Source organism: Leucopleurus acutus, assembly GCF_964270905.1.
Source record: "Leucopleurus acutus genome assembly, chromosome: 3".
Classification (NCBI taxonomy): domain Eukaryota; kingdom Metazoa; phylum Chordata; class Mammalia; order Artiodactyla; family Delphinidae; genus Leucopleurus; species Leucopleurus acutus.
The window spans coordinates 157,340,258-158,493,690 of record NC_139145.1 but is presented as its reverse complement, the minus strand read 5'-3'; the positions used below and the strand labels follow the sequence as shown (position 1 = coordinate 158,493,690).

Sequence of the window (1,153,433 nt, the reverse complement as noted above, 5' to 3'; positions counted from 1 at the left end):
GATGTTGAGACTCAATCAAGAATGGAAAGATTTAGATGTAGCTGTTATTATTGCCTGTATCATAGAGATCCTTCTGAGGATAATTATGAGAATAATTACAACAACAATTATGACAGTAGTTATGATACATGGTCGGATGAGCCATAAACTTTATTTTTGTAATATTTTTTCCTGATAGTAATTTTAGGATCATTATGAAGCAGCTTGGGAACGTTACTCTACACTAGGGCAGATTGGGTACCAATATTTTGATAACCTATATCATAAGTTCTGTGATGTCTTTTTTTCTTGCATCTCTTTTCTACCTGAATACAAGTAACTTATAAGGAATCTATGTAACTTGCATCTGAATGACTTGAATATACTTTAATTCCATTTTGATTTGACACAAGAAGCACTAATAGGTCTTAGGTACTGCCTGTTTTAGAAGCCTGAAGTCCCTGTAAAATGAAACCCAATATCGAGAATTTGAAACAAATTAACTTGAGTGGAAGGAATGTAAAGAAAACGTTGGGTGGCTTGGCCAGAGCACTGTTAGAGCAGCGTGTTGTACTGTAATAAAAATTTTCAGTAGCAAATAAATGTGTGTATAGAGGATCTTATTAAAATTTGAGAAATATTTGAGTACCTTTAAAAAATATTCTTGTCGTTTTAGACTTGTTTTTGTTAGCTACGTTTTAAATGAATAACACTTGCCCCCATCACATTCTAAGGATGTAAATATCTGGCATTCTATTTTTGTGTGTGTGATATTGTCCTCTTGGAAGGGAAATTTTATACATTTGGGTAAGGTTAGAAAACAAGGGCACAGATATTTGCACATATTAACGTCTTGGAAGAGATGTCAAAATGGAGAGAAGTAGAAGGGACGTTAACAGGTTGGTGATGATTGGAGGGAATTGAAAGAATGGTAGTGGTATGTAAATACTAAGGGAAGATGCAATTCAATGGTGTTTTACTTCAGTTATTTTCTTTCATGACCCTTGTGTACACAGGCCTGGATTTCTTTGTGGGATACAAGAGATATATAAAATTAGTCTTCTGCCCTCCAACTATGTTTAGTTCACTTTAAAAAGATATTGAAGAATTGTGTACCTAAGCAAAGCAGCTGGAGACCTTGGGTAAAGAATAAAAGCCATCCTTATAAGGTAGTTAGGTAAGGAACAACAACCTGTTGGTATTCAGAATGCAGAAGTAGAAACAGCCCAAACCTGGAGGGTTATGCAAATAAATAGCAAAGAAGTTCAACAGTAACATTAAATATTAATATCTACCCAACTAGGTCTTCAGAGGTTATTCTATTTAGAACTACCCAAACCATCATGGTCTACAGCATGGGTGAATGTAGGGTCTTCTGGAGGTTTCGTTAAACTTGCTAGTTCTTCCCAGATGCAGGGTCATCTTGACTACTGTATGCATTTGAAAATCATTGACTAGTGAAAAGAACGAACTTATTTCTGTTGCAATCATGTTAAATTTATAAGCTTGTGAGATCTAATAATCTAAGAACATGATTGAACAAAACACCAAAACAAAACAAAAATCAGTAAATGCAAACTGTATGAAACAGACACAGAAGAAAGTAAGGATATTAGTTTCCTATGGATGCTGTAACAAATGATCACAAACAATGTTTTAAAACAACAGAAATGTATTCTCTCGTAGTTCTGAAGGCTGGAAATCCAAAGTCACTGGGCTAAAATCAGGGTGCCAAGTGGGCTTCCCTCCCTCCAGAGGCTGTAAGCCAGAGTCCATTTCTTGCCCTTGCCCTGGCCTCTTCCAGCTCTGATGGTGGCCAGCATTCCTTGGCTTGTTGTCACAGCACTCTAGTTTTTGCCTCCACAATCATATTGCACCTTCTTTTCTGAGTTTAATCTGCTTCTGCCTCCTTTTTATAAAGGACATTTGTGATTGCATTTATGGCCCAGCTGGACAATCCAGAATAATCTTCCCTTCTCAAGATCCTTAATCACAGCTACAGAGTTATTTTTTTCATGTAGGGTAACATTCACAGTTATGGGGATCAAGAGAGGCCTATTTGGGGTCGATTATGCATCACACCACAGCAAATGTGGTTGAGATAGAGGGATAGAATGAAAAGGAGTGGGAACTGAGCACCAATAAACAGTGATGAGTCAGATTATTTACTTCTTTTAAATCGAGATTAAAAATTTGCATTCTCTTCTGATATCAATACTTGACCCTTGAACAACATGGGTTTGAACTTATAAGCAGATATTTTTCAATAGTAAATACTACAGTACTACACAATGCATGGTTGGTTGAATCTGTGGAATTAGAACTGAGGGTATTGAAGAACCTCAAAAATAAAGGAACTCTGTACAGGGAAGTTCAGCTATAGGTTACAGTTAGATTTTTGACTATGCAGAGGGTTGGCACCTCTAACCCCCGTGTTTTTCAAGGGTCAGCTATGGTAAGGTACTAGTGGATCAGCAATGTTGGTAGATGTTAATCAAAAAGTAACATAGTCAAATGTATTATTTGGAAAACTCAATCTGAACTATAAAGTACCAACCTGGTTACAGAAAGATTATTCAGAAATTTGTTGCTGTAGTCCAGAGACAAGTGTACTGTGGCACAGACTAGCATTTTAGCAGTAGAGTTGGTACAGTCCTCCTATCTGGAATATCTCCTAGAGGGTTTATTGAATAACTGCATATTAGATGTGAAGGAATAAAACAAACACAAATCAACAAATCACTTTTAGATTTTTAGTTTGAGCAACTGAGTGGATGATAAGGCTACCTACTGAGAAGTAGAACGCTGGTGAGGAATAGATAGGTGTGTGGAAGGTGATTGCAAGTCTGATTTGGGCATTTGAAGAGTGATTTGCTTATTAAACATCCAAGGAGCAATTATAGAAAGTATAATAAAATGTTAAAGTTTTACAAAAAATCTTAGGGTTGCAGATATAGGTATGGAGGCATCAGCATCCAATCAGGATACAGACTAGTTGATGATTCAAAAGAAAATGAGTGATTGGATGTACAAAGCATGAAGAGGGACGAGTCAAGAAGATCTCAAGCTTTCTGGCTTCAGAAATTTAGTGGATTTTGGTACTTTTTATTGAAATAGAGACCATTGGAACAGAGGAATCCTTCATAGCCTGACAGCAACAAGCTAGGCCCACTACAGACACGTGGGGTTTCACATGTCTCTGAGATATTTCCAAAAGAAATAGTAGAAATGAAAATTAAGTTCCTTTAAGAAGAATCAGAAATCAGGGCTGAAAATATATATTTGAGATTTATTCTCTCTACTGTTTTCTCTATCATATAGATTTTAAATGGCAAAACAAGAGGCTGGAGAATTATTAGATACAATTAGATGTGAATAATTAAATGTGAAGAGTGTAGGAAAGGAAACACAAAGATAATCACAATTTCATTAAGAATGCATGATTACTCATTATTAGTCATAAATATGCAATAATCTTAGATAATGTAAACTAATAAGATCCTGGTGAGACACAGAAGAGTATTGACAAAAAGCCTGGCAGAAACAATACTAAGTATTTCCTAAAGCTTTATCATAATGAGTTCTTATTTAAATATAAGTAAAATACACTTTCTTGATTTTATAAAATTTTACAATATGGTTTTTATGGACTATACATTTTCTTGCCTGCTCTTTCCCATCACCCTTGCCATTTTTTCTTGTTTTGTCTTTTTTTCATGTTCAACTTTACAGAACACCATATTAATAGCAGAAATTACACGCAGAAACTACACACACACACACACACACACACACACACACACACACACACACATATATGTATATCCAATTAAGTCAATATGATTTTTTTCCCTAGTAGTTCTAAGTGTATTTACTCAGTCCCTCAGGTTTAGTTCTTTAAGGAGAGAAAGAGTATTTCATAAACAATTTATATTTTGAGCATTTTTAAATCTTAAAAAATTCTGATATCATCGATTTTAAAATGATTTAAAATGTACTTAATACAGATAAATGGTGACATATGTTCTATTATAACAGTCTAAAAACACTTAGACTTCTTATTGATGTAAACCTTGGTTTGTTTATGGAATTAATGACTCTAAGTGTTATTTTAGAGGCCACCTTATTCACTGTACCATGCAATACATAATCCTCAGCTGGTACTAGAACTTTCCTCTTCCTTACAATTAACTCATTGTATGCAGTTCTGCTGATTTCATCTGAGGTCAGTATTCTTTATTTCCTACCTCCTGTCTGTGACATTCAGATTCCAGCAAGTGATAACACAGGAGAGTCTGCATAAATTACTTCCTTTACCTACTGTAGAGAGTAAGTTCTAAGATGACCCCTCGTGGTCTCTGCATCCTGGTATTCATGCTCTTGTGTAATCTCCTTCATTTGAGCATAGGTGAGATCTTTGACTTGCTTTTAACCAAAAGAATATGTCTGATGTGATGAGATGCCAATCCATGTCTATGTGATATTATTATAAACATGACAGCTTGTTTAACAGACTATTTAGATTGCCTGCTAGCCTTGCATGCTTTAATGAAGCAAGAAGCCATGTTGGGGAGGTCCACTGGCAAAAAAACTAGAAAAAAGGGCAGCCAATAGGTGGCTAGGGATTAGGGGTGGCCTCTGGCTGACAGCCCCCAAGAAGCTGAAGCCCTGAAGCTAACAACCCACAAGGGACTGAATTTGGCCAACAACCACATGAGCTTGGAAGCAGATTCTTTTCCAGTTAAGCCTCAAATAAGAACACAACCCTGGCCAAAACTTTATTGCAACCTTGTGAGAGACCTTGAAGCAGTGGACCAGGTAAGCTCTTGTTTGGATCCCTTGACCACTGAAACTGTGAGATAATAAATGGTACTGTTTTTAGCTGCTAAGTTTTCTGAAATGTGTTAGGTAGCAATAGATAACTAATATATTTCTGATCATATTTTCTTTCCTCAAGTCTGGCAAATTTCATATATATCTTAGGTTTCGGTTCTATCATATATATATGAATTTCCCTAATCCTTTTACTCACTCTCAGCCCTAGTTTTTTTAGAATTACAAAAGTATAAGTCTTTAATACAGAAAAAATCTTAATCTTAAAATGTCTTCATTCTAAGCATATAATTCTTACAAAAAAAATCTTAAATGTTTAATGAGTTATGGGATCTTTATATTTTTAAAAGTGTTAAACAGGCGCTACTGACATTTTGACTTTGAGAAATTTTCTCGTTGTTGGGGGCTGTCTTATAGCTATAATGTAGATATATCATATATAGCTTATACATATATACCCACGTAAACATGTTTTTGTGTATATTTTATACATACACACCCATATATTTTATTTTTTGTATATATACATATATATGTGTGTTTTTTATATACTTCTACCTATATAAAATTATCTATTCATGATAAATATATGCTAAAAATGCTGTATTAAAATATAAACCACAGCCATGAATTTGTTAAATGATTTAGTATTGCAAATACCAATAAAAGTCAGTCTTAGTGGACATTTTATAATCCATGCCCCCAAAGAAAATTATGTTTCTATTTTAAGTGTGACATATGGTACTAACCTTTGTGTGAAAATCTTGCTCACATTCAGCATTTGTGACACCAGATTGCCACTTTCTCTGGAATTTGAGTTGACATGAATAGTAATTTTGAATTAAATAAAAGTCAGCGGGCTGTCAATTCTGGGTAGGCCTGTTATTCACCTGCTGGAAAGTCCAGATGTCAATGCCATGATGTTTAATCCCTTTTTGTAGATTGGGATGGAAGCCTTTTTTTTTTCCTTTCTCTCCTTTTCAAATTTTAATAGCTCTAGGGAAACTCAGAAGTAGTAATTCATGAGTTTCATAGAATGTTTCAGCAGATAGCTCTGTCATTTTCAAGCTTCTAAAATACCACTTTTTGGTTAAAGATAAATAGCTATATTTATCTTTATAGCTATGTTTATGAAATAAAACATAAAATAGCTATGTTTATGATTTGGCCCTACCTCCTTCATTCAAAATATTAGAAGGAAGTAATGCTTAATTGTAAATGTATGTGTGTTTATGTATATGTGTGTATACACAAAAGTATGTATATGCACTTTTTTCCCAAAGAACTCAGAGACTAATGTAGACATTGAATGTAATAAAATGTAATGTAAGTGTCTAGCTTTGGATTTATGGGTGTGAGGATTTGAGTAAATTGCAAAAGCTCTTTGGTGGGATATTACAAAAATATACTTTAGATTCTCAATGTGAAATATTCAAATGTAAAATTTTTGGCTAACTTCAAGAAACTCTAAACAGACAACTTGTAGACAATATTAACAACCAGAAGGCAGTTTCTGGTCTGTGTTCCTACAAAGCTTTGGGGAAGTATATTTCCCATATTTTTAAAATAAGATTTTCTAGCAAAGGTTGAAAACAAATACACTGACTGTGCATATACCGTCCAACTGGATTTAAGAATTGTAATAATTTTCTGTGTGTACTTAATCTTTTTTATTGATCTATACATCATCTGTTTTGCTATTCCTTCTGAAAATAGTCCACCCAACAACATTTCAGCATGTTCTAAGAAAAAACAATCTCCCACATAATTTACAAATGACATACAACACCTATACAAGTAAACGAAAATTCCATAATGTCATTTCATATTCAGAAAACATTTAAATTTCCCTAATTCCCACAACATTCTCTTAAGCTATTTTTGTTTTCTCTGCATTAAGATCTAACTGAGATTGACACATGACATTTGGTGATTTTGTCATTTTAGAACCAGGACCTCTAATGAACGAACTATGAGAAATGTCAACTGTCAGTGCCTTCAAATAACTATCAAAAAACCCACTTGTTGAAGCAAAGATAGTTTTTTTAGGTTTATTGCAGATATAAGCCACCTTGACAGACATTGGTATTGTTTTATAATAGGAGAATTAGGGAAGGATATTTGTGGGTTTTTAGGACCTCATTGAAAATCAGGGAACTGGATGGGAGTAGGCAGTTGATGGCGTGAATGCTTTGAACTGGTTTGGCCCAAAGAGAGAAGGTCCTGAAGTGAGCCTTGGTGAGCAAGATGCTAGTCTTGAAAGGTAAGCTATTTGGTTCACAGTCTTACCTTCCAAGAGCTAGTATTTCCTGGAGCAAACAGCTAACATTCTTTTTTTTTTTTTTCTTTTTTTTATTACCTGGACCCAGAATTGTTTAGAACAAAAAACAGGAAAATGTGCTGGCTTCAGTTCTCAGTGAAGTCCAGAAGACAGTAACTGGTATGCAGATTCTGGTATGAAGATTCAAAAAGTTCTTTTTTTAGTAAATTTATTTATTTATTTATTTATTTATTTATTTATTTATTTATTTATTTATTTATTTATTTATGGCTGGGTCTGATCTTTGTTGCTGCACATGGGCTTTCTTTAGTTGCATTGAGCCAGGCTACTCTTGGTTACAGTATGCAGGCTTCTCATTGCAGTGGCTTGTCTTGTTGCGGAGCATGGGCTCTAGGCGCGTGGGCTTCAGTAGTTGTGGCACACTGGCTCAGTAGTTGCGGCTCGCAGGCTCTAGAGCACAGGCTCAGTAGTTTTGGCGCATACTCTTAGTTGCTCCGAGACATGTGGGATCTTCCTGGACCAGGGCTCGAGCTTGTGTACCCTGTATTGGCAGGCAGATTCTTAACCACTGCACCACCAGGGAAGTCCCCCAATTTTTTTTTTCTTTTTGAATTTTATTTTATTTTATTTTTTTATACAGCAGGTTCTTGTTAGTTATCCATTTTATACATATTAGTGTATATATGTCAATCCCAATGTCCCAATTCATCACACCACCACCATACCCCCACCACTTTCCCCCCTTGGTTTCCATACGTTTGTTCTCTACATCTGTGTCTCTTTTCTGCCCTGCAAACCCGTTCATCTGTACCATTTTTCTAGGTTCAACATATATGCATTAGTATATATATATTTTTCTCTTTCTGACTTACCTTGCTCTGTATGACAGTCTCTAGGTCCATCCAAGTCTCCACAAATGACCCAATTTCATTCCTTTTTATCGCTGAGTAATATTCCACTGTATATATGTACCACATCTTCTTTATCCATTCATCTGTTGATGGGCATTTAGGTTGCTTCCATGACCTGGCTATTGTAAATAGTGCCGCAATGAACATTGGGGTGCATGTGTCTTTTTGAATTATGATTTTCTCTGGGTATATGCCCAGTAGTGGGATTGCTGGGTCATATGGTAATTCTATTTTTAGTATTTTAAGGAACCTCCATACTGTTCTCCATAGTGGCTGTATCAATTTACATTCCCACCAACGTGCAAGAGGGTACCCTGTTCTCCACACCCTCTCCAGCATTTGTTGTTTGTAGATTTTCTTATGATGCCCATTCTAACTGGTGTGAAGTGATACCTCATTGTAGGTTTTTTTTTTTTTTTGCAGTACACGGGCCTATCACCGCTGTGGCCTCTCCCGTTGTGGAGCACAGACTCCGGACGCACAGGCTCAGCAGCCATGGCTCATGGGCCCAGCCGCTCCGCGGCATGTGGGATTCTCCTGGACCAGGGCACGAACCCGTGTCCCCTGCATCAGCAGGCGGGCTCTCAACCACTGCGCCACCAGGGAAGCCCTCACTGTAGTTTTGATTTGCATTTCTCTAATAATTAGTGATATTGAGCTGCTTTTCATGTGCTTCCATCTGTATATCTTCTATGGAGAAATGTCTATTTAGGTCTTCTGCCCATTTTTGGATTGGGTTGTTTATTTTTTTAGTATTGAGCTGCATGAGCTGTTTATATATTTTGGAGATTAATCCTTTGTCTGTTGATTCGTTTGCACATATATTCTCCCATTCTGAGGGTTGTCTTTTTGTCTTGTTTGTAGTCTCCTTTGCTTTGCAAAAGCTTTTAAGTTTCATTAGGTCTCATTTGTTTATTTTTATTTTTACTTCCATTACTCTAGGAGGTGGATCAAAAAAGATCTTACAGTGATTTATGTCAAAGAGTGTTCTTCCTATGTTTTCCTCTAAGAGTTTTATAGTGTCCACTCTTACATTTAGGTCTCGAATCCATTTTGAGTTTATTTTTGTGTATGGTGTTAGGGAGTGTTCTAATTTCATTCTTTTACATGTAGGTGTCCAGTTTTCCCAGCACCACTTATTGAAGAGGCTGCCTTTTCTCCATTGTATATCCTTGCCTTCTCCAAAAGGTTTCCCCAAATTTTTAAATTACATATATTTTCAAACATAAAAAAATATAGAATGGTACAGTTGTCATTCATCACCACATAGATTCAAAATTTTTTCAATATTGTTAATTTTACATATCTTGTTGATCTACCTCAGCATATCCTAAGAAAAAGCATATCTCTTTGGATCACCAAGCTAAAATCACACCTAAGAAAATCAACAGAATCCATAATATCATCCAGCATTCACTGTAAATTGAAATATTCTTTGTAGTCTGAACATAAATCGAAAGCGCTGTTAATTTTCTCTTGACTGAGACCTGATTTTAGTTCTTGCATATCATGTAGGGTTGTTTCCCTTTAGATTCTTTTACTCTAGAACAACCTTTCAACTTGGGTGAACAATTTGCTCTAATAAAGTGTTGGAATCATCTGATGGCATCCTGATATTTACATGGAATTCTATGTAAATTTTAATTTTTTTCTAAGACAATTTTTAGACTAGGTGTTAAAAAGTGGATTTCTGAATGTAGCATTATTAGGACACATTGAAAGATTCTTTGAGACTGTCTAAGCCAGAAAATTAAACACAAATTTCCTCTAATAATATTTCTAGAATAAGTGTTAAAAAATGCATTTCTGAATGTAGCATTATTAGGACACACTGAAGGTTATTTGAGACTGTCTCAACCAGAAAATTATTAACTTGGTAACAAAAAATTGATTAAGATCATTAATACAGATTTCACATTGCAATTTATCTTCCTTAGAAGTACACGTTTTACTAAATATATTTTAAGAAACAACATTTTCTTTAATGGAATTGTATTTTATATCCTAGGTGTCTGTAAAACCACCTAGAATTTATCTGTCATCCAATTTATTTCTTGAGGAAACAACACCCAGGTTATGGTTGGTATGAATGAAAGAGTGTATAAAGCCATCTCTGTAATTTCCAAGCAATATCTATACCATCTAATAGGTGTTTATTGGGACTTCCCTGGCAGTCCAGCGGTTAAGACTTCGCCTTCCAATACAGTGGGTGTGTGTTCGATCCCTGGTTGGGGAGCTAGGATACCACATACCTCACAGCCAGAAAAACAGAACATTAAAAAAAAAAAAAAAAGAAGCAATATTGTAACAAATTCAATAAAGACTTTAAAAATGGTCCACATCAAAAAAATCTTAAGAAAAATAGGTGTTTATTAAATGCCTGACATAGAAAAGTCACTGTTAAGGCACTAGAAACAAACAGTAGAGATGACCTCTAATTGGTTTGGTCTGAGAAAGTTTTCATTCCCCTCTCCCAGGGATAGAATTTTCTTGTTTGTTTGTTTTCTTGTTTGTTTGCTTGTTTTATTTTCCCTTACTTTTGTTCCAATAGGTCTTCACCTGCATCATGAGAATACAGGGTTTACTGGCCTTCACCCAGCAGCTTAAAATTTTTTGTTGTTTGTTTGTTGTTTTTTTCCCCAGCAGAGAAGGATCCCTGAGCAAGGGCTCTAGGGGTATACTCTTTCACGTGCCTGGAACGCTGATGGTGTTTCTCTCTGCTTTGAATCTTTCTCAGGTCTAGTGAAATTCTACTGAGATGAACCTGAAAGTGGGTGTGACAATTTTGTGTCTGTACTCACGATGGCTTATATATCACTACCCCCACTGCCCACTCAGCCTTCAGCAATTCCTTAGAAAACTTCATCAGAAAGCTCCTTACCTTGTTCTACAGTCACCGACTTCCTCTCATCCTCTGACCCAGGTGAGTCGGTGCTCACATCCTGTCTCTCCTTGAAGTTGCTTTTATCATTAGCTTTCAGGCTAATTAGGAGCTTTGCGAATTCAGCTCTCTGCTAGTTCTAAGAAAATTATAATTTTATAAATGGACCTCTTTTTAGTTTTTGTTAGTGTGGAATTTACATTCTTTTCAGATTTTTATATTCTAGGCAGTAGCTGGAAGTTCATGATGTTTTAATTGTGTTGTTTGCCTTCTTACTGAGTTATGCATTTGTTTGTTTTAATGTATTCTGGATACAAATCCTTTGTAGGGCATGTAGATTTTAAACATTATCCAAATTTGGTGTCTTGCTTTGTCATTTATCATCTTTCTAAATTGTGTCTTGAAAAAGAATTTTTAAATTTCATGGAGGTAAATTTATTCTTTTATAGTGTGTGTTTTTTATGTTCTAGCTAAGAAAGCTTTGCTTACATCAAAATAACAAAGATTACATCCTATTGCTTATTCTAGAGTCTTTGTAACTTTATCTTAAATGCTTAAGTCCCCTATCCATTTCAATAATTTTATTTATTGTGTGAGGTAAGCATGAGAATTTTATATATATATATATATATATATATATATATATATATATATATATCCAGTTTTTCTAGCACCATTTGTTGAAATGACCTTCATTCCCCATTGTATTAGTTTCCTGGGGCTGCAGAAGCAAAGTACCAGAAACTGGGCAGTTTAAACAATAGAATTGTTACTTTGTTCTGGAGGAAAGATGCCTGAAATCAAGGTATCAGCACGATTCGTTCTTTTTGAGCACTGTGAGCTTGAACCCATTCCATGTCTGTCTGCTAGCTTCTGGTAGGCACAGCCATTCTCCCTGTGTCTTCCCATTGTCTCCCCTCCATGTATTTCTGTGTCTGTGTGTATGTTTCCTCTTTTTTATCAAAGCACAGTCATATTGGACTAGGACTCATCCTAATGACTTCATCTTAACTTGCCTATCTGTAAAGACCATATTTTCAAATAAGATCCCATTCCCAGGTACTGGGGATTACGACTTCAACATCTTTTGGGGGGACACAATTCAACCCATAATACTATATTTGCGTTGGTTTACTTTTGGTTTCCTTAATCAGTTTTATTGCTCTATATATTTATCCTTACACCAAAAGTACAATGTCTTTATTCCTGTAACTTCTAAGTAAGTACTGATATTAGCTGTGCATTTTAGAATCATATTATCAAAATTTTCACCCCCACACACATACTCACAACCCTGCTGGACTTTCATCATGACTGTATTTAGAGTACAGATAAATTCAGAGAGAATTGATAAAAATGATCCAGTCTGTGGGCATGCCGTATTTCCTGATTTATTTGTTTATTTTAAAAAATTTTCTCTCAAATGTTTTGCAGTTTCCAATGTACAGTGGCTTTAACATATGTCCACAAATTTTTTGCCACTCCTTCCTTCAAAAGGTGGAAACTAATTCTCCTCCCCTTATTCTGTATGCCTCTCAATCTCTTGGATCTCTCATTCTAGAGGAAGCCAGCTGCCATGCTATCTGCTACCACACCATGGAGATAGTAGAGAGCCTAGGGGTAGAGGAACTAAGACTTCCTGCTAACACCTCATACCAAATTGTCAATCATGGATTACATTAATAAACAAAGGATTATTGAATTTTATAGTTACTAAGTTTTAAAGGGTTTTGTCACACAGAAATGGATATCTAATACACAGGTCTTACAGATAGTTCATTAAGTGTGTGCCTAAATTTTTATAAAATATAATATTTGATGCTGATGTAACTGAGATTCTGTTTTTCAGTTTTAACTGTTCACATTTTCTCAAGTAACATTGTGTCTATGTATATGAAGAATATTTTTTGGTAGATTTCTTTCCCCTTTGTTAATACAGCACACATAGAATTTGGTTTAATGTGACAGAAAATTCAACACAAATATTAGTCCACAATGCATAAAATAATTGCATTTACATAGTGAAAAGATATTTTATTTTTTGAAATCACAATAGAATTTTCACAACAATATAGCCTAGTATGTATTAGTAACGAGTTTACTATGTGTTCCGTACTTATGTTACCTCATTCATTTCTCTCAAATATCCCATTCTTAAATGTTTAAAAATATCCATGAAATAGGAAATATTATGCCATTTTACTGATAACAAAACTAAAGCAGAGAAAGTCTATGACATTCCTCCAAGTTACAGGGCTGGTAATTGTAGAGACAATATTTATATGCAGAATTAGCTAAATCCAGAATCTACATCTTTAACCAATGCATTAGAATGCATTATATATTTCGTTAAAAAAGAATATGCAGTGGGCTTCCCTGGTGGCGCAGTGGTTGAGAATCTGCCTGCCAATGCAGGGGACATGGGTTCGAGCCCTGGTCTGGGAAGATCCCACATGCCGCGGAGCGACTGGGCCCCTGAGCCACAACTACTGAGCCTGCGCGTCTGGAGCCTGTGCTCCGCAACAAGAGAGGCCGCGACAGTGAGAGGCCCGCGCACCGCGATGAAGAGTGGCCCCTGCTCACCGCAACTAGAGAAAGCCCTCGCACAGAAACGAAGACCCAACACAGCCAAAAATAAATAAATAATTAAAAAAAAAAAAAAAAGAATATGCAGAAATAAAATCGTAAATATTTTTTGATAGGGGAGTTAAAAGGAACTGTTTCCTTGACATCTTTTTTGTAATATAACGACTTAGAAACAACAATGCTATAGTATTTGGTACTTTAAGTATCTGCATCAAGAAATATTTTTATTTATTTCTTTATATTTTCAACTGAACATCAGTTTCTTTAAGTAGCTTCATTAGTGACAAAAGAAGATAGTGTGTTGTATGTGTGATATTTCTTTTTGTTAAAAATAGTAAATAAAATACCATTTCTCTCATTCTGAATCATCGCAATAGAAGCTGGTTCATTGAAAATTTTTTTTTAAATTGTATATTCAACTAATATTGGATACTGACATATATATATGAGTTGTTTAAATATATATATTTATTTTATATATCCTTTATGCATGTTTAAATGTGTATTTTATATATTGTTTATGAATTGTTTAAATCTATATATTATATATTGTATAAATCTATATATTTAAAGATACTTTTTATATTATACATATATTTGTCATATATATATATATATATATATATATATAAAATCTCAGCATCCAATATTAGCCATAAACAACTCACAATTATTTGTTTCTATTGGGTAGTAGTAATTCAAGTTGACTGTATGAGCTGTATTACTGGCTTGATTTTGGCCAAAAAGTGGATAAATTTTGAATTTGAAAATGAGATAAGGAATCAGTTATTTTCCAATATAAAAATATGACATCAAATAAACCTTATGATCAAGATATTTAATTCATACAATACCTGCAGATAGACTAATAAGAGCAGGTCATGATCATATAACCACAAGCACTTATATATAGCCTTTTACAGCTTCCAAAATTATTTTAAGTCCTTAATCTCATTTATCCCTCAGACTCTTTAGGTGAGATTGAGATTTTTTACATTGAGCTTCTTAAATATTCCTGAGTCACACGTGAATGTGAGATCTGGCACATTCACTCATGTGAATCTAGGCAAAGGCTTTAGCACAAAGTTGTCCACTAATAACTGTTTGTATTAGCTTGTCATCCAAGGTTCTCCAGGGGATGCTGAGAGCACAGGATAAAATATTTAAGATGACAATCTGTCACCGTGAAGCATGGTAACAAAAATCATGAAGTTTAAATGTGAAACCAATCAGCACATGCTTAAGTGAAAATAACTGAACAAGACTTCCAACTTCAGGCAAAAACACTGCCAGCACCAAGACTCCTGCTAAAGAGAACTTGCTGATGGAAGCCTCAGACTCTGTTTTAGAGGATCAGGTATTTCACAGAAAGAGAATTAGAGCTCTAAGGAGTAAACCAGAGTCATATATGCCCTGTTGGCATAAAAAGAAAAACAAAAATGAAGTCTCCAGTGAGGTAGGCTGGCAGGGTAGAGACTCTGGCTAAGTAAACCACTTATTTGGGCTTGGACCACAAAGAGAATTTCCCCTGAGACCCTCCACATGTTTAAGAAAAGGGAATGAGAGAAGAGGTAAGGTGGACTCCTTAGCCTGCATCAATGCAGTTTAACTCCTTCCAAAGGCAGAAATCCCAGAGGAACAGCACCTGCTCTGGACCCTACTCTGAAATGTTGCATGCAGGGAAGTTGTTATATTTACTCAGAGTGGATTTTTTTCCCCTTGACCTCTGCCAGTTACCCCAAGGTACTACCACTGTGGAACAAATGTTTAAGTTTATTCTGTGGCCATAGTAGATTATCAAATGTCTCACACTTATTTTCAATATTAACTTTTAAATACATGATTGAACAAAAAGTTGAGAATTATGAAGTGCACAATGCAAAAAGCAGGAATCAAAGTGAATATAAGATAAGGAAAATAGACCCCAAAGAGGTCCTTGTTATTAGATTATGGAACAAAAATTGTAATAGAACATATTAATGTTGTAGGTGAGAGAAAGTTTGAATTTACTTAAGGCACTGAAGACTGTAACTAATGAGATTGCAGATTTATAATGGAATCAGCAATAGTAATAGAAAAGCAAAATACAAATTTAAAACTTTGTAGATAATTTAATATCAAATTAAACACAGATAAAGAGAGAATTACTGTGTTTGTAGGTCAGAAGTAGAGTGAGAGGAGCTCTTCAGAATGGAACCACAGAAGGGAGAATGAGACAAAGAAAATGTGTGTAGTGGTAATGACCAAGAGTTCCCAAGAACTGCTGAAAGACACCTATCCTCTGAATCAGAAAGTCAGAGAGGCTCAGGAAGAATAAATAGATATAAATCCATAAGCAGATCCTTCGGGATGAAAGTGCAGACAATGAAAGAAAATGTACCCTTAAAGAGATACTTAGATTTACATGGACTTTCATCAAAAACATTGGAAACTATACAACAGTGAAAAGATATCTTCAAGATCATGAAAGAAAATCACTGACAACTAACTACTTACAATTTTCTGCACTACCAAAATATTCTTCAAGAATGGAGCTGTTTTGTTTTTTTCGGAGAAATTTTCAGACAAAATAATCACTGACAGAATTCACCAATTCTAAGCCTCCACCAAATGTAATTATAAAAGGGATCCTTCAGATATAGGAAACTCACTAAATGCAATTATAAAAGATATCTTTCAGAAATAGAAAAAATATTTCAGTTTCAGTTACATGTTGATTAAGTATGTAGGTATCTGATGATTTGGCTGGACTGACATTTGATGATGCTTACCTATCAGATGGGAGCCCAGCTGGGGTCGTTGGCCAGTCACTTTTCTAGGATGGTAGTCTTAGGGTAGTTGTGACTAACTTTCCGAAGAGCAAACACCCTAAGATCACCAGGAGGAAGTTGCATGGCCTGTTGTCCTAGCCTCAAATATCAAACAGTGTCACTTTGGCTGCATTCCATTGATTATAGGCAAGTCACTAATGTCAGCACAGATTTAAAGGAAGGACGTATAAACCAAATTTCTTGAAGGGAGGATTATTAAATAATTTGTAGATACCACATAATTAATTACTAAAAGAACAGAAAGAGATGCCATAAAACAAATTGATATAAGGTAATGGCACCAAGATAGATAAGATTTGAAGAATCCAAAAGAAGACAGGAAAACAAAAAGGAAAAAAAGTAACATAGAACAAGTCAGAAAGAAAGCATTTAACCCCTAAATATTCCAGTAGTGATATTAAATCAAATGGACAGAATGACCCAGTTTAAACAGATTTTGAGAATGCATAAGAAAAAGTATGGCTAAGAATATGCTTTTACAAGAAACACATCTAAAAAATACTCACAGAAAAAGATTTTAAATAAAAGATAGCAATATGTAGAGCATGCAATGGGAAAGTAAAATAAAGCTGGGATAACTATAATTAGTATTGGTTAGAGGAGGCTCCAAAGCAGAAAGCATTACAATAGAATATAAGATCTCAGTGAAAAAAGATTCAACTCACAAAGAAGACATAGTTTTCACTATGTTTGTATTCCATAAATTTTTATGGCTTCAAAATCAGGAATAGATTCAGATTTTATGGGATCTGAACCTTATGCAATTTGTAAAATTTGATGAAACCTCTTTAAGAATAAAATACACAAAGTTTTGAACACAAAACCATGTCCAACTTTTTTTTAATAAAGAAAAAATCACAACCAATATATTTTTTAAGACAACTGATAAATACTCCAAATTTAGTCAATAAGTAAAGGTTTTATGATTATCTGTTTATAGCATTTTCCTATATTCTTCCATTAAACTTTTTGAAAATTTCTTTATATAAAAGCAATTTTTTAATATTATTTCTATAATTCAAGATTTCCACTAGCATAATTGATTACTATTTGTTTCTTTGGAATTGTTACAGGGAATGAGGAATTTATGATGACATAATTATGTGGTTGCTGCAGTATTATTCTTGTATGTTTAAACCCTTAATCAGAAATTCTAATAACTTCCATTTTACATTACTCCTACAAAATAGTGTATTAGGTATTTTATATGGTATATCATTACATCTTTTTGACAAGATAGAAAGTTCGTTTTTACTAGATGTCCATAAGAACCAAATTCTTCACTTTAAATTTTATACTACTAATGATCAGAAGCATTTTCCAAAGACTACATGTAAATCCTTGTTTCTTTTCTACTACCCAAGTACTTGTAGTGCTATGCGTTCTATGACCCAGTCATATCCCAGTAAGGCTTGGTATCAGGATACTAAGTTGACAAAATGTGCAGCTGGAGAAGTCAGGGAAATCATTGTTACCCTAGACAGCCTACAGTAACTTCACTAAATGCTGAATTAATGGAAAGCCACACACCACTACACAAACTCTACCCAGCCCTATTTCTCTTTCTCAAGAAGCTAAGATTGCCTAGACCATTCCAGTGCCACTTGTAGTGAAGGGAAATTCAATGGGAATGGCAGAAAAAGGAATGGAAAGAGTAAAAAGGAAGCATTCTTTAAAATTTTGGATACTTTAAAAATTGATCTGAATACTCCCATGTCAAAGAAATTGAATCAATAATTAATAACTTTCCAATAGATAAATAATCAGAAACCATATGTTTTCACTGATGAATATTAAAAAAAAAAAAAAAACCTTTACGTAAGAAATTATACCAGTCTTCTAAAATGTCTTCTGGAAAATGGAAGCAGAGGAGGAATTTCCTAACTTATTTTATGAGGTAGCATAAAAAAAAAAAAAGAATCTAGATACCAACCTTAGTCTGTTCAAAAAAATTAACCCAAATTGTATCTTAGGTCTAAATGTAAAATGCAAATCTTTTATACAATTTCTGGAAGCTAGCATAAGAAAAAATCTAGATGACTTTGATGATTAGTTTTAAGTAAAATACCAAAAGCAGGATCCATGAAAGAAAAAAAAATATAACTTGTAACTGATTAAAACTAAAAATTTCTGCTCTATAAAAAATATTGTTAATGAAATAAAAAGACAAATCACAGACTAGGAGAAAATATTTGCAAAACAAATATCTGATAAAGGATTGATATCTAAAATATACAAAGAGTATTTACAATTTACCAATAGAAAAATAACCTAACTAAAATATGGACAAAAGATATGAACAGACACCTAACCAAAGAAGATATACAGATGAAAAATAAACATATGAAAAAATATTCAACATTATATGCCATTAGGGAATTGCAAACTAAAACAAGCTACCACTATTCATGTATTAGAATGCATTAAAAAGAAAAACAAAACGAATAATACCAAACCCTAGTGAAGATGCAGAACAGCAGGAACTCTCAGTCATAGCTAGTGGGAACACCAATGATACAGCCACTTAGGAAGATAATTTGGCAATTTCTTACAAAGTTAAACATAGCCTTACCATATGATATGGATTTCACACTCCTACATATTTACCCAAATGGGTTAAAAACTTATGCCCATACAAAACCTACACATGAAAGTCTATAGCATTTTTATTCACGATTGCCAAAAACTGAAAGCAGCCAAGATGTCTTTCAAAATGTGAATGGATAAACTGTAGTACATAACTGACAATGAAATATTATCCAGCAATAAAAAGAAATTGGATATTAAGCCACAAAGGACATGGAGGAATATCAAATGCATATTACTAAGAAACCAGTCTACAAATGTTACAGGTGGTAAGATTCCAACTGTATGATGTTGTTGAAAAAGCAAAAGTTTAGAGACTAAAAAAGATCAGTGGTTGCTAGACGTTCAGAGGAGATGGGGAAAGGGATGAATAGATAAAGCCCAGAGGATTTTTAGGGCTGTGAAACTATCCTGTACAATGCTGTAATAGTGTATACATGATACGCATTAGTCAAAATCTGTACAGCTGTACAGCAAAAAGAGTAAACCCTAACATAAACTATGGACTTCAGTTAATTATAATGTATCAATATTGATTCATCAATTATAACAAATATACCACACTAATGCAAGATATTTATAATACCTTAACTCTATTGGTGGAGGGCAGGTGAGGAGGGAGTATATGGGAACTCTTTACTATCTGTTGAATTTTTCCATAAACCTAAAACTGCTCCAAAAACTAAAGCTGTTAATTAATTTTCTAAAAATTAGAATCACCAGCCCATGTGAACACATTGTTTAGGCCCCTCCTAAGGCTTTGAATGGGGCAGTGTTGTGAAGTGCAATACAGGTAGAAATCTTCCAACTCCACCTACTAAATCTTGATAGCATTCATGGCGATTCCAAGATGGGCCATATATATTGCGCTTCTGTCTCATCACTGGAAACTGGCAATAACTCAGGAAATATATGCCAGAAAGATGATTGGAAGAATAAAGGACTGATTAAATGAATGAAAACAAACCAAATCAAATGTTAGAGCTGTTTACTTTTTCTTTCCTTTGTGGCAACAATAATCTTGTCTTCTTTCCATATACTCAATGCCACTGTTGTACCAAATTACTCATAACTTTCTATTCTCAGCCTTATTACTTCCTCAGTAATCCCCCCACTGTCCTTCTTGTCTGAGCTGTTTAGTTTCTCGTTCCTCAATCTCAACTCACATATCAGTTTTTTGCAATTTCTCCCTGATTGCTGCTTCCTTGGTATGTTGTAATCGTTCCCAGTTCTACTGAATCTTTTTAGCAATGTATTGTATTTCTTTTAGAATCCCTTTCTCTTACAGAAGTGTGAGCTAATCAAGGCCAATACAAGGCCTTTCTTATTTATTATGGTTTACCTAACTCTTGCAGTATTGGTACTGTGAATAAACTAATGAATGTTGCTGCCTTTGCATGAATCATGTCATAGAAAATCTCTGCCTACCCATTTTAATAAATGTAGTCAACTGCAGAAAAACCTAAAGCAGTAGGCAGGATTTGTAGTGCAGTAAACAAGACATAATTGCCAGAAGGCAAAATTGTGTAATTGAATGTGCATAGGCTTTATATTAAAAAAATATATCTCACTTTGGTTGTACAATTAAGTACCTTATGACCTTGGAAAATGTGTATAATCACTTTCCATTTTCCCTATGAAGGAGAATAATATATTTTTTGTTTAGTTCTTGTGAGAATAAGTGAGGTAACTGAATGTAAAAGACTAACAATGCCTGGCACGTAGGAATCATTCAAAGGAGGTTATGTCCAATTTCTTTAACTTTTCTGAAGAGGCTTGGAAACCTTGGGCCTGATCTCAGCTCTGCCATTTACAAGTAGTTGACCTTGACTGAGTTTTATAAAATCCTGGATTCTTAGTTTTTATCATCTACAAAAGAATCATAATGGCATCATATGGATGTTGTGGACATTAAATTCTATAGCATATGTAAAGTGCTTAGTTGAATTCCTTTTATATATAATAACTGAACCAAGAATTCACCAGTTTAATAGAAAAAAATATTAACCAAAAACTCGTTGGGCTGTGGCCCCAAAGTCGGAGAACAATTAAATAGGTACCAAGTACCCCAGAATCTTAAACTCTTTTGCTAAACCAGCTTCTAAGGATTCTTTGTGCTTTGTGGAGTTGATCTGGCCAGCATTAGTCTATCTCCTACATGAACCATATAAGAGTGAGTGTTAAAGATTCCAGGAAGAGGATTTTATTGTACAGATTTTCAGTCTGTTCTCATTACTCTCCAGTCCTTGGGGGTGGGGAAAACAGAAATGGATCCCTAATATTGAACTTTAAGTCAGAGAAGAGGCACTCAAAAAGGCTATTGGGAGGGGTTGCCATGGGTGCTCCGGAGATTAATGGATGCAGGGGAACATACCTGACTCCTAATCTGATAAATCTAAGGGTAGAGGGGGCAGAGTAAAGTGTCAGCTTCATTAGAAGGGCACTGTGCTTCCACTGATGGATGGGCAAAACTTTGTGCCTTTGGAAACCAAGTGTATACTAAGACAAAACAGAGAGAGATGGAGAGAGAGAAATGAACACAGTCTCAGAAGACAGCCTGGAGACAGTACATGATCCATCTGTTAGAGGGGACCTCAAAAACCATGAGAACTAAGCAGGAAGGCCCTCGTGTGCTAGCTTGAAGCATTGCTAGAACCAAAAGAACTGTATTAAAGGATATTCTTGCATGGATTGTCAGAGTCTTTTAAATGCCAGCTTTGGCTCCCAAAATTATAAGAAAACAAGTTGCATAAGATTGTACCCATCTCCCTCACCTCCCTGCTCCCTCCCACAAACTTACAAAATTGGATCAGGCCTTAGTTGGATAGAGTTTATATAGTCAATATTTACAATGCAATGAACTGGATTTCTTAATTAAGACTAGTATTAACTTGTTTAAAACCAAACAAATAGAACATTTATGTAATCATTGCAAATAATGGATATTTAAGGTTCCTTTTTTCTGTTTCATCCAAAAGTGTAAAAAGAACAAATTAGAAAAGTAGAAACAATAAAAATTAGTTATTAAATTTACATACTATCATTTTATTCAATGAACTAATTATATGTGTTAATGATGTATCATAGTTGTTGTATACAACAATAAATGTTTCTTTTGAGTTTTAGTCCTATAAAGAGAGTACTTAAATCAATAACAATTCTTAATTCTGACTGTCTCAATATACTTCTGCTGTATTTTTCTTGTGGAAATTATCAATGTTTTACTATGATTGGAAATTATCAGTGTTTTACTATGATTGGAATCACAAACCGTGTAGCGATGGAGACAATCAACCCTTGAGTGGTTATATCTGCACCAAGAAGATGGTCATTACAAAGACATTAGATCATATGACCCTATTTTGGTACAATTAAAAAGAAATGGATGTTCCATTTGCAAATAATTTCTTCATTCTGAGGGTTGTCTTTCGTTTTGTTTATGGTTTCCTTTTCTGTGCAAAAGCTTTTAAGTTTAATTAGGTCCATTTGTTTATTTTTGTTTTTATTTTCATTACTCTAGGAGATGGACTGAAAAAGATCTTGCTGCAATTTATATCACAGAGTGTTCTGCCTATGTTTTCCTCCAAGAGTTTTATAGTATCTGACCTTACATTTAGGTCTTTAATCCATTTTGAGTTTGCTTTTGTGCATAGTGTTAAGAAGTGTTCTAATTTCATTCTTCTACATGTAGCTGTCCAGTTTTCCCAGAACCACTTATTGAAGAGGCTGTCTTTTCTCATTGTTCATTCTTACCTACTTTGTCATAGATTAGGTGACCATAGATGCATGGGTTTATTTCTGGACTTTCTATCCTGTTCCATTGATCTATAGCTTTGTTTTTGAACCAGTACCATACAGTTTTGCTTACTGTAGCTTTGTAGTATAGTCTGAAGTCAGGGAGTCTGATTCCTGCAGCTCCATTCTTCTTTCTCAAGATTGCTTTGGCTATTTAGGGTCTTTTTTGTTTCCATACAAAGTGTAAAAATTTCTAATTCTGTGAAAAATGCCATTGGTAATTTGATAGGGATTGCATCGAGCCTGTAGATTGCTTTGGGTAGTATAGTCATTTTCCACAATACTGATTCTTCCAATCCAAGAACATGGTATATCTCTCCATCTGTTTGTGTCATCTTTGATTTCTTTCATCAGTATCTTATAGTTTTCTGATTACAGGTATTTTGCCTCCTTAGGTAGGTTTATTCCTGGGTATTCTATTATTTTTGATGCAGTGGTAAATGGGATTGTTTCCTTAATTTCTCTTTCTGATCCTTCATTGTTAGTGTATAGGAATGCAAGAGATTTTTGTGTATTAACTGTGTATCCTGCAACTTTACCAAATTGAATGATGAGCTCTAGTAGTGTTCTGGTCACATCTTTAGGATTTTCTATGTATAGTAACATTTCTTCTGCAAAGAGTGACAGTTTTACTTCTTCTTTTTCAATTTGGATTCCTTTTATTTCTTTTTCTTCTCCAATTGCCATGGCTAGGACTTCCAAAACTATGTTGAATAAAAGTGATGAGAGTGGACAGCCTTGTCTTGTTCTTGATCTTAGAGGAAATGTTTTCAGTTTTTCACCATTGACAATGATGTTTGCTGTGCCTTTGTCATATATGGTCTTTATTATGTTGAGGTAGGTTCCCTCTATGCCCACTTTCTGGAGAGTGTTTATCATAAATAGATTATGACTTTTGTCAAAAGCTTTTTCTGCATCTATTTTGATGATTATATATATGGTTTTTATTCTTCAATTAGTTGATGTGGTGTATCACACTGATCGATTTGAAGATATTGAAAACTCTTTGCATCCCTGAGATAAATCTCAGTTGATCATGGTGTATGATCCTTTTAATGTGCTGTTGGAATCTATTTGCTAGTATTTTGTTGAACAGCTCATGCAGTTCAATAATAATAATTAAAAAAACCCTAAACAACCCAATCAAAAAATGTGCAGAATAAATAGACGTTTCTCCAAAGAAGACATACAGATGGCCAAGAGGCAATGAAAAGATGCTCAGAATTACTAATTATTAGAGAAATGCAAATCAAAACTATAATGAGGTATCACCTCACACAAGTCAGAATGGCCATCATCAAAAAATCTAGAAGAAATAAATGCTGGAGAGGGTGTGGTGAAAAGGGAACCCTCCTACACTGTTGCTGGAAATGTAAGCTGGTACAGCCACTATGGAGAGGCACTATGGAGAGTATGGAGAGGTTCCTTAAACGACTAACAATATAGCTACCATATGACCCAGCAATCCCACTATTGGGCATATATCAGGAGAAAACTCTAATTTGAAAAGGCACATGCTCCCCAATGTTCACTGCAGCACTATTTATAATAACCAGGACATGGAAGCAACTGAAATATCCATCAACAAAGGAATGGATAAATAAGATGTGGTACATATATACAATGGAATATTACTCGGCCATAAAAAAAGAATGAAATAATGCCATTTGCAGCAACATGGGTGCACCTAGAGATTGTCATACTGGGTTAAGTAAGTCATACAGAGAAAGACAAATATCATATGAAGAATCCTAAAAAAGGGTACAAATGAACTTAACTACAAAACAGAAATAGAGTTACAGATGTAGAAAACAAACTTATGGTTACCAGGGGGTAAGGGCAGGAGGGAAAAATTGGAAGATTGAGATTGACATATACACACTACTATATATAAAATAGATAACTAATAAGGACCTATTGTATAGCACAGGGAACTCTACTCAATACTCTGTAATGATGTACATGGGAATAGAATCTAAAAAAGAGTGGATATATGTATATGTATAACAGATTCACTTTGCTGTACACCTGAAACTAACACAACATTGTATATCAGCTATACTCCATTAAATTTTTTTTAAAAAAATAAAAATGAAAAGAAAGGGAGAAAGAGATATAAAGATGGGGAGGGGGAGAGGGAGGAATATAAGGTTAGGTGGTTTGAGAAAAATGCAGACCCTTGATGACATAAAATTTGAATGGTTTTATTGTTTTTAGAACCTGGATTCCCTTTGCATCTTGTTTTCTTGTGTACACTGACAGATCTCACACTTTCTCAAGGATTTGTGTATTCATTGACAGGGATGTATGTCAATACAGATTTGTATTTATTTATTTATGTACGTATTTATTTATATTTATTGATATTTCTCATTCCTAGTTCTTGCTCTTGGTGGTGGGTGGTGGAGTGTTTGTGTGGTGTGTATATTTGTGTTTGTGTTTGAGTTTGGATTTTTTTCTGGTATTATAAAGGGAAATATCCATTTCATTAAGTTATTGACATGTAGATACGAGATAAACTTCTCATAAGTTTAATCAAATAGCATCTGGTACCAGTGACTATTTAGGAAAGTTCGCCTGCTCCATAGGAAAACAGACATTCATTTTAAAAGGTGAGTCATGGAGCTATTCCTAGTTCTTTTATTTGCTTTTAGAATCCAAACCACCATTGAGACATGTCACAGGAAAAGAATTATCATTGCCTATAATTAGACATTTAATATACTGACTCATGAGAAGTTTTTGGGCATCCAAGGCATCAATGAGTCAATTATGTTTCTAATCTTTATAACTCTACTGAAACAGTGCTGCTGAAAGTCATTACTCTTGACTAATAGCAAAGCATAATTATTAGAAGAAGAATCCTGTATTTCTATTTGATTTCTAACTGCATGCACGTATGCCAATTGCCATAGAGTCTATTCAGCTGGACATCTGGGACATGGGGCTGCATTTTTACAGCTGCTCCAGACAGAAAATCTTCTCCATGTCAATATATTCAGTACAGCCAAGCAACAAAGATGACCATTTTCACTTGGCAGCCCTCTGAACTTTCCTTCCTTCCTTGTGCCTTAATGAAATGATAGATCTTAGTGGAATCTATACCACCAGGAGTTTCAGTTCCCATAAATAAGCCTTTCAGTATGAAATTGCTTTTATTTTGATTTCAACTTCACCTTTTCTACATCCAGAAATTTACCAAAATAAACTTTGAAAAATTGTGACTCTCTACCATATTTTCTCCATCCTCCAAACTGATGACATTTAGTTTATATTGCATCCTCCCATTCTCATTTGTATTGAAATGCTCTACTACTTACTTTGTATTAGCAAATGAGGCTTGCAGAAAACTCCATCCAGAGAGTCATGTTCTTCTATAGATGTGATAATTGCCCCCATTTGACTACTGATTCATTTGGCCTTCATATGGGTAATTAAGAACCACAGAGCTGTGGTAATCATCTGACCACATGGTATTCTGAACATTTGCAACATCCTATTTAAAGTACACCAATTAAATACATCCTGCAAAAGATTTTTTTAAATCAAAGGGTGATCATTATTTTTTAAAAAATTTACACTTGAAGGTTGAAACTAGCTACCATACTGTTCCTTAGTCTGATATTATAATCAGTCATAATGTATTGTTGTGCTAATTAATTAATAGCTGTGTTTCATTTTACTATAATGTGTGTGAGAATTTTTGCTGGTTCCTTATGTAAAAAATAGAGGGTTTCAGTTGTAGATCTTTATTTTAATACACTACAAAGAAGTTTTTATTTTATATTAGATGCTTGTTTTATATGGCTGAAAGAAAAAGACTTTGTTCATAAAATATAGAATGAACAAAGAGTTCAGTTGTTGTAGGTAATGTTACTTTTCTCAGCGATTCTGTTTGATTAGTTGGTTAAATTGATTTTTGATTATGTTTCAGTTTTCATTTATGTTAGAAAAATTCAACATAACCTAAAGTCAAATTATACTAATGATATGCATTTGCATGAAAATATTTGTAGACTTCAGCACTTCACTTCATCCATAAATTAATAATATGACACTTATTCCAAAAACTTAAATCTCCATTATAAGAAGGCAAATTAATGGGGGTTGGGAAGGAAAAGTTTACTTGACAAGCATTATTTAATCTCTTAACTTTTTGCCAAAGTATCTCTGACTTTTTTCCCCTTTTCAAAGAGCCCGGGAATGATGGTTTCCTCCAACAGTTCCAGGGGATAAATTCTGATGGTTTTCAGAGTTTAATTCCACTCTGCTTTATTTGTTATTAGTTTAGGGTTGGGAGGATGACCAAAGAAGACATCAGAAGACATCTGACATGAGACTTCCGGGAAAGATTATACTAACATATTTAAGTAAAAGTGGCGAAACCTAAAAGACCACTTACTTGCTTTGGGGTAATGGATGCTGCCAAAAGAAGACTTGGAACAGGGGCAGCTCTATTGGAACCATGTTAACTTAAGAGAGTCAATCCAAGAGAATCAAAGGAATTTAGATTTTGCTATTTCTAAGCTATGGACTTAAATACTCTGTAACCACCTTCCTCCAGAACTTTTATTCAGTGGGATGATCAACAACTTAATGATTAACACATTTTCTATTTTTTGCAGACAAAAGTGATAAAAAGTCAGAGATATCACAGAAATATTGGACATAGTCTGGTTTATAGAGAATTTTCTCTGATTATGCCCCTAGGCTCTCTCTGCCTCTGAAAGAGGGCAGTGACTTATCTAATTGATACATTTTGGGAAAAAGTAACTATAGATATCAATTGAGTTTTATCTTTTTCCTCTTGGGAAGAAGGTGCCATCCTGCCATTGGGTGGGTGAGTCTGTCTAATCCTAGGGCTCAGGGTCAGGAAGTGATTTTAGGCTCTCATTCTCTAATTAGACACTGTTTATTTACTGTTAGATATTTTGATCTCCACCTAAACCTCCTTCTTTTGTCTGTCAGTTAGTTCAAAACCTGGTTGGAGAAACAATGTTTTTATTGGTGCCTTGTTAGTAGCAACAATAGATAGAGTTAATGATTAAAACACAAATGAATTTTTCAGTTGATTTTTTGCAGTCTACTTTGAACATACAGATGGATTACTTAAATGATAGCATTTTGAAGGCAAGAAACAATTTCTCCCTAACAACCAATCTCCCACCCAAGTTCAGGTGTGAAAAGAGATTTTTTTCATTAATCAGGCTTGATTCTTTAGATTCATTTTTTTCTCTTCCCTCTCCATTGTCCTCTCCATAGGTCACAAAGCCTTGTCTCTTTTATCTGTAGAATGTTCTTTGAGGATTTCTTTCTCCTTTGCCACTTCAACTACTTTTCTCCGGCTTTATCATGTAAACCACTGTAACAAACTTCTAAGTCCATAAAAATTAATACATAAGAAATCTTGGATTTAAATTCATAAGAAACTACTAATTTTTATTGTACCAATAACTAGCTGTATGACTTTGATGTCAAAGCCCATGATTTCTCTGCCTCAGATACCATTTCTAATCCTACCAATTCTACCAATTCAGTTCTTTTTTTTTTTTTTGGCTGTGCCACGCGTCATACAGGATCTTAGTTCCCTGACCAGGGATCAAACCCGTGCTCCCTACATTGGGAGCACAGAGTGTTAATCACTGGACCACCAGGGAAGTCCCTACCGATTCAGTTCTTAGATATGAATTCTATCCTGCAATTTTCCTCCAATAGCACCTGCACTGAATACTGTTAGTACTTTGATATAACCTGCTACACTTAAATGGAATTTTGTTTTAATAAAATTTGACTCTTAATGATATGGATCACATATTATTTGACCTTGTATTCCCAGTATCTACTGCAGTGTTCAACAAACAGTTTCTGAATTAATACATAAAATTTTAATCTTTACTATTCTCATATATCTATTAATAAAAAAGAATATCAATATCTTGTCTACTTACTATTGCCATGACATTCAAAATTACATAATTCAGGGAGCTTCCCTGGTGGCACAGTGGTTGGGAGTCTGCCTGCCGATGCAGGGGACATGGGTTCGTGCCCCAGTCTGGGAGGATGCCACGTGCCGCGGAGCGGCTGGGCCCGTGAGCCATGGCCGCTGAGCCTGTGCGTCCGGAGCCTGTGCTCCACAGTGGGAGAGGCCACAGCAATGAGAGGCCCGCGTGCCGCAAAAAAAAAAAAAAAAAACAAAATTATATAATTCAAGGGTGAAATAGACAACAAAGACAAAATCGGGCATCATAATTGGGGGCATCATTTCTAATATGAGAAAGAAAGGGATCATATATAGATCTTGTTTGACTTACAATGGGGTTACATCCTGATAAACCCATCGTAGGTTGAAAATATTGGTAAGTCAAAATGCATTTAATACACCTAACCTACCAAACATTGCTTATCCTAGACAAACTCACGCTCAGAACACATACGTTAGCCTACAGTTAGGCAAAATCTTCTGACACAAAGCCTACTTTATATATAATAAAGTGCCGAACATCCCATGTAATTTATTGAATGCTTAAACTGGATAGTGAAAAACAGAATGGGTGTATGGGTACAGAATGACTGTAAATGTATCAAGTGTATTAGTTGTTTGCCCTCGGGATGGTGAGACCGACTGGGAGGCGTGGCTTACTACCATTGCCGAGCATCATGAAAGGGCCTTGTTTACCACATATCAGTATCCCAGGAAAAGATCAAAATTCGAAGTTTGAAGTACAGTTTCTACTGAATGTGTGTTGCTTTCACACCATTGTAAAGTTGAAAAATCTTAAGTCAAACCATCATAAGTCAGGGACCGTCTACATATAAATGCAGACAGAAATAACTGCTCCACGGGTCATTTCTATGATCCTTTTTTTTTTTTCTCTTAAATAGAATGCCAAATGTTAAGTAGGATATGGAGCTGAAAAAAGGATCACGGAATAAGTCAAATAAGCTTGTCACAAATCTGTCATTAGCTCTGCAGATTGGTTGAAACAGAAACCTCATATTTATTTATTATTAATATATTTTGAGTTTTACTATACCTCAAAATGTTTTACAGAATTGTTTAGGGTAGGGATCACAGATCTCATTATTATTTTGTTCCCATAGTGATTTTGATGTGCTCTGAGGTAAGACTCTGGCACCACTCTTCCCATCAATTGAATACTCACATTTTCATATTGCTACATTTCAGGTAAACAGGGAATGGCAAAGCTCCAAATCCCAATAAAGTTCAATTTTATTTAAAATATATCATCCTTTGGAACGATTGGTGGTAGTAGGTGGGAGAATTGTAATAAAAAAGGCAGAATCCTGATTAGCTCTTTTTCCTAGTCACTATTCCCATTTCTCTGCGGAGCCAATGAGATAATTTGACAATACGTTTTACATTCGGAACTGTTATTGCTACTTTATTAGTATTTCAAAATAATGCTTCCAGTCTAATCTTATTTCATTATTCAAGTCCTCACTCCTGCCAATTATAGTTTAGAGCTAAAGTGTATAAAATTTGGACCCAAGATTTAGGAAACTGTACCTTTTCCAGATCTAGGACCTGGGGAAAGTCACTTTACCTCCCTGCATGTCAATTTTTTTTGTCTATACAAGAAATATAAAACCAAACATAGGACTGTCATTGTAAAAATGGCATAATATATTAACTCAATACCTGATAATAATAATAAGTACACATAATTAGTAGATATTATTTTTTACAAGCTGATAATGCTGGTTAATCATCTCAGGCGTGTTTTAAAATCCGCCTGCTCGCCTTTAACTGTTTTGTGCCAGTCTCAACTTAAACATAACCAGTGTTATGGCCGGATTGGCCCTTGTGGTTCTTATTAGGATTGCAAGACACCCTTAGCAATAACCATCAGGAAACTTTGAAAGAAAAAAGTTTATGACTTACAAGTCCTGGAAATTACATGACACATCTAGGGCCACACAGTGAGGTCGCAGGGAGAGAGAGGGAGAGAGAGTAGGCTGTGGGGATCTGCTTCTGTTGGAGGTGAGGGTGGTGGCCTACAGTTTCTTGGGCTCATTTTTCTTGGTGAACATAAAACATAAGCATGGGCATTTAAAGAGGGAAGAGGAAAAAAAAGTGTTCCAAGTGGTCAATTATAAAAATCAACCAAGATCTCTAAAACAGAGGAGTTTGAAAGGGCTGGCCTGGCTCTTTATCTGCTAATGTGGCTGCAAGGTGTTTATTCAGATAACCCATCTTTGAAGTGGATGTCTCTGCAATCAAAACTTATATCAGGCACTTGCATTACAAAAAAGAGCAAACCCAACTGTCAGAGCTTACACTGTGCTATCCAAACTCATCTCCTAAAAATTCCCAGCAGTCATCTTAAATTTTAGCCTGTTAAATATCTTCATCAACCATACAAAAGGACACATTCATTTGGATCCTAATCTTTTATCCTAAGCTGTTTTAGTTTCACCACGACATAAAATTAACAACCAAGTGCTATACAGTCTACCTGCTAAATATTTAATCCATTCATTCCTTCTTTATTTATTAAATATTTATTGAATAAGTATTATGTGTCAGCTTTTCTGTAATAAACACTGGAAATAAAGCAGTTAATAAAACATGGCAAAGCTCCATGTATCTACTGGTGGCGCAGTGGTTGGGAGTTCACTGTTGTGGGTATCTTCACTTTAAAGTAGAAGAAAAAAGTAATTGCACAAAATCACAGATACAAAAAGAAGGGGGGTGAAGGAGTGGGGAATACAGGTATGTGCGTGAGTAGGTGGGAGGGTGCTAATCTTGATATGTGGGCAGGGATAAGCATTCTGGGAACTGAATACAGAGAGAGTCAGCCACGTACAGTAAAGGAAATGGTGCTTCTGGTGAAGGGAAAAGAACATGCAAAGACAAAGTTATGGAATCAGTTTGTGACTGAAGGAGTAAATCAAATAGAAGAAGGGCAGCGCGGCCAAGCAGAAAGTGGGGCTGCAGAAACAAGCAGGGGGAGCTCGATCCTGTTAAGGATGTTACATGTAATTAAATGGGAAGTCACTGATAAGTTGAAGTATTGCAGAGACCAGTTTGGAGGATGATGCATTCATCCATATGATAGAGAGACATGGAGAGAAGTGCATAACCTGTAGCTATATTGGTATACCTGGCTGTCTGAACTCTGATGCTCTGAATATTCCCTGTAACAAATGTGAAACAATGATAGTTCAAATTCACAATTGCTGTTGAAAAAGGACTAGCATGAATTTGAATTTGCAGGTGTGGACTGAATGTTTGTATTCCCCCCAAATTTGTATGTTGAAGTCCCAACCCTAACATTGATTCAGGGATCAGCAAGACTGCCACTTGGACCATAGGCCAAGTGCTATTTCCCCTTCAGTTTCAAGTGATGGGGTCTCCTCTCCCATTTCAGTGCCCCAAGATGATTCTGCCAGTGTAGACAGGTGGCTCTCACACTTTTTAGTTTTTGGTAGTGTGGAATCTACATTCTTTTCAGATTTTTATATTCTAGGCAGTAGCTAGAAGTTCATGATGTTTTAATTGTGCTGTTTGCCTTCTTACTGAGTTATGAGTTGTGTGTCTGTTTTAATGTATTCTGGTTACAAATCCTTTGTAGGGCATGTAGATTTTAAATATTATCGAAATTTGGCATCTTGCTTTGTCATGTATCATTTTTCTAAACTGTGTCCTTCAAAAAGCAGAAGACGAAAAGACAGCCCTCAGAATGGGAAAAAAATATTTGCAAATGAAGCAATGGGCAAAGGATTAATCTCCAAAATATACAACAGCTCATGCAGCTCAATATCAAAAAAACAAACAACCCAACCAAAAAATGAGCAGAAGATCTAAATAGACATTTCATCAAAGAAGACATACAGATGGCCAAGAGACACAGGAAAAGATGCTCAACATCACTAATTATTAGGGAAATGCAAATCAAAACTACAATGAGGTATCACCTCACACTGGTCAGAATGACCATCATCAAAAAATCTAGAAACAATAAATGCTGGAGAGGGTGTGGAGAAAAGGGAACCCTCTTGCACTGTTGGTGGGAATGTAAATTGATACAGTCACTATGGAGAATAGTATGGAGGTTCCTTAAAAAACTACAAATAGAACTACCATACAACCCAGCAATCCCACTACTGGACATATACTCTGAGAAAACCATAATTCAAGAAGAGTCATGTACCCAAATGTTCATTGCAGCTCTATTTACAATAGCCAGGACATGGAAGCAACCTAAGTGTCCATCAACAGATGAATAGATAAAGAAGATGTGGTACATATATACAATGGAATATTACTCAGCCATAAAAAGAAATGAAGTTGAGTTATTTGTAGTGAGGTAGATGGACCTAGAGTCTGTCATACAGAATGAAATAAGTCAGAAAGAGAAAAACAAATACTGTATGCTAACACATATATATGGAATCTAAAAAAAAAAAATGCTCATGAAGAACCTAGGGGTAAGACGGGAATAAAGATGCAGACCTACTAGAGAATGGACTTGAGGATAAGGGGAGGGGGAAGGGTAAGCTGGGGCAAAGTGAGAGAGTGGTGTGGACATATATACACTACCAAACGTAAAATAGATATCTAGTGGGAAGCAGCCGCATAGCACAGGGAGATCAGCTTGGTGCTTTGTGACCACCTAGAGGGGTGGGATAGGGAGGGTGAGGGGGAGGGAAACACAAGAGGGAAGAGATATGGGGACATATGTATATGTATAACTGATTTACTTTGTTATAAAGCAGAAACTAACACACCATTGTAAAGCAATTATACTCCAATAAAGATGTTTAAAAAAAAAAAGAAGAAGGTGTGGTACATATATACAATGGAATATTACGCAGCCATAAAAAGAAATGAAATTGGGTCATTTGTAGAGATGTGGATAGACATAGAGTCTGTCATACAGAGTGAAATAAGACAGAAAAAGAAAAACAAATAGCATATATTAACACATATATGTGGAATCTAGAAAAATGGTACAGATGAACATGTTTTCAGGGCAAGAATAGAAATGCAGATGTAGAGAATGGATTTGTGGACACAGGGTAGGGGAAGGGGAGGGTGGGATGAACTGGGAGATTAGTTTTGACCTAAATACACTACCATGTGTAAAATAAACAGCTAGTGGGACCTGCTGTATAGCACAGGGAGCTCAGCTCTGAGCTCTGTGATGACCTAGATGGGTGGGATGGGGGGGGAGGGAAGTCCAAGAGGGAGGGGATATATGTATACATATAGCTGATTCATTTCATTGTACAGCAGAAACTAACACAACATTGTAAAGCAACTATACTCCAATAAAAAATAAAATAACACAAAAAAAGCAGAAGTTTTAAATTTCATGGAAGTGAAGTTAAATTTATCCTTTTATAGTGTGTGTTTTTTATATCCTACCTAAGATAGCTTTGCTTACATCAAAGTAACAAAGATTACACCTTCTGGAGTAAGATTACTTCTTCTGGAGTATTTATAACTTTACTTTTACCTTTAATTTTACTACTTCAGTAATTTTATTTATTGTGCAAGGTAAGCATGAGAATTTTATATGTAAATATATAAATATGAATACATATAAATATACATATATATAAAAATAGCACCATTTGTTGAAATGACCTTCATTCCCATTGAATTCCTTTGATAAATCAATTTGCCATTGTATTTGTTTCCTGGGGCTACAGAAACAAATCAGGCAGCATCATGAGCAAAACCCTTGCAGAGAGCTGAAGGAGCAGGGCTACCAGGCCAAGCTGGGAGGGTAAGGATGCCACCCCAGTCGGTTTGCCTGGAGGGCAGATCATCAGACAAAAGAGGATCATTCCCCAACCTTAAGAACCAGTGGAATTTGTCTTACTCATTTTTGGACTTTTTGGGGACATGTCACCCTTTTTTTCTTTCCAAGTTCTTCCATTTGAAATGGGTATATCTATCCTATTCCCATGGCCCCATTGTATTATAGAAGCATCTTACTTTTCTGGGTTCAGAGTTTCACAGCTATACAGGAATTTAGACTCAGGATGAGTCAGACCTCGACTCTCTCCCATGTCTGATTTAGATGACATTTAGATGAGACTTCAGAGTTTAAACTTTAAAGTTGATGCTGAAATGAGATAGACTTTTGGGTCTGTTGGGATGGAATGAATGTATTTTATATCTGAGAAGGACACGAGTTTTGCTGATCCAGGGGCAAAAAGTTATAGACAAAATGTTTGTGTCTCTCAAAGTTTATATGTTGACTCCTTAACCCCCAGGTGACTGTGTTTGGAGATGGGGCCTTTGTGGAGGTATTAAGGTTAATTGACGTTATGAGGGTGGATCCCTAATCTAAAAGCACCTTATAAGAAGAAGAAGAGAAACTAGGGCTTGCTCTCTCTCCCCTTGTACACAGAAGAAATGTCATATGAGGTTACAGTGAGAAGGTGGCCATCTAGAAGCCAGGAAGAGGGCTCTCCCCAGAAACCAAGCATGCCAGCACCCTGATCTCAGCAGCCTTCAAAACTGTAAGAAAAGAAATTTCTCTTGTTATGCCACCCAGTCTATGGTCATCAAAGCATTGGACTGCGGACATCTTTGGGGGTAGTATGGAGATGCCCTACACACAGAGTGCCACTGTCCTACCCATTGAAATTAGTCTTGTGCTTGATTCTTAAAATATGTTGTTCATTAATAAAATGTAAAACAATCTTTTAGGCACTTTCAAAAGTCAGTGAAGAAAGCAAGACTAAAAGCCACAGAAAGACTCACACATTAGGAGAAAGTTTGGCAGGATAAAATACAGTGTAAACCTAAAAATCTAAGCATGGGAGTGGACTGATCCCAATCTATCATGAATGCAATGTTTCCCTGTGTACAAAAGAAAGGAAATTTGTTCAATATTTATCATAGAATAATCGTTATATGGATATTTTCAGGTGTTTTGCTGGCAAAATCAGTTGGGGTCTTGGGATAAGTTGGCACTGCATCATTATTTCCCTTTTAAAAATGATTAAACAGAATATAAGCCCTCAGAATCCAAAATTCAACTATTCAGCTCTTTGTCAAGGATGTTTTTGACTCATATAATTTGGGAAGCCTATATTTTGGAAATACAGTATTAAAGACTTGCTGGTGGAATGCATGAGGACGAGTTATTAATGAGAAGAATTAAGAAAGACTTAGAATATTCTCGTTTGTGCGATTGTTTAATTTTCTATTTGGATTAAACAAATAGATGGTGGTTCTCTACGCTGAAACTCAGAGTTCTTTGGGAAAAAATAGTTTGGTGTGTGGTTAAGTACCACTTCATTAGGTGTCACATTTAATATACTTTTATCTTCTTCTCCATTGCTACTGCCATCATTTAGGAATTTAATATATCTCATAGCTATATACTACTACTTTAGTCACAGGTGCAGATGTTTTAGATACTAAGCCTCAATTCTCATGTCATATTTTTTGTGTCAGAAAGGTATTTGAATTCAGGTCTAAAACTTAATACCTCTGTGAATGGAGACAGCCACTTAACCCCACTGAAATTTGGTTTCTTTCCATGAAATGGAATAATAATAGCCACTTTGCAGAGTTGTTAGAGGAGAATATATATAAAAGCACCAATTCTAATACCTGATGAATATTTGCAGAATTGGTTTCCATGGGGAATAAAATTTTAGTCACCCATGTCCATCCTGACCTTACAAATCCTTCAAATTTTGCTTTCTTGTTTATCACATTGATTGATTTGCATATATTGAAGAATCCTTGCATTCCTGAGATAAACCTCACTTGATCATGGTGTATGATCCTTTTAATGTGCTGTTGAATTCTGTTTGCTAGTATTTTGTTGAGGACTTTTGCATCTATGTTCATCAGTGATATTGGCCTGTAGTTTTCTTTCTTTGTGATATCTTTGTCTGGTTTTGATTTCAGGGTTATGGTGGCCTTGTAGAATGAGTTTGGAAGTGTTCCTCTCTCTGCTATATTTTGGAAGAGTTTGAGAAGGATGGGTGTTAATTCTTCTCTAAATGTTTGATAGAATTTGTGAAGCCATCTGGTCTTGGGCTTTTGTTTGTTTGAAGATTTTTAATCACAGTCTCAATTTCAGTGCTTGTGATTGGTCTGTTTATATTTTCTATTTCTTCCTGCTTCAGTCTTGGCAGGCTGTGGTTTTTGAAGAATGTGTCCACTTCTTCCAGGTTGTCCATTTTATTTGCATATAGTTGCTTGTAGTAATGTCTCTTGATCCTTTGTAATTCTGCAGTGTCAGTTGTTACTTCTTTTTCATTTCTAATTCTATTGATTTGAGTCTTCCCTGTTTTTTTCTTAATTAGTCTGGCTAATGGTTTATCAATTTGTTTATCTTCTCAAAGAACCAGCTTTGAGTTTTATTAATCTTTGCTATTGTTTCCTTCATTTCTTCTTCATTTATTTCTGATCTGATCTTTATGATTTCTTTCCTTCTGCTAACTTTGGGGTTTTTTGTTCTTCTTTCTCTAATTGCTTTAGGTGTAAGGTTAGGTTGTTTATTTGAGATGTTTCTTGTTTCTTAAGGTAGGATTGTATTGCTATAAACTTCCCTCTTAGAAATGCTTTTGCTGCATCTCATAGGTTTTAGGTTATTGTGTTTTCATTGTCATTTGTTTCTAGGCATTTTTTGATTTCCTCTTTGATTTCTTCAGTGATCTCTTTATTATTTAGTATAGTAGTGTATTGTTTAGCCTCCATGTGTTTGTAATTTTTACAGATTTTTCCTGTAATTGATATCTAGTCTCATAGCATTTTGGTGAGAAAAGATACTTGATACAATTTCAATTTTCGTAAATATACCAAGGCTTGACTTGTGACCTAAGATATGATCTATCCTGGGGAATGTTCCATGAGCACTTGAGAAAAAAGTGTATTTGGTGTTTCTGGATGGAATGTCCTATAAATATCAATTAAGTCCATCTCCTTTAATGTATCATTTAAAGCTTCTGTTTCCTCACTTATTTTCATTTTCGATGAACTGTTCATTGGTGAAAGTGGGGTGTTAAAGTCCCCTAATATGATTGTGTTATTGACGATTTCCCCTTTTATGGCTGTTAGCATTTGCCTTATGTATTGAGGTGCTCCTATGTTGGGTGCATAAATATTTACAATTGTTATATCTTCTTGGATTGATCATTATGTAGTGACCTTCTTGGTCTCATGTAATATTCTTTATTTTAAAGTCTATTTTGTCTGATATGAGAATTGCTACTCCAGCTTTCTTTTGATTTCCATTTGAATGGAATATCTTTTTCCATCCCCTTACTTTCAGTCTGTATGTGTCCCTAGGTCTGAAGTGGGTCTCTTGTAGACAGCATATGTATGGTTCCTGTTTTTTTTTTTTTTGGTATGCAGGACTCTCACTGTTGTGGCCTCTCCCATTGCGGAGCACAGGCTCCAGACACACAGGCTTAGCGGCCGTGCCTCACGGGCCCAGCTGCTCTGCGGCATGTGGGATCTTCCTGGACCGGGGCATGAACCCATGTTCCCTGCATCGGCAGGCAGACTCTCAACCACTGTGTCACCAGGGAAGCCCTGGTTCCTGTTTTTGTATCCATACAGCCAGTCTATATATTTTGGTTGGAGTATCTAATCCATTTACATTTAAGGTAGTTATCAATATGTTTGTTCCTATTACCTTTTTCTTAATTGTTTCGGGTTTGTTATTATAGGTCTTTTCCTTGTCTCGTGTTTCCAGCCTGGAGAAGTTCCCTTAGCATTTGTTGTAAAGGTGGTTTGGTGGTGCTAAATTCTCGTAGCTTGTGGTTGTCTGTAAAGGTTTTAATTTCCTTTAAATTAAATGTGAATCTGAATGTGATCGAATCTGAATGTGATCCTTGCTGGGTAGAGTAATCTTGGTTGTAGGTTCTTCCCTTTCATCACTTTAAATATGTCCTGCCACCCTCTTCTGGCTGGCAGAGTTTCTGCTGAAAGATCAGCTGTTAACCCTATGGGGATTCCTTTGTATGTTATTTGTTGCTTTTCCCTTGTTGCTTTTAATATTTTTTCTTTGTATCTAATTTTTGATAGTTTGATTAATATGTGTCTTGGTAAGTTTCTCCTTGGATTTTTCCCGTATGGGACTCTCTGTGCTTCCTGAACTTGATTGACTATTTTCTTTCCCATATCAGGGAAGTTTTCATCTATAATCTCTTCAAATATTTTCTCAGTCCCTTTCTTTTTTTTCTTATTTTGGGACCCCTATAATTTGAATGTTGGTGCATTTAATGGTTTCTCAGAGGTCTCTGAGATTGTCCTCAATTCCTTTCATTCTTTTTTCTTCATTCTTCTCTGCAGTAGTTATTTCCACTATTTTATCTTCCAGGTCACTTATCCATTTTTCTGCCTCAGTTATTCTGCTATTGATTCCTTCTAGAGAATTTTTAATTTCATTTATTATGTTGTTCATCATTGGTTGTTTGCTCTTTAGTTCTTCTAGGTCCATGTTAAACATTTCTTGTATTTTCTCCATTCTATTTCCAAGATTTTGTATCATTTTTACTATCATTACTCTGAATTCTCTTTCAGGTAGACTGCCTATTTCCTCTTCATTTGTTTGGTCTGGTGGGTTTTTACCTTGCTCCTTCATCTGCTATGTGTTTCTTTGTCTTCTCATTTTCTTAACTTACTGTGTTTGGGGTCTCCTTTTTGCAGGCTACAGGTTCGTAGTTCCCATTGTTTTTGGTGTCTGCCTCTATTGGGTGAGGTTGGTTCAGTGAGTTGTGTAGGCTTCCTGGTGGAGGGGACTGGTTTCTGTTTTCTGGTGGATGAAGCTGGATCTTGTCTTTCTGGTGGGCAGGACCACATCCAGTAGTGTGTTTTGGGGTGTCTTTGGACTTATGATTTTAGGCATCTCTCTGCTAATGGGTGGGTTTGTGTTTTTGTCTTGCTATTTGTTTGGCATAGGGTGTCTGCACTGTAGCTTGATGGTCGTTTAGTGGAGCTCAGTCTTAGCATTGAGATAGAGATCTATGGGAGAGATTTTGCTGTTTTATATTACGTGGAGCTGGGAGGTCCTGGGGGACCAATGTCCTGAACTCGGCTCTCCCACCTCAGAGGCTCAGGCCTGATACCCGGCTGGAGCACCAAGACCCTGTTAGCCGCACAGCTCTGAAGAAACAGGTTAAAATAAGAATGAAAAAAGAAAAAAATAAATTAATTAATAGAAAAAAAATTTTAAGGTTAAAAATAATTAAAATGTAATAAAAAAAAGAAAGAAGAGAGCAACAAAACCGAAAAACAAATCCACCAGTGATAACAAGTGCTAAAAACTATAGTATAAGAAAAATAACAAACAGAAAAAAATGGACAGACAGAAGCCTAGGACAAATGGTGAAATCAAAGCTATACAGACAAAATTACACAAAGAGGCATACACATACACACTCACAAAAAGAGAAAAAGAAAAAATATATATATATCTATATATTTAAAAAGAAAGGAAGAGAACAACCAAATCAATAAACAAATCTACTATTGATAATAAAGTCTAAATACTAAACTAAGATAAACATAAAGCCAGAAACAAATTAGATGCAGAGAGCAAACCCCAGGTCTACAGTTGCTCCCAAAGTCCATTGCCTCAATATTGGTATGATTCATTGTCTATTCAGCTATTCCAGAGATGTAGGGTACATCAAGTTGATTTTGGAGATGTAATCCACTGCTCCTGAGAATTCTGGGAGAAATTTCCCTTTCTCTTCTTTGTTCGCACAGCTACTGGAGTTCAGCTTTGGATTTGGCCCCGCCTCTGCGTGTAGGTCACCTGAGGGCATCTGTTCTTCACTCAGACAGGACAGGGTTAAAGGAGCAGCTGATTAGGGGGCTCTGGTTCACTCAGGCCGGGGGGAGGGAGGGGCATGGATGCAGGGCAAGCCTGCGGCAGCAGAGGCCAATGTGACATTGCAGGCACACCGTGTGTTCTCCCGGGTGAGCTGTCCCTGGATCACGGGACCCTGGCAGTGACGGGCTGCACAGGCTTCCGGGAGGGGAGGTGTAGACAGTGACCTATGCTTGCACACAGGCTTCTTCTTGGCTGCAGCAGCAGTGTTTCACGCCTGTCTCGGGTCCGCGCTGATAGCCGTGGCTCGAGCCTGTCTCTGGAGCTTGTTTAGGCGGTGCTCTGAATCCCCTCTCCTTGCAACCTGAAACAGTGGTCTCTTGCCTCTTAGGCAGGTCCAGACTTTTTCCCGGACTCCCTCCCAGCTAGCTGTGGCGCACTAGCCCCCTTTAAGCTGTGTTCACGCAGCCAACCCCAGTCCTGTCCCTGGGATCTGACCTCCGAAGCCCGAGCCTCACCCCGGCGGGTGAGCAGACAAGCCTCTTGGGTTGGTGAGTGCCGGTCGGCACTGATCCTCTGTGCGGAAATCTCTCCACTTTGCCCTCCGCACCCCTGTTGCTGCGCTCTCCTCCGTGGCTCTGAAGCTTCCCCCCCGCCCATCCCCCATCTCCACCAGTGAAGGGGCTTCCTAGTGTGTGGAAACTTTCCCTCCTTCACAGCTCCCTCCCACTGGTGCAGGTCCCGTCCCTATTCTTTTGTCTCTGTTTTTCCTTTTTCCCTACCAAGGGCGAAGGAGTTTCTTGCCTCTTGGGAAGTCTGAAGTCTTCTGCCCGCGTTCAGTAGGTGTTCTGTAGGAGTCGTTCCACATGTAGATGTATTTCTGATGTATTTGTGGGGAGGAAGGTGATCTCCACATCTTACTGCTCTGCCATCTTGAAGGTCTCCTCCCGATTTGTACTTTATATTTATCTGCCTTAATGGAATTTTGGATGACTACTATATTAAGAGCAGCTGGGCCAATTTAAAAGCCACTAATATACCAGGTGGTATGAACGGTTCCAGACAGAAAAGAGGGAAAGGATTCGCTTGGAGGGAATCTAACCACAGGATTCCGCAACACTGACTGGTAACTTGTGATAATGTTTTTCAAACACTCAACAGATACCTAGATAGAATCTCTAGTTCCTCAGAGGACGTGGCTAAGCAAGCTTTATGTTTATATAAAAAGTCAGTTTTTATAGTTTTAAGTTTCTACTTCCTGAGATTTGTTTTCCCTCATGGTTATGGGCTGAATTGTGTCTTCCCAAAATTCATATGTTTGAATTTTGAAGTCTCAGTCCCTGGTACCTCAAAATGTAATTGTGGTGGTCAACTTTACATGTCAACTTGACTAGGGTAAGGGATGCCCAAACAGTGGGTAAAACATTATTTCTGATTTTTTTCTGTGTGTGTTTTCAAAGGAGATTAGCACTGGACTTGGTAGGCTGAGTAAAGAAGATCACCCTCACCAATACATGTGGGCATCATCTGATCCACTGATGGCCTGACTAGAACAAAAAGGCAGAGGAGAGGAGAATTTGCTCTCTGTAGGAGCTGGGAAATCCATTTTTTTCTGTGCTCAACATCAGTGTTCCTAGTTTTTGTGACTTGAGACTCTGACTAAATTATACCACTAGCTTTCCTGGGTCAGGCTTGTAGATGGCAGATCATGGGATTTCTCAGCCTCCATAATCACATGAGCCAATCCTTCATAATCTCTTTCTATAAACTTATGTATTGATATATCCTATTGGTTCTGATTCTCTGGAGCACCCCTGACTAATACAGTAACCATATTAGGAGATGAGGTCTTTAAGAAGATAATTAAGTTAAAATGAGGCCATTAAGGTCGAGCCCAGTTCCAATATGACAGGTGTCCTAATAGAAGAGTATGAGAAAGACACCAGGGAGGTGCTCACACAGAGAAGACCATGTTAAGAGACCAGAGGGTTGCCATCTGCAAGCCAGGGAGAGAGACCTCAAAGAACCCAACCCTGCTAGCTCCTTGATCTTTGACTTCCAGTTTCCAAAACTGTGAAAAAATAAAGTTCTGTTCTTTAAGCTACTTTGTGGTATTTTTTTTATGACAGTCCTAAAAAATCAGTGAACCCTTTAATGGAGTTAAAGTTACTTGAGGAAGCTTTTTCTTTTCCTATGCCCTATAGAACATGACATTGAACTAAGAACACACTGTATATACTAGTTGATTAAATTCAGTTCCAGAGGCATAGTTCTCAAAGTGAGAACTCCAGACCATCAGTATCAGCATCCCCTAGACACATTTTTAGAAATGTACATTTTTGAGCCCCAGGCACTACTGAAACAAACTCTGGGGATGAGTTAGAGCAATCTGTTTCAGCAAATCCTCCAGGTGATCTGATTCACATTAAATTTTGAGAACAAGTGTTTCAGTTGTAGTGAACTAGGGACTGGGCAGCTGACATGCATGAGTGATGCAGCCCAAGTGTAAGTCAACAGCAAATTCTGGCATCTTGGCAAATTAGAGAAGGCACACATCTCCACTGGGGTCAAGGCCAGCCAATACAGCTGATTAATGTGGAATGGTCTTTATTTTTTAGGGTAAGCAAGCAGAATAGATTCATAGATGGCTATTCCATGATTTTTATTTTATTTTATTTATTTTTTTAAAGGCTTTTTTTTTTGGATGTTGGGGGGAGGAGTTTATTAATTAATTTATTTATTTTTGCTGTGTTGGGTCTTCGTTTCCGTGCGAGGGCTTTCTCTAGTTGTGGCAAGCGGGGGCCACTCTTCATCGCGGTGCGCGGGCCTCTCACTGTCACGGCCTCTCCTGTTGCGGAGCACAGGCTCCAGATGCACAGGCTCAGTAGTTGTGGCTCACGGGCCTAGTTGCTCCGCGGCATGTGGGATCCTCCCAGACCAGGGCTCGAACCCGTGTCCCCTGCATTAGCAGGCAGATTCTCAATCACTGTGCCACCAGGGAAGGCCCTATTTCATGATTTTTAAATGTTGGTAGCAAATTTTGATAATTGTTGGCCAACCAAATAAAACATGTTTGCAGTACAATTCCATCCTGTGTAAGCTCTAATTAATAATAAGGGAGTTTGGAGGAGGGCAGTATGATAAAGCTTTGATTTCCCTTTTTATGTGTATGATTTCTTGCTACTATATTCAAAGAGAAGGAAATGAAATTGAGGAAATTACCTTGTTTTTTCTCTTCTTCTTGGTGATTTTTATATATGTTGGACTAGAGATTTAAATACACTCTGTGCATATAACTCCTCACTCTGAAAATGTACAGTTTTAGGATGTATACTCTTCATTATTCAGTGTTGTTATTATCCTAAGGCAGCGTTTGGATTTCGGTTCATTTACAAAAAAGGCAAGCTTGTCTTTAATGACCTGTCTCAGGTGGACAGAGGTCTGTTTTCAGAGCCCTTGCTGCACTGAGCCACACTTCCACTGCCATCTGTGACTTTGTATGTGGGGATGTGCTGACTGGGACAGTTTCTTCTTCACTGACCATCTGCCACAGGTGCTGGAAACAGTGCCTGTAGTATTCAGTCTTCAGAGGAAAGGTTGAATTAGCTGCCATGAGTTTCCTACTAAGTTGTTATGCCCACAGTTTGAATGCCATGTTCTATGGCGGAATCTGTTTTTATGGCTGCTTGTGTTTGCTTGTTTGAGGGAATTTTTTTGCACCGTTTAAAAATGAATACAGAGAGGAAAGAAAATAAACATTTTTATTAAGTTCTTGATGGTTATAAAGTAGGAACATTTGCCAGTGTCCTAAACAGCTGGTCTCTCCCTCCACCCTCACCTCTACCCTTATTCCCACCCCAGGACCATAGCTGAGACCTTAAAGATGATGTTTTCTGCCAGCAACACTACCATAAATAAGGATTATTGTTGGAAGAGCATGAAATGAAGTCATTTCAAGTAAAGGATAAGAAGTACAGCTTAACACCTAAAGCTGTAAAAATAATTATAACAGAATCTCTACATATTTAAAGGAGAAGGATTGAAATGTGACAATTTACTTAAATCAGTTAAATAATATATCCAGTCCTTCATTTTGGGAAAATGAATTTTATTTTATAATCTAAGTGACTGATTATATTTAGAAATGTGATTATATTTAGAAACAATCTTAAATTAATTAAAGTAGACACAGGGAAAGGAATTATGACCTTTATAATACAGATGTAAATATTAGCTTAGGCTAAATCTCAGATCAAAATATGATAAGAGTTAGAAGGCAAACTCTATACTGTCTTAATCCAAATAAAAAATAATAATACTTATAAGAGTCTTTTTTCCACATAATCAACTCATATGTTCCTGAACACAAAAATCCCACGAGTCAGATAACTTTGGATCAGCTCTAACTTTATTAATTCATTCCCTAATTCATCAATAGACTCAAGATTCTAAAGGCCATGAACACTTCTCACTTGATTAGGAGGGAAATTGTACCTCTTTGGATGGTTTTTCATTTCTCCCCTCCTCCAAATTCTAATATTCTTTTTAAACTAAAGTACCTTCCCTTATTTTCTTCACAGCTCTCAGACTTGGTTGTTAAGTATTCTGTTTCATTTTCAGCAGATTTTCTATTCAATGTAAGGATGAGGTTAAGATTAACATCCTGGGCATGTAGTAGATGAGACAGAAAACAGTTCCTCAATTTAACAGAGCCTCATACTATAACCTCTGCAAGAAAATAAAACCCTGTACTCTTAAGTTTGACAGCACGTTTTCTTTAAATTTTTATCTTATAAGAAATTGTCTCTTTCTATGACACTTGTTGTATTTTCAGTTTCCATTATTCTCTCAGTTCCTGTTAGTGAGATCAGCATGTGCCAACCTGAAAAAGAAGAATGAGTTCAGCTGAGTCCCCAAAAGAGCTGAAATTGGAGGAGGAATATATATATATATATATTTAAATAACCTCACACTGTATGGTTAAAGGACCTATCCCAATTCTTTTTCACATCAAACTACAAAGAATTAGATATTGTAGTCTAAGATAAGATCTGCATCTACACATTCAGTGACACTTTGCAAAGATGTGCATTTCTCTAAAATGGCCCCAATGTTCTTTGAAAGAAAAAGAAAAAAAAATCAGATTGTGGCATAAAACAATTACTATAACAGATGCATGTTTTGTCACAACTTTTTTGAACAAATTTCCATCCAGATGCAAGACAGAACTACATATCGAAATAACTAATTTTGAGGCTTTTTGGGTGGCATCCTCCTGCAACTAAATCTCAAGTAAAGCAATCTCTACCACTGCATTCAGTTCTCAAGAGGGCAGGTTCTGACTTAGTTCAAGCCTACTTTTGAAGAAAACAAGCAGTACTTTTTTATGTCTTTTGCTCATTTTCACAGTAATGTGATAAGAATTTGTTGGGCTGACTCTTAAAGACACAGATGACTACTACATGAGCTCCAAACCTAAATTCACCTAGGAAATTCTAATTGTGACTGTAATATGGATTTATTTTCATTTTCAATGGTATGAAACTAGTTCAGTTGATTTATTTGTATCCAAGCTGGAATGAAACTTGTTCAGTTATAGATACCTTGACCAAAAAAAAAAAAAAAAAAAGAAAGAAAAATACAACTCACATTATGGGTTAGGCTAACTATTATTATTGATCAAAATATTCTGCCTCCAGAGAGTACAAATTGACCTTCCTTAACTCCATCTGCTTTTATAACCTGAGATTTTAAAAATGCCTGAAACTATCTTCATCAGGTCTGTACCAATCACTAGATCAGATTTCACTTGGAATGCATCAATCAGAAAATCTCAACTATATTATCTATCCACAGTGTGACTGAATCATCATTACCTTTCATCAATGACTATAATTTACATCTTTATTATTTTCCTTCACACTAAACGCTGGCAAAAACACACAGGACTCCTACATTCTAAGTTGATTTAAAAAATCGTATAAGGACATGTTTGGTTACATCAGAGAAACAGTACATAGTGTAGCATGACAAGCTCTAGGGATGTGATGATTTGGGTGGTGCCATCAGTAGACACGCTTGACCTTATTTCTAATCGTTGGTGCTTTTTAAGGCCATGGAGGCAATAGTCACATGGGAATGTGCCCCATACCCAGTATCCTCCCTACCTTCTCTCCTTCTCTTTTAGGTGGATCTGATTTAGACACTGCTCTCATTCCCAGACCCCTCCATCAAATTATCACAATGAAAATGAGGACCTAGTCTACTGTCCCCTATGTTCATTAGACTTCATACTAATAATTGGGGTACTGATGTGACTATAGACCAAAAAGGAAAACTGGATCTTGTTTTCCATCTCCACAATAATCCAAGATGCACCAGTCGTTTCCATTGTTGAGAGATAAGAATTCTGAAGAGGAACTCAGTCTCTAAAATCAGCAGAATCACATGTTATATATTCTAAACTTTTCTATCTCAGGCAACAAAAATATCCTTTTTATTTCACTTTTCCAGACACAGTGGTAATTGAATAGATCATCAATGTTTAATCCTCAGCAAAAAGAAGGATAATACTTTCATGTAGCATATATTGGGTTTTTTATCGTATAAAATCTATGATCTTCAAATATAGGTTTTCAGTATTCCTTTAAGCAGTCTTTTTGAAGTTCACCAATTTATGACTATTCTGACTTCTCTCTTCTCCTTCAGGTCATGAAGTTTCATCTTTCTCAATTAAAGGTCACTGGAGAATACTCAGCAGTTCTTAGAAAAGGTTTATGGATTACTAATGTAGAAAACAAGTGCTTAGATTTTGATGTTTTAAGAGGTTATGTGGCAGCCTCTGCCTCTGACTTCTGTCAAAGGAGTCATTATAAAAAGCAAATTCAAATTTATAAAATGTGAGCCTTAGCCGTTTTGTCACCACAATTCCCTGCGCCCACTCTTCTTCTGGGAGAATGACCTAGGAGATGTAGGTCCCTTTCCTTCCATGGGCATATCTCATACATTCTGGATTATAAAACTAAAGTGGAAATGCTGCCTGCTGTTTTGGCTAGTAGCTAAGTACATTCACCTCTATTTCATCCCAGTTGATTTTGATCTCACTCCCTTATATTCAAAATATTGGCCTTACTAGATGTGTTGGTCTTTTGAGGCATTAATTTGGCTAGGATACAGTACCCAGTTGTGCAAACACTAATCTGGGTTTTCCTGTGAGCATATTTTGCACATATGAGTAAAGCACATAATCATTAACTTTAAAAAAGGAAGATTATGCTAGATAATTCCGATAGTCCTGTTCCAACCAGTTGAAAGGCCTTAAGAGCAAATCCGGAGCTTCCCTGATTAAGAAATATTGTCTGTGGACAATATCTTGTCCACAAGATATCTTCAACCGATATCTTCAACCGATGCTCTAGAGTTCTAGCTGACCCTTCCTGAAGGCCTGTCCTACAAATTTCAGACTTGACTAGCCTGACATTCGCATAACCCAATATCTTGCAAGAGAAAACTAATATGTGTTTATTTTTTAAATAAAAGAAGCAACATTATAATCAATAAAGTGGAATTTCTTTTCTCCACAGGGTTTAAAATATAACAGGAGAGAAAATATTGAACACACTCTTGCTACCCATGTTTCTATTAGTTTTCTATTACTCTTTTAACAAATTACCACAAAATTAGTAAAAACAAATTTACAGTCTTCCAGTTTTGAAAGTCAGAAGTCCAAAATAGGTCTTACTGAGCTAACATCAGGGTGTCCACATGGCTGAGTTTCCTCTGGAGTCTCTAGGAGAAAATCCATTTTCTTGCTTTTCCCAGATATTACAGGCTTCCTGATTTCCTTGGCTTGGAGCCCCTTCCTCCATCTTCAAAGCCAGCAGTGTACCATCTTCAAATCACTCTCTGACTATGATTCTTTGCCTCACTCTTCATTTCAAGGGTACTTGTGATTACATTGTGTCCATCCAGATAATCCAGGATAATCCTCCCATCTCAAAGTCAGTTTATTAGCAAACTCATTTCCTTCTGCTACCTTAATTCCCCTTTACCATAAAACCTAATATATTCAAAGATTCCTGCGATTAGAACACATATACCTTTGAGGGGTCATTATTCTTTCTACAGCACCATATATTGCACTTGAATCCCTATTACTAATATTGAATTCTTTCATGCTTCTATCTGTCCTGAGCCTTCTAATGCAGCATCTCCTTTTTCCGTAAATGTAAACTCCTTGATCCAGAGTCTAATTGTTGTTGTTGTTGTTGTTGTTGTTTTCCCAACACCTATCCAAGTGGTGATTAGACTTAAATTCATACCTTGGTGAGTCTACCAATTTAATACTGACTTTGAAGTCCATCTCTTTTTTACCTTGAATCCATACTTTCCCCAAAACCTGTCTTAAAATCTTTTTTCCCTTTTCTCCTCCCTTTTCAAAAACTGCTCATCATTGTTTAAACATGCTTACCCTGCCTAGCTTAAAAAGCACCCCTTTGATCCAGGCCATTTTCCTTTTTTCTATAAATTTCTTATACATTATTTCTACTTATTCAGTCCATTTCTTTTGAATTTTTATTTACATTTTGACTCTGTAATCTTTCTGAAACTATTGTTGTTAAGTTTTCAGAAGACCAAAAGGAGAGAAAGCAAAAAAGGAAAAGAACAGAAAGAGCAAATTCTGAGTGATTTACCTGTCTGTTGGTTACCTAGTCTCTACAGATGTTCAGATACACATCAGCTCTATGTGTTCCCTTGAAGACTAGGAGGACATCTAGTTGAACTGTCTCAGGAGCTATTCAAGTAATGAAACAGAGAATACTAGAATATACACAAAGAATACTAGAAAGAATTTTGGACTAAGATTTGACTTATTTTCCCTGCCTCTTCTACTTAAAGTTGAATTCTTTGGTGGATATTGTCCTTGCCTACTTCAAAGAGTTGCTTTGGGAACCTATAGGGCTAAATACTTTAAAGTATTGAGTTATCTATTTACATAAATAAAATACATGCAATTACTATTGGAAATAACAGATAATCACTATAAAATATAAATGATGATCACAGGTATAAATACTACTTTTGAATCTTCAATAAATTAAATTTTATAAGGACTCCATTGTAAAAAAAATGAAGCTGTGAGGTACTGAGGTTCTGAGGAATACAGTATGGAAATAATCCATGTGTTTATTATTGTTTGAATACAAGTAATTGAAAATTTCAGAAATTTCAAATAAAATCAATCTGCTTTTCATTTTCCTATGTGGAGGAGCAGTTACTTTTTTTCTAAGTTTGAATTTTCAAATTATAGAAAAAAACAGCTCTTTTCAGATTTGACATTTGACACAATTATCATACTCTTTTCAATTGTGACATTTATTTACTTATTCATTCCATGAAAATAAAATCCTATAAATATAACTTTATATACAGACTGAAAATGATTAAGCAAATTGTAAAACTCTTTATGTTTGAAAGGAAATTCGACATAGATGGAAGATTGCCATTCAGGAAATTACCTTCTTAATTGTCTGCTCCTTAATACTAGTATTCAGAAAACTAATAGTTACACTTTCTTATACAGTCTGACATTGAATATGAATATCTGAGTCTGAGTAGCTTCTGAAAATGCACTAGATGAAGACTATTGAATGACACCAGATGTCATTAGTTTTGAGGGGTCTTTCATGAATGTGATTCTATATGTTTAGACAAATGTAACATTTGCCATTTACTACAAAGCTCTAGGGATATTATAAAAGATAAATAAAATTAGAAACAACATTCTAGGTTATGTTATGGCCTTATTTTTGTGGAAGCTAAAGGCAAGAGAGTGAGTGCTTAGGAAATGGTTGATTAAGTGAAATAAACTCATATCCTTTCAATATATGCTCCTATAGGCTTACTTTAGCTGGTTTAAATTAAAATTAAAATAGAATAGCAGAGGTAAGAAGCATGAATTGATGGCATTAAACTATAAGTTTCCTTCATAAAAATTACTTTCCAATTTTAATAGAAGATGTAGTTTCAGTTTAATTTTGAAAGTCTATTTTAACCCACTCTAATCTACATATTTTAAATAATTCAAAATGGAAAGTACGACATATGGCATAATTTTAATTATTTATTTTCTTTTCAAAATGGTTTATTTATGACACTAAGAGAATGTTTAATACCCAAAAAGGGAATCTCAGAGTTGTTCATGATTCAAGTAAATTGCTTTCCCATGTTTTCTGTATTTTGCCTTAATAACAAATGCTCTCTAAATTAAAATTTACTACCCTTTGAAATAATGTAAAATTTAGAAAACTTTCTGGACTTTAGCTATTTAGTTTTATTTGAGTGGAAGTGTGTTAAACATTCACTAATGTAGTATTTAGTTTGCTAAATGTGTGACTATATTAAATAATAACTAGGCATTTCTAGATATTGTACATACCTCAACTCTTTCCCAGGGTAGATAATTGGGATGGGTTTCCATGTTTTATGAAACTTTATTTAGTTTTTACATTACTTTTCTTCAATAGTAGACAATTGTGTTTATTATTCCAATAGTATAGCAAAGACTATAGAAAATTGTTGATTTTTATAATTCATTTTACTATAATTTTTTAATTTCTTTCATGAAGAGTTTAATGTGTTGAAATTTTTTTCTTAAGGACTTAGGTGTTCAAAGTTATCTAAAAACATCAAAACTAATTTTTTTTTAATTTTGGCAAATTTAACTGCCCCCTGAACTAAAATAAATTCATTTATTCAATCAATCAATATTTATTTATTTTTCATAATATGAATATTTCTACTATGTCCTAGCTGTAGGAACAGTAATTGAAAAAGACAAAGTCCTTGCTTACATGAAGTTCTCATTTCAAAAGAGGAAATACACACAAATATATAAACAAATACATAAACAAAGCTTCTGACTTTTTTCTCAGGCTACTGCACTTCTTGGGCACTGCCTTTCAAGGCACAGTTGGTGTTCTTGTATTCTTGGCACATTTGAAGCTTATTCTATGCTAAGGAATTTTTCATTGATTCGTTACATGGAACCATGTACTTTACATGAAACACTCCTACAAATTCGAATATTGGGATCACAACTTAAATGACACTTTCTCAGAGAGGTTTCCCAGTTTCCTAACTACCCCCTCCAAGACTCTTACTTATTACTTTTTTATTTTCTTCAGGACATGGGACACAAACATATTATGTATGTAGAACTTATAAAAATAATTTCTATATACACATATTTGATGTGTTTATAATATTTATATGCAATTATGTTTCAGAGTGTTTATTTCCTTATTCATATATTTGCTTATTTGCATATTTTCTGCTAGTAGATCATAGACTTCTGGAGAGGTGGCACAATTTATCCACCTTGTTTATCATTAGGGACAATTCTTGAGTCATAACAGGGCTTGAAATCCTTGCTAAATGAATGCATCAATGAATGAGGGTCATGGATAACTATTTCAGTAGATGGTAAAAGCCATTGAAAGGGCTTAAATCACAGAGATAGAGCATCTGATTCACATATTAGAAAGATCACTCTGGTTTTTGCCTGAAGACTCAGTAGTTTTATTTCCTATGGGTATCGTGCCCTTATTGTAGTTCACAAACTCATTATGAGTGTCCATAAGAACATAGATTTCATGAATGCAAAGACTATAAATTTTATCTTTGAATTTTGATGCCTAATGGAAAACCAAGTACTATTTGTACATTCAGACGTATCTGTTGAATAATAAAATGACTTGTGAGTTGTAGGCGTTCAGTTAAGCACAATGAATAAGCTGATTATTAGGCTCAAGTCCTGACTTCAAGTATTCAATTTCTAATTTCAGAGATCCAATTGGCTAGTAATACAGGCATGCTTGCTAGCAAATGACTGAATACAAAGTTCTATAGAGTAAAATAAATTGGCCACTGGATATTGATCTATTGCTCTGATATGGAAACCAGAGATTAAAAAAAAAAAAAACAATGTTTTTATTAAAGTTGGTCTTGGAAAATTTTTATTGTTTGTTTTGTGCTCATGTTTATTTCATCTTACAGCTTACATCTGTGAGTTTATAACTTACATTAAATGTATAATATTATATAAAATCTAGTGTATACATGTAATGATAGTTTCTGAAGCCATGTTGTTGACCACATTTTTAATATAATTTAATGAAAACTATTTTATAAAACATAAAAAGAACCTGAGTTTGTATCAAGATAAACCTGATTTCAATCCTTAATCCACTGTGTATTACCAGATGATTGATTAATATTCACCACAGGATCTGATATAGTGAATATTAGCTTTTTTTTCCCCCAACTATGAATTAAGCTGGTCTCGCTAAATTAGTGAGATCCTCTGCAAAGCCAATTGTTCTCAATGTATAGTATATATACTGAGGGTGGTAACTGTGATGCCTTTTGATGAGATGGCTAACAATAGGTGGAATAAAACATTCTCTCTTCAGCACAAGGGCAAGGCAAAGGGTTGGAGCAAAGAAAACAACATACATCAAGACTACTAGGACTAATAGAGCTCCTTCCTCTGGTGGCATTGGGTGGCAGGATAGATGGCTTATTGGGAAGACTGGGTCACGGAGTGAGGTCAGCTCAGCAGGAATGAGTATTCTTCCAGAATTTGCCACAATGTCGAGCAATCCAAGGCTCAGGGTTTGGAGGAGGTCATTGAGAGGATGTGCTTACCAACTGACCCTTGAGCTGGACCCAGGCAATAGGGGATCCTCACAACTCCCCTGTCCTTGGAATGAATGTTCAAGTTCCACCCACCATTCCCACACTAGGAGCTGTTTCAAGGACATATCTTTGAGAGAGTCAGGTGTTGTTGAGACCATCTGAACTGAATATGGGACTGAACACACTTTTGGCCTCTATATAAACTTTTTAAAGATTCTGGCAAGCAGCTGCAGAGATCTACTCATCTTGCAGCCACCCAAGACAAGCTTAGTATGTAAGTTCCCTGGCTTATTAAACCTGCCACCCATCAATCTGGAGTTGTCTGCTTCTTTCTTTGGTGTCCCCTTCCCCTGGGTATATGGGGACCAGTTTCAGGTTTCACTCAGGAAGCTCCCAAGGTTTGCAAACCAACACTCAGTGGCTGCAGTAGGTAGAATTTTGGCCTCCATGACATTCACCCACTAGTGTTACTCCTGTGAATGTGTGACACTGCATGGCAAGAATAACTTTACAGATGAGACTAAAATAAGAAGTTTACCTTGTGTTATCCAAGGGGCTCCAACATAATAACATGAGCTCTTAAAAGTAGAAGAGGAAGGCAGAAGCACAAGTGAGAGAAAAAAGGCAGAAAGAGAAGTCAGATATCCAAGCATGAGAAGGCTTTGATTTATGTGCCTGGCTTGAAGATAGATCTAGGGGACCATGTGGAAACAATGAAAGGAAATGAGTGCATCCAATATCCTGAGTAAGCCTAGAAGGTTCTTTCTCAGAGCCTCCAGGTAAGATCTCATGTCAGCCAACAACTTGGCTACTTCCTCATAAGGCCCTAAGCAGTGTACTTAGTAGGGCCTGCTGGATTTCTGATCTGTACAACTGGAAGATAATAAATGGTTGTTATTTTAATTGACAATATTTGTGGAAGTCAGTTACGGCAACAATGGAACACTAATAAAATGACTGAGCTGAACAAGCTTCAGCCCAAGAGAGAGACCTGATGGAATCCAGGAGCCAGTGATCTTCCCCAACCTCTGGCACAATTAAGCACCTCCTGAGGCTGAAAACTTGACCCTGGGTAAGTCAGACCTGAGGTCCAGTCTTGGCTGCCCTTTTTATTAAGTATCTCTGCCAGTCATTTCTCTAAGTCTTGGTTTACTCAGGACAACAACATCGATCTATCTCAGTGAGTTGTTGTAAGAATTGTTTTGATTTTACATATAAAATTCTTGCTGGAAACATATTAAGGGATTCAGAAATAGTATTTACTTTTACCATTAATATTATTTATCAGGCATAGCACCCAACGGTCCTTGAGAAGACTTTGTTGCATTAATCTATGACTGCATAAAGACTTAACCCAAAATGGCATGAGTTTCATTTCTCCATGATTCCATGGATTAGGAGTTCAGATAAGGCAGAACACAATGGCTTTTGTCTCTCTACAGTAGCAGAGGCCTTGATGGAGACCACCGGAATGGCCCCTAGCAGCTAGGATGACTCAACCGGTGTCTTATGTCAGAATCTCAGTTCTTACCAGGCTCCTCAGCTTTCTTCCATGTCTCATTTCAGTCTAGCTTTCTTAAGCTTCCTCACAACATAGTTACCCTGGGAAAGTAGGATTTTCTACGTGGTGAATGGCTTTCCCCAGAGATTATGCAGAAACTGCCAGCTTTCTTAAATTTAAACTTAAACTACTGTACCTGAAGTAACATTGTTTAAGGGTACAAACTTACAACTAGAAGACAAATAAGTCCTGGAGATGTAATACACACCATAGTGAACATAAACAAGATTGTGCTATAATAATCAAACTTGGTAAGGGGCTAGATCTTACTTATACCCACCACAAAAAAGAAATAATAATTATGTGATGTGATAGAGGTGCTAACTATCACTACAATGACAATCATATTACAAAATATAAATGCATCAAACTAACATGTTGTACATCTTAAATTTACACAGTATTATGAGTCAAATATATTTCAGTTACAAATAAATAAATAAACTACCAGACTTGAAATTTGCACAGTATCACTGCCTCTCATTTTACTGAACAAACCAAGTTACAAGGCCATCCCAGATTCAAGAAGAAGTAAAACAGGCTCTTTTCTTTGGGGAGAATTTCACTTATGTACAGGATGGGAAGGAACTGATAGTGGATATCTTTGATAATCTCTCCCACAGATTGCTAAACTTAATCATTTGGTCAATAACTAACAAAAAGCAAAATTCTTTATATTATCTGAAAAAACTTACTAATTCATTTGAACATCACACTGAAGCTATTTTAGAAATTATAAAAAAATACATTGTTTTCCCAAAGAGACAACAGTGATAAGTAAAGAAGATATTTTGCATCATGCAGCAGGCATCTAGAAATAATATAACACAACCAGGAGACATTGAGCAGATTCACTTTAAAGCATTTCTTCAAAGAAGACTTTTTGAGCAAAATATGTACTGCATTTTATTTAGAAATATATTCTATATATTCTCAGTTGCCAACTTAGTTGGTAAAAATAGCACCTTTACTTCTTCCACCTTTATTCAAAAAAGTGTTATATTGAAATAATAAAAGGTTTTTATTTTTTATAGAAACTTGTGTTAATCTAAACTACATTGACTGATAATATTTTCAGTATTCTTATTGAGGAACATATTAACAGTTATCTTTGTTTTGTAAATAGAAAAATATGTTTTATTTATTTTATAATGGAGTTTCTCTCTCTCTCTCTCTCTCTCTCTATATATATATATATATATATATATTTATTTATTTATTTATTTAACTTAGAAAATTGATATATAAGTCACTCAGCCAAAAACGAAGAAGACAAAATAAAAGATGAATGTCACAAGTGATTCCTCTCCTTGTCTCCTTTCAGGAATGAACATAAAATGGGTGAAAGGGACACTTATACCTAATGTTCCCCCATCTAATCTCAAATCCACTCTGGCTTTTGTTATATGAGCATCTCACCCATCTGAGTGTGATTCTATTGTTGAAGGGTATATATATTTAATGGAATACTGGTTCTAAAAGTAAGACAATCGTTTAACTGATGCTTACCTAAAGGAAAAATATTCCAGCATAGAAAGAAAGATACATTTTAATAGACATATTAAGAACAGTATAGAAATTTCTATGAGACATAGTCCAAGGAGATTTGAAGAGTGATTTTGACCACTCTTTATTTATTAGCCAAATTTAGAGACCAATTCTCATATAAAAGATGAGCTAAAGGAATTAGTAGGCTTAACTGCATGAATAGATTTTTTAAGTGCATTTTTAAAATCACACAGAGAAATAAGTGATTCTTTATTTTTGAAAGATATAGACATAGAAAATTAGGCTATTTAGATTTTTTATGTTAATTTTAAATAATAGATGAAATTTTATATCTGAACTCAAGGAACATTAGCCAAGAGAAAATCTGTTAAGTGTATAAAATCTGTAATAATGTGATAAATTATAAAGATGCAGAATAAACATCCCCAAGTGTTAAAATAAGATTTAGCAACATAGAATAGACTTATTTGCATTTAACAAAGATCTCATGGCTGTTGCTGAAGAAATACTAAAATACAAACAGGCCTTTATCCTGGAATTTTTGTATGCTAGTTGAATAACAGTCAATCCCACATGAGTTAAAACTCATCTGCTTAAAAGCACAAAACTTGTTGAGAACATAATAAATTTGATTATACCAAATTGAGGCAAACAGTTTTCTTCAGGGAAAATATTTTACCATAGCAACCATATAATTGTGTATGTGAGTGTGTGTGTGTGTGTGTGTGTGTGTGTGGACATGTATGTGTGTTTGAAGAAGGAATGTGTAAAGTGATAAAAGTAATATTTACAATGTCAACTTCTGAAACATAATCAGCCCTGGATAATGGCAAGCACAACAACTAAATGACAGCATGTGTTTTGCAAGATGGTATCACTGTCTGTATCTGTACCTAGGTATCTAAAGTGTCACTATTTTAAAATTAGAACTTTAAAACTATGAATGCTTATAATTTTAACTTTGATCAGACCAAAAGTTAATATTTGTGACCATAATTTAATAATAGTGCATCAATTTCTCTCCTCAGTTTGGAAGAGCCACATCTATGAAGGCACTGACAACTTGAAGAGAGGAGTCTTCCAGTCCAAGGGGACACTGGCAAGGTATGTACAGTTCAAATGCACGTTTATTGTTTGAAAAGTGCCTGTTGTCCAAAGGAAGACACACTGCTACCATGGAACAGTAAAGATATTGACATTCCAAACTAACACCTATTTTTATAATCTACTCACTCAAAATAGGTGAATATTAAAATGCCACAGCACATTCAAGATAAGGGATAAAATTAATTTTCTGTTTTAAAAGGTTACCATTATAACAAATTCAGTGTAATATAACAGTGCTCTTTCTGTTGTATTATTTTACTCATCTCTAATACCTAAGAGTATAAAATTTACATAAATTTAAAAAAATAAAAGAAAAAGTTTTGTAAATGTGACTCCTAGGATAAAGGAGACCTACACTGTAAAGTAGAATTAGTACTCTAATAAAGAGTTTCCTTATCTTCTCCATCAAAGACAATATATCTTATGAGATTAAGAATAAATTGATTACTGTGATGAGGAATATCAAAATGTTAGCTTCAAAAAAAATCTGAAGAACTCCAACTCAGTTATAAAACAGGGAAATGCACAAGGGAAGGAGACAAAGACTGGTAGGAATTTTCCAAGCTCTTGTCTGTTACACTGTTTCTTATAATGTGGAATGATTTATTATCTATCAATCTAGTCTCATTATAAAATAACAACATTTCAAAACTATCACAGTTTCATATTGATTCCCACCACTTTCAATGGCCTAGAGCCAGAATATCTGAATAAAAATCATTGATCTAATCTTCACAAATTAACAATGTTTAATATTTCTTTTAAAATTATAAAGTATCAATTACATAACAATTAACCAGATATCTACAGAAAATGGTTAAAGAAGGCAACAGAACCAGGATTCAAACCTAGAGCTATTTATATTCACAATCCTTGTTCTTAGCTCTATGCCACATAGCTTTCTTTCTCTACAATCTAATACACTGAAGCTTTGTACAGGGGCAGTATAAGCATAGCCAATGAGGTTTACCTGAGGTGTGATTATTGCTAATTGAAAACAAGAGCATTGATATAACAGTGGTACACATCAATATCCAATGTTTCACTACCTTAAAAATGACAGTCGATCCTTCCACAGAGCTATATAAAATAAAAATGAACACAGGAATAGTATGACACATTAGATGCTCTCAGTCAATGAAATAACTACTAGAAATATAGAACTACAGACAATGCTTTTCAATTTTTGTTTAAAAAGACACTCAAAATCTCATGGAAGAAGGCATCTCTATTAAAATGCGAACGTCTACAATGTCAGCTTCAGACAACTTTCAAAATCTTTCCGTTGGAAAGATGAAAAGAGGACATTTTAAAAGAGAACCACTGCCCAGTTAACCATTTATGAAAGTAAGTGAAATTTCAAAGAGAAGGACCCTTAAAAAAAGATACCTAGAAGATGATATCTGCATTGATGACACTTGGATTCTTACCCTCTGCATCTACAAGTGGTGGTTCTTGCCATCTCAGAGTTTTCACAGTACTTCATTACTGATAGGGGTGAGGTAAATGCACATGAAACCATCAACACTGAGAAAGTCTGTCACGATCCTCAGGATATAGGAAAGCTGGCAACTTGGGTATTAAGAGTTATGAAGTTTCTTCACAATGCTCAAGGGCAAAAATGCCACATTCACTTACTTTCCTAAATAAACATTAAATGTGGCTCTGTTCCTGCCTGAATTATTTTGTGGAAAAATTAAATATCTGTTATTTTAAAGGCTCCTCTGTCTTTCTTCAGTAATTATAAAACCCTAGAGGTTTGGAATTCAGAGAAATGGAAGAGACTTTTGTTTCTGATATAGTGCTGCCATCTTTGAGATGGCCACCATGCAAGCCTTCCTGGGCCACTTAAATCAAACGACCCCAGAGTTCATGGCACTGCTTTCCCTGCAGAATGGTTACCAATTGTATTTACTGATTTAGTGCTTGAAAGCCACGTATTGATCACATGGACAAAAATAATAATAATTTTAACTTTCAGTTGCTGTATAGTTTTATACATTTTTAAAATTATTATTTTAATTATTATTTGTTAAAAATAAAACTAAATTTATGTTTTGGTTTAATTTTTAACAAGTAATAATTGGGTAGATTTTGAAATGCAATTATTTTTAAAAGCATTCTTGGGAAATTGCATCTCAATAAATTTTTTATTATAAATTCATGTATCCATAGATAAATCTTGCTTACTGTTAGAAGGTGACCATCAGATTCTATATTTCTATATTCTCATTTTTAGAGATTTAAGCTCTGAGAAATCTTATTCTCAGAAATAAGGAGATGAGAGAAGAGGCTTTTTTATAAGTCACTCAATTCTTTGAATTCCTTCCAAGAACTATGACAAAAATTGCAGAGTAATTTATCATAAAAACTGATTTATAGTCATGTGTCCACTGACAACTCAATTAGATATTTCTTCAATTTTTTGAAAGAATTCAATATAAAAACATAAAAACTTTATTTGTCAAAGGTTTTGTTACCTAGCTATTGGAGTCGTCTACTTTTTAAAATAGAGATGAATGTTTTGAATTGTCCCCTTTGTTTTGCATCCTGGAGATTTCAAAGCCCAAAGACAATGCATCAGAGTCAAGTTTAAGAAGGTTGAGAAGTACATTTCTCTTTTGAAAAATGAAACCTTGTGGAAGAAAGGTTTTTTTTTTTAAAGGAAAGAATGGAAAGAGGAGCAACAAGAATTAGGAAACAGTTATTCGAATCTGACACCTGAAAACTGGTTAAAATTATTTACCTTGTCAGAATGCTCTTCATAAAGTTTTCTCTTAATCCCAGGGGTTAGCAGACCTCAGATTGAAATTAGGAGCCTAAATGGCAAATAAAATCATTCAACCAACCAAGTCAGTTTTATTTTCTGTAAAGTAAAATCTCCAAATTCATTTTAAAATTCAATTTATTGTCTTTTGAAGTGTCTCTATAGCAATCATCTCAATTTAATGCATTTTGAAATGTCCTTATAACAATCATCTCAACTCTGAATTCTAATTTTAAGATAGATATGTAGATAGTCACATTAAGAGATAGTTACATCAATCTCTGGGTTACATCAATTGTAGTAACTGAACACAACACTGAAGACTTGACTAGTGGTGGAACTAGGTCCCATCTCACAGGTCGCCCAGAAACAATTTCATAAAGGAAGGCCTATGGGGGAAAAGAAATACATAAGGGAAGCATTGCAGACCAAGGGAGATGGAGTCCTTCTGAAAGGTCAAGTAATTTTTGTCTTAATACATGATTTAATTTCTCTACCTTTTCTATACTTTGCAGACTATAAGGACAATCATTATTCAGAGCAGAGGACAACAATGCAAAATCATTAAAGTGATATGCTTGGGAAATAAGTCCTTCCATCACTTGATATGGTTCGTAGGTACTAAAAAAAAGTCCCTTCTATTCTAATACTATTCTAATACTATCTCTATAAATGTCCATTTTCTCTCTGTTGTGCTCTCTCTAGCTCTTTTGTTTCTCTCTCTTTCTGCTTCAGGCTAGGATGCATGTTCCAGTTATAAGAATTAACTCAACAATCCAGGCAGATTGAGTGTTCCGAAGTAATAGCTTATCCAAAACGAGATTACCTTTCTTTTTTCCAAGGTAGAAACTATTAATTAAAAGTGTGTCACTTAAGACAGGTCTGACGGGACAAGATGAGAGCTTGAATCACTATCAGATATATGTTTGGTTGTATTTCATCCTTGAGGGAGAAAAAAAAAATCAGGTTAAGATTAATGCATCTTTGCTAATAATATGACATGTAAATCACAAAACAGCCTCATAAGTAGTAATAACATGGGTTTAAATATACTGTGTCACCTTGGAGAAATAATGTTTTTATCATTATAGGGAACCCATAAGATAGTACAAAAATGGAAAAGGACAATAAATAAGCAAAGCAGAAGCCTCTACTAATTTAGTAGCGACCACAAGTTTTCAACACAAAGGGGGCATTCTTTGGTAACATGGTTCAAAAGAATTTTTATTTAGGTAGAAAATAAAGGCTTCGCATAATTAGATGTATTTAGTTTAAGGGTTGTTGCAAAGTCTCCTTAATGGTGGTGAAAATAAACAAAACCTCCCAAATGAGAACAAGTAAAAGATATTTATCAGAGTTTGAAATAGCAAGAGAATAGCCACCAACACTTGCATTTCGCAGAGACTACATGGCAGGCAGGGAGTGGAAAAGGTTTATAGTGGAAAGAAAAGAAAACTTCACATGTGGCCTGATGGGAGTGTTGGCACAGGGAATCTGGGGGTGGGCTAACCAGAGTGGGGCATCCTGTGTGACTGTTTAGGACTCATAATTAGCTTTTTGTGGTTGGGCCTAAGTTGGACCTGGAAGGCAAAAATCAGGGAAGCTGTCAGTTATCAACTAGTTCCTTACTATTTGGGGCCAAATGCTGTAGAGGTTGTGGTTTAAACTGATTGCTGCAGAGGTTCTGTGTCAGTGTTCTATTTTTACACATGAGATGGCCATTGTCCATTCATATAGTCACTGTTATATTATAAGGGCAGAAACTACTTCAGGGTTCCAGGTAATAAGGGTTTAGTAAGTTGTACAGTGCTTAACCTCTACTTTCTGGATGTGGTGATTGGCCTAAAGAAGCGTTTTTCATTCAAGTTCAAGCTGCATGGAACATATTATTCCAACTCCGAGGAGGCTAAACTGGGAACCAGAGTCCTTCAATAATGTATTTGAACTTGAAACGAAGAGAGAGCAAGACTCAATTGGGAAAGTAGGGAATGTACAACTTGGACTTGACAACAATTCCACCTCTACAGCTGTGCCAGAGACCAGTCTGAGAAATAAGGCTGAGAACCAGGGGAGGGTAGAGATGGGAAATCAGTAGGAATATATAAAAATGGAAAAGTCTATGTTTCTGAAACATAAAGTCAAGCAGTACCCCTGCCTTTCTTGAAATTTTGCACAAGAACTAGTTAATTCCCTTGTTTGCCAAAGTGTTTCTGTGTCATCTTTTGCAGTCTAATGAATCTTGATTATGTCTCGTTAAGAGTTTATGAAATTCCTGTTATGGATAAGGCCCTGTGGCCCACAGTGCTGTGTTCTCTGATATTTGGCTCTTTTCTCTTCGAGGCACATGGAGACTGTACTTCCGACACCACCAATTTCTTGCACTTAGGAAGAATCATGTGACTCTGGGGCAATGACATATTAGAAGTGACAGGTGTCACTTCTGAGCTTAGATATTTAAATGCTGAAGGAATTATTTCATCTCTTCTCTGTCTTCTGATACTAGATATTATGGAAGTGGCCTCATGTCACCTAAGTGACACTGGATGATTGATCAGTAATGAAGCCAAAAGGTCACCAAACACTGTAAGTGAAGACAGATTAGAGTTTGGACTTTATCCTGGGGGCATGCAATATTCAGCAGGTATTTTTGATTATATAGTCTGTTAAAAGCAATGTGCTAGTGACAATAAAAAGTAATTACACTCTTGTAAGCAGGGAGTTGACAAGGTCAAATGTGTGTTTGTGAAGGATCACCCTGGCTGCCTTGTGCGAAATAGTTTGGAGAGGAAAGTGACTGCAAAGGAGAGACCAGTTAAAGAGCTCAGTCTTTGCATGAGACAGAAGAAGTGGGTGTACTTCCCTTAACTACATTTTCATACAAAACAACTGAATATTCCCTGGGTTTTGATACATGGAGGAGTGAAAGAGAAAAAGAATACAGGTCCCTAAAAATTAGGAAGTTTATAATTTAAAGAATAGCTATGTGCCAGCTGCTTATAATTTATTTTCATGCTTGAGAATATCTTCCGTAAGCACATTCTGGCAAAGCATAAAATAAACTGAAATAGAATAAAACCTATTAGACGTTAGACTTGTAGCACCAGATAATCACATCACTACAAAATATGAATATACAAGTTTATATATACAAGCACATTAAGTTGAAAGAAACTTTAACTGAATTTCGGTAAATTAATCAATAAAATATGTTTTCGTATACAGCATTTTTTTTGGCATACTGAGCGTTCTTAATCTTTAAAGCACATGAATATAATACCTCAGGAAAGACCTGTTCTCCACACATTTCCTGTATAAAGTACAGAAGAAATAATAAAGAGCCAGTGTGTCTTTCTCTGCAGTGTGATGATGGCGTACATGAATAAGCTTCTTTGTGCATAAAATAAAAGGCGTGGGACCAAAGTTTCTGATTTTTACAGTGTTTTATTCTTTCTTTAAAAAAATAGCCAGATCAAGGGGAAAGCCATTTAGGAGAAATAATTGTCTTCTAACAGCCAGCTTGCAGAAACTAAAACACATAGCAATGATGTAAAAAAAGTTGTTTTGACACTTTGGTAAATGAAAGTGTAAGATACATAGGAATATATTAGAGGTGCATGCATATCTGTGGCCCGTGAAAATTGCTGATTATAAAGGAGAGGGTTAATGACCTCTAATTGTGCTGTAATCTGAGTGCAGTATAATAGTAATGAAGATAACAGATTCGTGTGTTAACATGAAAAATATTAGAGGGGTGGATGCACAATGTTTGGGATAATTAATTCTACCCTCCACTCCCTATAAACATATCCATATATAAACTGAATTAGATTCGAAAGAGAATCCAAAGAACAAAAGAAAATAGTCTCTGAACAAGCTTAATATTGTACGGGAGATTAAATTACTATTTTTGATGTTCTCTGTGACTATCTCATTTAGTTTCTATTGTGTTTGCTTTTTATTCTAAGGTGTATTTTTTAATGAATTGAATAATGCATAAAAATCTGCAGACGTGCGCAGAAAGTTTGGATGCAGTGCCATTTAGAGTTTTATCTCACAGCAAATCCTAATAGATTTCTGGTGGTATCTGTATCTATATCTATATCTATATATATGTTGTTGTTGTTGCTGTTTAGAGCTCTGAGTGTGTGTGTGTGTATGTGTGTGTGCGTTAATCTTACTCTTTCCACTTCAAGGAAAAATATTAGACAATTGACATAGTAGATATTTTGCATCTAATGTCAACCAGCTTCTATTTAAACTAAAAGAGAAATCAAATTGCTTGTGAGAATGGTAGAACATGTTGTTTAAGAGCAAGCTACTAAGAAATAGATAAAGGCATTTAGAGGTGAATAATAGAACTGTAAATTAAGAAGTAGAAAATAAAACTATTCAATTCTGTTTCTAAAAGCAGATGATGCCCTTTTCACAGTTCTAAAACCCTTCAAAGCAGCAATGATCTCATTGTTTGTCTTATTATTCACTATCAACATTACTTAGATTACTCTTTTGCAAAATTATTTTGCTTGGGCGACTTTAACAAGTACCAGAAACTTACAGTTCACCTCTATAATTATCACAGCATTCCCGGGAATCATTAAAAACCAAACCAAAAAAAGTTAAACTTGAAACGTTGTTTGTGAAAGGACTTTAAATTTTATTTGCTTTTAATGCAAGGTATGGTTGTCTGTTTCTGCCTCTGTGTGTCCTCTGTACTTACCAACGTCAACAGTATGTCCAAATTTGAGGAGAGACCAGACACTGATACCACCTGGGCAAAACAAATAATGCTTAGTTATTCAAATTAACAGAAGAAAAGAAGCACATACATGTTCATGGCAAAACGATGAATGTTTCAAGAACCTGGATACCAGTATCCTTGTCAGGGGACCCCCAAGGCAGATTGTAATTTCTGAGGAAGGGAGGGTTTCCTCACACCTCAGGAAGCTCCATACCCCAATCAAAGTGCATCTTTCCACTCCTGGCTTGAACGATTCTTCTTTTAGTCTTGTCTGGACGTATGCCAGAGACTAGCTTATCTAGGCCTGGTACACTTCATTTATCATGATTATGCAATTTGTCTAAAGGATACAGTATAGGTCAGTGCTTTTAGGTGTAACAGAGGGTTTTATTAATCATCCTCAGCCCCTATGGGATAAGTAATTCTCCCTGAAGTTTATATGTGTACTTAGAGCTAGAACAGAACTTTGAAACTGGAATAAGGGTCACTTAGCCCAATGTCTTTGGAACTCATGAGATCAACTCTGAATGCTACATTGCACCCCTTGGAATAACTTTATACATTAGTAAGGTCATATTTTATCACCACCTGTTCCACTCCCATGCCTCTTTCTTTCATTCTGAATTTGAATAAAGGAAAATGTAGAGTTATTTGTTAGTCTCCTATAAAAGCTTGGGTAGCATTAGTTGCTTTAACACATGATCCTCAAAGTTAAATAAGATTAAAGGTTAAATTTGATTTCTTGACAGCATTGAAATGAAGATATTCCCGGTCAGTGGGTGGCTTTCTTCACATGATAGTTCAGGAACTCAAGGTCTCCTTCTTTCTTATAGCTCCAGTGATCTGTAGTGTCTTGGATCTCTCTATTTTCAAAAGACAAATGTGAAAAGAACTGGAGGATCAGGGAGAGATTTATATGGTCCAGCCCTGGAAGTGGTGCATGTATATTTGGACTCAGTCATATGCGAATGTAGTCAAGCTATGTACCCAGGAGAAAGAATTTTAGTGAAGAGCTATGAACCTCTGCCTCAGCTTTTCAAATCCAGCTTTGTGGAATGTAGACCTAGTGGGAGACAATATAGACCTTATTATCTATATTTTATTGTGGGAAGGGGCTCACAATACAGTTTTTGTTGTCGTTATTAACATATGTGACTTTGCCTATTACAATGTCCCATATACTTGTAGGTTTCTTGGACCAATGATCTTCAAAATGGAGGTGGAATTGGGGGCGGGGGGAAGTGATTACAAACATATCCAGAAAAACTCAGACTTAAGTCTTCTAATAAAGTATGCTTACATAATATGAAGAAGAGATGGTAAAAGGCCCGTAGGACCTATGAGACACTTTCTATAATCCATCTCCCTACCTGTGTTTACTATCCTTACCCATCTCTCTATATATCAATTTTATCTTATATTAGGTGTTCTCATATACAAAGAAATACTATAAAATGTTCAATTATCTAACAAAAATTATAGAACCTACAAAATATCTACATCTGATTAATATTTTATTTCCCATTTAAAAATTAATCATATTATTTTATCAAGATTTATTAAATGAGTCAGTATTAATTCTATTTTTTTCCCTTTCTATTTGCCATCTTCCCCTAGTCATTGTTTACCATGCTTACCATGTTGTGTAGTGGCTAGAGTTCACTTTCCCAATATAGACTCTACTATTTATCAGTATTCTATAATTTCATTAAATATCATTCATGTAAATTATGAGCCTATAATTACAACTTGTTCTTTTCTGTTTGTTTATTAAAGCTAAAGAGTGATGCACAAATAACAGAGATCTAGATGATAATTTCCCAATTCTTCCTAAGTTTTTCTTTCCTGTTTTATATGTTATACATCATTTGTAACTAGGAGTGTACTTTTGGGCACACCATAAGGAATGAATTTTATAAAAACAGTGCCCTCTTGGAGTTGAGTAATGTGAGAGACTTGTACATTGCTATAAGAAAATACACTAAAATGCAGTAGCTTATATAAAATTGTTAATTTCTCTTTACTTAGGTAGTCAACTGGTAAGAAGTATACTCTTACATAGCTGTCCTCCTAAAATATATATATTTTCATCCTTGGTCCTTTGATACTTAGGATATTGGCCACAGCTGCATGGCCAAAAATTGACAATTTCTTTCTGTAAGATCTCTATTCTCTTTTACTCATGACAAAAACTACAGTTCATCTGAGGAAAAAACGACAGTACTGAGATAGGAGGCTCATTTCCAATTGAACGAGTTTTTGATCCCACCCCTGGATTATTTTTACATTATGAATTAGCAAACCCAAGCCAATGAGTTGTATAAAATATGGACAGAGCTATATTAACCTGGAGAATTTTAGCACGTATAAACTAACATATTAGTTCCTATTATAATGTCCCAACCTCTTCTATATGCCCAAAAGTGTGTCCAGATGCATAATTTTCTCACATGTGATTGTAAAATCTCTAGCCCTTGACTTCATCCAGTGACCCATCCAGCGAGAAGTTTGGAAATTAGCGTTTAGTTGTATAAGAACTATATGAAATAACTGTGGCTGAACAGTCTTGCTGTAGACAGTGTAGCCTAAATGTATTTGCTGCAAAGGACCTGTCATTTCTTGCATGATATAAATCTAAAATTATTTATTTATTTTGCTGTTTAATACTGCTTTTTTAAAAAAAAATTCGAAATAAACCTTCGGCAGTAATGAGTTTAAAATGTGATTTTAATAAAAAATTACCTCAACGTTGATAAGAAGTCTGTAATTTGCAAAACCTGAGGGCTGTAGTGTTGTCACAAAGAAAAGACAGAAAAAGGAATGGCATGAAGCCCAGAGAAAAGATGTTTCCAACAGCCCCCCATTATTATATTCAGAGGACAGAGCATCTACCCCGAACAAAGGTAATATTGACTAGTTTCAGGAGACCCAGGAGAAGGAGTGCAATTTTTCCCAGACACCCCATCATAAAGCAATTTTGTGTTCAATGTTCACTTCACAGTTTCACAAAGATCATTACCATGATCAGAATTCCAAGGATCTCTACCCTCCATGGGGGATGGTTCTTACCCCTTAGATACTACTGAGAAACTTAAGAGACAGAGAAGAGAGGGAGAGCAAGATACAAGTAAACTCCTTTGTTTAGAGGAGCCTAGGTTCTGACTTTGATTTTGCTGCTAAAATAGCCCTGGGGAAAGATTTCTTGAAAGAATAAAAATGATCAATTTTGGTTTCAAATTTTGTAACTCACAGTAAATCTATTTTCTTTGCTCACTTCTGGTATTTTTCACAATCAAGGTATAAAACACATTAATGTTTTATCACAAATAATGACTGTGAGATTATGTTTGAGTTTGGGGATTTCAAAGTCATTTTATAAGAATTAGTTCAGTTATTACACATTTTGTCTGGAAAGTCTAAGTAATATCATTAAAAGGCCAGTTTAATTGCTTTGAAAAAACATGTTTGATATGATATTCAGTCTTTCCGACTTCACATTTCATTCTCTGTACATCATCTTCTGCAATGACCCACTTCTTTCTTTCTGAATTCCTTCCCTTAGATTCCAGAGCATCAAGACTTTGACCCTTTAAAATCTATGGGTAGCATGTAATTACCTATACATTCATGAAAATATATTAAATGTCTAATTGGAATCTAACTTAATCTTGAAAACACATATAAGCCCTATCAGCAATAGGTTCTGAATTTGGAGGACAACAGTAAAACAAGCAAACAAACACTGACTAAGAGGTTCTTGTTAGTCCTAGAATTATGGCAGAGATCAGGAATGCTGAGGGCCAAAGAAAGCTTGAGAAAAGTGATTTTTGAACTGAGTCTTGAAGACTGATGAGATTATGGTCAGGCGGTTATGAAAACCACCCTATTATGTTGAACTGCTCCCTTAACTCCTGGGTTGTAAATGCTGTTTTTTACTACCTCCAACATTTCCATTCCAGCTATAATAGGTACATACTAATAGCATGCAAAATGCTAAGGAAAAGGGTCCACGATGTCTTAGAGTTGAGAATTAGCATGTAAGACTTGAGGGAGAGATCACTGAATAGAATATTGTCCACCAATCTGACATTTTTTATGTTTTAGGAAAAGTTGGATATACTTTACCACAACTATCGGTGGGTACTTTGAAAAGGTAAGTGAAGGCAATTAAATATTGTTTATGTGACAGCTCCCAAGTATGAAGGCAATATACCTGCCAGTTTTTCTCCTGTCTGGAGGAAGTGTTCAATAGGGACTTGGTTATGGGGAATGGCATAACTTACATGGGTTCTTATGAGAGCTCCACAGTCTAAGTAGTATTCTGTTGGCTTCCCTGTAAATTGATTTCTCTTACATCAAAATAATGTAAATATGGGGAACTACTCTCAAAGTTAGAAGGTACTTGCAACTCTCTTCTTGGATCCTGTACAGTGAGTGGAATTCTCAGGGGAGCTATGAAAGTAGCCTGTGGTACTCCTTAAGGGAGCATATCAGACTAAATCTTACAATTTCAAGAAATATATTGTTAAATGAATAGTAAATCAGAAACTTTGCTAAAGCTACTTGATAGCTCCATTAAAAGTGAAGAGGATTTTTAAAAAATGTGTATTCTAAATAATCATGCAGGGAGTCAGTGGTATTTCTTTAAAAATAATCATGGGCATTAGAACTGTTAGATCCCAAATTGAAAGAATTTTAATCTATATGGAAATAGATGGAACACAAATGCTGCACACTACTTTCGTTATCATTGGTACATATCACTAAAAGAAATAAAACATCACACTAAAACAATTCACAGAATATTAAATGGGGGGTTAATAATTGCTATTTTTTTAATGTAGAGGAAGAGAAATGTTTAATAATTAGTCAAAATTTTAGTGATGAACTAAAGGGTGAAAAATCAAGGACAGACAGAATTTATGACTTATATAAAATAATAAAGGGCAGAGGTTTTTTTGGTAGCACCTTGTTTATTTCCTTTATCAGTGCATTTTAAATGAAATTATTAAAAATAAGGTTTATAACTGAGATTGTTTTCAAAACCTAATTATACCAGAAATATAATTGGTAACAGAGAAATTGAACATATAAAGAGTGAATTCTGTGAATATATAAAGGGTGAATTCTATACTGTTTTGTTATTAATACTGAGGAAATAATGGACATTTTCTGTGATGATTTGGCTAGGCAAGAAAGTGTCATCATTTTGAAAATGTATACACATTGTTTATAGAAGCCTAGAATATAAAGACAGCGGCCTCAATATATATGTGATTGCAATGAACCATAAAATCCAGTAGTAGCCTTGTTAAAAAGCCTGTGGATTCAATTCAGTTTTGCTAGATTGTGAGTCAAGTAGTAAGGGAGAGAGATCTTTTCAAATATCCCTTAAGATAAAATAAAACATTGTTACCTCATGAAACACTGTATTTAGTTTCATTCCTTTTTTTTTTTTTTTTTTTTTTGCGGGACGCGGGCCTCTCACTGTTGTGGTCTCTCCCGTTGCGGAGCACAGGCTCCGGACGTGCAGGCTCAGTGGCCATGGCTCACGGGTCCAGCCGCTCCGCGGCATGTGGGATCTTCCCGGACCAGGGCACGAACCCGTGTCCCCTGCATCGGCAGGTGGACTGTCAACCACTGTGCCACCAGGGAAGCCCCCATTTTTATAATAAAACACGTGATGTGTTTCCTTTCACAGATAAAATCTAATGAATGACAATGAAAAGGTATTAACTTGCGTCATGGTAAAAGTAGAAGTGCCATGGATACTATATTACCTGAATTAAAAGAATTCCAATTTGTTTATTTTTGTGTGCCTATATATATAGTGAATTTTTAATATAGCAAGAAAATGGAACCATTTATTTACACTGGATCATCAGAGGAGTTAAGCTAAGGATCTGAGATGTAATAGATAAAAAGTTTTCCAAAAGTTAGGAATTATAAAATAGTTGAATGACTTTCATCTGAAAACGTTTCAAAATAACTTGTAAAGACCGAGAACGAATTTCAACTCACGATCTATTGAATGGAGTAAAGCCAATATGAAAGTTAAAGAAGAAAACTGTTTCCCCTTCTTAGCATTAGATCATGAATTATTGCAAACTGAATCTTGATTATCAATTATTGATCAAAAATACTGAAGATCCAGAGTTCGTATATTATCAAGTTATTTGGATGTTATGAATATCTTCACAATGAAAAGATTACTTACGTTATTTATATGAACTTAAATATTCTTCCACATAAATAATGTATTCTCTCAGTGAAGAACAGTGAACTACTGCTTTTGGTTATATGTATGAATTAAAGCTTAAGAAATTTTCATGAAACACTGTAGTATGTAACAATGCAACATTATATAATTTCTGTTCTTTCTTTGTCTTTCAGTTTAACTATCATTGTGTATTTTCCTTTACTGATTATATTATTTTATCAACTAAATGACCTAGTTTATTGAAACCTAGAAGAATATTGAACAACTGTTAACCTTTCTTAACCTCTCTAGGTCATTTCACATGCATTAGCTTCTAGCGTATTTGTTTCTGCATACTCTACATATTTAATATCTATGAATTTCCTTCTCATAATATTTGTTCACTCATCCACATCATTAATAATGTTATTAAGTGAGGACAAACCCAACACTGGTACTCCCTTCCACCTTGAAACATCCTGCTGATATAGAGGTTGTGTGTGATTGAATTCTTGTTAGTTCTTTAAGGATTATTAATGTGGGATTAGCCTTTCAACAATAGAAATCTTCAGTACATATTTAAGAAAAACTGGATTAATGCACAACAGGGAAATTGTTTTCAAAATAGTACCTGAAAAAAGCAGGTTTGGGTCTAGAGTGGACACACTGCAGGAGGGTTAGTTTTTTAAATGAGGGGAAAGAATACTAGTGAAAGCTGAAGCAAGAGGGACAAAAACAAAACAAAACAAAACCCTTCTGTCTTTGCAGATTTATTAAGAATTACTTCTGAGGCATTTTCAGTTTTTTAGGCTCTAAAATGATGCTTTTCTTGAGCTTTGTTTAAATTGATAATAGTTCAGTTTCCTTTCAAGTACAGGAATAGGAATCTTTCATTTGAAAGAGATATTTTAATTTACAATCTACTTTCTAACAGGAAATCAATTTTCCCGTCATTGAAGTCAGTATATACGATTTGTAAGCAAAATTTTTTAAATTTTAGTTTATTTTTCTATTCTTCTTAAATTTGGTCTATTTAAAGTTGCTTAGGTATATGTTTTTCATACTAATAGTGCAATGGAAACAGGTTAAACAAGGGATTTTACTTTTTCTGCATTTAAATTAAAATGAAGACAAAAGTCTGGCATTTATTTTTAGGGAATATGATAAGCTTCATAAAACACAGTCTATTTTAATAAAAATATTTTCCCCAAGCAACAAGAATAAGCAAGGAATAATATACACTCTTTAAATATGGAAAACAAAGGCACAAACTTTAAGAGATTATCTTATTTTTCTTTCTAGCAAGAATTTTTCAAAAAACATCCATTAGTCTAAAAAGGGTACTATTTACAAAAAATCAATTTCCCTATATTTTGTGATTAAATTGTCCTCTACTCTTTCTAGCTATTTGCTAAGCATGCAAAACTGACAAAACAGAAGAGTAATAGGACATGAATAACTCAAAACAAATCAACTACAGAACAACTAAGAAATAATAACATCTAATGACAGAAACCACTACTCAACTGACAGTTAAAAAGGAAACTAAGGGAAACTATGTTTTAAATAAAAGGAGTATTCATACAAATACATATGTATTCTTTATGTTTTTTATGAAAATGATCAAATTGAAGAATTTGGTTAGTAACTTATTGATTAAAATATACTATGTTTTCCATTTCACTTTGTTTCAAGGTTTCATCCAGCTATAAGCCTTATAATTAAAATCTAGTTTTCCATGCCAGTATGCCACTTTTCTGCAAAAGTGTGTGTTCCTCTTTTTAAAACAGATTTATCTGCTTGGTTTTTATAGATAAATGTTATAAAGAAGAAGAAATATTTTGAAGAATCAAGATTGAGAGACATGTGAGGGATTTATACATAGTATTTATATCAATGATCTAGCATTCAAAATTATAAACTCAGCCTTTTTTTTTAATTGAAAGTTCTCTACTTACAATGTATTGTATAATGTACTGATGTAAGTTTCATTCACTACCATAAGTTAAATTCATTACGATGCATATTGTAATTCCTACATAAAATACAGATTTGTAAAAAAAAAAAACACAAAACAAAACCCAGCTATGAATAATAAGACAGTAGTGGATATTAAATAGAATTATAAAGATAATTACTACAAATGAAGAGAGAAAAAGAATAATAGAAGAAAAATTGGATGGGGTAAAAAGAAAATAACAAGATGATAGACTTTACTCCATTCATATCTATAAATACATTAAATTCTAATAGTATAAGCAGAGCATTTCAAAGTCAGAAGTTGTCATGTTGTATTAAAAGAAAGAACCAACTATATGTTATGTATAAGAAACATAATTTTAAAATATATAGCAAAATAAAAGAATAGAATGTAATAAAAGGATGGAAACATTAGTCAAAATAAAACTAGCAACCAATCACCCAAGGACAAAGCACTCTAAAAGGAGCTTTCTTTGACTTATAAGAAATTAGTGAGCTCTATATTTACTCCGAAAATTTCCTTGATGACTCTTCTTTGGAGCAGAAAGGACCTGAGAGTGGGATGACCTGCCCTTCTGGCAAGGGAAGAATTTCTCTTTGTGTCAATTTAAGAGGAAGGGGAAGAGGAGGGGGATGAGAGAGGGGGATGGTGAGATGTTTACTTATTACCACTACCACAAGTGATGATACACAGACCTCCCCTGGGCATCCCCACGTCTTCCCTAACTCCCACCAGTAGCTAGCATGAGATGCTGGGAGTGAGTCGCCAGAGGAGGGACCGATTTGTGCAGGACGAATGCAGAACAGAACAGGTGGTGGGTCTGTGCAGAAGCAGAGAGAAACAGGAGGAAGTGGTCTCTAGAATTCTCAGAAATCAAGGGGAGAATTTTGGGTTATCATAGCTCATGGTTCTGGAGATCCATCCACATTGAAATAAATCCCTGGGAGGGGGGCAGGGAGACACCAGCCCATGTTTGGGTTATGTCAATTGTTAAATTCATGGTTATTTTGAAGCATGGTAGGCAGGTAAATTATATATAGTAAGGGATCTGACCCAGTCTAGGGGTGGAGATCAGAAAAGGCTTTAGCTGAAATGCAATGAAGGGAGTAAGAGCTGAAGCAGGGCAGGGCCAGGGAGAGGTGATCAAAGCAGAGAGGGCACATGCGGATTCCAGTGCAGTGGAGGTAGGAAGAGAAAGGTCCATTCTAAGAACTCTGAACATAAACACAGAAACGTACAGCTTGCCTTTCTGCCTACATACATCTCCTCCCGTTGTATAAATCAGGTTAGATGGAAGGACAGACACATCTGTCCTCAAGCTGGGGGTTATGTTAATAAAAGATGAAATAGATTTCAGAATAAGGAAAATTATCAATAGGGATAAAAGGATATATTTCATAATTATAAAGTGGTCAATTCATTGGAAATATACTTCGATTCTAAATGTGTATGCATCTAACAATAATCCATAAAATGCAATAAGAAAAACCTGTTAGACATGAAAAAAGACATAGAGAACTTCACAATTATAATAGAAAAATTCAAAACACTTCTCTCAGTAATTGACAAAAATGTAGAACAAATATCTGTAATTAAGTAAATTTGGACAATATTCTCAAATAACTTATCTAATCAAAATTTATACAGTATTCCAGCTAACAGCAGAGTACATATTATTTTAAAGTTCACATAAAAGTTTTTCCAAGATAATTCTGATAATTCTAATTTTATGGCTCACATTCTGAGCCATAAAACAAACCTAAGATAAATAAATAAATAGAAATATTTAAAATCATACAAAGGGTATTCCCTGACCATAGTGGTATCAAAATAGAAAAAAAAAAGACAAATACTGAGAAAATATTCAGATGTTTAGAAATTAAATAAAGAACTTTTAAATATAGTAATGCATAGGTTCAAGAAGAAATCCAGCAGGGCATTTGAAATTGTTGTGAATTAAATAAATGTTAAACCACAACATGTAGAAATGCATGGGCTGAAGCTAAATCTATAATCACATAAGAATTTTAAGATCAAATGCTCATATTAAAAGAGTAAAAATATTGCAAATCAATGTTTTAATTATCCACCTACAGAAACTATGAAAACAAGTTCAAATAGAAGTGAAAGCAAGGGTATGTAGCCAAAAGAATTTGAAGCAAGATCTCAAAGAGATATTTGCATATCCCCATCTTCTTCTTATTGAATGAAATTGTTTCATTAGCTGATTTTTCTTGTTCTTTTAGCCCAATGACCTTTTTGCTCAACAAAATTCCCAGGCTTACTCCTGCCTCAGAGGCTTTGTACTGCTACTTCCTTTTATTTAAAGATTGCACCCACATATTCATTCTGCTAACAACATTCCCAACTCCATATTCAGGGTTATCATGTTAATATCTTGAAATCGGCCATGGTGGGAGTATTGGAAATCAGCAAAGACTATACATCCATGCTTTGTTATTTGGAACACTAGTTTACAACACCCCTGCCTAGTAACTATCACTTAGCCTCGTTTATCAAATCACTTGTGAAGATACAGAATTACATTGCTTATTATTTTTAAATCAGGGCATGTATTTTTTAAAACCTTCTTTATTTAGATAAATCTTTGGGATAATTTTATGTGTATCCCAAGCAGGCCAAAACAGTAGAGTGTAGCATTTAACAGCTAATTGTGAGGTGACAGGGATGACCTCTTGTGGAGACATATTGGAGTTCTCAGAGCAATGAGATTCAAATTGTATCATAGATTAAACAATTTTTAAAACACCTCTCAAGAGGAGGTGAATTTTCCTATATTGCTTTTGGCCTTAAAATATGCATTAAGCTTTAGCTTTCTGGCTTTTGTTATTGTTTTTCATAAATGTAGCTCTAAAAATGGCAAACTCTTGATCAATATACTAGGGTGTTTGAGGTCATATTTTAATTGCTTACCCCGGTTAATTTCTTGAATCCTTAGTGTCTGAAATCTTGATGTTGTAATAAAGTCACACGTCTAATGATTTAAAGAACTCAAGTTTTAAATAGAAATTTCTTTTAATTTTAGATTTTTTTCTAATGCTGATAAAGTAATTGCTGGAAAATCGTGTTCCAAAAATATCATTCAGTCCAGTTTCCTGATTGAAACTATTGTAAAAGGGAAATTTTCTTAGTTGTGTCAATATAAAAAGTAGTCTTCCCACACACAATGATGGACATTCATTCCATTTTCCTGAGATAGCTAATTTATACTAATGTAACCCAAGAATAAAATCTTATGTAGAATACATACAAGCAGCACATGAAATATGTGGTATGCTGAGACAGACAGACACTCCTATAAGACATTGATTTACTGCTGGGAAAATGTCTATTTGGTATTTAGTTACACAGAGCTGAACATAACTGATTATTTGGTTAACTGTACAAGTTTTGGTGTCAGTAAAAGTGGAATTTCAAACGGTATCTTACTAACAGCATGATTTGGGGCAAGACGATAATCTTTGAGTTATGGTTTCCTCATTAGAAAATCAGAGATCACAGTAGTAATTTAGGGTATTTTTGTGAAGTTTATATTATTGAATTAAGCATTTTATAAACTTTCCAGGAAGCTCTTCAGTCCTTAAAAAATAGTACTTATGTGTGATTTTACTTTCTGAAATAAAAAACTTAAGACACAACTTTTGATTTTTTTTTTGTATTAATTTGATGGGAACAAATTAGCTATCATTTCATTTGAATTACAGCACATGCTAATTTAAAAGTTTCAGGCCTCATAATAATTAGAATTTAATTCAAAAAGGCATTCTTAATATTAAAATTTGATGAAAAGCAATAATAATAGTATTTATTTAAAGGAAAGGCATATGTTTTAATCCTCTGTGATAAAGGCTCATAAACTTGTAGTTGTATTTTTTTTCACTTTCAAGGTTTCCATATAACAAAGGATCAGAAACCAAAGCACCCACGTAGCATGAATATGAATAGAAAACAGCTTTCCTGAACAAGTACAAGCTTTGCAATTTAATTGTGTTTACACTGATGAGTGCACACAAAGAAAAATCAATTTGTGGGAGTTTATTTCATTGGTATTGAAATTGTACCTTCCCTGATAAGCTAGGCACAAAGGTCTAGTTAGTCTTCTAAGTTCATTAAATTATTCTTTTGCTGTATTCTGTGGTGTTACTTAGTTTTATACGGGTTTGCTAGTTAGATGTTCAAAATCGTTTATCCAAACTAAGAATGTTAACTTCCAATATTACCAAAAAACTTCTCGTTTATTATAAAGTCACTATAAAAAGGCATAAAATGAATATAAATATCCCATTTATTTAAGGTTCTTCTGAAATCATTCTGAAAGTATTAAAAGAATAGGCTGAAAACGTGGGTTTATTACATTGGTTATTTTCTCTACCAAATTAATACCATTAAAGCTTGCCCAGTATGCTTTCAGAAATAAGTAAAAATATATATTTAACCTTAACTATATTGCAGGAAATCTGGAAGGAAACAGAACATTTTCATTGTACTCAGCCAAACAAGAAAAAATACTGCCTACATGCCTCCAAATTGATCAATCAATCATCGGTCAAGAGAGGTGCCTGGGGCTTCCCTGGTGGCGCAGTGGTTGAGAGTCTGCCTGCCGATGCAGGGTACACGGGTTCGTGTCCCGGTCTGGGAAGATCCCACATGCCGCGGAGCGGCTGGGCCCATAAGCCATGGCCGCTGAGCCTGTGCGTCTGGAGCCTGCGCTCCTCAACGGGAGAGGCCACAGCAGTGAGAGGCCCATGTACTGCAAAAAAAAAAAAAAAAAAGAGAGGTGCCTGCCATGCATTTCCTCCCTACCGCACAAATGCTTCCACCATCACCTTGGTTATGCCTTGTGCCTTGAATGTACCCCCCACCCCTCTGGAGGAAGCTCTTCATCTTTCCCATGCCTCACATATCAGAATCCAGGGTTTTTATGGTTTGAATGACTTAACATTTTGTTGACATTCTTCTTCTCTCCACATAAAGACACATGTTTTGTGAAAGAGAAATTTTACACTAGACACTTGTTAGAAACAGCAAGAAAGACTTTATTCAGGTCTATTGCAATATGGGAAAGACTATTGCAATAGGAGAGAGAAGTTGAATTCGACTCTAGGTAGAGTAAAGACAGCTGGGGATGTACAGCCAAAGTGCAGAAGAGAGTGAGGGGCTCAGTGGAAGAAAATTAATTAGATATCAAGGGTAGAGGCATTCCTGCTAAAATGGATTTTTGCTAAAGTCAGGCCAAGGTCAGATATCAAGGGTGAGGGAATTCTAGATAAGTTGGCTTACCAAGACTCGTTGCTAAAACTGGACTTGAAAAGAAGGCCCAGAGGGGCCTGTCTAAACTTTGGTCAAGGAGGGAGTGTTTCTCCGATTCAGGGTTTTCTGGTCTAAGTGGTTACAGTGCTGGAGACCTTATTAAGACACATGCATTCTAGAAGACTATTCATAAACCCTACTAAGATTCATGAGCCTTCTAGGCTCCAAATTAATATCATCCAAATTAAAATTGTATTACTTGCTTCTCTTAACACAAATGAGACTTAACTTTTTGTACTTTTATCACAAAGAGGAAATAAAATGTCTAGTGCAACTCTTCCCATGATGACTAAAATATTAAAATATGTTGTAAACACTCTAGTGGCAGTATTTGGTTTTTAAACTATGCTTATGATTTCTAAAAATTGAATATATTTTAATATAGTGCATTAATATATAATGTATATTAATTACATTATATATTATATATTATATTAATTACATTATATAGGTATATAAACATATATAAACATATATAAACATACATTTTATATATATATATGCTTTATTAAGTGAGCTTTACATCCTGAGTTTTATTATTTCAATTAAAAAAAAATTGGTGGCCACATTGTATCAGTACATTCCTCATTATGTTGTAATGACCAATTTGAAATATTCAAATGAAATGTATTGACGCCTTTTCTCTTTATCTGATATTTTTAAATGAGGACTAAATAATTATATATTTAAATATTACAATTATCCTGGATGTGACAAGACACAGATGTGATAATTCAGCTTGCTACAGTGTTCTATTGGTGACTTGAATAAACTTCAGTAATACGGCTTTTGCTACATAATTTTTGTAAATGTTGAAAACTCTTGGAAGTTTTTAGTTTAAAAAAGGTACATTGTTTCTTTAATTTACACAGTAATTGCATTCTTGAAAATTTTACTTTATATCAAAATTTTACTTTATATCAAAATCTCAAAGTGTTTACATGTAAAATATTTAGTATCTTGACTAGATAATTACAGATTGTCACCCATGTGGCTATTCACTGTAACATTTGATGGGGAGCACTTTTTGCAATGTAGCCTTACTGGACATCTGGCATTGCTTGCTGCCATGTGTGAAATGCCATTAGTACCTTCCAGTCATTTTGACAATGAAACACCCAGATATTTCTAAACAGAGAAAGCTGGCACCATCATTCTTGAGGACCTATACCTCAGGAAGGCATATAAAGATTTCAATAAGATGTTAGACAACTACAAAAAAACCATAAAAATAAATTCAATTATTCTGTATATACTAAGATCCAAGTATAAACTATATTATAGCTGCAGATATTTAGTATGACATTTAAACGTTCAGTTGATATTTTCATTTTCTATCTAGGTGTTTTATCTACTGCCAGGCTCTTTTCTGGCTCTTTTCATAATAACTCATGAAAAAACTTTTGTTAGGCTCTTACTCAATGATTTTCTCTATCAATGTGTGATAGTTAAAATAAGAAAGGAGGTATGAGGGAAAATAGCGTAGTTGTACATATATTTTATGGTAGGTATGGTAGTAAGCTCTATTTCATATAAATTTTCTCATTAAATCTATAGTAAAATCTTATGTTTTGTATTTTTTGTGAAAAATATGAGGTCGATAGGGGTTAACTAACTTAAGAGCTTTCAGTTGTAAGATAAATAATGTGAATTTTCATACTTTTTGACATGAAACTTTTAACTTACGTTTTGCCACACACCTGAATATATTTCAGTAGATATAAATAAGTACATTTAAATCACTATTTTGATCTTAAAATAAAAATTACTTATATGTAAAATATAAATGTACACAAGCTATTAATTTCTTCTTTTTGAAGATTATTTTCATTTTTAAAGGTAACACAACACATTTTATAAATCCTCCCACAATTAGTACTCAAATGTTAAATTAAAAGATTTTAATGAACTAACAACAATAATAAAAATATCCTACCATTTACCAAGACCATATTTAATTTATAATTCATATACCTAAATAATGTGTTTTATGGAAATTAATTCTAATATAGTATGAATATTTATATAAGTAGACTTAATATAGACCTATGTGCAATTTCTAATTACTATCTTTACTAACTTTTATTTTGATTGCTTTCAAAAATTATATAAAATCAAATTATATATAATAACATTCAATTATTAAAACTCTGCAGAAATTGTCTTGATAGTTCATTTTTTTTGGTCACAAGTTTACCATAAAATCTACATACAATCAGTCATCCTCCAATGTAATATATATGCTCCTAAAAATAATTCTGCCTTGCAAAATTGTGCAATAAAGAACACAGAACTCATGGGAAGAATGACACACACAGAAACTTGGTCAGTGACACTGAAAAAAATATAAGGCCATAAAAAATATGGTAGTATAGTTTTACACATAGTAAAAGGTTCATGCATAAATATTACATTGAATATGGCAATTTACCTTCAAACTTATGAAATTTGTTTGCAGAAGTAGATATTGGAGGGGTTACAGCCTATGAGTTATTATGAAGTCATAAAAGGAGGGTTCTCTGTAATTGGAAGGAAAACTGTAAGACCTGAGGTGGATAAACATGGCTCATGGCAAGTACATAGTTAACTGAGGTAGCTGGTAGATACCTGAGGTATGTCCATGTTTACATTTTGTGTGTTTCTAAGTACACAACTCATCTGGGTGCATTTTCCTACATTCAACTAGCATTTCGTTAGATCAAAATCTCACATAAAGACCCATTTTCATATTATGTCTTAACTGTTCCCAAATATATCCACGCTGTTGGAACAAATTCATATTTTCAAAACAGGTATTGTAATAGAGCTACTGTAGTTAAAACTATTTTTATTTTGTTTCAGTAACTAAAATTTTCATTTCATATTATTTAACATTTAAATATGTTTTGTCTACCAATAATTTTTAAGGAAAGACATATTTTCAAATTGATTTGTTGGTACAAACATTTCAGAGACTAAATCAATGCATCTTATTTCAATAATTAACAATAGAGTATATCTTTCTTAAAAACAGAGGGGGTAGAATCGCACGCTCAGCTTCCCAAGGCACCACTTTCCCCTTCGTGAGTAGATCCTGGGTACAGAATGTCACCATTCTTTGCTTGATTTTATCAAACAAACCTTCTGATAGGTCTCCCATCCTCTAGCTTTCTCCTGGCTTCAGTCCATCTTCTCCAGGATGACACAGTTGTGTGGCTGACAGGGTCTTGGTGCTCCAGCCAGGTGTTGCACCTGAGCCTCCAAGGTGAGAGATGAGTTCAGGACACTGGTCCACCAGAGACTTCCCAGCCCCTTGTAATAACAAAGAGAGCTCTCCCAGAGATCTCCGTCTCAACGTTAAAACCCGGCTCCACTCAGCGACCAGCAGGCTACAGTGCTGGACACCCCATGCCAAACAACTAGCACGACAGGAACACAACCCCACTCATTAGCAGAGAGGCTGCCTAAAATCATAATAAGGTAAAAGACACCACAAAACACACCATCGGACATAGTCCTGCCCACTAGAAAGACAAGATCCAGCCTAATCCACCAGAACACAGCAACAAGTCCCCTCCACCAGGAAGCCTACACAACCCACTGAACCAAACTTACACACTGGGAGCAGACACCAAAAACAATGGGAAATACGAACCTGCAGCCTGTGAATAGGAGACCCCAAACACAATAAGTTAAGCAAATTGAGAAGACAGACAAATACACAGCACATGAAGGAGCAAGGTAAAAATGCACCAGACCAAACGAATGAAGAGGAAACAGGCAGTCTTCTGGAAAAAGGATTCAGAGTAATAATAATAAATATGATCCAAAGTCTTCAAAATAGAATGGAGAAAATACAAGAAATGTTTAATAAAGACTTAGAAGAACTAAAGAACAAACAAGCAGTGGTGAACAACACAATAAATGAAATTAAAAATTCTCTAGAAGGAATCAATAGCAGAATAACTGAGGCAGAAGAATCGATAAGTGACCTGGAAGTTAAAATAGTGGAAATAACTACCTCAGAGCACAATAAAGAAAAAAGAATGAAAAGAATTAAGGACAGTTTCAGAGACCTCTGGGGCAACATTAAAGACACCAACATTCGAATTACAGGGGTCCCAGAAGAAGAAGAGAAAAAGAAAGGGACTGAGAAAATATTTGAAGAGATTATAGTTGAAAACTTCCCTAATATGGGAAAGGAAATAGTCAATCAAGTCCAGGAAGGGCAGAGAGTCCCATACAGGATAAATCCAAGGAGAAACACACCAAGACACATATTAATCAAACTATCAAAAGTTAAATACAAAGAAAAAAAGTAAAAGCAGCAAGGGAAAAACAACAAATAATATACAAGTGAATCCCCATAAGGTTAACAGCTGATCTTTCAGCAGAAACTCTGAAAGACAGAAAGGTGTGGCAGAACATATTTAAAGTGCTGATAGGGAAAAACCTACAACCAAGATTACTCTAACCAGCAAGAATCTCATTCAGATTTGACAGAGAAATTAAAACCTTTACAGACAAGCAAAAGCTGAGAGAATTCAGCACCACCAAACCAGCTTTACAACAAATGTTAGAGGAACTTCTCTAGGCAGGAAATACAAGAGAATGAAAAGACCTACAATAACAAAACCAAAACAATTAAGAAAATGGTAATAGGAACATACATATTGATAATTACCTAAAATGTAATTGGATTAAATGCTCCAACCAAAAGACATAGACTGGCTGAATGAATACAAAAACAAGACCCATAAATATGCTGTCTACAAGAGACCCACTTCAGACCTAGGGACACGTACAGACTGAAAGTAAGGGGATGGAAAAAGACATTCCATGCAAATGGAAATCAAAAGAAAGAGGGAGTAGCCATTCAGATATCAGACACTACATAATGATCAAGGGATCGATAAAGAAGAAGATATAAAAATTGTAAATATTTATGCATCCAAAATAGGAACTCCTCAATACATAAGGCAAATGCTAACAACCATAAAAGGGAAATTTGACAGTAACACAATCATAGTAGGGGTCTTTAACACCCCACATTCACCAATGGACATGTCATCCAAAATGAGAATAAATAAGGAAACACAAGCTTTAATTGACACATTAAACAAGATGGACTTAAATGATATTTATAGGACATTCCAACCAAAAACAGCAGAATACACTTTCTTCTCAAGTGCCCATGGAACATTCTCCAGGATATATTATATCTTGGGTCACAGATCAAGTACTGGCAAATTTAAGAAAAATGAAATCCTATCAATTATCATTTGCAGGCACAACACTATGAGACTAGATACCAATTACAGGAAAAAAAAAACTGCAAAAAATACAAACACATGGAGGCTAAACAATACACTACTAAATAACCCAGAGCTCACTGAAGAAATCAAAGAGGAAATCAAAAAATACCTAGAAACAAATGACAAGGAAAACACGATGACCCAAAACCTATGGGATGCAGCAAAAGCAGTTCTAAGAGGGAAGTTTAAAGCAGTACAATTCTACCTCAGGAAACAAGAAAAATCTCAAATAAACAATCTAACCTTACACCTAAAGCAATTAGAGAAAGAATAACAATAAAACCCCAAGGTTAGCAGAAGGAAAGAAACCATAAAGATCAGATTATAAATAAATGAAAAAGAAATCAGGGAAACAGTAGGAAATATCAATAAAACTAAAAGCTGGCTCTTTGAGAAGATAAACAAAATTGATAAACTGTTATCCATACTCATCAGGAAAAAAAGGGAAAAGACTCAAATCAATAGAATTAGAAATAAAAAAGGAGAAGTAACAACTGACGCTACAGAAATACAAAGGATCATGAGAGATTACTACAAGCAAATATATGCCAATAAAGTGGACAACTGGAAAAAATGGACAAACTCGTAGAAAAGCACAAGTTTACAAGACTGAACCAGGAAGAAATAGAAAATATAAACAGACCAATCAGAAGCACTGAAATTGAAACTGTGATTAAAATCTTTCAACAAACAAAAGCCCAGGACTAGATGGCTTCACAGGCAAATTCTATCAAACATTTAGAGAAGAGCTAACACCTATCCTTTTCAAACTATTCCAAAATATAGCAGAGGGAGGAACACTCCCAAGCATATTCTTTGAGACCACCATCACCCTGATACCAAAACCAGGCAAAGATGTCACAAAAAAGAGAAAACTACAGGCCAATATCACTGATGAACATAGATGCAAAAAAACTCAACAAAATACTAGCAAACAGAATCCAACAGTTCATTAAAAGGATCATACACCATGATCAAGTGGGATTTATTCCAGGAATGGAAGGATTCTTCAATATATGCAAATCAATCAATCAATGTGATACACCATATTAACAAATTGAAGGATAAAACTACATGATAATCTAAATAGATGCAGAAAAAGCTTTTGACAAATTTCAACATCCATTTATAATAAAAACCAGACAAAGAGAAATCCTAGACAAAGGGAAATAAAAACAAAAATAAATAAATGGGACCTAATGAAACTTAAAAGCTTTTGCACAACAAAGGAAACCATGAATGAAAAGGCAGCCCTCAAAATGGGAAAAAATATTTGCAAATGAAGCAACTGACAAAGGATTAATCTCCCAAATATAGGATCAGCTCATACATCTCAATATCCAAAAAACAAACAACCAAAGCCAATAGTGGGAAGAAGGCCTAAATAGACATTTCTCCAAAGAAGATATACAGATTGCCAACAAACACATGAAAGGATGCTCAACATCTCTAATCACTGGAGAAATGCAAATCAAAGCTACAATGAGGTATCACCTTACACTGAGAGGTGTGAGAATGACCACCGAGTATGGCCATCATCAAAAAGTCTACAAACAATAAATGCTGGAGAGAATGTGGAGAAAAGGGAACCCTCTTGCACTGCTGGTGGGAATGTAAATTCATACAGCCACTATGGAAAACAGTATGGAGGTTCGTTAAAAAACTAAAAATAGAACTACCATATGACCCAGCAATCCCACTACTGGACATATACCCTGAGAAAACAATAATTTAAAAAGAGTCATGTACCACAATATTCATTGCAACACTATTTACAATAGCCAGGACATGGAAGCCACCTAAGTGTCCATCCACAGATGAATGGATAAAGAAGATGTGGCACATATATACAATGGAATATTAGCCATAAAAGGAAATGAAATTGACGTGTTTGTAGTGATGTGGATGGATCTAGGGTCAGTCATATGGAGTGAATTATGTCAGAAAGAGAAAAACAAATACAGTATGCTAACACATATATATGGAATCTAAAAAAATTGGTTCTGAAAAACCTAGGGGCAGGACAGGAATATAGACGCAGATGTAGAGAAAGGACTTGAGGACACGGTGGTGGGGAAGGGTGAGCTGGGATGAAGTGAGAGAGTCGCATTGACATATACACACTACCAAATGTAAAATAGGTAGCTGGTGGGAAATAGCTGCATAGCACTGGGAGATCAGCTTGGTGCTTTGTGATCAACTAGAGGGGTAGGATAGGGAGAGTTGGAGGGAGACGCAAGAGGGAAGAGATATGGGGATACATGTCTACTTTGTGGTACAGCAGAAACTAACACACCATTGCAAAGCAATTAAACTCCAATAAAGATGTTAAAAAAACCAGCAAATATTTCAAATACATTTATAATTTCTAATATTGTAGAAATAAATACAAGAGAGCTAGAAATGTTTTGCTTCTCTCAAGTTAAAAAAATACACAGATATCTTTTTTTTATTCACCACTTCATTTCTGCATTATTTTCAAGAAACTATTTTATAAGAAATTTCAGGAAATATATGCTGGAATTTTTCTTTTTTTTCTTGTCAATGGACATTAACCAAATGTATTAATGCTGCATTGCATATAATTAATTTAGTGACTAAATGAGTAGGCTATTCAATAGATTTAATGAGATAAGAATACAAGTTGTTTTAGTCTATAAAATCATATCTAAAATTTTATTATAAAATCTGAGTCATCTAAAAACTCTGTCTAATGATAGTTACAACAATTAAGAAAAGTAACTTTCCTTTCAGTTAGCGAGTCCATATGTTCATTTTTTTAATATTGAACCAGGCACTGAAGTCTTTGCACTAAGTAGTTAATGAACCTTTAGTCAGTTATTACCTAAGGAAAAAAAATTTTCAATATTGTAAGAGATATAAAAGAGATATTTGAGCTTAAGTTCTGGATAAAAATAATATATTGTTTCCATGATCAAACTTTCTTCCTCTTTTGAACTGTATGGCACTTTGCAACTTCTAGTAGACCCAAGTTGAAGTAACTTCTTAGCTCACAACAATTATATTCCCAGTATCAACAATAGCCACAGATCCATGATTCTCAGACTCCCCTGATGCCATACCACCTGCTCCTACAGGGCCCAGGCTGAGCCAATCTTTGTAGCATGCCCAGGGCAGTTTAGTCAGATTCATTCTTTATAGTTTTAATCATGAGGCTAAGGAATAATAAGAATGCCCTCACCGCCTTCCACACTTTGGTTACAGGTGAATTTTCCTGCTCTTAACAGAGAAAAAGTAAACACATCTAGAACAGGAGACAATGACGTTGCACCCATATGGAAGCAGACCTGAAAAAGAGAGCATTGGTCATAATAGAGCCCTGTTCCCGATCACAGTCCCCAGGACTCTCGAGCTGCCCTGCCTCTGAAAAAGTTTACATTGAGTCCCTGATATCTCCAGTATCTTCCAAAAGAGTCTTCTTTTAGCTTAAAGGTAGAGTTTAGTTAGAGGAGTTTATAAGTGAAAGAGCCCTGACTATAGATGCTGCTCTATCAAACCAGTTTTTTATTTTAATTTTAATACAGATGGCATAATTACATAGTAGGTCTAATGATTTTAGAAGTGTAGTGAATAAGCGTCAGATTATGACATAAAGTCAAAGCATCATCCTACAGGTTACTTATAAATTGCAAAAGAAAATTGTAGGTTTATAATATTTTAACCACAAATGTAATCCAACATCAATGATGATGCTTTGGTAATTCCCTGGCAGTCCAGTGGTTAGGACTTGGGGCTTTCACTGTCCTGGGACCGGTTAAATCCCTGGTCAGGGAACTAAGATCCTGCAAGCCACGTGACATGGCCAAAAAAAAAATTATGATGCTTCATTTCCAATGAAGTTAATATTTAGATATCTAAATGGCTGTGTCCTGAGCACTTTTAACAATACAATTGATTTGGCATTCACTTTTTATGCTGCATAATTAGAAAAATCTAGCCAGATCAAAGTGATGTTTAGAAAATGAAATATACTAAGGATCATCTTGATAGCTTAGGTCTAAAGAAAAAAAAATCAATATAATGATGTCCACAAAATGTCCTTGCCCCTGAAACATGAGCATAATATATGTTTGTGTACAGATGAGTCTGAGCAAAATGACAGAAAAAGAAAACCATACAAAATGGACTACAGACTGTGCATCTGGAGAAAATCTTATTTGCAGAAGACATTAAAACCGAAAAGGGATAAAAATCTTGTTTTCCAAAAAGAGCAAGTTAACTAATCTTCCCTGTACTGAAATGCATAAAAATGTTCCTTATATTACTATAAAAATTCACAGTGTAAGTGAAATATATTTCTTTTAATATATAAAATGGCTTTAATACATAATACTCTAAGACAAAACTGGAAATTCCCATCTTCATGCAATTATATATTAAGTAATTTATGAAAGTCCTCTTTTACAAGAAAAATAATAAAAGCAGGAATCTCAAGTTGTAATTTAAAATGAAAGTTTTAGAAGAGTACATATCAGGGGAATATTGTAATTCAATGCACACTCTATCAAAATGTAAGCACTAATTCATTAAATATTTGTATTCATTCATTAGTAAATATTCAATGAATACCTCTCTCCTACCAGGCACTATGCTGGCATCAGACATACAACTGAGGGAAGAAATAAATAACAATATCTAATTGAACTTAGAGGAAAAAAAAGACATAAATCACAATATTTCTAGTTGTAAAAAAATAGTTCACAGAAAACAAAACCAACAAAATAAGCTGGCCACAGAAAATAAACAGAAAAGACCCACTTAGAAAGAATACAATAGAGAAGGTTTCACTGAGACAGTGCCATTTAAGCAGAAATCTGAATTATGAGAAGGACTTAGTAAAGAGAACATGGAGAAAAGACTTTAATGAGCATGTGCAAGTAAGAGCATCTGCACAATTCTTGAAATTGGATAAAGCTTGAAATATTTGAAAATTAAGAGCAGTTTCGCCTCACCATAATGAGCTAGTGATTCAAGAAAATTAAAACATACAAATAGTCAAATTATGCATAGCCATGTAGACTGAGATGGAGAGTTTAATTGTATTCGAAGTGACATAGGGATCCATTGAATAACTGAAAAATAGAAATAACATGGCCAAATTTCCACTGCAGTTGGATCTGCTAGAAGGAGAATGAATAAGGGTTGGGAAAGGTAGAAGCAGAGAGAATATTCTGGAGTTGATTTTCCTGACAGCAGTTACTAACCTTCCCCAAGTTTTCTCATTTCAGTAAGGATGGTGTCATTCCCAATCACCAGAGCCAAGAATCCTAGAATCATCATTTTCTCCCTCTTGTGAATTAAGCTGATGGAACTTGTTTGTAAGACAAGAGTTCCATTTTCATTTTCTCCTATGGGTTTTCCAGCAAGTATTTAAAATCCTTTAGCTATGTTACAGCAAGCTTTATAATGAATAATAATTTCACCCCTTAAGTTGATATACAACAAAACTTATGATAATATTTTCAAGCTATCCTGAAAGAAATATAAATATTACCTTTGCATTTATGTGTTATCCCAAAGGTACATATGATGACTTTGATATTTTACATATATTGATTGTAAAGATTTGCTGAATGCTCTAAAACTATAGAGAAGAACAGCAACTTATATATTTTAGCTGTTGAAGTTAACATTCTTTCTCTGCAACCTTTGCTATCCATCACATTCTCTTACTTTTACATTAGTACAGAATCTGAGCACAAGAGATACCAGTCATGAACCTTTAGTAATGTATATATAATTGACTATCACAAAACAATTGGATAGTCTGCTATTTTTTTCATAAGTAGCAAAAGGTGGAATGTTTATATGCCTGCCCATGATTTTTATACATGTTATAAATATGTCTAACACTATGTCTGCATTTTGCAAATTAAGTCCATAGATATAAAACATTTGTATAAATTATAGTCAAGTCTGAAATAAAAATACAGGTATTTTGCACTTTAGGACATATAAAAATATAAAGATATAAGATATAAATTTTGAGCAAACTGCAACAAGGAGATATTCCAATATGAATAAAAAATATTTAACATAAAGGTAATTAGAAATAAATAAAGAATATATCACAGTATTACAAACAAAAGAGTTTACCTTTTTTATAACTTGTCAAAATAATTGAATTTTGAAAAGTCTCAGAAAAGTTGAAAGATTGATGCCTTTCTAGACAATACAGTGCTATGGAAATTTAGAAATTTAGGACTGAAATATACTTTAAACATACTTTCATTTTTATAAGGCACATTATTTCCAGAAAACTTCAGTGATTCTCAAATAGCAAGCAGCTAGAATGTTGTCACTAAAAAGTACTTCATGGATTCCTGAAAAGATGTTTGTACACACATTGCTGAAATTTTAACCAAATACATTTGTTCATTTATACAGTTATTTATGAACATAACTATTTTTACATATCTCCTAATCTCTTAAAATTGAGAGTTCTAGCTTAAATTTCCATTCATGCACTCTTTATATTTCCATATTCTTTATATTCATTTTTTTCTTAATAAGTTTGATCTATAATATTAGACTTTATATACCACATACTGTACTGCTTTATCTTGGCCAAGAGTCAAAGTCAGACATTCAGGCATCCCCAAAGTTAAGGATAGAACATCTTTACTCCAGTTGTTTTTTTCTGACTTCTACACAGTATACAAGTATGATATGATATACCACACAAAATGGACACATGTGGAACATATCATAGTGAAAAAATATAATAAATGAAAACAATACAGACAGGTTATACAGCAGTGGCTAAAAAAAGATAAAATAAGCAGAGGACAGATACAGAAAATAGGCATTCAAAAGGCAGTCAAATGAGACAACAAGATACAAAGTATAAAGGAGATGTAAACAGTGATGAAATGGAACAAGATGGTTTCATATGTATTTAAACAGATGTCCATTTGGAGATTTTAAGAAAGTGAAGAGAGAGAAGCATATAGTGTTTAAGAAGTTTCCAGAAGAAAAAAAGACACAAGTTAATAGATTTAAAAGAAATATTTAAATAGGTAAAATGAATCCATTCCTAGACTCATAATGAAACTATAGACCAACCCAAGAAAGAGAATACACAAATTAATGAACTTTCACCTGATGTATCAACAGAAAAATGAAAGTCTGGAAATTGTGGAATATCTTGAAAGGGTCAAGAAATATCTGCTAACCTAAAATTTATGTCAACTAAATAAATATACTTCAAAAAAACAGGTCAAAGTAAAGATATTTTCAGTCAGTCAAAAAATTGAGGTTTTACTCAAAAAGTAACATTTAAAGGATGGAAGATGGAGGACCTTCAACGTGGTGGAGGAGTAAGATGTGGAGATCACCTTCCTCCCCATAAATACATCAAAAATATATCTATATGCAGAACTACTATTACAGAACACCTACTGAATATTAGCAGAAGAACTCAGACTTCCCAAAGGGCAAGAAACTGCCCTACCCACGTACCTGGGTAGGGCAAAATAAGAAAGAATAAACAGAGACAAAAGAATAGGGACAGGACCTGCACCTCTGGGAGGGAGCTGTGAAGGAGGAAAAGTTTCCACACACTAGGAAGACACTTCACTGGCAGAGACAGGGGGTGGGAAGGGGGGGAGCTTCGGAGCCACAGAGGAGAGAGTGGAAACAGGGGTGAAGAGGGCAAAACAGAGAGATTCCCGCACAAAGGATCAATGCGGACCAGCACTCACAAGCCTGAGAGGCTGGTCTGGTGAGGGCTGGGAGCTGAGACTCAGGCTTCAGAGGTCAGACCCCACGGAGAGGACTGGGGTTGGCGGTGTGAACACAGCCTGAAGGGGGCTAGTGCACCAAACTAGCTGGGAGAGGGTCCAGGAAAAAGTCTGGACCTGCCTAAGAGTCAGGGTTGTTTCAGGGTGCGTGAGGTGAGGGAATTCAGGCATCACCTAAACGAGTTCCAGAGACTGGAGCAAGCCGCGGCTATCAGCGTGGACACTAGAGATGGGCATGAAATGTTAAGGCTGCTGCTGCTGCCACCAAGAAGCCTGTGTGCGAGCACAGGTCACTATCCACACCTCCCCTCCTGGGAGTCTGTGCAGCCCATCACCTCCAGGGTTCCATGATCCAGGGACAACCTCCCCGGGAGAACACATGGCATGCCTCAGGCTGTTGCAATGTCACGCCAGCCTCTGCCAATGCAGGCCCACTCCTCATTCCATACCCCTCCCTCCCCCTGACCTGAGTGAGCCAGAGCCCCCTAATCAGCTGCTCCTTTAACCCCCTTCTGTCTGGGGGGAAGAACAGATGCCAGAGGGTGACCTACATGCAGAGGTGGGGCCAAATCCAAAGCTGAACCCTGGGAGCTGTGCGAACAAAGAAGAGAAAGGGAAATTTCTCCTAACAGCCTCAGGAGCAGCGGATTAAATCCCCACAATCAACTTGATGTACCCTGCATCTGTGGAATACCTGAATAGACAATGAATCATCCTAAACTTGAGGCAGTGGACGTTGGGAGCAACTGTAGTCTTGGAGTTTGTTGTATAAAACTGACTAGTTTCTGATTTTTATAGGTAAATTAGTATAGTTTTTAGCACTTGTTATCATTGGTGGATTTTTTTTATTGTTTGGTTGCTCTCTTCTTTTTTATTACACTTTTAAAAATTTATTTTAATAATATTTCTTAAATTATTTTAATAACTTTATTTTATTTTATGTATTATTATTTTTTTCCCCACTTTTCTTCTGAGCTGTGTGGCTAACAGGGTCTTGGTGCTCCAGCTGGTTGTCAGGACTGAGCTTCTGAGGTGGGAGAGCTGAGTAAAGGATATAGGACCACCAGAGACCTCCCAGCCCCATGTAATAACAATCAGCGAGGGCTGACCCAGATGTCTCTGTCTCAATGCTAAGTCCCAGCTATACTCAATGACCAAGAAGCTCCAGAGCCAAATAACTAGCAAGACAGAAACAAACCCCACCCATTAGCAGAGAGGCTGCCTAAAATCATAATAAGTTCACAGACACCCCAAAACAGACCACTGGACATGGTCCTACCCACCAGAAAGACAAGTTCCAGCCTCATCCACCAGAAGACAGGCTCCAGTCCCCTCCACCAGGAAGCCAATACTAGCCAAATAACCAACATTACCCACTAGGGGCAGACACCAAAAACAATAGGAATTACGAACCTGCAGCCTGTGAAAAGGAGACCGCAAACACAGTAACTTAAGCAAAATGAGAAGACAGAGAAATACACAGCAGATGAAGCAGCAAAGTAAAAACACACCAGACCAAACAAATGAAGAGGAAATAGGAAGTCTACCTGAAAAAGAATTCAGAGTAAAGATGATCCAAAATCTTGGAAATAGAATGGAGAAAATACAAGAAATATTTAACAAGGATCTAGAAGAATTAAAGAGCAAAAAAACAATGATGATTAGCACAATAAATGAAAACAAAAATTCCTGGTATTTTTCCTTGAATGTCTTAGAAACTAGATTATAGTCACCTTTTTCAATGCTACCCCAGTTGTAATTCTTGGTGATATTTATAACTCATTTAGACGATTTCTCCAGCATATTGGCATCTAAGTTTCTAGACTTTGTGTACTGCAATGGTCTAAATTTCCCCCCTATTTCAGTAACTCACAATTATGGTTTCACAATAGACTCTACTGTTATCAATAAATGTAACTAATTTCAGTTGTTTATTGTACAACTCACAAAAAAAATAGATAAAGGATGAAAGATAATTAACTGGATAGAAATTTCAAATATTAGAAAATATATCATGAGAAAATACATAATACAAGCAATAATTTTATTTGACAATAATAACAAAAACACAAACAGAAATATCTAATTGTTGGATTAAGCAAAACAACATAAATAATAAATTAGTAAAGCCAATTTTTAAAAGTTATTGCAACTACAAAGCTCTAAATCTTTGTATTTTTAGGGGTGTTGATAAACTTTATCTTTCAAGTTAGAATGCTTGTTAAAATATTAAAACTGCCTAAGAAAAGAAAAAGTATAATATTTATAATTTGCAAGATAAAATCTAAAAAATATTCAGTAAAAATTCAAAGGAAGGCAAGGAAGAATAAAAGATTTTCTAAAATCAGAATGAAGCAGCAGAAATGAATAAAAAGAAGAAAATATGACTCTAGAGAGAAAAGATAAATGAAAGTCTATAATGAAAACCTTATTTGTCAAAATAAAATGATTTTCATGACAGAATAAACTTTGTTAAAGGCTTTATTCAGCTGGTGAGCATCGGGGTTACTGGAAGATCAGATGATTCCGGCATTGAAGTAGGATAAGGCTTTTTATAGGACAAGGGAAAGTAGAGCAAGGGAGGTTTTGGCTTGGCAGAAATTTTTAACTTTAACTGAAAGCTAAGGTTGGCATTTGTTTGTTTTGTTTTGTGCTTCTTTGTCACTTGCTCAGAATTCCATTATTCATCAGAACTCTATTTTCGGAAAATTGTTTTTGCGAACTTTGCAGATGATGGGGTGGCTAAAGTCCATGAGATGAGGCAGGTAGGTAGCAAAAAGAAGGAAATGATGCACAAGTAGAAGAAAAGGGGGAATAGCCCACTATCACATTCATTTTCATCATTTTACACAGTTACCATTGGTTTTCCAAATGTATCAAACATTTAATGTGATTCAGATCATGAAATGATGAACTCATTCATTTCATAATTCGATGATATAATTTTTGAGTGCCAACTCTTTACAAGATATTGCCTAGATGTTGGAAGCCAAAAGTGAACCGTAAATGAGGACACTGTTCCCTGATTTTACATTCAGAAGGTATAGAAAACTAAAATTAAAGAAAGAAATTTATATTATGTTCAGTAAGAACTTATTTATATATAATTTTGCTAATCCTATAATGTTAAAGAACTCTATGTTATAAATATATATATATATAAATGTATATATTTTCATGGAAAATATAAAAGAAGACAAAAAAATGTATGAATAGTTTGAAGAGAATTCTAATGGGCATTCTGTAGTATCCAAAAGCAGAGTCAACTTGTATCTTCAGGTGATCCTTAGTAACTTTGATATGAGTTACTATTTCTTAAATATGAGTTAATATGTGTTAAAACATATCCCATGGATATTTTTAACTAAAAAATAATTTATCAGATAAGACAGTGGGTCTCAAGAGTCAAAAAGTTAATGTTGATAAAGCAGAAACTAACACACCATTGTAAAGCAATTATACCCCAATAAAGATGTTAAAAAAAAAAAGTTAATGTTGGGTTTTCATTAGTGAACTTAAAGACACTTGACCAAAATATATTAGTTTTTAAATACAAATTGTTATTCAAATAGTTTGCTTATCTACTTCATAAAATATTAGAAAGACACGTAGATTGATAATTTGATGATTCTATCCATCCAGTAAGTTAAATAAATTAGTGATCTCACCAAAAATGTTTCTGAGGACCTATCCTTGTGCAAAAAGATGATGACTAGCATTTGACATTGACATCATGTAACTTTAATGTAAATCTATATATAGGACTTCTGTAAATTTGCATAGGAGAATTGAATCACTTGTACACTTCCACTTAACAGCAAGAAAAGGAGTTGAATCTCCAGATAACAGCATTTTGAGTCATTATTGAGTCTACCAGATTCATACTTGGCAAGTGTTGGTTGATGCTCTATGAGGGACATATCCACTTCATAACTCTCCTGCTCTAAGCAGCTTTTTGAACTATTTAGGATTTTGTATTAGTTGACCCAACTGCTGGGCAGATCTCCTCTTAAGTAAACTCTTATTTGTATAGCATTCAACTTTCTATTTTGATATTTTAAGGAGACCACCAAATTTGGATATTTCAGAAATGTCATAACCATTTACCAAATAGACATTGAAGTTCTGTGCCCTCAAATTCTCTGAAACTCTAAACTAAATGATTGGATCTATACCGGTGTTTTTGATAAGACTGCAAGATGAAGGAAACAATGGAACTTGCCCTAATGTAAAGAAAATATCACTATTTCTCCTTTGACACTTTGGATGATGGGAGAGGTGTATCACCATTTAACTAAAGAGAAATCCCTTCAAGAACCACTCTAAAGTGTTTTAAGGGATAGAGTTGCAGAAGGAAAAGATTGAAAACAATTGGCTTAGGTGTTCAGAACGTGGAAAGACTGAAAGAGTAATCTGTCATTCTGTGGGGAGACAAGTTGCCAGAAAATTGGATAAATTGGAAATCACTGGAAAGCAGCTCTTTTGTCCTTAGGTGCATTAGATATCTTGGGAAAATGTTATTAAACGGTGAACAATTGCTACTCAAAAATTTCTAGCTGTTTGGAATACAGAGTTATAGAAAGTAAAAAGATTCCATTTTTACTCTAATAATAGATCAATCTAAACATAAAGAAGTGGTCTTTATACAATATATTAATTTTTATTTTTCCTAGAGTGATATTTTAAATAACATGGGATTTGCCTGTGCTTACTAAAGTAATCAAAAACTTCTTTTCTCCTCTTCATTGTCAATTTAATCCAGTATAAATTAAGAATATTGGGCCCTATTCCAGCTCTACTAAATCTGCATTTTAATAAGATCAGATCTATGAATTTTTTTTAAATGCTAAATTCCTTGCTTTGTATATTTTTACTTATTTGCACTGTGAATGAAAAATTATCTATTGAAATGCTTAAAAGAAACCAAAATATTACAGCTCTATTTTATTTTGAAAATAGTTACAAAAAGAAAAGCAGCTGTTGTAAACACAAAATAATATATTAAGGTATTGCTTGGAAGCCAAAAACCAGAAAAGCTCTGTCATATCTAACAGTAAATGCAGTCCATCTAATTTTCCTTTAAGAGGTGGAAATCAAAATTTAACAAGGAAGAGATTATTCTTAAACTCGATGATGTACACTGCTGAAAAATCAAAGGTTAGCTGAAGATACACTGGGATATATTTTAGAGAAAAGAAAATGAAAAGGAAGCAGAGCTGATAATGTGTGAAGCAGAGCTCATAACAATATTGTATTAAGCATGCATCAATGTATAGATAAAAGTCTGAGAGGATGCTGTGATGAATTAATTATTACTGACATATTAATGATAAAATATTAAATATATAAATTAGGAAATTTATAATAAAGAAGAGAAACTGGCAGGCAAGAATTGAAACAAAATGCAAAACTTTCAATAGCAGAATCCTAAGTTGTTCATGCTTTTCTAGTGACCTATTTATCTATGACGTGCAGGAAAGTGTGTCTGGATTTTAGGTATGGATAAACACAGATATTGACTCAGATCCCACAGTGACCTATTGAGTGGAAGTAGGCCATAGACCAGGTAGTCCATTCTCTGGCTGATAAAATTCTAGACCCCTTGGAAATATGACCAACATTAAAAGTAATAAAAATATTATCTTAAGCAAAAAGTAAACTCACAATGTGAAACTAAGTAAATGTCATTCACCAAATTAATAAAAGAACAAAAATTAATATGATCATGTACCTATATGAGGAAAAATATTTGACTAAATTCATCTTTATAAGAATTCTCAGCAAAGTAGGAATAGAAAATAACTTAATCTGGTAAAAGGCATCTGTAAAAACTTACAATTAACATTGTAGACCATGAAATGTTAAATACTCCTTAAGATCAAGGATAAGGCAAAAATTATTTCTCATTCTCTATTATTCTACTTCTCATTATTTCTATTCAGCATTGTAATGGAGATACTATCCAGTGATAGACCAGTGGGGAATAATTCATTTGGCATGCACCATCAGAAGTAGGACTTGACTAATTTTGACCAATAACCATAAATAACAGAAACAACAAAACATGAAGTCAAAGAAAAGAGAAATAGGAACGCAGTAACTGTATATTCTATTTCTTGTTTTCTAGGGACAAAATTAAAGGTATTCTTGTGCTTAGATGTCAGTGGTCAATGAAATCCACTCTTGAACAACATACCTTAATTGGTTCAGGCTGGTGATTGCATTTGGTCATCTGGGTGGAACAAGCTACACAATAAAGTATAATTTTAAGATAATCTCACTCAAATGTAAGTAAGTTTATGTGTCAAAGATTTATCAATTCATTAGTGAGTGAAACAGTAAGATGGTGGTATGGTTTGAATTGTGTCACCCCAAAATTCATACACTGAAGTCCTAACATTCAGTTGTCATGAATTTGACAGTTTTTGGAAATAGAGTCTTTGCAGATCTAATCAGGATAAGATGATATCATAGGATGGGACCTAATAAAACATGACTGTTGTTTTTACAAAAGGAGAAGAGACACAGATATACAGAGGAGAAAGCCACATGAAGATGCAAACAAACAAGGAGATGGCCATGTGAAAATAGAAACAGAGAGATTAGAGGGATGCATTTACCAACCAAGGATCACCAAGGCTTGCTGGCAACACCAACCAAGAGAAAAAGACATGGAAATGATTTCCCACAGAGCCTTCAGAGAGAGCATTGTCCTGAGAATACCTTGTCTCAGACTTCTGTTTATTTATTCCTCTAAGTTCATTTCAGTCAACTTATCTAAACTCCAGAAAAATAAGCCCCAGAAAACACTATTTTGTAATCATATAAAAGGTAAAATTTTACTTAAGGGGAACCAATACATTTATAATTTTGAGTCTTTTCTGAGAATATGATATTTCTTTCCATATATTCAAGTCTAAATTTGCTATTCAGGAGACCTTTTTAACTTTCTTCATTATATTATACTGATATAATATTTATATACAATATTTTAATATTATATAAAATGTCAGATTTGATTGTGTGTACACCATTGTTATTTAATTTTCTTTGGGTATGAAATATTGTTCTTTAGTTTCAATCAAATATGAGCTTATTCAATCATATATTAGTCAAAAGCACAACATTTTTGTAATTCTGAGAAATATATTTACTTTAGAATGTGTTATTACCTCACTTCAAATGAAGAAATCAAAATTTCTGGCAGACAAGTGCACTCCAGTCTGAATTAAAAACATGCAATTGTGAGCTTAACAGAAGGGAAATTGCTCACATATGGAATCAACATGGAACTATATCAATATTTGTAAAAAAAAAAAAATTATATATTGCTTTTAATTCCCTGGAGAGAAGTACAAAATTCTAGCAGCACTTTCTTTTTTATTTTCCAATTTGTAACTAAGAACCTCTAGCAATTCATTTTTATTTTTCTCCATCTAAGCAGTTTTACCTGAAGCTTTGGAGAACCCTGTGAAGAATTTGTAATAATGGTCATTTTGCTTACTTCCACACCAACAAATGAAATTTATACTTTTATGCCCTGAAGAATTGATTCTTTTCTGTAAATGACATATGGTGGTGAATCCTTTTTGAAAATAAATACTCCTGCTTTCTTGCTGAATAGCTTTTTCATTTAAATTCATGACAACATGTCAAAAACTTTGCCATAAAAATACAGAACAATCAATTGAAGTAATATAGGACTTGAGTAATAAAGGATTTAAACAATTTAATACTTCTTCCATTCATTTTAAATTGAAATTTTAGAGAAGATATCTTGGAATATGCTGAAAGAGTATGCACACACATGCACACACACACACATCCAGCTTAAGAAAATTGTCTCAGCTACAATAATTTCATTAAAGATCAGAAATTAAAGTTTCTTTTCGACTTTCAGCTGAAGCTCATAGCAAATAAGGGTAATATGATCTTTGCTGGATATTATTAATCAACCGTACACAGAAACTTTAGACTATCTGTATTTACGTAGCTTAACTGTCAGAAATGAAACCTGAGGCCATCTGTGTCAATATGATTTAAAAATTTATTTCAGAAAATTATTTTTCAGGAAGGTAAGGTTGTAAATCCATAAATAACATCATTGTTTGCTTCGGAAAATTCCTGCAAACAAATTTGTGTGAGCAAACAACTCTCCTCTCAGACAATAGATTGCTCACCTGGGCAGAGTGCTGTTTATTAAACAGCAGTTCATTTATGAAGACTAATTTCAAGGCTCTCTACTCACTGTCCCTCTATCCTAAATGCTTATGTCATAAACTTCATCTCTTCTAATCTGTTACTGGCCTTGAAAGACCCACCTTAACCACTTGAACCCAGATTTCAATAGCTATAAATATCATCTCATTATCTACTCATCTAAAAACACCTTGTCAAAGAGGTATTCTCCATTATAGACACACTTCTATTTCACTTAGCTTTGCTTAGTCAACATGTGTTAGTTGGTCTGTTGGGGAGACAATAGGCAATATCTGGAGGTTCCACAAGAACCAGCCAAGATACCCTTCCCATTATGGTTCAAGATCTTGGAGTTTCCCTGAGGCTCCTTGAACCATTCACTTGGGGGCTTCCCTGGTCACAGTAATGAAATGCATTTTGTGTTGAATCTGAAATCTAAATTATTTTCATTAGATTCTCAGATTCTCTATTTAGTTTGATTTCTAGAAATGAGGAATGCTTTTTAGGAATACTTTGATCATTTGATCACATTTTATCCATTATAAAATCCTGCCATAGTACTTGCTGACTTTCTTTCTGTATTTTCTTATCATATTTTTATGATCTTATAAAATGAAGTTCATAGAACAAAGAACAAGCTTAAGTCTAATAAATTTGTTGTGCCATTTGACTCTAGGACTAGTGAGTTCAGAAGATCTCAGAGATCAGCATACTTATAGAACCCATTTTGCTTTGGGTCACCTATCAGAATTTTATGAAAGCTTATCTTAGTCTTGTCATGTTTTACCTGTGAGAGTCTATTCCTGAAAGAGATCTTAACTCCAAATGTTCTGCTTGCTTGGGATTTCAGATTTATTGGACCTCAATTAAAGAGATCCAAGTGATGCAACCTACAAGGGATTAAACTCCAAAATTTATAAACAGTTCATGTAGTTCAATATTAAAAAAGAAAACAACCCTATCAAAAAATGGGCAGATGATCTAAATACACATTTCTCCAAAGAAGACATACAGATGGCCAAGAGGCACATGGAAAGATGCTCAACATCACTAATTATTAGAGAAATGCAAATCAAAACTACAATGAGGTACCACCTCACATATGTCAGAATGGCCATCTTTGTAGAAAATCTACAAAGAATAAATGCTGGAGAGGATGTGGAGGAAAGGGAACCCTCTTGCACTGTTGGTGGGAATGTAAATTGGTACAGCCACTATGGAGAACAGTATGGACATTCCTTAAGCAATTAAAAATAGAGCTACCTTATGATCCAGCAGCCCCACTCCTGGGCATATATCTGGAGAAAAACATGGTTTGAAAGGATACATGCACCCCAATGTTCATTGCAGAGCTGTTTACAATAGCCAAGATATGGAAGCAATGTAAATGTCCATCGATGGATGAATGGATAAAGAAGATGCAGTACATATATGCAATGGAATATTTCTTAACCATAAAAAGAATGAAATAATGCCTTTTGCAACAACATGGTTGGACCTGGAGATTATCATACTAAGTGAAGTAAGTCAGACGGAAAAAGACAAATATCTCATGATATCGCTTATATGTGGAATCTAAAAAAAATGATAAAAATGAACTTATTTACAAAACAGAAATAGACTCACAGGATTAGAGAACAAACTTTGGTTACCAGGGGGAAGGGTGGGGAGGAAGGATAGACTGGGAGTTTGAGATTGACAAGTACACACTGCTATATTTAAAATAGATAACCAACAAGGACCTACTGTATAACACAGGGAACTCTGCTCAATACTCTGTAATAAATGGGAAAATAATTTGGAAAAGAATATAAAAATAAATAAATAAAGAGATCCAAATACCATGCTAGGGTCCCATGACAAATTTCAAAAGCAAATTCTTCACTCACTCATCACCAAACTCTTAATGGGTTCAACTTAATTTAGATTCACAACTTCTATAGGCAGACTCCTTCTTCTTACATAGTTGACACAATAATTCTGTTTTGTATGCTTATTAAAGAACACATGTCACCGAACATCATTTAAACTTACAGTCATCTCTTTGGAGACACTTTGATAGGATAAATATGTTTAACAAGTCACTTAGAATGATAATGGTTAAAGTCCTGAAAATGTTTATTGTTATGTGAAAACTTCCAAAAGAAATTCAGATTCCAATAGTGTTCTTTTATTTACTTTAATTAATTAATTAATTTTTGGCTGCGTTGGGTTTTCGTTGCTGTGCGCAGGCTTCTCATTTCAGTGGCTTCTCTTGTTGCAGAGTACAGGCTCTAGGCACATGGGCTTCAGTACTTATGGCACGTGGGCTCAGTAGTTGTGGTTCACGGGCTCTAGAGCATAGGCTTAGTAGCTTTGGCACATGGGCTTAGTTGCTCCACGACATGTGGGATCTTCCCAGACCAGGGGTTGAGCTCATGTCCTCTGCATTGGCAGGCAGATTCCCAACCACTGTGTCACCAGAAAATTCTCCAAAGTGTTCTTTTAAAATAATTTAAAAAAGAAATATACGGGCAAGGCAAAAGAAAAATCTGAAGCTAGATTGTTTTTATTACCCCTTGTCTGCAAATCTTGACTCAAAACTACAAGTCTTTATCTCACAATTTTTTCTCCCTCTATATTCTCTGTTTATAACATTCTTTCTGCCTCTTCCCACCCTAAATATCCAAAAGCTCAATTATATTCTAAAATTAAACTCTATATATTATAGAGAAAGTACATGTGGTTACATTTTATTCCTGGTATTCATCTAAGATCCACTTTCAAATATTCTCCAAAGTCTAGACAAAAGGATAGTATATTTCTAATAACATATACTCCACAGCTTCCAGATTTAGATCAGCTGGTTTATATGATATAAGGAATCTCAGCTGCCAAAAAAAAAAAAAAAAGATAGGTAGAAGATGACATGATACCTCAAATTGCATGAGAACTCAGAAAAATTTAGAAACCTGTAGACATCATGCATATCCCTAAGATTTTCTCATCTAAAAAAATAGAATAGATACTACTCCAGTCTTAAAAACATTGAAAGGGTAAGTTCATTGGAAATATCTTTGATAGACCCTGTAACACTTCTATACAACATTCAGGAGTAGATCTTTATACAAATGTGATCCCAGCCCTTTCTGCATGTTTTGTGAATAACCTTAAGTAAGCAATATAAGGATTCCATAGGAAATTAAAATCTGTAATGGGAAATTAGCCATATTGCCAGATCTCTTGTTTTGTAATATTTTAAACACTGGTTGAAAATATAAAAACACTGGTTGAAAATATTAAAAAAAGAATGAGAAAAAAATAGACTGGTAGCTTTACAAAAGTAGGCGATCGATGAGAGCCTTACATGTGAGAAATGAACATGGAGTTTACAATTTTGCCCATAAAGTCACAAAGAACAAATTTCCTGAGTATTAAATGGTAACTGCAAACTTTGAATTGATTGGATGCTAAAATATCAAACTTAAACCCTCCTACTCTCACAGAGACTCTCCCTTGGAATCAACTAATTACTCAGGTGGTAGATGTCCCCAGTAACCTTCAATCATCCTGTGTCTGATATCATGACTTGTACCCTCAGATCTTTCAGTAAGACTTTTTACCTCCTTTGTAAAATTACATCCACTAATTCATTTTTTGTGAAAGATGTGTTTTGCAAATGGAATTTCTAGACTGAACGTGCTTTTTCAAATTCCTGAGGTCCCATTCTGCCTCCTCAATTCATAATGAAGTCTTAGCTAATATGAACATTGACTAAATCAAACCTAAATTACAGATATCCACAAGGAGTCAGACCCTTGTAACCCTCAAATTCAACTGGGTTGACTAAAGCCATCAAGCTCGCACAGAACCTTTGAAAACCAAAAGCTAAAGTTTTAAAATCAACAGCTGAAAAGCTAATAGCAAAAATGTTAAGCACACCTTATACCAGTCTGTGTCTGGTTAATAACTCCAATGGATGAGGACAGAGATTTGTTTAGGATCTCAAGACCAAACAGAAAAGTCAATTCCCATGATCTGTGATGCTGAATATTAATAAGATGGTGTTTTCTTTGCCACCTGAGGGTGCATATTTAAAAGAGTAAATCCAGAGTCTGCTTTCTTTAGTGTACTATTGGATAAAGATAGTACAGCACTAGCATGATAATCAGGTTTTGCTTTTGAGAACTTTGTATTTAGTGATGACTAAATATTTTACTATCATATTTGAATTAATTGACTAATTATCAATTAAAATAAAACATTTAATAATACCTATGTATCAACATCTTGCTTATCAAAACATTATTTTCACAATGAAATTTTACACATTCATCAATTCAGTCACTTAATATGGCAGAGACAGATTCACAAATTCATATGCTCACAAACATTTGGGTTCTGTTTTGTTAGACACATAAACTACAGTTCTTAGCTTTATTTGCATTGTATTAGGCCATGGAATTAATTTAAGAATAGTGAAAGATGAGTATAACGTATATCCAGACTTAGCCTCAAGATCCTCCACATGCACGCTCTCATCTACTTTTTCCATTTTGGCCGACTAGGATGGCCAATTTTAAAGTAGTCTGGGAAGCAAGATGCTGTAGATTAAAAAATCTTAGTAACCTAGGTCCTTGAATGAGGACAAGGAAGAGGATGCTTTACTTGAAAAACACATCATGTGAGTGAGAAACAAATTTCTGTTTTGTTTAAAGTATTATATGCTGTTGGGTCTAGTTGACAAAGCAGCTAGCATTATTCCAAATAATACAGATATAAGTTGCTTGAATTGCCTTTGCCATAACAAACCTTAAAGTATTTGCACTAAATTAGCATTATATTGGCAACTAAATCAACTTCAGAGGATTGGAAGATGAAGACCTAATGTATTCACTGAAAAAAAATATTTGTTGAAACTGTCATTTAAAATCAATTGAGTTCAACTAAATGCCCCTAGGTCATTACGTTTGGGAAAAGCCATAGTGTATTTATCGTTTATATTTGATAACAGGAATTTACTGCTCCATTCATTGTTACAATCTATAGTATTACAAAATCAGTGATTAAACAGATTAAGATAAAAATATCAGCTCTATTACTTATTGTTTGTAAAAGTACCTCTAAGGCTGGTCCTATCAGGTTGTTCGTATTTATCACCTGATGTAAACTTTCCTAGGAAGCGGCCAGACCATACCAAAGGACAAGAGCTTGCTCCCCAATCTTACTGTGTGGTGTAGAATGCAGACCACAGCAACTGCTCTCAACAAGGAGACAAATAGTGTGAATGATTGAGAAACACAGGCCCAGACTTTCCTCTAGAACACTCACCAGTCTTGTAACTAATACCTCTCCCCAAGCAGTAACTGGGTGAGGAGTAGAGAGAATCTGTAAAGGTTATTCTTAGGAAAGACTATTGGGGCAAAAGAGGAGACTTTTGTAAATGATTTTGTAGAATTACAGTTACACGTTACACGCATGTGCTGATAACACATACATGTTATGTATTACATACACGTTACATGTATGCACTGAAAATAAGAAGTTACAAAATTCTCCCTAGAAGTCGATGTGATTGAGATATTTCACTGCACTTGGTGTATGACTTCAGATTCTTTCTGCTTAGACTGTAACTATACTTTCTGAATTAGAATTACTATACTATATTTACATTAAGAAAAAAGTACCCTTGGGCTTCCCTGGTGGCGCAGTGGTTGAGAGTCCACCTGCCGATGCAGGGGACACGGGTTCGTGCCCCGGTCCGGGAAGATCCCACATGCCGCGGAGCGGCTGGGCCCGTGAGCCATGGCCACTGAGCCTGCGCGTCTGGAGCCTGTGCGAGAGGTCACAACAGTGAGAGGCCCGCGTACCGCAAAAAAAAAAGGTACCCTTATTATACAGGATCAAGTAACACCACTAAAACTCATGTTTAGGAAAAAAAAATATATAGATAATTATGTTTTATTATGTGTGTTCTAAAGAGAAAAATAATTGTGTTCCACAATGTAATTTTATACCGTACTCTTCTAAATACTTTCGTTTAAACAAGATCTTTATAAAAATGTTTTGTGCACAGAAATTTTTGAATACTTTTAAAAACGATCACAACACATATGGGCTCCGAATGTGTTGAATTATTTTAATACTTTCACTGTAACTGGAATTCTTGAAGAGAATATGCATTTGCATAATGCTGATAATACTTTTTCATTTCTTTTTGTGCTTCAGCTGTTATAATATCCACTTATAATGGTAATTGGGTGTGTTTATTATCCATGATTATCTCTAGATATATGTGCATTTTCTTTAATTAGACTATAAACTCTAAATGGAAAATCAAAATGAAGTCACCTCTTGTCTCAGTTAGGATATTAAATTCTATTCCTTATATTTAGAGTTTCCCAAATGCCCACTGCAAAATTTTATTTGGGGAGTAGAGAGTGGAAAATCAATATAGTAAATTACATTACAGGGAAGGAGGTATATGGAGGACAGCTCTTCTTTATCCCTTTCTCACCCCTGAAAGCTACACATTCATTAATGCCAGCACTCACATAAACAAGCACTTTTCAAGTGCATAGGATACTGTGATAAGAAAACTTTGTCAAACACTTAATTAATATAAAAGTCAGAACTAATAGCACTGTTTTTTAATTCCACATGTAAGGGAAAAAATTCTTCAGACACAAAGTTACTTCGAATGATTTTCTCTATTATTAAACAATTATTTTGGTAGAAGAGTCATACAAACAATATAATATCCAGGGCCAGATGTGGGCATGGATTCCCTTCACTAAGGCTAAAATTTTGGCTTCTCTTAAAATTAAGAGCCATTCATTCAACAAATAATGCTTAAGTACTTGATATATACTAGACACAGGGGATGTACTAATAAGAATGAACTAACTGACAAGAAAACTTCCCCTCATGGAACTTAAATTCTATTTGGATAAACAGAAGGCAAAAAATATAAGTACATAGTGTGTTAGTTACAAGTGTTTGTTAAGGTGAATTAAAGACTGGTAAGGGCTTGAGAAAAGGGGATTAATGACAAATGTCACCTCCAGTTCAGTTTACTAGAACAATTTGGTCTTACCTTTTTCAAAGCAAAAATAGTCCTGTAGTTAAACAGATCCATTACACAAAGCAAGCAGCTTAAAATATGCATTTATTCCCTTCTATTACAATTTAATTTTTTAAATGGCTCCACAAAGATACAAGTCAAAATGTATTATTGACAATAAATCCATATTAATAAATCATTATAAACTGTTTCTAAGGTAATAAGTAGAGTTATTAATTTCACATAAATAACTTTAAAAAGGTAGCAAATGTAAAAATATATTTAGATCATGGAGATGTCTAACTGTTACAATAATAAAACTAATGAAATGCCAAAGTAACAAGCTTCATGTGTCCATATGAGTCCTCCACTATTCAACCCAATTCCATACATACTCTTCAGAATCTCCTTATAATGAGATCCAGTAAAATCTACAATGATTTCAATAAACACACACACACAAACATATAATATTGAAATACTGAGCTCAAAAGAAGGAGTGTAGTATACATGCAATTTGTATATTTGCTAACTATGGGAAGACATTATTTAACAGAAGCTTATACTTCCTTTTACTTTCCATCATTGTTTCCCTCTCCTCAAATACTTACCTAAACAACCAATAATTATATATGTTTTTTATGAATTTTTGAAATAATTCCCAGAAACAGGATTTACATGGCTGCCTCTGTATTTAACATGTGTGTTAAATATACCATACCTTCTTTATTCATTCCTCTGTTGATGGACATTTAATTTGCTCCTATGTTCTGGCTATTGTAAATAATGCTGCAATGAACATTGGGGTGCATGTATCTTTTCAAATTATGGTTTTCTCCAGGTACATATATACAATGGAATATTACTCAGCCGTAAAGAAGAATGAAATAATGCCATTTGCGGCAACGTGGGTGGACCTAGAGACTGTCATACTGACTGAAGTAAGTCAGACAGAGAAAGACAAATATCATATGATATCACTTCTATGTGGAATCTAAAAATGATATAAATGAACTTATTTACAAAACAGAAACAGACTCACAGACTTCTAAAACAAACTTATGGTAACCAGGGGGCAAGGGGGAGGGATAAATTGGGAGATTGGGACTGACATATACATACTACTATATATAAAATAGATAACTAATAAGGACCTACTATACAGCACAGGGGACTTTACTTGATACTCTGTAATGCTTATATGGGAAAAGAATCTAAAAAAGAGTGGATATATGTATATGTATAACTGATTCACTTTGCTATACACTTGAAACTAACACAACATTGTAAATCAACTGTATCCCAATAAAAATTAAGAAAATAAAGTGTGTGTTATGGACTCTGAGAGAGAATCTGATATTTGGCAGTTTTATTAAGTATCACCCATGGGAACCCCATCTGTAGACGCAGGAGTGGAAGACGAAGAATGAGAGTGATGGGTTTCTCTGGAGCTGGAAGAAACTGTCAGGATCACCCCAGGTTGGGTCAAAATGCTCAGGCTTTTATACCACTGTCTCCGTCAGTGTTTGGATATCATGTGCTTCAGGAAGGACTGAATGTTGGGTCAGATAACTCTTGCAGCTGAGGCAGTCCTTGAAGGAGCTGGCAGCCGAAGTCTTTCCTATTATATTGCTCCCAGCAGCTGGGGCAAATCCATCCTTGAAGAGGTGTCTGTGTCCAATCACAGTTCTTACCTTTTAGTTCTTGTGAAACCTAAATTGTTTGCTTTATAATTTTTTTAAATGCTTCCTTATAAATCCTCAATACCAAGATATCATAAATCCAGGAATTAAAAAAATAATATTTCTATTTATGCAATTTCATAAATTCCTCTGTACAGAAATCAGGACTAAAACATACTTTTTTTTTTTTTTTTTGCGGTACTCGGGCCTCTCACTGTTGTGGCCTCTCCCGTTGCGGAGCACAGGTTCCGGACGCGCAGGCTCAGCGGCCATGGCTCACGGGCCCAGCCGCTCCGCGGCATGTGGGATCTTCCCGGACCGGGGCACGAACCCGTGTCCCCTGCATCGGCAGGCGGACTCTCAACCACTGCGCCACCAGGGAAGCCCCTAAAACATACTTTTGATAACTAACAAATTGTCTGGTTTGGGAACCAAATCTGTCGCATAAATGTAAATTGCATTAAGTTTATAGTTATTCTCTAAGGGATTATTGCCAAATCAGTTAGTTTCACTGCGTGTCCCAATATTCAGGTTGATGTATAAGTTTAAATAGAAAAAATATATATATTTGATATTGAAATGCACTTTTTAAAGGGGGGAAAGGTAAATTTTTAAAGTTGAAGGACACACAGTTCTAAATGATTTATTGGCTGTCTACCATTCTCAGATGCCTGCAAATCAATGTTACACGTGGCATCTTTCAGATGATGTGGGCTATTTCAAGGAAGTGCTTTTGCTTTTCATGATTAAAATACATGAAGAGAAAAGTACATGAAGAGAAAAGTATAGTGTTAATCTAAATAGGCTGAAACACTGATTTTAAAGGCTAAAATCATTCTGAAAGATAGTCTCAAATCTGGTATTTCAATACTGTGGTTTCCTTAGATTATAATCTTGAGAGACAGTGCTTCACTCTCACCTAATCATGCTGGATTTCAAAATCGTTTCATAGTGTAGTGTTGAAATTACTGGCAGGACTTGGCAATTAAAAGCAGAGGAGAGCTTTCACAAAGGAGCTTGTCATTGTTCTTGGCTTCCCTGATTTCATGCTCATCAATACAACATTTCTCAAGGGCTGAGGAAAAGCAGTACATGATTCTAAACGTCAATGCTAGAGATGATATTAAGGGAAATGAAAATTTCTCCTTCCTGTGCTGTTTCTGATTCATCTTGAATCAAGTTATTGTCTTATCATCATCATAGACTGCATGAAAGAAGGCTATGCTGCATGCCTAGTGTAGGGGTTTAAACATTTCACAGCATTGCCATGAATCCCTAGGTGTGGCAACAATATTTTTATTTGAAGTTGTCATAAACTTTCAAAATACTTGAAAATAAGTGCCTGCACATGACAAAGGCAAATTTTTCATTCCTGCTTCTGCTTCTGCTTTTTCCCTTGGGTGGTAAATCCTCTAAGGACAAACAGCAGCCTCATTACATAAATAAAATAGGATAGTGAATGTCATTTTCAGTCCAAAGTTCTGTCTAGGCAATGACAATGATGTACAGAGGAGGCCAAGTAGTTGTGCAAGAACTTGATCTGTTGGCTCTACTTTTGATTCAACCAGTGAGAAAAGTTACATTGTGTATCAAGAAGCTATTTTCTCCCCTTCTCTCTCATCTATCTATCTATCTATCTATCTATCATCTACCTATCCACCTACCTATAAATTTTATGTAAATACTTCCTTAATCATCTCAAGTTCAGACAGCTGCATCAAATCCTCTCAAGTTACTCCCAGCATTCTTCCAGGTGATATATTTAGGCCAAATGCACTTCTGTCTCTATATACTATTTATTTCATTTACATTTGTCATTTTTCATATTGCATCATGACCATAAGATGGGACCACCATTATCAAAGTAACCAAAGTTCCATCAAGTTCTGTTTATTCTCTGGTAGCCCTTCTACTCCATGTGATTAACCCGAGTCTCACTTAATTTTCTTGGTGGCATGAAAGCAAATATTTTGTAATTTCCTCTACCCTCTTTTATCTATTTCTCCACAAGATCCCATTGATTTATATGCATTTTAAAATTATAAATATTAGCTAATTTAATTTCTACTAGATTTCTATCTTTCTCTTTTCTCCTGTAATGCAATACATTCCTTAGCGCAAAACTGCCAAACCAAACTTTAAGGTCATTCTGACATAAACAAGTGATATAATAGGGAAGAAAAACCAACCCCTTATAATTGTGGGGAAAAAAAATGTGGGGGTGGAAGGAAGGGATACAATCAGAGGATAGAAATATTTCCTCACTCAACTTCCATTTACTAAATACCTCGCTCATATTTCCATCCTTACACGGTTCTCGTTCCATGATATTCAATCATCCATCAGATACATATTGATTCTTTGCTATGTGCCAAGTTCTGCCTTTGGCTGTAGAAATTAAGCAGTAAGGAATATAGAGAACCCCTGATCTTAGGGATTTTATATTAAAAGATGTGTTAAGTGTGTGAAAGAGTGAATGCACTTACATTAAGTGTGAGCAGTTTTAAGTTAAGTGTAGTAATATGGTGTAACCAGAGTTGTCGTATCTCATTGGAATGTAAGTAACAGAAATCCAAATACAGAGAGAATAGGTAAGGGAAAATGTACTAGACATTTACTGGGCCATGTGATATAATCTGAGGGAAGTTTAGATGAGCAAAGACCAAAGTACATGGATATAACTGGACCTAAAAGACAATGGTCGTAAAAGACATTGCCATTCTCTTGGGAGGGTTTCTGATGATATTTCCTGATCCTTATGTGGCATGACTTATCTGTATGGAAGATGCAAAGTGTGGAAATTCTAGCTGATATTTAAATAAATTCTTCAATAGACTTGATAGTCACTGAGACCTTGCATTCTGGAATAAAAAGGGCAAGAGGGAAGCTTCCCAATGTAAGAAACTATACTTTTTGTGAATCTGTCCAATAAAAGGTATTTTTATTTGCTTTAAATTCAAAAACAAAGAAAACCTAGAAACCAAATATATGTGAACTTATGTTTATTTCAAACTAAGGGAGGAAATTGTTTTTACACTTTTAATATTTCTTAAGCTTTCCTTTTCTCCTTATGTAAATCTGTTACTAAATCAATGCTTCTAATTGAAAATCACAGTATCTTACAATTTGGAATGAATAGCGCATGAAAGCGAAAACCTTTTCTGACGTATTTCTAGTACCCAGGATAGTGCCTGATAAGTACAAAATAAATATTTGTTGCATATATATATACCATTGTAACAAATCATAGTGAAGAAATGTAATTTGTTACAGGCGGTAAAAGTACTATAATTTTTGTACATATTTTGTATGTCTGGCACTCTTCTAAGTGTTTCTGATATATTATTTCATTATCTCTGTTCTTCCTACCACCTGATAATGAGTTACTATTTTTCATATTATACATATAAGAATACTAGTCCTTAAAAAGGCTTATCAACTGGGGTAGGATATTGAGAAATTGACAGAAGAGGACTTGATCACAAATAAACCTAGTTTCAAAGCTGTGTTTTTACATTGCAACGTGCAAAAGCCATCTGGTCTACTTCACTATCTGGACATTGCATCAATTTCAGAAATGAATGTCAGCTTCAATTATAATACAACGAAATTAAAGAAACCAAGATATCCAAGTGCAACTTCTTGAAATCTTTCAATTAAAATATGTAAAGCGGGTATTTTTACTACATAATGAATGACATATATTATCCATGAAAATTTTCTAGAAGCTTATATGCATTTTTTTTATTTTGTTTTTTTTTGTGTGTGTGTTTTTTATTTTTTTGCGGTACGCTGGTCTCTCACTGCTGTGACCTCTCCCGTTACGGAGCACAGGCTCCGGATGAGCAGGCTCAGCGGCCATGGCTCACGGGCCTAGCCGCTCCGCGGCGTGTGGGATCCTCCCGGACCGGGGCACGAACCCATGTTCCCTGCATCGGCAGGTGGACTCTCAACCACTGCGCCACCAGGGAAGCCCTGCATTTTATATTAGAGAAAGTCCATATCAGTTTCCTCCTTTCAATCAAACCAGTTGATAAGCATTCCTCTAAATGCTTCTAACAGTAACATATCAGGTAGGAAGAGAATTTTCCATACAGGTTTGTATTTTTCTGTGATTTACTTCACATGTCTCAACTATGCCACTTCTCTGAAAAATACACTTGTTTTGGGGTGAACTTTTGGAATCGAATGGAATGACAGATGCTATGCTTCCTGTCCCCTTGCTTCTCCCCTTCTTTTCCTTTGAATGAGAATTCTTATCTGCTTTGGGTCAGCATTTTAGCTTTGAAAGTTTGGACTTAGATTTTAGTTTATTTACCATTCTTTTTTCACTGTAAATCAGGAACAGATTTTAGCTTTTAACCTCCAGGACCCTCAAAATATTCCGATTATTTTTTAATGAAGCAATAATGAATTTCATGACTAATTGTGCCACTTTAATTGTGTTAAGATATAGACTGATGTTCCAAAATATCAGCATAACAAGAAGATTTAGGTACTCAGGCTAGTTTAAACATGGAGACATCATTAGAAATAGAGACCATAATAAAATAGAGTATTGGGGACTTTTTAAATTAAGGTTATTTAATCCAAATCACATTTAGGGTATACGTATTTGTACCAGTTATCAAACTTGGTGTCACAAATAAATTGAATACTAGGTTGACAAAATGTAAAAGATACAGATTAGATTCTAAACATGGATTCTACAGCCTATTAATACACATACTTCAGGCAAATATATATATATATATATAAATAAAATTACAAAAATTTTTCTTTTTTTCTGAATTGAGTTTTAGAGATAGCTATGTAATTGACACACACAAAATAATCAAAACGTTCTATAACTCCAGTGGATAATTTTGAGGGTAGAAATATTCACTATTTTATATTTTAAGGAATACAACTAATTAAAAAATAATTAATTTTGTCTTACTTTTTCCCATTGCTCGTAATGGAAAGTGACATGTAAATACACTTGTCTCTTTCCTCATTGGCACTTACCTACATATCTTTAATAGCTTTATTGTTTTAGCTCTGCCAAGAGATTAGTTAGTAAATTAAGGCAAAACAAATCCTGTGAACAGCTAGAAACTACAATATTTTATTAATTTTAGTCAATGTAACTCTAAATAATTTTACACTAACAATGGACCAAACAGAACAAATAAAATATTTTTCAAGAGTAAATAAATAAAGTAGTCTAGGTCAAGTTGTCCTAATGTCCCTAAATAAAGTAATTGACAAAATACATTAAAGTCTATGATATAGTAAGTGACATAACATATTGTGTATGTTATATCATAATAATATTTCTTCCTTTCCTTCCTCTAGTTACTGAACCCCCTAATTATCTCATTATTTGATCACTTAAAAGTTATTCAACAAATGATCATCCCATGATTAACATCAGAAACTGAAAGTTCACTGTCTAAAATGATTCAAAATACCACTTTCAAGATTTACTTGTAAATTTAATTTACTTTATAAAAGATGGACTCTCTTTTCAAGAATAACATAAAAATCAATTAATTCTTCTGTATATTAATATTATGTAATTTGTGTTTAAACTTTTCATCTAATAAGAGATTACTTGCAGGAGTCTATAATTACTCTGACAGATGTGCTTTAGAAAATGCAAAAATAAAATGTGGAGATTAATATCAACAAATTTACTATTGGCATCAAATGTTTTATTAAGTAAAAGGTTTTGTTTAAAATCCTTAGCTTAGCACAATTTGATAGAAATTCCTGAATATCAGAGCATTTAAAATAAATTCTTACTTTAAACTTGGCATTTCTTGTAAGATATAATATAATTGAATTGAACATGGCTGTCTGTAAAACTATAAATATGATCAGAAGAAACTCAAACTAAATTAAGTTTTAGCAGCCAAAATTTATTCTAAAATGACACTGACATAAAAAATGGCTTATTGAGATTTGTAAATCTTATTCCGTAAATTCTTGCTAGGGAGAGTCTAGAAGTGTTCTGCTCAGACTATGTAGATCAAGGCAAAGTTCTTTTATTAGAACTATTCAGAAAATGATTTTCTTTTGAATCTATAAATGTAAAATTCTCAAAGTATTTCCAACATGATCTTCCATCTCTAAATTGATTTTATTTCTAAATAAATGTAATTACTTTAAATGCCTAAATTATGTAGTTGAGTCTTATCTAATTCTTTAGTTTCCAGATAGATAAGAGTTAAACAATGGCATCCGAGGCCACTAGGCTTTGCTCTCTCTGCTGCCACTGCCAAACTATGTGTCCTGTCCTGGTGTGTGTCCTGTGTCCTGGTGTGAGACTCTCATAATAGATGCAGTTTTTCATGCAGTTTTTCATCTCATAATAGATGCAGTTTTTCATAATTCAGCTTCTCATGTAGAGTACCATTTGCAGTTTATATACTGATGCCTTATATACTATAAGACACATTGATGATAATGCATTTCTGAAACCACTGAGAGCATGATTTAGAGCCATAACAGAAATAACAGAATACACATAAAAACTCTTTAATTTTCAATGCACTCCTTCTCAAATTGGAATAATTGTAAATTCAAATATTTTGAGCACTTCCTTACTTTCTGGCACTACAAGGTGCTCCACGTTCATCCTGTGTATTTCTTTTCCCCATTCTTAGATTGGCCTTTTTTCCAAAGAGCCCAGGTTTCTTTATAAAAAATCCATATCTAAATGCTAGGTGTGCTTCAAGCTAATGTGGTGTAATTTCTTTAAGGACTTCTCATCTGACAAGCAAGAAAAATATGTACTTATGTATGTATGTATTCTTTCCCATGTATATACATATCTATAAATAGTTGCAAGCATCTCTGTCTATATTAAGATCTACATGAGCTTACTTATGTCTCCAACTCTAATCTATTGATACATGATCACACTCTAGCCTTCTCCCCCTACCTGTAAACTCCCACCCCAACAATGAAAACCCTGACTTCCACCATCTGACATCTATTATTTAAATGTTCAATTCCATTATATGTGTATAGAGGTAAAATAATTGATAAACTGCACCTCACAGAGAAACATCTTTATCAATTAAAGTAAAATACATATGTGCAGATATTTTGCTTTTAGTCTTAGAGACTCCATTTGTTTTCAGAGTCACCTTGGTCAGCACCCTTTCTCTCCACTCCCTTCAGTGAAGTTATTTTATATGTTTGTTTGTAATATAGGTGAAGAGTTTTTAACATTCTATATTCTATCCTGGGATCTCATAACTTCCTAACTGATATTCTCCATTGCATATATAAAGATTTACTATTCATGTCGTAAAGCTCTGTGAATTTTGACAGATAGGTATTCTGCTCTTGTTGGATGGAGTGTTCTATAAATGTTAGTGAGATCAAGTTCACTGATAGTGCTGTTCAGGTCAACTAATGATTTTATTGTTGGCTTGATGCATCAGTTATTGAAAGAAGGGTGTTGAAATTTCAACTATAATACTGAAATTATCTACTTTTTTGCTTTCAGTTTTACAAGAAATAATTAAGTTTCTAAATCAGTTGGTTTTAAGAAAAATAAAGTATTCTTTTTTTTTTTACATCTTTATTGGAGTATAATTGCTTTACAATGGTGTGTTAGTTTCTGCTTTATAACAAAGTGAATCAGTTATACATCTACATATGTTCCCATATCTCTTCCCTCTTGCATCTCCCTCCCTCCTCCTCTCCCTATCCCACCCCTCTAGGTGGTCACAAAACACCGAGCTGATCTCCCTGTGCTATGTGGCTGTTTCCCACTAATTATCTATTTTATGTTTGGTAGTGTATATATGTCCACACCACTCTCTCACTGCATCCCAGCTTACCCTTACCCCTCCCCTTATCCTCAAGTCCATTCTCTAGTAGTTCTGTGTCTTTATTCCCATCTTATCCCTAGGCTCTTCATGACCTTTTTTTTGTTAGATTCCATATATGTGTGTTAGCATATGGTATTTGTCTTTCTCTTTCTGACTTACTTCACTCTGTATGACAGACTCTAGGTCCATCTACCTCACTACAAATAACTCAACTTCATTTCTTTTTATGGCTGAGTAATATTCCATTGTATATATGTGCCACATCTTCTTTATCCATTCATCCAATAATGGACACTTAGGTTGCTTCCATCTCCTGGCTATTGTAAATAGAGCTGCAATGAACATTTTGGTACATGACTCTTTTTGAATTATGGTTTTCTCACAGTATATGCCCAGTAGTGGGATTGCTGGGTCATATGGTAGTTCTATTTGTAGTTTTTTAAGGAACCTCCGTACTGTTCTCCATAGTGGCTGAACCAATTCACATTCCCACCAGCAGGGCAAGAGTGTTCCCTTTTCTCCACACCCTCTCCAGCATTTATTGCTTCTAGATTTTTTGATGATGGCCATTCTGACTGGTGTGAGATGATATCTCATTGTAGTTTTGATTTGCATTTCTCTAATGATTAATGATGTTGAGCATTCTATCATGTGTTTGTTGGCAATCTGTATATCTTCTTTGGAGAAATATCTATTTAGGTCTTCTGCCCATTTTTGGATTGGGTTGTTTGTTTTTTTTTGTTATTGAGCTGCATGAGCTGCTTGTAAATTTTGGAGATTAATCCTTTGTCAGTTGCTTCATTAGCAAATATTTTCTCCCATTCTGAGGGTTGTCTTTTGGTCTTGTTTATGGTTTCCTTTGCTGTGCAAAAGCTTTGAAGTTTCATTAGGTCCCATTTATTTATTTTTGTTTTTATTTCCATTTCTCTAGGAGGTGGGTCAAAAAGGATCTTGCTGTGATTTATGTCATAGAGTGTTCTGCCTATGTTTTCCTCTAAGAGTTTGATAGTTTCTGGCTTTACATTTAGGTCTTTAACCCATTTTGAGCTTATTTTTGTGTATGGTGTTAGGGAGTGATCTAATCTCATACTTTTACATGTAGGTGTCCAGTTTTCCCAGCACCACTTATAGAAGAGGCTGTCCTTTCTCCACTGTACATTCCTGCCTCCTTTATCAAAGATAAGGTGAAAAAGAAAGTATTCTTGATGGGTCCGACCTAATCAGGAGGACCCTTGTAAGGGCTGAACTCTTTCAGGTAGAAGAGATTAGGAGAATAAGAAAGATTTGGTATAAAGAAGAGTCTTTTCTTTTTTAAACTATGTTTTTAATTGACATGTAGTTAATTTACAATGTTGTGTTAGTTTCAGATGTACAGCAAAGTGATTCTATTATAGATATATACATAAATTTATTCTTTTTAAGATTCTTTTCCATTATAGCTTATTATAAGATATTGACAATTGTTCCCTGTTCTGTATAGTATGTCCTTGTTGTTTATCTACTTTATATATAGTAGTGTGTATATGTTAATCCCAAACTCCTATTTTTTTTTTTTTTTGTGGTATGCAGGCCTCTCACTGTTGTGGCCTCTCCCGTTGCGGAGCACAGGCTCCGGACGTGCAGGCTCAGCAGCCATGGCTCACGGGCCCAGCCGCTTGGCGGCATGTGGGATTTTCCCGGACTGGGGCACGAACCCGTGTCCCCTGCATCGGCAGGCGGACTCTCAACCACTGCGCCACCAGGGAAGCCCACCAGACTCCTAATTTATCTCTCTCCCCAGCCCCCAGGAAGATTCTTATTGTTTTCTTTAATGGTGGCAGGGGCCACGTGGCATGGAATGCAGTCAGCTTCTAGGAGATGAGCAGAGTTCCTGGTTGACAGCCAGCAGGGAAATGAGGAACTCATTCCTACAAATATGAGTGGATTCTGCCAACAGCCTGAATGAGCTGGGGACCAGGCTGCTCTACAGAGTCTTCAGATCAGAATGAAGCCCACCTGATACCTTGAATGTGAGACCTGGAAGAGAACCTAACTGTGCAGCATCCAGACTCCTGATCGACACAAACGTGACAAAATGAATTGGTGTTGTTTTACACTCCTAATGTTGTCATAACTGTTCACAGCAAAAGAAAACCCATACATTACTTGGTCATTATAATTTGTAAATAATAGCAAACATGTAATGTAATTTATAGAACAGTCTATTCTACACAGTGAAACACATAAAAATTATTATGTATTGACATCACATGGTATGATGGTTAAAAGCATAAACTCTAGGGACAGGTCATTTGCAATGAAACTGGCCTTCACTAGTTTTATCTGTTGACCTTGAACAACTTATTTAACCAATCTGTGTCTCAGCTTATTCATCAGTAAATGAGGATAATAACAGGTCTGTCAAAATAATTAAATGAGTTGATATTTGTAAGTTGCTTAAAATAATGCCTGGAAAATAGTAAATAATATATAAATTATTGCTAAATAAACATATCCTTGAAATGTTTACTAATTATTTTTCTGCCACGTGAAACTATTCATGTTACCCTTGTTGATCTACCTAATTAAAATTAGATTTAATGAGCTACTGTATTATCTTCCAATTTGGAATTCAACTGTTCTCTGTTTCATATTACATATAAATATATTTCATATTAAATTTAAATTACACTAATATACAAACTTAGAATTCAAGCATTTCAGGAGATAACTTTGAAATTAAAGATGGATGTTTATTTTCAAGTCATTGGATTCATTCATTCATGCCTTTATTCATTCAATATTTATCAATATTTATTCTGTGCCTACATAAACCTGACTACAAAATTGGCTAGAGATTGACACTGTTCTAAAAAAAAAGGTTTAATTATGAAGATCGATGCTAATGATTTTTGTAACTTATGTTCAAAAGGTTATGAAGGAGAATTCTCTGGCAACTGAGGTGATAGATGAATTTTTTAAAAAATGTGATAATTGCCATATTATTTGCCTAAGATTATGTATATGGCAGAAAATTTGTGGAGGAACCTTAGCTGCATGCAAGTCAGAAGTTAGGGTTATACAGTTGATTATTCATTCATTCAGTATTTAAATAATTCAAAATATATTTATTGAGAACCTAATATTTAGAAGACCTTATCATAGATGAAAGTATTACATAGATGGATAATGCCCAGGAGATCTCAGAGTGTGTTGGGGAAGACAGTTGCACAAACAGTTGTAGTACTATGGGAAGTAAGGGAAGTGATATTAGGTTTCAAAGTGAGTCTGCATTATTTTGCTGATGTTTCTGGAAAAACTGTTATGGAAGATGTGTGGTAGTTTGTGTGTAAAGGGTTTTTTTTTTTCAGCACTCATTCCTCTCTCCTTAAAGTTAAAGCATTTAGAAAGCTAAAGCAAAACCAAACAAGCAATTAGCCAGTGTTCTGGATACAGCTTAGACCACTTTCCCATTGTATGCAAGTGTATCAGCTTAGAAGGATAATATGTCAGGTCTCATCCTGCTATTGTTAGTTCTGGCAGCAAGTAAAGCCACAGAGATGGCAGTTTTAGAAGTAGTAGAAGTGACAGGACATCATGTTCTTGTGTCTAAGCACCAATCTGTGGACATGAGAAGCTTAAAGTTTTGGTAATAGGAGCATCTCCCTGAACCAAGGTTGTAGGAATTTTTCTCTGTCTTTAAATTCAATAACCCCAGACTTTCCTCTATGCTTTCAGACACAAGCACACTTCAGCTATTCCAGCTTTTCTGTGTATGTTTCAGTGTAATTTCTGCTTGAGATACCTACTGTTGTTCCTTTTTCCTTCTCAGAACCCTGAAAAATGTGGTAGTTAATTGTTTTGATGAAAGTCACTAGGCCAACAAAACTGGAGTAAAGAGTCAACATTCTCTGCCTATCCCACACCCACCAGAGGTTATGAGTAGAAGTGTAGAGTACACAAATTTAAGCATAATCTAAGTTTTATAGGTCTGGAACACAGAGTGGTTATGGAACCAATCAGGGCCCTATGGGGCCTTCCTGGGACAGACCCCCCTGCCCATGTCCTCTGCCTGTCTCTGTTTGTAGAGAAGCTGTAGTTTCCTAGGCCTCTCCTGAGTCACAAAAGCCTGGCTCAAGAATTCGGAATTAAAAGGATGTAGTGACAGGGCTTCCCTTGTGGCACAGTGGCTAAGAATCCACCTGCCAATGCAGGGGACATGGGTTCGACCCCTGATCCGGGAAGATTCCACATGCCGCGGAGCAACTAAACCCGTGCACCACAACTACTGAAGCCCGCACACCTAGAGCCCATGCTCTGCAACAAGAGAAGCCACCGCAATGAGAAGCCAGCCCACTGCAATGAAAGAGTAGCTCCCACTCACCGCAACTAGAGAAAGACTGTGCCCAGCAACGAAGACCCAACACAACCAAAAATTAATTAATTAATGTAAAAAAAAAAGGATGTAGTGACAAAAATAGCAGTTGGGCCAGAAGAACTGGTAAGAATTTAACCAGTAAATCAGCCAATCAGCAGTCACAGAGTCTTTGTTTTTTCTCTGAAGTACCTAGGTGACAGTATCTGATACATGTTTCGTGAGTTGTTTGGTAGATGCTACAACCCACACCAAATGGAGGAAGTTTACTACTTGATGACTACGAGCACGTAGCCCGCACACCTACTAGAGCCTAAGGACTGATAAGGTTAGCCCCTGTGACACCCCTCTGTTACCTCACCATCAACTAATCAGAGAATTTTGCACAAGCTGATCATATACCCTCTGACTCCCCTCCCTCACCTGACCTTTAAAAATGTTTTTCTGAAACCCATTGAGAGTTCAGGTTTTTTGAGCATTAGCTGCCCTGGACTTCTTGTATGGCACCTTACAATAAACACTGCACTTTCCTTCACCACAACCCGGTGTCACTAGATTGACTTTACTGTGCGTGGGTGAGTGGACCCAAGTTTTGTTAGGTAACAGTTAAGTGAGCATAACAGGAGCATGTGACTGCAAAGTTAAATAGTAATCGAAAGTCTAAAATGTTTATGCATCATACAAAGGAATTTTGACTTTATCTTTAAGCAGTACACCTAGAATCAAACAGTACTGCCGTTGAGAATAGGTGTCCCATGATGTAGAGTCTTAGGGAATAAGGTATAGATAGATCAGAAACACTTTATAAAGAACTTGGCAGGAGGGATTACTTCTATGTATGCCAAGCCCATTGACTTGTAAATTGCAAGCCCAATGTACCTACATTTACAGTGCCATTTGTCTCAAAACCTTGTTTTTCTTTTCTAATTCTGAAATAAAGTTAAGGAAGAATAAAAATACAAGCCTGCTCCCCACTTATTAATTCTAAAACTATGTATTGAATGTCTTTGTACTATGCTAGATATGGAAGATAGATGACTAAGATAGATAACATCTCTGACTTCATAGAGTTTACTGTCATTAAGTAAGAGAACTTTTATGAATATCATCAGGCAAATGAATAACAATTATAAACAATAAAATATGCAATACCATATGAGTAATATAAGCAAACATAAGGGTGTGATGTTATGTTTTGTGTTGGTCATGTAATTTGGCTTTAAGGTGAGGTATTTCTAAGACATTCTTGAGGAAAAGGCAATTCAGCTGAGAACTGATGAACGGCTCTGAAACCACCATCCAAAGACCAAGGAAAAACAGTTCCAGGTAGAGAAAATGGCATGTAAGGACCCTAAATTAAGATAGAGCTTAGCTTTCAGATGAATTGAACATAAGGTCCTGGAATATAGAGATTGAGAGGAAGCAAGCAGAATAAAGATGGAATGGCAAGTAAAGATTTACAGGCCAGGTTAAGAGTTCTGCATTTTATTCTAAATGTACTGAAAAGGTTCTCAATGTATGTTAAGCATGATAATTCACTGATCAGAGTTATTGAAAATTTGTTCATTACAATTTCAAGAGTGAATTGGGTAGAATTACCGGGGATTGAACTGTCCAAAGCAAAATGGGGCAGCTAATTAAAAAAAATACTGCAATAATTCAGGTGAAATTGATCACAGTGGCTCAAACTACTGTTTGTAATAAGGGAAAATAAAATGGGTGCAGTTATATATTGATAAGAGTAAATTGACAAGACTAAATGATAGATTGGATGTACAGAGTAACAGAAGTGAAGTGCCAAAACAGCTTTCTGGAAAAAATGTGTTTAAAAAAGAACCACATTCTGAGCTAGGTTATATAACTGTGAGCAGATGGGAATGTAGTTGGTTCAATAAAGTCAGTTTGGAATGACTAAAGCAGATCTGTTCTGGAGATATACATTTTGGGGCCTCTAAGTATAAATGAGATTTAAAGCCATGGGAGAGAATGTATTTTCCTAGGGAGAAAGTTGGCATAAGAAGAAAAGAAAACATAAGATTAAATGCATAGGAAATTCAAATTTATTGACATTTGTACAGAGATGAGACAACAAAGGAGACTGAAAATGAGTCATCAGAGAGAGAGAGAAGTAAGAGTAGAATGTGACAGAAGGCAAGGAACTGGGCTGCTTCAAGAATGGGGAAATGGGAAATAAAGAACAGTAACCAGAGATTACAGCAATATGGAGATGCTCTACTCAGAGTAGGTTTGGTTGCTTACTGTTTTATAATGAAAATCTTTTGCAGGAAGTAATAAAATAAACAAATAAAATAAACAAATAAAATAAAGTAAACAAATAAAATAAAATTAATAAAACAAAGTAAAGAAGAAGTTTAGGAAATGGAGAACAAATATTTTTAAAGAGGATGATATATCTTCTCAATGTACAATCTTTGTCTCTCTTTTATTATTTTTTAAGTTTTCAGATTTAAAAGTAATGAGTTCTCAGTTTCCTAAATTATTTTATTATTTGTTACATAAGAAATAATTCCTCATTATTCAATCCTCAGGGTATCACATAACTGTTAAAACATTATTAAAATTATTGGAACTATGAATCCAATGACCTGATCCACTTACCTGTCTACCCTGATTATTATCAGTTAAAAAAATGTCTATTAAGTGATGATTACTTGTAGAGGAGTGGTTTTATCCTCCACATTCACATACACATAATGATATGAATTAGTTTTATTAGCGAAACAAACAAGAAAACACAATGAAGAATAATATAAAAAGCAAGACTTACAAGTGACATATAGAAAAATACATGCCTCTAACAATTTGGGGTACTTGTGCTATAGTAGTCTCTTAATTGATAGAATTCTTTTTTTCCATCCTGGAGTTACTTAGATTAAATTGCTATCTAAAGCATTACAATGAAATGTATGATTAAGTTCAAAAACATGATGAATTTATTTCAAATTGACCCACTTCAATAGTGTCAGAAAGCAGTAGAATGAAGTAAATTCTTCTGGGAATTCACCCGTTTACTGCCTGAGACCATCTCTCTTGATCACAAATCAATATTTCTTTCTTTCATTCATCAGTGATCATAAAACTTTTCAATAATTCTAATTTTAAAGAGTGATTACAGTGAGTATATAGTTATTGATATCTTAAAGGTTACAGCTAAAATGAACACAAAGTTCATTTTATCTTTAATGAGTGAGCCTTTTTGAAAAGTCAAGCAGTTTTCCTCTGACAAAACTTTATGCATTACGGTTATATATTTGATTGACCATGAAAACTCTACTAAAATAATTTTTATCTTATATGAATCTAGTGATATACCAAGATGAGATAATCTCTTAGGTTTCCACTGGGGGCTTCAATAATCATTATACATGCCAGAGGATGAGGTTAATCATTTACAAAAGAGCAGTGACAAATTACAGGGTTCTGAGATATATTTACAAAAAGGAATCAGAGAGCAGATTATAGCATATACTGTGCACGGGGGGCAGTGAGGGTTTATGGGTTCCTGTTACTTGAAGAGAAGAAGTTAGGAAGCAAATTGAAGAGACTGAATTAGGAAGGGACCTCTCAGACAGTGCTGAAGTCCTCTGTGGATTTTACAGCCATGGATTTATGGTGGTTCAAATATGCCCTATCTTGTTCTTCCTAAGTTTTGTTGTATTGTTGTTGTTGCTGTGTTTGAGGGAAGTTAGATACAGAATATGGACAAATGAAGTGTTACTGAAATGATGAAAAAAATAAATAAACAAGCAACTAAAGGAACAAAAAGACTGATAGCTTGGAGGAAAGTAGAGGTATAAATGACTTTGAAGTTGGATTAAAGCTGAAGCACAAATTTAGAAGTTTAACCAACTTATTAGAAGAAGAAGATTTAAAGTGAAGAAGCTTCAGGTAATCTGTTACTTGAAATGAAATGGGAAAATATGTAATGGCAGGTTTGAGTGGTTGAAGTTAATGTGGGAGTAGCTCAGTAAATGTGAGGTGGTGAAGAATCTAAAAGACTAAGTTGTTGGAAGGGTCATTCTCACTGACATTAAAACCAACCTCATATTGAAATGTCTTGGAATGTAGAAATAAGACCTCAAGAGAGGGACAAAGTCTCCTATGAAGTGCAAAGATTGACTCAGGTTTCCTGGGATTACAGAAATAAAGATGAAAGTGATGATAGTAGTGGAATGCTACAGGTCTTCAAAATTTTTCTTCTTGTACATATTGTTTCTTTATATTTTTATTTGTTGTTATAAGAGGTTGTGGGAACTAATGGTATGGGAAAAGTCAAACAATCAAAACAAAAAACAATACTGAAGAATGAGGGCATCAGCATCATTTCCTAAACTGAGACACACTAAAGACATTGATGTCTTTGTGGGAGATCCAGAATGAAGTTGTTGAAGTAGGGGAAATGCCTGGAGAGTTTCACAGCATAGAAGAAGGATGTCATTATAAAATGTTAGCTTCAGGAAGCACACTGAGAATTAGGGAAGTTGGGAGTTATGAGTATCGAGATGCTGATGTACAGAACACCAAACAACTGGGGAGAACTTACTGTGTGTGCCAGGATGAATGAAAATATCAAAGACAGGAAAAATGAGTGTAGGAAAAATTGCACAGTTGCATTGTTGGGCTATAAAGGAAATGTGAGAAAAAATACAAGAAACATCGTGGTCAGTTTTTTCTTAAGTAATTACACAGTTGGGAGGAAAAATATTAGGCTCCTTGAAAAGGGAGGATGTCTCAAGGAATACAAGACAGGAGAATTTATTGGCAAAACTGCATGTTAAGTTTACAAATTAGAACAGAGGAAATGATCAGGATCAGCCCTTGTAAAATATTTAATTTCTTACTAAGAAAGGTGATCATTAGCTGTTTGAATAAATGAAGCTTCACATGAGATTATGTTGTTGCTTTACCTTAACTACAACTCTCAAACAGAGGCATTTGCATTTTCATGGAAAGCTTATGAAGAAAAAAGATTTTAAGAAAAAAGTAGGGATGAAAGAAAGGAAAAGGGGAGAAGTATCCAAAGTAGAATTTAAATCACGAAAACATCCAGAAATTTTAAAAAAATGAATGAGTTGGGCCAAATATAGGTAGCTATCTCTCATAGCTAAGAAAATCACTGAGGAAAAATCCAGTCACAGTTTTAAAAACTCTTGGTTTATTAACTATTTTGTTCTCTGTGTTCCACAATAACATTATATGCTTTCATTGTAATTCAAAAGGGTGTGGGAATTGGACATAAAAAAAAAGATTTGTGCAGTGGAAATCATAGTATGGCATGCAAAACACACAAAAATGTTTCAATATGAATTGTAAATATCTGCACATCCCCTATCCCAGTGTACAGTCCTCTCCTCTCTGAAGAGTTCCTAACATCTTTCAAACTGAATTGATTCCTTAATTCTCTATATGCCCCTAGTCCATTTGGGGGGTTAACAAAAAAATTTTAGGATTGAAATAAATTATTGGAGAGAGAATATTGGGAGATGAAAAATTCTTTTGCTTTTATTGAAACATTTACTGGTTGATAAAGCCTAAGTAACAAATTCTGTATCTAGTCAAGTATTAAACCCTACGGTACAATGAAAGTGGAAACAGGTCTTGCTTTCTCTTTTTGTTGCTGTACAGGCCAAGCTGAGGAAACTAATGAAAAACTATTTTTCTACCAACTTAGGATGGTATTACACTGACTGCTTCATTTCTCCAACTCTGATCAGCTCTGCTCCCATTCATGGCTTTTTATGGGCAACAGTGCTTGCTGGGGGCAATACTGCCACTAAGAACTATCCAAAGCATCTACCTGCCTCCTTTTCCAACCTAAACTTAATGTTTGTGAATATCTACACCATATCCTGGAGATGATCCTGTTACTGAAGGAAACTCTGGTTCACTGGCTAGATGTACAGCAAAGCCAATCTACTGACGCTGGGTTTGTGGTGAAGGAAAGTATAGAGTTTATTTGCAGCACACTAAGCAAGAACAGTGGGTAGCTCATTCTCAAAAGACCTGAAATCCCCAAGGCTTTTAGGCAAGGGTCTTTAAAGACAATGTTAAGGGAGAGAGTCATAGGAAGCCTAATCATCTCGTGAACCTTCTTCTGATTAGTTGGTGGTGAAGTAGCAGGGTAATGTTTCTGGAATCTCAATCATCAACCTACTGTGTCCAACCAGTTTGGGGTCTCCGTGCTTGAGTTCAGCATATAGTCACCATCCTCTGCTGGGTGAGGGGTTTTAGTTTCTGCAGAACAACTCAAAGGTATGCATCAGATTGTTATCTATGTCAATTCAGGGGGAACTAGGAGTCCTGTGACTCTACTATTCTAATCATTAACTGTTTGAGTCTGCTCTGCAGAACTCCACAAAGGCCTAGGACACTAAAGCCTTTTTTCTACAAGCAAGAAACAGGAGACACAGAGGGGCTTCCATACCTAGGAGAGCTCTGTAGGGTCCTACATGGTTTCAACCCTTGCGCCTTTTCTTTGATACTCCTCAGTCTTAAAGGGAACAAAGGTGGGACGAGAAAGGGAATAAAGTTTTGGATAGAGAGATTAACTATAAACTCGGCATGGGAACTCAGTTTTAGGGTGTGAAATAAAATTTATATTTTATGGCAAGACAAGAAAAAAAATTTTTTAACATCTTTATTGGGGTATAATTGCTTTACAATGGTGTGTTAGTTTCTGCTTTATAACAAAGTGAATCAGTTATACATCTACATATGTTCCCATATCTCTTCTCTCTTGCGTCTCCCGCCCTCCCACCCTCCCTATCCCACTCCTCCAGGCGGTCACAAAGCACAGAGCCGATATCCCTGTGCCATGCGGTTGCTTCCCACTAGCTATCTACCTTACATTTGTTAGTGTGTATATATGTCCATGACTTTCTCTCGCCCTGTCACAGCTCACCCTTCCCCCTCCCCATATCCTCAAGTCCATTCTCCATTAGGTCTGTGTCTTTATTCCTGTCTTACCCCTACGTTCTTCATGACATATTTTTTTCTTCTTAAATTCCATATATATGTGTTAGCATACGGTATTTGTCTCTCTCTTTCTGACTTACTTCACTCTGTATGACAGACTCTAGGTCTATCCACCTCATTACAAATAGCTCCATTTCATTTCTTTTTATGGCTGAGTAATATTTCATTGTATATATGTGCCACATCTTCTTCATCCATTCATCCGATGACGGGCACTTAGGTTGTTTCCATCTCTGGGCTATTGTAAATAGAGCTGCAATGAACATTTTGGCACATGACTCTTTTTGAATTTTGGTTTTCTCACGGTATATGCCCAGTAGTGGGATTCCTGGGTCATATGGTAGTTCTATTTTTAGTTTTTTAAGGAACCTCCATACTGTTCTCCATAGTGGCTGAACCAATTCACATTCCCACCAGCAGTGCAAGAGTGTTCCCTTTTCTCCACACCCTCTCCAGCATTTATTGCTTCTAGATTTTTTGATGATGGCCATTCTGACTGGTGTGAGATGATATCTCATTGTAGTTTTGATTTGCATTTCTCTAATGATTAATGATGTTGAGCATTCTATCATGTGTTTGTTGGCAATCTGTATATCTTCTTTGGAGAAATGTCTATTTAGGTCTTCTGCCCATTTTTGGATTGGGTTTTTTTTTTTTTTTTTTTTGTTATTGAGCTGCATGAGCTGCTTATAAATTTTGGAGATTAATCCTTTGTCAGTTGCTTCATTTGCAAATATTTTCTCCCATTCTGAGGGTTGTCTTTTGGTCTTATTTATGGTTTCCTTTGCTGTGCAAAAGCTTTGAAGTTTCATTAGGTCCCATTTGTTTATTTTTGTTTTTATGTCCATTACTCTAGGAGGTGGGTCAGAAAGGATCTTGCTGTGATTTATGTCATAGAGTATTCTGCCTATGTTTTCCTCTAAGAGTTTGATAGTTTCAGGCCTTACCTTTAGGTCTTTAATCCATTTTGAGCTTATTTTTGTGTATGGTGTTAGGGAGTGATCTAATCTCACACTTTTACATGTAGGTGTCCAGTTTTCCCAGCACCACTTATTGAAGAGGCTGTCCTTTCTCCACTGTACATTACTGCCACCTTTATCAAAGATAAGGTGACCATATGCGCATGGGTTTATCTCTGGGCTTTCTATCTTTTTCCATTGATCTATCTTTCTGTTTCTGTTCCAGTACCATACTGTCTTGATTACTGTAGCTTTGTAGTATAGTCTGAAGTGAGGGAGCCTGATTCCTCCAGCTGCTTTTTTCGTTCTCAAGATTGCTTTGGCTATTTGGGATCTTTTGTGTTTCCATACAAATTGTGAAATTTTCTGTTCTAGTTCTGTGAAAAATGCCAGTGGTAGTTTGATAGGGATTGCATTGAATCTATAGATTGCTTTGGGTAGTAGAGTCATTTTCATCATGTTGATTCTTCCAATCCAAGAACATGGTATATCTCTCCATCTATTTGTATCATCTTTAATTTCTTTCATCAGTGTCTTATAATTTTCTGCATACAGGTCTTTTGTCTCCTTAGGTAGGTTTATTCCTAGATATTTTATTCTTTTTCTTGCAGTGGTAAATGGGAGTGTTTTCTTGATTTCACACTCAGATTTTTCATCATTAGTATATAGGAATGCCAGAGATTTCTGTGCATTAATTTTGTATCCTGCTACTTTACCAAATTCATTGATTAGCTCTAGTAGTTTTCTGGTAGCATCTTTAGGATTCTCTATGTATAGTATCATGTCATCTGCAAACAGTGACAGCTTTATTTCTTCTTTTCCGATTTGGATTCCTTTTATTTCCTTTTCTTCTCTGATTGCTGTGGCTATAACTTCCAAAACTATGTTGAATAAGAGTGGTGAGAGTGGGCAACCTTGTCTTGTTCCTGATCTTAGTGGAAATGCTTTAAGTTTTTCACCATTGAGGATGATGTTGGCTGTGGGCTTGTCATATATGGCCTTAATTATGTTGAGGAAAGTTCCCTCTATGCTTACTTTCTGCAGGGTTTTTATCATAAATTGGTGTTGAATTTTGTCAAAATCTTTCTCTGCATCTATTGAGATGATCATATGGTTTTTCTCCTTCAATTTGTTAATATGATTTATCACATTGATAGATTTGTGTATATTGAAGAATCCTTGCATTCCTGGAATAAACCCCACTTGATCATGGTGTATAATCCTTTTAATGTGCTGTTGGATTCTGTTTGCTAGTATTTTGTTGAGGATTTTTGCATCTATGTTCATCAGTGATATTAGCCTGTAGTTTTCTTTCTTTGTGACATCATTGTCTGGTTTTGGTATCAAGGTGATGGTGGCCTCCTAGAGTGCGTTTGGGAGTGTTCCTCCCTCTGCTATATTTTGGAAGAGTTTGAGAAGGAAACGTGTTAGCTCTTCTCTAAATGTTTGATGGAATTCGCCTGCGAAGCCATCTGGTTCTGGGCTTTTGTTAGTTGGAAGATTTTTAATCACAGTTTCAATTTCAGTGCTTGTGATTGGTCTGTTCATATTTTCTATTTCTTCCTGATTCAGTCTTGGCAGGTTGTGCCTCTCTAAGAATTTGTCCATTTCTTCCAGATTGTCCATTTTATTGGCATAGAGTTGCTTGTAGTAATCTCTCATGACCTTTTTTATTTCTGCAGTGTCTGTTGTTATGTCTCCTTTTTCATTTCTAATTCTATTGATTTGAGTCTTCTCCCTTTTTTTCTTGATGAGTCTGGCTAGTGGTTTATCTATTTTGTTTATCTTCTCAAAGAGCCAGCTTTTAGTTTTATTGATCTTTGCTATTGTTTCCTTCATTTCTTTTTCATTTATTTCTGATCTGATTTTTATGATTTCTTTCCTTCTGCTAGCTTTGGGGTTTTTTTGTTCTTCTTTCTCTAATTGCTTGAGGTGCAAGGTTAGGTTGTTTATTTGAGATGTTTCCTGCTTCTTAAGGTGGCTTGTATTGCTATAAACTTCCCCCTTAGAATGCTTTTGCTGCATCCCATAGGTTTTGGGTCGTTGTGTCTCCATTGTCATTTGTTTCTAGGTATTTTTTGATTTCCTCTTTGATTTCTTCAGTGATCACTTCATTATTAAGTAGTGTATTGTTTAACCTCCATGTGTTTGTATTTTTTAAAGATCTTTTCCTGTAATTGATAACTAGTCTCATGGCGTTGTGATCGGAAAAGATACTTGATACAATTTCAATTTTCTTAAATTTACCAAGGCTTGATTTGTGACCCAAGATATGATCTATCCTGGAGAATGTTCCATGAGCACTTGAGAAAAATGTGTATTCTGTTGTTTTGGATGGAGTGTCCTATAAATATCAATTAAGTCCATCTTGTTTAATGTATCATTTAAAGCTTGTGTTTCCTTATTTATTTTCATTTTGGATGATCTGTCCATGGGTGAAAGTGGGCTGTTAAAGTCCCCTACTATGAATGTGTTACTGTCGATTTCCTCTTTTATGGCTGTTAGTATTTGCCTTATGTATTGAGGTGCTCCTATGTTGGGTGCATAAATATTTCCAATTGTTATATCTTCTTCTTGGATCGATCCCTTGATCATTATGTAGTGTCCTTCTTTGTCTCTTCTAATAGTCCTTATTTTAAAGTCTATTTTGTCTGATATGAGAATTGCTACTCCAGGTTTCTTTTGGTTTGCATTTGCATGGAATATCTTTTTCCATCCCCTTACTTTCAGTCTGTATGTGTCTCTAGGTCTGAAGTGGGTCTCTTGTAGACAGCATATGTAAGGGTCTTGTTTTTGTATCCATTCAGCCAATCTGTGTCTTTTGGTGGGAGTATTTAGTCCATTTACATTTAAGGTAATTATCAATATGTATGTTCCTATTCCCATTTTCTAAATTGTTTTGGGTTCGTTATTATAGGTCTGTTCCTTCTCTTGTGTTTCTTGTCTAGAGAAGTTCCTTTAGCATTTGTTGTAAAGCTGGTTTGGTGGTGCTGAACTCTCTCAGCTTTTGCTTGTCTGTAAAGGTTTTAATTTCTCCATCAAATCTGAATGAGATCCTTGCTGGGTAGAGTAGTCTTGGTTGCAGGTTTTTTTCCTCATCACTTTCAGTATGTCCTGCCACTCCCTTCTGGCTTGTAGGGTTTCTGCTGAGAGATCAGCTGTTAACCTTATGAGGATTCCCTTGTGTGTTATTTGTTGTTTTTACCTTGTTGCTTTTTATATGCTTTCTTTGTATTTAATTTTTGACAGTTTGATTAAATGTGTCTTGGTGTATTTCTCCTTGGATTTATCCTGTATGGGGCTCTCTATGCTTTCTGGACTTGATTAACTATTTCCTTTCCCATATTAGGGAAGTTTTCAACTATAATCTCTTCAAATATTTTCTCAGTCCCTTTCTTTTTCTCTTCTTCTTCTGGAACCCCTATAATTTGAATGTTGGTGTGTTTAATGTTGTCCCAGAGGTCTCTGAGACTGTCCTCAGTTCTTTTCATTCTTTTTTCTTTATTCTGCTCTGCAGTAGTTATTTCCACTATTTTATCTTCCAGGTCACTTATCCGTTCTTCTGCCTTAGTTATTCTGTTATCGATCCCATCTAGAATACTTTTAATTTCATTTATTTTGTTGTTCATCGTTGCTTGTTTCATCTTTATTTCTTCTAGGTCCTTGTTAACTGTTTCTTGCATTTTGTCCATTCTACTTCCAAGATTTCGGATCATCCTTACTATCATAATTCTGAATGCTTTTTCAGGTAGACTGCCTATTTCCTCTTCATTTGTTAGGTCTGGTGCATTTTTATCTTGCTCCTTTATCTGCTGTGTGTTTTTCTGTCTTCTCATTTTGCTTATCTTACTGTGTTTGGGGTCTCCTTTTTGCAGGTTGCAGGTTCGTAGTTCCCACTGTTTTTGATGTCTGTCTCCAGTGGCTAAGGTTGGTTCAGTGGGTTGTGTAGGCTTCCTGGTAGAGGGGACTAGTGCCTGTGTTGTGGTGGATGAGGCTGGATCTTGTCTCTCTAGTGGGCAGTTTCACATCTGGTGGTGTGTTTTGCAGTGTCTGTGGCCTTATTATGATTTTAGGCAGCCTCTCTGCTAATGTGTGGGTTTGTGTTCCTGTTTTGCTAGTTGTTTGGCATAGGTTGTCCAGCACTGCAGCTTGCTGGTAGTTGAGTGAAGCTGGGTGCTGGTGTTAAGATGGAGGTCTCTGGGAGATTTTCGCCATTTGATATTATGTGGAGCTGGGAGGTCTCTTGTTGACCAGTGTCCTGAAGTTGGCTCTCCCACCTCAGAGGCACAGCCCTGACTCTTGGCTGGAGCACCAAGAGCCTTTCATCCACACGGCTCAGAATAAAAGGGAGAAAAAGTAGAGAGAATTAGTAGAAGTATGAAGAAAGAAAGAAAGAAAGGAGGGAAGGAAGGAAGGAAGGAAGGAAGAAAGAAGCAAAGAAGGAAAGAAGGCAAGAAGGAAAGAAAGGAGGGAGGGAGGGAGGAAGGAAGGAAGGAGGGAAAGAAGGAAAAAAGAAAGAAAGAAGATACAGTAAAATAAAATAAAGTATAATAAAGTTATTGAATTAAAAAATACTTAGAAAAAAAAAAGGGACGGATAGAACCTTAGGACAAATGTTGGAAGCAAAGCTATACAGACAAAATCTTACACAGAAGCATACACATACACCCTCACTAAAAGAGGTAAAGGGGAAAAAAATCATAAATCTTGCTCTCAGAGATCCCCTCCTCAATTTGGGATGATTCGTTGTCTAAAGGAGGGAAGGAAGGAAAGAAAGAAAGAAAGAAAGAAAGAAAGAAAGAAAGAAAGAAAGAAAGAAAGAAAGAAAGAAAAAGAAAGAAAGAAAAGTATAATAAAGTTATTAAAATTAATTATTAAGAAAAAAAATTTTAAAAAAACCATGGACGGATAGAACCCTAGGACAAATGGTGGAAGCAAAACTATACAGACAAGATCTCACACAGAAGCATACATATACACATTCACAACAAGAGGAAAAGAGGAAAAAATCATAGATCTTGCTCTCGAAGCCCACCTCCTCAATTTGGGATGATTCGCTGTCTATTCATTTATTCCACAGACGCAGGTACATCAAGTTGATTGTGGAGCGTTAATCTGCTGTTTCTGAGGCTGCTGGGAGAGATTTCCCTTTCTCTTCTTTGTTCTCACAGCTCACAGGGGCTCAGCTTTGGATTTGGCCCTGCCTCTGCGTGTAGGTCGCTGGAGGGCGTCTGTTTTTTGCTCAGACAGGACGGGGTTAAAGGAGCCGCTGATTCGGGGGCTCTCCGCACTCAGGCCGGGGGGGAGGGAGGGGCACTGCGTGTGGGGTGGGCCTGTGGCGGCAGAGGCCGGCATGACGTTGCACCAGCCTGAGGCCTGCTGTGCGTTCTCCTGGGGAAGTTGTCCCTGGAGCCCGGGAACCTGGCAGTGGCGGGCTGCACAGGCTCCGCGGAAGAGGGGTGCGGAGAGTGACCTGTGCTCGCACACAGGCCCCTTGGTGGCGGCAGCAGCAGCCTTAGCGTCTCCCACCCGTCCCTGGGGTCCGCGCTTTTAGCCGCGGCTCACGCCCGTCTCTAGGATCTGCGCTTTTAGCCGCGGCTCGCGCCCGTCTCTGGAGTTCCTTTAAGCAGCGCTCTTAAACCCCTCTCCTCGCGCACCAGGAAACAAAGAGGGAAGAAAAAGTCTCTTGCCTCTTCGGCAGGTGCAGACTTTTCCCCGGACTCCCTCCCGGCTAGCTATGGTGCACCAACCCCTTCAGGCTATGTTCAAGCCGCCAACCCCAGTCCTCTCCCTGCGCTCCGACCGAAACCAAAACCCGAGTCTCAGCTCGCAGCCCCGCCCGCCCCGGCGGGTGAGCAGACAAACCTCTCGGGCTGGTGAGTGCTGGTCGGCACCGATCCTCTGTGCGGGAATCTCCCCCGCTTTGCCCTCCGCACCCGTTGCTGTGCACTCCTCCGCGGCTTCGAAGCCCCTCCCTCCGCCTTCCGCAGTCTCCGCCCGCGAAGGGGCTTCCTAGTGTGTGGAAACTTTTCCTCCTTCACAGCTCCCTCCCACTGGTGCAGGTGCCGTCCCTATTCTTTTGTCTCTGCTTTTTTCTTTTTTTCTTTTGCCCTACCCAGGTACGTGGGGAGTTTCTTGCCTTTTGGGAGGTCTGAAGTCTTCTGCCAGCCTTCAGTAGGTGTTCTGTAGGAGTTGTTCCACGTGTAGATGTATTTCTGGTGTATCTGTGGGGAGGAAGGTGATCTCCGCGTCTTACTCTTCCGCCATCTTCAAGGTCCCCCCTCAAGACAAGAAAAATTTAAACATAAAAATTCTTCTCTGCCCTTTGGCTTCCCTCTAGCCCTCACTATGCATTGTATACTTGCATTTATGCATTAACCAAATCCTCTCCCATTGGCAGGAATACCTGCTCAACCATAAAGAGCAACATTCTCCTAGCATCAACAGAACAACTCCTTACAGATAACATTCCTTCTAGATAAAGTTTCACATGGCACTTAGATCTGGATTATTTAAACTGTCAATAATATATCATTTAATGTACAGCCCTCTGTCTCAAAAAATTATATAATTGTGCCTTGACTTCCAACAGGTGGAAGAGTTCTCAGCTTTCTGAGATGCTCTTCCCATGTTACAATCTTCAATTTTGGCTTGAATAAAAGTTTCCATTTCTTTCTTAGATGGACTGATTAATTTTTCATCGATGGGGGACTCAGTTCCAATTCATTATCCCCTCCTTTTGATGCCAAAATCTCTTCTTCTGTGCCGAATCGAATCTTGAAGAAAGAGTTTTGGGTGAAGTAGAAAAGAATAGCTTTATTGCTTTGCCAGGAGAAGCAGGACACAGCAGCCTCCTGCCCTTCAAAAAACTATGTGTCCCAACCCAGGAGAGTTTGGTGAGGAGTTTTATAGCAATGTTTCGCTGGTGGATTTGCTGATAGAATTTGGGTGTGTGTAGGGCATGCACTCCTTTAATCTGGTCTCAGGTAATCTTTTGATGAGCTTCTCTGGTTCCTTTAATCTGGCCTCAGGTGGTCTTCTCTGGAATGAAGAATGCTGACATCTTCCATTTGTTGGGGGTTTTGGTTCTATAAGGAGTTTAAAGATATCATTATGTGAATCCCTTGAGGCTGAACCAGGACCCTGCCCCAAGGCTGCACCATTGTCTCTTGGCTATTCCTCCCTGTCTCTGCATTCCCTCCATTCCCTGATTAGCAACTGTTTAAATCTGCCCTTAGGAACTCAGGGGATGTCATGGAGGCTGAAAAGATAGGCTCTTATGCCCAGGAGCTTGGTTTCACTTTCTTGCAATTGACAAATAAGGAGGGGAAACCACACCACAAAACATATAAAAATAAGCAATTAACAACTAATCTGGAGACACATTTATTTCCTGGAGGCTCAAGACACCAAAGAATGCAGTGACTTTGGTGTCACGGGTTTTCTAGTGCTGCTTTGCAACATCAACCCTGACTTTTCTCTGAAAGTGGAAGTGATCTAACTGGATTGACCTCTGTATACATGTTTAAACTCTAACCAGTACCCCCTTACCATTGTGATTATCTACGCATGAGAGGAAAAAAAAATGTTGATTCTGAGTACCTCGGGGATAATTACTTTGCAATTAAGCATTTAATAACAGATTGCATGTGGTTGCAGAAATATAATTGAAAACAAAATTTCCTGCCAACCTAGAAAACCTCTCCACAAAGGTAGAAGAGAAACAATTTTATTAGTGAATAATCATTAAACCAGAATGTGATGTGTATCACAAGCAATCCACCAAAGAGATTGTAAATTCAGAAAGAAATCTCATCTTATTAGATGGCCAAGCAGATTAAATCTATCTCGTCTATGTTCTCAAGATACAAACTACAGCTGATCCTCAAGTAGAGGACTAGAGAACTTGACAGCTATATTTGTCACATAAAATTCACCTAACATTAACTTGTTAATTGGGGTGACCATCTGTGTTAGCTAATGGCTTTCTCTAATGGAAAAATAAACTTCTCATAGTTTTACAGTTTGGAACTAGGCACCCCAGGAGTTAGGCTCCTCCCCTCCCACAGATGCTGGAGGGGCGTAGGCAACATATGTCTTGATGTTTATATTTCAAAGGAATGGCTTCCAAAAATTTGAGAAACACATTCCTGGATTTTTAAGCTGTCAAGAGACTTATTTATCCTTTAAAAAATTGACTTACATTTCAGGGACTTCCTTGGTGGTGCAGTGGTTAAGAATCCACCTGCCAATACAGGGGACACGGGTTTGATCCCTTGTCCGGGAAGATCCCACATGCTGTGGCGCCACTAAGCCTTTGGACCACAACTACTGAGCCTTTGCTCTAGAGCTCACAAGCCACAACTACTGAGCCTGCATGCCATAGCTACTGAGGTCCGCACGCCTAGAGGCCATGCTCCGCAACAAGAGAAGCCACCGCAATGAGAAGCCCGTGCACTGCAACAAAGAGTAACCCCTGCTCCCCACAACTAGAGAAAGCCTTCGTGCAGCAACGAAGACCCAATGCAGCCAAAAGTAAAATAACTAAATTTTAAAAATAATTGACTTACATTTCAAAGGGAGAGATAACATAATTACACGTTTTCTAAAGTAAATGCTCTAAGAAAAGGAAGGGTTGTCTCCTTTATTTTTAACAGGGAGAATTGTCTATTAATTTTATTATGTATTTGCCTTCACAACATATATATTCTTTACCCACCCGAAAAACAAAACTTTCCAAAATTACATTTTTGACTTCTCTACCAGGTCTGTCCTCCCAGGAATATATAAATATCCTGAGCCCATTAGTCCATAGCCTTCTTGTAGCAGACACCACTGGTGCCTGAGCACTTTCCCTCATTTGCTGTGATTACACTCCGCCCTGCAGCAGACAGTTCTGTGTAACTTGAGACTTACTTCACAAGGATACCTCTCATCTCTTTTTGCTTTCTGCTCCCTCTCACAGCTGGAGCCCATTCAGCCTCATTTAAGCAGAGCATAAAAGCAGGGAAGTTATCAACCCCAGAAAAAGCCTTCAGTGAGGTGCAAGGACTGAAGGATAAATTTGTCAACCTTCAACTTGCAGTGGCTTTAGGTAAGCCTCTCAGGAGTCCTTAGCAGAACTGAGAAGCTACTGCCCTCAGCATCACCCACAATAATGCATCTTATATTGGCTTTGCATATTTGTCTCTCTTATTTCTCCCACTAGCTACCTGGCTCTCTCTAGGCACAGCCCTGAAAGATCCTCTAGTTTTGAAGACTCAAGTGTTTAAATTGGGCCCACCTAGATAATCCATGATAATCTTCCCATCTCAAGGTTCATAACATTAATAACATCTGCAAAGCTTCATTTGTCAAGAGGCAACATATTCTCAGGTTCTGGAGATTAGGGTGTGATCATCTTTGAGAGACCATTATTCTGTCTACCTTAATACGCACAGGCAAGTTCTGTCCATTTATCTGTACATTTCCTCTGAGTAACAGAAAGTGATGCATATAGTAGGGTTCAAAAATATTTGTTGAGTTAGAGATATATAAGGGAGGATATAATATTTAATTTTCATAAAGCATAAAAGCAATAAAAAATATGATACTCTTAGAAAATTTCAGATATTGAAGGGATTAGAAAATAACTCCCTTATTAGTCAAGAAGGGGTACAGAGCATCTGAAACTTAGGCAAAAGTAATATTGAAAGGTCCTAGGTCTAAATCAGCTATCTATTAAAAGATTTTGCTTACCACCTTGATATTAACAATTGACTAATAGCTTACAGGCTGCTTAGGAAAATTTGTCATTACCACCACAGTAGCTAAAACATTACCTAGGACTTTTGATGAAAAGATCACCTTATTACAATCTGAAGTTCCCCATATCCATGAAAGTTTTATGTAAGGGGTATGTTCAAAATGAAGAAAAGTGGGTTTGTAGGAAAAAATACAAAAGAAAATGGGGTAATGGAAGTGGAATTATAAGAAAATGAGAATTATTGTTTCCAAATAAAGAGATTGTAGTTCAGTTATTCTCAACTATTTTCCCTTCCTACCACGTGTCAAGCTCTGGAATATATACAATTTAGGTCTTTGTAACATTGTAGTTAGGGGTATCTTCTCATTGTCTTCAAGTTATTTGTTAGAGCTTCCTGATTTTTGAAACATCTGATCCCCAAATCTCAGCTTTACCCTCAAATATGCTTAAATTAAAGATAAAAGGAAGGAAGGAAATGCAATGTTGCTATTTTTCTGCTTTTCTGCAACATAAATTCAGAAATGGGAAAAAGATAAATTTGTCATCAGATAATAGATGCAGAAATTTATCACCAGGAAATCACAGCATCACTGTCACTCTCTTCTACTTAACCACGTGTTAGGTTCAGGATATAATGTGGTAATTGCCACCTTACTCCTGAAGATAGCTGTGCCACCACTGCATTTTATGTTGCCTAATAAACATGCCAACCTTCTCAAGCTTACATTTTAAATCTCTTTAGCTCGTGTATTTCTACTAGATTCTCAAGACCAAAGTTGATTTTTTTTTTTTGAGAAAGTGTTTAATGTGTGAGAAAATGTCCATTCTAGCATTTGCAATCACCACAGGAGTCACAGAATAACAACACTTTGTTCTAACAGTGACAATTTTGCATCCATTAACTAGACAGCAGTGTTTCTGCTAAAGCTTCCCAGATTAACTCCCCCTTCTCACCCTTTGGATCTGTGACCTTTTTTTTTTTTTTGTGGTACGCGGGCCTCTCACTGTTGTGGCCTCTCCTGTTGCGGAGCACAGGCTCCGGACGCGCAGGCTCAGCCGCCATGGCTCACGGGCCTAGCCGCTCTGCGGCATGTGGGATCTTCCCGGACCCGGGCAGGAACCCGTGTCCCCTGCATCGGCAGGCGGACTCTCAACCACTGCACCACCAGGGAAGCCTGGATCTGTGACCTTTTGATGATGAATGTGTCACTAATACAAATATTTACCAGCTGTTAAAAGAAGAGTCCCTGTCATTACTTGGGAACAGGGCTTGTTTTCATGTAATATCTGAAATAGATTTATAATATTAAAATATGATTGAGAATGGTGAAAAATGGTAAGTTTTAATGAGACTGAGCTTTCATTAAACTGAAAACACATGCCCATCAGGGAACTGCAACAGAAATACTTAAATTTGTGTGTTTAACATTTTACCCCACATGGGTCTACTGATAGATAGATAATAGAGGCCAGTGATTAAGAGTTTGGTCTCTGCAGTCAGAATATCAGTATTTAAATCCCAGTTCCACCTCTTACTAACCATCTAATTTCAGCAAGTTCCTTAAACTATAAGAATTAGTTTCCATAGCTGTAGAATATGGAAAATAATTGTACCTATCGCATAGGATTAAATAAGTCAATACATGCCAAATGGCCTATAGTCAGTCCTGAGAAACATTATTTATTACCATCGTTTGCTGCCTGCAAATTAAAATACAATAAACCTCTCCTTTCAAAACACACCAACTGTACATAGGCAAGCTAGCTACAAGTAGATCTTTTCTAATGATTTATTTAGATTGCCCAAAATATTGTAGTAAGAGATTTTCACGTCATGGTTGGTATATACTCAACAGGAACACTATTATCTTGTTATAATGGCTTAATTGTAACAATAATTTCTGTGACTCCTGGAAACCCACAGAGGAAAACTTTTACATTCTACAAAATATATGACAAAGTCTAGGCTAAGAGAGGACATATTTGAGATAAAATCCATATTAAACTACTGGCACTCTGGATCTGAGGCCCTGTGATTCTTATTATTTGGACAGCCTGAGAAGGCAGGTCAAACAAGATGAGAAGCATGTGGGGAGAAAGTCTGCATGACTTTTTGTAACAGAGAAAGGAGTTAGCAGCTAGTCTTTTTCCTGTGCACTTTAGATCTCCTAAACTACTAAAAGACAAAACAAGATAGACAGAGGCTTTCTACTACCAAATTATATGCCAATTTATAGAGCAAAGGCCAAGATCTAGCAATAGGATAAAGCCCAGGGGCTTCAAACTCAGTAATAAAGTCAAACCTTATGAACAGAAGTAGAATAAAAGGTAGTATTGTCTTCTTATTTAATACTGTTCAAAAATGAATTTCTATTGCTTACCCTCAGATCAGAAGGATATTTCACAAACTATTAAGATTTGTTTAAAATGAAGAATTGAACGTGTTAGGTACCAGAACATCTGACACTCTTGAGGGTAAAATTTAGTCCATGTGGCTACACATCTTAGCCTCAAAGGAATACAAGTTAGAGCAAATACCTGAATTACAGGTATTAAGTCACCAAAAAGAAAACTGCCTTCTGAGTGTGGACTAGGAGAGTAGTGGAAGATGATTACTTTAAGACCTAGTATGTGTCTCCACTGTGTTAGAAACTGACCTATGTTATCCCCTTGAATTTGTGGTTGCAATCCCTGAGAGGTGGCTTCTGAGAGCCCTGTGTAAGCAACTCCATGGCAATCAATGATCAGACCTTCCTGGATAAAAAGTTGGTGGAGATGAACAACCCTCCCTGGCTGAGGTTGAGTGGCCAACCATGAGCACCAGATGATGCATGAGGCTTAGTGACTGCTGTCAACTGAATTATGACCCCCAAGACTAATGTGTTGAAGCCCCAGTGCTCAGTATGATAGGTTTTGGAGATGGGACCTTTGGGAATTAATTCCATTTAGATGAGCTCATAAGGGTGGGGCCCTCTTGAAAGAATTAGTGTCCTTATCAGAAGAGACACAAGAGAGTTTTTTCTCTATCTTTTTCTGCCACATGAATACATGGAAAGAAGGCAGATATTTGTAAGCCAGAAAGAGGGTTCTCATCAGAATCTTATCGTGCTGGCACTCTGACCTCGGACTTCACAGTCTCCTGAACTATGAGAAATAAATTTCTATTGCTTAGGATACCCAGGTTGTGGTGTACATACAACATCCTGGGCTGGCTCAGACAGTGCCTAAATGATCCTATGTGAAATATCAGGAAGCTCAATCACCATAGTGGGTTTCAGGCCCCATAGACCAATCTCTAATCCCAACTTCATCTGTTCCCATCAGACGTAACCACTATCCAAAGAAGTTGTTCATCGTCTGCAGAATTTTCTATTTCACTTGACTACATATGTGTTTATATATAACAAATATATGGTATTGTTTTTAATTTTCATGACATTTTATATAACAGTATTTGATAGCCAGCCTCAAAGATGGACTCTAGTTATCTTTGTCTACTAGTAAACCTGCCCTTGAGTAGTTTCTTCCATTACTGAATAGTAATGTGTAAGTAATGACTAGTCTGTGTAAGCAGTAGACTCTGGGGGAGGGGACAGTTGTGACACCTGAGGTGAGATTATAGAGCCACTACAGCTCTGTCTTGGCCTCTTGTATATATCTTTTTCAAGTGGACCTTTCACCATGTCCTGAGGACACACAGATTGCCATTTGGAGAAGCCCATGTAAGGAGCAACTGAGGCCTCCTACCAACAAAAAATGGCACCTTGCTAGCTATGTGAGAAAGCCACCTTGGAAGAGGGTGATCTATCACTAAAAGCCAATAGATGATGGTAGCCTGAACCAGTATCTATCTACAATCTCATTCAGACCCTGAGCCAGAACAGCACAGAAACGTCACTCCCATGTTCCTGACCCACAGAAACTGTGAGAAATGATACAAACATTTTGTTCTTTCAAGCCACTAAATTTTGTAGTTATAGATTGTACAGAAATAGGTTGATATTGATATTACATGGAATCATGTTGTATATATTTTTTACATGTTGATCTTTTTTTTCTCTCAACATTGTCTCTGTTTTAGATTTATTTTGGTTGATGCTTTTACTGCTGTATCATTCATTTCAACCATTTTATTGTATTAGAGCATGATATAATTTGTCTTTGTATTAAAGTATAGAGAGGGAGTTCCCTGGTGGCCTAGTGGTTAGGAATCTGGGCTTTCACTGCCATGTCCAGGGTTCAATCCCTGGTTAGGGAACTGAGATCCTGCAGGCCATGCAGCATGGCCCAAAATAAATAAATACATTTTTTTTAAAAAAAATGGAGTGTAGAGAAGCATAATTTGCTTTGAATTATACACTGTAGAATAATTGTCCAATAAAACTCTTGAAACATCTTTCTCTTTAGTATATATTCAAGATTCTACATGTTATTAACTTAGTAGTGGGATTCTTTTTTTATGACCAGTTACATGTGTCTTACAATTGGCTAGATATTATCAAGTTATTCTCCAAAATATTTGAACAAATATATATTTGTACAAATTCCTCAAACAATGTATGAGTGTCACCATGCATCCACATTCCCACCAACAATTGGTGACGCTACACTTTAGTCTTTGCTAATCTGATGTTCTTTTACAATTTTTTTAAATGTATATTTTATTGATCACTGGTACATTTAAATTCCCTGCTTTATCATAGTAAAGCATTGATAAATATCAGGAAAAAATGCAAGCCAATATCCTACTTCTTATTATTTCAAAAAGGAAAAAAATTTAAGCTATACATACCACTGCAAACACACAAATTACATCCCTAGTACACCTATACATTTAACATGCTGTTATAGTTATAATGTTATAGTGCATTGCAAAATATTAGAATCATTGTTTACTGTTCACCAGTTTCTTTGAGTGCAATATCTGAGATAAAGTTGTCTTTTACTGACACATCATGTGCTTTTGCCAACACCTGTATTTGATTTAGACATTCTACAGTGAGAATCAGAATACCTCAATATCATCAAATGAACTCACTGGAAATCTTGGCAGAAAAATCTAAGAACAACTAAGATTGGAAAGAACTTTTCCAGGCTTCAATTCCCACATAATTGCAAGGAGACTTTGGTAAAAATGTAATGACATTAGGATGGAATTAGGTAAATCACTCAAAACTAACCAACCTAGGAACCCATCCAGGAAAAGACCATCACTGCTGAGGACAGTAGGGACAATGCAGAAAGAAAATTTCATATTAAGATATGGAAAGAGAAAAAAAGTACTAGAGGAAGCTCTAGAGCCATTGGTCTAGAAGAGATGATAGGGCCAAGCCTCTACCTCTTAATATATGATAAGATAAATTTGAGATCAAAAGTCAACAAATAGTTACAGAAGGAATTTTGCAATGCTAAAGTCTACAGTTAAACCCTTTCCATTATAATAGTTAGTATATGTATGCACCTGAGAGTGTAAGAACAACTTCCATAGAGACGACCGAATGTGAAAGGAGAACTGGAAACACACTTTCTCAGTCCAAGGCAGATTAAATCTCCCAAAATTAGTAAGGAAAATTATGCAGTTAGATGGTATAGTCTCTATCACACACTGTTATCTATAAAAAAATACATAGTTTTTTTTCCAGTTTCGTTGAGATATAATTGACATGCAGCACTGTATAAATTTAAGGTATACAGCATAAAGATTTGACTTACAAACATCATGAAATGATCATCACAATAAGTTTGATGAATATCCATCATCTCATATAGATACAAAATAGAAGAAAAAATTTTTTCCTTGTGATGAGAACTCTTGGGATTTACTATCTTAACAATGTTTATATATAACATACAGCAGTGCTAATTATATTTACCATGTTGTACATTCCATCCCTAGTACTTTTATACCTTATAACTGTAAGTTTGTACCTTTTGACTACATCCAATTGCCCCTCTCCCACTCCCCCTCCTCGGTTAAACACAAATCTGACCTCCTTTTATATGAGTTTTTTTGTTGTTTTTGTGGTATACTTGACCCAGAACATTATGTTAGTTCCTGGTGTACAAAATAGTGATTTTGTATTTCTATACATTTCAAAACGATCACCATGTTAAGTCTAGTTACCATCCATCACCATACAAAGATATTACATTATTATTGACTATATTCCCCATACTGTACATAGCTGCGACTCATGCATTTTGTAACTGGAAGTTTGTACCTCTTAATCTCCCTCACCTATTTCTCTCATCCCCCTAACCCATTCCTCCTCCTCTGGAAACCACCAGTTTGTTCTCTGTATCCATGGCTCTGTTTCTGTTTTGTTATGTTTGCTCATTTGTTTTGTTTTTACGATTCCACATAGAGGTGAAGTCATTCAGTACTTACCTTTCTCTGTCTGACTTATTTCATTTAGCATAATACTCTCTAGGTCCATCCATGTTGTTGCAAATGGCAAGATTTCTTTTTTAAATGGCTGAGTAATATTCTATTTTGTATATTTACCGGATCTTCTTTATCCATTCATTTATCAATGGACTCTTAGGTTCCTTTCATATTTTGGCTATTGTAAATACAGCTGCTATAATTATTGGGGTGTCTATTATCTTTGCAAATAAGTGTTTTCATTTTCTTTGGATAAATAACCAAGAGTGGAATTACTGGATTGTGTGGTAGTTGTATTTTTAATTTTTTGAGGAACTTCCATATGTTTGCATAGTGGCTGCACCAATTTACATTCCCACCAGCAGTGTACAAGAGTATCCTTTTCTCCACATCCTAGCCAACATTTGTTATTTGTTTTCTTTTTGATAATAGCCATTCTGACAGGTGTGAGGCAATTGTGGTTTTGATTTGCATTTCTCTGATGATTAATGATGTTGAGCATCTTTTCATGTGCCTGTTGCCTATCTGTATATCTTCTTTGGAAAAATGTTTATTCAGGTCCTCTGTCAATTTTTTATTCAGGTTGTTTGGTTTTTCAATGTTGAGTTGCATGAGTTCTATGACACTGGGCATTAAAACCAAGTGATGTCTACCAGGAAAGCTTTATAGGTTTCATGTAGTTTCATATAGTTTTAAACCACTTGAGATTTCTCTTCTGTGAATAGCCTATTCAGATTGGTTTCAATTTTTCTTTTAATATGTTGGGGTTTAAAAAATGTTTTGTGTGTTATTACACAGTTTGATTCTAATTAGAAGTAACTGAATTATGCTAAATTTTGATATAGCATATGACTAAATTATGTTATGATGAAAAAATAAAACCAGAAAAAAACAAATATTTAGATGTTACTCATGATACAAATTCACTGTGAGTCAGCTGGGTCTTTGCTTTCCATCATCCTCCCTCTGGGATCCATTGCTGAGCAACACTGTGTGATCTAGGATACTTCTGTTTCCCAGAGACAAGAGAAAGAGAAAGGAAGCAAATCGAGAAATGGCTGTTAAAGCTCTGACCCAGAAATGACACTGTGGCACATGTCACTTTGCAGAGTTCATTGATCAAAGCAAATCAATGGCCACACAAGTTCTAAGTAGGCAGTAGGCAAGGAAAGTAATTACCATTACATGTCTGGTTGGAAAAATCGAATAGTTGCTAAACAGAACTGTAGGAATATAATCATAATTACAGGGCAAATATTTTCTCTCTATCACTTTTATCACTTTGTTGGGTAACTTATGGACCAAAGATTTTAATGATAAATTTGTACAATTTATTAAATTTTCTTGTTAATTTTTTTCTAGAGTGTTTTTAAAGGCATATTTTCCTACCTTGAATTCATACAGCATTCTATTCTATATTTAAAATGTTTATAAAGCTTGATTTTTCATATGTACACCTTTAACTTATCAGGAATTATTTTTTCCCAAATATAAAGTCATTAAAATTATAGCTATTTTTCAATTATATAATATATAAATAAATATACAATATATTTTATATTCAACATTGTGTAAGTTTAAGCTGTACATGTTGCTTTGATACTCTGCTGCATGATTTCCATTGTAGCATTAGCTAGTACCTCTTTCATGTCACATAATTACCATTTCTTTTTTGTGGTTAGAATAATGGAGATCTAATTTCTCAGCAAATTTGACATTATAATACAATATAGTTGTCTATAATCACTATACTGTGCATTAGGTCTCTAGGACTGATCTATCTACTAGTTGCAAGTTTGTACTGTTAAACATCTCTTCTATTCCCCCACCCCTTAACTCCTTGTAACCTCCATTTTACTCTCTGGTTTTAGGAGCCTGGCTTTTTTTAGATTCCACATGTAAGTGATATCACACAGTATTTGTCTTTCTCCTTCTGACTTATCTCATTTAGCATAATGTCCTCAAGTTTCATCCATGTTGTCACAAATGGCAGAATTTCCTCCATTCTCATGATTGAATAATATTTTTCTTTATCTATTCATTAGTTGACTGGCACATAGGTTGCTTCTGTATCTTGGCTATTGTGAATAATGTTACAATTAACATATGATTGTATATACCTCTTTGAAATCCTGTTTTTATTTCCTTTGGATATATAAAAAGAAGTGGAGTTGCTGGATCATATGTTAGTTCTATTTTAACTTTTTAAATAATCTCCATACTGTTTTGCATAGTGACTTGCATTTCCCTGATGATTAATGATATTGAGAATCTTTTCATGTGCCTGTTGGCCATCTAGATGTCTTCTTTGGAAAAATGTCTATTTGGTTTCTCTGCCTATTTTTAAATTGGATTGTTTGTTCCTTTCATTATTGAGTTGTTTGAATCCTTTATGTATTTTGGATGGTAACTTCTTACCCAGTATATGGTTTACAGATATTTTCTCCCATTCTGTAGGTTGCCTTTTTATTTTGTTGATTATTTCTTTGCTGTGTAGAAGCTTTTTAGTTTGATATAGTCACACATTGATTTTTGCTTTTGTTGTTTGTACTTTTGGCATCATATCTAAAAGAATCATTGCTGAGGCCAATGTCAAAGAACTATTTACTTAAGTTTTCTTCTAGGAATTTTTAGGTGTCAGGTTTTACGTTTAAGTCTTTGATCCATTGCAAGTTAATTTTTGTAAGTGGTGTAAGATGGGGTCCAATTTCATTTTTCTTCATGTATTTATCCAGTTTTCCTAGAACCATTTGTTGAAGAGGTTACCCTTTTCCCATTTGGCTCCTTGTCAAATATTAGTGGACTGTATACGTGGGGGGTTAATTCTGAGCTCTTGATTCTACTCCGTTGGTCTGTCTGCCTGTTTTTATGCCAGTAGCATATTTTTAACTACCATAGATTTGTAGTATAGCTTGAAATCAGGAAGTATAATGCCTCTTGCTTTGTTCTTTCTCATGATTTCTTTGACTGCTCAGGGTCTTTTGTGGTGCTATACAAATTTTGGAATTTATGAAATTAAGAATATGTCCTAACATATTGAATAATTTTAAAATTAAATTGATAAAATTTAACAATTTAGTTGATTTTTAAATTTCACATTTTATTATTTCATATGAATGTATTTTATAAATTTTTTGTTTATAATTTGTCTCCATTTTCTTGAGCAGACTAAATGTTTGTTTTTTATATAATTTCATAAAAATAATTTTAACCTGTATACTTTACCATCTCCTTGTTGATTTTGTGGTTATTATTTCAACTGTAAATTTTCACCTGGAAGAATTTACACGTACATGCTCATTTTGAATAAGAACAGTTTATATTTGTGTGTGCGTCCAAGTGTATGTTTTAGTGTCTTCTTCTTTCTCACTCTGTGGCCATCTCCTTTGTCAATTTGGTTTAAAATTACCCATATTAACAACCCCAAAACTTAGTAGAACACTAGGTCTGATAATGTATTTCGAAGTTCCTTTTCAGGACATAATGGTGCTATTCAGGTACACTCACTGAGTACTGTATGTATGGCTCAGATCTTAAACAAAATTTTAGATTTTGGCAGTTTTCTGCCTCTGCCCTCAACCTTTTAATCAAGGGAGCCCAACACCAGACTCTAGTTTTAAGTAGTGACACGTTCTAAGACATTACTAATGTGGAGGAATTGTAGTCCTTGTTATTTTGTGAAAGGCAACCTATTGACCATTACTGATGCCTTTGAGATATGGAAGTCCAAATGCCATGGCTTACATGTATTCATAGCTGTGTGTGTGTATATTAAAAGGTTTCATCTTATTTTTTATTTTCATTACGTGATGGTGATTTTCTACTTTTACATTTTTCTAAAATTACTATGCATTTTGAATGAAAGTTTTGTGTCAAATCTCCAACATCTTGATAGAAAAATATAATTCCTTTTATTTTTATTTATTAGGGGTAAGCCAAACTTAGGTATATTTCACTTCTCAGGGCTAGATCAAACTTTAATTATTTAATCATAGTTAAACAAAAATAACAGGACCCTAAGTGAGAGAGACCTGGTAAAGATTTTCTCTTACTTCCCTGTTATTTTCTGATTCCCTATAAATTTCAGTGCAAAGTGAGAGCTAGACACTACCAATGATACTGTCAAGTGTTGCCAAAAGTAGGATTCTTTGATGTTGCAAACAATTGTGCACAGTGATATTCGAGTTGCTTTTCATTTTAATGGAAGCCAAGCCCTTTCACAAATAAAGACAAGCTAAGGAAGTTTCTTGTATCACAGAGCAAAAGGAATTTATTAGATCACTCAGCGGATCTAGAAAAAAAGTAATTGTTTAAAAAGGTTTCTTTTTACTAAAACTAATGATTCTCTTCAAAGAAAAAGTATAAAATGAATATTGGAAACAGAAAGTCCAAAATTTAAAAAACATTGTTTATAAAATGCTGAGTTCACTCAAAACTGTTAAAAATGTATCAGTAGAGTTTTGGCTGTTTAATAAAACATCCTAGGCATAGCAAGACAAGAACATGTATGGTATGATAAGACAAATTAGATGGGTAGTAGACCCTGTAAGACAATTAAAATTTTTAACCAATTAATCTGCATCTCTTTTTATCTTCTACAGTTTCTTTCCAGATCCTGAATCAGTCTGTTCATATCAACCATGATAGCTTAAAAACAAACCAACAAACACAAACATGTGTTTGATTCTTCTAGGTCTGCAGCATCTGTGCTTTGGGACCTGAGCTGGAACTAATCATTTTTCTCTTCAGATGGAAAATTTTGCAACAAGCTCCCTTGTGTTCTAAACTGTGTCCCATATTCCAGGAGGAGACCTGGTTACCAGTAAGAACAACTTTCAAGTTGTGGAAGATAGAAGGAGAAATTTAGGTTATATTGAAAAGAAGCATCTAAAATCATGATATATATCTAAAAATTACAATGGCTGACTTTGGACATAGTGAATTTCCTGCTATTAAGGAAGTCAGCCGTGGTTTAGAATAGGGGAGAATATGTTTGGTTATAGAGGGCATTCAAACATAAGATGTGTCACTTTCTAAAGCTTTGTCTGGCATAAAAATTTTAATATTTTCAGAATAATTTATACAATTTAATATTCCTATTTCAAAGTTGGAGTAAAGAAAAACATTGGATAAAAAGTGTCCTGTGCAGTTGTTCTTACTTATTACTAACTGGCATATTCAAGAAAATGTTATAACTTGAAAGAATAAGGATAAGCTTCAACCAAGAAAGAAGTCCTTATAATTATATTTTTTAATACAATAGAGTAATCCATGCATTAGACATGTTTTTATTTTCCATTTTGTCACATAACCACTTAAAAGTAACCTTAAAGTAAACCCAGGTTAGTAATAGAAACTTCCTTAACAATTTCAATACCATAAGAACTAAGGCAAAGGAACAATTATCTTTACTTTAATTAACCTGTCAATGATTGATAAGCCATACAATTTTAACTATCTTCTGTTATCAGCAAATTTAGCATTACTAAAATAAACAAATAATTAACCTTAGTTTTTCACTTCAAAAGTGTGAACTATGAACTGCTTCAGATAGTCATCTGGAAATCTTTATAATTTGATTCAGTTTAAAAAATAAAGAGAGAGAGGTTACACCCAAATTACAGCACTTTATAGATCTTTTCTTCCTTTCTCCTTCAGTTACTTCTCCCAGGTTTGCCTTTATCTTCCTTCTCTCCTCTCTCTCATCCTTTTTCTCTTCTTTTTTCTTTCCCTCCCCCTTTCCACATATGTTTATTGAGCACTCCTGACTGTCAGACACTGTCTCTATTCATCATATACAAAGATAAAACCTAGACACTTACCTTCAGTCTATTAAGACCCTGACCTTCAAATAAATAATTACAGCATCATATGAATATTGCTCTATTTAATTTTTCATACATTTAAAAAAATAATTAGCTTGCTTTACTCCTAGGAAGGTTTGTGATATCACTTTTGTAAACTTTACTTGTATAGCATTTATTCTAAGGAATGGATGAAATATTTATCATAAGTTATGTGTATTGTTTCATTATTAAACCTGAAGTAAAGACTGTTTTTCCTTGAATTTTTTCCCCATCTTTCCTGGGTAAAATAAATTAGGCTGAATCTCTATATTATATGAAACCCATAATGCACAAATAAAAGCCTACTACTGCTGGCAGTAATTATGTCAAAGTACATTTGGTTTCATTTTATGATGTAATGCCAACTTCCCATTAAAAGGCAAATCTTGTATTTCAAAAGGTTAAATAGGATGATATTTAAATAGTGTCCTAGCAGGTTCAATTTAGAATGCAAAATATATTCAATAGAACACCAGTCTCTAGCTCTGTTGAATTATACTTAAAGAGAAATTAGGCACAGTTTTAGTCACTTTAAGTTCCTAAATTGCTCTACCTTTGCAATTTGTGAATTCACACAGACTGTTTTATAAAAAAATGTTCTTAAAAAGGCATAGTGATAATGAAATTCTGCGCAGGCATGAAAAATGTAACAATATGATAGTATATTGGCAGGAAAAATGGTAAATAAAAAAGTAGGTTTTAAAGTAGTAACTATAGAGTGAACCTATATGCAGATGGCTATACATGAATGCTTACCCCTCAGTTTGCAGATAAAAATAAAGTTACATTAAAAGAAATATTCAGGTTTCATTGGCTTATTCTGACACTTGCATAATGTATAAACTCACCTTTTGCATCTTGTAAGGTGGCCCAGAAGAAAGTTTTCTAGTGTCTTCTATTGACATGCATGTGAAGGCTGCTTCTTGCAACCGTTCTCAGCTCATTAGTCCAGGTAGAAAAATAACAATAACCAACCTGTGTTGTACTGCTCCTAACTGGCTCTCACAACATGTTGTATAAAACATCTCAGGAAAATGAATACTAACACTGCTGGCATACTGACTCATCTTCCAGGGTAATGAAGGTTTAAAATTTTAAGCTCAAAACAAGTCTACTGTTTCCATGTAAGTTTATGAATAGGAAACAGTTGAAGAAATATACAGCAGGATATAAACAGCAATTATTTCTGAGTACAAATTATTCCTTTTTATTTTATTTATTTGTTTTTCTACACTTTCTACAATGAACACATTTTTTAAAGAAAAGTATAAAAATAAAATCAATTTATGAATTTAAAGTGCATAAAAATGTACTGAAGAACTTAAATAATAAAATGATATTTTTTTTAGGTTATTGAGCATTAGCCGAAGTCCTACTACACTAGCTCAAATTCTAATACTGATGGGGAGTAAAAAAAAATCTAAATAAAATCAATCCTTTATTTTTTAAGTTAAGCATTGAAACATTAGACAATTCACTAATTCTATTTTTTTGAATTACATAGGTCTACTATTCTAAGGCATGGCTTGTGAAAATGTAAATTATTCAGATTTTATATATTAATAAGAAAAAGGTAATTGTTAACATATGTGTTTTCATGTGGATCAAGGGATAGAAATATATTACTAAACACAACTGCCATAAAGTATGATGAGTGTTGTGATTGACTGGCATTAAGGGAACATAGAAAAGGACCTAAATATTTAGGGGGTCTAAGAAGGTCTCTTAAGAAAATAAAATTAAACTGAGATCTAAAATGTGAAAAAGAGTTAGTCTGGATTAAAGAGAAAGGGAGCAATTTGGAAAGGAAAATGATACTATTACATTAGCCTTGAAGAAAAAAAAATAGTAAAAGGAGAGAATATTCTTTCTTATATACATTTATTTATATAAATATGTATAATTCTATACATTATATAAAATTATGTATTGTACAATTATGTGTTATATATTAAATATATATCTATATTTAATATATATAAAGAAACAAACTCAGCTGAAATGGAGGGTTAGAAGTATTTCCTGAAGGGAATATATTACTCATGATTGAGGACATCTCAGTAACTTTATTCAACTAATATTCAATAATCTATACATACCATATGCCTTTGCAAGGTAGTATAATAGTCCTATTGCTTATAGAAAATACTTTCATATTATGTTTCTTCTTCCCTAATTGCCATAAGATCTGCACTATATGCTTATAACTCTATTTAAGGATGTATTTGTGCGTGTGCTTGTGTTCGTATGGATATGTTATAAGTAGGAAGGCTTTCTCGCTTACTTCTTCACTCCTTATTTGTCAAGGTCCTTTATTGTGTGAGTAAATATTTCTCACCTGAAAAATATATTAGCTGTACCGAGTGTGTCATTTCTTTCTTTGTATGTGTAGCAATGTTAAACAGTATAATACTTAAGGCAAAGTGATATTAGTTCCTATTGTCTCTGTTTTCTGTTAAGGCAAAATTGTGTGAACATTAGCCACAGAAAGATTATTTACTACTACCCGCCAACTTCTACCAAATGACAAAGTGTTTACAAATAGTAACTGTGGGGATTTGGCTAATCACTCATTACTACCCCTGCATTCCCAGGAAACAAATGGAACTTGCCCTTAGTTTTGCATTCTCTTGCTTCTACAACTACTAGAGGCAAATTTATCCTGATAGTAGCAAAGATGGAACTAGACAAAGGGGATGATATTTCTTAAAAGGTTTTCCTGTGAATGATGGAACAAAAACAAGTCATCCGTTTCACTTGCCTGAAAATACTTCTATTTATTAAAGAACCCTATAAACCTAAAGAAATGAAACTATATGCGAATAAGGTATTATTTAAATTTTAAAATGACATGTTGTTAATTTTTTAAAATTCATATGGTACTTCCCCAGTGTAGGGTGTATTAACTCTTTAATACATTAGGGAAACATTTAATGTACTGAATAACTTAATTTAATAGGACCCTAGGAGGCTGAAACAACTTACTCAGTGGGAGAATCTGGGTCATTAACTTCAGTGATGCAGCACCCAAAGGTATTGAATTTTAAATGAATTCACAAACCTAATAAATCATCCTGGCTGTCAAGTGAAAAATAATTTGTGAAAAATTTATTACCCATGATTATCATGTATTAATCATAAGGCTTAAGATCTAAGCAAATGTTATACTCCTAGTTGGATAAATACTCTAGATTGCAAGGAGTATTTAATGCATTTTGACATCAAGCCAGTCATGGCAGAATTTATATTTCTAATGAACATGGTCTTAGTCTTTGATAGCTCATCCTTTTCTTGTCAAAGTACCGAATCTATCTGTAATAATGTCACATATATCCTTGTACTTTGGCTTCTAAATCCATGCATTCATCTCTTTCTGAATGCCCATATATCTCCCATGCTTGATCCAATGCCTCAGTATCATTTTGGAAGGGGTGACAAACAGCATAGACTCTGCAGGAATGGTTTGTGGCTGAAAAAAGCACCCTGAAGTCTCTAAAATCAGCTTTGTGGTTTATGGCTGCCTTTCATTGCAGCCATACAACTCAATGAAACATTCATTTTTTAACTTCTGTTTTGACCAAGATAGGTTGTTCCCATGTGTGAAAGCAGACATTATCTATATCTTCATTCATTTTCATGCATGGCAAAGAAGTCAACATTCACAAAAATCAAACCCTAATTTCTTGGACTTATTGTCAACTCAATGGCCTCATGAAATTCATCAAGCAATGATTCTTCCCACTGAGATTTGTATTTGATTGATACAAAAGTTGATAAGCATTTACTCTGCAGTACTCTGTAAAACTATACTAAATATAATTTACATCTTGGCTGCAGCAAATTAGACAGGAGGGATTCATATTTATATCTCAAACATCAGAAGATAAAAATTCAGGGAAACCTTTCATCATCTGTCCAAGCTGTAATTTCTAGCAATCTGTATATAATTGTTTAAAATTATGTAAGTGGTTCAAGCATAATGCCTTAAATGATTGAGTCTATATGTAAATTTATTATAGAGAAATATCAAGTTCCTTTTTGGGGAAAGTAGAAAACTCATTTATCTTATAAATAATACATAAATAAATATATAGTAGATATACAAATATGCCAATAGTTATATGCTTTAGAAAGTTTACACATATAATTCCTAAAGAGTTTTGTTTTGGTTCTATACTTTTTTGAATGCTAAATTAATATTGCATACATTAATTCATTTATAAACATATTCAAAATGTATTTTAAGCTCTTACTTGTGCACTATTAAATAACAGTGATAAATTAAGTGCCATTTTTCTTATGATCCTTACAATCCAGTTGGAGGACTAGAAAAAAAGAAGTAAATATTTACATCTTAGGTGGTAATAAGATCCATGAATACACACCACTGTATATAAAATAAACAACAAGGATTTACTGTATAGCAGAGGGAACTATATTCAATATCTTGTAATAATCTATAATGGAAAAGAATCTGAAAAAATATATATACATGTATGACTGAATGACTTTGCTATCCACCTGAAGCTAACATAACCTTGTAAATCAACTATGCTTCAATTAAAAGAAAAAGCATGACTAGGAATTAGGAGGTATGAAAATATGTGGAAAGAGACCTTTTGGAAAGGAGAAAGAGAAGGTGCAAAGGCCAAGAGGTGGGAATGTCCTTTACCCAATCAAGAACAACAAGGACACTGGTATTTATGAGCAGGGTAGGTGAACGGGTCTGAGGAGACCTGATCCAAGTGGCATGTGGCTGGGGGTCAGAGCTCACAGGGCCTCTTGTTGGACTTATTAAGGACTTTGCCTTTTATTCTGAGTGAAATGTGAAACCATCTAAGGATTTGTGACAAGAGTCAAATTCTGGTTTATCATTTTTAAAGGCTGAAGTTTAGAAAATCTGCAGACAGGAGGGAGAATCTCATGTAATCTATTTGGTGGCTATGTCAATAATCTAGGCCAAGAGTTTTTTATGAGTATAAGACCCAGGAAGGCAGGTGTTTGTTTTTTGTTTTTCCTACTGTTGTATCCACAACAGAATAGTGACAGAGGTGTGGTAATCACTCAGTAAATATTGCCTAATGAGTGAATAGTAAATTGGATGAGGGTAACAATGGACATAGTGAGATGATGGAGTTCTAAATACAGTCTGAAGGTAGAGCTAATAGATTAGTTGATGGATTGGGCATAGAGTGTGAGAAAAAATAAATTAAAGATGAATCTTTTGGAATATTCTGGAATAATGTATTTGCCAGTTCGTGAGATAAAAAAAAAAGGGTGGGGAATGAGTTTAGGAGCAGAATGAAGGATAGAATCTTGGAATTAATCAATTTGATATGTTTAAGAAATTTCTGGATGACAATATCAGCTGGATGGTTGGATGTATGAAAATGATTATATGTGAGATTCTCTATTTTTTTCATAAACACAATGCAATGATTTTGCATTGACCTCAGTTCTTATGATGGCTTCAGGTTAAGTTTTTATTTTCCTTGATAAATCTAGCAAAAGTTAGAATTAATACTTATTTAAACTTCAGGTGAGGTTTCGGTATAATGTTTTATTATCTGTATTTATTGCAAGCCTCAAGCAGTTTATGAATGGTTTATGGGAGAAAAGCACATTTTGTGACCACTGGGGGAAAGAGGCCTATAAGATGTACGGACAATCTAGGCACTGCTGACAGTGTATGCTTAAGAAAGCCCATGTTCAGGGAAAGTTCAGCTGATTTGACTGTGTTTTATGAGTCATCAAAGCCTCTCAAAATTTAGCATAATCGTGCAAATGGGTGATTGAATAACGATGGCTTTAGTCAAATTGCTACTCTATTTTCAATATTTAAGAAAACAAAAGTAGCAAATTGAGGGAAGAAATGTGTACATAGGAGTAAACCTGTATGTTTTTGGTGATTCATTTCAAAAATCCCAGTGTGTAAACTCAGGCAACAATTCATTTAAAATTCAGTTAATCAACTAATATCTATAACACTATCCTACAAAAATTATGGTCATCTCTGTATACAGAGACCTTTAATTATTATATGTGTTAGAAATAACATTTCCTTTATACAGGGTCCAAAGAAATCCTGGTGACAGGGACAAGGTGCAAAATTACTCCATCCTAACATACCAAAAATCACTGTTTTGGTCTGGATCTTTATGGAAACATGCCATCTGGAAGACTTTGAGATTTAAAACTATCTCAGTGACATAGAACAGTTATACTAGTAATTATAAGTAAACCTCTATTTGGTAAATCTTAACTTCCCATATTGAGACAAACTCCTCAGCTTCCAATGCATACTCCTGGTTAAAGTATAATGCAAATTACATGTAAATTTCCCAATCTGGCGAAATGTGCTGGTGAAGACCCTGACTTGGAGTTTTGTTGTTGTTCCTTTACCTCCTTATTTTCAAAATAAGTGTAAACTGATAGAGAAAGTAATGAAAAAGAATGGGAAAGACCCCCAGATCTGCCCAATAATGGTCTCTTAATAATTTGATATATTGATTTTATGTATAACTACTACATACATTTAAAACCATGCTTCACATGACTTGAGATAATTATAATTGACACTGTACATTACAATGCCTGACATTTCAAGTTACATATGACCCTCTGTATTCAAGGGTTCTGTATCCTCGGAATCAATCAACCAAGAATGGAAAATATTTTTTAAAAATTCCAGAAAATTTCAAAAAGCAAAACCTGAATTTGCTTCATGCTGGCAACTATTTATGTAGCATTTATATTGTATTTACAACTATTTAGATATAATTTACATTGTATTAGGGTATTATAAGTAATCTAGAGATGATTTAAAGTACATGGGAGATGTGCCTGAGTTATTTGCAAGTATTATGCCATTTTATATAAGGGACTTGAGCATTTTCAGATTTTAGTGTCTGCTGGGATTCCCGGAACTGAGGGACTACTTAGTGTACTTTGAAAGTCACACACAATAAAGCTGCTTCATAAATGTTTGTTCCCTGATCCTTTTTTCATCGATATAGTTATTTGTAACCAAAGTCTCCCTATTTGCATAAGTTACTATAAAAGGGAGCTAAAACTACCCTAAACATTTCACCTAACATAACATGTTATTGTAGACTAATAATTTATTTCATAAAATCAATACTAGAAATTACACATCCCACTTAACTGTGTTCTTATACTAACATATGTTATTTATCTTAGAGTTCATAAAAACTTTCCACAGTAAATATTAAAAAGGACTTGAGTTATCAATAATATAATACTATTGTGATGTGATCATTTCATAAAATGTTAGAGATATATGGTATGCTTTTAATTGGATTTTTATAATACATCTTTAAAGCTAACATTTGCCTATTTAAGAACAATAGATTAGATGTTATAGATGACCATCTGAAAGCCAGGAAAACGTTAATAATAAGGGACGATTTGGTAATAATCATTCAGTTCTTCTGCTTAGCATACAAATTAAATAACATGGATCAAAGTAATTACTATAAATTGATTAGCTCTCTGCAGTGGTAATGCTACTTTGCTAGGCTAACATTAGCAACAGTTATACAAAAATATTTCATAAAATCTTTGTATTTATTTAGAATGATTTTTAGCTGAGATCATATCAAACTATACATTCAATATATTTTAATTTTTTTCCAGTAACACTAAAAAGCAGGAATAAAATACCATCTAAGATATTCATTGAAGGAAGCTATACATACAATTACTTTACATAATTTAGAATATGTTTGCAATGTACATTCTTTTTTTTTTTTTTTTTTTTTTTGCTGTACACGGGCCTCTCACTGCTGTGGCCTCTCCCATTGCGGAGCACAGGCTCCGGACGCGCAGGCTCAGCGGCCATGGCTCACGGGCCCAGCCGCTCCGCGGCATGTGGGATCTTCCCGGACTGGGGCAGGAACCCGCCTTCCCTGCACTGGCAGACGGACTCTCAACCACTGCGCCACCAGGGAAGCCCTGCAATGTACATTCTTAATACAAATCTTAAAACCTTAAGAAGGAGGACTTTAATCATATAAGTCAGGAATTTTATTATTAAATGTACTACATGTATGTGAATATTTTTAATTAATATAACTCCTAACCATTATAATTTTTAAAACATTTTTTCTGCCGTAGATATTGACAAAAATATATTTTACCATCAAATGCATTGTAAACTAAAATAGATCACCTGCATATCTTTGATCTAGAATTTTGATTCAAACTTTGAATTTATCCATGATTTTATGAGCTCTCATCATTTGAATGAGCAGTTAATTTGCAAATAATTTTTTGTCACCAAATTTATCTAAGTTCCTTGTAACCTCTAAATGTCTTTTCTTTGTTTATTCCCTCAAATTCTACCCACCATCCACTTTAAGAAACTCATTCATTTTCTGCTGTACTTCATGTTTAAAGGTATACAGTAAGTCCCCTACATACAAACCTTCAAGTTGTGAACTTTCAAAAATGCAAATGTGCATTTGTATATCCAATCATGTAAGTTAGTTCACGTGTCTGATGTACATTGTTGTCTACATTGTCACGTGTGTGCATCCTCTACAAGTGGTTGTGCAGCTTGCTCTCTGTCTCCTATTGCTGACGAAGATCCTTAAGCTCTACCATTTCCTACCTTCTCTCCCTCCTCCAGTCAGTAACTCTTCTTGCCTGTTCACTCGATACCAGCCCCTGAATGCCAACTTTGTACTGTACCACTGTACTTTTCAAGGTACTGGACTGTAAGAATAAAAATGTTTTCTTTATTTTTTGTGGGATTTTTTTTTTGGTCTTTTTATGTATTATTTGTGTAAAAAGTATTATAAGCCTATTACAGTACAGTACTATATAGCCGATTGTGTTAGTTGGGTACCTAGGCTAACTTTGTTGGACTTACAAACGAATTGGACTTACAAATGTGCTCTCGGAATGGAACTCATTCATATGTCGGGGACTTACTGTATATTAATGAGCTATTATAAGGCAAATGCTCTGTATCACCAGTCATTCCAAGAAATTGATCTTTGCCAACCACAGCAGAAGTTTTGCCCCGAACTTGGCCCCAATCTCAACTCTCTTCTTTCCTCCAAAATGATTAATTTACTTAACTTTGTAATAATAAATTCTTTTTTTCACATTCTTTTTTTGTAATAATAATTTATTTGCATTTCTTTATAGTTTTGTTTTCCAAATGACCATCCCCAAGCATTTTAGTTTGGTCCATTAATTTTTTAAATTAATTTAAATTAATTTTTAAATATTGTAATTTTTAGAGTAGTTTTAGACTCACAGCAAAATTGAAGGGAAGGCACAAAGATTTCTCATATACCCTCGTCTCCACACATGTATAACTTCTCCTATTTTCAACATCCTCCAACAGAGTGGTATATTTGTTACGATTGATTGGCACATCATAATCACTCGTCCATAGTTTATACTAGGGTTCATTTTGGTGTTGTATATTCTATGTGTTTGGACAAATATAATGACATGTATCCATCATTATGGTATCATACAGAGTATTTTCACTGCTCTAAGAATCCTCTGTGCTACTCCTATTCATAGCGCCCCCCAATCCCACATCACAATTCCTATCAACCACTGATCTTTTTACTGTCTCCATAATTTTGACATTTCCACAATGTCTAATAATTGGAATCAGGCTTCTTTCATTTATTAATACATATTTAAGTTTCCTCCATGTCTCTTCATGGCTTGGTAGATCATTTCTTTTTAGTGAAGAATACTATTTCATTGTCTAGATGTACAACAGTTTACTTATCCATTCACCTACTGAAGAATAATTTAGTTCCAAGTTTGGCAATTATGAATAAAGCTGCTATAGAAATCTGTGTGCAGGTTTTTGTGTGGACATTGTTTCCACTCCTTTGGGTAAATACCCAGGAGAGTTACTGATGGATGGATCATATGGTAAGAGTATGTTCTGTTTTGTAAGAAAGTAACGGACTGTCCTCCAAGGTGACTGTACCATTTTTTTTTTTTTTTTTTTTTTTTTTTTTGCGGTACGCGGGCCTCCCACCGCTGTGGCCTCTCCCGCTGCGGAGCACAGGCTCCGGACGCGCAGGCCCAGCAGCCATGGCTCACGGGCCCAGCCGCTCCACGGCATGTGGGATCCTCCCGGACCGGGGCACGAACCTGCGTCCCCTGCATCGGCAGGCGGACTCCCAACCACTGCGCCACCAGGGAAGCCCCGACTGTGCCATTTTGCATTCCCACCAGCAATGAATGAAAGTTCCTGTTGCTCCACGTCCTTGCCAGCATTTGGTATTGTTAGTGTTTCAGATTTTGTCTTTTCATAGGTGTGTAGTGGTAATCTCATTGTTTTAACTTTCATTTCTCTGATAACATATGATGTGGAATATCTTTCATATGCTTATTAACCATCTGTGTATCTTCTTTGGTGATGTGTCTGTTGAGATCTTTGATCTATTTTTTAATTAGGTTGTTTGTTTTCTTACTGTTGAGTTTTGAGTGTTCCTTGTATATTTTGGATTACAGTCCTTTACCTGATGTGTCTTTTGCAAATATTTATTCCAAGCCTGTGTTGTCTTCTCATACTTCTGACATTGTCTTTCCTAGATGTTGGAGAGTGGAGGGAACAAAAAGTGCCCACTGAACTGAGACCATCTTGAGACCAAAAAATGAGGAGGCAGATCCATATAATCAATGGATCTTACTCACAGGGTGGGGTCAGAATTGGACAATGATCCGGAAACATTCACAGCTGCACTCTGACCACTGATGGACCACTGGGACAATTTTATAATTAGCCTATGGTATGGGAGTAGGTGCTTGGAAACAGGAAGTTCATTCCTAAGTCAACATTCAAGAATGGGTAACTAAGTCTCATGGGTGTTAGGAATAAGTCAGTGAAGGTTTTTATCATTGTTTGGGAACTAACAGAACATGGAGACCACCTGATCCTAATGATTCTTTAAAAAAAATACCTGTTAACTACAAAGCCTTTGACAACAGAGAAGTGATTTACTGCACAGTACAATCCTGGGTGGGGTCAGTAGAATGATAGGAGAAACCATAAGGCCCAAGATGGCATCAGTTATGCTAAGAGCCATACACCAGAGGAGAAGTTTTTAAAATTTTAATGAAGTTCCTTTTATCAATTGTTACTTTCATGAATCATGCCTTTGATATTGCATCTAAAAAAGTCATTGCCGGGGCTTCCCTGGTGGCGCAGTGGTTGAGAATCTGCCTGCTAATGCAGGGGACACGGGTTCGAGCCCTGGTCTGGGAGGATCCCACATGCCGTGGAGCAACTAGCCCTGTGAGCCACAACTATTGAGCCTGCATGTCTGCAGCCTGTGCTCCGCAACAAGAGAGGCCGCGATAGTGAGAGGCCCGCACACCGTGATGAAGAGTGGCCCCCGCTTGCTGCAACTAGAGAAAGCCCTCACACAGAAATGAAGACCCAACACAGCAAAAATAAATAAATTAATTAATAAATGCCTACCCCCAACATCTTCTTAAAAAAAACAAACAAAAAAAGCACTTTGTATCTGAGAGATCCTGGTGATTTGACCTTGGACAAATAATTACTAAAAAAAAAAAAAAGTCATTGCCATACCCAAGGTCATCAGCATTTTTTTCCTATGTTATATGCTAGGAGTTTTATAATTTTGTGTTTTACATTTAGGTCTATGATCCATTTTGAGCTAATTTTTGTGAACCATGTAAGGTCTGTGGCTAGGTTCATTTGCTTGTATGTGGATGTGCAATTATTCCAACATCATTTGTTGAAGAAATTATCTTTGTTCCATTGTTTTGCCTTTGCTCCTTTGTCAAAGATCAGTTGACTATAGACCCACATATGTGGGCCTATTTCTGGGCTCACTATTCTGTTGCATTTATCTATTCATCTATTCTTTTGCCAATACACTGTCTTGATTACTGTAGCTTTATAGTAAGTCTTAAATTGGAAAGTGTAAATTCTAACTTTATTCTTCTCTTTCAATATTGTTTTGGCTATTCTAGGTCATTTGTCTCTCCATAAAAACTTTAGAATCAACTTGTCCATATCTACAGAGTAACTGTCTGGAATGGTCCATTTTTTAAAAATCTTAAATTCTAGATTACTTTCTCCATTTTTTTTTCTTTTGAAGTATCTGGGACATATGGTAGATTTTTCTGTGTGTTATATTTTGTTGATTGCATACTCATGGTGAAATTAAAAATGTTCTGATCTCGATATTTCCTGCAAATTGGCAGCTGGAGCCAGAATCTTGATAAGACTGTAGTTTACTTTTTTTGGTAAGCCTATACGTAGTGTATGATTCCATTAGGAAACATGTAATATTAGTTCCTTCTTTCCTTCTATTTTTTTTTTTTGTATGGTAGTAACTGTTCATACATTGAAAATGAGGTTGCAGAATATACACTAAAATCTCTAATTCAAGAAAATGTCTCTGGTTTTTTAAAATTATAAATAATAACAAACATATATGCAACTAAATGTTGAATCTTTGCTTACTGCCAATAGTTATTATATTTTAATTTTATTAAATTTTTTATTTCTTTGAGTTTTTAAAACTCTTCCTTTTTAAACCTGTTTTTTATGGACTCTATCTATTGCATTTATGCACTCTTGTGTTCCTTCTAGTTCAGTGTTCATCTCTGAATTTAATTTTTCTTGTGTTACTAGTTATTTCCCGGATTTTATTCATTTCTGAGTTTTTAAAATTCCAATTTATGTGGTTCTTTTGTGCTTTGTAATATTTTCTTAACGTCCTTTCCTTGTATTAAATAGAAAACTCAGTTTATCTGTTCTATAGACATAACTATGACAAGTTTTAATTGTCTGTAGACACGTTATTCTGCTTGTTTTTGTCTTTTTTTTCTTATAGCAACTTTTCTGTTGATCATTATTATACCAAATCAGTTTACTTGAACTTTTTTGAAGAATTTGTGGCTTATAGAATTTTCTATAAGTTCATAAAGCTCCCACTTCTTCCACTTCTTTTTTATGTGTACGTACATGGGTGTGCACACACGTATGTGTGTTTAGTGTTTAAATATGAAAGCTAGACTTCTGGGATGTTCTGGTAATGTTCCCATCTATCATTTTTATGTGGACCTTCTTTTTCTGTCCTTTCTATTATTCCTCAAATTTCTAATTCATTCCCAGAAATTTCTTCTCAGTTTGGGACCCTGTATTGAAGGGATCTCTGTATCTCTGGAAGCTCACTTTCTAAGGTTCATAAGCACTAATCCACTCCAGTCCCTCTAAATTACCATTGGCCACTTGCCTTCAACTTCCTTTAAAAAGTGTAAAACCTCCTCCATTTCATCTGCTAGTCCTAATTTGCCCTGTGGCTCTCCAGTGAATACCAGATGGCTATCTTGGGGCTCTCTTGCTCTTAAATTTCTCAGCTAACCTGCTACTTTCTATACCTTTTCCCCACAAGAGTCATATACTATGCTGTTTTTTTGGCTATTGACAATTTGTCCCCACCCACTTCTATTTTGGAGTTTGTGGGGATACCTTCTCACCTAGATTTGTTGAAAAGTTTGTCATTTAGATCTTGCTGTTACTATGCACTTGTTATGTTTTTATGAAGAGACTCAAATATTAGTAACTATGGCATTATTGTATTTATCTCATCAGGATCATTCATTTAATGTACATTATAATAATAACAAACAAGGAAAATATACTTTATCTCCATAGATATATGAAAGCTTAAACTAAATAATAATAAAAGCTGAATGTTAATTTATTTGTATTTATGTCCAATTGAAATTTTAATTTCTTTTTGAGTGTGAGATATAAACTAATTTAAGAGATTATTATTAGATTAGATTTACTTCAACTCATGATAATAGGATACATGAAACTTAAAAGATTATCCTTGCAGCATCACTGTCTTCAAGTAGTTTATTATGTGAATAAATTGGGAGATGTTTACAGATATTATAAAGTACTAATAATATGTGCAATACAGCTGTTAATTCCTTTGCTACTTTCTGTTTCTTACAAAATGAAGTCAATATTTTAATCACCATTATCATGTAAGTTTAGTTCCATTTCAAAATATTTTCTAGTTTTAAAAGTATATTTCCACTTTTTCTGAAGCTATTATTTCTGGAAGTTTTCTCACAATATGCACCAAATATAAGATATTAATTTTTCTCATTCAACTTTGCACCTTAGATCAGCTAACTGCATCAGGCCCCGTTCTGTACATAATTTCAAGCAGCTCCTTCTCTCTCCACTTGACTATGACAAGAACCACATTTTTTACTATACATGATGACGATACAAATAAAAAGAAAGAAACAAAATAAGGTTTATAAAATATCAGGCCAGAGTTTACTCACATGCCATTTATATTCCTGGTTATTCATGAATCTTCTGTCTCACAAATGGGAAAGAAGCAGGTTATTGAACTTGGAGATAATGGCCATGATATCATGGTATCATGAAAGAGAAGAAAATTTTAGTTTTTAAATGCGATGAAGGGAAATAAAAAAATAATATAAAGCATTAAATACACTTTTGTGGCTAACAGTGATATTAGAAACATATTTTAAAATTCATAGATATTACTATATGAGAGGAATGAAGAGTTGACCTGAATACATCTTTCAGACATTGTATAAATATTTAAAGGATGATTTCTATGTGTCATGCTCTCCACTTGGTACAGGGAATACCAAAATAATATGAAAATACCTGTCTTCAAAGAACTCACAGTCTAGTTGTGGAGACATAAAAGTAAGTAAGCAATAATATGTTATGAAAAGCAAAAATAAAAGAAGCACATAGCACAAAGGACAAACCACCAAACACTTCCTGTGAATATAAGAAAATGTAGATAAGTATTCCCAGATGATGTGAAACTTAAATATAAGTAGAACTTAATTCATTGATTAATGGGGCACCAGGTCTAAGAGACAGCTAACTTTATTGCCCAACTTCTAGTTTAACAGAAAAATGCTCCAACTATCATCAGTCTGGCTGAAGCAGGAGTGAGAAAGCATTTTTTGTATCCATTTTATGGATTTGCTTTGGATGGGACACAGAATTGTTGTGGCGGCTTGGAGGAAGATGCATATGGAGAATTAGAGAGTAATCACATGATGAATGTTTCTTATGACCCCCACAGAGAGTTGTAAGTCTGTCCAGCAAGCAAAGATCTACATCATTTACTCAGTTGGAAAATACTTATTGAATACCTGTGCTGTATGCTTCTAGGTCTTCACTTTATACCAGAGAAGGAAAGAGAAGACAAAGATCTGCATTCTCATGGAGCTTACATTTATGGGCAAATATACAATAATCATTAAAAAGAATAAATAAGTAAATATCTGGCATAATAGGAAATGATAAGTGCTGTAGGGAAGAAAAAATGTAGAGCAGAGTAAGGGAGATCAGGAGTGTGCAATTGGAAGAGGAATCGGTGGCAGTATTAAATATGACTGGTCAAATGTAAAAGGTAAAATTCCAGCAAAGATTTAAAGAAGGTGAAAGAGCTTGGAAAATTGATATCCCATCATTTTAGGCAAAGAGAACAGCTAGGAGAGTATTGCTAGAGTGAACACTCGTGAGTTGAAACAAATGCAGTCCATTGAAATAGTTAGTGTAGATATTATATCATGGTTCATATGTGTATACAAATACATTATTAATTGATTCTTCTCATGTGGTTTATATTTAGAGATGAACACATTTTTTTTTCACAAAGAAGGGGATATGCATCTACAGATAACCAGTGAAATTGTGGGAATTTTTTCAAGACAATTTTTTGGAACAGTTTTAAATTAAGAGCAAAATGGAAAGGAGGTTATAAAAATTTCCCATATCCCTTCTCTTCCCCCATATGATCCACATCCCCCACCAGAGTCGTACATTTTTTACAATGGATGGACCTACAGTGACACAGCATGATCACCCAAAGTCCATTCTTTACCTTAGGCAGGGTAGTTTTTTTTAAAGGAGATTAAAATAACCTACAGGTGCAAGTCTCTGTGGATCTCTCAAACTAGTAAATATTGTTCATTTTCTTTCTAAAGCCACATAACTCTAAATAGCTTCATATCACAGAATTGTTAAGGCAATAACACAACACACACATATGTTTCCAAAGTTGATGCTATTTAGAGGCAGGAGATACAGTAGCTTTCTGGTTTTATAACAGAAACTATAAAATGAATAAGAAAAGTATAGTGATTAAATTCACTTTAATGCTACTCTGTAGTCAAGGCTAAGTATTTCCTAGTCTATCCTCATCATGAATTTTTCTGAGCTGTTTTGTCCAATTTACCTTAAAGCTTCACAATGAGATCAAATGTCAATATTTAAATAGTTTAATAATAAAGGGCCAACATTCAGGTATCCTGAATTTGATTATAAATATCCTCCTCTTATCAAATTACCAAACAGAAATCAGATATAAAATTCATGCTGTGAGTTAAAATCCAAAAAAAAGATGTAAATTAAAATGCTTAAATAGTAATATATACCAATCAAAGTCCAAAATAAAAGATGTTTTCCTTGTGACTTAAATAAATGTCAAAGAAATTAATGTCCAAAATTAATCCTCCTCGGAGTTATAGTCTGATTAATCTAGGCTAGAGGGGTTCTCAGTGTCTAAATTGATTTATTTCTTTCAGAAAACCTGAATTGTCTTCCAATGAAGTGGCTGTGATGTTTCTGGTGTACCAGGAGCTCTATCATTTCAATGCCAAGGCTCTTCAGTGTTTCATTTTTTTAAAGAGTCCAAAGTAATAATAGGATACACAAATGGTAACAAGGTGCCTACACAACCAAATTTAGAAAACAGACAATGCCAAGTATTTAAAAACAGTCATTTCAAGCTTTTTCAGGATTGAGTACCTAGAGGTACCAAAGATGATAGCAGACGTTCAGCAGCAGATGAAGGGAAAAGGATTGATGGAGAAAATCATGGTCACACATTTACCATGATGATGTTCCACCTCTGCTGGTTCAAGAGTTCATTACTTTGAACCACACCTTATTTAGGAGAAATTTTCCATTGCACAGTGGAACTATGATGACAATAACTAGAGGTTTATCTCAGAGGGTGGTGTCTAAAAAATGGCATCTGAGAAATGTCGGCCTTCTTGCAAACTTATTTGGCCATGGTAGTCACTTGAAATGACTTTCTTTTATATGTATACAACTCAACCCTCTTAATTTCCAGGTTTCTTTTGTATTTCTTGTTTAAAATGCCCCAATACTCAATTAATTATGGGTCCTCTCTGGTGTCAGCATCAGAACTCACTTGTAAGCATTCATTTTCATTTCTAGGACACGATTCTGTTTCTATTGTGAGGTGAGCCTTCTTAGGACATATTCTCCATCACCTCAACTTTGTTTCAGTTGGAAAAAGACCCTCAACAGTCTCATAATCTGATACAACTGTTGATGCCTCTGGGTCAGGTGAAGACTGAGTCCATGGCTTTGTGGTCAGACACTGTCTCTCCTCAGATTTTAATACTCTAGGCTTTGAGTTTGCTTCATTCTGCTTTATTTTCTTTGCTATAATTTTTTGTTTGTTTGTTACACCTTTCTTCCATATCCACCATCTAGTGCTTCTCTTATCCTTCAGGAGGGCTCAGATGTGGTACAATATAACCAGCTTATCTTAGTCCCTGTCATTCTCTGACATATATAAATAGTGCTGATATCATTTGTTTAATTAAGATGCCTTCTTTCCCTGTACTTTTTTTTTTCTCCCTGGCTTAGACATTCATTTATCTAAATTTTTCTCAATCAACAATTTCGGGGATTGCAAAATTATCTGTTCTTCAAAAAAATTTTATTGATACACATTTTCCTGAATTGGATAAACCCATTCAGGAGGTATTTCCCCACCAAACCAACTTCTTAACCATATTGGAACATCTGCTGTTATCCTGCTCAGATGTCCTTTACTGTGTAGCTAGCATCATTTTCAAATGTTAATCGATAATGTATATAGTAGATACAGCTATGTACATACATATCCACATGTTTACCTTTACGTGTTCATGCAAATATAACTAATATATTCAGTATTAATGTCCGAATCATTTAGTTCATTAGTGAAATATTAAGTGTCTGAATCATTTTTTAATTTTTATTGGAGTATATTCTGCTTGTTTTGTTTCACAGCTGAAGCATTATTGGTCTGCAGTTATTCCAAAACAGAATATTTACATTCTAATTATTTGACAAGAACATTACTCACTGTTTCTCAATAGCCTTAAAAGCCCAATGGTGACAAATGATCATTGGGGAGTTAAGGGTGTTGCAGGACAGAAAATCTGGAAAGAAATGGAATAAGAGCAGAGGAAGTTGTAACAGGCAAGGGGGCCCTGCTGTCCCTTCTCAGTGCTTCCATCCCCAAGGGAGGGTGAAGGGGGATGGACCTGTCATATACTTTTGATTTTTGTTTTGTTTTTTATCTGTAGGGTATCAAGAGAAAATTATATAGGTGTGAGGACAGAAAGTCCCGGTGTGAGGATGGAGTGACTCCAGGAAAGGAAAGAATTTGGAGGAAAACATTATTACCAAAGTAAGGTTGAACATTATAAACCAATGAGCTGTGCAGGCCCTGGTCTCACCCTGCTGCCCTGTCAGGGCAGGGAAACTAATTCATAGCCCTGTCTCCTGCTGAATATGGTACCGGGTCCCAACCATCTAGGAAGCTTGACCAGAGACTACAGGCAAGCTCAGAGCCCATCCTCCAGACACACTGGAGTAGGGAATTAAGCCAGCAGTCCTATCATCTGCTCTCAGCCAGAGGCATACCACCCCAGCTGACTTTTTATGTGTTTAAGAAATGTATGTAAACACTGTAGTCTGTAATATTTTACTTGTTACTTTCAATACAAGTTTATATGAGATTCATTCTATAGCTCACCCTCTAAGATTTTCAATTTAAGATGTACTTTACTAATGCTCCATTGGTCCTTTAATAAAAAATCATCATCTTTGACCTAAGCAAGGAGTACATTTTCAATATAACAGGCTGAAAATTGGATTCAAATTTTAAGACTTAAGGGACAATTACATATGAGAGATTTGGATTCTTGAAATCAATTACAAAGTCAGTGTGACATTAAAGAAACACATTGATATGGAAACTGCATTTTGAGATAATATACACTTTATAATTGGTATTTCAAATGGAGAATCAGACCTTAGTGGTCTTATATGAGGTTAATAAATTAAGAAATCTGAAAACTCTCATGACTTTTCAAATTGGAGTTGGACTTTTTATGGACTTTTCCCACCAATCTAAGTTGTGTGTGTGTGTGTGTGTGTGTGTGTGTTTGTATTGTGTCCATGCCTTTATATACCTGTGCAAGTCTCACAGAGTACCTGTTTGGGGACAGTGGAGTTCACATATGACCATAACTTTTCTCTTTTCCAGAGATCAGCAAACATTTTATGTCTGTCACTGTAACAAGCACTTTAGTAAAGGAAGTTATTTATGGTTATTGATTTAGCTAACCAGGCCCTAACTGAAAGAATACCTCTCCGGAATATTCTGGTGTTTCTGTTACCACCAGGAGGAGGATGTTTTTAGCAAGTACCAGCTGTGCCATCAAATTGTGGGAGTATAACAAGGCTGTTGACCTCCGGTATATAGAGACTAGATTTTCTTGGAAATGAATTTTGTGATGGGGCCTTTGATTCCTCAGATTTCAGATGATCCATATGGGTACAGGCTAATTATTGTCATCCTGAAAAATTTATAGGCAAAGAATGCCAGGGATTGTGATAAGTGATATTATCATAGTTACATTACAGAAATGCATCAATGTTTTTTAGCAGCTTCAACCCTGGGTGGAACGGGTCTTGGTGGTTGGAAGGTCGTTCAGCTACAACTACTGGTGATGCTTTTTGATATGTCCAAGGGTGTTAAGATAGAGGATAAAATTGTGAGGACTGGATACCAAGAATTTCTGGAATACTTTAGTTCAGTATACACCGGGGGGAAAAAAAGGAGTCTTTAAAAAGTAGAACTGAGTGTTACAAATTGCATTGATTTTAATTTCCTTCAGGAGATTTGTTGTTTCATCTCCTTTGCTTTTTGGACTGACCTTTCCATGAATGTAACACCATGGTGATAATGAGCTACATGTGATCTCAGATTTAATTTAACTACAGACAATTGGCAATTTCACGATGAATATGTAATTTATCCATTTATTAGATGTTCAAAATACATATTAGAGTTTATCCAGATAATCAAAAAACTATGAACTTCAATCACATTGTTAGGCCCAACACAGAAGTATTTTTATTAAGCTATAATTAGTGTCATGGGCCAAATTTGAAGGATTTTAAAAGAATACACCCATGATGCTTACATTTACTTATGAAATGTTGTTGACCTTACTGTTTATTAATTTATTGTTAAACTAATTATTATTTAATAATTAACACCATTTATTTTTGTGAGAATTTATGGGAGATATTTTTCAATGACTCTGTAATAGGAGTAATTGTATCTCTTATTTACAAAACAGTTTTTTTATGTTTGAATGTTGGAAATCATACTCCTAATCATTTCCCATTTTCCATGAGCAACCAGGAACCCCAGCATCAAATCAATGGTCTACATCTCTGATGTGTACCTCACCTTTCCTAACCTGATCTGCAAATTCACACCTAAAATCATCATTACCATTTTTATTATCACTGTAAAATTAGTAGAAAAAGAGTGAGAGTGATAGTATTAGTTACATTAATAGCAACTGACACTAATAAATCCCTTACTATATATCAAGCGATGTCCTAAGCTGCTATCATAGTTATAATTTTGGCTCTAGTTATACATTATCTTACAATTATTCATTTTTTTCATATCATTATTTAAACAACGGGAAAGTCCCTGAAAAAGAAAAAAAATGAAACACATTGTTTTTCAGATATTAATACTATCATTTAAAAAATCATCCTATGTAATCAAGAAAAATAATGTTGTTTCTATATGCAGACATCGGTTTTTACTTATAATGACTAATTGCTAATTATTGGGTTGGCCAAAAGATTCGTTGGGTTTTTTTCCGTAAGGTGGCTCCATAACGCTTAGTTGTCTTTAATTTCATTCGAAACAATTTTGTTACATTGTACTGTGACAGCTGTCATATCAGCGTACATTTTTTAAAAAGATCAAAATTGTTGAATTTTTGTGTAACCATTTTAATATTGAAGATGGAAGGTAAAAAGCAACATTTCTGACATATTGTATTTTATTATTTCAAGAAATGTAAAAGTGTTGCTGAAACACAGAAAAAGATTTGTGCAGTGTATGGAGAAGGTGCTGTGACTGATCGAACGTGTCAAAAGTGGTTTGTGAAGTTTCGTGCTGGAGATTTCTCACTGCACAATGCTCCACAGTTGGGTAGACCAGTTGAAGTTGATAGTGATCAAATAGAGACATTAACTGAGAACAATCAATGTTATACCACGCGGGAGATAGCCAACATACACAAAATATCAAAACCAAGCATTGAAAATCATTTACACCAACTTGTTTATGTTAATTACGTTGGGTCCCACACAAGTTAAGCAACAACTACAAAAACTTCTTAACTGTATTTCCTCATGCGATTCTCTACTTATACATAATGAAAATGTTCCGTTTTTCAAAGAAATTGTGATGGGTGATGTAAAGTGGATACTGTACAATAGCGTGGAATGGAAGAGATCCTCGGGCAAGCAAAATGTACCATCACCAACCACACCAAAGGCTGGTCTTCATCCAAAGAAGGTGATGTTGTCTATATGGTGGGATTGGAAGGGAGTCTTCTATTATGAGATTTTTCCAGAAAACCAAACAATTAATTCCAACAAGTACTGCTCCCAATTAGACCAACTGAAAGCAGCACTCATCGAAAAGTGTCTGAAAGTAGTCAACAGAAAACGCATAATCTTCCATCAGGATAACGCAAGGCTGCATACTCATTTGATGACCAGGCAAAAACTGTTACAGCTTGGTTGGGAAGTTCTGATTCATCCGCTGTATTCACCAGACATTGCATCTTCCGATTTCCATTTTTTTCAGCCTTTACAAAATGCTCTTAATGGAAAAAAAAAATTCAATTCCCTGGAAGAATGTAAAAGGCACCTGGAACAGTTCTTTGCTCAAAAAGATACAAAGTTTCGGGAAGATGGTATTATGAAATTGCCTGAAAAATGGCAGAAGGTAGTGGAACAAAATGGTGAGTACGTTGTTCAATAAAGTTCTTGGTGAAAATGAAAAATGTGTCCTTTATTTTTACTTTAAAAACCAAAGGAAATTTTTGGCCATCCCAATACTGCAAAGGTAAATTCTAACTGGAGATTTTATATGCCACTGCTTGTGTGGTTATAGTAAAAATTATGACCCACTTAAAGGCAATTTGTTTTTGTCTTAACAGTGATTCTTATGTTGATTTGCACAAGGGGCTGGTTATCGGTTCATAGATTTAATTAAATGAGTGAATGGGTGATGGCATTTTAGGCCAGTTAAAAGTAAAAATGTATTCATAGGGTTGGAAACTGATGAAAAGGGGCACACTGAGAAACCCAAACAAAAATTATCTTTCTCAAAATGAAAGCACAAGGGTCCATAGGAAAGCATGGTCTTATTAATTCAACTTAAGTCTCTTTTAGGCAGAAGTCATTTTAATCTGTCATGTTCAGTAATGTTTTATTTAACTGCCTCCAGTGGAGTTCTTTTGATGACAACCTGAAGTGCCTGAGATCCCCAGCAGTTATGTCTGCTGTGTTATTTCCCAAAAGGTCACCACAATGCCAGGGCACCCCTGACATACACTCTTGTTTGTTGCTATAAATATCTCACTTGCAGCTGAAGAAGGTAATTAGAAGGTTTCTATGACAAAGATGTGCCTGCTTAGAGATGAGGTCTGAGTCTGCACTGCTGAAGGATTTATGAATTAAATTTGCCCAGTGAGCTGCAGCTAAGGTGATGGCATCGCCAGTATACAACCGTGTTTTTAATTTAGACACATTTTGCGTGGCCAGAAACAACAGTCATTTCCTTTTTACAAGCCTTATTACTTATAAATCATGACAGCAATATAGCTGCATTAATTTGAAGAGATGAATAGATAACAGTACCAAAACTGCCTAATTAAAAAATAAAAAATCCTCATTCCCCAAAGAAGTCAACAAAATAGCATTTTCTATTTTTTCACATAAAAGTATATGGTGATGTTGAAATATTTAGGGGGAATTATATTGATGCCACAGTTTACTTTGAATGACATCCCGAATTAAGAACTGGTGATTGATGGGTAGAAAGAGGGATAGATAAAGCCAATATAGGAAAATGTTAGTGCTAGTATCTAGATGGCAGATTTATGGAAGGTTACTGTAAAATTCTATCAAATTTTCTCTGGAAATTTTCATAAGAAAATGTTGGGAAATATAGGTTGAAAGTGATTATTATGATCTTAAGAGTAATATGAAAAGAGTATAGAGATATATTTCACTGTTGACAATTATCCTTTAAAAACTGAAAGTAAATTGGGTTAATTGCCAACGTGCCTTCTATATGTCACTAAGTATCTGGAAATTGGAACTCCTTATTCATTTGAGTTTGGCTCTGAATTTTTGTTCTCTGTGGTGCTAATCAATTTTACCCAGGAGAGGAAAGTTGAACTTCAGGCAGCGTATCTGATCCATTTATTTAATGATCTTCCAAGTGAATGACTGAATCTCAGTGTAATCTATTACATTCTAATCAATCACAGTGATGAGTATTTCTAAACTGCTTTCCTTTGAGTATTGATTGATTACTAAAAGCTGCTGCTGACCACACACTGACTGGCATTTTGCTCCTACATTTTTACTCTATTGTGAGAGTACACATTAGTCTCTGTAAAGGATATCACTACAGGCTTTTCAACAAATTCTAGTTAGTATAACGTATCAAAAGGGATGTATCAAATGTCTGGAAGTGGTTTGAATTTCCATTAACAGGTAATACATGGAATTTACTAAGATGATATTCTATTTAGGACTGAGAAATATTGAATAATAATGCTCTGGGAGCTCTGAGCTCTGCACAGCACATGTTTTGGGAAAGGTCGATACTTTTATTAATACTAAACTGCAATTTAAAAAGAAAAATTATACCAAGTGTTTCAGAAAACAGGGTGAAATTTGCAGAAGTTGAGGCAAATAGTGCGATCTTTAAGCACGAAGACCTTGGGGATAGGGAGCCTGGATATGTAGCCCTCTTGTAGCTCAGGAGTTCAGTGACCACCGGCAAGTCCCACAGTATCTCTAAGCCTCAGCTTTCTCATCTACAATATTGAGATAATAGTATTTTTCTATTTCTCAGGCTTCTTGTGAGTTATCAAAAGAAATTATACATGCTTACCCACATTCCATAATGCTTGGAAAATAGTATGTAATCAATGAATGCTGATGATTGTTAACACCGTCCTTCAGTAATTACTAAAGATGAGTACTCATAACCAGTTGTTTGTTTAAAAGTAAGCACAGCAAGCATCATTTTGCATTTGGAGTGTAATAACACTATGTAAATTCAGATTATTTAGTAAAAACTATATTTTTGTAGCTGAAAGGTTTGAAGATCTGATGGATTTGTGCAGAGAGCTGTCTTAAAAATAATAGATACTACAAAGAATGAGGCATTTCATTCTTCTGGGAGGTAATATTCTCTGAGAAAACTTGTTGATTAAAAAAGCATAGGTTGCTGAATTTATATTTAAAAATATGTTTTCCTCGGGAACCATGCTATTTATGTTAAAAAGAAGATAATACTTTTATAAACAAAATAACAGAGCAATTATACTGTATGTTTCCAAGAGTTACCTGTAGAGAAATACAAATGCTTTTTAAAAAGTCAATGAAAATACATACTCATATTATAAATAGTTACTTCTGAGGATGGTATGGAATAAAAAAACAGTGTTATAAGTATAGTGTAGACTGGTTCCTTTTCATTTGATTTCCCAGAAACTTCATGCAGAATGTTGACTTTAATTTTATTTGTATTTATTAGGCTAAATCAGTTTTAAAACATGCAGTTAATTGCATGCTTATTTCACAGCTGTATTTTTTAAACAACTGATTTCTAGAGTTTCACGTGACTAACATGTTTACCTTCAGAAGTGTCTTTTTTTCCTGTAATATTGGGCGTGATTGTTTTGCTTAACTTTATAACAACCCTATATCATGTTTCTGAGTTCTATTTTTCAAAATATTTTGAGTCCTTTAAAAATGTAATGTGGGCATTTCAGCATATGGTATGCTGATCCAACTTTGATAGAAGTGATATATTTTTATTTTAAAGTCTGTCCAAATGATGTATTTCATAAGCAATAGAAAAAATGAGTCAGCATAAGTTCAACAATCAATTTAAAGTATTCAGTTTCGTTAGCTTTATAGTCTTATCAAAACCAAGGTCATTAACAGAATCTTTAATATTTGTTCAGATACTAAAATGTTATATTGGCTTTTTAGAATCTTCAAGACACGTATTTAGGTTATACAAACTGCCATCCAAGTTAGATTTGTAAGGTTCAGCAAAATACAGGTTGCCCAGTATTAAACAACAAATAATTATTTTGTACTATAAGTATGTCTTATGTGATACTTTACATATATTTATATTAAAAAGTTATTTGTTGTTTCTCTGAAATTCAAATTTAACTGGGCATCCTGTATTTTATTTGGCAAACTTAATTTAAAAAATGATGTTGAATAATTTGAAACTTTCAATTTTTTATACTAGTTTCCTTTTCCTCTAAAATGTTAGATGGTATACTGTATTTAAGAATATATCTATATTTAGTTAATTCTACCTATCTATATTTATATTTATATCTGTATCCATCTAGCTCTAACTGTCTACCTATTTATCTATCTATTCTACAGATTTTGACAAGTGTAGAGTGATATGTATCCATAATTCCAGTATTATAAAAAAGTTTTACCACCCTAAACATCCCCAGTGGTCCACCTATTCATGCCTCCTTCCCTTACCCAAAATGCCTAGCAACCACTGATCTTTTGATTGTCTCTTCCAGAAAGTTATATAGTTAGAATCATACAGAATGTAGTCTTTTCAGATTGATTTCTTTCACTTTGCAACATATATTTTTTACGGTTTGAGTGCTCGTGTTTTTTTCTTTGGTTTTTATTTTGTCTTTTTTTTTTTTTTTTTTAACTGAGTACCGTTTCATTGTATGAATTACCCATAATCTGGTTATCCATTCATTGACTGAAAGAAATTTTGATTGCTCCCAGGTTTGGGATATTATGAAGAAATCTGCTCTAAATATTTGTGTGCAGGTTTTTGTGTAAACATACATTTTAAAGTCATCAGAGTAATGACTTTATACAAAGGAGCCCAATTGTTAGCATGTTAAGAATATGTTTAGTTTTGTAAGAAATTGCCAGCTGTCTTCCAAAGTACCTGTGCCATTTTGCGATCGGCTTATTTTTTAAGTCTGATTGAAAATATTTTCTTGACATGGATTGAACTGAAAAGTAATAAATAGAAAGAAGAGATGGTGAAAAATAACCAAGCCACTAGCCCATATGGCAACATTTTAAGTTAATGTTCGCCAGTCCCAGCATTTTGACGGATGTTTACCATTCACTAGCTGTCACCATGGATAAGATTATTTAACTTTTCAGAATCTCTGTTTCCTAACCTAGAAAGAAGTAACTTTAAAACCTACCAAATTTCTGGGGTGAAGTACTTTGACCAGGGCCACACTGAGCTTCTCTTGTTCCCTACCCCCAACACCAAATAGAGAACCTTGAATACCAAAGCATTCTCTCCTCCACTGTAGCTTGAAAAAGGACACAAGGTCATTTATTTTACAGTATTATCACTATTTTACAGTAAAGTTTATCCACAATGATTTGATTAAAAAATTATGTATACTGTACTTATGTCTTTATAACTTTTAAACTACATATTTAAGCCTTTGGCTTTTAAGATGGTATGTCCTACACTGGTGTAATATATTATCAGTGCCTAATTTACCATTATTTACATGAGTAGAACATGACTGAATAACAGCCATCTTTTTTCCAACTCTTCCTGGGGTTTTCAGTGGATGAAAAATTAAATTTAATTAACTATGAAATACTATATCATTCACAACCAAAATTAAGTGTGAACTTTGTGTTGGACTCATTTATTTTCCTTTCTCAACCTAAACCAGGAATGTTAAATGTGAGCATAAACTCAGAAAATAAGTCATTTCCCTGCCGTTGGTCCTGGCATGACTCAGCCTTGTATGTGGCATTTTCTTGGTTTTCCTGCTGCTTCATAGGCTGCCTTTACCATGAGCACTTTTGTCCCTGTATGTTGGATCAACTTGCTTTTTGTCCCTCTTTTATTGACAATTAACTGGGAATTCTTAATTCAGATGTGACCCCTGCCTCCAGAACAGGACGTAAGTTATAAATAAAGGGAAAACTACTTAAGGACTCAAACATTGAGGCATAGAGGCAGTCCTCATTCAAAACCCCCATTTGGAGAAGTAGGATTGGACACTTCAAATTAGATATCATAAAGTCACCATTATAAATAATAGGCTCTCTCCAATAATGGTAAATATTATTCCATTTACCTTAGATTTATCTTTAATCAATCTCTAATATTGTGCTCATCACAGACACAATTATATTCCTAAGCCTTTTGACCATCATAGTTATAACCTTCTGAATAAACATTAGCACATTTAGAATAAAGTTATATTCACTAATGTTTATTACTGTCCTACTTTATTAAAAATCAGAATTAATTCATTTGAATTAAATATAAGTCCATCACTACTAGGAAGCTCACTTATCAGGTCCCTAAATTTGAAGGCAGTCTCACGGAGCGCTTGCTGTTCTGACTTGGATAAAACCCAGATTTCCTGGGAGGACACATGCAAACTTCCTGAAAAGGTAAAACATTTTCGACAATCTTCTATCTCTCCCTACCACATAACTTGACAACTCTACTTTGCAAACTTGTGACATGCCATGGCTGGTCATTGTTTTCATCCTCCACAGTACATTCCTTTTTTCTTCTTCAGAATCAAGTTCACTGACAAATAGTACATATTTGCCACTCTACTCTTCTCTCATGACTCCTCTCTTTCTTGGTTTTCCTCTTAAAGTTCTGTTTTCTTTGCAAGTTTTCTTTTCTGCAATTTTCATGTGGATGTTTCCTAGAGCTCTGTTTTGGCCACTCCATTTCTGCCAGATACTAGATATGAACTGTCTATCTCAGAGGGCACTAACATGCAATTTGCATAAGACAGATCTGGACTTGAGTTGAAGTTCTGACATTTACTACTTCACTTTGTAACCCTGGAGGAAAATTTGAGAAACAATCTTTATACCCATGTCCCTCTGAAAGTTCATTCCTAAAATGGGATATTAGAATTCAACATATGAGAGTGTTTGGAAGATTAAAAGAAAACTGTGAATAAAATTATTACCGCAGCAGGGCACTCAGACAGCAATAATTACCGCAATAACTCCTCTCTATCTCCAGGCCTGATTTCTGACACACGTTTGTCAACTACAACCTGATCACATAGAATCTCTCATTCAACAAGTTCAAAGCCAAAGTCATAATGATTTCTCTGTCTCCCTTCCTCCCAGCTACAGTAATATTGGTTTCTCTTTAAACATTTCTAGTTGAGGGTATTTGGGCTAATGACAATGTAATAAGTCCAATTTTACCCCAAAAGTGAGACTTATTCTAGACAATTTCTCCCTAAACCTATATCCAGTCATCACTGTCATATTAAAGGTCCTACAATCTTAATGTATTATACACTAAGCCATTGTATTCTAAATCCACTGTCGCTAGAGTGTCTTTATTCAGGCTTATATTGTATCTAGACTCAAAAATTATAATACTCTATCTTCCTAGAAACTCACTCACGCTTGAACTAGGATAGAGAAATTTTTTCTAATATGCAAATTTCAAAATCATCCAATATCTTAGTTTCACTTACAGCAAAATTCAATGATTTTTTGATTATATGTTAATATAATTTCTTAGGAATTTAAAAAATATTCTGTCACCATTTTTAATAAAATATGATATTTTAGAACACAATTTAATATTAGCATATTACAAAATACTACTTTATGGTTTCCTAATTCTGCAATGCATTAATGTTATAATATGTAAGAAAATTTAAACTTTTTATTTAACATTTATTTCATACTATTTAATTTACTTTGAATTTCTTAGATGAGTAAAATCAATCTTTTTATACTTAATAAATAGACCAAATGAAAATTAAAATTGAGATTATGTATCAGATATATAGCTTGGAAAAATATATTACAAAAACTGCTTTTCAGAACTTAAGTTGAAAATTGCACCTGTGACTTAAAAATCAGTTTCTTTATTAAAATATCAGAATAAGAGAAATTAAGGCTGTTCTCTTAAAGCATGTTTCCTACAAACAGCATCTGAAAATAATTATTATGACATGTTAATTATCCCAATAAATGAAAACTAAATGCTTTATAATATTATTACAGTCCTTACAAATATGGTTTAAACACTAAAGAAAACAATTTACTACAAAATGATTTTTTTTTCCACAAAGAGAATGCAAATATTGAATCCAATGAAACATTATGGGGTAACTTTGAAAACTTATTTTAATTTGTCATTTGTAGATATATGGAATTAGGATTCAAGGCAGAAAAATTCACCCTGCTTTTTAAATGAGCAATTAGAAAGATATTATTGGACTTTAGGAAAATGATCAGATTAGAGAGAAAGTTTAATGTTTCCCTGAAATTAGAGCAGAGTCATGGGAAAATAAAGCAATGTGCTGCAGAAAGAAAGCATTGACTGGGGATGCATTTTTGAATTGAATGTTTTTTACTTGCCCATTCTTAAAATTGGTAAAAGAGGACAAGTTCTCCAATACCCAATAAATGAACTGGGTGTATATTAATCATTTTTCCCCAGGTTTGAAGGATAAACCCTTTGGATACTTCTTAGCCATTTTCCCCTGATGAGCATAACTGCTAAATGTCAGCCAAGCCCTTTGAGATCCATGTCTGTATTTGATGTTGTCCATAGTCTTCACATATATAAGATCACACACACCCACACACCCACATACAAGCACAAAAAATACTCAAGTCCCTTGTCAGATGATTAATCCTCCTGATAGCTTCCAATGAGTTACTATGTTTGGAAATTGGAAAAAAAATTTAATGTTCTAGTCCATCTCATTCTTTCTCTCATGAAGGGAGTGAGAGATTGAACCCAGAGAGAAATTGTTTGTTCACGTTTCTTCTCTTATTTTAGCTACTAAAAATGCAATTATACGTAGACAAAACCACTGTAATAATAATGTTTACTTCTAACTTGTAAGCAGTTTAGTCATCACATGTTTTTCACTAGCAGATTCCCATCAAAGGCTCCCTCTTATTATAATGTAAAGCTGATTCCAGTACTACCTGCAGTCTTCCAACCAGGAAGTCCACTGCATTCTCATGCACTTGTTTTGCTTTTTGGAGTATTATGATCACTATGTTTACTAAAATGGGTATAATTCCAACATCTCATTTATTCTCTCTTTAAACTTCTATTCCTAATATTGAAATGGTATGTGAAATATCCCTCTTTTCTTTGTTTGTTTTCTTCTTAGAAATACTTTCTCAATAAAAAGTTCAGATCTTTGTGCCTATTTCTCCCTCTATCTTTTCCTCTTGTAGCTTAAAGCTACATCATAAATGGTGCCACCACTAGATGTCTTCTAAACTGTATTTAATCAAGATTTCTAGAGTGCGAAACACACATACACCATCTGGTAAAGACTGAGGAATAAGTACCTCGGTGTGATTGTTTGATGAGATTAATACATGAATATTATAAAGGGAATATAAGCATAACCTAGAAGCAAATTCAAGGGTGCCATGACCAGATTAAAATGAAATTTATCATACAAAAGAGCTAAAATTTAAACCCAAATGAGTATAATATCTATTAAGTAATGCTTCCTGTTCACGTTCTAAATATCTGATTATTAGTTTTTAAATTATTATTTTTCAGTTTCTTAACATCACCACAGAATCTCTGTTAATAACATCTACTTATCAGTGGAACAGAGTCTGCCAGGACTAAGGAAGTTTAGATGACTGAAACTGCCTTCTTATATCACCTTATACAACCAGCCTATGTTTGTAACATGATACACCTCTGTCGACAGATGATCTAGGTGTTCTTTTAAATTTCTTTAAAATTAATTTAGAAGTTTTATTTTTTTCACGTTAGGCTTTATATTGAAATCTTGTATAGGAGTCACTGTCAAGGTATTTGATGTTTTAATCTGAGATTGCCAATATCTTAGTCAAATTGAACAGCATATGCATTTTCCTCTGCAACTACCAAAACACAGTCATCATTATAAGGTGATTTAAAGATACTGGACAGCAGTTCTTCCTCCAAACACAATCCATTGATACACACATTGGACTATGTCTGAGGTTTTGGCTACTCATAAAATGCTTTCAACCTTGTCAGAGTATTAACAAATATTGATTTATTATGAAGTTTTACCATAAGTTACATGAGAATCTACAGAAGAACCAAAGATTTCAACGTTGTCATAATCTCAACTATGTGAGCCTGAAAGGGGCTGTTCACAGAGATTTGTTCTGTCATTCCAATTATTGAAAGGCCAATGGCCTGAACAATTGGATAATTCATTTGCCACAGTCTAGAAATATGTATCAATAAATATTATTAAGAAGCACTTTGGAAAGTATATACGTGTTATAAAACCTATTTTTAATTCTACCAAGGCTGATTCATTATCTCCCATGATCCAAGAAGCAATACTAGTAAAGCAGTCCATAAGCTTGAGAATATTTTTAAGGAGTGACTACAAAGATTTTAGAATATCAGGAGGCAGCAACTCAAGACTTCTGCCAGTGTTGTACCATTGAACTCCATTAACATTGGAGTTCTCATTTTCTGGTCACCCCATGCTCTTCAATCTGACCACTCTGACCACTGCAATTCCTCTGCTTAAGTATTATCTTGTCAGTGTAGTCATTCCTGATCACCCCATATTAAACAAAAGTCTCTTTCCTATTATTTTCTAATTCATTACCCTGCTTAATTTTTCTCTGTAGTATTTATTAACATCTGATATATGATGCTTTTATTCTTTTAAAAAAATGTGTTGTCTGTCTTCAATTATTAGAATATAATCTCTTTGGGGATATTAATTGTTCATAATTGTGGTCTTAGTTTCTAGAAAAGTGCTTGGGGTAGAGTGAGTGCTTTATACTTGTTGAATGAGTGAGTAAATGAGACCAGAAGATGGGAGGTATGGTTAGGCTTTAAGACACCACATTGTTCAGGATTTATATTCCTTTTGACACATTTTATTAATATGATGATATGATGAAAGGGAACAATCATAGTAGTTGTGAGATACACCATTTCCAGAAATAAAATAAGCAAACTGGTTTCTAAGTATGATTTTGATATTTAGGGGACTAAAGAATACAAGTCTTTATTTGGTCTTGAGCGTTTTTGCCCCCTATTACTGGGGCTGTATTGTCTGGAATGACTTCTAACTTACTTTCTACATAATATTCTATCCTTTTCTGCAATAAAATCAATGAAGAAAGACAGAGCTTCAAACACAATTATTTCACAATTACTTTTAGCTAAAATGGCATCAGTATAATGAGTAACTTTAGCATTTGAATTAGATTTAGGCCACTTATTTAAAGCCTACCTTACTGAATTATGATATCATGGCAGATAATTTAAATACCCAGGTGGTTGGAGAAACAGTAAATCAAACTGCTGGCCCTGCAAGAAAAAACACAAATTACTCTTGCTATCCAGAACTAACAGTGACTCCTAACATCACATAAGCCAAATCAATGACTGCATATGAATCAGGAGTGATTAAGAATCATCTTTCAATGTAAAAATATGGTCAGTTACATTTCTAACTGCAGCCACCTTGTCTTAATCTATATATAATTCTAATTATATTCTATAAATAATGACCAAAATGTTTCTGATTTCTGTATAGCTAAATTGAGATCATAATTAGAAGAGTGCTGCCTTTGGGTATAACCTACTTTTCTGATTTCCACATTAGAATTAAAACTTTACTTATCCCCTCAAAAATATGGCAACCACGATTTTATATTTATCACTTTCTTGTGGCAGGAAGTCTTTGGGGACTGCCTTTTTGCATTTGCAATGAAGAGGTTGCTACACTGTTTTTCTTCATTCTTTCAAGTGAGAACAGTTTTATTTTTTCCCTAGAATCACAATAAACCAATCCTACTGTCAGTTTGAAGAATGGGGAAAACCTATACAGAAACTCACCTTGGTTCTCTATGTTCCAACTTAGAAACTCAGTAAAATTCTGCCACCAAAAATTCTCTCTCCAGTATCCCCAACCATTAATATAATCTCTGTTTCTGAAGCTCCCTAGTTTTTGAATGCCAGTGTCTCTCAGAAACAAAGAATTTATGGTCTCTACTGAGAGATTTTATGCCATTGATCTGAGAGAATAGACATAGGGGTAAATCGAATGAGGAGTTTTGAGGCAATTCCAGTTTTATTGTTTTTGTTGTTGCCGCAGTCTTTGTTATGTAGGGTATGTATGTGTGCTGTTGCTGTTGTTGTTGACAGGCAGAGAGTGACCTTTGTATTAGTTTCCTAGGGCTGCCTTAACAAGTACCACAAACTGGCTGGCTTTAAACAACAAAAATTTGTTGTCTCACAGTTTTGGATAGTAGAAGTCCAAAATCATGGGGTCTACAGGGACATACTTCTTCTGAAACCTATAAAGGAATCCCTCCTGGCTTATGGTGCTTTGCCAGCAACCCCTGGAGTTACCTGGTTTGTAGATCCACCACTCTACCCACAGTCCTCACATGACATTCTTCCTGTGTTTCTGTCTTCATATGTCCATCTTATAAGGGTATCAATCTTAAAGGACTAGAGGCCCACCCTACAGTAGTATAATCTCATCTTAATTTAACTAGTTATGTCTTCAATGACATGACTTTATTTCCAAAAAAAATAATAACATTATTTCTCATGATTCTGTGAGTTTTCTCCTGCTCGGCTGTGCAGTTCTTCTGGTCTCACTTGGAGTCTCTTACAAGGCTGTGTTCAGCTGAAAGATGGGTTGAAATATGGTATTTCATTCTCAATGTACCCTCCTGGCTTCCGTGCAGTACGGCTACTGGATTCCACAACAGCACATCTCTTCTGCCCCATTTCATCTGTCAAAGCAAGACACGGGCTGGTCCAAAGTCAAGGAGAATATGAATAGACTCGTCTCTTATGTGATGACTGGCATGCACATACACATTGGGAGGAATCGTTAGCAGCCATAGCTGGAGACTGTTTAGTATCAAATACTACCTGCCAATGTTGTCACTAATTCTAGTTCTTACTTTTAATAAATCATAATATTCTATTCTATCAATAAAGGTCCAATCAGGAGAGTAAAACCACAGGATAATTTGCACAGGGGGAGTTTTTATTAAAACTACAATAGGGGGTTGGAATAATTAGGGATTAGCTATTAAGAAGACAACTGTAAAAAATATAGGAGTAGCAGATTCAAGGAACACTGTATACCTTTAGATCTGAATAAAGGTACCCAAGTAAAAGATACCCTCCATCCAGGGAAACTGAACATGATGACAGATTCTAAATAAAGAGGTGTTCTATTTTTAACCACTTCCACTCAAACAGAAATTATGGATAGTGATGGTATATAATTACAACATGATATTTTCTTTGTTCAAGTCACTGAGAAATGGTTCTTTCCTATTAAAAAGCTAGAAATATGAAAATAGCCAAAAAGCTTAATAAGTTTGGGGGATATAAAGTACAGCATGGTGATTATAGTTAGTCGTACTGTATTATATACTTGGCATTGCTAAGAGAGTAGATGTTAAATGTCCTCACCGCACATACAAAAAAAAATGGTAATTATGTGACCTGATAGAAGTGTTAGCTAACATTATGATGGTGATCATTTTGCAATATGTAAGAGTGTCAAATCAACACGTTGTACACCTTAAACTTATGTAATGTATATACCAATTATATCTCAATAAAGCTGGGGGGAGAAGGAATTTTAAAAATGCAAGTATGACTATTTTTGGTTAGAATAAAGAACATTACTAAGCAGTACAGATTTTTATTTTACTTTATTGAAAAATGTACAAAATATTTCCATGATTTAAATATCTAGAAATCTTTTCAGTATCTTGTGTTAAGAAAGGTGCCAAGTTTCATGTTATTTTTCCTAGAAGAAGGAAAAATTATCACATGGCCAATTCTCTGAGCTTCTTGGTTTAAAAAATAGTATTTTCTAAGCATGTCCTAAAAATGTTTAGGCCCTGTTCATTCATAGTTGTCTTGAAAAAATGTTGAATAAAAATCAGTGAGTAGCTTTTTCATGTAGGTTTAAGAGACTTAAAGATAGCATCTCTAGCAAATTCAAAATATATATAAAATGTTTTTTAAGACATACATTTGCTTTAAATATCCTTACTAAAACGAATAATAACCTCCATTGTTAGTTTTTAAAAAGTCCTCTGGTTTTCATAACTTTAGATTACAAATAATATCTTAACCTCCTTATTTTGACCCAAAGGACGTTTAGGCATCATTGTTTGATCCTAACAATGTTATCTTTCTTCTGCTAATTATATGGACTATTAAACTAAAATATGCAAACAATCACAATTATACTGAAGACTTAAATGGGTATTGAAATTAGTAAATAGAAAACACCAATTATAGATTATCTCGTGGGAAAAAGCTAAACTATTCCTTAGTTAATAGTTAAGAAATAATAGCTAACTTGCTTCATTTATATACTTTATAGCAAAAAGTACCTCTGGACCACATTACCACAAACAACATTCTCAATTACTAAAATAAACACACATTAATAATTACTAACCAGCACCACAATAAACTAATTGAGGAAGCCCACTTAGCTTGAAAATATCAAAAATAAATTATAAAAATGCTACAGAGCAGTAGAGAAAAATAATACTCATTAAAGAACTCAGCTGATTGTATCTGGTATACAGCAATGTAATGAAACTGGGGCAGGGGGTGTCAGTTATCTGGAAAAATATACATGGTACACCAAAAAGAATCAAAACAAATATTATTTAAACATTTTAAATTGCATTTGAAAAAAATCGTATTATTCAAAACTAATGATAGAATAAAATATCTTTGGCAAGATATAAATCTGCCAGTGGTTTTACCTGCAGCTTTGCTAGCATGAAAGAAAAATCAAGATGACGTCGGTATTGCTAAGAGAGCTCTTTTAAATGGAGCCGGGAATCCATTGAGAACGTGGGACTTACGTAGGTCTCAGCCTGATAGAATCTAAACTGTTGACTACTTATAGTCTTAATGCAGCCATTCAGAAATTCCACACAGTATTCCAGAAACTCAAGATACTTATCGGGCCCTTACCCTAAATAACTGGTTATAGCCTATCCCTTAAGGACAAATATTTCTTTTTTGCATCAGAGTCAATCACAATTCTTGCAAGAAAAGTTTAACAACTTTGTGGCTTTTGCCTTTATAAGCTCCTGACTCTTTCTGTTTCCTAGAATACTCTAGGTTTTACCTGAATCTGTGTTTCCTGAATCACAGTCCCTAAGACCCCAATAAAGCTCATTATTCTTTGCAGCTTCAATACTAATTATTGTTCAACAGAAGAAATAATATCAGAATAGCAAACCCACTATAACTTATGTATAATTGTCAAATTTCATGTGGAGTAAAACAAATAGATGAATCAAATAACAATTATAAAAATTTCAATATCCTGATAAAAATAATTATATATAAAATATAAATTAGGGCTTCCCTGGTGGCTCAGTGGTTGAGAGTCTGCCTGCCGGTGCAGGGGACACGGGTTCGTGCCCCGGTCCGGGAAGATCCCACATGCCGCGAAGCAGCTGGGCCTGTGAGCCATGGTCGCTGAGCCTGTGCGTCCGGAGCCTGTGCTCCGCAACGGGAGAGGCCACAACAGTGAGAGGCCCGCGTACCGCAAAAAAAAAAAAAAAAAAAAAAAAAAAAAAAAGGATAAATTAAACAGGAAAAGTAAATAGAAATGTTTTAAATACAGTGCACCAAAAATTGATAGAAGAATTAAACTGGCATAACAGAGTCTGCTCCAGAAAAATATTTTCTATGAAGATTCATCAATTCTATGGAAAATGATGGAAAGATTTGATTTCATAAGCAGACAGTCAAAATCATCATGATAAAAACATCAAGATTGAAACGTCCATGTCTGGTGGTGATAAAAGGATAGGATTTAAGTAGCAGAATCTACATTTCCTTTGCCCAGATAGAAAGATGCTGTTCAGGGAAAACTTTTGGTCTCTAACAAGCCAAAGAGAAACCAGGATGTTAAATTTGGCTGTGCTTGCAAAGAAATGTAAAATAAAGGAAAATAAAGAAACAGGAAAATAAAGAAGCAATTACTGGTGAGCTAAGTTTCAGACTTCTTTTGCTCACTGTTTTTGTATTCATATAATGAATGAACAGCCTTGTCAAGAACACTTTAAAGTGCCTTAGGATAGGACTGGCATCCAGCCAGGAAATTCTTCAAACGCAATTCTGAGGGGAATAAAAAAGAAATATAGAAACACAGAGTAGGAGTTGTATTTTGAATTGCTTTTGTCTTTTTTGTACAGTCGCAGAATACTTTTGCAAATCAGTTTCTGCAGCAACGGGACTCCAATTCGGGATTTTCTCTTGAAAAGAACATAGAACTACTGACGTTACAGTTAGAGGATGACCTCCAGCGGCTGGTATAAAATGCACAGAACAGCCCATAAATTACATTTGTCCCTGATCTGACAACTCCATAGAATTAGACTGGAACAGAACTAACTAGTACAAAGCTCATTTCAAAGACATTTCTTTTTCCCCAAATAAAGTAACCTAATTATGATAGTATTATAATCACCACAGACAACAACTTATTCAAATTTTCTGGTGGATCTTATTCACTCCTTGAGAGTATAGATATACATATGTATATATATGTGTGTATATATATATATATATATATATATATATATATATATATATGGTCTTAGAATTGACTGCACAGATCAAAACAGTGTCTGTGTTGTCAATGGAACAAAAGCTAGAGGACACGCCAAGAAATCCAGAGCTCAGAAGACCGTAGACAAAGAGGCAGGCGGAAGAAAAGAGCAGGTGAGTGCATTCTTTGGGTTAAAGCTGAACTATCTGGTGATGCAAGGAGAACTTTTAATCTAAGCAGAATGCATTTTGTATGAGTTTGAGGGGCTGAATTAATACATGTGGATCCTTGCATAAAAGTCAGCCATTCTGTTTGGTAAGTGGCAAAGTTAAGGTGAGGCACAGCACTTAGGATAAGCTGAAACTTCCTAGAACGTACATAATACCTGATGGCACGTGTGTTTCATTTTGTCAAATATCCTGTTCCTCCTGAGACTGTTTCTGCTCTGAAGCAAGGCCTCTTTGGAGCACATTGTACTTAGATAAAACACGTCATTCCAGAGACAGAGGGAATAAGCTGGGAAACACAGGCTCTGAATATGCTCAATATTAGCTTATCAAAAAATGTAAATTTCTGCCAAGGTCTGGAAAGGGAATTATAGATATAATGTACTGGGAGGAAATCATCTGAAGTTGAAAGTCCTTAAACAGTTGCAGCAAGCATAACTAACATTTTTACACAGGAAAGATAATGCAGGGTATGTTTATGTATAAGTTCATTTTCAAACTGGGAAGGAAAATTCTCAAGATTCTCCTGGCCAAAACAAGAAAAAAATCAAGCAGAATAAATTATTCATCATACCAAATGGCTTGCCCTAAAAACAGAAGAAAAGGTCATACCACCACCAGGACAGAATTATAGCAAGAGCCTAAAGCAACAAGTATGTAGAGAAGAAAAAAAAAAATCCATTCTCTGATAAGTAACTCAAAAGTGCTGGAAGAGAAGTAAAACAAAACAAAACAAAGTAAAACAAAAAACTCACTTTACGTTGAAAAACAATACAGTGATCAACAGAACTTTGAACAGTAAACTCTTGAAAGCAATTCAGAACATAAAAGAGGAATAGAATCTGCTGGAGCAGTCTAGATGTTGCCTGCCTAGAACGATTGTCTGCAGACCTAGTGGGAAAGAGGGTAAAATATTCAAAATCATTCTGTCCCCTAAAGTCTGCAAGATCTCTATGTGAAAATGCTCTTCTCTATGCTATATTGGAAAACATAACTTCATCTGTGAGCTAATTGGCCTTTCTAACTCTTTACCTCTCCATTTGCCAGTTAGACCCTGGAAGAGTCCATCTGTGTCTGCAAACTCATTTATCCAGGTTGAAAACTACAACTGCCACAAGGGAGGAGAGGAAAGGAGGAGGAGACTGAATCCCCAACACCCAGGTCATTGGATTAGCTTTCCTATTGTCTATAGGACACAACACTCTTGGATGGGAGTATGGAGTGAGGTCAGTAGCCAGGAGAGTTTAAGGAAATTTCTACTCCTAGAAATGAAAGAAGTGAGGAAGATCATTCTATGACATTGTATAAAGCTGAGTAAACTGCTATTAAAAAGGTTTTAAAGTGCTGATTTAGATTCCTCTGCTCAAATCTTTCTTAAGAGTCTAACCTAGGTATTAGACGTTGACATTAATATATACTCATCTCATTTCTGCCTTCCATGATGACAAAGTCGTGGATATTCCATTTAAAGTGAGGCTTTGAAGTTCAGCTGCCTGATGCTCGGTTCACCACTATCTAGCTATGGGTCCTTGGGAGACAATGAATAATTATACTAAATACATCATGTGTTTATTGTGGGACTGAAATAGTAAATAAATATGAAGTGTTATTGGAAGATATATTTTAATACTTTCCAATAAGAATTTATTATTATTGTGTTATTTGACTGTTATTAACATTGTGTTGCGATTGAAAGCACCTTAAAACATATTTGTAGAACAAAAAAAGATATCAATAAGCAGTACACCAAAATGAAACATGAAATTCAACTTTTTGACAGATATTATCCTAAGTTCTTAAGATAAATTTACTTAAAAAGTAGTCATCACTAACATTTTAGCACATTTTTCTATGTTTTTCTATGAATTTCTACATGTAACTTTATTCGTATAATAAAATATATTAAATGTTAGTAAATGGAAAAGTGATTCCTTTTAAAGATGTAAAATATTTGTGTTCATAGTTATTTTCAATCATATGGATTTTTATCGGTATGTTAATGCAAAGTATATATTTAATTAAATCTTAGCAAACAACTTAAAAATTATGCATTTTAGCTCCTGACATTTACATGCAAGTTCTCTTAGGGAAAAAAAAAAAGCTTCTTCACTTTAAACAAGTCACTAAAAATACTATCAAGATTTATACTCTTTGTACAAAGTAACTACAAAAGTTCAACATGAATTAAATTTAGAAAATAAGACAGGAATGTCTCCAACCTATTGATGTTTAATTTCAATTCTGCAAAGTGGATTTTGAAACAGTACTTGCTTCCACATTATGTTACACAGATAGATTTATGCTTTGTTGATACTGTGACATCTATGTTACTATCTCTCGATGTTTAAAGATAATTGATAAACATTAGAACTGAAAAAAATGTTTTTTACACATAACAATGTAAACCTTAAAGGTAAATTGAGGGATTTAGTTGACGAGAAGATGCATAAACCATGAGATTCCAATTGCAATTTACTTACCTCAATATTTGGAAATACAATTATGAACGTGCTATTCTAGCTAAGCAGAGAAATGTTTTCTCTCACATGCATCTCCTCTGATTTTGCACTGAAGTAGAAGGACAATCAGTCTATGTGTATTCACCTACTGATGAACGTGAAACTGACTTTGTGAATGGTGCATTGCCCACAAATTGGGTACAGATTGTCATTAATGGAAATAAGTGGAAGTGGGGGTAGTGGGACTCTGCAGAGATTTTCTTTAAAGCATGTGCAGTAAATATCCACCTGCAAAAACTCTCACTATGCAAATTTATGCCAATGAATAATGAATCCTTGGAAATGCCAGTGTGCTGCTACTTCTCACAAGGCTATAAAAAGGACATAAGGTTGATAAAATATTTTTGTCATCAAGATTGTCATAATTGGAAATAAAATATTAACTTTACTTGATTTAGATCGATTTTCACATACCCACACCACTTATCACTGTTATAAATAATTTTGTCAAATATTTGCAATTATTACCGATTCCTTTATCGTGGCCTGAGATATTCATGTCCAAAGTGACATAAAGAAAACTGCAATTGTTTGATGGATTTCAACTTGATTTGGGGGAAACATTGCCCATCAAAGTATCACCAAATAATCATTAAAATCAAGAAATAATTACAAAAGAAATAAATGCAAAGGTTTGTAAAAGAATAGTATGAACAGCTATATACCAATAAATTAGACAAGCTAGAAGAAATGGATAAATTCTTGGAATCATACAAACCTTCCAGGACTGAATCAGGAAGAAATAGAATATCTGAATAGACTGATCAATAGTACAAAGATTGAAACAGTAATCAAAAATCTTCCAAAAAACAAAAGTCCAGGGCTAGACAGTTTCACAGATGAATTCCACTAAATATTCAAAGAAGATTTAATACCTATTATTCTCAAACTGTTGCAGAACATTGAAGAAAAGGGAACACTTGCTAACTCATTTTATGAGGTCAACATCACCGTGATACCAAAGCCAGACAAAGACAAAACACAAAAAAGAAAACTACAGGTGAATATCTCTGATGAACATAGATGCAAATATTTTTTAACAAATATTATCAAACTGAATTCAACAATACATCGAAAAGATCATACACCATGATCAAGTGGGATTTATTTCAGTCATGCAAGAATGGTTCATTCCTTATATTTCTTTGTCTTATTCATTGAGTCAACAATTTCACTCCTTGATATATAATCAAACTGTGTGACTATTGCACCAAAGTTTTATTAACATGATTATAAACACATTAGCCATAATATCTAATTAATATAAATAATCTAATGTGAGGGAAGTCCAAAAGAGAGGGGATATCTGTATGCGTATAGCTGATTCATTTTGTTGTGCAGTGGAGGCTAACACAACATTGTAAAGCAACCATACTCCAATAAAAATTCATAAAAATAAATTATCACGAGTAGAATGGATATTTTGTGGTAACTTTAAATAATGATTTATTATACAATTGTGTAACTGGATGAACTATAACCATACATTTGAACATCAAGGAATCCAACAAACATAATTTTAAATCAATTATGTAAGGCATAAAGAACACAAGTCATATATGTAATATATATATCATATATATATAATTAATTCATGGGTTTGGAAGTCAAGACAGTCATTTCCTTTGGGGAGGACAGGGGTTAAGGACCAGGAGGAAATATGAGAGGGTCTGAAGTGCTGGTGAGGTTCTGTATCTTGATATAGGTGGTAGTTACCAGGGTGTGATCAATTTATGGTGCACTTTAGATTTGTCATTTAAAAAATTTGTGGTAGAGTTAAATTAAAAAAAAAATCCTCTTATAATTTCCTAAATACACTAAGTGATTCATTTCACAATTCTCCTAGATAGCTTTAAGTATTGCAGAGTGTTTTACTGTGCGTGGTTGACATGAATTCTCATTCTAACACTTTCAGCAATGCTAAATTCCTCCGTAAATAATATAGCCCCTCTGCACCTCTTTTTTTTTATCTATAAGATGAAATAAAGTTCTTCTTATATCCAAAATTTCATGATAATAACACTTGCCTAGAGATTCTCAAATGTCTTGTAAAAATCTTCATTTTTAAATTGCATTCCTAAAAATGAATATAGACATTGTTCTGAAAAAATACATTTTAAAATAACCCTACTAAGTACGAAGAGAACCACTGAAGAATCAAGCCACTGGGCAGTATCAGGATCTAATGTTATACCCAAAGTCATGCAGTAGACCCAATCATTAAAGGATTCACAGTATGAGACCTTTTCTACTTTATCAAGTGTCTTTACATGTACAAAATAATATCAGGTGAGCTGAGGAGAAAGTTGCCTGAGTGGGCATGGTTATATCATGATGTCTCAACAAGCCACCTAGTTCCCCATGGGGTTAATCCAGCTTCTCCTCGTATTCAATGGGTAATTAACACATTTTAAGATTTTTAAAATATTCATAATTATGGTGACTGGATGCATTTGATTATCTAGCATCACATAAGTTCAATTATCTAACATCTCTAAATGACAGGCATGGCTCAGTTTAGCCAACAAAATATTCTACTTCCAAGATTTTGACTTGTGATTAATCCAATTATCTCCTCTGCTATAAGGAAGAAAGATTATATTGGATGGTTTTGTTTCCTGCAGCAAAGTAATTTTCTGCATGACCAGCAATAATGTAATGTTGGGTATTTTAATAAGAGGGAATTATTTTTAAAATTAAACCTTAAACAGAATGCAGATTGTAATAATATGGCAGAGATGTGCACAAAATTATGTCATTTTTAAAAACTGTTAACCCTGCAATGTGCTCTAGTATAAAATAGTGCAATAAAGAAAACATACCTGCAAAAGAAAAGATTTCTAAATCTCCTAGAAATGCATATACAATGCTGAAACTGACAAGGTAACACTCCCTTTTTATGGTATTCCATACTTTAATGGAATTGCTTTCATCTTTGAAATTAATAGTCTTTTTTTAAGACAAGGAAATGTTTATGAAAAGGACACATGATAATAACGATTTTCTTACCAAAGAGAAAATGTTAATATTTAAGATTGGAAAATGATCAATGATAAAATGTGAGTTTTAGCAAAATTAAGTCATTGAGTGTGCTACAGAAAAATAGAGCCTCTGGATTTCCCTGTCATGGTATATAAATTGAGAAGATGAACAATGATGATCTCTGAAGGATCTCTGGTATCCGGTGTCCCCCTCTTTTTATTTTCAAATGTCCCACTTTATAGACAGAAAGTTATCACCAAAGGGAGGCCATGTACATTCTTCTTTTACAAGTTCATCCTCTTTTGAAATTAAAATTTATATTTGAGGTTATTTGAGGTGAGATTTTGAAAACAGAATAGATACAGCATCTAGAAAGAGATGAGAGAGAACACAAAAAATGTTTGATTTGAGCAGAAAATTTATCTATTTACATATGAAATATTTCCCATGAATCCCATTGTTGTTTATTTTATTCCTTTATTCCCTTATCCCACAATTTCTTCCATGGCTCTACTGTCTTCAAAGAATACTTCAAAAGAGTTAAAATAAATAAAAGTAAAATACTGTCATTTAAAAATACTTCATTTGAACTTGTAAATATCCATATTATATCAAATTCAAAAACCCATTAAATGATTTTCCAATTAAATAATCCCTTAAATAGTAATAAAATTTAAAAGTTTTGAATTTTTATAATGTGGTGGGTATTCTCAGTATTTTATATAAAGGACCACTGTGGTGTCCATCTTTACTAGTCCACAGATCATTGTTTCCAAGTGTCACTTACTCTGACATTTCCAGTCATTTCTTCTAAAATTAAAATATCCTAACAGATCAATGAAAACTAATGTAAAATTTTAAGAAAATATTACTTATTATATAAGCTGGCTAAGCCTTCACTATAAGCCATTTGATTTTAATTTGTAGTTCATACTATCTTTCATTTAGAAGGAAAAGAGCAGTTCAGAAGGATCGTGGTTTAAAAACACAACAGTCATGTTTGTTTCCTACCTCAGCTTTATGATCATTGAAATGATTCAAGTTACCATTAGTCCTAGAAACAGGAGAATCGCTGGCATGTTGTTTCTAAACTAACCTTACATTTTTTAAGTTATCGAAGTGTAGTGGAGATTATACAGAGTTCAATTACAACAGCCATCTACCTTCTTCCTCCCCTGATAAAATTATTTGATCTTATAAAACAACAACAACAGTAAATAAAGATCTGTGTCCCACCTCAACACAGTTTTAGAATTTAACTCTTTACAACATCAGTGAGCTTTGGATATCCTCAGATACTTTTTGCACTGAAAAAACTTTTCCCTAACATAGCTGAAAGTTTCGTGTCAGGCACAACGTAGGAAGAGGAAGAGGAAGTTGAAGATGAAGGTGACCAGGAAGACAAAGTAGAAGATGAAGGGGGATAAGGATAAAGGGAGAAGGAGGAGAAGAAAGGATGGCCTAGTAGCACTGTCTCTGCTGGTTTCAGGGACTAGGTTGGATGATAAAGACAAAGGTTAAGTCTAGATGTTAGAAGAATTGTGTATATGCAGCCTATGTTGTCTTGGTGTATGTAGTTTATTTCAAATACAAATAAAATATATAATTTGTTAGATGTTGACAAGTGCTATGGAGTAACTATCTTTTTAAATGAATATGTAGATAGTGGTTGAATTGAGGTTTACTATTTAAAATTGGGTTACACTTTGTTATCTGTTACCAAATTTTCCAGTGTTTGCCCATCAGTTAGGTTTTAAAAGAACTGTATCTTTTAAGGAATGGTCTTAAATATCTTTTTTATATGCTGAAGACACGTTTATGTTTCTTTTTTCCATAAAGTCCTCATACCCTCCAGCAATTATGTAATTCAGTAACATTCTTTTTCTCAATAACGGGTAGAAATTTTATATATATACTAAGGAAGTTTGCCCTTTTCTATGATTTATTTGTAAATATTTTTTCCAGCCCATCATTTGTACTTTGACTTTATTAGCGGTATCTGCTTTCCATAATGTGATCCATCTCAGTTTCCCGAAAAGTCAACCTTAACCTTCAGCTCTGCCTTCCAGGCTTCCTGATCTGACTTTCTTTTTGATGTCAGTGAATTCCTTGGTCCCCTAACCTCCCTATACTGATTGTTAAGCTTCAATTCCTGTGGGAGAATTATGTTTTTTCCTGTTTTCCAAAGTTCTGGACTTATTTTTCTCAGGGTTTAAGATTTGGTAAAACATATCACTTTTCCCAGAAATGCCAGGAAGGAATTCCCTTATGGAAACAGTATGTGAAATTCTAAAGATTTCATGCACTTTAAGTATAAGAGGACTTTTTAAAGACACCGTTTGAGGAGAGGTGAAGGGGGGAAATGCTGCGAAATAAAAAAGCTATGAGAATTATACAAAGGAAAATAAATGTATAAAAAGAGGCAAATAACTGTTCCCATAACAGTTATTTTTATATGTGCACATATAAAATAATATTTTATTCTACAATACGTAGAGAATATATTGTCTAATATTTCTGCTTATTGACTTCTGCCTCTTAGGAACTGGTGTTTATAAAGAGGGAAGTTGACTTTCTCCACAACGATATACAAAGTCAGTTTATACTATTAATTATTTCCTCAAATTTAAACTGTTTTCTCCATATATTTACATTTTCTAAGCCTTAATATCACCTGCTGATATTCCATTTCTGAATCTACTTCTGGGTTTCCATACCACATTGGTAATCCACATCCCCAAAGGAAGCTGGATGATAATTGTTTTCTTAGAATTTGCTCTTCCTCCTCCATTTTCTCTCACAAGAAATGACATAAAGCCCAAGACACTGCCACTGCTCCTTTTTTGCTTTATCCAATGAGTCACTACATTACCTCTAAATTATATCGCAAGTTTGCCTTCTCTTTTTCACCTGAAGCATCATAGTCTAAAATCACAGTCATCTTACTCCCCCACTCAATCACTGACCTAGCAATGACTGGATCTCCCTACCTCCAGGATCATCCTGGTTCAGTAAACACTTCCAACCCTCTGACAGTGACTTTCAAACCTGTAGTTATGACTCAGTCACTCTCATGCTCAATATCCTTTAATGACTTTCAACCACAATCAAAATAAAGTTTGTATAGGAGGAAGATATTAAATCAAAATAATTTCATTCCAGGTGATTTCTAGATCCTACCTGATTTAAGGCTTCTTTAGCCAGAAAGTGAAATGTACTCCATGCTTTACAAGGAAGACAGAATCTGGCTGATAATGAGGAGGCCATTGCTTTGCTGTGGTTATCAAGATAGTACTAAAGTTGTGTAATAAAAGTCCAGGTGACAAAACAAGCTAAAAGCAAATGCTTTTTATGTTTCAGTTTTCCTTGGAGGAGAGAGGAAGAAGATTTCTCAAAATTCCCAAGGTGGAATTTTTATATGTTAGGATCCAAGCCTGGTTGTCTCAGTTCAGAGAATTTTGTTGTTGACATTTGTTTTGTTTTTTCATTGCTTTTTTAGTCTATAAGGTAACTGAAAAATTATAGAGCATTACAGTGTTATATAGAAAAAGAAGAGATACACGAATATCATTTTTGTTGGTAAAAGCTGATGAGAGAAGTAGAGGAAAAGAAAAGGCAAATTTTGGATATGAATCCTGTCTTTGTTTTCTGGATCTAGACAAGGGTTAGATTGAAAGGCGTTTGGTTGTAAGACTAGGCAGTTGATATCTGATGTCTTTTTCCATCCTGCGATGCTGAAAGACTGTACTTGCCTCAGAGAATCCTAATATTAAGTCAAAAATGATGCCTGAGTGTAAGAATGTAGATGCTGAGGAAAATACTTAGGTAGAGGGGCCTGAGGTAGTTCCCTTGCTTCTCCTCAGACAACACACAATATATAGATAATCAAAATTTTCCTGTGTGCCCCCGTGAGGCAAAGGCAATAGAGCTGAGGATGCTGAGTGGAAGGGGTGGGATGAGTAGGTAGCCATATGGACAAACAAGGGCCACCACTAGGCTCTAGAAGCAGAGTTGCACTCACAGCCGCCACAGTGAGTCACCACAAGGAAACCATTAGGCTTTAGGCAGGAGGAGAAAACAAATTTCCTATTATAAGAGCCAAACTCTTCTGCTGTGATCACAGAGAGACACTGGGGACAGTGTGAAATACACTGTGGCACTTCCTCAATGAAATGAGAAAAAACAGAGTTCTAGGTGCCATTTTGGAAGGTGGATCACAAGAGAAGGAGTCCTCAGAAGTAAGAAACCTTAGAATATCGAGTAATTTTTTTTGTTTTTTTGTGGTACGCGGGCCTCTCACAGCTGTGGTCTCTCCCGTTGTGGAGCACAGGCTCCGGACGCGCAGGCTCAGCGACCATGGCTCACGGGCCCAGCCGCTCCACGGCATGTGTGATCTTCCCGGACCCGGGCACGAACCCGCGTCCCCTGCATCGGCAGGCGAACTCTCAACCACTGCACCACCAGGGAAGCCCTCGAGTAATTTATAACCATGACTCTTTTAACTATATATCACTAAGAAACTTTTCATTGACAAGATCAAATGTATTCACCACCATTGAGGAAAGTTATCTACTATAGGAAAGATCACACTTTTTTGTACAGCTGACGTACACTATAAATACTTTGACCCCATTCCAATCTCAAATTAATTACAAGTCATCTCAATCATTAAAATAATCTTAATTGATGCCTTGTGCCAGATGCTAGGGATAAAGCAGTGAGCAAAATGGCACTGATCTTCATCCACACTGGGTTTACAGAAAATCAGAAGAGACAGAAAAATAAACAGTTAAATAAAATAAGGTGTGAAAATTGTGTATGAGATCCCAAAGCAGAGGCACCTAGCTAGATCAAAAAAAAGTACAAATTACACCTAATTACTTGTTATTTTTCTTCAGGCTTCCAATGCTCTAGCTATACTGCATTTCTTGACATATCCTGATATGACCAAGGTCTCAAACTTTCATGCATTTGTATGTCATTCTCTGTATTAGTTTTTGATTACTGCTATAACATTACCATGAATTTTGCAGCTTAAAACAAAACAAATGTATGGCACAATCATTCTGGAGGTCAGAAGTCTTAAAATCAAGGTGTTGGAGGACAGAGCTCCTACTGGAGGGTTTAGGAGAGAATGTTTCCTTGCCTTTTCCAACTTCCAGAGGCCATTTGCATTCTTTGTCCTGTGAGTCTTCCTCCTATAATCTAACCTCTGTTCTGTCATTACGTCTCTTTCTCTCTGATTTGATCCTCTTGCCTCTCTCTTACACAAACCCTTGTGACTACATTGGGCCTACTTCGATAACCCAGGGTAACAGTCCCATCTCATGATCCCTACTGTAATCACATCTACAAAGTCCCATTTAACATTTAAAGTAAACATATTAACTGGTTTCAGTGGTGGTCATTTTCTTTTGCTGGGCTGGAAGAAAGATTCATTCAGCATACCACTCTCTACAAGAATTTCTATTAGATCTTTTTAGATTTTATTTTTTAATTCTTTTTTATTTTAATTCTTGGTGATAGAAAAAAAAGGAACAGAAGCAGATAGGGAATAAGCACAAGGAAAGAACTAGAAGGAAAGAAAGAAAGAAGGGAGAGGAGGAGAAAAGAAGACGCGAAGCAAGCAAGTCAAGCTCAAATTACAATAGTTTAAAAAAAATATGTTTTTTGATGAACTGTTAAAACTAAGACTGCAGGAGAGCTCATGTTATACTATTTGAAGAGAGATTTCAAATGACTACTCCAACATATATCCATTTACATGTGTGAGCATATTAACATTAATATATTTGAATGTTAGCAAAGGAACTAGATCCTCTTAGCCTCTTACTTCAGGATATGGAATGGCTTTAAAATCTTTCAAAAGTAGTCACATGTTATCTTTAACTACATGTCTAAAACATACTTTTACTTTTTTAGCACAAAAACTAAACTGTTTTCAGCTGTATCTCAGAAAATGAGAAATGCAGGATGCTCTGTTGGGTGTTCTTAGTTCTGTAATACTATCCCTCAGTTTGTCCTATGGAGTGAGAATTACTGACCCTCAGGGCATGGGGAGAGATTTATTAACAATTTTTGTAAAGCATGGTCTAATAAGTAAACTCCATCTGCTAACATAAAAGAAGTTCCTTGTTAAAGCGGATATAATGTCTGCTTACAGGAGATTATCCAAAGCATGATTATTGTTAAATAAAAAACCATTTGCATCTGTTTATTTTTATTTATTTATTTATTTTTTAACATCTTTATTGGGGTATAATTGCTTTACAATGGTGTGTTAGTTTCTGCTTTATAACAAAGTGAATCAGTTATACATATACATATGTTCCCATATCTCTTCCCTCTTGCGTGCATCTGTTTATTTTAACTCAAAATACATATACAGTTTCTAGCACTAAGTAGGAAAGTAATAGGTTCTTATAGCATATGTGATATTTAATTTATCTTTCTTTTTAAAAATTCATGCCATGTAGGTACTCCATCAGAGTTTTTATGGATACAATTTTCTCCTAAAATACAGTTTTTATAAGAAGTCATCTACTGTTGAGTTTATATATGCCTCTGATATATCTTCCTTTTAGTGCCTCATAGAAAAAGTAGCCCTTCATTTTGTTTTATTATTGAAGGAGAATCCAGCAAATACCTTAGGCTGATTCACCTTAGAAATATCCGTTCTCTCATCTGCTGTGTAGCAGACCTCCCACACAGTCTAATTTCTTCTAATGCTCTTCCCTTTACAGTTGCAGCAGTATTTTCAATTACTTTTAAAGCAGTATTTTCTGAGAAAGAACTGCATTTTACTTTATTGCTGTATAGTTTTCTAGATACTTTTGCTTTCCACCATGAGAGGAAAATCAAGTTCTTCCTGGATGAAATAGGATATTTTGCATTTTGCTATTACATAAAGCATTAAACAGGAAGTCTGAGTCCTTTTTTATACCACTAATAAGATAACGTGGCTACAAAGGCTTTCAGAGTCACTCTTCAATTCTTTCCAAAGCATTGTCAAAGTTTTTGTAATTTTTGTAAATTTTTTAACATATCAATATTATTAACCACATCAGTGCCAGCCTTTCAAGTCCCTACACAAACCTTCAGTGACTTTTCACTCAGATTTAATTTAAAATCCTTTGAATTAGAGGATACAGAGCTCAAAATAATCTGACTCTCCACTCCCAATTCCCTGAACTAAGCTCTCACCACCTCGATTCTGCGTCCATTAGCCATTTTGGACAACTTTCTTTCCAAATAAGTGTATCTTGCTCTTACCTCTGAGTGCTTGCACTTTGCCTGGAACACCGTTCCTCAGCCCCAGGTAGGAGCGAGCTCCCCACTCTTACCTGCTTCCTATGTCACTCTCCCTGACCACGCTTTTGAATGTTGCAAGTCCCTCCTCACTTTTTTCCCCTGTAGCACTCATCACCACCTAATATGTTATATAACTCACTTATTTCATGTTTTGTATATAAATGTCTAGTGGAAACCAAGCACTCTGAAAATACCAATTGCTTTTATGTGTTTTCTGTTTGCATTTAACTTGAGCATCCCCAAAACCTAGAACCATGCTTAGCACAGAGGTCGTCAATAAGTCTTGTTGAATAAATTTCTAGTGTTTTAAAATAAACATATATATATATATATATATATATATATATATATATATATATATTGCCATCTCTTGTCTGGATTATCACAATTGTCTCTTTATTGGCTGTCCCCTCTCCACCTTTACTTCAACACAATCTCAGTAAAATGAAAGTTTATTCAAAATGTTCAAGAACTGTTGACACATGGAGAAGTGGAGACTGGGAGCATCCTTAGGAGGTGCAAAGCCTATGAGAAAGAGAACATACTGAGAAAAATGGTTCTTAAGGAAATGATACTGTCAAGAGTGTGTCACATAGAAGATGGCACTGCCCAAACTAAGATTCAATCTGTGTGTAGCCAGATCAATAGAAAGACGGAGAAAGTACTTCAGAGACATAGGTTTTGTTTTAAAATTTATTTTGTTTATACACTTAAAAGGGAAACTGGTGAAGAGATGCTGAAATTTTGCTGCAGAACCATTCATATTACTGGAAAAGTCATTAAAATATGTTTTTTTTAAAATAGTAATCTAATGTCTATAAAGTCAGAATATTACCTTAATGTTCTAAGAATGCTTTCTTTAACAATTATCTACCAACACAGCAGTTCCAAGGCACTAAACAAACACCTTTTTAAACAGTCAATAAGGGAAGAAAAAACAGATCAGAGTATCTAAATGGAATCAAGTGCCTTTTCAAAATCATAAACCACTAGGTGGCTAGCGTTAAGGCTGAGAGGACCCTGAAGTAATACAAATGTTTCTGGGTTGATTCAGTTATTTTCAAGCAGTAGGGAATTTTCAAAATGTTGAAGGTTTCTGCCATAAAGTATAATTGTAAAAATGGTTTTAGCAATGTTGAAGCAAAGATTGCTTGAAAATATCAAATGATGATGATAATGAATTTAATATTATTTTATAACCAAAATGCTTCTCCTTGTGAACAGTTATGAAATGTGTCAATTAGAAGCAAAACACAAGTAGTTATTTCCTATATAGCAAATCTAAGAGCTGATAGTTTAAATAGGAAAACACCAAACATGGAACATTAAATTCTATTATGCTGTGTATGATTATAGATTAGGAAACTAAGGAAGATATATCTGACTTGATAATCCAATAAATATATTTATATGAGTATATAAACATCTATATGTGTATATTTGTATCTCTATCTATCTATCTTTGATATATTATAATAATTTGAATACTGCCTATAGCCATTGTGGCCTATAAGGCCTTGAACACAGAAATTATGTTTATTTATTCCTGCATTCTCAGCTCATGCATATAATACAAACTCCACAAAAACTTTTTGACTTGAAATAATTATTGAATAACATTTTGTTAATATTATATAAGGGTACATATAATTAAACTTCTTTTAATTATAGAATTAAAATTAGATACACAGCATTTAGAAAAGTTTAGTTAATATATTTTTTAACATTTTATTTTTGCCATACATATATAACCTTTTTTATAAAACATAAATTAGAAAGTGTGATTTAAAAAAATTTACTTTGGTTACATATGTGTTTGGTTTACAAGTTTCTGCCAGGCATCCTTCAACTAATATCGCATAATTTGTACATTTTGCACATACGTGTGCTAAGTACCCACCATGTGCCAGACACTAAATTATACATGAGATGCAAACAGTAATACTCTTATTTTTTTAATTAATTATAGTTAATCGATATATAAGGTCTAAACAGGCCTGTACAAGATCTATACTTTGTTTTATTGTGCTTTGTTTTATTGTACTTCACAGATAGTGTGCTTTTTACAAATTTAAAGTTCATGGCAACTCTGCATGTAGTAAGTCTACTGGAGCCATTTCTCCAACATTTGCTCACTTCATATCCTTGTCTTATATTTTGGTAATTCTCACAATATTTTAAACTTTTTCACTATTATTATATTTAACATGGTGATCTGTGATCAGTGATCTTTGATGTTTCTGTTGCAGAAAGACTACAACATGCTGAAGGCTCAGATGATGACTAGCATTTTTTAGCAAAAAAGCTTTTTTAAATTAAGAGTATGTGCATTGTTTTTTAGACATGACATTATTTCTCACTCAGTAAGCTAGAGTATAGTATAAACATAACTTTGATATGCACTGGGAAACCAAAACATTGGTGTCACTTTATTGCTATATTCACTTTGTTGCAATGGTCTGGAAATGAACCCAGGAAGATCTTTGAGGTACACCTCTGCAAGTAAATGTTCACAGGAATTAGCAGGCGTGTTAAGGAAGATGCCAAAGTTAACAATGCAGGGTGTTTAAACACCATGTGAGCTCTAAAAGTGAAAAGAAAAGCATATGTGTGTGTATCTCACTCTCTATAGTGATAATGCTTGCTTTAATCTAGACATATATGATTGAAGTATTACTTGATAACTTTTAATCCATGTCTAATACTGCTGGATAACATATTACATATGTTTTCATAGCTTCATTTAAAAGATCTCTGCCTTAGAGTGCTAACTAAATGCTTGTATTTCTTCAACTAAAAATCTCAGATGGTGACCAGAATATGTCTGGGAACAGTTTCAAGTATTTTAAATATAATTTAAAGAGTATTCTAAGACTGCTTTTGCAACAATGACAAAACCCTAAACCAGATAATGGAACAAATTACAGCTTAAATTATGTAACACTTCAGGTTTTTGCTTTGTCCTTCTCTTTTTCAATGTCTTTCCCTTCCTTATAATCCTTTATTACTCAGAAATGACACCAACATACACTATGACGAGGTGAATGGAAAAAACATAGGGTAACTCTCTTTCTTTTTAGCTCTGGACACTTCCATTCTAACTGTGAATGTTGTTCTAATTTTTCATTTTCATCCCATTTTCTCTTTTTTAAGCGCACTCCTCAAATCTAAAGTTGGTACACTTCTGTTTAGCCAGTGTGAAGAGACTGCCTGAAGTCAGCCTGACCTTCCTGTTACCAGAAACCCTAATAGAGTTGAGGGACTTGTGTTGGATGAGGGTCCTGGTATAACTACAAGAGACTCCTTGGCCTCATTACTTTAGACTTAAATGATGAAAATAGGGCCAAACAATAGAACAGAGATAATTGCTTTTAAGGTTTTCATGACACTGTATTTAAATTAAAACCGTTAAACCCCAAGGATAAACATTCTTATTTCTCATTTTTATTAAACTTTTACTTAGAGCAATAAAGCCCAGCCATATACCATCTTACAAGAGCCACATGTACATTCCAGCAAAGTATGTTCTTTGCTCTAACTACCTGGACCTTTTCCCAAGTTATGTAAGAATATGATACTGCTGTAAGTACATGTGAAATCACTAAATTCTGCTGACCTGTGAACCTCCTGAGTCTTGGGATCCTACACCTCCCTCCAAAACAATGCTATTCCTAGAATGCTTCATGCTTAAGTTCAATATCTTATTCAGCATTCTCTTCCTTCAAATCAACCATCACTTTCCCATATCTGTCTGAGACCAGGGTGCCAGCATGGTCAGATTTTAGTAGGAACTCTCTCCTGGGTCACAGACTGCCAATTCTGGTTGAGTCCTCAACATGAACTAAAGAGGATGAGAGAGCTCTCTGGGGTTCTTTCTCTAAGGGTACTAATCTCATTCAGGAGGGCTCCACCCTCATGACCTAATCACCTCAGAAAGACCCCACTTCCTCATACCGTTACATTAAGGGTTAGAATTTCAACATATGAATTTTTAGAGGAACACAAACATTCAGTCTATCACAAGTTTCCTCCATTTAGAGTTCCAGGATACTCAGGAGGAGGGAGTAGATGAAAAAAAGTAATCATATAAGCCAAGTATTTATCACATTATAAAGACATCAGAGGAAATAGTAAGAACTTCTGAGAAAGGAGGTGTGGATGGGTGAGTCCTATGAATATTTGGAGAATTTTCATTACCTTTAGGATGGTCATAAAGAATGCCTGGGGAAATAAAGTCTATGATAAGATTAGATTCTAAAGAGTCACATATAAGATTCTAGATGGAGCAGAAATTTAATGAGCTTAGCATTTTCTGGCATAATTATCAGTAGTGTAGATTTTCCAAAAATTCCAAATGCAACCTTAGTAACCATTTGTCCTGTTGTCCTTTGATGCTGGACTATATAATTTGAGGAAGAGGATATTTATCCTGGAACAGTCAGCCCAGAATAGAATTAACGGGAGTTTAGGTTTTTTGAGAGGCTTCCATCTTCACAGCACACAGTAGTTTTCAATTCTCTTGGTGAGTAAGAATCACCTGAAGAACATCTAAAAAAAGGTTCATGAATAGGCCTAGACACAGAACTATTGAATCAGCACCCACATTATTCCTCCAAGATTACGTCACCTTTGTTTGTACATCTAAATCTAGGCTTTAGAAGTCTGAGGTTTTCAACTTGGGAAAGGATTTCCATGTAAAATGGAGCCATAGGTTATGAAATGGAAAATCTCACACATGTACCTTCATAAGAATGGAACTTAAGAGCTGAGAGACTGATTTCCTGTAAATGTCTGATTTACAGAAGATTGAGATTCATCTCCTGACCAAAGAACATCTGCCAAAAATCCCTCTCCCTCTTCAAGCCAATGAATTTACTGCTTGGACTCTGGCTGAACTTCCCCATCCTTCCCTCCTTGCCCATAAATCCAGACTGCCCCAAACCCTCAACAGACTGGAGTGTAGTGGGCTACAGTGTGTGCTTTGCAAATTGCAATTCCTCTGTTATTCCTGAATAAACTCAATTTCTGGTCGTTTGAGCTTGCTTCAGTTTACCTCCTTATCTAGGTTAACAAACAATTTATCCCATTTAATGCATTTATTTGTAATTCCAAATTTCCTTTTCTAGGAACTTTTAATGAAGTATAAAGCCCTTTAGCCTAGTTAAACATTTTCACAAACAAGTCTCTTCTAAGCTGCGCCATGAAATGACTATGATAATTAAGAGTAATTAACTACCTGCCAGACACTATTTCAATTACCTTTCTTTTATTATATGATTTAATTTAAATGTCATAATAATAGCTCCACAAGGTAAGCACTATTATTATCACCACTGTGCAAAGGAAAAATACAAAGTTTAAAAACCTGCTCACTGCCATGATTATGATCAGACTGAAGATTTGAATCCAGGCCACCTGAGTCAAGTCTGTACTGTTATCTACATTACAGTGCCTCCTGCCTTAGGGTTTTGTTCTCTGAATGCTTATTTGTTGGGATATGTACTACATTTACGTGCACTCCTTTCCCATTATCCCTCGTTCATGTACGTCTGTCCTTAAAGACCAAGTTCAGGAATCTTTCTAAAGTCTGATCCTGTTACTTTTGCCCACAACATTCTTTTTCCTCCTTTATATTTTTAATAGTCCCTTGTGATAACTCTAATGCAATCACAGTGGGCCATCGGTATCTGCTGTTCCACCTCAGGGATTCAACCCAAGGAGGATCCTGTGCTTTGTGAAGGGTCTGTGCAGGTTGAATCTGCACATTCAGAACCCCAGGAGGGCCAACAATGGGACTTGAGCATCCACAGACTTTAGTATCCAGAGGAGGTCCTGGAATCAATCCTCTTGACCTCCAAATGGAGAGATGACTGTATATTTCTTGTGTCTCTTTTTATCACATAAGGACAGGATGTGTGTCATATCACCAAAGTGCCAAGCACAGAGTCTTACACATAAGGGTTTTTCAATTAAAATGTTATGAATGCATGAATTCACATGAATTAAAATAGGCTATAAAATCTTCACAAAATATTTGATCACTATACTCTGTTTCTTGTTGTAAATAGAAAATAAATAACAGATGAAGTATATAAAAGCAGACTTAATATACATTTGAGAATTAACTGTAGTTCTTTACTTGGATTACAAAGAACATTATATTTTCTAACACTGGATTGATTTAGGAACCATAAATATCAGCCAGCTATTTTGCAGAGCAACAAATAATCACACATCTATAGACAGTAACTTTCAAGATAAATTTACACTGATTATTTTCCTTCCTGAGAAGGAAACCCAACTTGTTACTCTCTTGAGAATGGTCAATGGAAAATCATAAAGTTCCTTATTTAATATTAGAATTTCTTTACAAGTTTATATCAATAAAAAGTTTTTAAATATATACTTGATCAAAAGAACAACAGTGAATAATTTAAAACAGTTTACTTCTACAGGCCCACCTCAAAGATATTCCATGTTTGGTTCCAGACCACTGCAATAAAGTGAATATTGCAATAAAGTGAGTCACCTGAATTTTTTGGTGCCCCTGTGCATACAAAAGTTATGTTTAAACTATACTGTAGTTTATTACGTGTGCAATAGCATTATATCTATAAAAACATGTATATGCCCTTAATTAAAATATACTTTATTGCTTAAAAAATGCTAACCATGATCTGAGCCTTCAGTGAGTTGTAATCTTTCTGCAATAGTAACATCAGAGATCACTGATCACAGATCACCATAACAAATTAAATAATAATGAAAAAGTTTGAAATGTGAGAATCACCAAAATGTAACACAGAGACGTGAAGTGTGCAAAGATAGTTGGTAAAATGGCGCTGATAGACTTGCCCGATGCAGGGTTGCCACAGACCTTCAATTTGTAAAAAGCATAATCTCTGTGAAGAACAGTAAAGTAAAGAACAATAAAAGAAGGTATTCCCGAATAGCTTAGAATAATAGTTAACATTTATGAGCTGTAAGGGAGTCTGGGATTTTTGACCTATTCACTTTACATATGAGAAAACCAATAACTGAGAGGTTAAGTGACATGTTAAAATTTACCATCTTAAACCAACACAGGCAGAACAATTCTGATTTAGAAGGGCAATCCTGTAATCTAATATTATATCTCACTATTTTCCCCAATTCTAAATCAAATTTGAAGTTATTTAAAACATCTCATATAAGGTAATACTTTTTTCTTTTATTTCCACGCAATCATAACATGGAATGGTTTTAAAATATTTACAATGATAGAGTTAAGTAAAAACTAATAGATACACTATTGGTGCCTTTCAGAGTAACACTATCTAATTGGATATTACATCCTCATTAAGATTTTGTGAGTCATTATTTACTTAACGATAGATATTGAAGGTAAAACCATCACTTGTATAAGTTAGAGAATATTGTAATCCCTCCTACATTAAGAATTCTAGGAAAATGCTATTTCACATACTTTGTATTTTCTGCATTTTATAATTATTTTTTCATTTGCTAATAATGAAAACATAAAGGAAATACCTAGACATTTCTTGTTTAATTGACTCTTTTAGAAATTTGACTCCTTTCTTGTTCCAAATAGTGATCTTCACATATATATTCATCCTCTTCTTCAAATGTTAAAAAAAATGAATAATCAGTTGACTTATTTTGTCCAGTCTACCTTCCATATTTCATCATGGCCCTTACCTTCATCTTCCATGTCAAGTCTAAAGGGGGCTGTAAAATGAACCAGGTGGTTAATGTTTCTTAAAATTTTATTTCAAATCTCTAAGTTCACATTTTTAAGAAAACATTTTGCAATTGAGTGCCTTTGATTTTTCTAAATTTCTACTCTGTTTTAAAAGTAGACTTCTAAATAGCTCTTTTGCTTTGGATATGAGAAACACCAGAGTACACGAATTCATAGGTGAAGTTTCTCAGAGAAATAATATGAGTGAATGTGCCTCAATGCTTGAAGGCAGACAGATCATGAGAGCGGGCTGCTGAAAGAATTACTTTAAAATGACTATAGAGGACCACAAGCAAAGGAGGAAGAAGGCAGTGCACCAAGTGCTGATTCAAAAAAATCTGAAGAATACTTGGGATTTGATAAGTTATAGTCAACAGAGTTGGGATGGTAAGAAAGGCTTCTTAGGACTTCTTTGAAAGAAAGCTTATTATGAAATTATTTTTGGCAAGGCGTATACTTCTGTCTCTTTCTTACTGAATTAAATCTCATGATTTAGATACTTCTTGGTGTATTTCTATCATTCTCAAGTACAGTTAACCCTCCTCGCGTGCTGAATTACATAGAATTGCTGATAATTGAAAATTTTTGACATAAAAAGAACAATTTTATATGATTCAATCTACAGTAATAAACTCACTCGTATTTCCACATCCATTACTATATAAAAATCCATCTTCATTCTCTCTGTTTATTCTCTGTTAATGAATAATCATATTCTCATGGCAAACAACTGATAGGTCAATCTAAAAATGTTTCAACTGAAAAATAAAATGACTAATGTTTAGAAGAAACAGAAAAGGTAATCTTATTAACATATTTTAGTAATAAGTGAACCAAAAAACCTTAGTTGAATCAAATCCCGGTTGTGCTGACGTGCGGATTAACTGAGACTGTCAAAGTGTTTCCGTTTCAACACTGTGTGTGTATGTGTGTGTGTGTGTGTGTGTTGTGTGTTTAATTAGTACTTTAACAACAATTGCTCTTAGTGACACTTTGGAAACTGTGTTTAACATTTATATTTAATTGCCTTCCACAATCATTTTTATCATACATTCTATTTCTAGTTTATAGTTTTCTTATCCTCATTCTGCAAATTTCCTGTCCTCTTTCCCCTTAAATAATTTCTAGGCCTTTCATTTCTTTTCCTTAGCTCCCAGTGGAATTTCTTTCATTAAAACTACTAGATTGACATCCTTAGTGAGATACACTTCTAGTTTTTCCTCCATATGCCCAGCATGTCTGAGACTATTCAAATTGTGATAGCACCAGTTGCACCAAAAGAGATACATTTGGGCCTAATTAACTTTTTTTCATTAAAAATGACCTTGTTACAGTGAAACGGGCATTAGGCAGCCTCAGCCCTCCCAGAGTTACATTTAGAAACATAGCAAAAACGGAAGAGATCTTTTGGACACTTCTGAGTCTTACAGTCATATGACTTAGGTAACATTAGCTGCGGAAGGTGTTATTAACACTATCATCTTTAATAAGATGATTCATTTGTCCAATGATGCAAATGGCTGCTTTTCCCCAGTGAGCACTTTAATATTAGCAGAGATATTCACTATCCTGTGATGTCAATGTCTTTACTCCTTCTAGTGACAAATGTGTGCATCAGTAGGACATGTGGAAAACACAAAGCTCCATGATAATATGATATACTGAATGATACTGTATTGAATTGCAGTATGTTCTCCTTTTGAAAGAGAAAGAAAAATTTGGAAAATAATAAAGTAATTGTGGGTTCTTGTATTTAATCCTCTTTGTTTTCTTATGTTTCCGTATGTCAAATACATGACCTATTTTAAGTTTTTTGCTTTACTTATATTGTAACTCTATCAAGAGCAGGATTTGGCAAAATCTATTCAAAATACTTTAACTCACCACCAATTACAGCTCTGTTAGCCTATAAAAGGTTCGTTTACAAAGACAGTATGTGTTCCTTCCAGACTCCCTCTCAATATTTACTTAGATTCATTTCCTACAAACACTTCTATATATACGTTTCATTCAAAATCACACAAGTTTGACCGTCACTTCACATTTGCAGACAATCCTCTTCACCCTTTTTGCTTTCTGCTCTTTTTACTTGTCCTCTTCACACACTTCATCATATGTAAAAGAAATGTTAACAGACCTCCTTATCAACTTTCTCTGTTATTAGGTGGGTACACAATTGATCAATAGGTATAATAATCAAATTCTCATTTATATCTAGTGGAAAAATGAATATATATGACATCATTATATTACCTTAGATATGAAAGTATTTTTATTTTGAACTTAGTATTTCTGAGATGATATTTACTAGTTCAAATTACAGATATCTATGTAAAAGATAAAATAAGAAAGCATATCGTTAGCAGTACTGTGAGCTTGAATTTAAACTTCAGGGTGATACTTGCTAATATGTATGAATAAAGTTGTAGATAAAATAATGCCAATTAAGAGGAAGCATTTCTTACTCTATTAGAAGAAATATTATGCTGTGGAACTGGGTGGGTTTCACTAATAATTATACTGATTTCCTTGGTCACCTTGGGTAAATCATTCTACTTCTCTGGGCCTCAGTTCCCACCTTCATTAAATAAAGGAATTAAACTAGAATTAAGGTTCTTAAACTTGAATGTATGTTAAAATAAACCTGGGAGATTTAAAAAAAATATTTATGCCCAAGACCAATGACCAGAATTTGTCTGGGGTGGGTTTGGGCATCAGTATATTTTAAAGTCCCCAGAAATTTTATAAAACTTGATTAGATGATCTTTAATGTTTCTCGCAGTTCAAAGAACTCTGAAAAGAGATGAATAAACTAGATGTTGATATGACAAAGCATTTAGAAACCAGTGAACCTAAAATATACCCTTATGGAAAACTTGAAATGTATGTTCTATATACAAAAATGATAATTCCTATTCATTTGTTACTATTATGTAGCACTGCCTGGGAGCATCAGCATGTGTTTCTAGGAATAGATTCTTCCTGGAGTTTTTAGTGACTGAAGCATCCCACACTTGCCATTCATCAGAAAAACATGCCCTGTGGGTTATCACTATACAGTCTGCCTTCTTCAGAAAAGTAACAGCAATTTGCTAAAGCAGTACAGTGAGTGCTACAGAACATAAGCTTATTGTTCCAATTACTCTTCAGTTCTTGGAAGGGAACTAGCGAGAATAAAATCTGGCTTTAGTTTTCTGTTTCAAAGACATTGCTCTGCCAAACAAAGGTATATGTTTTAGAAGATGAAACCAAGAACTTAAAGGAATCTACAAGATTCAACTTCTTCCAGTGCATATATTTAGCTACAAAGAATATGGCAATACTAAGTTTAATATGGTTGTAACTTGAAAAAGTATAGAGTTAAAATAAGGAAAACAATCTTCTTAATAAGTGCAAAAGAATTCAACACATTTTCTTCTTTATAAGCTTTAATTAAGTTTTCAATGAGTATCAGAATATTTTTCTTATTTAGAGAGCAAGAAGTATTTTAGATATATATTATATATAAGATATAGTTATTGTATACAGTATAATTATATATAAAATTTATATCATATACACAATTACATTAGATTAAAATATTATATATTCTTAATTTTAATACATGGCTTTGTTACCCATTATAAATTATAATCTAATATATTTATATATTAGGAATTTATCAATCAGCTGCTATTGAAAACAACCTGAACACCAACTGGTTTATGCAAAGAATTTATTTCTCACTCATAAACATGTGGGTCAACTCAGGATCTGCTGAGCTCAACTCAGATCAGCTCATTGACTCTAAGCTGTGGTTTGGGTTCACGTCTACTCTATATGGATCCACATTCAGGGACTATATTTCCTTAGCCATAGCCAGTCTTATAACAAAGGGTAGATTGACAATTTGCAAATGATATTTCATTCTACTACATTAGTTCGTTCATCCATTTATTCAACCATCCATTCAATCATACTATTAAAAAAATGTATACTGAGAGCTATTATATGATTGGTACAATACAAAGCACTAAAAATACAAAGTGAGAAAAATAAGCATGGTGCCTTCTTTCATGGAGTCAAAAGTCCAGTGGAGCAGTGAGTGGTACTAATCAAGCAATTGCACAAACACACCTATAAGTAAACAATTTTTTAAATACAATTAAATGAAAATACTAAGTGGTATAAGTTATGCAATGGAGTAATACTAGAATTCAAGAAATCTTCAGGCAGAAAACAATAAATGAGCTGAGAACTATGTATCATTCTATGTAGCCCAACGTGTTGTGGCAGAGAGAAGAGTATTTGAGGCAAATGAAAGAGTATGTGCAAATGTTTTGTAATGACAGAGATCATGTTTGTTTGAAGGAAATTTTTTTTTTTTTTTTTTTGCGGTTCGCAGGCCTCTCACTGTTGTGACCTCTGCCGTTGCGGAGCACAGGCTCCGGACGCGCAGGCTCAGCGGCCATGGCTCACTGACCCAACCGCTCCGAGGCATGTGGGATCCTCCCGGACCGGGGCACGAACCCGTGTCCCCTGCATCGGCAGGCGGACTCTCAACCACTGCGCCACCAGGGAAGCCCTGAAGGAAGTTTTTAAACGAGAGATAAGAGAGGTGAAGGAGGATGGCATGGGTGAGAACTATACGGAGAGTTGGGGTCATATTATTGAAGACCTCATAGACCATGGCAAACATTTTGAACATTTACCTAAGAGCAATAGGAAGTTGGTGAATGCTTTTGAGCAAAAAGCCTGATGTGAACTACTTATATTTCCATTTTAAAATATCGCATTGGATTCGTTAAAGATATTGGAAGGAGACAAGAGTGGATATGGAGTTTTTCATCCAACAGACATTTTAGCCAGTTCTAGTTTGATAATATAGAGACAGATGCATTGGAGAGAAATTTTGAAGACAAAATTCAAAGTACTCTGAAAATTTAATTGCCGAGCATAAGGGAGGCAGAAGTTTCAAGACTCACGCCTACAGTTCAGGCTTGTGTCACTGAGTATGTCGTATATTCTTAGAAGATCATTCTCTTGACTCATTTTCCTCTTTATCTTCCCCAAGTATTTTAGGTCTGTCATTACCTGTCCATGAAACTGCATATTCAGATATGCTACGATAAGGTATTTTCTTGTCTGTACATCAGAAATGAACTAGAATGTCGTTTAAGCAGAAACAGTATAATCCATCTCAAATACCACACGTGATCATTAAAATCCTGTCAAGATAAGGAAGCAATTCTTACTATAAATCAAACATTATTGCTAATATTCTTAAAGTAATCACAAGTTTAATTAGCTAAAAAATCACTGCAAATGATAAAAAGGATCAGTCTGTATGAATCATTTGATGCTCCTTGTATCAAATAATAGTCGAAGAGAGGCTATTTTTGAGGAAAAAAAGGGACAGGCATTAATCCTCAATTTTATGTCACAATGCTAGTTACAAAGGAGTGACATTATTTTCCACTTCATGCTAATCACTACTACCTGGGCAAAGGATTACATATTTGCTTCCTAACATATATCACTTTTTCCTGAAATACACGACTACCCAAGTACATGGGGAAAAAAGCTACTCATTAATTATTTGGATAGCTATCCACATCAGCCATTCTCCTGAAAATCTTTCCCCTCAGTAATTTTAGAGCTAAAATAATTTATCTGAGAATACTTCAAACTTGATGATGTTATAATATTACAGAGAAGATAATTAGTAAATTATGGCTGTGATAATGACCTTGCTAATGTCTATCATCAATCTGATGGTCTAGCAATACATATGAATTATTATATTGCCAAAATTAATGTATTATCTTGAGTCCAAATTTATTTTGCAATATTTATTGAGTGTCTAATATATGTCATGGCTCATGTTGGCCTCAGTAATACATTAACCCCATCCTCAGGACTTTAAAATCCAACACATAGAAAACTCTAAATACTTTTCATGTGTATAGGATACATTTCATCTTTTAATCCAAAAAGTTAAGATTACAAATATTGATTGATTCTACTCTGGACTATAGAGCTGTATTATGTCCTGTTGGCTATTATTCTTTTATTTACAACAATCTTTAAACAGTAAATCATAATTTCAGAGTACAAAATCAGATTAAAGAAAAAGATGAGAGATTCTCTGAGCTAAGCAATAAAGGATGAAAGCTTTGGAAGTAAATTCATTGAAATCCAACCGGACTGTGATACAAGTTTTGAAACTTCATAAATATCTTCATTCCTCCAAACTTTATTTTTATTTTAAAATAATAATTGTGCCAAAGCTGACATTTTTGAGTGCTTATATATTTTAGGCTATGAACTAGGGCGTTAAATAAATTGTCTCATTACTGAAAACCCTACATTATAGTCAGCTCTATTATTATCCATCACATTTTACAGAAGAGGAAACAAACTTAAAATTCACAAATTTAGTGAGGGACAGAGGCCGAAATTTAACTCATACTAAATTTAGACCCCATGATCTAAACACTATAACAAGATATTAGTATAAGATATTAACCTCAGAGGGCTATTTGGGGTGTCCAAAGAGGTTGAATATAAAGCAGGTAGGTCTCAATTGGGGGTCAAAATATGTTGATACTTGCTCTTCCTTCTCTTAAGAATACAATAAGGAGGTTCCTGAGACCAACACTTCCTAAACTAAAAAAGAGTAAACATATATGTTAGCCATTAATCTAAGATGAAAATGTCAAGCAAAATGTTCTTAAATGTTTCTTTTTTAACCTGGTACCAATTCTGACAAAGGAGATTCACATGCATAGCCCATCCACTCCCATCAGCTAACACTACATAACAGGGGTTACTAAATGGGTCAATATGAGAAGGTGCAGAAATAGTCCCTAAAATTATGCCAGTAAAAGCTTCAGCTTTTTCCTTTCTGATCCTTACTAATCCCTGACAAAAGAGCATGTCAGGTTGCTTATGTGGGTGCCAGACACACCAGATCACACATTCTTTGATGAGCACAGGAGCTGTACCTTAAATTTCCATTCCTGTGCTCACTTTAATGTCTGGCACAGAGTAGAGCACAGACTTTTGAATAAATGGATGAATTATTCTAGTGATGATACCAAATTTGTACTTGACAATCTTCTTAGAGTAAATGAGAAAATAAGCAGATGTGTCACTTTAAGAAAGACATAGCTTCTACCTATAGTTTATAGTGTATATATGATACCTATGCATTAAGGGTATATATCAGGGCAAAAGTTATACCTGTGTTTACTTGTTTATGAACATATAGAAAGATGTCAGAATTAAGCCATTCTATTAGGAGCTAAGAAACCAACCAGAGGTAGTTTTTATTTACATAAACAAACTGTGTGTGTATATATATATATATAATTTTGTGTGTATATATATATATATAAATATAAATTATCTATAAATACATAATGTGAATTTGCTGGACAAGGCCTCATAACAGGCACATGGGGTCACTAGTGAATGGTATCTAAAGTTATTACCAAATGATTTCACAGACCTTTTGTCAGATGGACACAAAATGAGAAAATAAATGTCCCAGCAGCATTAGGAAGTCAGAGGTTAAAGAAACCTTAATCATGTTTTGTTAGCAAAGATTGTTTTAAAGATATTTAGGTTTGAAATTCATTCATCTTTACCCAGGATTTTAAATATCAGTCAAAGGAAGACTAAGAAATGATGTAGCAAGGAAATAAATACCTAAAGGGGAAGAAGAAAGAAAAAAAGAGATGAGCATATGTTTTGAAATATTTCAGAGATTGACTCAGGCTGGTTTATACTTTCTCACTTTCTCTGGATATATTTTATGTTTGAAGAGAATTCCCTGTTCTCATAGAGAGAACTACTAAGAAAAGTAAGTGTAACAGTTAGAAAAGAGTCCTTTTCATACTAATATTTTTTTCTTGTATTTATACTTACATTTTAAATCAGTATTTTTCAGAATAGGGTATAACTGTATCTAATTCGTTTTTAATTATCAAATAACATAATGGAACATTTCTAATCCACAAGGTTTTTTTCAGGTTTATTGAGATATAATTGTTTAACATGTACAATGGGATGATTTGATATACATATATATTGTGAAATAATTACCATAATTAATAATTAAGTTAGTTAATACATCCATCACCTCACATAGTATTTTTTTTCTGTGTGGTGTGTACATGTAAGATCAACTGTCTGCAAATTTCAAGTATACAGTACAGAATTATTAACTATAGTCACTATGCTGTACATTAGATCCCCCGAACTTATTCATCTTAAAACTGAAAGCTTGTACTCTTTGACCAGCATCCTCCATTTTTACCACCTACAATTTTGAGTCAACTACTATTAATGAGTGTCCATTAAAGATCTCATTCTATGTGAGTGTAGGAGGTTGTTACATAAAAATTATTCTTTTCCACCAAGACTTTACTAAATTTGGGAAAAACATCACTTATAGATATTTGAAAATCAAGTGATGGTATTTCAGTATAAGAGTAACCACTAAATTGTGTAGTGTAATGAGTGTGCTTTTCCCATGCCCAGCCCCACTACCTTCCAAAGTTCATTCTACCGCAGTCCCTTTAGAAGTCAAGGACTCTCTGTGCTTTGGTGATGCTTACAAAGTCCTTGGCTGTGGCAAAGAGTTATCTACTCACAAGGTAGTTTTGATGAAGACTCAAAAGTGCATAGCATGGGAGGTCATCCATCTGTTGAAAGAGTCTCTGGTGTTATATAGGCAATGACTATTAGAAAGAATTTTTCTGTAGGAAGGTAACACCAAACTGGCCTCTGTTCAGGGGAGGTAAGCTGCTCGCTTGACATCATGATGAGTTAATATTTTCAGCTGTTGTCTTGTCCTCTACTTGACAGCCTACATAAGTTGCTCTTGTCTTTTGATGACCTCATCCCAATCCCCCAGGTTATATCCTTCTGTTTTGACATGGGCTTCCATTTTGGCCATGGCCCACTGTCTTCTCTACCCCATTTACATCCCATAAGACTATCTTTTACTCTTACATGGACCACTGATGTTGCTTTCTATTCTTCTCCATATGCTTTCTAAAGTTTTCTGTGGATCAATTTGATATTTACATCCTTTCTGTACTGTCTGGACATCAGGAGCCTGGTCACGATTTTTCTGTATAGTAGTAGTTGTGCCTTTTCCTCTGCACTTGTGCTACAACAACTCTAGGCATTTTTAAGTTACTTCATTCCCTTCAAATGAAAAGAGAGGGACAGGGTGTAAAGAAAGTACAATAATTAATATTTTAAGATGTTTTCTCTTTAAAGTAACATTACAAAATCTACAGTTTAACTCTTTCTCATACTTTTTTCTTACATTTCCAGTGATCTGCTGATCATATTTTAGCATCTGTTCTACATACATGTAAACCAAAAAATGTTTACCCTGATCCTTCAAACTTGCTGTTCTTACTGAACACTATTTCTTCTTGTCCTGATCCTGTTGTCTCAGTCACTCAGTCTTGAAAATTGATAATGATACTCTCCATTCCCATTGCCATCATAATTAGTTGGCTGAACTTTCAGTGATATTGTAATGTTTCATCAATTTGCATCTTTTCCCCACTCTTTTCTTTATTGGATTAATTGTCGCTATTGGAATAATAAGCCCCTTGTTTTAAATATTATCATTGGAATGCAGACACAAAATAATAATATAAGGCTCTAGACTTGCAGTTATGTGGGAGAATAAGCACATTTGATCCACGTATCTGTTACTTGCACCTGAAAGTAGAACTGATACACAAGGATAAAAGGCAAAAGCAAAACTGTAAAAAAGAAAGTCAGAACACAAGAAGGAGATGGAAAAAAGGGTTTAGGACAGAAAATAAGAAGGAAAAAGAGTAAAGAAGGAAGAGAAAAGAAAAAAAGAAAGAAAAAGAAAAGAGAAGAAAAGAAAAGAAAAAAAGCAAAGCAAAGAAAAGAAGAGCTACGAGAGAGTCAATACACTAGCAAAGTATTCTGAGAAGTTGTCACAAATGTCTAGAAGTAGTTTAGTCCCCAGTTCACTGCTTTTAGTTTTCTTTCCTAATTCTAGATTATGTAGAATATGTAGACGAAGCTAAATAATTTAATGTTAATAAAATTCAAACAGCAATGTCTTGTGACAAGAAAAAAGGGAACACTAAAGATTTTTAAGTAAAGCTTGTTATGTTTACTAAAACTATTTTCAGGGCTATGGAAGTGAAAGTTCTAGGGAAACTGAGAGAACTCTTTCTCTTTCCCTACCTCCATTCCAGCAATAAAAGTTTTTTTCTTTGCTTTCTTGTTTACTTTTTAAGGAGACATAAATCTACCACCCAGCCTGAGTACTGGAACATTACCAATAACCTACAGCTATATCCTCATCTATTATCTCCATAAAGAGCTCTAAGAGCTCTTTATACATATTCATAGATGTATTTTTCCTTTAGGTTCTATATTTCCACTGTTAGGAGTCTATATAGAAAAGTATATGCTTGTAGATGTTCATCACCACATTTCAAAATTATGCAATATCATAGGAAAATGTTTACATTAAGTGTATTTTGATGTGTGCATGTGTCTATGAATAAATGTGTATTTTGTATGTATATATTAAAAATAAAGAATATGCATGTAAAAATTAAAATATTACAGAGGTGCTTATGATAATAGAGAGATTACTATTTTTTCCATATCCTGTTCCCAGCTCAACTTCTCAAACTTAGCTGTATTTATTCGGATATACCTCCTTATGTGGAAATTACACACTTTACTTAAATTGCTTAAATAATCTTTTCTAATTTATCAACTTAACATCTTATCTCTTAATGCTCTTCTAAGAAGGATGGTGATTTAGTTCACAGATATTCAACTTCATCTCTTTTCCTCCTCTCAATCAGTGAAATTATTATTTTAATACTTTTATCATTTTACTTTTAAAATATGCATTGAATTTGAGGAAGAATTTCACTCACGCCTCCTGTTTTAGCATCCCTTTTCCTTCTCTCCTACTGTAGTTCCTTTCTGTTTTATTATTAATACCTCTCTTTATTGCTTTTCTTTTCATCAGTACTGGTTCTCACATACTTTGTGGTTTGCAGCAGTTGGTACAAATGTCTTTTTTTCACTGAAGGTTTTCTCTCATTCTTTTTTGCTGTTATAAGATTCTTTACTTAATATAGTTTTATTGGTGCTTTGGAAAAGAGCAGATCAAAAGCTTGTACTCAATTAGCCATCTTGGAAGATGAACAATTGTATTATACTATACTCGCTAATGTATTTTTTGCACGTCAAACATTCTATAATCCCCTGGGTTTCAATTGACTGCAGCTGTTGAAAATCAGGTCCCCAAGAAAGCTGACTCTGAGATGTGGATTAGCATGCATTACGTTTATTAGGGAGTGCTCCCAAATAAACACCTGCAGGAGAAGGGAAGTCAGGAAGACTGGGCAGAGTAAGTTATGTTGTGATGCATTCACAGCAGCTGAGTTAACTCATCAGCTTTATCCTGAATTGTGGTAAAGTGTCCAAATCTTTACAGCCAAATCTATCAGTCACTGGACTGCCCCTGGGAAGGAGCTTGATGGATGAGTGCTGTCCACCACCAGCACCTCCAGCAGATGGAAACTTAATTCTCATTTCTATTGGTGAGTCTGAACTGCTCAGCACAATATCAAATACAACTACAAAATCTAAAATCAAAGCCTGGAATTCAAAACTGTGTCCAGTCTATCCTTAACCTGTTTATATACTTTTATTTCCCACAACTCCCCAGTCTCCCCAGTATGAATCTAAGTATTCTAGTAAAACTAAGCACACTCCATTGTTTCATAATCCCTCTTTCTTTCCTGCCTTAGACAACATCTGAGCTCAACTTCAATATCATTTCACATATAAAGCTATTTCTGATCAGACAAGTTGAATGACCTTTCCTGCTTCTGAATTCTTTTAGAATTTTTTATCATAGCTGAATGAATTTATGGCATTTCCCTGTATTATAATTATTAGAATGTGAATCTTATCTCTTCACTAGATTATGACTTAAGGTGTTCCATAATAGTTATTAAAATAGTAATTAAATGATTATTAAAATGAGAAATGTTGAAAGCAGAGTGAAAACCTGAACCGTGTAGACAAGGCTACAGACAAGGAAATCAGATTTGAGTTGGATTTTCAAGTCTTAGTGAGTAAACATGGCTTTCTTCATCTCCTGGGAATTCTCAGGTTATAGGAAGACTTGTTTTCTGATTTACTGGTTATGAGTCTCAAATCACTTGTTCCAATATTTAAATGCTGTGTGATCTTGCATGTGTTACTTACCTTTCTGAACATCAGTTCAGGATATTGATACCTTTTTGAGATTCTGATTCAGAGGTTTTGGGTATATATCCAGAAATGATATTGCTGGGTCAAATGGTATTTTAATTTTCAATTTTTTGAGGAACTTCCATACTGTTTTCCATAACAGTTACACCCATTTTGTATTCTCAACAACATTGTACAAGGGATCCAATATCTCCACATCCTTACCAACACTTATCACTTTTAAAAATAATAATAGTAATAAATAGCCACTCTAGTAGGTGTGAGGTAATTCTTCATTGTGGTTTTATTTTCATTTTTCTAATGTGGTGTTGAAATATTTTTATATACCTATTGACTATGTGTAAGCTTCTTAGAGAAATGTCTTTTCAAATTTTTTGCTCACTTTGTAATTAAGTTATTTTATTTTATTTTTTTTTTTACTATTGAGTTGTAGCAATTCCTTGAGTATTTCATATATTAACCCTTTGTCAGATATATGGTTTGAAAATATTTTCCCCATATTATAGGTTGCCTTTTCATTTTGTTGGTTATTTCCTTTGTTATGCAGAAATTTTTAGTTTAATGTAGTCTCATTTATCTATTTTTTTCTTTTGCTATCCATGCTTATGGTGTCATATCCAAGAAATTATTGCCAAGACAAATATTATCAAGATTTTCACTTATGTTTTCTTCTAGAAGTGTTAGAGTTTTACATCTTACACATAAGTCTTTAATCCATTTTGACTTGATTTTGTGTATGTTGTAAGATAAAGAACAAATTCTATTTTTTTTTTGCTTATGCCTATCCAGTTTTCCCATAACCATTTGCTGAAGAACCTATTGTTTCCTCATCGTGCACACTTGACATACTTGTTGACTATCATTTGACATTTAAGTGTGGGTTTATTTGTTGGCTTTCTATTTTGCTCCACTGGTCTATGTCTGGATCTATGCTGGTGCCATACTGTTTTGATTGCTGTAGATTTGTAATATTTTTGAAAATCAGGTAATGTCAGGAAGTTCCATCTTTGTTCTTCTTTCTCAAAGTTGTTTTCGCCATTCAGGGCCCTTTGTGGTTCCATATTAATTTTAGTATTAGGGAGTCTTTCCATCTATTTATGTCTCCTTTAATTTCTTGTAGTTTTCATTGTACATCTTTCAACTCTTAGGTTGTTTATTTCGAAGTATTATATTATATTCATTTTATAGTATATTATTTTATATTATATTCGCTTTATTCAAAGTATTATATTTATATTATGCTATTGTAAATGGGACTGTTTTGTTAATTCCTTGTTGGATAGTTTATTGTTAGTCTATAGAGACACGACTGACTTTTGTATTTCAATTTTTAGCACCCTGTAACTTTGCTGAATTTATTAGTTTTAACAACTCTGTGTGTGTATGTGTTTACCATGAGGCTTACATAAAACCTCTTAGAGTTATAAAGCCTATTTTAAGCTAACTACAACTTAACTTCAATCAAATACAAAATTCTACCTTTTTATTTCTCTTCCTTACACACATTTTATATTATTAATACCAAATTTATATATTTTTATATTGTATATTGATTAACATTTTTGTCATTATAACTATTTTTAATGCTTTTGTGTTTTAACATTTATAGTACAATTAAAACCACCATTACAGTATTACGATAGTCTGTATTTGTCTATATATTTGCCTTTACCAGAGAGTTTTATTGTTGCTCTTTATTTAAGATGTTCTTAGTCCCATGAAACCCTTAGGATTTCTTCATTCGTTTTCATCTTTTTTTTTTTTTTTTCCTCCTCTGAGTGGATAACAAATGACTTGTCTTTGTATTCTCTCATTCTTTCTTCTGCTTGATTATGTCTGGTGTTGAGCTCCTGTAGTGAATTTTTCAGTTCAGTTATTGTATTCTTCAGATCTAGAATTTCTGTTTAGGTCTTTTTTTTAACAGTATCTATTTCTTCTGTTGATCTTCTCATTCTGTTCATGTATTGTTTTCCTGAATTTTAGTTGTCCATCTGCGATCTCTTGAATTTTTAAAATATAATCTATAGATCTCCATTGTTTTGGGGTTGATCACTGGAGATTTATTTTGAGTATTTTAATGAGTCATGTTGTTGCCCTAACTCTTTGTATTCCTTGTAGATTTACATCAATAACTGTGTATTTGAAGACACAACTCTCCTAGTCTTTACAGAATGGCTTCATGAGGGAATGACCTTCACCAGTCAGCCCAGCTGGAGTTTCTGGGGGCTTCTCAAACCTCTTCTATGGACTTGTGCATTTTTATTACTAATCTGACATAGTTTTTTTTCCAAGAGCCTGTAACCACTTGCACTCTCTGGTTTCTGACTGTTTTACCACAGGCTTGGATATTGGAGGAAGCTCTATTTCTTTTCCTCCAATTTGAGAGAGAGAGATCAGCCTCAGCGTCTGTGCCTTCTCCCAGTCTCACACAGCTGTGCCAGCTGCAGCAAGCTGCCCTCTGCTTTCCTTTGTTCTTAGCTGGCCAGGCATCCAAGCTATGCCTATTCTGTCAGCACTCTAGGTGAGGCTACACAAAAAATCATTTTTTTAGGCAGCCCTAGGAGACTGGAGTCACTCTGCATAGCTTTTCCCTTAAGGGAAAAGTCACAGTCAGTGGTGATTTCTCTTAGCACTGAGTTGAGCCAGTTTGGGGTAGGGACTGAACTAATGTAGGTAAAGTGAAACTATTCTCCTTACCTCTTTAAATGTGACTATTCACGGTCAGTTTCGTGCTCAGCTGGGGTACTACAACCTCTTGACAGGGATCTGAATTTCTCCTAAAGCTATTTTGGTCTGTGTATTGTTAAGTCACTGCTTCTGTGAGAAAAATAAGTCTAAGACTTACTATTCCACCATCTTGTTGCCATTACTCTTTGCATAAAAACTTCTTTTGAGTTATTATCTTCATTGTCAATATACAGTGTAGTTTATGAAAATAATCTTTAGAGAAAAAGATAGCAAATAACTTACATCCCATTTACCATTCCGGTCAGTAACGGTTGCCTCGCGCAGCAGGAAGAGAAAGATCATAGCAAATGAGCAACAGCTGTCATGGTCATAGAATGGGGCATAGTAGCATGTATGTCTGGTATTTGCTATTCATCTGAAAAGAATGCTGCTTATAAATGTGTCTTGCTAAAATAACAATGACTACAACAATCATACCATGATAGTAATAACTGGCTGATACCAAATACTTTCTGTGTTGATAAGCACTAAAATAAGGATTAAGCTAAGTACTTTACATGTAGTACTGCCACATTTACTTCTCATTGTAAGTTGAGAACTATTACACTCATTTACCCTTGAGATAGCTAAAGTTTAGAAAGATTAAGTAATTATAAAGTCACAAAGCTAGCAAGATTCAAATCCAGGTTTGTTTTTTAATATGTACTCTATCACTTGACAGATAAGAGCATGCTCCTAAATGGTGTTCTAAGGTTTTTAAGGTACTTCTTCCATAATCCACCTCATTTATCATCTGAGAACTGTAATGGGGTTGTGGTTGACAGACAGATGATAACACTCATCTGACTTGTCCAAGGACATCAAAGGCTTTCCTTCAATTGATATGCATACTGGCTGAGCTAGAAGCAAGCTCATATAATGGAAAGACTCAGAAGTCAGACACATTATTAATTTACACATTCATTCATCTTCCATGCAGATATGCATTGAATGTCTTCTGAGCTCTAATTCTCCTTTTGCCTCTTTTTATCTAGGATGGTGGGTAGTTTAGTGCCTCATGATTTTACAGTGTAAGAACCAGGATACCTGTTTAAACAAATCCAGATGTAAGTCCTAACTAATGCATGATTTGCCCATTAGAAAAATATCCTACACAGTTGCCATTAACTTTCTAATTATCTTTTTATTTTAAAGGTGTGGACTAAACCTCTCATACTATTTAGTTCTCAATATTTTCTAGGTAGTAAAATAAGCACTTTAGTTATAAGAACATATTTAATCCCCATAATAACTCTATAATGTAGTTACTACCATTATCATCTTCATTTCTTTCTTTTTGTAGTTTTTCAACTGTAGCACAGAGAAGTTAAGTGATTTTCCCAAGATTACACAGCCTAGAAGTGGTAGAGTTTTTATTCTAGCCCAGAGATTCTATTTCTAAAGTATACTTGTATCCACACTTTATGATACATCATAATGTCGTTCTGAAGGTCAAATTAAACTGGATAATAAATGCAACATACCTAATAAAAAGTCTGAGACACAGTATATATTCAATAAATGTTAATATCCTTCCCTTGTGAGCCTAGGTTTTATTATTGCAAACGGTGCTACTTTCACTCTGCCACTCTGCTCAATCAATAGTGACAGAAAGGAATGCTGTGTCAGAGGGACTCTACACAAAGATCATGCAATTCGTATCACAAAAATAGTCAAGGAGAGAATGTGGCTTCCTGTAAGAAAACAGTTCCCCTATAGCCATTTTTTTCCCCTCTTCAGCCTGCATTTTTATACTGTCAGGTCATTGAGTATGATTTCAGGGACCTGTGTTCATACAAAACTTCAAATCTAGATAGTTAATTAAATAATAAATTATTTAACTGGAAAGGAAAAGCAATATATATTCTCATTCTACATTGAAGTATCTTAGAAATGAGGTAAATTTGATATAGAATTTAAGTCTTTTCACTTATGGTTAATTGACTCTTCAGAATGTTTTTGCATTCAGAATGTACACAAAAACATGTATGCATATTACTATAGTCCTCATGCTTGGAAGACCAGGATAATTCACACTTTCTTTCTATATATTTATTTTTGGAACTATATGTTTGGTTGTTGTATACTTTCTTCACTACTGTTTGCCAAAGATCCGTTTCCTTAGGAAATGAGAAGCTGGCAACTGTAACATAATTCCAAGAGCCCTAGAATATTCTCATACTGTTCCAAGATAAACCACATTTAGTAACGCAATAGACACCAGATCACTTCAGTAAAGTCAGCAAGAAGCAATATTTCTTTTTCTAGTATGTTGTTTACCTGTGTAACAAATTAAAGATACCACATCATCCATGAAAATGGAATCAGAGACAACTTAATTCTTCTAAAACATATTTTGAAAGAACCATAATGTTTCATTTCTCTGATTTTCTCTACCAAATAATAAATTACAAATACTGCTCTGCTCTATACAAGCTAAAAGCTCCCCCTACTGTTTGTTAAAGAAACTATTAAGAAAACATCTTCCAATTTTAGCTTCTTGATCAAATCAGATAGTCAATTCTTTGTTCCACTGGAAGGACTAAAACAGGGAAGGGGAGGGAAATAAAGTAAGGGGTTCAACCTGTCATAGTCTCTCAAGGATTATATGAACTGAATATGAGAAGGGTGCTCTAACATGTTGTTCCCTCAGTCTGCCTTATTTCATACATATTCTGAAAGTGTGAACTTTTCACCACACTAAATGGGATCCCAAATTTTAAGGATACCTCTTTTGTATAATATATCTCTGCAGCGAAATTCAATTAGGTCCTCTGATGCTGAACACAAGAATTAAACAATCTGTTCTAAATGCCAGAGGAAAAGGCATATTTTGGACATGATGAGGAAAGGTACATATAAATGAGACACAATATATAACTTACAGGTAAGGTTTTGATTACCTCAGGACAAATAGCGTAAGTGGAAAACAGTGGAACCATTTAAGAAGGATTTATGGGACGGCCTTGATTCTTAGTTTGGTTTCCTTCAGAAGTAGATGCTAAAATAATAATTGGTGTACAAATAATTTATTTGAGAAGAATCAGGAAGCAATAGATGAGAGTGGAAAATGAGATAAGATAGGAAGAAAGCTAATAAAATGTGCCTTATTAATATCTTATTGCTGTTGGTGAATGAGGCTTTTCATGCTGCCAAGCTCAGACAGATGTAGCACACACCTCAGAGTTACCCTCTTGGGGACAAGGGAGCCAACTCTCTTTCTGCCATGGATTGATGGTTCCTACAGGACTCAGGTCATTAATTCTATGATCCTCCAAGCTTGCCTGGAGCGGGTGGTGCCCATGCACATGCCCAGAAATAAAGCCATCAGAGAGCCACACGTGTCTGCAGTACGTGGCTTTGTGGTACATAGACTTGAGTTTGAGGGAGATGCAGCTTCAACACTGCCAGCTACCCCAGTTAAAAAGGCACATGACAAATTGTTGAAAGGCTCTTTTATTCATTCTACACAGAATCATACTTATCATGGCAACTTTGAGTTTTTAACAGTTTGTTCACCCGAATTTGGGGGTTTTCAGTGCATTAGCACATGGGCAGTGAGGCTCCTCAGGAAGCTTTGTGGGTTGTGCATTGGGACACATGGGGATTCAGTAAAGTAAAGAAAGGACATCATGAAATATTATGTAGAGACACCAGCCAGAGGACTATTTTGTTGTTCTCATGCAGCTGTCATCTTGGTTTTTGTATCTGGAGGTTAATTGTTTACATACACCTGGCCACTGATGAATTGAAGAGATTGAGCCTGTAGACATCTCAGCTACACAAACAACTCTAACAAAGGTAAAATTTCCACTTGAACTTGTCTGTAGGCTCTAACAATATTTCACTCTACTTGAAATTAAAGAGAAGAAAATAGCCCCTGTAAATGAGGCATAACTGCTGCTCCAGTAACTCCTCAAAATTTTTCTTCAGGGAAAGTTTGACATTGAACATAAGAAGGGCTGCTGTCATGTCCATTATGAATTATAATAGGTCATCTCTACTTTATTCTAAATTCGACCTTCACTAAGGCTTTATTTAACATGTAATAGAAAGCTTTTTATTGACATCTGCTAGGGAACAAATAGCTCAGTGACAGCAATTTTATTTTAAACTCTGTTATCTTACACCATAATAGGCTATTTTAAATAGAATAAACAGTACAATTTTGTCTAGTACATAAACTTTATAAGTTATTATATATGTTATATGTTATATATATATTTGAAAATATATGGGAATTTCAAATATTCTTTGTGGATCCTTGAATAAAATATTCTAATCCTAGAAATAAGACTTACTTGAGCTTTAATGAGCCTAGGGTTGAGTTTAGTTCACCAGCTTAAAAATAGTATATTTAAAGGGATTAATTATATAGGAGCTAGATTTGAAAAATACTATGTATTTTTCATTGAAATTATTCAACTTCCAATTCCAATTCTGATGAAAGGAGAGGAGTCAGAAGTCTCCATACCACCAAGCAATTCTGTGACACCAGCCTAGTGTCCTACGAGTCAACTCAGTTCTGACACTAACTATCTGGACAGTGTTAGATCCCGCAGGTTAAGGGCTCAGTCCCACAAAGAGTGGCCCCTCACACACACACATCAGATGCCAATTCTGATCCAGATGATTACCTGTGCTTCTGACCAACCAGTTACAGACTGCAGATTCTAAAGACACATCCTTTGTTCATTTTGCTAGGACGGCTCAGAGAACTGAGAGATACATTTTACTTACTAGATCACTGGTTTATTATAAAAGGATATAATTCAGGAACAGCCAGATGGAAGAGAAGCTTAAGGCAGGGTATGATGAGAAGGCAAGGAGCCTCCAAATCCTTTTCTAACTTACTGCTCTCCCAAATCTCCACTTATTCATCAACTAGGAGGCTCTCCAAACTTGTCCCTTTGGATTTTTATGGAAGTTTCATTACACAGGCATGATTGATTAAACCATTAGCCACTGGCGATTGAGTAAACCTCCAGTCCCTCTCCTCTCCCAGGAGGTCAGGGGAATGGGACTGAAAGTTCCAACCCTCTTATCACATGGGTGGTTCTCCCAGCAGCCAGGCCCCATCCTTACGTAAGGTGACATAATCCTCTTCTCTCTGCAGTCCTGAGTAATGTACAAGTACAAAAGCCCTCTGCTTCATATTCTGTTCTTTGAAGAATTTGGTATATGAAAAAGAGTATTTAAAAACTTTATGAGCAGTAGTTTATAAATATTGCCAATATTTTTCTTAGTACATGTTTATATTTATGTGACCTAATAATAAAGAGCAAATGAAATAAAACACATGCATTTTGAGGGTGGTGGATTGAAAAGAGAGTTGAAATTTTCAGTCACAACTCTACCATATACTAGCTGTGCAATATTGGAAAAACATTAATCTTTGAGTCAAGTTCTCAGCTATACAAAATGGAATTTATAATCGACAGGTTGCAGACATAGCTGGTTATCCAACAAAAATTTATGATTTTCCTTCCATAGTGTGTAGTTGTTGATGGGAATCAGCTGCCCACCAGGGCCTATATTTCTTTGGCCTCATTAAACCTAGGTACAGCTAAGTGACTTGTTTCTTTCCACTCTGAATGGAACTGTATGACACTCTTAGACAAGAGTTTATTGAAGAAGGGCATCTGTACCATCACTTTCAGTTACAATTAGCTGGGTGCTATGGACCCAGTGACTACCAAATGTAAAATACATATCTAGTGGGAAACAGCTGCATAGCACAGGGAGATCAGCTCGGTGCTTTGTGACCACCTAGAGGGGTGGGATAGGGAGGGTGGGAGGGAGACGCAAGAGGAAGGGTGTATCAGGATATATGTATAAATATAGCTGATTCACTGTTATACAGCAGAAACTAACACAACATTGTAAAGCAATTATACTCCAATAAAGATGTTAAAAAAAAAAAATAGAAGGATCCTGGGAGCCTGAATCACCATGTGGACAAAAGACTCACTAACCAAGAATACATGCATGGAAGAATCATATGAGCTAAAAAATAATGTCTATGTAAAACTTCTGGAATTTGGGATTTCATTTATATAGCTTCTCTAATATACAGTAATCTTTAATTTTTCTTCATCTCGAGTAAATTGCAAATTTCATTTTGTGAAATTCTGAAGAAGAAAGTTGGCTTGAAAATGGTATCACTACAAAATGACCTTGGTCAGGCTATTATATATGTTATGTACCAGAATAGGGAAGCAGATTTTTTCCAAAGGTGGGTCGAGGTGGTGTTATGTTACCTACCCTTTGGCATGAGAGGAGTGAGATGTATGAACCTCATCCTGGGAAAGATACTGCCTCATTTCTGGGATACTAGCTGATTGCTGGCCATGTTAATCGCCTTTAAATGACCAGCCAATTCCCTTCATTCTTATTCCACTCTGTCCAAATAAAATTCTGCTTATAATTTGGCCTCCTTTTTAGAATATCGTGTTTATAAGTAGGATCTACTAAGCAGGTCTTCGGGACCCTCACCGAAGCCTGCTAGTCAAGTACATAGGCCAATACTAGTGTTCAGACTTTTGTTTGAAGTCCATGATGTGTTGATCATTAACAGTGATTTAAACAGCCCTATTTATCATTTTAATTATGTTTTTTTGGTACCATACTCTGTGAATCTGGTTAATAGGAATCTAATTTACAAAGAAGAAGATACCACAGCAGTCTTCTAAAAATGCAGGATAGATTCTGATTTGGAAAATTAACTATGGGAAATAAAATAGTATACACCACTTAAAACACAAAATGAACTGACACTGTAAATTCATTTATGACTTTGAACTATGTAATAGTAATAAATGGCTTAAATTTAAAATATATTCACCACTTCGAAGTCTGTAATTAGAGAATTAGAAAATCTTAGAATTGCAAAATGTCTTTAGAGATCATATCATATTCTAAATCATTCAATTATTTTTTTCCTCACATTTATACCACTCCATGAATACTTTCAAAGATCATATAGATTACCTCTTAGATATTTTTATGATTTTTTTTGTACCCTGCAATTATTCAAAAGACAATATTTGACTGATACTTATTTCCTAATCCCTCAAGAATAATGCAGGCAGCAAAATAATTAGAATTGCTTAACATTTATTTTGATTTTATAATGGAAGATAAGCATAAAAATATAAGAATAAGTCAGTGTTCACTATACAAATATGTATATATATTTGTATATATAGACCATTTCTATCTCAAATATTCTTTATTAATAATTTATTGAACTTGAAATCTATGATATAGGCTTTAACAAAATGTTATATCAATTTCCATTTTGAAAGTATGACTATTACAGTGTAATTTGCCTCAGATGCTTCTTCTAGGGATGCTTTTACACAGGTCAACTTTTTATCAATATAGTAAAAAACAATTTTTTGTATGAAAGTTTGGAAAACAAAGAAACATATGTTAATAAAATATCAAAGAGTGATAATAAATAATTTTTAAAATATTAGAAAAATAGAAAATTATTTTAAAAAGAGATAACTTGAATAAAATATTCCTGTTTCATGGTATTTTATTACTTATTATCTAGAATTCAAAAATTGCTATTTTTATTTTGGTTATTTTCCTCCACATTTACCGATTTAGGGCAAAATTAACATATTCAACTGTGGATTTTTTCCTATTAGGCATGTAAATTGCATATTCTTTAGCATGGTTGCATACGTAGGTGGCATGCTACACTCTTAATTCAGGTAAAAAATAACTTTTAGCTCTTCTTCCCTTATCAATTTAGATTGAGAGGTTTGAAATTGTAACTCAGATCCAATTTAAATCCAAATCATAGAGTTATATAAGATGATGTCATGCAGTAAGAACAGGAAAGGTGAAAACTTACTGGTAATCTGATGACGTTCCACTAAAGCAGTTAAGAGTATTTATAGAGTTACATTCTAAGACTAAATTCTTAGAATGTAAGAAACTATGGAACTATTACATTGAAAAATTTTCAGATGTCCTACCTCCATGTTTTATTTTTAAAGAATAATGTATAGGGTGAATATGATTTTTAACTATTTCAGTACCAAAGTATATATGTTAACAGGGAACCAATATGTAAGTTTTGGCTGAAATATTAAGTTGAATGATATTAGATACCAAAAGTGAGCAAAGAGATTATCACAAAGAAATTTCAAATTAAGTAAGTTTTGATTAGATGATTAACCCACATCAGGAGTGTAAAAAGCTCAAACTTATGGAAATTAATAGAATTTTTAGGAAAAAAATATTACTTTAGAGAATCCCACTACAATACCCCACAGTCAGGGGATACAGAAATGAAAAGGAGGAAGTTAGATTATAGATTCTGGTATTGAATTAGAATTGGAATTAGAGGTACTAGTGTTGAACTCATGGTTTTCAACAGATAGAAAAAAACAACTGTAATGTGTGTGTGTGTGTGTGTGTGTGTGTGTGTGTGTGTGTGTGTCTGTGTCTGTGCTTTAGCTATGTCCTTTGAAAAAGTGAGAGCTGGGAACATAACTGGCACTGAAAACTTGGGCTCTAATTACATTCACCACTAAAAAAAAATCAAGGCTGCTTCAGAGCGGTTATATGTACTTATAATGATACAATAAATAAATACATGAATAGGGAGAAAAGGGAGCTCTTTATTACAGTAAAAGGACAAATCATAAATGTAAGTCAAATGTAGGAATTAGAAAACTGCCATATGGCAACTATGACACAATGATTAATTTTGGCATAAAATATAAACGGATGCATAAACTGTGGGAAAAAGTTCCATGAAAAATTGCTTAATATCAGAATAGCTCCCTGCAAAATGCACTTGCTAATTACAAAGGGGCAAACAGTTACTTTCCAGTGGAGAAACTTGGCTGACTTCAACAAATCATGCGTTCAAAATTAGTTCAAAATTGTGCCATTTGCAGAGATGTGGATGGACCTAAAGACTGTCATACAGAGTAAAGTAAGTCAGGAAGAGAAACACAAATACTGTATATTAACGCATATATATGGAATCTAGGAAAATGGTACAGATGAACTTGTTTTCAAAGCGTAAAGAGAGACACAGATGTAGAGAACAAATGTATGAACACCAAGGAGGGAAAGGGGGGTGGGATGAATTGGGAGATTGGGACTGACAAACATACACTACTATGTATAAAACAGATAACTATGAGAACCTACTGTATAGCACAGGGAACTCTACTCAGTGCTCTGTGGTGACCTAAATGGGAAGGAAATCCAAAAAGGAGGGGATATATGTATACGTATAGCTGATTCACTTTTCCTCACAGCAGAAACTAACACAAAGTTGTAAAGCAACTATACTCCAATAAAATTTTTTTAAAAATTAGTTCATCACTAACGTGACAACTCAAAATTTTGTACCACTTGAAAGTATGCAATGGTATTCTTGATCAAAAAAAAAGTATAATCTGTATCTAATTATGATAAACATTAGATAGAACAAAACTTGTCAGTAATTTTAAAAGTCACAATGTTGTAAAAATCAAAGAGAGTCTTAGGATTTCTTTTTTTCATGTTGAACAAGTCAAATGAAAATTACATGGAACTCACTATCTTCTACTGTTTAGAAGCAAGCCACATACCTCACTCACACTTAATTGGAGGAGGTCACACAATTGCATAAGAACCGTGAGACTGAGGTCATGCGGGACCTCCTGTGTGTCTACCTGCCACACTAACCCTTGATTCTTGCATCATTTTTCCCTTTATATACCCTTATTTTCTTGCTGGAGCACATGTTTGTAATATGTAATATTACATGTTTGCAAAATGACAAAAATGTCCTTGGAAATTCTTGGAGGAAAATTTGTTTCCAAACAAATTTCATTTTGCTTGTATATAGCTGCAGAGGCTATGTATTTCTAGGATCACTGGAGACTGCAGCTTTTTATTGGGGCAGGTATTTGGGGCTCTAATATGAATTATGCCTGGAAGTTCAGTTTACAACCTATTTCAGTAGGTATTCCAGTAGTTTGACATGTTTTCTTTAATAATTTTCTTCATGGTTAACTTAGAGTGGCTTTTGCTGTCTTCTGCTAAACTCCCTGAACTAAACTCCTCTTTACCCCATATCTAGCAAAATGGACTTATCTGGATGCTTTTTATTACATTTTTCTTTAATTATCCTAACTTAAACTTCCAGTACAATGTTTATAGGAGTGGCAAGGGGGAATTCTGTCTTATTCCAGATGGTAGGAGGAAAGTATTCAGTCTTACTCCATTAAGTATGATGTTGTCTATGTGTTTATTGTATTCATAATTGCTCTATTTCTTCTGGAAGTACTTGTGGTAGTTTGTGTTTTCTAAGAATTGTCTAATTTGTGGTAGACAGTTGTTTTTTGTATCTCTTTGTAATCTTTTTTTAATCTCTGTAAAGTAGGTTGTAATTTTCTCTCTAACGGCTGACTTTTGTAATTCAATCTTCCCTCTTTTTCCATTGAAAGCTTTCAATTTTGAAAGCTTTTAAATTTTGGTGATCTTTTCTAAAAAAACCCAGCTTTTGATTAAAATGAATTCGTTTTAAAATTTAAGTATTATGTGTTTATACATAACACCTGATCCATTGGGTAGAAAACAAACCAAAAATTTTTTCTGAGAAAATTTAGGATTATAATTTTCTAAAACATAAACATATTCTTCGGTATATATTTGCAAATGGGCAAAAACACTATTAAGTTTTATCTTTCCCATCACATGAATTACTTTCACATAGAAGTCACAATAGATTAAATGATGCTCCCATTGTCCCAAAAGTTCTTACTTGTTCATAAATTTTCCATTAACATGGCAAATTGCTATTTTTAGTCTTAGATAAAAAGAGAGTCAACATAACCTGAAAAACATGTGGTGCAGATTGCAATAACTGAATAAATGCAAATAAATTTCTGATAGTCTTATGATCATACATATCTATCTATCTATATATATGATCTTAGGAAAACCTTCATTACATTAAATTTTTTTAAACATAAATACATGACATGTGATTACCTCAAGGTTTCTACTATTCTATCAGAAAAGTAAACTAAATATTTTTACAAAATAGTCTTTTTTTTCATTATTTTTTAAAGAAAAGTTGTAATTTTACATGTGTGCTTTTACTTAATATTTTACTTATTCCATTAGAACTTTACAATTTGTAATTCTGGATTAATAATTCACTTGAAACTAAGTTTAGAAGTAGTGAGGTATAAATAATAAATGAATGGATGTTAGTGGATAAATTACAAATATTGAACAAAAATAGTGAATGGTTAACTGTATGGCCACAATTTCAACACTCCTGTCAGGTGAGAAATTTACAGAGTGTCAAAGTAATGATATGCTGTAACATGCCATAAAATATATTTGTTCAATTACAACCTGGAATGGAAAAAAATGAAGTGAATTAGCCCCACCTTGGTGGAAATAAATAATGGAAAAACTGTTGAAAGACAGTACATGATTCTAAATCATTAATGAATGTGGGGGAGTTTGCAAATAGAACATTTCAATTTGGATGAATCACTGCTCTGAAATGCCAAAACTCTTTTATCCAAACACCAAATGTGTTACTTTAGAAATGCCTTTCCTGGTTGATGTTTCAGTCCAGGGGAGAAAACTTAAATTATTGATTAGATTACTACGAGGCTGTCTTTTACAATAGTATCAACTACAGGTAAACTATAGTGCTGCAGTGGGAGAGCTTCAAATCTCATCTTTAATGCTATCAGAACAGAGTGCACTTAGAACCTCACTGCACTCAACCTCAAAGATTTATGAGCTTCCAACCCAAATGCAGCATTTTGCTTTGAGTATCATGGGAAATGAATCAAGCAGTCAACATTGTTTACTTGGTGTGGCATCGGCACTGATCCACAGGTGAATAATTGGACCTACTGAAGTGAAAGCATTGCAAGAAACAGACCTTTTAAGTTTTTAACATGTGAGTATTAGTCCACTACCTGGAGGAGAAAAATAATTTCAAAAATGTTTTTAGAATTAAATTTTTTATTTTTTGAGTAAATATAAGTTTGTGGTCTAGTAATATTTGTATAAATCTATACTATACTTTAATTTAAAATGGTTAAAAATAAAATAAAACAGTACACTTTGGTGAGAATAAAACAAGAAATGTGTATTCCTGTTATTCTAGAAGGTGATGAATGTGTCAATTAACTGGATTGCAGTGGGGGGATCCTTTCACTATAAATATATATATCAAATCACCACAATGTACTCTCTAAAATATCTTTCAACTTTATATGTCAATTATACCTCAATAAAGCTGAAATTTATGGAGAAAAGGGAACCCTCTTGCACTGCTGGTGGGAATGTAAATTAATACAGCCACTGTGGAGAACAGTATGGAGGTTCCTTAAAAAACTACAAATAGAACTACCATATGACACAGCAATCCCACTACTGGGCATATACCCTGAGAAAACCATAATTCAAAAAGAGTCATGTACCAAAATGTTCATTGCAGCTCTATTTACAATAGCCCAGCGATGGAAACAACCTAAGTGCCCATCATCGGATGAATGGATAAAGAAGATGTGGCACATATATACAATGGAATATTACTCAGCCATAAAAAGAAACGAAATTGAGCTATTTGTAATGAGGTGGATAGACCTAGAGTCTGTCATACAGAGTGAAGTAAGTCAGAAAGAAAAAGACAAATACTGTATGATAACACATATATATGGAATTTAAGAAGAAAAAAAAAATGTCATGAAGAACCCAGTGGTAAGACAGGAATAAAGACAGACCAGTGGAGAACGGACTTGAGGATATGGGGAGGGGGAAGGGTGAGCTGTGACAGGGCGAGAGAGAGTCATGGACATATACACACTAACAAACGTAAGGTAGATAGCTAGTGGGAAGTAGCCGCATGGCACAGGGATATCGGCTCGGTGCTTTGTAACCACCTGGAGGGGTGGGATAGGGAGGGTGGGAGGGCGGGAGACACAAGAGGGAAGAGATATGGGAACATATGTATATGTATAACTGATTCACTTTGTTATAAAGCAGAAACTAACACACCATTGTAAAGCAATTATACCCCAATAAAGATGTTAAAAAAAAAAAAGATATGACTAGACGCTCTATTTTAAGCCCTTTAATCATTACTTTAATTCCGATGACTTTTTATTTGTGCATTGGTAGGCGGAATAACGGTCTCCAATAATATACACGTGCTAATCTCTGGAATTTGTGAGTATATTACCTTACATTTAACAGTGATTTTGCAGAAGTGATTAAGCTAAAAATATTTCAGATGGGCAGATCACCTTAGATTATCTAAGAGGACTCAGTGTAAGAAGGGCTCTTAAAATATGGAAGAGAGAAGCAGAAGAATCAAGAGGAAATGTGATGATGGTAACAGGAACTAGGGAGATAAGATTGCTGGTTTAGGAGACGTGAAAGAATTACAAACCAAGGAATACAGGTGACCTCGAGAAGCTAGAAAAGGCAAGGAAATGTATTGTGCCCTGGAGCCTCCAGCAGAAATTGAGCCCTGCCAACATCTGGATTTTAGCCCCATAAGAGCATGTGGATTTTTGGATTTCTGACCACCAGAACTGTAAGGTAATAACTTTTTGTTATTTAAGCCAGTATTATTGTGGTATTTTGTTATAGCAGCAACTACGAAATTAAAGCAGTATATGCTATTCTTACTTCTTCCCCTTTGTACTATCAGAAAATCATTATATATTTCTATGAATTATACTTGGCTGTTGACATTATGATGGATTTTTATTCTCTACTAACTTTTCTGAATGTTTAATATTGTTTACAATGAGCACATATTAGTATATAATCAGGAATATATATATATATATATATAATATATAAAACAGATACTTTTTTTTTTTTTTTTTTTTTGCGGTACGCGGGCCTCTCACTGTTGTGGCCTCTCCCGTTGCGGAGCACAGGCTGTGGACGCGCATGCTCAGCAGCCATGGCTTAAGGGTCCAGCCGCTCCATGGCATGTGGGATCCTCCCGGACCGGGGTACGAACCTGTGTCCCCTGCATCGGCAGGCGGACTCTCAACCACTGCACCACCAGGGAAGCCCTAAAGCAAATACATTTTAAAATAAATTTGAACTACGTTATTTTGAAACAAGAAAGTAGTGTGAAAAAAAAGTTGGGAAATATTTTAGCTTAAGCAGGAAAAGAGTAGATAGATAGACATAAATAGGTAATAGATAATATATTTAGATATATAAACATGTCTAAATATATAAAATATATATGTATGTGTACATATTGATGAAAAATAACAAGCAATGTATGGAGAAGAAGTCAAACGCCTACCTGAGGGCTTTGACCTACGATAGTAAGCATTAAAAAGCTACTAGAGCAATCTTTTTTAGAAAATTTACCCTAGATTATCTAAGCAGAAATTCTATTATCTAAATAGAATATTTAAGAACAATTAATGGAACTTGAGACGTAATTTAATTGAAAGCTTCTGTTTTTATTTACTGGATTTCATATTCAAACTGTATTGAATTTATTAATGGCAAAACATATTTTGCATTTTAAAACATGTTTAATACATTTAGGAAGAAAAATATATGAATAATCAGTAATCAGTAAATGAGAAAATGGATTATATTTTTTTATAATAATCTACTGAAGAGATAACATAAAGACAGAAAAATTTTGCTTGAAGTGGGAAAAGTAAAATAAAATTTCAAGGCCTGATAAATTTCACATTTTATAACTGCTTCAAGTATAGTTCTTACTCCATGAAGTTCTTGAAATAAGAAGTATAAACTAGAATATAAAACAATTTGATCTCTCTGACCTCTTTAATCCCATAATTTGGTTTATAACTATTAAAATTTCTCTGTGGGCCTGAACACTGTTACTAGGGTAGTAGAGTGCTATTCACTTTCTGTCTTTAACTGTCAGAAAATCATTATAAATTGATAAAGTGATGATAAGGTTTTCATGATTCTATAGGAAAAAAAGAGGTAAGTGCTTAGCTCTTCGTGTCTGTCTCAAGGGAAAACCTCTAAAGTAGCCTTAAAGTAGTAATTTTAATAATTATTGTACATTTTAGTAACTCTATTGAATTTGCTTATACAGATGAAAGTTTGTTTTCTTTTTTTAAAATTACAGTTATAATTAAGGTTATAACAAATCAAGCTCATGTACACATTTGAATACTGTTTTACACACTTAAATTATTTAACATCTCTTAGCTTAAAATCACAACTCACTCCTAAACTTAATTTTAAAGAGAACTAATACAAGAACATTGATATAGTGCAATATTTCTATTAAATTTTTTGTTGTTTCACATTATAATTTAATGCTAACTTTGATATGTATAAAGAACTTGATCTGTAAAGCTTAACGTTCTATTATAAAATATATATGAAGTTACGTTTAGCCTCTATTTTTTAAAATTGTGGTAGAATGTATACAACATGAAATTTACCATTTTAGCCATTTTGAATGTACAGTTCAGTGGCATTAAGTACATTCACTTTGTTGTGTCACCATCATTGTTATCCATCTCCAGGACTTTTTCATGTTGCAAAACTGAAACTCTACACCTGTTAGACAATTCCAGGTACCACAGCCCCTGGCGACCACTGCTCTGGCTCCATGAATTTGACTCCTCCAGGGACCTCAAGTAAGTGGATCATACAGTATTTGTCCTTTTGTGACTGGCTTATGTCACTGAACATAATGTCCTCAAGGTTCATCTATGTTACTGTAGGTGTCAGAATGTCTTTCCTCTTTAAGGCTGAATAATATTCCATTGTGTGGAAGGACCACATTTTGTTTATCCATAATCACTGATGGGAGTGTGGGTTGTTTACATTCCACGTTTTGCTGTTGTGAATACGCTGTTATGAACGTGGGCGTGCAAATATCTATTCAAGTCTCTGCTTTCATTCCTTTGGGGTACAGACCCAGAGTTGTATTGCTGGATTATACAGTAATACTATGTTTAATGTTTTGAGGAATCACTACACTGTTATCCACTGCAGCGGCACCATTTTACATTCTCACCAGTAGTGTACAAGAGTTCCAGTTTCTCCACATCCTTGCCTACACTTTGTTTTTGTTTTGTTTTGTTTGTTATTGTTGTTTTAATAATAGCCATCCTATTGGATATGAAGTGATAGCTCTTGTGTGGTTTTGATTTGCATTTCCTCAGTGATTTGTGATACTGGGCATCTTTTATGTGCTTATTGTCAATTTTTATATCTTCTTTGGAGAAATTCCTATTCAAGTCCTTTGCCCATTTTTAAATCAACATTCTTTGTTTTTTTTTTGTTGTTGTTGTTTTAGAGGTTCTTTGTCTATTTTGTATATTAGCCCCTTATCAGATACATAATTTGTAAATATTTCCCTCATTCTGTGGTTTGCCTTTTCACTCTATTGATCGTGTCCTTTGATGCACAAGAGTTTTTAATTTTTTTAAACATCTTTATTAAAGTATAATTGCTTTACAATCATGTGTTAGTTTCTGCTTTATAACAAAGTGAATCAGCTACACATATACATATGTCCCCATATCTCTTCCCTCTTGTGTCTCCCTCCCCCCCTTCCCCCCTCCCTATCCCACCCCTCTAGGTGGTCACAGAGCACTGAGCTGATCTCCCTGTGCTCTGCGGCTGCTTCCCACTAGCTATCTATTTTACAATTGGTAGTGTATATATGTCCATGCCACTCTCTCCGTCCCAGTTTACCCTTCTCCTTCCCTGTGTCAAGTCCATTCTCTACGTCTGCGTCTTTATTCCTGTCCTGCCCCTAGGTTCTTCAGAACCTTTTTTTTTTTTTTAGTTTCCATATATATGTGTTAGCATATGGTATTTGTTTTTCTCTTTCTGACTTACTTCACTCTGTATGAGACTCTAGGTCCATCCACCTCACTACAAATAACTCAATTACGTTTCTTTTTATTGCTGAGTAATATTTCATCGTATATATGTAACACATCTTCTTCATCCATTCATCTGTTGATGGACACTTAGGTTGCTTCCATGTCCTGGCTATTGTAAATAGAGCTGCAATGAACATTTTGGTACATGACTCTTTTTGAATTATGGTTTTCTCAGGGTATATGCCCAGTAGTAGGATTGCTGTGTCATATGGTAGTTCTATTTTTAGTTTTTTAAGGAACCTCCATACTGTTCTTCATAGTGGCTGTATCAATTTACATGCCCACCAACAGTGCAAGAAGGTTCCCTTTCTCTCCAGCATTTATTGTTTGTAGATTTTTTGATGATGGCCATTCTGTTTTCTTTTCTTTTTTTTTTTTTAATTCCAGACCTGGGAAATTTCCCAAAGAAGAAAGAAAGAATTTTGTTATCCATGAATATATGCAGATATATTGATCTTATTCAGTCATTCAGTATGTACATTTATAACACATATATGATAGATATTATTTCTTAAAGTCAGGGTATATAAAAATCTTTTGGGAAAGGGACTTATTTCAGGACTCAGAAGAATGGAAGTACTTTCCTCTCATGTACCTTCTTTTAAGAGATGTAATATGTTGATTAACTGAAAAATAGAAAACAGATGTATTCACTCTTTGGGGTAGTGTAATTTTATTTTGACACTGGGGATCAACATTGGAAATAACATAGTTAATTCTTTCATTCATATCTTAAATATATCTTCATATTCACATATCTTCAAATTCCCAAGTCGGTATAAATTGTCTCATTTTATAACAGTTACATTTTATCAAGGTGTCTCCCTACTGCTGGACATCTGTACCCCACCCCCACCCCAATCCTCTGCAAGTTATCACTAAGTGATCTTTGGGCTTCGGGAGAGGATGTTTCTGATATACTCAAAGAAAAGTTCTTTCATGTTTATTGCTCTACCCTTGAACTTTGCTTAAAGCCACAGGTGTACGAGGCCCAAAAAGGGACAAGAGAAGTCCTGCTTACCAAAAGTAAGTAGGCAGAATGGTCAACTCTCCCGATATGGAGCATAGTTTTCCACCTGGGAATCACAGAGCACAGTCTGGGCTGTGTGTTTCATAAAATTATTTATGAAAATAGCATTTTTACATTTTTCCTACAATTGCTCTTTCTTCAAAGCACTCTGAGCTTGTCCAGGGACTCAGACAATAAACTGAATATAGTTTGGGTTGTTTCTACTTTTTAGTTGTTATGAATAACGTTGCTATCAGCTTTTGTGTGGATATGTTTTCAGTTCTCCTGTGTGTATACCTAAAAGTGGAATTGCTGGGTCATATGATAACCCTAGGCTTAACATTTTGATGAATTACCAAACTGTGTCCCCAAGCAGCTACATCATTTTACTTTCCCACCAGCTATGTATGACGATTCCAATTTATCCACATGCTCTCCAACACTCGTTATTATCTTTCATTTTTTATTACATTCATCACAGTGTTGTATGTGTGAAGTTGTACCTTATTGTGATTATGATTTTCATTTTACTAATGACTATTTATATATACATATATTTTTGTAGTGGTTGTCCTAGTGATTATCATCTTGATTTATACCAATCTATTTTAGAATAATATTAATTTAATATTTAATTTAATCAATAATTTAGTAGTACTAATTTAAGTTCAATAATATATCAAAAAATTGTTGCACTTGTATAGCTCCATTCTGTTGCTTTGCAACCTCTGAAGCTTCCTGGCGTCATCTGCAACTGGCCCACATATGCCGAGGGAAGGGAGAGACGAAAGAAAGAGGCAGATCACTCCAGATGGGTAGGTGGTGGCTTAATAAGCAAGGGAACTTACTTACAAGGCTTCCCTTGGGTGTGGCAAGATGAAAAGATCTCTGCACCCGCACTCCAGAATCCTAAAAGTTTATACAGAGGCCTTAACTGGGTTCAGTCACATACACAGCCCAGACGGTCTCATCACCAATCTTACCATCTCAGGGCTGTATCCTTCAGGTAGCTTGTGGGTGCTGGGAAGGCTAGCAGAATGCACATTCCAAGGACATGGAGGGGGTGAGGAATCTCTGATTGTCTGGGTTCAGCTGGCAGGTCAGCTGAAGTCACGTCTTCTTGATGACCTCCTCCGACACTTCATCTCTGTTGACTGCCTCTTACAATCTTACACGTCTACCTCTTCCTCAGTGTGTGCTCAGCAGTCAGCAAGAGGTTTCACCAACATGGAGGTGGCTCATTAGCAGATGTCTGGCTGCGTTGGAAGTAGAGGCCATGGCACCAATGCAAGAGAAAACACAGATTGAGACAATTATTCCCAAAATAAGTGACAACTTTTCCACCAGGGCCCCCTTGATCTGGACCACTGACATGTTAAGTCCCCTAGGATGGGGGTCAGGTCTCTCAGGTGTTTAGTTGTGTCTTCATGTGATTTAATAAACATGATATATTAGTAGACTCATCAGGTATGAACACACAATACCCAGTTTGGATACTGGCACAGGTGCCCCCTTGTAAGGTAGTATAAATGTTCAAGGCCACCCTGTTTTGGAGAACAGTTTTTCTCATTGGAGACATTTTAGTGTTCAGTAAGGACAGGCTTTGGCTGGCTATAATTTAAGGCTTGCTGGGTGACCTTAATAAGGGCTTCTATGTGTGCCCTACTGTCCTCTATGTCAATGAGGGGAACAAAGACCATGGCCAAATGATCACTTCAATGGAAAACAGAAATGTCCACCTGACCTTGAGAAGAAGAAGCTTGGCAGCTTTAGGAACTTGAGCTGGTCGTGCATACCATACATATTGACCAGGGGAGGCAGCCCTGTCCAGTGTGAGGAGATGGACTGGGGCCCAGATATGCCTGACCAGAACCCACACTATCTCCCCTCTCTCAATGGTTCATGTTGCATTCAAGGTATAGTGAGTTTCAACAGGTTCAGCTTGCAGTAGGACAACAGGAGATTGAGTAGCTCTCCCTCACTCAGGGGTGCAAAGTAACTCATCCACCCCAGTGGGATATCTCATTGCAAATTCCAGTAGATAATGCCTTTCTAGGCATTTTGGGTCTTGGTGTTCTCAGCAGCATAGCACATTGATCCATAGTGAGAGTCAGGACAATGGCTGTTTCCCATGACTTCCATAGCTTTACAGTATTGATGATTTGGCAGGGATCCCCAGGCTGGCATGAGGGGCAACTGGTTGGTCATTCAAACGAATTAAAGCCTGGGACAGTACTTTTGTTCACCTGGCCAAGGTTGTTTTTCCTGTTAGTAATCTAATCTGATGCTTTAATTTTCCAGTGTTCCTGTTTACCATCCCTGCTCTTTATGGATTATAGGGAAGATGGAACCTCTATTCAATGTCATGTGCTTATGCCCAGTCTTGCACATCATGACCTTTGAAATGTGACCCATAATCACTGTCTATTCAACATGATACTCAACTTCTATAATCCCCTAATAGTGGCAACCTGACCTGCACAGTGACAGAGGAAACTTGGCTTAAGCCAGATGTGGTATCCACAAAAACTAAAACATATTGAGAACACTCATTTATGGGGAGGGGACAATATAATTAATTTGCCAATCCCTCACTTGTTGAGAATTCTGGTGGATGGCCCCAGACTCCTTTGGCAATTGCCTTGGGTGTTGTTTAGAACATGCAGGATGAACTGCCCCTTCACTAACAGAGTCACTGTATTTCAAAGGCAATCCAGCATCCTTGGCAATTCACCATCCCACCTGGGTACTGCAGGCTACTCTTCCTATGCACCCAATCTGCTGTATTTACTGAAAGTTTAGTTGCTTGCTCTCATACCCAGGCTAGAGCATCAGCTTCCTGACTACAGGAAGTGTCAGCACCTTATGAGCCAGGAAGTGGAAGGCAGTGAGGACTGCTCCACTTCCTGCAGGCAAACCCAAATGTCTTTCCACATATCCTGCCCCTTCAAGGGTTTATTCATGATCATCTATCCTTTTGCTTTTTATTGTTCAAGCCATACAGTTAACCCCTTTAAACCATCACAACTGTCAGTGCAAAAGGTTAATGGCCAGGGTTCATGAGTTACCACCAACCAAACTGCTCTGAGTTTAGCCCACTGGCTGCTGAGGCTTATTTCTGTTTCCAGGCATCTGTATACCAGGTATCATCGGAAATTTCCCCCATGCCCTCCCTACAGGTTGAGGGACTGCCCCAGAAATAAGGCAGGGCCATTTGGAGGATCTGCATACTCCACAAGGCATAGAAGCACGTATATTTCTAGATACACTGGACTGGTGGACAGGGTACTTTTCTGCTGTAAATAGGCATGACCCTCAGCCAAAGTAGGAGTTTGAGCCTTGGCAAAGGGGAGTTGATGGAACATGTTCTCAACATACCCCTTCATAGGAAAGGAAATTCTTACCATGACATGCTGTTCCTTCATGGGAGGTTCTACCTGGAGGAGCGCTGTGAACATGGCTGGGAGCGCTTGCCCTTTGCAGGTATATTGGGTTTCTGCCCCATTCCAGAGCTGGGGTCAAAATCCTAGGGGTACTCTCTCCTTCTGTTGTCTCAACCACAATGCTACTTTGTACCTTACAATGTCACAGGTACATCTAACTCAAATGATAGCCCTGCTTGAGAGATGCCCAGAGCTTTAATCTGCTTCACTAGCATTTTTTGCCTTCTCAAAGGTGGCTTGCTGCTCTGATCCCTAATTCCATAAGTATCCTTTCTTTTTTTTTTTTTTTTTTTTTTTTTTTTTTTTTTTTTGTGGTACGCAGGCCTCTCACCGCTGTGGTCTCTCCCACCGCGGAGCACAGGCTCCGGACTCGCAGACTCAGTGGCCACGGCCCATGGGCCCAGCTGTCCCGTGGCACGAACCCATGCCCCTTGCATTGGCAGGCGGACTCCCAACCACTGCACCACCAGGGAAGCCCCCATAGGTATCCTTTCTTTACCAGTGGTATAAGGAACAGAAGTACCTTGCCAGGTGAAAAATAAAAGGCCTCCCAAACCCCCAAATCCCTATAAATACACCCGTTTCACATCTTAGGGATTGGATAGACTTGCAGGTTATCAATCACTGCTTCTGGGACAGTGCACATCTTACCTGACCAGGCAACTCTCAAATAATTTACAAGTGTGTCTGTGCTTTAAATTTTCTGTGGGTTCGCTGCCTATTCTTTCCCTCATAGATGTTCCAGCAAAGTCTGCAGAGTGTCTTGCGGCAGGAGCAAGGCCTCACATGTTAATATTATAGCATCAATGTAATGGGCCCATTTTTACTGATGTGGAGAAGAGGAACAGGGTTCGGCCTAGAGCTACCATCCCATGACATATTGTGGGGCTGTGCAGGTAATGTTAGGGAAGAACCTGGAAGGTCTATTGTTGCTCCTCTCACATGAAGGCAAATTGGTCTTGTGACTCAGTGGCCAGGGATATAAGGAAAAAGCATTTGCTAAGTCCAGTGTAGCATGGTACGTTCTTAGGATGATGGCCAAGGTATCTAAGATGGTAGCAGTGTTGGGCACAGCTACATGGATGGAGCATTGCCAACTACAGAATTTCTATTTGGTTCCTTCTTAATACCTATTTATTATTATTTTTTCTATTTGGTAAGGCATTGTTCTCATGCTTTCCTTTAGTTCCTTATACATAGTTTCTTTAGTTCTTTGAACATGTTTATATAGCTGATTTAATTTTTTTTGTGTAGTCAGTCCAGTGTCTGAACTTCTTGAGGATGGTGTCCATTAACTGTTTTCTCCCCCTGACTATAGACCAGGTATTTCTGTTTCTTTGCATGTATCTTAATTTTTTTTTATTAGAAAGTGAAAATTTTTAAATAATGTCGCAAATCTGGAAATCAGATTCTACTCCACACCAGGGCTTCTTTATTGTTGCTGCTTGTTATTGCTGTTTGTTTAGTTTCTTTTCTGAAGTAATTATGTGATGTCTGTTTTATTGATCTTGTGTGGCCGTTGACAACCTTGCTGGTCTAGCTTAGTGGTCAGATTGAACACAGATTTCCTTAAATTCCTGACACTCTTTGCTGGGTGATTCAACATGCATGTTGGTACACACCTTCGATACTCATGAGGCAGTGCACCACTCCACCTTAGTCTTTACCTTCTACTTGCACAGAGCTTCCAGGTTGGGTTAAGGTAAGAGCTTAGGGCTTCTCAGTTCTTCCCTGTGCATGGACACAATTCTGGGTATAGGCACAGCCCTAAGTGTTCATGTGGTATCTTAGATTTTCAGGAATATGTTAGAGTCTTTTTATTTTAAGGTGCATATTTTTTTAACCTCTTTATTGGAGTATAATTGCTTTACAATGATGTGTTAGTTTCTGCTTTATAACAAAGTGAATCAGCTATACATATACTCATGTTCCCATATCTCTTCCCTCTTGCATCTCCCTCCCACCTTCCCTATCCCACCCCTCTAGGTGGTCACAAAGCACCAAGCTGATCTCCCTGTGCTATGCAGCTGCTTCCCACTAGCTATTTATTTTACATTTGGTAGTATATATAAGTCCATGCCACTGTCTCACTTTGTCCCAGCTTACCCTTCCCCCTCCCCGTGTCCTCAAGTCCATTCTCTACATCTGCGTCTACAAAGCACTTTTTTAAAAAAACCCAATAAGTGTTTTCCAATGTGTTGTCCTGGGCCATAGACATTAGACTTACCCTGTTAGTTATTGAAAAATCTTGGATTAAATATCAAACCCAATAAGCAGAATTGTGATTAGAACTTGTAGAAGAATCTGCACTTTAAAAACCTTCCAAGTAGGCTTCCCTGGTGGCGCAGTGGTTGAGAGTCCGCCTGCCGATGCAGGGAACACGGGTTCGTGCCCCGGTCCAGGAAGATCGCACATGCCGTGGAGCGGCTGGGCCCGTGAGCCATGACCGCTGAGCCTATGCGTCCGGAGCCTGTGCCCCGCAACGGGAGAGGCCACAACAGTGAGAGGCCTGTGTACCGCAAAAAAAAAAAAAAAAACCTTCCAAGTGAATCTAACTTACCCTAAAACTTTAAAACTATTAATAGAGACATTCTAAATCTTACTGTTAAATCATGTTGATCAGCACACAGCAGCACAAGTGGCTTGTTCCTACATAAATCTTCTTTCTAGAAATACATTTTGTAGTTGTGCAATTGAACTCATTTAGCAATATTATAACTATACATAGAAAACTATTGTGTTTACTGTAAGAATGTTGTTGAACATGTCATATAAAATTACAATAATCATTTAATTTATTAAGGGAGTTTCCAGGATTAACTTTCTCAGATGTCAGTAAGAGATAAAAATTTTACTTTTCTGAAAATAAAAAAAACCCTGCAATATGTAATTTTATACATACAACTGAAATTATTTATATATAAGAAAAATTAATCACACATAAACTGTCAGCAGAGGGAAGTCTTATGAATTTCAAAAAATGGAGAAACTCAATGAAAAGAGAAATGTGTAAGAATTTGTTGTTTTATTTTCCTCTCCCTTGGCAAGCTGATTTGCTGAAAACTAGCAAAGAAGAGCAGTTTTCCTTGGAGCAAAATGACTCAGTTATAAGGGAAAGTAATTTCAGTTATTTATAGGTTTTCACAGAAACCTTGTGAATTCTATACTGTCTTGTTTTTCTCTGGGTAATGGTGTTGTTTTTCCTTCTGCTGGCATCTTTACCTCACTTAAGCCAGAATTGCACCATTTCCACTGTTAGACTTTCTTAGTGGACTGGTGTATTAATTTTATAAACAAGTTATGAATTTTGAAACTTGTTCATATAACTAACATACCAGTTACAAGTTTTGAAAGTTATAACTGAACATAATTCTCTTTGTGCTTTTGCTGCCAGAAAGCCACAAGCTAATTTTGCCATTCAAATTAGAAAACTGTACCGAATTTATCGCACACATTTCTATTTTCAGGCTCTTATGAGTTTAATAGTACTCTATTGTTTCCATTCTGCCAATCTCTATGTTCCTATACTAGACATATTTTGTAGTCCACCACAAAGTCTTTTGTAAAAATGGGAAACATTTTTTAAATGTTGGATAACTCAAAATTTATAATTTATTAGTATTTTCTCTCTAATGGGCTTTTCCTTCAACAAGGTGCATATATGACAGTAAATATCTTGGCCTTACATGCTTAATTCTGTGTGCCTGACACAAATGAGATAAAGATATCGAAGAATTCTCTGCTTTTTAAATAATAAAAACATCACTGAAATAGAGAAGTATAGGAAATGTAAAAATGTAGATCATTCTTATAGAGAAAACATTCTAAAATTAAACAGAATATATCCTACTAGCAATAATTTTGAAATTTTCATAATAAATCCTTAGTGCTATAAACTTATTCCAAGCCCGGTCTTAAGAAAAGCTTTGATTAAAATTTTCCCAGCTTACTTTGAAATCTAATATGTAATCAAAATTCATCCTGAAGGCCTACAATTTGCTTTAAAGATTCCAGAGAGCTCGCCAAAACATCCTTATAACTCATCTCGTGCACTAGTTATGAATATTTCAATTTAAAGAATAGCACATCTCTTCTTTCAGTGTTTGGTACTGAAATATTTCCCTGCATGTCTTTTGGAATCTCTCTCTCTCTCTTTCTCTCTCTCTCAGTACCTAAAGCAGAAAGAGAAAGTACATAGAAAGCATCCTTTTGTTGACAGAATAAGATCTTTTTTTATTTATATCTCTCTAGCCAAAGGACAGGATTGTGTATTATAGTGCTTACTACACTCAGAAAGAAGAATTTTTTTTGCCAAAAACTGAAAATATTTTATATAACCATTTCTCTCTGGTTAACCTATAGTCCTGCTAAACAAAAGGAGGATAATTAGATCCCACTGTTTTTAAGGGAGTGAGATCTATAAACATAATTCATTTTATCACCATTCATTCTATGGTCTGCCAACCATAGATTCATGTTGATACCCTAATATATGTATATATCTTTTACAATATCCTAGATAGACTGTCCTAAAAGCTTATGGTAGAATGACTTAAAGATGCTTTTTGAGAGCCCCTGGTAAACTCATTACTTCATGAGGTTACCCATTCTCATGTCTGGTTTCAAAGGCAAATTGTGCATTTCTATTTTTCACATGCTACGAAAAGGTCCAACAATGACTAATAAGGCAGAATTATCATTTGCAGTGTATTTCAAAGAGCTTTCCAAATTGGTCACCAAATGAAATTGGACATATTATTTCATTTAGATGTTCAGATGGGATTCGAATTATTCCCTTTACTATTCATTGTATGAACTGCATTTTCCAAGGGGACAATTGCAATGCAAATTTGCACTTCATCTTCTTTTTAGTACCACCTTATGTGACATTAATTGATGTGATTTTAGTCATATTTAAAGTTTTTTAAATCAATTTTGAAAAAAGTTAAATGTCTTAATTGTGATTACTAGTCTTTAATTGCATCCCCAGACAAGATACGGAAATGCATATAATTTTTAATAACTTTGGAGAGACAAGAGATAGTTTCCACAGTAATGTAATATTCATGGTAGATAAAGGATAAATGCATTACAAAACTATTTCATTGACAAATGTTTTTCATTAATAACTTACAGACTTGAGTCAAACCTGGATCTATTCATTCTGTCTTTAATTATTAGACATCACTTAGCATACACATATTTATGTATTTATGTAGATGTACAAATACACATATATACATATATGCATACATACATATGCAACAATAATAAACACTACACATATCAATTAAAGCTAAATTTTTAAAACAATTGAATTGAGTGGGTAGAAATTTAACTAACATTTTCCTGTATTATATCACTGTTGATTCTATCCCTGTTAGAATGCTATGTTTTTCAAAGCATGTTAAATTGTGTGAAGCTACATTAAAGTGTTGTAACTTATCAAAATACATGATGGTTTTATTCTGGATATTTGAGTTGTAGAGCAATTACTACTGATGTCTTAAAACCATTAGCTATTTTTCTTTTTCACATTAGCTATTCCTAAATTGAAGTCAACTTTTAAAATGTTAATCTGTTATCTAATAAAGTATTATTTAATTATAAAACAGTATTCAGATATTAAATAAAATTTACAGATTATTTCTCATGCTAGCATTATTTGTAATATCATAAAATTCTTTCAAATATATAACACATTATACTTTTTATTATATTAGTTAATCAGGCAACAAAACAATAAAGGTAAGTTTGTAGCTTTACATACTATTAATTTGACAAATTATTTTTATGACAAAAACAGAGGAAAAATTCATATTTTAAGGAACAATCACATTTTAAGAGGACAAAATGCTCAAATATTAACTACACAAGTTTTCTCGGGCTGCTATAACAAAGTACCACAGACTAAGTAGCTTACAAACAAAAATTTATTTCCTCACAGTTTTGGAAGCTGGAAGTCCAAGATAAAAGTGTCAACAAGATTGGTTTCTTCTGAGACCTCTGTCCATGGCGTTAATCCCCGTGAGTCTTCACATGGTCTACCCTCCGTACCCGTCTGTATCCTAATTTCCTTTTCTTATAAGGACACCAGTTAAATCAGATTACCGTCCACCCTAATAAACTTATTTCAACATAGCTTCCTCCTTAAGGATCCTATCTCCAAATACAGTTACATTATGTGGTACTGGGGATTAGAGTTTCAACATATATTAATATTTGGGGAACATAATTCAGCCCATAACATTAACAAGGAGACTCATATACTGATCCAAAGTAGATTTATGCACAGGCTTAATTTTTTATTTATTTATTTTATGATTATTTTTAACTTTTTATTTTATATTGGAGTATAGTTGATTAACAATGTTGTGTTCGTTTTGGGTGTACAACAAAGTGACTCAGTTATACATATACATGTATCTATTCTTTTTCAAATTCTTTTCCCAATTAGGTTGTTACAGAATATTGAGCAGAGTTTCCTGTGCTATACAGTAGGCCCTTGTTGGTTATCCATTTGAAATATAACAGTGTATACATGTCAATCCCAAACTCCCTAACTACCCCTCCCCCCACCCTTCCCCCCAGTAACCATAAGTTTGTTCTCTAAGTCTGTAAGTCTGTTTTGTAAATAAGTTCATTTGTATCCTTTTTTTTTTAGATTCCACATATCAGCAATATCACAGGATACTTCTCTTTCTCTGTCTGACTTACTTCACTCAGTATGACAATCTCTAGGTCCATCCATGTTGCTGCAAATGGCATTTTTTCATTCTTTTTAATGGCTGGGTAAAATTCCATTGTATATATGTACCACATCTTCTTTATCCATTCTTCTATGGCTGGACATTTAGGGTGCTTACATATTTTGGCTATTGTAAACAGCGCTGAAATGAACATTGGAGTGCATATATCCTTTCGGACCATGTTTTTCTCCGGGTATATGCTCATGAGTGGGACTGCAGGATTATACGGTAGCTCTGTTTTTAGTTTCTTAAGGAACCTCCACACTGTTCCTCATAGTGGAGCACCAATTTACATTCCCACCAACAGTGTAGGAGGGTTCCCTTCTCTCCACACCCTCTCCAGCATTTATTGTTTGTGGATTTTTTGATGATAGCCATTCTGACTGGTGTGATATAGATCAATGGAACAGGATAGAAAGCCCAGAAATAAACCCATGTACCTAATGTCAGTTAATCTACGACCAAGGAGGCAAGACTATACAATGGAGGAAAGAGTCTCTTTAATAAATGGTGCTAGGAAAACTGGACAGCTACATGTAAAAGAATGAAATCAGAGCATTCTCTAACACCATACACAAAAATAAACTCAAAATGGATTAAAGACCTAAATGTGAGGCCGGACACTATAAAACTCTTTGAGGAAAATGTAGGCAGAATACTCTCTGGCATAAATCGCAACAATGTCTTTTTCAATCTGCTTCCCCACGTAATGAAAAGAAAAACAAAAATAAACAAATGGGGCCTAATTAAACTCAAAAGCTTTTGCACAGCAAAGGAAACCATAAACAAAACGGAAAAGGCAACCCACAGAATGGGAGAAAATATTTGTAAATGATGCGACCGACAAGGGATTAGTCATCAAAATTTACAAACAGCTCATGTGGCTTAATATCATCAAAACAAACAACCTGATCAAAAAATGGGAAGAAGATCTAAATAGACATTTCTCCAAAGAAGACATACAGATGGGCAAGGGGCACATGAAAAGATGTTCAACATCGCTAATTGTTAGAGAAATGCAAATCAGAACTACAGGCTTAATTTTTAATCACTTTTTCAATACAGCCTATGAGCACTGATTTTCCTGATTTGACTTTTGCTCATCTCTTCTTAGTAGATCAAAGAGTAGTAAAACTCTTCAGTAGTTTATTTGATGAAATTCCTGGCTCTAGAGTGAGATATCTGGTATAGTTAGTGGGCAAATTAAAGTGAATCACCTAATAGCTGAAAAATTGTATTTTAGGTTACCTCTTAAAGTATCAAGTTCTTATGGTCCCATTATTATATTGTCCTTTTATCTTTTACTTCTTATGAATTATAAATACCTATATATATATAGTGTGTATATCTATAATGCATATGTGTATATATATTAATGAACATCATTATATATAAGTATAATGTATACATGAACATATGAATATGTATATCTTGTATGCATATGTATATAATGTGTAAATTACCACTAGGACATAATTCTACTTTGCTTTTCTTAGTAAGAATTTTTTAAAAATAAAGCAATGTATGTATTTCTAAAATGAGGTGCTATATTCATTAGAACATATTAGAGCAAAATATCACAAAAATGAATGCACTTTTTATTTTGAATACATAGCAAAGTACTTGAGATTAGTTGATACTTCATAAACAATACATGGCTATGTATTACATGGATAAATCACTAAATGAAGTAATAGAGAACCATTATTTTCCAATAGGAAAAAAATGCTCTCTGGATCCTGAAGTGAGGAGACAGAGAAAAAGCCCACAGCCTTACCTACCAAATCTTTCAGATTTCAGTGTTTACAGCAGTGACAGAATTAAGCTATTTTTATAAATAAAAGAACTAAATTAGGGAAAAGTAGTTGTTATTCACATAACCTTATATGTTAAGCCAACACTTTTTTCCCTAGAAGTTACTTTTTTGCCCTTAGAGACATGTCAAATGATTATTTGATAAAATCAAAACATTTCTAAAGATATTGGTGAGTGGGATAGGATAGAATACAAAAAAGACCTGTTCGACAGAGTTGAAAAGTAGAGAAGATAAAAACATAACTGTGCCAAAGGGTGAAGTGAAATAAAGCAAAGATCATGAGCTAAAACACAGGAGTTCTATTACTAAATGTGCCATGTTTTCTGACAATTACAAAATATGAGGGAAGATAGAATCCCAGGGCCAAAAAAGTTTCAGATTTGCTGAGAATAACAAATTATATTTTTCTTAACTTTCCTATATCTCATTAGCCTCATGAGTAAAATAAATCAAACATTTCTTTCACAGAGTGTTCTGAGGTTTATTCCTGACCATGTGTATAAAATGCCGAGGACATTTACATATTCAGTGAAGCTAAGTTTTATCTTGGATAAGGTTTATAGAATTAAGGAATATTCAGAAAAATTCTAAAATAATTGTGCCAAATATAAATATTACATGAATATTTAAATAGGAAATCCCAGTGGAAGGATAATTCTTCAATGGATGGATGATGGTAGAATAAAAAGGACACTTCACTTTTCTCTATGTGTATAATTTGGACAACAGTCATAAAAATAACACCAAACACTGCTTTTATTCTCAGTGGATATAAATAAATACTTATTTTTTGAAGATTGTCAGATAATCACCTATGTTAAAACAAAGGTTAACTGTCAAATGAGATTCACAGACATTCTCACACCAAACTTCACTGATGATTCAGATGAAACAGGTAAACACAGAGGAAATTTTCTTTCTCTGGAGGACTTAAAAATGTCTGATGCAACTTCTAAGAATGTCTCTTATGCCCCATTGAAACAGACCGTGATTTCCTATTAATGTAAGACTTTTTTAAGCAACTGTACAGACAAGAAAAGAAGCTGTTTTGATTTCAAAACTTCTTTTCTGTATACTCATTTCATTAAATAGAATATGCTTATATTACTGTGCTCCAGTCTCCAGTCATGCCTCATAAATCCATAACTTCTAGGTTTACATTAAACAATACATATGAATAAATATATTCTGCTAAAAGAATCTTTTAGATAGGAGCTTCCAGTACTTTCTAATAGTAAATGCCACTAACATTTTTATAAGGAGATCTAGTTAAGATCATTCGTTACCTTCATCTAACTAGTAAACAGGGAGTGTTACAGACCTACTGTGAAAACTCTCTTTCTATCAATGTTTCAACTGTAATAAAGCCAATTCAATAAATGGTTATCAAGTCAGTCCAATGTGTCAAGCATCTTTGACTTTCTCTTACCCTATTCTATCATTTCATGAAATTGCTAGGGAATGTTCAGGGAAATGTATACTTCTAGTAATTCATTTTATCCAACTTCAACTAGTCCTTCATTTGTATTGAGTGATCCTATGTTGACACTTGATCCCATGTCTAAATGACAACAGTGATTTTCTAATTTACAAATAAAATAGGTTTTTCTGAGCTGTTATTATTCCCAACCTTGTTACTGAAAAAAATTTATCTTGGTTTATTGCAGCTTAATGCACACCATGTTTGCCCTGTGACTAATTCTGTCTTAATGCCAGACTTCTACTTTTAACATCTTCCCATTCTGTGTTTCCAGGAGGTTTACTACTATTTGCTTCTTATGCCCTATAACCTCCCATCCTTACCCACCCCCAACACACTGGAGAAAGATTTACTAGCCGTGGATCATGATACAATCCCCAGTTCTATAATGTTTCATTATTATTTCCCCTGTGTAATTATTTAAAACTCAAAAACTTTAATCTCTCTCTTTCCTGGCCTCGTTTTCTAAAGGAGGTCCTTTCATTCACTTGGTTAGTTCTAGGAATCCAAGCATTGGTTCTCTCCCCATTCATTCACATTGCTTTGCAATGCAGTGTAATAGAGGGAAGGTGGGCTTTGCAGTCAACATTTTCTTAGCTCATATGCCAGACCTTCCACTTATTACTATGTGACCTTTATCCTAAGATGCTCAATAACTGTCATTTCCCATCCTTTCTGGAAACATTCCAGTGACCTGATCAAGACTCCACTTTCTCCCCATGTGCACTTAATAACATCCATATCTCTTAATGAGGTATTCATTACCTGCCTGGAATTATCTTTCTCCCTTAATATTTTCTTACTTCTTTATATTTAACATAAACTTCAGCCATTTCATTTTATTCACCTTTCCTGAAACACTCCTCACTAAAACCAATTAATCTCTGCTTATATTTGCTCATTTTCAAAAAACAATTACATAAAGCTTTCCAAAAGAAGGTTTTGTTATTATTTCAGTTATTTCCATTAATCAAACCTTTTACAATGTGATAAACATAACACTTTTATGATAACTAGCCAAATAAGGTAAATATTTTTAATAAAGAGAAAAAAAATGTAATAAATTAACGCACTTTATTAAGCAGAAGAGATTGAAGTACATGTTTCTTTCCTTTAAAACAAAGGTAATTAAGATTTTTTTTATTGATATTCTCATTGGTGTTTTTATGAACAAAGATATTTTTCCATTGTCTTCAACTGTAAGTTTTCTAACACCTTCTAATAAGTCATTCTAATATTGTATAAATATATACATGTTGGTATTTGATCATCCTAGCTAGGTTTGATATTTTTAAACACATGTTCAAATTTTCTGAAAAGCAAATGTAGACCCTCTATACTTACTTTGATTATTAAGACTGATGCTTTAAGAATTTGGTGCTGTACTACTAATAAAAGTGTCAATTACCTATTCTCTTAGTTATAAGGTTTTAAACAATAGCTCATGAAATTAGAGAAATATTCCTTCATTGTTCAAATCTGCTGATATTTGTAACTATTTCACTAATTGATTATAAAATAGAGCAATTACATTCTCCAATAGCAAACCAAATTAAAACATGTTAGTAGTTTGTGAATAAATTATTTTCAATTCTGAAAAGAAAAAGAATAGCATTTTTGCCTGAAGTGCATACCAAATGATGCTGGATACTTTTTGTATTAATAGTGTCAAATAGATCATAGTTCATAAAAGCATTAGTGAGGTTTATGTTGAGTTTTCTCGTTATTCTTTGTTTGGTATTCTTACCTACAACAAATTTTAAGAATGGTTTTCAATTGATTTTAAATAGAAACTTTTATTTGTTTACTATAAAAATGAAATATTTGAAAGTAAGTAAACGTAATGTTCATATTGAGGTTACTACATAACTTCTCACATAATGAATCATGTAAAAAATTTTAAAATAGTTGACTTTTAATTCACAGTCTGGGAATTAACATATTAACAATATGCAATATACAAATGTAGGTTATATCAGAAAAATGCATATGATATGTTATTGATAATCATATAGATATTGTGTTTTATACTATGTTATATAGATTTGTCTTATATCATTATTGAAGAGAATATTGAACATATATATTCTATGATTATATTTTAAAATTTATATAAATATATGAGCTTATATTTAAAAGATTAGGATGTTCTAGTTACTGTTTGGTTGTACATATATTTTCTTATTTATTTCTGTGCTATATGGTAAGAGCTAAATTTACCTCTCTTTTTCAGAGGAGGAAAATCAGAGATAGGAAGTAAATGAACTGACCCATGTTCCTGCAACAATAACAATAACAGAAAGTAAATTCCCACTTTTAACCCTAGGAATCTGATCCCAAAACTTATTATATAGGGAGACGTATAGATGGATACCAGAGATGTCATCTATAAACTAAACATGTCATTTTATAAATAAAATCTTGATGTGAAGAATAACAAGTAAATTACCTAATGTTACTCAACAGTTATAAGACTAAAAACCACTTTTCCTTATTACTAGGCCAATGGTAGATTTTTAAACTTTTTCAAACTTTTAGAAAGATGATTGTTATTTCTGGAATAAGTTTCAGTTTAAGATAAGGAAACCTAGGTTCCACTGGAATGAAGAAAAGTCCACCCCACCCCAACCAGGACAATCCTAATTTGCAGAGAAGGTTGAGAGCACTTGCTTATGGGTCTTCACTTTTATTTTCCTTTTCAAGCTTCTTTTCCATTTAAAAAACAAATTCCCTCTTCCGCACCAGTTTTCCATTTACTGCATCTTCTGTAGTATTTAGATTCCTACCTCTTACCAGTGGTTTATTGAAGTCAGCATGTTTTCTTTCAATATTAATATTTTTCACATGGAATGTGGCTTTTTTTCTGGGCACATTGTATTTGAAGTTTACTTGTAACCTTGGCTGGGACTCCCCTGCCCAGGCAGGTACTGAATGCTGGGATCATGGTCAGTACCCTCAATCTTTTACTCCACAAAGGTAATTTGCTCTACTACACAGGCAAAATCTTTACTAGCAAACTGAAATCAATCAAAGGGAAAACTATCCCCAAAGACATCTTCTAAGTTTTCTCTTCATCACCATTAGTCAAATGGTCACCATGTTCTGATTCTCCATGTTCCCTCTGGCCATCTCGTCTCCACTCCCTTCCTCTTGACTTTCCTATTGGTCTGTTTGGAATCATCAGTATCCTGAACTTGCTCAACTGGCCTCACTCTTTTGCAATCCCAAGACATCTGTTAACTCTATCTCACCTTCCTTCCTTGCCTTTCAAATGAGCCATATCCATTGGCTTCCATGATCTAATGTGGCAACTTTGTCATCAATCACTCAAATATGTTGAACCTCTGTCTCAGTAACTCAAGACCTTCTCCAACAAGAGCTGAGGTGACACAAGGTAATAGTGGCCATAGACAGTGGCTTCAGTGATGGGGCCAAGAGAAGAACAGCCAAGGAAATGGCACTCCAGGCTTTGGGTATTGACAGTGAAAATCACTTTGTAAGATGGTGAGAATTAATTACACCTGGATCTACACTGTCACAGTTATTTTAGATGTACATGTGTATTGATGGAAAAACTGGAAAGAGTTCACTAGGTTATCAAGGTCTTTACCACCTATGCTAGACCTTTGCATAGATCCGTGAATTCTCTTTAATTCCCACATGGACAATGTGTCAAAGAGGAATAAAGAGTCAATAGGAATTGATTAGAGACAGATATATTTTGGCTTGATGTATCTCTACAATGTGGATGTTCCTAAATTAAGCCTAACATAAATTATATAACCAGCTGAGTCAAAAAACTTGCCAGGTAAATTATGATTTTGCTTCATCATGATTCTAAGTTTGTAGCTTATGAATATACACCTCCATCTGAAATTTACTGTATTTACTGAAATATGGAGGTTGCATCAACCAGTGGAAAAAGAGCTAAATAAAGATCCAGAAGAACTTCATACGTAAACTACAGTTGACCCTTGAGTAATATTGGGGCTTAGGGGTTCCAACCTCCACCTCAGTGGAAAATCTATGTATAACTTATAGTTGTCCTCCATATACATGGTTCCCATTCTGGGATTCAACCAACCACACTGTAGTCCTATAGTATTTATTATTGAAAAAATCTGTGTATAAGTGACCTGCACAGTTCAAACTGTGTTGTTCAAGGACCATCTGCATTCTGATTCTAAGAATGACTTCACCTGTGCAATAAGAAATTGAAAACTATTGTGAATATTTTTCATACAGTAGTTATAAGGGATTCAAAGTGTTTATTTAGTATTTTTAATGAGCTTTATTAAATAATTTTAGTAATTATTTATGATGAACCTTATTATCAGTGTGCAGTCACTACACATGGTAGACTGTTGTGTTTTAAAAAAAGTTAATGAGCTTTGTTTCTATCAGGCTATATGAAAGGAAAGAGAGGAACTACGTTTTGTTAAACGTTGCTTTTGATTTCTTTTGGTATTTAACAAATCATCAAAAATTCAGTGGTTTAAAACAATATCCATTTACTACATCACAGTTCTATAAAGTTTGTAAGTCTGGGTAGTTACCACTGGGTCCTTTGTTTAGTGTCAAATAAACTAGAGATCTGGGGGAAAGAATCCACTTCCAAGCTTATTTTCAGGGTGTTAGCCAAATTTGTGATTTGGCTACTGTGATTTCAGGACTGAGAACCTAGCTTCCGTGATGGTTATTGGCTGGGAACCACTCTCCTCTCTAAAGACCACCTGATTCCTTGCCCTGTGACCCCTCCATCTTCAAGGCAGTGACAGTGCATCAAATTCCTCTTGTACTTTGAATCTCTGATGGTCTCTCTTGCTACCAGCTAGAGCAAATTCTATTTTTAAAATAATTTACCTAATTGAGTCAGGACCACACAGATAATCTGAGTATTTATAGGTCAAGTGTCTTTATTTACATCTGTAAAATCATTTTATAGCAGCACTTAGTTTCATGCTTGAGTCAATAAACAAGTGTCAGGAATCTTGGGAAGTGGGGCTCTTATTTAGAAATCTGCCTGAATGTTCTACCCTAAGCATTTACTATTTGGAAGACTATGAAATAAATACATATTTCAACCCCTAAAAATAAAGACAGTGCAAAATAAATGTTATTATGCCCTTTAGGAGATGAGAAAATTGAGGCTTATTGATTTTTTTTTTTTTTTTTGCCTCGGATTAGTCCATTTAGCTGAATCTGAATTTAATCCCAGACATAAAGTTCCAAGCTAAATCAAAGCACAGGTATTGGCAAATAAACACAGGTATTTAAGAGGTAAAGCTAAAATATTCTTACTAAGCTGCATATTATGTCTATATTAAAAATGATTCATTCTAAAACATATTTTTATAACAAAAAAGTGAAGAGACCCAAGGGCTGAAAGACTTCCTTTTTTGGCTGGGCTCTTCCCATTGTCTGCCAGTTTTGTAACCTGATAACATTTGTTAAAACACTTAAGCCTTGCTTTTAAATCTTTGACTTTCTTAATTGTGGTTCCTCTCCATGGGCATGGGTTTTATATTATACAGGACTAGTTTGAATTTACTGGTTTGTGGCATTTTCAGATTTCAAGCACCCAGTCAGTTTTGAAGGATTAGAAATTTAAGCTTCTTAATGTGTTTCCTGAAAAAGCTTCTCTTATAAAGCTGGGGAGCCTATTTCAGAATGTTTTTTAGAGTGTATGACCTTTAGGTTCTTCTAATGTGTATCAGTGGATTTTTATTTCCTTACCTAAATTTTTAATATCTGTCCTTTAAAATCATTTAAGATACTTTAAATAAAACAAAATCACTTAAAATATCTTAATATTGGATCCTTTCTTCTTACTTAGACCAACTGTATTTGATAAATTCATACAAATATATGAACCACAGAGGGAGGAAAAGAAGGAGAAAGAGTTAACTACAAACCTTAATTATACCTCTAACTTTAGTGTTTAGTAAGTTTTGTTGACTAATTTGATCAAAATTTTATCTTGCCTTGTATGTGATGCATTGTTCTTTGCTCTGTATCCCTAAAATTTTCTGATGTTTTTGTTTTCAGTCAGTCTCAGTTCCTATACCCAATGCCAGGCAACCAGGCAACTACTGATTGTTTTATCTACTGATCATTATATACATGATATATATATTTATCAAATGTATATGAATGTGTATATATGTTGTATAAGAATGTGTATATGCTATATATACACACACTTTTTGTTTTTTCTAGAAATTTTATTTAAATGGAATAATGTAATACATAGTTACTTCAGTTTGAGTTTTTCAGTTAACGAGGTTTTTGAGATTTATCCATTTGTTAGAGTTGTTAGATGTATTTATAGTTTGTTCCTTCTATTGCTGAGTAGTATACCATTGTATTGATGCACTTTATTTTGTTTCTCCATTTACCAGTTGATGACTATTTAGATGTTTCTTGTTTGTTCCTATGAATGATTACTACAGGTCTTTGTGTGGATATGGGTTTTAATTTTGCTTGGGTAGATATCTAGGAGTAGAATCCTGGATCACATGCAACTTTTAAAGATACTATCAAAATGTTTTCCAAAGGGGCTGTACATTTTGTATTTTTATCAACAATGTATAGGAGTTTCGGTTTCCAACACTGCACATTAACCATGTTTTGGATTATAGCCCTTCTTCTCAATGATAGTGCTATCTCATTTTGGTTTTAATTTGCATTTACCCAATGACTAATGATGTTGAACATCTCTTCATGGGAATAGACATTTGTGTGTTTTCTTTGGTGAAATGTCTACATAAATATTTGCCCATCTCTTACTTGATTTGTTTTCCTCTTATTTTCCAAGAGGGTGCCCAATGTAATCTCAAGAGTCTTTAACAGAAAAAGACGGGAAAGTCAGTGAGAGGAGAAGAGGTGATGAAGGAAGCAGTAGTCTGAATGATTCCATTGCTGGAAGGGGACAGAGAGCCAAGGAATGTGGGCTGCCTCTAAAAGCTGTTTTTCCCATAGCATTGTTTCCCAAACAGTGTCCATCAGGCCATTTGCATCAAAGTCACCTGTAATTCTTATTTTAAAATGAACTGAGATCACATCTGTAAGATTTATCAGTGGGTTTAGGTGAGGATTTCAAATTGTACTTTTCAAAAGCACCCCATATGATTCTCATGTATGCTTAAGTTTGGTACCTGCTCTTTTACAGGAAGCTCAGTCTTAATATCTACATCCAGTATGGACCCAACTTCCAGTCTTGTTTGTACCACTAGGCTGGTCAGAGAAGCCAGCAACAAGGGGTCATCCTTGGCACTCTTCTCTCAACTCTTAGTCATCCTACCTTACTTTTTTTTTTTTTTGAGTTAATCTAACATTGTCATATCTGATGTCAGCACATAAACTCAGGTTTCCATTTTGAATACTAATGAGTCTACTTATATTCAGTCCAGTTTTGGCACTGCTGCCATAGATTTTTAAAAGGATGATAGGATGATCATTGGTAGTATTAACAGATAATGTTTTTCTCCCTACATCACTGTCTTAGTCTGTTTGGGCTACTATAACAAATTACCATAGACTGGGTGGCTTAAACAATAGTAATTTATTTCTCACAGTTCAGTGGGCTGGGAAGTTCAAGATCAAGTTGACAGCAGATTCTGTGTCTGGTGAGGACCCACTTCCTAGTTTATAGACCATCATCTTCTCACTGCTTCCTCACATGGCAGAAGGGGCAAGGGAACTCTCTGTGACCTCTTTTATAAGGGCACTAATCCCAGTCATGGGGGTTCCACCCTCATGACCTAATGACCTGCCAATGGACTCACCTACTAATACTATCCTATTGGAAATTAGGATTTCAACATATAAACTTTGTGGGAAATAAATATTTAACACCTGAGCTATCTTTTATTCTTTAATCTATCCTCATTTGGTCTAATGGACATGAATCCTTAGTATTTAGAGAAAGTTTCTAAGAATGCAGTCCCTGGATCTGTTTATTGGGATCACCTGGGAACTAGTCTGATTCCTATGACCCATTCAGACTTGCTAAATCTGAAACTCTAGGTCTGGGGTCCAGCAGTCAGTTCTTTTACAAGCCCTCTATGTGCTGCATACTCAAGTTTGAGAACCACTGTTGTGTAGGAAATTTGACATGACCAAACCACAAGACAAACTCATTTAATTATTGGATTTTAATTATTTAAATAAAAATTCCAACTGCATAATACCTATGACTTCAAGGAAAGCTCAATTTCACTTTGGCTTTCTAGTTTTACTTCTCTTATTAGCTTTATGAACTACTGAGAATATCAAGGGAAAGAGAAAAATGTGAACTGCTTCTCCCTCAGATTAGCTGTTTCCTAGCAGTTAGAATGTGGAGACTCAGTTCTATGTCACTTTTGAAATATTCTTCTCTATCAAAGTAGCAGGTGTAATTTTGCTTAACCTTTCAAGCCTAGTCATGTGTTGGGAACTTTTTTCTCAGGCACTGAACCTAAGTTTTCTGACTGATAATCTCAGTGACTCTTTCTTGAATGAAATATTCAGAAAAGTGAAAGCATATAGGGTCTTATTCACAATGCTCAAGGAATGAGTCCATAAGTAGGGACAATAGAAGATAGAAGAGACAATTTAATTTTATGCCTATTAAAAACTATTACTCAAATTCATTGATAAATGTAACAAGTGAGCAGGGCATGATCTTATACAAAATTCTGCATTACTTAGGATTAAGCTTGCCTGTGAGTGATAATCAAAATATCCACATTTTAAAAAACATAGAAGTTTCTCTGCCACATAGAACAACCTGGAAGTAGATAATCTAGGGATGACAGGGTGTGGAATCTTGTTTTTCCCACTCAGTTCTACATATCCTTCCAACTGGAGTTTCAAGAAAGCTTATTGAGCTTCAACCACTAAGTCTAGCAGGAGGAGAAAAGGACAAAAAAAGCCATTTCTCTTCCCTTTGAGAACAAGTTTTTCTCACCATTTCTGCTAAGATTTCCTTGACCAGAACTTAACCACGTTTGTGAAAAATGAGGGCTCCGCCCACTTCAATATGCAAGCATTTATCCACAAAATAATTGAAGTTTCTATAAGGAAGAAGAAAAAACTGGAGATGGGGACATAACTATGAGTGTATATAAAAACTGTGGTCTTACCATCTTTATTATTTAAACTTTCTCTTTTATTGCCATTTGATTTACCTAAACTGAAAAAACATGTGTTTAATTTGTGGCATGTAACGACATTATAACATTGGCCATGCAGTTTCATCTTTGGCCTATTTTATTACTTAACTTTCATTTCAGTACAACATCCTTATATTTCTCATTTTTAAAATGTAGCATGGAGTTATAAAACTCCAACAGAGTAAATTGGTTTCCATTTCAACCTGCATTGCTAACTCAGTCAGATAAAATGTTTTTAAAATGTCAATTGTGCCCTGTATGAAGTAGTTACTTCCCAGTGGTTCTCGTAGTTATCTTCATAAAAATCAAGAAGGTTTGCATTCTTTGAATTAGAGTCACTTTGTCAGCCTGTGTGCTCAAGGATTCCTAAGGCAATCATCTTCAAAGTCTTTTCTCAGCTGGGTGGATTGTCTGCACAGCACTTCATAAAGCCTGTGCTCATTCATTCTACATGCACTTAACAAAGTTCTTTCTGCAATTACCGTGTAGATAGCCTGAAGTCAGGCAGTGGCTTTCTATTTTAAACCTACTGGAAGTTGAATTTCTATTTAACAACACATCAACTTAATCTGAAACCTACAATACTATAACCAAAAGAAGGAAAATAAATCACCTTCTAAAGAAACTGGCAGAATAAATCTTATATTTCTGATGAGAGAGAAATAATAACCATAATATATCACTAAGTCAATTATAATAAAATATAAATCTTTCTTGTTTTTCCTGATTTTTGATGGAAGAATTTCTAGTCTTTGACCAAATTTTTAATAAAGCCACCTTCAGTACCTTACTGTTGAAAACTGGTTTTGAATCAAATGCTATTTCTATGCTCTTAATACAAAGCTGTAAACATTAATAAATTACCTTTTAAAATGAATACAATTTTGATACAAAAGATAAGTCAACTTAAAAATATTCACCTAATTTAAAGCACATTAGTTTATATTTTTAAGGTGACATAAATTCAGGGACTACCCTTACATATAGCCTGCATATTAAATGCTCAATAAGTGGTTGTTAAATAAAAAGCAAATTAATGGATATCATATTAAAATTCATAATTTTTACATAAGACATTCTCTAAAGTGATAACTGCTTGTGAATTTCAGTCTAAACACATTTTTTACATTTAATTTCTAATTTTTTAAAAAAGTTTGTGCTTGACTTCTATAATTAATTATGATACTAATTTCACTTAGATAATTTGTTTTCCACAAACACTATGTATTCTTTAGGTATTCACAAACACTGTTATGAATATAAATATTTCTACAGTGTTTTCATATTACCTCAGGATTAGAAAATACAGTGGAAAAATGAATATGTTACAGAATGACATTTGATCTTTCCTATCTTTCCCAACCCTTTGCTTTCTTTGAGAACTTAAATGATAGTGAATAATTAGATGGAGACTTTAGACATGGCCAATATAAACTTGACAAAGTTTTGGTTTTCATTTAGATTATTTTATCTTAAGAATCTAAAGAATACAAGCTGACTTGTGGGACCCACAGTATAGGAAATTCTTACTTTCCTCATCCAGGATAGGGCTGAGACATAGAACAGAAATGAGACAGAAGGTGAGAGAGCAGAATGGAGTGGGTGGAGTCAGGAGGAGAAAAGGAACGTGGAGGATCATGGGAAAAGAGAGTTGGAAAAAGGACTAAAGAAAGAGGAGGAAGCCAGAGAACTATCTGGGGTGAAAATGCTGTATGACATAATGGAAATAGGAAAAACGTTGTAATCTCCTCTGGATACATATTTATACTCAACCTCACATATAGTAAAATTTCTGGTATTTCAATAGCTAAATATGTTCTTAGATATTATGATATTATTAAGGAATTTTGGAAGAAGTGCCTTAATATCTGGGAATATTGAACCTCGGCACTGTAGCAAGTTATACCGAAATTAAAGCCCTTTGTGGAACAAAGTGAGGGGTTCCTCTAAGTCAGCCAACTCTAGAGGGAATGGTGCTGAGGATGTAAATATAGTATAAGCAGTAATGGTGCTTAGATTATTACTTGCTCAAGAAGACAGGTGTGCTGAGACAGTTGGAATCACAGCTCTGCAGCCAGTAGGAAAAATATATGTATCAGGAAGAGTTGATCCAACTAGAAAGTTGGGACTGTGCTTTTTTTGGGGGTAATTTTATTACACTGATCCTTTCAGTAAATTTCTTGTGCAATATATTGTTGGAAGGAACCCACAGAGGGTAGTTTGTATAACTGAATTATCCAACATTAATTCTTGAAGCTTTCTGAATTGTTTTTGGAGAGGGGCAGTCTGTGGCTTGTCCCAGGCTCCTCAAGCACTAACAATACCCAAAGAAGAGAGATTGGAACCAGAAAAGTAGGCAAGGGAGGTGGCCCAGGCTATACACTTCCAGGTAGCAGACAAGATTTTTGTGAGGGAGATAGATCATATTTCAGAAAACAGAGTGAATACATTTTGGACTGAGAATACTAGGAAATGTTATACAAATGTCTGTCTAGGAAACTGAGCAAATGTATATTATGGAAAGATTTGTGATGTTTGCTTGAAAAGAAAATTGCAGAAGATAAAGATAATGAAGGAAAGGGAACCAGGAACAAATTAAACTATGTAAGTTTTAAGGAAATTAGGAGAGAGAAGGAAATTCATAATTATTCACTATATATATATATATATATATATATATACTGAAGAAACTGGACAATGGCAGATGAAGGCAATGGCAATCTGGCACTTGAAAACCTGTTAGAATTTGACCTCAGAGGTCTGTGAGTACTGAGTTTACCAATACCTCTGATACCCTGTCATAAATCCTGGAAGTTCCAAGGAAGGCTGTGGACCTTTGAAAAACTGGTAAATTTTCTAACAGTGGAGTATTTAGACATCATTTGATTGATGATCTGCTTGTAGCAAACTTTATCTTCTGCCAGACCTTAGTGCATTGTTGTCTAGACTAGATAGGAAATGAAATGAAATCACATTCTCCCTACATGCTCTGAGCTGATAAATAACAGCAAAATCCAGAGGTCCCAGTAAGTAGCTTCCCACTTCATTCTGCCATTTGAGAATCAGGGAGGTGGAGGCAGGTAAAACAGTCGACTTCAAATTTAGAAATCCTTGATGAGACCACAGATGAATGGAAGATGTAGTTGGGAAGAAGCTGTCAGTAAGAAGCTGGTTTTTCTCTCTCCATGAATGGGATAGGGAATTTTAAATGCGAATAGCATCTAATAGAATTACAGGTGTCTTAATAATTTAGAGAAATATTTATGAGATCCTTTAGGGAGATGACTGCTTAAATGCACTCAAGTTTTAAACGAATGACATTAGTCCATATAAATATGCAATCAAAGCCGTATATAAAAAGACTGTTAAAGAACACATGAACAAAATAAATTAGTGCTGGACTTCGCTGGTGGCTCAGTGGTTAAGAATCCACCTGCCAATGCAGGTGACACGGGTTCGAGCCCTGGTCCAGGAAGATCCCACATGCCATGGAGCAACTAAGCCTGTGTGCCACAACTACTGAAGTCTGTGTGCCCAGAGCCCATGCTCCGCAACAAGAGAAGCCACCGCAATGAGAAGCCCGCGCACCGCCACGAAGAGTAGCCCCTGCTTGCTGCAACTAGAGAAAGACCACGCGCAGCAACGAAGACCCAACACAGCCAAAAATAAATAAATAAATACATAAGTTAGTGTCTTGGCTCTTGAGTTCAAGATGAATTTTTAAAAAAAGGTAGAAAGGCAATGTACTTAGTATTAGATTTAAGAAACTGGCATAATAGTTACAGAGAAGAAATCTTTCTTTTGGCTGGAGCAAGGGTGAAGTTTGAACTTTGAGTTGCCCCATGTCCTTGGTACTCTAATCGCCATACCTCCTGGCACCATCTTCCTCCTAACCCCAGACCCCACATTCATCAATTACTGAGATTGTACCTTCTTGAATTCATTGTTACTCATCTGTAAAACCCTCTCTATCTCTATGTCTTCATTTCATGCTATTAAACGTCTCATCAACTTCTAGTAAAACCCTGATCTTCTTTAAGGAATATGTTACCTCCACTGCCCTCTTGACACGTAGCTGTGCTTTGATCTCACACTCTTCATATACCTGTGCCAAAAGATGGGAAACATGCTCTTTTCCTCCTCATTTTTGCTTTCACACAATTTTCCCTTTCTTCCCCATCCTCTTGATCTTATTCTCCACTGTGCCTCAGACACTCACTCATACTAATTCTAGACTCACTCATTACCAATCACAACAATGCCAGGGCAATCTCAGTTTCAAGTATCTCCCTTTTTACAACATCTCCTTCCTCAGCAAGCCGCATAATATGTATTGGTAGAAAGAAAGGAGCATAGCAAATCCTACACAAAGCAAATCTTCTCCTGAGTGTGAACTCCGGGAAGTTCTCATAAGCCCACCTGAAGTAAAGAGTGTTTAAGAATTATGCAGTGTCCTCACCAACAATCTTATTTCAAATTTAGTGACAAGCTTCACCTGGAAGTTTCTAATAAAACCAACTCATTACAGATAAGATTAATATGTTCAAAGTTATTGTCACCTATTAGTCCTGTATAATTTCAGGATAAAATTTAAAGTACTGTATCTCATGAATAGGATGTGAAAATCACTTCAGCAACTTTTCATGTTTTATTAGAATTCGAATTACATATCACTGATGAATCCACATTAGTAATTGGATTAGAAGCAACATTTTTAACATCATAGATACTCTCTGTTCATTGTAGATATGCAACATATTTTGAACTGAGCTAATGAGGCAGGCTTTTTTTCACAATTTTATTGAGATATATCTTGCAGAACATTTTCACTTGTTTTAATGTGCAAGTCAATGAAGTATAGACAATAATATATTGCAGTATGTCATTAAAGTTTTAGAGAAAGTCTCAATATCTGATAATTTACAAGAAAAGTAGAACGATAATTTAATTGCACATGTAAAATTTTCTTTCTCTTCTCTGAAATAAAGGCAGCAGCCATCCTGATGCATTTTAAAACCTGGCACAGGGTTTATTTGTTGTTGTTGATGTTATTTAAGGGAGCTTAATGAGAATTCTAAATTGTTCTCTCTATGGGCTGGGTATGTAACAGTTCATGATTTTACGCTCTGGTCAGTGGGGGCCTGCTATGCTCTTATTGTGTATTATTTGTTGAGTACAGAAATATCTGTTTTAAACAGCACAAAAATAAATATTAAGGTTACAATTCTATTATAAAACTGGAAAAGCTAAAAAATGATTCTTGGCTGGATGAAAATTTTCCCACTAGAAGATGATGATGGGGCAGAGCTAAAGAAAGCCTGTAATCATTTCACTCATGAGGAATTCAAGTAAATAATTTTAAAATGAAATTTAGGCTACATATACTGTTGTGAAATACTATATTTGGATTTGTTTGTGTATATGTGTGTGCATGTGCATGTCCATCTTCTAAGAAAAGATGAATAAGTTATTCTTGCATCAAAGCTAAGTGGGAATGTATACAGGGTAGGATTTAGTTAATTCACTCTTTCTGAAATTTGAAACAGAATATATATAAAAAATATAGGGCTTCCCTGGTGGCGCAGTGGTTCGGAGTCCGCCTGCCAATGCAGGGGACGGCAGTTCGTGCCCCGGTCCGGGAGGATCCCACATGCCGCGGAGCGGCTGGGCCCGTGAGCCATGGCCGCTGGGCCTGCGCATCTGGAGCCTGTGCTCCGCAACGGGAGAGGCCACAGCAGTGAGAGGCCCGTGTATGGCAAAAAAATAAATAAATAAAAAAAAAATAAAAAAAATATATATATGTAATATTATATATTCAAGGTTAATCTGAAACTTCAGTATGTCCCTGGTTGGAATTCACTCTGAAGTTTAACCATGCATTTTCCCAAGTCCCAAAGAAGTGTGACAATGAAAGGAACACTGAGAAGCACACCCAAAATAGAGTTATGTATACTTATAAATTCTTGATCTTTGTAGCAACATGACCATGTTTCTTAAGAATAATATCACTGATATTCATATGGTCTTAAAACATACCATTTTTCAAATTAAATTTACTTACATTTCCTTCATAGTATCATTTAGAATTGTTTTACAAATAAATCACATGGGTAATTGCAGTTTGTTGTTTAAAAGAATTAATTTATTTCAGTTATTATAGTGATGATACAGACATAGCTTTACAGAGACTCAACTCTAGCTGGATGTATTTTTTTTTAACCTAAGGATAATTATTTGTGTTATAAAAATTATCTTGGATTTGATTTCTTACTCTAATTCAAAATAACTATGTAAACATTTTTCTGTATTTGTATGCTTTATAAAAGATAAATCATAATTACTTTTGGATATATATTTAAAATATATTTCTCTGTTTTTTGTTATCCCTGCCTGAGTAGGAATGACAAAGATTGAATTTTTATAGTCTACTATTCTACTTTTCATTTACCTTCTATTCATTATCTACCAGTCCAAATATTTTTACTAACAATTTTAGTGACACTTCTGAATTACAAGTTGCATTAAACATTAATTTTTAAAATTATGTGTTATGATTAAATTATTACAAATTTTCTTGGTGATTGCATAAGCATCTACCAGTTTGATGATATGCTAGGACTAACATAACTCAACATAAACCTATACTAATAGACAAGATTTATCACAATGAAATTTACAATATAGGAACTGCAGTTAAAAGGTATACATAGCCTATGGCCATATGTATGCATAATATAGGCTTTAGGTCCTCACTCTGCAGTAATTGCAATGATATATCTTCCTCTTTAGTTCCAAAGCACAGGGACATGTGTGAGAAGAACCTGCCAGGGAAAGGCTATCTGAGTTTTGTAATCCAAAGCTTGTAAAGGGAGCTGGTCACACCTGCCACGTGACCAGCTATTTTGTGGACCCCAAACTAGTCACCCGTCACTGTGAGCTTTCATGCTTGCTGTAAACATGCTGACGAACTTAGTTCATGTTGACCCACTATCTTAGGAGCATAGAATAGCACCATTTCCAGGTAACTTTGTCAACATTCCAGTTGTTTAGTTCTGAGTTACTCCAAGGATCATCAATGGCTTTAGAGTAAATAAAGAACTGACTGAAACACATCAGATATGTTAACACTTACCTTGAATATATTAATATTTTGGAATTGTTTCACCTTCAGTTTTCACTATAAATTAGTATTATACTGTATATTGGAAGCACCTCTCAAATAAATCCTTGTCTTTGGGTTAGCTCCCTGATTTATTGAAGATTGGGTCATCTGAACTTCCTTTGTGTCTGTGTGCCCATGATATATCTTCCTTATCCCTCACTAATAGATTGGTAAGCCATGTCAGTATTTTCTTTACCATTGCATTCTCATAGTTAGGTTTACTACCTGGAAAATAATATCATCCAATAAATATTTGATGAATGGTTAGATAAGTAAATGAATAAATGAATGTATGAATGATTAATAAAAAAATAAGACATAAAGTCAGTCCTAGAAAAAATGAGTGTTTATTCAAGTTCCAACTGTGTCTAAACTGATGACATCTTTGCCTCATTCCTACACTTGTCTATGGATTTCACTTTTGTTTTCTTTTCATATCATTGGTTTTGAGGTTTATACTTTGTTTTCCAGGTTCTTACTCTGTTCTCCTGTAAGGGCTTATGCACATATTTGATCTTCTAGATCGTCCTACTTTATCTAGTTCTGTTAGGATGTTTTACCCCAGTCATTCTCAGAAACCACCCTTTGTCTATGGCCTTTTGATTGGTTCTTCATCCAAGACTTCCTGGTCTTCTGGATGTTGGGATCCTATAGGCACCATGTATTTAATTACTTCCCTTCCCACTTGACACTTTCATCTGTGCAAGATTCTTAGCAATAGAGAAATTGGCAGTGATGCTTCCTTTGTTTTGATTTAAAAACTTCAAGTAAAATATTATAACTAAAAAAATCAGATATTTTTTAATGTATCAACATTTCAGTGTTGATGACACACGCTAGAACAGGTGACACACTGTGATTTTAGAAATAATAATAAATAAATAATATGTGAAAGGTATATTTCCAAAGGGACTGCCTACTTATTTATTTATTAAGTTTGACTGTAGGAGGACCCTAAGGGATGATATTGTGGGATCCCAGACCTAGCAACAGTATCTATCAATCAGTATCCCTAGGCTCAAAAAGTCAAAAGCTAGGAGAGATTATCAGAACTGGAAAGGAGAAAAAGTCCTGTAAAGTCATATTTACTGAGAGGAACAGAGATGATCTAGGGAAGGAACATGGTTATCTTGGGGTCACCTCACCTAGAAAGAACCAGGACTACAAGTACCTTCTCTTCTCCTTTTTTTGACTTCCCTCTGCGGCTCCTCATTGGCCAACACCAACCAGAAGCCAGAGAACACAGTTTATTATTATAATCTCTGCAAGTTGTCCCAGGTCAGTGACTAAGGTAGGCACAGTAACAGGGTAGATCTGGAATGGAACATGGAAGACACTCTTTGCTATAGAAATACTTATCTATAGAAAAGGCAAAATACTATTGATTCCTATTTAGACAAATTCTAAATTTTATGTCCTCAGTAGCTATTAAATGGAAGTATTTTTATGTGACATCTTAATATTTGGAGATAAAGATATAAACATCATTCAGGATAAGAAAGAATCTGAAAAAGAATATATACTTTTTCAGAGATTACTAGTGGGGATGGTATATATATAATATATACAATATATTGTATATATTATATATATATACATATATATATATACACATACAAATATATATACACATTTATGGCTGAATCACTTTGCTGTACACCTGAAACTAACACAACATTGTAAACCAACTATAATTCAATTAAGAAAAAAATGATGAATGGATTTGGATTGCTCTTAATAATGAGGGATGCATTTATTTTTCCAGAAACTGTGTTCTCAATTCCTGACAGAAAATCAATCACCAATTTGCCTCCAGCTGAATTTAAAATAAATGAAAAATCCATTGAAAATAGAAATAAATGGTTTTGCGTCTGTTAAGGTGAAATTTGATTTCCTCATTTAACTTTTTTCTTTCGCCATACAAGTGGAGAGTTGACTCTTTGACTACATTTCTGTGTCTATTAACTTGTATCAGTTAATTTGGTTATATTGTATTCAAAATAATTTAGAACTTTATATAGTCCTCAAGTATTAGTCTTCCCTCATTAAACTTCATGTTATATAGATATTTTGTTAGTCTATCTATGTGCTATGATATAAAAGAAATTAAGACTTCATTCCTGGAAAAAAGGTATAGATGCTCCTATTATTGAACAATAGGGTCATCTACCTTGGGTGCTGTGAAGCATAGAGGCTGAAGAAATTATATCTTCATTAACTTAAAGGTCATCTTCAATTATAGTAAATACAATTTTTTTTTTTAAATCTGGATCTCATTCAAGGTTCGTGACATATGTTGTCTCTAGAGAGAACCCAGCATCAGAAATCTAGCAAGGCCTTCCTTGGGCAAAAGAGATAAATTGTGCTTAATGAATAAAATAAAACACACAATTTCATGTGACAAAATCCTTTCAGTTTTTGCTTTTTCTCAAGATTGTCCACATGTCGGCATAAGACTGAGACTAACTTGTTTTCTGGAAAGTGAGTTTATGGGTTTTTATTATATTTTTATATTTTTGTATCGAACTTTTGGAGTATACTTTTGGATTGAATATTGGAAATGCATTGTGTCACTTTTTTAAGAAAAAACTGCATGTTCTTCAAAAAAGTATAGCAATCTCTTTGTCCACCTAATATTGATTTTTTTTAAATATAGTAATTTTGGAGATGCACATCTTCTGAAGGGATTAAATTGAAAGGTTAATTTCTACATTCCGACATGGTGGAGGGGAGATTTAGGACGTGCTTATGTGTTATCCTAAGAGTCCTATATGATAATGATATAGGAAATTTTAAAAAAATTTTATAAAATTTTTAAAGGTTACTTTCCATTTAGTTATTACAAAATATTCCCTTTATTGCACAATACATCCCTGAGCCTATATTACACCAAATAGTTTCTACCTCCCACTCCCCCACCACTATATTGCTCCTCCCCCTTTCCCCCATCCCCACCCATAACCACTAGTTTGTTCTCAATATCTGTGAGTCTGTTTCTTTTATGTTATATTTACTAGTTTGTTGTATTTTTTAGATTCCACATGTAAGTGGTATGATACAGTATTTGTCTTTCTCTGTCTGACTTATTTCACTTAGCATAATGCGCTCCAAGTCCATTCATGTTGCTGCAAATGGCAAAATTTCATTTTTTTTCATGGCAAAGTAGTATTACATTGTGTATATATATGTACCATGTCTTCTTTATCCATTCATCTGCTGATGGACGCATATGTTGCCTCCATATCTTGGTAACATTGGGTACATGTATCTTTTCAACTTATTCACTAGTAATTTAAAATATTTTGACAGACTACTAACATTTCTTCAATTTCAGAAAATAACTAAATTATCTTAAATACACTTTTTATAAAATATAATCTGAGATTTATTTTCATTGATTATAGTTTTTGACTAAAAGGTTTAAGAAAATTTATTAAAAATCAATGTTTAACAAATAAAACAAATAAGAATATAATATCATGAGGAGATAAAAACAGCAAAATTACATCTAAAAGATATTAAACAAGTATTATATTAAACATGCTAGCAGTTGGGTTCTGTTCCTACAGAGTAAGGGAAACAAATAATACATTTTGATAAATTACACACAATGTGGTAAACATGGCACAAGGAAGAAATGAATCTGATTTCTCTAGATGATGCAGATCCATGAGATATTTCCAAACTCGGTCATTCTTCCTTCTAGTCATAATAACCTGAGGCATCTCAGCCCTCCTTAAACTGATTGACAGTGTACCAGATCTGTCATGAAAACTTTGCTTTTTCTAGGCCTTTCCCTAGGAATTTTAACTATCACCAACCCGGCATGTAGAAAAGAAATCAGTGACTTGTGTGAAAGTGGGGGAAATAGTCTGAAGGGTCATATCACAGTAAAGTTGTAAACAGTGTGATTATTTCTCCTTTCCTTCTTATCTTGTGCTATTCACTGCTTTCTCAAGAGAGAACTTAGATCACTCTGTAATTCTTTCTAGGCCTTTCTTCTCTGTTGTTTCATCCTTTCACCCAACAAGTCTTAATTAGTAAGGTATAAGCTAATTTGCAATGATGACAGTGATGGCAACAACAGAGAAATAAATTCTCCCTTTGAGAAAAAATGTATAAATCAGAAATGCGAGTATCCCTTTGAGAAGATTCAGTTCTAATTAAAGAAAAACTATTAATTAGTACTTTGCTTAGTATTAATATTAGTATATTAGATAGTATATGTAAATTATATATTATTTAGTATATATAATTGATTATATAATACATTAATTATAGTATACATTCATATAAATAAGTACTTTGTTTATTCAGGTCTCACATTGTAAGTTTGTCCTATATGCAGATAAGAAAACTAAACTGTAAACACTTTTGAACTCAACAAAGATTATGGTCAGACTGTTGCAAAACTTATCTGTGCTCTGGTGTTTATCACTAACATTCAAATTTTTGTTAATAGGTTTTTCTTCCCTTTAGTGTAGAGATAATTGTGCCCTTGCTATAAAAATTGTTTTATTATAAGATCCTGTCTCTTCCCAACTGAAATTTAATACCTCTATTCATTAAAAATGCTTTAGTAATTATCAAAATGATAAGCAATGTTTATTTCTAAATTGGAACTACACAGATATAATATAATTTGTAAGGAACCTTAGGAATATTATCATTTAAAAAATTCTCATACACTTGAATCTTCTCCAAAATACTTATAATAAAAGTAAAAGCCCTGAACATTTAAATAAAATAAAAGAGCTTTAGACAATTTTGAAAACTAAACACAACGTAGAGATTTGCCTGTCCTTAAATGGCACCATTCTTTCCCATCCTTAAATAGCAACCATATTTTTAGATGCCAGTGAAGAAGGGTCATGGTCTGCCAGGATTTCCCATCTCTCAGAGTTCAATTTAATCTTTTCTTTTGTGTCCTTTGCCACAGGAAATGATAGTGGATTAAATATTTTACTAACTCAATTGAAGGTAGGAACTATATTATATAATTTACAAAGTGTGCCAACTATAGAACCATGCTTTGGACATGAAAGGTTTTAATAAATATTTTAATTATATTTTCTATAGTGGGGATTTCTCATTTTAGTAATTACATGGCGATGACAAGACAGAGGTCATTAGGAAAGTTGAAGCTGTCTAAGGTAGACTGAATTAATCCCTCAAATTATTATAGTCCTGCACTTCCTACAATGAAAAAAAATACCCTTGACTTTTACTCTCTTTGTAGTAGAAATCAGGCTTCAACCACTAAAGTATAACCTTTACTTTCAAAATGTTCCTTACATCAAGAATTTCTTTAGAAGTTACTATTACAAATGGTGTGTTGTATATGTAGATTAGTTATGCATTAAGTAGGCATTTATTTTGTTGTTGTGCGTCTCTTCTTAACATTCATAATGTCATGAATTATATTATTTTTAGAATATTAAATGTGTAAATCAGCCTATGGTCCTTGTTTTGGAGAAGATTTTTCCTGATCTCTCTGGTTTAAAGATTACTTGGGGCTAGTCTTGTTTCCTCTTCAGGCCTACTTGGCTGGCATTCCCTGATGACTAAGCAAGCTCTGGACCTGTCCTCAGTGTCACCTTGACACACATAGACAGGCTGATCACATATCTAATGGAGGCTTAAATAGATCATTGTCGAAAGGTTAAATTTTCTAAATATTATGACATATGAGGACTAGGAATCAAGATGATATCTAATTTAAAAATCCTGTTGAACCATAAGAGAAAAAGAAGGTCAGCCTCACAATTTATGCCTTTGGAGGATCTTTCATTGGCATACTTCCTCACATTTAATCATTCTTAAACTTTTTAATATCTCAGAGTTTGCTTTTTTCCCAAAGTTGTACTTTAAACCTTCCTTCTTTCTTCCAGTTGACGTATTTCCTTTCTCAGGAACTTCCAATCCATTTTCTTTTACTAGAGAAGAAATCAGTCCTCAGTTCCTACCTTGTGTCTTGCAAATTCTGGCTTCTCTTTTTTCTTCTTCTTTTTTTATTTTTTATTTTTTTTACAATTTTTTAAACATCTTTATTGGAGTATAATTGCTTTACAATGTTGTGTTAGTTTCTGCTGCATAACAAAGTGAATCAGCTATATGTATACATATATCCCCATATCCTGTCCCTCTTGCATCTCCCTCCCACCCTCCCTATCCCACTCCTCTAGGTGGTCACAAAGCACCGAGCTGATCTCCCTGTGCTATGCAGCTGCTTCCCACTTGCTATCTATTTTACATTTGGTAGTGTATATATGTCCATGCACTCTCTCACTTCATCCCACCTTACCCTTGCCCCCCTCCCGTGTCCTCAAGTCCATTCTCTACATCTGTGTCTTTATTGCTGTCCTGCCCCTAGGTTCATCAGGACCATTTTTTTTTAGATTCCATATATATGTGTTAGCATATAGTATTTGTTTTTCTCTTTCTGACTTACTTCACTCTGTATGCCAGACTCTAGGTCCATCCACATCACTACAAATAACTCAATTTCATTTCTTTTTATGGCTAAGTAATATTCCACTGTATATATGTACCACATCGTCTTTATCCACTCATCTGTCAATGGACACTTAGGTTGCTTCCATGTCCTGCCTTGCATAACAAAGGAAACAATAAACAAGATGAAAAGACATCCCTCAGAATGGGAGAAAATATTTGCAAACGAAGCAACTGACAAAGGATTAATCTCCAAAGTATACAAGCAGCTCATGGAGCTCAATATCAAAAAAACAAACAACCCAATCCAAAAATGGGCAGAAGACCTAAATAGACATTTCTCCAAAGAAGTTATACAGATTGCCAACAAACACATGAAAGGATGCTCAACATTGCTAATCATTAGAGAAATGCAAATCAAAACCACAATGAGGTATCACCTCACACCATTTAGAATGGCCATCATCAAAAAATCTAGAAACAATCAATTCTGGAGAGGGTGTGGAGAAAAAAGAACCCTCTTGCATTTCTGGTGGGAATGTAAATTGATACAGCCACTATGGAGAACAGTATGGAGGGTCCTTGAAAAACTAAAAATACCATATGACCCAGCAATCCCACTACTGGGCATATACCCTGAGAAAACCATAATTCAAAAAGAGACAGGTACCACAATGTTCATTCTGGCTTCTCTTTCTTTGTTTTTTTTTCTTTTTTTCGGTATGCGGGCCTCTAACTGTTGTGACCTCTGCCGTTGCGGAGCTCAGGCTCTAGATGCGCAGGCTCAGCGGCCATGGCTCACGGGCCTAGCCGCTCCGCGGCACGTGGGATTTTCCCGGACCGGGGCACGAACCCGTGTCCTCTGTATCGGCAGGCGGACTCTCAACCACTGCGCCACCAGGGAAGCCCTGTGGCTTCTCTTAATCAATATACTAATGAAGCTTTCCTGACCTAGGTAGACTTCAAAATGAAAATAAGTTCATTTTCCCAGAATTCAGCCACTCTCTCTGCCTTTCGTTCCTTAGAACTTGATTTTCAACGTAAATTAAAAGCATCCAAAGGAAAACTCTGCCCCTTGATCATTAACTCAATAATCAATGATGCTTAGACTTCAAGCATTTTAATCTTTCACAGGTCTATAAGATTGGTAACCAAGTAAATTGGCAACTACATCAATTCAATTTCCTTGAGAGTTAATTCTACAAAATTCTCATTTAACATGTAAATTCTATTTATCCTGACATTTACATTTTGTGCCGTATTGTATTTTATAATATTGCAACATTGCTATATTACATAATTTTCCAATGCCTAAAGAAATGCTTTATGTTCTTTTCATGCTGTAAAGATAATACCTTATTTGTATCACAATTTTCCTGAAATGAAAAATGATGGTGACATTCAAAACAGACAAAATAATTATCTAAGTTATGCTTAAATACAGAAAAAGAGGCATCTTATACAAGAGTGAAACTGGGAAATTTGACTCTTATTCTGTTACCTTCTCATAATATATTCCAAATTATTATTAAATTAATTTCAAATGATGAACATGTCACTTTGGTATATTGTCTCTGAAAATTTTGCCTCAGTTAATCAATGTAAAAATTTTAGAGATTCATAGTACTGCTATGAATAAAAAAAATGGTTATGTTCAGAAATCATTTTATACTTTTCACTATTTTATATCATATTCAGGAAAAATATCTAGAAACGTAATGTGTCTCTTCAGCCTACTAAGTACATTCCGGGAAATCACTTGACTATTATGAAGGAAGGTAACATTCTGCATGAGACACTGAGTGGTAGCAAGGTGAGACTGGTGAAATATAGATTATATATTTGTACCTCTGTATAAAAATTGTAGTGTGCATGCTATTGAAAATTGTATTTGCATATATTTTATGTGATGGATGTTTGTTAAGTATGTTGGGAATGCTGGGAATATCCAGAGATGAAATAAATTTGGGAGGATTTAACCCTAGGAATGCAAGGTTGATTTATGTTCTAAAATTAATGAATTTAATACCACATATTAAAAAATAAAATAAAATGTAACTCATGATAATTCATGATGAAAAATCTCAACAGGTACTTTTAAAATCCCAAATAAATTATTGTCAAGACATTTTATAAGGAAAGATTTTAAAGAGTACTAATTATAAAGAAACTATTTGGAAAGATTTGCTATTAATGATGAAACATTATGTCACAATTTGTTCAAGAACAACCTCTGAAAGAATAGCTGACTTCCCTAAAAAGTTGAGGAACCTGGTAACCATTATAAAATACAGGGAGTTCATAGTCACTAAGTGAGGTTGATGCCAAGGAACAAGGAAATATGTGTTTGTGATATTGTTCCCAATTTACACAAAATGAGAGTGAACTATTTATAGCATCTGTGTTTAAAATACATGATTTCTTTTGCAAATCTAATTGAGGTTAACAAATAGTTATCTTTTTTTAAAAAAAGAGTTATATAAATATATAATAGCTGAGCCCAATAAAGTTGGGGGGGGGGATGATGGCAACATCCAAGGATGAATCATTCCTCTGAGAAGTAAAGTTTTAAAGAAATAGAAACAACAAAGTGTACAAATGGTAAACAGACATCGAGGAGCCCATGCAGGAAAACGTTCATCTTCTTATCAAGTCAATTCTAACTGCTGCCACTATCTTCAGTTCCTTCTACTGATCTCTAATTACTCAGTAAGAAACCATAACTCTTATGTGCTCTAGCCTCTTTAAATTGTGAATTCTAGTATTGGTATTGCAATGTTACGTGGCAAAGCTAGTATGAAAATTTTGCATAAGATGGCTACATTGAATCTTGAATAAAAGGAACAATTCTTATTCTATACTCATGGGACTCTTCCCCCAGTTGAGCATTACATTTTGTTGCATCCAAGATTCAAACAGAAATCCTCACAAAGACAGATATAATTTTATCATAAATATTTACATGTTTCAAATTGATGGACATTAGCCACTCCATTTATCTTGCAGTTTCTTTGTAAATGAAGTCTATCCAGTGTCTACATCTTATTGAGAAAAATCTGTGAAGCTAATGCAGAAAGAAGAATCCAAATAGGCCAAAATAAATGTTTCCATCCTGAGCCAAGAAAAAAAAAAAAAAAAAGAAAGAAACCATATCCCTTTCTCAGCTGGATTCTAAGCTTCTTATGTGCCTTTTTCATGGTGAGTCTTCTGGATTGTAAAACAACTTTTTGTAGATCAAAACAAAACAAAACAAAAACCTCCACAAAAGTATCAAATTTTCTATTCATGTGCAGTTTTAATCTTCAGGAAAGAAAGAATTACATTTTACTAATATTTAGTATTTAAATTAACTTTAAGTTTATAATTTATAAATGAATGCATGCCATTCATTTATTTAAAATTTAATGTGTGCATTGTATATATAGACTTTGAATACTTTCCAGTTTGTATAATTACTTTGTCTATATTACGGTACTAAAATTATTTTGAAGAATAACTTTCTGAATGTTTTTACAATATCATTTACTAATGACAAATTCTTCAGCATGATGTTCAATTGTGAACAATGAACAGAAAAATTTAACAGGAATCAGACTTAATATTCTTAGTGCTTAACAGAACTTTGGAGTACTATGTGCTGATTTTCTTATGTCATAACTCCTGAAAGCCCGTTTAACACTGCTAATGTCAAATGCAGATTATGTCTACTATCAAAATAATATCAATTCATTCATATTTCTCTTTAAACTTTTGGTTCTTGGATGTATTTAAGCAAATACCAAATTATCTTCATGCAGTGTTTATAAAGGGAACAGAAATAAATTGACAAAATAGACTGCCAAAAATTCAGCCACTAATTCACATATTGTAGTATCTTTCTTTATTTTTGTTTATTTATTTATTTATTTATGTATTTATTTTTTGGACTTCGTTGGGTCTTCATTGCTGTGAACGGGCTTTCTCTAGTCACACTGAGCAGGGGCTACCCTTCCTTGCAGTACGTGGGTTTCTTACTGCGGGCAGAGCATGGGCTCTAGGCACACCGGCTTCAGTAGTTGTGGTGCATGGGCTTAGCTGCTCCATGGCATATGGGATCTTCCCGGATCAGGGATAGAACCCATGTTTCCTGCATTGGCAGGCAGATTTTTAACCACTGCACCACCAGGGAAGTCCAGTAAGTATCTTTCATAGTCCTTCAATGTAGGTAATTTTCATAGTCCTTTAATGTCTGAATATAAACTATTTTCAGCTAAATGATATTCTACCTGTAAATGAACTAACAAATAACACTGTATTTGATGTAAGGTAGAACCAGTTAACATTTTTAGTATATGAAACTTGAATCAAATATTTGAAACTTTTGACAAAATTGGAAACTAAGCAAAAACGGATCTGTTAGTATCAATGCTTCCATTATTAAAAGTATTTGGTTTCCATTGTAAGTAAAAATGAGTGTTGTTGAGCGGATTACAAGCAGTACACCCAAGGTTGAGGCTTGTGCTTATTTATCTCTCTCAGATTCCCCAGGCCAACACAGCCAAGTTCATGCTTATTTGTGAACTTGGATGTATAGAATTATTAACAAAGTTTATTTATCTAAACTTCTTTGGAATTATTGCTGAAAAATCTTCAGAATGCACCTCACAACACTGATAGTATTTAATAGTATGATAACTTATCTCCATTTCTCCTGAAATTGTCTTTCAAATGATTATGAGTTCTAATGAATAAAAACTGTCATATTTACTTACCTCATCAAATACAACCACATAAGTGATCTCAACCTCATATTATACCATGGAATCTCAATATTTTTCTTATAGTTCCTCACTTATATACCTGTCTTTCCCAGCTGGAATCTAAGCTTTGTATGTACTTTTCCATAGTAGGTCCTCTGGATTCTAGAGCAATGGTCTATGAATAAAAAACTATTAGTTCTTCTATTCATATGTTGTTCTACTTGTAAGGAAAGAAAATTAAGTTTTACTAATATTTACTAATATTTCATATATAAATTAACTGCAAGTTTATAATTTTAAATTGATGTATACTATTTATTTTTATTTATAAAACAGAAAAATAAAATTTTACTATGTAATTCATGATATAAAAACTTTGGAAAATACTGTTCTGGAACACAAGACACTTGAAAGTATGTTGTATTTATCTTGAAATATGGATGTTTAGTTAAGTGTTTGACATAGTAGGTCTACAATAAATATCTGTTGAATAAATTAAATTTATTGTGATGTTACTTCAAAAATATAAAGATGGCTGTTCTCAAATAAATTACTTGCTTTACTCTTTTATTGTGATGACTTTTATTATAAAATAAATATAGAAAACATTAAATGAAATTTTAAAACAAGAAATAAAATTATCCAAACAAAACCAATTCATTTTTGTTTTTGCTGCAGTCCTAGTGTATGTACTTCAAACACAGTTGTAATCAAATTATATGTATAATTTAGTGTTCTGCTTAATATCCATTTTCTATACCACAGCAGGTGTCTTTCATTGTTGTTATTTCCCTACAGTTTATATGAATAAAATACACTGCCACAATCTCCCCCTGTGAATTTTTCTGTTCACATCACTTATTGTCAAATATGTCTAATTTTCTAAACTGTAAACAGCTTTGCACCAGTGCCATTTATTTCTATAACATAATTAGACCACTGCAGCCACAATGTATACTATTAAACACATAGTTTTAACGTTGAAAGTTGATCAAACTCTAGCTCTTGGACTATAATTTTGCAACCAAGTGCCTGACTCTTGTATTCATGAAGAACACTATATTCATCAGTGCCTTTCTGAGGGATCACAAGTCCAAATGTCCCAGGGTCTGGGGAATAAAATAAATTAGTGAAATATTCAAACTAGACAAAGACCACTATTCACAACCTATTAATAATCATCATGTTCAAAAAATACGAGTCTGTGAAAACTGTGGCTCAGAGCAGGCCCTAACTAAATGATGTATCTGCTGTGTAGCTTCAGTGACTCTTTCACATATGGTCAGGCTGGCCAGTGCGGCCAGATCTTCCACGTTTTTATATATTATTATTTGTTTTGTTATGCAGTACAGAATTCCAAATTCTATGTGAATTCTCCAAATTGTTAAATGTTGGCAAAGACTTATTAAAGCCCTATATCATAGACCAAATAAAATATGTTCAGTTTTTGAGAGCTCTGATATAGGCTAATAGTTTGTTGCAAAGGTACACAGGTTGTTAAATAAATTAAGAAAATAAAATTTAAAATAATAAAATTACACATGTTGTTAATAACATGATGGTTTTAATACTAAACTTAGTAAAACTGAAAATTCTATTATAGGTAATCTGATCAGTCTCTTTTATTTTACATATATATATATATATATATATATATATATATGTAAATCCAAAAAATTTAGCTGATTTACCTCAAGGTGACAGGCCTAGGTAACAACAGCTATCATCAGTACCAAGAACAATTTCTTTCTCTCTCTCTAATTTGGTTAAAATTTTGAACAATTTCAAAGGATTAAAAAAATTTTCATTTTGTATTATATCAGTAACTATAGTAAAATGAAATTTAGATTCCATGTAACTTTATTCCAAATCACATGAAATTTCAAATTAACCAATTAACAAGAGAAAATGAAACAAATAATACTAGATTTCATAAAACAACTTTATGATTGTATCAGTAGTTTACTGTAGAGTTGACAGAATCCCTTTCAACACTCACATATATATGCATCTATTAATGCAGCTAAAACGAATATAATCATGAACTAAGAAAGCTCTAAAGAGGCACAGGAAGTTTGATTTAATCTTTGTATCTCCCTGTTTGACCAAGGACAAATCATTTACCTTGGCTAATCTAAAATTTCTTCATCCATAGAAAAGTCCTAAAAACCCAATTTATACTCTTTTTAGAGAATCAGAAATTCATAGGCTCTTAAGAAAATAAATAATCCAAAGCTATTACTGGCTTCTGATAAATCTAGAAACTCAAAAAATGTCATCAAAATTCAACTGTGCTTCCCCATCTCTCTGCTTGGCTTTCTTTGTTGGTTCTGTGGGTAGATCTCATGCTTCATTATGACCACAGGACTGCTTCCAAATTTACAATACATAAAACCCAATAGTAAAATTTTTTTTGAAAAATTCTAACAAAAGTCTTAGAATAGCTTTGTTCATGGCTTTAGTTTTGTTCCCACTCTACAACCAATCTCCATGGGAGTGTGATCTCCCCAGCTGGGCACATCTGGAAGGTATGGCCATCACTGAAATGGGATAATGTCAGCAACACCTGAACCAATGAGCAAAGAGTGTGGACAGAGTAGTTTACAAGCAAAGCCCAGCAAATTCTTGAAAAGAGGAAATAGATATGAGTCAAGAAAACCAACATATAAACTCTTCAACATTAAACATTTTTTTTGAAAATATTACGTAAGTAATATTATATATAATATGAAGAAAATAGTCATTCCTCTTTAAATAGTAATTCTGAATGTGAGATTACTTCTATATTATCAAGAGCAAGAACAGATGTACATGTGTGCATCTATACATAAGTGAAGTAAAAAATGATACAAGGAGGGGCTTCCCGGAGGGGCTTCCCTGGTGGCGCAGTGGTTGAGGGTCCGCCTGCCAGTGCAGGGGACACAGGTTCATGCCCCGGTCTGCGAGGATCCCACATGCCGCGGAGCGGCTGGGCCCGTGAGCCATGGCCGCTGAGCCTGTGCGTCCAGAGCCTGTGCTCCGCAGCGAGAGAGTCCACAGCAGTGAGAGGCCCGCGTACCGTGAAAAAAAAAAAATGATACAAGGAAATATATTCAGCATTTGCTTAATAGCAACTGAAAATGAAAATATTTTTGTCGTTTTTTTAAACTAAAATTGATGCTTAAATCCATTTTGATGGGCAGAAAGACATGTATGACAAGAAACAATTCTTTACAACCAAATTGATGTCAGTGGATAAAAAAAGAGAAAAGATATAAACATGTAACATTTCTATCACACTTAAAAAAGTGGCCTATCAAATAAATATCTACATGATACATTTCCTTTGTAATGTACCTACTCATTTTGGGTTTCAATTTTAATTTAGATAATTATAATAGGTATTTATGTTTGACTATTTTGTTATGTAGTTGCTTAAACAAAATTTAGAACTTTAATGAAAACTTCAGTCTTTAATTACTACCTAATAAATCCCTACCATTTCTCCAGATGTACTGGTCTTTGATTAGACATTTTACTCCTGACTTGCTTTTAAATAAGTTGATTGTGAATAAAGAGAAAAATATAATCAGCTATCTGCAAATAATGATCAAAATTAAAAGCATGTTATATTAATGTAGTATTATTTGTTTGTAAGATGTTCAAATTTATTCAATGCTCTAAGCTAAATAATTCATCAGTATTTTAAAGAGAATAAATGAAAGTTAAGTAATCAGATCATTTTGTGCAAAGATCACTTTTAATCAGCATCAATTGCATTCTTTAGCAGTTACATTATATATATATAATCATTGCATTATTATAATATGTATAATTATATATTACATGTAATTAAAATAATGCATGTATTTGGGGTCAAAACTCCCACTCAAGTAAAATCACATTTTACCATTTTTTGAAAATCAAATTATCTACTTATATAGTATGTGATTTATAATTATCACAAATTATCTAAATGGAAATGTAATTTGAAAGATGCAAAATTACCTGTGAAATATATTGCTTCTTTGATAAATTATTGTGATTAACTGTGATTATTTTCTTAACTCTTCAGCTGCTCTATGTTATCCTAATTCATTAGACAGAAATTAACATATAAATTTCTTGAAAATTTTCAGTAAAAACCAATATTATTATTATCATCTCTGTACATTTTTCTAGTTTCATAGTTTCTTAAACTAATGGTTAAAATTTAATATACTCTATAAGATATTATTCTAAGTTCCTTAATATTTTTCTTTCTCTATTTCATAACTATTAATTGAAAAATTACTATATATCACATATAATTCTGCTTTATTAAAACTTCCCTTTGTGAACTAAAGTAAGACCTAGATAAACACATGTCTAATTGCCATATCCTCTACATTTTCATCTGTCTTGTCCTTGAATTTTTAGGCAGTGATAAATTAGGTGTGTGACTCAGATGGAGTCCATCACATTCAGTTAGTAATAATCTATCACAGAGCTCAAGTAAAAAGAAACATGTGGAAATAATTCTAATCATTAATGTCAATTTACAAGGCTTTACTTTGTAAACATGGAAAGATAATTTAATTTCTACCTCTCTCAATGTTATTTGAAAGTCATAGTCTAATCAGTTTGTTGATCTCTAATGATATATAGATTTTACATATTTGCTACTATATATATGTGTGTATATATATATATACACACACACAATTTCTAATATATTTTGTGTCTTTATATCTTTGTGTATGTGTCTGTTTAATGGGTGGATTTGCAAAATAAAAGTAGACTATTTTATCCTAAACCTATAGGAAGAGATAATTTGCTCCGCCCCCAATCAATGAAGAAAAAAGTAAAGAAATATCATAGAACATATTGGAAGAAACTTTGCTTTTTGCTTTCATGTGTACAGCCAATATTGAAAGTTACTATTTAAGATTCACCTTTAAACTGATATTTTTTAATGGCACTAAAAATTTAATTTTAGTGATAATGCAATATGGACTGATGTGTGTCCCTCTACAATTCATATATTGAAGCCCTAACCCCCAGTGTGGCTGTATTTGGAGATGGGACTCTAATGAAGTAATTAAGGTTAAATGAGGTTTTAAGGGTGGGATCCTCATCTGATGGATTAGTCTCCTTATAAGATGACATACCAGAGAGCTTGCCCTCCTCCCTCTCATTCTCTCTCTCTCTCTGTCTCTGAAAACAGACACTGAGGAAAGTGTATGTGAGGACATAACCAGAAGTACAAGCCAGGAAGAGAGACCTCACAAGACACTAAATTGGCTGGATTCTATCCTCCAGAACTGTGAGTAAATAGATTTCTGTTATTTAAGCCACCCAGTTTGTGAAATTTTATTATGGCATGCTGAGCAGACTAATATATAGTTTTAATGTCATTATGTTTTAGCAATATTTTCTTTTAGTATAATATTAAATCAATGATACATTGAGATTTTATGATATATAATCTAGCCAAGATGTAATGAGAGCCTGTGCTAAAACAGTTCAGTGGAAAGCAGATGAAGGGGCAGATATATTAAGAACATAGATATCTACACAATCTGTTACTGGATTTGGAATGGAAGGCAAAAGATTATAAAATGGTAGAAGATTAGGTTTGTTATTAGAATGCATGTTGTTATAAAATCATATACTACCCACCCCCAAAATGAAGAAAAGACAGAGAAGGATTATAAGAAAACACATGTTTACTGTGTAAATGTTCAAGTTTTCTGGATTAACCTTTCTGGATCCTATTTAAGTCTAACTCCTTCACTATGCACAGGTTTGATTGAAAATTATAAACATAAAAAAGAGAATAATTAGATAGAGAAGGGAAACAAGGAATAAATGAAATTCACAGTGAATATTGTGATTCACTGAATAATTTTAAAATTTACTGAAGTTTCTTGAGAGAAGAATTAGGCCTTGAAGAAAACTTTAGGCACAATAGATCATATGTTGAATAACTTTAAACACTAAAGATCAATAAATTTGAAATCAGAGTAAAAGTGACCATCCAAACTGATGTACAGATTGAAAAAAGCTGAAACTGAAAAGGAACAGACCTCCTGTGACCTGTAGGACAAAAATATTTTGCTTATTAAATTTGTAATTGAAGTCTAAGTAAAAGAAGGAAGGGAGAGTAAGAGGAGTATAAAATAATACTTTGGATATTTGTTTAGGAGCTTCTCCTATGCACTAACCTTATGACTCACTATTACCATTTCTGGTTATTAACCCAAGAGAAATGAAAAGAACACCAATGGGTTCTTAAATAATGTTCATAACAGCTTTATTAATAGCCCTCAACTAGAAATCACCCAAATTTTCAACAATTGGAAATGAATACTAATTATGGTGTATCCATTAAATGTAACACCATTCCTTACTTGGTCTACAGTAAAAATCTCGTAATCATTTTCCCTGATTCCAATATTTCCTTATATTTTCCTTAGGCGCCAATCAGAGTAAAGTTTCCACATGTAAATGAAATGTGTCAATTCTCCAGTGAAAACTTTCCATTTTATTTTTGCTTCTCATCACACTGAAAATGCCACTGAAAATCTATAGTCATAATGCAGTGGTTGTAATTGATTTGGCTCTGGGATCACCAATCTGAATGTGTCCCCTACTCATCATTTATGGTTGATCAGGCATTGAAATGGAAACTAAGACATCAAATACATTTTCCTTATAGGTGCTAAAACAATAGTGATTAATCCAAGTTATTACTATTTTCGTGTTCACAAGCTATTATTTATTTACCTTATGATTCATTAGTTTTATTCATTTTGGAAATTTTTTAAAATGTAAATTTTAAAGATATTTTCAAATTCAATTTGCTATTTTAATAGAGCATAACTCTGTTGGTTTTCTATATCTGCTAAAACAAATTAACCAAATTTGGTGGGTCCAAACAACAGAAATTTATGCTTCAGAGTTCTTGAGGCCAGAAGTCCAAAATTAATTTCCCTTGGCCAAAATTAAGGTGTAGGCACTCCCTCCAGAGACTTTAGCAGATAATCTGATTTTTTCCTCTTATGAATTCTGGCTGCTGGTGGAATTCCTTTGCTTGTGGCTGTATCATCCCAGTCTTCAAGACCGGCACCTTCAACTCTCACTCTACTCTGTCTTCACAACCTCCTCCTCTGTGTTTTTCAGATCTTCAACTGTCTCTCTTTCATCAAGATATATATCATTGCATTTAGGGCCCACTCAGATAATCTAGAATAATCTCCTCACCTCAAGATCCTTAACTTAATCATACCTGCAAGACCTTTTTTTTCCAAATAAGGTGACATTCACGGGTTCCACAGATTAGTCTAAGAATGTCTTTGGCGGGGGGGTGGGGATTTTTTTAGTTGACCACAATAAATAAGAATTAATTTATCAAATATCTTAGTATTGACATCTGTAAATATATGTGGTGTGTACAGTAAAATATCCAGAAGATTGTTTTTTACTACCACAATAAACACAAACACTATTCTACAACTTTCAAATCATTGCCAACAAGGAGAAACATATTTATTTTTATTGACGTTTAGCATATATTTTTTATTCTGCTGAGTGGTCCATTAAATTCTTTTTATATATTTTTTATACACTGTACTTAGTTACTTAGAACCGCATTGTGTAAGGAAACAAATGAACGAAAAAGTACAATAAGAATTTAGATCTTGGGACCAAATAAAACAATTACCGTGAAGACGTGTTATACATAAAGTACTATGCAGATGCTATTTATTATTACATTTACCCCATAATAGCCACCTTGGACTTGTGATTAGATCACTCTAAATATGAATTTTTACATTACATTGCTATATAGCAAACCTCTGAAATGTAATGACTTATAACAATGTTTTATCTTCTCCCAATTTGGGGTTTGGCCTGGGCCTAGTTGGGTGGTTCTTCAGCTGGTCTCCTGTGGTCACTCATGAAACTACAATAACTAGGAGGCTCAACTTGGGCTGGATGGTAATGATGGCCTTACTTATAGTACTGGTGATTTTGCTACTGGCCAAATGTTTTCAGGGGACCAACCCAGGCATCTTCATATGGTGACCACATTCAAAAAGCAACAAGAAAAAAGGACATGTCCCACTGTACAGGCACTTTTCAACCCACAGCTCACATTATATATTTCAACTCCCAAATGGTGAAATCATATCACATGGTGTCGACCATAGTCAATGTCTGGGCATTGTATCTAGGGATGCAGACATCGTTGGGTGTCATTACTAATACAATTCTCCCAATTCATCCATTATAAAATTTTATGCAGAGTGAGTATAAGTACTTTTTATTATATGTCAGTGATCAAAGAGAATCATTTCTTGTTATTAAGGAAAAGATTTTAAGTCTTTCAAAATACCCAGCATACTAGTGTCTACAACTCCATAACTAAAACTTTATTACTTTGTGTTAAGCTAAACAGGTGCGTTACCTACCTCTCTAAAATTCAAAATGTCACTGAACAAAATAATGTTTTCAATAAAAAATATTTCCACTATAAAAGAGTTTCCCAGACAATCTTCTTGACACACAAGTAAAGAAACACACAACATAGGTGTATAAGACTAAAGAGTTGCAATGCTATCAGCTATCATGCTCTCTTCATACACTAACCAAGCAATTTCTTGTCTGAATATTCTTGTCGAAATCCACTGCTTTGTTTACTTTTTTTCCAACTTATTGAAATTTTGATTTAAGGACAAAGATCAGACAGTTGGCTCTTTTATTTATTCTTCTAAAATTTGATTTATTTTTTTATTACTAGATATAATGCTGAGATTGTAACAAAAAGAACAAACCTGACTCCATATTGGATCTATTCCTTTAGCTCCAACCTTTGTGCTCTGTTGCCTGTGCTTAGTCAAGCTGCAGCTGCACCTTTGTCTCGTCAATCAGTAAATAGCCTGAAATATACAAGATAGCCCTTTCTCAATGTTCTGCCTCTCGGGCTTGACATTTAAAGTATAATATTTTTCCTTAATATAGAGATAGAAAGTTGCAGCACAGAAAATAACTTTTGTCTTTTTGAAGGTTTATAGGAACATTGTGACCAGACATATGTGGACAATTGCAAGAACAAAGGACTATCATCCTCTCCAGGATCTGGCTGGCATAGAAATCAGTGAGACAACCAGTCACACACACACACCTCCCCGCCCCCATTAGTATAAAAGAAGCCTGAATTTTAACTCTGGTAGGATGGTTCATTGGAACATCAGTCCACCATCTTCTCAGTCTGCTAGCTTTCCAAATAAAGTCACCATTCCATGTCCCAACACTTCCGCTGTCAACTTATTGACCTGTCCTGAGGTGAGCAGTGCCAGCTTGGACTCAGTAACAAGACGCTACTATTCATATCATATTCTGAATGGAAGGCTCACAGAAACTATATGTAATAAGGTAAAAAAAAAATGTGCAGAGCTAAAATTTAACTGAAAGTAAAAACCCATTAATTGTACAATTATATAATTTATAAATAATAATTTTGTTGCATGAGGCTTACAATTTACTTTTTACAGAGTCTAAGAAGATGTACTATGCACAGGGGAAGACATACAATTGATCAATTCATCCTAAGATAAAGCATTGATAGGCATTCTCCCTCTCTGAAGTCTCCAAACTTAGGGAGTACCAGTTTTATATATTTATTTGACATGTATATATATTTGATTATATATTTATACATTTGATTTAATTTTCCAGAAATCAGGGAATGTGAATGTTTTGATAACCTTTATTTCTCCAGTGCATAGCATGATGTATAGCCAGAGTACATAATCCATAAATATTTGCTCTATGAATAAATGAATTCTGAATAATAAGAAAAATAAAGATGTCACCTAATTTGATAATATGTTGAAAAACTGTAAAAATTGAAAAAAATTATTAAATTGAAGCATTATTGCACTGCTATAGATTATTTTTAAATGATTGCTACAGATTATTTTAAATTATAGATTATTTTAAAATGAACTTGGCATCTGGTTAGATAAGCAAGCTTCTCGTTTTTTACAACTACTATGAAAAGCCAATTTGCTGATGCAGACTGTAACAATTTACTATGAATCCCAGAATAAAATTGTTTTTAAATATTCTAGTGACATGTATTAAGTAATCAAAAGACCAGACCCTGATAGTGGGGAAAAGGAAGAAGATTACATTAAAACATGTTTTAATGCCACATTTTCCCCTTTGTGGTAAGTTACAGAAGAAGCACTTGGATCTATATTAATTATGATGCTTTTTGTGGAGGTGTGAGTACTTCTAAAACTATAGGCAATATTTTTTTCAAAATTCCTTATAATCTATCTGTTCTGTTCATATAAACTCATATAAAAAGGAATATAAACATATACATTTCTCCCACATAGGTTTTTTACTGAGTGGTGCAAATTAGATACCCAATTAATAATATTTTTTGAAAGGATAAATGAATGACAACTAAAGTACCCAATAGAATATAATCAAGTATTATTATTGCTCAGAGTTATGAGAAAATCTTGGCAACTTGATAATAAGCAAAAGAAAACCAAAGATAAATAAATCAGTTTGTGTGAAGGAAAAGTATTATAAAAAGTATAGTAACCTGAAAATTATATTCTTTGGATCCTCATCTCTTAAATTCCAAAACATATTTAGAGCACAAATACTAGGCTCTGGCACAAGGCACTGTACAATTGACACTACTGAAAATTGCATAAATACTTCCTAAAAGATAAGAGACAAGGGAAGAAAAATGGGTGAGAATCTGTAAAACAAAGATCATTAATAGTTGCTCTATAAATAAATAAGCAACAAAGATATATTGTACAGCACAGGGAAATATAGCCATTATTTTGTAATAACTTTAAATGGACTATAATCTATAAAAAATATTGAATCACTATGTTGTAAACCTGAAACCAATGTAATATTGTAAATCAACTATACTTCAATAAAACAAAATAGTTACACTATAAAATTGGAAACTTGATTTTCTTCTGAGATATGTAGAGGAAAGTGTGGTGTGTGGCAGTGATTGGAAATGAACCTGGCAGATAATTTTAAAACAACTTCCATACGGAATGGAAAATGAAATAGTCTAGAGATAAGTCAAAGATTATCGAGCTTAGGTATGTCAAGGGGCGACAGAGAAACGATATGGAAAGAGCTTAACCATTGAAGTCAGTCTAACAAAATGTCCATATTTTCAGGGTTCTGAAATTATTAGCTTTGAGACAATGGGAAATTATATAACTACTCAGTGCCTCAGTTTTCACATTTGAAAAAAATTAAAGGTTCAAGTGTTATTACTAGGAAATTGATGAAAATGCATTTTCCTTTTGAGTGAACTTCAAGGTGAAACATGATGTGTGTGTTGCAATAAGAAAAAGGTTTACTTTTCCAATATTCTAATCTTCTTTAATATCTTTTACTTTTCTAATATTCTGATTTTCTTTAATGTTAGAATTCTTTTGAAAGAATGGTCCATTCAGAAGTCAGGCATCTTTGATATTGAAATGAACAGATATAAGAGCATATATATTTCTTTACACTTCTGTAGAAATACTTTTTTGCAAGGTATAAAATTGGAAGGTTTTGTAGTTATCATTGTTTTTTGTTGCTGCTATTTTTACTTGTTTGTACTTCTCTCCTCAGAACTGTCACTTAAGAGCAAAGTGACTGTAGGTGTGTTATTTAACCAGGTTGAGAATTTGTATTTGCATTGTGAAATGAGGGGTAATAATTTCACAGGGATTCTGCAGATGAAATGAAAGATAGGGAGCATAGCTGTGACTGAATCACATTATATTATCACTAAATGTTAATTTAAAGTTTCTTCCAGTATTAAAAATTATAAGCCTATATATCTGAAAATAAGAATAGTTCTAAACTCTAAATATATTTTCTTAATTCAAAAGCTGTACTATTGTTTCTATATAAGGTTTCCCTAACCTTGGTAAATTATTTGAATGTACGCAAGCTATCATTTCTAAGAGACCAAATGCTCTGCACCAAAATGTAACATCCTTATAATAACAAAAGATTTAAGTATATCTGTAATATGCTTTCTGAACATGATTTTATTTTACCTAGCTAGTTTACAGATGCCACAATAAACCTAGATTTTAAGGGTAATTATTTCACATTTCCCTTCACTTTTGTGTCTACAGTGGGAGCATTCATATGCTCAGCACCTGAAGTATTTTTATCATCTTATTTTGCATATGACCTTTTCACTGTTTCGAGAATTTAAGTGATGTTATAATAAATGCTTATTATAAACTATAATGAGGAAAGGCTGGAATTTTGCTCTGCTCATTCCTTGTGTCCATCAGTTTAATGACTTGGAAAAAAATTAGTTTTCTCACATGACCTTCCTAAATAGGAACGTGGCATGCTATATTGTAGTTGTAGTTGAACAAATGTGTATATAGCAGTTATAAAACATAAAATTCTACCTTCATTTAATAATGTTGTTGGATTTAAGAAATGATAGATCCAATATATATAATGTTTTGAGCGATATATATGTATGTAAGTATGCATACATACATCAAGCAATCATGTTTAAAAATTAATGTGGAAATAACACTAGAATGGAATGTTTAGCATATTTCTTTTTTTTTTGAGACTCTTCAATTAAATTTTATTCTAGTTTATTTCTGTTAAGTGAAAATTTGGCTCCCTATATTAACTACATTTTTATATGAAGAAAATTATGGCGTTAATATATAAGTACATATATTAGCATGGAATGAGGATTTTCTCATGTAGCACATTTTTTAAAACTTTAAAAAATAGATTGGAAACACTGAAGAGAGTAGAGGTAAGGTGATTTTTTTTTTAAACACTGTAACTCTGGACAAATACTTTTGAAAGTCACAGACTTGAGACACAGTCTTACTAAAACATTGAGATTTAATCAGAAGAGTATAGAACTTTCCCCCTTTTCAAACCTTCCCACTACACAGAAGGACTCCAGTATAATGTTCTAAAAACACCAATTAAAAGTCAGAAATTATCAGAGAAGATTAAGAACACACACAATGATATTTTGTATATATATGGAAAGAACTTTAAATCATAAAGATGCCATAGGTCAAAAAGTAAAGGGATAGATAAAAGTATCCATGCTAATAATAATCAAAAGAAAGCTAGAGTACCTATACTAGTTTCAGACAAAGCAGACTTCAGAACAGAGCAGAAGCAAGATTATTAGAGATAAAAAAGGGAATTTACCATGCAGAAAGAAGAAATCAACTCTCCAAGAAGATCTATAATCTTAAATAGGTATATAAGGCAAAAACTGATAGAAATTAAAGGAGAGATAGAAAAAGCCATTCTTTTTATAGGATACTTCAACATCTCTTGTCAGTAGCTGGTAGATAAAGGAGGAGAAATATCAGTAAAATATACATCCTCTGAATGACGCTATCAATCAACATTATCTAAGTAACATTTATAGAATACTCCATCAAAAGACAGTAGAATAAACATTTTTGAACAATTATCAAGATGGACCTTATTCTGTGCTATAAAATGCACCTTAATAAAATTTTAAAAATCACACAGAATGTTCTCAACTCACAACAGAATTAGAGTAGGAATCAGAAACAGAAATATAACCAAAAAAATCCTTAAATATTTAGAAATTAAGCAACACTTTTCTAAATAACACATGGATTTAAGGAGTTTACAAATAAATTAAAAATATATTTTGGACTAAATGAAAATGAAAATACAGCTCTTTAAATTTTGGGAGATGAAGTGAAACTAGTGTGTACAGGGAAATATAATATATGGCCTTAAGTGAATATATAATATTAGAAAAAACAGAGATCTAAAATAAATAACCTAAGGCTCTATCTTGGAGAACTGTGGAAAGAAGAAAAATTTAAGGTTAAAATAATTAAAATTAGAACAGAGATCAATAAAATTTGAAATAAGAATTAGAAAATTCAATAAAAACAAAGCCCAGTTCTTTGAAAAAAAAATCAATGAAATTGACAAAATTCCAACCAGCCTAACCAGGAAAAAACAGGTGAGAAGACACAAGTGAATAATATAAGAAATGAAAGAAGGGGGGGCATCACTATAGATCTACAGATCTCAAAATGATAATAATATTAACACTGTGAACAATTCTATGCCCACAAAGTTGATAACTTAGTTATAATGGATCAATTCCTTGAAGAAACAAACTCCCAAAACTCACATAATGAGAAATAAATAACTTGGATAACCCTGTATCCATTAAATAGATTCATAATTAATAAGCTTTCAACAAGAAATGTACCAGGCCCAAATTATATCACTGAGTGATTCTACCAAACAGTTAAGGAAGAAAAAATACCAATTGCACATAATATTTTCCAGAATATACAATGAGAAATGATAATACCACATTCATTTTATGAGATCAACATTACCTCAATATCAAAACCAGAAATCACTTTAAAATAAGGGAAAATAAAGACTACTATATTTTAAATGTAATTGCATTTGGTATGCTACAATTTATAGAGGATTTTTAAATTTTTCATTTCTTTCAATGACATTTCTGGTTTTGATATTAAGGTGATGTATGTATACTACAAACAAGTATGATTCATTCAAAGTCAAGACCATTTTACTATTGAAAATTAATCACTGTAATCCACCATTTCAATAGGCTGACAAAAAAAATAATTTGATTGTTATATTTAACATAGAAAATAATTGACAAAATTTAACAGCCATTCATAATTTTTAAAATCTCAGCAAATTAGAAATAAGAAGAAGCATTCACACTTGATTTTTAAATATCTATCTATCTATCTATCTATCTATCTATATATTATTTTTGGCTGTGCCTTGTGGCTTGTGGGATCTTAGCTCCCTGACCAGGGATTAAACCCATGCCCATGGCACTGAAAGCACAGAGTCCTAATCACTGGACCGCTAGGGAATTTCCTAAAACTATATATATCATATACTGATTAGGAACTCTATAACACCTCTAAATTTGGAAGCATGGCAAAGATGTCTGCTATAACTATCACTGTTTGACATTATAGTGAAATTCTTAGCTGGTACAATAAGAAAAGAAAAAGAAATAAAAGGGATATATTGACTGGAATGGAAATTTTTTTTAATTCTTTATTTGAATATGATATGAATGCTATGTATAAAAGTCATATTGTTTCCAAAAAAAATCCTGAAATAGTAAGCAAATATAGCAAGATGGCAGAATACAAATTCAATTTAAACAAAAGTCAGTGCTTTCCTATATATCAGCAATAATGATGAGAATTTAAAATTTTTAAAATACACACCAAAAAATATCTAGGTATAAATCCAATAAACCAAGTATAAGATCCATATGCAGAAAACTGTAAAAAATTAAGCAAGAAATCAAACAACATATAAATTAGACATAGTCTGTATTTATGGATTAGAAGACTCAATATTGTTAGGATATTAATACTTCTAATTTTATCTATAGATTCTATGCAATTACTATAAAAATCCCAACAAGCTACCTTATAGGTATAAACAAATGGGCTCTAAATTTCATATAGAAAAACAAAAACCTAGAATAGTCAACAAAACATTGAAGCACAAAGGTGGAGTACTCACATTCCCAGATTTCAAGACTTACATAAAGTGACAGTAATCAAAACAGCTTGATTTTGAAAAAGAATAGTCACAAAGATCAATGGAACTGAAGAGCGAGTCCATAAATCAACCCAAACACATATGTTCATCTAATTTATGACAAAGGTCCGAAGACAATTCAATAGAGAATGGATAGTTCTTTTAACAAAGTATGCTGGAAAAACTGAATGTCCATATGCAAAAATAACACACACAATATAGTTTTCATAAAAAATAACCCAAAATGGATTATGGGTCTAAACTTAAAATGCAGAATTATTAAATTTCTTTGGAAGAAATGGGAGACAATCTAACTGACTTTGGATTTGGTGATGACTTTGAAATACAATCAAAAAAACATGACCCATGAAATAAATAATATATTAATTAGACTTTATTAAAATTTAAAATGTCTGCTCTGTAAAAGATACTTAAGAGAATTAAAAGACAAGCTGGAGACTTGGAGAAAATATTAGCAAAGCATATATCTCATAAAAAATTAGCTCCAAAATACAAAAGATCTCTTAAAACCAAACAATAGGAAGATAAAAACAATGAAAACTATAGACATAGAGCTGAACGACACCTTAACAAAGAAGATATATAGATGGCATGACACATAAAGATATAAAAAGATGCTAAACATAATTTGTCACTAGGAAATGTAAATTTTTAAAAAATCGGTGAGATACCACTTCACACGTATCAAAATAGCTAAAATCTATACTAACAATACCAAAATTGGTGAGAATGAATAATAGTGAAGCTCTCATTCATTGCTGGTGGAAATGCCAAGTGGCTGTGCTATTTGTTATATGAACAGAAAACTTCTGTTCATATAAAAACCTGTACACAAATATTTATAGCAGCTTTACTCATAATTGCAAAAAAACTCGAAGCAACCAAAATGTCCCTCAGTATGTGAATAGATAAACAAACTGTGGTACATCCATACAATGGAATAGGGATAAAAAGAAATGGGTTATTCCACCACAGAAAGACATAAATGTGTCTTAAATTTGTACTGCTAGTGTGAAAAGACTATGTGCTGGATGATTTCATTTCTATGATAATCTGGAAAAGACACAATTATAAATAGAGTATACATATGAGTGGTTACCAGGAATCAGGGAGTATTTGAAGCACAAAGAATTTTTTTTTAAAGCAGTGAAACTATTTTATATGGGACTGTAATGGTGGATACACAACACCATGAATTTGTCAAAATCTATAGTAATTTACAGCACATATAAAAATTTTAAACATATATTTTAAAGAGGTTAGAGAGTCCAAGAGTTCAATAAAGAATGTGACAAAACAATCTGATTGTTAAACAAATGAATGAAACAATTTCACTGAGCTAAAAATGTTGCGACCTAAGTCTTTGGAAGTAAGTGGAGTCTCTAAGACTAAAGGTGATACAACTCCAAGTTGTTTTGAGTGAGAGTATGGATTAACAATCCTGATATACTATGCACATGTCCCAGAATTGAACAATTAAATAAATAAATAGGAAAAGTTGAGACGTAGGATTCTCAGTGTTGTAGTGAGAGGTTGCATATAAGTGAGACAGAAGGCGATATATTATGATCCATGTGGTAATGGATTAGAGTCTGAGATATCAGTATGAACTCACTTTTAGTTTAATACAGGTACATATGGCTACATATAGAGGCATATATATGTACATATATAGATGAGTGTGTGTATGCATGTACTCTAGTTGTTATACACATATATCTTCTCTTGTTCTGTCATTTGAGAGGATCCAGAAATACAAACACCTCAGTAGCAAGGAGCACACTTAATATCCAGATCTTTGTAATATTATTTTGCCAATAAAAGAAAGCAAGGCTTTTTGGTGGAATGCCTGATTTGAGAGAACCAGGGCAGGAAATATACAAGAGGAGCATGGAGCTTATAGTGGCAGAATGTAAGAAAGTGCTCAAGACATACAAACCAACCAACCAACAAACCAAAACACAAACTAGGCAGTAATGAGGATTTGTTAAGTAGCACAGGCACCAACTGAAATAGCTTTATAAATATAGTAGTGTTAGATTATGAACAAAAGTATTAAATCTCTATGCATCCCTACTCAAACAAACACATGATTGAATAAGTAAATGGAGAATAGACAAACTCTTAATATTTTATGAGAACTCCAAATATTTTATGTTGATACTTTGCCCTCAACAGGTGAGGCATAAAGCTGCACTCCTTAACTGTATGCTGTACAGAGTGACCTTCTTCCAAGGAGTACAGTTTGGGATTAGGGAAAAATAATAATTTAAAGTGAAGAAACTGCACAAATGACAGCCAGATGATCGACAGTAATAAGTCACTTCCTTAGGATGTTCCTTTGATATAATATGATGAGCTTGGCACTTTACTTCTGTGATCTTCCTCCCAAAACCCAATGTAACCAGTCTAATCATGAGACCAAAAAATCAGACAAATATCAGTTAAGGAATATTCTACAAATTACTTGACAAGTAATTCTCAAGATTGTAAAAGTTTTTTAAAACAAGCAAAGTCTGAGAAACTATCATAACCATGAAAAACCTAAGAAGACTTGATGACTAAATGTAATGTTCTAACAAGTATGGAATCCTGGAACAGAAAAAGTACATTAGGGAAAAATAAAGAAATCTGAACAAAGTGGACTTCAGTTAATAAAAAGATGTAAATATTGGTTCATTACTTTAACAAATGCACCAAACTAATATGATTTTGTGTGGTTGGGTGTGGAAAATACCAAAATTTTCTGTAGTGCCTTAGTCACTTTAAAAAATTAAGTTTATTTCAATAGTAAAATAGCAATGTATTTTGAGAGAGTATATGTGTATATATATATATATATATATATATATATATATATATATAGAGAGAGAGAGAGAGAGAGAGAGAGAGAGAGAGAGAGAGAAGAATAGAAGGAAAGTTCAGAGCCCAAGTAACAACACAAATACTGAACTCTGAAAGAGAAAGGTATAGACTTGGATCTAATGAATTTGAAGCTAAGAGATTGGCCAGGTATATGTGTTCAGAAAGTATAAATATATGCAAGTAAAACTTTCTCATCTTGCTTAAAGAGAAAATGTATAAATAGCGATTTAATGATTAATTGAATATCATGAAAAATCATGATTATAGCAAGAGATCTTCAAATCTCAATGGTATAAAAAAGAAATGAAAACAGATGGGAAGACTCCGTGGGATTATTTATGTAAGCTCTCTGAGGGGTATATGAAACATTAAAAGAAGAAAGAAAAAAATTAATGAACTAAAGAAAAGAAGAAAAGAAAAAGAAGAAGAAGAAGAAAGAAAGAAGAAAGAAAAAGAAGAAGAAAGAAGAAGAAGAAAGAAGAAAGAAAAGAAAGAAGAAGAAGAAAGAAGAAGAAGAAAGAAAAAAATCAATGAACTAAGAGGTGGAAGTAGAAACTGAAGGTGAGATATGAAAGTATGCTTAACTCTATAGAAATTGCAGAAAGGTAAAAGGAAGAATCATTGGGGCTTTTCAACTATAAAGTTACTAGTGAACTTCAAAGGAACACAATAGGAGCAGAGACCAGAATTCAGGTTTTTAAATGGTCGATTATAAGTGAGAGAGGTGAAAGTGCAGTATACTGTATCTCATGGGGTAAGGGCTGGATCAGGCATATCATAATTGTGTTAGGGCCCTGGTTTCATCACTTGCTAAATATGTCTAAGTAAACAGGTTACTTCAAATGTCTAAGCCTAGTTTACTCATGTATGAAATACAGATAATAATAATAATGTAACTCATCAAATTATTGTTAGCATTAAATGTTTGCAGCCTATTTTTTGCAAAGTATATGCTCAGTGATGAGTAGCTCTTTTATTACTGTTGTCACATTTTTTTAAATGTTGACAGAGCAGAAGAGGAGAATGTCTCAGGTAATATTTGGTGACAACATATTGGAAATTTCAATCATGGCAAATACCATATTCAGTGGATGATGGATTGAGGGAGACATAAGTAAACTGAACTTAGAAATTGGAGATTTAAGTGATAATAAGGGCTAAAGTATATTTGTACCCATGGAAAGTTAAAAAGAAGGGGAAATAGACATAATTGGATTGAAAATTCAGGCAAGTTAAGCTCAGGATAATATATATACATCATTAATGTGAATGTTTAAAAGAAAGTGCAACTGATATAGTTTCAAATACATTGATTCTTGGTAATATGGAGATCAGTATTTTCAGTTGTATAATCAAGTTTTTATTTGTCTTGTAGGCAACTGTTGTGTCTTAAAATCTTGCTTACTGGGTAAGATATTGATATCAGAATCAATGATGTTTAGATTTTTTTCTCTTTTAAGGAAGTACCATATTATGTTGTAGTATGACCCGGAATTCCCAGGAGCTTGTGTTAATTACACTCGTTGTTGCAATGTAATATATAACAGTGTAGAAGTTGGAAAAATTATGGGAAGAACCCAGAAAGGAAGTTGAAAAACAAATGTACTTAAACTCTTCACAATTGAAGAGCTTTGCCATCTATTAGTTTATGATTTATTGGTTGTGCACAAGTTGTTTGGACACTCTACCTTCTATTTATTCATCTTAAAGTGGGGACAATTAAAAACAAAAAAATAAATTCCTAATAAAGTTTAACTCCTTTTTGAAAAATTTAGTGACGGACTGATAGCTATGAAAATCCATTACACTAAGAAATATACAGGACTTGAATAAAAGAATTAAGTGGCAATCCAAAACTTGCTGCAAATTGGAATTATCAAACATTTAATTGCATATGTATGTGTGCATATGTGTGTATACTCTTTTGTAACAATGGATGTAAGAGAAGTGATCAGATTCTTGGAAAAATAATTCCAAGTGGTAATGGTGTACTTAGCTGAACTATATACATCAGATGAGGAGACAAGAGAACTTTTCAAACATGGAGACATTTACAAAATTATCTCTCTCCGGGCTTCCCTGGTGGCGCAGTGGTTGAGAGTCCGCCGCCGATCCAGGGGACACGTGTTCATGCCCCGGTCCGGGAAGATACCACATGCCGCAGAGCGGCTGGGCCCGTGAGCCATGGCTGCTGACCCTGCGCGTCCGTAGCCTGTGCTCCGCAACGGGAGAGGCCACAACAGTGAGAGGCCCACGTACTGCAAAAAAAAAAAAAAAAAAAAAAAAAATCTCCCTCCCACTCTTCTCTTAGGAAGTAAACTGATGTTTTTACTGACATTTTATTAATTCTTTTCAGACCTCGCTATATTTTGGGACTCACTTCAAATATAGTAACTGCATATTTACATCTGCTTTTAGGAATTCCTGTTTTAATACAACAGGTACTGAAACTTTTTCCAAGGACTTCTAAAATGTCCTCCTCCTAAAGATAAGGAAGTTTCTAACGTTTTCTTCATATCACTTGCTTTTCCTCTTTGGCTCAAGATTAGAGCTCTATTTTTAACATTTCTTTCTCTCTTTTCCTATGCACTTCTCTACCATTCCATCTTGATGAAGAATTTTAACAGTTTTTACTTAAGAAGTATTTGTCTGGCTCTCCTGATGTGGAATGTGGTGTGTCAATGTGTAATCAATCATGTCCATACTTCAAAGAATTTTGTGATTTATATTTTGTTTTAAAGATCTCTATGATTCTCATAATTTTATGTAATCAATATGTAAATGAATTAATGGACTTCATGTAAATGTAACTAGAACTTCAGAGTCAAGAAATTTCAGAGGAAACTTAGATAACACCAAGAGCAACAGATTCATTTTACCCAAGAGAATAGATGACAGGAAGGTTAACGTGCTTCCTCCATACGACGTTTCCAGTTAGTGATAGAATTTGGTATAAAAGCAATTTTAGATTATTTCTAGTGTATCACACCACTAGTTCACTCTTTTGTGTTGATCTAATACTTCTTTGAACACAAAAGTTACATTTTTAAAAAACATAAAACATACACATGTTACATAGAATATGTCCACATATATTTCTGTAAAGGTAAACATGCAATGTAATTAAAAAGTTATTAATAGTCACAACCCCCCTGTAAATTCTAAGGAATTTTTATGTTGCTTAACTCCTGAATGAAGGCCTGTTACTCTGACATTATAAATAAAAAAGAATCTCAAGTTATTTATAAGTATTGAAATATTAGGACTACTGCTTTCAGTAGTGTGAAAGATATCCCATAATTTTCCAATATATGAGCACCAAAAGACCTCTTTTCACCTTGTCACTTTTGTGGTTTCCCGTTTTACATGAAATTATTTCCATTCATGGTTTTTGTTTTGCTTTGTTTTGTTTTTTTCACATTGTTTGTTTGTTTGATGTAAATCAAACACTTTTGGGGTTTTTTTTCTATTAACATCTGTGTGGTTGTTATGGGCTGAATTGTGTCCCCTAAAATTCATATTTTGAAGTCTTGACCATCAGTACCTCAGAATATGACTATATTTGGAGATAGGGTCTTTAAATAGTTAATTAAGATAAAAAGAGGTCATATGAGTGGGCTCAGTATGATTGGTGTCCTTAGAAGAAGAGGAATTAGCCCAGGGGAAAGACCACGTAGAGACATGGAGAAATGACAGCCATGGACAAGCCAAGGACAGAGGCCCTCGGAAGAAACCAACTCTGCAGACATTTAATCTTAGACATCTAGGTTCCAGAACTGCAAGGAAATAAATTTCTGTTTTTTTAAGCCACCCACTCTGGTGGTGCTTTGTTATGGCAGCCATAATAAACTAATGCAGTGGTGTAACAAACATAAAAGATAGAGGTACTAAAAAAAGATGGGGCTTCCCTGGTGGCGCAGTGGTTGAGAGTCCGCCTGCCGATGCATGGGACACGGGTTCGTGCCCCGGTCCGGGAGGATCCCACATGCCGCGGAGCGGCTGGGCCCGTGAGCCATGGCCGCTGAGCCTGCACGTCCGGAGCCTGTGCTCCGCAACGGGAGACGCCACAACAGTGGAGGCCCGCGTACCGAAAAAAAAAAACAGATGATTAGTGTGGAGAAAGTAAGACCCACCAATTTCATGTACTTGCTTAGTATCTCAGTCGTGTGGTTTGAAATGACCTGCCCCTCCCAAGTTTTCTTTGTGCCATCATTGCTTCTGATATGTGAATGCATGCAGAGGAAGTCAGATTCTCAGGCAAGGTGCAAGATGCAATAATTCCTGACAAGAATCATTTTGTCAGCTGGAAGTGATTTGCATATTAACCTTCTTCAAAGGGTCTCACATCATGGCATACCCAGTCATATTGCTGGGGAAAACCTAGATGTTGACTTAATTTTTGCTCCAGAATGGTTATGACATTGCCAGCTTTTTAAAAATCACATAAATATTTCCCAAAGCAAATTATACTGCGAATTATCACACTACATCAAGATTCTATTGCAGTTCCCAGGGATGAGACAAAGGTGAAGTTGAAGTCATCAGAGGAGGAAAAGGAATTCAACAGCTGTTCTTGGTAAGGATGACAAGGAGAATATTCAATTATGAGACACAAAAAGAGCGATGGGAAATGCAGATTCAAATGGCCTAATTGCCACAACATAATTATCAGTTATATATTCTTGAAGTAAGCATTTAATAATAAATAAGACTGAATATAGTTTGCCTATATTATTTATATTTCTATCCATTTTCCCCATGTGTGAATTTTTACTTTCACACTTTGCAATACAAATATAATTATAAATATTTCATAAACACAGCTGGATATTGATGACGTCTGCAGAATGGGTCTATAAATAACTTTTATTTTTCCTATATATTGTTTTAATATTTCAATATTAAATATTCAAGTCACTTGTATATTTATAATATTAAGAAAATATATTATTACTTTATAGTTAGTTACCTGTTTTGTTAAGTGTATTTCTGGATAGTGTGAAGTTCATTTAAAAGTAATGTAATGAGTGCAGCTTACCTGTCTGCTTATAAAATCTAGTATTTCTTAGAAATCTCATCAAATTAAAAAGTAAAAGTTTTTACAGAGAAGGTTTATGGTATCATTTATATTAGAATTATTAGAGATGATAGCGTAAAGAAGCCACTCTGAGCTCCAATATAATGATATTCACAAAGTTGAAATCCATGTTAATTAAATAAATCAACTACCAGATTTTTCATTTGTGTTCACTTTAAGAGTTAGTATTTGGTTTGAATTTTCTGAAGTCCCTGATTTTTCATTTGTTTGGTACTGCTTAATAAATATTTTTAGACATGCTATAAATCCATTCTGTATTATTTGATAAATATTTTATTTTCTTTGTTCATGAAAGAATCACTAGACTGTAAGAAACTCTGAGAAGCTGTTTATCAATTTCTCTTCCCCTGTTTAAATCAATGACATTTGTTTTCCCAAAAAAAAAGTTTCATAAAAACACAACTTAGGGCTCCCTGGTGGCGCAGTGGTTGAGAGTCCGCCTGCCGGTGCAGGGGACACGGGTTCGTGCCCCGGTCCGGGAGGATCCCACATGCCGCGGAACGGCTGGGCCCGTGAGCCACGGCCGCTGAGCTTGCGCGTCCAGAGCCTGTGCTCCGCAACGGGAGAGGCCACAACAGTGAGAGTCCCGCGTACCGCAAAAACAAACAAACAAACAAAACACAACTTAAATTTTATCTATGACTGAAGACTGCAATGATCTGGTAATTTGTTAAAACCAACCTTCCACCCTTCCACACCCTGGCACAATATTAAAACCAAACTAATATTTATTTTAATGTGGAGTTTCAGCCCTGAGGCCTCTCTTTATAAAGAGGATTTTTTTAAATTTTCTTTTTAAAAATTTTATTTCTTTGGAAAACAATGAATATTTTCATGAACACCTTTAATAGGAACCAATATTAAGATCAAACATTGCTTTTAAAATTTGGGACTTACATATTGAATTTGATATTATCACATTTATTTCACTTTTCTCAGAGGGTAGGAAAAACAAATGTGTTTTGGCATACAGTTTAAAAAAGAAAAAAAAGAGCATTTTAATTATAAGAAGATGGAGTCCAGAAAGTATTCTTCTTTTTTCCTTAAAAGGAATGAGAAGTCTGCGTGTTGCTATTGCTCCTTGACATAAAGACAGTGTCTTTGTTTTATGTCCTCTGTGTCTGAATCCCGCAATGCCATCACAGCAGAGTGTACTCTACATGACTTTAAATGATGAGAGTCTCAATAGGCACTTTAGTGGAATTAAGAAAAATCTAACACTCTTCCACCATGATGCCACATAGCTATCTTCGTTCTAGGTTGTCACGTCAGTAAATTGTATTTAATAGGCCTGAGCTTGTCTCAGTGTGTTTCCAAAATAACAAAACAAAACCAAGCAAGTACACATTTTAGGAATTACCTTGTGTTGGCAGAATAAACCGAAACTGACAATATGATATATAGCAACTTGCTAGAAACCAAATAATCAAAGGAATCTTGTCCTAGAAAGCCCGGTATGTGTGTTTGTGTGTGTGTGTGTGTGGTGTGTGTGTAGAAGCATGATTTCTATTTATGTTCCTTTCTCTTAAATTTCTTTTGTTGGTTGTGTTTTAGCCTTTGCTTCTCCCTTAAGTGACTTTATCAGTTTTATAACTCTCTTCTTCACCAAACATGTCTGCCAAGACTTTAAAGTGCGGTCCCCAGTCTGTTAGATAGGTGTAGTCCTGGTCTGCTTCCATGGTCAGAGATTCTATGGAGCTAAGAGAGTCGGCTACTGATCCATTGCCTTCATAGGCATATGTCGCCAATGAGTCGTATGGTGGGGCGGTGGGGTCCATATCATTTTCCTGTAGCCTTTGATTAATGAAATCCCTTATGTCTGCATTATCTTCCACTGGTGGTCTCTGACGAGGCAAACAGAGAGAGTCTGGTTTTATATCCCTGCGAATTTTGTTATCTTCAATCACCTTTGGGTTTCTCAGAGCACCAATGTCGAAAGCCTGGGTGTCTTCCTCCCCGCCTCCTTCATCATCATAATGGATAACATTGTCTCTGATGTCTTCTTTAGAGGTCATCAGGGTGTCTTTCTTCTTCTGCCTTCGCAGAGCTACATACAGCACAACTATGGCTAGAACAAGACAAAGATTGCAATATGAGAATATGTCAGCCCATCTCTCCATAAAAAATAAAATTGATCAGGGCTGGCTGAGTGTTTTTAATGGTATCCTATTACTTTCAAAGTAAACATACTGTAATCTATAAGGATCATATCTATGTTGACTTTTTTTCATTGTTTAAATTTAATTTCATTCTGGAATTGTAGCTAATATGTAACCACAGCAAAGTTATTCACAAAATCAAACCATTGTAGCCTTATATTTAACATGTATTGTATTTAAATATCTCAGTGTCAGGTAAAAAGTGTGAGTTACAAAATTTAAAAAGAAAGAAAAGAATGTTTGTTTCAATCATACAGAGAACTGTATAGTATTGAAATAATAAAACTTGAATATTGTTTGCCCATAGCTAACACTTAGATATTATCCATACCTATATTTCTCAGTTGTTAACATTACTGTATTTATAATGCAATAAACACAAATCACGTGACAATCACTTTTAAATGCAATAAACAAGAAAGAGAGAGAGAAAGAATATAGAATATAAGGGCCTTAGCTTTTCAAATTATGTCAACTAAGACCACAAATTATTTACATTTATGTTTCCTACCATACTGAGATAGTTTCCAAACCAAATGTCTAGTATTCAGGTTACCTTCTTGAAGCAAGATAATATTTTGAAATACTTAATTTATAGACCCTCATTATTGAATAGCTTTGTTCCCCATTAACTCACAGCCATCATTACATCAATAGTGTTTATTTTTTTCTGGGAGTAAATAAGCACAGATTCACACCATGAAGTCAGTGCTCAACTTTGCCTGGCATAATACTCCCCTCTCCTCCATAGTGGTGGCAATAGATTGAAAGCCAAAGTGTTTGGTTTACCATAACAGAGTCTGGAAGGAAGACTCTTGTCATAGGATTAGAAAGTAGGAGACTGCATGATGACAAAAGCCCATTTATTCCCTCTTCTTCCAAAATTAAGGAGGAAGACAGAGGAGATATAGGTAGAGCTTCTGTACAACGGGCCTTGCAGAGATGTTTAGCACTCTGCACTCCTTCCAGGCTTTAGGCAAATCTCAGAACTAAGAGCACTATTGTTTGTTCACCCAGAGATTGTGTGAGAGACTGTAAACCTCACAGAGAAACCCTGCATATTTATAAAATGGCTTTAGAGTATCTATGGCTGAGAAAGAGACTAGTTAGATGTGCTTGAGGGCCAAATAGAAGTTCCTAAGCACCACAAGATTCTCACCCTAAAAAAAGACATAAAAATGGCTAAGAATCTGCTGGAAGATCTAAAGGAGTACGAGACTGGCTAAGGAGATCAAAGAATAGATGGCCTTGTAAGCAGACCCCACGGCAAGACTAAGAGTGTCAACATTCCCAGCTGTGTACTAGCAATTCACAGCTAGGAGCAGGGTGGACACTTGGTAAATATCTGGATGAAGGAGTGGCAGATGACAGTATGTGATAATGCTAACCTAAGCAACATGAATTGTCACTCTGTAAGAGGGCCAAAGAGGACAAAGACGAGCATCCAGAATGTACCAAATCATGCCTAGGTGGATATGGAAATCCTCTGGGACTCAGACAGCCCCTAGACAAGAGTATGAAAAAGAAACGCTTGTTTTGAAGTTAAACACCTAATTGATTTTGATCAGCTTCAGTGTGAGAACATTATTTTGCATCTTCCCTTTTAAAGGGGTTTATATCATCAGCACAAACAGATGTCAGATATAATTTATAATTCTAAATTTTAAGGACATAAAGAATACTTTGTTCTACACATCAAGGTTATTTGCATGGAATTAATATCTGCATCATGCAAATTGGACTAGAACTTTACCCTCCAAACCAGAATGAGCTTCTGACTCAGAGAATGTTCTTCACAAATTAGTATATAATGCCTTGTACCATGCTTTACACCCTGGTACGTTTTTAAAATTCTATTTTCTAGCCTAGAGATAAAGGTAGGTATGTACATTTGTCAGAATATTTTGGTTAAATAATAAACATGAATATAGAAGCTGATCCCACAGTGCCGAACTGTACTTCTGTTGCAATTTTAATTTAAAGGAATGCTTAGAAAAATAGAAAATCTCTCTTTGCTTTTGTGAATCTGGCAGCGAATGAATAAATGAAATATAGTCAGCTGGACAGAGTTGATGGAAGAGGGAAGCCCCTAAAGTAGGTTTTTATTCTCACAGAGATGTTACAGAATACATTTACTTCAATCCTTTCCCTTTGCTGCACTTCTTGATATTTCACTGTGTTCTGTTCTGTTCTAGTGGGAATGGTTAGAGTTTTTGATGTGAGGAGATCTGAGAAAAGTGGAATAAGAATTGTGTCTGGCCAGCACTTTAGACAGAAAAAAATTTGGAGGTGCTTTTACCTTCTACTTCTTTCTTGTTCTTTCGCCTTTCTTTCTTTCTTTCTTTATCAAACTGTTATTTGACAACTACTGTTCATCTAGTATAATTTTAAAGGTTATACAACACTTTATTAGGCAGCAATAATTACTAGGCTGTAAAAAATGAATTTAAAACCGTTGCTGCAAATGAGATATTTGCCATAGAAAAGTTCATCGCAGCAAGTGTCACAAATTGTTATTACTTGAAAATTCTCTAGGGCTTGAACATACTTTTATATTTTTGATGATGTTATTGATTTATTTCTATTGGTATACTTCCATATGGAATAAAATAGAAAATTAATACTCATAATATAATTAACTTTAATAATAATTATATAATTCAGTATAGATAGTCTTCCTTCTATCCAGATGTAGCATCTCAATGAAGAAAAAACTGATTTACATGGTAAAATAAGGAGTGAGATACACAAATAAGGGAGGGGTAGAGAGAGAGAGAGGGAGAATATGTGATTAATATTGAAACCAACCTAAGAGTATAACAATGCACAGTAGGATTGCAATCAAAGCCCCGGTGCTAAGTCCTACAGGAAGAAAAATTGCTTCCACGTTACAAGACAGGATGGTACCATCAGAGTCACATCTACAAACTCGAATAGTCATTGTGTTTGTGCTGCTCTGGACAGGATAACTGCTGTCTTCTATTACAACCGGGAGGAAATACAACTCTTGCTGCCTGCGGCTGTATCCATTTCTTCGGGTTTCAATGCCAGCTGTGTTGTCTACAAAACATGACATTTATGATAAGATGGTTACCATGAGTATCACTTGAAATCTTCAAGTTGGTATCTGTTAAACAGTAGGAAGCTCTTCTTGAATCAGTAAAAAACATCCATATTTTAATTCTTTCTTTTATCATTATGAAAGCTGCCAAAATGTAATCAAATGTATTCAAAGCAATCCTTAGGAAAAGAAGAAACATTAATCTTGTCTGGTGTACGAATTAAATTTTCTATTCAGAAAGAATAGAAAATGGTTTACAAGACAAGAGTATGTTGTGTTGACAGACTATTTTTTTCTGACATCAAAATCTCACAGAGAAAAAATACTTCAGTGGATGTTTCCTTACATGATTAGAAGAACCAAGATTACAAAGGATGAATCAGTATAACATCTTACCTAAGAACCTGTTCTTTAAAATTGACAAATATCAATATAATATTTCAGATAAAGCTTGATTTTTTATTTTCCCTAATCCATATCTATAATACATATATATGAGTATATATATATTTTTTTCACTTTTGCAAAACAGCATAAGAAACATGGAAAGGAAAATAAAATGTGTGAAAAACATCGATTCATTAAAATTTTTAAATATCATGAATTATAATAATCATCACTTTAATATAATCACAAAATTAAATCATTTTAATTTTGATATAATCAACGATACAATATTTACTTGGAATAATCCAAGGCAATAAGAATTTAAAATTTTATATTAGTTCCACTAATATTTCTATTGAAAGTGTTGTTTTGCATGCACTTGTTCTTCTTCTTTTTTTTTTTTTTTTGCGGTACGCGGGCCTCTCACTGTTGTGGCCTCTCCCGTTGTGGAGCACAGGCTCCGGACACGCAGGCTCAGCGGCCATGGCTCACGGGCCCAGCCGCTCCGCGGCATGTGGGATCTTCCTGGACCAGGGCACGAACCCGTGTCCCCTGCATCGGGGACCTGCGCCACCAGGGAAGCCCCATCTTCTTTTATTTCTGTACATAAAAGTGGAATTTTTGTTTTATTCATAACATTACTTCATTTTTTGAGTTTATTGAAGTCACTCCCAGAAACATTTTGCTGTTTTCTGGAAATGTACTAACATTTAGTCCATTGTAGCCATACATGATACCTACTTTGAAATCAGGTAAAATAATTTTAGAAAGATATAGTACTCATTAAAATACAAGTATATCAGAAAAATGTTACTATATCAATAATATTCCATTCATTCTATTTGTAGATTATAATTTCAACAATGAAAAATTAGGCACCTTCTCTATACCCATTTCAGTAGGAAGCACAAAACTGAGAAAACTTTATGTGATAAGATAGAATTTGGCAGGGGAATATCTATTTTTCATTACACAGAGGATATTTTTAAATTGAGAAACAAAATATAAACCTGCCAAATGTCTATTATAATATTCCCAGTAAGAGTCAGTGGTGTCAGGCACTTGGGTTGACAGTAGAAATAGAAAAATGGGGACTAGTTGAATCAATATTGAAATCTTCAGCCATTGATGGTTGTATACTTGAGTCTGGGGAAAGGAACCGTCAAGGATTAAAGCCTGAAACCTGGGTGAAAGTGATTAATAGAAATAGGAAGTCAGAGCCTCTGGTGTATTTGCACTTAGGGAGCTAGGGGTTTGATATTCTTGAACATGTTATGTCAAAAGGCAGTCTCCCCTTTTTTAAAGATTTATTTTTAACCCAGTATTATTATTGATATGTGACCATATAGAATTCATTATGCTGTCCATGGTGGGAAGAAAAAAGACATATTAAACCTCATTTTCACCCATAAAATGGTTTCCATCAATAGACAGATAAAGAAAATGCGATATATATTGTATATACACACAATGGAATATTATTCAGCCATAAGAAAGAAGGAAACCCTGCCATTTGTGACTACATGGATGAACCTGGAGGGTATTATGCTAGTGAAATAGACCAGACAAAGACAAATACTGCATGGTAACACTTATATGCAGAATGTAAGAAAAAAAAAAAAGCAGAACTCATAGAAATAGAAAGTAGAAAAATGGTTGCCAGGGGCTGGGGGTGGGAGAAATAGGGAGAGGTTGGTAAAAGGATACAAACTATCAGCTATAAGATGAATAAAGTCTGAGGATCTGACATATAGCATGGTTACTGTAATTGATAACACTGTACATTATAACTGAAATTTGCTGAAAGAATAGAACTTAAATGTTCTCACAAATAAAAGAAAGGTGAAAAAAAATGTCTATCCATTTAAACAAAAAAACTTACAGTTACACTTAAAATATATCAAGATAAAACAGGGGATATGGTAAATGGCATGAGTGGCAAATACATGTTCAGATCATGAAAAAATACTATACTTTGAGGCAAGATGATCTGATTCATATTATTATGATTAATCTTATATAGATTCTCCAGCAAAGATAAAATGGTGGAAAATAGTCAATACTTTTGTTCCTGAATGATGTGACCATCTACTTAGTTACCCAAGCCAATGATCTAGAAGTCTTATTAGTTTTCTTCTTCATCATATTTATATATGGAATCTAAGAGATCTAGAATGAAGCTCTATGTATTCTATCTCCAACCACTCACCTCTATCCTCACAGCCATTACCTTAATCCATTGGATTATCCTAATCCAAGACTCTCTCATCCATTTTCTACAATAGTATCAGAAATAGTCTTGTATCCTTCTATTGTCTTTTCCACACTGCATCCAGACTAACTTGGTAAAGTGCAAATCTGAATATGTTAAACTCTTGTGTAAACCTTTCAAAGACTTCTCAGGTCATTGGATTTAAGTTATACACTTTTTAAATGACTTATAGACAGGTTGACCTATGGTTCAGTTTGACTTGGACAGCCCTGTTTTAGATGTGCTGCTCTAATTAAAATGACAAACACTGTCCACTGCTATTCTCAAACATACTCCAGTTTCCATGATAAAACATGTAGTATCCCTACCTATTAGGCCTTTCATAATTGGGACCTTATTTCATTCCCAGCCGTTCCTCACATTACGTTATTTGATGACGCAAATCTTATTGAATTTCCTTCTGTGACTCTAATTTCCTTCCCCCAAGTATTTGAAGAAAACTAACTTTAACTTTCTCAAAGCATCCTTTGATTCCTATCAATCATCATCATTATATCATCCATCTTATCACTTGCTCATTTGTTCCATAAGCATAGAATCTAGCAAGAATTAGCTTTTTTCTACCCAATATTATGAACTCAGGAGTTTTTATTCCCGATATTATGTCTACAGAAACTTAGAAGAGATAAAATATCTAAAGTCACAGAACAAATAAAGTCAGAACAACTGATCAGTACTTAGCCTTATTATATCTAATCCAGTGTCCTTTATATTTTTGTAGATTTTAGTAGCAGCAGACGTGATAATATTAGTATTAGTGATAGTGATGGCAGTGGTGGCAGAAATGTGAGTGTAATTATGATGGCAGAGGTGGTAGCTAAAATTACCTTAAAGGTAATAGGTTTTAGGCATTGTGTTAAAGGATTTGCATACATTATTGTATTTAATAAATGAACCATGAGGTTAATTTATTTTAACTATGAGGTTGAAATTCTTTAGTATAATTTAATATATCGATAATCTGCCATTAAGTAGTAATGCAGTGGGAGTGAAAACCTATATCATTCTCATTACAAAGCCTGTATTCTTGACCTGTGCCATACCATGTGTTATTCAAATAAAACAGTTACTTGTATGTACAAACAGTGTATGTAGAACAAATGATATATTTAAAACATGAAAAGTATTCAATTTCCCAGATAGCCTATTGTTTGTTTGACTCATTAAGGGAATGTCCACATTATAAATGGAAGTAATTTGCCTCATTAGATATAGTCTATATAGGTTAACATTTAGTTTACTGCTAGCCATAAAATTTTGTATTTCTTATATATGCATTTCTATATTTTATGAGCTTGAGTGCTTTTAGGAAGAGCATGGATTTCTACCTTTGTGTCCTTTTACAAAGTTGCATGATAAAAGGTAAATTTTTATGTGGTTAAACTTACTTCTGAAGTCACGAACTGTAAAATTTGGTTTGATGGCAGCTTCAGGTGATAATTTAAAGGAGAATTGCTGCCCAGCAGGTGAAAGATCTCGGTCTGCAGCGCTGACTATCTGAATTATCTGAAACAAAGTTGAGATGAGACTTGAAATCAGTCATCAGTTTCAAAGGGAACTCTACACACCAGGCTAATAAGTTTATTTAATGAAACATGCAAGTAAACAGAAATGATATTTTTCGAATTCATATCAGTAGGCCAATTATTTACAAATATTTTTTATAAACAAGTAGCTAAATATTTACAGTTTAATAATAGCAGGTACAAGATAGGGTATGGGCTAATTCCAAATCGATATCTACATAACTAAAAAGGTTAATGCCATTGAAAATTCTCACTAATAAGCAAAATAAAATTAAAATGTACTTGCTTGCATTTTAAATTACATGAAATAAATGCTTTCTAACCTGATTATTTAAAAGTCCTTGCAAAGCAAAATTTTAGTATCATTATGTTTGTGAGAATGAGTTTTATTTTCATAACTAAGTAAAATGATGAGAAAGAGATACACAGGATGTAGATCTGTTTTTGTTGTTATGTTTCTTTTCCCCCAGTGGATAAGATACAAATTGTGTTTTCATAGAATTTTTTTTCTTAAGAAGTAAGTATGACTAACCTTGTTTCAAATTTTTTCCTAAATTGTTCCCATAAGTGTGTAATCTAAGTAGTTAAAATTCTGATACTTCAGTGAGATGCCCTTAAGAATTTGGAGGTTAACTTCCAAGGGCCAAACTATGAAACTGATAATTCACTATATATTTAAGCAAATCAGAATGGCTTTGAGGTATTTATTTATTAACATATCCAATGGTTTTGCATCAGGAAGAATTTCAGGAAGTGTGTGCCAAAGAGGATAAAAGCAGTGTGCTGCTCAGGTGGCCACACTCTTAGACTAAGTTTGAATTTGCCAGAGGAAGACCTTAGATTTCAAGTATGACATTTTGCTCCCAGAGGGCAAAGCCTGCATCCTGTACTCTTAGATTGATGCCATTAAACATGTCAGTTATTTACCCCTTTTTGTTTTTATTCCATGGTTGAAACCCAGTCTTATGACTATGATCTACCTTCCCATATAGCTGTGTGTGCTCGTAGGCACACACAGAAACACACAGGAACACACAAATGTATACACTGGGGCTTCGAGTGTCTAGTTCAGTACTAGTAGTTTGTATTTTGACAATGAGTCCTCTAATGAGAAATTCAGTTCCCTATTTTAGTGTAAATCAGTCACACAGGATCTATTTAGTCTTTAGAATTGTCATGGATTCAACACCAAAGGCTAAATATGGCAATTTAGTCAAATAATTACCATACAGACCCTGTAAAACTTCAACTTACCTTCACATGTGCTCAGATTACTCTATCTCACCCCTAAAATTTCTTTAAATTTTTGGGAATTAATTTGTGAAGTTCTGTTGGTTTTGCCTTTGCTATCAACTAGCACAATTATTTACTAAATTAACATCAAAACTTATCAAGAACATAACTTTACAGTGAAGAAACATCCTTTAAAACAGCATACGGAGATGAAATTTTTGGTATAAACTGGTACTTATCTGTAATTGACACTTGAGAGTTATTGCCCTAAGTAAAAGAACTCCCATACTTCATTGGTTCATCATATAAATCACTATTGATTTATATAGCATCATCTTTCTTTTCTCTTACTTCTTTTGAAGATAGACACACAAATAGATAGATAGATAGATAAATAAATAAGCCATACGTACATATATATATGCATGCATATTCAATTATAGTTCAGAAGAGATAGATAGTTCCTATGCATAGTTTCTAGACAAGGGTCGGGATGGCTGGGGTCAAAAGCAGAAAATGCTCCTATACTACATTTCAGACATTTCAGGGTTATGTTTTGTATGTAAATAAGATGCAGAATGCCCAAAAAAAGAGCTTCCAATGTCCCCACAGATTCCTTACCACTTTGTCTAAATATAAGAAAATCAAGTTATCTCTAATAACTTCTACTATTCCTAATTTTTTAAACTCTTTAATTTACTGGAGAAACATAGAAGCATTAAATAGAGTTCTATTTCCAAAAAGCTTTCACTCAGTGCATTACAAAATTCTGATTGCTGTGAAATCATTAATGTTCCTAAATTACCTAAAAATAACGGATTGGATTTTTGGGGTGGCAGTAGAAGGCTCTGAAAAGTGGAGAATAGCTAAGTTGTAGAATTTTGGTAAACCTCTTATAACTCTGCAAATAACCACTTCAGGTTATTTATTTATGTAGCATCTACTATTTCAGACAATAAATCAGGCACTGGGTTTACCCCATGTAAATTCTGGATGCATTTAAAGTGATAAAGCATTAAAACTTTTAAAAAATGTATTTCTGTGTCTATTCAAAATTAATGATTCAAATTTATCACTTGGTAAAATATGACTAAGTCATACTGTAATAAAGTTAATACTTTCCCCAAATTATCAAAAGCAGTAATAGAGAAGCACAGTCCACTAGAAGTTTCTGTACTGATGGAAATACTCTACATCTATACTGATAAAGACGGTAGCCACTCATCTCATACAGCTACTGAGCACTTGAAATGGGGCATGTGTGAATGAGAACATATACTTTAACTTTTATTTAATATTAATTTAATACCTATAAGGCTAGTGAACATCACAGGGTTAGAACTATGGGACAAATATTCCATGAAGCAGTAGAAAACATTCAAATTGAAACAAATACTAGATATTATAAAAGGAACTTTTTCAATAAAGATACCATTTTAAATATTGAGATATTTCTTCAAGTAAGAATTAAAACTTCAAATTTACTTAAATGAGTAGTTATGCTATTTAAAGGTAATTGAAATAGACAGCAAAGCAAAGCATACTGATGTATTTTTCTTTTGGAACCTAGGTATACAATATTGGATTAATTATATTCTTGTTTCATATCACACTGTTAGCATTTGCTCATGCCTGGTTCCTATTATATTACATTATGTTATATTACATTATATTATATCATATCATATTATATATTCACTCATTCATTTATAATAGTGTAGAAAAAAGCTAGCTACCCACCATGATCCACATAAACTCTAGGATTTTGACGATAACGTTTATCAACTATATGATCCTTCCTCATATCCTCTCCCCACTAGAACCTCCCTCCATAGCAATACTTAATAAGAAAATGTAATTCAGATATTTTGAATAACCCAGATGCTCTACTCAAGGCCACCAGAGAAAGCTTTCCATTTTTCAAGGGCTTAAGAATTTTTATGCACCTTTCATAAAAGCATGTGAGCAAAGCAAGAAATACTATAGAAGAATGTAGTCTAAAGTTTCTTGCTTCCTGGATTTATAGTCACAAGGTCTTTAGAAATTCCACAGTATACAAATGGAAAACAGCAGAATCTTCAATCCTAGAACTTTTAGTTATACAAAGAATATTCACTAGGCCATCATCACTTTATCCCCTGTGGTATTAATTCCACATCCAAAATATACCATCAATTCAAAAGAATTTACTATCTTTTATGGTTTCTTTTATGAAGACATAAGATCCAAGTGTGTATATTCATGCAAGGTCATATAACCTAGAACACATGCATATAGTGGGTGGTTATACACTCTTAATTAACAATATTGATAAGATACCTGTCCTGGTTTGGCATTTTCACACACAGCTGTCTCATATGGCACAGATATTTCTGGAGGAAATTCATTGACATCTAGGACATTAATTAATATGTTGACTCTGCTGGTTAATAATGGGTTACCTGTTAAAAACATAAAAGCAGAAAAGATGATTACAAAATCTGATCAGTTATTGCTCTTATAGTAAACAGCAATAACATTTTTAAAAATCAGCATTCATATGGAATCCAAATGACCTTTTCTTTACGGGAAGCTGAGGCACTGTGCCAAATATAAATGATGAAAAGATGGATATACAAGCAGGCAATGCTATATTTAAAACAGATAACCAACAAGGACCTACTGTTATAGCACAGGGACCTCTGCTCAATATTCTGTAATAATCTAAATGGGAAAAAAATTTTGAAAAACAATAGATACATGTATATGTATAACTGAATCACTTTACTGTACACCTGAAACTAACACAACATTGTTAATCAAATATACTCCAGTAAAAAATAATTTTTTTAATTATAAAAAAAAGATGAATGCTGGCGCTATCAATGTCACGCTGTCAGAGCACCAGCTTTGCACTATACCAGTATTTATCCCTGAAAATCAACACCAAAGTTAAGGTCAAACATTTAGCTGGTATTTCATCACAAGTGTAGCGATCATACCAGGGTTAGTTCACAGGATCAATCTTCACTAATAGTGATATTTTTCACTGGATAAAACATATATTTTTCCATGTTGTGTCTATAATTTTATTGGGTAGTATCATCTACATATTTAAATAACTCTCTCAAAATGATTCCTCCAAAAAAGGATGATAAACTCCAAGAATGAAGGAGAGATTGCTTTGCATAGACGAAAATTAAAATAAATTTAAGGAAGTAGAAGTAAGAGATAGATTGTGGAAAACTAAGATGCACCCTGAAATTACTGGCTGGTGATAAGAAAGGAAAGAATAAACAGCCTTTCCTTCTTGAAATATCAAAAAAATTAGTTTGAAAAATTATCTCTGCCAAAATTCTGTCACAATTTTTAGCCCCAGCCTGTGATATATTACCGGCCTCTCTGTCATTTGCTGAAGAAGACCAGAAATAATTAAACTAATAAGGCATAACATAATGCACATCTTTCAACTTATTTATTTTACCTAATGAAGTTATACAGATGGATAAAGGGCCCCAAATTGTCAAAGGATCTTGTCCAAAGTCACACATCTAGAGGGATGGGGAGTTAATATTCAAACCCAGGACTATGGAAATCCAAATATTTTGTTCATTCCACCAGACCTTTTTAAATGATTGGTTATTGTGTTAGATTCTTCATCTGCAGTGCCACTGAAGATTCATAATGTTAGGATTCTTATAGATCTCTATCTGGATGCTTTTAAAGAATGAATACAAATCTCACCACATGACTGATTCTGACAAGCTTACAATATTCTGCTGTGCTAAAATTTATCTAAAAAAATAAAATTCACCATCTTCCGTAGCTTAAGAAATGTTCACATATTCATATATGACACAGTGAAATCCAACATTGTGTACCAGTACAGGCACAGATAACATAAAGGGAAGAGAAATGGTATATTTTGTAATATGGTTTGTGTTTATAGAAGGTGTATTGGTAATCTTGGAGAAGGATGCAAAAAATATCTATTTATTCAAAAATTAATATTGGTTACATGGCACTATCTTATCTGGTAGAAAAGGTTTGGTTCAGTTTTCACAAGTTATTTAATCTTTCTTCAACTCGTGATATTAATAGGTGCTAATTCATAAGTTTTTTAGTTTGTTGTATTAAATGAGTGTTCTACAGAATGTTAGATTAGTTTTGGTAAATTATCATTACTCTTATCACCAACTGTAATTTGTGGAGATGATCTAGCTCATCTTCTGTTATTGATATTAAGTACTCATATATCATAAAATACAGATAAAATCAACAATTTGGTTAAATTTGGTTCATTTTCCTAAACAAACTATAAATTCTCAAAAACTACAGCAAAATCAATGCCTAATACTTCATAATACTTATAATGTACCCATATTCTAAGACACATTTCACAGGTAAGCTCATTTAGGTTTCACAGGCAACTCTAATATAAAGACCATTATTATCCTTTATTGTATATGGAACTCTGAAGAACGGAGGGGGAATGTAACTCTTCCAAAAATTCCAAGTTAAAAGTGGTAAGATGGGTTTTGAATCCAAGTGTTCTAGTTTCAAGTCCATGCTCTTAAACTCTATTATATATTAACCTATTCAACTTCTGTACAATGTACAAATCAGCCTCTACTTCCTATTTTACTTGGTACATAATTTACAAGTCCCAAGGACATATGAAGAAGAAAGTGGGTTTTTTCCCCTCAGGATTATAGTTTTATTTTAAGTTAGTGTGAGGATGGGGCAAGACTTCTCTCAAAATTATGTTTATAGTACAGATTTAATTTTATAATGTATAAATATGTTATCAATTCAAGCTTATTTTTACCCTTGAAAAATTCCCTTTTGGTAGTTTTAAATATTTATCCTCCTGCAATATAGATTTGAACATCTGTCCCAATGAGTACTATGGTTCAAAATATGATCAGTATTGTAACATCTTATTAAAAGTGTTTCTCAAAGGTGTGCTTTTGGTATTTTAGCTAAGACAAATATTTTGTTGTGTGAGATTTTCTTGTGCACTGTAGGATTTGTAGAAATACTGAATTTTAAATGTCACTAGTCATCACTGTGGAAATTACAAAGTAAATGCCCAAACAAGAATAGAGGAAAAACTATAATAACAACAAAGACAAGTTATTCATACTGTTGAAAATGAGTGATGGGTTTATGGGTTTCATTATATAATTCTCTCTTCTACTGCATATTTGTAAAACTTTTTATAGTTAAATGTTTAAAAATGTCACCTTATATTTGTAAATCTGTCTGGGTACATAGTAACTTTTCTGTTTGAGAACTACTATACTCAAGCAAGCATTGATCTTTTCACAAAGTAATATATTTATTAGAGTAATATGTATATATATGTTTTCATTTATAATTCATTAAATTATGTGAAAAATTAATGACTTATTTCCTTTCTGAGTCATCTAATCTTTGAAAGAGCAATGACGAAATTTGTTTAAACTTGATTTGGCATGAGCATTATTATCTGAATCTTTGCCAAATTAGAAACTAGTTATCATTGAATACTTAGAAAGTAAATTCAATTATGAACTTTGAAATATTAAATAACAAAAACCTTACACAATTAATTGCTGTGTTCTTAGTAGTCAAGCCATTTAAACTCCAATTATCACTGACCCATGTTGCTTCTATTGAATAACTAGCTTATTAATAATTTGGGGCTCAGATAAATATCGATAACTAATTCTATTTTTGTCCCTCATGGCTTCAAGAATGTTTTGTTAGATCTTCTTTCTTTATCCTTGGTGATATCTCAATCAGATCCCATAACTTTTTGAGTCAATTTGAGTTAGAACTGCCTTAGTAGTAGTATTTTAAAGCATGGCTTAAACTAAGAAAATAAAAAAAATTAAGGCCAAATTATGAAAATCAAGAATAAAGGAGTAGTGAAATACCATAAGTGAAATACATATTATAAAATAATATTATAAATTTATGTCAAAAATTTAGTTGACATAGATGAACTGGACAAATTCCTAGGAAGGCATAAATTGTCATACTGACCCCAAAATTAAAGAGAAAATCTTAATAGACCTAAAACAAGTGGAAAAAATTAAACTGTAATTAAAAATTTCCCCATCAAGAAAAAGTCATGCCTTCATGGCTTCACTGAGAAAGTCTATCAACTACTTATAGACCACATAATATCAATTCTTTCCAAACCCTTTCAGAAAATAGAGGAGAAAACACCAGCTTATTCATTGTTTCTTAATGCCAAAAGTCAATTTAAAACATCAGAAAAAAACCAAAGCATGGGGCTTCCCTGGTGGCGCAGCGGTTGAGAATCTGCCTGCTATGCAGGGGACACGGGTTCGAGCCCTGGTCTGGGAAGATCCCACATGCCACAGAGCAACTAGGCCCGTGAGCCACAGCTACTGAGCCTGCACATCTGGAGCCTGTGCTCCGCAACAAGAGAGGCCGCAATAGTGAGAGGCCTGCACACCATGATGAAGAGTGGCCCCTGCTTGCTACAACTAGAGAAAGCCCTCGCACAGAAACGAAGACCCAACACAGCAAAAATTAATAATTTAAAAAAATAAAAACCAAAGCATGGATTAATATCACTCATGAACACAGGTACAAAAATTCCTTAACAAAATATTAGCAAGTTGATGCCAGAAGCTTATTTTCTAATGTATAATGACCAAATAGCATTTATCCTATGGATGAAAGGTTAGTTTAACATCTAATAGTAGTCAATGTGATATATCATATTAACAGAAGAAAGAACAAAAAAAATCACATAGCCATCTCAATAGACTCAGCATTAGCATTTGAAAAAAATTATCCATTCATGATTTTATAAAAAATTCTCAACAAATAATGAATAGAAGGCAACATCTTCAACCTGACATAGTCCATCTATAAGAAAACCATAGCCAGTATCATACTCAGTGGTAAAAGGCTAAATATTTTCTCTTTAATATTGAGCACATGGCAAGAATGCCTGCTCTGACCACATATTGACCATTGCACTAAAGGGTTTATCCAGTGCAAACAAATAAAAATAAAAATGTAAAAAGTATTCAGATTGAAAAGAAAAAGTATTTTTTATCAAAAAATGACAAGACCCTGTATGGAGGAAACCCTAAAGAATCCACAAAACACTTATAGATCAAATCAAGTATATTAAGGCTGTGGGATAAGACAGCAATATAAAAAAAGGCCATTTTATACCTAATATACTAGCAAAGAAGAAACTGACATAGAACTGAGAAAAATTCAATTCACAATAGAATCAAAGATAATAAAATATTTAAGAATAAATTTAGCAAAATAAAGGTGGGACTTATAAACTGAAATTCACAAATCATAGCTGAGAGAAATAAAATGGATTGTTGATGGAAAGGATCACTGGCAGAAATACAGAGTTGTATAGTCATTTTGGAAAATACATTGAAATTTTCTTTAAACCTTAAACATGAACTTATAAGACAACAACTCCACTCCTAGGTCTCTCCCCAAGAGAATGAAATGAATGTCCACAAAAAGCCTGTATATGTGAATATGTGCATGGAAATATTATGCATATAGTCCCAAACTGGGAACAATTCTAATGTCTATCTTTTGGTGAATAGATAAACCGTGGCATATCCATACAATAAAATTCTTCAGCAATAAAAAGGAACAAAACAGTGATACGTGCTACAACAACATGACTGAACCTCAATTATATTATGCTTCATTGATAAGAAAAGAAGACTGGCATCACTCCTTACTTGGAGTTTAATTAGCTGCAGAAAGTAAAATGTTTCAGTGCCTTTGGGTTTCTGAAGTACAAGAGCTTTCTGAAGATTCCAGCCCCCAGCTGTCAAGTCTTCCAGACTTCCTGGGGCAGATATTAAGATGAATTCTTTTAGAATTCCTGACCCAGAACTTCCCTGGTGGCACAGTAGTTAAGAATCTGCCTGCCAACGCAGGGGACATGGGTTCGAGACTTGGTCCGGGAAGATCCCACATGCTGCGGAGCAACTAAGCCCGTGCGCCACAACTACTGAGCCTGCACTCTAGAGCCTGCGAGCCACAACTACTGAGCCCGTGTGCCACAACTACTGAAGCCCGCATGCCCTAGAGCCCATGCTCCGCAACGAGAAGCCACTACAAATGAGAAGCCTTTGCACCGCCCTGAAGGGTAGCCCCCGCTCACCACAACTAGAGAAAGCCCGCGTGCAGCAACAAAGACCCAACGCAGCCAGAAATAAATAAAAATAAAATAAATAAATTTATTTTTTTTTAAAAAAAGAATTCCTGACCCAGAGAAACTCCATTGTAATTTGTTATGCAGCAATAGATAAAAAATCCCTAGGGATAAGAAATATTAAAATATATATTAAAAGGAAAGAAGGGTTCTAACTATGGGGCTGCAGCTGCAATGGGCTCCTCAGGGCACGTCGGCTGTTGTGTCAGGAACAGCATTCATTTCCAGGGGCCACGCAGGAACTTTGCCCCAGGGGTCTGCTGCTGGGGGTGGAACTCCCACTTGGTTCCAGGTCTGCACTTCCAGCAAGGCTTCTACTTCCAAGGAGACCAAGGCAGCTATCAGCTCCCACAGTCCCCAGGCCTCCTGGAATGGCGTCACCACCCTTTGGAACCACATGTCACCCTGTCCTGACTCGCAGGGCCTCTGAGCCCACCTACCTGCCCTCTGTGGCTGTGGGTTGGGAATGGGTTGGGGTCTTCTGGGACACGGAGACTGGCCTGGGGGGACTGACTAACAAGTCCCAGGAGGTTGCTGGCAATTTCTGGAGCTCCCTTTCCCCATCATCGGCAGATGGAGATCACAGCTACTCCCAGGAGTCTCAGCCTAAGTCAGCCCCTGCCTGGGAGCTCTTGGCCCCACTTCAAAGCCTGAACCTTGGACAGCCAGTCGTTGCCGGTGGCATCTGCATGGACAAGGTGTGGTCAAGCCAGAGGCCGCGTGGGTCTTCGATATCCTGCTCCCCTGCACACAGGCCCACTGCCTGGTGTGCTGGTGCCTTAGCAGAAGGGTTGACAGGTCTTCCCTCTGGACTTCATTAAGCCTGTTCCAGCGTCCAGTCCATTCCAGCTACATCATGCCCAACATATTCCGGGTGAGCACAGAGGCTGAGAAGAAGCAACTTACCAGGAACTCCAAGGCCCAAATCAGCAGGATGGGATGCCTATAAAGCTACTCACAATTTATTCATTAACTATGTACATATCTATGTGTTCCAGAGAGTATAATAAACCATAGGCATCAATGAGGTATAAGATAAAGTCCCTGATACTAAGAAGTTCACATCTGAGAGGATCCCTATACAAATAGATGAAATACAATATAGTCCATGAGGTCAATAAAATAACATTTTCAATGTAAAAATGTTTCTTATTTTTAAATTCCAATTTTGATATGTGATGTTAAAATTTTCTGTACATACCTAAAATATAATTTTTATCCAAATTTCAACCATTAGGTGAAAAGCTCATCAAGTGGTTTTAATTTCTGGAGAAAAATCAGATACTAATTAAGGAAAAAAAAAGCCTGACATTGTTTTGTATGTGATTTTGATAGAGCAATTTTACTGGTTTAAACTACTCCTAAATAGTTTGATTATGGTAGTATACCCATAAGCAGTTGAAAGTTTAAAATAAAATATAAACTATAACAACAAACTTGGATTCTATTATATTGACACATCATATAATAGTGAGAAAAATGGTATCATTTCTAAATTAAGTCCATGACTATAGTGGTGTTAATGATTATTATTTCCATGTATACAACACATTGAAGGCTTTATGAAATGGTTGAATATTTATAAGTGCTTCTTTCTTCAAAGTATGTGTTACTTTTCTGCATTATAAGTACTAGTAAATTGTTGCCAATACTAGTATAAATCAAAGATACCTTTCTTTGAGAATACAAAATATTGATAGTTTCATATAGTTAGGGAAAAAAAAGGGAAATATTAAATAGTACATAAACTACCTAGACTCATACATGCAAAGTAACGTATTCATGAAGTGTAAGAGAAAGGCAATTATTTGAGAAAAAATAGGAAAAAATAATGTCTTCAATCCATAATTGAAACCAATGGTTTTATTTAGTCCTCAGAAGTCAACTACGCTCTCTGAGTATGTACATGTCTTCATAGTAACATTAAGCTGTTTTATTTCCACAAATCCATGCTAATATTTAGAGAATTTAGCACACTGGTTCCAACATCAGTATCCATTAGATGACCTAGGTATCTTGTTTAAAATGGAGATTTCTTGGCAATAATCCCAGAAATTCTGATTCAGTATGTCTTGAATGGGGTCCAGGAATACTGTCCCAGGTGATTCTGATTCAGGTAACAATTAAGAAGTTGAAGAACAGTAGTAAAAAAGAAAGGGCCAACCTGCATGCCTATTCTCAAATGTGCATATGACTTACAGTGCCCTTTTGAAAAAAGACTGGCCAAATTAGAAAGAAATGTCTGCGGCTCAAACACTGCAGAGAATCCAGACTCACCCTTGTCTCTTGATCCTGATGAGGTTAACCTCGGTCACCCAGATGGATACAATGTAACCCAGACAGTGCTGGTTTACAGGAATGCAGGTCCCTTGCATAACTACCTTCCAGACTCACCAGATGGGGAAAGTTGGAGAAGTGATATATGTCTCTTTGGACATATGTTGAGCTAGGGACATATAGTAGAAACAGCAGAAATGAGGATGGGCTCAAAAACCCACTTAAAAAACTTTGTAATTTCTCCATGTGGTATTTAAGGCTCTGTTTGATAAGGCCTCAGGCTTCCTTTCTTTTCTTTCTTTCTTAAAAATGGAGATATAATTGACATACAACATTATATTAATTTAGGTGTACAACACAATGATCTGATATTTGTATCGATCTTGAAATGGTTGCCTGAAGCAGGGGTGCGAGGTGTGCAAAAAGTAAATGTGATCAAAGTGTACAGACTTCCAGTTATAAAATAAATAAGTCCTAGGGATGTACTGTACAGTATGGTGACTGTACCTAACAATACTATATTCTATATGAGAATAGAGAGGAGATCTCAGGCTCCCTTTCTGAATGCATTTTCTTTAGCCTTCCCTACTCATGCTGGGCACCAATTGCACCACCTTACTTGTAATTTCTCATCTGGACATGAGCTTTAATACCTCTCTGCCTTTGCTTAAGATGTTTCCTCAACCTAGAATACCCTCCTTTCCTCCTTTTCAGTATCTTCTTCATCTTTTAAACACTCAGCTCAAATGATAATTCCTGTGTGACATACTATGCTTATGTCTTCAAAAATAATTATTTTAATTATTTTTTCTCTTACAGCACTTTGCATTTTGGTTGCATACTTATGAATTCAACCAGATTGTTGTCTTTTTCACAAAATTTTCAGGCCTAGTAGTTAAGTAATATGGTCTCTAAACTTTCTTCACTTTTTGAAAGACTTGTCTAGTTGTCAAGAAACACATCAGGTAGGCAACTTTCTCAAATGGCTCCCAAGAATCCCCACTTCCTGATACCCACATGAGTTACCTCCATGTAATTCTTTGCCCTTAAGTGTGGTCTGGATCTAGTGACTTGCTTCTACTAAACAGAATGGGGGATCAGCGATACCGCTGATGTCAGAAATGACATCTTATCACTTTTGCAGGGGAGCAGAACTCTACTTCAACAAGATAAATCCAGGGAGTCATCTGACTCCTGCAACTCCTTCTTCTTCCCGTCTTTTTTCTCTGCTGACGCCAAGGTTGAAGCAGCAGCAAGAGCTGCAGATCTGCCCCATGGAGATGGGCACGCTGGCCAGATGGCTGATACCCTGAGCAGTGACTGATATCTTCAGGGTTTTTTCCTTTCAGCTCACAGGTGACCTTGCTGAACCAGGCTGTCATCCACCTCCTTGATGCCCACACTGTCCAGGATCTTCTTTATGTCCTTGGCAAAGGCATTGCTGCTAAGGGCAGCCAGCAGGGAGGAGGCCATATAGTGTCAGTAGGCAAAAATCTTTCCATATACAGGGAAATTATCAAAAAGGATCCTTCACAATAAAATCATTAGGAACTCTTGTAGCTTGAGTCTTATCTAGTAATTAACACTTATTGGATAGAGATAGCAATCTACCTACCTACAACCCTGGCACACACATAATATTGCACACATATTTCCCTATTCTCATACTTTGAGTCTATTTTATTTCTAAAATGCAAATGCACTATAGATTTCTAATAGGTAAGCAGTCCAACGAGCTTAAATGTAGGTGGATAGATAGATAGATAGATAGATAGATGCCAAGGCTAACAATAATTTCAGCTTAATTATATGTACAATGCAAATGTACATAAAAATTTTTACTATAGTTAACTTTAATTATCTATGTATGTAAAAATCACCTTGACTAATTTTACTATTAACTTATTTAAAAATGAAGCCTAAGGAGGTGAATATGTGTCCCTGTGAAATTGTGTTTTGGAGTGTGAGTCCTGGGCTCCTGTCTTAGCTTGGTCATCATTTGCTGTGTGACACATGGAAATAAATCTTAGCCTCTATTTCTTCACTCTTACAATGCGGACAGTAATAAATTGAGTGAATGTATATAAAGCTACTATAATAGTTTGGTTTACTAATTTATAATATTATCACTTACAATTATTATAGAAACATTAGGTACTTTCTTCTCATTTGTTCTGAGAACACCATTTCATGGCTAACTATTTGGCACACAGGCAGAAGAAACCCTTTAAAAAATTCTACCAAAAAACCTATTTATTTTTGTTTAAATCCTTCATTACTTAATGACCACAGTTTGGTCAATATAAACCTTTTGCAACTTTCCCTTGGAGGCTATATGAGAGTGCATTTAAGTCTGAAGTCCCTGGAATTCAGCATAATTTGCATAGTTATAACTAACTAAAATAATTTTGGGGGTCAGTTTCTATTCCTAAACTGTCCTTAAGAACAGACTTCAGTCTTAGTTTTAACCCACAACCATTAATACTTTTCATGTAAATAATGTTCTATACAATTTATAAAAAATTAGATGAAGTTATGTTGAGCCTAAATTATAGACAATAATCTCAGTTTGATTTTCTGTATATATGAAGATGATACTACTTACATTATGTTGAAGTAAAAAGGAGCTAAAGCAAAGTAGCTCTAATGCTACATAACCTTAAAAGTTACTCAACAATTTAATCCTAACTCATAATGGTATACTTACACATAACATTTTCCCCAAATATAGCATGCAGTAAGTCTACCACTGATTTTTGAACTCTTCCACAATAGAAACAATCTATTGTCATTTGGATAATTAAAATGACCAAGAAAAGAAGAATTGTCTTTGGTATCATCCATTTATTTTATAATTATATAAAAGTTCTAAGGCTTTAATGTAGTTATCTTTGTCTAATGATATGTGTTATAATAACACCAAAACAAAACAGAAATTAGAAACATTTGCCTATTGGAAGTTTCTGATAATTTGAATGAAGTGATTTTGGGGGGCTTGCGTTTTTTTTAATTCTCAAGACTAGTATAAAAACAGCAAAGCAATAATGCATAAAAGAATTATTAGTAGTCTAATAAAACTATTTGGACCTTGGACTATAGCAACACTGATTAATGACTGCTTTTTAATTAATTGGAAGTTGTTCAATCATTGTACCATTTCATTTCACCTGAGAGTTTTTATTGAAGGGTCAGGGCCAAAACATTTGCTAGTTCAATCTGCAGTAAGGTACACTTAAACAATTATGTTCCACTTGGCAGGGCAAGTGTGGGCTATTTATTTCTCAGTCATTCACCATAATGAGAGTTTCCTGCTGAGGCTGGTTAATTTGATCATTGAAAGCAGCCTTATGTATTAAAATATAAATAAAGTTTACTTTCAAACTCTGTGAACTGAAACAAAATAAGACCCACAATAATCTATTCTTATTGCAGAATCTTTAATTACCATGTGATATATACTTAGCCTCTTTCTTTTTCATGGAGGTATATAGTGTTCATCCTACCAGACTTCCTTGAGGGTTCTAAATTCCACACAGTAGTCTTTGAATAGACAGTGGAATAGACGAGGGGTAGATATCTTAGAAATATTAGCTTGGCAGCCCTTTTACATTGTGTGTATGTATGGATTATGAGTCTAAGTCTCAGTTCTGCATATGTCCAAGTGAGAGCCAACATAACTTATGAGAATCCACACAACGGGGTTTCCTAATTTGGATTTAGGTAAAAACTACATCCAGCAGGTCAGAGAGGAGCCAGCATGTGCCCTCATTATATTAATAATTAACAAAATACAGTTTTCTAAGTTTGAAGAATCTAAGCTTTTAAGGAACAATGACACTTGCTTGCACTGTATGAATGCATACTCCTCTGCCATTTTCCAAATGTTTGGAGCTCAGGCTCTGACTGCAGGTAGCAGACCTGCCATGATGGGTGCCCTCACACCATGATGATGGTTTTGGTAGCTATAGTAGCTGCTGGGGAGAAAGAGACCTTTTAGAGTTACAGTACAGAGTGAATAACTAGCTGCAGACTTTCATCTTGAGTTAAGATACTGGACCTAATACTCCTCCTTCTAAAAATATGCACGTTTTGCATGTGCATTAATAGAAAGGGTAGGTCGCACAAGATAGTTTTCTAATGAAAAATATTCTATTATGGACAATACATTTTTGATAAATAGAAATTTTTTGAATAGTCTACCTCTGGTCAGTTATCACTTACTATATCCAAGTTAATTGAGAGTGACTATAATATAGTCGATAGAGGTCTTATAACCCATAACTTAGACATCTCATTTTTACTCTATTTGTCAAAGATCTTAGAATACTAAAGTTTATTTTCTAACTATATTATAGTTAAGCTTTCCTCAGTGTTATGGATGAAGGAAATAATTCAGAGTTGAAATAACCGAAAGCATGAAAAGAATGATGAATAACATATGTAACTGTGATATGGGAGAGAAGAAAGATGCCTAGCATGAAAGGAAACTTCAGGAAAACAAGTTAAAGAGAACTGGGGGACTGGCATTTGGTTCTGCTCTCCTGATAGAATGTCTTCTCAGGCAGCTGACTGGATGATCAGCTCTCAGAACCTAACAGAGCAAGGAGGGCAGATTTGAAAGGAGACAGCATGACAGAGAAAGCATATGGTAGAGGAGCAAGCTGTAATGTACCTGTTCAGCATGACCAGGGTATATGAATTTCCTCAGGGTCTAGTGGACAAAACAGAAAGCTGGAGTTGAGAACTCATGCTATTAATTCATCCAAGAAAGCCGTCTGCTACACACGGGGACCTGGAATTAAGAAGCTGTAAGTTCTACCACTGGGTGCCCATATCAAGTTCATGGGCAAATGGGATGCTCAGAGACCCCAATACCAAATAACTCAAAAATCACATGAAGAGAGTATGTGGGCAGTCCATTTAGCCAGTCAATTTTAATCCTAGAAGCAGTGGCAACCAGGGGAGCACTCTCTGGGGGGCAGATAAGAGAGATTTATGTGATTTATGTGATTTATGTTGCAGCAACATGGATGGATCTAGAGATTATCAAATTAAGTAAACGAAGTCAGAGAGAGAAAGACAAATATGAGATATCGCTTATATGTGGGATCTAAAAAAATTATACAAATGAACTTATTTCCAAGACAGAAATAGACTCACAGACATAGAAAACAATCTTATGGTTACCAAAGGGGAAAGAGGGTGAAGGGATAAATTAGGAGTTTAGGATTAAAATATACACGCTACTATATATAAAATAGATAACCAACAAGGACCTACTGTATAGCACAGGGAATTATACTCAACATCTTGTAATAACCTACAATGGAAGAGAATGTAAAAAAAGAATATATATATATATATATATATATATTTATACATATACATGTATAATTGAATCATTTTGCTGTACATCTTAAATGATCACAGCATTGCAAATCAACTATATTTCAAAAAAAAATCTTTAAAAGAGAGATTTATGCATTTTACTTCTCTCTCTCTCCTTTCTACTCCAGCTGGAGAATCTTTACCTCCATTACCAAGGAATCAAACTTCCAACTTATGGTGTCATTGAGTTCTTCAGTTATCTATTGTTGTACAACAACACATGACCACAAAAATATAGTTGCTTGAGATAATTACAATTTTAGTATTTCTCCCAATTTGGTGCATCAGAATCTGGGCAAGATTTGGCTGAGTATATATTCCATCTCACATGGTAATGATGGAGGCTACATTGTGGTATTCAGCTAGCAAGCAGCCTGGCTAGAGGTTGCAAGATGGTTTTACTTACATATCCAGCGCTCTGGCAGGTATGGTTAGAAGGCTGAGCTGAGCTGGGATTGTCAACCTGACCACAACATGTGACATGGCAGCCTCAGAGCAGTAGTCTTCTAACATAACAGAAAAGTAGTCCAACAAACAAGACAGAAGCTGCATGTTCTTTTATGCTAAATTTACCTTTAATAATCAGAATAATGTAAAAGTAATGAAATCATCTAAAGGCATCATTAAGGCCCGGGAATGGGTGTCTGATTATGCATGTTTGGAAGCAGTTTTTGAAGATTAACAAAATTGTTTCCCGTTTACACCCACTGAGTTGAGACGGACCAAAAACCCCTCAACAGAAATGTTCACAGTTAGCTTCTCCCTGCACTGAAAGGTGACATTAGCTGTCAGAGTACTTGTACCAGAGGCACGAAAGAAAATAGGAGGAAAACAAAATGAAAGATACTCAGAAGGGATTTCCTCAAATCTTTCAAGAGAACCTAAGCAGAAGGACTGGTACGATGTACTTCTGTTACAGACAACTATGTTGATAGCCAAGGTCTCCACTCCCACCCTCATCTGTTACCTTTGGAAGTTGTGATAATATCCTGAATTGTCCAGCCAAAGACATAAGACCTATAATCACTCTCAGTCTAAAGGATCACTTCTGGACCAAGCAGAAACCAACACAAGGAGTAATTCCTAACAATCCTATAGATTCTGAGTGAAGAATTGCACTTGAAGAATTGCACTTAAAACTCTTGTATATTTCACAATGATGTTCGTAACAAAATACATTTTAATGAAAGGAGAGAGAGAGAAGAGGGGTGAATTTAAAAATTCTCTCTTCAATTTCAGAAAATATTTCAGAAAAGATGATTTCATGTGATGGTTATTTCCTCCTGCCTGGTCTGTGAAGCTCTCAATAATATATACAGGGATGAAGACGTGGAAAGACGGAACTCCGGTGGATTTTTGAGGTTACAGGGTGGAAAAGGATGAGATCTCACCATGAAATGCACTGCTAGATATTCATCCAGTCCTGCAAACAGGGCTCACTGGCAGCTGTCACAATTTTTCTGAACTTATGCTATGAGGAAAAGGAGCCGGTTTCTGAGTTTCCCCAAGAGACCACTTGGCTGTCAGTCCGAAAATGAAAACGCCTCAGCAGGGATTCATTTAAGAGTGTGAAATCCAAAGAACTGCAGTATAACATTGATTCCGTCCATGCCATACTTACTAACTTTACTCGCAATTATGGAGAAATTATACTGCGCGGTGCTTTCTCTGTCTAGTAATTCACTAGTAGAGATGGTTCCTTCAGTTGCATCTATTGTAAAGTAGCTGTCCCCATCACTCTTCCAATCTATGAAGTACCTGTATATAAAAAAGAGTAGATGCAAACGTGCAATGATTACACATTAATCATGATGGCAGTCAGGCTAACTTGACACAGTTCCTTATTTTTCTTCCTGCAGCTATTACCTACCTTGCAATAAAGAAGAGTATAAATGACAGCTTCTTTATCACAAAGTCAGTATGCTCAAGGGGAAACTGGAAATAATGAAAGATTTAGTACTCCTGCTGTTCGTATTATTTTAGGGACTTGACACCTTGAAAGCTCAGCAGAGACTAAAATTCTAAAGCTGACCATTGATTTCCTTAACCTGCTGAATATTAAAACTTTTTCAAGCAGTAAAATATTCCTTAATGGTGACTGTGGGAAGAGCTGGGGGTGGGAGAGGCATCTGGAAATAGCTACAAAGAACTGAGGTCAGAACACAGGTAGAGTCTTCGCTTCCATGGACAGAAAAAAAAAAAAAAACATGTTAGGGAAACTAAGGGGAAAATTTTTAACTGACAATGGGATAATTGTACAGAAATATTTCCCTCAAACACATATAAAAGGGTCATGGTTGTTTTATTACTCTAAATATCAGGACAACTTTCTTAAAAAAAAAACCCAAAAAACAGTAACCTTGGCTAATAATGTCTCTTTATCTTCTGTATTAGCCAACCTTCTTGATAGTAACAGATGTTACCTTCTTTATGTGAAGCGGCTGGACTATGAAATGCAAGAAAGTGAATAAAAGACATATTTCATTTGTATAAACCTTTATGTAACAGTGGATATATAGAGTGATATATGTAAAATTATTTTCAAACATATTTTCAATCATCATATTAATGGACATTTTGAAATCTTTCCACGTGCCAGGTATTGTTCTATATATTTATATATGTTAACAAATTCCCAGAACGACCCTAAAAAATGAGTATTACTAATCTCCCCATTTTACATATGAGTAAAAAAACATATGCTGAAATTCACAAAGTTAGAAAGTTTTAGAGCTGATATTTGAACAGGTCATCAATGTTTTCCATATAATTATTATAAGATAGTCTTACCAATTTTAAATGGATCATTTTTAAGTGGAAAAGGGCTCTGCTAATCAAAAGACTGAATGCACAATATGTTTATCACCATTTTTCTGGGCGGGGAATCAAGGTGAAGTCCTTACAAACAGTGGCTGAAACAGATGACATCATAGTAGTCAGCACATCTAAATCCCCAGGCAGTCACAAAAAGTTAGTTAAGATATGTGTTTCAAAATTGCAAGTTATAATTTTGACAAACTGTTTACCTAAAACTGGGGCAGTTTGCATATCATTTTGGCGCTAGATCAAAACTAGTTTGCCTTTATAGGTGACATTTATAACTTGTCAATATTTGTTAGTAACTGATAAGATCAGAGTATGAACCAAAGTTTTTATCTGCCTTTGATATTTTTGTTGTTGATTTATGATAATGCATGCCTTATGAGTTCAATGTAACATGCTATCTCATAGAAATGCTCTCAAAAATTATAAATGAACTTAAGGTACCTTTAAAACTCAAGGAGTACAAGATACAAGGAGCTTAATTCTCTCTACTGCCTGATGTCCTTTTCTGAACATAAAAGCATCTTCTCACAATACCACTTTTCAGCACCATTATTCAACTTGAGCACATGCCTAATTTAAGAAGCAAATTGTTACTGAACCTCCTTCGTGACTATAGCATTTCTAAAGAATTGTTGGTGTAGACTAACGATGGTTGGTGTTTAATTGTAGAATTCACTAAATATTTGTGGAGTGCCCACTGTGCACTAGACATTGTACTAGGGTTGAAACACATAAAAAGTGGTAAAGTAAGATGCCCACTAATAAAGAGTCTAGTTGGGGAAACACATATAAACAGATGATTTTTATGCCTGGTAGAAAGACAGAAAGGACACTACAGGAGTGCAAAGAAAAGATGCCTGGTTCAACACGTATTGATCCAGGCAAATCTTCCTGCACACGGTGTGTGGCTGACGTTAGAAGGCTATAAAAGAATTATTCACGAGAAGAGAGAGGCAGACAAAGTGAGGAGGGGAGGAAAGGTATTTCAGGAAGCTGCAATAGCAGTAGCAAAACCATAGAGTTTGTGTGGGAAAATATAAGCTGTTGGGAAATATGGGAAAATATCTGAAAGGCACAATAACATGAAAAAAGATAAGTGATTTAGGTCAAGGAGGGTCTCGTAAATTCTATTAAGGAGGTGGGACATGATCTTGTGAGTAATGAACACTTCGAAACGTATAATTAGGGTATGGGTTAAGAGTTCATCACTTTTAGGGCACAGGGTGGATGTATTTGAAGGGGACAAGGCTGTTAGCATTTCCTGTAGACCAGAATCTTGCCAAGAGACAAAGATAAGAGGCTGGAAAGATATTTGATCCAATGGGTTGTGAGTAGTTGAAATAACTAGGGCTATGCAGGCTGAAGGAAAGAAGACATAAAACATGCTAGCCGCCTTTAATTTGATCAGGACACTCATGTGAAGCAGGTGTTAGATTTACTTGTTATGTTTCAGTGGGATACATAGGATAGGACAGGAAAATGGAATCTATAGAAATTAAGATTTTGGATAAGTATATCAAAGACTTTTTTTTTTTTTTTTTTTTTTTTTTTGCGGTACGCGGGCCTCTCACTGTTGTGGCCTCTCCCGTTGCGGAGCACAGGCTCCGGACGCGCAGGCTCAGCGGCCATGGCTCACGGGCCCAGCCGCTCCGCGGCATGTGGGATCTTCCCGGACCGGGGCACGAACCCGCGTCCCCTGCATCAGCAGGCGGACTCCCAACCACTGCGCCACCAGGGAAGCCCCTATCAAAGACTTTTTGATGTCAGAGTTGCACAGGGTCATAACGGGTTTCCTCAGAAAACCATAAAGCTCCAGGACTACTCAAATATTGACGTCGAAATAGTTGGTGCAGATGTGGTGGAACAAATTTAAGCGTGATTGGAGAGTCTGAATGTACCTTGCAATGCTGAGATTCTGTAACTATTTTCCATATAGAATGAAATCTATTTCTCTTACTTTGCATGGAACATACTTTCTAATTATTGTTTCCTATTAGCACTCTGTTCTAACCTTAACAAATATATCCTACTCGGAGCTCTGCAATAAAGCCTCACTTTTCAAATATATGCTTACTTTTTTCCTAAGCCTTATTTTTAATAATAGCTTCATTCACATACTATACAATTTCCCAATTTAAAATGAACAATTCAATCATTTTCATATATTCAAGTTGTGCAGTAGGTGGTAGGTTTTAAAACATTTTAAACTTATTAGTTCAAAACTTTTTCATTTAGTTCATTAATTGGGATAAGCTCCAATTTTCCAGAAATTTCACTTCTATAGGATAAAAATTGTGATGGTGCAAGGTTTCTGATTTCTCCTCTGCTACTTTCTTTTTCATTAAGTGTATATTTTCTAGTGGAATGTTAATTATTTTAATAATGTTACACAATATTTTTGAGTTATTTTCTTATTATCTGCTCTAGATGTTACCATATGCAGCTTAACTTAGATTCAAATTTATATTAACTTAATTCTAATAAAATATAGAAATGTTACTCCTAGGTAGCCATGTGCTATTACATATCTATACATATATGTAATACATATATTGTTATCTATAGTACACTGATACAGTAAAAAATACAATAAAACATTGTTACTTAGTACTTTTATTATTTTATGTCTCTTAAAACTGAAAAAAATAAAGGAAAATATTTTGGGAAGAGCTAAAGTTCTCCAATCCTACGAGCTCTCTTACCCTGGGAAATTCTCTGCATCACTGCTGCCGGCAGTGGATGGAGGAATGACGGTCTTCTCATTTTGACTCTATGGGAGTGGAAAAAGCAACATGAGGCCCTATATTATCAGCCTGCCTGCCGTAGGGCCTCTGCCCTGTGAGTGAAGTGGAGTGAGTGGAGGAAACAAACTGCCAATCTCAACCACACTCACCAGACATTTCGCTTCTGGAAACTCAGAGTTGGAGAAGATGAGAAACGCTGGCATCCTGCCCCTCCTGGTAAGATACTGTATCCCATGATTGAGAGCTGAGGAGAGAGGAGCCATGTTTTCTCAGCCATTCCATGCAGAGTCCAGAGAGAAATCTCTATCAGGCTGAGCTGGGAGATGGGAGTGGAAGGGAAGAAACAGGTCTGGGGTCAAGTGCCACAGTCTCTTGATGTTCTTATCGTGTTTTAATAGATCTTCTTGAATAAATGTTTCTTCATTTGCTATATGCTCTTAGGAAATTTTCCAGAGACCGTATATGATTGTAATTTTTAAAAAATAATTTTCACCATTTATGCTGTTTAACTGGGAGCATGTCTGCAGAGCTTCTCATGCTGCCATTCCTTAAGTAGAAACTCCACCAGTTTTTGGAATTCCTTTCTTCTTTTCTCATTTACTCCAATTAAACTGCATGATATTATTTAAAGCTCTTCTGCACATATTTGCATTGTTGCAAATCTCTGCAATGAATAGGTCCTTTTCTGATGCTCATAGCACTCAATTGTTTTGCAGATTTTGGCAAACATAAGACAGATTATATATATTTTGTGCCTGTGATTGTCTTTCTTACTCAAGGCCCTTTAAATTACTTGAGGTTACTTTATTCATCTATGTGTTGCCAAGGACCTGGGACGTTATTTGCACGTTATAGCATCTGGAACTTAAACAATACATTGAATCAATGCACAGATCCTATTCTTACTACCTATATAATAGTTAAATATTTCTACTTCAACCCTATTTAGAGTTTTACGAATGTCTTATTTAGGACAACAAAACCTTTCTGGTTTGCAGAGGACTTTCTCAGTCCTAGTGCTGAATATCCTGAGATCCAAAAAACTCCTTGGTTCCAGTGAAAACTGTGACAATAGACCACCTTACTTCTAGTTAATTCTTACAGCATATTTTACAGTTTAGAAAGCTGAGTCAAACAGAATCTATGCACAATGAATCACAGTTCATTTTAAATTTAGGTCTATCTGGTAATGTGTTTAAAAATTCAAGAACTTACTTATTGCATACATAAAATAATGTGCCTATCTCTGTTTTATCTTTCTATCTATCAACCAAAATCCAATATCTTAGAAGGTGAGTAAGCAAATTTCATTTATTTAGTCATTTCAGTCTAACACTGACATAGAGTTTGCATTCCATAAATCAACCACCCCTGAGAGGCAAAGAAATAGATATAGAATTAAGAACATGAACTTTCTGGAGAAAGAACTAGGGTGATATACCGGTTCCTTCACTTACCTTGTGCAGTTAGGTTAGGAATCTCGCTCCCTAATGTCTGTTCTCCTTGTCTTCTGTAAAATTTGGGAAAATAATACCTACATAGCAATATAAAAGTAAGTGTGGTATAGACAAAATGAGATAAGATATATGTACCTAGGTATGGAATCATTCATGTGGGGTGTGTACATGTATGTATGTGTGTGTATATATCCTTTCCTCCCTCTCTCTTTCCACATTATTGATTATTTTGTATTATTTTTCAATTAAAAAAAAAAACTCTTCCTATCACACAAATGTGTGCTTTGTTCTAGAACAAAGTTGTGACATATGTAGCCTTCAAATTTAAAACACCTGAACTACGAAGCCCCCCAACCCCAAACACCTGAAGTACAAACCATGGGCACAATAGCCAGGCCTTATTTCTTACAATGCTGCTTTGGTTCTCATTCACTATTTTCTGGCGTCTAGCTTTTATCTCCATCACCTTGTGATGTTTGATACCCCTTCCTCTGGAGGTTATCCTCTTAGAAAGCTTACTGCCTTCTTAGCTGAACTTTTTCTACTCAGTAAAAACGTCTTCAGCATCTTCCCATGGCCGGTTAGACTCTTAACACTAGGTCCTGGCATTTTCCTAAGGTCCTACCTTTGTGTAACTGGCTGATCCCTGTGCCTGACTGAATGATAAACATTAGACAATAGCCATATTCTACTGTGGTATTTTGCCCACTATAGCAATTAGGAGACATAGATAGGATGTGGCCATCAATGAAATGACAATGAAAACACTCCTACATTTCCTGGATATTTTCAGAGAAGACATGACCCGGTTATAAAGTGTCTAGATCAGTTTCAGGAGAATCACCATCCCAGAGTTAGCCATCACTGGTTTACTTTGGGTTTGCTACAGTCCACATTCAATCTAAGGGTAGATTGATATCTTAATTGCAACTAATCACATAACCAAGCACGACCCTATGAGGATTTCCCAAGATAGACTCCCACCCATGTCCTCCAGCTGCCTTTTGTCTGTAGAAACACTTTACTCAAAGAATAAATTTAATTAGAGAAGTGAGAAAATACAGAAAGAAAGGAAAACAGTCAAGCAAGACAAAATAATGATAATACTTTGGCCATTAAACAAAGTCAAGGATCTTCTGAGCCATGTCCTTTAAGCTGTTTTGCAGATACTGAAACCCCCAGCAGGTAGAAGAAAGGAACTGCATGCTGCCCACAAGCACGTAGACCCCAGACTGGTTGGAACCAGAGGGTTGATGATGCTGACTCGCAATTACCTAACTACCAACCAATCAGAAAAACGTCCAAGAGCTAATCACACACCCTGCAACCCCATTCCCTCACCCTGTCTTTAAAAACCTTTCCCTGAAAGCCTTCCGGGAGTTTGGGTCTTTTAAGCACTCGTTGCCCTGTACTCCTTGCTTGGCTCCCTGCAATAAAGCTATTCTTTTCTACTTCACCCAAAAATCTGTCTTGGAGATTCAATTTGGTGCTGGTGTACAGAGGCCGGGTTTCAGCAAAAATCACAATATAATATCAACTGTCTAATTTGGCCCAACTCCCCAGTTTAAATGAGTATAACTTTTAGGTACATACTGTGTTTGAGTCATGTTATACTTACCTGGTGAGTAGATGAAATTCAAATTAAAAAAAGATGCTTAAGATAGATATATGATACAAATCTATAGTTCATAAAAAGTATGCACAGTGACTGTTGATAAGAAACTTGTTTTAACAATTCAATGGAAATCAAAAATTAATGCATTAACTTAATCTGTGCAGACCACTCGACAGAGAACAATTTTATTATTTTTCTGAAAATGAGTTTTCAGAAATGCCTTAAAGTTTTGTTCTCTTCATTAGGTAAACACTCCCCTTAAAATTGTTTCTTTTAATTTGCCTAATAGCTTTCTCACAGTTAATGGAAAAGCTAACTTTGACCCTGTCCCAATTCTCAAACACATTTTGTAAAATAGTACTTGATGATACAGAGTACTTTAAAAATATTACAAAAAAATAAAAATAAAAAATAAAAAAATAAAAGTATTACATCTCATTTTTTAAGCAATAATAATGTTAAGAGTAATGACTCAGGTCAAGGTAGGAAATATTTTGTCCAGGTACTAATAATAGATCAAAATCTCTTTACTCTTCACTCTTTGCTAGTGTTTGTTTTCTAAATTTTTTTTTGGTCTGGTGGCAGATAACTAAATGAAAGTAAATTCAGTTCAATTTATTTCTATAAACACTTTACTAAGAATTTAAGCCACATACAACACTTAGATTGTAATTGCTTCATCAACATCGCAATTAAATTGTTTTCTGAGGAATCCTAATATGTTTCTCTCAAACTTCCTTAAATAGTAGTTGCTAATATCCTACTAGTTCCTTTTAGTTTTGTTTTTTCCTAACCCTCCTCCTCATTCTTATTTTCCTCATCACAGATTACATCTTAGTTTAGATAGCTCCGTCGTTTGGTTTAAATGTTTGATGAGAAGTTAAACACTAGATCAAATTATTAAATTAATAAAGGCAGAACTATTCTGTCCTTAAATTCTATTTGGAAGCATGTGATATGAATAAAATAGCTCTCTAAAGAAAAAGAAATACACTATATTCTACATATTATTAAAATCATAATTGCTATACTTTTCCTCAAAGTTGCTTATGCTTTCCTCATTCTGGGAGTCTTTTTTTAGTTATTTTTTAATAGTCATATGTGGTCTGCTGACTGTGTATGATCTTATGTTTCTAGATGTTAACCCTTATCTGCTCCCAAAGCTTTACACCTGGCCTTTGGTTTATTTTTCAGAGACCTCAAAGCAGCTTCCTCTAATGGAAAGAAAAAAAAGTTTAGGTAAATATTGATTAAATATGGGCTCTGCACAGGGAGATCAGCTCAGTGCTTTGTGAACACCTAGAGGGGTGGGATAGGGAGGGTGGGAGGGAGGGAGATGCAAGAGGGAACAGATATGGGGACATATGTACATGTATAACTGATTCATTTTGTTATAAAGCAGAAAATGACACACCATTGTAAAGCAATTATATTCTAATAACGATGTTAAAAAAAAATATATATATATACACATATATATATATATATATATATAATGGGCTCTGCACTTAAGAGCTTAGATAGCAAGCATGTCATGGCAATTTTCTCATTATTAAAAATATGGACAATAATACCTGGGTAAATAAGTAAAGAATGTGATTATGCCTTTGCTCAAGGTCTTCCCATGAAGCCTTGCCAAATTCTTGTAAGAAGCATTTATTGCCTCCTTATTACAAACTTCTATATTCTTACTTCTTTCATCTTATTTATCTATTTCAATTTGTATTAACAGTCTTTCTCAAATGAGAAGAGCAAAATAATTGTGTTTTGTTTTCATGATTATACAGAAAGTTTCTTTAGAGTAGGATTGAATTTATTGTTCTATCCATAATATCTTGTACTTGCCTGTATGCATTTAATTATTTTATAAGGACATCTAACTTTTCCTCTTAATAATGACCTAATCACACTCATACATGGAAATATTTGTTTTATATATTTTGAGTATTTAGACATATTTCTTCTGAAGTCTTTTTATATAGCTTTATCACAACCGTTCCCTTGAACTGAATCAAATGCCTGCCGTTCCTAATCAAGTTGGATTTATTTACTGTCACTGGAGGCCACAGCCAAATGTCTCTGAAGAAAGATGCCATTTTAACTAGAGTCATTTACCATTTGATACCCAAATATGGACAGCATATTTGAAAGAAAACTTTTATTTACTGTTTTGTTTTGGTTTTTCTTTTTCTGGTAACTGAGTTTTCATTTTCTCCTGTGATTATCTACTCTTTAGCTCATTTTTCTCTGAAAATTACTCACATTCTCTTATTAAATAATATGGGGCAGCTTATAAACTGGATCCTGATTATTACAATATTTTCCATGGAGAAGGATTTATATCTATTTATTATATATTTAAAGTAACTAATCTTTAAAAAATCAAAATAATTTTAAAATTTCAAACAACTGTGAGAAAAGGGCTATTCTCTAAGAGCATGTATATAAATTATAGAGAGAAGGGAAACAGCTATGAAATTTGCACTTACATAGAGCACTCAGCACTTTGAGAGAAAGCAAAGAAACTTAACCTCTAGCAGGTAAAATGTAAACCCAAAACATTTAAGTCAGTAATAAAGATCACAGACTTGGACATTCCTTCATTCTTAGGAGCTATGTGAAGCATAACAAGATAGCCTCAAAAACAGTTCACCATCCTAATATCTGGACACGCAGCCACTGTATCATTAGAATACTATAAAATATCTTAAAATAAAAGCAAATTCATCATTGGCTACCAAGATCCAATCCTCATAAAAATTAGAGCTGTAGATCTGTATCACAAATCCACTGGATTTTGTCAATAAATTCTTAGTTATGTCTAAATCTTATAAGGACTTTGTAGTTGTCTAGAAAAATGAAAGGTAATAAGTAATAAGATTTTTTTCCGTATGTACAAAAAATGTCAACAAAAGAACGGTACATTTTGTTTCTATATTTCCAGCCTGAACAATGTCAATTTTCTCATAGTTGAATTAAACATTTTTCAGATTTAAAGTTATTGTAAGGTTTAAACCAGGGAAACCTATGTAAGTGTATAGAATTCTTGCAGGTATGTAATAAGGCCCATAGTTATCATATCTTAAAGAATCAAATATTGTGCATTTTTTACTGACTTTTTTTGAATTTCTATTTTGTTTTAGAAGCTACTAAAAACTATGAAATTTATTTGTATGTTCAACAATCCTAGAATTACAAAGCAACTCAAAAACCCAGATATATATTTAGATTAACATTTAGCAGTAGAGCAATTAGTATTTTGACCTTTAGAATCTGGCTGCTTATGTTCAAATTATTTTTCCATCTTTACTGAAGACATGATTGGGTCTTCCTGGGCCTCAGTTTATACCACTGTAAAATAATAGCTGTGATGTTTAAAGAACTGTGACCAAAGGGCTCAGCCCAAAGACACATACAAATAAGTTATTACAATGTCACTATATGTTGTTAGTTAATTGCCACTGAAGCAAACAAGAGTAAACTTGTTCATCTTGGTACATGTTCCTTGCAATAGCTCCTCTTATGTTGATCATCAATGAATACATCATTTGAAGGGGAAAACAAAATAAGTTTATTCACAAAGGAATTTCTCACTCTCCACAATTAAGTTAAATTCTCCATCAACAACTTCTCAAATGAGTTACTCTTAAACATTCAGTTGGTATAAATGTACAGGGAATGCTCTTTTCTCCAGTGCAAACAAAATAAGCAGAGTATACTAGTAAAAGTACTTCCTTTCTTTAATATTGTTCAACTGCAAATACAATCCCATTGTAAGAAGGAGATTCTGATGGATGAATAATTTGATAAGCACCTGTAGGAAGCTTACATATCATCAATTGTTTCACTGGAAGTGGCTTCTGCTGAGTTTCTGGGCAATGGTTAAGCAGGAAGATTAAGGAGAGATTACAGATATGAAAATCAAGTCATTGATATTAAACAACTCAGAACTAGCATTAAAAAAAATCTGAAAATGAGGTTTACCAAATCTCAACTTTTTTCTTTACCTTTGTGCCACAATTCTATTCCCTCCAATTAAAATAGTTTCTCATCCTCTATTTCATCTCCTTCATCTTAGACTTTTAAGAATGTATATTTTGGAGAAAAGTCCTTTACCAGATGTGTCTCTTGCAAATATTCACAATGTGAATGCTAACTGAAAGAGATAAGGTAAGCACTACTCAAAAAGGATTAACAATTTTATCTTAATACATATATAACCTTATGGGTAAAATGTTTTTTCCCAATTGCTATCAGAACTTTCAGTATTTTTTTTAAGAGAACAAGCCATAAGGGGCTTCCCTGGTGGCACAGTGGTTGAGAGTCCGCCTGCCGATGCAGGGGACACGGGTTCGTGCCCTGGTCTGGGAGGATCCCACATGCCGCGGAGCGGCTGGGCCCGAGAGCCATGGCCGCTGAGCCTGCGCGTCCGGAGCCTGTGCTCCGCAACGGGAGAGGCCACAACAGTGAGAGACCCGCGTACCACAAAAAAAAAAAAAAAAAAAAGAGGACAAGCCATAAGAATAAATTATTTTGCTCTCTGTTAAATAATAGAAACTAGAATTTGAACGAGTAATTAGAGTTATACCAAACAAGTAACTGGACTCTACATAAGAAAGCATTTTTAAAGCTCACCTTACAAAAAACGTGTTCATCTCTTTATCAGAAACTGTCTTTCATGAATTACTTAATTAATTCTAAGTGGGGATAACCACTGGCATTTAACAACAGCTAGGACTAAATAGCACTGAAAGAAATATTGTAAATTTTTAGATCATTTGAAAATGTATAGAGAACATAAGTAGATAAAAAATGCAAAGAATGTGAAATAAAAAGAATAGAGATATTGTGTACAAATGGTAGACATGGAAAGAAAAAGCAGATAGAAACTTATATTATAAAATATTTCAAAGAAACTACAGGAAAAAAATAAAAAGGAGTGTGGAATTTAGACATTGCAGTAGTAGCTAAACATGTTAACATGTGGGGAGTTTGCCCTATTTGACTTTTTCACAACTGTGCTACACTTAGTGTTTAGGACTCGAGAGAGAGAGAGAGAATTATTTTTTGAAGTTGAATTTTGTATAATGTCTACTTGCAAATGCACTGATAGCATTTAGCTTCCATTAATTCTATTTATAGAAGCTAAGAAGCAAATGGCCATTTTACCAACAAAAAAAAAAAAAAAAAGAAAAGTATATCCCTGACTACATTGTGATAAAATAGCAGAAATTAAGACCTATAAAGATTATATCCAAACACCCTGGTCTACAGACGCTTACAAAATAAAAAGACCTATTATATTATATATCTAGGTCTAGATCTAGATCTGCTTATAATCAATTAAAAATTATAAATGCACACATAAACATACATAAACATTCTACATTTCATTAACCAGTTGCTTTATATATTAGTATAAATACATCAAGAAAATTTTAAAATTAAATTAATTTTGCATATAGTATTTTAAAGAACAAGGAAATATTCTTAACTCTCCAACACCCTTTCATTTTCTGGTTTTGAAGATGGTGGTTAAAAAAGTAAATATATATTTATGCAATAAGCTAAAAATGACAAATACCGTGATAGAGTTATATAGTGTCTTTAGTGAATATGATAGATGTGTAAAAGACAACACTGATAAGAAGAAAGAGAAGTGAGTTAGAATAGCAATGAGGATGCATGTGGTTTTGCCACCTAAAATGGCAGAAGTCTAGGATGAAGGCCATGAAATAGAGGGTAAGATGTTGTTTTAATTGGATGGAATTTAATTCTGTGAACAAAGGTAAAGAGAAAAGTGGAGTTTTGATGACCCTCATTTTCATATTTCTTAATTCTAGTCCTGAGTTTTATAATATTTCAGGTTTGCATATCTGTAATCTCTCCTTGTCATCCACAGGTAACCATTGTCCAGAAACTCAGCGCAAGTTAGACTCAGTGAGACAATTGAGTATGTATAAGCTTCATACATGCTCTTAACAAGTAATGCATCCATCATAATCTCTCTTTTACAATGAGATTGTATCTGTAGTTGAGAATATGAAAGAAAGGCAAACCTTTTGTTGCTTATTTGTATGCACGGGAAAAAAATAGCATTCTTAAAACTGAGCAATATGAAAACAAACAACCCAATTAAAAATGGGTGGAAGACCTTAACAAACATCTTACCAAAGAAGATATATTGATACAAATGGCAAATAAGCACATGAAAAGATGCTCCACATCATATGTTATCCGGGAAATGCAAATTGAAACAACGATAAGGTACCACTACACACTTAATAGAAAGACCAAAATCCAGAACACCAGCAACACCAAATGCTGTCAAGGATGTGAAGCAACAGGTGCTCTCATTCATTGATGGTGGGAGTGCAAAATGACACAGCCACCTTGGAAGATAGTTTGGTGGTCTCTTACAAATCTCAACATACTCTTGCCATCTGATCCAGTAATTGCACTCCTTGGTATTGACACACAGGAGCTGACAATTTATGTCCAGGTTAAAAACATGTAGATGGATATTTATGCAGCTTTATTAGTAATTCCTAGGACTTAAAGAACACTCAAGATGTTCAGTAGGTGAGTGGATAAATAAACTGTGGTACATGCTGACAACAGAATACATTTTAGCACTAAAAAGAAATGAGCTATCAAACTATGACAAGATATGGAGAAAGCTTTATGTAAATAGCAAGAGAAAGATGCCAATCTGAAAAGGCTACATACTGTATGACTCCAACTATATGACATTGTGGAAAGGCTAAACTATGGAGACAGTGAAAAGGTCAGGAATTGGTGTGGGGAGGGATAAACAGAGCTCAGAGGATTTTTAAGGAAGTGAAAATACTCTGTATGATATTACAATGTTGGATACGTGTCATAATAAATATATTCACAGACTGTACAACACCAGGAGTGAATCCTAAAGTTAACTATACACTTTGAATGATTATGATGTGAATGTAGGTTCATCACTGCAATAAATGTATCCCTCCAGTGGGGGATGCTGCTAAAGGGGGAGGCTATGTATGTGTGGTGGCAACAGGCATATGAGAAATCTCTGTATCTTCTCTCAGTTTTGCTGTGAACCTAATCTTATCTAAAAAATATACAATCTATAAAAAATTTTAAAAATAAAACATTTTATACCGATACCTCATTTAATTCCTACAAAAATCTTGTTAAATAGGAGAAAAATAGAAAGTGAGCAAGTTTTCAAGTTTTTAATTTTTACCATTTCATTTAATTAATATTTAAAGTAAAGTATATGTGTTGCTCTAGGATATCACTTGATAAGTGGGGCCTCTGTTTCTTCTCATTCTCTAAGCTTGTTTTGTATTTGAGCTTAGGTTTTTGTCCACAAAACAAGATTTCTGGTGTATTGGAAAGGGCCCTCAAATGAAAATCAGCTACTCTGATAGCCTCCTAATCCACGATGAAAAAATCAATTTCAAGTGATACAAAAATGTTTCCAAAAGTGCATTGACCAGATATGGAAAGTACAGACCAGATATGGAATATAAGATAATTTTAAGTGGGACTCATTTAGACATTTATGTTTTAACAACCAGTTATTATTTTATGTATTACTTTTTACTTATGATAATTGATAATGGTTTTCTATTTATTAATCAATTTCACTACTTGATATTACGTGATGGGTTTTGGTTGGACATATCATCAAACAAAAGGAGGTAACTTGAAAAATAAACCATTCAGTTGTTCTACTAAATACTATAATAATTTACACATGGACGTTTATATACATAAAATAGATTTTAGTTTACTTTATCAGTCTCTTATCCAACCCATCTTACATGGAGTAGGTTTAGAATGGAATTGTCCATTTTCTCATTTTATACAGAAAAATGCTTTGATTAAATTTTATTTTGAAATTCATTCATAGGATAACTAAGATTTTTAAATGTTTGGAACAAAAGAAAAATAGCACATACTGAGCAGAATTATCCACTGAAATCTCTCTGTAACTTAAATCACTTATATCCAAAACAAATATTAATTTCCAATGTAACTGAATAGTCACCTGTTTTAAATTTCATTTCTTAAGAGACTGCCCCACCTCACTAATGGTAGGTACACTCATTATACTCCTATTGGACTCACTAGAAATCATTCCCATGAACTATATAATAAGAGTGTCAAAGGATATAGAATATTAGAGACAGGAAATCAGTTCATCTAAAGGCAAAGTCTAGAAACACAAAGGAAACAATAACTAGAAATTAAGCTCACAACAAGAGGGGACAGGATACGGTATATTTGGGGGCATTACACCTAACTGAACCTTTCTTCTAAGGTTTTGCAATCCTTGGTTAATTTCATTGCTTTCTGCCTCTTTGCTGTGCTCAGTGATGATGAAGTAATAATATTTATAAAATACCCAGTGGTGTGGAATAACCTAATCTTAAATTAATACCTTCCACAATAACCCTATGAAAAGGGTAATGCAGAGCAGTAAATGCAGTAAAGCAAAGGAAGACAAAACAAACAGAGCATACCTACACATGCCAAGTAACTTGTCATTTTGATGCTTATTTTTTATAACATATTTTTACTATCTTTCTTAAGTGAGCGAACGTGCTTTCAGACCAAGAAGAGATGATCCATACCCCACATTCCTCAACTGACATGATTCAAGTTTATTGTTTACTCCAAGAAAATGAAAGTAAGACAACTTTCATGTTGATTCAAAAGCTCCTCTGTCTTTTGACAACCCCTCACGGGGATCAATTAAATCCATCTCTGTCTGCAGCTTCAGTGAGTCAGGCTGCTGCCCATTAGAAAAAAAGACTGGGGATACTATTTCATTTCACATAAAGTAGCACTTGCCAGACACTAGGTTCTGTGACATCAGAAACAAACAAACAAACAGATAAAGAAAATAGGCTTGTACCTGGACAATTTCTCTAAAATGTAGCCTTCTTTTATTCTTCACACCACGGTCTTGATCTAATCATTTTCTTATATTTAGAAGTTTGTAATTCTCACCTTACCTTTACTGGGTGGTATTTTTTACTTTTCAACCCTCCAATTTTTTGGTTTTAAAGTATTTCATTAAAATAATATTTTATTCATATCTCGACCTCATCTTGCTATTATCAGTATTCAAAATTGAACATATGGACTTCCCTGGTGGTTAAGAATCCACCTGCCAGTGCAGGGGGCACAGGTTTGAGCCCTGGTCCAAGAAGATCCCACATGCAGCAGAGCAACTAAGCCCGTGAGCCGCAACTACTGAGCCTGTGCTCTAGAATCCACGAGTCACAACTACTGAGCCCCCATGCCACAACTACTGAGCCTGCACTCTAGAGCCCGCAAGCCACAATTACTGCAGCCCGCATGCCTAGAGCCTGGGCTTCGCAACAAGAGAACCCACTGCAATGAGAAGCCCGCACACCGCAACGAAGAGTAGCCCCTGCTCGCCACAACTAGGGAAAGCCCACGTGCAGCAATGAAGACCCAATGCAGTCAAAAAAATAAAATAAAATAAAAATAAAGCAAAATAAAAAATAGTACATATAGTAAATTAAACAACTTAGCATGTTCCCTAAGATATTGTGTCCCACTATGTCCCATAATTCTCATCTATTGAACTGTAGAGAATTTCAATCCATGTTTATTTACCTTTTTATTACTTTTTTACAGCCTTCAATATTTCTTCCATTCTGTTTACATTCTTGAAATTACCTATGAATCCACTCAGCAGGCATTTTCCACTTTCACAATGACCAACAGCACACTCAGGGTATTCAGGAACAAGATTGATGAATGATGACAGATTAATGTATAACAACTACTAACGTAGCAGATTCTTGAGAATGCCCCTGTGAACAGTGGTAATACATACACTTCTCTGGAGTTTAACTGACAGTGAATCATGCTGTAATATGAGCATGTAAAACAACTTGAACCCAATGAGGAAATGAGCCAGCATTCAACCTGACGTGTAGGGGCACTCAATAATTGCTCTTTTTCTTCCCTTTCCCAAGACAAATGTGCTTTTTTAGTTCTCTCTTGATCACAGACATGCTTCAAGAAGGAAAGTGTTCAGGCGACTTTGGGGGATGGATTCAGACAAATACAAAGAGCAGAGCTTTCATGCTCTCAAGCCATATCCTGAAATTTTTCTCTGTGCTATGAATGTGTTGAGAATACCGCTGAAAGGATGCTTTTTTTTTTTTAACCATTAATTACCCCATGGCTTAAAGTCTTGTGAGATATATGTCTATGTATTTTTCCTATGTCGACAGAGTAGTGTTTTGCTTTAAAAGCCTACTTAATGTGTTCTTTGGTTTGGATTTTGCATACTATAAGCTTCAACCTTTTAGAGTTAGAAGATTTGGAACAAATCACGTTTCTCTCTCTCTCTTTCCTTTTAGTTTGCACCTGCTAATTCCAGATCCCAGTCCTTCCCTCCCCTACACCCCCTCCCCATCGGCAACCGCAAAGTCTATGAGTCTGTTCCTGTTTTGTGCGTATGTTAATTTCTTCCCCCCCCCCCACCCCGTTCTTGTAGGCACGTGGGCACCTGGAAGGGATTAAGCATACAGAGGAAGCAAAGTTGAATCAGAACAAGTCTCAAAATACGTTGTAGGATCGATTTATAAGGGAGGAAAAGGGAATCCCACCATGTTTCAGCAATGCAAGTGGCATTTATGGCGGGGGGGTGGGTATTTTCTTACTCTTTCTTATTCCATCGATTGCTTTGTTGACTCACTACCAAGCAGCCTTATGCCAGTAAGGAACTCCTTGCAAAGTCTGGGCTTTGAGCAACTCCACAATGCCTCTTACCTTAAGACTGACTCTAATTATGCTTCCATCAGCATATACAACTGCCACAGTGAAAAAATGAGCTGCAAATTTAAAACGGTAAAACAATCTGTTTCAAGCACTAACTTTGGGTAAGAGACAGAGATTTTAGAATAATTGAAAAATGTATTATATATCTATGATATTTCAGGCACTGTGAAAGTATCTTAATATCGTTATTCATGAGAATCATCCTTTTAGGCTTACTATTAAATCCCTTTTGTGGATAAAAAAATTGAGGTTGACCAGCATGAGTGACAAGCCTAACATCAGGTCACTACTAAACCCTGTTGCAGGGATTGATATCAGATGTTTCTGTTTAAATCCTATGTTTTTTCTTCTATTCTTATACTTACTATGTAAAGTGATTTTCAAGCATTGTATTCTCTAAATAATTCATGCAAGCCTGGTCAGAGTGTTGTTTTATTTTCTTTCTCTTTCTGACACAGAAAAGAAAACGTTTCTTTTTCTTACCTTACGGCACTGCTGCCGACATCGAGGTCTTGGGCAGTGACGGCGCCAATGATGGTCCCAACTGGAGTGTCTTCGTAAACCTCCATGGTGTAGAGGGGCTTGCTGAAAACCGGCGGCTCGCCCACATCCAGCACGCTGATCTTCACTGTGGCAGTGTCCTTAAAAGGGCCCGCAGAGTGAAACCGGTGGTCAAGGTGCAGGTTGGAGGCCTCTACTTTAAAAGTATAAGCCTTCTTTGTTTCAAAATCCAATGGCTGTAGCGGGGACAAATCAAAAGTGAGGAGATACATTCATATAGGATGTGGCAACGATGGTGGACAGAGTAATTTGCAAGTTAATATCAAATGGTCATTTTCCTTTAATAATTAGTGGGTAAGGGAAGTACAAGTTAAACATTTTAAGAGTCGACCAGTTGTAGAAGTGTCTGGGTAACTTGTACATGTCATCAGCTGCATACATTTAAATGACATGCACACATATGTACTACATAGGGCTTATTCCTTTCACGTGAGTGGTTACAACTGCAGATCAAGTACCTATTAAGGATGCTCTTATCCAGTACTGACATCTGGTGGAATTAAGCAGTAATTAAAAGTACAACAAAATTGAAATGATACTTTTAGATTCCAGCTAAAAATTTGGTGTAGCAAACTATGTTTTTTTCTTGGACAAATTTTATTATTTTGACAATAATATCCTTTTCTATTGAATACTTTTAATGTCTAGGTATTTTTGCTGCCAAGGACTATATCCAGAGTTTTGGTCCTTTGTGTTGTCCGCATTACACATAGAATTAGTAGGCACGGTAATGCATGATCAGGATATATGACCAAGAATTAAGGCTTTGAACATATAGGATTAAAGAACAACATGAGACAAAATATTTGGTTGTAATTTGTCCTTGGAGTCACTGATCGTTGATTTTTCACTTTACACTGCTTATATTTACCTTTTTCTGAATATTAGTTTTATGTTCCCAATAACTGGAAATATTATATTACAGAAATATGTTGTTGCTGTAGTGCTTTATTAAAATGAAAACTTTAAGGTCACTGGCTGTGACTTCTAATCACGTATGACAAACTAAGACATGAAATTAACATTAACATAGTTAATTAACATAGTGATTTTCTGGGGCCTTTAGAAGTTTCTGTTTTCTAAATTAATTCCCTCTGGTATGACTCCCATGATGTGCTAATTGCTGTGTCAACATATCTCTATTTTGCCTCAGTACACCTGAGGGAAATAAAGTGGGTATATTTCTCTCTTTTAAGGACAAGATTCCTGTTTTATGCTTTTCCAGTGAAGAAGGGAAAAGAAAAGAAAGAAAATCACTGTGAAATCCTTAAAAACTCACAAATCTATAAGTTTATTATAGCAAATAGTAACACTTCTTGGACTTGACATTAAGTTTCTTTCACAGTAATTTTCACTCAAGGGGATCTATCTTTATCTTCCCTGTAATCGTTCCCCTTATTTTGTTTAATTCGTCCAATTTTTATTCATGTATTTCTTTGCCTTGGACTCAATGCTTTCTTTTAGTTTTTATATTTTTATTTATTCAGCTCATACCTGTTTACATAGAATACTGATTTTCTTCAATTTCTGTCTTCTTGCTAAGACTTTTCATTTGTCTTAAAGCAATATAAGTAAAGTTATTGACTAATATGTCATGGTTGATATTGGAACTGTTGATTAAACAGACAGAAACATAATATCTGGAAAAAGAGATGATGATGCTACTGTTTTGATCAGCTCACAGTTTGACTACAGTGTTTTGTTAAAGGATAAGGCTCAAGAAAAGCCAACCAATTGACAAAATAGGGTAACAAAATATTATTCAAACCAAAAATGCAAAACTGTTACCATTACTTGGAATGTTAATCCTGGAATGAAGAAGACAGAGACGAAAAAGGATAAACCTTTACAAATATTGAATATCAGTTAGGGTTATTCTATAAGTCTCTCAATGGGAAATTAACAATAAATTATTAAACATGGCAACTTTAAGCTAAAAAAAGAAGAAATCTCAAATGAAACCATTCAAAACTAAATTAATTTTAAAAAGTGTTGATTGCCTACATGGTGGTAAGACCTGGGATACATTCCAGGAGGACAGAATGAGGCAAAGATAAATAAGGTTTGCCATCTTGTTTAATGACTGAGTTGTTTGAATAAGTAGTAAGTCCCCCATCATTTGATGTATTCAAGAGAAATCAGGTGCCATAAGAGATGCCTGAGTGATGTATAATTTATAAGCTGTACAAGGTAGTTTAAGTTAAAGAACATATAGAAATATACTTCGTGTTTTGTAAACTCTAAATGCCATCTCGATGAATGTTAAACAATACAATTTTTTATCATAGTTACCCCTAACTTCTAGTGTAAGATGATTTTGATTTTATCATCTCAGGTCCTTTTGCCTAGAAGGCTATTTGAGCTGCCTTGACTGATACTTACCCCCTTCTTTGGCCCAGAATTAACTTCTCTTAAAATGTAGAAATTAGTACCAATTTTTCATCCTTTCCCTCTATACTTCTCCTAGACATCGGAATGCTTCTGATTGTCTGTAGGATTAGGCAAATTCTTTCTAGACAAGATCTCAATTTTATTTACCTAGTTAATTAACGTGTCACTGCTCTCTGATGGACTTGACTTCCCACTTTGGAGTCCATTTCAAACCCAGGAATGAAGGGAGAATTCCAAAACCTTTTCTATATTTTGTTTTAGGAGATTAGACAAAATCTATGCCTTTTAAGAACTCCTGACCTGTCACAGCAGACAAATATTTAGTGGGCAGGGTGATAAAGAGTGAGATGAAAGAAACTATCTGTACATACAGATATTCTTTTATGACTGAAAACTTATCTCCTGCAGTGATCAAACAACTGAAGAAAATTGTAGGAGAAATGCCACAATAATATCCTAGAGGGCCTTACCTCTTCGTGACCCTGGCCCTTAGGCAATGCCATTGTATAAAACTGGATAGCTCAGAAAGAGCAAAAACAAAAATCAATACCAATCTCTCTCTAATTGACTTTATCCGACTCATCTGACAGACTACCCACCACTCTTTGTGGAGGAGGTGGGGTGGGATGGCGCCGAGGAATGAAATTCATCTAACTTTGTAATCAACAAAAATCCTCTTATCTGAAACAAGTATAGAAAAAACAGGATATTTTATTATTGTTAGGAAATGAATCATATTCCATAACAGAAATCCATTATTATGAAGTGGAAATAATTTAGCTCTCGCACAATAAATAGAAAATTTTGTGGTACTGCTTGGGGTGCATTCAGTTTTATGAACCTTTCTAGAAAAGTAAGAAAATGATTGATTAAATAGAATTTAGTTGAGTAGTTCCTTTGTCCTCAGGATGTTTCGATAAAGGAAGGTTAGTGAAACCAGAATTTTCAGGAAACAATTAATATCGTAGGGAGTTGTACAGTAAGAAACCTAAACTGTGAAGAAATGGAGGGACTCCCCTGGTGGCGCAGTGATTAAGACTCCGTGCTCCCAATGCAGGGGGTCCATGTTCAATCCCTGGTCAGGGAACTAGACCACATGCACGCTGCCACTAAGAGTTCGCATGCTGCAACGAAGGAGCCCACCTGCTGCAACTAAGGAGCTGGCGAGCCACAACTAAGACCTGGAACAACCAAATAAATAAAAATAAATGAATAAATTTAAAAAAGAAAAGGAGTAGGGTATATTTAATTGTTCATTAGAACATAAAAGGAAAAAATTGGGCAAGATATAATCTTTCTGATTCTTTGTTTTTAGCCACTTTCTCTGCTTTTACTTTGCTGAGGTCCAGGTCATGAAAAACTACATAAAATATTCAAGTACCAAAATATTTTCTCATTTCAAAGAGGGATGAGCAATTTTTGGCATAAAATACAAAAGAATAATTCCCTGTGCTCTTCCAGGCCTCATCATGTTTCCAGATAATGTTGAGTGAAAACGGAGAGCTAGAGTTATATTTTGAGGAATTTGAAAAGTAGCTTTGGCAGACAGAATTCCCAAGGTGTCCCCAAAATTCTCACCCCCAAGGACAAGATAATCTCTTCTATAATCTCTTGTAAAATTTGCTGCCCTTGAGTGTGTGACGGGCCTCTGAACCGAATGGGATATCACCCCTTGAATTTGTTAAGTTTTATGGAAAAATAAATGATTGAAATATAATCAGGGTCTTTAATCACTTAGCATTCAGTTAACCGCAAGGGAGATTTTGCTTGAAGGGTCTGATGTAATCATGTGAGCCTTAGTAGAAGGAGGTACTACAGATGATCTCCTGGCCTTGAAGAAGTAAATTTGTGATATAGGAGCCCACCTGACAAGTGCCTGGGGTGCCTCTGGGAACTGAGACTGGATCTTGACCAACAGCCAGCAAAAAAAGTAGGGCCCACAGTCATAAAGCCATAAAGAAATGAGTTCTGCCAAAACAAGTAATCTTGGGAAAAAACTCTGTGCCTCAGATCAGTTGCAGCAGCGGCCTACACCTTGATTTCAGCCTGGAAGACCCTGAGCAGAAGACTCACATATACTATGCTCTGACCCACAACTGCTTGTGCTTTCATCGCTCTTTACTTTCTGCTCTTCTCTACTGGTTCATTTTTTTATGATGAACATGTACCATTTTCACCATCACAGTAGAGTCCTCACTCTTAACAAAATGTATCCTTTAGAAATGACTCTACTCTCTCAGTCATACCATAGGTCTTAACAGTGAATGGAAAGGAAAATTGTCAATGAACCCAAATAACTGAAGGTTGTAAATGTATCTGAAAGAGAAGATGCTTTTCAAGACAAGCAACAAGAAAGCAGATTTATACCAGGCTGAAAAAGATAAAAAGACACTAGGAACAAGCTCTTGTAAGGGAGGTTTATGATACGAGGCTGAACTATAAAGATAAGACTTTTAGATCAAGCATCATTTTAAAGGAAAATGAAGTTCCTCAAACTTAATTTTTTTAACAATACAGTAGTCAATTCATTTACTCCTTGCTAGATTTTCCTATTAGCTAATAAATTAGTCTAAAACTCTACCACTACTCAAGTCTCATATTAAATCATCCATAGATGATGTCTGTACCTACTTCTTTAATTGATTTATTCAATTTAATTCTGCATAAATTGAATCAAATATTTGAGTAGATTTTATTTTGTCACAGTAGGAATTGAGGATATCTTGGTTCATGAGTTAAATTAAGTCCATTTTTTTTTAGAGAGAGAGGGAGAGCCAGAATGAATAATAAGTAAATAATACTTTTCAGTTAGTGGTAAGATTTATGAGGAAAATAGTGTAATGGGACATAAGATAAATAAGCAAATGGTAGCATCCCAAGTGGTAATAAGTGCTATGGAAAAATCCAAAACTTGGAAGACAGATGTGTATTGTGTGTGTCAGGGGTAGATGGGGAAGAATGCGTGTGTGTTTATGTGAGAGGGAGCTATGGGAGGGTCTGGTATATCCCGTCATCACTGAGGAAGAAATTCAACTCAATGTCACACATACAAAAAATGTCAAGCAGTTATCTGATGGATAAAAGTTGTCACATTATCAGATGAGAATGCCCCTATCATAAAGGGGAACCAGTGAAATGTGGCCATTTTTAAAATGTAGATTTTAGTTTTGACAAATTTTAACAGTATTTCAGTTCTAAAATTTTAAAAGCTTAAAAGAACAATAGAATTACCAGACAAAAAGTGTCTGTCAAGTAAAAATATTAAAATGAAGAAACATATAATTAATATACCTTACCTCTAAAAAATTTTTTACAGAACTGTTTACTAGAAATGAATTTAATTTTTCTGTGGGCAAGTTATCAACTCTAGGTTTTTGTGCAGAACTGCAAATTTTTGATAATTTTAATGAATTAACTTAAGAATCATGGCATCGTTTCTAAGCCATATTTCAGTGACAATAATTTTTGCAACAAATTCAGTAACTAAGATAAAACAAAATAAAAAAGAATTGGAAGAACAACTAGTGCTTTTATTTGAGGGCTTGTGGTGATATTTTCCCTAAGAAAGAAAAGATTTCATCAACTGTTACTAATGCCTAAGCAAGATATACGTTTTATAGGCACATGCAGTGTAAGTCATGGCCATCGGGGGAGGGGGAATTCTTTTTAACTTCTTGAATGTCCACTCTCACATTTTACCTCTAATATATATTTGTTCTTCACAACAGTTGAAAGTATATGCTTTTCAAATATGTTCTATAATTTACTGCAAGTTGTGTAGTCTTGAAAAATTTACTTTTCTCCAATGAGCTTCATATTTCTCATTTATATAATCAGTAAAGCAATATTTTTCTAAATACTTTAAAAACTTGTTGAACTCTGCATGGTATGTGAATACTAAGAAAAGTATTGCATCTGAAATTAAAACAATAAACCAACATGATTTTTTTAAAAGAAATTTAAATACCCTGTATATTTTAAGCATTTCCTTTATCATGGCGACACAGATATAGATATGGCAAAGTGTCTTTAGGGGCTTAAACTATAGTAGAAAGAAGCAGATGCATTTAGAATATGAGTACCTTTAAGTCTCATAGGTGCTTGGACAGAAATGGTAACATTTGGGGAAGAAAGTAAGGAGGGATCAACTTTCCCTGAGGGACTCAAGGAATTCTTTGTTGAGGGACATGAGTGACAGCCATGTTAAAGAACAGGAAAAAATTAATAGAAATGCTCATGTAGGGTGGTGCCTTCTATGCAGAAGGAAGAATAGCACAGCATCCTCCGTAGAAATTGCAATGAGTTTGGTGTGGTTGGAATGTAGTAGGTGAATGTGTGTGTGAGTGTGTGTCTGTGTGTGTGTGTGTGTGTGTGTGTGTATGAAGAAGATGATAATAGAAAATATACTATTTGCTCTTTATCTTACTAATGATAGGAGTCAGAAACAGATTAGGAGTGCGAGTAAAATAAACAGATGTAGGTTTCAACCATTCACTCATAAAGGAAATGGATGAACATAAGGTGTGTGGCTCAGAAAATATCCATTGAAGTGGTGGAAAAGAGTAACAAGGATTGTTGTAGGTCAACCCATGAAGAGGAGAAAGGGAAATTTTAATCCAAGTTCAGAAGGAATCAGTGATCAGGCTTCCCGTCCTATTCGGAAAGGGGAGTTCATGGTAATGGAAGCAGCATAAGAATAAGCCTAGATTTCTGCTTTAAGGAACTGGAGAGGAAGTAGGGCCTTATCCAGGAAGGAGAAAATGTGAACAGGCACGCTTTGGTTGGGAGAAGACAAGGAATTCAGCTTTGGACATTTTGAGTGTGAAAAGACTAACACACACAAGTTAGAAATGTCTACAAGGCAGTAAACAATGTTCATTGGTTATGTCAACTTGGGGGCTAGTTGAGAGTTGATGAGACTAGGGAAGTGAGATGTTTAAAAAGAAGATGAAGATAAGTATTTACAAAAACAGGAGCATAATATTTACAGAAACAAACACCACGTATTTTTCTTTGAAATTTTCATGTTTGTATGACAAAAACAGGAATATTTTAAACAATAAATTGAGGTGTATGCTTGGTTATATAAAACAAGGTATTCCTAATTTTCTTTATTTTTTCTAAGAGTTATTCAAAAATTAACCACATGATGGTGCTATGCTACCAAATCATTTGATGTGAATTCACTCCCCTGCTATTTGAGATGTCAAAAAGAAAATGAGTTTTAGTGACTAATGGGACATAAATAAAATTGTCCAATGAGACCAGTTGAGAGTTTAGCCTATTTATTTAAAATTCTGGTGAAGAATAAAATATTTTATCTCTTCTGTTTTTAAGGAAAAAGAAAATAATTCACCTTGGATTCACTGTGATCACAGTTATGGTTATTTGAAATGAAATAATATTGCCAAGTAACAGCAAAATAGTAAGGATTTTTTAATTCCAAAAAAGTTTTACTTATTTTAAAATAAATAGGAAATCACTTTACCATTCTTATTTTAAACAGATATCATTACTTGTTAGTTCCAGATAGATATTTTGTAGAAATAGCACAGAACTGGCTTAGAAATTATTCAAGACATTAAAATTGTTCTTTTGTACAATTTAAGTATTCATCCCACTATTTAATTGCCTAAATTTCTTAATCAGTAACAAGAAAACCACAGTGTGCCTATAAATAAACATGTATTTTCCGTTCTTGAATGTTTTTAACTCATGTAACTTTATATTTATATCCAATAAGTATATATTTTTTCTCACTTATCCAGTAGGAAATAAAAACTACTGACTAAAAATGTATTTCATTTAACTTTTCATGTAAGAATGAAATTGCTGAATTTAAAATACCTTGCTCTCTTAGTTTAAATGTAACCTATCACCTAATTTTTAGATGTGACAAAAAAAATTTTTAAGTTATATTACCCTAATTTTGTTATTGTTTCTATTGTTATAATACTTAACAACATATAGGGCACTTTTTATTTGTTCATTCTTTCCTCAGTGCAATAGGACGTAAGTATAAAGTAAGAATAGTTTGTTTCTTTAAAAAAAAAAAAAACAGTATCTTGTGCCTTGTAGAGATATATAAAGTTGCATAATGTTATTCTGAATTCAAAGTGACACAGTGAGATGGCATTCTGTCACAGTGCTCATAAACTGGATCCAAGTTGAGGTTTAAAAGAAATAAAATAAAAATGCTTTTTTTTCATTCTTCTCAGCTCATACAAGCATGACCATCATTTTTATACATGTACACCCTCCCTCCATGCAGAAAGAAGAGAGAGGGGGGAAATGGTAAAGGGAAAGTAAATGAAAAATTTGGAAATAAAACTATAATGAGAATATGTGCTTCAGAGAATATTAAGCATTTTCATTTATTTTTTAAGTGAGCTTAAAAAAGAAAAATGCTCCGAAAACAAAGAATATCATTATATTCAAAAACAGATACATATTCAAATGTAGAGTATATATTTTTAGACTTTATAGATGCATGTAATATACTTAAAAACATAATTTCTGTATGAATTTGGTTTTACATCAAAACTCTTCATTGCAATTCTATGCTGAGATATTGCAGGGAGAAGTTTCCAAAGAGTAATTTTAAGATCATTATGGAACAAATACTGCTGTTGATATTTACATACATATTTATGATTTTACATCTACTTCTTCTGGGACTCTGAATAAGTTCAAGATTAAGTTTTCTGAGAACTCTCTGAACACACACATAAATAGCCCTATAATACAGTGTTCGTTCAAAAAATATCTAAAGAACTGTAGGCCAACAGGAACATGAAAAGATGCTCAACATCACTAATCATCAGAGAAATGTTAATCAAAACCACAATGAGGGCTTCCCTGGTGGCGCAGTGGTTGAGAATCTGCCTGCTAATGCAGGGGACACGGGTTTGAGCACTGGTCTGGGAGGATCCCACGTGCCCATGCCGCGGAGCAACTAGGCCCGTGAGCCACAACTACTGAGCCTGCGCGTCTGGGGCCTGTGCTCCGCAAAAAGAGAGGCCACAATAGTGAGAGGCCCGCGCACCGCAATGAAGAGTGGCCCCCGCTTGCCACAACTAGAGAAAGCGCTCGCACAGAAACGAAGACCCAACACAGCAAAAATAAATAAATTAATAAATTCCTACCCCCAACATCTTCTAAAAAAAAAAGAAAAACACACACAATGAGACATCACCTCATATATGCTACACTGGCTATTATCAAAAAGACAAAAAATGAGTGTTGGAGAGGATGTGAGGAAAAAGAAATCTTTGTGCACTGTTGGCGGAAGTATAAATTGGTGTAGCTATTATGAAAAACAGTATGGAGGTTCCTCAGAAAGTTAAAAATAGAACTGCTGTATGATCCAGCAATTTCATTTCTGGATATTTATCCAAAGAAAACAAAAAAAAACACTAACTTAAAAAGACATATGCAACCCCATGTTCATTGCAGCATTATTTACAATAGCCAAGATATGGAAGCAACCCAAATGTCCATTGAGGGATGAATGGATAAAGAAAATGTGGTATATACAATCATCCTTTGGTATCCATGGGAGATTGGCTCCAGGACCCCTGCAGATACCAAAATCCAAGCATCCTCAAATTCCTTATATAAATGGAAGTGGTATTTGCATATAACCTATGCACAGCCTTCCATATATTTTAAATATTCTCTAGATTACTTGTAATACCTAATACAAGTAAATGCTATGTAAATAGTTGCCAGTGTGCAGCAACTTCAAGTTGTGCCTTTTGGAACTTTCTGAAAAATTTTTTCCCCAATATTTTCCATCCACAGTTGATTGAATCCTTGGATGTGGAACCTAGAGATATAGAGATACAGAATAAAATCTTGCCACTTGCAACAACATGGATTGACCTTGAAGGCATTATGCAAAGTGAAATAAGTCAGACAGGGAAAGACAAATTTCATATGATTTCATTTATATATGAAATCTAAAACAAAAGACAAAAACATAAAAGAAAAATAACAAGAAAAAAAAAGGCTTATAGATTACAAAGAATAGATTGGTTGTTGCCAGAAGTGGGGGTTGGGTGGGGGGTGAAATGAGTGAAGAGAGTCAACAGGTACAAACTTACAGTTATAAAGTAAATAAGTCACGGGGATGTAAGATACTATATGGGGACTACAGGTTAATAATACTGTGTTGCATATCTGAATGTTGCAAAAAGAGTAAATCTTAGAAATTCTCATCACAAGAAAATATTTGTAACTATGTGTGGTGATGGATGTTAACTAGATTTATTGTGGTGATCTTTTGCAATATATAAAATTTTGAATTATGTTGCACCTGAAACTAATATAATTTTGTGTGTCAATTATACCTCAATAAAAAGTACAGAATTTACATTATTTAAATTAATTTTGAGTTTTTCGTGGGCTTTATTGAACAGAATATTTCCTCATTGTTTTAGTTTTAGAAAAATATACTGCCATAGTTATTCAAGTCATATATCTATATATGTATGTGAGCACGTGAGCGTGCACACACATACACACACACACACACATTTACTCAAAATAATACATACACCAGATATGTAGATAGGTAGGTAGGTAGATAGATAAGCAGATAATTTCAAAATTTTGTTACAAAAATGTTCCCCTGAGTTATTTTTTACAGATTTATAAATGTAGTCTGTAGGTTGCAATTTTCTTTTCCAACAGAATAAGAGGTTAGCTGGTATGGATTGCCTCTGGTGTCTCCTTATTTAGAGAGTAAAACAAATTAGAATGCTAAAAACAAATCTATTCAAATGTTTGACATAATTTACCGGATGTTAAGAATATTTATAAAAATATATTTGGGCCGTTCCTTTAAAATCTAGCCAGCATCTCACCATTTCTCACAATTTTCATTGCTATAAAGATCAGGGACCATATCTCCATCATTGGTTTCCTGGATTATTTCTATAGTCTCTTAACTGGTCTATTTCTGTCCTTACTCCCTAGTCATTATTCGCCTCAGAAAAGTCAGCGTATCCTGGCTTTACCAAGGGTAATGGTAATTTAGATAGAAATTTGCCACGGTCTTCTCGTATCACGATTTAATTCAAGTCCTTTGCCTGGTCTGCAAGGATCTCCATGATGGGACATTCGTCGGCATATTTGACCTCATCTCCAGCTATGGGCCCCTCCATTCACTGTACTCAGCGCCACTGGCCTCCTTGCCCCATACACTCCCATTTCAGGGATTTTGCAATTGCTGCTCAGTCTTTCTGGAGCACACATCACTCAGATACCATATGGCTCATCTTTTGCTTCCTTCAGGTCTCTGCTGAAATTTCATCCTAACAGAGAAGTCTTTTCTGACTACCTCACTGTAGGATAGCCACTACCCTCTAAATTGCTTATTTTTACCCTGATTTGTGTTTTGCAAACTTAAATTTAACACTGACAGTGCTTTTAAATTTACTTATTGTCTAACTTCCCTGGTTGAACAGTAGCTGCTTGAGCAGAGTGAATGTGTCTGTTTCCTTCACTGCCCCCCAGAGTCCAGAATGGGTTAGGATTCAGTGGTTGTTGCATCAATGTTCAGTGAATGAATTTTAGTTATGGACCCTGAGCTTTATTTAGATAACAAATTTTATGCCAGCAAAATGGGCAATGGTTATTAATCCACTGCAGGAGGAAAAATATATGTATTTATAAACATACATATATATATATTTACCTCAAGATATACTTTCCAGACTATTTTATACATTATATGTAAATCCATTTTAATAAAGGTATGCTATAATTTCACAAATATCACTTTTAATCTACTTAAAAACTAGAAAATAAAAAAAATAAACAAAATGAATACAAAATAAATAAGACTCTTTCACTCTTTATGACATCTTCATACACTAAAAAGGCAGAAGATATATTCTTCTTGCTTTAGTGATTATGCATAATAAGTATTTACAAAAAGTTGATTTATATAACTACGTCATTACTTTCAATGAGTAATCCACTTTGACATGGTAATATAAAGTTCTATAGCTAGCACACTACTCCCTTTTCAATTGTGTTAAAAAGTAAAAAAGAATGTCATACATTTTCCCAGATTGACACTAAGACATTGATTATTTATTGGCATAGATGGTAAATAAGTGTAAATCAATACAAAATATAAAATCCTATGTGTAAATATAAAATGCATTCATTGTATCTCTGTAAATATAAATTAATATAAATATATATATTATACACAATGTAACTCTTTTGTACCTCAATTTTACTTTGTAAATATATTTAATTTCAAACTTAAGTTTTATGAATCATTGATATGAAATATTATTTCTCATATTACTAAGAGAATTTATATCTGTTTAATATGAATTAATATCTCTACACCTTTTAAGCATTGTTATATATTGAGATCATTTAAAAATAATTGTGACAAGATTTTAAGGGATTTGTTACTGAATAGAAAAAAGAAAAACAAGCAAAACCACAACAAAATAATAATGGAATAAACATTTGACACAATTTTTTTTTCTAGGTATACTCTGAAAATTTAGCATAAATGAAAAATTTTGCTGAATGGGACCATGTGATTAAATTAATTTCTAGACAAAGCACAATTTTCTTGCAATAGTAGGAATTAAAAGTTGATAAATCATCTACATGAAAACTGTTTCTTTTCAGGATTATTTTTATTACCACATATGTTGTTTCTTTGATAAAATTCAGAGTTTCTGAACAAATATGGAAACAGCAGCATGATTAATGGGACTGAATGTAAAAATACTTTTTGCAGGTTAAAATAATCACAAGTATCAAAATTAAATGTGTATGGTATACCACCTTTTGGGATAAATAGAGTGCACTTTGCTATAATAGGGAGAGGGAAAAACTGTACTAAATTAAATGAAGTTCATTTTTTTGCCTGCGCTGTATTATTGGAAATTCCTATAATTTACCTCATTGTTATAGAAATAATATACACACACCAAATACAGTCATGATTTTTCTCTTTCTCACATTTACATTCTTCTTCTTCATGACCCTACCTGACAAAAAACAAACTACATACACTGAGATAAGGATTCATTTCCAATATTTTGAATTTTGCTCTCCATCCTCTTTTATATAAAACAATTTAACATTACTCGAGGGCTTCCCACCGCATTCCACCTTTTTGTCCTCTCCCTCCTTCTTGATAATTTTTCTCTTCACTTCCCTTGTCATAGCCCCTCAAACCCAGAGCTACCCATTCTCATTTCATCCACTTGCCAGTAGCAGCGCTCACCCATATCAGAATTCTTCCAGTCTGAGGTCCAGGTTCACTAACAATGTGTGAATTAGATATTTATATTCTCAGAAAAGTAATAAAAGGGGCAAGACCAAGCCTGGTGTGCATAGAGTTTACTTCTAGATCTTATTTTTAAATTAACCTTTTCGTCTGAGTTGATAACATTAAAAAATTAAATTAAAATTAGACTCTGGTAAGAATTTTTTAAGGATTTAAGCAAATTAATAGGCCTAATTTTTTCAACACAAAATATATACCTGGTGAATCACAGAATAAAAGTGTCTCTGGGAGTGAATACTTCATAGTCACCTGGTCTTTTTTTTAATTTAAAATATTGCTCATTGAAGGAAAATTAAAATTTCTGTCATTTTCAAGTTTTAGTCTTTCTGTTCATTAATTTTTATTGGGTAATCTACTTTGAAAAACATGTCTATGTACCTTTTTCAATTTGAGGACTCCTTCTTGTGTATTCTCATCTGTGACGATGTCAAACAAATTTCCCCCATCTCCTGGAACAATACTGTATTCAATTTCTGCATTTTGTCCAAAATCAGGGTCCACAGCTCTTATTCTTCCAATAGCTGAGCCAATAGGGGAAGACTCAGGAACTTTCAGATGGAAAATGCCTGATAAGATATATATAATTTTTGTATACAGTGGAGTTAGTAAAGTACATAATAAGATTACCAGCCTTGAAAATATAGTCTACAGAAAATAAATCAACTCTAAAATATAATAGTGCAAAATTGAAAGGCAATTTGCTATCCAGTTAAAGATTATAATTAGGAGTAATAATTTTACTTTTCACTTCAATAGATTCTGTTGTAGAATTTCAATTGGTCATTATAAATAGTAGGAAGTGTTAAATTAAAATTACTGTGAAGAAATATTTTACATACTAGCACCATCTAAGTGTAACCAGTATCAAATGTGAAGGTGGGAATACTCATGAAATAAACTGATACTAATGCAAAAGAATCCAGGATACAAGACATAGATTAAAAAGATACATAGATAGATGATAGATAGATACATAGATAGATAGAAGACAGATATTTAGATATTTATAGAAAAATAAGGCTATGTGTCCTAACATACAAAAATATAAAACATATATGTAAATGAATATAATAATAGATGAACTATTTCCTCAATAAGTATAAATCATTAAACTAAAAATTACTTGTAAAATGATAAGTGTATATATATATATATTTATATCTATGTATTAAATACATGTACATATATTTAATCTACAATGGATTTAAGTATAGTATACTACAGACTAATATTCAACTTATACTTAGTAAATTTTTAGTAGATTCCCTTCCAGGTACTTTTACACACTTTTAAAGTCAGGATATAAATTTCTATCTCCCAATTTTTTAACGTTAAGGAAAAGAGAAAAGTAAAATGCTTATTGTGTACCACCAGGCGGAGCACCGACATTACTATAAATTTGATACTGAGTCAGAAAAAACCTATAAAAATCTCTATCTATATAAAATATAATAGAATCAAGAAAAATTATGGTATCTCACAAAAATGAAAATATATACATTGTTTAAAAGAGTTTACAAAATTTTGTAAAGTATAACGTGAAGAAAAAAATATGGGCTATTTTACTGATATCTCACCAATATAAATATTAATAGGTTAAACAGCAGTCTGTTTAAATCAAAAAAATGGAAAGAAAGAAAATAGGAGGAAATGCAAACGCTAAAGCACTAAACACAAATATATAAAGTTTAAATTAATATTGACACCAGTTTAAGCTTCTGTTAGTAGATTTTGGATTCTACTTTCCCATGAGTAAAGCAACCAGGGTAATTAATTTGATTTGAAATTCTAGTTACATTTATAGCAATTAAATTCGGAAGGTTTTAATATGTTTTTTGGATGCTGAAGTTCATTCAACAAGCTACATTACAGTATTACAATTGTTTCCTTTGAGATATGAGAAAAAATAATCATCCACATTTTATGGAGATTCTGCCAAATTGTCAATTCTTTATTCCCATTTATTTTTAGAGGTCTATTGTTGTTTCACAACCGGTTACAAAATTTTCCAATTTCATTAGTCCAGGAAGCACTTAAATCTTGCCATCTTCCTTTCTACCCGCTGCCCCCAAAAAGGATATCTACCTTTTGCTCCTATAATGTTAAAATCAGCCTTATTTATATCCATCCAATGGACATTACCTCAACGGGACATATAATATATTTAGTCTCAAGAGAGCTAAGTATTTACCTAAAATTGTTTGTTTCCATGTAATAGACAGAAAGTACATTTTACAGTGGTATAAAATACTTGCTTAATTAGTTAACTTAATAGTTAATTAACAGTATAACTGCCTTCAAACAAGATATGAGAAATCTCTCTAAAAGAGAAAATGTAAATGTTAAATAAATAAATAGATACCAAATAAAAATACTTCAAGTGGCAACAATGGAGTGTTATGTAGACATTATAAAATTATTTTGGTTGAAGAATTCATATTTATCTATCAAACTAGCAACTTTTCGTAGCCTATAATTATGCTTCATTAGGCTTTATTCCCTAAACACTTAAGAGAGTGGCTATCCTATAGAGCTGTCCAATGTTTGTGAACTCAAAGCAGGGTTTGAGATAGACCTAGAGTCTGTCATACACAGTGAAGTAAGTCAGAAAGAAAAAGACAAATACCGTATGCTAACACATATATATGGAATTTAAGAAAAAAAATGTCATGAAGAACCTAGGGGTAAGGCAGGAATAAAGACGCAGACCTCCTAGAGAACGGACTTGAGGTTATGGGGAGGGGGAAGGGTGAGCTGTGACGGGGCAAGAGAGAGTCATGGACATATACACACTAACAAACGTAAGGTAGATAGTGGGAAGCAGCCGCATGGCACAGGGATATCGGCTCGGTGCTTTGTGACCGCCTGGAGGGGTGGGATAGGGAGGGTGGGAGGGAGGGAGACGCAAGAGGGAAGAGATATGGGAACATGTGTATATGTATAACTGATTCACTTTGTTATAAAGCAGAAACTAACACACCATTGTAAAGTAATTATACCCCAATAAAGATGTTAAAAAAAAAAAGCAGGGTTTGAATTTGAGAAAACACGAGCAAAGAAAAAGAATAAAATTATGGGTTACATTGTATACCCATTGCCTCCAAAAAGGGTAAAGACAGATATCCAAGGGGAATTTGTCTGAGTTCAAATAGCCATGATTAGTAAGCAAGACATAATGTGGCTTTTGCAACCTAGTTTCTATAAAGCATGTGTTTCACAATAGCCATATTAAACCCTAATCCTACTGAAGCACTCCTGAGATATTAGCAAACAGAAGGATGCCTGAATTCCTGTTTAATGTGGCAAGAAAGCATGTGACACAGTTATATAAACTTGTACTAAATTTCTCAGTGACAAATTCCAAAGAAAGAGGACAAGGCATAGAACATGTGAAGTATTTTTTATTTCCTTTTTTCTTCCTTTCTTAGCACCTATGATTTACCAGAAACGTGTCTACAACCTTTGTGTCTCATTGTGTGATTGTGATATTGAAATGAAGAAACACCAAAAGCCCTGAATCTATAGGGTGATCTGTCATGGTCTAATCTAACAGTACATCAGTAAGTGTTAGGAAAGTTCTTGAATTTTTCCAAATAGAGCAGTGGAGGTCTATGTTGGAAAATAAATGCTCCTCTAACAGGATATTTAGTTAGGAAACATGACTAAAAATTACTGAAGACATAGCTGGCAGAGATTTGAGAGAGATAGGGAGCTGTCAAGTGTAGTGGATTTCAAGTTAAAAACATGGCCAAGCAGTGCATGATGGTGATGATGTTGCATCACTGGGGAAAGGGGAGGGTTGAATGGAATCTTTAGGAAAATATGGGCATCTAACGTAAAAGCTTGGAAAAGTTCTGCTTACTTTATCCAAGCTATTCGGGGGGAGCAACTTTAGGTTACGTGTTAGGTTTATGAGTTCGCTTTTCATTTGAACATTTAAAAGTAAAAATAATAGAATCAAAAAATCAAGGGAAATAATCTAGTCTGGTGTTATCACTTAGGCTTATGGTTAGTGAAGGTGAAGAGTTTAGCCAGAATTGAGACCTTTCAATGTCAGAAAAAAAATTAAACTCTGAGAGGCTAGCTAAAGGACATCAGATAATACAGACTATAGATGAAAGAATATATGCCTTTTCAAGACTATAGGCTGTGATATGACTCTTATGTTTTATAAAAGAACATTTTATGAGACTAATAACAATAAATGTGAAGACAGGCATACTTTGCAATCCTCTATCAATATAAGTTAAATAGCAGTTTTAGAAAAAGTTGTCAGCATGTAGTTTGCCTGCAAAATTCATAATTATCTAACAGCACTGGAAAACTTGTCATTAAATTGAAATATTAGTCTTGTCCTAAAAAGACGGACTTAATAGCATTCAACTAACATGCCCTACTAAAATTAAGATATAATAGAAGTAAAACAGTGTTTTCCACTTACATCTGTTTTCTATATTGAGGTTTTAGTGTACATAAAACATAGAGAGCACTGAATTTTCTGTTCTTTGCATAACAGATATACATTATAGTAAGGTGGAAGATGCATTCATTAAGACAAGCATTTCTCAGTAGAACATTGTAGTTGGCAATAAAGTCTACAGAACATGGAACAAGTCAGAGAAACTATGCATTAGTCTTGTCAGATTGTTTAGGTTCTGTCATTTTATTTCCAATGACTTGACATTTTATCATTTCTAGAAACTCAACAGCAATAAAGCTAGGGTCATTAAGATTAATTCAAAACTGAAGTAAATCTTCACCTGTGCCAAAGTTGGATCGCTTATGATGTACCATGTAATTACACTGCCATCATTTTCTGGACATCCTACTTTTGACACATATGAAACATCTTAATGGCACTACATCTACAACACACATTAAGATAGAAGACAGGTGACAAGAAATTATTCACAGAGTCAGTAAGAATATATACTTACATAGTTATCAAATATGCATACTAGGCTGAACAAAAATAACCATGTTCCCATAGAAAAGGAGAAAACTGTATGTAGTGAACTAAGGTAGAATTATAGTGATCAAATTCTCTAGCTTCTTACAGGTAATGTGCTCTGTTAATTCCAAAGGTAAAAGTATTTGTTACTTAATTATAGGCTAAGTGGTCATCCTCTAAGTAACTAATGCTACTCAAAAAATTATACTTTGATTATTAGAACTTGCACTGTGTGTGTGTGTGTGCATGTGTGCACATTCATTAATACCTAAGGACAAAGGATATATATTTCCCTTCCTTTTTCTTTGAGAAAATTTCCAAGTATTAATGAAAACACCAAAAATATATATTTACTTAACAAACTACAAATTAATATGTTACAGTTTAATCAGAAATAAAGATTATAGAACCTGAATAAATACATTAAATGAATGAATGAATTACACAATACTGTGACAACATTCAGCCATAAGAATAGAAAATAAAAAGAAGATGGAATAGTCCATTACAACTTCTCTTTTGAAATACATTTCATTTTATGCTTATAGTAATAACTAACCTAAAGTTACTGAAAAACAATACATAAGAAGTCAATGTTCAGCTGCACATAAAACGTATCTATATGTAACAAATAACTAAGTTGGAGGTAATTAGGCCTAAGTAGAAATTATTTCAAATTGATAAGAATGTTAAACATTTTTAAGAACTTGAAAGCATATACTTGAGACCACTTAAGGAGGTAATTACTTGAAATATTACATTTACATTTCAACTTTAGAAAATAGAGAGGAGAATCAAGATGGCAGAGTAGAAAGGACTTAAACTCATCTCATCATTGGGCACACCAAAATTACAACTACTTACAGAGCAACTATCTATGAGAACAACCTAAGGTCTTACAGAAAAGATTTTCTGAAACTAAAGATACAAAGAAGGGACCACGACAAGATGGGTAGAAGGGGAGGAGATGGATTATACTCAAGACCCACACCCTCAGGATGATAATTGGCAAACAGGAAGGAAGTTACAACCACAGAGTTTGAAAATGGAAACACAGCATTCCAAAACCTATGTGAAACAGCAGAAGCAGTTCTAAGTGAGAAGATTATAATGATATAGGCCTACCTCAGGAAAGAAGAAAAATCTCAATAAACCAATCTAACTTTACATCTAAAGGAATGAGAAAAAGAAGAATAAGCAAAACTTAAAGTTACTAGAAGGAAGAAAATAGCACAGAGCCAAGAAGAAATAAAGGCTAAATATATATATATATATATATATATATATATATATATATATATATAAAAGATCAATGAAACTAAGATTTAGTTCTTTGAAAAGATAAATAAAATTTATAAACCTCTAGCCAGACACATCAAGAAGAAAAGAAATTAAAATGAATAAAAACAAAAGTGAAATGGGAGAAGTTACAACTGACACCACAGAAATACAAAGGATCATAAGAGATTATGACAAAAAATTATATACCAAAAAATTGGACAACCTAGAAGAAATGAATACATTCCAAGAAGCACTGCATTCTTCCAAGACTGAATCAGAAAAAAATAGAAAATCTGAACAGACCAATTACTAGTAATGAAGTTTAATCTGTAATCAAAAAACTCCCAATGAACAAAAGTCCAGGACCAGACAGCTTCACAAGTGGATTTTAACAAACATTTAAAGAAAAGTTAATACCTATTTGTCTCAAACTATTCCAAAAATTTGAAGAGGAAGGGACTCTTCCAAACTCATTCTGTGAGGTCAGCATCAATTTATGGACTATATCCCTGATTAACATAGATGTAAAAGTCCTCAACAAAACATTGGCAAGCCAAATTAAACAATACATTAAAAGGTTCATATACCATGACCAAGTGGAATTTATACCAGGAATGCAAGTATGGTTCTAAATCCACAAATCAATCAATGTGATGCATCACATTATCATAGGATAAAAATCATATGATCATCTCAATACATACAGAAAAACTTTTGACAAAATTCAAAATTCATTTATGATAAAAACTATTAACAAAATGAGTATAAAGGAAGCATACCTCAACATAACAAAAGCTATATATGACAAACCCACAGCCAACATCATAGTCAATGGTAAAAAGGTGGAAAGCATTTCCTCTAACATCAGATACAAGACAAGGATGCCCACTCTCACCACTTTTATTCAACATAGTATTGGAAGTCCTAGCCACAGCAATCTGACAAGAAAAATAAGTAAAAGAAAATAAGTAAAAGCACCAAATTAGAAAGGAAGACATAAAACTGTTATTCTTTTCAGATGACATATCTTATACATAGAAAATCCTGAAGACTCCACCAAAAAAAAAAAAAGAAAAGAAAAGAAAACTATTAGAACTAATAAATTAATTCAGTAAAGATGAAGGATCCTAAATTAATTTACAGAAATTTGTTGCATTTCTACACACTAATAATAACTGTTGGAAGAAAAATTAAGAAAACAATCCTCTGTACAATTTGATCAAAAAGAATAAAATACCTGGAAATAAGTATAACCAAGGAGGTGAAAACCTGTACTCTGAAAACTAAAAGACATTGATAAAAGAAATTGAAAACTTACAAACAAATGGAAAGATATACCATGCTCATGGATTAGAAGAATTAATATTGTTAAATATTCTACCCAAGGCAATCTACAGATTTAATGTAATCTTATTAAAATACAAATACCATTTTTCACAGAACTGGAACAAATAATCCTAAAATTTGTATGGAACCACAAAAGACCACTAATAGCAAAAGAAATCTTGAGAAAGAAGAACAAAGCTGGAAGTATCATGCTCATGGATTTCAAACTTTACTACAAATCTACAGTAATGAAAACAGTATGGTACTGTTAGGTCAATGGTACTGTTAGATCAGTAGATCAGTGGAACAGAATAGAGATCCCCCAGAAATAAACCCATGCACTTATGGTAAATTAATCTACAACAAAGGAGGCAAGAATATCCAGTGGGGGAAAGATCACCTCTTCAATAAATGGTGCTGGGAAAACCAGACAGGTACATGAAAAATAATGAAACTGAACCACTTTTTCACATGATATACAAAAATAGACTCAAAATGGATTAAAGACTTAAATTTAAGACCTGAAACCACAAAATTACTAGAGGAAAACATAGGTGGTGTGTTCTTTAAAATCTATCTTAGCAATATTTCTTTGGATATGTCTCCTCCAGCAAGGGAAACAAAACCAAAAATAAGCAGATGAGACTATTAAAAAATTTAAAAAACACACTTCTGAATTGAAGATATTTCCAAATGATATATCCAGTAAAGGGTTAATACCCAAAATACTTGAAGAACTCATAAACTCAAAAAAAAAATTGAATAATAGGCATAGGACCTGAAAAGACATTTTTCTGAAGAAGTACAGATGACCAACAGGCACGTGAAAAGATGCTCAACAACACTAATCATTAGGGAAGTAAATATCAAAATCATGAGATATTGTCCCACACCTGTCTGAATGGTTGTCATCAAAAAGCCAAAAAATAAGTGTTGATGATCCAGCAATTTCAATTCTGGATATATACCCAAAGAAAACAAAAACACTAATTCAAAAAGATATATGCACCCATATGTTAATTGCAACATTAGTTACAATAGCCAAGAAATTAAAGCAACCTAAATGAACATCAAGAGATGGATAAAGAAGATGTGGTACATATATACAATGGAATATCACTCAGCCATAAAAAGAATGAAATCCTATCATTTGCTACAACATGGATGGATCTAGAAGGTATTATGCTTAGTAAAATTAGCCAGACAGAAAAAGACAAATATCATATGATCTCACTTATATTTGGTATTTAAAAAACAAATTAGAAAATAAAACAAAACAAAAACAGACTCATAGATACAGAGAAAAAACAATGGGTGGTTTCCAGAGGGGAAGAAGGTGATAGGGATGGGCAAAATAGGTGAAGGGAATTCAGAGGTGTATACTTACAGTTATAAAATAAATAATCACAGTGTCATATTGTACAGAGTAGGGAATATCATCACTGGTACTGTCATGGCTTTGTATGAGGATAGATGGTCAATAGATTTACTGTAGTGATCTTTTAGTGATGAATTTAAATGTCAAATCACTATGCTCTAGACCTGAAACTAACATAATACTGTATGTCAAATATATGTCAATTTATAAAAGTGAACTATTTTTTGATACACGCTACAAAATGGATTAACCTTTAAAGATACTGTGCTAAGTTAAACAAGCTAGCTATAAAAGATTACATATTGTATTACTCCATTTTATGGAGTGTACAGATAAGCAAATCTACAGAGACAGAAAGTAGAATGATAAAAATATTCTAGAATTAGTAGAGATGGTTGCACAACTTTTTGTGTATAGTAAAAAGCACCGAATTGTACACTTTTAAAAAACAAAAGAAAAACTTCATAAACAAAAACAAATAAATAAATAAAATTTAGAAAATAAATGCATATTACTATAAAACTGTTGATTCAGTGATTGAAGTCAGACATTAAATTGTTCAAATAGTGATCTTGTGTATATGTGTGTGTGTGTGTGATTTATCGTCTAATTACAGAGAAGTAAAATGTTGCTTTATAAATATTTTAGTGTTTTAATTACTTAAGGAAGTATAATAGCACACAAAATGATCTTGCCTTATCTATGGAAAATAAAAAGGTAATAAAAGCAAAAACCGTATCTCATATGACCATGTCTCATATTTCATAGAAAAAAATAATATCATAGAGGGGATAGTTCAGCTTCCTGAACTTTTAGACTATCCCACATCATGTTACCATTAGTCTAAAAAAGTACAACATGCAAGATGTAATAAAAACCTTATTTTTACTTTGTCTCTCACTGTTCCTTTAGACTTTCTTCATTGCCAATATGCTTTGCCTTCTCTGTTCATTTTCAAATAGTAGTCTTATGTTGACTTTAATTACCAAAATCTAGAACTGGAAATCAGAAATTTCCAGTATATCATATTAATTAGTGATTTGATCCATGTGCAAAATTAAGACTTCTCCTGTCTGCCAGTCCACCCCCAAGCCAAACTGGGCCAGTGCAGATGGGGCTTCAGTTTGGAAATGGATGGCTTGACAGGCTTTGCCTTGTCTCATCATTCACTTGCCAGTATTGAAAATTCCAACCAAACCAATTCCAAATGAACTATGAAACAAAAACCCATTTATGTTACTTAATGATTGTCAGAATAAAAAGTGTTCCTGATTCTCAAAAATATGTACTTTTAATATATGTGATTTATATAACCACTACTTCCATTACATAGTAAACATGATGTAGATCTTGGCAAGAGTGCACAACGTTTCAAGTGCATCAATAACCTTTCGTTGTGCATTCATTTTATGGAGTACATTTAATATTCCCTTAAAACCTCCATTAATCATGTAAACATTTCTTTTGTCTTTGTCTATGTAATTTCTGACCCACCTAACAAAACATAGTAGATGGATAATTCTCATTGATATTGCCCAATAATTTCACAAAAATGGGTCACACCTGAGGTTTTATTATAAATTATAAATATATTCAACATCTTACAAACTAGGCCCGAAAAATGTTTGAAATTCAAATTCACCTGGGAATACTTATTTAACCAAGAGTTTGATTTTTCACAGATTTTTTTGAAATATTGTGAGACTAGTCTAGAAAATAAACTTAACCAAAATTAATTTTTTCAATAGCACCAAATTCATTGATGTACAAATTTTATTTCTAAATATTCATCATGTGTTAATGCATTAATGTATGTATACAATGGTTTAAATTTTCTTTAATTGACTGTATTTTATAATTGAATGCTACATATCTCTTCCCTATCTTGTTGCTTATGCCTAAAATGTTTCATTTTCCCACTGCTCCTAATCCCCTTTTACATAAATTCTATTCTTCATTCTTTCAATGACAACTTCAAGTCATTTTTTGATGAAATTTTTTCTTGTTTTTGCACTTCCATTTTTTCACGATTCTTTAAATAATACATTATGTTTTTTCAATGGTCTAAAATATTTTGGTACACATTTGCTGTTCCACTGGCTAACTCTTCTTAGAGGTTTCAGAAATCAATATTGATATTAATTCCTTCTACATCCTCTCAGATCTGCTCTGTAATGATTTGGTACCCATCTTACACATTTGTATATCATCGTGTGCATAAGTCTATCATTCATTTTACTTCAAATAGTATAATTCTCCATTATACACAGAGTTGCTTGAGGGAAGAGATTAATTTTTATGCCTTTATACATACAAAAAAATGATATAGCCATTTTTGCATTTACTTTTCTATAAAACTAGCAATCCATGAAACATTATTTGTTAAAGGATATAATTTATTGTGTCCAATATTTGTTAATAAAATAGATATCTTATGTGCAAAATATTTTGTTTCCATGGTTTTAGTATTATTTATATCATGTTTAACTTTCATAAATACTGTATAAGTCCAATTTCTTTGCCTATATAAATGCTAAGACCAATAATAAGGTAAATATGAAATAGATTTAAACCATGTGACATAAATGAGAATTTAGGATACCTTCACAACTGTGGTTAAAAATATACACCATTGTCAGAAATATATGTATTAAAGGTTTGAGGTGGTGATTTTTAAGCTTCTCTTTATACCTTTGTTCATTCCGCCTCCTGGATTTTCTTACATTCAAAATTAAAGAATTATGCCCTCTTTAATCTGATTAATTTCATGCATGCCTCAAGTTTCCTTCATCACTTCTATCATTAAATGTCTCTCGGAAATGTTTTTTGACTCTGACTTCTCTTTGAGGTTCCCTATATTTTCAGCCATCATTTGCTCATTTCCACTCAAATCTCAGCATATCAGCAGAAAAACCATCTCCTACTTAAATAATTTCTTCACATGCTCTTTATCTTACTTATCTCTGAATCCAATAGATCACAAAGTCCTTTCCATTCTGCTGCTGTGTATTTCTCAATTCTGGCTGTTTGTTTATTCCAACTGCCCTGGGTTTGTGCCACATCTCTCTACTTCAGTGTTTACCAACTTAACAAAGTTATTTTTTAAACATATTGATTTATGATATTGCCTCTCTACTCAAAAGCACACACATACATACATAAATACATGTGTATAATTCAGGAGTGCGGCACTCTTCAACCAACTTTCTCTCTTTCAGTCTGTTAAATTCTTACTATATATTTCTTCTTAAATGCTTTATCCTTCATATTTCCTAATAATCCCAGCTAGATCTAATAACTGTATCCTATTTATGCCAATAATTATTCTGATCATATTCCTATTATGGAATTTTACTGTGGTTGTAATATATTTATACATATAGATATTTGTCTTATAGAGTGCACTGTTGACTGAGAACAGTAAAGATAGTATTATTCAATTCATTCAATTCTCTTAAGAATCAAGAACAAGTATGAATAAATACATATATATGATTGTATAAAAGTGGCAGGAATTTTTTTAACATCTTTATTGGAGTATAATTGCTTTACAATGGTGTGTTAGTTTCTGCTTTATAAAAAAGTGAATCAGTTATACATATACATATATCCCCATATCTCTTCCATCTTGCATCTCCCTCCCTCCCACCCTCCTTATCCTACCCCTCTAGGTAGTCAAAAAGCACCGAGCTGATCTCCCTGTGCTATGCGGCTGCTTCCCACTAGCTATCTATTTTACGTTTGGTAGAGTATATATGTCCATGCCACTTTCTCACTTTAACCCATCTTACCCTTCCCCCTCACCATGTCCTCAAGTCCATGCTCTAGTAGGTCTGTGTCTTTTTTTTTTTCTTAGATTCCATATATATGTGTTAGCATACAGTATTTGTTTTTATCTTCCTGACTTACTTCACTCTGTATGACAGTCTCTAGATCCATCTACCTCACTACAAATAACTCCATTTCGTTTCTTTTTATGGCTGAGTAATATTCCATTGTATATATGTGCCACATCTTCTTTATCCATTTATTTGTTGATGGACAATTAGGTTGCTTCCATGTCTTGGCTATTGTAAATAGAGCTGCAATGAACATTTTGGTACATGACTCTTTTTGAATTATGGTTTTCTCAGGGTATATGCCCAGGAGTGGGATTGCTGGGTCGTATGGTAGTTCTATTTTTAGTTTTTTAAGGAACCTCCATACTGTTCTCCATAGTGGCTGTATCAATTTACATTCCCACCAACAGTGCATGAGGGTTCCCTTTTCTCCACACCCTCTCCAGCATTTATTGTTTGTATATATATATATATATTTTTTTTTTTTTGCGGTACACGGGCCGCTCACTGTTGTGGCCTCTCCCGTTGCAGAGCACAGGCTCTGGACATGCAGGCTCAGTGGCCATGGCTCACAGGCCCAGCCACTCTGCAGCATGTGGGATCTTCTTGGACCGGGGCACGAACCCGCGTCCCCTGCATCGGCAGGCAGACTCTCAACCACTGCACCACCAGGGAAGCCCCGTTTGTATATTTTTTGATGATGGCCATTCTGACCAGTGTGAGATGATATCTCATTGTAGTTTTGATTTGCATTTCTCTAACGATTAATGATGTTGAGAATTCTTTCATGTGTTTGTTGGCAATCTGTATATCTTCTTTGGAGAAATGTCTATGTAGGTCTTCTGCCCATTTCTGGATTGGGTTGTTTGTTTTTATAATGTTGAGCTGCATTAGCTGCTTGTGTATTTTGGAGATTAATCCTTTGTCAGTTGCTTCATTTACAAATATTTTCTCGCATTCTGAGGGTCATCTTTTCGTCCTGTTTATGGTTTCCTTTGCTGTGCAAAAGCTTTTAAGTTTCATTAGGTCCCATTTGTGTGGCAGGAATTTTTAATTGACTATAATGTGATTTTCAAAGACTGAAATATTAATAAAATAAACTTAAGCATTTTAAGCAAACTAGGGAAATGATATTAACAATCATAGCATATATCCTTTACTCTGGGTAAAAGTGTTTAAAATAATATTATGATTCTAATTGCCGCCTCAAGAAGGTCACTGGCCATCCAGCTCATAAGCATAATTCTTCTGAGAGTCTGCTAATGGGGCAATGGAGCAACCAGGCTACAATCTTTTATACTTTGCCACATGGGAAACAGAACGAAATAAGTCATCAAAAAGTGTCAGCACTATTTTAAAAGGACTCATATACTCATTAGCAAAGCACAATATGATGTGAATAATGATAATTATAGCAATGAAAAATTATTTAAACATTCTATTTCTGCTATTTTTCATTTGCTTACATCTGCCCGCGTAGAGTCTAGTGAAACTCACTAATCACTTCTCATTGGAGAACTGGGAGTGCTAAGTTTTTCACTGAGCTTGCCTTCAAATTGTATTCATTTTGATCCAGTTTGAGTTCAGCCTTAAAGCATCAGTATCTGACATCCATAAACTCTTTGGAAAACTTCTAAACAAGACATACAACTGTATATGAGTGCTTAATATGTTTTAAAAAAAATAAACTTTCAAAATACTTAGTTTAAAATGACTACATTTTGTCGGGCTTCCCTGGTGGCGTAGTGGTTGAGAGTCCGCCTGCCGATGCAGGGGACACGGGTTCGTGTCCTGGTCCGAGAGGATCCCACATGCTGCGGAGCGGCTGGGCCCGTGAGCCATGGCCGCTGAGCCTGCGCGTCTGGAGCCTGTGTTCCGCAACGGGAGAGGCCACAACAGTGAGAGGCCCGCGTACCGCGAAAAAAAAAAAAAAGACTACATTTTAATACTCAGTCTCCACCCAAATAGGTGGAATTTTGCATGAATCAAAAAAATTCTCGGGCTTCCCTGGTGGCGCAGTGGTTGGGAGTCTGCCTGCCGATGCAGCGGACACGGGTTTGTGCCCCGGTCCCGGAGGATCACATATGTCGCGGAGCGGCTGGGCCCGTGAGCCATGGCCGCTGAGCCTGCGCGTCCGGAGCCTGTGCTCCGCAGCGGGAGAGGCCACGACAGTGAGAGGCCCGCGTACCGCAAAATAAAAAAAATAAATAAATAAAATAAATAAAAAAAAAAAATTCTCATGAGGTACAAAATAATTAACTCATTACCTCTAGTTAACGAATAATGAAAAAGCCTTCTCAGAGAATCAACACTTGCTCCTTCATCACAGATTTTCAAATTGTGCCCTGCAGACTATCTATATCACAATCTACTGGAACACTTATCTATAATTCAGATTTCTGGATTTAAGCTATGTCAACTGAAGCAGAACTTCCCTCGCTGGGACATAGGATCCCAAGGAATTCCTAAGGCAAATACAATTTGAGAACCCCTGGGAGAGCCACTGGTGAATAAGTCCCAGTTTATCGTTTGCATGCCTTATCTTCAGGAAGTAGTTGTTTCTTATTTATTTTTATTGAAGTAGACAAAGGCCCATTTGGGAATTAAACTTGAAGTGCTTATTTCCCTTAGTAAAAATCTAGTTTTATAACATGTCTTGGCTTATTTTTCAAGAATAGAAATAAGAGTCATCAAATATGACTCATGCTCACATTCTATGTGAGAACTGGAAGATACCTGAATATAAACGTTTTGTATAATTTTTTAACCCCTAAAATTTATGATTTCCAGTGCTTTTTTTTTTTTTTTTTTGCAGTACGCGGGCCTCTCACTGTTGTGTCCTCTCCCGTTGCGGAGCACAGGCTCCGGAAGCACAGGCTCAGCGGCCATGGCTCACGGGCCCAGCCGCTCCGCAGCATGTGGGATCCTCTCGGACCGGGGCACGAACCCGTGTCCCCTGCATCGGCAGGCAGACTCTCAACCACTACGCCACCAGGGAAGCCCGACTTTTAATGATTTTTAAACATTTCCTCCCAAATGAGGAGCATATCTAATTGTCATATAGCATACATACATACAATATCAAAGATCAACTTATCTAATTTTTTGTCATATTTATATCTTTGGGAGGCACTGACCTAAAAGCCACAGACTAGGTTAAATTATGGGAATTAAACTGTGTATTAAAGTTGATGCTAAATTGGCACCAGTACTAAGTTTGAGAAACATAAGCAAATATGAATTTATATCATTAACACCTTCATATATTAATTTTTTATTACTATTTAAAACCGACACCCAGTTCCAATTAAGGAAAGCCTTCACTTACATTTGATCTATACAGTTAACTTTGCAGACCAGTTGGTCCACGCCACCCTTCCAATCTCAAATATTTGAGTGAAGCTGAGGTAGTCATTCTCATTTTAATAGTAGTGGAGCTCACATAAGACCCATTATTTTAGTCATGCCTCTTTTGGTATTCTTTCAGAGTAATTGCCACCATCTTCTCTTTCTCATTCTTTCACCTAAAATAGCATATTGGAGGCAGTGATAAGAACAGAAATTCCACCTTTGCCTCAGAGGCATCATTTAGAAACATGCTGAGGGTGTTAACAGTTATTTGTACTTGATCTGCAGGTAGGAAGCAGGCCCTTGGCCAGAGTCTCCAGATAAGTTGGAAGGAGAGATTTGTACATAATTCACTCCCTAACAGTCACAGAAAGAGATTGTGAAAAGAACCAAAGTGATTCTCAGCATACACAAATTTACATATTCAGACATATCTTGGGCACTAAAAATCCAGGAAAAATTTTCTCCTATGATATTATTTAAATAAATATATAAATCTATATAAAGTTTTGAATTCTCAAATTATATATATATAAATAAATATAAAAATATAAAAATGTACAAATATTATATCTAAAAATAAACTTAACACATGAACTTATATCTTTAGTAGTCAATCTCAGTTATCCCCATGACAGTCAAACTTTGGACACCTGGCAGAACGTGATGGTACATTTTCTAAGGCTGGATCTGAGTAGCTGTCAAAATTCAATTACTCTTTAATTCTGTATTCGGAATGACTTATTACATGGTTTTACTAAGTAAATTTCAGTATCAAAGCTTATAGTTTTCCAGGTATAAAGATGGTAAATGGTAAACAAAGAGAAACAGACTTTGTGCCCCATCTGGATATAATTGGGTTCATGGTTCTAGATATAATATTGGATACAATTATATGTTTTAGAAAATAACTATTGTACAAATAATATTTTATTGACTTATAACTGAATCAATTGTCGTGAAACTAGAAACAGTCAATATAAACATGTTTGGTGGGCATTTGATGAAAACAGATTTACTTTATTTTGTTTATTTATTTATTAGTTTTTTTATTTAGGCCTCACTCTGCGGTTGGTTTGCTGGATCTTCTTAGTTCCCCAACCAGGGATTGAACCTGGGCCACAGCAGTGAAAGCTCAAAGTCCTAACCACTGGAGTGCCAGGGAATTCCTAAAAAACAGACTTACTTTAAAATACTGTTTTATTTATGACTAAGAATTTGTCATAAAATAAATATTAATGTCTTATTTTCTGCATTTGAATCCATTTACCATACAAACAGTTCTCTTAAATGCTTATTATATTGAAAAAGAAAGGAAAAAGAAGCAAACACTTCTTTATGTTTCCTACAAATTATCCCTTTTTATGTAAACTATGAGGGCTTTATTTCACCTAAGTTGTTTTCTTATTCATTACAAAACTATTACACAGAAGAGACAAGTGAGAGAATTATTTTGCCTAATGTGAATTAACCACAAAACTTAATCGATTTGATCTCATAATGTATAATTTAGATCAGCTTGTTATATGGTCTTGTTATTTAAAATTCAAGTAATGGAAACCATAAGCATTTTGCTGTAGCTTATTTTGACAGATGGAAATCCTCTACGGATGTCCTCGATTATCATAGATGGAAGCTATATGAGTATATGTAAAAGATTTTACAAAGAAAATATTTTGTTTTTATATGACTACAGGTAGAGCTCTTTTAACATGCCTGGTATTATTTCTATTTCTGAAACAGTATTCCCTCCTTTGTTTGTGAACAGTTCTGTCTGTAGGACTTTTGGGGCAAAACACAGACATTAAAGGCAAATTGCCTTTTAAGAGGGAAAGTGATAAAGTTCTGAAGTCCCTTCATAAGATTAGGTCTTGGGTTCTCCTACCTAGGAGCTGTGTGATCTTGGACAAGTTACTTAACTTTTATTAATAATATACCCTTGTTCTTTTATTTCTAAAATTGAGAAAATACTATACAGTCATTGTAAAGCTAAATGGGAATATATATGCAAATCATTTTGCATAATGCATGACACATGGTAACTTATTAGTAAATATCATTGTCACCATCATCAAATGAAATTGGCAGGAAATTCTGATGCCTCAGGAACCATCTATTGGGCAACAGTAAAACAGCAAACTATTTACACTTGCATCCTACAAATGGCCATGACATTTAATTTTATTTTCATTTCTAACAGATTTATAGAAGGAAATGGATGGAAATGGGTGCTTAACAATGTCACACATGCATATGTACACACACAAAGCCAAAATGAATTATGATTAGTAAATTTTAAGAAATTCTCTTGTGCATTTTTAAGCAATGAAAAAGATGTAACTCCATGAAGTTCAATTGAAGGAAGATTTTCTTCTCAGCATAATTGCTTAACAGACATGAACAAATCTAGCTAGCTGTGGGAAATTCTCTTGTTAAGTTATATTATGTATGAAATATTTGTTTTCTTGACTTTTACATTCAAAAGCTATTATTTTAGTTTGTCATTTCATGTCATATTTTCAGTTTAATTGATCCATGTGAGAAATATTCCTGCAGAAAGAGCACTGGTTTCTAAAGAGGTGGCTTTTCTGTTTATAAATGTATTCTGTCTTTTTCCTCTGAAGGATATAAATCAAAATAACAGTACAGTAAAAAGGGCTTGACACAAAGGCATGTAAGATTTCAAGGGGATTAATTTTTTATTCATGAAAAATGTGAAAACTCTTCCTTCTCATGATTCAAAAATATCTCTCACCTATTATACTTTCAGGCTATAGTTCGAATATGCATGTAACACAAGAAGAAAATAATTAGATCACAGTGATCTATTTGGTATATTCCTTCTACCCTCTCATTTCTGTTTATGATGACAATTCAGCCTATGTCATGTGACATTTTTGCAGACGTGTCTAAAAAATATGGTTTCAGAGTGGCAGGTAAAAGAAAAGACTATCTTTTCATTTTCGTATGTTAAACTAGAAGAAATTTGAACTTTAGTATCAAAATAAAGCCTTTGCCAGTGTTGATGATCTTGGGCAACTTAATCTAAGTCTCAGTTTTCTTAACAGTAAAATGTGGAAAATAAAGATCTCAGAGTGTTTCTGAGGAAAGGAAATACGAAAGTGATAAAGTTCCTGACACAGCATGAAAATGCTCTAAAAGTTCAAATGCCCTTAACCCCATAATCTTTCCTAGTGGGTCTCATCTAGTTACGCTTAGATCTACAGATTCAACTTCGAATAAATTCCAAAGAAGCCTGCTGCTTTGCACAGATTCTTTTCACTACATAAGATCTGGAATTGATCTTCCTGTCTCCCTGGGAACTGAGCATGCCATCTTGGTTCCCTAACCATACTCTAGTTTCTCTCCCATTAAGATATTTTCATTTCTTTGTTGCACTCCAGCCTATTTGTCTGGATGGCTGTTCAAACTTTTGCAAATCACCCTTCATCCATACCCAGAAGTTATTTCCTTCCACTGGTTGAGTTTTACACTCTTCATCTGAAAAACCTCACTATCATCCTTGTCAATAAGAATACTGACACTACCTAGGAAGATCTCTGCTATTTCTTATACTCTAAACTGAACACACTTTTTATGCACAAATCCAAAACAGAATTCAAATGTACAATGTCACCTTTTATGTAAAAGTAGAACAATCTTTCAAACTAGTCTCCTCCATTAGCTATTACAGATTGCCACAAATAAGCAGTAAAATTGTTAAAAATCAGTCTTTTTGAGGTGAGAACATGTTCTTTTTTAATGCCATATTCTAGAGAATCAAATGCATTATTTCTTTCTCCTTTGAAATATTTATTTATATTTTTTCGGTTTCCCTGAATAGAAAGCAAGGAAAGTGTTGCTCTAGGACTCCGTGTTATTAGTCATAACCTATATTTACTAGCCATTTGTCATATACATCCCAGTTGCTAAAGTATAATGATTTCTAATTGCCACTTTGATAACATTCGTTCGGTGCACTGACTTTCTGATCACTAAGTAAGTGTATTTCCATAAGAAAATATAGGTTGATCATTTTAAGACAAAAATGACAAAGTAGTAAATTATGTAAAACCACACAGCTAAAGGAATAAAATATCCATTTAGTTAAATATTCTCATTGCTATATACTTTAGTAGATAAACTCAAACTCTCCTGGAGTTAGAAGAAGAAAATGATTTGCCTTGTTTTGCTTTTTAAAACTGTTCATGCAAATGAGTGTCTAGTGACTTTATCAAATTACTTATATAAGCAATGGAAGAAACAGTTTCTGTATTCTAAATCCTAGGAACACTGAACTATAATCCTTGAAAATGTACCAGAAGTCGAACAGGCACTTATTGGTGTTAAATATAATACTGCAAAAGAAAACTGGATGTAACACAAGTGAGAAGTATTCATTTTCAATAAGAAATATAGAGTTACAGAGAAGATATAGGTGTGAATTATTCTATTATCATAGAAAGTGTAGCAATTTTCACCTACTGCAAAACTAAAATAAAATACAACTAAAGTAGAGAAATAGCATCACTGCAATGTCATCTGATATCTCCAGGGAAGTATATAGAAATGATTCAATACATAAAATTGATAAAGTGAAGGCAGAAAATTTTATGCTAATTATATGATATAACAAATAGTACAGTGGCATATATGTCATAAATCTTAAATTACATTGTACTTTTCATATTTATATTACTTTTTCAACTAGTAAGAAATTAGACAAGATCCCAACCTATTGTGAATATTTTACTTTTATAAGAATTGATAACATGATTCGTACAATTATTGACTCATTTATATTTTTTTCTATTAAAATCACACTATGCATGATTCTAATGGAAAAATGTAATTCTGAGGACATTTAATTTTTAGCTTCTGCTTCCTAAAGACAAAAAGTGTCTGGAAAATTATTACAATTCCTGTAAAATTCAATGAAATGTAAGACATTTTTTAAAAAGCTGCACTGATTTCGACTTAACAGGAAAAACATACTTTTTGGGAATCGAGGTGGATTGTCATTGACATCTGTTAGGGTGATGTTGACTATTGTCGTTCCAGCTAACCCTCCCAGTTGTCCGCCCATATCCTTGGCTTGGATGAGGACTTGGTATTGTTCTTTGACTTCCCTGTCCATGTTTGGCAAAGCTGTTCTAATAACACCTTAAGGGGGGAAAAAATAAAAGATAAATATCACAAACGGTGAGTTTTCCAAAATAAAATAGTCCACAACAAGAAAATGATTCTATCTAGATTCATTAGCAAAAAAACATGCTAACAAAAATTCTGTGTATTAAAAAGTGAAACACCCAAAACATCCAATGGTTAGGATATAATTAAATATATTGTGGTAATAGCCATAGAGTGAAATGCTGTGCAGCATTGTGGAATATGGTTAAGGAACAATGTATTGGCTCTAAAAGGTGGTCGTCATTCACTAAGTCAACCAAGTTAGACATAATTTATACAGAATGCTCCTACCTTTAAAAAAGAATTAAATTGTTAGACAATATATATTTTAGATATATAGTAAAAAAATTAAGTGATTACACTGAAGGTGAGATTTCTAAAGAATAACATCTTCTTCTTCATTCTTATCTAGTTTTGGGGATACATATATATTACTTTGCTTCTTTGAACACTTGAATATCTCGTTTGTGTATTTTAGTTTGTCTTTCAGGATTCCTCTTACTTATATTAGCCACAGGTTTTTTGTACTTAGATCTTATTAAGCTTTGCCATTGCAGGGATTTTGTCTCTCTTGTCACCAAGTTACTATACTACAACCTCTAATGGAGTGCTTGTCATTTAGAAAAAACTCAGTAAGAATGGTTGACCATCTGACTAGTGGAATGACTGGCGAATTGAAGGAAGGAATCTATAAATTATTTATTTACTCATTTATTTTTGATGTGGACTTTTTATTGCGGTACGCAGGCCTCTCACTGTTGTGGCCTCTCCCGTTGCGGAGCACAGGCTCCGGACACGCAGGCTCAGCAGCCATGGCTCACGAGCCCAGCCGCTCCAGACCGGGGCACGAACCCGTGTCCCCTGCATCGGCAGGCGAACTCTCAGCCACTGCGCTACCAGGGAAGCCCTTGATGTGGACCACTTTTAAAGTCTTTATTGAATTTGTTACAATATTGCTTCTGTTTTATCTTTTGGTGTTTTGGCCACGAGGCATGTGGTATCTTAGCTCCCCAACCAGGGATTGAACCCACACCCCTTGCATTGGAAGGCGAAGTCTTAACCACTGGACCTCCAGGGAAGTCCCTATAAATAATTTATAATCATGAATCATGATATATATGCATATTTACATAGCCTACTCATTTCCTGTTCTTGTGTTTGGGTGCAGAACTAATTTATATTTATGTCTGTATTCATATTTATATTTATTCATAGTGTAACAACTAAAACCTTCTGGATTTATTGCAGGTAAATTGTGGATAAATTTTATAACAAATTCCAATCTATACCTAATGATTTTAGGGAGAAATTGCAGAAAATTTGTCTTAAACCCACGTGTCTTTGATATTATTTCTTAAATAATAAGGCATATATGAATAACAAATTTAATATCAATTGTCAACACAAAATATAGAATCCTAAGCACAAACTGAATATACATCCTTACTTTATCTATACTTACCTAATGCTGTTCTTTTGCTAATTCAGACTTAACTACAATCTGAAATTTCTTTTGGCCCTTGGCAGGAAATTGCCAAGCAAGTTCCATTTTTTGCTCCTGCAGTTTTACTCATACACTGCTACTGACACCCTTTTACTTCAATCTGTTTGTCCTTTCTTCAGCTTGGATTTCTGATGTTTCATTTCCAAGTGTCTTAACTAAGATTCTTCATCTCTGTATCTCAGTGGCCTGGTCCTACATGCCTTAAGCTACATGATTTCTGCCTGCCTTATAATATTTGTATTTTCTAGATAAATGCCTGGGTTGAATTCATACTCATAACGTATTTTCCTGTTGTTGAACAGATTTATCTTTACTCAGTTCATTTCCAGTAAGTATATATGTATATTTCTTACTCTACTCAATTTCTGGTATGAAAATTTTCAATAAAATTTACAAATATGTTTGATATATAAATTTTATGATATATGTATGCATATGTAAAACATTGATTCTATGAAAAAGAGAGCAAATAAACATTATCAGACTTATTTAAGACTAGAGTTGTTTTCTGATGATTTGATGTAATTGTTATGAATACCCCTAACTGCCCTGCACTCCTCCATTTTGTGTCTGATAGGTGATCTAGCCGCTGCATCCAGCCATCCTTTTAGTTTAATGCTGCTTTTGGGAGACTGTATGTTAGAATTTAGAGAGGAAAGGGTTGTGTATGTAATTTCAAAGGAAATCTCCTCTGATAACCATGATGTGCTTCCCCTTCCCACCACCATTTTCATTAGGAGCCACTGTCCCAGAGAAATAACATACGGCATTTCTAGAATTTTTTCTTTTTTTTTTTTTTTTAGAGTTGAATCTGGGGAATCAGGCAGACAACAAAATTCATTGTGAGTAGAGAATCCTTAAATACTGTGGCCTATTGAAAAAACCAGGGGTGGGGGCGCGCGGGGAATCTCCTATTCAAAAAGTTACTCTTCTTATGGCCACTGGTTGTTTCTATACTTCCTAACATTTAAAACCAAACAAATGAAAATGGATTGCCTGGTCTTGAGCAAGGAGGAAACTTGAAAACGACTGGACTAAAGTGCTTCCATAGCAAAATGCAACCAGCCGAAGGAAATGGTACATTCTGTCACTTCAGATCTTAGATTTAGGTTCAAGTATCCATCTCTATTTTTCAGTATTTGTATATAAAGGTACAGCAACAAACTTGTATGATAATAGTTTAAGATTAAAAAGAAAAAACATGCATTTTATAAAACAGTATAAATACTCCACAGGTACTCCACCGTAGTGATACCACAAACTTTAATTAATTTGAAATAATTATGAAATAAACCCTATTTTTCAGAAAAAAAAAAGAGTAGATAAGCAAGTTTACATTGAATACTGGTATGGTCTTGTACCTGACGAACTTTCGAACATATGCAAGATAATTAGAGCAAATTAAGAATGAGAAAAATAGATTTTATTTCTGCCAATATGAATGGAAATATATGGTTGAGAGAGTTATAACCTTAAATTAAGGTTATAAAACCTTATAGTACCAAAGGATACAAATCTGCCAGGGGATATATTCTCCCTTTGCAATCACCTTGGTGTTATAGGCAAGTCCCTTAGTTTTGGTGGATCTCAGCTTATTTTGTAAAAATGGGTTAGATATGCTGATGAAAACTTTTTGAGATGAAAATAATGCAATACTACATATGAAAAATCATGAAATATTACATGTGATAATCAAGGATTTGCTTTTATCTGAGTTTTTTCTTGAATTGAGTGCTGAACTGCAGTATTGAAACATGGGATAGTAGATTCAGTCAACACTTGTACTAAAATATATGTTTTATTCAGGCACTGTTCCTAGTTTTAAGGGTATAATGGCTTCCATCTGCCCCTCCAATTCCACTATATATACTTTTCTAGACCTCTCTCTGCTCTCTGGTTTCTGGTTGCCCTGGGCCAATTGACAAGAGATTAGATGATAGAAGGAGAATGAGTTTGGGGTTTTCTTTCCATGGATCCCCCACTTTCCATTCCACACTCTCTCCTGCCATGGTCTCTGCCTGTGACTCTAGAACACCCTCATTCCTTCAACCCCAGTGTGGTAATTGCATCCACTTCTTATTTCTTCTCCAGATTCGGCCTTATCCCTTATGGTTTCCCTACAATCTGCTTGCATTTTAATAAAGAGTCCTTTTATTAAACTAATCTCAAATTGCCCAACTGGGTATCATCTGTTGTCATCTGGGAAAATAATTGATAGAGTCTCTGTATAAGGTTCCCTCATGGAATGTATATTTAATGGGTATGTGTTCCTGTAAAGTGGTGAGGAGGTCATAAAGAAGCTTTTAAATGATTAAGCTAATTTCAGATGGTGATTGGTGTTATGAGGAAAATGAAAGAAAGTCCTCTTGAAGGTAGTATCAGAAATGTCCCCTCTGAGGAAAGACTGCAATCCCAGAGAAGTGGAAGAGGCTGACTTAGAAAGAACCCAGGGAGGAGTATCCCAGGGACTAAAAGGAGGAGAGCACTACTTCTTCAAAACATACAAGAATAGAACTTGGGGCTTCCCTGGTGGCACAGTGGTTGAGAGTCCGCCTGCCGATGCAGGGGACACGGGTTCGTGCCCCGGTCCGGGAGGATCCCACATGCCGCGGAGCGGCTGGGCCCGTGAGCCATGGCCGCTGAGCCTGCGCGTCCGGAGCCTGTGCTCCGCAACAGGAGAGGCCACAGCAGTGAGAGGCCCGCGTACCGCAAAAAAAAAAAAAAAAAAAAAAAAAATAGAACTTGGAGGTTGATGTGGCTGTAACATACCACTGTTGGGAGGGATGATATAAAATAAGATCACAGAGTGGGAGAGAAGTGAGATAGTGGTTTTCAAAGATAATTAAACTCTCTGGGAAGGCATCTTGAAAATCAGCAAGTAAGACTACATCAAACTAAAAAGCTTCTGCATAGCAAAAGGAATAATAGACAAAAATGAAAAGGTAACCTATGGAATGGGATAAACTATTTGCAGATCAGATATCTGATAAGGAGTTAATATCCATACCATAAAGAACTCATGCAACTCAATGACAAACAAAATAAATCTTACTTAAAAATGGGCAGAGAAACCGAATAGAAATTTTTCCAGAGAAGTCATACAAATGGCCAGTGGTTACATGAAAAGGTGCTTGATATCAATAATAGTCAGGGAAATGTACATACATCAAAATTACAATGAGATACTTATCACCTCATGATTCTTAGTATGGCTGTTATCGATAAGTCAAGAGCAAGAGATAAAAAGTGTTGGCAAGGATGTGGAGCAAAGAGAACCCCGGTGCACTGTTACTAGGGATGTCAATTGGTACAGCCACTATGGAAAACAGTATGGAGGTTCCTTAAAAAAAAGTAAAAAATAGAGCTACCATATGATCGAGCAATTCCACGTCTGAGTATGTATCAAGAGAAAGTGAAAACAAGATCTTGAAGAGATACCTGTGCTCCATGTTCATTGCAGCATTATTCACAGTAGCCAAGATATGAAAACAACAGAAATGTCCATCAACAGATGATTGGATAAAGAAGGTGTGATATAATGGAATATAATTCACTAATTCAAACATAAGAATGAAAAAAAAAATCCTGCCATTTGCAACAACATAGACGAAACTTGAGGACATTATGTTAAATGAAATAAGTCAGACAGAGAAAGACAAAAAGTCTATGATATCATTTATATGTAGACTCTAAAACAGCTGAACTTATAGAAACAGAGTAGGTTGGTGGCTACCAGGGGCTGTGGGGTGGGGGAAATGGGGAGATTCTGGTCAAAAGGCACAAACTTACAGTTATAAGGTGGATAGGTTATAAGGATAGAATGTATATCATGGTGATTACAGTTAATATTACTGTATTATATACTGGAAAGTTGCTAAGAGAGTAGTTCTTAAAAGTTCTTAGCATGGAAAGGAAATGGTAATTATGTGACCTGATGGAGGTGTGGCTAACACTATGATGGTGATCATTTTGCAATATATAAGAGTGTCAAATCAACACGTTGTACCCCACTTACTTACACAGCACTATATGCCAATTATATCTCAATAAAGCCTGAAAAATGCTAATTATTAATTTGAGACTATTCAGATAGATTAGGTGGATGGATGGATGGATAGATAGATAGATACAGATAGGAAAAGATAGATACAGAAAGGTAGAATGAACAATGGATGAATGGCTGCATTCTCCATTCACTGAGGATTAGAGTCCAGAGGAGACCTAGACCACTAGTCTGTTCTCTAAAGAGCAGTCACAGTGGTTAGGTCTGAGCATGAAGCAGTCACAGAGCCCCTCCAATCAGAAATCCTTAGAGATTGTCCAGGTCGCTCAGATTACAGACCTCACATAATCTCCATCTTCCCACTCCCTGATCTTAACTCTCTGATCTTATCTCTTACAACTCCCTCCTTTGTTCACTAGAGCTTTGTACCCTCTCTTCCCTCTGCTGGAAATGTTCTTTCCAAGACGTAACCATAAACAGCTGCTCTACTTCCTTCATATCTGTCATCAAAGTCATCTTCATAGGACTGTATTGGTCATTCCAACTAAAATTCTATACTGAATTAGTTTCCTACTGCTTCTGTAATAGATTTTTTTTAAAAGCTAGTACATTCTTAAGCTTTATTAAAAATATGGTGTTCATGACTACACAGATAAGGTGTATAATTTTTTGAAAACTGTTGCCAATAATGTATTTTGAGGACAAGAAGAGTTATCAGGTTATCTTAGGTAGGAAGAAAATTTAAAGACAGTATGGTCCGACTTTGCACCATAACATGCCTTAACTATTCTTTAAGATTTAGAAGTCACTTCCCCAAAAGTTCTTTTCTCAGGAGTTTCCCCGCTCTCGTGAGTCTATATCTAGTGCCCAGTAGTCACACTACATATCATAGAGTGGTATCCTAGAAAACCCAAATGTAATCTTCTGAGGACCTGATGTCCTCCCCCGAGTAGATGGGGATCTAGTTGAGGATCGGCTTGATGCATCTCAGTATCCTGGCAGCACAGAACCTGCCAGGTCATTGGTTATAAATAAATGTGCATCAATTTACCCAAATCCAGGAAATCCATACCCAAATCCAGCACCGCTGGCTTATCGCTCATTACCTGCTTTAAATCTTCCAGTAATATGAAGCTCACAATCTCATGAGGTACCTGCCCCTCTTATTTATGGACAATCATCAACATCTTTTTTTCCTAATGAAACCAAAATTCTTTCTTCCTGTAATTCATGCCATTGATAGCCCTCTGGAGCAGCAGAGAATACAGCTAGCTCCTCTTCTACATGAGAGCTCTACAACTTCCGAAAGGCATGTATCACATCCGCCTGGAGTATTTTCCTTTCAAGACCAAATAGTCTGAGTTCCATCTGCAGTTGTGTGCATTCCGTGGTTTCTAAAATAAGGCAACTGGAGTTCACACAGAGTTCTCGTGAAGTGTGACAAGGCAGAATACAAGGGAACCATTGTCTGCAGTACATTTTTAGTCATGTAATTTTACTGCATATATGTAAAATATTACAAAAGTGATAATGGCATGTGTTGTTTAATCTTAATAATTGTTTATTTCCTATTTCACTCTTGAAGAAAAAAAGAGTTTCTGTCTTTATCTCACCAGCACTGACTCTAAATCCTGTAAGACTTTTCTCTGAATTAAAGTCAAAGGCATGCTCAGGCCATAAAACATTGTAAATATGTACATAGTAGTTTATATAAAGAATTAGCCCAAAATATAAAGTCTGACCCATGCTTTAATTTCACTATGGGGCTTTAAAACACTAACACATTCTTTTTTAAAGACTGAAAAGAATAAATATCAGTCGGGGGGGGGGTGATGTTCTATTTGGGAAGTAAGCTTGAAGATAATCATCTCTAATCAAAAGGTGATAATCGAACTAAAAATCTTGAGAAAGTGTCAGTTCTCTCAGCACTTCATCAGATTTCCCAAACAGAAGCTAGGACAGAATCATAGAGCGTGAAGTATCAGGATAGTGGATAAAAGAAAAAAAGAAAGTAACTCATGCATGAAATCCCATTCTCATTCAATTGTTTTCATATGAATCCTAAAAATGCACTTGTAAATACATAACATAAAGACTTATAAATATGCACTTTTGACAGTGCACATAAACAAAAAGGCACTGATGAAAAAGTTCTGGAGATGGACGGTGGTGATGGTTACACAATGTGAATGTACGTAATGTCCCTGAATAGTACACTTAAAATGGTTAAAATAGCAAAATATATATTTTACCATGACAGAGCCATTTAAAGCTTATAGATTTTTTAAAATGTTGCGATAAAATAGTATTATCAATATAATGCTTTCTCAGGTGGAGCTCAGATTATTTAGAAAAATCAACATATCATCACCACATGATACACCAAATAGCAATATCTAGTTATCCAACTCAGACTAGATTTTGAAATCGTTTAGGGAAAAATTCAAATACTTTAAAAGAATTTTAAATGTAAATTAAGTCATGAGATCAGTCAAGTTTATAATAAACTCAAGTTTACAATAATGTTTGTTTTCCTAAATGAAATAATTCTATTATCAATGCTCTGGAAATATTTAGCATCTCAATTTCATGCATCAAATAAAATACTACAATACCTCTTTCACATTTTATAGATAAGTGTTTTTCTAATGTATCATAAATATTAAGTGTAAAATATATATAATAATATAATATGCCAATATGACAAATATTTTAGTGTTTTATAAACATTAAATATAATAAGGATCAATGTTATTTAATGTTTTATAAATGTATCTACATTTCTGTTTTTTTAAAATATTTAATAATCATTGAGGCATATACATGAATGCATGCAAATTTTAAGTTACAGTAAACATTCTCTTAGGTAAGCCAAATAATTGCCAAATTAGCCAATTTTAAACTCAATTCGGGGCTTATTTCATAGAATGCATCAATTTATATTATTTATAAATAAACCTGCCATATTTATACCTTGGATAGAGGTGCTAGGAATGCTTGTCAAACAGCAATGTCAATGAAAACCTTTAAAAAAATGTTCTCATTCCAAACAAATACTAAATAGTTATATTTATCTCTTCATAAATACTTAGTCACCAGAAGTTTTGATAAGACTCTTCCTTTAGAAATTATTTAAAACTGGTTCCTACACTCAAATGTGGAAAATTTTAGGTAATATTAGTTTTTCATGCATTTTATTTAATAACAGCAAAAGGAATCATAAAAGGAAGCTATATGGGGGCTATTTCTGAGAAATTGCAATTATCCTTGAGTTTTGATTTATTCTTACCTACCACAAGGTGATAAATTTGACAAAAAGTCTTCTTAATGGTTTCTGTGCATGAAGAACTAGTTATCATTCTATTAATGAATTGCCTCACCATCCACTCTTTTCCTGTCTAGTGGTCTGGGGCATTGTTAGTATCAAGACTTCTGTCTCCAGTGAAAATCAATGCTTCAAAAAATCTATTCTATAGTTCATGCCAGAATTGTTGCACCTTCAGTTCTAAATAATAAGCGTGATATAAAAATATAAATACACAATTAGAAAAGGCATATTATGAATATATATACTCTTCTGTAAAATGATACTTTCTGAAGGCATTAGAATTTATCTAAAGCTGATATTGAACAAGTAAAGTCAATGGGAGGGCAAGTAAACCCTTCATGTAATTGTTGTCTGTCCAGTATTAATTTGACCAAAGCAATTATATTCTGTACCCACGCTTTACGCTTCAATTCACCTTTGTGTGATTTTTATCTTGCTTTTTTAGTTAGGTATGGTCTCCGTCTATAGTTATTTTTCCAATATTAAATCTTTGATCCTGCTTCTGCCACATTTATTCTGAGTATATAAACTCATCTACTCTATATAATTAATCACTGAAACTCAGTAAGCGTACCCTAATACTAAAAACCTCCCTCCTCACCAATCTCTAGACACCTTCCTTTCTTTTTCTCCCATCCTTTCTGTCTGTGAGAAGTGCTTCTCAGAGGCTGAAGTGATCTAGGAGACAGATATTGTCCTTACTTCTACTTCTGTTAGATTCCCAGTTATGGTAAAATTGGAAAATGTAACTGTATAAGAAAAAATAACCCATAATGTTCCCATTTGATAAAAGGATGTATAGTATCTTAGATAATCTCATTATTTGTCTATACATTTGGCCTATTGCACAAACCTTCCTAATTCCTCTGGAGCTTTGTACCATCATAAATTTCATTGAAAACTTCCCCAAACTTTCTTATCAACAATTTTCCCTTTTTTCCACAAATATATGATTTTCCCAAAGCTAAACAACAATAGCCACCACAAAACTTCCTCAATACCTATATTGCCAAACATTTTCTTCTCCTGTCTTCACTGCCTACTTCTGGAAAATAACTTACATTTTAGGTGTAATCTCCCCATTACACACTCACTCTTAACATTTGACCCCCTGGCTTTTGATCTCTGATCCTACTTCCAAACCAAAAGAGCTTCTTTGTCCTGAACCTTTCTGTATTTTCTTCAGCACTGAAGTTCCCTTCTTAAAGGACTAATGTTGTCCTTACTACAATCTATTCCTTTTCAAGTTTACAAAAGGGAGCAGCTCCCAGACTTGTTCCATTCATTTTTGATGGTTTCTGGCCCCCTGTTGTCTTGATGAAAAGGGTGAGAAGTGAGGACAGACAGAATGGCAGGTTTAGTTGACAGAAAATTTGCTGGTTCTTTATTTTCACTTAATTGACCTTATGTTTCCAAGCAACATCCATCCATGGTTAATTATTAACTAACCTATATCTAATTGGTATTCCAGTTCCCACACTCTTCTGAGGAAGTATAAATTTTGAAATGTTTAATCCATTTGCATGTATAGTGTCGGAAACGAATACCCTTCAAATCAATGTAGCTCTTTAAAGATCTATTTACAAATTTTAAAAGTAACTTTTTAGTCCAGTATGTTAACAGTTTATTCCATTACTTTAAACTGATGTGATAAACAGTATTGAATTTAATATGCAACATGTTATGTATTATTTAAGAGTTGATAAAACAACTGTCATTACAGAGTTTCTGCTTTAACTGTGACACTGAGCTTTGATAACTGGTCAGCATGACTGCAGCTCCTTAAAAACTATCTTCACTCAAAAACAGATTCTCTAGAAACAGGGGGAACTCGTTTCATTTTAAAGGGAATACAAAATCGTCCTGCATGTTTTCCTGCCCTTTCTATACTTTCCATAGATTCCATAGATTTTAAAACTGGAATTTCAATGGTTTGACTTAAAAACGAGACTGGCTTCAAAAACATAGACCAGAAGAATTAATGATCTTGGGGTTTCAAGTTTGTCAGCCCTCTTCTTTCCCCTACTAGAAGCATAAGTCTATATTTTTCCAAAGTCACCATCCATAACCCCATCTATAAAGATAGCAATAGAAACTCCATAATCTTGGGTTGATTAGGCCCAAAATGGAATATAATTGAAACCAACCAAGAAAAACTGAAATAAAAAGCTATTTTAGCTAGAAGAAACAAAAAAAAATATTCCTAGACTTTGGAAAATTTAAATCATACAAAGAATTCCTAACTAACAAATTTGGACTTGGCATATATGTGTAAAAAGGTTTATATTTATACCAAGTTCAATCTGAAAGAAATAGCTCTGCAGCAGCAAGCTAAGATCCTATCTTCCTTTGCTAGATGGGGAGCACATTGAATCTTTATTGCAGTGTTAGAATGGGAAAGGGAGGTGATAATGTTGTCTCTAATAAAAAAGTTACCTGTCTTGGGATCAATAGAGAAATAAGGCTGTCCCTGAAGAATGCTGTAAACGACTCTGGCACTGTTTCCATAGGTTGGGTCATCTGCATCCGTGGCCTTGACCTGGAGCACATAAGCACCTGGAAAATAAGACCATATGATTCTAGCATCTTTGTTTTATAGAGCTCAAGGTCATGTCTTTTATCTTCTGGACTCCATTTTCCTTTGGAATATGGTATTCCTTAATTCAGTGAGTATATGAAGTCACTGAGAATAACTGAACTATTATAACCAAAATGTTGAGCAACAATATTAGCTGTTAGTACAAGTGATACCTATTTTAAATATCTATTTTTAAAGCTGTGTCCATTTCCAGTAGCTAGGTCATTGACCTGAAAGTCATCACAATCGATTTATTGATTTGTACACCAAAGAAAACATGACACCGCTTGCATTAGCTCATCTGCTTACTGTAGATGCTTTAATTGCATGATTAGGATATCAATAGAAGAGCTAAAAGGTTTAAAGGCTTACCGAACTTTAGAAGGTGTAAGTAATTTGCAATTGCAGCTTAAAAATCAACAATTACATATTCATTTAGGAAGCCTTTAATTAGGACAGAATATTTGAGAAAATGAGGAACCGAAAATAATTACAATTCTAGCTAGAGAAGCACCTTTATGCCTCAAGACTGAATTATTCTGTGTTCACTGACATAGGAAAACTTTAAAGACAATCCAAATTATCTGTAGCTTTTCTCATCTCTTGACACTTGGCCATATTATTTATGTACTAAGAGAAGTTGACGGGAGATTTTTTTTTTTTTTTTTTTTTTTTTGCGGTACGCGGGCCTCTCACTGTTGTGGCCTCTCCCGTTGCGGAGCACAGGCTCCGGACGCGCAGGCTCAGCGGCCATGTCTCACCGGCCTAGCCGCTCCGCAGCACGTGGGATCCTCCCGGACCGGGGCACGAACCCGTATCCCCTGCATCGGCAGGCAGACTCTCAACCACTACGCCACCAGGGAAGCCCAACGGGAGATTTTTTTCAGCAGTTTTGTCTTACATATTCATAGTCATAATTAAGTCTTCCTCTAAGATTTTTTTAAATGAGTATCTCTTCTTAATGTCCATTCAGTGTTACTATTCTGAATTGAGAACAAAGTAGAATCAAAATTATCAAACTCAGTATAAATAAAATAATATGCTGCTGATGAAGGAAGGAAATGCCTACTGAGCATAAAGAGAGTGAAATGTGCATCCAAAGTTACACAGTGGACAGAACACTCTTCATCTCTTGGAGGCATTCAATGTAACTGTCAGTTTGGGGAATGCAAGATTGCTCCATTTACTCACTCAGGCTTTTTTCTTAAGACAGTGCCAACCAGGAACAAACTTAATCTTAAAGGTTTGCTCTAAAAGCTAAGAGAATGAACCATCTCTTCACCTCTACTTTTTTGTTACATGAAGTGTTAGAATGCTGAAAAAGTAAGAAATCGTAACTTTCAGTAGACTTTCAATGCCAAATGCTTTATCTTAAGATGTTTTGGTGAATCCTAGTTATATCAACAGATAAAGCATATGTTTTATTACAACAGTCTTTCCCAGGAGAAGACACTACTAGAAGGAAAGTAGGGAAACTTTTTTTTTTTTTTTTGGCCTCACGGCTTGCGAGATCTTAGTTTCCTGACCAAGGACTGAACCTGTGTCCCCTGCAGTGGATACTCAGAGCCTTAACCACTGAGCTACCAGGGAATTCCCGAAAGTAGGCAAACATTTCTAAGCTGTGAAGAATGATAACTGATATTATTCAACATCATCTATCATTATCATTTTCATCATCATCAACAGCAATATTTGCTGCATCTCTAATAATTATTGGACAAGTAAGCATTGGTAGGCACTGGGGACCTATATTAAGGATTCATCAAATGTATGTCCTCCTTAATGATGTAAGAATGAACAGTTGCAAGAGTCAATTCCCCTCTTCCCTCCTCTCTTCTAGGTAATGATTTTTCCCCCCAGAAAAATCACTTACCTAGAACTTCATTATCACTTCATAACACATGTGTTATACAGGTAAAGTCTACAAATATTGAATAATGCCCAATTATAGGTATAAATATTGCAGTTGAAAAGCAGTGGGTTGTTTTATTCTGAGGATATATTTGAAGAAAAAAGTGTTATATCTTCTAGAAAGTATGTAGTAACAAATTTAATAAACTTTTATCTAATGGTCACCATATGCTCAATGCAGAATACATTTTTGCTAAGTATATAGAAAAAATATTTTCCAAATGTATATTAAATTCTTTATGTTAATAATTTTAAGCTCAAATGTTAAAGGAGTGAATTAAGAAGTATTCCCATAAGTTATAGAAACAGCAAATATGCATCCTTCAATTCCACTTTTGTCCAACTCAAAAGGATCACGGGATAGCAAGAATAATGACACTTGTTTCATCCATAATTATATCCATGATATTAAAAAATTATATACACTAAGTTACAGTGGTGAATAACTCTAGTTTAGTGAAAAAGCAGTTTCTGATGTAAGTTATTTAAGAGTTTTTGAGCTGCCTCTATATGAGTTTATAAGAACACAATTAAACAGCATTATATCAGCTTGTTTTGTTTACTGGTCCACAGCTTTCACCAAACTAATGCAAAAGAGAGACTTCATACTCCCTTCATTAAGAAGATGCAACTAATTGTCTGGAGCACATACATCTCCAAAGGCTACCTTGGTCAGTGCTTGTGTAGCACACCGGTTCCTGACACTATTAAACACTAAATACCCAAGAGGTAGGAGTGGGAGGTTGTGGTTGGGGCATGTTTGATATGAAACAAGGAAATAATACAGTCAGTGAAATCCACAGAAACTGGAGTAGTCTTCTTCTCTGTAGCCATCATCCTGGAGTTTATTCTATCACTGAAACCCAGGATGACAATGTAACCACTCTAAATGTTGAAGTTCAGAGAGTTTTAATTATCTCTCCTCCCTAAGTTCTATTCCATGCACATGATGTGGGTTCTGGAGCCTAGAGAAAGTAAGCCAGCTTTCTTTCATAATGCAACTACACATGGCCTACTTCTGTTTGCTCATGCAAGATGTGATATACTTTATTTGATTTCATTAAGATTAATATTCTCAATGGGGATGAATTTTAGAAATAATGACACAATGCCTGCATTTCACAATGAAAGAATTGAAGCCCAATGATGTTAAAATCGTTCTTATTGATACTGAAAGTCATTCTCATACAAAATAGTAGACAGGTGGTAATAGAACTGAGCCCAACTATCTCAAGATTTCAGCTAAAGTAGGCATTGATCTGTTGATTCATTCATTCTTCCTTCAGTCAAGAAATGTTCAGTGGTCCACACCATGCACCAGGTACTATTCTCAACATACGATAAAAAATAATATGCTACTTAATTATTTTCTGTCAAACACCACTTCCAGCATGACAGGTTTATATTCTATGTATTTTTTTTGCATTTAGGGTATTAAATAAACAAATTTACTAGAAATACATTGAAAACATAATTGGATTCTGTTGAATTTATCACCTCTTCATTTTTTAAAACTTCTCAGATGTTTAAGGACAGTCTATAAATTGAATATGTCCTTTGCTTTTTGTCTTTGCCCTGCCACTGTCTCAACTGGTTTGAATCTTCACTCTCACAACTGCAAGGCTCCAGAGCATTCTAATTGCTTCCTCTTCCAGCTCCTTTTACACAGGAGCATCAGAGTAATTTTCCTATAACATGAGATTGATTAAGTTACTCTCATTCATTTAAAAAAATGTTAGAATTAAAAAAGAAAAAAAAACTTCGAATGGATTTTTATTCCTAATGAAAGAACATTATCTAAACTCACTGACATGCTATGACTAGCATGACATGAATGGGTTTCGATATCCCTCCCAGATTAATTTCCAACTGTGCTGCCAGGGACCCCATGCAGTCACTGTACATACTTATTTACTGTTTATTTGAGGCTCTTTCACACCTCTGTGCTCTTGCCCAGGTGATCCTGCTGCCTGAAGGACGTTGACTTCCACCATCTGGAGAAATCCGACTCACTCCTGATGTCCCAGTTCTACTGTCACCTCTGTGAGTCCTTGTTTTTCTGCTCCCAAGCACAGATAGTTTGTCCACTCCTGTGTACTCCCAATAGCCTTAGTACATTTTGATTTTTTAAACTCTACGCATCATTTGTTCTTCTCATGGAATACAGAGTCTTTTACATCAGAAGCCCTTCCATATTCATTCTTTGTACATCTAATGTCTGTCATGAATTACATCCCAAATAAATGTTTATTGGTGAACCCTTGTAATACTCCTAAATACACACAAAAGACACAAATGCAATACACAATACTTGAAATGGGCAACCTGGAACCTAGTTATGGCCTTTAGAGTTTTTTTAACACTAAATTGAGAGCTTAACTTGTCTTGAATTTGTAATGCACATCTCTGTTCTCATTTAAGAAAGCAGAACCCGAAATGAGTGACATTACATTTAAAAAATCACATAAACAAGATTTAGCCACAAGTTGGAACACAAATCTGATGAAAGTCAATATACATTTATTTGCTGAATAATATTAACCCTTCTCAGGATTGATGCATAAACAGGAGAAGAAATAAAAATATAATGCAACATATTTTCTCTTTGCTTCTGCCTTATGTATACACTGCATTATAATCAAGAAATAATGCAGAGTTAAAAAGGTATAGAATTATAAATATAATACACTTTCTTTCCAAATAAGATTGGAAAATAAATGTACATTTTATCCCATAAAGAAGACATTAAGCAGCAGAGAACTGTAAAGCAGAGAGGGTTTCAGAAATGAGTCAGATAGAGGGAAGCAAATGAGGGCGTGTGCACACATATGACATACTTTACAGGCCTAGGTTACTATAAGACATTGAAACTATAACTATAGTAGACTTTACACAGTAAAATTAAACATACATGCACAGCAGGTGAGCTTACTCTTTAAGGGAACTGAGTCTTTATCAATTTTACATTAGATTTCACTGCACTGCTTATGAACACTTGTCTCTTAGCTTCCTTCTGTTGATTCTCTCTATATTTGTAAAGTTGTAAATGGCTCCTCTGTCCTCTTTATCTTCAACCAGGGCTGCATATAAGACATTTACAAGGATTATTAAGGATACCAATTCCTGGGCCCTTATCAGAAAGTCTAATTTAATTATTCTTGGGTGGACCAGGTATCAGAAACACTTAAAAATCTCTGCAGATAAGTCTGATGAGTAGCCATCATTGTGAAGTCCAGTCCTACACACCTTCCCTAGGAGATTCCTTCAATTAGGACAGGCTACATTGCTTGCCATTGTGTTTACCATCTTTGCCTCTGGAACCTTAATACGTAGGTTTGAATCCTAGATCAACCACTAGCAAACTGTGAGACCTCAAGCAAATTACTTAACATCTCTGTTTTAGTTTCCTCATACCAAAAAAAAAAAAAAAGAAAAAAGAGTACTCGTTTTATAGAAGTATTTAATCAGCTAATATTTATAAGGAAATTATAATAGTTTCCCACACAATATGTGCTATTTGAGTATATGTAAAATAAAATAAATACATATATACTCACTTTTTGTTCTCCTGCATCACACAGAGGGTGACAACTCCCAAACATATACACTAGTATGATTCCTGTCTTTAAGTCCCATACCTTAATATTTGAATATTATTTGAATATTGAATACTAATCTGGATTTTATCTCCTGTATGGTAGAAAAATGTGATTTTGAGATGTGTGTTTAAAATATATTAAAATGTAAACAAGTGGACTCTGACGATATTGGGTCACTTTATTAGAGACACAAGAATGAAGAGTTTGCATACTTATTAAACCTGCCTGAAGTAATCAGAAATTTTAAGGATCAAAAAAGACATATGCCAAAAATATCCTTCAGGACAGAAGTTATGCTCCCTTGACCTGTACTTCTAGGATCAGAGCAGGCAATTTGGTTTCCTCTGCCACCAACTCTGACTCTGCTCAGCCTGGCCTCAGAGTATCCCCTGGCACATGTAATGCTGTGACATCAACTTGTGATTTGTTATTCAGTCCAATGATCCAGAAGCACTCTAAGGTTATAAAACTTTCTTCCCAGATATGTTCTAAATATTTTAGATTATACATATTTACACCTTGTGATTCAAATGTACTTTGATGGATAAGTGAATCCATTTTAATGAGCACTTTATCTCTCTGTTGTGTGCCAAGAATTCTATACCACGAACACCAATACAAACCCTAATGTCTGCTCCCAGCAACACATAACTGAACTCTGACTTCTAGTGATGGTACAATGTTGTCTCCTTTGTACTTAATGTAATTTAGAAATTATTTTCACAGAAGTTGTCATTGGGAAATTCCATAGAAATCATGAAAAAATGTATGAGCTTGGAATTCATTCACTCAATGGCTCTCAGCTATAATTCAGTAAGGTTTGTATTTTTGCTGTGTAGCTTTATATTCTTAAAGGATAAAGAAATTACTTCTGATTCAAATGCATTTAGCCAAGGTACTAAGGACCAGTTAATTAGAATTTATTTAAAACACACCTAACACACCTGAAATTATTTGTTTTTATTTGATTGGATGATTCTGCCATGTTAAGGGTAAGAGAGATCTATGTATATATGCATATATGTATGTATGTATCTACTCTATTATCTGTATCTATCTTCCTAACCACTTATCACTTTATCTAGTTTTAGTAAAAGGAAAAATGCAAACTGTGTATGTATGTATGTATATACGTATACGTGTGTACGTGTGTGTATACACCAGAAGTCAGAAGTATGGAAACCTAGAACCAGTTCTGCGATTAAATAGATAAATGATCCTTTGCAAATTATTTCACTTCTGTAAGGATAGTACTGTAATTGTAGTGGATAATGTAGTAATCCCCCAGAAAAAAATAATCCCACCTAATGGTCATAACTGTTCATATACATATTCACATATCACTCTCTCCCTCACACTTCAGTATACCTTACAAGGAACTTGACTTCCATGGATGCATTTGGCTCAAGTCTAAACTAACAAACATGAACCTTTTTTTCTGGCTAATAATGATTGGTTCAGGAATGTAAATATAACCCATTTCAAGCCAATAAAACCAGAGGAGATATTTGATAGGACCTTCTAGGAAATGCTCTCTTTTTCTTTTTCTCTGCACTCTGGTGCACAAACGTCTGGCTGTAGTTATTTCAACATCTGGGGGAAACATGACTGGAGACGGACACACACAAGAGGCCACACACACTTGGGAATTCCAGGAAAGGTGATGGGGAGTCTTGACCCAACCTGCCTGAAGCTCAACCTGTAAGCATTTTGATGATTTGGGACCATACATCCCTTTTTGTATGAGATTGTATACTTGGCGATGGATTGGGGTTTTCTATTACTTCCGAATTAACAAAATTTTGGCAAGTCACTTAAACACTCTAAGCCTCTGTTGTTTCAAATTAAAAATGTGAGTACAAGTAGTAGGGTCCTCGTAGAACTCGTTCATGAGTTAATGCATGTAAATTGCTTTGCATAGTAAATGGCACATAGGGCGCCCACATCAAAATGGTTGGTAAAATTCTTCAACTTTATGATGATGGGCTATGATTTCCTTGTTTCCTTCTAATTCCAGTAACTCTTTCTGCAAATTGAAACAGAAACCAATCTTACCTCTTTTTTAAAATAACTTTTCCGTTATTGCAGGTTAGTCTTTTGGTTACAGGGCTTTGAACGTATCACGGCTCTGTCCAAATCCTTCGGTGGTATGTTATGAATCACTACACACAGTCTGAACTCTTTCAAAACCGTTCATAGTCTGATATCCATCTGTTTTTTTCATTCGAAACCTCAACTCCTCAGTTTCTCCAAATCTCCCTTCCGGGAAATATGTTTTATCCACTGTTCCACAAAAATTAGAGCTCTGTCAATTCATTTTTGGGTAAGAACTCTGAGCCTCTCAACCAAGAATTGGAAACATATTTGAATTCCATAAAGAGTTTGCAAAGTGTACATTAAACATATATGTAAATCACCCCCTTCTGGTTTCTTCCACTATTGCCTGCTTCCCAGCCACTTCTCATAATCCAGTCTACCACTGGGTGTACTACAGACAAACTCATTCATTGTTTCACTTCCACAGAATACTTCCACTGGCTCCTTCCCTTAGTTGAAATCTTGCTTTCTCCTGAGCCTAGTACTGCCTATTAGCACATTTTAGGCCCACAACTGCCTTCCTTCAGCTTTTCAGTACTGCTTCTGATTAACTGATCTTTTCTACCACCAGTGAAAGAGGCTCCTCATGTCTACTTGTCTTCTTTAGGGGCATTTAAATTGGTTGATGCAAATCTCTTTCTTCAGGTTGCTTCCAACTGTGGTTGGCTTCCTCAGCATCATTTATTCTTGGCTCTCTTCTTTCTTCCTTGATCACCATTTCTCAGTCTTCTTTACACACCCTTTTCCTCTCCCTGCCCTTTAAAGGTTCATGCACCCCAAGTTTTATCTCTCATCCTATATGCCTAACTCTACAGTATCACTCATATTTGCCTCTAGGTACTAGTGACTGAACCATCATTTATATTTTCCAGTTGCTTAAATAACAAAACTACCAGTTAACTTGACCAAGATACATCCAATTTCTTGGTTACATTCTAAACTTCTTTTTAAATCACTTACTGTTTACATCCATTCCAGTCCCCTTTATTGACCAAACATTGCTAAAATGTGTTTGTACTCTTCATTCTGTCACTACTTTTCATCAAAATTTTACTGTTTCTTACCTGGATTATGACTTTAAGATATTAATAATCTCCCCGTTACCTCTCATAACCACCTACCATTCACCTGTGTAGTTAAAGCCACATTCATCTTTCAGAAATGCAAATTTGATTTTGTCCTCAGCATTATTTCTAATGCCCTTTGTGAATCTGCCTTTACCTACATTTCCAGGTTTATCTCTTATGAAACTTTCTGTCTACTTTATGCTGCCTCAGTACAATATTATTTCCCTAAGACATAGTGTTACTTCATATCCTGCTCTTTATAGATTGGGTTGTGGATAGCAGAAAGGTCTCGTTTCACCCAGGTGAACTTCAGCCCAAATTAACAGTTGGCCTCAATAACTCCTCTTCCAGAAACTCATTTCCATATGCTTACAGAGTGTCATGCCACGTCTCTCATGCTTCCACTAGGCAGCAATCACTCCATATAGAGTGAAGTCTGCGTACTGTTCTTTCTTAATTCCAGTACCTACTATGGAGCTTGGTGCCTAATAGGTTCTTAATAAATTTCTCTTGAATAAGCTAATAAAAAATAAATGATTTTGGCTTAGAAAATATTTTTGATCAGCCCATGTTAGAAGTTTCCAGTGAAGCCTTTATTACATCTCTTGACTTGGGTCAAAAACTCAATGTCCCCTGGTCTTAACCTTTATGGCAGTGATGCTGTTTTGCTGTCTGTTACAGAAATCAAAGGAGCAGCTTCAAATCAAAAGTGACTTTAGAACACAAAGTGGCAAAAAAATACAAGAAATCAATTACTAGCATGTTAGTGATGTCGACATATCAAGCCCTGCTAAATCTATCGAAGAGTGTATGATTCTATTCCCAGTTTTAAGGAAGGGAATAAACTTTTGTAAAAACAAGGACTGTACTGAGTTCATATCTATGGAAAATTCATTACAATAAAGTCCAGAACTAGTTCTATCAGTTCCCATTACCTGGAATCCAGTGATCTTGATTATTGATTATTTCACAAACTCAAAAGATAGGATGATGCCACATGACTGCAATATTTAAAAGTGCTCAAAGATAAACATGTATACTGATAGAAAGCATGTTCAGCTATAAAGTAGCAGTAATTTTAGCCATTATTGATTAACTAATCTTAGCTAACAGAGAAAGATGTGTTATTTGTGTATAAGTACTGTGATTTAATATTTAGATTTTGTTCCTTTTGTGTTGCTGTGGTTAAATGTTGCAGTGATTTAGGCTGACGTTTAGTTTTAGCAATTTTTAAAGAAATAAAAGACTTAAACACTTACAATACAGTACAGTTGACCCTTGAACAACACAACTTTGAACTGCTTGGGTCTACTTATATGCAAATTTTTTCAATGGTGAATATTACACTACTACATGATCCATGGTTGGTTGAACCCAGGGATGTAGAACTGTGGATAAGGAGGAACCATGGATACAAAGAGCCAACTATAAATTAGATCCAGATTTTCAACTGCATGTAGGGTAGAAGCCCCTAGCCCCTGTGTTGTTCAATTGTCATCCGTACTTGTTCATTGTAATCCAACTCATCAGGGTAGAAATGTACTGCAGCTAAACAAAATTCAAACTTTACTAGATTTCATATGTCTTCTAATCCAAATTCTCTCAACTGATGTGCAAATGACAATGGAAAAGACAAATAATCTGGTCTCAGTTTATTCATCTATAAAATGGGAGATTTGGAATAGATGTCTTTAGATTCCAGGATATAAACACATGTTGTAATTCTAGACAAAAGACCCTGATTAAATTGATAGTTAATAAGATTAAACTTTGATTGATTTATCAACTTTATTTCACTTCACCTAAGTTTTTATCAAATTGTCACTTCATATAAGTTTCTCTCCTGAGAATGGAACCTATGATTTGAATTTGAAAAAGTTATAGATATCTTTCTCATGGTAATGTATGTTTTCATTTAGAAAAAACTTTAAAAGTTGCATGTGAGTTTTAAAACTCATCAAAAAAGAAAAATAACATATGTATTATCACGACTTTATAGGACAGTGATCTGTTTATTAACCCCTTTGAACTTTTCAGAGTAACACATAAAAAGAAAGGTAAAAAACATTATATCACTAAACTATAATTTTAATGCATACTGTATGGAACATTGAACTTATAACCTGCACAATATATGCTAACAGGGAGACATTCCTGTTACTTAAATTGGTAAAATTTGATGCTACTTTAAAATACACGCTTGATGACAAAAATATGTCATAAATTAACTATGCCATTATTTCCAAATAAAAGCTATATCTCAATCCACTTATAATTCTATTATTTATCATGACTTTTTTTCCATCTTGCTAAAATTATTCCTTTCCCATATTTTGGTGAATATATTACTATATGGAGTTTTCATATACAGTATTTTTTTAAAAGCTTTCAAGTTGTAAGCCAGCCATAAAATATAATGCAGATTAAAAGACAAAAAGAGATTAAAAGCCTAAAAGAAAGTGAGTTATAGCTAGATGGGATTATTCATGAATTTATTTTATGACCCAGTTGAGGAGACAGAAAAGAGACCAAATGAAAAGTGGACAGACAGCAGGAGATGATGCTCCAGAAGCACAAGAATATTCAGAATATTACAGTCATGAATTCGACTCATTTGATTTAAAAGGTAGATTGAAAACTTGGTGAAGGGCAATTTTGCTGGGTACAATTATGAATTATGGGTTTGTGGTATTAAAAAAGAAGCTGTGAGAAGATAAATTTCAGGAAAGGGTTTGATGCCCTTGTTTGTAAAGATTTAGCAGCTGGTTGGAAGTTCATTTGCAAACCAGTCCTTAATGCATGCTGGGGCTGAGATTCAGTTCCAAGTTCTCCTCTTACTTCTTTAGAGCACTGAACATAGGGCCACATTCAGCAGAAGGTTTCATGTCTTTGAAGTTTTGGATAGCAGTTAGGTTCATTCTCTAAATACCCCACTGAGGAGTTACATGTCCAAGAAAATTATATGTCCTGCTGCTGTGGTCTCCCTTGTTGTCTTGTCTGTAGATTCTCACAGTTTCCTTCCACTAGAATCAGGCCCAGGAGCGTGGCTTTCTTTTAGTCTGTGACTTTAGGGAACAAAGCTAGGGCTTGTCTGTTGATTAGGATCATTCTCCAGTTGGGTTGCTCTACATATATTGCTTTTTGTCTTATTTTTTCTCTTTTGTCCTGATATTTTCTGATCCACAGGCATCCACTTCCTGTGAGTCCAAGTATTAGAATGCAGGGTCCTACTAAACCTCATTTTTAGGATTTTCCATCTGAAAGAGAAAGCTTCAGCATCTTATGCCTTCCATCTTTAAGTCTGAAGGGTGAGATGTTGCAATGAGGTGATGCCTTGAGTCTTCCATAATGTCCAGAGTACAGGAACCCAAGAACCCCAACCCAATAATATAGTGATTAAGGCTAAATACCAGGGCACCTCTTCAGATATGCTCTGGGAAGAAATTTCATTAGCTTTTCATTTATAGGGCCATCAATTAAGTGATCATCGTTGTGGCAGCTAATACTACACTATGCACTGAGAATATAAGAATAAAAAAAAAGCAAAACCAAAAGAAAACTCTGATCTTAAAAGGTAGTATTCAAAGAACTTAAGTTTATTTTATGATTTCTTTTGTGGGACTCAGAAAATTATACTCATCTGTCGCTCCCTCTTCTTTCCTAAGAAAAAGTTAGAGTACAATAACTAATATATATTGAACTACCACAGTGTATCAAATATTGACCAAAAGATTTTATATGCATTATTCCATTTAATGCTTGAAACGATCCTATCTCCTCTAATCACCTCCATTTTTACAAATGCTGAATTACTCTTGGTAAACTGTGAGGCTGGGATAACTCTGGCAGTTGACAACAAAGACTTTGTCTTTAGCCACTCCCCTGAATCACTTCCAGGAAGCACAGGAGATCTTTGTAAAGTGACTGAGCTGTTCCATTTTGTTTGGCTATACTTGGTATAACTTTTTTTCTTTTTTAATTTGGAATTGAGATTTTAGCAGTACACTATTTGTTTTAATGTTTATACTTTTCTAAGATATTTTGAAATCATGAAGTGTGATGACTCCTGCTTTGCTCTTCTTTCTCAAGATTATTTTGACTATTCTGATTTTTTTGTAGTTCTATATGAATTTTAGAATTGTTTTTTCTATTTCTGTGAAAAAATGCTATTGGGATTTCGATAAAGATTACAATGAATCTGTAGACACTTTGGGTAGTGTGGCCATTTGAACAATACTAACTCTTACAATCCATGAACACGAGATGTTTTTCCAAATATTGGAAACATCATTATTGTATTTCCAATTATTATTCTTTAATTTCTTTCATCAATGTTTTATAGTTTTCAAGATACAAGTCTTTCACCTCCCTTGTTAAGTTTATTACTAAGTATTTTACTCTCGTTGATGATATTGTAAATGAGGTTATTTTCTTAATTTGTTTTTTGGATAGTTTGTTGTTAGTGATAGAAATGAAACTCACTTTATATTTTTGTATTCTACAATTTTACTGAATTCATTAATTAATTATAATAGTTTTGGGGAGCATCTTTAGGGTTTTCTACGTATAAAATTATGCCATATGGAAATAGAAATAATTTTTACTTTTTCCTTTCAGTGTTAGATGCCCTTTCTTTCTTTCTTTTCTTTCTTTCTTTCTTTCTTTCTTTCTTTCTTTCTTTCTTTCTTTCTTTCTTTCTTTCTTTCTTTCTTTTTCTTTCTTTCTCTCTCTCTCTCTCTCTCTCTCTCTCTTTTTTGGCCTATTTATTCAGCCTAGGACTTCCAGTACTATGTTGAAAGAAGTTTTCAAAAGCGGGCAACCTTGGCTTCTTCCTGATCTTAAAAAGCTTTCAGTTTTTCACCATTGAGTAGGATGTTAGTTATGACCTTTTCAAATATGGTCTTTTTTATATTAAGATAAATTTCTTCTATATACAGTTTGTTGAGTTTTCATCATTAAAGGGTGTTGAATTTTGTCAAATGTTTTTTTTCCATCTACTGAGATGATTATGCAATTTTTATCCTTCATTCTGTTAATGTGGTGTATCACATTAATTAATTTATGTATGTTAAACCATTCTTTCATCCCAAGATAAAAATATAGGCCACTGAAAATGTATAGAAAGCTCAGAAATAAATCCATGCTTATAAGGTCAGCTGGTCTTTGACAAGGGATCAAAGAATACACAATGGGAAAGGATAATCTCTTTAACAAATGGTATTGGGAAAAACCAGATATCCACATGCAAAAAGAAAAATCAGACCCTTGTCTTATTCCATACACAAAAATCAACTCAAAATGGATGAAACACTTAAGTGTAAGAACTGAAACTGTAGTGAAAACATAAGGGAAAATCTTCATGACATTGGTTTAGGCAGAGATTTTTTGGATATGACTCCACAAGCACAAGCAATTAAAGGAAAAGTAGACAAATAAAACTATATCAAACAAAAACGCTTCTGTACAGCAAACAGTCAACAGAGTAAAAAGGCAACCTAGAGAATAGGAAAAAAAGTTGCAAATCATGTATCTGGTAAGAGGTTAATCTCCAAGATGTATAAGGAACCCCTACAAACTGATAGCAAGAAAACCTACAGGCTATTTGATTTAAAAATGGGCAAAGGACTTACAGACATTTCTCCAAAGAATACATACAAATGTCCAACAGTTATATGAAAAGATGCTCAATACCATTTATCAACCTGGAAATGCAAATTGGAACCACAATGAGATATCACCTCACACCTATCATGATGGCTATTATTTTTTTTTTAAGGGCATGTAGGTTAGGATGTGGAGAAATTGGAATTCCTGTCCCTTGTTCATTGTTAATGGGGATGTACAATGATGGGAATGTAAAATGATGCTGTGGAAAACAGAACGGAAATTTCTCAAAAAATTAAAAATAGAACTACCATATGATAGAGCAATGCCACTTCTGGGTATACATCCAAAAGAATTGAAATCAGGTTCTCAAAATGATATCCACACTTCCATGTTCACTGTAGCATTATTCACAGTAGATAAGATATAGAAAAAACCTAAGTGTCCATTGACAGATTAATGGGTGGAAAACATGTGGTATATAGGTACAATGGAATATTATTCAGACTAAAAAAGAAGAAAACCTTTCCATATGCAGCATCACAGAAGAACCTGGAGGACATTATGCTAAGTGAAATAAGCCAGTCGTAGGACAAACACTGCATGATTCCACTTACATAAAGTATTAAAATAGTTAAACTATAAAAACAGAGAGTAGAATGTTGGTTGCCATAAAGTATTAAAATAATTAAACTATAAAAGCAGAGAGCAGACTGTTGGTTGCCAGGGGCTGAGGGAGCGGAGAAAGGGGTACTGCTGTTCAATGATTATAAAGTTTCAGTTCTACAAGATGAACAAGTTCTAGAGATCTGTTATACAGCATTCTGCCTGTAGTTAATAATACTATGTTGTTCACTTAAAATTTTGTGAAGAGGACAGATTTCATGTACGTTGTGCTCTCACCACAATAAAAGAAAAAGGGTTATATTACACTTTTTTGTTAATTCAAGTGGTCAATATTGTTTTGTTAAACTTAGTATTACTTTTAAGTTTTAGTCTGCCTGATATTAAATGATTACTAATGGACCTGTAAATATATATAAAATAAAACTTTCAAACAAACTGAATACTTAGAAAGTGTACAAGAAATTGTCAAAGTAGCTACACACACCTAAGAATAAATAGGAAATATGTACATTGAGGCCTGGATCTTTTTCTTTTAATCTTACTATTTATAAGTCTAGCACCTTTGAAGCCCATATGTTCACTTTCAGAAAAAGTGGAAATTAATCTTGTATATAAGCCCTGATTTTACAGGCATTTTGACACTTCATGATTTTTTTATTTGAAAATTGAAGATGAATAATAGGTGTCTTAAGCTGAAAATAGATTACAAAGGAACTTTTTAAAGATTAGAGCAAACAATATTGCCAATATTTGATTAAGAAGCAATGCCTAGGGCTTCCCTGGTGGCGCAGTGGTTGAGAGTCCTCCTGCCGATACAGGGGACACGGGTTCGTGCCCCGGTCCGGGAAGATCCCACATGCCGTGGAGCGACTGAGCCCGTGAGCCATGGCCACTGAGCCTGCGCATCCGGAGCCTGTGCTCCACAACGGGAGAGGCCACAACAGTGAGAGGCCCACGTACCGCAAAAAAAAAAAAAAAAGAAGCAATGCCTAGGTTTCAGCATTACATTTTTAGCACCAGTTATTTTCAGTGGATTTTTTTGTTTGTGATAAATTAATAAATTAGACACTGATGCCTCACGCTGATTCTCCCATTATGGGAAATCATACTTTGCCTGAATTTACTCTTGTCAAGATGTTTGTGATATCTATGTAATTTGCTTTATTGCTACACACTCACACAGACACATACAAAGATCATGTGGAACAATTGTGGAAATTATCAAAAAGATGTATTATCATTATTAGTTTATCAGTGTTTTCAATTAAATTTTTAATCAGGAAAACCCAAGTCGTTTGAACCAGAAACAGATTGGCTGTACTGCTTTTGCATTCTGGCAGGTATCTATGTCTTTTCATTTATACTGAAACTACTATACTGAATTGCTAAACTTTTTATAGTGCTATATTAGGCAACATTCTGTTTTCATTATTCAAATATAGTATTCACCTAATTTTTGCAACTACCCTATCAGGCAATAACTTATTATAATAAGCTCTGTTCTAAGCACTTCCTTTATATTAGTGCATTTAATCCTCACAACAATACTGTGAGAAAGAAACTATCATCTACTTTTTACAGGTGATGAAACTAAGGCAACAAGGCTTACATCATTTGCCCAAGTTTGAACAACTTTAGAACTAGCTTATGATTCAGTTGGTCTGATTCCTCAGCCACTGCTCTGAATCACCGGTTAGGTCACAGCAAAATGGTTATGTGCAGATTGAATTGGGTTGGGGAGCTAGAAGCATAATTTTTAGCTTCAAAATGGTTCATTCTTTTAAGAAAAGATTTGTACAAGCTCCCCAATATATGTTCAAACACTATTGCTGGTAGCAAACTTGAACGCATGGCCTGGATAATATAATTTCATATCTCACCATTCTGAATTGGAGTTGCATCTCAATACAAGTCCCGTGTATTGATTTATATGTATAAATTACAAATATATTTTAGTTTATCAAGGAATAAATTCATATGGCTAAAAGCAACAATACTTAGTTCATTTGTTACATTTGTTTTATATAAATGTTTTTGGTTTTTATAGAGTTTTAATTATATTTCTTCTTTACACTCTATTTTCTTTACTATATCATCAGTGCAGTACAAACATTCCAAACACTAATTAATATCAGTATGTTATTAAATTCTTATTTTCTCAAGTAGTTCTCCCCACCAACCTTCCATGCACCTGCTTTCTTTCCTACACTGCTTTGCTGGATGGATACCTCAGATGTGTCCATGTCATGTTTAATTCTTTCTTGGTTTAGTCCCTTATTTTTATTATTATTTTTATTTATTTTTATTTATTTCTTTTTGCAGTACGCGGGCCTCTCACTGTTGTGGACTCTCCCGTTGTGGAGCACAGGCTCCGGATGCGCAGGCTCAGCGGCCATGGCTCACGGGCCCAGCTGTTCAGCAGCATGTGGAATCTTCCCGGACCGGGGCATGAACCCGTGTCCCCTGCATTGGCAGGCAGACTCTCAACCACTGGGCCACCAGTGAAGCCCTAGTCCCTTATTTTTGAAGAAGGAGATCCTAGTATGATTTCCAAACATGTATTGGGAATGTTTTTTGTATGTATACTTCCTTGAATTTATCCTTGGAATAGATTTGATCACCTGGATTGGTCATTCTTGGTTGGAAATCATCTTTCTTTATAACATAAAATCCATTACTTCATTGACTCCTAAGGTTCATCCTGTTTCTATGCTGCTCATGAGAAGACTAATGTCATTCTCATTCTCCATTTAAAGTGAATTGTTTGGTAGTGTATATATGTCCATGCCTCTCTCTCACTTTGTAACAGCTTACCCTTCCCCCTCCGCATATCCTCAAGTCCATTCTCTAGTAGGTCTGTGTCTTTATTCCCGTCTTACCCCTAGGTTCTTCATGACTTTTTTTTTCTTTTTTTCTTAGATTCCATATATATGTGTTAGCATACGGTATTTGTTTTTCTCTTTCTGACTTACTTCACTCTGTATGACAGACTCACGTAAAATAGATAGCTAGTGGGAAGCAGCTGCATAGTACAGGGAGATCAGCTCAGTGTTTTGTGACCACCTAGAGGGGTGGGATAGGGAGGGTGGGAGGGAGGGAGACACAAAAGGGAAGAGATACGGGAACATATGTATATGTATAACTGATTCACTTTGTTATAAAGCAGAAACTAACAAACCATTGTAAAGCAATTATACCCCAATAAAGATGTTAAAAAAATAAATAAATAATAAAGTGAATTATTTGCTTGTTCTCCTCTTTTTGTTTTGATTTGTGTGTGTGTGTGTGTGTGTGTGTGTGTGTGTGCTTCTTTTTCCCCTCTGAAATTTTGGAATTTTCTCTTAATCATTGGCATTCTGATATTTTCATCTCTTTTTTTCATTCATTATTCAGGGTGTCCACTGGGTGAATAATTTCAACCTACTGCTCATATCCATAGATTATATGCCTCTTATACTATTTCTTTCATAATTGTCTCAGCTTCTCTCAGTCTTCTCTTTCTAGAGCTATTATCCTTAGATGCTCTTGACTGATGATTTTCCTTATTCCTTCCTCACATTTAAAAAAATTAAACACTGTTCTATTCCTTGGAAAATATCTCATTTTTTTCTTAAATGTGTCTCCAAATAATTCATATAGGCAAGATCTTTCTTTTCTCATTTAAATGATTTATGTTGTAGTTTTCCTAAAATGTACGATGATCTTTGATTTGGGCTTATCTTTTAAGATGGAACAATAAAATCCTTTTGACAGCTCTGCGTGTATGGTCAGAATATGTTTCTTTAGGGCAGAGCCAGATCAATGTACCATGGACTAATGGTGGGCTGAGAAAGTGTTATAAGTTTGGTACAGACTTGCCTCTGCCCATGAAGCAGCGAGCCAGTACTTGTGGTCATCACTGTTATGGAGCCAGTAGTTTCCTCCAGTGTTCAATGGAAATGTTCTTATTATCTACATGTGTTTTTATATGACAATAGCAGTATTTTATTAATATCACTATTTATGTAATCAACTGATAAGGAAAGGGATAGAAAGTTCTTATTAGGATTTTCAGACTTGTGCAAATTTATTTGAATTCATTAAATTTATTCTTTTTTTTTCTAAATTTGGCAATATCTGAGAAGACTTTTGATTATGTTTCCATTGTTCTTTACCTCCCTACTTTAGAATTATTCCCTGATGATGATTCTTTGAATCTCCTTCACTTACTCATTTGTTGACCCCTTACTTGAGTGTTATTTTTAGACTCTATATGTTACGGTGGATAAAATATTTAAATAAGATGTTTATGATTATTTGGTAGAGATGGAAGAAATAAATAACCATAATGTAAAAATATAGTAAATTTACTATTATGAAAATGTAGCTGAAGGAGAAAGGAATTCCATTATGATAGACCAGATAAGATTTCTCCACTCTAAACTGTGTCTCTTATTTAGAGCTTAAGCAATGAATACTGATACCACTGAAATAACATTTAGGTTTGCATAATTAGTGGTGCGAAGTAATTGATGAAATCAAGAATGTTTCATGTCCGTATATGTATATTGTTCACATGTATAGGCTTTTAAAGAAATCTATTTATCTATCTATAATTTGGCAAATGTCTTAGCATCTCTAAGCTCTGTTTTCTTGTCTGCAAAATATTAATAATTAAAAATACATATCTCCGGAAGTTATCTTCTAATGGAAATCTAAGGAAGAGAGAGGCTAAGATAGTTTTCAGTGCTCATATATCAAATAACTGGTAAGCTGTGACAAGGTTGCAGATCTGGTTGACTCTGAAGCCCACACTCAAGTTATAGACATGGCTTACCATTTCTAAGCACCATGTAGCCCAACAGCCCCCATCTATATATAAGAAGATTGTAGAATCTTCTCCCACCTATGTGTAGAAGGATCTTAGGCCCTTCTCCTTATCAAATGCCTCTTACCCCCATAGCTGTTCCATAGCTGTTCCATAGCCCTGGTTCCTTTAAGTAAAGTAACAACTACAAATCTGAACAGTCTAAACAAAGGGTAATGACTTTAGATCAGTGTTTTAAACTTACTTTACCAGATAAGATATGCATTTTATGTTACAATTTAGAATGTACTTAAACAGGTTCAGTAAGATACAAATCCCTCCAAGCAGACATTTTGTCTGTTTTGTTCACAGTAGTATGTATCTCTTGTATCTAGAACAGTGCCTGGAATACAGTGATCAATGAGTTTTTGTTGACAATTATATACATATATATGCATATATATATGTGTGTGTGTGTGTGTGTGTGTGCATATATATATTCCTTAAGTTATAAAATAAGAAATCAATTACAGGATGCCATTCCAAGTACTCTAAAACCAATGATATGAAAGTGCTTGGTTAGATCTATTTTTAACAAGCACTCATTATGATTCTCATCTTGAAGACATTTTGAGAAACATCATAAAGTTTCACTCCTTAATGAGGTAGGATGTTGCCAGGCCCCTTCCAGAGGTGTGCGACGCTGCTAACGGCTAACTCTCCAGCCCTCTTTTACACATTTTCTTCTGAGACTTTGGAGATACTTCTCTAATGTCCAGATTCCCACACAGCCTTGTTTGAATATTGCATCTTTTTGTCTTCTAGTCCCATTACCAGGAGGGTCAAAACTTCTCACAACCAATCAAGTTTTCTTTGCATTCCCTACTGTCACCAAAAGTCCCTATTTCATCCATGTGGCTAACCTCAATGGTTCATGCATGTGTGTGGAGGTGGATGCTTACATACATATGGATGTGTGAATTTGGGGATGGGGTGACTGTGGAGGGCATGAAAAGAGAAAGTGATGCCATCTCATCTGAATTATTTCCCAAATTTGACAGATCATTACTATCACCTGAGTAGTTTATTTATTTATGTTTTAAATACAGATTTTGTTTTACTCCATCACTGGAGATTCTGAGAATCCATATTTTTATATATCCCTATTAAATTTTTGATGATTTAGGAACTGGTACTAAAAAATAAGCAAAATGTGTACCCCATTTCATCCATGCTATATTCTCTGACTTCAAGAAGTTTGCAATCAAATTGTAAGATACACAAAACAATTAGAACAGTGGACCAGACAGAACATAAGTTTATGACAATCAAATGAAAAATGGTTTGATGAGATTGATCTACATGTTTAGAGTAGTTGGGAAAGGTTTGTGGTGCACAGGTGACTGAACTTTGAATTTGAATAATGGGTTTGGAGGAAAGGAGTGTTGGAAGAAAACTGTCCAAGTGATGAAAGTGATATAAGTGAATACCAGAAAGTAGAAATGAACGTGTTCCTCCAAACACACAAGGGAATTGCTCAGGAATAGTATGAGTTGTATTAATGAAGAAAAAATGAAAATGAAAATGAATGGGTTCAGAATCTGTGTTATTATCTCCCCAAGGTCCTTAATCCACACATTTACAAAAGTTTCTTGAGAGTACACCATGACCCTCAATCAAACTGTTCATGTTATTTTGATCAACAGACAAAATAGCTTTCAATATTTGGAGAAGACAATGTTAAAAGGATTTCTTCTATCACAATACAAAATATTTAGCTATCAACAATGAAATCGTCTAACTACCTAGAATATTATTACCACAAAATTATTCTTTTATCTCTCTAATTTTTTAATCGCCAATTCACTGGCTCCACCTCACCAGCATTTAAGATAGTAAATGGCAGATTAATAAAAAGATGGCAGGCAGACAGTGTGCTGATATTAATAGTCATATTTTTAACTAGGAAAATAGAAGATCAACATGCCTCATCATACATAACATTTTTTATATTTTATCTCAAACAGTTTTCAATAAAAAAAGAGAAAAAATGACACATTTAAAAAAATAGTATTAGATAATAAAAGTACTTAATTTTAAAAAGGTCTTAATTTCTGAGCCCCAAAATGTGTAAGGGATTTTTTTTTAATACTAATGTAATTGAGCATAACAGAGTGGGCGAGGGATGTCTGGTTTCCCACTCTTTGCAGTTCAGATCTGGAGGCCCGCCAGGCTCCGAGCACATTCCCCTCCCTGTCAGAGGCGGTTTTAACAAAGCTGTAATTGCTGTGCCTGTAACCAGACAGGCCAACATCGCCTTTCTGGGTTTATCTTTAGAAAGAAAAATATTACCAGTAATATACTGTGAAGCTAGACTCTTGAAGCTGCTCTTACAGAAGTCATGTGAAACAAAAAATTTTACCCAAAGAAGCCTTTTTCTCGTCCAGGTATTCACATGTGTGAAGCCTTGATAACACATGTCATCACTGTCTTGAATGTTGAACAAAATGAGGAAGACATATTTTTCCGCTCTTTGGCATTCTAGACATCACTAAATATACATGTTTTTTTTCCCGTTTTTTTTTTCCTCTCTGATGTAAGAAGTTACCATATCCATAAAAGTAATACTACTGTTTCTCTATGCCTTTACCTAAAACCGTTTTTGTGCTTGCAGCAGAGGCTGGAGCTGCTGTTCTCAGCATATAAGTTACCAACTGGCAAGGTTTGACTTTTATTGCTTATGGAATGTGGTAAAGTATCAGGTACAGCCTAAGGCACTTCCTTTTATAATACAAGCCATATCTGATCAACAAAATATAAATCTCAAAGCTTCATTCTATGTTTCAGGAAATATAGGAAGGGCTTATAAATGATTGATGCTTAATCAATTCCAGTCATAATGTCCTACTTTTAGCTTTGCCAAATTATAGCAAGCACTCACACTTTGTGTGTGTTTGGGTGCGGGGGAGGTGTCTTATGATATTTCTTTGTATTTAGAATCTAAGCAACTACTGTACTTTAACGGTTAAGATTTATTTCCCTCACTAATCTCCCCATTTCAGGCACATTACCCAGCACAGCATCCACCACAAATGTTGGGTTGGCCAAGAAGTTCTTTAGAGTTTGTCTGTAATATCTTATGGAAAAAACCCAAACGAACTTTTTGGCCAACCCAATATTTAATTAATGGCTACTTAAATGAGAATAACTTTTCATGAATCAAACTTGAATAAATGTGTAAAGTCAATACAATTCTTTCAATGTTTTTGTATCATAGTTAATGGCAAATAAGAAGAGTAAAAAGACCTGCGTTCTTACTTTCAGATAATTATTTGGTTAAGGAAGGATTTCAACTGTTGTATTTCTCATGTGCTCTCACTCTTCTAATGTACACTGGACTTCAAACTCAGTGGAGAATGATAAAAGATTATTATGAGTTTTATATTTATTTATTTGAATTTGCATGTTAATAAATAAGATGTGTTCCACCCCCATTAAAGCACAATTACACAGTTACTCAAGATACGTAGATTTTGCAATAGTGATGTACATAAAGTACAAGACTCTTCGTGATCTCCTATATATTTGAAAAGTAGAGTAGCTGAATCAAGTTTATTTTAGAAGACTGTATCAAAAATACAAGGACACTGTCAGGTATAGCTTATAAAGTAAAAGTAAATAGCATTATTTAGAAAAAAGAAAAAGGAAAAACAGAAAATTTAAATTAAAAAAATTAATATAGTTTTATATTAAAGAAATATAACAAAATAAAAAAACAAGTTGAAAGAGAGAAAAAAATCTAACTTTTTACAATTGTCGTATCTGTTGTCAGTGTTACCCAAATTAGATAAATGTCTTCATAGAATGTAGAATAGAATTCCAATCAGTGATGACATTTAGTCCAAAAGTTAATATGTCAATATACCCAAAACACCTTCCCAAAAGAATGACCCACCATATGGTATATGTAAGTAACTTACATATATCATAATTGAAATGCATATTTCTAAATATCATAATTGCATGCATATATCATAATTGCAATGTATAGTTCTATATTAAGAATAGGATCTCATAGATTTTAGTGGGTTAGTATAACATTTGAGATAAAGAATTAGGAAAAGACTAAGTGTTGCAAAAAATACACCCTCAGATGTTTGACACTATGTTCCAATCCCTTTTACATCTGAAACAAAATCAATTTACAAATATGGAGTTTTCAGGCCCAACCCTATTTTTGGAAAATTCAACAAGAAGTATTAACATTGCATCCATCACAAACTCAGAATTCCTGAGCTAAGTCATCTATGTTTGGATGAGACCAGAGTAGCTGAGTTTATCTCTGTGTGGGACAGTAAATGTTTTCCTTGAGTAAAACAATATTCTCTGGTGCAGTTTCTAGTTTTACTTAATTCTTCTTGTTAAGAGTACCTTATTAATTATTTCAAAACAAGGCAAGAGTGTGGGGCTGGATCAAATCAAAACTTCAAAGGAAGAGAGGAAGGAAGGACTGAAGAGAAAACTAGGAAAAACTCTAAATTTATTCTTAATTGATGGCTATTAATTTGAGTTCTTTTGGACTTGTTCTCACTCTGTGCTGGGAAATTTAGCTGCCCCTGACTATGATGACAAGCTGATACCAGACACTCAGCTTTAAATTAAATTGCTTTGACTTCAGACTAATAAAATCATATTTAAATTCTTACCATTATATCAAAAAGTAAGAAGGATTATAGAACTGAACTCTAGTTTGAGAATAAAAAATGCATAATGTTTTGAAATGACTCCTGTGATAATTTTAGTAATTCTGTTTGTTTTTATTTAATAATAAAAAAAACTAATGATTGAGAAATAACTTCTGGGTTTAGTCATACAGATATTTGGCAAGGCTCAGGGTGATTATCAGTCATGGTGATGAGCTATCTTGTTGGTTTAACATGATTTTTCCTGGAATGCAACAAAATCCCCTTAGAGAATCCTACAGCTGTAGAGTGGATGGTGATTTTAGGATGGCAGTAGAATAAGTGGCGTATTTCATTGTTGTCACTTTTCTCAGGTTTCGCAATCATATGCAGATAGTTACTTAGATCCAGAGATTAATTTGGATTGAGAAAGAAATAAACTTTCCTCTTTTAGTCTAATTTTATTCATCAGAGTATTGAAAGCCATAAGTTCTTCCTGTGGCAGAAACTCATGTCATATATTAGAAATGTTTATTCTGATGTAAATACAGGAACATAAATAAATATGTTTATAAAAATGTTGGTACCAAAGTAAATTTGTCTACAGTGGGATATCTTTTGGAAACTCTAGTAGGAAATGGTCCTCAGGGATCTGATCTATGGGTCTTCTGATCCTCAAAGAAACTGTGATGCTGCCTGAAGTGGTATTAGGAAAAGCAAAAGCATATTCTTTTCTGTTTTCTTCCTTACAAAAGCTGATTAATCCAATAAATGTACTTAAATAACAACATAATTAATAAAATGATTATATCCCCAAATTTATTAATATGATGTAGAGTAATGCTTAGAAAGCGTAAACAATCAGCAATGCTTCACATAGAATGGATCTTGCTCTGGATACAAGGATTGAGTAGCTCAAGGTTGCCTTTGATGGCTGTACCCCCATTACCCACCACTTACCAGCCACTTAACAACATTCTCCTGCATCTCGCTCTTATCCCTATCTTTTGAACATCCATATCTACTAGCAGGCATCTCATTTGCACTGCACTTTAAATGACTTAGAACAGTTTTGATCATTACCTGCAAATAATTGTGAAATTGCAAGCATGAATGGATGGTCCAAATGGGTTTTTGCAGGAACTATTTAGTCTAAGCTGTGGTTGAGGGCAGAAGACAGGATTCAGGAATTACACTAATAAGCATCTGAAAAAACAAATGGCCACAATAAAAGGAAAATTCAACAGGGTGGGAGAAGAGAACGAAATTGGGTCCGGAAGTGCACAAAGAATTTATATAGAAATGGGCACATAAAAGAAGGGGCAAGTTCAGACACATCTCTTTATGAGCACAGACACACCTAGAGGAATATTTGGGCTCTTCTTCTTGTTCAATAGTGCTGCCTACATTTTATAGCTGTCTCTAACTGTCAGCAGCTGTATCTAACGATGTCTTTGAATGTGTGCAGTACTACAAAATTAGGTTTTTTTGAGCTATTCAACTTTTCAAAAAATTCCAAATAGTTTTGAAATTTTGATCCATATTTATTGTAAAATGTACAAGTGTAGAGTCACACTAAGATTGTTTTTAACAAGTGCTGTATATTTTCACATTTGCTACAATATAAAAACAAATGTAACATTTAGAATTAATTACATAACCCTTCCCCACTACTGGTGTTGAAACCTAGAAGCATTATAGATAAACTGAAATATTTCCTTAAGCAAATAGTTAACTTACATAAGATTTTTCTCTGTGTCATCAGCCAGAATCGAGGAATACAGGTTTTACTTCTTAGAAGCAGGATTCAAGAGTTTTGTACTTTAATTAATTATTCACTCAAGAAACCATTTATTTAATACTTGTGAATGGGGCTGTTGTAGGTGCTGGTACATTGAAATAATTAAGGGAAATAGATCTAAAACGAACTATAATTGGTGTTTAGTAAGTGTAGAAATATACTTAAACATGCACATATAATACATACAACAAAATAAATTGCAATGGGTGTTTAATCAGTGTAGAAATACAGTAAAACACACACACACACACACACACACACACACACACACACACACACACACACCACACACCCCAAAATAAACATACAATTTGAAAAAAGGGTAACCTGATTTTTTTTACTCTGGTAAATCTGTTCATAATTTTTATCCAAATCATATCAGAGCATTGTTTCTTTTTTGAATTTAAAATGCATTTGAAACTTCCAAAAGGTTTTTCTGACCAAGCTTTGAAACTGAGATAGAGTTGTTTGATTTATTATCTTTATCTCTGTAGAACATATAAAGAAATCTAATATTATCTGCGTAAGTCTCTCTTTCTGGATGACTTTGACTGTTTCTAATCCCTCCAAAAGCTCCCATACATAAGAACGACTGCATAGAGCATAGGTGGTTGATGATATTTGCTCAAGTTAATTAAAATGTGAGATAAATTGAATCTGTATACTAAATAAACTGAAAAAGGACTGGTTTTCAGACAACTATTACTTTTTAACCTGCTATTCTATTACTAATTCGTTGACTTTTTAAGCCATTTAGCTTTATTTGTTGTAAAAGGGGAGGCTGGAAGACAGTTTAGGTAAGAGAACAGAGCAAACGAGAAGAGATAAATTTGTATGAAGCTTCCAAGGACTTTCTGAGAGACATGGAATATACCTCCCTCCACCATCCACCCTCCACGCCCTGCCCCTCACACATCCCTTCTGCAGGGATACTAATGGGGTTAACGTTTGTGGTCCAAATGAAAAATGTAGCAAGGGAGGGCATTACGGTTCCATGAGGGAAGAAAAAAAGAAACCAGAAATGAGTAGGCTTGTGCTAGCGCTGAGTAGAGAGCAGAAATTATGGCTCTGAATCCATGTATTTTATTAATGCATGGAGCCTTTTTAGCAGAGTGCACACAGAGGGCTCATCCTTCCATTAAAAAACCTACTGTTCCAGAAACAAACAAACTTTAGAGCAGCAGGGTATTTTCTCTAAGCTACAAAGGTGACATCATGGGAAACTGCATCACTCTTTTAGCCACATTGCTGCTCTTTCTTTCTTTCCTCAGGGGCCAGCTGAGCTGCTGACAACAGACCACCTCTTGCCATTTGAAGTGTGTCAGAGCCCAGGGGGTCTCTGTTCTCCACCTGCAGTCACTGAGGAAAGGGAGCCCAATCCTACCATCCAGAAAGGCTCAAGTCCTGCCAAGTGGGCAGGTATAAGTACCCATCATTTCCTTCAACAGATTGTGCATGATGGTAAAGATATTAAGAGCACCCCATGCACCGGAGCAAACAGAGCGTAGGTGCACCCACTACAGCACTGGACAGGGTCCCTCAAACCTCATGTCCATTCAGCAATGTGTGCCTCTTGGCTGCACCCCAGGTTCCAGGAAAAGAATGAACCAGACTAAACAACCCCCTTCCCTTGGGAGCTACCACCTACCTTTAGGAAAGGCAGATGGGCTTTCATGGCTCCACTTAGTTTCAGGTTTAAGAGATGAACTCTGGTCATAAATGAGGCACGCTCTCTGCCCTGTCAGCTGGAATGATAGCCAATCATATGTACTTAAATGGATAAAGGTTTGAGAGTCACCAAAGGACTGTAAGAATATGTGTGTGTGTGTGTGTGTGTGTGTGTGTGTGATCTTGAAAAGTTATAATACATGAATCTTTCCTATAAACAACCAATATGTTTAATACCAGCTCTTTTCCAAATATAGATTGTATCTTCACAGCTTGGGCAATTAAAATGTGGCAAGCAACATGTTTTCCCCAGCTAAAATATCTAAGAGATGGCACACTCTTTTCCATACATATAGACAATTTCAGAAGCTGTCACATGAATATGATGCAATACAGCTTATAACAATTCTCAGCAGACTACGGGAACTCCACCTCTTTTGCTTCCATTCCCCTATAAAACATCAGGTTGCCATAATAACCATTAAAGACTGGACTCGGTGGAAGCACTGAGTGCAGTTCAAGGTAATCCACAATCTAACTGATGTGTAAATAAACATAATTTAGCTGTCATTTTGAAATCAAGAAAATATAAACTCCTTAAGATTGAGAAATGACTGAAAATGTATGAGACAAAAGTAACTATCATTGAATGACTGACAGATGTCTAAGCTTGCTGACACTCCAGGCCTCCCAGATACTTTAGAAAAGTGATACTGTACCTCCTACACTGTTTGTGGGAATATAAATTGATACAGTCACTATGGAGGTTCCTTAAAAAACTAAAAATATCAATAGAACTACCATATGACCCATCAATCCTACTCCTGGGCATGTACCCAGAGAAAACCATAATCCGAAAGGATACATTCACCCCAATGTTCATTGCAGCACTACTTACAATAGCCAGCACATGGAAGCAACCTAAATGTCCATCAACAGAGGAATGGATAAAGAAGGTGTGGTATATATATACAATGGAATATTACTCAGCTGTAAACAAAGAACAAAATAATGCCATTTGCAGCAACATGGATGTAACTAGAGATTGTCATACTGAGAGAAGTTGACACAGAAAGACAATTTAGAAGTCTCAATTTACAGTATTGCTGGAGAAAAAGTCAAAAGAAAATAAGTAAAACTTTTAGTTTTCCATTCTATATTCACAGAGTAATTGGAAAATACAAAATAACCAAAAAAATAAATAGCTGCTTATGACTAAATCTGGAACAAATTGTCTAAAAAATCAACATAAAATTTGTGTTACCTCAATAGAAATTGCCGGAAAATAATGATCAACTGAAATGTTGCTCAATAAAGTGGTAGGAAAAAAGAAAATTTGTAAATAGAATCACACAGCCTGGCATGTCATTTTCAATGTCCCCATTAATTAATGGTCACAGGTTTTCTTTACAAATCTGGCTGAGAGAAATTTTCAGTGTCAATCCAGGAATTGGAGTTCGTTGGTCAAAAATAATTGATGCATATGACTCTGGACATCTAGAAAGCTTCTGGCATCCTCAGAGCATATGACATTGATTTCTTTTATATTTTGGTAACAACAACAACAACAAAATCTCCATAGTGAAACCTTGATGTTACTGAAGAGGAATGGAGCATAGAATGTCTGTTACGTTGAATGAAAATTTACTGACAAAGGTGATCTGAGGTTTCTAAGGACGGTTATAATTAACCTATTTTATATACCTCAAAGTTTCAGAGCTACCCAAAAAAGAAACTGACAGAGAGAACTGTCAGTTTTTCTTTTTTGTTGTATTTAAGCTAACTCTGAAACAATCACAGAAACATGAATATACTACAAGTCAGTTATGTATACATATATTTGCAACAAAATTAGTTTTATATGAAGATTTCACAAATATTCCTGGCATAATTTATGAGATTAAAAACTCAGGGTTACAAAACACTTATCAGAGCCATTAAAAAAAATCAAAGTAAAAATAACTCTCCAAATTTCATCTTTTGCAGTGTATCAGAATGTTTCTTCATTTCTTATGACACCAACAAAATACTTCCAAAAATAATTATATACCATAATTAAATTATAGAAAGCAACATTTTAAAATGTAAAGAAAATTGTGAGTTATATGCCACTTAATGTCTCTAACAGCTTTGATATTTTTACTAAAGTCATCATAAAAGTGATGTGTTCCCTTTTAATTAAAAGTGTGACCTTATGTAGTGAAAGTACTATTCTGAATATTCAACCACTGCTTAAATCATCAGAATTAATCAAAAGGTTGGTTTATTTTGGGAAGAAATTATAAGAAGAATCCATACCAGAGGCCATGAAATGTAGATTAAAATTTCTTAAAGAAACCATTTGAGGAGAGAGAATTTAGATTTTATGAAAGAAATTTTTGATAAGTAAACAACAATGTCAAGCTGAATAGAGATAAGTAATCATGAAGAATGGGGTGGAGAGGGGATGACCATGTATCTTGAATTTTATCATGGGAACTCAAACAAAATGAAGAAAGAATTTATAATGGAAGAGGCATTTCTCCATGGTTCAAACTCTCTTTCCAGCCAATTTCTCACTATTTGTCTTGTCTTCCAGGAAAACTTCACTTCTCAGTTCCCAAATATAGTTTTTCTACCTCTATGATTTAATTCCTCCTTCTTTTCACCGGGGGGTTCTTCCCACCTACACTTTTTATATTTGCTGTAAATATACTCATCCTTGAAATCTAAATTTAAGTATCGTAACCACCATGAATTTATCCATGACCTTTCTAGCTAGAATTAATTTTCTCCTCCCCTGTGCTTTCACAAAACTCTCTACTTATATTATTTATTGCATGTCACCTCACATTATAGATCTTTATATACACAGTTAGCTTCATTCCTGATTTGTAGGTTTCTTGAATACAAGGGCAGTCTGAAGGCATCTCTTATAATAAGCAGAGAACTTAGCATAGTATCCTTTGAAAATAAATACTTTGTAAAATGCCATGAAAGCAGTTCCTGGATATGGTCAATCAAGACCCTAATTAAAGAGCTTGTTAGTAACAAGGCTAAAGTTACAACATGTCAAGTTTATTGTGTTTGCAAAAATCAAAGATAGGCACTCTTTAGGAGAAAAAGAACAACCTCAAAATTTGAACTCATTTAAAATTCAAATGGCCTCAAATATTTGAAGACTTCCAATGGCAAAGAAATCAGAGTTTTCAGAGACATTTAAGGCAAGGCTGCAATCCAATAGTCTAGAAAACACATTTAAGAAATGTAAATAGGATGAAAGTGTAACAAATAAGAAAGTTATTTGGAAGTTTAATTTAAAAGGACTCTGTTTAAAAACAATTATTATTTTTATTAACATTATTCTAATGTTTTTGAATATTAGCTATGAGCCTGGAAACACACTAAGTGCTACATGCTTATTATATTATTTAACATTTATGATATGATTCATGTTTGTTTTCACAACTCATCATAATTCCCATTATAAAGATGAGAAAATCAAGATAAGGAAACTGCCAAAAAATTTTGTAATCCTCAAATTATTTCATTTTATTTGTAAATCATGTGAATAAAAAATATCTATAATTAGTTATAGACATAAATATGAATAGATCTATTAGTTATAGATATACTAATATACTATTAGTTATAGGTATAGATATAAATACATTTAAAGATATATGAATGTTAATTTATAATATTAATTTCATAATTTGTATCTCCAATGTACCTACTTATAATCATCACTCTAATTGGTACCAGCTCTCTACACTATATGGTCATGAATTTCAGAATATATGCTCTTGCATTCCAGGGCATGTGCCTTAGTATCTATTAAAGAAAGGAGGGAAGGAAGGAAGGAAAGCAGGGAAGATGGAAAGAAGGGAAACACTATTTAGTAGTTATTCAAGTAACTTTGATATGTTAGGTATTATTTCTGACAATAATCAACAAAACTTTTACCAGTAAATAATAATAAAATCTATATAGGACAGGTATCTAATCTGCTTAAGAGCAATCCTACATAATTAAATTGCTAAGGGCTATAACACATCATTTATATCATGTTATATTAGCTTTATCAATGTTATTACACTCACTATTTATTCCAGTAAAACTACACTGATGCATTAAAAACTGGCAGTGATCTGGGAGTTATACAGTGTAACAAGCAAATGTTGGACATTCCACGGGAAGTGTCATTTCTATTTCTTCACTCTGGGTGATCACTTCTAATTGGGACTTTGAACAGAAAATAAATATTTCAAGAAACAATTCAAGCCCCACCTCCTCTGATCCCCACCACCATTACAGCACAAGTCAGGAGAGTCCTGAAGAGCTAGCAGAGTTAACACAGTGCGAAACAGCAACAGTGATGCTAAACACTCACAGATGCAAAGGGCTGCGGCATCACACATTCATCCTTAAAACCTGTGCTTAAATAAAGATGAGAAATTCTTGAGAAAAGAAGTAAGCATCACAGTCCCACAGCATATGTCACATTGCAAACAAAGGCTCCATGCTGTTCTCTCTCACCAGTGTTCCTGCATGCAAAGTCTCTGAGACAGAACAATTGCTTGGTAAATATTTGTGGAATAATATAAATGAATTTAAAAGGTTGATCTAGACTCAGCCAGAGAAGAGATTACTCGTACTTCTTCAAGGTTTTCTCCAAATCTGTAGTGAGATGGTTCACGTTCTAGCACGTGTTGCATATTTTACACTGTAAAATGTAGGTTGAATTATTTCAATAAAATATTTGCATCTTCTAAAATCCAGTACAAAAGAACAAAATGTTTCTATACAGTCTATAAAATGCCTGGGACTTAGGAATTATATTAAGTAGTAGAGTTAAGACTTCAGTTCCAAAAGTGGGCAAAACAGGGGGAAGTATATATTTTATAATTATGTCAGATTATGGCTTATTTCTACCTGGTGGGATCCATGTCACATGATAAGAGGCCATGCAAATTTTCAATCATTCTAAATCCAGCTAAATAGCTTCTGATTGAAAATTTTCAAATATCCTTTTTTGTCAGAAACTCATTGGAACTATGCTAGCTCTATGACATGCTTTCCCAACTGAATTTATATATTTCAATTTACTTTGATTTATTATATCCCTGAAACTATAGCTTCAATGCTTTCTGATTTCATACCTACATAACAAAATTTTTGCCTTGCTGTCAAATTTTGGCAAATGACCACCATCGCATCTATCTGGATTCTGTCTCTGTCAAGTCTCCAGTCTTACTTCAACCATCCATTTCCACATATAATTTTGTATCAACTCTGAGTTCTCAAGAAATCAGGTGTTTTACTGACTCGGTCTGTTTGCACCTAATCCAGACTTGGCAAATAATATCCCAGCCCCTCAGTCTTCTATAGCCATGGTGAGGTTTTCCAAACTTCATTCATTCAATTATTTTATCAATTTTTCTTAATTTTCTTATTTCTTATTTTTCTTAATTTTTGCTTTATCTGCCTATTCTTGCACTATTATCACTATCACTTGAATGTATAGCAGACACTGAGGAAAACATTTTTCTTGGCATGTATAGAACTTACAACAATATCTGTCATGTAGTGAACACTCAAGAAATATGTATAGAAAACAAGTGAACAGATGAAGGTATAAATAGATGGAATCTATTAAAAGTATGGTAATACAAACAAAGCAGTATTATTAAATTCTATCTCTATATTGTTGCCTTCTGTAGGGTCTGTTTTAGAGGTCTGCCCCCTTTTGGTTATGAATGGGACTTGCAAGTAATAAACAAACATACAGGCTTATTAAATGAAAATGAGACTCTTTTGGATTCTTGTTACTCAAAATATGGTTCTTGGGCCAGCAGTCAGCCAAAAGAGATGACAAATAAAAGCACAAATGAATAATAAGAGTTAAAAGAAAAAAAATCTTTTGATTTTTTTCAAATCTTAGAGATTTGAAAAAATCTCCAAGAAAGTAAGGCAAAAAACAGACGGAAAGTAGGAACCAAAACTAGAAGATGAGTAGCTGAGTAATAGGAGATCCAGAAGGAGAAGAGAAAATGGGACTCAGAAAAATCAACAATGTAGCTTCCAATTTATTTCCTAAAAGTAAAGACATGAATTTCCCAATGAAAATGTCTCACTAAGAGCTCTGCATGATGGATAAAAATAGACCCAAAACACAACTCAAGATCGGAAATTTTTAAAACATCAGGGACCCACATTTGTAGTTGCTTCACGGAAGCATCCATCTTCTCCAACCTCCATCCCTGTCTGTGTTGGGCAGTTAGAACCATTGTCTGCTTTGCTAGATTTTTGCCCTAAATTCTGCCAATAAACCTCATTTTACATTTTCGTCATGTTTCTTGCAGGGTGTTTGGCCTCTTTTCTATTTTATGACACAAGATCTCAAAGAGTTTTACCTACCATGCATCCTGTCACAGGAAGCAGTTGGGGAGGGGACAGGTGCTCCTCCAAACCATGGAAGCAGACTGAAGCAGAAGATCAGAAGTTCTGGGGAAAAGAAGGAGTGAACACAAGAGACAGTTGGGAGGAAAGAGGATGATCAAGGGAGATCCCTCAGGCACTGGATTCTAGAGAGCAACCCCACCAGATTGGAGTGGCTAGAGAAGACTGAGAAGACTTCCTCAAGAGTCTAAGTTAAGGGAAGAGCTAATGTACTGAGACATGTTTTGCACAACTGGAAGGTGAGGTTGAGGATACGCACATAGGAAAAAGCACATAGGAACTCCCCACCTCCACAATAACCATAAAGTTTACAAGTGTATTGAGGGAAACCAAGGACATATGTATTTGCATAGCATAAAAATGTATGCTTTGATTACCACTGAAGTTCTATCTTTCAAGATAAAAGATAAATAGAAAAAAATCAAAAATACTTTTAACTGAGCATCAGTGAGCACAGGAAGTTGGCTGAGGCAGAGGAGGAAGACAGCAGACAATTTTGTAGGGAATTATTTCATCTTAGAGCATTTTGGAACCATTTGCTTCAATGTATGTGCTTTAAAACTCACTAAAAACATACAAATGTTAAAAGAAAGTAAAAACAAAATAATTTTTAAAAAGAGATGAGTGAATAATTTTATACCAATTGTGACCATATCCTAATTTTATTACGGACTTTCCTCAACTATAGAGTGCTGACCAGGCAGTCTCCTGGGCATTGGAAATAAAGCAGTGAATAAAATAGACAACAACTGCTGACTTCCCAGAATCTGCATTTTCTTCACTGGTTGGTTGGAAAATAACTATATGAAACCAAATTTGCTCTATAATTTTTTAACTTCAGTTTTAGAAATTTTGCAACTGACTACAATGGCTGGGCTCTGGTCATCACTGTGATCCACCCTCCCATCATTCTCCTTCCAAGTCTACCCATTTCAGTCAAATGTACTCTCCTCTCAGTCTTTGCCTCTTTTGTTTTCCTGGGCTAGGAAAGTTCTTCTCCCCTGATATTTCAGTTGGCTCATTCATTCCAGTCTGGGGTCAGATGCCATCTCATCAGAGAGGCCTTCTTGATCGAGATCTTTAAAATACCTACCACACAAGAAACAAAAACAAAAATGAACAAGCTACATCAAATTAAGAAGCTTCTGCACAGCAAAAGAAATATTCCACAAAACGAAAAGGAGCCTTACGGAATGGGAGAAAATATTTTCAAACTATATGTCTGATAAGAGATTAATATCCAAAATATATAAGCAAAAAAATATATATATATATAAGCAACTCACACAGCTCAGCAAAACAACAAATAATCCAATTAAAGTATGGGCCAAGGAGTTGAGATATATTTTTCCAAAGAAGATATACAAATGGCCGTCAGGTACATAAAAATGTGTTTGATATCATTAATCATCAAGGAAAAGCAAATCGAAACCATAATGAGGTATCACTTAATACTTGTTTGAATGGCTATCATCAAAAAGACAAGAAGTAACATGTGTTGGCAAGTATGTGGAGAAAAGGAAACCCTTGTGCACTGTTGGTGGGAATGTAAATTGGTGCAGCCATTATGGACAACAGTATGGAGGTTCCTCAAAAAGACTAAAAATAGAACTAACTGTCATATGATCTAACAATTCCATTTCTGGGTATATAGTGTGTGTGTGTGTGTGTGTGTGTGTGTGTGTGTGTGTGTGTGTATAAAGTCAAATGTTATTCAGCTATACAAAGAAGGAAACCTTGCCATTTGTGAAAACATGGATGGAACTTATGGCATTATGCTAAATGAAATAAGTCAGGTAGAGTAAGACAAATACTGTATGTTATTGCTTATCTATAAAATCTTAAAAATTGAACTCACAGAAACAGAATAAAATTGGTGGTTACAAGGGGCTGGGAGGTGGGGGAAATGGGGAGATATTAGTCAAAGGGTACAACCTTCCAACTGTAAGATTAATAACTTCTGGGGCTCTAATGTACAGCATGGTGAGTCTAGTTAATAATACTGTACAGTATACTCGAAAGTTGCTACGAGAGTTAATCTTAAATGTTCTCACTGCAAAAATGGGGTAACTGTGTGGTGATGCATGTGTTAACTAATTCTATAGTGGTAATTATATATATACATTATATATATAATTATCACATTGTTTTAATTATAATTATATAATACATAATTATATATATACATAATATATATATAATTATCACACCATAAGTTTACATAATGTTATGTATCAATTATATTTCAACGTTGTTGGAAATAATTTAAAATAAAATAAAATACCTAGCAGTCAGTCACTCCTTTTCCTTCCCCCTTTTCTTGCTTTATTTCTCTTTCTAGCACTTATAACCACCTGACCTTATATCCATTTATTTGTTTATCTTTTTTTGATCAAATTCATGGTGTCTAGAACACTGCCTGGTAAGTATTAGATTCTCAATATTAAATTTTGAAAGAAAAGAAGGAAGAATGTAAAGGAGAAAGTCAGACAACAGAAAGAAATGAAAATTTAAGAGAAACTCTGATAATATGGTACTATATGCAAGCATTTACATTTATAAAGTCATGTCAACTTCTAATATTCAATGTTCAAATCCTTTTTAGAGACTAGCATTTTAAGCAGTTTTAGAAAATAGAATTCGTGTTCAAAAATAGATTAATTTCTTGAAATAGAATATTTTCCAGATGTGTATATAATTGCGTGAAGCAGGCAGGTTAGCGTTTTTCATTAGTCCGGCCGTTCCTGTTAGTGTTTTTGCCACACATATTCATTGAGCAGACTTCTGTTTTTATATCTTTAGCAAACACTGAAGTTTGTAATGCTCTATGTTCAACATAATGAGGTTTTGACACATACTTTAGAAGATAGCAACACCTTATTAGCTACAGAATAATAAATAGACAGCTAAAAGGAGAGAAACAGACACCTCTGAAGTTCTTCTCATCACCTCACTCTCCCGGGAAGGAGAGGTGTTAAGAGGTGCTGAATAATAATCACAAATGAGTCACTTCCTGACTCTGTTGTCTTGCATGATTTACAGAGCATAAACCTTTAGGCTGGTCTTTGCTTTCTCCTTCAACTCCCAAAAGGAGATATTCATTTTTATTGTGTTTCTTAAATCACAGAGTTTAGGCAACTGATAAGAACTTTGGAGGCTGACACTGTTTTAGTTCACAGGTGAGCCCCACGTTTTCCTTCAACACCTGATGCAACACTTTTAGCAGCAATCTGGTTTCCTCTGAGCCCATACTCTCTCCAGCTGCCCCCTGTCATTATTCACAAATATAAAGTAAGAAATGATGGTTTTGGCTAGAGAGAGCCCAGCTCCTGTGAAAGTCAGCAGTGAATGTGATAAGCTGGCTATTACGAAAGACAACCTCAGTCTTATGGAGAAAGAACCTACTTTGGGACTGTTTTTCTTATTGGGGAGACTGATCATATAAACTCTAACAGTACTTCACCCTGCACTAGAAAATCTGAAGTGCCACAGATCTGCACATAGCTGCCAGTCAGAAGGTGATAAAGGGAATGAAAAGTTTTTAAAAAATAGCATAAAGTTAAACTGAAAACCCTTCTGCCAAAGTCCTCTTGTGTTTGTTTGGGGTGTGGGCAGGTGGGAGTTGGAGGAAGACGCAGAGAAAGATATGACAGCACAAAGCCAGTGACCCAGATAGGAAAGGAAAGAGGACAAGAGTGGCATGATTTTCTCACTAAGCTTGAGAGCACCGGGTGAGACTGAAGTGGAGTCTGTATGTGAAACTGCAAAGCAAGCACATGAAATATAATTTGCTTCTGTGTTGGCAAGGGGAGGGGACTGCAGGTGGGCACTGGGATAATCTGTATCAGGCAATGTGAGCTTGATGGAAATAGCTTCCGAAAAGCATACGCTTGCTGCAACCAATTTAAAGTTGGAAGTAAAATATGATTACTCTGTATCTGGGAGTCCCTACCCCAGCTCTATCCCAGGTGGTAATCAAAGAAGACCCACTTGCATGCTTCCTTACCAAAACCTTAGGACTACCCAAAGCCTCTAGGGTAGGATATTGGTAGAAATGTGATCCAGAATAAAATTTCTGCTGCTCTTCTCGGTGTGGAATTTTATTTTCACATTTCTGGAACAGATTCTACTGTCTGCCTTCTTCTAGAAAATGGAAAATTATCTGCCCAGACATATTCTACCCAAATACTTTAGGTTCTCAGAATAATATCACCTCTTTACCAAGACTCTGTTTTCACTGCTATAAAACTGTATAAAAATGAGCTTGGATCAAGTGAGTTTATCCATGTCATAAGCTCAGAAGAGTGCCCCAGGGGTTGTAACTGTTCCAGTGAAGTGAAAAATGTAAGTATTACCTATCCCCTCCCTTGACTTGCGAAGATGGATTATTTCTTTGTGTTTCTCAGCGGGGACCCTGTAGTATTTGTGTTAAAGGAAAGTAGTGATACAAATCTGCAAAGCAGAAAGTGCTCTCCTCTCGGTTATTTCACTTAATGGATAGTTGAACAGAAGAATAAAATCATAGCATAGATAAATAGGGAAAGAGGAGGTAGGTTAGTATATCTGTCAGAGCAACTGAGAATTTGCAGAGAGACAGTGTTGAAAGGAAAATTCTTAGGATGTTCTGTGATAACAATTGTAACAGTTATTTCACAATAAAATGCTGTGTAATAAATACCCCCAAACTCATGTGCAAACTACAAAAAGCAATTCTTCTTATGCTCATGGTCCTGCTGATTTAAGCTGAACTGTTCTTAGTGACTCTGTTTTAATCTGGGGGTCCAGCTGTGCTTGGCTGCCCCATGTGGGTTGGGCTGAGGACTTTTTATTCTGGGACCCAACTTAGTGTTATAAACAGGTATCTGGCAGAAGCTCTCCTCATGGCATTTATAGAGCATTAATAAAACAAAACAAAACTAAAACACCTGTGCATGCACATGTCAAGTGTCTGTTTGTGTCATATCTCTCAACATACAAAAAGACCAAAGCAAGTCACATTGTCACGCCCCCAAACAAGGAGCAGAGAAACACCTTCTGCCTATAGTATAGGGACAGACAAAAGCCCATAACAAACGACATGAATACAAGAAGGGAAGCTAAGCTTCCAAACAATGTTACTCTGACCTCTTCCTTTATCATCAATAAATCCCCAGAAAAGGCTGTTATAGTTCCTTAATGCTTTTGAAATCAGACAGTGAGAGTAGGTTTGTTGTTTGCTTGCTTCATGTGACACTTGTGAGATCTTCCTCAAGTTAGGAGCAGGGGATAAATGAGGATGGTGAAAAAGAGAACATATTTGTTTGAGTTTTACTAAGATTTCTCTGATTTAATAGTTTTGAAGAGCTCTTGAAACAAACAGACCACATAAAAACAATAAAGAAAATCTCTCTTTCTATTTTCCAGTAACTTAGGTTACATCTGTCTGAACATCATCACTACCCAAGTTTCTAAAGAAACCTTTCCAATTGTTATTGGATTATTCCAATATCTTCCCTTCTTGTGTTTGTCCATTGATTCTGGGATGTGTCGTAACTCCAGTAATGATTATTCACAACTTTGAAAACTTTATCCATACCACTGTGATTGTATCACACTTGTGCTTGTGTTTAACCCATTTATTTCATGCCCCAGAGAATATACACCAGGATGGAGGCTACCCAAAACCCCAGGCATTAACCAATGCTGAGGAGTATACAGGTATATTTGAACTATCTTCAGGAAAACAGGAAAAAACAAGTTTGTAAACTTTATGTTTTTCTAACAATTTTTCACTGTCCAGTAGTGAAAGATGTAATGAGTTGTCACACACTGCAATTATAATCAAGAAGAGAATATTTAGCTGCAATAAAACACTGGTTCCTATACTTTGAGATTTCTCAAACCAGTATCATTTCATCATCTTCATACAACAATGACAACAATAATACTAATAAAACTTGAGGTCAGTAAATCATTGTCCATATTTTATTCTAGGGAATATGGACAGCCAACAAAGCAAAATAAACATTACAGAAATACAGTACAAATTGTACGTTCATTTCCTTAGAGACATTTATAAGGGGAAAAAAAGAAAGAGAGAGAGAACCTCAGAATAAAGATAATTTAACTAAAGGAAGAAAAATAAAGCATGACTTTGTCCTGATATTTTCCCATCTTGTCACTCATTGGTGATAACATCATCATAGACTGGAACCTAGGAATCATTACCTTAAATATCTTTTCCTTCACCCATTTCAAGAGGTATTTCATTGGTTGTGGAATTCCAAATGCTATGGGTGTCAAATGGGAGATCTTTGGTCACAGAGAGAAAATAGCTGTTATTTGACACAATTAGATTGTTCCAGTTTAGAAAATGTATGTTTCTCAGCTATATTACTATCTATAGGGGTGTGTTTAGCAGTTATTCCCCATTTAACACCCAGGCCACCACTTACCTAAATGAGTTACTGGGGAGACCTTCAAGATGGCGGAAGAGTAAGAAGTGGAAATCACCTTCCTCCCCAAAAATACATCAGAAATACAACTACACGTGGAACAACTCCTTCAGAACACCCGCTGAATGCTGGCAGAAGACCTCAGACCTCCCAAAAGGCAAGAAACTCCCCAGGTGCCTGGGGAGGGCAAAAGAAAAAAGAAAAAAACAGAGACAAAAGAATAGGGACGGGAACTGCACCAGTGGGAGGGAGCTGTGAAGGACGAAAAGTTTCCACACACTAGAAGCCCCTTCGTGGGCAGAGACTGCGGGTGGTGGAGGGGGAATCTTCGGGGCCGCAGAGGAGAGCACAGCAACAGGGGTGCGGAGGGCAAAGCGGAGAGATTCCTGCACAGAGGATCGGTGCCGACCGGCACTCACCAGGCCGAGAGGCTTGTCTGCTCACCCGCCGGGGCAGGTGGGGGCTGGGAGTTGAGGCTCGGGCTTCCGAGGTCAGATCCCAGGGAGAGGACTGGGGTTGGCGTCGTGAACACCGCCTGAAGGGGCTAGTGCACCACAGCTAGCCGGGAGGGAGTCCGGGAAAAAGTCTGGAGCTGCTGAAGAGGCGAGAGAGTTGTTCTTCCCTCTTTGTTTCCTGGTGCGCCAGGAGAGGGGATTAAGAGCCCTGCTTAAAGGAGCTCCAGAGACGGGCGTGAGCCACGGTTAACAGCGCGGACCCCAGAGACGGGCATAAGATGCTAAGGCTGCTGCTGCCACCACCAAGAAGCCTGTGTGCGAGCACAGGTCACCATCCACACCTCCCCTCCCGGGAGCCTGTGCAGCCCGCCACTGCCAGGGTCCCGGGATCCAGTGACAACTTCCCCGGGAGAACGCACAGAGTGCCTCAGGCTGGTGCAACGTCACATCGGCCTCTGCTGCCACAGGCTCACCCCGCATCCTTGCCCCTCCCTCCCTCCGGCCTGAGTGAGCCAGAATCCCCGAATCAGTGGCTCCTTTAACCCCGTCCTGTCTGAGCAAAGAACAGACGCCCTCTGGCGACCTACACACAGAGGCGGGTCCAAATCCAAAGCTGAACCCCGGGAGCTGTGCAAAGAGAAAGGGAAATTTCTCCCATCAGCCTCAGGAGCAGCGGATGAATTCTCCACCATCAACTTGATGTACCCTGCATCTGTGAAATACCTGAATAGACAACGAATCATCCCAAATTGAGGAGGTGGACTTTGGAACAATGATATATATATATACATATATTTTTTGCCTTTTTCTCCTTTTGTGAGTGAGTTATGTGTATGCTTCTCTGTGTGATTTTGTCTGTATAGCTTTCTTTTACCATTTTGACCTAGGATGCTTTCTGTCCGTTTTTATAATTTGTTTGTTTCTTTGTTTTAGTATAGTTTTTAGCACTTGTTATCATTGGTGGATTTGTGTTTTGGTTTGGTTGCTCTCTTCTTTCTTTCCTTATTTTTAATTTTAATAACTTTATTTTATTTTTCTTTCTTTCTTTCTTTCTCCCTTTTCTTCTGAGCCATGTGACTGACAGGGTCTTGCTACTCTGGCCAGTTATCATGTCTGTGACTCTAAGGTGCGAGAGCCGAGTTCAGCACACTGGGCCACCAGAGACCTCCCGGCTCCACATAATATCAAATGGCAAAAGCTCTCCCAGAGATCTCCATCTCAACACTAAGACCCAGTTCCACCCAATGATCAGCAAGCTACAGTGCTGGACACCCTATGCCAAACAACTAGCAAGACAGGAGCACAATTCCACCCATTAGCAGAGAGCCTGCCTAAAATCATAATAAGGTCACAGACACCCCAAAACACACCACTGGCTGTGGTCCTGCCCACCAGAAAGACAAGATCCATCCTCATCCACTAGAATATAGGCTCTAGTTCCCTCCACCAGGAAGCCTACACAACCCACTACACAAACCTAGCCACTGGGGGCAGACACCAAAAACAATGGGAACTATGAACCAGCAGCCTGTGAAAAGGAGACCCCAAATGTAGTAAGTTAAGCAAAATGAGAAGACAGAGAAGCACACTGCAGAAGAAGGAGCAAGGTAAAAACCCACCGGACCAAAAAAGTGAAGAGGAAATAGGCAGTCTACCTGAAAAAGAATTCAGATTAATGATAGTAAAGATGATCCAAAATCTTCGAAATAGAATGGAGAAAATACAAGAAACGTTTAACAAGGACCTAGCAGAACTAAAGAGCAAACAAACAATGATGAACAACACAATAAACAAAATTAAAAGTTCTCTAGAAGGAATCAATAGTAGAATAACTGAGGCAGAAGAATGGATAAGTGACCTGGAAGATAAAATAGTAGAAATAACTACTGCAGAGCAGAATAAAGAAAAAAGAATGAAAAGAATTGAGGACACCAACATTCAAATTATAGGAGTCCCAGAGGAAGAAGAGAGAAAGAAAAGGACTGAGAAAATATTTGAAGATATTATAGTTGAAAACTTCCCTAATATCGGAAAGGAAATAGTTAACAAAGTTCAGGAAGCACAGAGATTCCCATACAGGATAAATCCAAGGAGAAACATGCCAAGACACATATTACTCAAACTATCAAAAATTAAATGCAAAGAAAAAATATTAAAAGCAGCAAGGGAAAAACAACAAATAAAATACAAGGAATCCCCATAAGGTTAACAGCTGATCTTTCAGCAGAAACTCTGCAAGCCAGAAGGGAGCGACAGGGCATATTTAAAGTCATGAAAGGGAAAAACCTACAACCGAGATTACTCTACACAGCAAAAATCTCATTCAGATTCAACAGAGAAATTAAAACCTTTACAAACAAGCAAAAACTAAGAGAATTCAGCACCATCAAACCAGCTTTACAATAAATGCTAAAGGAACTTCTCTAGGCAGAAAACATAAGATAAGGAAAAGACCTACAATAACAAACCCAAAACAATTAAGAAAATGGTAATAGGAACATACATATCGATAACAACCTTAAATGTAAATGGATTAAATGCTCCCACCAAAAGACACAGACTGGCTGAATGGACACAAAAACAAGGCCCATATATATGCTGTCTACAAGAGACCAACTTCAGACCTAGGGACACATACAGACTGAAAGTGAGGGGATGGAAAAAGATACTCCATGCAAACGGAAATCAAAAGAAAGCTTGAGTAGAAATTCTCATATCAGACAAAATATACTTTAAAGTAAAAACTATTACAAGAGACAGAGAACACTACATAATGATCAATGGATCAATCCAAGAAGGTGAAACAATTGTAAATATTTATGCGCCCAATATAGGAGCACTGAAATACATAAGGCAAATACTAACAGCCATAAAAGGGGAAATCAACAGTAACCCAACCGTAGTAGGCGGCTTTAACAACCCACTTTCACCAGTGGACAGAGCATGCAAAATGAAAATAAATAAGGAAGCACAAGCTTTAAATGATACGTTAAACAAGATGGACTTAATAGCTATTTATAGGACATTCCATCCAAAAACAACAGAATAAACTCTCTTCTTAAGTGCTCATGGAACATTCTCCAGGATAGCTCATACCTTGGGTTACAAAGTAAGCCTCGGTAAATTTAAGAAAATTGAAATCGTGTCAAGTATCTTTTCCAACCGCAATGCTATGAGACTAGATATGAATTACCAGAAAAATTCTGTAAAGAATACAGACACACGGAGGCATACAATATACTACTTAATAACCAATAGATCACTGAAAAAAATCAAAAAGAAAATCAAAAAATACCTAGAAACAAATAACAAAACACAATGACCCAAAACCTATAGGATGAAGCAAAAGCAGTTCTAAGAGGGAAGTTAATAGCAATATGATCCTACCTCAAGGAACATCTCAAATAAACAATCTAACCTAAAGCAGTTAGAGAAACAAGAACAATAAAACCCCCAAGTTAGCAGAAGGAAAGAAATCATAAAGATCAGATCAGAAATAAATGAAAAAGAAATGAAGGAAACAATAGCAAAGATCAATAGAACTAAAAGCTGGTTCTTTGAAAAGATAAACCATATTGATAAACCATTAACCAGACTCATCAAGAAAAAAAGGGAGAAGACTCAAATCAATAGAATTAGAAATGAAAAAGGAGAAGTAACAACTGACACTGCAGAAATACAAAGGATCGTGAGTGATTACTACAAGCAACTATATGCCAATAAAATGGACAACCTAGAAGAAATGGACAAATTCTTAGAAAGCACAGCCTTCCTAGACTGAACCAGGAAAAAATAGAAAATATAAACAGACCAATCACAAGCACTGAAACTAAAACTGATTAAAAATCTTCCAAAACACAAAAGCCCAGGATCAGGTGGCTTCACAGGCGAATTCTATCAAACATTTAGAGAAGAGCTAACACCTATCCTTCTCAAACTCTTCCAAAATATAGCAGAGGCAGGAACACTCCCAAACTCATCCTACGAGGCCACCATCACCCTGATAACAAAACCAGACAAAGATATCACAAAGAAGGAAAACTACAGGCCTATATCACTGATGAACATAGATGCAAAAATCCTCAACAAAATACTAGCAAAGAGAATCCAACAGCACATTAAACGGATCATACACCATGATCAAATGGGGTTTATCCTAGGAATGCAAGGATTCTTAAATATATGCAAATCAATGTGATACAGCATATTTACAAATTGAAGGAGAAAAACCATATGATCATGTCAGTAGATGCAGAAAAATCTTTCAACAAAATTCAACACCCATTTATGATAAAAAAAAAAAAACCCTCCAGAAAGTAGGTGTGAGGTGATATCTCACAGTGGCATGCACATATATACACTACCAAATGTAAAATAGATAGCTAGTGGGAAGCAGCCGCATAGCACAGGGAGATCAGCTTGGTGCTTTGTGACCACCTAGAGGGGTGGGTTAGGGAGGGTGGGGGGAGACGGAGAGGGAGGAGATATGGGGACATATGTATATGTATAGCTGATTCACTTTGTTATAAAGCAGAAACTAACACACCATTGTAAAGCAATTATAGTCCAATAAAGATGTTTAAAAAATAGATAACTAATAAGAACCTGCTGTATAAAAATAAATAAAATAAAATTTTAAAACTAAATAAATAAAAATAAATGAGTTACCATGTGAAAAATGTGTTTGTACTTGCAGACACAGCATCCAAGATCCATTATTCAGAACTCTTCCGGCTGCCAGTGATAGAAAGTCAACTCACACTACCTTAAGGGGAAATGGCCTTTATTGACTCACTTAACCTAGAAATCAGGAGTGCTCTGGCTTCAAGCATATCAGATCCAGAGGTTCCAAAGCTGTCGTCAGGATTCGTGCTTTTCATCTCCAGGCTCTGCTTTCCTTTGCAGTGTCTCTTTTTTCAGACACAGTGACAACAAACCTGCCTGTGGCTTCAGGTTTATTTTTTTTCTCTCTCTCACTCACATCAGGAGAAAGAAAATGTCCTTTTCTTAACAGAGAACTCTAACAGAAGCCTTAGAATGGGAACTCATGGATTGTGTGGCATTCCTGAACTTACAACCGATTGACCAAATCTATTTTATCTCTGGAACTGCTGCTGCTGCTGGAACCCACAGCACAAAAAGTGGAGAAAAGTAAAGGAGAGGTAGTTCCCAACAGAGTATAGATATAGATATATAATTTATTTTTATTTTTTACTAAAAGAAGGAGGAGAAGATGCTCGGACACGGGATAGAATAAAACTGGACAGATTCCACCAATCTGAGAAACCTCATTACATAAACCTTCCACTGAGGTTTATCTACAAAAAAGTCATCCCCTCTTTGGCTCTAAGGGAAAGGTGATTGATAGGCCCTCCATGTTTGCCCTTCCGGGACCTCAGTAACTCAGAGCCCAAAGGGTAAAGGAAGCAGAGGACTCAACAACACAAACCCAGTTAGCAACTTCTGTTTCTGGAACCAAAATGCCCTCGAGGAGTATTTCTCAAAGGCTCCGCCTTGTTATGTACAACAACCTAATGTCTTGTAGTGTTTAAAAGATATTATTTTGCAAAGTTGATTTATAAGAAATGAAAATAACATATGTGTTGTTTTCTTCCCCCAAGCAAGTATTTAATTTACTCTCTTAAAAGACCACAGATAGACATAGTAACTGTTTCTCTCCACTGATGGCCATTTCATTATTTATCTTAACTACCTCTTAGAAAAACCCTGAGCTCTTCACTAAAGTCAGGATCTAAATCCTAGTATGTAGAAGTATCAAATCGCTATACAAACTGTAAAAATAAAATCGTCCTCCAGCTATAAATTAGAGATCATACTCAGTGTTTATATTTAAATACTTATTAGAAATCCTGTATTGTTGATCACTAGTTTAATTTTGTCTAAGGTTTAGTTAAATTGCTAAAACAGGGGCTGCTAGATGAAATGATACTACGATATTATTGTTAACATTTTTTATTATTATTAAAAATCTACTATATATAAGGTATGTTAGAAGATACAAAACAAGATTAAACATGATTGAAACCATACAGAGCTTGTGCTCTTGTTGGAGAGGTTCCTTATGAAAATTAATAAAATATAATTAAAAAATATAAACTAAAGATGCATACAATTTTAACTTTGACATTGTTTATTCAAATTACATGGAAAATATTCATCTACACTTGTATTTCTTGAGAGGAAACCTGTATTTTTTTTCTTTTGATCACAATCACTTCTCAGCTTAAAAAATGGAAGTAAAATTATTTTATATAAAATGCTATACAATTATTCAAATATTAATCCTTACTTGTAGCACACTCAGATTTTATTTTATTTTCAAACTTAATTCAGCCTCAAAAAGTCTTTTAAAAATTTCTTTCTTTTGGAAAAGTTGGTAACTTCTGAAACTACATTAAATTTGTTGGAATATAATGGCTATATTATGTGGATTGAACTATTTCAAATACCCCAATTGCAAAATCCATTGACTAACAAAACACTAAGATTTACAAAAAGAAATTAGTTTGGGCAGTTTGTGTACACTTTTTATCATAAAAGTCAGAGGACATCAAGAGAGATGGAGACTATTTCCAAAAATATATTAAAAAGAAAATTATCAGCTGCTAGATATTCCAAGAGAAAATTAAGACTCAAGCTGTGTGATTTTGAGACGTTCAGTTTTGACACTTTTTGATTCTAGTAGATAGTAGGTAAGCTAAATATGATATTTAAAACCAGGGACATAGTATGCTTTTTGATTGAAAACAAAATGAGACACAGAAAGGAAATGGATTAGAAAATTGTTAAGCAGCTTTGTTTTTTTCCCCAGGGACTTTCATAACTCTGAATCCCACCCATCAGCTCTGCATTCAGTCAGATCACTTCAACAAACACTTAACACCACGGGATTTTAAATAGAACTTCTGCTTTCTCAGAGTTTTGATAGAAGTCCCAAGGCTGAGAATAAAAGGTGTCAATTTCTTCATACTTGTAAAGCTCTGCAGCATCTATGGAAGGTTGGCCCAGAGGGTGATCCCAAACCAGTCTACCTCAAGTGGACCATTAGCCACTCCCCAGGTTATTCTTGGGGGTGTCACTAGGAAGGGTGTCTTTAGAGCAGCTTTGTCAACTTTGACCACATAGTAGAATCACTAAGTTGCTCAGGCCACACCTGAAACGTTACATTCTAACCTCTGGGGGTGGAACATGGAACATAGATGTTGGCAGTGTTTAAGGCTCCCAGGTGAACTGCGGTGTGCAGCCAGGTTGGAGAGACAAGCCATGCAGGGTTCTAGCCTTCTCCTTCTCTCCCGATAATGCTCAAACCAAACGAAGGTCTATGGAGAGCTTGGGAAGGCTTGACTAGTATACTGGGGACCTTGGGGCTCAGAGGGATCGCTTGACCCATACTTGAAAAATTTTAAAGAAGGGAGTACCAAAAAAGGGGCCTAGTGTGAGAGGTAGAACACTAGAGAACTACTAGAACAGTGGTAGAGGAAGCTCTACTTCACTAACCACAGGGTAGAGAGGCTGCATTGTAGGAGCCAGATGTGGACGTTCTGAAATAGAACTATTCTTGAGTGGTTTTGAAAGGGATTTTATTTTAAAAGAATGTCTAAAGACTGTGAAAACCCCACAGATAGAGACTGTGTAAGTGAAACCAGTAAAAGCAAGTGCTAACAAAATGAAGCATTGCCTGGGCCACAGCACAGAGCCATTGTCCCCAGGGTGGTACCGCCCAGCAACCACAGATGTGTTCCACAAATTAGAGACATTCTTTGAACTTTGAGTTAGCTGTACCCAGAGAACATCAATCAAGACGACAGTTATACTCTTCTGTAAAACTGCCTTTTACAAGCCCAACTTCAGAGGTACTGGAGATCACAGTCAATGAGTAGTGGGGAGGAAGTATGTTACGTGGGGCAAGGAAGAGAGAAGAAACTAATGATATTCTTCCTACATCCCCAACACTGGCTTCCAATCAGGCCTGATCTGAGAACAAAAGGAAGATTTGAATCAGATAAAAATGATGTTTGACAACTGGACTCTTTGAGAAAACCACAAAAGGGACACATTTTATATTCAAGTTTCAAATTCAGAGGCAAGAAGACTATTTCAATGGATCTTGTTTGGAGGTGGTGAGGGAAAGAAAATAAACCTGTTCTATAATTATGATCTTCCTGAATTCAACTCATTCAATGAACGTGTAACTTATTTTAAATTCCTAATTGCCAGACACTGTGTTAAGTATATAAGAGACAAAGATAATTACATTTATGTGGGTGTGTGGTTTGTGGAGCACACAACACTGAATTCCTTGTAGATAGAACACTTACATAATCATCTTTGTTACTGTTGACGTGTTATGATTATATTAGACATAATAGTATTTGTCTCAGGGCCCAGTGTCAGCCATACCTGGCACTCTTAGATGTTCAAAAATATTTATTGAATAGATAGATGAATAAAAAATATTCATGTATGAATTAAGGTTATATTCATTGACACTGTGGAGACAATCACTTTTTATTATAAAGTAATAGAAGATACACTTTAGATTTAAATACATATTTTTGCTAATTATAAGAACCAAAGTATTTCTTTCTTCTCCCCACAACCCCCATCCTGCTCCCTTATTTTTGTTTTTCTTCTCCTAATCTAGGTTGCCCACTTTTTTCAACATTAAACACACACAGATACACACACAAATGGTAGCAGATAAAATGTAAAAAATGTGAAGACTTCGTTTATGGCACCCCTGAGAGAATTCTACTGAGGAAATACTATCCAGGGTTGGGAGAGTGGGGAGTAACACATCTTTCCTGCTTTTTTTTTTTTTTTTTTTTTTTTACATTTTTATTGGAGTATGGCTGCTTTACAATGTTGTATTAGTTTCTGCTGTACAGCAAAGTGAATCAGCTATACGTATACATATATCCCCTCTTTTTTGGATTTCCTTCCCATTTAGGTCACCACCAAGCACTGAGTAGAGTTCCCTGTGCTATACAGCAGGTTTTCATTCGTTATTTATTTTATACATAGTAGTGTATATATGTCAATCCCAATCTCCCAGTTCATCCCACCCACCCCCCTTTTCCCCTTGGTATCCATATGTTTGTGCTCTATGTCTCTATTTCTGCTTTTCAAATAAGTTCATCTGCACCATTTTTCTAGATTCCACATGTAAGCGATATTATACAATATTTGTTTTTCTCTTTCTGACTTACTTCACTCTGTATGACAGTCTCTAGGCCCATCCTGCACTTGATGTTTCCTTGTGCATTGCCCTGGCTCCATACCCCATACCTTTACTCAATTCTCTGCCCCAAGTAGGGGAATGAATTTCCTGCTCCTCCAGCTGATCTACTTGGTACATGTGGAGGAGGGATAATGGCAGGTTTGTGACCCAGCTTCACACTGCTAATGATTAAATCTGTCTAAATCTGGGATTTTGTATTTGAAAACCTCCATGTAGATTATAACCTACACTCTTCAATAGCAATCTTACTAGATATGGATGTGTCTTTTGGTCTCCGAATGCTTCCCTCCAGTATCCATTCTCAACTTTTTCAAAATTCAGGTCATGAGAGAGGTTACTCATTGTGTCTTTTTCAAAAATCCCAATAATAGTCTTTGCCTTCTCCCTCATTTAACTGGTCAGATCTTGGCAGTTTAATTCCTGATGGTTTTTTCCCCCCTCATATTACCTTCTTCTCTATATGTTTACCTGCAAAAGGATGAAGTTCAATAACATACATTTTTATTTTATTTATTTTTTATTGGGGTATAATTGTTTTACAATGTTGTGTTAGTTTCTACTGTACAGCGAAGTGGAGTTCCCTGTGCAATACAGCCTGTTCTCATTAGTTATCTATTTTATACATCTTAGTGTATATATGTCAGTCCCAATCTCCCAATTCATCCCACCCCCACTTTCCCCCCTTGGTGTCCATGTTTGTTCTCTATGTCTGTGTTTCTATTTCTGCCTTGCAAACAGGTTCATCTGTACTGTTTTTCTAGATTCCACATATATGCATTAATATATGACATTTGCTTTTCTCTTTCTGACTTACTTCACTCTGCATGACACTCTCTAGGTCCATCCATGTCTCTAGAAAGGATTCAATTTCGTTCCTTTTCATGACTGAGTAATATTCCATTGTATATATGTGCCACATCTTCCATCTGTCGATGGGCATTTAGGTTGCTTCCATGACATGGCTATTGTAAATAGTGTCACTTTGAACATTGGGGTGCATGTATCTTTTTGAATTATGGTTTTCTCTGGGTATATGCCCAGTAGTGGGATTGTTGGGTCATATGGTAATTCTATTTTTAGTTTTTTTAAGGAATTTCTATACTGTTTTCCATAGTGGCTGTATCAATTTACATTCCCACCCACAGTGCAAGAGGGTTCCCTTTTCTCCACACCCTCTCCAGCATTTATTGATAACAATTTTAGATATTCTATAAACCTTGTATTTTTATTTTCTCCCTACTTCACAGTTCTTAGTCATCATGTAATAATGAGAAACTACAGAAGTTTGACTGTCTTTGAAACACAGAAGATAATATCTAAGCTTGATTTTAATATTTAGTTTCTGATTTATTTGATAATTATCTCAGATTTTTGGAAAGAATCTTAAAGCTCATTCCAACATGGTTAGAAATATAAAACTATTAAAAGTAGTCTTGCTAAGATACTGTACTTAGTTTTTCTGAGTCACTAAGGAATGAAGATAAATTATTTAGGATTTAAAATTTTTCTTCTGCAAAAAGTAATTTATACATGCAAAACTCATTTGTTCTTGAAATATTTTTTCCTTAAAGGAATACTTATATAGTGATTTTTAGAAAGCCTTAATAATATCATTAATATTAGATTAAAAAAAGAAATTGGACTTTGAAATTGTATTTAATAGAATTGTACTCAGTATTTTTATTATAACTTTCTGAACTTACCTCTCAGTTATTTTTAATATATTTATGTATCACAGGAATGAAAATGAAAGCAAATGGGTAGGTAAATATAAAATAGATTTATGTCTCTAACTTAGACTGTTTTTGTTGAAATACAGGCTTGAAGGTGATTGTGTTTTTAAAATAGAAGTAATGGTTCATATTTAGATAGCTTTTCATTTTACCCATTATTTTCTTGAAGTCAAACATTGTCAAAGAAGGCTACTCTTTCTTCCTCTTATACGTAACCCAAAATCTGCTTCATCAGCTCTTCCAGTTGAATAGCCAAATCACCTATGATCAGTACAAATCATTCTGGAAATCCTTAACTTTACCCATCCTCTCTTTGATGGAAGCCAAGTCTTCTGAATATGTGGAATATCATCCAGTACCTATTTTTTCTAAACAAAGATGTGCTATCAGGCTCACTGTTATTTCATTTCATGAAGAAAAACAAAGCAAGCCACCGTTTAGATTAGCTCAATAAATTTGCAGTAGGTCCACCATTGTAACAAATGCTTGGCCTCACTTAGGACATGGCAGAATAAAATACCAAATTAAAAATGCGTAGATGTCTGAATACACTTTGTCTATTATTAAGGAATTTATTCAACAAATATCTATTGAATCTTTACTTTGTTCAAAAGAATTTTAAACTCTGCTGAAAATAAAGCTTTTTCTTTTTTTTTCTTTTGCATATACTGTTTAAAACCTTTGTGTCAATTAACTTAAAAATATTATCTCATCTAATTATTTCATGAGCTTGTGAGAAATTTATTTTATTCATGTCTCACATACGAAGAAGTTGATATTTGGAGAGATTACACAATTTGCCCAAAGAGCTAGTAAGAGCCAAAACAAAACTGAAATATAGATTCATGTAATTACACAACCCACATGGACTTTCTTCCAACAATACCAAGCTTCCCTCAAAGAGCTTGCAGGTCAGCTATGGAGAAAATATAATGCAAGATGAAAAGTGATATGTTGTAAGAGAGACATTTAGGAGTTGTAATTTAAGATGGAGATTATGTCTAATTGGGAGGATCTAAATCCTGGCTCAGCTGTATTTGGGTGGAACATTTTATAGGACATAATGTGTTTCCACCATAAGACCTAAACTGTCTGCTTAGAACACCTATCACTCCCCAAAATGGGGGTGGAAAACAAACAAACAAGTCAAATGTGATCCACAATCTATGATATTTTATCTATATGTTACATACTGAAAGATTTGTTTTAGGTTTTGATGTGACTCCAATATTTTGAATCTTCATTGACTGAAACAAATAAACAAAAATAATGAATAAAACTTTCTAAAGCTGTTATAATGTCAACCCACTCTTTCAACCATAATGAAAAAAGGAAAGAGCTTGTTAATATTCTGCATTGCTGTGTCTGGAGACTACTTTTAGAAAGAAAGAGGCAATCATATTTCAAATTTTAGCAGTTAATGAATAAGAGATTGTACTAATAGTTCTGTTTGATTTTTAATTTTACTATGTATTCTGTTGCAGATTCTCACTGATCATAGTGATATTTTCATTATTGACACATGAATCAGTGTAATGATCTTCATGTTAGAAAAGTAGAAGACTTTTCCTTTTGCACTACTAAAGTAGGGAAATATACAATAGGATGTGCTTTGGCTGAAGTTTTATTTGCAAGCTACTGCAGCTCTGAAGTGAATATTATGTAAAAAATCTTAATCTTTCTTTGACTATTTCAAAATGTTTCTGTCATACTCTTAGAGCTTCCTGAGTTGTCACTGATGGTTATTACTTTCCATGCTAGACACTGAGTAATAACTATTAAGTATCATTCACTTTGGATGTGAAGAACCTACTAAGTCTATTTTTCAAGGAAAAATTAGACTTTGGAATAGGCAAGATAGATTACTGACTAACCTCTCAATGAAATGCTGGAGGCTTCAGTAATTATATGAAGGTAAGACTATGGGATGAAGACTTTGAGTAGGCTACTTAAACAACTCTGTAGAAATAGAAGTTAATTTAGAGAAAACAGATATTAATGCAAATATTTCTTGTCCATAAAAATACAGATTACTTAAGGCTGCTGGAACTCGATTATTGTCCTGTGGATAAACCAGATTTTCAAATTCATTTCAACATTACTGTTCTTCATATAAATTTGTGCTCCTTTGATTTCTCCTTTATACCAGTTGTAACACCTTACTGGTTCTCCCTTTAATAATAAGATAAATAAAATAAAATCTTTAACACTTGTTCATTTTAGCTCTAGATGAAAGTTATAAAGTTTCTTTTTTATTGAAAATATTCCTTTAATACCTTTAAGGTGCTTTTTCATATATAGTACAAAAATAAATACACTGATACACAGTGTTATTTAAAGGATACTTTCAATTGTTTTATTTTCTTTTAAAATACACATAAAATTACCATTTAGAAACTGTTATTTCACTATTAATCGTCACACACTGGAAAATTTATTCCAGTTTCCTACATGCATTTAAATGTATATTGGGATTAAAGTAGTTTTAATTTCTTAGCTATATACTATAATGTTTATTTTATACTAAGGCATACCTTGTGTCTAAGAATCCATTTTTCTTAACAAAGTATTTGAATATATCTTGGTATAAATTATAACATCATATTGTCACTTATCTTAATTTAGATAGAAATTATATGATAACCCCAATTACTTTTTTTGGATAATTTAAATTCTAGTTATTTCATCATTGGTTATCAGTTTCTTTACCATATAGCCTGTATACTTCTCATTTTACAGACATTTAAGTTAGATTGTTGGAGAATAAAAATTTTTAACTTATGCCTATTGTAATGCAATACTGCAAGCATTACCTGTTTGCTCTTTTTAAATTTCAAAGCCCGATTAAATGCCACTAAGTCAATATGATAATTACTACAAAGACATGGATTGATAACAACTGCATTAAAACAAATTTTTAGTTACAAAATTCTATTCTATTGAAAATATGACCCAAACTATTCACAAATAAAAAAGAAAAATGTTGTCACCTGGTCAAAGCTTCTTTATATTGAAATGTAGGGATAAATCTATTTTAAGGCTTTATTTTCCACATAGTAATGTTTTACACAGATGAGCTATTTCTCCACGTTCAATTTCCCTTGCTATGGCTTAGGCTGAAATGTTTGATCGCATTTATATACTTAGACCGTGTATCGGTTTATAAAATACTATTTACCAGACAAAAAGATTCAAATGGAATGTTACTAACCAGACTCAAAGATTCAAAGTTTAGTTGTAATTCTATTCCTTAATTGTTTTTTAGATTTGACAATTTAAAATCTCTTTTATTGCACACAGAAACAAACATATGAATAATGTTTCAATTCCATTCAAGATTTGCCATTATCTAATAAACCACCTATTTTTCCTCCTTTCATGCAAATTCTTCTTAGCTTCTATTAGCAAAATTGTCAGATTTATTGCAATACAATTGACCCTCAAATTTCCACGCACCAACCTTAGCCATTTGCAGTATTTATTTTCACCACTAGATGTCACTATGCTCTTCGCAAAAGCTGCTGTAGATGTACTTCATTCACGGAGAAACAGACTAATAAATACATAATAATTTACTAATAAATACATAAATACAATAAATCTAAAAGTCAACACTATTTGTGAGGAATCATTTGATGCATTAAAATTTTAATTAACATTATATTCATTATTTAAATATCATTATAATCCTGTCACATGAGGATCAAACATTCTCATTGTCAGAGTTAGCGTTTTAATATTAGAAATTCTGAATGACATCCCCTCAAATATTTAAGAAAAGAAAGATTTCTATATCTATCCCATGTTGATGCTCCCAATGACAATATTAGGGCAAATATCCTCATACCCATTTTGTAAGAAGTAAATGAGAAAACATTGAACATGTTTTATTCATTTTACTTTGTTTCTCATTTCCCTTTTAGTAATATTATGATATATTTTGTTTAAAATATATAATTATGGATGCATATATAATACACTGTAAAAAAGTTTGGAATATTGTATAAAACATTCATTCATTTGCTCTTTCATCCATTCATTCAACAAATACTTATTGAGACCAACCCTGTCCAAGCATTAAGTAAAAGGAATAATGCAAAATCAGACAGACGTCCCAGCCCTGGTGGAATACAGCTGCTTAACAATTACAACAAATAGAAATATGTTGACTGAAAAAGAGTAGCTTGCCTCTAAAGTCAGATATTTTATTTCCATCAGAAAATTGTTGAAGTTTTAGAGGAACATGAGTTACTTTTAGAAACTCTGGAACTACCTGTCAGTAATCCTCAAAGTCGAGGTAGCCTTTTCTGTGACTTGACACAAGAAGCCATTCAAAGAAACAGTATGGCATTTTAAGATGGTATAGACACAAGTTTGATGTTGTGTGGTGTATTCACTCCTGTAATTTTATTTCATTTTTATGAGCTTCCAACAATCCAAAAACATGTAGGAAAGTAACTGGAAAAAATAGGAATAGTAGTGAGACAAAGAAAAAGGATCATGAATGTTTAGATAGTCAAATTTGCTTCAGCAAAGAAAACCTCCTCTGCAGCAAAAGCTTGCAAACTGCAGATTTTTCCTAATTCTACATCTGCTGCTCACATTTTAGGAAGCAGTTACATATAGAAAAGTCTTTTTCCTCTAAAAACATTAAAATGTCTTCTGTGTCTGTCCTTGAGGGACATAAAGTTGATCAATAGCATTTGTTGAGGACTTTATTCTTGGGCAATGTGAGGAATAAAGAAAAGAACTTTAAAGAGGCACAAGGCATGATACTTCACATTTTAGAAGTAAAGAATTATATAGCTTTAGTGTTCCAATCCTAAATTCTCTTATAAACCTTAAAATCATAAATAAGATAAATTTACATAAAGTTGGCATAGCCCATATCCCGATCTTCCTCAACTTACGATGCGGTTAATGTAAGTCAGAATGCATGGTCCCCATAAACGCATAGTCAAAAATGCATTTAATTCACCTAACATCGTAGCTTAGCCCAGCCTACCTTAAATGTGCTCAGAACACTTACATTAGCCTACAATTGGGCAAAATCATCTAACACAAAGCTTATTTTATAATAAAGTGTGGAATACCTCATGTAATTGATTAAATACTATACTGAAAGTGAAAAGTAGAATGGTTGTCTGGGTACAGAATGGCTGTAAGTGTATGGGTTGTTGCCCTCGTGATCACCTAGTTGACTGGAAGCTGCCTCTGCTCAGTAACACAACAGAGCATCTTACTGCATATGACCAAAATTCAAACTTAGAAGTATGGTTTCTACTGAATATCACTTTTGCACCGTCATAAGGTAAAAAAAAAAAAAATGTCCATTGAACCATCGTTAAGTTGGAAGCATCTGTACTGTCATAATGTCAAGATAAGTTTAGCAAGGATGATCTTGCATATCTTCCATCTGGTCCTGAAACTAACCTGTGTACTTTATTCCTACAGGAAAGTGGATGTGCTCTTTTTGAATTTAACTTAGTTCCCCTTAAAGCAATTTTCTTCTCTTCCTTTATTTGCTACTGAGGGACTCTGCTCTTTCCAACCCAAACTGTGTGAGGCCAGAAGCAAGTGTTAGAGGCCATGACCAGCTCATCATGCAGCTCCTTTTTGAATTAGTTAAAGCAGCCTCTGTGAGTCGCAGCAAAGTGCGCTGGGGTCAGTCCAATCACCAGATGAAAAAGAAATACAATCCTTTCTGTTCGCTCATACCTCAGTGATGCCACTTCCTTTTTCTCTTATAGATACGATAGGGGGGAAAATCTGCCACGACAAATTTCCTTCTGTGTAGTGTGAACTGGAGTTCTGCTATTTGTGTGTTCTGGCTGGCTTCAAAATGAACAAAATCCGTCTCAGAAACTTTGGGGCCATCAGGGAGAGACAAGGTAGCCCACTCAAAGCTTTTCCCTGTGTAAAACTGCTGGCTTTCCTTTTTATACTATTTGCTAATTTTAAAATGCCCACTTAGCTGCATTTCTGCAGACTACCTAACTTGTTGGCAAAATCTCAAATTGTTTCTAAACTGGAAGAGAAAAATGCAACATGACAAATGAGAAATCTTGTGTAGAATATTTTCAGGTGAACCTTGTCTCTCAAAGTATTTTTTTCCCAGAAACGCTGAATTATGGGTCACCAAATCTACATCTGCTCACCAAAAAGACTATTGAACATACAGATGAATGTACTGATCTCTAATCTTTCTTATAAACAGAACCAAAGAGTTTTTAATAGTGTCCAAGGTTCAATTCTCTTGTGCTGAAACCTTTCATGTAAAGGTAGACAATAAGATGTTATTAGGCAATATATTTCAAATTTAATGCTATCAGCTACAAGACTCATTCAGCTTTAGATAGGTGGATATAGATACTGGTTACAAAAAAAGAGTGTAAATGCTGTTTCTGTATCCTTTCCTCAGGTGGTGAAAAACTACTTGCAATCCACTCGACCTCCATCCTCCTTTCTTTTTTTAATTTAATCCACTTATATGCTTCCAGAAGGCATAAAGGAATGGAAAACATTGCTTAGATTCTCCTATCAAACCCCTTTTATAGCATATTTTTCTCTACTAATTCAAGTCTATTAATTATCCCTCTAATATCGTTCCTATATCAAATTTCTCCCTTTTCCTACAGTACAGCTAAGTTATGTTATGATTGGTAGATTAGAGAATTTGGGGATTGGAAGAGACATTTAAAGTAGCCTAATGCAAACAGTATCTCACACTTCTATCCAAATGCAAGAATATTTTGCTTACGATTTTTGAGAAATAGTCTTCAGCATGTGCTTGAACACATTAATAAGCTTCTCACTCTCTCTGTAGATAGATGTATAGATATGGATATACATAGATCACGTACATACCACCAGTATATAATTCAATTTTATTAAACCTCTCTCAGAGTTAGTTATTAATTACACTGAACTGAGACATTGTCCCAACTTACAACCCTACCCTCGCCCCGTCTCAGCTCTTTCTACCCCCAAGAGTAATCTTCCTAATAGGTCTTGTTTTATCTCCCAGAGCAAAACTAAATCGTCTAGGCTTCCTTCCAGCTCTTCAGATACATGAGGACAGCTTTTATATTTCCTTATGCTCCCCAGGTCTTCAATTAGCTAGGTTGCTTCTGATTTCTTTGGTGATTCTGTAGAGAATATATAGCAATCCTTCTAGGATACCCATACCGACAAATCTTTTGCTTTTTAACCTTGACAATTGTATTATTAATTTGTTTCTATAAGTTTGGGGTGTTGCTTCAAAGTGAGATCTTGTAAGCCATGTAGATTGTGATATATTTTTAGCCATCACAACATTTCTTGTTTTCTATAAGACCATTTATTACAGTCTTAGGTAGGGTTTTAGATCAGTATTTTTTTTTTAACACCGTGGACATGTGTAATCAAAGTTTCTCTTCTACAGAATTCAGGACTTATGGTTGATTGTTGGAACATGAAGATACGCTACTAGCAGCTGTGATGTATTGGTCGTGTACTGTATCCACAGTGGAGAAAGTGAAAAGTTTGGATTGTCAGAGAAGAATTAGCCTACCGTCTCCTTCCTCTTTGTAGTAACTTACATTTCCCATTTAAAGCAATCAATTGCTCAGACTGTAATAACTCCATTAATGGTATCATTAATCCAAACTTTCTAATAGGAAAACTAAAAGTTACAACCACAGTCACCAGGTGCTTTGCTCCTGTGAACTGGGGGAGAATCAGGAATACAGTACGAAGGACTGAAATTTCTGTGTTCAGTTGCTAGCTATTCATTTACTACCTGCAACCCTTTCTAACTTCTACCAAGTCTCAAACTTTAAACTGGTAGAAATAACTTTTATTCTTTAATTTGTCCCACTGTTGTCCTTAGCCTATATTCTATCTCTCATGGCTTATTTCTCAAAGCTGGAAGATAGCTCCTTTTAAGTCATATTAGTGTTGGACAATGCAAGGATTTCATAGCCTTCTTTTATGTGACAAGTTTGAGGCTGATATGAAAATTTTGCTTTGAATACCAACTACCCACAATTATTCAAATGTAGCCACTTTTTCCATAGATTTTACCGAGATTGTCTATTCTGAGTTTTTCAGGTGATGCTACAAATAACTATATTATTTAGAACTTCTTACTCACTATGCCACAGTTTACTAATGCTTTTTCCTGGCTGAGATAATCAGTTAGAACTATCATATACAATAATGCATGCCAATGTAGATCTTCCTGAGGAATTTGACATGTTTAATTTAATCAAGAATCTGGTTGTCCTTTTCTTGGTATGAAGAAACTGAAAACAAAACACAAACAACAATCAAAACCAAGAGAAAAAAAAGGTAAAAACAAAGGAAAAAACCCAGGTTACAGTATGACTACAGCCCTGAAGTTTGGAGGATCGGATCCTGAATGTTCCTGAAGACACATTCACATTGCTTTAGGGTACATGTCATCTTCCTGAAAATCACAATGCATTTTACAGTTTTTTTCTTTGTGAAAAAAGATAATTGAAAAAAAAAAAATCCATGAATATATGCAAGAGTGACTCTAAAGGAAACTGCCTCGCAAGTCTTGTCTAAAACATTGTATTTCTGAAACATTTGACTAAATAGATTCTTTATCATTTAAGCGAATAACAGAAAATGAAATAAGTCTCTAATTATAATTGACAATAACACTCTGGTATGATATGACTTGTGCCTCTGGTACTGATATGAATGCCTCTGAGTGTGACTCTTGAATTCCATCTTTGAGTGTTTCCCCATCAAAACCCATGGAATTTTCTTTTGACCAATTGGCCAAGTTTGATCAAAAAATAAAAGCAATATGTTACATTTTACTAGAAGCTACTGTCACCACGTAAAGTGACACTGTCAATTATAAGAAATAGTTCCATGTATTTACCCATTGGAATCAATTTGGTTCTTCTTTGATTAGCCTTTTTTGTGTATATTTTTGCATCCCTTCAGCTGCATTTAGATATAAGAACCCTAAGCATCAGTTTGGTCAGCTATATGTAATCATGGATACTTTTTTATATTGCTGGGCATAGTTTCTCACTATTTCATGTTAATTAATAAGATAAGTGTATACACAGAGTGTGCCCTGTTGCTATAGCAAAAACAGGCCAGGAAGCACAGACAGAACAATTGAAAGTAGACTATTATATCCTCTACTGAATTTCTATTCTGTTTCCTTGGATGTGAATTATGACTCCAATAATATGCTTTTGGTGAAAAAAAGAAATGATGTCTGGCGTCTTGTGAGGGAGTATCTGAAGAGTTTTAAATTATATTTTGTCATGAAAATACACATCTTGTCATCTTTCTTTAGGTGTTAGAGTCTTTCATCTCCCTTGAAAGTTCAGATTGATCTGTGACATTTTTTTGAAAAAAACAATCATATGTCACACACTTTGAATGTGTTGTGCATATCTTTGCTTCAGGAAGCTCTGACCATGACTAAGAAAGGCAAACTGAATTTTCCACCCTACCACTGACCTTGGAATGGTGTTGGAGTGCCCTGGGAATCAGACTGCCCTACTTTGGGCTGCTCTAGGTAACTCAATGACATAATTGTTGATGTGGCTTAAATTCTGCAATTGAGGTTTGCACAGACAAGATAAACTTCCTCATCTCCTAGCCTTTGGTGGATACTTTTAGAAGGAACCTTGGATTTTGACCGGAACCAATGAAAATCTTAGTCCAATTTCCAAAGAATGCTAAACTACAGTGTTTCTCTGTTTCTCTGTTTCTCTGTCATTGTCTCTGTCTCTCTGTCTCTTTCTCTATGTGATTTTCTTAGGTACCAATATCTTTTAGGCAAGGCCATTCTAACTACTAACTTTACTGGAATCTGTGAATGTGCTAGCCCTAGGGTTTGGGAAATAGGTTGAATAAACTTTTGAAGACAGGATTAATAACAAAAAGCATGTTATTAATTCCAACTATTAAATAAACCAGTTGATGCTCTAAGGCAGGATTTGATATCGCTGGTACCATGGGAAAGGGGAAGGGATCAAAGGGCTTGCTTGTGCTTGAAAGATGTCCTTGAACAAGCAAAAGTGAATAGAAATAATATGTGAGTGGAGGGGTTGGTCTTCACCCAGAGTAGCAGGGGTGAAGGCCAAGTGTATGTGCACAGATGTGGGGACAGTGGTAGAAGTGATGGGAAGATAGTCTCTTCTGAGTGTTCGTATTTTCTCAATAAAAATTGAACTAGGACATCAGTTGAGAGAGAGTGTGGAGAAGTATTGGAGGTTTGAGGAAACAGCATAACATACAAGAAAGAGTCTCTAGGCTAGTAGTCAACTGAATGAACATGGGGAATTTCATGGGATAGCTAAATGGCATATGGGACCACTTGGAGCTTGTAGTCACAGCAGACAAACTGGCATGTCTGTGCTATATAACCTGCAGATGCATCACATTGTCATGATTATAAGGATGGAGTAAACATATAGATTTAACCAGGGTCAGGGCAAAAATCTTCAAGTTGTATGCAAGGCAGTGATAATAATAATCAACAATAACACTTAAGATGGGTAAGAAAGAATGTAATGCCATGGATGGGAGGGATTAAATGTAAAGAGACATTAAAATAAATGAATAATAGTCCTCAGTGGGAGGAATTTTCTAGAATTGCATGGTTAGAGGGAAAGAATGGGTAAGATTGTGATCAGGAATTGACATGATTGAAATTGAGGTTGTGGAGATTACAGTTATTGAAAATACCATGATGATAAAAACACTTGCCTATAACCATGAGAGTGAGTGGCTAAAGTAGTTAAATGACAAAGTCCTTGTGGGTATACATGTGTGTGTGTGTGTGTGTGTGTGTGTGTGTGTGTGTGTAGTTGTGTGGTGTGTGTCAGAGAGAGTGAGAGTGAAAGTTCAAGGAAACAGGAAAACGAAGCTAGAGATTTAGAATGATCATCAGTCAGCTTTATGAAGATTGAAATCATCAAGAAATATGATGAGGGTAGTACTGGAGAGAGACTAACAGGGGTTGATGTGTATTTTTATAGAGTGTAGGTAGAACCCACGTTGGATTCAGAAACGACAACAAGGAGAATGAAAAACTCATTCTCAGTTCCAGAGTTCCCAGCACAAAGCCTGGGGGAGAAAAACCAGCCATCACTTGACAAAAATTTTTGGAGAAGAAATATTCTCAGGGAAGACATCAGTGTTGTTCAGAGCAAGAAAGTAAAGGGAATAAGAGAGAAGAGATTGAGGAAATATAGAATTTTGCTTATGATGGATTGCATGCTCCAAAGAGCACTATGGACTCATGTCAAGAGTTGGAGAAGGGCTTCCCTGGTGGCGCAGTGGTTGGGAGTCCGCCTGCCTATGCAGGGGACACGGGTTCATGCCCCGGTCCGGGAAGATCCCACATGCCGCGGAGCGGCTGGGCCCGTGAGCCATGGCCGCTGAGCCTGCGCGTCCGGAGCCTGTGCTCCGCAACGGGAGAGACCACGACAGTGAGAGGCCCGCGTACCGCAAAAAAAAAAAAAAAAAAAAAAAAAAGAGTTGGAGAAGGATGGGAGATAGAGAGAGGAGAGGGGCAATACAGTGTTATATGGGGATTAGAGTTTATTGACCATTTGTGTCTTTCATCCTTAAAATGTATGTTCATGTCTTTTTTTGGTTTTGTCAAGAACATTTTTGATATAATTCTTTTTTTTAACATCTTTATTGGAGTACAATAGCTTTACAATGGTGCGTTAGTTTCTGCTGTATAACAACGTGTATACTAATTCTTAATTGCATATTTACTTTTGGCATCCTTCATTCATTGCTAATAAACCGATTAATGCCATTGGATATTTTATCTTTTCAATGTACTAGTCTTTTGACTAATCCAGAAAATGGCAAAATCTACATCCCATCTTGCATTTTTGGGTGATCTGTAACATTTGTTGTATAACTTATTCCTTCAATTTTTATGTTACTTCTCTCAAAGCAGACACATTTTCTTTGTTCTTAATCATTCTTGATTTTCCTCCTTCATTCTTTGCTCTCCCATATATTATAGTATGGATCATGTAAGACAAGTCAGAATTCGCTCTCACTGCACAGGTTTTCAGAATGGATGGGACAAACAAGGAGATTTATGATAATTAGAGCATTCCTAGAGAATGAAGAAGAAGGGGTAAGCCATAGGGGTATCAAAATAAGGCTGTAGGGGGGTTTTCTATGTCTTCATTTCCCCAGTCAACATCTAACATATGAAATCAGGTGGCTGTCTTTGTGGTTATGAAATAGGTAAATGTTCTCTCTTTTGGAAAACAAAACAAAATGTAGTTTGAACTTATGATAACTGACTCTATATACTTTTTTCCTCTCTCCTAGTCATAATAGACTGCTAAGATACATGGAGATAAAACATTTTCCATTTCAGGATGCAGTGACGTGGTAATTAGGTGCAAAATCTGTGACTGAGAAAAAATAATATATAGTGATACATATCATTTCATAACATACATCTTATTCTCCAACTAGCCAGGAAGTGAATAGCTTGTTAATGAGAACTCGAAGGGGTAGGGTGGTGAGAGAGTGGGACAGAAAGAAAGTTCACTAATGATCCCAAGGCATTACAGCCCTTTCTTCTTGTATAATTTTTCCTTCTCATCATGTCCTTCATTGAGTCCTACTTTCTTTCATTCTCTTTTCTCTACTGTTCCCCCGTCCCCCAACCTGGGCTTATCTGGGTCAATCAAGGATTTAGATTAATTAGTTTTCTTGTGGTGGCAGATAGAGAATATTCCAACCCAAGCATGTGTCACTTTTACAATCGGAACGAATAAATGCTTAATTTTCAAGCTAATAAAGTATATTTGAAAGACAGGAAAACTGAACAATTTCAAGTCATTATGATTTGTTATCTGGATATGTCCTCTTGAGCTAATATGCCCGATGATACTGCCTTCATATGTTTGCAAAATCCCACAGCCCAAAATGCTGCCCTGAAATTCTACCTGGAATCATTCATTTTGAACACCAAATAGTTTTCCTCAGGGAATGCAATGCAAGTCATTGATATTTTGGTGTTAGGTAATGTCATCAGAAATCCCACCAGTTGGCTAGTGACATAGGAAGTATGGGCAATATTTGTGATTTACTAGAAATAGCGTCTCAAATCCCTGATGTAATGGGTGGAGGGTGGGAAAGGAACACAGGCTTTCATGAACTATGAGGGCAATGAGTGCTTGTGTTTGGAGCAAGAAAAGTGCCCTTGAAAGGGATTGATTAATAATTCTGAGTGGAAGGATAGTTCAAAGTTGAAGGGTTCGACTCTGATGCCAACTTGGTTGTACTACTGCTTGTGAGTTATGTTTGCTGAGGAATGGTTTTTGGAACGGTTTTTAAATCTCATTTTCCCAAGTTTAAAATACAGAGTGATTACAGTTTTTGAGTTTTTATATAGTGATCCTACATCCTGTTTTGCCAGGGAAAATCCTAGTTTACAGCCATTTCCCATCATCTCATCTAGCTGACGTTTGTCCTATATCAAAATATCCAAGTTTGGAAGATCCATTACAAGGCTGTCCTGAATATAATCTACTTACTGAGAATTTAGCACACAGTTGACTCTTTGTACCCAATAAATGGTGGTCATCATTATTAGAATAATAACTCCCAGTTCTACCGCATTCCTTGTTGTCTGCTCCTGGAAATTCCTCCAGCCTCAGTTTCTTTTTAGACTAAAAATACCATATAGTGAAAATAGCACATACAGTTCTTAGGATTAATGAAATAATGTGTGGATTAACAGTAAGAAGAACACATAAAATTATTGATAATTGTGGTTTTAATAGTTAATAACTTTATTTTTATTATGAAAAAATGACTCAAATGAACTGTATCTTAATTAAGATAGACTCAAACTGGTGGATTATTGAATCACATTCTATAACCAATGGCCCAAAATAGATTTTTAAAGGATTTGGGAAGTTCATGAACAGCTAAGGACAGTGAATTTGCTCCAAAAGATCTTGAGCTCTAAGTGTGTAAAATGTTCTTGGTATTAATTTTAATTCATGGACATATTTTCTATGAAAGATCTGGATCATTCAGAAATCCAAGTGGCTCACTATATCCATAGACCCTGCGTATTTCCTGTTAGAACAGGATACATTATTAGTATGCCAGAGCATATGATCCAACGATTTACAGTATTCAAAAGCCTGTGAAGACTGTGAGAATATTGAAAGTTGTGAGAGAAAAAAAAAAAGCTAAGAAAAGAATAAAACGATGAGCATTTCCTTCACGCTTGTTCCCAGCTGAGACTACAGCTGCTTGATTCATACCATCTGGGGATGTCTAATTAGAAACTACCTAGAATAGGCTAATAAAGAAGTAATTTGAAAATAAACTTAACAAGATCAGCAGCAGTTCAGATCCCAGAGTGCTAGGAGTTAAGGTTGCATGAACTAATGGATCAATGAACAAAAGAAATATTCACTAATCCCTGCACTTGAACAATATTATTCCTGAATAAAGCAAAGTGCCATTTGTTTCTTCAATGCATAATAAATATGCCAAATACTGACTGACATTTAGGCTAGTAAATGACATTTTAAAAAGCTATTCATATGAGACTCTTGCACAAGCTCCCTGCTACATTGTGGTTTAAATCATTTTCCAATTTTAAGTCCATTTTTAAAAATACAATAATGTGTCATTTCAAAACAAGTTTCTGTTTAGGCTACCAAATGATTTGGCCAATGACGGTCAGATTTCTACCCTCAAAAATTTTCTTTGGAGAAATAAAATGGTATTTTTTTTTCCTGTTTTACCAAATTAAAAAAGAATTTCGTTTAGGGCTTCCCTGGTGGCGCAGTGGTTGAGAGTCCGCCTGCCGATGCAGGGGACACGGGTTCGTGCCCCGGTCCAGGAAGATCCCACATGCCATGTAGTGGCTGGGTCCGTGAGCCATGGCCGCTGAGCCTGCGCGTCCGGAGCCTGTGCTCCGCAACGGGAGAGGCCACAACAGTGAGAGACCCACGTACCACACATACACAAAAAAATTTCGTTTATCAGTCTCAATGATTTAGATGTCAAGGTGTCATAGAGATTTTTCAAATCAAAATAATACTATGAGGGCACAAATGATCAGCACTTGAAATGCACACTCTGAGATTGAAAAAACAAAATGTTTAACTCTTCAATTTTTTAATCAGTGCATTTTTACTTGTTGTATTGATGTCAATTCCCTATCACCAGATTGAGTCTCACAAAACAACACTAGTATATTGTATACAAATGACACAATATGGGAACACAAAAATCATTTTGCTTTTATCATAATAAAATAGTCATTTTTATTTGAAGTATTGAGAATTAAGAATATCTTATATTCTTGTCAAATACATTTGCATCAGCAAAACTACCTAGCACATAGAAACTCATATTGATACATAATAAAAATGGTCTAGAGACTTCCAAACTCTAGAAAATTTTAATCTTAATATTTTTCTATTAATTAGCCAAGTTAGTAAATAACTTTAATGTTTTGCTGTCTCCATTTTCTTTCCTAAGAAAGAAATAACAGTTCCATCGCTGGATAAAGAAATACTTTTGTGTGTTTGGGTTTACCTAAAGTATATTATCGCTATTAACACTGACATTATAATCACTAACTTTATAAATAAAAAATATCCAGCTCTCTCTGTGAAAGGAACTGTGACATAATAAAGCTTGAAACATCTAGGAATTGTGGTTTCTAGTTGTATGTTTTCATTACCCCATCTGTTATCAAAATATAATTGTATATTGTTTCAAAGAAATAATAAAAGAGAAAGTATTAAATGTTGCAATACTGGACAAAGTCACACACAAGTTCTTTTCTTTTTTTTTTTTTTTTTTGCGGTATGCGGGCCTCTCACTGTTGTGGCCTCTCCCATTGCGGAGCACAGGCTCCGGACACGCAGGGTCAGCGGCCATGGCTCACGGACCCAGCCACTACATGGCATGTGGGATCTTCCTGGACCGGGGCACGAACCCATGTGCCCTGCATCGGCAGGCAGACTCTCAACCACTGCGCCACCAGGGAAGCCCCACACACAAGTTCTTATCAAACATGAGCATTCTCCCCTATCATTTTATTATTTTTGCTATTTCTTTTAGAATCTCAGAGTAGTAAAATGGGTTAAAAACACCCATACAACAAAACTCGTAATTTCTTTATCATTGATTATATGTAATATATTGCCAGAGCTATTTTTGACTTTAGGGAAAAAAATGAAAAATGCATATTCAACATTAGCAGACCATCATCAATATTCATTAGGTAGAGTATTTGTAAACAAATGGAAGATATTCTCTGGACATACACGAGTTTAATATGTAGATCACAGTCACCAAGACAATTTAAAACTGAAATAGATTAAACACCATGGTGTGTATCCCCAGTTTATAACTATTATTTGTAGGTCATCTTACTTGTGCTACTATTAATTTTATTACTTTGAACATCAATTATTTCTATTTTTTATACATCAGAATTAACTATGAGGAAAATAACCTATATAATCTAATGAGCTTTATGTATTACTAAAATGAAAACTGCATTGGGCTTCAAAGACAGCGTTCTAACAGAGAACAGAGCAGAGCACAGGTGACATTTTTTAGCATTCCAAAATGCACATCAATTAAATCAAGCTGATAAAAAACAGCACTTTTAAATAATTAAGGTATGATTAATTGGGGGCATATCAAGAATCATTGCGAAGTGGAAGGAGGGGTTTAAAAACAGCTGGAAAATGCCCTACATATTCTACAGCATATAATGCTCCTGGGGGAACCCCTTTGGACTGGAGATTGTATTAACAAAACATGTAAACAGACTAACACTGGTAGAGGAGGAAATTTTCAACTGTGAAACAGGAGGTTGCTCTAGATATATAAATTAAATGGTAGAAAACACCAACATAAGAATAGGAGATTATAATGAACCCAAGTACAGACGTATAGGAGAGAAGTTCATGGCAACTGTTGGATAAAGGAGGTGGGAAAGGAACAGTAATGCAGGAAGAATTCGTTACACTTTTATTCACTGAACTCAAACATGGCAGTGTACTGCCATGTGGAACTTTTGTAATCAGATAGAAGATAAAACTAACAGAAAGCACAAAGCAGTCACTAAATCTTTTTACTATCTATGGATTCTAGGCACAGCTGTGAGATTTATTTGACAAAAGGATTGCTTGAAAACAGCAAATTGTGTCACAGGGTGTTTTTCTTTGGAAAACATTATATCACTTCATCTTTTTCAACTTCAATTCTTACAAACTTACAATTCCATATTGGAGTAACACACACACACACACACACACACACACACACACACATACAATTCACCAGAAATGATATGCATTTTAATTGGTACATTTCATAAGAGTCAGTTGGTCATATTAGTCACAGAAGATTACGTTTGTCAGAAACATTTTAATAATTATAAAAACATACTCCTATCTTGTAAAGATTATTCAGCCATTTGGAGGAGGAACAAAGGGTAAAAATGATCTCTATATTTCACAGTTCATGCTGGGGCAAAATAAATAATTTCTATCAGGAGAATATTTTAGTAATTATTTGTTAAATTATTACAAATAATAATACACAGTATCACCTTAATACAGGTCACTACTGTAATAGAAAGAGGGTTTGCCTGAGTATAGATTGCTTCCCAAAAAGTTGCTTCATATTTAAGCATGGTGCTATTCAGAGTGTGCTCTATATTTAGACAGAGTTGATGTATTAGGATGATCGATATGAAAATGTTTTTGTCAAATATAACACAATATCATTTCCTTTGACAAGGTAATTGAGATGCATCCAACCTACATGATTAAATTCACAAATTCTCAGTTGGAATAGCAAGAATGTCCAATAAATAGAGTCCAAAGACAAATTCTACTCCTGTTTTTACTACTCAATACTTTCTTTGAACATGACAATAGTTAAAATTTGCTGAGTCTCAATTACCTCCCATGGAAAGTCTGAAACCATTCAATTATTCATTCATTTTTTCAGAAATCTTCATCAGGCCTCTTTTCTGTGCCATGGTTATACATTCTATTTGTAACAATGGACAAACATGAAGATTAAATAGGATAATATATAAGATAGTTATTTTTAAACCATAAAGTTCCAGGTAAGTGTAAAATTCTTTTATTATGAATTAAAACTAATTTAAAATGTGAATGTATTTTTAAGAACATAAAAGAAAAATGAGAACAAAGTGTCCATCCACAGAGGACTCTTCAACTAACTCCAGATATGGCCACACAGCAGACCACTCAAATTTCTGAAAAAAGAAGTATATGCTCATAAGGAAAGCCCTTGGAGACATGCTTTGATGCATAAACGAAGATATGAAATAAACTTCTGTTAAAAATAAGAAAAGGAGGGCTTCCGTGGTGGCACAGTGGTTGAGTCCACCTGTCGCTGTGGGAGACACGGGTTCGAGCCCTGGTCCAGGAAGATCCCACATGCCGTGGAGCAGCTGGGCCTGTGTGCCACAACTACTGAGCCTGTGCTCTAGAGCCCGCGAGCCACAGCTACTGAGCTTGTGTGCCACAACTACTGAGCCCATGTGCCACAACTACTGAAGCTCGTGAGCCTGGAGCCTGTGCTCTGCAACAAGAGAAGCCACCGCAATGAGAAGCCCGTGCACCGCAATGAAGAGTTAACCTCTCTCGATGCAACTAGAGAAAGCCTGAGTGCAGCGGCAGAGACCCAATGCAGCCAAAAAAATAATAAATGAATAAAATAAATTTAAAAAAATAAGAAAAGGAGAAACACACACATACACATATATATACACAGAAGGACAAAATATGTGTGTATGTGTGTCTCTATATGGACGCGCATGTGCATGGTTTCTGAGAGGAAGAGATGTTGGTGGGGGAGGAAAAAAAATTCTCTTCCTCTTTTCCCACCCCATTCTCCTGCTTCTCCATTCATTTCTCTCCTTTCCCTGATTTTTCTCATTTTTTTCCTTCCTCCACTTCTACCTCTTCCAATCATATTTGGATGGTTTACCATATATTGTGTTAAGTTAAAACAGATTACAGTGTTTCTTAGTGATGGGATCATAGGATAATTTTATATATTTGTTTTCACTTTCTATAATGCTCCATCTTTTTTTTTTTTCTTTTTTTTTTTTTTTTTGCGGTACGTGGGCCTCTCCCGTTACGGAGCACAAGCTCCTGACGCGCAGGCTCAGTGGCCATGGCTCACAGGTGCAGCCGCTCCGCGGCATGTGGGATCTTCCCGGACTGGGGCACGAACCCGTGTCCCCTGCATCGGCAGGCGGACTCTCAACCACTGCACCACCAGGGAAGCCCAAAATGCTCCATCTTTAAATTATGGTATGTTATTAAAAATTCTTATTCAGTTCAGTCATGCTTACACAGATATTGGCAAACTTTGAAGCTTTACAAATCTGAAACAGTAGAGCAGGGGAAATGATTCTTGATGAAACTAATGTGCTTCGTTAAATGAATGGGTAGCATTTCCCCCTTGACTTTTTTTCTCATATTTCTAAATTAATTGAGAAGAAACGTTTAAACAGTCATAAGTCTGTTTTCCACTTCCTAGGTCCTTTCATTCGTTCATTCATCTATTTTTTTCATATATTTACTTATTTGTTGAATAGATATGTATTAAACATACATCTTGCCTCAGCCAGTGTGCTATGTGATAAACATACAAAAATGAATAAATTACAGTATAAAGTTTATGGCTCTTAAGAAGCTTAAAGAATACAGCCATTTAAACTAAAATATCTACAAAGTCTAATAAGCTCTGTAGTAGAGGTGTGCTAGTTGCAGAGGGATGAGAGAGGAGAAAGATATGTAAAATATGCTTTAAGTTGATGTCAGGAAAATCTTAGCAAAGAGGATAGTTTCTACAGAGTACTTAAGAAATTATGGTAATCAACTCGTGTAGGGATGGAACGAATCACTTAAGCAAAGAAAATTCAAAGCACTTAAATTCAAAGCACTTAAGCAAAGAAAATTTCAAAGCACTTAAAAAAATTCAAACCACTTAAGCAAAGAAAATTCAAAGTCATGTAGGATTAAAACAGCCTGGGAGAGTGAGGTCAGCAAGATGGCAGCATAGGAGTTTCCAGGGCTCATGGGAGCTCTAGGTTGTATAATGATATAGATGCACAACAGGGCCGTATAACAGAACAGTATTAGTCCTGTAAGTCAGGTCATGAAGGCCTTGTATAATGTGAAAGGGAATTTTACTCTGAAAATGGGAAGTGTTTTAAATAGGAAAATATCGGTTCAAAATTTGACAAGTCAGTAACTTTTGTTTGGACTAACCTCACTCTTCCTCTATTCTTACTTTTTCCCTTTGACTCTCTATTTCTTCTCACAAGTTCGTTTTCAAGATCGGAGAAAGTAGAATTCTTCATTTCTATCTTTTCTATATTTCCTTGTCTTCTTCCACCGGGTTTGAATAGGGAGAGATTGAGAAAAAATTCTTAGAAACATACATTCTTATCTAACTACTACACTTCCAGGTGAATTCAGAAATACTTTTGTTCTTACATGGGCACAAAGATATATATTGAAAGCTGTTCACTGAAACGCTATTTATAATCATGAAACCTGGAAGCAAATTATTTATCCCTTAATAAGGACATGGATAAATAAATTTCAGTATGTCTGTGTTATAGAAAAATATTTAGCCCTCTAAAAAATGAGTTTGCTGCATATGTACTGACAAAGAAAAAAAAATTGTGTAAATAATAGGTAACCTTTATAAAAACTGTACTAAAATGAAAAATGATATATAGTCACCGTATATTTTGTACAAATATAAAATTACAGAAAAAAAGAACTTTGAATATTAGTACAGGAAGAGTAGGAAAAATTAGCTGCACTTTGGGTTCTATATATTATAAATGAGTCTCCTCAAACATACATGATAATCATATTTTTAAAATGCAATAAGCTTATATATACAAATATTTGATTAGGGTTTAATACACACTTTCACAAAATATATATTTTAATAAAGCTTCCATATACAGCAGTCACAATAAAATTTAAAATGAGTTTTTCTCATCTCTTTTATTCAATTAAATAATTTTATTTTCTTCTCATTTTTGCTTAATAAAAGTAAAGCGTTTTTCATTCATCATGAAAGAAAATTAGTTTTAGATTACTAGGAGTTATTTCAGAATAATTGCAAATAATTAACCTCAATTACTAAAATGCTCAAAAAGGAAGGTGTATAAAAATATGCACTACTCACTGCATGGATAGCCATGTTTAAGACAAAAATGGAAAAAGAGCCTAAAATATGCTTTGGTGCTTTTAACTCTGAAAACCTGAATATCTATTCAACTATTAATTACAAGAACTTAGCACAGGGAACTGTATTCAATATCCTGTGATAAACCATACTGGAAAAGAATATTAAAAAATGAATGTGTATACATGGATAACTGAGTCATTTTGCTCTACAGCAGAGATTGCCACAGCCTTATAATCAACTACGCTTCAATAAAAAAAAATTAAATTAAAAAAAAGAACTTATGAAAATTTATTTCTGCTTTGGGTATGCTTAACCAGTTTTTACCTAATGAGCTTGCATTTTTCCATTTGCCTAATGATTAAAAATAACTGAGAATTTTTTTAAAATTAAAAAAAATCAGAGAAACTATTGAAAAATCATTTCATTGTATACTCATGCTACATGCTAAATAAAAAAATAGAAAGCTTTATAAATAACTATTATTTATTAAAAGTATGTCTCAAATTCCAAACACAGGCCAAACTTCCTTAAGGCTTTGGATATCATCCTGGAGGGAGTATGAGGCTGTTCTTGTTCAAAATGTATTAATTTACTTTCATTTATTTGGGGATAAAAATAAAACCTTTCCAATTTTTGTTTACTTGACATAAATGTGAGAACATTATTACATTTTTCCACATGCAAAACACTCTCATCAAGTTTATTTCACTTAACTTATGAAGTTCATAACTATTTCAAAAAACAGTTGAGTTATAAAGGCCCACCATCATCCCCCCACCACATATACCCTTGAGAATAAATAAGCTGTGAGAAACTAGTTTAGTATCCAATTACATCTATTTTTCTTCAGAAAGTGATTTATATGAATCTGACTATACACAGTTATGCCACGTAGTATAAAGTTAACCATATTACTAGATAATCCTAATATAGTGATCACAAAAAATGCTATATATGCATTTTGGGCGGTGTCTCTCCCTCTCTATTTCTCTGTCTCTCTCTGTATCTCTGACTTTCTCCCTCACTGTCTCTCCCTCTATCTTTTATACTTATTTTGAAAAAAGAAATTATCTGAGTTTATAACATAAATCCCAGAATTGTCTGTAAACTCTCCCTAAGCCTGTGTTTGTACTTGGAATCTATTATGTTCATGAGAGAGTCACAGACTTCACAGTTACGGATTTTCCTTCACTTCCAAGGGGACTGAAGTTCTGAAATGAACTTTAGTACATCCATTTTAATATTCACTGCTGCCTGCAAGCTAGCTGCAGGTTATTTTAGTTACCAGAAACCACACTAGTTTGCAATATAATTTTGACTATTGGTAGGTAAAAATTTGCAGGCAGCTGACTCTAGCCAAAGGCAAGTTTTGCGATAGCAACATAATCCCTAAGAGAAAAATGTGAAATAATCTAACCATCTAAACATCAAAAGGAAATGCACCTTGCTTGACAATATTTGGAACAAGATAATGGTTTCTGAAGTTGTTCAACATTTATGAAAATATAGAAATTAAGATAACAGTCATTTAAATTGTATACATACTTAATACATTCATTTTTCATTATATGGAAATTTCTTTTTTAAAATTTTTGAGTCCAGATGTTTCAAATTATGAATAATTTGTCAATTTATGCTTAAAACTAAACTTGAAAAATGTGACTGGTCATTCCCATTAAAAAATGGGACTCAAAGTCTGTTCCACTAAATCAAGCTTAAATTAGTGATTGTGTATTTAGATGTAGTTGAAATCTAAGCATTTGTATCAAAAACTCTTAGACTATATATTTGGCAAACTGGCTGATGTCTTTGACTTGAAAGACATTAGGTGACAAGGCACACAATGGAATGTCTCTCCACATAGAATGAGAATGAAGGATGTAGTAATCATTCTCAAGTTTCAATGTGGAGACTGACATGGCTGGTTTTATTTCTTAATCTAGCTTCCTTGTTGTTTGGAAGAGTATTTTATTTTCAAATCTGGAAAGTGAAGATTGTCTCCTGTGGTAGACAGAATAGTGGCTCCCCGAAATGTCCACATCCTTATCCCTGGAACCTGTTACTGTGTCACCTACCATGGCAAAAAGGACATTGAAGATATAAGTATCCAAGGATCTTGAGATCGGAAGATGATCCTAGGTTATCTGAGTGGGCCCAATGCGATCACAGGGGTCCTTATATAAGTAAGAAGGAGAGTTAGAGTGACAGAGGAGATGAGTAACTTTGGAGCAGAGGTTGAAGTGATGTGATTCCAAATTGAAGAAAAGGGCCATAAACAAGGAATGCAGGTGGTCTCTAGAAGGTAGAAAAGGCAAAGAAATGGATTCTCCTCTAGAACCTCCAGAAACAATGCAGCTCTTGTTTTTAACCCATAAGTCCATTTTGGACTTTTTACCTCGAGTACTGTAAGATAGTAAATTTGTGTTGTTTTAGTCCACTAAGTTTGTGGCAGTGTGTTACAGGCACTATAAGAGACTAATACAGTTGTACATATAGTTATAAAAATAGTAGATATAGATCTAGATTTCCTGACTCTCTGCCTAAGATTTTATATTTTTCATTACACATTACTAGTGTTCTATTAATTTTTTCTTATATTTTAATTTTTATAGTGAGAGAAATTTTGAGTATATTTATCCATAAAATATATAATCATGTATAATGTATATATCTATATATATACATACACAAATGTATATATTCAAAACTCTAAAACATTTTACATCCTAACACTAGAAATATAACTCTCATTTCTATTTGTTTAATGGTGTATTTTCTTTGGAATATTGCCTACAGTCTATTTGTGAGTTGCTTCACTAGGCTGAAATAAAACGCAAGGGTAGTGTCAATGTCAAATCCCAATATTTAATCCCAAAACAATGTGAAACCCCCAGATGACCCTGTAGTGAGTTGGTATTAACTACTGTGAGAAATATATAAGCAGGGCACAGAGAATCTATACATTAATATATATATAAGAAACATATTTTTTTTCTATTTAGAGTTACTTTAAAAAAAGCTTACAGTAAAAATTTAAGTAGGTATATTTACATAATATTTAATTTATTCTTACATGTAACCAATTGCTGACATATGTTTTGATTCCAAGGTTGACTATTTTTTTCCAGATAATAATTTTGTGTATGTGGTACTTCTCCCTAATATTGGTGTGTAGAAAATAAAATATGAACCTAGGTTTTAATCAGGTAAAGTTTTGACTTAACCAAAACACCCTAATCAATGCCAGCACACAAAAGGATTATCTGGAGCTGTGTCACTGTTTTATAATTACAGAGCAGCATTCTACATTGCTGTTCCTCTCTTTGCCATTGCATTCACTAGTGTGGCAACTCAAGAATGAACTGTACTTTAACTTTTAAAGAACAGACACAAAGAAATAGAAAATGGGAGGCAATATTCCTAGTGTTGTTGTGTAAACTGATTTAGAATTTAATATTTAACTGCAGAAATTGTTTTCTTAACCATTGCCTGATTGATATGATAGTTTTCTAGACAGGAGTTTCGTCAACAAATTAACAGGACCAGCTACAGAAGTTGAAGGTCCAGTGCAAAATTAAAATACGGGACACCTTGTTCAAAATGATTAAAAACTTCATTCTAGCACGGGGCTCTGTGCAAATGCATAGGTCACATACTTATAAACCCAGCCCTGAAAATAATTTAGTTATAAAACATAAAATTTTAAGGCAATGGCCCATATCCATTTTTTAAATTCATAATCATATCCATATCTGTATCTATATATCTGTATTAATGGCTATGTCTATATATAATTTCAGAGTAAAATTTTAACGGTATCTTTATTGATAATCTTGTCCAATCTTGTGTTTTTACAAAGGAGAAAGCTGAGCCACAGAGCATTTTAATTATATCAGTAGCTGAGATTAGAAATAAAACTAGCATCCTTCTAAACATATTTAGGCATTTCTCTTAACTGCCAGTTTAGTGCTCCTTCTACCATGTCAAAAGACCTCCTTGCTCGATATCACTAAGAAATTGAACTGCATATTTCTGTTCTAATTCACCGTTTAAAATAGCCTTTGAATAGAACATTTCATACTGTGTTCAGCAGAGTAAAGAATGCTGATGACACAGAGTTCAAGAATTTTCAAGGACTGAGTAAATGGTGATAGTTATATAATAAACAATATAAATAAAATAATTATATAATTTACTGTCTAACCTGGGATACCTTTGTGAGTTAATAAGGGCACTATTAATAACTATGTTGAGATAACAATGAAAATAGTACTGTCTTGAGCAGAACTGGATTTACAACAAAAGCTAACATCTAAAGAAATTTTAACACCTTGCCAGGTATTGTCCTAAGGGCTTTGCTTGCATTCAATTCTTGTTTTCTCAGAACTGCCTTATGAGCTCTAAGCACTCCCATTTTACAGATAAGAAAATTAAGACATGATGAGTGACAAAGCTAGTTTTGCATCTGAAGATTCTGCATATGGATAAATATATTCATACTCAAGTATGAAACTGGGATTCAGACCCTGCCCCAGAGTCCACATCATGAACAAATATGCAATGTTATCTCTCATATATTCCATGGTGATAGGCTGGCATGGATTATTTAAGCCATAAGGATAAGTACTATAAAAGTAAGAACTTGTGATAGGATCTCCAATGATCAGACCAGGTACTTTCATAGCCTATCCCTAGCCTCACTCCTTGACAGCAACAACCTGATATGAATCAGAACCCACTTCCCCCTCCCTGATGTCAGTGAGGTGAATCAGGGAACCGAGCTTATATCCCCATCTGGAGGCAACAGAGATGTGTTAGTCAGTGCTCCACTTTCACCAGGAAGTTGCCAGTGGGTGGAGGGAATAACTGAACTTCTACCTCAGCAGTCCTCAAGGGGACAGTCACCCCACTTTTGGTAGAGTGATGTTAGTAGGGCCCAACAGGAAGCTGAACATGAACACCCACCCACTCCTCATGTTAAAAAAATCAATAGAGTTCTATTGGATAAAAAAAGTCCAGAGTCTCCTAAGATCAACAATATCCAGGATACAATAAAAAATAATTTGTCATACAAACAACTAGGAAAATCACAACCTGAATGAAAGAGAATCAACAGATACCAACAACAGTAAGATGAACTGGAATCAACCAATTCATCCAAGAGATTGGAATCATTTGATAAGAATTATAAAGCAGCCATTGTCCAAGTATTTAAATAAGCAATTTTGCATTTTCTTGAAACAAATGAAAATTAAAAATTCTAACGATGATTTAGAAGTTATAGAAAGTAACCAGGGCTTCCCTGGTGGCTCAGTGGTTGAGAGTCTGCCTGCCGATGCAGGGGACACGGGTTCGTGCCCTGGTCCGGGAAGATCCCACATGTCGTGGAGCGGCTAGGCCCGTGAGCCATGGCCGCTGAGCCTGAGCGTCCGGAGCCTGTGCTCCACAACGGGAGAGGCCACAACAATGAAAGGCCCGCATACCGCAAAAAAAAAAAAAAAAAAAAAAAAAAAAAAAGTAACCAAATGGAAATCATAGAACTGAAAAATACAATAATGGAAATGATACACTCAGTAGATGGGCAAAATAGTAAAGTGGAGACAGAGGATAAAATCAATGAATTTGACATACAAATATAATTTATTTGGTCTGGACATCAATAAAACTGACTGGGGGAAAAAACAAACAAACAGAATCTCAGAGACCTATAAGATGATAATAAAAGAGGTAAGAAAGATAGCATGGAGGGTTTCGGTTTCGGACAGAGTGCAGGGAGAGGACTGGGGTTGGCGGCTTGAACATAGCCTGAAGGGGTTAGTGCACCACGGCTAGCCGGGAGGGAGTCCTGGGAAAAGTCTGCACCTGCCGAAGAGACAAGAGACTTTTTCTTCCCTCTTTGTTTCCTGGTGTGCGAGGAGATGGGTTTAAGAGCACTGCTTAAAGGAACTCCAGAGACGGGCGCGAGCCGCGGCTAAAAGCGCGGACCCCAGAGACAGGCACGAGCCGCGGCTAAAAGCGCGGGCCTCAGAGACGGGCGGGAGACGCTAAGGCTGCCACTGCCGCCACCAAGGGGCCTGTGTGCGAGCACAGGTCACTCTCCACACCCCTCTTCCGCGGAGCCTGTGCAGCCCGCCACTGCCAGGGTCCCGGGATCCAGGGACAACTTCCCCGGGAGAACGCACAGCGGGCCTCAGGCTGGTGCAACGTCACTCCAGCCTCTGCCGCTGTAGACCCGCCCCGCACGTAGTGCCCCTCCCTCCCCCCCGGCCTCAGTGCGCCAGAGCCCCCGAATCAGCGGCTCCTTTAACCCTGTCCTGTCTGAGCAAAAAACAGACGCCCTCCAGCGACCTACACGCAGAGGCAGGGCCAAATCCAAAGCTGGGCCCCTGTGAGCTGTGAGAACAAAGAAGAGAAAGGGAAATCTCTCCCAGCAGCCTCAGAAGCAGCGGATTAAATCTCCACAGTCAACTTGATGTACCCTGCATCTGTGGAATGAATAGACAACCAATCATCCCAAATTAAGGAAGTGGACTTTAGGAGCAAGATCTATGATTTTTTCCCCTTTCCTCTTTTTGTGAATGTGTATGTGTATGCTTCTGTGTGAGATCTTGTCTGTATAGTCTTGCTTCCACCATTTGTCCTAGGGTTCTATCCGTCCATGTTTTTTAAAAAAAATTTTTTTCTTAATAATTAATTTTAATAACTTTATTATACTTTACCTTCGTTCTTTCTTTCTTTCTTTCTTTCCTTCCTTCCTTCCCTCCTTTAGACAACGAATCATCCCAAATTGAGGAGGGGATCTCTGAGAGCAAGATTTATGATTTTTCCCCCTTTACCTCTTTTTGTGAGGGTGTATGTGTACGCTTCTGTGTGAGATTTTGTCTGTATAGCTTTGCTTCCAACATTTGTCCTAAGGTTCTATCTGTCCCTTTTTTTTTCCTAAATAAATATTTTTTAATTCAATAACTTTATTATACTTTATTTTATTTTTACTGTATCTTCTTTCTTTCTGTCTTTTTTCTTTCTTTCCCTCCTTCCTTCCTTCCTCCCTCCCTGCCTCCCTCCTTTCTTTCCTTCTTGCCTTCTTTCCTTCTTTGCTTCTTTCTTTCTTTCTTCCTTCCTTCCTTCCCTCCCTCCTTTCCTTCTTTCTTTCCTCATACTTCTACTAATTCTCTCTACTTTTTCTTCCTTTTATTCTGAGCCATGTGGATGAAAGGCTCTTGGTGCTCCAGCCAAGAGTCAGGGCTGTGCCTCTGAGGTAGGAGAGCCAACTTCAGGACACTGGTCAACAAGAGACCTTCCAGCTCCACATAATATCAAACGGCGAAAATCTCCCAGAGACCTCCATCTTAACACCAGCACCCAGCTTCACTCAACGACCAGCAAGCTACAGTGCTGGACAACCTATGCCAAACAACTAGCAAAACAGGAACACAAACCCACATATTAGCAGAGAGACTGCCTAAAATCATAATAAGTCCACAGACACCCCAAAACACACCACCAGACGTGGACCTGCCCACTAGAGAGACAAGATCCAGCCTCATCCACCACAACACAGGCACTAGTCCCCTCCACCAGGAAGCCTACACAACCCACTGAACCAACCTTAGCCACTGGAGACAGACATCAAAAACAGCGGGAACTACGAACCTGCAGCCTGCAAAAAGGAGACCACAAACATAGTAAGATAAGCAAAATGAGAAGACAGAAAAACACACAGCAGATAAAGGAGCAAGATAAAAATGCGCCAGACCTAACAAATGAAGAGGAAATAGGCAGTCTACCTGAAAAAGAATTCAGAATAATGATAGTAAGGATGTTCTGAAATCTTGGAAATAGAATGGACAAAATGCAAGAAACAGTTAACAAGGACCTAGAAGAAATAAAGATGAAACAAGCAATGATGAACAACACAATAAATGAAATTAAAAGTACTCTAGATGGGATCAATAGCAGAATAACTGAAGCAGAAGAACGGATAAGTGACCTGGAAGATAAAATAGTGGAAATAAATACTGCAGAGCAGAATAAAGAAAAAAGAATGAAAAGAACCGAGGACAGTCTCAGAGACCTCTGGGACAACATTAAACGCACCAACATTCGAATTATAGGGGTTCCAGAAGAAGAAGAGAAAAAGAAAGGGACTGAGAAAATATTTGAAGAGATTATAGTTGAAAACTTCCCTAATATGGGAAAGGAAATAGTTAATCAAGTCCAGGAAGCACAGAGAGTCCCATACAGGATGAATCCAAAGAGAAATACGCCAAGACACATATTAATCAAACTGTCAAAAATTAAATACAAAAAAAGCATATTAAAAGCAGCAAGAGAAAAACAACAAATAACACACAAGGGAATCCCCATAAGGTTAACAGCTCTCTCAGCAGAAACCCTACAAGACAGAAGGGAGTGGCAGGACATACTGAAAGTGATGAAGGAGAAAAACCTGCAACCAAGACTACTCTACCCAGCAAGGATCTCATTCAGATTTGATGGAGAAATTAAAACCTTTACAGACAAGCAAAAGCTGAGAGAGTTCAGCACCACAAAACCAGCTTTACAACAAATGCTAAAGGAACTTCTCTAGACAAGAAACACAAGAGAAGGAAAAGACCTATAATAACGAACCCAAAACAATTTAGAAAATGGGAATAGGAACATACATATCCATAATTACCTTAAATGTGAATGGAATAAATGCTCCCACCAAAAGACACAGATTGGCTGAATGGATACAAAAACAAGACTCTTATATATGCTGTCTACAAGAGACCCACTTCAGACCTAGAGACACATACAGACTGAAAGTAAGGGGATGGAAAAAGATATTCCATGCAAATGGAAACCAAAAGAAAGCTGGAGTAGCAATTCTCATATCAGACTAAATAGACTTTAAAATAAGGACTATTAAAAGAGACAAAGAAGGTCACTACATAATGATCAAGGGATCTATCCAAGAAGAAGATATAACAATTGTAAATATTTATGCACCCAACATAGGAGCACCTCAATACATAAGGCAAATACTAACAGCCATAAAAGGGGAAATCGACAGTAACACATTCATAGTAGGGGACTTTAACACCCCACTTTCACCCATGGACAGATCATCCAAAATGAAAATAAATAAGGAAACACAAGCTTTAAGTGATACATTAAACAAGATGGACTTAATTGATATTTATAGGACACTCCATCCAAACACAACAGAATACACATTTTTCTCAAGTGCTCATGGAACATTCTCCAGGATAGATCATATCTTGGGTCACAAATCAAGCCTTGGTAAATTTAAGAAAATTGAAATTGTATCAAGTATCTTTTCTGACCACAACGCTATGAGACTAGATATCAATTCCAGGAAAAGATCTGTAAAAAATACAAACACATGGAGGCTAAACAATACACTACTTAATAATGACGTGATCACTGAAGAAATCAAAGAGGAAATCAAAAAATACCTAGAAACAAATGACAATGGAGACACAACGACCCAAAACCTATGGGATGCAGCAAAAGCAGTTCTAAGGGGGAAGTTTATAGCAATACAAGCCCACCTTAAGAAGCAGGAAACATCTCGAATAAACAACCTAACCTTGCACCTCAAGCAATTAGAGAAAGAAGAACAAAAACACCCCAAAGCTAGCAGAAGGAAAGAAATCATAAAAATCAGATCAGAAATAAATGAAAAAGAAATGAAGGAAACAATAGCAAAGATCAATAAAACTAAAAGCTGGTTCTTTGAGAAGATAAACAAAATAGATAAACCACTAGCCAGACTCATCAAGAAAAAAAGGGAGAAGACTCAAATCAATAGAATTAGAAATGAAAAAGGAGACGTAACAACTGACACTTCAGAAATAAAAGAGATCATGAGAGATTACTACAAGCAACTCTATGCCAATAAAATGGACAACCTGGAAGAAATGGACAAATTCTTAGAAATGCACAACCTGCCAAGACTGAATCAGGAAGAATAGAAAATATGAACAGACCAATCACAAGCACTGAAATTGAAACTGTGATTAAAAATCTTCTAACAAAGAAAAGCCCAGGACCAGATGGCTTCACAGGCGAATTCTATCAAACATTTAGAGAAGAGCTAACACCTATCCTTCTCAAACTCTTCCAAAATATAGCAGAGGGAGGAACACTCCGAAACTCCTTCTACGAGGCCACCATCACCTTGATACCAAAGCCAGACAAGGATGTCACAAAGAAAGAAAACTATAGGCCAATATCACTGATGAACATAGATGCAAATATCATCAACAAAATACTAGCAAACAGAATCCAACAGCACATTAAAAGGATCATACACCATGATCAAGTGGGGTTTATTCCAGGAATGCAAAGATTCTTCAATATACGCAAATCTATCAATGTGATAAACCATATTAACAAACTGAAGGAGAAAAACCATATGATCATCTCAATAGATGCAGAGAAAGCTTTTGACAAAATTCAACACCCATTTATGATAAAAACCCTCCAGAAAGTAGGCATAGAGGGAACTCTCCTCAACATAATAAAGGCCATATATGACAAGCCCACAGCAAACATCATCCTCAATGGTGAAAAACTGAAATCATTTCCACTAAGATCAGGAACAAGACAAGGTTGCCCACTCTCACCACTCTTATTCAACATAGTTTTGGAAGTTTTAGCCACAGCAATCAGAGAAGAAAAGGAAATAAAAGGAATCCAAATCGGAAAAGAAGAAGTAAAGCTGTCACTGTTTGCAGATGACATGATCCTATACACAGAGAACCCTAAAGACGCTACCAGAAAACTACTAGAGCTAATCAATGAATTTGGTAAAGTGGCAGGATACAAAATTAATGCACAGAAATCTCTGGCATTCCTATATACTAATGATGAAAAATCTGAAAGTGAAATCAAGAAAACACTCCCATTTACGACTGCAACAAAAAGAATAAAATATCTAGGAATCAACCTACCTAAGGAGACAAAAGACCTTAGGTAGAAAATTATAAGACAGAAAATTATAAGACACTGATGAAAGAAATTAAAGATGATACAAATAGATGGAGAGATATACCATGTTCTTGGATTGGAAGAATCAACATTGTGAAAATGACTCTACTACCCAAAGCAATCTATAGATTCAATGCAATCCCTATCAAACTACCACTGGCATTTTTCACAGAACTAGACAAAAAATTTCACAATTTGTATGGAAACACAAAAGACCCCGAATAGCCAAAGCAATCTTGAGAACTAAAAACAGAACTGGAGGAATCAGGCTCCCTGACTTCAGACTATACTACAAAGCTAGAGTAATCAAGACGTATGGTACTGGCACAAAAACAGAAAGATAGATCAATGGAACAGGATAGAAAGCCCAGAGATAAACCCACGCACATATGGACACCTTATCTTTGATAAAGGTGGCAGGAATGTACAGTGGAGAAAGGACAGCCTCTTCAATAAGTGGTGCTGGGAAAACTGGACAGGTACATGTAAAAGTATGAAATTATATCACTCCCTAACACCATACACAAAAATAAGCTTAAAATGGATTAAAGACCTAAATGTAAGGCCAGAAGCTATCAAACTTTTAGAGGAAAACATAGGCAGAACACTCTATGACATAAATCACAGCAAGATCCTTTTTGACCCACCTCCTAGAGTAATGGAAATAAAAACAAAAATAAACAAATGGGACCTAATGAAACTTCAAATCTTTTGCACAGCAAAGGAAACCATAAACAAGACCAAAAGACAGCCCTGAGAATGGAAGAAAATATTTGCAAATGAAGCAACTGACAAAGGATTAATCTCCAAAATTTACAAGCAGCTCATGCAGCTCAATAACAAAAAAACAAACAACCCAATCCAAAAAATGGGCCTTAATAGACATTTAGACCTAAATAGACATTTCTCCAAAGAAGATATACAGACTGCCAACAAACACATGAAAGAATGCTCAACATCATTAATCATTAGAGAAATACAAATCAAAACTACAATGAGATATCATCTCACATCAGTCAGAATGGCCATCATCAAAAAATCTAGAAAGAATAAATGCTGGAGGGAGTGTGGAGAAAAGGGAACACTCTTGCACTGCTGGTGGGAATGTGAATTGGTTCAGCCACTATGGAGAACAGTATGGAGGTTCCTTAAAAAACTACAAATAGAACTACCATATGACCCTGCAATCCCACTACTGGGCATATACCCTGAGAAAACCAAAATTCAAAAAGAGTCATGTACCAAAATGTTCATTGAAGCTCTATTTACAATAGCCCGGAGATAGAAACAACCTAAGTGCCCATTATCGGATGAATGGATTAAGAAGATGTGGCACATATATACAATGGAATATTACTCAGCCTTAAAAAGAAAAGAAATTGAGCTATTTGTAATGAGGTGGATAGACCTAGAGTCTGTCATACAGAGTGAAGTAAGTCAGAAAGAAAAAGACAAATACTGTATGCTAACACATATATATGGATTTTAAGGAAAAAAAATGTCATGAAGAACATAGGGGTAAGACAGGAATAAAGACGCAGACCTACTGGAGAACGGACTTGAGGATATGGGGAGGGGGAAGGGTGAGCTGTGACAGGGCGAGAGAGAGTCATGGACATATACACACTAACAAATGTAGTAAGGTAGATAGCTAGTGGGAAGCAGCCGCATGGCACAGGGATATTGACTCGGTGCTTTGTGACAGCCTGGAGGGGTGGGATAGGGAGGGTGGGAGGGAGGGAGACGCAAGAGGGAAGACATATGGGAACATATGTATATGTATAACTGATTCACTTTGTTATAAAGCAGAAACTAACACACCATTGTAAAGCAATTATACCCCAATAAAGATGTTAAAAAAAAAAGATAACATGGGACTAAAAATGTATTCAAAAAATAATGACTGAAAACATCCCAAATTTGGTGGAAGGCATAAAACTAAATATTCAAGAAGCAGAGCAAATCCTGAGTAGGATAAATCCAAAGAAATCCATGTCAAGACCCATCATACTTAAATTTCTGAAGGTGAATGACAAATAAAAATCTTGAAAACAGAGAAAAATCATACATTTTATAGGATAATAATTAAATGATAGTAGATTTCTCATCTGAAACCACAAAAACCAGAAGAAAGTGGAAAATAATTTTTTTAAGTATGGAAAGAAAAAACTGTGAAGTGTGTATTCTATATTCAGCAACGATATCCTTCAGCGGTGGGAAGAAAATAGACACTGTGAAATGAAGGAAAACTAAAAGAATATTTGATAATTATGCTTAAAAAGTAGGAAGATTAAAATTGGACCTGCATAGAAATAAGGTTTCTATACTTCACTGAAAGTGGTAAAACTTCAATAACACTAGACTATAAGTTATTGTATATATTTACATTATTTTAACTAGAGCAACTAAGAAAACAAAACAAAATCATATACCCCAAAACACTAAAATAAAGATGGAATCCTAAGGTGTTCATATAACCCACAGGAAGGCAAAAAAAGAGAAACAGAGGAATGGGTAACATAGTAAACAAACAGAAAACAAATAAAAAATGGCAGACAAGCCATAACATACCAATCATTATCTTAAATATAAATGTTCTAAATAAACCAAGTCCAACAATATGCCCACTACATGAAACTAACTTCAAATACAACATAGGTAAGTTGAAAGTAAAAGTATAGGTAAAGGTATATCAGGTAAATATTAATTTAAAACATGTAGGCAAGACTATATTGATACCAAATCAGCAACATAAAATTTTAAAAAGTTAGAAAAGGGGCTTCGCTGGTGATGCAGTGGTTGAGAGTCCGCCTGCCGATGCAGGGGACATGGGTTCGTGCCCCGGTCTGGGAAGATCCCACATGCCGCAGAGCGGCGGGGCCCGTGAGCCATGGCCTCTGAGCCTGTGCGTCTGGATCCTGTGCTCCGCAACGGGAGAGGCCACAACAGGGAGAGGCCACAACAGTGAGAGTCCTGCGTACCGCAAAAAAAAAATAAATAATAATAATAATAAAAAAAGGTAAAATTGTTTCTAAATATTTTACAATGCATTTTCATTTACAAAAATAACGTTTTAAACATGATTAGACTTAGACATACAGACAATTATTTTTTAAGAGTGTTAATATTTATAAACTTTGTCTACCTTGTTTCTTTCTGAAATGACTTCATAATTTCCCTAATTCTCCTTTACTTGATGAAACTGAATTAAAATATATTCACATGCAAAATAAAAACAGACAAAAATATTCCACTTATTCTTCTGTGCTAAAAGAAAGTCCCTTTGAAACAGATATCCTTGATAATAAAAGTACTTCCTTGCACTATCTTAATTATGCAAACGAAAGTTCTGAACTTCCCTTGTTCTTAAGGAGAGGAGGAAGAACATTTCCTAAAAAGGAAGTAGACTTAAGCCAGAGACTTGTGACTTTGGTAGGGAAAGCTGCTCAACACCAACCCTACTCCACCTCAATTAAAGTATGAAAACATTTGGGAGTGGACTGGTTTATTTCCCTTCAACCTGAACTGATATAAGTCACTGTATGATATCTCTCAGACCAGAGTTATGGGAAACAAACAAACAAAAAATACCTCTAAGCAAATAGACACCAATTACACATGAATTAATAACATTGGAATGGTATAAGTCCCATCCCCTAGGTTGACATAGATGGAAAAAAATTCTAAGATATAAAATAAGCTTTATCTCTGTCCTCCTTTCAGCAGTGTATCATTTAATCAGAATATATAGATAATATTGATGCATACACAAATATGATTTTTTATAAATTAATGATAACAATATTTATTTTCATTGCTGTAAGTTTGGTTCAGGCATATTGATTGGCAATAAAATATCTACTTAATTACACAGATTAGTTAATTAAAAAAAACTTAGAATATATTTTTTAGAATATTGGCACTCATCCTGTCCTTGAAGTTAAAATGAGATGTTACATATGTCTTCTGTGTATGGCTGAGCATGTGTGCTTTATTTCCCCATCTTCATCCCTTCAGAGTACTCTGTGTGTGTGTTCTTTATATCTAAATTAATGCTTAATCATTTCAAAAAAGAGGACAACAACTTGATAGCTCATTCTGCCTTACCACATTGGGGAGAAATGTGCCTGCTTCCCAGTTACCAAGTTAGTGTAACTTTATTAGTAAATTAAATGATCTTTTTAAAAAAATGCCCACAAGCTAAAATTCAGAAGTAAGACTGCATTCTGAAGCTCTGTGGGTTGCTTATAACTATCAGAGCATCTGCCTGGTTTATTACTGTGAGGTAAGAGAGATTTTATTACTGGAGGAAAAACTGATATTATCTCTGAAAGAAAGAGAGATTGGTGATTAATTCAATCAATGTTTGGCTTCTCTCAGTAGCTTTATTCTCTAGGAACCATTTGGTTATGATTGTGAGCAAAGAGCTTAACCTCTATTAAATGCAAACAGAAGAATAGCAGGAAGTTATGAGACAGAGAAAAGTTGTGTGAGTGAAATGGTTTGATTTGTTTGGAGGAAGTACTTGCCCCAGAAGACAATGATGCAGTTCACATTATTGAGTAGAGAGTTCTACAGTGTGCTCCTTCGTAACAGTCCCATCCAAGAATTTTAGTGGCAGAGAGAGCTATTATTCAGTTCCTATTATTTTCAGGTATCATGTTAGATTTTTATATATTAATTTCTTTAAACCATACACAGCCCAGTTATGTATTCCCATTTTACAATGAGAAAATGGGGGAAATACATGCTTTCTAGTGTCAAATCACGTGCCTATCATCATCCAGGTGGAAATTAGTGGAACTAGTATTGTCTTAAACTAATGCCAATCTCTTTTCACATAAAATATAGGTTCCACAAATGATTTCTAAAATAAAATTAATTAGAAAAAGACAAATGACCAAACATACAAAATATACTGCATATATGAATAGGCAGAGATTTCAATTTTCAGTAATGCATGGATAAGTTATTTGAACTATACCTCCCGCTGAAAACAGTCCAAAATACCACTTATGGTACATTTTAAAACACTTTTTAATAAGCATTGAGAGTTTACAAGATTTTAATGAGCTATCAGCTCAAACTTAAAGACAAAAGAGGAATCCAGAGAGGTGAGGATATTACCTTTCCAGCAGGACATTTCTGATCCCTACCAATATACAGGTTTATTTGACAGTCTCAGGGTAAAGGAGAAAGAAACAAAAGTCTCAGTCTAACAGATGTTAAGAAGTGTAACAAGAGTTCTCCTCCAAAAAGTTAATATCACCAAAGCCTACACCCTCAGAGTAAGATGAACCAGATGTAAACCTGTCCTATCTTGGACCTATGACCTGGACCTATGTGACCCAGCTAATCTCAAGACGAACACTGTGTAAGGTAGCCTCACTTATGTAGTGACCAGGTAGAAGCAAATTCAAATACTTTATAACGATATCTTCAACCTAAACCTTACAATATTTTCAGGGAACACAATAAAACAAAAGGAAAAATTAACTAGAATTAACAGAAACATTAAAAAAATAAAGCTAAACCCACAAAGACTTTAAATATTGGACAATATTGGATGATGATAATATATATTTTACTCCTCAGAAACTTTTAAAAAGTTCCAAAAATTGCAGAAGAAAAAATGATAAAAATATCATTGGGAGATTAAATAAATATAAATGTAATTACTCAAATTAAAAAAAAAATCAGGATATGTTCTCAAGCAGATTAAACAAAATCAAAGGTAGAATTAATATACAGGAATATAGGTTAGGATAAATTATTTATAATTTAGCATACAGTTGTAAAAACATAGAAAATAAAGTCTAAAAACAGTACACAAAAATGTATTAATAAACTAGCAATGTTGCCATCTTTAAAGTAACAAGTCTTGGTCATCCAAGGAAATTGTTTAAATAGTTGCTCTTACTTTTAATGATACAAATCCAACCCAATAGGCAGTTCAGATTCTGGAATACTCTTTTGACATCAACTTTGTATTTTCAGTTATTTAGCATATCAGCTACATTTCATTTTGGCAATGATGTTTTCACTTTCTAACATACCCGAGTGTTGTTTGTAATAGGCAGTTTGTTTTATTTTATATGTTAGTGACTCTTCTCTCTGAGGATATAATGCTATTTACATTTTACTTTCTTTTGTTAATTCTACTTCCTTAATATTTGTTTTGTTTCCTTATATATTATATCTTTATTTTATTGTTTTTATTCAAACATTCGATGATTGCCGGTTTTCGCTTCATATCTGGTGTCGAGGGTCTGGATTAAGTATTACAAGTAAAGATTGTTTCTTCTGCTCACATGAGAATATTTGAGTCAAGTAATTGCAGGTTCTAGTTATTAAAACTCTGGTTGTGCTACTTATGTGAGGGTCAGAATGGGAAAGATTTTTGTGGTTTGGGCTTTCTTTTCAGTGCTCAATATGTAGGTTTCTGAAACCGGGGCCATTTCCGTCTCTTCTGCTTGCTATGGTGTTCAAGGACTCTGCTACCAATGCTTGGGAGCACCTGTCTTTGAACTCATAATTTAGAGAGCTGAACAGAGTGTTTTCTTCTAAGAGCAAAGACTTCAGGCAAACATTGACTATGAATAAGGAGGACGAGCATGTGTAATAAATTCCCTGATGGACTCATAGTATGCCCAAATTCCATTACTTCTACTTCTGATTCAAGGTTTTTTTGTTTGTTTGTTTTGGGGTGTTTTTTTTTTTTTGTTCAAACAAACAATAACATTTATAGAAAGTCTTCATTTTTGACAGTACGGGATATGGACTATGCATATCTATTGGGATTAACTGCCAGGATTTTTATATATGATTGATTGACTTGTTTGCCTTTTTTTTACTTATCTATTTATTTATCTATGAGAATTTAGATGCAGTAAAATGTATAGAACATAAGTGTTCAGTTTGCTGAGCTTTCACAAATATACACAACCATTTAACCAGTATCCCAAACAACATAAAGACCATTGCTCTACCTCAGAAGAGACTCTAATCTTATGCAATTTATACCACGGGCTGCCAACCCCCGGGCCACAGACTGGTATTGGTCCACGGCCTGTTAGGAACCAGGCCGCACAGCAAGAGGTGAGCGGCGGGCCAGTGAGTGAAGCTTCATCTGTAATCGCTCACATTACCGCCTGAGCCATCACCCCACCACTCCCGAAGGCTTCCCTAGTGCCAAAAAGGCTGGGGACTGTGCTGATTTATACAATTATGGCCTAGAATACTCAGTCCTTCTTCACAAATGTTCCAGGTTAAATTTGATAAAAATGTTATGATGGGGCTTCCCTGGTGGCGCAGTGGTTGAGAGTCCACCTGCTGATGCAGGGAACACGGGTTCGTGCTCCGGTCCGGAAGGATCCCACATGCCGCGGAGCGGCTAGGCCCGTGAGCCATGGCCACTGAGCCTGCGCGTCCGGAGCCTGTGCTCCGCAACAGGAGAGGCCACAGCAGTGAGAGGCCCACGTACCGCAAAAAAAAAAAAAAAAAAAAAAAAGTTATGATGTAATTTTGTGTGTAATGTTCTATAATTGAAAATTAGATTGCATTGGTTGATAGTGTTTTTGAAATCTTTCATATTTATATATTAATTACCGAGAATTGAATGTTAAAATCTCTAACTATGAGTAAAGGGTTTTTGTTGTTGTTGTTGTTCTCTGTTTGGTTCTGTCAGTTTTTACTCCATGCATTTTGAAGCTCTGTTATTAAATGAATATATACTACATTGAGAATTAAAATGTATTTCTTATGTATTTCTTTTTTTTTTTTAACTTTTTTTTTTTTTTTTTTTTTTTTTTTTTTTGCGGTACGCGGGCCTCTCACTGTTGTGGCCTCTCCCGTTGCGGAGCACAGGCTCCGGACGCGCAGGCTCAGCGGCCATGGCTCACGGGCCCAGCCGCTCCGGGGCATGTGGGATCTTCCCGGACCGGGGCACGAACCCGCGTCCCCTGCGTCGGCAGGCAGACTCAACCACTGTGCCAGCAGGGAAGCCCTAAAATGTATTTCTGAAGAATTTACCCTTCTTATATCTCATTTTATTTCTAGTAATTCATCTTGTTTGAAACACCACTTTGGTGTTAAAGCCCTGCCTCAGCTTTCTTATGCTTAATGTTTCCATAGAATATCTTCCTTCACTTTCTTTAGTTTTAAGCTATTTTTGTCTATATATTTAAAGAGCGTTCAGAGTAGACAGTGTGTAGTTCAGTCTTCTTTTTTATTCAGTCTGAAAATTATTGCCTCTTAATTTGAGTCTGTTATGGGTTGAATTGTTTCCTTCAAAAAGGTTATGTTGGGGTCCTAACACCCAATACTTTAGGATATGAACTTATTGAGAAATAGGGTTGTTACAGCAGTAACCAAGTTAAAATGAGGTCATTAGAATCCTAATCCAATATGACTGGTATCCTTATAAAAAGGGAAGATTTGGATACAGACACACCAGCAGGAAGAATACGATGTGTACATGAAGACAGCCACCTACAAGCTGAGGAAAGAAGCCTGGAACAGTTCCTGCCTCACTACCCTCAGAAGGAACCAGCACCTTGATTTGAGACTTCTAGTCTCTAGAAATAACAGACAATATTTTTTTGTTGTTTAAGCCACCGGTCAGTAGTACTTTGTTACAATTGCCCTAGTAAACTAATATGTGTTTAGTATGTTGCAGTTAGTCATCGATATGGCTGTGTTTAAATCTACTATGTTGCCATTTGTTTACTATTTGTTGGATTTTTTTCCCAGTTGTTTTTATTCTTAACTTTCCCAGTCTTACCTCAGATTAAATGAATATTTATAAATTATTCTATTTTATTTACACTATTGGTTGTTTTAAGCTTTGTGTGTGTGTTGTTTGTTTGAGGTTCCTGGACCTCAAGGTTGAAATTTTTAATAAAAATTTGGAAACATTGGTAGTTATTTATTCAAATATATTTTTCTGCTTCATTTTGTCTCTTATCTTTCTTGGATTCTAACTCTACACGTTTGATGGTTTGATATCATCCCATGTCAATCTCATTTATCTCAGCATTTTCCTCTTTTATTTGAGATTGTGTAATTTCAAAGACTCTGATTTCAATGTCATTTGTCTTTCTTCTGATACCTGCAATCTGCTATTGTGTCCTGCCAGTGAACAGATAATTGGGTATACTGTACTTCTTATTTCTGGAATGTCCATTATTATTTTTGTTGTTGTTCTATCATTATGACTATATTTTCCATTAGTCTTAAAATAGGTTTATAATATATATCTGTTAATTTCAAAACCTGAGTTGCCATGATGTCTATTATTATTAACTGTTTATTGTTCCTTGATCATTGATCAAATTTTCCTGCTTCTTTGCATAATTCGTATTTGTTTTTATTGTATGCTGAAAATTTTAATAATACACTGTAGAAAATCTGGATGTTATTTTAAAGGGTCTTAAGATAATTCTTTAAAGGCAGTTAAATTACTGGCAGATACTTTTGATCTCTCAGGCCTAGTTTAATTCTTTATTAAGAATAGTCTCTTTCAAGTTTTGTTTTTAGACAGAGGACATAGCCTTTACTGAAGGAAATGGCCCTTACTCCTAATGCACAGGCTTTCTGGGGCCTCACATAAATGTGTGAGATGTCCAGTGAAATCTCTCCCTTGTGGCTAGTCTATAACTTCAACATCTCCCCACCCTGTGTTATCTCAGCCTCAAAGTATCTGCTTTCAGCAGGGCATAGAGGTTAATTCTGTGCCTGCACAGAGCAGCCCTTGGTGAAAGTCGCTCCTAGACCCTTACTCTGACTTTTCAGTGCTTCTCTGCGCCTCTCCTTACTTTCTACACAAGTTCCCGTCACTTCAGCAGTCCTCAAGTTTTGCAATCACTTCAGCAGCTCCCACCTATAATCTCTGTCTCTAGACATTATTCTTAGAGTCATATTCCTTGTGCCATGGTAGGAAAAGTGCCCCTAATCAAAGAGTCCAGCTAAATGTAGGACTTGATTCATGGCTTCCCTTCTCTCAAGGGTGACAAACTTGTACTACTTGGCACATACATTAAAAAACTGTTGTTTTATATAGGTCGTCCAGTTTTATCATTGCTTATGGTGAAAAGTCAAGCCTAATACCAATAATTACATGGTGGCCAAAACCATAAGTTCCTCTGATATAATTTATATCCTTCAGAAATTCCTTACTCTTTGGTCTGCTAGTGAAATGCTTCCCAGCTTCCTATAGGTATATTTTCTAAGTACTATATTGTGTTATTTCAATGGTATTTTGAAACAAAGAAGAAAAAATTTGTTTGTTCAGTCCACTTTCATGAATTTGAACCTCTAAGACATGACTTTTAACATCCACCTGACATACTTTTGCACAGTATTTTATTATATTTTATATCCATAATATCTCATTTCCTGTGTTCTGAGTCTCTATTCAAATACTTTGGATGAATTGTATTTCATAAAAAAATATGTATTCTTAGAAGGAGATGTTTTTAGAATTGTCCTTCTTATATGATTTACCAGGAACAATTGCAAGGATGAAAATAGGAAAAAAAAATGTAACTGAAGACTCTTGTCTCTTCCAGATCTAAAATCCCAAAGGAGAAAAAGCTGCTGAAAGAAGGAAGAAATTCCTAGCATTTTATTAAAATCCTTCTAGGGTTTAATATTTTTGTTTGTTTGTTTGTTTGTTTGATAAATGGTATCTCTTTCAATCCTTATAACATGTTTAGTGGCAAATAGTACCATCAAACTTTACAAAAAGGAAGCACTTTTCTAAACATTCCCCCCAGATTTCATAAAATCTGGATGCAGATCTTTGATACTCCAGGTCTATTTTGTTTTCCCTGTAATATTCTGCCTTTCTAGAATTATGACCTTTCTTACCAGTGTTCTGTAAACACTCTTTTAACATTGCCCTTGTCAGTAGTACTATTCCTTCTTAAGATATTTTCCACTAACATTCATCAGAAATAAATACATGGACCCAAAAATAATCTTTAAAAGTTTTCCTTTTTCTGCTATATACAAAATAATAATTTTATTATTGCAGGAAAAAAACTCAAAACTATTTAACTCTAAAAGCTCTCCCTGGTTTAGAAACTCTAGATCTGCTTCCGTTATTGGGAATTAACATATGAAAACAGTGTTCTTAGTAATTGGGCAGGGCGGTCTGTTACTGTTCAGGTGACACATAAGTCACAATTTAAAAAATACAGGGCTTCCCTGGTGGCGCAGTGGTTGGGAGTCCGCCTGCCGATGCAGGCGACGCGGGTTCGTGCCCCGGTCCGCGAGGATCCTACGTGCAGCGGAGCGGCTGGGCTCGTGAGCCATGGCCGCTGGGCCTGTGCGTCCGGAGCCTGTGCTCCGCAACGGGAGAGGCCGCAGTGATAAGAGGCCTGCGTACCGCAAAAAAAAAAAAAAAAAAAAAATACAAAATAGAATTTCTATGCTTTTTTTTTTTTTTTTTTTTTTTTTTTGTGGTACGCGGGCCTCTCACTGTTGTGGCCTCTCCCGTTTCAGAGCACAGGCTCCGGACGCGCAGGCCCAGCGGCCATGGCTCACGGGCCCAGGTGCTACGCGGCACGTAGGATCCTCCCGGACCGGGGCACGAACCCGCGTCCCCTGCATCGGCAGGCGGACTCCCAACCACTGCGCCACCAGGGAAGCCTATCCATTGTTTTCAAGCACATTTTTGTACAAAACTAAGACTGATAGAAAAATGAATTCTTTATAATCCCATTGGTATTTCTGATGTTTGGAACTCTTTGTTAGTTTAGGTATATACCAGATTATTATTTTAAAGTAAGAAGGATAAGAAATATAGGTAGTAAAATTTACATGACCTTGTTAAATTCTAGAATATCCACTCTGGCTAACTGGGCAGAAATGAGAATAATGAAAGAGAACTCAGTTTAAATACTAAATGAATATAGTTGACAATAGAAATATAAACATAATAATATGAGTGAATTGCTTCTAACTGAGGCCTTTAGCTAAATAGGAACTTAATATTAGTTACAAAAAATACTACTTCTATGGAGATGACAATTTTTTTTTCAGAAATGGTAATGGTATTTTTAAAAAGATTTAAAAATGGAAATATGTTTTCTCCTCTTATAGTGAAGTTTCTACTAAATTCTCATGATAACAATGTTTTTACAATAAATTATTTCACTGTTAAACAGCATATACTTGATTAAACAAAGGGAAAAAGAGAAGAAAAAGGCATGAAACAAAACCTCTCAATAGTCAGGCTGCCACCAATTGCTTTCTTGTTTAATTTGAATTGTTCAGTAGCTAATCATAGTTTGGCACTTTCTTGCCATCAAAGCGTTTCATGAAATTATCCCATTACAATGTTTTTCTCAGAAGCAAAATTAACATGGCTGACAGTTTAATTGATGTTTCTTTTTCTTCTAGTGCCATTGCCAACTAAACAAATTGTACCATGTTTTGATATGCTTTTTTGTTAATTATTTATACAATTGTAGTCACTGATATTTTTGTTGTTTTTAAGTTTCAGTTTCTTGGTCAGAAATGAAAATAGTGCCAACCTTGATCAACTCATCAACCTTACTTTCTAAGGAAGTTTCCTCTAACACTTACTGGGTAGTAATTGTTAATACTGGCTGTTGTTTTCACATTTGGTTTCAGTAATTTTCAACTTTCCTATTGAGGCAAAGAACTTAAGAATCCTGAGAAACCATTGGGGAAAGAATCTTTCAACCTAATCTAGAGGTTCTCTTCTTTCAAACTTCTTAGTTTCAGTTTTAATATTTTTTTAATTTAAAAATACAGTTATGTAATTGAAATGAGAATTGTTTTGCAGAAAAATTAATACTTTATCATGAAATTTTAATACTTTAAGGCAGTGCTTACATAATTATAATAAATTCAAAATATTCCTTTCAGCACCAGGTAAATGGGAGTGTACAATTTCATGCCTCATGCACCCTGTTACTGTGGGACTTGCTTCTGCCCTTCATTTACCCTCTGGTCCTGCCATTTGACTTTTTTTTTTCTTTCTTTCTTTTTTACTTTTTGAGGAAGTTTTTTCTGTAGTAAACACCCTCCTTCTTCATGTGTCTATTTAAAATGTTGACCTTACCTTAACCTACTCTGATAATCCCCCAACACATGGCTCAACAAACTAAACAAACTATATATATTTTAGTCTTTGCAGGCCATTTGGTCTCTGTGGCCAACTCTGCCATTGCAGTGTGAAATCAGCCACAGATAACACGTAAATGAACAAGTGTGACTGTACCCCAATAAAAACAGATGATGTGCCAGAAGCCCACAGGGTGTAGTTTGCTGCCCCCTGCACTAGACCTTTGGAATGAAAGCTTTCTGAAGGTAGAAGTTTTGTCTGTTTTTCTTACGGTTCTAACCATAATTCCCAAAAGTGTCTGGTACTTAATAGGTGTCCCATAAATTTTTGAATCTGTTTAATATATACATAGAATAAAACATTTAGCAAAATAAAATATATGGTTTGGAAAACACTTGGATTCTGTACAAATAAAAGCTTTTCTGAGTATTTATTTGGCTTGATGAATACTCTGCCTGGAATAACAGAGCAGATTCATATTTTCAATTGAATCAGTGCCACTCTGGATATTGTGAATTTGGTTAAAATAAACAGATTTTCCTTGCTGATTCCTAGAAAGACTTTTATATAGTGACGTGTTCTTTACTGTCTTTGAATTGCACGCTGTTGTCATACTGAGTTATTTCCAGACATAGATTTCAAGTCCTTCATCATGTTTGGGTTAGAGATATCATTAACTTAGTAGTCTTGCCATTTTGTCTGTCTTTGAGTCTGTTCTCTTGATGGAATATTTTCACCTTGATCAACGAGTATAATCCATCAGTGTCTGGTTGCTTGAAGTTATTTTCCTTAATAGCAAGCTTAATTTATACCCATCTTCATACCTCAACACATTGCACAATGGAAAGCAGAAACAAAAATTATTTTGGAAAATGGAGCTGACATCTATGTAGTATACCCAGTACAAGCAATTGAACCTCAGAGAACTCTCCATTGCCTGCAGGGTTTTTTATAGTTGCAACCGCTCTCCCATGATCACTTATCATAAAGCAAGAAACAATTGGGCCAAGGTAGCTTCCTGCCTGCCTTTGTGTACAAAAAATAAATAGAATAGAGTAAATAAGGTAAAAAAAGAAACAAACCAAAAACAAAACAAACAAACAAAAAAAAACAGTACCACAGCTGGAGGCCAACTTCAAAGAAAAATGATGTTGATAGCTATCCTGCTAGTAGCTGGACTTCCTACATCCTGGCAAAGCAGTTTTTATAAAACATATTTAAGGTTTATAACCACTTGGAGGCTGGAAAAAGAGTAATACATTGAAAATATGTTTAATGTTTTGAACCACTCGGTGGTCAAGAAGCAGCTTCTGCTAACATTTATTTAACGCTTAGAGTCATTTGGTGGTTAGGAAAGAAAAAAAAGAAGGAACTTCTTGTTAATTTTTAACATTTATGGCTGATCAGTGGCTGCTAAAGCAACTATCAATGCAGAACGGTTTATGTTTCGGGACACACTGTGCTGCTACTAAAACAATTCATACGCTTCTCTCAAGGCCACACAAACATTGTCAATAGTGTTACCTTTGCAATTGCACCACTAATAAAAACATAGGAATCAAACAGGGATAAAACACTCTTGGAACACATAGTCATAATATTCGATGGCCCTGAAAATGGTTCTGCTGTGCTGTGTGCTGTGGACACTTTGCAGCTGACACCAGAGGGATCACCAGACCTTGCTCAATTTCATCAAATGTGTGAAAGTCACTCAGCAGATTGCAAAGCAAAAGTGTCATCTAATAATTGGTGTTTCTTACAAATCAACAGCTTGTCTCTATACATAAGAGAAAAGAGTACTCTACACCAAAGTAAATGTAAATTGGGATAGAAAGTCTATTAGGTTCTTATATAGACTTGGCATAGTTTGAAAAAAAACAATAGTAAATATTGAGCTCGTGTGTCACAGGGAGGGACGATATAGAAAAAAGGGGTAAGATAATTAGCTGGGATGTCTACAGGTTAGGCATTCTCCTGCTACTTTCTTGAGAATGATAGCCAAATTATTAACAGGATCCTCCCCAATTTATTGATTGCATTTTTTTCAGACATTGGGATCAGTGTTAGTTATACATTTTCTCCTTTACTATTTGCAGTATACCTCTGGGAATATGGTATTTTTATTCCTCATTTATAAGTAAGAAAACCAAAGCACAATGAGGTCAAATAACCTACACAAATCCTCACAACTAGGAAATGGTAGAGCATGGATTTGGACTCTTAAGTTCAGTGCCCACACAGTGTGTGGCTAGAACATGTTACAACAGAGATTTGTCCTCTGTCTCTCTGTAGAAATCTTTTTTCATTGACTATGAATAGAAAAGATATGTCCCAATATGGAAAAAAAATTTTTTTTGAAAAACCAGTATATTTATTTTGGCTTCTGGCCTTATCAACTACTTCCTAGGTCATTTTTGGCCTCTCATATCAAAATTTGGCCTCAGCTCAACAAATTATGGAGGAAATTCAAAACAAATGATTTAAACATTGTTAATGCATGTGGAAAATACAACTCGGAGGTAAGCACTTCTAGAAACAGCTTAAGTCCCTCTAAGAATCAAAGAAAGCCATTTCCTCTTTGCTTATCTTCTAGAATAATTCAGTCCTAAAGCCTAGCTGAACTTTGATGCTGGCAGAGATAGGCAATTGGAGGAGTTGGGGAAAAGCTGCAATAGACCAAATCAAGGTACTGAAGCCAGAGCACAATGAGGGATGTGTCCACATAGAAGGGCTGACAGGGGGTATCAGAGATTTTTTCTCATGAGGAAGTCACCTATGTGGGGGAAATATGGCCTTGTGTATGGATTTAGAGCTGTAATGAGGTGAGCAAAACCTCCATCTACAGTGGAGAAGAGAAACAGCCAGTGCAGATTTTCAAAGTTGGCATGGAGTCATCAGGGCACCTGCAAGGGGTGTGCAGGGGTAGTGGCAATGAAAGATTAGGCTTGATCAAATAAGAAAATATATTAATGACAACAAGAGCTGGATTTCTCACTCTTGGAAAAGAAAGTTATAAATTATACAAGGATTAAAATAAAAAAACAAGCAAACAAACCTGAAATGAATGGCTGTGTTAGATTAGAGTTGAAGGTATTGGTACAAAATCATGGTTTTCAAAATATGTAGAAGGATGCAGAAATAAATATTATGTATGTATATGTCCATAGATATATTCTTTAGCTGTACCCACTGAGAGGGGCTGGGAGCGATGATACTCCAATAACAGAGAGCAAGCTGCAGCCAGATTTTGGGCTTCTAAACATTATTCTCCGTAAGGGTGAGGAGAGAGCTCCTTGGAGAAATAGCTTTCTTCTGGACTGAGGCAGCAAATAAGCAAGACAAGTCCCAAACATATTTTTGAGCCAGAGAGTAAGGGAGTATTCAACTAATTAAGGGTAATATTAAAAGGACATAAAACTCAAATTAAAGAAGCTTTCATTGGCCAAATTTAAAATAATTTCAATATTAAAATAATGATATCAATTGTGAAATGAAACTCATGTTTTATGGCAAGACAAGAAAAATTTAAACATAAAAATTCTTCTCTGCCCTTTGGCCTACCCTCTCCCCTCACTGTGCATTGTGTATCTGCATTATGCATTGACTTAAATTCCCCCATCAGCAGGAATACCTGCTCAACAATAAAGAGCAGGCACCAACAAGACAACTCCTTAAAAGATAACATTCCTTCTTTTTTTTTTTTTTTTAGATTCCATATATATGTGTTAGCATACAGTATTTGTTTTTCTCTTTCTGACTTACTTCACTCTGTATGACAGTCTTTAGGTCCATCCACCTCACTACAAATAACTCAGGTTCGTTCCTTTTAATGGCTGGGTAATATTCCATTGTATATATGTGCTACATCTTCTTTACCCATTCATTTGTTGATGGACACTTAGGTTGCTTCCATGTCCTGGCTATTGTAAATAGAGCTGCAATGAACATTTTGGTATGTGACTCTTTTTGAATTATGGTTTTCTAAGGGTATATGCCCAGTAGTGGGATTGCTGGATCGTACGGTAGTTCTATTTTTAGTTTTTTAAGGAACCTCCATACTGTTCTCTATAGTGGCTGTATCAATTTACATTCCCACCAACAGTGCAAGAGGGTTCCCTTTTCTCCACACCTTCTCTAGCATTTATTGTTTGTAGATTTTTTGTTGATGGCCATTCTGACTGGTGTGAGATGATATCTCATTGTAGTTTTGATTTGCATTTCTCTAATGATTAGTGATGTTGAGCATTCTTTCATGTGTTTGTTGGCAATGTGTTTATCTTCTTTGGAGAAATGTCTATTTAGGTTTTCTGTGCATTTTTGGATTGGGTTGTTTGTTTTTTTGATATTGAGCTGCATGAGTTGCTTGTATGTTTTGGAGATTAATACTTTGTCAGTTGCTTCATTTGCAAATATTTTCTTCCATTCTGAATGTTGTCTTTTTGTCTTGTTTATGGTTTCCTTTGCTGTGCAAAAGCTTTTAAGTTTCATTGGGTCCCATTTGTTTATTTTTGTCTTTATTTCCATTAGTCTAGGAGGTGGGTCAAAAAGGATCTTGCTGTGATTTATGTCATAGAGTGTTCTTCCTATGTTTTCCTCTAAGAGTTTGATGGAGTCTGGACTTACATTTAGGTCTTTAATCCATTTTGAGTTTATTTTTGTGTATGGTGTTAGGGAGTGTTCTTCATTCTAATTTCATTCTTTTACAAGATAACATTCCTTCTTGATCTTGTAAAGGGTCACATGACCCACCACATTGGCACTTAAATCTGAATTATGTAAACTGTCAATAATACATCATTTAATGCACAGCCCTCTATCTCAAAAAAGTTATATAAACTGTGTCTTGACTTCTACAGGGCAGAACAGTTCTCAGAGCTTTCTGAGATGCTCTTCCCACATTATAATCCTCAAATTTGGCTCAAATAAAATTTTCCAATTCTTTCTTTGATCAACTGATTAATTTTTTGTTGATACAATCGATTAGAATCAATGTAATAGAAAACAAAACCTGGAGACCACACAGATATAAATTAATAAATGGATAATTTGAAAATGTGATGAGAGCTAAGTTATTCCTCCAGTTTTAAGATACCTTTGACAAAATATGTGATACTTACAGAAAAGATAAAGAGTAAGTTTACAGTAGAATCATCACCTAATATAGACAATCTCTAGGATGGACCTCAGTATGACTGCCTTCAGTATTCACACCTTTGTCTAACAAATATATAGAATATGGCAGAAGTGAAAGGATATCAATTCCAAGATAACAACCACATGAGTGGCTTGGAATTGCTTCCTCACACAGGTGAATCTTCAGATGAGACCATATTCCGGATAGCCAGCTTAACTCGAAATCCATAACTGAAGCAGAGACACTCAGACAAACCAAGAGATAATACATATTTAAAATTCTGAACCTCTAAACCATGGGGTAATTTGTTATATAGTACTAGATAATACCAATTTCATACCTGGTAGTGGGGTGCTGCCATAACAAATACTTAAAATGTGGGAATGGTTGCACTGTCAGGCAGTAGTGCCTTGAACACACTGTTGGTTGAATCAACACTCACTTGGAAGGGCTGTAGGTGAGGGCTTGCAACAAAGTAAGAATATCTTATTGGGAACTAGAGGAAAATACATCATTGTTATGCAATGACAGAAATTTAGCAAAACTGTTGCCTATATTTATTTGGACAATGGAAAATGGACCTAGTGACTTTTAAACAAAAAGGGTCCAGGTCTTACTTCTTTTGAACATTCCTGGCCTTTCCAGATGGCATGTGATGTTAAAAATAAGAAATGACTTTTAAGCAAAGGTTAAGTCCAAGACATAGAGAGCATGGTCAAAAGATAAAGCCATGAGAGTGACTATAAAATGTTTTGTTAGGACCTTAGTAAGATCATGGTCTTTGTGGCTTCGTGACTAGTCAGACAAAATTCCCTCTTAAGAGCTTAATGATATGTGTGACTCAAAGATTCTTTCCAGCAAACAATAAGGATTCTAATTCATGTAAGGGCTTTGTCTTTCAGGCATCTCCAATAGGGCCAAGGTAGAGAAGAATTTATGTTGAAGAGTTTTTTGGGTTTTTTTTTTTGTCCAATTCAGTGAACCTCATGAGGACTCCTGGGATGGCCATAGCACCTACAAAGTTCTTAAGAAGAGTTCTACATGTAGAAACATCACAAGAGTGGACTGAAGAAGGAGAGTTGGAGATTGTACAGTGAGGAAAGCCAACAAAGAGAGTTCCTTAGTTTCAAGTACATGCTGATTTTCATTTCATGAAAAAGAAAGGATAACTCAGAATGGAGAACCAAGAGCCCAGATAGTGGAACTGAGATCTGTGGACAAATATTCCCAGTCCTTGTACCTAATCAAAGAGCATTCAGCATTTACCAGCTAGATTTCAGAAATGTCATGGCCCAGTAACTCTTTTTTATTCTGTGCCTTTTCCCCTTTTTTAAACAGAAATGTCTACAGAAGTTATCCTATGCCTATCTCACCATTGTACGTTGGGTGTATGTGAGATAAGCAGCTGGTCTCTTTAGCATCACAGGTCTACAGATCAAGAGGAAATAAGTCTAAGGAACCTCATTTGCACTTGGACTTGAGTTATATGATGAGTTTCTGGAATATGAACTAATACAATCAGGGCAAAACAGATTTTAGGGTCCTAGAAAGGGGCTGAGTATATGTTGTATGACATACCTTTGGGGACAGTGGTGGACTGTGGTAGGTAGAGAAGGCCCTCAGAGATTCCAGGTTCCATGTATTCATGCTCTTGTGTAATTCCATTCTCTGAATGTGGACTGGACTTACTTCTAACAATTAGAATATGGCAGAAATGATAGGGTATCACTTTCAAGATTAGATTATAAATAGGCTGTGGCTTTGATCATAGGTATTCTCTCTCTCTCTAGCTCTCTATTAGCTCATCCTGGAGCCAGGCAGATGCCATATTGCGAGGTAGCTCTGTGGTGAGGTCCATGCAAGGGACTGAGGCGTGCCAACAACCGCATGAATAAACATGGAAGCAATTTCCTACCTCCCCCCAGTTGACCATAGTCCCTGCCAACAGATTGGATGCAATTTCTTGAGAGACCTTGAGTCAAAGGTACCCAGCTAAGCCACTCCTGGATATCCATGCTCCTGTGAGACAATAAATGCTTGTTATTTTACATTGCCAAGTTTTTAGTCAATGTATTATGCAGCAAGAGATAAGTAATATGCAACCTTTGTGAAGTAATAAAAATGAACATCATTAGTAGTAGGACAAATTGAAGCTATGTTCTACCTGACAGAATGCAACAAGAAGAATACAGCATCTCCTCTGTGATATACCTAACAAAAATGCATACGCTGAATTTTCACATGATGAAACATCAGACATACCCAATATGAGGGACACTCTAAAAAATAACTGGTCAGGAAAAACATATTAGGGTTATGGAAGTCAAAAAAAGTCAAGAACTGTTCCAGACTGAAGGAAACTAAAGAGATCTGGCATTTAAATGCAGTAGGTGATTTTGACCTTGAACATTTTATTATATAAGACACTATGGAGACAATTGATGAAGCTTGAACAGAGTCTAAGGATTGGATTGTAATACTGCATTAATGTTAATTTCCTGATTTTAATAAATGTATTTTGGTTGTATGAGGAGAATGTCTTTATTTGTAGGAAACAGCCAACATTCTTTCTCCAGTCTGCTAACAAGGACTATGCTTATGGGGCACAGATAGAAACCAATGATAGTTTACCTGTTCATTCTATGTTACTTGAGCTGCTCTATGTGGCCATGGCTGGCTTGTATGATAAGGTGTTTTCTATTATTTTTTGGTTTCTCTTTCTATAACACTTCCATGAAAGCAAGGAAGTGTGGAGATTTACGTATGTTTCAAAATCATAATAAAGGTATAATAAATTAATATTAAGTATAGTCACAGTCTTCACTATTTCCTTCTTGGAGTTGGACTATTTAAGTGTGACCATGTAGAAAATATTCTCTGTTTAATAACCTACCAAAAACTCCACCAACAATTTCATCTTGGAATATATCCCCAAACTCCATGTAAATCAAAATACAATTCATAGAAAAAAGCAAGGGGGTACATGTTATTTACTTTTCTATGAAACCAGCAGTATAATTTCCTTTAGGTATATCTGTTTTATTTAAATTTTTCTAAACATTTTTTTAAAATCAGTGGATAAGAGATATATTCCTCAGATTTTTTGTTTTAAGCATGGACCCCCATCCTCAAATTATAATATAATACAATAATATAATATGAATTCCGAAGTCTTTACAAGTTCATCTGAGATTAAAAAATAAATTTAAAGCTCCCAAAGAAATTTTAGAAGCCACTAACCCTAGAAAAAGGGTACAACTGATTGCAATTAACTTTGTTCTAAAGAGCCTGGGAGTAATTCCTACTTTCTGATCCATAGGAATTTTCATAGAAAAATAAAGATCAAATAGTAAACAATACTGCATGGAGTTATTGTAATGGTTAAATAAAACAAGGAATGCGAATCTCTATTAGGTCACCTGGTCCCTACCTATTGCTCAGGAAATGGTAGGTCTTAACTTAATAAATCATGATTCACAATTGACATCTATAAAATGTGTCATAGGGACCTGGTTACGAATAACCAAATCAGCAGCCTAAAACTGGTTTAGCTCAGGCTGAGGAAGACAATGCAGGTATGAATATGGATTTAAAGATGTTATACATGTCAGCACTCTAGGAAAAGTAACTTAAACCGCACACCCTACTGATGCGAAATCATCAGATATTAAAGAAGGCACATTACTGTAATTCATTGTTACTCTAGTGATCTTATAGAATTAAGACCACATTCATAACGTCCAAATTTGTCTCCAAGGAGAAACTTTGAGTTGGGGAATATCTGGATCATTAAGTAATTTCCTTAGGTCAGAGTAAAAGCACTTTATCTGTGAATATCAATTACTTCCATGGCATATTGGATGTAGCACAAGTGACAAAGTGACCTTTCTCTTAAACAATTCATAGATTCATGAGAATTTTCTTCAACTTTTGGGACTAAATATATTCCATAGTCTTATAATATTAAATACTGATTTTCCTCTAAAATCTCCACCCACCCTGCTCACCACCATCCTCCCTTTGTAGAGTTATGTTTTTTATAATTTTCCTGTTAGTTTTTTTTATTCCTGATTTAATCATTCATCATATGTTCAGATGTACAATCCATTATTCCTAAACTGACATTTGCTTAATAGACTATTTCTTGACCTTTTGCATTAGACAATAAGCTATTTTACTCTATTCTTTTTAAATTGGTTGAGTCTTTTATTAAAAGTGAAATAAGAACATCCTCAGTTATTGGGAAAGGACAGTTATCTCCTAGAGGATACCTCAAGCACAGATATACAAAGCCAACAGTGAGATTTGCCGCAATAGTTATATTGCCCAATACACCATGGCTAGTTCTATCTGGTGTTGACTAAACATTATTTTAATATTCCAAGGAGAATGACACAGAAGCAGGAATTGCCTAGAAGGAATGTGGAAAAAGAAAATAAAGAAAAGAATAATCATTAGATAAAGTGACTTAGAGCACTAAACCATTTCCATATGGTAAGAAGGGTGTGCTTGGGAATGGAGTTCAGGAGCTCTACGGACATAAATGTTATGTCTGGACACACAGCATCTTCTGGCTAGCTTTAAGTTGCTCAGATAAAAGCCAAAACAAGAAATACCGCAAATCTAACTGGGTCTCTAACAGGTGTATTTGGTTATAGGTAGGATTCCAGAAGATGGCAAAAGTAGTGCCTGATAGGTATTTCATTTCTAATACTGAATTTGCAAGTGGTGTTTCTACTTCTTAGTATTTATTTGAAAAGGACATGTTATGTTAATATAGTCCAAGAATACCTGGGTGAACTCATAACATATGTTATGGTTCCACATTCAAAAGAAATACTGTTCTGTTATTAAAAAGAAAAAAATTAAAAGGGAGGGTGCATTGGAAACCAGTTTAGGTATTTACTAAGGTCTCTTGAATAACCAATGAGAAATTTCAGTTACGGTACATGGGAAGACATTTTAAAGAACCTATTCTTGCATAGATCTTTCTGATAACTCGTGGCAGCACAGCAAATTCTGTCTCACCCCAGTACTAAAGCTGGACCCACTTTGTTCTTTCACTCACCTACCCTTTGCCTGATTTTCCAGATTTATTCCTCTCTCCAGGCACTAGCTGCAAACTCCTTATATAAGGGCTCAGCTCTGCGACCCTATCCTTTATCCTAATTGGCACCACAAAAAAACTAATTGTTTATCTAATAAGATAGAACTTTCTAATACTGTAGAGGGATGTGTATTTGCTTTAAGATGCTGTTTCAGTAATAAAGTGTCACTAAAGGCCATAAATTTGTGTAAATATTTCCAATTTACATGAAATAAGCACCAGGTTAAAGAATTTATGTACTGGATTGCATTGTCTTCTTAAAGGTCATACTTTTCCTCAAAGTACTGTCTTCATTTTTCTGCCCCTGTAAAACCAAGACACAATTTTAAAAACAGCTGTCCCCATTTTCAGGGACTAGTTTCTAATACATTTTCCTAGTTGTATTTCTAAATCTGTAGCAATCATAACACCACGTAAAAGAGGAAGCTCAAAAAAAAAATAGCAGAAACTGAATAAAAGATTTGCAGCCCTGAATATGCATACAAAAATTTTAAATCGAAGTGAACTCCTCTGAGCTGATTTCTTAGGTGAAGGAGAGAATATGGTCTTTGAATACCTGATAAGGTCACAGACACAATTTCAAGTGCATTTATGGTAAATCCATGTGACAACTCCTACAGCCACTAACCTGTGTCGCCCTCAGGGTAGTCTGTGCAATCTTCCTTGCATGTCTGGGATGGTTGTGGGGGACAACAGAAACCCTCCGAGAAATGTCACACATGGGAAATAGTAACAATGGCTCATATACAAGAGTTTCAAATTGAAACCTAGAAGTGATGAGTAGCTTTATCTTACACATGTGCTAGAAACCAGAAGTTACTATGAAATAAATTGAGCGATTGGCAGTGGTGACTAAGAAATAAACTTTATAATTAAAACTTGTCAGTAAAGCTGGAATCCTTAACTCATTGACCTTAAAATACATATTATAGGACTTTGAGAATTGAAGTTGTTGAATTTATATTTTATTTAAATTATTAAGAATGATGATGATACTATAGCTTAACTGTAAATTTATTCTAGTAATGACTTCATAATGATATTTGCTTCCTAGTTTGATGGAATAACTACTGTAGGTTACTTATAGCCACAAAGGGTACAATACCTTTTCTCAGAGTCTCTATGGATAGCTACAAAGAATGCAACACATCCCTTTCTGAACCACTTTGAGACTCAGATGCAATACATACTTTGAATAATTTATTTTGAGTGAAGAATGACTATCTGGTATTTGATGTTACCTTCACACTGTGTAGGCATCTGAATTTGCAATGACAATCAATTACTGTAAAAAGTGAGTTATGTACTTAAAGTACAAAGGAATTCCATGAATTCAGGGAAATGCAAAGATTGTAAAATAGTGAAGAATGTTATATATCCTAGATATTTATGTATCTATTCATATATTTAGAATGGATCAGGAAGAAAAAATAAAGTTAAGTAGGAAAAAAAAGTAAATGAAATTAATTGTATCCTCTACAGTGCAGGAATAATCTTCTGAGTTACAAACCAGATAGTTCCGTCAACCTGGAGAAAATAAATGTTGAAAAGGCCTCATCTCATCTGACAGAATTTTGATTCGCTTACTCACCCACAGGAGACATTTCTGGGACACTAGCAATATAAGGTCCATCCAAAAACTTCGGCTCATTATCATTAATATCCTGCACTTTGATGATGAATTCTGATTCAGGCTCTAGGGGCTTCCTGGTTTCTATGTCCACAGCCTGAGCACGAAGTGTGTAGAAAGGTTTTTCTTCTCTATCCAGGCTCCTTATTGCATGAATGTCCCCTGTAGTTTCATCAATGGTAAAAACGGTGCCAGCGCCATCTCCTGAGAGGGTGTATTTAACAGTGCCCTCTCCCTTATCTAAGTCAGAATGGAGCTTTAGGGAGAGAGAGAGAGAAAGAGAGACAGAGAAACACCATTAAAGAGATGGTCCCATGTTAAAAAGCCATACTTGCAGTATAATTTTTTACCAGAAAAGTTAAACCAAAATCTTATGGTTATTTTCCCACCATTTTTTTTTATTATAAGCATTTTTAACACCCAAAAAAAGTTGAAAAAATGTATGGTGGACACCTATATATACCTATATATATCTCAGAGATTCCACTGTTTATCTTCCAATTTAATCATATAGGCTTTCGACTTATCACATAGATAGATCATATCCCTATCCTTTCATTCACTCTCCTGTCAATCCATCTTATTTCTCCATGCATTACAGAGGTTAAAAGTACAGCCCCAAATCCATCAACATGCATAAATACAACTGTTTTGAACACTTACTTCTTTTATATACTTTGGGGGATAAAATTTTCATAAAATGAAATGCACAACTCTTAAGTGTACTTAGAGTTTCATTTTAAATGATTGTTGTAAAATAAATTAGCTCATATATATTAAATCATACAACTTCCAAATACTCTGAGGCTAGAAATCAGTGACGTGAATCCAGTGAGAGATATGGTAAAAAAAAAAAAAAAAAAAAAAAAAATCAGAAAACACTGAGCCTTTTCATTTGAAAGGAGAGGAGAATTTTGGCATACCAGGTCAATTTCAGATATGTACTATGGAGTATCTCATTTTAACAGACTGACTCTCAATGAGTTATTCAATATTACTCAGCCAAGCAATGGGTAGAATAAATGATTATCCTTTCAGATTCACAGGCAAATGGTTAGCCCTAATCTATTCTATATATTTGAAATGTTATAATATAGAAAATTTTTAATTTCTGCTAAGTTCTTTTGAAATTCAACACATGTATAATTCACTATAATACAGTATGGAATAAGACACACATCAATATAATAGGGGAGAGGACCAAAGAGAAGAGAAATTATTATTGTGATACTGTAAATCAGTGTTTTTCAATCTGGAGTCCAAGAATTAATGAGAGATGGACATAGTCTTGGAGATCTATAAATTATCCAAGAATAAATGTATATAGATAAATAATATGATATAAATATTTCATTATATATAATTCTCTAAGAATATGTGTACTCATATTTCATAAATAATATAAATTTACATTCTATTTAAATTAAAAAGGATACATATTCTTATAAATAATATTATTTTTTATCCAAATGCTGATCTAAAATGTTTCAAACTATTCTCACTCATTTAGGTACAGCCATTTGATTTCAATGTTCAAATTTTTATTTTTTTAATTTTTTTATTTTTTGTGGGTTTTTTTGTTTTTGTTTTTGCCGTACGCGGGCCTCTCACTGTTGTGCCCTCTCCCACTGCGGAGCACAGGCTCCGGACGCGCAGGCTCAGCAGCCATGGCTCACGGGCCCAGCCGCTCCAGACCGGGGCACGAACCCGTGTCCCCTGCACCGGCAGGCGGACTCTCAACTACTGCGCCACCACGGAAGCCCCAAATTTTTATTTTTAAAAGCTCATTCCAGTCAACGGATCAGTCAAAGATAAAATGTTAAACTTTTAAAGTGACCATAGCCATTTGGGCTGTGATTTAAAATTTTCACACAAGTATAGGTGTCTTGCAAAATTTGGGGTAAAAATGAGTTGTTTTTCTTAATGCTTCAACACAACATAAAAGCTTTGAAAATATTTTAAATTATATAGTTATCCTTTGCAAATAGGCGTTCTGTGTATTCATATTAGTAATACCAAAACACAAAACTCAACTTGGCTACATCTTTTCTCTTAAACTCAACATTCTGCTTTAGCTTCAGTAAAATAATGTCATCCTTCATATTCATGTTATTAAAATGACTTTATTCATTTTGTGAATTTGTATTTACTTCAAATTGCTCTGAAAGTATGTTTGTATAAGAGTATAAGCAAAGGATTTGTACTGGGTAAATGATATAATTTAAACAATAAGAAAATTATAAGGGGGTACCAGGTTTTGATTTTTCTTTAAAAGTTTCTGTATATTTTACTCAAGTCTAAGGAAAATTGCAAAGAATAACAGGAAGAAGTTTTTTCCTCCTAATATTTTATGAACTGCTATGAAGCATAGGAAGTTTCAAGCATAAAATCAAGCTGTAGATAAATGTTATTTGAACTTAGGAATTTCAAATTACAAATTTCATCCATACTATTAAAGATATTCAACACATGAACGTTTACTTTTACTTTCAAATTTATCTAAAGATATGAGACAAGCAAAAGCCCAATGCAAAAGCAATATCTTTATAAACTGGATCATTTTGCCAATGGCTCCAAAGAATATGTGGTAATATTGTGGAAGCAAGTGAAAATTTTAAGTAGGTTTTTACAATATGATCCAAGTAGAGTCACCAAAAAAGATTTTCATTTAGCCAAAATCAGAACTGTTTTCTTTTCAAACTGACATATGAATAAAAAAGCAAATGTCTTTTCAGCTCTATTCAACATCCAAATTAAATTCAGTTGCTGCTACTCTTTACACTTCTACCTTTTCCTTCTAATTTAAATTTGGGTTTTGCAGAGATTAAAGTTTCAGAAGAAATATGTGAAAATATGTTAAATTTGAACTGAAAATGAGATGGATGAATGTAAAATTCTTGAGAGGATTAGAATGGTTACAGCAGTTCATTGCATGTTAATACCTTAAAGAAGATCACCTGCAGTGCCCAGCATTGACAGGCAATGTTTAAAATTAGTTATTCAGTACCAAATGTAAAATGGATGGTTAGTGGGAAGCTGCTGCATAGCACAGGGAGATCAGCTTGATGCTTTGTGACAACCTAGATGGGTGGGATAGGGAGGGTGGGAGGGAGGCTCAAGAGGGAAGGGATATAGGGATATATGTATACATATATCTGATTCACTCTGTTGTACAACAGAAACTAGCACAACATTGTAAAGCAATTATACTCCAATAAAGATATTTTTTTAAATAAATAAAGTAAAATTAGTTATTTAGTATTGATTGAGTCCAGTACATGCGTGACTAGCTAAAAGTATTGGTATTTTTGCAACGTCAATTCTAATGTTAAATAAATGATGTTGGCCTGATGTTGGGTATTGCAGAATTTGCTTTGTATCACATATAAAATAATTTGAATAGAGAACATATATAACATAATAGTTTATGTTGTAAACTAACATAAAAATCCCTATCACCCTCTTACTTAGAGATAACTTCTTTTATCATTTTATACACTTTCCATTATATATACACATATATTCATATATAAATGAAAGGGTATACATATAGAAATATGTTTGCCTATGTTTTATATGTATATATAATATTATCTAATTATAAATATATATATACATGATATAAAAATGAGAAACAAGTCAACATTTTCAATAACAATATACCATAATCATTTTCAGTATAATTTGAAACTTTTCAGAATTATTTTTTAATATCTGTACTACATTTGTTCAAAGGAAATTGAATGATTCAATGGGTTTTGCTTATCCTTTTATAAACAATGTGATGAATATGTTTGTGTTGTCTTAATTCCTTAAATAAACAGGTAAATATAAATAGAAGGGTAATTATAAAGACCAAAAATGTAACTTTTATGAATCAAAAAATTGTGAATCTTGAATGATTCCAGAACTTGATGTCTACAGATGAGTTCGGTTTCTTAAACTTTTAGCAAGGCAACTCAGGCTTAGCTTACATTATGAAGCTACTTCTCAGTTTTATTTGCATTTAGCAGGCGGGAGGGTTACAGAAGGATTCACTTGCTGAATCTTTGGGTTGTGTTAACTATGAACAATCACATGATGCCATTTTACACAGCGGCTTTAAGTTCCATGCAAGATAATAGTTCCACAAGGATAAAATTATTTTCCTTTATAGTGATTTAAAAATAACGCAAGAAATATTTCTTATTCTGATTATTTTTTTAAAAAAGCTGTTTCTGAGTAGGCGCTGACTATATTTACTGACTGAAGCAGCCAAATCCAACAATATCATCTTTTAGTATTGACACTTAAAATAAAAATTTCTCCCAGAGAGTTCCATAAGTGATAGCTATAGAAATATGCACTGTCCAGGCAGTTGTTTTGTGGAAGCGGTGTTGTTATTTTCTGATGTTTTCCAAGTCATCTCAAATGGAGCGTGAAAATGAGATGCCAAGAGAGGCTTAAAAAAGATACCGAGGACTAGCTTCGGAGTGTAAGCAAATCTGAACTCCAGTGTCTAAAAGTTTTGAGAAAGCTAATCTAAAGTTAAGTGTTTACTAGCATCTCTCAGATTATATTTTACAAACTGCTGCAGAAAAAAAGAAATTTATTCTTATTTTCTCTGGGTTGAAGAGTGCACATAAAATGGGAAATACTTTTTGTGGTACGCGGGCCTCTCACTGTTGTGGCCTCTCCCGTTGTGGAGCACAGCCTCCGCAGCCGTGGCTCACGGGCCCAGCCGCTCCGCGGCATGTGGGATCTTCCCGGACCAGGGCACGAACCCGTGTCCCCTGCATCGGCAGGCGGACTCTCAACCACTGTGCCACCAGGGAAGCCCCGGGAAATACTTTTTATATCACTATACCCAGCAACGATTTTATTTCCATTTGCTATTTGCCAGGATTAGGGTGGTTATAGGCATGAGGAGGGCATGGAGGATGTTGGGAGGAGAAATGTATGATTCTGAAAAGTTTTTGCTAGAAAATCAAAAATTGTGTTAACAGGTATTTCATTTGATGTATATACCTGAAAATTACTTTATTAATTATATATCTATAGGTTTTGTGGTACACTACATACTATTTTATAACCTGAATTTTAGATGGATTTTATATCAATTTGCTTTATCAATAAGTATGAATTTATTACATCTATTTAAGTTAATCACAGGTATTTTAATCAAAGTACTACATTGAAGTGGCTAAAATCAGAGTATGGAAGAGCTTGTAATGCACAATGTTACCTTCCTTTTCTCAGTCTCATTCACCAGGGAAATAATGTTTTAACTGTTTCTGTTGAATTCTTATTAAAAAAATATGTGGATATTTGTTAAATAAAAAATGTTATAATAGTATTTCTTTTATCAATTTGAATAATACTTATTGACTTGCAAACCCCATGCCGCCTCTTTTTTTTCCAGTAGAGTTTTAGTATCTCTTATTTTACTTGTTATCAATGAAACACTGGTCTGAATAGTATACGTGTACTTTGGGTCTGAATTCAGTTCAATCATACAACGTAACTGTGGTTCTCTATTTTCTACTATTATAACATTAACCCATTTACAGTCCCCTTAAACTCCTTCCCTTTCTCACCCCTGAATTCCATTGTCTGTATTATACAGAATTAAGTGTAAAGATTTTGTCAATTTGGTCTATTTATGTATTTATTTTTTATTGGTCTCTTTTTTAAAAGTAAGCTCTAATGGTCAATTTTTTGTATTAGTTTGACTGGGCCACAGGATGCCCAGACATTTGGTCAAAGACTATTCTTGGTATATCAGTGAGGATATTCCTGGATTAGAATAACATTTGAATCAATAGACAAAGTAAAACAGACTGTGGTCCCTTATGTGGGTATGCCTCATCCAATCAACTGAAGACCTGAATAGAACAAAAAAGCTGACCCTTCCATGAGTAAGAGGGAACTCCTCCTGCCTGGCTGCCTTCAAGCTGTGACACTGGTTTTTATTCTGCCTCCAGACTTGAACTGAAACATCAGTTCTGAGTCGAGCCTGTTGGTCTTTGCAATAGAAATATACCATGTGTTCTCCTGGGTTTCCAACTTGCTGACTGCAAATCCCGGGACTTGTCAGCCTCCAAAATTGTACAAACCAATTCTTGATAATAAATAAATATATATCCTATTGACTATTTCTCTGGAGAACCCTGATTAATACATAGGCCTTCAAAGCCCTCTCCATCAGTTGCTGCTAAAACATAAAATAAAACTAAACAAAACACTAACACTCTTTTGATAATTATAATAATGTACATATATTTGTTCATAGCCAAATAACATACAGTGTCGATATGATTACAATATTTTCATTTTGCCTATGGAGTTTTTTGAGATATCTTTTTGTTTGTATTATTTGCTTTTCTCATATCTTTAAGCTCACCTCATTTCTCAGGGCCAACATCAAATCTCCTTTTCAAAACATACGTTGTTCAGGGACCCCTCTTTCTTCCTACTCCAAACTAGAGCATTTGCACGATTTTCAACCTGGAATTTTTCTTTATTAATCTCCTGGTTTGAAACACTATTTCTTGGATTTTATATTTTCTTCTATATTAGTTGACTAATTTGTTTGTTGCCGCCAATCTCCTATAACATTTTTTCTGTGAGAATTGTTCCATTTGTAGATGTATTCTTTTTATTTATTTATTTATTTATTACATATTTATTAGAGTATAATTGCTTTTCCTATAACTTCTTGAGAATGTGTCTGTGAGAGGTAAGTTTCTTTAGTCTTTGGATGTCAGAAATGCCTTTATTTGTTTACCTACACATATACTTAATTATTGTCTGGGCATATAGTTCTAGATTGGAAATAATTTTCCCTTCACACATTTAAAGGCATGTATCTATAGTCTTCTAGAAACCAATGGTAAAACTGATGTCTGTCTGATTATATTTCCATTGCGAGTAAAGAGCCTGTTTTTTTCTCCCCATTTTATTTTACTCTAAAATTACAATCTTATTTTTATTTTGGTATTCTAATTATTTAGAGCACTGTCTCCAAGTATGTGTTTATGTGTGCTTGTGTTTTGAACATTGTCTCCAGATGTGAGTTGATATGTGTTTGTGTTTCTTTCCTTGGGTCAGGCACTTAGTAAGTTCCTTCAGTTCAAAAACTATTTTCCTTCAGCACTGAGAAATTTCCTTTTATGATTATTTCCATGATTATGCTCTATCCTCCATGTTTCCTGTTGTCTTTCTGGAATTCATATGCTCAATGTTAGATCTCATGGACCTTCTGTAAATAATATACTTTTTCTACAGTCATTCATTTCTATATCTTTTGGTCTATTTTGTGAAAAAAATTAAAATTTATCTTAAAATTATTTATTGATTATTTTCAGCATTTTCAAAGTCAATACACATATACCCATGTGTGCACACACACATACGACAGGTATATTAATTTCCAAGATTTTTTTCCTTTACTATGAATGTCCCTTTTTAATAGAATTGTGCTCCTATTTTGTGGACACCGGGAATTCTTGAATCTTTTTGAGGACTCTAATTTGTGTGTGTGTGTGTGTGTGTGTGTGTGTGTGTCCTAAATTTTCTGTTCCTTAGGATTATTTTTTTGTTTTTGGTATTTGAGCCTTTGTCTTTCATATTGCTGGCTTTCCTTAAATGTCTGAAGACTCTCATTTGTCTGTTCATATTTAAGGATGGAGTTTTGAACTTGTGGGTTTAATTTATTGATTGCAGTTTTGTCCTAGGGTGAATGGAAAGAGAATTAATCATTCCTTTTAATTTCAGATATTTGGTTGGGGACATTCTAACCACAGTGGAGTTCCATCACTGCCCTAATTATTTCCATATTTTCTACAGAAGAACTTCTTTTTTCAAAGTTTCTTTATTGTTTACCTTGTGCTCATTTATGTCTGGATTCCATGCATTATCATGTAGGTGGAAGGAATTCTGTATACAGACTATCAGTTAATCTCTATGTTTTACCCTGCATGTCTTTCTCCTTTTCTCTTAATCATTGGCATTTCTGAGTCTTTTTCAGAATTGCCCCTCCTTAGTTGGAACCCTCTCAATATAAATACTTGTAAGTAGCTTTGAACTTACTTGACCAGCCACCAATCCTTCACGCACTTATCAGTTTATAGAAATGGGCTAAACTGTCTGATGCCCGCCACACCACCCCATTCAGCATTATGCCCATCATCACCTAATAACCAGCCATATTCAATTTTCTCCTCTTGTCTCTCCAAATACCTTTTTCAGTTCTTTATTTTTTTTGAACATATATCCAAGAAAGTTTCAATCATTGCATTTGGATTTTGTGTCTGTGTTTTCTTTAAGTTTAAAAGAATCATGCCTATTTATATCAATTATTTTCTCATCATTATCTTTCTCAGGAAACTAGGCCCCATTCTGAATGTCTGCAAGACGTGAAACTTCCCAATGTGTTTTTAAATCTTTACTCTTCTATCTTAGAATATCTCTTCAGCTTCTAAGTATGTAAGAGCCAATGTGGTGCCGTAACAGCATGCCCTACTTAATACTGACATCCTTGTAACACAGATTACAGACATCTTCCACCAGCCATCTCCATAAATACATTCAGTCTAGGGGAAAGCTTCCCAGTACAGGACATGCCTCAGTAAATGTTGCTGTAATAACAGCATGTAAACAGTAATACTTATTTCCAATTTTAAAATCTATGATTATGAAGGCTGTAGAATGATTTAGTACTATGGTTCAGCAGTTAGTGCATGAGCTAGGAAGTAATATTGTAACTTTTATTTACATACAGGATTCATTCAGATAAATGGACCAAAATGAGTATGAGAAAATTTTATGTGAATTTCTTTGGACAAAATAATTTTATTATGTACAAAACAAACTACTTTTGCTACATTGTCCTTGGTGAACATAAAATACTTAGTTTGTCTTCTTTGTAGCTGCTTAGTTCTCAGGAACCTCACAGTGGCCATTGTATCAGCTACAAAGTGATTAGATTATGTTTAAGGCACTGTTTATTTGTGAAAGAAGACCAGACACAAAGATGATCTATAACTCTGCCTGAGTAATGCCATAATGCAAAATTTCTCTCTTTTGTAAGCCACTGAATGTCCAAGAATATTTGACATTCTATTCCACTCTGCTCCCTGAGGGGACTCATTTGTTCTTCCTAGCTTGATTGTTGTCATTTGAGCAAAAGGAATATCACTTTACAAGGCTGGAAATTACCTTTAACAGCCCAATGTTAGTTGAGAACTCCCCTGTCTGGGTTACAGACCCAAAGCTATTTATCATCTGGAAATATTTCACCTTCTATTTAAGAGAGTAGAAATTCATTTCAAAAGGGCCCACACCTCCCCCAAGGTAAGCCAAGGACGGGCAAAGAAGAACAAAGACTATTTGCAGTGCTTGGGAGCAACAAAAGCTACTATGCTTGGATATATTATATATCCCATTAAAGAAAAATATATACTATTCACCCAATGTTCTCTGTCATCTTTCTTTTTCTCCTTGAAGATTGCATGTGTGGTTACATGTGAGGGGCATCCTAACTACGTTTTTAGATTGTCATCTTTTACAACTTTACCTTGACCAGATTATATCATATCATTTGAGAGTGTCACACTATATTAATAGGTATTTCTGTAAAAGTTTAAGAGGTCATTGTCATGGTACCTGGATTTGGGAGGAAAAATGTGGGGAAGAAGGTTAAAATAATTTCTTTCCTACATTTCCAAAGCTGTAAAACATTTTTCACAAAACCAGATTTTAGGTTAAAAAAACATTTCCAACAATAAACTAGTCATCAAATTGTCAGTAACAGAATCTCTATTTGGAATAAAAGTGAATTTTATGTACGATTTCAAATGTTGTTACTTTTCAGAATACTAGATAGGTTTGTGTGATTTATTCTAGATTTAAAATAAATGCCAAAAATATACAAAAAATAATGCCAATAATCATGGATTATTAATAATCATAATACAACATTATAGCTAGATATCATTTATTAAGTTATTACTATTTTGTCTCTATGTTATTACTTTTATTATTAGCCCTTACTGAATATCAGGCACTGTGTTACACATTTTATAAGCTTTACTTAACTCTCAAAAAAAATGATATGCTAATATAATAAGTCTGATAGATAAAATTTTTAAACTAAATTCTAATAGTTCAACATGTAAAATTTAATTTTCAAAAGCTATATGTTCTATCCTAACTTCTTAGTACATGCATCTAATAACTCTAATAAAGCAGACAGACCCAAATCTTAACTTTAACATAAAACATGGATTGATCTAAAATCCATGATTATGAGCATCAAAATTTGGGGTTAGAGTCCCAAACCCATTCATTCTTACCTGGATGTTACTGTGTAAGTTAACAAATTTCTTTGGACTTCAGAATCCTCATATGTAAAATGTGGATTCTAATATTTGTATCATAAAATATGGAGGATATTGTAGAGAATTTAACTTCATAATGTCCACTTCCCTTCATTTATCTCTATTTACATCCAAACAAGCCCAGGATAACAATATTTGTTTCCACTTCACTTATATCCATTTATGTAAATAGGTGCAAGAAAACTAATTGGATACAAAATAATGTTAGGAAACCCTATCAAGCTTCTACTTTTGGCTATACAATTTTCTAATGGCTTTATATACTTTATACACTTTAATACTCAAAACAACCATATGAGTACAACCCTACTATTATCATCCCCATCTGGGAGATATAGAAATTGAGGCACAGAGAGGCCAAGTTGGCTCGGGACACACACAGAAAGACACAAAGCTGATATTGCAATCAGGTAGTCTAATCCCATGCGACTAGCACTTAAACCAAAGGAGCTTTCTTTTAATTTGGTAAGCATAATTAGCTTAGCCACAGATGCTAGCTACCCAAGTGTTCTGTGACATCAGTTGGAACAAAACCCAATTGCATTATTATGGAAGAATTCCTGAGATTGGCTTCATTCAAAAATGCTTTGGACTGCCCACTAGTGATTGCACTAGGCTCTAGAGAACATCACGTAGTATTTGCTCTCAAAGACACAGGAGTCCAGAGTCCATTAGGGAACACTATGTGTCATAACAACAAAGATATCCATTGGAAATACTGTTTCTTTTTATAGTTTCATGCCTCTCAAATCCTAATTTTCTATAGAAAATGTTTGTAAGCATATGCTGTATAATTTTAAAAATGCTATATTTGTGTTTTCTTAAAGTACAAAGTGATATTACATTTATAGTTAGAAATCATATAAATAATATGCTGTGTCAATTATAGATTTGGAACAATTAATAGTCAGCTAGAAAATTGTGAACAATATTTATGTTGAAGAGAATATAGTTAACTTTTATATCAGTGAAATTCTTCAATGAAAATTATTTTCCTGAGTTTCTGCCCATGGTTATACTATAATTTGCTTTGAAACATATACAAATCAATTATGTTAAAGACGAAATGGAGTAACTGTTTAATTAGAGAAATAGTCATTAACACCTGTGGTTTCTTTGTCACAATTTACTAATAACCACACAAATAGACATGGGAATTTGTGGGAGGATGTTTAGACATGTGTACATGTTGTATGTGAGAGAAAGAAAGAGAAAGAGATGGTAGTTATACATGTTTTCATGTGCTTGCACATTTCTGCAAAATGAATAAAGGTCAAGTAGATGTACATACTCTAAAACAATACTCTAAGAACACAATCTGAAATTATATTATCTGCTTTTTTTCAAGGGTGGTTTGAAGGTGACCCATTTTCTGTAACATGCATTACTGTGGGGATTGCTTTATGTGTTAAAGCACAAAGCCATCTCATTGAAGTCTTTTATTTCCTTTCCTCACTTTACAGTAACTACTTTAAGTGGATTTTGAAAGTATAATATCACCAATACAAAAAAAAAATCCAATTACTTAAATAGGTTGCTTTCTTTGTATCATGAGTTAAGCTTTATGTCAAATTTACTGTTAAGAATTCATCTCTCTCAGTCTTATATCCTATAACAGTGCCATAAATATTATCTTATCTGCATGATAATTTATACTTTAAATATTATTTTTTGCCAAAAGTATAAAAATGAGTAACCTTGATGTTAAATTTCAATTTGTTAAAGAGAAATAGAGTTACTATTCTGTGTAAGAAATGCAATAGGTTACATCTTGTTTCTAAGTATAGGTTAGCTATGTTTTTTTTAAAGCTCTCATTATAAACACATTAAGGAAAGAATCATTCTCAGGATTCACTTCCCACTAGGGCTACTAGGATTCCCTAGAAACCACCAAAGAGACAATAGGTCCAATTTGACTTTAGCCTTAAAAGGAAAGAACAAAAAAAAAAGAAAAATGAGCACAGATTTCACAGATACTAGAACCTCAATTTTGACTGCTTCTTAGCAGATACGTAGTATTGGGTGCCTGAGTGAAATAAACTGATTTCAGCTATTGCATTTTTACAGGTCAAATTTTTTTAAAACAAAGAATTCAGGATTATAAGGGCAGATGTTTAATTTGACATTGATTGAGACCTTAAATGAATAAATCTCTCAAAGTTTGATTACTTTTCAGAAGAAACTGAGTTGCTTTGTGATTAAAATTTCCTACTAACTCATAGACTCCATGGAATCATGTATGTATGTGTGTTTGTAGCACATTTTCCTGAAACTGACATACGAATACCATAGACTGTATATTTGCATTATTTCCTAAATTAAAAATATATATTTTACTGATCTCCTTTCACTGCTTGTTACAATATTTTTCTCTTCATATATCATTGATTGCTGATTAAGGTAAGTTATAGACAGAATTTCTGAGATCAACCAGGGTCCGATCATACTTCACTGTATTATTTTAGATCATAAATAATACAGAACTGAATCCAAATCAAGCCTTAATTCTAAATTATGATTGAACTCCAACATATATGGTGTGATAGGCAGGATTCTACTATACTGCCTAAGGTTTCTCTCCCCTTGGTGTACATTCCCTGTAAAATTCCCGGGACTGGGAAGACTATGGACTTAACCCTTAAGGTTACTTTATGTTTGGTGAGCCTGATCTAATCACATGTGATCTTTGAAAGCAGAAGGGTCTTTTCCTAGGTGTAGAAAAAGGAAGTTAGAGACACATACTTCAGATGGCTTGGAAGAAAACAAATACCCATGTTGAAAATTGCTAACACAGAAGGGAGTTGAGGGCAGTCCCCACGTCACTGCTAGCTGTATGAAGACACCTCAGTTCTACAATAGCAAGGAAATCAATTCTACCCTGCTGACACCTTGGTTTCAACCTTGTGAGACCCTGAGCAGAGAACCCAGTCATGCTGTGTTAGATTTCTCCCTGCAGAACGGTGAGTTAATAAATAGGTGTTGTCTTAAGCTGCTAAGTTTGTGGGAATTTGTGATGCAGCAAGAGAAAACTGATACATGTAGATAATTACAGAAATCAAATATTATTGTTATTTAGTTTTAAAAAGTAAGTCGTGACTTTCAATTAAAGAGATAATTTTGATTTCTTGGTTATGTGCTCCAATTTTCTAACACATTATTGAATTTGTTTGCTTGTTTAATTTTTCCTACCAATATCTTTATTATTTCTAGTAAACACATTTGCTGCTTCCTTTGTATAAGTGATCCTGTACCAATCCCCTGTGTGAATCTAGTGATGTTGTTAAGTACTGCATTTTGTCCCTTTGGCCATTCTATGGGCAGAGACCTCAGATCTCAGATCTGCTCAATGTTAGTAAGAATCTGCCTTTCCGGTCAAAGAAGTCCCTGCTTGACTATTAAGATAGTTCTCCATCTCACTCTACATGCTGGACAATAACGGAGACACCTCGAAAACAGAAGAAAACAAAGTCTACACACAAAGGAAAACTGAGATGAGAGAAACAAGGAAAGGAGAGAGGGAGTCATTCTGACACCATCGTGTCAATTCCAGGAATCATTCAGACTTTTCCATGTAGAATGAACCTATAAATCTCCTACTCTGAATTTGGTTTTTCCAGGTATTAAAAAAAAATCCTGTCTAACTGACCCCAAATCAGAACCACCCACCTTCTTTTTCCATACCATAAGCACTTATTGAATACTGACTGCATTCCACAGATCTGGGGGCAAATCCATCAGTAAGTCCCCAAAGATCAACATGGATAGAGGATCTGATGTTCTACAGCAAGGTCAGCAAAAAAACTGCAAAAGATTTTATTGTTGCTAATTTTTCATCCTTTATATGGTTTAAAATGACTGTTTCTTGTATTAAGTCAGAGTAAAATGTCTGCCAATCTTAACTTTATAATGTGGGAAATCTGGGTAGTTGATCTGGTGTGTGGTGAGCTCAGGACCGAGAGCAGAGCTGTCATCATATAAATCATTGTGTGAAGTCAGATGAAACGTGCTATCCCCTTATGTACAGACACTCACATGGTGGCGAAGGCCTCTGCTCCACTTGCCATTCAAATAATGACCATTAATTAAACTTTAATCAAATGCTTAGATTCATTAATTTTATCATGTTCTTATGAGTATTCTCTAAGCCAACTGTTCTAAGCATTTATTTTTAATATGGGATTTTTTTTTAAAGAAAGCTTAGCAGCTACATCACTATGCAGAATATGTTGAATGAGACAGGGTCAGGGTCCACAGTTTCTCCCCAGTTCCTTTCCCCGATCCAGAATCATGCGTACATCTGGAAAACTTGTAACAATGCACAGAATGCTTTTGAAATTCTCTGCTTGAACCTTTAGGATACCACAATTTAGCTGCTGCCCAAGCAGATTCTCCACCATTGTGGGGCAGGAAACACTTTGTGTTGAACGTAATGTTTCTTTAATTCCAAGTTTTGATTCTGTTCACATACAAATAATGATGTATTTTAGTTTAAAATAGGCTTAATTCATTGCCTTATTAAACACTGAGTCCTTTGCTTCTGTGATACTTTTATGCTTGCAGATATGACAAAGTTGCCACTCATTTTATATCCTGAAGCCTTCTCTGAGAACTCGGCATATCATTTGTTGGTTTTGAGTACACCATTGCTGTTAATGATGCTTGAAACTTATTGGCCCTGTTCATAGAAAGAAGAATAAAAAGGCATTTGAAGGCTTCCCTGGTGGCGCAGTGGTTGAAAGTCCACCTGCTGATGCAGGGCACACGGGTTCGTGCCCCGGTCCGGGAAGATCCCCCATGCCGCAGAGCGGCTGGGCCCGTGAGCCATGGCCGCTGAGCCGGCGTGTCCAGAGCCTGTGCTCCGCAAAGGGAGAGGTCACAACAGTGAGAGGCCCGCATACCAAAAAAAAAATGCATTTGAGCAGTCAGCTCAGATATATAGATATCAGTTCACATATAAAATTTTTTTAAAGGCATTCTACTTGAGGTTTAAGCTTTTTCATGTCCTAGAACTATTTCTACCATGACTCTTGAACTCACCAGTCCAAACCACTGCATAACTTCTTGACTGGAGAAACCAACCACTCTGGCTGTTTCCCAGCTGTGTTCATCATAGGCAACTCTTAAACTAAATAATACTTGGGATCAGCTATTCGAAAAATATTTAGTGTAATTTCAATTGGTGAAGAAGGAGATATACCTTTAAAAAGAAAAGAAAAAATTAGCCTCAATGCATGGCTCTGTCACAACATAAAATCAGGCCTTTGGAACTGGAAATTACCTTAGAGAACGTTGTTTCAATTGCTTCATTTCACAGTTGAGGAAATTGAGAATCAGAAAGGCTAAGTGATTTCCTCAATATCATGGAGTTAATTACAGAAATCAGAATAGAATCTGGGTTATCCAACTCTCTTCCCAGTGTTTTTTTCATTACACCAAGTGAAATTATCTGCCACTCTTTTGGGGCCAGATGACTCATGAAAGCAGCCTAATAATAATTAATACATTAAAATATTCTGTGCCTATAAAATTTAACGCACAAGTAAAAGAACCTTAATTTCCTGATGGCTTCAGATAAGATAAATTACATTAAATGTATTTCATTATAATTTCATGCATAAATGTGTTAGTGAATTTATATGAAGAAAAAGTCAGTACCAACAAAAATTATCAGGGACTGAGACTAGATCTATGTTGAAATTCAAAAGGACTACATCAATTTCAAGCTCCATTAGCAACACAGGAAAAATAACATGGAGTGAAATTAGTAGACATAAGCTTTATTATCAGACTTGGGTACGTGTGTAGAGAACAATATAAATCAAAGGAAATGGGATCTTTTGATTATTAATAATTATATTAATGTTTTCTATTTGAGTAATTTATATAAGTATACTAATTATTTTATAGATATTGTTTTCTTTGACATCATTAATAATCTTTTCCTCCTTTGTGATGAGAATGAGAGCCTGGGGTTTGGGATATTAAAATATTTGTTCAATATTTTGCAGCTCGACAGTTGAGAGGCTAGAAACAAGACTCAGGTATCCTGACTTAGTCTAATAATGCACATGCTGTCTTATTTTATTTTTAATTTTACTCTAATCTATTTTGGAAGTTTTGCAACAACAACAACAAAAAACATTTTCCCCCAAGATTTTACCCTATTTTAAAGGCCCATACATGTGGTCACGAAGAAGTAGTTAATGGTGAGTATTTTCTGCACTTCACATCTTTTATCGCACATTATATATTGTGGAACATAAAATTTTATGAAATTATAGTTACATGCTTGAAATGGATGTCAAATCTCTTCATCTTCTATGTCACAAGTGAGAGTTGTAAACCTGAGAAATTAAAGCTACAATGTAATTTATCTTACCCATAAATAGTCTACTATACATTATATACTTTTGAAGTAAATAATGATGGATAAGTCTAAAAATGATATTTCTCCATGGAACGCTGTGACAAATAGCTAGAAATGCCATGATATAACTGGAATTATGTCACCTGCATATAGAAAGAAGATGTTCAGCTCCTTTTCCCTACACTTTTACACACAATAAATAGTTGAGTATAATTGGTTCAATGAGTAAAATTTTACTTTCCTTTTTCATGTGGACAAGAATCTCTCTTTCTCATGACAGTTATGAAAATGTCAGTAATACATGTATTTTTAATAGTTGTTTCTTTTTTCCCTGCAACTAGGTAAACCAAATAAATCCATATGTTCCAAAGCAAATAGACTATATATTAAGTAATGTATCTGTTATTTAAAAATATTCATAAAGTCTACAGTAATTTCACACTTTGCAATATAGTTTTCAATTTTAGGATAAGAGTTTTAAAAGTTATTACATGATATGAAGTGATTTGAGGGCTGTGGATATACTTCCTTAGCAGGAAAAGTTGCCATAAAAATGTTTTTTAAAAGACTGCTCTTGTTTTTGACTCTTTCAATCTGGTAGACTGAAGTTATAATATAAAGCCAGGAATTATGTGTGAAGTAGACAAAAATGAACTTCAGTATTGAGGTATAAATTCTCCCTTCTCCTTACTTTCTTCTTAGTGCCTTATATAACTGTTAATTTTCCTCCTCAGTGACCTATGCATTTAATTATAATAAGCACCACCTACATACACAGCAAAAACAAAACAGTTAGTGATATAGAGGAACAACAGTCAGTAAAGGAAAGAACAAAGCTTCAGAGTATCTGTTTTAGTAAATCTGGAGTAAATTTAAGCTTTCAAAATTAATATATATATATATATCTATGTATATAGATATATATATATACATACATACACCCCAATGATAATGCAATTCTAGACCTTCTCCCAAAATCATGGGTAATTTTTACTATTAGTACCAACATTAATATTCTCTTGCATATTATATCTCAAGTTGATTTTATGTAGCACATAGGACACAAATCATTTCCTGCTTAAAATAAGGCCTAATAATTTTGTGTCATTAATAACTTTAGCATCAAGTCATACATTAATTATTTTTAAAGTATTTCTCCAAAATATCAGGAAAACCAGCTTACTTATTATTTGCAATTTTCTGAGTAAAATTTCATTGATATTAAGTCTGTACAAAATATTTCCAGGGTCAGCATTTCAAGAAGACTAGTAGTAAAATGGTTTCTCACATGAAAGAAAATTTAAACATATAAGAACCATCTATTCTCTTGTGACATTACAATGAATATCCTTGGTGAACCACTGTTGGTCTCCTGAGAAGTTAATCCACCCTTTTGTACATTACCCAGCCCAATATCCTCTGCCTTTTCTTGTTCTCTTCCCTCTTACGGTAAGTTAAAAGATTTCTTCCTTCAAAATATGACACATATAAAGAAGAAACTGATTTTCACTACATTTAACACACACCTAAAACGTTGTTGGAAGCACCACACCTAGTCAATTAAATACTGAAACAATCTTAAAAAGAGTCTTAAGGGTCCTCTAGTTCCCTTCAAGGTGCTCAGATTTGAAGTGCTTCTCCCATTTACACTTTGCAGCAGGATACTTGCAGGGAATCCTTTATTAAAGCAATAGCAGTCATTGATTTCTTTCTTTTTTATTTTATTTTTTACAAACTAACTTTTATTTACTATGTTTTCTTAGCTGAGATTCATCAGTTCTTCAAATATCAATTAATGTCAACATATTGTTCCACCACGAGGAAATTGTTCAATAACCTCTAGATGCTTTTTTTGGTCACATACTTTTATCCTGGTCTTAAAAATGAAGCATGGACATTTAAAACGCAAACTTGAGGCAGTCTCTTCTAACATTCCCAATGCATCTAATATTATTTGATTCAAAACCTGAGTCTAAGAGCAAATAAAACTGACTTCTTTTTTTCATTTCAGAATACAAACCCATTGAACTATCCCTTCAGGTTTATGCTCCATCAGTTAACGCTACACTATTTTCACAAGAAATATGATTTGATCTGAGAAGAACTGCAGCAGCCAGAAACATATATTCCCAGAATGTGTCTCTAAGAAGACTGTAGCCATTAAATGTCTTCCATAACGTCTGTGATAAATTTTACTATTAGTGAACAGTATCAGTTAAAGGCATCTCTTTGGAACCGCTAGTCTAGCCTATAGGTGCCCACCTGCTATGTAATTTTCCAGTCATAAACGTGGATAGGTTAATCTATCAGTGTTTCTCTCAAAGCAGTAACCTCAGCAATAGTTGAAAGCTTCCATTTTAATTTAATTGTTTTATTTATTTTCTATTTTTAGGTAGATATAGAATATCCTTTAAAAGCACAGACTTTGGAACTTAGTTGCCTAAATTTGGTGCTATGCCCTCGGGCAAAATAGTTAATTTCTTTTGTGTAAGATGGGGATAATAGTGGCGGTTGTGATGATTAGATAAGATAGTAAAGGAAAAGAGTTTATTACAGTATAAAAAGTAAGCACTCTTAAGGGTTAGCTATTATTTCCTTCCAACCCTTTGTGCCTACATTCTTGCTTCTAGTTTTGTTGGAGCCAGTGTGCTCTTAATATTCCTGAGGTTTAGTCATGGTTAAACTCTTGCCTTCTGCCTCTTCTTATGCCTAATGTTCTTCTGGGCTTATATGCTCACATTTGATAGGCTAAGCCAACATCTATGTGTACTCTATAAAAGACACATGGAATACTGGGACTGGGATCTGTCTGAGATCAAATTATCTCTGCAGAACAAAATAGATCAAGGGGTATGTATAAGTTCCAGAGAGAGCTAGAGAACTAGACATGGGCGGTCACTTTACCTGGTTAACCTAGACCAAAAAGCAATGAGCTAGACTAAACCCCTTGATTCCTGCTATAGCAACTCAGAATCAGTCTGTCTCCATGATTGTTTCTAGGTGTAAGGTGACACAATTATTGCTGATTCATTCTCCAATTATAATGTGATAGCTGTTACTGATTGTTAATATTGCAGCATCCAGAAAGATGCTCACATCTTTGTCATGTAAAAGAAACAAAGAATATTGCATTCAATCTTTAAGTGATGGCTGGAATAATACAAAAATGTTTTACCTGCCATACATATCAACACAGTCAATATGCAATTTGTTTCACTATATTCTTCAGCTATAAAAGTATATTTACACTCTATTGAATATTTACTCAAAGCCTGCAGTAGTTTTTTTTTTTTTTTTTTCGGTACGCGGGCCTCTCACTGTTGTGGCCTCTCCCGTTGCAGAGGACAGGCTCCGGACGCACAGGCTCAGCGGCCATGTCTCACGGGCCCAGCTGCTCCGTGGCATGTGGGATCTTCCCAGACCGGGGCACGAACCCGAGCCCCCTGCATCGGCAGGCGGACTCTCAACCACTGCGCCACCAGGGAAGCCCCTGCAGTAGTTCTTAAAATCAATGAATTGTTCACTTTCAATTGTTTACTTACATTATCAGTAATACTGATAAATAAAATAAAAAGAATTAATCAAGGAATATTCATCAACAGTTTTTCTTTTTCCTGAATATTTTATTCGGTCATTAAAAATCATTATTGATTACGTGAATTTTGAAAAAAATGGGAAGTCATACGACAATTGTCTCTATGCAAAATAATGTGCTCACTTTAAAATTTCTCCCATTGTATAAATTAAAAAAAAAAAATCACTGCCGAGACATATTGAATAACCATAGCTAGAAGATAGGGAGTAAAAAGGCAGTTGTAAGTGACTCCACACTCTGCATTTCCCACATTTACTTGCTGCAGCTTTCAGTAAATAATTACTACAGAACATTAAATCATAAAAGACAGTGAGATCTGCTATCTTTGATTCCACTGAAGTACTTGAACTGCTATTTTTAGCAATCTATATCTTTGTTAGCGTTTTGGGATCTGGTTGCAAAGTCGATAATGAGTGTGGCAGTCACTGCTAGTAGCCTATCTAATATCCATTTCCTCTGTCTTCTTATTAATAGAATCATTCCATATTAATAGAATCTATTATCAATGAGCTGTATCTTGGCTAGCAGTATGCCTAATTAAAATGCTCACCTCCCCAAAATATCTTGGCGACAAGGTAGACTTGGGATTCCATTTGACTAATAAGATAAACATGGAAGAAACCTTTTGGAGCTTTTAGGAAAGCATTTTTAAATGGACAGACTCATCTGGTATGTACTTTTTGCTGATTTTCTTTCATCTCTCCCATTTTTTTTTCCTTCATCTTTTCCATGGCTTGCTGACATGAGGTTATAGCTGGATTTCTATTCTATGCAGCTGAAACCAATTCTGACTTAGTAGATTTTTTCTTTGTGCAACAGTATTTGTAAAAATACTTACAATTTGTAGTAATAAGCACATATATGTAAAACACATGTAAAAAAGAGAATATTAAAGTCATATATTCAATTGATAAATGTAACAAAAAATAGACTAAAGAGTTTTGGGTTTTTTTAATATATTTTTTTTTGACGTGGCCCACAGTTAAGGTCTTTATTGAATTTGTTAAAATACTGCTCCTGTTTTATGTTTTTTTTTTTTTGGCCATGAGGCATGTGGGACCTTAGCTCCCTGATCAGGAATCAAACCCGCACCCCCTTCATTGGAAGGCAAAGTCTTAACCACTGGACCACCAGAGAAGTCCCTAGACTAAACATTTTTTTAAAAAATAGATATTTATTGGAGTATAATTGCTTCACAATACTGTGTTAGTTTCTGTTGCACAACAAGGCGAATCAGCCATACGCATACATATACCCCCATATCCCTTCCCTCTTAAGTCTCCCTCCCATCCTCCCTATCCCACCCCTCTAGATCATTGCAAAGCACCAAGCTGATGTCCCTGTGCTATGCTGCTGCTTCCCACCAGCCAACTATTTTACATTCGGTACTGTATATATGTCGATGCTACTCTCACTTCGCCCCAGCTTCTCCTTCCCACCCCGTGTCCTCAAGTCCATTTTCTATGTCTACCTCTTTATTCCTGCCCTGCAACTAGGTTCATCAGTACCTTTTTCTTTAATTTTACATTCCATATATATGTGTTAGCATACACTATTTGTTTTTCTCTTTCTGACTTACTTCACTCTGTAAAACAGACTCTAAATCCATCCACCTCACTACAAATAACTCAATTTTGTTCCTTTTTATGGCCGAGTAATATTCCATTGTATATATGTGCCACAGCTTCTTTATCCATTCATCTGTCAATGGACACTTAGGTTGGTTTCATGTCCTGGTTATTGTAAATAGTACTGCAATGAACATTGTGGTACATGTCTCTTTTTGAATTATGGTTTTCTCAGGGTATATGTCCAGTAGTGGGATTGCTGGGTTATATGGTAGTTCTATTTTTAGTTTTTTAAGGAACCTCCATACTGTTTTCCACAGTGGTTGTATCAATTTACGTTCCCACCAACAGTGCAGGAGGGTTCACTTTTCACTACACCTTTTCCAGCATTTATTGCTTCTAGATTTTTTGATAATGGTCATTCTGACCAGTGTGAGGTGATACTTCATTGTAGTTTTGATTTGTGCTTCTCTAATAATTAGTGATGTTGAGCATCTTTTCATGTGCCTCTTGGCCATCTGTATTTCTTCCTTGGTGAAATGTTTGTTGAGGTCTTCTGCCCAAATTTTAACTGGATTGTTTGTTTTTTTGATACTGAACTCCATGAGCTGTTTGTATATTTTGGAGAGTAATCCTTTGTCTGTTGTTTCATTTGCAAATATTTTCTCCCATTCTGAGTGTTGTCTTTTTGTCTTGTCTATGGTTTCCTTTGCTGTGCAAAAGTTTTAAAGTCCCATTTGTTTATTTTTGTTTTTATTTCCATTACTCTAGGAGGTAGGTCAAGAAAGATCTTCCTGTGGTTTATGTCAAAGAATGCTTTACCTATGTTTTCCTCTAAGAGTTTTACAGTGTCTGGTCTTACATTTAAAGTCTTAGATTAAGACTTAATTTAAGTCTTTAATCCATTTGGAGTTTATTTTTGTGTATGGTGTTAGGTAGTGTTCTAATTTCATTCTTTTACATGTAGCTGTCCAGTTTCCCCAGCACCACTTATTGAAGAGGTTGTCTTTTCTCCATTGTATGTTCTTGCCTCCTTTGTCGTAAATTAGGTGCCCACATGTGCGTGGGTTTATCTCTGGGCATTCTATCTTGTACGATTGATCTATATTTCTGTTTTTGTGCCAGTACCATACTGTCTTGATTACTGTAGCTTTGTAGCATAGTTTGAGGTCAGGGAGCCTGATTCCTCCAACTCTATTTTTCTTTCTCAAGATTACTTTGGCTATTCAGGGTCTTTTGTGTTTCCATATGAATTGTAAGATTTTTTGTTCTAATTCTGTGAAGAATGCCATTGGTAGTTTAATAGGGATTGCACTGAATCTGTAGATTGCTTTGGGTAGTATAGTCATTTTCACAATATTGATTCTTCCAATCCAAGAACATGGTATATTTCTCCATCTGTTTATGTCATCTTTGATTTCTCTCAATAGTGTTTTATAGTTTTTTGAGTACAAATCTTTTGCCTCCTTAGGCAGGTTTATTCCTAGGTATTTTATTCTTTTTGTTGCAATGGTAAATGGGAGTGTTTCCTTAATTTCTCTTTCTGATTTTTCATTGTTGCTATATAGGAATGCCAGAGATTTCTGTACATTAATTTTGTATCCTGCAACCTTACCAAATTCATTGATTAGTTCTAGTAGTTTTCTGATGGCATCTTTAGGATTTTCTATGTATAGTATCCTGTCATCATCAAACAGTGACAATTTTACTTCTTCTTTTCCAATTTGTATTCCTTTTTTTTTCTTCTCTGACTTCTGTGGCTAGGACTTCCAAACCTATGTTGAATAAGAGTGAGGAGAGTGGACATCCTTGTCTTGTTCCTGATCTTAGTGGAAATGCTTTCAGTTCTTCACCCTTGAGTGTGATGCTTGCTGTGGGTTTGTCATATATGGCCTTTATTATGTTGAGGTAGCTTCTCTCTATGTCCATTTTCTAGAGAGTTTTTATCATAAATCAGTGTTGAATTTTGTCAAAAGCCTTTTCTGCATCTATTGAGATGATCATATTTTTTTATTCATTAATTTGTTGATTGATTTGCATATATTGAAGAATCCTTGCATCCCTGGGATAAATCCTACTTGATCATGGTGTGTGATGCTTTTAATGTGCTGTTGGATTCTGTTTGCTAGTATTTTGTTCAGGATTTTTGCATCTATGTTCATCAGTGATATTGGTCTGTAATTTTCTTTTTTTGTAGTATCTTTGTCTGATTTTGGAATCAGGATGATGGTGGCCTCATAGAATGACTTTGGGAGTGTTCCTTCCTCTGCATTTTTTGGAGGAGTTTGAGAAAGATCAGTGTTAGCTCTTCTCTAAATGTTTGACAGAATTCACCTGTGGAGCCATCTAGTCCTAAACTTTTGTTTGTTGGAAGATTTTAATTATGGTTTCAATTTCATTACTTGTGATAGGTCTGTTTATATTTTCTAATTCTTCCTGATTCAGTCTTGGAAAATTTTACCTTTCCAAGAATTTGTCCATTTCTTCGTGGTTGTCCATTTTATTGGCATATAGTTGTTTGTAGTAGTCTCTTATAATCCCTTGTATTTCTGCAGTGTCAGTTGTGATTTCTCCTTTTACATTTCTAATTTTATTGATTTGTGTCCTCCCCCTTTTTTTCTTGATGAGTCTAGCTAAGGGCTTATCAATTTTGTTTATCTTCGCAAAGAACCAGCTTTTAGTTTTATTGATTTTTGTTATTGTTTTCTTTGTTTCTATTTCATTTATTTCTGCTCTGGTCTTTATGATTTCTTTCCTTCTACTGACTTTGGGTTTCTTAGTTCTTCTTTCTCTAGTTTTTTAAGTGTAGGGTTAGATTGTTTATTTGAGATTTTTCTTGTTTCTTGAGGTGAGATTGTATTTCTATAAAACTCCTCTTAGAACTGCTTTTGCTGTCTCCCATAGGTTTTTTTTTTTAACATCTTTATTGGTGTATAATTCCTTACAGTGGTGTGCTAGTTTCTGTTTATAACAAAGTGAATCAGCTATACATATACATATATCCCCATATCTCTTCCCTCTTGCATCTCCCTCCCTCCCACCCTCCCTATCCCACCTTGCTAGGTGGTCACAAAGCACTGAGCTGATCTCTCTGTGCTATACAGCTGCTTCCCACTAGCTATCTGTTTTACACTTGGTAGTGTATATATGTCCACGCCACTCCCTCACTTTGTCACAGGTTACCCTTCCCCCTCCCCTTGTCCTCAAGTCCATTCTCTAATAAGTTTGTGTGTTTATTCCCATCTTGCCCCTAGGTTCTTCATCACCACTTTTTTTTTTTTTAGATTCCATATATATGTGTGAGCATACAGTATTTTTTTCTCTCTTTCTGATTTACTTCACTCAGTATTACAGACTCTAGGCCCATCCACCTCACTACAAATAACTCACTTTCATTTCTTTTTATGGCTGAGTAATATTCCATTGTATATATGTGCCACATCTTCTTTATCCATTCATCTGTCGATGCCTCTTAGGTTGCTTCCATGTCCTGGCTATTGTAAATAGAGCTGCAATGAACATTGTGGTACATGACGCTTTTTGAATTATGGTTTTCTCAGGGCATATGCCAAGTAGTGGGATTGCTGGGTCGTTTGGGTCATCATGTTTTCATTGTCATTTGTTTCTATGTATTTTTTTTATTTCTTTTTTGATTTCTTCAGTGATCTCTTGGTTATTTAGTAGCTCACTGTTTAGCCTCTATGTATTTATGTTTTGTACAGTTTTTTTCCTGTAATTGATTTCCAATCTCACAGTGTTGTGGTCAGAAAAGATGCTTGATATAATTTCAATTTTCATGAATTTTCCAAGGCATGATTTGTGACCCAAGATGTGATCTATCCTGGAGAATGTTCCATGTGCACTTGAGAAGTGTATTCTGTCACTTTTGGGTGGAATATTCTATAAATATCAATTAGATCTATCTGGTCTATTGTGTCATTTAAAGCTTGTGTTTACTTATTTATTTTCTGTTTGGATGATTTGTCCATTGGTGTAAGTGGGTGTTAAAGTCCCCTACTATTATTGTGTTACTGTCGATTTCTCCTTTCATGGTTGTTAGCATTTGCCTTATGTACTGAGGTGCTCCCAAGTTGGGTGCATATATATTTATAATTGTTATATCTTCTTCTTGGACTGATCCTTTGATCATTATGTAGTGTCCCTCCTTATCTCTTGTAACAGTCTTTATTTTAAAGTCTATTTTATCTGATACGAGTATTGCTACTCCAGCTTTCTTTTGATTTCCATTTGCATGGAATATTTTTTCCATCCCTTCAGTTTCAGTCTGTATGTGTCCCTAGGTCTGAAGTGCATCTCTTGTAGACAGCATATATATGGGTCTTGTTTTTGTATCCATTCAGCCAGTCTGTGTCTTTTGGTTGGGGCATTTAATCCATTTACATTCAAGGTTATTATCGATAAGTATGTTCCTATTACAATTTTCTTAATTGTTCTGTGTTTGTTTTTGTGGGTCTTTTTCTCTTGTGTTTCCCACTTAGAGAAGTTTCTTTAGGACTTGTTGTAAAGCTGGTTTGGAGGTGCTGAATTCTCTTAGCTTTTGCTTGTCTGAAAAGCTTTTGACTTCTCCATCGAATCTGAATAAGATACTTGCTGGGTAGAGTAATCTTGATTGTAGGTTTTTCTCTTTCATCACTTTAAGTATATCCTGCCACTCCCTTTGGGCCTGCAGTTTCTGCTGAAAAATCAGCTGATAACCTTATGAAGATTCTTTTGTATGTTATTTTTTGTTTTTCCCTTGCAGCTTTTAATATTTTTTCTTTGAATTTAATTTTTGTTAATTTGATTAATATGTGTCTTGGTGTGTGTTTCCTAAGGTTTATCCTGTATGGAACTCTGTGTGCTTGCTGGACTTGGGTGACTATTTCCTTTCCCATGTTTGGGAAGTTCTCATCTATAAGGTCTTCAAATATTTTCTCAGACCCTTTCTTTTTCTCTTCTTCTGAGACCCCTATGATTCCAATATTGGTGCATTTAGTGTTGTCCCAGAGGTCTCTGAGATTGTCTTCAATTCTTTTCATTCTCTTTTCTTTATTCTGCTCCTCTGCAGTTATTTCCACCATTTTATCTTCCAGCTCACTTATTTGTTCTTCTGCCTCAGTTATTGTTACTGATTCCTTTTAGTGTATTTTTCATTTCAGTTATTGTGCTGTTCATCTCTGTTTGTGTGCTCTTTAGTTCTTCTAGATCGTTTTTAAATATTTCTTGTATTTTCTCAATCCGTGGCTCCATTCTATTTTTGAGATTCTGGGTCAACTTTACTATCATTACTCTGAATTCTTTTTCAGGTAGATTGCTTATGTCCTCTTCATTTATTTGGTATTGTAGGTTTGTACCTTGTTCCTTCATCTGTGACATATTTTTTTGCCGTATCATTGGTTTTTTTTTTTTTTAAATGAGTGGGATTGTGTTCCTGAGGCTTCCAACACTGGGGTGTGTAGGCTGTTGGGTAGAGCTGGGTCTTGGTGCTGAGATGAGGAACTCTGTGAGAATTCACTCTGATGAATATTCCCTGAGGTCTGAGGTTCTCTGTTAGTCCAGTGGTTCAGACTCAGAAGTCCCACTGCAGGAGCTTTGGCCTGACCCCATGCTCATGAACCAAGAGCCCACAAAAAAAAAAAAAAAAAAAGTAAAAAGAAAATTAGACTAGGAAACTAACAGATATGTTAGGAAGAATATAAAAATAAAAATATAGATGAATCAACAGCCAGAAGGTACATGAGTACCACAACAGTAAAAAAAGAGGAGGAAGGAAAAGAAAAAAATACTAAACAGTTTTGATTGAGCCATTTTATGTTGTACTTTCCTAAATAAATATCTTATGCAAAGAAAACGTGCCATAAACTCTCTAATAATTAATGAAACAACTCTCTTGTAAAGAATTTTAAAGGCAAGAAAATTTAATGAGAAATACCTTTATTGAAAACACAAACTACCTTCTCTGTTGCAAATCAAAGTTCTATATACTAATTTGGAGAAACTTGTTTTGAAGTTTGTGTTTTAATAATGCCATTTTCATTGTTTCACTGTATTTTCTAACAAAATTAAAGATATATTTTGAAATAATTATCTTTTCTTTATTGGATTTCTTCTCCATATCCTTTCTGCAGCATAATTAAAATCCAATCAAACAAATTACAAATTATCTAGTTTTAAGTTGTTTGAGCTTCTGTAAATAATGTTTGAGCAAAAGTAAGTTTTTAAGAAAAGTGCAAATATAGTGATTTTTTTAGGGATGTATAGGTGATTCTTTTAATACAGAATATTATGTACAATTTGATCATAATAGTTCACATATCTCCATTAGCCTGGAGACACATCATGAAGTAAAGTATCTCATTAGCCTGTAAATACAAGATTTAGTGTGCACAGTAATATTAAAAAAAATCAATATTATGAATATATTTATAAAGTTAAGATTTCCTGATTAAAGTATGATTCTCTGAAAACTGACTCAAAATGGATACACATAGAAGTACTTGATTACTGAGTACTCTAAGAAAAAATGTGGAATGTATTTATAACTGACAGGTAGCTGATTGGTCTTGTTTTGAACATTATAAATTGGACTTTTAAAAATGATATAGTTGAAGAAAAATATTTAAACAAAAATGAGCTTTTGATTTAGTGTATTTATACCTAAAAAAATGAATATTTTTCATTTTAATGTTACCCGTGTGGTAATTATAAATGTGTGTTAAGGGATCTTACATCCAGTCAGAGAACGGAATTTGCTTCTATAAATTTATTAATGATTCTTGCCTTATATAGTATATAACATTTTTAGGATAATGGAAGTATATTATACATGTATAAAAAGAACTGTAATCTTCACATTTTCTCCAAGTATTTATGTGAATTCTGTGTAAGCTGAGGAAAGAATCAGTGTTTATTTAATTGGAATTAGTAAATGCAGTCAGATCTCACAGTTAATTTAAATATGATTATTTTTCTTGCACTGCTGTTCCTTTATCAGAGTAACTTAAACAATCCTAAAAGCAGATCATTAACACTTGAAGTAGATTTTACATTTATAGGTCCAGTTATCTAGAAACTAACAATTTCATTTAATCATTAGTCTGTTAAATAAGGAAAGTCAAGTAAAAAATGTCAGAGTAAACACTGTTATTGGGAATCAAGTTTTGAAATAACTTCAGTAGCATTCACAGTGGGTTGTCCTTCTGAGTACTAAGGGACAGAATCATTTCATTGAATAATCTCAGTGTTGCATTGACAGGGCTTACACAAAGTGGGTAATTGGCATATACTTAACCTAAGGAAAAATACTTTACTACAACATGGATAATCATGTGGAGATGATAAATGAAGAAATAATTTGAAGAGTAAATTATAGAATTACTACTTGACTTTCTAGAAAATTATTTTCCAGCCAGCTCAAAATTAGAGCAGTAGGTCTAGGATACAGTAATTTTAGTTCCTCCATACCCACCCAAAGAAACAGAAATTTACTTTAGATGTAAAAAGTATATAGGTGCAATTTGCATTATTTTTTTTCCTAATAAAAAAGTTTACCCTTACAGAATTCTGTAGATCAGTTTGATTTTATTCTTAAAAATTGTTGTGTCTGTGTATTTCAATACAATATATTATAAATAACACATTATCATAGTTATGGCTTCTCTATTTTGGTTAATATTTACTCAGAACAAAATTAAGAACAATGAGTTGACTGTCATATTGATTTGCCTTTGGTGTATGGTCCTGAAAGATGGATTTCCTAATCATAATAATCTAAACAATCTTACATCATCATCTAATCTGTCCTCTTAGAAGCTATTTCCAAGTCTTCTAATGTGCTCCCATGTATTTATTGTGTTTTTCTCTGTTCATGCACTACTCATGCACAAGACATTCTTATCCCTGGACTGTGAGCTTTGTAAAGCCACTTTTTCTTTACTTCATTTTTTTAATTGAAGTATAGTTGGCCTACAACACTTTGTTAGTTCCTGTTACACAGCATAGCGATTTGATATTTCTATACATTACAAAATGATCATCACAATAAGTCTAGTTACCACCTGTCACCATACAAAGTTATTATAATAATATTGACTATATTTCCCACACTGTACACTTCATCCCCATGACTCATTTATTTTATAAACAGAAGCTTGTACCTCTTAATCTTCCTCATCTATTTCACTCATCCCCTTCAGCCCCCTCCCCTCTGGTAACCATCTCTTCGTTCTCTGTATCTATGACTCTGTTTCTGTTTTGTTATTTTGTTCATTTGTTTTGTTTCTTTTAGATTCCACATATAAGTAAACTCATATGGTATTTGTCTTTCTTTGTCTGACTACTTCGTTTAGCATAATACCTTCTAGGTCCATCCATGATGTCATAAATGACAAGATTTCATTCCTTTTTATGGATGAGTAATATTCCATTTTGTGTGTATGTGTGTGTGTGTGTGTATATATATATATATATATATATATATATATATATATATATATATATATACACACCTCATCTTTTTTATCCATTCATCCAGCTATGGGCCCTTAGGTTGCTTCCACATCTTGCCTATTGTAAACAATGCTGCAATGAATATAGGGGTGCATATATCTTTTCACACTAGTGTTTTTGTTTCCTTTAGGAAAATGCCCAGAACTGGAATTGCTGAATTATATGGTATTTCTATTTTTATTATTTTGAGGAAACTCCACTCTGTTTTCCAAAGTGGATGTACCAATTTACATCCACATCAGCAGTGCATGAGGATTCCCTTTTTGCCACATCCTCACCAACACTTGCTATTTGTTGTCTTCTTGATAACAGACATTCTGGCAGGTGTGAGTTGATATCTCACTGTGGTTTTGATTTGCATTTCCTTGATAATTAGTGACTTTGAGCAACTTTTCATGTGTCTGTTGGCCATCCATATGTTTTCTTAAAGCTTCTTAAAGAAAACATTTCCCAGTGTTTAATTCTTTGTACATAGTGGGTAAATAAAACTTCATTTTCTTTGTTTAGTTTTATAAGTAATAAATGAATGGCCTGTAGGCCAAAAAAAAAAAAAGGAAGAAAAAAGATTTAAACTTATTCTAAAGCAAATTCAAGAAGTATAGTATTTAGTTTCTTTTTGAAACATATTATTTAAAACATCATGCTGTATTAAAACATTTTTGATTCACAATAATCTTTTTTCTCCTCATTGTCCCAGAACCTTGAATTACTAATTTAGTTCTGGAAATGGAAGTGATTTAAGTAAGGAGAAATAGGATGGCCCAATTTTGAAAAAAAAAACAAAAAACCGTCAAATTCTGTTTTCAACTTATCTTTTTTATCAGTGTTATGAGAACTACAAACATTCTTATAAAATCCCCAGTCCATTTTCCTCTCTTTTCTTCCAACATCACCATCTATTCTTTTCTTCTCTCTGTGCATTATCAAGCTGAGAGCATATGGTCCTGAATTTTCATAAGACACTTGTCAAAAGTCAGTTCCTCGGTCACTCTTTGTATAGTAACTGTCAAAACAGATGGTGAAGCCAACTCTCAGTGCATACGATCCACAGACTGAGCACTACTGGAGAAAATCAGGGACTAGCGCACATTGTCAGCAATATAAATGGCTCTTATTTCACTCAACAAAAGCTAGATCCTTGCAATGAACTTTGAGTCCCTCCATTTTCTGGCTCCCATAGTCCATTCCCATTGTTTCCTTCATCTCTGCTGCTTTTCCTCTCCTGTTGCTCACCGGACTCCATGCACATGGGCCTGCCACCTTATGGAACTTGCATGCCTGTCTCCTTGCCTAGAGTGCCATTCCTGGATATCCACATGGTTAATTCGTACTTCCTCTGGTCAATATCACTGCTCAAATATCATCAAAATTAAGTATATTTGCTATAACCCTATGTTAAATTGCAACCCACTCTTACACCTGAACCACTCCTGATCTTCCTAATTCTGGTCTGCTTGTTTCTCAAATAACACTGGTCACCTTCGAAAGTACTGTGTAACGTGTTCTACCTGGCATTCATTGTTTCTTTATCACCCTGCTAGACCTTAATTTCCCAGAGAGCAGGGGATATTGTCTGTTTTTACATCCAAATGTGCTCAGCTACCCAGAACAGTGCCTTGCTCACTGGGATTATTCAATAAATACTTTTTAAATTAATGAATAAATTTCTAATCACTACTCCAAATGTACTTTTTTTTCCCCTAAATTACCTGAAATTGCACATCTACTCAACTTGTTCTCCTGCTCTCTGCAATGGTGATGTCAAACCTATACACCACACTGACAACCTGCAGCCCTATCCCTCCACGTGGGCAGCTTGAGAAAGTTATCTATAGGCTCAGATTGGCTTAATTCAATGGAAAAGTTTTCAGTCCTTTTTCTACCAGCCTTTGATGCTATTTACCATTTTCTCCTTGAAATAGTCTTTCTTTGACTTCTAAGACACTACCCTAACTTGATTATCCTTCTACCCATCTGACCCTCTCATCAGTTTTCTTTGCAGGTTTATAGTCCTTTCCCCACCTACTGGATCTCCACCTGTATGTGCCTGTTTCAGGCCACCTTCTTTCCTTAATTGGAATCCTATCTCAGGAAATGTCATTTACTTTGATGGTTTTAATCCTTATTAAGACACTCAAACAACCCTCTCATCTAAAGTTCTGCTTCTAAGTTCCATACTGTTGAATATAAATATTCCTCACAATTTAAATGCGACAACACCACAGTATTGAATCACATGTCTCAGGGTTTTGGTAGGTTCACCTATAGATGTAATATTTACAAACTAATGAATGACCTTGGGCTTTGAGTCAAATATTGGTGTGAGTCCAGGTTCTCTCCTTTAGAGTCTTCTTATCATCTCTATTTCCTCATCTGTGTAATATGATCACTAACAGTAACTAGCATGAAGTGTCACTCTGAATATGAAAATATACAAGGCATATAAAATGTTATCCCAATAACAGGCTTGCATCAATCCCTCAGTAAACGGTTTTTGTTACTATTACTGAAATTACTAACATCTGTTTCATTCTCTTGCTTATATCATTTTATAAACGTTTAAAATAATGTCATTTTATTTCATATTTGAAGAAATTGGGCTATGAACCATAAACAAATCTAAGAATATTGGCCTCCACAACTAGCTGCATTCAAGTTCACTAAATTTGGATTTTAGGAAAATCTCTATTTTTAGATTGATTAGGACATATCTAAGAAGATGAATAGATAGAGTTAGATAAGGAAACTAATCATGGTAATCAAAGACAGAACCTGGATTCAGTCTTCTCATGCATTAGTATAAAAAGAAAGTGGAAACACTGACCACAACATATTAATTGTTGTCTCCACTATCCCTACTTTGGAAAAATCAGACATTTCAGTGTTTGCACCAATTAATTTGCAAAATCTAGAGCTGAGGAATTTATCTTGTCTGAATCATAACATTTTCTGGTTTCGCTTAATTCTACTGTTATTGTTGAGAATCCTTAAAGAATTACTTCCTAGAGATACAAGTTGAAAATACTAAGGACTAACCAGGCAGCTGGAAGAAAATGACTGGTGAAGTCACAAATTCTTCCTAGATTTCCTTCATTTATACACAATCACCGAGTAGCCAGGCTACATAACATGTATTGGCTGATGTTTTCAACACCTGTTTTACATAGTTCTGTCATGTTGTTGCTGTCTTAGATTTCTATCATTGTTACCACTATTCTATTTATTTTCCATTGCCAAGGAAATGATTGTGCACGTGTATGTGTGTGTGTACATGAGTGTGGAGGTAGGGGGAAGAAAGAGAGGACAGAGAAAGAGAGAAACACAGAGACAGAAGGAGATACTAGAGGGGCTAATGTGAAATTTGCATTCACCGAAAGGCAAGCCCCATGAAGGCAGTGGGTTTTCTCTGTTTTCTTCAGGGCTGTACTCCCAACACTGCCGTATCCCTACAGTTCCTTGGCACTTGAAGTGAAACAGAGCAGGACCCTATGATCCTTCCCCCGCCATGTCTCTGCCTGCCTTTTGTCTGTAAAGAAACTTTAGCCGAACAAAAGTTTAATCAGAGAAATGAGAAAATGCAGAAACAAAGGAACAGGACAAAATAATACTAGTTTAGTCATTAAGCAAAGTCAAAGAGCTTTAATTCCTCCTCAAGGGCTACAGATAACATTCTGTAGCCCTATCCTGTGAGCTGTCCTGTAGCTACTGAGACCCCGACCGGCTGGAAGAAGTTAACTACAGGATGACCAGACTGTAGCCATGACATGAGCTGCTGCAATTCTGAGAATTGGCCGCAGAGAAATGGGAACAAACTGACCCCAGAACTGAAGATTAACTGTACCTAAAACAACCAAGATGACACTGGTCAGACCACCGCATGACCAGTTTCAAGATGACCGTCAGAGCTGACCGTGCTGTTTCTGTATGTAGCCCCCTCCCTTCACCTATAAAAGCTCTTGCCCCGTGATTGTCAGTGAGGAGAGTGAGTAGTCCTTTGAACACAAGTCTGCCTACCATCCCCCAACCCAGGCTGCCCACCTCCAAAATAAAGCAAACTTCCCTTTCCACCAACTTTGCCTCTCAAGTATTCGCGTTTGATCGGCAAGCAGCTAGACCTCACTTTCGGTAACAGGACACACGGACATATATTTGTTAACAACTATGTGGTGGAAGTAGTAACATCTACCTTATGGGATTGTTGTGAGGATAAAATGAGTTACTTACCAAAGCAGTTAGGACTTGGCCTGACATGTAATGTGCCAGTTTTTTAAATTGTATTTTTATTATTAAAACTCTCAAGTTCCACAACGACTTCAGCTTTGATTATACATTTTGCTTTTTCTTTACACCTGCTTATGGTGACTTATCTCTTTGTGTGATATGTGATGTTTTTGTTGTGAACTCATTTTGTTGGAATTTTATCTGAGGAAATTTTTGAGATCTGAGTTTAAGAAACATTCCTCAACAGGTGATTTGGGCTTGCATCTCCTGGTTCTCTGAGATTACTTTTAACCTGAGATTATTTTTAAACTACATTTTTTGACTTGAAGTTTTTCTGAGACCACTACCCAGTGCCAAAGAAAGCCCATGGATAAGAATTCTCTGGAGAAACTTTTCTTCTCTTTCTCCACACAAAGCAAATCTGCAGGATGCAGACCCCTATGACTTGAGCTAGAAGATTCCCCATCTGCCCAGCCAATGATCCATTTCTCAGAACTGCTCTGTGTCATGTGAGGGTCTTCCTACACATCCTTCTTGCTTTAACAGGTGTCAGACCTGCATCACAATCCAAAGACTGTTCCTATCTTCTTTCGAACCTTCTGATTGATGCTTCACATGTCTTTTCCCAAAAAAGTCTCTTGCACATGTAATCACAACTTGGTGATCAGAATTGACACAAGTGGCCAACACTATTCTAGGATAAGCATAATTCCCTGGAGGAACATTACTTTTTGATTCTCTTTCCCAAGCAGTTACCTTATATTAACATCAACTCAGCAACTGTGCAGCACAAAATTAAATTAAATTAAATTAAATTTTACTTTTAATGCTAGGCCTTGTAGGAGGAAGGTCTTAATTTTTCCTATTGCCGAAAATGAAGATCAACCCTTTCTTTTCCTCATTAGTTTAAAATAAGAGGCCCTTTGGCTAAAAGTATTAAATGTATTAGTGAGAAATGTATATGCTAAGTTCTTTTTTATCTTAAATATTTCCTTTTTACATTCATCAAACCCTTACTTTACCATCATATTGGAAGGCATGTCAGTATTGGTCTAACATTTTCTGTAATCTGATGATGCATAAATGTGACTATAGTTTAAGCTAATAAAAGTAATTGTAAAATTTCTCCTCCTCTTCACCCTGTTCCATGACAGTTTTCACATAAACATAAAGATGTTTTAATCCTGTGAAAAGGTTCATTTTTATTTATGGTCCTTAACCCCCATCCTTTTAACCACATGCATTTCATGTGTCTTGGGTTTAACCAGGTTTGATTTAGCAAGGCGTTTATTCTGGGTGAGTGCCTCACTTCACCCAAATCACAAGTGCTCTTTGCTTCGTGGAACTCTATTGCTTTTTTGTCCAGAACCAATTTTATATATATATATATATTTAATTTGTTTTTATTTATTTATTTTTGGCTGCATTAGGTCTTCGTTACTGTGCACCGGCTTTCTCTAGCTGCAGTGAGAGGGGCTACTCTTTGCTATGGTACACAGGCTTCTCATTATGGTGGCTTCTCTCATTGCAGAGCACGGGCTCTAGGTGCACGGGCTTCAGTAGTTGTGGCATGCGGGCTCAGCAGTTGTGGATCGCGGGCTCTAGAGTGCAGGCTCAGTAGTTGTGGCGCACAGGCTTAGTTGCTCTGCAGCATGTAGGATCTTCCCGGACCAGGGCTCGAACCCGTGTCCCCTACATTGGCAGGCGGATTCTTAACCACTGTGCCACGAGGGAAGTCCCACCAATTATAGCTTAGCTAATCTCTTGCCCCTTTAATTCTCCTTGATATTTTTCAGAATGAAATGTGCAAACTGCTAATGCAATATTACTCCCACTTTCAGGTTTATCCACTCTTGGATAAGAACACAGAATTGTCTCCAGCGTATTACAAATTCACTGTTCTCAATTGCGTCCAAAAACAACATTTCTCTCACCCTGGGTCAGCAATATTCTCAGTCATTTCTATTATTTAACTAATTCTCTCTCTATTGTACTGTCTACAATAGATGCATGTCATTTAAAATTATATACATGTGTATATACGTGTATGTATCCATCTCCCCACAGGCTTTATATTCTGCACCTTTTTGCTTCAGAATTTTGGGGCTTAATTTCTCTTCCTTAGTGTGTTAAAGGATTTTGAGAGGATGTTTGCTGTTGAGGAATCGTTGAAGCTTCCCTCTAGCAGAAGTGAACTGACCTTTGTTTCATAAATGTGTCCTTACAAGGCCCTGGATTAGCTTTTAAGTATTTGACTTGCAATTAACGCTCAATAAAGACTTGCTGAATTCTAGTTCCTTTTCAGGGGAAATGACCGTGTACATGCTCCCATTCAGTTCATGTGAAGATAATAAAGACAAGCAACATTTAGGAAGGACTGTTGGAAGGACAGTAGCCCAACATTTTCTCTCTATATAGGAAATTCTTCCTTAGATTAAGCCAGTCAGATATTTTCTTCTCTGACTAAAAGGAAAAATTCATCGTGCTAAGAAAACAGATGTGAGTGTGTGTGTGTGTACATTTAACTTCTGGAAAGTACTATCATGCAACTGTGTCATATTTTCTGTATGCAGATAGACGGAAACAGAAAGCTAAGCACCACATGTGAACCCCACTTCTAGAAAATAATTCTTGCTGGCAAGGACTTTGTATACTAAATTAATCCCACATTTCATAGAATTTTTCTTACTTTAATTTTCTCTCCATTCTTATGTCCTCAGCCAAATTATTTTATTTTATTCTGTTAAATTATATATAATTAGAAGACATATTAATCCTTTTTGAAAAAAGCAGAAAACAAGCAAATATGCAAAAAAGATGAATATTCTATAAACAGTTTAAATCTCATTCTTTCACATGCTATCAAAGGGCATGCAGTATTTGACATTTCACATATGCTTAGCGCACATTTGTTTTGCAAATGTAGTGTTTGCCTTATTTGATACAGATGAATTCATGTGGAATTTTTTCTGAAATGTATACCAAGTTACAAGGTGTCAGGAGAAGTGACCAAATTACATGGATATGTCAAAATATAGAGTGAAAGATCTAAATGTTTATGAGCTCATATCAGTTCACTCATGCTTCTTCTTAAATGCTAAAACTATAAATAAATACATAGACAATGAAGGGGGTGTAAATCCCCATAAACATCTGTGCAATGTTCCATAACATGTGAGGTTCTTAAGAGTCTGTACTATTAAGTCCACTCACATTGGCTGTGAAATATCACCCATAAAAGGAATGCAGGTTAAGTTCCCATTTCCTAGCTATTTTTAGGATAAGGCACTAAAACAAACAAAAAACCTCATTGTTAGATCCTAAAATAGAAGGCTTAAAGCTTTTGATTGCATTTTTCAAAAGCTAATTGATTTTTATATTAAGGAAATAAAGTTATTTTCTTGTCTCAGATGCTGTTTGTGAGTCACATTTTTAAGTTTACTTTAATATACTTCTTTTCTCAGCATTAGCTTCTAGGAAGAATCTTGAAGTAAGAAAAGAGAAAGGATTCTATTTACTGTGAGATGAACTGTCTTAGTAATGTGCAAATAAAATAAGGGAAGAGTTCTGGTTTCATATTGGCTGGGAATATCCCATAACACCATTTATAATACTTGGATAATAAGGAAAGTTCACTAAATACACGTTCATTTAAATATATGGATTTTCATGACATACAAACACACACATAATATATCTCAGATATACCAAATGATTTTATATATCTAGAATTTATGTAGGACATTTGTGCATTTATTCTGCAAAGTATGTAAGGAAAGTTGATAGAATCTTCCCTTGATGGTACAGGTTAGGAATAACTGGCTTATTAGGGTAGAGTGAGTCGCACTTGTGCTAGCTACAGGTGAATCAGTATTAAATGTCAGCATGCAATAGAGTCATCCTGCTATGTAACAGAAGCATAGAAAGAAAAGAATTCACTATGTGAGAAAAGTTTAAATCATCATAACATCATCCATTTGCCTCCTAAGTTATCTGGATTATCTGGTCTGCCATGGAACCACTTAATTAAAAAAAAAAATACAGTGAACACATCATGAATACACTATTCACTGAATACAGTGAATACATCATAATCGTTTTCAGATTCTTGTAGTACAGCCCCAAAAGCATGTCAATATTTAACAGTGTTAATCTTCAGCAGAAAAAAATATTTACATATAAGAGGCATGCACTTTAAAATATTTCATATATATGCAGAATATATCAAATTTTAAATATGCATATATAAGACCTAGCTGATGTCACTGAAGCATAAATACTATAAATATAGACTCATTTACGAATATTGTGATGACCTTTCCCTATAAGTATAAAAAGCAAAAATAATGGAAAATTTCCCAAAGAATTAGAGCAGGAGATAAAATTGGAAGAATGTTGGCTCAACTATTCAGTGTGATCATCTGTTAATTTTCTCACAGCTGATTTTATTTAATTAGGAGATGACATTAGCTAACTTTGCAGTTAAACATTATTGCAAAGACAAAAGAGGAAATCTTTAACACACTGTGTCTTTCCTATTAAAGTAATACTTATTCAGTGAGTCTTTAGTATACTTTTCTATGTTGTATGTTGTTACTCCTAAAGTAATACTTTTAAATTTCAGAATACAATAGCTATCACAAAATATAGATATACATATTGCACCAATTCCTTTTAAAATTAGTGCTAGCATAGCATGAGGGAAATGTAATTCAACTAGAGAAATGAAAATTTACATTTTTTATCTCTGAAACTGAACACTGATTCTCTGAAAATCATTTGCATTAATAAAATCTGTCAAAACGTGTTGAATACATGCAACGTTTAGACAAATGTCACCATTCTCTTGCTCATGCATGGTTTAAGGCCCATGTTCATCATGTCCTTTATTATATCATCCATGCATATTAAGACTACAAATGACTTTCAGCTACTTAAACATATAATCATGATATAATATCCATGGCTTTATAGAGTCCCAGCATAATGTTACATATATTCTTCTTTTCAACTTACTTTTTTCTTTCACAGTGAAGTACTTTGACAGATAGTTACACCAGAGATTTCTGAAGCAAATAATTGGTATAAATTCATTTAGCTTACAATATCATATTGAATGTTCATAGATGGTCATAAAAAGGAGAGCTGACAAACTTAGTTGGAATGGACACTTTGTTTCCTACCATATGCCTATAATATGTAATTAGTTTTTTAAAGGTAAGTGGAACCAGGAATTTGCATGTTATCACCCTACTTGGTAGAAATCTATTATTATCTCATCATGTACGGCAATGTCACAGTTATATCCTTTTTAGAATTATATAATGATAATTTGCTATCAAGGTATGGTCACTGATAATAGCTAAACTAAATCAGAATAATTATGAATGCCATTTTTTTATTATACTTGTTTTACCTGGTTTTTTTTTTTGGCTGTGTTGGGTCTTCGTTTCTGTGGGAGGGCTCTCCCTAGTTGTGGCAAGTGGGGGCCACTCTTCATCGCGGTTCGCGGGCCTTTCACTGTCGCGGCCTCTCTTGTTGCTGGGCACAGGCTCCAGACGCGCAGGCTCAGTAGGTGTGGCTTACGGGCCTAGTTGCTCCGTGGCACTTGGGATCTTCCCAGACCAGGGCTCGAACCCGTGTCCCCTGCATTGGCAGGCAGATTCTCAACCACTGCGCCACCAGGGAAGCCCTTATCTGTTGTTTTTAAGAATGAGATAAGCCTGCACAATCACAGAGCTAAGTTACATTATCATTTATGTAGATCACATTGATTATCACCCTCGATTATACTGAAGTTCTTACTAACGGACAACAGATTTCTCAAGCTATTAAAGTAATAATAATTACACTTAGTATCTTTCTAGTCATTAGGAGGACATTAAGTGGAAAGCTTTGGGAAACTTCTATGGAAGCTTTTTCTCTATTGAAATATGGTTGATTTATTATATTATATTAGTTTCAGATGTATAACACTGTGATTCAGTATTTTTACAGATTATACTTCATTAAAAGTTATTACAAGAAAATGGCTATATTTCCCTGTGCTATACTCTGTATCCTTGTTGCTTATCTATTTTATACACAGTAGTTTGTGTCTTTTAATCTCATAACCCTAACCTGCCCCTCCCCCTTCGGTAACCACTAGTTTGTTTCCTATATCTGCGAGCCTGTTTCTGTTTCGCATATATATCAGTTTGTATTATTTTTTTAGATTCCACATATAAGTGATATCATACAGTGTTTGTCTTTCTCTGACATTTCACTAAGCATAATATTCTCTAGGCCCATTCATGTTACTGCAAATGGCAGAATTTCATTCTTTTTTATAGTTAAGTAATATTCCATTGTGTACATATATATGTGTGTGTGTATATAATGTGTATATATATATATATATATGTATACTACATCTTCTTTATCCATTCATTTGTTGATGGGCACGTGGTTTGCTTCCATATCTTGACTATTATAAGTAGCACTGCTATAATCATTGGGGTGCATGTATCTTTTTGAATTAATCTTTTCATTTTTTCTGGATATATACCCAGGAGTGGAATTGCTGAATCATACGGTGTTTCTATTTTTAGTTTTTTTGAGAAACTTCCATGCTGTTTTCCACAGTGGCTGCACTGAATGTCATTGTTTTGAAATTGCTGTACACTGATATTTTGTGATCACTGAATATATTACCAAATGGAAGAAGCCATGATACTTTCCTCAGATTGTAGCCTGTGATCTTTCTGGGTGGTTGGTAATAATGGAGATGCACTTGTTTAAAAGTGTAAACAGAACACTTCTGTGATACTTGCTAATCTGAATTGAGTGATTGTATTCAGGTCCATGTAGGCTCATATAAGCCAAATATTTTGCAACTTTATTCTATTCCCCTTTATAGAATCATTTGTATGAGATGTTAAAAGTTCTCCTTTTCAATCTTCACTCAATGTAGGAAAACCTTACACGGCAATAACTGTATTTAACTAGTTCCACTTCAGTAATTTTTACTCCTCTTTGAAGTAAACCTGTTCTCTTATAGACAGCTCTGACTGACATATTGTGTTAGCCAAAGAAGTCAGTAGTTTCCTTCTGTAACTAGACTTATCAAAACCACATTTATTGACTTTGTTTACTTTCAGCGCTAGACTTCTTCTGTGCCAGCCCATTTCTGTTACTATGAAAAATGCCTCTGCTCTATCCAAAGGAAGAACCCAGCCTCTCTTTCCACTTTATAACCCACCACCACTACTGAACCTGATTGGACTAAGAGTGGACTCCTGGGTCAATAAGGGCTACAGTATTATTAACTTAGACCTAGATTACCTTGCTATGACACTAGCCTCCTTTCTTTTTTTTTTTTCCTTTTTTTCCTGTCCTCTTTTTCCCTGTACCTCCTCCTTTATTTTTTTGATTAAACCATGACTAACAGATAACCCTAATGGCTAACAGCAATGGCTCTAAGAAGAACTGTTCTGAGAGAGTTTGGGAGAGGATTACACCAATGATCCCAAACAAGAAACATCTAAAACTAGAAAAATCCAATTGTTCCAAGCACAAATTTAGTAGCAGTTGAAGATGAAGGAAGCACAACCTTGGCTGGACTCTAAGGTCACATACCCCTCTCTTCTCCTTGCTCTCTGAAAACTCCAATCCAGCTGCTGAGAGAGTTAGCTGGTGTCCAGATGCTCCTCACTGTGTATCAACTGAATTAAGTCTTTAATCTCTTTTTGAGTAATAATAACTTTTTTCATTACAGTTCTATTTTCTATGAATTTTTGGACAAGCTCATAAAAAGACTAATCTCAAGAAATGCCCTTCTATTAAACAGAGATGATGTAAATTTTGGGGCCAAGAATGTCATGACCTTAGAAAAGCAAATAAAGGAAAGGGTTAGGGAGAGAGAGAGATTGAGGATGAGTAGATGCAGGGACATGTAGGCTGGTTGGATTTTTTTCAGTGAAGGTCTCTGTTTGCTTTGGCTCTTACCATTATTTAGTCCAGGTTATCTGCTATTTTTTGTATATAAAAAAATTACAGTGTCATTCCAATAAGTATGTTTTTTTTGATTAAACTAGTTTGAAGTTCTTCAATTTTTAAAACCATAAGTAACAATAGACACATTTTGAAAAAACAAATCACCTCCTTCTTCTTTATGGTAAAGATTAATGAGTGCTTACTCTAAAAAAGACTTATCAGAGCTAACCCTCCCCCCAAAAAACCCACTATTACACACGTTTATTGCCTTATCATTTTAAAACACTGTTGTTAAATCTTAACTCAATCTGTAAGAAAGTTTATGTTGCCTTAGTTGTATTGATGATGATTAACTGGGTAAATGTAACTCAAAAACCAATATGAGTTCCATGATTACAGTGATATTCCCTATTTGGTTCTCTGTGAATTGCACACATGTTGGTACTCAATATTATTTGTTGAATAAATGAATGAATAAACAAATATTCAAGGACACGCACAAATATCTTGAGACTAGAAACTAGACTGTCTGAATTGAAGTCAGACTATGCTTCTAATTAGACCTGTTTAAGTAGGCAAGGAGCTTTGTTTATGGTTGTTACATGGAAGTCATATTGTTTTAAAATATCTTCTACACAACTAGTACTTTCAAGTGTTAGCCTATCAGTGAGCCTGTGGTAACAGTTTCCAAAATATGTTCTACTGAAGACTAGGGCTAATAGTAGTGTTAAGTACAGAAATGTTCCAATGGTCTACTAAAAACAGAAATGTTTCAAATTTTCCTGATTTTATCATTGGGTATTTTATCATTGGGTATTTTATCATTTTATCATTGGGTATTTTATCATTGGGTATATCAGTACACATATAGCCAAGTCTGCCCTGCCACTGGTCCTGTTCTGTATGTTGAAGACAGACCTACAACTAAAGTGATACCTTGACCTTCATGTACCCTCTACTTAGGTGAGGGGTATAGAAGTGAACATATGTCCTAAGGAGTAAATTTAGGAAATTTAGAGAGTATGTATTAAGAAATGTCTGTGCTGAGTGTCAAAGTGTGTGTCCTTGGCCCATGGCTTTGGTCATTAGAACTGTACCATTTATTGAGCAGAGAAAATGATGCATAGCATTTCAGACAAAAAGTAAAATAAAATAAAGAAAATAAAAAAATCATATATTTAGGCACTTAGGATAGAAAGACTGGAATACTTTTCTGGGAGCCCAAAATAGTTTGTTCTAATGTGAGTTTCAGATATAAGATTTACATTTACATAGATACAAGATTAGTGAAATTATTATAATAATAATTATAATACTATGGAAGTACCACTATATGAGAGGATGTGCTAGTCTGCTCAGGCTGCTATAACAAAACACAACAGGCTAGGTGGCATATATAACAGAAATTAATTTCTCACAGTTTTGGAGTTTGGGAAGCCCAAGTTCAAGGAGGCAGAAGATTCAGTTTCTAGTTAGAACTCTCTTCCGGTTTACAGATGGCTTCCTTCTTGTTGTGTCCTCACATGGTCTTTCCTCAGTGTGTGTGCTGGGAAAGAGTCAGAGATCTCTTTCCATTCCTCTCATTATGGCCTCCAGTCCTATAGGATTAGGGCCCCAACCTTACAACCTCATTTAATCCAAATTTCCTCCTAAAGGCCTTATCTCCAAATACAGTCACATGAGAGGTTTAGTGCTTTGACATACAAATTTTGGAGACACACAATTCAGTTCATAGCTCAGGGATTCTGGTAAGTTCTTTATATGAAATATTTCTTTAAATAATCTTAAAGTTTCTATGTGATGGTTACTATGATTATCCCTATTTTAAGTAAGTGCTGTTTTATTATATTAAACCAGGAGGGATGGTATTGCTCTTGGGGAAAGAAAAGAGGAAATGAGATTTGTCAGAGAAAAACATATAAATCAATCAGTAAAAGGTGGAAGCAAAGCAGAATGACTTTGAAGTGAAGCCAGTGAAGACTGCTTGAAAAGTGGAAATATATATTGAAATTACATGGTATACATTTTTGAAAATGAGACTTTAACAAATCTTTTAAGAACAGTTGGTATAAACCTCTCCTTGATATATAGGTAGGAAAAGAGTCAGCCACATATTCAGCAGAGAGGTAGAAAGTGGAAATTGAAATCTTTTACCTAAGGATGCCCACTTTTTCCCTATAATCTTCCTAAAACTGCTGATGCAACCCACAGAAGCCTGTCTGCAGCAGAAGCCACTAGGCAAAGCTCCTGAACTAATGGCCCAGAGAACGGTGACCAAGAACTTCTCAGTGATCCTTTGTTTTATCAAGAGAGCAAATCAAACCATGCCAAGGAAAGAATGTGAGTAAAAAGAGCATCACACTGGGGAATAGAAAATAAAAATGTCCCTCAAATTGAATATGGTGAGTCAATAGTCACAGATGACTGAAAAAATTGTGTTGACTTGATCAATCCTAAATGTAGCTAGACAATTTGGTTCTGTCATTAGCGCAAGTAATTAGAAGAGGCATGTGGCTATTCACTTCAGACATCCTATTATGAATGGAGTATCTGTTTATCATATCCTGAAGGAAACTGATAGAGCAAAACGTTGGATTTGGTTATTTTGCACTTTTAAATAATCTCTAAGTATTAAAGCCTATATTCCTTCTTTCTATCTCATAGTTCTATTGGTCATACTACATAACATTGATTTAAGCTAAAAGCCAAAGTCTAGAAGTCACCTTTGTTTTTTCCCTTCTTTTGATACCCCAAGAATAAATTACTACCAGTACATACTGTTTGATTTGCATACAAATAATACATGGATTTACTTCCTTGTCTTTATTTCCATGCGCACCATAAACAAAGACTCCATTATCTTATACCCAAAGTACTACAAAATAATCCAGCTGGTCTTCTTCCTTCCATCCTAAACAATCTTCCAGCAATAATTTCAAAGAGCAACTATAAGACCTTAAAAAACAGCCATCAGGTCATATTGCCCCCCTCATTCAATCCATTCTATAGGTTTCAACTATAGATAGCACAGCATCCGAATTCCTTGGTCTGCAAGGCCATGCATGATCTACTTGACTTCTGTGACTCCATCTTGTTCCATTTTCCCTCATGCTTACCAACCACCCTGAGCATTCACACCCTACCAAAATCAAGATCTCATCAGACTCAGATCCTCTGTGTATGCTTTTCTACTTTGTAGAACTGCCTCCTTCACATTACTGAACTCTCCGAAGGATGCACTCCCCTTGGGTATTACCTATTTCAACACCCTGTTATTTCATTTTCAGTTGTACAGATTATAATTTACTTAATAATTAGCACATCGAAGTAATCAAAAATATGTATTGAATAAATAAGCAAACAGTTTGCTAGTTTGGGGTATACAGTCCAATGATTAGGACAGGATCTCTAACCTCATGAAGCTTTTATCCTCTAAAGTATGCATAAACAGCTTTCTACAAAGCTAGGTGAAATAAACTAAACACGTACTACACATAAATCAGACCATTACGGACGTAGAGGTGGAAAAAGATATTCAGTGTACCACGGAGATAAAAAATGCTTTCAGGGGCATATTAAAAGAGGCTTGGGGGCTTCCCTGGTGGCGCAGTTGTTGGGAGTCCTCCTGCCGATACAGGGGACACGGGTTTGTGCCCCGGTCCAGGAAGATCCCACATGCCGCGGAGTGGCTGGGCCCGTGAGCCATGGCCACTGAGCCTGCACTTCCGGAGCCTGTGCTCTGCAGCGGGAGAGGCCGCAGCAGTGAGAGGCCTGCATACCGCAAAAAAAAAAAAAAAAAAAAAATATATATATATATATATATATATATATATATATATATATATATATATATATAAATACAGTGAAAATAAAGCTACCAAAAAAGAGGCTTGGGTAACCTGTGCTAATAAATTAACTCATAAATATAAAAGGTTTAACACAGCAAAAGTTAAATTACCAAGTTGGCCATGTGTTTGGGACATGCTAGGATGGCATTCTTTCATGTGGTTATTCAAGATGGAACATAATTTGGCTTTGCACTCTCAACACATGCCTTCCAGGTTACTGATGCAGAGGAAGCAAGATGTGGAGAATTATTGGACAGTCCTTAAATGTATCACTTCCACTCACAGCTCATTGGCCAGAAGTAGTCATGTGATCCCATGCAACTGCAAAGGGCCTGGGAGTTGGGTGGGAGTACAGGGGTTGTCCATGATCTACAAAAGTTCCAATTCTCTGGGAAGATGATTGTTTAGTATTGCAGTGAGTTAAATTTATTACCCAAATGAAGGCTCAGCGTGATTGAGATATTTGTGAACTGAAAATATAATGTTACTATCTTCAAAACTACACTATGCAGTGGCTACAGATATAGAAGATAACTACCCACTTTCCTTGCATAATACATTATAGTGTTTTGGCCCCTTTTCTTCCTGAATGTTTTACCTAATATATCACAATAATCCTTTAGGCCTGCAATATAAAACTGCTTACGCCTCTCTGGCTCCACTTTAGATAAAAATGGCAAACAATAATCTTCAATTTAAGAAATCATTTGCATTTTCTCACTTAAAGGGACACTGAATGGTTTTAAAAATACAGTGAAAATAAAGCTACTCAACAATATATGTAACTTCAATGATATAAATAACTTTAAAACATCATCATGTATAAAGCATATTTAAATTAGTACACAGAAAATCCAAATGCAAGCACTGCCTTGTGCCATACTACATTATTTTAGGTGTTATTTTTTTACTTTTTATTAGACATCTACATCAATTTTTTTTTGTCCTTATAAAAATCTCACTAAAAAGTAGAAAGGAACATGTGTGTAGTGAGTAAATAATTTTCAACAATTGTTCTGCCAATCTGATTCCCAATCTAAAATTAACAACAAAAAACCCATTGACTTAACTACGAATACAGAGAATAAAACATAAACAAAACATCACTGCAATAGACCTGACTGATCATGCATAAATGCAGAGGAAGAGAAACAATCACCACCAAGTTTTAAGTATTCATTTCTTTGAATTTAGAATTCTCAGGATCTGCAATTTATAGAATTAATGACACATGGCTTACCTTGGCTAACAGAGAACATAAATTTTCTAATCCAAGGAATTTTCTTTCCTGACTTTTATATTTATTAATGAATAAATCTCACAGATAGGAAGATAGATAAATATAAAGAATATATATTATAGATAGATATAAATATTATATGTAACAAATATAAACATTATATATAATAATATAATAATGTTTACATATAAACAGTGTAATTATGTTTATATAGTAATATATACTATATATGATTTTATATAATATGATATATAATAATCATATAATTAATTTATATATTACATATAATATTTATATCTATCTGTATAAAAATATGCATTCTTAGAATTATTGATATGGAGCATAAAATAAATTTCTACAGCTTAAGGAAATGAAAGGATGGCATTACTTCAGCAAATACCTCTTGACTTCCTATTGTATATTAAGAGCAGGGGATTCATTTTGAGAAAGGTGGCCCAGTCCCTTGTTTATCAGGACCTCGCATCTGAAGGGAAAGATGACAATATATAAAGAGTAAGGGCTCCCAGCGCAGAGCTGAGTGAAGAAGTTCAAGATGCAATGGGGAACACAGGAGGGGTGCATAGCCTTGCCAAGGTGGGTCAGAGGAGAACAATCAATAAGTCAAGAAAGTAGGGACAGTTTCCCCAAAGTCTTTGTATTGCTAAAATAAATATTCTTACCTCATGTCATGGGACTACATAAACAACTTGCTCCCCACCCCCCCCAAAAAAAGAACAGGGCAGGGCTTAGAAACTATTATTTTACATTTTTTAATGACAAAAGAGATGCACTTTTGTAATGAGTATAAACATAGAAATTTTAGAAATGTATTTTTCTTGCCAAATGCACTGGTATACCTGAATCCTGTCAATGAAAATGTAGCTGTAGTTTATATGCTCCAGGAAATTTTCTTATATGGTCTCAGCATTGCAAAAGTGAAAGAAGCAAGTCTACTGTTCCAGATGTGGTTTAGGTACATGTTTGAATTCTTCCAAAGCAGTTACCTACTCCACAGTTTTATATTACCTCAATTTTGTCAGAACTGACAAAGACAAAATCTTCTTCCAAAATATTGCAAAACAGAGTTATTCATAGAGAAGCAAACACTGGCGTTTCAGATGAGTCAATTATATAAAACCTCTTATTTCTGTGTCAGTTTTAGAAGAGATGGGTTCTCTATAAACAGCAGTTTGGATCTTCCCTGGATAGAAATATCTACTATGATGGTTATTTGAAAAAGAGAAAACACCTCTGCAAGAATTCTAATTCAACAACAACCTTATTATTATTATTATTTTAGATATTGCTATTCTTCTACAGGCAAAAATAACAAGGATTGATATTGCAACCCGAGGATAAAGGAAGAGGGAAAACACTTGAATTCAGATAAAATAGTCCTTACATGTCGATAAGACAGCGAGAACCACTGTCAACTTCTTACCCAGTATAAGAGCCCAGTCGTACCCATGTTATTTCTTCTCATAGAGCTTTGGAGGTTCCCTCTGTAGCACTCACCACAATTTGTAATTATAACCTTGTGTGATGGTTTGATTAATACATCCTCCTTCCTAGTGTCTATGAATATAAACAGCATGAATATTTTTCCACCTGCCTGTCTCATTTTAAGTCCTCAATATATATTTCAATAAAGTTGTTGAAGGAAAGGTTAGAAAATGATTCCATGAGTGAAAGAATTCTGATTAATTCTCTAGAGTGAATGTGGCTCATTTTTTTTTCGGTATTGTAAGGGAAAATGATGTGACACATGGTATGTTTCCAAGCACGTGTGGAAAGAAAATACCAATCGAGGAACCGTGCAGCACATGTCCTGCAGTAGAGATCCCAGGACAAAATGAAGATTCCTGCTCTATCTGGCTTCATGTTACACCAGAGACCTTAATTTATAAAGGATAATTTTCTAGCCTCACTATTCTACATAGACAGGACATTATTCACAGACTGGCTGATATAAAGTAAGCTTTGTAGAAAATCAAGCTTTCATAGCTGAAAAATATTTTACTGTAACTTTTGAGGAACTGTTCAGGGGAAGATATAAGTCAATTGTCAATTTTCCAAATTAGTAAGAATAATGTGTTATGAAGAAGAGAAACAAGTAATTAAAATTAGATTGGAGTCTAGGATATCACTCTTGATACAGGTAACTTTAATCATCTAAAACTTGTCAGTGTTCTCGATAAGCAAATGAGACCAGATACTTCATATAAATGTCCCATATCTGCTCATGCATAATTATTCACTAGTACTCCGGTCATTGGTTAGGCTGTGTTCTGAGTGCTGAAAAGGTCAGGCTTCATTCATGAGTGTTTTGGGTCCTGTGGAAAATTGGAATGACTTGGAGTTGCAGTGTTTTCCTCTCTCCACACAAAGACCTAACTCAAGTAGCAGAATAAAATAGAAAGACCATATTATTAGTCATCAGCAGATCAAAGGGAAAGATCCAGTTTATATAAATTATTAGAAGCATTAACCTTGTGTAGGTAAGTTAATTTTTCTGGCCTTAGCCATATTATATGATATAATATTAACTGTTCTACCAGCATCCAATCTTATGGACAGCAGTAAAGAACATGAAGTATGCTAACATGCTGTGAAAACTGTAAAGAACTAAATAATGTTTATTGTTTTATTATTTAATACAATGAGAACAGCAAAGGTAATAGGGCTAAAATGTATGTAAAAACTCAATTAGCAACAGAAAATCAGAAAATTAGATAATCAATCATCAGGTGTTCTTGACTTGACCTCAGTTTAGAATTGAATATGATGAAGAAAAACAGGTTTAATTTATGAAAAGAGTTAATTTGTTTCCTTTTACATTTCACACACACAGACACACACACACACACACACACACACACAACCCAGAAGAAGACTCTAAAAATCTGGTCCTGATTTAACATTATGAAAAACTAAAACCTTTCAAAAATTCTAAAAGGAAACGACCACTGCTTCAACTCTTCTCTATTTTTATGACAGCTGTTAAGCCATATAAATGCCAGCTGCCAGAACTCATTAGGATTATATGAGAATCCCCTTTGAATCCATAGAAATCCATTGATCAATTCTGAGTATCTACCACTCCTATCAACTAAGGTTAAACTAGAAGCAACTACCTACTGTTGGAGAGAGGCAGCTGGCATTGACATATAAGGGCCATTAACTGGCTTCTATTATGCACTTGTGGAAAAAAAAAAGTACCTTAGATCATATGATTGGTGCAGTGAACTAATAATGGAAATGCTTTTTCCTCTGGCTTACTGTAAATCAATTGTTGCATGTGCTTGTGCAGGAGGAAAATATCAATTTTTGGAACGTTGGCTGCCTTCTTCACACCTATTGCTTATGATGATTGAATGCTAAGGGACAGGTAACATGCTGAAGATGAAAGCAGTGGAGAATTACATATTGGTGTATCCAGGGACTATAGTCACAATTACTGGATGATAACAGAATGCATTCCCAATACGGTATGAAAATGACAATATGATAAGCTGATTCAAGAAAAGAACTTGTCAAACCCAGGAAATGGAGTTTTTTTCAGAAAGCCCTAGTTGGAAAACATTTTCTCCAATGGATAGTCATTCATAGAAAGACAGAGAGATGCAGTTCTGTTGTTGGGCTCAGTTTAGAGATTTTCTTTTTTTGCCCATAGCTATCTTGGAATAATTACTACATGCAGAGTTTTAGAGCCATGACACTGTTAATGAACCTTATACATACAGGGCATATTTCTTTGTTAGCCGGAAAAAGAAATTGTTACTAGCCTTTAGGGCTGTAAAATTTAATCAAGCTTTAATTGATGTTTTAAGGTCCTATAAAATTTCCCTTAATCAAGATTTCACATGAAAATATTTTTTATAACAGATCTTTCTAAGCTAGTAGCTGCCAGCCAAAGACACAAAAGAACAGCTTTGAGAAAACTTATTACTATGATTTAATACGGTTATTTTTCCTAATCTAAAAGAATTTTATTTTTGATTACTTAGGAAATGAATATTGATTTTTGGGAGTATTGGAAGAAAATTTATATTTATTTGTAATCCTCACCTGTAATCTGTGTTAATGAACTCTAAAATTGAGAATGGAGAAGACTGAGTACAAAAATAACTGAATTTGGGAAGCAAGATCAACAAAGATACAGAGAAATCATATATTATCCCAGACATAAAATATGAAAATTCCTGGAGACCGTAACCTTGAAAATCAAAACCCAGTGTAGCAGGCAGAACAGAGTTCTCTCCATTCTCCTAAAGATGCCCACATCCTAATCTCTGGAATTTGTAAATATATTAACTTATATAGCAAAAGGGATTTTGCAGCTTGTGATTAAATTATTTTGAGATGAGGAAATTATCCTAGATTAACAGGATAAACTCGGTGTAATCACAAGTTTCCTTAAGAGTGTCAAAGAAGGAGATCTGACTCTGAATGTGTAGAACCAGAATGATATAACCTGGGGAAAACTCGCAGGCTACTGATGACTTTGAAGATGGATGACTGAAATGCTAAACCAAGGAACGGAGGCAGCCCTGACAAGTTGGAAAACACAAGGGAAACAGATGTCCCCTTGGGCCCTGTCCCTCCAGCACCTTAATTGAGACTCATACCTACAAACCTATAAGATACTAAATTTGCATTATTTTAAGCCACTAAATTTGTGGTGATTTGTTACAGCTCCTATAGGAAACTAACACACTCAGCTAATTCATTGGTATTAGAAAGTAGCTTTGCCAATGGAAATCTAATGGCATGCCCAAATGGAATTACAAAATTATAAGCAATGTTGAGAAAATTATTGGCTATTTACTTCTTCAAACAGTGTAGCTCTTCTGAGTGAATTGATAATCAAACCAACAATCTGGACTATTATAAAAACAAATGGCCATTTGAATGGTTTCACAAGTTTTACAACTAAATACATTATCTATTTAATAAAAATGTTTATTTTACAGCCCCAGGGCAATTTAGCCATAGTTACTTAAAAGTTGCTGCAGTACAGCAGTTCTGATAAAGTAGAAAAAGCCCTGAACCCTGAATCCAAAGATTTTCATCCTCATCCTGACAGTGACTAGCTTATAAACTTGGCAGTCATTTAACTATCTCAGTTCTTTTTAAAAAAAATTGTTTTAATCTGTAGTGTGAGAATATTACCCTAAAGAATCAAAAGCTAAAATATATGTGAAAATCATCATGGTTGAAAAGATGTTAACTACTATAGCCTGAGACATTTTTACACTAAATCTGATTCACAAAACCCTCTGCATACAAAGGCAAGAGATAAACCCACACACATACGGTCAGCTTATCTTTGTTAAAGGAAGCAAGAATATACAACGGAGAAAAGACAGCCTCTTCAATAAGTGGTACTGGGAAAACTGGACAGCTACAAGTAAAAGAATGAAATTAGAACACCCCCTAACACCATACACAAAAATAAACTCAAAATGGATTAAAGCCCTAAATGTAAGGCCAGACACTATCAAACTCTTCGAGGAAAACATAGGCAGAGAACTCTATGACATAAATCACAGCAAGATTCTTTTTGACCCACCTCCTAGAGAAATGGAAATAAAGACAAAAATAAACAAATGGCACCTAATGAAACTTAAAAGCTTTTGCACAGCAAAGGAAAACATAAACAAGATGAAAAGACAACATTCAGAATGGAAGAAAATATTTGCAGATGAAGCAACTGACAAAAGATTAATCTCCAAAACATACAAGCAGCTCATGCAACTCAATATCAAAAAAACAAACAACCCAATCCAAAAACAGGCAGAAGACCTAAACAGACATTTCTCCAAAGAAGATATACACATTGCCAACAAACACATGAAAGGATGCTCAACATCACTAATCATTAGAGAAATGCAAATCAAAACTACAATAAGGTATCACCTCACACCGGTCAGAATGGTCATCATCAAAAAATCTAGAAATAATAAATGCTAGAGAGGGTGTGGAGAAAAGGGAACCCTCTTGCACTGTTGGTGGGAATATAAATTGATACAGCCACTATGGAGAACAGTATGGAGGTTCCTTAAAAAACCAAAAATAGAATTACAATATGACCCAGCAATATCACTACTGGGCGTATACCCTGAGAAAACCATAATTCAAAAAGAGTCATATACCACAATGTTCATTACAGCTCTATTTACAATAGCCAGGACATGGAAGCAACCTAAGTGTCCATCAACAGATGAATGGATAAAGAAGATGTGGCACATATATACAGTGGAATATTACTCAGCCATAAAAAGAAACAAAATTGAGTTATTTGTAGTGAGGTGGATGGACCTAGAGACTGTCATACAGAGTGAAGTAAGTCAGAAAGAGAAAAACAAATATCATATGCTAACACATATATATGGAATCTAAAAAAAAAATTGTTCTGAAGAACCTAGTGGCAGGACAGGAATAAAGATGCAGATGTAGAGAATGGACTTGAGGACACATGGAGGGGGAAGGGTAAGCTGGGACGAAGTGAGAGAGTGGCATGAACATATATACACTACCAAATGTAAAATAGATAGCTAGTGGGAAGCAGCCGCATAGCACAGGGAAATCAGCTTGGTGCTTTGTGACCACCTAGAGGGGTAGGATAGGGAGGGTGGGAAGGAGACGCAAGAGGGAGGAGATATGTGGATATATGTATATGTATAACTGATTCACTTTGTTATACAGCAGAAACTAACACACCATTTTAAAGTAATTATACTCCAATAAAGATGTTAAAAAAAATAAAATAGAAAATTATTCTTCATGGTTCACCCTCAGTTACTTTTTCTTTTACTTTAGTGGGTAGAAAAGTGCTTTCACCTGGAAATATTTTCCAAAAATTGGAGAACAACTCACCACTTGTCTCATGTTTTTTCAAGATGGTGCTGGAAATCCACTTGGTTAAATGTTGGAGACCCACCTGCTCAGACGCTTAAGGAAAGAAGAAAGGACGTTTGAGGGTCTCTTCAGGAACTGCTGCTCACTGCACCCTCTTCTTAACTGCTGGCCGGCATCCCCCCAACAACTTTAAGCCTAAAGTCTGAAAATCTGTACCACTCAGGCCCAGTCCACATATCTTTCTGCTCAGTGGTATCTGGCATGTAAGCACCTGATCCAAGTCTTTATGCTTATGTATTACGTGCAAGTATCAAAAACAAAAATTGAGAGCTGAAAATAAAGTCTCTACACGTCCTTTGCCCCAGCTGTTCATCAAACCGTTGTTCAGTATCCCTTTGTGTCAATCACTGAATCTGGTAAAAGAGATTCAAAGCTGAATTCCTGTCCCTGTAGATGTTTGTATCTACTTCCAGTTTTTAACTTTCCCCTTTGTGCTGTTGACTTCCAAATTCATATCTCTAAGTCTAACCACAACTCCAAAGTCCAGTTAACACACTGAACTTCTAACTGGTCATCATCTCAAACACAACATACCTAAACTTATTCTCAATATTTTACTCATATTTTAACAACTCAATGCCCTTCTAGCATTTTCTCTTTTTTTTTTTTTTTTTGCATTTTCTCTTTTTATTGAAGGCAGGCAGGATAATGTGTGACATGGTCACACTGAATGCCTCTGAGCTGTAACTAGTGTAGTAAAGAACGTCAGAGGGCATAATGGATATTTTGGTTTTGGTTTCATCCATATCATACCCTTCCTCTGACAGTATTCATATTTGCCTCTCTAAATAAATATCTTTCTGTGAAGGTTGCCAATTAAAATACCTTTGTTTTCAGGGATAATCACAGGACACAGGCTAGGTAAATCGTTGTAATCCAATTCTCCCTGGACACACATTAGCCATGCATTGGGCACGGGAGATAACCCAGATTTGGCAAGGAAGAAGTCTCATTTCTCTTTCATCATAAGGCTGAGAATGAATATGTAATTAACTGACAGTGGCTATTGTTTTCAACTTGTAGAGACACTCTATCTAACAGAATAAAGTCCTATATTAAAAAAAAACAGAAAAAACAGATGAAAAACTTAAAAAGAAATGAAGAGTTGATGTTTTCAATGTTTTAGTACATTCTTAATAGTTCATGGTTTGAGCACAATGAATTCCTTTTTGCTTGTTTAGGATTTTGAGTTATGTTTTGGGTATTTAACAATAAAAAGTGCTTCATATGCTACTACATATGAAGATTATAATGGTGCTGATTGTAATAGGGAATATGTTTTTAGTTTAAAATCTAGTCATAACTGATTTTTCCTTGGTAAAGGAGTGAACTATTGATCACAGAGGACAGTGCAGCCAAAGGGGGGAAAAATTAAGTGCCTAAGATATGAAAAGATAAAAGAATTGAAGAGAGAGAGGGAGGGAGAGAGAAAGAGATAGAAAAGAAGGAAGAAGATATGAGTAGAAAGAAAGAGAGCATGTATTACCGTAACATTTAGGTTAACATGGCAAACAGCTAGCTCAAATTTTGCAGCCTATAAACAACAAACAGACAAATAAAAGCCTTTATAGAAAGTACTGAAAAAGTTTCAGAACTACTTTCAGGCAGAATTAGTAAGAACATTCTGCAAATAATAGTAAGGAGCGTGAGTAAAGGGAATGACAGCCCAATATAGAACTGTGATACCAGTAGTCTATGCGACAATGAAGATCTGCATATCTAGGTGAAAGATGAATCTATTAATATTCCAAAAAGAAATTATAATAATTTTTCCATTATTTATGAGTTATACATCATGAAGTATACAATTTATAGTTTGTTGCTTATATTTATGCTTGAATGAACTCTAGAGTAATTTGCATATAATTCTCATTACAGAGTATGGATTCAATCATTGTCAAAAATTCTTAGGTTGGTTTAGTAAATTTATGAATTAAAGATCCTTGGCTGGTATTGATACATACATATGCTGGAGTTGATATATAGGTATGCTAGGAGTTAGTGGTCCATATCTATTACCAACACAAGTTTGCTGCCCAGAATTCAGAAACACTTATAAAATGAGTTTTTGAAATTCTATTGATCGAGCTTTATGTCGCTGCACTGTTACACACTGAATTATGTCAACCAGTAATTCTGAGTTCTTCCTCTTCTTCCTTGCCCAAGTTCAGCTGCTTTTAATTCTAAAATATATCTTGAATTTGTCCTTTTCTCTCCATGCTAACTGCTGCTGCTTTAGTTCAAGCCCTGATGTCTGTGCCAGTCTCTTCATGGATTTCCTTCCTCAAGTTCACTGCATTTTCAATGTACTTCTATTTGCCATCAGAGGGGTCTATGAGAATGAAAAGTGATAATTTCTCTCCTTTGCTTTAAACCCTCTAGAAAATATATTCTCTTTTCTACAGAACACAAATCAAGTGCCTTACCAGTCACTGAAAAGCCCTCATGAGGTGGCTCATTTGGAACAGTTTCACATCGTTTCTTTCTCTTTCTAAGCTCCTTATTTGTGCTTCTGATGCTCTGAACATCTTAGAGTTTCACCAGAGGTGCCTATTGATGCCTGCACCCATGCTTTGCAGATGCAGCTTTTTTTTTTTTTCTTTTTTTACAGTATCTCCACTCATTTCCTGTCCCCTACAAGTTGCTTTAAATGCTGAGTTCCTATAACCAAAAATCAAGGTTGGTTATTATTTACTACATAAAATCTCTCTGGGTTTTGTCCAGCCTCTCTTTCCTGACCTAAGGAAAATAATTTCCCAACTCTCTAGAGCCAACTCTCTAGAGTTTCCCAGCTCTCTAGAGTGCTGACCACTCTATCGGGATTGACCACTCATTTCCGTAGCACATCTGTAACCTAGGTTTGCAAAATCACTTTGAACATTTTGTATTGTGCTTATATAACTTCAAATATGTTTGAATATGAGCTCCTTATAGTATGTCCAATGTCCAAAACACAACTTGACACATAATATAGGTTCACAAAGACTTGCTTAATTAAATTAAACAAATTTAGTAATATACTGGCTAGTAGTATCTCAATTTTCTAATAGAAAGCTCCAGTTAAACTTTCTATTGTACATCTCAGCAGTTAAACACTTCTAAACAACCATTACATGTATTTTCTACTCACTGTGTCAGTTCATCTGCTAACCAATTCTCACCCTTTCAAGCTGCACACACCTGGAATTAATTTAGTCCTGGATTACTGTGACAATTGCAAACTCTTTTCTGTAGTACATTACAAGCAATTGAGGCAATTACAGTCTGTTCTTAATACTTGCTGTTCTACTGAGAGTTTCTGAAAAAGCTGACAATTTGGAAACTAAAATTTCCTAGTGAGAGTTCAGCTATGAAAACAGCAATGTTGTGAGAATGTCGTCTGCTCCATGTGCACTGGTCTTTAAATTAACATGTAAGAGGTGATTTAACCACCAATCAGTATTTTTGTTGAAGTCTAAGGCAATGTTTCTCAAAGTGTGATCACTGGGACATTTCAATCTGATTCAAGAGGATTTTCTGTTAAAAATGAAGATTCTGGGCTTCCCTGGTGGCGCAGTGGTTGAAAGTCCGCCTGCCGATGCAGGGGACACGGGTTCGCGCCCCCGTCCAGGAAGATCCCACATGCTGCGGAGCGGCTGGGCCCGTGAGCCATGGCCGCTGAGCCTGCGCGTCCGGAGCCTGTGCTCCGCAACGGGAGAGGCCACAACAGTGAGAGGCCCGCATACCGCAAAAAATAAAAATAAAAAAAAAATAAAGATGCTCATATCCTACCCAAGACCTACTCATACTCTGTCAGAAAGGAACCTGAAAGTTTACTTTTCTTTTCATTCTTTTTTTTTTCTTGTAACAGTTACTCCAAGTAATTGTGATAAACCCTAAATAACTCCTGCTTTAGGGAAAGTAGGGCTATAATAAAACCTGACTGCTGTTACAAAGACATGGATGACTTTTCCTGAATATAGACACACTTAGAGTTGGACCCTCCCACTGCCCCACTCATGGTACAGTTTGAACTCTCTAACTCTGGGCTTGTTTACATAGGAGGCACTTAACAATTAAGAGCTGTAATTAATATTTTGCTTTATTATGACAGTGAATTTTAAGAGAAACTCACCTAGATTCCAAGTAATAATCTTTTTCAAAAATTTTATTGAGTTGCCATTTTTAATAAAATATATTTTTATTCTATAAATAATTATCCAATATCAGTATGTACAGTATAATATAAAGGGTACAATTGGGAAGACATAGATGATTCTACGTTAGCTTTTTGGTAGTTGTCAGATAGACCAAATCAATATGGCTCATTTCAAAGAGGCAGGGGTTTTAACCCTGGCTACTCTCCTCCACTTAAAAGAGCAGTGGCCTTGGCTGCCTGACATAATTTCTCTGAGTGTTGTTTTTGTCATCTCTGTAATAAAAATACACATGTGACAAGATACAGATTATTAAAGTAAGAGAGCTTCTTATCTTTCCCTTTTACTACCCTCTAAAAATGATTCTGGCTTGGATTACTTCGGTCACTTCTCATCCCCTAGTCCTTAAATTTATCCCTAAATAGTAGGAAACCATTTATTTGGCATTTGTGATGCTTAATCGGACCAAAAAAAATTGTGAGAGAGCATGGTGGAAGAGAATAAGAACTGGAAAACACTTTTCAGAGATTGAGAAGAGTGTAGTTTGAAAAGGGATACATTGGAGGAAGCACCTGGATGTTGTGAGAGAGAAACTAATAAGACTTTAAAGAAATATTACTTGGGGATTATGGGTTTCACTCATTGTCTCCAAGAACTGAAAGTAAAGGTTTCGAATATTTTGGAATTTCTCTTACCACATGGAATATTTTCATTTAACTGCTCTGGGATTTAAACATGTAGGTCACAGCTTCAGACATTTTACAACTCTTTGGTTAAAAATCTCAGGAGAAGTAAAGGAAGTGATGTGTGAAAAGTCTTCAGCACTTTGCCCTGCACAGACAAAGCACAAGTTAAAAAAAAAAAAAATCAACAATGCTTTCTATTAAATTTTATCTTTCTTTGACTTTTTTTCATCTCTCATAATCTTGTTTGAAGTATATTTCTGCTACATTGTTCCCACATATCCTCACAATGATAAGGGAATAGGAGTTTTGTCACTGTTTTATTTTACAATTCATTGGTTTCACTTCAATAAGCACAACTGGCAACTTAAAGCTATGTGTGATTATCTTCTTTCACCCAGTATCTATGAATATTTTCTTGGGAATCGTTCACCTATGACAGCCCACCCAGCCTCCCTCTAATCTCCCTTCTGTTCACGAAGCCACAGAACCAGTTGCGTGGTGGCACAGGCCTTAATTTATTTTTGAAATTTTTGTGCACACACACACAGGCTTTGTTTTTACCTTGTCAGTTTCACCCCTTTGCTTTCTAATGAGACAAGAAAATAACAAAGTTTACTCATCTTGTTTTGATTTGCAAGATTTGTTTTTCCCTAACAATCAATAAATTATATTCAAAACTTCTTTTGACAAAAGGTATATACATTTGTTGTTTTCCACATAACTTTCCCTGTCAAGCTTTATGAAATCTCTTCCTCAATTAAAATAAACATTTACTACACCTGTTAAATTTATCTTAAAATTTGTTAGAGCATGGGAATTCATTTTTAAGTATTTTTTCACGAAAGTAAGTAAAAAATAATAACAAATTAACAGCTTAAATTCCAACCAAGGGACTATTCAAGGCAGAGTTTAAAACCTTTTAGGAATATGTCATTGCATATTTTGCCATCTAAGATTTATGCAGCAAGCATGTTTCGCACTTAGATTTTAAAATAGATACTTGAAGAAGGTTTTCTTATCTCTAATACACTTATTTAATCGTTATGTTTTTCAGGTTTTTTTTTTTTTACATTTAAGAAATCTGAGACTCTCTCATTGAAAAAAATCATCCTAGATTAATGAAGGAGAATATCTGAAGTACCACTCTGATTTGTCTAGAAATATTTGGAGTGGTGCCTTGTAAGTCTTACTGCTCCAAAGCTCTTCATTTCCACTGAAACATAAACTCCCTTGTATGCTCCTTACCCGATAATTGAGTAATTGCATTGTCCTTCTTCAGGGACTAAATTAACATGTCTTAAGTTATAGCTCATTCAACATCATCTCTTTATCTCCTTGAAAGTGACATCATGAGAATGAATAATACGTGTGACACTACTTGCCTTCCCAGAGCTTTTTACCAACAGCCTGGTCTCATTAGGGAGCTTGCTTTACTCTCTGTTAACATGCTTTATTTGCCAGAAGGCATATTAAACACTGTCAAATGCTATCCTGACTAGGCAGGCACACCACCTTCCCTGTATCAGAGTTCCTACTCCTCTGGCTTAGGAGGAGGGAGACCTATTTTTGAACCTCAGCTCCCCGGTTTTATGAGCTACTTGTGATAATTGACTGAACTTTTCTATGACACTACTTTTTTTTACCCTTCATATGCAGAAAACAAAAGTACTGTGCTCCATGATCGGCATAATTGTTGCTAGTATTTTTATCTAACCTCTTACATTTACTCTATCAGCGCATCTCTCATAGCAGTTTTCAAATGTCTCCCATTCTTATAGTTCCTGAGCCTTACACCAAAGCCATAGCTTCCTATGCTTAAGTCCTTATCTCTTTAACACCAAAGGTATTATTTTATAATCTTCCACTGTTATTGAAAACTATCTCGTATCATATCTCATATCTCAGAAGCTGCAGTTGTTTTCCCCTCTGGTCAAGGAAACTTTTTATTCTCCTTTTTACCTCTAAACTATAATATATAATAGAGGTCACTTGCTAAACACTAGAAATTCTACTCTTTCAAGAAACTGTTCTTAGAAACACCATCTCCATTCTGTCATCTCCTCTCCCAACTTCTTAATCTGTTCAAATTCTAGAAAAAATTATAAATAATTCCTAGAGTTGGAGGAACCAGTGTGTTTATAACCAAATTATCTCCCACCATAATGTCAGTAGGTATCTGATGGAGTTTTGGTTTGTATATATTTGATGCTACAAAAATTTCAATTAGATGCTTTCTAGTAAGTCTCTGACCTCTAGAACTTACCTTTGGACAAATCCTTTTCTTAGTTCTGGAGAAAATGAATAGAGGCCTACTTTACTTATGTAAGTATATGCCACAGCACATCCCCACTGATGTAAGGGCAGTTTTCTAAGAAGACATTTTGGTTTGGCAAGGGTCTGTCCAAATCTTAGCTAATATTGACTGTTAAAATAAGATTGAAACTTTCTTCTATGTATCTATGCTATTGGAAAGTTTATAAAAGAGCAGAATAATTTTCTACTAGTAATATAAAGGCTATTAATGTGATTAAGTATGTTCAGTGTACGTAGAGACTCTGATTGAGGCATGTGTTCAGAAGAATAATAGGGGAAAAGTCACCTTAATGATCAGGAAAATTCTGTGTCAAAAACCAAGACTAGGCCATGGGAGAAGAGTGTTATTTTAGGTCTAGAATACAGCTGGTTCGGGATGTTCTTCTAATCAACTGCAAAGGGCATGCTTGGGGCAAAATCGCTGCATGCACGTGTATTGTTTAATAGAGCTATAACAATATGGACATAGCCTTTGTGGCCCAGACAGTTTTCTAAATGATGTACACACTACGGAGGTTGTATAATTTGTCATCCATCAAGAACACTTTTGAAAGTAAAAATGTGTGCTATTAATAATTTTATCCTGACATCAGGCATAACCTTATCCCCAGCTGCATTATTGCTGAGAGGAAAACACTCATTCCCTTGCATCACAGAGATCAGGCTTAGCCTCAAAAAATCAGCAGAGACCTGCACTGCAAGGCCAGGTAGAGCTGGGACGAAGACTTTGTTGCAATTAGCCCCTCACTCCCTGCAGAAGCAGTTGCAAGGACAGCTTCTTCATGACAGGTGCAAGCCACTTGGGAAGGGACTAGACATCCCACTCAGTTGGTTCATGGGAGCTTGTTTTCTTATCATCTCAAAATAGGACCTGATTGTGTAGATCTATATTATTGAAGCCAAGAACATAAGGGGAGCACATCAAAACTTATATTTGCATTTCTGACAGCATTCTCTCTTCCTTTCTATCCAAGTTCACATTTCACTCATCCTAAAATTCCCCCAGTCCTTACCTACTCTTAGTTTTTTATCTATATCTTTTTTTTTTTTTTTTTTTGCAGTACGCGAGCCTCTCACTGCTGTGGCCTCTCCCGTTGCGGAGCACAGGCTCCGGACGCGCAGGCCCAGCGGCCATGGCTCACGGGCTCAGCCACTCCGCGGCATGTGGTATCTTCCCGGACCAGGGCACGAACCCACGTCCCCTGCATCAGCAGGCGGACTCTCAATCACTGCGCCACCAGGGAAGCCCCAGTTTTTAATCTATACCTTGTTTGTTCTTCTGAACTCTCAGCCACGAAGCTTAGTGTATTGAGAGTATATATAGTTATTTTTCTGGAAGTAATTTTCTACTTAACTGAACTGGAATATTCCCCTACTTAGTTATTTAATTATTAACTTAGTAGCTGTTCTTGATCATTGTTTGATCCAAAAAATTTCACTCAGTAATATGTATTCCTAGCCACTAATGAAGGCATCACCTTTGAAATATAAATGAGACTATACTTCAAAACTGATTGAATGACAAAAATGAAATAATCATTTCTTAAATGTATTCAATATCCCATATAATAACTAAAATTTGATATTAAATCAAAGATTGTATGTTACAGAACAATCTAACCAGTGGAGACAAAAACTAGAAATATGCTTGGCAAATTAACTAACAAGTGCATGTTTGTACATATTGATAAAAATATGTCATAACTATCACTTCTAAATATTGAATTTAAACACTGGCATTCTATACTATGAAAACTAGATTTCTTCCATGAAATGCAAAATTTTTAACTTGACATATAATTGAAAAGTTTATTTGTAATTGTTTATTGTAACGAGTATAAAGGAGCCAGGTGTTATACATAACAAATGTGTCTAAACCAACCAAAGAAATGAAAAGTCTGTTAAATAGTGTTTAAATGATTTTATCCACTACTATACATATTAACATTGATTTAATCTAGTGTGTTACAAGTCTCTGGGTCTTGATTTTATTCATTTGTTCTCATGAATATATTTGGTTTTAACTTGACTTTTCTAATACATTGTTAACACTGAATAAGCTCACTTCTTCTGTCCTTTATGATAGGAATCATTGTACTCCCAACAATGTGAGCTATATTAATTCTAGTAATAATTCCTCCACTTTTGTGACTATATGTCCAAGATTATCTTTTACTGTTGTTCTGGCCATTTGGATACCCTTAGATAAGGGAACAAGAGCTTGGAACATGGACATGCTTGTGGTGCTGGTAAATTCTTGGGAAACTAAGGAGTAATAGTGGAAATGGGGATCTATGTCTTACTCCATAGAATATGACAGATCCATCCTATATGATTCTCTTATTCCAAGGAATGAAAATGATATTCTGATTAATCTAGACATCTTTTTGTGAAACCCATGTTCCATCCAGAAATATTACAATGTCCACACTCACTGGGCAAAAAATTGTTGAGTGAGGGTAGCACAGCAACATTAATGACACTTGGCTGAGAATGTTCATACATCGTCCCATACGTGGATTAATTCGCCCACACAATAACCTTATTATTTTCTTTCCATATCATCCCTACTCTACAGATGAGGATACTGAGGTAGTAAGGTTATTCAAAGCCACAAAAGAGGGCAGGATTTGTCATTGCACCCTGCCTGTTCTCTCCCAGGAGACCCATTTCTGAGAACAAGCCTTTGAATGAAAATTCTGAATCCTCAGGACAGACAGGATTGAGTGAGCAGTTCTGAGTGTCTACATGTAAAAGACCTAAGTCCATACAGAATTTTTGTTTGCCAAGGTGTAATTATCTAAAAAATTTTTCTGTAAAGAGCCAGATAGTAAGTTTTTTAGGTTTTGTGATCTAATAGATTTCTGTCCTAAATACTTAACTTTGCCATCATGTGTGGAAGTTGTTATAGACAGTATGTAGACAATCATGACTGTATTCCAATAAAACTTTATTTACAAAAACAGCAGGCTGCAGGCTGGATTTGGTGTGCAAGCCATAGTTTGCCAATTCCTGATCAAAACTCATATTTGAAAGGTTCCTGGTTATGTTTAGGTTTTTCTTTATAGCACTAAATATTTCTCTAGAATTTCCTGACTTTGAAGTAAAGGATAGCATAAGCAGAGGTAACCATTAAGCAGAAAAGAACTTTCAAAGGTGCTTAGATACTTGTTACTATTAGGGGGGGAAATGTGTGATTAAGATTCTTCAACCAAATTTAGTATCAGAACCACTCTTTCCTTCCAGGAAAAATAAAGCAATGGGATCAGGGAAAGGAGTGTATACTGAGGAGCTTGTCAGTACACACACTGGGAAATTGGGGACATGGATTTCTTCAGGAATAACTGGACATGGAAATTACTTTCTTCCATCGTCTCCTGATTTCCACTACTCCAACCCCAAACCGTGAGGACGGAGACTTGCTCTTTCATGATCCACAAGAGCCAGATATTTACAAGTGTTCACTTAACTGGAAACACATAGTGTTTGCACAAGCTTTCATGGGGTGATAAGGAAGGTCCAATTGTTAGGGGCAGAGAGGCGGTCAGATATGTCACTCACTGCTCTGTGTCTTCCAGGGAACCAAGGGATATGCAAACATTCACAATAAAGTGTGTACCTTGGAGTAATTCCCTGATAGAAAATATATGTGTGAATTTTTGGAAGTCTTCAATGATACTATCTAAAAGGAAGTCTAGTGCATCTTTGTACATATATTTATTTACTATTTTTTATCCATTAGAATAGACTCTACTTTTCCCCTAAATTTCCCCTTATTTTGTTCTCTTAAGACATTTTCTAATCAAGGAAGAAAGAAAGAGGAAAGAAGGAAGGAGAGAAGGAAAGAAGGGAGAGAAAGAAAGAAAGAAAGAAAGAAAGAAAGAAAGAAAGAAAGAAAGAAAGAAAGAAAGAAAGAAAGAAAGAAAGAAAGAAAGAAAGAAAGAAAGGAAGGAAGAAAAGAAAGAAAGAAAAGAAAGAAAGAAAGAAAGAAAGAAAAAGAAAGAAAGAAAGAAGGAAAGAAAGAAAAAGAAAGGAATAATTATAATTACCTTATGTTATTTTTGGTCTCAGTTTTATTTTCAATGAAATTTTAAAGCTAGGCTTTAAATGGGATAAGAAGCTCTGATTGTTTAATTAAACAATTTTCTTCAATCATTTGTTAGAAATTAAACTATTGCTAATTTCTATGTGCTTCTTTAGCACTACATGAGTGTAGCTGTAGACTTAAGAAAACATTCAGTGTTCTTATTTGTATACAGTTATGAAGCAAAGGAAGAATTTTAAAGGAATTTCCTGATCATGATCATATAGTGGAAAATAAAAATAATTTAAATGTTTTCCTATTTGATGCTCAAAATGTTTTAAGTGAAGTGAAAAATTACTGGAGCGTTATGTTTTCAACCGTTTCTTATTATCTGTCTTTATTTTCAAAGTATGGTTTTCCTTGTGTTTTAATTTATTTTGTTTGTTTTTTAAAGCTACAACACTGGTTAAAATGGCCTCAAAAGTTACTATTTGAAATGAATTTGCAATAGTAGATGACATCGCCAACATAACTGTGATTCTCTCTTGTCAATGCTACCAATTTATTGTTTAGTTTATAAGTCTACTCAACAGAGAATAGTATTTAGAATCTTTTATATATCAAGTGAAAATATCCTTTCCCATCACTTTGAAAACATTCTGAATTACAATCTCATATCCTTTAAAATGGATGGCTGAAAGTATGATAAAATCCCATAAATAATTCCAAACTATCTCAAGTTATTTCAAAATTAAATATCACTGAATACTTTTTAAAATAAAGAGAAATTTAATTATATATGAACTCTTCATCCCTTATTACAATAAGTCACCATTTATGATGGAAATGGTAATTTTAATCAAGGAGTGAGACTATAATTATAATTATGAGGAGGTTATATTCCAAACAATTATTCATACCCAGTGGCTAAAAGACAAATTATTTTCTATCACTAAGATAAAAAATAAGAATGTATACTGAAAAGGTTATATTTATTGAGAAGATAGTTCATTTGTGGAGACCAACATCACTAAGGGCCAGAAGTAGACTTGGGACATTTCTTCATACATTCAGTTCCACTACTCCTTTATATTTATAATTCTGAGCCCAAAATTCAGAATGGAAGAGAATATGATTTTTCTATGTTGCATAAAAGAGAATGAGAGAGAAAGAGAGCTGTCATTTGACTACTGAGAAAGCAATTCAGTTAGCTGGCAGAAGAAGGTATTTAAACTGTTCCTAACTTCTAACTCACTGTATTACTTGGTGTTGCTTTAGTGAGTCAACACACCATATCACGTTGAGAGATAATTCTCCATTGTCTCTTTTGTTCTTGCAGGTCTTACACAGAAAGCACTGAATGCCCTTTTTCAAGACTATATTTTCAAGAATTTTATATAGCTACAACTTTTGAAATGTTGAGATATATTGTCTTCTTCCAAAGCAAGGTGCACACAATGCTTGTAATGCAACAAAATAACGATAATATCTCCTTTCCAAATGAAGGATGGGAATTATTAGGGTTCCTCTGCTGTGATGTAACCCACAGCATGTGGTGGCACCCATCTGACCTATCCATTTTGCCTGTTGGCACCTGAGGCAATGGGAACTGACTCGATGATGCTGATGCTTCTATTGCCTGCTGTGCTATGAGTAAGAATGTCCATTTTCTATGACCCAGGCATCTCATGTTTTCTTCCAGCGTTCATGAAACTGTGGAATACTGCTTGTTCATGATAGCTGACAGAAAACAAGAACACCAACAAAAACAACAAAGGAGCAGCATTGTTTAATAATGAGAACGAAGAAGATATAGATTGCCAAGAAACATATTAAAGGATGCTCAACACCACTAATCTTTAGAGAGATGCAAATCAAAACTACAAGGATGTAACACCTCACACCGGTCAGAATGGCCATCTTCAAAAAATCTACAAACAATAAATGCTGGAGAAGGTGTGGAGAAAAGGGAATCCTCTTGCACTGTTGGTGGGAATGTAAACTGATACAGCCACTATGGAGAACAGTAAGGAGGTTCTTTAAAAAGCTAAAAATAGAACAACCATATGACCCAGCAATCCCACTACTGGGCATATACCCTGAGAAAACCATAATTCAAAAAGCGTCATGTACCACAATGTTCATTGCAGCTCTATTTACAATAGCCAGGACATGGAAGCAACCTGTGTCCATCAACAAATGAATGGGTAAAGATGTGGCACATATATACAATGGAATATTACTCAGCCATAAAAAGAAACGAAATTGAGTTATTTGTAGTGAGGTGGATGGACCTAGAGTCTGTCATACAGAGTGAAGTAAGTCAAAGAGAAAAACAAATATTATATGCTAACACATACATATGGAATCTAAAAAAAAAAAAGAAATGGTTCTCAAGAACCTAGTGTTAGGACAGGAATAAAGATGCAGACGTAGAGAATGGACTTAAGGACATGGGGAATGGGAATGGGAAGCCGGGATGAAGTGAGAGAGTGGCATGGACATATATACACTACCAAACATAAAATAGATATCTCGTGGGAAGCAGCCACATAGCACAGGGAGATCAGCTCGGTGCTTTGTGACCACCTAGAGGGGTGGGATAGTAAGGGTGGGAGGGAGGGAGATGCAAGAGGGAGGAGATATGGGGATATATGTATATGTACAGCTGATTCACTTTGTTATAAAGCAGAAACTAACACACCATTTGAAAGCAATTATACTTCTGTAAAGATGTTAAAAAAATAAAGTATACAAATGCCATAAAACAACAACAGAAAAAAGAAATAATGAGAATGAATATGGATTAAAAGTCTACTCTAAAGTGCTTACGTTGATATATGCTATATAGTAAATCTCCTTTATGCAATCTCTATGGGAAATTCCAGGAGTAGAAAACATATGCTTCTATAATAGTAATTTCATATATTAGGTGTACTGATTAAATGTCAGTAGCAATAAATTATGTTGCTCCTCACAAACAACGAAACATACGTAGATAGTACCTCCTATGACAGTGGTCACACTTTTTTCAGAGTCAAGAAAAAGGAATTTTTCTCAAATATCTGTTATGTTTAAAGTGTATCCAAAGAACCCCTCTATATTACAGTGTAGGTCCGAGTGGCATAACTGTGGCATAGATTCATCAATTCAATATTGTTGGAAGATGAGAACATTAAATTTGAAATCTTTATCATTCAGGTCACTTTGTACTTGCTTTTTCTGTTACCTTTTCATACAGGTGGCCTTTCCCAGGGTACTTCTCTAATCATTCCATTGGGCCCCACTTCTTATCATCTGGTATAATATGTAAGTGGTAGTGGTTCATCAATGTTAGCCAACAGAAAGCACTGTTTTCCAAAGAATCCAATGAACTTTCTTTTAACTAATGTTTTACCAAAAAAATTTTGGAAACATACACATAAACACACACACACACACACACACACACACACACACACACAGAGTGATCTGTACTGTGAAGACTGTGACAAATGCATCTGGGTTATTTCTGGTGACAGCATAATCTGGATATATGATGTTCCACTATGTTCTTAGTCATGTGGATTGACACACATGTGCTTTCATGTGGATAATTATTATAAGACCTGGAAATTAGAATCGAAGCCTCTGAACTCTTTATCTTAGCTTTTAAGTAACTACTCAGGCAAATCCCTAAATAATATAGAGAAGTGGTCAGAAGAAGAGGAAGGATTGAAAGATAATTAGAGGTAAGGTGGAAAACCAGGAGGAGAAGAAAGAAGGAGAAAAAGAAATGAGTGCTCAAATCTTAAAGCCATCCATGTTATTTTTGAAATGTTGTTTTTAATGATTCATATATTGATTTAAAGATAGTTGAATTTCACTCACAGCCCTGACAATTCAATTAAAATAACCCCATTAGACCTTTATGGCATAGCTATTATGAAACAACTAGCATGCTAGAAGCAAGAAATAAATTGTAAAGGAGAGAGAGCTGGCATACAATGGGCATCCACTATTTGACAAGAACTTTAGCATATTGTGTTATTTATTTACTCAAATTCTATTTCAGCAATTTTCCTTTTAGATATATTGCTGTCTAATCATACCTCAAAATGATTATTTCAAAGACAGCCTCACGTATTGAGAGAAACTATAAAACTCAGGGATTTGTTTAAGAACCAAGGTGTGTAATAAAATATCAGACTTACTTAATGGTTTATTCTGATGTTTTGCTACAGAAAGAGCAGGTAGCTAAAGATGCTTTGATTGGCAGCAAGGTCAATCCATTTGGCAGCAGAATGGGTTAGAAACAAGACCTTGATTTAGGGCACTTGAATATACTGCAAAGGTTCTCAGGTATGTAAGTGAGGCAGGAGTCAACAGGATGCATAAAGTTTTAAATCTTGTATGAAAATTGAGCTGGTGTGATGAACCTTGAATCTCAAATGAGCAGGGATTACTCTGATATTGAAAGCTCACACTTTAGGAGTAAACTGAACCATGAAAAGCACATTATGGGCTTTTCAAAAAGCTATGTGACTCATGAACTAAAGAGAGAGAGAGAAAAAGAAAGAAAGAAAGAAAGAAAGAAAGAAAGAAAGAAAGAAAGAAAGAAAGAAAGAAAGAAAGAAAGAAAGAAAGAAAGAAAGAAAGAAAGAAAGAAAGAAAGAAAGAGGAAGGAAGAAAGAAAGAATGGAAGGGGGAGGGAGAAGGGAAAAAGGGAGAGAGAAAGAAAGAAAGATGTTGAGCCATGAAAATAACTTATGTGTTGGTATAACTTTATGATATAATCTGCATTTTTATTGGATGCAAAGAGATATGTACATGAGTCAAAATATCACCTCAATATTGTGTTAATTTAGAATTTCCAGATAGGCAAATAATTTTGCAGTGCAGTTGTAGCCATTTTAATATGCTATTTTACTATCTCTATTTTTCTTTCTTTCTTATTCTGTTTTTTTTACTAATCCAAAACAAATTCTACATATACTTATTTAAAAAATGAAATTCTATTGCTACTGCCTTGACTTTTGTGTGTGTATATATATATATATATATATATATATATATATATACACACACACACACACGCACATACATGTGAATACACACACTTGCAGGCATACCTTGTTTTATTGCATTTCACATTATGGTGCTTCTCAGATATTACACTTTCTACAGACTGAAGTTTTATGGCAACTCTGTGTCCAGCAAGTCTATTGGCGCCATTTTTCCAACCACATTTGCTCACTTCCTGCCACTGGGTCACATTTTGGTAATTCTCCCAATATTTCAAACTTCTTTGTTATTATTATATTTTTATGGTGATATGATCAGTGATCTTTGATGTTACTACTACGACTTGCTGAAGGCTAAGATGACGGTTAGCTAGCATCTTTTAGCAATAAAGTTTTTTTTTTTAAATTAAGGTATGCACATTGTTGTTTCAGACATAATTCTACTGCACACTTAATAGACTACGTACAGTGCAAACTAACTTTTATATGCTCTGGGAAACCAAAAACTGTGTGTGACTCACTTGATTGCAATGTTTCCTTTATCCCTGTGGTCTTAAACTGAAGCTGAAATATCACCGAGGTGCGCGTGTATATAAAAAAAAGCGTATCTTTTTATTGGTATGTCTCTTTGGAACCTTAGTGTTTGTAGTTCCATCCTGGTTTCTCTTGGACTTCTTTTTTAGTACTCTTCTGTCTATTCCATCACAATGACTCCCAAAAGAAACTTCAATAATGAATTGATTCAGTGACCTACACCTTCTCCTCCTTTCTTAGGGTTTCTTGCTGGTGAGGAGAATCACACATTGCTGATTAGTTCTACCACAAGAAAATATTTTAAAAAGTCATTTCCCTTAAGTCATTTATATACATCCTATTGTTTTTTTTCCTCTGGAAAATATTAATAGAATCCCTATCAGATCAAACCAGCATACACCAATCAATTTCACCTACACTTTTGAAATGCCATCTACAGGCTGTACCCATCCCTTTCTCCTTTCTTCAAACCCTAGAGAAAATGATTAAAATCACTTTGAGTAAGTTTACCTCTGGCTCACTAAATGACAAAATCAGTAGAGGTGTTCCAGTCATTGTTTAACTTGACCTGTGGAGCTTGAAATTATTTGTCATTTCTTATTCTTAAAACTTTATTTTATTTTCCATAACACTCTTACACGTTTGTCTTTTACTTCTTATTAATTAGATCTATCTATTCTTCATCTGCTTTTCAGTTAAAAATCAGGGTTCTCATATCTTCTCTGTAATTTTTCCTAGCTTGTTACCCACTTATGTGATTTTGACCACCATCTGTATACCAATTACTCCTGATCCTGTATCTCTACCATAGGATCTTTTATGAACTCTAGATTAATGTGTCTAAATATTTATGAGATACTTCACCTGGATACTTCTAAGCAACTCTGGATATATAATGATTAGCAGTGATCCTTTTATTTCTTACTCTAAAACCAAATCTATACAGAATACCAGCAAAACAGAAGCCAGGAATCTGCATCATTTTTTCCCCTTCTCCCTCTCATCTTTACATATGATTATCCACTAATTATTTTTCTCATCCTTTATATTCTCTTGACCAATGGATCTGGAAATCCTCTATTGTCTACTTTTCAAATGTCCAACTCTAATATCCCGTTTCCTTTATTACTTTCGAGACAATCCTACTGTGACCTTCCACTTCATATGCTCCTCATCTCCATGTCTGTTTTTCTGTCTCCAAGTCCTTCAAATGGATCTCTGAGTAATCATTCTAGGACTGTAATTCTGTCCATGAGAATCCTCAACCAAGATACTATGGATCCTGATGCCTTTAAGAACAAATAATACTGTAATGTACAGCATGGTGACTACACTTAATAATACCGTATTCATATTTGAAGGTTGATAAGACAGTAAATCTTAAAAGTCCTCATCACAAGAAAAAAAAATTGTAACTGTGTGGTGATAGATGTTAACTAGACTTATTGGGGTGACCATCTCACAACGTATACAAATGTTGAATCATTATATTGTACACCTGAAACTGCTATTCTATGTCAATTATATCTCAATTAAAAAAAATTAAAAGAACAGATATTACTGATCTTGGTACCAGACTTGAGCCTCTGCACTTTCTCTATTTACCTACTCTGAAATGTTGGTTTCACACTCTCTGACTATATTGAAATATGGTTATCGAGCCTCACCTAGCACTTTCAAGCCTCAGTGCTTATAAAAACTTTTCCTCAGACTATCTTTTCTGAAAAAATAAAGTCATCCTTCGAGACTCATCTCAGGTGCTTCATCATCTGTGAAGCCTTCCTTGAATTCCTCCATCTTCTAGGCATAGTCATAGATCTTCCTTTGTCTCCACAGCTCCTCGTAGGGTCTTTGTCACAGTATTAAAATTAATTGTTGTATTAAAATTATTGTTCACTCCTAAGATGCTTATAGGACAATAAAATGTGATATCTTCTGGTGCAATGAAACTAAATTACCCGGCTTAAAATCCCAGTTTCAGTATTTATTGGGTGTTGGGCCATGGGAAGTTATTTAACTTTCTGTGCCTCACTTTTCTGATGTGTAAAATGGGGCTACTAATAATCTTCCCCCTAGTGCTGTTGTGAAGACTACATAAATTTTGGTAAGTAAAGGGTTTAAAATCCTGCCTTAAGATGCTCAATAAAGCTTACCTGTTATAATTGCAATCTAAAGACATTCATACTTAAATTTATCCCCACAAGACTTAATGCTTTCTGAAATTGTAATGCATTCTCAATGAAAAATGTTAAATAAAGAAATGCCTCTGAAATTAGGTTTAGATATGCTTCAATTCTTAATATTTCTGCCATTTTAAACACTTTCAACTTAAGAATTGCTGCTAACAAAGATCATCTGAAGTGACAACTCAATTTTCTAAATTATTATTTGAAGATGAGATGGGTAGCATTTTCTTGATACATAGCTTTGAGGCTATGACATAATTTAGTACTATACAGACAAAGGCACCCAGTTATATTTGTTGGTATAAGCAACTTACTGTGCATGTGTGTGTGTATGTGTGTGTAAGCAAATGTGCACGTGTGTGTCTTTAATAATAATTTTTTGAGGTGACTTTGAGCAACAGGTAATAAATGAATTTAAAATGTTTGCTGATCAAATTAATTTCTGTGTTGCTCTGCAATATGGCACCTTACACGTGTCCAAGTGTTGTAGTAAATCCAAAATGTCTATTTGAGAAAAGCATTGATTTTGCCTCTTGACACACTTGGGATGTATTTGTATATAAAATAATATTCATTATAAGCAACACCAAGGTTTAGTCTTTCTTGAAAGGATGTCAACAATAACACCTGCTCCTTTTAAATATTAAATATAACAGTGTTGAGGCTAATATCTATTAAGCCACTCAACCACCCCCCTTTAATCTCTACCGGAAGAAATCCTTTTATATTTGAAGGTAGGGAAATTGCTTTTTTCTCTCAATAAGTGGAGTTTCCAAAAATGGGAACTCTACAAATTAATACTTTCCATGTATGTTCTTGCTGAAAAGAAACATACATTAAATTTGAAGCTCACTTAGAATAGTTCAGTTGACCATTGTGCTTGACACTTGTGCACTCCCTTGACACAGAGTTCCATATTATTTATAGTACTTTGCTTTACTATGAACTGTCTCAGAGCTTTTTCAGAAAAAAGCAGGAGCACAAATATATTTATATGTTTACACACATATATATAATGCTTGAATTGGTCCCAATGTTATCATATCACTATTCCCACATCTACAATCATCAAGACAGAGTTAATTAAACTTTAATTAGTTTCCATGTGGAAAGGAAATCTTGGCAACTGTTGTTTCATTTGCATCAGAAACATACATTACCTGAGAACCATGGGTTTTCATTATACTTTACAAATGGGGAACCATGTGTCTATGAAAATAATATTTTAATTTCATAATAGGCTAGATCTTAGACCTTTTTAATCTATTTATAAATACTAATTCATCTCTTAAATGATTTGGGTGAATTCCATACTATCATAGTAATTATAAAAATAGAATTCAAGGCTATCAAACAAAGCTTGCATAAGCAGCTCCGAGATCCTTTTAATCATGTCCATTGGGATGTGAAATTCTACACTAGCTAGGATAGATTAAAAGTCAATTTCATTAAATTTTCAACAAAATTTAAATTTTAACCTCAAATTCTGGCAAGCAAAGGCTATGGATCTGCTTTAGTCAAAACCAGAGAATGGCTTCTCAGCAGACATGCCCAGAACCTCAATGCGATGTCCAGCTTCCATCACAAGCAGAGTTGATATAACTGACACCGAGGAGGCAGAGTTCTAGAGCTATGCTACCTCTTCATTTGTCTTGGATTTGAAAACTCAATCCTTATGCAAAATCAACTCACAAGTAATGAGTGCACAAGGACAACATGAAATTATCTCACCATAGAAAAGGTTAGTGATTTTTTATATTCTGTGATCACATAGAGGAATCATACAAGCAGAAACTACGTATGGTAACATCAGGGGACATCCATGCTTGGGAGTGCTTTCCTCAAAAGTTGCTAAGGCCCATCTTGTGCCGGGGGCTATTTGTGGAGCAATGCCATCTGAGTGGGGTGCCCTGGGATGGATTAGAATTGCTTGGACCTCAGTAGACATTTCTCTCCTTTAAGGGTCTCTCTGACTTTCTGCTCAATTTTGGGGTTCACCAGATACCATATGGACCTCAGGACTACCACCTATGGAGTTGTCCCAGGGCCACAAGACCAGGCCCTGATTCTTAGTAGACGGCCTGTCAAGGATATTACTCCTGCTAAACGGCACTGTATATTTTTAGCAAGATCACTAAAAATTGGACTGCCAGAATGGTACTCAAAGACTGATTTGATGTGACTCAAATTTTATGTATAGATAGGTACCCCACAGAAAATAAATTTGCTCAGGACCCATACACAGTAGTGTAATAGGGAAGAACAAATCTGACTCCATATTAGATCTGTTTCTTTTACCTTTGTACTCTGTTGCCTATGCTTAGTCATGCTGGCTCTGCACCTTTTATAAAAGAATGTTGCCTATCGCTTGAAATATACAGGATAACCTATTCTCAAGAATCTGACCTTTAAGAGTCCATTCATGTAGAGATAAAAAGTTGCAGAACAGAGAATAACTTTTGTCTTGTTGGAGGTTTACAGGAACATCCTGACCTGACCTATGTGGACAGCTGCAAGAACAAAGGATTCCGACACCAAGAAGTTTGCAACAACTAACCACACCCCTCCCTCACCTTGCCTTAAAAGTGCTTTGCTGAAATCCTTCAGGGAGCTCAGGGTTTTGGGGGCAGGAGCCACCCATCTACTTGTATCGCCCTGCAATAAACCTTTCTCTGCTCCAAACTTTGATGTTTTGGTTTGTTTGGACTCACGGTGCATCGGGCACATGAACTTGTGTTTGGTAACACTAGGGCAACCCTGGCTACATGTTCATTTTCAGCAAGGTTCTATCTGAAGACCTTCCCCACTGTATTATTCAATATTTTAAAAATAAATTTCCAAAAGGTAAATTCTAAAATCATAGGGCAAACAATTTAGATCTTGAATAGATTTGCTTCCTTTGAGCCAGTATTAGAATCATAAGACTCATCATGTTTCTCATTAATTTAGGTTTTCTGAAATCTCTAGGGACTTTAATATTACAGAGACATAATCTTCTATATCAGCTTCCTAATACTCCTTCTACTATGGTTTTCCATTTCTGTCTTTGGATTTATTTTAAACTCTCTTCAAACATAAATATTTTTATTAAAACCATAGAAAAATCTTTTAGAAAATTAAAAAATGGAAATAACAAAATCAAAACGCATAAAATATTTATTTTTCTGGAAAATATTCTGGTATCATTGATATGGTCTATCTATTATAGACATGAGTCAAAAATTTTATGTAAGAAAAATAGCAGTGAAACACAAATGTGCTAAAATGGATAGTTGCCATCAACTATTTTGTGAAAAAAATTTAATTTATTTAAAATTACAATAAGATTAAAATTTGTGTATTGTGTTGAGATTTATGTGTACATATCTGGGTTCCAGCATTTATTACTTTGGCCATAAATAGCTTCATAAATAGCTTGTAAAGCCTATAATAATGGAATTATTTATAAAGTATAAGCAAGCCAAATCAAATATAGAGCTTCCTCAACTTATTGGGTTACATCCCAATAAATTCATTGTAAACTGAAAATATTGTAAGTTGAAATGCATTTAATACACCTATTCTACTGATTATCATTACTTAGCCTAGACAGACTTAAACATTCTCAGAACACTTATATTAACCTACACTCGGGAAAAATCATCTAGCACAGAGCCTATTTTATAATCAAGTGTTGACTATCTCATGTAGTTTATTGAATATTGTACTAAAAGTGAAAAACAGAATGGTTATGCGGGTACAGAATGCATACTGTTTTCACGACATTGTAAAGTTAAAAAATCCTAAATCAAACCATTGTAAGTCTGAGACCATCTATACTCCAGAACCACAATCTAAATGGTATATCATGTTTTTTAAGAGGGAGGGAAAGGGAGACATTCTGGTCATTCAAAGATATCAACAAAAATGTAGATTATTTACACCTGCTGATTTTTCCTGTCTCTCATTGGTAAACAATTCCAGAATGGCTATGACCAATAATGTGTTATAGTAACAGTTTTAATTTCATTTACACATATTAACTTCATGTCTTTGGCGAATAATGCCAAAAATAGGAACAGAATATATATTAACTTCATTAAAATAACCAGGGAGAATGGAAGCAAAGAGGGATTAAATGATATTCCAAAGCTTACCCGGGCCATTGAGTCAGGAAGAGAAACCAGGTCACTCAGATTTCAATTCCAGTGTTCTACTCACTGGTTTGTTCAACTCCTGTGCAAAACATCCACACACAATACACAATGCATAAGCCCCTTTGCTATCAAGTTGTTGTCAAAAGAAACACGCCATTACCTTTCCCACATACTGAGGCTCGGAGCCCATGTATTCCTCCAGCACAAAAAATTGATTCCATACCCAGCCACGTTTAACTCGTTGGAAATGTGATCGCCGCCCTGGCAGGTGGATAACATTCTCTCTTGGTTCTGTGGCTAAAGTCTGCTGTGGCTGAGGTTGAAGTGGTGTTAGGAGACCTCCATCAAACAGGACCCAGAGCAGCAGGGATAAACAGTTCCTTGTAAGCATTGGCAAAAGCTTTCCTACAGCAGAGTAATAAAAACTCCAGCACTTAATGCAGTATTGTGGAATCCAGGTTTGAGGTGTCTGTGGCCTCTACCACTTAGCTTTCTCTTTTATTGCAGAAATGATAATGCAGGCATTGATCCTTTTGATGAAAAGGCTTCTGCTATATTATATTCCATCTAAAGGGACCTATAAAACAGATTAACAAAGATACATTAAATTGATAGAATTACATGATGATAGTCATCAAAACTTTCATTATATCTGCCAACATTTAAAGAAACAGAGAGGAAAGTCTTTAAAAGAATTTTATTGGTAAATGGTCACTGCTCTTTAACCTGTTAACTTGGATAAAACAACTAAGTTTTTTTACAGACTTGAAAAGTATGAGTTACAATAAAGCAAAAGGTATATCATAAATAGAAGCAATCATTTTTTTAATTTAATAATCATATTAAGAATAAAACAGGGATCACTGTTTTTGTAATTGAAGTATAGTTGATTTACAACGTTTCAAGTGTACAGCAAAGTAATTCAGATATATATATATATATATATATATATATTCTTTTTTAGATTTTTTCCATTATAGGTTATTATAAGATATTGAATATAATTCCCTGTGCTATACAGTAGGTCCTTGTTGTTTATTTATTTTATATATAGTAGTGTGTATCTTTTAGTCCCGAATTCCCAATTCATCCCCGCCTTTCCCCTTTGGTAACCATGTTTGTTTTCTATGTCTGTGAGTCTATTTCTGTTTTGTAAATAAGTTCATTTGTATCACTTTTTTTATATTCCACATATGAGGGATATCATGTATTTGTTTTTCTCTGTCTGACTTAGTATGATAATCTTTAGGTCCATCCAAATGGCATTAGTGCTGCAAATGGCATTATTTCATTCTTTTTTCATGCCTGAGTAATAGTATATATCCATTGTCTATATATACCACATCTTCTTTAACCATTCATCTGTCAATGGACACTTAGGTTGTTTCCATGTCTTGGCTATTGTAAATAGTGCTGCTATGAACATTGGGGTGCATGTATTTTTTGTATTAGAGTTCTTTTCCAGGATCACTATTTTTAAAGTGAACTGAAAGTAGGATTTCACAAACGGCACAATTGACCTTTTGGGATGGATAACTCTTTGTTGCTGGGGAGCCAGCATGTGCATTTTATGATTTCTAGCAGCACCCCTTTTCCTTTACTCGATAGATGACAGTAGCATCCTCTCTCACAGTTTTGACAACCAAAAAATGTCTCCAGACATTGCCAGATAAATATTCCCTGGGAGGAGCAAAATAGGCCAAGATTGAGAACCAGAGATTTAGAGAATAAGGAAAAAACAAAGCAGTTTTAAAAAAGCAAAAAAATTCTCTGAAGTTAGAGAATAGGAAGAATAGGACCATGAAAGAAAGAATAACATAAATTACTAAACGTAAATGATCTTACTAAGATGTAAGTTATTGAGAAAATCTCAGATTGTTTTATAAGTCTTTATTATAAGCTTTAAGTTAAAAAAAAAGTTGCTCTAGCCTTGGCATACTAGAAACACTGGATAAAAAGGAATTATTTTGTAGGTGGTGTGCAGCTCAGAGCAACCTTGGGTCCCTATCAGATGGACAACCTCTGCCCTGCATTTAGGTAAAATGAGCTTTGAACATCTCCTTACAACAAACACTTTTTTTCATTCACTTATCTAAGGTTTGGGTGTTTACAAGGTACTAGGACCTTTGTTAAACAGTAGATAAGATAACAGACACAATCCTTCCCTCTCTTAAATCAGAAATGGAAAATAAATAGTCATATAAAGAAATGAGGGCAAATTTACCAATGCTGTTAAAAAAAAAAGATAGCAAACAGAATATCCTGATGGCAAAACTTAAGTGATCAAAACTTGAGTTAGCAAAAGCCTGTTATAGGTGCCAACTGCAGTGAGACCTAAAGGTGAGAGCAGATCTATGTTCTGTAAGCAGCATGGGAAAAATGTGGTTCCAGCCAGGGAAGTTTCATGCATTTGGCACTAGGGGCCCGTTGCCCACAGCCTGGGAAGTTTCCAAGGGCCGAAAATGTTGGAGGTCAGAAATTATGTACAGCATTTCCAAAACAAGAGAACTAAAATCAAAATCAATACATATTCAATCACACACCTATAAAACAGGGCATTTTGTCAACCTGTCAATTGCAATTTGGTTTAATGATTATTCAGTTACATACAATATAATAAAAAGTATAATGCATTCTTTGCAAATATTCAAATTTAAACATTTAACGTGGGAGCAATTTACTATGCTTGAGTTAAGATTTGAGATGGGGAGGGTTAAAATTTATACTTTGAGAGCATCCTACAAGGACACTCCCAAAAGGAGAAATAAAGCAGGATATGTATTTTTTTCTGGCCTGAAGGGGTGCACCTGTTAGCTACTAACAAAAACATAAACAGTATATATTTTATTGCATCTTTTCATTCTGGCAAAATAATGTTCATAAAAAGTTAACTTAGACCTATATTGTACAATATGCTAACCACTAGCCATATGTTGCTGTCTAGTTGAAATCTCGCAAGTTGATGTTGAGATGTGCTCTACTTTTCAATTATATACATATCAAAAAACTAGTACAAAAAAAATAATGTAAAATCCCACTATTGTTTCTATATTTATTAGTTGTTGACCTGATAATATTTTGGATATAGAAGTTAAATAAATATAAACTATTTAATGTGACCTATTTCTTTTTAATTTTTAATGTGTTTACTAAAAAATTACAATTATAGATGCAGCTTGCATTTGTGATTTGCATTATTTTCTACTGAATAGAACTGATTTAAACAATAGAGTTTAAATCCCACCTGCAATTTCTACTTAAGTAATGTATTCTTAACATTCAAAATTCGAATATCTAGCACAAACTGTGTCATGTTTGTGTGACAATATATTTGCGATGTCCGAGGATATTTGCAACTCTATGCAATAAACCTGTGGAAAAATAATGTACGTTTTCCTCATCTGTTTTCAAGTTTAAATTACTAACACCAAAAACTAAAATGTTTTAATTTCTTGTATTTTCCACCTTGTCCATGTTTCTTCCCCTACTCATGTCAATCCTACCCCAGGCATATATACAGAACAGATGGGGAGATAAACATGAGTAGAAAAAATGGATGTCAGGAACTCTAACTTCCCAAACCTAGTCTATTATATATAATTAGGTTGTATTTTTGCCTTTTTGTTCCATTGATTTTTTTCTCCTCCATTTTTTGGGGGCATGAGTTATAAAAATTCAGATTTTAGTGAGCATTGATACCTAAAGTTATTTCTTTAAACAGTGTCTTTTTATTTTATATTAGAGATTTTTAATATTGTCCAGCTGGCTATATTCATCATCAGTACCATCACTGAGTCCAGATACCCTTTCCCCTTGGAAGTGGAGGTGTCTGAAATCTGAGTTTTGATCTCCTTTTAGAGGAATCTTTCAGAAATTCTAATTGGCCCACATCATCCCCCTTTTGTCACCTTAGAATGGGTGTTTGTGACGTGAAGAAGAATGTAAAAGTAACATAGAAAGTATGTTTTTTCATAAGCTAATTCCCCAGCACTGTAAAGATTCACATCACCAAAAACAGCCCCTAAATGCAAAACATTGTCATGAGGCTGAAGTGAAAAGGAGCCACAGAAGGGTACAGTGTGGCAGAAGAGCCCCCCATTTCCCTCTCCTCGTGCCCACTTCTTGTTCTTTCCTTTGGTTCTCTCTGGACACATATTCTACTTAGCCTGCTGTGTCCTGTATCCCTGCCATCAAATTACTTTCTCCTTTTTGTTAAAATATGTTTTTATATTTACAGGAATATTTATGTATGAGTAGTTTATTTAGCTGATATTTTCATTAGGATGGTGATGGCCAGGGGTGACCTCATAGGTTCTGAAGATATGCACTTAATCTTATTCTTTGCCATGAATGCTGCTGTTTTAGTATGAATTCTGCAGAAGACAAAGCTTTTTAGGAACTCATATACCACATTGTAGTAGAAAGATCTATAATTAAAAATGTAAAGCCGGGCTTCCCTGGTGGCGCAGTGGTTGAGAGTCCGCCTGCCGATGCTGGGGACACGGGTTCGTGCCCTGGCCCGGGAGGATCCCACATGCCGCGGAGCGGCTGGGCCTGTGAGCCATGGCCGCTGAGCCTGCGCGTCCGGAGCCTGTTGCTCCGCAACGGGAGAGGCCACAACAGTGAGAGGCCCACGTACCGCAAAAAAAAAAAAACCAAAAAACCAAAAAACAAAAATGTAAAGCCTTCTCACTGTATGCTGAGGATGTAACACACAGCACGATGACTGTAGTTAACACTGTATTGTATATCTGGAAGTTGCTAAGACAGTAGATCTTAAAAGCCAGGATTTTTATGATGATATTCATGAACTTAATAGGGCCTGCATGATCTACCTCTACACCATGCTAGACCCTTGCCATTCTCCCCTTCTCTCAAACCCTTTACTGATAAATAATATTATTAACAATAGTAATAATTTATATTACAGGTTTATTTGTATGATTATTTGTTCCACTTTTCTGAGTAGAGTGAACAGGGGCTAAAAGAGTAGCAGTGATGTCTCTTTTGTCAGCTTTTCTCAGCTGTGCTGTTCCTGGCATCTATAACAGTGTATTGTAAGTACCAAAAAAGCATTTGCTAAGTTTGAGGGAATCAGTCATCAAATGATAATAGCCAACTTTCACTGAAAACTCACTATGTTCCATATAATGTTGTGTGTTCTGCACCAGTACAATTGCTCTGTGAAGGTGTTATTATACCCATTTGACAGATAGAATGGAGGAATAGAGAAGTTAAATGACTTGACCATTGTCCACAGAGGAGTGCATAGCAGGCGGGTTTGAATCTGGGCACTCTGACTCAAGAGCCCATCCCCTTGGATTCTGTTCTCCACTATCCCTGAATGAACGAATGCATAAATAGATGAGAGCATCAAGGGTTTCAAATCCTAGCAAGACAATGAATATGAGCTTGAAGACCTGAGTTCCAAATTCTTTTTCCAAAGCGAAGTAGTTACTTCAATATTGGGCAGCGTAAAGTTTCTTAGACTCATTTAGATCTTCTGTTAAATTAGAAGATTTGAAGCAATTAGGTCAATATAGTTCCTTTGAAGTCAGGAGGTTCAGGACCCCCAGCCCTCACCCACCAGGATGTAAAAAGAGACACATAATTCTAGGCAGAGACAGAAGAAAAGAAAAAAAAGCTATAATAGACATGGCCAGTGTGCTAACAGGACTGGATGGTGGCTGAAAACTCAGAAACGGCACAACAGCCCAGCTAATCCACCCAGCAAGGCGCTAGACAGGCCAGGTGACCCAAAGCACAGAGAAGGTAAGGCACTTTCCAGCTGTCCAGCCTCTTTCCAGTTAGACTGAACTGGGGGTGCTGTGCTGGGGTCTGTCAGATGAGAGGGCAGCCTGTGGGATCTAAGTGATGACTCTGAATTTGGGGGTCACTTCCAGGCTTGGTATAGTTTTAAAAAATCATAATAAAAGAAACAAATGAAAAGATAGGCTTTGGAACAAGACAGATCTGAGGAATAATGTCTAATAACGTCATAGCATAGTTTTACGCTAAGTAACTGTCTGTCAAGTAGCATTTGAATTGTGGGGACACCATCAACAATATTCTTATGTCTGTAGAGCTAAATACAAGAAGAAATAAAATATATGTTAATCTCATCACTCAATTAGAACGTGTATACACACGCATTTCCTAACTCATGTTATTGCCTTAGGATCCTAAAATCCATTCCAACACTCTAGAAAACTGTGGTGCTTCAGTGAACAGAGGAACAGATATTATTTTCAGTGCATGATGCAGCTCCCAGCAGATCCCAGCCTCCAGCCACGTTGTCAGCCGGGGAGTTTTTAAAGTGTTATATCACAACAAAAGTAATGCAAGGAGATTGAAGGACTCTGGTTCTTAAGTAAAAGAGAAACAACTCCCTCAGGCATGAAATATAGCCAAAATTACAAGGAAAAATTATGAGGAGCCATCAACCTGGGTACACGGGCTCCAGCACCAATGGTGCTGTTACAAGGTCAAGAACAGAGACTTGTTCTGAGGTGTCAGCACCCTATGGAAACATGGGAACTTTAAAGAAGACATATTTGTTACAAAGGACATCACCAGAGATGCGTTTTACTCCATATACTGGATTTCGGGCATAGTGTTTAAAATTTTACATTTGTCTATTATTCCTAAATTTTGTGGAGCCAAATTGGCTTTCCAAAGACTTTCCAAACCCAAAGATGAGTCTCTGGAGCCACACATTGCTTTTAGCAGAAGGGAGATTTAAAAAAATGGTCATATATCAAAGCAGGGGTTAGTTAGATGTGAAATACACAGTGACAGCTTTTCCGTTAAATGTGTCATTAGAACTGAGAGATACCGAAGGCTGTGGTTTCTGTAGTTACTTATTTAATTTTGGGTGTGTTTGTTTTTAAGAATAGCTCTTGAAAAGGGGTCTACTTTATATAAATTACACTGAAAGGGTCTATCTTTGTTAGATGATGTCTTACTAGGTTGACAGGTATGTTAATTATTACAAGTGGTTCTCGTTTTTGGAATACATTGGGGATGAGCAAATATCCCTACCACACCTCTCTTGGTCCTAGTAAGCCCAAACCAAAAGGAAATTTTACACTCTCTCTGGTGCAGCAAAATCTTAACCCCAACTCTTCTATTTTACAAACTTAACACTGAGAAGTAGAGAAGTATGGATGGTAAAGCCACTTCCATTGTCTCCTAGAAGTTAAATAAAGATGTCTGAAGGTGATAATTACTCTCTGATCTTGATCTGTGGAGTTCATTAATCCTTGCTCTCTGACTTATCCAGACGCTACTCTTTACTATATATATATATATATATATATATATATATATACACACACACACACACACACACACAGTAAATTATATGATACTGGTATCATCAATAAGCTAAGAAAAAATATCTGTGGGAGAAAAAAAAAGAAACTCAACATGGGACATCTTTCTAGTATGGATGACAAGGAACACAATCTCTCTCCTTCCCTCTCTCGGAAGACAGATTTGAGTACACATTTACATTCATGGTGTTATTTTTAACTGCATTGTTAGAACACCCTTGATGTGATGTTCTGAAAAAGGCAGTTTACTTCTTTGGTGTTCCTCTGCAAAATCAATAACAACAGTCTACTCATGAGAAATACATTAGACAAATCCCAACTGAGTGACATTCTATAAAATGCCTGAGCAGTACTTTTGAAAACTTTGAGTGTCATCAAAAACAAGGAAAATCTTGGGAATTCCCTGGTGGCCCAGTGGTTTGGACTCTGAACTTCCACTTCAGGGGGCCCAGATTCAATCCCAGGTTGGGAAACTATGATCCTGCAAGCCACACAATGTGGCCAAATAAATAAATAAAGGCACGTCTTGTTTAAAAAAAAAAAACAAAAAAAAAAAGGAAAGTTGTCATAGCCAAGAGATGCCTAAAAAAACGTGAAAACAAAATGTAACAGATGGGATGCTGGAACAGAAAAAGGACATTAGGTAAGAGCTAAGAAAATCTGAATAAAGTATAGACTTTAGTTAATAATAATGTGTTAATATTTATTATTTAATTGTAACAAATGTATCATGCTAATGTAAGATATATTCTCAGAGGTGCTGGATATATGTGAATTCTCTGTACTATTGTTTCAATTTTTCTGTAAATTTAAATGTGCTCAAAAATAAAGTTTATTTAAAAAAAAAGAAGAGGAAAGCATGGGATTCAGTAATAAGGATATTTAACAAGAAGAAAGGCAAAGGGAATTTTCAGCACAATAATAGAGAGGAATTTTAGGAAGAAAACTGTATATAAGCTCAGGGAGCACCAGTCCAGATTAAAGAGAAGAAGAATTCCAAGAGGTATAACACCAAAGAGGAGAAATTAATGAATTAAAATGAATGAATTACATAGTGTTTTTAAATGGCAGAGAAGAAATTCACACTTTGTTGGAAAGTGTGTTGATGAAATAATGATTAATACATAGAAAAAAGAGGCAATTATTCATTCTTAGGAAATAAAGAAAAAATTACCAGAGATGTAACTCAATCATAATGTGATTATATTCAAGGATGAGACTACAATTTTTGAGGCATTTTGACCATACCTATTTACCATATAAAACAACACCCTGATGCAAATATTCACTAGAAATTTTTGTTTACAAAGCTTCAGTAGAAAACCAGTTCTTAATATATTGAAACCATTTTTGTAAATTAAGAAATTGTGATTAAATAAATGAGACTTTTAAATATTTTATCATAAAAATGGCTGAGATTTCATTACCTGGAGGCTTGGTTAATGGCTAAAAAATTGTACAAGCTACTTCCTACCAGACACAGGAGAAATTTACACAGAGTAAGGGGGCAAAATTGGGAGAAAAAGAACTTCTTTAGAGTTCTATTCAGACTGCCTTGTAAATGATGGAAATCTTAGTTCATAGTAGTAATTCAAGAGCAGAAAACCACAGGATCTCCATTTTTATTACCACTTTCACGATGCCTGGAAGAAGGATATCTTACATTGGAAAATAGTTTAGATTTTTATATTGCATTCAAATTCTGTAGCAAAAAAAAATAAGGGAAAAATGCTCTAGCTGTGATAGATTGAGGAAAACTTACAGGAGGCCAGCCACAAGGGACTGATGGAGAGCTGCTTAGAAAATCAGCTTAGAGTAAGACTGGATTAAATCACAGTTCTAGCAAAAGAGCCAAGATTATCTGAAGGATGTTAAATTTCATCACAACCCTGAGTAGTCTTCCTGAATTCCTAGTTTTATGAGGCTAATCAGTACTGAAGGGAAAAGAGCAAATTATAATGTGTACATTTTGAGAGCAAAACTAAATAGGGTATAGGTGCAATACTTCAGAATAGCAAAGTGAGGGGTTCAGTAGACACTCTTCAGAGCAAAACAGCAATTTTACTAAGAAAATTATTTTATATATACTACCAAATGTAAAACGGATGGCTAGTTGGAAGCTGCTGCATAGCACAGGGAGATTAGCTTGATGCTTTGTGACGACCTGGAGGGGTGGCATAGGGAGGGTGGGAGGAAGGCTCAAGGAGGGGATATGGGGATATATGTATGCATATAGCTGATTCACTTTGTTGTATAGCAGAAACTAACACAACATTGTAAGGCAATTATACCCTAATAAAGATTAAAAAATAGAAAATACAATTGAAAAAATAAAAAACAATCATTTAAAGTCACTGGAAGTTGTCTTAAGCATATACAGCAAATGGAGAGACATTCATTTGAGGAAGTCTACTAAATCTTGGTAAGAACCGAACGAGTCTGTGACATTGAGCCATGACCTGCTTTCTTAGGTGATATTATTAAATTTATATGTCCCAGGTCTATGCTACAGAAGCTCTCTACTTTGGACAGGAGCAACTAAGAAGTTGGAGGCTCTTTACCCAGCTCCTAATCTCAAGCTTGGGTTTTATCTTGGGAGGAAAATGCTGGCAGTGGCGTTTCACATCCCAAGTCCTGTGTTTCAGAAATGCTGTCTCAGGCAGGTGTGGTGGAAAGAATAAGACTTCCTTTCTCACTAGCTTCCATTCAGAGAGTGAAAGCTCTACTCCAGGCACACCTGGCTGAGAATAGAGGGGCCCACCCTAGCTCACTTGTAGGGCAAAATTTCTGCATTTGTAGGGGCAAACTGAGAAGATCAGGGGTGGCTACCCTGTGTCACCACCATCACCAATGGCCACTCATAGCATGAGGATGGCACTACAGGAAAAGCAGGTCCTGGCTCCCAGCTCTGTTGCAGAGCTTCAGGTATTCTTCTCAAGAGAAAGGAAGGTGAAAAGGATAAAGAGCTCCAGGGCTGTGTTTGAGAGGACACACTTTATTTCTAACAGAATGCGAACTCCTTGTCCAAGAGTGCTGTTGAAACAGTGGAGATCTTTGCGCAAAGCAACTAAAGATTTTGGTAAATCTATGATACGAACAGAATGGAAGAGCAGCCAGGAGTTTAATAGAACCAAGAAAAGGATAACCAAGAAGAGCCCTTTGGGATCAGTCAACTCTAGGGATTGGGAAGGCTATGCACATGTGCTAAGCTGTACTCACTCACTAGAGATCACAACTGGGAATGAAAGAGATGTGAAAGCACTCCCCAGCCTGCAGCCAAAACATCAACATGGGTCGGGGGCGGCGGGGAGGGGTTGTTTCACTGGCACAAGGAGCTTAAATACAACTTCACACCAAACACCCACTGAGCAATAATCTGCTCTGACCCCGGGGCAACTCCTAGGAATCCAGACTTAAAAATTATACACATCCCTTGCAGTCATGAAGAATGTGTGTATCCTCAGTACTGTGCCCTCTCAGAAGTAATTAGAGATAAAATCTTTAAGTACCAGTTCCCAACTAAACATGGAGCAAAAAATGCAAATTTATTACTCAGTAATAGCAGCCTACAAGTCACACAGATATCCAGTGGTAGAGGGTAAGAATGTGACCAGCTAAGGGGCTTAAGCACAGCCACTGACAAATAGGTGGCTTCTGCTGATGCAGGACCAATACCATATGTAGCCAGGTTGAAAGATCAACAAGAGAAAACAAACTTGAACAGAGGTCACACGTTGTAGACGTAGTATACGTTTCCAAATAAATTCACCCAATTCACTAAACAAATAAATGACCAAGCAAACAACAGCAAGAACGACCTCCAGGGAAGAGGATTGGAGGTTCAATAATCACTGCTGCTACAATATATTATTTATAAAGTCTGCTTTTCAACACTTACAAGACATGCAAAGAAACAGGAAAGTGTGACCCACATACTGGGAAATGAGCAGTCAGAGAAATTAGCCTTTGAAGGGGCCTAGATGACGAACTTAGAATCCAAAGGGTTTAAAGTAACTATTGTAAACATGGGCTTCTGAGCTAACAGGTATCAACCTGCAGGGAAGACATACACACCCTGGGGGCCAATTTACAGTGTCTATGTTTGGCTCGTTTACACACCACCATGCAATGGAATATTATTTGGACTGAAAAGGAATACAGTACTAATACATGCTACAACATTGATGAACATTGAAAACACTGAGCTAAAAGAAAGAAGCTAGCCACAAAAGACCACATATTGTATGAATTTCATTTATATGACATGTTCAGGCTAGACAAATATATAAAGACAGAGGGTAGATTAATGGTTGCCCAGGGCTAGTACGTGGTGTGAAGTGTGAGGAGTAATTGCTAATGGGTTTGGGATTTCTTCTAGGTAGGACAAAAGTGACTAGTGATCTAAAATTAGATTGTGGTGATGCACAGTTATATGAATATACCAATAAAACACTGAATTGCATAAAGTGTATGAATTCTATGGTATGGAAATTATATCACAATAAAACTGTTACCAACACACACACACACACACACACACACACACAAATGACCAAATGGTGGACTTCACACTCAAGATTTTGGACTGTAGTTAGGGCACCTGAAATTGTCTTTGTTTCCTGAAATAAACTGAATCAAGCAGGGTCACGATGCATGTGCTAATAGATTTTACATAATAGTGATCAGTGCCTACCTCAATACTCACATACGGCACATATTTGAGAATCTGCCCACTGATATACCACTGCTAGTACCTAAGGGTTTCATCATGACCACCTAAGCAGCATGTACATCCTCTAAATTTTTACAGAAATCATCTGTGCTGGAGATAGTCCCACATTTGTTTCATCAGTGCTGCTTCATGCTTCAATGGGAATCAATAGACATGCTGTTAATGTATGATTTTCTTCCAACATACAAAGAAAGTGCATTCCTTTCAAATATTACTGGAGGCATTGAACTTGTGTAACAGAGGGGTTTGAATCCATGCCTTGACGTACTTGCTAGACTAAGCCTTGAAAGCACCTTCACAGATTCCCCACGGGAATCTGAACCACCGTCAGCAAAAGAGCCCTTGGGTTGCAAAAATAAATATCATGTTACTCTTTATGGAGAACCACAAAGATTTAAATAATACCAATACTTAATGGAGTGAGGAGTTTTACTCACCAGAATTCCAGAGGGACTAAATCCAGGAAGAAAATGAGCCTAAGATTAGCATAGACTATATTTCTAAAAGGAATGATGTAAGGAAGAAAGGAATGACTACAGGACCATCATGACAGGGAGGGGACACCATGGGGTAGGAGTAGGTGAGCATGGGGAATGGGGAAGGGAAGAGGGAGGAGATTTGGGGCTGGGTGTTAATTTGGAGGGTTTTAATGGGCATAAGAAGGCATCAGGATGACCCAGCTACATATCAGTACAGATTTCAAGACACAAAAATAATTGAGGCTACAAAGCTATCGATTGGATTTCTGAACACCAAGAAAATATTTTGTCTTTCTCAAGTAAAAAAGTACTTGTATGCACTAACCAATTTTTAATTTAATTTAATTTAATTTAATTTATTTATTTATTTATTTTGCAGTACGCGGGCCTCTCACTGCTGTGGCCTGTCCCGTTGCGGAGCACAGGCTCCGGACGCGCAGGCTCAGCAGCCACGGCTCACGGGCCCAGCCGCTCCGCGGCATGTGGGATCTTCCTGGACCGGGGCACGAATCCGTGTCCCCTGCATCGGCAGGCGGACTCTCAACCACTGCGCCACCAGGGAAGCCCGCTAACCAATTTTTAAAATGATTTTCTTATTTCTAAACCTTAAATGTAATACTAGAGAGGTTTTTCTTGTATATTATTGGAGGGATAATGAGGGATATGTTCAGGTCTGTGAATCGATATTGGATTTTAATTTTTCAAGTAGAAAAATAGTGGGGTGGGAGAAGGAAAGGAAGAAGAGCTATTATAGGAAAAGAAAAACAGTAAGCAGCACACATTCTCTAATCCCATAATTCCAGACAATACTGAGATTGCACAAAGCTTGCAAGACTTCTTTTCCCCTTAGAATTACCTCAAGCTCTTCTTTAACTCTTACAAAGTTAAAGTTAACTCTTTAAACATAACTCTTTAAAGATAACTCTTCTTTCTCTCATTATGAAGCGTCAAATGTGTCTCCATAACTCTTACATAACTCTCTTTAAAGTCTTATCCATATTGCTATGGCTTCTTTATCTATTATATGCCACATTATTATTTTTTCATTTATAAAACCCACTCTTTAAATATATATATATTTAAATTATAAATTACTGTATTACAGGGTTGATTTATTAAAATATCCCTGTATGTCATGGTCCTCCTGATTTTCATATGCCACAGGACAGAAATGCTTTTCTTCTTTTGGGAACCACCCTATAATTTCACTTATTTAAATATATTTTATTTATAACTCAATTATTTAACCAGTTGAGGGATACACATTATTTACCAAGGTACCGGCTGTGTCATATGAACTTTATTTACTATAGAGTATTATTTCCAAATTACACCATTAATTGTGCTATAATATATAATTATTGATATTTAATTATGAAAATCACATATTCTCTTTGCACAACAATTTGAAAATACAGCATAAACATAAAATTAAAATTACTTATATTGGCACCTGGATTTTTGCTCATTTCTTCAGCATACAAATATTTTTTCAGCACCTAATATCTTCCAGGCACAATTTTAAACACTGCAGCCTGTCTCGAACAAAACTGACACAATTTCCTATCTACAGGGTGCTTTCACTAGGAAGATAATAAAAATGATGTTGATGTAATTATCTGAATATTTTATTCCCATATTTAAAACACTGATCATGTATTCTATGTGTTATATGTTTATGTGTGTTATAATGGAAAATGTATAATTGATTTGGAAGACTGTAGAACATTATTTTTTTATTTTTATTTATTTATTTACTCATTTTTTGCGGTACGCGGGCTTCTCACCGCTGTGGCCTCTCCCGCCGCGGAGCACAGGCTCCGGATGCGCAGGCCCAGCGGCCATGGGCCACGGGCCCAGCCGCTCCGCGGCATGTGGGATCCTCCCAGACCGGGGCACGAACCCATGCCCCCTGCATCGGCAGGCGGACTCTCAACCACTGTGCCACCAGGGAAGCCCTGTAGAACATTATTTTTATTTTTCTTCTGTTTGAAGATTTCTTAAACTTTCTTAATATCAGGATCTCATTAGAAAACTTATAATGCAAAATTGACTCTTACATTTTTCTAGAATATAGAAGTATAGTGTGCCCAGTGTTCCTTTGGACAATAGCCCCATCTATCTTAGACTTCAAGTCTAAGTATGCCTTCAAGTATGCCTAGAAAGATTTTCCACTTTTCTAAGAATTATTAAATACAAATGGAGACAGTACAAATGAAAGTAAATAAAATAGAAGAGAAATTGTCCAAAAGTGAGCTTATTTTTAATATCATAAATCAAAGGAAGTAGTAAATTATTAATTCCAAAGAACTCCATACAAATGATATAATTCTATAAACTATAGATGAGGAAACTGGGATACATGTAGCAGACAGATTTCTATTAATGGTATACTTTAGGGATTGGCAAATATTTTATGTAAAGGACCGGATAAGAAGTATCTTAGGCTTTATGGGTTTTAAGGTCTCTGTCATAAGTACTCAACACTATCTTGCAGCCTGAAAGGAGTCATTAACAACATGTAACCAGATGGGTGCAGGTGTGTTCCAATAGGACTCTATTTACAAATTCAGACATTGAGCAGGATTTGGCCAGAAGTCCACAGCTTGCTGATCCCTAATACCTGAAAATACTCTGCATAGCACCTTTCAAGAGGAAAGGTATCTTTAAAGTTACTTATAACTGGATATGTGTCAGACTTTTCATGTCAATAAGACCGTTGTGTTTGTTTAATTCTCTTTTAAACACATGAAATGTTTTAAAGAAAAACAACTCTGGAATCTACAGGGATATTAAGTAAGACATTATAGTGCCCAGGGAGCTTCCTCCATCCTTAAACTACATTTATTCTTTGTAATTGAGCTATGAGCTTTCAAATAATGTCCCTTGATTGTTTTGCAAGGATAGACATTCTTCAACATAGAGTAGGAAGCGCACCACATCCCAGAGTGGGGAATAGACACTAATCTACACTGACCTACATCATTAGAGGCCCTGAAGTCCTGTCCCAGTGTGACTTATACATGTTCACTACTCTCATGATTAATGGATACAGTATTTCAGCACTTGCCGCTCTGACTTTCAGCACTTAGAGATGGCAGCTGGGTGACAGAGAAAGAAATACAAAAGCCATGATTCTGTGACAGCTTCTAATCCTGGATCTTGATATATCTGGCCTCAAGGAAGCAGATCTAACAACATTTCTATCTTTCTTTTAACTTTTATGATTCTTTATTTTTCTTTCACCCTGTCGTTCTCTTAAAAATTGTCATGCTCTTAAAGTAGGTGAGAAACACTGAACTTTAGGAGATGATACAGGTAGCTTTCATTCTTACAGCTAACAGTCCAAATAATGGCGGCGGGGGGCGGTTGTAGACTATAGCACCTATGCAGCTGCTTTCCACACAAATTTTCTCAAATGATAAATAAATTGACCTTTCTTCTCTAGTGAGAACACATAGACGAATATTGACTTGGACAGGTGCTGGGTTTTTCTTTAATTTCATAAATTGCATTGCATTCTGTCTTTACTGCCAGCAAAGTTCTTATCACTTTTTGTACAGTAAATAGTTTATTGCTTATTAAATAATAAAATCCAGAAATTAGATTGCTTTACAGATTAATGAATCTGCTAAAAAATCTGGGTAATTCTAGGCTTTCAAAGTCACTGATTCTGAATTGAAGGTTACATATAAAAGTAAAATAACATAGTATTGCCTTTTCTCATTTACATTTATTTAATATAACACTATTTTGGATTGATTGTTTAGCCAAATGCAACATCAGTATATGAAATAATGGTACCATGTAAGTAAAGGAAGTACATCGGCTTGTCAAATCAGGTGTTTGGCAATAAACATAAATTTGTCCAGCTATTGCACTTCGCATCATTACAGTTTGGAAGAAAAATCAATATTGCATTTGTAAGGGTAGCATTCATTGAAATGAAACAAAGAAACAGTCCCTGGTGAGGCTGCACTTGAGGTGAACTCATAATGCAATATTATGAGAAAAGTGAATGCAAACCTCCACTTTATATATTGAGAAGCTAATCAGTGAGCTCTAGAAACCTTGCAAGTAAATAGATATAGCATCTATATTACACCAGGTGTAGCATACAAAATAGATATTTATCTCTTATCTTTGTAAATATATTATCAAAATGCTTTTTAAAAGTTTAGCTATTAAACAACTATTGCCGGTCTCTTTGTGGATGTTTGAATTCGATCATATAAAAATTAGCGTCATTTTAAATGGTTTTAGATGTAAGTGTGGGGAATGGTCATTTTTGGATGTTATCCAGTCTTTGCAAAGTATGTATTTGGAAAGCGATATTGCTTCATTTGGAGTCAGATTAAATGAGGAAAGAAGGGAGGGAGGGAGGGAGGAAGAAAAGAAACTTAAAAGTTAGCTTTATTATTACCAGGACTGTTCTGGAAGGAGAATTTATCTTGGAAGTCTTTACAACCTGACCTTTCTCCTGGTACGTCCAGAAATCTGTGTATTTAGAACATTGGCTAATATTGCCAAACTGAACACATTGCAAGTCAATACATGAATTTGCACTCCCATTCAAAGTATGTGAGAACCTGTAGCCCTTTATCCTCTAAAATCTTCATTTCCAAAATTTTTGATTAGTAATCTAATAAAAGGTGGAGAACATATAAAGTTTTTATTTGACCTGACAAAACACAGAGGCCTCATATCTTCCATTATTTGTAAGGCACTTGGCTTTTATTTATAATTAAGTGTTATTGTTTTTGTCCATTTTTTAATGGGACACATGTCAGTTTGCTACAGCAAATTATCACAACCTGGGCATCTTAACCAACAGAAATTTACTTGTTTTATATTTCTGGAGGCTAGAGATCTGAAATTAAGGTGTCAGCAGTGTTGGCTCCTTCTGAGGATTGTGAGGGAGAATCTAGTCTATGCCGCTTTTCAAGCTTCTGGTCACAACAGAAGACCTTTGGCTTACAGATGACATTCTCCTTTTGTCTTCACATCCTCTTACCTCTGTACGTGTCTATCTCTGTGTCCACATCTCCCCCCACTTTTTTTTTGTAAGTACACCAGCCATGTTGGATGAAGGCCAACCTTAATGACCTCATTTTAACATAATTGCTTATATGAAGACTCTATTTCCAAATAAGGTCACATTCTGAAGTAGTGAGGGACTTCAATATATTTTTTGTGGAGGGGTACACAATTCAACCCATCACAGGACAACATACCTTTTTTGTTGTTATTTAAATTTTAGGGCTTTTATGGTACTATATATTGTAGTGTTGGTCAGATGTATTGTGAATATCATTTCTAGGTTAGCACATGTGTTTTGATTAGTTCACAGCATATTATGACAGTAGAAATTTCAAATTTTTGTGGTCAAATTTGTTATTCTTGTCATTGAGATTCCTGAGTACCGTGTCTGTTTTCTGATGTTCTCACCTAGTTCTCTCATTTCCTTTTAATGTAAATCTTTGACCCTCTTGGAATGTATTTTGACATACAAAATGAGGGAGGTATTCAGCTACATTTTATCCAGTAGACACACCAATCATCCTAATATCTCTTATTAACTAATACATGTAATAACGTTGTATAAGAGAGAATATTTGTTGAGGTTGACTATCTTCTGGGCACTCTTCCAAAAACTTTATATTATTAATCACTTAATGCTTACCAAAAAGCCTACCTTTTTTTTTTTTTTTTTTAAGCCTACCTTTTTACCATCCATATTTTACAGACAAAGACATGAGACACAGTGGGGATCAGCCTGCCTATTCTAAGGGCTCCACGACTTCATTGACTGTAGTTGGAAAAAAATCCTAGAGCTCTTCATGCTCCAGAAAAGAATGCCCCTCCCACAGTTTGCACTAAAAAATATTATTTATCCAGTAGATAATTTTTTGTTAGGGCTAGCTATCTCTTTCCTGCTCTTCCAGGTGTATCACACAGTGGCATCAATTCTACATAGTGTAAGAAGCATCACTATTGAGGTTATATGCATCTTAACAGAAATAAAATCCTGAAATTAGAAGACTAAAGATTTCATAGGTGAGCCCTCTGGCATCACTTAGATGGTAGGAGAGGCAACTTGGAGGGAAGGTTTCTCCTGTTTATTCCCCCTGGACTTGGTCTTTTGTGTAACCCCCGCTTCTTCATCTTCTCCCAGCTGTTCATTCTGCTGAGTCCCATTCTGCTGCATGTCCAAGTGCATGACGTATGTCAGAGCTGGCCCCTAGGTCATGCTGCAGCACCACACTTCTACTCTTTTTGAAATCGATCTACTTTAGAGGCTTAAGAATTTGAGTAAATCGATAGGCATTAGTCCATCTTCAATACAAAGAGCCTCAATCCTGTGTGATATATAAATGTAAAGATTAATTACTTTAGTAAAATGAAGGAAATTATACCAAAAAGACCCTGATATATAACAATAATTCACAAGAAATTCATAATAATAAACAAGAAGATATGAAACAAAGGGAACAAGTGATAATGTAAAGGGTACTGGCCTTAATTGGTAAATTATTATACACCATGACCCGTTTTTCCCATGGGTCCATAAGAAGATACACATGAAGATTTTTATCACTATGTTGTTTGTGGGTAACAAATGGAAGTAGGCACATAACTGTGCATCACTACAGCAGCAGGGATATAAAGTGTGTTACAGGCATAAGATGAGATACTATAAAACAACCAGAAGTAATGAACTAGATTTACATGTAGCAACATGGCTAGATCTCAAAAACACAATGCTGAGTGAAAAAGCATGGAGTAGAAAAATATTTTCAACAAAAATCATGTCTGCAATATAAGAATCATACATAATCAATATGATACCAATATTCTTATGACACTATTTAAAGAAAAGTATGGAAAGGGGATTGGAAGGACACACATAACATACTCTTGAATAACTGTTTCTATACATATGGAGACATGGAAGAGGGATGAAGAGAAATCATACAAAGAACAAGAGGCATTGCGTTGAACAATGGTGCTAGTGAGCCATGACCTGAAGCATATGATCAACTCAGTTTTGTACACCTGAGGTCTGATAGAAAGAACAAAGTAGCTAGGAACTCATCATGTGGGTAACTCAAGACCAGAGTCCAATTCTTAGAGATGTAGTGACTTTATTGCTGGACAATGTCATCCTGAGTGATGACACAGATGACAAATGATGACAGGCTGTAGAAGCCTTCTTTAATAATATGTCTTATGTCACATTAGGCTCATAATATACTTGGAAGGGATTAGAGCATTGATTAATGCTTTTTCAGTAACTCTCTTAAGAAAATGAAGGTTTTATACACTGGTACTATATTAATTTTATAAGTATAAACACATTACTGCCTTGGAGATAATCATTTTTAGATTTTAAACTGTATAATTTGAGCAAAGTTTATAAATGTTACCAAGCAATTAACAGAATATTTTGAGTCAAATACTTGACAAAAACAAGCCTCATTTAAATGTGTGGGAAAATACTGCCTACTTTGCAAGGGGCTGATTTTTCATACTTCACACTTATGATACTTAAGTTTGGAGGAGACAATTCTCCATGCACCTCTTATGCTTCTGGAAATGAGGTACTGACTGTCCTTGAGTTTTGGACCATCTTTTCAAGGATGCAAGATAGAGAATGGGTCTTTCACTGGAGAAAAGGACAGTTCTACTTCAAGTTTTGGGAGACAGAGATAACATCTCACCCCAGAGTAAAAGTCAAGCATGCTTACTGCCCATTATAAATGATGCAGATTCCCCAAGTTCAAGGCTCCTCTCCTGTAATTCAACTCACTTTGTTTACAGATGTCACTTGGTCCTTCTCACATAACCTTATGGGATTCAAGGGAACAGGCACAAGAAAATGCTGATACACTGGCTACTGCTGTCACTGTGAATAATGAAGTACATTGTCTCTGACCCATGAGTCCCATGCCTTCTAATAGCATCCATGAAACTGGCAGGCTAACTTGTTAGCTCACAAGCAGGGTAAAAACTCACGTAGTTCTTAACAGTAATCAAGAGAAAAACTATTGGGCACACCCTGAGCTCTGAATTTTTGAGCCTTTGACTATATCACAAACAAGTATATTTTATTTATTGAAGACATCTCTTATTCCTCAGATTATCAAAGGTGCACAGCCAAGGATTTGTCACAGATAGCTGAAACACTCAACTGTATCACATAATCTGAATACTTCAGATTGTTGCCTAAATCATTATATAATATATTTGTTATTTTCTTGAATGGTGGGTGATGGTAATTACTCATTGCCCTTTTCCCATGATCTCTCTTCAGTAACACCACCGTGGAGGTAACATTCATGTTACAACTCAATGTGAAACCATCTGTCAAATTATTTTCTAAGATGACACTAGTGATCTGACAAAATAAGGATAATGATAGAATGGAGTTAGAGAAAAGAGAGATATACCTGTTTTAGAGGCACCTTTTATTCTACAATAACTGAAATATTAAAAGGTTAGGTGAGAGGAGTGTGGATCATATGTAGTTGCTTTCTCATTTTTCCAGAGACTAACTCTTTAAGCTATGATCATAAATCCAGGAACATTCTCTATACTTTGTTGAGCAATTCGATTTGAGTTTCACTACGTACTTGGTGCCCTTGGTTACAAGTGAATTTTTCATTTACATAATCACATTCTGCCCACTTGAATATTCCCTGTGCAGTTGTACTTTTATATAATATGCTTGTTCACCATCTGTCCTCAATTTTGGTTAAGAGATGCTTCATATTTTTCAACATTTTGAATGATAATTGTGCCACCACAAAAGTCATTTTTGTTAATAAACATCTTGCTTATATATTGTCAGTAAGATGCTTTAGGCTCTCACTGGCTAAAAGATGGCTTGCCTTTGGAAACTTTATATCCACCTATCAGAAACAAAGAGAAAGTTCCTACAAGCCATCAAGTATATTTGAAACTTCAAATGCATGTATACGCACACATACTATCATTTTTGTGAAGGCGCTGCTTGAAATCAATGACTTTGGGCATGTAAACATACATGTACATGTATGGATTACATATGTTTCAATTCTGGATTTCATTTTAAAGTTATAATGAGATGTAAAAATAATTTAATATTACTCATATTTTTATTATTTTTTCTTTAGGTCATTTCCTATATGATTATAAAATAAAGTATTAATGTACTTAGAGATCATTCAAGAGTATTAGGTAGATTAAGCCTCTCTGCTGTTTCTTTTTTCTGGTAATGTGAAAAGAAAATTAAATGTACATGGTAGATCACATTTTTTTGTTCTTAAAATAATATACTTCAACTCAACTGAATTACGTTTTCTGGCTTTTCCTAATAGACACTCTGATAAGAGAAATTTTGATATGCCTGGGAGGCTTTTCACTCAGGACAAGGATCTAGTTTTCCATTTCAAAAAGAAAAAAATATATATATATATATTTGTCATTTTTTATTTTTGACGCATTCATGTGTCTACACACACACACACACACACACACTCGAACATTTATCTTTGTTAAATTTAGCAGTTTTAACTACTCTTCCAACATACAAAAATCTATAGATTCAGTTATTTTCTAATTAGATGATTACATGAATCATCAACCCAAACATAAACTAACTTAAACAAAAAAGTCAATAAAGTTATCTAAGCCTTACTCTTACAATATTTTGTAATCTAGCTTAATTGTATGATCTATCATTGTATTGTTTTTTTCTCTCAATTCCTGATTGCATTTAAAACCTTTTTCAAATACTATGATCGTATAGCTATCCAAGCTCAGCCGAGCTCTATCAGAATATTTACCAAAATAATTAGCCAAAGTTTTTAGCAATGGTATTAGAGAACCATATAGTTTAGCAAAGTTTTTAAGTTAAAGCCTGGACTTGATTACCCACTCTGTAACTTTCTGGTTGTGTAACCTCATGTATGTTTTTTAGTATTTCTCAGTAAATCTCTCTAAATATTCATTTCTGTTAAAGAAACAATTTAATAGAACTTGTCACGTCCTAGTGTTCTTGTAAGAGAATATACACAAAGAGATGAGCACATTCCACAGCACATAGTGAACTTTCAATAAAGGGAAATAGTGGTTATTTTAATACTAAAAGTAAATTATGTCCAAAACAGCAATAATCCAAATCAACATCAAAATAGAGTAAGTTCTCATTCTCTCTGCTTTTTTTTGTTTTTTCTTTATTATGATTTCTTCTGAGACCATGTGGGTTGTTCTTACTTTAATAATCTTTCACTACTCTTTGCTACTCTGTGGGCTTTTTCCCTGAAGGGAGGAGAAGATGCTGGTCTAAAAGAACAAATCCAACTAATTGCAGTGCTGCTTGCTTTTTAGCATTAGCTTTCAGCATTATCTCTCCTTTGTTTAATATTTACTATTTGAAGTGCTATATGTTGTCTCTTAAGAGTACTTCAATAAAAGCAACAACATGTGCACAAAAATGCAAATACTAAGGTCTAATATAATTATTTTATTTCTGTTTCTATTTTTCTATTAAATTATATATGTTCATTTTAGAAACTTTAGAAACATAGCAAAAAGCAGAATATATAACTCTATAAATCATGCTTATAATCTTACTAACCACAGTAAACTAATGCTAACATTTTGGAGTTTCTAATATTTCTAGATTTTCAGATATTGTCATTTTATTAAATGTAATTTCCTATATATTTTAACCTGGTTTAACTTGGGTACCATTTCTTAGGAGAAAATATTTTTAAGTAAGGTAGAATTTGAAAAGCTTATAATTGAGATTTTTATAATTTTTTTAATTAAAGAGATTATCTTTTTATGATACTATTTTTTTCTTATATCTGAATCAACTGAGTCACCAAGAGATTAAGAGATGCTATCCAAGTCTACACATATAGAAACTTGTGAGAAAAAACACCAAAAGAAAACAAAATCCTAGTTGCTCTGAAATCTTCAGTTTCTATCCACTAACATTAAGCTTTGGGGAAGGGGAGGAAGACAGAGTGGGAGAAACAGAGAGAGAGAGAGAGAGAGAAAATGAAGACATTGTTTTGGAACAAGAATAGATAGAGACTGTATTGTAATATTAAAAACGTGCCAGAGGTGGCTTACTGGTGGTGTGGTTGGAGGTTCATTAGATATGGCTCTTTTGGTTGTTTGCCTTTATGACCTCAGGGCCCGTTCCTAGCTGAGCTCTTGCTCTCTTCTGATTGGCTGGGATGTGCTATAGGCTGATTTACAAGGACCCTATCAGTCGACTGCTCTTTCTGGACTTAGCCAATCAGAGGTGTTGGAAGGCATTTTGAGCTCAAAAGGGAAAAGCTTGGATATTTCTTTTCCTCCAACATGTCAGGTGGCATCTCTAGCAGCTGTCTCTAGTTTCCACATGACAGTCAGCTTGGCTCCAGGTTGGACTGGTGACCTAGCCCCAGGACTTTAGAAATAGCACACCGTCCAGCATATTTTGTCCATCCAGGCTGCAGTAGTAGTAGCTTTTTGTCAGGCTTCCTTACTATACCCAATTGGTTTCTCGGCTTTTCTACTTTCCGTTATGAATACCCTCCATTGAATTCCCTCTGTTTCAAATACGCTGAGTGTTTTTTCTTTTCCTGGTTGGAGTGTAAATGATACAGCATCTAATTGAAAGCTTCCTCTCTATGTGACTCCTATATGATATAAAAATATATCATTTTCTATGTGATCATTTCTTAATAATATAAAGACATATTGTTAGTCTTTACTCAGGAATTATCTTGCATTTGATTATGCCTTCAGAGCTCTAAACAATTGTTTATACCTATAAAATGAGTCTAACTATAGAAAATAATCACAAAGGATTATATTTCTAAAGAAAAGAACTCTAAAGGTGATTTCTTAAATTGGTAAGTAGTTGCTTACTACATTGAGAATTTAAAAAACCAAAATACCATGGAACAACTGTTAACAATGAAAACTGCTGCACATTCTGATATTTGCTATTTTAGAAAATAAAGTAGTAAAAGTTTCTTCTTTTTTCTGTTGTTGCTTTTTTCTGTTGTTTTGGGGAAGAGAAGTGCTGTGGTTTCCACATAAGGAATTAGTGTATACATAAGCATTCTACTTGAAAACACATTATATCAATTTCTTTCCTCATAGTGGCCCACAAGAGAAAATCCAGGATATTAATAAGTGTATACCATCTCTCTTAAAGAGAGAAATCAAAGTACAAGTGAAACAGGAGGGAAGGAGGCTGGGCACAACCTTTGAAAGAATGACATAGCCCAAGGACATGACATAAATGGATTAGAACCAAATGGATCTAAGATGGCAGACGAGTCAACTTCCACTAGACCTTGAGCTCACTGTAACATATCAGGAAGCTAAATGACACACCCACAGGCACCAGGACAGTTCCAAGACAGACCAAAAGGATCAAAAAGTGGGCGGTGGCCCAATTCCTGGAAATCCCCACCCCTTCCTGAAATAGCTAGAATACTCCTCCCACTAATTAGCCTATGAAATTACCCACCCCTATAAAAATTGACAACCTTATACCCTGGGGCCTTTCTCACCTTCTGAGATGGCCCATACTCTGTGTATGGAGTGTGCTTATCTCTAAATAAATCCACTTCTTACCTATCATTTTGTCTCTCACTGAATTCTTTCTGTGATGAGACATCAAGAACCTGAGCTCCATTAAGTCCTGAAACCAGCTGTGTGATCTCAGTTGGAAGACTGTGGGTTTTGGCTGGGTTTGAGTCCTAGCCATGTGAGTTCAAGTCCCAGTCTGAGTTTTGGCCGGCTTTGAGTTCTTGCTGCGTGGGTTTGAGTCCCAGTCAGGGTTTTGGCAGGGTTCAAGTCCCAATCTGGGTTTAGGCTGGGTTTGAGTCCCGACATGTGGGTTCATGTCCCAAACTAAGGTGCATGGTTTTCACAAGTGTGCAAATCACCTCTCATTTAAGAATAAGAAAGAAAAAAGAAACGAAATTGAGCTATTTGTAATGAGGTGGATAGAGCTAGAGTCTGTCATACAGAGTGAAATAAATCAGAAAGAGAAAGACAAATACCGTATGCTAACACATATATATGGAATTTAAGAAAAAAAAATGTCATGAAGAACCTAGGGGTAAGACAGGAATAAAGACACGGACCTACTAGAGAACGGACTTGAGGATATGGGGGGGGGAAGGGTAAGCCGTGACAAAGCGCGAGAGAGGCATGGACATATATACACTACCAAACGTAAGGTAGATAGCTAGTGGGAAGCAGCCGCATAGCACAGGGATATCAGCTCGCTGCTTTGTGACCGCCTGGAGGGGTGGGATAGGGAGGGTGGGAGGGAGGGAGACGCAAGAGGGAAGAGATATGGGAACATATGTATATGTATAACTGATTCACTTTGTTATAAAGCAGAAACTAACACACCATTGTAAAGCAATTATACCCCAATAAAGATGTTAAAAAAAAAAAAAGAATAAGAAATAAAATAACTCCCAGAGAAAACAACCCAGTGGATTTGCAAACAAAGAGTGGAAGATTTTGCAGCCTTACAGATTTGTTGCAGCGCTGTGAATCTCTGGAGAACAATCTTGAGGCTAACAATCCAGGAACAAAGAGGTTTAAAGTTTACATCTTGGTTTCAGTCTATAAATCCCAGGGTAATCTACATTCTCTTTTAACCACCCAGATAAACACTTTTTTATTTACATGGATGCTATTTGATAGCATTCAAACACTTAGCAAGGCTTAACGCTCTTGAAAATACTGACAACATGACTCAGTTATCTCCTAGGACTGCCTTTTATACACAGACTTTGGAGTGCTATGCATTTTAACCACAAGATCACATTGTCTGTTTCCATAGCAGTTATGTTTATGGCATACAGCTCTGCTCCTTGGATGGTTTAATTTCATTTTTGATTGTCATTTATCTTAATGTGTTTAGAACGTTCAAATAGCTACAAACATGTATTTCTACTCAGCTTCAGAAATGTATATGATAATAAGATTAGAACCTGCATTATACAATTAGTGGCAAAAAAGGTGTTATATTGCCATCAACTGTTTCACAGCAACACTTTTTAGACTGGTTTTATTTCTATGTGTATATTCTATTCATAAAATAGCCAGTTCACTTTATAATCATGAGCTATAGTATTAGGATAGTACAAGTTCGCCTTTGATTGACCAAGTAGAAATGCAGCCAAATTTGATATCAGGGCTGACATCATTTGCCTTTTATTGATATTGTAACCTTGGGTTGTGACTAAGATAAATAGAATTTTGGCTCCATGACTTTTACGCCCAGTGTCATAGCCGTGAATATGTTACAATACACAGCAAAAGGGATTTTGCAGATGTAATTAAAGTTGCTTATCAGTTAACTTTAAAATAGAAAGAATACCTTGGATTATATGGGTATAGCCAATATAATCACAAGTCCTTAAAAGCAGATCTTTCTTCCCTCTCAGTGCAGAAAAGGAAATCTGACAGATATGGCCAAGGAGTAAGTCAGAGGGATTCAAAGAATCAGGATACCACATGCCAATGTTGTTATGTAGATAAAAGTGGGGTATGTGTCAAGGAAATGGGGACAACAGTCCTACAACTGTGGGACTCGAGGGACATTGTTCCAGCTAATGATTAAGAACTCTCCAGACAATAGGGGCTTCTTAGACAATGGGTGAATTTCCAGGATGTCCGGCCCCCTTCCGAGAAGGAGGGAGATAACAAAATGTAAAAAAGGTGTCTGTCAAAGACCAATCAGGCAGCTGGGGACAAGTTCCCTCTCTGGTCCGAGCCTAAGCCGGGACCAATCAGCAGGAGAACACAACCAAATCTATAATTTACATACGGGGAAGTGGGAACCTATAAAACTGACATATTCGCGCCCAAAAGGGTTCCTTCTTCGACCTCCTACGTGAGGACCAAGGAACCCCGGTGCACCGGCCTTCAATAAACCTCTTGCGTTTTGCATCGGCTTCCGACTCTTGTTGTTTCCTGGGCGAGTCGAAACTCCTAGGAGACCGCGCAGGTCTAACACAACTGCAAAGGACTAAATTCTACCAACAACTAGTGGAGTTTAGGAAAAGAATTCAAGCTTGAGGGAAGTGTAGCCCTGGCCAATACCTTGATTTTAGTCCTATGATGCTTTAAGCACAGTATCAGCCACACCAGGCTGGACTCCTGTTCTATACAGTTACGAGATAATAAATGAGTATTGTTGTAAGCCATTGCATTATGGTAGTTTGTTATGAAGCAATTGGTAACTAATACAATGACTGACACCACCTTCATTCAGCTCTGCTGAAGCATCTGCAGCACTTATTTTAATGCTAGTAGATTTTTCCATCATTACTACTCTTAAGGCTTGATTGCTCTGTGTGATTTGCTGTTGCTTGTTTTTTTTAATCAAGAAATAAGAAGCAATGCATTATGGTGGAGTGAGAGATGGGGTTTATGATGTCTGATTTTAGGACTGTCTCTGCTTTGCTTCTGTTTGTAAACTCACTCAAGCCAAGTGACCTCTGGACAACTGTTTCATCACCAAGACACAAAGAAAGGTTGCTCTGATTTTCATGTCTGTTAAGGTGCTATGATTCTATAAAATATTTATTGAGCTTCTTGAATATACTAAATTATTTTCCAGTAGCTTTGAAGAATATAAAAAAGTTTAAGACAGAGAGTCAGCCTCTACCTAGCTTATTTATATTTCAAGTGATGTAAATAAATACATAAAAATGCTTAATGAATGAGAACATAAAATCAAGTTCTGAAATGTGTACTTCAGAATCCAAGAACTATTCTATTTCCCAGGATAGTATATTATTGTTATGGGTTGTTGGCCTTTGATTTAAAAAGCTGGATGCAACCCAGATCTGAAACAATGCATTTAAATGTTATTCACTTTAAATCCATTAATGTTAATGAGTACTTAAATGCTGGGCAGCATAAGAACAACAAAGATTAATGAGACACCCCCCCCCATCTTGATGAGATTACAGCATGTAAGGTAGACAATTATGCACACTAATGAGTGTAATAGTAATAGCAATATTAATGCCAATAATAGCAGGTTCTCCTAATTGAGTATTTTTTATGTACTAAACTTTACAGATATTATACCATTTAAACCTTATAATAATTAAACACGTTTAAATACTATCATTATTTCCAGATAACAGATAGCAAAACAGGAGTACCAGTCATCCAAATCATTTGTCCATAGTCATATATCTAGAAAATGATGGAAAAATAATTTATATCTAGTGACGCCAACTCAGAACCATGCAGAATCAAGCCAGCGTCCTGTGCCTTCTTCAATTTTTTTCCTAAGAAACATAGGTCAAATATATTTATTTAATATATGTACTCAGATATATGAAGTCACAAAAAACACTAATATCTCAAAATCAAATTTATGATTTTTCCACTCAAACTTAACCTTCCTAACTGATTCCTATTTATGTGGATGGTACCTCCATCTAAATATTAATAACTTCCCAAGCCAGAAACCACTTAAACTTAAGTAAATCATTCTGTACCACTTTCTCTCCCACAAAATATGATTCCAATCCATCATCCAGTCTGTTGATTTAGCTTCTACCTACCTTAGAGCCACTCGTTAACTTGATCTCTACAACTACCATCTCACTGCAAGTCACAATTATCTCTTGACTCTGGCCTAGATGACAACACACCACTCCCTAATCAAAGCATTGCAGTGGCTTCCTGGTGCAAATGCATCTAAAAACTGAAAATATTAAGATTGACTTCAAAGCCTGAAATTAGGCATTTACTCTTTTTACTCCCAGAGCTTTCAAAAATAAAAGAGTACAAAAACCTTTTATTAAAATTTCTACCTTTCTTTTTTTCTTTTTATTTTATATTGGAGTATAGTTGATTAACAATATTGTGATAGTTTCAGGTGTACAGCAAAGTGATTCAGTTATACATATACACGTATCTTTCTTTTTTCAAATTCTTTTCCCATTTAGATTGTTACATAGTATTGAGCAGAGTTCCCTGTGCTATACAGTAGGTACTTGTTTGTTATACATTTTAAATATAGCAGTGTGTACATGTCAATCCCAAACTCCCTATCTCTTCCCCCCCCAAATTTCTACCTTTTCTTATTCTCTAGTAACCTAAAATGTTGAAGAACAGTCACCATAATACTTCCAAGCAATATTCTCTCTCTCTTTCTCTCATTTATCCACAAACTTCCAACCACTATGCGTTAATCCTTTCCTCTTCTCTTTTCTACCCTCTTCTACATCATCTCAGAATATGTCATATGTGGCTTCTTTAAGGAATGTCGTCCTCCAATCTCCCTAATTGCCTTTCCCACTATAAAAAGGAGAGGGTGTTTATTTGGTATGAGGGAAATTGGGTGTCAAGCAGTTTAGCAGGCCACATGTTCCAAATGTTCTGTTTTGGGGAGTTATAATTAGAATCATAAAGTTGAGGGTTGACAGTGCAAATGGCGAGGAGAGGAACAGTCTGAGAAGGAGAAGGTATTAATAAGATTGACTTTTCACTTCTTATATGCATCTCTTGTCTTCTAGTCAAGACAGAGAGCCTGAAGAGTACACGGTCTGGTTGGAGGTAGAAGGTAAATACTAAACCTTGCTCAATTTCAAATGCCCTCTCCTCTTAGTATGAAGTTTTGAGCATTGAAATTCTTTTGCCTTCAGTGTACCCAACATTGCTAAAGAACAGTGACATATCAGACACCACTAAATCTTCTATTTCTTAAGTTGCATTGCAAGTAGGACTTGAATTTGAATGTATAAATTAGAGGTTCTTGCATTATATCTTCACAGGCAAAAGGACTACCAATCTCTACAAAGTATCTATGCCTTGATCATCTTTTTTATTCCCTCATACAAAGGAGAGCCAATATTTATAGGGACAGAACAGAAATGTGATAGACATTCTAATTTTAAAATGGCTATAACTTCAAATACATATCAGAGTCCCTGGGTTGCTTGGAGGTTACAGATTTTCATGACTAAACATTGGTATTATTCTCAAAATAAAGAATGCTAATAAAAATTGCATTAATGGGGAGACCAATTTGCATTTGAACAGGAAAGCTCCATTTCACAAAGAAAATGTTGCTTTTTTGAGAGCAAAGCTAAAATGTAACAAACTTGCCTTGTTGCTTCTTACTGATTATTTTTGCACCCCTAGGAAATCAAGGGGAAAAAAATCTCAGACACTTTATTTCCTTGGCTTTGTAAAGAACTGAACCATCACTTTCTTCTCTAGTAGTTAAAACTACCAGTGATTCTGTGTTTTTATGGACCCAAATTCCCAGAAGTTAAGTATCTTTTTATTGAGTATCATTTAGTTGTGCTGGACTATATCAATGCAAAGTTAATTTCTGCCTTGACAGCAGGATTTAGAACTGAAAGGAATATCATGACAGGAAAAACAAATATACATATTCAGTGGAACCCAAGTTAGCCCTGTAGTCTTCAATACCTGGCCACATGACAAAATGTCTCAAGAATAAAAGGCCAACATTACATCAGTGGTTGAAGTATTTTGCACATGAGGAAAATTATATTTAAGGTTCTTAAAACAATTAGTTATTCAAGTTCACAGACAAATGAAGAAATGCAAGCAAGAAAAAAGACACTAATTAAAAAGCTATGTTGATGTATTTTTATAAAAAATATAAAAGGATATTTGTATGAATTTTATAATTTGTTGTTTTAATAAATAAAGACATTTTACTTGTTCTTTAATATACATTAATGTGAAGAGATTAGTGTAAGAAGGAAATAATTTATGAAAGGTAATCAGATATAATGGTTTCCTACATGGTTTTGTTTACTTTTCTCTTTTTTTCTTCATTGGATTGTCTAATGAAAACAATTTTGACTTTATAAAACAAGCTGCAATCCAAATGGAATGAAGCATATTTTTTCTACTCCTTGAATGCCAGTCCCTTTATTCAATTAATCAAACCATACTATACATCAAATGTACAGATTATATTTTATCAAATTTAATAATTTTATAGTCATAAGCTTATTTTTCTTCTGGAAAGTCACAAGAGAGATAATAGTGATAGAAAACTTAAAATATTGTGTAATTAAGTGAACTTCTAGCAAAATTACTATATATAATTACATTTTTTAAGGAGGCACTTATTACAAAATTATAAAATTACCACAGCAGAACACTGAATTTACATTTCCCTTAATCCCAAGCTTAAAATTCAGACTGTATAATTATATCTATATTATGTGCATCCCCTCCACCCCACTTTTCTACTTATGAATGGAACAAAAGTTCATTGAGATATTTCATGTTTAAGATGCTTATTAGGCATACAAATGATTGACTTTTCTTTACCTTATTAAAGACTTTGGAGAGGACTTCTGGTTTCTAATTCTTCAAGTAAGGAGCTTGGAAGTCACCACTCCATCCTAACAACAAGTAAAAAGCTGAACAGACTGAAAAATTTACAATGCTTCTTGGATCCATAAAATATGGGAGGACACAGGACAAACTGCTGCCCCCAAGATTGGAGAGATAAGTGAATACAGAGAGTCCCAGCTTCACAGAACAGGGAGTCATGAGCAGAAATCTCTCCAGGAAACAGCAACAGGTAGGTAAACCTGAACTGTAATTGATGAACTGCTGGGGCTCAGTGTAGACAAGTCTAAGAGCTAAAAATCTCCAGGGTACACAGTCCCCATGCAATACTGTGATATTTGCTTCCAGGAGCTGCACCAGGTTTCCACAGAAAATATCTCACAGAAAAATCCACTTAGGCTTCCAGCAGGGGGAGGGAAAAAGGAACAATTTTGAAATAGGCCAGTCAGTGCACTCTGTTCTTCTTCTTCTTTTTTTTTTTTTTTTATTTAACATCTTTATTGTAGTATAATTGCTTTACAATGGTGTGTTAGTTTCTGCTTTATAACAAAGTGAATCAGTTATACATATACATATATCCCCATATCTCTTCCCTCTTGTGTCTCCCTCTCTCCCACCCTCCCTATCCCATCCCTCTAGGTGGTCACAAAGCACCGAGATGATCTCCCTGTGCTATGTGGCTGCTTCCCACTAGCTATCTATTTTACATTTGGTAGTGTATATGTGTCCATGCCACTCTCTTACTTTGTCCCAGCTTACCCTTCCCCCTCCCTGTTCTTAACAAGGCCTGTCCTCAGGGGAAATTAGTTAATCAGAGCCTAACCTACTGGGTTATTATCAGAGACTAACTGCTCTGGGAAAGGGAAATATTCAACTCCAGCTGGCTCTAGCCATCTGCCTAGGAGAAGGGACATAGCCAAATCAAGTCCACTCTAGCCATCCTGTCCCAACTATAGGGAGGAAATAAACTGAGAAACCATTGTGAAGTTCACAGTCCATAGACACAGGTTTACTAAAAGACTAAGACCTTATCATAGCACTATAGAATGCTTCCCCTCCCCCCACATCTCACGAATACATTACTAATAGCTTATTTATAGACATTCTTTCTATACAGTACATCACGTCTAGCTGTAAAAGCAAAGAAAGAAAGAAAGAAAGAAAGGGAAAGAAAAAAGAAAATTACAAGTCAGACTAAAAGGCAAAAGCAACAAAATTTAAGAGACAGAGCAAGTACCAGAACCAGACATAGCAAGGATGTTGAAATTATCATATTGGGAATTTAAAACTATGATTAATATGCTAAGAACTCTAAAGGATAAAGTAAATAGCATTCATGAACAAAAGGGCAATGTATGCAGAGAGTTGGAAATCCTAAGAAAGAAACAAAAAGAAATGCTAGAGATAAAAACAGTGTAGCAGAAATGAAGGCTGCACTTGATGGGTTCCTTAGTATACTGGTCATGACTGAGGAAAGAATCTCTGAGCTAGAGGATATATCAATAGAATCCTTCAACTGAATAGCAAAGAGGACAAAGACAAAATAAAGAAGAAAAGAATATGAAAGGACTGTGAAGGACTGTGGGACAACTATAAAATGTATAAAATACATATAATGGGGATACCAGAAGGAGAAGAAAGAGAGAAGGAATAGAATATTTGAAACAATAATGACTAAACGTTTTCCCAAATTAATGTCAGACAGCAAACGACAGATCTGGAAACCTTGGAGAACACTATGTAGCATGAGCAGGATGAAGAAGAGTGGAGAAACGTTTAAAGTGTTGAGAGAAAGAAACTCGCAACTAGAATTCTGTACCCTGTGAAATTACCCTTCAAAAGTGAAGAAAAAATAAGGACTTTTTCAGAAAAACAAAAATTGAAAAAAATTACTGCCAGTAGACCTGATTGTAGGAAATATTAGAAGTTCTTCAGAAAGAAGAAAAAAGATATATAGGTAAGAAACAAAGACTGAGATAAGATAAAGAAGAGCACTGAAAACAGAATAGATGAAGGTAATGAGTCTTAATGAGTCTAATAGATAAGAGTTTATTCAAAATAATATTACTAACAATGTATTCAATTCAATATGTGTATATATATATGTATATATATATATATGTATATATAAATATATTCTTACATAGGCTTATATATAAGTGAAATGAATGCCAGCTATCATACAAGGGATGGGAAGGAGGAATTAGATTTATTTTGTTACTATAGGGTACTCAACAACAGCCTTGACCCACTGGACATAATTGACACCTATAAACTTCTTCATCAGCAACAGAAGAATACACATTCTTCCCAAGTTCACATGGAACATTCACTAAGATAGACCATATTTCAGGGCACAAAACATACCTTAGTAAAGTTAAAGGAACAGAAATCATTCAATATCTGCTCTCAGACAACAATGGAATTAAACTAGAAATCAGTAATAGAAAGATAACTGAAAAGATAAGTGGAAATTAAACACACCCTTAAATATCACATGGGTCAAAAAAGAAATCACAAGAGAAATTTTAATAATATTTACAAATATATAAAAATTAAAACACAACTACAAAATTTGTGGGATGAAGCAAAAGCAGGGCTTAGAGGGAAATTTATGGCATCGATGCATATATTAGAAAAGAAGAAAGATCTAAAGTCAATCACCTATGTTTCCACCTTAGAAAACCAGAAAAAGAAGAGTAAATTAAATCCAAATTAAGTAGATGAGAAGAAATAATAAAAATTAGAGAAGAAGCCAATAAATTGAAATCAGGAAGTTATCGGGAAAAAATCAATAAAACCAAAATCTGGCTCTTTGGAAAAAAATTTTAAATCAAGAAGATTCTAGCCAGGCTAACCAAGAAAAAGAGAGAGGACACAAATAACTATTATCAGAAATCAAAGAGGGTGCATCACTATAGAACCCATGGATCTTAAAAGGATAATCAAGAAATACTATGATCAACACTATGCCCTCAAATTTGACAACCTAGAGGAATGGATCAATTCCTTGAAAGACACAATTTGACAAAACTCATATAAGAAGAAACAGACCATCTGAACAGGCCTCTATTAGAAATCTAATCAATACTAGTTAACAACCTTCCAAAACAGAATGTACCAGGCCTAGATGACTTCACTAGTGAATTCCATCAAACATTTAAGTTAGAAATTATACTGATCCTTTCTAATCTCTTTCAGGGGATAGAAGCAGAGGAAATACTATCTCATTCAATGAGACCAGCATTACATTACATCATATGTCATCAGGGAAATGCAAATTAAAATGACAATGAGATACCACTATGCAACTATTAGAATGGCCAAAATCCAGAACACTGACAACACCAAATGCTGAAGAGGGTGTGGAACAACTGTAACTCTGTTCATTGCTGGTGAAATGAAAAAATGGTACAGCCATAAGTTGAAAACTTATGTCTACACAAGGCCTACACGTGGATGTTTATAACACCTTTGTTTACAGTTGTAAAAATTTAGAAGCAACCCTGAAGTTAGGCAGTAGGAGAATGAATAAATAAATTGTGGTATTTTAGATAATGGAATATTATTGAGCACTAAAAAGAAATGAACTATCAAGCCATGAATAGACATGGAGGAAATTTAAATGCATATTACATGAAAGAAGCCAATCTGAAAATGCTACTTACTGTATGCTTCTAACCATGTCACATTCTGGAAAAGGCAAAGCTATGGAGAGAGTAAAAAGGTCAGTGGTTGCCAGGGGTTGGAGGGTGGGGGGATGGATGAATAGACAGAGCATGGAGAACTTTTAGGCTGGTGAAAATACTCAGTTTGGTACCATAATGATGGACACATATATTCATTTGTCCAAGCTCACAGGACTCACAGCACCAGGAGTGAAATGTTACGTAAACTACAGACTTTGGTTGATAATGATGTGTCACTGTAGGTTCATCGATTGTGACAAATACACCACTCTGATTGTGGATGTTGATAATGGAGGAGGCTATGCATGTGTGGAGGCAACAGTATTTGGGAAATCTCTGTACCTTCCCCTTAATTTTGATGTGAACCTAAAACTGCTCTTAAAAAAATAAAATCTTAATTAAAATACAAAACACAAAAATCTTTGAAATGAAAACAAAATGGCATTGCTTTTGCTTCTTGCTCTGCACTGTGATTTTCATGCAGTAAATTAATACTCATAGCAACCAGATGAATGAGGTACTATTATTATCCTAATTTTAAAGATGAGAAAATGGATATTTAGAAAGTCTTTGTAATCTGGATAAAGTCATCTCTGTAACAACTGACAGTGTCTTAACCCAGATTTCTCTTATGCCAAACTGAAGCCTTTAAACAATAAACTACATTATTTTCCTTGATTTCTTCAGTGGTTTTTAATTTCTGCAATAATTTTAATTTATCATCCATTTACTTCTTTAGGTCTATGCATGTCTTTGCCTTCTCCTTACACTTTCCTTTTCATCTTTGATCTCTTTCTTCATGGATTTCCTATTTTTATTGGATATCATTGAAAGAAAAATTCAGCACAATTTAATTTTCTTTGGTTTGCTGAAATGTGTTCTTGAAATACAGACTCTGTCTTTTACTCTGGATGTGATCTTCACATGTGTAGTCCCATGTAGGCCTATTATTTGCTTCACATGTGTAGTCCCATGTAGGCCTATTATTTGCTCATAGAATGCGTACGGACATTCTTTTTGAATTTCTCCCTTATCACTCTAGGCCTTGTGTGACTATTCCCCTCAGAATAGGTGCCTGAGATATTTTTTCTGATCTTCAGCTACAAGGGTAGTTAATGTGATGTCACCATTAGTAATTCTATTACTGCATTCTTTCTCTCTACATTAACAAAAGAAGAAGAGGGCTTCCCTGGTGGGGCAGTGGTTGAGAATCTGCCTGCCAATGCAGGGGACACGGGTTCAAGCCCTGGTCTGGAGATCCCACATGCCGCAGAGCAACTAAGTCCCTGTGCCACAACTACTGAGCCTGTGCTCTAGAGCCCATGAGCCACAACTACTGAGCCCCTGAACCACAACTACTGAAGCCCTGTGCCTAGAGGCTGTGCTCTGCAACAAGAGAAGCCACTGCAATGAGAAGCCTGTGCACCGCAACGAAGAGTAGCCCCCGCTTGCCGAGACTAGAGAAAGCCCATGTGCAGCAACGAAGACCCAGTGCAGCTGAAAAGAAAGAATGAAAGAAGAAAACATAAAAAAGAAAAGAAAAAAACAAGTGCACGTAACAAGGTGTTTTGTCTTTTCCCGTGTGACGTTTATATCTCTCTTTGCTGCCAGATATCAGGGTAACTTTTTTTTAAATTATTTATATTTTTAAGATTTGAGTTTTGATATAGCCATATTCTTTGTTTGTTTGTTTGTTTTGCTTTGTTTCATTTTGCACTGCTCAGCCATCTCTCTGCTGCTTTTATTCAGTCCCAGCTGAGTGGGCTTATCTTAGACTTTACTCCATTCCTACTAACAATTTCTATGAGGAGACCCTCCACCACTTTTCTGGACCTGAGCCTCCTGTGTATTCATACTGGCATGAGTTCCAAGTGAACCACCCCCAGTGTTTCCCCTAGCTGCCATCAGGCCTCACTTCTATCCTCAGTTCAAGAACATCAGTGAGGTCTTTGAAACGTTTTTCTCACTTTTTGCCAAACTCCAACACCCTCTGCAAGAAAAAGTCCTGTGATGATTGCTTGAATCTCCTTTTAATTTATTCCAAAATTATACTGGGTCTGGATGACACTTCTTGGGTTTGGGGATGAGACGTTAGACCTTAGTTTCAGCTTCCATTGAAATTTAAAAAAAGGTTGTTCATTTCATTCAGTTTTTGGCAAATTCTAGAAACTGCTTTTTTTCCAAGATTCACATTAATTTTTTTTACGTAAGGATACCAGTGATTTTAATAAAGCTGTATAGAATTACAGTATGCATAGACCTGAGTGTGTAAAGGTGGAAATTGATTTATCTACAGTAAAATAATGGATTTTACTCTCCAAAGACTCCATGTTGCTCCTTGGTGTTAAGTGAAACACTTAGGGAAATGCATTTAGCTATTCAGGTTCAGAAACATTAGATGACATTAAAGGCAAACTAGAGTCACCAGGTCTCTAAATGGCCCTTCCATCCTGTAGAGACATAAAAGCTAAAGTGCTCTGCTATATAGAGACATAAAAACGAAAGTGCTCTGCTATGCACCTCACTTTCTGCTCCTAGGTATTATGAGGTGCTAAGAAAAAGCTATTGGCTACATTGCACCTTTCTTTGATTTGATATTAAAAGAATGGCAGAAATTCTATACGTCTCATGAAGGGCATTTATGTACTTTTCTCAAGGTAGTGTAAATTGTGTTGAAATCATCAGTTTAACTTGCATATAAATAACTTGTATATATTTTGAGTAAAATATAAAAAGCAATTAATATCAAGAAACAGTTGTTTTACTATGAAATGTCATGTTCTTTGCTGATGAGTAATTTTTGTATATATTTGGTACACTTCCAGGATTTATTCTATTTGTAAAGTAGGCAATTACTCTATTAGTCAAAGGGTTGCAGAGTCTCTTATTTCTTCAGCCTCACCCTTATGTCCACCTCAGCCACTTGGACAAGTCAAAAAGACTGGTTACAGGCTTTGCAAGCACCAAACTGCTAACTGCCAAGATCTTAAGAAAATGACCATTTTCCGTTATAATCCCCAGCACCATATAAAAAAGCTGTTAATCTGGTTGCTTGTTTCCTACACACTGATTCATTCCAGTGTTAAAAGATGTGTCGTGGAAAAAAATTCAATCAAACAAAGAATGAACAAAAGAACATGTGTTAAAAGAGGGACTTCTGGCTAATTTTACAAAAAAGAATAAAAATTCTCAAAATGTGTGTATGTGGGCAGGGGTATTGCATACTTATAGCGCTCCATAGAAATTATTTCTAAGTCTATCAAAAACAACTACACTGTGCTTTTTCAAATAAGCACATGTAAAGGGGAAACTACAAAGAAGGGAGGAAGATGTTAGAAATAAATGAAAGAGGAAAGCAGGGGGAAAAAGAAATAATTAAATCGAAAATAATATTTCAACAGAAATAGTATTAAATACAAGGATCCGAAGGATGACATTAATGTATTTTGAACCACAGAACATTAACCAATATCTTATTTTGATTCCCCCCAGGACCTTAAAATTGAACAACATCCATGTCTTTCACAATTTCCAAGCACTCTAAAACTTCAGATTTGTTCATACACCTTCAGAATATATGATTATGCAAGTGAATCTAAGAACTGGTAAGATTTTTGTTATTTGAGGTGATGTCATGGATTTTGTAGGTTATTCCATCCTCTTCCAGTAGCACAGAAGGCAGCAGTAGTATATGCAATGCTGGGAATAGCTTTAAGTGAGATATTATGCCTGTAATATACAATCTCAAGGAGTCAGTATATGACTGAATCTTGGTTTACTAGTAGAAGTAGATATGCAGTGACATTTTTTGACCTGGAAAATGTCTGCTATAATTATCTGACATTACCATTTTGTATGTATAATGTGTTGTCCCTCCTGGGACATTTTATGAAAGCTAGAGGTTGTAACCCACTGTTCATTTCACTTAGCTTCTGAGGTGCCAGAGATTGATGGAGGAACCAAAGTGCATTATTGCTCTTCACTGGACCTTTGAATTTATTAGTCACAAGTCTGATGCTAATGGGACTCGCTCTTTTGTTGGATTGATGTTCAGGGTTAGATGGGCAGATGAGCCATTGATCTTGACCAAAGGTGATTTGCCCAATGCCAGTTAGAAGAGGAAAAGGGCAAGGTAGAGGTTGAACTTGGAGTTAATAGGAATAATAGATGCTGAGGGTGCATGATAAAACTCAATAAGATAATGCACTCTATTCTTAAATTGACAAATTTACCTAGCGAAGAGACTTTTTATTATTGTCAACCAAGCAAAATGTAATCCTATGAGAAATAGTCCAAATAGTTTTTTTAACTACTCATAGGACATAAAGTTATTTCTGTTAAATATAGATATTATTTTACACATTTCAAAAATAGCTCTCCTATTTCACACAAATCACAAAAAGAAAAAGGTTTTACACAATCATTTTGAACACATGATTCCTCAGGGTAAACAAGTATGTCCTCTTTTAAATACACTTCACTGTAAACATAAATTTAATATTATGAGACAAGATAAAAAATAGAAATGGAACAGAGTAGTATTTTTTAAATTATACTTGTTCTTCCAAGATATTCTCTCACTGGGAAATTTCCCTCATTTCTCCTTCTCTCTCTCTGAGAACTATGGTCATTGAAATTTACAGGAGGCTTTAGTATTTCAGAACTACTCTTGAAAAAAAGCAGTTAAGACTGATCATTTTTTTCTTAAATAAGTTTTCTAAATTATGGTCTAGGAATCCAGACATTTGCATATTTGCACATCCCTTTATCTTATAAATATTTCCTGTCTTCTCTGTGTAAACGTGGATTTTAAGGTACACAAGGCATAATCTTTGCCCTCATGTTGTTAGTATCTTGTAGAGACAGAAACTTGTGCACAGATGACTAGAATGTAAGCTGCTAAGTGACAAGCAACAAAAAAAGTACTATTGCAAACTCTACTTGAGACAATGAGGAATATTAATTTCCAACTTGGAGGAAGCTAAGATTTTTATGAACAAGTGTTTGAAAGAGGAATCAGATATACACATATATGGCTAAGCTGGAGAAAAGGGTATGCTATAAGGTAGTATATCAAAGAGAGAAGTGTAAGTGTGTCCTATGTGCCAGACTGGCTCGATTTTATTATTTGTGTGACCATAGCTAGTTATGTAATATCTCTGAGCTTCTGTATCTTCATCTGTAAAATGGACATAACAAATCCAACTTCACAGACTTGCTGTGAAGGTGAAATGCAGTCATGTGTGTAAAATGCTAAGCAGAATCTCTCCTGTATTGAACACTCTGTGAATGATACTTATAATTCTTATGTTTATGGTTAATATTATCATCATTTCAGGAAGTGAGAAAAATCTTAGCAAAAATACAAACTTGGGCAAGCTCTGGGAAAAATTATCTCAATGGGTGCTTGAAAGTCATCTATGGAAAATGACAGTTGACAAAAAATGCTGGTTGAAATGAAAATTAGATCTTTGAACATCAGGATAAGGACACTGGATATGCTCACTTATCAATCCATGATTGGTCTTTAGCACAGCATGGTGTTTTCTGGTTCCAAGGAAATATTTGTTTAGTTGCTTTTGTTTGATTCAAATTAATTTTTCTGATAGCTTTTGAAAACCGGCAAGCAGATAAAAGATGTAAACTGATCTGGGCTTTAATGAGTGTTACTCAGCAGCAATGTGTGGGATGAATTAGAGAAAAGGAAAGTGGAACACTATTATAATAATTAAAGCTAACTGTAAATGTAAACTGTTTACCAGAACAGCTGCAGATACATGGTAGACATGAGAGAAACATTCAAAGAAAACTGCTAAGATTTCACTAATATAAGTTGCATGATAGATGCAAGGGGGAAGGAGCTGAAGTATATGCTAAAGTTCAAATCTGAGGTTCAAGGTGTCTTAGGTAGAAGAAGATGCTGCATGTTAACTTTGAGCTATGATGACTTTGTGGTATGATATCAAGATTTCATATTTTACCAGTTGTATGACCTTAAGAAAAGGCAAGAGATAAATATTTAGAAAGCATTAGACCTGAAGTAATTGAAAAGAGCATGAGAAAGAAACCTTAGGTAGGATCCTGGATACAGGAAAGGGTTAACAAAGTCTTTTCGATCATGGAAAAGCAATCCAAGACATAAGAAGGACCAGAAATCTTAAATCAGAACCAGAAATCTTAAGTCAAGATTAGACAAAATTCTGAAAAGACTTTTTTATAAAAGGCAATTACTGAAAAAGTTGAGACTCATTGGAGCTTCTGGCCCGATAGTGACATTCTTCTTTAAGTTTCAATAAAAGAGTTCGGATGGACCTTAGAATGCAAGAGATGGGATGAATTATGGATGTGGAAGTAATAAATGTCAATCATCATTTAAAGAAATTTGCACAGAATAAGCAAAGTAGGATAAGAGCTTAAAAGTTAGGCTTTTATTTCTTTTCATATTTTTTCATCAGAGGAGGAAATTGTTTAGACTCAAAAACCTGAGTATAAAAAGAAAGAGAAGGATAGATTTAAGTAGACTTGAATTGTAATCCCAGATCCTACCAAACATCTCTGAGGCTTAGTAGATTTATGTATAAATAAAAGATAAATACTTATCATGTTTAGCTCTAAACATTTTAAATTAATGTATATGAGTTTTTAAAAATTATTTATTGAGGTATAATTCAAATAAAATAAACATATTTAATTATATAGTTTTATGAGTTTTGACAACTGCATAGTCCCTGGTAACTGCCTCCACAATAAAGATATAGAACTTAACCACCTCCCAAAGTTGTCTGGACCTCTTCACCCCAGCCCCTGACCACAGGTCACCACTGACCTAGATTCTGTCACTTTGGATAAGATTGATCTTTTCTAAATTTTACACAAATAGTATCATAATTATGTATTAATTTTTTTCTGGTTTCTTTATCTCAACAAAATGTTTTCTGAAATTTTACATTTAATTGAGTGTGTAAGTCATTACTCTTTATTACTGCTGAATTCATTTCATTGTAGAAATAATGTCCATTCAGTTTATCCATTTTATCCAATTTATTCAATTGTTGATAGATACTTGATGGGTTTATAGTTTTTGGATACTAATAATAAAACCACAATGAACATTCTTGTACAAATCTTTGTGTAGATAGCTAACTGAAAGCCTTTTTATATAAAAAGTTCACAAAATCACTATCACTTAGAAAACTGGAAAAGCAGGCATCTGGAGTCCAGCATCGGCCACTATGCGTAGATAGGATATTAGATTTCCAATTTATTAGCCACCACTACCGTACTTACAAAACGTTCCTTCACCAATTAGTCATGTACACAGGCTATGCAGACACTTGATCGTGTGGTCCTAACCGTAGTCCTGACCTATCTTGAGTCAATAGTCGATGGGACAGGATGGGACTGGTTTTAGCTGTTAGCATCAGTAGTATAACTCCCACATGCCTGTCTCAAAATGATCAAAGAGTTTTGGAACTGGAGTGACTAAATTTCTCTCCTGAGTGACCAAATGGCTGTACTCGTCCTCTTCCAGGTCACCTGCTTCCTTGGTGAGAGAGAGATCCTGAGCCTGGCTCTTTTCTCTCATCCACACACACACTTTTAGAAGCCAAATCTCATTAGTGAGGAACCATATCCGCGACGAAATGTGGGAGTATTTTTCGATCTGTTTTCAGGTAAATCACAGAGGCACCCTCAGATATTCCAGACCCAAAGACAAAGAAATTCATCTACTGATTCCTTTCAATTTACAGAAATATTTGTTGGGTGGAGTCCTGCCTTAGAATTATATCTGGCCTATATAAAGAAAAACTGCAATCGCAGACCCCTTGCTGGTTCTCTACTAGCTGAGGGGAGCTTGGACTATTTTGAAAGGCAATGTAAACTGCCCCGTTTTTCCTTCTTTTTTTTTTTTTTTTTTTTTTTTTGCGTTACACATGCCTCTCACTGTTGTGGCCTCTCCCGTTGCGGAGCACAGGCTCCGGACGCACAGGCTCAGCGGCCATGGCTCACGGGCCCAGCCGCTCCATGGCATGTGGGATCTTCCCGGACAGGGGCACGAACCCATGTCCCCTGCATCGGCAGGCGGACTCTCAACCACTGTGCCACCAGGGAAGTCCTGCCACCTTTTTCTTAAGCATCCATGGACGTTATTAGGAGGCAAAAAGCTATGGAAAGAAGAATTTAAGCTTTTCTTTACTGTGGAGGGCCTGAAAAATCTGTACAGGGTATACTGTCTTCAGGAACTCTTTTCATTACACTACTGTTTTAATCAACCCATCTAGATAGAAGATAGATAGATGGTAGATTAGATAGATAGATGATAGATTAGTAGATACACACACATACTGAAGGCTTTGGTTGGGAGTGCTACAGCTCACTGGATTGCTGAGATGAAGCTCCCGCTCAAGGTGTGTGAGAGTTTGGTTAGGAGATGGGAATGATGAGGGGAAACCTTCTGGAGGGAGAAGATAAAATTTTTCTGAAGTGGAAGAGAGATCAAAGGGAGTTTGGGGCATAGACTTCCAAACAGGAGCTACACCTAGGAACTAGGGTACAGCCATGCAGTCACTTTACTATTGTGTTTTCATGACTTTTCTTTTCCATTAGACACCTGGAACTGTTATATTAAGCATCCATGATTTTAAGTTGTTGCTGGTTTTGGAGTCTTAATTTTATTTCCCTTTAGTTCATCATAGACTTCAGTGACATCTAATACACAACAGACTTGTGCAAGGGGTATTGTGTATAAACAAGGGAGGAAAAAATAACAAAGTCATTGAGGACAACAGGAGGGAAGGAACAGACTAGTTGTTTAAGGCAAATTATAGGGAAGAAGTTCCAGGCTTTTACCAGGTCAAAAAAGGAAAGTCCCAGGGGTGGTTGAAATTGGTAGTAAGATATAACTAAAATGAAAAAGCAGGGCCTGATCCAGGAAAAAAAAATTTTTTCCCCCCAAACACTTTAAGAGAAGGACCATTGAAAAAGAGGCAGAGTGGCAGGTATTTAGGTTATATATAGTTTTCATCCAATTTGGCTGTGCAACTCAGGTCAGAATTTCTCCCAGCTACTAACTACACCAAGTTTCACGGAGTCACAGTCTCCTATGGCAACGTTCTCTGCTTTGCTCAGGGGCTTTATCTTCAATTATTGCAAATTCCATTTACAAAACAAATATTCTTTCCAGAATGTGTTTTATGTCATTTTAGAAACTGATAAAATTCTGAAATAATTCTATTCATTTGAATACTTTGATAATCATCCCAAATACACAAACTGAAATTTAACATAAAGCATTAGAAATTGACAATACATGACAAAAGTTGTTTTGCACATTCATAACAAATGAGTACAATGAACTTTGCTATTTAATAGTTGAGGGACTTTATTTTAACTAGTTCTTGTAACTAGAAGAGGGTATCAGTGTCTTCAAAAGAATCTCATTGAGTATGTCTGATCATTTAACTTTTGGGCAAGTTTGTCTCTGAGAGTATGCTTTAGTCGGTCAGTAGAGTACAATCATTAGTGAATTCCCATATCCATCCATCAATTCAAGTTGTAGCACACACATTGCCCTAAATCCAACTCAGAAATTTATGGAAAAATTGTAGCACTTCTGACTTTTTAGAAACTAGGTTAGATAGATTGAAGCCTATGAGGCAGAGGAGATAAAACACACCCTCTTATTTGTAAGTCAATCCAAATTAAGTATTTTTAGTTATAAATTTTAATCTAGTTTTCAACTAGATTATAGACTTTAAACCTTAAATTCTAAATAAAATAATAATGTATAAATCTCTGCATCAGAACAATGATAATTTTTGTATATGAATTTACTTACAATTAATCCACAAAAGAAGAAGTTTGATTTGAATAAATAAAAGTTAAATTGTTTATATTTTATGGGCTTGTCTTAGTCTGTTTGGCTTGCATTAACAAAAATACCAGAGACTGAGTGTCTTAAGCAATAAACCTTGATTTCTCATAGTTCTAGAGGTTGGGAAGTACAAGATCAAATCATCAACAGCTTCAGTAACTGATGAGAGCTGCTTCCTTGTTCACAGACCACTGTTTTCTCTGTGTCGTCACATGGGACCAGAGAGATTGCTCATGTCTCTTCTTATAAGGGCACTAATACCATTCATGAGGGCTCCACCTTGATGATCTAATCACCTCCCAAATATCCTGCCTCCAAATGCCATCATATTAGGAATTTGAATTTCAACATATGAATTTGGGGAAGACATAACATTCAGTCCATTGCAGTGTTTTTACATGAATATTTATGCACAAACATAACTAAACATATACCCTTGTCAATAATAAAAACAAGTAAAATAAAGCATGCCAGTCAGTTTCATCAAAGAGATTATTTAATTCAGTAAGAAATATTATTAATTTTCTAACTAGTTAATTTCTTTTCTAATTCTTTTTACCACAGGCCTCTCACTGTTGTGGCCTCTCCCTTGCGGAGCACAGGCTCCGGACACGCAGGCTCAGCGGCCATGGCTCGCGGGCCCAGCTGCTCCGCGGCATGTGGGATCTTCCCGGACCGGGGCACGAACCCGCCTCCCCTGCATTGGCAGGCGGACTCTCAACCACTGCGCCACCAGGGAAGACCTTTTCCGACCATTCTTATCCACTTGTAAGGTTTTCAGATATATTTGAAATGGAAGAATGGTTGAAGATAACGAACAATTGCTTCTTGAATAGTCATGCCAACAATGTGACAGTTAGCATAAGGAAAAGCAAGAAATAACACTCAATTATAAAAATAACATGGAGTTAATATTATCCAACTCCTTATGTCAGATAATCTTTTGTCACATTGTCAGAGTCTGTACTTATTTTCCACCAATTCACAAAGCTGGGAAGACCATTCTGACCTTGTGGCACTTTCAGATTCCATGAATGGAAAGATGACAGGGTTCCACACATCACCTCTAATAGGCAGAGAAAGCAGGTGTCCAGATGCACTGCTTGGGAGGAAGAACAAGGCTAAAAATGTTGACCTTATGTGAACACGACTAACAGTCAATAGCATGGGCTTCACTGGACAGGACTTACTCAGAGAAGCCTACAGCACTTGCTTTTTGTAATAAAATCTTTTCTAGGATGGGGGTGTGGAGTTGGGACACCCATCAGAAGAGATGAGAAGGGGAGTGTGATAGGAACTCATGTTACTGTTGGAAAGTGAGTGAGCTGTGACATTGAGTGGGCCGTGACATTGACTGAAATAGATTCACTCAGGGAGACAAGTTAGGTATATCTTTGATCTTTTTATAAGCAGCTGGAGAGAAAAAATTAAGCAGCAGTAAAAAAGGGACAGGATAAAAGAAAGTGTCTTTTCTCCTTTTTTATTCTTACAATGTCCTGATTCTTCAGCCTAGAGCTTTAAATATTTGTGTAACTTGCTTGGGAAACTGTCATCTCATAGTAATTTTGTATGTATTGAGCTCCTAAAGCTAGGGATGCTTTATCAAGCTACAATGTAAATTTATTTCTCTCCATAATCCCTGTCACTTTCCCTGTCTCCACATAAAAAGCAAGAGATGTAACATTACATTATTAATTACAGCAACAGCAAGCTGGCTGTCAGAGAGTCAAACCTGACATACTTCTCCCACCAAGCTGCTGAGCTTTCAGCCATTTACTTATTAAGCTCGTGATGATGATGGAGTTTTTAAAACCTGCTATTTTTAATGGACAGTAGGTCTTAAACATCTGTCATAAATTGCTCAGTTGAGGAAATCAAATGGCAAAGAGAGCGATCCAGGCTAAGAGCAAACAAATTGCACCATAAAAGGAAGTCTGGTCTTTAACTGAGCTTTCATTTTTACAAAGAATGTGAGGGCAACCCTGCAACTGTAAGCGGGTGCTGTGGGATTATTTAACTGAGAGCAGTTATTCACAGTAAAGAGGCTGAACACACAGGGAAAAAAATTCAAACCAAGACAAAGGACAAAAAGCACTTTAGGGTGCTTTTGTTTTTTTAAATAATAGGTTACTGGTAGTAAAAATGATTAAATCAAGTTTTAATGTGTATTTTACTTAACATTTTAATAACAGACTATATAAGATGAAAGTGAATTTCAAGGTGACCACAATCAAGTTAAGGATCTAAACATACAAAGGAATTTTCCCTCCCATCTAGTGAGAGCTCTTAATAAATGCACATCAATTTGCATATTTTTCATTCATTCATTTAAGATACATTCCTTTGTACCTATTCTATGGTCCAGCTTTTTTTCTAAGCACTTTGGAACACAAGGATGAACTAAACAGAAAAACGTCTGTCCCTGAAGGAGGGAGATGGCAAAAAAGCCATCTGCATAATACATGGTACATTAAGTGGCATATTTGAAAGGGATAAGTCATGAAAAAATCGGAAAACAAAGGCAGGTAAAAAGGGACTGGGACAGCAGGTGTGGTAGTGGGAAAGGAGGAAGATGCAAGCTTACCAGGAGATGTGAGAATGTCATTCATGAAATGAGGGAGTTGGAAACACGAGCACTTGGTAAAAGAGGAGCTTTCCAGGTGGACTGATCACCTTAAAGAATCAAATTTACTGGGAAAACACAACTCCCAGTTTTTCTCAATAGAAGCTCCTGTAAACCAGGAGAGCAGAGGAGTGGCTAGCTGTTTGGTGTCCCCATATGAAAAACAGCTCTTTCTAGTATGGGTCAGGGCTCATCAAAAGACGAATCATGCCACCCTACAATAATCAGAGCCACAAAATATCTTTTAGAAGTCTATATTTGGCACCAAAATACCATTATAAAGAAGGACTTGTGTGTGTCTATTTGTGCACACGCTTGTGTCAACCTTAAATTATATACACATATTAATGCTATATAAAAAGTTAATATTCCCATTGATGATATAACTTCTGCTTTACTCATACTAAGAGAAATTTTTTTCTACCATAGTAATGAATCATTTAGAGTTTTAAATCCCAGGCACCAACTTTACCTGGATAACGTCTATCTATGGAGTTGGAAAGAAAAAATACTTTAGCGATAGCATCATTGAAAAGATAAACAAAAATTGGAGACAATCTGCTATGGTGATAGAGGTGATATCATTTAGGACCTGAAATCTTATCTAGGCAAAAATAAATGATTCTGGAATTGTATGCAAGAGAACAGGGAATGATCAGTAGCAAATAAACAAATATGTGCTGAAACCACTAAAGAAAACAATGACAAATTAAAGAATCATTCTAAAATCTAAGCATTTGTTAGTCTTAATCGTGAATGTCACTATATGAAACTCTCTTTATCCCAAACTTCCAGTATGATTTGCAAAGCACACTTGCTATTTCTAAGAGCCTCTTACAACTCAGAACTTGCTTTGTAACTTTTCTAAGAAGTAGTCTTGACAGCAAACACACATTGTATAAATTATAGGCTTTGGTTTTATATTTTGTCATTAATTGGCATTCAAGTTTTAATAAGTTCTATGTGGTTCAGTGTACCAGTGTATGTGACCATGCATACATGCAAATTATATTAGACCAGACAGTAAAATGTGGATATAATTGATATCATTCTGAATCTTTATACAGGGTTTTTGAATCTCCTTGGACTGATATCCTTTTATATTCTCTCTGTCTTTTCTGTCTGTCTTTCTCTCCCCACTCTGGCAGTTTGGGTGCTGCTTTAGGACATTTACTAAATATACTCCTGTGTATTTCTCAGTGATTAGTGACAGTTAGATTCAATGACTGTTACCCTTTATTATAAGTTCCCCTTAACATTTGTGATTTTAATTGTGGAAAATAGCCATGTACATTCATGGATGTATGTTCCTCTCAATCTCTTCCATCAATTTCCCAGGAATAATTGGTACAATTTAAATCTTCACCTAACTATTCTCCTTCCATTGTAATTGGAACAGCATCTATTTTTAAAGTAAGGTCTATTCTTGAGCTGTTATTTTATTTTGGTAGTTTATGGAGAAACCATTGCCCAAAACAGGAACATGGATGCTATAAATAAAGCAGTCCGATAATTGCTTAAACAAAACTGGGCTCGATGGACAGGCAATGAACCCTCATTAAGGTGAGGCTAGAGATGCGTTTGCAATTTCTCTGAATAACCCTTTTTATTTCTCTTTATACACTACTGAGCATTCCATAAAATGATAATTTTGAAAGCTACCAGCACTTTGTTTAAACAAAGAATAAAATAAACACATATTTGAGTTATATCTTATTAAGTTACACATTTAAATAAAAAACAGATATAAATATGAATTGGTGAAAAGATTATTCATATGGAAGCAATGAGATTTCCATTATAGAGCTAGAGGTATTTCACACTGTAAAAGCTTGCTCCCTTTGTGGTAATTTTTATTTGCTATTTAAATTCAACTTAACCGTCCCTGCCCTCTAAAACTAAAAATAGCATTTATGGTCTTTTATTGTTTTCATGAACAAGTTAAACAAAATAATTTAGTGTTTTAGCTTGGCTCAGGAATTGTAAAGATTTATGTGCTAAAGATTATTCACTTGTAAAATGGCCTATGTACTTCATCTGCAATGTAAACATTTTGAAAATAAAAAGAAAACTATGAAAGCTTTATTATATGTAATTTTATAATACAAAATATAGGAAGATTGAAAACAATTATACTTAAACCAATTCTGTACTAATAAGTGGATTTATTTAAATGTGTTTTTTTAATGTTTGTAAAAATTTTAGTTGCTTTTCCTTCTTAAAAATTTCTCCTAAAGTGGCTATATTGATGTTTTAAAGAAATAAAACTTGGGCAAATTAAAACAAAATGAAAATAAATGTCTTCTTTCTATATTTAGCAAAAGTCCTTTATTTTATTGTCTTTGAGCTCAATGGAAGCTTAATGGAAATTAAGTTTAATTTTTAACACATCAAATGCATGTTTGAATATGAGTAAGAACAAACAGATTTTAAGCTATTTCTACAAGATCTTCATTTTAACATTATGCAGACAGAAGCTGTAATTTAATATTTTGGTTCACTGTCAATTTATTCCTCTCCAATGTTTGACACAGTAAATCCCATCTTTTTATTTTCAGTTATTAACTTATAAACAAGTAGGATGCATCCAAGTGCACGGAGAGGCTCAATATAAATGGAAATCCTATCAATTAACAAACACTGTTCCTCCTTAATGTCAATCACAACATGAAATCCTATAGATAAAGTATTCGGGTAAGCAGGTGTTCTTTTAAAATGTTCCTTCTAATAATTTGAAATCTTCTAGTTTTTCCCCAAATACTACTTCTTTCTATTAAAAAAAAAACAGTAATAATAATTCTGGAAGGTTAACAACACTGAGGTTTATTAATTCTATTCTTATGATTTATATATTTGTCAAGGTGTTCTTCATCTTACTAAAAAGAATCCTGTATTCACCAGTTAATATACGCTCCTTTGTAGGTGAGTATTCACAGTAGAAAGCCACTAATCAATCTGCAAAATTGGCATCATTAGTTAAGAAGAGCCTGTGTGTTTAAGTTGTAGGAGGTTTGCAGGAAGCATGTGTGTTGGCAGAACTGTGTGATAAGGCATCTGCAATAGTTATCTACATTATGCTTCCATTCAGCTGGTGTCATCACTCTGTCACTTTCACCCATTCCATAATTTGTACAAAAAGAAAGCAAACTACAGCTCTTTAAATTCTGGGAATGTATGGTAAACTGTCAGTTTCCCTTCTGTGAAGTTGTTTATCTCAGGATTTTACTTGGCACACAATTTCTCAATAGATGTAGCCCTCCTTCCCAAACGCAGAGGAAATCCCATTGATCAATGGGGATTGCAGCACTTATCAACATCAAAATGGAGACAGCTTAATTCCTTAGATTAGTATTTGGCTCAAACCAGCCAAGGTTTCCTGAGAAACTACTATTAGTATATTTTAAAGTATCCAATTTCTTTGTCTTCCTCCTACCAGCTCAAAATATAAGCCAAGGCCATGTGGCTGCATCTTAATCACATTTGAGCATGAGAGCCATCCGTCTCATTTCAAAGATATAAGAGATTGTAATATTTTAACATTTCCTACTGCCAAGTTGCTAAGCAATAAAACAATCTTGGCACTTTCCTGCCAGTTCATCATGAAGAACTACTTTAGTTTTGCAAAGTCTCTTGATGAAACAAAGTAAAGGCAGCTGGACCAAACAGCCTTTCAGAAACGTGTTGCCAAACAAATCACTGGAACTTTTACTCCTTTGCATGGCTGAGACGGAGGCAGAGAGATCCTACATATGGAGCGGCATAGAAAATCAACTCCTCAGTTTAGTGATTAAAATTGTATAAATATTAGCTCAGAGCTCTAGAATTATGCTCTTATCCCACATTACCTTTATCCAATATAAACATAAGTGTGAATTTTTTTCAGCTAAAGATACATTTCACATACTCTAGCACACTCGTCAAATGATGTATATTAGATTAAACACATATTTCGGCTCAATATTTACCTACATTTTAAAAGTTTGGATCAGAGAAATAATGCCAAAGCATATGCTGGATAGATAATTTCAAACAAAAGAAAGGGTATAAGGTAAAAAAGCTGTAGTCCCCCTTTCACATAAGTCCAGTCTTACTTTTTGGTATGTATTTTCTTTTTAATATTTACTATTTATTAAGTGCTTATATGCTAGGTTCTGTGTTAACCATTTCATTCATAATATTTCTTTATTTTCTTTTAAAATCTTTATTGGAGTATAATTGCTTTACAATGGTGTGTTAGTATCTGCTGTATAACAAAGTGAATCAGCTATATGTAGACATATATCTCCATATCCCCTCCCTCTTGCGGCTCCCTCCCACCCTCCCTATCCCACCCCTCTAGGTGGTCACAAAGCACCAAGCTGATCTCCCTGTGCTATGCGGCTGCTTCCACTATCTATTTTACATTTCGTAGTGTATATATGTCCATGCCACTCTCTCACTTCATCCCAGCTTACCCTTTCCCCCAGCTTACCCTTCCCCCTCCCTGTGTCCTCAAATCCATTCTCTACATCTGCATCTTTATCCCTATCCTGCCCCTAGGTTCTTCAGAACATTTTTTTTTTTAAGATTCCATATATATGTGTTAGCATACGGTATTTGTTTTTCTCTTTCTGACTTACTTCACTCCGTATGACAGATTCTTGATCCATCCACCTCACTACAAATAACTCAGTTTCGTTTCTGTTTATGGCCAAGTAATATTCCATTGTATATATGTGCCACATCTTCTTTATCCATTCATCTGTCGATGGACACTTGGGTTGCTTCCATGTCCTGTCTATTGTAAATAGTGCTGCAATGAACATTGTGGTACATGACTCTTTTTGAACTATGGTTTTCTCAGGGTATATGCCCAGTAGTGGGATTGCTGAGTCATATGGTAGTTCTATTTTTATTTTTTACAGAACCTCCAAACTGTTCTCCATAGTGGCTGCCACCAAGAGTGCAAGAAGGTTCCCTTTTCTCCACACCCTCTACAGCATTTATTGATTGTATATTGTTTGATGATGGCCATTCTGACCAGTGTGAGGTGATATCTCATTGTAGTTTTGATCTGCATTTCTCTAATGATTAGTGATGTTTAGCATCCTTACATGTGTTTGTTGGCAATCTGTATATTTCTTTGGAGGAATGTCTATTTAGATCTTCTGCCCATTTTTGGATTGGATTGTTTGATTTTTTGATATTGAGCTGCATGAGCTGCTTGTATATTTTGGAGATTAATCCTCTGGCAGTTGCTTCATTTGAAAATAATTTCAAATAGCTTTGTAATGTAGTCTGAAGTAAGGGAGCCTGATTCCTCCAGCTCTGTTTTTCTTTCTCAAGATTGCTTTGGCTATTCAGGGTCTTTTGTGTTGCCATACAAATTGTGAAATTTTTTGTTCTAGTTCTGTGAAAAATGCCATTGGTAGTTTAATAGGGATTGCATTGAATCTGTAGATTGCTTTGGGTAGTATAGTCATTTTCACAATGTTGATTCTTCCAATCGAAGAACATGATATATCTCACCATCTGTTTGTATCATCTTTAGTTTCTTTCATGAGTGTCTTATAGTTTTCTGCATACAGGTATTTTGTCTCGTTAGGTAGGTTTATTCCTAGGTATTTTATTCTTTTTGTTGCAATGGTAAATGGGAGTGTTTCCTTAACTGCTCTTTCAGATTTTTCATCATTAGTGTATAGGAATGCGAGAGATTTCTGTGCACTGATTTTGTATCATGCTAATTTACCAAATTCATTGATTAGCTCTGGTAGTTTTCTGGTAGCATCTTTAGGATATTTTATGTATAGTATCATGTCATCTGCAGACAGTGACAGTTTTACTTCTTTTCTGATTTGGATTCCTTTTATATCGTTTTCTTCTCTGATTGCTGTGGTTAAAACTTGCAAAACTATGTTGAATAATGAGGATAGTGGGTAACCTTGTCTTCTTCCTGACCTTAATGGAAATTGTTTCAGTTTTTCACCACTGATAATGACGTTGGCTGTGGGTTTGTCGTAAATGGCTTTTATTATGTTTAGGTAAGTTCCCTCTATGCCTACCTTCTGGAGGGGTTTTATCGTAACTGGGTGTTGAATTTTGTCGAAAGCTTTCTCTGCATCTATTGAGATGACCATATGGTTTTTATCTTTCAATTTGTTAATAAGGTTTATCATATTGATTGATTTGCATATATTGAAGAATCCTTGAATTCCTGGGATAAACCCCAATTGATCATGGTGTATGATCCTTTTAATGTGCTGTTGGATTCTCTTTGCTAGTATTTTGTTGAGGATTTTTGCATCTATGTTCAACAGTGATACTGGCCTGTAGTTTTCTTTCTTTATGACATCTTTGTCTGGTTTTGGTATCAGGGTGATGGTGGAAACACCATCACTTGTAGAATGAGTTTGGGAGTATTCCTCCCTCTGATATAGTTTGGAAGAGTTTGAGAAAGATAGGTGTTAGCTCTTCTCTAAATGTTTGATAGAATTCACCTGTGAAGCCATCTGGTCTTGGACTTTTGTTTGTTGGAAGATTTTTAATCACAGTTTCAATTTCAGTGCTTGTGATTGGTCTGTTTATATTTTCTATTTCTTCCTGATTCAGTCTCAGAAGGTTGTGCTTTTCTAAAAATTTGTCCATTTCTTCCAGGTTGTCCAGTTTATTGGCATAGAGTTGCCTGTAGTAATCTCTCATGATCCTTTGTATTTCTGCAGTGTCAGTTGTTACTTCTCGTTTTTCATTTCTAATTCTATTGATTTGAGACTTTCCCCTTTTTCTTCTGATGAGTCTGGCTAAAGGTTTATCAATTTTGTTTTTCTTCTCAAAGAACCAGCTTTTAGTTTTATTGATCTTTGCTATCATTTTCTTCATTTCTTTTTCATTTATTTCTGATCTGATCTTTATGATTTCCCTCCTGCTAGCCTTCAGTATTTTTTTTTTCTTCTTTCTCTAATTGCTTTAGGTGTAAGGTTAGGTTGTTTATTTGAGATGTTTCTTGTTTCTTGAGGTAGATTTGCATTGCTATATGTCTCCCTCTTAGAACTGCTTTTGCTGCATCCCATAGGTTTTGGGTCATCATGTTTTCATTGTCATTTGTTTCCAGGTATTTTTTGATTTCCTCTTTGATCTCATGGTTATTTAATAGTATTGTTTAGCTTCCATGTGTTTGTATATTTTACAGGTTTTTTCCTGTAATTGATATCTATTCTCATAGAGTTGTTGTCGGAAAAGATACTTGATACGATTTCTATTTTCTTAAATTTACCAAGGCTTGATTTGTGACCCAAGATATGATCTACCCTGCAGAATGTTCCATGAGCACTTGAGAAGAAAGTGTATTCTGTTGTTTTTGGATGGAATGTCCTATCAATTAAGTCCATCTTGTTTAATATGTCATTTAAAGCTTGTGTTTCCTTGTTTATTTTCATTTTGAATGATCTGTCCATTCGTGAAAGTGGGGTGTTAAAAGTCCCCTACAATGATTGTGTTACTGTTGATTTCCCCTTTTATGGCTGTTAGCATTTGCCTTACGTATTGAGGTGCTCCGATGTTGGATGCATAAATATTTACAATTGTTATATCTTCTTCTTGGATTAATCCCTTTATCCTTATGTAGTGCCCTTCTTTCTCTCTTGTAATAGTCTTTATTTTAAAGTCTATTTTGTCTGATATGAGAATTGCTACTCCAGCTTTCTTTTGATTTCCATTTGCATGGAATATATTTTTCCATCCCCTCACTTTCAGCCTGTATGTGTCCCTAGGTCTGAAGTGGGGATCTTGGAGACAGCATATATACGGGTCTTGTTTTTGTATCCATTCAGCCAGTCCATGTCTTTTGGTTGGAGCATTTAATCCATTTACCTTTAAGATAATTATCAATATGTATGTGCCTATTACCATTTTCTTAATTGTTTTGGGTTTGTTATTGTAGGTCTTTTCCTTCTCTTGTGTTTCCTGCCTAGAGAAGTTCCTTTAGCATTTGTTGTAAAGCTGGTTTTGTGGTGCTGAATTCTCTTTTGCTTGTCTGTAAAGGTTTTAATTTCTCCATCAAATCTGAATGAGATTCTTGCTGGGTAAAGTAATCTTGGTGGTAGGTTTTTCCCTTTCAACACTTTAAATATGTCCTGCCACACCCTTCTGGCTTGCAGAGTTTCTACTGAAAGATCAGCTGTTAACCTTATGGGGATTCCCTTGTATGTTATTTGTTGCTTTTCCCTTGAGGCTTTTAATATTTTTTCTTTGTATTTAATTTTTGATAGTTTGAGTAATATGTGTCTTGGCATGTTTCTCCTTGGATTTATCCTGTATGGGAGTCTATGTGCTTCCTGGACCTGGGTGACTATTTCCTTTCCCATATCAGGGAACTTTTCAACTATAATCTCTTCAAATATTTTCTCAGTCCCTTTCTTTTTCTCTTCTTCTTCTGGGACCACTATAATTCAAATGTTGGTGCATTTAATGTTGTCCTAAAGGTCTCTGAGTCTGTCCTCAATTCTTTTCATTCTTTTTTCTGTATTCTGATCTGCGGTAGTTATTTCCACTATTTTATCCTCCAGGTCACTTATCTGTTCTTCTGCCTCAGTTATGCTGCTATTGATTCCTTCTAGAGAATTTTTAATTTAATTTATTGTGTTGTTCATCATTGTTTGTTTGCTCTTTAGTTCTTCTAGGTCCTTGTTAAATGTTTCTTGTATTTTCTCCATTCTATTTCCAAGATTGGGTCATCTTTATTATCATTATTCTGAACTCTTTTTCAGGTGGACTGCCTATTTCCTGTTCATTTGTTTGGTCTGGTGGGTTTTTACCTTGCTCCTTCATCTGCTGTGTGTTTCTCTGTCTTCTCATTTTGCTTAACTTACTGTCTTTGGGGTCTCTTTTTCACAGGCTGCAGGTCCATAGTTCCTGTTGATTTTGGTGTCTGCCCCCAGTGGCTAAGGTTGGTTCAGTGGGTTGTGTAGGCTTCCTGGTAGAGGGGACTGTTGCCTGTGTTCTGGTAGATGAGGCTGGATCTTGCCTCTCTGGTGGGCAGGACCACGTCTAGTGGTGTGCTTGGGTTGTGTGTGGACTTATTATGATTTTAGGCAGCCTCTCTGCTAATGGATGGGGTTGTGTTCCTGTCTTGATAGTTGTTTGGCATGGGGTGTCCAGCACTGAAGTTTGTTGGCCGTTTAGTGGAACTGGGTCTTCGGGTTGAGATGGAGATCTCTGGGAGAGCTCTCGCCAACTGATATTACAAGGGGCCAGGTGTTCTCTGGTGGATCAATATTCTGAACTAGGATCTCCCACCTCAGAGGCTCAGGCCTGACAACTGGCCAGAGCACCAAGACCCTGTCAGCCATACAGCTCAGACATGGATTTGTGCCATGATTTGAAGCAGAAAACACTGGACAAGTGAATCTGGGTTAAGCATAAGACTTGAATTTTGGACATGCTGAACTTGATGTGCCTTGAAATGCGCAAGCATTCTCAAGTTGAACGTGAGCAGGATATATCATTTGGGACTCATCAAAGTATAGATGATAACTAAAGCCATGAGATAAATGAGATCACACAGGGTTACACTAGACAGTAGGAGAAGAGAAAGTCTCTGCTGAGTAGAGGAAGGAGGACTGGCACGGGACTCTGAGAAGGAATTGCTGAGTAGTGGAAAAAGCTGTCACAAGAACCAAAGAAAGACCTTCATCCAAGAGAGGACAGTCAACTGGTACATTGTAGGTTCTCAGAATATTTATTTACTTATTGATTGTTCATTAGGCTACATTTTAACATCTATATATTTTTACTAGAATGTTCGGTCACTTCTATTCAAGCATAAATCTATGATTGTGACCTATGAAGGGTTAGTCCTTTTATCCACTCTAGTCAGGGCACAAATTTAGGGAATAAATTATTTTCTCTAGAACCATAAAATTTTCTTTTTTTCTCCATCCAATAACTGGTTCAGACATATAATTAATTTCTAAGATCTAAAAAACAGTAAATCTTGAAAATCATATGTACTGGTTACAGTCCAATTCATTTCCAGAAAACAAGTAGATTTGGGTTAATATTAATCTTATCCAACTAATATGTAACTAGATTTTTGTACTAGTACAAAAATCCAACTAGATTTTTGTACTAAAGGTAAAATGAAAGATTGGAATTGAAGATTGCAGTGTATTTTATTTGTTATACAGAGGCATCTGCCCTATATCCAATTTTAACCAATTGTAATCCTCTACCTGTTTAGTTAATAAGAATTACATTAAAATGTCCTCCAAACTCCCAACCTTGTTATAAGGTAGAAGTGGAAGTCTGTCAAAGGCTTAGTGATATTGACAGACTGACATCAGTTATGCATATGTATTCCAGGAATAACTCACATCAGCCAAAATTAAATTTACATAGTTAAATATATAGATTCATAACCAGGGGTCAGGTAAATTTTATGGCAAACATAGATAAATACCTTGCAATGTTATTTAAATTGAATTAAATTTATCTGACTTCAGGGACATGCAATTTTCTGATATAGCCACGTCACAAGATTTTAAATCCCTTTCTGAAAATGTTTTCCATCTTATTATTTTGACATCCCAGAAAGTACCTAGAACTTGTAGGGAGTAACATAGGGCTGCTTCGCAGCTCATCACTCAATTTGAAGAATATGTGAATACATGAAAGAATTAATGACTAATTTGTGATATAAACTAAAAAGTATTGGAGAAAATTTATTGAAATATTTGCTCCAATTACTGAAACCTATCAACATTATCTTAAGTATACTTTTTGAACATGTAATTTAGTATTTTCTCTAGATTCCTGGAAAAATTAGTTACAATTGAGCTAAGAAAAAGAAATATCTCAATAACTTACATAGTCTACTTTAATATAGTATCAATGTTTCATAAATGATAGAGAAGTATGACTTTTTTTTTTCTCCTTCAATTATCCACTATCTCTTGTGCCACCATTTTCTTTCTTTATTCCAGGTCATTCCTAAAAGCTTTTGAATAATGCTGAGGTTTCTTCTAAATTTCTTTAAAATTCATTCAATTTGCTCATAATTTCTAGTTCAACAATCAATCCATCAGCAAACTGTTGACTTTTCCTTATAAACATGTGGGACCACTTCTGATTCCATATCATATTTTATGTTAGGGGAAGCCACCATCTCCTTTCACGTAATTTATTACAGTAACCTCTTATATTGTGTCCTGCCCTGGCTCCCTAACATAATTTCTTCCCATCGTAGCCAGTGACTTTTTTTGCGTTACGCGGGCCTCTCACTGCTGTGGCATCTCCCGTTGAAGAGCACAGGTTCCGGACGCGCAGGCTCCGCGGCCATGGCTCACGGGCCTAGCTGCTCCGCAGCATGTGGGATCCTCCCAGACCGGGGCACGAACCCGTGTCCCCTGCATCAGCAGGCGGACTCTCAACCACTGCGCCATCAGGGAAGCCCTCCATATTTTCTTATGTATGCATTGAGTGTCAATTGAAATCATTGTTATTTGAGTTCCATGCAATTTATATTTTATGTAATTTTTAAACTATCTGGTTAAATAAACTATGTATTCTTTAGAATCAAATCAGATTATGGCAATCTGTTAAAATTTTACTGAATTTCTAGGTAGAGAGACTAAGTTTATACTATTAAAAGATAAATAGAATCCCAGAGCTGAAATGAAGCACAAAAATTCTTCATTATTTTACAGAGGAAGACACTAAAACTCTGAGTAGTTTAATTACTTATCCAAAGAAGTGAGGGATTCTGGAAATGTGGTGACTTGAATATAGTTTTCTTCAACCCCATGTCAAGAGAGTTGCCTTTTGTGAGAAAAGGGCTACTGCCATTTGCAATAAAATCATATACTAAAATAATATATATGCAACTGTGTAAAAATAATTGTGCATGTATGTGAGTATGTACATTAAAATATAAAATTAAATTATTAAATTTTATCCAAAGCCATACAATTAGTTATTAGGGGTTCTAGGATCATATCATGTCAACTTTTTATGAGGTCTCTATTCTTTCCACTGGATTTTCAGCATTCATGAAGGAGGTTCTTAACTATTTACTGAAATATTGTGAGTGCTGGTTGAATTAGCCTGCCACCTTGACCCTGATAGGTACTCAACAAATTCAAATTGTCTCCAAACAAGTTAAACTCTAGTTATTCCCTTTGTGATGCTTTTGCCCTTGATGTGTTTTTATGAATCCCTATTTTCTAACTCTTCCTAAGAATAAATACATTTATCTGTCCATTTCTTAACCCATGAGCTAGGAATAGGGATAGAGACAGAGGGAGAATGGAAGGGTAATGACAGATAATGGCAAAATAAACATGAGAATGTACAGTCAAGTACTTAATTTCTAAAGTCTGGTGAACTATAGCAGAAAGCACTTTGTGGAATCAACAGTTTCAAGGCAGTCACACAGTAGGGACATAGCAGGCGTAAAATAAACATTTTTTGACAGATGAAGCAATGCATTGATTAAGGAATGAATTACCATACTCACAGATAAGTAGAGAAAGAGAAGATCTAAGAGTTGAAATTGAGAGTATCAAGTAGTTCAGAAATTCAATCTGAACATATTTCATTTGAGGAACTTGCAATAGATATACAGAAATTACCCACCTCTTTCCATCATACAATTCTTACCATTTAAACATTTTTTTCTAGCAAGAACATGTACCTGGGTTATACAAATACACCTTACCCAAATATGATTCTAATAGCTGCAAACACTTAATCATAATGACCCACAAAACAAGCAATGTATTGTTAACATTAGAATTCTGATCAACATGTGTTAATAAAGATGTGGTGACCCATAACACCATTTAACTACTTTTAGAGGGCATTATGACATAAATTCTCCTGTTGATGGTGTATTTAAGTGTTTAATCTTGCAATAATATAAATTAAATACATATGAAGTACCTTATATTAAGTACTCAAGTGAAAGTGCCTATAACATCACCATTAAAATGCAAGATTAATATACGGAAATGTGCTGTGTTTCTATACACTAATATTGAAATAACAGAAAGAGAAAGTAAAAAAAAAATTTTTTTTCCTTTAAAATTACATCAAAAATACCCAAGAGTGGACTTCCCTGGTGGTGCAGTGGTTAAGAATCCACCTGCCAATGCAGGGGACATGGGTGAGAGCCCTGGTCCGGGAAGATCCCACATGCCGTGGAGCAACTAAGCCTGTGTGCCACAACTACTAAGCCTGCATGCCACAACTACTGAAGCCCGTGTGCCTAGAGCCCATGCTCCCAACAAGAAAAGTCACCACAATGAGAAGCCGTGCACCACAAGAAGAGTAGCCCCCGCTCACCACAACTAGAGAAAGCCCACACACAGCAACGCAGACCCAACACAGCCCCAAATAAATAAATAAAAATTAAAAAAAAATACCCAAGAGTAAAGTTAACCAAAGAGGTGAAGGACTTAAACTCTGAAAATTATAAAACATTGATGAAGTAAATTGAAGATGATTCAAAGAAATGGGAAGATATACCATGCTCTAGGATTGGAAGAATTAATATTATTAAAATGGCTGTACTACCCAAACTAATCTACAGACTTAACACAATCCCTGTCAAAATATCCAGAACATTTTTCACAGAACTAGCTCAAATAATCCTAAAATTTATATGGAACCACAGAAGATCCTGAATTGCCAAAGCAATCATGAGAAAAAAGAACAAAGCTGGAGGTATAACCCTCCCAGTCTTCAGACTGTACTGCAAAGCTACAGTAATCAAAACAGCATGGTATTGGCACAAAAACAGACACAAAAACCAATGGAAAAGAATAGACAGCCCAGAAATAAACCCACACATTTTTGGCCTATTAATCTATGTCAAAGTAGGCAAGAATATAGAATGCAGAAAAGACAGTCTCATCGACAAGTGGTGCTGGGAAAACTGGACAGTCACATGTAAAACAATGATATTAAAACATTCCCTCACACCATATACAAAAATAAACTCAAAATAGTTTAAAGGTCTAAATGTAAGACATGAAACCACAAAACTCCTGGAAGAGTGAAACACTGTTTGACATAAATCATAGCAATTTTTTTCTTGGGTCATTCTCCAAAGGCAAAATAAATAAGAGCAAAATAAACAAATGGGACCTAATTAAACTTAAAAGCTTTTACACAGCAAAGGAAACCATCCACAAAACCAAAAGACAACCTATGGAATGGGAGAAAATATTCTCAAATGATGCAACTGTCAAGGGTTTAATATCCAAAGTACAACTCAATTACAAAAAAAACAAACAACACACATAAAAAATGGACAAAACACTTGAATAGACATTTTTCCAAAGAAGACATACAGATGGCCAACAAACACATGAAGAGATGCTCAACATTGCTAATTATTAGAGAATTGCAAATAGAAACCACAGCGAGGTATCTCACACCAATCAGAATGGCTATCATCAAAAAGTCTATAGAAGACAAATGTTGGAGAGGATGTGGAGAAAGGGGAACTCTCACACTGTTGGTGGGAATGTAAATTGGTGCAGACACTATGGAAAACAGTATGGAGATTCCTTATAAAACTGAATATAGAACTACCATATGGGTATCTATCTAGAAAGAGTGAAAACATTAATTTGAAAAGATACATGAACCCACCCCAATTTTCACAGCAGCACTATTTACAATAGCCAAGACATGGAAGCAACCCAAGCACCCATTAGCAGAAGATTATGTATATATGTAATATACCACATCTTCTTAAGCCTATGTATTTATCTACATAATGAAATATTATTCAGCCATAAGATAGAATGAATTACTTTCATTCTCAGCAATGCGGATGGACCTAGAGAATATTATGCTTAGAGACATAAGTCAGACAAGAAAGACAAATACTATATGATATCACTTTTATGTGGAATCTTAAAAAAAGTACAAATGAATGTGTATACAAAACAGAAACAGACTCACGGATATAGAAAACAAACTTGTGATTACCAAAGGAGAGAGTGGAGGAGGACAATTTAGGACTTTGGGATTAACAGATACAGTTATATATAAAATAGATAAGCAACAAGGATATTCTTATAGCACAGGGAATTATACCCATTACCTTGTAATAGCCTATACTGGAATATAATCTTGAAAAATACTGAGTCACTAAGGTGAAGACCTGAACCTAACACAGTATTGTGAATCAACCACACTTCAATTAAAAAATATTAATCTGCTAGAGAGAGCCATGGAAAATTTCTTGCTATAGGTATTTTAATATTTTCCCTTTTATCCATCAGGATTATATTTTCAAATTTTCATACAGTTTAGCAACAAATGGAATCAAGGACTCAAAAATGTTTTACACAAAATGAATAAATATTCTGTATTAATATAATTTTAGAAAGAAAATATAGACACAATAATTTGGAAACAAAAAATATGTTTATAACTTTGTGTTTTATGGCCCCCATTCCATTATTTTATACTATTTTCTAATAATCATAGACCGTTACCTTCCAAATTAAGGGAGGAGAGTATATTAGTAACCAGGAAGTAGGTCATCTGTAGGTGAGAGGGAGATATGTCTTTATTCAAGTAAAATTGAAAACATGGAAAGTGCCCCCAACTTAATGCTTACTTTTAATATTTCCTAATAATAGACAAAGAAAAATAATTATATATTCAAATCTGGTAGATAGGTGGTTTTGCTCTTACAACAAAGCAGTGCTGAGGTGGTTTCTTTCTTGAACAGTTATATCTGGAAAGCGAAAAGCCTCCTGGGAAGGCTTTTCACTGGAAAGCAAAAGCCTCCTGGGAAGCTGTGAATTTTCTATTTACACATCCACATAAACAAGCCAAGACCATATAAAACAGGGCTATCTTAGCCATAACCTTCAGGGAGGTCCAGAAATGATGTTTACTGCAAATGGATATATATAATAAATGCATATATAGATACATCTTTATGATATTATTTCTTTAAATGTGTTCTTACAGAAACTTAACTTTGTGCATCGTCTTAGCTTCTCAGAAATTCATCTACTGTAAAAATTAAGTAACATCCTATTCCCATACATGTTTGTTATTCCCATTCTCTACCTTATTTTGCTTCCATAAAAGATCTTTCAGCCAAATTAAATTCTAGGGCCATTTTCTTAGTGAACCAATGCCATTTGATGAACAATAGTCATTTTCTTAGGGAGCAGGCTAGGTATCTGTCTCCAACTTTTCACTCAGTTTACAATACTTTCTGGGTCTCTTTTGGTGAAGTTTGTTTTCTCTTTCCCTGCCCCCCACTCAACATTAAAATTCAAGGTAAGCTATTGATGAAGTGGCATTGGCAGAAGTCACATTTGCCCTATCAAGAACAAAAGGGAACTGGAATCACCAGGATTTGCCCTATCAAGAAAAAAGAGACTAGTAATTGCTAGGAACAGGCATCGGGTATTAATAACAAGTCTCAATTCTTTTTAGAGTATCTTGCATAGCACCTATCTGGCAGTAGTCAGGATAACCCATGGTATCATCAGGATAACCAGATTCATGACGTCTGGTTTTCCATCCTGACAGTCTCACACCCTTAATGTCTACCCTTAAGTACACAAACCATGACATTTTTCTCTGCTCTCTGATTTCCTAACTGGTACATCTGCTCCATTGGGATTTTGTTCCTAAACAGTGTCTACTTCTTCTTCACCACACACAAATCTATCACATACTTGAAGACTTGTCCTGTGATTGAAAGAATGATGCTTGTTTATGTCAACTGCCTAAACCTTTGAGCGTCACCCATCTGTCACTATTGCTGCTTCTATAACTAACAGCTACCATTTATTAAGCACTTGACATTATTCTAAGTTCCTTACATACATTGTCTCAATACTCATGCTCCTCTGGGCTGTGGATCATGCATGGCCACTGTCCATATTCTTTCACTGAAATTTTCATGGATTTTAGTTCATTTTTATTTATTTTAGTCTTTTCCTGCTTTATTGAGTTATAATTGACATGTAGCATTGTATAAGTTTATGGTGTAAAGTGTATTGATTTGATGCATTTATAAATTGAAAAATGGCTACCACCATAATACTAAGACTTTGAAAGGGAACTTGACCAGTATCATACAATATAGATAGAAATGCTTCTGAGGATGTCTGTGTTCGTTTCCGAGGCCTGATCTAACAAATTACCCAAATTTGGCAGCTTCAAATAACAGAAATGTACTTTCTCACAGTTTAGGAGACCAGAAGACTACAATCAAAGTGTCAGTAAAGTCAGTTCCTTCTTGAGGCTCTTAGGGACATCTGCTCCATGCCTTTCTCCTGGCTTCTGGTGGTTGCCTTGGTTTATAGCTACATCACTCCAATATCTAACTATATCATCAAATGGCCTTCCTCCTGTTATGTCTTCCATGTGTCTCTGGATCTAAACCCCTCTTTCTTTCCTCTTTTAAAGTCACTAATCATCATATTTGGGGCGCACCCTAATCCAGTATGATCTCATCTTAACTTGATTATATCTGTAAATAGTTTATTTCCAAATAAGGTTATCTTCCCTGGTTCCAGGGATTAGGATATGACCATATATTTGGGGGGACAAAATTCAACCCACAACAATGTCTGATTTCAAGCTGCGTGCTCAATTATATAGTATGCTGCTCCAAACTATAATGCTTTACTGGTTGTCTCCCTTTTAAAGGCCTGCAAGTGTCTCTATCATAAAGCTTCCCTGTATCCATTTTACTTGCCTTGCTTTCTATGTTTTTCTAGACTCAATTTCAAGCCATCTGTAGTAAGAATTTGAAAAAAATATATTATACAATCACTCAGCTAACTCAGAATAAGCAGTGCTTCCCCTAACTTAGTCCTATTGTTTCTTCAGCCTGTGGACCCCTAGAAAACTTGCTCACTTGAGTTTCAGTAGGAAATCTTTACTTCTATACAAATTCAATAAAATAGCTAAAAATTTATCAGGCATAAGTGTTAGGGCAGAGAGAGCTGTGCTTAGTTACCTTTTCCAGTAAGGTGTATCTTTGCCAGTTACTCGATTGGAAACATAGTTGCCCCCTCTAGACAGAAAAATCTGAAAAACAACCCTGCTGTGAGTTGGCTAAACTGAGGAGCATGTGTCTCGGTGATGGGAGAAGAGATGAAATTTTACCCTTGAAGGCTCCCTCCATAAGATGCCATTGTGCAGTACGCATACTGCACAACTGTGCAGGGTGGTCCTGGTTTAAGCTTAGAGATAAACAGACTTCTTCAGTAAGAAAATGAGATTTTAACACCTTGCATAAATATTTAATGTATATTAAGCACTTATTGCATTTCAGTGCATTATGTGAATTAATCCATTTAGTATTTATTCCTGCTGAATGAATCTATATACACCGTTTTACTCATGTGGAAACCAAGACACAGAGAGGTTAAATGACTTGCCTAAGGTCATACAGCCTTTAAATGGTAGTTTGGCATTTCAAATATATGCAGCCAGACACCCAAACTGATGAATGGAATTAAAATAAATGTAAGAACCTGGGACTACTGAAAAAGGGAAAATAAGCAATAAGTGGGAGACATTATTAAGTCAAGAAACTCACTTTGTCAGATATTGGCTTAGAGCATCATAAGCTTGTGATTGGGCTTATTTTTTTTAAAAGTATAAAATTGAGAAACCATTCTATGAGTTTTAGATAAAGATCTTAACAGTTTTTGTATCAGGCTAAAGTCTTTTCTTCAAAGGTGAAATCAGAAAAGGGGTTAGCCCTTTGGTTTCTTTACAATTTTTCTACTGCCAATAGAAACAAGTAGTGAAGTAAGTAATTCCCCAACTAAGAGCTTATTAGGCCAGTAGGTCCTCATTTTCCTGATTGTAGAGAAAATTATTTAAAAAGTAATTTTCCCCTCAGAAGAAATTCCAAAGGAGAAGATTAAATACACAGAGACTATGACTCAGTTAAAAAATAAATAAATAAAGGAAAAACAGCTTTTAAAGGAGAGTAACTGAAAACTGTTAAAGTCAGTATATTTAATTACTAAGATTTTACCGTATATTTTAGCCACTTGAAAAATAATGTTTGCAATTCACACAGTATCTGATCTAATAGTCTCAACTTCTGAAAAGAGATAATTAAAATACAAGAAGGTTTTGATAGTGCAGTGTGACCACTATTGTACATTTGGAAAACTAGCACAAGATTCCATTTTAATAGTGTGGCTCTGTCCTCCAGGAGAGAAAAGCAAGCACACAGCTAACTCCAGATCCAGGTTGTCTTTCAATAAGAACACTAACTCAGGGGCTATGGGGCTGCCAAGTCTTCCCTATCTCATTCGAGACTTTCTGTCTGGCCTGACCATCCTCCCGGAAGACTGGATCCTCAATTCAGGACTTTGCCTCCATGAAGTCAATGCTGGGATCCAGAGCGAAGGAAACATGGAGAAGTTTCCAGCCCCATTCTCCTTTGTCTACATCCATCAATGAAAAAAATTAAAATAAAACAGCTATTATTTATTGATTACTGATTTATCTAGCAGATAATGTGCTGAACACATAGGCATGACTTAATCCTTAAAGAATGTTTGGCAATTTATCTCTGTTTTGGCAGTTTATCTCTGTTTTACAGACGTGTGAAATGATACGGAGTCAGGATGAAGTGACTTGACTAAGGAAGGCCATAGTGCAAACAAGGAATTTATATTCACCTTTAAATTTAATGTGCAGATGAATCACCTAAAGTTCTTGATAAAATGTAGCTGCTGATTCAGAAGATCTGGGTTTGGGTTTAAAATTCTGCATTTCTAACAAGACCCTAGGTGATTTTCTTATTCCAGTCACAGGTTTCACTTGGGGTGACTAGGGTCCTCGCCACATTGATTGTTTTTCAGTTAGAATATTTAACTGGTCTTTGGGCTTTGAAGCTCTATGAAACCATGAAGGGAGAGATAAGTATACGAGCTCTGCCATCAAACTTCTTGGGTTTCTATTCTGGATTTGAAACTTAGTAACTATTTTCACCTTGAGGAAATCATTTAAACTCTCAAAGCCTCAGTTTCTTCATTTGAAAAGTTGGAGTTAATAGTAAAACCATCTCACACTGCAGCTGAAAGACCAAATTAGAAAATCTATGTAAATAGAAAAACAATGCCTAGCATAGTAAGTGTTCAATATATATCAACTGATATTTTTAACTTAAAAATAATGGCTTAGAAGATTCAAGAAATAGAGCCTTTAGCTGAAGTTCCTCAACTCATCTAACACCGTATTATTTGTCTACTGTTATGTAAAACATCACTGTGAATGTAGCCAGCTAAAACAACACAAATTTATAATTGAGCTATTTCTCTTGGCCAGGATTCTGGTACATTTTAGCTGGGTCTTCTACTCAGGGTCTCATAAGGTTGAAATCAAAGTGTTGGTCAAAGACATCCTCACCTGGAGGCTTGAATAGGAAATGATCTCTTCCATGTCCCCTTAGGTGGTTGGCAGAATTAATTTCCCTGTGGTTGTAGAACTAAAGTCCCCATTGTCCTGCTAGCTATCAGCTAGTGACTGAACTCAGTTCCTAGAGGCTGCTTTCAGGTTGTGCCCTATGTCTATGCATCTCAGCACTAAAGAACCTCCTTCATATTGAACCTCTACCACACGTCAAATCTCTCTGCTTCCCCTTCTGCTCGCAACCAGAGAAAACTCTCTGCTCTTAAAGGACTGTGTGATTAAATCATATCTTATTTTAAGATCAACTGTGCCATATACCAACACCAAATCACAGGAGTGAGATGTCAGAATCCTAGTCCCCAGGATTATGCAGGGAATGTACCACAGTAAGAGGGAAATTTTGGGGGCCAAGTTAGATTACTGATTACAGCAAGCATAAAGAGGGCCACCATATAAATAGAAACTGAAAACTCTTAACTTTTCAAATAAAAAAATTTTAATTTGATCCAAAATATTAAGAAACATGCATAGTTTGACATTTAGTGTTTTAAGCAGAGATAAAGATCTTTTAAACAAGGTATCATTCAGTCCCGATATTAGAGAACAGTTGAGAATACTCTATACTGTAGAGAAACATGATTTTCTTGGAATGATATATTTTGTGCATGTTTGGGGTTTTGGAACAGATCGTTGAACATAAGATGCTTTAAAGCACTTGAAAATATCTAAAAATAAAGGAAATTTTTTTACAGAAGGAAAGAAGTTGATATTGAATGAGAAGTATTACATAAGCATCATTAATGTGTTTAAAGAAATACGCTCCCAACAATAGGAGAAAAGAAAGGCAACACTGATTAAAAAAAAATTTACAGACACGAGTTGCATTTACTTGTTTTATGAACTAGAACAATTCTCTGCCTTCTAGAATTGGAGAATATGCAACGACTCATTCTGCCTTACGGGCATTTCAGAGCTATTAATCTAATAAAACCTATATGTCAGCTGGTAGCAGGTCAGGGTCTCATTACCCTGCTTCCTCAGTACTTGATGTGGATGGTTAAGTCCTGGCTGGCACAGATGTCCCCCTTGGGGTTCCCTGAGGTGGAGCTGTGCAGGTTTGCATTATTACTTACTGGCAAAAAAGGGAAAAAGATAACATTAAATATTCTATTCCTGTTTTCACTTAAGCATTCACTAAGAATGATGAAAGTGGAGATTATGTGGAGGGCCTAAGGACTGTGGACGAACAAGCTCTCTATCTTACATGTCTCATCAGAAGTCAGTTTCTAACTGTATTCAGTAGGCAAGCAGGCTCCCTCTTTTCATAACATTGCCTAAGCTTACTCAGAGATCACCAGCAAACAAGCTTAGCCTAAGTGGACCAACTAATAAAACAAAAGTAAATTTAAATGGTACTTTAATGAGAAAAAAAAATATTGCAAAGAGAAGTGACAGAGACTTTTAAATGTAATTTAGTTATCATGATTTTTATTATTAAATGATATTTGCCTAGGACGTCTTATGCGACTTGCAAAGAAATAACACATGTTAGGGAGTCCTCCTTGGAATATTTTATTTTATGGAGTCACATCTACCTATGCTCAAGGAAGAAAATAAAATAATGGAGTATGTTCTGCCTTTAAGTCATTGAGAAAAAAATTTTAAAGACCACATGCATCATTTAATTTAGCCAAACAACAAATGTGATCAAAAATATACAATTTTTACATAAAATACTAAGCAGCTGTCTGAACTTTGCTAGCATTTTAAAATTTTAAATTATTAGAAAAACACTTCAATGAACACTAGAGAATTGAGAAGTTTTAACGTAAAATTATAACTGTACTGCATCTCACATTGTCTTAGCCTTTTTTGACATTTTAATTGCTGTGCCATTTTTCACTAAGATGGCAAGTGTTTTTTTTACATATGCATGATGTAGCTTGTGTTAATGGGTATCGATTGAAGTATAGATGGAGATGCCAGGATGCTGGGATTTTCCCCACTGTGACCCCATTAAATATCTCTCTCTACTCTTTCTTTCCTTTTAAATGAAGGAAAGAAAACATGTAGTTTTAAATATGCCTCTCTGCTACATGAACTCTAGTATTTATAGGTGGAAAAAACACAGAGTTTAACAGAAGGAAGAGTAGAAAGCATCCACTTCACAAACTTGTCTTTTATTTCTACACGGGAAACACTGCAGAAAAATCAATAACACCCTTTGAGTCAAATGATCTAGTTGCTTCTGAGAAATTTACATCTCCCTAACAGGCAGCTTGTAAGGTCTAGTTCACTTGGGTCACAGGAGTCCACGTAATTCGCACCTTGATCAATTTCTCTCTTTCCTTCTACCTGTTCTATGAGGAAGGAAGATTGAACCTGGTCATAAAGAGGAGCTCATTATGTCTCAGCTGAGAAGAGTAATTTTGTAGGTGTTCCTACGGTGCAAGAGTATCATACAATGATAATATTTTCTCATAGATCTGCAAACCTACACATACACCAGGAAATGAAAGTAACATACACGGAGGCATATATGATGCATCTGACCTGACATTCACCAAATAAAATTGAAGTGTTCCATCAAGGTCATTGGTGAAATATGATCTCAAGATAGATATACAGATCATTTGCCAACAAATATACAAGAGGGAAGGGTATTTACGGTACTTCATATAAATCTGGAAAAAAGTCCCCTATATTTAATCTGCCATTTAAAATTTATGTCTAAATCTCAAATAAATGTTTATGTTATTATATAATAATAATATCTGGAATATGTTTTTTCTAGTTTGTGCAGTAAGTTTAGTTTAAAAATAAATAGAAACCAAGAAGGAAATGCTGAAATATTTTTGAATCAAAAAATGCAATAGCATTAATTATCTTTTGTATAGCTATTTGAATCTCACTGTTAAACATGAGTCTATTTGGATGCCAATCTAAATAAATATCTGAAAATAAATAAATAAATATCTGACATGGAGTCTAAAATCCACTGTATTCCATGGACTTCCCTGGTGGCACAGCAATTAAGAATCCGCCTGCCAAGGCAGGGGACAGGGGTTCGAGCCCTGGTCTGGGAAGATCCCACATGCCGTGGAGCAACTAAGCCTGTGTGCCACAACTACTGAGCCTGCACTCTAGAGCCTGCAAGCCACAGCTACTGAGCCCACATGCCACAACTACTGAAGCCCGTGAACCTAGAGCCCGTGCTCCACAACAAGAGAAGCCACCTTAGTGAGAAGCCCGTGCACCGCAACGAAGAGTAGCCCCTGCTCGCCACAACTAGAGAAAGCCCATGTGCAGCAACTAAGACCCAATGCAGCCAAATAAATTAAATTAATTAATTAATTTTAAAAAAATCCACTGTATTCCAATGTTTTCTCTCCGGGATAAAGATTATAATGAGACTCAAACATATTAGTGTTCATCTTGCTTTCATGGAAAATAATGTCTAGGTGTAGATGAAATATACTATTAAAACTCACTGAATTGTATTCAAACCCAGTATTTTGGGTCTGACATATAAAATCGAGGGAGACAACTACTTATAATGGGCTCTGTATATCCATTTCATAGTTTTTTTTCTTTACAATTTGGGTTAAATCTCCCTTTGAAAAAAGATTATGTTATTTAGGGACCTACATTAACCCAGAAAAGTCTATTTAATGCCACTGAACTTGAATACAAATAACCCTGGCCTAAGTTGTGATTCCTGGAAGCAGCCTACTGTATCTTACAAAAGTGCTCTGTCAGAGTGTTGGTCATGGGCACCATTTGGAGAGGAAAAAATGTTTTTACCTATTTGTTTCATGCATAATTCCCCCATTATCTTTGCATATAATAAAATAGATAATATTTACTGAGCACTTATCACAAATCAGATGTCATGTCAAGTGATGCAATGCATTTTTGATTAATCTACAGAAAACCATTCTGAGGTTGGTACAGCTGCCTTTCACTGAAGGATCCATTCATGAAGACCTCGAACTCACACAATGAAAGATTAATTTTTCCACAGATGCAAATAAAAAGCTGAGTAGGTGTGTTCTTTAGAAATATTATGGTGATAATTTGGCTTTATTTAGAGTATTTCTAAATCAAGTGTCTGCTGCACTCCATGTGGTGTTTTTTTGTGTTTTTTTCCATTGTTTTCCATCACTGGCCCTTGTACATTCAATTTTAATATCATCATTACAGGGTATACGTTTTTTTTTTGCATGATCACAATGCATGTTAAAATAAAAGCATAAGCACAAGCACAGTTGCTCACAGATGTTCTGATACATTTAAACAACTGCTTGATTCACTACATATTGACAATTTAGCACTAGTCATCATTTTTATGTACTATTGCTACATAAAAATAAAAAGGGCAGGATTTATAATGGCGCCCCCTCAGTTTTGAAAATGTGTGATTCAATAATAGCTTTACTTGTAGTATTTTAAAGTTTGCATGTAGAAGGATATTGCATTATTTAAAAATTTGTTCACAGTTATATTGCTAGCACTGGTTTCCCTAGGCTTTTGAACATACAGATTCCCTAAAAGATCTACAGGTTTCCCAGAGTAAATTTTTTAGCAGCAGCAATTTCTTTTTAACATCTTTATTGGAGTATAATTGCTTTACAATGGTGTGTTAGTTTCTGCTTTATACGTATATCTCCATATCTCCTCCCTCTTGTGTCTCCCTCCCACCCCTTTATGTACAATGGTACATAAAGAAGAAAATAAAAGATAAAGAAAATACTGCTTTCCAACAAGAAATATGGTAGTTTATTATTCAACTACCTCCATGATGAAAATGACTAATTTCTATGATAAAACTTATTAAGGTAATGAGGATATGCCTATGATTATACACACTTGTGCTGAGAAAACCTCATTATTTTAATCAGAAAATGGTGCATAGGTGTAATTTTCTTGAAAATCTTTTTTTCTTAAAAAAGCAGCATTTTTTTTCTCCAGATATATTAATCAAAAGCATATTATCTCCCTTCTGATCTATATTTATGGCCTACATAGTCCAGATGAATTTTCTCTCTGGCAGCTCTCTGTCTAACATAATCACTATTGATGAACACTATTGATCATTTTTTTACCCACCAAAGACAAATTTTCACCTCAATGCATTTTATCTGCACTGCATTTATTTAAATACTGAATAACTACTACAGCAAAAACTCACCTGGGCTTTTGTCTGGTAGACAATGGCTTAACTATTTAGCCCAAACACGTAAACCTCCTTACAGCCTAGTTACTAGATAGGTGTAAATGTACTGGAGTTAATTTTACCATGAAATAAAATTGTTACTTCTTTCTGGAAAATGCAGGTCAAGGAACATGGCCATAATCAAAACACAGTAGCAAAATGTGTGTGTGTGTGTGTGTGTGTGTACATATGCATGTGCGTGGGTATGTGTTTTATTATCCCTTAATCAAATGTATTAGACACAACAAACAATAATAGATGTATAAGAATAAAATATGTACCAGTCAATGAAAAGTAGAAAATCATAACCCATTTGTTGCTCTTCTGTCCTAGCACATCTAAACAGGCATGTGTTCCAGAGAGTTCTACGATTCCTCATAGAATCTTCATTTCAGTAGGGTGTCCATCATTTGGCACATACAGTTAAGATTGAAAATGGGTTCAATCGGATAGCGATATCTTCACAGATGGCATATTTTTACAGAAAAACGAAAACAAAATAAATGATTAACATTCTACATGGGGTATGTTAGATGTGTTTCCCAATCAGCACTGTGGTAGCTCCTTGGCTGGATATTTTCAGAAATTCTCAGTTTTTATCCTTATATTGAGTAGTCATATAAATGATGTTTAGCAGGAAGAAATAAACCAAGGAAATTCATTCTTTCAAATAAGGACAGTACTCATAGGAATTTGCTTGACCTTAAACAAACAAACCAAAGTGAATAGAAATATTAAATGCCAAAAGCAGAAAAAGATGAATGCTAGAGGATCCTCGGCCACTGTGTTTGGGAAAATTACCCATGGCTCTGCGTGGAGTCCTTTCTCTGCTCCCCTGGAAAGCACATGGCCCCTGGAATGCACACACTCTGTGACCTTGACTAAACTTTTAGGCTTTCATATTGCAACTCTGAGAAAATATACAATGAGAAGTAGGAGCACAAAGAGTTGAACTGCCATAAAAGCTTCACTATCTTCACATTCTCTGTTCTCACTCATGCTTTTATCTCTAACACTATCTTTAAACCCAATGAGTATTTTGTCAGCATCGTATGCTCTAGAATTTCCTTAACTTCCTTATCTTTGTGTCACCTGTTCTCTGTTCTGAAAATTAAGGACAGGGATTTTAGGTGATGTAAGAGTCCTTATGAAAAAAATAACAGGTCAACTTTGGAAGCTTAACATACTAAAATACTTAAAAGAGAGCGTGCATTTTGTAAGCATAATTAATAACAAATTATGAATATCTGGGGTAGTATTCCACTAATGGGTGTAGATTGCAAAATAAAGAGAAGATTCAAGAACGACTTCAAATTTTTTGGTCTGATATTTTTTTCATGGAGGGTGGAGGAGTACCCTTATTTGTTCCTTAAAAAAACATCGTGCAGAGTAGCTGAATTATTATGTCTGATTAATGAAAACATTTATTTTTCTCATAGAATGGTGGATTCACCTTCCGCGAAACTGCTTTTATCAAAATCACATGGTCCAATTCTGATCCACATCTGACAAGGCTTAATACTTCCTTCTCTCTTACATGGCTTTCAATACATCACATTCTCTTCATCTTACCACACAGGTTGCTCCTTGACAGTCACCTTTGTTGGTTCCTCCTCTTCACTTTGACCTTTTAATGTCATATCTAAGGGCTATGTCCTCGGTCTTCTTATTTACTCTGTTTACATATATTTAATTGGATTTCTCCTCTAGTCTCAGGACTTTAAATATCCTCAGTATGATGACGACTCTCAAATATACAATTCCACCCCAGACCTTCCTCCAGTCCTGTACTTTTCATGTAAATGGTACAGAGACTCAAGTATTAATTTCCTACTCAACCTACACCACTTGACTGTCTAATATGTATCTCAAACTTGTATCCAAAGCTGAATTCTGTTCCTCCACCCTCCATGAAAAAAATATGAGACCAAAAATTTGAAGTCATTCTTGAATCTTCTCTTTATTTTGCAATCTACAACCATTCCATTAGAGGAATACTACCCAAAATATTCATAATTTGAAAATTTTCATCACCTTTGTTGCTATTGCTGGACATAAGCCACCAGTGTTTCTTGCCTGGATTACTGACATCTGCAACAACACCCAGAATTAGCTTGCCAAATGAGATACTCCATGAGGTAGAGATTTGATTTAGTGTCAACTTTGTTAATAATTTCAAGGATACGAATACAAAAGATAGAGGTGAAGCTGGGAGAATTCTAGGACCCCTAATGTTATTTTTTCATCTAATCAAATGTGTTTGTTCTATGAAATAGATGAGCTTCCTAATGAAATATTTGGTCACTTCATGCACACAGAAAGAGCCATTTAGATTATGGAACATACCCATTTCATACTCTATCATTGTATAATTCACATCATATTATCCAGGACACAATATCCCATAAATCTATAGATTCCAGATTTGTTTACCAAAAGCAATCATACAAGAAGGAAAAAATCCTGCCAAAACTTTCCATAGTAAGGGCTGTCCTCCTAGAACAAACCATTTAATTTAACTGCCAGGAGGTTTATCATTGCCATGTTTAATAGTAGATCAGCCTTCTCACTGAATTTGTTTCTTCCCCAGGAGCATTGCCTGGGTAAAGGGAATGAATTCACAGAAGACTTGCTGCATAAACATTTATGTCTCACCTCACAACAATATATCTGCTTTCACTACACCATCCCCATCCCACATTCTATTCTCAACACAGCAGACAAAGGGACTGGTCAGAATGTTGGTCTAATGATGTAATTCCTTTGTTCATCACTCTGCAATGACTTGACATTTCTCTCAGGAGAGTTAAATTCCTGACAGCGGTTCCAAAGACCCCACGTGATCAGTTTTTGTTAGTTCTCTAAACTCACACTTTATTAATCTCCCATTTACTTTCTCTGTTGCAGCCACCCTAGCCACTTGGATTGGATGTTGCCCACAAATCCACATTTTTCAGGAATGTTTCTGCTGCTTTTCTCATAGATAAACACAAGGACAATTCCTTTACTTCCTTTAAGTCTTAGCTGAATTCTCACTTTCTCAATGTGTGGATCCTTGATTACCCTATTTATAACTGCAATTACCTACCCTCTCCACCATTCACACACACACACACACACACACATACATACACACACTTCAACTATTTGTGGTCTTCCTCCTTACTGTGTTTTCTTCTTTTCCTTACCAATTATCACTTTATTTTTTATTATTAATGACTATTTCTTGTCTTACTTTGCTAGAATGCAAATCTCAAAAGGGCAAGGATTTTTATCTCTTTTGTTCACTGATGAATCCCAAACACCAAGAAGAGGACCTGGTATATAGTAGATGCTAAATATTTCTGAATGAATACATGACTGCATCAGGAATGATGTGGCTGCTCATTTTAATTGGGTATCTGGACATCCTTTGAATAGAAGCTAATGTTTTTCATCATGCTTGTATCACACTGCTTGATAGTCCGTTGAGGGGATAACTTTTCCCAGAATACCATTCATTTAAAAAACATTTTCTCTTTCTAAATTTTCAGGAAGCAAAAAACCAAATTAAGATCATTCAAGTATTTTGCTCAAAATATTTAAATAGTAGGTTAAGCAATAACTCTGGAAAACAACCATTTTTACAATTATGCACTATCAAGTCCTTACATTGCACAATTTTGCTAAATTACACAAAAATACACATAATTTTAAAATATTTTGACAGGTATAAAATATAGTAAAACATGACTATAAAATAATTATATAGAAGAGCTTCATTTTTTTTAACATCTTTATTGGGGTATAATTGCTTTACAATGGTGTGTTAGTTTCTGCTTTATAACAAAGTGAATCAGTTATACATATACATATGTTCCCATATCTCTTCACGAAGAGCTTCATTTTATAGAAATGTTGCTGCTTTAATGTATTATATTTCAGATACATTTTAAAACCAATGTTTATATTTGAAAAATCTCTTACAAATGATTGCATCCTGAAGAAAAAGGACAGGTTTTACATGTTTAAAAAGTTAATGAATGACTGTAAAAGTCAACTTGAATCAAATCTAAGAAATCTTTTAACTGATAAGTAATGCTGTCTAAATATCTTGAGGTTCAGAAGAAACTTGAATTGTTGATCCTCAATCCTTGTGTTTTATATGGAAATATTTTGGAAAGAAAATAAGTGATTTTCAACTGAGAATAATCAACTAGTCTAAAGAAATCATCATTCACCCTTTGTAGTCCTACACCATTAATGGCATGAGACATACATATGGATGAGAAAAGAGAAACCTCAATTTGTTTAGATTAGACCCATTTCAATTACCAGGAGAAAATGCATACGGGAATGCATGTGGTTTGTGGGACAATGTGTTAAAATCTCTCCGTTTATATTCTGAGAGTTGCTGGTCACATGAATGATTTTAAGCAGCAGAATATATAAATGCCAATCAAGTAAATTACTCATGGGGAGCAAATGCCTTGCTGAAATAAAGATACTTCAAGGAACCAGAATGACCTTACACTGCCAAACCAAAGTGGATTGAAAAGTTTAATGCCATGGACAGATTTTGACAGTGGTAATGGTATTGGTGTCCTTGGCTTGTTCCTGCTCTGGGGAGCTATAACTTTAAAAGCTTTGATTTTTGTTTATCATGACAAGTTCTTCAAATATATTGCTCTTCAGACACAATGGCTTTGGCATGCCCCATTTCTCTTCTGCAGGTCTAGGATCTACCATAAGAAAATAAAACATGGCAATATTTTTAAATGACACAATTTAAATCTTTAATTCTACTTTGGAACATATAAATACTATAAATGTATAGAGCTATTAACAGGTAATGACATCATGATGAAAACTAGATTTTCTCATTTTATATAGGTTTGGATATTTCCTTTTATAAAGTATTCTGTATATGACTTCTCTGTGTCTGGTTTCATTAATGACATGAAAGTTGAGCTTTAAAAATCCATATTCCAGGGCTTCCCTGGTGGAGCAGTGGTTGAGAGTCCGCCTGCCGATGCAGGGGACACGGGTTCGTGCCCCGGTCCGGGAAGATCCCACATGCCGCGGAGCGGCTGGGCCCGTGAGCCATGGCCGCTGAGCCTGCGCGTCCGGAGCCTGTGCTCCGCAACCGTGGGCGGGGGGTGGGGTGGGGGGCTCACAGTGTTGAGGCCCGCGTACCGCAAAAAAAAAAAAAATCCATATTCCATTCCTAATAGCTTTCTCTGGCACATGAATATATATCTGACCCAAAGGGTGACATCAACCTTTACTTTCTCAACCTTACTGATTTTCCTCAATCTCTCTTCATAACACCATCATTGGAGTGGATACTTTACCATTGTTTCTAAAGGTCACCATTGTCCTCCCAACACGTATAACTGCCAGGAATGGCAGCTGAACAAGGGCAAGAGTATTCTCATGTCACTAAGCTGGGAAGCGGAGGACGGACAGAGGAGGGTGGAAGTATTTTATTCATTGTGAGTTCTGCACCAATATCATCATTGTTCTGGTTAATCATGACTCTTAACTTTATGGAATGAGAGTGCTGTAAGTGTATAGCCTGGAGATAATATGTATATTTGGAGTTATGTATTAATTTTGAACGGATGGCAATTTAAAATTATATGATTCTCTTCATGTCCCATCTTCCATTATTACATTACTAGTCTCCTCTCAGTCCACTGATATGATCCATTTTTTCTGAATTCTATTTCATAGTTAGAGCTTCATCCTTTGACTAATGTGGTATCTTCTATTTATATAGTGATAGTTCAAGTATTTTGCTGTCACCAGAAATCTTCAATGAACTTTGGTATCTTGAGCTACTTGAAGGAAGGAGTCATTCAATTTCAAAACAGTTTATTTAGCATGCATTATTATAGAGTCAATTAAAGACAGATGGGTACAGATTTACGGTAATACTCATGCTTATTTCTCTCCCGTTTCCTTTTCATTCCATAAGAGCTAAAAGCAAAGTAGCAAAATTTGGCTTTTGTTTGTGTGCTTTTTACTTTTCAACTTCTTTCCATCCTGGCTCTCCTTGCAGTTTCCAGATACGGACACATATTATTTGTGCTGCGCATGATTCAAGTACTGTTTTGAGTTATGTGGTACAATGTCTGATACATATCATACAGAAAAATAAAGGGTCTAATACATTTCTTCAAAGAATAATCAAAGTAAATAATGTGGGCATGAGGCATACACTGCACAAATAAATACCACAGAGAGACAACAGTCCTTACTGTGGGGCACACATCTTCCCTGGTGACCTCCCATTGACGATAACGACACTCCACTAAGGAAGAATAACCATCCTTTCTTATGTCAGACAAAAAGAAAGGACTGTTACTTTGGATGCATTTTATTTGCTCTCTTTCTATCTGTCCCTGTATCTACTTGCCCATCCAAGCTCTATGTCTCTTGTCTAATTCACAGTCTTTTCCCCTTTCTTCATGTTTATGTCTGTCCATCTTTTTTCTCTGTCTCTCTCCCTCTGCTCTTTCTATTGTGTTACTCTGTGGCTCTTGATCTCATTCTACTTTCTTGATTTTTCTCTTTGTCTCTATTTGTGTGTGTGTGTGTGTGGTTCTTTCTCTCTACACACACATACACACACATATATTTTCACGTTTCCTCATTTTCACTTTATCCTCTTCTCCTCATATTTATATAGAGAGAGTTACAGATACATAAGTTACCCTTTATAGGTTGAACTCATTTCTGTTCTGCTCTCATGCATAGTAAAATATCAATCACACTATCCCGCTTACTGAGCCAAAGTTCTTCCTTACAGTTGACAAACCTCCTAAGAGTCTGAAAATGAACAGTCTTATCCATACTGATGACAGTGTGCACTAGATCTGCAGAGCACCTTTTCAGTCAAACTGTTATGCAGCCCGTTTAGACCTCTGACTTCAAGAACGCATACAGAATTGTTTAACACAATGACCTTGACAAGCCTCACAGTGAAGTCGGATTCTGAGAAAATAACACCTGAAAGAAAAATAATTTACATCTAGCATTCCCAAGTCTAAATTATACCCCTGATAGACAATTTTTCTCAGGGCTGAATCTATGTCTACATTATATGGTTTAGGGGAAAGGAGGAGAAAGAGATCATTGTTGAATGAATATTACTGACTAAGCACATGTTAATTGCTTTATATGTAATATCTCATTTTTTTTTGGTCAAATGTTTCTCTCTCAAGTTATTTTTGTTTTATACATGAATAAACTGGAGTTCTAAAAAAGTAAATTAAGTTGCTTGATGTCATAGATTAAGGAAACAGTATGTTTGGGATTTAATTCCAGAGCCCAGGGTACCGAAAAGATACCTTCTTTCTTCTTATTAATATATCTCTTCCATCAGCTCTTCCCCAATGCTTCCACATTCCCATGAGGGTTTCATTTTTTTTGTTGTATAACTTTACTACTTATTAAAATATGTTTAATTGGAATAACTAAGCTTTTATTTGCCATTACAATCATTGGGTTACTGAATTTATTAGTATCTTTTTTCAAAAGCTAATTATAGTAAATTCTGAATGGGTGAAATACATAGCTGAATAACATATGTATAAGGCTAGAAACCTGAGTGTGACCAAAAAATGGTAAAAATGTTATTTGCTGGGTTTGGACGGATGTAATAGACACCCCGGCCTGTTTTGAAGATATTTCATTGAGGTCATTAATATCCAAAAGTGAAAAGAAATCAACAACTTTAAGTTGTTCTGATTTTCTCAGGATCTCAATTTTGGGGAATCAAATACGTTGAATTGATTCAATTGACTTCCAACATTCCATTTCACTGACACTTGCTGAATATCTAATTCTTTTAGGCAATTTTACTTATTTGACATTTTTTAAAGCTCACAACAAACCTAAGTGGTAGGTATAATGGACCTCAATTAAATAAGTGACTAAATTTGAGCTAGGAGGGTTTTTGTTATATGTTCAAAGTTAGAAAGGTGAGAGGTGGTTAGTAAAATGAGGAATATAAATATATATATATTATATTTACTTTTCACCAAGTCATTATTCTTTTCAATCCACTTCTGAGCTGACTTTTCTGCATTGAAGGAATATATCTAGTTTAACGTTGTACAATCTATTCCCTGGCAGCAGAACCACTAATTCACTGAATCTGAGATCTGGTGGCACATTCCTTGTGATAATAATGATAACCTTAAACGTAAGATTTTTTTCCTAACCTTCAATTTGATTGAACCATAAAATTAACATTTATCTTATTCTACTCATTGTCAGTAGCTACAGTTAATTAAAATTTTAATTAAGCAGCAGTCTAAGTTGTTAGAAATCAGAAGAATCTCAAATCAAGAGGTTAGGAGATATATGCTTAAAAATAGGTGCTGTCAGAAGTTCATGTATACGTATTCTTGCCCTCTTTAAAAGTTAAAATTAGATACGCTTACGTATTATTTAGAAGGAAATAATTTAAGAATATCCAGTCCCAAAACTAGCATGGTCCATTTAACAGCATCCTTGACAGGGAATCAGGACTTTGCTTCTATTCCTGGATACACGCTGAACCAGTCATCCAGGTTTAGCAAATAGCTCACTGGTGCTGTACATCAGTGTGGTTAACTCTAACACTGAGATAATAACTCTGACCTACCACACAGGGATCTGTAATGATTAATTGGGTAATGGCTGTTAAGTGCTCCTAGCTACTTAGAATAAATGTACTATATGGCTAATAAATGTTGTTATTATAAGATGTTGCTTCAGTGTAATATCAGTGACTGACTGTTCCATGATTATGAGGAAAATTACTTCCTCTGATAATATGAGTACAATACATATTGATTTAGAAATAATATATTATTTGGAATACATTTAGACTTTGTGAATGAGCTAAGCGAAGGACAGCATTCTACATTGCTTTTTAGTTGTATATGTAATGGTGTTCACTATCTGACAGGCACTTTTATAAGTACTTTGCCCTTACAATTATTCTGTAAGTGCCATTTGCTAATTTTTTGTATGGGGAAGCTGGGATACTGACATCTATTGTGTTTACCTTTATATTATATTTATTACTTTGCTCAAGAAAGTTAAAGTGTTTAGTCATATATCACTTGCTTGTCAATCTCATTAAAGAGAAACTATGCAAAATTAGTCCAGAAAGAGCCACCAGGGACAAAATCTTAAGAAAAGATTGAGGTATAAGGGAGGCAAGAGTGAGAATTAGAAATGTCCAGCCTCAGCTTCCCTTTCCATATTCTGTCTGCTACTTACTTCCTATTCTTTGAGTATCATATTTTAACTTTAGTGTAATCTTAAATTTAGGTATCCCTAATTTTTTAAATGCAGAAAAATATTTTAATGCTATGAAGTTATTTTATAGCACCTGGGAAAAGGACAGATATTTTCTTCTTTAATCTTTTATCCATTAGGATAATTTTGGCTGTACATAAAAGAAAACACCAACACAATGCATTTAAAACTGTAAAATAAATTATGTCTCAAAATCCAGAGATAAAGTGGTTTAAGTTAATTTCTGATGCAGCATCTTGACATCATCATCAAGGTCCTGGACACTTTCCATATTTTTCTTCTATCTTCTTCACATGTTGCCTGGACTACTCTTCATTGAATCCCACGGCTTCATGAATGAATGTGGTTTCCTGACCACAGAGAGCATTCTCTTAACAATGAAGAAGGAGAATGTCTATTGGGTAGACAATTGTATAAAATCTGCTATTATCCTTATATTTTACTGAACGTACTTCCTTTTTCTTTCCCATCCTTGATATTCCTAGTGTAAGAATGAATATTTTTAAGTACTATTAATTTTAAACATGTCTTAACGCAAGTTTTACATAGCAAAATGGAAGAATATTTTAGTGTATTAGATTCTGTGGTACCGCATTGAACTGAATTTTCTTTTTTATTCTGCAACTCTGAGGATGACTCACAACCAATCTTTCTTCCTGTTCAAATGCAGATAGCAACCAAGATCCAATAATCAGACTCAATGACATCTATGTCTGACGTGCATGTCCTTCTAGATGTCATATCAACATTTAGATTTCAACATAGCCACAAAAGAAAAAAAAAAAAAAGCAAAAGAATTCTACCTAACTTGTCTGTTTGCTTCCAGGCTCTGCTCTCTCTAACATGTTATTTACATTTTGGTTTAAAAATTTTTATTTACCATAGTTTTGGTGATGTGTGTGTATACGTATATCTATATGCACATATGCTACATGCATATGTTCAAACTAAATATATGCATACAAACCTAAATATCTTACTTAGTGCTGGAACAGACTCTAGGGAACTCTAAGTCTAATCCTCTACAATACTTACATCAAATCTTTTGGAGCATTACTTGATTTTCACAAAATTGGTTAACATTTCCTTTCTATGAGATGGCAAGATATCATTTGTACTGCTCTTATTATACTGAGAGTCTTCTGTGTGCTGTAGCTATTCATATAATTATAGTGCTACTTCTACTAGACTATAATAATAAGGGCACAACTAACGTTTGCATAATGTATAATTTCCTCAGTTTTTTCCATGGTACAATAATTTTTGCAGTGCTAATAGGTATCATATCATAACAGACTTCAGTTAAATAAATCTGGAGAATTCTAGCTTAAACAAAATTGTTGAGCCTGTAAAAATTAATATGCACATGCCACTCCAAGTTGAATAGTTATAATATGGTTAATGTATGCTGCATTTCCCAAGTATATTTGACCAGGAATCACTTTTTTCTGTTGATCCCATAGCAGGGCTAATGCTCTATGAAATATATTAAGGAAAGGCTAGTGTCATGATCTGTAATCCATAAAATATTTTCAAAATATATTTCATTTGATTTTCACAAACATTTGAGGTAGTTACATCAAGATCTGGCATTACCCTCATTCTATAGATGAGGAAGTTGAAGTTAAAAATAGGTTTCATCATAAATTCAAAACTAAAACGGGCTCAAATTTCAACTAAATCTTGTGGTTTCTTCATTACACTATTCTAAACACATGCATATGTCTCCATTTTCTTTGTATTTCCTTCAGTACCGTGGACAGCACCTTGTATCATGTAAAGACTGAAAAAAAAACCTTCAGGTTTCATTTGATTTAACAGTAAAGTACTATTAAAACAAGAAATATGCTACTAATAAGTATTACTGTGTATCTAACATTTTGTTTAAATATTGATATAACAAATTTTTTTTTAATTAGTTCAAGATCCTATGGCATTTCCAACAGCCTATCAAAACCGAAATTAAGTTCTGTCTTATTTTCTACCAAAACAACAGGTCTAGAATTTAGTGAGAAATCAGATGTAAATCATGAATTGGAAAATCTGTTCTGACATAGCTCGAGGTAAGAAATGGGATGATTAATCCAGACCCTAATGAATATAAATGGAGTCCTACCTGGTTTATTAAGTGAACCACAGGAATTAGTCAATATCATTTGTCTTGGGGACAAGTAAGGATTAAGCCAAAGTACACTTTAAAAGGCTATATTAATATGAATTTGGAATTAACAATAATTCCCCCACTCTGGTCATTAATAATAAAAAACTATTAAACAATACATTTTACATATACACATAATCACATATACATCTGGTGTCAACTCACTTTGCAAAGCTGGAAGCTTTAATCAAATATCATAAATTATATTAGTTATGAAATAAATTTGCTATTTTATGAGTATAAGACACTGGGAAGCATCTCAGAACTCTGGTGACTTTATTTAGTTTCTTTATTAGTATTCCCTTCTTTCTATAATGTTATTGTTATAAATGATCTATATCTAATTACCCAGAGTTACATTGAAAATTTCAACTCAATATTGATTAATTAAAAGATGTATTAAATGATTAATACTTACTTCTCAATCAGACATTTCATATAAAAGACAAAAATCCTTGACTTTGTGAATTATATAGAAAATAAACTCATTTCTTTCTTATAGGCTGAATAGATTCTCTGATTATACTTGGTTTCATAGCTTGTCGATATTTTGCTACCCATCGCTTCGTTTGTGATAACAGTAAACAGAAAAATTTAACGTACAGTTAACTCTTCCTTCTGCACCAGTAGTGAACCATCTATCCACTGTCAGATTTGGGGGAAAAAACCTGTGTTTATAACAAAGAAAAATGTAGTAGCTTCTTCTATGTCTATTAGGTTATTCTGCTAAATTCTGGAGGCATATAAAAGTTCAAGATCAAAGGGAAAGTTGATATAATATTTGGAAAACCTGAGAAAGGGACAAAATATGTATATGTTTCTTTGCCTATTTTCTAGGTTTAAGTTTTCCTCAACACCAGAAAAAAAGTAAATTTTAATAACTACAATCAAAGAAACTATGGTGTTATTAGAAAAATGCAGCAAAGGATTTTTAGGTTGAACAGGACACTCCTGAAAAGAAATTTGTAGAGGTGTCATCTATGTAGGTCATGTTGCAATGGGAAGTGAAAATGCCAATGGGAGAATGAAGTCTATTCAGGCTGAGGAGAGACAAATCTGGATACCCCTGGAGGCTCATTTCCTTCACCCTTTCAGTGACTTAGCAAACAATTGTTTCAGCTCATCTTAACTAGTTCAAGAAAAAAAACATGATACCAGAGGCAGCGCTCAGGAGCTATGTCCCTTTAGCTGGGCCACTTCTTCAACCAGGAAGCACCAATCATAACAGAATTCCTAGACATTTTGCTCCCTCCCCCTAAAAATCCATAGACCATTACAGGGGTGGGGTCTTTCTATTTGAGCCTTTCCTGGAGTGATTCCAATCCAGTTATATCTGATCTTAGCCTGACTCCAAGGATTATTGAGAGATTGGGAATCATCTGAATCATGCTACTTCTCATCTTATATATTTTCCCCAAATAATTATTCATATATATATATATATAAAATTCTATTTTTTACATATATATATACACCACATGGTGCTATTTATGTGTGTGTCCAAGGCTCTATATTATATGACAACATTCTTATATCTAAATGTAGTAGCAAAATACCGACTTTTCATATTAAATGAAAGATTCAGAGCCATGTAAATTCCTTCAGTTTTGGAAATATGTTTCAAGGCAAGTTATTACTGATGAAAATAGAGCATCTTAATCAATGTGTTTGAGTGAACAGTCTTCCTTATTCTTGAAACAGCTATGTTCAGATGGTCATGTTTGTTATGTGACATTATCTGCTCATTTATCTCATATTTTGCTTTCTTTCTGCCTTCCTCACCCAAATAACCAGCAACTTAGTTTCTCATACTAAATGATAGATGCTATCTTTTCTTCCTTCATTATCTATTCTGACAGCAAGTCTAGTTGGTTCTACCTCAAATATCTTCTTGATACTTCCATTAGGCTTCATCTTTCCATTACAAATGCCCTACTCCAAGTTATCATCAATTTTGGCTTTGGCTGCATCCCACTTGGTCTCTCTGCTTCCACCTTCCCTCTCATCAAATCAAATCTCTTCCATAGGAAAGTTGAAGCAATTTAATCAGATGATACAACTGCCCTACTAGGAGCAAAATCCAAACACAGTTCCTGTAGGATCTGACTCTTTTCTACCTCTTTTACTTCACCATCTACCACCATTCTTCTGCTTCTCTCACTACCCTTCAGCCCTATTTTCCAGTAATGCTCTTTTCTTAGATCTCTTCATGCTTTGTCCCTTTACTTCTCTCAGGTCTCGACTCAAATGCCATCTGATCAGAGAAGGCTTCTCTCCCCACTGAATCTCACACACAGGCACATATTCTTATTTTATCACCTTACTCTAACTTTAATTTTTATTCTATAGTGTTTATAATATTTGATATAATACATATTTACTTGTTTATTGCTTCATTGAGTATAAATGCTGTAAAACAGGAAATTTGACTTTTTAGTTTATTACTGCATCCTTAGTATGTAAAATATTGTAGGATCTGAAGAAATATTCATTAATGGAAGTGTGAAGTGTTCATATAAGTCACATGGTCACAGTTCAGCAGAATCAACAATCCCCAAAATTGTGTGTCATTTCTCTAGTTTCTATTTTTTCATGCAGAAATGGCTTTTCTTTTTTGTTGTTGGTGATGTTTTGTTGTTGTTAATTGTATTTATATTTCAAATGAAATGAGAATATATTGGAAGAACATGAGGAAACTTTTAATTTGTATGTGGGAATCACCCTGTAGAACTTGTTGCTTAGAAAGCTTTGCCTCACAGGGAAAGGCAGTAACAATCTCGTGCTTAAATTATGTAGCATAACAAGTAGATGTAGGATCAACCTAGAGCATCTCAAAAGTTCTTCAAAAGTCCAACTATCTAAAGAAAACCCATACTCAAGCACAGACTTTAAAATGGAGTTACTCTGCTGTTGGATCTGTATATAGCTTTGGAAGTTATTAAAGTTATATACAGGTTGATTTCTGCAGTGAGAAATTAATCACACACAAAGCTGGATTACAGCCATTGTGATTGCTCTCCTAGAGCAACCTTGCTCTGTGTGACTATGAGAAAAGTGACGAGAACCACCTACCTACCACACCCAACACTTACATAGACACACAACCTGTATAGAGGTTGCTTCCCATGTTCTTGTCTCTAAAGACAGTCTCTAGAATTTTCTCTTAGCTTTTCCAACTCTTTGTAAGGTTTTAAATAGAACAGAGAGATCATTCTAACTGATTAAAAATTAGCTAGCATTAATAAGCACAGCTCTGTCAACTCTTAATTCCAAAGATGAAATAACATTTTGTTATATTCAGAATAAGAAATACAAGCAAAAGGAGATGTTGGTAGCACTACTCACAGTGAAAGAAAGGAAATGATCTGACTCCTGTACACGTTTCCAGCTATATCTTTCTGCTCTGGCTTGCTTCCACATCATGCTGCAAATGCCAGAAAATTTAGGACAACAAAATATAATCCTGACTACTTAAGGCTTTCTCCCATATCTGTAGGTTTAATCGGTCAGGACTTTCCGCCTAGCAGAATTTTAACACCCTCCTATTTTCTGGCTAACTTCTATTAGTACTTCAAACCAGAGCTGAAAGTTAAACTCCTCCAGATGGCTATCTTTGCTCCCCTAGTCCAAATGAGGAATTATCCATAGGATCGTGGACTCGACTCAAATACCATGAATATTCTGAGATATCATTAACTTAATTATTCACATGCTCTTTAAAGCCTTCCTTGGATTATTGTGATACATTATTGTTATACAGGATATTACTTATCTCAGAATTATAAATATCTATATCTATAAACAGTAATATTTTTGCAGGAAATTTCCTTTTGAATGTCTATTTTCTGGTGTTTAAAACCATTTTTTAATACTATAATCAGCACTGCAATGAAATGAACATTTCATTCATACATCTTTGTACCTTTTTTTGATAATTTCCATATTTAAATTTTTAGAAGCTGAAATTGCAGGATGTGCGGTGTTAGCATTTAACACATATTGTCATGTTGCCATTCTGAAAGTCTCTACCAATTCCTACTCTTACTGATAAGTCCATGGGGGTGCCCTTTGCTCCCAAATACTCCAAACTCTGGGTATTATGAATTGTTTTAACTTCACAATACTAAGAAAAAATCTAGGTTGTTTTGTGGTTCTTTAATACCAAAAGAAGACTGGAAAATAGAAAAGAAAGTCTTAATATCATTATGAGTTTGGGACTAAAGGTATTTTCTGTCTCTAGTTCATGAGTATCTATTTTCAAATTTGATTTAATGAATAGATTACACTTTGATAATAACAAATGCAGTAAAATGATTTGTATTTGAAAATCTCTTTAATAGGTGAACTCTGAAAAGACAACTTGACACAATGGTTACGACTGTGAGGTGAAGACTCAAATGGATCTGAGTTCAAATTCAAACATATTCATTTGAAACACAGTTCATCATCTGGGATATTAGGGCGACAGTACCTACCCTCCCTAGGGATAAAAATAATCTTATAAATATTGAGGTCTTAGAGAAGTACCTAATACATATTAGGCAGTCAATAAATCATGGTAATGAGGAAAACGATGATGAGGGTAGCATCTCAGATTATGCATTCATCAGTACAAAATGGAATTCACCTATCTGTGCTTGGACATCTATTCTTCATGGTGTTTTCCTTCAAGGGTAATGAATGTAAGGAAACAAAACTAATTTGAATGAGATTATTTGTGTTGTTATCAAATATGGGTTTACGACATCTTGTGGACTATTCTTTGAAGCAGGTTAATTGCATTTGTCCAAAAAGACAAGATTTAGTACTATAAGTAGAAAACATTTAAAGCTTTTTGGAATTTATCTTAAAAGTATTTAATTGTAACTAAATATACAATATGATATTTTGCTCATTATCTTAAAGTTGGAAGACAAATTAAATGTTCCAGAAGTTAGTTATTTTAATACAAATCTAAAATTCACTAATATGTATAAAATAGGTAACTAATAAGAATGTGCTGTATAAAAAAATGAAATAAGATTCAAAAAGTAAAAAAAATAAAATTCAACTTATAATTTTTCTAAAATATAATACATTAAATTTAAAGATTGTTACTCGGTTAAAAGTCAAAAAAAAAGATAATTTATGGTATAAAACTCCCATGTTCTAGAATGTTTTTAAAAATGTTTTTCAAAGTTTTCAACTTGATCATGTTAGCATTTCACTGGATAAAAATCAACAGTGCTGCAAAATTAAGCATGGCCATGATAAACAAATTCAAAATAAACTCACACCTAAGTTAAATGACTGATCAAAGTTTCCTTTCCATTTATTAATTGAGTACCTACAAAGTCCTAGACTTTAGAAGCTTAGGGAGGTATTAATAGTGGGATAATTATGTGATCTGCATGTTAAAGAATGAGTAGCATTAGTTCCCAAAACAAACAGAGTGGACTGATTTATCAAGAAGAGGAAGCAACAAACGTGTAAACAGAGGGGGGAAATTCAAGGTACATTCTGAGGAACTTGGTTGGGTGTGGGAAACCTGCCTTGAAAGACTGAGTCCAAGGCAGCAAGATAGTGGAGGATAGATTTTGTTTAAGAGATTGGTTTTTACTCACTTCCATCATTTATCAAGGAACTTGGAAACTCTCTGAGATTTTCTCTCTCTGTAACATCTACTGTGAGTATGGATGACATCATGGATGACATTGGAAATAACCTAGAACTTCAATTATTTGACAGCCTAATCTTGCTACTTTTTCTACCTAAGCCACTCCACAGTCACTCGCTTTCTTCAGTATTTCTATCTTGCAGCTACACTTTTAGGATGTGACCTTCTCATCTACTTAGTAGAGAAAATTAGATATATACATTGGGAACTACCTCACCTTTCTTCCTCAAACACACAAAGTCACCTAAATCCACAATGAGCTTTAATTCTTCTTCCTTTTATGGCAGATGAGTCATCTATTCTCCTATGTAAGACAATCCTTTCATTAAATTTTCAATACTTAATGGAAAATTAAAATTTTTGAATTGGAGTTCCTTTTAGGGCATACTGTATAATTACCTACAGAATCTATAACAAGGTTTACTAATGTAGAGCTGGTTGTTTTACTTACACAGGGTTAAATTTTTTGTTAGATAGCTAATGGCACATAACTTGGGGCACCTTGAATTACACTTTCTCCCTTTTATATATTTGACACTGATTTCTTAACCAAATCTTTTATCTGGGTATATAAACCCATTCAAGTCATTTAAATAAATGAACAAACAGACTTTCTGATGGATAGCATATCATTCTCTCTTCTCCCTCACAGGCAAAATTATCAAGAAGCATTATATACTGTCTGAATCTCCATTCACTTTTTTCTCTCTCACTAACATTCTCGACTTTTTCTAATTTAACTTCAGATTTCTATTACTTACAAAAGTTGCTGATAAAGTCATCCATACAGTTCCAGTGGACATATCTGATGTACACTGGCAGGCTTTTTCACACTCATATCCCTAAAGGTACTTGATCACTCCCTTCACCTTGAAATGCTTCCTCTCACATTTGTCACAGGGCACTCTCCTGTTTTTCCTCTTACCATTCTTCCCTACCCCCACCCACTTTGCAGTCTTCTTAGGCTTCTCATCTTCTATACAGACATTGTGATGAAATTCTCGAAGACTCATCTTTGGCTTTCTTTCCTTTGAGATCTACATTCTTTCCCCATATAATCACATTTATGCCTACAGTTCTAATTACCATTTGTGTGCCAATGTCTCCAAAATTTTTATTTTAATCTTGGTTTTCTTTATTTGTTTATTTACGGTACAAAACTTTCAGTGTTATACTGCATACTCAATTATTTCCGTATATTCTTTGGCATCATCACGTTTTATGTTGCATAGGTGCATTAAATCTAATGTACACAAAAGCAGACATCATAATCTGGCCCAGTTTCTCCCTCTAATACCCACCTTCTCTCCTGGTCTCTGTTTTCAGAGAATGGTATCTACATTCATCTGTTTCTGCAAAGTAGACATCTAGGAGTCATCCTTGATATATCCCTCTCTTTGATTCTTCTCTTCCATTAAATCCATTAACAAGTACCTTAAAATGTTTAGGCACAGATTAAGAATCTGCTTCTCAAATATCCCTTAGGTTTTGCTGCTTCTCTTTATAATCACTACAATCCTTATATCCTAAGCTATCTTCATCTCTTGTCAATACCTTCTATTCTGTCTCCCCACGTCCACCTTAGTCTCTTCCAATTTGTTTTATAATCATATCACTTCTCCCTCTACCCTTAACCCTTCAACTTATTTGCTTTGAATTTAGGATGAAGACCAGACTTATGGCTTTTACAGCCCTAAATATTCAGTTACACTCGTCTATTTGTTTTTTGTATTCACATATACTGGCTTTTTTTTTTTAATTTTCTGAGTCTCTTCCTATTTAAGGGATTGTGTTCAATGTGTTTCGTATATTTGGAATTCTTTTTTTTTCTAAACCTAGCTTTTATCACTCTGTTGTTTTCAACTTAAATTCTCCTTGCCTGACTTCCCAGATTCCTCAGGTCACTTCAGTATATGCTCCTAACACACGTTAGGTTCTAATTTTACATTTGTTTGCTAGGTTATTTGATTAAGACCCCTCTCATCTACCCTTTAAGAGCAGTTTCAGTGTCATCACTGTTTCCACAGTACCTAGCCTGGTAGATAGTTCAATCTCTGTAAGTGCCCATTGGAAAGAATGAATATTTAATCTGTTGTAATGAAACGTACTGAAGATTATGCAGGGAAGAAACAAGGTTAATTTTTTTGTTTTGTTTTTAAAAATTATACACAGCAGGAAAATAAGAGAAACTGAAGGAATGAGGGTATTTTAAAGAGAGGGGAATTGCTTAGGAGGTTATTCTAATTGTCTAGGTTCTTGCCTAGACATAGGATATTAACTAAGGCAAGAGCGATTTAATTAAAGAGGAGAAGGTGAAATTGAGAAATATTTATGAAATTAATGCATGGCTTGTTTCTTACTGGCTGAGCTGGGTCAGAGAAAAGGGAAGCCACAGGGCAAATGACTGGACTTATAAGTTATAATCAGTTGTGGAGGAGAAGGAAGAATTGGTAGTGAATTCTTAGTTAACATTTTACAAAGACTGAATTTAAGTTGTTTGACAGGGAGAAGTCATGAAGGATATGGAGATAAAACATATTGCTCAAAGGAGTAATGGCCTGGTGAAACAAATTTAGGAGTCATTGGTACAGGTAGCAGAAAAAGCCATGGATGTGCTGAGAACACAGAAAGACCGAGCCATGGAAATACTCACATTTCAGGAGAATGGAGGGATCTGAGCCCAAGGAAATGAATAAGAAGTGACTACAAGTATAGAGGGAAAACAAGAAGAGAGGTGAGTAATGACAAACAAAGTGAGACAGTCAAGAAGAACGTGGTGAATCAACATGTGGCTTAAATAAAATATTGTCCATAATATTTGGGGATTAGAATTTCCTTCTGGAATTATCCAGTGTATCCTTATTGGAGTGAGATAGAAAGGAAACTGAGTTGAAAAGTGAATGGGACAGAAAGCACCAGAAGTTATAGTACAAACTACTCGTTAAATATTTTTAGTTGTAAAAGAGGAGAGCAATATGGTGGTAGCTAGATCAGAAAGCAAGGGAGGTAGGTGTTTCCGTCTTGTGAAATTCAATGAAACCCAAATATTTTAACCATATTTAGCATTTATTATATCGCATGCTAGTCACCAAGGTCCCTTCCTGCTCCTGCAATGGGAAGGAAGAGGCTACTCTATTAGTACTGTGGAGGGTCAGCAGGGAGAATCTTACTCACCCATAGGACAAACTAAATCAGTTGAGCAAAACAGAACTGACTTAAGTTCAAGCTGAACATTAAAAATTCAGAAAACCAGGGGCTTCCCTGGTGGTGCAATGGTTGAGAGTCTGCCTGCCGATGCAGTGGACACGGGTTCGTGACCCAGTCCGGGAGGATCCCACATGCCGCGGAGCGGCTGGGCCCGTGAGCCATGGCCGCTGGGCCTGCATGTCTGGAGCCTGTGCTCCGCAACGGGAGAAGCCACAACAGTGAGAGGCCTGCGTACCGCAAAAAAAAAAAAAAAAAAAAAATTCAGAAAGCCAAAAGACATTCTGCAAGGTCATTAAACTGAAAGGATTAAGAAAGCAGTTAAGAAATCAGAAATGTGCCCACCTCCAAAAGAAAATAAATAAGGGACTCAATAGTTAAGGAGGACACTATGTGACAATCACTAGACTAGAAGGAGTTATGAATGGCTTATTTTTATGCTCTGACCTAATATATAAAGGATGGCTAGTTTGAAAAGGGAGTATAAATAGCTTAGTGATTTAAAAACCACAAAGTTTAGAATTAGAGAGACCTGAGCCTGACTTGCCAGATCTGCGAATCACTAGGGGTTTGATTTTAGGCAAGTCACTGAATGTCTTCTAACTCACTTCCTTCATTTATAGAACGGGCAATAATGCCTACACTTAAGATTTCAGGGAAGATTAAATAAGGCCACATACCTAAAATATTTAGCATGTAATACATTCCTAAGGGCTGATAAAATCATTGTTGTTCTTCATAGAGTTTAAAAAATAGTGAGATAGATTGATAAAATTGATCCTCTGTTTTTGAAACTAAACATAGTTTTTCATTTCCAAAAATATCTGTTATTTATCACTAATAAAAATTACAATGTCCACTTTTAACTTTAATTAGGTCTCATTTATATATTTATTTTTATTTTCATTACTCTAGGAGAGAGATCCAAAAAGATATTGCTGTGATTTATGTCAAATAGTGTTCTGCCTGTTTTCCTCTAAGAGTTTTATCATGTCTGGTCTTACATTTAGGTCTTTAATCCATGTTATTTTTGTGTATGGTGTTAGAGAATGTTCTAATTTTATTCTTTAATATGTAGCTGTCCAGTTTACATGTAGCTGTCTAATTAAACTTAAAAGCTTTTGCACAGCAAAGGAAACCATAAACAAAACAAAAAGACAACCCACAGAATGGGAGAAAGTATTTGCAAATGAAGCAACCAACAAGGGATTAATCTCCCAAATATACAAACAGCTCATGCAGCTCAATATCAAAAAAACAAACAACCCAATCAAAAAATGGGCAGAAAATCTAAATAGATATTTCTCCAAAGAAGACATACAGATGGCCAAAAAGCACATGAAAAGATGCTCAACATCACTAATTATTAGAGAAATGTAAAATCAAAACTACAATGAGGTATCACCTCACACCAGTAAGAATGCCATCATCAAAGAGTCTGCAAACAATAAATGCTGGAGAGGGTGTGGAGAAAAGGGAACCTTCCTACACTGTTGGTGGGCATGTAAATTGGTACTACTACTGTGGAGAACAGTAGGGAGTTTCATCAAAAAACTAAAAATGAACTACCATATGGTTCAGCGATCCTACTCCTGGGCATATACCTGGAGAGAACCATAATTCAAAAAGATACATTCACCCCAATGTTCATTGCAGCACTGTTTACAATAGCCAAGACATGGAAGCAACCTAAATGTCCATTGACAGATGAATGGATAAAGAAGAAGTGGTACATATGTACAATGGAATATTACTCAGCCATAAAAAAGCATGAAATAATGCCATTTGCAGTAACATGGATGGACCTAGAAATTACCATACTAAGTGAAGTAAGTTGGACAGAGAAAGACCAATATAATACGATATCACTGATATGTGGAATCTAAAAAAAAAGTGATACAAATGAACTTATTTACAAAACAGAAACAGACTCGCAGACTTCGAAAACCAACTTATGGTTACCAAAGTGGAAAGGTGGCGGAGGAGGGATAAATTGAGTTTGGGATTAACATGTACACATTACTACATATAAAATAGGAAATCAACAAGGAACTACTGTATAGCACAGGAAACTCTATATTCTGTAATAACCTATATGGGAGAAGAATCTGAAAAGGATATATGTATATGTGTAACTGACTCACTTTGGTGTATACCTGAAACTAACACAACATTGCAAATCAACTATACTCCAATATACAATAAAAATTGAATTTAAAAAAATGTTCACTTTCCACTGGACTAAAGTTCAAGGCAGAATATAATTTCAGAACCATAAATACCCTTTTCCTGGGGCTTCTACTTCATTCATTCCTCAACAGCTATAGCAAGACATTTTCTCTGGATCTAAAATTTCCATTCCTAGTAACTGCACAACTAGTGGCCCAAAGCAAATAAAGAGCGAGTGCCTTTGATATACAAAAATGAATGCAGCAAATTCTAACCCCAAAAAGAGAAAATTAACTGGGAGAAAAAACAAAACAAAACAATCTTTTGAACACTCTGCCCTCTTTTCACATAGAGCTCCCAAACTGGCTTCTTGTATCAGAGCTAGACGAAGTCAAGGCCTAAGCTTGCCATGCTCATCACTCTGCTGTGAATGCCATGCTCCCCAGCAGCAGCCCATCATTGGTATTTTTCTGTGGGGACGGCGAAGCCATTTCAAGTTTTTCCTTAAAGCCTAGTTTAATTAGCATAACGTCTAGTAAAGAGCATTCAAGAAATGTTTTTTGATTGTTTTGTTATTCTGTCAGGATTTAGTTTATCTCAGGATATTTACTTAGAATCTTTTTCCTCCTTCTTACTCTTTGCAAATAAGATATTCCATTTGCTCATCTTTAAAAAAAACCAAAAAACAGAATCCTCCTTCTCTTTGATGCATACCTCAAGGCTTCTTACTAAACTGCTTCTTGCAGAAATAGCCCACATGAGCTATCGGCATGCAACCTGAATTTTAATTGTTTGGAAGAAATAGCTGTATACTCTAGAATCAAAAAGAACTTTACCTTGACATTTGCAGTATGTCTCTTTTCACAGAACATGCATGATTTTATTTACCATTCCTGTCTCAAGCATATTTAGGTATATAAGTGAGAGAACACTGGTGCTTATTTATGGTAAGGTAAGTGAAGTGTTCCGTGGGAAAGTAATCTGAGAATGCAGCAAGGCATTTTATTTTACATTGCAGTAGGAGTTTTAGTGATAATCTATCACTGGAACATGGAATGAAGGAGGTGCTGAGGGATCAGTTCCATTTATATTTATTCCACAAAAGAGATTTTCATCTATATGCAACTGTTTGTATATTCTAAGACACAAAAGAAAGAGAATGCTTTGTGATTTTCACTAAAAATAGTACAAAATGATGTTGAGGGACTTTATAGCAACAAATAGGAGATCCTAGTGAAATTGAACACATTCATAATTCCCAGTACATTTTGAAGAAACACACTTGAGTCGTTCATTTGGTTCTAAATACACTTGATAGAAATTCACCTGGGCATCCTCTTATGGGAATCTTTTCTCCTTAGGTGCCCTTGAGTAGGAGCTCTCTGGCAGAGTTAAGTGCCTAACATTATTAGTTATCTTAATTTTGTACTGCCTTCTTGTACATGGAGCATAAAATTTAGGCAGAAGTAACACTGCCTCTTTCAAAGTCAATTTAAAATACACATATATAAGGAAACTTTTTAACGTCAAAAACTATTGTCATTGAGTAAAAACCCTGATTCAAATTTTAAGTGTCAAGTTGTCCACTTCTTTTTGATTTGATTTCATAAGGAAAAGTTTTGAATTCAATCTCTAACATACAGTCAAACCTCGTTGAATGTTTATATAGATAAAGAAAATGAAACTCTATTCACGTATCTTTTTTACATTCGTGTGAAAGATACAGCTGCCATTCAGTAGACACAATCTATAGCTTTCTATAAACCTGCATGAGACACCTGGAAATAACAAATTAATGTTTAATGATGCAGTTGATAGACACTTGAATATTTATCCTTCAATTTAGTGTAAGGTAGAAATAAAGGTATGTTAGGAAAAGTATTTAATAATGCAAGAAGTATTAATGAAAAGTATCTGAGTAAATTTCTTGATGAAAAGAATGCTGTTCAACTCCAACTTTAAGTGATCCTACTTATTTTATTTAAAATATACGTTTATAAAACAAAGTAGATATTCAGATTGGGAATTTCATAGTAAAAAAAAACAGGAAACATATACAGATTAATCATTAGGATCTGACCTTGGTTTTCAGTTGCTAACTCAAGATTTCTTTCTTTTAAGGTCTTCTTTTAATAAATTAACGGTGTTGCTAATAAGTGCATGTAGTTTGCGACTGATTACTCTTATGCAAACACTCAGGCACACGCAGGTGAAGTCCCCTAGGAGAAAGAAACCGTTGCCTGGCACCTTGGCCGATGGTGCTTAAGTTACTGGCAGGTGATGAAGGTGGGGAAAGACACTTGTCATCTCAAATCTAAAAGACCAACACTTTCAACTCAGAAATGAAAATATTCCATTTGTAAATCCCTGAGGTGAAAGAGTTTGCATCGGGAAATCATTCTAAACCACACCTTTGTGCTGTATCCCAGTCAAAGGAAAATAAGGAGGTTCCCTTTTTAAAATAAGCAACTGTATGTTTTCCTTTCATGCCTCTCCTGGTTCTTGGCATTCACCATAACAGTGGCCATTTAAACAAGATTCCTTTTAAACTTGTAGATGTTAGCTGAATATCTCAAGAGGGCTGATTCCCCTCACTATGAAGCCCATTCGACCCCAAACACATTAACCTGGGCTGCCTACATTTCTTCCTGTGCTGTCACATAAGATACACTCCACGTAAAATAAAGAACATCGACCTTGAAAGAGGAAGAAAAAAAAAAAAAAGGAAAAAAAAACAAAACACATTTAGCAACCCAGACCAGAACCTAGGCTCTGTCAGAGTGATTTCTTATTGCATTTTACTAAGCAGTGCCATGCTTTATCACTTCTAAGTTCACGTCTTACTGCTGAGGCAACCCACTTGAATTGGTAAGTTGCTTAGTTGAAGTATACACGTGTTTTACTGCGTCACTGTGATTTAAAATGAGAGAAGTAAAAAAATAAAAATAAAATAAAATAAAATAAAATAAAACGAGAGAAGTATTCTGTGGGTGAAATACAACTGAAATGGGGAGAGGAAGTGGGACCTAGAAACATTAAATCACGTGAAATTAACAGTTCTGCTTCTTCCTGGTCACTTCCCCCTCTTTTAATGGGTGGTATGCAGATGCCCTATAGCTGAAAGGGCAGGATGCTTAGTGTTGAAGGTGTCGACTTTATATCATCCGAAATCATTCATTCAAGTCGGCTTCAGAAGTAGAAAGAGGGAAAATAGGTCTGATCATTGCAGCTAAATGTGACAAATTGTCATCTGCCTACACTATCACTATGCTGTATAATCTCACACAACTTCTGTAAATGCCTTCTGCCTATTAGCATTTTAAAGGGCTTTGTGGCCATCACACTCTCATTTTGGAGCTAGGGATGTTTCATTATCCTCAATTAAAACTCTCTCAGATGCAAGATTGGCAAGCATTTATTTATATATTTTTCTTAGAGGCAACACGAGAGACATGGATTTTGTAAAGTAGGCAGGGTGCTGCTCTGTGCAGCACCAAGAGGCGAGGCTGGTTTGGTATAATTCTCCTAATGTGAAGTTATCCCCATTAAAACATAAACCATAATTATGGAAAGCAATTTGCTCAGTAGCAGAGAACTAACAGGATTTCTTACTGTCATTCAATAACAAGGGAGCATGGAGATGCAATGATGGAAAATCTCCCCAAACTCTTTTAATTTTGTTGAAATGTAATTTTCTTCTGTGAAACCAATGTGAAAAGTTGAAATCGTTTCTATTACACTCAGAAGAAAGATGTATATACATTTCATGTAAATTAACATTGTGACTTCAATAAGTGCCAACATTCTTTCATTCGCACATTCCAAAACGTGAATTAATAAAAACTTAAACCTATGACACTGGGGATGGTGGAAGTGAATCCATAGCTGGGTCAAAAGTTGACATACTTAAAGTTCTAATGAGTTGTGTCATACTTTATACGCTGCTTCCCTCCACTAACATTTTTTTAAACAATTGATTATAGTTCAATAAAGATTTTATACCAAGGTTGACAAATACAACAAATATATATAAAGTCAATGGCATTATTAATAGAATCCTTCATATCTAATATGGTCAAAAGTCAATAATAGCATGTAAATATATCAGATGCTAAGATATTATACATTCGATGCTACTAAAGTCAAAATCGGTGGTGCCAATCAGGGAATCTATTATTTTATTATTTATACTTATAATAAGTGGATATTTCATCTGTATAATTCTATTTCTTTCATTAGGCATGGCTCAAGCAAATATTAGAGGCCATAAATGATTCTAATGAATTTATAAAAACATGTTTTTATGTTTAAAATGCGTTGCTGGCTCATTTCTTCTTATGGCTCTATCTAACATGCAAAAGACAGCTTTATGTATTTTTACTTTTTTCTGTTTTTAATGGTAGCACCCCACAGTGCGATAAGCAATGTTTTGCAATCCACAGTCCATCCAGAGGATAACAAATGCCTTGAGAGCACACGTGCATCCTCTCCTCACCTCCCCCTGCCCCGTGTGCTAAATCACTGCACAGACTCCTGTGTGCTTTTCTAAGCCTTGTTCACTTGGCAGGTGGTGAGTTGACACTTTCCATCACCTCATCTCTTGGCAACAGATGCCTCTCACTTCAGCACAGGTGCTGAGTATCCACCCATCTCTAACAGTAGCCTTGTGCCCTGACTAACTGGGTCAGCAGAGTTGTAATTAAGATTTGAATAATTAGGTAATGGATATGATTACTTTTGTAATTAACCCTCATATTGAGTCATCATGATCTGTCCTGGATGATGACCACTGGTCTATGCTTAATTCGAATTGAGATCATTAGTTTTAAAAGCAAAGCATTATTAAATATATCCCTCACCTTTCTCACAGAATGAATGTATTCTTTAAAAACATGACACTATCGGGGCTTCCCTGGTGGTGCAGTGGTTGGGAGTCTGCCTGCCAATGCAGGGGACATGGGTTCGAGCCTTGGTCTGGGAGAGCGAGTGGGCCCGTGAGCCACAGCTACTGAGCCTTAGCGTCTGGAGCCTGTCCTCCGCAACAAGAGAGGCCGCGATAGTAGGCCCGCGCACCGCGATGAAGAGTGGCCCCCGGTTGCCGCAACCGCGGAAAGCCCTCGCACGGAAACGAGGACCCGACACAGCCGAAAATAAATAAATAAATAAATAATCTTAAAAAAAAAAAAAGACACTATGTATAGATACATAATTTTCATTTTTCACATAGATTTTATAGTGATTTGTTGGATGATGAGTACTTATTACAATTCAATTCATATCAACATTTTTTTTAAGGATCACACTTTGGCTGCTGCATTGTTTTGGTGCTGTGTGACCACATTTTTTAAAAGTGGATTTTTTCCCTTTCTCCCCAAGTTTATGGTATAATAAAAACTCATATATAAAAAGAAATTGAGGATGACCTCTCTCCTCTCTCTTTTCTGCAGAGAGCTACAAGTGTTAGTATTTCTTATGGCTTGGCCATAAATTCCTTCTCTTCTTTTCTCCACAATCTGTCCACATCTGTGATTTCCAAAATGTCACATGGTAGAAATCTGGTGCTAAAAGTCACCTAAAATCAACAGTCCAATGCAGATCTGTTAGATCTCTCCTCTCTGCTGATCCCTCACGGAAGCTGGTCCATCTTTTTTTTTTTTTTTTTTTTTTTTTTTTGCAGTACGCGGGCCTCTCCCGTTGTGGAGCACAGGCTCCGGACGTGCAGGCTCAGCGGCCATGGCTCACTGGCTCAGCCGCTTCGCGGCATGTGGGATCTTCCCGGACCGGGGCATGAACCCGTATCCCCTGCATCGGCAGGCGGACTCTCAACCACTGCGTCACCAGGGAAGCCCAAGCTGGTCCATCTCGATCCATCTTTTTCTCAGAAAAATCCCACCGGCTCTGAAAATCAGTTTTCATCCTCACTCTTCTCGCCCCTTCCCTCCGTAACCATCACACTCCAAGCCACCATCAAATAATGCTGACTTTTCTTTCTCAATATTTCTCAACTCTACCCATTTCTCTCCATCACCACAATGTAGGGACTCCTGATATGCTTCGTAAGTAACATAATAGTTTTCTATCCTCCTTCCTGCCCCATTTCCAAACCTCATTCTCCAAAATTGTCACAACTTCTGCTCATAGAGCTGTGTACCTCCACCTCTGTTTGGACCCCCCGGGGTTCTCTCCATCCTTTGAGTACAGCAACATCCCACCCCCCACTGAGTGAACTCTTCCATTAGCCTGGCACAGTCTTCCTTCCCTCTCCATCTGGTAAATTGCATATCTTCATATCTCAGTTCAAACATATTTTCTTGCAAGAAGGCATCTTTTGTGTCACTAAACCATGCTGGCCCTTTCTACAATCTCATAGCACCATGCATGTTGTTTTTTAGGGTACTTTCCACACTTGTATCCATATGCTTTCTTGGTGATTACTGTAGCTTATAGTTACACTGGATCTGGCCCCGTTTCTGACACACAAGACACATTCCATTATTAAATCAATGTACCATAAGATGGTATTATAGTCAAAAAAAAGTCCAAAATAGATAACTAGCAACTAAGGATGAGAGAGGTCTCACAAGTCAACAGCCTTTAAAAGACATATTCTTTCATATATGTATTCATGTATTACAAAATTAGCACTCAAGTATTAATATACAATAGACACAGTACAGGACACAGAAGTTATAAATAAACTTAAGATATATTCTGGGCCTGCATAGAGTGTGTAATCTATCAGGCAACACGAATCTGTAAAGAGAAAATTAGGAAGCAGTATGGCAAATGTTTTAAAATACAAGCATACCTTTTATTGCACTTCACAGATAATGAGTTGCTTTTTCTTTTTTTTTACAAATTGAGGGTCTGTGGCAACCCTGTGTCAAACAAATCTATCAGCGCCACTTTTCCAACATCATTTTCTTACTTTGTGTCTTTGTGTCACATTTTAGTAATTCTCATAGTTTTTCAATCTTATTATTATATTTGTTAAGTTGATCTGTGATCAGTGATCTTTGATGTTCCTACTGCAAAAAGATTACAACTCACTGAAGGCTCAGACAATGGTTAGCATTTTTTCAACAATAAAGTAGTTTTAAATTAAGGTGTGTACATTGTTGTTTAGATGTAACGCTATTGCACACTTAATAGACTACAGAATAGTATAAACAACTTTTATATGCACTGGGAAACCAAAAACTTTGTGTGACTCGCTTTACTGGGATATTTGCCTTGTTTCGATGGTCTGGAAACCAAACCTGCACTATCTCTGAGGTATCCTGTAGATAATCAATGAGGCTGATGGCTGGAGATCAAAGAGAGTGTTCTAGTGAAAGCGATGTCAGTTCTGAGCTTGGAAGAGAGAATAGGAATTAGCCAGAAAAGTTATGGAGGAGTATACAGATAACACGGAAAAGTGCAGATACATCTCATGGGCATAGCATGGACGAATAGCACCAAGGGCCAAAATGTCCTTAGGGATGTGTGTGTGCATGTGGTCAAGAGCATACATGCTTACTCATGTGACAGCGAATTATTCACAGTGACTAAAGGGTAATGCACAGGGGAAGGAATGGCAAGAGATATGCGGGCGGGGGTGGGAGAAGTTGAGGCTGTGTCCTCATATCCATGTCAGGAAGACTGGAGCTGATTTTGTAGATAACAGAGAGCCAGTGGAGGCTTTATGTAGGAAATAGCTAGGTTAATTTTGTACTTTACACAGATCACGGCAGGGGGTCCTGGCGTGAAAAAGAAGAGAATGGAGGCCAGGATATGGAAGAGGAGGCTGAGTCTCGAATGAAGACCTGAATTTAAGAGAAAAACAGCAAATATGCAGATGCAATTATACAGTTAAGAGAAAACTGAGAACTATGGTACAGAGAGGAAGTTTGGGGGAAAGTTATCACAGTTTAACAAGACGTTCAGGTTTTAAAAATGCAAGCTTGGGAAAGTGGTAAGTTTAACAAATACATTTTATTTTATCTAACTCGTATATTAGTCTTAAATATAAGTCTTTTGTTTGTTTTGAACAATAAATGTTCTTACCAGTTTGTATGAATGTAAAGTCTAATGTGAACTAAAGGTCTTATAACTTCCCAAATTTGGGCTTAATGTTTCTTTGAGAAAACATATTCAGAATTCCAACCAAGAGCTTAAAGAAATGTAACAGGGTAACTTGGTTTAAACTCGATTCCAAAGTAATGCTTTTTTTTTTTTTTTTTTGCGGTACGCGGGCCTCTCACTGCTGTGGCCTCTCCCTTTGCGGAGCACAGGCTCCGGATGCGCAGGCTCAGTGGCCATGGCTCACGGGCCCAGCCGCTCCGGGGCATGTGGGATCCTCCCAGACCGGGGCACGCACCCGTGTCCCCTGCATCGGCAGGCGGACTCTCAACCACTGCACCACCAGGGAAGCCCCAAAGTAATGCTTTTTAAGCTGTAAATATTAGATGATGGTTAAACTCCTATTTCCTTTATGCTTTCAACAACTATGTTTTTATCCCTTCTTTTTGCAGGTTGCTTTCCTAGGCATTGAGGATTACCTATGGATTCATGAGAGACTTTTGGGGTAGAGTTGCACTTTGTCTGAATATCACCCCATTTTTTGAATATGTACAATGTAGAATAAGAAGCTAATCATTCTATTTTTATTAGGGATTAGAGCTAGGTCTTTTCAGGTCGGTGGTTGCTTCTTTGAATTTTTTTTTTTTGTATGTGTAAAATTTTATTTAGGCTGCCAAATTTATTAGGTGCATTCTTGAGGAGATCTATGTTTTTACAAGTGTTCACATAGTTGTTTTCCGGGAGCAAAGACCCAAGAGGATTGCTGAATGGACCAGCAGACTCCACTGTACACTTTCACTGCAGAAGAGAATGAATAAGAGATTGGTTTGGCCCAGTTCAACCACTGGATAAGTGATAGCCTGCACAAGGTATCATTTAAGAATGACTAATACATCACTCTGTATGACAGACTCTGGGTCTATCCACCTCAATACAAATAGCTCAATTTCGCTTCTTTTTATGGCTGAGTAATATTCCATTGTATATATGTGCCACATCTTCTTTATTCATTCATCTGCCGATGGACACTTAGGTTGCTTCCGTGTCCTGGCTACTGTAAATAGAGCTGCAATGAACATTGTGGTACATGACTCCTTCTGAATTATGGTTTTCTCAGGGTATATGCCCAGTAGTGGGATTGCTGGGTCGTCTGATAGTTCTATTTTTAGCTTTTTAAGGAACCTCCATACTGTTCTCCATAGTGGCTATATCAATTTACATTCCCACCAACAGTGCAAGAGGGTTCCCTTTTCTCTTGTTGTATGTCCATATAATGGAATATTATAACAAGGACAAAACTTGAAAACATTATGCTAAGTGAAAGTAGCCATTCACAAAAGACCACATGTGATATGGTTCCATTAATATAAAATGTCTAGAATAGGCAATCTACAGAGACAGAAACTAGATTAGTGGCTGCTTACCACAGGGGCTGGGGGAGGACTGACGAAGAATGGGGGAATGATAGCTAAAGATACAGGATTTCTTTTTGAGGTGATTAAAATGTTGTAAAACTCACTGTGATGATGGTTGCAAATATCTATGAACATAATAAAAACCATTAAATTGTACGCTTAAAAAGAATGACTAATACAGATTGAATTGATGCAGGATTATTTTCGTCTAATTTTTCTATTTAGAATAGGTTAGTGGGCAGAAGTGAAGAAGGTTTTTAATTGAAATGAGTGGACATTCTCACAAGAGTTAGAATCTGGAAATGAAAATGAGGGTTCCAAAATGAAAGCCCAGGATGGAGTCTGAAGTTCTGTCTCTGATGCTTCACTGGAGCTGGGTCCTGGACTCTGTGCAAGAAGATCTATTGCAAAGTAGTTTGGTTAGAAGCAGAGATCTGATCCCTGGCCGATGACAAGTGAGGGTTCACAGAGATGAAACGTTCAGGCACCAGGCCTGCAGGCTTCAGAGCTGCCACCTTGGCTGGCACCTGGTTTATGTCTTCTGCATCCTACTCCTTTCCATGGTTTCTCTACTTTATGAGAAAACTTGCCACTTGGTCTGCATATGCTGTGTGACCTTAGTGAAAAGCACAAGCTGAAGTTGTAAGTAAAAAGCGATAAAGGGAAGGACAGTGTGCTTTTCCTGTAGCTGCACTTGTGTGAACAATGAGACCAGGACAGAGGACAGTGTTGTCCAGAGGAGCTGTGATCTCCCAAGAGACTTCAGCAGCAGGGTTCTCCCCTGGCAGAAGGCAGGAGGTCAGAGAGGGAAACACAAGAATCTTGTTTCTGAGTGCACAAGAATCTTGTTTTGAAAGCAAATTTGGGAGTTTTCACCAACAGCCAGGGGGACTTTGAGGCAGTGGGTCCTGAGCTACCATAAAGGTGGTACTTGATGAAAATAAGATCCTATTTTATTATCCCAGGTTTAGACATTTGCATTTTCATAGGTCTCAATAAAAGTCAGCTTTCCATCCTCTGGGTAAACAGTGGCTTTCTTAGCTTGAAATTATTAGAGACCCTGGGGGTCAAGGTTGTAACCGGGACCCTGATAACTCTAAAACCTGGAGAGGTTGAAAGAATTCACAGGGAATGGCGGCAAAGTATGGGGACCTGGGCCACCCGGTTAATGGAATAAGTGCTAATATCCACAATGGCAGGGTGTTTGCTATAAGTCCGGTGCATTGCTAAGCACATTTATTATGGCATCTCATTGTGTAACAACCTCTGAGGTCATGAATATTACCTGTATTATACTTGAGAAGGAAACCAGGCCCTTAAAAAATAAAATTCCCTGATCTACACAGGTAGGAAATCATGGTCAGATTGAAATTTCAATCTGTTGAACTGAAAAACCTATTCTTTTTAATCATCATTACATCACTACCCCTTTCAGATACACTTTGTAGTCCTGGATGTGCTTCCTGGTGACCCCTTTAAGCTTGGCAAAGGCAAAGAAAAAACGATTATTGTTTCCTTGAGCAATAGCTACTCATCAGGTACTATGACGGGTGCTCTCTCATACTTTGTCTCATTTAATTTTCAAAAAAAAACCAATGAGGAAATATAAAGTGTGTATTTTACACATTTTAAACACCAAGAAACCAAGAGCCCTCTCACTCTTACTCTATCGCCACTAAATTTATTTCTTAGGAGGATTTCTCTTCTTACATAAACCTCTGCAAACGGAGCATGTTCTGCCAGTTTCATTCCCTTACTATCTTGTTCCTGAATTTAGTTCAACATGAGGGAAGAAAAGCCTTGGGATATAATGCTGGCTCTTTATTCTGTACGGTGACTCTCTCTCTCTCTCTCACACACACACATACACACAGCCACACAATCACATTTTCTCAGTGTTAACCTGTTGGTAATAACAAAAAAGAAATATGCATTCTTGTTGATCACAGAATTTAACTCTAGATGTCTAGATGGAATTAAAAAAGAACATAAGAACATGCTACAACTTGCTTTGCATATTGTATTACAGAAGTCCTGTGGAAATAGTGTGTGTGCATGTGTATGTCTGTATATATATATTTACAAATATATATATATTTATATATAGAGAGAGGGGGAGAATATATGTGTACATATGTGTTATATGTGTATGAATGAATAAAAGTATATATAAGCATATATGTGTACAGTACCTGTGTATATATACATATATACTTAAACATACATATATACTTTATATATATATATATATATAATATAGATACTTTATTCATTTGGAAGGAAAGTTAGAATTTTCTCTATGGCTATCTGTAGTGGTCCATTCCAGGTAGCATCTTGTAAGCAGGCCACATATATAATCACTTGAATTGACCTCAAATAGGTGGAAGAATTTACACAGCTTTCAAAATCCCCTTACTTGTCCCCATAAAAATGGATATCTGAAAATGGAATAAGGGAATTTACTCCAATGTGCAAATCAGTTCTCAAACAATTCCTAAAGCATCTTCAGCCTAGTCCAGGATTCTCTGTTCCTTTTTCCCTGTTGCCTCTGTGCTCCTCTCTCCCTCAGGGTCAAGCACCTGTGAGTTTGGGATGCATGGTCATTCCTGGCCGGGGCTTCTCTCCCTTTGATTATCTCATGCAGTAGACCTTTCCTTTTCTCACCAACACAGTGTTCAGAGTGGGTCATTTTCTCAATGCCAGTCAGATAAAAATATACCATGATGAGATACTAATTAGTAAGAAACTGCTAGTTGCATGTGTAACTCAAGGGCCTTTAGTATCCCACTTTAAAGGGTGGAAGTAGTCTTGGGAAATGTATTTTTCACCAGGGAGCTCCAGGGAGATGATTTGGAAAAGAAGTAGCTTCCAGCAGCGTTACTTATATTCTGATTAGGAGACTCTTCTTTTTCATTCTAAATTGTTTTTTATTGCTTTCTATGAAATCATGTATTGGTAAAGCATCCTTATATTGTAGGGTTCTCATCTAAAATATGATGTTATTATCACTTTTTCCTAAGATACATCTGTCCAGTTAAAAGTTTGAGGTGGTTATTTCATTCCTGCTTCAAACTCTCCCAATATGATCTCCTCATATACAAAATAATTATCTTTAAAATTTATAAAGTAACAAAGCAAGTATGGTTTTTCTGATTTATAAATTTGTATGCTTCTTGCAGAAATTTCTTACGTGCTTCTTCATTTTTTTTCTATGTATCTGTGTGCAATCAGTTTGAAATCTCTAGGAGATATTCACTTGCAAATTGGTGGGACAAAATCTATTATGATAATAAAAATAACCTAATAAACTAAGTATTATTTCCTTCATAATAGAAATCAGTCTTAATATTATTTGAAAAGAAATTAAACAAATTATTTATAATTACAAGAAAGTTTTTAGCTAATCATGTGGCATAGATAATTTTTTAATTATTTAAAAATCATACTATGCATGTGTCTATCTATCTATCTATCTATATCTCCATGTAATCACCATTCATATCCAGATGGCCATTTCTAGCACCTCAGACACCTGCCTTTTTTACCCCTTCTCAGTCAATGCCCCCTCAAAAAGCACTCATAATGTTGGCTAAGTGAAAACTGCTATAACATTTTTATTTTTTACATTGTACTGTCATTTTATGTAATTACCAACAGTGTTGAAACTACACTTCAAATTCATCTTACATACCAAATGATCATCTTTTATGAACATGATATAGAGATGACTATTGTGTTATCTGACAGTTTACCTGGTAGAAAATGCTGGAAACAGGCATTTCTGACAGTCTTAAATATTTTTATTTTTATGTCAGAATCATAACTAATGCCAAAAAAGCATAACACCTAACAAACTGTGTCTGCTATTTAAAATACATCCAGCAACCGAAATGCTAAATTCCTTCCATCTGCATGTTATGCTCTTGTCAGATTTAGATAAGTAGTTCCAGGACCTAGGAAAAGCCTACTTTGTATTACTACTTTACTTCAACAATTCTGCTATATCTAGCAAGTAGTTTGCACACAAAACTCAAGGCTGATGTTTGAAGGTATCTTTTACTCTCATGGGTACTGGCTCTATGTAAACAAAAACGCTTTTAATCCTGGAATTTCCTCTTGGAAAGCCAAGCCTCTGAAACATTTCAATGCTAGCAGGGTCACCCTCCTTTTCAAACCTCAAGATTTTAAAATGTTTACCAACTCTGACAAGTTTTAATATTTTTGTAAAGCAAGCAGAAAGGAACAGAGGGTGTAATTTCTGTATTTGGTATGGATCAGAGGAAACAGAGTGAATGGTTTCTCAAGAGCCCCATTCTGCAATGTGTCCAAAAGGGGACACTGGAGAAGTGCAGAACCACAGACTGTGCAGGAAGCACTAAAGCACCGAAGATGCAGGGCCTGGGCACCGTTGATAAGTAAATGGCTTTTCACGTGAAAGAGGATTTTACCTTGCTTATTGATTGATACGCACTTTTCAGAACCAGCTTAATGTTGTCTAAAATTAATACCTGATTTACATGGTTCGAAGGTATGAGTACAGAATTTAACCTATGAGTACAGAACAAAATAGGGAAAAGTTTTCCTTGATCAGTTCCTCCAAAGCCGGAATGAGCTACTTTGGGAAGCAACACATTTTAACTTTACTGCTTCTACTCAAAGCAGAATCAGCAAACTTCTTGAGCAGGATACTACTACAAAAGACAAGGGAGAGGCTTTATGTCATAGGTCATAAAGAGGTATGAGAGGTATATAACACGAGAGTTTGTTAAAACTGGACTAAGAAAGATCTAGAAGACAGCAGGAGTGTGGAAGGGTTGGTAGCTTCATAAATTGGTATATTGGTCAAGAGCAAGGGTAACACACCATCAGGCCATCACACAACAAGCTTTACTTCTTTAAAGGAATCATTTTGACACTTTCATTACGTTGCCTACTTTCGTGTTACCTCTGCTCACTTGCTGCTGCCTAACTCTGTCCTCCTCTCCCCATGCCTGCACACCAGAGCATAATTGGATCTGTTCTTTTTTTTCTAAATTATCAGAAAAACAAAATAACATAGCATCCAGTAGAGAAGAAATATTCTGATATCTAATTATACTTCCAAGTAGATAGAGATAGAATCATGAAGTATTATACCTGTTTACTCTTCTTTATTTTCTGACAAGAGATACTTCTCTTTTATCTTAATATGATGTTCCTCCTTAGACACAAGTCATGACATTTATCTTGGTGCTACTGTTTCTCTCTGCCTTTTAGATGTTTGCCTTTGGGGCCACTGGTTTAAAAAAATTATATTTGGTGGATCTGCATTAAAAATCACTTCTTTCCCTGACAAGATATTTAAAATGTCATTTGTGCCTTGTGAAGACTTCTAGAAGAATCCAGAGACCTAGACCCAGATGACCCAAACTGTGTTTCTGCAAGGGCTGCAATTTCCTTTTGAGGATTATGGTTCCAGGGAAGATTGCTTCTAAATATCTGTGAGAAAAATACTTTCCAGAATTCATGCTGTTGTTTAAATTTTGTGGATTTTTAGAACATCTCACCTCACCACATATAAAGGACAAGCAATAAAGTACAGTTTATTTACGGTAATATTAAATATAACAGTGCAATCATTCCTTAAACATATGAGGTCAAAGCGTATCTATTCAGGATGTTCTTTTTGACAACTGATTCTCAAGTATAGCCAATTTCTATTGTTTGTTCTACCAGTTATTTTGCTTTAAAGATAAAAAAGCCTAAGGACAAGAATTAGTGTAGTTACCCTGCCCGTAACATCATCAAGTTATGAAATAAGAAGCTATAAGAGTGGGACTTTGAAGAGAATGGACTTTTGAGTTAAAATATGCATGTTCATTGATCACAAATGGATGAGAAATGTCAGCCAGTTATTACACAGAAAGGAGCTGATTGAAAATAGGTGACCTTTACCAAATGTGTGTGAACAATTTTTACTCTTCATTAAAGGATAAGGTATCTACATAGTCCATAAGATGTATGAAATGCATTAAACAAATATCAGTAGTTACTGGCATGGTAAATGTTTGAATTAATCAAACTGTTACTATATTTTTGTGTTTTCTGACATTTCATAAAGGTGACATGGAGCAGCAAAATTCTCTTCAGAATGGCAGGAATGTAACTGCCCAAGTGGAAGGAAGAAGCCTATGAATAAATTATTGTCCTTGAATTCAGAGAAGTACATTACCTGTCCTTGTTTACAAAGAATTTGTATAGGTTAGTGTCTGTCACCAGGAATAAGGTAGTGAATGAAACACACATAGAGCCTGCCATCAAAGGCTTTGGAATTTAGCATTATTCAACGGTGTGATGAGCTCTGGGATTGGAGTAGAAGAGGCATAACGTGTATTATGGAAACTGATAGGAGGAACATTTTACTAGACTGGTAGTGGCCAAAATCTATCTGGATGAAGTGACATCTTGTGTTCTACAGGTCAAGAGATCTAGCCAGGCAAAAAGTTAACTTAATATGACAGGCGGTGAACGTGAAATCTCAGGAATAAGGAACCCAAGGTGGTTGGGAAATAAGCTGCTAGAGGTTAGGCAAGACTCAAGAGGATGTGGCGTCCAGAACTTCCAGAAAAATGGATGCCTCATGAAGGTTGGAATAATATCCTAAAAGAGAGCGGAAATTACAAGGAAAATCTTTAACATAGGAGTCATGTGATCAAGACTGTCCTAGAGAGGTCGATCTTCTGATGGTAAGGAGTATTATTTTGTGAAGAAGAAGGGTATAACATAGAGATCATAAGCAAGTAACAGATGACGGAGGTGTGCACCGTGGGGGGGCAAGGATGCAAACACATGTGAGACAGATTTAAAGGGCAGAACTGAAAGGACCAGATGTTGATTGGATGTGTAAGGTGTGAAAAGTGGTAAGGCAAAGATGATAGCTGGATTTCTCACCTGGCCCATTGGGTAGGTTATAGTGCCATTTGCTGAGCTATTAAAGAGAGGATAGCAAGATGGGAAGATGCCTTGGTCCCTTCCTCCTTCCCTCTCTTTCTCTCTCTCTCTCTCTCCCCCTTCCTTCCTTCCTCCATTCCTTCCTTTAACATATCGGTACCAGCTATATAATAGACACTGAAGTAGGTGCTAAGGCTTAAGCAGTGAACAAAACTAGGTCCCAATCTTCACAGAGATTATGGTTCCTGCTGGAGAAACCATCATCAGGAAATCAGCAGTAACTATCAGATTAACAGCAAGGAAAAAGAAACAAAAAGAGTCATTTGGGGTATAATGGTAAGAGAAAAACTGTGAGTAAATGACATCTCTTCTTGAATTTCAGCTATAGTTAACAGCAACACAAAGTACTGCACAAAAGCAGCAGTTTCTGCTAGAGTTAACACCTAGTAGTATCATGCCTATAGAATGAAAGGGTCAAAATGTTAGCCTCCTAAGAATGTCAGGGACATTAAATTTGAATAGCTGAATTTGATTGTCCTACAAGTATCCAGACAGAAATAGAGGTTTTTCTGTTCGGTCTTAGTCAGTTGGTAGGAGAGTGTGAATTCTACTCCATGTCAGTACTAGCAGATGTGGCCATTCAGAGTCTGCCATTTTTCCTGAACTCTGAAACTGAAATAAATTTCTCTCCTAATCCTGCAAAACAGAGCCCCTGAAAGTCACATATGGATACAACCTTGGCTAATTTCACACTCATTCCACCTCTGGTTTGGTTTCAAGTCCTGCATATGAATTTCCACAGATCCTGGGTGCAGCATTTTAAGGATATCTTATTCTCTCTCCCTTCAGCCCACCAAAAGCTCATTTTCTCCCTTGATATATTTTTGTTTTAATTTTCATAGGTATTTTTAATGTATGTGTACATATATTTTTTGATTTGAAATAGTGAAAAATATAATGCAAGATTCAGAATAGGGCACCAATAACTCTGTCTCTCCCATTCTCAAAATTCGTTAATGGATCCCCGTCATTCCTGGGTTGGAATCCAAATGTCTTTTCACATAGAAAAATGTAGTTGCCTCTTATTACACATACAACACTTTATCGTAACGTTATGTCAAACTAACGTGGTCCTGGAGGGGGTCAGGAATTCTCTGTGCCTTTGGACACAGTGTCACTTCTAGTAGCAGCTTATAACCCCTCCTCTTCTGTCTGTCTTAGTTCAAGCTATCCTTTCATTTATAGCTCAGGAGACTTCTAGTAAGTTTTCCATGGCCCCTCCAAGTTAAGTCAGGAGCTCTCCCTGGGCATTAATAACACCCCATACACATCTTTTCATGATTACACACCAGAGTGTATTACAACTGGTCTTTCCCTTGTCTGCCCCCGACCAACAGGCCAGAACATTATTCAAAGGAATTATGGCTTGTCAACATGTATTCATAGCATCTAGCCCAGTACCTGACCCTTAAGAGGGACACACTAAAACTAAGTACATTAAGTGGGTGAGTGTAAATCTTTGGGGAAATGTGCTTGAATCTTACCCACAGTACTGAGCAAAAGCAAAACTATCATATTTTAGGTACTTGCCTCAATCCTAACACATGGCCCTTATAACTAATTTATTAGTTTGGAATATCTATTCATTCTTTGTTCAATAGATATTTTATGAAAATCTATTCTATGCTAGGCCCTATTCTAGGTACTGGGTTGCAGCTATGAATAAAACAACAAACAAAAAAAACCCTGCCTTCATGGAGCTTACATTCTAATGTCTAATTAGAGTAATTAGAGAGGGAGACAAATAACAAATAAATTTAAAAGTGTACAGTTAATAAAATGTTAAGCATTCTAGAAGAAAAGATGGAAGAGTAACGGAATTCTATGGGCAGGTTTGTAATTTTAAAAATATTAATATAAATAATCCAAAATTTGTTTCCATACTAATGAAATCTATTTCCCTTTGTATTTTGTAGATTTGAATAATAACAATGAAATGGGGCAGCTGGGAACAGAAAGAGAGAAAAGGTTAAATAGAGGCGAAAGCTGAAATCTATATCCTTGCCATTTAGTTTTGAGAAAGAAGAAAAGTTGAAGTGACAAATAATGACGCTTTAGGACTGCATTCCTAGAATAAAGAGAACTGAAATGCTGTTTGAGAAGTTGGCCTTTGTGATGCGTTTGGAACCTTGGTATATAGCTATCCTGGGGAGTGCTAAAGTCCAAAATTTCTACACATTCAGAAGTGGGACTGGGAAAGCAACGATCACCCTGCTCTTTCTTAACTGCAAAGAATGAAATACGTTAGCAATGCTTTGAATTAAATATTGTTAGCAAGTGTTAGCAATGCAAAGAATTAAACATGCTAGAAATACGTTGCCTTCTAAAACATCCAGTTACTCTATATCCAGAGTGAGTAGTGGGAATCAACGATAGATTAAAAAAAAATGTTTCTCAAATTTCACCTGGCTTATAACGTCCCATCATCCTGCTATAATCAAAAGAGCTTCTTGAGAAGTTTTATCAACCTTTAGCCCAGGTAAGCTGGGCTGTAAGTCGTATCCTATGTAGGTCCTTGAATACTTACCTACTAGGGGAAACCATAGAGCAGTGTGGCGGAGAATGAGAGCAGCATTTCTCATAGACCAGCAGTGTCAGTATCCCTGGGAGGTTGGTAGAAATGCAGAATTTGGGCTCCATTACGGAACCTTCCTACGAGACGCCCAGGTAATCTGCATGCCCGTTCAGGTTGGGAGGTGCTGCTCTATAACAGCTATCCTCAACCTTGTCTGCATGTCAGAATTGCCTGGGAAGTTGTTTAAACCTCAGTGGTTAGGCCACATTCCTATATATTCTGATTGTATCAGAATAACCTGCATATATCTCAAAACTGTGTTTCCTGGGTCCTTTCTCAGACCTACAGAATCAGTACTCCAGGAATAAGCCTCAGGAATCTGCCACTTTCAGGCACAGAGTCACTGATTCCCATATATAGCAAAACATATAAGAATCCGTGGCTTGGAGGATGGAAAACAATGAATTCCATTGCAGAAAATACCTTTTATTTATGGGGATTACTTGAATCAACACATAAAATATGAAATACTTCCGCATATACATATACACATATATATGTATAAATGGTATTTGCTAACTTTTCAACTTTATAACTAGAGGATTTAAATCCCATAGCAAGATATAGATAAGTTAGAGAAGAGGAAATGATAGGCTTGAATCTACCAGGAAATAGATTTTTAGATAGTCATCTTCAAGATATTTTACAAATATTCCACAGAATATTTGTTATGATCATAATAAAATCATACAACATATGAATTAGTTTCATAAATTTGTTTCTCTTCTAAACAAGCAGCCAGCATACTTTTTCTGTAAAAGGCAAAATAGGGAATAATTTCAGCTATGCACACACTACACTCTCTATGTTGTCAACTATTCAAGTCTGGTTTTATAGCATGTAACCAGCCATTGACAAAATAGAAAGTTTTCTCTAAGCCATCTCCCAAATTACTTTCTTTAAAGTAACATCCACACATCTGTGTAAATCCAGTAGAAGAAAAAGTGTACATTCCTAAAATTCAAATGTACTGATATAAACACAGTGTCAGGACATGGTTCCAGCTTCTGGTATGGCCCAAGTGTGCATTGTCTAAGGAGAAAGAACGTCCTGGATTTTCTCTACTTGACAGGTAAAGTGAGGGACTAAAAACAAGGTTTCTGGTTTATAATCACAACTATTATTTCCTAAGCACCTGAGTAATTGTAAGTATGTTATATTAATTATCATTTTTATTTCACACAGCACTGCTGTGGGATTAGTACTATTATTCGCTCCAGTTTAAAGGTCATAAAAATAAAGTTTGGACACCTTAACTGACTTGTCACAGAGCTAGCAAGTACCCTCCATGGGATCTGAACCCAGGTAGCTGAACCCAGAACCTGTACTTTCCGCCACTACACATTTCTGCCTTATTCATTGTCTGCTGAGACTATGAATATGTATGATGCTGGGCCAGTTATAAGCTTTTAGTTTGTAAGAGACACAGATGTGCTCAGCTTGAATTGGTTAATGGAACTGAAACCACAGAGAAAAATGTGGAAGACAGGAAGAAGTCTCACCATTGCATGGTGTGTCTGGAATACCACGCAGGATAACATATTCTTTCTGCTTCTGTACAGGGAGCACACCTTTATTTTTGTGCTTAGCCATTATGGTGAGTCAGAAAATGTTTGTCTTCTAATTGACCTAAGGGAATTAACTTTTCTTTCCTTCCTACCAACCTCATGAGTTCAGTTTATTCATGATTTCTGCAGACCATCATCTCTATGTTTCTCAACTTCTGCCCCTGCCCATCTACTGCTGGTTATCCACAGTATGCTGAATTTATACTTAAGGTCACTAAATCATCTATGTGTTACATAAAACATTCTTTATTGACATGGTTATTTTGAAAGGCTACATGGTAGCCATTGGCTACTCTAGAGATGGCTGTCATAGATCTGGGTACATTCATCTCTGGTCATATCTGCTGTGGCTTGTGGAGCCTAGACACATGTCATACTTTCTGGGTGGGGAGGCCTATGTATGGTGGGTGCTCAGCATAACAAGTCCTCTGAAATACTACTGTTTATAGATCATGCCCATTCTTTTGGAATAGTAATAAAGATTATCTATATATACTTTGTTTTTCTGTTATTCTTATATACAACTAGAAAAAGCCAATAGCTTACCATAAAATCTAGCGAATGGAAAGTAAACTGGCTGGTGGCTGGAGATTATACATTTCTTGATCATGTTTCTAATCATTGTTGAATCCATTATTTGCAGTATCTAGTTCCATATTATCTGTTTAAGTGTTTGAGGACAGGTTGGAGCATAAGAAAGGATCATATTTTATAACTATGCAGCTTCCAGTACCTCTCAGCACATCCTTGGATATGAGAGCTCATCATATTAGATTTTTCAGGTCAATCCTAATTTTATAACATCTCTCCTTTTTTGTCCTAGATTGAACCAGATTTTGCTTTGGATAACACTGTCACAATATCAACATAATTAGCTATAGCAAATCTCTGTGTACATATGGGAAGGCTTATGTAAAGTCAGTAGAACAAATAGACTCCTGTACATTTGAATCTATTTTTTTTTCTTTAGTCTACTTTCCAACATTCAATTCTGTTCACTTCTTTATCTTTTCTAATATTGTGAATGTATTTTGCCACGAACATAAATTCTCCTTAACTTCTTTTTAATTCCATTTCAATATAAGTGGCATTGAATTTATATCTCTACTCTTTATTTGATTTTTATCTGAGAGTATATCTACCTCTCTTGGAAAGATGTTTATACTGCAGATACTAAATTTCTGTACTGATTATCCCTATGTAGAGTGCTTTTTCTGTCAGTAGTAATCAGAATCAACTTGATGCAAAGACTTGAGCACTAACCTCCTTCAGAACCTCAAAGAAAAAAAATATATGCTTCTTTCAAACACTGGTGGCTATGGAGTTTACAAAATCATTTATTTTGAGTATGCCAAGAATTAAACTATTCTAAGGGTGATATAATTAAGTTAAACTATCAGATATTCATGAGTATCAGAATAGGTCACCATGTATAAAGTGATAAAAAGTATAGTGTAAAGATTACGAGCTTTAAATACTGTCTGACCTGAGCTTGAATGATAGGTCCCCAGCCTGCTCTCCCAGCCTGCATCTCTTCTTCTGGAAAATTGGGGTAAATTATCTCCAATGTCATTATTTTGACCTGATGATTATATAATTATACATAGAAAATTTATACCCCCAGGTGTCTGGCATTTAGGAGTCATGGTAAACACTGCCTCACCCCCTTGACTTTTATTGAAAATACCACCTACCTAGGAGCAGGTTATAATTCTTAAGAAAAGTTTTATAAAGCTCTAACAGATTTTTTTTTAATTTAAATTTTGAAACTGCCTATTCTAAGTGAGGTTATCCTACAAGATGTTTTCTGATGTCACAGAGGGAATAAATTACCATAAAATAAATGAAAAATGGGATTCAGTTTAGAACCTAGAGGTAAGCTGGAACCTGGGGATAATATATGAAAAAAAGTCTGACTGAGGCAGCTACCGAACATAAACAGCTCCTAATTCTCAAGTGTAACCAAGATTTTCTTCATTCTCTTTTCAGCCTGTGTAATGCAAATTAAGACAACAACTACATTGATTAAATCCCTTTAAAAACTTTAAGTATATCTTTTTAAAAAAAAACTACAGCTACCTTCATTTCTTAAAATAAATATCCCATTACACACTAAGCACATCCTTCAAGGGTCACATACATCAACTAAGTACATCTAATAAAAGTTCATTGGGTAGGATATCACCATGGATTTTGAACTTGGCACAAGGAACAGTTTATAATACAGAGATGTTATCAGCAATGTACAAGTTTGTCACTAACAAATGTGACCCGGTTTGGTTAATGTTGCCTCCTCCCGTTTATCCATGTTGTTTAAAATGTAAGAAAAGAAGATGCCAAAGACTCAATGACAGTAACTAGTCAAACATTTCTCTGAGGTATCTTGAATCAGTTGAAAAACCGCCTCGCTGGAGAAAAGAGATAGAAGTCTCAGTGCAACAGAGAGAAATAAACGTCTTTAGGCTTTGGCTGAAACACACAGACAACCAGCTAGTACACATCAGTGCCTAGGGGTATCCTAAAAATATTTTATTCCTGTGGGGGAAGCAATAGCATCCGCTTAAAAAGCTCTCTAGAGAATTTTGGAAGGTTAGCCAATTAATATAAACAATGTTCTGACATCTTTATAAAATGTCCCATCTCAGGATACCCATAGGAGGAGGGCAGAATCAACATTTCATGAAGTATGAGTGCTCATTTTAAAAAGTACAGTTAAGATACCATTATAAATCTTTACACAAAAGCAGTAACATTTTACTTTGTGCTTTAGCATAACAGATGTTATTGAAATTCAACCTGTGTAAGTATTATCTCATGGCAGTATACATTTGTATTTTAAATAGCGCTTGTCTCATTGTTAGAAAATCATTTTGAAGTATAAGTACTACATCATAAGAAGATAAGTGCTTGCTATTCACTCATGGGGCTAGAGTGCTAAGAAATCAATTGGTCATACATAATGATACGGATAAAATCACTTTATTTTTTGATTATATAGAAATTTACCATGATGTGGGAGAAAACCATCAGACTATATTTACACTTGCAAAGTAAAATAGAAAAGAAAAAGTTCAGATAATTAAATCTAACTTTGGAAGAGTTGCTTCCATTCCCTCTAGATATTTTTAACAAACTTATGAGGAAAAAGGGTTTAGAAGAAATAACGTGGACTAGTTTGTCTAAATTACATAGATAATTGTCCTAAGCCATGTAAAATACAAGTTTAACCTCAGTTCACTCTTGTTTGATGACAAAGTACAACTTCAAACATAAAAGCCAAGATGTCAGTAAACATTTAATTTTAATCCATTATTGAATAATTCTCCCTTCAAAAGTAAGTATTTTAGAAAGAAGGTAATTTTCTTTACTTTTCTTTTTATTAAATTATCTCATTAAAAATTCACCTCTCATATAAAAACTATAAATCATATCAGTGGTATGATAATTCTTTTTGGTTCATTTTTCTTAACAGCTACATCAGAAACTTTATTTAAATTTTAATTGCTAAACGGACACTATTAAAATATTCAGGGATTTAGTCCTAAATCCTTCAACCCACAGGGAGCTCAGGAACGTTGTTAAAGTAAAAAGCTGCACAAAATCTCAACTCTCATTTGCAAATGTTCTTTCCATCTGATTTAACTTTGAAGCTTTTAGACTGAGAGCTTTTGCCATAGGACATCAACAAAACACTTCAATCAAAATCAAGTTACCTTAGCGTCACACAGTTCTCTAGATTATTTAAAAAGGTAAAATGAGAAATTCACTCTTTTCGTATTTCCTTTCATTTTCTCTTGATGCAAGGCAGAATACTTAGATTTCAAAAGAAATTGCTCTGTAATATTATCCTCAAACACCGGGTTTCATTCTAGGACAATTGCTTGTAAACTAAGCCTTCTCCTGACAGACACACTCACTTGCTGCAGTGCAGAATGTCAGTATAGTCAGTTAGAACTTTCAATGCAGAAATTCAGCTCGACGCAGTCACTCAGATGAAGCGGCACTTACCTTAATTGAAATATTCACCGTGAAGGAGGTGAGAAGTCAGTCGAATCAACCGTGAACGGGGTGGGGAGAGCGAAGTTTTCAGTCAACACCCTCCAAGTAGCTGCATGCTCCGCTGCTTTTTCCTGTTTATGCTGAGCCCCTCACTGTCTAAGAGAACAAAAAAGAGAAGCTGAAATCCTCCGAGATTCCAGTGAGTAAATGAGGACTAAGCGATATTTCTTAACGGGAGCTCCTCGGTGAGCGTGCTGCGTTTGGTGGCTCCCTAACTGCTGTGATAGGCTGCTGTCAGGTCCCCGGAGCTGGGCGATAATCATTGACCTGATTAGCAGGAAACACTCACTGTGCGCAGGCAACACACGCCGAGGGTTAGTGGGTCTCCTGGGAACTGGAAAAGGCACCGGGGCTGCTTGGGACTCTTGTCTTTTCCAGCCTAATGGATGAACTACATCTCTGACTGTAATTTGCAAGGAGATTAGCTACAGTGTTCAGCTGCGTAAGGACTTAGATAAACGTGCTTTCTCCTGCTGTTCTGCCAGGTGCCTTCGTGTTAGATAGCAGGTACAGTGAAACAATTAATCGACTGATAGAGCTGATTCGTTAAGACAGGACGAAAGCTGAAAAATGTCCAAAGCAATGTGATAAAAGATATAGCTGGGCTTGCCTTTGCCCCAAGCATGGTACATACTTCAACCTTTGCCTAAGTAAAATGTTTTTAAAGGTTGATCACAGCCCTCCAGAGTGCAACTCTGATTTATAAAAGAAAGGAAGTATTCATACTAAATAAGCATGTTTGGCAGGTTCTTAACAGACACAGGCACTCAACCCAAGACACAGAAAATACAGCGTTTCTTATGTAGTTTCTCAAATAGCATTTTAAATTAGCATCACACTTGCAAAAAAATGTTTGCATTATACTACTAACCTGAGTAGCACAGGAGAATACATCATTACACCTAACTAAATCATCTCTTCTACTATTGTTGAAATGCTAATTTTCTAAAACAAAAATAAGCAAGGGCATGAGAGGATACAAAATGTCAAACAACATATTAAATGTAGGCATGCGCCTTTCACAACCTGCTGATACCCATCCATTGACCACCTGAGCAGCTCTTCAACACCTCCGACCTCAAAAGTTATCACTTCCTCCCAGAGATCTAATTCTCTCAAAAAGGTTACCTAATTAAATGCCAAAGCCTCAAATGGTTAAGTTTGGACAATTCTCACTTCTATAGGAGAAAATTATTAACATAAGAAGAACAGATGAAAAAAGTCCTTTGCATGTCTTGAGGGTGAGAAAAATCTCATTGCCAGGGAGAAAACTGACAAATGTACTGTCACAATGATACTGTGTGATGTGTTCAGCATTTCTGCTTTTCCAAGTAGGTCTCACTTGGGACATATGGCATTCCCTTGATGTGTGTGTGTGTGTGTGTGTGTGTGTGTGTGTGTGTGAGAAAGAGAGAGAGAGAGACTGTGTGTGTATGTGAGAGAGAAAGAGAGAGAGACGGGGGAGGGCTCTTGAGAGGGGGGGGGCTATATTTGCAATATTTACATGTATTTTTGAAAAATCCCAAATTTCAGTAAAGGGATGCACAAATCATACATAATGGAGAATATATTTGCCTTCTATATTATCAAGTAAATATTTTAAAAAAGTATTTCGTTAAAATACAAGCTCTTTGATGGTAAGACTTCTCAGACAAAATAAAACTTCAGTGCAACTATATAGGGCAGACACTTCAATTTAAAACAGAGATGCACCAGGGAGAAGCCCCAGGAGAGCTGATCCTGTGTCCCATTCAGAGGAGGTCTCTTGCTCCCTCAGCTGGTGGAGTGTGAGAGCTGAAGGTGAGGAAATCCAGTCAAGATTCAGGAGAGGGAGAATAACTTCTGCCACTGCTAAGCAGGAAACCCGTTATTCAATTATTGACTGGCATTAGAGTGTTGTACTATTGATAGAAAAGAGTTGCTTGTATCCAAATTGATGCACATAAATAAATTGAAAATAAACAGTAAACAGGAAATATAACTACTAATTTCTTCTGCAAGGATCCTGGCTAGTTGTTAGCCCAGCACTTGTGAATGAAAATCTGATGGATTCCAGTGTTCTGATGTTCTGATGTTTAGCTGATCTTCCAGTTAAAACACTCTGGTCTTGTATTTGTCTAAGCTTCATTCTGAGCACCTTAAGTAGTGACTTACTTTTAAAACTTTTTAAAACCTTAAGATAGTGCTTATTTTCTTAAACCCCATCCATTAGCAATGATGGTCACCAACTAAAATTAGTACATTCTAAGTTAAGTTAATTTTGTGCCATAGTAGTTAGTTTCTACCTGGAAAGTCCTGACTACATCAGATTGCACTGATGAAACTTCCAAAATAATGAGTCTTGTTGTTCTCATAGGATCCAACGGTCTTTTACTCTAAATATTTTCTACAGACGGTATGAGTAATTCTGCAGTAGATTTCTAAACCTATGTTGAACAAATAACTGATTTTACGTGGCAGTACACTCATGAATAACAAAGCAGAAGAATAATACTATTTTGTAGGGAGTGTAGATAGGAACCAGCAGTGATAATTATAGTTATTTTATATTAAGTGCTTGCTATGTGCCAGATGCTTTGAATATACTTCAGCTCTAGCCGTTGTCCATGAAATCCTCAGAGCAATCATATTAAGCATGCATTATTATCTTAAAAATTTTTATCAATTAAACTAAGGCTCTGAGAAGTTAAGTAAACTTATCACTGCCACAGAGTCACTACATAGCAAATACAGAATTAAAACTCAGGTCACATTAACTGTAAAATCTTGAAGCTTAGAAATTTCCAAACCGACAAAAATACTTGCTTCCAAAAGTATAGGGAAGTTGTATTGCTTTTATGATTTGCAAAACAACATTTTTATCCTTAAAAATGTGTTTTGTGACAGATAAAATATTACATTGTAACAGCTTAGTCACAATAAACAGTTATCTATATTTGAGCAGAAAACGAAATTCAACAAAAATAAACGTTAGCCTAAAAATAAACTAAATCTAGAACTTCCAAATGATGTAATTTCATTAGCTCAGGTTGGTCAATTTCAAATTTTTTTCTTTCTTTTGCAATTCATTTACCCTCTTCCTTAAAACAGTAATTATTGGTTTCCTTTTTTTTTTTTTTTAAACAGGAAAATGACCTTACTCTAGTATATGGCTATCTCAAGAACATTTAGGCCAAAATTAAGATGATTTCTGATATATCAGTTCTCCAAGAGAAGTACTGTAATGTAATATCAAAGCTTAAAATAACTATGGAGTTGAAAAATTCATTTCTAGTTTGTTCAAGCTTTATCTAGAAGTTTCTTAAGCCTCACGTGAATCTCACTATTTCATATGGTCTGTTGAAATTCTCAGACACATTCACAATCTTACAGAAAAACGTTGTGAACATGCTTTTTCAAGGATTCTAATAAAAATTCTATCTAAAAAGAAATGATAAGAACTCAAATTAATTCAGCCCTTAAACTGCCAAGAAATTTCCACCTAATGTCTTATTTGATTCTTACAGGAATCATGTGATATGCATTACGATAAGTATTTTACTCATATTTTAATGATGGGAACTTTGGAATAAAAAGAGCAAGTGATTGTCCCTTTGGTCTTTGATGCTTAGGGGAAAACCTGATGTCTTCCTTTCCAGACAAGGCTATTGCTCTCCACCATGTCTAACAAATATGGTTGTTGGAGTCATGCTGTAGTCAAAAAAGAATTCAATGGATATCTAAATGGAAGCTGCTCTTTATTTATTTGAGTTTGTTCTAAAGAGTCAGAACTGTGACGTAATGTAGGAAAAATTACTCTGAGTGGAAGGAAGCTTGTAATTTGTATGTACAGGAATCTTTCCACTTGGATTTCTCATAGACTTTTCTTGATGTTAACTATAATTATATTAAGACAACTGTTTAGATATTGATCTTATGATTCTTATATGAATCTCCTGCTTCTCTTTCAATGTCAGATTCACATATTACCTCTCTGTCTTTTTGTGGTGATTTAGTTATCAGGAGAGAGGAAATCTCAGAATGTTAGTGTTAATTGTTTTCTTTTTTAAATTGAAGTATAGTTGGTGTGCAATATCATATAAGTTACAGGTGTGCAATATAATGATTCACAATTTTTAAAGGTTATATTCCATTTATAGTTCTTATAAAATATAGTGTATATTCCCTGTGTTGTGCAGTATATCCTTGTAGCTTATTTAAATTTTTTTTAATTTTTGAATTTTATTTTATTTATTTTTTTATACAGCAGGTTCCTATTAGTCATCAATTTTATACACATCAGTGTATACATGTCAATCCCAATCGTCCAATTCATCACACCACAACCCCCAACCCCCCGCTGCTTTCCCCCCTTAATGTCCATACGTTTGTTCTCTACATCTGTGTCTCAATTGCTGTCCTGCAAACCATTTCACCTGTACCATTTTTCTAGGTTCCACATATATGCGTTAATATACGATATTTGTTTATCTATTTCTGACTTACTTCACTCTGTATGAGTCTCTAGATCCACCCATGTCTCAACAGATGACCCAATTTCGATCCTTTTCATGGCTGAGTAATATTCCATTGTATATATGTACCACAACTTCTTTATCCATTCGTCTGTCAATGAGCATCTAGGTTGCTTCCATGACCTGGCTATAGTAAATAGTGCTGCAATGAACATAGGGGTGCATGTGTCTTTTGGAATTATGGTTTTCTCAGGGTATATGCCCAGGAGTGGGATGACTGGGTCATATGGTAATTTTATTTTTAGTTTTTTAAGGAATCTCCATACTGATCTCCACAGTGGCTGTATCAATTTACATTCCCACCAACAGTGCAAGAGGGTTCCCTTTTCTCCACACCCTCTTCAGCATTTGTTGTTTGTAAGTTTTCTGATGAGGCCCATTCTAACTGGTGTGAGGTGATACCTCATTGTAGCTTTGATTTGCATTTCTCTAATAATTAGTGATGTTGAGCAGCTTTTCATGTGCTTCATGGCCATCCGTATGTCTTCTTTGGAGAAATGTCTATTTACGTCTTCTGCCCATTTTTGGATTGGGTTGTTTGTTTTCTTAATATTGAGCTGCATGAGCTGTTTATATATTTTGGAGATTAATCCTTTGTCCATTGATTTGAAAAATTTTCTCCCATTCTGAGCGTTCTCTTTTTGCCTTTTTTATAGTTTCCTTTTTTGTGCAAAACTTTGAAGTTTCATTAGGTCCCATTTGTTTATTTTTGTTTTTATTTCCATTACTCTAGGAGGTGGATCAAAAAAGACCTTGCTGTGATTTATGTCAAAGAATGTTCTTCCTATGTTTTCCTCTAAGAGTTTTATAGTGTCCAGTCTTACATTTAGGTCTCTAATCCATTTTGAGTTTATTTTTGTGTATGGTGTTAGGCAGTGTTCTAATTTCATTCTTTTACATGTAACTGTCCAGTTTTCCCAGCACCACTTATTGAAGAGACTGTCTTTTCTCCTTTGTATATTCTTGCCTCCTTTGTTATAGATTAGTTGACCATAGGTGTGTGGGTTTATCTCTGGGCTTTCTATCTTGTTCCATCGATCTATGTTTCTGTTTTTGTGCCAGTACCATATTGCCTTGATTACTGTACCTTTGTAGTATAGTCTGAAGTCAGGGAGTCTGATTCCTCCAGCTCCGCTTTTTTCCCTCAACACTGCTTTGGCTATTAGGGGTCTTTTGTGTCTCCATACAAATTTTAAGATTTTTTGTCCTAGTTCTGTAAAAAATGTCATTGGTAATTTGATAGGGATTGCAATGAATCTGTAGATTGCTTTGGGTAGTATAGTCATTTTCACGATATTGATCCTTCCAATCCAAGAACATGGTATATCTCTCCTTCTGTTGGTATCATCTTTAATTTCTTTCATCAGTGTCTTATAGTTTTCTGCATACAGGTCTTTTGTCTCCTTAGGTAGGTTTATTCCTAGGTATTTTATTCTTTTTGTTGCAATGGTAAATGGGAGTATGTCCTTAATTTCTCTTTCAGATTTTTCATCATTAGTGTATAGGAATGCAAGAGATTTCTTTGCATTAATTTTCTATCCTGCAACTTTACCAAATTCATTGATTAGCTCTAGTAGTTTTCTGGTAGCATCTTTAGGATTCTCTATGCATAGTATCATGTCATCTGCAAACAGTGACAGTTTTACTTCTTCTTTTCCAATTTGTATTCCTTTTATTTCTTTTTCTTCTCTGATTGTTATGGCTAGGACTTCCAAAACTATGCTGAATAATAGTGGTGAGAGTGGACATCCTTGTCTTATTCCTGATCTTAGAGGAAATGCTTTCAGTTTTTCCACCATTGAGAATGATGTTTCCTGTGGGTTTGTCATATATTGTCTTTATTATGTTGAGGTAGGTTCCCTCTATGCCCACTTTCTGGAGAGTTTTTATCATAAATTGGTGTTGAATATTGTCAAAAGATATTTCTGCATCTATTGAGATGATCATATGGTTTTTATTCTTCAGTTTGTTAATATGGTGTATCACATTGATTGATTTGTGTATATTGAAGAATCTTGCATCCCTGGGACAAATCCCACTTGATCATTATGTATGATCCTTTTAGTGTGTTGTTGGATTCTGTTTGCTAGTATTGTGTTGAGAATTTTTGCATCTATATTCATCAGTGATATTGGTCTGTAATTTTCTTTTTTTGAAGTATCATTGTCTGGTTTTTGTATTAGGGTGATGGTGGCCTCATAGAATGAGTTTGGGAGTGTTCCTTCCTCTGCAATTTTTTGGAAGAGTTTGAGAAGCATGGGTGTTAGCTCTTCTCTAAATGTTTGATAGAATTCACCTGTGAAGCCATCTGGTCCTGGACTTTTGTTTGTTGGAAGATTTTTAATCACAGTTTCAATTTCATTACTTGTGATTGGTCTGTTCATATTTCCTATTTCTTCCTGGTTCAGTCTTGGAAGGTTATACCTTTCTAAGAATTTGTCCATTTCTTCCAGGTTGTCCATTTTATTGGCATAGAGTTGCTTGTAGTGGTCTCTTAGGATGCTTTGTATTTCTGCATTGTCTGTTGTAACTTCTCCTTTTCCATTTCCAATTTCATTGATTTGAATCCTCTCCCTCTTTTTCTTGATGAATCTGGCTAATGGTTTATCAATTTTGTTTATCTTCTCAAAGAACCAGCTTTTAGTTTTATTGATCTTTGCAATTGTTTTCTTTGTTTCTATTTCATTTATTTCTGGTCTAATTTTTATGATTTCTTTCCTTCTGCTAACTTTGGGTTTTGTTTGTTCTTCTTTCTCTAGTTCCTTCAGGTGTAAGGTTAGATTGTTTATTTGGGATTTTTCTTGTTTCTTGAGGTAGGCTTGTATAGCTATAAACTTCCCTCTTAGAACTGCTTTTGCTGCATCCCATAGGTTTTGGAGCATCGTGTTTTCATTATCATTTGTCTCTAGGTATTTTTTGATTTCCTCTTTGATTTCTTCAGTGATTTTTTGGTTACTTAATAATGTATTGTTTAGCCTCCATGTGTCTGTGTTTTTTATGTTTTTTTCCTGTAATTCATTTCTAATCTCATAGTGTTGTGGTCAGAAAAGATGCTTGATACGATTTCAGTTTTCTTAAATTTACTGAGGCTTGATTTGTGACCCAAGATGTGATCTATCCTGGAGAATGTTCCATGAGCACTTGAGAAGAAAATGTAATCTGCTGTTTTTAGATGGAATGTCCTATAAATATCAATTAAATCTATATGGTCTATTGTGTCATTTAAAGCTTCTGTTTCCTTATTTATTTTCATTTTAGATGATCTGTCCATTGGTGTAAGTGAGGTGTTAAAAAGTCCCCCACTATTATTGTGTTACTGTTGATTTCCTCTTTTATAGCTGTTAGCAGTTGCCTTATGCATTAAGGTGCTCCTATGCTGAGTGCATATATATTTATAATTGTTATATCTTCTTCTTGGATTGATCTCTTGATCATTATGTAGTATCCTTCCTGGTCTTTTGTAACATTCTTTATTTTAAAGTCCATTTTATCTGATATGAGTATTGCTACCCCAGCTTTCTTTTGATTTCCAATTACATGGAATATCTTTTTCCATCCCCTCACTTTCAGTTTGTATGTGTCCCTAGGTCTGAAGTGGGTCTCTTGTAGACAGCATATATATGGGTCTTGTTTTTGTATCCATTCAGCAAGACTGTGTCTTTTGGTTGGAGCATTTAATCCATTCACGTTTAAGGTAATTATCGATATGTATGTTCCTATGATCATTTTATTAATTGTTTTGGGTTTGTTTTTGTAGGTCTTTTTCTTCTCTTGTGTTTCCCACTTAGAGAAGTTCCTTTAGCATTTGTTGTAGAGCTGGTTTGGTGGTGCTGAATTCTTTTAGTTTTTGCTTGTTTGTAAAGCTTTTGATTTCTCATTGAATCTGAATGAGACCCTTTTTGGGTAGAGAAATCTTTGTTATAGGTTCTTCCCTTTCACCACTTTAAGTATATCATGCCACTCCCTTCTGGCTTGTAGAATTTCTGCTGAGAAATCAGCTGTATAACCTTATGGGAGTTCCCTTGTATGTTATTTGTCATTTTTCCCTTGCTGCTTTCAGTAATGTTTCTTTGTCTTTAATTTTTGCCAATTTGGTTACTATATGTCTTGGTGTGTCTCCTTGGGTTTATTCTGTATAGGTTCTGTGCTTCCTGGACTTGGATGGCTATTTCCTTTCCCATGTTAGGGGGGTTTTCGACTATAGTCTCTTCAAATATTTTCTCAGGTCCTTTCTCTCTCTCTTCTCCATCTGGGACCCCTATAATGTGGATGTTGTTGCATTTAATGTTGTCCCAGAGGTCTCTTAGGCTGTCTTCATTTCTTTTCATTCTTTTTTGTTTATTCTCTTCCACAGTTGAGAATTCCACCACTCTGTCTTCCAGGTCACTTATCTGTTCTTCTGCCTCAGTTATTCTGCTATTGATTCCTTCTAGTGTAGTTTTCATTTCAGTTATTGTATTGTTCATCTCTGTTTGTTTGTTCTTTTATTCTTCTAGGTCTTTGTTAAACATTTCTTTCACCTTCTCAATCTTTGCCTCCATTCTTTTTCCAAGGTCCTGGATCATCTTCACTATCATTATTCTGAATTCTTTTTCTGGAAGGTTGCCTGTCTCCACTTCATTTAGTTGTTTTCCTGGAGTTTTATCTTGTTCCTTCATCTGGTACATAGCCCTCTGCCTTTTCATCTTGCCTATCTTTCTGTGAATGTGGTTTTTGTTCCACAGGCTGCAGGATTGTAGTTCTTGCTTCTGCTGTCTGCCCTCCGGTGGACATGGCTATCTGAGAGGCTTGTGCAAGTTTCCTGATGGGAGGGACTGGTGGTGGGTAGAGCTGACTGTTGCTCTGGTGGGCAGAGCTCAGTAAAACTTTAATCTGCTTGACTGCTCATGGGTTGGGCTGGGTTCCCTCCCTGTTGGTTGTTTGGTCTGAGGCAACCCAACACTGGAGCCTACCTGGGCTCTTTGGTGGGGCTAATGGCAGACTCTGGGAGGGCTCACACCAAAGAGTACTTCCCAGAACCTCTGCTCCCAGTGTCCTTGCCCCCACAGTGAGCCACAGCCACCACCTGCCTCTGCAGAAGACCCTCCAACACTAGCAGGTAGGTGTGGTTCAGTCTCCTCTGGGGTCATTGCTCCTTCCCCTGGGTCCCAATGTGCACACTACTCTGTGTGTGCCCTCCAAGACTGGAGTCTCTTTTTCCCCCAGTCCTGTCAAAGTCCTGCAATCAAATTTCACTAGCCTTCAAAGTCTGATTCTCTAGGAATTCCTCCTCCCGTTGCTGTACCCCCAGGTTGGGAAGCCTGACGTGGGGTTCAGAACCTTCACTGCAGTGGGTGGACTTCTGTGTTATAAGTGTTCTCCAGTCTGTGAGTCACCCACCCAGCAGCTATGGGATTTGATTTTACTGTGATTTCGCCCCTCCTACTGTCTCATTGTGGCTTCTCCCTTGTCTTTGGATGTGGGGTATCTTTTTTGATGAGTTCCAGTGTCTTCCTGTCCATGATTGTCCAGCAGTTAGTTGTGATTCTGGTGTTCTCACAAGAGGGAGTGAGAGCACGTCCTTCTACTCCTCCATCTTGGTTCAGGGCCCCTTGTAGCTTATTTTATATGTAATAGTTTGTACCTCTTAATCCCCTACCCCTACATTGCCCCTCCCCCCATCCCCACTGGTAACCACTGGTTTGCTTTCTATATCTCTGAGTCTGCTTCTTTTTCATTAAATTCACTAGTTTGTCATATTTTTTAGATTCCACATGTGTGATATCATACACTATTTGTCTTTCTCTGTCTGACTTATTTCACTTAGCATAATACCCTCCAAGTCCATCTGTATTCTTGCACATGGCAGAAAGCTCATAATTTTTCTGGGTAGTATTCCATTATGTATATGTACCTTATCTTCTGTATCCATTCATCAGTGTTATTTTAAATATAATAAACAAAACAAGCAGGCTAACAAAGTAATAAGAAATTGATCTTTTAGCAGTAGCACTGAGCTAATACTAATGCAGGAATGTTTGCTGAATGCTAATAGGGTCTCACATATTATACATATTTCTGCCTTTGTGTAAGTCATGAAGACAAACAGGCTGAATTTACCAGTCTTTAAAGTAAACTTTTCACATTTTTGAGGCCAGATCTCTTTTTTCACTCATATATACTCATGAATTTGAGATACTATATACTTCTGGAAATAAAGAAAGCTAGACTAGATATCAGAAAGCTTGGACTATAGTCAAAATTCTGGCACTAACTAGCTTTATAACTTTGAGGCATTTAAAAAAGCTTCCAGTTAATAATTTCATTGAAAAATGTGAAAAAACTAGGCTATATTATCTCTAATATTTCAGTCTGCTATAAAATTATGCTTTCCATTTGACTAAAAATTTGTGATATTCTTTCTACTTAATTCAGAAATAATCAGGCGGTCAAGAAGAAAAGATTGTATAAAGTTTTCTCCCCTTTTCTCATCCTGAAACAGCCCTAAGTTTTATTCTATAAATGACATTATGGAAAAAATATTTTGTTTTCATAGTTTGAGTATTTTAAGAGTCAGCCAGGAGTCATCGACTTGATATTGTACATGACAGGTGAAAACATTTGCTAAGGTCAAGAATATTCTTTAATTTTTTTTTAAAGTAACTATAATGCATTCCTTTTAAAGGACATAGCTGTTATACTACATCTAAACTGGATCCTTAGCCTTTTCCTTTATTGTTCTGGCTAGTTAAAAGTGAAAGGTGTTTAATTAAAATGACTGAGAATTAACTTAAACTAGGGAGCATAATCTTAAAATGGACATATAATATTGATATATTTTGTATTTTTAAAATCACATTTCCACTTTAGGATGCAGTTATTTTAAAATAACAGAAAAGCACAGTACATAATTAAAAGAAAAATGGCTTTCAGTAGACATAATTGCTTGGTATTTTACCCCTTTCCTGTTAGTTCATATTTATTCTATTTTGTTTCTTTTAGATATGGTTATTAAGTGCAAACAAAATGAAATAAATAATATCTAAACTTTAAGAATTATTAAATTCACTTAAAGATATTGAATATTAGTGATGACTAGAATTAGGCATTATAAAAACCAAACCACACACATTTTTAGCAATGATTAAAAAATAAGTTGCTAAACAAATATACATAAAATACTATTTAATGAACAGTATTACTTAATAGAAAAAAAGAAGGGCATGTTTATTTATTGAGTAGATATGTTTATCGTTTTTGGAGAGTCAGAAAGGGCGGAAGGCAGAGTAAGTGTACAGTTAATGGGATGTAGAAAGACTGGGAAGCACTAATGTGATAAACTATCAAATTAATTTGCTGTTCACCCAAAATTCCTAATATTAAAAAAATCCTAATTTAGATGGACATATGAATTTGAAACTATATAATTGTTTAAAGTCCTTTCTACTAGCATAACCTATTAGCATAGTTAAAATGCAAAGAAAAACAGCCTAATAATACTAAGTATTGACAATGATGCAGAACATCTATCACTCTCATATACTGTTCATGGAAATGTAAAATAGTGCAATCACTTTAAAACACATTTTGGTAGTGTCTTAAAAACTTAAATATATACCTATTGTGCGATGCAGCTATCTCTCTCCGAAGTATTTACTCCAAGGGAGAGAAAGCTTAGTACACAAATGATTGACTTTATTCATAATAGCAAAAAAATGGAAACAATCCAAACATCTATCAACAGGGGAATGGATAAACTGTGGTACATTTATATAATGAACTCTTCTCATCAATTAAAAGGAACAAACTAGTAGTACACTCAAAACTGAACCATAAGGTCATTGTGCTGACTAGAAAAAAGCCATTCATGAGGAGTTAAAAATATGGAAATAAAACCATAGTGACAGACGGCAGAAAAGTGGGGTTGAAGGATGGGGGTGGAATAAAGGATAACAAAGGGGAACAAGAAGCCATTTGGGAGGATGAAAATGTTCAGTATCTTGGATATGGTGGTGGTTTCTCAGGTGTATACATTTGTCAAAACTCATCTAGTTTATACTTTAAATATGTGCAGCTTATTTTACATTATACCCAAAGTTACAAAAATACATCTTTTCCTCATTTATTCTTTAATTGAACATTACTATAATTAAACTGTCAATGCCACATTATATCCATAATAAGATAACAGTCTGCCTGCCTTTCATCCTATTTCCTATTTTCTAAAGGAATCATATTGAAGATGGGATAAAATCACCTACTTTATATTTCTAATGGTTTCTTAAATTGTAGAGAGCATTTCCCATTCAATCAAAGTTTAAGACAACTTTAAACTTTATATCCTAGTACCTATACAGATAATAGTTCAGTAAAATTTTATATGGGGAAATAAAGTGCCATTCCATTTGAAACAATGATTACTGTGAATTTCTTAATTACTTCTTGGTACACATATATCATTGTCCATTTGTTTCTAAATTCTCTTTATTGCTTATTGAAATTTCACCATAGCATAACTTCAGCATCTTTGCCACAGCAAGTGACTCTATATTACAGAAAAATAATTGGACTTTCTCACTCTCTAACTGCATTTGACAGGCCTTAAGATGGAAATGCTTTATATAGCATTATAAAGTTGATATTGTTACCAAGTGGCTCTAAAAGGATCTCCCTCTTACTCCTATCTAGTTATTTACTAAATTGAACTTTTTCTTTGGGTTTCATAGTGACTCCGTTAACTTCTGAATACTGAGTTTCATTCTATTCTCAGTTACACTGACTGTAATATCCAGTTTCCGCTCCTGTCAACTTGCTCCTTTACACTCTAGGCCAAAGTCAATAATTTGCTTCCACAACATAAAGAATAGGTGACTTCTACCTGCCTTGCTGACTCTATTTTCCTTATTAAAAATAATGTTAACTCTCCACAGTAATACAGACTTTTAACATTTCTTAGACTGTTTGTGGATAGTCTGAAATAACACTTTTACTACTTTGCGTTCATCAAATATATGGACTAAACTTTTTGTAGTAATGGTGCAGTAGGAAAAATATCAGGAACTTTGGTGACTCACTCCCTGAAATGGAAGTGACACAGCAACATGACAATAGCAAACAGCAGTTGTGAATCCTTGGACTAGTTGCTTTATCCATATTTCCTTCAGTTTCCTCAGATCAGACAAGAGAATAAAATAATGTGAAATTAGTTCATATATATGTAGAAATAAGATTAAATGAGTTAGTAGATATGTAGCACCAAGAAGGTAATGTTACAAAATAAGGGCTCAATAAATATCAGCCACTATTATTAGTTAAACATGCAATATATGCACTATGTAAACCCCAAATAAAATTTTGTTTTTTCTTTTTTTTTCTTTTCTTTTCTTTTTATTATTGCTTTACAATGGTATGTTAGTTTCTGCTTTACAACAAAATGAATCAGTTATATATATACATATGTTCCCATATCTCTTCCCTCTTGCGTCTCCCTCCCTCCCACCCTCCCTATCCCACTCCTCCAGGCGGTCACAAAGCACCTAGATGATCTCCCTGTGCTATGCGGCTGCTTCTCACTAGCTATCTACCTTACGTTTGTTAGTGTATATATGTCCATGCCTCTCTCTCGCTTTGTCACAGCTTACCCTTCCCCCTCCCCATATCCTCAAGTCCATTCTCTAGTAGGTCTGTGTCTTTATTCCTAATTGTGATTATGTCCAATTGGAGGTAGGCTAAATGTATGTCACCCTCTTTATATTGTAAATTCTGAAAAGAAATTTCCCATTAAACATGTAAAATAAAATTATTCCATCCATGTTTAGCAAGAATGTTTCAAAGCATAATAATGAATTGCTGGTGGACATAAAAACTGCAACTATATCTCAGGGGAGCCACTTTGATATTTGTAACAAAACAGTGTGTGTGTATATGTGTGTGTGTGTGTATGTGTATGTGTGTATACAGATATTTACCAAGAAAATATTGTGCATTACATCATTGTTTATAACTGTGAAAAACTAAACACTAATTACAGTATTATTGATTAGATATAAACATGAAAGTGTAATACATGAATGCAGATTTTTAATAGAAAAGAAAGGAGATTATAATACCACCTAAGTATGTTTCTATATAGATTTTAAAGGAAGTTTATGAATCTTGAGAAACTAAACATGTTTTCTTGACATTAGTATTTTGGTAGGTTAACTCACCATTTCTTGTTTGTAAAAATTGTAAGCTAGAGAAAATAAAGAAAAAGAATAATCCTTAAGTTGTTTTATTTATCATTTCCTCCTCTAATTCTTTCTTGTTTTTGTATATGTCTACATAAACAGAAGGAAAGGGAAGCTACAATTTAGATACATTTATAAAATCCAGATTTAAGTACTTTAACTTAAAGAGATAGATAAGTGACTTCTTTTAGAGTGGATGCTGATTCTCCCACAGATGAGTTTCAAATGACATTGTCAGTTGCATCAACTGAAAATATATCAGAACCGACTCCTTTTGGACCCTTTTGGGGTATTACCTGTTTTCACTCCATTTCCTTCCATCAAGAACGGGTAAAAATAAAGAAAACTGATTCCAGTACCACAGAGAAACAGATCAGCTACTGTGTAAAAGTGTGGCTTCTAGGAAGAAGCCTGAGCCAGAAAAATGCATTATAGTATTGAACAAAATCCCTTTTGTGTAGCCTGCTTTTCACTGTTGAAGGAGCTCGGAAGGGTCTTTGTATTGGAGGGAAGGAATCTGAGATTCATGTCGGGCATTGGAGTAGAAATAGACAAACTATTTTCTTTCATTTCGTTTGTAATTTTTCCAACTTTCTACTACAAAAATCTCAGACAAATATAAACAGTAGAGGAAACAGTATTGATGGACACCATGTTTCCATCATCCAGCTTCTTTATTTAGCAAATTGTGGCCAATCTTGTTTCCTCTATATTCTCTCACTTTGTCCTCTTACTTCCTCTTGGATACTTTTGAAGCAAGTCCTAAACACTTATATTTTCTCATCTGTAAATATTTCAGTGTGCTGTGTAAAAGATAAGGGCTCCTTGCTTTTCCACTACAACATATTCATAATATCATTATCTCAGGATGTTTTCTCTTGCTTTGGCTTTATGTGACTAATGCTAATACGCCTAGTTTAACAATTTAATCTAGCTTACGAGATTTCAGTATATAGACTGCATTAACTCCCTCTAGTAGTATAGACTGTGAATGTCATTTTACAGCAGCCCTCACAAGGAGGTTAGCTGACCAATAATATCTTAAACTTGATTTCAGAAGCTACTACCCCAGTCTCCCAATGTGTCCTATTGATTGTGGTCAAGAAGAGTATCGGAAGATATATTAGTTATTACAAAGCTTAGTAATTAATATATCACTCATTTGGTCAAGGAAACCTCAATAGTCCCCAGTTGCTTATTGTATAAAATGCAAATTTCTTGCCTATAATTAAATTTCTCCTTGATCTGCCTATAAAGTGATTTCCCACAGTGTCAAAGATGAAAGCTGGTTTCTTTACTTTAATTGTTATCAGAATGTAATTTCCCAGTCTCTAGGCTTTTATTCCTGGGGCTTGTCTGATTTCTTTCCAAACTTCATACGTGTTTATGTAAAAGGACCTATACTATTTGATAGCTTTCTCAATGTTTAATGCAAGTGCTAGATACAAACTAGACACTCAGTAAATATTTGTTGAACACTCAGTATAATGCCCAATTGAACAAAATATTGGTTTTCTGTTACTGGCAGATGTGTACATGCTTCATCATTTTACTATTCTGTTTAAAAGCAGCACAGACAAAACCTTTGGGGAATTTGATTTCCAGATGCTTCTGTCCTGCTTGGAAATATGAAAAGCTATCACAATTCACCACACCAGAACTATTTCATTCATGGCAGCTGTCTCAAAGGGGCTACAAAGTAAGGACCGTTTACCTTTATCACATAGTGTTATTTTTCTTATCTAAAGACCAGGAATTAGGTTCTTGATTTCCAAAGGAGGAAACACTAGTTATTGTAAGGTGTCTTTTTAGATAAGTCATGGTTTATAATGATAAGCCAACTTTACAATTTAATTGAATATTTTTAGGTCTCACTGAGATTATACTCTTCACTTTAAAATGAGTTGTTTTTCATTTCATAAAATTGTCATTTTAAGGTGTTTTTTTTACTAATTTTAAACTCAGTGAAATGGATATGAAAATACGAGAATCGTATATTATTAATAAATATTTCTTGAAAAAATTAATAGTTCACAATTTATATCTTCATTTATAGTCAAAGCATACAATTTATTATACTAATGACAGAGGACAAACATACTCGCAGTTAGTTGCAAAATGGTGGATTGTGGTAAAACTAAGTTGCTACACTCTGATTTTACTAGCTTTAATTAAGAAAAAAATTCACATAACTATAAAAATCACTCTAAAGCAATATGATTTAGCAACAATTTAAATACATAAAAATTTTACTAAAAACAACCAGAGTAACCCTTTTATTTATTTATTTATTTATTTGCGGTACGCGGGCCTCTCACTGTTGTGGCCTCTCCCGTTGTGGAGCACAGGCTCTGGACGCGCAGCCCCAGCAGCCATGGCTCACGAGCCTAGCCGCTCCGCGGCACGTGGGATCCTCCCACACCGGGGCATGAACCCGCGTCCCCTGCATCGGCAGGCGGACTCCCAACCACTGCGCCACCAGGGAAGCCCCCTGAGTAACCCTTTTATAAATAGCTTGGAGTAAGTCTAATTATTCGAGAATCATTATGATGCAAAATTCATGTTTTCTCTCCAATACTTATATTTAATAGGAAAACTATTATCCTTGTTCTAGTGAGCTTTGATTGCTTTCAAAGTGAGCAACTTGATGGAAAAATTCAGGCTTTTCTGAATTGAGTTCTGACATATCCTTGAATGGACATTGTAGTTAATGATCTCCATTGAGACAGCCCTCTTACGATCATCTACTAAATTCAGTCTGTTTTAGAAGAGCTAGGGAAATAGGCTGGTTCAAAATCATAGATGTGTTAACAACCTGATGTTTTAGGGGTAAATACTGAATGCTTAGCAGGTGTGAAATTTGGCAGTAAACATAAATGACTCAGAGCCCTGAAGCTCTCTGAAGTGAGGGATATCCACTGAGTTGCCCTAAGATGAAAGCTGACATAATCTTTTGAGCATATAGAAGGCATCCAGAAAAACCAGGATATTATTAGTCTAAGACAAATGTCTGTATTTGATTCGGTGCAGTAGGGTTGTTTTTATGAGGGATTTTTGCTAGTATGGTCCACAGACAAAGCAAGCCTAAGACTGCTGCTCTACCCTTGAGTTTTGTGACCTGGCATAAGTGTGGAAACATCCACTAGAAAGATTTCATTCCTAGGTTTTATGTTAGATCCCCGGATTATTATTATCATGCAAGCAAGTGAGATTTATGGCATTCACACAGGAAGAGTGGGATTCTTATAATAGGAAATCTGCCCTAATCTATTTGTAGTTCCATGTTGGGACTTGGTACACCCAAGCACTATATGCAATACCTACTCAGTATTTTAGGACTACTGGAGAGGAGATTAAGTCACAAGAAAGACAGACCCTCAAGTTAGTGTAGGAGGGAGCTATGAAAAACTGATACATCTATAAGAACTGGCCTGAGAGGCAATATGCTGGTGATAAAAGACACAGCGACCGAATTGTAGGGCAAGATCAGGGTCGAGTGTTTCTCAGGCAATTGAACCACAAAGAAAGTCAATTCCATAAGAAGGAAATTCCAGAAGAGATCAATCATTATCAGAAAATTTGTCACTGCCAGTGGGCAATGGAGGCAGATTTCCAGGAAGGAAGCAAATAAGAACTAATCAAGGGAAACAGGGACCTGCCAACAGCTATATTTTAACAGGGCTTCAACTTGGGAAAAACAAAAAACAGCTTATAGACAGTTCATTAGGTAGAATAATTTAGATTAATTTAAGGTAAATTTCCCTAAATCAACAATGTTAGGAAGTAGCTTATCTGGGATAGGAATTCAGCAATTACTCCAGAGCCTGCTCTTAAAGACAAGCCTTATGTGTACTCTAATTGCATAATATATCCATATTACAGTGTTATATACTTTTCAAAGAGATTGTCTACAAATGATTTCTTTGGGAATTACTGCATGTATGAGGTGAGCAAATCATATTATTATGTTCATTTCACAGATGAAGAAATTGAGTCTAACATAACTGCATCCTGTCTGAGGTCACATAGATAATAATTTTAAAACAATAAACTAGAATTCAGGTTTTCTGTTTCCCCATTGTTCTATGTTCATTTGACACAGAGGCTGGCAGACTCTTAAAGGACTAGATAGTAAATGTTTTAAAGTTTGCAATTAAAAGGCAAAATTGAGGATATTATGTAGGTACTTATATAATAATTTTAGATGTAACCATTCAAAATAAAACAGCTTTCTTTCTTTGTGGTCTATACAGAAACAGGCAGTAGGCTGGATTTGACCCACTGGCCATAGTCTATCAACCCAGATTATAGCAACACTTGCTTGAATGATTATTTGCAATAGCAACTTAATCTAACAGTGATGAATTGAATAGTGTTACATCATCATACATCTCTCAGACTCACTTAAGTTGTGTTATATGTGGAAGAAACTTACATAAATCTTGATTTAAATCAGGAAGAAATAGAAAATATGAACAGACCAATCACAAGCACTGAAATTGAAACTGTGATTAAAAATCTTCCAACAAACAAAAGCCCAGGACCAGATGGCTTTACAGGCAAATCCTATCAAACATTTAGAGAAGAGCTAACACCTATTCTTCTCAAACTCTTCCAAAATATAGCAGAGGGAGGGACACTCCCAAACTCATTCTACGAGGTCACCATCACCTTGATAACAAAACCAGACAAGGATGTCACAAAGAAAGAAAACTACAGGCCAATATCACTGATGAACATAGATGCAAAAAACCTCAACAAAATACTAGCAAACAGAATCCAACAGCACATTAAAAGGATCATACACCATGATCAAGTGGGGTTTATTCCAGGAATGCAAGGATTCTTCAATATACGCAAATCAATCAACGTGACACACCATATTAACAAATTGAAGGAGAAAACCCATATGATCATCTCAATAGATGCAGAGAAAGCTTTTGACAAAATTCAACACCGATTTATGATAAAAAAAAAAAACCTGCAAAAAGTAGGCATAGAGAGAACTTTCCTCAACATAATAAATGCCATATATGACAAACCCACAGCCAACATTGTCCTCAATGGTGAAAAACTGAAAGCATTTCCACTAAGATCAGGAACAAGACAAGGTTGCCCACTCTCACCACTTTTATTCAACATAGTTTTGGAAGTTTTAGCCATAGCAATCAGAGAAGAAAAGGAAATAAAAGGAATCCAAATCGGAAAAGAAGAAATAAAGCTGTCACTGTCTGCAGATGACATGATACTATACATAGAGAATCCTAAAAATGCTACCAGAAAACTAGCAGAGCTAATCAACAAATTTGGTAAACTAGCAGGATACAAAATGAATGCACAGAAATCTCTGGCATTCCTATACACTAATGATGAAAAATCTGAAAATGAAATCAAGAAAACACTCCCATTTACCATTGCAACAAAAAGAATAAAATATCTAGGAATAAACCTACCTAAGGAGACAAAAGACCTGTATGCAGAAAATTATAGGACACTGATGAAAGAAATTAAAGATGATACAAATAGATGGAGAGATATACCATGTTCTTGGATTGGAAGAATCAACATTGTGAAAATGACTCTACTACCCAAAACAATCTACAGATTCAATGCAATCCCTATCAAACTACCACTGGCATTTTTCACAGAACTAGAACAAAAAATTTCACAATTTGTATGGCAACACAAAAGACCCCGAATAGCCAAAGCAATCTTGAGAATGAAAAATGGAGCTGGAGGAATCAGACTCCCTGACTTCAGACTATACTACAAATCTTCAGTAATCAAGACAGTATGGTACTGGCACAAAAACAGAAATATAGATCAATGGAACAGGATAGAAAGCCCAGAGATAAACCCATGCACATATGGTCACCTTATCTTTGATAAAGGAGGCAGGAATGTACAGTGGAGAAAGGACAGCCTCTTCAATAAGTGGTGCTGGGAAAACTGGACAGGTACATGTAAAAGTATGAGATTAGATCACTCCCTAACACCATACACAAAAATAAGCTCAAAATGGATTAAAGACCTAAATGTGAGGCCAGAAACTATCAAACTCTTAGAGGAAAACATAGGCAGAACAATCTATGACATAAATCACAGCAAGATCCTTTTTGACCCACCTCCTAGACAAATGGAAATAAAAATAAACAAATGAGACCTAATGAAACTTCAAAACTTTTGCACAGCAAAGGAAACCATAAACAAGACCAAGACAACCCTCAGAATGGGAGAAAATATTTGCAAATGAAGCAACTGACAAAGGATTAATATCCAAAATTTATAAGCAGCTCATGCAGCTCAATAAGAAAAAAACAAACAACCCAATCCAAAAATGGCAGAAGACCTAAATAGACATTTCTCCAAAGAAGATATACAGACTGCCAACAAACACATGAAAGAATGCTCAACATCATTAATCATTAGAGAAATGCAAATCAAAACTACAATGAGATATCATCTCACACCAGTCAGAATGGCCATCATCAAAAAAATCTAGAAACAATAAATGCTGGACAGGGTGTGGAGAAAAGGGAACACTCTTGCACTGCTCGTGGGAATGTGAATTGGTACAGCCACTGTGGAGAACAGTATGGAGGTTCCTTAAAAAACTACAAATAGAACTACCATATGACCCAGCAATCCCACTACTGGGCATATACCCTGAGAAAACCAAAATTCAAAAAGAGTCATGTACCAAAATGTTCATTGCAGCTCTATTTACAATAGCTCGGAGATGGAAACAACCTAAGTGTCCATCATCGGATGAATGGATAAAGAAGATGTGGCATATATATATACAATGGAATACTACTCAACCATAAAAACAAACGAAATTGAGTTATTTGTAATGAGGTGGATGGACCTGGAGTCTGTCATACAAAGTGAAGTCAGTCAGAAAGAGAAAGACAATACCATATGCTAACACATATATATGGAATTTAAGAAAAAAGTCATGAAGAACCTAGGGGTAAGACAGGAATAAAGACACAGACCTATTAGAGAATGGACTTGAGGATATGGGGAGGGGGAAGGGTAAGCTGTGACAAAGCGAGAGAGTGGCATGGACATAGATACACTACCAAACGTAAAATAGATAGCTAGTGGGAAGCAGCCACATAGCACATGGAGATCAGCTCGGTGCTTTGTGACCACCTAGAGGGGTGGGATAGGGAGGGTGGGAGGGAGGGAGACGCAAGAGTGAAGAGATATGGGAACATATGTATACGTATAACTGATTCACTTTGTTATAAAGCAGAAAGCAACACACCATTTTAAAGCAATTATACTCCAATAAAGATGTAAAAAAAAAATCTTGATTTACACAGAACACGTTATGAAATAATATGGTGACATCCATAAACTTATAAAATAATGTTTCTAAATTTTATTTCTATATTTTGTATAGATTAATACACATTGATTTCAGTTAAAAACCTGTCAAGTCCATCTTCTCCCAAAATATAATTATCATGATTTCATTAAAATTGATTTATATTTAATTCTTTTCACCATAGGTAAAATTTATGGATTGAAATAATCACATAGTACATCTCATAGCATTCCCCAAAATAGACCAAAGGCATTACCTATCTGAAATCTCCACCATAAAAATATGATTGCTTACTCTGTCTGTGATATTTCCAGACATTAATGACTTTGTGTCAACTTTAATTATGATATTTTCTTGGAGTAACGTAGAAAGTAACTTTAATTATGATATTTTCTTGGAGTAACGTAGAAAGGAATTTTAAGCTTATAAATGTACAAAAGCATAGCTCTTTTTTGTTTTTTTTTCAGTACTCGGGACTCTCACTGTTGTGGTCTCTCTCCCGCTGCGGAGCACAGGCTCCGGAAGCGCAGGCTCAGCGGCCATTGCTCACGGGCCCAGCCGCTCCGCGGCACGTGGGATCTTCCCAGACCGGGGCACGAACCCGTGTCCCCTGCATCGTCAGGCAGACTCTCAACCACTGCGCCACCAGGGACGCCCAAAAGTATAGCTCTTTAATATATTTTTTGCTCAGGAAGAATTTGACCTCAGCATGTAAGCTTTGGGTAAAGATGTTTTACTCAAATACAAATAAATGGGAATTATTATTCAATATGAAAACAAAAAAAATGTCAATATGCTCTTTCATATAACAATTAAAACTAGTCATTTTGTCCTCCCAGTTTTCCAGACCTATGTAACCTGCATAAAAAAATGATGAAGACAGTGACAGCAATTATTGGTAACACAACTGAAATGACATTTTAAAATACCTAAAAAGGATTATAGCTCTGCAATAAGCTTTTTAATATTTTTTATCTTGGAACATTCAAGACAATACCATAGTTTCTTAGAGAAAAGTTTATTGACTGAACATTTTTGTAAGTAAATGGATGACCTTTGCTTTCTCTTCTTATCTGTACACTTAGAAATTACCTAGGGGAAAGAAAGTGTCAATTTGTCATTCTATAGTATGATACATGAATTGAAGTAATCTTAGGGAAGGCTTGGAGTCTAAGTCTACATGAAAAACCACAGATTTGCTCAGAACCAAGCTAAGCACAAAACTTTGCCAAGTTAATAAGCATTGCCTTTCTACATTGTAGCATCTTCAAGGTCTTTTGTCTGAATATGGGCAAACACAGAATTGAGTAGAAACAATATGCAAGAGTGTGGCACTTTGTTTTTGACCTGAAACCATTTTACTACCCTGACTATGGACACCAATGAACAGCTCTAGAACTTAAAAGTATGAGTTGATTTTGAACTTACTGCAATGTCAAAACAAAGTTATAAAATATGTAGTGTTATTTGTGCTATTCATGTCTACCTATTTTGTTCCTCAAAATAAAATAGGCAAGTGGATGATTCTAAACTATCATGGTGGTTGAGTCATGCACAAGGCCACCACGCACTTGCTCACAACACTTCTGGATGGGTGTCTGATGGTCTAATATGCATTTGAGGAAATCAGTGTGGAAAGGAAGGGCTAGTTTCAATAGCGTGTGGTGTAATGACACTTTGCAAAGAAAGCAAGTGTCTTTGTTTCTTTAGAGACAAAAACAAGAACTAGTGATGGTGTTTTTTGTATGTCAACTTAATTAGGCTACAGTACCCAACTATGTAATCAAACAGAAATTGAGGTGCTGCTGTGAAGGTATTTATAGTTGTGATAATTTAGGTGGGCTTGAGGCATCCCTTAAGAAAAAAAAAAAAAAAGAAAGAAATGCAACGTATGAACAGCAGCTTCAGCCTGTGCCCCAAAGTTCCAGCCTGCCCTCTCATAGCCTATCCTTCAAATATTGGACTTGCCTAACCAAATCCTACATTTTCATAAGCCAATTCCTGGCAATAAAATTTTTAGTATATATACCCACTGGTTGTTTTTCTCTAGTGTAACCCTGACTGATAACACAGAGACACTCACTTGATTAAAGATTTAAAAACTTTCTGCAAAATTCCCCAAGAGAAAGTAAATCTTTTATAATGTTAACAGCAAATACATACGGTTGGCTAACAAAAACAACAACAACATAAACAGTAGCAGCAATAAAAACTAAACACCTAGAGATCAAGAGTATAACATGAAACAGAATATGGAATAACAAGTTCAGAAATAAGACTATTAAATAGCTTCAGTGTGGGAAAGAGAATCTTGGCACCCCCTTTAGCTACTTTCCCACAGTCTTCCTTTTCCTTTTGTTTTATAACATTTCTTTTTATATTTAGATGTTTGCATTACTGAGTAGTGTGGCATCAAATTTGAATGTAAGGTATCTCTGCAAAGTCTGTTCTCTGTAGTCTACTCCTGTGTTGGTGGTATGTAGAATTCTAAGTTGACCCCAATGACCTCACTCTTTGTAACAGCAAAAGAATTTTTTGAAGTTACAACGTTTTGTAACTGAGGTTACAACTCATAGTAAATAAAAAGATTACCCAGTGAGCCTAATCTAATTTAATGCACCATTTAAAAGCAGAGAATTTTTTTTCCAACAGGGGACAGAAAAGGAAGTCAAAGATTTGGAAAAACAGGGATCTCTTCCTGGCTTAGAGATGGAGGAGGCCATGTGGGAAGGACCTGAAGGTGGCCTCTACTATCTGAGAGAGACTCTCAGCTGACAGCCAGCAAGGAAATGGGACCTCAATCTTACAATGAGAACTTATTCTGCCATCAACCTGAATGTGCCTGGAATCTGACTCTCCCTCCATCCCTCTGTTAAGAGGCCACATTGACTTCTCCCTTGTGAAACCCTAATCAAAGAGCCCAGCTGAGCCTGCCCAGCCTTCTGGAATACAGAAATGTGAGATAATAAATGGGTGTTCATTTATGCCACAAAGTGTGTAGTAATTTGTTTCACAGCATAAGGAAACTGACACAGTCCATTGCAAGATATTTGAGTCTCTCTAGTACTGAGAACACTTTTTAATTCTTGTTGAATCACAAATGCTCAGTACATTGCCCAGCACAAAATGTGTGTTCAATACATAGCAGTTAATTGTATGAATGAAGGGAATGCCACAGGGGACCTTAAAATCTGATCTTTAATGATTTTACTTAGACTGGCTTTTCCCCCACATTTTGATAAGTGTTGACTCAGTGTAACACATTTAGAATAAAGAGTAGGACTAGATATTTCCAGTTTTGAAGATAATGTTCAGAGATGATGTCTCAGACCATGTGCATTCATATCTCATTTATTTTTTGTTGTGTGACATATTGTATAATTTAACATAACTAAATTAATCAGAACTAGGAAAATTGGGATAATATAGAAAGGCATCCCAGTGGCCTTCATGAATTATAAAGGAACTAGATGGATCTAGAGTGGAGTTGTCCAGAAGCCTGGGTCTTCTCTAGTTTGTGTTAATCCCAATATGATAAGTGTTCTACTTACGTAGCAGGCAAACTCTATATACAACTTGGAGGCAGAAGGGAGAAGGGGATCATCTAGATACTCAGAGATCCAGAGGTTAAAGAATAAATGAATCAGTTTATGTAGGTGAATAAGGTCCCACATAGATTTCCTTTTAAAGTTAGAAACATATAAATTGTGACTTAATTTTGGACATGTCAGAAACAATTTGACCAAGAAAATGTTTGTGTGATTTTGTATTTGTTGAGGTTGATTAATTTGCAAATGACGCATAGTGAGAACTTTGAAGAGCAGCTCTACTTAAAACCTTAATACTATAATTTAGATCCTCTGAGAATATTCCTTTGTATGAGGAAACATAGGGCATCTCAGTACAACAGACATTTTATACAATTATTTATAATATATTCTCTTTCACTGTTCAAAATACTAAGAAACTTCAAAGGTATTAAAACAAAACCTGTGGAAAGGTTATGTTTCTCTAGTTCCCTGGTTGCCTGTGTTCACTTCCCAACTTTAACACTTTTGTGGCCATAACAGGCCCATTAGGCTGCCTATGAAATGAGAACTCCATTCTCATCTGGCAACACAGCAATTCCTTTGCAGTGACATGCCACCCCTGGTTATTTTTTCCATAAGTAATGTGGAATTCAACTTCCTAATATTTCAACACCTGTCACTCTTTTTGCAGATAGCATAGACTTGGACAGTGTTAGAATTTTTTCAGGTCTCAGCTTTGCTACTTAATAACAGCAAAGCTGGGACAAGTGATTTAAACTTTCAAAACCTCAATCTTTAAGTTTGTAAAATGGAGGGCTTCCCTGGTGGTACAGTGGTTGAGAGCCCGCCTGCCGCTGCAGGGGACACGGGTTCGTGCCCCGGTCCGGGAAGATCCCACATGCCGCGGAGCCGCTGGGCCCGTGAGCCATGGCCGCTGAGCCTGCGCATCCGGAGCCTGTGCTCCGCAACGGGAGAGGCCACAACAGTGAGAGGCCCACGTACCGCAAAAAAGAAAAAAATTGTAAAATGGAGATAATAACAGTACCTAATTTAGGATCTTTAACTGATTTCAGTAAGACATTCAGTAAAGTCTCAGTAATAGTTATTAAAAAATGGTAGCTATTTACACTGTTATTATTAATATTGTTCTAATAACAAGTAGCTATATTTTATGAAAAAATACATACAAATATAAAAGGATCTGAAAAGGACATTGTCCAAACTTAACTTTGAAATAGCATATAATATGTTCACATTTTAGACCATTTCCAGTCATCATTTTTTCCTGTTAAAAATAAATAGGGCTTTGCAGAATTTTAATGTTGCTATTTTAACATTTATTAGTGGGTAAAGTATGCTTCCAAAGGGAAACTGAGATTGTCTCTGTGTGTCATTTTTCCTTCCTAGTAAAAATAAGTAAACAAACTCATTTTTCATAAAGGAAAACTGTGAATACTTTTTTGACCTCTGATCATCAAAACTGTATCCTAACTTGATATCACGTAGTGTACGTTTTTTTTTTTTTTTTTTTTTTTTTCTTTTTTTTTGCGGTACGCGGGCCTCTCACTGTTGTGGTCTCTCCCGTTGCGGAGCATAGGCTCCGGACGCGCAAGCTCAGCGGCCATGGCTCACGGGCCCAGCCGCTCCGCGGCATGTGGGATCTTCCCAGACCGGGGCACGAAGCCGTGTCCCCTGCATCGGCAGGCGGACTCTCAACCACTGCGCCACAAGGGAAGCCCAACACAGCATACATTTTTTTATCATGAGCTTGAAGAATTACTGTTCTGCTCCCATTAATGAAAACAGAAGCATGATTTTAGCCTGAATGTGTCTTGGAAAAGCATAAATCCTTTAATAAGATGTGAAAGATGAATGCTGGTTACCACATTTCCTTGCCAAATTTATCCTATCCTAAAATAAAAACCTTATTATTTTCTCTAATTATGTCTTCTAATTAGAATTATAGCTTCCATAACAAATGTAACATAATTAAAGATAAAATGAATTCATCAAAGAAACACCCTTCGTTTCTCAATATATAAAACTATTTTAATAGTTATATTAATAAAACTGCTTTTACATCTCCTTGGAAGGGGATATTTAAGTTGTCCATTCATAATTACAGGCACTCTAATTCTTGAATTGAGTAGCTCGCCAACCAAAACCACTAGTATTTTGAAGAATTATCTACTATCAAATCCATACTGGAATTATCACCCCCTCCTTGCAACTCTGTAAATGTTTTCTCTTTTTTTAGTCATTGTGAGGAACTTTCTTCTTTCTAGCAATGTGATTTCAACTTCCCCCAGAATAATATTACGGTGTGTTCCATTCTCATTTTTTGGAGTGAAAATTCATACTTATACCCATTTTTCTATTTAATCATCTTGCTATCACTTCTAGGACCAAGTACACTTGCAATTTAATCTAACTTATTTTCTCTGCTTTTGCAAAAAAATAAAAAATACTAGGCATTATATCTAAAGTAAGATTTTGGTTTTGTTCACATGATGTTAAAAGGGCACAAAAGTAAATTAAAATCATGGAAATAACATGAATGTCTCAGAATGCCAATTACTCAGTTATTTGGTAAAATATTATGTTTGTGATAATGTTTAAGATTTCAACAGAGTAACTCCCCCTTAATTTGCAAACTTTCAGATATTTTTCCCCCAGTAATTCTACATCATTGCTTTTTGATATTTTAGAAACCTTTGTTTGATTTACCTTACATTTCAAGCCTGAATGTATGCCCTTGTAGTCGTTTTCCCTTCTTCATCTGTACTTTATCCTGTATTCCAGATATTCATTTTATTTAATCTGTCAGCAGAGTCAAGAATGCCAAAGTCTTAATTCCAGGTAGTCTAACTCCTTCTGATTCCCACACACATACACACTTTACATTACTTTACATCCATATTTTACTTTATTTCAAATAATAACTTATTTTTGTTAATTTTTAATATTCCCAAGTGACAATTTAAAGGTTAATAAAAAAATCAGTGAAAAAGTAATATCTATTGATAAATGAATGAGGGTGTGATTATGATGCTATAAAGATACACTAATTTAGAAAATCAATTTGAGACAATAATTTGGAAATTCAAAAATATAAAATAATGGCTCAAAATTATTTAGCTGTTTTGGATAAGAGCCTCAATTTGTTAATAAGAATATGCAGAATATCCACACACACATATCTCCCCCCCAAATGGAAAAGAGATGAAATAATGTTTCTTTTTATTCTGTACTTTAGGAATGAAACGCAAATTGCCAAGCAGCTACTAAAGGAACCTTATTTGGGCTACCTTATTGTTATGATACAATGCATAATAATCTTATCTTTATTTTCCAATATTCTTCATATTACATTAGAATTGGACAGATTGACCTGTTCATATTCTCACTATTTCCATTCACTAGAAAATAGATTCATGCCAAACTAGTTTCTGCTTTGTTTACGAACTATTGTCACAAAAATGAGAGTTCACAAATCTTTAATAGCCAAGATGATTCATGGAAGAAAACTGCATAAAGGATTTGCGCATCTCCTTTACTTCCTCTACCCTATTGTAAGAAATGGGTGAAATGCTAACTTACCATCTTTATGAGATTTATGAATAAGTAAAATGGAGTAATAACAGTTAGTAACTCACACTGAAATTGTCAGATTAGCATCTTCTCTTATAGTTTCACAAAACAATGCCATCTTTTGTGACTTGAATTGCAATGTGTACAGAATATGGCAAAACAAGACTATATACTCAATAACCTCAAGATAATGATATTGATCATACTGGGAAACTACATAAACAGAACCATTTCGTGACAAGCACGAAATTCTAATCTATAGACCCTCTTTACATTCCACTTTAACATCTCTTTGTGTTATGTCAGTAAGCAACAGAATTATCTGAAAATCAAACACAAAAAGGCAAATTCTCCCTTGGCAATAGTATTATAGCTTATAAATTAGACCAAGAATTTTGAAAAAAACAACATCTATTAGCTCAGATTTGTATTTGTGGGATATTATTAAACACAGGTTAGAGAGAATTTATGAAGAATAGCTATAGTTTTCTTAATTATTTTAATGATTATTTCTTTCTTTTTAATTTAATGGGTATTCAACAAACTGTTCATTAGGGGATTTAATGTTTAATACTACTAATGAAATTAAATAAAAAAGATGCATAGTATCATTAAAGTAGCACACATAAGAAAAATGCTAGTGCTAAAATAACTCTTTACTAAGTAGGTACCAAGAAATACATATGAAAACAGTATTTTACAAGATAGTCCTTCTGAAAACTATTACACTCCGAGGAATACTTATTCCTTTCTCCCTATAGAGGTATAAACACAAATAATTTTTTTAAATTATAAATTATACTCTTTATGGGATATTAAAAGTTGTGGCTAAATAGAGTAGAATATTTAAAATTTTTTTAGCTTTATTATATATAGAAATATAAACAAAATTTTGCTTCACCTGCTTGAATTGCAATGACAAAATCAACCACCATTATGCATACATCATCCATATACCAATCTAAAATAATTATTAAAATGATCGAAATGAGGGTGTGAATTTATGTCATACATGAGAAAACAGGCACACTTCTTGGAGAAGGAAGAGAATAAACAAAAATACAGCTAATTTGGAAGATATTTTAGAGATTCCTTACACTATTAATATAGGTACTTTTTGATAATAGTCCTTTATATATAGTGTTTAAGGATTCATCACTTACTTTCTTAAGGACCACAGAAAATTGTGTATTTCATTATATTTCATATATAAGATTGCAGTGAAAAACTAAAAGGAAAAATCACTATGTTAAACTTGTTTAGTCGGTATTTTGTCTTTTTTTTTAACTTCTTTATTGGAGTATAATTGCTTTACAATGGTGTGTTAGTTTCTGCTTTAAAACAAAGTGAATCAGCTATACGTATACATATATCTCCATATCTCCTCCCTCTTGCATCTCCCTCTCTTCCTCCCTATCCGACCCCTCTAGGTGGTCACAAAATATCAAGCTGATCTCCCTGTGCTATGTGGCATCTTCCCACTACCTATCTATTTTACATTTGGTAGTGTATATATGTGCATGCCACTCTCTAACTTCACCCCAGCTTACCCTACCCCATCCCTGTGTCCTGAAGTCCATTCTCAACTTCTGCATCTTTATTCCTGTCCTGCCACTAGGTTCTTTAGAACTCTTTTTCTTATATTCCATATATATGTGTTAGCGTACAGTATTTGATTTTCTCTTTCTGACTTACTTCACTCTGTATGACAGACTCTAGGTACACCACCTCACTACAAATAACTCAGTTTTGCTTTTTTTTATGGCTGAGTAATATTCAATTGGATATATGTGCCACATCTTCTTTATCCATTCATCTGTCGGTAGACACTTAGATTGCTTCCACATCCTGGCTATTGTAAATAGATCTGCAATGAACGTTGTGGTACATGGCTCTTTTTGAATTATGGTTTCCCAGGGTATAGGCCCAGCAGTGGGATTGCTGGATCATAGGGTAGTTCTATTTTTGTTTTTTAAGGCACTCCATACTGTTCTCCATAGTGGCTGTATCAAGTTACATTCCCACCAACAGTGCAAGAGGGTTCCCTTTTCTTCAAACCCTCTCCATTATTTATTGTTTGTAGAGTTTTTGATGATAGCCATTCTGACTGGTGTGAGGTAATACTTCATTCCAGTTTTGATTTGCATTTCCCTAATGATTATTGATGTTGAGTATTCTTTCATGTGATTGTTGGCAATGTGTATATATTCCTTGGAGAAATGTATATTTAAGTTTTCTGCCCATTTTTAGATTGGGGTGTTTGTTTTTTTGATATTGAGCTGCATGAGCTGCTTGTAAATTTTGGAAATTAATCCTTTGTCATTTGCTTCATTTGCAAATAATTTCTCCCATTCGGAGCATTCTCTTTTCATCTTGTTTAAGGTTTCCTTTGCTGTGCAAAAGCTTTTAAGTTTCATTAGGTCCCATTTGTTTATTTTTGTCTTTATTTCCATTTCTCTAGGAGGTGGGTCAAATAGGATCCTGCTGTGATTTATGTCATAGAGTGTTCTGCCTATGTTTTCCTCTAAGAATTTGATAGTGTCTGGCCTTACATCTAGGTCTTTAATCCATTTTGAGTTTATTTTTGTGTATGGTGTTAGGGAGTGTTTTAATTTCATTCTTTTACATGTAGCTGTCCAGTTTTCCCAGAGCCACTTATTGAAGAGGGTGTCTTTCCTCCATTGTATATTCCTGCCTCCTTTATCAAAATTAAGTTGACCATATGTGCATGGGATTATCTCTGGACTTTCTATCCTGTTGAATTGATCTATATTTCTGTTTTTGTGCCACTACCATACTGTCTTGATTACTGTAGCTTTGTAGTACAGTCTGAAGTTGGGGAGCCCAATTCCTCCAGCTCCATTTTTCTTTCTCAAGATGGCTTTGGCAATTCGGGGTCTTTTGTGTTTCCATACAAATTAGGAAATTTATTGTTCTATGTCTGCGAAAAATGGCATTGGTAGTTTAATAGGGATTGCACTGAATCTGTAGATTGCTTTGGGTAGTATAGTCATTTTCACAACGTTGATTCTTCCATTCCAAGAACATGGTATATTTCTCCATCTGTTTGTATCATCTTTAATATCTTTCATCAGTGTCATATAGTTTTCTGCATAGAGGTCTTTAGTCTCCTTAGGTAGATTTATTCCTAGGTATTTTATTCTTTTTGTTGCAATGGTATATGGGAGTATTTCCTTAACTTCTCTTTCAGATTTTTCATCATTAGTGTATAGGAATGCAAAAGATTTCTGTGCATTCATTTTGTATCCTGCTACTTTACCAAATTCATTGATTAGCTCTAGTAGTTTTCTGGTAGCATCTTTAGGATTCTCTATGTATAGTATCATGTCATCTGCAAACAGTGACAGCTTTACTTCTTCTTTTCCGATTTGGATTCCTTTTATTACCTTTTCTTTTCTGATTGCTGTGTCTAAAACTTCCAAAACTATATTGAATAAGAGTGGTGAGAGTGCATAACCTTGTCTTTTTCCTGATATAAGTGGAAATGGTTTCAGTTTTTCACCATTGAGAACAATGTTGGCTGTGGGTTTGTCATATATGGCCTTTATTATGTTGAGGTAAGTTACCTCTATGCCTACTCTCTGGAGGGTGTTTATCATAAATTGGTGTTGAATTTTGTTGAAAGCTTTCTCTGCATCTATTGAGATGATCATATGGTTTTTCTCCTTCAATTTGTTAATATGGTATATCACATTGATTGATTTGCATATATTGAAGAATCCTTGCATTCCTGGGAGAAACCCCACTTGATCATGGTGTATGATCCTTTTAATATGCTGTTGTATTCTGTTTGCTAGTATTTTGTTGAGGATTTTTACATCTATGTTCATCAGTGATATTAGCCTGTAGTTTTCTTTCTTTGTGACATCTTTGTCTGGCTTCGTTATCAAGGTGATGGTGGCCTCGTAGAATGAGTTTGGGAGTGTTCCTCCCTCTGCTATATTTTGGAAGAGTTTGAGAAGGATAGGTGTTAGCTCTTCTCTAAATGTTTGATAGAATTCGCCTCTGAAGCCATCTGATCCTGGGCTTTTGTGTTATGGAAGATTTTTAATCACAGTTTCAATTTCAGTGTTTGTGATTTGTCTGTTTATATTTTCTATTTCTCCTGGTTCAGCCTCGGAAGGTTATGCTTTTCTAAGAATGTGTCCATTTCTTGCAGGTTGTCCATTTTAATGGCATGTAGTTGCTTGTAGTAATATCTCATGATCCTTTGTATTTCTGCAGTGTCAGTTGTTACTTCTCGTTTTTCATTTCTAATTCTATTGATTCGAATCTTCTCCCTTTTTTTCTTGATGAGTTTGGCTAATGGTTTATCAATTTTGTTTATCTTCTCAAAGAACCAGCTTTTAGTTTTATTGGTCTTTGTTATTGTTTCCTTCATTCCTTTTCATTTATTTCTGATCTGATCTTTATGATTTATTTCCTTCTGCTAACTTAGGAGTTTTTTGGTTCTTCCTTCTCTAATTGCTTTAGGTGTAAGGTTATGTTGTTTATTTGAGATGTTTCTTGTTTCTTGAGGTAGGATTGTATTGCTATAAACTTACCTCTTAGAACTGCTCTTGTTGCATCTCAAAGATTTTGGGTCATCGTGTTTTCATTGTCATTTGTTCCTAGATTTTTTTCGATGTCCTCTTTGATTTCTTCAGTGATCTCTTGGTTATTAAGTAGTGTAGTGTTTAGCCTCCATGTGTATGCATTTTTACCCATTTTTTCATGTAATTGATATCTATTCTCATAGAGTTGTTGTCAGAAAAGATATTGATATGATTTCAATTTTGTTAGATTTACCAAGGCTTGATTTGTGACCCAGGATATAATCTACCTGGGAGAATGTTCCATAAGCACTTGAGAAGAAAGTGTATTCTGTTGTTTCTGGATGGAATGTCCTATAAGTATCAGTAAAGTCCATATCATTTAATGTATCATTTAAAGCTTGTGCGTCCTTATTTATTTTCATTTTGGATGATCTGTCCATTGGTGAAAGGGGGTGTTAACGTCCCTTACTGTAATTGTGGTACTGTCAATTTCCCCATTTATGGCTGTTAGCATTTGCCTTATGTATTGAGGTGCTCCTATGTTGGGTGCATAAATATTTACAATTGTTACACTTTCTTCTTGGATAGATCTCTTGATCATTATGTAGTGTCCTTCTTTGTCTCTTGTAATAGTCTTTATTTTAAAGTCTATTTTGTCTGATATGAGAATTGCTACTACAGCTTTTTTTGATTTCCATTTGCATGGAATATCATTTTCAATCCCCTCACTTTCAGTCTGTATGTGTCCTTAGGTCTGAAATGGGGATCTTGGAGACAGCATATATACAGGTCTTTTCCATTTAGCCAGACTATGTCTTTTGGTTGGAGCATTTAATCCATATAAGTTTAGGGGAATTATAGATATATATGTTGCTATTACCATTTTCTTAATTGTTTTGGGTTTCTTAGTGTAAGTCTTTTCCTTCTCTTGTGTTTCCTGCCTAGAGAAGTTCCTTAAGCATTTGTTGTAAAGCTGGTTTGGTGGTGCTGAATTCTCTTAGCTTTTGCTTGTCTGTAAAGCTTTTAATTTCTCTGTCGAATCTGAATGAGATCTTTGCTGGGTAGAGTAATCTTGTTTGTAGGTTTTTCCCTTTCATCACTTTAAATATATCCTGCCACTCTTTCTGACTTTCAGAGTTTCTGCTGAAAGATCAGCTGTTAACCTTATGGGGATTCCCTTGTATATTATTTGTTGTTTTTCCCTTGCTGTTTTTAATATTTTTTCTTTGTATTTAATTTTTGATAGTTTGATTAATATGTGTCTTGGTGTGTTTCTCCTTGAATTTATCCTGTATGAGACTCTCTGTGCTTCCTGGATTTGATTAACTATTTCCTTTCCCATATTAGGGAAGTTTTCAGCTATAATCTCTTCAAATATTTTCTCAGTCCCTTTCTTTTTCTCTTCTTCTTCTGGGACCCCTATAATTTGAATGTTGGTGCTTTTAATGTTGTCCCAGAGGTCTCATAGACTGTCCCCAATTCTTTTCATTCTTTTTTCTTTATTCCGCTCTGCAGTAGTTATTTCCACTATTTTATCTTCCAGGTCACTTATCCTTTCTTCTGCCTCAGTTATTTTGCTACTGATTCCTTCTAGAGAAATTTTAATTTCATTTTTTGTGTTATCCATCACTGTTTGTTTGCTCTTTAGTTCTTCTAGGTCCTTGTTAAATGTTTCTTGTATTTTCTCCATTCTATTTCCAAGATTTTGGATCATCTTTACTATCATTACTCTGAATTCTTTTTCAGGTAGACTGCCTATTTCCTCTTCATTTGTTTGGTCAGGTGGGTTTTTACCTTGTTCCTTCATCTGCTGTGTGTTTCTCTGTCTTCTCATTTTGCTCAACTTAATGTGTTTGGGGTCTTCTTTTCGCAGGCTGCAGGTTCGTAGTTCCTGTTGTTTTGCTGTCTGCCCCCAGTGGGTAAGGTTTGTTCAATGGGTTGTGTAGGCTTCCTGGTGGAGGGGACTGTTGCCTGTGTTGTGGTGGATGAGGCTGGATCTTGTCTTTCAGGTGGGCAGGACTGCGCCCAGTGATGTGTTTTAGGGTGTATGTGACCTTATTATGATTTTAGGCAACCTATCTGCTAATGGGTGGGTTTGTCCTCCTGTCTTGCTAGTTGTTTGGCATGGGGTGTCCAGCACTGTAGCATGCTGGTCGTTGAGTGGAGCTAGGTCTTAGCATTGAGATGTAGAGCTCTGGGAGAGCTCTTGCTGTTTGATATTACATGGAGCTGGGAGGTCTCTGGTGGAGTGATGTCCTGAACTCGGCTCTGCCTCCTCAGAGGCACAGGCCTGACACCCCGCAGGAGCACCAAGACCCTATCAGCCACACGGCCAGCCCAAGTTCAACCAAAGCTGTGATACTTTTTTCCCTTGTAGAAGTCCACGTGGTATTAAGAAGCACCATGGAAAGAGTATATTAGTAGCTACCATGTCTTGGGTCCTGTGGATTACCTTTTCCTTCAGCCACACCACCTTCCAGGAGGTCCTGAGGAGATGGGGCTCCCGTCAGCATGAACTGGACCCCACAATATCCCAAAGCTGAAGCCCCAGTAAGTCCTGAGGAGACTTGGCTCCCATTGGCATGAACTCGACCCCGTGTTGTCCCGAAGCCCCCAGGCTGTCAGCATGGACTCAGCCCCATGTGTTCCAGAAGCCAAAGCCTGGTATTTTGTCTTAACAAATATATGTCAATCATTTTGGGGTTCTTTTTGGATTTCAAAGCAATAGCAAACGTTTTTGGTGAATTTTAATTATTTCCCAGAGGGCTGTATGTAATAATATTTTTTAAAAATCTACTTGGAATCATTTTCTATACAACCCTGAAAGCAACTTTGAGCTCTAAAATCATAGAACTATAAGTCATTTCCTGGAAACAGTGGCAAAATAAACATTTAAAGAACTATAAATGATAAAAGTATTTAGTACATTAACTATAAATGCCCTTATTTTCTACCAATACCTGCCTAATGAACAGAGAACCATAGCATCTAGCATTTACCTTTGGGAGAACAACAATAACACTAAAAGAATGGTTAGTAAGATAACATTACAAATTTTTAATGACTAGTTATTCTTAGTGTCTAATGAAATTGTTTTTGTACTGCAATGTTGTGCTGAAAATGATTATTTTAATTTCTAGATGATTCTAATACATTGTAAAAAAAGAAATACTTTATCTTCGTAGTTGAGAAGCAAGCCTCTCTCCCTCCCTCTCTCAGCATCTCTCTCTCTCTCTCTCTCTCTTTCCCTTTCTCCTTCTTTCTTGGACTCCTAGTAATTACATTTGTATTTCAATGTATATTTACTGAGGCTCTACTATAAGAAATATCCATCTCCTTCTGTATGTGGCTACTTTAGATAGTATTTAGGGACCTCATGGTGGGGTTAAAAGAAAATTGTATTCATGTACAAGCCCCTGTATGGTTCAAACACTCTAACTTGTTAGCTTGGTACCCTGTCCAGTAAACTTGAAGCATCATCTCAAGTCACAGTTTGCTAATAAAAATGTCATCAGTAATTCAATGTTACTGCCTTTTTACTGTTTGATATAAAAATAAAACAATATTAATGTGAGTGATCAAACACCAAATGCCATTCTTCAGAGTCAGAATGGTGTTTTAAAGAAAGACTTCCCAAGGTATAGTATTTTTTGAACAATGTGAACAGCAAAATTTTATCAGTGTCATGGCTACATTTTTGATAGTAAATGATATAAACTGGGACAAGGAAAACTAGATAAGGCCTATAAATTTTAAGACAACATACAGAAATGTGGCTCATATTTTACAGAAGTTTACTTGGAATTAAATTGGTTGACACTCTTCTGTCCTATAATCCCAGTAAGTACACTGACATGCAACCCAAGTAACAAAATTCCATCAGTTAAAATAATTGTTAATCTATAGTCCCAATGGTGGCATTTATTATTAAATTTATAAGATTTTAATTAGTTTTAATTTTAATTAGTTTATACAAAAGAAAGTGCACCAAATGTCTACAATTTTATAAGCTGAAATGAAAATTTTTAAATAAAGTAAAAAGTGACGGTTACTAATTTCTCTCCTTTTAAAAATAAACCTGTAGGTTTGAAAACTCATTTGTTTATCTGCAAAAAGAAAAAATCTTTAAGTATTATTGTAAGATATTTAATTTAATTACCTTAAATAATACTTACTTTGTAAAAAATAAAGTATAACGACAATATAAGGAAACATTACACATACAGAGTGAGGTATATCTATACCGCCTTGAATCTATATCTATATATCTATGAGTGTGTACATATATGTGTGTGTATCTCTATATATTTCAAACCTATCTGCATTTTTCTAAGAAAGATAGAAAACTCAGATGCCATAAAACACATAGACACGTAGACAAATACATCAATATCAAAATCATAAATTAAAAATATAAATGAAAGTAAAATATTTTCTTCCCATGTGAAATACAAATGGGTTATATTTATTTATTTTTACTATAAAATATTTTCTTCCCATTTTAAACACAGATGGGTTATATTTATTTATTTTTACTATACAAAAGTTCATACAAATCAACAAAGTCAGATAACTTGATCAAAAACTTGGTAAAATACACAAGTATAGTACATGACGTAGCAAAGAAGATTCATTCAAAATGGCTTGTAAACATATGTAATAACGTCTGAATATACTCCAGAAATGATGCATTATTATTTACACATACCTGAATTTTAGGTCATCATCTTGCATATATGCTATGTAATCTGCTTTAATCTGTCGAAATTTAAAACCTCATGATTCATAGAGGAAAATGAACATATGCATTTACACTAAGTCAAAATACATCAGTATAATATGACATGCCATGTGATAATTAGTATATATAGTAAACAAAAACAGATCAATATCTTCAGTTATAAAACAAAATATTGTATAAATCTTCCTTCAAATCAACTCTTCTTGTAAACATTAATTTGGGCAATATTTTTTAAATTTTAAATTTCTATATTAGAAGAAATGATAGCAGGTATAAACAATGGATGAAGATAGTATAAAATAATGGAATAACAGGAGAAAAAAAAAGAGAGTGGTACATATTGAGTTTGAGTAAATAAAATAATGCTGATGATTTGACTTTTCAAGTGACTTGCCCCAAATGTTTTCCATTTTACACCTCTTGTGAAAATTTAAGGGTGAAACCATTTACAAAACACGAGGTACACATATAGTTTAGAAAGAGAATTCACTCAGAAACAGAAAAAAAGTGAAGGCAATATGCTGAGCAGACACTTTATAACACCAGGTATCCCTTATTATTATATATAAATTTTTGACTTGATTCTAATATATTTTTCCCATATGATGGCAAACAGTCAATTGCACTGCTCTCCTTAATTTTGGTATTTGTAGTATAGGTAGTCTGGACACAGAAAAAATTACGTCCAAGATACAGCTAATGTAATTTCTGAATGATTGACCTTCTCGTCTCACTGGCATGTTTTGTATATTTAATCTAATGGAACTAAACATAACAGGAGATTCAGGCAAGGAGCCAGAATCCTTCATGATTGACCCTGTTCTGAATGCCAACTCCTGAAGGAGCTTCAAGAGCAGACCAACCTCTCCAGGTGATGTTTAAAATAGATTCTGCTTCTAAGCAGCACAACACAGCTAGACACCTGCTGCAAATGGGAAGAACTTCTCAAAGAGTTTACACGTGTTTAACAGTTGGCGAACATTGCCGTTTGGCACCTGTATGACTTTTCCTGGTAAAGTCTGTGCAACACATTGAGTTTTCTTAGAGAAAGCAGCTGGAGTACTAATCAAACAATCCACCTTTTTTCAGGGCTTGATAATTTTGAGAATTCAAATGGATAATTAACAATCTTGAGTGACTTGTAAACTTTTCCAACAATTCTCAGTGTAAACAAAATCCTCAAGAGCATTTTTGAGTACTGAAAAGAAGACCGTGATTTAAAGCAGGTGAAGCTGCAGAAGACCTTACTATGAGAATTACTTTGAAAAGAGGGAAGATTGTGGGAAAGAAAAGGTATTGGGAAGATTTTTCCTTGCAAGGACTAATGTAAGAAATGTCATCAAAAATGTTTTTATCCAATAGATGTGAAAGAAGGCTTTTGATAATTTTAAATCAAAATGGCCATACTATTTCCAAATGTGCCAGGAAGAATATATATGTTTTGGACGGAGTACAAAATTCATGGAATACAATATCACAGTAATATCCCTGTTGCATATATTTTCCGTTAATTGCACATCGACGGTCATCTTGTCCATTCTGAAAGAGAACACCTGGTTATTTAGCAAACTCCAAATGCATAGCAGCCTTAGGTATCAAGTTATGCCAAAATTTTTAGGCATTAGACAAGATCCTGAGAATATTTCTTCTCAAAATAACTACATATTATATCTAGGTGTTGAGGAAGGAAATACATTTTTTGAACTTCTTTAGAAAATATTATTTGGTGAAATGCTAAATGACATAGAAGAATTTCTAGCAATAAATATAGTTTTGTACCAATTAGTGTCATCATAAGAAATATGCACATTAATTTCAAAAATTAGTAAAAATGTTAATTCTTTGGGAGGGTGACTATATAGCCCTGAGATGCACCCATATCTGTAGAAAGAAGAGGGATGATTTATTCCTGCAGCTTACTCTCTTTCTCAAGCACTGATATTTCCTCAGTAAACTCCTAACAGATTTCCCTAACAACACTAACTGATTGGAATTGGGTATAAGCCCTTTCTTAAACCAATTACCCTCCAGGAAATAGGATTACTGTTAGACAAAATAATCTGAGAGATGTGCATTGATAAACATCCACTGAGGTACAGAAGTCTGTGGGGGAGAGAAGAATAATGAGTACACTGAGATTCTGGAAGGAAGAAGGAAGAGGTGAATCAATGCTACATAGGCCTTCACAGTATGCACTATACTAAGATTTAAATGTTAAAGTATACTAAAATTGAAATTATGACTGAAGGATTCACTACGTTCTAAGAATATATGTATATATCTATATATCTATGTCTGTATCTATCTATCTAGATAGATAGATAGATAGATAGATAGATAGATAGATAGATAGATAGATAGAATTGCCAGCATAGGTATAATTTCAAGATAAATTAAATTTACTGTGTCCGGAGGTAAAACAATCCAATATTAGAGTGAGGAGCCAACAGGTATTAGATACACAGAATCCCTGAGAAGACTAACAAATTTTAGTCATTTTTTAAAATTTCCTTTTTACTTTAACTAAAACCTTAGGATTCATGTCAATTAATAGGAAGCTATTTCCTTCTACAACATTTGCAGAAGAATATCAGAACATCTATCCTAATACTACTTCTTACAGTCAATATATTATCTTCCTTAATATAAAATGTAGTAGCATGTACCTATTTAAAGGAATTTAAAAAATTACTTCCCCTCATTCTTTTTTATTTTATTTTTTAACATCTTTATTATAGTATAATTGCTTTACAATGGTGTGTTAGTTTCTGCCGTATAACAAAGTGAATCAGCTATACATATACATATATCCCCATATCTCCTCCCTCTTGTGTCTCCCTCACACCCTCCCTATCCCACCCCTCTAGGTGGTCACAAAGCTCCGAGCTGATCTCCCTGTACTATGGGGCTGCTTCCCACTAGCTATGTATTTTGGTAGTATATATAAGTCCATGACACTTTCTCACTTTGTCCCAGCTTACCCTTACCCTTCTCCATGTCCTCAAGTCCATTCTCTACATCTGCATCTTTATGCCTGTCCTGCCCCTTGGCTCTTCAGAACCATTTATTTATTCTGTGCATAGTCACATGTACATTTCAAGAGAATTCATTTACTCATAAAAATTCAAATACCAGTCTAAGATCTCTTAACTCCAGAGTGAGCTCCATCCACTCTTTCTGGAATATTTAGATACTCATAAAAATAATAAATATTGTTTATTTTTAAATGAGATTTAAAATAGATTTAAAATTTAAAATGAGATTTAAAAATCTATAAATTATCATGTTTTGTTTAGATAACTGAATTGTGATTGTTTTCACCAATATTACTTTCATATACACAAAAATGAGCACTAGAAAGAAAAATAATGCAAAATAAAATATAATTTAGTGTCATGTAATTATATTTTATTACAGACACACAACTGATAAGATAAACATCACCAACCTTGTGATAAACAAGAAGAAAACTCAAAACCTAGAAGCCATATACAAAAATACAGAGACAAAATCCTCCAATTCACTGAAGTATTTAAGCGGAATCTGTATCATTATGAGTAAGAAGATGGGTAAATAACATTTCTAGAGTAATTATTGTTAACATAACCCTAGGGCAATTATTTTTCACACCATAGGTTATGATCAACTCAGAAGAAAAAAAAAACACAGAAAGAAAGGAGAGGAAGTAGTAAAGGAGATGGAAAAGGAAGTGAAGGAGATGGAGAGAGAGGAGATGGAGGTTGGAGAGGGGGAAGTAGGAAAAGAAGGAAGAGGAAGAGGTAAACAACGGAAAGAATAGCATAGAATAGAATAGAATAGTAGATAGGATAGGATAGGATAGGATAGAATAGAATAGAATAGAATAGAATAGAATAGAACAGAACAGAACAGAATAGAATAGAATAGAATAGAATAGAATAGAATAGAATAGAATAGAATAGAATAGAATAGGTTAGTAGATAGGATAGGATAGGATAGGATAGGATAGAATAGAATAGGATAGTAGATAGGATAGCATAGGATAGGATAAGATAGGATAGGATAGGATAGGATAGGATAGAATGGAATAGAATAGAATGGAATAGAATAGAATAGAATAGAATAGAATAGAATAGAATAGAATAGAAAGAATAGACGTTTCAGGAAGAGTTCTATAATGCTGTATTTCAGAGCAGTTCTATAATGGCATGGTGTTACACATGTTAAATGGTTGTATTATTCTGGAATTAGAAAATACAAATACAAATATGTCTCACATATTTAATGGTCTGCATTTTGGTAATTACTATTTTAAAAAATAAAAATAGTGTTTTAAAAATGTATTTTATGTAATTATTATATTTTCTCTACTATTTCCTAGAGTTTGTTGTGCTACAACTAAATCATAGTAGAAGAGTAAAGACCCTCTGATTTAAATTGCTTTGTATTAATATGACACAAATGATCTTATCTACGAAACAGAAACAGACTCACAGAAATAGAGAACAAACTTGTGGTTGTCAACGGGGAGGGATGGATTGGGAGTTTGAGATTAGCAGATGCAAATTTTTCTATACAGAATAAACAGCAAGGTCCTACTGTATAGCACAGGGAACTATATTCAATATCCTGTAATAATCCATAATGGAAAAGAAAAAAAAAGAAATTGTTTGTATGAGAACAATTACAAGATCTGTTATACGAGACGGTTAATTAAAACAGTGATAAATATCCACAAATATATATTATAAACAGTTTAAACTAAATTCAACCGAATTTATAGCCTTTGAATTGCAATAAGAAAACAAACAATAGGACTTTTGCATAAATTGTGTATTTAATTTTTTGTACTTATTTAAAAATTAAGTCTGGAATTAATTTTTTTTGGTGGTTCATTACAAATTTGCATAGTATTTACTTCATATATGGAAAGGTGTAACTGTAGTTATTACTGTCATTAATGGGTACATGTATGGTGATAAGTTCTTTACCAACATTTTCTCACCTATTTTTTTAAAAAAATGAATCAAACAGTGTCGTTTCTATAATAAGCTCTAAAAGTAGCACCACTGACATTCATTATATGTTTTATTTGTATCTACTTTTATAAATTATCATACTCCTAATCAGAAAGTGAGTATTTTCCTACATTTGTATTAAATATTAGCAAATCAGGAAGAATATTTCAAAGAGTATAGAATGGGTGCTAAAATATGAATAATTATAAAGCTATTCCAATATTTATAAAGATGTTTAAACACCACTGGATGGTAAACCATTTTACCAAATTACATTTATACATGGATTCTCAGATATGTATGCATGTATTTACATTTATCCTAAAATGCCACTGCTACCTCTTTCATTTTTTTTTAAATTTGAGACTATTATATTCAATCATGAATCTCTGCATTCATTTTAGCAAGGGGCAGAACTAATACATTTCAGGTACTTAGCTTTCCGATTATTTAACTTAACATAGTCATGCCAAAAGAACAGACAATGAAGATGTCCATATTCTAATCCCTAATCTCTTGCCTCTAAATCCACTCTTCCATAGTCTGTACTGTGATGTTAGGACTGGGTATCATGTGTAAACCTCATTTCCTGACTCCGTTGTCAGCTGGCTTCCTAGCTGATGATTGGGAGCATTAGAGGGCTTTGGCAAGAAGTAAAATGACCTCTTCCTTATTTTTGTGCCAGCACAAAAGTATATCCAGCAGAGGGAGTATATCCCAAGCAATGTGGCTGGCTCTAACCCCCAGCTTCTGTTAGCTCTGAGCCAATCATACCATGCTATCATACCTCTCAAAGGCTCCAATCACATCCAGGGAAAGCTCTTTCCACAAATAACAGGGCACCAACTCTGTAGGATCCTTCTACTAACTTTGATAAAGCTAACCATTTTTCCTTTTTTGTTCAGTCTTGTCTCCTGTAGTAGATGCTTCCTGCTGCATGTTTTAGTTTTTTTCTTTTTTCCTTCGTTTATTCCAGTTGTCTAGTACTTATAATTCTCTGTATTAAATGCCCTCTGTTAAGATTTACTCATCTTTGTTTTATTTCTTGACTGAAGCACTCCAAAAGATTTTCTCTCTCAAATATTAATCTCTTAAACTTTCTTTCTATCCTTTGTTTAATACATAAGAATGCATAATCCCTTCATTTACTCATAACAGTATTTTGAATTAGGTGGACTGATATGGAAAAGTGAACAGCTAAATGATGGAAATGTGAGTTCAGTGAATATCCTTCTTACCATAAATTTATTAGAGCTTTTCTAGTAATGAATATTTCAAAAGAAAAAAATCAAGTTTGTTGAAGGGAAGTTACTCAACATGTGTGCAAAACATGCAAATATATGGAGAAAAGCACTTTAGGCAGAAGGAACAGTAAGTGCAAAGGCCCTGAGGTAGATGTAGGTCGTTATGTTGGAGGAACTGTAGTGAGGTCATTGTGGCTAGAACACAGTGTGTTAGAGGAGGAGCTAGAGAAGATGTTAGAAAAAGATCAGGATGATTACTATGATGAACCTTGTTGGTTATAGTTTGGATCTTGGATTTTAGTCCTGGAGAGATGAAAAGTCATGGAGTGTTTGAGAAGAGGATGGATGCATTCCAGTTTAAAATCCAGCTACTCTGAAAACATGAATAGAGAGGGTCCAGAATGAAAGCTGGATGATTTTGGAGACTATTTTTCAAATAAAAGATGAAGATGGCTTTGACCACTCTCCATCAGTAAATGCCAGTCCTCAGGCTTTATTCTGGAAGTGGGGTTTTTGGCAAGAGTGTATCTCAGCTTTTCCTATCTGTTTCAATGCAAGCATTTTTTCAGTCATCTGATGTGTAGGAATCCCTCTACTAGTTTCTGGATTTCTTTCATAGGGAATTGATCAGCGTATACCTGTATAATCAGTGATTCCATGGGATGAGGGAAATTCAAGAATCTTTTATGTCACCATTTTGATGTCATCAATCACATGGGATATTTTATGTTTTAAAGAAGAATCATATTTTTGAAGTCTACTGGACTAGTTCTGTCATTATACTTGCGTGTTAATTAATTCAAGTAAAAATGGCTGTTAACAACATACTCTGTATAAGGCATTGGAGAAAATAACATCTATCAGTAAGATATAATGCCAGCCTTAACACTGTTTTATAGTCTAAAATGACTTGTTCTATTTTCCATATAAAGCTAACATCAAGCTCTAAAGTCTGGTAATCTGAATAACAAATAAATTACAGAAATTAATAGAATATAATTGAACTAAAACTAGGGATAAAACCCATTCCAAAGTGTATGCTTTGAAATTTCAGCCCTACTTTAATGACTCAAGTTTCATACTTCTGAAGAAAATCATGAAATAGGAAATGAAGAGAGTACTGAAAATGAAGTATAATTTCAATCTCCCAGGCATTATTTCAAAGATAAAATGCTTAAGTCACTTTAGATGAATCTTTGAAAAGAACACAGAGAAATGCCCAAGAGTCAACATTTTGTTTTTATTAAAACAAAATCTGCATTTCAGCTAAACACACAATTCCTTAGGAAGTGATTATTAACTGTGCTCCATAGAATACCCTTATGGTACATGATTTCAATAAGGAGCTTTGAATCTGGCTTTGGTAATGACATATGACAGGTTTTCAACTCAAGTTACTTCAAAATGAAATTACATGTATCTATTAGAAATATTGTTTACTTATAAAACTTTGCATAAATTTATCCTAATTTTTTTGTATTCTTCAAAAGAATGAGTCACATTTTTATTTAATAAGGTTGGCATTGTTATAAAGTAATAGAAGGGTAGCTTTTCATATTCCAAAGCCTTTAATAGAGTTATTAAGCTCTATGATGTAATCATATCAATCATCTCAATTATATAAATAAATTTCTGGACTAAATTTAAGGCATGCCTAGGGTTATCCACATTTAAGAATCTAAGATGTATATGCTTTTAATGCTAAAAAGACTATTGATGTTGGTTCAGAACAGTCCCAGGGGATGTAAATAGGTCTAGAGAGTTTATATGACTTATTCAATGAAATTTAGTGGTTAGTGCCAGAATCAAAACTAAGGGGAAAATTACCTACACCCTGATAGGGTTAGCAAATGACCAGTAAACACACAGCTAGTTCTTCTCTTATCCTAGAATCGTTAATCTAAGTGACTACAGTTCCTCCATATTAATAAATGCTATGACTGAAAAATTTCTATAAGTCTTTTAGTATCTAGTGCATTCTTTTATTATAGAAATGAATAGTTACAAGGAGCAAAAATTACATGTAAGCTTCAGTTCTAAACAAATGCACAGGGGTATGTGGGCAGATATATGCTTGACATTTAAATGAACAAATCTTGCATGGGTCCATGAAAAATTCAGCATCTTTACAGGAAGCCCCAAGAGCTTAAACTTGATAATCCACCTTTTGTAAGATAGGTCATTTTGATATCAGGAATATCTCATTTTCCAATTTTGGTTTATTTTTAATCATTAATATTTCAAACCCTAAATACCAAGAGACTCCCAGGAGTATTTTCAGACTTCTTGAACAATTTCAGGGTAGATTTCAAATCAGAGAGAAAATTATGTGTCTGAAACCTCCTTGGCCCTTTCTCATTTTACACAAAGTGTCCTTGTGCATAAATACATGCTGAAAAGTCTATTTTCACTTGATTGCATGGACATGATCATTTCTAGATAGACTTGTGGCTAACCCCAACAAATGAAGTATAAACTGAAAATAAAAAGAACTTTAAGATATGGGACCAGAATACTTATTTGGGGGATCATACTTTTGTTATGTTTGTGAAGGAATTTACCCAATAGTATTTCAAGGTTTTTTCACATTCTCTAAGTTTGATAGCTGTGTATTAACTGTGGCCGAATTTATAAATTATCATGCACCCCAAATTTGGACTCATGCTTATGAGAAAAATAACTAAACATGATTATAAAATACTGTTTTCTTTAATCATTTATATTTCAAATAAACATAAGAATGCTCTCAATAAAAATGTTATGCAGGGCTTCCCTGGTGGCGCAGTGGTTGAGAGTCCGTCTGCCGCTGCAGGGGACATGGGTTCGTGCCCCGGTCCGGGAAGATCCCACATGCCGCGGAGCCGCTGGGCCCGTGAGCCATGGCCGCTGAGCCTGCGCGTCCGGAGCCTGTGCTCCGCAACGGGAGAGGCCACAACAGTGAGAGGCCCGCGTACCGCAAAAAAAAAAAAAAAATGTTATGCAGAAATCTAACCTCTCATTATTCACAACTTTACTCAACATTTTCTTTTTCTTTTCTTCCTACAATTTGCCACTCCGTAAAGATGAAATTTAATACTTTGGACTTAGATGTAGTAATGAATCCATAAACTCTATACAATTTTTTCTGTGATATCCAAAGAAAATACTATATCACCATACAATTGTGATTACCTGACTGATATCTCTTTTACTGAGGAAAAAAATGACAGAAAGTATCACTGAAGCATACTGTCAATTAATTTGAAATTCATAGAACAGCTGTGAATGTTAGAACCATACAGCTCTTTCCCAGCTCCCTGTGAATTATCTGTCATGTTTACAGGAAGCAGAACAATTTGCCACAGGTAGACCCAGAGGGTATGGAGAAGGAGAGCGAAGATAGAAAGTGGAAGAGTGGAATAGTCTCAAAAGAGTGTGACTGGAGATGGCCACATGGGGAGAGGAGATAAGGTCAGAGAAGTGGAGGCAGAGTGAGAGATAATGAAAGCACTGACAGAACAGACCAACTGTGTAGAGATTAGGGTTACAAAGCAAGATCTCTACCCATAAGTCAAATCTGGGTGAAGAACATTTCTACACATCAAAGAGCCTCAAGGAGATGGTTTACTCTTTCATACAAGTCAAAAGCAACAATAAAATGCCAGTACTGTCACTACTTCCTAGGTGTCTGAAATGATACGATTACAATTCATGGATGGAATCATCAAACAAGCGTGTTTCCCCAAAGCGTAGGAAACACAAACACAGCAGAACTAACGCTACTAACGCTATTTGCTGTTGTCAGCTCAAATTAAAGATTCTGAAATTAACATTAGTACCTGAGGTTGACTTTTACTAGAAGGGTAGGAAAGACATTTCTCTCATCATTTTTATTATATCTTGGCATATTATGTATATTAATTGCAATGAAATATATCTACAGCTTATTAATTTATTCCTATATTAATCCAACATCTATATAGCATTATCTATGATTCTAAGGCAAAAGAAAGAATGGAATTCTAATGCAAACAGGGAGTAATGAGAAACCACTCAGAAGAAGTGTCATGAATTTAGCCTTAAATAATAGCTCCACTCAAAAAAGTGGCGTGATTGGGAGGTATTCCAGGAATAACCGAATATAATTTGCAAAAGCCTTCGAATCTGAAAAAACACAGTTATCTATAGGGAATTTCAGATAGTCTAATATATTTGAGCTAAGGGTGCATTAGATAGTGGTGGATTAGGCTAATTTTTAAAAAAGAAAATATTTGTTTTGTTTATTACTGTCTAAGAAAGAAAAAACACAGAACTCAGTGGCTTATAACAATGAGAACATTTGTCTTGATGAATCTGCGATTTGGACAGGGCTAGGCAGGGACAACTCATCTCTGCCGAACTTGGCATCATCAGACCACCTGAAGGCTCTACACTCATGTATTGGGCAGTTGATGTGGGCAGTCAGCTGAGACCACAGTTAGGGCTCTGATCAGAACCCCTACAGGTAGACGCTGGGTTCAAATGATGGGCATTGCCTTTCATTACCCGGCCTTAGAAGTCATGCACTGTTATTTTTGTCACATGCTATTCATTAGAAGGTAGTCAATAAATCCAGTCTATATGCACAAGAAGGAAAATCTGACTGTCTCTCAATGTATAAGTGTGTAAAACGCATTTTAAGAAGAGCACATAAAAGGGATATTTTCCCATAACTGAAACATAACAGGACCCTATGGTCCTTACCCCTCCTGCCCTCCTCTTGCCTTTTATCTGTGGAAAAACTTTAGCCAAAGAATAAGTTTAGTCAGAGAAGTGAGAAAATACAGAAACAAAGAAAAACAGTCAAAGGAAACCAAATAATAATAGTTTAGTCATTGGGCTTCCCTGGTGGCGCAGTGGTTGAGAGTCCGCCTGCCGATGCGGGGGACGCGGGTTCGTGCCCCGGTCCGGGAGGATCCCGCATGCCGCGGAGCGGCTGGGCCTGTGAGCCATGGCCGCTGAGCCTGCGCGTCCGGAGCCTGTGCTCCGCAACGGGAGAGGCCACAACAGTGAGAGGCCCGTGTACAGCAAAGAAAAAAAAAAAAAAAATTTAGTCATTAAGCAAAGTCAAGGACCTTTAGCTCCTTCTCAAGGGCTATAAATAATATCCTGAGCCATATACTGTGAGCTATCTTGTGGATACTAAAATTCCCACCAGATGGAAGAAGTTAACTACATGATGACCAGCCTGTAGCCATGACGTAAGATGCCACAGCTCTGAGAACTGGCCTCAAGGAAATGGGAACAAACTGACCCTGGAACTGAAGATTAACTGTGCTTAAAACAATAAGATGATGCTGATCAGATCACCAATGACCAATTTCAAGATAACTGTCAGAGCTGACCGTGCTGTTTCTGCATGAGCCCCCTCCCTCTGCTTATAAAAACTCTTGCCCCCTGATTGTCGGGGGTGAGGGAATTGGTCTCTGGACAGGAATCCGCCCTCCCCTTCCCCTGCGCCATTGCCTGAATCCCAAATAAAACAAACTTTCCTTTCCACCAACTTTCCTCTTTAATGGCTTTTGAATGGCAAGCAGCCTGACCCCCACTTTCAGTTACATACCATCTTTGAAAAATAAAACCTGGTACTATTGCTTTGCTTCTAAACTAAAAGTGGTAGAATGTCTTCCAACGACTTTCAAATGCACAGGATGCACTAGCATGTACCTGGCTCAGACAGCACTTTCTGGCAGCTTTGGGGAGAAATGACCAGAGGGCGTGTGTTTAATGGAAGGGAGACCAGTTAAAAAGCCATTGCAGAAAGTAACAATGACACATTGGATTACAGCAGGGAATGCGGGGAAAAGGTCAGATGACTTTCAGGTGAGAGGAAGGGACCTTCAAAGGCAAATGCTACAGAGAGGAAGAGTAAAATAAGGAGTGAAGTTTCTCATGGACTTTGGAAACAATCTTAGAGCAAGTGTTAAATGCTGAAGGAGGAAGCCAGATTGAAACAATTTCCAACACTAACGGAACATTAGAAACTTGAGAACTATAAATAAAGAGGTTAGGGACTCAAGGGATCAGAGAAGATTGGATAATAAGTAGGTAGAGGATACAGATTAAAAGCTAATACTTCATTTCATTTGTTTTTTTCTCTGTTTTAAAATGGGTCCATTTGAGATGTCACTGCAAGAGGCTGAAGTTATATTGGAATGGCAAGACTGGAGAACGTAGGCTCCTATATATGTCCTAACACCAGAGGAAGAGTCAGCTGTTGGACACTCTTCTACTGTGACTGATGGATGCTGGTAAGGCTATGCACAGGTTCAGAAAAGGTATAGGTGAGAGAGGGGCATGATTTTTTGAAGTGGGTAATCTGCTCAAGAATATTCTGAAAATTACTGAGTTTGGAAAAAAATATCAGTATATATTGAAACTAATGTATATCTTGAAAAGTAACGTGCATGAACAGGAAATTTTCCTTATCTCTTACATAAAAATGGGTTCATTTCTTACCTTCTCTTTGTCTCAGTTTCCTTATCTGTAAAATGGGGATGCTGTTTATTAAATAGTTTAAGGAAAACACTTAAGCTGGTGCCTCACACACAGTACATCCATATAAACATTAGTCAATCTTATTAAATCAAATAGTTGTATAAAACCAAAAGTGCTCTGACAACAGGAAAGGAAGGCATTGACTATTGCTGCCATCACCTCTACATCAGAATAATCTTAGCAGAACTGTGTGAATCCTGCCCTTTGGAGAAAATATTACTTAACAAAATATTTTTTAAATGAGCTGAACATTGTCTAAACAGCAGGAAAAAATAGATTATTTTCTTGTGATTAAAATATTTTAAAACATTCCCAAATATACCATATAATAATGAACATATGAGTAGTTTTTAAGCTTCCACAAATATAGTCTTAGCTTAAAATAACATATTTTCTTTAACACACAGACATATTACTATTAAAATTCTTCTTTAAGACACTACCTAAGCAAATATATTTGGTGATTTCTATGATCAACCCCTCATTATTCAAAGAAATTGATAAATAATTTTCTTGGTTCCCAATTGCCATATTTCCTAAAATATGACATCCATAAGAACATCTTTTCAGGGACAAAAGATAACAGAAAAAGAGAAAATTACTGTGGAGAAATTGCTATGATAATAATGTTGATTATCTAGTGTTAGATGCATCCTAATTTTTAAAAATTATGTTAAAATAAAAAAATAGAATGAGGAAACATAATAAGTGAACAACATTATTTTGTCTATGTATAATGAGCATAATTTTCTGTAGCATCATTGTGGCTATGTCATGACTGCCTAGTTAAAAATATATATATATATTAAAAAGAGGTCGGGGGCTTCCCTGGTGGCGCAGTGGTTGAGAGTCCGCCTGCCGATGCAGGGGACACGGGTTCGTGCCCCAGTCCGGGAAGATCCCACATGCCGCGGAGCGGCTGGGCCCGTGAGCCATGGCCGCTGAGTCTGCACGTCCGGAGCCTGTGCTCCGCAACGGGAGAGGCCACAGCAGGGAGAGGCCACAGCATTGAGAGGCCCGCGTACCACAAAAAAAAAAAAAAAAAAAAAAAAGAGGTCGGAAATTGGCTGGCTTCCAGCACTTTCTTTTATTCTATCCAGATTTTTAATTTTTATTTGCCCCTTCCAAAATTGTTATTTCAATATTCCTCTCTCACTGAATGGTACAGTCAGTAGTCCAAATAATCAAAAAGAAGTGTAGGGCTTATCTTTTATACTACTCTCCCTCTCACAGCCTATATCTAAATCAGCACAAGCTTCAAAAACTTTCCCTTCATAAATCTCCCCCAAAGTCCACCATTTTTCTTCGTCTCCAGGTGAACTGCCAGTGCCCTTCCTTGATTATAGTAACAGCTTCCTGCTGCTACATTTGGACACATTGCTCTTTCCTAATTTGTGCTCCTGACTTTGGATGGAATGATTAACTTATTTAGTTTTCAAATGTAATTCTCATCCTATCATCTCCCTGCTTGAGCTACTGCCTGCCGCCTTCCCCACCCTCCTCAAACTCCACTCATCTCCCGAGTCTCTTGGCTGTAGACACACTGGCTTCAATCCCTGATCTAGACTATTATTCCTCCTCTCCACGAGGCTGTGTGCTTGCTGTTGCCTCTCAGTGGAGTATCTTTCCTGCCTCTCCTTTTCTGAATAACTCTTTCTCATCTGTGTAATCTTTGTTTCTTTACTCAGTAATTTTCCCTGACCTTGAGTTACCAAATTTCAGCAGAAGAGTTCCAAGAAGTTTTTCACTCTGTACCTTCATTTAGTCCGGGAATGATGGTAGTTTTCTTTCATGTTTATCTAAAACTAATTCTTCAGGCATGTTGCCAGAAAGGTTCAGCACAATCAGGTTATATTAAAGAGCAAGAGAAGAAACAAGCTGGAGCAAGACTAGAAACAGGGACTTAATTTCACTGCAAAGGCAAGACAAGCTGCTTCTCCAATTCATTTTCCTGCTCAAATTCCTTTCCAAAACAATCATCTCCAGTACCTGATTTCTCCCTGTGATCCTAATTTGTAGATGTTTGAGAGAGACCTGAAATATTTGTAAATGCATAATATACATGTTCAGTGATACTGCTTCCATTCACTGATTCCGAAACTGTCTATAAGAATAAGTTCTGTTCTTATTTGTATGCCTCATTGTTTCCTAACCATCATTCCATTTACCTCTACCCAGAGAGAATAGCCTAAGAATTCAAAGAAAGAAGAAGGAGGAGGGGAGAAGGGAGGGTAGGAGGGGGAAAGAGGGGGGGAGGAGGGGGGAGGAGGGGGAGGAGGGGGGAGGAGAGAGCAACTGGATCTCAGAAATTTTGGAACTAAATTGAAAAAGAATGTAGAGAAAGGCAAGAAGTTAGAGTCAATATTTTGCAAATCAATGTAAATAAAGTGTGTTTGTATGGCCTATATGCATAAAATATGAAAGAAGCCTTTGAGCAAAAGGATAAAATGCACAGGAAGAAATGTAAATGATTTGAAACATGTCATTTATCACATTATTCAGATAAGTACTTTTGTAATAAATTATAATTATTTCAATTAGGTTGGTAGCTGTGTCCCTTATTTATTTCAATTAATTTTTGAGTATCATTACTGAAATTTTTCTAATTTTAGATTGAGAATTATAAATATGTAAATTGTATACAGTTTTGTTTATTTATCAGCTATAAACTAAAGCTAAATAATGATATTTCTGAAAGGAATATATTCATCTTTCTTTATACTATAATGTATTTCAAACATCATGTAATATTCCAAATATTATATTTTATTTTAAAAATATACATACTACTGAATCACCTAATGTTAAAATATCACATTACATACTGTATTATTCTAAATCAAATCTCAGATATGGTTAGTGTCAATGTGTTCATCCAATTTGAATATTTTTTTCTCTACACACAAATGTAAAATTTTAATGTACTCACTTGGACATTGTAGGTAAACAGCACAAGTTACAGTGATCAGTGGTCTTGTCTCATTGAACAGTATATAGACCCAAATTTTAGCCAATGATTAATTCAAAATTAGAACAAAAACAAGCAAAATGTCCTTCACCCAGATAACCTGAGAAGTATTCATCTAATTAATTTTGATCCTCAAATGTCCAATACACGAGTTTTTGAAATTAGATATATGCATATTCTACATAACCAATGAGTTATTTTTATTATGATCTGCAACAATAAGAAAATTTTGATGGGGGAAATATATATTACTGTTGGTTTTAAAATGTTCTTACCATGCCCCAGTAGGTTGTTAATACTACAGTTTGAAGACTGGGTCGGGACTATACCAATAAATAAGTTGGTTATTTCAGATTGAAGAAATACTTTCCCAGCTCTGAAACATTTCAAAACGACACAGTGAGAATGTCAATAGTCATAATTTTAATTATGGACAGTTTATCCAGTAGCAAAGGAACACTGTATATATCAACAGTATCAATTTTAGGTTTTAATTGATTGAGCCCAAAGAAATCGTACTATTTTTTAATGGCCTGAAGTTAAGAATAATGAAACAATCAGTGACTTTTCATAAATATATCTAAAATACCTGCATTGTTGCTGTTTTTCTTTCATATTATTCCTTGATTTGCAGGTTATTTAAGATATGCAAAGAGCTTTTTTTTTTTTTTTTTTTTTACTAGCACTGATGTATTTTTTAAGGTATTTGCTTTGGAGAATAAACTATTCAAGTGTAATTAATTCAGTATCTGCTGAAATAATCTTTGAAGTTGACCGAATTGAGGATCCTCAGATCAAAATTCTGGCAAATTAATAATAAAACATACACAAAGATTAGTAGTAGAAGACTCTAAAGGTGAGCAGGACTGTTCTTTAACAGATGGAAAAAATGGGGCAGTAGCACCATTAGAAATATATGGTTTGGAATAATTCTGCCCAAAGTTAACCTGTGTGTCCTTTTAAATCCAGAAAAGACACCATCAAACACCATCTCTGGTTGTATAAGAAAATAAACATGGATTATCCTTTACATTATGTCATATAGATTTTTAAAATTTTATTGTTTAGTGCAGATTCTCCCTAAATTTGAACTATATGTGAATTTTGAGCAAGTGACATCCACCTTCCCTTTTAAATCTGTTTGTGTGTGCGTGTGTGTGGTGTAAAATTTAATGTCAAGGTAGTAGTTTACACTCTCTAATAATAAAATAAGATTATCCAGTACTGCTTTATTTATTTGAAACTGATCATTTTGTATAATGTAGCTCCACCCTCTCTCTTGCTAGTATGTATTCTTTTTTTCTTTTTATTGAGATATAATTGATGTATAGCATTATATTAGTTTCTGGTGTACAACATACAACATGATTATTATATATATTATGAAATGATCGTCACAATATGTCTAGTTAACATTCATAACCACATATAGTGACAAATTTTTTTCTTGTGATGGGAACTTTTGGGATCTACTTTCTTAGCAACTTTCCAATATACAATACAGTATTATTAAGTATAGTCACCGTACTGTACATTACATCTCCGTGACATTTAGTTTATCACTGAAGTTTATACCTTTTGACCACCTTCACCCAAACCCCCTCTTCTGGCAACCATCAATCTGTTTTCTGTTTATATGAATTTGATTTTGTTTTTGTTTTAAATTCCACATATAAGTGAGATAATGCTGTATTTGTCTTTCCAAAGGATTAATTTCACTGAACATGACTAACACCAAACTCCTGAGGCTAGGATAAAATTTTTACAACCCACATTTTAAATAAATCTTCAGAATTTTTTATTCCAGGAAGAGACACATGAAAACAACAACAACATTAAAACAAAAATCAGGCTACCCATTCTTCTTAGTATTAGTAGTTTTGCTGTAATTACTTATAATGTAATTCTCACCAGCACAGAATTAATTTTCAGTTTCTGGAGATTAAATTGAAACAAGGCAGGTATCAGTTACTACCTTCAAAGAAGACATTTTAACATCACAAAAGAAATAAAAGATCAAAGAGATCACTGAGTTAATCCTTCAAACAAGATTAAGTTTTTGCCTTTTAACGATTCTTTAATTTTTTAATGCCGAAGAGTATAGTAGTTCTGTGTTTATATTAAGAAATGAAGGTGCTAAGAAAAACATATTATAGGCAGAAATTATATTTGCATCCTTACAATTATTTCCAGTGTTCATATATTAAACACCTGTGGTTATTTATAATATATTTGAAAACTTAAAAGATGCTTCATTGTTCCTGGTAAATGTCTTTACTTTTCTCAGCTATTGAGAGTTGCATGTTTAACAAACCATCTATACTATTTTATGGATAAAAAAAAAAAAAAACTTACAGTGTAGGAATGAATAATCAATGCATATTAATTAAAATCTAAGCAATACCAATCTACAGTTGTATGTTTTGGGTATATGATGAAGCTACTCTGGACTTAGGTTTCTCACTTTCAAATCCAAGGTTATTGTGAGATTTAAATAAGATAACGTTTATCAAACAGGAAGCATTCTGTTGGACCATGATAGATATTCAGTAAATAATAGCTGTGACTAAATTAAAAAAAAACCTTTCAACTTCAAGTATGATGAAAAATGTATCCTTTGGGTATAAAATTAAGTGCTAATAGTCATATAAACACTGAAGTGTATGTATTTGCTTAGTATTTATTCAGGTCCACTTATTTAGGTATCTATAGCAATTAATTATGATATGCAAATTGGAAGAAAGTAAGGGACTATGAGATTTAACAATTAAACGACTGAAGATTGAAAAAGTCACTTTTGCTAGAAGTGTGCAAATGCTAGAGAGTTAAGGGATTGACTAATTTAAGATACTTAAGCCTTAGGATTATGATATAATCCATATCACTTAATAAAAATCAAACTTTATAAAGTGGGAAAAGTTTTCAAAAGGGATAACAACTCTGACCCATAGAATTTAATTCTAAATTATTTAGTAGCTTAGTTCTGTTCTTGTAATAATAGCACAACAAAAACTGAGAGTATATTTTGGCTAGGCAAATCACCATAAGTGCAGAGACAAATTTATATCCTGAAATATGCATACATGTATTCTACCTAAGTAAAAATGTACATGTATAAAGCAAGGGGCATTATGACAAATAATTTAATTGACTGTACAAATGTTAAAAACTTAACACTTCTATGCAAATTTGAAACAATCTAATGTGTTACATGCTACAGAACATTTTTATCACAAACTATAAAATGACCATATTTCAATAGAACCCATACAAAATACTACATATAACACCACAAAAACTGAAGAGTATAGTTCATATGTATAATCTGGCTTGGCAACAACGCTTGATTATTTAACCTCTGAATTATCTCACTTTTCTCAATAATTTATTTTCTGTGATCATTTCTCTTTTCAGATTCTCCCCCTCCACCCTCCATTATTTTACTTTCAAGATGTTCTGATTGTTAATAGCTACTTTACCTGTATCTGTTCTTTAACAAAATTACAGCCAGATCATTCACACTGCTACAGTAGAGGTAGTCAGCACTTTCACAGTAAAAACTGCTCTTCAGAGGTTTATAACTCAACTGTAAAAATTCATACCGGGCTCATCTTGGCATAAAAGGTCATAGCCTGAAGCAAATTTGCTTTACCAATTTTCAAGCAAATTAATGTAGTCAATATTCTAAGTGATGCAAACATAAACAAAACACTAAAGAAATGTATTCCCCTGAAATAATCATAACCATGTGACTGATACTTATTTTCAAGTTCTTTAGTTGTTGTTAAATTTGCATGTGTCCCATGCAGGTGTTGAAAGAATAGTTCTAGGAGGGAGAAGGCAAAAAATGATGGCTTTCTTTCAAGAAACCAACACTAACATATGTGGCTATAAAATAGCCTTCATGGCAGATGGCTTACCCTCAAACACCAGCTCGATCTCTCAGTATTTGACATATACAACTATGTAAAATATGTTAAGGCTCTATTTAGAGGTAGAAACTGTCATATCAATAACCTTCCAAAACCATTTGAAAAATACTACAAGAAGTTACAAATGATTTTCTCACTTTATATAATATTGAAATTTCCAAAAGGTGACAATTTATATAACACTATTGTATGGTTTTATATCAATAGTGATACAATTCTCATCCTGTTTCTTTAGATATTCTTCCAAAAGTAAAAAAAGAGACAAACAGAAGTGAGTTTATATCATGATTGGATCCAGAAACTAAGGTTTTGGGAAAGAAAAATGTTGTGCTCCATCTCAAGACATTTCCTACTAAAATCATTCACAGAATCTGTAGGCGACTATTTTCAAACCACACTAATGTTTTTGTGTAAAGAAACACCAGAAAAAAATAAAAAGAAAGAAAAGAATGGAAAGAAATAAAAAGGGTAGGAGAAATAAAAGAAAAAGTATTCCATTGCAATAGGAGTACTGCCATTCTGGAAAATTCAGGACAAGCCACTCATATAGAAAAAATTATTATAAAGAATTTAAGCTCAGGAGTTTATTATTAAATACAAGTCAGGCACTATAATATATGCTAAAAGTCAAATAAAATCTCATGACCCTAATAACATCCTGGCCTTTTTATAATTCTATTCCATTTTGGGAGTACATGCATCCATGTTTTTATCAGAGATGTAATGATATAATTTTTATTTTGATCTTACTACATTCTTATATTAAAACTTTATAGTGTTTACATAGCCATAATAATGATAAAAAATCATAATCATTATAATAGTTAAAACATCCATAGCTCTCACTATGTGCTTAAAGTAGCATTATTTCATGGTCAAAACAACTTTCAAGTTGAGTAGTATTATTAACTCTACTTTATACACAAGAGGAAACTTGTGAGTTAGTGAGTTTAAGTAACTGGCTCAAGGTCTCATGATTATGAGACAGTAAACGGAGGATTCAAAGCCAGGCAGCATATCTATATAATGTGTTCCTCACCACTGTTAGATATTTCTCATTTCAATGTCATTTGCTAGTCTTTTTTAAAACTCATTTCTCTGCTATTAGAAAGAATGGTTGTTTCCTGTCATTTCTTTTAAGAAACCACATTGCTTTGAACATCTTTACATATGGGTTTACTGGATATCTATCACTTCTTTGCAACTGATGACTGATAGTGGTATTATCGACACAAAAATGTATAAATTTATTTTACATATATTTTGATTGTATTCTATTTACCTAATGTAACATTTTTTTAAACTTTTTATTTTACGTTGGAGTATAGCAGATTAACAATGTTGTGATAGTTTCAGGTGCACAGCAAAGCAACTCAGCCATACATATACATGTATCCATTCTCCCCCAAACTCCCCTCCCATCCAGGCTGCCACATAACATTGAGCAGAGTTCCCTGGGCTATACAGTAGGTCTTTGTTGGTTATCCATTTTAAATACAGCAGTGTGTACATGCTGCATATAACTTAATCTATATCCCTGTCAATATAGAATTAAGTATGTGTATGTGTACACACACATGCAAGCACACATTTCTACTTGAATAGTCATAAAATGGAACCTCATTCATTTTTTAATCATTTGTGAAGTTGAACATTTTTAAACGTTTAAGTAAATTTAGTTGTTCACTTTGCTTATAACCAAACTTCCTATTGTTTTGTTAATTCCATATCACCTTTAGTAAATTAACTTGCATTTGTGGTAGAATTTACAAGATTTAACGGTGGTAAAATTATATTCATAAACAGAGAAATCAGTATAGTGGTATAAAAATGTTCAGGGCATACAAGAAAAAGTCAGAAATTTAATTTGGCTTAAACTTTATTAAGTAAGGTGACTTAAATTTTATTAAGTATTTGTCAGAGGCTATCATTAGGAGATATGATTGGGAAAGATCATAATGGCTAGATCAGGAATTTTCATGTGCTAGTAGTTTTGAACTCTGAATATCTTGATAGCAAATCACACCTCACTGAGCTTATTGGAGACACAATCACAGCTCAGATCTTGAATAGTGAATCTGGCTGCATTGGGGAAGAGAACTGGTTCTAGATGAGAATGTAAACACAAAGGATTTGCCTCCTACTCCAGGGTACACAGACCACCATTGGGGGTTCATAAATTTGGGTGGAAAACACATCTTTGTTCTTCCCAATTTCCAACTGAAATTTAGTGCTTCTTTCAATTAAATATTTAGGTCCCAAACCACAGCAATAGTGTCAATATCTGTGACTTTAATCACTAAAACAATTTCAGTTATTTTGATTTCACCTACAGTTGTTGTAAATATCTCAAAATACTGTTTATACTTACTTGTAGTAATTATTAGATCCACGATTAGGACTTGTTTTTTAAAATATATATTAATAATGACATGCATATATTACTATGTCACATGTTTCAAATATTGATGAATTTATTTTAGATAAATCTGCCTTAAAAAAAACTAAGTATTTCATTTGATGAATTTAAAAACATTATTTTGAAAAGAGGTCAGAGCCCCTGAAGGTAAGAGACCCTGAGGAAGTATGTGATTTAAATGAAATTCAGACAATAAGGACATGACCAGGATAGAAGTATCGGGATGGTGGAGACCGATGTGAGCACAAGAAGCAACAAGAGCTAATTCTCTCTCTCATTCTATATCCAGTCAGTTCAGTGAGGTCAGAGTAGGCACTGGGGGTCTTAATTAATTCCAAAAGGCTAGATCCAATCCTATTTCATGCCTAGCTCCCAAAGGGCTGTTTTTCCCCAGAAATTTACTTATACAAAGAATATTACCACTCATGATACCATGGCTACAAGTGAATGCCCTCTGTTGTATATGATGGTAGATTTTGACCTGAAATTTGATAGTAATTTGACTATGAGATCATGTTTCACGTATTTGGTTGCAATACAAAATTTTGCTTCCTTGATATCACAAAGAAATTTCTTCTTCCTCAACTGTAACATTTCTGGGATTGCTTGTTTGAGGCAAGAAGTGTGTGCTGGCATGAGCCCTGCTGGGAATCCAATCTGGGTCTGCAGTGTGTTATAGGCCTGTCACCCCAAATCATTTATGGTGAGACATCCTTTAACTTGTGGACATTTGTAAAGGCCATGTTGCTGTAAAAGATCCTCAGTTTGGGAACTGAAAAAAATGTTTCACAATAACTTTTCTCTGAATAGCTTCTGTTAGTCTCAAGTTTTCTTGGCTACCTGAGAAACTAGCCACCAACTTCAAGGACAACAAATTAAATCAGGCCAGAGGTCTGGCCAGAGAACAGCAGAGATATGGGAATTGGCCTCTGACAAAATGCTGTGATTTCAAATCTTCCAAAACACAAAAGCCCAGGATCAGATGGCTTCACAGCCTAATTCTTTCAAACATTTAGAGAAGAGCTAACACCTATCCTGCTCAAACTCTTCCAAAATAGAGCAGAGGGAGGAACACTGCCAAACTCATTCTACGAGGCGACCATCACCCTGAAACCGAAACAAGACAAAGATGTCACAAAGAAAGAAAACTACAGGCCAATATCACTGATGAACATAGATGCAAAAATCCTCAACAGAACACTAGCAAACAGAATCCAACAGCACATTAAAAGGATCATACACCATGATCATGTGGGGTTTATCCCAGTAATGCAAGGATTCTTCAATATACGCAAATCAATCAATCTGATATATCATATTAACTAACTGAAGGATAAGAACCATATGATCATCTCAATAGATGCAGAACAAGCTTTCAGCAAAATTCAATACCCATTTATGAAAAAAACCTGCCAGAAAGTAGGCATAGAGGGAACTTACCTCAACCTAATAAAGGCCATATATGACAAACCCACAGCCAACATTGTTCTCAATGGTGAAAAACTGAAACCATTTCCACTAAGATCAGGAACAAGGTTGTCTACTCTCACCACTATTATTCAACATAGTTTTGGAAGTTTTAGCCACAGCAATCAGAGAAGAAAAAGAAATAAAAGAATCCAAATTGGAAAAGAAGAATTAAAACTGTCACTTTGCAAATGACATGATACTATACATAAAGAATCCGAAAGATGCCACCAGAAAACTACAAGAATTAGTCAGTGAATTTGGTAAAGTATCAGGATACAAATAAATGCACAGAAATCTCTTGCATTCCTATACACTAATGATGAAAAATCTGAAAGAGAAATTAAAGAAACACTCTTTCTTTTACCACAGCAACAAAAAGAATAAAATACCTAGGAGTAAACCTACCTAAGGAGACAAAAGACCTGTATGCAGAAAACTATATGACACTGATGAAAGAAATTAAAGATGATACAAACAGATGGAGAGATATACCATGTTCTTGGATAGAAGGAATCAACATCGTGAAAATGAATACTACCCAAAGCAATCTACAGATTCAATGCAATCCCTATCAAACTACCATTGGCATTCTTCACAGAACTAGAAAAAAAAATCACAATTTGTATGGAAACACAAAAGACCCCAAACAGCTAAAGCAATCTTGAGAAAGAACAATAGAGCTGGAGGAATCAGGCTTCCTGACTTCAGACTATACTACAGAGCTACAGTAATCAAGACAGTATGGTACTGGCACAAAAACAGAAATATAGATCAATGGAACAGGATAGAAAGCCCAGAGAGAAACCCACGCACATATGGTCACCTTATCTTTGACAAAGGAGGGAAGAATATACAGTGGGGAAATGACAGCCTCTTCAATAAGTGGTGCTGGGAAAACTGGACAACTACATGTAAAAGAATGAAATTAGAACACTCCCTAACACCATACACAAAAACAAACTTAAAATGGATTAAAGCCCTAAATGTAAGGCCAGACACTATAAAACTCTTAGAGGAAAAAATAGGCAGAGCACTCTATGACATAAATCACAGCAAGATCCTTCTGACCCACCTCCTAGAAACATGGAAATAAAAGCCAAAAAAAAAACCAAATGGGACCTAATGAAACTTAAAAGCTTTTGCACAGCAAAGGAAACCATAAACAAGACAAAAAGACAACCCTCAGAATGGGAGAAAAGACTTGCAAATGAAGCAACTGACAAAGGATTAATCTCCAAAATTTACAAGCAGCTCATGCAGCTCAATATCAAAAAACAAACCACACAATCCAAAAATGGGCAGAAGACTTAAATGGACATTTCTCCAAAGAAGATATACAGATTGCCAACAAACACATGAAAGGATGCTCAGCATCACTAATCATTAGAGAAATGCAAATCAAAATTACAATGATGTATCACCTCACACCGGTCATAATGGCCATCATGAAAATAACTACAAACAATAAATGCTGGAGAAGATGCGGAGAAAAGGGAACGCTTTTGCACTGTTGGTGGGAATGTAAATTGATACAGCCACTATGGAGATCAGTATGGAGGTTCCTTAAAAAACTAAATATAGAACTACCCTATGACCCAGCAATCCCACTACTGGGCATATACCCTGAGAAAACCATAATTCAAAAGAGTCATGTACCACAATGTTCATTGCAGCACTATTTACAGTAGCCAGGACAAGGAAGCAACCTAAGTGTCCATCAATAGATGAATGGATAAAGAAGATGTGGTACATATATACGATGGAATATTACTCAGCTATAAAAGGAAACGAAATTGAGTTATTTGTAGCAAGGTGGATGGACCTAGAGTCTGTCACACAGAGTGATGTAAGTCAAAAAGAGAAAACATATACCGTATGCTAACATATATATATGGAATCCAAAAAAAGAAAATCGTTCTGAAGCACCTGGGGGCAGGACAGGAATAAAGATGCAGACGTAGAGAATGGACTTGAGGGCACGGGGAGGGGGAAGGGTAAGCTGTAAGAAAGTGAGAGGGTGGCATTGACATATATACACTACCAAATGTAAAATAGATAGCTAGTGTGAAGTAACCACATAGCACAGGGAGACCAGCTTGGTGCTCTGTGACCATTAGAGGGGTGGGATAGACAGGGTGGTTGGGAGATGCAAGAGGGAGGAGATATCGGGATATATGTATAAGTATAGCTGATTCACTTTGTTGTACAGTAGAAACTAACACAACAATGTAAAGCAATTATACTCTAATAAAGATGTTAAAAAAAACAAAAAACAAAAACCCAAATCACAATCAGCAGGACACAAGCATTTCCTGGACAGATACTTCAAAATTGTAAAATTGTGATTGGTTCTACATATTTCAGTATGGATAATTGCATACATATTCATATATTTTGAAGTCCTTTTTTATTCTATGTCATGTGATTCATCATTTACATTAAGGTGTCTTTTAAATTAAAGCCAACTGTGGGAAGGGCTGGGAATTTGGTATTCTGCTCATTGTTTAAATGTCTTCTTATCTGTCTTTTCCTGTATCTCACTTTACTCACAATGTTACATTTTCAGGAGAAAAACTATAGCATGTGTAGTCCTCTTTCCATTGAATTCATATCTTTCTGGTTACTAAAATTTAAATAAATTTTATAAATTGGCTTCAAGTATATTTCCTGTCTGATAACATAGTTTGGAAAATATTTTAATTTCATTTTAACTTTATTTCCTCTCTGCTGTATGAATAGCACACCCTTTGTTCTGGGAACAAATATTTTTTTCATCATATTTTTCTTTAATAAGAGGAATTTACTTTTAGATTCAAGACCAGGTTTTCAGTTTGAGAAAAAAAAATCATTATATTTTTAATTAATGAGATGGTGGTGTTGTGAACTCCACTAGTAGTTTCTTTAATTTAAAGGCAACCTGTATATTGAATAACATATGAAAAGTAGTTGGAGAAATAAAAGGAGCAAATTATGGTGTGAGATATCTGTTTTTGCTCCCCAATACTCTGCAAGTTGACCATAGAACATAAGCAAAAAATATCAAACAACCTGCAGGAGAAAAGAAGAAAAATCGGATTTAAGGCCTCATGGAAGATTAGCTGGTACATATAATCTATATCTTGCTAAAAACACATAGAGCATGCTCACTAAAATATAACATATACAATTTTAAATATATAGCCAGATACAAAAGACAGAAATGTGCCCTGGTGGTGGAAAGGAAGATAGATATCAAAGCCAGCCCATGGTGATTTCAGAAGATGTGAAGTCTCTAAGAATGGGACATAGTACTAACACCCATGTATGGTCTGCAGAAGCAGACTGGGCTTTCACTCGCTAAGACATCAGCAAGAAGCTGGTGGATTTGAAGTATTTCCTCCTGCCCCTACCCCCAGTAGTAGTAGTATGACACTTGTGAAAATAAACTATTTAAAATGGAGTCAGGAAATTCTCACACTTGTATCACTCACTGCAACTTACTGACCCTAGCAGAAAGATTGCCTTCTGATCCATCAACAAGTCACCCACCTTCTGCAACCAACAAGAACCACCACAGCCCTCCTGATTTCCTCCAAAAACCTAATAAAAGCTGACCTTCCCATTGTCTCCTTGGACCTGCCTATGGTTCATCATAGTTTGCACGTCCCAAATTGTAATTCCTCTGCTATTCCCAAATAAACTAATTTTGCTGGTGAAATAAATGGGCCTTTTTGCGTTTTTAAGGTCAACAAACTGAATTTGTACCAATTTTATTTGGTTTAAGTGGACTGAAAATATGGTTGAGTGTTTCAGATCTTATTTAGATGATTATCTCATTTATATTTGATATTTTTTCAGTGTTTACTTTAAACTTTTAAATAAAATGTACTTTTATGCTCTGAATCATTTTATATTACTGTTATGGATTGACTTGTACACCTTCCCCCCAAATTCATATGTTGAAGCCCTAACCCCAATGCTTCTGAATATTACTATATTTGGAGATAGGGTCTTTAAAGAGGTAATTAAGTTAAAATGACCAAAGGAGGGGTCCTAATTCAATCTGGTTGGTGTCTATATGGAGAGGAAATTTGGGCATGCATGGGGACACAGGAATGCACATACGGAGAAAGCACTGTATGAAGACATAACAAGACAGTGGCCATCTGCAACCCAAGGAGAGAAGGTCTTAGAAGAAACAAAACCTGCCCCCACCACCTTGGTATTGGGCTTCTAACCTCCAGAACAGTAATAAGTTTCTGTTGTTTAAGCCACCCAGTCTGTGGTATTTTGTTATGAAAGCTCTAGCCAACTAACATAATTATCTATATGAAATTGGAGAAAAGTTTCATACTGAAACCATGTCTAGATGACTTGATTTTAAATTTGTTTATGGTGTTGTCTTACATTGAGGAATTTATAAATTTAATGAATCTTCACTTTATATCATTCTTTTACTGTGGCCAAATGTGTCTCTCTCTTTTTTTATTCTTTTAATTTAGAGTTTAAACTTTCTGCTCTTTTAAGAATTCTTCCCTATTCGAAAGTTGTAAAGAACAGTGTATATTCTGGGTAAACTCAGTTTCTGGCCTTGAGAAAATCCTTGCCCTAACTGAAACTCCTCTTATCAAAACTTAGAAAATAAAAAATTTCACAAGGAAAAGAATTTTTCACAATTGACTAGTCAAGTCTATGTTACCTGAATTTTTATAAACTGCTTTACAAAATATTTGTACATTTCTCATGTGATGTGAACACCTCATGCAGTAAATAAAAACTGTGGCAATCTGACTCCTTATATAGGATGAGAAACTAAATAATACCACTTAAGGTTCTGGAAACTGTATGTGTATAACCTCACTAACTAAGCCTTACCATAACTATGAAATAGCTTGTATATTTCCATTTGATCAATGGAGATTCTTTTTTTTTTTAACATCTTTATTGGAGTATAATTGATTTACAATGGTGTGTTAGTTTCTGTTGCATAACAAAATGAATCAGCTATACGTATACATATATCCGCATATCTCCTCCCTCTTCCATCTTGTTCCAATTCCTCTAGGTGGTCACAAAGCACCGAGCTGATCTCCTTGTGCTATGTGGCTGTTTTCCACTAGCTGTCTATTTTACATTTGGTAGTGTATATAAGTCCATGCCACTCTCTCACTTCGTCCCAGCTTACCCTTCCCCCTCCCCATGTCCTCAAGTCCATTCTCTACATCTGCGTCTTTATTCCTGTCCTGCCCCTAGGTTCTTCAGAACGTTTTTTTTTTTTTTTTTTTTTTAGATTCCACATATATGTGTTAGCACACGGTATTTGTTTTCCTCTTTCTTTCTGACTTACTTCACTCTGTATGACAGACTATAGGTCCATCCACCTCACAAAGAGTACAAAGAACTCGATTTCGTTTCTTTTTATGGCTGAGTAATATTCCATGGTATATATGTGCCACATCTTCTTTATCCATTCATCTGTTGATGCCCCTTAGGTTGCTTCCATGTCCCGGCTACTGTAAATAGAGCTTCAGTGAACATTGTGGTACATGACTCTTTTTGAATTATGGTTTTCTCCAGGTATATGCCCAGTAGTGGGATTGCTGGGTCATAGGGTAGTTCTATATTTCGATTTTTAAGGAACTTCCATACTGTTCTCCATAGTGGCTGTATCAATTTACATTCCCACCAACAGTGCAAGAGGGTTCCCTTTTCTCCACACCCTCTCCAGCATTTATTGTTTCCAAATTTTTTGATGATGGCCATTCTGACCGATGTGAGGTGGTATCTCATTGCAGTTTTGATCTGCATTTCTCTAATGATTAGTGATGTTGAGCATCCTTTCATGTGTATGTTGGTAATCTGTATATCTTCTTTGGAGAAATGTCTATTTAGGTCTTCTGCCCATTTTTGGATTGAGTTCTTTGTTTTTTGGATATTGAGCTACATGAGCTGCTTTTATATTTTGGAGATTAATCCTCTGTCCATTGACTCATTTGCAGATATTTTCTCCCATTCTGAGGGTCTTAGCACCTTTCTTCTGCATTTATTGCCCAAAGAAGAAGTTGTGTTGATAAAAATAATCTTTTACCTCCACTTCTCAGGTGTGCCAGGAAAGTCTCCAAAATGTGTTGCTTCACTTTGGACTTTATGAGCAAAATAAGAAGATTGATTAGCTTGTTTCCTCATCTCTACTGTACCTACTCAGAAATCTTCCTTCCACTGAAGATCAGAACTTAAATGTTCTGATCCTTAAAGGTGAGGAAATAGAAATCTATTGCAGTGAAGCACTCGATCGTTCTTGATTTAAGTTGTGTAAAACCGTAGCAGTAAAGTGGTATAATAAGAAATACTCATCAAAAATAATTAACCTGGAACTTTTAGAGTTTTACAAACTCTTTTTGAATTAATAACCACTGCTACAAATACATAGGGCTTCAACAAATAAAAAGAGAATAGCAGCTAATATCTATTGAGAATTTGTTATGCCAGGTACTGTATTAGCCAAATGATATACATTATTACAATTATTCCTAGTTATAATAGCACTTTAACAAATATTGTAAGCAATCATTTAGTTATTATACTGTTCCCAGTATTGTGCTAAGTATATGTCACATTTTTTTATTAAAGTATGTATTTTAAGATAAGTAGATGAAAAGAGTAAAAGAAAATCCATTTGATTTTACATGAAAGGAGTAAAAGAAAATTTGTTTGAATATTTCCAAGGTAATTTTAATAATACAAACCATAACAAAATAAATATTACAATTTTTGTAATTCAATTTCATTGAACTCCTTATCTAATTAAAAAAGGATTTGCTACATACTGTCTTTACGTTTTACTGTTTAGAACTATCCCTAAAATTAACTTATAAGGTTTATTGGACAGACTCATTTGGGGAACTGGATACTTGGATTTTTGAGAAGAGCCAATGGGAGGGCTGTAACTCTCTGCTTATATTTCTCATCGGTGGTCCTGCTTTCATCTTTTTAGCTTGAGAGCTTTGGAAGCCCAGCTGGGGCAGTGCCCCTTCACATATATTCAGGGCTAGCCTGGTGACTGAAGGCCTAAAGTTTCGAATTCTCTTGGAGAAGTGCTGTTGGGATGGCTGGGATGCCCAGGTAATGGTTCCTGCCACTTCATCAACAAGCTGTGACAAAAAGTGGAGAGCATCGTGCCTTCTACCTGGGTACTGTGAATTTTGCTGACACAAAGGATGCCCTCTACCTGGTGTTGGACAGACCCTCGGAACTTCACATCTTTCCTGCATTAACCAGCGTGAGCAGCTGTCAACCTCCTAGGGGTGAGGGAAGGGGACTGCCAAAGACTTGGGGGCCAAAATCAATTAGGCGGCCTTTACCTGGTCTTACCAAAAGGACTCCAATAAAATATTTTAAAGCAAATAAAAAATAGACTGGTGTCAGTGAAAACAAGATGGTCCAGAAAGGTTTAGGGACATGAAAGGTTAACCACCAGTGAATGAGCATCACAGTTGAAGTCTAGCTGTACATCTTTTCAGTGACATACAAAAAGAGATTTGCCACATACTGACACCTATGTTAAGGATTTCTAGATTGACTGTCATAGTATTCTAATATTTGAGGTTTTTATGATACCATTAATAGAGACATCCAATTTGCCTTTTGATCAATTGGTGAAAACATAGGTTGTCCAGATATATTTTAAAAGAACATAGTCCTGGTGGCCGCCAGAGGCAGGGAATGAGGAAATGAAGAGTTACTCTTTAATAGGTATAGAGTTTCAGTTTTAGAAGAAGAAAAGAGTTCATGGGGATGGATGGTAGTGATGGTTGCTCCATGTTATGAATGTGTTTATTACCACTGAACTGTTTGCTTAAAAGTGGTAAAGATGGGGAAGGGGATAAATTGGAAAATTAGGATTGACATATACATGCTACTATATGTAAGATAGATAACTAATAAGGAGCTATTGTATAGCACAGGGAACTCTACTCAATACTCTGTAATGGCCTATATGGGAAAAGAATCTAAAAAAATAGTGTGGTTATATGTATAACTGATTCACTTTGCTGTATACCTGAAACTAACACAACATTGTAAATCAACTCTACCCCAATAAAAATTTTTTTTAATGGTAAAAAATAAATAAAAGATTTATTGGACAACAAATTCTAACTGAAATCTTGCACAATTCTGTTTTGGGCTTTAGATTTTGAATATCAGTTTTTTAAATGGATAGATTTTACAAAAAGCAAGTATTTAAAGATACATATAAGTTTCTGTGTATTCTTTTTTACAATTTTGGGGTTACCATCTTCAGTAACTCAGGCACACACACATCCTTATTCATCCGCATTTCATGTTAAGTATTGCACACCCATATAAAAGCAATATAGAAACAAAAGTCCATATAGATCTGTAAGATTAATTACATGGATACTCTAATAAGTGTCTTTTAGTCTGGAAATAGACTTTATCATCTCACTGCCCAGAAGTGAATTTACCTGATAAATTACAATAAAATTCAGAAGTGAGACCTTAAATTTATATGCATCTATGCTTTTCATTTCTTGAGCTAAATTTCAGGTGCTTTTTGAAAATAAGCCTTAATCAAAACAAATAGCCAAACTTAGATTTTACAGTGCATTGTATGAGATCCAATATGAATGAATCCCTTAAGAATCTTTTTTTACTTTAACTCAGTAAAAGAGTAAAATTAGACATTATGACATGTGCACCAACTTCTGAATCCTAATATGCAGCAGTATCTCATGATAAAACTCTTCCTTGAATAACATCTACATTTTCAAAACACCAAAAGTAAGAATTTACTCATATTTTATTTTTTAGCAAACTCAATCATGTTATGGGAATGGAAGAAATACAAAAATATTTAGCCATGAGAAGAGCAATATGTACAATTAGTTTTTAATCATGGAAGTATGGTGTCTGTATTAAAAGCTTTAAAATCGGTGTCAGAAGATTTGGAATCAGGGTCTGAAAAATATTCCAAACGTAAGCATCTTAGATCATTTGTTTTTATCCCTTCATTTCAATAATTAAAACTTAGCTTAAATTCATTCATGTTGTTGAGTAATGGAAAAGCCCTGTTGAGACCCCTTTCATTGTGTGGCTTCCATTAAAGTTATAGAAAGAACTATACATAGTGGATTTCATGAGGCTGGTAAAAAAAGGTGTGAGCATTGGTAGAAGTTCTTTGAAGACATGGAAAGGCCAGTTTAGATGAAGAGAAATCCCTACCCCTAGTTTTTTGCCCATTTGGCTCTTTTCACCAAGATAAAGAAAAATTCTACATAGCAAATGTATTCGATACCTAAAATTAACTTGTGTCATAATGAAATATGGAGAAGTCTAAAAGGATCACATTGTTTTTCAGATCTTCAGTATGACAACTATTCTTGGAATTGAATAGAGTTTGGACCACATCCGTTGCTTTTAATCATTATCTAAGTTATTTAAACTGAGGTTGTATTAAGCTTTCAGTGTTCTAAAATTGAATTATTTCAAAAAGCAACATTGCACTTTCTGACTGCCATTTGAATGATTCCCTTTACCCTGTTAAGTGTAAACAGAATCTTCGGACAATAGGGCATTAAAGGAAAGATTCTGGGGATAGTTAAGAAAAATCTCATAATGTATCTTAAATTTAAATAACAAATAAAGGTTTAAAGTGTAGAACAAAAACAGTCAAAATAAAGCCATGATATGTTTATCAGCTCAAAATGTCTTGAACTAATATTATATATAATGGGGTATCTGTTTTGGCATAAACAAATATTGGTGTCAAAAGAAGCAATAGCACATCCACTAGTTACATCCCATGCTCTTGAGGAAAGAACTACAATTTGAAATGCATCATGTAGGTGACATGATTCACTCACCTAGAGGAGAAATAATCATTTATTCTGCAAATGAATATTAACATTAGAAGTGCTGCATCTGAGCAAATAATAATTATTATATTTATTTAGTAATTATGATGTATCAGACACTGTTGTAACACTTTATCTCAATAATTTGTCTCACAATAATCATGTGAGTTACAAACATTGTGCCCATTTATAGATGAGAAAAAGGAGGCAAAAAGAGATAAAATCACTTGCCCAAGATTGGGCAGCTAATTTATACAGCCAGAATTTCAAGTGAAGAAATCCATTTTCAATATTTATAATCTTACTCGGGTCTCTGCGTTCCCTTAATCTGAATCCTGGTCCTGGCTGCTGAAGTAGCAGACTGATTCCAATAACCCCACTTGGACAATAGACTTTGAAACCCGCTTCCCACCCACAGCCATCAAACCTTGCCAGACAGCTCTGCCAAAGTTTGTTCTGCTTCCCTAAAACAATGACCTGTACTCCTCTGCCAGGATTACTGTCAGTGGCAAGCCTACTGGCTCCAGCTAAGCTTATGTCTCTGCTGTCACCCACCACTCAGATGGCCCAATCCAGAACTTTCTTCAACCCGTTCTACTAGAGAAGTCCTGGGCTATGAAGGTCCTGGCTAGTTCGGTAGAAGTCTTGCATCACTGAACATATCCTGGGAAGGTGGGGTGGCTAGGACAGGACGGACCATTCTGCCTAGAGATTCTCCGAGAGATACCTGGTGTTGCTCCGCCTTGGCCAGTGACTTTCATGACAGACAGATGCTCTGATAAAATACCCAACTAATGCAACACAGGGATTCCCTCCCTTATCCTGGACACGAGTGAACAGCACAGCAGTTTAGTTGGATATTAACACTTACAGGAATGACCTTGCAGAAATAGAGACTGCACTTCTAATGGTTGGAATGTGGGAATTTGAAGATTTAACTCTGGAAAACAAGGTATTTCACTTATAAACAGATAAGAAGGACTATTTATTGACTTAATCGCCAAATAGCAAATGATAGACCAGTACAATAGCCCTTACTGAGAGGAAAGGATATATATTTTTTTAATTAATTAATTTATTTATTTTGGCTGCATTGGGTTTTCGTTGCTGCACGTGGGCTTTTCTCTAGTTGTGGCAAGTGGGGGCTACTCTTCATTGTGGTGCACCGGCTTCTCACTGTGGTGGCTTCTCTTGTTGTGGGGCACAGGCTCTAGGCACATGGGCTTCAGTAGTTGTGGCACAGGGGCTCAGTAGTTGTGGCTCGTGGGCTCCAGAGTGCAGGCTCAGTAGTTGTGGCGCACAGGCTTAATTGCTCCGCGGCATGTGGGATCTTCCTGGACCAGAGTTCGAACCCATGTTTCCTAAATTGGCAGGCGGATTCTTAACCACTGCACCACCAGAGAAGTCCCAAGCAGAGGATATTTTATATATTATAACTAAAAATAAGAGATGATCACAGAAACCAGTAATGCACAAGCCAAGTGACTTCTCATTTAATTGAATAAAGCAAATCATGTCAATGAAAATACGGGTACGACATTTAAGATTTGAGCTTTGTTGATTTTGCCAACATTTACATTTACATTCTACTGCAGATTTGTTGGCTCCACCACCTGGCTTAGCTACTGAACCTGTGTCAGCCAGAAGGATGGGAAAAATGAATCAAATAAATGAAACAATGTAGACAGTGTTCAAATGAGTATCTAACTCTTCCTCCTTGCAAAATGCTGAGTTACACAAATGACAAGACACAAATCACCTGACTCAGCTGAAAGAGAAGTAGGGTGGTATAAAGCATTTTAGAAATCTTCTAGCCATATTTTCTTTAGTCAGATTTCAGCACTTGAAAGGATAATTTTATGTTATCTGAAAATTCACTTATGTAGAATATCTTTTTTCTTAAATATGATGTACATATTCACTATTACTCCATGATATCTTAACTCTTTGTGGTTTTAATCTTAATATACATAATTCTGGATGGGTTATTTAACATATACCCCAATCTCAAAGTGTGTGTTTTCCTGTCCGACTTTTGAAGAGTAAATAACTTTGCTTTCCAAAGAGCAGAGGGGAAGGTAGCTGTAGAGGTCATTACTAGAGAGACCAGGGTAAGCCAAAATTACAGCAAAATAAATGTACAAACATTGTTCAGATCTCTTTAGATTAGTTAACAAGATCTTTGAGTGTATCTCCAAGGATGCTACAAAGCACAAGTTACAGAAAAAAATTACCTAAATATTTTCACTTCAAAGTTCCCAAACTTTTGTTATTTAAAATAATCAGCATAAAAGTAATCGCACATATGAATGTGGTATCTATTATATCCAAACTTATAGACAAATATTTCCATACTTATAGACAAATATTTACACATTTGCAATATGTATAAATATTTATCTGTACTTAAAATTCATATGTTTTTCACCACCCATAGAAATTCAGGCATCCCAACTAAAACCTGGAAACAACCGAAAAGTAATGTAAGTGTAATAATAAGTTGGGTTTAGTAGACATTTTAGGCTCCAGGACTGTTATGTGATATGTTAGCTTCACATATTACCTTCAACAGGTTTTAGGTTCAAAGTTAGTAGAAGTTATGACTTGTTGAAACTATGTGGTAATCTCTGATGTTATAAAATTTTACTTAGAACATTATTTTTAATAATTTTAGGTATTTTTCTATTTATTTTTCTTTCATTTCCTATGAACTAGAGTCAACTTAGTTTGGATGTTAAATTACTACAATTTATTCCATTATATTGAGGTGATGAAGAATAGTTTTTTTCTATACCTTTTTTAATATGAATTTAGTGTATATGATTACTCTAAATCCAAAAGAAAAAAATATGTTGATTACATCTCATTAATTCCTAAAGGACATAATTTTGATTATTATACATTTCATCATGAAAAAAATAGTCACAAAACACGTTACATATGGTACATATGCTGTATATCATAATTTTAAATGCATATCAATGAAAAGTTATGAAAACATGATATCATAGACAAGGAAATTACAGTTAAAGAAAACTAGTAAGTAATAAACTTTCATCTCTAGGGGCTTCCCTGGTGGCGCAGTGGTTGAGAGTCTGCCTGCCGATGCAGGGGACACGGGTTCGTGCCCTGGTCCCAGAAGATCCCACATGCCGTGGAGCGGCTGGGCCCGTGAGCCATGGCCGCTGAGCCTGCGCGCCCGGAGCCTGTGCTCCGCAACGGGAGAGGCCACAACAGTGAGAGGCCCGCGTACCGCAAAATAAATAAATAAATAAAATTAAATTAAAAACTTTCCTCTCCTAAAGAGTTTTCACTTTTTTATGGAACAGTGTAATGTTAAAAAAAAATATGGGTTCAGGACCTAGATAATCTAAGTTCAATTCTTAGCTCTATTACTAATTATCTGATGGATGTGTGGCTTCTCTAAGATACTTGCTTTACTTGTAAAATAGGCATAATAAGACTCACTTTCATGAACATCATAAAGTACATTTTGTGTGACTGGGTCTGTCTTTGTTTCTGCCTGTTGTCATGGTGTCCTGTCTGATTTAGCATATTTGAACCAGGTTTTTAAACAAAGGATTATTGGTAACAATTGCAATAAAACAATCTAGAATGGTTTGCATCTCCTATGAACAAATGAACTTTGTACTTCCAGGTTCTACATGGGCATGTCTAGTAGCCTGTGAGACAAACGTATCAGGAAGAGTTCTCACCTTAACACATGGCTGAATGTGAATGATGACCCATGCTAACCCACATCTCCTTTTCCTGACTCTTTCTAAATGCTCTGGGCTTTAAAGGACAGCATGGAGAACACACGCTGATAAAACAAAATACACTTGGATAGGTACTCTCTCTGTCTCCATTGATGGTGAGCAGATATCTGATGCTCCTACAGACAGATACTGCAACCCATGCAACAACTTCCAGGTAAATTAAGCAGCCAGGGTGCTCACTGGAGTAGTCAGTGGGCAAAGTGTGAAATTTGTATGTGTTTTATTGCTTGGTTCCACACTTTAAAAATTATAATAAGCCATTTGCCATTTAATAAGTTAAGCATGTGCATGTCCAGTGAAAAATTAAGTATTAAATTTCTATTTATTAAGCAAGGTGGTGATGAATAAAAAACTTGCACAAAATATTTGTCCAGTATATGCCATGGGTTTGATAATAATGTAACATGGAAAATTGAAATTAAGCATTTGTGGAAGAGGCATTAACATCGACTTAAAAGTTACTGGTTATTTTTAAGAAGATTATGCCCCAAGACTACATTTAAAATGTGCATCCACAAAAGATGTATTTATATGCTGCTTTGTGAGTGAGTCTATATTTTACTAAATAAATACTTCTTCTAAATTAAATGCACTGTTTTTCTGATACGTGTACAAATGCTGAAGCAATGGTAGTTAATTATTGACTGTAAAATAGAAAAAGATTATCTCACGCAAATGTGCAAATGTAGAGTCAACACTTGCATGACGCTTAGAGCGAGTGTCTCCTCAGATGTTATGCCCTAAAGCACCTCATTTGCCTCACACAAATCTCAGCCCTTGTGATCATATACTTCAAAATAAAAAAAAATGCTAATTCCAATAAGATTTCAATATTTTCACTCAGAACATGGCACCAAAGAAAAAATTTAAAAATTCCATCTGTCATGGCAAACGTACCTAATATTATTTTATATATTCTGCCATTCAAAGTAAAAGCCATTGTTACTTTCATAAATGTTTTAATATATAAACTGAGTTACTGACTACATTTTTATTGGTAACAAAGTTGATGTCCAAACTAATGTGGAGTACAAAAAATTAAAAACTTAAAACTTGAGCATGACAGAGCACGAACTTCCTCTCTTTGCTTCTATAGGACATATTTAAAAATATGTCTTTGAAGGACTGCTTATCTTTTAAAAAGATGATAGGAGAAAAAAATAGCAAGTAGCACAGGAAAACATATATTTATTATTTGTTCCTGTTTAAAAATTGCTGCAAAACTTAGGATAAAACAATAGATATTTATTACCTCACAATTTCTTTGGGTGGGGAATTTAAGCACAGATTAACTGGGTCCTCTTATGTGCTCTAATCAAAACACGCAGTCTCATTTTCAGTCTGAATTGGGTATGGTTCTACTTCTAAACTCATAAGCTTTTTAGCACAGTTGAGTTTCTCAAGGGATATTGGACTGAGGGCTCCAGTTTCCACCTGCTCTTAGCTAAAGGCTGCCATCAATCCCTTACTATGTGAGCCCCCTATAGCAAGGCAGCTTGCTTCATTAACGCATGAAAGCCGAATAGGCAGTAGAGAGCGTCTGCTAGCAAGTGTTAAGTCACAGTCTTATGTAACCTAACCATGAAAATTACATTTCAAAATGTTTGCCATTGTTTATTGGTTAGAAACAAGTCCCAAACCAGTCCACATTCACAAGGAGAGGATTCCACAAAAGGTGTGTTTCAGGAGGTGGGAATGATTGAGAGACAACTTAGTGTCTGCCTGCTATAACTTAAGCACATTCTATTTAAGGATCTGCTTAAGTAATGAAAAACAGAAAAGTAATTAAAAAAAATTAAAGGCCAAGAGAAAGAGAATTGAGGGAGAATAGAAAAATAAGATGAAAAGAATAAAGGCAAAGGAGAAAAAAGGGAAAAGAGAAATGAAAAACAAAATGAATGGAAGGAAGTACAATTAAAGGTAAACAGAAAAAAAGTGATTCATTAAATTTTAAGTCTATTATTGAGGCTAAAATAGTATGCATTGAGAAATATCTTACGTGGTCATGGAATAAAGTCACCAAAATATCAATTAGTCCTCACTCAAAATGGGAGGGGGGAGAGGCAGTGGAGAATATTTTATAAGTGGATAAATATTTCTCTACTTGAATAAGAATGGAGAAAAGGATACGTATTTTATACCTATCATGCCCATTGTTTTAAAAATTGAAAAAATAAATTATTTTTCCTGGAAAAAAATCCTTGGTCACGGCTACATGAATAATAGCTTTTACCAAAATTTATAAAATATGTGAAGATTTGCAAGTGGTATATATTTGTGCTCTGTTCCTAACTCAGTGTCAGAATTCCATGTGCATGAATAGCTACATTGTAGGAAGGCTATACATGCATTTTCTCAATATTTTAATTACACAATTCTTTGCAAGTAATTGATGAATTCAGTGAAGCTTTGGAAGAGATATGCTGGGCCTTATTCCTTAATGTTAAAGGATGAAAATAAAAAACGATTTCAGAGTATTATGAGAATTAACAATAAAACTACTTAAAAGTTTGTTGAACATTTAAGTGATGCCCACTAAACATCTGTTGAATGAATAAAGTAGTATTATATGGAGTTATATAAACCCCATATCACACTGAATTAGAGGGAAAATTTTGTTTTTTAAAATCTTAATCTTAGTATCAAAGTCGATTTTCAGTTGTGAAAATCTTTTATTCTTTTAATTTGTTATTTTTTTCTTTTGCTATAGCTGAAAACTTTGGAAAGGGTATTAAAAGATTGTCAGGTCCTTCATGTATTCCCTAATTACTGGTTGATGTATGAGGTTGCCTTCTGAGGACAAAGCAAAGAAAAAGGAAGCGCTGTCTCATGGAAATGACATTGTGTACATGTGTAGGCATGCATGGGACAAACGCATTACACACTCTACTTGGAATTATCTTTATATATTTATTTACCTTTATAGTTTTAATTATCAATTATTATATAACATCAATAAGCAGCTTTATACCATTTTGGCAATATAAATATTCTTAGTTTGATTTATAATATAACATTGATAGTTACTGATTTCTTGTAGCCTAAGTGATTTCTTCCTGGATTTTATCTTATACATCACTTCCCAATTTCTGTAGAATCAAAATGTCATAGATGTAATGTTCCAGACAAAACAATACAGATAGAAATTAAATCAAAAATATAACTCTCACAAAGGCAAGTCATGTAAAACAGAAAGAGAATAAATGGCATGATAGCAATTTTTGCAATAATTTTCCCTCTTCAATTAATCAGACACTCAATTGGCTTGAAAAAGTATATATCATCGAAGACAAGCCATCCGTCTTGGCTGGCACCTAAAGTAGATGGGCCATTCTTTACCTTGCAGCACTTCTATCATATAAACCTAAAAGTATAAAATGAAATTCTAGACACACAAGGCTAAGGAAAAGCAGAGTCAGGTTTCATGTTCTGCAAAAATGTTAAATGGTCAAGGTGAGGAACAAAAGTAATATCCTTGTTTCATGAAATATAAGGGAAATGTGAAGCAGAATGTCAAGAATGATGAATATAGCAGAAATCCTCTCATAGGAAGAAGTTTGTCTACACAGCATTTTCAACAAATAAATCACACGATTTTTTTCTTTTTTCGCTCTTACATTGAGTGGTGAGTCACTGATTGACAGTCAAGGGTTAACTTCAGCATTTGAATTGATATGACCACATATTTGATGTAGTCATTTGAAAATAATTTGAATCAGTTCTAACAAAACCACTGTTTATATATATATTGGATTTGGTGATATTGATACATTAGTGACATAATGCAGTTTGTACTGGACGCTTTGCCTTGCTGTCTCTGTGAGTTAGAAAGTCCCTTGGTGACTCATTAGACATTAAAGAAAACAAAAATACAATTTGTTTTATATGTTTTTAAACTTTTTTAAAATAAATTTATTTATATTTTATTTTTGGCTGCGTTGGGTCTTCGTTGCTGCACGCAGGCTTTCTCTAGTTGCGGCAAGCGGGGTCCACTCTTTGTTGCAGAGCACGGGCTCTAGGCGCGCGGGCTGCAGTAGTTGTAGCTCACGGCCTCTAGAACGCAGGCTCAGTAGTTGTGCACGGGCTTAGTTGCTCCGCGACATGTGGGATCTTCCCGCACCAGGGATCGGACCTGTGTTCCCCGCATTGGCAGGCGGATTCTTAACCACTGTGCCACCAGGGAAGTCCCTCAATTTGTTTTAATAACCATTTGGACCCCCAAGAAAAGTCTGAAGATTGAACAAGCATTACAGTGGGGGAGGCCCTATACTGGTCCCAGAGGTCATCTTTCTCACTGTGTAGATCAGAGGACAAATGAAGTCAATTCCCTACAAGAGAATAATGAAGTAGAGGTACAGACAGCAGTGCAAGTGAAAAACAGAGTCTGGTTCTGCCTCTAATGTTTTGTTCCACCTTTCAGACACTTAGCCACATTCCTACCGTTGGATCCTGTGACACATCCCTATATCCTTATAATAGTATTTTCCTTCTGTTAAGTCTGGTTGCTTTGGGGCCTTTCACCTACAGCCCAAAGGAAGCTAAATAATAGGTTTTATTAATATTCCACTAGGTGTTCTGACATTATTTTGGTTTAACTCAGAAAGAGGCTTACATTTGATAATATAAATGGCAACTTATGTTTCCAAATATAAATTTTGCATAATATAAATAAATATGAAATTAAAGAAATTATAATTGTTTTGTTAATTATGAATTAAAACAATTTATAATATAAAATAATATTTTATATAAAATATACCATACTATATAAAATATAAAATAAATTACTTACAAATTAATTTGGGCTTAAGATTCATATGATATTGTTTATATGTGGAATCTAAAAAAATGATACAAATGAACATATTTACTAAGCAGAAAGAGAATCACAGAGAAAACAAACTTATGGTTACCAAAAGCAAAAGGAGGGTGGTGGGAGGGATAAATTAGGAGGTTGGGATTAACATATACACACTACTGTATATAAAATAGATAACCAACAAGGACCTACTGTATAGCACAGGGAACTATACTCAATATTTTGTAATAAGGGAAAATAATCTGAACATAAACATATATATATATATATCTGAATCACTGTGCTGTACACACTAAACATGATATTGTACATCAACTATACTTCAGTAAAAAATAATACAAAAAGAGATTCTTTACAATGTTATATTCTGAGAAAAACTGTTATCAAGATAATGATTAGTAATGGGTTTCCAGAGAACCATGCTCAGTTCCTTTTCTAGGATATAGCTATTGCCTGTGTTGAGCCCCTATAGTTTAGCATGTTTGAATGTTTAGTTTGAATGTTTAGTTGAGTGGGTAGAATACTCAGTATTCAACTAAATGCATTCTAGATGGTACACAAAGTGTTATGTGTAAGTTATACTTAATTATGACTCTGGGTAATTTCAGATTTTAGTGTGCAATAAGACGATCTCCTTGGATTCCATAATTAAAATGTTTGATTGTTGGATAAAAGCCAGATCCATGCTCTGGTTCATTGACAACACATACAAATATGCCTCCTTACATCTCCTGTAGGAACCTTACTTGTCTTGACTTGAGGATGGGAAGGATTAGGAAAAATCTATTGGTTAATAGGGAAGTGAAAAAATATCTATGACAATTTTTAAAATTATATATGAATATAAATATACAGCTATTAATGTTGAATGCATTTTATATAACTAGTTCACCAGATGACTCTTCAAAAGAGGGGTGGGATAGGGAGGGTGGGAGGGAGGGAGACGCAAGAGGGAAGAGATATGGGGATATATGTATATGTATAGCTGATTCACTTTGTTCTAAAGCGGAAACTAACACACAATTGTAAAGCAATTATACTCCAATAAAGATGTTAACAAACAAACAAAACAATATCACCATACCCTGTTTGATGAAAAATGAAGCTTCATATCTATGTCTGTATCTGTATCTCTTTTCTACTCTATTTATATTATTAGTTAGGCTCGACAGATTGGATTTTTTGGGAAAAGAGAAAGAGAATAAGGTAATGACAGATCTGAATGAGTTGCCTTTTTGTGCACAATTTGTGTTTTTGAGCAAGACGCTGAGATATACAGGACAGGAGCTGTTAGAGAAAACCTTGCTGTTTAATGTCTTGTTCCAGCTTAAAATTGTCACGGTTTAAACTAAAGATCTAATATAACCCTGAGTATTAGAAATACCCCTGTTGCATTTATGCTAAGTTGTTTGAAAACTATCACACATCCATTTATAGAACTAACAGAACCCATATAACATAAAAAGCTGAGCACTCTATTTGCCTTGCTTTAAAAGAAAATTCCAACATTAGTCAAGAAAAACCCTCCCAACCCCACTCCAGTAAACATTGCCAATATTAAAATGGTAATCTGGTTTCCAGAAGGTAGAGGATGGAGTGAGATATTGGTGACTCCCTTTTCTTCTATTGGTGGGAAATGTGGCAGAATATAAAAAGTATATCCCAATGTTCTCCCTGGAACCAGATAAGGATTGAAAATCAGAAGGAGAGGAGGGGATTTTTCTGAAGGTATAAAGAACAATCTCATGCTTTCTAAGGACAGCTGGGGTGAGAACTGCCACCTGTGGAACAGCAGTTGGTTACACTAGGGACTCTGGGAGACTTTCCTGATCTTGCTGGCTGGGTGCTAAGATGGTGAACTAAACTGTCTACATTCCTGGGGGTTAGAAGGCAGCTGCCATTTTTACCTGGTAGAAATGGACGAAGTATGTAAATGTGATATCTAGTCTTAATAAACTTTGAATTTAAAGTATCTTTAAATGAAAATATAGGATAATCACAGCTAAAAGCTAAATGATGTTCCGCAGAGTCAGAGAAAAGAAGTAGCACTTAATGTTGAAGAACTATAAAAAGGAATGGAAAGCCATAAGGAAATTCTAAGAGACTTGTACCACAAAGCAGATGTAATAACAGGAGATGGAGGAAAGAGTTCCAGAAAGAAAAAAAGAACTAAAGAAAAGGAGAACCAATAAGAGATGCATATTCTCTGAGCCTGGAGATTTAAAGTGCTTATCAAGTCCCAGACAGGATTAATTAAAAAATCACATACAATTCATAATACCCTGATAGAAATCCTCAATTCAGAAAAAAAAAAAGAGAGAAAATCTTATAATCTTCAGAATAGAAGGAAATTTTCCCTTAAAAGGAAGAGAAAATCTGCCAACCATAGAACTTCTCATCTGCACGGTAGAAACTGAAGAACATTGGAATAAAATCTGTGGCTGATGGAGAGAAGGTATCTGTTGTTCAAGAACGTTAAATACTGCCAACTGTTAGAGTTCCATTTTTAACATAAAAAGTAAGAAAGAATCAAACATGTGAAGAGTCAGAGCTTTTTCCCCCTGGGTGTCTTTGGTCAATTATAGAGAAAGTACAAATAGTTACAGAATCAGAACACAGTTGTTGGTTGTTGTTTTTCTTAATGGAAAATAAAAAGAAGAAAATACAGCAACACATTTTGTAATATATTTATAAACATACATTTTAGTTAATAGTAATGTGCTATTTAAAAATTATTGAGCTAGATGAGTTATACTCCTACTAAATACATAATAGCCCAGAATTAAATTCTTATGAGAATAAGTTAAATAGAAGACTGATAGATGAATAGGTAGGTAGGTAGATAGATAGATAGATAGATAATCTCAGCAAAATGCAGAAGGAGGGCAAGGATTAAAAGCTACAAATTTCTCATGCAGGTGGGGAGAGGGTTAGGCAAGTAAATTGTCTCTCGAGGAGGTAGCCACAGGCACAAGTTACTTTGTTTGTAGAAATCAAGATGGCCTTAAGGTTCTCCTCAGCTTGACTAAACTTTAGACAGGCTTCTTCCTGACTGTGCACTCCCTGACCTCCCTTTTCTGAGAGCATTTACTTTAGAAAACTTGCACCTGTAAATTATTTCTCTACCCCTTTGAGATATAAATCTTCTCTCAGCCTCTTGCCAGTTTTACAACCCAGCAAATTTTTTTTTTTTCTTCTCAAAGACCTGGGAGCCATTTCTTTGAAATGCAATCATCAAGAAATGTAGAGGCTTGACTTCCCAGTCTCTATGGGAGGGTAGGAGGCTAACTTCAATAAGCACCAATTAGTAAACAAAGATGATGTCACCACATGGACCAACCTCCTTAGAAATGTCCTCCAATACTTTTCAATAAGCTCACTCCAGCACTGAAACGTCCCCTGCCTTTTGGTTCAGCAAAATTGAATTCAATCTGTCTTTTTTATTGAATAAAGTCTTCCTTGTCTGTTACAACTGGTGCAATTTTTTTCCTTTTTTTAATTGATAATAAATTTCAAGGCAAGTATCTTAATTCATGAAGATAATGAGTGATATTATAGTTCACATCACTCCTAATTAAGACTATATAAACTAAAATCACAAGTTTTCTTCTTCCAAACGTTGTACTGGTTAAAGATTCGAGTGTTAACTATGGTGCACAAATATGTAGGGAAATGGGCATCACTGAATGGAGTCTAAACAGCTACACTGTTTTTGAAAATGAATCTGCGCTATATATCAAAATTACAGATTCACACTCATTGACTCAGCAATACCTCATTTAGTAATCTAGGCTATAGAAATAAAAGTCTCAATGCTTATAGGCATATACATAAATATATTTATTAAAATGTTATTTTAGAGGCTAGAACATGTAAATTAACTGCTCCATTCAATGGCAATATTTTGCATAAATATGCATTGTATCTACATATGGATAGACTGAAGCTAATAAAAATAACAGATGATGTTTGGTACACTGATAAAAAATAAATACTAAAATCTGATCTGGAGGGATAAATGAAATATTCAGAGCAATAAATTGCTGCATGCTATATGTTATATGCAACTTAGTCAAGTTATACAAGAATATCTATGTATGTTTCTACAGATGTATAGAGGATAGATACCAGAAAGCTGATACTGGTTTCCTAAGGCATTGAGAAGTAAGGGAAACAAAAGAAGGACCAAGTAATAATTGCATCTTTTAATAAAAATTTGTATAACTTCTGTAGTTATAGAAAAACACATAATTTTATTATTTTAAAATATCACAAAACATTTTTAATGAAAATCCAATTTTGTTGGGTAAAATATGGGAATATTTAACAGAAACTAAGTTTATGATACCTATAGGAGAAAACTGGGCTTAAAAAGGGGAAAAAAACCAACAAGGTATATCTTTATAAAAATATATATGAAAAATTATAATATGTGTTTGTTTCATAACACAGCCTACTATCTAATTCATTGTTCATCATAACAGTAGCAAAATATCAAACTAATAACTTATGAGACTACAGGGCATATGAACTAATTTGCTCATCTGTGTTAGAGGATCTGTCTCAGAGGAAACTCAGAAACTAGAATCCTGTTCCAAAATATATCCTTGGAACTTGACCCATTAGTTAAATGATTAATTTATGTATCCACTAAATTAAGAAAGATGTGAGGGTATCACGTAATGGCCATTTTGTATTAACTTTCCTCAATGCTTGTGAAGCACTTATTAGGAACCAGGATCAATTGAATATGATTTTCAGTTTAGATGATGAATATTAAAGTAAATATTTTTTAGATGTAATGATTTTTGATTTGTGATGGATACTTAACCAAATTAGAGAGAAACTTTATTTTGTAGTTTACTACAAGCTCCTATAATTAAGCTCCAAAATAGTAAAACAGTATTAAAGCTACTAAGTATGAAATATTTCTAAAAAAGAGCTATTGAATAGACATTAGAGTGTCCTACTTAATTTGATTTCTATAGATTCAAGTACATGTGTTATTTATTTACTTTATAGAAATGGAGTTTTTATTAATAGAGGAAATTCAATTGTGCTAATCTGAAGAGTGAAGTTCATTCTCGTTTAAGAGCTTCCAAATGATTTCGGCAAACCTTTCTCTGTAAACCCTTCTAAGCAATAAAGTTTTGCCACCTTGTTCAATAAACAATTAAATATTGAAGACAATGCAGCCTAGCTTCACTCCTAAGTACAGTACTATTAAAGCATGAACACAGAGCTTTATGAAAGTATGCAAGATGGCAGTACTCTCTTTTAAGATTATCACATATATTTATATTTTAATTGCAAAGTGAGGGATGTATGTGCATCTGTGTTTGTATGTGTATTTCTAAATGAGTTAAATGACACCATATACTTAAATTGTCTAAAGCTTTTAAAACATATGTATTTATGTTGATATCTGATTAGAGTACAATCACAATTCAGTATTTTATATGCATTCCTTCCACACTCCTAGATTTGATCTGTTAATCCACAACATATATGGTGAAAAGTGCTCCCTTACTGTCTTGCAGCTGCTTCTAAACCTGATTTATGACATGCAAATTATATTTGCATTCATAATTTATGCTCAATTATTAAGTACATTAAATGGGATAAAAATATTTTTCAAACATCATTTTAGATTGCTGGATTAAAGCTAAATATGGAAAATGATTTTAAAGTGGAGATAACAGACTGCTGATTTTAAATTAAATAATTTAATCTCTGTGTATTCCTGTTTCTCATCTTCAAGTTTTGAAATAAATCTTTTATGCAAGCATAGATGGGAGATGTTGATTTTAAACAATGTAATTATTCCCTGATTGTTGACTGTAAATAAGATAAAACCTAGTTAATTGCTCTTCAGTGTCTAATGGCCACACTTCCATTGTATGTGGTTACCTAGCTTTATATCTCTGTAAAAATAATGGCATAAAATTAATTAAATATTGATTAATTTGTATTTCATAGTATTATTTAATTATAAAACTTACAATTAGAATCTTTACTCCCAGAATAAGTTTTAGTGCTTAGAAATTATCAACAAACTTAAATAATGTGGAGTTTCTTTACAGAACCATGACCTTTTCAACATGGTGTACCTATATCCATAGGAAGAAACTTAGAATTACAGAGAGCTGGACCAGAGAATTTATGGAAGAAATATACCATTCCTAAGACAAGAGTTTTATAGGACAGAGAAACTTTAATGGAATCAGGATGTTTTTACCTCTGTTCTTGTTTTCTAAGAATCAAGCCTATTTAGTTATTTCCTCCACAAATGATTAGATTCAAGAGACGCATTTAAACTAACCAAATACAAAAGATTTACATATTTTTTTCTTTTTATATACAGCTATATATCAGAATTTGACTTAAATTATTTACTTTTCAAAAATAATTTAATCTTTTTTTTCAGAAAGTATATTTCTATTTTGTTAACTTACATAAGACATACTCTGTGAGGGCAGGGATTTTGCAATTTTTTTTTTTTTGGTGTCGTATCTCCAGTGCCTAGAACCTGAGTTCATGTTGTATAAAAGTGCTTAATATATATTTGTTTATTGTATGAATGAATGAAGAGTTCAACATGTAGAGGAGAATGTTACTGTTATAATTAGCAGTGAGGGATATCACTTCAGTTCTCAGATTACCTCTTTCTCTAACAATAGTCTGGTAAAACTTTTCCTTTTAAATTATTATGTCTATAATAAACAGGGGGGCATAAAGTTAACACCTGAGCTATTTTACCTGTCCCCACACCCCTAGCTGTTTAGAATATTCCCTACAAAATGATATTTTCCAGTATGGGCAGATGTCATATATATATGAATCTTAAACGAAATTGATCCCAGAATTTTGTTTTGTATTTCTCTTTTTGAAACCTTACTAAATTGTATAGACCAATAGTTAAAAAAAAAAAGGACAGGAAACTTCCCACATTTGTTTTTGGGAAGCACCAATAAATTTGGAAGTCATTGTCTATGTTAAGTATTTAATCACAAAGTAATAATAAATTAATAAAAAGAGTTACAAAATCTACATTAGTAGCAACTTTGGTGTAATACACATCTGATTCATTCAATTAGAATGTGTCAAAAAGAAAAAAATGAAAAATATTATTAAAGTTTTGCTGTACTGTTTTTAATAGAAATGGCTTTGACAATGTAAAATTAATATATATTTGATATTTTCTCTCTTAGACATAGAAATATCCTAATTGTAATAGAAATCTTGATTATTGACTGATCTTAGTTAATTATTCTCATAGGATCAGTGCACATTATTATCATTTATTACTGAAATGTTCTTTTCTTCATTTGTTCATTTGCTTATTCATTTATCTCCTCATTTTCTGTTTCTTTCTTTAATCATTGGTAAACATTTTCATGTGTTTAACACTATATTTTGTTTGCATATATTTTTTCAAAATATATATTCTTATTGTTATCCATATTTTTAATTGACATGCATAAAGGTTACATATCTATATATTTGTCTGTATGAATGTGTACATATGCTTGTTAAACATGCATGTATACAAACACACACATACATATAATGATCTTTCTTACTTTTCCAGTAAGCACTATGGGTTTATATACATATGTACACATGTATGTATATACACATATATACACGTCATATATATATGTATGTATAATGTTATTTTTTATATTTTTAAAAACTATTATTTGTTTAAGTTCTAACCATGTTTATGTGCATCTAGGGGCACATCTGATCTGCTGCTCCATACTGTTGTATAGTACTCCATTACATGTGGCTACCACATTTTGTCTATTTACTCTTCTTCCAGGGATGGATACTATAGATGGAAGATGTGAATTAAATTTGAAGCTATTTTTATCTCCAAGTATCAACCTAAATTTCACAGAGTACATCTAGTTTTTAAATATAGATACAACAAGTGTCCTTTTAAGAATAAAGATTTCTTTAAATATTTACTGTTCTCATCCATACCACTAGTTGATTATACTAGTGATGACAAAGAGATTTGAATATCACTTAGCTGCTAAAATTATGGACTAAAGGAAGCAGGAATGCTATAAAATGGAATGAAACAGGAAACAGTTTATTCAGGGAAAATAATATTGGTAAGGTTTCAAATATGCCAAGATTTTTTTGTGTTTTGCTAATAATTCACTGTATAATCTTTGGCATATTTACAAAGAAGTATTTGATTCACACTCCCACTTAGCCTTATATAATTTATGGTTTATTCTTTGGATAAAGTTAACAGTTTTTTTTATTCTTTTATTTATGAATTCAGCAACAAAATGTTTGATGAACTCATACGATTGAGTTACCATTTCTTAAGGTAGGGATATGGCAGTGAATTTTTTAAAAAATCAAAACGAAAACACACAAAACAAACACTTTAAGTAGCCTGGTCAGGAAAAGATGCATTTAGAATGTGAGATTTAAACAGACTTAAAGAAGGTAAGGGACTGAATCATACCTATACATGGGGGTAGAGCATCCCAGGGAAAGAAAAGAGGAAATGCACACCCTAGAAGTGAGAGCATGAGACAGTTGTTTGCCGTGAACTAAGGAAGCCAAAGCAGCTGGAGCAAATTGTATGAGAGGGAGAAATAGGAGATGGGGTACAGAGAGCAGGGGTAGAATGGGTTCCTTCAGACCATGTAGGCGCTGGATAAATCTTGGATCTATCTGAATAAGATGGGGAGCCAGTGAATGGTTTATTGCAAGGAAGAGGTAAGGTCAGACAGAAATTTTCTGGAGTACTCAGTCTACTTATGGACAAATTAATAAAAAAATATGAATTGCTGCTGCTAAGAAAGCATTTAAATATTATTTATATAAATCATCATGTAATGTAATGCAAAGAACTTCCTTAAAAGAGCTTGGAGGGCTTCCCTGGTGGCGCAGTGGTTGAGAGTCCGCCTGCCGATGCAGGGGACACGGGTTCGTGCCCCGGTCCGGGAAGATCCCAAATGCCACGGAGCGGCTGGGCCCGTGAGCTATGGCCGCTGAACCTGCGCGTCCGGAGCCTGTGCTCCGCAACGGGAGAGGCCACAACAGTGAGAGCCCTGCGTACCGCGAAAAAAAAAAAAAGAGCTTGGAAATTTTTGCCATGGGATTGCCATGTTTGACACTAATTAGTTCTGTGAACCCGAAAATGTCACTAAGCGTCTCTGGCCTCAGCTTTCTATTGGCTGAAAGAGATTGCCAGTGTGATTTCTAATGTTTCTTCCAGGTCTAAATTGCTATGGCTCTGAACTCCCTGTCTTGTTCAAGTTGTTAGACAGATAAACCAGTAGTTGTATTTTACTTGCTTTGTCAAACTATCTTTTGTTATTTGGGAAAAAGGCATTTTTCTTTCCTTTTTTAAAATTCTTGACAATAGGTTAGGAAACAATATAATTTGGTAATAGGAGATGGTATAGTAATAATTTTAGATAGTCATTTTATTTCTTCTTTCTGCTTTTTTGCAAATTCACACACTTTTTCAGAAAATTAAATCCCAAGCAAATTAGCTAACACTTACAGATGATTTTCATTGAATTGCATAGGTACTGAGAATGGTAATAGATTGAGAGGTTATAATCCCACATTTTAAAATCCATATATATATATATATATATACATATATTCATTTAAGCTAAGGTAGATGGAATTCATTCTTTTATAATATAGAACAGTAGTAGGAGTGAATCAAAGCTAAAGGGAATGACATTTGGATGAAAATGAAATTGCTCCCCACAAAACTAGCATTGTCTAAAATGCACAACTATTTGCATTAAAGTTGTGGACAGCCAGAAGCCACAAAATAAAAGTTTGGGTGCTACTGGGTCTGTGGTATGCACTTTGGCTGTGTAAAAGCTACAGCTATGACAACAACATTTATTAAGAACCCACAATATGTATACACTGGTTCCTCTCTCTGTGCAAAACTTAGACTTGGCTCCTCTGGGTTTTTTAAATGGCTGTCTAATATTAGCCAAGGAAAGAAGATGTTTCTTCCATCTGTGGTTCCAAATTAAATCCCACCTTAAATCTATACCTTCTGAAGGTCAAAATCATGAACTACTGAGAATTCCCTACCGGGTTATTACAGCTGTCACTTTTGGAGAACTGATTGCCAGCCTGTTTTATTCCAGTTTTCAGTTGAAAAACATGAATCATAACAATTTTGCAGGCATACATTTTTAACTTTCTGCAATAAAGCTCAATTCTCAGTACATCATATTTTATCACAATGTTGTGAAATGTTATGAAACATTTCTCAAATGTAAGAATGTGGCCATTATGAATCTGATTCTGTATTTCACATGTGTAATGCTGTTTCCATACAGAATCCATAATGGTCATGTACAAAACTCATCTATCTCTTAAATAGGTTTAGTGTTGTCCTGATGTATAGAACTGAAATAGAAAACTAATAGCATTCTTGAGTTTTATCAATTTTCTCTTAAAAGTTATTTTCCAAGGTACAGAATTTGATATTAAAAAATATATATATATATTCAATTAAATACTACTTGTGTAATACCTTTTATATGAACAAATAACAAAATCTGGTTAATATTTTGCATACGATTAATAGTATTTTGGCATCACTAATCATATTCATAAAATAACTTAAATTCATTTCATTCACAATAGCAGGTAGAAAACTTTAAAGAAATTTTGTTTAGATTTCATAAATTTTGCCTTTTATTTCAGAGATTAGGTTCAGTAATATATATTTTATTGAACAAGATTTTCTATCACGACTCTTTAAATTCTACACATGACTATTAAAAAACTGTTACACAGGTGCTAGAATATAGGGACTATTATGGCATGTAAAAATATTGACCTTGTCCTCAAGAGAGTTTCTCTGAAGAAAAACATCATTCATTCACTTATTCCACAAACAGTTTTCAAGGGCATCTCATGCACCTGAAACTGGTACGATGCCATTCCCAGAACTGATTTAGTTCTTTTTGATGACAAGAATAATAAGCAGCATTTACTTTCATCAAATATGTAGTGTTTGATGCATAAACAAAAATAACTAAAGTGCCAGGTGAAGCAAGTGTCATTAAGAGATGATGAAAAATATCACTTTCTATAAAACAGTCAACTAAAGTTTAGGCAGTGACAAGATATGCTGCAAAACTCCAGTGGAACATAGAGATGTGACTGGCACCTCTCATTTTATAATAATGGAATTTATTAACTACTTAAACATATTTCACTCACTTTTTGCAAGTGTGTATGTTAAAATAATTTAATTTAAATAATTGAATTCATAAAATACAAAACTTATCTTGTGAGTTTTTTATTTTATATGTAAAGATTGTGATTGAATTTGAAAAAAGGGAATTCAATTGAGACTCAAAATTAAAAATGAACGAAACAAGAGTAAAAAAAGAATGTAAAAAAGAAATTTACAGGGCTTCCCTGGTGGCGCAGTGGTTGAGAGTCTGCCTGCCGATGTAGGGGACACGGGTTCGTGCCCCGGTCCGCGAGGATCCCACGTGCCGCGGAGCGGCTGGGCCCGTGAGCCATGGCCGCTGAGCCTGCGCGTCTGGAGCCTGTGCTCTGCAACGGGAGAGGCCACAACAGTGAGAGGCCCGCGTACCGCAAAAAAAAAAAAAAAAGAAATTTACAAAGTTCTCTATAGAGTGTATAAGTAGAGGAGGAAATACACACCACACACACACACATACACACACACACACAAATGGGAATAGGCAAATTTGTCCATGTTTCAAGAAGTTAGAAATAAAGAAATATTTAAACCAGACACTGCAAAAATTGAAAATATATATATAACTTGGCAACCAAGTATATGTAGGGTGTGAGAAAGAAGGTGTCATCCAACATTACTTCAGCAGGGTTATCCCAGGATACATTTTTCTGAGAAGGAAGTATTTATTGAAGTATTGGTGTGTTGAATTTAAGCTGTTTTCAGGGACTCCAGATGGAGATGTCAAAGAAGCAGTCAGAATGCAATTCTCATTTTAGGAGGGTCTAAAAAGTGTGGAATCATCTACATAGAAGTTCAAATCATTGGAATATATAAAATCCTTAAAGGAGGATAATTTATAAAAAGTAAAACTATTGTCACAGGACAATTTCTCAATAACATGTATACCAAGAGAAAACGATCAGATGGCATTTGTCTACAAAATGACAAACCTATAATTATTTCAGTATAAAAATCAATTCACTAAAAATATCTATTACCTACGTTTATTGGGTATGTGTAAATTAAGCAACTGCTTGTATTCACATTGTTTTGATATCAACATGAAGCTACCATCATAGTACACTGAGAGTGCTTATAATGTCAATGCAATGTTTATTTTAAAATTTAGAAAATTATAATACACATACTGTCTGGAAATAGAGCATATTTCTCTCTAGGAAGTGATGACTATAGAATTAATGGAAGAAATGTGAATAAATATATACGATAAAGATAAAATTTTTATTATCAATATCATGATTTCTACATAGTAAAGTCAGAAGTAACAAAAACGAAAGCCAATATAGGTTCAGAAAAGCAATGAAATTTATCATCACCTGTATCTTCATTATCCAAGTACTCCTAGAAGCATGTACATTTTGAAGGGATTTGTGCCACAAAAGTCAGCTCATGACTGATTATCAAATGGATATATAAGCTTTTGGATCTAGACACTACTTTAGAAAACAGTATTTCTACTATGTTAATCATGTTTTTAGAGCATACTGAAGTCCACGACCTCATCAAAACCATACAGTAAATTATAATATTGCTGAGATCAGGGATCCCACATTGTGAATCAGGGATCATGTTACCACACCATGTTGATGAAACAATATTCATGAACTGATACATTTTAAGACCATTCTACTTTTTAAATGAAAAACTTCATATAAAATTAACTATAATAAACATTTTACAATGATCCCCAAAGTATTCAAATCACTATATCCTTCTAGGATTAACAATTGATTAATCGAGTAGAATTATTTAATGAAAGTTTTATGACAGGTCACATGTTACCCAGCATATTGATAAGCTAAATTATTTAATAATCAAAAAGTACTCTCGGGAGGACCTTCAAGATGGCAGAGGAGTAAGATGTGGAGATCACCTTCGTCCCAATAAATACATCAAAATTACGTCTACATATGGAACAACTCCTACAGAACACCTACTGAATGCTAGCAGAAGACGTCAGACTTCGGAAAAACTGTGTGGATGACAGGGTCTTGATACTCTGGCAGGATGTCAGGCCTGTGCCTCTGAGGTGCGGGAGCCAACTTCAGGACATTAGTCGACCAGAGACCTCTCAGCTCCACGTAATATCAGATGATAAAAGCTCTCCCAGAGATCTCCCTCTCAATGCAAAGACCAAGCTCCACTCAACGACCAGCAAGCTCTAGTGAAGGACACCCCAGGCCAAACAAATAGCAAGACAGGAATACAACCACACCCATTAGCAGAGAGGTTGCCTAAAATCATAATAAGTTCACAGACATCCCAAAACACACCATCGGACGTGGTCCTGCCCACCAGTAAGACAATATCCACGCTCATCCACCAGAACACAGGCACCAGTCCCCTCTACCAGGAAGCCTACACAATCCACTGAACCAGCCTTAGCCTATGGAGGCAGACACCAAAAACAAAGGGAACTATGAAAATGCAGCCTGCAAAAATGAGACCCCAAACACAGGAAGTTAAGCAAAATGAGGAGACAGAAAAACACACAGCAGATGAAGGAACAAGGTAAAAATGCACCACACCAAAAAAATGAAGAGGAAATAGGCAGTCTACCTGAAAAAGAATTCAGAGTAATGAGAGTAAAGATATCCAAAATCTTGGAAATAGAATGGAGAAAATACAAGAAACATTTAACAAGGACCTAGAAGAACTAAAGATGAAACAAACAACAATGAACAACACAATAAATGAAATTAAAAATACTCTAGAAGGAATCATTAGCAGAATAACTGGGGCAGAAGAACAGATAAGTGACCTGGAAGATAAAATAGTGGAAATAACTACCGCAGAGCAGAATAAAGAAAAAAGAATGAAAAGAATTGAGGACAGTCTCAGAGACCTCTGGGACAAGACTAAATGCACCAACATTCGAATTACAGGGGTCCCAGAAGAAGAAGATGAAAAAAAAGTGACTGAGAAAATACTTGAAGAGATTATAGCTGAAAACTTCCCTAATATGGGAAAGGAAATAGTCAATGAAGTCCAGGAAGCACAGAGAGTCCCATACAGGATAAATCCAAGGAGAGACATGCCAAGACACATATTAATCAAACTATTAAAAATTAAATACAAAGGAAAAATATTAAAAGCAGCAAGAGAAAAGCAACAAATAACATACAAGGGAATCCCCAGAAGAATAAGACCTGATCTTTCAGTAGGAACTCTGCAAGCCAGAAGGGAGTGGCAGGACATATTTAAAGTGATGAAAGGGAAAAACCTACAACCAAGATTACTCTACACAGCAAGGATCTCATTCAGATTCAAAGGAGAAATTAAAACCTTTACAGACAAGCAAAAGCTAAGAGAATTCAGCACCACCGAACCAGCTTTACAACAAATGCTAAGAAAAAGTTCTCTAGGCAGAAAACACAGAGAAGGAAAAGACCTACAATAACAAGCCTAATACAATTAAGAAAATGGTAATAGGCACATACATATCAACAATTACCTTAAATGTAAACGGATTAAATGCTCCAACCAAACGACATAGACTGGATGAATGGATACAAAAACAAGACCCATATATACACTGTATAAAAGAGATCTACTTCAGACCTAGGGACACATATAGGCTAAAAGTGAGGGGATGGAAAAAGACATTCCATGCAAATGGAAGTCAAAAGAAAACTGAAGTAGCAATTCTCATATCAGACAAAATAGACTTAAAAATAAAGACTATAACAAGAGACAAAAAAGAACACTACATAATGATCAAGGGATCAACCCAAGAAGAAGATATAACAATTGTAAATATTTATGCACTCAACATAGGAGCACCTCAATACATAAGGCAAATGCTAACAGCCATAAAAAGGGAAATCGACAGTAACACAATCATAATAGGAGACTTTAACACCCCACTTTCACCAATGGACAGATCATACAAAATGAAAATAAATAAGGAAACATAAGCTTTAAATGATGCATTAAACAAGATGGACTTAATTGATATTTATAGGACATTCCATCCAAAACCAACAGAATACACTTTCTTAACAAGTGCTCATGGAACATGCTCCAGGATACATCATATCTTGGGTCACAAATCAAACCTTGGTAAATTTAAGAAAATGGAAATCATATCAAGTATGTTTTCCATCCACAATGCTACAAAACTAGATATCAATTACAGGAAAAAAACTGTAAAAAATACAAACATATGAAGGCTAAACAATACATGACTAAATAACCAAAAGATCACTGAAGAAATCAAAGAGGAAACCAAAAAATACCTAGCAACAAATGACAATGAAAACACGACAACCCAAAAACTATGGGATGCAGCAAAAGCAGTTCTAAGAGGGATGTTTATAGAAATAAAATCGTACCTCAAGAAACAAGAAAAATCTCAAATAAACAACCTAACATTACACCTAAAACAATTAGAGAAAGAAGAACAAAAAAAACCCCAAAGTTATCAGAAGGAAAGAAATAATAAAGATCACATCAGAAATAAATAATAAAGAAATAAAGGAAATGATAACAAAGATCAATAAACTAAAAGCTGGTTCTTTGAGAAGACAAAGTTGATAAACCATTAGCCAGATTATCAAGAAAACCAGGGAGGGGCTTCCCTAGTGGCACAGTGGTTGAGAGTCTGCCTGCTGATGCAGGGGACGCGGGTTCGTGCCCCGGTCTGGGAAGATCCCACATGCCGCGAAGCGGCTGGGTCTGTGAGCCATGGCTGCTGAGCCTGCGCGTCCGGATCCTGTGCTCTTCAATGGGAGAGGTCACAATAGTGAGAGGCCCGCGAACCGCAAAAAAAAAAAAAAAAAAAAGAAAACCAGGGAGAGGACTCAAATCAATAGAACTGAAATGAAAAGAAATGAAAAAGGAGAAGTAACCACTGACACTGCAGAAATACAAAGGATCATGAGAGATTACTAAAAGCAAGTATATGTCAATAAAACGGACAACCTGGAAGAAACGGACAAATTCTTAGAAAAGCATAATCTTCCAAGACTGAACCAGAAAGATGCAGAAAATATAAACAGACCAATCACAAGCACTGAAATTGAAACTGTGATTAAAAATCTTCCAGCACACAACAGCCAAGGACCAGATTGCTTCACAGGTGAATTTGATTGCTTCACAGGTGAATTCTATCAAACATTTAGAGAAGAGCTAACACTTACCCTTCTCAAACTCTTCCAAAATATGGAAGAGGGAGGAACACTCCCAAACTCATTCTATGAGGCCACCATCAACCTGATACCAAAACCAGAAAAAGATGTCACAAAGAAAGAAAACTACAGGCCAATACCACTTACGAACACAGATGCAAAAATCCTCAACAAAATACTAGCAAACAGAATCCAATAGCACATTAAAAGGATCATACACCATGGTCAACTGGGGTTTGTCCCAGGAATGCAAGGATTCTTCAATATACACAAATCAATCAATGTGATACACCATATTAACAGACAGAAGGATAAAAACCGTATGATCATCTCAATAGATGCAGAAAAATCTTTCGACAAAATTCAACACCATTTATAATAAATACCCTCTAGAAAGTAGGCATAGAGGGAACTCACCTCAACATAATTAAAGGCTACGTATGACACCCAGAGCCAACGTTGTTCTCAATGGTGAAAAACTGAAAACATTTCCACTAAGATCAGGAACCCAGTCTTACCACTATTATTCAACATAGTTTTGGAAGTTTTAGCCACAGCAAACAGAGAAGAAAAGGAAATAAAAGGAATCCAAAATGGAAAAGAAGTAAAACTGTCACTGTTTGCAGATGATATGATACTATACATAGAGAATCCTAAAGAGCTACCAGAAAACTACTAGAGCTAATCAATGAATTTGTTAAAGTAGCAGGATACAAAATTAATGCACAGAAATCTCTTGCATTACTATATACTAATGATGAAAAATCTGAAAGAGAAATTAAGGAAACACTCCCATTTACCACTGCAACAAAAAGTATAAAATACCTGGGGATAAACCTACTGAAGGAGACAAAAGACCTCTATACAGAAAACTATAAGACACGGATGAAAGAAATTAAAGATGATACAAACAGATGGAGAGATATATCATGTTCCTGGATTGCAAGAATCAACATTGTGAAAATGACTATGCTACCCAAAGCAATCTACAGATTCAATGCAATCCCTATCAAACTACCAATGGCATTTTTCACAGAACTAAAACAAAAAATTTCACAATTTCTATGGAAATACAAAAGACCCTGAAAGGTCAAAGCAATCTTGAGAAAGAAAAACAGAGGTGGAAGAATTGGGCTCCCTGACTTCAGACCATACTACAAAGCTACAGTAATCAAGACAGTATGGTACTGGCACAAAAACAGAAATATAGGTCAATGGAACAGGATAGAAAGGCCAGAGATAAACCCATGTGCACATGGTCAGCTTATCTTTGATAAAGGAGGCAAGAATATACAATGGAGACAAGACAGCCTCTTCAATAAGTGGTGCTGTGAAAACTGGAGAGCTACATGTAAAATATGTAATTACAACACTCCCTAACACTATAAACAAAAATAAACTCAAAATGGATTAAAGAGCTAAATATAAGGCCAGACACTATAAAACTCTTAGAGCAAAACATAGGCAGAAAACTCTAAGACATATATCACAGCAATATCCTTCTGACCCACCTCCTAGAGGAATGGAAAGAAAAACAAAAATAAACAAATGGGACCTAATGAAACTTAAAACCTTTTGCACAGCAAAGGAAACCATAAACAAGACAAAAAGGCAATTCTCAGAATGGGAGAAATATTTGCAAATGAAGCAACTGACAAAGATTTATCTCCAAAATATACAAGCAGCTCAATATCAAAAAAAATAAACAACCCAATCTGAAAATGGGCAGAAGACTTAAATAGACATTTCTCCAAAGAAGATATACAGATTGCCAACATACACATGAAAGGATGCTCAACATCACTAATCATTAGAGAAATGCAAATCAAAACTGCAATGAGGTATCAACTCACACCAGTCATAATGGCCATCACCATAAAATCTACAAACAATAAATGCTGGAGAGGGTGTGAGAAAAGAGAAGCCTCTTGCACTGTTGGTGGGAATGTAAATTGATACAGCCACTATGGAGAACAGTATGGAGGTTCCTTAAAAAACTAAAAATAGAACTACCCTATGACCCAGCAATCCCACTACTGGGTATATACTCTGAGAAAAGCATAATTCTAAAAGAGTCATGTATCACAATGTTCATTGCAGGTCTACTTACAATAGCCAGGACATGGAAGCAACCTAAGTGTCCATCAACAGATGCATGGATAAAGATGATGTGGCACATATATACAATGGAATATTACTCAGCCATAAAAGAAACGAAAGTAAGTTATTTGTAGTGAGGTGGATGGACCTAGAGTCTGTGATACAGACTGAAGTTAGTCAGAACGAGAAAAAAATACCATATGCTAACAATATATATGTAATCTAAAAAAAAAAAAAATGGTTCTGAAGAACCTAGGGGCAGGACAGGAATAAAGATGCTGATGTAGAGAATGGATTTGTGGACACGGGGAGGGGGAAGGGTAAGCTGGGACAAAGTGAGAGAGTGGCATGGACAGATATACACTACAAATGTAAAATAGATAGCTAGTGGGAAGCAGCCACAGAGCACAGGGAGATCAGCTAGGTGCTCTGTGACCACCTAGAGGGGTGGGAGAAGGAGGGTGGGAGGGAGATGCACGAGGGAGGGGATATGGGGATATACATATACGTATAGGTGATTCACTTTGTTATACAGCAGAAACTAACACACCAGTGTAAAGCAAATATACTACAATAAAGATATTACAAAATAAATAAATAAATACAAATTAATTCATTAATTTAAAAAAAGTACTCTTGGTAAGGTGGCCACATGATTTGATTTGCAAGCCAGGATATTTTGGAGAGTTAAAGAAATGCTATAAAGGACTGTGTGGGAACCATGGCAGGCATGAAGCAGGACTGTCCTAGGCAAACTAGGATACAGTCTTCCTAAATACAGGGCACATTCAATTGAATATCTTTGACTGTTTTACTAAATATAAGAGAATATAGCATTCTTTACATTAATTCTTTCTGTAAAATATTTAACTACCAGTGTTCTTTATGGGAGCAACCTCTCTACATCCCGTTTTTAAGACAGAAAGAATGTAGTGTGTGTGTGTGTGTGTGTGTGTGTGTGCACATGTGTATGTGAGTGCACACCCTCATTTTCATTTGATTATTAGTAGCAGATGCCTCTGTTTTGATGCCCTCTTAAGCCTAACTCCAAAGTCATATGTGTATATATTACTTAGTTGGCACACATCCAGTACTATTAACTAATGAAACGTGAAATCAGAAGAGCATAAAAGGGCTAAGGGGAAGTAAAGTAGCCTGATGATTGCATTCAGCATTCAAATACATATGTGGGAGATATGAAGGTGAAGAAATAAACTTTCTTGTATCTCTTCCTGTGTTTATAGACGATATGACGTGAATAATCACTGAGTGTTCCCATTTAAATGTGCAAGTTACACTTGGGCATCAATATATCCAAACTGAGGACATAAGCAACAGCTAAAAGCTGACAAATGTGTGTGTAGAAAGCCCCTTAAAACATAATCACTTTCCCATCAAAGAAGAAGCCAGGATATCATAACCAGGCAATTGGGACACCTTGTCAGTTATGTATAAATTGGGTAATAAAGAAAATAGTTTGACATAGGGCTGCCACATTCTAAGAAAGCTGCTAAGGGAATGGAAGCTTGACTTCAATTTGGACTTGCCTGCTCTAAGTCTTCAAGATCCCTAGAAGATGCCAAGTCCTACAGCAGAACTGATTTATAAATATTCAAATAGCTGAACAATAAAAAGACTGCTAAAATCTGCTCATATTACAAACAAAATAGTTTTTCTTAGTTTAAAATTAGAATCTTGGGGAAAATAGGCTCTGAAATATATCTACAACATATGAAAAACATGAAAGATATTTTGGATTTGTTCAAAAAAATTTCCCCATATACAAATTTCTACTCACCCTTAACTCCTGAGCTACAGTCTGGAATATCTTTCTACCCTCAGGAGATTTTCACCTAGTTTATCCACTGTTCCCTCCAACACAATATATTCAAACTGAATGTACTACTTTTCACCACTTTCCCCTTTGGTATTTCCTATTTTGATAAGGAAGCTTCAGTTCAGACACTTCGGCAGAATCACAGGTTGCGTTCTCTGACAGCAGATATTGAGATGGTGTTTGTGGTGTGTTTTTTTTTTTGCTTTTTTGTTTTTTTTTTTAAAGGATGGTCCTCTGTTAAAGGAAAGGAGCAAAGCAGAGGGAGAAGCATGGCATGCCCTCTGCTGGTGGATGAAGTCTCAGGCAGAGCTCTGGATCTAGAATAGCATCAAAAGATTCTCAGCCAGCTTCAAATGTCTGGACCTTTCTACCCCCTCTTTGGTTAGTCACTAGATTCATGCTGCCCTTGGGAAGGGTGCGATCTCAGGGGAAGAGTCTTCTGTGCAGCTAGGGTAGCCTGAAGGAGCTCTCAGCTGCAGGCAGTCTACTGGCCACAGCTGGACAGCAAGTCCTTCTTTGAAGGGTGTCTGCGAACACGTCACTGAGCATACTGCATTTACACCTCACTCTCATATCGAAGCATGCACTCAGTAGGTCTAATAAATGTTGAGGCTTTAATTTTTTTTCTGCTACATCTTTTATAGCTTCGCTGCTGCTGTCTTAATCTCAGCTGTCTTTGTTCTTGGTATCTATGCCCATTTTCTTGCCCTCATTTATGTGTGAAAGTTCTTCTTTGATGCACTTCTTAAATTATATACCAATGCCCCCCTGCCTTTTAGATAGGTCCACACTGGCTTTGGCTAATTAAACACCTGTTCTTGGACCAGTTGAACTTTAATCCTGTCTCTGTGCCATGATCTTCAAGGTCTTCACCCTTTTTTTTTTCAGGCTCTTTCTTCTGACACTAATGTTTTCTCATGCCACCTTCACATCAGCCTGGTAAAGGTGTACTCTCTTATAAGAACACTTCTGCCCAACAGTTATAGTTTACAGTTTTCAACTCTGAACCAGCTCCATACCAAGCGAAAACTTCAGCAAGCTAACTTGTCTCTTTAGTAATACTAGTGTAACATCTATGTGAACAATGCCTAGTGAACTACCTGGTATATGTGGGCACTGGCATGACTTGAGGCTTAAGGAAAATGAGATTCAGAGAGCATGAGAGAGAGAGGGAGAAAGAGAGGAGGTTGGAAATGGACATACAAAAAAATCAACTGGTTCAAAATGAGGTGGTTTTTTTGTTTTGTTTTGTTTTGTTTTTGTTTTGGCCTCACCACGTGGCATGTGGGATCTTAGTAGTTCCCCAAACAGCGATTGAACCTGCACCCCCTGCAGTGGAAGCACAGAGACTTAAACACTGAACCACCAGGGAAGTCCCCCAAATGAGGTGTTTTTAGGCATTGAAAAATGTCAAATAATCTGCTTGCCAAATAACCATCTGTGTGACATCAACAAAGTTACTTTACCTCTCTGAGTTTTATTTACCAAACATGTAAAACGTTGCTGATAATAGAAATTAAATGGGGATTCAAGTCACTTACCGTTTCTGGCACACAGTTTGTACTCAGTAAATTATAATTATTACAAGTCTGGTTTGTGGGGTCAGATAAATGAGATGTCTGGCTACTTTACCTACTGGCAAAATAATTAACCTGTTTTAAACAAGTTATTTCAAAGATTTATATGAAAAATCAAGTACCTCACTGCTACATAAGATAATATGCTAAAAATGAGGGATAAGACAGTGAGGAAAACAATTTGAAATGTACTTGCACTAAAAATCTTAGAGTTTTAAAATCGCAGCCACATTTTTAAATTTGGCTATTTTTTCATAAAGAAAAATATCACTTTTTAATGTGAAATTCTGTGGGTGTTTTATTAAGGTGCTGTTTTCATTCAACCCTATTTAGTTATGCACTACTACAAATGCTATTTCCGAGCGAAACAAAGTTGCTTTAAAGAATGGATCTGGAATCCTTTCTCACCACAGCTCTATGAGTGAAGCTGATTCAAAACAATTTTCTCAAAAGAAGTTGAGCTCTGAATGTGGACACCCCACGGCTCACCCCAAATGGCCTTACTGAGATTTTAAGCCTCTGTAAAAGGATTAAAACCCTAACCCCACCTTGACTATTTCTAAGGAACATGGCTCTGAATTCCCATGGCTACATAAAAGAGCTCTATTTCTGGCATTTGCCAAGGAGTTCATCTCAAATCAATGTCGGCCAAAATTTACTAAAAGAATTTTGACGCTAAATGATTTTCAAGGACGCAGTCCGGTCTGTCTTTATAATTGGTTTTACTAAGTTGTGATTGTAGGGTGGTGCTGCCAGCTTTAGGTGACTCTTTGCCAAATCTCTTTAAAGGACTTTACAGTGGCTGCCAGAAGGGATCGTGCAGGGGATTTTATCTGCATCTTTAATGCATCCCAACCACCTAGTACCCATGTCTGGCACATAGTAGGCTGAATAAATATTTGTGGAGGAATGATTCTACTTTATTACAGTGTCTTCATCAGGTGAGCATTCAGAATCAATACTTTTCTCATTATGATACCAAAAAGTATCATGTTTTCCCTGGACGATTAGCTTATTTTTATATGAGGTTATTTAAGACTCTGATGAAAAAGAGTTCCCTTTCACGTTAATCTTCAAAAGTTTGGCGACAGGGCTTCCCTGGTGGCGCAGCGGTTGAGAGTCCGCCTGCCGATGCAGGGGACACGGGTTCATGCCCCGGTCTGGGAAGATCCCACATGCCGCAGAGCAGCTGGGCCCGTGAGCCATGGCCGCTGAGCCTGCGCGTCCGGAGCCTGTGCCTGTGCTCCGCAACAGCAGAGGGCACAACGGTGAGAGGCCCGCGTACCGAAAAAAAAAAAAAAAAGTTTGGTGACAAACTTCTGCTCCAACTCAGGTAACTAATATGGATCACTAAGGTGTGAAGTTTCAGCTCGAGTCCCTGCCACACTTTGTAGTGAAATTTTAATTTCTATATGTTTTTCCTACTTTTATTTTGGATTCTTTGGTAGACATCTGAAATTCTTTTTGAAACAAGCAAGATGTACAGAAAAAGATGTTACGTAAATTTACTCTCTAGTCTAAGATTAAACTGAATTTATAATTATTAGTGGGTGTTGTAGATGAAACAGAATTACTCTAAGTGGCCCAGGACCACAGGGATTTCCCTAAAGGTTTTTATTCACCTTCACCTCCATACCCTTCCCTACTCGATTCCTAACAAAAGCTGAATTATTTTGCCTAATTATTCATGGGATGCCACCACCTATGTTAAGCAGCAGTTATGTTATTGTTGATTAAAAAAAAAACATATTCTTAAGAATAGACATGGGATTTCTTTAAGGGTAATAGCATTGTTCTAAATTTAGATTATGGTGATGGCTGCACAACTCTGTAAATATACTATATTTAAATGTAATATTTATTTAAATTTCAATAAAGCCTTTTTTCCTTTTATAAAAAAATTATGGGCTTCCCTGGCGGCGCAGTGGTTGAGAGTCCACCTGCCGATGCGGGGAATGCGGGTTCGTGCCCCGGTCCGGGAGGATCCCACATGCCTGCGGAGCGGCTAGGCTCGTGAGCCATGGTGCTGAGCCTGCGCATCCAGAGCCTGTGCTCTGCAACGGGAGAGGCCACAACAGTGAGAAGCCCGCGTACCGCAAAAAAAAAAAAAAAAAAAAAAAAAAATTATGCTTGCAGTAGTTTCCTGTTGCTACCATAACGTGTTACCACAAACCTAGTAGCTTAAAGCAACAGACATTTGGTCTCTTTGGGTCTGGATTGAAGGATTCTGAAGGCAGTTTTACCAGGCTAGTGTCAATGTGTCAACAAGGAGGATGCTTTCTGAAGACTCAGAGGAGAATCCCTTTCTTTGCCTTTTTCAGCTTCTAGTGGCCACTATTATTCTTTGACTTCCTGCATCTTCAGAGTACATGACCCCAATCTCTGCTTCCCTCATCCCATCACCTCTTCCAACTCTGACTCAGCTTTTTAATTATTCAGATAATTCAGGATAATCTCCCTATCTCAAGACGCTTAACTTAAAAACATCTTCAAAATCTCTTTTTCCAAATAAGGTAGCATTCACAGGTTCCAGGAATTAGGATATGGACATATCAGGAAGGCCATTATTCAGCCTATCGTAATGCCCTAAGTGCAAATATTCACACACCCACAAAAAAAATAATATTTTCTAAATGAGAGAAAAGCAGATATAGAGAAAGTATTATATTATACAATATAATAGAACATATTCAATAATGGGAGAGATGCAAGTCACTTAACAAACAAGGTTTATAGTACCACACCATAACTCACATGGAAATACAAAGGTCAGTGCCGTTTATGTACTGAGGTTGGCCTGAAAATATAGTTCCAGTAACAAAGAGAGTAGTCAAAACATCTCCCTGTTCTCTAAAGTTGTTGTGTAACCTATCAGTTTAGCAAAAATCAGAAGACAATGCATGTTTCTAAATATCTCAAGAATTTAGAGGATTAATAAAAAAAAACAAAAATGTATATGCTTAAGAGTTACAGGTATACAATAGAGAGAAAGTGAAAAGGGAGAGAAAAGAGCAAAATACAAGAAATAGTGCATAAAGGTATGTAAATCTTGGAATATTTAAAACACAAATGTGAGTAAGCTTTCAGATATAACCAACGAGCCTTAAACTCTAGTTTTTGAATGTACAATGATTTACGGTTAGAGCAGGTCATCAGGGAATTCTCTTTCGAAGTGAGTTCCCCCAAAGGCCAACAAGTACCTTGTTAGATAATTTCTGTTGGTCAACATTCTTCCAAAATTAGCCATTTCAACAAGATTTTTCATTTGAGGAGACCGAATCAAATAAAAAAGCTATCGTAAATGCTCTGGCTCCCAAGTCCTCCCATTAATAAACAAACAGACAAAAATAAATATCAAGACTTAAAAACAACAGACCAGAATATAATAAATCATGGTATAGTGTTTCATTTCACCAAAACTTTTATGTCTAATTTGGTAATACCCCAGTTTGACATTATCCTTTTCGACATGTTGAAATTTCCTTTCATTTTAAGCAAGCCTGTCCCATAGCATGCATCTAATAGAAAAAATTTGATCTTGTGATCCATATGACCACCTTGAGGGCACACTGCAGTTTGCAGAGCACATGGTGATACTCATGGTGTGAATAACAATGTCTAAATAACACAAGTTTTAATCGTAGTCGTCTTTTATCGTCATGGATGGTCCCTGGGCTCCTTTTAATTGGATCATATTGAAACGTGCTGTCCTGATCTTCATGAATTAGAGTAAAGTCACCCTTTCACCATCTGAAGTCTCAGATGTTCCTTCTTACCCAGTAATGAAAATGAAAATTATTTTCCTTGGCAACTCAGATGGTATTCTGGTTAATTATATGGATGTAATTCTTAGATTATTTGCATATTTTATAGCTGAAAAACCCTCTACTTTATTGCCAGGTCTTTTTTTAAGCTTTCTTAAAATATTATTTCCCTAGTTTATGTTATTTTGTCACATTTTAAGACACACTAAATTTGCCTGAAATTCTTTTTGGAAGAAGGCAGGCTGTAATGTTTTAAAATACATTCCTGTTTTGTATTCATTTTACAAGACTTATAAGTGGTGTCTATACATCCAAGTATGATGTGTCCCTAAAAATTTTATGTGCACGAAGGGCCAGCTTAGAAGATGTAAGCGAAAAAGAGCAAATACACAAATAACTGGATTAGTTTCTTTTTTGAAACATTTTAAGAATGGCTCCCTAACTACACTGGATTTAGAAGTAGATATGCACTCCTTTTCTCAAGAAAAGTGGGGGCTGGAGGAAGAGAGTTCATTCAGAAATACATCATTGCTAAAATATTATATATTGTAGTTAAAAATAAACTGTATGTTTAGAAATCATGAGATAACATAGGTTACTTTGAGTGGATATGTTGTGGAATCAGATGCTCTTTACAAATGTGTTGACTGGTTTATGGGGCAGGTATATCCTGAATGAAGGGATAGGATGGATTTCTATGCTGTAAAGTAATTTCTTTTTTTTTGCAGTACGCGGGCCTTTCACTGTTGTGGCCTCTCCCGTTGCGGAGCACAGGCTCTGGACGCACAGGCTCAGCGGCCATGGCTCACAGGTCCAGCTGCTCCGCAGCATGTGGGATCTTCCCAGACTGGGGCATGAACCCGTGTCCCCTGCATCAGCAGGCGGACTCTCAACCACTGCACCAGCAGGGAAGCCCAAGTAATTTCTTTTTAATGACAAGCTGAACAGCTGGTCAGTGTCAGGGACTATAACTTGCCTTGTGGTGACCTATCACATTACCACATTTTCTTACCATTATAATAAGTCTCTAAAACATCAATGCTGAGGAAAAACATGTTTTTTCAGGGTGACTTCGTATCATTAACTTCTGTCAATTAATGAATCCAGAAAAATTTTAAAACTTCTCATAGCAAAAGCACATATAGATTCAACCAAATGTACTATTTAAAGATGTTACAAACATCTTACAATCAAACAAAAGCTTCTTATATTATGTATCATCTCACTTTCCAAATTAAAAAAAAAAAACCCTAAAATGACTGTAATGTCTGATATTTGCCATTTATTACATTTGTAATTTTTTCTATGCGCTTAACAAACATCATTTCATTTAATCATTTTAATAATCCTGAAGACAGTCATTACTGGAACCTTATGGAGAAGAGGAGTTCATAGCCTGCACAACAGCCATGTTTAAACCCCACACAGAATGAGAACTAAAATCCAAGTCTGACAACATTAGCTTCTATACCGTGCTTCCAGAATCTGAAGGGGTAAACCAACTGGGCTATGTGGACCCAGTAAACGTAAATGCCTTTGTATGATACTGCTTATTTCCTACAGATTAAGAAACACTAGAAGCTTGGCTTTATATTCTCTAGTTTCAGGACCCAGGATTGCAGGACTAACAGTTTTCTTAAAGGTTTTAGTAATCAGTTGTTCGCATCACGTAACTACTCTAAGCAATGATGAAGAGGACCAAAAAGAATAAAGAGAGAGAGAGAAACAAAGATGGCGTATATGAATCTGTGCAATGAAAAGTGACTTTAATAAAACTGTACCATTGTCTATAATTAGCTTTATCTTAAATTTTAAAGAAACAGGATGATATAGAAAAAAAATTATTGAACAATGTCATGATCTTTTCTGTTAACAACTTCCCCTGAGACAGGGACTAGACAATTCACTCTACTGCTTGGGTTTTCTAAAGTATAAAATGACCTTTAGCAGCTTTTGGAGTGTTGAACTTTTAAAGTTATATCAAGTTTTAAAATTAAATGATTTGATCAGACCTCTGATTCCAGAAAGATGGAGTAGATGTCTATTTCCCTATTCCTCCCACTGAGTCCAACTAAAAATCCCAAGCATTTATATACAAAATGAACATAGAAGATTCTGAAGGGTGGAGAGAAAAGGAAGATAAACTAGGGATCTCAGACCCACGAAATGACACAATGATATGTTCTCTAGGTTTTCCTTTTGGCCTTGTGTATTATAGACTGGAGCTAAGGGAGTTGGTGCTCCAGAAGTGCCAATGGGTACAGAGAAAAATCCTCAGCAAAAGCCTGCATTTTCCAACCAAAGGACCAGAAAAGGGTCAGTTAAGCGAAAGAGAAACTTTTAGGTAAAAACTGCTGTAATTCAGCAAAATACCACAGAAAAAAAGTTACTGCCCCATCTCACTCATCCCAGGAAAGGCTGAGTGGGTATTCCAGACATCTACACTTGTCAGGCTATACCAGGTGCCCCAACCCTTCTGGCACAGTTATGTCAGAGAAGGTCAAATAGGGAGCATGGATTTCATCCTCACTGATGGTAATGAAACTGACTTTTACTCCACCCACAGTCTCAGTGGAAACCTCTGCTATTTTAGGAATGAAAAACACAATAAAAAAAAAAAAACAATGGGGATGAGCTGAACAGCAGAATGGAGAGGACAGAAAAAAGAATCAGTGACCTGGAACACAGAACAGTTGTAATTATGCTATCTGAATGAAATGCAAAGAGAAAATAGAGGAAAAAATGTGAACAGAGCCTCAAGACCCCATGGACTATAACAAAAGATCTAGTATCCACATCCCTGGAATCCCAGAAAAAGAGAAGAAAGAGAATAAACTGAAAAAGTGCTCAAACACAACGACTATAAACTTCTTAAATTTGGCAAAGAATATAAACCTATAGACTCAGTAAGCAGAATGAACTCCATACAAGATAAGCCCAAATAAATCCACCTGAAAACACATCATGATCAAGCTTCTAAAAACTAAAAACAAACAAACACAAACAAAAAATCTCAAAAGCAGCAAAAGAGAAATGATACTTTACCTATAAAAGAAAACCAAGATGAATAACAGTGGGTGTCTCATTAGAAACCATAGAGGCCAGAAAAAAAGTGACACTATTTTTCAAGTACTGAAAGAAAAGAATTGTCAACTCAGAATTTTATATCCAGTAAAATATACCCCAGGAACTATAGAGAAATCAAAACATTTCTGGATGAATGAAAAGTAAGAAAATTTATCACCAATAACCTATCCTAAAAGAATGGTTAAAGAAACATCTCAAACTAGAAAATAAATGATAGAAGAAGGAATCTTCAAACATCATGAAGGAAGAATACATGATAGAAAGGTAAGAGCGTATGAATACACATTTACCTTCTCCTCATTAGTTTTCTAAAGCATCTTTGATTGTTGAAGCAAAAATTATAAATTGTCTGGTGTATTCTATTACATGTAAATATTTAAGACAATTATAAATGGAGGAAACTAAGGCACATGAAGGAAGATTTCTACACTTCATTTGAACTGATGAAATATCACACCAGTGATAAGTTATGGATAGATAGTGAGATACCCAGAGAAACCAATACAAAACTATACAAAGAGACACACTCAGAAACACTGTTAAGTATATAAAAATGGAATTGTAAAAGATGTTCAAGTAACCCGTAGAAAGGCAGGAAACTAAAAGAAAGAAAGAAAACCTGAGAACAAGCAAACAACAAAAATAAAATGGCAGCCCTAACATATCAACAATATTATACTTATTAGTATGTTAAATATAAATTACCTAAATACATTAATTAAAATACAGAGGTTGGCAGAATGGATTTAAAAACATTGCATATATGTTACAAGAAAGTTGCTATATAATGATTTAGGTTGGTTGAAATTAAAAGGCTAGAAAAAGAATTATCATGTAAATATTAATCAAAATAAAATAGCAATTGCTATATTAATATTATATAAGGAAGATTTCAGAGAAAATAAAGTTACAAATGACAAAGGGATATTCCATACTGACTAAAGGGTCAATCCAACAAGAACACGTAGTTATCCTAAATTGGTATACAACAAACAACAGAGCTTCAAAATATGTGAAGCAAAATCTGATAGAACCAAAAGGAAAAATTGATAAATCCACAGTTAATGTTAGATAATTCAACATTCCTTTCTAAACAGTTGATAGAATATCTGAACAGAAAATCAACAAGGATGTAGAACTCAACAACACAACCAACCAACAGGATCTAATTAACTCGTATAGCATGGTATGCAACAACAGTAATACACCATATTCTGGGCCATAAAATTAACTTCACCTAGTTTAAAATAATTAAAACCATAAAGGGTGTGTCCTCAGAACACAGTGATAATAGAAAAGCTTCAAACATATGGACACAAAACAGCACACTTCTAAAAACTCTGTGGGCTAAAAAGGAAGCTCCAAGGGAAATAACAAAATGCTCTGAATTGAATTGAAATAAAAATACAACATATCAAAAGTTGTTATAAATAGCTAATGCATTGCTGGGAGGGAAATTGTAGCACTAAATAAAAACATTAAAGAAAATGAAAAGTCTCGAAATGATCACCCAAGCTCTATTCTCAAAAAACTACAAAAAGTAAAATAAATCCAAAGCCAACAGAAGGAAGGATATAATGTAAATAAGAGCAGAAAACAATGAAACTGAAAACAGAAAAAATATATAGAAACAAATGTAGAAATGTGCTGATTCTTTGTAAAGTTGATTGACAAATATGACTGAAAAATTTCTAGCAAAACTGACAGAAAAAGAGGACACAAATTATTAGTATCATGAATGAAACAGGGGATATCACAACAGAACTTGCAGACATCAAAAAAAAGAAAATGCTATGAACTCTAAATACATACATTAGAAAACTTAGATGAAATGGATGGTTTCCTTGAGAAACACACCCACTACAACTCATCCAATATGAGACAGATAGTTTGAATAGCCCTCTACATTTCTACGGCAATTGAAATGTACTTTTGAAACCTCTCCCAAAAAGAAATATCTGATAGTTTGGGTGGAGAAATACAACAAATGTTAATAAAACAGCACTAATTCACAATCTCATTAGGAAATGAAAATTAAAATCACAAGTTATCACTATACAACTATCAGGAAAGGAGTTGTCGTTCAAGGGGTATAAAATTACAGTGATAAAAGATGCATAACACCTAGAGATCTGCCACATAAAATAGTGCCTGCAGTTAACAATACAATGTTGTTCACCTAAAAACTTATTAAGAGGGTAGATCTCATTCTCAGTGCTCTTAACACACACACAAAGTTAATGGGACACAATAAATCTTCTGGAAGTGATGATTATGTTTATTACATTGATTCTGGTGATGGTATCTATACATATACATACTCATCAAAATGTATACATTAAATGTGTGCAATTTTTCATATATCTCAATAACGCTAAAATAAAATTATGAAAAATAAAATAAAACATATTGACAACACCAAAATTTTGGCAAGCCTCCCAAGAAACAGAATCACTCAAACATTGCTGGTGTAAATGTGAAATGGTACAGACGCTCGGGAAAACAGTTTGCAAGTTTCTTAAAAAACAAAACCAAACCAATCATGCAACTGTTTTATGACCTGGAGATTGCACTCCTGGGCATTTATGGCAGAGACAGGAAAATGTACATTCACACAGAAACTTATAAATAAACATTCACAGCATCTCTATGTGTAATAGCCCAAAACTGTAACAAAACCTAAACGTTCTGCAAAGGATGAATCACTACTAAACACAATACCGTACATCCAAATGATGAGATATTACACAGGAAATACAAAGGAACAGACTACTGATCATGCCACAGCTTAGGTGGATCTCCAGACAATTACGCTCAGTGAAAAAAAAAAAAGAAAAAGCCATTTCCAAAAGTTTACATATTTCAGATTCCATTTAGACAATGATCTTCAACCTTAAAATGCTAAAATTGTTGAAATCGAGAACACACTAGTGGTTGCTAGGGGTTGACTAAGGAAATGCGGGCCGGTGGAAAGTGAGTGTAGCTATAAAAGAGCACCACGAAGGATCCTTGAGGTGACAGAAATGTTCTGAATCTTGTCTGTATCAAAATATATTGTCATATTTTGTTGTAGTCTTGCAAAATGCTGGGGTAAACTGGGTAAAGGATCCATGGAAACTGTGTACTGATTCTACACTGAATGTGAATCTGAAATCATCTCAAAATAAAGACATTAATTTTAAAAGTTAGATGACTCCACGAAATAAGAATTAAAAAAATACATGGACCTTTGCTTTTTGTTTTATTTTAATTTCCTATTATTCATTAATATATACATTCACTATTATTCATTTATTCATGTGTTCTTAGGCTTTTAGTTTTATTTTCACTCTACCTATAGGTGTGTGGATTGAAAAGGGGTATTTTATGAAGTTTATTCACTGGGATTATTTCATTCACTGTGCTTTATTATCCATTTGGAATGCTGTAAGAATCACACACTGATAATAATAATGATAAACTTATATACAGTATGTTGTCAAGCTAGAGGGGAAACATCTGTATTTACTTCTTTGTAAATGTTATTTTCTGATTTCTACCAAACACCACTGTACCCTTTCTGTCTCAGTTCATATATTCAGCAGATATTGCTTGAGCACCTATTCTGCAGTACTTATTGTTCCAAACACTGAACATTCTACTGGTGAAAATACAGTCTCTACCCAGTAAGTGAGATATGTAATACACATCACACCTGCAAAGTCAAAAGACATTGTATATATCTGCAGCTAAGAAATCTGAACCTAAGTTTGAGAGTAATCAGGTTTTTCAAAAATGACAGTGTTATAGGTGGAATTGTGCCCTCCACCGCCCAAGATTCATGTGTTGAAGTTTCAACCCTCAGTACCTCAAAATATAAGCATATTTGGAGATAAGCTCTTTAAAGAGGTAATTCAGGTAAACGAGACCTTTAGGGTGGGATTCTAATCAAATATGACTGGTACCCTTATAAGAAGAGGAAGAGACACCAAGTTTGCACATGCACACAGGAAAGGCCATGTGAGGACACAGTGAGAAAGTGGCCATGTACCAAGTCAAGGAGAGAGGCCTCAGGAGAGACCGACCCTGACAAACCCTTGTTCTTGGACTTCCAGCCTCCAGAACTGGGAGACAATAAATTTCTGCTATTTAAGCCACACAGTCTGTAGCATTTTGTTATGACAGTTCTAGCAAACTGATATAGATGGTATTGGACGGTATCCCATCTAGAGAGAGTTTGCCGGCTATGGGAGGATGAGAAAAGTGTACTCCAAAGTGTACACAGTGGGAATAGGGGCCAAAGGTTGCCTAAGAAGATTGAAAAGTTTCACCTGATGAGATGAAATAGAAACCTAGAGAATGTAGATGCCAAATGAAGAGGTGAAGAAAGATCATAAACATAAGAGGTCACTGAGGTCATGGGAAAGATTGCAAGTTGGTAGGGAAACAGGAAGTGAAGTAATCAAGGATGTCATATTCAGGGTTTGCACTCAAGGAACTGGGTGACTGCATTGCCAAGCATCTTTTGCAAACTCCATGAATGAGATTTGGAACAGAAATTTAAAATTCCATTTTTTCAAATCCTGTTGAAGACTGCTAATCTCTCTCTCTTTCCATAGTGTTAGGGTTTAAGTGCGCACAGAACCACCCACCTGGAGGTTACATTTCTAAAGCTCTTTTCTAGCTAGGAGTGAAACAAGACAATGTCCTGACAAAAGAACGTGATGTATGCCACCTCCAGATCTTATTATTAATTATTTAAGGCTTTTTAGACAGGTAGATCAATATCGGTAAGTGCACCAGCCAGAAATGAATGACATGAATTGAGGATGCCAAAATTATTAAACTGTCTCCAACACATACTCACATAATATTAAGATTTTAAGCAAATGCTAAAGAATTTGTAGTTTTACCATTAATATATTAAATAAGTCACAAACTCATTAGTATAAGGTTCACATAAAAATAATCAATTTTCAAATGAGCCTGTGTACACACACACACACACATACACACACACACACAAAACCAAATACATATGAACATCGTAGAATATATTTAAACGGGCTAATTTGCAGAAGGACTTCTTTACATTGAAAAACAAGAATATTTTTTTGTATTAATTTCATCTATCTTACTAGCGCTAATGTAATCCCTTAGCTCAGTTTAACTCCAATATCATTTTAGTTTGTTCCCTTAAGACTGACTGAATGATGCTTTCACTGAACTAAAGGGAATTTTGCTATCAAATTAAAAGATTGATTCCTGAATACCAGTCTAATATATAATGCGACTGATTCTCATTATTTACTTTTGAAACCAGTGCACTACTCTATAAATATACTTCATGTTTTCAGATTTCAGAAGTTAATTCTGTATCTATCATACTCCATGGAATTGACTCTAACGATGTTCAATTTTTAAACATACTAAAACAAGAAGGACAAAGAAATGATGTACCGCTATATAGATCTGTGCAAAGCCTATAATTAGGTTATTTTCTATAATCGTGATACATAATTGTGTATAAGTAGGGAAACAGACAGAAATTAAACAAATAACATGTGCCAGATACTATGGGTGAATTACATAATTTATTATTATTCCCTATGCCTTGGTATATTCAATTTTGTTTTTTAATGTAAAGATAATGTTAGTGGAACATTATGTGTGTCCAGATGCCAGGAAGCATATTGCTACTCTATGGAAGAGACCTGTACCACCTTAAAGAGTTTGGTGCACAATTTCAGAACATAGACCAAGTGGTAAACGAGAGCCTAAAAAATATTTGATTACAAATATTATCTGCACCTTTTAATGGAAACAAACTCAAATCCACAGATATATATATATTTATGTATGGGTATATATATGCATATATATACACAATGAAAGTATATATACATACATATATACACACATATATTTTAAAAAATAGTACTATAGCCACAAATACCAAGAAAGTCATAGAATGTCACATATTTGTACTGTTTTTTTAAACTGATTATAATCTAGACGAGAATTCCCTACAATGCTGGTCATTTTAACTTAAAAACTCAGTGTAATAAGCATTTGGGCAATAAATAATCCTCGTTCTTCCATTGATGACACTAATAATAGAATTATAATGAAATTAATGATGTTATAATATTCCAGATGCAAAGGCATACACTTAAATTTGGTTTCTATACACAAAGCAGTGAGTGTACTTAAGACAGCTGTGAGCTGGCACCAGAAAATTCACTTTTAATCAGTGTGTTTGGTCAGAGCTGCACCTCAGTGTTTAGATAATAAGTCCCATAATCATCCAAGAAACTAAGGCAAATGTTGCATTTTCTGAACCTGTCCTTACAAGTTCTTCTTTCTCCCAGCTTAATTTACTGTGTCCAGCATGCCTTAATAGGGAAGAGTCGTTTCAGTTGCTTTGAGGAAATCAAAGAACCGAAATAGCCTTCATTCTGAAAATAATCAGTAGAGTAACTTCTATGTGCCAAGCAGACTGTCAAATCAAGTCACTTTAAAAAGCACTCCTTGTGAGTTTAGGGCTCATTTGCCAGTGGGAACAAAGAAATTCTTGTTAATATGTATGTACAGCTACCTTTGGTGCTGGTATTTCACAGTCTGCAGAGAAATCACAAGGCGCTAATAAACCTGGCCAGTTTGCCTTCTCAGGCTGCCTCTGATAGCACCAGCTCCTGACTTCCTGCCTCCTGCAATGATTAGCCCACGGCTTTGCCGACATACCATTCAGGAAGGTAGGTGCCCTGCTGCCCTCAAACTGTCAACTCGGAATCCGACCTCATTACCCCCATATGAAAGGTGTAAGGGGAGGCTCTTTTAGTCCTCTGTATTATTTATCAAATTTCCATTTGAAGATTACATGGCCTCCAAAGTATTATAATTTTGTTCTCCAGTGAATGCTTACAAAAGTTGAATGTGTCTGGATTGAGGCAATCCGAGTAATAGGTGTCATGCTGTACCTGAAGCCATTGTTCTCTCAGACCTCCGGCTATGGCGGGTCATGACAGATTTGATTTTTACCCAGGGTAGATTTTCTTCTAGGAGACCTGCAAGGCCACCCTTGTAATTTGCCTTTAGAAGGAATCCCTTTCAGTTTTTCCTGTCTGTCCACACATATATGCCTGTATAATTACATCTGTATTTATACAGGAATATTTCTCAAATTTTGAAACTATTTTAATTATTCATCGATGAAAATCCTCAGGCCTATGTAAATCAATCATGAAATATAAATGTCCAGTAGGGAAAGAGTTGTTGATGGCTTTACATACTAATTTTATACGTAGATGTCTCTGCATAGGGAAAAACATTTCTTAAATTTTTGAGGTTCTGGAAAAAAAAAGTATGACCATTTATGACAATCTTATGTAATGTGAGTTCCTATAACCTCGGTTTTCAAGAGCAAATGGACTTTTCACCTCAAAGCCAGTCTGTGTTATGTAGCAAAGTCATGGAAATATTAGAGCTACTTAGATTTTAGATTTAAAGTCAGGAAATATTTTAAAGATGCTAAATTCAGCGCTGTGAGTTAAAGGAAGGATAAGGAATGCAGACGGATGCTCCAATTATATGAATTAGAACAGAAATAGAATCGTTGGTGATACTCTAGAAACAGGAGAAAACAATGAGTGGAATATAGAAGAAGCAAAAGTTTCACTAGAAAGCTAGGCCACCGATTTCTCTTACCTTTTTAGAAAGGGAACAGTAGGACTCACAAAATACCTCAGGGCCAAAATTCTACTTGGGAAAGGCAGGGATGAAAGAGAACAGACTTGACACAGATATTAGCATTACTCTGTGGAAATTTACTTTCCTGTACCTGAATGTTCAACTTCTTAATTGCTAAGAATATAGTTGGCTTCACAGGGTTCCACTGCTTGGTGTGCTGCAATAGCTTACGGTATGACTGTGGATCAGGAGAACTATATAAAATCATGAGTTTAATTATGGAAATGAAAATTAATAGAAACTTATGTGATTAGGCTAATAAAATGTTCTTCAAAATATATACAAGCTCTATTTGTGAATCCTTCAGTTTAATTTTAATTTCATAGTAAAATAAAGGGCATATGAACTATTAGACTAGTTGAGCTCATTCCAGGGTTCCTACAGAGATAGGCTTAGAGAGAAGGAGGGAGGGGAAACTGAGGCTTCTATCTGTTGAGAAGTAGGAAGATATTTGGGGGACCAGATTCTCACGCCTTCAGCCTTAAACTAAAACAACTCTTTCAGAACTAAACCCACTTGGGTCCTCCCTTATTCTGACCCAGGAGCAGAGTTTGAGTTTTTTTCCCCATGATTAATTTCTGACATGTGACCTGAAAAAGGAGAAAAGTGATGAAAAGAGAAACTATAATACAATAAACAGAGTCAACCAATGCCTGAGAAGAAACCAGAAACCATAAAATAATGAAATTGAGAAAATTAACTATAAGTAACTTTATGTTTCACATAGGGGAGATTTAAAAAATAATATGCATCTTTAAAATAATTAAGAGATGTTATACATCAAAGTCACTCTATTTAACTACCTTGGTTGGGAAAATTGCAGTTTATGTAAATATAAATTCATCGTTTTAAAAATTGCCTGGATTTCTTTCTATTTAATATAATTTAATGAAGCATACTATAAAATAGAAGTCCTGTGTTTTTATTTATAAATTAGAGTAACTATATATTGAATATTCTTAAAGCAAATCATATTAGGTGGAGTGCAAGCAAACAAGCAAAACCCCAGGAATAAAATCCACCATATTTATTTGCTGACTATTCATGTACTTAGTCTTCAACTCTACATGAGAAAGAGATTTAAAGTTAAAAATTTTACACGAGCTCTTTAACTTTTCTCCTGGTGTTAATTAGCTTAGGCTAAATTGTACGATCTCTGGGGCTTTTCACCACCAAGGCTTATTTGCTGCTTACAACACCTGTTTATCTCCTCACTCCGGGTTCCAGTCTGGTGAAAGAGTCTCCACCTAAGATGTCGCTAGATCATATTTTGAATAATAGTAAAATAAAGCATTATAGTCCAGCTATATCATATGTTCTCAGAGAGCAAGAAAATCATTCTGAATACTTCTGTGCTGCTCCATAGTAGCTGGCATAAAATAAATAGTAAGTAAATATTTTTGACCAAAGATTCATAATAAAATAACTTTCATTTTATGAAACTTTAATTTTAGTAAAAGGGCCACACAACTGATAGGGAACAAGAAGAAATTCATTGTCTTTCAAAATAAAGCATTCAATACTAAAGGCATTACTACATTATTTGCATTTTAATATTTCAATAGCATTTTGTTGTTCTATAGACTGAGTTAAAATTTTCACTTTATTTTTTCGGTAGCTCAGTGCAGATCTTTTATTCACATGCCCTCCTGGTATAGAATAGCAAGCGGCAAACTATCATTAAAGCACCCGTAGGTTAAGCTCAGAATTAGAAAGTCCTTATTATGATGATTAGGAGAGAGCAAAAATGTAGAAAACTAAATATCAGATCAAAAGCTGTGTCTCCAGTCCTGACAGAACAATCAGTCTTTGACTTTTACACAGTAAGCAAATACAGTGTGCATTTTATAAACAGCAAATAAACGGGCAACCTCAGAACATCACTTTAATGAGGTTGACTTTCCTGACTGCGACCACACTTCCCGTATTCACTGATGCTTCCTGGGGAAGACGCAAGTCAGGAAAACTTGCAAAGCACTTAAAAACCATAGCAGACAATGAAAACTAAAAAGGCCATTTAGGTTTTCTGAAAGAGAAGCATAGCAATATGCCTTCAAAAGCTTCTCAAAAGGCATCAGCTTAGGATTCCTCTCATGAAGCTAAGGCCACTTTTCAAAAGGCAAAAGTATTGGAAGAAGCAGAAAAAAATTCTTTTAAAAATACTGGAAGTTTCATAAATATATTTCAGTTTAAAAAATGATAATCTGCTTTGATTTAATATTATTTATGAATGCATGAAATAATACTCTCGTGAAGGTTAGCACTCTAGAAATAGTTTATATCATTATTTTCTCTGCTCAGTCTACTCCAGTGCCAAAAACCAAGTGGGAACTCAATAAATATAAATTGATGATGACGATGATAACTTCTCTGAGATGTACACACAGGTTAAAAAATCAGTTATTAAACCCATATGCATTTTGAATTTGTCTTTCTAAAGAACTTGAAATCAGATTTATTTCAGTTTTGTCTCTGCTATATTTTGATGAGAAATGAAGAAACTGCATACACAGGCCTTTTATATTGATGATGCAGGATTTATTTATTAGGCTTATTCACTGGGAAGGTTAGGGAGCTATCGTTTTTGAAGTCACCCACTGCATTCTGGGGCAGTGAGCCCTTGTGAAACTACAAACTCAATTATAGCATGAATTAATATTTTATACATTAAATTGCATAAGCTATACTTGGTTGAACAGAGTAACTCAATTAAAATATGATTTATAATTAAATCCTTATCAATCACCCTAAGAGTGCAACCAATCTGTATTGTTGGTCCTGAGTTCTCATTTAAAATTGTGAAGTGACTTGTCAGGTAATAAGAATAATCAGTTTTAGGCAAGGGACAATTGCTTGCTGCAATACAGTCACATCTGTAACTGATCAGCAACGGTGTGATGATTTATCATTCATGAGATGTGTACCATCTTAGAAAGCTTAACTTATAGAGTGGAGCATTCAGCCTCAAATTTGCAAACATTTCAGAATTAGAACAATTCTATACTCCATACGTTTCATGTTTTTTACCCCTTAAAAATATAGAAATTAAACTAGATCTACTTCCAATCATATTATTCATTGTATTACAATTAAAAATTGTATTACATGCACACATTTGTGCATGTGTGTTGCTACTCCTATAAAAATATTTTCAAACCACTCATGACATGGAAAAATGTCACCTTGGGCAATATTGAAGAATGCTTACTTCTTTACACTGATTTTTTTTTTCTCATTAAGACATTTTTTAGAGTAGTTTAGGTTCACAAACACTGACTTTTTCCTTAACAGAAAAATCAAGTAAATTTTATCCATTGGCCATTATTTGACTATAAAATGCTCATCTTTTATCAGAAATCCATATAGAAGATTATAAATTTTTTTATGGCATAAGTTACTTAATAGGAAGCATGGAAAATAATGGTGTAAAGGCTCAAAATTGAAATGGCTTTCCATATGAAGAATCAAGAGACATACCCCCATATGGTTGGTGGTGTTCTGTAAGTACAGATCCAGGAGAGGCAGAAAGTGAAGGAATAAAGAAGTGGAATTAAAATGAGAAGATAGAGTTGCAGAGTGAGTGTGTTTTGTTTTTGCTTTAGAGGAGAGGAAAGAGAGCAGAAACACGTTATACATCATAGTCTAGAGTCTAAATCTCAGGGCATTACTCTACGTTGGCCAAATTACTTGCTCTCTTGCCACCTTCATTTTTCCATTTGTAAATGTACATAAATAATACTTTACTTAGCTCAGTCATGAGGCTCACCATATTAATAAATGTGAAAGAAACTTCCTAGTAATGTAGTACAAGTAAAGCATGCTACTATTATAACTTTTTATCCAGTAGTCAAATTAAATGGTGTTTTTCTCACTTTGCTATTTTTGCATAGCCATAAAATGCATTTATTTTCTCAATACAAAGCACAAAATTTCACAATAATGAGCAGATGATGTCAGTGAAAACAAGTTTTGCAATGTTGATCTTAATTATAATAAAGAAATGCTATCCAAATCATAGGTCATAAAGAAGCAGGGATGCAAATTTTACTAAAAAAATTATCAGTAAAAAGGAAAACAGGCAGTATTTCAATGAATTCCACTATTTTAAGATTATAGGATTTTGATCTTATTGATTAATCAACACACACATATATAAAATTGAAGTGAACATATTTTTTGTGTAAAGTAACACCATTTATAATTTATGAGAAAAACGTAACCTAGGTTTATGTCCCCATATGCAGTATTTTAGAGTAGTCTTAGCTTATAATAACTCATCATGGGGTGATACTTATAAATTGGAATGTATAACATAGAATTGTATAACTCAGATTTTGAAAAGTTTCTAAATTATCAAGACCATAGATTACCTTTACTAAGAATAGATCTCAGGTTCCAATCTAACCAAAATGAGAATACATATGAAAAAGTTTTAAATATTCATATTGCAACAAATAAATATTATTTCATAAAATATATTTAAATATTTTATCTGATCACTTAATTTTAGACCTCAGAAATATATGTGTTTACATTTATTATTTTTCAGCTTAATGAGGCTTTAAAAAGAAATAGATGGACTTATATTCAATTATAATTATTACAATGTTCTCTTTTGTCTGATATGTCCTTTAATAACAGAACACAGCAAGTCTCTTCATCCCAAATCTGAAAATGAGGTTTCCATCACTCTAACTTGTGATCAAATATAACAGTTTATAAGAAAATTAGAGGTCAGTTTACATTAACCAAACCTGTAACTTAATAAAGCATGGTGGGAAGACCAATATCTAAGTGGGAGGCAGGCTTAATATATGCTGTACCTGTAGAATGCCAGTCATAGGAAATTGACACAAGATTTATAGCTGCGGGTAATATTTCAATGTCAGTGAAAACCAGGTCACATGTCTCAGCAGCAGAAATTAACCCTCAAGGAAATAGTAATGTTATATTTGTAGGTGGGAGAATCACACTGGCTGAAGCCCTAAAAATTATATCACTTAGAATTTGGCAAAATTCAGAAAAAAATTTGTATACACAAATAATGTTAACATATAAATCATAGCCAAAATATAGCCCTCTTTTGATTGCACTGAAACCTGTATTCATTTGATGTTATGACATAAATAAAAATCATAATATGAAACAACAAAAAAGAAAGCTAGGAAGTGTATTGGAATATTTGCTTTTAGGAGACAAAAGTTCAATCTGATGATACTTAGAAATATAAATGATGAGACTTTTACTATGTTGATTTCATATGACTTTCATGAAAAAATATATTTTTATCTGGAAAGGAATCTAAATTTATATTTCCACTATATTACATTAACTACACAAAACAAACTGAAAGAAGTAAATTTACAGTATCACTGATCAGCACCCTGGAAAGGTAGAACTACACTCTCCAATCTAGGTGAAGCATTTCACGTGTATAACTAACTTCAAAACAGTGGTAATCACAAGCAGTTGAGCTCATCAAGATAAACAAACTGAATTAACAAGTGTGAAACTCATAGTGAAGGAATGAGCATTAATAAATTCAATTGCAAGTGGTTAATATCACATATACTACTGTGAAATATCATGTTTTTCAAGATATTAAGTGCATTTAGGAAAAAATTTTCCCCTTTCACTCTTAATGTCAGTACTTGGAAACAAAGCAAAAGAAAATTCATGCTCTTAATTAAGGATTTATCTATTTCTGCTGTATTCTAATTTCCAAGTTGGCTTTACATCTCATGAAACTACAAAGAATAACTGCATTAACATTCTGACCATCTAACAACACATTCCATCGAATACATGCTCAAAAGTGTCCTAGACAAGCTGGATTGTAGAACATAGACATAAGGAAAAATGTTTCCTTTTCAGTTGTGAAAAATTGTACGTGTAAAAAACCCTGTCAAATTCTGTGTCTATATTTGACAGTGAAAATATACAGCATATCAAGTCATTTTTTTCTAGCTCCACCAGCGATACTGTTTGTACAAATGTGCAAGGTTTAATACTTCAAAATATTCAAAAGACACTGCAACATATGCTGAATTTCACTTATTCCAGCTATGTATTCATTGTTTCAAAGCGATTGTGGAAGCGATTTTCAAGCATGCAAAGCAGCAAAAGAGTTAAGGCAAATTGTATTGTCTAAGATATCTTGGAATCTTGTTCTTTCTGAATAGTGAAGAGAGAAAAAAATACACTGAGGGGGGGAAAAACAAAACCTTTATTTATTAAGGACCATTTCATTTCATAGCTCTTATTTCTAATTTTGTTAGGAAGGACATCATTCTTTTAGAGGGCAGAAAAGAATAGAGAAAAATGTATTTTCTGTTTGACATGAGACATTTAATACAATAGAAATGTCTAATTGGTGTCACACAAGGTCAGATGACTTTGTCCCCACAATCAGGGACACCTGTGAAATGAAAGGTCAACATGTAATGTCTCTAAACCTACCAAGGAAGAATTGTATTTTTTCCCATAATACACACAGAAGTCATATTTTTATTATAAAAATAAGCAAAAAAAGTGACATTCATTAAAATGGTAATGGTTTTCATGAAACAGTCAATATTTTATTATTTTGTATTAAAATGACAGTAGACCCAGATGGTTACTAATTGGGAGATAAAATATATGTGTCTATGTGTGTTCATATGTGTATCTGTGAGTTTGTAAAGCAAAAGTCTGTTTTCTATTGAAAATTACAGTTGTGTTTTGGAGGTCATTTACATAAAATAGAATGACACTTTCTATATATCCATAAGATTTATCCACGTGGAATAAGTTATTCCTTTGGAGGGTCAGAGAGGGCCGATCCTAGGCAAAAATAAAGGTGTTGACATTTCTCTTTTTACCTCTTATCACTTCATTACCTCTCAAGTTTTGAAATCCTATAACTCTTCTCTGTCTGACTATTCTATTGTGAGTCATTTTCTGCTAAAATTCCTTGAATCATTCCCTCTCCCCAGGCCACACATCAGATGCTGAGTCTTCAGAACCTTTTTCGTAAGCAAAATGACCTGTCCTGTGATCTGCCATTAAGAGGTTTTGCTAGTTCTAATCTGATCACTAGATTACAAAAACATGTTTCTATAATAATGTAGATGAATTATAATGGTTTAATATGATGGCTGGCTGTATGTACATTTGAAAATAGACTTACACACCCAAATGAAAAAGCATGAGTGCCTAATCTAAGAATATAGCTTAATTTATGGTACTTGGAAATGGAAGTGGGGGTATTAGGTTTAGACAGAGAAAAGAACAAAGGCTTAACAAGCATTGCTTTCCACAGATTATTTTGCATTACAAAAATGTAGAGGTCCACAGACTCTATACTTTCCAAACTTCAATTTGAGATTTGAGACTTAAGTGGTTGATTCTACCTTTTTTTTTTTTTCTAGTATGTCATTAGAGTTTTCAGCTCTATTACTCTGCATACATGGTTACTAGTTATTGTCATATTGTTATATTTAAATTTTACAATGTATGCTTTTAAAGGTTGTTTCTACAAGACATATCAGGCATATAAATGAGGAGCTTATGTAGGAATCTCTTCAACGCATTTATTAAAAGTAACTCATGGAGGTATCATATCAATATAGAGTCCTAGAGAGCCATAAATCCAGTGAGTAATGATTGGGGAAGACTTTTGTTTATGTTCATGTCCTAAAAACAAAACCAAATATTTAAATGTGGACAAAAATGTGACGTCATGTTTGTATATACTAAGTGAAAGTTTATGAGAAAGGCAGAAGTCTCTGAATGACATGGGAGAAGATTGAAGAGCCACTTGTGTGGTAAAACCATTGGATTTGATGTCTATATAAATGTAAATAGGAGAGAAATAGAAAAAATGGGGAAGCTTTGAATATCTACATCTGGCAAAAGAAGCCCATCAAAGAATGTTCCAGGAGAGGAGTAGGTTGTGAGAAGGAAAATAGAGAAGATGCTGAACTGGATTTGGGATGAGCTCTGCCATGGACTTTTAAGAAATCTAAATTTAGAGCTTGCATTTCAGGAATCATTGCATATGGAATGTTCCAAGGAAGTAAGAAGAGTGAGAAGCCACAGAAACTTGGGAAGAAAACTTGAGTCCACTGATACTTAGATGGCACACCAGGCTGCTAGTAAAGAAAACAAAGGAGCGTTAGAAGGGCAGATAAACCAAGATAAGAGAGATGAGAATTTAAAGAAAAATCTTTTCAAATAAATAAAACTTAGTAGTTACTATATTCCAGGTTCAATTAAAGTTAACATTCAATTTAGAATAAAATTGACCTTGATAATCAATTCTATAGCATGGTCAAATACTATCACATAATGAACTAGAGGAGGTTAAATAGAATGTAGGTTAAAAACAAAACAGAGCATGCTACCAAACTGAGAGTAGGGATTAGATTTAAATAGGTGGAAACTCACAGACATGTTCAAGAAGTTCAAGACAGCAAATAGTGGCTCTTCCTTTGAGAGGCTGAACTAAAAACAGAACAAGAAAGCACAAAGCTTTGGGGGACAGAGAGGTTAGTGTGTTAGGCAGAATTCTAAGATGCGCCCCTATGGGTTGCACTTTTATACAATCCCCTTCCCCTAAGTGCATGTGCTTTTTCTAGCCAATAGACTGCGGCAAAGATAATGAGATGTCACTTCTATAATTATGTTAAGGTATATGACTCTGTCTTAGCAGACCGGTGAGGGAAATTCTCTTGCTAGTTTGGGAGAAATAAGCTGCTATGTTGTGAGAGGGCCTATGGAAGACCATGTGGAAGGGAAGTAATGGCCAATAGGGTCTCCAGAAGCAGAAGGCAACCCTCAGCTGACAGCCTGCAAGAAAGCAGTGGCCTCAGTCCTACAACAGCAAGGAACCAAAATCTTCCAACAATCATGAGGACTTGGACGAGGATATAGAGTTTGAGAAAGGAACAAAGTCCTGTGACACTTTCTTTGCAGCCTAGTGCAGAGAAACCAACCAAGTTGTGTCCAGACTTCTGACCCATGAAAAGTATGATATAATAAATGTTTCTTATTTTATACTACAGTCTAAAAATAAAACAGTCTGGAAAGGAATCTTCTTTTTTTTTTTTTTTGCACTGGGGACAGAGGAGCTAACTGACTCAACACACAGAAAATGCACCTGAGCTTGGTTTCCAATCCTGGCTCTGACAACTTTTAGTGTTGTAAGCAGTAATTAAGTTCTCTGTATTTCAATAAGTTTATTGGTCAAAGAGGATAATATTATATCTATTTCATAGGATTGCTGTGAAGGTTAAGGGATTCAATTCAGGTTAAATGCTCGACACTTAGTAAGTACTCAAATAAATATGAGTTATGCTTATAAATGTTTGGTTTGGGGTGGTTTTGTTTGTTTTTCTTTAAAAAAAATTATTGAGCTAGCTTGTAGAGTGAGACAAAGGGAGAGATGAAACTAATGATTCAGGAGAAGAGACTATTAGAGAGCATAACCCTGAAAGAAATTGGATCCAGAGAACATGAAAAGTAATGAATAAGGTAAACAAAGGTTACTATAAAAAACATATTCTGGTTTACTTCATTTGAAAAGTGACAATATAATTCAATGATTTTAGTGAATAGAGTTCACAAGCCTCCCACAGTTTCTCAAAAACAGAGGAAAAAAACCAGATGGCCAGTATCAGAACATCTTTCAGCATTTATTTTTCATTTAAAATAAAGAGCAGAAGATCAACAGATAATCACTACATATATATAGAGAGAAAATATTTTTCTTAATAATGTTTTGGAATTTCTTAAAATTTCAATTTATTTCATATTTATTTATCATTTATATTCTCTATATATGTGAATGTGTGTGTCTGTGTGTGTCAAAGACAAGTATCATATGATATCGCTTATATGCGGAATCAAAAAAAATGATACAAATGAACTTATTTACAAAACAGGAACAGACTCACAGACTTCGAGAATGAACGTATGGTTACAAGGAGGTAAGGGTGCGGGGAGGGATAGATTGAGAGTTTGGGATTGACATGTATACACTGCTATATTTAAAATAGATAACCAACAAGGACCTACTATAAAATAAATAAAAAAATAAAAGTATCTGTTCAATTATCCTCTTTTAAACACAAGAAGGAAAGATGTTAAAATGAATTTACGCTAGAGAATTTTAATACTGACAGAGTGTCTTTTGAGCAAATTATTTGGGACTAGTAGAATATGTTTATTAAACATTAGACACTTCAAGGAAAAATGCTTTTTCCCTCAGTCTTCCTTAAGTTATTAAACCTAAATTTTTTAGATCCATGGGGTGGTATCTTTAATGATATTTTCTGAAAATGCTGGTTTTCAAACTCTAGTGAATTTCATATCTAGAAAATGTTATTCGAAGGATCTTCATTTATTGGAATTATGCGTTTACTTATTCATTTATTACCAAATATTCACTGAAAGCTTACCATGGCTGTTTTGAGAAACTCAGTCATACATTCTATAGACAATAATTTTATTTTGTGTCTTAGTCTTATAAAGTTTTCTAGAACATTTTAATCTATTGTAGATGCTAATAGTAAATATCTCTGAGAGCTTTTCCATCTCTGTTTACTGAAGGCTAAGTGTCTGTTTCATTTACCCTTCAGAATGACTTGGGATACTGAAGAAAAATACCTACAATTTTCCAAGAAAACGATTATTCAGAATCTGTTGTGGTCTTAATAGTCAATTCCTTGGTTTCCTTACAATTGTGATATAAATGAGAGATTTTATTTGAGGGTAAGTTTTGGGTCTAGATTTTCATGCAGCCTGTCATCTGGTTTATAGACCTGAAAACATTTTATTAATCTATATGGATGACTCTTACTATAGCCTGTATACTTTCTGAGCTTCAGCAAATATAAATTGTTCCTTTTTTGAGAACTGCTTAATTTCTTAATAATCAGAAATTATAGTATCGCCCTCTCTGTCCATGAAGAAAACAGATGACCTTTCAATTTAGAGAATGATAGATAATATAGGCTATGTTGGATTTAAGTATTTACTGAAAAGATAAAGAAGCATGCTTTAGAACTAGCAAAACTAAAGTATAATGAATGTCCTTTGGGCTTCTAGTAGAGAGGATGGTGCTGGCTATATTAAGATGTGATATAATGGCAAAAACACATGGTTTTCAGTATGAACCCAGAATAAAAAGCCATGATGATAAACCTTTCTAAGAGTAGGTGTTGGCTTGCTATTACAATAGTTACCACTTAATTTGTCTCCCTGTGGCTCCTTCAGTGAGCAGTAGTGGGATGTGTTTACTAAGTAGAGGCAATGAATATCCTAAACAACACCAATGAACCTACAATTTTAGATAGAAGTTGTTTAAGGCATGAAGCTTTTACCTTTAATCACATCAGAAACTTACTGATAAGGTATTTTCACTGCAAGACAATCACACATCTCTGTAGAACCAAGAACCAAAACACAGAAGTCTTCATGTAACATTAGTATTTTCTCCTCCGGGTCTTTTCATTCTACACAGACAGAGGGAGTGTTGTTGAGTTTGGGAGCAGGAGTTGGGGAGAGAGAAGAAGAGAATTGCTCCCTGAATACTGTATCATAGATCTATCAGAACTGCTAGAGAACACTCGGAAACCCTAAAATGTATATAAGCGAGTTAAACAATATTACTAACTAATACATCATCTCTCTTCAAATCCTATAGGAAGTTAGGACTTTAACAAATCTCACAGCACTCAGTAAAATTTATCATTGTTTGTTCTTGAGACTTCAGGAAGCAGCCTTGCTACTTCTGAGTTTCATCAAATTTCTACATCTCAGTATTTTCAAAGTAGGATGTAGATTAAAATCAGAAGTTTTCAATATGCTTTCACTTTTCCATCCATCAGAATTCTTTTAGGAAGTATCAGTCAGACAAAAAATATATCTCAGAAACTAGTTTAAAATGAAAATATAACACACACAAAAATAAAATAAAATAAAGGGTAATGAGAGGAGAAAGAAGCTGCATACATCTCTCTTTCTTGGTGAGAATTGCTACGGGTCAGTTGAAAACCTAACTATACATATATAAGTTTCAAGTCTTTTCAAAGCATATCTTGGACATACTTGCCAATCACTTCCAATTTTTCAGGAATATCCAGCAACAGTAATATCTCAACATCAAAATCTAGTGTTAATTTCTCAATTTACCATGGCATATGTTGTAGGTTCATTTTCTCCTAAATGTACTGAATCTTTATTTCATTTAAGAGGATAACAAGCTGAAACTCTTTATACTTTGTAAATATGCAAAGAAATGTTAATTTGGGATAGGCCAAATATAAGAAATCACCTGAGAAAAAACTTGAAGGGCTTGAAAAATGGATTATCGTCTTTTGCTTGAAGGAGATAAAGTTCTAATATATTATGACAGGGGAAAATGTCTAGAGGAAGCCATCCAAAACTAATTGCCCTGTCATAAGCAAAAATTGAGCCTCAGGTCCTTGACATCAAAGATAGCTGACTCACAAATATATAGTTACCATATACATTTTCAATTATTTTTATGAGCCTCAAGGAAATAATGTTTGTTTTCTTGTTGTATGATACATAATAATCACTTTAAATCTCTACACCATGACAATATTTTGACCACTTTAGAAAAAAAATTAAAACAAATTATTGTTTTTTTACTCCAATGATGAAAATGTCATATATTGTGACTAATTTGTATGTGAATCAATAATAAAGCAAGGATAATATTAATGTACTGATTAATCTGAAAATCAATAATGAAATTAATTTGGCCACTTAAACTGTAATAAAATTTAAAATGTTTCCATTCATTACTGGATTTTAAAGTAGCATGAGACTCAGATTTAATCTATAGCAATAATCACGCATAGCTGACAGTTATGTAGCTATGACAGCTATGTACTAGCAAGGGAGAGTCACAGAGAGAGAGTGACAGATCAACTGCTTACCAGATATGTCATCATGGGAAAATAGTTTAACTTCTTATACCCTAAGACTTCATTTAAAAGTAAGCATGAAATTCCATTCATTCAGGCTCTGGATTAAGATGATGATAAGAAAGGCTCCTGAATTTCCCTCTTCCCAAGGACATGGAATATACAGGTACACATGGAACATTTCCCTTTGAAAGAAATGCAGAAAGTACCTGAGTGATCCCTGCATATCCAGTGACTAAGAAAATATCCACATCAAAACAGGTAGGGGGCTTCCCTGGTGGTGCAGTGGTTGAGAGTCCGTCTGCCGATGCAGGGGACACGGGTTCGTGTCCCAGTCCGGGAAGATCCCACATGCCGCGGAGAGGCTGGGCCCGTGAGCATGGCCGCTGAGCCTGCGCGTCTGGAGCCTGTGCTCCGCAACGGGAGAGGCCACAATAGTGAGAGGCCCATGGAGCACACATCAGACACACCAGTTTTTAAGGCTGCCACCCAAGGAATGGACCTCCAAATCATTTAACTCTGATAGCCAGTGAGGCGTGCACTCATGAGTCCCACAGTATATATGGGCACAGAAGCATTCACCACTCCTCTCCTAACAGGGCTCAGCAAAATGCCCATCTCAGTCTTTCCTGGGCAAGGTCTAATTGCATACTTTCCCACCTGTTGACTGAGAATCTGGCTTGTAATCACAGTGCATTTAGATGCTCAATGAGATCCTCCTATTTGGGACATCAACGGGTCTTGGCCCACTCTCAACTCCCGGGAGCCACTAAGAACGACAGTGGCTTAGACAATCACAAAGGTTTGAGAGTCAACCAGGAGCTTGGATAGGGATGATTGAAGAACGTCATCTTTTATATGAAAGTAATCTGTTAAGATTAAGAGAAGTGGCTGTTTTAGTTAATGCATACAACCCAATACAGAGATACAAGGAAAATGAAGAAACAAAGAAATGCGTTCCAAACAAAAGAACAAGATAAATCTCCAGAAAACAATCTTAATAAAATGGAGATATGTGACTTAGCCAATAGAGAGTTCAAAATAACAGTCATAAGAATGTTCACCTAAGGCAGAAGAGCAATGCATGACAAGGTAAGAATTTCAACACAGGTGCAGAAATATTGTAAAGTACCAAACAGAAGTCAAAGCTTAAGAATACAATAACTGAACTTAAAAATTCAATAGAAGTGTTCAACATAAGACAGTCAAGTGGAGAAAAGGATCATTAAACTCAAAGACATGGCAGTGGAATTCAACGAATCAGAGAGGCAAGGATGTCAACTCTTGCCACTGTTTTCAACATAGTACTGGAAGTCCTAGCCAGAGGAGTCAGTCAGGAAAAAAGATATAAAAGGCATCCATACTGGCAGGAAAGGGTAAAACTGTCTTTGTAGATGACATGATATTCTATATAGAAATCTTAAAACTCCACCAAAAACTATTAGATTTGAAAAACAAATTCAGTAAAGTGGCAGTATGAAAAATTCATATACAAAAAATAAGTTGTGTTTCTATACACTGACAATGATATATTGGAAAGAGAAATTAAGAAACGATCCCATTTATCATAGCATTAAAAACAGTAAAATACTTAGGAATTAATTTAACCAAGGAGGTAAAAGATTTGTACACTTAAAACTATAAAACATTTATGAAACAAATTGAAGAAAACACAAATAAATGGAAAGACGTTCTGTGCTCATGGATTGGAAGAACTGATATTTTAAATTGTCCATACTATCTAAAGCAATCTACAAATTTAATGCAATCTGTATCTAAATTTTAGTGGCATTTTTCACAGAAATTTAAAAAAAAATGAAAATTCCTATGGAACCACTAAAGACCACAAATAGCTAAAGCAATCCTGAGAGTAAACAGCAAAGATGGAGGCATCACACGTTCTGATTTTATACTATATTACAAACTCTGGTAAGCAAAACTGTATGGTATTGGCATAACAACAGATGTATAATCAATGGAATGGAAGAGAGAGCCCAGAAATAAACCAATGCATATATAGTCAATTGATTTTTGACAAAGGCACCAAGAATATACAATGTGGAAAGGATAGTTTCTTCAACAATGTTGAGGTTGAAAAATTTGAATATCCACATGCAAAGAATGAAACGGGATTCGTCCCTCATACCATTTACAAAATCAACACAAAATGCATTAAAAACTTAAACATAAGACCTGAAATAGTAAAACTCCTAAAATAAAACATAGGTGATAATCTTCTTGACGCAAAGCAAAGACAACAAAAGCAACAATAAACAAATGGGATTACATCAAAACTAAAAAGCTTCTGTACGTCAAAGGAAGCTATCAACAACAAAAAAAGGTAATCTACAGAATGGGAGAAGATGATTGCAAATTGCCTATTTGATAAGGGATTAGTATCCAAAATATACAAGAAACTTATACAACTCAATTAAAAAAAAAACCCAATTAAAAACTGGGAAAGGACCCGAATACATATTTTACAAAGAAGACATCCAACAAGTACATAAAAGTTTCTCAACATCATTAAAATTAGGGAAATACAAATCAAAACCACAATGAGTTATCACCTGTTGGAAAAGGTATCAAAAAGACGAGGAATAACAAGTGTTGAGGATGGGGAAAAAAAGGAACACTTGTACAATGTTAGTGGGAACGTAAACAGGTAAAGACATTATGGAAAACAGTATGAAGATTCCTCAAGAAATTAAAAATAGAACTACCATATGATCCATCTATCCCACTTCTGAGTATATATAATGAAATCATTATCTTGAGGAAATTATCTATACTTCCATGTTCATAACAGTGTTATTAACAATAGCCAATGAATGGAACCTAAGTAACCATTGATGGATGAATGGATAAGGAAAATGTGATGTACATATATATACATATATATGTGTATATATATGTATATATATGTATATATGTGTGTGTGTATATGTATATACAACACACATATATGAATGAAATATTATTCAGCCTTAAAAAAGAAGGAAATTTTCCATTTTTAAGAACATGGTAAACCTGGTGTACATAATGCTAAGTGAAATAAGCTAGACAGAGGATTACAAATACTACATGGTACCATTTATACGTGGAATTTTTTTTTTAAGTTGAACTCATAGAAACATAGAGTAGATTGGTGGTTGCCAGGGGATTGGGGAGGGGGGTGGGATAAGAAGAGGTTGACAAGAAGATACAAAATTTCAGTTATAAGATGAATAAGTTCTGAGGATCTAATGTGTATGAAGTGAGTGTAATTGACAATACTGCATTGTGTAATTGAGATTTGCTAAGAGAGTACAAGTTAAGTGTTCCTACCCCACAATAAAGGTAAACATGTGAGGTTAGTGAGAATCATTTCACATTGTATACATATATCAAATCATCATGTTGCACACTTTAAATACATTACAATTTTATTTGTCAAATATAGCTCAATTAACTTAAAAAAAGACCCATGAAAAACAACATGTATTTCCTGGGGTTATTTTGACTCTAGAAAAAAAATACCATATAAATGTAAAGATATATCATTAACGTCAATGATCTTTGTAGATATTTTCAGGGACAAACAGTTCACAAGGTAATGTGCTACCTCATCCCTGAATAGATTATATATATATATATATGTATGTATGTGTGTGTGTGTGTGTGTGTGTGTGTATGGATTACCCAAATTTAAACGCTTTTCATCTTTTCCGCACTAAGGTACTCTGAGAGTCACTTAGATAAGTTATCGAGACTCTTTTAATAGGATCTTTCCCAAGACAATTTATTTATCTAACTGATATAATTTCAAAATTTGAAATTTGCTAATTTCAAAATAAAACAGGATGTTGAACTTAGCAGCACACTCTAGCCAGGCCGCGATGAGGACAGTGTGAAAATGTTCCTGACATTCTTATTCTGACAATTAAATTATTCTTTTATTAATGCCACCTAAATGACTGTAGTTTTCCCCCCCTTCGTCTGGCACTCATGTTGCAAGCTCAATGTAAGCTGTTGGCTTACATTGAGCTTGCAGTTAAAGTCAGTACTTGTGCAGTGCTTTTTCACAGGAAATACTGTTAAACTAGTTCTTTCCCTATCTTGTAACTGTCAAGTTAGACATTTTGAAATTTAATACGGACAGTTCTCTCATGCCCTGTTATTTTCTACATTACAATTCTAAAATCCAAGGAACCAGATTCCTAATCACACTTGTATCAGCTACAGATTCTTGAACTCGTACTACCATCTTGACGTAAGTTGCTAATACAAATACTAAATGTATTATTTAACATTAATAAATATGAATCTATTAAATAGTCTATTTATTAACAGATTTATTACTGTAATTTCATTAATTGGTTCTTTTTTGATATGCTTGCTCAACCAATTAAAACCATCTAATTATACTATTATAAGTTCACATTTCTCTCTTTTTTTTTTGAAGAGATATTGAAGTAAACTTTGACAAAGGTTTACCGAAATCAAGATACACTACATAGAACCACAGCAATTTTAATGTTGGATGATCTCCTAATTACATAAAAAGGGAAAATGCGTCTAGTTGTCATATTGTTCTTCTGACATCAAGATTGGTTTTAGTGATTACTGTGGCTTGTCTTTTTTTTTTTTTTTAAGGTTATAATTTTTCCTTTATTTAGCTTGTTGGCACACCAAAGAGAGTTACCAGTGACTATTCAATAATTACCAGTAAATTAGTTCAAATAAGGTTACAACATGTTTCTTAAATATAAATCAAGAAACGAGGAGAGGTGGGTGGCAGAGGGGGAAAGCTTCGGAGCCACAGAGGAGAGCGCAGCCACAGTGGTGCGGAGTGCAAAGCGGAGAGATTCCCGCACAGAGGATCAGGGCCAACCGGGAGAGGCTTGTCTGCTCACCTGCCAGGGCGGGCGGGGCTGGGAGTTGAGGCTCGGGCTTCGGAAGTAGGATCCCAGGGAGAGGACTGGGGTTCGCTGCGTGAACACAGCCTGCAGGGGGTTAGTGCACCACTGCTAGCTGGGAGGGAGTCCGCGGAAAAGTCTGGACCTGCCGAAGAGGCAAGAGACTTTTTCTTGCCTCTTTGTTTCCTGGTGCGCAAGGAGAGGGGATTAAGAGCACCACTTAAAGGAACTCCAGAGACGGGCGCGAGCCGCGGCTAAAAGCGCGGACCCCAGAGACAGGCATGAGATGCTAAGGCTGCTGCTGCCGCCACGAAGAAGCCTGCGTGCGAGCACAGGTCACTATCCACACCCCATTTCCGGGGAGCCTGAGCAGCCCGCCACTGCCAGGGTCCCAGGATCCAGGGTCAACTCCTCCGGGAGAACGCACGCGCGCCTCAGGCTGGTGCAACGTCACGCTGGTCTCTGCCACCGCAGGCCTGCCCCGCATTCCGTGCCCCTGCTCCCTGCGGCCTGAGCCAGAGTCCTCGAATCAGTGCCTCCTTTAACCCCATCCTGTCTGAGCGAGGAACAGATGCCCTCCGGCGACCTACACACAGAGGCGGGGCCAAATCCAAAGCTGAGCCCCTGGGAACTGTGAGAACAAAGAAGAGAAAGAGAAATCTCTCCCAGCAGCCTCAGAAGCAGCGGATTAAAGCTCCACAATCAACTTGATGTACGCTGCATCTGTGGAACACCTGAATAAACAACGAATAATCCCAAATAAAGGAGGTGGACTTTGAGAGCAAGATTTATTATTTTTTCCCCTTTTCCACTTTTTGTGAGTGTGTATGTGTATGCTTCTGTGTGAGATTTTGTCTGTATAGCTTTGTTTTCACCATTTGTCCTAGGGATCTATCCATCCATTTTATTTTTTTAATTTTTTTTCTTTTTTTCTCTTAATATTTTTTTATTTTAATAACTTTATTATATTTTATCTTACTTTATTTTATTTTACTTTATCTCCTTTCTTTTTTTCCTTCCTTCCCTCCTTCCTTCCTCCCTCCCTCCCTTCTTTCTTTCCTTCTTTCTCTCTTTCTACTTCTACTAATTCTTTCTTTCTACTTTTTCTCCCTTTTATTCTGAGCCGTGTGGATGAAAGGCTCTTGGTGCAGCAGCCAGGAGTCAGTGCTGTGCCTCTGAGGAGGGAGAGCCAACTTCAGGACACTGGTCCACAAGGGACATCCCAGCTCCACATAATATCAAAGGGCGAAAATCTCCCGGAGATCTCCATCTCAACACCAGCACCCAACTTCACTCAACGACTAGCAAGCTACAGTGCTGGACATCCTATGCCAAACAACAAGCAAGACAGGAAAACAACCCCACCCATTGGCAGAGAGGCTGCCTAAAATCATATTAAGTCCACAGACACCCCAAAGCACACCACCAGACATGAACCTGCCCACCAGAAAGACAAGATCCAGCCTCATCCACCAGAACAAAGGCACTAGTCCCCTCCACCAGGAAGCCTACACAACTCACTGAACGAACCTTAGCCACTGGGGACAGACACCAAAAACAATGGGAACTATGAACCTGCAGCCTGAAAAAAGGAGATCCCAAACACAGTAAGATAAGCAAAATGGGAAGACAGAAAAACACACCACAGGTGAAGGAGCAAGATAAAAAACCACCAGACCTAACAAATGAAGAGGAAATAGGCAGTCTACCTGAAAAAGAATTCAGAATAATGATAGTAAAGATGATCCAAAATCTTGGAAATAAAATAGACAAAATGCAAGAAACATTTAACAAGGACCTAGAAGAACTAAAGATGAAACAAACAACGATGAACAACACAATAAATGAAATTAAAAATACTCTAGATGGTATCAATAGCAGAATAACTGAGGCAGAAGAACGGATAAGTGACCTGGAAGATAAAATAGTGGAAATAACTACTGCAGAGCAGAATAAAGAAAAAAGAATGAAAAGAACTGAGGACAGTCTTAGAGACCTCTGGGACAACATCAAATGCACCAACATTCGAATTATAGGGGTTCCAGAAGAAGAAGAGAAAAAGAAAGGGACTGAGAAAATATTTGAAGAGATTATACTTGAAAACTTCCCTAATATAGGAAAGGAAATAGTTAATCAAGTCCAGGAAGCACAGAGAGTCCCATACAGGATAAATCCAAGGAGAAATATGCCAAGACACATATTAATCAAACTGTCAAAAATTAAATAAAAAGAAAAGATATTAAAAGCAGCAAGGGAAAAACAACAAATAACACACAAGGGAATCCCCATAAGGTTAACAGCTGATCTTTCAGCAGAAACTCTGCAAGCCAGAAGGGACTGGCAGGACACATTTAAAGTGATGAAGGAGAAAAACCTGCAACCAAGATTACTCTACCCAGCAAGGATCTCATTCAGATTTGATGGAGAAATTAACATCTTTACAGACAAGCAAAAGCCAAGAGAGTTCAGCACCACCGAACCAGCTATACAACAAATGCTAAAGGAACTTCTCTAGGCAAGAAACACAAGAGACGGAAAAGACCTACAATAACGAACCCAAAACAATTAAGAAAATGGGAATAGGAACATACATATCGATAATTACCTTAATGTAAATGGACTAAATGCTCCCACCAAAAGACACAGATTGGCTGAATGGATACAAAAAAAAGACCCATAAATTTGCTGTCTACAAAAGACCCACTTCAGACCTAGAGACACATATAGACTGAAAATGAGGGGATGGAAAAAGATATTTCATGCAAATTGAAACCAAAAGAAACCTGGAGTAGCAATTCTTATATCAGACAAAATAGACTTTAAAATAAGGACTATTAGAAGAGACAAAGAAGGACACTACATAATGATCAAGGGATCGATCCAAGAAGAAGATATAACAATTGTAAATATTTATGCACCCAACATAGGAGCACCTCAATACATAAGGCAAATACCAACAGCCATACGAGGGGAAATCAACAGTAACACATTCATAGTAGGGGACTTTAACCCCCACTTTCACCAATGGACAGATCATCAAAATGAAAATAAATAAGGAAACACAAGCTTTAAATGATGCATTAAACAAGATGGACTTAATTGATATTTATAGGACACTCCATCCAAAAACAAAAGAATACACATTTTTCTCAAGTGCTCATGGAACATTCTCCAGGATAGATCATATCTTAGGTCACAAATCAAGCCTTGGTAAATTTAAGAAAACTGAAATTGTATCAAGTATCTTTTCCAACCACAATGCTATGAGACTAGATATCAATTACAGGAAAAGATCTGTAAGAAATACAAACACATGGAGGCTAAACAATACACTACTTAATAACGAAGGGATCACTGAAGAAATCAAAGAGCAAATAAAAATAATACCTAGAAACAAATGACAATGGAGCAACGACAACCTAAAATCTATGGGATGCAGCCAAAGCAGTTCTAAGAGGGAAGTTTATAGCAATACAATCCTACCTTAAGAAACAGGAAACATCTCAAATAAACAACCTAACCTTGCAACTAAAGCAATTAGAGAAAGAAGAACAAAAAAAAACCAAAGTTAGCAGAATGAAAAAAATCATAAAAATCAGAGCAGAAATAAATGAAAAAGAAATGAAGGAAACAATAGCAATGATCAATAAAACTAAAAGCTGGTTCTTTGAGAAGATAAACAAAATTGATAAACCATTAGCCAGACTCATCAAGAAAAAAAGGGAGAAGACTCAAATCAATAGAATTAGACATGAAAAAGGAGAAGTAACAACTGACACTGCAGAAATACAAAAGATCATGAGAGATTACTACAAGCAACTCTATGCCAATAAGATGGACAACCTGGAAGAAATGGACAAATTCGTAGAAATTCACAACCTGCCAAGACTGAATCAGGAAGAAACAGAAAATATAAACAGACCAATCACAAGCACTGACATTGAAACTGTGATTAAAAATCTTCCAACAAACAAAAGCCCAGGACCACATGGCTTCACAGGCGAATTCTATCAAACATTTAGAGAAGAGCTAACACCTATCCTTCTCAAACTCTTCCAAAAGATAGCAGAGGGAGGAACCCTCCCAAACTCATTCTACGAGACCACCATCACCCTGATACCAAAACCAGACAAGGATGTCACAAAGGAAGAAAACTACAGGCCAATATCACTGATGAACATAGATGCAAAAAACCTCAACAAAATACTAGCAAACAGAATCCAACAACACATTAAAAGGATCATACACCATGATCAAGTGGGGTTTATTCCAGGAATGCAAGGATTCTTCAATATATGCAAATCAATCAACGTGATACACCATATTAACAAATTGAAGGAGAAAAACGATATGATCATCTCAATAGATGCAGATAAAGCTTTTGACAAAATTCAACACCCATTTATGATAAAAACCCTCCAGAAAGTAGGCATAGAGGGAACTTTCCTCAGCATAATAAAGGCCATATATGACAAACCCACAGCCAACATTGTCCTCAATGGTGAAAAACTGAAAGCATTTCCACTAAGATCAGGAACAAGACAAGGTTGCCCACTCTCACCACTCTTATTCAATGTAGTTTTGGAAGTTTTAGACACAGCAATCAGAAAAGAAAAGGTAATAAAAGGAATCCAAATCGGAAAAGAAGAAGTAAAGCTGTCACTGTTTGCAGATGACATGATACTATACATAGAGAATCCTAAAGATGCTACCAGAAAACTACTAGAGCTAATCAATGCATTTGGTAAACTAGCAGGATACAAAATTAATGCACAGAAATCTCTCGCATTCCTATACACTAATGATGAAGAATCTGAAAGTGAAATCAAGAAAACACTCCTATTTACCATTGCAACAAAAAGAATAAACTATCTAGGAATAAACCTACCTAAGGAGACAAAAGATCTGTATGCAGAAAATTATAAGACACTGATGAAAGAAATTAAAGATGATACAAATAGATGGAGAGATATACCATGTTCTTGGATTGGAAGAATCAATATTGTGAAAATGACTCTACTACCCAAAGCAATCTACAGATTCAATGCTATCCCTATCAAACTACCACTGGCATTTTTCACAGAACTAGAACAAAAAATTTCACAATTTGTATGGAAACACAAAAGAACCCGAATAGCCAAAGCAATCTTGAGAACGAAAAACGGAGTTGGAGGAATCAGGCTCCCTGACTTCAGAGTATACTACAAAGCTTCAGTAATCAAGACGGTATGGTACTGGCACAAAAACAGAAAGATAGATCAATGGAACAGGATAGAAAGCCCAGAGATAAACCCACGAACATATGGTCACCTTATCTTTGATAAAGGAGGCAGGAATGTACAGTGGAAAATGGACAGCCTCTTCAATAAGTGTTGCTGGGAAAACTGGACAGGTACATGTAAAAGTGTGAGATTAGATCACTCCCTAACACCATACACAAAAATAAGCTCAAAATGGGTTAAAGACCTAAATGTAAGGCCAGAAACTATCAAACTCTTAGAGGAAAACATAGGCAGAACACTCTACGACATATATCACAGCAAGATCCTTTTTGACCCACCTCCTAGAGAAATGCAAATAAAAACAAAAATAAACAAATTGGACCTAATGAAACTTCAAAGCTTTTGCACAGCAAAGGAAACCAAAAGCAAGACCAAAAGACAACCCTTAGAATGGGAGAAAATATTTGCAAATGAAGCAACTGACAAAGGATTAATCTCCAAAATTTATAAGCAGCTCATGCAACTCAATAACAAAAACACAGACAACCCCATCCAAAAATGGGCAGAAGACCTAAATAGACATTTCTCCAAAGAAGATATACAGACTGCCAACAAACACATGAAAGAATGCTCAACATCATTAATCATTAGAGAAATGCAAATCAAAACTACAATGAGATATCATCTCACACCGGTCAGAATTGCCATCATCAAAAAATCTACAAACAATAAATGCTGGAGAGGGTGTGGAGAAAAGGGAACCCTCTTGCACTGCTGGTGGGAATGTGAATTGTTACAAACACTGTGGAGAACAGTATGGATGTTCCTTAAAAAACTACAAATAGAACTACCATATGATCCAGTAATCCTACTACTGGGCATATACCCTGAGAAAACCATAATTCAAAAAGAGTCATGTACAAAATGTTCATTGCAGCTCTATTTACAATAGCCCAGAGATGGAAACAACCTAAGTGCCCATCATCGGATGAATGGATAAAGAAGATGTGGCACATATATACAATGGAATATTACTCAGCCATAAAAAGAAACGAAATTGAGCTATTTGTAATGAGGTGGATAGACCTAGAGTCTGTCATACAGAGTGACGTAAGTCAGAAAGACAAAGACAAATACCGTATGCTAACACATACATATGTAATTTAAGGAAAAAAATTGTCATGAAGAACCTAGGTGTAAGACAGGACTAAAGACACAGACCTACTAGAGAAGGGACTTGAGGACATGGGGAGGGGGAAGGGTAAGCTGTGAGAAAGCGAGAGAGAGGCATGGACATATATACACTACCAAACATAAGGTAGATAGCTAGTGGGAAGCAGCCACATAGCACAGGGAGATCAGCTCGGTGCTTTGTGACCACCTGGAGGGTTGGGATAGGGAGGGTGGGAGGGAGGGAGACGCAAGAGAGAAGAGATATGGGAACAGATGTATATTTATAACTGATTCACTTTGTTATAAAGCAGAAACTAACACACCATTGTAAAGCAATTATACTCCAATAAAGAAAAAAAAGAAAAAAAGAAAAAGAAACAAGGAGAAAAACTGCTACTGAAACATTTGGTCGGAGTGGCATTTTTACTAAGAAAGCAACTAAATTGGTAAAATTGATTTTATACTGCCATTTTCTTGCTCTTTGGATATTTGAGAGTTCTTGTTCACCTAGCTCTAAGTACGATCTTTTGGTAAAACCAAGTGATTTTCAGAAAAGTTTTAACCGATCATTGGGTTTATTGATGAAATGAAGTGGTGATTTCTCTGTAATTGCTGCTGTGTGCATTTAGGTCCTTGTCAAAGCTAAGTGAATGGTATCCATTACAAAATACTTTATCTCACATGCCTGTGATTGTTCCACACATGATACAGCATGTTCAGTCTGTCCCACTTGATCTGGTGCACATCTAAAAACATCTCTGACTGGACCTTAAGGAAACCATGGTTTTCCTTAAACTAAAGAAAAACTAAAACTGCCTGTCTCTTATTTACAAATTTTCAGGACAGCTGACCGAAGAGAATTACCATTAAATTGCCACTTAATGGTCTATGCACTGTAGAAAAAGCTTCATCTTCATTATATTATTTCCTTGCACTGTAACTGGGCTTTTGTTTCATGAGAAATGCTACCAAGCAAATTTTAGCGTTGTTGCCAATGATAGTAGCATTAGTACTTGAAAGTTTTCTTGTTACAATGTACTCATTACCCCAAAATGTCTTTTGCTTGCATTTCTTATCTTCCTTGTCACAAAAATTTTTCCTTATTCCCAAATTGATACAGACTTAAATATGTGCAATAGAAGAAAAGAAAATGAGAATCACATTCCTTTTTTTCAAGTAAATTTTGACTGAAGAGACTCCCTTAATAACTTTTTCTATGTTTCTAAATTAATATCACATTTCCTTTGCCTCTAAAAGGATTTCCCTAATGCTACACTAGATGCACCCCCCAGTTTGATTTTATCTTTACCATACTGATAGTTGTTTCTATAAATGTCTGTCCAGGAAAATTTTTCAGAAAATAAAATTAGGCATCTCTCTCTCTCTCTTTTTATAATTTGTTTCAGTCATAGGCAACATAGGAAAACATAGGCAGAATACTCTGACATAAATTGCAGCAATATAATTTTTGATTCGTCCCCTAAAGTAAAGGAAATAAAAGCAAAAATAAACAAATGGGAACTAACTAAACTTAAAAGCTTTTGCACAGCAAAGGAAACCATTGACTAAATGAAAAGACAACTTACTGAATGGAAGAAAATATTTACAAATGATATGACCGATAAGGGATTAATATTCAGCATGTATAAACATCTCATATAATTCAACATCAAAAAAACAAACAACCTGAGGGGCTATGGGAACATATGTATATGTATGGCTGATTCACTTTGTTGTAAAGCAGGAGCTAACACACAATTGTCAAGCAATTATACTCCAATAAAGATGTAAAAAAAAAAAACCTGATTAAAAAATGGGTAGAAGACCTGAATAGACATTTTACCAAAGAGGAAATGTCAATGGTCAACAGGCACATGAAAAGATGATCAACATCGCTAATCATAAGGGAAATGCAGATCAAAACCACAATGAGATATCACCTCACACCTGTCAGAATGGCTATCATCAAAAAGAACACAAATAACAAATGTTGGTGAGCATGTGGAGAAAAGGGAACCCTGGTACATTGCTGCTGGAGTGTAAGTTTGTACAGCCATTGTGTAAAACAGTATGGAACTTCCTCCAAAAACTGAAAATAGAACTACAAAATGACCCAGCAATTCCACTCCTGGGTATATATCTGAAAAAAACAAAAACACTAATTCAAAAAGATACATGCACCCTAATGGTCATGGCAGCATTATTTACAATTGCCAAAGTATGGAAGCAACAGAAGGGTCCATCAACAGATGAATGGATAAATAGGAGTGATATATACACACACACACACACAATGGAATACAGTCGGCCATAAAAAAGAACAAAATTTTTCCATTGGCAGCATCAGGGATGGACTTGGAGGGCATTATGCTAAGTGAAATATGTCAGACAGAGAAAGACAAATATTGTATGATATCACTTACATGTAGAATCTAAAAGCTACAACAAACCAGTGAATAGAACAAAAAAGAAGCAGACTCACAGATACAGAGAACAAACTAGTGGTTACCAGTTGTGGGTGGGAAGGGGCATTATAGGGGTGGAGGGGTGGGAAGTACAAACTACTGGGTGCAAGGTAGGCTCAAAGATGTATTGTACAACACAAGGAATACAGCCAATATTTTATAATAATGGTAAATGGAAAGTAAACTTTAAAGATTGTAAAAATACTTTTTAAAGACTGCACTGTTTCTTAAATTCTTACGTATACCTTAAAAAAAATATGCCATTCTGGAAATTTGCCTTTGATTAACATCAATCTTCACTATCCCTAGTTCACAGAATCCCTTTTATTTCACTTTTGAAAAGGGTATCATTTTCATCTTTAGGCTTGTTTACGTAATTTCTTAAAGAATTTCTAAAAGGTCAAGCTTATTTTCTCCCCAATTACCCTCCTATACTTCAGTTATTGGCTCACTGTGGTCCAAATTTAAAACAAACAGTTCCTATCATTAGCTTTGAGAGAGAATATCACCTCAATTACTGTTAGAAATGTCAGAGATGTGTCACTTTTCACACAAAATATGTGAATACAATCCCCAGGAAATAGTTTCTAGGTTTTAATAATACAAAAATAATAATTCAGTAATGTATTGAAAAGAACTTGTGCAAGAAAATTCAACCTGGGAATTGGTGTCTCACATGAAAGTTGAAAATGAAACAGAGTACTCACTACAGGGGCCCTTGACATTGCTTGGTACTTGAAAGTTGTTCTGGGGTTGATTGCCCACTATGAGGTCTTCTTAAAGGGATCTATTCATGGACAGTACAACCTGCTAGAAAAGGTCAGTGGAAAAGTCAAAACTCTTAAAGCTGGGGAGTTTTATATCTTAATGATTCTTTGAAATATTACTCACTACAGAGTGGAGTGTGAATACTTCAGATCACCTACAGGTAACTGGGAAGGAACCTAGATGGATGGATGGATAGGTAGAAATATAGATTAAAAAGAATTGAAGAGAGCTGGATTTGAATTACCCACCCCCATTTACCAGTTATCTTACTTTGAATAATAGAGAAAAACCAGTTTCAAATGGAATTTCCTCATTTAAAAAGTGACCTTAATATCTAAGGATACATATTGTTTCCAAAGCATAAAAAAATTTGTGGCTGTAAAAGCCATGTTTAGTATTGGATAAATATTTAATGTTATTATTGCTTATTTACAACCCACAAATTATTTGAGACGTATAGTAGTGATTATTATTATTATTTATAGTATTAGTATCAATAGATTGTCATTTGTGTTACCATTAGTATTAGTTGTAGTACTAGTGGCAGTACTAATATTACATGATAAATGCTTTACGATGCATATAATGCAGTCATATAATGTATGATGCAGCCCATAATGGAATCAGAATTAGTGCCCCTTGTGGATTTCAATCACTTACAGTAAATTTTTCTGAGGTGGAGATCATGGACTTGGTTTAATCTTTCTGCCTGTGGGACCTTTTGGCTCTCTTTAGGATGTGTCATCTTCCAGTAACCAAAACTGAAGTTCATGCCCAGGAAAACTCAATGTGAGGGGCAGAATCTGAAAGCTGTTACTATGGAGAAGGCTATTTGTGCAATGCTGTTAAATCTGGCACTAAGGGCTTCTCTGGTGGTGCAGTGGTTAAGAATCCGTCTGCCAATGCAGGCGACATGGGTTCAATCCCACATGCTGTGGAGCAACTAAGCCCGTGCACCACAGCTACTGAGCCTGCCCTCTAGAGCCTGCGAGCTCTAGGCCGTGCTCCGAGGGAAGCCACCACAGTGAAAAGCCCGCGCACCGCAACGAAAAGTAGACTCCGCTCGCTGCAATTAGAGAAAGCCCGTGCGCAGCAACGAAGACCCAACGCAGCCAAAAATAAAAAAAATAAAAAAAAAAAAAATCTGGCACTAAGATTATAGGCACCAGAAACTACCACAGCCCTGAGAGAGTAAAGATCTGGGCAATATCACCTGGCTGCCCCCAGCACAGGCTCCTGTCATTTTGCTGAAATAACTGTTATGACTTCCTTTAAGCCTGAGAGCTTCTAAAGCAGAGGAGAGACAATGAAGTCCCCACTCTAAAGCCTTAGGGATGGCATGAAGATTATTATCAATCTCCTGAAATCATGTATCCTGTTTCATTTATTTCTGGTGTGGGAAGTTGTTTTGTCTGCTGAATCAAGGTAGTGCAACACTAATTTGATTAGAAAAAAAAGGGCTTTATTTTTAAATTAAGCTCTGTTCACTTTTAAAGTTTTAACTCAGAAATGTATTTTTTCATGAGACTATACAGTGTGGGGATAGACTGAAAACATTAAATGATTTTTCATATAAATATGGATTATATATTTTATGCATATGAAACCATGAAGAAATAGCATTTTATACTTGAAAGCAAGGAGGTCTGGAATGAAATCATTACTCTGGGACTTACTAACTCTATTACCCTGTGTTCAGCTTCAGTTTTCTCATCTGTAAACTGTACTAATGGTATCACACTAGCAGAATACTATACGGATTGAATTAATTCACTTATTTAACAGATATACATGGGATATCCATTATGCTAGGCACTCATCAGTGACACAGAATTCAGCAGTGACCAGACATGCCCTGGACCTTACATTTCAGTGATGGAAATGAGGGGAGAATAACTGACATAGAGTAAGGCAAATAGCAGGCACTCAATAAATGCCAGTTTCTCTCCTCTGTACTGGACCAACATGTAGAGGCACTAATAGATTAAAAGAATCATAATCTCTTGTTAATGGCATAAAACATATTATACCTGAATCTTTAGCATTACAGTTTCCTTCTCTCTATTTATATATGCCTCATTCATATTTCAGTTCTGTTTATAGTGCTTATTCCTTTGGTGTCAAATTTTTAAATTATATTTTACTCGGTGAATATGATTCTTACACATAATTTTAATTTCCTTCTCTCCTAGTTAAAAATGACGTCAGGGCTTCCCTGGTGGCGCAGTGGTTGAAAGTCCGCCTGCCGATGCAGGGGACACGGGTTCGTGCTCCGGTCTGGGAAGATCCCACATGCCGCGGAGCGGCTGGGCCCGTGAGCCATGGCCGCTGAGCCTGCGCGTCCGGAGCCTGTGCTCCGCAACGGGAGAGGCCACAACAGTGAGAGGCCTGCGGACCGCATAAAAAAAAAAAAAAAAGACATCGACCTATTTACACACAAATAATAATTCTATTACTTTTATTGATATGTATGTCAGACTGGAACTACACAGTTAGAAGTGGATTGACAAATGTGCTAGCAATTAACTCAGGAGTAATAGAAGATACTGAAAAAAAGCAGGAAGGGGTTACTTGTTCCTTTTTTTCTTTTTAATTGTAATATCGTAAGACAGCTTAGTTGCACATTTTTATTCAGTAGCCAAGTAGCTTTACAAGGTTTATCCAGTGTCCAACTGAATATTATATAATGTGACCTTATTTACCAAGAAAATTTGAAGAAAAAATCATATTCATTTTATCTGTAAAATACTTCTTGGTAAATATGCTCCCACCTTTGCTTATACAATTATTGATAGTCATTCACAGTTTTAATAATTTGACAATCAAAATGCAGACAGGCAAGTGGCTAGGTATGCAGGCAAGATGATAGTCAAAATATTGTGGATTACTGTTAAATCTAATTTCAATCCAATTTACTATTATTGGATTATTCACTTAAGTTGCTTTAAGTTTTACAGTTATAGGCAATGGTGAGGGAATCTAGACAGAAGAGGATCGGGTTTCTACAGGGCAGTATCATAGGTTCTGAAGGCTATTACCTATTGTCTCAAAAGAAGCTTTGCCTAAGTTATGTGTTAAATTTTTAATACTAGGCTCAAGCCAATGGAGTTTAGGCAGAGTCTGGCTTTATGGTGTAATGTTTTCAGCTTCAATCATTTTCATCCTCTAACCTAAAGGTATATTATGTCTAAGGAGTTGTAAAATCTCAGTGGCAGTAAAACTTCACAGAAATATTACTGAGTGTCCTATAATAGAAGAGCTTCCCAAGATTATATTGTGATTTGTTTGAATGAAGAAAAATGCAAACCGATAAAGATAGAAATAGATAAGGACATGTCTTTAGATACGTTAGATTGATAGTCAGTGAAAGCAAAGAAAAAGAAGTAATGGGGATAGGCTACAGTTGGGCTTTGAGCACTGATGCAGAAGTGAAACAAAGATGGTGTCCTTGCCCAGCCAATGAGCTCAACTGAAATAGCTAGGCATGTAGCTTCCTCAAACAGCAAGTTGACTTAGCAGAAATAAAATAAAAATGGGTGTTTAAGCACATTGCATCAAGCTCACTGGTTCTCATTTGAGGATAAGGTGAAGTTGAGTCAAAAACAATAGCGTTTCATAATATTATATATCAATTATGCCTCGATTTATAAAACACCTATAATGTTTCAAAATGGTATGCCATTTGCCATTTTGAAATTAGTTAATTTAATAAAATGCCGTCATACTTTCTAAAATGCAAGTCTTTAAGTTTACTTGTGTATGTTTATAATTATATATGTGTATATATATACATAAATATATTACCATTTTATACACATTGTAAAAATAATCATTATGAAACTGAGCAGGACCCTGTGGGGACCTCCTGAGTCCAAAAGCGTTTCCATGTACCCCATTTCTTATTTGTAGGAAAAAGTCTTCAGCCTCTTAGACCTTCCCTGAGTTCCAAAAGGCAGATTAGAACAGCTAATAATTAGAACTACAGAGTCACAGGACTCCTAGTTCCTCCTGAAGGGACATATATATAACAATCTGACATATATCTCTGAGTTCTTATTAAGGAACTAAGGCCCTGACGCAGGTGGAGGATGGTAACTTCAGGCTGAGCCAAGCACATGGAACCCAGACTCATTGGAAACAGAAGGCTGATGACTGAGATTCCTGGAGCACCACCCAGTTACCTCACCACCAACCAATCAGAAGAAGGTCTCATACCCTGCAGCCCTCCCCCCATATTTGCCTTTAAAAATTCTTCCCTGAAAACCCACCCTAGAGTTCAGTGTCTTTTGATCATGCAGCCACCTGTTCTCCTTTGCTTCACTGTTTGTTTGGCTTCACTGTGCATCGGGCACATAACCTTGGGTTTGAAAACAGTTATTGCATAAATTGTGAAATTTAAAGTGTTAGCAATGACTTTTAGAATTGTGCCATTTACACATAGTCATGGTAGGAATGAAAGGTTCTAGACTGTTTTTTTTGTTTTGTTTTTTTTGTTTTGTTTTGTTTTTTTTGCGGTAGGCGGGCCTCTCACTGTTGTGGCCTCTCCCGTTGCGGAGCACAGGCTCCGGACGCGCAGGCTCAGCAGCCATTGTTCACGGGCCCAGCCGCTCCGCGGCATGTGGGATCTTCCCGGACCGGGACACGAACCCTTGTCCCCTGCATCGGCAGGCGGACTCTCAACCACTGCGCCACCAGGGAAGCCCTCTAGACTGTTCTGATAGATAATATCCTTCCTTACTACCAGATTCAGTGTCCTAGATAGTACTAACTGGAGAGAAAAATAAAACATTTCACTTGGGAAATATAGTTAATTCTCTGAATGAAATAGAGTATACTTTATCTCACCACCATATCAAATTTGATTTTTGACGTCATTTTTTTACTTTCCAACTTTACAAGTAAAAGTATATTGTAAAAATTAAAATCATCAAAAATATTTGCTATTTAAAGCCCGGTAAGGTGCTTGGGATGATACTTCTAGGCATGTTCTTGTACTTGTAAATCGGCAGATTTTTTTTTGCATTATTTAGCTCTCCCTTTAAGTTTAATAAAATTAAATCCATTCTTGTCTACTTGTCTTCTGTTAATAGTTGGTGTTAGTAGTTGGTTATCCACTTTTCCTTTCATATTTTTGACCCTTTTTTCTTCTTATATGCTGCCTAGCATTAGGAGACACAGTGATGCTGAAAATTGTAAAATAAAATAAGAAGAAAGGAAAGGAAAAGAAAGGAAAGGAAAGGAAAGGAATGGAAAGGAAAGAAAAACTACACTGTAGAAGTTGCTTTCTGGCAGCAATAGAATTACAGAGAAAAAGAAAAAGTTGAAATCTGACAGGATTACCCTGCTGACTTTTTGAGTTTATGAGATCTGTAAAGAATACCAATGAGAGAAAAAATAGGAGATAGAAGACAATGTTATAAATCTTGCCCACAGATTTCTTCACTGAGAGTTGGGAAATAAAATCAAGTTCTGGATACCATTAATGTTTGGTTTGTCACAAAAGAGAATCAGTTTGCCATCTGCTTCTCTGTTCAAGATGAATAGAAACTCCAGAGGTGGAGCTCTTTGTTAAATAGTTACATCTCCTCCAGGAGAACAATGTGTACCTCTTATCCCCTCTGACATCTGGACATTATACTAACCGCAACGGGAATTGCCTGCAAATAGACGTTTGAAAACTGCTGAGTTAGTCTTTTTAGTGTGAAAACTAGTAACACAATCTACTGAGGATTAAAATGAAGACTAGAACTAGATCAAGGAAAATAGTGACTATAACAGCTCAACATAGAGCTCAAAAGCAAACCTGCAAGCAACAGAATACACATTACGTAGTAGTATTGCCAAAGTTGGGTACAAAACGTGTTCTCATTTATGCTATTGAGGGATGAAGTGTGTAGATGGTTCCAAAGTGCCACAACACAGTTGGAAAATAAAGGTTGTTATAGTCATCAAAAGACTTACACCATCATGGTGTCCCCAACAGTGTTTATATACTTATTATATCAAATAGATGCCCTTTCTAGAAAAACAAAAACACATAATTTATTTTAAAAATCTTAAAATTTGATGAAATATGGAGCTCCTGTCTAGGAATAAGCTACCTATGCACAGACACAAAGTTTTCCACATAATCAACAGGGAGTGAATGGACCCACTGAAATCTGCTTAAAGACCCGAATTTAACTATTCTTAAGACTTACTTGTATGTTCTAATGGTTTTCTATAACAGTTACAACTTATGGAAACAAAGATATGATCTTATAAAAGCAAAATAACTCGATTGTCCCTAATGTCCCACATCATGGGATTTGTTAAAAATATTATCATATATCCAAACAGTGGGATTTATTCCATCTTCAAAATGGTATTTTTTATTTAATAGCTTACTATTTTAAATGCATACATGTTACATGTTACTAACCACAAAGACAAGTTTCAAAATTGTGGATACTATTAGAACCCATTATTATTTTAAGAAAACATATTCATATATGCAAAAGAAAGTCTCTGAAGCGTATACTCCAAAAACTTGATAGTTATTTTCTGTATTTCACTTAGCAAATTTTGCTTATCGCAATCTTCCAATTTTTCTACACTAAATGTGTAGGAAAAGTTTTTCTTATGGAAAATCAAACTACATCAGTGACACATTTAAACTACAGATATTTCTGAGAAGCATAATGTGTCACATGTCTACAACCCTAGGTATATAGATTTTAAACGAATTGCTTGACTAGAGACAGAACTAATTTAGGAGGAAATGAAAATGTGAACGGTGGAAAAGTTACAGATGCTGAAATCTTTATTTCATGCCCTGCCACCAACACAGAGGAGAAACCGATAAGCAAGTTCCGTTGGGAAGTGATGACATTCACATTCAAGTCCTGGAAAGCACTGTCCTCTGAAATGAATTTTATCTGAAAGAGAACTATGTTCCTGGATTCAGGAGTTTAGAATAGTTGTTATCAGATTATCAAAGGCAAAACTGGATCATGTATAGTAGTCTCCTAGAGAGCAGATGAGGGAAAAAATGGTAATGAGTTTGGCAAAATATAGTAGGAAATCATTTTTCAGTACTTAAGCACCAGAGACCCAAGCAGCTGGGTGTTGTCAAAGAGTTGAAGGAGTCTTTAGTGAAAGGGAATAAATTGTCTCTGGCCACTCCTCCCCTCATACCCCCTCCCTATACCCTACCAATACCACCACCATTACCTAGCACCAGTGGCTGGAAAAGAAAGTTTGGAGTCAGTAGTTTGAAGAAGTTGCTATCCACTACATACAAATGTTTGAGCACCCAAAGAGAAGATAGCAGGTGATTTCAGAAAGCACATGTAAATTAGGAGAGAGCCCCTGACAGCAGAGCAGCATGTCTACTCTTAGTTCTGGAAGTAAGCAAAGCTGCCTGAAGGTGCCTGGATGTCAATATCAAAGTCTGATAGGGATATCCAGGACACGGTAGAGTGTTACCATGAAAGCAGGAGTAGTGAAAGAGTTGAATAGTATCCATATTTCATAGCACTGATAAGAGCCAGCTCCCAAGGCAGCAATGACATATGAATTATAACGGGAGAAACTCTTTTTTAAGAGATAAGAAGAAACAGATGTTTATAGATGCTTACTAAAGGTATTTAAAAACTCTTTAATCTGCCCACTATATTTCACAGTCCTAGATAAAACAAACAAATATCATCTAAGTAATCGTTTATAATTTTCAAACAGCTTTCACTTGCATTATTTCTTTGATGTTTATCACTAGGGTTAATAACATCACCATTTTACAAAGGGGGAGGCTGACGTACTGGAAATTTAACTGAATTGATTGAGGCCATCTGAGTTCCAACAGAGCTGGAACTCACACCATAGACATCCCAGTTTAATTGCCCTTACTCAGTGCATGAACCATGCTGTCTTCCATACTATATAAACCTGTAAAGAGAGCAATGATTTATAGCCAGGTATTTATTTTGAGTAGGATTAATTTCATTGTTGTAAGTGATTTTATCTTCTCCATTTGGGCTTCATAATGACTTTATCTTCTCCATTTGGGCTTTATAATGACTTTCATTACTAAACACATGTGCATTTTGAAGTAGAAATGACATGGATAATATTTTCCTTTTTGTGGGTAATTTACTACTAAAGGAGGATTCTTGCATTATACGGTAATAATGTTTTAAATGTGCTCTGGCTGGAAATCAGAATCTAGTTTGTTTTCAGTGAACTGAAATTGTCACCTAGGAACAGTCCTGATGTTCTGAAGTCTAAGAAAAGCAATTACAGGATAGTAAATATTGGTTAAGTTGTTGGGTGTTTTTTCTATAAATTTCACATATTAAATACTGGTATCCACCCAGCCTTTTTATTTAAAAAGACACTTTTTTTTTTACTATATTTTGGTATCTTTTAAAATAAAAATATAGCACTACTTTTTTAAATGAACTGGCTCTCACATGGACATGTTTGTAAAATCTGTGGTCAGAAAGAGGATCCTGGTTCCCGGTCTTACGCAAATCATCATTTAGTGCCCAATCTCCCACAGTCATGGTATTCTTGGCACCTCACTGGATCCCTTAGAGTGTCAGCTGTGGGTTTGGATGTGAATCAAACAACAGGCACAATCCTGTACTAATGCCTACATGTGTGCATAAACATACATAGGCACAACTTCATAGTTTGAAAGGAATCATGTTTCTCTATGACTAAACAATAGAAAGTGATGAATGTCTTTATATAAAGGTACAGGAATAATCTTTGGAGAGGGTAGCCCATTAGCTAAACAGACGATCAGTCGATATATCATACTACTGGCCTAGTGAGAATGTCCCATTAAATAAGCAAAACACTGATCATTCTTTGAATTTTAAATTAACCAAATAAAAATTAAAGGGAACTAGAAAGACCAAACATACTTTTTCAGCATGCTCAAGTGGGAAAACATTCCTGCCCAAAGCCTAAGAATGAACATAGTCAGGTGAACAACACAGGTTTGAGCTGTGCATGTCCACTTATACATTTCTTTCACTGAATAAGTACTACAGTCCTTCATGATCTGAGGTTGTTTGAATCCCCTGATGTGGAACCTTGGATACAGAGGGCCAACTGTAAGGTTATAGGTGAATTTCAGACTTTGCAGAGATCAGGGTCTCCTAAACCCCTCCTTGTTCAAGGGTTAACTGAATAAACAAAAGCCATATCCAAGAACATATTTGTTTAAAGCTCAGTAAAATCAAGAAAATCTATTTGTGTTGTTTATGTAAATATGGTGGAAGAGTAGTAATATTGCCTAAATATGAAATCCCATAGTAACGGCCGATGAAACCATACAGGTTTGAAAACTTTACTTATATGACACTATAAATCAGGAAAAGACAGAACATTTAGGTGAACACGTTTCATTATACTGTTTACCTGGATTCAAAGCCAGCGAAGTTGTCATTTTAAAATATTTCATCATTCATTTTACAATGGTATATAACCTGAATGTGGACTGAATTCACACCGTCCTTGGGAGTTAAATGGAACTGTCTTGAATCTCCTATCTCATTTTCTGGAGTAGCTAGGGCAGGCCTCCATGATATGTTCATAAATCCTCAGGCTCATCAGTGTTCATGGTCACTCATGTTTCTGAATCACAGCAACTGCTGAGCTCCTAATTTCACTTCTATCTCTGTCATATCAGTGACATAATGATTTTTAGCCATTCAACCCGATTGATCTAGAATTTCTAAAAAACCAACCAGATGAAAAACATTCATATTTGATATGTAGTAAAATTTACCTATCTGGGGAGACGGATGATGAAGGCTACATGGGCTCTATGGGGAAAGAATCTAAAAAAGAGTGGATATATGTATATGTATAACAGACTCACTTTGCTGTACACCTGAAACTAACACAACATTGTAAATCAACTACTCCAATTAAAATTAAAAATAAAAACACACACAAAAAAACACTGAGGAAATTTTGACTTTTCAAAAAAAAGAGAAAGAAAAAAACAAAGAAGTCAAAATTAAATATTAGATTTGCTAGTGGTTAAAATTCCTTTGACCACTTATCACTAACCATCTGTCTGTATTCTTATTTTTGTGAACCAGTCTCCCACTGTATAACTGCAGCTCTCTTCACATATTCCGCTATCCATTTCCCATCTCCTTCCCTTGTTTTGCTGTCTCCAGCCAAACTATGCTTTCAGGTCATCATCTGCCACCATTAAATGGCTCACCGAAAAGTAAGCCATGACTTCTTGAATAATTTGTCCCAAATGTTAAAGTCATCAATTTTTTTTTTTTTTTTGCGGTACACGGGCCTCTCACTGCTGCGGTCTCTCCCATCGCGGAGCACAGGCTCCGGACGCGCAGGCTCAGTGGCCATGGCTCACGGGCCCAGCTGCTCCGCGGCATGTGGGATACTCCCGGACCGGGGCACGAACCCACGTCCCCTGCATCGGCAGGTGGACTCTCAACCACTGCGCCACCAGGGAAGCCCAAAGTCATCAATTTTTTACCTGCTATAAGCACATGGTATTTATTTATTATAAAGCACCATCTATATTGGGCAAATATACACAAAATTTTATCACTTATTAACAAATAGTTATTGAATATCTATTTGAAGAGATAATAACATTTAGGAAAAGAAAATAATAAAATTAATAATGATTACTCAAAAAAAATCTTATATTTGACTGCACTAAGCATTTTACCCAAATTTTTTTCATTTTCTTCAATCCCCAGAGCAATTCTAGGGGACTTCCATATATACACATATATGACTGAGCCTTAAGTAATTTATGTATATTGGTTTGTTGGTTCTGGTATATTGCAAATTGTGTCCAACCATGATGAACCCCAAACATATTGTCTTGGTACATATTTCATACTTTTAAGACTATTTTAAATAAGAGATGGAATCTCAGACCTCAAGGACCAAATGATTCATTTGGTAATACGAACTGTATACACAAATAAATAAAAACAAGATTACATATGTGTCAAATGATGGCATGAGGGAAAAAATAAACATTGCTTCTAGTGGAGAAAAATAACAGTGGCAAGTAAAATAATTAAGAAGAATAACTTCAGTGGAATTGTTTTATAATTAATTTCTGAACATTGGGAGACTTTGGTTTAATGGGTCTTTTCTAAATATGTAGCGATGTGTAGATAGAAAGATAAGTACATATATATATTATTTATATTTCTTCTTCAATTTAAAATAAGACAAACTGATAACATAGTTATTTCTGATCAGCCAAGAGTGCGAATGGCAGAAACAGATAAAATAAGCAGAATTACAAAACTGTCTAGGTTGGGTATTCCCATGAGAGGTGAGCGCATTATTTACTTTTGTAGCTACTGTCAATTATTTCTGATTTCTGGTGTTTATTTATACCTGTGTTTCTATCTAGGTGGACAGTTGACAACTATTTTAAAACTGACGTATCAAAAGTGACTGCATAGATTTCGAAGTTGTCTGCTCACAGAACTTCCTTATTAAGTATGAACTCAATAATTCAAATAGAAGATAACATAATCCATAAAATAATAATTACCTCCATAATTATAAAAAAACAGACTCCAATTAATACAAAAATGCCCTCAAAAAACGCCCTCAGTTTAATAAGGGAATGGGAAAATTATTGTAAATATTGTCAATTTATAACCACATTACTCCTTTTTGTATTGTACAATGGAAAAAAAAGAAGAGATTAGTGTCATACTAATTCAAGCAAAAAGCTTTGGATTGATCCAAGAAAGTGCCCCATTCCCAATGGGGATATATAAGTCAGTAAGCAATTAATAAATTTATGTTTATTATTCGCAAGTAAACTTTGAGCAATTTCTCCTTCATTTGTAGAACAAACACAAAACTCATACTACTTACATTTCAATAGGAGACATATACAGAAGATAAAATAGACAAAACGGGCAGAAGACAACGTATGGTTGTAACAGGCTTTGTCCTGATAAAAGTTCCTATTTAAAATGCATATTTTCTTGTAAAAACATTCTAACCTTATACAAATTCAGGAACATTTCTGTTTATTTTAATGCATATTTCTTTAAATATGGGCTTTGAAGCTATGAGCAATGTTGTTAACTATAGCTGTTTCCATACTGTTAAAGTGCACTGAAAAATCTAAACAGCATTACGTTTCTGTTCTGCTACATCAATCATTTTCTCAAGTTGTCTATATGCCCATCACTGGGTAGATATGCTTAATGCTAAAGGCAGAAGGACAGACTCCACCTTGAGAAGACTCAACCAAATTCAGTGTTCTCAGGTCTAGTCTATGTTTAATACTTCCCCGACAATCTGGAGTGTCATGAATCTGGATAATTCAGCAACAGAATACACATAAGTGAATCAAAACAAAAATTGATAAAAATAATCACTCTCCTATTATTTTCTCAAATAAAACATGATGTGGTCTGGAGTCTATTGGTACCGAATTAATGAATTCAGTAAAGTTGTAAAAAGGAAAAAGTATTTACAGAGAAAATTCATTTACAGTGTAATCAAATATATTTTTTGTCTCGCCAGTGGGAACAATAAGACTTATTAAGCAAGATTCTCATATGCTGCTTTCCCATGCCCATAAATAAATTGATGGTAGTCCATATAAATTGATTCACTGAATTCTACTTCTACTGATGATGGTTCATAAGATTCCAAATTAACAAAGCAACTATTTAATGTAGAGAGTAAATACATATTCAGAAAAAAAATTTCCATGTATTTATGTTTCCACCTAGAAGACATTTAAAGAACTTTTAAAAAAGTGTAATATAGAACTAGACGAAGCTGCGATAAATAAATACGCATTTTCAAACGAAAAATTTTAGCAATTGTAAAGAGAAAATTAATAACTAAAGTAAAATACTTAAAATGTAACACTTAATCTGTACATGAATAAAGGAAACATCCTCACAAGTTTCGTAAATTTATCCACAAGCAAAGTTAATGGAGAACTGCAGAGGGCCTGGCATATGTTTTTCCAGGTGTATTGAAATTTTTATTAAATATTTTGATCTGTAAATGGCAGTTCATTTGAGAAACATTGAACTTAGGGAGTGAAAGCAACCATTAAATTATATGCCAGGGCTTCCCTGGTGGCGTAGTGGTTGAGTCCACCTGCCGATGCAGGGGACACGGGTTCGTGCCCCGGTCCGGGAAGATCCCACATGCCGTGGAGCGGCTGGGCCCGTGAGCCATGGCCACTGAGCCTGCGCGTCCGGAGCCTGTGCTCCGCAACGGGAGAGGCCACAACAGTGAGAGGCCCGCGTACCGCAAAAAAAAAAAAAAAAAAAAAAAATGCTAACTGGGCCAGTTATATAGGCAGAATATGAAAAATATTTGTCTGTTAAATACATGAAGAAGACACTTCTGGTCCCCTAAAAAGCCTTTCTCAGCGCTAGTATCTATTGACTGAAATTATCTTCAAATATTAAAACATTGAGATTTAATAAACTCTTTCTTTTACTTTTTCTTCCTCCAAATGTCCATGTCCATGGGAAGCTAAGGTATCTAACGGCTGAAAACCTTGATTGCTATCTTGTTCATCTAGGGCTGTGACAAAATACCATAGACTAGGTGGCTAAATAATAGCCATTTATGTCTCAGAGTTCTGGAGGCTAAGATGTCCAAGATCAAGGAGCAAGCAGATTCTGTTCTTAGAGAAGATACGCCTCCCAGCTTGAAGATAGCAACTTTCTCACTGTATCTTCACAGGGCGGAGAGAGAGCTCTGGTTTCTTCCTCTTCTTACAAGGAAACTAATCTCATTATGAGGACCCCACCCTCATGATCTCATCTAATCCTAATTACCTCCCAAAGGCTTCACCTCCAAATACCAAAAACTGGAGTTTAGAGCTTTGATATATGACTTTTGGTGGAACAAATATTCAATCTATAATTACTGCATTTAAATGTATACATACACTTGTTTGAATAATCCTTCAGTGAAACAAGAACCTCACAGATCTAAAGCTTTAAAAAAAATGCATCTATTGGGAGCTGAAGATATTATGTTGATTTAGACAAATGTATTGAGTAGAAATAGAGCTAACACCTGTATCATTTTAATCAAACCGAGTAAAACCTGATCATGTATTATTCAATAACAAAGAGAGTAAATTAGACAAAGGAAAATAGATATTCCTTACTAGGCTCCTCATATTATGCCAACCATCAATCTGTCTTTTTTTTTGGCCACACCATGTGGCCTGTGGAGTCCTAGTTACCTCACCAGGGATCGAACGTGAGCCTCCTGCATTGGAAGCACGAAGTCTTAACCACTGGACTGCCAGGGAAGTCCCCAATCTGCCCCTTTAGATAGTTGCCATAAACAGTGCCTCCTCCTGCAGCTTTATATAGGCGTTGCCTTCATGCTCCTCTCTCTTCTTTCCCCTACCCCACTAGGCTGCCAAAGGGTCTGCAGTTAGCAGTAAAGCAGATGTTGAAAATGATACCAAGAAACGTATCTGTAGTTTCCAATTTAATAAAGTTCAGGTTTAAAAGATAAGAATATAAAGCTTTGTGCCAAAACAGTATTGCACGACCCAGAAGAAGTGAAATTATAAAGCTTAATTTATTTATTTATTTTTATTTTCAGTATATTACCCATTATGGGTTCCAGAGGTTGGGGAGGAAAGGAAAAGAAGGAGGCAGAAAGCAAGCGCATGTGCCCTTAATAAGAGTGAATCCCAATGTTCACTGCAGCCCTGTTTACAACAGCCAAGACATGGAAGCAACCTAAATGTCCACCAACAGACAAATGGATAAAGAAAATGTGGCACAAATATACAATGGAATATTACTCAGCCATAAAAAAATGCCATTTGCAGCAACACGGATGGACCTAGAAATTATACTAAGTGAAGTAAGTCAGACAGAGGAAGACAAATATCATCTGATATCACACGTGTGGAATCTAATTTTTAAAAATGATACAAATGAACGTATTTACAAAACAGAAACAAACTTACAGATGTTAAAAACAAACTTATGGGTTTCTCTGGTAGCGCAGTGGTTGAGGGTCCGCCTGCTGATGCAGGGGACACGGGTTCGTGCCCCGGTATGTGAAGATCTCACATGCCGCGGAGCGGCTGGGCCCGTGAGCCATGGCCGCTGAGCCTGCGCGTCCGGAGCCTGTGCTCCACAACGGGAGAGGCCACAACAGCGAGAGGCCCACGTACCGCAAAACAAAAAACAAAAAACAAAATTATGGTTACCAAAAGGGAAGCATGGAGGGTGGGATAAATCAGGAGTTTGGGATGAAAATACACACACCACTACATATAAGTTAGATGACCAGCAAGGACCTACTGTATAGCACAGGGAACTCTACTCAGTATTCTACAATAACCTATATAAGAAAAGAATCTGAAAAAGAATGAATATATGCATATGTATAACTGAATCACTTTGCTGTACACCTGCAACTAACACAACATAATAAATCAACTATACTCCAATAAAATTTTTTAAAACAGTGAAGGGAAGAAAGACTATGCTTTAATAAATGGTGCAGTCTAAGGGACTAAAATATTAACCAAAAAGTTTTCTAGGTGAATCATATATAACACAAGAAGATATGATATGCAATCTGATTTTGTGTATCTCCTGGGAAATCACTTACCTAGCTCATGATAGATTTGTAATGAACCTTCAGCAGTTAGGTTCCACATGGGAGTTTTCCTACGTGGTAATTTACAACAGGAAATAAGGAGGCTTGCATTAGTAGAAGAAAGCTATAGGTGAGAAAAATAAGTGTAGAAGAATGGGTGGATCAATCCAAGGCATAGAAGTAATATAATCATGAGGTGGGAAGAAATATGACTGAGTCATCTTGGTACTTAGAAGAGTGCGTCACGTAGCCGTAACTCGATAATTGATTGAGTGAATGAATGAATGGACAGCTTCAGAGAAATTTATAAAAGAATCATTCATCAATGTTACTTATTATCATGCCATCTCTATATAATACTTTTATGAATTTGGTTGGTGGTCAGATGGCTATATTGTGAATATGAGGATGGGGCAGAATTCGAACATGACTGTATCTGGGGCAAATGGAATACTTAAAATGGAAGAACTTAGGTCAATAACAAAATACAAGGATTTAAATATGACATCAATGTAAATACTCATCAAGGAGAAAAAGCACCAATAGAAAATCCTAATTTACTCACTAAATACAAATATATTAAGCAACATTCTAAACTAAAGTGTATACTAACAGTGGAACTGATTCCCTTTCTTCACTATGACTGAGTTTAATCAACTTCAAACACAAATATTTGTATTCATTTAACAATAACTGAGCATTCATTTTAAATCATATTTGGTATATTTCTCTCTCCAGGGGTAGATATGGCCAGTGATTAATTTTCTAAGGATATAAGCATACACAATTTTGAGGATGGAAATCTTGTTTTTCCTTATTAATGGATGATAACTTGAAAAAAATAGTGAATCTCAGGATCTAATCTTTTGCAAACATTCAGAAATTGAGTCTACCTGATAAATGCTACTTACTTTTCTACTAAATTCATCTTACCTCTAGTTTTTTGGTGATACACTCGGTTTGTGACTTTTAGAAAGTAATTTTGTCCCTGAGAGACATTCATTCAATGCTATTATTAAATAACTTTTAGTGCCCAGCTCCTGGATTACACAAGATGAATCAGATATCTATATCATTTTCAAAGAGGTTATACTCCTTAAGGCGTTCAATAATAGATGTAAACAAGCATATGATAGTTACTAATAAATGTCACAACATGAGAAAAAGGAAAGAAGTTCTATGAATGCACAAATTAGAGAAAGTTAACCGGGCAGATTAATTAAATCTCCATGGAGAAAAGCTATCTTCTTAATGAAATCCAGCATAACTTTGATTTCAAAATTAATTGATCTAAAAATTCAACAATTCCCTTGTATCTCCTATTTTTAACTGCTTCCCTCACCAAGGAAAATGCTTCAATGTCATCATCCTGCCATTTAATTTCAGTTTGTCAGATCCAAGTAGAGAAACAAACAAAAATTTAGTCTAGCTACTGTACTGATTAGCAGAAAAAAAAGGGGGGGGGGGAGGGGGAGAAAGAGAAGCATGAATATTTAATTTTTTATTCTATAATTATTCAGTAATTATGTTTAATCAAAGAAGTTGGAAAAATGAGTTCATAATACTCAGTCCATCTATCTAGAAAATGGTACTGAATGAACAGCTTCTAGAAAATAATATAAAGGGAACTGTTAACCATTTTTGTTCCTTTGTATGTTCGTTCAATTTTGTTTTTAACCTTCACACGGTGAAATCTCGTTTTGTCCTTCCAAAAGCTTGTCCTCTTTTTTGCGCTACCTTTACTGAACGCACCTAGTGATCTAATTGATCTAATTATAACTATGTCCTTTGTTTCAGCAGTTTGGGAAGGGCAGGAGGAAGTACTAGAGAGTTTTTTTTTTTTTTAACATCTTTATTGGAGTAAAATTCCTTTAAAATGGTGTGTTCGTTTCTGCTTTATAACAAAGTGAATCAGTTATACATATACATATATTCCCCATATCTCCTCCCCCTTGCATCTCCCTCCCACCCTCCCTATCCCAACCTTCTAGGTGGTCACAGAGTACCGAGCTGATCTCCCTGTGCTATGTGGCTGCTTCCCACTAGCTGTCTATTTTACATTTGGTAGTGTATATATAAGTCTATGCCACTCTTTCGCTTCGCCCTAGCTTACCCTTTCCCCTCCCTGTGTCCTCAAGTCCACTCGCTATGTCTGCATCTTTATTCCTGTCCTGCCCCTAGGTTCTTCAGAACCTTTTTTTTTTTTTTAGAATCCAAATATATGTGTTAGCATATGGTATTCGTTTTTCTCTTTCTGACTTATTTCACTCGGTATGACAGACTCTAGGTCCATCCACCTCAGTACTAATAACTCAATTTCGTTTCTTTTTATGGCTGAGTAATATTCCATTGTATATATGTTCCACATCTTCTTTATCCATTCATCTGTTGATGGACACTTAGGTTGCTTCCATGTCCTGGCTATTGTAAATAGAGCTGCAATGAACACTGTGGTACATGACTCTTTTTGAATTATGGTTTTCTCAGGGTATATGCCCAGGAGTGGGATTGCTGGGTCATAGGGTAGTTCTATATTTAGTTTTTTAAGGAATCTCCATACTGTTCTCCATAGTGGCTGTATCAATTTACATTCCCACCAACAGTGCAAGAGGGTTCCCTTTTCTCCACACCATCTCCAGCATTTATTCTTTGATTTTTTGATGATGGCCATTCTGACTGGTGTGAGGTGATACCTCATTGTAATTTTGATTTGAATTTTTCTAATGATTAGTGATGTTGAGCATTCTTTCATGTGTTTGTTGGCAATCTGTATATCTTCTTTGGAGAAATGTCTATTTAGGTCTTCTGCCCATTTTTGGATTGGGATTTTGGTGTTTTTTTTTTTTTTGATATTGAGTTACATGAGCTGCTGGTAAATTTGGAGATTAATCCTCTGTCAGTTGCTTCATTTGCAAATATTTTCTCCCATTCTGAGGGTTGTCTTTTTGTCTTTTTTATGGTTTCTTTTGCTGTGCAAAAGCTTTTAAGTTTCATTAGGTCCCATTTGTTTATTTTTGGTTTTATTTTCATTCCTCTAGGAGGTGGGTCAAAAAGGATTTTGCTGTGATTTATGTCATAGAGTGTTCTGTCTATGTTTTTCTCTAAGAGTTTTATAGTGTCTGGCCTTACATTTAGGGCTTTAATCCATTTTGAGTTTATTTTTGTATATGGTGTTAGGGAGTGTTCTAATTTCATTCTTTTACATGTAGCTGTCCAGTTTTCCTAGCACCACTTATTGAAGAGGCTGTCTTTTCTCCATTGTATATTTTTGCCTCCTTTATAAAAAAAATAATGTGACCATATGTGCACGGGTTTATCTCTGGGCTTTCTATCCTGTTCCATTGATCTATATTTCTGTTTTTGTGCCAATACCATATTGTCTTGATTACTGTAGCTTTGTAGTATAGTCTGAAGTCAGGGAGCCTGATTCCTCCAGCTCCGTTTTTCTTTCTCAAGAGAGTTGAGATGTTGATGGGAAAACAGACTCAGTAACAGGCAGTGGAGAAGAAAAAGCTGGGGTCAGCAATGTCTGCATGGGATATTTGATGGTTTTCTGTCCAGAGTATCATGTATTCCCTCATTCTGTGTTCCCACAAATACTTAATATAACATTCATTAGTGTATTATAGTCTTAGAATTGGATTTGTGTTGCTTGAAATAAAACATACTGCTGAGTCTGACCCCAAGGCAGATGTACTTTGTGACAACAGAGATTGCCCAAGGACCCTCAATCATCTTTTCAGTTACAGGTTTTTCCATACTTCGTGTACAATCAGAGGCTTCCTTTTCCTCCTACTTCTATTAGGCTTATGGTGTGTATTTAAGTTTCATATTTTAATGTTCATATCAGGCAAACACAGGAATCTACTTCTCTATGAAAGTAGAGATGATACCATGGTGTTTTTATTATTCCAAGACTTGTCTATTTTTTCACTTACTTGAAAGTTCATATATACTTGCAAAATTATGACTTCTCTAGATGGATTCAACAAATGAAAATTGTGTTAAATATTGTGGGTTTCTTGTGGAATATTTTTACCACTGTTTTCATATAATATACTATATCCATAAAAATGAATATTTCTGTAAATGAGACAGATTAACACATTACTTTCCCTACAAGTACATGAACTATGTATGTACAGTGAGGTCAGCCTCTTATTTCTCTATACATTGTCACTAGAAAAATGAAATTAATCATAATCATCAAACATTTATGCTGATGCCACGAGAAAAAAAGTTGATATAGCTCCTTCAGCCTTCTATTTCTATAGAAACAGGTTAAGACAAATTGGATTATATTTGTGAAATTAAAACCAAATACATGTTCATTGTTAATCACTAATGAAATGAACATTTGATCTTAAACTGTATTGTTTACATTTAAATTTTGTATTTCTTCACATATTTATATCATTTACAGGACTGAAGTTCTAAAACAGTTCCTTGAGATATTTTAATTTATTTATCTTTTTTTTTTGGAATATGATGTCTTTCAAATTTGTGTTAACAAATATCTAAGGGCAAAGCATTGTCTTCTGCTTCATAGGCTAAAGCTGACAAGACAGAAACTCTTTTGCTTAACTTTCTTTTACAAAATATTATGATGTTATTTTCTAATATGTAAATAGCGTTTGATAAAAATTATAACTTAGAAGAAAAATTAGTCTTCATTTAAATACACTTAAAACATATTTTTCCCACCATTTTTTTTCTAGAAAACCTCCATGAAAGTGTCACTCTGGAAAGGGTACCGTATTTAATTCCATGCATAATAAGGTTCTTTAAAAGAATGCAAACAGAAAAAAATCAATACATGCCTTTAAGATTTCAGATTTCAAGGAAGAAGCTTCATTTGACTTCTTAAATATACCCTGAAGTTAATGTAATCAATTTTGCCAAACAAAATGAGAGCATCAGTACCTTTGAAGGACTGAAGAGATGCCGTCATCTTACTATAATCTGAGTGCTAATGGTGTCCTTTTAAAATCTTCAAACATATGAAATCTCAAGCAGTCAACTTGCTGAATTTGATGATTAAAAATTAAATTTGTCCCACTGTGCTGTTTTCAAACACTGAAAATTATTCACAGTGACTGTCAGGATATGTGAAAGTAAAATAGTGAATAAATTAACTATTACTATTTACCAGTTACTAATCACTAACTTTTAACGAAATTTTGTAATCAATCATACTTTCCTTAAAACCCTGTGTCAGTTTATACGCTTCAGATACAATAACAGAAAAAACCCAAACAAAATTACCTCAGCAATGTGCATGTGTGGTGTACTTAAAACATTTTCTCAGGTACATTGTTCTAGTGATTCTATCATATCATCAGAGCCTTTTATTTTCCACTCTACAGACCTCAGTGTCTTACCTTTGGCCACCTTCATGGATCAAAATGCTGCATCACTATCAGGTGGAAATATTAAGAGCTGAAAAAAGGAAGTATTACTGTCTTATGTCTCCTTTCAAGAGAGATAAATTATTTCTAAACACTTTCCACCCCAGAAGACCTTATTGCTTTCTATTACTGAGAAGTGTGTCTCACTGTACCATGTGCCCATTTACCAGCCAACAACCATCAAGAATATGTAGATCATACATTTTATGGAATCCTGAATCATCTTTATTAGAGTATTTTCTTAAGAGAAAAATACCTCATTTTCAAAAATTAAAAAAAGAAACACAAAATCTTGCCATCTTTTATGTGCCTACACTTGGGTTAGTCAAGATTATATGTTCATTATAGATACAATATGGCCAAGTTCAATGGGAAAATTTACTGCACTTGAGGAAAAATTAAACATAAAGCAACTATAAACCGGTAGGTCATATGGACAGCATTTATTGACCAAGAACTAGTAAACCTGGCCTTCTCTGCCATCAACAAGAAAAACATCTCAAAGGCAAACAACTGGAAAAGTTCTATAAGATGTAATAATTAATAAGGTCCTCAAGATTAACAAAGAGATGTTCCATGCTGGGAATCTTAGGTGTAAACACACACAGAAAAATTAGACTTCTTTTTGGAAAATATATTAAGAACTTGGAAAGAAGTATAAAAAGGATAGTAGAAAGTAATATTCCAGTTAGCAAATAATTGAAAGTAAAGCTTGATAATATAGGTCAGGGTATTATAAATAAGTAAGAAAATTCTTTGCAGGTTAAAATGTTTTTCCAAGAGTTTTGTTTTTAATTGCTGGATAATTTAATGAATGTAATTTATTCTAGGTGATAATTTAATAACATAACTAAAATATTTGATGACCTATTGAATTCATAGAAATGTCATAAAAATAGTTGTGATTTAAAGTGGAAAATGTCTCAAATGAATGCAAATTTATATATATATATGTTTGTACATATAAATATTAAAAGCTAAATCAAAACAAAATTACATTAATTTTAACAGAATATGTTTGTAAATAATATAATGTAATATTTAATAACTGAAATTAGCAGAAAGAAAGAATTCTGTCTTTAAATTGTAAAATAATATAATTTTACTTCTCTTTCAGTAGAGCAATATAATTTGAGCTGTTACTTTCAAACAATAAACTGAGTTTGCAGTGGGTCTTCCTCATGTTCCCATCTAATTAATTTTTATTACCAACTAGTCTTAAATACAGTTATTTTGACTAAGGTTTTGAATAGAGGCTTTATCAATATGGTATTTAATCTATATGAGCATTAATTTTTTTATGAACATCTCTGTGCTCTACGCATTAGATGAATTAACTGACTTTTAAAAGCAATTATATTTATTGTAAGCTTATAGAATATAATGGGCCAAGCTTTTTTTTTTTTTTCTAAACTGGCTCTATTGTATATTTTTCCTCCTTTGTTGTAGATTAATTGACCATAAGTGTGTGGGTTTATTTCTGGGCTTTCTATCCTGTTCCATTGATCTATATATCTGTTTTTGTGCCACTACCATACTGTTTTGATGACTGTAGCTTTGAAGTATAGTCCGAAGTCAGGGAACCTGATTCCTCCAGCTCCATTCTTGTTTCTCAAGACTGCATTGACTATTCAGGGTCTTTTGTGTTTCCATATAAATTTTAAAACTTTTTGTTCTATTTCTGTGAAAAATGCACATTGGTAATTTGATAGGGATTGAATCTGTAGATTGCCTTGGGTAGTATCATCATTTTAACAATATGCTTTCTTCCAATATAATAACATGGTATATCTTTCCATCTGTATTGTCTTCAATTTCTTTCATCAGGGTCTTCTTCATTTCAGAGTACAGGTCTTGTGCCTCCTTAGGTAGGTTTGTCCTCACATCAATTCTTTTTGATGTGATGATAAATGTGATTGTTTCCTTAATTCCTGTTTCTGCTATTTCATTGTTAGTGTATAGAAATGTAATAGATTTCTAAAGCTCAATTCAAAAATAATAATTAAAAAAAAGCAACCCAATCAAAAACTGGGCAGAAGATCTAAATAGACATTTCTCCAAAGAAGATATACAGATGGCCAAAAAGCACATGAAAAGATGCTCAACATCGCTAATTATCTGAGAAATGCAAACCAAAACTACAATGAGGTATCACCTCACACTGGTCAGAATGGGTGTCATCAAAAAGTCTATAAACAATAAACACTGGAGAGAGTGTGGAGAAAAGGGAACCCTCCTACACTGTTGGTGGGAATGTAAATTTGTACAGCCACTATGGAGAACAGTATGGAGGTTCCAGAGTTACTATATGATCCAGTGATCCCAGTCCTTGGCATATATCCAGAGAAAACTCTAATTCAAAAAGATACATGCACGTCAATGCCCCAGTGTTCATTGCAGCACTATTTACAATACCCAGGACATGGAAGCAACTTAAATGTCCATCAACAGATGAATGGATAAAGAAGATGTGGTACATATACACAATGAAATATTACTCAGCCATAAAAAAGAATGAAATAATGGCATTTGCAGCAACATGCATGGACCTAGAGATTATCATACTGAGTGAAGTAAGTCAGGCAGAGAAAGACAAATATATGATTTCCTTTAAATGTGGAATCTAAAAAAGTGATACAAGTGAACTTATTTAAAAAATAGAAAGAGACTTGCAGACATAGAAAAAAAACTTCTTGTTACCAAAGGGGAAAGGGTGGGGAGGGATAAATTAAGAGTTTGGGATTAAAATGTACACACTACCATATATACAATAGATAACTAATAAGGATCTACTGTATAGCACAGGGAACTCTACTCAGTACTCTGTAATGGCCTATATGGGAAAAGAATCTAAAAAGGAGTGGAGATACATATGTGTGTGTGTGTGTGTGTGTGTGTGTATACATATATATATATATATATATATATAACTAATTCACTTTGCTGTACACCTGATCCTAACACAACATTGTAACTCAACTATATATATATATATATATATATATATATATATATATTTTTTTTTTTTTTAAAGCTATAGGAACAACAACAAAAAAAGATGTCCTGGTTTGCAGGTAGACAGAAATTCTTATTTGAATTGGCTGAATCATTAAAGAAAATGTATTGGCCTATAATTTACCACTAAAGGTATTATGGGACCTTACTGAAGACAATGAGAAACCTCAAGGTACAACTTCCTAAAATTTTCCTTAATGCTGTATGCTAGGTAAGTATACAGTGTGCTCCCAGAGTGAATATGTTGGTTTGGTTTATGCAGCAATTTAGGACCAAGAAGAGACTGATTTTCTTTGCTTCTTTCAATACTATAGTTCTGTCCAAAATTTTTGGTGCATCATAAACTGGCTTCCCTTACGTAGGAAAAACTACATATTAAAAGGTATTTATTGGCTCAAGAAAATAGTTTAATTCATTCTCATTTGTTTATTTTTGCTCTTATTTCTTTTGCCTTAAGAGACTGATCCAAAAAAACATTGCTATAAATTATGTCAAAATGTGTTCTGCCTATGTTCTCTTCAAAGAGTTTTATGGTTTCAGGTCTTACATTTAGGTCTTTAAACAATTTTCAGTTTATTTTACATATGGTGTGAGAGAATGTTCTAATTTTATTGTTTACCCTGATACCAAAAGCAGAAAAAGACACTATAAAAAGAGCAAATTCCAGCCAATGTCTTTGATGAATACAGATGCAAAGTTCTCAACAAAATATTAGCAAACCAAAGCCAACAATACATAAAAGGTTCATGCACCATGAACAAGCAGGATTTATTCCAGGGTCATAAGGATGGTTCAACATACACAAATCAATCAATGTGATACACCACATTAACGAAAGGAAAAATGAAAATCACATGACCATTTCAATAGAAGCAGAAAAGGCATTTGATAAAATGCAAATCCATTCATGATAAAAACTCTCCTCTAAGTGGGTATAGGGGGAATATATCACAACATAATAGAGGCCATTTACAGTAAACCCACACCCAACATAATACTGAAAAGCTGAAAGCCTGCCCACTAAATTTGACAGCAAGACAAGGATACCCATTCTCACTGCTTCTATTTAACCTAGTATTGGGAGTTCTAGCCACAGCAATCAGACAAGAAAAAGTAAAGAAGGTATCCAAATTGGAAGGAAAGAGGTAAAACCATCACTATTTGCAGATGACATAATACTCTAAATAAAGAACCCTGAAGTCTCCACCCCAAAACCATAAGAACTAATAAATGAATTGAGCAATGGTGCAGGATACAAGATTAATACACAGAAATCTGTCATGTTTCTACATGCTAATAATGGAATATCAGAAAGAGAAAGTGAAAAAATAATCCTGTTTAAAATCACATCAAAAAAATAAAATACTAGCAATAAACTTAAACAAGGAGGAGAAAGACCTATACTCTGAAACCTATAAAACATTGATGAAGAAAATTAAAGATGATTCAAAGAATTGGAATGATATCCCACACTCTTGGAGAGGAAAAATTAAAATTATTAAAATAGCCATATTACACAAAGCAATTTACAGATGTAATGTAAACCCTATCAAAATACCCAGGACATTTTTCACAGGACTAGAACAAATAATCATAAGACTTATATGGAACCACAAAAGACCCAGAACTGTCAACACAACCCTGAGAAAAAGAAGAAAGCTGGAGCTATAACCCTCCTAGACTTCCGATTATACTACAAGCCTATAGTAATCAAAACTGCATGGCACTGGCACAAAAACAAACACGTAGATCAATGGAAGAGAATAAAGAGCCCAGAAATAAACCCACAGACATGTGGTCAATTAATTTAAAACAAAGGAGGCAAGAAAATACAATGCAGAAAAGACAGTGTCTTCAGCAAGTCATGTTGGGAAAACTAGGGAGGCACATGTAAAACGATGAGATTAGGAACACTCATTTGAGGTTAAAGCTAGCACTGTTAATGCCAGTGTACATAGAGAAATGGTGTCATTGTCAACTGTGTTGAAATACTGAATTTAATTATTATAAACTCTAGACCTACCACTGGATATTGCAGCAATGTGAATGGACCTAGAGAAGATTTTGCTAAGTGAAATAAGTCAGACTGAGAAATATAGAAACAATATGATGTCACTTATATGTGGAATATAAAAAAAATAATACAAAGTAAAGTGTATGAAAAACAGAAACAGACTCACAGATATAGAAAACAAACTTGTGGTTACCAAAGGGAAGATGGAAGTGGGGAGGGACAAATTAGGAGTATGACTATATACAAAATAGATAAGCAACAAAGATATACTGTATAGCACAGGGAATTATACCCAATATTTTCTAATAACCTACAATTGAATATAATCTGCAAAAATTACTGAATCACTATTCTGTACACCTGAAACCAATATAATATTGTAAATCAACTATACTTCAATCAAAAAAAAAGAAGAAGAAGAAGAAGAGGACAGAGACAGGGACACCCAGAGAAGAACACCAAGTGATGACATAAAGACACAAAGGGAAGATGGCCATGAAATGACAGGGGCAGGGATTAGAATCATGCCCCTGCAAAATAATAAGTGCCAACGATTGCTGGCAAACATCAGAAGCTACAGAGAGTATGGCCCTGCCTATATATTGATTTCAGAACTCTAGTCCCCAAGACTGTGGGAGAATAAATTTCTGTTGCTTTAATAAACAAACAAACAAACAAACAAACAAGAGCTTTCCTGGTAAAATAGACTGGCTTTTAGTGCAGTGAGGGCTAAATGTTTCCTCACTTGTATCCAGCTTGAGAGAGAGGGCAGAGACAGCAGTAGAAAGTTGTCATGAGATTTACTCTTATATTGTACTAGGTTGAACTAAACGTTTCACAACTGCATAGCCAAGATCTCTCTCACTTCCCTTCCTGTGCATCTTATTTCTGATAGAGTCTATTTCTTTCCACACCTCAATTCCTGTATCAAATTTGCAATATTAAACTTTCAGTTCTCAATGACAGTTTAATAAAGTCAGATTTCATTTCTCACTTGACTACTGACACGTGTCATATCTCCTTAAAATGTAAGTGAGGAGGGGTGAATGGCACCCTAAATTCCTAACACTAAGAGCTCATATATGCCTCACTTAATTTAGTGGCATGATAATACTAAAGATGATATGTTGCATTTGAAAAGTCTTATGATACCACATTGTTAATCTACTAAAATTTGCTGGAAATTTTGTGAAGATTTAATTTACAAGCAAGTGTTATTTTATTCACTCATGGAGAAAAATAGTTTTAAAGATATAACATTTATTAAGGTTTAGAAAATTATATTTTGTGATTACTAACATAATTTTCCCACACTACTTGTAGTGCAAAAATGTGCTTTAGGTTTACATTTTAATATCTTAAGTATTGGTCCTGAACATTTTCATTCCAGAATGAAGTTGTTATGAAATGTACAGGTACAACCACTGGGTGTATCTACAGAATCATTTGCTCTTCAGAAGCTATTGAAATTCAAGTTAAAATGCACTGATGTACTGGAAGGGAATCAGAGGAAGGACTATTTTCTCATTCTTAAAATTTATACTTTTTCTCTGATAAATATAGATCACAATTATTACTATACGCCTGCCCCAAAACTATTCCATTGCAAATATTTATTCACTATATTTTGGTTTGGTTAATGAGGAATGGCTTAGAATGCTACCATTAACTGAAGAAGTAGTGTCATAACTCAACTACAGTAGACATATGTAGCAAAAGTAGTTTTGATAACTAAAATCACATAGTTTATAGAGTAGAGAAAAATAAACTTTTGGTTCAGATGAATATAAATAAAGAATTATGAATTAGGATTTAAATCACCTAAAATGACCACTAATCTAAATTCCAAAAACAAAAGGGGGATTATTTTATACGTAGTTACACTCGAAAAAAATTCTTGTATATATTTTGCTATTTAATGTCCTTGAGTAGTGTCTCCTTATACAAGTCACTAATCTTTTTTAAACTTAAGAATAAAATCAGTAGCAACAAAATTTTAAAAGTTACATTATACGACTAGAGAATTACACAGCATTTGATCCGTATCTGCCTATTGTAGAGTTACTATTTAGGGCTAAGAACACTGTCTTTAGAAATGATATTTGTTTTTCTAGGTCACAGAGTATAATGATTAATATATGCCTACATTTATTGCTTAATGAATAATTTTATTTGAAGCAACTTGTAAAGCTGGTCAAATACAACGGAATGGATGCTGATTGCTTTTTGTCTAATAAGTCCAACTATTATATAGATTTGCCCGTTTATTTCATATCACATTGACAAATAACAGCAAACAAACAAAAACAGCAAACAAAAAGCCACTTAGCATTGTAATCATAAATACCACAGAGAGTCTGAGAAACACAGATAGTTGCCCAGAATCTAGAAAAAAATAAGTCATGGAGGGTTACAGAATTGTTATAAAACTCAGTGCAGTCCTGGGAAAACATAAAAACTATTTTCCTGCCTTAAAAAAAAAACAAGTTGTGGCAAAATATGACTGATGGAAAGACTTCGTGCTCTAGGATGAATTGTTTCAGGGTAAAGTTAATGCTCAGTTACTTTATGTATTGGAAAGGGCACAGGGAAAATACGGTCAGTAGATACAGAACTAGCACCTTAGCTATTTCTAGCTAGAAACACAAAGAATGTTCCCAAAATTTCCATGTCTCAAGGGTTCAAATTACTCTGTATCACCCGAAGTCATGACCCAAGTCTGGATCATCCATTGGACAAAAAATAAATAGATCATTGGTATGATTAAATGACCCATTTACCTGGGTACTATGAAATAGTGACACCTGTAAAATAATAGAAATTGTACCGAAATCAATGTTAACAGGTCTGCGCTTAAAGTATATGTCTCCCATTTATCTGCTGCACAAACTTAAGTCTCTGGTCCTCTTTCTTTCCTTACTAATGTATGGAGAATACTAACACACCTTTCGAAGGATTATTGTGAGGCTCTAGTGGCAGAATGTATTTGACACGTGATAAATTGTGAAGCCTCACTCAAACTTTAAAAATGCTAATTTTAATGCTAATGCAATATTACAGTGTAGTGGAGACATACAGCTGGACAGAGAAAAAGAAGGAAAAACTCATTGAGGAACTGAGGCACAAAGAAACTTTTGAGTTAATAAACTTAGGAAGTGGCAAAATCATTAGTCCTCAAGCAACATTAAAATAAATTGATTAATCCCCACTGGGGATCTTTTAGCATATATCATACCAATTATTTCTTCAGAAAGGCTTATCATAGCCACATTTCTTTGGCCCTTTTAAATTATTTATTCTCAAATGCTCTTTCAATGTTTCTCTCTCTGAAATACCTGAAAAGAATGAGGTCAACTCAAAATGCCTTTTCAAACCTACCTTATTTGTAATACAGTTTTATCTAATAGTTTTTAACTTTGTCACAGTATTTTGTACTTATTATTACTTTAACTAATAATATGATATAACATGAATAGAATAAAATATAAACTATTATATGTTTCATAAAGTAATTAATTATTTTCAGAAAGGCATATAAACTAAGAATTAGATACATTCTTAAAACAGTTTATTATAATTTCCAAGTCTAATATGTCTATTTTTATGATATGTGAATAATGATACAGTTGCATCTTGTTAAATTAAATCAGGTATCTCTTACTGTTTTGGCAATTCATGTAATTGTCCCATAATTTTGAAAATGTTCATAATAAGAATGCACAAATGATATAAAGATCATTTTTATGTAAACAGACTAATTAATACAGAAATCTCAAATTCTCTTAACTGTCAAAATCAATATGCTTATAAGTTAGAAAAATCCTGGCTTACTGCCTTGAACAACTTAGAAAACATTAGGTAATCGCCTTTCAGTACAATAAACATATTCATAAAGCATGTAAATGAGATTCAAGGAGGTTTTATATAAGAAATGCTGGAGGATATGATACTGAGTCACCCTTTTCTTGCTCTACGATAATAAAGAAGACAAATTATGACAATGTTCATTTGAATAGGAAAAAAAGGTAATTGATCTTAGCATAAGAGAATAAAAATTGATATAGTTGATCATAATTGCAATCTATCCTATCTTTCCCTTGGGGAAAATGTCATTCTTATATATGCTTATCAAAGTTGAACTGGAATAAAAGTGTACTTATTGACTCTCCTCTCTCAGAATATGTGAAACTATTATGCATATGTCCAAATACCAAGCAGTTGTCAATTAAAAATTAGGTCCTTGGTCTATAAACTAAAAAACATTTAAAAACTAACTAAACCAAAAACTGAAAAGTAAAAACTTCCAATATCTCAAAAGGGTTGAAATTACTATATTCAGATACAGTAATAAAATAAAATCATATTTACATGATAGTGTTAATGAAAAGAGCAGTTTCAAACTTTGGATTGGCCATTTAGTGACCTCATTCAAAATAAAAACTCATGTTCTTCTGGGACAACGTATTTATTTGTTTTTCTTGAATTTATTTGTTTTTCTTAAATCTTTTATTCCTATACACTTTCTCTATTTTCCTTTATTGGATCCCTTATTATTCAGATATTGGGCATCCTGGTCAACTGTCCCCTTCTTTTATGGTTGAGAATTGGTCAATATCTTAATCGAAAATTCTTCCTCCGGAGACCATAATACTCTATCAGAGTTGTTGGTTTTGGATAAGGAACGAATTTGGGGGAATCAACTTTTGGTGTGTAAATATTTAATTTATTCCTTTGTTTTTACATTGGACATCTATCCTCAAAGTTTTCTGGTTTTAAGTCAGACATCAAAGAAATTTCACCAAAGAATTAAACCTTCAGTCCTCTGTCCTCTTGTTGTAAGCTCATTGTCACTTCTCTTCTAGGGTCACTCAATGACACCAATCACTGAGAGGTCAGTAGGTCCTACAGGGTTGCATCATGGGTGTTGCATTGTAAGGCTTTTTGGCTTTCTCCTCTGCCATCTCAAGACTTAGATTTCTCAGATCCACTGGGTAAGTTTTAATTTGTGCATCTGCATTTCACTTTCAAGAATGTTTTTGATAATGTGTTCTCACAAAATTCCTTGCTAGTTGGTTTATAACACTAATAAAACATGTTAATGGATTTCTTAGGAGGAAGTGAGTGCTAGTACGTCTATATACATCTTTAACCAGAAGCCTTCCTTTATTTTATAAATGTTGTGAAACCAGAATTCATTATAAGGTTATATTTTAAAAATATAAAAATATAACTGAGCTGAGAGTGAGTCAATCTTGGGCTAAATTCAGTATTAAAATCTCACAACTGGCTTCCCTGGTGGCGCAGTGGTTGAGAGTCCACCTGCCGATGCAGGGGACGTGGGTTCGTGCCCTGGTCTGGGAAGATCCCACATGCCACGGAGCGGCTGGGCCCGTGAGCCATGGCCACTGAGCCTGTGCGTCCAGAGCCTGTGCTCCGCAACGGGAGAGGCCACAACAGTGAGAGGCCCGCGTACTGCAAAAAATAAAAAAAAAATAAAAATCTCACAACTGAATAAATATAATTGCAAAAATTGTATGAGGATAGTAAAGTGAATAAGAGTCCCTGCTCTCAGAGGACTAATACTATGGGGAGATTTAATAACAACTACAAAGTGACTAGGAAGTTAGGAAGAGTGAGGAAAATGACATTAGAAATGTGCCAATATCAATCCAATGTGTTACATAAAATAACATATACATTTAAAATAATTCAGAACAACTTAGGAAAGAAGTGTCAATCAAGATGAATTATGAGGGACTTCCCTGGTGGTGCAGGGGTTAAGAATCCGCCTGCCAATGCAGGGGACATGCGTTCCATCTTTGGTCCAGGAAGATCCCACATGCCGCGGAGCAACTAAGCCCGTGTGCCACAACTACTGAGCCCGTGTGCCACAAATACTGAAGCCCGCTCGCCTACAGCCTGTGCTCCACAACGAGAAGCCAGTGCGATGAGAAACCTGCGCACCACAATGAAGAGTAGCGCCCACTCACCGCAACTAGAGAAAGCCCGTGCACAGCAACAAAGACCCAACGCAGCCAAAAATAAATAAATAAATAAAAATTTTAAAAAGAGATGAATTATGAGAATGTTAGGACAGTCGTAGTTAATAGTAGAGATGGGGAAGGTCATGCTTGGGGATGTCATTTTGAGAGAACATAAGCAAAGTCATGTCAAGAGAGCATTTGTGGGTTTGACATCACTAAAGAGTTTAATTTGGTTAAAGCCTAGAACACGCTTGGAGAGAAGGAAAAATACTGCTGGTAGAATTTCAAGTTCTGCTCCTTTCTTACCGGGCATTACAGTTCCTTCTCATAAGTTTTTCTTAAACAATTAAACCTTCCAGTCCAAAATAATCTCTTAATTCATGTGTATATTTCTCTAATTGGCATAAGTCAACAAAAAAAAAAATGAAATTCCATTGGTTAGTTTGGGAGACTTTTTACATGAACATGGTTTTTCATCTAATAGACTGATCATAACCAAAAAAAAAAAAAAACATTATTTGAAGACGTCTCTCTCTCTTTCATCTGTATACATTCTCTCATTAGACTTTTATGGTAATTATTTCATATCTGTCTGAAAACAGCTCCCAATTCTTTTACGCTGCTTTCTTTTGTCCTTTATTAGGAGACTTTGTTCTGTTACTATATGCACACTGTAAGGATATGTAGTCTAGATAAATACTACAGAATTTCCAAAAGAAAACTTCTTTGTTTTATTCATTATCAAATTCAGAAGAAAGAGTTTAACTGTGAGTTTGGTAATGACCCAAGTTACTGAATAAGGACAGCTAGTCAATTAGAGATCTTGACATGAATTCACAGGTCTTCAAAAATGTTGACATATGAGTACAGAGGTTTATTTACATTAAAAACAGTTCATACAGTAGTAATTAATACATGACTGAGCAAATTGGAGTGACTGAATTTTAGATTTAAGGCAACTCTTTGTTGCCTTAAATTTCTTCTTTGTTATGGGAGTACAATGTTAAAATAATGTTACTAGAATATATGTTAGGTAATAAAACTTGGATTTAATTTCTAATGATTTAAACATTTTAAAAGTGTTGTATAGGTTCTATATGCTATCACTATTTCTACAAATTGGATAAATTTAGCAATAAATAGGATTTATTTCAAAACAAAATAGTGTTAAACTAAGTACAGTTATAATGACGTATGTCTTTTTTTTAGCGGATATCTTTTAAAAGGCTGACATTTTACGAATTCTTACAGTGCTACAAATCATAAGGACTTACTATGTTGGGTCAAATTGTTATTTCCAGGTCTTCTGTCAAATTTAATATATAATATATATGTTGAATCAAATTGTTATTTCTAGGTCTTCTGTCAAAATGTGTATATATATATATATATATATGAAATTTTCTTTATTTTGCCACCTTTGACCAAGATAGCTTTAATGTTCCTCTCAGCTTGGTTAAGCTTTAGATAGATTTATTTCTGATTCTAGGCTCCTGACCTCCCTTTGCTAGGATCATCTACTTCAGAAAACTTTGAATTGAATATTCTTTCTCTGCCTCCTGGTGAAGTGAATTGTCTCCCATTCTCTTGCAGATTTAACAACACAGGAGTGTCTTTTTCAAGGACCTAGGAGTCATCCCTTCAAATGTAATCATCAAGGGCTTCCCTGGTGGCGCAGTGGTTGAGAGTCCGCCTGCCGATGCAGGGGGCACGGATTCGTGCCCCGCTGGGCCTGCGCGTCCGGAGCCTGTGCTCCGCAACGGGAGAGGCCACAACAGTGAGAGGCCTGCGGACCGCAGGAAAAAAAAAAAAAGAGGATCAAGCCTGTGAGAGGACAGGAGCCTAAGATCCATAAACAGATGGCTGAGCCCTGTTGACCAATCTCCCAGTACAATTATTAATTTAAAAGAAACAAAGAGTTATATTAAGATGGGTTGAACAAGGTTGACTCAATATGAACAGAATCATTTGTAATGATTATTAAGGCTTCACTACAAATATTAGATGTTTCATAGAAATAATTAGAATTAGACTTTCCATAAAGTGTTCATTCTGTGTCTAGATAACAGAGGTTCCCTTTTATCACCAAAATATTCATTAATTCTTGGAACTTTTGGCAATTCCTAAATATTTTCATGAAAATTACCTTAAGTTACATATTAAAAAGTTACTGCATGTTTTATGTGTATTATCTGTAACTATGTGTTCCCTTCGGTTGTACGGCTTATTGGTTCTGAACCCCCTCTTGATCTCCTTTCACAAAAATTCACACCAGTTGTCTTTTAAACCTAAACTATCTTTGGGTTTGCTGGAATAGCTTTAACTGGAAACAGACCACTTGGTGGCTCTAATGACTGGCATTGACGGTGTGGCACAAGAGCTTAATGGCTGCCATCTGAAAGTCATATGGGAGCTTGTCATCCCAGTAGAGGATGCCTGCCTCAAGATCATCCCAGATAAAAGGATTAATTTTGTCCCTTCCTTCTCAGATAAGAGAAAAATAGATCTTTAGCTAATTTAACTTTTAAAGAGGAAAACAACCTCCATTTGAGCCACTGAAGGGAAATTTTGCAATGGCACTTTCTCTCCCCAAAACTCTTTTTTTCTTTTTATGTTTTATAGCAGTCATGGAAGTAAATAGACTACATCATGCTATAGTTCAGACAACAGCAGAACTAGATAGTGTCTCTAAGATAAGACATTTTACCAAAGAGGTTCATGAAATTGAATAGGAAGAATTTCAAATAGGGCAATTGTAAAAATAATAGTGCCTGTTTGAGGTATACTTTATTATACGGTCTTAGGGTAAGATTATTGCATTTACATTCTTATAGACTTATATGTTTTATGGAATATTACTAAACAATTAGGAAAGAAAAATCATAAAACTTGGTAATTTGGCTAATACCGCCTAATGGACTTTTATGGGATCTTTGGACTGGTGGATTGTATATGTTCTTGTACTTTAATTTAAGGTCTCGTCTCCTTCCTCAGAAGTGAACTGCAATTCTGATTATAATCCTTCTCTTGGATGCGTGATGTTACGATGCTCAAATGAATGACTCCAAAATAATTCAATGTTTCTGTGCAACTTTTAGCTGATTGAATGATCCAACTTACGATCTTTCAGCAAAGAGAATAGGAAACCCTGACACAGATGTTGGAACAACCACCTTCAAAAATTTATCACGTGACCACTGTATACACTACACATACAGTATACAGTAGTGGAGACCTACACTGATAATGTCTCATTACAATATATGTTTAAGCTTCGGCTAAAGAATAATAAAAGTTGTTAGGGAGGGGCTCATAACTGACACCAACATAATGCTTTGTCCTTGTGTTAAACAATCCTGAGACCAAAGGGGGAAAAAAGACAAAACAAAAAACAAAAGTTCTTTACTTGAAGAATCACTGGCTCCTATATTATAGATTGTGAACCAATCTACAAGACCAACGACATGCTTCAAAACATGTACTTCAAAAACATAGCCTCGGGCTTCCCTGGTGGCGCAGTGGTTGAGAGTCTGCCTGCCGATGCAGGGGACACGGGTTCGTGCCCCGGTCCGGGAAGATCCCACATGCCGCAGAGCAGCTGGGCCCTTGAGCCATGGCCGCTGAGCCTGTGCGTCCGGAGCCTGTGCTCCGCAACGGGAGAGGCCACAACAGTGAGAGGCCCGCGTACCACACACACACACACACACACACACACACAAACATAACCTCACCCTTTGCCTAGAAATACAAAGCCATTGTGTGATAACCTCTGCCTAATGCAACAAAATACTGGGGTTGAAATATCAGTGTTAAAATCACACAATCCAGGCTGTAAAGCCAATCCTATAAATACCCTTCCCTAATTCATCTATTCAAAGAAATAAGTAACACTGACTGTTTAAGGTGATGTTCTTCCTTTCTGTGGTAATTCCAGTAAATTTAACTTTGATAATAACAGTGGGACTCCACTAGGAACTGCATGCATCTAAGGAGAGCCACTGCTACAGAGATTTGGGGAGTTGACATGACTGTGGGATCAGACTTCCAGAACACATAGGAAGTCTGAATTTGTTTAAAAAAATGAGTATTCTCAAAAAAAATAATAATAAAAATAAAAAATGAGTATTCTCCATCGATGTGAGTTTTACTTCTACACTATAGTATCGAAATATATACAATAGAAGAGTACTTTTCACATGTAAAGGAAACATAGGTAGAGATCTTGCAATTATATTCTATTAATTTATAATAAGGCATTTTATTAAAAAAGTAAAAGCATGTAATTTAAGAGGTGTTTAAATAGCTAGAGATTATATAACAATTCATCTGAGAATCAAAATAATTAAAGGTTAACATATAAACATAATTTTCTGAGATTATAAAGAATAAAAAATATTCCACATTAAGACCTGATAAGGACATTAATCAAGATTACAAATGGCAAGACAAAGGGATGTTTTAATGTATTCACTAATTACTTTCTGATGCCATATCATTATTTATAAATCCCAATTTGAAGCATCTCAACAAAATACAATTTTATGACACATTATATATAACAGCCTTGTTGTTTACAAAATAGAGTCAATTTTAAAAGTTCTTAAAATTACAGCAGCTTTAATTCTACACAGGATATCACCACCTAAATGTGAGATGCTTTTAGTAAGGGATCTAAATGTTACCTTAAATATTATTCTTCGAAAAACTCTTAAATGCAATTTGATCAATATTTGGGATTACAAGAGAAGCTTTGACTAGCTATGAAAATCTATCGCTGGAGGGTTTATATTTATTTTTTATAATGCTTCCAAGAAAAGGAAATAATAGAATAATAGGAATAATAGAAGGAAATAGATGGAGTTTAAACAAATGGCCATCCATTAAAGTTTTTCAAAGCATTTTAAACATCTTTTCTTATGATTCTTGACAGCCGAGGGCAAACAAGGTTCTCTGTCAATTTACGACTAAGCTGATACCTATAAAGATCCTCTGAGATTGCTGTTAGCTCTAACTAATGTCCATTTCCTTTATGCTACATTTGGGCTTTCAAGAGTGATGTCCTCCCAGCTAGCTATCAGTCTCGCAGACTCATTTACCTGAATACATAAAAGGAAAAGTGATGAGCTTTTGGGGTGGATTTACTATTTGGCACGTTAAGGCTAATTTATGATAGATTAATATGACCTTAACAATACCACCTTTTCTTTGCTTCATTTTACTTTTCAAGTAAGGAAAAAAAAAAAGTAATGGATAAGAACAAGCTGAAATAGGTTATGTATTACAAAATAGATGATGTATTGCCAAGTTTTATGTATATGTATATTGTGTATATACTAGGAAGTTGAAATCTGTGTATGGTCAAACTGAGGCTTTGATTCCAGTTTGAAGAGTATGTAGTCTTCATCATTTTACTTAAGTAAAAAGATAAACAATATTCTTATCCAAGTAAAAGTGAGTTTTACTTGAAACATCAATATAGGCAAGAATATGAATGCACTCTTTGGTATGCAAATAAAATGTAGGTGAGAAGACTGACTTAAATTTCATTTCTTAACATAAAGAAAGTTTATGTAAAAAGAATACTACATAATACCATGATTTATAACATTAATAATTAATGTAAATAGTCAGAAACACTTATAAGATTAAAATAAATATTAAAGACCATATATATAAAAACATAGATAGATACAGTTATTGATATAGATCTGTAGATATCCAAGCATCCTTGGAGACATAAACCATTTAGTCTTTTTCTAAATATATGTGTAAATATGCTTGTCTAAAAGCCACTGAAAAATTATGGAAAACTCTTAACAGAGGAAATGGGTGTCTTGGCTGTAGTATACATTTGTTAAGACTCTAGACCTGCTAACACTTAAATTCAGCAAATATTTTTTTGATATTTATTATCAGGGCTCAGAAGTAGAAATTTAAAAAGAAATCTTGTCAAATAGGATTTATGATTCTTTATCTTTAAAAAAATGTTGTTTAGAAGATGAAATGTGGCTTAGCAGTTTTGAACTTGCAATCATAAAATTAGCCAAATTAAAGCCTGTGTTACCCAACCCTTTTTATTTCAATAGCAAGTAACTATAAAACTAGGTCTATGTCAGCAATTCAATTTACTTCACAATTTTTCTCTTTGAGAGCATACGAAAATCTCTTTAGCTTCTTTCAAAGAAATTTTAAAGGACTGATGTAAAATTAGTCTATTACTATGTATAACTATAATTCTTAAAATATTTTTTATTATAGACATTTTACACCTAAAGCAAATCTTTGTAATATAATATTACCTTGAAAATTCCCGAAGCTCTGATATATACACGTACGTGTGTGTGTGTGTGTGTGTGTGTGTGTGTGTGTGTGTGTGTATATATATATATATATAATTTTTTAACTTGTTAAAAAAATGGATTCCTCTAGGTTTAGGACAGCAGCTGGTTTGACAGTTGCAATATTAACAGTGGGAAAGATAGAACCGTGGCCAAGAACGCAAGGGCAAACCTTACTTGCATATAAAGCATCACATGAGGCTGTATAAAATCATTCCAGCATAGTACAGTTTAATCTACAATCTTAAATATATGTTATGCTCAAAGACTGAGGGACTTAAATAGAGCAGCCTTAATCTCTTGACCTTAAAACATGACTCAATCATAGATACAGAGGACAAAGAGGTAGTTTCCAGGAGGGAGGAGGGTGGAGGAATGAGAGAAGTAGGTGAGGGAGATTAAAAGGTACCAGTTTCCAGTTACAAAACAAACGAGTATGAAATGTACGATGGGGAGAATACAGTCGATAATAATGTAATATCTTTATATGATGGCAGATAGTAACTAGACTTACCATGGTCCTCATCTTGAAATGTATAGAAATATTGAATCACTAGGTTGTGCACCAGGAACTAACATAGTGTTGTAGGTCAATTCTATTTCAAAAACAAACAAATAAACTCATGGAAAAAGAGATCAGTTTTGTGATTACCAGATGTGTGGGTTGTGGGGAGGGGGAATTGAATGAAAGTAGTCAAAAGGTACTAACTTCCAGTTATAAGGAAAAAAGTGTTAGGGATGTAATATGTAACATGATAGATATAATTATCACTGCTATACATGGTGGATGAAAGTCATTAAGAGAGTAGATCCTGAGAGTTCTCATTAAAAAAATATATATTTTTGAATTTTAGATTCTATTTGTTTTTCTATACAGCAGGTTCTTATTAGTTATCCATTTTATACATATTAGTGTATACATGTCAATCTCAGTCTCCCAGTTCATCCCACCACCACCCCCACCAGGCCCCCTCCACCACTTTCCCCCCTTGGTGTCCGTACGTTTGTTCTCTACATCTGGGTCTCTATTTTTTTTTTAACTTTTTCTTTTATTTTGTACCTATATGAGATGATGGATATTCACTAAACTTATTGTAGTAATCATTTCATGATGTAAGTCAAATCATTATGCTGTACACCTTAAACTTATACAGTGCTGTATGTCAATTATAGCTCAGTAAAATTGGAAGAAAAAAAAGTCCAAACATGGCTCAAATGTTAATGTGGAAAACGTGTCTAGTTACTAAAGAGGCAGAGTTGGATTAGACCTTGTTTCGTTGGGACGATGCTAAATCCTATGATAGAGTTATAGAGGGCTGCAGCTCTATGAGAGAGCTGGGAACAGCATGATGTCACTCTGCAGTCGTGCTGGGAAGAGTCACTGTGTCTTTCTCTAGGACAGAGCTATGTGCAGGGTGCGGTAGAAGAGGACCTGGGATTGTCAGGGATGTTTACATGTGAGGTGACATTTAAAGTGAGACCTGAAGAGCAAGCAGGGAGAATCTGGGAAAGTCATTCCACGTAGCAGGAACTGACTGTGCAAAACCCAAAGGCAAAATAAAATAGACAAAATTAAATAACTCCAAGTAATTTATTATCATTCATTAATAATTCATTCATTAGTATATGTTTGTTCAACAAATATATATTAAATACCAGCCATTTGAGTGCAGATACGTCTAAGAAACCCCATCAAAATTTGGGTTCACCAGTTTGATTTGAACTATTTTGAGACAATGTACAACAGAAGTTCTAGACTTTTACTCCTCTTACCCCACAGCAATAATAGGAGGATTTCTCTTTTCTTTGCATTTTTATGCCCATAAATTAAATATTTTATAACTACATGCTAAAATAGAAAATATATTACATAAAATACATTGCAAATGGAATCAGGTTTCCTTCTAAATAATCAATAAAATTGTTCATTTATTACTGAAAAAAATATTCTGAGGTTTCCCTTTGCAACTCAGAGCTGAAAATAAGACATCATATAAGGGCTCAAACATTTACCTCATAAATATTTTTGTCAATATAAACCAACCAATTAAGACTAACAATAGCAGGAAACCTAAGAAAGCAGAAGTGTCCATATTATAAGTATTGCTTTAAAATTGACAACAGAATCACTTTTTATTAATCAGCAACTCTTTTTTAAAATAAATACTATGGTGACCAACAATTTGAGGAATATAATCTTATAACTTGAGAATTCAGCAACAATTAAAGGCACCAAAGAGGTAAAGGACTGAACTGAACAAGCTTGGGGAGGGTCAGATGGAAACACTTGTTCTCTCTGATTCCAGGTGAAGAGGTATCTATTTGGGTATCATTTCAGGCCTCTTGTCCTACTTCATTTAGTCTGGTCCAGGAAAGTAAGAAAGACTCATCAGATATTTTGGGGAAGAACCTGAACATGAATGACTGACTCCTCTGTGTTTTATTCTCTCGTAATCAACCTGCCTGAAAAGAGGGTGCCTTCTCATCTACTGAGAAGTCTGAAATTATATTGGTTCATTTTACTCTAATGCGAATATTAGGAAATCATATACTTACACTTCATCCTCCAAGCTTTTATCAGTAATCAATAAAGCTGACATTTCATCTCCACCTGTTTGACCCCTGAATCTATCTCTCAGCTGCTTTTGCACCATTACTAGCTTTGTAATGAAGAAGACACTAAAAATCAGTCTCAGTTTACTCATCTGGAAAATGAATATAATGTTTTTTGAAGACTAACTTAAACCTACTAATATTTTTAAAGTGATTAGCTATATCTGACACTGTGAGCACTGTTGTTAAATAAATAAACAAACATTATTTATCTGTCCCTTTACAACTCCAGTAGTGAGATCAGAAAGGTACCTAGTTCATCTCATTCAGGTCTTTGTTGAGTAAAGGAGAAAAACAATTGGAATTGATTAAAAGTACAACAGGAAAGCTAGAAGAAGAGCTAGCTGCAGTAGTCTAAATGAGAGGTGAGGCTGATATAAACTCGGACAGCAATTTGACAGAGACAAACTGAGTGTGGCAGAGAGATTGCTTTGGAAAACCTTTTTAATACTGTTCTGCAGTTTATAACACTTCCACACAAACTTCTCAACCTCTGTCCATCACTAGGCAGAAATTTTCACTGCAGTCAGATTACTTTCACAATCACCTGTAGGCAGGCTCGCCATTTACTCTAACATAGGTATTTCCTATAGATAGTGGGTTGAATGATGGCCCTCAACATGATCTTTCCACATCCTAATCCCTGGAACCTATGAATGTCACCTTATTAGGGGGAGAAAAAAAAAGGGTCTTTGCAGATTTAATGAAGTTAAGAATCTTGAAGTAAGGAGATTATCCTAGATTATATGAGTCCAAAATCCAACAATGTGTCCTTACAACAGAAACATAGAGGCCAATCTGAGACAGACCAAAGAGAAGACAGAGAAGAAGAGGCTATGGTAACCAAAAAGGCAAGATTGGAGTGATATGAGCATAAGTCAAAGAAGCCAGAAGTCCTCATGGTCAACAGACACTGGAAGAGGCAGAGTGTGGAAACTCTACTAGTCTACCAGAGAATGAGGCCCTGCTGACACATTGTTTTAAGACTTTTGCCCTCCAAAACTGTAAGAAAATTAATTTTTTTGGTTTTAAGCCACCAATTTGTTATGGTAGTTTTTTTATAATAGCCACTGGAAACTGATGCAGATTTTGGTAACAGGAAGTGGGGTATTGCTGTAACAGATACCTAAAAATGTGGATGTGGTTTCGGACTTGGGTAATGGTAAAAGGCTGGAAGAATTTGGAGAAGCATAATAGAAAATGTCTGGATTGCTTTTGAAGAGATTGTTGGTGCTAAAGTCAATTCTGGCGAAGGCTTAGATGAAAATAAGAAACATGATAGAGGAAGTGTTTAATTCCTTAGAGGAAAAATATATTGTCAGAAATAGAATATTGATGGACCTATGAATGTTAAATGCACCTCTGGAGGTGGCTCAGAAAAAAACAAGGACTATGTAATTGGAAACTTAAGAAAGAGGATCCTTGTTATATAGTGCCTAGAAACTTGGCTGAATTGTGTTTTCCTGTTTTACGGAAAGCAGAATTTTTAAGTGATGAGCTTGTAGATTTAGCTGAGGAGATTTCCAAACAAAAGTGTTTATGGTGCATCCTGAGTTTTTTCTTTTTTTCCTGCTCGTAGTTAAAAGGCCAGAAGAGAAAGATAAATTGAGGAAGGAACAGTTAAGTAAAAAGCAACCAGCAATTGGCGACTTGAGAGGTTCTCAGCCTATCCAAATTGCAAAGAATGTTAAATTAGAAAATTCACTGTTGGAAAGTGTGCTACAGAGACAGAGCAAAGAGTGTGGCTGGACAACCTTACACTGAAAGTTTATGAATTATGGATCAATTCAAGATTTTAATGAAAGCCAGGAATACAGATGGGGTTATCCAAGCAAGATGTGTGGAGGACCTTCTTGTCTAATGAGCTAGATTACTGTGACATACATAAATAAGAGACCTACAAGTTTCTTGAGAATGTTACATCAGCAGGAAGAAGGTCAGCTTGGACTGGAAGCAGTCTGTTAGGAGGATACTACAGAAAACTGTTGGACTTCCAAAATTCTAAAGACAAGCAACACGAATACACAGCTACTCAGCTGCAAACATGTGTGATCCTTCAAGGAAAAGGAAGAATGATTCTGAGGCAGAGACAAGTAGAGCCTCAGGCCCAAACAGTGGAGACACATATCCAGACAGTAGAGCTGTGAGTAACAGATAATTATGCTCAGGCCTTGAAACCTAATAGAATTTGTTTTGCTAGATTTTAAATTTGCTTGGGAATGGTGACCTTTTTATTACTTGCAGTTTGTCTTTTTTTGGAATGAGAATGTCTATTCTATGCTAGCTCCCTCACTGTATTTTGGAAGCAGACAACTTATCTTCCAGATTGACAGTTCCACAAATGGAGAGGGATTTTGTCTCATGATGGATCATTCCCAGAGCCTAACCCATATGTGATTTAAGAGTTAAATGATAATATTTTGATTGTTAAGCTCATGCTATGTAGATGATATTATGGACATAGGGCTTATGTTGTAATAGGTTGAGACATGTTGAATTATTTTGCACGTGGGAGGCACATAAATTTTGAGGAGCCAGAGGTAGACAGTAGTGGGTTAAATGGTGGCTCCCATAAAGATAAATCTGCATCTTAAACCCTGGAAACTGTGAATATTAACTTATTTGGGAAAATGGTCTTTGCAGATATAATTATATTAAGGAGTTTGAGAAGAAGTTATAATGCTGGATTATCTATTGCTCACTTTGTGTCTCTGTGTCACGTACTGATAATTCTTGCAATATTTCAAACTTTTTCATTATTATTACACTTGTTATGGTGATCTGTGGTCAGTGATCTTTGATGTTACTATTGCAAAAAGATTATTGCTCGATGAAGGCTCAGATGATGGTTAGTATTTTTTAGCAATAAAGTCTTTTAAATTAAGATATGTACACTTTTTTAGTGTAGACCTAAATCCAAAGGAAATGTCATTACAAGGGAAAGGAAGAGGAATCTCTGAGCCAGACAAAGATAAAAAGATATAGAAAAGAGGAGGAGGCAATGTGACCACTGAGGCAGAGACTGGAGTGATGTGACCATATTCCAAGGAAGCTAAGGGTTGTCAATGGACACCAAGAGCTGGAAGAGGCAAGGAATGGGATTTTATCTGCAGTGTCTGGAGGCAGTAAGGCCTTGCCAACACATCGATTTTGGACTTCTGTCTTCCAAAATTGCTAGAGGGTAAATTTTTTTTTTTTTAAAGCACCAAGTTTGTGTTAATTTGTTATGGCAGCCGCAGGAAACTAATACTCTCTAATAAAATCCTTGCACATTTAAATTCATATTGGTTTCTGCTTCTCTGAGTGTGTGGACTAACACAACTGAGATAGAATATTTTGTTATCTGGAGCTGATAATCAATATTTTTATTTTGGACATACTAAATATAAGATGTTTCAAACATATTTAAGTGAGAGGTCATGTAGGCAGTTCGGGTCTAAAGATCAGTGGAGATGCCAATCCTGGAGAAATAAATATAGGAGACATTAACACATGGATAATATTTAAAGAGAGGAACTCTTTGAGGTATCCTGTTAAAAATGGTGTAAATAAATGAGATGAGAGGGTTAAGCCCTGAAATAATCCAGCATTTTACATATTATCAGAGGAAGATGAGCTAGTGAAAGAGACTAAGAAGGAAGAGGCAGTGAGGTTATATGGTTTGTCTTCCAGATAGTGCCTGACTCCTTTCTCACTTTTGACCTCACCTCTTACCTCCTCTCTTAGCCTTACTTCATCTCTATCCTCCACTTCCTCCTGGATTCATCTTCACAGAAGATGAGGCTGGTTTGTACTGATGATGATTAGTTATACCTTTTGTAGGATTTCCTTAAACTAAGATATTTACTGTTATTTTTCTCTAGAAAAAATTTCTTGTGAAATATTTCACAAAGGATCTGTGCCAAAATGTCAACAGAACCCCAAAATAACCATATGAATAATGTTAGAAAAAATGACATTTTCCTGGTCATTGTTTCTGGTATACAAAAGGAAAATGAGGGCATAGAGATGTGCTGGAGAGATCAGCATTAGAAGGCAATGAGGACTCCGGAAATCTATTTGAATCAAAAGTTTCTCCCATCACTGTCACTTTCTGCCACACATCCTAAAATATCTCCACTAGTTTTTGTCTTGTTAGACAACTTCATATCCTCTCTCTTAATTGACTTAAATTCTCTCTGGGTCACAGTGGCATTAAAATAAATAATCATTGTTTTTCACCCTTCTCCCCACATGTATATAAACATTGGTTTATCAGAGTCTACTGGTTGCTTCCCAACACTCAATATTCATGCTTTTCTTCTTCCATCGGGCATTTGGTTACCGAGAAGAAAGGCAACATTCCCCTGCCTCCCTTGTAGCTGCGTGTGACATTGTTACTAAGTTATAGCTGCTGGAATACAAGTAGAATTATCATGTGGCGAATTCCACAAGTATTCTCTGAAAGGGTAAATGCGAAGCTCCTTTCACCCCCTCATCCTTTCCCAGTGGTTGCAAGGCAGACATGATGTCAACCTTAGAAGTAGAACCACCAGTACAGGAGCAACAGGATTGAAAGGACCTGGTGTCCCTTGGGAAACAAGGTGCTGAGCCAGTTTACAAGCCTGCCCCGCCCACTTTAGACCATTTAAGTGAGACTTGTGTATCGTATCTACACCAGTTTAAAAGGATATCTTTGCCATTCACATATGAAACTAACCCCAACTGACACAGTTTTGTTTTTTTTTTTTAACTTGGAACTGGGTTGCTGGAAGTAACAGATCATGTGTCATTGGCTTAATGAAAGTTATCCAGCAGCAGATGGCAAGGACTCATGTGGACTTATAATGTAGTAGCAAAATATGGTAAAAATTCCCTGTTTCCCTCATAAGGCAGATCAGGTACAGGTGGGTTGTATAATAAGAAGTTATAAGAAATTGCTACGGGCTGAAATATGTTTCTCCAAAATTCGCATATTGAAGTACTAATCCAGTACCTAAGAATGTAAATGTATTTGCAGATAAAGTACTTAAATGGGTAATTAATTTAAAATGAGGTCATTAGGGTAGCACCGCATCCAATGACTTGGTCCTTCTAATAGGAGATTAGGAGACAGACCCAAAGAGAGGGATGACCATGTGAAGACACAGAGAGAAGATGGCTATCTCTAAGGGAGGGGAGAATGCCTCAGAAGGAATCAGCCCTGCTGACACCTTGATCTTGGACTTTCAGTATCTAGAATTGTGAGAAAATAAACTTCTGCTGTTTAAGCCACTCAGGCTGTGGTATGACGTTATGGCAGCTCTGGCAAACGAATACAGAGATAATCAAATCATATTGTGTATTAACTATTCTTGCCATTATTAGGAAAGTCTGATAAGAAAGAGAATAACTTAGCATGTAGAGAAAGCTGCTAAGAGAGCTGAGAGGGATAAATAGCAACACAACGACGTTAAGGAAGGTGTTCTGTAAAGCAGCGTATACGTATTTATTAACAGCAGTCAGTAATGCGGCACATTGCTGGGTTGAAAAGTCAGCTGCTGCTTCATCTTACAGTCAAGCAGACCTAGCACCAGCTCTCAAGGTAAAGCCTTAGCAAAAGATCAGGCTGTGACTCAGGTCTTTTTCACTATGACTTCTCAGCCAAACAACGGAAACCAGCCTGGGTAAAACATCTGATCTGGATTGCTGTTTCACACCACACTCCACCCCTCATCTTTTAAATTATTTCTAGATATCAATCACAAAACTAGAAAAGAAGGGGTTGTGAATAGAACCCAAATCATGTAAGTTTTCAGACTTAAAAATTTCATCTAGTAAGGTGATTGGTGTTGTAAGGCAACCCTTTCTGGATTTCTTGGTGTTTCTGCTTGGTCTAGACCTCCCAAGCAACAGAAATTTGCATGTTATGACAAAAAACGTCTCCTTTTCTTTTCCCCCAGTACCATCTGCTCTTTGCATTCTACAGGTGGTAGATATATGGAGCCTTTTTTACTCCTTTCACCAGAGACACCTGTTCCTGTTCAAGGGCTAATCAAGCCTTTCTTATCTCTCTGGGAGCCCAGGTTTACATTCCTGGTTGGAGAATTTCTCCTTCTCCCCCAGGAGAAGATCTATTTACATTCCAGAACAAAAGATAAGCTCTTTCTCTTAACTTCAGAGGGGAGGAGGAGATATGTCTACACCTATATAAGCTTCAAGATTCATGATTTTGGAGTCCCTCTCCTGTGGTGCAGACCACTCTGTATGTTCACGGAACATTTGCCTCTCATTACATAGCCCCATGAGGGAAACAGCAACAGTACTAGGTATTCTGTGAGTAAGTAAAATAGGCTTTTTTTTTTTAACCTAGTCTTTGTTTCTTTTGACTCTGATCAGTATCTGGTGTTTCTGCTAACATGTGTGTGTTTGTGTGTGTATTTATCAATCTCTTTATCCATTTTCCAATCTCTATATCTATATATCTGCTATCTATCTATTTAATGGTTCAAATAGGGTAACATAAGCTCTTCACAGTTTCAGACATACCAGGTATATACATATGGTCAAATGATTATCACAAACAGCAAAGGTGTAAGAAGTGTTCTAAGTATTTTTTTGTCATTTTTGAGAATTGTATTGCAAAAAATAAAACAAAACAAACAAAAAATATCGCAAACCTAGTCTGCAACCCTTCTAGGCCAACAAACCTACATCAATATAATTGTCATTTTAAAGCCATTCAGCCTCTAAAACGGACACCTCTTTTACTGCCAACTTCACATGTGGACAGAGAGTATAATGGACAAAACTAAACCTTCCAGAAAGAAGGATCCAGAGGACGTAGAGGAAAATGAAAACGTAACTCATGCCAGAGAACAAATCCAGCCACTAACAGATGGTCTAACAGGAATTAACTGTACTGCCAGTGCAAGGAGTCTTCAATTTCTTCCCCGACTAATGACTGCCTTGTGTTTCCCATTCTTCCTTTTTCTCTGAATGCGGGTTGTGAAATGGGTTACTCATTATCTCAGTATAATTGCATATCGAATGTGTTAGGGACATAGAACTTGAATTTTAATTTACAGGTATAAAGTACATTTTTCTACCTAGAGCAACTCTTGAATAGAAAATGTTAAAACTGACTGCTGTGTTTTATCACAAGCATTATAACCAGCAAACGCTATTAAAAACACAATGAGGGCTTCCCTGGAGGCGCAGTGGTCGAGAGTCCACCTGCCGATGCAGGGGACGTGGGTTCGTGCCCTGGTCAGGAAGGATCCCACATGCCGCAGAGCGGCTGGGCCCGTGAGCCATGGCCACTGAGCCTGCGCGTCCGGAGCCTCTGCTCCGCAACGGGAGAGGCCACAGCAGTGAGAGGCCCGTGTACCGCAAAAAAAAAACCAAAAACACAATGATCTTTGATTGACCACACTATGTCAGAACCGAATTGGACTGGCCAATGAATAACAGCTCTTGTTTGAATCATTTGTATGCAGATCCCTAGACTTCTTCCTTCCTAACCAGAGAACAACTTTTCAATATCATTAGCATAACTAGGAGAAATAACATAACGTACTTTTCACCCTTTCTAGCAGTTAGGCATCTCTAATTTGCCCTTACTGAATTGTTTCCACCGGTATGTCTCCTTGCCTGGCAAGTTAAATTCAATTTGCTGTTGTTGTTTTTTTACTGTATGTTTTTAAAGATTACTGGAGGCCATTGTTTACAGAAATCACAATACAACAAAAAGCTATATCTGGATCTGATCAAGAGGACAATGTATCACATAGAATCTTCAATATTGAGTTGAATGAATTAACCAGTTGTGACTAGGATATTTTCTTTCCCCTAGGAAAGAGACTGAACGTAAACAATACAAAAATGAATGGCATAATTATGTAGTTAAGACAGCTTTTAGAACAAACAATATATTTCCTTCCCTCCTTTGGTATCATTAGACTGTCAGATATCTTGCTGTCTGTGTAGTATATTTTTAGCCTTGTTGGTACAGTGCCAACTACAAATTGGCACTTTCCATGGGCACTTGCCGTCTACCTCTACAAGGGTTAAATCATGAGCCGCTGCAGCTGTTGACTTTCAACACCCCCTGAAAGGAGTTCAGGGTGGAGAACAGGAATGTGGCCCTCTGTGCTCTGGGAAAAACTGAGAGAGCAGGCCTTCAGATAGTTAGATATTTTCAGGAGATTTTATGAGCCCAATTCTTATATCTCCTCATATACAGAAAAACACTAAAATCTTTCATGGTGACGTCTGCTTCTCATGACTAGCAGTAACCTTCATGAGACTAGCAGAAACCTTCTGCAAATAATACTTGTTTGATTGCATGTACTCCCCGTTCACCAAAATCACATATATACTGACCTTCTCCCCTCTTTGGAGCAGTTTCTCAGAGCTATCTGAGATGCTGTCTCCCGGGCTATAGTCCTCATTTTGCCCCGAATAAAACTTAACTCACAACTCTCATGTTGTGCTTTTTTTTTTTTTTTTTTTTTTAAGTCGGCAATAGCTGTGCAAAAACGTTCTGACCATTGGGAAGTAAGTAGAGGTATATTCAGCTTCCAGGAACATTCTCTAAATGATAGTTAGCATGCCACTTTTGTCCTTTCTTCTTTGACCTGTTCTCTCTTGATGACTGGAATGCAAATGAGATGGCTGTGGTGGGTTGGTCAACAGGGGAGTGAGTCGACCTTGGGGATGGAGGCTGTATAAGGTGGGACAAGATAAAAGTAATGAATTTTGTGCTCTGTGGACACTAAAGTTCTGTACATCTCAATTCCTCCATGAAAAACAAATAAAGCTCTATTTGCTAAAGCTATTGTTATCTGTAATCCTCGTTATTTCTAGTCAAGCCTAATCATAACTAAGAGATCTGGCAAGTAAGCTACTAAGTAGACAGAATGTCAGACAACTGTTTTATCCTTTTCTCATTTTTCTGGACACCACTGGAACTTTTCTCCTGTGCGTGAAGTCCACTCAATAGCACAGCTATAATTTGAAACTTATAATCACATCTGTACTTGCCATCTAAGATCTAACACTTAGAGCTTCCCACCACAGTAATATTTTTCCCCAATTCACTAAAGCTTACGGAACTTACTTTTTATTTCTATAAGCATTTTCACTCACCATAAAAAAGTCATCTTTCACTAATTATCTTTTCTCTCTAAATTGAGCATTTATGATTTGCAGCATGCATTTTTGTTACTGCATAACACAAGTGAATTATATTTTGTAGTGGTTTCATAATATTTTTGTTACATTTTTTTGACAGCTATGATAAGGCTATGATAGTACTAAATGAAACCAGTGATAAACACTAATTACAGACACCATTTATTGAGGTATATTGTATGCCAAATACTATAATATTTCAATCAATTTTCAAACTATCACATAAGTAAGTAATAATAGTATGTAGTGGGTTGAATCCCTAAAATTTGTGTCCAACTCTTATCTCCCAGAATATGTGAGGGTGACCTTATTTGGAAAAAGTGTCTTTGAGATCTAATTAAAATAAGGATCTTAAGTTGAGATCATCCTAGACTGGGATAGACCCTATATCCAGTGAGAGTTTTCTTATAAAAGACAGAAGATTAGAAGATGCTAGAGACACACAGACGGGAAGGCCGGCAGAGACACAAAAACGAACATGTGAAGATGGAGGGTGATATTAGAACAGTGGGTCTATAAGCCAAGGAATGTCAGGGTTGCCTCAGCGAGCAGAAGCTAGGGAGAAGCATGGAACAGATTCTACCTCAGAGCCTCCAGAACGAACCAATGTTGCCAATCCTGCAAATAATTGATTTTCTTTTTTTTTAAACTTTTTATTTTATATTGGGGTATAGGTAATTAACAATGTTGTGTTAGATTCAGGTGTACACAAAGTGACTCAGTTATACATATACATGTATTCATTCTTTTTCACATTCTTTGATTTTCAACTTCTGACTTCTAGGACATCGAGAAAGCAAATTTCTGTTGTTTTAAGGCATTGAATTTGTGGCAATTTGTTATGGAAGCCCTAGGAAACTAATATATCAATGGATTTTGCTACCAGAAAGTAGGATGCTGCTGTAACCAATACCTAAAACATTTAAAAATGCCCAAGTGGCACTGCTTTTGGGTAATAGGTAGAGGCCGGTGGAATTTGGAGACACACCATTAAAAAAGCCATGATTCGTCTTGAAAAAACGGTTGGTAGAAACATGGATGTTAAAGACTAGTCTGGTGAGAACTCAGAAGGAACTGAAGAGCACTGTTGAGAAAGTTTTTATCATCTTAGAGAACACAGATTGTCATGAATGGATGTTGGTAGAAATATGACCATTAAAGTTGCTTCTGGCGAGTAACGAAATGAAATGAGGAACATGATATTGTAAATTGGAGGAAAGGTGATCCTTGTTATAAAGTTTCAGAAAATTGAGCAGAATTATTTTCTACTGTTGAGTGTTCTGTGGTCGGATATAAGTGATGAGATTGGATATTAATCTGAGAGATTTCTAAGGAAAGTGCTGAAGCTGAAGCCTTGTTTCTCTTACTGCTTATAGTATTGATAAAATGTGAAAGGAAAGACATAAATTGAGGAAGGAAGTGCTAGCGAGAAGGAACCAGCATTTGATTTGGAAGATACTTAGCCTACCTAGATTTCAAAGGATGCTAAAATTAGGAAATCACTGTTGTAAAGGATGGTCTGGAGATAGGGTAAAGGGTGTGGCTCGGTAACCTTTTTTGAAGAGATTGGGTGTGTGATTCATGGATCCAATCAACCATCTTAGTAGAAGCCAGGAATACAAACAGGGTTATTTAGGAAGGATTTGTGAACAGTCCCCTTTCTCATGATATAGTTCCTCTCAACATACAAAGGAGACCCCACATTTCTGAGAATGTTATACAGCAGAAAAACCACCAACTTCGACTGAAAGGGAAAGAGATGGAATAGAATGAAGGCAGGTTGTCAGTCTAGGATTCTACAGTGAGGAAATGGGATGAGACAATTACTAGGCTGAAAACACGTGCTAACCTTCAAACAAAGAAGGAATGACTACAAAGATGCTGAGAGCAATGGATCCACTGCCAAAGGCAACACAGCCATTGAACAGGTCTGCTCACAAGACTCTCCAGAAGGAAACAACCTTGCTGACACCTAGACTTCAGACTTACGGCCTCTAGAGCTGTGAGTGAATGCTTTTAAGCCACTGGTTTGTGGTGATTCATTATGGCAATGCTAGAAAGCTGACACATGGGATATTCATTTCACATGTGGGCACATGAAGCCATGACAGTTTAAAGAACACCACCACGGTCACACAATTATTAGGTAATAAAGTAAGCTTTTGGAACCAAGGAGTCCTTTCCAGAGAATTAATTATTCGATGCAATCCCTAGAAAGACACTTCACTTCTTTCTTTGATCAGTTCAACATGTAATAAGGGACTGAACAGATAATCAAGGAATTTATTCAGTTTGTAGTCATTCCAGTGTGTTCTACACAAAGAATTTTTAGGCAACCACAATCCCTATAAGAGCTCCAACAGGCACGTGACCAAGGTACAAACCATAGTATATATGACTAGAACAAAGATATCACCAATAGAAGATTGCAGAGTAACCTCAACCGTAAATGGCACTACCTTAATAGAATTACTGTCCACACGGCCACGTGAAGACCAAGAAACAGGATGGTAATTCACCATTTACACCAAGAGTTTAGTAATTCTATGAGCTTGCTATAATCAGCATCATTAGATTTTCATTGCTAGTGCAAAATAAGTAAAGGAACTAGAAAATATGTTGCAGTGGTTAGATATCATGATTGAGACGTAGGTACCTACTATTGTTCTTAATCTTACTGATGTCAGAGGGGTACCTAGGTGCATCATGAGCCTTAGAAATAATATATGTCTTATAATTTTCTGTATTTTATATAAAAGGCTATAAAATATATATTCATGTACATAAAGTATATATGTGTGTATATATACATATATATGTATACACATAACATACGATTTTTTTAACTGAATGGCTTTTGAAATCTGGGAATCTAATTCCTCATTTTGACCTGAGGAAATTCAGACTGGTGGCATACAAAGCTCACCTACCCAGATTAAGGTAGTATTTGGAATAGGATAAAAGTCCTTGATTCTCTTTTTAGTTCACTCTACAATCTCTGTACCTTTTATATGTTCCATATTCATTTTAGTGATATAAAAATATAAACTTGACTGTACTTCCCAATTAATTTATCCTTCTAATCAAGCAGTCTGCCATGTTTTTGTTCATTTCTGATTGTTTTATTAGCTAAAATACACAGAAGCAACATCGTGGAAGGACATTAATGTGTAGAAAAAAATGTTCTTACATACTTGCTTAAATTATGTATTTGATTAAAATTGCTATAACAGCCGTGCCTTTCTAACCAGTAAAATGAATCTCATGCATCAACGTAATGACTAGACCTTTAACATGATGTATGGTACAGTGCAGTACCTGTAGAAATGAGCACGGAAAGAATAATTACAAAGGAAGTTTGTGTCTGAGAAAACAGCTTTGCAATCAGAGGCATGCCGGTATTTCTATGTGTGCTCCGTGCATTTTCAATAACCAGCACGGCATTCCAACAATTATAAGATATTACAAACTATTAAATGTGATAATGAGTGTTTATCTATGAAGAATATTTTAAAGTTAAATAACTTGCATCATTTTATGAGTCAAAAACATATAACAATTATTTTGCTTCAAGCTAGTAGCAATTTATTTTCTAAGGTTAGCTTATATAACTTACTGGCTTCATTGTTTTACCTCCTCAGTAACTTGATTCTATGGCACTAGGAATCAATACTGAAAAAATGTATATTTAAGAAATGCTTTTACAAGTAAGCAAAACTCTTCAGAATCTTTACAATATTAATTCAGCCTTCTGAAAATATTTCGTTGGCACGTCTTTCTGAAATCTCAAAAGCTCTCACATATTACAACGGAGAAGCAAAGGACTGGTCTCCAATCAAAATTCTATCAGTCCAGGGGCTTCCCTGGTGGCGCAGTGGTTGAGAGTCCGCCTGCCGATGCAGGGGGCACGGGTTCGTGCCCCGGTCCGAAACGGGAGAGGCCACAGCAGTGAGAGGCCAGCGTACCGCAAAAAAATAAAAAAATAAAAAAATAAAAATAAAATTCTATCAGGTCAATAAAAGAAACTCAATGGAAAAAAAAAGAGCTCAAATCCTAATCAAGTTGCCTGAGATAGAGAAAATGGTAGGCAGAGTGGGAAATAAAATGTTTTCAAAATAAATTTAGTTACAGTCAATGTAATAGTGAGAAAGGCTTCCAACTTCATTAAACAAATCAAACTAACGAATCATAAATTCACAAAAACAAAAGCAAAACCAACACTGTAATAACACTTTTTTATATTTAATTATACTTGTAGAATACAAGTGCTTTCATAAATATAATTGTATTTGTATTTTAATCTTTACAATAGCCTTATTAGGATGGAAAGTCAAGAGTTTGTTTTTCTATTATTTTGGTTAGAAAGTAAAACTTTAGGAGGTAATGTTGTCCATTTAATAGCCAGCTGAAGGGCACTAGTGAGAGTCATCACTCAACACTAGGTCTCCTCGGTTCCTTAATCTTCCCACTACCCTAATCTGCAGTTACCGGCATCAAAATGCCGCCTATGTGATATGAAAGGTAAATTGATTAATTGTAATTTTCTGAGCTACAGTTTGCAGAGAATATATTGAAAGGTTTTATAATGTGAATCTGGGGATTTGTTGAAAGCTGAGGCCCCCCCAAAAGATATTATTTCCATTAAAAGGTAATGAGATTTAAAAAGTCAACTTTGTGTAAAAACAATGATCCAATGAGCATATTTAGAAGATATTCAGAACAAGGTTAGAGAGACTGATAGTAGAAACTGTGTGGTAACACTGAGAAAAGTCATACCTGTTTATTGTGTATTTATTATTCAACAAATAGCTTTTTGAACAGTATATTTAAAGGGAGCAATATGCAATAGAGTTGAAAGAATATATACCTATAATGAACTTATAACAAGCATGTGAGCACAGCCTTGGGAAAATACAGCAACAAACTTACACAAACTCATACTGGGAAGGAAAGCAGCAAATATGAAAGAATATAAATCAGATTAAAGGCTATTATTTGATTCATACCTGGTTATGGTCATTTACCTAATCCTAAGTAATGAGGAAATTAGAAACTTTGGCTTCAATTCTATTCCTGTTTTAGGGACTTCCTCTAGGGAAAAAAAAAAAAAAAAATCTGGCCTTGATCTCTCAGCAGATTTTCACATCAATGCACATATATTCAACATTCTCTTGCTATTTCTCCTTGAATGAGCCGTTGGCATCTCAAACTCAAAACTTACAATTTGAATTAATTATCTGTCCTGTCTCTTCAGAACATCTCCTCTTAGTGAGAGGCACCATTACAATTCATCTTATTTCCTAAACTACACCATTATGGCCCCCTTTATCTCTCGTTCTCCCATATCAGCCCATAGCCAAGGAATCACCAAATTCTATCTTCAGTGGTCTGAATAGTTTAGAATCCACTTACTTTTGACCATCTAACTATCATTATCTCAATTAATACTATTAACATACCCTGTTTGTATTACCAAAATATTCCCCGACTCAAGCTTTCTAAATACCAAACTGATTATAACTACCTATTAAAATCCTTTTAATCTTTCCTCATGGTCCTCTGCCTGAGCCTGTCAACATCTTTCCTATGCTCACCTGTCTGCATCATCCTTCACTAGTCACCTACACCTCCTCTCAAACTATGTGCACACTACACTTTAACAGTACCGAATCCACTGGTTTGCTTTGTTCTACAAAACCTTTGTTCCTATTGTTCCCTCTATTTATAATTCTCATACTTTCTCTTCTTCCACTTAACATACCAACACAATTACTTGTCTTTTCTTTGGTAAACCTTTTCTTTTCTCTGTTAAAATTAGAACCCTCATTCAATCACTTTGTCATGTAGGACAGGCTTCATATATCTACCTACCACTTACCATACTGTATGGAAATTGCCTGTCCTTCTCTGTCTCTCCACCAGATTGTGAGTTTGGGGATAGCACATCATACCCGTCGCATCCTCAAAATCTACCTATTTCAATAAGTTTATTTTGTGTTTTCATACATTTTTAAATGTAAAACCTCATTAGCTATTGGTATTGACAGTCATGTGGACTAGGTAGAACACTGTGTTCTTTAATAAGTGAGCACAGGTAAGAAAAATCCATAGCAGAGTGGTGTGATTTCAACTTTTATATCTGTATATAAAAGTTAAGGATTAAACAAGCTAAATCCTTAAAGGTAAGAAACCACAGATTGCTTAGAGTTTCAGAGATAATTTTTATTTTGGGGGTGGCATTTTTTACTGAAATCAATGTCTCCACCACTACAATAAGGGCTAATCTAGCATAGAAGGATGCTTAATAAATGTCCTCCTCCCCTTGCTTACTTTCAAAATAATTGATGTCAGAGCAGGCAAACTATCCAATGTGCAAGTTTCTAGCTGTCAAAATCATTTTTAAGACATGCTTCAAAATATCTGTCAACCTTATGACCTGAATTAACAGAAGTAGTTGGAAATTTCAACTGACTACCAATGAGCATTGTAAGATTCAAATTGTATATTATGCATATATTATATATACACAAATCCTATATATTACATACAATATGGATTGATTACTTATAATTGTGTATTATATATCATATACGAAAATGTATATTATATATCCATATTATATATAAATGTATTGTTTGCATATAAATTAATGTGCATGTTTTTGTACTGCAGTCCAAACTGCTAAATTAAACCCAACATCATTTAAATCAAAATATCTAGAAGAAGCAGATTCTACCTCACTCTAGAAAGTCCCTAAAATATGACCAATTGCAGTAGTAAAATTATTCTTCTACTTTTACTTTATTTTCCCCCCAAAATGGTAATAGATCTTGTCTCCATTAAATAATGTAGTAAAGTTTTTTCAGTAATTAATAATGTAGTAATTAATTTTCAGTAAATAATAATTAGTAATGTAGTAATTTTTTTCAGAAATTAATAATTTCTCTCAATGTCTATTATCGGTATTCCATACTATGCCATGCTGAATTACCTATCACTAAAAGTATTAAACCATATACTATAGGCTAGGTTATTTATATTAACACACTAACTTAAAGTTCCAAAAAACTACTTACACATACAGTACCCAAAATACATCTCTAGGGATTACCTACAAATATTTCAAGGCATCTTTTGTGCAAGAAAAAGCAGAGTAAAGTCTCTTATGTAAGTTTTCAAAGAATAAGAAAGTACAGTCTTGGAACTCTGTTCTCTGTATTAAAGCCTTCCACAGCAGCTAAGACTCTTTGACTTTTAGAAAATTGTGTTTTTCTCCTCCTCTTAGAAAAACCTCTTACATATGGCTTCTTCTGTTTGTTAGTTTGCTTCTTTGAGGCACACAATTGTAACACAGCTTGCTCCTAGGCTCTAGGTAGATATCAAAAGAGTGTCTGTAAATTAAAAACAAAACAAAAAAGAGAACTATACCCCATGTTTTATTTATTTATGTTTCTTATTTCCCCAGTATAAAATGGATTGAAACGAATCTGTTTTCAAAGCTAAGGGTGAGACTTATTGTTTGGTTTAGAATATCATGGCATAGTGATTTTTAAATACTAAGGGACAATATGAGAGTCATGACTCTTTTCTCTCTCATCACAAAATCCATGTTAACTGCCAAATACAAACCTCTTCTGCTTTAATCTTGGTTTGGATTTCCTTTTTTTCTATAATTGAAGACGAATCTATTGTTTCTACCTGGTATTTCTTATATAAAATTAGTGAAAGCTCAATATTGTGATGAACCATTGAAATAGAGCAAACAGGCTTAAACTTTTGGAGGAGAGGGGAGCCCAAAGCCTGCATACTATTGCTGAGCCATTGGTAGTGGTCGCCTAGAGCATGGTGTTATTAAAGGTTTTGAGGCTGAAATGTGGTAGTTCTGGGGATGGATGTCTGGGTCAATCAGTGTTCTTTCACAAATGAAAGCTAAATGCTTAGATTAGTGACTGATACATAGTAAGTATGGCAAAGATGTATACTATAATTTTATGCAAATGATGATAATATGATTATTGCTACTATTGTTAAAATTTTGCTCAATAGTTGAGTAAAACTGAAATATCATTTGGAATATGACTAGTAAAATATGGCAGGATATGAAAGAGTGTATATCTTTCCAATGAAGAGGTTTAATGCTAGATTTCAAGATGATGATTTTAAAAAATACAGTTGGGAAATAGAAGAGATGGTACATACATGTTAGACATCATGCAATAAAATTCTGAGAGAGGAGAGATAGCAGCTGCCCAAAGGAAGGATGAGGGAAGAAGTAGCATAGCAGGTGCCAGACTTTGAATATGCCACACCAACCTGCCTTTCCAGTTGGCCAAAGTTATGAGAAAATTAGAAGAGATAAGAAACAGAAAGAAAAGTGAATATAGCATAGGAAAAATGGAATCTAAAGAGCAAGATAAAGGTACTCTGTAAAAGGGGAATGTTGATGCCTCCGATTTTGAAGAAGTATCTGGAAATAAATTGGTCAGAAAAGTAAAAGTAAGCTATGTAATAGAAAAGAAGATAAAAAAGGAGAAAATAAAATACTGAATTTCATTTATAAAAATCAGTTTACAATAACTAAAATATAGGACTTCCTTGGCGGTCCAGTGGTTATGATTTCACCTTCCAATGCAAAGGGGGAGGGTTTGATCCCTGGTCAGGGAGCAAAGATCCCACATGTCTCGTGGCCAAAAAACAAAGAAACATAAAACAAAAACAATAACAAAAAAATAAATGAAATATATTTTATAGTATAAACTTTTCTTTATTAATAGATTTTAACATTTGACAATCCATATTCCAGTGACTATGTATTACTGGTAATTATAATAATGCATCAACAAGGTGGGAATTATCTCAATTTCATAGATGATAAACTGAGGTTCATTTAAGTTATTTGCTCAACTCATATGATTAGCAAATGGTTAGAGATACGCTTCACACCTTCACCTTTCTGACCATCCATGAGATCTGCAGATCATTTACGTAAACTTCCTCAGGTGATTTTAAACCATAAGGATATAGTGGCATAATTTAAGCTCAAAAGATTCATCTATGTCACTAATTTTAAGTATTATTTCCCCCAGATGACAAAAAGTATATGTTGTAGTATTCAAATCAATGTGATTTATTTACTTATATTATTGAAGTGTGCTTATTTTTTAACTTACATATTTTTGACTTAACATTTTTATTGATATATTTTAGAAATCCAGACAAAACAGCTTCAATTTATGTTATCCTTAATACAATAGCCATGGTTCTTATATAGCTTCCTGGGAAAATCGTGACTTTAAGAGGATAGGTTTATGTGAATTTTCATGAAGACTTCAGGAAAACACCTCATCAATCTAGCTGTTGAGGCAACAACTGGGTTAGATTAATTGGATGATGATTGAATACTGTATTCCAATGTTTTCTCAGTTGAAATGTTTTGGTTGTCTTCTCTATAGGCATTCAACTTATTCAGTTAACAAGTGACAACAGAATATGCAGATAAATGTACTGTGTGTTTTTAAACCTTAGTTGTCTTTAAGTCAAAATGTCTTTCTTCATCCCCATGGTAGACACACATCAACACTGAAATTTCCATAGACTTTCCAAGAAAAGTATTCCTTTGACCAGTGTTTTCCAATCTTTACTATGTATAGAAACAGCTAGCTTCCACAATTCTAATTCCAATAGGGACAAAGATACATTGTTGTGTTTTAAAATGAAATACTGGTGACCATATTCATATAATATTACTATAATAACTCAGCCTGGATCTATATAGTATAACCAATTGAATTAGAATTCAAAGTTCTGTTGCAATTCAGAAATGTGTGCATGTTTTTTTACAGGACCACTGATAGTTAACCATTAGAGTTAGCTATTACTAAAAGTTTGTAATACCAAAACAATTTTGAGGCATATTCTACAAAAAAGTATGTGTTTAATTAAAGTAATAGTTAAATGAAATTGATGTTGATCTGTACTTTGCTATTTTATCTTCATAGAAAGTTATTTTGAATAGGATTATAGCACATAAAAATAATTTGGTGAATAACAAAGCTACCTCAAAAATATAAGCTAAAGTCTACATTTTCTTTACCAAAGCAGCTGCTTAATTATGGCTTACATTGTTTATAAATATATTTACTATTTGTAGGTTTTCCCTTTTTTTTAATAATCTTAGCAACAATCATTGAAAATGATTATACATTTATTATATTCATTATTGAGAAGGAAAATGGGGCATAGTTAAATGAGGGAAAAATCACATTATAAAAATATGCCTAATATTGAGGATGAGAAATCCATGTCTACTCTTGGTGTACAGTAAAGGCTTTATATAAACAGTCATTCTTATTTTAATCCCTTCCTTCTGAGAAAATGATGTGCCTCTTTGTGCCCAAGGCCAGTTTCTGAAGCTGTGTTATATTCTCCTATTCTTTCTTTCCTTTGTAGGGATTTTGCTCCATTTATAATCTACAGTCTATTTATTTTCAATATTTCCCTCCCTCCAGCTGTTTTCATAAAAATACTAAAATGCTTGATATTACTCTATCATCAAAATAATCCTCCTCCAAGCCTTCATCCCTGTAGACATCAGCCATCATTCTAGCTTTTGTCTTACATTAACAGCAGTTCTTCTAGAAAGATAATTACTTCATTGTTCTTGCTGTTTTTTAAATATCTCATTCAATATTTTATTGATCTCTGTCTACTACTCCTATGTAGTTAGTAGTTCCACACTGAGAAAATTTTGAAGCTAGAGATATAGACTTTGAAATTATCATAATTTAAATAATTTTTGGAATGACATGAGGGAAAAATATCCCCCAGGGATGATGTATGGAGTGAAAACACAGGGAAGAAAATATTGAACTCAAAGTATACTGGGGCTTGAGAAGAACAAATGCAGAGAACTTGAACAAGCATGGCTGCCAGAAAAGTTTCTAAAAAACTAGGATAGAGTACTAGGAAGAATACTGAGAGATCAGAATTCCAAGAAAAAAGAATGATCAAACATCTAAAAAGCCACACAAGTGGTGAGATTTACCAATAAGAAGGTCACAGTGAACTTGTCCACAGAGGCGTCCCTGGAAGGGTAGGGGTAGAAAGAAGATTATATTGCTTTGAAAGGTGAATAAATGGGCAGTGAAGATGCAGATAGAATATTTTCATATTTCTATTTTAAGGAATCTGTTTGTGATGGACAGTTCTAGAATAATAGCTATGGCATGAGAGCTTAAGGCAAAGCTGTGCTTTAAAATAATATTTCTTTACATTAGCCTAGCATAGATATGCAAACACATATCTTCACATTATCTTGTCAGTGCTCCAGTATTTTACTTAACTTTTCCTTCTTTACTTTTTAGTTTGTTATTTTTTTCAGAATTTTTTGATACGTTGATGGCACTATTTTGGAAAAATGATGCCAAGTGAATCTAAGTTTTCTGGGTTTTTTATAGCTAATTTTGAATATTTTCTCTCTCTCTCTTCATATATCCCTACTATATTATACTTTTTAATTTTTGAATACTGCTTAATGAAAAATTTCCTAAGGCATGATTAATTATATTTAGTTCCAAAATTCAAACAAGATAATTTATACTCAGATAATTTATGTACATAATTTATGTGTGTACCTACATGAACATACTTCACATTTATAATTATATGCTTTGTTTCAAACTAAGAATATTTGAGTTAATAAGTAGCAAGAATATGTCGAATTAAAATCTATTTAAAGTCTGCAGACATAAGTCTAAATAGTCAATACATATGATCTTTTCATTGAATCACTGATTCAATAAAGAAACAAAAGGCACATTGCATATTAACAATTTTAACATTAGAGTTCCACCATAATTATTACATTTCAATTATTAAATTTTATAAGTCAAATGGAATGCAGTTTATCTGAATTTACTTCTTCAAAGAAGAAAAATTTTAATAGATATAAAGAGTAAAAAGAAAAAAAAACTTTAGGAGACTATTTTAAAATATTTTCTGAGTTAACTAAAATATTTTTTCAATAAAATTAATAACATCACTTAGAGCTATATAATAAAAATGAAGCCTGCTTATTTAGTAACTAATACATTGTTTTAGCATCAGCAAAGAAATCTCAGAATAGCCATTTCTATTACTAAAATATCTTTTAGCTCACATACAGAACATATAAAAAATCCCTTGCAAATATAATCTGAGTTTTTTAGACTACATAAGTTTCCATGAAAATAATATAAAAATTGCAAAATTTTAAAAATGGTTAGAGTTCTCACCCATTCTTTAAGTAGTTCATGCAGTATTTTTGAAGTGCATAAAACAAATTATATTTGAAAATATATTAAATAATAAATGATATTCTTATGTATTATGATTTTTTAGTTAAACACATAAATAACAGAAAAGAAGAAATTAACACTTCATTTTTGTTTTTAAAAATTAACACACTATGGGAAGTGATTCCAGTCACAGTTTTAGAAAGAACACGTTGTCCACAACGTTAGAGAATGATGGTAGGAATACTTTCAAAATCAGTATCACTCTTAGTAGATTGCAAAGATTGCCACAGATTCTTCCCCTTCCTGTGTCCATATCCTTCTGTTTAAAACTTTAATTTTCATTATGACTCTGGCTCCACTCGTATGATTTGCTTTCTTCAGTGAGATGTTAATGAAAATGACAGTAACAAAGACTTGAACTAACACAGTGGGATTTGTTCTTTTTTGCTGTTTGGGGATTCTTGCCAATACCATCAAGAAACTCAGGCTGACTTGCTAAAGAATGAGGACAAATGGCCCAGGTACCCAGCTAAACAGGGCTACTCTACTGAGGGCAACAGCCCACAAATGAATGAAACCATCGAGCCAGGCTGAATAGCTATGCAAATAATTAAAAGTTGCAAAAATATTTTGTTAGGCAGCATAAGCTTACTGACACAGAACTTGGTTCTAGGCATAATGTGAATGTGAAATTATTTAAAATTTAAAAATGTGAATTTTAAAAATCAACTTATTTAAAATAATAATAAACAACCCACTAACATCTCATATTTTATGAAAAACAACTCTATTTTCTAAAACACCATAATTGTAAAGAATGGCCTTATTTTACATTTTTGCAAATCTTTTTATGTTTGGCTAAACAGAATACAGCTGGCTTCTCATATGTGCTTCTGCATTCAATTTGTTGTGATATGTTATTGTAGTTGAAGTAGATAAAGAAAATTCAGCCTCAGACAAATAGAAGTAGGAAAATAGAAGTGTATTTTCATAACATTTTCAGATAATTGGGGATATTCTTCTTTCTTCTATTAATCTTTCTTATCAAAACTTGATAACTCAGAGCTTCTAAAAAAATAAAGTTGAGTCCATTATCTTGTAGTTTGAATGGATATTTATCCATTCATGATTTTATAATATCATACACTGGTCACTTGAAGAACAGTGGTAATCAAGTTATGCACATTTTTTAAATGTTGACATGTTTCATTATATAATATAAAATAACATTTGTAACTATCACTACTGATCTAATTAAAAAAAAAACTCTATGTATTGGGAAGCTGTCAAGCTTGTCGTGGCAGATACAAGTTTTCTCAATTCTCAAAGGTGCTTGAAAGCTCATATTTTGTCATTGGTCCCAAGTACAGTCATTTGTCTTCCTTAAATTTACAGGCTTGTTTTATCCACTTCTGATAAAATATTCACCAAATAAACCAGTCTGAATTACCGTAGTTTGTCAGTTATTCTTTCAAGTGAAAATTAGATTTCATGAAAAAAAAAAAAGTTTAGTTCAGTCTGCCACTCAATCCCGTGTATGTGGTTTTCCTTGATACAAGTGTAGCACTTAAATGGGTAGATATCTTTATGTGTACTTCCCATTTCATTACACAGTATATTAAAACACTGGGTACCTTCTTGCTATCTATCTGTGAGCGGGGTCTTACTCTGAGTCTGGGCTTGAACCTATGTCTTGCTTTATTCAAAAAGATCCCAGTAAACAGAATGTAAGCAGCAGATGCAGACTGAGGCTTGTCTTCTTACCCGCTTCTGTTAAGAATTTTGTGAACGATACCAGGTGTCATGCAAAGCTATTGTTTGAGATACACAGAAGCCATTAGCCTCTTAACCTTTCAATTTGGTCCCACCACTGTTTCAGATCTATTTTCTTTTACACACTGTTATTTGTTTGCTATCAAAGAATAAAATGAGTTCTTATAAATTATGAATAAATACATATAATATTGAGTCATACTAATGGTCCATTTATATTACTTTTATATTTAGAAAAACCCTGATATTTGACTTCATAGGATGGAAAGTTGCCGGGGTAAATAAAGCAGAAAATGATAGGGCAATATGTCACAAATATTCTAGTTACCTTCAAAAAAAGTAAGCCTCGAGTATAACTAAATATTTGTTGACATAAATAAGTACTAATATGAAAATGATATGAATCAATATCAGATGAAGGTGAATTTCTTTATCTTTCCGGCCATTCAGATGAATGGAAATTTACTTATAGTAAATCAACCTGTGCTTGGATAACTGTCTTCCACCATTACAAGAGAAAATGGGACTTTTAGATAAAACTACACTACAGGGTTGGATGTTTTCCTGATGTATCTCCTGATTAAGCAAACTGATCCTGACATTTCATAGAATGAACCTTTCTTTCCTCTGTCTTCATTCTTCCCATCCCCACCTCAACTTCATCCTTTCTGCAACTCCTTCATTTTCTTCTTTCTCCTTCTATTTCTCCCACTCTCCCTCTTCTCTCCCCTGTGTTATTCCTTCTCTTCCTCTTCTTCTCCCTTTTAGAGACACATATCTGGATACACAGATGGATATTAGCTAACTGTAAGTTTCTCCTAGAAAGATTTTACTCTTCAGAGAATAAATGGAATAATTTCTATCTGAACCAGACCACTTAGTTACAGAACTAAAACCACTTACAGAGCTTGTGTTTTATTTGCTTTTTTTCCTTTTCTCCTTATCCTTTTTGTATTCCAGTCTCTCAATTCCAACCTCTCACCAATCCTCGCATAAAATATCCTTAGTATAATCTTTGAAAGTACTGATTTACCTCTTCCTTAGCCCCAAATTTTCTTTCTGTTAATCAACATCCAACCTTCCTTTAACTACTTTAAACTCACGCTCCATGGAAAACTTTCTCAAAAAAATAAGAAATTCTTAGCTATCACTAGGTTTTGCACATTGTTCTATGATACTTTTTATTTTATTTTCTTATTTTTCTTTTCTGTTACTCCTGTCAGCACCATTCTATCACTCCATTGTGGCACCATGTACATATAGTATTGCATCCCAGACTCAATAAACACTCTATAAACTAAATATGAATTTACTAGGTCAATGTAACAAAAGTATTTTCCATAGAGATTACTCTTTTGTGAAGTAGAAATGTTTTATGCTAAGTTATCCATATTAGGATCCATTGAATTTTGTGATCTTTGCAACATCCATACAAAGCTCTTATGAAAAATTTGCACGTTACTAGGTTGTATTTGTGACATCAAAACAATCAGTCTCTAAAGTTAATTGGACTGTTCAAAGTCATAGCATCTTTGAATGAGCAATGAAGAGTACCCAATTAATATTGATAGCCAGATAATAAGGTAATAGAGGCTGAAAGAGACTAATAAAACTCAAAGCAAATATATCTCCACAATTATCCCAGTGTAATATACCAACTACAGTAGTACCATTTATCATGATCGAGACTGACTACTCTTCCATTTGCCTTTTACATATATCCAAGACCATTTTACTATTTAAGGAAATACCTTAAATACTTGCAGTCCTAGTGGGGGAGTGATTTTCTGCTAAATTAATTTGTTAGAAGTAATCTTCCATTTACTGCCAGTGCACTCCTTGCACGCTCCAGAAACTCTAGCTATTTCAGTTGTTCAAATTAATAGTGCTCCCAGTAATAATGGGGATCACTAAACCTCTTGAGGATCACTTGCACCTCATGGCTCATAGCAGAGAGATAAAAGAATTTTCAGTGATACATTTCTGAAACAGGTAAAGAGAAGCAGGATACTGGTGGCTACTTTATGCAAATAAAAGAGTAAAGAGAAAAGAAATACATCATTCATATAAATATGAAGGTTTTAGAAAAGTCATTTGGAAAATGAACAAGAATTGACATCCATCTGAGTAGTTAGCAAATTGAGATAGCAAATTCATGGGAATTTTTAAAAGTCCAGTTTTATTTACCTAGCATTTTTCATATTTCTTGTCATTTTTTCTTCTTCACTGAGTACTACAGTTATTGAAAGTCACCTGCAAGACTTTATCTGTCTTTCCTCCTATATTTTATAGTACATGTTACCTCTGAAAGGTATACTGAAATAAATTGTAACTAAGCAATTGAGAAACTACCTGGAATAAGAGGCTATGACCCAGTAGAAATATTGGCGTATGGAATTGTGTATCACTGTATGTAATGGGACAACCCACAACGATTTGTTTTTGTGCTTCTTGCCTACCAAGAAGCTACATTTAGAAACTATTTTTTTTCTTGGCAAGCGGCTCACTTTCAATCTCCTGCAGGTTAAACATATTTTATAGGTTTATTTGTAGTATGTTGTTGATTGTATTTTAAGTAAAGAGAGTGAAACATACACATTTACCAGTCATATCACAGTGTAACATTTATATTAATAAGAACATATTAAATTAAGAAAGATTCCTCTGCCTATATGCTTGCAGTGGTCTTAGAATCATAGTTAATATAGTCTCCATAGTTTTGCCTTTTCTGGAATGTTATATAGCTGGAATCATACAGTATGCATAGCCTTGCAGATTGGCTTCTTTCACTTACTAATATACTTCTAAGTTTCCTTCATGTCTTTGTATGACTTCATAGCTTACTTCTTTTTAGCACTGAATATATATACATATACATAATTTGGCAATTATGAATAAAGCTAATATAAACATCTGTGTGCAGGTTTTTGTGAGAACATAAGTTTTCAATTTTTTTTGTTTTTTTGTTTGGCCATGCCACACAGCATGTGGGATCCTAGTTCTCCCAACCAGGGATCAAACCCACACCCTGCATTGGAAGCGAGGAGTCATAACCACTGGACTGCCAGGGAAGTCCCTAGTTTTCAGTTTTTTGAGCAAATACCAAAGAGCGTGACTGCTGTATCATATGACAGGAGTCTGTTTAGTTTTGTAAGAAACTTCCAAACTGTTTTCCAAAGTAGCTATACCATTTCTCATTCTCACCAGCAATGAATGAGAGTTCCTGTTGCTCCATCTCCATGCCAGCATTTGGTGATATCAGTGTACCATTTTAATAGGTGTGTAGTGGTATGTGTGAACTAAAAAACTGTTGCCTACCATATCATTAAATAAAGGATGTCACAGCCATCAAGCCATCACATTACAGCCTCCCCAGTGGTGCACCCTGAGGAAGCTCAGGATACTGGCCCAGATAGCTGAGGTGCATATCAAAGGAATGATTTCAGTGAGCCCAGACTTTTGCACCTTCCCATACATAGAAAATCGCTAAGTTCATTAACATGAGATGTCTGGTTTTCTTTGATTAACAGTAATCTTTTGATGTTCTGAGTACCTGGTCTTTTGTTGCAAAAACTCTTATATATCCTGGCCTCTTTGGAACAGTTTTCTCAGTGTTATCTGAGATGCTGTGTCCCAGACTTGAAGTCCTCAGAATATCCACCGAATAAAACATAACTCTCAGCTTTTAGGTTGTGCATTTTTTTCACTTGACATATGTTATTGTTTTAATTGCTGGAAATTCAAAAATATTTTAATAGACAGATATGGGATGCTTATCAAATAATTTATTCTTCTCATTTTCTAATATAGAGAAAAATATTTCTTCTGTTTTTGACATCTGGTATATTGCCCCCTATTCCTATGTTTAGATTTCTTCTCCCACTCATTTCTCTTTACACTCTTCTTGATGAATTTTCTTTTGAATTGAGGTCCAGGCCTTGAATAAGCTCACATTTTCACCTTTCTTTCAATAAAAGTTGTTTTTTTCATAATTACACATTCAAATTTTATTCATTATCATTCTGCTACATGTTTGTGTAATCATTCATTAATTCAACACACATTCATCCAATGCCTAGTTAGTATCTGATACAGTGGTTGTACTGGAAATACTAAAGCTCATAGGAATGCATTATTTAAGGAATTCACAATCTTACAGACTCAACAGATATGTACATAAATGATTACAATATAATAAGTAGCATAATAATAAAATTATAAAATAAAAATAGTTAACATTTATCAGTTCCATACCATGTGACAAGATCTGCACAGAGCACTTAATAAATACAGTTTAAACTTCACAATAAAGCTATAAAATAAGTTATGGTAGTCTGTTTTGCAAATAATCAGTGAAGAAAATTAAGTACTTTCTCAAGGAAACCCAATACTTACTAGCTGAGTAGTAATTCAAACTCACACATTTCAAGTGTCCTTCAGCTAACTATTTGTGCATATATTTTACCATTTGGAAGTGTTTTTTGAAATTCAAATGGATAATGAGTTGATGGAGTTCAGGGCAGTTTGCCTCAGAATGTGCCACTTTGGCAAGTAGATTGTTTCCAGATGAAGACGATTAAGGCACAACAGACTCAAGAAGAGATTTTATCTCCCCCTTAATAGCCTAAAGGCATTTATATAGGGAGTCCACACCAAGAAGAGAGCTATTGCCAAAGATAACTTTTTTTACATAAGACTTCTCTGCATGGCATGGCATAGCAAATATTTGTTTACCAAACATATGCTCTTCCCATCTTTCTGTGAACTGTCTTCCTTGCCTTTGAAGCCCCAGACCCCACCCCCTTCTCCTTAGCTCAGTATGGTATATAAATCTCAATGGCTCCACTGTCTGCTAGCCGTTCATGTCTTTGTGGGCTCTCGTGTGTACAAAATTAAAATCATTTTTCTCCTGTAAATCTGTCTTATGTCAATTTAATTATTAGGCCAGCCAAAAAAACCTAAAGGGGAAAAAAAACAAATTTTATTCCCCTACAGAATTGTAGCATGAGGATTAAAACTCAGAATTCAGAATATAGCCTTTTAAATTTAGAAGGGAATTTAAATAATATACTACCTTGCTATCTAGTAAAGGAAACTGTTTACCCAACTAGAATACACATTCTGTAAATTCTCTGAGTCTTTCTGGTCACAAATCATTTCTCATATATATAAGTATGTCTAGCCCCAGAATATCACCTTTTTTATGATGAGTTGTCAATAATTGCTTATCAAAAGGACCAAAGAATTACAGATGCATCAGAAATAACTTCACCAATATTTATAGAGCTATTCAGAATACGTAATCTATATGGAATGTTAAGGTTTGTTGAAACATGGACACAGTAGGTAGAATCTGGGAAAATGGATAGAGTGAAGAAAGAAAAGCAAAGTCAAATCAGTGGAGAATTTATCCCTCAAACCATTATTATAAGTCTGAGTATCTTGGACTTCGATGTTTACAAGAAAATTTTCTTCACATATTCTCTCTACGTACACACTTTTATCTACATCTAATATGTGACACAATACTCAGATTTCCTCCTCCATTTCAATTTTCTTTCTAGCCCAAACTGACTTAGTTTTTTCATTGACTTACTAGGTATTTTGCATTTGGGAATATTAAATAAAACAATGGCAAAATAAACCTCATCATCTTAATCTCAAAACAATCTTTCACCTCTATTCTTCTCAGTTATATAGGATAATCATCAACATAATCTATCTTAATGCCCCCCCATCATATTCCTTGCATCCTGTCATCATAATAGCCACACAATATCATAGATTGTACATAATGTCATTTAATGCAAGATCTATTATTGACTCTTATTCACATCTCCAATTCCATGGCCCAACTTAAAATTACATACTTCACAACTAAAATATTTAGTTTTTTGTGATTGCATTGTTTAAGGCATATTAATCTCTATCTCTTAACCCCCAGCTCCTTTCCCTCCTCTCTACCAAAATTTTCAGATCCTAGAGCTGTTAGTAATTCTTTTAAGGCAAAAATGTGGCAACATTGTTGTTCTTGCTTTTGCTGTTTTTACTGTTTGAGAAAAATAATTCACTTCTGTAATTGTTTCATATTAAATTATATGTATGGCTTGCATGCTAATGCAGAGAGAAGGCCATCATATGTTAGGCCAAGTGTGGGCAATGATTATTCCTGTAATCAGAATCAAGATGGTGCCAAGAGTTCTCTCAAGCATTTGTATTTGCAGGTACAACTACAACTATGTACAAGTACATGGTACACTTTTTAAAGATCTGAGAAAAATAGGGAAGTTAATCTTTAATTCAATGCAAAAAATAATGTCAGTTATACCTTTCCATTATAATTTCCTTAAAAACTGATTTCTTTTCTTATCTAAGAGAAAACAAAAAGTGACAGGCTAGAGAGCTTGAATCTTAATTCTATCAGTTAGCCATCATAAGGAAACGTTTTTATTACTAAATCTCCAGAAAAGAAATATTTTCTATCCAGTAAATATTTAAGACATAAATCATTCCCTTTCCAAGTGTTAAAGTGAATTGTTAATCTTATAAATCACATACAAAACCTATTTCAAATCATTTCTAACTAAATCAAATAAACCAAATGAATAAACAGTTGAAATAAATTTCATCTAGTTAGATTTAGCACAACAAAGGTAGTAGGATAATCGACTTAAGTCAATCTATTGACAAACACCAGGAATTTGTGAAGGAAACAGATTTTCTCAATTATTTTAAATTTATCTTTGATTATAATATTATTTAATGTAAAATAATTTTTCAGTCAAGACACAGAGACTAGTCTGACTGAGTGGCTGTATTTCATCAAGTGTTATCCCCCAAGTCAGAATGCATTATAATGAAACCAATGGATATTAACTACACTTATTCTGGTGATTATTTCACAATATATACATATATTGAATCATTATGTTGTACACCTGAAACTAATGTAATGTTATATATCAATTATATCTCAATTAAAAAAAAAACCGGTCACAGATAAGTCACATGGGTATTACCCAGATTTCTTTTTTTTTTTTTTTTATGTTGTAGAGAAAACACAGATAGACCTTGGGTAGACTACATTCCTCTAAATACCAGTTTCCTCAAGGCAGCCTATTTGGGGAGGTTATTATGAAAATTAAAAAAGATAATGCTGAAAGCATTTACCACAGGGCCTTGTGCATAATAAATGTTAATAAATGCAGCCAGTAATACTCTCAAAATAGACATTTTTGAAACAAACAAACCATAGAGGAAAGGCATTTTTGGCTAAACAATAATGCCATTGTAGCTGCCTCCATCTGACAGTTACATTAGATACTACAAGAGCATCACACAGGAAGAAGAAATGGAGCCAGGTGAGAAACAACAAAACATGACAAGTTTCTCTCCCTGCAATCTTGGACCAGGAAGGATGGATTAAATGACCAGTGGTAGATTGGAAAATATGGCTTTGTCAAAATGTTGAAAATATTGCAGAAGAAGAGCAAATTTTTAGGAAGCAGAAACTTCCAGCAAACCTAACAGGAGCACTGTCTGACAAGATGCCCCCTGAAATTTATTTGACCATATGTCAACTAAAGTTATTTATTGAATAAATGATTATATAATGAAAATCGTAAGAAATAATATAATAACAGAAAGATTCAAAGTAGACAATACCTAACTCAGTAATTTAAAAATAGGATATCAAATAAAACAATATCAAACTAAATTAAAAGTATAGTCTTATAGAATTTGATAATGGAGGAAACTGAACTATAAATATAATTGGGGTCTCTAAATTATATTCAGAGAACTCCATGATAGAAGCCATATTGCTAAGAATGCCGACAGAAGAAAAAGGAGAAGAAGGAGGGAATGGGAAAGGGATGCGGAGGGGGAGGAAGAAGAAGAAGGAGTAGGGAAAGTAAAAAAGAAGAAAAGTAAAAGAAAAAAAATTCTATGGTTACAAAACTTTTGGAAAATAATTCTTAGTTAAGATGTTTTCCAAGATTTGTAATACCCAAGATTCCAATATAACCGAGGTGCCAATACATTTTACCTTAAATACACCCAAGTTTCCAATAAGTTTTAGCACATAGAAATTTATCTTTGTCTAATCTATCTTTTCCAAATATGTTGGAACATAAAAATCATATTTTTTGTCATAAAGATTATTTAATGGAACACTTGTTTGGAATTGATGATAGCTCCATACTTAGATCATTTGTTACCCCATAAATTTTTTAAGGTAGTAAAATCTCTTTGAATCTTTAGCAACTGGCAGATTGCAGGCAAATTAGCAGTACTTTTCTATACCTAGAAATTTCTTAACATTTATTTTAAGCTAAATTCAAAAATCACTTCCTCCAGGAAGCTTTTCCAGACCCATCAGTCCTGGTCAGGTCTCCTGACTCACATGCTTTCATTGAGCTTCTTACTTTCGTTTCAGAGCCCCAACACAATTTTAACAAAACAATTAATTATGGTATCATTGACACCATTTTTCCCTACAGAATGGGAAGAGGTATAAATTCTGACTTAACAATCATTGTATCCATTGTATCCTGTGCTAGGTCACAGGATTTGACAGACTGCTCAATAAGATACTATTACTGACTGAATGAAGACATGGATGCTCAGAGAAGTGATGTGACTATCTCCAATAGAACCAGTTATTGAGGGACAAGTTTAAGCAAGAGTCCAGATCTAAAACACAACTCACAATTCTTTCTTCTAGTCTTACATTTTTCAATATGGTAGCCACAAGACACTTTTGCCTATGTGAATTTGAATTTACATTAGTTAAATTAAATACAATTAAAAGTTGAGGGACTTATTCAAAATAGCCACGTTTCAAATGCTCAGTGTCTAATGTGGTCAATGGAAAGCACACTGGAGAGTGCAGATGAATTTTTCCATCTTTGCAGAAACTTCTACTGGACATCATTGCTCTTATGTGACTCTATCAAAAAAGTGTGATTAGTTCTCTCACAGATCTTAAGTATTAATTATCTCTACTGCAGTACTATACCTAGCTTGGAATTCCTTATTCATAAAGAGTTATTTTATTTTATTTTATTTTTTGCGGTATGCGGGCCTCTCACTGTTGTGGCCTCTCCTGTTGCAGAGCACAGGCTCCGGACGCGCAGGCTCAGCGACCATGGCTCACGGGCCCAGCCGCTCCGTGGCATGTGGGATCTTCCCGGACCGGGGCACGAACCCACATCCCCTGCATCGGCAGGCAGACTCTCAACCACTGCGCCACCAGGGAAGCCCAGTTATTTTTTTAAAATCCACAAAGAATCCAAAATTCAACTTGAGAAGTAAATTTAATATTTACTTAATTTTTACTTAATATTTACTTTTACTAATATTTACTTAATATTTACTAAATTTACTATTAAATTTAATAGTCTTAATACACTGCTTAAAAAAATATAAACATGGTAATGCCAAAATAACAATGAGCCTTTGACTCATCTATGCTAATGACAGACAGTAAGAAATTAGGTTCATTTTGATAGGAGAAATTTAATTAAGACAAATAATTTGACATTGCTTGTGTCCACAAAGCACAATGTAAACTGAGGGTCAGGTTAATTTGGTCATGATGGATAAGCCAAGTAAAGAGACAAAATAAAGAAATACATTATGACCTTGATATTAATTTGGGATATATAAATTGACTGCATTATCTGGTTAATACAAACAATTATTAAAATTGGTAGAGTTAAAGTCAAGGACTTTAGGACAGTGGCAAGGTATATTATACAGAAATAAAAACTGACTCCTTCCTCTGGCAAAAAAAAAGAACAAACAACATAAGTAACAGGAAAATGTTACTCTCTACATTTTAAGAAAATACTCGTAAAATTCATTCTGTTTTAAGAAAATGTTTATGACATTCTAAATCATTACATAGCATTTTTAATTGTTTAATGTAAGAATGCTTTAATGGGTAGAAATGAGTTTATTTCATTTAGGGAATAATTCAGGGTGAGAAAACAATGAACAATCAATTGCACCAGTTTCTATGTTACAAAATTGAGAATTTTTAAAAACATTTCAAAACTGAAAACTGCTGAGCTCAATGGATACAATATAGACATTTTATCTTTCAAAATACTGAAGCATCATTCCAAAAATTGATCTCAGGGAGACCTAAATCCTGATCCTGTTTAGAACATGGTGTTCTTGGAAATTGGCCTTGGAATCTCCTGCTCAGAAAGTAAACACTCAGGAAATCTGGGGTTATCATTTGCACACGTCAAATAAGCATGCAGGAAGGTAGATAGTCTCCAAAAGTACTAGGGGTGATGAGCGGGATATTAAAATCCCCGTGAAAAAGTCAAGAGTCAGGTTTTCTAAAGAATTTATTAGGCTCCTAAATGTAAACTGTATTAGATAATGTAATCTGATTGCTTAGGGAGCCTGAAGATTCTGTTTATTAATGAACATGTACTGATGTGATAGGGAGCTCTCTGATGACAATTTCTTGAATCATTTTCTTATATATATTTACACTTATAACTGTCACCACTGAGACACCAGCAAAATAATAATTATTAATACTGTCTTCATCATTATAGTATTGATGAGCACCAACTCTGCTCAGAAGTTAAAACCCGTATCAGATAGAGGAGGAATTTTAGTCTGATGTTCACCTTTATGAACACGAGACTGGGTTCTTAAAAACAGACTTGTATATTGGAAATTGGTAGAGGATATGTGCAATGATATGCCATCAAAGTATGTGTGGCATGGAATAGGAAGAAAATGTAAAAGAATTTTGTTCATGTGGATTATTTCAGATTGTTCAAATAGTAGAAACACTTCATATAGAAGTAGAAACAGTGTTGTCCTTGAACTACAGTAAATAAGAAACTCAAAGTATGAATTAATGCTCAAGCTGATGTTTTTTGATCCAGATTTACTGGCTGTTAATGCAAGATTCTGGAATAGATCTTATCCACAAGTAATTATGATAGCCACCGTTTCTTTGAAAGTGGGCCTTATTGGGCTTCCCTGGTGGCGCAGTGGTTGAGAGTCCGCCTGCCGATGCAGGGGACGCAGGTTCGTGCCCCGGTCCGGAAAGATCCCACGTGCCGCGGAGCGGCTGGGCCCGTGAGCCATGGCCGCTGAGCCTGTGCGTGCGGAGCCTGTGCTCTGCAACGGGAGAGGCCACAACAGTGAGAGGCCCGCGTACCACAAAAATAAACAAACAACAAAAAACTGGGCCTTATTATCCTCTTGAACCCGTTGCTCCTACAACAAACTACCACCAACAATGTATGTAAAATAACACAGATTTATCATATTACAGTTCTGGAGGTCAGAATTCCAAAATCAGTTTCACTGGATGACCATCAATGTGTCAGCAGAACTGTGTTGCTTCTGGAAGCTGTAGGAGCAAATCCGCTCACATGGATTTTTCCAGTTTCTACAAAGACTGCACCCATTCTTTGGTTTATATCCCCACATCACTCACTCTCACCTTTGTTTCTGTCCTCACATAACCTTCTCTGACTCTGACCCTCTGCCTCCTTCTTATTAGGACATTTGTGATTATATTGGGGCAACGTGGATACTTAAGGATTATCTCCCCAACTCAAGATCCTTAAATAATCACGTCTGCAAAGTCCCTTTTGTCATGTAACGTAAAATATTCACAGGTGATGGGGATTCGGACATGGACATTTTGGGGGGCGGGCATTAGTTAGCCTGCTAAAAAAAGGTGCTTTAGAAAAACAAGTTTCATTTTGGTGAGTACAACTACAGGTATGCAAGTCCTGGTGAGCAGAGCACAGGGTGGATGGCAGCTGGTGCTTTACTCGCTTTTTCGCAGGACTAAAAGAGCACATCCACGTATGGCGAGTCTACTATTCATCATGTGACTGATTTGATAATACCTGCTACTTGCTCTAAAATCTACCTATAAATATTTGTGAATATATACACGTATGCTTAATTATTCTGCTTTTGCTTTTTCAGGCTCTCTTGGGAGGTAATTGATAGCAACTCCCTGTTGGAAAACTGTTTTTGGGCCTCTCACTCTTGTGGCCTCTCCCGTTGCAGAGCACAGGCTCCGCACGCGCAGGCTCAGCGGCCATGGCTCACGGGCCCAGCCACTCAGTGGCATGTGGGATCTTCCCGGACCGGGGCACGAACCCGTGTCCCCTGCATCGGCAGGCGGACTCCCAACCACTGCGCCATCAGGGAAGCCCGGAAAGCTGGTTTCAAAGCCAATAGGCTGATATATTTATATGTAAGTATGTTCCAGGAAGTAATTTGTATAATCTTTCATTGATAGCATTTTTTGTATACCAGATATACAAGTGCTAGAAAAAGAGGTGTGTGGTGATACATGGGATGTCAGGTGATTAAAAATCTACAAAATTGCTTAAAATTCTTTTACATTATTCTAATGATTTAATTGTGAATTTTGACTACATTAATCTAAAACTGTTGAATTGCTTTAATTTGTAATGTATTGTCATTTTTTAATCATTCCAACTGAACATTCATTGAGTAAACACATTTTTTACTTTCCTCCATTTATTATAAGCACACACACAACTGTTGGTAAAATCATAAATATATTATTTATGTTTCATTATTTTTATTCTAATGTAACCCAGAATGATGAAGAAATAAGAATTGAAAGGAGTATAAACTACAGAAAATCCAGATATCAATATGAAAACATGGATGTCTATCACTGCTTTAATAACAAGAAATAGTTTTAAATATTTGTTCTTTTTAAATATTTCAATTCACCATTTGATACCTCCAGAATATTATCAGCAGATTACTTTAAGCGATGATGCCTACCACCTAATTTAAAGGTCTAAGAAAATCAATTTTTCTCCCATAGTGAATGAAATCACAGCTACTATGATAAAGGGTGGTTTATTATAGCTGTGTTTTCACTCACGGTCCCATAATAAAAACAATGCTAAAAGCTTAAACATTTTATGTTCTCAGGAAAATTAATTATGAAAAAACCAATTCCTATAATAATTATCATTATGAAAATTGATCATTTTAATTTTGAATAATTTGTTCAAAGTGAACACGGTTAATTATAGTCAGTATTCAAATCCAAGCTTATTGAAAAAGAATTATGGTCCAGATATACCTTCAAAAGTCAATAAGTTAACTGTCACCTTTACATTTTTCCTGTGAGTGTCTTTCTAGAGGATCAGGACAATTTTCTTCTCATTTTCTAAGTACGATTTCGAACCCAAGTAATTATGTTGTGTTTTCCATGATTTCAAGTATAATTTTGGTTTTAAAATATCTCCTTATTAAACATTCTTATAGCAAAGTAATTACATAGTTAAAGAAAAGCAACTCAACCACCACCAAAAAAAAAGGAATGATGAATTACTGCTTTCAACGATTGAGTAGTACCAACATCTCAATGTGTACATTTTCTTGAGAATGGAACTGCTGTAAAAAGTAGGGTCTGAATTTCTAGTCAGCATGAGTTTGAGAGTGACTGTGATATTGAATATAGAAATATTTTTATTTATAGTTGTGGGTTAGTGGTGAAAGTTTAAATGCTTAGTTTATGGCTGTAGAAAAAGGAAATGTAAGAGCTCTTTTCTCCCAAGAGGTCTAAAAATAACAAGAATAGCTATTTTTTAATAATTCTAAGTGACAGACTGAATGACTATATTTAAAATGTCACTTAATTCTTCTCATAGTATGTTATTCGTGATTATTTTATCTTCATTCATTAAATTATAAAAGACTGAGTAGAGAAAACCATACAGGTACATGAAAGAAAGGGACAACAGTAATCTATAATATTACTACCTTTTAGCACTGGTCTTGCTGACTCTTCCTTTTTTTCATACGTTTTTCCACTTTGACACCCTTCACTTTTTGCTGTCTTTTCCTTTTATGTTTTTGCATGTTAATAGGCAATATTAGTACCATGAGGCACCAATCTGACTGAGGTCTCAGTGGCCTGTATTTATGTCTTATTGTGATACTAGATACTTTCTGTAATCTTCCTGCTTTTTATTTTGTTAATATTGCTGTGCTAATGCTGAGGTGACTCAGTATAAAACTACACTCCATTTGTGGCCATCCGCTAGGAAAGGAAGTTGTGAGGATGATTAAATCAGGAGTCTTGACAATGGACACAGAGCCTGGAGCCTCATCACAGATTATCTTTGACTAACTGGAATGGGTGAGAATAATTCAAGGTTTAAAGAGTGCTCCTGTTTCCAAACTTGGGTATATATGACATAATTGAATCACCAGTCGAATCATTTTTAAGTTAGTTATATATAAAAAAAAATCCCCCAAACAATTTATTTATAAACATCGTGTAGATGAGACAGAATCTCGAATGCTTTCTCTTCAGTGTCTAGTAATAACACAGGCATTGCATAGGCAACTTTAACTCATGTTCATTTGAGCAGAACATTATTCATCTGGATTCCTTCACTCCTGAAGCAATGCTCATGCCCTCAAAAGTAGATTTAGTGGAAAAGTTCAATGTTAGTTAACATCTACGCATGCCTACAGGAACAACCTTCTACTTTGAAATAGAAGTCTAGCTGAAAAGTATCACTCAATTTCTAATGATTTTCTTATGATTTGTTTCCTACTCATAGACCTTCTATTCAGACTAACACACCAACGCTAAAATTTCACTAGGCCACACTGATGAATCATCTTGTAGAGACGTTCAAAGCAGCTTTGGTAATTAATAACAAATTGTTTGAGTCTAAGCAATACTAGGATGTCATATGTAAAATGAGCACAGAGTGACTTACTTGTTAAATTCTAAAACTATCAAGCAAATAAAAAGTAGAATACCAATCATAAGAGTTGATGCTTTTAAGAAGTCTCAGATGACAGTGGTCAAATACATGGCGTATTGTGAACATAAGACTTTTAAAGCCGCCTTGGAGCTTTATTAATCCATTCAATTTCCATAACACAGACCAGAAAATATAAAGTGATTTTGATTCCATGCTTGCATTTGACTTAAAATATATTCGCAAATTATCACAATTGATGTTACAAATACATTGGAATGAAGCAAAATTATATTCACCCCACTTAGGTTGTATGCATCAATCAATGTTTACTAGAAAAAAATGCAACCTGACTAACTAATGCAAGTTAATTTGACATTAACTATAAACTGAGGGGCTTAAAAGGATTATATTCCAAGTCTGTTTCTGGTTCTAAAGGGTATTAGTTTTCCGAAGTAACAAACTATCTTTTTCTTACAATACACACACATATAAACACACACATACAGATACGTGTGTATGTATACACATGTACATACACATGTAATATATGCATCTATATGTATACGTGTCTGTGTGTTAAATGCAAATCAGGACTCCGACACATGTAGAAAGAGGATATAAGATTTGAATAATTTCAAGAAAATTTAGAAGAACAATGATGGGATTGAATTGTAACCAGCTCTCAAGGCAAATTAAGAGCTATGAGATTAAAATGATGATTGACAATAGGGATTTTTAATTAAAATAACCAATTAAAATCACACAACTCCTAAAATGAACACTATGCAATAAAAATAATATGAATCTGCAACTTTATCTTAAATTTAGTTCATTTTGGAATTTTACTGAAACACAAATATGATTTCTGGGTAGTTACTTGCTGAGAATACACACACACATTTTAGAATATTGTTGTCATATATTTTATATTTCCTTTGCTGCTTCCATGTGCAAAAACATTAATTCTCAAAGAAAAAAAAGTATTTCAGGGAGAATTTTGCTCTAGTTTGTAGTTGTATAATTAAGCTAACATTTTTCATGCTAAATATTTATCATCTCCATGAAAACTATATTCTCCTTAAAGGGACTGAATGATATGAAAAAAGGCAACATGACATCCTGCTTTATTCCTACAGCTCCATCAAAATTGCTGATGCTGTCATATAGTTTTTAACAATTTTTTCCAGTAAAATTTTAGAAAACATGTTTACCTTGTTTGAGAAGAGCTTTTAATCTTCAAGTTGAGAAACTGACTTGGGTAAAGTGGGAATAAACCATAATTCTCCAAAGACCTGTTTACTTTAGTTGCTTAACTCAGCAGTTTATTTTGAGACTTTTAAGCAGAATACATTACTGAAAACAAATTCCATTTGAGGAGTATTTCAGATAATGATTTAAGTAACTATAAGTTAAATACACTATTCTTAATATTATCAGCTATTTCCTTCCATATGAAAAGAATTTTAAGAGAAGAAAAAGACAATTTAGAAATAGGTCCTGTACTATTGGGCATCATCCTTTATAAGCAGAAATAAAATATATTATCTGAAGAGTAAATACTATACTGACATTTCCATAAGAATGTAAGAAATGAAAGCCGTATTTTCTTCTTTTTTAAAAGGTAACTCATGTTGCTAATGTCTTTCTAGTTCCAATATATCACAGAAGTTTTTTCTTTTGTAAAATAACAAATTATTTTTAAAAGAAAATAATGTTACATTTTAAAGTATTTTACTAATTATGTGCATTGTAGACTGTATTCTCAAGAAGATTTGACTGATTATTTTTCAAAATTAATATTTAGAAGTTATATTATTCTAAATAATAAAATGCTGTTTTTAATGAAAACGTGTAAGTCAAAGACACTTCCGTCACTCTAAGAAGACAACTGAATTAACAAAATATTTTTTAAATGTAAAAAATGTAAATTCGCTTTAGAAACAAGGAAAGAATTTCATACACCTGCTGCAAATACTTCATGAAATTTCTGTAGATGTAGCACAGAATACAACCAATTCACGGGAAACACAAAGAACTGTCTCAGAATCCTCTCTTGAGAATATTTGGGAAAATGAATAGATATGAACCCTACAAAACACTAACATTCCCAAGTAAATGAATAAGGGTAAAAGTGAGATTGAATCCTGGGGCTTAATAAACAGGGTGACCAAGGTAAACAGAAAGGATATGATCAGAATACAGCTTTCTTTCCTCTCATCCTCCACTGACATTGCCCAAGTGAGCCTGTTCTGTGGGATTGTTTCCTTCCTTCTCCTTTGATGAAATCTAAGGCATGTCACAAGAATTCCTCTGGTCACTGTTATATAATTAAAACTTCTGCTTAATTTACTCAAGAGAAATTTTAGTTTAGTTCAATCTATTTTTGTAATCAGTATAACCAGTCCTGTGTAAAACAAAACAAAACACAAATCATAAGAAACAATTTTAACTGAAACGTTTTCCTTTTTATATCCAAATTCCCTAAACACCTGCAAAGATGGGAAGAGGATGAAAGTTGGAAAAGAAATAATAAGTGAAGGGCAGGAAAAGTCTGCTTTGGCACTGTCCCAGGGATTCAGAATTGGTACCCTGTGTCTAGTCTTTTAAGTAACCTCCATACTGTTCTCCATAGTGGCTACCACATCACCCAGCAATCCCATTCCTGGGCATGTACCCAGAGAAAACCATAATTCAAAAAGATACACGCACCCCAATGTTCACTGCAGCACTATTTACAATAGCTGAGAAATGGAAGGAACGTAAATGTCCAATGATAGATGAATGGATTAAGAAGATGTGGTACATATATTTTGATACAATGGAATATTACTGTCATAAAAAGAACAAAATAATTCATTTGCAGCAACATGGATGGACCTAGACATTGTCATACTGAGTGAAGTAAGTCAGGCACACAAAGACAAATATATGATATCGCTTATATGTGGAATCCATAAAAAGGGGTACAAATGAACTTATTTACAAAACAGAAGTAGAGTCACAGTTGTAGAAAACAAGCTTATGGTTACCAGGGGGTAAGGCGAGGAGGGACAAATTGGGAGATTGGAACTGACATATACACACTACTATATATAAAATAGATAACTAGGGCTTCCCTGGTGGTGCAGTGGTTGAGAGTCCACCTGCCGATGCGGGGGACACGAGTTCGTGCCCCGGTCCAGAAAGATCCCACATGCCGCGGAGCGGCTGTGCCCGTGAGCCATGGCCACTGAGCCTGCGCGTCTGGAGCCTGTTGCTCTGCAACGGGAGAGGCCACAACAGTGAGAGGCCCGCGTACCGCAAAAAAATAAAAAAAATAAAAAGATAACTAATAAGAACCTACTGCATAGCACAGGGAACTCTACTAAATATTCTGTAATGGCCTTTATGGGAAAAGAATCTAAAAAAAAAAGAATGGATATATGTATATGTATAACTGATTCACTTTGCTGTACACCTGAAACTAACACAACATTATAAATCAACTATACTCCAACAAAAATTTTTAAAAAAAGAACTGGTACTTTAGGCATGAATGGTCTTTGAAACTTGCTTTTTCTCTCAGGTGGCACTGTGTCAATTCTTCAGTGTCTTCCTTTGCTCTAAAATCACCTGGATATCTTACCTACACATTCCTCTGTACAGACACATATGTCTTTCCATAGAGAAATCTACAAATCCTTTTAAAGTCTCTTAGCATCTCAGAGTACACTCCTACCTTCTTTCCACTGATCTCTCCTAGCCATCCTTTAATAACCTAGGGTGTCCATCTCTCAAGGTTCCTTGGAAAACATTCACTCATTCCTTGTTCTGATAGATGCTGGACAAGCAGGCAACCCCACTCAAGCAATTTCTATGTACTCTGTTTATAGAACAATTACCAGCCCTGAACTTTCAGCCTTTGAATTACTTAAATTTGAGTCCAGCACATCTATTGTGTCCTTGAAGTTCAAGAGACACAAATCAGTTACCCAAACATGCAAGCTGCTCTCTCGAGACTTGTGGACCTGAAATGAACTGAAGCTCTTACAAAAATTTTCTTTCTGAATCTCCAACTCTCTGACTACTTCAACTCGGAGACTTTTATAACTTCTAATGGGTAAGGTATCAAGTTTCAAACCCAGTATCTTACCAACACATTTGCTAGCACTGTCTGGGCGGTCTTATTTAATAATATGTGGATATTTGATTCACATTATCTTTAACCAAAAAATGAGACTGTAAAGTCTCCACTTTAACACTTGTTCCACTGCTTTGCATTAGGTTATTTGCATATAGCTTGGATTGAACGTTTATAAGCAAATGAAAAATGAAGAGATGGAACAGTTTCCTTCTGATATGTTCAAGCTCTTCCCTGATACATCAGATTGTATAATCTAGAAGGAACCCAAAAAGAATCAGATGTTGCACATGGAATGTCAGTAAGCAAGACAAGAAGCAAACTTTTTTGGGTTTACTGAATATAGTCATAATCGTCCAAAGAATTGATTCATTCCCTTAGATTGTATGTTTTCAAAATTGTTGGTACTCAAATCATGACCATCTACAATATATCCATTATATACACATATTTAAAATTTGAAATATTTTGGAGTTTTAATCGTGAAATACGAGGATTTAATAATGTAACTTTTTCGGTCTACCCAGATTGAGATATAAGTAATCAATGAATTGAAATAGTCAATATCCACTTCTTACAGCTGTCACTGAGATGATATTCTTTCCTCCCTAATGATAAGTGTGTTCTCTATCAATAATACTCATCACAAACTTACATACAGGAGATTCGTTCTTTGTATTAGCATACTAAATATACTTTCCAACATGTACTCGTTTACACATAGGAATGCTTATTCCTTTATATTATGAAACACCTTAATGTTTTGTATGAGGAAGAATGATATATTCTTGTATATGGATCCTAATTCCAGAGGTTAGCCTAAGTTTCTTCTGTGTTGGCATTTGTTTGCTATCCATAGAGTACTCTTCTGTGTTCAATTTGCCCTAAATATACTTGATTACATAATTTTCTGTAATTATTTTTGGGGCAAGTTATTATAGCATAGCATAGTCTAGTATAGTACAGTATAGTATGATGATTACTTTTGTCAACAGAGACAGAAGTATTGACAGAGACAATATATACAGAGCAATATAAAGAATAATCATGAAGAGTAAACTTTTACTCAGTCAGTAACACCGAGGCTTACTAAATTGCAAATAAACATTCACAAGCCTAATGCATGGCTAGTGTCATGTGGTTTACAAATCTTGGATTAATACAAAAACCTCTGATGTATTCATTCAGGGTAGATATCAACACAGGAAGGAAACTCTTTATTTCTGTATTAAAAATAAATACTTGGATGAAACCACATGTGTAGGGATCAATTCTAAATTTAGGAGTTAGCAACTGGAGATATGCAGTTGCTCTTTTATGAAATTATTTTTCTAATTTGGTTTCATTAATCGTTATACAGATCTTTGAAGATAAATATTTATGACTGGCTAGCAAATGAAAACTTTGGCCAGCTTCTCAATGTTTCTCATATTTGCTAACTTTTGAAAACAACTAAACCAATAAAACAGAGCAAACAAAAGCAAAAACAACAACATGTCTAGGGAACAAGGTTAGCACTGGCTAAACTTTTCTAAAATAATACTATTTTATTTAAAATAATGATATTAAAGGATATAGATTTAAACATTATTAAATGAAAAAATAAGTAATAAACATTTAAACTAAATGAAAAATTAAATCACTATATTTATCCTGTGTTTCCTTAATATATCTTCAAATTTTAACATTACTCAATGCATAAAAATTATGCCAGTGAATGAGTCCAATTTCCTTCATCCCTTCCCCATCTCCTCCCAGAATAAATAAATAAAACAGGCACATTCTAAGCCAGATAACTATAATGAGATTCAGTTTCTTAAAAGAGCATTCAACAGACATGAGGTTATATAGAGACACAGATCGAAATGTTGTTATCTGGTAAATTATGGTGATACGCTTAAGTAATTTAAATAATTCAGAGCAATAACAAGAGGATTAGTCATTGGTTTGCCTAAAACCCTGAATAATTACAATAACTTTAAATCTCCTTTTAACTCTATGGTTCCAGATATGGTAGAATAAGGCAGAACTAAGATTAAAATTATATAATAAAAGCATTTACAGGAGAAGTTTTCAAAATTGATATTTTAATATTATTTATAATGGTAAAAGAAAACACACTGATCTTAGATGAAAAGTATATACGTCCTACATTTTTTTCAAGGCATTTTTTCTGTATGAATAATATGATGTGAGAATTTGGTATCTCTTTTGCTACTGGGCAGTAGCAACTGAAATAATGATGTATATATAAATGTCTTACAATGACAACTTTTTCAATAAATGTCAGCTGAGTACTAAGTACAATTGTGTTAAAGTCACAAAATTTCTAAGTCACTTCAAATGTCTTCATATAGGAAAAACAAAAAGCACAAAACAAAAAGCAAAATTTAAAAAGAACAAAAAAGAGGGAAAGAACAAAGTTGCCCAGTTGATCATGTATATAATTCTTAGACTACATTGTTTTATTAATTTTTGGTTCAATTTTTACGGGATGAAACTTTCACTGTCACTACCTGTCTTATAAAATCCAGTATGATGCTTGATAAGAAGCAAATAGCATTGACAGAATAAACAACAGTGTTCAATAATCCTTGAGCAGAATTATGCACCTCTTTCAGGTTAAGGAAATCTGAAACTCCTTGTTTTGCATGCAATGTGAATGTCTCTTTGTAGGAAGCACATCACAACATTTCTCCTTTCATTTCTCACCTCATTAACTCCCTTGACAAAAAATGTATATAGATCTTGGAAGGGTTCAAAGTCTTTCCTTTGAACGTTTCAGATATGCTGAACTGTAAGAGTGGGAGTGTCTATTATTTTCACTTGGAAAAGAGGTATTTTTCAAAAATAATATTTTTCTTAGGGGTCTACAAATTCTTAAAATCTTACAGTGTGTCTGAACAGCTCTACTTTTAAATGAAATAAAAGAAACATAATTAGAAAAGAACTTTGAAAATGCAGTGATTTGTTATATTCAAATGAGACGATTTGGAAACTGATTATAATTAACTTTGCACTCTACACTATTTTATCCTCTTAATAAAAGACAATACTAAAATGGCTAAACAGAAAGAGAACCTTTTTATATCAGTTATATGGACCTACTTCTTTTAATGATCGATAGGCAATATGGAATATAAATTACTTCTGCAAAGTAAAAATATTTGCAGTCGTACTGGAGAGGAATCAATGCTACAGGAGGACCCTATCACACTCCTTTCGTTTCATTGATATGGACAGTATTGCAGTATTATTTTATTGACAATCCCTCTTTTTTTTTTTTTGTCTCAGTGACTTCATGTACCTATTTTTTTTACATGCCTACAAAAGTCACTGATTTCCAGACAATAAAATTATAATGCTAACTCCTTGAAATTAGAATGAACCAAACATCCTTAGCAACTTCCTCTTTAATTACAGAAAATGGTTGGCGGTATTTCACAATTTCCATTTCTATGACATCTCTTGAAAATTATAATAACCTCTTTCCAAGCTCATTGAAGTCAATGAATAATAGCTTTACAAGAACACCCTGCATAATTTTTTACCTCTTCTAAGCTAATTGACCTCCCAAGTTAGTGGTCACAAAATATGCAGCATGTTCTTAACACACATCAGGTACTAGATTTATATTTAATATCTCCCCATGAATAAGCACATAAAAGTTAAAAATTAACATGGTCAAAAGAGAAATATGGATTTGAGTTCTCTCTAAAGTCTGCCCAAAGTCCTCTCTTGATAAAGAACACTCTACTTTATCCAGTTGCTCAAGCCCAAAATAAAGAGATTACATTTATTCATCTTTCCTTATCCTTCATATCGATTTCTTTTAGCATATTTTTCCAACTCCAATTTAAAGTCTTATTCTCACTGTCCATTTTTTTCCTACTTTCTTAGTATTACATAATCCTGCACTTGAACTACTGCAGTGATTTCTTAATTTATTCTGCCTCCATTCTTGCCCCATATTATCTGACTGATCAAATAATTCTTTAAAACATAAATTACATGTTGTAATTTCTCTGCTTCAAATCCGCCAATGGTTTCCATCTTATTTCAAATAAAATTCAATCCTGCCGTAACAAATTCTGATTTACCATTCTTGGAAGACCTGCTTACCACTGTGGACTTATAAATGACCATTTTGAAAGAAGTTACAGTATTTGGTATTGCTATTGCAGTTTTCATCAATCCATGAACATTTGATATTTCAAATTATTATGTAACACAAAATATGGAAGACATTTCACATTTTGAATATGAGATATCATTATAGAAGTAAAATATGAAGCAAAAGTTGAAAATGGAAAATGCTACTTTTAAAAAATCCTTAAATGCATATTCACTGTAAACAAAATGCATTTGTTTATACATAATGTATTCCTTGAATTCTCCTACTGTCTCATTAAAACTTGCAGTCCATGGGGGTGGTGCAGAAGGGAAATTTGAATTCGCCTTTATTTTAGTCATCAGAAATTCTGAGGGTTGAGGACCAGTATTTGAATTTTAACAAACACTCTAGGTGGTTTTAACAAAAGTGAAGTTTGAGAACTGATGCTATAAAGGATTCATGAGAAAAGTTCAATTACAGAAATCCATATACATGATTTTATGGATTTCAGAGCAGAAGTTTGAGACAGAGACAGTGATCGACACAAAATAACATTTAAAACCATGGGAATGGGGCTTCCTTGGTGGCGCAGTGGTTGAGAGTCCGCCTGCCGATGCAGGGGACATGGGTTCGTGTCCCTGTCCGGGAAGATCCCACATGCCACAGAGCGGCTGGGCCCGTGAGCCATGGCCACTGAGCCTGCGCGTCCGGAGCCTGTGCTTCACAACGGGAGAGGCCACAACAGTGAGAGGCAACATGGGAATGGTTGAAATTACCCACACTGAGTGGGATGAGAGAGAAGTGCCAGGACTGAGACTGATATTTCGAGTTTTTGGTAGTGTGTAAAAGAGGAGCCCCCAGAGAGACAGGAAAGCTGGGATGTGATGTAATTTTAATTCTGGCAATGAGTTTGGAATGCTACTTTTAAATCCTTAAAGCCTATATTTTCTAAAATGAGACAAATGTCTTCTAAATGTCTATTTGCTTTTTATTTCAATTTCAAATAAAACACTTTCATGTCAATTTTTATTACGTATATCATTCTTTTAAAATATTTGGTTTTGAATCACAAGAATATGCATTCTTTTAATAAAGATCATTTGTGATCAGAGTATAATTAACTGGAAAACAAAGCTTAGTGAAGAAAGAGATTTTAATAGGAGGAAGTAATAAACAATGTCCATGGAAACTGAGACGTTCAGCACACTTTAAAAAATAGTATGCTGGTTTATGTTTAACAAATGGCTCTCTGGGAAAAGAAAAAAAAATTGATTAGCAATGGTTGCCAATTTCTGTTCTGTAACTCCCAGCAGGGTTGATCAGAATTGGCGAGAGACATATAATAGCACCCCATTATATAGTATTTCTGCCATAAAAATGAAATAGATAAAAAACAACATCAAAAAACATACATAATATATAACTAAATGTAGTAAAATAATTAGAAACAAGTGAGTTTTTAATATTTATTACTAGTTTTATATAATTAATATGTATTACAGATATAAATATGTAATTAATTTTAATAATGGCTGTGTTTAACATACACTCTGCAAAATTCCCGAGAATTTAATGATCAGCTCTCATGAGCCAGTATGAACCAACACCTGCACACCACAGCTTACAGATCTAAGACTTCAGGTGAGGTTTTTCCAGGTCCTGTGAACCTCTTAGTATACTGATACTCTTAGTATACTTAACATATATTTGTTAGCTTTAAATTAGCTACTAAATTTGGGATGTTCAAGAGTGCGATTCATATTGTATTTTGTAATATGTGTTATTAAATTAAAGAGCACAGAGCTTGACATTAACAGCTACCTGATAAAATTATTGATATGTTGGTACAACTATGACCTGCTCCTTCTAGCTCTAAAAGTCTTTCAATGGAAAGAGCATTTCTGTAGAAGACTTTGAAACCTATAAAGGTTAAATCTTGTATGAATTATATTTATGATATAAATGAATTAGCTTATACAAGTTTCAATTGTGACATAATTTATGCAAAATCCTGACATATTTTCTCCAATTTAAGATAAATGTCACCTAGAAGTACAGAATCTCTGTATGGTTGACTTTTGCTGGAGCTTCAAGGTGAAAAGACAAATGTGGTAATCATAGCAAGTAGATCCAGAGGGTACACAACAGTTTTGAGTAAGCTTGGGAGTTCAAACTGATTAATCTGAACTGAATTATTTATGGATTTTTTTAATGCCATGGAAGTGATTTTTTCTAACATAAAAGAAAACCAAGGTAAATTTATCTCCTAAAATTTCTGAGTCCTTTCCCTGACATGAAAACTATCAAAGACCTTAGATACTGGCCTAGATTCTGAAACTTTGAGCATGAGTAGAATTCATCCAAAACCAAGTTATTTTTCTTTGCCAAAAAAAGTGCCCCTATAATTGCCAGGATATATATTCTAAATGCTCCATGCCTGTATTAGTTTCCTAGGGATGTCATGACACAACGCCACAATCTGGGTGCCTGGAAACAAGAGAAATTTATTGTCTGACAGTTCTGAAATTAAGGTGTCAGCAGGGCCATGCTCCTTTTGAAATTTTTAAGGGAGGATCCTTCCCTGTGTCTTATTAGCTTCTGGTGGTTTGCTAGCAACTCTTGGAGTTACTTGACTTGCAAATGTGTCACTCCAATTTCTGCCTCTATTGTCACATGGCTATCTTTTCCTTGTGTGTCTCTATCTTGTCTTATAAAGACACCAGTCCTGTTGCATTAAGACCCACCCTAATGACCTAATCAACCTGATTACACGTGCAAAAACCTTACCCCCAATAAGGCCACATTCATAGGTACTTTAGTTAGGACTTCAATGTTCCCTTTTTTTTCTGACACAATTCAATCTATAACAACACCTTACTAAGTACGACCCATCCTGTCTTTAGAAGAGTAATAAATACCCTTTGGATGTATCATAGATTTTAGCTGTCAGTCAAACTATTTCAGATTTAATTATATAATTATTGTTACACAATTGATAGGTCTGAATTTTGAAAAAGGTTACATCCCAAAGTTGATCCTATCCTTTTCAAATGTAATAAATAATGCATCCTTTTAGATAATGATGCATTTTAGTTTACAATTATATTTCTATAATACTCAAAATTACTTTATATTTAATGTGAGGCTCAAAAGGGTTTCCATTCTATTGTTCCTTTTAATCTATTTCAATTATAGTTAATCATGTTTCCTGTTCATTTCAACTTTAAAAACATCTAAATGACAGAAAACATCATTTAAAAAAAAATCTGTTAAAACCCGCTCCTTTTCATGCACCTTGAATGAGTATATCCATTTAATAGCACTATAAATATGTTGGTGTGGCTGCAATGAGATCATTAACGTTATTGCTATAATCACGGTATGAAGATAGACTGTAACTTCAGCAACAGAATTAGTGTTCAACTCTTTCAGGTGCCTAAGAATTTTCACAGTACAGCATATATTCCTTTCTTATTAAAGTATTAATGATATACATTTCATGTTTTAATTTTTAATCTTAAAAAGACACTTCATCATATCAGGTCATGAAACAAATTTTCTTATTTACCCATCTTGTGTTTGTTTAGTTTGTCTGATATATATAATGAAGTTTATAATAGTTTAAAAGCCAGAAACATGAGAGGAGGAAAGGAAAGGAGTTAAAACCAGGAATTGATACACACCATACGAGATGGTGTTGAGTATCTGTGGAACACTGGGATGTAAGGCTGGACCCAGCATTTGGAAGTGGTGGGAAGTATGCTTCTTGCATACATCTGAGTTAAGATGGGACTTTCACTCTCTTAAATTGGAACTAGAAAAATACCCCTGGCCTGGGGACATGGCACGGAGGCAGGTTTCCTATACTGGCCATAGGTGGGAAAATAGCCATTGAAAGAAAAATCATGTGCTATCCACTTCTGTGAAAACCTGAGTCTCAGGAGACATTAACATGAAAACTGAACTAGAGGCAACACAAAACATTGGCTCCTAGTAGAATTAAAAACAAAATCTGCCCATAGGAATATTTATAAACACGGGACACCTGCAAAACTCCCAGAGAAGAAAATACACCCTGAAGATTAACTCACAACATACAAGAAAACACATGGAAAACCTCCAGGAGAGTGTCCACCAAAGCAGAAAAGAGCCAAACTCACTCCATATAAATGCTGTTAATTTCATTAACTGGGCAATTTGTAAGGACGTTTAAAAAGTCCTGGCCAAAATCTATTATGGAAAATGTGTTTCAGTAAGGATGTCAAGGGAATAATATATTACTAATTGAAGAAACAATATAAGAAGAAAACAACTATGAATCTAGTGAATGAACAGGCAGATTACAAACATATAATTTACAAACATGCAATTAGGAATAAATCAAGAAAAATGGTCAAACAAGAGATAAGTAAAGAAAATAAGGGAGAAAATAATGAATAATACCTTTTTCACAGATCTAATTAGCAAAATATATTAACCAATGCTGGCAGCAATGAGCTGTAAGGGATCATTCTCATGACTGCACATGTGTGTGTGTAAACGCACAATGCTTTTGAATAGGATATTGGCAGTATTCATACAGACCCTAACTAGTCAAGATTGATATCTTAATTTCTCTTTAAGATCTTACTCGATGAAAATTATACTAAATGTACAATGTTCTGTTAGTTCAAATATATAATAGTACTATGTATAAATTACAATATGGGGTTACTTAAACAAAACTATTTTCACCCAGTGGAGTCCTGCCTAGATATAAAAATTAATGTTTACAAAAAATACATAATAACATCTAGTACTAGCTAAATGCATGGTGTTTAATTGTTCAAAAATATTTGCTGAATAATGAACAGATGAAAGAGGAGCTGAATGAATCAAAATACAAGCATAAATATATATATATATATACATATACACATATATATATATATATAATGTTAGGGGAACATATAGGAAAACTAAAATATCCCCATGTAAACTATAATTACAGTTTTGAGAATATTTGCATAAAGTTCTTAAAAGTAAAGTTGTTGAATTATAAATCATTTAATCAAATTATTTATTAATATATAAATACATTAATTTACTAGATATATTTAATGTTATTTACCCTTTCTATTTTTTAATAATGTCTAAGTAGGTATTATTTTACAGCAATAATAAAAAAGGCAAATAATTTTTTTAAAACCTAACTCAGAATACATCTCCTTTAAGGAAAAAAAAAATCATTCACTAATTCCTCCCAATTCCTCCATTTTAGTCTATAACTTTATTCCATGGTGGTCTTAGTCAGGTTGTGCTGTTATAACAAAATACCATACACTGGGAGGCTTAAACAACAGGCATTGATTTCTCACAGTTCTGCAGGCTGATAGGAGACAGCTGCCCTATTGCTGGGTCCTCACAGGGCCTTTCCTTGGAGAGAGTGAACTCTCATGTCTCTTCCTCTTCTTATAAGGGCACTAATCCCATTGGAAGGACTCCACCTTCATACTCCTCCACCTCCAAATATCATCACATCAGTAGTGAGGAATTCCACATAGGAATTTCAGGAGAACACAAACATTCAGTCCATAGAAATGATAATGTTATGAAATTATATTACATTAAAAGTCAAAAATTTTTATGAATTATTTTAATGTATTTTTCATTGCCTTCTTATCTTTCACTGGCTCTTCTCTCACCTCTTATAGCAGGTATCATTATGGAAAAATCCTTCTTTATTTAAACTTCTCTCTCTTTACCTTAGTAAAGTTTGTTCTATTTCAACTCTTTTGAAAGACTTATTTTTCCTATTATGGGACCCAATTCTTCTCCTAGTAAATGCTAGAATTCCCTATTGTTCTGCCATTGTTTATCTGTTTTTCCATGTCTATAATTTCTCCTTCTCAAAGTTCCCCTATTTCTCTGATATTTAAAAACTTTAGGTGAGTGACTTTCACATTCTGAATATCTTACTAACATGCAAACAGCGAGAAAAATCAATTTCCTTCCAAAAATTTAGTAGGCAGCAAAAAAGTTGATCTGAATAAAAATTCCTTCTAAGTGTCCAGAATCCCTTACATCTCTAATTCGGTACTGATTTTTAGCTGGCCTACAATCATATATCTAGTCTAATTTCTTGCTGTAAGTTTATATATTATTAGTATCCACTGGAAAACCAACACTTCTAAAGCATCAAACATATGTTTGTCTCCCAATTCATAATTCCAGCCCTGACTTGAACTCTGGATCAAATATCCAACTAGCTACTCTATGTTTACAATTTAAATGTCTCATAGACATTCCAAAACTACTGATTTATTTCTTCTGTAATTATTTCAAACACCATTATCACATCTCAGTAAATGATGTGATCATGCACCTGGAGTGTCATGTCAAATTGACCTGAACTTTCTAGATCCAATCCATTAGCAAGATCCAGGGGATCTATCTTCTACATAGACTGCAAATGCATGGACTGCTCACCATGAGTGTTACTGCCACCACAATCCAAACCACAGTTACTTTTACCCAAAATGCAATAGTCCATTGACTCTCTGCATCCTCATATGTCCACTAGAATTTATTTTCACGATGCCAATCAGATTAATTCATTCTGTTACTCAAACCCACCATCGCCTTCTAATTGCTATTATCATAAAAATTCAGACTCTTTATCATGGTTCACAGCACTTCACAGGATGTACCTTCTCGCCATTACTTAGATCACAGTTTTTATTCTTATCCTGACTAAGTCGACTAGGTAACTGGTCATCTTATTTTTTTCTCGAATCTGCCCAACTTTCTTTTGCTGTAGGGCCTGGGAGCATTCCCATCTATAGACTCCCCTCCTTAAGCCCTGTGCTTTAGAAGACCGTGCAGACCACAATCCACTGAAACACAAAGTGTTTATTCTTTTCTTTTTTGAATGATATGAGTGTTTTTGGAAATTTAGTAACCCAATAAGCACATGGGGATGTGGTCACCCCACTGGGACATAAAGACCAAAGGATGTAAGTCTAAGAGAGCAAAAAAGTGAGTGAGAGTGTGTGTGCCTGTGTGTGGATCTGTGTAAGTGTGAGTGCATGTCTGACAAGGTGTGACCAAAGTGTGTGGCAGTTTGTGTGGGTGTGTGGGCAGGGCGTGTGAGAGAAGGTAAGTGACGGAGGGTGTGTATGCGTGTGTGTATACACAGATATGAGTGAATCTTTGTGATTGAGTGTGAGAGTGTGTGAGAGTTTTGTGGTTGTGTATCAGTGAGTATGAGAGAAAACGAGAGTGTGATTCTGTGTGGATTTGTGTGTGTGTGAGGATGTAGGGCTTTGCATGAATGAGAATGCGTGAGGATATGTGAGACTGTGTATTTGTGCGATGTGCATGAGTGAGTGTGTGTGTGTGTGTGTGTGTGTGTGTGTGTGTGTGTGTGTAGGAGGGAGGGCAGACAGGAGAAAATCATGGCCTCTGAACTGGTAAGACAATAAGAGAGGAGGATTTGGTGCCAATGTGGCTACCCCCAAACCCCAAAGTGGGTAAATAGCAACTCTATTCCCTCACCTCTGCTGATTCTGTGCCATTTTAGAGACTCTCATAATTGCTTAGAAATCCTGAGTGGGAAAAATGAGACATGACAAAGCTCCCTGCTTAAGATACCTATGAAGTCTTAAGTACTATATATACAGTTTTAAATAAACTTTATAAACCTTTTCTTCTTCTTTTAATGTAAAATTTACAATAAAACATAGTATCTAAAAGCTATCTCATATAAATATTTACAGGAATAGGTACATGGAAATATACATATATATGTACACACACACATACACACACACACACACACACACACACACACGATATGCTTTTAGATATAGATACAGATATACACACTTTCACATCCTCTCCAAAGTAGTGAAATATTTACAATGTTTAACTTATTGTCTTTCACACATCTGAAAATTTTGTAACTGTTTACATTACTGATACACCTGCTAGTAAATTACAGTTTTGCTAATTTGCTTGACATTTAGGGTTACCTAGAGTACTTAATAAATGTTCTCATTCCTGGACCCTAACTCAGACCAGCGGAATCAAAATCTTATGAGAGTGAGGCGCTGGGACAGTTGTCAGCATCAACAGGTAGGTAAACCCACAACTCCTAAATGCCACGTGACTTTACATCTCAAATTATACCCAGCATGGAGTGGTACTTTTCAACTGAAAATTAAATGGTTCCTCTGTTAGTTTCCTAGACTTCCATAACCAAAATACTACAAACTGGGAGGCTTAAACAACAGAAATTTGTTGTCTCAGAGTTCTGGAGGCTAGAAGTCCAAAGTCAAGGTATCGGCAGCGTTTGTTCCTTCTGAGAGCTGTGATGTAAAGGTCTATAATAGGCCCTCTCTCTCTCTACCTATAGTTAGTTGTCTTCTCCCTAAACCACTTTAAATCATCCCTCCATGCATGTGTGTATTCAAATATCCTCTTGTCAGTATGCAACCTATATTGGCTTGGGGCCTATCCCAATGTCCTCCTTTTAAATTGATTACCTCTTTTAAGGCCCTATCTCCAAGTAAGGTCACATTCTGAGACACCAGGGTGGTGTGGGATGGTTAGGATCCCAACATAGGAACTTGGAGGAAGGGACGCAATTCAAATTATAACAGATTCGATGGAAAATATTTATTTTCCAGTTTATCCATCTCTATTTAAATTTGTTAATTATTAATAAGTATACATTCTCGGTTCATTTTCTTTCTAAACCTTCTTCCCTCAGCCTCTGGAACAGAATCCTATATGTGAGAAGCTGAATTTGTGATCAAGGTGAATGTGTCCAGACTCTTTCTTGGAAAGGAGCACAACAAGTCCTTAGTGTGCAGTCTCATAGAGACATTTCTAATTTGTTTCTGCCAAAACTTCAGAGTTGGGGTAATTTCTCAAAGCCCTGCAGCAATTCTCCTTTCTCATTTGACATAAAGTGAGTCTGCATGTCTTTTTTTTTTTTTTTTTTTTCATTCCCTTAAGACAAGAGAATGAAAAGTGCCGGGTTAACCCCGGCAGAGGTGAAAAGATCAAAGACGAGGTGCAGCCTTTTGGCAGGGATCTTTTGTCATGATGAATAATTAATGAGCACCAGAGGGCACGGTCTTCTGCTTTTGGGCATCCATGACTGGCATGCTGTGACTGTGCATCTCAAGTTGGAAACGGATTCTTAGTATATAAGCAAACACCTTGAGAATCCAATATTAGACTCTGAAGTTTTTATTTTATGTAATTGTCTTAAATGAAACATAGATTATGAAGGTTAAAGGAAATTATCAATTTCTTAATCTGGTTGCACTTCTAGTATTAATACGTTAAAATGTTTACACTTACCTCCCTTCCTGTTTCCATTTTATGAATAATTGATACAATTATTCTTCTCCATTTTAAATATAGATAATGGTTCTCAGACTAATTGATAGATATGAAGGTATCGCCATATGTAAGTTGTTAAGTACAGGGTGTTTCTGAGCCCTAGGCTTCCTTGTCCCCCCATCGTACTTTACTGGAAAGACCCTAAGTCTTGTTTTATCCAACACCCCTGCATCTATGTCTGAAACACTAAATTCGATTAGAGAAAAAGACACAATCACGGTAACTGTTCTTACTTTAAATTCACAAGCATCTCCCTGAAGTGGACCATTTAGTGCCACCTGGAATCCAACCAGATTTCCCTAATTAATTTTCTCTTTCTCACAAAGGGAATAAGTCTACACCTTTACTCTTGCCAGAATTCTCATGTACTCTTCTCAGCTGATGACCTTTCTCTTTATTTTCTAGAAAACAGAAAGCATTCCCAAGAAAACTTGCATAGGTTCTCGCATTACCGCATCTACAGACTCCCTGCGTGCATATGTGTATGTGCCTTTCTCTGTCTTGCTTTTCATTAAAATGGAAGAACTTGTCATGTTCTTCTCTCTACCTGTCCCTTGTGCATGGACTCTTATAACCTCTCTCCTCTCTCTCAAACATTCGACCCTTACAACAGTCTTCCATGTTTCTGTCATCATTATTTTATTTACTTCCCATTGAGTCACTACCAGATACGTAAAAGTATTCTGTAACACTGTAGACTATCTTAAAACGAGCAAGACTTCCTTGATCCCACATTCATTCCTCTTCACGTACAAGGCTACGTCCACTCCAATATTTGATACAACTCCTATGGAAAAACAAATCTATATCTTCTGTCTCCAGTTCATCTTTCCTCATTTTCTCTGGAACAAATTCCAAAAATATTTTATCCCCATTCCTTCAGGTAAGGCTCTGTTTAAGGTCACCAGTGACGTCACATCCCAAGGTTAATGGTCTCAGTCATTATACCTTCCTCTAATAGCATCATAGGGCACAAATCAATCACAACTTATTTTCTGAAATGCTGTCTTTATTTAGTTTCTAGAACATCACTCTGCACAGTCTCACTCTCACTGAGTTTTCCTTCATCTTTGCGAAGTGTTTCGTCTTGGGTTGTCTTGCTGAATCTGTTAAAGAAAAAATCATTCTGACACCTTTTTAAATGGTAGGAAGATTGTACAGATGACTAGAGTTATTGCAATACGGGAAAGAGACAGTGCTTAACTGAGAATACAGCAAAGACAGCTGGGGATTTGTAGCCAAAGAGCAGAGTGAGGGCATCAGTGGATGGAAAATTAATAAGAGGAGACATCAAGGTTAGTTTATTGCAAAACTGTTTTAAGAGGACTCTTGTTGAAGGCAGGTCAAGGATTTATACATGAAAGGTGGGGGGATATAACACTTGATTAGTTACCAAGAGTGATCGGATAATCAAGGATGGGTGTGTTCCCACTAAACTGACTTAGCAGGACTCTTGCTAAGACTGGGCTGGACAGAGGAAAGACAGGACAGGAGCCTTACTAAACTCTGGTCAAGGGCAAAGTATTTGTCAAATCCCATTTTTACTAAGTTCTGAATTTTAAAATGCCCCAGGGCTTAGTTTTCAGGCCCTTTCTCTTCTCTATTTGTATTTTCCTCCTAGGTGATTTAATGCAATGCTGTGACTTTCAAAGTCACCCATGTTCTTTTAATTTTCAATTTTTAGTTTCTAACCTGAACAGTTTCCCCAAATTCACACATGAATATCTAACTGGCCACTAGACATGTTCACTTGGATTACTATAAAAATTTACATGTTACTACAGAGAACAAACTAGTGGTTACCAGTGGGGAGGGGGGAAGGCACAATATATTGCGTACAAACTATTGGGTATAAGATAAGCTCAAGGATGTATCGTACAACATGGGGAATAAAACAAGTATTTTGTACTAATGGTAAGTGGAAAGTAACCGTTAAAAATTACATTAAATTTTTAAAATTTTTTTAAAAAAGAGAGTTTGGCAGGGTTACTGAATATAAGATCTTCCTATAAAATAGAAGAAATTATGCCAAAATAACCATTTAGAAAACATATTAAAGTTATTCCACTTTTAATAGTATCAACATTTTAAGTATATTGGAATTATCTAAAAAAAAAGACATCTATTCAGAAAATTAAAAACGCTACTAAAGAAGTTAAAGTATGAAAAATAATTTACATCTTAGGATTTCCAGAATCTAATCCTTGCTTTTCTCCCTCAAATCATCTTTCTGCCTTCCATGTTTCCCATCTCAAATTACATTAAGTTGCAGAGCTATCCTTGATATTTTATTTTATTCCCACACTCATTCTATGGAGCCACTGTGTCTTTATCTTCAAAACAGATCCAAGATTTTACCACACTCGGCAACATGATCTATGCTCATAATACCGTCAATTCTTTTTTTTTAATTAATTTTTACTGGAGTATAGTTGCTTTACAATGTTGTGTTAGCTTCTACTGCACAGCAAAATGAATCAGCCATACATATACATATATTCCCTCCCTTTTGAATTTCCCACCCACTTAGGACACCACAGTACATTAAGTAGAGTTCCCTGTGCTATACAGTATGTTCTCCTCAGTTGTCTATTTTATACATAATACCTTCAATTCTGTTATACACGATCCTCCTACTAAGTCCTCCTGTCTTCACATTTGTTTTCTTGTATTGTATTCTTCATTCAGAAATGAGAGCAATCCTTTTCAAGTGCAAGTCATATAACATTACTCCTCTGTTCAATGCCCTCCAATGACTTTCAATTTTAGATGGATCTTTGCAATGGAATCCAAGGTCATTACCAGACCTTAGAGGCCTTACCTGATCTGTTATTGGTATTCTTCTCTATCCTCGACTACTCCTGCATCTTTTCTCCCTTTCTTACTGTTCTCCAGCCACGATGACTGATAAGCTCTGAACAGGGCAAGTGTGCTCCCACATCTGTGCCTTTGCACTGGATATTCCGTCTTGCAAATATTGTCCTTTAATTTTGGATATGACTCATTTCCTCACTTAAATCACGTCTCGGCTCACATATGAATTTATTCAAGAAGGCTTCCCAAATCTTTGTATAAATAGATCTACATCCTGATCCATCACTCCTTATGTACTTATTCTGACTTACATTCGTCATAGCACTCAGTATGTATTAACATACACTACATTTATTGAATATCATTTGCCCACTGCTTTCGACTACAATATAAGTTAAATTATAAGAGGATTTTGACTTTCTTTTTCACTGTTGTATCCTGACACTTTAAACTTTTTATGGTAAGCATTACATACATATTTACTGAATGAATAAAAGTGTACATTGTGTTCATCTAAGTTTAATATTTTTTTCATTTTGGAAAGTATCCGTTTTGGAAGCACATGGATCCAAAAGCCCTTATGAGTGATGATATAGAAGTAATGTTATTAAAATTGGGGAGAGAAGGGTATAAATATTCTACCTTATATCAATCGCAAAAAATTTGAACAAAAAAATCTGAATCTGGTAAGAATGCCCTTAACTTTAAATAGGAATTAATGCCCAAACTAGTGTGCTTATATACACCAAAGACCTTCCTGAATTAGTATACATATGTGGGCTTTATTTTTGCCAATTTCTAAAGTTATGAATGAAAAGGCTACTGTAGTGCGAATTGGTATAAATATAGTGTAAATTGGAACTCAGTTTTCTTTTTTCTAGTGTCAGCCTCTATCTCCTTTTCTCAATAACACTGTACTACCCCAAGAAATCTGTATTCAATCAGAATAACAACAAAAACCTATAGATTTGAAGAAAAGGAAAAATCATGCCTTGAGACATAGTGAATTTGAATAACTGGCCCAAAGTGGCACAACTACTAAATGGTGAAGCAACAGAATTATAATCCAGAGCTTCTTAGATAATATAGAATACAGCCATATAGTTGGGTTGTTTAAAGACTTCATAATAAGCAGTCACAAGTTAAAGTGTGAAGTTGAAGGTTGTTTGTTATCTTTCATATACGTTTCCCAAAAAATGGAGAAGGAGGTGATAATACTGATGACCTGGTGGAAGGGTAGAGGGGATGTAGTTTACTGAGAAAGTCTGACTTGCTGACTGCAGCAAGATCCCAGGGGAAAAGGTGAGAACTTTTATTTTTAAATAGCTGTGGCACAAAACCAGGACAGATACACTGGTGGAGGTGAGGCGTGATGTCAGCAGAAACAACCAAGAAACTGCAGAAATTAGACTAAGGCCAATGATTTCTCACCTGAGCGGCAAGATAAAGAATAAAAAAGCTAAATCCAATTGAGATTTGAAGAAGATGCACAACTGAGTGGTCAAATGGGTAGTGCTAGAAAATAAACCATGAGAAATGTTGCAGGGGATTGCAAACACTATAGTAAACTGATAGCAAAGGAGAATGTTGGGAAGGGAATGAATTTGGTAGAGTTATGGTGATACACAATGATTACTTCCATTGAGGCCATGTAAATAAGTGGATAAATGTGGCCGAATTGCCTGGAAAGCCTAGTATAATAAAACTAGGATGATGTGAAAAACATCAGGTTATTAGTGGTTATATCTATAATAAATGGATTAGTATGTGACTATGTATCATCACAGAGAAAGTATTTTTGACTTCTGTGTTGTGTATATAAACTATTACAGAGAAATGCCTCCAAAGCAGCGTCAACTCTGACATTCGCAGGGCTCCAGAAAGAGTACAGATGGAGAACCACAGAGCATATGTCTCAGTGGTGAAAGCTGATGAATCAAGCTAACGAAGTATTAACTATATTCTATTATCTTACTTTGAAGATAAACTTTTATCACAGACTGAAAGTCCAGGTTAAGTAGATGGAGTCCCATCTCTATCATCAGGCTCTGGAAGCTGTCTCAAATTGGTTGGTCAGAGGTTGTTTGGGTACCTGATAGATACTTTAACTTGAATCTGAAACTCACCCCCTCTTGGTGAAAGGCAGGGCCAGAAAACATCCTGAACAGGGCAGATTACCCTCCTGTCCGAATACCAAAAACTGAAATGCAGATGAAGTTAAATTCATTTTGTTTCACAAAGAAAACCACAAAAATATTGTAAAATGGAAAGACACTAGAGGTCGTTCCTCTAAACTTTTTAATTCAGCTTTTCCCAACTCCTTTCATTCCAAAATTAAGAAATTGCATTTTAATCTTTAAAGACATATATTGTAGTTGGAAAAAAAAAAAATCCAGTAACTGAAACTTTGCCAAGAAACAAGACATTCTAAATGTAAATTTCAGATCACTTTTAAATACTAGAAGTTGTACTAGCTGTAATTTACCTGCCCTTGCAAAAATACATTTCATAAATCACGCACAGAACTTCCTAGAGATTATTTTTTCCTCTGAGCCATCCATGTACTAATAAAAAAGAGTAATTAAAAAACTGCCTTCCATCCAAATATTAAATCCTTAACTGTATATTTTATGAAAAAAAATTTAAGCTTTCACCTATATATTGGCTTTTTAAAAGTATGCCTCTCTTCATATAACTATTCTACTTATCCATCTTTGTAGATATTCAAGGTTAAATGAGGTTGATTTATTATGCATTTAATGGTCTATAGCTGTCTGCTTACTCTATTTGGAAATTCTGGTTCCACTATTTTTATTAATTACAATGTGAATTTCCATTTAATGCTATATTTAAATTAATGGATTGATAATATATGCATATCAGAATTTTATGAATTATAAGTTTTATAATATAAATTACCTGGTTTTAGTGTCTTTAAGACAATTTGATTTGAGAATACAGTGAATAAGATGGTTTACTATTTATTAAATGGTGCATTTCATAGGGCAATTAAACTTATTTCAAGAAATGATCAATCCAAATTGAATATAAAATTAATGTCTTAAGTAACTTAGGGGCATCACACATTTTGTAAAGTAATCAATCTTTTTCTCTTATGCCTCCCGTTTTAATAAGTCAGTAACACTGTCAATGGTACCTGTGAAATTTCTCTCAATCCTGTCCATCTTCCCCACTCCTTCTGCTGCCCTTCTCATTTCCTAATCACACTTAGTATTACTGTAAATGATGAGATTAAATTGATCATAAATGATATTTCAGTCATAGTTTTTATAAGCAATATATTTAATTGTATAAGAAACCACAAAAAATGTCATTCATACATTGAAATTAAGTATTTTCAAAATTTAATTCATAGATATATCTTCAAATTTGTCTATTAAAACTGTGTATAGTATGTGTCTAATATGCAGTATATAAGATACACTCTACTGGACATTTAGAATTTTATAGTGTATGACTTAATCTCTGACTTCAAGTATTTTCCAAGCTAAAGAGTCCCAATCAAACATTTTTTACCTATTTTTATAATGGGGGAAGGTGGTAGCTACACGGTAGGAAAGTCACCATATTTAAGTCGACTGAGGTGGTTTATCAAAGATTTGTCTCAAGGCCCACGAGGTCTTCCTCCTTGTACCTGGAGAATCATTAAGCTTTATCCACCAATCTCAACTTTTTACACACCCACACACATGCGTGCATGCATATACACACCACACATATATACAAACTCACTGCTCCTAGGCAGTTATAATGCTATTGGACCATCCTCATGGCTTAAAAGCAAAACAACAAATAACAAAAACCTCCTAAGTAACAGGAATCTTAGGGCTTTCACTCTTTCACCTGCACTGGTTACAATAAATGGTGCTGCGAAGACAATATGAAACTTCACATCTTGAGTCTTACCCACAAACCCACTCTGGTGAGAAACTGGTAAGCTCTGAGAATGGTAAAAGCTAGTTAACCTTTCCATTATAAGGTGTGTCTCCTGGCATTTCATAAGTAAGATCCCGTTACCTTAAATACGAAAAGAAACTTTCAGTTCAAGTTGTGGATTTGACTCATATTATGTACCATGAGAGATTCACTATGCCTTTTTAATATGTTCCTGATGAGGGAGGAATACAGCATAAAATCAAATTTTGTTTGAAAATTGCCATATAAAATGAAATTTTCTTTGGTATCTGAACTTTATTCAAGTTGAGAAATAGTTTTCAACCAGTTGATTTTGTCAAGCAGTCTAAAACAATCTAGTAAACAACCATTAGCAGCTAAATATATTAATAATATCTGAAAGAGAAGTACATGTATAAATAGAGGTCAAATATTTAAATAAGTAATATTAAGAGCAAATATATTGTAATGACACATTGACTTCTAGCCTCTGAGCCTAAAAGATCTGTTTTGGGGCTTCCCTGGTGGCGCAGTGGTTGAGAGTCCGCCTGCCGATGCAGGGGACACGGGTTCGTGCCCCGGTCCGGGAAGATCCCACATGCCACGGAGCAGCTGGGCACATGAGCCATGGCCGCTGAGCCTGCGCGTCCGGAGCCTGTGCTCCACAACGGGAGAGGCCACAGCAGTGAGAGGCCCGTGTACTGAAAAAAAAAAAAAAGATCTGTTTTGCCTTAAATGTCTAGTTACTAGAAGAATTCAATTATTGTGAAAAGGAAGCCCCATTTGTTGTTAATTATAAATTTAAATTCACAAAATATAACCATTTACTAACATAATTAAATCCTGTATGCCATAAATTCCTGAGTATTATCTTTCTTTTCCTTTTCCTAAAACTGCTAATGGATAAATACTATCATTTAAATAATTTTGAAAGATCTTTCCCAGTGTAACTGAAGAATGAAAATGCAGGAAAAGTCTTCCTATTAGTTCTTTATCATCGAGAATGATACTATAAATCCAATTAACTATATTAATATTTCAAAGTGTTCTAGCATGTTTATGTTTTAGGTTCTTATTATTCATTGAGTGATTTAGAGGCCATTAACTACATACACGAGAAAGAAAAGCAACCCGACACAGAAGATTCACATTTCAAACACCAGGGCAGGTGTGCCCTGGTATTCCGGAGGAGGGCATCTACAGTGATCATTTTCTTATTTCAGATACAACTTCTGAAGATAATACAATTAGTTTTAAACATAATCTTCACAACCTGCCTTATGATTTATTTTGCCCTATTATTTTGCCATCTTTCTTCACCACCTCCGCCAATTTTCAGTAGAGAAACAGCTTTAATTATTTAACACTTTTTAATTATTTAACACTTTTCAAGCTTTCTTTGCCTCAGCTTCCATATTTATATACTTACCTATTCTCTCTCCCCTTATACAATAAAAAGAAACATGGTTCCTTTAAACTTTGTATTCTTAGTTTCTGGAACAGTCCCTGGTAGACTATAATGAATTCTTGTTCAACATGCTTTAATATTAACAAACAAACAAATTTGCTAATCCACCATTAAGTGCCCAGCACTATGCTAATTACTTCAAATAAAATAGTAAGCAAAAGGCATATGGTCTCTGAGTAAATGGAGCTAACAGTTCAGTGGAAAAGGCAGACACAAAAGAAAGGAAACCACAATGAGTCTAGCATATGTTTGCCCAAATGTCCACAGTGAACTCATGGTAGGAATGGACTCTCCCAGGAAAGGACGTTTATCTTGAAATGCAGGGTTAAAGAGAGCCCACCAATCTGAGACTGAACTGATAATCTGAATAGGGACTCCCTATTTTTACCTAAAAGTTTATTGGACTAATTATAAACACCTAAAACAGCATCTAAGTAGCTATGTATTTGTTGGAAAATGGATAATGACACAAGCCTCATATAAGAAATTGAAAGTCACATTTCAATAAATATTGTAATAATTCATTAAAATATGTCAAAGGTTGATACTTGAAAGGGGAGTGCACATTTGTTTGCTTTGAATTTTAATTTTTGTGGTTTATTGTATGCATTTATGGACATCCACATAATTAAAAGAGAACTAAAATGTGTTGATCATACGAATCCCAAATAAAACCAAAGACAAATACATTAAACTCTTATTATACTGTGGCTTTCCTTGAATATCCTTAGAAAAATTAGAGTCCTCCATGACTTTATTTGCAAATAATTGAAAATAAAAATTCTAGCCTTAATTTGAAAAAATAAGGTAGCTCGTTAATTTGAACGATTTGAGCAAGTTGTTCTTAAAATGTCAGGACTTCGAATCCTGAGCAAATTTTGTGCTGACTATATTTTCCTGATATTTTTGTTCACACTGGTATATGATGTGCATAAACTAGATTTAAGAAAAAACATATACTTCAAAATGATCTTGCTGCTAAGTTATTTTTATAAAATCAGATTATATTTGGAAAAATGGTTGACACTTTCCCTAAGTATTTTTAAATTCACTAAGTATATTCACAAAGTACATTTAAAGTACAACTTTGATTTAATTATATGAGTTACTGCCTAAAGTGCATAAGCCTAAACCTAACAAAAGTGCGCAGCTTTTCTGGAAATCAAAGTTTCCACAAGTTACTCTGATCACTAGGACTGCTGTAGGGTGTTCCACTGTGGATGCCCACATGCCAGACTAGACGGACAAAGACCTGAAGGTAATGGCACATATTTAAGGTTCTTTTAATTTTTTCTTTCTAATTTTAAAGTAGATTATCAGTATTTGCAAAATGGTTAGCTGCATATAAAAGAATGAAATTAGAACACTCCCTAACACCATACACAAAAATAAGCACAAAATGGATTAAAGACCTAAATGTAAGACCGGAAACTATAAAACTCATAGAGGAAAACATAGGAAGAACACTCTTTGACATAAACCACAGAAAGATCATTTTTGACCCAACTCTTAGAGTAATGGAAATAAAAACAAAAATGAACACATGGGACCTAATGAAACTTAAAAGTTTTTTGCAGAGCAAAGGAAACTATAAACTAGATGAAAGGACAACCCTCAGAATGGGAGAAAATATTTGCAAGTAAAACAACGGACAAAGGATTAATCTCCAAAATATATAAACAGCTCATGCAGCTCAATATTAAAAAAACAAACAACCCAATCAAAAAATGGGCAGAAGACCTAAATAGACATTTCTCCAAAGAAGACATACAGATGGCCAAGAGGCACAAGAAAAGATGCTCAACATCACTAATTATTAGAGAAATGCAAATCAAAACTACAATGAGGTATCACCTCACACCAGTTAGAATGGGCATCTTCAGAAAATCTACAAACAATAAATGCTGGAGAGGGTGTGAAGAAAAGGGAACCCTCTTGCACTGTTTGTAGGAATGTAAAATTGATACAGCCACTATGGAGAACAGTATGGAGGTTCCTTAAAAAACTAAAAATAGAATTACCACATGACCCAGCAATCCCACTACTGGGCATATACCCAGAGAAAACCATAATTCAAAAAGACACATGTACCCTAAAGTTCATTGCAGCACTATTTACACTAGCTAGGTCATGGAAGCAACCTAAATGTCCAACAATAGACAAATGGATAAAGAAGTTGTGGTACATATATACAATGGAATATTACTCAGCCATAAAAAGGAACAAAATTGGGTCACTTCTAGAGACATGGATGGACCTAGAGACTGTCATGAAGAGTTAAGGAAGTCAGAAAGAGAAAAACAAATATCGTATATTAATGCATATATGTGGAATCTAGAAAAATGGTACAAATGAACTGGTTTGCAAGGCAGAGATAGAGACACGTATGTAGAGAACAAACGTATGGACACCAAGAGGGGAAAGCGGGGGGTGCATGGGATGAACTGGGAGACTGAGATTGACATATATACACTAATATGTATAAAATAGATAACTAATAAGAACCTGCTGTATAGCACAGGTAACTCCACTTCACTGTACAGCAGAAACTAACACAACATTGTAAAACAACTATACCCAAATGAAAAAAAAAAAAAAAAAAGGGTGCAAATTCTTCTGATGTACAGTGTCATTTAAAAAAAAGAAATACAAATCTTCCAGCAAGAGATCATTTATAGCACATTTCCTTCAGATTTATTTTTTATCAATCAAGATAAAGCATGTTATTTAATGTTTATTGGTTACTCATTATTATACAAATGAAAGCTATTTTATAATGGCTTTGTAGGTAAAAATCACCTGGTATCTCATATGTTCATATTTGGTAAATTGTTTTCAGCCTATTTAAATTCACTATCTACCATAATTGAAATAAAATAAATGAAAATCAATGAAGCCCAGGCAAGTTTCATAAACAACAATTGCCTATAAAACCTCAATGTCTTGGGACAGTGATACTTAAGAATCCATAAAAGGTAAAAAGATAGGGGCTTCCCTGGTGGCGCAGTGGTTGAGAGTCCGCCTGCCGATGCAGGGGACACGGGTTCGTGTCCCGGTCCGGGAAGATCCCACATGCCGCGGAGCGCCTAGGCCCGTGAGCCATGGACGCTGACACTGTACATCTAGAGCCTGTGCTCCGCAATGGGAGAGGCCACAACAGTGAGAGGCCCACGTACCGCAAAAAAAAAAAAAAAAAAAAAAAAGTAGAAAGATAGAAAACTAACTAAGAATACGAACCTTACAGATTACTTGCTAGGCTCTCATATTACAGATGAGAAAAGCAAGTTCTGAAAGAACCAGAATCCCTGATTCATACTCCTGAGGACTTGCTCGTGAATGTCATGAAGAGTATTCTCTCTTCACAAAATTGCTGTCTGTAAAGTACTGCACTGCACGCTTGACCTGTGAGCTGGTCATTTGCTCTCTTGGCTTCACCTTGTCTTGATTCATGGTCAGAAATATCTCCAATTCAACCCAAGAAGCACTATGCCTCTCTCAAGCCTTTATGTGGAGTAAAACTAAAACTAGAGGAAAACATTCTGAAAAGCAAACCAATCGTTTCAAATGTACTCCTTATGTAACAGAATTCTTCAAATAAAATCATTTGTAACAAAGAATAATTTTTCCACATTCCTTAAGATTTTGTTTTTTAATGAAGTGCAGTTTAGGTAAATTTTTAGCATATTATTCTTATGGCTTAATTTTGTCACCGTGAGAAAAACATATGTGTTCCTTATCAAACTATTAAAATACATTTCTCTGAATATTCTTTCTTTTCCTCCCTATCCTATGTTAAGATTATAGATCATCATCAAATTTCTACTAAGGTAATAAATATGATTGTGTCAGAGACTTTCCCAACAAATACCATTCACCTTGGAAGATGATGAATTGATATATGTCCATCGTAAAATGTCCAGACTAATGCAGTCAATTCATCCATATGGCCAGCGTGTTCTTTCGGTGATGGACACCCTCTGACAATTTAATGCTTCATTTGCTTAGCTGGTACTTCATTCAACTTTCTTAAAAAATTGTCTAGTGACTTTGAGAAGGTATATAAGAAGATACTCCTACACATCTCATTTCCAACTACCACTCTTTCTCTTCTCTTTGCTTTTTTGAAGGTATAGTTTTTCAAAATTAATTATTGTAGTTAGAAAAGGAAATACAGGCTTTGTAAAGAAAAGTTTTTGAAAAAATTAACTATTATTTGAGACCATGCCATGGTAAAGTTTGCCTATCAAGTCATTCTGAAATGGCGCAGGACCCTATGGTCCTTGCCCCCCATGTCCTCAGCCTGCCTTTTGTCTGTGGAAAAACTTTAGCCAAAGAATATGTTTAATCAGAGAAGTGAGAAAATGCGGAAACAAAGGAAAAACAGTCAAAGGAGAACAAATAATAATAGTTTAGTCATTAAGCAAAGTCAAGGACCTTTAGTTCCTCTTCAAGGGCTATAGATAATATTCTGAGCCATATCCTGTGAGCTGTCTTATAGGTACTGAAAACCCCACCGAGTGGAAGAGATTAACTACAGGATGACCAGACTGTAGCTGTGACATAAGCTGCCACGGTTCTGAGAACTGGCCTCAAAGAAATGGGAACAAACCGACCCTGGGACTGAAGATTAACTGTACTTAAAACAATCAAGATGACACTGGTCAGACCACCGCATGACCAATTTCAAGATGACTGTCAGAGTTGACCATGCTGTTTCTGCATGTAGCCCCTTCCCTCTGTCTATAAACACTCTTGCTCCCTGATTGTCGGTGGGGGGGTGGGAAGTTAGCCTATGGACAGGAGTCCGCCCTCCCCCACCCCCACCCCCAGTTGCCAGCATCCAATATAAGCAAACGTTCCTTTCCACCAACCTTGCCTCTTTATTGGCTTTTGAGCTGCGAGCCGCTAGACCCCACTTTCAGTTACAATTCTTCTAAGTGTATGAGGAGATTTACAAAGAATGTAAGACCCTCTCACTGCCTCAAGTTTCTCTTAATCCAGTTAGAGAAACAAAGGTTATACAAAAAAGGAAAGGGAAAAATATATACCAACATATTCATTTATATCTCAGTAACTATGTTGAACACTCACTCTGTCAGGGGCTGTTTTAGGCATTGGGAGGCAGCAGTAGACGTGGTCTCTGCTCTTCTGAAGATTTCTTTCTAATGGCGCAAGACAAATGATACAAAGCAAATAAGCAAAGTGATATGAGGGAATAGATAGTTGCTGGGCTGGCTGTTCTAAAACTGTATGGTAGGAAAGATGTCTGTAAGGAGGAGACATCTGAGCAGAGATCTAGATACAGCGAGGGAACGAGTTTTGTGAATATCTGCTGGAAAATTTACCTGCAGAGGAAACAACAATGTACAACCCTCAGGATCGAGTAAGACTTGGGTATAGAAAGTGAGAATAAGTGGGTGATAGCAGAAGATGTCAGGGGAACTCCAAATTTAGAAACAAGTGTTTCTAGTAAGGAATGGTGTATATAATTCATGATTTATCAAAGGAAGGTTGTGTCATGTTGCTAAACTCAAAAATTAGGAGGAATATTTAGAAAATTCAAGAAAATTACACAAAATATTGTTTTATCTTTCAATGCTGGATTATGAGTTGTATCCAATATCTTATTTTCTTCCTCTAGAAATTTTTCACGTTTCTAAAATTTAATATCTATAATTTAAAAAGTGTACAATTATGTACAGTTGACTCTTGAATTAACACAGGCTTGAACTACATAGGTTCACTTACATGAGCATCTTTTTCAGTAAACACTTACTACAATACTACTTGATCCATGGTTGGTTGAATCCACAGATGTGGAACCAATGACATGGAGGGCCACTGTAAAATTATACACGGATTTTCCACTGCACAGGGGATCAGTGCCCCTAATCCCTGCATTGTTCAAGGGTAAACTGTATTGCAAAATATATTTATGCTAAAATAACATTCAATACCTGATATCTTATTGACGGTTGTTTTCTTGTAAGGAAGTGATTCCACAGGTGAGTCTTAAAAGCATAATTACCACATGAGACTTATTTAAAAGATAATATTGTGGAAAAGTAAACTGGGGTGTTAAATAGAGTAGGCCCAGCTCTGGCTGTATGTAGATCTGAAATCTCTCCTCCAACACTACTTCCTTTATTATAGAGTGGTCATTCTGTTTGTGACTTGTAATGAATTGAAAGCATAGTGAGGATTGTCTAATGAATAGTGTAGACAATAAACACTGAATTGTGAAGGACAGATGATCACTGTGAACTTGGACTGGTCAGTGCTAACATGGACTCTAGTTTTTCAAACCCACAAGCTTTCAGGAAGTAAAGGTGAACTGGGTTTCAAATAATATAGAGCTTTACTCATCAAGGAGATGCCACGACAACTAAAATGCAAAGAACAACACAATCACAGAAGATGAAATATAGAAACATACTGAAATCCAGGCTAATCCTGGCACATGTGAACTTCAAAAAATAGTACAAATCTAGCTATTGTTCATATTTCACAAATAATAAAATAATTTGTTTACTCAAGTTAATGTGGCATATTTCTCCTAGTTTTGATTTACACATAATATGGTATCATATTCTTCAAAATTCTTTGGATACACAGTATAAAATACCTAAAGAATAATGGAGGATATAAAATTTTACCTATTTTAGAAAATGTATAATGCAAGTTTACTTTCTGTAAAGAAAGTTTGATGTACTTCTCCTAGTTGATATTTCAGTGAAGAATGTGAATATCTTCAATGTGAATATTGCTTAGCTGCACAAAAAATTATCAATTATTTATTTTTACAAGATTATTTGCAGAATGTTATTTACAATTTATTATGTACAGAATATTTTTGTAGTCTCTGTAATTCCTTTTTAAAAAACATATCTTGCTTCCTTCCTGTATTCTTATACATTTTCTCTTTTATATCATAGAAAATCTTCCCGATTTTCTTGAGAATTTTTAATTAAATTTTGATTAAATTAAATTTAGACTACTATATTTGTAGTTTTATCTTCCATTTTCTTTCATGGTGACTTTAGCTTTAAGTTTAAAATACAGCTCTAAGTGAGATTTTAGCTCAACTTATATATTCACACGGACTCAGGAAACATTTAGAGCTTGTAAGAAACCATTTTTAGTTTTCCAGGAAATAGAGGAAGACACCTTTGTTACAGGGGAGAAATTAATCATAGCAAAATAATGAAGCTAATACCTATCTTTCCATTTTTTAAATTTACTCATACATTTGTAATATTTTTGTCAAGAAACGCTTCACTAAGGGGATACCCGGGCAACAAAGATATATAGCCCAAGAGGGCAAGAAGGTTCAAGCACTTCTTGTCCAATATCGACAGGTTGGGGAGCTTTTACAGAGGGACAAAAGTACCAGTGCAGGAGGTAGAGTGCCATCCACTACTAGCTTCCCTCAGCTTCTGCCAATGTCTGCCCTCACCTCTTCTCATCAGACCTCATCGACCCCTTCTGTAGGCCACCCCAGCCAGACCTGCCTTTCTATTTCATCCCGTGATCTCATTCTTCTTCCTTATTGCTTCACGTCAACACAGCTTTAGTTATAGTCCCTGAAACTGTCTCTTCTCCTCCCCAACACTAGTACCTTTAGGACATCATGTCCCTACACATAAAAATCCTCACCCACTGACAACTATTATCACTTTATTTGCTTTCCAGATTGAGTATAGACAAAAGAAAATCTCATCTTTCATAATCTAAATCAATACCCGTAGAAATATTCTTTGAATTGCAGTTGAGGTAAAAGGATGAGAAGGGATAACTAACAATTTTGACAAATTACCTTTTTTAAAAAAATTCTCATTAGGATTTTTTTAACTGTATTGTGGCATATTTAAAGTGTACATTGTGGTGATTGGATATAGTTATACATTGTGAAAAGATTCCCCTCAACTAGTAAATGAGACCACCCATCAATTCACATATTTACTTTTTTTTTGTTTTTTGATAAGAACATTTAAGTTCTCTTCTTAGCAAATTTCAATTATATGACCCATTGTTATCAACTATAGTCACCATGTTTTACATGAGATCATCTGACCTTATTCATTTTATAGCTGAAAGTTTTCACCTTTATGGTACAGGTTTGAAAAGCCTTACTTAACACCATACACAGTGACTATGGGTAGTTATAATGTATACACAATAAAGATTTTACAGTGAAGAGGCCATTATCTCCATTTTCTATACCTAGACCTTGATGTCTGGAAATTTCAGGTGTTTGTAAGGATTTTCTGACCTAACTTTGGTGTCAGATAGTGCCATGTCTGTGGATAAACCATGAATGAGACTGTTTAAGATTAAATGCATGCTAAGAAAAATGCATTTTTGATCAAACAATCAAGACAGGAAATAATATTGACTTTTAAAATAGAGTATATTATGGATGATAAGGTGAAAATAGCAGTAAAATATAAATCACAGACTGACAATGAAAGATAGAAGGAAAAGGCAGAGATTTCCTGAATTGAATAAAGGAAATCACTGCAATTCTGCTGCCAGATGAAAGAAAATAAACTTGGGGACACAGAAAGCAACAAATACAAGGAAATACATTAAATAGTCAACAACAACAAAAACAACAAAACCATAAAGCTAAGCCAAACCATCTTAATCTTGAAGCTTGGAATTGCAGAAATATAGTGACATACATTGAGATGAAAAATGTCTATAAAAATGCCTACTCTTCTTTGATTAATGGCTAAAAATTAGGTGCAACATTGAAGAAGGTAAAAACTGCTTTCCTCAGGGCAAGCAAAAGCAAACATATGTATATGTGTAATTGTGCAAGCAGACACTTCACACAAACATAGGACTGTATGTGAGCATCTGAGAACAGCATGTAATTTTAGCATGAAATTCTGGATACTAAAGTTTAGTTTTTAAAAAAATTATATGTTTGACTGTTTACATAAATCCATAATATTTATTTCATATAGCAGGAATGTCTGGTAATATAAATGTCAATTGGTTTCAATAACTTATTTTGATACAATATCCATCACAGTAAAGTATTAATGGCAAAAGCAAAATCATGTAATACGTTCTAGAATTGGGAATGATGTAACTCAGAGGAAAGTACTTTGTAACAAAGAAACGTACCAATGTGGTGTTCAGATTTAACATGATTTGACATATCTGATATAGAAAAGTACTGAAAATGACAGCTAAGTAAGTCTTCAAACAAAATCTGACAGTATTCTTTGTCTGCTTTTCCTTCATTACTTTTAAGTTATGCAGCAAAAGTGACTTAATCATTTAAATCATAAACAGAAGGACTTTAATGGCTAATATAGCAAAAAATAAAAGGACCATCCCATTTGAGCCAATTTACCTTATCATTATTTTAATGTTTTTACTTTTCCAGTATAGTAACTATATAAAAATATAGATTTAAAAATCATAATTTTTCTAAAGGAAATCAAGTGAGTGCAGTTTGTGAATTATGCCTTTTATTTTCTATATTCTGATGCTTTGATATCTAGGGCTCTTGCTGACCCTGCAGAGTAACCTAATTCCTAAAAATAGCAAATAACTCACTAGAAGTACATCTTTCATATGCAAGCCAACCAATCCAGAGCCCATACCCCTTACCACCTTCTATATAGGGATTCCACATTCTCAGCTATTACCTACATAGGGTCAGGCACCAGACAACTAAGGACAGCCCTTATGCCTCAAAGTCCATCGAAATTACTCAAACTAGCCAATCCTAAATCTGCTTGCTGTGCCTCAAGCATTCCTCCCCACAGAAACCACAAATGTTTCCATACATGTTCTCTTCTCCTACAATTCTCCCTCATTCCCTCTACCTTCTGACCAATATTGGTGCTTCCCCATGTGACCCTGCATGATGTGTGTGCCTCCTGTTTCTAGGGAACTATGAGTAAACACTTCCTTCATGGCAGCTGTTTCCATGTCTGCATATCTTATCATACCTGATTAAAACAAACCCCAGGTACTATTAAAACAGTACTATTTTCTATTAAATCTTAAAAAGAAAGGCCACTTGATAACAGGGTTATCAAGGGGTTTTTTGGTCCATATAATGACATTAGAATTAAAATATCTTTCTGCTTCTGACAAAATTTTGGTTACAATTTAAGGTATGACCACAAAAATAATTTTAAGGAGTTTAAATTTTAATTGGACATTATTTTATCAAACTCATTAGTTGTGCAAGTTTCAATGTAGCAGTTACAAATTTAAAGACTTCATTTTTAGACTTCATGACGCCATATGTGCAGTGAAACACTTTCACTGAAATGTATGTCAAATCCTAGTTTCATACTGTCCTTTGATACATTTGAGTTTGCCTACTGAGATACGAAAGGCATGATTTTAAATTATATTATCATTTAACATAATTAGCAAAATGTTAATGGCTGAAACAATAATGACAAATACATTGGTTTTACTTTTCTTTTAAACTATACCTAGAAAAAAATATTTTCACTTATGAAGAACTGATATTCTTTTTTTAAAAAATTTATTTATTTTATTTACTTATTTTTGGCTGCATTTGGGTCTTCGTTGCTGCACGCGGGCTTTTCTCTAGTTGCGGCAAGCGAGGGCTACTCTTTGTTGCGGTGCGCGGGCTTCTCATCGCGGTGGCTTCTCTTGTTGCAGAGCGCAGGCTCTAGGCACGCAGGCTTCAGTAGTTGTAGCATGCGGGCTCTAGAGTGCAGCCTCAGTAGTTGTGGCACACGGGCTCAGTAGTTGTGGCACATGGGCTTAGCTGCTCCACAGCATGTGGGATCTTCCCAGACCAGGGCTCGAACCCGTGTCTCCTGCATTGGCAGGTGGATTCTCAACCACTGCGCCACGAGGGAAGCCCAGAACTGATATTCTTATGGTGGTGTGATGCTATGCTTTTCACTCACAAGGAAAACTTTACTAATTTCAAGTCAAACTTGGGTGCAATGATGGGAAGATGTATACTATATAAATGTAATATTTACCCATTTTGCCTAGATTCCATGGAGCACTGCTTTCTCCTTATTTTACCGAATAGTAATATGTTAATCAAACCAAGAAATTCCTGCCTAACAAGACATCTCATACTAGAATATAGGTCAGAGAATAGGAGAACCAAGAAAGAAGTGCTAATAAATATCTACTGCTCATTCCACAAAGACAGAAAATCCATAGAGGAAAAGAAGAGAAAAGAAGTCCTCTTCAGATTTCTCAACTCTGGAGTCTCCTTAATCAGCAATGTTTTAAAAATGTGGAGATGAGCCTGGCTTGCCAGCTTTTTTCTATTTAATATAAATATTTTAATAAATCTCACATGGCTAGCTGCTATTAACATTATTTCCTCTAGAAGTAAAGAGATTTCTATAGTAAACACATAGAAAGGACATAATACCTCTGATTATACCTGTGTAGAAGCAGAAAACTCTTTAAGGATTGGCATTGTGGACTGAGGAGGTTGAAGCACGGCTCTCTTCAATCCTCCTTCCCTTCCCTTGCACATAAAACTACCTGAATTCCATTGAAATAGACAAACCACTGTCGTGACTTACAGATAGTGTATTACTTTGCTAGGGCTGCTATAACAAAGTACCACGGACTTGGTGGCTTAGACAACAGAAAGTAATTGTTTCATTGTTCTGAAGGCTAGAAGTCCCAGATTGTTAGCATGATTGGTTCCTTCTGAGGACCATGAGAGAAGGATCTGTTCCAGGTCTCTCTCTTTGGCTTGTGGATGGCTGTCTCATCCCTGTGTCTTCATATCATCTTCTCTCTTTTCATGTCTGTGTCCAAAGGTCCTCTTCTCATAAGGACACAAGTCATATTGAATTAGGGCCCATTCTAAGGACCTCATTAATTTAATACCTATTTAAGGATCTTATCTCCTGTCATACTCTAAAGTAATAAGAGTTAGGACTTCAGAATATGAGTTTTGGAGGAGGACAAAATTCAGCCCATAACAGATGGCATTCCTGGTTATTGGAAGCTGTGACCAAGAAACTGTCTTGCAGAAGCAGAGATAGCAGGTCCACGGCAGATATTGTCCTCTTACCTTCAGAGTTCAGTGTGTGGGGTATTCAAAAGAGAAGGAGCCAGGCAAGTACTCTATTACAGAGACATCCAGTGAACAGAACAATAGGACACCGAATTTACCTTCCCAGACTTCTTTGTAGAAAAACATCGCACTCGAAAAGGCATGCAGATCACCTATTATAGATAATTTTCCATTTCCTAAAACGTTCACTTTTTCATTCTTCTACCATTATGCAGGTTTTGTTTTGTTTTGTTTTGTTCCTTGGAGAAATAAATCTTTAATGAATGTCCTTTAAATTTCTACTATAACATTCTCACTGATGATCTCTGGACACCTGAAGACAAATGCTTTTTAATCTATCTAACTAAAGCAAAATGTTGCTTCTAATGGTGCCTCTTGCTATATTAATACCTTACTTAGGAAATTTTACCCTTTTCTAAAATTTAAGGTTCCCAAAATACAGATGAAGCAATGGCCACGTAAGGCATCAAGCTGAGAAAATGTACTTCTGATGTTTGAGGTTTTTGTGCTTATTCAGTTTAATCATTTTAATGCCCCATTAATTTTTATATTAATCATAAAAATTCTGGATTTTTCTAATGTTGAAACCATTATATAATTCCTATCACATTCTTTATTTGCATACATTAAAACAGAGTTAGATAATATCCAGGATTCACCACAGACACTCATTAACCATTTCCCAACTTAGATTCCACTTCTGGGGTTAAATCGTGAATATGAGAACAGAGAAAGATAACCAAGCGCAAAGACTGTTTTATATTGCTTTGAATATTTTAGATAGTGCAAACAGATTATGAAGTTCTGTTTCAAAATTACCTGTCAAAAACACTGCTCATTCTTCAAGATCTGTCTCAATGATTAGCTCTTCATCACTCCCATAACCCCTGCACTGCTCTCCTCAGAAGTTACCAATAATTTTGTGTTTTGCCATCATTCCATTCTTTTGCTTCATGCACTCTTATGACCAGGGAACACGGAAGATCCAAACTCCACACCACAGCCAACAAGACCTGCAATATTTGGTTCCTGACAACCTCTTGGGCTTCATCCTCTCACTCACTCACATTGTTTACTCAATCCAGCCACCCTGGAATTCTATTTTTTTTTTTTTTTTTTTTTTTTTTTTATGGTACGCGGGCCTCTCACTGTTGTGGCCTCTCCCGTTGCGGAGCACAGGCTCCGGACGCGCAGGCTCAGCGGCCATGGCTCACGGGCCCAGCCGCTCCGCGGCATGTGGGATCTTCCCGGACCGGGGCACGAACCCGTGTCCCCTGCATCGGCAGGCGGACTCTCAACCACTGCAACACCAGGGAAGCCCTGGAATTCTCTTTTGTCCCTCACATATGACAAGCTCGTTCGTCCTAGGACCTTTACATTAGCTCTTGCTTCTGCTTAGTAAACTCGCCCTACAAGTGATCACATCACAATTCCTCTTGGCCATTCATATCTGGGCTTAAATTATTTCACTTCAGAGAGAGTTTCTCTGACCACCAATCAGAAGTGAATTCCTAGTGTTTTCCTAATACATCAACTTGCTAGTTTGACTTGATTGTACTTTATTAAACTCTAATCATTTCTTATAAATCAATAATTCATTTGTTGATTTTCTGTCCCTCTCAATCACACTGTAAACTCCATAAAAGCAGAAGAATATCAGGTTTGTTCAACATTATCCCAGGGCAATCAAATCGGTGCTTGGAATACATCGGGGGAAAATTGTGGAATAAATGAATGAATCATTGGATGAATGCACATAATAAAGTTCATTCATGCATACATGAATATATGCTAGACACTACACTTGGCACTGAGAATCAGTTTAAGGTTTAAGGAGCACACATTATTTCAAAGTTGCCATTACCATTGAAACTAGAATACAATTTTCAAGTTAGGTAGAGAAGATTCAGTTTATCTATTCATTTAAGTTATTTTTGTAAGTTTAATTTGGACCTCCAAATATGTATGTGTTTCTTCCAATACCTTCTCTTGTAAGGAGGTATCTATTTCCACATCTCAAGTTCAGCTAGCCCTGTGATTTAAAAGACGAAATGTAAATATCTGATACTTTCAGCAAGATCGGAATCAAGTTGTAATCTCTGCTTTCTCTAGGCTAAGAACTTAACTTTTTAAGTGTCCATGTCTTCATCTAAAATGTAGTCTAGGGCTTCCCTGGTGGCACAGTGGTTGAGAGTCCGCCTGCCGATGCAGGGGACACGGGTTCGTGCCGCGGTCCTGGAAGATCCCACATGTCGCGGAGCGGCTGGGCCCGAGAGCCATGGCCGCTGAGCCTGCGCGTCCGGAGCCTGTGCTCCGCAACGGGAGAGGTCACAACAGTGAGAGGCCCGCGTACCGCAAAAACAAAAACAAAATAAATAAAATAAAAAAATAAAATGTAGTCTATACAGCAGTCATTAACCACGTGCATGAGGTATTGAGCACCCGAAATGTGGCCAGTGCAACTGAGGAGCTAAATTTTTCATTTCATTTGATGCTAGTTAATTTAAACTTAAAACTTGGAGCAATGTAAAAGATTCCCCATAAGAAAAATTTGAAAAGTACTTCGCTGATAATGATAAATTTACTTCCTATTAAAAATTATACCATTCCCTTAGGTTCCTGTTAGGTAATGTGCAAACATATCACCAGATGTGGTAAGAGGCCTAAAATCAAATCCTGATATTATGTGTGCATTGGCATCAGGGGAAAGCCTGGAGGGCCTCCAATGTCCTAATGGCAATTGCTCCTCCCCACTGTGTTCCTAGGGATAAGATCCCTGCTCAAACAACCCTTCTAGTCGTGGGCACCAGGCACAGTATCTGATTTTCCCTGAGGGGCAAATGTCAGTGTCCTGACAGCCCACAAGATTGTTCACACAAGCCAATCACATCCTCCTGCAGGAACCAGAGGCCATCTCATCCCCTTGTTATTCTGAAGCCTGCCTACCACAGCCCTTAGCCGTTCATTCTTCCCAAGTGCTGCCCCCATGTGGCCCTGTGCAACGCAGCGTCCTCCTGTCCCAGGCTGCCAGTATATGGGACTAAAAACCTACTGTCAATCTCACCTGTCCAGTGTCAGGTGTTCTGCTTTCAGCCATCACCATAACTCCAGAGCAGAGATTCCTCCACCAACAAGGTGAAAAGGAAATCAAAACACAATTAACATTTGATCATTGTGAATATTCTTTTTTATGGGGAATAGTTTATATGTGTTCAAAGTATAAATTTAAAACTTATAAATAGCATATGGTCTATTATCCTAATCCAGCCTATTAACACTGTCAATAACAAGTATTTCTTTTAATTTTCATAATCAGTGCCATTCATGTGCATATAATTTGAATAATAAGAATGCCACTATTCACTCATTTTTTTTCTCTACAAAGACAGCAGTTATGAATGGTTCAACTTAATATTTGCAAAATATTTTTTCATGCTAGATAACAGTGTGTAAAGATGCTGCATTACTTTACTGAGCAGCTGGTATCCAGATTCCTCCTAGTGTTGCTTTAAGTCTGGCAGGTCCTGGAAGGTAAAACTCCACTTTCCAGATTCTTTCGAAGCTAGAACTTTAAGTGGTTTATTTACTGCCAATGAGATGTTCTCTAAGATATCTGAATTCATCTGGGAACAAAGTTCTGCAGAAAGAGCAAGGACAGTGATGTTAGGATCACCCAGTTACTGGTCTAGATCTGGCAGCAGGGCACGGGTCTCAGCCAGCTCTTCCATCACAGCTTCCGGATACTTGCTTGTACTGAAGGTCATGTGTTCCTGCAGCTAACCATGCTGTGCTGGATTCTTTCTTTCTTTCTTTTTGGCTGCGTTGGGTCTTCGCTGCTGGGCGCGGGCTTTCTCTAGTTGCGGCAAGCGGGGGCTACTCTTCATTGCGGTGCGCGGGCTTCTCATTGCGGTGGCTTCTCTTGTTGCGGAGCACGGGCTCTAGGTGTGAGGGCTCAGTAGTTGTGGTGCATGGGCTCAGTAGTTGTGGCTCGCGGGCTCTAGAGTGCAGGCTCAGCAGTTGTGGCGCACGGGCTTAGTTGCTCCGTGGCATGTGGGGTCTTCCTGGACCAGGGCTCGAACCCGTGTCCCCTGCATTGGCAGGCGGGTTCTTAACCACTGCGCCACCAGGGAAGTCCCTGTGCTGGATTCTTGATCCACGAATCCTGACTAAGATGGTTTGGTCCTGGAGCCAGCCCTTTTCCTCCAGTCTCGTTATTGTACCCAATGGAGAAAAGCCTTGGGCAGACCATTCCTTTGATGATGTTCTAAGTCTCATTCCAGGAAGTCCAGATAGCACTTGCACCTCATACCCTAACATAGTTTTAAATGTACTTCTGCATAAAAATTAACTTTCTGCTTAACATAGTGACTTCTGTTACGTTTGACTGAACCCTCGATTTATACTAGTTTACTGGAGTGAATCACCACGATTATGCACCCCTCAGCAACACAGTTTAGGTGTACTGTGATTGGCAATTACTTCTGTCTTCATCATTTCACTGCCTTGCAGTGATGCGATGGCTAATTTTATATGACTGAACTTTTCGAACCCACTTAAAGTACGATGCCACATTTCACATACTTTTGAATCATACCTAAATCTTCTGGGTCCCAGAATCACTGATGATGACCATACCTCTCAACTCAAATTATCAGCGGAACAGTTAATGCAATGTAAGTGCTGCTTATAATTTGGGCTCATTTTATGTAAATCACTAGATGAATCGTTTTTTAAAATCTATTTTTCCCTGAATAAATTGTCCTTTGAGGTGATCTAGAAATTGAGTACAATTCTGTCATGTAATCAAGGATGGAAGGGCATACATTTGTTCCTTTAAAGACAGAAAAGTATATAGATCCGCTGAAGTGGGAGGAAGGGCTGAGTGACCGAAAGAAGGCCAGTGTGATAGGAATACACTGGACTGAGAATGGGCCACTGGGCAGAGTGGAGACAGGACCGGAGATGAGGCTAAGGGACCTTGAAATCTGCAATTTAATATCAGATACCCACATTTATACAGCCAATAAACCAACATGAGGAGATGGTCAAACAAAAGGAACCTGACAGATTTTGGGGATGAGGAAGGTGTGAAGGACAGAGTGACTGATGTCTGTAGTGTGAGCAGTGAGATGGTCCAGGGTGAGGGGGCCGGGGTGTGTGGATGGGCAGGCGAGGAGGGAAGTTCTGGGCGGAGTCTGAGCAGGTGAAAACCCCATAAGTGAGTAGGGCTGTAGCTGAGAAATGGAAGGTTTTGCAGTGCATATGGTTTAGCACAGAGTACAGGGTGAAGAGTGGCTCTAAATAAAGCTACAAAACCAATAAGGCCCGTGAGGAGCCTTGTAAGATATATAAGGTCAGGATAAATTTATCAGTAGAATTGCCTATTGCTGCTCTGGAAACACAAGGAGTGCTCTGTGATATGGTTGGAGTTCCGATTTAAGTCATAAGCGTACTCCAGAGACATTTATGCCAAGTTTCAATATTCCCTAGCTTTAAGAGGACGCAGCTTGCTGTGGAATGAAATGGGATGATAATTAAACTATCAGAAGGCCACAGCACAGCATCCTGCACTATGGAAGGAATACAGGTTGCAAAAAGGAAACCCCCTTTTGCACAACGAATAGAGCAGTTATCCTATATTTCACCTCTTCTGTCAGATCCAATAGATACACAGCACATATGCTTTCTGTCTAGTTTCAAAGGTGTGCTTAGAAGACAGGCATACCTTAGGGGCAAGAGGAAGAATGGATTTCAAACAACATAGAAAGATGGAATAAATATCATGCTTAAAAAATGAATTTCTCCATCTGTCTTGTCATAAGAAGAAAAACTTTAGAGGAGCCTACTTCTCTTCGTGGAAAAATGTCTTTACAATGTTCATTAAGAATCTTTGAACACTGAGCATGTTAATATGCTATTTATATGTGGGAAAATAATTATTAAAAGCTAGAAGAGGAGATTATATTTTTGTAGATATTAATTAAATTAACAGGGCTACAGGGCTCTATGTGTTATGTACAAATAATTTATTATTTCCAAGGACCTTGTGTCTACCCACTGTTTAAATAGCAGACTAAATATGGCAGTGATGTCTTGCTATGATATGATAAGTCTGACAAGTTGAGAGATACATATATACACATAGATACACACACACATATATATATACTCATGTAAATATATAGATATATGTGTGCATCTATATGTCAGAAATAGATGTTTATTTTAAGACATTTTATTAAATGAATGGTGAAGTAATTAGCAGAACAACATAAGAAATACATTTGGAAATATGAGAAAAACAAAGTTTAGAAAAAACAATCACTGAGAATATAATGGAATTTATGAAAAAATATATAAACTGAGCATGACCTTCTTAAATGTTTGCAATGACAGTGAGCTAGCTTGAAATGAAAGGAGACCTCTGATTTCTGGCATCAGAAAAATATAGAAGAGAGTATTCCATTCTCTCTAAATTCCAGAGGAAAACAAAGAAGAACATAACCTATTTATTAAAAATCACTTCAATTGATTTTTTTAAACATCTTTATTGGAGTATAATTGCTTTACAGTGTTGTGTTAGTTTCTGCTGTATAACAAAGTGAATCAGCTCTATGCATACGTATATCGTATATCCCCATATCCCCTCCCTCTTGCATCTCCCTCCCACCTTCCCTATCCCACCCCTCAAGGTGGTCACAAAGCACTGAGCTGATCTCCCTGTGCTATGCAGCTGCTTCCCACTAGCTATCTATTTTACATTTGGTAGTGTATATATGTCAATGCTACTCTCTCACTTCGTCCCAGCTTACCCTTCCCCCTCCCTGTGTCCTCAAGTCCATTCTCTACATGTGTCTTTATTCCTGTCCTGCCCCTAGGTTCATCAGAATCTTTTTTTTTTTTTTAGGTTCCATATATATATGGTAGCATACAGTATTTGTTTTTCTCTTTCTGACTTACTTCACAGACTTCAATTGATTTTTTACAGGGTAGACACTGCTCCAAGTACTTACAAATAGTATACACAGATATTAACTCACATAATCTTTATAACAACCCTATGAAATGCAATACTCTTCTTAGATCTATAATATTCTACATTATAGAAAAAAGAAATGAGGCATGGAGAGGTAAAATAACTTTTCCAAGTTTATACTACTAATATATAGCTATGCTGGATTCAAATATAGAGAATCCAGCAGGAAGCCTATGCTGGTACTATCTACAATTTTGTGCCAAATCTAAGACATCAGACTACTGGAACCTAAACTACCCAGGCAAACTAAAATGCCCAATGGGGTAGAAACTACTTTGTTACTCAGAGTGTAATGCAAATGCTTCATTCATCATATAAGTTTGATGAAATAAAAAAGTGTTTTTTTGACTCTGAATTGCATGCTCTGGGAAAAGTGCTGAAACCTAACGTAGATTTATTTTGACCTGCGCCACATAGAATCTTTCCTTGGTAATTTGAAATGTATATGACAGTTTGTTTTAACCATGAACCACAAGTATGTCTCTGTGTGTTTTAAAATAGAATAAGAATCCCAAATGGGTTAAAGACAAACTTATATTGTACCTAAATAATCTGCATCTCCCCCCAAATTTTAGCTGCATGACTGGCTGTAAGAAGTAAGATCAGTGAGAAAGCTCTTCCTGCTAAGGGTGCTTGTACAAGGAAGTGAGGGGGGAGGACTACAGCATGGAAGCTGTAACAAGTAAGGTTGTAGGATCAGGAGAAGATGCAGAAATCCCGAGAGTGGAACTGGAATATGACAAAAGGTCATAAAGAAACTCACAATTGTAATAAGAGTCAATGAAACTCAGCGTTGCCAAAGACTCCGCACATAAAGATGCAAGGAATATTATCAAGAAATGATGATGCAGGGTTTCTGACCACTGGATGTGGAACGTGCATCACTGCCAGGCTTCTAGAACTGCTTAGTGTTTGTATGCCAACTTAACTTCCTCAGGGTACTCAGTCTCTATAGGAGCCAGAGCATGACAACAGTGGAAATTAGTGAAGCATTTCAGATGTTTAGCCATTCTAAATACTATAGATAAATACTGAGATTTTTATAGAGTTAGAAGGAGTGATTCTGTTTTGACTGTAAACCAACCAGGTAATTAATTCCTTCAGATTTATTATACATACAAATTGTAATCTTTCCTATGATATTATTGTACTGTGATTTTTCGAGAACTATATTTTTGTGATATCCAAAGATCAGGTATTAAATCTACTTTGAGGCATCTCATAGGGTAGTTCCATTAATAGGATATATAGTAAATAAGTCTGAAGAAAATTTATACCTTTATCTACCTACCTATACTGTTAAAAGTAGATGTTTTAAACATCTACCTATATTTTCACCATGGGCATTTATAAAACAAACATTCAAATATTGCATATTATTTAAGATTAGTTTCAGCCAGTGCCCCCAAATGATAAGAAGTTACTTGTCCTAAGTGTTCTTTTCACAGTGGTATGAATTGCAGTCATAGATTGTATTGCAATAAGATACAGATACACAATCAAAATGTTACGCCTTTGTTTTCAGACCTGATATGACTTTTCTCGTGAGCAACACCATCTCCAGTTTAAAATTTTGTTACGTCTAAAAATTTAAGTAGTTTGTGAAGATGTATATCACGATATTTGGGATATTGTTCAGTCTTTCACATCCCTCCCTGGGCTTGTATTTAAGATAGAAGGGGCTTATGTGACCTTGTAGAGTTGGGAGGAAAGGGGCTTTCTAGAACACTGGTGATGCTGCCTTGTGGGGTGACTGCCATCTGCTCAGGTATATTGAGTCGAGTTGCTTTCTTGAGCTTACTTGTTACATGTTGTTAACACTTTCAGCTAAATAAACATGTTACCTATTCTTCTCAGCTCAGCCAGGCCCTTTCTCTGTCAACCATGCTGCTCCAGCCTCTTCATTCTCCTGAGGCTGCCGGCGTTGGAGTGGCCACCTGGTACAGGTGTTTTCTCAAGTACCCAAAAGCACTGAGAAAAGATTCCTTAGCCTTCCCTGTGTTTAGCTCCATCCTTCAATGAATCACCTTGCATGCCCTGAGATGAACTGATCCTTTCTCTCATTACCATCTTAACATGCTTCCCCATAAAACCAGCCAGCAATACTGCCCTTATGTCATATTTTTCTCAATTGACCATGGGGCATTAAGCCTCGTGACTTAGCTGCTGTGGAAAGCACCATTTGTGCTGCCATCTTCGCACATCAAGCTTTCATCATCACAGAAATATAAGAGCAATTTCATGATTTCATTCACCACACCTATCCCTTAATACTAAATGGGAGCTAAAGGTATTTAGGAAAATATTTTTCTTAACCACTCCTTTCAAGTTACTGCCTTGATGTTGAAAAGTAACTCTGTCTTTATTTTGTTTCCATTGTTGTCTCACAAAAATTTTGCTCACCAATCCATCAACATTGCTCTTGTCCACGGAAACAACAAAATTTAGGTCGTGAATTCCAATGGTCTGTTCTCAGTCCTGATTTATTTTTTATTTTATTTTTTTTCGGATTCATCGGCAACACTTGACCCAGTTGAAACACTTCCTTCATGTGATGTCAGGGCACCTTTCTTCTTGTTCCACTCCTGCACTGACCCCTTTTGTTTTTTTTCAGTTCTTCTTCATCTCCCGGACTTCTTTTCACTATAGCTCCCCTGAACTTGGTTCTTGTATCTTTACTCTCCTCTAAACTTGCTCCATTAGAGACCTAATCCTTTATCAAGTTGTTTAAACCCATTTTACTGTGAGGATATAGTAGTGGCTAAGAGCATGGTATCTAGGGCTGGACTGCCTGTGTTAAAATCCCAGTTGTGCCACTTACCAACTAGGCAATCTTGGAAAACATTACTTTACCCTCTTAGTCTTATTTTCCTCCTCTATAAAATGAGGATAGTATTATTAGTACCTGTCTCATAAATTTGTTATGAGGATTAAATTAAATGAGCCGTTACATACAAAAAGCTTAGCAAAGCACCTGATATATAGGGGATTTTACATTTTTGCTTAACAATGCACACAGGTCAAATGTCATAGGATTTATACACCAGAGGAACTCATTCCTGAATTTCATATAAATATATCCCACTGCCTAGTCAACATTTCTTTAAGATGTTTAAAGGCAGCTCAGACTTTGCAGACTTAGTTAATGGCAAAACCAGCCTCCGACTTCGCAGGCCACACATCATGGAGTTACCCTGGACCTCTCCCATCTTTTCACACCACACATATAATTCGCCACCAAATCATCTAGTCTCAATCTTCCTACTTCTCACTCTTTAGTCTGCTGTCTCCCAGTTCCCAGCTATAATCATTGCACACCTGTGTTATTATCATTGCCTTAAGAAGGATTCCCTAATGCCAGGACTGTGCCCCTATAGTGCATCATCAACACTGCGGCCAGAAAAGTCCCCTTCAAAGATAAGATGCCTCGGGCTTCCCTGGTGGCACAGTGGTTGAGAGTCTGCCTGCCGATGCAGGGGACGCGGGTTCGTGCCCCGGTCCGGGAGGATCCCACGTGCCGCGGAGCTGCTGGGCCCGTGAGCCATGGCCGCTGAGGCTGCGCGTCCGGAGCCTGCGCTCCGCAAGGGGAGAGGCCACAACAGTGAGAGGCCCGCGTACCGCAAAAAAAAAAAAGATAAGATGCATCATGGTACTGCTCTACCCAGGTCCATCCAATGCCTTCTGGTCTCACTCAGAGGAAAAAGCAAAGTCCTTACCCTGCCCATGAGGTCCACTGTCTATCAGAGCTCATTTCCTGCACTCCTTTCCCACTCTCTCTCTCTCAGCTTCTGTCGCACTGATCTTGCTGGGTTTTGATGATGTACGTCAAATAGTTCCCACCTTTTCACCCTGAAATGTGTAGTTGACTTCACAATGCTGTTCTTGAGATATTTGCATGGTTGCTCCCACATTTTTCTCACGTCTTTCCAAATGTCATTTTATTGGGAAGACCTTCACTTAACCATGTTTTTAAATTCTGCAAAATACTATTTCTCCTTTGCCCTCCAACACAGAAACTTCCTATCACTCTTCTCAGCTTATTTTTGGTATAGCATTTCTCATTTTCTATAAATTGATTTAGCTATAATTTAAATATGATTTATATGTTATATAATTTCTTTACTTTTATTCTTTTCACAAAAATGTAAGCACCAACATGGTTAGTAATTTTCAATGATATGTTTCACAAATTTATACACTACCCAAAGAGAGTCCTTGGCACAAAGTAATGTACAGATTGTTTTCAATAATACTTTTGAGTAAATTAATCCATGAATCTATAGTATAATTTACCTTCCCTCCCTATCAAGCACTGGATGCTTTATTTAAACTAGGGAGAAAATAATTAAGGAAAAAAATAAAGAGGATAAGTGAATTAATTTTTGTCTGCATGTCACCCACTCTACAGAGGTATCTGAAATATAAAAAAGAATTTTAAAATGATATTAAAATACATTTAAAATATAATATCATTTCTCTCTATTCTCCCTATTTAATAATAATTTTTAAAATAATTTTGATATGTAGACATAGGTGCAAATATTTGCTCTTTTTAAATAGTAGATTATTGTTTTTTAGCAGACTCTGGGACCCATAAGTTTGTGATTAAATAGCAGGTGTAGGGGCTTCCCTGGTGGCACAGTGGCTGAGAGTCCACCTGCCGATGCAGGGGACACGGGTTCGTGCCCCGGTCTGGGAAGATCCCACATGCCGCGGAGCGGCTGGGCCCATGAGCCATGGCTGCTGAGCCTGCGCGTCCGGAGCCTGTGCTCCGCGAAGGGAGAGGTCACAACAGTGAGAGGCCCGCGTACCGCCAAAAAAAAAAAAAAAAAAAAAAACACAAACAAAAATAGCAGGTGTAGTTATGAAGTCAAAAGTGATTTAGCCCATTTTTAGTGCAAAAATATACAGCAGTTTCTCCCATTTACTTAATACTGGTTTTAGTTTATGTGGCAACGAAGCCTCACTGAGTCTCAAAGTTCTATGCCCTCCTTGCCTCGAATTGGTCCTGGGAAATTCAGTACAATGTTGTCAGAAAACATATAAAGGAACAACTAAACGCAATGATATACAATACAACAAGCTGTTTTACTCTAAAATCATTACACAAGCTTATATCAAAGCATATGGTACTTAATCACCATTCCAGAGGAAGGAAAAGTGGTAGCTAAAAAGATGTTTGAGGGCTTCCCTGGTGGCGCAGTGGTTGAGAATCAGCCTGCCAATGCAGCGGACACGGGTTTGAGCCCTGGTCCGTGAAGATCTCACATGCCAGGGAGCAACTAAGCCTGTGTGCCACAACTACTGAGCCTGCGCTCTAGAGCCCGTGAGCCACAACTACTGAAGCCTGCTCACCTAGAGCCCCTGCTCTGCAACAAAAGAAGCCACTGCAATGAGAAGCCCGTGCACCGCAATGAAGAGTAATAGCCCCTGCTCGCTGCAACTAGAGAAAGCCCACGTGCAGCAACGAAGACCCAACGCAGCCCAAAATAAATAAATAAATACATTTATATATATATAAAAAAAAGATATTTGGACTAAATTAGAGTAGTATAGGATTACCTGCCAAATGGAAAGAAAGGTTATTTGTCCGAAGCTTGAAATATAGAAGAGGGTTCACCTCGTGCAGAGGTAGCCCAAATTAAAAGATGTGCTATTCTGCTCTGCTTTTCAAAGACAAGTTGTGGTGTTCCAAAATGTCAGATAAAATAATGTTCAAATATGAACTCAAAATACATTTCAATGCTAAATATAAATATATATTTTAATTATCAGCCACTCTGGGTTTATAACACTATAGCTCCCCTTAACTCAAATAGATAATTAGGTATTGGCTACATTAAAAGAATCATTGCCAAGGGATATTTGATATTAAACCAGGGAATCAGAAACTGGAATCTACTTGTGTCTCCTTAATAGGCTCAATAATTATCCTTGAAAAGTGATTTTACTATTCTCTGCTCTGTCCTCGTGTTTTTATAAAATTGCCAAGTTCAGTTGTATTATGAACGTGATTTAAAAGAATACTGAGAAAATTAACCAATTAGTACTTTTCAAGAGCTTTAAAATTCGATTAAAGTTTCTATCTTCAACAAAAAATGAAACCTCTTACTGTGCATGATTCACTCATTTGCATCCAAAGACCTTTGATTAGAATAATTTTTCAAATATAATCAATTAGTAACAGGTCATTTGTTTACTAAATGTTATAGAAGAGACCCAGCTGTCTTTATCTGCTTCATTTGACTCTTCTGAATTTACAATTTCCTCATAACATTTCACTATTTAAACACGTTTAACTAAACATGAAGATCTTTTGGGATTGGATATTTTAAGGTTATCTTCCATATACTGTCAAAGAAGAAACATGTTTCAATCTGAGAAAATGATTAGCTTTTCCACGTAAGTTGACTCCACTTTTAATACACCCTCGAAATATATCTCATCACTTACTCAATTTATTAGGATGTAGAAGGGGTCTTTTTTAAATCAACTTTAAAATTATGTTCTGCTGACTTGCAAACGGCAGGTCAATGCTAACTGAGAGAAGCCTTAAAAACTCTTGACACATTTTATCCCTGCACAAGATTGCGTGCTCTCTGTGTTCTAATCCTTGGCTTTCCAATATTGCCTTTACGAGGTTAAGAAGATGAATGTTCATTGCTTTTAATCCTCACCATGATTTATGAGCCTCTCAGTATCCTTTCCCCAGAGCAGCTACAACTGTGTGGTTGTTCTGCCTGCTGCTTAAATTACAGACATCTGCAAAGTAAATTATGGACTGTTGTCCCATAGACCATAACAAAGCATTTGCTTCATCTCTCCTGCAGGATTTTTTTTTTTATTATTAGAACAAAGACCATGTGCATTTTTACTTGCTTGTGTACTGAAGAATTTTAAGCTAAACTGAATGATAGCACAATGGCCTGAATTATGACCTGTCACATAACATCAAAGCAGCATGACATATAAACAGGACTACTTTAAAGCTAGAAAAAAAAAGCCCTCCCATTTATTTAACCTTTCTTCTTTATTTAAGGAATACCACCTTTAGGTTCTCAGAAGGAAGGTAACCTTTAAATTAGCTAAAAATATGTGCTATGGAATAAAGATGCAGGTAAGTGACCTGAGTCTCCAAGCAAGCAAGATTTTAAGAGCATCTTGTGGATATTTAAAACTAAATATTGAGCAAATAAAGAGAAAATTACATGAAGGAGAATCCATGGAAGATTGGGGCATTTTTTTTTAGTTTTTTTTTCTTGTACTGATATCACTGGTAGTAAACCCGTTTTAATATCCTGGAAGCATCTCACAATCATGAGTACCTGGAACAATTCTTTCTTCTGAATAAAAAGCCTAGCAGAGTCTAAGTTGAAATAGTCAACTCGCTCTGTATTTTCCTTTCTTTTCTGTGCTTATTATTCTGTGTCGATGATGAGTCATAATTCCCAATGACAAGTCCATTGCACAATCCTAACAGGCATGTTTCAAATGACTAACCTTTGACAATTACCCAAAAATAGAAATATTCCAGCATTTATTTTCTTCAGATGTGCTAATTGCAACCCAAACAATAACCCATCAGGGGAAAACTACACTAACAAAAAAAAATTTTTAATGATTTTTAATAATGCCTTACAAAGTATATTTCTTTCTTAAACAGATGACTCTGCAGTTCATTTTTGAACCCTACTGTCAACTCAGCAGGATCTTGTGAGCACTAAAACCAGATATGGTCTAATCCAGTCCTAGCTGAGCAGATCTATTGCTCCCTCTGTGTCCATCAGATTGTGTTTCACCTCGTCACGGCTGAGAAGCGATATTCTCTCGGTGTCAGGACCTGATATTCATACCTACGGCCTAAAGACTTTATTTTTCAAGATAGATCCTTGATTTGTTTGCCTCGGTGTCAGTCTCTGTGTTAATTCCCAACATTTTCCTTTTGCAACCGTACTTCACCTCTTTGTCCTATTGAAATGTTATAAAATTCACCACATATGAAATAGTATTACATATCTTCATGCCTTTTATAATCTATACCCTCTTATTTACATATTTGTATGTACTTCTTTTTAAAATCAGCTCAAATGGCCTTTTCCTGTGTTTTCCCTTCCCTTTCAACCAAAACATGAAGAATGGAATCCCATCTCAACTTCTCTGCAATCATAGCATTTTTCATATTGAAACAAAAAAGGATTCTATAAATAGTCAAGCGTGCTGTTTGACCATATGAAAAATACATGATTTATTTATTTTCTTTTTTCTTTTGACATAATTTATAAAAATCTAATTACTTATTAGGCAATCATGGACATAAGTAAGAAGTGAGTAGAATAAACAGTAAATTTTGTGAAATGTTAAAGGAGAAATAGACTGCTCTTTCTTTGTTCAGAAAAGAATTTACAGAAGGAGGTGCTGGGATTGTAAACAGGCTCCAGGGCATTAATGTATTCAAAAATAAATTAACAGTAGACAAATATTTTAATACTAAATTTGTTTGCCTTGACACCTATATCGTCAATGTTCTTGGATATCACTGTCAATTTTTTTTTTTTCCTTTTCTGGCCACGCCATGAAGCTTGTGGGATCTTAGTTCTCTAACCAGGGATTGAACCCGGGCCACGGCAGTTAAAGTGCCGAGTTCTAACCACTGAACCACCGGGAAGTCCCTCAGTCTATTCTACTATATCATTCCACTGAGATTACTTTCAGGTCTATTTTCACATGTGAAATTTATGAAAACCCTTATGCTAAAAGGGAAACAATTTCAAGCCATTCTCTTCAAATGTCTTCTGCATCAATTTGAACTCTCTCCTGATTGAAAACAAGTGAACATTCTAATTTCTTTAAATTTACTCATTCTCAAGTTATTATCTCTAAACTATTCTTAAGTAAAATGATTATCAAGCTCATATATTTCTTTTAATCTTCAGTTATAGCACAGGGAGAACCAAAGGACATTTAAAAAGAGTATGTTTCTCTTTCATCTGGATCTTTGGATGTTTTAATGTTTCATTAAGCTTTAAAGTGAAAGATGCAAAGTCTTGCATTAATAATTAGAATGGTATGGTATTAATTTTGTATCACTCATTCTTGTATCACAGATAATATTTAGCTTGGTGAAATCATGGTTTTGTAAGAAGGATCTGTTTCTGGTTAAAGGAATAAAATGTGAAGTGTTAACCTCTCTTACCCTATCAATCCTAGTATAAGTTCTGGAATAAAAAACCCACTCCAAAATTATTTAGAATCAGAGATTTAAAAATTATTCAAATTTTCTATAAAATACAAAGATTTTACAAAGTAAAAGTAAGATATTTTCTATAAGGTAGATCTGAATATTGATGAGAACAAATTAAAGGATAAATGGATGACAACAAAAGGATTAGGAATCAGTAGTGTTTGAAATATAAAATGGTTAATAATTTTATTTCAAAGTTTTAATACTGAAAAAATTTAAAATTTGTCCTCAGGTCTGACAAATTGAAGTTAATTGATGTTGTAAAGGTAGATTAACGCATAACATTTTTGAATGAATGTATCTCATAAAAGAGAAGTTAAAAACAAAAAGAAAAGGTATAATTTTTCTATTTATTAAATATGAGTATGCAGAGAGACTTTGAACAAATATCACAGCAAGATCCATAAAGCCACATTAGCTTAATTACATAGTTGCCTTATCTCTTTAACCTTTTCTTTCTGAGCTATTATATCATGGTTAATCTTAATTGATCACAGATTGAGAACTGAGAAAATGAAACTTGTTTTGACTGTAGCCTAAGAATAGATGCTACATTTACCAAGCAAGGAGTGTCAAGGTGGTGCTTTAATTATTGTTTCTAGAAGGTTAACTGTAGATGTCTAAATCTCAGGGTTTAGATTTCTCATCAGCAAAGGAAAATCAGCCTACAATTGCCTTCTGAAGAAACAATTGAACTAGACTCTGTCATATTAATATTAATAAAGACAAGAGAATTTGTGACATTGTCTCTTTGTTCTTGTGTCAGAGCTTCATCTGAGGTTTGCCTTTGAAATAAGACATACCCAATTTAACAAAAGTAATATCCACGAATTATGAGGGAGTGGGCAAAGTGTCATAAAAAAGAATATAAAAGGAAGAAAATCAATTTATGTTCTTTTGGAAGTACATAGCCCCTAGGTCTTCTCAAAAATCTGCATGTAAATTGAAACAGTGTGAGAAAAATATAATAAAGTAGCTCAAATGTATAGAATCCTTACTAAAAGAAATGGTTACTTAGGTTTCATGGTTCTGTTATTTTATGTCAACCACCTGTAAGTATATAAACAATTGAATATTCTGATTTCTAATGAAACAAGTATTTTAAATAGTAAAGAAGTTTTTAAAAGAATTTGAATTTTTAAGTATTTATTAAGAGGTTAAAAGCATACATCTTGATGACATTTAAATGGCACTTACCTTTAAGAAGGCTGGCATCTTTTAACACTCGAAAGTGCTATTGAGTTCCAAATTGACTATATTTGAGTTCCCAAATAGAGTCGAACAGAGCTGGAAAGACAAACATACACAGAGTTGTCATGTCAAATATGTTTTTCTAACATATATTTTAGAACATTTACTTAAAGCTTCAAAGACAGTTCAGAGTTCTTGTATATCCCCATCTAATTTCTCCAATTAGTGTTTTATATACAATAGTTTATTTGTCACAACTTTTGATACACTGTGATACATGAACTCAAATAAACTAATATAGATACTTTTTTCTGATTTCATAAGTTTTTCTCCTAATGTTCTTTTCTGTTCCAGATGTATTGAATTTAGTCTTTATGTCTCCTCACCCTCTCCTGGACAGTGATAGTTTCTCAGATTTTCCTTGTTTTTGATGACCTCAAGCGTCTTGAAAAGTAGTGATCAGACATTTACATGATATCCTTCAACTGGAATTTTCCTGATGTTTTTCTCACAATTAGATGAAGGGGGATGAATGATCTAATTTTTTTTTTCATTAGACTGGTTTTTGGAGGAAGACTACAGAGGTAAAGTCATTCTCACGACTTCATATCAAGGGCGCATGTCAACCAGCATAACTTATTACTGTTGATACTAATCTTGATCAGCTGACTGAGACGGTGTTTGTCTCAATTCTGTACTGCAAAGTGACTTTTCTTCTCCCTTTCTACACTGTGCCCTGTAGAAGCAAGTCACTAAGTGCAGCCCATGCTCAAGGGTAAGAAGTCTACCTCCTTGTGGGGGAAATAACTACAAAATTTATTTGAAATTTTTTCTGTAGGAAAGATTTGCCTATTCTCCCCATCTTGTTTGTATATTTATTCATTCAGTAATTTATGTATATCAGCGTGAACCCGTGGATATTTTGTATTTTGTGTTATAATTTAATTCCATATTATTTTGTTGCACAATTCGGTCCAGCTTTGGCCTTTGTGAGCTCTTTTCACTTGGCTTTGTATCCTTTAGACATACCACATCACTATGTTTATCAAGCTTACATTTTCAGACTCCTTTCTGAACTTCTGATACTCTAAGATAGTCCATGCTAATATTATATGCCCTAGACTCAGCAATATTTCAAGGATGCTGGTTGCTTTTATTGGAGAATGGTCTTAGGAACCAAGATCTAGGCACTAGGTGTTTTCCTTGCTACTGGAACACCACTGCTTCTAAACCTCCTCCAGGGACTGAGCTAGGAAATATGTTATTTATACTAACTTGTGTATATTCACATATCCATAATTGTTTCTGATGTTTCTAAACAATATTTTATACTGTTATCTCTGACTCTTATCTCATCATATATTTCAAATAAACAGCATCTTGGATTTAGTAGAATATATTATTGGAAACACATCTTACATTTCTGTTTGAAATGTTTCTATTTAAATAATATATTGGGAGTGAATCTAAAAAGATGCCCACCCAAGTGAGAAAATACCTGCCTGGTGTCTGATTCTGAAGAATCTTTAGGAAAGTTCATGGACTTTTATTGTCATTCATTCCTACTGAAGTTCCTCATGCTTGGAAAAGGAAAATAACCTTTAATAATGTGTGCACACAACCACAGCTACCTGATTGTTTTTTGTCAAATATCATAGACAGAAAAAATAAAAAGAGCATGAAGAAATATAGAGTAGTTATTAACTAATATATTTTCTTCTGTTGATATCACTGTGTCTAGGTTTTATATGATTAGATTTTCTTTAAAGGATGAAAAGTCTGAGATATCAAATTTACCTGAGAAATTTTATTTTTAATAAATTTATATAATAATGAAAATTAATATATATATATATATATTAGCCATTGTAACTAAATTCTAATCAGAATGCTTAGAAGCACTTATCATCATTTTTATCACAAAAAAATTGAGTGGAAAGTATGGATAACAATAGACTAGGGCTTCCCTGGTGGCGCAGTGGTTGAGAGTCCGCCTGCCGATGCAGGGGACACGGGTTCATGCCCCGGTCCGGGAAGATCCCACATGCCGCGGAACGGCTGGGCCCGTGAGCCGTGGCCGCTGAGCCTGCGCGTCCGGAGCCTGTGCTCCGCAACGGGAGAGGCCACAACAGTGAGAGGCCCGCGTACCGCAAAAAACAAACAAACAAAAACAAACAAAAAAACCCGCAATAGACTAGATTGATAATCTATACGGGATGACTGTTATTTTCTGCAAGTAAAGTGACTTAATCATTTTTATCCTGGTGTGACGGACTGTATGTTTATGTTTCCCTCCAATTTCGTATGTTAAATCCCTAACTAATACTCTTGTAATGGTGTTTGGAGGTGAGGCCTTTGGGGAATAATTGAGTTATAAATGTGGAGCCCTACTGATGGGATTAGTGCCCTGATAAGAAGAGACGTGAGAGAGCTTGCTTCTCCCCTGTGAGGATACAAGGAAAAGACAAACCAAGAAGCGGACAATCAAGAACAAAATCTGCGACCACCTTAGTCTTGGACTTCCCAGCTTCTAGAATTGTAAGAAATAAGTGTTTGTTGTTTAAGCCACATAGTTTATGGTAATTTGTTATAGCGGTCCAAGAAAATGAAGACATCTGGTAACTTATAAAAGTTTACCTCTCAAAAACTCTTTAGGATTAAAAACCGTTAAAATAATAAATAAATTCAAAAGAAATTCTCAGACATTATATACCATTAAATTCTATTTGAGGGCTTCCCTGGTGGCGTAGTGGTTGAGAGTCCGCCTGCCGATGCAGGGGACACGGGTTCGTGCCCTGGTCCGGGAAGATCCCACATACTGTGGAGCGGCTGGGCCCATGAGCCATGGCCGCTGAGCCTGCACGTCCGGAGCCTGTGCTCCGCAATGGGAGAGGCCACAGCAGTGAGAGGCCCGTGTACCGCAAAAAAAAAAAAAAAAAAAAAAAAAAATTCTATTTGAAACTTTGGTTAAAAGGTACCAGGACCTGTATCAGTTTCTTCTGACTGTGGCAAGAAATTCCCACAAAGGTAGGGACTTCGAAACAATAGAAATGTATTCTTTCACAGTTCTGAAGGTCAGAAGTCCAAAACCAGTATGACTAGATGAAATCAAGGTGCTAGCGGGGCTGCTCTCCTATCAGTGTCTAGGGAAGAATGCATTCCTTGCCTGTTCTAACCTTCTAATGCCTGCCATAATGCTTTGTCTTGTGGCCACATTATTCCAGTCTTAAAGGCTGGCATCGTCAAATTTCTCACTCCTCCTTAACATGCTTTCCCCTCTGTGTTTCAAATCTCCCATATGGTTTCACTTATAAGTATACATGTTACTGCATTTCGGGCCCATTCAGATAATCCAGGATAAACTCCCCATTTAAAGATCCTTAGTAAAGACCATTTCTTGCCATATCAGGTTAACAGTCATAGGTTTCATGAATTAGGATTTGGCTATATAGTTTGTGAGTCTATTTTTTAATCTACTACTGATTACCTTATAAATTTCCTTCCTATCCCCTTCTATAGAAGAGAAAAAAATATTAGGATAAAACAATTTCCTCATGAGTCTATTCCACGTAAGATAGCGTATATAGTTCTGGTAACATTAGAAATATAATTCAACACAATGAAAAACTGTTTTAAAATATTGTTTAAGATAATATAGGATAGGCATAATTTTAAGTTGCTTGGAGAGACAGATGGATATTACTTAATAATATAACTTAAATAATTGATTAGTTCTTTTCCTTGTAGACTAGGATCACTGATAACCTACAATTATGTTGTGATAAACTGAATAAAATGACAGAACTGATGTTTCAGAATTATGGCTCTATAATCTTTAGAAAAAATCTTAACTAAGCAAACCTTTACAAAAAATTTAGAGGAAACACCTTATAAATTCTGAAGCATATTACATTTGTAAATTATTACTGTTGGCACAATTTATCTCTTCCGTTTGGTCAGTTTTCAAGGGACCCTGACACTAAGAAAGTAGCTAGCAATAAAATAAGAGGCGTTAGCAATAAAGGAAGAATGGGAGCTGATAATTCAGGAAATTATCACAAATAAAGGCATGAATGGTTTAGTGGGGTTTAAATTCCCACTGCTGTTAAGAGAATCCAGATCGCAGGGCATATGAACTAAAGGAACTAGAGATGAGATACTTGCATGTAAGGGGTATGTAGAAGAGTAGCCCCGCCTATGGAATGAAATTAGAAAAATCTTCTACCCACCAGTTCTGAGAAGCTACACAAATACCAGCTGCTCACCACACACCATAGATAGAAAAGATGTCATCCTTGAGAAAGCAGATGGCAAGTGTGGACCTAATGTGCATATGAAGTTCAAATTCATACGCATATATGGTTTAGTGACTCCAACCCAAAACATGAACATGAAACTCGGTATGGCAATGGTGAAACCAGTAGAGACTCAGCAGAGCAAATGCAAAACATCTTAAAGAGGTTATTTCACAATCTAAGACATTAGACTCCCATAGTAGGGGTCATGAGGGGAAGCCAGAGAAAAAGCAAAACACCATGAATGAAAGTCAGCAGAAGCAATTAAATGAAAGATTTGTTTCTTAAGAACTAGAAATAATAGAACAATCCATAAAAGACATATCATAAATATATTTAATTTCTTCTGAGTTAAAAAATAAGAAAAATTATAAGGTAAGAGCATGTCAGAACTATAACAAACAACTTGAACCAAAAAAAAAAAATATATATATATATACACACCTAGAAGCAATCTCATGAGCCATGTCTAGCTAATCCTAATACTCATTTGAAAGAGCAAAACTCAAGAAGTACACAGATTATGCTGGAAATATAAAAATAAAAAAGTTCTCCCTATCAGATACCAAAAATTATTATAAAAGAAAGAAAAAAATATTGTATTGCTACTGGCACAGATAGGGTCCAAACGATTTATTCAGTATAAGGGAAAGTTGAGAAATAATGTTATATCTATATGGAAACTTGATATAGAGAAGAGATGTCATCAAAATTAATAAGAAAAGAACAGAATATTAAATTAAATAAGTGGTGCTGGAACAATTTGCTAGGCAGATGCACAAAATGAAAGTAGATTTCCTTCATCATACAAGGCACAAAACAATTTTCAGATGTGTAGAGAAACAAAAGCTTAAAATATAAAAGAAAATACAGAATATTTTATGAAATATGAATTAAAAAGTTTAAGTGAAAATTTAAAAGCACAAATCAAAATGATACATTTGAATTAGAATTAAATCATGTATTCAAAATTAAACTTTACAAACAAAAGCAAAATCTATGGCAGGGACTGAGAAGACACTTGTAACTTATGGAGCAAAGTTTAGAGTATAGATTATATTAAGAACTTCAATAATCAATAAAAACATTACATTTACAAGGCTATAAGCTGGATATTTATATAAAATAAAAACAGGACTGCCAGTAAGCATATAAAAAGAACTTCAACTTTAGCCATTATCAGGAAGATGCAAAATAAACAGCAATGGCATATTATTTCATAGTTAATTAGACTAGCAAAAAGAAAAAAAGTTAAATATAAAGCCTGAAATTATTAATAATTTCAAGGGAATGAAGTGATAGAAACTTTCATATAGAGTTGGAAGTGATCACTAACACAACTGCTTGGAAGAATAATTTGGCAATATCTGGTAAAGGTGAAAATGCTGGTAACCTTTGCCCCAGCAATTCCACTCCTGTATGTACATACTAGACTAATTCTTGCACATGTGCACAAAAATGTTTGCACAAGAATGTTTGGTGCAACTTTGTTCAAATTCTTAAGGCAATTAGTATTTTTGAAACCTCTTGATTCATAACAAAGGCAAATAGAACTAAATGCCTTATATAACTATTTCAACTGAACTTAATTATGAAACATTTTTACTTATAATTTATTGGAAACTATTTAAACTATTTTTGATATCTGTATGTTCACATGTATGTATAATTGTAGGTTTGGGAGTTTGTGTACATGTGTGTTAAGTATATACGATATCAGATAAGAAGGATAAAGGTTTACTTTATTATGTTGTAATCATAGTTAAGAATATCATACCTACCTTATTCAAGAACAATCACAAAAACAAATCAGATTTATGTATTACTAAGTTGAGTTACGAATACATAAACACTTGAAAACACAGTGGGCCAGCACCATGAACTCTTTTTTTTTTTTTAACATCTTTATTGGGGTATAATTGCTTTACAATGGTGTGTTAGTTTCTGCTTTATAACAAAGTGAATCAGTTATACATATACATATCTTCCCATATCTCTTCCCTCTTGCATCTCCCTCCCTCCCATCCTCCCTATCCCACCCCTCCAGGTGGTCACAAAGCACCGAGCTGATCTCCCTGTGCTATGCGGCTGCTTCCCAGTAGCTATCTACCTTACATTTGGTAGTGTATATATGTCCATGTCTCTCTCTCGCTTTGTCACAGCTCACCCTTCCCCCTCCCCATATCCTCAAGTCCATTCTCCAGTAGGTCTGAGCACCATGAACTTTAATAAAAGAGGATAACACTAGAGTCAGGAGAAATATCATACTTAGCTAAAGCTCTTAGGTGACAAAGCAGTAAGACCAGACACACATTTTACCAGTAAAGAGAGTATATTAAATAATTAGATAAACTCTCTTGTATTCTTCTGCCTGCTTCTGGCATAAAAATAAATCCCCTTGTAATTAGCTAACGTACTTCACTGTGGGGTAGTGGTAAAGATGTACAGCAATGAAAATAAATGACACTAGAAAGACATAGGCTGAGGGAAGTGTCAAAAAGCAAACAAACAAAACAGATAGTATAATAGTTGTGCTTCAACAAGACACAGGGCATTAGTTCAGCATAAGCACAGTCTGCAAGAACAGTTCATGAAACCATTTTAGCTAAGGTAAGAAAACCCAGGACTAATACTAGCTGAGGACAAGTAGTTATCAAAAATTGGGTAAAGGGACTCACTGCAAAAACTGCAACTTTGAAGTAGATCTTGGAAGATTAATAGCAATTTTCCAAGGAGAGAAAATATGAGAAGGGTTTCAGAAGGAAGGAATAATGTGGTCACAAGTGGAGAGGTCACTGGGATCTGAGGATCAGTGCACCTTTGGGACGGCCTCAAAATAGAGTAACTTGTTGAAATATTACAAAAGTGGTGGCCAACAAAGCCAAGTCAAAAAAAAAAAAAAAAAAGGCTCTGGGTGCTTAGGCTCAGTGGCCATGGCTCACGGGCCCAGCCGCTCCGCGGCGTGTGGGATCTTCCCGGACCGGGGCATGAAGCCACGTCCCCTGCGTAGGCAAGCGGACTCTCAACCACTGCGCCACCAGGGAAGCCCTCTTCGGTTTATTTTTAACCCTGATCTAGCCACGGTACTGCAGTACAGTAATTCATTATTTCCTTGTCTCTACTCTCTCCTTCCTTGTCTTTTGTTTCTCTATTTACATTTTACCAGAATCTAAGTCAACACGATTCTTTCCTCTTCCATCAACCAAGCATCTAGCTACTGAGGGAGAAAATATCTCACAGTTTTATAGATTCATGCCAGTACAGATGCCTGGCCTCCAACCTGAACTGGGCCCTCCATGCTTCCAAGCCTATTTTTCATGGATTTTTTAAATCAACTTTCATGATCATTCCCACAGCAACTCTCTGTAGAGCTACCCCTAGGGTGTTCAGGGCCTTGAGAGGTATTTTTGTGGGCTTCTGTCTATATAAACAATTTTTTAAAAATCTGTTCTATAAAATCTATGGGCTCATCTGAGGTATGGTGACATATTGATAAAGATTAACAATGAGAGTACAAATGAGGTATTAATGTATTTTTTTTTTTTTTTACTGCCCAAACAGTGCATGTTAACATTATTCTTAGTGTTCAGGGACCTCCTCTACCTTTTCAGGTTCAGGAACCATCTTGGTGTCCTTTGCCGTCAAATGCATCATTACTGGCTAATTTTATATGCTTCCCCACCAGAAAAAGGTAGCAGCAGTATTATTATTCACAATGACTCTTCGGAGTCTGTTTATATGGAAACAATCTGATCTTTTGACTCTGCAGCTCCCTAATGCCACTTACTAATGAAGTTTATATCATTACTCATCCATCGTACTGTCCGTGAATATTGGCTTTCAGTGACTCTCTCAAAGCTTGTGTCTAGGTTTTGATAATGACAACGAATGCAATTCTTTCTTAGATTAAGTAGAAAAATGGGAAAGATTATTTTTTTCTGAGACATATTAAATTTGCTATTTGGAATTTTATAGCATAAATGTAGAACAATACAGCTTCCAACCATGTTCTTCTTGCACTAGTCACCATAATCCTTAAATTCCTAGAGTGTGGTCAAATGCGTTGGCCTCTCCTTGAACCTCCATTCTCCCACTGGATGAAACAGTGGGCAAAGGACATAGCAGAGCAAGAGGAACAGTCCACTGGCACAAGAAATGCTTGTCCTTTGTTCAACACAGCCTAAGACTAACCCAGGGTAGCACGTGTCATCACACTGATCGAAAACTAGAGAAAGCAGAATAATCACAGTAACTAGCATGATGGCTAGTTGTCATTACTGAGCAACGGTCTTTAGGAAGCCCACCGAGAGAGGCTCAGTCAACGCTAGAGGACTTCCTGACATGAGGTCTGGACCTTGCCTAGCACTGGTAACCTTCCTGGGTGCCAGTGTCCAGGGGCACACTCCTCCAAGATGGCTTTGCCAGTGTCAGGTATTCCAAGCCACCAGAGGGAGGCAGAAGATTTTGCAATAGACACTTTGGTGACAGGAACACAGGTGGGACAAGATCTGCTGTGCCCTGTCCTGACATACTGTCATTGTTGGCTGGTTTCAGGCATTGGAGGAGGGCCCCTTGAGGTATAGGGCTAAGAGCAGGGCCCTCCTTGCCCAAAAGTAAGGGCGGTACTGCTCAATTCAATCTATTTGTGTTTTCTTTTAAGAACCTATATCTTCATCATCACAATTTTTACTCTCTAGAGATCATGTCAATTTCTACTTTAGTTTGAACACTGAAGATATAAAGTGGAATTCTTTCATATTCAACTTGTAAACATTCACCTCCAACTTAGAGACTTCTCCACATCCATATTCATCTTCAATTTCCTCCATCAACCTTTCATGACTGTGCACTTGGAGTTAGGATGGCAGAGTGTCTCAAAGCAGTGTCTAACGTTACATAGAGCAGCCATTTTACTGTATAGCTCGAACATCATTTTCCTTATCTATGAAATGGACATATCATGCAGTTCATTAAGTTGTGGTGAGGTTTAAATACACTATAATAACGTTTGTAAATTACAGTGTCTGGAATATAGAACGTCCAATACATTATAGAGGTCGTATATTTGTTCTTATACAATAATAGGCATGCATTTTTTTTCTTTTCTGATTTAAGAAATTTAAAATTTTTGCTTTGTTAAAGTTTACCTTCCATGATGAGAAAGAGATAAAACCAAAGAAAATTAAATTACACTTTACCTGTGAGGTTTCAGAGCAAAGACATGGATAGAGATGATGTTATTTTTTCTTTACTTAATTACATAACGATTTATTTGTATTTATCTATATAAGTCTATCTAGTTGCAGTGATGTGATGGAAACTTGACATTTCCGTAAGGCAGAAACTGGAACTTTATAATTCTATAGTTGAACAGGTTCAGATAAATATACATGTAGCAATGAAACAGGTTTTACTCTTTAGAATGCTTCATTATACAAAAGGACATCCATTATAAGGAATCCATGAAATAAGTTAGATCCTAGTTTTACTTCAAGAACAATTATGGAGGTGCCATTAAAACCAGTTTACACGGCAGGGGGTGAATACTTGTTTGAATAACGCAGTCATGTGGTTTCACTTATCCAAAGTGGCTTTAAGCATAGAAAGAAATATGGAGTCATAGTTATTGCAGCATGAGATAGAAAGAGACTTTGTACAGAGTGTGTAGGAGCTCAGTACACTAGGGTTTTAATTAACGACATCAATTGAAGTGTAAGTAAAATGTAACCCTTCAGTGATCCTAATATTTAGCGAAAAGGAACTTTTAGTCAATGTTTTAGAAAGACGACGTAGTTATTTGTACATTACTCGTGTGACTAAGATATATACTGTAGTGAAATACCTGGCAGCTAGACATGAATTAGATTAAGAGGACCACTCGTTTTATTATACGTACACCTAAATATATTGCACTTAGTTTGGGTTAATTACTTATTGTATAGCTCTGCTGTCTACCTTTAGATGCTCTGTTGCATTATTTGTGGGACAAGCAAACAAGCTTGCTTTCTTATCCCTTCTCTTTCTCGCTAAAGCATATTCTTTTTAATTGTTCTTTATCTAGGGAGGAGGTGGGAAGACGAAAGGAGATCATGTGTTTTACGTTCCTAGTATGCTTCTGGTAACATAGAGCTCATTAAAAAGAAAAATCCCTATAGGAACATATTTCGTTTCTACTTTTATCAATTAGCATTTTGAACTTTATCTGTGTTTGCAACTTAATGGGCGATTGAATTGGGGAAGCTGAATCTTTGATAGACATTAATATTTTATTCTTTTAATATTTAATGATATTTTATCTTAGTAATATATATTAATTGCATTTCTAAACTCATCTTTTTTGCTGGTCCCTTGGAAGTCCTGAAGTTTGCGTATACAATGTTTAACATTTTGTTCTTTGAATGTGATAAGTAAAATGTAAATAGGAGAATATTAAAATTTTGGAGCCCGTATTTATGGTCAAGTCTTTGACAAACAGTGTAGAAAGGACATGTAACATTTATCCTCAATCAACTTCCAGGTAAAAGGGAAACCTAATTTATTTTATAGCACACTACAAAGTGAGGGAGATTCTTCATGAATAATATAAATGTTAACTATGGCAATGGTGACCTAGAACATCCTGGCACTATTTTACTAGCAATATTAGCTGGTCACCGAAAGCAGGGGTCAGTCAACTTTTCTGTAAAGAGCAGATGTTAAATATTTTAGGATTCACAGGCCATATGGTCTCTGTCACAACTGTCACAATATGAGACTCATTTGTATGATGCACTAATCAAAATCTAAGCCCATAAGACACAACCAAATTGATTGTCCTTCTTCTTGCAAAGAAAGACAACATTTATAGTCCAATATTGCCTATTAGTCACAATTAGCAATAATTAATGTGGTGTGCCCTTAAGTGCATCAGGAAAGTACTACATTTCTCAAACGACTCCTGCTATCAACTACCTTAGACAAGAAAGCTCTCACAATGAGACAGCCATTGCTTTCAAATTAGGAAGGGACACAATTACCATTTGAAAATGAGTAAGTGTTAGATAAGGACTGTGGTTGGTAGGTCCTTTATGCACATTACTATGTGGTAATAAAACAACCACACGAGAAAAGAAGTAGTATCCCCAGGTTATAGATTAAGTACTTGAAGCTTGGCATGAATATATAAACTGACCAAGGTCACACTGGTGGTAAATTAAACTGGAGCACCAAATATCGATTTCAAATCTGTCCAACTCAAAAGCCCATGCTCTGTTTTTACATACTACTCAACTGTGTGTGCTGTCTGCCTCAGCTCTGGCTTATTTAAGATTGGCTTGGGAAAATTACTTGCTATTTACAGCTGCTGCAAATTTCACTGAGCCCTCATCCTGGTCGGCTTTCTTTATTTCATTTCTGCTGTCCTCCAAATTCAGATTTTCTCCATCCCCTTCTTCGACTCAGCAGTGAAGCTGCCTTTTTTCATTGAACTGCAAGACCATCTTACAGGAGATCCTCTAACTTCAGTACTACTTACTCCTAGTAGCTTTGAAGTGTTTTTTTTACCTCCTTTTGCTCCTTTCTCCAAAAATAGTGTCCTTGCTACTTCCCTAAATTAGCCTAAGCAACCTTCCTGAGTCTATCTTTCCCCACCAGAATCATGCTTCAGGTATGTCTTCGTTTCTTCCAGTCTGCTGGTTTCTAACCCTCAGCGTACAAACATGCATGGACCTCTTCTAGCCTGACCTTAATGCCCCGATCCCTCAAATATTTTTCCATTGCTCCCCATTTATTTCACTGCAGAACTCTGAAAAAAGTCTATGCCTTGAGCAACTTTGCCACCCACTCATAAACCTTATCCCTGGGTACTCTAGGCAAACTTACTCGCTGAAATGGACCACTCCAGGGTTCCCTGCCATTCTTGAGAAAACCCCTCCTGATTGGCCTTAGAGCTAGGTATCAGGATCTCTCAGTGACAATCCGTGGTGTTAATCTCCCTCCTGACTTTGAAAACTCTTTCTTTGATTGTCTTTTTCTTTGTTCTTTCCTTCAGTGACTGCCTTCTTTTAACTTCTGCTTTCCTTAAAGAAAGTGCCAGTGCTGAATTGATGGCATATTTGTTCCCTCTTCATACACTTCTCCATGAGAATTTCAACTACTTTCACATACTGAAATACTATTCTACACAGATTCTATATCTATAGCTGCTCTATAAGCTCCAGATTCTTTTCCTTCCATTTTCTACAGACTGTCTGATACCTCTCCATGAATATATCACTAACTAACCATTAAAATGTAATATGGCCTAAAACAAACTCACCCCACGTACATCCATGCAAGAAAACAATCTTTCTTTGTCATCTATGGCTCAAATTGCAAAGTTGTCTTGAACTATTCCTCTTATTCACTCTCTCTCTCTCATAGTTTATTTCCCCAGATATAAAAATTTTCATGTTCTACCAGCAATATCATTTATATTCAATGCCCTCTTTCCTGTCCTATCACTGCTGCAGATCAGTATTCATACTTCTTCATTTTATTACTTGCTTTATAACTTTATAACTCCTAACTTCGTGCACCACTTCAAGCCTTCAGCTGATTAGATGAGGCCCACACACGTTAGGGAGGGCAATCTGCTTTATTCAATCTACAGATTCAAATGTTAATTTCATCCAGAAACTCCCTCACAGACAGGCTCTGAACAATATTTGACCCAATACCGTCACACTCCTGGGCCTAGTCAAGTTGACAAATAAAATTAATCATCACAGTTTCCTTTTCACCAGGGAAAGACATTAGAGACATTGGCCATCTTTACCCAGTGCCAGCAGCCACTGGCAACAGGGAGAAAAATTCCCCTCTCCACTTTACTGCAAAAAGATCATTCTATTCTAGGATCAGAGGTCAGCAAGAAAGGACTCTCTGCAGACCCATAGACTGCTGACGATCAAGCCTGGTCCTTGAAGAAAGTTCTGAGTAGCAGCACACTGGGATAAAACAAAATACTAAAAGACTGAAATTAAGCTGTTAGGATTCAACGTCTCCATCTACTATAATATCTGACTATGTTGATTTAGACTTTTGTCATTCCTGCTTCAAATTGTTAGCTATTATCAAGTTAAAAATGTCAGTTTTAAGTAAAATTCAAACCACCAAGAAATACCTAAGTTCCTCCTGAGAAACGGGTCTTGCAGGAATGGGATCCTTAATGAAACTGCACTTTGAAAATAACTTATCTTTATTCCAGGAAATGGAATTGTGGGAAGAGGTAATATTAAGTAAATAATTATAACATCATATATATTTTTCATTTTGTCCTAATTTTGCTTTTTCATATATTTAACTTCCACATTAACCTAGATGACTTTTATATGGACTCATTTGAAAGAAAAGACAAGAAGTTATCCTTAAAGTCCATTAAAATATATTGGCTTCAGATGTTTTTAGAAGGGCAGAGTTTAAAGATGTCTAACATTTTGCTAAAAGCATAGAAGTATTCTTTCTTTGAAGAAACCTGACCCAATAGAAATACCTGCCTCATTAAAATGCTCAGTTTGCTAAGTTTGAACTTTAAAGTGCAATTTCTTTTCGAGTGAAAAAAATGGCTATTTTTAACGGTTTAAATTGAACTTTTCCAAAAATGACAGAACGGATTTCTTAAACCATCTTAAACTAACAGTCATGAAAACAATAATACCCTTTAAAATTCAAAGTTTTATCACCAGCAACAAAAAACTTTGGGATAGCTATATCTTTTTAATAACATTTGTACTTATGCAAATAAAATAGTAAATGGCTCCTTTCAAATTTTTAATTATTCTCTGTGTTAATCTATAGTTATACTAATTATTAAATTATCAAAGCAATTTTTATATTTTTTTATTTCTGAACAGGTGCTATAAATCTCAGCTAAATTTTTTTGAAAATTATATGCCTTACTAGAGAACTTTAATATTTCTTCTGGAGTCTTTTTTACATGTATTGTTGACACATTCATCTCATAAATGTTTTTGTGTATGTGTGCACTTTTGTGCTTTGGAAGCTTTTTCCCCAAATTCTGATTCCCGTCTTTACCTTCTTCTGTTGCCCACATTTCACCTTCAGAAGAACTGAACATAATGTGCTAAAGACAAATAGTGCGATTCAGTTTCATTTTCTTGTCTAATCACAAAATGCTCCATACAATCATTTTTGGAAAGTGAGGCTTTTTAGCTGGGGGAGGATGGATGAGAGTTATAGATGCAGTAATGCCATCTTAGTGTTTATCTCTTCTTTAATTCTTTTCACTGTCTTTCATCTTACCTTCCTATAATCAAATGATACATTAGAAACAGCCTAGAAAATGACAAAATGGAGGATAAATGAATTATGCTATTTTTAAATATTTTGAAAGTCTGATGTAGCCATCACATTCATTAACCTGATCTGCTGAATATATGCCCTGTAATCTTTGGTGTATTCATCTGTGAAGCATGGGATGTACCTGGTGAGGGGTGGGTTGAATATCACCTTATATTTAGAATATTATATATTCTAATGTATAACATATTGTGTAAAATATTATTACAGTTATAGTCATATTTTTTATAAAAATAATTATACCTATTATCTTGAGTTTCTAATAGTAATACTATAAAATGCAAATACAAATGAAAGTAACAGCCCATATAAATCAACATGGAGAGTGATAGGTCCAACAACCAACATGTCAAATGGGGATAGTCTTCATTTTTTTAAATTTCTTAATTACCTAAAATAAAATAACACTGTAAGTACAGGCAGGTGTAAAGTTCTATAAAAGTAACAATTTGTTTTAACTTTAAGAAAACTTTTCAGTTATCTTCTAAATTTTCTGCCCGAAAGAAATACTCAGAGATTTAAATATGAGAGCTAACCCTAATAGTATAAACACATGTTTATTTCTACTCCTTCCTGAAAAACCAGTAAGATGAATGTTATACAAAAACATACACCTCCAAAGTTATAAAGAACGGAAGAGAAAACAGTAAACATATGGCATACTAGAGAGTGGATGGGACAGTGATATAGAAAATAGAAGACAAAAATAATACTGAGTTTGCAGGTACAGATGCCAAGAGGAATTCCAATTCACGCCAAAGAATCTAGAAAAGATTCAGAAAGGAAGGCAAGTGGTACCTTTGAATGTGAGAAGACACATAAGTATAAAAATAGAAAGACTGGCTAAAGTCTCCTTTATGAGAAGCAACTAGACCCCAAATTCCCTCTGAGCTCCTGTGCAGCCAGGAAACAGCTCCTCCCTCATCATGACTGACATCGTGAGGTTACACCTAGAGACTTTGCCACAGAGGGTCTGTGGACTCCGGGCTACCAGGTAGGCCTGAGGATGAGAATGCCATGCTGAGAGGGGGTTAGTCAGTACTATGAAATGTGGAAACGGGTCAATATCTCAGGTACTATTAGGGGCAAATGACATGGAGCTGCACAATAGGTCCAAATAAGAAACAGAAAATAAGAGAAACAAGAGAGAAAACATTAACCGTGATGGGCTCAAACATATCTGCGAGGCTTCCTGATGCCCCACTCGGGCACAGTCACATGTGGCCCTGCTGTAACTGGCTTACACTGCTTGTACCTTCTCAAAGCATCTTTATTCATACTGAGAGGATTTTACCTGGAAGACTATGACACATGTAGGAAGGGAGCTAAGGTCTGATTTCTCTGATTTGCTTTGGTATAGACAATTCTGAAGGTTAAATGATAGATATCTCATACTGTGTCCTTATCCAATAGTTTCAGAGTTCATAATAAGAAAAATTCAGCAATTTATGAAAAATCTGTTTTCAATCAATGTAGGATATACCAGATTTTTTTTTAAACACAGGTCTCGCAGAGCTCAAAAATAACTTATTCAAGCTCTAATTCTGCTAATTTAAACTTCTGCTGAATTAAGACTTGATTTAACTTCACCATGGGGAAGTACAAATTTAGCTTGGACTTTTAAATCTACAGTATGCTGAGTTTTTCTTACACTTAACTTTTTTGATGACTTCCGGTTTCCAAAGTCTCAGACGTGAACTGATATTAACATGGTATAACTAAAACCTGGAACTGATCCCCAAAAGTCTTAGAATTGATGGAAATTTTAATAGTAAAGCTTAAAAACCTCTTGAAGCGTGGTTATATGACCTATTTGTAACAAATGTATAGTCAAAATTTTAGAATATCAAATAATAAACATATACACATTGCATAATGCCATTATTTCATTCAATAATAAAACTATCTAAGGCAAATGACATTAAATGAAACTACTGTAATCACAGTACAAAAATATGTAGGGCAAATCACTGTTATTTGTTGCTCTAAAGAAGCATATCCTGAAAATTCCCTCATTGAATTATCAAAGGAAATGGATGTTCCCACGTTTTGTACTCTGTCTCTCTCTTGTATTTTTCCCGAACCACCAACTATTTTTGAAATTTTTCTTTGTATACCAGTGATTCCAATTGGGGGCAGAGGTTTGCCACCCAGAGGGCATCTGACAATGTCTGAAGACATTTTGGTTGTTGCAACTTCAGGAAGGGATGCTTCTAGCATCTAATATGTAGAAGCCAGGGGTGCTGCTACACATCCTACTATTCATATGACAGCCCCCCACAAAAATTATTAATTGGGAAAAACTTCCATAGTTGTAAGGTTAAGAAAGTTTGTTCTATATCTTCTCATCTTTCTTCCAAGTCCTCTTTCCCTGTGTAATGCTACTATTGTCAAAATATATCTGTTATAACAAAAGAAACACTGTGGTTTTGAAGAGTTAAAATTCAAAGTCAGGAGGCCTTTTCTTTGTATATTTCCTGTAGACTTGTTACTTGACCTTGAATAAATCATTAAATCTATCATGACTTTTGTTTCTCCAAGTGTTAAGTTGTGTGGTTAGATTTTATCCGTGCTTTTTAGGTAAGTAATTCATTAAATAAACCTCATGTTGAAAGCCCAATAAATAAAACAGATCAAAGTATCAATATATCCCTCCCATGCTGAAATGAGGTTTGGTTAAGAATTCAAGTATAGTAGCCCCTATGGTAATTCCAAGAGTGTCTTGAGCACAGCTGAAGACTTCTGTGCTACTGGGATATTTGAAACATTTTGAGAAAGAATAAAAACTTAATAAAATCTTTGAGTTAAATATAAAGGAGTTTTAGGTGCTTGTTTGTTAGATTAATATATATATTGATATTTTCAGGTATGTATACAAATTTCAAAAATATATACATATATAAATATCTATATTTCTAATATTTGAAGTTTTAGAAGTTGTAGCCCTTGCTTTTGTGAAATGTTTTTAGAATAAATCCCATAAAATGTGCAATAAAAGTCCTTCCTTGTCTGATTCTCCTTATGCTTTAAACATGTCTAAAACCATTAAAACATGGTTTATTGTTGATTTTAACATTTCCTACAAAGCACTGAATAGATGGACATGCATATGCTCTCACACCAAGGAGTAGAATCTAGTTTGTCTAGGATACATTGCCCTGGAAGTGATGTTTTGGGACCTCTAAACAACACCTTAAGAAAAGACGCAGCCTCTACGTCCTCCTCTTGAAGACCTGCCACCATGCTATGAGAAAGTCCAAGCTAGACTACTGAACAAAGCGACACCTCATGGAGGGAAGGGAAGGGGGAAAGAGACAGACAGACACTGTGTGGAGAAGGAAAGGATTTCAGACTTGTGAGTGAAGACAGGACCCCATGAAACAGAAAACGCATACAACTGCCCCCTGTTATAATGATAAAGTTTATAAATTTCTATGTCAACTTGATTAGACTAAGCCTGGATATTTGGCTAAACATTATTTCTGAGTGTGTATGTGAGAATTTCTGGATGAGATTAGCATGTTTTTTCTTGATAGGCCAAAGTCTTAGTTTAAAAAAAAAATTTTTAACTTTATTGAGGGATAATTGAGAAATATAACTGTATACATGTATAATGTGATGATCTGATAGACATATACACTGTGGACTGATTACCAAGATCAGGATAATTAAAACATCCATCACCTTATATAGTTAACTTTCTTTTTACTTTATGTGGTGAGAATGATTTAGCACAGGTTTCCCCCAGTATCCAAAAATAAAGCATTCCTACGAAACCTTTCATAAGCCACAACAGCGCAAAGTGAAGAGGCAATTATCTTAGGACACCTCTTGCTAACAGACCACAAAATAAATCGAGATAAAGATGCTCACCGACACAGTTCCAATTTATGGCAGCTTGATGTCAAGATTCTGAGTGTACTTCGTAGGTAAGGAGTTTGGTGGTGCCGTACTTGCTGCTCTAAGTGCTATTTTTACTTTTTGACCTTTTTCCTAAAAGCAAAAAGCCTCTTCGCGTTTCTTTTGGTTAACTAAAACAAGTACTAACATAGATATTTCATAAAAGTGAAGTGATCTAAACAGAACTTTTGTAAAGTAGGGGATACATATATATAACATTGTATTATTCACTATAGTCACCATGCTGTACATTAGATTCTTAAAAGATATTCTTCTTATAATTGAAAACTTGTACCCTTTGACCGACATCACCTATAGTCTCCTCTTCCCCAGCCCCTGAATCAGTGCATTCAGTAAAGCATATTGTCTTTCTTAATATCGGTGGGCATCACCTAATCTATTGAGGGCCTAAATGGAGCGAAAGACAATGGAAGAAAGAATTCACCCCCTTTTTCCGCCTGACTGAATGAGCTGGGACATCTGTCATCTCCTGACCTCAGGCTGAGACTTATGCCACTGGCTTCCCTGTTCTTAGGCCTTCAGAATAGGACCGAAATACACCAATGGCTGTCCTGGGTCTCTAGTTTGAAGATGGCAGAACATGGGACTTCTCACTCAGCCTCCAAAATCATATAAGCCAACTCCTCATAAATAAATCTCTTAAATATAAATATAAATCCTATCAGTTCTCTTTCTTTGGACAACCCTAAGACACTTGTCCATTAAGAAATAATAAGCCAATGTTGTTTTTTAAGCCACTAACTTTTTGGGTGGTTTGTTAAAGGGCATTAGATGACTAAAACACGGTAATTAATGGTTACATAACCAAAAGATAGTGAACAGTTTTTGTTAAAAATTTACTGTTGTATAATCTAATTACCATTACAACTTTTATAATACATGTATGATTCTTTAAACTAGACCACTTTAACATTCCTATTGTATTTTTATCTATCATAAATGATATTTTTAGACTAACATTTATTAATTAAATATGTTTCAATGGGTTACCTATAGATTCAAATTATAAATATTTCTACATATCACTATTGTGTATATGAGATAAAAGGGTTTTGTAAAATAGATAGCTAGTGGGAAGCAGCCCCATAGCACAGGGAGGTCAGCTTGGTGCCTTGTGACCACCTAGAGGGGTGGGATAGGGAGGGTGGGAGGGAGACGCAAGAGGGAAGAGATATGGGGATATATGTATATGTATAGCTGACTCACTTTGTTATAAAGCAGAAACTGACACACCATTGTAAAGCAATCATACTCCAATAAAGATGTTTTTAAAAAAATACCTTAACTGTGGTATTCTAAAGTGAAACGAAACTTTTTTAAATTATAAATTGGACAGGTAAGCCTTAGTATGTTAATATGTTGTGATTCTCTAAGAGACAAATATAAACTAAGATGTTCCCAGAATTTATTTGACCACAAAACCCTTTCTTACTAAATTGCCTACGGGCACAAGAGTGACATCATTAACTGTGGGATGAGACTATGAAAATGTATATCCTTTATTCTCAAGTGGCAGATTTTTGCTTTGTGTTCACTTTGAACTTTACCCCATCACAACTCGGGGTGTCTAGATACCACGTCTGATCTTGGGTAAGCGGTCTCATCATTTTTTGTCTTAGCTTCCTTGCCTACAAAAGAAGTGATCAGGATATCTAGTTTGTATGGCTGCTATGAGGATTTTAATATAGTAAATGTAAAAAGATTAAAATAGTAATTATCATATTGCATGTGCTCCACAAATAGTAGCAATTTTTGTTGTTGTTACCTATCTTAGGCATTCTATTTGCTAGATATTGGGTATGGTACTTTTACAGGTCCTAATGTAGTTATTTACTTACTGAGAATTGTGCTAATGTGTTACGTCAGTCCATAACATACATGACTTTGATAAAGTACGGCTGTACTGATTATCTTACCTAAAACCCTATTCCTTAGAAGTTCTGTATAGTATACAAAATAACATTTGAATTTAGAAAACATGCATAGGTAAACATGTAGGGCTAAAACCACTAACCTAGTGATCAAAAATTCAATTTATTTGGGGACCATGAACTATTTTTTGTTTATTTACATTGCAGGTTAATTGTATGAACTTTAAGCTACACATTCCAATGCTTAGCTCAGCTCTGCGTCCACTTGACTGCACAAAGACCTCTCCTTGGCTTTCTTTTTTTATAATTTTCCTGATGTAAATGGCCTCTTGTGTGACCTATAGGAATAACACTGCATTTTAAAAAGAATATTCAAAATTCATTAAAAAGATTAAAGCCCTAACCCTTGGGCTTTGACCTCATCAGTGCTGACATACTGAGGGCCTTTGCTTCCAAATCCTGTGGACCAAATAAGCACCTTTTATTATGACCTTGAGACACAGACATTTTCTTAGTGTGCTGTTAATAGAAGTGAGCATTAGGGCAAGCTGAAACTTCTGGTAATGTGCACATCAAGCAAAACTTTGAAGGTAATGGGATTAAATATTGGTAAAGAAATATTCTTTATATCCAATTATCAGCTGGGTGAGAAAGTGGCTGCTCAATTGTGATGTTAAGAAAGCAACAACTAGAACTTCCCCAGCGGTCCAGTAGTTAAGACTCTGCCTTGCAATGCAGGAGGCGTGGGTCCGATCCTTTGTCGGGGAACTAAGGTCCCACATGCTGTCAGGTGCGGTCAAGAACCTTAAAAAAAGAAAGCAACCACTAAAAATGACTTGAAGAGACCACTTGAACAGGAAAAAGAAAAACTTAAATCCACTCCAGTTGATATAGGAGAAAGGTTAACTCCAAATAAAAATAGTGTGTTTATGAAATCTCAAAAGCAGTTAATATAGTGGTATTACTTCTTAAAATTTTAAGAAAAGGCTAAGAATGGTTGCTGTGTTTAGTAGTCTGCAATTTTCTAGACCAGGCGTATTACTCTGTTTGGGCTGCCATAGCAAAATACCATAAACTCAGTGGTATAAATAACAGACATTCGTTTCTCACAGATCTGGATGTTGGGAATCTCAGATCAAGGTGCCAGTATGGTTGGCTTCTAGTGAGATCTCTTTCCCAGGTTTTTCCATGCTCACCTTCTTGTTGTGTTCTCACATGGTGGAGGGAGAGAGAACTAGTTCTGTGGTGTCTTTTCTGACAAGGGCACTAATGCCATCAAACCAGGGTCCCACCCTTATGAACTGGTCTAACCCTAACTACTTATCATAGATCCCATCTCCAAATATCATTACACTGGGGGATTAGGGCTTCAACATATGAATTTATGGGGACACAAGTATTCAGTCCATAGCAGCAAGGTTTTATAACCATGGCTCTTTTATGAACTGGATGATCCATTCTTGTGGACTGCCTTGTGTATTACAGGACACTGAGCAGTATTCAATAATACAGACATCTAACACCAGGCTCATCTTTCTTACTTCCATCTCTTCGAGTTGCTGCCAGTACACTAAGCAGCATGTCCCCATGGCCATGAGGGGTTGTTATGTCAAGAGACATGAAACTCCTCCTTCCTTCACCCCACCCTGCCCCACACAGTTCATATTTGTTTTTCCTCTCTCTTGCTCACTGTCACCTCTACCTTAATCTAAAACCCTACATCTCTTCACGCTTGAATTACTGCAACACTCTCTCAGGCATTCTACTCTCTTCAGTCCTATATCACTTCCCTTGCAACTCTTTTAACATTTTTTCTCAGGGAAATTCTCTCTTCAAAAGCCCTTATCACAGATGGTGTAGTCTCTATACTACAAACTCCAAACTTTCCTGATTAGCTTTAATGCAGGGGTTCTCAACATCAGTACCACTGACATATTAGACTGGACAGCTCTTTACTGTGTGGGGCTATGATGTACATTGTGAGGTGCTAAGCAGTAGCCCTGGACTCTGACCACTAGATGCCAGCGACACCATCAGTCTCCTAGTTGTAACAACCAAAAATGTCTCTAGAGGTTGTCCCATGTCCTCAAGGGAGAAGAGGGGTGCAAAATCACACCCATTTGAGAAACTCTGGTCCAGAGCAGTACTTCTCAAACTATTTTTGTTGGAAGACCAATTTTTTTAAAAATTCCGATCTATTTGAGACTGATAACTTTATAAAAACATTTATGCAACACTGATGCTCAGTTTATGTCTAGTTCTTTCAGGTATCAAAATGTTTGAGGAGTAGCCCTTATAAATGGACATTAAAATGGAGCACCACAGATCTCTAGTCAGGAGTTGTACTAATCCATTATATAACAATGTATGCAGCAACTTTAATAATATTACAACACAGGAGTAGAGATCCATACTCAGGTCTAAGCAGAGCTTGCACACAAGATGTCAGGGAGTGAGCTCTTTAGAAAAGCTAGCAATGCTTGTGCATATTGATATTCTGTGTAATACCAGAGCACTGCCTGCTTATATATTCACACACGTATTTCTTGAATGCATGGGTGCAAGAAAAGGTCACTTAGAAGCTTTCCTCCTTAAATCTATGAAACTAGGTGACTTCAGTGCAAGATACTTTACCGAAGTGGGACCTTATTAGAGCAAAGGCTGCATCTGCATATCATCAAAAATGGTGCTGAGCACGCAGTAACTGCTCAATTAATATGTATCAAGTTAATGAGTGTCTTATTAATTTCATTTTGACCATGTTGCCAGTTAATAAATGAATGAGTGAGGGAATAAAGGACTGATGGCATACAAGATTTTCCTGAAAAGGATGGTGAAAAAGCTTCCTGTAACATGTGGCACAGCAGACAAGCTCCTTTGCTTGTCCACAAGGCTTACACCATCAAGATGATGTATTGTATGAAAATACATGTCAGAAGTTGGTGTAAATATGTGATGTTTATAAACCAAGATATGGATAAGTGGCTAAATAAATGAGGAGATGCCAACATTCAATTCCAGGGAAAGTTTGCTCATTTGTCCTTGAGGGTGTATATAAAAGTATGTATGAATGAATGAGTGGGTTGTATGCATGCAATCTGTATAGATGCCCTACTTTCCAAAGCTTCAAAGTTGCACCATTTAATCAAAGTAGCAAGGTTATAAAAACTGTATCTCTGAAACAGAACCAAATCTTGGTTTCAAATGATTTTATGGTGTCAACAACTTGATCATATTGCTTGCCTTGTAAAATGTTAAGACTGCTATCAGACTGTTTTTAATTTACTCTCTTGGCCTTGATGCACTCTAGTTCTTGTAACATTCTGTCAGCACTATTTTCCTATTGAACGTCAATGAGATGTTCTACTGTGATTTCTTCTTTTTAGGCCAGTACTCCAAGTGAACAACAAAACATGTGCATGCTGATTGACAGAGACAAAATGTTTATGTTTTTAGCATAGAGTAATTTTATATTTTAATTACCAAAATATCACACAATATAGCCTCAGGGTGAGTGTGTCCTGATATATATGTGTATACATTATACATATATAATATGTGTATATGTTATGTATACATTATGTACATAATGTATATATTATGAATGGAGAGAGAGAGAGAGGGAGAAATTCTATATCACTTCATTAATTAGTAACCTGCTACTCTGTGAAATTAAAATATGAATCCACCTACATTCAAATTCAAAGAATACATATATTGTGCAAAGCCAGGTTCACTTGTACAGCCCTGGCATCTGTTCACCACCAGTTTCAAGAAAGTAACTTAACAGAAAGACTCAAATTTTTTTCGAAAGAGAAGTGTTAATTCTGTTAAGCAAAATTATCATACGATGAGTGACACATCAGTTATGTATGGATATATGCACATGTGTTTAGATATATAGCAATTATTTTCAAAGTTTTAATTAATTACCCACACCTGTGCCTCATGATGTGCAGTCTCGATATTTTAAATATTTCTCAGTTGAGATGTAAAAATGATCTCACACTTACTGGTATGATTATCTTGGTAAGGGAGAAGAGATGCTCAGTCTCTTGGTCTCCAAGACAAGTCATTTGTTTGCTGGTATTTAGGTTTGTATTTTTAGAAGTGACTAATAAGTCCTGGATAAAAGCCATTTCTGCCAGGAGGATTAATTTTGGCTCTCATGCCCACTAAGCCATCAAATGTCCCACCTCTTGCTGTGAGAAGCCAATGGTGTCAGACACTTGAGTGACACTTCCCCTGTCAAAGCCTCATAAAGTTCCACCTGGACATGCAGCTGCTGCGGGGCTTTGGCAGTTTGCCAAACACTCTTCAGTTCACGCTCTTGCCTCTTAACTTGCACATGAAGTGTGAGATTAAGTGCACAACGTTGGGTGAAATTATGTCAAGCCCTAGCGTTTAAAATAGGTGTAATTTTAGAATTGGCAAGCTGCGTGGTGTGTGACACCATGTTTTTCCTAAAATTCCAAGATCTCCAATGTACTGAAGGTGAAAATATTTGTTCAAAGTTTGGCACCAACTCGCTTGGTAGCAAAACCTCATCAGAAGGAAGGGCACTGGAGAGTGAAAGTGTCTCCTTAGTGAGGTTGTTCATGGGTCCCTGTAGAAAGGATAATGTGTTTGCTGAAATGGATAATGTGTTTGATGAGAGGGTGCAGTCTCACAGACTAGTGGTGATGCTATGTAAAACTCCTTGTGTGTGCCCCATTATCATTTTAAGGTGCCCCAAAGTCTTGATTTCAAAACCCACTTGCATCCACAGATACAAATGAGACACTGGAGACCTAGATCTTAGAGACAGAATAGAGATAGAATAGATAGAGATAGAATCCTGGCTTCTCAAGTGACAAGTAGGTGAAATTAGGATCTAAGCTTCAGCACTCTTCCAAAGACACATACCTGCCAAAATTAGGACTAGAATGAGGATTTTTCTGACTCTTCCAGGACTTGAATCTAGTGTCAATACCTATAACTCACTGGTATATTTCTTTTGAATTGAGCAGAATTGATTCATGGGCATTTGCTTGTATTTGCTCAGTTAGACTGTAAAGTCACTAAAGATGAGGTTCATTGACCTTACGTTACCTTTATAGAACACTTTGCTAAGTTTTGAAAGGAGGACACACCTTAGAAGAAAGACTACATTACTTTTAAGAGATGGTAGGTTTCTGATCTTGTTTTTAATTTATAATGTCTAATCAATATTAATAACTGCAAAATATTTTTATCTGCAGGTTAGAATAAGAAAAGATACTATTCATACCTCTCTTAATACAAACTCTGATGTTCTTGCTGACATACAAATTCCTATTACATGAACTCTACCTTGTTTACAAAAGTAAAATTATTTTCTATTTTAGTTAAATAATTATACATGTTGCCACTGAAACCAATAACTTCCTGTAGAATAATTAGCAGAAAATAAGTATGTAAAGAAGAAAAAGTGGTTCAGATTGCCACACGGTCATTCAATCATGATTTCTACTAAGTTATTTTAAAGTATATTAATGCAATTGTAAACCAATTTCATTATAATCACCAGGAGAATCCCCAGAAGTGGCCCTGAAATTAATGATTGGTTTGTATTTAAAGTAACCACCTTTAGCAATGGCTTTTTCTAAGTGAACTTCCTTAAGAGTAACACTTTGACTTAATTACTGAGACAGTTCATGTTTATCACCCTTTGGCTGCAGTTGGAAATTTTAAAAAGAATTAACATAAATGTGATTCTTTTTTCTCATGAGGTGCAAGAGCACCAAAGCAATGTAAGACGTGAAGAAATCCTAAAAATAGTAACACTTGTCAACAGAAACTAGGACATTAAACTTAATTGCTTAAGTTAATGATGCCTATGATACAGATTATAACACTCTTTGCAAAAGTGTGTGTGGAATTCACAGATGTTTGACTTCAGTTTTATGTTTATCGGCATTGATGACTTTTGACAGTAGCATCTAAACAAGCAAATAGCAATAAAAATGATTTGTTCACAAGGCATTTTCCTCTGTGTGTCTTCTCAAATAGAAAAAAAAATGATTTTACTAGTAATTTATTTAATAAGGTCAAAGAAAACTCTAAGTTCCTACAATTCTTCAATTAAGGGAAAAGAGCAGTAAAATTGGAACCAGGGGAATTACGTTCATTCTCCACCTCTATATCTAGCTTACTGTGATACTTAAGGCAAACACATTACCTTTATAGCCATTGTTTCTCAAGGTCCAAACAGATTAAAAATGCCTACATCATACATGATATAAGGTTTATAGGAGAATCAAATGAGATAATGCACAAAAGACCTGTATATCACCAACAAACATCTTAATGTTATTCACAGAAAAAGAGAATAAATTATACACCTTTGACTATAGCAAAAGTGGGTAGATTGTTCCAGCAATGTAGCATGTGATGCTTCTGCTTTCATGTACGCACACAGCTTTAAGATTTTTTTTAAAAATTATATTGAATGCTGTAATGTATTTTGTTACCTGTTTATTATTGACTATAAAAAGCCCATCAGAGGGCTTCCCCGGTGGCGCAGTGGTTGAGAGTCCGCCTGCCGATGCAGGGGACACGGGTTCGTGCCCCGGTTTGGGAGGATCCCACATGCCGCGGAGCGGCTGGGCCCGTGAGCCATGGCCGCTGGGCCTGCGCGTCCGGAGCCTGTGCTCCGCAACAGGAGAGGCCACAACAGTGAGAGGCCGGCGTACCGCAAAAAAAAAAAAAAAAAAAAAGTCCATCAGAAAATCTGGCAAATTGAGATATTAAATTTATATGATTGAGACAGTGAGAGTTCCAAACTTTCTAGCCAATATTCACCAATTAATGATTGACTTAAGAATATTTGGTGACTATTTCAAAACATTTACACTAATAATAAAGTTGTTAATAATTAAACTATGATCTCTTAGATTAATATTCATTGAACATGGGCACTGGGGTCAGTGTTTCTAATACTGAATTACCAAAAGGAAAATAAAAGTTAATATGAAAACTACCCAAGAAGAAATATTCTGACTTTCTTCGCTTTTGGGAACCTACAGTGCAGAAAGAAATTAACAAAAGAAGCAAAGATAATCTAGGCTCTGTTCACAATTTTGCTACAAACTAGGTCTCATCATGTTAAGCACATTTAATGGACTTGAACTCAGAAGTCTTATATCTAAAATGATGATGTTGAATTTCACAGTTTCCAAGTTTAGTTATAGTCCTAGTATAAATCTTCGGTACTAAGATATTTTCCCTATGCATCAATGTTAATACCTGTAAACATATTTCAAACCACATGCCCAGTTTTTTTTTAATGAAAACACCTCAAATACACTTAATTTTTTTTTTTTTTAACAAGTAGTTCCAGGCATCCCTAAGAAACTTTAGTGACCCAGGACAAATCAGTAATCTAAACACTTCCATCTCAACCCTTGTACGCTGTTGATGGGAATGTAACTTGGTAAAGCCATTATGGAAAACAGTATGAAGGTTTCTCAAAGAATTGAAAATAGAACTACCATATGATCAAGTAATTCTTCTGGTTATATATACAAAGGAACTGAAATCACTGTCTCAAAGAGATATTTGCACCTCCATGTTTACTGCAGTATTATTTGCACTAGCTAAGATATGTAAACAACTAAGGGTCCATTAATGAATGAATGGTTAAAGAAAATGTTGATTATATATATATATATATACACACACACACACATATATATAAACCTTAAAATAAGTAACACACAATATAAATAATAATTACATGTTTATGATATAGAAAATACCTATATAAATATAAATATATAAAATACTGTATAATTTCATCTATACATGGGATCTAAAAACACCCTCAGAAATAGAGAACAGATTGGTGGTTGTCAGGGGCAGTGGGTGGAGGGTAGGGGAAATGGGTGAACGTGGTCAAAAGGTACAAACATCCAGTTATAAAATAAGTAAGTCCTGGGGTTGTCATGTAAAGCATGGTGACTGGAGTAAACAGTACTGAATTGTATATTTGAAAATTACCAAAGGAATAGATTTTCAAAGTTCTCACCACACTCACACACAAAACTCTAACTATGTGAGGTAACGGATGTGTTAACTAACTTCACCATGGTAATCATTTGGCAATATACACACATATCAAATGATCTCACTGTACACCTTAAACTTACACAATGATATATGTCAATTATGTTTCAATAAATCTGGAAAAAAGTTAAAACTTTTCTCTAATTTTTCTCCAAAAATTACAGAATTGAAAAGAAAGATATGTAGAAGTAGTGAAAAAAGACAATAATTAGGCAAAAATTGGATCAATATTCGCTTCTTTCTTCTAGGTTGTCTCCTAGTAATCATAATTGCCTTCCACTCATCCATAGCAGTATGAAATTAGACAACGTTCACAAATGGAGATTCCCATTGTTTAAAATCTGATGAAAAATGAAACAGCCAAAAGAATGACAAGAAGATAATTGATGAGGATAGATGGGTTCTGTATATAATGAGATAAAATTATTTGGCCACAGGAACTAATTGCACAGAATAATTACCGGCTCTCCCACTCTATAGCAAGACCAGATCTTTTCCTATAAGCTCAAGAACTGTCACATTCTGTACAAAGATTAAAAGAGCATCCACAATATTGTAATCTCAGATCAACCATCCTGAGTGAGTCCTGAGTGCATTAAAAATCCCCTGTAGTATAACACATCATCAAAGGTCAGAGAATCATATGTGTCACGTGGGAACAAGAGGTGACAGGTAACCATCCTTTCTGTAAATTATAGGAAGCTAAGTGTTAACTATATTCTAGTGAGAAGTGGCAAAAATACTATACCAGTCTCCACACCTACACACACAAAACGCAACATGAGTTTTCATTTACCTGTCTGTTGTTTGAACAGGTGAATTTATGATGGGTTTTTACAAGGTGCTTCTGGCTAACTTTGAGGTGAATATGTATGCAAAGAGGGAAGACAGATTCCTAACCCTAAACTGATTAGGTCATTGTGCTGAGACACAGAGCAATATAGTTCAAAGGACTTAAAGAAGCCATCTGCCTTGCTGACTTAATATCCATCAATACAGGGGCCACTCTGCCTATAAAGAATTTTCTTGGGTTATCTTGATTATGTAGACAGAAAGCCACTGAAACAGCATTTAAATCAGCTGGAACTATCTTTAGCTTCAGCAGTGGTAGGTCGTACTCTTGCCACTTCAAGCCATGAAACTGTTTGAAACTGTGTGACAAGAATTAACATACTAAGAGACCTGTACGACAAGGTAAAGACAGATAAAACTGCTATATTATAGATCCCTAGATGACTCAGGATGTGCTTGGGAAACAAGAATAGCAGGCTCATAACAAAATCTATACTAAGACTGAAATAAGGGTACAAAGATCTTCAATTTGTAGTTTCAGATCATTACTTTAGAACATTTGGTAAGCATTCAGAAAAATAAAGATATGTCTTGAAGATAGCATATGTATGATTGTTAATAATTATGTTTTAATCCATACATATCTCCTTTTATATATTTAAATGATGCAAGAATAATGTGTAAAATACACTCATCTATTTTTCTCATTTATTTGACATATTTGAACTTATATACAATTGCTAAAGTACAAGATAAAATTACCAGGGCAACTGAGAAAAATGTTTACTGGCAAAAATTATGTGAAATATCTGTTTCATTAAATACATGTGTGAGTTAAATAATAATTTTAGTAAAACACAGTCTAGGTTTGTTGTCAGAAAACTATAATCTACTATTTTGTTCAATATATTAATTCTATAGTAAATGAAATAAGGATGTACATTAATGAGTATAAATTATGGAAAGTAATAGCAGCAGTGGGTAAAAGTAAAAAAATGAGAGATTTGTGAAAACTGTCATTTTCAGACAATTTTATTGCATAAACTTCTCTGTATAAACAAAGCAATCATATATACTGTCTTTCATATGTACTGTCAGTTTAATTTAGATAATGTTAAGTAATACCCTATCTGTAAAATATTGTGAGACCTTGACTGCGTACCTGGAGAAAAGACAGTTCTTGAAATTTTCAGTTAGCATTATCCTGAACTCCACCATAAATCGTAAATCACAGAGCACATACATTAGGCAAGGTCCTGTTATAACCCAACATCTTAATTTAGTAAAGTATGTCACTTCTACATAGTCAAGAAAGAAGAAAGTGCAATGTGCTGTTCTACAAAAGACAGGAGAACTACTATCCCTATGTATACACATAATTAATGATATATCAAAAGCCTTCTGCATGGTGTGTCAAAGTAAATTTATTTTCTAGGGCTCCACTTATAATCTTAATGTTCCCATATTTCACAGTATTACAAAAGGCAAGCCTATTTATCTTACTCTGATCTCAAGCAAATGCAAAACAAACAGCTAATCTATTCAGTATTTCACCTGAGATTAGATAGATATACACATACATACATAGATGTAATAGATTAAATCTACAGATAGTAGATAGAAGGATATGTATTCCACATTCTACAGAGGTATCTATTCTATCTACCTACCTTCCTACCTTTCTATCCATCTATCTATAAATATATATTCATTTCAAAAATGGGATTGCCAAGTGCTTCAGAGGGTCATGCATTAGGAGACAACTTTTGCATTTTAAATCATACTGACTTATTTTAAATGATGCATGCCCATGTGGGGGGCTATTTTATAAAGCAAAACAGAAAAGTGCCCTAAGGAAAGTTAACCTTAGAACTCCTGTAATTAAAAAGTTAGAACAGTCATGTAACAAAACTGAATAGGGAGAGTTAGTGTGAAAGTTATTCTTAAAGGTTATCTTGTGACTCTCCAGTCCCTTATTTACTGGATCTCTTTTTATAGAACAAGAGATTTGTTACATAGCTGCATGTACACTTCAGAGTTTACACAGGGATGTACCTATCACAAGAAGCTACAGGTGATTCAGAATGTGGGAGAACAAATGCCTTAATTAGCGGGCAGCCCATTATCCCCACAGGGGAGAATGGATTTGTTTTTAAAAGAACACTGTCAGATTAATATACTACTCTTATATTGTCTAAACTATAGTACTTTTCTGATTAGATAAGCTTCATAAATAGCACTTCTTTTTTCTATTTACATTGCATTCTTAATTTGAGATAAAAATAAAATGTGTGACAACATATTCCAGGGCTGTTAATATAGCCTATCTGGGATAAAAATATAAAAACATATTTTTATAAATAATGTATTGGGTGGCCCAGTGGTTAGGATTCCAGGCTTTCACTGCTATGGCCTGGGTCAGTCCCTGGTCGGGGAACTGAGATCCTGCAAGCCACGCAGCACAGCCAAAAATAAAAATAAATAAATAAATAAAAATAATGCATCAATTAATACATCATATTTTGTTCAATATGTTTTGATAGTAGGTTAATTAACATCAATTATAGTTTGCTCAGTATTTGAATAGGTAACTGGTCTAAACACATTAAGGGAATTTTTAGAAACAAAGATGCAATACATTAAACACTTTGAGTGGAGAATTACAATACTAAATGGTACAGCGATTGAAAATAAGTTTCTTGAGCACCATTTTTTCCCCTGGAAACCTTCCCCTCACACCTCCATTATTAACCTCACATATGTAGCTTTTACAAGCAAATCCAAAGGATTGAAATAATTTAATTTGATTATTCTGTCAATCACTTTGCATAATTAATTTGATCTTAAATTTGAACTTTCTTTAAGCCTGTTTAATAAATGTCATGACACTTCCTGAATCTATGACTTACATAAAAAAAACTACTTGATGGCTCTATTTATTATTTTCCTTTTAATCTGCCATTCACTATACTCCTATAATAACTTTAAAAACTTCAAGTACACACAAAATATATCAATTAACAAAAAGTGTGCTGGCAAGGATGGTCTAGATAACATGGCTGAGACAGTTCATTTTTGTACATATATTGTTCTCACTTTTGTTCCCACCATAAAAGTAATAAATGGAAGTAGAGCGTGTGGAGCACAGCATTTAAACACAGCTGTTCTGACGCTCCTGCAAGTCTGCCATATCTTGTCTAGCTTGTATAGTCTACAACTTCACAGTGTATTTCTATGTGTCTAGATACACAGTAAAAGCAGTAGGGCTTCCCTGGTGGCGCAGTGGTTGAGAGTCCGCCGGCTGATGCAGGGGACACGAGTTCGTGCTCCGGTCCGGGAAGATCCCACGTACCGGGGAGCGGCTAGGCCCGTGAGCCATGGTCGCTGAGCCTGCGTGTCCGGAGCCTGTGCTCCGCAACGGGAGAGGCCACAACAGTGAGAGGCCCGCATAACAAAAAAAAAAAAAGCAGTATATCCAGTGCTTTCTCATTTTAAAATCTCTAAAAATTTAAAACAATTCATGTTGGTCTTTTTTATCCTTAAAAACCCACCACAGAATGTGAAAGATCCTAAGAGGCTGACATGCTAGGTGGTTATAGCCAAGCCGCAGTGTATCCCTATCGCCGAGCCTATTCTCCAGGCTGCGTGTAGTTTCCTGGAGAAGGGATGCTTCTTGTGTATGTCACTATATCATATCTAACCAGCTGTGGGTCAGGACAACCACTGAGAGGCAGGAGACAGTTAAGAAATATTCCAGCTTCCTCACCCCTCAGTGCGAAAATGCTGAGGCAGGTTCCACAGTTGATCTTAGAGGGTTGCCAGAGGGACTGAACCACACTTTCTCATAGTGGTACTTTGCGTACCCTTTTCTGCCATCTCCCCTCCCGGTCTCACTTTCCCAGCATCTCATAGTGCTTCCTGGAATTGCCTTTCTTCAAAATTATGTGTCCTGAAGCCCATAACTCAAGATTTGCTTTTGAGAAACCCAAACCTGGACGTAAAATTTTTTGGAGATGGGGGCAGGAAGGAGATGAAGAACTCAGAAATTTACATCTCCATCACTGTCTGTCCAACATTGTCATTTGCTGTGTACTGAGTCTCAAATACTAACTCATGCACATCAGAGCCAAGACACAATGTTCTTTTATCAGCTATTTTTTATTCTTTGAGATAGTTGATTTGTTTTAGAGTTAACTAACGAATCAATATTATATGGTTATCTATTCTGTATATAACTTCTCTGTCAGTGAAAAAGGCAATATCGACATAGTGCCATAGCTGCGATTAGTCTAGAGGTGTCTATGCAGTTCTAAAAAATTGGAATTTCCTAATATATAGAAGTATTTCACAGACTTACACTATTCTTATTGGTGTTATGGTTAATTTCCCAACCAGAAGTCCTTTGTGAGATAATGGAACATTGAATTCTTAATTGATATTAGATACTGATTGACAATCTCCAGATTTTACAAAACAGTAATCATAGCTTAATTTAAAGGGAAACATTTCCAAATATTTCTCAATTGTGACTCTCGAATGTAGGCGTCTTACACAGAGAAACTCTTGAAAGCTTTCACTGTATTTGCTGCCTCTACCTTGTCTCTCTCCATTCTTGTCCAAAGTGGACTTAAACCCAACCACTTCACTGAAATTGCCTTCAAAGTAATTCACCCATAGTTTTATCCCACCAAATACAGTAGTCACTTCTTAGTTTTCCTTTCCTTCCACTTTCTCAGCAACATTTTACAAAATCATCACTTTTTAAAAAAATAAATTTACTTTATTTATATTTATTTTTGGCTGCATTGGGTCTTCATTGCTGCACGTGGGCTTTGTCTAGTTGTGGCTTCTACTCTTCGTTGCATTGCACGGGCTTCTCATTGCAGTGGCTTCTCTTATTGTGGAGCACAAACTCTAGGTGTGCAGGCTTCAGTAGTTGCAGCACGCAGGGTCAGTAGTTGTGGCATGCAGGGTCAGTAGTTGTGGCTCGCGGGCTCTAGATCGCAGGCTCAGTAGTTGTGGCACACGGGCTTAGTTGCTCCGTGGCATGTGGGATCTTCCCAGACCAGGGATCGACCCTGTGTCTCCTGCATTGGCAGGCAGATTCTTAACCACTGCGCCCCCATGGAAGTCCCCCAAATCATCACTTCTTGAAACCCTCCTGTCCCTTGCAAACGATGACTCCCTCTCCTGGTCCTGGTCATATCTCAGTGAAGATTTCTTTTTCCTCTGCTGGTTTCTCCTCCTCAGATCAACACTGTATAGTGAAATGTTCTTGGGCTTCATTCTTTTCCTCTCATCTGCTCTTCATTCAATCCCTGAGTGATTCTACCCAGTGACACAATTTTAATTAATCATTTGTATCTTGAGCTTTGATCTCATTTAGGAACTGGCATTCACAATTGTCAGTTTAACAAATCTAATTGCCTAATAAGCTTAAATTTACATATCAGAATCAAATCTTATCCCACAAAAGCCTATCCCTTGTCTAAGACTTCCCCTTCTCATTAAATGTCACCTAATTCCCCTAAGTGCTCAGGATAAACCCAAGGTGTCGCTCTTAATTCCTCTCTTCCATGCATTCCATGTTGAAATCTACAGAGCACCCAGTTGTTCTAATTCCAAAGTATCTCCAGAATTGACTAAGATCTTTACTACTACAGTCCAGACGTCTAATATTTGTGTCCACATATTGCAAATTTAATGGTCTCTTAATGTTATTTATACGCCAGATAGATCACTCTCTAGCCAGTATGCAGCATAATCATTTAAGTGCTTAAATCACATTATAACAGTCCCCTGTTTAAATTACTTACTGGCTTTCCTTTGCAATTAAAATAGCATCCAAATCTTCACCATCACATGTAAAAGCCTGCATTTGGGTTCTGCCTCATCTCTACCTCCACCTTTCTGCCCTAGACCTTCACTATGCTTTAGCCAGGTAGGGCTTTCCTTCTGTCCCCAACATCCAGGAAAAAAAATCCAGATACTGTATATATTCAACATGTACTTGATAAATGAATGGAAGAACTTGAATAATCCATGTCCAAATCCATTTTTTGTATGACATGGGGCTAGCTGCTTGATATCTTGAAACTGTAGTTTGCTATTTTACATACTAGCCACAATCTCCATTACCTTAATTAATTATTTTGAGAATTATGCTGATATATGTAAACACCTATAATACAGGAAGCAATTATTAGAAGGTGGTAATATTTGGTACTACAAGTAATAAACCAATAATACTGACCCAGTGATTCAAAGGCTGGAAATCATCAACATGTCAAGTAATAAAGGCAAAGACATAACAAATCTGTTTACCTCTGAGACACGTGCAGCTAAAGCTTAGATATATTAGATGTCTAAATTGCTTAGGTGATAATTGCACCAAAGTATAAACTCAGTTATTTTAATAAAATGTTGGTTGTGCAACACCGTAGAATGTAGTTTTGGGCAAGGACCACAACATTTTAGAGGCTTGGCTTCCTCATCTGAATATTGCCATTAATAATAGGGTGACCTCCGTGGATTGTTATCAAGATTAAATTGGAAAACCCAGAAAATATTTCAGTACAGTTCCCGTACATAATAAACATATCACTTAGTTGAGATGCTAACTGTCCTGACAACCAGTGAAACAACTATGATTTGGTTCTTATCCATATTGCATGATATAAATATAAATCTGCTAAACATTACTGCAACACCCCCAGAGGATCTAGCTTAAGTCCAACCAAGTGTACAGTTTCCCAAGACTACTGTAGGTCATAACCAGCATCAATAGATTCAGAAGGTATAAAACCTGTCTGCATTAGAAGCGTCTATGAATTGAATAAGGTACCACCCCCAAATTTAAGTATCTAAGCTCTAATCCCCAATGTGACTGTATTTGAAGATAGGGTCTTTGAGGAGGTAATTAAGGTTAAATGAGGTCATAAGTGTGGGGTCCTAATTCAACAGGATTAGTGTCCTTATAAGGAAATTAAGAAATATCAGAATTTCCTCTCTCTGTGTGCACACAGAGAAAAGGCTGTGTGGGGACATAACAAGAAGACAGCCATCTGCAAGCCAGTAAGAGAGGCGTCATCAGAAAACAACCCTGCTGTATACCTCGATCTCAGACTTTCAGTCTTCAGAATGTAAGAAAATAGATGTCTGTTGTTTAAGCCACCCAGACAGTGGTATTTCATTACAGCAGCCTGAGCAGACTAAGACAGACACCAGCCCAGCCCAGGAGGAAGGAGAATATTTCACATCAGGCAATTAGAAAATGGGGGCCAAAGACACCTCACCAAAGAAGATACATAAGTGACAAATAAGCATATGAAAATACGCTCCATATCATAAGAGAAATGTAAATTAAAACAACAATGAGATACCACTACATACCTATTATATTGGCCAAAATCTGGAACGTTAACAACACCAGATGGTGGGGAAGATATAGAACAACAGGAACTCTCATTCATTGCTAGTGAAAATGCAAAATGGCACAGTCACTTTGGGAGATTGCTTGGTGGCTTCTTATAAAACTATAGATACTCTTATCACACTATCCAGCAATCATGCTCCTTTACTCAATGGAGTTGAAGGCTTATCCACACACAAAAACCTGAATATAGATGATTATAGCAGTGTTATTCATAACTGCCATAACTTAGAAGCAATTGAGATGTCCCTCAGTATGTAAATGGACAACTAGACTATGCTACAACCAGCCAATAGAATATTATTCAGCACTAAAATAAGTGAGCTATTACGCCATGGAAAGACATAGAGGAAAGTTACATGCATATTACTAAGTGAAAGAAGCCAATAATAAAAAGTTACATAATGTATGATTCCAACTATATGACATTCTGGATAAGGCAAAACTATGGAGACTGTAAAAAGATCAATGGTTGCAAGGTGTTCGGAGTGAAGAAGGATGAATAGGCCAAGCACAGAAGATTTTTTGGGTGGTGAAACTGTTCTTTATGTCACTATAATAGCGGATTCATGTCATAACGTATATTTGTCAAAACCATAGAAAGTATAGCACCAAAAGTAAACTGTAGTGTGAACTATGGACTTCGTGTAATTATAATGTGTCAATGTAGGTTCATCAGTTTTAACAAGTGTACCCCTCTGGTGGGGGGCTCTGATCATAGGGGAGACTAGGCACAGATGGAGGTAGGGTACATGGGAAATCTTCGTACCTTCCACTCAAGTTTGCTGTAAACCTAAAACTGTTCTAAAAAATTAGCTCTATTTACTTATCACAAAAAAAGAGTACCTTGGGAATATTTGTTTAATGAATTAATTGTTGGCACAGAGATGGCTATGGAATGAAGGTTATTTCAATGTCTAAAACTACCACAATAAATACATACATACTTACATACATAAATCTACCACATATGGAAAACCTCAGTAAATGCAGCACAGAATTTACCCAGTATATTCTTGTCTCAGAAAAGAGTGTTACCTACAATAGGCTATTTAACTATGTAATAATGCCTGCTAGTATTGGGTAAGGTACTATTTCTACTGCCTTCATTTAATTGCATGTAGAGATTATTACCTTGTTCATTTTGCATGCTTGTGCAGTGATATGAGTCTTTTACAACAGAGAAGAAATAAAAACAGAAATCAAACGAGAGCTTTGAAAGTCTACTTGAAATAAGTTAATTGTGTGATCTATCTATCACCCTCTCAAGAAAACGTAATCTTATTGATAGGACATTATAATTAAAATTAAAACAAAACACTGCCTACCCAAGAATATATTTCATTTATATTTACCTTAAAAAATCTCATGTGGATGATATATTACTGAACCCGGCACAGAATACTGCTGGATTAAGCAGATTAAATAAAAAGTCCCTGACATAAATTGCAGCAATATCTTTTCTGACCCACCTCCTAGAGTGATGAAAATAAAAACAAAAATGAACAAATGAGAGCTAATTAAACTTAAAAGCTTTTGCACAGTAAAGGAAACCATAAACAAAGTGAAAAAGCAACCCACAGAATGGGAAAAAATATTTGCAAATGAAGTGACTGACAAAGGATTCATCTCCAAAATATACAAAGAGCTCATGAGGCTCAATATGAAAACAACAACAACAACAAGAACAACCCAATCAAAAAATGGTAGGAAGATCTAAATAGACATGTCTCCCAAGAAGACATACAGATATAGTTAAAAAGCACATGAAAAGATGCTCGACATCACTAATCATTAGAGAAATGCAAATCAAAACTACAATGAGGTATCACCTCACACCGGTTAGAATGGCCATCATCCAAAAAATCTACAAACAATAAATGCTGGAGAGGGTGTGGAGAAAAGGGAACCCTCCTAGACTGTTGGTGGGAATGTAAATTGGTACAGCCACTATGAAGAACAGTATAGAGGTGCCTTATAAAACTAAAAATAGAGCTACCATATGATCCTGCAACCCCACTCCCAGGCATATATCCAGAGAAAACCATAATTCAAAATGATACATGGACACCAATTTTATTGCATCACTATTTACAATAGCCAGGACATGGAAGCAACCTAAATGCCCATCAACAGAGGAATGCATAAAGAAGAAGTGGTACATATATACAATGGAATATTACCCATAAAAAGAATGAAATAATTCCATTTGCAGCAACATGGATGGACCTAGAGATTGTCATACAGAGTGAAGTAAGTCAGACAGAGAAAGACAAATATCATATGATATCACTTATATGTGGAATCTAAAAAATGGGTACAAATGAACTGATTTATGAAACAGAAATAGAGTCACAGATGTAGAAAACAAACTTATGGTTACTGGAGGTAACGGGGGGAGGGATAAATTGGGAGATTGGGATTGACATATACACACTACTACATATAAAATAGTTAACTGAGAAGGACCTACTGTATAGCACAGGGAACTCTTCTCAATACTCTGTAATGACCTTTATGGGAAAATAATCTAAAAGAGAGTGGATATAAGTATGTGTATAACTGATTCATTTCACAGCAGAAAGTAACACAACATTGTAAGTCAACTATACACCAATGAAAATTTTAAAAAAGTCCCCACTGCCAGTCTGCTGAACTCATAGTACTATCTTTCTTCCTAAACAGCCAGTTTAATCTTAAACTTATATTTTTGTCTCCTCTCTTCTCACAGAGGGAGAGGAAGAGGGAGAGGGAGAAGGTAAAGGAAAGGGCAACAGGGAGGGCTAGGGATAACTCTATGTCTTTAAACTGATATAATAGACACATTTCACATATTCTTTTATAAATTATAAAATATAACTAAAAAGCAAATAAGGCCATAACTTTTCTCAACAGAAAACAATCAAAGATGGATAAACCCAATAGATTTAGATTGAATCTTTCCTTTACATCATGTCTTCACAATAAACCAACCACACAGTGAAAGCAGCCTATGGAAAGTAAAATGCCATCTCTATAAAAATAGCCTCAAAGTCAGGGGTGTGTGGGATGAATATCCAACCCTTTGTTCTTCCAGAAGGACAAAACATTGCAAAATATAGAAACTCAAAAAACACAGTGTCTTCTTCTTTGAAATAATTTTTTAGAACCACGGATTTTAAACATAAAATAATTAAGCCAGAGATGCTGGTATTTTTCCAATACTTCAAAATTCAATTTTACAGTATGATCACCTTCAACAGTTGATTTTTATAGACATTAGAGTAGATGTGTATTTAAACCACATCTCAATTCAGCATTTCCTTAAGTATCTATTTATTTACTTAAGCATCTATTTATTGAAGCATTCATGTATTTAAGATTTTTTATATTTATACTCCACATTATATCAGAAAGATTTTCAGGAAATTTAATAAAAGGAGGTATAATAGCATAGTGAAACATAAAAATAGATACAGACCATGAAAGATATGCATTATGATTTAAAATCGAGAAAAGGTAAAAAAAAAAGATGACACATATAGACGGGATGTACAATTGTCATAGGTCAAATTGTATTTTTAGAAAACTTTTTGCAGATCAAAGCACAACAGAGAAACACAATCAGTCACATTCTTCTCATTATCTACTGGGAAAATATTTTAGTTTTTTTAATGGATGAAATACTTTTTCATACTCAGTTCAAAAATAAGTTTTAACATGTGGTGTAAAACAGGACACAATGAGAGAGACAATAGATAAAATTGGCAAGGGCATCACACAACCTTCCTTTGAAGAGGCAAAAAGCACAGCACATTAACATTTTCTCAAAGCAATTCTGTGAGAGGGTTGAAAGGAGGCCAACTTGTAAAATCCATGCACTCTTCCAATAGCTCCCTCCAGTGTTTAAAACTCTCCTGCCTTTTGTTTCAGGAGAGATGAATTCAATCTCTCTTCCCTATTGCAGTAGTTTTGAATAAATTGTTTCTTACTTGTTTAACTTGTCCAGTGCAATTTTTCTTTGACAATGTACAAGCAACACATATGCACATAATTAACTCTTTAAATACATATGTTCTCCATATCCTAAGAGAAAAGGACTAAGTGAAAAAACAGAAATCAATGACTTAAAAGCACAATTTCTCACTACAAAATATATAAGCAAATTGAGACAAATATGGAAAATATAACAATTTAATTTCCATAGCAGGTCATGAGAGCAGTGGATGAAGTATTCTTACTCTCTTCTGAGAGGGCATGATGGTAACGCCTAGGAGGTCTTGCCTGAACTGAAAAATGGATGTAATTTTTACAGATGGCCAAACTAAAGGAAGACATTTTCAAGCTTCTCTGTTTAGAAAATATGCATTGGAGGTGATCCTATAAACTAACATAAAGAGGGTGTGGGAGAAGAAAGAAACAAGAGCATGAATAGAATATAACATATAAAAGTCCATTTTAGTGGGGCAATCTTACACTTATAAGCTCAAATCAAGATTATTTTCTTTGAACCTAATTTGAACACCCATAGTTAAGTGCATAATTATTGGCAGTAATAAATCAATTATCTTGGACAATTACAAAAAAAAGAATCAATAAAATACCAAGGTAGAAACTTAGATTACATAGATTGTGCTCAAAGTAAGTAATTATTCTCAATCTTTTAGGAAACATAGAATTGATAGTAACTGTAAGTGTATAACTTTTTATTATTCAGTTTGGAAAGTAAGTATTTTTGTCCAGATTATTTATGTCCTGAAGCAAAACCTGATGCCTCAAGTTTCCAGTGGTAGATAGAGCTTATTTCCTCTCACTCCTCAGGCTTAAGTAAAACTACAATAAAGGAAAACGTTGGTTTAAAAGAAAACCAGAGGGCTTCCCTGGTGGCGCAGTGGTTGAGAGTCTGCCTGCCGATGCAGGGGATGCGGGTTTGTGCCCCGGTCCGGGAAGATCCCACATGCCGCGGAGCGGCTGGGCCCGCGAGCCATGGCCGCTGAGCCTGCGCGTCCGGAGCCTGTGCTCCGCAACGGGAGAGGCCACAACAGTGAGAGGCCCACGTATCACAAAAAAACCAGAAAACAAAACAAAAAAAAAGAAAACCAGAACGATGAGAACAAGGAGGAGGCAGGAAAGGCAGATGTCAACAAGTTCATGGAAGAGATAGAACGATTAGCCAAGGCCAGGCCCTAGAGCATATGCCAAGGGCTAAAGCAGAGGAAGCTTCTGCAAAACAGAGGCTCCTCGACACAGAAAGACAACTGCGTGATTGTCTGCGGAATCTAAAAAAGTCAAATGCATAGAACCAAAGAGTAGAATGATGGCTGCCAGAGGCTAGGGACTGGGGTAAATGGGGATATGTTGTTCAAAGGATACAAACTTTCAGTCATAAGATGATTAAGTTCTAGAGATCAAATATCCAAAACGGTGACTATAGTTCATAATATTATACTGTATACCTGAGCTTTTCTAAGAGAGTAGATCCTTAAATATTATCACCACACATACCAAAAAATGTGACTATATGGGGGTAAGATGATGGAGGTGTTAACTGACTTAATGGGTTGATCATTTCCAGTGTACATGCATATTAAATCATCATGTTGTACACTTTAGAAAATATCACCTTGTAAAACCTAAATATATACAATTCTATTTTTTAATCATACCTCAATAATCCTGGAAAACAAACAAACAACAAGAAAGTTCTTGAATCAGAGTTACCAGTTACAAGGAAAGGTGGAAGTGGTGCTCATAAGAGAGGAATCAGTTGAAAGTGAATGGCTGGATCTGCCTTGCTTCTAACCTCAGATATCCAAGAGCCTAACATTTATCCTAAAGGAATCAAAAGATTGTTAGGTGGTTGGCGGGAGAGAGGGGGAGAGGGGGGTCTCACAAAATACATTAAAAGAAATACGTGTCAAAGAAAAAAGGTAGCTACTGTATGTTAGGCCATCTTCTTCTAGCATTTGGAAAGACTCCCAAGAATATGAAGAGTTCCTGATCCAACTACAAAATGAAGTCTGCAGGAGACAACCCTCACCCACTAGAGGTTAGTCTTCGTGTGTCTTCATTCTTAAATATGAAAAGACAGCATAAATGAACAGAGACTTGAGAAAATCTGCAGTATGAAACCAAAACACAAAGCAATAACGATAAAAAATCTAGCAGTCAAGGAGATGATAATATAAGATTCTGAAGAGAAACTTAAAATCTCTCATTTTAAATTACTTAGAGAAATCATTAAAACAAGAATGCGCAAATAAGGTGTCAAAGGCTTGAAAAGCAGAAAGGGATGGTAAAGCATAGGGATGCTTATTTCCTTATTTTACAAATGGCAGGGAATTCCCTGGTGGTCTGGTTGTTAGGACTCCGCACTTTCATGGCCCATGGTGCAGCGTGGCCAAAACAAACAAACAAAAACAAAATGGCAACTGAAGACCTTTTTTTTTTTTTAAAAAAAATGAAAGAAGGAAGGGAGAGGTGTAACTTAGGTAAACCTCCCTCTGTATCATAGGAAATTAATAGACAACATACAAAGTGCTAGAAATATTCTTTAAGGAAATGGTATTTACTAATAGAAAAAGAGAAAAGAGGCCACTCCTTGTTTGCTTATTTATTTCTGACTGCTTAAGTGACTGCCTTTAAGACCCCTCTTTCTTTCCCTCTGCCCCTTACCAATCCCTTTGCAAACCCTTGAAAGTCCTAAAGTCCTGAGTACTGGGAAACTGGCTATAGATTTGTTGTGCAAATAAAAATAAACAGGTTATTCTTCTAGGCCTGATAGTGAAACTGGCAGATAAATAACTTTATCCCATAAAACAACTTAAAGGTCATAGGAACCACGGTCTATGTTGTAAAAGAATCCCAATGAAATGACAGTGGAATAACAAAAGAGAATACAACAGCAGAGAGTAAAAATTCTTGATTTCGTTGTATTCTATTTCATGAACATATATCAGAAAACCACCAAACGACATACATTTTCAATTCAAAATTATATAAACTATTTTGGAATAGTGCTATGAATCCTTTTATTTTATTCCGAATAATAAATAAGAACCAGTCAAACACACATAAAGGAGAGCCGTTTGGTGATGTTCAGTTTTATTTGTTTTTAATTGTTTGTAATATTCAACATGGATAAGTTTCCATGTTTTCCTCTCAGTACTTCTGCAAATTTTAACAGTATGGAAGTTGAGACAGCTGTGCTTATAATCACAAAGGAAACATTTAAGACAAGCTAGGCTTGCCACTGATATCTCATTACTTGTTTTGGCAATGGTGTTTCTCATCAAGTACTATTGACCTTAAGTTATGCAGCATCTCTAGGTTATAAATCAAAGTAGCTTTCATATTTTCATACATTGCATCATGTATGATGCTTCCGTAAAGTTCTTTTGAGCCCCAATCAAATATTTGTTTTGTTTTTGTTTGTTTTCTGAGGCAATGCCATTTAGTCTTGCATTTAATAGATCCTTTGAGAGTTAACTCAGAAACCTGATTTTAGAATTACTATCTAGTGCTTATGTATTTACTATTCTCCACCATCATTGCCAGTGAAAAGCGGTACTTTTTGTGATAATTTATGTGGAAGAATGTGCCTTTAAACTGATGAAGTTATCTTTAAATTTACCTCAGTCTTCTTTATTTATATAGACTTAATTGGAACATGCTTCTACCCACCTACCGCATGACTAATGAAATGGTGAAAACAAAAATAGTAACAGCAAAAATGATATTGAAATTTAAAATTATCTGAGAAGCACATAAAATAAAATCAATTCCCTGAAAATCATCCTGAAACAAAGAGACTGACAAAAGGATGTGACATGTTGCAAAGGTCAAGTTTGAGTTATCTTCCTTATAAAGATATTTTATTTTATATTAGAGTGCTTTAAGAAACTGGTGATTCCTACATCTTACATAACATTCTGGATTTTCTGAGAGTAAGAAAATTGCTTTCTTTGGTCTTAAACAGCGAAGTGAATTGTATGCTTCCTAGAGCAGAATGCTGTTTTGTGCACACCTGGTACACAGGTGAGGCTACTTGATATTCTGCTGAGGCCAGAGATGGTTATATTATGTTTTTGCTGTTTGTCACATCTCAAATCATTCTTTTGTATTTAAAAAATACCAAATTGACGAAAACGTGTTTACTTTCAATTTTTAGGCAGTTTTAGTTGACAAAACAAAGGTTTTCAACAATGCCATTTGTCAATATTTTTGTAATTTTTTGAACCTCAAAGTGACTTTGGTAAAAGCGGTTATATTCAGAGACATTCAACTTCAAATAGCATGAAAAAAATGTAATTGGGTTAAGTTGCATAAAAGTTACAGTTATCTTAAACAACAACCACTCAATCAAGAAAACTTGTTCTCCTTACACACACATAGGCACAATTTCTACTATTCAAATATCCCTTTTCCCCTTCATCAGGTAAGTGGGGAGTACTCTAACCTAATAAGCATGTGCAATTTATTATAATTTAATTTAAATTGATTATATATGTACATATATATTTAAAACTAATTCTGATTAAAGGCAGAGCTAGGTCTCTGAAAAGGCAATTAATCTGTGATTTTTTTTAACCTCAGGGAGTTGGAAGTATTTCTTCTTCCTATTTGTTATCCTGGTGGGGATATCACATTATAAATGAGGGTTCCAAGAATATGAAGACTATCTAATACATACAGGCAAAAATTCACTTTCAACTTTGAGTTAAGTGAGTTATATAGAAAGACAAGAGTGGCAATTTTTGCAAAGGGAACCAAAGTCAAGAGGGAGTTAAATAGAATCTGGAATACAGGATCTCTAAATTGCATAGACAGTGCAAATTTCAAGTTAGCTGTCTAACAAGCATTGCATAAGAATCACATCTGTGTGATCTCTTCTAAAGTAAAAGCTGGTCCTTCTTCATCCTTTAATCCTGCTATACACTATCATGAATGACATATATTAAATAGTTATTAAATAGAAATACCTTTGGATGAATGAAAACATGAACAGATTAATCTTCTTGTTGAAGAGAAATGAGGAAATACAGTGTTCTAAAATTCAAATCATAAGACAGGGGGCTTCCCTGGTGGCGCAGTGGTTGAGAGTCCGCCTGCCGATGCAGGGGACACGGGTTGGTGCCCCGGTCCGGGAAGATCCCACATGCCGCGGAGCAGCTGGGCCCGTGAGCCATGGCCGCTGAGCCTGCGCATCCAGAGCCTGTGCTCCGCAACGGGAGAGGCCACAACAGTGAGAGGCCCGCGTACCGCAAAAAAAAAAAAAAAAAAAAAAAAAAAAAATCGTGAGATAGAACATGCAGTGTAGAAAAGACATTATTATTGTAACTTAAACACACATAAGGGATGATAATGCAAAAACTAAAGTTCTGCAAATTAAGAAAAATACAAGCTCCATTTATTGAGGTAAATATGACAAAGTAGAAAACAAAATGAAATTGACATGGTCAGTCCCTCCTAATAACCAATAAAATATACAGATTTTCACAAAAGGAGAATCCTGTATCGGCAAAGAAGTTGAAAAGTTGTCAACTTTCTGGAAATTGGAAACTGAGAGGGATTGATTTTTCTTTTTCTTATGAAAGTAATAGAGAAAAAAAATCAGAATATAGAGATCACAGAGGGAAACATTTCTACTTCCTCAACAGAGGAAAGATGAGCCAGTTATGCAGCCCTTCTTCTTTGATGAATGAATAATCAAGGAATACCAAAAAAGTATGTTTCAGCTGCCAGTCAAAGAGGAAAACAGATGAATGACAGTATTTAAAGGAGAAAACACTAAAGAATAGATTATATGTCCAGATCACCAAGTAAAGTAATTAATGGAAAAACTGAAAAGTATTTGTGCAAATGGCTACATCTTTTAACTAGTTATTCTGTGACAAAAATGTGGCTGTGATTGTCATTAAAAATATGAGGTTTCCCAGGATCATTTTTTCTCCATTTCTGTAATCTACTGACAAGCAAAATGAGCAGGTCAGTTTCGGGAATCTAGGCTCCACTTAGTGCATTGAGAGATTCTTTCATGAAATCTAATTAGGAAAAATTACTCAACAGTATAGACCCAAGGTTAGGAAAAACCAAAACAAAACAAAAAAACCACTGCTGAATAATACGCTGCTGTGAATCTGTACTCTGTATTGTTGTTGCCAGTTTTTGCGTTTTAATAACACGCTTGATAGAACAGTGTGTACAGAATATTTGACCATGTGCTCTACTTTTTAAGGTTATTTTGTAAGTAAGAGAGGCTTCTGGACATACCGCCTATAACTCTGTCCATGTTCCTCCCATTAGTTTTTGGGCACACAAATAAACCATGTCACGATGAATAAGGGATGACTAAGTAACCATGTGAGGAAACTGCAAAAGAGTTAGTCCATATCAGAAGTATGGCACCTATGACCTAACTGTATTTTTTAAATATAACTTCTGGTATTTTTTTAATATGTTTGGTGTAATACTGAAGAATGGTTATTTTCAAGATAATTATAACAGCTATGTGTCAAAATAACTTCTCAAAGATGCCTCCGTTGGCATCATTATCAGAAGATTTTGAGTTGGCCATGCCATGTCAGATTCACTTTCAACTATTTTCCAGGAAATATGCTGAAGAGCCACCATTTAATGTAAGTCACAATTAACCTGAAGGTCCAATTTGAATATTCTAGGACTAGAAATACCCTCTCAGGTTTTCAAAGCAATGTTGTTTGCTCTAAGGAAGGCTGACTGGCATGGTCATCTGTTCCTTATCAGGGCTCATTTCCTAATGTCAAGGCAACCCATTACATTTAATCAGTAACTCCCAGTTTCTCGTATCTTTTCAGAACCACATATAGTTTAGGGCAATTTTTAAATGCATTCTCAAAAAATGATCAAAGCCTAGAAAATTATTTGACCAAATGGTACTTTATGGAGAGATGACATTTTTCTGGTACAATTCATTCTCCTTAGTTATAATAATCAGACAAACTGAACAAAGCTTTTTATTTTCTTTCTTTTCTAGCTTCCTCCACAGCCCTCCCCCACTTTTTTCCTTTTTCTTCTTTAAGTGCAGACATAGAATGTGACAAATTTTGCTTTGGCAAATACTGACTGAGCACATTTTATTTGCCAAAATTTGGATTAGGTGTTGATTGGCAATTGGTAGTTGGTAAATTTGTGTATTCATATAGATGCAGGCATAGTACCCGCATACTTTATGTATTTTTAAGCACATTTCTTGACACTCTTACTGTCATCAACTCCCTGTGAACCTGTGTAGACTTTACATCCACAATATTCCCCGTTCCTCAACACAAATAAACCATCAGTGCTTAACTTCTTCAGTGTTTACAACATAAACTATTTTGCAAGACACTTTATTTCTATCTAGTTTTACATGTACATGTCAAAACAACAGTTTAATGTGCAAGGATTTGACTTACCACTAAGGCATTGGGGAAAAAAATGGACTGTACTATAGATTCTTTTTTTTTAAATAAATTTATTTATGTATTTATTTATTTATTTATTTTTGGTTGCGTTGGGTCTTCGTTGCTGCACGCGGGCTTTCTCTAGTTGCGGCAAGTGGGCGCTACCCTTCATTGTGGTGCGTGGGCTTCTCATTGTGGTGGCTTCTCTTGTTGCGGAGCACGGGCTCTAGGTGCACGGGCTTCAGTAGCTGTGGCACTCAGGCTCAGTAGTTGTGGCTCGTGGGCTCTAGAGCGCAAGCTCAGTAGTTGTGGTGCACGGGCTTAGCTGCTCCACGGCATGTGGGATCTTCCCGGACCGGGGCTCGAACTCATGTTCGCCCCTGCACTGGCAGGCGAATTCTCAATACTGTGCCACCAGGGAAGCCCTGTACTATAGATTCCAATGGCTCTCGGAACCCTACATAAATCCTTTTAGAACTTAAGACAAACACCCAAGCTGATGAGTCTTTACCATCATAGTGTCACCACAGATATAAAAAATATAATAAAATATTTTTCACTTTAATTTTTCTTTTATGGACTATTTATCTTCTTTGATCATTTATTAAGTTTATTTGAGATCCAAGCTATCTACTGCATGTCCATTTATGTGCTTGTAAGAGTTATACGATTTTTTTAAATAAAGATGTGAGCATCTCGGGGACAGTACATATGTAGAGTAAGCATGACACTAATTCTGTGTGTCCTTGAAGCTTCCTTGTCCTTAGACTTCAGCTAGAGTTGCTTCAAATACTTGTAAGAAATGAAGACAATCCCTCTCCATTCTGACATGACATTTAATTTTATGTGTTAAATAGTCAATGTGTCTCCACTCAAATTCAGCAATTTTTAAGTTTTGTAGCAACAGAAAGTTATATAAAAGCTCTTAAGACAAATATTTTAAAAATAGATTAAGGAGGAAGATTAAATGCTAAAAGCACACTGGGTCCTAGTAACATAAAGTAAATAGTAAATACTTGAATCTTGAATAATTTATACCTGACTCATCTCTCAGAGAATCTAATGCAAGGAAATGCTATATAATATCCCATCATGACCTGCAATTACTGAACAAAATCAAGTTGCTGAAAGGTACTGGTATATATGATAAAATACAATGTGGGACAATACTTTTCTTCCTGGAAAATTTATTTGACAGAAACATACCAGTATTAAGCAATTAAATCAAAGGGGCTGTCTCTCCTCATTACTTAAATACAAGAAAACCCCGTACTTATTTTATTCCTTTCACAAAAGCATTTGGTGGAACTTAATTGTGCATGCAAGGTTCCTGCTTTCTCTAATGCTTTTTCCCTGGGGATTAATTGTTTTTTTTCAGATGGTAACAAAGTTTTCAAATCCATACTCTAAACTCATTTTAAAACTGTGTAAAAAGCAAGGCTTGTTATATTGGATTTGTAAAGTCTCGGGTTAACATCAATTTCATTTATATATTAATATATAGAGAAAAAGATATACTTTTTTCTCAAGTGAATAATGTAAGGCCTAAAACTCAGAATATCCTTCTTCCCATCTGATTTCTAAGTAAATTCTTTACCTCACTTATTCTGGAAGAATAAAGTAGATTTAAGGAGTAGTACTATATTTTTATGGGGTGCTCTATTAAAAGGACCTTTACACAAACCCAGAAATAGATCAAAATGTTATCCTCATTCATCTCTTAGAGAAACAGCAGGTGTAACAACTGTTTTACATCCTCAGGACTGCCATCAGGCATCAATCTCTTTTATTCCACCCTCAAGTGATTCCATACAGTTTTGAGAAGTGAAATGCTTTGTATTTTAAAAAATTGAGTAATGAAAATAGAGAATACAAAATTGTGATGTTCATTTTGCTTCAATGCAAAATGTCCCTCTCCAAGACGCATGAAATGTCTTCTTTTGCTGATGTAAGAAATTCTTTAAATTCACAGTACTGGTGGAAATTGTGCTAACGAGACGTAGACAGATATTTCCACAGGAGCCACTAAAAACTTTTATTGCTCCTCTATTTCAAAACCTGGAGTTGTTATCAGAACATTTGAAAAAATTCTGCAATATTCCCTGATTAATCAGTGCATTTATATACTTAAAGATGTATATGTTATATATCTTTATATTATATATATATATATATTTTTTTTTTTTTTTTTTTGCGGTATGCGGGCCTCTCACTGTTGTGGCCTCTCCCTTTGCGGAGCACAGGCTCTGGACGCATAGGCTCAGCGGCCATGGCTCACGGGCCCAGCCACTCCGCGGCATGTGGGATCTTCCCAGACCAGGGCACGAACCCGTGTCCCCTGCACCGGCAGGCGGACTCTCAACCACTGCGCCACCAGGGAAGCCCTTATATATGTTTTATACACTTCAAATTTTTAAAAAATACAGATTCCAGGTCTCAAAGACTTCGTGGGAGTTTTAAGGTAGATCTTGAATGTTGTAAGTTCAGTTTTCCAGGGGATTTCTTCCAAATGAACAAATTAATTACATTAAATTAAAGTTCATTGAACACCATTTAGATGTGAATCACTGCTTGAGGCTAAAGATGGTGAAATAAACATTTAAAACAGAGGGAAAGAAAAAAAAAAAAAGGAATGACAACCAGAATAATTTATTTGACCAGTATGTATCAGTGTAATAGGGAGGAACAAATCTGACTGCATAGTGGATCTTTCTCTCTTACTTTAACCTTTGTATTCTATTGTTATCGCTACAAGAATAACTGAAAGAATGTTGCCTATAGCCTGAAATATACAGGATATAGGATAGCCCATTCTCAAGGCTCTGACCTTTAAAGATATAACACTTTTCCACTTATATAGAGATAAAAAGTTGCAGAACAGAGAATAATATTTGTCTTGCTGGAGATTTATAGGAACACTGTGACCAGACCTACATGGACAGCTGCAAGAACAAAGGATTCTGGCACCAGGAAGTTTTCAACAGCACACCACACCCCCTCCCGTTTTAGCATAAAAGAAGCCTGAATTTTAACTCTGGCACAATGGGTTTTTGGGACAGTAGCACACCATCTTCTTGATATTCTGGCTTCTGAATAAAGTCACCATTTCTTGCCCTAACACCTTGTCTCTCTATTTATTGGCCTGACCTGCAGCAAGCAGTACGAGCTTGGACTCAGTAACTTCACCTCTAATTGATTTTCTGAAAAGAACTAACCACTTTTCAAAATTAAAATTTTGGTGTCAATCATTCAGGTCCATTTTAGTGGTAAAATGCTATGATTGTATTTAAATAGACTATTTAGCATTATGTATCCTACATACCATGGTATCTATTTTTTCTTCAAATGTTCATGTTTATTCCTTCAGATATTTAATGAACAGAGTGTTAGATAAGCTCCTTGAATCTGGGGATTATGTCTCATCTCCCAGAAATCCACAACATGAACTTGCCATGCTGGGCTGCAGAGGATCAATACATGCTATAAGGCAGGGGTTCCCAACCCCAGAGCCATGGACCATACCGCGGTCCACGGCCGTGAGTAACCACGCTGCACAGCAGGAGGTGAGTGGCTTCATCTGCCGCTGCCCATCGCTCGCATTACCCCCTGAGCCATCACCCCACCACCCAGTCGGTGGAAAAACCCTCTTCCATGAAACCAGTCCCTGGTGCCAAAAAGTTTGTGGCTGCTGCTGTAAGGTACACGGTATGCCCCCTCGAAGCCACTGAAATCAAACTTCCCTTCCGAAGAAACTAACTCCCCAGCCAAGTGTCACTCTGAATGCTATTGAACACCACTGACTCCCCTTGAAATGTAAAAGACTTTTTTTATAATTCTATTTATTTATTTATTTATTTATTTATTTAACCACTGGACCGCCAGGGAATTCCCTAAAAGACCTTTTTCCTGGGGTCTCTTTTGTAATGTTTGATAAAGTCTTATAAGCTCTACCTTTTCTTCTAGTTATCTCCTAACCCCAAAATTAGAAGTAGCAAGAAGCTTGGAGACTATGCCCCCAACAGTACCCCTCACAGAGGGATGGCAAAGTAAAGAAGAGAGGTCTCAAGAAAACTTTCATAATTCATCTTTTCTACTTAATCTCACAGACAGCCTTGTAGGTAGGTATTAGGTTTTGGGGAATAGAACATTATGTAAAGAAAACAGAAATGTTCATTAAAAAGTCAAGCCATCTCATTTTTTCCAAAGCCCTTATTTGTAATATTAATCCTTATTTCAACCTAGATAACAAACTCTCTCCTATTCTTGGTTCCATACTTATTCTAGCTAGACCACTTCTGATATTTTGTTTGTTTTTCATTTAATAACACATTTTCTCCAATTATGATCATAGTGTTGTCTCCTTCTGTATGAGCTATTATAAAATATAACATTTTGGGCTTCCCTGGTGGCGCAGTGGTTGGGAGTCCGCCTGCCGATGCAGGGGGCGCGGGTTCGTGCCCTGGTCCGGGAAGATCCCACATGCCGCGGAGTGGCTGGGCCCGTGAGCCATGGCCGCTGAGCCTGCGCGTCCGGAGCCTGTGCTCCACAACGGGAGAGGCCACGACAGTGAGAGGCCCTCGTACCGCAAAAAAAAAAAAAAAAAAAAGAAAAGAAAAAAAATAATAAAATATAACATTTATATGGTAGGTTAAGTATATTTAGATGGTTTTGTTTTTTAAAATATTGTTGAGGGGGAGATTTGCTATATGTTTATTTTTGAATTAACTACATGGAGATTTAAACAATATTTAAAACATTGCTTCTTCACTATGATCCATCTTTTTTGACATTTTACAAACTGAATTGCATTTAACTTGAGGATTTACTAATACGTTACTGAATATAAACCTGTATATAATTTTCCATGATAGGAAAATTTAAATCATTTCTAATTTATCTCTACAGAGATTACCATAGCTACAAGTTTTCTGGGTATATGGATGACTTAATGTCAAATATACTTGGACATATACATGGTTTGCTTATAATATACAACTGTAACCTGTTAAACTTATAATAAAACTAATCTAAACTCCTTGCAATGGCCTTCAGAAGCCATGTGATGGGGTTTCTTTTCTGAACTCATTTCTTTATTTTTCCTCTTGTTCTCTCTCCTCTAAAACACTGACCCTGTCTCTCCAAGGGCCAGCCCAGCCTACCTCTTCTACATGGGGTCTGTACTCGCTGTCTTAGTGTACTTGCTCTATTGACTATAGTCTCTGAGATTAATGTTCCAACACCCAAGGATTCCTCACACCCCCAATATGTAGAAGTGTGTTTGCAATCACAGAGACAAGCACTCAATGCAGGCATTATACATTTTACTTCCTTGTAAAATTACACTTACGTGTTAATTTCTGTGTTTATAAAATTCTGAAAAAATATACATATTCATTCATAGTCAGTAAAATACATCCAGCTCTACCAGGGGCAGAGGGTAGAAAGGAAATTGGATTTAATGACATTGACAACAAGCTCAATTTTACATTAATGCCGGATGCAGAAACAGAGAGCCCTAGCCCTGCGTGTGCAAGTGTGGGCCGTGTGCTTGAACTTATGATGCAGATCCTTTTTTTCCCATTTATTTCTTGAAATTTGGTAAAATATTTCCCTCTAGCCCTCTCTTTCTCCCGGTCTCATTCTCTTACTCCTTTCCATCCTTCCATAAATGTGAGCTGATTGCCTTTTGTGCCCTCTGAACTGACGGTATAAGCAGCACTGATGCTCAGCTGCAGTTATCTGTGTGGTTTTGAAAATGACTTCCTTCATTTTAGTAAACAGTCACCGCTCAGAGACCCCCAAAGCTCCCATTCCATTTTCTGTTCTCCTGGGAATTTCCCATAGCCCCATAATAAATAAACTTAAGTTGCAATGCCTGTTACAGCAGGGGTGTCCTGGACCCTGTTTCAATGCTGAAGTCAGGAGAATTTCTGATTGCCCGACAGCCATGTCCGGCCACCTATTAAAATTTCCCACCAGCTGGCTTCTGGGCTTCACCACTGCTGCTTTCCCATACTTCAGAAAGCCAAGACATGCATACTCCCGAACCGCACCCTGTCAAGAGAGGCTAAGACCAGGGAGGGGGCGGGGAAGAGAAAGCCACGTTCATGTTGCTTGTCAGGTCCCTAAATGCCTGTCCTAACCAGGTGTTAGGCATTTTCAATAACGCACGAGGAAGTAGGATGAATAAGAGGTTCTAGTGCCCAAATATGAGTAGAGAGATAGAGATGTTAAAATGCAATTGCTGTACTGTTACATTCAACAGAGTTTTGTATATTAAGCAGGATCCTTAACCCAGCCTTGGCAGTTTAAGAAGCAGTATCAGAGGAAATGCCCCTTAAGCGACGTCCTGAAGGGGGCACAGCCAAGGCTGGGTGTGGCGTGGAGGCTCCAAGGGGTTCATGGTCCTGCTTTGGGGGGAAACAAAAATAGCTCAATGTAGCGAGCACTGACATTAGAGACAGAGCGTGGAGTGGAAGTGAGAACTGGTGGTATAGAGATTGTAAACATCAAGTATGCCAAAGGAAAGACGTTTTCCAATCTTTTGCTCCGTACCTCAGCAGCACTGGCTTTCTGAAACTGAAAGCTGATCAAGTCCCTTAACTTCTTACAAATTGTTTCAATCACTCCCCGTTTCCCAAGAAACAAATCCAAGCCTTTATCTGTATTTCACTAGAATTATATTTACAAAACAGTACTGATATATATGTACATGTGTATATATAAATGTATATATATATATATATATATATATGTTTTAACATGGAAAGATTACCCTTCTTTCTCCCTACCATAACATTTAAAAGGCCATATATTAAAGTAGCTAAGAACACTAACCCTGGAGCCAGGCAGACTGGAAGGAACCCAGGTTGTGACCCTGATTAGTTCTGTGATGTAAATGTTATTCAACCATCAGCCCTCATCTGCAAATACGCTAATCATAGAACGTGCAAAGTGTGTAGGAGATTGCCTGACCCAGAGCAAGTACGTTAGCTATCACTGAGTTTACTTAAATTATAGAACTGATACAACGGAAATGGTCACAGTTAAAAGAGAAAGCCGTAACTTTTTTTTTTTTTTTTTGAGTAACTGTTTGATCACAGTATAATATCTTGTTTCAGGTGTTATAAAGTGTGGACAGCCTAGAAGGCTGAAAGTTACAAGGGCTTAATTTAAAGTCATCTCAGTCAAGTAAATTAACATATTTTAATAACTTCCTACATCATAGTAATAAGCCTGAAGCAGTTCTAGAATGTGTAAGCTGAGGTGGGGAGGCAGCCCAGAAGGAAACTAGATAAAATGTAAACAATTGCAAAGATTATAGGCAGTTAATGGAATGCTAAGAACAAGATTGTATCTTCAACTTAAGAGGATACCAGCAGATGATCTAAGCAAATTAGTTAGCAATAATGCCCAGGTAATAGATAACATATTGAAATACCTATATTATTCCAGTTTTTTTCTATCTTTCAGAATCATCTATATAATACTCATAAAAGTAAGTAGCGTATTTATAATAATTTGTGACAAGACCTAAAATTTCTTTTACTGCAAAGAAAATCTGATTGCCTCATAGCCCAAAAGGAACAACTAACCTAAATTACAGCTGGAAAACCGCTTCACTCTGTAGTCCCAAATTAGCCTCTGTAAACACTTTAGTATGCTCAAGTATCACTAGGGACATAACTCTAAACTCATTTAAGTATATTAGCATTTATAACAACCCAGCTAGTGAATGGAATCATGTATTGTTTGGCCTGGTATTGGGAAAGCTAAAAAGTATATCACATTTTCTCATCACTCTTATTTATCATTATCTTTATATTTGTCTTTAAATTAGAGGATTCATGTCAGTTTCTTTTTAATCTACTTCTAATAAAGGAAAATCATGCAAAAAAATTAAATAAGAAAAGCTTCAATAGCCATAGCCCTAGTATCAATGTTTTCCCTTAAGATTATTGCTCATGCATCTTTATCTTAAAATTGTTCATGTTCCAGAAGGGATATGAAAATTGCACTTTTCAAATCTGTCTTACCTTTTTTCTAAAGTCCTGGTACAACTGTTAATGTTTTTCTTTAATGACACTGCATGGGTGGGAAGTTCTCAGCATATTAGCACAAGTTAGTAATTAAGCCAGTAGTATGATTTATGTTGTACAATTTAGATTGTAAGTGCTCATAAAACAATCTCACTCTTTTATAGAATATGGTTCTAGGCTATAAATATGCCCAAAAGCTCAGCAAAGGGTAACTGACTATAAATTTAGAAGAAATAAATAAATAAACCAGTTTTCACTGCTTTTCCAGAAAAAAATCTCTTTTCTTCTTTTTTAGACATCTTTATCGGAGTATAATTGCTTTACAATGGTGTGTTAGTTTCTGCTTTATAACAAAGTGAATCAGCTATACATATACATATATCCCCATATCTCCTCCCTCTTGCATCTCCCTCCCACACTCCCTATCCCACCCCTCTAGGTGGTCACAAAGCACTGAGCTGATCTCCCTGTGCTATGTGGCTGCTTCCCACTAGCTATCTATTTTACATTTGGTAGTGTATATATGTCCATGCCACTCTCTCTCTTCATCCCAGCTTACCCTTACCCCCACTGTGTCTTCAAGTCCATTCTCTACATCTGTGTCTTTATTCCTGTCCTGCCCCTAGGTTCTTCAGAATCTTTTTTTTTTTTTTTTAGATTCCATATATATGTGTTAGCATATGGTATTTATTTTTCTCTTTCTGCCTTACTTCACTCTGTATGACAGACTCTAGGCCCATCCACCTCACTAAAATAACTCAATTTCGTTTCTTTTTATGGCTGACTAATATTCCATTGTATAGATGTGCCTCATCTTCTTTATCCATTCATCTGTCGATGGACGCTTAGGTTGCCTCCATGTCCTGGGTACTGTAAATAGTCTCCCTTTTTTCTTAATGTCCCTGGAATTCATATGCATTCAGAAGCAGGCTAGAACACATTAACTATTTCTTGTTCTTCCTATTCTCCTTTTTTTTTTTTTTTTGGTAGAAATGATGCTTGAATACACATTTCTCCAGAAAAGAAATTAAACTTCTATTTAAATTGATTTGATCATTTACATCTTGAATTGTTCCTTCTCATGTGTTGCTGTATTTTTAGGTTCAGAGTTCAATTAATGAAAATTACAGTGTTGTTCTCCTGTGGTGAGCGCCTTTTAAATAAAACAATTTAACCAAGAAACTGCTTTGTGAGTAATCACATTTATCTCCGCATGTATTCTGTTTCTGTCCAGTTTGGTCAATGAGAGACATAACAGAGGTCTAGAAATTCTATCACTTCTACAAACTCCACTACTTGTCATTATTAACACGCCCAAACCTAATCTCCATATAAAGTGTTCTAACTCTATATACCATTTATAGTTATGATACCCATCTAATTCAAAGCAGGGAGCTTATGGAGAGTCCCTACCTTTTGCTGGTGTGTATGCCTCTCTGGGTGACATTGTCTTTAGCTCAATGATAAATGAGAAAAATGATGAAAATAAATCTCTTCATGCGTGTCAGACATTATGAGGTCAACAACTGATTTTTCTTGGGAAGGAATTCTACGCGGGCTTCTCACTGTTGTGGCCTCTCCCGTAGCGGAGCACAGGCTCCGGACGCGCAGGCTCAGCGGCCATGGCTCACGGGCCCAGCCACTCCGCGGCATGTGGGATCTTCCCAGACCAGGGCACGAACCTGCGTCCCCTGCATCGGCAGACGGACTCTCAACCACCGCGCCACCAGGGAAGCCCGGGAAGGAATTCTTTTCCTTCAGATTTAAGGTGCTTTCTCCTTTTTAGTTTTTATAATATTGTTTCTTTCATTAAAGTATGGTGATAATATTTAGTAACTGCCTCACCAATATGTATTATATTGAATTGGCCACATAAATTTTGTTGATGTTTTTGTTATGATGTGTTATTTATATGTGTACCAAATCCACTCCTTTCTTAGGCGTTTTGCTGTTCAAAGAAAACTCACGATCTGGGAGACATGGTCTAAGATTAAACTAAACATATTCTGATTACATTTTAAAGTTTTCTGTCCAAATCTTTATGGAAAAATTTAGCATTATCTGACACATTCACTAGAAAATAGAGGAGGGGTAAGAGTTTCAGCAAGCTTCTCTCCTGAACTCTCCTACATCTTGAAAATCTTTCTGAGAGCATTGGAACTCATAGCATATTTTATGAGAGCAAGACTGGCTGGTGTCTAACAAGCAATGACTAGGACTGAGAAAATATCCTAGATTTTTAAAGAAGAGAACAGAGTACCTTTGACATATAAATTAAGCTTGAATTTTATTCTGGGTAACATTATATGAATCATATGCATTCTATAAGAGATGCATAACATTTGTAAAGCAGTAATAACTAGAGGAAGTTATGCCCATGACTAAATAAGTGTTATATCCTTTTAAAAATTATAATTTATAGTTATATAGGTAATATGTATATATAGCTTGAAGATTAAAAAAAAATCACACACGAGTCTGCCACCAGGACCCACACAGAACATCCCAAGAACTTGGAAGCCCCCAGTGTACTCTTCTCTCATTGGTTCTGCTAATACTTGCCCCTTCCAAAATTAACTCAGTTTTAAAGTTCTATATTATATCACATCATATGTATGTTTGTTATTTATTAACCAAAGCTCTATTTTGTTTTCCTTGATATAAATGGCACCATGTTTCATCTATTCTCATATAACTTTCTTCTCATTAACTGCAAATTCCATTATTGAAATGCATCCACAGTGATACATGTAGCAAATGATTCACTTATGAACATGACAAAACATAACGCATCTATTCTTATGTTAATGGTAATTTGGGTAGTTTCTACTTCTTTTCCCCACTAAAAGTAATGCTTTGAAATCTCTTGTACAGGCCTTCTGATGAACGTATGAGTGCTTTACACGTCTATATGCTCAGGGCTTGGAACCCTGCATTTTCAACTTTACTAGATAAGCCCAAATTGTTCCTGCAGGATTGCATGAAAATTTCCATTGTCCCACATCTTTAGTAGCATTTGTTATAATGAAACTTCTAAAATATATCCTATCTGTTAATGGGAAATGAGACTGTCAAACCACATTGTGGTTTTAATTTGCATTTCCTTAATTACCAGTACCATTTCTTGGTAAGTTACTAGTACATAAAATGTGTTAGCCAAAAGAAATATTGAGCATATTTATGCATCCTGAGTTCAAAAAAGTATCTATAATTCTCTTATGCTAATTTGAAAGACAGGATGGACAAAATGTCACCTGAAGTTTTCAAGCTGGAGGCAAGAAAGCTGGATTTTGTACTCTGAAAATCAGTTATTGGCTATGGGCCAGCATGATAGAAGGTGATGTACACTCCCGGGGGTTTCCAGCTCTCTCTTCGAGCAGTGAAGCTCCTCTTGCTAGAGGGTTATCTCCCGTAGAAGTGTAACAACTGGGCCATTAGAGGAAAACATACACGTTGAAGCAAGTAGGAAGGCACACAGAGAAACAGCGACACGGATTCTAGGACATCTGAGCAGAACAGCAGCAGCGCCCTCTACAAGAGAATCAGGGAAGCTGCTTAGCTAAAAAGGGATTCTCGCCAAACTTCTCTACTGAGAATGGTTTCTCTGATGCTCTCTCTGTGGACCGCTCTTTACCCAGCTGTATTCAACATTTTGATCAATCACATCAGTGAAGACTGAAACTATACATGTCAAATATGAAGATAACTTCAAACAGGGAAGAACAACAAAGATTAAACTTGGTCATACTTAGTTTCCAAATGCCCTCGGTAGCCATGATTGACAGAAACCAAGAAAACGAAAGTTTAAACTTTGACTGATATTTTAGAATTCACATATATAAGTCTGGAAAGGAGAACTGGTGGAAGAGAAATTGGTGGGTTTTAATTGACCACATGCCTCAGTCAGTCAAAACTATGGTGAATCTCTAAACTAAGATAATGAAATAATTATAGATTGCTTTAATGGAAGGAAACTGTCTACATCAATTTAGTTCCATTGTTCTGTTTATATCTCATTTATTAGGTTATTTGCCTTGGAGTGCCATGCTTTTTGAGAAATAGTGTAAAACTATTGAGAAATAGTGTAAAAGTCATCAGAGCAAAGAGTGGCATCCAAATAGTGATGGGATTTGGAAGAGATCAGGTGAAGAAAAAAAGGCACCTTAATGTTGAAGTACCTCAAACTTTGGTTCTCACTTCTTTCCTTCTCCCCATATATACTGACATTTCTCTTTTCTATATAGCTCATGTCTTAGATTACTTTTTCTTGTGCCATATTACCTATCATCTTTTTGATACTGACTACCACATTAATATATTTAACTCACACCTTTCTTTTTGGTTCTAACTCACTATTAGCCGACTTCAGCTGAGATTCTATTAGGTGTCTCAAATTGACCATGTCATTCACTAATTAGGACAAACACACATATACTCATGTAAGATATTAATATATGGGAAACTGGGGTTGGTGTATGTGCAAACCCCCTGTACTATCTTCACAATTTCCTGTAAGTCTTAGACTATTATAAGATAAAAAGGTTATTTAAGAAAATGAGATTCCTCATGGTGAGACATTTAAAAGGTATTTGATTTAACACTGGCAGTCAATGCAGTTACATTAGTTTTCAAGTAGCAAAAAAAACCATCTCCCTAAATACTCCTTTTCTTGTTTAAATAACTAAATCTGAAGATCGTGAGCATCAAAAAATAAAAACAGGGACTTCCCTGGTGGCACAGTGGTTAAGAGTCTGCCTGCTAATGCAGGGGACACGGGTTCAAGCCCTGGTCTGGGAGGATCCCACATGCTGTGGAGCAGCTAAGCCCATGAGCCACAACTACTCAGCCTGTGCTCTAGAGCCCACAAGCCACAGCTACTGAGCCCCTGTGCCACAACTACTGAGCCTGCACTCTAGAGCCCGCGAGCCACAGCTACTGAGCCCCCGTGCCACAACTACTGAGCCTGCGCTCTAGAGCCTGCATGCTACAACTACTGAAACTCGCATGCCTAGAACCCATGCTCCACAACAAGAGAAGCCACTGCTATGAGAAGCCTGCGCACAGCAACAAAGAGTAGCCCCCGCTCGCCGCAATTAGAGAAAAGCACACACGCAGCAATGAAGACCCAAACGCAGCCAAAAATAAATAAAATAAATGTATAATAAAGTAATTTATATATAAATTTATAATAAAACAAATAAATCTAAAATGTTGTTGTGTGCCACTACTACTGAGTCTGCGCTCTACAGCCCGCGAGCCACAGCTACTGAGCCTACATGCGGCAACTACTGAAGCCCACGTGCCTAGAACCCGTGCTCCACAACAAGAGAAGCCATCACAATTAGAAGCCCGTTGCCGCAACTAGAGAAAGCTCACATGCAGCAATGAAGACCCAATGCACCCCAAAATAAACAAATAAATTAATTTAAAAACTAAAATAAAAACAAAAAAAGGAAGAAATGAAAAAACCCTCATACATCTAATACACTTAAACAGGTATGTATTATACAATGGTACATAAAATTACTATTTGATTTATCTTGTGATTTTTAAATGATCTAAATTTTAGATCATTTAAAAATTATAATTTATTCCACACAATATGCAAATATTGAATACAAAATTGATTACAAAGGTGAAAGTGCTAAATACTCTTCACATAGAGTGTTTCCCTCACCAAAATTTCTTTAGTGATTTTTTAACAAATCCAAAGGAAGCAAAGGTAAAGATTAACCTTTAAAATTCATTCAAAATAGTAAGAATGCCAAAGATCTAACATAGTCGCTTACGTAACAAGCAGGCTTATTAAATTATTGTCGTTTTATTTTAGAAAGAATATTTATAGTTTTTTTAATAGCAAGCAAACACTTGTGATGTTAATCCAACGCCTACAAGTTTCCAGTGTATTCCACTCCAACGAGGGCCTGTTGGCAGTTCTGTTCTATTGCATAGTCTGTATGTTTCCCCCTCTTTTCTTTCTTGCAGTTTCAACGAAGGCTCCCTTTTGCCTCATATATTTCCTTTGACATTAAAGTTATGTATTTTATTCTACTGGTGGCTTGTCCTGAGGATAACTGTAAAATCTGTCTTTTTCCAATTATGAGAGGTATTCTATAAATTCTGTGGGGGTATATTCGCTTTGAGATGTGTGCCCATAACTCCCATTAATGCTGCCCATTTAAGCTTGATCTACTGTTTTTTATTTTCTCTCTGAGTGGCTCAAGCCTAGCGTTAATGCAGTTTTGTTTATAATCTCTAACCTCCTCCTTACCTACACCCAGTCTCTTACAAATGCTTTGCACTTAGGTCATTTATGAAACTGTATGCCACAAAGTAATATCAGACCAGCTACTTTCTTTGAAGGGTGAAATATTATTACTCCTTTTTCAGGTGCCATACTCCCACTATATAAAACGCAATATTTAAGCATGGTCAACTGAGAAAGAGTAATATTGAACTAAATAAGCTTAGCTGTAAAAATAACTTGCTTAGATTTATCAATGAAACAAAAATCTGTAGGAATTAATATCACAGAAGTTACATCCCAGATGATAGTAAAAAGATGGCACACTCCCCATTGTATAGTTAAGACTATATAGCTAGTCTACAATTCTATTTATTACTGTGATTATGTGGTAAATTCTTTCTGATACACGTTCTCTTGCATGTAGTCAATCTGTGAAAAGTTCCTGTTCTTGATTTCATACAATTTGCAACTTTTATTTTCCAACTCCCATAATGCCTCATAATATCCACGTTTTTAACTCACTCAATACCCTAATTTCTAGAACACAATCCCTGTCATGACAATGAGTGTCAGCTCTGTTCCACTTGAGTTTTCATAGCATGTATATTATTATAGATATTGTGTAGTATTATTACCTATAGGTACATCTTGAGCTTTGCGATGAGCTAGAATATACAATTTCTAAGAACTGGGCATTATATTACACCCTCTATATTACAGCCATTATATTACATTATATTTACATCCCTATGGCTTTCCTTCTAGCTAACCCTGTCCTTTGATGAACCTGTTCTCCCAATGTATTGCCCCTTGAGATTTCATTTCACAAGGTGTTCAGCTTGGCTCTTGTGGCCATCATGTCTGTCACTCTACCACAACATTCACCATCAGCCTTAATTTATTTGCACTTCTAATTTTCTACCACAATCATGTGGTCAAAATAAGCCTTGGGTATCCCCAATCATTACATTTCTTAGGTCCTACAGCAGGTAGCTCAGCATTATTAAGAGAAAACTCATAGAAAGGGTAGATCACAAATAGGTTTCTAGATTTCTCTGGAAGTTCAGTTACTTTCATAGATTTTTAAAGAAGTTTATCTGTGAAGTAAGTCAGACAGAGAAAGAAAAATATATGATATCATTCATGTGGAATCTAATTTTAAAAAAATGAAACAAATGTACTTATTTACAAAACAGAACCAGAGCTATAGATATCGAGAACAAACTTATGGTTACCAAAGGGGAAATGTGGGGTGGGGGGATAAGTCAGGAGCTTGGGATGAACATATACACACACTACTATACATAAGATAGATACCAACAATGACCTTCTGTATAGCACAGGGAACTCCACTCAATATTCTGGGATAACCTATGTGAGAAATGAATCTAATAAAGAATAACTATATGTGTATGTATATATGTATAACTGAATCACTTTGCTGTGCACCTGAAACTAACACAAAATTGTAAACAACTATACTCCAACAAAATTAATGGAAAAAAAAAGAAATTTATATGTGGTCAACTCATCTAGGCCTTTTCTATATCCCATTGTTTTAAATCTCAAGACCCCAATCCCACTGGTCTTATTCTCAGCATATCATCTAGCCTCCTCTTCACCAAAGTAAAGACAGTAATGTTTTCTTCTTTCCTCTATTCTAGCTCAAAATAATTTTCGTCTATGCTTTGTCTTTCCCCCAGGCTCAGGTGAAACTATCCCTCACCTTGCCGAGGTTGCAATCTTCTGCCTCCTCCAGAATCATATATAAGTGAGTTTACTTCTCTCCTGTAGCTTTAATCTTTTACTATCTCTCCTTCTCCTTCACATCTTCTTCTTCCTACTCCCATAAAGTCATAACAAAAACTTTAAGTGCTTTTAATATCTCTTAAACCTTTTGCTGACATGCCTTCTTTTAGGTATCACCCTATATCTCCCTTTCATCACCAGATTTATTTAAAAAACATTATTTGCCTTCACTGGCTTCACTTTTTAACACCTATTTTTTTCTCCAAATCCAATGCAATTTGACGATTGCTCTCACCATTTTACAATTATTTATTTATTTTTGTTTTGTTTTTGCGGTACGCGGGCCTCTCACTGTCGTGGCCTCTCCCGTTGCGGAGCACAGGCTCCAGACGCGCAGGCTCAGCGGCCATGGCTCACGGGCCCAGCTGCTCCGCGGCATGTGGGATCTTCCCGGACCGGGACACGAACCCGTGTCCCCTGCATGGGCAGGCGGACTCCCAACCACTGCGCCACCAGGGAAGCCCAATTTTACAATTATTGAAAATAATGTTAATGAGGTTTTACATGCAAGTTCTGGCAATCTTTTATGACCCTCACTTTGCTTAAACACTATTCTTGAGTTTACAATGATCTCAATCCCTTTCTACAGGATACTCACCACCCTTGATATCTGAGGCACTAGTATATTTGGTTTACCTCCAAGAATTATCTTTCTCAACTATGTTAAGAAATCCTAAATCTGTATATTTGGGCCTAACAGTTCTCCTGAGTATCAGACCTGTATTTCTAATACTTTCTGAAAACCTACATTAACTCCAAATAGGTAACTAAAACTCAAAGCTATCCAAAACAAAATCACTACCTGTTAGCTACCCAGGAGCCTTCCCATCTTTCGGTTTCTCTGTTTTTAGTTAATACCTTTAGAATAATAATTACTTTTCTCTCTCTCTTACCTTTAAATTTAATCGTAATACCCTTCCAATTTTATATCCACACTCCCTGCTTTTGTTTATTCTCCATTGTTCAGGTCCTCCCATATCTGGTTAAAAAATTATACTACTCTATTTTAATGATCTCTCTTCACAGGATTATTTTAATTAGTTACATTTATTTGGGTTGAAAATGACAAAAATCCAACTCCAATTGTCTTAAAGAAACAAAACAAGGAATATATTGAGTCAAGTAACTGAATTCAGAAGAAACTGCAGCCTCAGGCATGTCTGGATCCAGGCACACAGATAACGTTACCATTTATTTGTCTCTTTCCTCAGCTTCACTCACCTCTTTGCTGGCTTACATCTCATACTCGTTCTCTTTGTGCTCACAGTAATGCTCTTAGATATATTCTATCCATTTAGTAATGTGAGCAATATAAATGCTTACTACCTGATAGTTCTAAAGAATTGATGATTTATAGTCAATAAGTATTATCAGTACTTGATTTGTCCTATGTCTTATTAGAAAGACCAGAGGAAGGTGTGCTTTAATTGGCCAAGTCCAAGACTCACGTCCATGCTGTAGTGAGGAGTGCGTTAATATAAAAGGGCTGGGAATAGAGAGGGCCCGGCATTCAAAAAGGAAAATGCTAGACAAGCTCTATAGCAGATACCTATTATATTTGTCTACCATACAAATCTGATACTTGACAAGTATAGCCCAGAGTCGTGGGTATGTCATTCAAAACCCTCCAGGCACTGCCCAGCTGACCTTTCCATTTCAACACTCACCACTTCCTAGCTTCCAAAAGCTCAACCCTAGTCACACTAGGACTCTTGGCTCCTTGAAGTATGGAACATGAATTACTCACTTTTAAGTTTCCAGCACTGGGAACAATGCTGAGAAGGGTGTACCTGGAGGAATTCCTGGCAAACAACATGAGCTTTGTAAACATCTGTTAACTCCAGTCTCTGTAAGCAGCTGAATCTGTGCAGGAAGTAGCTGAAGAGAGAATTTTAATTTATTGATGCGAATGGGGAGAAAAAAAAACACATGTATTTATATTAACCTAATCTTTATAGGGACAAAAATGAACTGTTTATTGCCACTTGATATTTGAAGTTCATTTCAGGGACACATTGGTGACAAAACAAAACAATAAGAACCGGTTGTTCTATATTCTCTCCAAATGCTTTTGAAATTCAGTGCAAAATGTACTTTTCCATCATCCTTTTCTCCATGAATCATCCACAGCTACCTTGGAGTTACTTCTCATTGTAATACTTGAGCAGAATTTTCAGCTATCTGAACACAGTAATTTTTCCAAAGATGAAATAATCCTTTCCACCATATTTTGCACAGTTATGTTTCCCCCAATTTTAACTGAGACTCAAACAATGAAAGAAATAAAGCTATTAATTTTTTAACAAAAGTCCACACAACTGACATTAAAAACTGTCACAGGGCTTCCCTGGTGGCGCAGTGGTTGGGAGTCCGCCTGCCGATGCGGGGGGCGCGGGTTCGTGCCCTGGTCCGGCAGGATCCCGCGTGCCGCAGAGCGGCTGGGCCCGTGGGCCACGGCTGCTGAGCCTGCGTGTCTGGACCCTGTGCTCCACAGCGGGAGAGGCCACAGCAGTGAGAGGCCCGCGTACCACAAAAAAAAAAAAAAAAAAAACGGTCACAGAAAACAATAATCTACCTTATACATATTGTTAAACACAATTATTCTTTTTTCATAGATCTATATTTCATATGGTGTAGGAAATTCATTTTTATAGTTTGATTAATGTAGGACATAGAATCGGTACTTTGCATATGATCTCAGAAAACACTAAGAGCATTTCTGACACATCCTGAGCATCTATCCACAGGCAATAGCTAAGTCAAGCACAGATACAGACATTTTGCAAATGATCTCAAGGAAAAATGTCTGGAATTGCAATAGATATTCTATTGGAAAGTTGATTTGCCAAGTCATGATGAGCCCACAGTCACTTTTAAATTATGCATTCACTCATTCAAAAAACATCTAGACAAATAAGGGGGTGAAATGAGAGCTATATAACTATGCTTATATCATAATTCCTGTAAACTTCTACTAGAAAATACGGTCTTTAAGGGAAGGAACACTTCTCATCCACGCATTTTGCATGCTTAACCCAACACCTAATACGTAAAAGAAGTTGACCGATTGTATTTCAGGAGTAATCTCCATGCTCAAAATCCACAGGTGCACTTTCACTGGGAATCCCATATCCTACGAACTCATTATTGTTAGTAATAAAAGAAAAACATTTTAGTAAAAAACAATCTCTGTCTCCATAGAGAAAAGATTAAAATGGAAAGTTAACATATAGATAACATACAGGAAAAAGACAGTCCTGTTTCATCAAATGACGCAGAATTGACAATCTTAGCACCCACGACTGGTAGTTAAAAGACTAAGTGTGATCCGTTGCCTCGATGAAGATAAATCCTTCTTATTTGATGTCATAACCCATGATATTACCTAACATAGACCTGGTATTCAGTATTAAAAGCATGTTGATTACTAACAGGTTTTTGTTTTCCATAGCCACTCCCATCTTAATAATACTTTGTCATTAGTTTTTCTTCTTCCCTAACTGGAGATCAGACATGTAACCGGCAATTTATATCTTCTGCAATAATTGTTACCACTCCTTCATCTGACAATAAAGCCATCTCTGTTTGTCAAACTTTGGTACAATTAAAATCACCTTAAGGGCTTCCCTGGTGGCGCAGTGGTTGAGAGTCTGCCTGCTAATGCAGGGGACACGGGTTCGAGCCCTGGTCGGGGAAGATCCCACGTGCTGTGGAGCAACTAGGCCCGTGCGCTACAACTACTGAGCCTGCGCGTCTGGAGCCTGTGCCCCGCAACAAGAGAGGCCGCGATAGTGAGAGGCCCGCGCACTGCGATGATGAGTAGCCCCCGCTTGCCATAACTAGAGAAAGCCCTCGCACAGAAACGAAGACCCAACACAGCAAAATAAATAAATTAATTAATAAACTCCTACCCCCAACATCTAAAAAAAAAAAAAAAATCACCTTAAAAATGAATTAAAAACTCCAAGGACCCAAGCCTGGTGAAGTGAGATAAAACCTGAGCCTCTTTTTACCGATTTGCCTGAGTGATTCTGATCCACATCAAAGTCGAGTAATTGTTGAATTAGTCCTTCCATTTAAATTCTTTTTCTTTTTTAGATTGCATATATATGTGTTAGCATACGGTATTTCTTTTTCTCTTTCTGACTTACTTCACTCTGTATGACAGTCTCTAGGTCCTCCTCACTGCAAATGAGGACATGGGGAGGGGGAAGGGTAAGCTGGGATGAAGTGAGAGAGTGGCATGGACTTATATACACTATCAAATGCAAAACAGATAGCTAGTGGGAAGCAGCCACATAGCACAGGGAGATCAGCTCGGTGCTTTGTGACCACCCAGAGGGGTGGGATAGGGAGGGTGGGAGGGAGGCTTAAGAGGGAAGAGATGGGAACATATGTATCTGTATAACTGATTCACTTTGTTATAAAGCAGAAACTAACACACCATTGTAAAGCAATTATACTCCAATAAAGATGTTAAAAAAAAAAAAAGTGAAGGATTCCTTAAAAAAAAAAAAATTGAATTTAACAAAAAACAAGAGTCCCCCATACATCCTTTGTCTTAAAAACTTATGTATCCACAAATCAAACTCACTCTCTAGTGCTAAACAATCCTGTCCAATATTTTCATATTTTCTCCCTCCTTATATTGCATTTTATGTTTTATATTAACATAGTTTAAACAATATGAAAAAACACCTACTTTTTTAAAGAAACCCAGCTTAAATTGGTTAAATTTAAGCTTCATAAAACATGCAAATTATGGGAAAATTAAGCGATACTTTTCAAACTAACCAGGCTCTACGTATTGTGTACAGAGATAAGAAGACTGAAATTAAGTAGCTCGTTTTTTTTCTTACAGGCAGTGGAATGCACTGGCCTCCCAATCCCAGATCCACTGCACAGTGGTATTAGGTCTTTGCACCTCTGGTTCTATTCTTCCTCCACCAGATCATTCCATAGCTGACTCATCATTCACGCTTCAGCTCAAGATACTGATGATAGTCAGAGCATTTATTGCTGTCTGAAGTTTCCTCATCAATTTTTTGTTCTCATCAATTTTTTTAACTTATGTTTTTACCAATCTCTTATCTCTACTCTTCCCAAACATCTAAAATAGTGCCCCACATATAATACGCAGTCAATAAGTATTTGTTAAATAAATAAACAAATAAGAAAATAAATGCCTGAAGAAATAAATGAATAAAAAAATCATCAAGCCATCTTTCAATAACTAATGCAGATTTCCATAATATAGAAATATTGGTATGTATACTCCTTCAAGTATATTAGGCATTTTCTGTCATGTATAGGGAATTATCTCTTTCATGAGAGTAATTCTACAAAATAAAAATATAATACACACAAAGAACTAGAAAATACTTGATGATGTAATTCAATCAATTGGTAAGGACTGGAGAAGGTTTTGAAAAGCTGGCTTTACTGCCAATCAGTTGGCTAATTTCACACTGTAAATTTGAGCACTAAATTGAAAGTTAAGAGACCTGAATTCTAATTGTATCAATAATCTAAATTAAATTTGTGTTTTCTGTGTGTATATAATTAAGGGGTTGGAAAATTCCACTTGAACTTTGAGGTTCTGTGAATGAAATGGACTTTAGGAAGAAAAGATAACTTTGGCATTCCCCAGTGAATACAAAGATAAGCATGTATTGCCTGGTGAATTCATAAATTCCTCAGTGCTTCTGTGAAGCAGATAAAGCTTGACAATAATCTGTATTTCATGACAATTATGGTAATAACTCTTATTTCTATAACATTTTAGCTATAATTTACACTTTGGTTAGTAATTTACATACTTTCACCTACATTATCTTAATTGACCCTTACAACTATACATATGTATACATAGCCCTATGCATAATCAGAGAAGGTATCCATCCTTCTGTTTCCCCTTCCCCACCCTTGCATCTCCCACAGGAAGATAGCTGATGTTTAGAGAACTTAAGTGATTCACTAAAGTGTACACAGCTGGCAGTCATTGACCTTTTTTGACCACTCGATATTCGATATTCTAACTGCTAATACCAATGTTATTTATTCCTTTTGTGCAGAATCTGTCTGCAGCCCAATTATGCCTTATCTGCTCTATTTGTTCTTAAAACTGGATGCCAAAATTCAGATGCTGATGTTTCAGATTTCTCTTATAAGATTCAAACACCCACTTATTCCAATTGTCAGCTGGATATCCTATAGCTAGCTATGGTTCAACATTTCTGAACACATCATTCCTAAGCCAGTTCTTTAAGCATATCCCCTGACACAGAAAATGATACCATTCATTATTTTAGTTGCCTGAGCTGAAAACTTGATAGTTACCCTTTATACCGTCTAATCAATCTAGGGGAGAGGAAAGAATACTGATGAGATTTGGTAATGGACAAAGTTGTTAGTAGACTCTACCAAAGCAAACACTCAAGGAGGTGAAAAATAAAGACAAAAGGAAGGAATGGTCCCTCTGTTCCTAACTGACAATTTTTATCTTTGAGAAATTCTAGTCTGAGTGACTTTAATATCATTGGGCAGAAAATCAGGCAGTTTTTGTAATACAGAGAGAATCATCTCTTTCATAGAAGTAACTTTACAAAACAAAAACATAATGAAGCAAAAAAAATATTTGATCAAATATTTGATATTTGATTTCTAGTTTAGAAATTATGCTCTCTGATTATTCCCCAATGAATTATCATGGTATATTTTAGTAATCACAGTAAAAATATATCTCCCTTTTTTGAAATTTGCCTACATATCTTATCACTGGAATTTTATGTTCTCGGATATAGAAGGTATTTTCATTTCTACCAGCTCTACAAAATGAAATTCCTTCTGGATTATTAAAATATTGTGAAAACATACCAGCCTAGAGTCAAACACCACAGGGATTATATGAAATAGTTGACAGAACTACCCATGAAGAAAGTTGAAACTGTGGTCAAGATGAACATTAGTTCATTAGAACATTAACAAAAATGCTTACATAAATATCAAGTGAAATATGTATATTATTTCATTATCGTTAGGAGGTTTATAGTGCACACTGTCTTTTGATCTCAACCAGTGAACAAAGAGATCTCAATATATTTCTATGCTGTAAATTATTTTCTCAGTGAAGAACATTTTGGACAATGGCCATTGCTATTTCTGTGGACTCTGATAGCTTCCAAAACATATTATGTTCTTGGCCCTGACTTAGCATTTTTTTAAACTAGCATAACAATAAAAGTAGCTTGAACATCATATGGACTTCACAGTTTGTCACAATAATGAAGAGCACAGTCTCTGGACCCAGAAAGTCTGGGTTAAATCTAAGCTCTGCAGTAACAGCTGCACAACATTGGGCAGAATATTTCACTTGCTTCATCTGTATGATGGGAGTGACCACGGCACCCGCTGTAAAAGATGACTGTGAGGGTTAAATGAGTTAACCTATGTGAAGCACTTGGAACAGTGTCTGGCACACGGTACTATGAAATGTCTGCTCTTAGCGTTGACTTCGCTATTGTACCACCTTATCTCCCATCCTCCTATTTTATCCACATGCTTGCATTCCACCCTGAAGGGTGACGACTGGAATACATCTGTTTTTAATTTTATCTTCATTTTATAGTCTTAGCAGAGATGTATGTATCTCTGGTTAAACCAGGTATGTGTGTACACTTTTTACACTTTGAGCTCTGTAAAAATGGTGCATTACTGTATGTAGTGTGTGCAATTTTTTTTGCCACTCAATAATATTGTGTTTCTAAGGTTATCTCTACTGCTGATCTAATTGTAGTTTATTCATTTTTATATGTATGTTACTCCATGTGTCAGTATAATATAAATTGATTCTCCATTCTCTTATGGATATATGTTTGATTTTATAGCTATTTTAAAAATAATTATCAACAATGCTAGCTTTCTTTTGATAATTTTAGGAGGGTTTTTTAATCTTTTTATTACATCCTTTACATAATTGTATATTTTAGTGGACTAAGCTGGAGGTCCATTTTGGCTTGATATATTTGGAAAGTGCAACCTATATTACGTAGGGTTCCTATCTACTTCAGACATTTAGACTTTCAAGTATTTCAATTCTAGTAGAATTCATACAAAGACAATTAAATATCTAATAGGTTCATAAAGTCTTCTCTTTAATAAATGAAACATGTAGAACTGTTAGCACATAAAAAATGACATACTTCTTTATATTTAAGATTTAAAAATGAAGCTATTATCAGGGTGGATGTGATGACCGAAGAATTTTCATTGTGAAGATACAGGAACTTTTCTGGGCAGATATTGTTGTTTTATATTTCTGTTGATGCACTGAATGCATTCAGACCAACACTAAGAAAAAATAAAACGTAAATTCAAGAGAAGGTAGACTTACTCTGTTTGGAGTTTCTGAAATGAGAATGTACACAGCTAATAAAAACTAGTAAACAAAGAATGATACAAAGTATAAATTTAATAAAATATGAAATATTGACCAATGTCCTCTGGCATCAAAGGGACTGAGCTAATCAAACAACATGATGGCTTCGCTAACCAAAAATTTTAACTCATCTCGGGGGAACTTTTCTCCTATTTTAAGATAAATTATTAGTTTTCCCAGCCGACTATTCATAAGCTACTCTACTGGACAGTTTCTTTACATGTGAGATCACATTTAATCCAATTATCTCCCAGAGATGGAGTTATTATTTCAACAGCCCGGAAGAGATAAATGACTAGAGACTCCAGATTTACACCTCAAACAAGTAGCTAGTAAGGGGCAGAGATGGGATTAAAATGCAGGTTGCCACACTCTAATGTTTTTACCTTTGAAAGGGGAAAACTGGATATACTTCCCTGAAGCACAGTGCCCTCTCTATTCTCTATTACTGGAAGTTTTCTCCAAAAAATTAAATTAAATATATATACACACACACACACACATACATGGCAAATCCATCCATATATATATATATATATATATATATATACATATATATATATACACACACACACATATATACGTGTGTGTGTGTGTGCGTGTGTGTGTAGCAATCATACAATAGACAATCAGTATGTAAGACCTCTAAGACATTCAAAGGGAAATAACTGTATATTCAAATCAAACATTAAGTAAAGTTTTGAAGTATAATTTTCCTTTAAATATTAGCTTTTAAAGAAGATGCTCATTTAAAATAACTCCTAATTATTTCCAACTTAAAGAATTCATAGTTTACTGATGTACGTCAAAACAATTAGCTGTCAGAAAGGAAAAAAACCTTGTATTATTTTGTAAAAGGGTGAAACTTCCCTGACCTATGAACTGCTTTGATTATGCTGATCCAATAAATGCCAGACAATTCCATTCAACCAAGAATTATGTCTCATATACCTGCTGGAATGACGGACTCAGTGTTCTGCTTAATCTTGCTGTTCTTCTGTGATTACCCATGTGCAAATAAGCCTGGCATGACACAATAATTCAACAATTAAGGAAAAGTGTCATTACCTTATAAATAACTAAAACAAGTACTGAACAAAACAAAAGCAGAATGAATCTTGCTTCTTGTTTCATCACTTGCTTCAGATTCAGGGTCAACTTATCACCTATTCCCTGTCTTCCTGATGTAATAAGCAAGTCTTTCAGAGAATAAGACTATCAAAGTCATGCAGAGATTCAAGAAAAGTACCAAGTGAGAGAATATTGTGAATTAAATGATCAAATAGGAATTAACCAGAATACTGTATTTTTTCCAAAATATATTTTTCCTTATGAGATGACAGGTAATACAGTCTCATATCAGTAACTGTGCATTACAATTAGTGCTAGCTAAAAGTATTTGTCATTATGATCTACTACATTATATCTGGCATTTGAGGATGCCAGTTCCTTTGGGATTACAAAAAAATAATACCGTCACTAACAGAGTGATAAGTATTTGAGTGCTGTGCCAACATTTAACTCATGTCTCCCAACCGAAATGGGAAAATGTTCTTTATTGATTGGAGAAAGGATCTTGTTTGAAGATAATTGACTCTGAGTCTTTCATTGACATAATACCACCTCCGGAAGAAACATATGCTCAACTTGGAAAACAAAGGTTAGATATAAGAGGCTGATCACTTTCTTACTCAAGCAGAGCTCCTGTTGACCTGAGTGAAAATTCTGTCTGCCTGTGAACCAAATGATTATAGATCTAGTCCACTTTATAAGTGAAAAAAAAAATCTTCAATTAAGAAACTTACACAGAAGCAGGGTGTAAGGAATACACAGGGCCAGTCACCTCTCATGGAAATAGGGAGAAGGGTGTGGTGGCCAAGAAAAAAAATAGCTATTTCAAAAAAAGACAAACTCACACAACTAAGCATTTTGTTGCATTAAAACAATCGCTTCAAAAAACGTTGGTAGAAAGGATATATTCAGTCTTGGAAATGTTAATTTTGAGATGCCAAGGAAACATCCAAGCAAAAGTTCCCAGTGGCAGAAAATGAAAGATAAAAGAATCTGTTACTCAGTGTTGAGGTGGGGAGTGGAAATAAACACACATACCACACACACAGCTATGAAAGGGAAGACGCCTGAAGATGGAGGGTATTGTAGCAGTGAATGTCATGGAAATCAAATGTACCAGCAACCAACACTGAGAAGCAGTGAGAAGTGAGGTCAAATGAAAATGCAAGTGAGTGTGGTGACCCAGAAGCCGAGGGAAGAGGTGCTCCAAGGAGAAGGGAATAATGTACTGTTTAAAAGGCCAAAGGTCGTCAAATAAAGGGATCACAGAACTGGCCTCACAGATTCCCAATGTGATATTAATAAAAACAGGTTTGATGAAGTGATGGGTATGAATTTATGATTTTATAGAACTCAAAAGAGAATGGAATATGAACAATGATAGAAATTAGAGAGCGCCAATGCTTTGAAGGAGCTTTCCTACAAAGTGGAACAAGAAATGAGCTGGTTGGTCAATGGGGAATGGCTTTATGAGAGGGGTTTTAGGCTAATGGGAAGGATGCACAGAGCAGTGGTACTGGTGAGGCAGGAAAGTGAGGGAGGATGCTAAAGTGAGGTCCATGAGTCAGTGAGAAGCAAGAGAAGTTAGTTCACAGGTGAAGCGTCCGACCTCACTAGGGAACACAGGCCATTCATCGTAGCCATGAGATGGAAGGAAGACTATGTGGGCCACATCCCAGAATGTAGGGCATTCGGAGTATGCAGATTGGACACACAGCAGGCATCTAGCCAGTTTACCGTGAGAACAGACAATGATTATAAAGTTACTGAGAGGACGTACATGTTTACAGGTGGTACAAATCAGCTATTTTTATGAATATACTATTTATGCCCAGCACTCATGGCTTTGAGGACCAGAACTAGCAGGGTTCTGTGCATTGTCTAAAAGCTGTGATTCTTAACCCCACACAGTCCTTAAACCAGAACCCACACAGAGTAAACTGCCCCAAGCCCCCCATGAAGCTACAAAGAATCCCAGTCCTTCAGAAGTGACTGCAGCTACCCTTTCCCAAATAAGCCATCAGCAAAAGTCAACTTAAAAAGGGAAAAGCATCACCCCAATTAGAAAAAGTCTTAAGAGAAAAAAAAAATTACAAAAAGCGAGTTTTTCATCATTAAAAACAAAGCACCATATATGCTGAAAATAAAATATGAGATTAAAATAGTGTACTTTAAAAAGGGTAAAGCCATCAAGATGCTCTCACGCTGTGGGCCTGAGGTGCTGTGAGGACACGTGGCAGAGGGGGACCCCGCTGTGCCTACCCACCTTGCTGCACATGTTCAAATGTGGCAGAAGGGTCACCTTGCTCCCGACTGTTTTGGGTCACTCCAAGGGCACCACTGTACCTGGCGGGGCCACTGATCTTGGTTCACTTTTCCTCCACTATCATCTCTGGCTGGTAACACCCGGGGGAGTGGCTGCAGGCAAAGACATTTCTCTCCTTTCTGGGCTCCTGGAACACTTGGTCAGGGTGTGATTTTCCTCGCAGGAAGCTCGAGGACCTTCTGTCTCTCTGTCTGAGGATGCACAGGGAAGCCAAGGCCTCATGTGTACTACAGTGTCCTCGAAGGCCACACAACTACATGCCCTGTGCCACCACTCCTACATACAAAGCCAAAATCTGCTCCCCTGGAATGGAAGCACTCTCCCTCTAATCTCCCACCCAGAAGGGAAGGTGTGAAGGCCTGGCAGGAGGTAGATCAGCCTCAGGTACATTCCTCCTCAAGCCAGAAGTCCTCGTGACCAGGGCTACACTTGGCCTCTTGGCCATACAGCTCTAGGAGGGCCTCGGTGGGCTGTTTATTCATCTTCTCCTTGGGGACTCTATGGCCAGGGGCCAGCCCATGAGGTCCAAGTACATGGTGTTGCGTCCCAGCATGAGCTTGGCCAGGCCAGGCTTATTCTGGTGCTGAGCCAGTGACATCAGAGATGGTTTGCATATCCACTCCGTCACAACCATGGGCTTGATCAACAGGCTGATCGGCTGAGCTGCAACTCTGGGGGGCGGCCACTGGCAGGTGTTGCTGCAGGCAGTGGCTGGAGGACACATCCTCTGGGAGGGGGCTCGGAGTGTGATTCATCCAGTTGAGGATGGGCAGTGTGCCCAGCAGCCAAATGCCTTCCTCCATGATGGTCCCGAAGCAGAAAGGCACGTGAGTGTTCGGGAAGCGCAGAAAGGACTCCCAGCCCTGGTTCTAGGTCACCTGCAGCCAGCTGAGCAACGTCTTGCACCTACCCCACCAGGGTCTTTAAGCAGAAGTTGAAGCTGGCCAGCCTTTGTCGTCAACCAGGAACACCAGCTCCCCAGAACTCAGGGACAAGACCTGGTCCTTCTGGCTGAGCCCAAGCGACCCTGAGCTTGTTGGGGGTACTGCTTGAAGTGCTGGGAGATACCAGGAGCTCAGCGCACACGTAGTACCCACACCCTTGCCCCATCTCGGAGAGCTCTACTGCTCTCTCAGCCACAGCACCCCACCCCCCAGGAGGGACCACCACGAAAAGCAGGAAGGATGCTGCCACAATATCAAGAAGGATAACTGGCCCGTCCAAATCCTAGAGAAACCACCAAGATGGGAGTGGTTGCAACACGGCTCTTAGCTTTGATGATGCTCCCAGCCCAAGGTGTCAATATCTTCCCTTTTTAATTATGGTTTGCAGAGTTTGATCTCAACCTTGCTCCCTGAGGTAATGCAGGCCCTCTCAACCAGGTGTTTATACTTTTGCACAGAAAGTATTTTAGTGCTTCACTCATGTCACTCCTTAAGCTGGGAGAGCCTTTTCTTCCTCTTAGCATCCCAGGGAATCCCAAGTAATATGATTCTCCCTTTGTATGTGTATAGCACTCCTAACACACTTCTGTTGGAGCACTTCTAATACGTGCTGAAGTTTCTGGCCTAAGGGTTTGCCTTCTTTGCTAAACGTTAAGGATAGCTATTATATATTATGTATCTTTATATCTCCAATTTTTAGCTCACTGCTCAGAATATAAAAAGTTGGGAAATGGCTGCAAAATTCTACACGTGCAAAAATGTATGGATGTGTAGTCACACAGATACAGTGGTGATGAATGCTAAAATCCAAGAGACTAAAATCAAAATTACTTTTATGAAGAGAACCACCTCTATGTAAGAAAATGCTTTGATAAGCTGTTTTTGAATGCAAGGTGGGATGCTGAGTGTCGGGAGAAAAAAAGAAAAGGGAAAAAAAATCCAGTTAATTAGTTCTACTTTAAGAAATGTGCAAGAAATTCCCAGATTTTACTGAAGAAAATCTCCAGTAAAGTGTGCCACCTGCTCAAAGCTGTGTGTTAGTTTTTGTGTGGATGTGGTTTGTTCTATTATGCTTCTGTGAAAGTCAAATAAAGTAGCTAAAGTCTACATGTGGTCGGAAGAGGTAAAGAATGTGTTAGAGTATAAGATGATCTATAAACTAAACTAGTATGTTAGTTGAAGAAACTTGGAAACAAGGTTGTTGAGAAAACCTGTGAACTTCTCCAGTCCCACCTGTGGTAGACAGAGCCTTGCTGTTCACCAATCTGATTTCCTCTTCTTCCTGGGGAAATTGCTAAACTACAGCTCTCCAAAGTTGCCTTGTAAGTTCATTCACGTGAAGTTCCAACCAAAATAATGTGAACTTCCAGGCCAATTTTGGTCAATGTCAGCTTCTCATGGTGACTCCATTTGCCCTTTGTTTTTGCTGCTGGCTTGATGCAGACAAGCACAGCGCTCTTGAAAAATATGTAAGAAAACCATATTTCTAAAATATGGAAGGAGACTGGATTCTCGCATCAAAACTTGGGGGACAACCTCCCACCACATGGAACACTTAGATTTCAGGTGAGCAAGAAATAAATTTTTATTTTATCTGGGTCATTACACATTAAGAATCTTTAGGGAAGTTAGCAGACATGGAAGATTTGCTTATTAATGCATATGAGGAAAAGAGTCAATTAAAAAATAAAATTAACTTGAAAAAATGCAGTAGTAGGTCCTATCGATATAGGAGAATGCAGTTTTCATAGTACTCTCTGCTATGTCAGCAGTTCTCAAGTGATCTTATATTATGTAGAATCTCAAGAAATTTGATACATGTTCTTTTAGTTAATAAAGTCTCCTATTTCCTACTGTTGGTGTAGAAATTAGCCTTCCCCATTTTTATAATTGCAATCAGCTCAATGAAACATTAGGTTTCTTAATCTTTAATTTTAGTGTCTTATTTTAGCCTTTATTGTAGTTTTCTAATATATTTTGCTATGCTAGTATATTGGATATGCTCTTAATAAGCTTTGTTAATAATCAGACCCAATTCTTGTTTACTATAAAAGGAAGAAAAATAATCTTTGATTACTTACTATGATTCAGATACCATGGCAAGTAATTCTATATAAATTAGATCTTATTAATATTATTAAGATTCTGCATGTTTTTCCATTTGAGAGATGAGGGCATATAGGAACCAATGGCTAATTTGCTCAACATGAGAATTCAAACATAAGTCTATGACCCCATACCCGAGATCTTTAAGTTGTAGTATCTTATCAATCTCTTCAGTATCTTCAGCTACTATATTCTTCTCCTTGTTCCTAAAAAATTTCATTGCCCTCCTAACTATACATGCTATACTCTAATGATGTGAAAACCCGTACTTTTCTTTTAGCTATTTCGTGACTTTCAAGCTCCGTACTTCTGTCTTCTAGATACTGATATATGGAAACTATTTTGGCACCACAAATTTATCCCCAAACTGAATTCATTTTATATACAAACTTTCCACCCCTTCTATATGTAAGCTTGAGTCAGTGGCAAAACCATTCACCTTGTCAATTAAGTCACAGAGTTGAAAATCACCCTCAACTCATCTAAATATTTCAAAAAATAGCAAGTTCTGCCAATTCCGGCTCTTATACTTTCTTGGTGTCACCCTTGCATCTTGATCTCCATATGAGTCAGGATGCCAGTGGGAAACAGGTGGTTCACTAAATCTGCTAAATTTGGAATTCTTAATACAGGTATTTTTTGTAGGGCAGGGTTTAGGGATATCAGCAGACCATGCGGTACCCCTGGACTAGCAATAGTGAAGTATCACTTACCACTACTCATCTTGAAGCGGAAGGAGAGAGCAATTAGCAGAAACCACAGAAGCTATTAATGTGGAGATGGTGGCTTGACAGGAAATGAGGTATTTGGAAAAGAAATGACCCAGAAGGGATACAGCCAAATAAATAATTACATTCAGCTGAATTCATGCCCACTGTCCAATGCCCTGCCACTACGACCCGTTAGCTGAACTCAGAATCTAATTGAAACTTAGAAGGCAACACGGTACCATCCTTTTAGCTCAGCCTTCTGGGGGAAGATCAGGCCACAGAGGTGTGAAGATGGGCTGGAAGGGAAATGGGAGATGTGTCTTCTTCTCCTAACTTCTCCTAACTCTTCTCCTAACTTCTGCCCTAGACCCTAATATCACAATCTGGTTTAACCCAATGTATTCTGTCAAAATGGGGCATCTGATTTTTATTTTCCATGGCACTTAATTCTGAATGGAATCCCTGCATCTTCAGTGATAACTGCAAAATATTTAGTGCTGTGTAAAAGAGTCTTCAAAATCCAGCCCCTATGTATTTGTTATACCTCTCACTCTACGGTCTAAAACCATGCTATTTAAATAGACATGCTATTATAAACCCTCTTTAACACTGTTTCTGGTGAGCTCCCTTCCTTCCTTCCATACTTTGCTCAAAATCCATTCCTCTGTGGAAACTCCTTCAGTGTTCAGCAAAAATTGATGCACATCCTTTACACTTTTGTAAGTCTTTACACATGTTAGCACTTGTCTTACTGTAGTGTAGTGTATGCATATCTGTGAAATATGCTGGTTAGAAGAACTAAGAAAAGAAAGACATTGTGGCCATTACTGATGATCCTGTATCTTTCTAAATACTTTTGTTTTCATTTATAAATAAGTCTATCTTTGCTATTTTTCTTTTTTATGGAATTATGCTAGGGGTGGATACAAATATAAAGTTCATCTGCCTCCCCATTTTGTATTATAAATTTAAGATGCTGTGAAATTTAAATTACACGTTCACTGTTATGCATATTTTGGTATTTGAATCAAGAGTATAACTCAGTATTTCTGCCTGTTTGGCGTGTTCTCCACTACACCATACTATCTAACTAGATTTCTGTCCTTTTTGCCCTTCTCCTCTGTTTATATGTGCGAGATTTTCCAGTGCAACTCAATAACATCCATAGACTTTTCTGAAAGCACCAAAGGCATAACATTTACTCCTCAAACCTATTTCCTAAAGATTTTATTTAAAGGTTACATGACCAAAATATTGGACAGTTTTAGGCAGAGAAATAACTTGGACAAAATGAACTTAGAAAATGCTACAGATAATGAAGATTGAGTACAGTAGGATGTGTTTCCTTATTCACTTTATCTGTAGCCTCTTCCATATCATTCATATTCTTGCAGGTTTAGGGGAGGTTAAAAAAAAGGGAAGTGAGTGATAAGCATCTTAATGTGATGGCATCCATAAAATCTACATGTCACATTTCATCTAATTTTCCACTTGAATTATGAACCTCTGTAAATAGGAGACAGATATGGAAAGCCTGAAACATCTATCACTCTTGACCCTGGCAGATTAAAACATGACAACTTCAAACAAAAATAAGTTCTGGTTAAGCTCCAAACTGAATCATTAGATAAAGGGATGATAATATTTTTAAATGCAGTGAATGTAAATATTGATATTGACTTTAATGCATCTTACTGAATTTTAGGATGTATATAGAAATATATGCAAACATTATTTTAAGATCATTGTAACCCTGTGCAACCACACAGTAGGCATCCTCTGCAGCCTTTCTTAGCTACAATGAAAGTCAAACTGCTCAAGTGCCCTGACAAGGTGGTGATGATTTATGAGACACAAATCTCTTTCAGTACATAGTAAATAAACCAGTGCTTTAACCTATATATTTGAAAATATTCAGTATAGATCTGCAGTTGCCAAAACACTTTATATGCTGCTTCCAAAGTGTTATGTATGTATTTATGCATGTCTTGACTTGTTCCAGAAAGGATTAAATGTGATCAAAATACATACTCAACAAAATAAAATATAACTTGGCAAAGATGAATGTGAATGCAATGCTGAGTGATACAGAGAGGTAACTGCTTTGATTAAGGGTAGAAGGATATTTTGGTTAAATATCTTCTTTTAATTCATTGGAAATTCTGTGTATCAAATGTAGAGAAATAGATTCCCAGAACGTTACTGTATAGCTACATAAGTGTTTTGTTCAAAATATTTTATTAGATTTATTTTATACTGTAATTACAAAAAGATTTTTAAAAGTCTATAGCAGACATATAGGAATTGAGAGCCTGTCTCCTCTCCTGTTTTGCTTTCCACATATTTTGCTGTGTACAGATGACTCATTTTATAAAGTGTCGGGTAAGAATCAATATAGATGCTATTAGTAGAGACGGAAGATCCATTTCACTGATGTATTCAACATACATTTATTACATGACTAAGGTACACCAGGCTCTCTTTTGGCCTTCCTGCAAAACAGTGGTGGAGAAAAATCGACACATGCCCTGCCTCTAAGTATTGTGAGAGGCAGGCACATATTATTCAAATGTACTTACTATTACATAATTGCAGTTCTGGCTAGATGCCATGCTGGAGAATTGCACGCTATTAATAAAGCTAAGAACCTGACCTTAACTGAGAATCAGGAAAGATTTCCCTATCTGGAGTTATTTTGAGCTAAGCCATCAATGATGAGAAAATCACCTGGGTAAAGAAGACAGTGGAAAAGGGACTGTAGACACATTATCAGAAGGTGGGAAAACAGTATTGCAAAGGCTCTGAAGTTGGAAAGAGATAACTTAATTTATGGAAATCCAATTAGAAAGAGTCTGGTTGAAAACATGATGACCCAAAACCTATGGGATGCAGCAAAAGCAGTTCTAAGAGGGAAGTATATAGCAATACAATACTACTTCAAGAAACAAGAAACATCTCAAATAAACAACCTAAACTTACACCTAAAGCAATTACCGAAAGAACAACAAAAAAAACCACCAAAGTTAGCGGAAGGAAAGGAATCATAAAGATCAGATCAGAAATAAATGAAAAAGAAATGAAGGAAACAATAGCAAAGGTCAATAAAACTAAAAGCTGCTTCTTTGAGAAGATAAACAAAATTGATAAACCATTAGCCAGACTCATCAAGAAAAAAAGGGAGAAGACTCACATCAATAGAATTAGAAATGAAAAAGGAGAAATAACAACTGACACTGCAGAAATACAAAGGATCAGGAGAGATTACTACAAGAAACTCTATGCCAATAAAATAAAAATATAAAGGTTGTCCAACCTGGAAGGAATGGACAAATTCATAGAAAAGCATAGCCTCCAAGACTGAACCAGGAAGAAATAGCAAATATAAACAGACCAATCACAAGCACTGAAATTGAGACTGTGATTAAAAATCGTCCAACGAACAAAAGCCCAGGACCAGAGGGTTTCACAGGCGAATTCTATCAAACACTTAGCGAAGAGCTAACACCTATCCTGCTCAAACTCTTCCAAAATACAGCAGAGGCAGGAACACTCCCAAACTCATTCTACAAGGCCACCATCACCCTGATACCAAAACCAGACAAAGATGTCACAAAAAAAGAAAATTAAAGACCAATATCACTGATGAACATAGATGCAAAAAACCTCAACAAAATACTAGCAAACAGAATCCAACAGCACATTAAAAGGATCATACACCATGATTAAGTGACGTTTATCCCAGGAATGCAAGGATTCTTCAATATATGCAACTCAATCAATATGATAAACCATATTAACATACTGAAGGAGAAAAACCACATGGTCATCTCAATAGATGCAGATAAAGCTTTTGACAAAATTCAACACCGATTTATGATTAAAAGCTCTCCAGAAAGTAGGCATAGAGGGAATTTACCTCAACGTAATAAAAGCCATATATGACAAACCCAAAGCCAACAATGTTCTCAATGGTGAAAAACTAAAACCATTTCCTCTAAGATCAGGATCAAGACAAGGTTGTCCACTCTCAACACTATTATTTAACATAGTTTTGGAAGTTTTAGCCACAGCAATCAGAGAAGAAAAAGAAATAAAAGGAATCCAAATCAGAAAAGAAGAAGTAAAGCTGTCACTGTCTGCAGACGTTAGGATACTATACGCAGAGAATCCTAAAGATGCTACCAGAAAACTACTAGAGCTAATCAATGAATTTGTTAAAGTGGCAGGATACAAAATTAACGCACAGAAATCTCTGGCATGCCTATATGCTAATGATGAAAAATCTGAAAGAGAAATTAAGGAAACAATCCTATTTACCACTGCAACAAAAAGAATAAAATATCTAGGAATAAACCTACCTAAGGAGACAAAAGACCTGTATGCAGAAAACTATATGATACTGATGAAAGAAATTAAAGATGATACAAATAGATTGAGAGATATACCATGTTCTTGGATTGGAAGAATCAACATTGTGAAAATGACTCTACTACCCAAAGCAATCTACAGATTCAATGCAATCCCTGTCAAAAAACCAATGACATTTTTCACAGAACTAGAACAAAAATTTTGACAATTTGTATGGAAACACAGATGATCCCGAATAGCCAAAGCAATCGTGAGAAAGAAAAACGGAGCTGGAGGAATCAGGCTCCTGGACTTCAGACTACACTACAAAGCTACAGTAATCAAGGCAGTATGGTACTGGCACAAATACAGAAATATAGATCAATGGAACAGGATAGAAAGCCCAGAGATAAACCCACACACATATGGTCACCTTATTTTTGATAAATGAGGCAAGAATATACAATGGAGGAAAGATGGCCTCTTCGATAAGTGGTGCTGGGAAAACTGGACAGCTTCATGTGAAAGAATGAAATTAGAACACTTCCTAACACCATACACAAAAATAAACTAAAAATGGATTAAAGATCTAAACGTAAGGCCAGACAATATAAAACTCTTAGAGGAAAACATAGGCAGAACACTCTATGACATAAATCATAGCAAGATCCTTTTTGACCCACCTCCTAGAGAAATGGAAATAAAAACAAAAATAAACAAATGGAAAAATAAATAAATAAACAAATGGGACCTAATGAAACTTAAAAGCTTTTGCACAGCAAAGGAGAACATAAACAAGATGAAAAGACAACCCTCAGAATAGGAGAAAATTATTTGCAAATGAAGCAACTGACAAAGGATTAACTTCCAAAATTTAAAAGCAGCTCATGAAGCTCAATATCAAAAAAACAAACAACCCAATCCAAACGTGGGCAGAAGACCTAAATAGACATTTCTCCAAAGAATATATACAGATTGCCAACAAACACATGAAAGGATGCTCAACATCACTAATAATTAGAGAAATGCAAATCAAAACTACAATGAGGTGTCACCTCACACCAGTAAGAATGGCCATAATCAAAAAATCTACAGACAATAAATGCTGGAGAGGGTGTGGAGAAAAGGGAACCCTCTTGCACTGTTGGTGGCAATGTAAATTGATACAGCCGCTATGGAAAATAGTATGGAGGTTCCTTAAAAAACTAAAAATAAAACTATCATATGACCCAGCAATCCCACTACTGGGCATATACTGTGAGAAAATCATAATTCAAAAGGAGTCATGTACCACAATGTTATTGCAGCTCTATTTACAATAGCCAGGACATGGAAGCAACCTAAGTGTCCGTTGACAGATGAATGGATAAAGAAGATGTGGCATATATATACAATGGAATATTACTCAGCCATAAAAAGAAATGAAATTGAGTTATTTGTAGTGAGTGGATGGACCTAGAGTATGTCATACAGAATGAAGTAAGCCAGAAAGAGAAAAACAAATACCGTATGCTAACACATATATATGGAATCTAAAAAAAAAAAAAAAAAAGGTTCTGAAGAACCTAGGGGCAGGACAGGAATAAAGATGCAGATGTAGAGAATGGACTTGAGGATATGGGGAGGGGGAAGGGTGAGCTGTGACAAAGCGAGAGAGAGGCATGGACATATATACACTACCAAACGTAAGGTAGATAGCTACTGGGAAGCAGCCGCATAGCACAGGGAGATCAGCTTGGTGCTTTGTGACCACCTAGAGGAGTGGGATAGGGAGGGTGGGAGGGAGACACAAGAGGGAAGCGATACGGGAACATATGTATATGTACAGCTGATTCACTTTGTTATAAAGCAGAAACTAACACACCATTGTAAAGCAATTTTACTCCAATAAAGATGTAAAAAAATAAAGAAAGAGGCTGGTTAATAGAGGGAAATCTAAGGTAAGTCAGAATGTTTTAAGTGTGGGGGAAAGTGTTATGAAAAAGGAGTTGACAGAGATGTAGGTAGAGGCTGGATTCTGCAGTAGGAGACAGGATTGTGGGCGTTTTGGTGTTTGCAACTCCTTTACTGGCTAATCCACTAGAGAATTTCATTTAGATAAAATGTAAAAACAAGACTCTAATCAAGTGCCATAACAAGAATTCCATGATTCCCTCATACCCTTATTTGATTGGGTCCTTACATTAATGTCTCAAATGTGTCTCAAATTAGTGAATCGTTTGTGTGTGTGTGTGTGTGTGTGTGTGTGCCTGTATGTGTGTGCTTCAGTGTAACTAATCACTGAAAACAATATATTTTTGGCTTCACTATTTCTGATAGGCTCAGGTGAAATGCTTCTCTGTGGTGCTAAATTGTTTTTTATATCCACCTAAAGGAAATACTCATTGTGTATAAAAAGACTTCTCACCTTTATATTTGAAAATATTAGGAAAAGAAAGTATTCCAGCTCTTGGGAAATTTGATGTACTAGCAGGGATTTCATGAATGAATGCTTATACTACTCTTTGTCAGATGAAACTTGTATTCTTTGAAAAATTAAGGGAAAGAGATAACCAACAATACAAATAAAAGGAAAGCAAAACAAAAACTAGATAACACAAACTAACAAAAGAGAAAAAATAAAAGAAGCTGCAATTAGAGATGACTATTATACTTATTTTTTTATTTTAAAAATGTTTACATGAAAATAAATAGTTATTTATCCTGCCTTTCCTGTATAAACTACATTTCAAATTAATCAAATAGCCTCATTGATGAGGAAAAGTTCTTCCGTATATAAGAAAAACAGATAATGAATGAACTGTGAATGGCAGAGCTGGAAATTAATTTTTAGCCTACAGGGAAGTAGATTATCCATAGATACTGAAATCGGTGGTTAAAGGATTAATCGAGAACTGGATAGATAGAACATGCTATCTATCAGCTCATAGATTATGTTTTTTGATAGCCAAAGCTTTACAGAGATCTGGCTGTCCCTGCCTTGAAGAGATGATTAGTCTTGGCAACATTACTGGTGTGATGACCAGCCATTTGGATGCCTTTAAATTTGAAATAATATACAATGCTCAGCATCACCTGTGAAGTATGAGTATCAAAGATATTCAAATAGTATTATGTCAACACCAATACGTCAGTTGGACTGCTTTCTTTCAACAAGTCAATGTTACAGAAAAAATGGAGAGAGAGAATTCAGAGTCATGGCAACAAAATGCAATCTATAATTCTTGGTTGTATCTGATTCTAAGCAAAATATATACAAAAGATACTTTAGAAATAATAGCAGATATTTGAATATAGGCTATGAATTAGATGGCACTAGAAAATTAGTGTTAAAATGTCATTGTGAAATGCAGGAAGCCATTTTCACTTTTTAGAGGTGTATATTGAAGTATTTGAGGATGAAATATCCAGATGTCTGTGATTGTATTTAAAATTCTTTAGGAAAAATCAATGAAGCATGTCTAGCTAATATTTGATAATAATATTAAGTAATGTTATTTTTAATATTTTCTTCATATTTTCTGTTTATGTTTGAGGTTTTTCAAAATGAAAAAATAAGGGATCTTCAAAGAATATCTATAATAATTAACTATCTCTTACTGGTATGACGGAAAGAAGGAAAAGAGGAAAGGAAAGATCGTATGTTTAAGGAAAACTTCACATTGCTATGTAAGATCTAACATTTTTTCACAAGACTTTGGTCCATAAGTTTTAATTAAGCACCTTTGCATTTGAAGTCTGCCCATGACCACATTTCTGCTTTGTGCCTATGGCTTGACGCTGCCCAATCCTGTTATATATTTTCAGCACCAGATATTATTTTCAGAACTTCCAGTTTCAATTTCTTAAGCTAATATTGACCAATGCCCAAATTCTTCACAAATGCCCAGTAAATGGACTCTACTCTTGTTTGCTTCTGTCTGAATACAGAAACTATTCATTTCATGCAAGGAAAACAACAGAGAGAAGTAGTTTATGCCAATCTAATTTACAGGATAACTTGCAAGCTCAGTTGTAATCTGTGTTTCTAAAGTATAGGCCTCTGCCTAATACTATGGCTTTACAACCACAGGAAATTGCTCTCACTGTTCCCCATAAATTGTCAAAAGCAAACTTTAAGGGTAATAATACTAGCTAATACCATTCATAAATACTCAATATGTTACTGAGGCTATGTTGAGTGAGTGAGTGAGATAAATTAGGCCCGCTTCAGAGATGCAGAAACTGAGAATCAGAAGTCAACCAACCTGCCCAAGGTCAAATTGCTAAAAGATATGTGAGCTGGGTTTATTTCAGCTTTCTCTCCCTCCAAAATTAATGCACTTTTCTATACATATCAGATTCTAAGATAAGAAAATATTTAGTTTGCAGAACTAAGAGTAAGGTATCATTTACCATTAGAATAATGATTGCAAAATGAATCCATTATATTATTAGCACTTTACCGATTTTTTCTGTTACAACTGCAAGTTGAGAATAGTTACACCCTCAGGCTACTGCAGACCTTTATCAGCATGTTTCCAGAGGCCTGGGCACCAGGGCTAGGGATCATCTATGATCAATGTTACAGACACACATAGGAGCCTCAGTCAGAGATGTGCCTGCAGTGGTCCCTGTAGACATGTCCTGGGTTTATACTTAGCTGCTCTAGGAAGCTTTTGTCAATACCCAGGGCATCCTTCAGAAAGTTCTTGCATTGTGCCTGAACTTTGAATTGAGTGCTGACCTTAACTGGCAGCAGGACTCAGTACTGAGTACTTTGCTTTCTAAATATTGCCCTAAGTATTGAAAAAGTCTCACGTTTCCTGAATATCTAAGTCAGGGGTCAGTAACTGAGGGGTAATTCTTGCTTCTGTAGGTTATTCAAAGACAAGTTTTTAAAACTATCTTGAGCATTAAATTTTAAAGTCCTTCTCACTTTCTATTATTACTTTTTCCTATTTGCGTGAGCTAGATTTCTAATGGTAAGACTAGAAAAGTTTCATTTATATCGGCGGGGGTTTCTTTTGTTTGTTTCCATCTCCATATCTTTCGTATGTGGTGCTGCTTTTCAGACAAAGAAAGGTTGTATATTTTGTATGTTGAAAATTACCAAAAAAAATTGGCAAAACTGTTTGGAAAAGACACATAATTTTGTGAGAACGCATCTGAGCAAACTGCCAAGACCACACAACAAGTTCTGTACTTTGATCCAAATGGATGTTGGCTCCTGCCACTTTTATATTAAACACTGACTAGAGTCCTAAGTATATGGGTATCTGGCTTTTCAATTTAACTTTTATGATATTGCTTCTGAATCCTGAATACACATTTCTGGTTAACAATTTTGTACGTTGTATCCTGTAGAAATTAACCTGGATTTGTACAGTTCCTTTTTTGGTATGTTGAATATTTTTTCTGATCTATCCATTTTTTTAAATGATAAAACACATATAACCTTCAACTCATTTGACTTGTACGGAATACCCTAATGCCAAATTTTCAAACCTTTTTCTATGCTTCTCACCAAAACGTGGGGTTTGACTCTCCGATAAAGTGAGATCTCCCTTGATACATTGAGACCCACTGCAAATTAATACCATATTTTCTAAATAAACAATTTCTCTGCTGTTTCTGCTTCACCCTAGTAAATGTATATGGGATTGCTTTATCAACATTGCAAATTTGTCCTTGCTTGCATGATGGCATGCTCTAGAAACAGCAAAGCACTTCTTATTTTGTCAGTCAGAGTAAATTATTATTGTTTTATTTTACTGTATACATTTAAAATGGAAGCAAAATCCTTTCTATATAGTCATTTTTGAAACACAGATATTGAATGGAATTGCATTATCTTTAAGTAGGGAAAACGTAGTAAATCATCTTTTTACTCATGAGGATATTTTCAAATTCTTTCAAGATTTTGGTAAATACAATATTAACCAGTGTTTTTTTCTTTTAATTATAGTTAAGTTTGGAGATACGAAATGAAATTATATTGTCAGAATGCAAGTCATAAATTATAGTTTTCATTTCATCAAAATGGAAGAATAGATACCCAGAATGGTCATTGTATATGAAACTACAAATTAGATACTGAAATGTAAGGAACAACATTCAAAATGTATCACTGAAGTGACTGAAGAGGGCAAATTGTAATGAGGAATTATAATGGGGGAAAATAATAAGTGAAAAATAAAGAGAGGGCTATTACACATAATGATTAAATTTTTAATTGATTAGGAAGATACATCAGTTCTAAAGGTATATGCAAAGAATAATATAGTTTGAAAACAGAGTTGAAGCACAAAGTCACATAAAAATAATTATATTATGTGGAAAGAGTTTAATAAACTGTCTCAGCAACCGTTTGAGCAGAAAGACAGACAAACTTTAAAAAAAAATAAATAGATAAACAAAAATATAGCAAATCAAAATAGCAAATATTTACAACTTGATGTACTTAACAGTGTATAGAAAATTGTATCCTTTCTATTTTACACTGTGATATTCTATATGTTCCCTGTAGATAAAACATGATATTTATAATAAATGAGCAAATAATAGGATGTGTCATTAGGATTAGTCTCATACAGGCCCTACTATTTAACTTTAATTTAATTAAGTTAGAAAAACATTCATTTGAACATTAAATCAAACAGGAAGCATAGACCTCGAAAAACTTATAGTGTAAAGAAGACACTTTAATGGATAACCCAAAATTTTTAAGGGTGATAACTGGTAAAACTACATAATTTTTGGGTGAAGTAAAGATCCTGTACTAGTTTCCCATTGTTGCTGTAACAAATTAAATTAACTTAGTGGCTAAAACAACACAAACGTATTATCTTACAGTTCTAGAGGTCAGAATTCCGAAATGGGATTTACTGGGATAAAATCAAGATGTCTGCAGGGCTGCATTCCTTCTGGAGCCTCCTAGGGAGAACTTTTTACCTGGACTTTTCCAGTAACTAGGGGCCACTTGTGTTCTTTGACTTGTGGCCCCTTCCTTCATCTTCAAAGCCAGTAACAGAGCATGTTCAAATTTCTGAGTCTGTGCTTCTGTTTTCCACTATAATACCTTTATGATGACATTGGGTCAATCCAGATAATACAAGATGGGCTTCATATATCAAAGGCTTTAATTTAACCACACTTGTGAAGTCCCTTTATCACATAAGACAACATATTCATGGGTATCAGAAATTAGTATGTGGGCATCTTTTGCCTACCACAAGCAGTATTCAGAGGAACATAAGACTGATGTACATCTACATTAGAAAGTAAGAAAGGCTCTAAATTAGTAAACTGAAATGCAACCTGAGAAATCTTAGAAAGAACCCCAGAAGAAGCCTAAAAAAATTAAAAGGAGTACAGTACAAGTTAGATAGTATGAAAAAAAAGTTTGTAACATGGAAATACAGTAAACAAAGCTCAGCAAAGACAAATATTTCTTTGAACAAATTAATAAAATAGTTCTCTAGCAAGATTAAGCAAGAAAATAGAGAATAAAAAATTGTGCAGTACTACAATTGCTACAGCTTATGCCAATGAACAACCTTAAAACATTAAATTTGAAAATTTAGAAGCAGTATGTATATTACTCAAAAATACAGCTTACCAAAATTGATACAAGATAGTAATTATAAAATATGAATTGTCCTGTAGATAGTAAATAAATAGAATCAATACTAAAGCCCCTCCCCACCTCCCACCAAAACACTAAAAAAATAAATAAATAAATAAGCCAGTTGCTGATTCAATCATTTCAATTGAACTTTACCAAAGATTCAAGGTTTAAATAATTTTAGTCTATACAACACTTTCACAGGAAAGAAAAAGAGTCATTAATCTTCTAGTTATTGACAGTGAGCTTCAAAAAAAAGTAGCCACAAAATTTTAAGTAAGCAAAATCGCAGGGCAATCTCAGTCAGGAATACATTTGTAAAGATTTTTGTATCTGGTATCAAACCAAATGGAAATGTATTTAAAAATAAGGCATCATGGCCAGGTGAATTTTAACTCCAGGACGAAACTTATGCAAGACTATATATTTAAGTAAGAGGCTAGAAAGATCAGTAAAACTCAGTGGGGAAATTGTCAAAGTTGGAAAAATATCAAGAAAACATTTAACAATGGTTGGGAAATGATGAGATGATGGTTTTATTAGACAAATATTTTAAATTAGCTAGTATAAATATGTCCAAAGAACAAAAGAATGGACATATTAAAGACTAGAGAGAAGAAAAACAAAATGGAACAAATTGTAAAAAGAGACAAATCAATAAAAACAAAAGTATGTTCTTTGAAAAGATCTATAAAGTAGACAAACACAGCTGGACTGACAAAGGAAAAATAAGAGAGAAGACTCAAATTACCAAAATTAATAAGACTATATGAAACATTGCTACTGATTCCAAAGAAATAGAAAGGATTATTTTCCATTTCCACTAGAATCAGGAACAAGACAAGGATATCCACTCTCTCCACTCTTATTCAACGTAGTTTTGGAAGCCCTAGCTGTGGCAATCAGAGAAGAAAAAGAAATAAAAGGATACAAATTGGAAAAGAAGAAGTAAAACCATCACTGTTTGCAGATGACATGATACTATACATAGAGAATCCTAAAGATGCCACCAGAAAACTACTAGAGCTAATCAATTAATTTGGTAAGGTTGCAGAATACAAAATTAATGCACAGAAATCTCTGGCATTCCTATACACTAACAATGTAAAATTAGAAAGAGAAACTAAGGAAACAATCCCATTTACCATCGCAACAAAAAGAATAAAATACGTAGGAATAAACCTACCTAAGGAGGTGAAAGACTTGTATTCAGAAAACTATAAAACACTGATGAAAGACATCAAAGATGACATAAACAGATGGAGAAATATACCATGTTCTTGGTTTGGAAGAATCAATATTGTGAAAATGACTATACTACCCAAAGCACTCTACAGATTCAATGCAATCCTTACCAAACTACCAATGGCATTCTTCACAGTATTAGAACAAAAATTTTACAATTCGTATGGAAATAAAAGATTCCAAATAGCCAAAAAAAAACCTTGAGAAAGAAAAATGGAGGTGGAGGAATCAGGCTCCCCAACTTCAAACTATACTACAAACCTAGAGTAACCAAGACAGTATCGTACTGGCCCAAAAACAGAAATATAGATCAATCGTACAGGATAGAAAGCCCAGAGATAAATCCACACATATACATTCACCTAATTTTCAACAAAGGCGGCAAGAATATACGATGGAAAAAAGACAGCTTCTTCAATAAGTTGTGCTGGGAGAACAGGGCAGCTACATGTAAAAGAATGAAATTAGAACTCTACCTAACACCATATACAAAAAATAAACTCCAAATGGATTAAAGACCTAAATGTAAGACCAGACACTATAAAACTCTTAGAGGAAAACATAGGAAAACCACTCTTTGACATAAACCACAGCAAGATCTTTTCTGACCCACCTCTTAGAGTAATGGAAATATAAACAAAAATAAAAAAAATGGGATCTAATGAAACTTAAAAGCTTTTGCAGAGGGGCTTCCCTGGTGGTGCAGTGGTTGAGAGTCCGCCTGCCGGTGCAGGGGACGCGGGTTCGTGCCCCAGTTCGGGAGGATCCCACATGCCGCAGAGCGGCTGGGCCCGTGAGCCATGGCCACTGAGCCTGCGCGTCCGGAGCCTGTGCTCCACAAGGGGAGAGGCCACAACAGTGAGAGGCTCGTGTACCGCAAAAAAAAAAAAAGCTTTTGCAGAGCAAAGGAAATCATAAACAAGATGACAAGACAACCCTCAGAATGGGAGAAAATATTTGCAAATGAAACAACGGACAAAGGATTAATCCCCAAAATATACAAACAGTTCACGGAGCTCAATATCAAAAAAACAAACAAGTCAATTAAAAAATGGATGGAAAACCTAAATAGACATTTCACCAAAGAATACATAAAGATGGCCAAGAGGTACGTAAAAAGATGCTCAATATCACTAATTATTAGAGAAATGCAAATCAAAACTACAATGAGTATCACCTCACACTGGTCAGAATGGCCATTATCAAAATATCTAGAAACAATAAATGCTGGAAAGGGGGTGGTGAAAAGGGAACCCTCCTGCATTGTTGGTAGGAATATAAATTGATACAACCACTAAGGAGAACATTATGGAGGTTCCTTAAAAAACTAAAAATAGAACTACCATATGACCCAGCAGTCCCACTCCTGAGCATATACCCTGAGAAAACCATAATTCAAAACGAGTCATGTGCCACAATGTTCACTGCAGCACTATTTACAATAGCCAGAAGATGGAAGCAACCTAAATGTCGTCGACAGATGAATGTATAAAGAAGACGTGGCACATATATACAATGGAATATTACTCAGCCATAAAAAGAAACGAAACTGAGTTATTTGTAGTGAGGTGGATGGACCTAGAGCCTCTCATACAGAGTGAAGTAAGTCAGAAAGAGAAAAACAAATACTGTACGCTAACGCATATATATGGAATTCAAAAAAAAAAAAAGAAAAATGGTACCGATGAACCTAGTGGCAGGGCAGGAATAAAGATGTAGACAGAGAATGGACTTGAGGACACAGTGTGGGGGGAGGGGGAAGCTACAGCTAAGTGAGAGTAGCCTCGACATATATACACTACCAAATGTAAAATAGATAGCTAGTGGGAAGCAGCCGCATAGCACAGGGAGATCAGCTCGGTGCCTTGCGACGACCTAGAGGGGTGGGATAGGGAGGGTGGGAGGGAAGTTCAAGAGGGAGAGGATATGGGGATATATGTATGCATATGACTGACTCACAGCAGAAACTAACACATTGTGAAGCAATTATACTCCAATAAAGATGTATTAAAAAAGAAAAATAAAATGGATTATAAAAGAACACTATGAACAACTATATACTAACAAAATAGATAATCTAGATAAATATAAAAATTTCTAGATACCCATAAACTACTAAAACTAACAATGTGAAAGAGAAAATAGGAATTGATCTATAACAAGTAGAAACACTAAAATAGTAATTTTAATATTTTCAACAAAGAAAAGTCCAACTTCAGACCATTTTATTGTTAAATTCTAACAAACATTAAATGAAGCAATACTGTTAATCCTTATAAATGTTTTTAAAAGAACAGGAGAGAACACTTTCTAACTCTTTTATGAGGCCAATATTATACTGACATCAAAAGCAGGCAAAGCCACTGTAAGTAAAGAAAACTACAGATAATACAGTTGTCTGTTTGCATCTGAATATAGAAGCAGAATTATCAATGAAATACTAACACAATTAATTTATCAACATTTTAAAAAGATTATATACCATGGCTATCTGGGATTTATCCAAAAACTACAATTTTTGTTTATCATCTGAAAATTACTCAACATAATACACATTATCAATTAGAATAAAGGGAAAAGAAAACAAATCATGATCCTCTAAATAGATACAGAAAAGCATCTGAAAAAATCCAACACCATTTCTTTATAAAAACACTCAACAAACTAGAAAGGGGAACTCTCTCAGTTTGAGAAAGGTCATTTATGAAAAACACACAGATAGCATATATTTATATAGTAAAAGACAGAAGCCTTTCCCCTAAAATCAGAAATAAGACAAAGATGTTCACTTCTATGAAATATTGTACTGGAGGCTCCTGCTAAGACAATTAGACAATTATAAGACATTCAGAGTAGAAAGAAGATTAAAAACTATCTTTATTCACAAATAGCATAAATCTTTATATAGAAAATCCTAAGGAATGCACACATACATACATACACAAATCTATCAGGACAAATAAACAAGTTCAGCAAGTTTATAGGATACCAGATCAGTGTACAAAAATCAATTGTAAAAATGTAATTAAGGAAATTTCATTTATAAAAATATCAAAAAATTCCATGGGAATAATTTAATCAAAAGAAATGTAAAATTTTATATTTAAAACTCTAAAGTATCATTGAACAATATTACTCAAGATCTACGTAATTTGAAAGACATCTCCCTTTGCTGTGCAATGAAAGCTAGCACAGCACTGTGGGTCAACTATATTCCAATACAAAATTAATAGAGGAAAGACCTAAATGTAAGGCCAGAAACTATCAAACTCTTAGAGGAAAACATAGGCAGAACACTCCATGACATAAACCACAGCAAGATCCTTTATGACTCACCTCCTAGAGAAATGGAAATAAAAACAAAAATAAACAAATGGGACCTAATGAAACTTCAAAGCTTTTGCACAGCAAAGGAAACCATAAACAAGACCAAAAGACAACCCTCAGAATGGGAGAAAATATTTGCAAATGAAGCAACTGACAAAGGATTAATCCCCAAAATTTATAAGCAGCTCATGCAGCTCAATAACAAAAAAACAAACAACCCAATCCAAAAATGGGCAGAAGACCTAAATAGACATTTCTCCAAAGAAGATATACAGATTGCCAACAAACACATGAAAGAATGCTCAACATTATTAATCATTAGAGAAATGCAAATCAAAACTACAATGAGATATCATCTCACACCAGTCAGAATGGCCATCATCAAAAAATCTAGAAACAATAAATGCTGGAGAGGGTGTGGAGAAAAGGGAACCCTCTTGCACTGTTGGTGGGAATGTAAATTGATACAGCCACTGGGGAGAACAGTATGGAGGTTCCTTAAAAAACTACAAATAGAACTACCATATGACCCAGCAATCCCAGTACTGGGCATATACCCTGAGAAAACCGTAATTCAAAAAGAGTCATGTACCAAAATGTTCATTGCAGCTCTACTTACAATAGCCCAGAGATGGAAACAACCTAAGTGTCCATCATCAGATGAATGGATAAAGAAGATGTGGCACATATATACAATGGAATATTACTCAGCCATAAAAAGATACGAAATTGAATTATTTGTAGTGAGGTGGATAGACCTAGAGTCTGTCATACAGAGTGAAGTAAGTCAGAAAGAGAAAGACAAATACCGTAAGCTAACATATATATATGGAATTTAAGAAAAGAAAATTTCATGAAGAACCTAGGGGTAAGACAGGAATAAAGACACAGACCTTCTAGAGAGTGAACTTGAGGATATGGGGAGGGGGAAGGGTAAGCTGTGACAAAGTGAGAGAGTGGCATGGACATATATACACTACCAAGCGTAAAATAGATAGCTAGTGGGAAGCAGCCGCATAGCACAGGGAGATTAGCTCGGTGCTTTGTGACCGCCTGGAGGGGTGAGATAGGGAGGGTGGGAGGGAGGGAGACGCAAGAGGGAAGAGATATAGGAACATATGTATATGTATAACTGATTCACTTTGTTATAAAGCAGAAACTAACACACCATTGTAAAGCAATTATACTCCAATAAAGATGTAAAAAAACAATAATAGAGGAAAAAAAAAGGCATCTCTTTGTCATAGATGAGATGATTTAATATTGTTAAAATTAGAATACTCCCTAAATCGATCTACAAAGGTAACAAAATCCTTACTAAAATCTCAGGTGGCTTTTTTTGCAGAAATTGTTGAGATGATCACATAATTCAAGCGCTCAGAATAGACAAAACATTCTTGAAAAGGGGAAAGAAAGTTGGAGGAGTCACACTTCCCAGTTTCACAAGTTATTACTCAGTGCAGTAAGCAAGGCAGCATTGTACTATCATAAGACTAAACATAGAGACAAATGGAATAAAATTGAGATCTAGAAATAAACTCTTAAATTTATGGTTAACTGATTTTGATAAGGATGCCCAGACAATTCAATGGGGATGGAAGTTTTTTCAGCAAATGATACTGGGTCAACTGGATATCCACATTCAAAGGAATAAAGTTAAACTTCTTTTTCAAACCTTATTAAAAAAATTACTCAAAATGGATCATAGGCATAAACAGAATAGCTAAAGTTATAAGCTTGATAGAAGAAAATGTAGAAGTAAATATTTGTGAGCTTGGATTAGGTAATGGTTTCTTAAATAGGATATCAAACAGAAGCAACAACAGTAACAAAAAAAGGATAATTGGATCACACTAACACTAAAACCTTTGTGCTTAAAGGACATCATAATGAAAGTGAACATTCAACACACAGAATGGGAGAAAATGTTTACAAATTATATATCTGATAAGGGGATTTTATCTAATATATATATATATTAATATTTCCATCTCAATAATAAGCAGCAAAATAACCCAATTAAAGAAATAATGACAAATGATTTGAAAAGACATATTTCAAAAAGAAAATATATAAATGGTAAATAAACATAGAAAATATGTTGAACATCATTACTATTTAGATAACACAAATCGAAATGACTTCACATGCATTAAGTGGCTATGATCCAAAAAGACAGATTGTGAAAACGGTTGGTAAGGATATGAGGAAATTGATACCTTTATACATTCGTAATTAGAATGTAAAATGGTACTGCTTTAGAACACATTTTGGAAGTTCCTCAAAAATGTTAAACGGAGTTATTATATGACCTAGCAATTCCACTCCTAAATAAGCATGCAAGAGAAATGCAAATATATATCAAATAAAAACTTAATATGAATGTTTATATTAATATTATTCATAGTGGCTCACATGTAGAAACTACCCAAATGTCCCCAAATCTGTTGCATGGGTAAATTTGGTACTGTATATTCATATAACATAATATTATTCAGCAATAAAGATGAAGCAATAATACATGCTACAGTGTGGATGAACCTTGAAAATGCTATGCTAAGTGAAAGAAGTAATAAAAAGCCATATACTGTAGGAAAACATTTCTATGAAATGTCCAGAAGAGGCAAATCTATAAGGACAGAAATAAAATTAGTGAATGCTAAGGACTGGAGAGGAGGTTGAAAGGGGAATGACTGCTACTTGCTGCTTGTTTTTTTGTGAGATTTAACTCTTCTTAAGTTAAATGGTGGTGAGAGCTGCACAACTGTGTAATATACTATTACCATTAAATTGCACACTTTAAGCGATTGAATTTTATGGTATGTGAATTGTATGTCAATAAAGATGTTTTTAAAATAAATAAATAAATGCACTGTCATTTTGTGGAGTCCTGGAAGAGGACAAGTTGAATGCAGGGGAGCAGTGGGATGGATATTTCAGTAAATTGTTATTGGTTTTGCTTAGAATAGTGATGCAAAAGAAACATTAAGTATCAAAGCTAAAATATTTGTTGATTAATGGGCTATGGGCATGAAGGTCACTAAGATAATACAGATAGCACTGCAATTTTTTTTTTTTTTTTTTTTTTTTTTGGCGGTACGCGGGCCTCTCACTGCTGTGGCCTCTCCCGTTGCAGAGCACAGGCTCCGGCTGCGCAGGCTCAGCGGCATAGCTCACGGGCCCAGCCGCTCCGCGGCATGTGGGGGGCACGAACACGTGTCCCCTGCATCGGCAGGCGGACTCTCAACCACTGCGCCACCAGGGAAGCCCACACTGCAATTCTTTAATGCTACTCTGACAGACAGCAATCATATATCTATTAATAAAAATATTAGTTAACCCTATAATTATTATATTTATATGTACAATTCCAGCTTATGAGCACAAAATAAGGCATTCTTTAGATGTTCAGCACTATTTAAAATATCACATTGTTCCTATTTTCCTTACAGACGATCCACAGAGACAGTGTTTCTTTGAGTCACAACCACAATACTTTTTGTTATATTAGAAAAAACATGTCGAATATATACAATGGAATATTATTCAACCACGAAAAGAAGGAAATCTTGCCATTTACAACAACATGGATGGATCTCTAGGGCATTATGCTAACTGAAATAAGTCAGACAGAGAGAGACAAATACCATATGATCTCACTTATATGTGGAATCCTCAAAAAATAAAATAAAATAATACAGCAACAACTGAATTCATAGATACAGAGAACAGAGGCAGTGGATTGGTGATGGATGAAATAGGTGAAGGCGGAAGGTAGTCCAAAGGTACAAACTTCCAGCTATAAAATAAATAAGTTCTGGGGATGTTATGTACAGCGTGGTGACTATAGTTAATAATACTGTACTGTATATTTGAAAGTTGCTAAGAGGGTAGATCTTAAAAGTTCTTGTAAAAATATTGTAACTCTGTGTGGTGATGGATGTTGACTAGACTTAATGTGATAAGTACTTCACAATATATGCAAACATCAAAGCATTATGCTGTATACCTGAAACTAATAAAATGTTATATGTCAATTATATCTTAATTAAAAAAAGAGCTACTGAAAAATATACTACGCATTATAGAGAGTAAAACAACATATGGTTACAATTATTTCAAAAGAATATTTACAAGTGTTGATATTACTGATGGTAAGTCAAATTTTCTGCTAAGTGACACTCTACGCCAAAGCACGCTCAAAAATTTCTTTGTGCTAATCTCATCTCCAGGCAATACCAACCATCCACCACCCTTGAGGTGGTTGTTAACTATGGGTTACCAGCTACACATCAACTCTGAAAAGTCCTTCATTCACTTGTGATAATAACTTCAAAGAAAGGAGAATGGGAATGTAAAACATCTACTATGACAAGCACCAGATGCTGCAAAATGCAGCATAAGCACAGGACAAAAGCATTCAATTTCACAGTCACGGAATAAAGTACAGTAAATTGCCCAGACAGCACATCAAAATGGCGCAGATTTTGCTTCCTCTCCCAGGATCAGCGGATGATTAAAGAGCATGGTCTCATAAAAGGCTCTTGCAACAATTCAACTCGTATGTTTTTACTTCTTTTTAGTTGACATAAGAGTTGTTTACCTTCTTAATTGTAATTTGTTAAAAGTCTTAATCATCAAAGCATACTGAACATATTAATGAAAAGGTATTTCTCTCTGGTCAATTACTGTGGTATTCAGGGAGAATAAAAATGAGAGTTAGCAATATCAACTTTATAAACCAAATAGAGAGTGTATATAGCTTTCTCAACTTCAGGTTGAAGTTATTATTATTATGCTATTGTTGTTATTATTATTATCTTTCACCTGCCTCTGGCAGATTATTATAAGAAATAAAACCTGATGGAAGAACCACAGGGTAGGGCTCAGTTTGATTCACACACACACACACACACACACACATACACACACACAAGTTATAATAAAAAATAAATCGGGACTTCCCTGGTGGCACAGTGGTTAAGAATCTGCCTGCCAATGCAGGGGACATGGGTTCAATCTCTGGTCTGGGAAGATCCCACATGTCACAGAGCAACTAAGCCCGTGCGCTACAACTACTGAGACTGCAAGCCACAACTACTGAGCCCACATGCTGCAACTACTGAAGCCCATGCGCCTAGAGCCCGTGCTCCGCAACAAGAGAAGCCACAGCAATAAGAAGTCTGCGCGCTGCAACAAAGAGTAGCCCCCGCTCACCACAACTAGAGAAAGCCCACGCGCAGCAGTGAAGACCCAACACAGCCAAAACAAATAATAAATAAATAAGTAAAATTTTTTAAAAATAATTTTTAAAAATTCACAGATAAGTTTCTATGTGTCAGGTACTATATTAAGTTCTGGGTTAAGAATGGCTAATACAACAGTCATAAAGCAACTGAGAGTCTAGTAGGGAATTTAATGCATAAACAAATATCATATCTTGATGCTGGAGGTGTGCTCAGAAAGTTACATGCGAAGTGCTGGGCATCTCCCCATCAGGAGTGATGGTTGTCAGGTAAGGATGCCTACAGAAGGGGATAACTCAGTTAAATTGTCCATGAATGAGGAGCAGTTAGCTTTAAAGACAAGTAAGATGAGGAGATAGGGCATTTCATGAAGTGAAAGTAACATGATATGTGTAGAGGGAAATTACAAGCAACCCAGCCTCACAGAATGGAGTGGAGAACAGTGAAGGCAGTAAAAGTTGTATCAAATCATACTCCAAGTTACATACAGTAGCATAACCTGAATCCTAGTTCTGAAATTCCCAACACTTACCAATGTTGCTGGGCAAAAATTTTTAATCATTCTGAGATGACATCTAACCTTTCTTTCAAATTCCTATTGATTGAACTGAAAATGACAGTCTTCCCATAACAATCTAAGCCAAACTGCAGATGCCCTCTACAGGATTAAAACCAACAGGGATTTAGACTGTCATCAGACACTACCAAGAAGTGCTCTGCACATGCTAGTTTATAACATTTAGAGATAACATTTTTGATGTCCAGTTCCAAGGACTAAAGCCCTCGTATGTGAACAGATCATCTCATTTTTACTTGGAAAAACCCAGTTTTCTAATTCTATCTTCACTTATTAGCTCTATGCTTGTTAGCTCTCTGGTGGCTGTGATGATCTGCCTCAAGTACTAGGACATGAAACATTTAAATGTAATTTACCACAATACAGCTGAGTCAGAGTTTTGAGGGGGAGCCCATCACATATTTTTTAGGGTCTCCAATGATTCAACCCATTAATCTGGAAGACTTAACTGAGGGTAATATTTTACTTACTTTCTACAAATAAAAGCAATTTCCCCCCTCTCTTTCTTCTACCAGAAAAATACATTAATTTAACAAATATATTGAGTACCAAAAACATGTCAGGTACTGTTCTTGGTGCATGGAATACATCTTTGAGCAAAGTGTACAAAAGCTCTCACCATCTTTATTTTATATGCTAGTGCAAAGGGGACGCAGAGACAGAAAATAAACGATAAAGGAAGTATTCCTGAATATTATGCTATTTTGCTATCATAAATCCCCATTTGATTCTTTTGATGTGATTCTTCTCTATGACATTTTACCCTGAAATTCTTCATCTTTTTGCCAACCTCCATGATAGTTTCTCTTTTGTGGTATCTCTTGGGAGAGAGGCTGCTATTCCTTTTTTCTGCATCATCCAATGATACACAAAAAGCCCTTGGAAACAACAAACAATTACAGGAAACCTAATATTATTTTGTCACGTGTTATTTTAACAATCTTAAAACATATATCCTCTATATTCTCATTTCCTACGTGCTCTGTCCAAACTACTTAGTATCATCACAATCAGGTTCTAGCTATATCGTTTGCTTAATTCCTCTACTCCTTCGTTGTAATCACACTGGAACACCCAGAGTTTTCTGAACATGATATCCACATCTTTGGCTCACTCCTGTACGTCATACAACTTAACATTCCATCTTTTGCTGCTGTTGAATTTTTAGTAGTCCAGTTGTCATTTTCTCTGGGAAATGTGTTTTCATTTTCCTTACATTTCACTGATTGATCATTCCTCACTACGCAAACAATTTTGGAAAATATATTATTTTTAAAATATTCACTTTGTTTCACACATTCACATCTTATCAATGAGCAAAACATACAAAACCCATTGACTTTCCATCTTTACCATTATCTAAGCACTGTTACATCTTGCTTGGACAACAGTAATAGTCTCCCTGCTTCTTCAACAATTCATACATCCCCTACCAGCTGTCAGAATTATCTTTGTAGAATTTAAACCAATCACTTCACTCCCAGTTTTAAAGTCCTTTAGTAGCCTCCATTGGAAATTGGGTTAAAATCTGTCATTCTAAAGCTCTGTCTGATGTGCCCACCCCACTTTATTTCACCATCACTTGTTCTGCCTCAGTCACACTAGACTTATTTTCCTCCCTGAAGACAATGGGTTTATTCTTGTCTTAGGCCCTTTGCACTAACTAAGGCTTCTGTTAGGATGCTCTTGTCACTGTTAGTCGCTTGGCTGGCTCCTTTTGTCATTCAGGTATCAGCCAAGCATCGTGTCCACAAAGAAGTCTTCCAAAACTGCATGATCTAGATTCTGATATTTTAAATTTTATTTTTATTGATTTATCTGTTTCCTCACATGAAAGTATAAACCAGGAGAGAGGGCTTTTCTCAGCCCTGTTCATTGCTGTATCTCTAGTGCCTTGAATAATGCCTGACATGGGAAAAGCTCAGTATGTGTTTTTGATGAATGAACGGATCTTACTTATCTATATAGCAATCTCTCCTCCAAGGCCAGGAACAAATGTGGCCTCCATCTTTGTAGCCAAACTCTATGCAGAGGATCTGGGAAGCAGTAAGATCTAAATATTTGTCAGATAACTATCCAAGTAAACTTACTGTTTACAAGAGAAAAAGACAGTATATCATTTACCAGTATTACACCTGTAGTAGACCAAAATAACCCAAATAATTTCAAATTCTTTTCTACAGAAACGATAGCTTGTAGTTTATCCCATTCAAAAATGAAATATTATATGAAAAAATAAGTTCTTTAACATTCACAGCTTACTCTAGACATAAATGATATATTAATATTTCATGTCCTTAGGCAACTAAAAGGACACAGTTTGCTCATTGGCAGGAGGACAAAGCATTTGCGGCAGCTTCTTTAAGAAGCATGATCTCTAAGTCTTCTGCTTCATTTGCATTGATTCTCTGTGATTCATAAACTTTCTCTTCCCCATGACCTTGGGATGACTTTTCTATGGAAAAAAAAAAAAAAAGTCAAATGGGTTTAGGAGTGAAATCCCTGACCTTGGTATTAAAAAAATGTAGATGGCTCATAAAAGAATAAAGTTCATGATATTTATAGTACCCAGTTAATCTTATTTGTGAGCATTATAACTGTGAAAATGAGAATGCCAGAAATGTAAGTTGTAGCAATAAGGGAGTTAGTTGAAAGACTTAATCAAAAAATGATCATTTTGTTATATATTTTTAGAAGAATTTTTGTAAGGAATGTGGTTTGCTAAGATTTATATTATCAAGTATTGTTTTTAAGGGTCACTATAAAACATCTATTTACTAAACTTTCTAAAGATAAAGAGAAACAATTATATAAAAATAAGTACAGATAAAAATTCTACATTGAAAGGGATAATTTAATGATTTTACACAATCTAATGTCATCCTTACCTTACTATTCAAGTTTTTCGCTCTAGAATTGACTTTTCTTTCTGTTACTGTGCAAGTGAATGGGGCTGTCATTGGAATTTATGTCCAGGATGCCCCATAGTTCCCAGAGGTAATAATGGAAAAATGAATCACTTTACTTCACAATGTGCCTATGAAGCTTTTGTATTGATGCTTAAATCAAATTAAAGTAAGGTCACAGAGATACCTGACTCTCCTAGCATTAAAAAAAAAGGAAAAGGGAGATTGAAAGGGACTGCAAATATTTAATAATATTAAGACTTGATGAAATAGATGTAGCATTTAATGGCAACTCCCAATCCTTTCCTCAGCCCATAAGTCTATACTGTAATAACGTTGATTGTTCGTTCTGGGAAGTCATCTGGTTTCACATTACTGTCTACTTACTATCCTGATTTACTTTTTTAGGTCCCAGCTGAGCTCCTGAATCTTGTGTGATCCACCTATCATTGATTAAAAGAGAGCTTCCTTTTGCTGCAAACACTATACTTCAATGATTCGGTAAAATAACTCACACGAAATGAAAAGAGAATTACTCTGAATCTCTTCTAGCCTTTTTCATAATGACATTTTTTGGATACTTACATGTGAATATACAAGAAATCTAGGTTCTATTTGGCAAGGAATATGGGGCAATATCATGCCAAAACTTATGCAGCATATTCTTGATGATGTCGTAGACAAACAAGTTAATGCTCAGTCCTTGCATAAAGAATTAAAGTTGAGCACATTAAGCATTCTAAGAATTGAAACAGCTTCCGCAAGCTTGTGAAAGGAAATAGATGAGACAGAGAAATACACTAAAACAGCTTCTGGGTTGGAAGCAGTAAGGAAGCAGTAGACTGCCCTGCCCAGAGAGATACATTTTATAACAAAGTCAAGGAGATGACACACATATGTCTTTAGGCACTCATTGATTAAAACAAAAAATAATGAATTATGGGAGCAGAAAAAATCCCCATAAAATAAGAATGTGCTTTCTTGTCTTTTTTCCCCGATGGAAGAATGGGGTAAGTGGGAAACAACTACTGAAAATGAATGAATCATCAGCTAATCAATCATTCATTCTGTTAGTTCTTACACGTGCCCTAAGAATTAAGTGGTAGGTTAGCACTCAGGCTTAAACTGAGTATGGTTTCAACTCCTGAAGAATAACCACATGGGCAATATAAAGTTCTGAGTTATAACCATGCTCTTACTGTGATTAGCTATGTAGCTAGTTTAACCCATTACTCAGCCATCTGGGCCTCACTTTCCACATTCCCAAGGAGGGGATTAACTATTTGATTTAAAAAGTATCTTCCAGCAACAGAATGCTAAACCTTATGGGATAATTGCTCTTCTTTGGTTCTTAGCACACTAACAATAAAGCAAATATTAGTGCAACATTATAGATTTTTTAAAAACCTGAAATATTCATAGACGGGGCTCAGGTCACAAGACTAGTTAGTGACATGAATGCAAGACAGTACAATTCTACTAAATTCCAGTTACGTGGCTGGGCACTGCACTAAACTTTAAGAAATAGTATTTCTTTGCCAGATGCAGAGTACACTGCATATGGAATTACCATAATATTCTTGACCCAGGTTAGTTTTTACTCTTAACAAAATATATAACACTTTTAAAACTAGTCACACACTCAGTTTAGTATTACAAGTAATCGATCAGTTAGGAGAAGTCATACACTAATTTTCTGAAACTAATAATTCATAAACTGCTCTGAAGATTTTGCCTTTTCAATTAACCTAAGAGACAATTCCAAAAAAATATATTTCAAGTAAAGGAAGCATTACCAGGGGATAACTTCATCACACAAATAATGTAAAGACTGTCATTCACTTTTAAGTATAAAGATATGGATTCCTGAGTCAAACGGCCTAACTTAGAACCTTAGCTCTCCCACATTCCACTGTGTGACTAATTTTGGACAAGTTAATTATCTTCTTTGTATCCCAGGATCCCTGTCAGTAAAATGGGGAAAATAATAATGTTACCTCATGTAGGTAGTGACAGGTGCATGACTAAAATTCAGTAATAGTATATATTATTAATATTTAAATATTATAACATATTCCAGAATGAAAACATTTTTATTTCATTCTCTATAATAATTTAGTTCTGTTTTAGTCTGCTTGGGCTACCATAACAAAGTATCATGCACTAGATGGCTTAAACAACAGAAATGTATTTCTCAGAGTTCTGGAGGCTGGGAAATCCACAATCTAGGTGCCAGTATGGTTGTTTCCAGGGAAAGCTCTCTTTCTGGTTTATAGATGTCTGCCTTCTCCCTATGTCCTTACATGGCAAGGAAAGAGAGCTAGTGATCTGGAGCGCACTCCTCTTATGAGGACACCAGTTCTGTTGAATTAGATCCCCACCCTTATGACCTCATTTAACCTTAATCACTTCCTAAAGGCCATATGTTTAAAGATAGTCACACTGAGGGTTAGGGTTCCAATGTATGAATTTGGGAGAGACACAATTCAGGCCATATCAAGTTCCCACTAAATTTTCTATTGCTGATATCATTTTCCATTATAGTTATAATATTAATTTGTCAACTACTTTTGAACTAATATACTATCAAAATTCTTTCCTAGGCAATTTCTGAACTCATATTTCTATAGAAGGTTTTACTTAATATTCCCATTGATATATTTATCTAATTTTTATTGGAGTATAATTGATTTACAATGTTGTGTTAGTTTCAGGTGTACAGCAAAGTGAATCAGTTATACACATACATATATCCACTCTTTTTTAGATTCTTTTCCCATATAGGCCATTACAGAGTATTGAGTAGAGTTCTATGTGCTGTACAGTAGGTACTTATTAGTTACCTATTTTATATATAGTAGTGTGTATATATCATATAGTGCCTTTTAAATGTCTCCTTTCTTCTAAATTGAAAGTGAGCCAATATTCTTTTTTTTTTTTTTGAAGAATATACTTTGGTTTAAGTACATCACAATCTCTGATTAATCGACAGTTTTGAAAGCTCATTTGTAACACTGAATTCTTAACTAAACATTTGTGAATTGCCAGTAATTCACTTTATTATAATTTGAAGTAGTTCTTAAGAAGCTTATTTTACCTGCCACTGTAATGTAGAAACAGAGGATAAATTCTGACAAAGGCTGATGCAAGTTGACAATTTTGGCTTCCGTATAACTGTTCACCTAAAACCTAGAATTATATGATAGAAATAGTAGTGTAGCAGCTGACCTTTAACCATACCTGAATTAGCTAAATATATTATAATATGTCCCAAATCTTCAAAGCCAAGTTCAATCTAAATTTTCCTAGACTCCATTATGTATATGAATGCGGTTACTTTTAAAACTGAAATTTAATAAGCACATTTCATCCACTTGCTGCTCAGAACTTCTGGTCTCCTAGAAGCACACCTTCCAACAAGTGTCCCTGGGCTTTTAGCAAATCAGATACATCAAACTTAAATATCACAATTCCTCATCCAGTGATTTCTTCAGCTGCTTATCCACCATCATACTCAGTCCTACTGTTTCATAAAATAGAGATTTGATGTCCTTAAGAACACATAACAATATCTAGTATAGTGATTTACAGATTAAGTAGGAAAATTCACATACATCTCTTGGTAAGTTCTGCTACCTTACAACCAAAACAAGCATCAAAGGAACCGGACACCAGACCCAGCTGACTACCAGCAACTTTGCTCTGCCCTGGTGATTTTGGTTTGATGCTCTTTCAAGCTCACTGTTTTGGGCTTAGAAATTTATCTGGATTATCGTCTAGGAGTTCCCTTGGGTCCCTACCAATGCCTTTTCACAATACTTCCTAGTCGTTTTTTCACACACGCTCAAGTACAACTGAAACCTGGCAGTTTGATTTCATTTCACGTAGACATAAGTATGGGGTATACAGTTTGGACCAAACACAATGGTTGAGGTGTTCAAAGACCAAGTTTATAATATGGAGTCGTTTTTTGACAGGCTTATTGTATCCACCATTTCGATGCACTGATTGCTATTTATACAATACTAAAGGGTAAATTCTGACAATTTTCTTTCATCCTTCACAAAGTTAAATAACATATCCATGATAGTTGTCACATTTTAAAATGAGACTTTTTTTTTGTTTTTCTGTCAATTACTTTAGCTTAACAAAAACATCTATGAGTCAGAAAAAGACGAAAGTGAAAATACTGGAGTTTAGCAGCATAAATATATTTCAAAGGAATGCCAATTATAAAAATATCACCTTTTTAATCTCCAAAGTGAAAATTTTACCTAATTACAAAGTGATTCTAAAAGGATGAAATAATCCCAGACGATGAAGGACAAGGAGAAAAGAGATTGTCAAAGAAGCTTAAGAGGTGAAATGAGGACTAGGGTCTTAGATATGAAATCCCCACCATAAAAATGTTAAGTACCTTATTAACTGCCCACAATGCACCAGGCACTCTGCCAGGCTGTGAATCCAATATTTCCAGTGTTTACAACAACCATTATTAGGAATAGGCTTTGTTACTTTCCCTTTACAGGTGAACTGGCTGAGCCAATGAAAGTTCAGATGATGGTCCAAGGCTAGGCAGAAGTCTGACTCAGATGCATGTTTCCCTTTGCCAACGCCAATTTCCTATCCATGCGCTTTGGTGCCATACATGTGAGGGTGGGAGACAGAGACATTCATATTTCTTCACATGATAACCCAAATGGGTACAGTAGGGAAGAAGGGACGAGAACAGCAGGAAAACAATTGGGTGTTATCGTAACCATCACCATCTAGCATCATAAAAAATTATGGTCTCAAAGATAAGAAATCCCACATGTCTTTTAAGCAGGTTGGTATTTGACTGCATAATGTGATATTATCATTCTTCAAGTAACAGCTAAAAAAAAAACTAGACTTATTTGAAAACAACATAAAAAAGAATGAAATAATGCCATTTGCAGAAACATGGACGGACCGAGAGATTATCATACTAAGTGAAGTAAGTCAGACACAGAAAGACAAATATCATATATCACTTATATGTGGAATCTAATAAAATGATACAAATGAACTTATTTACAAAACAGAAACAGACTCACAGACATAGAAAACTTATGGCTACCAAAGGCGAAAGGTGGGGGGAAGGATAAATTAGGAATTTGGAAGTAACACAAACAACAAGGACCTGCTGTATAGCACAGGGACCTATTACAATATTTTGAAATAACCTATGTGGAAAAAGAATCTGAAAAAGAATATATATATATATGTGTGTGTGCCTGTGTGTGTGTGTGTGTGTGTGTGTGTGTGTATATATATATATATATATATATATACACACACACACACACACACACACACAGGCACACACATATATATATATATATATATACACACACACACACACACAGGCACACACATATATATACACACACACACACACACACACACACACAAAAACTGAATCACTTTGCTGTACACCTGAAACTATCACAATATTGTTAACTATACTTCAATAAAAATAAATAAAATTTAAGAAAACAATATAACAATGTCAAAGTATAAGGAGTATACATATCAAGAATTGATGATGGTACAAGTTTGCTACAATCACTTAGGAAACGTTTTTTGGCATGACCCAGTGAAACTGAAGAGGAATCCTATGATAAAACCCAGACATCCACTTCTAGACAACCTCAATTCTCACCAGGAATATTACAAGACTGCTTATAGTAGTGCTGTTTTAATGTATAAGTAAATGTACACACACAACACACACAAATCATATGTTATATATTCACTTAGCTTATTTTAGTGCATACATGTGTATATGTGTGTATCTATATAACATAGATTAATGTCAAGAAAAATGTATAAATTAAATCATAGAAGAATACTTTTAGTATGACTCCAGTTATATAAAGGTTAAAACCAGAGAAAAGTAAACCGTATATTGCTTAGTGATATACCCACCTGTCTGATACAATTATAAAGAACTGCTAAAAATGATTCATAAAACATTCAGGATTAGTGCTTACCACTGAGAGGAGACAGGAAAGTAAAGTCTTGGTAAAGACGAGCACAGCGACCCACAAAGGAAGGATTTGTTTTATTTCCTAAGCTTGATGCTGGTTATATGCCTGTTCCTTTTATTATGCTTTAAGCTACATATAACATGTCTAGTCTTTAAATGCATATTTGGTGATGGCATTATATAAGCAAGCAATAAAGCAGTGCTTAGAAATAGCGATATTTAGACTGAATATTTGAGAGTAATCACCATCCCCTTTAAAGGGCCAACTGCTCCCCAATTCCTTACTCCTTTAGAAATGTTCTTTGCACACAAAATTATATGTACACATTTTCAAGAGAATAATTAAAAAGATAATATAATTTCCACAGACATGTAGAAGCTGGAGGGAAAGGAACGCTCTGCTCATTAAGCACTGTACTATGTTTTCCAAGGAGGTTTGTGCCTGTTAACTTCATTTTGTGCCCTGCATTCATGAGAGACAGATGACAAGTATGAGATGATCTGGGGTAATGAAGCATCACTCTGCATGCTACCCATCACAGAGCCACTTTACAACATCAATATCAGAAGGGAAAGGACAGCTTCTTTTAGGTTATCAGCCACTGCAAGTGGGTTCTGTGCAGAACTAGTGCTGTGGCGTTAACCTATTTGAACGACAGTCTTTCCACTCTGTAGTGAGAGTCCTTCATGGAAACAGATGAGGAGAGACAACTGTTAATATCCATATTACGTTTTTATTGTTATTATTACCATTAAGATTTGTGTTTGGATCTCTGTATTTAATACCATAAAAGTCTTTATAGAGCAGAAAATTCCAATTATAAGACAAAATCCTCAAAGTATAGGGAGAGGGACTTAGCCTGTTTATATCATCAAGTGCCTCCGACTCAAAGTATTTTTAAAAGATGATGAACGATGGCTTTGAAAGCACATTGCACTCGAAGTGAGAGACTAGCTCACCTCTTTCAAATCTTAAGTGTTACCTTCTCAGCCTTCCCTGACAACTCTGTTTATCACTGTCAACTGCCTCTCTCCACCCAAACCCTACACTTTTATATCCCTTCTCTGCTTGATTTTTTTTTTTCCTATTTAAAATGCCAGGTGGCTATGTGGTACAGGGTTCCTTTCTGGGCCAAAGAACATATTCTAAAATTGATTGTGTTTATAGATGCACAACTTTGTGAGTATACTAAAGTCCACTGAATTGCTTTTAAATGGTGCTTGGACATGTTTCAATGTACACTTTTAAGTGAATTGTATGGTATGCCGATTATATCTTCATAAAACTGCTTTAAAAAATTATGCAGGAGAAAACCTCTCCAAGGTCTAAGTTCCAAGTTACGAGGATCATAGGGGAGTTCTCTAACACTGAAGCATAAGCATCTTAGTCTGTTTGGGATGTGATAACAAAAATGCCATAGACTGGATGGCTTAAACAACAAACAATTATTTCTCATAGTTCTGGAGGCTGGGTAGTCCAAGATCAAAGAAGCAGCACATCCAGTGTCTGGTGAAGGACACCCCTCCTGGGTTCTCCTTGTATCCTTACTTGGAGGAAGGAAAGAACGGTAACAAGTTCCCTAGTGTCTTTTCTTAATAAAAGCACCAACCCCGACCCCTCCAAACTTATGATTTAATTACCTCCCAAAGGCTTCCACTCCAAATGGCATCACATTAGGGACTTGGGTTTCAACCCATGCAACCCATTGCCATACAAACACTTCAGTCTATAGCAATACGATTCTAGAAACTAATGAAGAAGTAGAGATACAACAGTGAAGATAAAATGCAGTCCAAATATTGCAGATGATTAAAATCAAGGCTCTGAATGACTGTTGGATACTTATAGGATGAAATTCAAATACATAAAAACCAGGAAACAGAGATTAAAATGTGAAATATGGTCAAGGTAATGAACATAGGCAGGATGTAACAGATATTCTGAGACAAGATGGTAACAGTGTAATAATATAGTGAGGACTTAGAGTGAGAGTGAGTACATGGGTGGAATTCTTAATGTAAATGATCTTCTGCACTATATTTAAGAGATGATAATGATAATAATAATAACATAAAACAACGGAGCATAACAGTAATCAAAGCTAGTCTATTCCAGAGTTAAAATCACATGTGATATATTAAAAAAGGAGCCTTCTTCTTGACACTCTTTAGCTCACTGTTATCAAAGAGAAAGAGAAGTGTATCACCAGATCCATCAGTCAAACTGGATGATATACTCTAGAACCATTTCTTGAATTATGGGGCAGCATTCTGAGTAGCTACATTTCAGATCAATTCTTTTTAAACAACTTCAAATGATTCTGTATAACCTACCTTGCCTTTTCCACTTCCTCTTCCTTCACCATTTTTTTATAATTTCATCTTGCGGTTAATTCTTAAAATGCATTAAAGAATGCAGTCAAAATTAAATTTCATTAGATTTAATTTTTAAACTTTGCATTTCTGCAAAGTTTAAAAATTAAAATTATATAGCTGATATTAAATATAGGATTTCAAAACTAAAAATCAGAAAAAAATCAGGTTTATATTTAGTCAAAATATTTGTTTGAATATATGCAAGTGTTCCTCCAAAATGTCTGTTTTTGCAAGGAATAATTAGATAAACTGCTTCAGGTGGGGAAAGAGATTCCAAGAGGTTCAGGTAGTGAAAGAAGAACATATGCAAAATAACCAGTGAGAAATTTAAGTCTTCCTGAAAGGGACCTATAAATTTCTGTAGGTGAGAACACTGAGACTAGCTGTTTCATGATAGAAGCGCCCAGGGGAAGGAGGCTGAAGAGCTGTATGCCCAAGAAAAATAATAGTAGAACTAAACAGTAGATGGAAATTTTATAGGAAACACGTTGCAAGGTACTCACTTCCTATAAACCCACAAATAGTCAGAAATTAGGGCTTAATTGTAGATATTATAAAAAATGTTTTAATTAAATAATACAATTAGTCTGGTCCGTATATTTCTCTGTGCAACTTAGATTTAAAAATCAGATATTTCTATAACCTTTTGCTAGTTGGAGGGAAAAAAAGCTGAGTTCAAATTGGATATTTCTTTTTAGAAATGCATTCAAGATAGGCCAACTGCTTGAACAATGTGTAAAAGATATGAATGGGCAATACACAAAAGAAAATTTCCGAATGGCCAATGAGCATATGAAAATGTGTCCAACATCACTGAATCATCAGGAAAATGCAAATCAAAATACAAGAAGATATCATTATATGACCACAAGTGTAGCCTGATATTAAAAGTTTTAAAAAACACTGTCAATATCAAATGTTAGTAAATACGTGAATAACTGGAACTCACGTACATTGTTAACAGGAGTGTAAAGTGATAAAAAAAAAAAGCACTTTAAAAAATGTTTGATGGTATCTATCAAAACTAACCATACGCCTAACCTATGACCCAGCAATTCTATTCCTAGTATAAGCCCAAGGAGAACTCAGTGCATATATGCCCAAATAATACATACATAAAAATGTTCATAGAATTTTATTTACAATTGACAAAACTAAAAATAACCAAAATATCCATTAATAGTAGACTTAGTACATACATCGTTATATTATTAAACAACTAATTACTACATAGCAATAAAACAAACTATTTCCAGGTTAAACAACATAGCTGAAATTGTTAAGTGAAAGTACCAGAGAGAAAAGATGATGGACTTTGTATTTCATTTACTTGAAATTTTTAAAACACTGGACAAAAACAAAATCAGAATAATGATTAGAGTGGATAGAGGGGTGTATGCAAAGCTTGACTAGAAAGGGCAACGTGGTGTGCTTCAAAGGTCTTAGCAGCTCTGTACCATAATCTGGAGACTGATTACATGAGTTTATACCTATGTAACAATCATCAAAATTTCACTTAGGATTTGTGTGCTTTATTGTATATAAGGGACACCTTGATAACAGTAAACACACAAAGAAACACGCTTTTAAGGCACAGAAATCATTGGTTCTTCTTGTGTCACACAATTTTACATTACTTGCTGCTGAATCCCTCTGGGGCTTTCAGTTAATTACCATAGGTACATGAGTTTTTATTACTCTATTATTCACAGTATTATGATTTAACTAGTCCTCATTTTAAAACGAATTTTATGTAAGAATTATCACCAACAAATGAATTATATTTCTAAATGTATTTCATAATACCTTATAGCAGAATCTCCCAAAGTATAAGCTCAAATTTATTCAAAGTAAAGCAAGTTAAAAATGAGGAAGAAATAAAACAATAAATTGAGCATAGAGAGTAATGATATTTGATAAAAAAAGCAAGAAACATTATGCCCAATTTTTCTCTTAACTTGTCCCTCAAGTACAATGATTTTTGGATCGAAAAGAAAGGATATTGATTAAACATAATTTTGAAGATCATTTATCACTTACAAATTAGAAAAACAAACAAGGAAAGCTCATGAAGTCCCAGGAACTGAAAGAGCACCCAGTTTCTTTAAATAAACTGGAAACTCCTGGTCTGAAAACAACAAACATACAACATTGATCTATCTTGATAGATTTCATTTCTATAATAAAGCTGTCAAGAAGGTAATTGGCTGAACGTAAGAATGGGGAAGAAAGAACTGGAAATTTCAGAAGAATAAAGAAGGTGTGATACAGTTGTCCAGAGGGGAGAAGATGACATGGAAATATTGGATAATTGCTGGGCAGCGTTATATGTGCTGCTAAAATTTATAAAATTGCATAAGACATATGAAGAGACACATTTTATGTGTATCCATTCACTTATACATACATGGATTGGATATTTTAGTACATAGTAGGACTAACTTATGATTAGAATTTAATGCGGCTGCCAAAAGAGCTAACCTTTTCTTCAGCTGCCATAATCAGAAGTACAGTTATCCAGAATTCAAGCAACAACGTATTTCATTCAAGTTGGTACCATGCTTTAAAAGAAGATTTAGGCTCTTTCCGAAGGAGGCAGAGAAATAGCAACATATGCTACATTAATACAGCAAAAGGTGCTGTAAGTATGGAAACAACGGAGAAATCGTTTTAGATTCAAAAGTAATAGAATTAGTACAAGCTACTTTTCCATAAGTCCATATGTTAATACAATTTCAAGGAATAAAATATGCTGAGTTGAGAAGCACAATAGAGATCATTTAGTGAAAATTTCCACTCAAAACAGGGAGCTGTGACTCTGGAAAAAAGAACACTAGATTAGGAAGGATAATCTCAACTGGTCTGCAATTTATGCCTCAAGTAACAAAAGGAACCATCTCTTCATCTTCCTTGTTATCTGCCCCAGTGAGTAGTCGGTTGTGTTTCCCAATAAACAAATAAATGAAAACTCCTGAATCACTGGATAATATCCCTGTATCTAGTATTTTGTTGCTGTTGGTTTTTCCTCATTTAAAAATAGAACAATACAAATGTCTTTACCTACCTTGTAGATCTGTGAGAACACTGTCGATGGTAAAACATTTGTATAAATGTCGTTTCTAAAGATAAAATCATAATTTTGCACTCTACACTGTTTTACTTCACTAGTAAAAGATTTAGGCTCCTTCCCTTAAGATCTTAATAATATTTGGAGGTCATGTGAATGAAAATCTTTTGTATTACAGTTTAGCGAATAAAATTTTATAGCTACTAACAAGAACTTGAAACACTTAGGAAATTTCCAGAATCTCCTGTTTATATTCAAAATTCCTTACTAATTTGCTTTCCGTGAGTGTTTTTTTTCCCATATATTAAGTGTAATTTTTTCTTTTTTTTTAAAAAAAGCTACAAAACTGTATTCTTTGTCTCCATAATGAATTCTGAGGTGTGATAAGTTACTTTGCTACTCTTCAGACTTAAATTAGGCTTAAAAAAGTTAGACATAGACATGTAAACAACAGAAGCACAGCGATAAGTGATATTCTAGATATCCTTTAGTGCAGGAGTCTCCCTAAGGGAGCATGCTCCTATTTCATGATTGCTTGTGGGTTAATCAAGAGTAAGGGAGCCCTTGCTGAATATATTTTTTTTATTGGCACTGCCCTTCTATTTATGTCCCTGAATCAGGTGTTCTGAATCATTGAGATAGAGCAAAAATACCTTGTCTATATATTCATTTTGCATATGTAATTTTAGTCTAGGATTTTAATACAAAAATTTGCATATTCTCTTGTGTAGCATGTGCATGGGAAGTTGATAGCTGTTTACAGTCAATGGAATTTACAATTCTGACTAAAAGAGAGCATGCTAAGAAATCATCTATAATAAAACAAGTGTTCTTATTCTGGAAGAAATAAAGCAACCCTCACCAATCTTTCATTTTAGTTTATGCTTGTTTTGAATGCCATGCAAAGGCAGCACATAGGATAATCCCAGCTGGTCATAGTCTCTAAGAAAGAAGACATCCTCCAACATAAGAAAAAAAATCATTATGTCTCAATAATTCTATTGAATCTTTATTGCTCAACCCCTTAATAAAACTCCTTACTTGCTCTGTCAAGATCCGCTGAATGAGGCAGAGCCAGAGATAAACCAAAAAATCTTGCAGTGTAGCAAAAGTGAGAACTGCTTTCTTCCATAAATTAGACACATTTCACTGAAGAAAACCGTCTTCCATGATACTATTATTTCCTCTGAAGCAAAGGCTTTTATGAGAGGTGATTATTTCATATTTTTCATTCAGAGTTCAACAGTTCAAATATCTGTATTAATAACATCATCAATTGGGGTAATATGTGACTCTATCTAGCTTCTTTAGTAACCAATGAGGAAATTTTCACATTAGGTCCTGAAATTAAAACATCAGTGGGGATAAAAATGGGATGGTGGTGGACTTAAAGAAAGATATCCATCTGTATTTCATTATGAAATAATTTTTTTCCACATGTTGAATGGAACATACCTCAGTGATGTTTTAACTGTATAGTAATTTATTGCTGGCCAGAATCTAATCCAGTGTAAATGTAAAAAAAAAAAAAAAAGTGAAAATAAATGGGTTCATATTTTATTTTTTCATGCTTTCAAAGAAAGGATAATTGATGATGTCAATATTAGATTCATTTCTCGATGGACATTTAGGCTGCTTCCATGTCCTGGCTATTGTAAATTGTGCTGCAATGAATGCTGGGGGGCATGTGTATTTTTAAACTATGGTTTTCTCAGGGTATACGCCCAGTAGTGGGATTGTTGGGTCATACGGTAGTTCTATTTTTAGTTTTTTAAGGAACCTCTATACTGTTCTCCATAGTGGCTGCATCAATGTACATTCCCATCAACAGTGCAGGAGGGTTCCCTTTGCTGTACAGTAGAAACTGGCACAATGCTGTGGAGCAACTATACCCCAATAAAAACAAAAACAATGATAAATTGATCCTAGAACAGTATCTGATACATAAGAGGTGATACATATGTGTTTGAAGTTATTATTATCCTTCAGTAAAAAGAATAAACATAAAAAATACTAGACTTATCTCTCAAAAACATTGAAAAAGATGGAGATCTTTGGAATGCATTTTACAATCACTGACATCAGAACTGGATAAGCAAAGCAAGCACACATTTATGTGCAAATACACAGACACTACAGACATGAATACATGCAAAATGTATTTAGGAAAGATGCTGTATTCCAGGGTTACTCTAACTGCAAAGCTTGGTTTAGGGCAACCATTCATTGCTATGCACTGGTAGTTAAATTACGGAGAAGAATGTATAACAGGATGAGAATTCACACTCCTTTCTATATAAAACTTCAACTCAGTTTCTTACTTGGAGATTGATACCCGACTGGTATAAATTATCACTTTGAATTCTCTCACATCAGTGGGCTATGTTAGAAATTAAACATATTTGTCAAAACAGATATTAACTGATTTTGTCTGAGCACCATGTACCAAGACACTAGGTATTCTAAGGTAATACTTGCATTGGGAAAATAATGTTACAAACCAGAAAAAAAAAATCCAACAAAAATGTAGCCAATTTGTTTGCTAACTCAGAAAAGTACTGAGAGGGAATTTTTCTACTTCAGAATCCAATACTATTGATACTTTTCACATTAATTCACTGTTTCATTAATTGCCTTAATTTTTTAAACATATTTTGTACCTCATTCACTCATGGATTTAAATAAAATGTTTCCATTTAAATATTTTAAAACATGAGGTTTTAATTAATACCACTGGTTTTCAGTGGCCCTTTAAAAATTAAATGTGATTTTGATTCAGTAATAAACTTTTAAAATGCATTGACTGAATTTCTTTCCAGAAGGAAAAACCAAACATATAAACAAAAAACAACAAGCTCCAAGTTTTCATTACTTTACTTTAAGGAACTGAGGAAGTCTGTTTGGGGAAACTTTCTAATTTCTCTGCAGACCTTGTATTAGAATTTGGATTTGCTTCCCAGTAGAGTCTGGTACTTCTATGTGCAATTAGAAGAGGCAAAGGAACCTTGTTTATACAAAGAGAAAGCTAATGAGATGAGATGGTACAATCAGCATGAATGCCGGGTCATTTCAGAGCTACAGCTCAATCTAATTCCTAACAAAGAATTAGCTGAAGTCAAGTGAGTATCCTGTACGGAATCAGCTTCTCTCCTGTTTGTCTTTTTATGAGCTGGGTTGAATGCTAGAAGTTTATTATCATTGCCTAACCCTCTTTTGAAAGCATCCACTTTGTTTTCCTTAAAGGTTTCACCAGGGATTATTCTATTTAGTGCTACTCCAATGAGGATTATTAGAAAATTCCCAAATAAACATTCTTTCTCAGTGCAGATAACATATTTGTTTAGGAAATACAGTAGTTCATTGCCAACTATGCAATAGTGAGGTGTTTTTTACCTTAAATATTAGTTAAGACAGATTTTGTCTTTAAATATGCCTAGTCATGGATTTTAAATCTTAAAATAATTTTAGAAACCATATAACCCCATTTCTTATGTTATAGATAAAGGAACCAAAATATAGAATTGGACCACCAAGCCATTTAGTATAAAAATACCGGCCAAAAATTTAGATTCCTAGAGTCCCAAAACAGACTCATTTCCACAATATGTGGACTCTCCCCGACATTTTCCCTAGACTTAATCACTAGTATTAGTAAATTGCTTCAGGTTACATAAGTAAGACATGAACATTCAAAAGAAAATTATATCTAGCAAGAATCATTAATTCACAGTTAAAGAGAGAATAAACTATAATACTACTTTTTTTCTTTTCACAAATATTTCTTTAGTCTGATCCTGAGTATGGATTGTGAAAAAAGCAGAAAAGCAACACGGAATTAATTGCCCATATTAGTCCTCTGGTTTAAGGAATGAGAAATTATCTTTAAAATTTTAAATCTTATGTTTAAGGGACACTAAACCATGTCTTACCATCATCATCTAGAAGGAAATGATCACCTGGGCGCAGGGAAGGCCAGAGCCTTAGGGGATTAAGGCATTTGATACTAAGTTTTAATTGAAGGAAAGATAAATTCAGGGAGAGGAAGTGGTGTGCGGGGGCTGCCTGGGAAATTTCATGGAAGAGAAACACATAGAGGGAACTGAGGACTGGAATGAGTTTTTGTAGGAATGAAGATATACCAAGGAGACAGATGAAATAAAAGAGAAGGCAGAGATACAGTATCTTTATTTCAAGTCTAGGATGTCTGGAAGTGCGTGTAAAAGCAGTGGTGATGTAGCTGGTACTGCTAAGAAGCACCAAGTGATAACGATGGAAACAAAAGTGAAAATAATTGAGAGGGTGGAGTGACAAGAGGAAGAAGTAACGGAAGAACCGAAGAGATTCACGATGCAGGAAATGGCAAGGGGATTTTCTTTATTTGAGGAGAGTTGGGTTTTGAGGCACGGGACCTGAACACAGAATGGAACACAAAGGTTGCAGCAGCTGTTCAGAACGAAGTCGAGTGCTACCGTGTCATCTATGACGAGAAAAAAAGAGCTACTACCCAGACATCACTGGATCATTTTTTCAAGAGAGTAGATAGAATCGAATCCAGCAGGGAACCAGAACCTGTGCCATCAACGTCAGGCGTGAGTGACTTTGCAACTTGCCCTCTGTCTCCTGTTGCTGACGATCCTTCAGCTCTACCATCTCCCACCTCCTCTCCCCCCTCCAGTCAGTAACTTCTTGCCTGTTCACTCGATGCCAGCCCCTGGATGCCAGCTGTTGTACTGTACTACTGTACTATTCAAGGTACTGTACTGTAAGATTAAAAATGTTTTCTTTTTTGTTGTTTGCTTTTTATATATTATTTTTGTGAAAAGTATTATAAACTTACTACAGTACAGTACTATATAGCCGATTGTGTTAGTTGGGTACCTAAGCTAACTTCGCTGGACATACGAACAAACTGGACTTAATGAACACGCTCTCAGAATGGAACTCAGTCATATGTAGGGGATTTACCGTATTTTGGCCAATACTCTGTTAAAAAATAAATCAAACTGCCGGGGAAAATAAATAACAGCAGTCAGTCTACACTAACACTTCATTTGTAGAGCAATGGCTTAAAGCTGGGATATAAATAGGTTATTTTGCTGTTGCTAATTAGTAGTAAACCTTAAAAAATAAGTTTTGATGACATTTGTTATCAGCTAATCCCTAAAGATGCAATTCTGGCACAGGATACCATACCTTTTCACTGGGAAGTGTTTGTCAATATGTTGCAATCGAATTGCTGGACAAAAAAAGAAAAACAACCCTGATGGCTGCCAATATTTATATAATTATAACTAGATAGGCAGTCATTTTTCCCCAAGAGTGAGAACACTCAGACTTTAAAACTCTTTGCAAGGCAGGAAAACGTCAACAACAAAAAACAACTTGGGGTACAGATGAACTGGTTTGCAAGGCAGAAATAGAAACACAGATGTAGAGAACAAACGTGGACACCAGGGGGGAAAGCCGGGGTTGGGGGGATGGTGTGATGAATTGGGAGATTGGGACTGACATATATACACTAATATGTATAAAATAGATAACTAAAAATAACAAAAAACAACAATAAAAAAGATGTGGTATATATTTTAAAAAACTTGGTTTTTGCTCTAAATTTTACCAATTATAATCTCCTCTCACATTAATAAACAACAGGGAATTTACAATTACATTAACAATCCTGAAAATGTATCTATACACCTGGACTCAAGTTTTTACTCTGTGAACCTAGCCAGAGAAATTCTAAATATAGAAAAAAGGTTTTATGAAAAAATATGTTCATTTCAATTTTATAATAATATAAAACTGGAGATGACCTACAAAAAAATTATAAATTACAGCATGTTGTAACTAAACTATGAGAACCAGTTAACAGACAGGAAGTTAAGAGAAAGAAATTCATATTTCTCAGAGGATCATACATATACGCCATACCTTTCATGCAGTCATTCCATCTTGTGCACAAAAGTCTCACATACTGCTCCCAAGGACCACCTAAGCATGAGTTTTTACATTTTACAGATGAGATGGCTAGTTCTCACAGTGGTTAAAGACAAAGGCATGTAACCAGTAGTGATGACACATTTATTTGTGACCACTTACCACACAGTGTGCTGCTCACTGTAGTAATTTGCTGATTGAGAACATTCAGTAAAATGACAGTTCATCACCTACTTAATGTCATAAAATCTCCGCAGGCTTCTTTTAACTTTAGTGCATAATTCTGTTGAAGTCCTAATTTCATCCATATAGATTTTGGAGTCATACCTCATAAGCCATGCTATGTTATAAGAATAAATGCTTTTAACTCAGTCCAGAATTTAATATTATAATGTTAAGCAAATTACAATCATACATGCCCAAATATCTTAGATATTGTTTGTGGAAGCCTGGTTGAAAGAAGACAAAAAAAAAAAAGCACGGAAAATTCTGTAGGAAAAAGGCAAGGGGTGGAGGGAGAGTGAGATACAGAGAAAGAGACTAAATTCAATCTCAACAATGATGGTAGGAGAATTAGAAATAACACAGGTAAAGTATACACAGGGCCAGGCCTATAAAATGTTATTTAAAAAGAATTGTTATTTGTTATTAAAGTTTTTGACTTTTAAGAATTATTCATTATAGCAAATTTCCAGCATAAAAAGGTTAAATCTATCACATTCAATTTTTTTTAAGTAGGTTTCTGGCTATTTAGTATTTTGCGAATAACACGATTACATATAGAACTACAAACTAATTGAGCAATTACTCATTTTGGTCATGTTTCAACGTTTTTTAACTTGCTATATATTTTTTCCCTATGGACATTTTTTTCATAGAGCATTGTGAACTTGTGCAAGTCACATAAATAACCTGGCCTTTGGTGTCTCCATTTTTGAAGGAAGAAGGTAGAACTGTAGTACATAAAGTTCTTTTCAGTACACTTATCAACATATATTAATATAATGTTAAAAAGGCATTGAAGTATAATATAAGTATTTAACAGATTTTAATACTTCAACAATAACTTTTGAGTTTTTAATTCATCTAAATATATCTCTAACACACACAGGATGATCCCAGCAGTTGCTCATAAACATTGATATCTGTTATTAATAATTTCCTTTTATCTGTGGAAACACAATATTTTTCTCAGCAATAGTAATAACAACAGTAATTGGATGTTTACCACATTCTTCACTTAAATTTTCTCTTTGACCACCACCAACTGTGTAACATCCCTGTCTCTATTCCACTTATGAGAAAATCAAGCAATAGACAGCTTAAACAATTTCTCTAAGGTTATATAAGCAGGTTGCAAACCTGGTAGTTCAAATAAGTGTTAGCCACTATGATGTGAATTTGGTAAGAATATCTTAGATTTTGTTTAAACAGATTTAACTTTAATGTAGCTCAGTGTTCATATGACATGGCAGTATAACTCACAGAAGAGTTTTTTGGAACTCACAATGTGATTGCTGGAAATAAACCATGGCTTGCTGCACCACCATAATCCACTCGTCCACAGCTCCTGGCCACATAATAAGCCCACAAAAAGGATGTCTTCCTCTGTTCTTCTCAACATATTAATTGTATACACTGTTTGATTCAACCTGGTATTTCATTAATATTTCTTATCTCAGAAAATGGAACTGCTACAAATGTAATTTTACAGTTCATGCACTTGGCACAAGTTCTGAACACCTCCCTCTCAGTCATCACTCCTGTTTAACCTATATTCAAATTCTGTCAATTTAACTATAATACTATTGGCTTTGTATACCTCTCTGCTCCTATCCTTGACTAGCTTGAACTATTTTTATCTAGGCTACTGCAACAGTCTCCTAATTGGTCCTTTCTTAATTGATTCCTACTTACCTTCTGTGTGTTCAACAAACATCAATGTGTGATATTTTTATAACAAAAATTTGGTCATATAAACAATCTAAAACTCTTTAATGGTCAATTAAATGAATAATTAACATGTGTATTATAGTTATATACACATTAAATAAAAAAATTTTATTAAAGTTATAAAATTAGTGGTTTCCTCTAGCTCTTAGAGATAAACAACAAAATGCTTAATATGGCCTACAAGACCCTGCATGTTCTGTCATTTTCTGATTCCAACCACCTCTAACTTCGGCTAATTATCCATTCTGTGCACTGGCCATGCCACACCCTCTCCCCTCACTCCAGTGAAGTACAAGGAAGCTTGTACCCATGGGTCCTTCTACACAGAATATGCAACAGATACTTCAGAACTAAATGTCATGCACTTTTCTCTTTTGTAAAGCACTTCAAGGAAAATTTTGTGTGTCTCTAAAGAAAAGAATCCTACTTCTCTATCTTGGCATTTTCCTTAGGAATGAACTCCCTTTAGTTAAGGGTTTCAGCTATGTTAACTCAGACTTTCTTTTGGGAATTCTCAATGAATTACCACCCTCCATTTCCTTATCCAATTTCTACATTCTAGTCTTTGTGTGAGTTGAAAGTATATATTAACAAGAAGATACAATGGAACTGTATTTAAGGCTGTCAGTTGCCTTATGCAACGAGATTAAGGTGGGATGCCTTTTTGGCAATAATTTTCACCACCCACAGTTAAGAGTAAGCAGCCTGACAGTGACATGTTGCAGCCCCATTGGGCTCTGGGGTCTTTTGGTCCACGTCCTAAAACTTGAGGCTGAGTGTGCTCAAAATTCTCTATTCTGATCTACATTGCTGTGGTTTCTTCTTTAAGGGTCTAAGTGATACTGCATAATTGGGGTGATTATGAACAGTTGCCTTCTTAGTTGGACAAGTGCAAGGGTGTCCAGAATAAACTAATTTTTACCATGGCCTCCAATGTAATGATTAAAAGCTTCATAAAAATTTAAGAACCTATTTACTTATTTGCTCTGAAGATTTAAATTGTACTCTAAGAATAAATGAATATATCCCATGCCCAACGTGTGTATTGTCAATAATCACTGCCAGTAATTCACTTCATTTGCTTTTGCTTATTTTCCCATTCAAATGTACCTTTAGGTCGTACCAAGAAATTAGAAAGAAATACACTCACTATCACAGTGATTATTTTAATCTGTGTATTATAAGAAGACCAAGGACATTTAAGAAAAAAATTTTTACTTCCTCAAATCATTCATGGTTTTAAAGATCCATAATTGTTCAGCAAATATGAAACTATTTTTTTCAATAAAAATTGAACATTTCCCCTTTTATTCTTCATTTAAATTGTGCTATTTGACCTTTCTAATTTATTTTATTATCAGCTTATAATTTTTTATTATAGAAAAAGTAAACCTTTATATCTTATCTTTCTAACTTTACTTCTCTAATTAGAGGTACTTTTTTTTTTTTTTTTTTTTTTCTTTTTTGCAGTATGCGGGCCTCTCACTGTTGTGGCCTCTCCCGTTGCGGAGCACAGGCTCCGGACGCGCAGGCTCAGCGGCCATGGCTCACGGGCCCAGCTGCTCCGCGGCATGTGGGATCCTCCCGGACCGAGGCACGAACCCGTGTCCCCTGCATCGGCAGACGGACTCTCAACCACTGCGCCACCAGGGAAGCCCTAGAGGTACTTTTTTAATCCTCATTGAAGACAGTCTTTCTCTCACTTTTCCCCTTTGTCTCCATTTTGAAGCCTCTGCTGATATTTCTGTCTCTCTCTGTCATCTGTGCTGCATCTCTACTCTCTTCCTTTCTTCTCCTTCTCTCCTCTTTTCTTCAGTCTCAAGCTGTCCTCTCTCTCTCTCTCTCTCTCTCTCTCTGTTTGATTTTGTTTTTTTTTTTTTTTTTTTTTTTTTTTTTTTGCGGTACGCGGGCCTCTAGCTGTAGTGGCCTCTCTCCCGTTGCGGAGCACAGGCTCTGGACGCGCAGGCTCAGCGGCTATGGCTCACGGGCCCAGCCGCTCCGCGGCATGTGGGATCTTCCCGGACCGGGGCACGAACCCGTGTCCCCTCCATTGGCAGGCGGACTCTCATCCACTGTGCCACCAGGGAAGCCCTGATTTTGTTTTTATATGTTTAGGTACCTCAACATTTTTCAATAATGCCAGCCTTTAGTTTACCTTAGGCACCAGGATTCACTACTGCTATAGGTCTTCAAATGTGTTATCATAACACCTTGCTCTTTTCCTCTGGCTGATGAAAATAAAATTACACTTCACCCTTTAGTCATGTTTCATTAAGAATCCATTCTCAAACACAGCATACTAATATAGTTTCTCCTTAAACAGATCCCCATGGATTTGTCAGAATACAGTTATTTTTGTAGTCTGTAGGATAAAGCTTCAACGTGGGAACTAGTGAGTGCTAAACGAACTAAGAAACGTTGGCTTTCTCTCTCTTTCAAAACTGAGGGAAACACTAATAGTTTTAAATAGTTAAATGTTTATCTAAATTCAATATCAGAAAGATTTTGGTTAGAGCTGGACAGGGAGAATGCAGCTGAGAAAAGAAAAGGTCTTAGATATTCAGAATATATGTATTCATGGCAGACACAGATAGTTGACCACCCAATATATATTCTCCCCTTCCTCCTGACTAAGCAAGTTTAGGGTGGCAATATAAGCAACCAAAAATCTACGGTCACTCATCTTTTCTGCAACTAAAAGTGGCCACGTGACCGATGTCTGATCAGTGAAATGTAAATAGGAGTCACTGGGTCTTGCTGGTGTCCAGTAAGGCTTTTTCTAAATAACACAAACTCATTTTGCAGAAACTATTCGCCTTTTGTCTCATCACTTGCAGATTGATTGCAATGTAAGAGCTGACATCATGTAGACCTAGAGTCTGTCATACAGAGTGAAGTAAGTCAGAAAGAGAGAGACAAATACCGTATGCTAACACATATATATGGAATTTAAGAAAAAAAAATGTCATGAAGAACCTAGGGGTAAGACAGGAATAAAGACACAGACCTACTAGAGAATGGACTTGAGGATATGGGGAGGGGGAAGGGTTAAGGTGTGACAAAGCGAGAGAGAGGCATGGACATATATACACTACCAAACGTAAGGTAGATAGCTAGTGGGAAGCAGCCGCATAGCACATGGAGATCAGCTCGGTGCTTTGTGACCACCTGGAGGGGTGGGATAGGGAGGGTGGGAGAGAGGGAGATGCAAGAGGGAAGAGATATGGGAACATATGTATATATATAACTGATTCATTTTGTTGTAAAGCAGAAACTAACACACCATTGTAAAGCAATTATACTCCAATAAAGATGTTAAAAAAAAAAAGATTACCATTTAAATGTTAAAAAAAAAAAAAAGAGCTGACATCATGGAATCAATCATAAGGGTAAAAACATGGTGGACATTACTGGTCCTTCAGTTCAATACATAACCCAGAATCAAAATTAGATCACCAAAGCCTTCCAGACTTCTCTCTCTCTTTTCCTTCTCCTTCTTATCTTCCTCTTCCTCTTCCCTCCCTTTCCTCCTCCTCTTTCCTCCCTTTCCTCCTCCTCTCTCTTCCCTTAACAGATTAATTAATATCAATTAATTGATATACAAAAAACGTCACATATTTAAGATATACAAATTGATGAGTTTGGACATATGCAAACACATGTGATACCATTACAACAATGGAGGTAATAAACATATCCAACAACTCACAGAGTTTGCTTCTTTTTTTTCTCTGTTGTTTTTGTTGTTGTTGATTTTGTGTGTGTGGTAAGAACATAAGATTAAGATTCATCCTCTTAATGAATTCTGAAATACACAATGTGGCATCACTAACTGTAGCACCACACTGTACAGCAGCAGGTCTCTAGAACTTCTTCAACTAGCATAACTGAAACTTTACACCAACTGAACAACAGCTCTCTGTTTCCCTCACCCCCCAGCCCCTAACAACCACTATTGTATTCTCTTCTTCTGTAAGTTTTGACTATTTTAGATATCTCATATAAGCGGATTTATGCAAAATTTGTCCTTCTGTGACTAGCTTATTTCACTTAGTATAAGTGTTCACAAGGAATTAGAGAAATTAGAACCCTTTTAGCCTGTTGGTGGGATGCGAAATAGTGTAGCATCCATGGAAAACTGTATGGAAGTTCCTAAAAAATTAAAAATAGAACCACCATATGATCCAAGAGTCTCACTTCTGGGTATATATACAAAAGACTTGAAATCAAGATCTCAAAGTGTTATCTGTACTCCCATGTTCATTGCAGCATTATTCACAATAGCCAAGAATGGAAACCACCCAAGTGTCCACCAACAGATGAATGAGTATGGAAAATGTGGTGTGTATATATACACACAATAGAGTATTATTCAGCCTTTAAAAAGAAGGGCATCCTTCCACTTGTGACAACATGGATGAACAAGATTTCTTCTTACATGATCAAAACACATTCTCTGTGTATGAGCCACTGTGATTTGAGTCTTGTGTTAGGATCAGCTGATTCTATTCCTGACATAATTTTTTTATGGTGTGGAAAGAAGTCAGAATTATGAAGTAATGTAGGAGACCACACATCATATACTTGCTTATATCACCTCTCCAATTTTTCTATGCATCGATTTTCACTATTAATTAAGCCATTTCTTGGGCATTTAATATGCTGACCAACCATAATGTTTGTGTCAGGGGTTAAGCAAGCGGTAAAATGCAGAAAAAAATCCAAAGCAAAATAAACATTGGTGGGCAGCACTGCAAGGAAAGTCCTACAGCACTTTTCTGAGGTCCCATACTTTGAGCAGGATATAGACTCAGCAGCATTTTAAAACTTATGTTTTCTACAATACAGTTTGATGATTACCAAAATAATATTTAGGAAATAGAGATAAGAATAATAATTGAAAAATTAAAAACCTCACTGTTTCACCACCTAGAAATAACAATTGCTCTCTTCTTGGATTGTAAATCCGTTCTAGCTCACTTGAATATATATCTATATAATGTGATAGGCTGTTTTTATTTTTTTTGTTGTTATTTTTTAATAGATCTTTATTGGAGTATAATTGTTTCACAATACTGTGTTAGTTTCTGTTGTATACCAAAGTGAATCAGCCATATGCATACGTATGTCCCCATATCCCCTCCCTCTTGCACCTCCCTCCCACCTTCCCTATCCCACTCCTCTAGGTCATCGCAAAGCACCGAGCTGATCTCCCTGTTCCACGCTGCTGCTTCCCACTAGCTATCTATTTTACATGTGGTAGTGTATATATGTCGATGCTACTCTCACTTCGTCCCAGCTTCCCCTTCCCACCCCATGTCCTCAAGTCCATTGTCTATGTCTACATCTATATTCCTGCCCTGCAGCTAGGTTCATCAGTACCTTTTTTTTTTTTTTTTTTAGATTCCATATATATGCGTTAGTATAGGGTATTTGTTTCCCTCTTTCTGACTTACTTCACTCTGTATGACAGATTCTAGGTCCATCCACCTCATAGAAATAACTTAAAAAACTAAAAACAGGCTCTTCTTAAATACCAGTGACACTTAATGATTGAAAATATTTCATCATATTGATATATACAATGGGGGTTAGAAAACTATCTTATTTTTAGAAATTGTGGTGCTTTTTAAGGCATTCCCTGTCATAAATATTACTAAGAGTTCATAAATCTTTCCTTGATATAAATTCCCACTAGACCACACATCTTTTTAAGGTTTTGATATATTTTAAAATAAATTTTAGAATTTTTCATTTTAATTTGCAATTTCCTCAGTAATGTGGGTGTTTCTTTCCACTTCTCATTGCAATACTCTAAATATCACTGAAAGCTAAAAATCAAATTTGCCAACCAAGTGGAATTTTTATTCTGTGTTGTAGTAGGTTTACTTTCTTTTTTTCCTTTTAAAAATTCTTTCAACTACCTTCCACTCAGGAAGTAGCTTATGATACTCCTGCGAATATCAGTAAGTTAATCTAGTTCTCTATTAGTTTAGTTATGGTTACTATTATACTTAAAATATATTTAAAATGTGCAATGACAGAATCATAATAGAAATTTACTTTTTATCTCGCAAATTTCTTAACACCAAATTTATCCTAGATATCAAATATACTGGAAGTAATAGAGAAGGCAGTATAGAGCAGGCTTTTTCAGCCTCCGTCCTATTGTTATTTCAGATCAGGCTATCTTTGTTGTGAGCACTGTTCTTAAATTGTAGAATGTTTAGCAGCATCCCTAACCTCTAATGTTTAGACATAAGTGGTCATGCCCCAGTGTAACCATCAAAAATGTCTCCAGCCTTTGCCAAATATCCCCAAAGTTGAGATGCATTAGAATAGAGGAAGGTGTTTATAAGCCAAGGTTGAAAAGAGTGTTTATCATTCTTATATTCCACTGGCTAAAATTCAGGCATGATGCAACATCCATAGAAAGGTCAAGAAAGGCAAACTAGCTGAGTCAAGAAAATAGAGGCAAAGTGTTTGGTCGATAATAAGAAGTCTCTGTGACAGGTACACCATGCCTTTATTTTCCCCATTTTTTTGGGGGGGTGCACGTTGGCATTCCTTAGAGAAAAAATATCCTCTGCCATGTCTCTATTTTGCCATAATCACTGCCTTTATGCCCTTCAAAGGTTCCTCTTAGTGTGCTTCCTCTGTATTTCACCACCTTCACTGAAGTCATTTTATACATATAGGTAGAAGATCCATCTCTTCTTTCTTCAACAAATGAAGCTAGACAATTGTTATTATTGATTGTTTTAATTTAGCGATATATTTGCATAGTATCATAACCATGGATTGTCTTTAGTCAACAAAGATGGATAAATCTTCTCAATCATGTGCTGGAAGACAGACAAGTTAGACTGGGAATGATTGGTCAACGTCCAGTTTAAATTTGTGGTGGTCTAAATTTCGCCATTTTACTTCACCACTTACTAAACATAATTTTAATCATATGAATAAGGTCTAAATGTATTTCCCAAGTTCCCAAGGTATTCCAACATGTTACATCATATTCCATACTTAATGTTGTTTCTAAGCACTGACTAAAACTCACTCCTAACCCTAATTTCTCTCCAAGATAGCTGCAATCTTCATCTTTCTGACTCTGAACATTAATTTTCCCCTTCAGACTGACATAATCTTCATTGTAAACTAGGCACTCATATTTCATAAACCCCTTATTCAAGAAGTCAATTATCAATACTCCAGTTTTCATTGTGCTACCTCCAGTTCTTCTGAAATCATAAGTATACTTAAGATGTAAATTATGCAACACACATAATTTGATTTTAAACCGTTGGTTGGAAAATTTCTTTTCGAGAACATTTCATAGTGTTTTTGATAAAGATAAACTTGATTATTTCTTTTTACACAAACACAATCATATTGTTCCTACATGCCTATCATAATTTTACATAGAGTAACAACTTTTGGCAAGATAAAGGTTCCTCCTGGAATACTTAATGAATATTAATTATTTGCACTTAATTATTTTCTTGTATGTTTGTAAAAGACTGTGGCCTGAAAAAGGCTGCCCTTTGGTTAATATGCATCGTGTGCTATCGCCTACTTGATTAATACTAACTTTGTAGTTTTTATTTCTTCATTGAGTAATGGTAAGTTTGTATCTAGGAGCAACTTTAACACAGATTTCATATTAATATACTTTTAATGAAATTGATTTTACTGCAAAATATTGGCCTTGCAGAGTTTTTGCTAGGGAGCTTACTTCTAACTACAAAGAAAAATGACACGCAGAGAGTACCTGCATATCTAATTCACTGAAGTTCAACAGATGCCCCCAAACCATAAATAATTAAGTATACTTATTAATGGTGCTTTTAGAAATTACTTATGCAAATAAATATGAACTTAGTCTCCAGAGTTCTTACATCACCTCTCTCTATCAGTGAACTTGAGCACTTGCTTATAAAGATTATTTTGAAGATTAATAGTATTAAGGGAAAAACAGTTACTGCATACTCACCCTCTGTAACATAACAAAATGGTCAAATACTCTCTGGCCACCTCTAAACAATGCACTTAACTGACTATGCAAATTTATATAAAATACAGAAAAATGTAAGATCCTTTAAGCCAGAATCTCCTTATCCAATGCTATGAGGTCTGTGAGAACAGGTCTATGCAGCAGAGAATTGTTTTGTGAAGTTTTCTCTTTTATACATACTAACAAAAATAACAGAACAATTCTATGTGATTCCATGAATATGTACATATTATGACGGTACTTTGTTAGATTTAATATTTTCTGGGGGCGGGGGAACAAGCTTTCAGGAAACACACAACAGCAACTAAATTCTTCTACTAGTTAAATGTATATTTTACTTCTTTTTAATTAGAAATAATAATTCTCTCATTGAGAGACTAGACTCATCAACAGTATGTGCATCTATACATCTTGATACTGATTAGAGATTAGGATAATTTTCTCCACCTTAATAATTCTGAAGTGGCTTGGGATACTGATTCAAAATAGAAATTCCATCCAAAAAAATGTGCCTACATAGCAGCTGAATGCTACTGGCTGATGCAAACATAAATTAAATTGGGTGAGAGATACTGATTTATGGATAGGTTTTACCGATGCTCCTGATGCTGTCCCCTAACCATAGATGGCTGAGCCATGTTCAGACCCTTGTCTCAAACTTGGCTAATCGGAGACTGGGATAACTTCACTGGAGACACCTAGACAAGAAGTGAGAGCAGTATAAGAAGGTCCATCCCCACAGCACCTATTGATGCGGCACCTAGCTCCTCCTCCAGAGGCTATCTGTAAAACTCTCCCTTCCTTCCTGCAAACACCTCTGTGTTATTGTTTCTTCAGTTAGCCACAGTCACTGGGGATTATCATTTAATCCTGAACCGATTTTACTGGATATACCTTGTTGAGAAAAATCCTCAACACACCAACATTTATTGCACACACAAAAACCCCCAATATTAACTGTTTCTTAGGTGTTAAACTCTTAGCTTGTGTAGAAGCAACTTGTATGCACAGACATTTTCTTGGCAGTGCTTTTAGCAATGCAATGTTACCAAATAGCTTAATGATGCTGTTAGTGATCCCATCAAAAACCACAAAAATAATAACCTGAATGATATTATAAAACTAATAAAAGGACATAATTTTCCAAGATTAAAAGTGTTTTGGCTTTTTCAATGTTTCTGGATATTAAAACAAATCCATCCTTTTTACTCCCCACTTCCATAGATCATGAATCAATGAGTCATAAGGAATGAATTGATGATATATGAGGACATTAGTTCTATCTGAAATTATTCAAAACATGTCCACTCTAGGTGGTGTTGAACGAAAGGACTAAAATTGAACTAGAAAATATACTTTGCAGTCACCTTAAAACCTTTGCTTTTATTGCTTAGAAATAAAAGGAGGTAATATAAGAGTAAAAACAAAAAATATTTGAACTTATTTAAAACTAGATATTTTCAAACAAAGAAGGAAAGGACAATAATAAACGTAAAATAAGTACTTGCGTATTTTCAGTAGTTATGGATTCTAAATGTTGAGATAGTTCTTTTAGGGTAGCGTCAACTGGGAAGGCTCTCTATCTCTTATTTGATTAGTCATCACATTAAGTACATGTAACGTATGAGTTTTAGAGATCTGTATTCCCAGATGTAACTACATTAAATGAATCCATTATTTTATATTTCACAGACATTTTCCATTAAATTAAGATATCAAAATAACTCCATTAAACTTCCAAGTTTATGGAAGTGTATTTGAGGTTATCCATAGGGCAATCAGACAAGGCATATTCACAGTAATCACCAGTTCTGTTGCAATGAAAATCCATAACTACAGTGTTTTAAAATATACGCCTCTAGGAATAGTAAAAGCATATGACAATGATTCATGTCCTAAATAAATACAATGATGTCATCATTCTTATCATCAAAAACTCAGGCATAATGTTAAGAAATTAGAAGAAATATGTTTATTAGTAAATAAAATTGGAAAATTGGTGAATCAGAATTGGCATGTATGTACATTCCTACCAGTATGAAATCTCACATTCATGACACTCAAGAAAAAAGAACTAGGAATTTCGCATAAAACAAAAATATCTTCTTCTCCTTCTTTTCTTCCTCTAAAAGCAAATGCATTTTGAACAAACAATGCTCTTTCTCTCACTAGAGTTATAATAATATGAATCATTTAAACCCTGGATTTGTCTTCTCCAACATTCTCAATTAGAGAAAAAAAGATGTATAACTACAGATCAGTCATTATGTAGATTATCTACCACCTTAAATTTCTATAATGTATTAATTATCTCTTTCTATTCCGAGTGAAAGTGTTGCTTTTGGCATAGGGCAGTTCTCCTGGGCAAACTCTTTGGGTGGTTAAAAAACTGTCCAGAAAATGTATCATTTAATCAAAATTTTAGTTTAATTGATAATTATAATACAGTAAAATCATGTAGGTATATGAAGTATAATCATTTTTCCTTCCCCTACTTCTTAAATATACCTGATGGTAATATATTTTCTAGATGCTACCATCTGGAAGACATTGCATAAAGGTATCACTACAGATACATTTTTGATGACCCATCCACTTAACATACAAGATTTAAAATGTGAGGAACTATTTCTGTTAATTAAACTGTTGACATTTAAAACAAAAACATTTTTTTCTGAATTTGCCTTGTAAAAGTCTGATACAAGCCAGACCACATGTCTGTATGGGTTCCAAGCATTCACTGCCTCATTTACCCCACTTGTTATTTACTGAATGCTAACTAGAAGGTAAGCTCCTTGAAGAGCAGACAGTAAACAGGTAACAGCATTATCCTATGAGAAGGTCTTTCTTAGGAATATATAAACTATACTCAACCTATAAGGAGTGGTAACGGAATGGAGTGTACAGCAACTGGCTTAGATTCCAGTGTTGGACAGACCTAAATGTCCCTTCTCATTCACTAACTGTATGGCCTATGTAACTAATTTAATCTTTCTCTATTTTCTTCACTCTAAAATGAAGACAGTAATATTAAATATCTCATATGATTGTAGTAATGTAACAAATAAAATACATGAGTACCACCTAACACACTGACTCAATGAGTGCTAAGGAAACCTTGTTGCTATTATTACTGTTGTTGGAATTATAATTGATCATTACTTTGATATTACTATTATTATTATTTAATAATAATAATAGTAGTAAAAATAATAATATGCTGCCATCTCCTGTTTTGATTTTTACAAAAGTAACAGGTAGCAGTCAGGTCAAGTATTATTACTCCATGTAGAAGGTGAAGAAACAAGCTTGGAGTACTTTGATGGCTTTTCTGATGACACAAAGCTGGAAAAAGGCAGGTTCTGGAACGAAATTCAGTTGTTTACATTTACTGCTCTTTCAATAACTGAACCATGTGATAGCATGATACCCTGATGGCCATTTTTTAGGATATGTGGATTGCCACACTGGTTGATTCAGCCATTCCTGGACAGCCACTTAGAACCTTTTGGAGTTAAATAAAATGTACTGCCTACTCTTCATTTTTATTCAAATCTCTGTCTTCCTCATCTATTTGTGGACTGGATCCTTCACTGACCCTCACCCTCTGTGCTCTTGAAAAGTTTCATCTTGATATCAGATCACTATATATTTATTATACACCAAGTATTGTATACCTTCCCCAATCCACAAGTATTTTAATTCTCATCTATGAGAAGCATGATTGCCTGCATTAATTTTTTAATGTATTTTTAAAATTCTGAGGTTGATATTTTGTTACACAGCTGCAAATACATGCTTATGTGCTGTGCACTCAAGTAGAAGGTGTCTGAGAGATCCACAAATTTTAATTAATCACTGCATGATTAAACCACTTGAATTATTTCTAAATACACATCCTATAAAATTATACTTTAACACAGGAGTGCTTTGAAATTATATATTTTTATACTACTCTGTGTTATAACAGCAATAACTGTTAAGCAAAGTGATGAAGCCCTTATGTAAAAAGAATACATTATACATTGCATAATACATATTACATCTATATAATACCCTGTAGATTTTCTTTCTTATTACTGAATGCCATATTTTAATGAGCATGAAGATTTAAAGTTCATTTTTAATTGTGTTTCATATTCTTTTAACCTGAGAAAAAAAATCTGATCGTGTAAAAGCATTTTGATGAGTTGCACGGCTGACTCATATTTTCTCATTTAATTACTGGAGATCATTGTATGCTGGGTGAAATAGGGGCTGCAAAATCGTGACTTGTCACATCACCGTAGTTCTAATAAACTTAGGGGGTCATTTTTGAAGTATGCTGCATATTTAGCTATTCAAGGGGCAATTTGTGTTTTAGAGCTAAAGACTGACTTCAACTTTTTAAATTATCTAAATGATTTTGCATATTCCCCCTTCCAAAAATGTAAGTAAGGCATACAGTATATTTTCCAAAAGAAACATTTAAATTATTTCAGATTTTGAGAAATAAGATAATTTCTTACACTAGGTTTCCAATCTGATTTATAGGCAGACTTAGGAGGATTTTTTTTAAATCAATTTATTTTATTTTTTATTTATTTATTTTTGGCTGCGTTGGGTCTTCGTTGCTGTGCGTGGGCTTTCTCTGGTTGCAGTGAGCGGGGACTACTCTTCGTTGTGGTGCACGGGCTTCTCATTGCGGTGGCTTCTTTTGTTGCGGAGCACAGGCTCTAGGCGCGCGGGCTTCAGTAATTGCGGCTCGTGGGCTCTAGACTGCAGGCTCAGTAGTTGTGGCGCACGGGCTTAGTTGCTCCGCGGTATAAGGGATCTTCCCGGACCAGGGATCGAACCTGTGTCCCCTGCATTGGCAAGTGGATTCTCAACCACTGTGCCCCCCGGGAAGTCCCAGGAGGGGGGTTTGTACAAAATTTATTCTTAATGTATCTTTCAGTATAGAATGGGGGCAGAGTTTACTTATAAGCATTTTCTTTTATTTTGGTTTCTGTATCTGACAATATGACATGAAATCTACCAAAGGTAAAACAAAAGAACTCCATAGATATAATATACACGCACACACACACACTCACATATATATATATATATATATATATATAAAAATGACTACATAAATCAAACTACAGACTCTACAGTGTTAAGAAAATAGAAATCTCTTTATTCAGTAATGAAATCACCTTGAATTCCTTAAATTAATAGTTCACTGAACCTGAAGAACAACTTTCAATCACTGGCACATAAACAGTCTGGTTTATGCAGTGTGCTAGAACTTGTTCAATATGAGAACTGAGTCCAACCGTTAAAATAAAAATGCCTTTACAATACAGACCCCTTAAGCACAAGGCACTTCCAAACATCAACACTTCAGGATATCCCTGTTATCAATAATTTGTAGACATTCCCTAGATACTTAATACTTCTGGAAGAAAGGAAGAGTTTCATAAAACTTACAAAGTATTATAAATAAAATTCACTGCACTTAAAGTTAAGCAAGTAATATGCTTGTTTTACACTTCACACTAAAATGTAGACAGACTGCAATATACGCTATAAAAGTCCCTAAAATGGTACCTTGTACATAAAAGAGGTTCTATTCAAAACTTTAAGTGAAGATGTGCAGACTTCATAGAATGTATATTATTCTAAAACCTCATCAAAACCTTTCTAAGCCATTTACAGGTCTAATTTCATAGAAACATTCCATTGTTTATTTAAAGTAAAATTAGTAAGAATCCCTCCTCTGAAATTCTAATTTTTCTATACTTTGAAAATTGTTGCTATAATATTAATTTGGATGCAAAAAGTGGGTCACTGTGCATAGTAATCTAAAGAATGAATTTCCCCTATACTTCTACTACTTATCAGTAACTTCCATTCCTCGGAAAAAAAAAAGCAATTACTAAATTATCATACTAGATGTTAACTAGTGAATTCACAATTTTGCTAACAACTAAAGGAAAAAAATTCACAACCATACCAAATATCATCCAGTGAGATGATCTGTAAACATGACCTATAAAAATGCAACTGAGAAACTCACATCACCTTCTCTTTTTCTACAGTTTTCAAGCTGTAATGAATTTTTTATTATCTTTCATTTAATTCCATGTAGGTTTATTCTGGCTGATAACATGATCTATTGTTCTCTGAGCCATGGTGAGATTGCCATTTCTTGTACAGACAGCACTTATTGGAAATTAAACCTCTACTAATGTATTATAATTATTACTTGAGGGTAATTTGCTGCTCCAGCAGGGAGTCACAGCCAATGTGAAGGTAACGTTTCTTCCAGGGAGCTGTTAATATTTCTTCTATACTGAAATCCCATATAATGGATCTTGCCTAAGGCTGATTAATGATTTCAGAGCTGGAACAGTGATTTGCAGCTAAATCAGTCCTCACTGGAGGAGATTCAGGGTTATTTCAGTCAATACTGTTAAATAAGTGTAACAGTAACTTCCGTTAACACACATGTAATCTAGTAGGTACGAAAGAGAGAGGCAATAAAAGGAAGTAAATAATGGTAATCCTGCTGCCTGTGAATCTTATTTACACTTAAAACAGATACAGGGAAGTAACACACTGCAGTGTCATCAAACCCATGGAATTACTTCACTGCAACATATTTTTCTGCATCGAAAAAGCAATTTCCCAAACAAGTAAGAGCAAATTGAGCTAAGTGCCTAAAATAAATCAGCAACTTTCCCTCCATTCTTTAGTTTATATCACCTTCCTCACTGAAGAGGAAATTAGACAAATAGCTTGGAATGAAACTTGTGCAAGACAGATTTAAAGTAAGGGAAAATGTTTCATTTAGGATAATACATTAAAAGCATACAGAGTTCCAACGAGATACACACGACTCAAGCTCTAGGGATTCCATCTTCACCCCAAACAATGCAGGGCATCCAGCCATGGGAAGAAACCTTGACCTCCCTTTGCCCTAAGGCTTACATGAGGATTGTGTAGAATCAGGACTCTCTAGTCACTCAATTTAATCCTTCTTTGTTAACATAAAGCCAATATCAATAAAGAGGCAATGATATAACTGTAGTTAACGACAACATTAGGGACCTTAATGTGCATCTTCCAACATGTACTTCACTGAGAGTCCTGCTTCCCACTGTTCCAGTGTTCTAAACAGAAAGCAAGAAACATTTACAAACATTCTGCCAGAGGTTGTTTGCCTGAGGTCCCTGGCTTTTGACTAGCAAAATTATTTAATAAGAACTGAGTGTAGGGCTTCCCTGGTGGCGCAGTGGTTGAGAGTCCGCCTGCCGGTGCAGGGTACACGGGTTCGTGCCCCGGTCCGGGAGGATCCCACATGCCGCGAAGCGGCTGGGCCCGTGAGCCATGGCCGCTGAGCCTGCGCGTCCGGAGCCTGCGCGTCCGGAGCCTGTGCTCCGCAACGGGAGAGGCCACAGCAGTGAGAGGCCCGCGTACCGAAAAAACAAAAAGAAGAAATTCTAGTGAGTTAAAGCTGAACGTCTAGACATACACTCATTGTGAGCACTGCTATTACAATGTTTCAAGTAGTCAAAGAGGGAACTGCTGATATCTTTACTTAGCTATATAATATAATTCCAGGTAAAACATAAAATATGGACCACAACTTGTTTATTAGGTTTTCTAGAACCTGGAAGAATCTGGACTTACTAAATATCTCAAAGAAACGTCACTGCATGTGTAATATGAAAATTTCCCTCTGTACCATTACTGAAGGAATGTATATAAAAGAGGTAAAATAATTAGCTTCTAAGAATTATGTCTGAACTTCCACTCAATTTAGACTTCTACATTCACTACACAACTCACACACACACTTGTGTGCCTAAATACACATATCCCTTCAATCAATGGCTTTTAACCTTCAATCAGAATCAATACCAAACTACATCTTAAACTTCAATCAAATCAATACCAGTGTTTCTCAGTTAATAATACTAGACAAGACACAGACACATGAGTGGTTTTTGTTTCTTGTTTTTTCTGTGATAGGATAGGATCAAAAAGTCAAGTGCAGAATTAATTTTGCCAAGGGGTAAGCTTCTGCCTTTGATAATAAATATACATGTTTTGTGGACTCTCTACAGACATATTTTATCTGGTTATTTGAAGTCAAACTTCTTGGCTTCATATCCTATTAGTTACTTTAAAAGTGGCTTTATTAAATATAATTCACACACCATGCAATTCACTCCCTTAAAATTCTATGGTTTTAATATATTCATGGAGTTGTGAAATCATCACCATAATACAATTTTAGAATATTTTCAGCCCCCAAAATGAAACCCTCCACTCGTTAACAGTCACTCCCTATCCCTACACTCCATCCTCAGTTACTAGGCAACTCTTAATTTATTTTCAGTTTTTATAAATTTGCCAGTTCTGGATAGGTCATATAAATGGAATCATACAGTATGTGGTCATTTAGCATATTTTCAAGGTTCATCTCTGTAGCATGGGTCCGTCCTTCATTCCCCTGCAGTGTAGAATAATATTCCATTGTGTGGATATAACACATTTTTTGTTCCATTCCTCAACTGGTGGGCATTTAGGTTGGTTCCACTCTTAATATTAGGAATAATGCTGTTATGAGCAATTGCAAACTAGTTTGTGTGTGGACATATGTTTTCATTTCTCTTATGTATATACAAGGAGCAGAATTTCTGGGTCATGTGAAAACACTTTTTTTAACATTTTGAGGAACTATGAAACTGTTTCCAAAGCAACTGCACCGTTTTGTACTCCCATCATCAATATATAAGGGTTCCATTGTTTTCAGATCCTCACAACACTTGTTATTATAGCCACCCTAGTGGGTGAGATGTGTTATCTCATTATGGTTTTGATTTGAATTTCCTTAATGACTGATGATATTGAACATTTTTCATGTGCTTATTGGGTATTTGCATATATTCTTTGAATTTTTGCTGATTTTTAAATTGAGTCATCTTTTTATTACTGAGTTGTAGGAATTATTTTTATATTCTGCATATACTTCTCATATATTTGGCTTGAAAATATTTCTCCCATACTGTGAGTTGCCTTTCACGTCCTTGGTAGTGTCCTTTGATGCACAAGTATTTTAAATTCTTATGTCTTTCAATTTATTTAATTTTCCTTTTGTTGTTTCTTCTTTTGGTATCATGACTAGGAAGTCTCTACCTAGCCCCAAATCATGAAGAGTTATTCCTGTTTTCTTCTAAGAGTTTTATTATATGTAACTCTTATATTTTTGTCTATGATTCACTTTGAGTTAATTTTTGAGTGTTTTGGGGAAAGGCCCAACTTTATACATTCCAAGTGGATATCCAGTTACACCAGCACCATTTGTTGAAGTCTAGTTAGTTAGTTTTTAATACTGAGTAAGATACTTGCCTATTCTAAACTGAGGGTCTTCATTAGTATGATGGGGTGACTGATAAAATTGCCTAATTCGCCGAGTTAGCTTCAGGATTGAATTCAGTAATACATATTAAATTTATAATATAATATTTAACACAAAGTACTTGCATTTTAGCTCTTAACAGACCTCCATAGTGTATCTTTACCTATTTCCTCCCCCTGAGTTAGGTCTCCTGATTATATCACCTGGTGTTTTGGAAAGAATTCTATTCTTAAAATTCTCTTTTTTCTTTATCCCTACATGAAGAAAAAAAAAGAAAAAGAGAAAGAAGAAAGAAAAAAAGGAAGGGCAAAGTTGTCTCCATGTGACTCTCTCAGCCCCCCCCTTAAGAGCTGCCTGATGATATAAATTGTACTTAAAAACACAGAATGATTAAAAATGTGCTAGTCTTTAATGGAATTATATTGCTTTCATATAGATAGAGTTATAGTGCCCTAACATTTGTTAACATCATTTATTTGTGTATTGAAGGTTGTTAAAGACATGTGTCCCTTGTGGTATAATGAGAAAAATGCTTGGTCTTTATCCTCATTGCTAGCACAGAGATCCTAAAACCTTTGGAATTTCCTGAGTGATAAGGGTGAAAGGAGCGTCTTTTGTTTTAATGAGGCAATTCTTGTGGTCCCTTGATAGCTTCAGGATAACTGGGTTCAGAGAGCTTCAGGTGCAGGCGCTGGGAGAGTGGTACACCTGGAGAGCATGGAAGCTCTACACCCTCTTCCCCATACTGTGCCCTATGCATCTTTTCCATTTGGCTGTTCCTGAGTTGTATGCTTTTAAATAAATTAGTAAATAAAGCACTTTCCTGAGTTCTATGAGATATTTTAACAAATTATGAAACTTGAGGACGGGGTCCTGAGAACCCCTGATTTATAGTTGTTCAATCAGAAGTACGAGCGACTCAATCAAAGGTACAGGTAACCTTTGCAAGTTGCCAGCTATGTGACCTTGAGAGAATGTTTACACTTGTCCTTTTTGTTGCATGAGAGTCACAACTGCTCTCAGTAATTCCATGAGAATTAAATGAGGTAATATATGTGGAAATGCCATCAAGACAGCACTAGACAAATGCCATTTACTTTTAAGTAAATTTCAACTTGAGAAAGGAAAGAATTTAAAATTAAATTATTTGGAAATGTAAAAATGATGATTATTTTTTAAAAGGTCTAAAATATCCTAATAAGTTCCATGGGTATAATTATGTAAAATAATGTAAACTGTAGAACTGGATGCATATTCAAATTATTGTCACAGCTTTCAAGTAAAAAAATAATGGTGAATTATATGAACTAGGAACTCTTTCTTCTCCCCATTCTGAATTCATCCTGTGCAGATTTTTGGATCCATTGACCAACTATTATTAGTGAATCCTGCCATAATGGAACATTTCTATGACATTCCTTTCTCAATAACCAGTGATACCGACTGCCAACATGAGTGTTTTTCTCATCATTGAAAACCAGACGGGTGTGTAATTATCCCACTGAAAGGGAATTTCTCCAGAAACACAAATGGAAGATATATTTTCTTGTTGAACTGGATGAAAATAGAGTGCTAAATATGCTGAGATGTATAACTTTATATACAACCATAACACATAAACATAAATAAACATTATCAATGGAGGCATAAGACTATGTTATTAATTACTGAAATCTCATATTTTTAAGTCTCTTGACACTTGGGTTAGAACTAAATGATGACTGAGAATCTCACCCTGCATTAATTAACAAGAAGGTTATTTGAATGATAATAAAACTGTCAATATTTATTTACTTTTGAAACAGGTGTTAAGTGATTGATTTCAAAGCACAATAATAAAGTTTGCTTTGTAACTAGAGCTGTCAAAAATATTCAGTCTAAACTAAAAGAAGTTAAAAAATAGGAGTGGGTTGTCTAGATACAAGTAAATGACAACAGCTCCCTACATAATTATATTAACACCATGGATAAACTCTTAATATTCTAGTATGTACCAGTAATACATATCCTTCTTTTAGTATAGTCAGCAATATTCCAAAAGAATTTGCAAAATCTCCTCATTTCAAGCTTTTAGAATTACAGAGATAAGGCATATAAAGTAGCAAGAGAATACTCGGATAAGGAATGGTGTGAGGGGAGATGCTGGGTTGAGGTAGTATCCACATGGCTATCAGAATATCTTTGGTCCTCAACTAACAATAGAAATGTACGTGCCACATTATAATTGATGTGCCAAGAAAATTCTTGCTCTTAGAATCCTTACAAAGATGACATATGTGGAATAGGCACACAGCATTGAGAGTACATCTTTGAGGTCCTTTACTAACATTATAATGAACTAGTTACAAAGCCAAAATAAAAATGATTAAAATTGGAAGATAATTTCCCCACATTAAGTGCAAGTACATAACTGAGAAATCTACCCATATTTGTGGCTCCAAAAGGGTTTATTCTTTGAAATTGCAAGAATTTTACAATGAAAACAAGATTGAATTGATTGGGAAGATACATGAGGTTCAAACTGGACAGGCATCTGTCAATAACCCTACTTAGATTCCAAATATTCAGTACTATTCAAATAATATTTAATAATAATTTAAAAAAAAACTCTCCATAAAGTAGTAGCGAAGTTGGAAGTGATAAGTTTTGGGGATTTGCATCAAGGTAGAAATACAACATATTCTTGATTCCTTAAAATCACACAGATTATGGGCAAAGTCATGGTTACAAATAAATATAAAATGGATTTTATTAAATTCTCTTATGTGATAGTTAATTTTATATGTTAACTTAATTTGGTGATGAGATACCCAGATATCTGGCTAAACATTATTTCTGGGTGCATCTGTGAGAGTGTTTCCAGAAGAGACTAGCATTTGAATGGACAGACTAAGTAAAGAAGATGGTCTCTCCAGTTTGTATGGGCATCATCCAATCCACTGAAGGCTTGAACAGAACAAAAAGCAGAGGAAGGGAGAATCACTTCTCTCTGTCTGATGGCCTGAGCTGGGACATCAGTCTCCTGCCCGCAGAATGGAACTTGCACCATTGGTGGCCCTGGTTCTCAGGCCTTTGGACTCAACTACACCCACCAGCTTTTGTGGGTCTCCAGCTTACAAAGGGCAGATGGTGGGACTGCTCAGCCTCCATAATCATATGAGTCAATTCCTCAAAATCTCTCTCTTTCTCACTAACTAGATAGATAGACAGGGATAGATAGAACTGTATAGTCAGAAATGGATATATATATAGACTTATAGGCCTATTTCTCTGGAGAACTCTGACCATATAAATTTTGGTACGAGGAGTGGTGTACTACTATAACAAATATCCAAAAACGTGGAAGATGCTCTGGACCTGAGTATTGTGTAAAGACTGGAAAAGTTTCAAGGTACATGCTAGAAAGGCCAAGACTGCCATAAAGGGATTCTAGAAGTTAATCTCGTGGACACTAAGAAAGTGAAGAGGAGAGCTCATGTATACAATATGAATATATATATATATATATATAAAATATATGTAAATTTATATGTATGTAAACTATACCAATTAACATGTATTTTACCTAATAGGATGCCATACAAAGTAAAGAACAAGCTTTATACTATACAATTTATCTATCAGAATATATTTATTGAGGTTATATAGTATATATGTATGTGTATGTATACGAATTTTTTGTATGTGCTTTGTTATGAAATACATTTTTATACTATTAATTTGATGGTAGCATAGTAGTCTTCTGTTTCATGACTTACTTATATATCCCACTATTTTTAAATGCTTATTTATTTTATCAATATAAAATAACTATATGATGGATATTTTTACCTTAGGATAAAATGTAAAATTAGAATAATTTTGGATAAATAAGAAAGATTGTGAAAGCTTTGACATAAAATGACAAAATGCTTCTGAGAATGGTTATTTTTTCTATTTCCATCAATGATATTCTCCTTAGAAAATCCTTCTACATTCCAAAACTTAATAAAAATTTAGATACAATTAATTATGCTGTTTATATGGTATCATTTCTATGGTAGAATTTTTAAATTCTTTTGAAGTTAATTTTGATATGTTAACAGAGTGAGATTATTAGACTATTTCTCCAATTGATTCCAAATTATCAACTGCTCAACACAATTACTAAATATTCTGTTGTTTCCCTATTTCTTTGGATGGCACATTTATTATGTGATCATTTCTCCTGTATTCTAGAATTTGCTTCCTATAATTTTTTTTCCACAAGAGCATTTCTATTTCAGCACTTGTTCATTTAGATTATTGAAGAATTCTAATACATTTTCAAATACTTCTTGGAAATTGTTTTATATTTGCAAAGACTGTACAATTTTTTTTTTTTTTTTTTGTGGTACGCGGGTCTCTCACTGTTGTGGCCTCTCCCGTTGCAGAGCACAGGCTACGGACGCGCAGGCTCAGAGGCCATGGCTCATGGGCCTAGCCGCTCCGCAGCATGTGGGATCTTCCTGGACCGGGGCACGAACCCGTGTCCCCTGCATCGGCAGGCAGACTCTCAACCACTGTGCCACCAGGGAAGCCCTGTACAATTTGCTTATACCCCTTGTACCCTGACCCAGTGCTACTGTTATTAATATCTTTCATTAACATGGAGTGTTATAATACATTTTAAAATTATTTATAACAGTAATTTTTGTTAAGTTTTCTATTTTATTCTTGACAATTTTGTTAGTTTATTCTTTTTAATAAAAAAGGAAACAATTTTATATTGATGCTTTTTTATATAAATTTATAATTTATTTTATTTTATTTATTTTTTTATTTTTGGCTGCTTTGGGTCTTCATTGCTGCAGTGGGCTTTTCTCTGGGCATGGCGAGCGGGGGCTACTCTTCACTGTGGTGCACAGGCTTCTCATTGCAGTGGCTTCCCTTGTTGGGAGCACAGGCTCTAGAAATGTGGGCTTCAGTAGTTGCAGCACACGGCCTCACTAGTTGTGGCTCACAGGCTTTAGAGCGCAGGCTCAGTAGCTGTGGCACACGGGCTTAGTTGCTCCACAGCTTGTGGGATCTTCCTGCACCAGGGCTGGAACCCATGTCTCCTGCATTGGCAGGTGGATTCTTAACCACTGCACCACCAGGGAAGCCCCTTTATTTATTTATTTATATTTTTATTTTTGGCTGCATTGGGTCTTTGTTGCTGCGTGCGGGCTTTATCTAGTTGTGGCGAGTGTGGGCTACTCTGTTGTGATGTGCGGCTTCTCTTTGTGGTGGCTTCTCTTGTTGAGGAGCACAGGCTCTAGGTGCACGGACTTCAGCAGTTGTGGCTCGTGCACTCCAGAACACAGGCTCAGCAGCTGTGGTGCACAGGCCCAGTTGCTCCACGGCATGTGGGATCCTCCAGGCCAGGGCTCGAACCCGTGTCCTCTGCATTGGCAGGTGGATTCTTAACTACTGTGCTGCCAGGGAAGTCCTATACTGACATTTTTAATTGAAGTCACTTGGGGGACTTGAAATCTGGATAAGATATTCTAGTAAAATCTAAATATTTAGTATCCATATACTCAATCTTTTTTATTGATCTTCAGAAAGATTTCATTTTTCTTTCCTGTATGCTCTATATATTTCTTGGTAAAGTTTTTTCCCTCTATTTTCTCAAGGAGAACATTATGAATTATATTTGTGCATTCATAATTTTAATTGGCCATAATTTTATGATTATTAATTTTGTATCCAACAATCTTAGTCAGCAATGGTTCTTTTAGTTGGTTTTTATTTTATTTTATTGTATTTTTTATAAAATATAGTTGACATACAATATTTTGTTAGTTTTCGGTGTACTACATAATGATTTGATGTTTGTATACTTTATGAAATGGTTAGCAAAATAAGTCTAGTAACCATCTGTCCCCATACATAGTTATTAAAATATTATTGACCATATTCCTTACATTGTATAATACATCCCTGTGACTTATTCCTTTTTCACCTTTTAATCCTCTTCACCTATTTCGTCCAGCACCACACCTCCCTTCTTGCAATTATCTGTTTGTATTTTGTGTCTATGAGTCTGTTTTCATTTTCTTTTATTTGTTTCTTTTGTTTTTTAGATTGACATAAATCAGATCAGGCAGTATTTGTCTGACTCTGTCTGACTTACTTCATTTAGCATAATACCCTCTACATCTAACCATGTTGTCACAAATGGCAAGAATTGTTTATGACTAAGTAATATTCCACTGTGTGTGTGTGTGTGTGTGTGTGTGTGTGTGTGTGTGTGTGTGTGTGTGTGTGTGTATACCATGTCTTCTTTATCCATTTGTCTATCTATGGACACTTAGGCTGTTTTCATATCTTGGCTATTGTAAATAATGTTGCAGTGAACATTGGTGTACATATATTTTTTTGAATTACTGGGGTTTTTTTTCAGGTAAATACTCAGAAATGAAATTTCTGGATCATATGGTAGTTATATATATATATATATATATATTTTAACAAGAGTACCTTAAGGAAATGAAAATGAGGCATTCAGAGGTCATTCTTTTTTTTTTTTTTTTAAAGAAGATGTTGGGGGTAGGAGTTTATTAATTAATTAATTTATTTTTGCTGTGTTGCGTCTTCGTTTCTGTGCGAGGGCTTTCTCTAGTTGTGGCAAGCGGGGGCCACTCTTCATCGCGGTGCACGTGCCTCTCACTATGGTGGCCTCTCTTGTTGCGGAGCACAGGCTCCGGACGCACAGGCTCAGCGGCCATGGCTCATGGGCCTAGTTGCTCCATGGCATGTGGGATCCTCCCAGACCAGGGCTCGAACCCGTGTTCCCTGCATTAGCAGGCAGACTCTCAAGCACTGCGCCACCAGGGAAGCCCCTGGTAGTTATTTTTTTGAGGAATCTCCATACTTTTCCACAGTGACTGTACCAATTGACAATCCAATCAACAGCATATGAAGGTTCCCTTTTCTCCACATCCTCACCAACACTTGTTATTTGTTGTTATTTGGATGACAGCCATTCTGATAGGTGTAGGTGGTATTTTTTCCTGGCTTTGATTTGCATTTCCCTGATGATTAGTGTTTTTGAGCATCTCTTCAGCTGTCTGATGGCCATTTCTATATCTTCTTTGGAAAAATGTCTATTCAGTTTCTCTGCCCATGTTTTAATCAGGTTGTCTTTTTTGATGGTGAGTTGTATGAGTTCTTTGTATATTTTGGATATTAACCCCTTATCACATAAATAATTTGCAAATATCTTCTCCCATTCAGTAGGCTGCCTTTTCGTTTGTTGATAGTTTCCTTCATTGTGCAAAAGATTTTTAGTTTGATGTAGCCCCATTTGTTTATTTTTATTTTTGTTTCCCTTGCCTAAAGACATAGCCAAAAAAAAAAGAGTGCTAAAACCCATGTCAAAGAGTATACTGCCTGTGTTTTCTTCTAGAAGTTTTATAGTTTTAGGTCTTACACTTAAGTCTTTAATACATTTTGAGTTTATTTTTGTGTGTGGTATGAGAGAGTAGTCCAGTTTGATTCTTTTGAATGTAACTGTCCAAGTTTCCCAACACAATTTATTGAAGAGGATGTCTTTTTCCCATTGGATATTCATGTCTCTTTTGTCATAAGTGAATTGACCATATACATATGAGTTTAATTCTGAGCTCCCTATTCAGTACTATTGACCAATGTGTCTGTTTTTTGTGCCAATACCATATTGTTTAGATTACTGTCATTTTGCCCTATAGTTTGAAATCAGGGTGCATGATACCTCAACTTTTGTTCTTCTTTCTCAAGGTTGTTTTGGTTATTTGCATTCTTTTGTGTTTCCATATAAATTTTAAAATTATTTGTTCCAGTTTGTGAAAAATGCCATTGGTATTTTGAAAGGGAGTGCATTGAATCTGTAGATTGTTTTGGATAACATAGCCATTTTAATAATATTAATCTTCCAATCCATGAACAAGGTATATCTGTCCATTTGTTTGTGTCATCTTCAATTTCATCCATCATGTTTTATAGTTTTCTGAATACAGGTCTTTTACCTCCTTGTTTAGATTTATTCTTAGGTTTGTTTTTTGTTTTTGTTTTTTTTTTGGTACAATTGGAAAGGGGATTGTTTTCTTAATTTCTCTTTTTGACACTTTGTTGTGACTGCATAGAAACACAATATTCAACAGATGTCTCTGTATTAATTTCGTACCCTTTGACTTTACTGAATTTATTCATAAGTTCTAATATTATTTTGGTGATTTCTTTTAGGATTGTCTACAAATAGTATCAAGTCGTCTACAAACAGTGACAGTTTTATTTCTTCCTTTCCAGTTTTATTTCTTTATTTCCTCTTATTTTTTATTTTCTTTTGGAACTTCTATTTCTTTTATTTTGTCTGATTGCTGTGGCTAGGACTTCCAATACTATGCTTAATAAAAGTGGTGAGAGCAGGCATCCTTGTCTTATTCCTGACCTTAGTGGAAATGCTTTCATCTTTTCACTGTTAAGCATGATTTTGTTTGTAGATTTGTGCCATATATGGCCTTTAATAGGTTGAAATATGTTCCCTCTGTCCCCACTTTGTTGAGAGTTTTAATAGATACTGAAATTTTTCAGAAGCTTGTTCTGCATCTATTGAAATGATCATAGTTTTTATTCCTGAAATTTTTAATGTGGTCTATCACTTGACTGATTTGTTGATACTGAACTATCCTTTTATCCCTGGGATAAACCCCAATTTATCATGGTGTATGATCTTTTTATTGTATTGTAGAATTTGGGTTGCTAATATTTTGTTGAGAATTTTTGCATCCATGTTTATCAGTAATATTGGCCTGTAATTTCCTTTTTTGTGGTGTCTTTGTTTGGTTTTGGTATCAGTGTATAATGATGGTCTCTGAGAATGAATTCTGGAGTGTTCTCTCCTCTTCAGTTTTTTGGAATAGTTTGAGAAGGATAGGCCTTAATGTTTCTTTAAATATTTGGGTAAAATTCACCTGTGAAGCTGTCTGGCCCTGGACTTTTGTTTGCTGGATTTTTTTTTTTTTAATTACCAATTCAATTTCAATACTAGTAATACGTCTGTTTATATTTTCTAGTTTTTCTTGATTCAGGATTGGAAGATAGTACTTTTCTAGAAATATAGCCATTCCTTCTAGGTTGTCCATTTTATAGGTGTGTAACTATTTGTAGTAATCACTTACGATCCTTTATATTTCTGTAGTGTCATTTGTAACTTCCCCTCTTTAATTTCTGTTTCTATTTATTTGGGTCTTCTTCCTTTTTTTCTAGATGGGTCTGGCTACAGATTTATCAATTATGTGTATCTTTTCAAAGAACCAGCTATTAGTTTCATTGTTCTTTTCTATTGTTACTATTTTGGGGGGTTTCTATTTTATTTATTTCTCCTCTGATATTTATGATTTCTTTCCTTCTACTTACTAACTTTGGGTTTTGTTTATTCTTCTTTTTCTTGTTCCTTTAGGTGTAAGACTAGATTGTTTATTTGTGGTTTTTCTTGTTTCCTGAGGTAGGCTTGAGTGGCTATAAACTTCTGTCTTAGAACTGCTTTTGTTGTGTCCCATAAATTTTGAATTGTGTTTGTTTTCTTTTGTCACCAGGTAATTTTTAATTTCCTCTTTGACTTCTTCAGTGACCCACTGGTTGCTTAGGAGCATATTGTTTAGCCTCCATGTGTCTGTATTTTCTTCAGTTTTTCTCTTGCAATCGATTTCTACTTTAATACCACTGTGGTCTGAAAATACGCTTAATATAATTTCAATGTTCTTAAATTTATGGAGACTTGTTTCATGGTCTAGCATGTGATCTATCCTGGAGAATGTTCCATGTATTTAAAAACTATGTATTCTGTTGCTTTTGGATGGAATCTTTATACACCACACACATGCGCACGCGCGCACACACACACACGGTTCATCTATTCTAGTCTAATGTGTCCTTTAAGACCAATGTTTTCTTATTGATTTTCTGTCTGGATGATCCATCCATTGATGTAAGTGGTATGCTGAAGTCTGCTTCTATTATCGTGTTACTGTCAACTTTTCCATTTATATTTGTTAATGTTTGCTTTATGTATTTAGGTGCTCCTATGTTGAGTGTACATATATTACAATTGTTATATCTTCTTGTTGGATCGATCTCCCTATGTAATGGTCTTGTTTGTCGTTGTTACAGTTTTGTTTTAAAATCTATTTTGTCTGATATAAGTATTTCTACTCCCACTATTTTTTTCTTTTTCCCTTTGCATAGCATATCTTGTTTCCATACCTTCACTTTAGTCTGTGTGTCTTTAGATCTGAAGATCATATCTTGCAGGCAGCACATATATGGGTCTTGTTTTTTATCCATTCAGTCACTATGTATCTTTTGATTGGAGCATTGAGCCTGTTTACATTAAAGTAATTATTGCTAAGTATGTTCCTATTGCCACTTCATTACACTTCATTGTTTTCTGGTTGTTCTTGTAGTTCTTTTTTGTTCCTTCTTTTCCTCTCTTTCCTTGTGATTTGATGACTATTTTAGTGTTATATTTGGATTCCTTTCTTTTGTTTGTGTGTGTGTATGTATTGTAGGTTTTTGGTTTGTGGTTACCATGAGGTTCACATAAAACAGCATATATATATATATATATATATATATATATATATATATATAAAATTATTATTTTAAGTTGATCTCTTATGTTCAACACATTCTAAATATCCTATACTTTTACTCACCCTCTCCCAATGTTTAATGCTTTGACATTATATTTTACATATTTTATTTTGTGTATCCTTAACTACTTATTTTGGATATAGATGATTTTACCACTTTTGTCTTTTAATCATCCTACTAGCTTTACAAACAGTTGATCTACTACCTTTACTGTATGTTTGCATTTACCAATGAGATTTTTCCTTTTGTCATTTTCATATTTCTAGCTCTGGTCTTTTCTTTTCCACTTTGAGAAATCCCTTAAACATTGCTTGCACAGCTAGTTTAGTGGTGCTAAACTCTTTTAGCTTTTGCTTGTTTGTAACACTCTTTAATTCTCCTTCAATTCTGAATGACCACCTTGCCAAGTAAAGTATTCTTGGTTGTAGGTTTTTTTTCTTTCATCACTTTGAAAATATCATGCCCACAAAGTTTCTGCTGTACAGTCAGTTGATAATCTTATGGGAGTTCCTGTGTAAGGAACCAGTTGCTTTTCACTTGCTGCTTTTAAGATTCTCTCCTGATCTTTAATCTTTTCCATTTTAATTATGTCTTGGTATGGACCTTTTTGGGTTCATCATGTGTGGGACTCTTTGTTCTTCCTAGAACTGGATATATGTTTCTTTCCCCAGGTTACAGAAATATTCAGTTATTGTTTCTTCAAATAAATTTTCTTATCCTTTCTCTCTCTCCTCCTTTTGGGACCCTCATTATGGGAATGTTAGTATGCATTATGTTGTCCCAGAGGTCTTCTAAACTGTCTTCATTGTTTTAAATTCTTTTTTTTTTCTTCTGTTCAGCTTGGGTGATTTCCACTACTCTTTCTTCCAGTTTGCTGAACTCTTTCTTTGTATCACCCAATCTACTTTTGATTACTTCTAGTGTATTTTTTTTTTCAGCTATTGTATTCTTCAGCTATGTTTGGTTCTTCTTTATATTTTCTAACTCTTTGTCATACTTGTGTGTTCACTCATTCTTCTCTCAAGTTCATTAAGCATTTAATGACCATTACCTTGAACTCTGTATTGGGTAGCTTGGTTACCTCCACTTCACTTAGTTGTTTTTCTGAGGTTCTGTCTTGTTCCTCCATTTGGAACATATATCTCTGTCTCTTCATTTTCCCTAATCCTCTGTACTGATTTTTATGTATTAGGTAGGTTGGTTATGTTTCCCCAGTCTTGGAGAAGTGGCCTTATGTAGGACATGTCCTATGGGGCCCAGCAATACACTCCCCTCTGGTCATCAGAGCTATATATTCTAAGGGTGCCCTCATGTGGGCTACCAGGGGCTTTCTGTTGTGGTGGTCTGACTACTCTGAGAGTGCTGAGAGGCAGGGCTGACCCCAGGTGCAGTTGGCTGCTCGTCCCTGCCTTGTGCAGTGGGTGCTGGCCCACCGGTGGGAAGTGCCAAGTCCCTTCATGTCTTACTGTATGGCCTGGGGAGTCCTGGGGCTGATATTGGCCTCCTGATTGGTGAGTAAGCCCCTGGAGCTCATAGGCTAGAGAGGGGACTCCAAAATGGTACTTGCCATCATTTGAATGTGATTCCAAAACTGGAAGCCACCAGCATCTATGTCCCCAGGGGAAGTCTCCGTTGCCTCATGCCTCTTTGATTTTGCAAAATCATTAAGTGGGTTTTTCCCAGGCTCTATTCAAATTATTTTCTCTGCACTGGGACTCAGGAGAAGGTGGGTTCAGGGTATTCCTACTTCACCATATTTGTCACACTTCTGCAGTTGACTTCTTTTTTTTTTTTTGGAGTATAGTTGATTTACAATATTGTGTTAGTTTCAGGTGTACAGCAAAGTGAATCAGTTATACATATATATCCACTCTTTTTGTAGATTCGTTTCTCATATAGGTCATTACAGAGTATCGAGTAGAGCTCCCTGTGCCATATAGTAGGTCCTTATTACTTATCTATTTTTGGGGGGTGGGGGTATAGTTGCTTTACAATGTTGTGTTAGTTTCTGCTGTACAACGAAGTCAATCAACTATAAGTATACATATATTCCCTCCCTCTTGGACCTCCTCTTCACTCTCTCCATCCCACCCCTCTAGGTCACCAGAGAGCACCAAGCTGAGCTCCCTGTGCCATACAGCAGGTTCGCACTAGCTATCTATTTTACACATGGTAGTGTATATATGTCAATCCCAATCTCCCAATTCTTCCCACCCACTTCCCCCAACTGCGTCCACATGTCTGTTCTCTACATCTGCATCTCTATTCTTGCCCTGCAAATAGGTTGATTTGTAAATTATATAAATTTATCTGCAAATAATATTTGTCTCTAACCCCCATCAAAAAATTGATTTCAGTGTTAAATCTTTAAAAAACATAAATTTCCACTTTACTTTTTTTCCTTTTGTATCAAAGTAAAATAGCATATTGACTTATGTGAGAACAGAAGTTCCCTATTCTTATCAGAAATAGATATCAAATTCTGTCAAATACTTTTAGCAGTTATTTTGGGTAATATATATTTTTCCTATTCAGTCCTGTTTATAGGCTAATATATTTTTTCAAAATCTTCATTTTTCCATTTACATTTGTCAGAGTATATATCACTATGTACTTTTCATTTACATAACCATAGGTTATTTAATAATAACAAGAGGTTTCTTAATAAGAAAAGAAGTTTTTTGTTTGTTTTGTTTTTTTGCAGTACGCGGGCCTCTCACCGTTGTGGCCTCTCCCGTTGCGGAGCACAGGCCCCAGATGCGCAGGCTCAGCGGCCATGGCTCACGGGCCCAGCCGCTTCGCGGCATGTGGGATCCTCCCAGACCGGGGCACGAACCCGTGTCCCCTGCATCGGCAGGCGGACTCTCAACCACTGCACCACCAGGGAAGCCCGAAAATAAGTTTTTTTTAAAGATGTAGCCTTCTATCAGAACTACTTCTTATAGTACCTCTCTTGCCACACCAATAAATATTTCACTTCACATTTCAACAGTATCTCTTCTTAGTCTTTTAAAAATATCTATGCATGTAGTGTTTCATTTAATATTCTCCATAATATTGCAAGGTTGAAGTGCCACGAATTCCAGTGCTATTGTAACAATTAAACTACCTGGAAGCCTACGTAGAACCCTGATCTATCTGGCACCTAAACCAAGGGCGCATCTTTCTAAGAAAGTAACATCTTAAAACTAATTTCTATTTTGTAACACAGATTGAAATGATTTAAGAAGAACTTCCATTAGACCAGGGCTACTGATTCTGAGCCCAGGGTTAGATCCATATGGCAGTTCACCAGGGGAATATGTTCAGTGCATTATTATAAAAACTGTCATTTGATGACACACCGTGCTATTACAGTCTTTTTTTTAAACAAGTAACAGTAAAACAAATTATATTAAATTACAGAGAAGGGATAATTTCAGTGAGTGTAAAGTACTTGATACAGAGATGTTGCAGGCCAAGTTCAAAGCTAGTCCTTGCCTTATATAAGCTGAAGCATAAGTAGGCCCTGACGAGCTCACATTTTCAGCTACTCACTTTTAAGTGGTCCCAATTGCTTTGGCAAAACACTGCTGTTAAGAACTGAATTATGTCCCTTCTACCCAAGTTCATATGCTGAAGCACTGACCTTCGGTGTGACTGTAATTGGAGATATGGCCTTTAAAGAAGTAATCTAGTTATAAGGCTGAGATTCTAATTCAACAGCACCAGTGTCCTTAGACAAAGAGGGAAAGCCCGTAGGAGAATATCAAGAGAGTCAACCTTTCACAAGCCAGGAAGAGAGGCCTCACCAGAAATGAATCCTGATGACTCTTCATCCTAGACTTCCAGCCTTCAGAACTGAGAAAATGAATTTCGTTGTTTAAGCCATACAGTCTGTGGTATTTTGATATAGCAGTGAGAGCAGATGAATATAATTGGACTTACTTTATATTTTAGAAACTATCACATAGATCACACTCTCTTAATAGCCACATAAATGAAAGTCTTTTCCTAGGAAGACACAGCTTTGCTGATGTACATAATCCTACATTCTCTTAGTCAGAGTACCTCACTAGAGTCTGAAAATATATTGTGATATTTATATAAAAAAATCACAAGAATGCTTTTTTCATCGATGACTGAAAGGGCGAATTTGCCTAAATGTGTCAATCACAGAAATTTTAATTGATGCCATCTTGCCTACAAAGTATCCTATGGAAAAGCATTATGTCTAGCTGCATGCAGTCCCCAGATATACAGATGTGTAGTGTGTGTGTGAAAGAGAATTAGACAATTATTTAGTTTTTATCCTTGAATTATAAGAGAATTCGAAATCTGGTAATTCAAGGATAAAAATTGATAATTATTGTACACATGCTTTATGATGTGCGAAGGGAATTGAGTTTTATCCATTTACAGTTTGATGTAGCTCCTATCTTGAGAATATAAAAAGTACAGATATAAACAGTATGAGAGAAAAGGAATAATGACCTATGATTCCCAGATAGTTGTAGCCAAGGTACCTGAATTTCTTTGTGTTTGATGTGCATTTCTTGTTAAGACAGAGTAGTAAGTTGTGTGTTCTGTGAACCAAATGCACGAGGGTGTACTGATCTGAAAAATAATTTGGTGTATTGCCTCTAAAGCAGTGATGCGAACAAGAAAGAAATAAAATGCTGTGAGCATTTACACATTTCAGCTCATTTGTATCAAAAACTAAAAGAACAATAAAAGGAGACAATTCAGACTTATTTATACATCTGGTGTGTTTTCTTTTCTTCAACACAAAAGAATTCTAAGATTTCTCACTATTATTTATCTTCTAGATCCTATTACTCATTGGTGATTTAATAATTGAAAATACATCATTAAAATTGTGGTTATCTTTGTCATATAGGGTTCAGTTTAGAACACATATTTAGACATGATACCAATAAACATGCATTAATGCAATTCACTAGAAAGTGGAATTTAGTGTGAAAGAGTTCCCCATGCATCCTAAGATTTACTGTTAAAATATTGAAAAGGCTTTACTAAAACCCCTAAAATACATGTGAATTGTAGCATTAAAAACAAAACAAAACAGCCAAACAGGAGGACAGTGGCCCTGGGGAAGACTTGTTGAATACTGAGCAGGGCTATATGGAAGCAATGCATGGTTCAGTGCTTAAGATCTGGTCGGACAAGGGTACCACAGATGTTTAGCCAAAAGATACAAATGTGATCAATCATATAAGAATTAACACATGTTAGTCAAACTCAGAAGTATAAATGTAGATATAAGGCAGAAGGTATTATAGATACAGATGCTTTTGGACAGAATGTTTTCTTCCTATAGTTATATATCAGCCCTCCACATCCATGGGTTCTCCCTCCCATGGATTCAACTAACTGTGGATCAAAAATATTTGAAAAAAAATTCCAGAAATCTTCAAAAACAGAAATTGAATTTGCCATACTCTGGCAACTATTTACGTAACATTTGCATTTCATTTACACCTACATAGCATTTACATTGTATTAGGTATTATAAGTAATCTAGAGGTGATTTAAAGTGTATGGGAGTCTGTGTGTAGGTTATATGCAAATACTATGCCATTTTATATAAGGGATTTGAGCATACTCAGATTCTGATTTTGACATTTTTGAATTTTGCTATCTACAATGCTCCTGGAACCAATCCCCCATAGATACCAGGGGACTACTGTACTCAAATGAAAAGCCACATCACAGCCAGAAGATTGCCCGATGAACTTAAAGTGAAGTAAAGCAGAGAAAATTGGGTGAGTCATATTAATGTCTATTGTCATTATATTATGCTAATCTTATGCATCCACGTGAACTAGAAGAAGGTACCTGTTGGTGTATACTTTTTATTTGGGGAATACTAATACAATGCTGAGAAAAGTCTCTGGGAAATGTCCTCCAGGCTCTTCCCTTATTAACATGCTTCTTTTTCTCCTCTCCTGCAAACATCAGTGGACAAATGATTTGTACTGAATGCTACAGGCTGTCTAGCAGTTTTTCCCACATTCTTATTTTCTGTCAGAATTCTGATTGATTTTTTTATGAATCCCCTCCTACAGCACACAGGAATGTGTTTAGGGTGGCTGACTATAGTCCCAACTCACGTCGGACCTTGTTTGCTCCTGGTGAATTACTTTACCTAGTGCCAGTGATTGCTTCAAACATGTTTCTATTAGTTAACTCTGGCTAATGAAATGCATAGTGAAATAAGTTGAGTGACATTTGGTAAAGTTTCTTATCTCCAATGTAGAAACCACAGGAAGAGAAGGTATTCAGTTTCCTGTAAGTATTTTTGAATCTGGATAACATAGGTATAACGGTTATATCCATCGTCTTACAAGCCATCATCAAATTACTCAAAAGACAAAGCCAACATTGGTGGTGACAAACAGAGATGAAAATAATCTAGATTTTTGGTGACATCATTCAGCTATTGAATTCAGTAACCCTAATAACCTCTCTACATCTGAATACTCAGATGAAGAAGACGTAAACTAGCTCTTAACTATAAGCCTATTTGAAATTGTATTTATACTATGACTGAAAACACTTTTTAAAGGATAGAAAGTTGTAAGATATTCTCAGGACATCCCTCTTCACATTGTCTTGCTTGTTTCTACTTACAGAGAAGAAATATAGCCTGGATTTCTTCCTTTCTGGTTGAATACTCTTTCTTTGTGTTTATCAGTTTTCCTTCAGGGTTCAGTCATTAACCCTTTTTCTGTCCACATTCCTTATATGGGTAATCTGGTCAGACACATTATTTTAATTCTATCCATATGCCAAAAACTTCCAAATTTATTTATCCAACCAGAGCTCTCTAGGGGTTCCTGATTCCCATTACCAACTGCCCAGTTGTCATACCATTTGTATTCTGGTAGTCATCTCAAAGTGATCATACCCAATATACCCATCCTTACTCCCCAGTATTTCTCTTATTAGTGACACCCTCTTTGACTTGTACTCGATGGATATTGCTGTCTCCAAATACAACCTGAACCATCCTAATGCTCTCTAATCCCACAGCTCTTGAAAAGTTACAGTCTTTGCCTTAAGCACCATCATTTTATCCCTATTCTAGAGCAACAGGTTTTCTTTAATAACAGAATCAGATTGTTACTCTCCATCTTAAATTTTTCAATGACTTCTCACTGTCCTGAAAATAAAATTGAACTTCTTATATTATGGAAGATCCTACATAACATGGTTTTACCTCTGTCTCACCTCAACTAAAACTACCTTGATCCTTCCTAAGTAAAAAGCCGCTCTGGATTTGCTCTAGACTTCTAATATCTTTCATGTCCTAAAGCTTTGCCTTTTCTTACTAGTTGTATATCAATTAGAAGAACCTTTTACTCCCTGATCTCACCTGTCAGCCTTTTTCATTACAATCTCAGTTCAAAACATTATCTTCTGAAAAAGGTTTTTCCTCACTACTCAATCTGAAACTGTTTCCCTTCCTTGCACTCTCAATAACACACCCATATAGATTGGTAAAATGCTTCAAACATACAGGGCACTAGGCAAATGCCATGTTTTTAGCAGAGCCTTGATTCATGATGCTGCTTAAAATATTAACTCACTCACTGCATTCCCATCTTTCCTGAAATCCCCCTATTTTACTTTTCTTCATTTAAAGTACTGATATCTGACGTAACATTTATTACTTGTTCATTGTGGACCTTCTCACACAAGACTTCAAGTTACTTGAGGGCTGTCTTTTGCTGTTGTTTTGTTCACTGTTGTACCACCCATCTGAGGGTGTCAAGGACATAGCAGATGATCAATAAAATTTTTTAAATAAAAGAATAAAATTATTGTTTTATTCACAGTACTTACCACTTGCTGAAATACTTTGGTTAACATTTAATTTCATATTTTTTTCCTTGTAGAATATAAACTCTTTGAGAACAAGGGATTGTCTTTCCTAAATCACTGTCGTATCTCTAGTTCAAAAGCAACTGCTTCGCAGATAATAAGCACCATGAATGTAAGTATATATGAATGATTAATTTCTTTGATAGTGATTTGACAATGGAGATTTGTTTTGGGCATCAGCATTTCTTAAATGTTGGCAGTTTGTTTTAGATTTTGTTGGGGTTTTTTCCCCCCCAATTCTCTCCTGGCAATGTAGTGAAATATCATGAGTGCACATTCTGGAGCTATAAGGCCTTTCCCTGAATTCTGCCCTCTTTCATTAACTCACTCTGATGTATGGAAAATTACTTAGCTGTTACTTTCCTCAATTTTCCTATATGATTAATGATGATAATAATATGATCTATCATAGGATTGCTGTAAGGCTTGCACGAGTCAGCATTAGGCCAGTGCTTAGCACACACTAATTGTTCAATATATACTGAGTATTATTTTATAGGACTTTCATTTTATCTAGCCTAAGTGGAAAGACTCCCAGGTCCTTTTCGTAGTTAGGAGGAGGCCTGCCCCCACTGGCAATCACAAAGGAGGTATTTAGGAACCTCAGCCTCCCTTACCCATGTATTGGTAGGAACAGCTGATACAAGGCAAATTCTGATAAGATCCCACCACTCAGACTAATTCCTGCCTCTGCTATGGTCAAATTCTTCCACTGCCCATCCTCTTCCTCCTCTGGTATTTTCTTTTCCTTTACACCCAGGAGAACAGAGTGGGTTGTTCTCACTCTGATGGCTTAAGAAATTCTTTCTTTTCTCTCTCTCTCTGTCTCTCTCCCCCTTCTCTCCTTACTTCTCTCTTCTCTCTCAATCTCTTTTGACTCCTCATGTAGTGGAGAGAATGTGATACCTTCTCATATTTGAGAAAGAAAACATGGTTCTTTTCCCTCTGGTTTGGTAATGTCTCCCAACCCAACTTATCAAACCTCTTTACCCTGCATATGAGACCACAAGCTTGATAAATATAAAAAGCAAATTTCACTTTCCCTTGCTGATTTTTTCAACTGTGTATATTCCTTGTAGAAATCTTTGGAGCAGTTTGAATCTCATCTGGGTTGGCTTGAGAGACTCCTAGATCCCTTGACATAATATTACATAAGATTGCTCCAAATTTCACCATCTTTTCCCTAAAATTTTATCACCTCCTTTTGCAGTCATAATAGACAACTTTGTTAAATAAATAAACTATTTTATGCAATAAGCAATCCTTATTCTTTCCTTTCCCCTTCCTTGATTCAACCCAACTTACTAAAGAACAGATATGAATTTCATTGTCTCTCCTCTCTATATTTCACTTCCCTGTTCACAAATTTTCAGTAGTTTTCTATTTGTTACAGGATAACTTCCCATATCTCTGCCATTTAAAACTATGTATCTACGCACACCCTAATCCTTACTAACATTTCCAACTTCACAGTTTGTGTAAAAGCACCCTGTTACAGTCAAAAGGACTTTCTGCTACACACCCATAGACATTGTGTTATTTTTTCGTGTGTCTTCAGATAACCTTTCCTCCAACGTGGATACCACATTGTCCTTTTCTATCTATACTGCCAGCTGAAATGTCACCTCTTTCTTTCAGAGCAGCATAGCCTTGCAAATCTCTTTTCTCTCATTTGTACATCCTACACCATCTGTCTGGCATTATTCCATGATAAGTGTCCTTCACCTAAGTTTGTTGACTCCTTGTTAATAGAAAACTATTTTAAAATGGTGCCTTACAATACTTGTTTAACAACATTTTTTTCTCCAAAAAGTGTAGGTACTCAAAATTAATTATTGACAGAGTAAGTGGCTAAGTGAAAAGTTTAGCCAAGCCCCTGTAATTGTGAAACAAGATGTCAAAGAAGAAGTGCTAACCCCAAAATGATAGTCCACAACTAAGGAAAACCGGGCAAAAAATTTTAAGTATCCTCAGCATTCTTTGAACCTTACCTTTATACTTTTTTCCCCCAAAATGGGTTAATTTGGTGTCCCTGCAATATGTCAATCAGTCAAAACAAACATATGACAGAGAAATGATAGAACTGAGGATAATAGAAAAGGCAACTGTCCTTTAAATAAAATATAATTTTACTAAGAAATATTGGGGCTGGTTTTCTATCTCAAATGTCTTCTTGTCTCACTAGTGGTTTTTCAAAAGAAAATAAAGTCTATGTACTATGTACATATGCCATTTTTATTAAGATTCACAGACAAATAGTTCAGGTTAATACAGCAGACACATTCTGGAGTAGATGCCCAGTGTAAAAACCACCTGTCTGCTTTGAGAGATGCCCTTTCACCAAAAATGGCCATCTAACTGTTTCTCAGTTTTTTTTTAATTTTGTGTCATGTGCTCTCCACATCCTTGACTTGGGTTTTAATTTATGACATTTAAATTCTCTCCACCAAAAAACTGACAATATTTTTCAGAGACAATTAGATTTCAAAAGTTACCACCACTGAGGATTTCTAAACTTGGAAACTTTCTGTGCTCATCTTCTCCCATGTATACAGAGAGGCAGTGAAAGCAGTAGAAAGACAAGCTGCTATGAGATGATGCTAGAAGTGGTGTGCAAAGAAATGGGGGGAGCAATGTCTAGCTAAATGGTGCTACTGCCTTGGAGATCTTAAAATAGCCCTGGATGCTTGTAATAAAATCTATTTGCCGAATCCAGTTCAAGTGACTTTCTGTTATTTGCAATCAAATGTGCTTTTCAGCTCAAACTATTTTAAAACACTCTCAAGGGAAATTATATAAAATGTTAGGGTTTTGTCACTGAAGTCCCAAAGGTCCAGCAAGAAATTCACAAGCAAGAAGCTGTGAAGGAGTAAACCTTACTTTATGGCTTGATTTTGGGCCACTAAGTATTATTACATATGGCAGCTTACCAACAATTTGTTAGGATATTTATAGCATATAATAATAATAGTATAATAATAATAATAATAATAGGAAATCCAGAACTACCTAAAGTGATGGGAGAGGATATAATATATTTAGTTTTCTGGAAAAAATTATACATAATATTTTACCATTAGTGATAAGGTCATCCACATCCTTTGTGTACTTTGGAGTACCATGTACCCAAGACTTTTTTGGCTGATCTTTCCTTACACCAGGTATAAACAACATATTTTTAGAAATGAAGATAAATGTTCTCCTTGGCTTATACAAAAAAACTAATTGAATACATTATTAATCTTCTTTGTATATCATATCAGTCTGGCTATCTTTATATGTGTGAATGTGTATATACACATACTGAGATATATATATATATATATATACACACACACACACACACACACCAGTTCTTTTAGTTCTTTGAGGTAGTAATTTACATCTCCCCAAAATACAGAAGAAGGAATTGAGATGCAGAACATTTAAATATACTTGCTCAGGGCGACGAAGCTAATGAATGATTGAGCAGCAAGGATATTAACAAGTCAGTAAAACATATTCACTGCTTTTCTATCACAAATTCAAAATCATGTCACCTAGCTCTCAGCTTCAGATTCTATGGGAAATTGATAGCAACATAAACTCTAGCTTCCCTCTCACAATCTGATTTCAAAGCAACCTTTCTGGAAATATTTTTTTAAAAATGGTTGAATTAAGAAAAAACTCATACACACAAATACAGACACACATTTCCTGATTTATGCAGCCAAAATGGGAATTACTAAAAGGCTTTCAATGTCAAAGTATTTTGGGGAAGAAAAAATAGAGAGCACTAGTCAAATTCAATAAACGGAACAGCTGAAAAATAAGCCTATGTATGCCACCAAGGGAGATGATAATTACTTTTTCCTTTTAATACGCAGAGAGGGATAAAACGTTAAAATAAAATGGAAAAAAAACCCACATTACCATAATTGTTTGGTATTTAATCATTACTTCTATGTGTTTGTTAATATGACTAAAAGTGATAAACTTCTTCAGCATCACTTTTTTCCTATCCTAAAGCTATGCTTTATCAAAATGCTATAATGAGGTGAATGGGAAGGTATTTCCATACAATATGGGTTACTTGCATTTTTCCTTGAATAATTGTCAGAAAACCTGATATGATGTGTTATTTACATCACTTAATTTTGGAGAGACTTCAGATAGCTTGAAAATGTCTGCTACAGAACTGTTATCTCAAAGAATTAAATGAACTTTGGGCGAAAGAAACCACTTTTGAGTTAAAGTGTAGTTGGCTCTGACTGCTTAGTTATAAAGTATTAACTAATTTAGTAGGTTTTTGCTGGCAAGTACAGAACATCCATCCCATTTGATTTCTACATATTTTGTATCTTTTAAAATATGTACATATGATATATTCTTAAATTTTTCTATTAATAATCAAGTGGTTTGACTTATAATTATTCCCTTGGTTATCTTTAATTAAAAGAACATGTATGTTTATACTTTTCAATGTTAGTACTTAAAAAATCTAATCTGGTTTTATTTAATAATTTATAACATATTCCATATTATACTTGAATGAAGTCATTACAAAACATACACACAAACTAAATATCTCTAGGGAGGAAATCAAATCACACTTAACAAATCCTGCTTTTGTAAATGATATAATTTTTTTTAATATATCTTATTCATTTGTTCTATGATTCATTTTTCTTTGGTTTTATATTCCAAATTAAATTTTACATTTTGTCTTTTCACTTAAGTTCTTTTATGCCTCAGAAAATGTTATATATATATCAATTAGAGAGTATATAATGTTTAAATATTTTAATATATAATAATTTGGTTAGCCCTTCACTCGTTGACACGTGCTTTTAATATATTACTATTATTGTATAAATATTGCTACAATGAGCATCTCTGTATATAAATTTTCATTACATTAAAGTTGCACTATCTGAATCATTAAGTCAAAAGTTACTGTCATTTTAAATGCTGTTCATAGTCATCAAAGCCAGAGAAACCGAGGTTTTAATTTCTTTGCAATATGTGGTAACATTATATCCCTTTGTTTTTCACCACTAATCTGAAAGAGGAAGAAAATCCCATTGCCATATTCCATTACACTCTGCATACCTAAATGGGTTTTAGCAAGAACAAGACAAGCTCTTTCAAGAACATCTCCTAGAACTAAGTATCTAAGCGTAGAGTATCTTTTCTCCAGCAATACCCTTTTTCTTTAGTTGCGTCTCAGTCACACTTAGCACACACCTGGACCCTCATTTTGGATGCACCATTGTGAATTGGCCTTATTACATCCTAATCACACACCTCCCACATTACACAGCAGAGTGATTCAAGAAGACACAACATTAAGCCTACTAAATATGCATAAATCCCTTCAATTAAAACTCTGCAGAATCATTTTCATGTTGAACATACAGACTAATTGTTAATATCCCTCAACTGTGCTAATGCAATCATTTCTGCAAATTCAATTCTTCTTTGTATTTTTTTCCTGAAATTTTCATTGTTTAACATTAACAGGAAAGAAACACCTCCTCTATTGAAATGATAGTTAATTTTAACTAGGATTGCACAGTCATTTCAACATTCACCATGTTCTCCAATGTCATTTTTTAGTTATTTCCGTGTACCATCTTCCATCTACAATCTAGGTCATGGAAGGAAGAAACGGTGTATTTACGTCACAGGAACAGGAACAATCAAACAGACAACATCAACAGAACCATCACAATGAGTGACCCTTCCAAAAAATACTGTTTTGGTAAGGAAATCACTTTTTTTGAAAATTTCAGTAAAAACAGTTGGCTTCTCCATTATGACTTGCACAGTATTTTATTCATTTACTGTAGGCTTCAGTCTGAAATCTCATGCTCCCATCCTTTTCAAAATTAAAACCCAGGAGGTTTTCTTGCATTTTATTTTCTCTGCTGTTACATATTTGATACTAGAACATCATTTCTTCTAAGTTAAAATCAGTAATAAGTTTATTGGGGGTATCTTTTAATCATCCGAGTATTGCAGACACTAAAACAAATAATCTCCCCAAAATACATGCTAGTTCAAGGAAACTATAGTCATTGGGAAAATAATCTAGCCTTTCTTTAATTTTCAACTGGCTCTATAAGACAAATACAATAAAGCTAATCTATTCGCAATAAATAAAATGACTTGGAGGCTGGCCTGAGGTAGCAATGTTAAATATGGTCTAAACTAGTCTCCTGTAAATAAATGCATTACTATCTCAGAAAATGCTGTGCATTCAAATGGAAAACATATATTATCAAGACCTATTCCCTCACTTTGTCATTCAAGTAGATTATTCACACAGTAAGTAGTTCATTTATGAAACAGCTAGATATTTACAGTTCACCCTGTATGAGGCACTGTGGCAAGGATGGAGATAGAAACTTAGCTTGGACACACTGGGCCCATGTCCTGCACAACATTCTTACTCAAATCAAACACACACACACACACAGAGAAACATATTCTTCCAAGCCTATAGAAATGTGAATTAATGATAGTTCTAAGACCTCTGCAGTTATGCTGAGAAATTATAATTGATTTGATAAGGTAA

General features: G+C 35.2%; 1 protein-coding gene across 5 annotated transcripts; it reads right to left on the bottom strand.

Annotated features, from left to right (window-relative positions):
* Positions 1 to 307,813: 307,813 nt before the first annotated feature.
* On the bottom strand, positions 307,814 to 986,586 carry CDH12 (cadherin 12). Of its 5 annotated transcripts, none has more exons than XM_082837421.1 (13): positions 986,529 to 986,586; positions 707,740 to 707,886; positions 587,067 to 587,483; positions 509,229 to 509,523; positions 399,721 to 399,840; positions 388,255 to 388,422; positions 367,515 to 367,702; positions 353,339 to 353,592; positions 335,011 to 335,147; positions 319,841 to 319,962; positions 316,151 to 316,268; positions 311,851 to 312,102; positions 307,814 to 308,951 (listed from the first exon to the last, which is right to left on the bottom strand). In XM_082837421.1, exons 3-13 carry the CDS (start codon positions 587,295 to 587,297, stop codon positions 308,452 to 308,454), a joined length of 2,385 nt encoding a protein of 794 aa, XP_082693547.1. In that variant the 5' UTR covers positions 587,298 to 587,483; positions 707,740 to 707,886; positions 986,529 to 986,586; the 3' UTR covers positions 307,814 to 308,451. The 5 variants fall into 5 exon arrangements, with proteins under 5 accessions (XP_082693547.1, XP_082693548.1, XP_082693546.1 ...); XM_082837422.1 differs by lacking the exon at positions 986,529 to 986,586 and adding an exon at positions 708,080 to 708,164; XM_082837420.1 differs by lacking the exon at positions 986,529 to 986,586 and having other exon boundaries at positions 707,740 to 707,991.
* Positions 986,587 to 1,153,433: the final 166,847 nt, after the last annotated feature.

Excerpts from the sequence above, each read along its gene's own strand:
- CDH12 (XM_082837421.1), bottom strand. The coding sequence starts at position 587,297 with ATGCTTACAAGGAACTGTTTATCCCTGCTGCTCTGGGTCCTGTTTGAT. Across the intron at positions 353,593-367,514 it reads GAGTCCTCAAATTGAAAAAG|CCATTGGATTTTGAAACAAA; the intron begins GTACATAGACAT and ends TCCCCGCTACAG. Across the intron at positions 319,963-335,010 it reads CATAATTGCGAGTAAAGTTA|GTAACCCATTATTAACCAGC; the intron begins GTAAGTATGGCA and ends TGTTTTTAACAG.